The 1,153,433-nt window shown below is 46.7% G+C and overlaps 7 protein-coding genes and 2 pseudogenes across 9 annotated transcripts; 5 read left to right on the top strand and 4 right to left on the bottom strand.

The window, feature by feature from the left end:
* Positions 1–6,947: 6,947 nt before the first annotated feature.
* Positions 6,948–45,721, top strand: ZNF362 (zinc finger protein 362). 2 transcript variants are annotated; one of them, XM_054571938.1, is made up of 10 exons: positions 6,948–7,005; positions 17,944–18,103; positions 19,992–20,117; positions 25,295–25,358; positions 25,543–25,789; positions 28,902–29,223; positions 29,966–30,190; positions 40,454–40,532; positions 40,641–40,799; positions 43,950–45,721. In XM_054571938.1, the coding sequence occupies exons 3-10, from the start codon at positions 20,080–20,082 to the stop codon at positions 44,064–44,066; spliced, it is 1,251 nt and encodes a 416-aa protein (XP_054427913.1). In that variant the 5' UTR covers positions 6,948–7,005; positions 17,944–18,103; positions 19,992–20,079; the 3' UTR covers positions 44,067–45,721. The 2 variants fall into 2 exon arrangements, with proteins under 2 accessions (XP_054427913.1, XP_054427912.1); XM_054571937.1 differs by lacking the exon at positions 6,948–7,005 and having other exon boundaries at positions 17,893–18,103.
* Positions 45,722–51,067: 5,346 nt separating this feature from the next.
* A3GALT2 (alpha 1,3-galactosyltransferase 2) lies at positions 51,068–59,874 on the bottom strand. Its single transcript, XM_054571538.1, has 5 exons — positions 59,852–59,874; positions 54,679–54,765; positions 54,414–54,503; positions 53,997–54,134; positions 51,068–51,755 (listed from the first exon to the last, which is right to left on the bottom strand). Exons 1-5 carry the CDS (start codon positions 59,872–59,874, stop codon positions 51,068–51,070), a joined length of 1,026 nt encoding a protein of 341 aa, XP_054427513.1.
* Positions 59,875–62,623: 2,749 nt separating this feature from the next.
* On the bottom strand, positions 62,624–110,031 carry PHC2 (polyhomeotic homolog 2). Of its 2 annotated transcripts, XM_054571940.1 has the most exons (14): positions 109,879–110,031; positions 107,149–107,307; positions 106,018–106,095; positions 105,422–105,586; positions 103,501–103,587; positions 102,054–102,366; positions 90,351–90,766; positions 89,926–90,091; positions 72,969–73,171; positions 71,171–71,300; positions 69,928–70,042; positions 68,749–68,890; positions 67,520–67,796; positions 62,624–64,047 (listed from the first exon to the last, which is right to left on the bottom strand). In XM_054571940.1, the coding sequence occupies exons 1-14, from the start codon at positions 110,029–110,031 to the stop codon at positions 63,893–63,895; spliced, it is 2,559 nt and encodes an 852-aa protein (XP_054427915.1). In that variant the 3' UTR covers positions 62,624–63,892. The 2 variants fall into 2 exon arrangements, with proteins under 2 accessions (XP_054427915.1, XP_054427914.1); XM_054571939.1 differs by lacking the exons at positions 89,926–90,091; positions 90,351–90,766; positions 102,054–102,366; ... (3 more) ...; positions 107,149–107,307; positions 109,879–110,031 and adding an exon at positions 85,394–85,690.
* A 74,725-nt stretch (positions 110,032–184,756) lies between these two features.
* On the top strand, positions 184,757–189,497 carry LOC129069459 (toll-like receptor 12; annotated as a pseudogene).
* Positions 189,498–195,485: 5,988 nt separating this feature from the next.
* ZSCAN20 (zinc finger and SCAN domain containing 20) lies at positions 195,486–205,354 on the top strand. Its single transcript, XM_054571539.1, has 7 exons — positions 195,486–195,955; positions 198,803–198,971; positions 199,417–199,493; positions 199,755–199,839; positions 201,219–201,905; positions 203,007–203,435; positions 204,004–205,354. Exons 1-7 carry the CDS (start codon positions 195,539–195,541, stop codon positions 205,257–205,259), a joined length of 3,120 nt encoding a protein of 1,039 aa, XP_054427514.1. The 5' UTR covers positions 195,486–195,538; the 3' UTR covers positions 205,260–205,354.
* A 10,545-nt stretch (positions 205,355–215,899) lies between these two features.
* CSMD2 (CUB and Sushi multiple domains 2) lies at positions 215,900–763,744 on the bottom strand. The gene is made up of 70 exons (XM_054571941.1): positions 763,552–763,744; positions 707,213–707,429; positions 662,489–662,601; positions 584,715–584,909; positions 568,489–568,696; positions 497,945–498,057; positions 483,689–483,766; positions 478,432–478,519; positions 477,659–477,783; positions 467,956–468,077; positions 450,998–451,101; positions 447,663–447,775; positions 431,975–432,157; positions 409,640–409,966; positions 405,536–405,730; positions 394,160–394,298; positions 393,002–393,189; positions 392,008–392,196; positions 391,695–391,811; positions 384,332–384,547; positions 382,762–382,950; positions 376,933–377,102; positions 367,911–368,067; positions 365,979–366,170; positions 362,595–362,721; positions 337,953–338,155; positions 332,615–332,806; positions 327,890–328,028; positions 323,748–323,935; positions 313,100–313,294; positions 312,021–312,137; positions 310,634–310,747; positions 304,186–304,281; positions 302,756–302,959; positions 302,251–302,375; positions 301,238–301,334; positions 300,113–300,217; positions 296,372–296,490; positions 295,805–295,874; positions 293,720–293,836; positions 290,597–290,806; positions 284,511–284,699; positions 281,202–281,379; positions 279,758–279,903; positions 273,396–273,476; positions 272,803–272,916; positions 271,590–271,778; positions 268,398–268,544; positions 265,228–265,416; positions 260,201–260,386; positions 259,090–259,284; positions 257,347–257,520; positions 255,898–256,071; positions 250,073–250,246; positions 247,123–247,311; positions 238,352–238,525; positions 236,703–236,885; positions 232,881–233,057; positions 231,536–231,715; positions 230,993–231,166; positions 228,344–228,517; positions 227,974–228,047; positions 227,181–227,292; positions 226,431–226,610; positions 222,220–222,282; positions 220,764–220,925; positions 218,942–219,054; positions 217,864–217,951; positions 216,255–216,393; positions 215,900–216,059 (listed from the first exon to the last, which is right to left on the bottom strand). The coding sequence occupies exons 1-70, from the start codon at positions 763,742–763,744 to the stop codon at positions 215,900–215,902; spliced, it is 10,827 nt and encodes a 3,608-aa protein (XP_054427916.1).
* On the top strand, positions 516,980–517,570 carry HMGB4 (high mobility group box 4). The gene has a single exon (XM_054571942.1). The coding sequence runs from the start codon at positions 516,980–516,982 to the stop codon at positions 517,568–517,570; it is 591 nt and encodes a 196-aa protein (XP_054427917.1).
* A 13,404-nt stretch (positions 763,745–777,148) lies between the features above and the next one.
* On the top strand, positions 777,149–812,737 carry CUNH1orf94 (chromosome unknown C1orf94 homolog). The gene is made up of 7 exons (XM_054571540.1): positions 777,149–777,477; positions 793,599–794,290; positions 797,187–797,444; positions 798,684–798,859; positions 803,509–803,586; positions 807,026–807,222; positions 812,630–812,737. The coding sequence occupies exons 1-7, from the start codon at positions 777,149–777,151 to the stop codon at positions 812,703–812,705; spliced, it is 1,806 nt and encodes a 601-aa protein (XP_054427515.1). The 3' UTR covers positions 812,706–812,737.
* Positions 812,738–948,667: 135,930 nt separating this feature from the next.
* LOC129069460 (14-3-3 protein theta-like) lies at positions 948,668–955,012 on the bottom strand (annotated as a pseudogene).
* Positions 955,013–1,153,433: the final 198,421 nt, after the last annotated feature.

Here is a 1,153,433-nt window from a genome sequence, read left to right on the forward strand (position 1 = left end):
CTAGAGGATCCTTGTAAATAGTTACTGCCATCCCTTTCTGAGGGTGATTTGTGGATGGCAGAGCCCTTCCCACCCACGAACTCCTTAGGACCTATAGGAAAAGAGGAATGGACACTCCCTGAGCACCGGCCGGATTCTGGGCACTGTGCTGGGCACCGTACCTTCTCCAGGTGAGGTCATGCTCGTAAAAAGCCCAGCAAATGGACTTACTTACAGGAAATGCTTAGTAAATGGCGGTGTATACAATTTCTAATCCTGACTTACTGCTCTGCGAAATCATTATTATCCTCATTTTGTAAGTGAGAAGACTGAGATGCCCTCAAGTTTTAAAGTTAGTGGGAGCCAGTATTTGAACCCTGCGTGTCTGATCTCAAGACACTCATGCTTTTCACGTATAACTTGCCACGGGGTACCATTGGCTTATTTCACAGCTGAAGAAATTGAGGCCTGGAGCTGCAACATGACTGACCCTAGGTCCTGAGGTTATTTCATAGAGTCAGGACCTGGATCCTCACGTCCCGCCCTGCCTGTCTGGGACTCTGATTTGCTGCTGGCTCTGCTCCGCTCCCCTGCACGTCCCTCTGCCACCTCCTCACACCCTAAGACCCCCAGCCCACTACTAATGGTAGAGACACAGAAGATGACTAAGGCATAGTCTTGGCCCTCTGGTTAAGCAAACACTAAGCTAGGTTGCAGAGCCAGGAGCCCCTGAATAAGGCTGGCCTTGGTTACCAGCCGTCACTCTCCATGGCAGACATTGCTAATCAGTCACAACAGTCTTCGTACTTAAAATCCAGATTCCTAGTCCTTTGAGATTTAAGTAAACATTGATTGGAATTTCCTACCTCACGTTTTGTAGAAATTCAACGATATTTCTAAGAAACCCAGTGACTTACAAAGTCCTGATCACTTCCAGCTCCCACTGTCTACTCCTAGTGTCAAATACTCAATATTCCCAGAGAAGGCGGTAGAAGTTTTTCTATTCGCATCCCCTATCCCCAAAATGGAATGGAGAGCACAGATAGATTTGGTTTCACACTGACATGAATCATGCCACCATCTTAGGGAGACAGAGTGGTCAGTTTGGGATTTAAATGACACTTTTCCTCTGTGTTATAACTTGGATGGCACAAATGAGAAGGGCTTCAAAAGTTGCCATTGGAAGTGGGGAAATTTGGGCAGGTGTTCTCAGGGAAGATTTTTCAGGGGAGGGGAGGTGAGGTGGGAGTAGGTTCCTGAAGTACCGGTACCCATCACGCAGCAGCCTAGCCCATACACGATCTTATTTAATATTCCCGCTGTGGAGTAGGTATTATGGTCAATTTGCACATGAGAAAACTTGAGGACCAGAAAGAGGGAGAGGATTGCCTAAAATCATTAGCCTATAAGTGACAACGCCAGAGTTCAAACGGAGCTCCATTGGACCCCTAAACCTAATCTGTTAACTCTAAACTCTAAGACCTTCTTGAGGAAAACACAATGAGCAAGGGTGAAGGGGGGTGCACGGACAGAGAATTCACGCGGTCCCCCTTCGTTCACTCAGCTGATGCTACATAGCACCCGCCGTGTACCGAGCACAGGAGTACAAGCAGTTCTGGGCCAGGAGTTGGAGTACCTTAGTTGGAGGCCTGGCCCTAGGACTTAGCCAACCATTTCCCCCTCAGTTTTCCCACCTGTGAAATGGGGGCTACCGTCCCTGCCAGCCTCCCTCTCAGGGCTCCTGTGGGGGTTCATTTACAAAGTGCATGTATTGAAGCTCAAGGTTGTTTCAGTTCCAACGGGAGGGACACTCCAGTTTGAGGGCTAAGGAGACAGTGAGTTTGGAGAGAGGGCCAGGAGAAGATGGAAATCTCTGGGCATCAAGGTCCCTCTGTGAACAGGCTGCAGGAGCAATGCTACGAGGCCAGCCTTATGTTCGCCACAGTGGGAGCTGCAGAACCTGGGAATGTCCTGGGCACCTGCTTTCTCACTCCCCGCATCTATCAGTCACTAAGTCCTGGTGACACTGAAGCCTCCAAATGCCCCACATTTGTCCATTTCTTTCCACCCCTGCTGGTGCCACCTTAGTCCAGGCCATCGCCATCGTTCATCTGGGACGAATGTCTCCCTGCTGGCTTTCCTGCTTTACCCCCACTCCAGTCCACTCTTTCTCCTGCAGCCTCACGGACCTTTTGAAAAGAATTCTGACGGTATCATTTCTTTGCTTAATGCCCACCTCCCCATGACTTCCTATTGCTCTTATGCTAAAAATCCTAACCCCTTGCCAGGGCCCACCTAGGATGTCTAGACCTCAGTGTCATTTTGTGGTCCCCCCTCATTCCACTTCAGCCCCTTTATCCTTTCTGGCTCTTCGATACCGCAAGCTCCTCCTTGCCTCAGAAACTGCACACGCTGTTCTTTCTGCCAGAAACACTCTTCTCTCATCTCTTCCCTGGTCTCAGTTTAAACATCCCTTCTTCTTGGCTGTTCTCTTTAATCTTCACTTACCTACTCCGAGACACCTCAAACCTGTCCTTTGTAGCTCTTATGAGACTTTATTACACAATCACTTGATTATTTGTTAAATTCTGTCTCCTGGAACAGACTGGGGAGAGCTCCCCAATGTCTACCTCTCTTCCTCTCCTAGAGGAACACGGTACTTCCCAGCTTCCCTTGCAGTTGGGCAGGATCACGTGACTAGTCTTGGCTAACATGATGAGGAGAAGTGATGAGTGTCCCGTTCCGACTGAAGCAATGTAAAATCCATGCACAAGTCCCCAGTTTCTCTTCTCTTGCTGTGGTAACTAAGAAAGCCCCACGTTCCAGTGAGTGTGGCTTCAAGATGGTAAGGACTCCTGAGCCTAGGTGTCTGGGTGACTAGAGCAGAGGACACGATGGGTGTATGGCACAAGTGAGATATAAACCACTCTTGTGTTATGTCACTGAGGTTTCAGAGTTCTTTGTTACTGCAGCATGGTCTAGTTCATCCTGACTAATTGTTTATCTTAACTAAAGCTCTGTCAGAGCAGGGCCTGTATCTTATTCACTGCCTCTCCAGAGCCTGAGACCCTAACTGCAACATAGAAGTAGGTGCTTTGTAATTACTTGTTGAATGAGTGAAAGGAAAAAACCCAGAACATATATAACACAGTTCCTTCCCCAAGGAATTTACTATAATCCAAGGGACAAGTACCAATTGACACGATAGAATATAATCAGGGGCTAAATTGTAAAAGTTAAAGAAGAGGGAGGAAGACAGTGCGTTGGAACAGTCATGGAGGGCTTCCTGGGAGAGAATTAGGAAGATGTGAAGAAGTGGAGAGAATGAGAGCGGGCTTGCTGTCTACCCCAGCATTTATTCATCCACTGAGCACTTATTTTTTTTAAAGATTTTATTTATTTATTTTTAGAGAGAGGGGAAGCGAGGAAGAAAAAGAGGGAGAGAAACACCAATCAGTTGCCTGTCGTATGCCCTCCTGACCACACGCCTGAATGGGGACTGAACCCACAACTCAGACATGTGCCCTGACTGGGAATCAACCCGGTGACCTTTCACTTTGCATAATGACACCCAATCAACTGAGCCACACTTGGTCAGGGCCAACTGAGCCACCAAACACTGACTCTAATGCACCATGCCAGCAGCGTGGTCAGGGGAACAGGCGCTCTTGGGGATCAGAGGAAAGTGTCTCTTCCCATGTGAGGACATGGAATGGCTTCACAGAGGAGGAGATGATTAAGCTGAGCCTTAATAAGTACACTAGGTGTTTGCCAGGGCTAAGAGAGGCAGCAAAAAGGACTAAGGATCCCCAGCAAAGGGAAGAGCATGAACGGAGGCTTGGAGACACAGAATGTGTTCAGGGAAGGGGCAGCATCTGGCGTGGCTGGATTTGAGGAGAGGAATCGGGGTGCCTGTGGCAAAGAGATGAGCTCAGTCAGTGCGTCTCTGGCTTCCGGCATCTCAGCCCACACTGCCTCCATTCAGACCATATTAAAAGCATCTTGGGCTAGTCTGGGAAGACAGTTTAGAGAGCATCTAAGTTAAGATCTGAAAGATGACTTGAAGGTGACCCGGAAAGGTGGGATGAAAGGACAAGGGAGGGTGTTCCAGGCAGAGGAAACAGCATGTTCAAAGGCCCCGGAAGGGAGACGGCAAGGCCTGAGAAGGCGGCTTACTTTGTCTGGCTAGAGCAGCTTCCCAGGCATTTAGACTGGAGGCTGGTGTGGCGGATGGGCCAGGTCACGTTACCCTCCCCTCAGGATTCCTCTACCAAGACCTCATCTCAGCTGTCAAAGCCTTCGGGATTCTGTCTCATCTCCCTTTCTACCCTAAACTCGGTGCCTTTGCATGTGCTATTCTAAGTGCCTAGAATTACAATGATGGTGATAACAACAACATAGTAACATGAGTTGGGCCCTTTACAATATATTAGGTGCCACATCAAGCATTATTTCATTGTCTAACAATGACATCAGCAATGACAGGGGTTGGTACATTTTTGAAGGATTTCTTTCTTGTTGGTTTTTGTTTTTAGAACAGTTTTAGAGTTACAGAAAAACTGGGAAGGTACAACAGGGAGTTTCCATACACCTCCGCCCCCTCACCCACCCCACCGCTCAGTTTTCCCTATTAGTAACATCTTTTGTTAGTATATATATTATAATATTTTATACTTATTTACTAATGAATACTTTCATTAATTCATTATTAATGGAATTCCATAGTTTGTTAAGATTTCCTCAGTTTTCAATCTTTTTTCTGTCCCAGGATCCTACCTAGGACACCACATTACGTTTATTTGTTATGTCTCTTTAGGCTCCTCCGGGCAGTGACAGTTTCTCAAAACTTCTTTGTTTTTGAGACCTTGACAGTTTTGAGGAGTGCTAGTGGAATAGTGTCAGGATACTCCACTATTCAAATTTGTCTGGTGTTTTTCTCAAGACAAGACTGGGATTAGAGGTTATTGGGAGGAAGTCCAAAGAAGTGAAGTGTCATTTTCATCTCATATCAAGCATACATACTGTGATCATGGTATGTGACTGTTTATGTTGGCCTTGATCACCTGGCTGAGGCCGTAGTTGTTTAGCTTTTCCACTGTGGAGTTACTTTTCCCCCTCTTTTTTCATACGGCACACTTTGGAAGTTGCAATGCAAATCTCACACTTAGGGAGTGGAGAGTTACGCTCCAACTCCTTGACTATCTACATAAATTATTTCGAATTCTTCTGCCTGAGAGGTTGTCTCTTCTCTCCATTTTTTAATGTATCATGTCACTGAACTTCCCAACAATGGGTTGATATGTATTACCCTCATTTTTCTGGAAATTGGAAGTCCCTCCTTTCTTTCCCAGTGGCTCCCACCAGATCCAAGAATTTCTGAAGACTTTCACCTCCCTGAGAAAAAGAGGGGCCTCACCTGCATTGTCCCCATGCTTCGTAGTTCCAACTAATCCATGCCACATATGTGTATTGTGCTCTGCTCTGTGCCAGGCTCTGTGCCAGGCACTGTGCCTGGGATTTGGGCTTGAAGACAAATGGCTTTTGTGTGTTGTGTCCTCCAGCTGCTCACAGCCTTGGCATCTGTGCTAGACTGGAAGCGCCATGAGGACAGGCACATTGTCCAACTGTTCATAGCTGTTTTCAGTCAACCGGCAGAGCATCTGAGAGCAGGTTCTCAACACTATTTATAAACTGGGAAATGCTTGCTAGAGGATAGCAAACGGTGGCAGGTGACTGTTTATGTGCGTGTCCTTTCCCAGGGGACTGCGTGCTCCCTGAGGGCAGGGCCGGCCTTGATTCATCATGGCCCAGAGGCTGGGTGGCAGTGAGTGTCAGAAGTCTGAGCTGGGGAAAGGACCCAGGGATTGGCTAGCTCAGGTAGAAAGTGAAGTTTGGAAGCTGACACAGCCCGGGAGGCCGAATCCGGAGGACTTGGTGACTGATTGGCTGGGGAGGGTGAGGAGGGAGGAGGAGTCACACACTGATGGCTCTGAGGTCTGGAGCTGGGGACAGCCGGTGCCACCTCTGATAGATTCTGCAGAAGAGCCGCTGACAGCCTCGGGTGGTCCCACCGTTTGGGGGCTCAGGCCTAGAGCCAGGGAGGGCTGAAGCCTACCGAGGGAGGGGTGGCCTGTCCTGTCCAAACTTCTGACCCCCAATCCCCAAGTCTTCGTCTAAAAAAAAAAATCTGAGCCTGGATTTTGAGCACGATCGTTGGTTCTCAGGTGTGGGGGCCCATTTGGAGGGTCCTCTCCTGCCTGCGTCTGCGAAGGAGACCCCCACGGGCAGCCTGGCCCCGCGCAGGGTTGCCCTGATCAGGGCCAAGGCCCGCCAGGCCCAGGTCCCCAGCCCGCCATCACCGGGGAGGGGGCGGCGAGTCGGCGGCCCAGCCAGGGCGGGACAATGGCCGCGGCCGCCGGGGCCCCGGGAGCCCCCGCGCTGGGGAAGGGGCTGGCCTAGGGCCGGGCGCCGGTGCCCTCCCCGCGTGGCTCGGGCGGGCGGAGGGGGGCGAGGAGTTCCTTTGTGGCTCTGCCTCCGGCGCGGCGCGGACGGTGGGCGCCGCGCAACTTTGCGAGGCGGCGGCTGCGGCGGCTGCGAGCGCGAGACGAGGCCCCGGGGCCCGAGCGGGGCCCCCAGCGCGCGGCCCGCCCCCGCCCCCTGCCCGGCCCCCTCCCTTCGCGCGCCGTAGCCCGCGCCCGGCGCTGCCCACTCGCGGGAGCCCCCGGGGCCGGACGGGCTGCGCAGTCGGAGAGGCGGGGGCCCGACGCGGCCCCCCCGGAGCCGGGCGCCTGGCGCGGGGGCTCGCCGAGCGCACGGGGGGCCGCGCGGCGCTGCAGACCCAGCCTCCCGCCGCCGCCGCCGCCTCGGCGCTTGCAGAACCCAGAAGTGAACAGCAGGCGACCCGGAAGGTTTGCGCGCGGCTCCGCACCTAGCCGGAGCCCGGAGCCGGAGCCCCAGCCCGGCCCTGCTCGGGCCGCCGGGCGCGGGGCTGCGGCCGCGTCCCGGAGCCGCCGCCAGCACAGCCAGGTCCGTGCGGGCCCGGGGCGCGGGGGGAGCGGGCTCGGTGGCGGCGGGCGCCCGCCCGAGCGCCCGCCCGCGGGAAAGTTGCGCGGAGTTGCGGGCTGGGGTGCGGGCCGGGACGCGGGCGCTGTCAGCGCGGGCCGGGTGCTCCGAGGCCCGGGGCTGCCTGCGCCCGCGGCCGGGCCCGGAGCGGCGGCGGCGCGCGGGGTAGGAAGTGTCTCCGGCGGCGTGTCTGGGTCTGTTTCGAGTGTGTGTGTGCGTGCGTGTGTGTGTGTGTGTGTGTGTTTTCTTAAGCCGGGCTATTCAAACCTGCTGCAATTCTCCGGTAAACAATGATTCATGGGACTTAATGCAAATAAACGGATTGCAAACGGCGCGGTTCGCGCACTTTGCAGCCGGCCCGGTGGAGCGGCCAGTGCCGGATTTCTCCCTTTTTTTGCAGATCTGCAGAATATGGCGTCCCTGTCCTGTTTTAAAAATAAGCCAGGCTGCCATTTTTGTTTTTCTTTTGTCTGAAAATTTTAATAAAACTGTCTGAGAATGTGGGAGAGGCGGCTGGAAGCAGAGGGGGCACCCGAAGGGTTGGCTTTTTTTCCTTTTCTTTGGCGAGAGCCGCGAGCCTTTCGGGGAGGTGAGACACAATGCAATTGCACTTTAAAGAAAAAAAAAGGAAGCCGCTGGGCGATTTGGGGGGGTAGGGCTGGGAATTTAAAGTTAACTCCGAAAGTTTTCTTTTCTTCTTCTTTTTTTTAAAGCTCTCTCTCTCTCTCTCTGTCTGTCTCTCTTTTTTTTGGAAGGCTGTGAAATGCCGCGAACGGATCTCGGGGTCCATTTCTCCCCCCAGCCAGTCGCCTTTGCAGGAATTTTGGGAAAAAGTTAACTGCCGGTTTCCTCAGAGCTGCGGGAGGCATGTGCAGGGTTGGGGATGGGGGTTTGAGGGGACCAGGAAATGTCTTTTGGAAGAGGGTCCATAAAAATGGTATTATAAGGAACTATATTCTCAGATTTGAGGGAGAGGGCTGGCACTAGGGGCTCGGAGTGGGCCCAGGGTTTCCAAGTGAGACTTCTGGCAGGAGGAAATAAACCTGCTGTCTCTCACCCTGCCCTCCAGCAGTGTGTGGAGAGTGGGCCTGTCTCCTTCATGGGTGGCCGGGCGGGGGAAGGGGGCGGCCCTAGGTGCCAGAGTGGCTCCCCGAGCCCTCTGGCAAGTGTGCTTGGTTGGCAGTTGGAGAGCCCCTTCCCCAACCCGGTGGGCCTCCTGGCTGCAGAGGGTGGCATCTGGTGGCGAATGCCCCCAGGGGTGGGCTCTTGGCTGGGTGCAAGCTGGCAGCCCCAGTGGGTGCTGTCTGAGAGCTGGTCTGGTGGGAGGGGGCCTCCTCTGGTTCGTTAGTGGGGGTCATATGAGACTCTCCCCTGTGGTGGCTCCTACCCCCTTCTGCCACCCGTACCAGCACCCTGGAGGGCTCCTCTGTTGGAGGCAGTGTAGTTCCTGAGATATCTTGCTAGACAGGTTAGGGCCTGCTGGCTTTTCATGCTGCAGAGGGTCTGAAGGCCAGGTCTGAGGTGGCTGGCGCTGTCCAAGGCACCAGGGCCTGTTGGGCCTGGTCTTTCCTCTCTTGGGAAGGCATCTGTCCTGGGAGGACCCTGAGCCCTTTTGGCCCCTGCCCTAGGGACTCCTGGAGGAGAGACCCCTCTAGTCTTACTCGTGGTCTGTGTCGTGGCCCCACCGGCCAGTATGAGCTCCCCGAGGGCAGAGTTGGGGGAGTTGAAGGTTAGGGTACAGAGGTTCAGGGCTGTAGAACATGGCATGCCAGAGGTACCACGCCAGGCATTTTTCAGATGAAGAAACTGAAGTCCAGAGAAGGGAAGTGACTTGCCCAAAGTCACATTGCCCATTAGGGTAGCTGAATCAGGGACCCAGGTGTTCAGCCTCCCACTTCTGGGCTCTCTCCACTGTTCTGTAGCCCTGATCCCTGAGAGGGTCATTTTGGAAAGAACTAGATTAGAATGGGACAGCATGTCCTCCTTCCCCTCCGTCCCCCCTTCCCCTTCTACCGTAATAATCCTTCATGAGTGAATGGAACTGTACAGTTTGTACAGTGTAGTGCATGGTTGTTATCACATCAGGCTGTCACAGGAACTGTGTTGGAATGAACTTGTCAAGGTGGGACTACTGCACCCCATCTTAAAATTTAGGAAACTGAGGCTTGGAGAAGTTGAACACAGCAGAGGAAGGCTTCAGCCCAAGCTTCCAGGCCCCTTGTCTGGGGGGCCTTCTCCTAGCTGGAGTTTGGTGCTCCTGGACAGGACTGTTCCCCACCTTCTAGTTTTTTATCTCTCGACTTCTGCTCTCCCAGCGGCTGTAAAAATCCAGAGCCCCACCCCCTATAGACTGTCAGAGCTGAAAAGGCCCAGAGAAGTCATCTGGGCTCAGAGGGGGGAAGCCACTGGTTTGAAGTCACCTGGTGACTTAAGGTCCAGCGAGGGCCAGAGCCCTGGTTTTTTGTATCCCTTCCTCCGTGAGACACTCAGAGGAATAGTGAACCACTTACCTCCTGCCAAGCTCCACCGGGCTCAGGAGAGCTGTGAGTGCTGGTCGTGCCGGTGGACACTGTAGTGGCTAACACTTGGAGACGTAGGTCTGTCCCAGGGGCTGAGGGGGATAGGCCACCTGACTTCTTGAGGAATGGAGGCAAATGGCCCAGGGGGAGAGGAGGCTGGTGTGTGGGTGAGGTGGGAACTGGATCTGAAGGTAGCCTGGCCCCAGCCCTTCCCTGGGTATGCACTTCTCTGTAAAGTAAGAGTTGTTCCTTCCTTCATTTGTTCCTCTGCCATTCATTAGTTATTCATTTATTGGCCTGCTAGATCTTCTCTTTCATTTATTCATTAGTTTATTGGTCAGTCACTTCAGTAGTCCACCCATTGTCCATCCGCTCACCTGTCTGTCTGTTCATTCGTCCATCAGTGTGTCCTTCCATCCATCCAATCCCCAGCATGCCTAGCCCAGGTTGGACAGCGATGCGAGATAGAAGTGCAGTCCTTTGGGGCTTTAAAGCCAACAGGGAAAAGGGTGTAAGACTGCAGCTCTGTATAGCGCTAGCCAAGGCGGTATTGATGGGTGCCCACACGAGTCCCCAGGGAAGGTGTCTCAGAGAAGAGGAGGCTTAAAAATACCAGAGTAGTTCCACAGAGCATCACAATGGTGGATCTGGGGCCAGGGACCAAGTCCCATTTGTGTATTGAACTTTACAGCTTGCACAGTGTGGTGTATGGTTTGTGTGACTTCGGTTACATTCTTCTCCTCTCCGAACCTCAGTTTCTTGATGCTTAAAATGGGGTATTCCCCATGAAACTCTCATGGGTAGTTGGCAGTGATAACAAGAGTCTCTGCGACGTCTGCTAGCCCTGGCCAGGTGTGTGGTAGGAGCTCAGCACACAGTGACAGAACTGCAAGGCGTGTTGATTGCCGGCCTGGGTTCTGCCTTGATTATGAAAACTATCGTGGTGTTTTCAGAATGATCCACGTGATCTGGGGACCCTGAAAGCCCTGCTCTGCCTTGTCATTCCATTGCTGAAACTTTTCTCATTGTCCCCAGGCATTGAGAAGAACAAAAATCCGAAGTCCTACAAGGCCCTTCAGGTCTGGGCTTGCCCACCCCTCAAACTCAGCTCCCCTGCCCACCCCCTCATCCCCCTGGCTGCACCACCTCCATCCACATTGGCTTCTTTCTGAACCTCGAATTTACAAAGCCTGTTGCCAGGGCCTTTGCACATCCCCCACCTAAGTGTTTGCGCGGCCGGCACCTTCTTGTTTTACAGGCTTCCACTAAATGTCACCTCCTCAGAGGGACTTCCCTGACCACCTGCTCTAGAATAACTTCCCACTGTCCCTCTCAGTCTTGTCAGCCCCTTTTTATTTTTTCTCTTGGCTGTGACCAGTATCTGAAACTTGCTCGTTTATTTGTTTATTTGCACTTCTTGTCTGTCTGCGCCACTGAAACATGCTTAAACCCCGCGCAGGCGGGCGGGCAGGTGGTCCAGCATGGTGTGACAGGGGCTTTCGAGCAGGTGAGGAAATGTCGGGGAGCCCAGGTGTGGCGGCTGCCGTGGCGGCTCCCTTGGCAGCGCCTGGGAGATGAAGTGACACCAAGCTCTGTCCTCTCCTCCCTTGGGAGGCTCCGGGCTGTTGTTAGGAAATAATGAGATGATTAAATCACGGGATCTAAGAATCCCTGTCGCTTCCAATCTCAGAATCTTAGCATGGAGAAGCTTTCCGCCTCAGAAACTTTGACACTTGGAGTGTTCGCGTGATCTGATCTGGGATTTAGAATCTAACAAAGGGGACTCTCAGTGCCTTACTCTGGCTGCGTGTCAGGCCGTGTTATAATAGGCTTTATAAATGTTCATGGATTTAATCCTCATTGTCATTAGCCTCATTTTACAGATGAGGAAATCGAGGCACAGACTGATTAAGTAACTTGCCTGAGTCCACAGAGCTCGTCAAGGGCCTTGTTGGATTTGAACCCGGCGTTCTGGGGCTCCTGCTTAGAATCCCAGAGCTGTTGAGGAGAAGCCCTGCCTCACCGCCCTGCACCCAGCTGGAATCCTTTCCCACGTCTTTGACAAAAGGGCCTCTGACCTCTGCCAGAGTGGCAGGGGGCTCCTTTCTCACCAGGTTCCCCATCCTCCCCTTGTCAGACAGTTGTCATTGTTGGAAAGACTTTTACAAAGTGTGAAGTGATGAGACGGTTATGGTTTCCCAGTGCTTTTCTCCTTTTGGTTTTGTGACTTACGTAGCCTCTCTCCCCACTGGGTTGTGGGCTCCTTGAAGGCAGACAGCTTTGGCGCCTGGTGTTGAATGTATGAATGAATGAATGAATGGTGTGTACAGAGAATGCATCCTGAGCCCTTCCTATCTCTGTAGCACCATGCTGGGCACTTGTTCCAGGGTCCTGGACAGGCTTGGTGTACTTAATGAAAGAAGACAGTTACCGCTCCCTGTAGCCCCAAGAAAACCTGCATCAATGACGTTTGTATCCCCCATTCTTGGAGAACCATTTGAGATCTAAAGTCACGCACTAATGGGAGAGGGGTAGACCTCATAGATGATCCAGGCGAACCTTGTCCATTGTGGAGACTCAAGTGGGAAGGGAGAGGAGTGGGCCTTGTCCAAGGACACGTGCATGTTGAGATGTTTTGCTTGGTGGGCTTTCTGCTCCCCGCGTGCCAGCAGGCTGCCCGTGAGTGCCTGCAGTTCAAAGGCAGGGGCAGGCCTCTTTTGGGGAGCTCCCTCTGTCCCTCCGGTCTGCCCACCACCCCAGTGGGGTGACGTTCCGGACGCACACGGCTGCACGAGTGCCCAGTGCCTCGCCTGGCACTTGGGTGGGACGGAGGGAGTGGGTGTGGTGGGAGTGGGTTGGAGGCTGTGGGGATGGCTTCCTGGGGCCTGGGGTGGGGTGGCTTTGGAGGCTGGGTAGGAGTTGGTGAGGGGTCCGAGTGGTGTCTTTAATGGGGGGAAGGCCCAGGGATTTGGCTCTGGGGTCCAAAGCACCCTGCCTTGTCCCTGCCTCATTTCTGTGGCCATAGGATTTTCTTGGTGGGGGTTCCCCACCATCTAGGTCCTTCTCTGAGCTTTGAGCAATGGCGTCATGCTCCTTGAGGGGACAGTCTAGCTGTTTCAGAGTCTGGGGTTCAGTGGGAGAAACTTGGCTTGGGTAGGCTCCACGCCCCTCATACTGAAAAACACATTGTTACATATTCACATTTTCAGCCATCCACTACCACCTTTGACCTTTCCCCACACCTTTGCCAGTTTGGGGTGCTCCCCTGCTATTTCAGAAGTACCACCCAAGATGCTCTGAACTGTACCCACAGGAGCCAGGAGTTCAGGAGGCATGTCTGCTGGAGTGTGTATCCACATGCACAATACATACATCACATGGGAACACATGCATATACTCCTGCCACCTGCAGGATTACAAACAGGTGCGAACATCTCTGTGCCCCCCTCCCAGGAAATGACAAACAGCTGCATGCCTGCCCCTCATGTACTTTCACATGTGTGGAACATGCCATGTTTATCATCTGCACGCAGGCATACTTTTGTACATGCTTGGTTTTGCATGCAAGTGTATCTTGCATGCACATTCATCTGCACTGCGAGGCTGTAGCCTCACATTCTGGGCAGTGCACACGCTCCCTCCTGCCCTCAGGTGTGTGCCCACACTGCCCGGACCTGCCTGCAGTGGTGGCGCTGGCAGCTTGTTTCCCTCTCCCAGCTCCATTCAGCAGTGTTTCCTGAGCATTTACTCTACACCAGGCCACATGCTGGATGCTGGGGAGCGAGGTGAGGAAGATTGACATAGTTCCTGCCCTGGCCGGGGAGATAGACATTGTACAAAAGAGCACACGAATGCTGGGAAGGAACTACTTGTCTCTGGTGAGGGCTTCCCTGTAGCCTTATACTTGTGGACTTACTACGATACAATGAATGGCGGTCATGGTGTATGTAGGGGGAGAGGTGCTTCTGGGAGGAGGCGATAGCTGAACAGTGGTCAGAAGTTTTCCAGCTGAGGGCACATAGGCAGACGGAGCAGCCTGAGCAAAGGCCCTGAGGTGGGAATTGAGGCACATGGAGAAGGTGGTAGCTCTAGACAATACCTGGGAGGGGGTGTAAGAGACCAGCAGGGGCGGGCAGGGCCTGGTCTGGCAGGGCCAACAGTAGGTCTTCTCGGGCCTCTTTACCCCTCTCCACGGGTCCACCCCAGGCGCTTCCCACCCCGGTCTCTGGCCAGCCTAACCCTCCCTTTGCCCACCCGCCCTGCCCTGCTGCTCAGGGCTCCCTCCGTCTGCTGGCCTCCACCCAGGCCTGAGCCCTGTCTGACCTGCACCACAGGCTGCCTGTCCCCAGGTGTCTCGAGATACAGCATGAGAACAGGCGCTGACCATCTGCCAGGGATTCTCTGCCTACAGCCTCTAGGACATGTGTAGAGAGATCCCGGGCGCCCAGGCCACAGTGGGGGTTCAGCAGCCGGCGTTCAGTCAGCAGAGCAGCCCTTATGGATCCTAGGAGGCTCCCAGAGCCACTGCACTCCCCAGCCCCCAGCCCAGGTGATGGCACTGCTTGGCCAGATTTCCAGGTGGGTCTTTGGAATGTGGGGAAAGGCTCTTTAGGTCTTAGGGAACCTAATAAAACCACCGCAATGGCTAAAGCAGAGTCCTCACTGGGTGCCAGGCACTCTTCTAAAGACTTTCAACGTATTAACTCATTTAATCTTCACAAACAACATGGTGGAGGTACTATTATCACCCCCAGTCTGGAAACAGTCTCTGGGGCTTCCTCCCACACTGTCCTGTTCCAGAATCTGTACCGTTGACTCGTCAGTTGCCACACTGCCCCTCAGAGGACCCAGGACCCCAGCTGTGATTTAGTTGAATCTGTTTTACAGAGGAAGGAACAAAGGCCCAGAAAGGAAGTGGACTTGCTGAAGGTCACACAGCCCGCAAATGGCAGAGGGTTCCAGTTCCCCCGGCCCTCGCCAGCTGCGTGACCTTGGGCAGCTTACATACCTCTCTGAGCCTTAGTCCCGCCCCCAGACAAGGAAGAGATTATCACAGAAGTCGGGAGGGTGGGAACTTTGGGGGATGTGAGGGGACTGCACTTGAGAAGGGATGTGGGTGGGGGCTTCTTGGGTGCCCTGCACGTGAGCTTTATAATAAGCCACTAAGCTGTTCATTTATGTTTCAGGCATCTTTCTGAATGTGTGTTTTATTTCTAAATGGTCACAGCATCTACCTCACAGGGTCATTAGGAGGCTGAGGGAGAAATCCTTGTAAAGTACCTAATGGTACCTGACATGGAAGAAGTGCTCAGTGACGATTATTGTTGTCATTTCATGGCAGAAGACGTTCCCTGTGGGGACAGGAGCTGGGGATCCCCAGGGGAAATGAGAGTAGAGAAGGGCATGTGTGTAGAGCTTGCAGAACATTCTCTCAGCCCTGAGAGGAGTGTCATGACCCGTTTCCTCAGTAGGGGCACTGAGGCTCCCGGGGAGGTGGAGGGCCACTGCGGGGGGTGGCTCGCAGTGGGGTGGGAGGGGGCAGCGCCCCCACCCCTATTGACCAGGGCACAGACAGCAGCCCCCCTCCCGCTCTGATCAGCCCCACCGGCACAATGGAAACAGCCCTTCCCATCCCCGCAGGGCTGTGGAAACCCAAATTGGAGCCAGGACCCTGGGGAGCCTGTTCCTTGACAGGAAGCTCCCAGGAGCAAGCTTCTGAGGCCGGCCCGGGGTCTTGGGGGTGGGGCAGGGCACAGCAGCTGGGGCTCGGGGCTCTGGACCACACAGAGTGGGGCACGGGGAGAGCAGAGGGGTCATGGGAGGAAACCTGGGAGCACAGGGGGTTTCAAGGCGCTGGGAAGATGGGAAGCCTCAGCTTGTCTCTCCTAGACCATCTCTTGCTTGTCCCTTCCAGGGAGTCATTCTGGCCCCATAATGACCTCTCCATTGAAAACCTTGACCACGGCCTTCCCCTGCTCAGGGACCTCCCATCCACACCCCTCCCCCCAGCCTTTGATTCAAGCCCCTTAGCCTGGAACTTCGGTCCTTTATGAACTACCCCGGCCACCCTTATCTCTTTCCCCTGTGAAATTGTACACTGTGCCCACAGCAGACCAAATGTGATGCTGGGTGCTTTCCTGCCTCTGGGCCTTTGCACATGCTGCCCCTCTGCCCACTCTCCTGGCAAGCTTCTCAGGCTCCCAGGCTTGCATGGACAGAACTCCTCCTCTCATTGATTCTCTTGGTGAACATTTATTAAGCACCTGGCATGAACTAGGCACTTGAGCACCTGCGATGTGGCCAGCACTTGACTCTGGGCCTACAGTGGCGGCTCCACCCTTGTGAGCCAGGACTGGAGGGGGTGTTTAGAGGCATGATGCAAAGGGGCAGGGCAGGGCAGGGCGAATGCAGGGGGCAGCGGTGTGTGTAACGGGGTGGCCCGATCCCTGTTGGGGAGAAGGCCAGAAAGTGGCTTTTAAGGAAGAGCGGTGAGCTATGGGGCCGAGTCAGGGTGTGGGGTTGTAACCAAGAACCAGACCCGAGCTCCCCTGGGGAGCTCCCAGCTGTGTGGGGACTGGGCAGTCACGTAACCAGGCAATTCTAGGACAATGGGATCAGCACTTTGGCCGGGGAAACACAGACAGCTGTGGAAGCTCAGGGGAAAAGCTGCAACCGTAGCATTGGAGGGGCAGCAATCAGGAAGGTTTTCCCAAGGCAGTGACGACTAGCTGACTTTGGATGGTTGATGGGAACCTGGCGGAGTTGCGGCTGGGTGATGACCGCCAAGTGGAAGGGCGCAGCCTGTGCAAAGGCACGGGGGGGGGAGGGGGTGTAAGAGAACAGCTAGTTTTGGAGGAACCTGCAAGTAGTGAGGCTGGAGAGAGGAGGGTACCTGTTGGGCTGCATGTGTCCAGCAGGGCTTCCTTGGCAGAGGCCCCTGGGTGCCACGCTGGGGAGTTCAAACCGTACCCCAAAGTGATGAGAACACAAGAGGGATTTAAGCTGGAGAGCAGGTGACCTGGGCAGGCTTTCCTTTGTTTGGTCTGGTCCTCCTTCCCGAAGCCTCCAGATAAGACAGGGAGCCCCTGGTTGGGGTCTGGGCTGGGCGAGAGGCTCCCTGTGGGACTCTGAGCAAGCCCCTGGCCTCGCTGAACCCCTCCCTCCTCCTGGGTAAACCTGGACGGCACGAGGCCAGGGTCCTCGTGGGGCTGTGGGCGGCTTGCAGTGTCTTTGCTTGGCCAAAGCCTACTGAACCTTTAGTTTTATTAAAAATAGTCCCTAAATCAAAGTCATGTAACCACCCTCTAGAAAAATCAGAGAAGCCTAAAACACCGCTATTAGCATTTTTGTGTTTCCTTCCCTTCTTTTCTCTCAGCACCTAGTTTTTATGTAGATGTCACTGCTCTAACATAATTTTGAAAAACTTCCCTTTCCCCACCCCTGACTAATGTTGTATCACAAGTATTTTCTAAATGACTACAGGGTGGTTTTAATCTTTCTTTCTAACAGATCCAGTGTCAGGGTAGACACTGGGTGTCTCCAGAGCCCACACTTTCTAGGTTCAAATGAGACACGGACTGCTTGACTTTGGGCAAGTTACCTAACCTCACTGTGCCTCAGTTCCTTTTAAGGTTGATATGAATATTATTAAATAAGTCATTACAGTGCCAGTAAACGTTGCCTATTATTTATGATTGCAGGCTCTGTCATTGTTGAACATGATTTACAGAGCCATCCCCCTATTGTTTAAAATTTCAGATGTTCCAGATTTTTGCTGTCGTAAGAAACCACTGAAACAAACAGCTTTGTTCCTAAAACTTTGTCTATATTCGGGGCATTTTCTAGGGATAGATAGCCAAGAATGGGCTCGGGAGGCCAGGGCATCTGAAAATTTTTAGAACTTGTGACACATTATTGCCAGGTTGCCTTCAAGAGTGATTGTTCCAATTTACATTCCTAGCCATAATGGGAGTGCCAATTTCACCATAGGCTCACCAGCACTGGTATTATCATTTTCTTATTTCTTTTACTATTTTAACAAGTGACACTCATTAATTTGCACTGTTTGGGAAGCAGAACCATTTTCTGTGGCTATTAGCTGTTAACATCGTTTTTAGTCTGCTCGTCTTTATAGCATACAACCCTGTCTCAGATCAGATAGGAAGACAGGGCTTAGATACAGGAAATAGGAAACAGTCTAACACCGGGGACAACATAGTGCCAGGGTGAGTGGAAGGGACCCACAGGAGGGAGAAGGGACTTTCCTCTACCCAGACCATGACACTTTCAGTTCCCTCAACCTAGACAATCCATTTACTCAAACATTTATCAGATACTGTGTGGGGCTTATAGGCAAATGACAGCTGCAATTCTGCCCTAACAGAGAGCATGCCCAACAGCAGAGATGGATGGAAAACAGGGCAGCAAATGGAATGATAAGTGTCTGATGATGGAAATGAAGGGCGCACAAAGGGAGCAGAGAGAAGAGGCCCCCAACACAGCCTGAGGAGTGGAGGTAGAGGGTCCCTGAAGGCTTTCAGGAGGTAATAGCCTTAAGCTGGGGCCCGAGGAGGAATAAACCATAGTTACCCCATGAAATGGGGAGGGGGGAGGGCGGAGGGCGGAGGGCTCCAGGGGAAGTGAGAAGGGAAGTGGAGCACTGGGGGTGGGGAGAACACGCCGTCTGGCGCAGTCTGGGGTGCAGAGGAGGCCAAAGAGGTCTCCTCTTTGTAAGGGCTTCCTTGGCAGAGGCCCCTGGGTGCCACGCTGGGGAGTTCAAACCGTACTCCGCATATATACGCATATGTAAGGACTAAGGAGCCCAAACCCTGTCTGGATGGAAGTAGGGAGCCGTGGAAGGTTCTGAGGAGAGTGTTGTGGTCCAATTTCTATTTTATATTTTAGAAGTATCTGAGTGACTACTATAGGAAAATGGAATAGGGGATGTGGGCAGAGGCGGGGAAACCTGTGAGGAGGCTCTTGTAGTAGCTGAAGGGGGCCTGGACCAAGGTAGGAAAAGGGGTAGAGACGCTCTTCTTCCCCCACCTGCTGGGATCCTAACCAGCTCCAAAGTGCAGATGGGATGTCACCTCTGTCCGGTAGCCCTTACTGACATTTGCTGCCTTCCACCCAGGTCCTACGTGCCTGGAGGCCCCGGCTGCGCAGGGCCTGGCGTGTAACTGTCAATTGAGTGTTCGCTGTTGGCTCACCTTGACCTCTCCTGTTCATCCTGGCCTCCCAACCCTCCCTGCTTCCCCCGCCACTCCACCACCCTCTCTCCCTGCCTGCCTTCTTTCTTTTTCTTTCTTTCATTTTTTAAAGAATAAATTTATTGTTTTCAGCATGAAAGCAACCAAACAATATTACAGAGAATCTGGAAATCAGAGAAACAAAGACAAAAAAATCAGATCAGCTCCAGCCGCCTCCCCCAGCACTCCCAGCCTCCCTCTGGGCGTGGTTCCCTGCCGCTTGCTTTTTCTGACGCAGGTTTTTATTTTTGCCTCCTTGTAATCATAGCGTCCGAACAGTTTTGGGTTCTGCTCCCTCCCATTTGCTTTGTGGCCTCGGGGTCTAGGCAATTCTCATTTTTTAATGTCTGTGGGACAGGCTGGGGATGGGGGTGAGATGTGAGTTGCTTAACCACACCCCCCTGCTCTGCGGCGGGCAAGGCTGGTCACATTTTACCCTGGGCTGCCCGTCCTTTTTGTGTCTGTTTGTCTCAGCCTCAGCCTTCCTGGGTGGCAGGGCCTGGCCCCTGGTGTACTTCTTCTGCCGCCACCCCCCCTCCCGCAGTTCCCCCTTGTGGATCTTCACTAGGCTGGCCCCAGAGGCCACCCTCCTGGGACAGGTCGATAGACCTGGTTTCAAATCCGGAGTGGGCTCTGTGACCTCGGTCAAGTTAATTAACCTCTCTGGGCTTCAGTTTTGTTATGATGGGTCTACTGTAGCAGTAAAGTAATGATCGTAAAGTGCCCTGACACAGTTTCTGATCCATTGCAAGCACTCCAGAAAAGGTAGTCGACAATATTACACTTTTTCATTCTGTAAAGAGTTTCTGACACCACCATGGACTAGATGCTGGAATGGCAAAGGTGAATGAGCACCAGCCATACCTGGGAAGAGCTCATAGTCTGGTGGGGAAGTCACCCAGGGAAGCAGATAATTGTACCAGGGTATGATTGTCCCTGTAGTGCTGGGTGGCTACCTAACTCTGTCACTTGCTAGCTGTGTGACTTTGGGCAAGTTGGTCAACTTCTCTGAGCTGCTGTTTCCTCTTCTGTTAAATGCAGATTTCACAGGGTCATTGGGAGGATTCAGTGACATGATGCATATGACATACTCAGCACAGTGCCTGGCACATAAATAGGTGTTGAAATCAATGGTGGCCGCCATTTTATTGTTATTATTGTTATTGTTATTCTCATATACAAGGTGCTGTTGGGAACACAGAGGAAGTGACTGACTGGGGGTTCAGGGCAAGCTCCGTAGAAGAGGGAACTCTTGAGCTGGGTCTTGAAGGATGAGTAGAAGTTCACCAAGTGGGAAAGGACACTCTAGGTAAGCAGCCTGTGATTCCAGGTTGAAATCTGTCCATGAGGGGTTTGTTCTTTGGGGGATCAAGCCATCATGTTCATCCCAGCTTCCCTGCGCGCCCCTCACGGCCTCCCTCTGGGCCTGCACTGAGGGCCGCACGCACGCACCCACTTCAACAGCACCCACCTGCGACTCCGTGCCCTGGTGGCTGTGGGTTCCTGCTCAGGGGAGTTGCTGTGTCCCCATCTGTCCATGTTTGGGGCTACAAGTCTGTGTCTGTCATGCGTGTCTGCGTTTGGTGCTGTCTGCATGTCCCTGTGGCCATGTTTGTCTGTGGCGCTATCCAGAGGACCTCCCAGGCCACACGATGGGTAGCAACCTGCACACATTTCCTTGGCCTCCAGCTCAGCCAGATAGCCAGGTTTGGCCCCTGGCTGTCCCCTCCATTCCCCAAGGGCCTCCCAATGGCTGTCCTCCCATTGCATCTACCTCTGACCTCTCCAGTTCTGTCTGCACTCAGCGGTCAAAGGGGTTTTTCTAAACCGCAGATTCTGTCCCATCACCCAGTGCTTCTAGTCCAGACTCCAGGCCTCGGATTCAGGAACCGACCTTCTGGATCTGAGCCTGGCTGATGGCTCTGGCCTCTTGTCCTGTCTCCTAGTCCACATCGAACGCTTTAGCCTCCCTCACGTGCCCTGTTGCCTCTCACCTCTGGGCCTTTACTCAGGCTGTTGCTTCTGCCAGGAATGCTTTCCACTCCTTTGCCTGGCTAACTCCAACTCATCCTTTAAGACCCAAAACAGGCACCACCTCCCCTGGGATGTCCTCCCTGATCCTTTCCACCCTGGCTCTGGGCTGCTCAACCCTTACTTGGGGGTGGGGGATGGGCAGAAGCAAGTGACTTGCCCAAGATCATACAGCTGGTCAGTTGGAGCCAAAATTTGAACCCAGGTGCATTGGGCTCCAAGCAAAGCAGGCTGTTCCAGGGGCCAGGTGAGGTGAGGTGATCCTGGCTAGGACTCGTGGAAAGGAGTGGGAATCCTGAGCGCGTGGCTGGTGATGGATCTGAACTGGGAAGGGAGGGAGGGGACGTGATGTGGGTCATTGTATGTGTGTGGCAAGAGCATCGGGGCAGATGGTGCCCAGCATAGGGGAAGAGCAAGTCCAGCCTAGGCCTGCCGAGCCTGAGAGCCCAGGAGACAGCCAGAGGCCTGTGGCAGGGAGGCAGCTGGGAAGCTGGGCCTGGCGCTCAGGGAGAGGCCCAGGCTGCAGGCGGAGCCTTGGGGGTTGGCTGGTATTTAAAGTCCTAGAGTAGATGGGCCACCCAAGCACTGAGGTCAGTGGTAGAAAGGAAGCTCCTGCCCTTACCTAAGCAGCCCAGCGGGGGCGCTGTGAAAGAGTGAGATGAGGGACCCAGGGGTCACTGCACACAGATCTTCCCAAACAGCTCAGATGGCAGGGAGGCCATGTGAGAGTGGAAAGAGGCCTGTTGGCTTTGACCACAAGGAGGTCCTTGGTGGCACATAGTAGGTTTCATAGGCAAAAGTTCTTTTTTTTTTTTGGTAGAAACTTGGGTCATTTCTCTGCTTCCCCCACTTAGTTTGGGACTCCCAGAGGGCAGGGCTCTTCTGTTTGCCTCAGGTTCCCCAGCACTGGTTCCCTGTTTGGCCCACAGGATGCATTCAGAACAAATGGACGTACTGAGGGACAGATGGGTGGATGGGCCAGCGGCCACCAGGATGCTGTGCTCCGAGGCCGCTCTGGGAGGTGTTTCATTCATGTACCCATCCAACTTTTTCTTCCTTTTAGAGCACAAAACCCAAAATGACAGCTTGCTTGCCCCACGGCAAGGATCAGCGAATGAAATGCTGTGTGTCTCAGGACTCTCGGTAGAGAGCTTGGGCTTCTGTCTGGGGCTTGAAGCCCAGTCCACGTGTCCCGCCCGACCACCGGCGTGTCTCCTCTGCCTGCTCTGCCATGGACATTCAGCGCCAGCCCACCCAGCCTTCTCTGCCTCCATCCCGTGCGCCCCCGGCACTGTCCTTGGGCTTCTCCCTGTGACCTCGGGCCCCTTGGGTTCATTGCTCCCCTGGCCCAGCACACTTCCTGATGCCCTCTCACCACCAGCTTCCATCCCAGCGCCTTTGCATGGCATTCAAGGCCCTGCCAGCTGGCCTGTATCTCTCGCCCCTCACCGCGCTCAGCTCTGATGCCAGTGCTGGCTGCTCCCTGTCCCCAGCCTGCCTTGTATTGTCATACCTCCATGCCTCTGCTCAGGCGGTTGCCTCTGCTGGGAGTGCCCTCTGCCTTGTCCACCTGTCCTAAGCCCACGTCTGACCCGTCTCTCTTGCTTCAAAGCCCTCCCTCAAGACAAGGTCTGAGCCACCTAGCTTGGCCCTGGCCACCTTCCCCCGCCCCCTTGCCATGGCCCCCAAGTCGTGCAGGTCCCGGGGTTGCACAGGTGGACACCCACCTCTCAGGCCTTCTGGGGGGCTCACATGAGATATTCTTGGTGCATACCTCGCAATGTGCCTGGCACTCAGTAGGAGCTCAGCAAGTGTTACTCCCGCCCTGCCCCCACTGGCCTTCCCTGCATCTGACCCACAGTAGGTACACACCAGGGCTAGAGTCACTGACTGAAGCGTTTGATTTTTTCAGACAGGCCAGAGAAGGATGCAGGCATTAGGCAGAGGCTGTGCAGACCAGATTAAACGACTCAGAGCAGAGCTTTCCCCTCTGGGCCCACCTCCCCGACCAAAGGGAGGGGTGGGCCCTGCCTGGCCAGCGGCCTGATCAGTGGCTGAGAAGATGCTCTGTTGCAGCTCTGGGATCCTAGGCAAGCCACCCTCTTCCCCATACCTTTCTGACCAGGGTCGAGCTTTGGGAAGCCTGAACTTGGCATTGACTTGGAGAGGAGGGGGAGAAGAGGACAGCTTTCCCAGCTGTCCGGGCAACAGCTGGGTGCAGTGGGCAGAGTCCTGGACCAGGACTGTTTAACCTCATTTACAGATGAGGAAAACTGATGCTCAGAGACCTAACGCCCCACAGTGCAGCCTAGCACTTCCTCCTGTTTTCACCATCCGTGTGGCCTGGAGCAAAGTGCTTCCCTCTTACTGTCCTAGTGTCTTCCTCTGTGAAATGGGGGTGAAAATTCTCCTCTGCTTCCCGGGGCTCTGATGGGAATGCCAGTGGGTACAGAAGGGCTTTGTAAACTGCCAGTGTCAGATAATTGTGCAGGATTGTCTTTAAAACACTTCTGATGCTTATTCTTTTATTTATTCATCCTGTCATGCAACTGACGTTAATAACCTCTGGGCCAGAACAGCTAAGGGACGGATGAGCTGAACTTTGGAGACAGGCAGTTGAGGGAGGACATCTCAGCTCTCCGCTTTCTTGCTGTGTGACCCTGACCAAGTCATTCCACCTCTTTGAACTTCAGTTCCCTCATTTGTAAAATGTGGATAATGAGAGTACCTGCCTTTCAGTGTCCGTGTGCCTGGCACAAGGTAGGCACGTGATGAACGGCAGCGTCCTCACTGTTGTTATTGTTTTGAGGTCTTTCTGAGAAAGGAGTCCCAGGGATTGGGAGCATTCAGGGAGAGCGGCAGGCAGGAAGTGCTTGTGTGGCGCTGTGAGGGATGGGTGCAGGGAAGGGCAGCCTGGTGCCTGCGGGCAGGGGGAGCGGCAGGGCTGCTAGGGGCAGGGGCTGCCCTGGCCACCCCAGAGGAAGATGCCCCGATCCCCAGCCTGGCCAGCCTCGGGCCCAAACCACCCCCAGGCTGGAAAGTGAGAGGCAAGGATTTTTGCATATAGGGATTAAGTTATTAGCATGTGGGTATTTGCCCTTCTGAGGAGGATGAGAGTTTGCAAAGCAAATTCCCCGGAGGAACCAACTTGTGCGCAAATCTGATTTCCATTCCTGACTCTGGCATCCTAGCCCCGTGGTGTTGAGCAGGTCTTGTCCCTTTTCTCCAACCCTGTTTTTTTCACCTGCAATGCGAGGTTATAATATTGTCTGTTCCCTCTTCTCAAGTAAAGATCGTAAGAGATAATTCATATAGAAGATCTTTGTTAAAGTGTTGGGATTAGACGATAACCTTATCAAGGATTCTATCCTGAAGCCCTCTGTCTGCAAGTCCGGTAGGGGTTTCCCAGGCTTGCAGAACTAGGAAAAGAGGTTGAAGACACTTCATTTTGGCCTTGCCTGTCAAAATAAACAAGTTCATTTAAGCAGTCATATGAGTTAGGTACTTAATAATCTCTGTGAGAGAGAGATGAATAAGAGAAATTGGGTAGGAAGCAAAGCAACGGAATACTCTGTGTCCAGGTGGACCCTATAAGTCACTTCTTCACTTACGCTACGGTCACAGTCATGGGAAGACTCAGATCGTCTGGAAAACACGAGTGGCTCTGAAGGCCCCTCCTTCATGCTTCCCCGGTTGAAAAGGCCTTCTAACTAACTGCATGGGCCTGCCACACACTTCTGCTGAAGAGCTCCAAACTGCCCTAGCCTTAGGCCTCCTCATTCCCCTCCTGTGCGCCGTGGTCTGACACATTCTTGTAGGTAAAGTGTTGCTTATGGCCATGCTTGTTTCTTAAAGATAACGTTCCAGAGGTACAATTTCTTAGGCCAAAGGCCAGTAATCATTTGGGTTTTTGTAAGTCATCCTGCCTTTTAGAAAGACTGTGTCTAATGACTCTGGTGGCCCCCTGTGTTCTGATGAGGCTGGCTGCACTAGAGAGGTCCTTGGTCCTAGGGCAGGGGTCAGGGATGGGCAGTTGCCTCTGCTCTGTGGCCATTTACAGAGTTGCCCCAGGACTGCTGTTTGTCTGTGGATTGGGGTGGGGAGGATTCTGGGGGGAATCCATGGGTCCATGGGGTTGGCTCTGCAACTTAACATCCTTCTCGGGGATGGGGATGGATCTGCCAGTTTTGGGGGTGGTGCTGGGAACACTCTGGTCTGGATGTCACCGTTGTCGTCTGGGCCCACTAAGGGAGAGGCGAATTCCAGGCTTTTCAGCATGGAGCTGCCCTTCCCCGGTCCTGGTAGGAGGCTTGCTCTGTTGTGAGGTGACGGTCCCACGGGGGCAGGAATCCCGGGCACTGGCCTAACTTGAGTGGGCCCAGTTGAGGGCAGCTCACCCCAGGCTGGTGGGGAGGGTCCTCTTCCCTGAGACAGTCGCCTGCTCTCTCCCTGCAGGATGGCCGAGCCTCGCTTTAACAACCCCTACTTCTGGCCCCCTCCTCCCACCATGCCCAGCCAGGTAAGACGGAGCGTCATCCCTACGGCCAAACTCCCTCTCTTGTTGCTTTGCTCTGCTTGGGGTTTTGGCTACGGCCTGCAGGGCGAGGGGAGAGGGGCGAGGGGCTTGCCGGTGGACTGGCAGCCAGGGAAGGGGGCCGGGCGCTGCCCAAGCCCCTTCAGTCCATCTCCTCTCCTGCCCACAGCTGGACAACCTGGTCCTGATTAACAAGATCAAGGAGCAGCTGATGGCGGAGAAGATTCGGCCGCCTCACCTGCCGCCCACGTCGGCCTCGTCGCAGCAGCCGCTGCTAGTGCCGCCGGCGCCGGCCGAGAGCAGCCAGGCGGTCATGTCGTTGCCCAAGCTGCAGCAGGTGCCGGGGCTGCACCCGCAGTCCGTGCCGCAGCCCGACGTGGCGCTGCACGCGCGGCCAGCCACCAGCACGGTCACAGGTACTGCGGGCGGGGCCTGGGTGGGCGGGGCGGAGACCTGCCTGGGTGGGGGCGTGCCCAGGGTGACCGGCGACTGGGTGAGGGCAGAGCGGGTGGGGCCTGGGGGCGGGGGTGGAGCTCCGGTGGCCAGGCTAGTCGGACCGGCCGCGGCCGCGGCCGCAGCCACCCACCGCCACCAGACTAACGCCGACCCTGTACTGGGAGGATCTACCCCATTAAAACGACAGGACGAGGGCGGGCCCACGGGGCGCTCATCAGGGAAGCAAAGTCAGTGTAAAAAATTTAGGAATCCAGAGAAGAACCCTGAGCAGACCCGGGGCAGGGTGGAGAGGTGGTGAGGGGTGGAGATTTTATGGCGGAGCAGAAGTGCTTGGAAAGGTTGGCAGTTAGGTGGATGGAGCAGGGGGAGGGAACAGCACGTGCAAAGCGAGTCTGTGTAGAAAGCAGGAGTAGTGACGGTCATCCTCTTGCAGCTCACTCCAGCCGAGCGCCGGTGTACGGTCACTAGCATTCATTTTGTCACTCCCAGCAGTCAGTCCTTTGAGGGTGGTACTGTTAGTATTAGGTTGAACAGTAGACCGTTTTTGACTTACAAAAACAGCAATTTTGTGCATTCATTTAACACCCCCGTCTGACAGAGGAAGAAACGGAGGCCCAGCTTCACAGTCAGGAAGGGGCAGAGGCAGGGAGTGTGGTTCCAGAGCCCATGGGCTACCCCTTTTGCTTTACTTGGTTCTGCTGAGGCTGGAGAAGAAGCAGGCACCAGGCTGTGAAGGGCCCACAGGGCCACTCGGTGTAGTTTGGACTTGACCCTGGGGCCGTGGAGCGCCATGGGAGACTTTTACGGAGGGAAGGGAAATGCTCAGACTTGGGTTAGAGAGCTGGGTCTGTGGCAAGACGGAAACTGGCTTGGAGGAAGACAAACAGGGAGGCAGAGAGAGATGCAGGAGAGGATGGGAGCCCCGCGAGGCAGCGGGGCCTGTGAGAAGTGGCGGGTCCGAGTTACACTGAGAAGGGCAGGCCGGGCTGGTTGCCGGGCTGGATGTAGGGGTGAAGGGAGGGAGGAGGTGAGGCACTGCCAGTGAGATGGAACCGTAGGAGAAGTGGGGTGGGGGTCATAAGCTCAGTCTTGGACAGGGTGCCCAGGGGGGCATCCTGGTGTGTTGTCACGGGAGAGGATGCCGGTGGACGGGCTTTCTCTGGCGGCCACTGCAGCTGGGTCTTTGCCCCTCCCCGGCTCAGCCAGGCACCCCTGCCCCTCCGCCCTTCCCCCTCCTCCTTCCACACACGCCCAGGACTTATGGGGCCCTGTGAGCCTCCCCCAGGCCCCAGCCACACTCTGCACATTCCCCGTTAGTATGATTGTATTAAATTTATTTTTTTCATTATAAAAGTAATATTAAAAAAGTAATATAAACATATTAAGGAAAATTTGGAAAACAGGGAAACTAAGGGAAAAAATTACTTATGGTCCCCCAGCTCCTAACCCAGCAGTTTACAGGGCCTTTTTGTCCATTTCCTTCTTTTCATCTTTTTGCTTTGTTTTTTAGAGTGTGTGTGTGTATGTGTGTGTGTGTGTGTGTTTTGCTGAGCTTGTGGTAGGGGTGTACCCATGACTTTAACATGCTTTTCGACTTGCCATTCTATCATAAACATATTTAGTGCATTTTTTTATTATAAAGGTAATACCATAGTCATTATAGAAAGTTTAGAAATTGAAGACAAGCTGAAAGGAAAAAAAGTCCTAGTGCTGCTGTTGTTAGCATTTGCATTGTTTTCTCTATAATTTATTTTATTTTATCCTTCAATCACAGATGTAAAAAGTGGATGAATTCACCAGGTAAAAAATTCACATAATATAAAAGCAAATAGACAAACTATGAAAATCTCCTTTTGCCAATAAATTCTTTCTCCCTCTAGAGCACCAACATTTAGACACAGTCTAGTTTGGTGTGTCTCTGCTCACGTCCATTTCCGTGCACATGCACACATAAATGTTGTCTCTCTATGCATACGTAGTTTGGGTGTGTGTTTTTAAAATAGATGGGTTTGTGCCGTCCGCGGTTTCCTTTTTCACCCAACAACACATTTTGGCCGTCGCTCTGTGTCACTGAGCGACATCTGTCTTGTCGTGGCTGCCCCGTCCTCCATAATGAGGATGGACTGCGTCCCTTTACACAATCCCTACTGAAGACAAACAGGGCATCTTTAGTTTGTCTGATCGTAGTTTTGTATGGAAGGTCCATGTATACATGTTTGTGTTCATGTGCAAATATTTCTTTAGGGCGATTTCTAAAGGTAGATTTGCTTGGTCAAAAGTTATGTACATTTAACATTTTAAGGGTATTGCCAAGCAGCCCTCCGTTAAAGTTGATAAAGGCACACTCTTATCAGCATGCGTGGCTCAAAACATTGTCTTTTTCAGTGTGCAAAAATATTTAAAAAAGCATAGTTTCCACCACATTATAGAAACCACTTTAATCTTTTTGTTTACTTAACCTGATACTCTCAATGTTTCTAGTCCCCTCCTTTTTAGAAGAGTAACTTTTATTACAGAAGTTAAAAAAACTTATTTTCAAAGAGTTAGAAAGTATAGTTAAACAAAAAGAATTTGTTTAATTATTCCTAATTTTACCATCCATATCAGATTTTGGTACATCTCTTCCTACTTACTTTTTCTATGCATACATATGCCTTAAAACTTATTTTTTTTTTTTTTTACAGACATAACCTTTTTAATGGGTAGTAACGTTCAGTAGAGGAAATTGATCAAAATTCGTTGACTCCTTCCTTCTGTAATGTTTCAGTTGCCTCTAACTTTTACTATTATAACTAACACAGTAGTGAATATCTTTGTGCCTCAGTTTTTTTCTGTGATTTGAGTGATTTCTGAAGTGCCTGTCACCTAACTTAATTTAGCTCTTAGGTACCTAAGGCACCTTACACATACACAAGCTTTTATTTTGTTACCCCTGGGTAATAAAATACATGGAAAGGGGAGGTGCTGAAAGTGGGTAACTTGCCAAAGTCACACAGCTGGGTGGCCAGGGCTGAGCTGGCATCTGCAGCTGACCCTCACACCTGCCCCACCCCCACCCCCGTGTCTTTGCAGGTCTGGGGCTCTCCTCCCGGACCCCGGCTGTGAGCACATCAGAGTCCAGTGCGGGCACGGGCACCAGCACCCCGTCCACACCCACCACCACCAGCCAGAGCCGCCTCATCGCCTCGTCCCCCACCCTCATCTCAGGGATCACCAGCCCCCCCCTCCTGGACTCCATCAAGACAATCCAGGGCCACGGCCTGCTTGGCCCCCCGAAGTCCGAGCGCGGCCGCAAAAAGATCAAGGCGGAGAACCCAGGGGGCCCGCCTGTCCTCGTAGTCCCCTACCCCATCCTGGCCTCAGGCGAGACTGCCAAGGAGGGCAAGACGTACAGGTGGGGGTCTCAGCCAGAGGGGGTCCAGGTGGGCTTGGTGCAGAGGCTCACATCAAGGGCCGCCCCCAGGAGCACCGAAATGGGGGCTTGAAAGAGGGAACCCAGGGCCGAGGGTGGGGGCTGAGGTCCAGAGGATGCGGTCACCTGACAAGCTGTACCCACATTTTTTCAGAGGCGTTGTGGGCCTGGGGGCTGCCCCACCACAGCCTGGGGTCATGTGAGTCTTTCTTACTCCCTTCAAGCAGTGTGCTCAACCCTGAACATTAGAATCACTGGGGTAGAGTTCAAAAAATGCCAATACCAAGGCTGCACCTGCAACAATTCTGAGTTAATTTGTTGGGGTGGGGGCATGTGGAAGGCCAGGTGTCAGCTTTTCTTGAAAGCTCTCCGGCTGAGTCTAGCATACCGCCTGGTTGAGCCCCTCCTCCAGAACTGTGGGGTGTGGCTCTGGGCAAACCTTTACCAGGAACACGAGGCCTTGCTTCCCTGTGAGGTGTCCACCTGCTCCCCCAGCTGCTGGAAATGTGCCCTGAGGTGGAAGGGCTTTTCTGTCCAGATTGCAGGTTGTCTAGGGCCTGAGCATGCCCCTGTCTCTCCCAGGTGGGCCTGTGTCCCGGGAACTCCTCAGAGGAAAGCTCTGTCCCTGATGCACAGTCTCTCCGATGCAGAAGGTCTCCCATGAGCTGTCGAGGCAGGGGGTGCAGGGGCCTTCCCAGGTGTGAACCTGCCTCTTGCCCCACAGGTGTAAGGTATGCCCGCTGACCTTTTTCACCAAGTCCGAGATGCAGATCCACTCCAAGTCGCACACAGAGGCCAAGCCCCACAAGTGCCCGCACTGCTCCAAGTCCTTTGCCAACGCCTCCTACCTGGCCCAGCACCTGCGCATCCACCTGGGCGTCAAGCCCTACCACTGCTCCTACTGTGATAAGTCCTTCCGACAGCTCTCCCACCTCCAGCAGCACACCAGGTGAGTGGCCTGCTTGGTGCTGACCTACTGCAGCCTGTTTCAGCTCAGCACCTGTGCCCGAGCACGGGCCTGGTACAAGGAGGAGCAAGGACCTATTCTAGGTGCCCATGGCCCTCAGAGTCAAGACAAAATTCCTTTGCTTGGCATTTGAGGCCTTTTATGATGTGGCCTTTGTGGACCGCACTCGCCTCAGCTCATATTCCTGCACTGTCCTTCCCGTTGCTTCTTAGCTGCAGGCCTTTGCACAGGCTGTGCCCTTGACCTAAAACCCTCATGTCCTTTACCCTGTTTCTCTGGGCCCCTTCTGTCCATCGCTCAGTCTGGCTTCCTCCAGGAAGTTCTCCCGGACCCCCCTGAGCTGGTGCCACAGGCCCTGTGCCTCCCCACCACAGCAGTGGTGGGCTGTCTTGTACTTGCCTGGTTATCTGTTCCCCACCCCCAATATATTGGGAGTTCTTGAAGGCTAGGGCTTGGTCTCCTCCATTTCCACGTCCCGAGGGTGTGCCACAAGCATCTAAGCGTTTGTTTAATATTTGTGGGATAAATAGAAGTAGCTTTTATAAAGCCATTTAACAAATAATTACAGAGCCTCTTCTATGAGCTAGACGTGATTCTAGGTGCTGGGAATACAGCACTGAACAAAACAGACAAAAATCCCTGCCTCCTGGGGCTTACATTCTTAGTCCAGTGTGTGAAAGGGAGACTTGGAGGTAAAAATGTGTTAAGGAAAGAAAAGTTTTTGCAGGGGAGTACAGACATCCAAAAGCCTGGCTAACCGAATAGAAATACCATGGAAATGTAAAGAACCAAAGCCAAGGTTACCAAGAGCGCAGTTTCCAGCACGTTTCTCCCAGGATGATTGTATCTGCGAACACTGCTATGCATTTGCCAGTACCAGCATCCCACAGGTCAGGGACGAAATTGCTTTTGCTGTGGAGTTTCTAACGAACAGAAAGCACTCAAGGTTTTCTCTATTTTGGGGATGAATGCTAGACAGAGGGACCTCATGTTTAATTTGTTTTTGCTGTCATTATCCATTTATCGCCACCGTCTTTGCATGCTTTATTCCAGGGCACAGCATGTTTTGTTATGTTTCTTGCACTTTGGGGTATGATGTGTAGGTTCAACAATAAGAAACAAATGGCAGAATGGCCACAGGACAAGGAGTCAGTCTGCTTTTCTTGTTCCCTTGTGTCCTGCCGTGGATTTGACTCCATATGTTTGTTTCAGCAACTTTCTGATTTTTGTCATTACTTGGATTTTTTTTTTTTTACATTTGGCCAGTTTTATGTACATAGAGGTATATGTAATTAGGTGTGGATTAATCAAATCCCCCCTGATTGTATTGTTATTAAAATTAGAGCACGTGATGCTAAGGTTTGAGAGTTAACTTCTGTCAGGAGACCCTGTAAAGCCCTGGGTCATAATTTGAGAGAGACAGAGAGAGAAAGAGAAAGAAAGAGAGAGAGAAGTTTGCTTATCTTATTATCTAAAGTCAGGAGCCTAAAACCATCCACTTGGCCCCTGTCGGGTTTGCCTCTATGACTCGTAACAGTAGGGCACCATCGTTCTGGAGAATGCCCGAGTTTGTCGATTTTCTGGGCCAGCAGGAGTGAGTTTGTCCACAACCTTAAGGACGGCCGCTCCGCGAGCCACGGAGCAGATGAGCCCGGTTTCCTGGAGGTCTGGGGAGGCCACCCGTGAAGTGCAGGCCTTGTTTCTTGCTTTCAGGTTTGTCATGCCCAATTAAATGAAATTCGTCTTAAATGTGACATTTCTGGCATGGTCATGGTTACAAATTTGATGTACCCAACTATATCCTATTAGGAAGGAGGACAGATTCATTCGTATTGAACCTACGTGTAGAACGGGTAGTGATTACGGAAGAGAAAGGTCGCAGTAAAGGCACTTTGAATTTGTTCCAGTAATTGTTCTGAGTAGTGTTGTAGACAAGGCCAGGTACCTGTATGGTTTTCAACAGAACTATTATTTTTAAATTTCCCCGATTGTTCATTAGTTTGTATCTGTGTTAAATTTTAACAGGGTTCCCCCTCCAGGATTCTGAAGGGTTAGTGGGAACAAGGCACCATTTAAGGAGTATTTTATTCCAGTTTGTACAACTAAAGCCTCCTAAATTGAGGATTAGAGATCAACCAAAGTAAAAAGGGATTTTGCTCACATGCCCTTTAGAAAATAACATTCACTAGAATTAAATCACTTCCATCCAACACAAGGTCCTAATTCCTGTTCCACTGATCTTGGGCAGTTAGTCAGCTTTGCAAAGTCGTTTGCTTCTGGACTCAAGGCTGCTGGATCCTGCCTTGGCCTCGAGCAGTGTCTGGTTGTGATGATGGTGAGGCTATCACCTCTTGAGGTTTCTTTCAGAAGACTCAATTTCTGGCCTGCAGCCAGAAGCAGAGGCCTTTATAGGCAAGTGTGAGGGGGGATATCAGGCCTGTGGCTGAGATAAAGGACTCTGGCCTGTTTGTTATCATAATCAACAGTATCAGAATGAAGGAGAATGGAGTCCTCTATTAAGATACAACAGGTGGTCAGTTCAGGTTAGAAACATAGGCAGCAAGGGGATTGGCCCATCTTCAGGGTCTTTTAATTTATCTCATAAACTGTGTGTTATGATTGGCACTAATTGGTAAGTATGATTAAAACTAGAGAAAAAAATCTTTTTAAGACATCCTTCTGTTGATACTTATTGTGCAAGTCTCTGTACATGAAAAGTTGTTGGTTTCTTTCCTCCATCTTAAAAAATGCACAACTATACAAATATATTTATATTATATATAATTATATGGTATGTATAATTATATTGCATGTGATTATATGGTATATATGATTATATTATATATGCTATTACTATATTTTATATTTATATAAATTATATATAATTACATATATTCATAAAATTAACTCAGGGAGATTGAGGTCTCTTTTGCTTTGCCAACTTCTCTGTGCTGGGAACTTCATAGGATAGCTCTCACTCGGGTGTTCTGCTGATTAAATACAGAGAACTCAAAACACACCCCATTATTCGAATCACCCCTCTTTTTATAAGCGAAGGAGGAAGTCTTTGGTGTCGTCCAGCAGCCATCTGGAGACTCCAAGAGCCTTTGGGTATAAAAGTCACCTTGGTAATTTTATTATTCTGGATTTGAGAAAGGCTATAGCACAAGTTGGCAGAATAGGCAACATTTGCATTGCAGTCTGGTAGAAAATACACCCAATAGCCAGCAGTGATAATTATTAAGAATCTTAGTTTTTTAAGAAGTAGACTTTTGTTTCCAGATATTACTTAAGACTGAAACAAAACAAGCAACAAGAAATTAAAGGCCCTGAAGGAGAGTATTTCATCAGAATGTTCCTTGGCGGGGGCATTGCTTTCCATTCCTGAGGGCACAACTTTTTATGTGTGTGTGCTATTTGAGGCTTTAAAAAAATATCCTCACCTGAGGATGTGTTTATTGATTTTAGAGAGCGGGGTGGGGGCGGGGAGAGAGGGAGAGAGAGACAGACAGACAGACAGACATTGATGTGAGAAACATCCATCAGTTGCCTCTCATGTGCGCCCCAACCGGGAATCAAACTCACGACCTTTCTGGTGCACAGGCTGATGCTCCAAGCACCTGAGCCACCCGGCCAGGGCTCATTTGAGTTCCTAATGGTGAAAAGCCAAACAGACAACATGAGGGTTGTAACAACATTTAGGAACAAATAATTAGTCATTAGGCAGTAGCACATGTAATTAAACCAGTGTGTCCTCACCCGGTGACAAAGAGGCTGGGGGCTCAAATGCCCACAAGTCCCAGAATCCTTTAGACAAACAAACAAACAAACAAACAAAGCCAAACGTAAAGAAGCAACCAGGTTCCAGGTTCCCTGTTTTCTACCATTCCTGTTTTTTGCCCCTCGATAGAGAACCCAACAATTGGCATATAATCAAACCCATTTTCCCAATGTTACTGCCAATAATGAAGGGAATAAAAAAAGAAAGTCATGTCCAAATCTGAACCAGCCCCAGTCAAGGAATAGAAATGCAGTTAGAAACAGGTTGAGCAAGACTCGCCCTGATTGTTGAGAAAGATGTGCCTGGGAGCATGTGGGTGGTGATGTAGTTTAGTGGTGCTGGTGACACGGAAGCTTCTTGGTGGGACCTCCATCTGTAAGAAAAGCAAGAGTCAAGAAAAGCGGGTGACTTGCAAAGTGTTGCAGAAGGCCAGTCTCAGGAGGCTCAGCTCACGTGCATTTAAAGAGACAGTAAACAACGTGGTCGTTAGTCTGTTCAAGCTAAAAAAACCCAGCAAGGGTCTCCAGCAATTAGCATCTTGTAAGATCGCATATCTGCAGATGTCACCTTGCAAAATCCTGGAGACCTTTGTTTTGTTAGGTACAGAGAAGGATCCAAGTTTTATTTTGGGGGGTGGGGAGGAACTCATGGTAGACAGAGTAACTCTGGATTTGTTTGTTTATTCAGGCTGCAAGTGTTTTTTGTCTTTTTTTCTTTTTCTGGCCCTGTGATGTGTTTTGTACGTGTGTAATGATAATTGTGACTGGGGCAGGTGACTTTGTTTTCTCAAGTGTGATGATAGTAATGGCCAGAAAATCATCACAGCTACAGGGAGGGGCAAACGTAGGCTTACAGTTGTGAGTACGCAAAACAGCTTATCCTTGTATTATTATGTATTGACTATTGTATTATTTTCCATACAAACGATGGGAACAGTCTATTCTTGTATTACTATGTAATAGTTATTGTATTCCATGCAAACAACCGCGAACCTACTTTTGCCCAGCCCTGTATTTTTTGTCAGAAAGCTCCTACATGCCTAGCTTGGTACAGGTGTTTGCATACAAGGTGCCCATAAAGTCCTTATACAGTGTGGATTTGTGTTTCCTAATAAGACATAAGGAATCTGAAAAATGCCATGGAGAGGGAAGATTAACTTTCAAGTTATGAATGAAGGAGTAAGGAAGGTTAACCTTCACTATCGCTACCATTGTTTTAGTTACAAATCACAACGTGGCTGAAGCCATTCCATATAATGTGCCATTTATTACCTGGGAAATAAAAGCTAAATGATAGCTAATGAGTCCTTAATAATTTTATTTAAAAATTGAATAAATTCCCTTCTGTTTTTCATAAACTGTTTATCTTAAATAGAAATGAACATACCAAAAACTAAATCTGCAAAAATATTTTATGAACACCCTTGATATAAATCATTTAATCCTTCCAGTCATTATCCTATTATCATCCCTCCTTTAGAGATGAGGAAACGGGCTCAGGGAGGCAGAATCACTTGCCCAAGGTCACCCCACCAAGAGGAGGCAGGAGTGAGATTCAAGCCCAGAGCACCGAGGAGCAGCCCATTCCTTGGAGGAAAGAAGGGGCAGGGATATCAGGCTGCAGAAGAAGCTCACGTGGGGGTAGACGCACCAGGCATGAGGGCAGGGCGAGTGTGGGGCCCGGGATGGGGTTGGGGCGGTGGTGCTGGAAGGGCAGTTGAGGGGCACCTGTTTCAGTTCAGCTTCCCTGTGATACCTATGCCTGGAGTCGGCACTGAGCTGTCCGTCACCCCGGGTGAGGGAGCCAGTGCTGGGTGCTCCCCTAGCGTGAGGGTGCCCTTCACACTAGGTTCTGGCATTGGAATGGAAGGTTTGGCCCTCCCTCGAAACTCAGGGACAGAAGAACTTTGGGGCCAGTTATGTGTGAGAACAGGCAGCCTGGTCCTTCATTCACCTAGGGGTTGGGTGAAGCCCCTTCTGAGCCAGCCCAGTGCTGGGTGCCACACACAGGGACAGATCAGTGGTCGGAGGCAGGTTCTGGCCCAGAGGAACTGTCACCGCAGCCTGGGAGGCTGGTGGATGTGGGAGCTCCCATGAGAGAGAAGTACGTTGGGCAGGTTGGAGAGGATCAGCTGGGTCGGGTGCTGAAGGGCCCATCGCCCTCCCTAGTGAGAGGAAGGAAGGGTGTTCCTGGCGGGGGAATAGCATGAGCAAAGCTCAGAGGCTTGTTGGGGAATGTGCCTGCATGTGTGTTGAGAGTAGGTTGGTAAGATATCCCTCGGGGGAGAGTAGTGAGAGGGGGAAGCCTTAGAAATTGAGGCCTGGAATGCTGGGGCAGGGGGTTTGGACTCTGTCCTGGAAAGAGGAGAGTTAGTGGAGGATGGCAAGCAGGGACTTGATGAGGTCAGATCCCTGTGCCACAGCTGCACGGCAGTCAGAGGGGAGAGGCAGAGGCTAGGAGGCTGGGCAGCTGAGGCACTTGGGGAGAAGGCCAGATGGGGACTTTCCTGGTCAAGAGGTTCTTTATTGGGTCCCCAGAGGACCACTGATCAGTTAGCCAACTAACACTTGTGAAATACACCTGAGGATTGGATGTTGAATACATCGAGCATGTTACTATTGTCAGTGACTGACTGCAAAGAAAAACTCGTTTCCCTTCATTCAGTCAATGACTCTATGAGGTCTGTCCAGAAGAAGTCCAGCCATTATTACTATAATGAGAGCGGTTTGAGCCACTTCGATGTAACCTGGCAGCCAAGGAGAATGGACTGGAACGCATATGCATGAACCATGTCGACTTCACTGTACTAGTCAGTGGGGGCAGTGATGCCATTGAGTGAGCATGTGCCCTGTGTGGCCATCGCATTCAAAATGCCTGAGCCAGTAGAGCAACGAATCCGTATCAAACTTTGTGTTACGTTTGAGCATTCCTCCACGTAAACTATTTGAATGATCCAGAAGGCTTTTGGGGACAATGCAATGAGTGAAAAACAAATAAAAGTGTGGCACAAATGCTTCAAAGACGGTTGAGAATTGTTGGGAGCGACCCGTGTTCTGGAAGGCCTGCCACAAGCAGAACATCTGAGAATGTTGAATGTGCATGGGCTGCAATCAGCAAAGACTTGACGACTGACAGTGGGAGAACTGGAAGCTGATCTGGGGATTCCAGAAACTACTGTGTCCAAGATTTTGACACAGGATCTTGGCATGAAACGTGTCGTGGCAAAATTTGTTCCATGGCTCCTGCTACCAGAGCAGAAGGAACATGTGTTGCAGTTGCTAATGACTTGATTCAAATTTATACCAGTGAAACAGATTTTCTCAAGAAAGTCATAACTGGAGATGAATTGTGGTTCTAAGGCTACATGTATGATCCGGGTCCAGGTGTCCCAATGGAAGTCACCTGGTTCTCTATGCTGAAGAAAGGGCGGCAAAGTTGCAGCAAGATCAAGACCATATTAACTGTGTTTTCTGATTGGGAAGGTGTTGTCCATCACGAGTTCAGCCCTCCAGGCCAAACAATTAATAAGGAGTACTACCTTATTGTTCTTCAGTTGAAAGATGCAATATGACAAAAATGGCTGCAGCTATGGCAACTGGTGATTGGCAGCTTCATCACAACAACACACCTGCTCATGCGTCATGTCTCATGCAGTTTTTTTGGCAAAACATCAGATCCCCAAGTTTACTCAGCCCCCCTCTACAGCCCAGATTTGGCACCCTGCAACTACTTCTGGCTTTTCCCAAAACTAAAATCACCTTTGAAAGGGAATAGATTTCAGACCATTGATGAGATTCAGGAAAATATGACGTGGCAGCTGATGGCGATTCCAGCAAAGGATTTTGCAGAGTGCTTCAAACAGTGGAAGAGACGTTGGGAAGAGACGCTGGGAGAACTTCAAAGAGACCCAAGGTGCCTACTCTGAAGGGGACCGAGGCATCATTGTCCTATGTACAGTCTTTCTTGTATCTAGTATCTTCTTCAATAAACGTCTCTCAGTTTCCACAGTACCTGGCTGGATACTTTCTGGACAGACCGGCATAGCGAATGCTCCCTGCTGAGCCTGTGCCTGGCCCTGGAGTGATGGTGGTCATGGGGACTCTTGCTCTCAGGAGGCAGCCAAGAAATCAGTGACTGGAAAGGGACAGCACAGAGGGGTGGGCCGTGGGGGCCAGACCTAGTCCGGAGGGTCTCGGAAGGCTTCCCCGAACAAGGTGCTTTCATACTGAGAACAGGAGTGTGGATTTTCGCCAGGCATTCGCTGAGGGAACAGTGTTCCTGGGAGAGCGAACGGCCAGATAGAGGATGGGAGGTAGGGAGGAAGTTTGAACGGGAGCCTGTGGGGCCGGAGCCACAGGGCCGGGGAGAGGCGAGGACTCTGGGATGGGTGTTGTGGGGTTTAAAGCAAAGTCAGCGCGTGTCCCTTAGTCCCCTCTGCCACCAGACCCCTAGCTGAATGAATCCCACGGCCCTGGGGGGGAATGAGGGTGGAGTGCAATGGGGGGGATTCTGGCATCACGCGGAGTCAGTCCAGATGACCCTTAAGGTCCTTCCATTGTAGACACAGAGTGCCATAGCTTGGGTTCATGTCCCCAGACATACGACACCCAGATATGTGCAGGCAGAACAGGGGTCCTCAGAACCTGGCCGGCCCAGCTCCACTTGGCATCTCACCCGGGGCTGTCCCTGCCCCTCGGATCCCAGCCTAATCGAGAAGACAAGAGGGGCAGCCTCCCCTGCCGAGGACGCAGCCAGGGCCCAGGGCTCAGAGTCATCAGTGAGGCATGGGTGCCAGGTGAGAAAGAGGTCTCTGACCAGGACGCGGATGCCGGGAAGCAGGGAGCTGAGGCTGGGCCTCACGGCAAAGGACCTTGAGCGACTGAGTTCGGCCTTCTTTGGTGTTGATGGTGAGCAGTCTGTGTCATGGGCTGGTGGATGACAGAGGGGGTCCCGTATTCAAGCCCACCCAGCATGGGGCCTGGCCGGAGGGGCCTCAGTTTTGTTTATGAGTGTCGATGGGCAGAGCAAGCCATCAGCCAGGTGGGCCGGGACTTAAGGGAAGCAGCCAGCAGCTTGCAGCCCAAGCTGGACTCTTCCCTCCGCCGACCGCTTGTCTGCGCAGTAGGCAAACGAGGTTCAGGCCCGGCCAGCATTTCACTCCCCACGCGGGTGGGACAAAGGTGTCGCTAGAACAGATGATTAAAGGCAAATCCAGGGTGTTATGAGGAGGCTTGAGTGGGGAGAGCAGGGAGGGCCCCTGGTCTGTGTGTCCCAGGCTCCTGGTTCCCATGGATGGTCGCACTTCATCTCACCCACCCCCATGCTCACCTGGCTGAAGGGCAGGCATGAGTTGCACCTGAGACTTGAACTGAAAACACAGTCATCAGCCTTTAAGCCACTGCTCCAAAGTCACCCTCTCAGTGAGCCCCACCCCCCACTCCCCTGTTTAAAACTGTACCCTGTCCCTCCCTGGTACGCATGACCACCTTGTTCTCACAGCACTTATTACCTCCCACATGTGGCTTACATTGTGCTGATGGTTTCCATGAGGCAGTGGGTTTGTCTGTTTTGCTTGCTGCGACATTCCAAGTATGTAGCTTGGTGACTGCCACATGGGTACCTGATGTTAAATAAATGAATAATAATACCACAAGTGTTTATTGCGGGCTCACTTGTGCCAAATACCTGGCTGAGCCCCTGACATGTGTAATCCAATCCATCTTTACCAGGCCCCGTGAGGGAGGGGCTATATTTTGTGCCAGACGAGGAAACTGAGACTCAGGGCTTTGCCCAAGGTTGCCCAGGTAGTCAATGGTGGAGCCAGGATGAGAACCCAGGAATGGGGCAGACAGAAGGGACTCACAGGAAGGACACAGAGGGGCTGGGGTTCAGGGCCACCCTGCCCTGCATTTGTCTCAGTAGCTGGGGTGACCGTGTAGCCATCATAGACATATGCCTGACATGGGGAGGGGCCAGGAAATAGAAATTGGGGGCCACTCAGAGGGAGATGTCTCCTTTTTATGAGAAAAAGAGGCTGATGGGCAGGGAAGGTCCTGGCAAAGCTGTGAGTCTGTGCTCTTTTCAGTGGGTGGTCTGCAGGTGGGTTTCTCAGAAGAGGGGCAGAATGCAGCCAAAGCACGCTCCCTGGTTAGCCAGGCGTCTGGGCCACGTCTCTGAGTGGGTGCTGGTAGAAGGTTGGGTTCAGTGGGGACCTTGGGGAGCAGGAGAGCTGTAGTCACAGAAAGGCAGTGGGAGGTGAGGGAAAGGGGAGAGGTGGTCTCTCCTTTCTCCCACCTTTGAGGTCTCCAGCTCTTGCCTGGGGCTCACCTGGGGAGAGTGCGTGCAGTTGGAGCCGGGGAGGCTTGGGGGCCAGAGGTGTGGTGCGAGCCAGCCAGGGCTTGGGGGCTGGAGCTGGCCTAGGGGTGCCTGTCAGGGACCCCATCTCACTGGGCTGCCCATTGCAGAATCCACACAGGCGACAGACCCTACAAGTGCCCGCATCCTGGCTGTGAAAAGGCTTTCACTCAGCTCTCCAACCTCCAGGTGAGTGGCCACCAGGTGCAACAGTTGCCCTCCCGAAGAGGGAGCCTACTAAGGGGGTAGGGCTGGGGGAGGCCCGCTGGCCCCTGACTCCCTCCCGTGCTCCTACAGTCTCACCAGCGTCAGCACAACAAGGACAAGCCCTACAAGTGTCCCAACTGCTACCGGGCCTACTCGGACTCCGCCTCCCTTCAGATCCACCTGTCAGCCCACGCCATCAAGCACGCCAAGGCCTACTGCTGCAGCATGTGCGGGCGGGCCTACACCTCGGTGAGTGCCTGGGCTCCCTGGGGGGCCTCTCCCTCCCTGGGCCTCAGCTTCCTCCGCCTCCCCTTCAGATCTGTACTGTCTCCATTTTCCAGACAAGAAAACTGAGGCCCAAAGAGGGGAAGTGACTCCTTAGGACCACAGTGACCGGCGGAGCCAGGGCTGCTGCTTCCCAGCTCTTTTTTAGACTGCCCCAGGCCAAGCTCCAGCCCCCTGGCAGCCTTGAGGGTCCTGAGGCTTGGTCCCCTCCAGGCCCAGGACACTCCAGGCGATGGAGGGGAGCTCTGGACCCTGCTTTCCAGAGCCAGGGAGGGAGAAAGGCCTTCTTGCTCTGGGGAAGCTGCAACCCCCATCATGGCCACAAGGTGGCATGGTGACTTTGCCCAGAGCTGCTCTCAGGCCTCAGGGAAGTCTCAGGAACAGTGCTAGAAAGGTCATTGCGTCCCGCCCTCGTCCCTGGGTTTGAATTTCTCTAAACAAGGGCCTTTCAGAACCCAGAAGAGGGAGCCCATGTGAGTCACTTAGGTGTGTGCTTCTGGCTAGTCAAATATTCTGGGTACCAGACTGTCGTGTATACTCAGGTAGAGACCACTGAGGCTCAGTTTCCTCCTCTGTCAGCAGAGGCGACGATAGTTCTTCACTTACAGGGCTAGTGGCTGGCAGAGTTGATGCTTAAGCCACCTCAGGTGACATATGCATCCACTCAGTGCTTACAGAACACTGTGCCAGAACTTGGGAACCAGGATGAACCACACAGAGAGATTCTTGGCCCCGAGGGAGGTCAGAGACGTATTAAACAAGTACCCGCACAAATAAGTATGGAATGACGAGTTGTGGTAATTGCTCCAAGCAGGCTTGCTCAGCCTCGGCCCCTGTGGCATTTGGGCAGGTACCATTTTGCTGGGAGGCTGTCCTGTGCGTTATAGCAACATTTGTGGTCTCCGCTCCCTAGCAACCCCCTCCCCAAGTTGTGACAACCAAAATGCTTCCAGACTTTCACAAATGTCTGGGGGTGGGAGAGCAAAATCACCTCTGATTGAGAAGCACTGCTATGAAGGAAAATATGTTTCGAAAGACAGCAGCAGGGCAGGCAAAATGGAGTTAGGAAAGAGAGACGGGTCTGGGGAGGCCTTCTGAGGCCGTCTCCGTACATTGAGATGAAGCCTTGAAGCACAGTGAGCCAAGTGAGGAAGAGGAGGGGAAAAACATTTTCATGCAGAGGAACAGCAAGTGCAAACTTTGAGGTACAACAAACTCAGTATATTCCAGGAACAAAGAAAATTAGGTCACAAGGGGTTGTAGGTCCTGGGAGGGGGAATGGGAAGCCACTGGGAGGGGTCCGTCTGGGAGGGTAATTTCGAAAGGTCACTCTGGCTGGAGGAGGCACAGGGCTGCAGGCAGGGTTTTCAGCAGAGCACGTGTCAGCTGCCAGCCAGGGCTGCAGCTTGCTGAGTGCTGAGTACATGGCATTGATCCCTCCCTGGAGTTCGAAGGGCAGAGGAGAGTTGAGAGACTGCAAGGACAGAACCTGCAGGGGCCAGGGCCCTGAGGGTGTATGTGGGGAGCCCCAGAGACCAAGGAGCCCTGGTCGTCTCCCCTTCGGTCAGGCCCAGCCCCTTCTTGACCCTCCTCTGCACCCCGACTCTTAGATGAGGGGCCGCCAGCGTTCACAGCCATGGTTCTTAGAGGGGATCTGTCTGAACTCTGGGGGGCAAGGGGTCAGCACTCACCTGGCCTGAGGCCCCGCCCTGAACAGGGCCTGAATGGACTCGATAGAATATAAATAATTACTTTAAACAACATCTTCATGGGTTGATTTTTAAATTACTTTCATGCGTAAAAGAAATGTTTCAGAATAGTGAGCCTTCATGTTCCTGTCAGCCCCCGGTACTGTCAACCAATCCTGCTTCATCCAGATTTCTGTTTTTTGAAGTAAAACCAATATCATATTGTTTCATCTGAAACTGTGCATTTAGTGTCACTAAACATAAGGCCTCTTTTTAAAACATATGCACAATACTTTTATAATACCATAAAATAATTCACTGTTAAGTCCTTAATGTCATCAAATAACGCAGTCACCATTCAAATTTTGTTTGTCCCATGAATGCCATATTTTTATTTACTTAGAATTTTATTAGTTAACCCAGTTTTATTAGTTTATTAGTTTTATTAGTTAATCAAGATCTAAATAAGATTTCTGTGTTGCGCTGGGTCAGTGTATCTTTTAATCTTTTGGCTCTCCCCACTCCTGCCTTTCTTTTTCTTTGCAATTTATTCACTGAAGAATAGTTTTGTGGCTTGGATTTTGCTGGTTGCTTCCCTCTGATGTTGTTTGATAGCATGTGGCCACCACATTTGAGGGCTTCCTCTGCTGGGTTCTGAGCAGATTGAGGCATGAGGCCAAGGAGTGGCAGGTGGGAGCCAGAGCGCCGCCTTGCAGCCTGGTGTGGGGGCCTGTGGGCCTGCAGGGGAGCCTCGGGTCCCCTTGCCCACCCATTCATGGGTGCCTCAGGTCAGATTTAGCAGAGCCTGTAGGGGGCGCTAAAAGGAACAAGCTGAGCGTGCCCAGTTTATGCTTCCAGAGTCACCAATCAGATCAGGCCCTACTTCTCCCCAGGGGAGGATAGAGTGTGGGGGTGCAGAGGCCGGGGTCCCTCAACCCTGGCTGCATACTAAGAGCTTTATCCACATCACCCTAGCAACCCTTTGAGATTGTTCCTGCCCCATTCCTGCTTGCAGAGGAGGAAACCGAGGCTTGGAGGGGTGAGACGACTTGCCCAGAACTAGGCTCAAACCCAGGCCTGCTGCCCGACCTTCACTGGGAGCATGAGCCAGCTGGTAAACGGCCGCTGGCCTGGCCTTAGGGAGTTCCAGGTGGGCGCTGCTGAGGGGCGAGCCTGATGCCTGCCAGCTCGCCAGCCAACACGCCCTGGGCTCAGACTCCGGTCAGTGAGCCAGCCCCCAGGCCTGTGATGCAGCGTCTCTAGAACCCATGCCGACGCTCTTCTGTCCCCCACAGCTGTGGCTGCTCAATACTAGCTGGCCCACCTGCCACGGAGCCCTCCAGCGGCCACTTGTGGGAAGTGCAGCCTCTTCTTCCTCTCTTGCCTGCTGTTGGTTTTATGTTCTCAATCTCACCCCTGCCCACAGGAGACCTACCTGATGAAGCACATGTCCAAACACACAGTGGTGGAGCACCTGGTGAGCCACCACTCGCCCCAGAGGACGGAGTCCCCAGGCATCCCGGTGCGAATTTCCCTCATCTGAGCCGATCCCAGGCGCCGCCCTGCCCGCTGGCAGACACAGACCCAGGCAGCACCAGGCCCCGACTCCCTCCGGGGCCCTCCAGGAACAGCCGAGCTCTCTCATGACCTTCCTGACCTTCCAGAAAGCCTGGGCCGCAGAAGCCCTGTCCGGCGTTGCTCCGGGGGTGGCCAGGCCAACTGCAAGATTCTGGACTGTTTGGTGGCATCCAAAGACAATCTCAGAGCACTTTGAACCTCTCTGTTGGGTTTTCTTTTTTCCCCCAACCCTTCACTTGCTTCACTGTTTTTTTTTTCTTTTTTTAAAGTTTGTTTTGGAAATAACAAAAAAGATATTTATTGGCCAAGAAGTTGGTGCTGCTAAGACCGAGAAATTAAGAGTCGGACAGATGGACACAGAGAACCAGAGGGCAGCGTGGGAACTTCTCTTGCCATGGCCTTAGGTCTCGAGGGAAGACTCAGGCCTGGGTTACTGGACTGCAAAGGGGGCCCCTAGTGGGAGGGGGAAGGAGGCAGCTAGAGTGAGCCACTCACCCTGGGTGCCTGGCTCGAGCCTTGAGCTGCGCCCTGGGCAACACTGACCAGAGGGAGGCAGCAGCCAGCCGGGCTTCGGGAGGCGAAACGAGGGGCCGCCGGGAGATCCGAAGGACCAAAGGGTGCAGCATTGGGCTGGGCTGGGCGCTAGCCCAGGGAAATGGGGTCAGGGTGGGCTGGGTGAGACCTGGCCCTCGACTGCCCTTAAGACCACCCCAGTCTACCTCGGTGCTGGCCAGGAAACCTATTGGCTACCTCTCCTGCCATCCCAGACTGTGGGCAGGGGGATGGGGAGGGAGTGGGTCTGGGACTAGGACCCCCTCCATAATTTCCTCCAGATGGGGCACTTCCCAGGGAGGGGTTATTTGTCTTCCCTGCCATGGAGGGGGAATCCCCAGCCCAGGCCCTAGGCCCCTGGGCAAGGAAGGGACCCTTGGAAAGGAGGGTCCCCGGGAGCAGCCCCTGCCCTCAGCCCCCACAGACACACCCCAATCTGAAAGCCATGCGTGTCCGTGTATATAGGAACTATGTACAGAGCCCGGAGAAGCCCCCCCTCCATCCCCCGGGAAAAAAAAAAAAACTAGACAGAAACTCATCTATATATTCTGTATCTGGAGTTCCGTTTTGAATATTAACTGTGTTATTTTTATACACTTTTTAAGCCTTAACTCACCATTGATTTACCAGTTTAACGTTTCCTGGGGTTTCTTTTCCCACGGGGTTCTCGGCCCCCACCCCACCCCTTTGTTTGACTTGCGTCGTCTGATACTCAGTATTGTAGCTTTTGTCCGCATGTAACTACCCTGTAAATACGCTGTTATACATACTGTTAACACCTTTTGCTTTTTCTATGGGACCTCCAGGCCACCATATTTAGAACTAGTTACCTTATTAAAAAAGAGAAAACAGTCTGTTGGCTTCTCAGTCTGCATCTTGGTGGCAGGGAGGTGAGGGCAGGCGCCCCTCAACGCTTCAGGAAAGAAGTTTGCATCGTATTTAAGAAAAGGGATGGGGAGTAAGAAAAATCAAATGTGGGGGGAAACACTAAAGGGGGCAAGACACAAAGGAATTCCAAACCCTCTGCTCTTTGTATTTCTCTGTTGTGAAGAATAAACTGTACCTGTACCCGGGTGGCGGCGGTGTGTGGCGTGCTCTGTGCGAGGGCGGGGCTGGGGGGCACCTTTCCACTGCTCCTCTCCCCTCCCCCGCCCCCAGACTCAGGCAAGAAGGGGAATGGCAGCTTCCTGCGGGCTGGTCTCCAGCTGCTGAGCTGAGCGCTTGGTGTCGGTTACTTCACAACCTCCTGTGAAGTGGGCAGCAAACCAAGAGAGGTATTTTGCTGAAGATCATGCTGCAATTAAGGGATGTAAATTTAACTCAGGTCTAATTCAGAAGCCTTTTTAGACATAATGGGGTCCACCAGTGAGGTTCATGCCCCTTCTCCTAGAAGGGCAGCTGCATCCTGTTACCCCACCCCTCGTTAGGGATGAATGCCCTAATTTGTGAAAGCTATTTCTGTGGTTGAGGGGACCAAGAAGTCCCCTTCACACGTGTTTGCCCCATGGAGGCCAATGTTTTGATTGCTTAGGAGAGAAATGCAGGAATTAATCCCCTCAAAGGTTATCAAGGCTGGCCCTGTGTTAGGCATGATGGGCGAGATCAGCAGTGACTCAGCCGTGAGTCTCTCTGGGGCTGACCTTCAGGAGCTCACTCCCTCGAGCCCGAGCCCTTGCCCTCGCTCGCAGTCCTTGTGCATGGGACACATGGCTGCAAGGTGTAGAAAGCCCGATGTAAATGAGGATTTATTAGCTTCGCAGTCCTTGTGCATGGGACACATGGCTGCAAGGTGTAGAAAGCCCAATGCAAATGAGGATTTATTAGCTTAACAACTGCAGAATCAGGTCAGCTTCAGGGCTCAATGATATGTCTCTCCACTTGGCTTTGTTCCCAGTCAGTGTTATCCTCCAGCTTCTGTGGAGGCGGCAGCTGCAACCTCACAGCCCCCAGGTTCCCAGCCACCAAGCCTCTGTCCCTCCCTGAAGTCCCAGCAAAAGCCTAATCGGGTCTTCCTGGTTTGAATGGGGTCACGTACCATCCCTGACACAGTCACTGTGACCAGAATGTCTGTGCTCGATTGGCTGAGGCCTAGCACCCATGCTCTGCACCTGGCGCAGAGGGTGAGACCCGTATCTGAAAGCCATCGCCCCAGGAGGAAACCAGAATGGACCATGAGAAGGGGACATGGACGAGTAGCCAAGGACATGTTTTAAGTAATCTCATAGGACTCACCTTTCTCTCCGGAACTGACCTCCCACAGCCTGCTTATGTGGCGAAGGGGTGGGCTCTGGCCTTCTGTCACACGACTATCCCAGCCACAGCTGATGGGCCAGGTGTGGCCGTCTGACTCATCGACTTGCCTCCCAGGCCAGTGGTCCCAGTGGCATGTACAGTTAAGTCCTCACTTGACATTGTGGTAGGTTCTGTGACTTTTAAGTGAAACAACGTACAATGAAACCAATTTCACTATAGACTGATGGAAAAACAAGTTAAGTTGCTACCGTGTTCCCATCAACGTTATATGGAAATGACATGGACCAAAAGAACGTTTATTCAAAGACCTGCCGTGCTGGCTGTCCTGGCTCATGAGCGTGGACGGTGCATACCTCTGCAACTCTGCACCCAGTGAGAGTTTGAAGTCAACCGTGGCGAGGTTTACCTGCTGGTGTAAATCCCTGCAGACTGGGGCTTGCTTTTTCCTCACAGAGCCAGTGGCTAAACATTTACCAGCATACCACTGGCTGACTCTTCAAACAGAGTTTCTATCCCATGAATTAAGAACAAGTTAGGAGGCGGTGGGCACCTGAATGGGCAAACCCTGTGGACTAGGGGTCGGGTGGGCTGTGATGGGCCAGACATAGGCAGGACACAGGAGGGAGAAGGCAGCAGTGACAAGCCGGAGGAGGCCAAGAGCCAGTGGCAGCCTCAGTTCTCGGCTTTCAGTCTCTACCTTCTGGCCAAGTTTAATTTCCTGCTTGTTCTCACTTCAGTGAATTCAGTTGCTAGTGGTATAACGTTGGGTAGGTCCTTAATCTTTCTGTGCCGATTTTCTCATACTTAACATAAGGGATGTCATAGTCGCTGATTTATAGGGTGGATGAGAGGATTAAATGAATCAGTACATGTCTAGTGCTTAGAACTGTGCCAAGAACTTAGGAAGTGCCCGATAAATGTAGTTGTGATTGCTACTATTTGAAGTAGCCCTGGCGGATCTATGTCCCTTCTGATCAGTGAAGCCTGACTAGGCAGCGGAAGATGGGAATCTCTGGGGGCAGCACCTGAGCTGGCACAGTGGGGTGGGGCGGCTGGGACATGTGAGGACTTTGCAGGAGCGGTGGCACTCAGGGCGAGGGGCGTCTGATCTTCCCCTGCTTGCCTGGGGGCTCTCAGGAGCTCCCACTGTCCCTGAGGGCTGCAGCAGAGGTGCTGAGGACAGTGTCGGTGGCCAGAGAAGTAGCTGCAGAAGGAACTTGAGCCCCTTGTTATTCCTGCTTCTGCCCAGTCCCCCCAACTGTCCCCACCCCCACCTTAGGCCTCGGCGTAAGACAAGGAGGGAGCTGTTCCCAAGAAGTTGTCCACTGCTCCACCCTGTAGCTTCCTGGACCCCTCCCCTTCCTCAGGAGGGTCTTCCCCCACAGGTGAGGCTGCCTGAGCCCAGCACTTAGAAATCTCTGATTGTGCCATTATTTTTCCTTTCAAACATAAAATGATGTTCTTTGGCGAATTCTTTGTACTGCATGAACCTGTTGGAGAAGGGGCAGGCTAGGAGAGGGAGGAGAAAAGTTGTTTTCTGGAGCACGACAGCCCAGCCCCTGCAGGCAGGGCAACTGGCATCTCCGCTTACCATGAGCCAACAGACCCAGCAAAGGTAAGGAATGTGTCCAGAGCCACACGCAGAGCTAGAAGGGGAGCCGATTCCCACCCAGGTCTTACCCGCTCACGCTCAGGTCTCCAGTGCCCCAGGGTTGTATGCGACCCTTAGTGGACGGGATGGGGGCATGGACCCAGAGGAGGCGATGTGCCAGATCATAGTCATCAAGCAATAACCTGTTCTTGGGCGCGCTTGGCCTGTCCTCCTCTCTAGTCCAGTGGTCAAAAGGCCTTCTGGGTTTTGCTTCTGTAGTTTAGGTAGGAGGCACTAGGGAACCTGAAAGTGCTTTTGAGAAGGGAGAGAGCTTTTATTTCACATCATTGATAACTGGAACTTGCTTATAAAAATTACTAAGATTGTAAACACCATCAGGACTGGTTTACAGCTGGACCTGCTATCCTACCTGGGTAGAATGGAGGTTGTAAAAATGCAAGTCTATGAGAACTACATAAAGGATTCAGGAGACCTGGAGTGAAATCCCACCTTCCCAGCGTCTCGGTGTTCTCAGCTGTCAGATAAATAGCTCAGGCTATTTAATAGCCCAGCAGTTACCTTTCCTGTCTCCTTGGCTCTGTGACCACCTTTCCTGGAGGACCTGATGGCTTCATGCTCCTATTTAGAGCCTGTGTTTTTCCTATTGAGGATGAAGAGTCTGGACAGCAGCCATTGATGAGAAAAGCTCTCTCCTAGATACCGTAGCCAAAGAGACCTGTGAGCGCCAGCACGAGAAAACGCCACTTTTGTGGACTTTGACTTTCCAGGGAAAAGGGCCACAAGGAAACGTTTCAAATAATTATTTTATTTTAATGCCAACAGAAGAACTCCCGGCCTATAGAAAAGTCGTCTAAGAGTTTATCTGAACCAAATTTTGAGGACATGCCTGGAAGCAAAATCTCAGAGGACCATGAAAATGCTCTGGAAAAAGGCCGTTGTGCAGTCCCTTTTCTGCATTCAGAATCAAAGGGGGAAAATGTAAGGAGGGTACATGCAATCCATGGGTGGTGGAGCAGGGCAGTGGGAGGAAGCAAAGTGGGGAAATCTCTAAGACTGGATAAAAAGAAAAATGGAGAAACAGATAATTTTACATTGGTGGGTCCAGGATAGTTGCTAATTACCATTTATAGCACATACAGACGGTGTGCGGGGAACAGGGTAACCGTGAGGGGCTCCGGCGGCCCTGTGCTCTGGTGCCTGTGGCTGTGCCTTTGAGGGGAGCAGAAAAGCACTCTGACCTTTCAAAGGTGTGTTGCCCTGGATGCATGAGAACAGTGCACAGGGCTCCGCTGAGCTATAGACTGACCTTGGCTAAAGAAGCTACAGGCCTGGGATGGGACCACCCAGCACCATCTGCCCAGTTAGGAATGTATGTGGAGTTTCTCGCCAGGCCTGCCATGTGCCCCGTTTATTGCACAGACCCTTTTTCGCTCACAATAATATTACTTAAATATGCACAAACTATGCTTGGGGACGAGGGACATTTTGAAAAGTCTAGCCGAGGAGCCGATGCTGCTGGCATCTCCCCCCAACCCCCGTGGCCTGTGCCCCCAGGCCACACTCTGTGGGCAGCGGCCCAGGGCTCCAGCAGCTGCCCTCACAGACTCCAGACTCCTGTCGGTTCTGTGTCCTCGGGCAGTTATGTCCCCTTTTTGGGCTTCCATGTCCTCACAGAAAGGTGGGGCGGGGGAGTTGCTAAAACACCTCCTCAGGAGGCATCCCCTGGATTCAGTAAGGTCAGAGGTGAAGGGTCTGTTCGCCTCAGTCCCTGTTGAAAATGAGGGGAAGGAGATCTTACAAGTGAGAAGCTCCCCACCTGAAAGCTTTTTCTTTTCCTTTTTGTAATGCAAGTGCCTGATTTAAGCTTTGATTGCCAACAAATTCACTTCAGACAGAGTTATCTCCAATAAATATCTCCACTAGAGAACCAGGCCACATCCCCCACCCCCGCACCGAGGCTCCTTTGTATGAGGGATCTTGGTTGATTACAGTAACTGACCGCTTTGGGCCCCTTGTTTGTCCTCTTCCTCAACTTTAAATTCCTGCTCTTATATTTCGAATTCACCAAAAGTGTCCTCGAAACCTTAGAACCCTACCTTTGATCCCAAGAAAAACGGAACCCCAGGCCTGCCCTCTCTCTCTGCTGAGACCTTTGCTGTGCGGCCCCAGGTGTGCTGTGTCATTTCTGGGTCCTGTAGGTAATAAGCCTTTATTCTCTTCAGTGTCCTGATGGTTTTTGCTGAAGGACACCTTGCAATCATAAAAAAAACAAAAACAAAAACAAAAAAAACCCACGTGCGCAGGCCCAACCACACCTTTGTTCATAGGCTGGGACCAGCGCAAAACACTCTCCAGGCCAGGGCGTCCTTCTCCCACAAGTAGGAGGTGATAGAGCTGTTTTCATCCCATCTCTCCTTGTCCTCTAAAGTGCCATGCTGCTTTCAGAAGAATCCCCGATGGCTTCAGGGTCTCTCCTCGCTGCTGGGCCCGCTCCACATCCTCCCAGCGCCCAAGGTGTCCGCAGGTGGGGCGAGGCAAGGCCCTGGCGCCTAGTCGCGCACCTGAGCGTACTCCTTGGGCGCCCAGAGCAGGCGCGGGCGGCGGATCTCGGCCCGCCGGCCTATTTCCGGGCTCCAGCAGAACTCAGGCGACAGGACCTTGGCGGGCTTGTACAGCCAGAAGTACTTGTTGAGGTGGCTCTCGTCGTGCCAGCGCGCCTCGAGGCCGCGCATGCGGTCCTGCTCCTGGCCCCGCGCGCAGTGCGCCGTCAGCCCGCGCACCGCCGCCACTGTGCCCCCAAACAGGGCCCCGTGGTAGTAGAAGTCGCCCTCGTCGGACGACAGTGCGGCGGCCGAGCGCGCGTCGCGCTCATAGGGCAGCAGCGGCCGCGGCCAGTGGTAGTGCCAGGCGTGCAGCTGCGCCACCGAGTCGGCCAGCGCCTCGGGCCCGAAGGCGCCGCTGAAGTACTGGTCCACGTCCATGCAGAACACGAAGTCCGCCTCGCGGCCCAGCCGGCCGCCCAGCGCCGCGTGCAGCGTGCGCATGCGCGCCATCGACACGTCCTGCCAGCGCTGCTGGCGGGACACCGGCTCCACGCGCAGCTGGCGGCGCGGGCCCAGCCGCAGGCGAGGCACCGCAGCCGGGCGCTCAGTGAACACGTAGTAGACCACGCGCTGGCCCACCATGAAGTGCTGCTCGGCTGTCATCAGGAAGTGCTGCAGATACTTCTCCAGGTACCTGCAGGGCCGGGCGGGGCCGGAGTCAGTCTGGAGGGGGCGCCTAGGGGGGGCCTGGACGGTGCTCCTCATCCCCTCCGCTCCTACTCGTCTCCCCACCCCGACTTCGGCTTCTTGCTTCTCTGCATTAACCCTGCACCCTCAGTCCCCCGAGCTCCTGAACGCTCCAATCCCAGACTCAGGTGAGCCGATTAAAGATGATTGCAAACTGGTTGCCACACCTGCCCTCAGGGGCCCTGCCTTCCCTCCCAGGAACAGGGGCTCTCCCTAGGAAGTGGTGCAGCGTTAGCCTTTGTCCCTTTAGAGCTCTGGGGCGTTTGCTTATGTAAATCCCAGAATTTGGATGTTGCAGCCAAGGGAGGAAGCCCAAACCAGCCAGGCAGAGAGGCTGTGTGGAGCTAGGGGCCCTGCCATTCTTTAGCCGTGGGCTATCGCAGTGGAGTCCCAGACAGTGGGGAGCACCTCTGTGGAGCCTGGTTGGAATTCCTGGCCCACAAAATCGTGAGCTATGATGCTAATATATTGTTGTTTTAAGTCCCCAAGTTTGTGGTAATTCCTTACATAGATAACCAGGAAGTTTATAGTATCAGAAACGTTGTGTTAAGAGACTTTGGACCCCAGGGTTCTGAAATAATAATAATAATGCCTAATATCGCTGACCATTCATCATGAGGCAGACAGTGTTCTAAGTCACTGTGCATTATTGCATTTAATCCTCACCATTTATTGTCTCTATTTTTCAGGTGAGGGAGCTGAGTGATGAAGAGCTTTAGTGACTGGTGAACTGGTGCCAGAATACACACAACTGGTAAGTCCCAGAGCTTTGGTCTGAACCCAGATTGGCACTGGAGCTGGAATCTTTACCTGTGCATACTCTGTTCCTGGTAGATGTGTGAGAGACTGGAATCAGAGGCCTTGGAAGCCTCAGTGTCCCCGGGTGTTTGACAAAATCTCGGAATTCAGATCTCAAGACCCTGGAATTTCTGGACCTGGAGATTCTGACCCCGGGGGCGGGTGCAGAATGTCATGCTTAATGTCCAGAACTGAAGCGGGGCACCGAGGCTCTGGGAGAGGCCAGCAGTTCTGCCCAGCTGGCCCCGGGGGCAGCCCTTGGTCCTGTTTGCACCCTCACCCCCTCAGGGGCCCTACTGGCTTTCTCTCTCTTCTAGAATGTGGGGTAGGAGTTGAAGGAACTCTGGGGTATCCAACGACATAATTCTTTCCCCACAATTATGCTATCTCTTCCTGGATACAAAATTCTATATTCCCCAAACAGTGTGTTCCATTATTACCAACTTTTCCTTTAACTGCCCTGAACTCTACCTCTGTCCACCTTACTTAGGGTTACAGGCTCTGATTGCCACTCTCAGCCAGGAGTCCCCTTTGCACCTGGAAGGTGTGCATCCAGCTTGCACATGCCGGCCATCCCCAGTGGGGATGACAGTGCCCCCGGGTTTTCTCCTCCACCCACCTCTCCGCTCCTTCTCCATACCTGGGGCGCCTGTGGCCCTTGATTGGCCTCCTCTCCTGCCGTGATTCTGTCCTCCACCCTTGTCGGTCACCTGCCCCCATGTCTGCTCCCTTGGCCTGGTCATCATCAGTCTGTCCCGCTCCTTGGCCCCCTCTTCCTGTGATATCCCTCCCCAGCGGTCCTTCTGTGCCAAGTGCTCAGGTCTGGATCCCTTTCTCAGCGTCGCCCTCCAGCCCACACTTTCTGCCCAGCTCAGATTGACTTCCCTGCAGAAACCCTCAGCTCCCCAGCCCCTTCTCCGGCAGGCTTGCCGGCAAGCCTCCCCGCGCCTTACTTTGTGCCTGCGCCTTACTTTGTGCCTGCGTCTGAGCCGCTGACCTCCGGTGGGCACTTACTGCAGTCGGACCCTTTCCTCTATCCACTCACTTGCTCTCCCTCTGTCTCACCATCCTCACCTGAAAGACGCCATCATTTTCTCACCATAAACCCGACGCTTCCAGATGGACCACCAGCTCCTGGGCAGGTTCTTTCTAGGACATGGTTCTGAGCCCCTGGCTGCCTGTGCGGGGCGAGGGGCTCCACAGTGTGCCTGTCCAGGAAGGACAGGAGGGAGGATGGCCCTGCCCTCCCCCGGGGACAAGCGTGCTGTCTTTGCCTCCCACATCGCCTTGGGATCCTTTGGCACAGGGAACCGGGTGCACACTGCCCACATCACATGTCCCCCCTCCCTCTCCCTGCTTGGATCGCACTGCTCCCCTCCCCGGGCCTTACCTGCCTACAGCAAAGACAGTCAGCCCAATGGTGAGGTTCTGCTGTAGGGCCTCTTGCTGGGCCGCATCTGGATCGAAAGTGCCATCCCAGATAATGGGGGCCCCCCAGGAGGTACAGGTCAGGACTTCAGGCCGGGTCCTGGCCAGGACAGAGATGAGAGAGAGGTCCGTCCCCCCTCCCTCTCCACAGTGCTCACTGCCATCTCTCCACGCTGGGCCCTAGGGACCCCCAGGTGGGGCATACCCCCTCCCTAGTCCAGGACCCGCACAGAGGATGGGGAGGTGTTTGATCCATGGGGCCACTCGGTGGAGCCCCTGGCTCTGCCAGGGTGGAGGCTGTGAGGAGGGCAGGGACTCTGGGGCACATACTCTAGGGGATATGGGTGATCTCGGAGTGGGGGGGACAGTATCTCCTTACCAGAGACGCAGGAGACCCGAGAAATTGTCCCTCAGCAGGGACATTTTGGCGAAAGGGCAGGTGCCCATAGGGATGAGGGTTTCCAGATATCTGTTGGGCGGGGGCAGCAGTGAGGGGCATGGCCATCCAGGGAGGGAGAGCCCACAGGACATGTGTGCTGGCCGGGCTCGCCACCACCCTCCATCCCTCAAGCAGGCACTTGGAAAGACCCACTTGACTCCTGCCCGCGCAGGCCCCAGCTGCAGTGCTGGGGACGGGGCGGTACCTGACTGTGGGGAGGAGTCCGTGCAGGAGCAGCCCTGAGAAGCCAACTGCAAGTAGGATCAGCCGCCAGAAGATCCTCTTCCAGGCCCTGGGGGATGGAGAGGGTGTCAGCAACATACTCTTTATGCCTCTGTTGATATTTATGTACGCACGGCTGTCTATAGACACATATGAGAAATTATTTGTGCAATTTAATGTCATTTGTTTTTTTGAATACAAACATACTATCTTCACATGGTACAGACATTCAAAGCTACAGGAGTATGTACAGTACAAGGTCTTTTCTGTTCCCAGACACCCGGCTCCTCTGCACGGAGGCAGCTGCTGTCACCAGTTTCCTGTGTGTCCTTCCAGAGTCTGTGCACAGACAGGCAACGTGCAAACATGGTAGCAAATTCTCTCCCCCTCCCCGTCTCTCTCCCCCTTTCATTTTCTTTTCTTTTTTTACCCTGGAATGGTTTTTATCTCCCTCTCTTCTCCCCTCCCCCCACAGATGGAAGCACTGTAGACAGTCGTTTTTGCACCTTGCATTTTCCACTGACCATTATCTCTTTGAGGTTATTCCTGCTCAGTACTTCAAGCGCTTGCTTCCTTACCCTTTTTTCCATTGATTGGCAATAGCATACTTTACCTGACCAGGTCCCTTCTGATGAGCGTTTAGATGTATATCCTTTGCTTTTCCCAGTAGTGCTGGGGTGCATGGCCTCAGGCCGGTTTGGGGTTGGTAACATTGGTTGTGGGGTGCGTAGTCGGGGCAGGGGCTGGGCTGACCTTGGGTGGTAGAGGGTCTGGGAGGGGCGCAGGGGAGTCTGCGGCTTGGTGGCTGGAAGGTGAGAGCTGCCTGGGACTTAGGGATGAGTTGCTGGGCTGCAGGGAGGGCAGCTGGGGTCAGACACCGTGTGTCTGCCTGTCGTGGCTACAGCCACCCGGCTGGGTTCCTCCCGCAGAGCTCAGCGTCCCCGCTTCTGGCCCAGAGAAGGTGGACCCTGGGATTTGTCCATGGCTGGTCGTTATCCAGGAAGGGCCCCCAAAGTTGAGAATCTTAGTAAGTTCCTTCTGGGGGTCTCCTCCAGCCCTGCCCATCCCTGCTCTGTGCCCCTGTCTCTGGAGAGGCTGGGCCCATGTGGCGAGAAGCAAGGACACTGGGGCCAGACCCTTGGCTTCGGATCTCAGGTCCCCCGCTTATTAGCTCTCTGAGCAGGAGCACGGTTTTGGGCGTCTGGCCTTTAGCCTCCTCATCTATAAAACGCAGATAGTAAGAATACCTACCTGAGAGGGCTGTCATGGTTATTGAGTTATTATTACATGCTAAGTGATTAAAACAAGGCCTCACACGTAGACATGGCTCAGTAAACTCTATTATTATTCCTGAACAGAGAGTTAACGAGAATAATACTATTATTCCCTCTCTGCGCCTCCTGTCTCCCCAGCCCCCACAGGGACCCTGCCTGCTCGTCCTTCACCAGGACCATTCGTGCTTCCAGTCATTCCCCAAACAGGCCCCCAGAACATCTAGGAAAATGCCAACCTGCCTTAACAGTTTCTCTGTCACATGACCAGGCAAATCCTCAAAGAAGAAATGCATTTAATAGTCAAACATGGGAAAATGTCCACCCTCGTCAGTAATCAAAGACATACAAATTAGAACAAGGTGGCATGTTTTGCCTATAAAATGAGCACATTTTGAAATGAAATAAAATTAGCCACACTGTAGGAATGCAGTGAGGGAGGCACTCTGACGCTTGCCAGCCAGGAGCGTGGAGGGCCGCAGCCTTTTCTTTTTTTGGAAAGCTACTTAGCTACGGGAATTGAAGCTTTCAGTCTTCATCCCCTTTAATCCAATAACTTCAGCTTCTGGGAATCTGTTCAAAGGAGATCATCTTCAGTGTGGAAAAAGTTTGTGCATCCAGGCGTTCACCAGTGTCTGCTCATGCATTCAACCTCGATTTATGGGGTACAAGCTGGGAATCAAATGCTGTGCTAGGTCAAGGTTTCGGAGGGGAGTCAGACATGGACCTGTCTTCAGGGAGTAGAGTAAGGCAGGTAGGTGGCCGTGAGGGCAGGGAATGGTCAGTTGACAGCAGCAGACAGATGAATGGAACACTGCACAGTGAAGGCTGTGATTAATATAAACACAAGAAGCTATGAGGGCAAATTGGAGAGTGGCACCTGCACATTGGCAGGAGGGAAGTCAGGGAAGCTTCCTGGAGGAGGTGACCCCTAAGCTAGGACCTGAGGTATCCAAGCAAAGAAGGTATCCAAGCAAAGAAGGTAGTAGAGGGGAAAGGGAGGTCTATGAAAAGGAAACAACAGTGCGCAAAAGTGACCAAATGTCTTTCTTAAGATACCACACCCTCTATCGGACTTCCCTCCTGGAAGTGGGGTGCGGGCCTGGTCATGGCCTGGAGCCTCTGATGGACGGATCTGGACATCATTGGTACAGTGACAGAGGACGCCTGGGGCACTGGTGCCACCTGATCTCTCCACTTGGATATCGCACAAGCATCTCAAACTTGGCCAGAGGGGGCTCTGAATTTTCCTCAGAAACCTGCCCCCACTCAGGTCTCCTCCTTCCTGGAAAGTGCCATCGCGATGATAGATCCCATTCCTCAGACTGAAGGCGCGGGAGCCCCGATTCGTCCCGCCGCTCATGCCGCACGTGCAGTCCACCAGCGAGCCCTGTGGGCTCTCCCACAAACTCGCGGCAGCCCATGCACGTGCCTTCACCTCCTCTCGCTGCGCTCTAGGCCGCTGTCCGGACAGCCTCCGTAGCACCCCTTCCACTCTCCCTGCTTCCACTCTAGCCTCCCAACAACCCATTCCCCAGTGACTTCTCACTGCTGTTAGACCCAAACCTGGGGCCTGGTCTGCAAAGCCCCCTGCACCTGGCTCCTGCGGTCTCTCGTGTGCTCCCCGCTGTGCTCCAGCCCCAGCCTTCTTGCTCACCTTTGCATGGCTTGCCCTTCTTGTCGTTGGGAACTCAGTCAGGATTCTGTGCACCGTCTTTCACCCCCTGGCTTCTCTCTACCAGTGATTCCAAAGTCTTTGTGTCTGGCGTAGCCCTTTGATGAGCACCGGACTTAGGCACTGCGTGTCCTGGAATGCTGTGTCTATCTGGTCCCATAGGCACTTCAAACTCTGGGCAAACCTGCATTTTGCATTGCCCCTGATCTCTTCTTCCTTCTGCGTTCACCATTATTGGGACCCCTTCTCCCTCCTCCTCGAGCCATTCAGTCACCAAGTCCCATTGCATTTGTCTCCCTCATAGAGCCCTAAGTTCCCCCCTCACCACCCCACTGGCCTCTCCCTGCCTCATCGTTTCTCATCCAGATAGAGTCCTGCGACTATCTCCTAACGTGCCTTGCGGTCTGCATCCTGTGAAGTGTCCTAGACTTGTTTTAACTTTGTGGGCTCTCACCTCTATTTCTTTGCTCAGATTGCTCTTTTCCTCTGAGCCACCACCAAGCTCTCGGTCATTCCTCAATACCCAGCTTCCCCCTTGGGACGCCTTCCTTGACCTTCCCCTCCAACACTTGCCCTCTCCGGAGCTCCTCCTGTGCAAACCTCTACACTAGCACCTGCCAAACTGGACTGTAGCTGGCTGCCCTACTAGGCTGTGTGTTTTATGTTTTATTAGACTTCAGATTCTCAGTGCCAAACCTAAGAGCCTGCCTCATAGTTGGCAGTATTAATAGTTATTTGTTCAGTAATGAGGTAATCAGTGGGTTCCTTGTCTTCGTTTTCTTTCCTGAACTGACAGTTACTCCTTTGCGCTTAAAATTCCATTTTCTTTAGGGTCCACCCTGCGCTCTTTATGAATAATGCCAGAAATTTGCTGAGGCAGACGCTCTGCCAAGAGTTTTATGTCCCTATCTCATGGAAGCCTGACCACGACCCCTTGAAGAAGATGCTACGGTTACTTCCACCTTATAAGTGAGGGAACTGTGGCTCAGAAAGGTTGATCAGTTGCTCAGGGTCACACAGCTACCGCATTTTGCCGTGTATAATGCCCACCCATGTTTTTGTGCGCATTATAATGCACACAGGATTCTCATACCCATGTGTAATGTGTATCCTTATTTTTCCTCAAAATATTTGGGCAAATAAGTGCTCATTATACACAGCAAAAGGTGATATTAAGTGTTGGAGCTGAGGGTCGATCTTAGATCTGTCTGACCCCAAGCCAGAGCACGGCGTTGGCGGCTCCTTATGACCTGGCCTCGGCTCAGCCATGAGGCTCGTCTTCCTAGGGTCCCTGTTATTATCCCCTCAACAGGCTTGGCTCCTCCCAAGGCTCCTCACGTTCTCTGCAAATCAGCGTTTCTCCTGCAAAAGCCTTTCTCTCTCCTCACTCCAGCTCCATGCTGGGCTCCTAGAGGGCAGGCCGCACAAGGGTCCTCCCGCCACCGCCCCCCCCCCCCCCCCGCACCTGCCCCGTCCCTCCCAGAAGCACGGCTGCCCGGGAGGGAAGCGCTGCCTGTGCGGCTGGGCAGGAAAAGGCTGGAGCAGACTCCTTCCTGCTCACCGCCATCCCGACCCTCCCAACCAGGGCTGGGCAAGCCAGTGCGTGTCTTGGGCACTGGGCCTCAACCAGGGCAGCCAGGCAGAGCTGACCCCAAGTGGGCTCAAACCATCAGGCCCGGGAGGGTTGGAGACCCAAGCCTGCAGTAGGTGCCGGCCAGCTCGCCCTTCCTGTGCCCCAGCCTGGGAGCCCTTAGTCTGTAAGGCCCTGTCTGACCCCTTCCTCCACGGTCTTTTCTCAGGTATTTTCAAAAGGACCCCCTCCACCCCCCTTCCACCAGCAGAAGGTGGTCCCTCAAGCCCACCCCATTATGTTCTCTTTGTCCTTTCAAGAAGGGATTAAAGATCAGTCATTAGGTCTTAAATGGGAACAAATGTGCAGTCCTGGACAGTCACTCCCACGGGAATACAGGGAACGCACAGTTACAGTGCGGGCCGCAGCCCCTTGGTCTTCGTGCCCGGGCTCACCCGGGCGCTCCGAGTTAGGAGAGGACAGGGTTTACCCAGCACTCGGCAGGCTGCGAGGTCTCCGGGGTCTTCCCCGTCACCTCTCCCCTTGGGCCATGTTCCTTCTCAGAGTCACCTTCTCCCAGGGCCGCCTTGGTGACCCCACCCTAACTTCCCCCGCCGACACTGGCAGTGTCTCCACTCACCTGAGTCCCTCTTTGAGAGCCATGCCAAGAAGCTGTGGGGACAACCCTCCAAGAACTCTCTCAGCTCAGAGCCAGGAGACGAATACCCTGTTCCTGGTGACTGGGACAAAGCAGTTACAGGCCACCTGGAACCACACCCCACGGGTGCAAGCAGGGATGAATGGGACTTGCTCAGGGGCGGCACCTGCTGGAGGGAGCTGGCCCCAGGGTGGGGTGGGGGCTGGGAACCCCCTTGGGGCCAATCACCTGGAAGAGCGTGGACCTGAGCAAGGCCAGCTCTGATTGGCAGAGGCTCTGAGCTATTTTGTACTGACTCCTCTTTCCTCCCAGGGCTGCCTGTGCCCCTTGCAGAGTATTCAGCCCTGGTCAGGGCAGGATCTACAGGTCAGGCCACCCAGGGACACCTTGTTCTACTGGTCTTCCAATTGTGATCTTGGACAGTTCACCCTGAGGAGTCCTTTCCCCGCCTCGGTAAAATGGGGTATAGTCACCCAGGCAAGTGTTAAGGGCCACACCACATCGTGGATATGGGATAGGTCTGAAAAGTTTGCATTGGGCAGGGTTTTTTTTTAAAATGTAGATTGGAATCTGTCTGAGGACCATGAAATCAGTTTCATAGATGGTGACCAAAATTTGAAAAGAACAGGAAGAGAACTGAAAATATCAAAATACATTGTACATTAAAGGTAGGCATTGTTTTGTGAAATTTTTGTTTGAATTATATATATTTAAGTCTGTATATGGAGGTCGGAAACATTTTTTAAAACTGTGGATCGTGATCAAAAAAAGGTTTGAAAAATTCTGTGTAAACAGGAACAAATATGTATTTAAGGACGCACCCTTCAAACTTACGCTAGGCCGGGGCCTTTCCCCCCAAGTAAGGAGGTAGTGCTAGTATTTACCTGTTCAGATCTGTTCCTCACCAGGTCCTTTTTGAAGAGTTTTGTTTCCCTCCTTCTCCACCATCTGCATAAAGACAAACTCGGGTGGGGCCAGCTTTCATCGTCGCCCAGGGAGGGGAAAGGCAAGGTCCAGAGTGCACCCTAGGCGCTCTCTCCACCAGGCACTCCCCCGAGGCTCTTTATGCTCTCCCATTTCACCTGCAGCCCAGGGCCTGTGTGGGCCCCGACCTGCTGGCCATTCCCTAACTCCTGGAACAACTAGACTTTCCAGTCCTGGCTCCACCCGCTGGTCATCAGCTGCAGCCACACCTGGGAGATGCTGCCGGTTTGGTGACAGACCACCACAATAAAGCGAGTGTCTCACTAAAGCGAGTCACGTGAATTTTTTGGTTTCCCAGTGCACATAAAAGTGGTGTATACTAACTATACTGTAGCCTATTAAGTGTGCAACAGTATTGTCTAGAGTAATGTAACACTGTAGTTTAAAAATACTTTGTTGCTGAAAATGCTAACCATCGCCTCAGTCTTCAGGGAGCCGGAATCTTTTTGCTGGTGGAGGGTCTTGCCTCTGTGTTGAGGGCTGCTGACTGATCGGGGTGGTGGTCGCGGAAGGCTGGGGTGCCTGTGGCAGTTTCTTCAAATAAGACAATGAAGTTTGCCCCATTGATTGACTCTTCCCTTCACAAATTTCTCTGTAGCAGGTAATGCTGTTTGGTAGCATTTTTAAACCCACAGAACTTTTTTCAAGTAAGTTTATGTAACATTCTAAATCCTTTGTTGTCATTATCGACACCTTCCATTGCATCTGCCCCAGGATTAGACAGAGACTCCAAATGAGCAAATGCTGTTGGAAAAATGCTGGAGGCAAGGTTGCCACAAACCTTCAATTTGTAAAAAGTGCAGTACTTGTGAACTGCAATCAAGCAGTTTGTTTCTCCTAGTCTTCCAAGTAGTAGTTACATTTTAACAGGCTTTCTGGAAAGGCATTATCAAGATGCGGGTATTGGCCCTTTTTCATGGGCTTGATCTGCCAGGGCTACCCTACCATTAGCTTCTGTGATTCAGTAGGCTGAGGCCTGGGCCTAAAACCTGTGTTTTAAACAAATGGCAACACTGTCTTAAGGAGAAACCTAGAGAAGGCCAGGAGCAGGAGGCCAAGTTGGCCTCCTCTTCCTTTCTCCTGGGAGATGCAGGGGAATTTTCAGCTCCATGCAAACGGCAGTGTCTTGCTCCTCATGGAGGCCTCGTTTCCAGCACGAGGCCTGGTTCACAGAGGCACAGCCAACCCAAGCTGCTGCTGTGTTGTCGGTGCTCACACCCCATCCCATGCCTGCCTTTGCATGAGCTGCCTGGGTCTGGGGCACCCTTTCCCTTCCACTTGAGACTTAGTTGTTACCTCTTTTCTGACAAGGACTTTTCTGGTAATTTGCTATTCTGGCATCCAAAAAATGCTCAGAAAGTGCTGAGTGAACCAAAGCCATTCCAAGAGCTATTCTGGACACTGAGCAGCAGCCACCTGAGGTGTCTGCTGGGGGGCAAGGGTCCGGGTTCCGCCTCTGATGTTCCAGATATTCCTGGCCCAGTAGTGCCCTTTCTCCCCAGAGGGAATGGTGGGAAGGGGGCCTCAGAGCTGAAGGGGCTCTGGACCTTCCCACCCCAAGGGACACCCATGTGAAGAACGAACGCTGAATGTGCTGCTCCTGTGAGAACTGGGACTAAGGTGCCCTCAGGTGACCTGGCCCCAGCAAAGCACAGAAGGGACACTGCCCCAGCCCAGGGACCCAGTCCTCTCCTGATGGGTGAGAGGTGGCCATTCAGGACCTGCAGGGACAGGCATCCCCAGGAAAGAAAGGCACAGAAGAAACAGGTTTTACAGATTTATTTTTAAAAAAACAAAAAGGTTAAAAAAGTCCTTCATTTCCAACCCTGCCTGGGGTGTGAGTGGGGAACAGAACAAGCTGAGGGAGGTGGCCACCCTCTTTGGGGGAGACGCCCAATCTTCCCCTGGGGAGCCTACAGAGGACAGGGCAAGTCGGAGGCAGGCCCTCGCCCTTCCTGCCCCGCCCTCCTCCTCCTCCTCCTCCGCAGGTAGCTCGGATTGCTGCCGCCAAGTTCCGGAGGCAAAGTGTAGGAGTGGGAGGCCACAGGCTGCCTTCTTCACGTTAGTGGTCTCTCTGCTCTTCTCTCCCCTCGGAGGTTCTCTGGGCCTCACCACAGGGGCTCCCAGGGTGGGTGGGCAGGCAGAAGGCTTAGCCTGAACCAGCCCACCCCCCGGCAGCTTCCTCAGGGTTGTTTGTGACACAGCAGGGCAGGCAAGGGGACTTCACAGTGTGGGGAAGGGGCTTCAGAGATATCGTGACCAATCTGGAAAGGAACGTCTAACCGTCATCGCTTTCTGATCTTGCCTCTCTGCACGGGGGCTGCCCTTCTTTTCTATTCCCCATCCTGAGGCCGAGTGGAGTCCAGGACAAAGCACTAAGTGGCTGCTACAAAACACCTGGAGATGCCAGAGGGCGGCTCTTGGCCTGTCTGTCAGTCCAGGCTCCCACACAGTCACACAGTCACACACACAGCGTTTAAGGCGTCTGTGCCAGCAGGCACGGCCGAACTGGGCCCAGCTTCTCTCTCTCCACCTGCAGAGGGCGAAGGGGAAACACCTGGCTGCTTCAGAAACAAGCTGAAGGGGGAGAAGCTGGCAGCAGGAGAGTGAGCCGGGCCTGGAGAAACAAGTGGAAGGCAAGGGCTTTCAAAGCCTCTATCCAGGCTTGACGGCCGCCCTTGGAAGTAACCCAACTCAGGTTGGGGAGCCCTGACCGTATACCCCCTGGAAAATGGGGGACAGAGAGAGGGGAAGAGAGCGGGGCTAGAGTATTGGGACTTTGGAAGAAGCCAGTGCTATCATTATTTACAAGCATAAAGCCCCATCTTCTGCGCCACCTACCTCTCTGCCCCTCCCACAGAAAGAAAGGCCCCTGAGAGCCATTGGGAGGTGCCAACACCTCCTCAGCAGCCACGCCCCACAGGGAGAGCCCCTGCCCTCCGACTGGCCCCGTGCCTGGGCCCCTTGGGAATGTCTGTCTGGCTCTGTCCGGCTGGGAGGAGGCGTCCTGGGCCAGAACCCCGGCTGCCCCGGCCAGCCCTAGGAGTCCTTGAGCATGTTGATGCGAGCATAGATCTTGAGGGCGGGCCCCAGTTTGATGTTCATGGCGCTCATCAGGTGGTCTTCTTTGAGCAGCAGCAGAGCCTGGCCGTCGATCTCCTGGGCACGGAACTCCTCGGCTATCTCCTGGCAGCCTGACGGGACACCACAAAAGACTGTCACTCAGAGCTACCAGCGCGCACTCTCGGCAATTACTGCACTGGAGATACACGGGTTCCCTTAATCCTCACAGCTGCATCTGCGGGGAGCTGAAAGGCTACATGGCTTGTCCAACGTAGCGGGATTCCAGGATGGCCCCTGGAGATCCACGCCTCCTTATTCACACATGTGGTTGTTCAGAACCCCTCCCCTCAATGAACTGGCTGACCTGGGAGACCAGTGAGGTGTTCTGGAAGTGACAGCATGTGATGATTGTGAAGTTAGATCATAAAGGGCACAGCGGCTTCCGCCTTGCTCTTTCGGATAATTTATCTTGGAGGAAGCAAGCTACCATGTTGTGAGAACACTCGAGCTGCCCTCTGGAGAGACCCACATGGAGGAGCTGAGGCCTCCTGCCCGCAGCCAGTCGCCTGTGCCATGTGAGCGGGGCACCGAGAGGTGCAGTCCCCAGCCCCGAACCTTCAGACCACTGCGGCCCCAGCTGCCATCTCCTCTGGGGCCTCGGGACAGACCCCGTCCAGAGCCGCCCAGCTAAGCCACTCCATGTTCCTGACCCACAGAAACCTTGAGATAATTACTGTTTTAAACCACGAAGTTTTGAGGTAACTTGTTTCATGATAAAACTCACTGATGCAGACTTTGGGGCCTAGAAGAGGGGTGCTGCCATAATGAAACCCACACCGTGGCTGGCGGTGCGTGGGGAGTGCCACCGGGTGGGCGCTGGGAGGGCCGGGAGGAGGGCGGCGGTGAGTGCCTGCGGTGCTTTCAGGAGACTGGAAGTCCAGTAGCGTCTGAGAAACGCAGCAACCTGTTGCTGGAGGTAGCATCTGAGTTTAATGCACCTAATGAACTGAGTAGCTTAGCTACTGTTTTCAGACAGGATGCTGACGGTGTTGTTTGGCTTCTTATTGATGCTTACAACAAAAGGAGAGGAGAGAGACGAAGCAAAGGAAAACTAGATAAAGGAGCCAGGATTTGCTGGTTTTGAAAATGCCTAGGCTCTCCAGATGGCAAATGATGCTAAAATTAAGAAACGGTTTCTAGGCAAGGATCAAATCCAGGGCATGGTTGAGAAAACATGGTCTACAGGTGGAACTGAGGGTGTGACAAATTTCTTGTTACGACCTCAGAAAGATCTGCGGTGCTGCCTTAGAGAACTGTTTGATCAAAAGGCTCTCTAAGAATTTTAGAGACGTGCCTGACAGATCCTCTCCATTCAACAGCAGGGTTTCTATGACTATTAAGAGGGCACCGTTCCTCAGCCTCAGAAGCCCAGTGTGGAGAAAGGTTTATCTTGAAGAAATTTGTGAGTATGGTTTTAGTCTAATGAAGTGAGCCCCGACAAGATACATGAGAAGCCCACGGAGATTTTAAGAGAGTCATATTGGCAGAAGTGCTGCTTGTTTAAACTGAAAGGGTCAAAGGTAACAGAACATGAAAAGCAGCAGGAAGCAGGCTGAGAAAACTACTCCTTTATAAACTCAGGTTAGCTTCCACAAGAGAGGAAGAATGGCCCAGAGGCTGGAACCAAGAGTTAAGAAAAGAATCACTTCCAGGCTGTGAGTCCTAGTCAAGGAAATGCTGCTCTGGCTGGCTCAGGGGACTGAGTGCTGGCCTGCAAACCAAAGGGTCACTGGTTTCTCCTAACCCTTCCCAGTCAGGGCACATGCCGGGGTTGAAGGCCAGGTGCCCAGTTGGGGGTGTTCAAGAGGCATATTGATGTTTCTTTCCCTCTTTCTCCATTCCTTCCCCTAAAAATAAATAAAATCTAAAAAAAAACCCCAACAAACCAGAAAACCCTAAAAAAAGGAAATGCCAACACGTGCCCTGCCAGAGTTCAGAGCTGGTGTGGCTAAGTGCCTGCTGTGTCCTCCCTTTCTGCATGGACGGGTCTGCAGCGGTCATCCTATACCTATGCCACCCACCAGATCTTGGAATTTATGGAGGGAAACGGTTCATCTGACTCTTGTTCTCAGGGCTTCAGACTGAGAGGAATCACATTTACTTGAGGCACCAGACCCAAGGAGGCTCACGTGCGCTTGGACATGAGTTAGAAGACGAGATCCTGGATTTCCAACTGCTGCTGTCATGGGATGAGGCTCAGAGCACCTGGTAGGGGCTGAGCGTATTTCCGCGTGCGGGAGGGGCATGACTCGCTGGGGGCCAGCGGGGAGCTGCATTAAGCAGCCTCCAAACAGCTCCCAATAATCCTCGCTGCCCTTTCATGGCCTCGTGAGTTCCCTAACCAAGTGAACAGGGTGGACCTAGGTGACCAATAAGATACCATAAGTGACAGTACTGGATGTGATAGCAGAGCCTAGATCCTAGATCCTAAAGGGCACAGTGGCTTCCACCCTGCTCTTCTGGATCAACACCTGCAGCAGATACTACTGGCTGCCACGTCGTGAGAAGATGCAAGCACGACAGCTCTGAAGAGGCTCGTGTGGCGAACACAGCCTCTCCCCAACAGCCACGCCCAAGCTGAGAATCGTGTGAGTGTGGCACCATGGAACAAGGTCCCAGAGCCCCGGTCAAACCTTTAAGATGACCTTAGCTTGGGCCAACATCTTAATCAGAATCTCCTAAGGGACCTGTGGCAGAACTGCCCAGGTAAGCTGCTCATGAATTCCTTATAGTTACCCTCAGTTAACTGTGTGATTAACAAATTTGGGAGGTGCAGCAGGAGATAAGTGATACACTGGGTTAATTGGCAGAGCCAGGATTTGAGCTGAGTTCTCTCTGACTCCGAAGTCTGTGCTCCGAACCCGTATACCCCACTGAAGTCTCTGAGTAATAAGCTTGTGGCTGCGGTCAACACCTGACCTGGCCAGTGGCTGGGCGAGATTGGCAGACAGACAGGAGCGCGCTCTGGGGTCCCAGTGGAAGCATCAGTGAAGGATGCGAGGTCTGGCTTTCTACGCTCTGGAGCCGAGCCCTCAAAACCCCTCGCACCGCCCCCCCCACAGGGGGACGTGGCCTTTCCAGCTACGCTCGCTCGCTGTGCTCTCACGGCCACGTGCCTCAAGCTGCTCCCTGATGCAGTCACTGTGCCTGCCAGCGGCCTCCCTGTCCACGGCCATTCGGTTTCTATTTCTTCATGATTGATGTCCTTGACAGATTTCCTATGGTCCCACCTGTCCCCCCCCACCCTGCTGCAGGAGACACAGGGCTACCCACACTATCACCTCTGCACCTCACACACACTACTTACTGTGCCCATTAAATATACTGAATTATAGCTATAAAATATTATTCACAGTTTGTGTTCTGTGCTAGAACGTGAGCTCTTACAGGCAGAACCTCACCTTACTCATCTTTGCACCCCCGTTTCTGAACCTGAGTCATTCACTGAACTGCCTCATCCTTCCTGGGGCTGGGAAGTGCGGCCTCTCACTTCTTCCCGCCCCTTGCTATTCCAGGCAGGCACGGGCCTTCCAAGGGCCTTACCTGGCAGAGAGCGGATGAATTCATAGACATCTTCTACGTTCCATTTGGTGGGCTCGCTTGGCAGGAAGTGGTGTCCCATGCCCACCAGGTCCCGCATGTGCATGTCAGGGAGCTCCAGGTCCCGCTGGCCTTGTCGCCGGCGGGAGGTGGACGAGCTGGCTGAGATGGGTGACAGGGGTTCCTCGTAGCTTGAGTTATCTGAGCAGCGGCTGGAGTCTTCCTGGCTGTGCGTGAGCTGCAATGCAGCAGTAACTGAAAGGGGTACAGCGCCTGTTGGCTGGGAGCAGAGAGAAAGTTTTCTTCAGGATGGCAGAATGAACTGTCTCCAGCACGGAGACGGGCAAAGGCAGATATGGTTTCCCTTTTCAGCTCGGTCTCCTACTACTTATCTTTGAATCCAAAAAGCATCTTCTGTGCTGTCCCCTCCCCGAGCCTAAGCAGAGTGTCAGGACCTCCCAGTACTGGAGCAAGTACTATACTTCAGTGCAATTATCTGACTCTATGCCTAAGTTCCTGCCAGCTGTGGGATTTTAAACAAGGGCTCTGTGGGCTTCAGGGGGCAGTCAATGAACCACCAGGAACGGCATGTGAAATTTCTCATCTATGGACATTTTGGGCATAGCTCTCACCAGGTTCTTAAAGAAGTTTATGACCAAACTATAACAAGGAACGACAGATACCTAAGGTTCCGAAGCAGCACACTAGGTTGTGGGTTCCTCTAGAGAGCCGTAGGGCCTCAGTGCCCAACAGAGCTCTGGGCATACAGCTGGTGCTAAAAAAGCATTTAATGAATAAACACCCACGTTCCTGGTAGACACCTTCAAGAACTCAGTGCTCCAAACTGGAGGCAAGCAACACAGTGGGGAGGTAAAGGGCAGAGGCTGCCTTCTCCCCTTGCCCGTCTGTGTAAGAGAGGAGGTAACCGTAATAGCCAGGCAGGGGAGACCCCATTTCCATGGCCCCAGAAGTCGTCAACAGTGGCAAACTGGAGGGGGAGGGGTGGTGTAGGACAAGGTCACTGAAAAGAGAAAGTTGCCTCATAAACATCCATGGGCCTAAATGAAGGGACATGGGGAAGGCTCGACCTGACAGACTGTGAGGAACGGGACGGTGACAGAGCACACTGACGCCAGCAGTGGCAAAGGAACGTGGGGCTCCTGGGTCGCAGTAAGGAGAGGAGCTGGTGGGGACTCATGAGGATGGCTCTTCAACTCTGCCGTGCCTCTCACCTGCTTCTTGGTGTCCTTGGTGAGCGGTGGCAGACTGGCTTTGCTGGCCCTGCGGCGGTTGTGGGTTGTGGTCCCCGCCTTCTGCAGCTTGCTCCGGTCCGAGTGGAAAAGCCCCACTCGTTTGGTGCACCCCACATTGTATCTGCGAGAGTCAGGGGAACAAAGGAAGTCAGAGCCACCGTGGGGGTGTGGGCCGCGGGCAGAGTAGGGGCAGCCGAGCTATCTGGCAAAACCCGAATCTCTGTATTCATTCTAACCCTAAATCCCTCACTCGACACAACAACCTGGATCACGGCAAGAACTCGCTGCAGACACATCCTATTATAAATATTACCTGTGTCGAGAAAATGCTACCCATTGTCCTGCTGGAGAGCAGCTTGGCTAAGCTTCACAAAGGCGCCCTCACGACCTCCAGCATAGCCCGGGGGAGGCGGTGGCGGGGGGAGCCTTGCGCTAGCTGGCCTGCTGAGAACAGGTGCCCAGTGCCTACAGATTTCTTCCCTCTGGGGAGCTCAGGGCTTCAAGGTCAGTGGCGGCCTCCACCTTGGTACAAAGACCACATGGGGCTTTAGAGTGAGAGGAGTCTAAATCCCCAGCTCTGTGACTCCAGGCGCAATTACTTATCCTTTGTGCCTCAGCTCCCAAATGTGCATAAAGAAGAGAACAGCGAGAGCTGCCTCGGAGTTATTCTGAAGGTCTGATGGCATTATGTATACCGACTGCCTCGTACACGGCAGGCTCTCCACACATGGTGCTGGTTTTTACTATGACTGTTAGTTTTGTAAGCTCGGTGAAAGCTCATGGAGGGAACAGCTGTTGCCAGCGCAGTGCCCTGGGCGAGGCTCCTGGTGGAGGGCGTACCCTACAGAGGTGGGCAGGAGAACAGGCCGGGTGCTGGGGGGACCTAGGTGGGCCAGCCCAGCCGGAGCACTGCTTCCCTTCCTCAATTCTGTGCTGCTGTCTCTCTGATCTGCTCATGGGAGTTCCTTGGTGAATTAGTGACCTGCTGTTGCTTCCAGGTAGGTCAAGGACAAAGGAAGCTGGAGAAGGCACAGCCAGGGCCTCCTGGGGTGGACTATTACCAAAGGGAGGCGGGACACAGGAGCAGGATACAAAGGTGCAATCCCGAGGAAAGGGGCTGGGCAGGGCGTTGGGGTGCGGAGGGCTGAGGCCATTCACCTTTTTGCACAAGCCATGGAACAGAAGCGCTTGGAACGCTTGAACTTGTAGGCAAAATCCACCCGGCCACAGAGCTCACACTTGAGTTTGAGGGGAGTACCCTCCTCTTTGGATTCTGAAACGTATAAAATTTGGAGAATGAGCAATTCCCGCAGGCCCATCATCAGCCCCATCAGAGGGGCCTCCCTGCTGTTCTGCCTCCCCCTCACGTTCCCATAGCTGTGACACACAGCAGCAGTCTGGCTCGGAAAATGCCGAACCTCCCTCATCACTGGTTTTGGAAGGGCTGTTTCCCTCCCTGGAAAGTACCCAAAGGTGTCTGATGATGCCCCTGGGACATTGACATTTTTTCTGTTAACTTTTTTTTTTATACTCAACTGAGGACATCTTTTTTTTTTTTTTTAGTTGCCTTTAGGGGGGGGGGGGGAGAAAGAAAGGAAGGGATGGAGGGGGAAGGAGGGAGGGGGAAAAGGAGCGCGAGAGAAACGTTGGTCCGTTTGCCTTCTTGTATGCATCCTGACTGGGAATCAGACCCACCACCATTTGATTCACGGATGACACTCCAACTGAGTCATGCTGGCCAGGACACATTTTTTTTCTTTGAAGTGCCATGAGCCTGAAGTACCCACAAATGAAGGTGTATTAGCACCCCTCCTTCTCAGCCTGGGAAAGAGGCGGCGGCTCAGAAGGGACGCTCTGGATGCTGCCACGACTGGACTGGGTTCTCCTACCCCACCGTGATCCGTCTAATTGCCTGCGGACCTGGATAACAGGACCCAGGAGTTCTGTAACCTACGCAGGCCCCTCCTTCCATTTAGTCAGTGGCTCGTGTAGCTAGCAAGTCCTCGCCTGGCCACCCCCGAGCCTCCGAGCTGGCCCGTCTGGAGCGCAGGCTGCTCAGGCAGCAAAGGGCACTCCTCGCCTGGCGCTGCTCCTCTAGCCCTATAGCTCGCCTGGGACTCACACAGGAAAAGCAGCCCTGGGAACCCTGCAGTGGGCTGGAGGAGAGGCAGGGGACGCAGTTCCGCAAGGGCCGGGCCTTCTCCTGTCCCTGTCACCTAGGGAAGGGGGCTGGGAGGGTACTGGGGGGGACGGTTCAGTAAGCCGACAGGTGTACACATGCCCTGGCTCAGGGCCCCTCCACGGACGCCTAGAAAGTGTGTAAGGCCTGCCTTCCCAGACTTGCCTACGTCCTGTTCGGCCAAGCCAGGAGGCCTTTGCGTTCTGGGTCTGAGGTGCTTACCTTGCAGATAGGGCTCCTCCATCTCGGAGTCAGTGGTGGTGGTATGATCCTGCTGTGGAAGTTTCTCAGGCAAGAACCCCTGTGCATACTTCTTCTTGAGATTCCCCACCAGCAGGGACGAGCGTCCCACCTAGAGAACACGGTGGTGACATGGAGGCCATGAGGGTTAGGTGGGAGATGCTTCCTTGCTATCCAGCCTCATCAATATTACATGTACAAAGCATGCCAGCCCCTATATCATCCTCCAAGTATGCCCTGCTCAAGGCCTATTTCGTTGTTAGCTCATGAGGCAAGATGCCAATGGACACCAAAGTATAGGGATGGCTTCAATCCAGGACCCATGGGCGGCTCAGGAGATTAGGAAAATATCTACCCTTCCAAGTGTCTAAGGGGCAGAGATGAAGGCTGGGATCAGGTTTCCCACACTGCCAGAGCAGGTTCCAGGACCCAGTGCTCACACAGTCACCAGGCAGGAATACAGCCGGGGTTGCGCGTGTGAGTGTGTGGATGAGACAGAGCGACCCGACAACCAGTATTTAAATTTCTTACTGTTCTCTACCTTACCACTGCCCTACACAAGCCACAGGTGTGCGCAGCCATGGGCGAGCAGGAAAAAAAAAGGACTCTGGGCTACAGAGCAAGTGCCACCTGTGGCTGTGAGGATCCCAGACTGGCGAATGCATCCCCTCCCCTTGTTGCCGTTGTTCAGGCAGCACGGCAGCAATGCTGGGGGGTTACTGAATCCGCATCCACCCTGAGAGGTCAGTTGGTTTCCGCCGTTTCTCCAGGAGGCCACGGGGAAGACCCAGCCTAATGAGGGAAGGGATGTGATAGGCCTAGAGTGACTTACAGCTCAGGGGCTCCAGGTAGATTTCTTTGCCACAGGCCCTGCACGGCCTCCAGAGGGAAAGTGGACAAGAACCTATGTGTCTTCTGGCATTTGAGAAGGGCAGGTCACCCATCTCAGCTAATCAAGCTTGAGTCTTCTGCTGACTCTTCAAATTACTCATGGATCCAAAGAATGAGCAAAAGGCAGATGGCATCCCATGAGGATCGTATGTCTTTAACGGTCAGATAATTTTATCACGAGAGGGGCTATGTGCACCTGGCTCTAGGCTCCTCCCACCCAGAAAGCTAGTACCACCTGTTCTCACCAGTCCACACTGAGCAGAATCCGCTCTGGCAGTTTTGTGCTAATAAGCCATTTTCTTGATTCTTTTCTATTTCCCTTTGGTCTTAGGCTTTAGGTGGGGACACTTGATGGTGCTCTTCCTGAAGTGCCCCTCACTCTTATTCACTCCCCTTTCAAGGCTCTGCCCCCAGGCTCCAACCCTATTCTCTTCATCTCAGGTATATCTTAAGAATTCTCTTCTTTTGTTCTCTAGCCAAAGTTTGCCATTCAGAGGCTGTGGTATTCAAAACAGAACAGGGTCTCATTTCCCAAAGTCCACCAAACACCCCACAGTGAACTCCTTTCTAACCAAGGTGGGTGGCTTACAGTCACCAGGAGGGACATAGCTGAGTCTGCGTGTGCAAACTTCTAAACGAGGGGTCATTCCAATTATTCCTAATCACTGACCCCTTGTGGACCTTAGGAAGATACCCAATCCCAGAAAGAAAATGGCTCTGACATTCCTTTGGGGGAAAATTAGCAGGGAAAGAACAACTTTTTCACATTTTTGGAAATTTTACAAGGGAACGTAAAATATTTTAACACACATCCAAAATATACTTTAAAAAAAACAAAAAAGAAAGAAAGAAAAGAAAGAAAAAAGAGGGGAAAAGAAGTAGTCCGTACCGGGAAAGGCTCCGCCCCCTCCTGGATCACAAACCCTTCGATAACATGCGTCAGGATTTGGGGTTTCACAATGGCCTGTGGTGGTTTATTCTCACCATTCTGGGGGGCAGTGCCGGCGATGCTGGAGGCAGAATTTCCGTTCCCTGAGGTCATGCCGGGGCTGCTGAGGTCGGTCAGTGCATGAACAATGCCCTGCCCTGTCTCTGTACGAGGGAAAGCAGGGAAACACAAGCAGCGGAGGTCAGAACCAGGCCAGGGCCAGGAGGAGAGCAGGGGCTCAACGTGCACCTGGTGTTTTCCGTGGAGCCAAATGACAATGCAAACCGAGCAGTCCCCTCCCTCAACTACCTATTTAACCGTGATGCAGTGTCAAGGGACACACCACCAGGTGTGACTATAATTATACAATGCAAGTAATCTAATCTGCTAACAGTGTTTTTTAAATTTCCCAACTGTGTTAAGAACCTGGTCAATATTGATGTGGGCAAATAAAGTAACATTCAGTTCAAGGGACAAAACGTATTCGAACTGATATCTGAAACTAGGATGAAAGGCTGAACTAGGTAGAGAGCTCAGGGGGATAATGGAGTTTGGGGGAGAGAGGTTAAGTGAAACTTCTATGAGGTTCCTTAGAAAAGGATTAGATTTATAGTGTCCTATGGAATGTCAAAGTACTGAACCTCGGAAATCGATGTGAAAGGAATCTGGGGGGCTGAGCCCCAAGTAAACACAGTAACGCAGATCTGACTATTCAGAGAATGCTTATTTGGGGTCACGGCATGAAGATAGGCATGCGTTCTGTTTCTCCACCAAGGAGGCTGCTAGGCAGAGCTGAGGTTTCACATGCTGTTTCTGCTGGCCCTGTGCTCGCAATCAAGCCTCCTGCTCTGTTCTCGGCCCCGTACCCAACCAACCAGACTCCTTCCCTCCAGCCCTCCATGGACGACCTTTCCTAAGTTCCCCTTCTCCGCGGACCGCTAGCCTTTCTCTGAAAGGCCTAACAGTGCTCCAGAAAGTGTGACGAGGTTTCTACGCAGAACCACACCACAATGGGCTGCCTCTTCTCCACTTCCAACAGCACATCTGAGAAGCCGTCCCTCAGGAGCTGTCACAGAGGTGCAAAACTTCGTCACCTCGCTGCTGACGCTCTTCCCACCCCCCCTTCTCAGGGCTGCTCTCTACCGCCAGGGCTGCCCCGTCAGCTGAGGTTGCTTTAACCTGCCCTAAAAAAGGGGAAAAACAGAAAGACAAGGCCATTTCTTTATTGCACCAGCCCATTAATAGTAGGTATAACTCAGTGTGTGTGTTTGTAGCTAGTACATACTTTAAAAATGATTTTAGTAAATTTATTAGCTAAATAATTTTTGCACAAAACTTTATATGAATATGCTCTGATTTCATGTTAATGATCCAAAATCCCACCATGGGATATAAATTCATACTGTCTAATTATACAGCATGGAGAAATCATGATAAACTCACTTTAGAAAAGGTTTATAATTGGTTCATTTTCTTATCTAGTAGCCCTAATGCTCAGTAAGTCAGGATAAAGCTTTTTTGATGAAAAGAGTTGGTGGCTATGACACACGCCTTCAGTGCTCAGACCTTCAGGATCCAATTATAACAAACCTCAGAACTAATCAGGAGTCATCCAAGAGACGGAATTTATGAAATTTAAAAAATTTTTCTTGGTGTAGACAATGACACCAGCAAGTTAGAAAAATCCCTTAAGTATTTATAGCTTTGACTCTTTTGTAAAGATAGAAAATTTTCCCTCTTTTAGAATCTTTCTAAATTGTAAAGGTGTTTGGGAACTGGAAAAAAAAAATCTTTCCTTAACAAACCATGAGTAACTAGGTGGACTGGGTTAGTTACCTAATCAAGCAAGTTACCTTTCTCTGCCTTTAAGTTTTAAATATTTAAGTTGCATTGACACAATTATATTTTTTCTGCTTTGAAAATGTTTTAAAAATTCAAATTAAATATATAGTTTATTTAAAGCAATGAATAAATGTTAAATAGAAAGCTTACTATGCAAGTTAAAATTTTATTTTTAGATGATGGCTGTTTCTTTCCAATTAGAGCCTAGTAAAATATCCCTGGTTACTCTAATGAATGACGGATCACAGAATCCAGATTAGAGTCTGGTCTGACCCCTTACCAATCCCTGAACCTGCTCTGTAATACCCCGACCCATGACTTTCTGGCATTCAGTCACCTCTTGTGACAAAGGAACTCACTAGCTCTGAAGTAGTTTGTTCCCACCTTGGCCAGTTCAGTGAAAAAGTTCGTCCTTATAGTAAGCCAAAAACCTATCTTCCGTTAAGTTCTGCCCACTTATCCTTGCTCTGTTCCTTATGACCACACAGAACAGGGCTAATCATATTTGGGTAATGGGCAAAAACACAAGCTTACACCTATCTTAGGGTCTGGTCGCCATCATTAAAGTGCCTTAGTGGCAAGTCCTCATTGTTCTCTGAGCCTCAGTTTCACTAGCTGTAAAATAAGGACAATAATAACACTTATCGTGCAGTGTTGCTGTGAGGACTAAATGAGACGCTCAGTAGCAGCGCGAGGCTAGCACACCAGGAAATGCTCAGGGTGTCATGGAGAATGTCACTCCCGCCCCCGGAATACCCTCCCTCCAGGCCGAACTCCTTCTGCGCCTTCAACTGTTTCTTACATAAAAGGGATTCAAGTTCATCATCATCCGAGGCCTTCTTTGCCCGTATCTTTTAAAGTCTAGCCAGTCAGTGCTAACATAATAATCAAGTGTATTGGTCTAGGAGATCAGGTTGGTAAGATGTTTGTTTTTCTCAGAGTGCAGGTGGAGGAAAATGAGTGACATCCTTGTTTTAGCTGATGATTCTTTTATGGAATGAATCCATTCTTCCCCGAATTCTGGGATCACTCCCACCTCCTGCTCTTTGCACTGATGCTGATCACTAAGCAGCCTCTGATCCCTTGTCTCCTTTCATGGGATCTCTATCCCTGCTCAACTCCTCTCCTTTCTCCTTCGTCCCTTCCTTCCTGTCTTTCATATCTGTGCCTATTAATGTACATTGTGGGGCAGGATAACTCTTTTGAGGCTAGAATTCTTTCCACGCGCCAGATACAGTAGTGAACAGATACATTCACCAGCTCAGGCGAGAGAATCAACAGACAGATAAACGCTTTCACCCTAACATCAGAAACTATCACTCCCATTATAACCGGAGGTTACAGGAGAGGCTGGATCTAAAGGACAAGAGAGAGTGTTCTATGACCATACAAAGGTTTTCAGATATTGTGTTTCACATTCATCTTGTAGCAAATACCTCGTCATCTGCTTTAGTAACAAAGGAGTTTGGGCTATTTCTGGAATGACCAAACACAATCTCACCCCCCACCCCCACCCCGCCAGGCTCAGTGCACAGCGATTAATTTAATCTCTTTCTCTGTTCTCCCAGGCTGCTCTGCGGCCGGGTTGGGGGAAAGTACTTAATAGGGAAACTTGCAGAAACCTGCCCTGCTGGCTCTGAGGCCCCGTAAAAGACAGAGGCAAAACAATGCTCTATCTTTTTGGATTCTTCCTTTCTCAATTCTCTTGCTCAGTCCCTAGGCTGTAAGGGACGCCTGGGACTCCCAGGGGTCTCAAATGCCTCTCTACAGAGTTAGGCACTTGAAACCTGGAAGGTAAAGGCCAGCACAGCATGAGTTCGAGAGTGCTGGACGGCAGTAAGGTCAGGCTTCAGCGGTGGTGGTGCTGGGGGCAGGTAGAATCAGGCCTTGTAATTGAGGCTGACCGCAACAACTATTCAGACCAGAATGAACAGAACAGTATGTTCTGGGGGAGTCATTACATAATATATGTCTCATCCTCTAGGATGTTTCTCAATTCTGTCTCACTCAGAGGCTCTGGCAGAAATAGCCCTCGTGGGGTACAATAAAGCAGGGCACCATGGCCCTGCCTGTGAAATGCTCAGCCTTGGGGTTGATCCCCTTCACTGGGCACAGCAGGTTTCTTCAGGCAGGGGGCTACGTCTTAGTCACCTCTATAAATTCAAGGGCTAACGCAATGTCCAATATGTGACAGAATCTCAATGTCTGTTAAGCTGGAATGTATGGAACCCATGGCCTCAGTCTGTACTGCTGTGGTAAAGCATTCAGGTTTCCTTAGTCTCAAAACAAGCCACTTGTCAGCAGCTGAGATCTGTGATTACTTTCTGAGGCTATAATGACTTGAGAGCAACTAGGCTGGTGCCTGTCTGTAAGAGTGGCATTTCTGGGTATCTGGCTATAAAGAAGTGTAAGAGATATTCCTTGGCCCATCTCTTCCTGTTAAGGCAGGGAAACACTTACGCCAACTCCAGGCACTGGGAAAGGCATGAGGACCTCTAGGGGCGGAGGCCGGGACAGTCTTATAAAAATGGCCAGGCCCTCAGCACCCACAGGCAGGAAGGAGCCCAGAGAGGCTGAGCTCTCCTGCCCTCGGAAGGCAGAGCTCACGCCAGCCCCAGCTATGCACAACTTGGACCATTTTAGAACCAGTTCTGATGTTTTTCTCATGCACCGTAAGACAAAAATCACCAGTTATTCTGGAACATGCTTAGTCCTAATATTTACTAGTACTAAATGAAGGGCCAGACGGCCTGCCGTTCATTCTATTTGCCTTGAAGACCTGACTTCAGAGGAAATGGGGGCCAGGCAGAGCTTCTCCCACTCCCTCAGCATGGCCAACACTTATTCCTAATTTCTCCAGACGTGAGGAGGAATATTTTAATCTATGAGACTTCTAATTACCCTTGCCTGGCTGTAGCAGGAGTAGGCCAGAGCTATTGGACTTAGAGAATTTAAGGAAACAGAGTAGGCGACAACATGGGCCACGTGCCTGCAGCAAATTCTGCTGGATAAATGGGAAAACAAGGCTGCCCATACCACACAGAGTGTTCTCTCCAGGCCCCTCCCTGGCTCTGAAGTCCTGCTCACTGTGCCTCAGCTTATTAGCAGGTCAGACACGTGCCCAGGATGGGTGAGAGCAGGACCCCTAAAGATCTGCTTGCTCTAGGGAAGGCCTGAGCAAAGTGACCCAGGGGGAAACCACACCCAAGAGGCGGACAGCAGCTGGCGCAGACTGTACCGGGCTGGACAGTGGGCAGGGCCCCAGCACAGGAAGCTCAGGGCAGAGGGCCCACTCCTTGTGGAGAGGTCTGTGGGCCACCCTTTAGGATCTGAGTTACATCTGGGCCCCTAAAGAAAGCAGCGCTACTCTGAAAGTGAGGGAGGTAAGCTGTTTCATAAGCACCAATCTGTTGGCATTACTCCCCACCTCTGCCCCTGTCCCCTAGGGGGAGGGGAAGAAAATGAAGTGGGGGCCAGTACAAGCGAAAGGTGGGGAGCAGGAATTGGGGAAGTGGGAGAGAGGGAGGAAGGGAGGGAGGAGCCAGGGCTCTATCCTGGGATCCAGGGAGTCCACCAATTAAAGACGTTGATTTGGTTAACAACCTTCTTTAAAATGCAAATATACACCTGCGGTCATTCACACCTTACTGTGAACCACTTAGATAAGCAGGTAGCTTTCTTCTCCATTTAGAGACAAGGTTCAGTGGGAGGGGTGGGGGCGGAGAGTAATCATTTTGGATCCCGCGAGCTAGATCACAGGCGATTAGAGTTAGAAGGGCCTCAGCATAATATCTTAATTTTCCAGATGAGGAAAGGTGCACATAGTTCACTGTGCATTTTAGAAACAAGGCAAGAGCAGATGCAATTTATTTGGAACAGTATCTTCTAAAACACACAACAGGAGCCCTTAGTGGTAGGAAGACTGCAGGCGCCGTCCCACCCCCAGGGGTCCTCTGAGGGCCAGAAGGCAGGAGGAAACTAGGCCAAATGTTTGTGACTTTTTCAATTCTGTTAAGGACCGAGCTGTCAGCCACGGAAGCCATCCTTGCCTCGAGGACACACTGCAAGCTCCATAAGCACACAGATGCCATCACCATCCTGCTCCTCCAGGCACCTTCTTCTGCTCGGCAAACGGGAGCAGCCTGATGTGAGTGCCTCTCAGGTAATGGCTGGGACAGGCGGCTCCCTCTGGGGCACTTTACTGAGCAAAGCCTTCCAGTCACGGAGCTGGCCAGCACTGCGAAAGGGAGGCCTGCCCTCAGCGCCACTGCAAAACGGCCTTGTTGAGTATGGGTTAAGAGGACTGGAGAGCAGGCGTGCTTCTCGGATCTTAAGCATCTGGGCTGAGCAACTCCGGTTCAGGCATCTGTTCAGGAGGGCTCCTCCTCCGCACTGGCAGCCATTATCATACAGCTGACTTTCATGCCGTCTCTCAGGACACGGGCAAAGAGAGCAGCTCTTCTGACTCACCCACAATCCTCGGCTAAAGTGTACATAAGCTGAATTGCAAACAGCTGAATGTTTTCCAAGTTGCCACCCCCAGCTATGAAGGAAGGAATCAATGGAGCGAACAGCCACCCTCCCCCAGGCGGTTCAGGACCACGGGAGCAGTGGGGGATTTCCAAACAGCTGCAGGACCACAGGCGGGCACTGCGACTCCACAACCAGATCAAACTCAGCAGCAGCATCTGCAGGACCACAGGGTGACCAACAGGACAGGTCATCAGGAATAACAGCTAACTCTGACTGCAGGGAGCCAGGGAGAGTTTTCAAAGAGTTCTACTTAAATGGGGACGGTCCCATGGGGAGGTGGAGGGCCCCACGTGCTCTCTTGTTGAAGTGCTCTAGCAGATGCTGAGATTTCAAAGGAAAATGTCTGCAACCAATGGGAGAGGCATCACCATCGCAGATGAAAGAAAGAGTGGCAGAGTGGAAAGAGCGCAAACTCTGGGTCAGACTTGGATCCATATTCTGGCTCCACCTTGGATCATCTGTGCAAAGGAGGATCATATTGCCTATCTTGCAAGATTATAGTAAAATATCAGAGTATAAGAACATCGTCCGGCAGTGATTGCATTTAGAAGCTGTGCTACACTGCAGTTAAGACTTCGGGATCAGAAAGACTCTAGGCTTAAATCCTAGTTTGTAACCCTGGGCAAGTTACTCTAGGCCTCAGTTTCCTCATTTGCAAAATGGGGTACTAATCTCTGCCTCATATGGCTTTGATGAGGATTAAGATAATGCAGGTACAACACAGTGGAACTGGCCTGACTTGGCCATCTGAGGGTTAATATCACTGAGATCTGAGAGATTAGGAAATCAGTCTCTTATAGCTGAAGATGGATTTTTAGCAGTTTACCAAAAACAAAAACAAAAAAATCTAGAAATGTTTAGTAAATTCCCTAATTATTTTCTGATGGAAAAGCAACCGTGTTGTCTGACATGATGTGTTACTTATTTGGTTACCACCTTCAGGATCCCTAGTATTCTTACATATATGGTGGCAGAGTGGGGGGCGGAGGAAGAATACTAAGTCTCAGTTGTCTTGTCTATCTAGTGGGCTCGATAATACTTATCTTGTAAATCAATCCTCCTGATAATGCCTGCTCTTGGAAAACACTACCCCCCTTCCTTCCTGTAACCACTGTATAAACTTTCCGTGACCCTACTTTGCTACCCATCAACTGATAGAACAGATAAATACTGATTACTGGAGTCCTAGAAATGTGGACTTAATTCATCTTAAAAATATTTGATTCACATTAATTTTGTATTCATTTATAGTGTCATTTGCTTTAATTGTTTAAAAATGCCTTAATATAACTGGTGTGAATTTAGACCATTTCAAATATGCTAAAAATATCACTAACTAGGGATAATTATACAGTATTTGAGATATAATAGCCATGCAACTAAAGCTTTAAAAATAGCTCAAAGCAGTCATGGACTGTCATTTTCTTGCCAACAGTCTCAAGATTCAGCATCCGACCTGGTCCTCCTAGTGCACTGGAGAAGTGCTGGTTATGAAACAGCATCTAAAACACATCGTTTCTTAAGAGACGGTATAATAACTTTCACTGCCAAGAAGAAACAGGTATTTGCTTTAAAGAAAATCATTACTGCAAACTGGGACTCCTTTCAACATCTGGATTCATCTTAGAAAACTGGCAATGCTTGTTTAATAGAAATCATTTCTTTAGCAGATGTAGAAAGAATGTTCTCTTCTTTTGGACTTATCTGAACTAAAAAAATCATCTGGATTTCAAAGAATAAGAAAGCAGATTCTTTTTCACTAACTATAAATAATTTGGAAGGGGGAGGAAAAAAATATTAAGTTTGCTATGCTGGCCTAGATGGTCTTACAATTAATCACAGAGCAACAATTTATTATGTAAATTAATGCTATGTTTCTTAACTATACCCTTAATCTTTAAAACCTAACCATTTTTAATTGCATAGCTATCGATTAACTATAAAATAGCCCATTTTTTGGCCATGTCAGTTACATTCTGCTTTTGTTATTGATGGGGGAAGTGCCCAGAATCTATAAGACTGCTATCTTGGATAAAAAAATGGTTGATTATTTTCCTAACAATTCTCAAAATGTCAGAAGGTTGAATTAAAGATGATTTGTCTCTGAGTCATTTTTTATGTATCAAATCAGTAATCTAATGTAGGTAGTAATTCAAATTGAAATTTTAAAATAAGTCAGTGCTTAAAATGAAACCTGTGCCTATATTCTAAAAAAAGATTTTACTTATTTATTTTTAGAGAGAGGACAAGGAAGGGAGAAGGGGAGAGAAACAGTTGCCTCTTGCGCTCCCCCAACTGGGGACCTGGCCTGCAACCTGGCATGTGCCCTGACAGGGAATTGAACCGGCGACCTTTCAGTCCACTGAGTCTGGTGCTCAACCCACTGAGCCACGCCAGCCAGGGCCTGCCCCAATGTAGGTTGTGAATAAGTAGTTATCTGAAAGAGGCACACTTTTTAATTTAACAGAAAACACAGTCTTTTTAACTGGTGACTCATCCTGTAGTTTAAACCATTCCATAAAAATATTTTAAGCATAGATCTACACATGTTCAGACCTCTCCCTTGAGGGGCAGTCCAGCTTTGATATCACCATCAAACAAGTTGCTAAATCACTGCGGAGAAAGTCATTTCTGTTATTGGCACAAAGGACTCATCAGAGTTGATTGCATAAGGTAGCCAGTCCTCACCCTGCTTTTCCATGGGGGTGGAAAACACAGAACCATCTGTCTACCACCACTTTTGTAAGATCCCTCCTGACCACAGAAAATCATCATCTTCCTCTTCCAGTTGCAAAATGGCAAAAAAGGAATAAAAGCAAACTATCATTTATGAAGACTCACTTCCCTTCTCTCATTTTAGATGTATATTTCCAGAAGAGAATCTTTTTGTGGGTGGGACCAAATCTGTCTGGAGACTAAGTGGCACTGAACAGCTGGGAGAACTTTAATATAAACTTGTACTGACTAAAAAAAAGCTGGGGAAAAAACCCCTTGGTAAACAGCATATTAACACGGAGCAATATAAGCAGAACTGGAACCACTATCATACTCCCTAGTTTTTTAATTTCAATTTTATTTTGGCTTACTGCTCCATGTTATCTGAAAGTAAAGGGCTTTCATAGGAAGTGGTTACTGAAGGCCTAGCATGAGGTCCACAGACCAAAGAAGGGCAAAGACTAGGAAGACTCTAAGGCAGTCAAGTTATCTGCTTTATATACTCACAAAAGGAAAAAAAAAAAAGATATTTATGAACTCACATGCAGAGGTTCTTCATTTTGAGACAGTTACTGTTTTTTGTTTGTTTGTTTGTTTTGTATTTATTTTCTTAAATAAGAAAGCCTAGGGAAGGGACAAGCTATGTGACAGCATGCAAGACCAGAGGTGAGAACAGTTTAATTTTGTAAGATGACTTATCTATTTATTCCTCTTAGTCTATTCTCTCCTCCTCTGAAAAATCAGAACCAAGGGATCCAAAGTATCGGAGACAGGAAATGAGTAAGGCAGGAAAAAGGATGTGGTCTGAAAAAGTGGATTCTGGGGCTGAGCCAGAGCAAGGAACAGGCACAGGGTTACAGAGGGGGAAGGGGTCTTGGTGGCAGGAAGAGAAGTCTCAGGGTCAATTGGCTCAGACTAGAAAGCTAGTGACAGAGGAGGTCTGTTTGGAGAAAGATTAAAAACACCTCCCTAAAAGTTTATCTGCCACTGAAATGCAGAGAAAAGATGCCTGAAGAGACCTACAGCCAGGAGAGTAATTATGGGGACAGAAGGAAGAGGAGCTGGAGTTTCCTTTCCTCTTTACCTTAAGGAAAGTGGAAATAATATATTATCTATTGAGTGCGCTTGACAAGGTAAGTCAGAAATTAAGCTAGGACGTGGAAGAGAAGTGGAAAGGACTGGGAGGGAATTACATGATGAAACACCAATATTTATTAAAACAACAGCTTAAAAAAAAAGAAAAATAAATAAAGAAGGCGGCGAGAACAGGCTCGTGAAAATGCAGTTGGACAACTGAGAAACCAATCAAGAACAACAGAAAAGTGGACTAGGAAACTGCCTACTTTCTCAAGATTAAAGCTGGAGAAAAAAGGCATCTGTTTTTCCCAGTGTGTATGGAAACCGATCTCGGGTGGGCCGAGAGGCAGAGCTCACAGGATGAAGGGTTCCTGGGAAGGGCAGGTGCCAAAAGAGCGCCACTACCCATCTGCTAGACCCTCTGTGAAACAAGCCAGCCCTTGTGTATGCGCCAAACCAGAAGCTCTGGTTCCCGCCTTGCAGGGACTGGAACCTAGGTACAGAAACAGTGGAAAACAGAGTTTATCAGCTGGCTCAGAAGTGGGGGTATTTCCAAATAGATATCCAGATGTTGGGGGCTTTGTGGAGAGATCACTTTTACATCTTTCCCAGTGCCTAGGACAGCACTTTCTTTATATGAAGCAGAAGCCTAATAGAGGTGTATTAAATCTAACGGAATGAAGCCAAAACTACTTAGCTGTGCAGGTATCTTAACACTCAAGACAGAATCTCTTGCTCTATCACCAGTACAGTAAGTTACTTTCTATTCTGGAGTCAAAATGACATAAAGCCCTACATTCTTTGTAACCTAAACCTAAGCCTTACTCAACAGACACTGGCCACAGGTCTGCTGCCCTATAACTGGTATAAAAGATGGGGATGGTGGGGGAGGGGGACCCCATCTTTTTTCTTATTTCTTACCCAGAAATAAGTGGGTAAGAAGGAATTTTCCTGCCTCATTACTATTATTCAGAATCACCTAGAAATCCTGCCAGTTCCAACATTTGGTTGACTCAGAAGGGGAAGAAAAATCCCAGGTGAACGATAATTGGATTACCCAGTTATGCCCCAGAGCCAAATGGCTGGAAAAGGCCAGGACAGCAGGGTAGATACCGCTAAAGAGACTATATTCTAAACCAAAAATTGAGACACATGGGTTGATAGACAATAGGTGGAATATTTTAAATTGTGGCTGTCCTAGAAAAATCGAGGACATATGGTGGATTTAGGTCGGTAGCTTCTTTCACTACAAGGGATGGATCCTCTGGGCCCAATATGCTAATAGGAGAGGATTAAAGATATAGGGTGGGAGATATTGAAGGGGCAAGCTGTCACGGATTTGTAAAGCAGGAAAAGAAAAGTGTGTAGACAGCACAGAAAGAAGGTTAACGTTCTAAGTATGGAGTAGGAGAAAAGGAAAGTTGATCAGAACTGAAAGTATGTCACTTACGCTAGTGAAATCTGTTCAGGTACCAAAGGCGGGGGTTGGGGAGGGATGGTGAGGGTATCACTGGCACAGACTGATGTGAGTTCAGACTGTAGCTTCACCATTAGTTTGCAACCTGACCTTGGGCAAAGTATTCCCTCTCTGTGCTCTTCAATTTAAATAGAAAAATCTCACAAATCCTGATTTTAATATAAAGGATCAATAAGTATTACTATACCTTCATTTGGCAAGGGAAAGAAAGAAAATACTCTTCTAAAAATGGAAGAGAGGACAGACACAGAACAGCTTGTCCCTTTCCATCCAGTTAAAAACCTCGTGAGACTGAACTAGATTAAAAACAAAACTCTCCAGCGAAGCCTCTGGCCCTCCAAGATAGAAGTCCCCTATGGAAGGAACAGAGCCGGTGCCAGCAGCCTTGCCCCTTAAACGGATCATCCATCCTCCGGTAAAACGCCGTCCCGCGAGGGCGGAGGCGGGGGTGGGGGTGAGGGTGAGACGGGTAGGGACGGGGACACACGGAAACGTTTGGCACGCCAAGGTTGACACTAAGGCTTCTAGGGAAGTGCGGGATAGGCAGGGTCCCCGACGAGGTAGGGAGGCGCAGGACACCACCCAGGCGCCGAGAGGGCGAGAGTCGCGGGCTGGCACGGCCTGGCAGCCGAGTAGGCCCGGGCCCAGAGTGGCACCGGAGGGCGGTGCCTGGTTTCCAGCGCGACGAGCGCGGGCCGAGGACCCCCTCTGGCAAGAACCCCTCCCCCGCACGGGCACTGACCTGTCCAGGGCCCGGCTGGGCCTGGCCGGGCGGGGCCTACGCAGCCCCTTGGCCGGGCGCCGCCTCGCGCGGGGTCCCGGGCCCGGGCGGGCCGCCTCCTCTCCGCCGGGAGCCTCCGAGCCGGGGCCCGGGGCTGCCGCGGCGCATCCGACCGCACCGGCCTGGCCGGCGTCAACAAAGGGCGGCGGTGGCGCGAGGCCGGGGCGGGGGCGCGAGCGGCGGCCGAATTGCGCGCGCGCGCGGCGGGCGCTCGAGGGCTGCAGCCGCCGCGGAGACAATGCGGCGCGTCCCGGCAGGGCTCCCGCGGCTGCCTCCGCCGGGGGCGGGGTGAGGCGCGGGGCGGGGCCTCGGCTGTCGGGGCGGGGACTCTGGGAGGCGGGGCGCCAGCGCGGAAGCCACGCCGCGCGCTTCCTTTGTGCGGTCGCCAGGGCCCCGCCCCGCGGCCTCCGGAAGACCGTGTGAGGCTTGCAGCGGGTTAGAGACGTCGGATTTCGGTATGAGGAGGCTAACGCTACTCCTCAATGACCTCTGTCTGCTCTAGCCCAGTCAAAAGTCCCCCGTGGCGTAGGGGACTGGGACTCCCGCCTCAGCCAATAGGGAGGCAATAATAATAACTACCAGTAATTAATTGCGTGTTTAATGTGTCAAGCTCTACATGCATGCACTCTCAGTGTTCACAATAACCTTAACAAGTGGTCATTATCCTTCCCACTGGGAACTGAGGATCAGAGAGGTTAAGTAATGATCAAAGTGATCCAGCTACACCTCCATAAACGAGGATAATGCCTACTTTTAGGCTTACTGTGAAGGTTAACTGAGGACATTTATACAAATTGCCAGCAGTGCCTGGCACACAGTTGGAGCCCAATAAATGTTACTTCTTGTCCTAAACCATACTGGTTTAAACTGAACTGTAGTTGGTGGAGTACACTGATTCAGTAGATATGCTAGGAGATGTGGGAGATACAAAAGAGATACGTGGCTCACAAATCTCACTCCCAGCTTTGTGCTTAGTAGGTAACACAACTCTCCCCATAATTTTCTCTCTTCCCAACATTTTCCCATTATCTCGCCTTTTTAAATATTCATATTCTTCATATTTTCTCTTCAGGTCTCCCTCATCCCTTTTTCTTTGTTTCAAAGTTTTACATTTATTTTATGTTCCTTGATTGTTTACTCCCTTTCTCTTTTCCCCATTCCCTTTCTTTCCCCTGTAGTATTTTTCAAATTTTCAAAGCTTTCCTTTATTAATATTCATATTTCTTCCCCCTTTCTCTCTATTCTCCAAACTTGCCCACACTTTCCCGACTCCCTGCCATTACTTCTGCTGCTCCCTCCTGGAATGGCCTTTCATTAACTCTGCATGTCCAGGTCCTGCTTATCCTTCAACGTCTAGACTCAACAACAGTGGTGGACAAATTTCTGCAAGGGACCAGATAGTAAATGTTTTCGACTTTGCAGACCATACGGTCTCTGTTGCAACTACTCAGCTCTGCTGTTGTAGCAGGAAAGCAAAACACAGACAACATGTCCATGAATACATGTGGCTGTGTTCCAATAAAACTTTATTTATGGACACTGAAATTTGGATTTCATATAATTTTAATGTATCATGAAGTACTATCCTTTTTATTCTTAAATGTCTTAAAATGTAAAAAGCATCAATAACTTGCAGGCTGTACAAAAACTGGTGAGGTGATGGGTTTGGCCCTTGGGGTGTAGTTGGCCAACGCCTGCTCTAGAACAGGGCCACTTCCTCTCTGCAGTCCAACCTGGGATTCTGTGTCTGGTAGTAACTTTTCCTTCTTATAGCACTTCCCTATAATCCTTCTGTGGCATTTATCACATTTTACTTTTTATTGTATATATTTTTTCCTATGCATTTCTCACCTTTCCCAGCAGACCTCAAGCTCCTTGAAGGTAGGGTACAGATCTTTTTTCTCTGTGCATTACCTCACACCCCACAGAACTTTGCACAGAGCAGGCATTCAAACACATACAGAATGGACATACAGTTAAATGTCAGGTGGTTGACAATTGTTTCCACCTGTTTGTGCAATTGTTTGTGCAATTGTGCAAAGTTTACTTCTGTCATTAGATAGTACCTCTGGAGCAGAATGCTTATTATTTGTATATTATCTTGACTAGATGACAGAAAGAGATTGTTGAGAGCTTTATAGACAAGATGGAGAAAGGTAGGCAAATGTCAGCTCATTTAGGGGCTGTTGGATAACAAATACTTGAGTAAAGACTGTTGATAATTACCAACCTTCAGACAGGGCATGTGTCCTCAGTTAGGTCCTATGCAATATTCCTATTAGCAAATTGGTTAAAGACAAAGCAAACATGCTACATAATTTATAGATAGCAAAGGTAAGCAGAGGGATTAGTATAATAAATAACAAAATTCAGATATGAAGCATTCCTGCCCCACCACATATTTTCTCTGTGCCTCAATTTTTTTCAGTCTTTAAAATGGAGGTGATAAAAGTTCCTGCCTCACAGGATTACTGTCGGGATTGAATTAGGAAATACATGTAAAGCCTATCAGAGAGAGCCCAGAAAGTGTTAGCTGTTAACTATCACCATTTTCTTGCTAGGCTGAAACTATGGGCTAAGTTCACAAGGTAACATTTAACACATGTAATTAACCATATTTTGGCTCAAAATATAAGCTGTGCAAGTCTGAGACTAGGGAGACCTGGAATGAGAGTGGTCCATGTAAAGAGAAACCTCAAAAACAAAAATCAGGAACAAAAAGCAGACCCGAACGTCCGGAACTCAGATGACGCAGCACTCTATGACCCAACAGTATCATCCCCCTGGGTTGGAGCAGTTAATGCGGGGCCATACATGCAACATCCCGATGATGGGAAGCAAGGGAATTTCATTTGGAGCCAGAGTCATGGTGCTGCCCCTTCAGAGCTGTGTGACCTAGAGTCCCTTCAGGCCTTCTGTTTCCTCCTCTGAATAATGGGACAATAATATTTCTTTCTCAGGGTTATGATCATGGGTAAAGGAAAACTTAGAACAGAACTTGGCACATAGTAGGTGCACCCCTACCATCCCATGTAGATGTAGGAAACAGTCTTGCCCCTTGAAGGGCTTATACAGTGAGGCGCCAGTGCCCACCTATGGTGACTAGTGGCTTGTTATATTTGGAATTAAGGTGCTCAATTTGGGGGATTACACTTTGAGGGAATTAATGAAAAGGTGGAAAGTGCCTAGACAAGAATGGTGGGAATGGGAGGTCTTGACATGTGAAAAGTTAAAAAAAAAAAAAGAAAAGAAAAGAAGTCTCAGATATTTAGCCTGGAGATTTTCTCTTTTTTAATGGGAGGGAGAGGAAAGAGAATGATAACTGTCTACAAACACTGTAGGAGGTGGACTCTGTTACAGCTCACGAGAGAGAATCACAACCAGTGGTGGGAGTTTCAGGGGAGCAGATTTGGGCTTAATTTCAAGAGTGACTTTCTGATAATTAGAGCAATTCCACAATGGAATGGGCTGCTTTTCAAAATGATGGACCCCTTACCTTGCAAGTGTGCCAAGAGAACGATGACTTCCTTCCTGTCTTTTAACTTTGCTAATGTTCTTTCTCCATATTCTTTTGCTCTCCTCTTCCTTGACCCCATCCTCCATTCATTATAAGACATTTATAACCTTTACCCCCTACTTTGTCCTAAAGCATTATTCTTCTCTTTTCTCCTTCAGTTTGCAAACTGTTTTTCCGTTGGATCTCCCCACCCCCTCCTCAGCACGCAGTCCAGTGACCGGAACTGCCTCCCTGCGTTGTAGGCAGCAAATGGCCCAGAATGTCACTGAGATCTGGGCCAAGATTGCTGTGCACACTGGCAGAGAGGGGAAGGAAAGCAAATGGATTGCTGCAAACACGGAGCTACTGCTGTGGCCCTCCCATCAGGGCAGAAGGATCCAGCAGAGTCTCCTGAAACCCAGGTCATGGAAAAGTCCACTTGGAAAAAGGGCACTCACAGGTGGACAGATGGGGATCCCAGAGATGAGCACTGTCCCCTCAAAGATGTTTTCCATGAGCTGAACTCATTCTGAATCCCCTTCAAGCTCCCCCTAGGCATTTATTTCCCTTATCTTTGAACTACACAGCCATCTTGTAATATTCCCGATTTCAAGAACTCCCTCTCATTCCAAATGAAGCAGAGAACTGAGATAACTGGATACCTGCCCGAACTCTCAAACCAGCCTCGGATATGCGGACACATCTGACACATATGCAATAACATGAAGGCCTCAAAGTGGGCATCTAGAACTTTCAACTCCCCTCTTCTTCCTCTATCCTCTTACCCTTATACTTTCTGGGTCCCCTTTCTTTATATCCTTGGCTCATTTTTCCCTTCCCGCCCCCCACCCCTGTTTTCACCCATGCAATTTCTTTGTTGCCTCTTTGGGCTTGAAATAGCTCCCCTCCATTCCTGACACCCAAGTGTAATGTGCCAGGGGCTGACAAGGAAGGCCAATTTTCTCCCCTCCCCCCAGAGCCCCCCTACACTTCATACCGTGAGCTGGGGACTGCTGGATGTGAGGGCTCTTGGGCACAGGCAGGCCACCAGGCATGGCAGTGACAATGGCTTGCTGATGCGGGGATGGGCCAGACCGAGTCTCAGGCACACTCTTCTCCCCAGGTGCCACATCTTTCCAGTCATCTGGGGTGCACTGCTGGGGCTGTTAAGGGACAGGACAGAGACGATCTTCTCATGAATTGCCTTTACATTCTGGACATTTCCCCTTTTTCTGTGGAGCTTGGGTAGAAGGCAAGGACATTAAGATTTAGCCAGCCTCAAATTAGGGAGAGGCCCCTTTTCTTTCTTGGACGACCCAGGGGGCTTCACCATTCAGCCCACCCAGAAACACACCCAGAAGGGGGCTGTGTGCTCACCCCACCTCCCGTTTGTTCCCTGAGCCTTGGCATCATCTTACTCACCACGGGCGAGGCAGGCTGTAGCTGTAAGATGACAGCTGAGGCGTGCTGGAACCTGCGTTGAGGGGTGTGGGACAGGCCCTCGGGATATCCATTGTGAGGCCCAGCGTCTGGCGTGGGAGGGTGACAATGCTGAGTGCTGCCAGGCTTGTGCAGGTTGGCAGTGGGGCACTGGAGAGGCAGGGTGGGTGTGACTGGGCCTAATGGCGTGGCGTGGCCTTCGGGGCTGGGCTGCAGAGCCACGCTCGGAGGGACTGAGGCGAGCTGGGGGTGGGGCTGGGCTTGGAGTGCGGGCCGTGACTGCTGGGGCTGCTGCTGCAGCGGCTGTGGTTGCTGCTGCTGCTGGATCACAAACTGGGGCTGCAGGTGCTTTGAAGATGGCTGCGGGAGGAGCTGGTGTGGCTGCAGCTGAGTGTAGGCTGAAGGGGGAGAAACCAGGGTGGGTGCTGTGGCTTGGCCTCATCTTCTGCTGTGCCCCCCAACTGTGCCCCCTCCCACAGCCACATGAAGAAGGCGTCCCAAACCCAGTGTCTCCTGCTCTCGCCTTTCACCGAGAGCCTGGCGTGGTCCCTGCCGTGGCCCACTATCTCTCTGTGTGTCCTTGCTTTCTTCCTATGCCGAAATCCTGGACCTTTGGCTGTCCCTAAAGCCCAATGCAAAACTCACCTCCTCTACGAAGGCTTCTTTGATCATTCCAGCCAGCTGTTCAGAGAAACACTGGGCTCTCTGGTGTGCCGTGTCCTCCCTCTCCTCCATGCCCTTCCCTTGCTTTCCCCCATGGCTCCAATACATGCAGCCTTGCATCGCCTGGCCTGGCTCTGTCTGGCTAGCTCTCGGACACCCTCCGGCTCTGCTCAGGCTGGCCTCCTCCAGCAAGCGCCCATCGCGCACAGTGGGCCTCGGACTGTGGCAGGAGGCAGACCAGGGCTGCACTATCACACCAGGGCCTTCTGTTACATAGTAGGGGACCGTGGGATGAAAAAAAATACTGTGTGAATAAAATGAGAGAGAATGACATCATGTGCACGGTACAGTGCCTGGCACATAGTCCTGTTCAATCATTTCTAGCTATAATGAAAATTATTGGGTTCTGAAAGTATCCTGGGCTTCCCTCTATCATAATAAGGTGTGGCCTCTGATTGTTTCTTAGTTATCTTCCCTTCCAGATCATGAGCACCTTGGCGTCAAAACTATCATGTATCTCTTTATCCAGAACCTCGCACAGTGGCTGACATTAGGTGGGTGCTAAGGAAGTAAACTTATTACCCTGGAGTGGAATTCAGTTGTTGCCATTTGCTGCTAGCCTTTTCTTCTGCCATTTTAACCAGGCTGACTCTTTGAGGTAAAGATTCTTATACTTTTTAGTAAATCCCTGTGTCTCGCTCATGCCGTGGACGCAGTAGGATTTCAGGAGATTCAGCTCAGATACCGATTGTCCTCACACCGCTCACTCTCTCTGGTGGCATCCAGGCCAGCTTAGCCTGAGGGCGGCTCAGCTGAAAGTGGCCCTGCACAGAGGGCCCCAGCTGGAGAGCCAGCAGAGACGGGCTGTGCCGTGCAAGCACACGGGCCACCGTGGGACGCTCACAAACAGAGTTTTACAGCCAAAAGCTCCCAGCCAATGAGGATGAAGGCAAAGTCTGGGTCCTGAGCTAACATTTAGAAAGGATCCTGTGATGCTTACAGGAGCAAAGTAGGCAGAATTCAAACGGAGTCAGGGGAGGGACCTTCTTCCTTGAATTTTGTCTATTTACATGTAAGTTTCCAACTATCTCATCACAGCCCAGCATGGAGTTCCAAGCAGAACACCAAGAGGGATGGAAAAGAAAGGCCAGAAACAAGAGGCGTTAAGGAAAAACAAAGTGGTCCTTGGTGATTGAGGGCAGAGAGAGAGGGAACGCGGGCGGCCCACAGGGCTGCAGTGGGGATGTCAGTCAATGATGAAAGAGGGAAACTTGGGTGGTGATGAGGATTTGAGAGAAAGGTGTTGAGTTTGAGGTGATGGTAGAACATCCAAATGGAAGTTGCCAGCAGGCATTTGGTGATTATAAGTGGCCTTTGACCCCAACCTAAGCCTTGATCCCAATTCCACACTGAATAGCACAAACCTAACAATCACGGAGAAACTGTTAATCAGGCAAGCTTTACAATCAGGAATGTTTAAGATAACTGTTGATAAGGCACCTGAGATATTGGAGGCTCTGGAAGCAAAAGAGATCTGAGGAATGATGCTTAACCTCACAGAAAACTCAAGTGACACCTTTTCTCTTATTACAAAACCATAAATTCCTGGGCTGGGAGCAGAGCCACTCCAGGTGCTGCCCATCAGAGGTGACAGTCAGAGACGGTGCAGGTCCGAGGAGCGAAGAGGGTCAGTGGCCTGGCCCACCACTCCCTGGCCGTGTGGCCTGAGCTGGGTCCCTCTCCTCACAGGGCTTCAGAGTTTTTATCTGGGAAACAAGCGGCTTGGTGACCACATAAGTCTCTTTCAGTTTTACAATTTGATGGGAGTAGCTATCACAGAAAATAGTTTAAAATTCAGGATTTGTAAGGTGAAAAAAAAAAAAGAGAGAGAGAAAAGGTTCTAGATCTATAGAGCATAAACAACAATAGTGAGGAACAACACGTGTTTGTTTACTAAGATTGGGAGGGGCACCTGCTGGTGCCCCCGCCCTCCATCCCTGGGCTCCCCTCATTTCCGCCTCTCGCCCCCGTCCCATGCTGCTCATGGAAATCCAAAGGCAACTGTTTTAGGACAAATGATGCCAGTATGTGCCAAGGCTGTAAACAAAGCTCATGAAAGCTGAGATAAGTGATAAGTTCATAGGTCAAAGATACCAAGGTATTTTGGGTGGAGTATATATCCTTAACATTTGACATTGATAAAAAGCAAATGCCACAGATTAACTCCAGCATTATTCTGGGTCAAAGACCTTATATTCAAAGTTTTGCAATAACTTTCTAATGGGTCTTCCTGATTCTAGTTTCTCCTCTCTATAGACCACCTTATAGATGATTGTGAATTAATCTTCCCAGTGCACAGATCTGATCCCTGATTAGAAGCCATGAAGGATTCCCCTTTGTCTGCAGTTGTCTAAAGCCCCTGCTGTTTAATATCTTTTTACTACACAAATGAACCTTTTAATTTTTATTATTTCTTTGATCCAAGCAACCTTTACTGCTTACTGTCCCCTGTATGGAGTTGATGTCTTGCCTCACATTGTCTAGAATGCCACAGATAAAATGCTTGTCATCCTTTCCCTGCCTTTGCAGACAATAGCTGCTCAGGGGCCTCTGCTTTGCAGTGCTCTCAGAGACGCAGTGATTCCAGCAACGTGGGCTCTAGGGTCAGAATGCTTGGATTTGAACCCCAGTTCCCCTGGACCAGCAGTGAGATGCTGGCTGGCAAGTTACTTGACCTCTCTGTGCCTCTGTGTCTTCACCTTTAAAAGGGTAATACCTATCTCAGAGTCATTTCACTTATCGCCTTTAGTTGGCAGAATTGATGGGATTCGCCTGTTTCCTTCAAAGCATCTTGAATGTCGTGGATGCTCAATCAGCATTGCTGAACGGACGGACGGATGGATGGACGGACGGACGGACGGACGGATGGATGGATGAGAAACATGGTGGGGCTCCAGCTTGTTTATCTCACAAAACTCATCCTCTCCAGAGCCAGAACAGGGGGGAGTGGGTGGAGCCCCACAGACCACTTTGGTTTTTTCAGTATCCTGGTTTACTGAAGGCCGTCCTCCTGTCCAGCCTCTGCTCACTGCCCTCCTGCACTGCCCCTCAACCCACCCTCAAGGCCCTGCTCCTTGTGCGTAAACATCACACTCCCTTGTGCCTTTTTGGCCTTGGTTTCAGTGCTTCCATTTTCTGCAGTGCCCTCCCTCTGCTTCAGGGATCTACGGCATAGGCTTCTTTGGCCCAGGCTCAGCTCCTGTTTTCTTCCTCTTCACTTTAACCCTCAATTGTGAGTTTCCCCTCAGAATTCCTGACTGTTTTTATTGTTTTTTTTTTTTAATTCACTTGTGGTTTAATGTGTACTATCTTGTACGTGTATTTCATTGATACTTAACAAATTAATTGTTGTTCCCCCACCTCCCATTTTACCATCTTTTGAATGGGATGCATACACAGTGGATGCTGTTGGTTTAATTGGCAGGGTTTCTCTTCCTTAGAGTTAAAAAAATAATGGTGGATCTTACAATCAGTGGTGTCTTAGATGAAATTAAACGGGAATACTTTCTTTTGTGTGTTTATTTCTTATCCACCCAACGAGCCTGCATGTTTTTTCAGCCAAAGATGTCTTACGCGTATTTTTTAAAAAATTAAAATGGTTTGAATTCACCTGGAAGGTTTTTATGTTTCTTTTCTCTTCCGCATTGTCCAACATAATACCCTACATGTTTGCAGGTGCTTAGCAAACGTTTGCTGCTGATCGTGGTGAGACCCATGAATCTTCTCCCATGCCCAGCCCTCCCAGCTCAGTTAGGGGTGGTGAAGGAGGGCATTTCCCACTGGAGCCATGACACCAGACGTGGCCGCATCCCTCTTCCCTACAGCTACAATGGGGCATATATGTTTATGAAATTAAGGCACAGAAATGTCTCTGGATCTCCCTTCGTTTTTCCTAAGGTCCAACGCTTTCATTTCTTCCCTGCACCCATTTTGGCTCCCCACCCCTGTTGCTGAAAAGTTCATCCCTTCTAAGGATCAGCGGGCCGGTTCTGCGGGACCTCAGCCGCAGCTTTGGAAGGCCTCCTCAGCCCTTTCTGCAGTGGAGCAGAGGAGGGACAGGCCTGGGGCCTGTGTGCCTTAGGGCCCAGCTAAAAGGAGAGACTCTAGGGAATGGTCTGGTGCTCTAACTTTGAACAGCCTCTTTAGAATCTGTAGAGGCCAAGCCCTGTTCCCAAATCACTGGTTGTTAGCAACGGGAGGATTAAAGTCCTCCAGGCAGGAGGGCTGACTACGCGGGATTACCGACACGCCCCTTCACGGGTGCCCACTCTGAATTGATCAATAATGGATCTCTATTGATCTCAATTCAAGTAGGCAGGAAACAGCTCACCATCCCAGAAATGCTGGGCCTCTTGTGCCAGAATATATGGGAGCTGTAAGCATCCCAGTCAATAATTGATGAGAGTCTGGAGCTGCCGGCAGGACTGCGGAGCGAGGCTGCCTGCAAGAGAGGCATGGCGTTCCTCCCTCACAGGAATGTTATTACCTACTGCTGTCCAGGGTTTAGGACGTTGAGTGAAAAGATACTGTCAACCATTCACTCGCTCAATAAACATTAATAAGCACCCACTACAGACCAGGTGCTATGTTTGGTGCCGGCTAAAACATGGTCCCTAGAATAGACAACAGTTTAGTCAAGGAGACAGCTGGTAAACAGATTCTCTCAGCATAACATGGTAAATGTTATGAAAGGAGATGAGCACAGAATGCTGAGAACATAGAAGAGGGGACTCAGCTTGGGAAGGAGAGCGGGGGAGGTTTCCCCAATGAAGTGTTTAGCACCAGAGTCAGGACGATGACGAAAGGAGCAGCGTGTGGGAAGACTTGGAGGTATAAGTCGCCATGGTGCACTCAGAAACCTGTAGGGCACTCCTACAGCTGAAGCAAGGGCGTCCAAAAGAGAAAGCGAGAAGAGGAGGCAACTGGAGGTTGGGTCTAACCGATGCTAGCGCCCTCAGGGGCTGCTCATCCCCAAAGACGTCTCATGTTATCAGGCCTCAGGGGGTGACTGAGATTGAGGTTGACTCAAGAAGTCAGAGTCCAATACACATAGATACAGAAGCTCCTTTTAGGAAAACTGAAAGCAGTAGCCGCATGCATTTTCCGGGATGCAGTCCCTCTGGGCTGAGGGTTGGGAGGAATACGAGTGGGGAAGGAGAGTGAAGGGAAGTTTCTCTGTAAGAGGGAAGTGGGTTATGAAAACAGGGTTGCCAAGCAGGGGCACTCTGAGGCGGTCTGCCTATGCTTTCCTGTCTTTAGGGCTGCTCTGCAGCCACCTGGCAACACTTCCAAATACCCTCTGTGAGCGGGATTCCTTATGAGGCAGCTTGGAGCATTTAAAAAGGAAACTACCCCATCGTTGGCAGAGGGATGATAGGCAGGACAGCGTTAGCGGCTGCAGGTATGGGTTTTAGCGTCAGATGGATCTGCTTTGAATCTTGTTCTGTCACCTGTAGGCTGTGCAGCCTTAGACAACATGCTTAACCTCTCTGAATGTTAATTTCCTGTCCTGCAAATGGTGATACATACTATGTTGAGAAGTTGCCAGAATCAAATGGAATATTATGTTTAAACCACAAAGATGTTTACTGCCTTTGTCCATACCTAGTAGGTGCTCAATAAATGGTAGCTATTCTTAAAAATACTTCCCGCTTTTGTATGTTGCTTTGAACTCCTCAAGGCATTTTTATAATTTGAGTTTCATGTATTCCTTACAATAAGCCTCTGAGGCAAATGGGCAGTGTTCTCATTTTATAACAAAAACTGAGAGTGCTTTCCAAGTGACTTCTACAATGCAGCCAGTTAAGGGAAAATCAGCTATATTTGACAGGTGAAGCATGTTGCGTTGCGTGTGACAAATGCTCAAAAAACGCTGCTGGTTGAGTGAATAATAGAAGTCAATAAGTACAAGTGGAAAAAGCAAGCCCTGGAGGGTGAGTTGGAGGCCACTGAGAACTTTAGAGGTGATCTTGGTGGGATAGATGATGGAAGGGGAGTGTTGGGCCAGCAGGTGAGAGGTAAAAGGTATGTGACCGGTCAAATAAGTCATAAAGGAGCGGGAACAGGGAGAAGAGGCCAAGGATCTGTGGGAGGAAGCCATGGCAATTCCAGCGGTTCAATGGGCAATGCGAGCAGCATCCTGAAGGGCCACCTGGAGTCAATCAGTTCATCAGAAGTTATTACGTGCTATTATATTGAGTTTCTCCTCTAGACTGGGCAGCGCAGCTGATAAAGTAGGAGATAAAGACACAGTGAAGGGTTTCTAACCAGGGGAGACTGTCTCTGAGGAAGATGGTTCTAGCAGCTGTGCACAGGGCGCCCGGGCCACCCATCTGTTAGGCCTGCCGTGAGCCTGCTCTGTGCGGGTCGCCTTTGCAGGCCAGCTCGTTCATCTTCAGAGCCGGTGGCAAATATAATCACCTTTGTTTTATAAATGAAGAAACTGATGTTTACAGAGATTAAGTAACTTGACGAGGGCCATAAAACTCGTAAGCGATAAAGCTGGAGCCTGACACCAGGTCTAAGTCCAAAGCTTGTGCTTCTACCATTATAACACTCTCCCCCATGGGGAAGGAAAATCAAGTCAAAATAAGCCTGAGACTGGGAGCCTGGGGTGCAGGGATCCCTCATGACTGTGAGCAGCAGTCAGGAGCTGGGAAAGGGGGCCTTTCCACAGCGGGAGGCTTCTGGGGTTTTGCTTTAGTTTTCTTTATGAATTTTCCAGATTTTAAACATGTGGATTCAGGTGGGGTGATGTATCCAAGTGGGAATATCCTATCAATGGCTGGCGGCCTATGGGGAAAGAGGAGGAGGGCAGGGATGGATGCATACTGGGAAGTCGCCTGTGGACAGGCGGTTGGGTTTCGAAATCTAAGACAGACAAGCTCATCTGGGGGCTACATAAGTGGTGGACTAAAAGACAAGGGAGAGAGGGAAAAAGGTCTTTTGGGGGTCCCATCGCCAATGACGGTGGGACAGGGATAGGGAAAGAGGAGCAGGTCCTACCTACATGAACAGATGGTCACAGGCACAAACGGCCTCTCTGGGTGTAGGTACTTCCCAGTGCCAGCTGAGATAATCCTCCTTCTGTTCCGTTCTTGGAACTTACTCATTTTTCAAGGTACAACTCAAATTTCCACAACCCCTATTGGAATTTAAACATGCTCGTCTCTCTAACTCCCATATGGTTAGCGTTATGTTTGGCATTTAATAGATGCTTAACGAATATTTGTTGAGCTGAACTGAACAATTATTAGGAGAAAAACTACCTGGGGATGGCAGTTATTTTTTCTGAGCCATATCTTCTTCATTTGTGAGATGAAATAATCATTGGATTAAATGAGATATACAGGTAAGGCATTTAGTACAGTGCCTGGAATATGATTGTTCATTAACTGGAATTACTATTACTAGCTGGCAGCAACCATGGCAGTAATATACATAAAAGGAGCCTAGGATAAAGAATTTCAGGAATGAAGGAATATGCTCATCAGTTCACAGGTCCTTTGTGTATCACAGTTGTACCTCTCTCTCTCCCTTTCTCTCGTGCACACCAATGGGGAGGGACACTATTAAGCAAAATATAAAACCCCACTGATATCCCATGAAATTTTGATTCCAGCTAGATAACAGGCCCACCTGCATGTTTCTTTTTCTTCTTTTTTTTAAATTGGATTTTGTAAGTAAAAATGTGTCTACGCCACCGTTTGGCAGCTGCTTCAGGAGGGAAATATGGTCCCCGAGATCCCTGGAATCAGCAAGCATCCCATTGTCTAGCCTATCACAGACAGAAATCACTACTCCCTGACACAGAATCCTCTCTGTGATAAAAAACAAAGCTGCTGTGTGGCAGGCCTTTCCAACAGAGAATTCTCTCTCCTCCACGAGACCTGAGGAGGGATGAAGAAACAGAACAAAGACCTGGCATCTGCGGCACAATTGTGTGAAAAGGGCGCAGGCTTTTCAACGCCCAGGCAGTTGCCTTTTGTCGCAGCATGTCCCTCCTGGTCAGCGACTTTCTCCTCACTTTTGGGCCTGAGTGTGCACCCAAGGCCTCCATCCACTAGAATGAGAACTCCAAGAACCGAGCCTCCCGCCGGGAGCTGGGCCCGACTCCCTTAGGCCTGGGTTTCCCTGAAGGCCAGGCCCCGGGGACCTTGCCGCCTGCCCCTCCTCTGCCGGCCCTGGCTCAGCACTCCAGTCACCAAGAAGCCCAGCCTCTTAGGCTCTGCTCTCCACCCCTCCCTCCCCTCCCCCACCCACCAACCCACCCCTTTTCAGGGCTTAAGGGACCTTTTCTATTTGCAGAGCCTAAAGAGGCCGGTTGCCAAGGTGACAGGAGCAGGAACAGCAGGGAGCTTGCCATGGGGGAGGGGCTTTGCCCCCAAACAGCTGTCAGTGGGAGCAGTCCCAGCTGGGACTAGAGCGCCTGCCTGCGCTGGGAGGAAACAGCCCCCAGGAGAACACATTGCCCTCTGCCGTACTCCCCCCACGGCCCCGCCCCCCAACAAGTCTCCACTGGTTACTTTCCCTGGGGGCAGCCAGCCAGCCAGCCAGCTCAAAAAATGCTCCAATAACCGACAAAAACGCTCTGTGCTCTCTGCTCCCCCACCCACGCGTGCGCGCATGCTCTGATCACTCCATTCACAGTGGGTTGGCTGGGCAGGAGGCCAGGAGTTACCTCTGCCTGGGGAGGTGTGGAGCCAGGGCAGGTGCTGCTCCAGGCGGCCCTACTCCCCCATCAGGTCAGAAGGGTTCAGTCTTTTTTTTTTTTTTTTTTTTTTTTTTGGTTTTTTGTTCCCGAGGCCCAGAGAGGATCTGCTGTATCCTAAACCTCCCCGCTGTCATCCATTTGGGAGGTGGGGGTGGGGGAGTGGAACCATGGGGTTTACAGAGAGGAAGGGGAGAAGAAAGGAAGAATAGGAGGGGCCAGTGGGAGGCAGGACCAATGCAAAGCCTACTGATTTCTGTCTCTGGGGAGAGGGTCTTTGTGGTCTGCAGCTGCTCCATAGAAAGTTCCGTGGAGCCCCTGGTCTCTGTACTGCCTATAGCCACATACTGTTAGTTCCAGGCCACACTTGGGGCCCTGGTCCTCAGCTTGTAACTCACCTGCATCCACCCTGACCAGGCTCAAGAGAAGAGAGCCCCCTACTAGACTCTGTAAACCCTAGAAGAACCTTAGATCTGTCAGGCTCTTTGAGCTTTGGGTCAGAAATAAGAAAGGCCTAGGAAACTCCAAATTACTTGTAAGAACTGAGAGAGGTAAATATAGCTTGATGATTAAGAACCAGGATCTGACTCAGCCAGACGTGGAATTGGTTCCCACTTCTGCTCTAGGGTTTGTACATTGAATGAGTACGTAGAAGAAATGCTAACTTGGGGTCCCTGCTCTAGTTCAAGTTGCTGTCAACTCATGGTAAGAACCCTAGTCTTTACCCTTCTGAGCCTCAGTTTCTTTCTCCAAAAAAAGAAAGAGACTGGACTAATCTCTGGAGAGAGCAAAGCCAGACAGAGAGAAGCACATGGAGCCACAGGGCAGGGAGGCCTCTACAGGCTCTGCAGTGACCTGTGCAAGGCAGAGACTAACGCTTTGTCTTTGAAACCTCAAAAAGGTGAACAAAGGACTTTAATTCAGATTCCTCCCAGTGCACTGCCATAATGCGTGACTTGCACTTTCTCCTGTCTGTCCTAGACACCTTTGTTTACTCTGCCTGTTGAGTAAACCACTCATGCTTCAGGAGCCACGTGCCATTTCATCTGAGGGACAGCATCTCTGACCCATCCTGCCTGGGACTGAGATGACCATCTATGCTCGGTGCCTGCTTACCTTGTACTCATGCCCAGGATAGGATTTATGAAATGGAATGGAGTTGCTTATATAGCTGGCTCCCACCTTTTGACTGCACACTCCTTTAGGTAAGGAATTATATTTTTGACCACTTTTGTTAATTAGTAACAAGCATATAGTAGGTTCTGAAGAAAATAATAGATAGGATGGTAAAATGGCCTGGATGAGGACAGAGGGTCAGTGGTTGTCTCAGGGATGTGACCAGGGTGACTCTCTCTTTAATGCACAGCCACGTGGTCTACCGCTCTATCTAATTCTGTGCTGTAACAGTGTGGTCTTGTTCCCTAGACCAATAAGCCAGGCTTCGAGGGCCCTTGGCAGATTTTCACCACTAAGGATGGCTGATAGGAGGCAGTGCTGGGGGAATCCCAGCAGGCAGGGAAAGCGGTCTGGCCCCTGGGAGGGCTGAGTCACCTCCTTCCGAGACCTTGCCTCACAGATAACCTGCTGGATTGTTACTTTTTAAATCTGCTCTAGTTATTCTCAGGAGTGACCCTCACTGGCAGCCTTTCTTGGCTCTTCCCACCAAGGACAGCTAGTGCCTCGGTGTTCCTGCGGCACGCAGAGCTCACACGCTCATCACACGTGGCTGTCCCTCCAGGCTGCGCCCGCCGGGCGGGCCCGGCCTCAGTCTTAGTTATCTCTTCATACCCAGCACTGGGCACATAACTAGAAAAGAGTCATTAACAAATGTCTGTGGAATGATGAGAAAACAAACGTCCCACTTCCTCGTCTCCCTGTGTGGTCCTTACATGCCTCTGGCTAGCCCTGCCCTTTTTGCTGACTCTTAGAGAATTGCAAAATAGTCCCACTGCCAACCCCGCTCACTCAAGGTTAAGACCTATGATTGCATACTCTGAGGTTCACTGTTGTGCCCATTGTGAAGAAGGACTCATTTTTTCCAACTGATGTGGCTTCCTTCTTTAAAGCTGGATTAGAAGCATGAAACAGAGTAAGAGCCAAAGAACATCTCAAGGTTGGAAGAGGGGAGAGAGACACACACACGTGGCTGGCATCTTAGCATGTCCATGGGAAAAAGAAAAGGTTGACCGTTTTCCCTGGCCCATAGTCCTCCTGAGTTTCCTGGGACAGGAGCCTTCCTCCTGCGCCCTTACCTGGTGCAATGAGGGGATGCGCAGCCACCGCGGGCACCATCCGGCTGAGCCCAGCTCGGCCCTCCAAGCTCCCGGGCACGCTGCTGTTGCCATCTCCTTTCTTGAGTGGCTCCATCGCACTGTCAGTGAGGCCGGACTTGGCACCTGCGGGGGAACCCTGAGCAGTGTTTCTGCCCTGTGACGGTGCAGGCAGAGGCTGGCTACCGCCTGGCGTGGGTTTCAGGGCCAAGCTGGGCAGGACAGGCTGAGTGGGGGTAGGGCCCGAAGCTGCCGTAGCTGGTGTCTGCTGTGCTCGGAGGGTCAAGTTCTGTACCTGGAAAAGAGGGGTCTATAGGAGTCCAGAGAATGTGGGCGGGAGCAATGCCAGCACACAACTAAGATAGGGAAGGAGTTAGGGACGGATCCAGGAATGGCTGCACAGGACAGTGGGTTATAGAAACAGAGCGAAAGAGAGAGAGAATGAGTTAAGGGCTGAAAGAGAAACCAGGAGCAGGTAGAAGTTCAAAGAGGACAAGAAAGTGCTAGAGACTGGATCCAGTGGTAGAAGAAATGGAATTCTGAGAAGGGAAGACTTCCCAGGCTGGGGCAGGCCCAGGCAGGCAGGCCAGGCTTTGCCCCTTCTATTAATCCCCTTCTCCTCTCAACTGTGAAGATAGGATGCACGCCACTTAGAAGGAATTCCCAGGGACAGCAGGGCATGAGGCTTGCCACACTAATTAGGGCCAGGGCAAAACCGAAATTTAATGGGCCAGCAAGGCCACCAGGCAAAGGATTATTTTATCTTCAGAGTAAGGTTTTCTCCCTGTTGGGCCTGCTTATTCAGCCTGGTCCCTGGTGCCCTCTGCTGGATACACAGAGGCTGTGCCAGACTCCCATCTGAGAAATCGGACAACCTTGCTACTCCCGTGGTCCCCATTCTACAGCTGGGGATGGAGGAGGTGGGAGGGTGTTCCCCGCCCCGCTGCCCATAGAACCTTTACAGCCACAGTAGTATCTGTGCTCTCAGCAGGGGGTAGGAACCCAGGACTCATCTTTCCTCCCCCTTCCATGACATTTCCCTGATCCGCTAGTGTGTGTAATCAGAGTGAGATTTTTGACTTAAAAAGCAACAACAGCAGCAGAAGTTACACTGGGGAGGGACAAGTAAGGTGCAAAGGTAGCAAAGACCACCCGCTCATTCCTGGCAGTCACGCTTGCCTCAGCGTGCTGCTCTCTGGCTCCTGACCTGTGTTGCAGGAACAGAGTCAGGCGCAGGGAGGCCTTCTCAACGGGGAGTGACGGAGCAAGCCTGGGAGCACTGGGCTGTCCTGTCCCCCCCTGCTTCCCTAGGAGATCCCAGTCTTGCCAAAGATTCAAAGCTCCACCAGGGCCTGGGCCCATACCCAGTATCAGTACCCCTCTACGGGGTGCCCACCCCCCTGCCCTCCCACAAGCATGGAATCCTCACCTGGGCAGGGGTGGGGGGCCGGGCGGGGGAGCCAGTGCCGAGCTCAGGCTGCACAGTAGCGACGGTGGCCGTGGGCGTGAAGATGAGCTGAGGGGACAAAGGAACAGTGCCGCCTAGGCTCCTAGCTACCTGCACCAGGTTACCTGGCTGGGCCTGGAATCACAGGAAACGAGGTGCCTTTTACCTGCCCAATGTGGGCTCAGCCACAGGACAGAACAGCTTAGCCAGGGACCAGATATGGGGACATAGGGAGGCAGGAAAGGGAAGGAGTCCAAGGGGATCCCCTGAAAATCTCAAGAGGCTTGTGGCGTCCTGACCTAGGCTGGGCAGTGAAGGGGGTGGTGAGGGAGAGCCCCTCTGGGGCTGGACCCGAGTCAGCTTCACCGCAGAAGCCTCTGTGTGGAGCTCATCCTGGAGGGGACCTGCACTCGTAGGACTCCCTGTAGTCACTCCCTCCGCAGCATCCCAGGGAGCAGGGACCCTGGGCTGAGACGGATGCCCTAGGACCAGTGTCTAGGTCTAACCCACTTCTGACTCCAGGCTGGGGTCAGAACAGGGCTCAACTGCAGAAGGGATGATTTGGTCATTTTTCTGGTCAAACTTAGATGTGTGAGTGTGTGCACGAGCACACACATGTGTGCACAGACAACAGTGGTAGAGGAGGTGGAATGCCCTGGGCTTCATTCATGTCTGCACCTCCTCCCATGGGGTGCAGGCTATGTGATGGTCTCCATGTGACACTCCCACCCCTGCGAGCCTAGCTTGGCGTCAGCGTGGACATGTTGGTGTCCTGGGAGTGTGCTTTGGGGAGGGAGCCAGACAGGCTTCGGGACTCCAGCTGGGGCAGTGGAGTAGGGCAAGGCAATGAGTGAACTGAAGACAAAGGCAGGTTTGGGCAGTGTGACAATGTGGCTATCTGGTTGGTTCCCAGAGAAATGGAAGTCTATTCCACGCTGTGTGTCTAAGAGGCTAGTCCCTGGGAATGGAGCTGCATCTCAACAAACTCAGAGTCAGGAATGGAAGAGCAAGAGCAAGACCAGAAAAGATCCAAGTGTCAAATTCTGGGCACAGAAGCAAAGGGAGGGGTAGGATTGTACCATCTTCATGATAGTGTGTCAAGGAGCTCAAGGGAGAAATCTTCAGAATGGGGGACAGGAGGCTGGGCTGAGCCCAGGGTGGAGCCATTAGATGCTATTGTCTCTTAGGGGGCATGCTGCTATTTTCCCAGGAAATTCTTCTAAATCTTAGGAACCTCTAAAGTTCCTAAGGACCTCTGCAGCCCTTGGGGATGGGGTAAAGGAGAGATTTTAGGTATACATATCCAGGGCTGATGCTGCCCTGAGTGCGTTGGGCCCAAAAAAGCCCACCTGATTAACAAATGATAGGGTGACCCAGCTGGGAGGGCAGCAGAGACAGCAGCAGGTCCTGAATCTCGCTGCCACCTTCGCCATCTGAGCTGGGCACACCTTTGGCCCTTAACACCAAGAGGGAAGACCCCACTTCCCATTTCTGTAGAGTACGTGGCTGCTTGTGTGCCTGCTTATCTCACATGGCTAAGTGTACACACCATTTGGGCGAGAGCTGCAGCATTTTCTAGTCTAATTAATTTTAGGAAGTCGTTTCTGATAAGAAGAGGGCAATTCTGTTTCACTCTGGGGGCGGGGGAAGGAAAGGAGGCATCATGGGTAACTTTATTTCAGCTGGAACCCCACCTGTTCTTGAATCATTGAGCCTATACCAAAGCTCCCACTCAGCCTTCCAGGTGCCCCCTTATATATTCCACACTTATCTCTTGCCAGCTGTCCGCTAGTGCTTCTTCCCTTCCCTTTTCCAACCTCCCCATTTTCTAATCTCCCAGCTCCCGAATTCTCGGCCTTTTTCCCCTGGTCCACCTGAGCCATGGCCCAGGCTGGGTACTCACCATCTGTGCCCTCAGATACATCTGTGCTTGGCTTGCAGTCAGGGCCGGAGAAGATGTGTTGCCCAAGAGCACAGCCTGCTGGGCGATGCCCGAGGCCGTTGCTGAGTTGACACTCTGAGCCCGGTTGATGAACTGGGCTGCTGCTGGGGAGGCTGCCAGGTTGATCTGATGAGAGAGACACAGGCAGTAGGAAACAGAAGGGCCTCTTGGTAAACTCCGTGCCCTGCATTCCTTTCTTCCTCTCGCCCTCTTCTGTCCCTTGGTGGATTCAGCCTTCTTTAGAACCGTCATTTGTCCTTGGGCTCTGGATCTTCCCCAGCACCACCCCATCTCTGGCCTGCTAGACGGCTGCAGGGAGGACCCAATGACGAGAGAACTGAGCTAGGAACGGAGAGCCTTGGCATTGGAAAGGTAACAGGGAGTTATTAAAGGGTAAGCGTTAGGAAGAGGCACATACCTTTTTTTCTGGCAAGAGTAATTGAATCCAGTAATAGATTCTACCTGGCTAAGGATTCACCACAATGGGGTGTTGGGCAAGGAGGAAGGAGCTGGTCCTAGAGCTGTGGGGCCTGCCCGCAGCTCCCCTTCCTACTCACCGAGGATGACTGGGCTGGGGCCTGTGCAGACACGCTGCTGCTGGAGGTGCTCCCCTGTCTGTTGGCCACCAGGCTTGCCTAGAAAAGAACAGTTCTAATCACTCAAGTCCCAGGTCTCCCCTAATCACACTCCAGGCTTTCTCCTCCCAAGGAAGTGCTACAGGGCAGGGGTGAGGAGTCAGACCCCCATTCTGTCTCATCAGAGTGACCTTAAACAAGTGCCTCAGTTTCCCCTTTTATACAGGGAGCATAGTAACAGTGTCTACCTTGTAAGATTGCTAAAAGGATTGCGTGAGGCACAGCATTAACGTGTAAGCATGCAGATTGTCAGCTATGGTTATTAGCCAGGTTTCCAGCCCTCTCGGCCCTCCACTTCTCCCTGCTCTGTCATATCTGGGCCCCTGTGTGGAGGGTTGTGCTGCGGGGAGGGACATCCGGCCTACCCTCTCCCTTTGGCCACCTTCTTGTCACCCTTCAAGTGTCAGCAGAGAGGTCTTCCTTGGCCACTTAATCTAAGGTCTTCCTTGTTATTCAGTCCTAGTGGCCTCCTCTTTCACAGAGCTTATCACAATGAGATATTTACATATCTTGTTTCCTTCTATTTGGGTTTCTGTTTCCTGGCTGTCTCCCCACTATAAGCTCCAAGAAGACAGGGTCCACAGTATACTCAGTGCCTGACATACACTTTAGCATACAGTGGGTGCATAAAAAATTCTGTTAAATGAATGAATGAATGAATGAATGAATGAGTTTCCTCAGCCACTGATGGCGGACAGGCAAGCAGAATGGGCAGTGGCCTTCTCTGGTGGGCCTCCTTGACCCTCGGTCCCGTCCCTGTGGTGCAGTGACACAGTGAGGAAGGCCTCTGGTCCTCCTCCTTGTGCTGGGCAGGCTGAGAGCTCCAGCCTCTCCCCTCAGGAGCTGTGTGACCTCAGGCCAGGTGCTTAGTCTCCCAGAGCCTCTTTCTTCATCTGTCAGAGGATGCTGATGACAATTGCACCTACTGCACGGGGTTCTGTGAGGGTCCAGGGAGAGAAGGCAGGGAGCACGTGTGCAGCGCTCACTTCGTCTCTTAGTTCTGCAGCGAGCTCGCTGTGGATGGGCGGCATCCGCCCACTCCCTCATTCTTACCTGCTGCACGGCTGCCAGGCTCTGGAGCTGGGCGCTGCTGAGGTGCTGCTGCTGCAGGGCTGCCGTCTGCAGCATGAGGTGCTGCTGCTGCGCTGCGTACATCTGCTGCAGGTACTGGGCCGCGGTGCTGGGCTGCCTGTGCAGGGCCTGCTGGATCACCTGCGAGTGCGGGGGTGGGACAGACAGTGTTCTCAACAAGTGCACTACTCACCTCTGCAGACCCACCCCTTCTGCAACAATGCCTGCCCACCCCATCTCTCCCCAGCTGCTCAGAGACCGACACCAGGTTTGCGAACTCCGCAGCCAATCACCTCGCAGGGAGGAGGGGAAGACACCTCTGCCTTGTCTCGCCTGCATCTCTACGGCACACACATGCTTCCCAGAACTGTCTGCCCCTGTATTGGCTGCCCCCGTTGACTGCAAGGCAGCCCGCCACTGCTCTGAGTTACTCTCAGGGTGGTGGGGACGCTGAGGGAGACAGCAGCCCTTTGAGCCGCCAGTGACACTCTCCTTCCCCGCCCTTCTTCAGCCTCAGAATATGGTGATTGGAACATGGGGAAGATGATGACAGAGGGAACCAAAGCTAAATGAGGCAGAGAGAAGGAAAGGGGGCCTATTGTAGCCCAGGGAACACAGCAGTCAACTAAAGCTACTCAAGGGCAACACCCTCCCAGCTGGGGCCTCAGGGCAGACTTGGGCTGCTTCCCAGGGTCTCCCCTTGGCTGCTTGGAAAGTCCTACCAGTCCCTTAGAAGAAGGCCCCCTGGGGCTTGTAGAGCAGGCCAATGCCAAAAGGATGATGCATTTCTCTCTTATTTTTTCCCTTCCTCTCTCCATTGCTCCCTTTTTTGAGCCACCAACTCCTGTTCCCTGGCCTTACTGTCATTCCTGCCTTCCTGGTGGCACTGGACGAGCCACAGTCTTGGGGAAATGACAAAACACTGCTCTTTACTCTGACCCCTCCAAGAAAAGCGAAGCTTTCCCCCCAGCCCTGAATCCTCTGTCTTTTCTCATGAGCCCCGGAGATATTTCTCCTCCCTCTCCTCACCCGGTCACCCTCCTGCCATCTTTCCCCAACTTGATGCCCGGTATGAGCCCTGGCCAGGCCTTGGCCTACCTCCTGCCCTTAGCTCTGCTGAATCCCTGGCCGCGGGGCCACTCCCAGCCCTGGGTTCTGCCTCCAGCAAGGGAACCTCCAGTCTGGATCTCTCTGGCTTAGCGTGGTTTCTAGGCTGGTGGTCTAGGACTAAACAACCAGTGGGCTCAGATCTAGGATCTGGTGAAAACAGGAATCTGATTCACAGATTCTGCCCGGGCCCTCGGATCTGCCCAGATACCTCCACCCCATCCCAGTGCCTCCACATCCCTCCTTCTGAGTAGCCTCCCCTCTGAAGGGCCTGGTTTACATCAGCTCAGTTCTTTTTATTCCTGTTCTCCCCAGAACCCTGTCTCCTTATTCCCTTTATCTAAGCCTCTTCATTTTCATTAGACTCCAAAAAGTACCTCCCAGGAGTCCCGACAGCAGCAGCAGAGATACTGCGACTCCTCCTCACTAGAGGATGTAAGAGAGCCTGCGAGTTGGGGAGCAGCTGCCTGCAAAGCGCAACCATGGGCCATAGTATCTGCCAGGGCAGAAACCCCAAACCTCTGTTGTCTAGGTTGTGCTGAGGGGAAGCCGGGGGGAACATCCTAATGTCAGCTGCTAGAAACTACAGCTAAAATACCATGTGTGGCTGGGTTAGAGGAGGGACAGCAATGACGTGTACAGAAACCCTGGTTGTAAGTGTGAGGCAGAGCTAACTGTGAGGGGCAAGTTACTTGGATGGTACTTTCTTTAACTAGGTTTTTCAGGCCCTCTCACTGTCTGCTGTGGCTTCTCCTCCATCCCCTAATCTGGGCCTAGGGCCAAAGCAGGATGAGCCCACTGGCCTAGTACATCTGAGCTCTAACAGCAAAGCTACTTGGGGCAAACACTTCTTGGCTGCCGTCCCGCTTTTCTGCCTGTTTTGTCTGGAAACCTTGAACAGACATTGTAGTGATTAAGAACACAAGTTTTGGGGGAGAATTATGTTCAGCTTTTCTATCTTTATCCAAATGACTCAGACCAGTTACTGTCTTCTCTGAGGTTCCGTTTTCTGAATTGTGCCTGATAATAAGCATTCTCACAGCTGGAGGAGAAACCAAGTATGTAAAATGCTTCGTGCAGTGCTGGGAAAATAGCAGGTGGCAATACATAGCCACACCTGCGTTTTGGAACAGTGTATAATCACCTGGAAGGCTTCAGGGATGACACTTCGCAAACTGCCGCTTTAGGGAAGGAGGTAAAAAGTTGCAAAGACAGGATTGTTCTGGGGTTCATTTCTGGTCCTCTTTCAGAAACTTGTTTTTGTTACAGGGAACTGATCATTTAGATAGTGGGCCTAGGCTGCGGTTGAGCACCTCGCAGTCACTTTTTTTCTGTTTGTGATTTTTATGTGTCTGTTGCTTAGACTTTCACAGACCTATGTCCCCAAAGAAGCACTCTGGGGTCTGAATCAACAGGAAAGAAAGGCATTTCCAGGCCTGCTAGGTAGTCCCACCCTTGCCAAAATTTCTTGGTTGGACACATCTAGCTTCACTTCTCCTCTAACTGTGCACAGATTCCACACGCTGGTAATTCCACCAGACCACGCTGACATGTCCTCTTGGCGGATGACCAAGGAATTCAATCCAAGGTCAGCTGGACCCTCACCTGCACTGTTTGTCGGTCAGGAATGCCACTGTACACAGAAATCTGGGGCCCAGTGGGGCGGCCACTTCCTCCACTGCTGCTACTGACCCCGCTGGCACTGCTGGGGACACTGGCACTGCTAGATGTATGGGGGACCGGCAGCTCATTCTCCATGGCCTGTAGGATGGCAGAGTCAGGGCGTTCAGAGGGCGGAACAGCAGGCAGATGCTGGGAGGAAAAAGGCAGAAGTGAAATGTTAAAACATTTACTAGAGCAGGCACACTCATGCATGCGTTTCCCATCAGCCTGTGGGGGGACTGCTTCTGACACGAGGTCCTGAGACATACTTGTCCTCACAAGGACAGGGCCAGGCGGGTTCACTAGGTGAGATTCGCAGCCAGGTCTGCCTGCTTCTAAAGTCGATGGCCTGCTCATTCTGCTCCGGCGAAGGAGGCAGATTTCCTAGAACGGTCCCACTAGGAGTGACCTGGGGGATCCCCTCTCACCCATCCACCCCTTTATCCTTGGGATGGAGATATTGAACATCAGAGAACTAACTGTTGATCCATATTTATACAGCCAGTTATGGAAAGAAATGGGATTTAAAATCCAGAGAGAACAGAATCAGACAAAGAGGCAAATAAGGAAGCAATAAAATAAACTGAAGTGTTTATTTTGTTCTGAGAGCCGGAAAAGCTTTGAGGATGTTCGGAGTCTCTGTTTTCTTCGTGAAGTACGTACTGAGTGCTCTCTGATCTAAGGCTGAGGAGGGCACTACGTTGAGCAATTTGGTTAAAATTGCAGGGTTTGGGATCAGAAAGACTTGGGTTTGTGTCCTGGCTCTGCCACTTACTGAAACCTTGGCAAGTGACACTTCTCTAACCTCCTGTCTCTTAACTGTCAGATGTACGAGTATACGGATTGTTGGGAGAATTAAGTAAAATAGTGATACAAAGTGCCTAAGCAAAGTGTTAGATATATACTGAGCGCTCCATAAGCATTGGCTGTTGGGTGGTTATTAAAATTGTTCCCAGCCTGATTCCCACTATCTAGTTCTAAAAGATCATTCCTCTTTCAGTGTGGAAATGGCAGAGCCCCTTGGAACCTTCTATCCCAGTCATTAAGAAGTACCAGAAATTCTTCAGGGACCACTCTATGATCTGGATTCAGAACCGGGACTCACACATCCCCGTGGCGCAATGTGTTTGGCGTTGGAGAGTGGCTGGGAAGGAAGGCAGGGGTGGTGAGAGAGGCACACCCAGATCTAAGTTCAAGTTCCTCTCTTTTTCCTCTTCCATGCTATTTCTAAAATACTCCTTTCTATATATAAGCTTTTCTTTCTACCTATTCCTTACTACATCAAAAAACAACACTTGTTATCCCATCAAACACATTCAATTCCCTGCTTGCAGGTTATACCAATTCAGAAAATGGAGAAAACCGTATGATTTTTCACACCAATGAGAGCATGGATTAGTACAAAGAATTAAAACGTCCATGGTCTGTTGTCATTTCTCCTGTGCTGCTCAGTTTGAGGTTGTCAACAGCCCTCAAAGCTGCCTTTTTCAGACTGGGTGGATTTCAACTTGGGCTAAAAAAAGGGTGGGTAAAGGCCAAAAGACAGAAATATTGTGGGCAAGGAAATCTGGGCCACTCCCAGTTGGCAGTCAGCAAGTTGAAGTTCAGAGGCATCTGACTAATAGGCAGAGTCCCAGCCTGTAAACAGTAATCCTGACCTGGGACCTGCAGCAGTGGTTTCCCTAATGTTTGTTTGTCTGCTTTTACTGCCACAGGGCAAGGCCTTTGTCCTTGAATCGCCTTTGTCCTGAAATGCATTCAGTTCTGGCCCTCATTATGGCTACTCACTTGTTAAGTTACTTGTGATGACAATGAATATGCAGGAACCAATGAAACACCTTGAAATCCACCTTATCTTACGTTCTAGGGAAGGGAGGGTAGGCTGGATAGAGAGTGGCAGAAGGCAGAATTCCTGATCTTGCAGAATGGACAAACCAGTTGTAGAGATAAAGCCCAACTGAAATTTTAAGTATTGACAAGCAACAAGTCAGTAAATGAGAGTTATGTTCAAACATGGAATCCCCAAGCTCTCTTAAATACCTTGCCTCTGTTGCCCAAAACACTGACGAGAATTGGGGTTCAGTTCTTGCTTTCATCCCACCCCAGGAAATCTCAACCGAAGTACTCGTAAAAGTAAAATGGGAAAACAGGGCAGCAGCCACAGGAAATTAAGGGTAGGGTACTGTACATCCTGGATGATCAAGGCTCAGCTCTATTTTTTTTCCCTGTCTTCTGCAATAAGGAACAGATCCTTATTGAGAAATAAAACAGTACAAAATTCTAAAGAGAGCATGGCAGTCCTGTACAGAACATCTGCACAGGCAAGGACAGCACGGCTTCCCATGCAGGGGAGGGAGGCTTACCTTAGTAACATGGGGATGTGGGCATAATGCGTTTCCTGAGCTGTCCCGCCCACCTGTCTCCTTCCTCCTGCTGCTTTCTCTCTTCATTCCCTCGTTCTTGGCTTCTGTACTCCCACTTTGTCTCTTCTGCCTCCTTAATTGCTGCCCACTCCTGCGGCTGCCTTCTCATGCCCACGCTCGCCCACACCTGTGCTCAGACTCCCCCGGCCCTTCTCCATCGCCCTTACAGCTGGCTTCCTTGCACTGGCCCCACCTCCCGGGTGCTCGCCCTCACTCCACTGTGCTTGGACTCTCTTGAACACGGGCATGTTCTCCCTCTCCTCTTGACCTCTCACCCTCATTTGATTGCCCTTGACTGCTTGCTCTGGTTTACTCCAATGAGCTCTCTCTCGCCGTTCCTGACCTCTTTGCTGTCTTCCCACAATCTCTCCTAGCCCCACTTGCCCTTGACTGACTGACCTCCTTCTGCACGCGGCTTGCTCTGTGTCTCCCTCCCTTGCTTCACATGCTCTAGATCTCTCTCCTCCCCTGCCTGAGGATCGCCCTCCCCGCCCAGGACTGAGCAAGGACGTCTCGTCTCCTTCATTCACGTGCCTATTCTCTCACTCCCTATACAGAGCACGCTTCCTCTGTTCTCCCTGTGTTACGCCCCCACCCCTTGCTCTCCCTGTTCTAGCTCAGGCTTTCGCTTTCTCTTTCAGTCGCTCAGACAAAGCAGAGAGAGGGAAGGATAGGCCCTGCTTAGGGAATTTGGGAACACTTCAAAGGAGAAATAACATTTGAACTGACTGAACCCACACTGTCTATGCTTTCACAGCATAAAGCTGCCCTGTCTCATCTTCCACTCCTTGTCCACCGCTTCTAGATCTTTCCATCAGCAAGTTCCTAGTTTCCCCACGATCTGAATATCTATTGAACATCTATCATATGCAGAATATTCTTGTTAATTACTGGGAATAGGAAAAGGTAGAAGACATGAATCCTAACTTTAAGGTGATTTTAATTTCGGTACCTTCTACTGATGGAGGCTATACTAATAATAGTGATGATTTATTGAGCATCTACTATATGTCAAGCACTACAGTAGAATACACTCCCACACTCATGACCTCCCTTATGGGGTAGATATTATTATCTCAATTTTGTCGGTGAAAAACTTGGCAAAGTAACTCATCTCAGGTCGTCACAAAACTGGGATTCAAAACCAGGTCTGACTCCAAAGTCGGAGCCCTTCCCAAACTATGCCCTCTGAGTTTTCACCCGTATTCTCACCTTGAGCCCTTCTTTTAATGACATAGGGTGAAGTCCCTAGCCGAGCGTACTAGATTTTCAGAGATGGAAAGGAACCAAGATCACTGAATTTAATCCTCTAATTATTAAGTAATGTCTCCTAAATATTTTATACTGACAAAATAATCTCTCTTTATATATAATGTATACATCAAAGATAATACGCATGTGAACGTACCAATCAGTTTAATAAATCAAAAGTTACCGTTATCTCCCTGGTTCTTCCATGCAAAAACTGACATTCTATTTTTGGGAAAGTGACTCACTCAAGGAGACAGGGCTCCTTTGACTCCCCTCCAGTAGCATGACCATGGAAGGCACCCTCAGAAAACCCGCTGGGCTCGTGGTGGTGAGTTAGTCAACCAGAGGGTTGAAGTCTGCCCTGAGGAGAAACCTGAAGCTGCCACATGTCACTTTTGCATTGGTCTCCTAGGGGAACAGAACTTGGGTAGGAAAAAATATTAGGAACCATGAAATATATATTAATAGTAGCTTTCAAGCTTTTTCTGCTACAGTTCCCTTCTTTGATCCCAAGGTTTCAGGGTCTTCCCACTCCCAGCTTCCTTCTGCTTCCAAGCTCTGCTCTGTGGGGAGTGGAGCATTTTCTGAGCTCTCAGTGCGGCTACGGCAGTATCTGTGGCATCTCATTATACTCCAATCCTGGGGCGCCATGTTAGAAAATCTGAACCCTTAAACTTTCTTGGTATCTAGGCTTTAAGCATGTTTCACATCCCTTTTCAATTTCCTTTTAATTCCTACTGTTATTCCTCCCTTCTCCTCCTTCTGACTAATTTCTTATTTCTTCCTCAAGGCCACCCAGCCTTGTGGATTCCCACTATGAACCTCAGCCAGAGCTGATTAATGGCTAACATTCAGAACGGGAAGTCTGCTTGTCTCTGGGTTCCAACTCAACTGTGTGCTTTTGTGTAAGCCCGAGGTCTGAAGGCTGTGTGAGTCTTCCCTTAGTCAATTTTCCCGTCCCAGTAGCAAGGGACCACTTTGAATGATGTGCTGACTGTAACTGGCTTGGCTAGTGATCTTATTACCGGTCTCTGCTGCCCACAGGGCCTGAGACCAGCAGTTGGAGACATGCTGATGGTCCTGCCCTCCCAGGAGCCACCAAGTCTAGGGAACACTAGGCCTTTGTCTAGGGTCAAGGAAATCCATTTGCTGCGGATTACAGCTGTGACAGAGGTTCCAGGGAAGTAGAGGAGAAAGACACTGAGAACAGAGCTCCCCAAACGGAGCTTAAAGCCTTGGAGTGGAGTGGGGTGGGCTTTCTCCTAACGCAATCAGAGACTGACAGGAAATGAGAGGTCTAGTCTGCCCCATGAAGGCTGCTGGTGTTATCAGTCCTGTAGTGGCTTGTGTGTGGGGTCTTTGAAAAGGCAGGGTGATGGGGTTCCTTTGCTATGGCTCTGCCTCTCCTCTTTGGTTGCTTCTCTGCCTGAGGTATAAGTCAATAGAAGCAGTGTTCAGGTTTTCTACACTTAGGGGCCGGAGGGGAGACCTCCCTGCGCCCCCAGCTGCTGCACAAGCGTAAGTGTTCTGATGTGCACCGATCTCATTGTGACTTTGGCAGCTGTCCGAGGCTACTGACATATTGGGAATGGTCCGCATAGACTCAGTTCGACCCCCCTCAAGAAGTTCCCCTTTACCCCAATCCTCTGCTTGTTGCCTCCTTTAGTGTCTCTAGGCCCATTTTACCTATTTAAATTTTGGTCTTTCTTAAAAATTTTTGTTTATTTATTTTATTTTAGGGCAGCTTTTTCAGAAGATCCTTTAGGAACATAAGATTTAAAGAGAGTCAGTCTCTAGACAGCAATTAGGAATGGATGCTCTAGAGCCAAACTGTCTGGGCTCAAACTTCAGCTTTTTAGTTTTGTGATTCCAAGCAAGTCACAGTATCTCTAGGTTTCAGTCTCCTTACCTGTAAAACTGGGACAATAATACCATGTTGTACGATTGTTATAGTAGATGAGTTAATATATGAGTTAGAACTATGCCTGGCACTTGGTAAACAGTAACTGTTAACTGCTATCATCATGATCACTATCATCATTATCACTGACAATATTGAAGATTCTTTAGAAAGAACTTTTACTGCAGGGCTTAAGGAGGGATGCTATTCTACTGGTTTCCCAGAAGAAAAATACATACACCAATGTGGATCTACTCACTAGGTTAGGTTGGTGCCTAACCGGAAGACAGCCATAGCTTTAACCTCCCCGATGGCCTTCACACGCTAGACCCACCTCCTTTTTTCTTCCACTTCAAACACTGCCTGTTATGGACTAAACTGTGTCCCCTCAAAAAAGATGTTAAAGTCCTAACCCCTAGTACCTCAGAATGCGACCTCACTTGGATATAGGGCCATTGCAGATGTACTTACTTAAGGTGAGGTCATACTGGAGTGAGGTGGGCCCTAACCTAATGTGACTGACATCCTCATAAAAGAACATCATGTGAAGAGACAGACACACTCAGCGGGCAGAGAGCCATATGAAGATGGGGGCAGGGACTGCAGTTAGGGTTTCACAAGCCAAGGAACACCTGGTGTCAGAGGCTAGGAAGAGACACGGAAGGATTTCTGAGGGAGCGTGGCCCTGCTCACGCCTTGACTTTGGACTTCCAGGCTCTAGAACATTTCTTAGGCTACCCAGTTTGCGGCACGGACGTGGGTTGGGGCAGGGTAGAAGAAATAATTTCCGGAGAAAAAGACATCTTTATTCCCATAGAGGACCTCAAAATTAGAAAACTCTCTTTTTTTTTAAAATCTAGTGACAGTAAATTCTTCATGCTATGGTTTCAGTCAATTCTTCCTTGTTTATTTTTAGTAGAGCTATGTATTCCTGAGGTTTGTACACAATAATCTTAGTAGCCAAGGCTAAAAAAAAAAAAATCTCTCTGAAGGTACAAACTTCAAATTATAAGATAAATAAGTCCTGGGAATGTATGGTGACTATGGTTAATAATGCTGCATTGCATATTTGAAAGTTGGCAAGAGAGTAGATCTTACAACTTCTTATCACAGGAAAGAGAATTTTGTTAACTATGTGTGGTGATCGTTGTTACATAGGCTTACTGTAGCGGTCATTTTGTAATATATACAATGACTTTTTATGTTCTCTACCTGAAACTAATGTAATGTATATTAATTACACCTCAAAAAAAACTCTCCATGCTAAGTCTCTCCACAAAGCACATCTATGCACATGTGTGCATGCACGCATACACACACACACCTTTACTGTTTCTGGGGCTCATCGTTACTGCCTCTCCATCTCAGCCTTGAACTGGCCCGATGTTGCATTATACCAAGGTAGGCTAGTTTTTCTGCCACTGCTACTTCCTGACAAGTGTAACTGAGCCAGGACAAGGATCACAGGAAACAGCCAGGTTTCAAAATCACTGTTCAAGGGTATGGGGCTGTATCTATAAACTCTTCACCTGCTTTCTTTTCTCTTCTTGTTCTACCCCTCCAAACTGGCTATACCTTAGACCCACCGTGGTGGTGGGGCTCTGTAGGTGTCACGTAACTCTTTGTGGCACTTAGGGTTGAGAAGTTTGCTCACTTTTACGGTGCTAGCTGAGAGGGCCTTGGAGAAGCAGGAACTATGCTGCCTGCCCCGCCTCCCGCTCCCACCTGAGCATGCTCCCTCCAGAGCTTATTCCAAGAGGGTGGCTTTCCTCCCTGAGAGTGTCCCTTTCCATCCCCTTTGAGGAGATCAGGGAATGGGGCTTTACATGCTTTGATAGATTAGAAGGAGCAAGTTGGCCTGAGATAGACGTCTCCAGTCATGAAGACTTCCATTCTGTATGTAAATGATCCTTTAGCCATTAAAAGGCGTGCTGCAAGCAAATGATAATTCTCTCCATTTATTGGGTACTTGCTCAAGGGCAAGGGTGTTTCATATCACAGTCTCATTTATTTCTCAAAACAACCCTATGATACAAGAATTATTTCCTTATTTTTCCCACAAGAAAACTGAGATTCAGAGAGGTCCAATAACTTATCTGAAGCCACGGAGTTAGCAGATGGCAGGTGCAGGACTGAAACCAGGCCAGGAAGTCCAGGGACAAGAGGCAGAATTGCTAGTGCTCACTCTAGTCTATGCCTCTCTGGGCCGGTGAGCGCTTATGAAGGTCATTTGGCTCCTATTGCCTTCTGCCTGAGAGACTGTCTCACAACAGTGCTCTCAAGCAGGGGTCAATCCCTGGCCAATCTGTCAACTATTACTCTCCTAGGGCCTGCCTTGTATTCTAGAAATCACACTTGGAGTATTTATTGGGACATGTCTAATATTTGTAGGCCTTTCCAGTTTATTAGTATTTTCACATATCTTTTTTTTCAATATTATTTTGTATTGGTTTCAGGTGTACAGCACAGTGGTTAGACAACCATATACTTTACAAAGTGTTCCCCTGATAATTCCAATACCCACCTGGTATCATATACAGCTATTAGAATATTATTGACTATATTCCCTGTGTTGCACTTTCCCTCCCCATGACTGTTTTGTAACTACCCATCTGTATATCTTACTCCCTCCACCTCTGCGGCCCAGTCCTCCGAGCCCCCCTCCCAACCCCTCTGGCAACCACCAGTCTTCTCTTTGTGTCTATGAGTCTGTTACAATTTTGTTTTTTTCATGTATTTTCTTAATTAGATTTCACATATAAGTGAAATCATATGGTATTGGTCTTCCTCTATTATTTCACTTAAGATAATACCCTTTAGGTCCATCCATGCTATTACAAACAAGATTTCCTTTTTTTTTTTAATTATATTTTATTGATTATACTGTTACAATTGACCTGGCTCTTTCCTCTTTTTCCCCCCTCCACCCAGCAACCCCGACTCCCTCGGGCAATCCCTCCACCATTGTTCATGTCCATAGGTCATGCATATAAGTTCTTTGGCTACTCCATGTCCTATACTGTACTGTACATCCCCAGGGCTATTCTGTAACTACCTATTTAAGAACTATTTCTTAATCCCCTCAACTCTTCTCCCATTCCCCATTCCCCTCCCATCTGGCAACCATCAAAATGCTCTCTGTATCCATGATTCTGTCTCTGTTCTTCTTGTTTGCTTAGTTGTTTTTTTTAGATTCAATTGTTGATAGATTTGTATTTTTTGCCATTTTATTGTTCATAATTTTGATCTTTTTCTTAAGAAAGTCCTTTTAACATTTCATATAATAATGGTTTGGTGATGATGAACTCCTTTAGCTTTTTCTTGTCTGGGAAGCTCTTTATCTGCCCTATGATTCTAAATGATATCTTTGCTGGGTAGAGCAAACTTGTCTGTAGGCCCCTGCTTTTCAAGACTTTGAATATTTCTTGCCAATCCCTTCTAGCCTGCAAAGTGTCCTTTGAGAGAGCAGCTGACAGTCTTAATGGGAACTCCCCTGTAGGTAACTAACTCCTTTTCTCTTGATACTTTTAAGATTCTCTCTTTAACTTTTGGCATTTTAATTATGATATGTCTTGGAGTGGGCCTCTTTGCATCTGTCTTTTCGGGACTCTCTGTGCTTCCTGGACTTGCATGTCTATTTCCTTCACCAAATTAGGGAAGTTCTCTTTCATTATTTTTTTCAAATAGATTTACAGTACCTTTTTCTTTCTCTTTTCCTTCTGGTATCTCTATGATGCGAATATTAGACCCCTTGAAGTTGTCCCAGTGGCTGCTTCTACTATCCCCATTTATTTTTGGATTCTTTCTTCTCTTGTTGTTCTTATTCTCGGCTTCATCCACTCTACTGTTGTTTCCCTGTAAATTGTTCTTTATTTCAGTTAGTGAATCCTTCATTTCTGACTGGGTCTTTTGTATGCTGCTGAGGTCCTCACTAAGTTCCTTGAGCATCTTTATAACCAGTGTTTTGAACTCTGCATCTGGTTCATTGTTTATGTCCATTTTGCTTAGTTCTTTTTCTGGAGTTTTGATCTATTCATTTATTTGTGCCATGTTTCTTTGTCTCTTTGTTTTGGAAGCCTCCCTGTGTTTGTTTCTATGTATTAGGTAGAACTTCTTTAACTCCCTGTCTTGGTAGTGTGGCCTAATGTGGTAGGTATCCTGTCGGGTCCAGTGGCACAGCCTCCGCTGTCACCCAAGCTGGGTACTTGAGGTGCACTCTTTGTGTGGACTGGGTACACCCTCTTCTTGTAGTTGAGCCTTGGTTGCTGTTGGCAGATCAATGGGAAGGATTTACCCAGGTCATTTAGCTGCGAGGATTGGCTGTGACAACTTATCACCAACCTCTGCCCTCCCTGGGGGATCTGCTGAGCAGGGGTAGGGTGGTGGTGCGCTGACATGGTCTGTAGCTGTCCAGTGGGTGTGCTGGCCCTGGGGTTTCCCAGGTTGTGCAGGCCAAGGTCAGCCCCCACCTGTTTTGCCTGGGGCTACGCTGCCTGAGGTATAAAGCAATCTGAGATGGCAGCTATTTGTGCTGGGCCTGGAGCTCACTGAGGCCACCTGGTCCTTGTTTGAGAGGATTTAGGAAGTCGTGAAGCATGAGCCAAGACCAGCCATTCACATGGAAAAGCAGCTTGGGTGGGGCTACTATTTGGGTGGGGCAGAGTCTCTGGGGATCTCCAACGCAGGTCAAACATTATTAGCCAGGTTGATGGAGTCTCAGATATGGCACCAGCTTGCCAGCTCTGTGGCTCTTTAGGGGGAGGGTATAGAACAGGGACCATGGCCTCTGCCTGTCTTGATGCCAGACACTTCAGTTTCTCCCTGTACCAGTAAGGCCTTTCAATCAGCTACCTGGTGCTGTAGCTCAGAGGGAGTGAGTCTGAGTAAGTGTGTGGGATCTTTAAGAGGAACTGCTTGAGGCTCCAGCAGTTTCTTCCACTGACTCAATCCCCACTGATTTTTGCAGCCAGATGTTGTGGGGACTTACCTTCCTGGCACTGGAACCCTGGGCTGGGGGGCCTGGTGTGGGGCTGGGACTCCTTGCTCCCAAGATATCCTTCACAAATTTGTATTCACCACATGTGGGTGAAGGACCAGACTGTTTTGCGTCTGAGTCACTCCTACCAGTCTGGATGGTTGTGGTTTCTTTAATTCCATAGTTGTCAGACTTCAATTTAATTCAATTTATGACAGTTCTGAGTCATGGTTGTTCTGTATTTTAGTTGTAATTCTGATGTGGTTGTGCAAAGAGGTGAGCCATGTCTGCCTACACCATCTTCTCGACCGAAAGTCCCATGAATAAGATTTCATTCTTTGTTATGGCTGAGTAGTATGCCACTGTGTATACTTGTAAGTACCACAACTTCTTTTATTCACTTGTGTATGAATGGACATTTGGATTGCTTGCATGTCTTGGCTACTGTAAATAATGCTGCAATGAAATAGGGGTGCATATATTCTTTTGAATTAGTGTTTTGGGTTTCTTTGGCTAAATCCCCAGAAGTGGAACTGCTAGTTCATAAGGCAGTTCTATTTCTAATGTTTTGAGGCATCGTCGTACTGGTTTCCACAGTGGCTGCACCAGTCTGCATTCCCACCAACAACAGTGCATGATGGTCCCCTTATCTCCACATCCTCACCAACACTTATCATTTGTGGATTTATTAATGGTTACCATTTTGACAGGTGTGAGGTGGTATCTCATTGTGGTTTTAATTTGCATTTCTCTGATGATTAGTGACATTGAGCATCTTTTCATATTGGCCATCTGCAGGTCCTCTTTGGAGAAATATCTGTTCAGGTCCTCTGCTCACTGTTTAGTTGGATTGTTTGTTTGTATTTGTTTGGTGTTGAGTAGTATGAGTATGTTATAAATTTTGGATATTAACCCCTCTTAGTTTCACATATCTTATCCACATAGAAGGTTGGTCCTGTCAGCAGGGTTTATAAAATCATTCTTAACTATTTAATAGAAAAGTAATGCAAGACAAAAGCAACTGCCCCGGAGTCCTTTGGAGGGAAGGGATGGAGGACTCCTACTTTTCCTGAATGCCCTCTGTGTGCTGGGCACAGCCTCAGGGAGGCAGCATAGTTTAAAAGGAAGGGGAGGAGCTTTGTATTCAGAGAAAGATGTTTTGATTCCTTCCTCTGTCCCAAGATCTTAGGCAAGTTACTTAACCTCTGTGGGCCTCAGTTTCCTTGTCTGTAAACAGGGCCAATACTATAAAATTTTAAGAGTTATTGGAAAAGGTAAAGAAGACAATGCAAGCAAAACACCTGGCCCAGTGCACAGCACAGAATAAGCCTTTAATAATTATCAACGTCCCTTTATGTGATTAATCTTTTGAGCATTGTTTTGGAGTAGTAATTACTGATGAGAAAACAGGCTCTGGGTGGTAACCTGCCCTAGATCAAAAGCTATTAAGTGCCATAACCCAGAAGAGTCTGGATCTAAAGCTCATGTCCCAACTGTAATATGGGAGTGCCTTGAGTGTAAAGGGAAGACTCAGGAATTTGGGATTTTAATCCCTTACAATTATTGAACATTCTCTTAGACCAGGCTTGTTTATAAACTTTTCGCCAGAGTTCAAAAAGCCCCATTCTCAAACCTTAGGAATTTTCTTCCTAAGAAAAGAAAAAAAAAACCAAACCACCTTCAGGTATAATTAGAAGAAGTGATAACCAGAATAGACTTAGCCATGGTGTGCATGTGTGTATGGGGGGATCTTCATACATGCGCACTCTTGTACTTATGTGTTTTGGAAGGAAGGGGTAATGCAAGAGACTAGAAGCTAGTCAATGACTGCTATTACTAGATTAAACCCCCCATTTGACTCCAAGTTCTGTGCAGTAAAAGTGCTTTAGAAATCCAGAAAGTAAGTGATCAACAAACCATGCTGGAGCTATTTTTTATGCAATGACTGATTTATCAGTTCTCAGGGTATTTGGATTAATTCTAAGACTACATTACGTTGTGAACCAGTGTATGGCTTGAGATTTCAGCTTCCTTTCCCTACCGCCTCGTCCCACCTTCCTTGGGGCGGCTCCCTCCATGGGTCCTCGCTGCTCTGGCCCAGCCCACCATTTAGAGGACTCAGCCATTCCTAAGAGGCTTTCTCTTGCTCTGCTTCTGCCCTAGCAACTTGTCAAGGCAGCTGTTTCAGAGCTTTGGAATCACAAAGCAATTCCAGAATCCCCTCGGCCCAGCTCTGGGGCCTTCTTTCCCTCATTTGTCCCAAATAATGGCCTCTAATTGCTACTAACGTTCCTCTCTAGCGGAAGCATACTGCAAGTCTGTAGTCAGCCTATGACCACCAGCCTTTTGCTTCCTACTGCATTTGGAATGCTATGTTCAGTTTCATTTTATACCCCTGCATTTGCTTTTCCTCTCTTAGCATACCTGTTGGCTTTTAACTTCTTGTATTTCTAACCCATTCTCTTACTGTTTGCAGGGGAAAACCACCTATATTGGGTGGATCCCCCTTAACCTTCCACTCCCTCCAGTCAAGTCTAACTTTACCATACTTATTTTCTTATAATTATAAAGCTTAGGTAGCTCATTTTGATAGCTAGAGTAGGCAGAAGCCGGACTACAGAGTGGATATCGTGAGGAGATAGATTTCAACTAAAAAAAAATAGATTTCAACTAAAAAATATAGTGAAAAATACTTACTAACAATTGGAGTTGTTAAAAAGTGGAGAGGGCTGCTTTGTGAAGTGAGTCTCACGTCAGTGGAAGCATCTGAGCAGAGGCTGAGCAGCCACATGGCAGGTGTGACTCACGCGGCGCTGCCTCTAGCGTCTCTTAAAGACTGGTAGCGTATAGTTCCATGAAAATCTCTTACTGGATGCCAGAAATCCAGCTGGGACTTTAAGCTTTTGCTTATTTTTAAACTAACATATTGAAATGCTCTAAATGCTAATCTTGTTTTTCAAGCTGTAGAACAGCTCCTAATGTCTTCATCGTTCTAGTTACTAATGAAGAATAAATTACACTAGTATGACCTTCCTGATTCTCATCATTTACTCACAGTGGAGGAAACTATTGTCCTTACTTCCTGAATGGCGCAGGTACAAAGTGCCTAAGTGGAATAGTTGATCTCTTTTGGACTCCCAGAACACTGACTAACCACCCAAATGGCGCACCCCACCACCATCCATTCACCTATCCGTTTGCACAGCCACCCATCATCCATCCATCCACCCATCATCCATCCATCCACCCATCATCCATCCTTTCTCTATTTACTGAACAATTATTATGTGCTTGGCACTGAATGAAATATAAATATGATTCAGGTATTAACTCTGTTTTTAAGGAATTAGCAGTTTAAGAGGAGAAATAAGAAACGTACATAAATAAATATAATAGGAGCTGGCAAATGTTTTCCTGTAATAGGCCAAATAGTAAATCATTCAGGCTTTGTGGACCACATATGATCTTTGTTGCATATTCTTATTTGACCCTCCCCTTCCCAATCATTTAAAAACATGAAAGCCATCAGCCCCAGGACTTTACACAAACAGGTTGTGGGCTGGGTTTGGCCTGTGGGCCCTAGTTCACTGACCCCTGAAAAGGTAATAAGATATAAAGTGATAACCTTCGGCTGAATCAGAAGTTTCCTTTGGGGTGGGTCTTTAAAGGTGGGCTTGATTGGGACTTTGGAAATGGGGAGGTGGTATCCTAGGTGGAAGGAGGACAATTATACATTTTCCCCCATTTTCTATGGTATCAAAGACTGGTATCACCTGGGAACTTATCAAAGATACAATTTTTCAGGTCTACAGTGGTTCTCAAATGTTAGCATACCTGACAGTCACTTGAAGGGTTTGGCAAAACAGATTGCTGGTCCAGAGACTACTCTCTAAGACCTCTGTCTTGAGGAATCTCTGTTATGTCTGCACACAGGGCGTGGATGCTTTGCAGAGCGTTTGGTGTACATACTCAGAAAGTGGCTTTGAGGCCCTGTAAGCTCCTGACGCCTTTTACCTCCAGGGTGAGAGCTTGTTTGGCTCACGCACTGGAGGCAGCAAGTCCTTGTGGGGGACTGTGTGGTTGGGAGGATATCCCCTTCTGGGTCTTCGTTACTGGTACACATTCTGTCTTGCTCTGGATACCTCCAGACATGTTCGTTTATTCATCCTCACTTGGAGTCATTCTCATATATTAATTAACATGTCTGCTCCTTGTGTGTATTTTTACCACTACCATAAAATGGTCCCCTGAGCATTATGCTGGGGACTACTTCCTTTAGTCAGGAAAAAGAAAAAAGACAGTGTTTCTATTATAGCATTTGAATTAAATGACTTGTAAAAACTCAGAGGTGGCGCTCAGAGAGGCTGAGTGGCAGAGGGGTACAAGGGAGAGAGTGCACAGAGGAATCTCAGAGGAGGCTATAGGCAACCAGACACAGGAGGAGTCATTAATCTGGCAGACAATGAATGGAAAAGGCAATTAGCTTGCCTGCGGTTGTAGCAAGCCAATGAAGTACGCAGTATGGTAACTGAGGGTCTAGTGTAAGGGCAGGGTCATTGCTAGGGAACTCAAAAGGAGGACAAGATAAAGGAGATTAGAAGTGGGAAAGCCATCTGGGTGTAGCAGGAGGGGAAAGGAAAGTCACGGTCTCATGGGTATTAATTACCCAGTGGAAGTGTCCAGGTGTAGCTGTGCACTTGTTGGGGCTCTACATACAACCTTGAAAATGAACGAGGTGTTTCAGTGTGAGCACACGCACATGCACACACACGCGCGCGCGCACATTCTCACATTACTCTTCATCCATCTGCCAAGTCTGGCCAGGCAGAAAGGCAGGCCTGGGACTGTCTGGCTGAATAACAGTAGGACCACATGCCTAAACGTTGGCAGAGTTTTAACAGACACAACTCTGAACTTCAGTTTACGGGGCTTCCTTCCACATTTTAAAGCATGCCTGTTTGCTCTCTGTCACACGCCTCGTTCACATGCGCATTCTCACATTCTGTTGCTCTCAGGAACTGTAAGACATGCTAATGGACTCTTATCTGCCTATGCATGTTTTCCAGACACATTCATTTAGTCATCTTCACTTGGAGTCATTCTCACATATTACACACTGCCTCCTGCTTCTAAAAATCACTTCAAATGTCAAAGTTGCTTCCATAGCTTCTGTTCCTGCTGTCTGCAGGAACAGCTTTGTCATTCTTATAAAAAAGGAAACTGTACCAATATTGGCTTGACTGAGTAAAAAGCCCAACCCAAAGCAGATTGTCCTACCGTGGGATGCAGGTTTGTGGCTGTGGCGTCCCCGCCTTCAAGACCATCCCATTTATCTCTCTTTGTTCCACTCCCTCTCTCTTCCTGCACAACGCTGCAATCACACACATACTCTGGGTTGGAAAAAAAGAGACAGCCTAATTTCCTGATGATTATGTTGTTACCTAGCAACAGCCAATCAGCGGCTGGGCTTTTTGCCTGCAGTATTTCATGCAAATAGTTTGGAGAAATTGCAGGGTAACCCAGGCTGCTTAGTCTGTCTTCTCAGGGGACACATTACAGAATAAAACCAACCCAAAAGGCGACAATTGAGGCCAGGCATGTGCCTCAGATAGCAGGCCATCTGATCTCTCTCCCTCGTCCTCTCTGTCCTGTACCCCCCTAACAAAGGCGTGAGGGTTCCCTAGACAGACACTTAGGGAGGCCAAAAAGTTGAAAAGAGGCTCATTAGCAGCCATTGTTTACCCTGGATCTCTGTACCGATGACCAGAGCCCACAGCAGCCTCTGGTGCTTTGGAAACCCTGCCTTCCCAGGAAGGCCAAGGCTGCTGCATTCTCAGTAGCTGTTGATGGAGATCATGCGGGAGAATCCTCCACAGCCATTCTGTTCAGAAAGAAGCTAAAACCTGGCATTTCTAGCCTGACTTAAGAGCCTCATCTGTGCCCATGCTGGCCGGTCTCACATGGGGAAACCCACTGTTTACAACTGCATTCTTCCTGGGGCCAACTGGCAAATCCTCACTCAAATGGCAGAACAATGAGAGAAGCCACATCACTCGTTAAGTTAAGACCCCTTAAGGAGATGTTGTTTTCCCCACAAGTACTGACCATCTGATGTAAACATTGTTAGGAGCCATGTGTACCAACTTCCTGTAAGGCCGAGTTCACGCGGATCTGGACTGGCACCATAAGAGGGGGACTCAGAAGACAGAGTGTCCAGGTCTGTCTCCTCCAGGAGTATAGCCAGGCTTCAGATGAGAGGGGTCAGATTTCAGTGGTTTGTTTCGTTGTCACTGACTCCTTGCTCAGCAATCCAGCATGAAGGCAAGAGAGAACCGTGGCCTCAACTGCTGGATTGCTCCTCACTGTTCTCTTAGTACCGGCTCTAGCCAGCAGTTTCCCAAAGGTGTGTTGTTGGTTACACAGAGACAGTGAATAGACCCCTATTCCACTGGCTTGTAGTTTTTACCTGTTTGTAAGACGAGATAATTATAGTGCAATCATTACAGGAAGGTGGTGACAGCTCTTCAACCTTGGACATGCACAGCCTCACTGTCCGGAGCTGTATTATGGAAGCTAAGAAAGGAACTGTCAACCTGCCTTTGTTCAGAAAGGCAGAGTTAAGGAATCCCATTCATCCGGAGGGTTCGATAGCTCTATTCCCATCCTGGTCCTACAGTAAATTCAGAAAATTCTTTGAGTTAGGCACTTTTATCCTCATAACCCTGGAATGCATACTATAAAACCATTTTACCAAAGAGAAAATGGTGAGGAGCTTGCTCAGGTCATATAATTACTAAGTGTCAAAACAGGAATTAAAAAGCTGGTCTTTTTACTCTAAAGTGTGCACTGTGATGTCTAGATCATCCTAGACTGTGCCCAAGTCTTTAGAGTAGTAAAAAGAAAAAAGGGGACAGCAACAGAAAGCCCCTTAGCAGTTGAAAAAAAAATCAACCTTCTGCCCAAAGGTTATTCATCTGGAGTTAAATGTTAAACCTTGAGCGACTCTTGCCTCTGGTGGCACATTAGAGCCACCAGATGAGTGTGTCAGAAATATCCACGTTGGGTCCCCCTCCAGATTAATTAATTAGTTAGTAATTTCGGGAGGTGAGCAGGGAGGCAGTGTCTTTTCGAAGCTTCCCAGGAAGCACACAACAATTTTGGAATACAATCTGGCAGTTTCTTATAAATATACACCTACCCTATAGCCCAGAAATTCCATTACTAGGAATCTCTTCAAGTTCAATGAAAACATAGGCCCATAAAAAGTCTTGTACATACATGTTCCTAGCAGTTTTATTCATAGTAGCTAAAAAACTGTGGCATATCCATACTAAGGAATCCTACTCAACAATAAAAACTACTGATAGATGCAACAACATAGATCAGTCTCAAAAATGCTATGCTGGATGGAAAAAACCCTACACAGGGTACAAAGTAAAGGGTTCCACTTCTGTGAATGGGAAACGTTAATCTCCAGTGGAAAAAATCAGAGTGATGGCTGCCTCTGGAAGTGGGGAGTCGGGGTGGGGAGTGACTTGGAAGAGGGCATGAGGGACTGTCTCGGGTAACAGCGACGTTCTACATGTTGACAGGGGGGTGTATCACACGGGTGTATGCATCTTTCCAAATGTAGAGAATGGCGTTCCTCAGATTTTTGCATTTCATTGCACATAAACTTTACCTCAAAAATATTGACCTCTAGTTAATGATATGCATGGTGACGTGTGTAGGAGTGGAATATACTGATGCCTGCAACTTTCTCGGAAATGCATAAAAAAGATACAAGATGGACTGGTGAATAGAGGGATGGGTAGTTGGACAGATGTGATAAGACAAATATGGTAAAATATTAACTGTAAAATCTAGATAAGATACATACAATATTCACTACATATTTTTTTCAACTTTTTTGTATGTTTAAAATTTTTATAATAAAATTTTGAGAGAAAGCTCACCAGGTGGTTCCAATGAGCAGACTTTGGGATAAAAGATAAATTTCAGTTACCTTAGGTGAAAAGTATGGCAAGAATAATGCTGAGCCCTTAATCCTCAGAGATGATTGCAATCACTATACACACACACACAGAGAGAGAGAGAGAGAGAGAGAGAGAGAGAGGAAGAGAAAAGACAACAATTCTGAAACCCTGGAATAAATACCCAGGTTGAAACAAAACTTCCTAGAGTTAGACTACATCTTGTGGCCACGCTATGGCCAACTTCGCGCTGGACTTATATAGGACACATTATTTTGTTCCTAATGGGACAAAATATTTGAAATCAGGACAGTTCTGGAAAATCTGGGCAATATGGTAATTATACTTATGCTCTAGAATTGGAAAACCTTAAATCAATAGTCTTCACAGACACTGTAATTTTCCCTCCTCCATTTCCCCCTGGCGGACCACAAATCCACAGGGATAACGCAAGTCTCTAAGTACGTAGAGAAAGAAGCTGGTGTGCGGCGCCCCAACGGAGGGATCTGAATGGACATTTGATTTCAAGGGGGTGGGAAAAGAGTGCGGGGAGGAGTGAAAGGGGAAATAATGCAGTCAAGTGCAATATGGGGCCCCTATTCCCTGAGCTGTCCCATTTATTCTGCGTAATTGCTTCATTTCCACTGGCAGTACATCTCCAAATGAATTTCATTACTAGTGCCTTGGATATCATATTGATTACCAGTTTCATCGATTCTTATCTTGCTAATTAGCATATAAATTAGCCATTTGGGGGAAGCATTAGGCAAAATTGAATTTTCTCTTTAATCTTCTTTCAGAAGGTAAATGAAAATGGATGTGGCCTGTTAAGGCCTGTGGCCTTCCTATGACACAATCTAAGTGCTGTTCACAGCCACGGAACCCTCATGTTGAGGGAGAGGAAGGGCCGTGAAGAAGCTGCCCTACCCCATCACTGATGTTGCTGCGGTCAGACCCCTTCAGGGTTATCAAGAAAATTTGAGGCAGAGGATGGGCTTGCCAGCTGAGATATGTTCCCTTGGAGGAGACATTCTTGAGCTGATGGGCAGCAGGGTCCCCTCCCACGTGCACATAAGAGGAAGCCCTGTGATGCAGCAGTCTCCGCAGTGTTCCCGTCCAAGGCCAGGACTGAGAATGCCATCTGCTCTTTGTCTTAGTGGGGAGGTGAGGGGTCTGCAAGCAGATGAGCTGGGCTGGAATGCCTGCGCTGTCTCCTACCAGCTATGTGATCGGGAGCACTTTAACCTCGTCTGTAAGATGGGAATGATCACAGCACTGACTTCATTGGCAGGTGCGAGTGTCAGGAGAGAGAATATTTCAAAGTGCTTAGCACAGTGCCTGGCACATGGTCGGGCTCACAGGTGGTAGCATCCTTCAGCACTGAAGACGCTTAGAAATCGGGATGCCAGGGTTCTCCAGGGGGAGATGCTCAGCTTAAGTAATCATTACTCCAAACTCCCAGGTGCTTAGCCCCTAGAACAGGTCACAGGCCATTAGTGAAGCCAGCTTGGTCCTTGCCTCTGAAGACACAGCCGTCAGACCTGCCTGATCACATCAGCAGGGAACAGCTTGAAAATGAAGAATCTTGGGCCCCATCCTAGATCTGCTGAATCAGAATCTGCCTTGTAACAAGATTCCTGAGTGATTCATATGCAGAACAATTTGAGAGGCACTGTTTTAAGTTGTCCCATGTTATAGAGTGAATGTATGTGTCCTTCCAAATTCTTATGTTGAAACCCTTTCCTGCAGTGTAATGGTGTTAGGAAGAGGGGCCTTTGGGAGGTGATTAGGATTAGATGAAGTCATAGTGTGGAGCCCTCATACATTGGATTAGTGCCCTTATTAGCGCTAGCAGAGAGCTGACTTTCTCTGCTCCTCACCATGTGAGGGCACAACAGGAAGCTGGCAGTCAGCAACCCTCATGAGAACACATCTCTGCCAGCACCCTAATCTCAGACTTCCAGCCTCCAAACCATGAGCAATACATCTTCGTTTATAAGCCACCAGTTTATAGTATCTTGTTATTAGCAGCCCAAGCTAAGACATCCCCTTCCTTAAATCTCACATGGATAGAAGGAAGGGACATGGAGGTTAGCTAGTCAAAAAACCGAGGCTTAGAATGGTTTAGGTTGCTTGCCTAGAGTCGGTCCATGGCAGAGGACTTGCCCAGATGGAGGATGAGCATCCTTTCTCTGAGATTTTAATTTTCCACTCATGTTTTGTGCTAAGAATATTGTGGTGTTTAATTCAGACACTTTTCAAAATATAGACAATTTGGAAAATAAAGAAAAGCAAAAATGAGAAAATGATAATCACCAAAATGTTAATAATGGTTGCTTTGGATGGTATGGTTACTGCTGAACAACTCCTGGACATTCAGACGCTGGTGGTGCTGGTCTGTCCCCAGCATCTTAACATCTGCTAACAGGGCTGGAGGCCATTCCTGATTTCTAAACATATAATCCAATGGACCCAGGGCCTATTTGGTATTTTTCAGAGCTAGAAAGCACACAAAGATGGGAAGCACCAGATTCTTAGCATTATCTCAGCACAGTTCATCTCCTGATATTGAACTGTTCTTGAAGTGTTCTTGGAGCAATTCATTAAATCCAGTTCACCTTGCTGGCCTTCCTTAGTGCTGCTTGGATGGTAGGTGCATTGGTAAGAAAAAGGTACAACAGAAAAATAAAATTGAATTTTCTCTTTTATAAAATATAATATGGCCCATAAATATACAAAAAATTCACTTTATGAATATTCACAAATTAAAACCACAATAAGGTAAAATTTCATGCTCATCAGATTGGCTGTATTTTAGAGTTAGGCGAGGTCAAACATTGGTGAGGATCTGGAGCAATGGTAACACTCATAGGAGAGGGTAGGGGTATAAATTCAGATAACCACTTTAGCAAATAGTTTGGCACTTCACAATAAAGTTGAGCATACCCATATTCTATGACCCAGCAATTCTATCTCTATGTATACACTCATCCTAGGAAAACGCTTACATATCTTCATGAGGCAACATGTATGACCATGTTTATAGTGGTGTTGCTTGTTATAGCAAAAACTGGAAATGACCAAATGTCCATCGAAAGCAGAATATAAAAATAAATGGTGCTACCATTCACTAGAATACTATACAACAGTGAAAATGAATGTTGTATGGTCTCATGTATCAGTGCAGACAACTCTGGAAAACAATGTTGAGCAACAGAAGAAAGATCCAGAGAAATGGATACAGTATGATTCCATTAATAGAATTCAAAGCCAGCCAAAACTGAAAAGTATATTGTAAAAATCATAGTATATCATTTGAGGAATCACTCATATCTGGTAAAACTACAGAGAAAAGCAAGAGAGTACTTATCACAACAGTTTCCAGAAAGACAGCTCTGGATGGACAAAGAAGGTAGATGCAACCTGGGAAGTGCCTTTTAAGGTTCTAACTTGGGTGATCAGGAAACATTGTTCATTTCATAATTATTCCTTAAGTTCTACATATACATATTATACATTCTTCTGCATAAACATTTCACAGTAAAACCAATGAAAAAACATATCAAGTGTCTACCTGTGCAAAGGCACTGCAGAGGCAAAACGGAGGCTGACTCAGATTCTCTTCCCAGTCGGTTAATATTACTTGCATCGAGGTCAGAGGCTGTACTGTCACTAAATCTAACAAACATTTTAATTCTTTATTTTCCCTGACATCTCGGCAGCGTTCAGCATCACTGACCATCCTCTCTCCTTTGGCTTTCACGAAACCATATTCTCCTGGCCATTCCTTCTCAACCTCCTTCAAAGGCTTGACTCCCGCCACCTAATCATTAAGTGCTGGGGTTTCTCAAGGTTCATCTCTGGAGCCCTGTTTTTTCATACTCCAGTCTCCCTCTTTAGACACTGACACCCACACCTATGACTTCAATTTCCATCTGTACACCGAAGATGTAAGCCTCCAGTTCAGACCTCTCCTCTGGGCTCTAGGCTGATGTACCCCATTACCTAGTCAACATCTCTGCTTGGATGTTTCAATAGCCTCTAAATATTAACCGGTTAAAAACAAAACTTACATTTTCCCTCCAAAATGGGTTTTTTAATGTTTTCTCTCAGTGAATGGCACTACCAGTAGCCCTAGATAAATATTACTGCATGAAAGCAAATAAATAGCCTCCCCCACCCTTTTTACAGAATGAAAGAACTCACTCTCTTTTCTTCCTAGGAAAGGGTTGAAAACAAGGAAACTATTTTGATTATAGCTCTAAGTAGAAATAAAAGCTTTCAAAAAGTCCAACATCATTTGGCATAGAAGGAGCTCAATAAAGTTAGTTCCTTTCCCTCTAATTAAGATTTTTACTGAACCACAACAGCATTACTATGTAATTATTTTCCCCTCTCCTCCTTTTAGCCCATTGTACACATTTCCTTGTTTCTTTTTTTTTCTTTATACTATATTTTTGTGCACCATAGGTTCTTAAGTAGTTTCATTTTTCTTCATTTCATTTCTACTTTTCTCCTTATTTCCATCAGTCCACATCTCCATGACTCACTCACAAGATGGTATTTCAATCAACCAGTATTTATTGAGCACCTAACTGTGTATATTCTGGGGTAGAATGTTGAGCAGGATAAAGCCCCCACTCAGGTGGAGAATGACTGGTGGCTACTTTAGACTAGTGATCAGAAAAGGCCTTGCTGAGGATGTTATGGTTAAAACTGAGACTGAACTACAAGGAAACAGTCATTGCATCTCAGGGGGGGGAAAAAAAAAAGACTGTTGAGTGCACAGTCCCCAAGTTAGAAAAAAACTTGGCATACGTCATGGCTACATAGTAGAAAAGAAGCACGTGGTATAAAATAAGAAGAATGAAGGGAATAGATCACCCAGGGTAAGAAGTCGGAGTTCATTTATTTAGAAGCATGCTCTTCTTAATGTCTGTAAGATCTACAGGCATGTCTTCTTTTTTATTCTTGATATATTTTTTATCTCTGTCTTTTTTAAATGTCTTTATAAAGATATACAATCTGATTAGTCTTTACTAAGAACCAACTTTTGGTTTTTCTGATCTATGAATTAATTTTTGTTTTTGCTTTTCTTATCCCTCCCCTTTACTTTCTTTGGGTTGAACAAAAGGGTTATATAGAATTGCACTGCTTATTTTTATACATTTGGGGCATAGTGTATGTTTCAAGTCACTTTTATCTTACTAACATAATTACATAATTACACTGTAGTTGGAGAGCATAATTATGTGATTTTAATCCTGTGGAATTTGTTGAGACTAGCTCTATGGTCTGGTATATGGTCAACTTTTATAAATGTTCCATGTATGCTTGAAAAGAATATGCATTTGGCAGTTGTTAGGTACAGTGTTCTATCTATGCCCATCAGTGAAATTTGTTAATTATTATTCACATCTTATATATTCTTACTGGGGTCTTTCTTGACTGCTTGTAATATCAAATACTGTGAGAAATGGGAACATAAAACACTTTGATTTTAAAGTTGTCTTTGTCTCCAGAGTTCTGAAAATTTTTGTTTCATGTGTTTTGATGCCATTTTATTGGGTGCATATAATTTTAAAATTCTAATATCTTCCTGATAAACAGAGACTTTTATTCTCTTGAAGTAACACATTTTATCTCTAGAAATGTTTTCTGAATTAAGATAGCTTTACCTATCAGTAACATAGCTATACCAGCTTTCCTTTGGTGTGGATCTTCATGGTATTTTTTTTTTTATCATTGTTAAGTTTTCATATGTTCGGTTCACTTATATCACAGTTTCTCAACAATCTTGGCATGACTGACATTTTGGACCCGATGATTCTCCGTTGTAGGGGGCAGCCCTGTACATTGTAGTTTTACAGCACCTCATGCTACTAGATGCCAATAGACCGCCCTCCACCCCAGGTTAGACAACCAAAAAAATCTCCAGACACCGTCAAATGTTCCTAGGGGCAAAGTCATCCTCAGCTGAGAACCACTGGCTTACATTTTAGGTGTCTCCTGTAAATAGCAGACAAGTGAGTTATTATGCATTGTGACAACTTTTGCCTTTTAATGGAAACATTACATCTATTTACATTTTATATAATCATGACAAACTCGGTTTTTGCTTGCCTCAAAATGGCTTTAACTTTCCTTCTGAAATACCCGCGTAAGCTCAGTTTTCCTTGGACTGGGCCCACTGATGGGGAGAACACAAATAATGTGAAACTTCGAAACTAGTAGAGACACACTGAAGCCATTTTACTCTCTTCTCCGTAACTGTTACTAGCTTGTCTGGTTATTTCAATCAAATTAAAGCAGGGTACCTTTGCTGGGCAGGTGCTGCCCACTGGCACATGGTTTGGCAAGTGGAAGATACTTGTGTGGGACTTAGGAAAATGTACTGCTTTCTCTAGGCAGAAGCGGCCCTGAGCCAGGCATAGGTTCTGGCAACTGGAGTGGGCACTAGGTGTTGGCTCCACTTATCCTTTGGCAGGAGGTACAGAGATTATTTTCTGCAAATAATTTGCAAAATAAAAAAAAATTGTGGAAGCCTTCCTCTTCTGGCTTTTCCATTGCTGCCATTGGGAGGTTAGCGAGCAGCCAGCATGCTACTTCTTTCAAGGTAATCGGTTTATTTAGTTTTTGAAGATGTATCTGTAGTTTCACTGTGATGTGTGGATTTCTTTTCATGTATCATCTTAGGACTCATTAGGCTTCTTGAGTTTGTGGATTGGTGGTTTTATAGGTTTGGAAAAAATTCTCAGCCATGATCTCTTCAAATATGCCTCTGTCACAAACTGTTTCTCCTCACCCTCTGGGACTCTCATTAAAGCACGTTAGGTCTTTTTATTCTATCCTTCGTGTCTCTTATCCTGTCTTAACAGATGTCCTATCAGTTTATGTCCTCTGCTGCATTTGGGACAATTTCTTCAGCTCCATCTTTCAGATCTCTCCTCAGCTGTGTATATTCTGATTATAAGTATGTTCACTAGTTCTTACACTGGGTTATTTTTCAGCTTTAGAAGTTCTCCTTAGTTCTTTTTGAAGTCTGTTATAAGATTTTTTTAATAGATTCCTGTTCCTGCATATATTTTCAAGCTCATTTAAAAAATCTCATTAAATGTAGTCAGCACAGCTGTATTATAGTCTAATAACTGCAATGTCTGAACTTTTTATGGGACTTTGTGTTGTCTTCTGTACCTGTTGGTTACTTCTCAGGCTCTCTTGTTATTCTGTAGAACTGATTATCTTTGACTGCTGGTCATTATACTTGAAAAAAATTATTTTAAAGATTAATTTGAGTCCTAGGATAATGGCACCATGTTCTAGAAAGGAGTTTCCTTTGCATCTGCCAGGGAACGCTGCTAGGGTGGAATCTAAGGTGGAGACCGCCTTAGATTGTGGTCTAAGAGTCTGACATTCCCTGTACCACCTGAGTGACACAGGTGTGGACTGCCCCAGGGCTGGTTTACTCCTAGCCTACTCTCACTCTGAAGGCGTAGCTCTGTAGGGTCCCAGCTTGGAGAAGGGGGATTTCCTTTAATGGCTCACCTAGGTTAGGTTCTAGGTTTTGATTCCTGTCTCCTTTGCCCTGTAAGGCCACAGAAAACTCAGTCTGATTTCACATGTATTTCTTCCAGACTAGCAAATATCTTTAGAGAAAAGGAGGCTTTGAGTGCTCAGCTTGCACTCTGGGTTCTTGCTTTACCCTAGATTTTGGCCCAGTACTGCCTTACTCTTGTGTTGGCTCTTCAACAAATTTAAGACATTTAAAAAGAATATTTGTCTCCACTTTTCTCGCTGTCCTCAGGGGTCCCAATTAGCCCACTATTGCCAGAAATGAAAGTTCCTAGATCATGTGAGATGCACAGCTGGTAGATGACTTAATTGGGGAAGAGCAGTAGTCAACTAGTCTGTTTTGGTTACTTTCTGTCAGACTCTGTTTATAAGCAAAGGGATAACATATTGAAAACAGTGACCAAAAAGAAAATAACAGTTTGAATTATGTGTGGATTTGTTTTTTGCATGATGTTTGCTTTACATGGATGTGTGTTGGCTCTCTCATGATGAGACAGTAAGCTCTGGAAGATTAGAGATCCTTTCTGTTTTTCATAAGTATCCACCCTTTCTCTAGGACCGAGGACAAAAGGATAAAATGCCAGTCTTGCCTTGTTTGTTGTATCCTGGGGCTTCCAGGCACATGAGGAGAACTCGATTCTCAGGAGTTCATCTCTTCCCCCATCTCCCACCTACCTGTGGCAGGACATTAGGTGAATACGGAGCACAATAAAAACTACTTTACGTCAAATTTGAGGATTTAATCAGAGTGTAACAATGTATAAGCAGGTAAATACAAATACAGAATACGATCCTGTTCTATAACATCCAGCTTAGGAGTCAGACTTTCCTCACCCACCCACTGTTGGCAGACATGTGAATTGGGGGGAAATTTAAAAAAAATGCATCTAGAACCAGAGTATTTTATACACCTTTTGATCTAGTGATTCCATATTTATGAATTTGTCTTAAAAATAATCATGAGTGTTCACAAAGAGTCAGGTGCCTGAATGGTCATCTTAAGTGGGAAAATTGAAAACTTAAAATCCCATCAGAAGGGAATTAGTTACTGTTCTTTCATATAGAAGAATAGTCTATTTAATGACACAAAAATGTTCACAATATAGTGATAGAAGCAGTTTATGAAAGCATATATGTGGCAAGATCCTTTTTTTTTTGTAAAAAAATACATATGTACTCATAAAAACTTGAAGGATCTAAAGAAAATGTAAACAGCATTACTGTGGGGTGGTGGGACAATGGTTATTTTCCCCCCTTGGCTTTAATTCTTCCTTCTTGCCCCTAAATCTTCTATAATAAAAATATATTATTTGTATGTAAGAAAAATTGATTACTATAAAATAAAGTAGAGTTCCTTTCCCTATGGATACATTTGGGCTCAGTCCATCTATCACTGATTGGCAGAGAAGTCTCTGTTCTCCTAATTCCATCCTCTTCTCCCAGCTCGGCCCATACACAGCTTTCCTCAGCTTTTTGGCCAGCAAGAGTTAGGTAACATTCATCCATCTGCAGTGAGTAGGTGGTTCATAATACATATTTGTCAAACTGAACTGATTGCTAAAAGCTAGGAATTTAATGGTAACAGAATGTCACATACTTAAGATGTGACTGTTTTCTATTAAGTAATCTCAATTTTAAACTATCCTTATGGCATTATGTTATCTCTCACAACCAAACTAAATAAAAATATTTGGAGAGAATACCCAAAGGGGAAGTTATTATTATTGACTCCATGTATTTTCCTGGAAGGTCTGTCTGTTGTATATTTAGTAGTTCTGTGCAGTTATGGTCAATAAGGCTTAATTGCATCTGCTGCCGAATTGCCTCTGTTACATGGAGAGAATTAAACCTGCCCCCACTCCTTTATAGAAAAAAAAAAATTAATGTCTGGGAATGAGCTGGAATTTCCAGGAAAAGCATAGCAGCTCAATTCAAGTCCCTGGGGGGTTACTGCACTGATGTCACTTTTAATACGCCTTACTCTTCGCTTCTGTCTGGCACGATTCGTCATCTCCGTCCTCACTGGTTCACTGCTTTTCCTTAGAGAGCAGGCTGTCTTTGTGAATGGCTCACTCAGGGAGCATGTGCAGGACAAGCCCAGAGCCTCACTCCATGGGAACACAGAGTGACGAAGATAAAGAATGGGCTGAGAGCAGCAGCTGAATGGAGCAGGTCATGCTTCTTCTCGAAGCTGAAAAGGCCAACTCTGTAAAAGAGTAGATGAGAGCACCTAATTGGGTTTGACCCCGCAGGCTGTGTGCGCACAGAGAGGGCTGGGAAACGCAGCTTTGCCCATGAGAAAGGTAGTGAGATTCCGAGGCTGCTGTCCAGACACACTTATACTCACTCATTTGCTGATTCAATCTTATTTGTTCAAAAGGTCTGGTGAGGCTATGGGCACACTAAGCCTTGAGAGATCACGGGCTACGCAAAGAGAACCTTAATGGAAGATTAAACTGGCTGATGTTCCCCTCAGTGATGTTTCCATTTGTAGGGCTGGGATGGGCAATAGGGAGGACGAGTCACTCCTGTCATATTTAAGTGCCTCTTTACAAAAATGCAGTTACTATAATAGAACAGGCCCAGTAATTCCTAGTAACAAACAATAAAAATACCTTCCTGTAAAGAAAATGAACATCATATTATAGTCATCATAATTATGGTTGAACAGCAAGCATGATAAACCAAAGCACCAACTACAGGGTTCCTCCTTTTCTTTATCACCAGATGAAGAACCAAGCCATGTCTGAAATGACATAGTTTCTTTAAAGAAAGGAACCTACTTTCAACATGGAAGGTCCTTAGGAAAGCTGATAGAGAGCCCACTTAAAAACAGAGAAATCGGGACCCGATTTACCCTCCTGCTTTATAGAACTAAAAAACTAAACAACATACACAAAACAATGTTTTTCAGACATTGGTTGACAGACAATGCAGGCCTATGACCTCTGAGAAAAGAGAAAGAAACAAAGTAAGCCCTATGTGTACCAGCCTACTGCCTAGAGGCAGTCTTCAAGATGTAGTGTGGGGATGGGGAACCCAACCAGAGCTCAGTGGTTTCACTCAGTTGAGGAAACCGAGATTAGAGATCCAGAAGAGCAAAGTGGGTAGAATTTTCAGGACAGGGAAACAGTAAGAAAGGTGCTGCAGTGAGAGGAGAGAGAACGAGAGAGAAGGAGAGCGGGGGAGAGAGAGGTAGGCTACACAGTTCTATCAACAGACATGCCTCCTTGGAGTCTTTGGCTGAGTATGGGTTTGCACACGCATGAGAGGGGATTACTCAAGACTACTGGAAAGGAGTACGTAGAAAAATTCCTAGAGTTTACATAGGGCTGGGGGTAGTTTGTATTCACATAAGTCAGAGTAGAAAAACCTTGTAATATGTGAGAAATTAGATAAAAATCCTCAGAAGGGTATTGTCAAAGTAGTGGGGGCTCAATTAGTCCTAGAATAAATGTTACTGTGGATCCACCATAGTAAAGCCTGAAAGCAATCCCTGACAGAATCAAACTGATCCCAAGTTACTTAGCTATATTCCAAAGGAAAACCTAGCAACAAAGAACATAAAATCAACAATGTCCAGTATTCAATAAAAAATTACCAGGCAAGCAAAGAAGTTCATTAACCAAGAGAAAACAATATAAATAAAAACATACCCAGAGCCCCAGCCATGAGCTCAGTTGGTAGGAGTGTCATCCTGCATACCAAAAGATTGTGGGGTCAATTCCCAGTCAGGGCATATACCTAGGTTGTGGGTTTGATGCCCTGTTGGGGCGCATATGGGAAGCAACCTATCAATGTTTGTCTCTCACATTGACGTTTCTCTCTCTCTCTTTCCCTTCTTCCCTCCCTCCCTTCCTAAGCATATTCTCAGGTGAGGACTAAAATATAATTTTTTTAAAAAACCAACATCTCCAGAAATGATGGACATGAAATAATTAGCAACAAAGGAATTGAAACACCTTGAATAAATATACTGCACATATTCAAGAAGTACAGGAAAACATAAAAATGAGAACAAGAGAAAGGAGATGTACAAGATCTGCAAACATCTAGAGACTAAAATATAACATCTGAAATTAAAAATAAACTGAATTAGACTAACATTAGATTAGGAACTTCAGAAGAAAAGATCAGTGAACTTGAAGATACAGCATTAGAAACTATCCAAAATGAAGCACAGAGTGACAGATGATAGAATAAAAATGAATGGAGCATCAATGACCTGTGGAACAATATCAAGCAATCTAACATTCATGAATTTGGAATCGAAGGAAAATCTGTAGAGGAAGGGGATAGAAAAAATTTTGGAAAAAACCAATGGCTTAAACATTTCCCAAACTGGATGAAATCTATAAACCCACAGATCCAAGGAGCTCAAATCCAAGCAGAATAAATATAAAGAAAATGATTCCAAGGAACATCATAATGACATTGCTCAAGTGATAAAAGAAAATCTTAAAGCCAGCCAGAGGTGGGGAGGAGAAACCCAGACATTACAGAGGACCAACAGCAAGAATTACGGCAGATTTCTTATCATAAATTATTTAATCCAGTGGGCAAAGAATAGACATCTTAAAACACTGAAAGGAAAAAAATCTGTCAACCTAGAATTCTTTACCTAGTAAAAATCTCTCTCAAAATGAAGGTAGACGAGAACCTTTCAAACAGAAAAACATTGAAAAAATTAATCCCAGCATACATGCACTACCAAAAAATAATAAAGGAAGTTCTTCAGGCTAAAGGAAATTGAAAAAAAAAAAAAAGATGGAAACACAAAGGAATAAAAAGAATGTCCAACCAATAAATAAATTGATAAATATAAAAGTCATGACTTCTTATTTTAAAATATCTGTCAAAAGATAATTGACTATTTAAAAAAACAGCATATTAAGTAGTATCCATGATAAAAGCACAAAGGACAAGAGGGGAGAAATAGAAGTATATAGTGTTACAGTTCTGACATTATTATTGGGGGAGGTCACTGAGAAGACATGAGTGCTGACTGACTCATAAGCTGGACCTGGGCAACTGCAGACTCCCACCCAACCCCATCCTTGGAAGGCGTGTTCTCCTTGCCTTCCCCCATTCCCAGATACTGCCCCCAGGATACAGCTTTGAGATAGAAATGTGGTATTGAGACTCTCTGGATGGTATATATGTGATTGAACACAGGTAAAGCCTCTACATACACTTTTAAGATTTAGCAGGCAGGTGTGAAAAGCTACTTGTCTTGTGACTGCTCAAGGCAAGCCTTTTAAGTGAGTTCCTTAAAACTGCCACCTACCAGTCTGAAATGGTCTGCCTCTCTCTTTAGTCTCTCCCTGCCCTCTTTGTATGGGGGTAGGTTTCAGGTTACACCTGGGACTATCCTAATAGGAGGTTGGGAACCAGCAACTCTGCACAAAGTGATAAATATTATTCAGAGACAAAGAGAAGTTAAAGATATATATTATAAACATGGAAGAAATTACTAAAAAGGGATAAAACAAAGACATATAGGCAAGAAGCCAATAATAAACATAAAATGAAATCATAAATAAGAAACTTGAGACCTGACTGGTGTGGCTCAATGAGCTGAGCGCCGGCCTGCAAACCAAAGGGTCGCCTGTTTGATTCCCAGTCAGGGCACATGTCTGGGTTGTGGGCCAGGTCCCCAGTAGAGGGCACAAGAGAGGCAATCACACCACAAATTGATGTTTCTTTCCTGCTCTTTCTCTCTCCCTTCCCCTTTCTCTAAAAATAAATTTAAAAACTTTAAAAAAAGAAAAAGAAACTTGAATGATACAAAATTGGGCAAAAAGAGGAAAAAAAGGAACGAAGAACAGATAGAATAGAAAACAAATAGCAAGATGGTCAATTGAAACCCAGCCATATTAATAATTACAATAAATGTAAATTGTTTAAACATCCCCGTTAAAAGGCAGAAAATTTCATGTTGGATTAAAAAGCAAGACCCAACTATATGCTTTCTATAAGAAACCACTTTTAAAATAAAGATGTATATTGGTTAAAACTAAAAGAATGGAAGAGCTATGTCATGCAAATAATAACCATAAGAAAACTGTAATGATTATATCAACATCAGGCAAAGCAGACTTCAGAACAAGAAATATTACCAGGGAAGAAGAAGATCATTTCATAGTGAGAAAAGGGTCAGTTCATCAAGAGAACACAATCCTAGATATGAATACACCCAGCACCAGAGCTTTAAAACACTTAAAGCAAAAAATAATAGAACTAAGGAGAGAAAAAGACAATTTACTGTTGCAGTTAGAGGTTTCAATTCTCCTCTCTTAGTAATGGATAAAACAAGTAGACACAAAAATTAATAAAGATATAAAGCACTGGAACAATACTACATGTATACATTAAAGGAAGTTATATACATATAAATATATAAATGACAATAGAACACATATTCTAGACCACAAAATAAGTCTCAATAAATTTGAAAAAAATCAAAATCATACAAAGCATAACAGATTTATGCTTGAAATCATAACAGAAAGCTATTAGGAAAATCCTAATATCTCAAAACACCACACTTCAAAATAACTCATGGGTCAAAGAAGAAATCACAAGGAATATTAATAATTTTGAGCTAAGTGAAAATAAAAACATTACATATAAAATTTATGGACTATAGCTTAAGCAATACTTAGAGGAAAACTTTTGCCATTAAAACACCTATATTAGAAAAAAAGGAAAACCCCCATATCATTAACTTCAACTACCACCTTAAGAACCTAGAGAAAGAAAAGCAAATGAAGTGCAAATAAGTATAAGGAAGACAATAATAATGACATAGAAAACAGAAAGACTATAAAGTCAATGAAATAAAAAGCTGGTTCTTTAAAAAGATCAACAAAATTGATAAAGGTCTAGTCAGACTGATCAGAAAAAAGGGAGAAGACACAGATTACCAATAATAGGAATGGAGGAGATCCTACAGACATTAAAAGGATAATAAGGCAATATTATGAATCATTTTATGCCAATAAAATAAACAACTTAGATGGAATGGAAAAATTCCATGAAAGACACAAGCTATATGAGCTCACTCATATAATCTGAATAGTCCTTTATCTATTAAATAACCTGAATTCTTGGTTTAAAACTTTTTTCCACAGAGAAAACTCCAGGCTCAAACAGGTTTATTGGTGAATTAAGATTCAAGAAAGAAAGAATATCAATGCTATATAAACTCTTACAGAAAATAGAAAAAGGAAACTTTTACCTACTTATTTTATGAGGCAAGAATTACTCTGATACTAAAATCACACAAGGATATTAAAAAAAAGATATTAAAGATAAAGGACAACAAATGGAAGAAACAAATGCAGTGAACACAGCAGGAAACATAGAGAAGAGAAACTGGCCAGAGGCTTGAAAAGAACTCATATGTTGTCACAGCGTCCTTTGGTATTTAATGGCATGAACTTTTGGAGCCAGACTGTCTGGGTTCAGGTCTTGGCTTCATTACTTACTAGTTACATAACTTTGGCCAAGTTACCTAACTTCTCTGTGGTTCGAAGTTCCCACTTACAAATGAATATGACAGAACCCCGTCACATGGTCGTTATGAAGACTGAATGCGTAAATCCATTTCAAATGCTTAATAGTGCCTAGCACATTGTAAGGACTTCACAAGTGTTTGCTGAAATTATTTCTATGCATGTTATATTAGTTGGTTGTTACCTTTATTAAGTCATGATATTTGTCCTCAAAACGAACTAAGCAGTATAAGAAGTGACTGTTCTCATTGTATTAGTTGTCTGTGGCTGTCATAACAAATTACCACAAACTTCATGGCTTGAAACAACAGAAATTTATTCGCTCACAGCCCTGGAAGCCAGAAGTTCACTATCTGTTTCACTGGGCTGGGGCTGGCAAGGCTGCATTATCTCTGGAGCTTCCTGGTGGCTGCCAAGATCCCTTCGATTGTGGCTGCACCACTCTAATCTTTGTTCTGTGGTGCACTGCCTCCTCTTCTGTGTGTATCAAATCTCCCTCTGCTTTATTATTATTATTATTTATTATTATTATTCCTAATAAAGTAACACAGGTTCCAGGGATTAAGACTTAACCATCTCTGGGTAGTCATTATTCAACCTACCACTCATCACTAGGAGTATATGAATCTTGTGAGGAAATTACAACATGAACAATTTTATTTTTCTTAAGAGAGAAGGGAAGAGATGGAGAGAGGGAGAGAAACATAGATCAGCTGCCTCTTTCATGCATCCTGATTGGGGACCTAACCCACAACCTAGGCATGTGCCCTGATGGGGAACTGAACTGGTGACCTTTCACTTTGTGGGATGATGCCCAACCAACTAAGCCACACAGGTGAGGGCTGAACAATATTTTTATAAAGGACATTTAGCTTTTTCCACAACAAACCTGTTAAAATATGCAACCCACACCCCAAGGCAGAATCTAGTCACTTGGAGGAAGGTCCCAACTGCAAGCACAGCATCCACAATGAACAGTCACACCTCTATGGGGCTAACATGCAATTTCAAGTCTACAAAAACAAACATCACAAACTTTGGGAGGTGGTCTTACTGGAAACTTACCGTGCCTTCTTGTGATCCAAATAAAATAGCTTATTAAAATGACTAGTAAGAATCAAGAAAATTGGGAGAAACTCGATTTGATAATGGCAGTTCTGACTAAAGGATGGTTGAAAATAACTGGCTGACTCTGAAAGACCACAGGTACCTGCACGCAGACCCTGCATATCCACCCTGCACTGTATAGTAGGGACAAACTTCACTCCTGGAATCAGACAGGCTTGAGTCGGAGATCTGGCTCTACTATGTCTTGGGGATATGACCTTGGACAAATCACTTTATGCCTTTGAGCCTGTTTCTTCACCTGTACAACAGAAGAAGTAAGAGGACTTACCTCACAGAAACTCTGTGAGGATTAAATAAGAACTCACATAATGTTATAGCATGGCAATTGGCATATATACTAAGTGCTCAACAAACTGAAATCACAAATTACTATTATGTACTAAATACTGCTATTTCTAATAAAATTCTATCTTCTACTCTATTTCAGAAGAACTATTGTCTCATCTTCAATTTCTTTATTTCAGGGGCAGAGGAGGTTTTCCTTTGGGGGCTGTGATCTCATGGGTGAAAGGATTAACACCACATAGAAAAAGCAAAGGAAATAATGAGGTCTGCAATTCTGGCATGCAGATCTTTGGGGAAATAAGGCAAGAAGAATGAGGAAAGTAAGGGCTTTGTAAGCTAGTAAAGGACAGGAAGTAGGGGCCAAAGAGTTTAATGTGTGACTAAGAGTGCCAACATGTGGCCCTTGAGGTTTGGGGGAAACAAGGGAGTAAATTAAGAATTTAAATATCTGAAGTTGTAAAAAGGGATGTAATAGATTCATTCACTATAGGAATTGATGTAAATGACGAGAACTTTGCATCTTGGAGAGATGAAGGTTGAGAGGAAGGAGTTATGACAGGGACAGTAAGATCATGGAGAGTACAGACAATGTAAACACAAACTAGCTCATTTTACACGTCAGGACACAGGTCCTAGGGCTGAGAGGAGGTGGCAGATGGACAAGGAAAGCTGAAAACTCAAGACAAATAAAGCACCACAAGCGACTCCCAGATGTGGATGGTGTGCTGTCTCTTGTAGCATTCCCGCCGTTAGCCCAGCACCCGGCATGCCATCAATAAGTCTGGTTTGAATGAACAAATACACAGGGCATGGCAGAAGTAGGTTTACAGTTGTGTACGCAAAACATAGAGTTTATTCTTGTGTTATTATTTGTTAATTATTGTATTATTTTCCATTCAAACAACTGTAAACCCACTTTTGCCCCACCCTGTACATATTCAATAGTAAAAATAGTGGCAGTGGATGAGAAGCTGAACTAGAGACGCCCCCTTCTAACTGCATGGTTTTGTCTCTGGTCTCACTCCTGTCCCACCAGCCTCCACATTGCTGATTATGATCCTCTTACAAGGCAGATTTGATCACATTACCCCTAACGTGCTTCAACAGCTCCCCATGGCCACCAACACAAAGTCCAAATTCTTAGCTTGACAAACCAAGCTTCTTGTGTTGGATTCTGGCCCACATTTTAGCCTTGTTTCTGCCTCTTCCCTACTTGCATATTATGCCCCAGCCATGCCAGACGACTCGGAACTCCCTACGTGTGCCATGCCCTCACAGGCAGGCACCCCACCTTCGCACACGCCGCGCCTTCTGTCTGTCTGAGGTACACTGCCTGCTTGAGCAACGCCTCCTTATCCTTCAGTTGTCATCTCAAATGTCACTCTCTCCAGAAGCTGATATTTCTAAGCATAATTAAGTGATTTCTCCTCTAAGGTTTCAAAACACCGCGTCCTTACTTCTATGATGGCACTAGGTACAATAGCATAATCAACGTTTCCATGTCTGTTTCCCTTTATAAACCTGTCGGGTGCCAGGATTGGGTTCTACTCCTCTTTGCATCCCTAGTTACTAAATGGGGTACAGAAGCTTTAAAATATTTGTAGCGTTTAAACAGATTTAAACACCAAACTAGAAATGAAGCTTAAATACTTGGGTGAATGAGACACAGCAGGTCCATCCCTGTTACTAGAATGCTTTGTCATAGACGGCAGCTACAAAACTGCCCTCCAATTGTCCCTTGTTATCATGATCAGACAGAATCTTGAGCTCAATATGCCACTTGCTTGAGCAACATGACATTCCCTATGTTATATTATTCCCATCCACTTTTCATGCTCATTTTGCCTTTAAGAAAGTGATTTCATTTTCATATGCTTTAGTGTTGCCATCTTTTGTGAGGTTAACCCCTAATTCCCAATGCTCCACAAGTCAATTTACCCTCTCTTCCTCTAATTCTCATTCTGTCTCTCTTACTAAGTAGGATGGAAAACTCTGGTGCTAAATGAAGGATGAAACTAATCTGAGTGCAAACTTAGTGTGCAACTTTAGGGGAGTTATTATACCTTTCTATATCTCAACAGTGTTCCTTCGAATGGAAACATCCCTACTGTCTAGGAGGTCACAGGGAGTAATAAAAGGCAAAATGTGTATAGTGTTTACTATGCACTTCACACATATTAACATGGTTAATTCTATAATTATTGGAGGTAGTTTCTATATTATCCCCCATTATGCACAAGAAGATGGGAGCACAGGGCAGGTGAAGACTTGCAGAGGGCTGTGAAGGTCACAGTTAATGAGCGGTAGAGGCCGGGTTGGAACTCAAGCAGTCTGGCTCTAGTGTTCACGCTGTTACCATTACCTTCTGCTGTCTCTCTGCAGGCCAGTGAAGGTCACCGTGCACAGTAAAAAACTGCCATATATAAGGGAGTATAAAAGGGGACACTGAATAGTGGGTCTCAGAGAAGGGGATATGTTATACATTTCAATCCAAATGCATTTTACCGCCAAGATTTTAGATCTCAAATCGTCCACCACTTAATAGCTAAAATAAAATAGGAAGGGTCTCTTATGATTTTTGGCTATCAATGAGATGGATTTGTCCTTCACTGGTATTACACCTACAATGTAGATGACACTGTCACTAAATGAACATCTACCTTGGGGTGTGGCTGTATATGGACCAATGAGTTAAGTTTTCTCAGGAGTAATGACCTAAGAATAGAAATGTGGCAGAATATACACTTGAGTTTATGCTTTTTCTATAGAAATGATGTTTTATTTTTTAAAAAGGATTAAATATTTAAGTCCATATCATCCTCTATTCAAATATTAATTTAGATAAAATTTAAGGAACAGCCACTGGGTATAATATAGTACTTTAAAAAAATATGAAAAAATAATATGTTCTTCTGGGCAATGTTCCATTTAGAAAGTGCTCAATAACTATCTGTTGAATGAATGAATATGCTTTCAGAGGTGGATTCAGAGAAGCTGTGTATTTCCAGATGTTTCCTTAGATGGAATAGTGCCTCTTATTTGCTCTGGAGAACTTTACTACTCAGTCCCACTTCCAGAGGCAGAACTTACTCCTACAGTCTTTGGAAAAGTCTGAAGCCACCCTTACCCACACCCATGGATTCTACAATACATTGTTTTATTCCCCCATCAGAAAGAGAACAGAGAAAGATCAGGTCACATTGCTTTCTTGGGCCTGTATGAATTCCTGCGAGGTTCTCTCTTCTGTCAGGAAAAGTTTCACTGGCAACCATATTTAGACTCTCACTTAATTGTCTCCCCTCCTTTGATTTGCTGGTTGGTATAAAAATTAATTTGCATTGAATTGCTGAAGCTTACAAGTTAACCAGTTCAACAGACTCACAAAATTTTAGAACTTGGTTTCTGCCCAAAACTTGCTTCTTAAGGGGCCTGTCCCCTTTTGTTTGCAATTTGAATGTAATTCTCCTCAGATGAAATATTTTTAAGACACATTTAATATGTGTGTTTCTGGCTATAGGTAGAGGAAAAAAATATTCTCTTAAGGAAATCTGGCCTATTAGTTAGGAAGATCAAGGGGGAGGAGGTACCTTAGTTCTGAGTGAGCAAGGGGTCAAATTCTTAAAGATGAGCTATGATGGAATAGATGGAAGAGAAGAGTGAAAGACCAAGACCAAGTCTGGGTGGCAAGAAATGATGAACTCAGGCCTAAGATTCTGGTGATCAGGGCTCAGGACCTGGATAACAGAAATGGGATGGGAATCTCAAGAATGGAGTGTCATTACTTCATTCACCAAATATTTATTAAGCCTCTGATGGTGCTTGGTGTTGGGAATATGGCAGTGTATAAACCAGATTCAGATCCTCCCTTCATAGATTATAGTCAAATATTCAAATAGTGAACCAATGTTGGCTTTGTTATTAAACCAAGTGTATTTGGGCTCGGAGCTCATTATATGATTTCGTACAAGGGCCATAACTGGTTCCAGATTATGGATGAAGCAGAAACTTACAGATAGAAACAAGTGCGAGAAGTCCTCCCTAGAGCTGGCAAATCGATACAGTGGCTTCTTTACATCTTCCACTGCAATGATACATAAACCTCTAGATAGGGAGATGAAGAACGGTGTATCTATTGTAGGGCACAAGGCTAGATACTTTTCAGTATATGTAAGTTTTCTAAAGAATAGAGCATCAAGTATATAAAGGTACAAGCTATTCTTATGTATATGGAACAAACATTAAAGAGCACCTACTATATAGGTTCAAGGAGTGGTTTTAGGAATTAAAGCTACGGATATAAAAAAGACATAGTCTCTTGCAATGACAACAATGAGTTAAATGCTATAATGAGATGTTAAAGTACAAAGGAAGATCAGAGAGGAAAGATATTAATTAATGAAAAGCAAGTTGGGAAATGCTTCTGAGATGTAATGCTTGAATTGAATCTTAAAAGAGAGAGAAGTTTGTTGTTTTTAGCTGATGTATTTGGGGGTAATTTGTTACACAACAGGTAACTGCTATAAGTGCCTATGGAGACTATATACTACCAGCACAATAGGAGAGACCATGGAGAACACCTGGCCACCTAAACTTTGTTTCGTAACATATACCATAAGTTATAATTTAAATCTTTTAAAAAAGATTTATTTATTTTTAGAGAGAGGGGAAAGGAGGGAGAAAGAGACGGAGAGAAACATAGATTGGTCGCTTCTCACATGTCCCCAACCAGAGACCTGGCCTGCAACCCAGGCATGTACCCTAATTGGGAATCGAACCAGCAACCTTTTGCTTTGCAGAATGACCCCCAAAGCACTAAGCCCTACCAGTCAGGCATACTGTAAATCTCTTCATACATTTAAGCTCACATATTCTTGGGCTCACCTGGTCCATGATGGGAGCAGGAAGTGAAAACAAGCATTCTGAATGGGAACATGGGAGGAAGCAACACAATCTCAGTCACGTCTGATATCCTCCACAAAGGAATCCAGGTCGGCTGGTGTTAGGACTTGATCAAGTGGTCAACTAGTATCGAGTGGCGTCAGGATTTGGCCAGTACCTGGTCAAAGGATGACTCAGAGCCACCAGGAGTGAGGGGAGCAGGAGGATGAGTCAAAGTTTTTGAGAGACAGCAATAACCATGAAAACTAGAAAAAGTTAATTTTTTGTCAGTTACAATTAGTGATTGTAAAGCCAAAAAATGAGAGACAATATAAAAAATTAAATTTCTCTGGTTTTCATAATTCATATGGGTAACAAAAGCAAGGATGGAACCTGAGCATTCAAGACAAATGTGGTAAAGAGGGGCATGTAATTCAAAGCTGCTGGGCAGTCCCCAGTCTGGGGGTGAAGGGGCACCGTCAGCCTGCTAGACAGGCATCAGAGCAGGGCAGACAAGATGTGGCACCCCTGTCCAAACCCAAGTTCTGTTTCAGTAGGTTGAAAATGGTCTCCATAGCTTTCCACAAGCAAATGGGAACATGCGACTCCAAAGGAATAGAAATACTCATTTCTTATTTAAATTGGGAATAACAATGGCATCAGGACTGTAACTCTATCCAATACTACTCTGAAGATATGTGAGTTTCTAGAAGCTATTCTGGGTAAATAATTCCCTGCCTCTTTATTCTCTTTTTCTCTTCATACTGGCTATCTACTTATCTTCAAAATAGCTCCCTTTTGCCCTTTATACCAGGAGTCCAAATTGAGAGGCCACAGGAAAATGTGACTGTGAGCCATGACACAGCAAGGACACAGGCTACGCAACCAAAACAAAGGATACAGCACAAAGTGCTTTCCCAGTGTCAGGAGGCACCTTTGGGTAATAACCAGCTCCCTAATTTGTGGGGATGAGTGCGAAATGAAAATACAGGGCCCTTGTTTTAAAAAAATTATTAAGAATTTCAAGACAGCAACAACAGAGCATTGAACCAAGCATGGGGCACTTCTAAATGCACCCATGCATTTAGAGATTGTGCAGGTCACATACCCATGCAGCTAGTCCTGTTCTCAGGGACAGTATAGCATGGTCCTTTAGAAAGGCTGTAGAATCAAACCTCAGTCCAAATCCCGTCAATGCCACTCATTAATCATGTGATGTCAGGCAATTTATTTAGTCTCTCTGTGCTTCTAAGAAGTTGTATGATTATAATCCTCCAGTTTTGTGAGGATTAAATGGTAAAATGTTAATGGTAAGTAATGGTAATGTAAATGGTAAATGGTAAGATGTATAGAAAGTGCTTGGCACATAGTAGGCACTCAATAAATGGTAGCTATATTATTATTGTTCAATGAAATGTATAGGTGATTATCAATGCAGTAAGTTGAAGAAATGAATTGCTGAACTGCTACTCAGAGTATGAAAGAATGAGAATGATATTTTAGGACAGCTAAAGTAATGAAGCACACAGGGAAGATCAAATCTTTTGATGGACTCTTCTGCCTTCTCTAACCACTTTCCTATTTCTCTTCTTCCTTTTACTGGCAAACATACAAAAGGTGATCTACATGCTGTCTCTATTTGTTATCAGCATCTCCTGCCACAATCCTCTTTAATCTGGCTGAATTGAAGCTATTATTTTAAAAAAACTTACTAATGACTCCCTGTTTACTAAATATAATTGACATTTCCCACTTAGTCTGTATGATTTCATGCTGCTGACCAATTCCTCCAGCTTGAAACTTTCCTCTTGATTACTGAGATCCTACACCCTCATGGCCAACAGCATGTTTAGTCAGATATGTAACACAAATGGTTGTGAAGAGAATGCATTTGCTGGGTGAGTAAATTAGATGATTCTTTTGCTTCTCTGATTCCTTATTTTCTAATGTACTGACACCATTTCTTCTCCCTACCTCCCTGAATAAATGTGGGCAATCTCCAAGCTTCAGCCTTTGGTCCTCCATACTTTAATTCCTATGCTGTTACCACTGGTGAACTAAGCTAATCACATGGTTTCAATTATCACCTTCTATATATAAGACTCCCTGACTTCTCTCCTTTTGAACCTTAGCCCCCACTTCCAAATGCTTATGGGACGTATTCACTTACAAGTTTCTGTTATCACCTCAAGATGTCTAGCACTTAGCTCCTCCTCTTCTCCTCCAAACTGGCTTTCCTTCCTGTTTGTCCTATTTCTGTTCGTCCTATTTCTGTTCATCTTGTTGCTCATGCTCAAGGCTGTATTAGATTCTTCCCTATTTCTTGTCTTCCATATCCAGTTAGTCATGTTTCCTTTATAACACTTATCGAGCCCATCCCTTTTTATTTTCACTGCCGTCACCCTAACTCAATGCCGTACCCCCTCACACCTAGACTTTTAATAACCTACTAACCAGTTGTACAGTTCTCTTTCCATCCCTACTGAAGTTTATTCTCCACATTGCTGTTCGGAATCATCTCCAAATACTACTTTAATGACCCCACACTTCCCTAACAATGCATCTTCAGACTTCCTATCATACATGATAAAGTCATAACTCTTTAGTTCAGCACCAATGCCTGTTAAAATCTGGCCTCAACCAGCCCTTCCAATCCTATGACTTCTCTACTTAAATCTTCTGATCTTGTCAGATTGGTCAATCTGATCAACTGATGGCTGAAAATTTTCATTCATATTCTGGCCCTATGTTTTATGAACATTATTTTTTTCTGTCTGGAAATCCCTTCCATCTTCATTCCCTTTATATAATAAAATTCACCATGTCTCTAGAAAAATCCTTCCATGATAATTGTAGTGCATAATGGCCTTTCTCTTTTTTGAACTCTTATAATACCACATTTAGCACTTTGAAAATTTACTGAATTACTGCTTTACATTGTGATTTCATTCAATCTTCACAACTATATGAGAGGTAGGTAGCATGAGTACATATGAAAAATATGAAGTCAAATAACTTGCCCAAGCCACATAGCAGGTAACTGATAGAACTGGGATCTACATAAGCAGGTGCTCAGTAAATATGCTGACTGAGAAGATTGCTTAAATAGGACCTCTGATTCTCTAGCACTTACAGCATTATCAATCTTGGCAGTGCACATTAGGTGCTCTCACCCCAGTGTCACCTTCTTCACATGGCTTTATCTGTAATATTGCTCGAGACAGGGGATTTGCCAAAAATTCAACCCAATCCATTCTAAAAATAAATTTTGGTTGAAGCAAAGCTAAAAGGCTCTTACCTGATTCAAACATTAGGTGTGTTTGGTAGATGAGGTTCATCTTACTTCCTCTGGACCCACCCATGCTCTGTTTGCAAATGATCAAGAAGTAAAAATAGGCTGGCTAGTTGATGGCGTATAGGGCAAAATGGACTATTTACAGTTCTAGAGGTAGATACTAAGGCAGCAGAACAGGATTTTCTTGGCTTTGGTAGCTAAAGACCTCAGTATATGAAGCCCAGAAAAGTGAATCATGGGTGGAAACAGATCAAAGAGGATAAGAGTAAGGAGAGAGACCAGAAAGGAAGTACTGGAAATACTCCACAGAGGAGATAGTGCTGTCCTTTTCTGAACAGTTGCCTGACGCTGTCAGATCCAGCCCTGCCCTGCAAGGCTGGCACCACATAACAGGGAGCTCTGTCATTTCTGCCTGATTCATGGTGTCAGTTCTGAACTGCTTGCCCTGACCCACATCACAGTCCAAACCTTCCCTTGCTCCAGATCCTTGTCTCTTCTGATCTAATTACTCATTTCCCCAGGTCCCACAATATGACCAAATGCAGATTTCACGTTCAGCACGGCCTCCCTGGTCATGACCATCATTTTCCTCTTATTGTATGATTCAGATTGCCCTCCCGGATGACGCCTGTAGTGCCACACATTCTACCCAGTTTTCAGACCCCTCGACCTTGTTTCTACTGCAGCCCATTCCTTCCCCATGTCCATACGTTGGCCCCTGCCGTGGAGAGACAGGAGTAACAAAGACCAGGAGTGAGGCTCAGAAACATGGATGAGGGGGAAAAGGTGGGGAAAAGAACAATAAGAAGGAAAGCACCCGTGGAAATTGTGCTGGGAATTAGACATTCTAGATCACTTTTGGAAAGTGACTTTATTGAGAAAGGAAAAAAAGCCACGGCTGCAATGGAGCGGCACTGCCTGGAGACAGCACACTCTTTAGGTGCCTGCAATCGCCGTTTCCACTGCTCTGGTTGCCCTCCTGTCCCCCCCAATCTTCTCTGCAAGGCAAACTCCTATCCACCCTTCAGGACCTCGCTTAATCAGGTTTTTTCGGGAAAGTCTTCCTGGACTCTCTCTGACAGCTCATTGCTCCCTCCTCTGTGTTTCCACAGTTCTTTATATACACGTCTATTATGTTGTCATTACTTATATTGGCAATTTTTTCTGTCTCTCTCACTATTTCTTTGAGGACAAAGATATATTATCTTATTCATCTTTGTACCCCCGAGACATAGAGCGCCGGGCATTTAGCTAGTGTTTGTGGTGTGATAAAAGAACAACATGAAAGTGCAATCTGCACTGCACTTGCAAAAATCAAATTGGTTCCTGGTACTTTGCATGTGTGACGACGTTTTACCTTGATTTAGAAGAAACGCCTTTAGACTCATAAAGGAAATTCTACTGATATCGCTGGCACATGAGCCAGTTTTTCATAGGCACTGGTGGTAGAAATAGTTCACCCCCTCACTTCCGAGAAGCTCTCAGAGCAAGCTTAATATTAGTGGCACATCACCCATCCCACCATTTCTATTGTAGAGAAAGCTAAATTACACCGTGCGTCTAAGGCTGCCGCCAATCTCAGTAACCTGGTGGTGGTGGCGGTGGCTGCGGCGGCGGGCGGAGGAGGGGATAATTGAAAGAACACGCTTCTGTAGCAGACCTAGGAGGGGGGTGAGGGAGGAAGATGAATTTAAACCTTGCCTTATAAAAAATATTAGAAACTCACGCAAAACAGACGCTTCCTCTGGACATGATAGACCAGATCCAGGTGTCCAGCAGCGACCTTTTCCCATGAGTGTCAGGTCATCACCCAGCACAGAAAACAAGGGGCCAGTGCCTTTTCTCTTGGGCATCCTTCTTTCTCAAACCCTGCAAACCTTGGGGCCTGCTCTTCCTTTAGGAGATTGTCCTTTCCTCCCAGCAACGACAATCCCCAGTTCCCTAGGCTAGTGCGCTCGCCGCCCCCACTCCCCGCATCTTGTCTTAGTCCCACAGGAGGCCCCAGCTTGACTCGGGTCAAAAGTGCCAGCCGCGGGACTGTCAGAGCGAAGCTGCCGAGGTCAGGCCTGACCCCCGAGTCTCCTCGCACTTTGCGGGACGAACAGAGGAGACACAGGCCGCGCCAGGCCACGGCTGCTTAGGCGCGGGCCTCTCCGAGACAGGGGCCCAGTGTCCCCCCGAGAAACCGTGGGAGTACTGGTACTTTAAGCCGGTTCCCCGCAGCCTCACGCAAGTCTCAGCACCGGAGCTAACCCCGCACCCCCTCTGCGGCTGGGTCCCCACCCCGGGCGCAGCGCTGCCAGTCGGTCCGCCAGCCCGGACTGCGGGATCCCCCGCGGGACGCACGCTACGGCTCCCAGGACAGGCCGCCGCCCCCTGCTTGCCTGTGCCCACGGCAATGTTCCGCCCCGTGCGGCCCGGCCGGGTCGTCGCGCCCTGGCCCGGCCGTGACAGCTGGGTGCCTAAAGGGTTAAGCCGGCAGCGCTGCGGCCCGAGTCCCCCGCGCGCAGCCGGTCCGCCGCGGGCCGGCCCCAGCGCGCACGCGCCCGCCCGTTACCTGCGGTCGCGTTCGCGCTCCTCCTCCACCTGGCCGCTCTCTCCCGGGGGCCGCCCCTCAGCCCGCCCCCTCGGCTCGGCGCCGCGCACCCTGCTGGCTATTCGGACACTGCCCGGTGAGGAGGGGCGTGGGGGCAATTACCATATATTAGCATACCAGAGAGCATCACGTGGCTTCTCCAGCCAATGGTCACTCTGGAAAGGCGGGGAAAGGACTGAACACGCCTAGGTGCTGCTCCGGGCCTGAACCGGTGGCCATGACAACGGCTGGGGGGTGGGCGGGCCGGGGAGTGGGGAGGCACTGGAGCCCAGTGGAGAATCTTCCCTACCTGAGTGGGCTTCACGCCGAGATACCGCGCGCTGTTCCCGTCCCGCGGAGGAAGAGGGACTGAATTTGGGCTCAGAAAGAGTCAGCTTCAGCAAATACTTATTGAGCGCTCACCACGTGCCAAACAATTCTGCAGAATATGATTCTCGGGATAACCCGATGGTGTGGGTACTGTTAACCCCATTTGTTAGAAAGAAAAGAGGCTCAGAGAGGTTAGGTCACTCACTCGAAGTCGCACAGCCACGCTAAAAGGCAATGTGGAAATCTGGGCCTATTTCTGAATTCGGGCTCAGTACTTCCCTGAGTTATTTTCTCCAGCAGGGGTCTCCCAGCACCTCCGCCCAATTTCAGGTGTACCAAGGAGCTGAGAAAAAGCACATACAAACTTCCGTAATGTTTCTTTAAAATAACCTGTGAGGTTAGTAGGCAGAAAAGTTATGCCCATGTTGTAGATGAGGTGAAATGAGGCTCAGAGAAATGACATGACCCGCCTTAAGTCAAACAGCAATTAAGAGCTAGCGCTTAATAACTACAATCTATATATACTCAAGCTTGCTAATTTAGAAACTTTAAAAATTAATCTTCTCAACATGGTGGTATTGCTATGATCATTATACAGATTAAGAAACTGAGGCTTTGGGAAATTAAGCAAATTGTCCAAGGTTACACAGCTAGTAAGTAGCAGTTTTAGGATTCAACTGCAGGCTTATCTGGCTCCAAACCTAGTCTCATGGCATCTCATTGTACTAGGTTTATTTAATTTAGGCTTGGAATTTAGAACACCTTCTGTAACAGAAGTTTCTCTCCTCGCCTATTAAGATGTAAAAATATGTTTTCTCTTAATCCAGCAAAATACCACATGGCAAGTGACATGTGTTAAGGTCATGGAGGCTAACTATTAAAAAGAGAATAGTCATCCCTGCAGGTGGGTAAGGACATCCTATGATTCTCTGCCTCTTCATTATATCCCTTAGGGGATTTGATAGTTCTAAAGGTAGTTTGAAAGCATAGGCATCTGCATATGGACTTACCTTCTGCTCCTTTCTTTAGTTTGATTCTAACTAATTATTGGACAAGACCATATGCCTCAAATCAAATATACTAAATTGTATAGGTATTTTAAGAGATTATCAAAGGTAATTTAGAATATAAGGACATTCGAATTTACAAGGTTAATTTAAAATCCAATTTTCTCCTAAGCTCTGACTGTTTGGTGTTCAAGATCACAAACGTGGGTAAAAATCCTGACATGATTACCGACTAATGTGTGACCTTGGGTAAGTTAACCTCTCTGTGCTTCAATTTCCTCATTTGTGAAATAGAATAGGAATGGTGTGAGAATTAAATTAATTAATGTATACAAAGCATTTAGCGCAAGCCCTGGCTCAGAGGTAAAACCTGCATAATGGTTGGCTGTTATTGGCCAGGGAGCTTTCATAGGAACAGACAACCCCCGCGTACAGAATCTCTCACGGTTTCCTAGCTGGCTTTGGAATTCTGAAGCTGCTTCCCATTCCTCCTGGCATATTAAACAGCCTGTTGTGCTGGTGAAGGCTTGTTATCTCTCCAAATGACATTCGCTCTTCTTAGGATCATAAATAATTCCTGGACTCAAAGGAGTTAGTTTCCCCTGCACATCTCCTCGCACCAAATTACCAGAGTGGCTCCTTGCAGAAGGGGATCTTGACAAACAGCGGAGCCATAAGTCAGGCTCCTTGAAACACTTTTATGAGCGTCTTAATGAGGGAGATGAGCTGTCATCAGGAACTCATCCCATCCTTCCTGGCCACAGGAAATGAGCTCTTTGTGCTCAAAGACTTTCCAAAGCTGAGGCGCAAAGAGCTTTCAGGAAGTGGGCCAGCGATGCGAAGCTATTGACTCCAAAAATTCCAGGGCTAAACAGCCCCCATCCTGCCATTCTCCTTATAGGGTCAAATTCCTCGTGGTCTTATTGCAGCAATAGCACCAAAGGGTGGCTTGCGTATGGGGTGTTAACCCTCCCTCCTTCCCCCCATGTGCACACTTGGACAGCCAGCCCACCACTACCCAAGAAGAGAACGCAGTGTAGAACTGTGGTTATGAGCATTGTCTCTGGAGCTGAGGAAGCAAGTGTGAATCCTGCTTCCACTACTCACTATCTGTGCGACCTCGGGAAAGCTGCTTCACCTCTCTGTGTCTCAATTTCCACATCTGCAAAATGGGAGTAATACAGTGCCCATCTTACAGGCTCCTGTGAAGATAAGTGAGTTACTAACATAAATTACTTAGAAAACCCTATGGTAAGCACTAGATGTGTATTTACTAATTAAACAGAATACACATGTAAGTCCAATACAGTATACTTCCTATAGAGGCAACCACAGCTTTAAGTGGAGTGTTTTAGGTCCTCTCCCAACCATATGCTGCTCCCCACTCTGACTTGCAAATAAGCGTTGCTCACAAATAGGAAGAAAATATGCTTGGGAGCTCTAGTGTGAACCCTGCCTCTGTCATATTCCTTGTTCTGTGAGCTTGGCCAAGTTATTTTACGCCCGTGAGACACAGTTATGTTATTTGTAAAGTGAGACTAACTTCCTCCTGAAGCTGTTTTAAGCATTTAATCAGTGTCCAGCAAGAGGCAATGAGGACCTGAACTGGAGAGAGGTCCTGTGTGATCATAATCACCTTGCTTTTGCACTCAGCTTTTTCTGGTGAGCATTTTTGTTCTCCAATAATGAAAATAACCAACATTTATTGAACACTTAGTCTGGCCCTGTGCTGTGTACATCATCTTATGTAAATACTTGCAATTAGATTAATTCCCCTGAGAGACTGAGTAACTTGACCACGATCACAGTGGAAGTTAGTGGGAGAGCCCAGATTCAAACCAGGGCTGTCTGGTCCCCAAATCCATGCTAATAGCCCACCAAGCCACAGGTCTCCGACTCCAGCTCGGCTCATAGAACTCAGAGAACATGTGTTATGTTTCTTTAGCATTCCGCCCCCATCCACTCACACGAGCTCTCCTCCAGTGCCCAGCTGCGCCCAGCACAGCAAATGCTGCACATATATTTACTGAATGAGTGAAAGTAAATGACTGTGACATCCTCTCATAGTGTGAAAGCCCCTTTTTCCCCTTGGGCTGTCCCCAGTGGGGAATAAAAGCAGCTGGCCACCCTCTTCCCCACCCCCTTGCATCCTCTTCCTGCTGAATGATCACGTGGAAGGACATCCTCCTTCCCGACTGGGAGTCAGGCTTCTTGGCTTCAGAGATCCACAATAAGCACAGCGATGATTCATCTTCAGCGAACATTTGGAGGGATGTCAGGGCCACTGGTGCTTCTTAGGGCTCTGTGAACATGCATCAGTGGGGGCGGTTTCCAGATAACGGCCTTGGATAGGTTTATGGTCAACCCTTGAACAATGCAGGTTTGTTGGCCCACTTATTTTCATGTATAAATAAGTTCAAAGGTCAACTGTATTATCCATCCTCCATTGGGAATCCACATATGCAGAGAGCTGACTTAAGTTTTTCCTGGATTTTCGACTGTGAAGGTGGTCAGTGCCCTTAGCTCCCCGCATGGTTCAAGGTTCAACTGTATTAGTTTCCTAGGGATGCTATAGTGAAATACCACAATCTGGGTGGCTTAAAACAACACAAATTTATTCTCTAACATTTCAGGGCACCTGAAATCCAAAATAAATGTATCAGCAGGGTTAGTTCCTTCTTGGGGGCTCAGAGGGAGAATCTCTTCAGTGCCTCCCCCAGCTTCTGGTGGTTGCCAGCACTCCTTGGCATTCCTTGGCTTGTGGCAGCATCACTCCAATCTCTGCCTGCATCATCCCACGGCGTTCTCCCTGTGTGTGCTTGTTCAAATTTCCCTCTTCTCATATGGACAGCTGTCCTGTTAGAGTGAAGCCCACCCTAAGCCAGTATGGCATCTTCTTAACTTGATAACATCTACAAAGACCCTATTTCCAAATAAGATAACATTCACAAGTCCTTGGGGTTACGACTCAAACATGTCTTTTCTAGGGGGCACAATTCAACCCACAGTAAAAATTTTCAGGGTAGGAGGCAGTACAGAGGAGATGAAGGATGAGGGAAGGGGATGAAGAGAAAGGAGAGGTGAGCCATAAGGGGCAGCAGATCATACTTGCACAATGGAATGTGACCCAGGGTCCCCTGGGAGTGGAACTAAACTTTTTCTTTCTGGCCAATCCCATTCTTTCCCAAACATGTCTCCAGCACATAGACTCACAATATTAGAGCTAAAAGGGACTTCAGAGATTTATACACTCATTCAACACACATTTATCAAACACTCTTCGAGGCACTGGGCTTTCAAAAATGGTCTGAAAAAATGGTCTGAGGAAACTCTGGGTCTCTGAGACCCAGAGAGAGAATGTGAATTGTCTAAAGTGACATGTCGAATGAGAATATAGGCAAGGAGAGTGTGGGGAATGGAGATATCCCACGTCCCTAAGCCCTTCTGGTGCCTACCTGGGAGGCCTGGGCTGACCCTCTGGTGCACAGACAGGCCTAGGTTTTTAAAGGTGCTTGTGTCCTGAAGCTCATTATCAGCTCCCTCAAGCTTCCACAGGCCAGTCCAGTACTTGAGGGGCTTTGGAACCTCGGACAAAGCTAGAATATTCCCCCTCTGAAAATACAATCCTGCAGTCTTTCTTCTCTTTGGCCCATTTCATTGGCTAATCTTTGAAGCATCTTCTTCTCTGGGTGGCACAGCAGAACCGGGCGTAAGGGAACTCCTTGGGGACAGAGACAATGTCTTGTTCTTCCTTTTTGCCCTCAGTGCTAACTCAGGAACTGTCATGGAAATGGCTCTCAATAACCATTTGTTCAATGGATGAAAGAGCATTGCTCCAGTTGGTACCAAGGGGGCCATTTATTTCTCACTGTTTCTAAATCCCATGCTCTATGATGTTTGCAGAGTTGGTTTAAGATACCTGAATTCTACTCTGAAAGTCACAGGTCTTTTGACATGTCCATGTGTCATTTCATTATTAGAAGAGATGTCTTGCTCCTATGATTGGTGGCTGATACAAATACTGTCCTGCCTCGAGCTGTCATCTTGTGAGATATCAGTTTGTAGCAGTGAGGCTGAAAACTGGGGCAGGCTGGGGTCAGAGATGGGGTCAACCCAGCAGGAGCTGTCAGATCAGAGCAGGGGTGAGAAGGAGGTCAGATGGGAGATCAAAGTCCAGGAACTAGGCAGGTACACAGTCAGTCCAGGCTCTCCCGAGGACTGTGGCTGAGCCCCTTAGGAAAATGTCTCATAGGCAGGTCCCCTGAGTTGGCTTTCTGCGTGCAGGTCCCCAGGCGGTTCTTTGTAATTGATCTGAGTTTGGGTTCCCTCCTCACAAAGGGGATGCAATTAGTCAACATTATTTAGTGGGCCTTATGTTCACTTGATCAGATAAATTTTAAAATCAGCTTTATTCTGGTCGCATGGCCCCAGGCTTACTGCTAATTTTCGGATTCACAGTTTTAGATCTAATTCTGGCTATGCATCAGAATCACCTGTGAAACTCGTTCAACTACAGAGTCTTGGGCCCCACCTGCAGAGATTCCAGTTCTCCAAGTCCGGGGTGGGCTGCCGATGTCAGAGGCTGTATGGTGCTGTGGTCGAGTGTGGAGGCATTGGAGCCAGGCTGCTTGGATTTGCAATAGTTTTGCCACTAACCCAGTGAACTTGGACAAATTTATCTATAAAACGGAGTAGTAATATCAAGTAGTAATATTGATTTAATTAGTGATATGATACATGCAAAGTCTTATAATACTAAATGCTCAATTAATGTTACTTACTATTGTTAGATTTCTTTTTATCAAGCCCTGTAAGTGATTTAGAAGCACATTCATTCATTCAATATTTACCAAGTACTCTGTCTGTCAGGACCTATACTAGAAACACACAGTCCTCCCCAGCTTATAGCCTAGTAGGGAATCCAGGATTGGGAAATCCTCTTCTACTATTCACTGCCTTCAGCTCTCTGAATCCTCATTGGAAACTGAGGCTCTGGGCTTCACCTATGGTGTTTCTCATGCATAATGACCACAATTTTATGATCCTGAAATAGAACAAAATGGAAGGAACACAGGAGTCACTTGGATTTGGCATGCCATTTTCTAGCTGAGTGAGGTTGGACAGATCACATGTAGAAGGTACCTTCTCTCTGCTGCCTGCCCAGTATCTCAGGTCGAGGGATGACCCTGCCCCTCCTGTATCCAAATAGCCAGCAGAAGAGCCGAACACACCTGTGATTCTACCCCTTCCCCGCCCTCCCTCAAGCCGCCCCAGGCCACAGATGATTGGTCAGGGTGGACACCTAACCCAAACTGAGCCAATCACACCTCATCTCACTGGAGGGCGCCAAGGACTTCCTGCTTGACTCTGGCTACTTTCTTGAACAGAAGTGATACAAACACAGGAGCTGTTGGCGGTCGACATTTTCCACCGAGCATACCAGGGAAAAGAGCCAGTCAGTCTGCAGCAAGAAAGAAAAGCAAAGCCGATACTTGGATTTCGCAGGATACTGAAGTTCCTGATTGCCTCCCTATCGCAGTGCCCAGCTTTAGATTCTGTACACATCCTCTATCCTTGTAGTACACTCCTCTTTGTGTTGAAGTCAGATGTAAGGCATCTTTCATTTTCACCTGGTGCCTGGAAGACAGGCTGCACCCCCAGCAGCTGATTCTCCAATGCTCAAGAGGTCTGTTTCCCAAGGGCTGCTCAAGTTCAAGGGTTTGGATCCACAGTCTTGAGACTAAAGACCCCTGGCTTAGCTCTGGAGCCTGTCTCCCTACTCTGAATGAGCTTTTGGGTCAGAAAACTTTAGAAGCACAGAGAGGGGTAAAGGGCCTCAGGTCTTGAACAGTAGTGGGGGCCTGGTCAAGCTTTTCATGGTAGGGACCCCTATTTCTAACTTTCCTTAATTAAGGAGGAATCTCCTGGATTTGCTCTGTTCTTCTGTATTCACTGTTCCTCAGATGCTGACAGCCTTTCTAAATGGAACTGGATTTCCACCACGCACCTGAAACTGGGTATTAGGACTTGCCTGTGTCTCTCGGGGATGAGGGTGGAGGTGGGGAGGAGGAAGGCTAAGTGCAGCTATTTCTGTCCTGGTGTTTTTTAAGCTTCTGGTGCTTTCTTTACTTCATGTCATAGAGATGATTGATGGTACTGCCCCCAGCATCCCTTTTGACCAGCTCAGTATCAGTTCCTGCATTTTACAGACAGGGGTGACATTTACCTGGTTTATACCAGCAAAACGTCAAATGCATGTTAATGTAGTGAATTTTTTTTTTTAATCAATGGCTGCTTCAAGTCCTGTAAGTGCCCCTCCAGGTCCCCTTTGCTCCAGTTTCTTCGCTGGGATGCCCTGACCTCTGGCCCGCTGTGGAGGCATCGCAGGGGCCTCCAGCACCCTCCCTGCCCTAGAACGTTGGCTCGAACGTCTGGCATGTTTTCTGACCTGGTGCTGCCCCTGCCTCACTAGTTAGACATTTTAAATACCCTCCTGTTTATTGTTAAGATTTAAAAAAGTTAACTAACTTAATTTATTCTTTTCCCGTTCTTTCATTTAACACATTTTTCTTGAGTGGCAGCTTTGTGCCTGGCGGGGGCTCAGTGCTAAGGATACAATGCTGAACAAAACTAACACAGCATGTCCAGATTAGTGCAGAGACATGAAAAACTGGGAGGTAAATAGATAAATGTACAACAAAACCCAACTAATGCTACAAAAAGGAAGCCCCAGGTGCTGTGAGGGAGAATCCTGCAGAGACCCACTTTTACATGGGAGGCCTCAGAAGAAGGACTTACGATGTTAATCAAACAAAGAGAGGGGAGAACTCTTCACGCAAAGAAGGTGCAGTGTTTATGCAGAATGTGATGTTAGGTGAATGTGCCCAGTGTCACCAAGGGACAGGGCTGGGTCCTGGGTCCTGGGTTTTGTCTGACTCTGAACTCTGTGTTTTTTCTCTCCTCCTGGATTGTCTTGCCCTTGTCCATCCAGCCACCTCCCTTAGATCTTGGGTGTGGACCCCAGGTCTGCAAATCACTGCTGTCCTGTCTATACCATAAAATATCACCCTTGTGATATAGGGCACAGCTGAGCCTCAGCAAGTATGACTTTCACTAAACTGGGCCATCTAATCACAAGAGGTACAGAAAGGGTACCAGAGCTGTAGAGATGGGTGCATAATATTATGAATATATCTGGTACTGCTGCAGGTACACTTAAAAACAATTAGGATGGTAAATTTTGTGTTATGTGTATTTTACCACAATAAAAATATTTTCTAATCTAAAGGAAGAGCTTTCACTCCTCAGTTGCACACAGTGCCTGGGTCAGGTGCCAGCCCTGCCCATAGCCCCTCCGAAGGCAGCTTTGTGCCTGATCCTCATCCAGCTCCTCCACCCTTGGATGTAGCTAAGTAGCCTAAGTGTGGGCATCTGGCCCCAGGGTGGGAAATCTAGTGCAAGCACAGAGGAGCTGCACTCACGAATCTGAGCCAAGGAGGACATCCTGAAGAGCAGAAGGTGAGGAAGCTGCTCAAGAGGGAGCGAAAACAGCAGAGACACCAAGAAAATGAGACCGAGACTGCAAATTGCCTCCCCCACCCCCGCCCCAGGTCCATTACTCTCAGTGCTGGCCCATGTTTAATAACTGGCTCCCTGGCTGGTGGTGATAGGGATATGGGCGAGTCCAGATCTGTAGTGTTTGCCAATTTCTGTGGTGTAAATACTCCCACAAAGGCCAATTTCAAGCCATATCAATGAACATGGAATTGGGGGAAAAATACATGCAATTGGGTTCTCATGAGCCTACATCAATCACCACCAAATGATCCCCTTCTTTCTTTTACTAACAGGAAGTCCCCTTTGCATATCACCAGCTCACATGGTCACCTGGCTAGAAACTATTTTCCCAGCCTCCTTATATTAGCTATGGCCATTTAAATAAGGTCTGGTCAATGGACTGTGAATGGTGTGGGCACGTTCTCTGCACATCCTTAAAAGGAACACTGGTGGTTGTCCCTCCTCTCTCTCCTCCCTCTTGCAGGCTGCAATGTGGACATGGTGCAGGTGAGGATAACACCATAGAGGAAAGTAGGAGCAGTAAGTTGGAAGGAACCTGGACCTTTGGGCAACGTCATGGAGCTGAGCTGCCTAACACGCTGGATCAGCCACTTACCTCTGTACTGTTTAATGAGAGAAGTAAATATGCACCTCCTTTAAGACTTTTATTTTGGAGTCTCTTTATTATGGCAGCTGCCCCTGACCGCTAACTCTTAGTCTTAAGACGACCTGGGATTTGATGCCTTTTGTGGATATCCTTACCACAAAACCCAACCTTCCTTTTAAGGTGTCCCAAATGAGTCTGTCTATATTATAAGCAAAAGATTATTAATCAGCTTAGGCTAGGCTATGCAGCAGAAATCACCTCTATAATCTTGACAGCTGCCAACAATGACAACAACAAAAGCTTATGTCTCACATTTTACAACAACTGCAGGCCATTGGAGGTTCAGCTCTGTCTTCACAGTCTGCCTCAGATCAGAAGAGCAGCCCTTATATCAGACTAGAGACAGAAGGAAAAATGCTATTGTTGGACCTTGCAATGACTCGTAAGGCTTCTGTTGGGAGGTGGCATGTGCCACTTCTATTTTACATTCCATTGGCCAAAAGAAAACAATGACCTAGGCTGACACCAGGAGGGCAGCGCCTTCCCAGAGAGGCACTGCAAGTTTCATTGCAATGGGCAGAGATGAGGAATCCTTTTACTGAGAGTCCAGCAAATGGTTGGGAGTAATAACGCAAGCTACCCCAAGAGCCTAAAGAGAAAAACATGCATCATGTCAGGGCAAGTGCTATTATTTCTCTCGTTTTACAGGTGAGGAAAGTGAGACTTAGAGAGGATAAGGACCACGCAGAACTCAGTTTTTCTATGAATCACATTGTTGTTAATAAAACCTTGTAGATATAGTCTAGAATGCCCTCTGCCTACTATAGTCTGTTTTTAGAAGCCAAGCTCAGGAGTCTGTGAGGAGCTTGCTCAAGCTCAGCATGTAGAAAGAGAGGAAAAGACTGTGGACTGTAATATTAGGAGATTTGGGGGGTGGTCCAGAGGCTCTGACACTAAATCACAGCTCAACTTAGAAAGTTACCTAAACTGTTCGGTCTCAGTTGTCTGTACATGGAAGAGCTCATCAATCCATCCATCCATCCATCCTTCCATCCATTCAGCTCATTCCTTCATCAAAGATTTATGGCATGTCCTTGGCACCAGGCTTTGCTCTAGGCACTGGTGGTGCTGAGATGAATCGGTTCCAGTGTTTGTTTCTAGGAGTCCCTGGTCTGTTGGAGGAGACAGACAGTGATGCAGATAATGAAAAAACCTGTGGGAAGTTGTCCTAATTAGAAAACAGGGTGGTCTGAGCTCTAAAGGAGGTATACAAAGATGGGGCACCAGGCCAGAGAGGAAGTGGCAGAGAGGTGATGAGCCCAATGAATTCAGATGAGGGTCTGTGGGACTTGCAGGAGGAAACGTCCAGAAGACCATTGGTTAGCGGGGTCTGAGGCTGGGGGGAGCTGTTGGTTTAGGATGTGGATTGGGGGTCATTCACAGTAGATGGTCACCGAAGCCTGAGCGCACATGAGAATGCGATTTTCCTCCCGTTCCCTGAAGCCCCAGTGGCCTAACCAGACTGGGTGGCCACACACACCAACCTTTCCCAGGGAGGGTCCTGCCAGGGATTGACCTAAGCTGGGTGCAACAGTGTACGTGTCGGCCCTGATAGGAACAAACGTGCAGCACAATTCTGTTTTATGGCCTTGTCTGATGCTGGAACACGTAGAGAGGGCACTAGGTCATCCTTGGTGCAGCGGGGACATAAATCAGCCAGTGGCCTGCTTCCTGAGGCCCCAGCCGAGGAAGACAGAGCCTGCCCAGCCCTAACTGGGATCAATTACAGGCCATTCCCCTGTCGGCCCGAGTTTCCTTCCACAGACTCATACAGGCCTGGCCCCAGGAGGCCCTTCGGAGAAGCAGCTCTTAGGTTGTGTCCGTGACAAGATGCAGAGCTCTAACCTGGGCAGGGTGAAGGAGAGAGAGCTGTTTGAGGAATGTATTACTGATGATAATGAGACAACGATATCTACCTTCACTGAATGCACTGGGCCAGGCACTGTGATGAGCACTTATGTACATATTCGTTCATTTTTAACCTGACAATAACTTTCTGAGTTAGGGTTTATTGCCAGCCTCATTTCACAGATGAGAAGAATGAGGCTCAGTTAGAGTGAATGATTTGCTCAAGGCCACCCACTGAGGAAGGAGCCCTGAACTCAAACCTCCAAAGAATGGCAAACAGACAGCCTATTTCTTAGACTCAAATAGGCTTGGATTCAAATCTTGGCTCTGCCATGTCCTACCTATGTGATCTGAAGCAAATGAATAAACTGAAGCCTCAGTTTTCTCAGCTATTGAGTGGGGAAAACAGACTATACCTTGTGAGAGATTAAGAATAATGTATTTGTATATAAAGTGTAAATAAATGCCCACTATGTGTTAGTATTATTATTATTATTATCATCATCATCACCATCCTCATCTTTGCCTCTTACTTTGTTTACCACATTCAAGTAGATGGAGGAGTGTAGGCAAAGGCTCACAGAGGCAGCACGTTTGGGGACCTGATAGTGATCTGACATGGTTTAAAGTAAAGGGAGGAGCAAAATAACTAAGAACTGAGGTTCAAAAAGTAGACAGAGGCTGGATCATGCCAGGTTGCCTTATGAACCATTATAAGGATTTAGGGCTTTATTCTGAGGTCAATTAGAAGCCATTAAAGAGTTATAAACAAGTATAGGGGTGATATATTGGGTTTCTACTTGAGAGATGCTTTAGGCTGTCCGTTTTTTTCTTCCCTAGTACCCCTGTGCATACCACAGGGCCTGCGACCTAATAGGTGTTCAAAAAATATTTGAGGAATAAATTTGCTCAAAGTTACTGTTTTATCCAGGCCTGCTTGATTATGGGAAACACTTCTGTTAGCCTAGGGAAAGAGGATGTATTTTAGGGATAATCGTGGATGCTGGCTTTGGAAAGCCGAGAGCAAAGACTGGAACTAGTGGATAATCCTGGATCCAGATAGCCTCAGGTCTTCATCAGATACAATGTGCAGGTGCAGTCTGCCTGCATCTCACATACCTGCTTCTTTCCTACCTGCTGGTCCCTCTCATTCTTAGCTTTGGTTTCCCAAGCACTTTGGTTTGTAACATGGTTCATTGCAGCCTCACTGGCTACATGGGACCTGTCTCTATCTAGCACAGGGTGCTAACTTCTCTTCCCCACACCTTCAAGCTCTTTCTTCTAAAATAGTTCTCTTTGCCTGTAAATATTTTCAGAAGTTCTCCTTTAGAGCTTGGACCACCCTGTTTTCTAATTGGGACAACTTCCCACAGGTTTTGTCATTATCTGTAGCAATACACCTGTGCTAGTATAGCGAGCGCCTCATTGTAGCTCTTTCTACACTGTGAATTTTCCACTTTATATCCTTTTTGCTAAGGGGCTAATTAATCGTTTCTTAGTTCAAAATATAAGAGAGAGAGAATCTGATTGGCCTAAGCTTATCTTTTTACGCCATTCCGATCCATCTGAATCTGAATGAGGAAGGCACGAATACGTGAATAAACTCAGGATCCTATGCAATGAAAGAAAGGAGGGGAGATGGAGATAGTTGTTGGAAAGGCAACCAGTAGTGAGCACATCACATAAATACTTACTTAATCACAAGTTGTGCTCCGTGCTTTGAGGGAGAAGTACAGGGTCTAAGAGAGTGTAACAGGAGGACCAAAATCAGACTGAGAATGGGGTAAATCTTAAAAGGCCATTGGATTGCCTGCTCTTAAGGCCATGCTATATTATTTAGAGTACAGACTAAGCTGCCATAACAAAAAGTTCCAAAACACAACAACTTAAATGAGATATCAGTTTATTTTTTTCTCACATGAAAGGCCCACATATGGGTAGTCCACGGCTTGTGGGATCGGCTCTGCTCCGAGGAGCCATCTGGGCCCCAGGTTGGTGGGCTGATGCTACGGCCTTAAAAAGAGGCTCCCAGTTTTGAGTCCCCAGCACCAAGGGTGAGACCAAGAATTTGCCATGCGATCTCTGATCACATCCTATTGGCAAGAACTCATAGCGCCACACTTAGCCCCAGGGGAGGCGGGGGCAGGTGAGGCCCGCTGGGCAGCCATGTTTTCCGTTACAACTCTGGAGGTTTAAAAAAAAAAAAAGAAAAGGAAAAAGGGAAAGGAGCTCACTGAGGGCAGGTCAAAGTCTCTGCTTCAGGTACCCTGACCTTAGGGGAGGAGAGGGAGGACTCCAGTGGCGCTAAATAGCTCAATGCAGTAGAGAATTCCAAGATGAGGACAAAGGCTGCCCACTGGATTTGACATTTTAAAAATTCCTGTGGCCCCAGAGGGGCAGGAACTGTAGTTGGTTGTGTTGGGAAACGCTCTGTCTGGCTTCAGGAACCGTAACCCGGCCAACAGGCTGGAGGGCCCCAAGGCTGGAAATAATCAGGAGGCCTTGGAGAAACAGGCTCCTGGGGAGACATAACCTGTCCCCGCTGGCAGGGGCATAGCTCCTGCCTCTCTGCTTTGCCCTGGAGGATTGGTTAATCAAGGACAGATAAGTTACCTTGAGCTGAGGTATACAACCTAAGACAGATTTCAGTCAATTACTGGCAGCCGACAAGAAATTAGGGGACACGGAGAAAGGGCAAAAAGACCCTCACCTCTCTGCTTGGCTTGGACATGGCCGGAGTCCTTGTTCTATCCGAAAGCAGTCACCTTGTCTCTTGGTGGCTCCCTCCCCACTGCCTGGCTCGGGCTTGAAACAATACAGGAATGAGCCCTAAACCAGATCTGGCAGTTCTGGGGGAAATCAGGCCTGAAAGTAAATTCTTTAACGTGCGCTTTGTTCTTCCCTCAAAAGCTCTAGCCAGCTCATGCTTGGAGGACATTTACATTACTCACAGACCCTAACCCTATACCCTTAGGTGCTCTTATGTTTACTATGCTCTCAGGTTTAGTCATCTCTCTTGTTTATTAGTCTCCTCTAGGACCCGTGTAAATCGGTGTGTTCCTGCCATTTGTTTTCTTCAAAACATCACTTATTCTCTGTGAACATTAACATACAGAGGTAATGAGATAATCTGTGCATTCCTGTTAACCTAGCCCCACGGATAACCTTTTCAATAAAAGCCTTTGGACAAAGGGACTCAGGGCCTTCCCCACTAGAGGGATGTGCCATGGGTCTTCTCCACTAAGAGGGAAGTGCCACGTCTGCTCTCCCAGCAAACAGAGAAGTGTTTGCGACAATTCATGTTTATTCCCCTCATGCGGAATTCAGAGCCCTGCTCCCTTCTCAGCTGGCCCCAGACGGATTCCCTCAGATTCAGGGAGCGCTGTGCTCCGTCCCCGCAGTGCGGCAGTTGCTGCCTGGACTTCGGGACAAGTGGCGACCTGAGCCATGCTCTCCCGCGGTGGCCCGCCCGTCTACCGGCAGCACCGCGCAGCAGGTTGAGGATTAGAAGTGAGGATATGGAGCCAGAAGCGTAGGACAACACTTTTGAGTAACTTGGAGGAGAAGCCAACAAAAGAGACAGAAATAGCCAAATCTAGAACAAAAGAGAGGTGTGTTTTTTTTTTTTAAGTTGGTAGAACTTTTAAAAATATTTACAGGCAAAGAGAACTATTTTAGGAGAAAGAGCTTGAAGATGTGGGAAAAAGGAGTGAGCACCCTGTGCTAGATAGAGACAGCTCCCAGAACAGACGGGCGTGGGGGACCAAGGGCAAAGATGCTCTTGCGATAAACCTTGAACAGAAAGGGAAACATCTCTTCTGAGATGAGAGGAAGGCAGTAAGGGTAAGTAGTGAAGGGGTTATATTTGTGGGTAGGAGGTGGGGTGAGGAGTCAAACAATTCCTGTCCCATGGCTCCATTTTCTCAAAAAACCAGGGGGCAGGGTTCCTGGCACAGAGGAGGTATTGGCAAATCAGGAACGAAAGAACCTCTGCACTCATAGATACACTAAGTCAGGTCCCGGGTCACACGGCTTGTTCCAATAAGCACCCTGGAGCCTCCGGGCTTTTCATCTAACAGGCCAGGTGCACTCTCGCCTCAGGGTCTTTGCACTCGCCCTTCCTTCTGCCTTGAGTGCTCTTCTCCAGGGGGCTGCATGGCTCTCTCTCCTGTTCTTCGGGCTTCTGCTCAAATGTCCCCTCATTAGAAAGGTCTTCCTGGACCACATTACTGAAAATTGCAACTCCGTCCCCATTCCTGGTACTCTCCAACCTCATTGACTCCTTTATTTGTCCATAGAATTCATTATTATGATACACATTATAAATTTACTTAAAATTGTCTTTTTCTCTCATTAGGTTGCCGGTTTGACTCCAGTCAAGGCACATACAAAGTCAGAGCACATACAAAGAATCAACCAACGAATGAATCAATAAGTGGAACAACAAATCGATGCTTCTCTCTTTCCCCTCCTCAAACATCAATAAATAAAAAAGTCTAAAAAATAAAAAAGAAAGAAAGAAGTTCCACAGCTCAGAGATTTTGTATGTTGTGTTCACTGCTTATTCCCTACCACTTAGTACAATACTGCACATAGTAGGCGATCATTTGTCAGGTGAGTAAATGAAAACTTCCATTGTGCTTCTAGCAACTTCTATTTATCTTTATTTTTTTAATTTTTATTTATTTTTCTATCTTTACCTTTTTAGAAGCCATGGTTTGTGCGGTTTTTTGCTCTGGTAATGTAGTGTTTATTATTTTGACATGATCCTCTTTAATCTGACATAATGATTTGGTCTTAAATTCTCTTTCATTTTCTTCTTCCTCCTCCTTCTTTTACTATTTCCTCTTACCCAATTATGGTTTTTTAAAAATTTTATTTTTCTTTTTTAAATTATATTTTATTGATTATGCTATTACAGTTGTCCTGATTTTTCCCCTTTTGCTCCCTCCAACTAGCACCCCCCACTCCCTCAGGCAACCCCTCACCATTATTCACATCCATGGGGCATGCATATAAGATCTTTGACCGCTCCATTTCCCGTACTGTACTTCACATCCCCATGGCTATTCTGTAACTACCTACTTGCATTTAATCCCCTCACCTCCTCACCCATTCTCCCACACCCCTGTCCCATTTGGCGACCATCAAAATGCTTTCTCTATCCATGATTCTGTCTCTGTTCTTTTTGTTTGCTTAGTTGTTTTTGTTTAGGTTCAATTTTTGATAGATATGTATTTTTTGCCATTTTATTGTTCATAGTTTTGATCTTCTTTTTCTTAAATAAGTCCCTTTAACATTTCATATAATAATGATTTGGTGATGATGAACTCCTTTAGTTTTTTCTTTTTTTTTTTCAGGGAAGCTCTTTATCTGTCCTATGATTCTAAACGATATCTTTGCTGCATAGAGCAATCTAGGCTGTAGGTCCCTGTTTTTCATGACTGAATATTTCTTGTCAATTGCTTCTAGCCTGCAAAGTTTCTTTTGAGACCAGCTGACAGTCTTGTGGGAACTCCCCTGTATGTAACTCTCTGCTTTTCTCTTGATACTTTTAAGATTCCCTTTTTATCTTTAACCTTTGGCATTTTAATTCTGATGTGTCTTGGACTGGGTCTCTTTGCATCTATCTTGTTTGGGACTCTCTGTGCTTCCTGGACTTGCATGTCTATTTCCTTCGCCAAATTAGGGAAGTTTTCCTTCATTATTTTTTTTCAAATAGATTTCCAATTTCTTTCTCTTTCTCTTCTTCTGACACCCCTGTAATGTGAATGTTGGACCTTTTGAAGTTGTCCCAGAGGCTGCTTATACTATGTTCATTTCTTTTGGATTCTTTTTCCTTCTTATTCTGATTGGCTTATTATTATTATTATTATTGTTATTTGCTTGCTTATGTTCCAAATCAATGATTTGATTTTCAGCTTTATCCACTCTGCTGCTTTTTCCCTGTAAATTGTTTTTTATTTCAATTAGTGTATCCTTCATTTCTGACTGGATCTTTTTTTATGCTGCTGAGGTCCTCACTAAATTCCTTGAGCATCCTTATAAGCAGTGTTTTGAACTCTGTATATGATAGATTGCTTATCTCCATTTCATTTAGCTCTTTTGCTGGAGTTTTGATCTATTCTTTCATCTGGGCCATGTTTCTTTGTCTCCTCATTTTGGCAGCCTCCCTGTGTTTGTTTCTATGTATTAGGTGGAACTGCTTTGACTCCGTGTCTTGGTAGTGTGGCCTAATGTGGTAGGTGTCCTTTAGGGTCTGGTGGCACGGCCTCCCTATCACCCAAGCTGTGTATTTGAGGTGCATCCTTCGTGTGGACTGAGTACACCCTCCTCTTGTAGTTGAGCCTTTGTTGCTGTTGGCAGATCAATGGCAGGGTTTTAACCAGGCCAGTGAGCTGCAAGAATTGGCTGTGACAACTGACCTCCAACTTCCACCCTCCTTGGAGGATCAGCCACCCTTACAGGGGCAGGGTGACGGTGCTCCAATGTGGTGTATATGTCCACTGGGTGCATTGGCTCTGGGGTTTTCCCAGGTGGTGCAGGCCAAGGTCAGTCCCCACTTGTGTTTTGCCTGGGTCCACTCTGCCTGAGTTATAAAGCAATCTGAGATGGCTGCTACTTGTACTGGGCTTGGAGATTCCCAAGGGAAGCCAAGCTGTGAATCTAGGCTGGATGCTGCTAGTGCCAGGCCTGGGGCTCACTAAGACCAGCTACTGCTTGTTTGAGAGGATTTAGGAAGCTGTGAAGCATGAGCCAACCCCAGCCATTCATATGGAAAAGAAGCTTGGGTGGGCCCATAAGTTGGGTGGGTTGGAGTCTCTGGGCATCTCTAAGGCGGGTCAAACAGTGTTAGGCAAGTTGATGGAGTCTCAGATATGGCACCAGCTTGCTGGCTCTCGGAGGCGGGGAGAGTTTTGAAAAGGGATGGTGGCCTCTGCTCTCCCTGATGTCAGACACTTCACTTCTTTCCTGTGTGCCACTGGTGCCTTTCAAGCTGCTACCTGGTGCTGGAGCTCAGATTGAGTGAATCTGAGTAGGTGAGTCCGCGTGTGGGTTCTTTAAGAGGAACTGCTTGGGGCTCCAGCAGTTTCTTCCATTGACTCAATCCCCACTGATTTTTGTAGCCAGAAGTTGTAGAGATTTATCTTCCTGGCACTGGAACCCTGGGCTGGTGGGGGTGGTGTGGGGCTGGGACTCCTTGTTCCTGAGATATGCCTCCTTAATTTTTATCCACTGCACGTGGGTATTGGACCAGACTGTTCCATGTCTGCGCCCCTCCTACCAGTCTGGATGGATGTGGTTTCTTAAATTCCGTAGTTGTCAGACCTCCATTCAGCTGGATTTCTGATAGTTCTGAGTGATGGTTGTTCTATATTTTAGATGTAATATTGATGTTGGTCCTTTTTGTTCCATTGTTGGAAAAACTACAAAGTATGTTGTTTTGTTTTAGGTTTGAAGTCCTATTACCTTCTAAGAAAATAGGATGAGAGATCAGAATCTCTAAATGTCCTAGGAGAACTGTTTGTCTTAGGCAAGAGCCTCCTAAAGTGGTGACCAATATGCAAAGCCATTAGGTTTATAGCACATTAACTCATGATTAATAAAAAGACACACATAAACACATATCTACAAAACAAACAGCCTCTCAAAACATGCCTGTGTGCCTTACTCCGCAAAGGCCAGTTGAGCTTACAAGGCAAAGGGAACAGCTATTGCAATGACCTTTTGGTGGAAGTCAGCCCGGCCCTTCTGATGGGCAGAGAAGGCCAGGTGTGTCTGGGAGAAGAAAGAGAGAATGTGAGACTGAGAGAGAGAGAGTTAGTTATGGATGGTAGTCAATGATGGCAGAGAGGTAGGCAGGGACCAACTCAATTCAAGCAGGGCATTGTAGGTCAGAGCAAGCAATTGAGTGTTTTCCTAAAGGTGATGGGAAGCCATTGAAAGGCGTAAGCAGGAGAATGATATAATCTAGCTTATATTTTTAAAAGCTCACTCTGGATGCTGTGTGGGAAGTGGGTTGCAGGGGGCCCAGCAAAGAGACAAGTCAGGATATCAGTGCCATCATGAGGCCAGAGGAGAGGCTCGAGGAGCCCGCTGAGGGAGACGGAGAGAAGCGAGAGAAGCGGGCAGATTCGGGACAGGTTCTGACGCGGCACTGGGGCTAGCCGCTGCGGGGGAGCGAAGAGAAGAATCAGGAATGCCTTTCAGACGTGGAGATGGAGCAACTAAGTGGAAAATGTGCTGTGTACTGAAATGTCCTCTGAAACAGAGACACTCGGAGGGGAGCAGGTTGGGGCGGGCATAGCAAGGCGGAAAACCAGGGGTCTGTTTTGGCTCGGTTAAATTTCAATTGCCTATTTGGCGTCCACGTGAATATAATAGGCAGTTGGGTATAATAAGCCAGCGCTCAGGGGAGAAGTCAGTGATGGTGAAGCAGATTTGTTAAGTCATTGGCAAACAGATGGAACTGAAAGCCACGAGACTAATGAGATCACCTAGGGAGAGAAAGCAGAAGACAGACGGAGCCTGGGCTTCCCTGGAAGCATGGCTTTGTTAGATAAAGGTGGGTGGGATGGAGGAGTCTGGGGAGGGCAGGCCCTGCTGAGGTCCAGACCTGGGGTCCCATGGGGCAGAAAGAGGAGACAAGGGACAACCACAGATAGGTAGAACATGTAAGAATTCTCAGAAATCCTTGGGAAAGGAAAACTGGTAAGAGGATTTCCTGAAGTCTTGGAGACTGAGGGTTTAGATTACTGCTGCATAGTGTTGAGAAATGTGGTCTGCTAGCGGGAGAAACCCGAGGACACCTGGGTCACTCCTCTTTTCATGGATTTGTCTCCCCACCTACCATGAGGTTCCCAAGGGCAGGGGCTGTGGCTCCTTGGGCTCTGTACCCTGGGCCCAGCTCAGATTAGCTGCTGCACGAATGAGGAAATAGAGCGAATATCTAACAGGCCTTGTATGCATTGTTTAGAAGAAAAAAAAGATAGTCTAAATAATAAAATCTGTAGGCCAAAAGGAAAGGGGACACTGAGAAACCAAGACCAAGTGGCTCCTAATCACCCAACCTGCAAGCCCTTTTCAGGGCGATAACAGCTGCTGCTCTGAGCAAGAGAGCATTTCACGTCTCTCCCCAGAACTGTGGAGAAACTCATTTGGCCCCAAGCAGAGCGTCCCAGCAAGGTCGCCGCACAGACGGGGAACCATATGGAGAGGGATTTCTGAGACGTCCCCAAGGAAGGAGGATGCTGGCCTCTCCTTCCCTCTGAGCTCCCGCAGCGGATCCCCGGTGGGGGCACAGATAGAGCATCAAAACCAGCTGGGCAGGAGGGGCCTCGAGCAGATGTCTGGGTGGTGGGAGGGGGTACATGTGACCGGAGCAGGGACGGTTGGATCTTCTGCATCCTCCAAAGCTGGCCTGGTGCTGAGGGGGCTGTAGTCAGCCATGTAAACATATTGCAGAAGCAGAGGTGGCTGTTCAGGGCAGAGGAGAAAGTTGAAGCAGAGGCGGGCGAGAGGAGCTACTGGTGGGTCTCTGATTGCTCCACTCCCTGGCTTTAGCCCTGCCCGAGGTCCAGCTGACTGAGTGTTCCAGGAGATCCCCTGAGCACGTCCTCCCAACAAATCGTGCCCGGGAGAGCCTGAGTTGGTTTCTGTACCTCATCACAAAAAGAACCTCAGTGAAGACAACAGAGAAGCCCAGGCTTCTCTTGGCTGGGACTCTCTCACTTCCTTAGGGCGCTGCTGCCGCTGCGGGGCCACGGGGAGCTTGACTCAGAAAGCTCTGCTGGGCCGCCCCACTGGATTCCCATTTGTTCTGTGTATCAGTGAAAATATGTCCTCATCCTGTAGCCCTTGCATAGACTCCTCTTGCTGTCCCTCTGATGTCCAATGTAGCAGGAAACGAGGGTGTCCAGTTACTCAGGGCTGTCTGCGAATTACACCTGAAACACTAAAGCTGCAAAAGCACTAACAACAAAGAAACTCACAGTCAGACCCCAATGGTCCTCTGGAAACCCACATGGGGAAGTAATAGCAGGGACATTCTCACCTTTTACAGAGAAAGAGACTAATGACCTTGGGGACCTGGGACAGGCCACCAAACTTCCTTGGGCCACAGTTCTTCATCTGGAGAATATGTGTGGGTGGGTGGTGGGGGGCACACACAGGAACTGGGTCATTAGAGTGAAAAGAGAGACTATGTCTGGCGCATAATACGTTCTCAACAAATGTTAGTTATTTTTATTATTAGAAAGAGTTCTGGGTAGCTGCAAAAAGGGATTCTGGGAAATAAAATATTTCTGGGCTTATATTGTTTAAAGTGCTTCTCAGGATGCCTGGTAGATACAAAGATGCAAGAAACGGGAGTTACATGAACAATGATTAAAGTTGGGACGGGAAGCAAACTTAGGCAATCAGAGGCACTGCTTTTGTGGGTAGTGGAGCTATGGGTCAAATGCTTCTGCTTTTTATTGGGCATTCTAGTGATGTTACCCGAATACTGTTATGCAATGAAATCACAGATACTTTGTTTGATTAAAGGTCATTATTTGCTGACCAATTAAGAAATGACAGAGAAGGTGATCACTGGGTTTGGGGAGGAGAAGGAGGTGGTGGATGCAGGAGGTCAATAGATTATGTGGGGAGAAGGGATCTGGGAGTGTAGAGGCAGGAGAGATCGGTAAAGAGAGGGAGAAAGAAGAGAGCCCCTCCAGAAAGTGGCTCCCGACCAAAGCGAAGGCATCTATTTTATTTCACTTATTCTTTTATTTCTTTGCAAAGCTGGCGCCTCAGTGTTTTTCATCCCAGAGCAGCTGCCTGGGCAGTCCGGACTGCACCGCCTGAGAACCGACCTGACTTCGGCCTCCTTCCCTAGACTCCTCTCATCACCGCGCCAGGGGGCGGGGCGCATGGAGAGACGTCCGTCTTCGAGTGTGGGCTGCAGTGGGCCAGGAGGCTGACGGCTTTGGGGGGGGGGGGCGGCGGCGGCGCTCTTCCGGGCTCCAGGAGCTTCTCTTTACTTCCTACGGTCGGAAGTGGAGGCTGCTCGTTGCCACCGACACTCCACCCCCACCCGGCCTGACCATGACCCCCCATCTCTGATCCCAGCTTTGCCATCTGCCCTCTGCTTGGCCCTGGAAAAACCCTTTCTTCTCACTGGGTCTCAGTTTCCCCGTCTGAAAGGGAAGGGGTTGGACGCGATGAAGTCAAGGGCCTTTCTAGCTCAGGCCATCTGCAAGTCTCTGAGGTCCCGGAAGGACTGGGAAAAGGAAAGAGACAGGGCGGGCGGAGGCGAGAGGAATCCCAGAGTTTCCCCTGGCACCCACCTCCAACTTGGGGAATTCAGGTAAAGCGAGGTAATCTCCTGGTTACCAAAAGAAAAGGAAACCGAAGCATCCCATTCTAGTATTTTCTTCCTTTCTATTTGACCGCGAAGCCAACTCTTTTCACTTTTAAATAAAAGCCAGATTGGCAATCACCACCAGGGGAAGGTCTATAGTTTTGGATTCTTTACCTAGATGCTCTGGATTCCGTCCTAGGCAAAGACACAGCTGAACATGGACCCCGGAGCCATGTCAGTTACATGTCCCTCTCCCAGGAGACCCAGAGCCCTCCAAGGAGAGAGGCTAAGTCGCATTTAGCTGTGTAACAGCAATAAATGTTCGAGGGTCAAGGAGGCTCCTTTTTCACCCTGACTTATGAATCAATTGATAAATATGCCAAAGGATAAACTCTCATCTTTATTATTATAAAATTTACACACGGGGGACCTCAAAACAAACCCCAGGAATTTATTTATAAAAAATTGTATATTTATTCTTACATGTTTAAACTTCAGTTTAAACCTTCAAAGTACTCTCCAATGGATGCCATACACCTATTGAGACTTTTTTCCACTGCTCAGAAAGGTTTTTGAACTGGTTAATTTTGATGCCTTTTAGAGCTCCTGCTGTTTTTGTTTTTGTTTTTTTTTTTTTTTTGTTATACCTCTCCCACATTGGCAAAATGCTTCCCTTTGAGGACTTTTTTTCATTGGGGAAACAAAAAGGTAGTCATGTCGTTTTTGGTCAAAAACTGCTGAGCACTCAGTGCAGTGTGGGCAGGTGTGCTTGTAAATCAGCCATCAGGATATGGGCAAACGTGTTCAAAGAGTCTTAAAGAAAAACTCACTGGAGTTGAACGCAGCCTCTCACAACATCACCAGCTGGAACACTGACACAGATGGGTTCCTAGAACACTCACTGAGTCTGGGAAGCCTGTACTATAAGTGGCCCGCCCTCCAGAAGACAATTCCAGTATTTTTTGGTTCCCCCCTTCTATGGCTTAGAGAACTTGACTTAGAGCTGCAGGTGGGCTCTAAGGTGAACCCTAAATTGGTTTTGTGCACCCAGTTGTAGACAGTGCAGGGAGAATGCAGATCTCCCCATGTGAGGTCTGTCCTTAAAAAACTTGGTGCATGAAGCAGATTAAAATGTGTACTCCCGAAGGGAAAGAAAGAGGCAGGCACAGACTTCCATATCCCATGTTCTCTCCTAAATCATAAATAATGTAAGTCCTACTTCTTCCCTGAGGAGGTATGAAGGGCTGAAAACAAGTCTAGAGGTTCCTTAACATGAAAAAAAAAACACCCCTAGTGCATAAGAAGCATTCCCCCCTGACCACAGAGTCCAGGCACACATCCAGCGCTCAAGTTTCATACAAGGCTGTGGGTATGTATCATCTCTTTGTCTGTCCAGCATCGGAGCCGTTTTGTATGTTTCCTTATAGGGTAGAGAATTCACCCACCAATAAGGAGGTAGAGTCTGCGTCTCCCTAGAGAGGATGAAAAAAGCCCATGGACTAGTATTTACCAATCACATAGCTCTGACTTTAAATTATAAGACAGTGCCATTAAAAAGTAGGGACCAAGCAGTGCCCACGATTGGTAACGAGGTAGTGGGGACAGCAGCGCCAGCATCTAATTTCCGCGGGACTGGCAGTGCCAGCTGGGCCCAGCAGCAGCAGAACTGGTGTCCCTAAAGGGACCAGTTCTGCAGCATGATTTGGGGTGTTGTTCCTGCCTCTGTTCCGGTTCTCCAGCCCCTTTGGAGAGCCTATGAGCTACCTAAAATCCTCTTTAGAAGTTCCTTGTCTGCCCAGTTTCTGTTGCATACAATTAAACCCTGCCGGACACAATTAAATGCCAGCTTCTCATCACCTGGGATGAAGTGCCCATTGAAAGCAAAGCTCTAAGAGGCTGAGTGGCCATGTGACAGAACAGTATAAGGGCCAGAGAAACTTCAAGCTCGTATCCTAATGACTTGGCTCATGTCCACATAAAAGCTAAGGACCTTTTAAGGCTATGACAGAAGAATCTTGCATTTCTTGCAGAGGCAGGAACAAAAGGAAGAGGTAGTTACTGTAGCCCAAGGCCCAGAGTCAGCCAGTGGGAGCCAGACTATGGCAGGCTCACTTTGCAGGACTTGGAACCATGGAAGAGTCGCAGCTGCTGTTGAAGCTGCTGCCAAAGCAGAGAAGGAGGGGAAAGCCTATACTGGGTTCTCCCTTTCTCCTGACCTCCAACCTCACACAGAAGGCACAGAATATAACTTGCAGCTATCGGCTTACCTGTGATATGGAGCAGAGGAGGGGAAGGAGAGGAATGGATCTGAGAAACAGGCTCAGAACTGGTATAAACGGAAAGACATCCACCCTGGAGTCTAGAGATACCAATTTATCATCTGATTCCAGAGTAGGCAGAAGGCAATTATAAAGCCAAATCCGAGATGCAAATAATGGTTTTGCTCATTTTTGTTGGCAAAATCTAATGAATATGTGTGGAAATCAACCCTGCGGGTGCTAGACCAAGGAAGGAGCAACCTACTTTCAGAATATATTGGAGCAGGCAGCGTTTTTGGGTCACCTTCATGATTTCAAGACTTGCTTTTATGCCTATGCTTTGGGCTAGTTTAATCCTGTTACTAAGGTGTGACTTGACTGGGTTTTTCCACGGTACACCCTGTGTAAACTGCCTCACAAATTACAATCATCTTGACATTCTATTTTCTCCATTTGCTAAGACTGCCTATGCAATACCTGGGTTCCTGCTTCCTCTCTGTGCTGTGTGGCTCAGTAAATGCCTGCAGGTAGAGAGCCAGGGCAACTGCAGAGTTGGCCTCCTTTGTTTCCCTTCTCACAGGGACCACCTTCCTGTCTTGCCAGTTTACCTAATATCTGAAAACAGTTGTTTCATGTATTTGGTCCAGTTACATATATGTAGTCTGTCTGGAAAAAGTCCAGCCATTGTTACTATAACCAGAACGGTTTGTAGGACATCGACGTAACCTGGCAGCCGAGGAGCATGCACTGGAATGCACATGCACAAACAATGATGACTTCACTGTATAGTCAGTGGGGGTGGAAGACGCTGTTGAGTGAGCATGTGTACTCTGTGGCCATTGCATTCGAAATGACTGAGTGAGTAGAGCAATGAATCTGCATCAGATTTTGTGTTAAGCTTGACATTCCTGTGTGGAAACTCTTCAGAAGGTTTTCAGGGACTTTGCAATGAGTATAGCACAAATGAAAGTGTGGCCCAAATGCTTCAAAGATGGTCGAGAGTCTGTTGAAAGTGACCCACATTCTGGAAGGCGTGCCACAAGCGGAACACCTGAGAATGTTGAACGCGTATGGGCTGCAATCAACAAAGACTGGTGACTGGCAGGGCAAGAACAAGAAGCTGCTCTGGGGATTCCAAACACTATTGTGTCTGAGATTTTGACACAGGTCCTTGACATGAAACATGTCTTGGCAAATTTGTTCCAGGGCTTCTGCTACCAGAGCATAAGGAACATTGTGTTGCATATCCTAATAACTTGATTCAAACCCCTGCCAGTGAACCAGATTTCCTCAAGTAGGTCCTAATGCTGGGAGAACTGGGTGAGGTCCCAAGGTGCTTACTCTGAAGAGGATTGAGGCATTATTGTCCTATGTACAATGTTTCTTGTATCTTGTATCTCCTTCAAGAAGTGTCTCTGTTTTTCATGGTACATGGCTGGATACTTTCTGGACAGACTCTGTGTGTGCGTGCGCGCGTGTCTTGGTAGAAGAGCTAACCTGGTACCAGTTGTTCCATAATGGTGGAAGTGCAAGTTTTTATTTATTTATTTTTGGTGATACAGTTTGCTTTTATTTATTTTTTTATTGTTCAAATATATTTGTCTCCATTTTCCCGTCACCACTTTCCCCTGCCCCACCCACTCCCATCTCCCACCCTCAATCCATCCCCAATTTGGCTTTGTCCATGGGTCCTAAGTTTTTATTTTTTAACTGTTCATTTTCTAACTTTCTGAAGTAGTTGCCTGACTCATTGATCTTCAGATTTTGTTGTTTATTTCCTAACATAGACATTTAAGGTTCTACATCCTCCATAAATATTGCTTTAGTTTTATCCTACAAGTATTAACATATAGTATTTTGTTATTCTTTAATTAAAATATTTTCTAATTCTCACTATGGTTTCTTCTTTGGCCCATGGTTTATTCCAAATAATATTTATTATGTTCCACAATTATGTTTTTTGGACATAGGTATTGCAAATAACTTCTCCTGGTGTGTGGTTATCTTTTAATGAACAGAATTTCTTAGCTTTGGTGAAGTCAAATTTATGAAAAAAATAAGGCAAATTCTTTTTGTGGACTAGTTAGCAAAATTTTGCTTATCCCAAGACTATGAAGATATATCTCTAAGTTTTCTTCTAAAAGATTTGTTGTTTGGTTTTCACATGATGTTTATGATGCATCTTGAATTTTCTATTGTGAAGATCAATGGAATGATGCCTTTTTTAATATCAGGTGACTAGAAACGGTTACTCCTTTTTTGGACTCTATTTTGTTGGCGAGAGATCAAAGGGAGGGGGAGGGAGATCAGAAGTTTACCCTGCTTTCCTTCCTATGCGGTCCCTTTAGGTTGGATTTGTCGCTCGACCAAATGTCATTGCTTCTCTCAAGGCAGCCGGCCTGGCAAAACTCTCTCCTCTCAAGTTCTGATAACTCCTCTGAGTCCTTACTCCTTTAGTTCCAGGAGCAGCGACAGCTCCCGTACTTGCCAGCCCTGGGGTTCAGCACTGTCGCGTGTGGCCCCCACAAGCCTTCTCGCATCTCTGTGACCACTCACAAACCTTTCAGAGAAATACTAACTCCCATGCGCTGCTTCCCACTGAGACTCCGACTGAGGCACTGGTGTATTAGAAAGTGTTTTTAAAAGTATGCGGTATCCAGCATCTTTGCTAAACACTTTTTAGTTTTAATAGTTTGTTTCTAGAAATTCTTGGAATTCCTATGTAAACAATCATAGCATCTTATCAATGGTGACCATTTTGTTTCTTAACACACTTATAATTTTATCATTTTATGTTTCTTTTCTTGTATTTATGGTTAATACCTCCATTACAATGTTGAACAAAAATAATTATCATTTTCTCATTCCTGGCTTTAAAATGAATTCATTGAATGATTCACCATTAAGAATCTTACCCTCTGAGTTTATTATTATTATTTTTTAAAACCATAATCAGATAATTGAATTGTATTGAATAGTTTACTCTATTGTTTGAGGTCATCATAAAGCCTCTTTTTTTCTTTCTTCTCCCCCAGGGGGTTCCTGGCTCCCTCTTGATCATATATGTCAAGGTTAAGGCCATGGAGACCATTCTTCTTATCTCCGGCCTGAAAGGGCAGGATTGGAACGCTACAGTCCTCTTGGCTTAACCTTGGACATTTTGGAATATCCCTTGTGGAATATTACAAGATGTTCATTAAGGCATTATTCTGATGTGCTATTTTGTTTATAAAACATCTGCTTTTTAAAAATCCTGATTTACTGAAGACCTCCTTTCTAAAGTAAGGAGAGAAGCCCTGGCTGGTGTGTCTCAGTGGATCAAGTGCCAGTGTAGAACCAGACGGTCACTGGTTTGATTCCCAGTCAGGACCTGTGCCTGGGTTGTGGGCCAGGCCCCCGGTTGGGGACCTGCAAGAGGCAACTGATCGATGTTTCCCTCTCTTTCTCCCTCCCTTCCCCGCTCTCTAAAAATAAATAAATAAACAAATAAAATCTAAAAAAATTTAAAGAAGAGCACATAGTAAAGGCGATGATGATGAGAGAAATCTCATTGTGACACTTACATGTAATTTGCAGCAATCCTATGTAGCAGGTATTAGTACCCTTAGCTTCCAGATGAGGAAACTGAAGCTCAGAGAGGTGAAGTGCACAGCCCAGGACAATGGCAGAGTGGGAGGCTGGAATTTCGGCCCCAAGTTTGTGCTCAGAAATGCTTGCTCCCTCACAACAGAGAAGTGAGACTGGGGTCCTTCCTCCCACAAGAGTACTTCTGCCTTCGCCCCTCAGATCCTCTGCTCTAAGCATCTCCTTGTCTGGTCCCACCCTCCCAGCAGTTCTATAGTTTGGAAACATTGTGGCCCCCAGGCCCTGTTTCCAGACCCTCCTTGGTACACTGGGGGCTGCGAATCCCGCAGTGCTGTGAGTATTGTGTCTGTGTGTGTGAAAGGGGAGGAAGGGTCTGGGTTCAACTCTGGAGAACGGGGGAGTAGAGAGTGAGATTCCGATTCTGCTTCTCTCTCGACCAGGCTGGGGACTGGGATGGGTGGACATTTGCGGCTGCCTGGTTGGCTCCTGTTCCTTCTTGACCACAGGCTGGACTGCTTCCAATTGCTCAGTGACCGAAGGCTCCCGGCTGCAAATGTCTCCCGTTTCCTCCTCTGCTGCCAGGACTCCAGCCTGCCCCTCCTTGCCGCGTGTCCTGGGGCGACCAACCTGACGCAAGCCTTGGAGGCGGTGCTGCAGAGGGTGGAGGGGCTCTGTCTTGGCGGTTCTGTTTCAGTTCTGCCACCAGATGCCTTCTCTCACTTCCCTGGCCTCAAGATCCTGGGATGCTTCTGCGGCGCTCCTGCCGGGGCCCTCTGGGGTTTGGGGCAGCTGCGGCAGCTGTCTTTCATATGCCATCATTTGAAAGACCTCTTCCTACCCTCTGATGCCTTTGGCCACCTGAGGTCCCTCCAGTACATTTCTGGGGCCCTTGCCTTAACACACTTATAATTTTAATTAATGTTTTTTTTCTTATATTCCTGGTTAATACCTCCATTATAATGTTGAACAAAAAAATAATGACCGTTTTCTCATTCCTGGCTTTAAACTGAATTCGCTGAATGATTCACCTTTAAGAATCTTACTCTCTGAGTTTATTATTATTATTTTTTTAAATCATAACCAGATATTGAATTGTATTGAATAGTTTACTCGCATGTCCAGTTGTCTCCCACCCTACAGCAACTTAGCATCAAGGGTAGTTACCTTCAGAACTCGGGGGGGGAGTTTGCAGACATCTTCCCCGGCCTGGTGCTTGGTCCCTCCTCTGGTGATGCCTGGACTCTGGACGTGGTGGACCTGTCATTCAACAGAGAGCTACAGATGGCCAGTCCTGGGGCCCTCCAGGGTCTCAAGGTGGGGAATCTGAATCTGGACCACATGAGATGAAGGCAGCTGCAGTGATGGGGATGGAGCTGCGGAGGCTGGGTGCCCTGTCTGCGATGTACACTGATATGGCTGAGCTGCCTGCTGTGGCAGCTGCCCGCTTTGAGATGCAAGAGCTGAATTTGGGATTCATGCAGACAGAGCACTTAACTTTGGAGGCCCTGGCTCCCTGCCGAAGCCTGAAGAGCTTGAGTCTTAAGAGGAGTGGCCTGGCTGACCTGCCCCAGCTTCAGAGACTGAACCTGAGTGGCAACAAACTGCGGAGCGCCATGCGGTGCACGAATGCGACAGGGGCTGTGTCAGGACTGGGGGTCCTGGATCTGTCCAACAACAGGCTGCAGACCCTGCCCCCAGGCGCACTCTCCTCTTTGCCCCACCTGCCGGAGCTGCTGCTTCAGGGAAACCTGCTGGATTGGCTGGAGGGCCAGGTATTCCAGGGCCTGAGGAGGCTGGAGATGTTGGACTCGAATAACAATCCACTGGTGGCCCTGGGCAAGAGCTGGTTGGCTCATCTGCCTGCACTGACCACCCTACACCTGCTGAACAAGGGCATTCTGCTGAGCCCAACCTGGGGCTTCTGGGACCCGGAGAATCTGCGTAACCTTAGACTGCAGTTCTACCTCTGGCCCCTGTGGGGCAGTGCTGTCCCTGCCGAAGAGGCTGACTTCGGGCAGTGCCAGGCAGGAAGATTTGGAAGCTGGCTTCTCCCACCTTTCCAGTCTTGCAGACCCTGACTCTAAATGGCTGACGACTGCAGCTGGAGACCCAAAATATCACTAAGGTCTTCCCTGCCCTTCGCCAGCTCTTCTTGCTTGGAGTCCCTCTGCTCCCAGGACACCTCCAGCTTCTTCCTCTGGCAGCTCCACAGACTCCAGTATCTGAGGGTACAGGGTGACGGGCGCAGCCCCAGGCCATGCTGCTCACTGGGCTACCCAGCCTACAGGAGCTGAAGCTGCGAAGACTGCAGTCCCGAGTGCAGCCCTGCTCAGTGCGGTTCGAGGAGCTGGCGGGTGAGCTGCCCGGGCTCCAGGTGCTGCATCTGGTCCAAACTGGGTTGGAGATACTGTCTGCTGCTGCTTTCCAAGGCCTGCGAAGTCTCCAGGTCTTAGTGCTAGACTGGGAGACAGGCATCCCGCTGGATGGCAGTCTCCAGGAGCACAGTCCCCAGATGCCACAGTACATGTATGTTCTGAGTTCGTCCTTGGCCTGCCAGTGTGCCAATGCCTGGCTGGGGCCCTGGCTTAAGCGGTCCCCCAGAACATATGTGCACATAGCACCACGCCAGCTGTGCCAGCCAGAAGCTGGGGGACATTCTAAGAATCCCCTTCTCCCCTTTCTCAGGAGTCACTGCTCTGAGACTCTGGGGCTGGAACTCTTCCTGGGCAGCTCTTCAGTTTCCCTCTTCTATAATATGGGATAGTAATACACCCTCCCTTAAAGGGTTTTGTGAGAATTAAATGGGTTACTATGTATAAAGCACTGAGAGCAGGACCTAATAATGCATTGCGAATGTTCAGCAAAAGTTAACTTTTTATGTAATTATACATATACTACATGTATATCATATATAAGTAAATAAATACACATATGTTGGGAGTGCGTGCTTAAAAATGCCTTACTAACAGGAAACATTACTAATTTACTAATAGAAAACATGATCAGGAAAGTTTGGCAAGCAGACACTGGGGACGGGGACCAGGTTAGATTCACCTCTTCACCCTTAGAGCCTAGTGCTGGCCCAGACAACTACGGACAGGAAAAAATCTTGATGGATGCTGAGGCAGAGAACTGGGGTCTCGTTTAGGCTCCATTGTTTATTTCTATAGGATAATGGACCAGGAAACTTGGCCTCTTTGGGCTTTAATTTTCCTTTTCTGTACTATGCCAGGCTTTAAATAGACAAAGGCTAAAGAAAACCATAGAACAATTCTAGGCTGGATTTAGGGTGAGGGCGCCCTCTAGAGTCCCAATGGTGTCTTCCACTCTGCATTCTCACCTCCATTCATTCTCTTCAGGGCAGATGATGCTGAAACAAATGTCCTTACCTGACCCTGCAAAGTTGACTTTCCAGCTTCAGATCTGGACACTCTCTTAAATGTCTCCAGCCCTCCAAGCACCTCACCGTGCAGAACTGTCTCTCTCTCCACTCATACCACACCCTCCCCTCCACTGGTGATCTTTTCTTTATGCAGCGTGGGGCTGAGAAGAAACGTTTGGGGTCACATGTCCAGGTTCAAATCCAGGTCCTGCACTTATTGGCTATGTGATCTTGAGCAGTGACTTCATCTGTCCAAGACCCCACTTCCTCCTTGTAAATTGGAGGTAATACTATCAATTTCATAAGGCTGTGATATTTTAGTAACAAGGAGTGCTTGTAGGTTGCTACTCCTTTCACTGAGTGAAACCCCATGACATGTTACTACAGATAAGTTGGAATATGTTTCACAGAGGAGAAGGACTTTGAATTAGGTCTTTAAAACTAAGATATAGAATTCCCCCAATTTTAACAATAGCCAACATGTATTGAGCACTGGGCCATATGCCAGGTACTGTCAATTTCCCCAAAGTCTCTTAACTATTAGTAAAAATAATAATAGCTAATAATTATTAAACTCCTGCTATCCATGTGTCAAACTCTTTACATACTTTTCTCCATTTACTTCTCATAAACTCTATCAGGTAAACGTCATTATTTTAATTCACATTTTACAGATGAGGAAACCGAGGCATAAAGAAGAGGTGAATTAATTTGCCCAATGTTTCATAACTAGTGAGTGGCAAGGCCTACATCCTGCATTTGAAAATAAGAAGTTTCAGACACAAGCATCTTGACTCCAGAGTCCATGCTTTACTTGAATTATCTCATTTAATCTTCACAACACCTACAATGCAGGTTCTATTATATTACCTGCATTTTAAGATGAAAAACCAAAGACAAAAGAGATGCAGTAATTTGTTTAAGGCCACACAGCTAGGAAGTAATTAGGCTGGAATTTGGATCCATGTCTGACTACAAACACACATTCTCAACCCCGTATTAGGTTGCTCATGCCCCAAAGTACAAAGCAACTGCTTTTACATTACAGTTATTCAGATCGTTATTATTCTAATGATGATTAACATTCTTCCAACACACATGAAGTGCGAAGCTATGTCCTAACTGATTTACATAATAATAACTAATATTCGCTGTGTATTTTTAGGACTCAGGCCCTGAGCTAATCCTTTTAGGTGTATTCTTCATCGAAGCCTCACAAAAACCTGTAGACTTGGATGTTGTTATTATCCTTGCTCTACAGGTAAAGAAAGTGAGGTTCACAATTGATCCAAAGTCACACAGCTTAACTGTGAGCTGAAGATTGAACCTACAATTGCCCAGCTCTCTCCTGCACCAGTCTGGTCATCTCTGGCCACCCTCTCTCCTTATTTCTTTTTCTTTCTCCCCCCCCCCCGCCCCCTTATTTTTTATTGTTCCTGCTTTGATCTCTCTCGGGTCTTCGATTCTCCCTTCGCCCCTTCAACAGGCCCCACCCCTTCAGTTTGAATACCCGCCTACCGGGCGGTGTCATTTCCCAGAACCTGTGGAGAGGACCCGGGATTGCAACAGGACCCGCCTTCACGCTTAGAACCTCTTCTGATTTGTTCCGGTGCCAGGGACCGGGAGATGGTGACACATCTATTGGCTGACGACATCTTAAGGGCAGTAAACGGAGGGGACCGCCTACCGGCTTTCGCGCGGTTCCTTCTGGGAGTTGTAGTCTCAGATGGTCCATTCCCGGGGAGGCGTCGTTTGGACTCCGCGTCCCAGCATTCCCTGCGCGAGCCTTGGAGCACTTCCGCCCCGTTGTGAAGTGGGTGGCTCGGTTGGTGAGTCTGGGTTGCGCGGGGCGGGTGGGGGGGGGGGCAGTTGAGACTCAGGCTCTGGGCTGGAGACTTAGGAGGTGGTGGTGTCAACAGGGAACCGGGGAAGGGGAGAGGGGAGAAAGAAGCCTTTATGAGGGGGTGGGAGGGGCAGTGTGAGGAGCGGTCAGAGGATGAAGCGTCCGGAGATGGGAAGGTTCATAGAGGGGATTGGGGATGAGGAGGGAGATAGAGCTCCCTGGGAGTGAGGACCGTCTTAGATCTGTAGGTGTGGGCACCGAGAGAGGTTCTAGAGGTGGGAGGGTCGTGGAAGGGCCAGGGGACCACAGAGGGAAGGAGAGAGGGTTCTGGGGCCCTGGCAAGAAGTGAAAATAAGAGGGCCTGAGCTTGAAGCCCAACATTAAGAACAGCGTACGACTCTCCACCTGCCCACCTAGAAGAGACATCTAAATTGAGACCCCCTTACACTTTCTCTAATGGTTGTGATTTCTGGAACCCAGTGGGTGGGACTGGCTATTGTGTTCGGCCCCAAACCTCTTTTCTTGTGGCTGATGGAAGTGAATGGCACCATCGTCCACTTTACCCAGGGGCCCTCTGATTTCTCTTGCATTCTTCCACATCCAGGGATCGTCAGATTTTTCAATTTCCTTAACGTGTCTTGAATCTGCTCTTTCCTTATACGGGTTTTTGCTGGAGCCTCCATCTTTTCACTTCCCAGTTTGGACAAACATTGTAGCTAGTGTGATCTGTTTAATCCACAAGTCTGATTATGTCTTTGGCTTTAAAAACCGTCATTGGCACTCATCACTGATACAACTAAGTCCAAACACCTCAGTCTGATACTCAAGATCCTTCATTAACTACTTTGCAGCCTAATCTTCATGTACCCCACACTCTAGGGCTCCCAAGGTTTTCCCCATTTCTTGGGGAGGCGGTTTGGTTTCCCACCATTATACATGCTGTTCTCTCTGTTTAGAATATACTCCCTCCTCTCGCCATTCTCTGCCAAAAACTATTCTTTCAAGAACCAACTCAAACGTTACTTTGTTCAGTTGCCTGAAACAGATAAATTTTCCCCTCACCTCCAGCTACCACAGAACTTTTTTATTGCATTTTCCACATTCTGGTCATCATTATATGTGGCTTTTTATTTATTTATTTATTTTTGGGTCTCTTCCACTAGACTCAGCATCCCCAAGGTAGGAACAGTTTCTGAGTCACCTCCGTTTCCCTACTGCCTTGATGATACTTGAATAATGGGTGATTAAAGACCATCCAGGGTGAGCTTTGCTATACCAAGCTTGAAAGATGCTACTTCTGGTAGATTTCTAGGGGCATGAGTTTTAGTCTTCTGCCTACGGAGGCTGTTTTTGCTGGAAGTTGATTCAGTGCCTATGGGAGTTTAAAACAAGGGTGGCAAATACATGGAGTGCTGCCACTTTCATTTCCTGTGCCTGGCAGGCATAGCTAATTGGTCACAACACATTCATACGGGTTTTAGAGTCCTTAGCACAGTTGAATGAAGTTGGTGCTTTAAAAGGAACCTATTTGCTTTCCCTGCTTTATGTCCTTAAGTGTGAGGTCAGGCTGCTTAAGCAATAGCTTGGACCATCATCCAAATGAGCTTGAAAGCCTTCAGGAATTCCTAGTGTTTTTTCTCTCTGGGGGTCACAGACCAGTCTTGGCCTTTCCAATGGGACTGGGGCAGATCTCTTCACATCCCACTGTTTACTGGGTGGGTTCTTATGTCCACGTCCCCAGAAGCCAGGATGCCTCTCAACTTCCCTCTGTCTGTAAAACGATGCTGAGTGTGATAGCAGCCAACACCAGTCTTCATTACTTAGGAGAATCTGTACCCTTTCTAGGTCTTCGTGGAAATTGGAGGAGGCCTTTTAGATCACTCAGCTGAAAGGTGGCAAAGTGACAGCCCATGCTGAAAGAAGCCTTCCGTCACGCTTACTTAATCCTCAGCGTGTTGGAAACAATTTTGAGTAGGTCGCCAACATTTAAAAATCTACAGTTCTGACTTAGAAAAATTAGAAGGCCTGCGGACACTGACTGAGTCAGGGGTCCCTCTGGTGCTCACTAGGAGGTGCTCACACAACACAGTCCCCACTCCATTCATTCACTTACATTGCCTGGCCTCTAGCCATTTAAGTTTGTAGCCACTGGTTTTATCTCTCTGTCCCTTTGCTCTCCTCCTGTCATACTAATTGGGGAACCTGGGCAACTGTGAGTAGGGTCAGGCGACTGTACGCTGAGGTCTAGAGAGGCCGCAGAAGCCACATGACCTGTCCAAAGTCACACAGCTTATCAATGGCAGGATTGGAACTGGAACCCTGATTTGCTCACTCCTGCCTTAACGTTCTTTCCACTCTCCATGTCACCTTCTCAGGACTTTGGATGACTGGCAGACCTAGAGGAGTCTGTGTGGTGTGGATAAAAAAGTGGCTGGAGAAAACAAATCTGGGCTTATATTCTGACTCTACCACTTGCTAGTTGGATAACCTTAAGTGAGTCTTTATCATAGAAGTTCGGTTCTCTATATGTAAATTAAAGATAGAGTGGAGTCATATCTCCCAGGATAATGATATTCTAAAGGCAGTATAGAAGGCAATAATCACATTTAGCCAAAAATCACAGTCAGCTTGAAAATCCTTTGGCAAGGAGCCATGAAGAAACCAACACATTGTCCTTTAGTAAGCTAACCAGAACAGCTGGGTTGAATACTAGATGGAAGAGTCGGCTTGTGTTTAGGGACCGTGCTGTAGAGGGACACTGCTCACAGTCAGTGGAAAGAGATGCTTGAGGGCACTCAGACCAACCCGGGGACCAGCAGAGTCATGGGTGTCATCACATCGCCACTTGCTCTCTCTGGAAGAGACACCTAGTGATTGGAACTGGTGCGCTATTTAAACCATGTCCTTTCTTCCTCTTCCTGGTGTTTGTGTGCAGTTTAATGTGTCTAAGTTACAGATCAGTGTCTGGCAGCTCCACACTAACGACACCTCACTTGCTTGCCTGGAGGGTTCAGTGAGCTTATGAATGTAGAACGCTTTGCCCTGGGCCTGGCACCATGGACGCTCAATAAATAGGGCCTCTTTGATGTTGCTGGTTCTGGTGAGGACCCAGAGATTCCTGGTGGTCTCAGCACTGAAGAAAGCCCTTGTCCATTTTTCCCCTGTGTGGAGCCACCCTGGTGTGGGCTGATTGTGTTGACCTCCCCATGTGGATAGGCTGCTATTCATATGTGAGAGAGTAGCAGAATAATCCTCAGCTTTGGATTTGAAAATAACCTTTGGGACTTCCAAGTCTTCCCAGAAGAAATTACCTGTTATCTGAGACTTTGGGCTTTGGGCCTGGTGGGACTACGAACTGCCTATATTGTTGTGTTCTCTCTGTGCAGGGTACAGAGTTTGCTCATTGAATGTCTCTTATTAGTCTGTAACTTTTCTGAAGATAGAGACTGTCCGTCCTAGTTACTGTTGGCTCTCTAGCTCGCAGTACAGTGCGGGGCACATAGTGGGATTCTGTGGATGACTGGTGGATTCGTCCTTGTGGGACAGAGTGACACAAATGTGTTTAGACTAGGGCACGGTTAAGGCTGTGGTTAAAGAAATTTCATGAAAGGTTAATTCTTTAGTGTGATGTAAATTACGGATTTTCCATAGCCCGGTAGGTTTTTAATGCACTGGCTTTACTGTTTTAATAAAAGGCAACAAAACTTCCAGTGGCCCTGCTATTTATCGGACACTGGGATGGGCACTGTGGATACAGAAATGAGTAAGATATAGTACTGACCCTAGTCGTATAAGCTAACGGGGGGCTGCCAGGTATAAGAACACGAACTACAACAATGTAGGATAACACATATATTAGAGGTACGTGCCAGTGGCTTAGGGAACGCAAGATTAGGGAGGTGATTCTTGGAGAGCAGGGATGGGGGCAGGGCACGATAAGCACACGTCAAGGAAGTCTTAACAGGTGAGGTGACATTGAGCTGATAGCTGAAGGACAAGTAGGGAATTGCAAGGTGGTCATGAGTTGTGTTCCTAGCCTCTCCCTAAATATGTGGAGGTCTTTAGGACAAGACTTTGGTTTTCATCATCTTTGCCTTGTTTCTAGACAGTCCAGTCAGATGGCCGAAAGCCAAAATACGCCCCCTCCCCATTCTCAATTTAGCTCTGTCATTCCCACGTGAAAGCAGCTGAGAGCCTCCTTTGAGTAGGCATGTTTTATGTCATCTAGATTTGTTGGGGATGACACAAAGAGCTCATTTTTCCAGATAACCCAGCGTGAGTACTGTTGGAGTCTTCGTTGTGTAAAAATAGCAGCCCCAGACGTTCACTCAACAAGCATTTACCAAGAGCCTTCTGTATCTAGTGCATATCATGCTTATTGTGGGTGTGGGGGAAAGAAGGGTGTGAACAGAAGAGCAGTAAGCTGTATTCCTTCCCCTTAGCGAGGCTGTAATCTCTCTGGGGACACACGTCCCTCTGATACCACCTAGAAAGTGGCAAGCTTGACAACGAGGGAAATGAAGAGGAGGAAAGAATTCCTTCTGGCATGAGTAATGTTATTCTTTTTTTAAATCTAGTTTGCATAAGAAGGCATAATTATAGACCTTGCTTCATGACACACCACCATCAGTAGTTGACCATTGTTTCACTGTTTACTGAGTGCTTCCTGTGTGTGTGGAGCGCTGTGCCAGGCCCCTTAGGAAGCCTGTGATCTAGTGGGTAGATAATTGTCAAGTATGGTCTGGGTAGCGATACAGAAGGTGGCATGCGAACCTGTGGCTGAGGACTGAATCTTGGAAGAACGCAATTTAAGCTGAGACCTAACTAGTTGAAGAAAGGGAAGAGACTGTTCCCGAAGGAGACCCCAACATGTCGGAGTGTTCAGAGGGCAGCACGATGCAGGAACTGCGGGCTGTGCCGCCGAAACACAGTGACTGGTGGGAGCAGGGTAGAGAAATGGGGTTTGGGCAAGGTTTGCCCTTGATTCTGAGGGAAATGGGAGGCCACTGAAGGGTGCTTAGCAGTGAAGTGACATAGTCAGATTTTGATCTAGTCTGGTTGTTGTGCAAAGAACGGGCCGGGGGTTAGGGTGAGGGGAGTGGAGGCAGGGACGTGAGAGAAGATGCTGATCAAGTGATAAATGTGCTGCTTCTCTGGACTGAGGAGGTGGCACTGGGAAAGTAAATGGTTAGAAGGCCGAGTGGACATGGTTTGGTGATGAGCTGGATGTGGAGGATCTTGGAGGAAGCTGAGGGCCAGGTTTCTGGCCTGAGTAGGTTGATGGACGGGGTGCCTGTCCTGGATGGAGCGCCCCAGGAAAGAGACAGGCTTGCCAGGGAAAAGGATGAACTCAGTTTTTGACCCAATGTGGTTGAGGTGCGTCAAGTGGAAATGTCTTGTAGGTGGTTGGGTTTTGGGGTCTGGAACCAGGTCCTGGTCGCAGTTTTGGGGAGTCAGATGGTGAAAACTGCCAGATGAGAGGATGACCAACGGGGAGCACAGAGTGAGAGGGGGAATTAGCAAAGAGAGCACCGTTAGAGGAAGACTAAAGCTTTACGGCCCAGGAAGAAAGGCCTCCGGAGGGGGTGGCGTTTGGATCCCAGCTGGAGGGAAGGTCAGACTTTGGACATGTGCAGAAGGGGAAAGGCTCGGCTGGGACCGCGGCCTGACGCCAGGCTAAGGCGTTTAGCGTGTCCCAGAGGAACTGACACTGTGCTGACTTCCCGGGGTGTGCTGGCTCTGGTGTTGGTGTCAGATGGTGGCCTAACTTCTTGCTTATGGAACAGGGGCATCCCTTCGCACCCCCACCCCATGCAGTGGCAGTGGTGGGTGCGGGGGAAGTGAGGGAGGTGAGGCTTCTGGGTCCTCTTGCTCACTGTCCTTTGTCCTTCTGCATTCAGAGCTTTGGAAAGCACTTCCTCTCCCAGGAGCCCGTTGAAGGACACCCTGTAGATGCAGGAAGACTTGCGATGTGGACAGCCCAGTTGAAGTGAGGCGTCCAGAATAGAGCATGGCTGTAGCCCTGGAATCCCAGGCCCAAGTCTCTCCCCCCACAGAGCTTGAAGAGCTCCTGATTGTGAAACTGGAGGAGGACTCGTGGAGGTCGGAATCCAGACCTCAGGAGAAAGTGTGTGACCCTGTCCCTGGCCCTGAGGCCTCCCGCCAGCGCTTCCGGCAGTTCCAGTACAGGGATGCATCTGGACCCCATGAGGCCTTCAGCCAGCTCTGGGCTCTCTGCTGTCGCTGGCTGAGGCCAGAGATCCGTCTCAAAGAGCAGATCTTGGAGCTGCTGGTCCTGGAGCAGTTCCTGACTATCCTACCCAGGGAGGTCCAGGCCTGGGTGCAGGCGCGCCACCCTGAGAGCGGCGAGGAGGCGGTGGCCCTGGTGGAGGACTGGCACCGGGAGGCCCGGGCTGCAGGGCAGCAGGTGAGGCAAACAGTCTGTTCTCCGAAAGCAGACCTGGCAAGGCAGCGGGGCTGGGACTAGGTTAATAATTGCCAAAATAATAATTATTGTATTGAGCAACTGACACTTATTAAGCATGACTATGTACCAGCCATTGTTCTAAGTACTTTCTATGCATTAATTCATTTAATCCTGTCAACACTTTAATGAGATAGGTACTGTTATCCTAGTTTTACCAATGAGGGAGGAAATGGAGACAGATAAAAGATGGGTAATTGGCTCAAGGTCACATGGGTGGCAGAGCCAGGATTTGAACTTTGGCAGTCTGGCTTTAAAGCCAACATTCAAAACCACTGCTCTAAACTGCTTCCCGGTACTGTGTTCACAGTACTGTTGATTTGTATTATCTTTTATACTTAACAGAATCTTTTTACATGTGCGATCTCTTTGGATGCTTATAGCACTAATGTAGGTAGACAGAAATAGCATTATTGTCTCCATAATTTATAGATTAAACTAAGTTCCTTAAAGTCAGGTGGTTCACCAAGCTGAGTCAGTATAAACCATAGCCTGAACCCAGATCCTTAGGTTCCAAGTCCATTGTTCTATCTACTACATCACGGATGCCTCTTCTGGAAACCATAGGAATTAAAATACCTCCGAGTCATGAGGCTCAAATAAATATTAACTGACATTTATTGAGCACTCATTGTGTATCAGACACTGTTCTGAGCTTTCTATATGTATTGCCTATCTAATTTACTCAGCAACCTGATAAAGCAGGTGCTATTACCATTGCCATTTTTCAAATGGGTGAACAAAGACTCAGAGAGGTAAATAACTTGTCCACATTTATATTGAAACTCACAATTTGCAAGAGACCCTGAAGGCCCATGATATGATTTCTAATTTTGCTTTGACACACATTGTGAATCCTGCTTTGAAGCCGGTGTCTGTAGAACAAGCCCTCTGGCCAGCTGCAGGCGGGGCCAGCTCCCCAGAACCTCCACCTCAACGTAGCCCTGGTGCTCCCACTTGTTAAATAGTAATTCTTGTGATATTATCCTTAATCACATTTTGTTGGGGGCACATGTTGAGAACCTGTCCCTTTGCAAATGGCAGGGGGTTTTTGTACATCACAAAATAGATGTGAGATTAGAGGAAGAAAGGTTAAAATTAGGCCCATGGCTTTGCTTTTTGGATTCCTTTACAAACTGATGGAAGATACAGAGAGCATAACATTTAAAGTTACAGAACTAAGTATGAGAGAACATACCTTATTTTAATACGCCGCCCAGCCATTTGCCTGCAGTGCCAGTGAAGAAACAGATGGAAGCCTTAGGACTTCAGGGCTGGAAGAGGAAGACCGTGAGACCCAGGGATGAGAATTGACTTAAGTCAAGGTCTTTATGATTATGCATCTGTAAGATGAGAAGGTTGGACTATACCAAAAATTCTCAAATTATACCCACTGTGAGCTGGAGACTGAAAAAAAAGATAAGGTAATGAAACCTTCTCTATAATGCATTTTTTCCTGTGACTTCAATTTTTTAACTTTCCCACCTGTTCCTGAGTGCTCACAAGAGTCAAAACAAATGGATAAGTAGCTTGTTTTCTGCCCACCCCCCTCCCCCAGATACATATGTTGTAGCTCATGATCTTCCATTGCAAGGTTCATAACTCACACAGCCTCCTTCATTATCGACAAACATCCCCCAGGGGAGTGGTACATTTGTTCCAATTGACAAATCTGCACTACATATAGTTGCTACCTTTTGTGTAAAAAAGGGGGAAGAAATAGGAATATATATTACACAGTTGCTTGTATATAAAGAAACTCTGAAAGGATGCAGAAAAAGAGTGCTTACCTGTGGGGACTAGTGGGGGAGAGAGGTGGGGCTGGGCTATTTTCACTGAATATACCTTTATGTATATTTTCTATTTTTGAACCACGTGAGTATTGAAAATCCCTATTAAAGACATTGAAATACATTTTTAAAAGTGGAGTATGTCTATAAGGCAATTGAAATTGTTATATTTTGGGGGATTTAGGGCCAGGAAATAATATCTGGACCTCTATCTCTGAATTTGTAACCAAATGAGAGAGATAAGAAATTAGTTTTATGATTGATAATGCTGAATTGGGTAATGCTGTCTCTTAATTGATTATTCCCTTTTATATATATTCTCTATATCTCTGAGTGCTTTTTTGACTGAACTTCTGCATTGAAATTAAAATTGCCTCTTCAGTTTTCCTTTGTAGTTAAAGTCCCTTATCTTTGCTTATCCTTCTGTTTTAAGAGAGATTTGCCTTCCTGAAACTTTCCTTTCATTTTAAAATTCCATCTGTAATTCTTTGTCCCTCCTTTTTTCTTATATTTAGTTCTGAATTTTCTTTTCCTTCAGCAGGAATACTTAGAGTAAGTACATTTAGAGTTATAGTTGTATTGGTTTTTATGCATTTCTTTGCTTTTTAATGCATACCTGGTAACTTTTATCTTTTTTTTTTTGTAACTTAAAAATTAAATAGCCTGTTTTTGATGGTTAGAGATTATTTGTAATGTCATAAAAATTTTACTTAATTCACCATTTTATGATACAGAAATGTTTTGAACAGTAGTGGCCTCATTGAGACACTTATATACCCTCCCTGTGCTGAACAAGACAGTACGCGTTCGCTAGTATAAATGCGAGTCTGTTACTGACATCGGTCTGGTGGCTTGTCATACATACTCTGAGTCATCTTTGGGCCTTTAAAAAGAGCCTTTTAACCTCAGGATCCTAGTTGTGCTCCAGAGAACATTTCCTGCCCTGCCACAGTTGGTCTTATTGAACTGATGATTGGGAATTTTGACCATCTGTGTTTAGGAGCTGACATTGTGTGGAGAAGAGACCAGGTCCTTAAAGGGCTCTCAGCTGCATTCAGCAGACCGCTGGCCCGAGAGACCGTCCCAGAGGCAGCAGGAGAGGAATCCATGCCCTGACCACCCCAAGCGTGTAGACACCAAGACGGCACCCCCGGCCTTGAAAGAGAGTGGTGAGTACCAGAAGTCGGGAACATCAAGGAAGGGGGGAGGGGTGCTAAGGAAGGGTGCCTGGGGAGGAGGGATGACTGAATTCAAGGCAAGGACTAGAATAGTGCCTCTTGGACACACTGAGAAGTGAGGCAGGTAAGTGTTGTTAAAGAAGATGACGCTCCCAATGATGTCAGCTTGTCCCCGCTCTGCTGAGTCACGCAGCAGGTTCGCGCTGGCGCTGGGGTGAGGTGGTGCTCATAGGAGCCGGGGCTGGCATCTCGCACATGGCATCACTCGAGGCAGCTTAGGCGCTAGATACTCTGGAAGGGAAGGAAAAGGGGAAGTTTGCCCTGGCTGAGGGATAGCCTCGGCTGGACCCGAGCAGGCCCTTGGGACAGCTGGACCCGAGAGGGTGGTTCTCTGGCTCCCAGAGCTCGGGTTTCAGAGACTTTTTCTTCTCCTCAGCTGTCCTCACTCCCCGAGTCCCCGCTCTCCCAAAGATGGGGAGCGCTGGAGATTGGGAGGTGACAGCTGAGTCCCAGGTAAGCTGCTCTTTGTTTTCCCTCTCCTGTCATGACTTCTTCTGTGCTTTGCCCCTTTCTCTGCGGCCTCCCCTCAGCAAAAGGGTCCAGGGCGTTAGCCTCTGCCCCCTTCCCCAGTCCTCTGGGCCTCTCCTTGGTCGTGCAGCCCCTCCTGATGCTAGGCTCACGCACAGTGTCTCTGTATTCCCGTGACCTTTCCTGGGGCCCGGTAGGGTTCCCAGGCTGTGACATTTGAGGTCCTTTTTTTTGTACATCTCACAGGAAGCCCAGGGCACTGGCAAATGTGCTGAAAAGGAGTTTCACAAGGAGCCCCGTGGAGACAACTGTGGGAATGGCGTGTCCCTGGGTAAGGAACTGGTGCCCTCTGCACCCAGTTCCCAAAGAGCGTTTCATCACCCCCTTAAGATCCGTGCCTCTGTGAGGTCTGTGGAATTTCAGACATCGGAAGAAGAGAGGCTTTTGGTAGCCAGCACTGGTGGCAGGGATGGAGTGGGGAGAGCAGCTGGCCCGGAGGGAGGCCGGCAGGGTGGCTTCCAAGAGCCTGCCTCTCGGGGCCTTCCCTTCCTTTCTTCGGTACATTGACCACGGTGCAGGGGCTGGGCCCTGCCTGCTGTCCCAGAGAGCCAGGCTCCTCAGTGTCAGACGGGACCCATCTCTCAGGGCCGTACTAAGTGAGCTAAGCCCATGAGACCGATGTACTGAACCACAGTGAGAAACACATATCACAGGACTCAAAATATTTGAAGCCCATAGGACCAGCAGACTCCTTTCGTGTGGGCGCATCTACACAGGAAACCAAATTAATAGTGAACCACTACCTGTAGGAGCTTGAGAGTTAGACACGTGACGGGGGATAAAGTAGAGGACACAGCGATAGGCCTAACTCATCCATGTCCGGAAGGTACGCCTCTTGAAGTTTGCGGCTTGACAGTGTGACCCCCCTCCCGCATCCCCTACTTGTACGTGTGATATCTGGGGAAAATCGCGTTCAAAGGAACAAACTTGGCAGAATGCTGAGCTAGATAATGCTTTGGCCCCTTTTAGCTCTAAACTTTTTCTTGTGTTCTTCAAATATTTATTTAATTAAAGAATTCCTATTTTGTTAGGGTTGGGAGCTGTTAGGACAGCAGTCCTTTAAATGCAGCAAACTGTTACAGAAAATAAGAAAACTTATTTTCTCACATTATTGGAAGTCCAGAGGAGGGCACGCTCCAACCACAGTATAGATTGGCTCAGCAACACCGTAGGTTCTTCCTTTCTCTCTGTTCTTCCACCCTCCGTCTCAGCTTTATATTAAAGCTATTGTGTGTCAGAGTCAAGAGATAGATGCCAACAGCAATTGAGGCAACAAGTTTCCTACTGAGGGAGGACTCACACCACACACACACATAGAGAGAGCGAGAGAGAGAGACCTTTCTTTCAACCATTGAATTCATTTTGATTGGGCCAATTTGAATCATATGCCCATCTGTAGACCAATAGCAGTGACTTTTTGTATGATGCATTTCATAACAACAAAAAAGCAAGTAAACAAAGCAAACAGGCCAATGAACATTTCTGGTGAAGTGCTCCTGTTACCTCTAGCTTCCTTTCTCTAACCCTCCAGGCATTTGATGGGATTAGCCTGGGAATTTCCTGTTGGCCTCTTACAGGGAAATGTTTTCAGGGACATTTTGGGCTAGCACGCTGCTCAACAAATCATTTCTGTCATTTCTTTTTATATAGGAGTTCTAGTTTCAAAACCAAATACCATCTCCCAACAAGAGCCAGGACCAGAATTTTGGGGTCCAAGTCTTATAAATTCTGGAAAAAGGAATGCTGCAGACTACGGCCTGGATAGCGAGCAGATAAAGCCGGCTCCAGCACCGGCCTGGAGGGACTCGAAGGCCTGGGAAGACCACCACCAGTGGGACGTGGAGGACACGAAGGTGTCGGGTGTGCACTGGGGCTATGAGGAGACCAAGACTTTTCTGGCAATTTTGAGTGAGTCCCCTTTCTCTGAAAAGCTCCGGACTTGTCACCAGAACCGCCAGGTGTACCGGGCCATAGCAGAGCGGCTGAGGGCACGGGGCTTCCTGCGGACACTGGAGCAGTGTCGCTACAGGGTCAAAAACCTCCTACGGAATTACCGGAAAGCCAAGAGCAGCCACCCACCGGGAACCTGTCCCTTCTACGAGGAACTGGAGGCCCTGGTGAGGGCTCGGTCGGCCATCAGAGCCACAGACGGTCCAGGAGAGGCTGTGGCACTCCCCAGGCTGGGGGACAGTGATGCAGAGATGGAGGAGCAAGAGGAAGGGAGCTGGGAGCCAGAGGAAGCGGCAGAGGACTGTAATGGTGATGACCTGGCCATTGACGAGTCCGTCCAGGGGCCCAGGATTCCTGGGGGTCCGGCTCTGTTCCAGAGTCGTGTTGGTAAGAACACAGGCATTTAATCCGATCCAGATTCCAACCCTCTTACTAGCCAAGCCTCTGCTCCGTGAGTTCAGGGCACAGGAGTCTGGACTGATGCTGCTAGAGTAAGGCGCCCCGTTCCTTTGGTCTTCCTCAGACTTCTACTCTCTTCTGTGACCAGTTCTCATTGTACAGATTTTCTTAGCTATAGAAACAGCTGTTTTTAAAACCCTAAAGGACCTTAAAGATCTAATTCAGTGTTTCCCAAAATGCATACGGGGATGATCATAGGTGTTACATGAGGAAACCTTTAATTGTAATGTGTATGAACACATCAGCCGTGATTTCACATGTCGTCAATTTAGGTAAAGAAAGATACTGAGTGAAATATATAACAGAGCAGAAACCGTGACAGCATATAGTTGAATAATTGGTGTTTGGGAAACACCCAGGTCGCTGTGAAAGTGGGAGCACTGAAGCCTAAGGGATGAAGCGTCTTCTCTCAAGATCTGAGGGAGGCCGGGGCAGAGTCAGGGTGGGAGCCCAGGGCTCCAGCCTCCTGTTCTGTGGTCCTCCGTCCACCGTGCTGCCTTCCTGGCTGCATCACGCACGGGCGGAGGACCTGCGCACAGACCACTTTCTTTTCCTGCTTCCACAGAAGAGGAAAGGGCATCCTCAGTTGGACTGTAATGCGATTATCTGAACTTCATTCATGTCTTTAGGCACTCTCAGTTCCCATGTTTGTTACAAGGAAAATTTGTGAAAGTAAGTAGAGGACATGTATTGAGTGGATATAAGCAAAGTCTCTGGTATCCCAGTTTACAGGCCTTTCCCCGAACCAGTCAGCTGAAGCCAGGGGAACGGGGTCACCTGGTATAATATGGACAACTAAGTCCTCCCCTTTAGCCAAGACTCACAGAATTTCTTAGAAGGAGTGGGGGTGGGGGAGCTCTGGCATAGCCCAGAGAGGTAAGGGTATGTTCTTTGTTGGTGCCCCTGGTACCTGGATAATTTCTGAGGTGCCTGTGTTCTAGGCATTTAACAGGGCAGGTGACCCTGAGCCCTGATGACTTAGGCAAGTCTCATTAAGTCTCACAATTCTAAACTCTTCACTCCTGACAGCAGGTGTGCACTGGGGCTATGAGGAAACCAAGGCCTTCCTGACCATCCTCAGTGAGTCCCCATTTCCTGAAAAGCTTCGCACCTGTCACCAGAACAGCCAGGTGTACCGGGCCATTGCAGAGCGACTGTGTGCACGGGGCTTCCTGCGGACACTGGAGCAGTGTCGCTACAGATTCAAAAACCTCCTTCGAAGCTACAGGAAAGCCAAGAGCAGCCACCCGCCGGGGACATGCCCCTTCTATGAGGAGCTAGACTCACTGGTGAGGGCGCGGACAGCAGTCAGAGCCATGGGGACCATTAGAGAGGCAGCAGGTCTCCCTGCGTCTCGGTGGAGCAGTACAGAGGCTGATGACCAGGAGGCCTGGGATGAGACGGCAGATGAAGATGGCATCAAACCTCCAACCCCGTGTCTGAAAACCCCAGACACTGGTAAGCATGGAGTAATGGGATGTCCACAACATCCGCAAGCACGCGGGCAGGGTGACGGAGCCAGGCTTGTTACCTTGTCGCTGGACTAAAACAGAATGGAATTGAATAGGAAAAGTATCTGTACTTTGCTCAGATTATGTCTTGCTCAGTGTAATCCCCTAAATGAGACAAGCAGACTGACCTGGGTTTTGCTGGAATTCATTTGTGCAATTACGGAGTTTGCTCAGTCTCGTATCACGTAGGATGTACTGATTGTACTAGAAGAAGGAGGTGTTCAATATCAAATAGTGGGATAAGGGACTTGGCCAGGGAGACTGACTGGCTGGCTGTTTTGGTGGGGTCAATAGGTCTCAGAGTCTGTTCCTCAGCTTTGCAGGTCCGGAATGCGTGCATGCGCCAAAACTTGATCAGTTTCATGTTAGCCACATTTATAAGATGTGACATATAAAATATAAGATGCAAATTCATGTTAGCCAAATTCACAAGGCATAAGATATGGATATATATAAAAAGACACTTAACTAATGAATGAAAAAAAAAAAGCTATATTTCTTGTTCATTCTTTCAGGTTTTGAGGGGAGGCATGAGGATGAAGACCAGAGCTCAGAGCAGGATATTTTTGAGGATTTTCCTGGAGCATTATCCAAGTGCGCTACAGAAGTGGTCGGCCGCCCTCGCCATTTGGGGGAAGACAGTGACAATGACAATGAAGGCGAAGAGCAGTCAGGAAATCTCCCGCAGGAACAGTGGGAGGAATGTTCTTCTGAAGAAGACTTAGAAAAACTTATTGACCATCAAGGCTTGTACCTTGCAGAGAAACCCTACAAGTGTGACACGTGTGTGAAAAGCTTCAGTCAGACCTCCCACTTCATCGCCCACCAGGGGACACACACAGGTGAGAAGCCCTACAAATTCCTCAAATGCGAGAAGAGCTTTAGTGACCGCTGCAACCTCAATACCCACCAGAGAATTCACACTGGAGAGGAGCCCTACGGATGCCTCGAATGTGGGAAAAGCTTTAGTGACCACTCCAGTCTTGCGGCCCACCAGAGAACCCACCCCGGGGCAAAGCCCTACAAATGTGGGGAATGTTGGAAAAGCTTCAACCAGAGCTCAAACCTTCTGAAACATCAGAGAGTCCATTTGGGAGGAAATCCTGACTGCTGTAGTGAGCCTGGGGAAAGCTTTGGCCAAAGCAAGTCTTTTAGTGCTCACTGGAGGAACTTGACAGAGGAGACATCTCCTGAACAACCTCATAGTGTCCATAAGAACTTGAATTCTGGTCCGCACAGCACCAACTCAGGGGAGAAACTTTATCAGTGTTCTGAATGTGGAAGAACCTTCTCCAAGAGCTCTGCCCTCATTAGTCACCAAAGAATCCATACGGGAGAGAAACCATATGAATGTGCTGAATGTGGGAAAAGCTTCAGTAAGAGCTCCACGTTGGCTAATCACCAGCGAACCCACACTGGGGAGAAGCCGTATAAGTGTGCGGACTGTGGGAAGTGCTTCAGTGAGCGCTCTAAACTCATCACACACCAGAGAGTGCACACGGGAGAGAAGCCCTACAAATGCCTTGAGTGTGGGAAATTCTTCCGTGACCGTTCTAATCTCATTACTCACCAGAGGATTCACACGGGAGAGAAGCCCTACAAGTGCAGAGAGTGTGGGAAATGCTTTAACCAGAGCTCTAGTCTTATTATTCACCAGAGAATCCACACTGGGGAAAAACCCTACAAGTGCTTGGAGTGCGGCAAAGACTTTAACAACAGCTCCCACTTCAGTGCCCACCGGAGAACCCATGCAGGAGGGAAAGCGTCATAGGAGACACAACAAAAGAGAGAAATGTGTATTTAAATCTCCCAAGATTATAAGGTGTATGATAGAAAGAAACATTCCCAATTTTTAAGCTTCGTGTATATCCAGGGAAGTCATCTTGATATAACCCAGGTAATTTGGAAGTGAATTACAAATGCTAAGGATCCAGACTTGCAGGCACATTTCTTAAGTGTAATTTTTATTCTCCTGTAAAAAATCTACACTCAGTCCTCAGGCTGTCCTTACATTTGTTTAAGGGCTTTATCCATGTCTGAGCCAAACTGATCACTTAGGGAGTTAGAGGCAGATCAGTGGTGCTGAGCAATGATTCCAAACCTCGCTGTGCCTTCACACCGTCCGTGTGTACGCACGCCCCAGCAGCACGCACACCCCAGCAGCACACGATGCACATTCTCCTGCATGGCAGTGTTTAGTGGGATGTGTCCTCAGAGGAGAATGAGACTCCGGTGAGAGGGCGTGATTGAGAGCCTGGCCTGGAGCAGGCCACCATGAGCTCAGCGGAAAGTAGGAATGGCAGTTACATATACTCCTGTTACTAAGTCATTGTTAACAGTAGCAAAAATAGCCAGTATTTATTGAGCGTTAGCTCTTCAGCAGGTTCTGTGCTAAGCACTTTATACACACGGTCTCATTTAATCCTCACAACAGCCCCAGGAGGTAGGTACTAACAGTCCCCCCATTTCCCAGAAGAGAAAAGCTAGGCTTGGGGAACAAGCAGCTTGCTTGGGTCACGCATCTGAAAAGGGCAGAGGCAGGATCCAGCCAGACCTGCCTGTCAGAGCCTGAGGCGCCCTCACGACCTCAGTGACCCCTCTCACATTAGGGCAGGTCAGTCGGGAGCCAGGACCTCCAAACACTTTGTGGATCCTCCGTCCTGTTGAAACTCCTTTATGAATTCTAAAGACTAGAGGGCTTGGGCTATTCAGAGCTGGCAGTGTGTTTTGGGCGAGGATGAATGATTACTAAAGCACTTGATGTGAATTTGTCTTTACTGTAATGTGGGTGAGAGATGCAGGTGGGCTGAGATTGGGAAACGTGGCCAGAGTGATGTTTCTCCCCACGAGATGCTGCTTTGGCTGCTTTGGGAAAGGGAGGGGGCTGAGAATTTCCCTTTTCTCAGGGCGTCAGTCCTGTTTGTTGTTACCTTTGGGTAAATTGTTAAGTTAAACCTTATGGAAACACGGCCTTCCTCACCTGTGTTCACTCATCCTGTGTCTTTGTCTCCCTGGCCCTTTCCCTCTTGGCCCAGCCGAAGCTTTGTTTCTGATCCCCAGGCCAGGACGGAGGTGGGAGGGAGGGGTGGTTCTGCGGTACACTACTGCCCGGGCTTTGAGTAAGGTCCTTCCTGAGCCATCTTGTCCCAGGCCTACCCTGTGCTTTCGAAATGTGGGCCGTTAGGACCAAGCTGCCCACACAGATGGGCTAAATCTGAAGGTTCACTCACAAAGGATGGTTTTCTGCTTTTCAGCATTTTGGCCTCTGGAGTTTCTCCTTAGGAGGGTTCAGAAATGTTGACCAAGGACTTTGGTTTCCACTGGGTTTTAAAGGAAAGTCCCTCTCCTGACATTGGCCTTTGACTCCGGGGTGCCATCCCTGCCCTGGCTATTTCACGGACTTGGGAAGGACCTATCAGACAGTGGATGTGATGGAACCTCGATGAGCGGAACTTGGTGTTCCCCATGAGAGGAAGTCAGTGGAGAGATCCGCACTCCCGTTTTGTGGAGATCGCTCCTTCACCCCGTCCTCCGCCTCCCGGGGGCCAGTTGGCCTGGGGTCACTGCCTGTAGGCGCCTTCCTGGCTTACCTTTCTTGGCTCCCATGGTCTCTGAAGGCGGGGGTCGTGGGTGAGCCCTGGACTGGAATGAGCAGATGTCAGAAACTGCAGTAATAGCATGAAACCGGGAACCAATGGTGCGAGATGAAAGGAAGGTCCCAAAGGCGGGGGAGGTGTTCCGGGGAAAGCACCGAGGCGTGAAATGCCACGGAATCAAGGCGAGCGTGGGGACCTTAGTTCTTAGCACTGTTGGGGTGGAAGATGGGAGGAGGGGAGTGGTGGGAGCTGCGACTGAGGGCTGCTGGGCCAGGATCACGGGGGACCTCATGTCTGAGTGGGGCTTGGACACCCGGTTGAGGGCGACGAGGTCGGAATGACATCACAGCCTCATGGCTGAATGGAACTTGGATGGGCTCCAGTTAGGACGATCTGTGGGGACAGCAGTGCAACAGACCAGTTGAAAGGGAGGGTCTGAACTAGGGAGTGGTTGGATTTGAGAAGGGGGTGGGGTTGGCAGGTGTCCGAGGCAGAGTTGACAGCCAAGGAAAGCTACAGGGCCTTGGTGACAGCAGCCGGAGTGTCCCGCCTGCGGTCAGCTGTGAATGTGGCCCAACAGAATCATAAATTTACTTGAAACATGAGTTTTGGTTTTGTTTGTGACGATGTGTTGCAATGTATTTAACGTGTGGCCCAAGACAACTCTTTTGCAGTGTGGCCCAGAGATGCCAAAAGGTTGGACCCTCCTGGGTAGGGCGTGGCATTCAGAGTTGGGAACACAGGGGGGAGGCAGGAGGCAGGAGACAGGAGACGGTAAGTTTGGTTTGTGACATTTGCAACTTAGGGAGCCTAGAGGACGTTGTGTAGCGGGATGCAGCAGGCCTTCGGACAGCTGGGCCTGAAGCCGTGGGGAGGACAGGCGTTCTCTGGGTGTGTACGGCCGTCACACTCGTGAGAAAGGGAGTACAGGCAATCGCAGAAGTGTAGGGGCCAGGGCAGAACTTGAGAAGCACCAAACGGAGAGGAAGATGCCCCTCAAACAGACGTAGACTCCCTGCTGCGCCCTCCTGCCACCTTTTGGACACCGCCTCCATCGCTGCTGACACCCAAGTAGCCCCGCGTCTTCGGAGCCTTCACTGTGGAAGCCATACTGAGCTCTGTGGAGAAGCAAGATGGTCGCCGCCCCCTGCCCCCCCCCCCCCCACCGACTGTCACTGTTCCGCTGCCCTTGGGAGTGTGCCAGCATCTCGTGTTTCCAGGGAACAGATGCTCACTACCTGTCTCCTTTCCCATAACTTAATTGTCGGTCCAGGCAGGAAAGCGAGGGCAGCATCGGGGGCCAGGACAGAAAACGGGCCGGGTGGACCTTCCCTGTGTACCTGCCTGCCTTTGAAGGGGTGCCTCTCAGGTGGCTTCTGTGTTGGGGACCCATCCCTTTGCAGGGCACCCAGCCATCCTCCTGCAGGTCTTGCTGCTCAAATAAACTGGTATCTGGTTTTGCACGTCTTGAGCTTTGTTAACGTGCGTCTGCCCTTGGGAAGTGGACTCCAGGCGCAGAGCACATGGGCAGTTTCTCAGCCTGCGCGGCCACAGGCCAGACCCTGGTCCTGGCAGACCGAAGCCGCGACTGCCCCCCTGGGAGGGTGTGCCACGTGGGCCGCACCCCCTTACTCAGTGCTGGTCCCTGCACCCCAAGAAGGGCCTTGGCTCCTCGGAGGGGACGGAAAGGCACTCCGGAATGACTCACTCCACAGATCGCTCAGCAGGCAGCCCCAGGGATCTGTGCAGGGACAGGTGCTTTAGACAGACACCCAGTTTTCCTGAGGCCTTGGCCCCAGCTGCTGGACTCACTCGCGCTGTCTTAGCCTTAACATCTCCCATGTCCTGCCGCCTGAAAACGAGTAAGGCAACTGGGGTCCTCCCATGCTGGAAAACGCAGCAGTCGGGGTCCCTGGGTTCTCCCCACCCCATTGTGTTCTGGGACCCCCAGTGGGGACATAGCTCCCTGCCTTCAGGCTGCAGGAATGTTTATATTAGCCACTTTGTAAACAAGAGCATCTCCCTTTGGGTGCAGAAGGGGGTGCAGATGGTTTGGAGTCATGATGGCAGCGGTGGCCAGAGGGGGTGTGGGTGTCATGGGTGGTCTCACACTACCCAGGCTGCCCTGCGTCTCTGTGCTCTGTGCTTCTGTCCTAGCCCCACCTCTCCATCGCTCCGTTTGCTCTATTCCATCTGTGTTCTTAGCGCTGTGCTGATGCTGATGACTTCCAGATCTGTCTCCTGCCCTGGGCGCCCCTCCTAGGAGCCCGGTCGCCTGCCTGCCAGCCCTCCTTAGATGACCCTTGGGCCCCTCCAGCTGCCACGTCCACCTGCAGCCTCTTCAGCCACTTGTTCAGCACATGTATTTATATACACATGCAGGAACCCGCAAACATTCCTCACACAGCCCAGCGAGCCTTACACATTCAGACTCATCACAGTCTGTCCCTTGGACACACCTCTCCCTTCTAAAAGCATTTTTCCAATTAGGCTGCAGTTACCCAGCTGCCTGGGAGAGGCTTTTTCTGAATGCAGCTGGTACCTTCAGTCAGAGTTAGTCCTGTGAAACATCCACTCACCTCATTTTTGATCCCCTTGTCCCTTTGGACGTCCCTTACTCCCTCTCCTCTTAGAAGCAAATGCCAGTCTGAAGCCCCTGCCACAGCCCGCTACTGGAGGTTGGCGCTGCATTTAGTGGGAGGTCAGGGAAGCTTAGCAGGAGAGGTGAGGTTCGGGCTGGCCTCTGGAGCCTGGGGTGGCGGACATTTTAGCCTTCCACACAGCTCCCGGCTGTTTTACACGCCCGCCGTCAGTATCACCACTAGCACACAGACCGCACCATCCCCCACCCCCCAACACTCCCTGTCACTGATTTTAGACAAATCTGGAGTTACTTCCAAATGCACATTCTAGGGGGTAGAGGCACATTCTTCCTCACCTCACCATCCCTCCCACCACCTCACGCTTCAGCTGAGTGATGACCCCCCATTTCTTTCTAGTATATCTTCCACCTGGTCCAGGTCAGGAGCCCTAGAAGGAGCCCGCCCCCCAGCGACCCCATCCTGTGCTGCTTGGAGGAACAGGCAGAGAGCTTAAGAGGCCCCTCTCCTCGGCGGCGTGTGGTCAGTTCTTTATTTCTCAAGGCTGAGCCGCTTTCTTCTAAGTATCGCTTGGTTACGTCAAGAGCACCAGAACAGTCAAGGGCGGGCTCCAGGGAAAGATTTTGCCTATACTCACTGTACAGGTAGAACTGGGGTCCAATGTAGACAATGAATTCCACATCCAGGTGCAATTAGCATTCCCTTTGCATGTGAAATCTGCCATCATGTGAGTCCTAGAGTTGCATTTGTTTTCGACCTGTTCATTGTCAACACCTGGAGGGTGAGGCCATGCGAAGGAAGAAGAAAACTAGCTTCTCTCTAAGGCTGGTTCTGGTTCTGCTGCTGGATGTGCACTGCGGTTCATCTGCGTCCAGGGAGGAGAGGAGCCACAGGCCAGGGCTGCCAGGGCCATTGTCAGAGGACACTCCTGCAACCCCTGGGGCTCGGGAGCCCCACTCTGGTGCCAGGCAACGTGTTGACACAGAAGGGAAAGGCCTCTTCTCCCTCCTTCCATGTAGAGCGCGGCTTAGCTTCAGCGTTTGGGGAATTCACAGACCGGGGCAGTTTCTGTGTGTTTAGGGGCAGCGACCAGCAGGAGGTGGGCAACGTGGTGCCTTGGAGTTGGTGGTGAGAGACTTCTTTGAAACTCTCTCTGCGAATTGTACCTGGGGGTCAGGGCAGGCGAGCACCTCTACAGACGTACCTTGTTCATGACCACATATGAGGTCCCTAACCCAACCCCGCTCCCGAAGTTGCCCAGAAATTGATGGCAATGGTAAGGCCAGCTGGGCTGAAGGTCACACACAGTAAATCCTGGCGGAAAGAGAAAACACAGGGAAGCGCGACATTTGTGATTGATTTTGGTGTCTGACCACGGAATTAAAATGGATTAAATTTTAATCCACTTTAATCCAGGGGGCCCAGAGATTGAAGGTCCAAGTCTAACAACAGATGAGGCTCGCGTGGTTTGCGATTTGTGCACCAGTCCCTGGCCTCAGTTTATTTGGCTTCGTTCTCATTTCCTGATCCCTTATTTTCCTATAATGTTATGTACATCTCTGAAAGCTAGTCATATCCTATTCTCGGATGAAGTGACCTGATCATTAAATTATACTGATTAAACTGCCAAAAAAATTAAAATAAAATAAAAAGGAACCAGCTTTGGGTTCTCTGGCATCTTCCTGGTTACACCAAGACCATGGAGGGAAAGAGGCGGTCAGTCAGCAAGACCCAGGGAGGCTGCCAGGGAGGATGGGCCCCGGGTGTTGCATTGCCACCTGCCTTTCCCTGTTCTCTATGGCTCTTCTGATGTGGCTGGATGTACATGACCCAGGCGTCACTGCCTTTTGCCTGTAGCAGGTGGCTCTTTGGTCTGTTGACCTCCATACTTCTACTCTGATATATCCTCCAGGATCTCTGTGCTAGGACATTAGGTATTTGGGACCCAAATAATGAGAGGATGGTTACAGATGAAAAGAAAGGAAGGTGGGCCCCGAGGGCTGAACCTTCCCTGACTCTTCTCATTTGCCTTTCTGTTCATGAGCAGAGTCCATATACTCTGTAACTGAGAAAGTGAGGAGAGGTGGGGGGTCTTTATGGAGTCTCCCTTCCTTCCTCCACCCATTCCCTTCAGGTAACACCCAGAAGACTTTGTAGTTCAAGATAGAAATTTTCTAATGAACTTTGACTCTCTATACTTGTTAAACGTGGTAGAGGTAACTCTTTGCCTTTTAGATTCTGTTATCCTTGAATTTTCATTGCAAATTGGGGTGGGGAGGGAGAGAGAGAGATTGATTAATTTCAGAGCTTGACAGGTTTAGGTGTTTAATCCATTTTGAGTTAATTTTTGTGTACGGTGTCTCTACTATCATTTTTGCTAGGAGTTTCCAACACATCACAGAGGCAACAGAAAGCAGCCTAACAAAGATTTCCACGGTTGGCTTTTAGTCCCAAATATGTCTTTCCTCTCCTTCCCCAACCAACACTTGTCCCTAGCCATAAAAAAAAGACATAAACATATAAGAAAACAAATGCAAAAATTTATATTTTATTTGAATTCAAAAAATTTAAAATTGCTTTCAAATTCAGGAAAGTACCATAATGCAGGACCCCAGGGGGAAGCCTCATATACAGAGACAGATAAATTAAATGTATATACTGCAGACAAGCCAAGAAGGTGTGTAGATTACATATTTACAGCACTTGATGTTTTCTGAAAACCATATTTATACATTTTATTACATTTACAAAAAAGGCTTCCACTACTGTTTACCTACAATAATGAAAAAAAAATTTACACCTTTTTTCTTTCATTTTTTGGTACTGTACAAACTTTGTATAATAAAAATATATCTCTGTACAAAAGTGTTTTTGTTTTTTTTTGTTTTTTTACTTTTTTTCCCCCTCATGGGATGGTGATGGGTATGCAGTGTGAATGGCGGGTGAAGGGTCTAGTCTGCCCTGGTCCCTTCCAAGCCTCTGGGAGCAGAGAGAAAAATGCCAGAGGCGGGCAGGGCGATGCACAGCAGAGTGCCAGGCGTCTCACCAGCACGTGCTCCTGGGCATCGCTTGGGGCATCACAGGGGGGCTCAGGAGGGGGGCGGAGGCAGGGCTGGAGGAGGCAGGTCTGAGAGGTAAGAAGGGGAAAGGGAGCAGCCAAAGAGCTTCCTGCACTTGTTTCCAGGGGAAGAAAGGCGAGCGTGTGAGTGTGTTTGTCTGGACGGGTCCTGTCCCGCCAAGCCTGGGGAGGCTGGGACCCAGTGCTGGTGGGGGCAGGACTGGGGCCCTGCCGATGCCAGTCCGTCCGCTGGAAACCTGCTTCTCACTCTACTCTAGCCAATCTTTATGGTGGTCAGATTTTTTATTGTTTTAACCCAGAATTTGCTTAAGAACAAAATGTCCCTACCATGCCACTCCCATACATTTCTATTTGTCATTTTAAAATGTGGTACGAACATCTGAGGCCAGCATGTCACACATGCACACGTGCTTAAGCCCATGGGGGTCCTTCCCAAGGACAGAGAAAGTGGCTGTAAATGTCACAGTTTGATTCCTGAACTTGTTAGATTCCCAACAATACTTATCTAGAATCCATTAATGATCTAAGCACAGTGAAACTCAAAATAAATAGGACCCACTGGCAAGGAGCTGGAGAGAAGGTGACTTTCGTCCGCTCTATCCCTTTGATTCAGGAGCGCCCAGGTCCTCTGCCTTGGCTGCTGGGAGCCAAGGGGCCAGCGCCTGCTCCAGGGGGCTGGGACTGGTCCTTGTCCTGAGGCTGCCCGAATGGAGACAGCAGAGCCCAGGGAGGACGCACGGGGTCCCTGCCTGGCCCATCAGCCCTGGCCACCACCCTGTTGCAGACCCTCAACTACTGCTCCCCGTCTTTGGCGCCCCTCCTAGACCTGGGCTTGGGGCGGCCGGTGTAGTAGACTTTGGAGCTGAACCACCTGGGTTTGTATCCTGGCTCCATACTTTACTGTGGTTTACAGCTCTACCTTTCTGGGCTTCTATTTTTTCATCTATAAAATGGGAATAATCATTCTTCTGTTTCAGGCTGTAGGCCTGGGAATGAGATACCAAAAGTGGCAGGCACAAAAAAGAAACATTAATGTAGCCATTATTTTTTTGGTCACTGGGGTAGGCTCGACGTCTTCTCCCTCCCAGCACCTCCCCAATGCCTGCAGACTTGGCATCCATCTGGGCCACAGACTTGTTTCTTCTTTGTCAGCTGACAGCCAGGCTTGACCTTGGCCTCTGGCCAGATTCCCTGCCTTTCTTTTCAAGCGCTGCCTAGATCCTAGAATGACTTTTTAATTCACTGAGGTTAGAACGCAATAAAACTATGTTGGAAAAAATAGACTGATTTCCAAACTATTTCTTAAGATGTTTTCCTGCCCTTGGGGTAATCCTTGCTGTCACCCTGCAGCTGGGACCGTTCGCCAGCAGACGGCTGGTCTCTGTGTATGGACCACAGCAGATGCATCCAGGTAACACAGTCGCTGAGTTATGACAAACGGGGCAGGGCGTGTTGGTTTCAATGCTGTTGGTGCCTCCTCCTTTTCACCTCTTCTTTGTGTTCGTGGGGAGCAGGGCATGAGTCGTCTTTCACACCATTTCTCTTTTTCAGCTTCTGTGGTCTCTTCCATAGACACAAATGAAGGAGGCGTGCGCGCGTGAGCACGTGTGCGCATGCGCTCAGGCCCATACACACACGCACATCCACAAGCTACTCTGCTATTGAAATCCATAAGCTCCCTTCCTCCATCTCAGCCCCTTTTCCTTTACTGCCTCCATCAGGGCACAGTGAGAGTCCTCTCCAGGGTGGCGGGTGCAGAGGGTGGCGGGGCGAGGGCCCAAGTCCCAGCAGTAGCAGACACAGGTGGGCGGAGGGACGGACGAAGATGGGCACTGGGCACTGTGCTCAGGGGAGCGACTTGCTGTCCCCTGGAGAACTGGGAACAAACAGATCACACCAGAGTTTGTCAAACAGGAGAGGCACCGGGTGGGGAGGAGAGGGGAGCAAAAGAAAGCAAGAGCAAATCAAAGGAGGAATGGTGGGGACAGAATTAAAGAAAATGAGCTGCCTTGATCCTTATCTTTGATTTTTAATCTTCCTAAACTGAGGGTAGGGTATAGGATCCCCACCTACCCACAGCAGAACGTGTATTTTCTGGATGTCATCTTTTCCCTGGCAGGGCCGACTTATCCATTCAGCACAGGCGACCCAGGGCCTAGGGACCACAGTGCTTTTAGGGGCCCAGGAAAATGTTTTCATTTTAGTTTCTTTCAAAATCAGAAGGAAAAAAGAATATAGCACGAATGACTATGTAATAATGAATTCTGCTTGGATTATACCCATCTTTGTAACAGTGATAAAGCATCATTTTTCACATATGTATTTTTTAATGGAGGACACCGTCCAGGCAAGTCATCACTCAGCCCTGCCTGCCCGCTTGCCCCTTACTCACGTGACTCCCTGTGTGGGGTTTTTATTTTAATTCCAGTTGTGCCAGTTAGGCATGACTTGAATGTGTGACCTCATCATTCATTTTCAACGAATGTGTGTCTGTTCAAGGTGGTTTTGAGGCACTCAGTCCCCAAGCCAAGCAGCACCTTCCCTGTTCCAGTGCTGGGCAGGCCCAATGTGGGCAGAGGGGTGCAGCCGGCAAGCTGTGGGCGGGCAGAATGTTCCGGGGCGGGATGCTGGTGAGGCGCAGCGCCGAGGGCTGCCCGGCATTGCAGCCCCTCCCCGTCCCGATGACCCAGATGGCACACAGGCACCTGAGACCCCATGGAACCGAGACATGGAGTGGGGGCGGGGGCGTGTGCAGGTATGGGACATTCTTGTTTTTATCCTATACCGTTCAATAATTCTGCAGCTCAAAGTTCAGAGTCATTACGGATCACCTGTAAGGCCTCATTTATGCCGTCAGAGATTTTACTTTTTCTTTTTTGGCTTCCCGTCTGTGAGAGTGCTGAGTAAGAAAAAGTCAAGATGGAGCTTAAAGAGGGAGCCTCAGGACAATTCTGGCATGTTAAAATGATCCTGCCGGAATAATTTCCCGTCCTTTGTTAAATATTTGTTTAGGATAGATGTTAAAGGACATACGCACAGGTACGAGTCTGCCCCCCCCCCCCCCCCACGCGCCCTCTCACCTGTGGCTGGCGGCGGGGCTCTCGGTGGCGGTGGTGGGGGCAGCCAGGCCCGGGGGCTATACCGCCGTGCACACCGTGCTGACTGTGAACTCCGCCTCGGTGGCCATGATGTCTGTGGGCTGGATGTTGCGGTCGTACATTGGGTTCTCAAAGGTGGCCCGAACATTTGTGTTCTCGTGGCCAGCGTAGCCATTGAACGGAACTTTGGGTCTTCTCCTGGAAATAAGAGAGTGGCCAAAACATAAGAAAGGAAGAGGCTAAAGGATCGAAGGTAAGTAGGGCAGAGGAAGGGGGAGGCAGGTTTCGGAATGTTACAGCTCTCCTGAGCTCTGGGTGGGCCGGGTCAAGGAGAGGGCCTGGCACGTGTCTTGTCACCCTCCCAGCCCCCAGTGCCTTGTTCTTTCACGGTACCTGTGCTTGTAGAGATAGAGCACAAAGCCTGCAATAATGAGCGCGATGAAAGGCACCAGGATTGCGGCTGCCACCGAGCTGCTGTTGGAAGCAAAGTGGCGGCCGATGGACTCGGGGTCTGACTCCAGCAGCCTGAGGTCTGCAAGTCCCAAAGCAAAAACCTCAAGTCAGAGACGCCGTTTGAGAGTGCGGCCCCTAGTGGCCACTGTTGGGAAGTGCGGCTGCGGCTTGGGCCTTCACCTCCAGCTTGGCTGGGAGAGGCCTGGGAGCTCAGAGCCCACTGGGCGCCTTCCACACCCCCTCAGACCCTGCCCGGGAGAAGGGGACCACAGACAGTGGTCAGATCACATGCAGAGGACAGCGTTCAGTGCTGGGGAAGCCAGTCTTCTGGATAACCTGAAACTATGTTGCAGAATAAAATCTTAAAAGGGTGCAGCCCTTTAGGAGATTTTAAACTTCTTTGGGTCATAGCAACTTTTTATCAGATGGAACCTTACAAGGAAGCCCAAATATGACACAGATGCACGTGGACCTGCTCTGCTGGAGGTGGGAGAGGGCGCACTGAAGCTTTTTGCCTCTGGAGGGATTCCCCTCCTTCACCTGCTCCTCCCCCCTCAAGTCTGGGGGCTCAGAAGAACACAGTTGAACACCATTACCCCTGTTACGTGTCCCACCAAACTGAGGGACAAGGCTCCGAGAGGGGCGGGCCCTTCTCAGGAGACAGGGAGTCAGCTGTAAAGCTAGGAACAAGAACTTGGGTTTGATGAGGCCTATCCAGTGTTGTAGGCTGTGGGGTCAGGTGTTTGAAGGGCTGCTGCACGGAAGAGAGAGGGTCTTACTCCTTGCAGCTCACAGGGTAGAGCTAAGAACAGCTCTGGGGGAGGAGCAGGCTGGAGTGCGCACATCAGGGAAGATTTCCACTTGAGAAAAGCAGCTTTCTGAAGGGTCAGAGCTGTGAGAACATGCAATGACTATCTTGGCCGGCAGGGGGCCCTGGAGCCACGTGATGGCTTCCTGGCTCCCCTTCCAGGACTCCCAAGCAGCCAGGCCCCCTCCCTCCGTTAGAACCTGAGCCTCCGCACCCAGAGGCTCTAGGTCAGGGCCAGGCTCTGGAGTGAGGATGCTGGACACTGATGGCGTGGAGGGTGCAGGGTAAAGACAGAAGAGCAAGGGAGGGAAACTTCCTTGACATTTTTCTCCTTCTACATCGAGGACAGCAATGCCAACCTCTGGGACACGCAGGGAGAAAAGGCAAGGCAAAGAACCCTAGGTCTTCCTGCTTTGGGATGTCTGGGTGATATCCGAGGGCTGGCCAGATAGTACTGCAGGGAGCTGTATCTGACACCCAATGTCGCTCAAGCTGGGGCCTCTTAGCTCAAAGGCTGAGTGTGAAACTGGCAAAGGCTGAGTGTACTATGCATTGTGCTTATTTCTGGAGAGGTATTCCATAACTTTTATCAGAATCTCAAAGGCGTCCCTGATCCCAAAAAGGTCAAGAACCCTTGTCTTAGACTGTCAATGGTCACCAATCCCTTATTCTCCACCCCAATATACACGTTTCTCCTCCAAACCCATGAGCTTGCTCTTCCAGGGGGCACACGCTAGTTACCAAGTCTTTGAAAGCCGAACTGCCCAAAGCCGTGGCCCTTGACGGAGCCTTGGTAGATGAAGGTGCCTCCAGAAGACTCTGAGGAGACCTGGGATGGTGGGGAGCAGAGAGAGGAAGGAGATGGGAGTCCTGCCAGCCAGGCCAGACCCGCTGGTTTCGCCCTCCCGCCCGCTGCCCTGACCGGCAGACAGTGGCTCCGCCCACACCCAGGCAGGGAGGCAGGGGCGGCACGGACTGCTTGTAGGAAGCAGGGAGTTTTATTTTCCACTGGTCAACTCCTTTACTCTGTGCTTCAGTTTCTCATTTGTAAAACCAGAATGATAACAGTATCTAAGTCTTAGGGTGGTTGTGAAGATTAAATGAATTAATATATATAGATGAAGCACAACACTGAACAGGCCCTAGAGAAGAATTAGCTATTATAACTGCGATGAAACACTGCCTTTTAGAGCTCCGTGGAACAAACCGAATCACGATTAAAACGTACCTAGTGGATTGAACATACTTTAGAGAGTTCATCCCCGTTCTGTTGGCTGTAATTCTTTTGGGGGGGTGATAATTGGGCACATAACTCCTTCTTGCTCCTCTGCCACTTGCCTCCATGATGCTTGTGTACCAGGCACAGACACTCAGCCATGCTGGCCCGGCCGTGCTCTGAGGATGCTCGCTTCCCAGGGTGTGCTCTGGCTGACCTCCTCACCTGTCCCCTCAACCACAGGCTGGCCTGACAGCTGGCTGTCACCTTCAGCTTGCTTGGATTCATTTGTACACTGCTGGCCCCCAATTCCTTGCTTTTGGCTCTAACATTAGAACCTACCCCATCTTCCTCAGAGGTGCCAACTCTCTGGACTCACAGCCTCCTGGCCCTTTTTATCTTTTCCTTTGCCCACTTCCCTAGCAGGTGAGGCCTCCCTTGCTCCCAGTTCTGGCCCTACAGAAATCCTCCTCCCAAGTGTCCATGTGGATCCAGAGAGTTCCCACCCTCTCCTCCCTTTCTCTTCCCCGCCAGTGATCTGGGAGTCGGGATGGGCCAAGGGTGCGGGGAGTTCAAGGACTGAGTGAGACCTGCCGAACTTACATGCCCGTCTAGAGCCCAGTGATCATCTCTGAACTTATTCACAAAGATCTCCACGGGCCCCGTAATCTGGTAAACCTGGAGCAGGAGATGGAAGTCTTCTTTCTTGTAAATTCCTGGGAAAAGAGAGTTCAGAGGGGACTCCTGAAAGATCTGGGAAAATTTCACAACCCAAATTTATGGGTAGGCGGGCATGAACCTCTGAGGGGGGCTTCACAGGCAGATGTCGATATACACCACTTCACACGTAACTAATGGTAGGTAGGTAAGTATAGTGCTGCTGGTGAGTTTGTGTGGGCTGCACGATAGGCGCAGGCGCGTGAATAAACAATGGATTACTGGCCTGTGACTGTGCCGCTGTTTGCACACACACATGTGAGAATAAAGTGAACATGGGTTGGTGTATGTGAATGTGTCACTCAGTCTGTGGGTGTGCTTGCAATTCAGTGAGTGCAGGAATGCCTGCGTGATGTCACCGGGAGTATGTGGACATGTTTAGGACTCTCTTAGAGCAAAAGAGTGAATAGGAATGTTCACTTGAGTTCGTGTGTGCCTGCATGAATGAATGGTCGTGTCTGTGGGAGGGGTGGTGTATTAATGTGTGCATTCCTTCACTCATGCATTGGTTTATCTATCCATCGATTCAATAAACACTTTTATTCCTAAGATATTCTTTCCTAGAAGGATTGAAAATTGGGGAAATTTTGGAAAACGCAGAGATGCGTAAGAAAAAAAATCACTCTTGGTCTTACGACTAAGAAATACCCACTGTTAACATTTTGGTATAATACTTCTAAATCTCTTTCTTACAAATTTTTCTTTTAAAAACTGCAGTCATTTTTAAAATGCATGATGGTGGATGTATTTACTCCAAAATTGACATAATATTTTATCCAGCAGGTATACTGTAGTTAATATAGAAATTTCTTTATTTTTTAGATATTTGCATTTATGTAATATGAATAGCCCTGTAATGTGAACATCCTTTATTTATGTGTATTTGAATCCATCCATAATTATTTCTTATGATAAAAATTCTTAATTAATGAGTCCAATCATTTTCAAGGATCTTGACACAAACTGCCAAACTCTTTTCTAGAACTGTACAATTTTCTATTTTGATTAGCACTGTAGCAGTGTCTTCATTGGACCCTGACCACCACTCAAGTTTATCACTTAAAAAAATCTTAGTGGAGCCCTGACTGGTGTGGCTTGGTGAGTTGGGCTTCATCATGCAAAGCAACAGGTCACCAGTTCGATTCCTGGTCAGGGCGTAACAGCAGAGTTGTGGGCCAGCTCTCCAGCTGGCGGTGTGCGAGAGTCAGTTGATGTTTCTCTTGCACATCCATATTTCTCTCTCTCTCGTTTTCACCCTCCTTTCCCCTCTCTCTAAAAATAAGTAAGTAAAATCTTTTAAAAAATATCAGTGAGAAAAGTAGAAGGTGAAATTTTGTGTTTACTTTGATTTTCTTGATTACTGATGAAACAAATTTTTCTCTTGTTTATTGACTGTACTTTGGCTTCTGGGGCTCCCAGCCCCCATTTCTGATTCAGTTTTAGGGATATAAGTCTCTTTTCTGTTTCTCAGAGTCCTGTGTATGTTCAAGTTACTGATGTTTGTCATCTAGCCATTTCCCTTTAGTTCCTGGTGTTTTTATCATGTAAACAAAGATGCATAGACACTTCCTCTTCCCCCTGCCCACCTGGGAGGTCTGAAGCTCCCTTGACAGGACAGTGTAATGACAGTAGACTCATCCTTGCAAAGGGCGTGTACCCGTCCACCCTTAGCAACCCCTGGATTGCACAGAGGTGGCCTGCTCCTCACCAGCCAAGTGCAACTCCACGCCGCTGTGGTCAACCATGGTGGCGTTGACCTTGCTGTGGGCAACCTGGAAGCCAGTCACTTTGAGCATGGCTGGCTGCTTCTTCCCCTGGTACTCATAGGCCCCTTTCCATAGGGAGTTCTTGGCAAAAACATCCCCAGGCACTAGAGGAATTGAGAAATAGACATGAGAGGGACTTTAATGTGTGCTGGTAGAACTGAGGTCGCCTGATGACTGATCCCGGTTCAGGCGTGAGATCCTTTTTCCACCCCCATTAACATGGGGGTGGGTGGCGCAGTGCTCTGGCCCTCTTGTGATCCTCTTGGCTCTCAGGGTGAATGAATGGAGGGAAAGAGGGAGGAGATGGATAGAAAACAGGAGAAAACATAGAAGAAAGGGAGAGAGAGAGGGGAACTATAAAAAGGAGAGAGAAAGAGAAGGAACAAAAGAGGAAAAGGGAGGAGGCTGAAAAGATGAAAAAAGGAAAAAAGAGAAGAGAGAAAACCAATATGTCACTATTGTGTGGCAGATAGAACATGGGCTAATGAAGTCAGATCTGGATTCTCATCTGGGCTGTAACTTACCAGTTGTTTGGTCAAGTGCAAGAGTCTCAACTTCCTTACCTGTAGGCCACACCTGTCGCCTACAGGTAAATGGGGGCCTGTAAATGGGGGCCATCCCACCTGACTCATCAGAGTTATTGTAGGGGTTACATGATCTAATGTTGCAAACCGTATATCCCATGATGTCAGGCACATAAAAGCACCTAAGGAGCGATAGCTACTAAAATTGTTATTTATCCTTGTAATAGTTCTCTAAGGCAAGTGTTGTCATCCCTATTTACTGACAGGTAAACTGAAGCTCAAGAAGGGAAGCTCATTTGCCCAAGGGCATAGTTGATCAATGACTAAAATGGAAATCAAAGTGAGTTTATGATACCAAATCTAGTTTTCGTCTCTGTATAATACACATACTAATAAAACTACAGGGATCAAGAAAGGATGTGATAGTATATAACACTTTTGCATTGGTCAGGCAGACCTGTAGTTCTGTGTCCAGCTCTGGTCATCGCACTTTGAAAGAATCAACACCTGTCTTAGAAATGGGACCGTTTCCAGGAAGCTCCCTGGGCAGCGCTGGGTCTGTGTGTGTGACCACAGAGCGGCTGGGGCTGTGCCCAGAGGGGTTGTGGGAGTCAGCGGCTCCAGAGTTTGAAGCTCTGGGCATGCTTTTGGGAAAACTTAGATCCTTCTTCTGGATGAGATTTTTGTGTCCTGCCTACTCACTTCTTCCCAAAGTCTGCCTGGGGTTGGGAGGCAGGGCGGGGAGAGTCTGTCTGACTCCATAGACAGTTTTCATGCCCTTCCATTGGGTACTCAGAAACTCACGTGCATGTTCTGGGTAACTAGGTGAAGGGACCAACATGTTTCTTGAGCCAAAGACCTGGTCCGTACAAACCTGAGGCTTGGGTGAGTGGCGGCTCCCGGGCAGTGTTGATGGGTCTTCCACTGGGCCGGACCTCTGCTGGGGAAAGAGAATGGAAGGAAACAGGATCAGTCTCTGGTCTGCATTCTGTTGGAAAAACAGCGTCAACCTCTCTGACGTTAGGTCAATGGGTTCTTTGAGATCTTGCTTTGGACTTATCCTCTTAGACCAGGGGGCAGGCTGCTTTGATGGTCTGGTGATGTTATGGGTCCCTCTCAGAATGATAAAATATAGTTACAAAGGAACTCCACCATATCAATTATAGTCATATTAACAAGGAATTAGGATATAATTATATACGATTCTTTATCACTGTATTAAAAACAGGATCTAGCAGTGGGCCCAGTAATTACCATAATCTTGAACTAGTCAGAAACATAAACAGTATTTCATGATGTCGGTCACAACAGTAATATAGTATGAAAATGGGCAATTTCTACCTGTGACAATGTCCCAAGTATTGCTAACACTACTATGGGTTTTTGTCTACATTCAGAGTTAAAGGCATGCTACACTTCAGTAAGAGTTAAAGGAAAATAAGATGTCTGTTTTTCTACCCTGTTACGCAGGTCCTCTGAATGCCCCTAACTGAGGGCTGGAGAGCCCTGTCCTGGATTCTGCTTTTCTCCCAGACACCTAGCATGAAGAAGGACCTTCCACTGATTAAAAGTAAGTTTCTCGGGCCCTGAGAGGGTTCCCGTGGAGCATGTCCTCCCTGGGAGTGGACACTAAGACTGAGCAGCCCTCCCCAGCAAAGGCAAGGGCGTGGGCTCTGGGCTGAGCCAGCCACCCCAGGCTCAGGTTCCAGCTGTGCTGCTCAGTGACTGTGCCGCCAGGACTAGTCAATTCACCACACAGAGCCTTCGTCTCCTTCTGCTAGAACGTACCTCACAGTTCTATGCTGGATACATGAGGTTATGTCCAGGACAGTCATGGTCAACAAATGTTAATGACTTTCCTTCCTTTGCAGAGAAACAACAGAAAATGCTGCCTTGTCACCAAGTAAGGACAGACTGCCCCTATTGTCTCCTTTGGGAGGCCACAGAGTTTTAGCACAACCCTTCCAATTCTGGAGGTCGATTTATGTTCGGGCATCCAGAAGGCTGCAGAGAAATTTTCCACAATGACTCAATGAAGGTGCACTTCTGAACAAAATACCTTTACTGTCTTAGGTTATATAAGATGAAGGGAACAAAGAGGGAGAAAGCATTTTATGTACCAGGTGCTGTTCTAGGCTCTTTATTCATGTTATTTCATTTACTCTGCCTCTGGAAACTATGAGGTAGATATTACTGTCTCCATTTTATAGAAGAAAAATCTATGAGAGGTGAAGGCACTTGCCAAAGATCATACAGTAGGGGGTTGAGTTGAGATTTAACTGTGTCTATAGCATTTTGTATTTTTAAATATAAGTACCTATAATAGCACCAAAAAGAATAAAATACTTAAAAATAAATGCAAACAAGGTAGTTTAAGACTTTTACACCAAAACCTATAAACCCTTGTTTATATGCATTAAAGTTCTAAATAAAAGGAAAGACATCCCATGCTCATGGATTGGAAGACTTAGCGTTACTCAGAGGGCAACAATTCCAAAATTGATCCATGGATTCAACACAATCCTTATCAAAATGCCAACTGTTTGTTTTGCAGAAATTGATGGTCTAATCTTAAAATTCATATAGAAACAAAAGGGACCCACAATAGCCAAAACAGAAACAAAAGGGACCCAGAATAGCCAAAACAATTTTGAAAAAGAAGAATAAGGAAAACTTATACTTTCTAGCTTTAAAAATTCTTACAAAGCTCTAGTAATAAAGGTTGTGTGGCATAAAGACAGTCACATAAATCAGATGGGATAGAATTGAGGACCCAGATATTAAACAATCTTAGGGTGCCAAGGCAATTCAATGAGGAAAGATTTGTCTTTTCAACAGATGATACTAGGACAACCAAATAGCTACATGCAAAAGGATGAATTTGGACGCCAAACTAACACAATAAAAAGAAGTCAAAATGAATCAAAGACCTAAATCTAAGAGTTAAAACTACAAAACTCTTAGAAGGAAACATGGGCATAAATCCTTGTGACCTTGGATTAGGCAATGGTTTCTCAGATACAATAGCGAAAGCAAAGAGAGCAAAGAAAATATATGTAAATCGGAAGTCGTCAAGATTAAAAACTTTTGTGCTTAAAAGGGTACCAACTAGAAAGTGAAAAGATCAAAATTCATAACACTGTATACATTATGTGTAGTTTATGCACATCAATTATACCTAAGTGAGGCTGTGAAAACATCAGAAAATAATTTAACACAGGATTAAAATGGAGTTTAAAATGTGACAGTCTAATTTCATTGTAGGTCATGCGTAAAATAAAGAAGAATGTACCATAAATAAAAAAAAAGAAAGTAAAAAGACAACTCACAAACTGGGAGAAAATACTTGCAAATCATGTATCTGATAAGGGTCATATAGTCTAGATATATAAAGAACTCTTGAAGAGACTCCAGACCAAAATGACAACATAGGAGGCCCCTGAATTTCCCTCCTCCTGTGGACACAGTGAATGAACAGCTACATGTGGGTAAGTTCCCTCTGAGAGAAACGAGCTGAGTGACTCCTATGCATTGGATGCCTGAGAAAATACCCACAAACAAATGGGTGGGAAAGACTGAGACATACTCTTGCTATACACCCCACTCCTGGCACAGCGCCACATAATCAGGAGGGAACTCTCAGGCCTAACAACAGTTAAAATGGTAAATTTTATATTTTATATTTTACCACATGAAAAGCTTAAATAAATATACTCTAAAAACGAAACCTTGGCCCTGGTTGGCGTGGCTCAGTGGATTGAGCGCTGGCCTGTGAACCAAAGGGTCACCGGTTCAATTCCCAGTCAGGGCACATGCCTGGGTTGCAGGTCAGGTCCCCAGTACAGGGCGAGTGAGAGGCAACCACACAATGATGTTTCTCTGCCTCACTTTCCCTCTCTCCCTTCCCCTCTGTCTAAATATAAATAAATTAAATCTTTAAAAAAAATTAAAAAAACAAAAAACCCCCTGAAACCTTGTATTATTACTATATGTGGAAAAGTCATTACTTTCCATGAATAAAAGACATTTACAATTCATATGATGAAAATACAAGATGGTTATTAAATTCTAGCTCTGATAAAGGTTCTGAACCTGAGGTTTCTCTCTGAGAGGCAGAACAACAAAGTACTTAAGAGCTGAGATTCTGAACTCAGACCATCTGGGTTTGAATCTCAGCTCTTCCCTTTGCCAGCTGGTGACCTCAGCCATGTTACTTAGCCTCTCTGTGCTTCAGTTTCTTTATATATTAAATGGGGATATGAACAGAACCTGCCTCAGAGGATGACTGTGAGGAATAAATGAGATAGCACCACAAGGTACTTAGATGAATGCCTGGCACATAGCGAGTTCATCACTTACAACAAAGAGTTCCATGCCATTCCAGTACCAAATTTACCATTTTTCCTTGCTGGACCGTTAAGGCTGGACCCAGACCACTTTCTCCAGGAAGCCCTCCCTGACCCGACCCTCCCCCTCTTGGCTGAATTAGTGCCCTTCCACCGCATCCCTGCCGCATTCAGCCCATCTCTGTGTTCCTGAAGGTACTGTTATGTCAGATAATGTGTTTGTCTTCTGGGGCTAAATGGGAGCTCCTTTAGGACAGGGTTTCTGTCTTTGACCTCCAAATTCTCCATGCCCAGCCCAGGTATGTACAGGGATAATGATCAATAAATAGAGAACGAATAAATTCAGAAAAGGGGGAGGGAAGTTTGTGAACTCTTGGTAACTCTGAGGGATCTGTGGGTGGGTGCTATTTTATCAGGGTTATAATATGCTTCGCGCATTATTCTGGTTTGGTGAAACAAAGAGGTTTTCTCTGATGACTCAGTATAATCCTGGGAGAATGTTTAAGCTCAGGTAGAAGACAGCAAAACAAAACTTGGGACGGCTTCACTACATGCCACTTTAATAGACTATCCTGGTTTTACCTTTTAGAGACTCAACACCTCAGAAAATCAGAGGCAGGATTCAGCTCCTGGAAGTTGTATTCCTTCCTTCTCCTTTGCCCCCCACCCCCGACTCGGGCTTGGCTGTCACCTCTGGCCTCCCCCCCGCCCCGAGAGGTTCACCGGCGGGCACACTCACCCAGGCAGATGGGCGGTTTGCCTGTCCAGCTGCCATCTGTTTTGCAGGTGCGGTGCTCGGAGCCTCCCTTGAGGGAGAAGCCCTCTTGGCAGGAGTAGATGAGCGTGTAGCCCATGGAGGGCAAGTCCAGGGCCCCGACGTTGGCATGGGTTGGCGTCTCTGGCTGCTTGCAATGGTGGGCTGGACGAGAAGAAAGACATTGTTGGGCCTGAAGAGAGCAGGGTCTTCAGGAGGCCTTTCGACCATTCCCCTGTTCCCAGGAACATCCCCTTCTTTTCTCCTGCTGGCTCCTCTCACGTCCGCATCCCCTCCCCACGTCTCCTCCAATATCCCAGCCCCGATGTCTATACAAGATGGAGATCACGTGATTACTGGCCTGTCAGCCGGGGGAACCAAAGCCTGCAGCCCTCATCCTGAGGGAAGGGGAGTAATCATGGTCAAAACCTGACATCTTTCATCTTGAGGGCTGGCTTTGGTAATTGTTCATTTTCGCTGCCCCTAGAAAGTTCTTTCTTTTTATTTTGCTCAGGCAAAGGAACTGCCTTCAAACATCAGACAGGCTTTTGTGTGAAAATGTTCTCTGTGAGTCCCCAAGGACTGATGATGACAAAGACCAATCTGTACAGGTCCCAGTGAGAAGTGTGACCTCCCTGTCACTCAAAGCATTCTGGCGTGTCCTGGCTGCCCAGCTAGGGGGACAACATGTTGCCGAGGGGAGCGCTGTCGGGGCGCCCGTGCGTCTGCACTCACGGACACAGTCGGGCAGCGTTCCGCTCCAGGTCAGGTTGGGGAGGCAGGTCCTGGTGGTGGAGCCCTGAAGCAGGTAGCCTTTTTGACAGCGGAAGAGCACGGTGCTTCCGACCTACGGCGAGGACGCAAGGTCCCACGGTCACCTTCCACCCAGCAAAGCTTCATACTTGTCACTTGATTACTACTTTCCCATGACCCAACTCCTACCCCCACCGTCGCCTTGGCCTGCAACACCCCCTCCCTCTCCTCCGGGTAATAGTCCTGCCGTGACCACGCCCCTATTTTCCAGCTTCCTGTTCAGAGTGTCCCATCCAGGCCTGTCCAAATCTCCTCCTTCTCCTGAAGCTCATTCTGAACTGTGTCCACGGAGCCTACATCCTACTGGGACAAGCCCACTGGGCAGGAGCTTGTCCCCCTGCGACACTGCTCCCTCCCACTGCCCTGACTGAGGCTTGTGTCTGTGGGTGGGTATGCGCACCCTGAGGACACGAGGTCCCTCTCTCTCATTTCTGTGTTTCTGCAAACGCCCCGCCCCAACTACATAGGTTTGCTGGGAACTGTTTGCGAAACTACATGTGGATCTTTTGCAACAGCTTCTCAGACTGCGGTGCCCTCCCTGCCGTTTCTGAAGGGTTCTCCCGTGCTGCTCGAACGGGCCGAGAACTTTTCTCCAGCTTCCAAGGTCTTGTCCCCCACTAGTTCTGTTCCAAGGAAGGCACCCAGGCCCTCCGAGGCTGACAGTGGCAGGAAGTGGCAGGAGACAGGAAGGGCCCATCTCGGCAGACCTCGTTACCTGGTAGCCCTGGGAATTGTTCTGTATCCCGAACTGCGGCATGCCGGGGTCGGCGCACATGGTCAGGGTTGGGTCTGGAACGCGAAACAAAGAAAACAGGCCACTTAGTCACTGAAGCTTTCACTGCCCCTGCTCACTGTGAGAAATGGGTGTAGAAAAGAAAATGGAGCCATATCCTAATTTCCCTGCCCCTTGATATTTCCACCCGAGTCATACCCCTCCCTGACTATACTATTCTCAGTGGCATATTAACTCTGGTGATTCCATATCCTGCTCGAAGAAGTTCAGAGGAGGACTTGTCACCTTTTGCAGATGAGACCTCTGGGGAGGAAAGTCATTGCTAGGACACTTGCCCCAGATCATCTCTTACCTATGCAGCTGGGCTGGGTGCCACTCCATGTCCCATCTGACTGGCAGAACCTCCGTGGAGAGCCCACAAGCACCAGAGGGGGCTGGCAGGAGAAGGAGACAGATGACCGGTAGGAGAAGCCACGGTCCTCTCTCCTGCCACGGGACGGGACACCAGGGTCTCCGCAGAACACAGCTGGGAAGACGAAGGGAGAAAGGCAGGTCCAATTGCTTTCCAGAACCCAGTCTGCGGTTCCACGGTCCCCACCCCTCCCCCAGGCTTTGTGCTTGGTGCTGCTGTCCTCTGGGTTCCACCTGAACTCTGGAAACAGGGGCAGCCCAGGGTAAATGATAGCACCTGCCTCACTGCTATTGCTGTGTTTCTGTATTTTCCACATTCAAAATGCTTATCAATAATTACCCAAGTAATAGAGGAATATTACAGAAGTACAGAACACTGAGAAAAACATGAACTATCAGCCACTACCCCAAACTGTTTATTTTTCTTCTCCCATTTTCATGCTCATTCCCTTCTGGTCTTTGTTCAGTTGTGGGTAAATTTGTGCGTGGCTGCAAACCCAATGTCCAAATGTTGGTAACTTACCTTTGTTCACTTACATTCCGTGAACATTTCCTAAGTTTATGACAGCCTTATCATTTATTGGCTACATAATTTTGCAATGAGAGGTTGTACCATAATTACTGTTTATTATAACCTTTATACTAGGCACTTATTATAAAGCCACATATGGCCTTTCTTTTACTTGTGTTATTTTTGTAGGGGAAATTCTCTAGGACTGGATTTATTTGTCCAGGCTTGAGTGTGCGCATGGCTCCTGATTGTGCTGATGACTGTCTTTCCAAAGGGTGTGCATTAATTTACCCTGCGGTGAGCTGTGTGAGGAGTGTGCTCATTTCATTCAGATCTTCAGAGGATCATTAAAAATTGACCACAGAAGGCAAAGTTCCCCATTCTTTATGCTGTGATGTGAGTATATGTATGTAGATAGAGTCATGGGGTTCAAAATAATTTGCAAATAAAACGGAAGCTTGGGCCCTGGAAGCGCGGGGGCCCTGGACCTGACCAATCAGAAGTTACTCAAAGGCCGAGCTGATCGGAAGTCACTGTATCTAGAAAAAGGCAACTCAAAAGGTAAGAAATACTAACGGATGACAAAGAGCGAGCAACTCAATCTCGCTAATAAGCAATGTGGTGCCAATTAAAATAATGAGGTATCTTTTTTAAACTCCTCTGTCTGGTAAATATTTAAAAAAATTTTGGGGAAAATCCATTGTTAATGAGGATATAAGTCAAGAGATATTCTCATAAACTGCTGGAGGGAGTGCAAATTGGGACACTCTTTCTAGAAGAGAGTTTGGCAACATGTATCCAGACATATAGAGTGCATGTCTGTTGACCCAGCATGCTCATTCCTAGGACTTTATCACAAAAGTAAAGAAATGCTATTTTCAGGGCTATTTCGTACTGAACTGCTTCTAGCATGATTAAATTAGAGAAACCCAGATTCATCACCAGTAGAAGTTTAGACAGACTGTAGCATCTACAACAAGGAAATTCTTTAAACCTTTAAAAATGATGTGTAGATGGGTATGTATTGATAGGGAAAGGTATTGTTGGCCCATCGAATACAAGTCATGACTAATATATACAACATGATTCGATACTGTTTATAGGAAATTGTGTTCCTATTGCTGTAAATGCAAAAAATGCAGAGTGATCAACGTGGAGGCACAACTGTGGCTGCCTTTGGGAACTGGGAATTCAGGAGATTGTTACGTTCTTTGTATTTTCAGCTCTCATACACATTTTTTCAATGGTAACTGTAACTCATTGCTAAAAAGCCATATAAGAAGAAAAGCAAGGTCCACCCTGAGACTTGCTACATTCCTCATGTTGCCCTTAAGATACGGGAAGGTCCGAGGGGTTAATTACACACCAGGTACTACCTTTCCAGAGTCCACTTTGACCTGCTGGCCCTCGTCTCTGCTGAAATTTCCCAAGTGGAAGCAAATGGTCAGTGGTACCCAAACAGTGTTAATTGTATGTTGATAGGTTTTATGCAGCATTAGACAAATGTCAAATAGGAAGAAAAAAAACAGGTCCTACCCTTTGTCCAAAGCACAAGCCCCCAGAAAGGCTTCCAGAGCCAATTCATAGGCTACGATAAGAATGAGCAACTTGGACCCTGCTTCTCCGGGGGACTTGGTGAGAAATGAGCCCTGAAGTGGACGTGGGGCTCTTGGGACACAACGGAGCCAGAAATAAACTCTGTCACTAGAAATCCTGAGCTCCCAGGGGTCTTTCCTGTGCAGGGTGTTTTCCATGAAGATGGGCACATGTCCAACACTGGACCCTCCAGATCTCTGGGTACCACCCAATCCAGTTAACAACCTTTCAGGGTAAGAAACCCTTCCCTTATCTCTGGCTTCATTTCTTTCACTGGGACTCCACACCAAGTCGTTAGCCAGGACTCAAGGAAGATAGCCTAATTTTTCTTCCTTTAAACTTCTTTCCTTCTTTGATACTGACAAAGGTCTTCCCTGGTTTGGGGGTGGGGTATCTATTCTAGAACTTCTAGTAGCAGAGCTCGGAGAGGAGGGGAAGGAGCCGGCAGACAGGATGCACGAAAGACCCCCCCGAGCAACTTACGGAAACACTGAGGCAGCTCTCCGGTCCAGGATCCGTTGCCCTCACAGGTGAGCACCGCGGGCAGGGACAGCTGGTACCCCTCCAGGCAGGCGTACGTCACGCTGGAGCCCCACTTGAAGTCGGAGCCCACCACTTTCCCATTGGGGATGAGCTGAGGCGGTTTGCACATGATGGCTGGGGAGAGATCAAAGCAGGCTGAGTGCAGGGCTTCTGGGGAAACCAGGTCCAGTCACTGGCTACCCTGCACCGGGCAGGAGTCTGGGATGAGCTTCTTTTGCTCCTGAAGACGTCCTCTCCCAGGTGTGGTAAGTCACTCCTCTTTGCACGGCTCTCTCCCCGCTCATTGCTCAAAGCCCAAGCCTTGCCTTGGTACCTTCCAACTCCCTTCATGCAGGTGTTCAGGGACCAGTCCTCACCCCCGACACCCTCTGTTAAGATGTCAGGGCCCTGCCTTGTCATCCTCCCATGGGGATGTCCAAGGCCCAAGTCTCACTTTTGTATTTTGTTTGGCCCCCTGTCCATGTCTGCCACCCTCAGACTCACCTTTGCAGACTGGCTTGGTGCCATTCCACGTCCGGTCCTTGGTGCAGCTCAACACAGACACCCTATGTGACTCCATCATGTAGCCCGGGACGCACTGGTATGTCACAGTTTTGTTGTACCTGAAGTCATTGCCCAGCCGGAGGCCATTGGCCGGCATCCCAGGGTCACCGCAGTTGATGACTGGGACAGGGAGATAGAGCACCATTCGCTGCCAGCCCACACCCCCTCTCCCCAGCATTCCGATACCACCACCATCACTCCATGCGAGCGTCCAGGAAGGAAAACTGCCGGGTCAGGAGTGCCCTGCCCCCACAGGCTCCCAGGTGGGCACTGCCCACTCTCTCTGCAAGGGTCCTCCTGCACCCCTCTCCCTTTGCCCACACCATCCTTAAGCACCCCAGAAGCTTGGGCTATGACGACCATTCTTCTTAGTCAAAGCCAACTCCTCTAAGAGGAAGTACCCAGAGGACTCGGTTCCTAAATGAGGCTGGGACCCAGGGAGAGAGAGTTTTCCAGGCTCAAGAGCCTAGGATGTGCTAGTGAACCACAAAGACAATTGCCTACCACCTGTTATTCTGCCTAGGAGGCCTCTGCAGGCCCCAAGGCCTAGAAGCAGGGTCTTACGACCTGTGTAATAGTCATGCCTGTATTATGGTATCAAGTGAGGGTGGGGGTTATGCGCTCTGGCCATGGAATAAAAGTGAACTCGACACGGGATTTCAGATGGAGCCTGAAATCAAAGATTAGGACTTAGAAAGGGAGAATGTTGTCCCTTTCTAATGATTCCTTTATCTTATCACTTCCCTCTATTGGGGCCCCACAGAAAAAGGGTCTGGGCTGCTCTTCAGAGAAGCAAGAAAGGGGAGCAGTGGGGCTACCCAGTGCGGGAGAGCCAGGCCGGGGTGGGGATGCGTGAGTGCAAGGGAGAGTGGAGCCGACACAGACGGTGGACGGGGCAGCGTTAAAGTGCAAAGAGGTCACGCTAAGCGCTGGGGGGGTTGGTCTAAAAAAAGAGAAAGAAAGCCCAAGGAACTGGCCCGAGCCCAAGAAACAGCAACTGTATGTATCTCCACTTCCCTGAGCCTCAGGAATCTCATATGGCAAGTGGGGCTAATAGTAGTTACTACATAGGGTTGTGGGGAGTGGCAAATGACATATGCGTATGGAAAAAAGCACTTCGCTCAGCGAATACGTGCTCAGTTTGTATGAATCCCATCCAGGGGCGAGTCCTGCCACTCCAGCCAGCCTCCCCAGTCTCCCGTGGACAGTCTTGGTCTTAGACATGGAGGAGCCCAACCCTCTTGGCCACCCTTTGCCACGGAGCCCAGAGGGCCTGGGCTCTCACCTGTGCACTCTGGGTCACTGCCTGTCCAGGTGCCGTTGACCGAGCAGTGCCGGCTGAGCAGGCCTGTGGCGTAGTAGCCTTCCCGACACTCATAGACGATGGAGCTGGAGAAAACCAGGCCATCACTGAACACGACTCGGGCATTGCTTGGAGTCCCGGGGTTCCCACAAGAGATCACTAGGGAGCCAAAGGAGCACGTTATTCACCAGAACAAGGGCAGGCATCACCCGGGGGGACAGAGAACTGCCCAGAGTGGAAACCGCGTGCTACAGGAGGACCCCAGGGTTGAAATGCTTCTCATGCTGCTGTCACATCTGACCATCACCCTCAGAAGGGAGGAAGAGCCCTGTATGGCTTCTTTTTTCTAATTTCTAAAATGTAAGGACTTCATCTGTTTTATTATATCACCTAAAAATTTAAATAATTCCTTAATATCTCCAAATATTCAATCTGTGCTTAATTTTCCCCAATTCTCTCTCTCTTTTATAGTTGATTTGTTTGAATCATGATCCAAATAAGGTCCACATAGGACATTTGGTTGGCATGTCCCCAAGACTCCTGGAATCCAGAGATGACTCTCCTATAGTTCCCTCTCCTATAGTTTATCTATTACAGAAACTAGGTAGAATGCCACGCTTTCTGGAGTTTGCTAACTGCACCAAAGAGGTATTATTGTTCAACGTGTGCCCCTGTCCGCTGCAGGTCCTGTGGTCAGGTTCTACCTTGTGGCCAGGCTACTTCATAGCAGCTTTTTGTGCCTTTTCTATTGCGTCATGTCAGGAGGCACGGAATGTCTGGTTGCTTCGTCGTTCCTGATATTGAGGCTGATTAATGCATTCTGGCATTAGAAAGTTCCCATTATATTTTCTTACTTAACAGTTTTAGCAGCAATTGATGACTATTTATGAGATTCATGATGCTATTAGGGGATAGAAAATGGTGATAATCTAATCCTGTCACTCTTTCTGTATTCGCTAGAATTTTAAAATAAAGAACATGCCCATCATCAAATATTTGCTCACCCTGAAGTATAATTCATACAAGAAGGCTGGATAATGCTTGATTATTTTTTTAATCAGACATCAGAACAATAAGTTGGCTCCCTAGCAAGCTCTTTCAACAGCGACTGACAGTCATTTGAAAGCATGGGTTTAAACTTATTTACTATGGTGCCATCCATTGCCAATATTATTTTTATTGATGCTCAAATCGCCCTGTCATCAGTTAGTGGGGGCATTTCGTGACTCCACTTGCCTTTAGTAGATTCCTTGCTACAGTGACAAAATGTTCCAAGTTCATCCTTACATTTCCTGTCCCCTCCTGGAATTAGCCATTTCTCCAAAGTGCTCTGGTTGCTTTCAGTGGAGAATGGACTTAGAAACCAAGTTTTGGTGTTAAGGGTTTTCATTGATTCTAGACTTTTAGAGTGGGCACAGCTGAGAAAATAACGTTCCAAACCGAAAATACTCTATGAATTTATACTGATATTACCAATCTACATTTAGGATTAAGAGTTTTCCTTAACTTAAAAAAATTTATATTACATCACTTTTATGCTGAATATTTTGATTCTTAATGACAATAACTTTAATTTGTTTTATTATATATTATATATTTATTATTACATATATAATACCATAATATATATTATATATTACTATATATGTAATAGTTTCAGAATAGTAATACCAATATTAATATTTAACAATATGATTGCTACAAACAGGTCAAGATTTCATTGCATTTCTTTTTGTCCTTGGGATATATATATGTGTATACACACACACACACACACACACACACACATACTATAGTCAGATTTCATTTTTTTTCAAGTCAGTTGAAATAATTCTCTCAGTTATTAAATTACAACTTGATACACAGTGAAATTCATTAGTTTCCATTTTGATTTTGATATTTAGAGATGACTTGATTCTAATCTTTGATTTAATTTTATTTTGTAAGTATGTACAACATTTATGTGGCCCCGAAGTCAAATCTACAGATTCCTATATAATTAGCACAACAGATAGGCCATACCATCCACATATTCAACAAGTATTTGTGCTGCCTACAACCTAGGAATTCAGTGATGAGCAAGTTATGTCCTCTGCCCTTAAGGAGCTCAGTATATCTTAAGAAACTACCTATGTACAGGTGAATTAAAATATGATATAATAAGCGTTATACTTGATGGAAAGAAAAGCACTAATAAGGGTGCATGTTGGGGCTAGAGATATGAATGTGAGTAGAGCCTTGAAGGGCAACTGGAAGCTCGTCAGGGGACATCATACAGAGCTGTGTGCGTGTTACATCCACTCATTCAACATTCCCTTCCATGTCCAAACTCTTAGCCAGTGACTTCCTGTTCCCTGAATACTCCTGACACGTTGACTAACTCCATCCTGGGATCTGAGTGGCATGGAAGGGGATCTGGGTGGCACGGAAGGGGATCTGGGTCACAGTGCATATTTGAGAATATATTAAAGTCTCTGCTTAATAATACACTCTCTGACTACCAAAAACCTTTCTTACTATGTCTAAAAAAATCCCATAGAAACCAACTTTGCTCTCCAGAAAGGCAGGCCTTCGGCAGAGAAGTGCGAGGGCACCAACTCCATTTGTCTCGTGTCCTGGGCAGGTGTCCTCTGACCTTGGCCAGAGCTCCTCCCTGGGCTCTGCAGAATCTCAGCTTCAGGCAGCCTGCTCTCCAACTGCTGTCTCTTATCTCTGTAGCTCACTGCCTCTGGGATTCATTCTCTGGTGATTTCTGGGTCCTTTTGGGACCTATAATCCATTGATCACACCGTTTTTTTTCACTGCCTCTTATTCTACCCATAAACATGCTTCCCCTTCCCCAGCTTAGACGCCAAGATCAACAATAATCACCGCTTGGCATATACCCTCATCTTCCTCCCCACCTTCTGCTGATGCCTTAGTTGCCTGATAAAACCCAAACCCTACACCTAATGCTTCTCCTGCACTGCGCCTGTACCTCTGTAGCAATATGTAGTTGAACAGAACCCCAGACCAGTGCTGACTATGCTCACTTTAAATTAATGGCCTTTTTCCGTAAGTGAGCCCTTGGTGCTCCCTGGCAATTATGTAGTTCCTTATTCTATTCCCATGCCTCCCTGGCTGGCTGATTTTATATCATCTCCTTTCTCTTCCAACATCTCCTCAGTCAACCTTACTTTCAGCTGTTAAACTGCTTCCTAACTAGGAGAGTGCTCTGCAGGCTGTGTTTTAGAGACACTGGGACTGGGGGAGCAGCTGTAAAAAGTTGGACTTTGGGAGAAGAGGTTTTAAAAAAGAGTTTTTTCAGAAATTTAGGAGTGTGTGGAGAAATATCATTGGTCCCACCAGGGCTACCTCAAGAAACAATATTAAGTTTATATTACTTTTAAAGCGTTTTTAAATTTTGGATTTCTATTTCTTTTGGCACTTTGGATGCTTGTTTAACACAGTCTCTTCCCTTCAACTGTAAGCTCTGGAAGGGCAATGTGTGCCTGTCTTCATCATCTTGTGTCCCTGCTCATGAGTATTTGACACACAATTGTTGAATGAAACTGTATGGGAAATAAGTGAATAAATGTGCTAAACTTGGTTTATTCTGGTCTTTTCTCTTCTTTGGAGAGGGTGGAAAGTGTTTGTCTTAAGACTACTAATGGGCATGAATGTGAACCATCTGTTTATGTCCGCTATCCACAGGCCAAGGATTCAAACGGGGCTACGGGTTTGCTCTGCGAGGGTGAGAGCAGGTGCTTGCAGTGGGAAAACAAGGGCAGGCAAAGGGGAAAAGCAGAAGGTCACATACATTACCTCCACACTCAGGCTGCGTCCCGCTCCACGAGCCGTCGGTCTGACAGGTCCGTTCTGATGATCCCCGGAGCACGTGGCCAGCTTCACAGCTGAAGCGCATCAGACTTCCTGGGGCAAAGCTATCCCCCAAACGGATTCCGTGTGCTGGGATCCCAGGGTCACCACAGAGTCCCGTGCTGGTGCCTAAGGACCAGAACCCAACACACAGTGCTGTTTTTGGCGTGGAAGACAAAGGAGAGTGGAGTTGGGAGGGAAAGCTATTGGGCCGTGGTTAAGGGGAGGCAGTGGGCCCCATGAATGAGGGGGGTGAACACGCGCTGTGTCCATCCCAAGTTACCTGAACAGGCTTCTTCTACCTTACTACTAAGTGGTCAAAGAACAGAAAGGTCTGAGGTCATGGGTAAATCCCTGGAGACCACGCAGCAAGGGAAGAAAGGAGGTAGAGGGAAGGCTCTTTGGTGGATCCTGCCTTCTTCGCCCCTTGGCCTGTGCCAGTGTGGAGGGTCAGGGGTCCAGGCTGGCCCCATCTCCTCCTTCTCACCTGTACCTCTTTTCCACCAATATCTGCTGATTCCAGAGTTCCTAGTTCCACTGTCTCAGTTCACTCTCAGCATTCTCTTGCCTGAACTATTACAAAAGCCTTCCAATGAATGTCTCTTCCTCTTCAACCCTCCCTCTAATTCACCTTCCATCTATCTTCAATCTTAACAATGAACAATCACCTATCATCTGCTCTTGTTTCTCTCCTGCTGAAACATCTCCACTGGCTTCCCACTGTCTATAGGGTAAAGTCCGAACTCCTAGCATAGCTTCACCTTCTCCACAGTCCAGACTGAATCTTGATCCTTCAACCGAGAATTTCCTATTCACAAGTTACACAGCACAGGTGAGCTTTGGATTAAACGTTTTAGAACCTCTCATCTTATTCTTTCTTTGGACCCTGCATCCTGCTACATTCCTGCATTTACCTGGGTTCTGATATTATACAAACCTACCCAAGAGGTGGAGGAGGGTAGAGAATAGGAGACAAAACTATAAGATTTATAGTTTATAGAAGCCAACATATCTCATTCTACAGAGATGTGCAAGAGACATCATCGGATCAGAATAGGCCATGGTTGGTATGAGGAAGGAAGAGGAAAATTAAGGAATAAATGGTAACTGCACAAGAAGACTTATAGAGACGGGGGGCCAACGTCCTGGGGGGGGTAATAGAGTGATGTGTCTAAGATAGTCCTGGGCAGCCAAGAGCCCTTTGAAACAGTGGCCAGTGCTTTGAGAATTTCTCCTCTTTGGGGAGACCTAACTAGTATCTGGTTCTGTATTCTGGAAATGCCCTAAATTTTGGGTGACAGAATCATCTGGGAATCTCAAACTGCAAGAACAGCTGTATCTTCCCTAGTTTGCAATCTCTTGGCTGCATGAACTTGGCCAGAGCTGACCGAGGGCACAAAGCTGGGCTCAGGTCATCACGGGCGGAAGTCCAGCTGGGACCTCTGAGAGCCATGCTCTCTTTGCCTATTAAGGATGAGACGGGGGTTTGAAAGGCCTTCCTCCTGTCCTTCTATCACAATCATGTGTGGGAGCTCGTCCACCTCCTGTTAGCCAAGTGTTCCCTTGGGACCCCGCCCCCTTGCCAGGCCCCATACCTGAGCAGTGGGGCAGGGAGCCTGTCCAGTGCCCGTCCAGCCCACACATGCGGGTGGCGTTTCCCACCAGAATCTGCTTGCCGGTGCAACTGTAACGCACGACCGCTCCCACAGTATAGTTGTCCCCAGACATCTGGGAATGGGGTGGGGAGCTGGGATGGCCACAGGACACCACTGTGGGGAAGAGCAAACATCTTAGTAATTCTGCTCAAGGACAGACTGTCATCATAGGACACATACTAGGATTTTTTGTGGTAACAGGCAATGAGGAAGAGAAACCGTGGGTATCTACTACAGCAAACTTCCTGCTGGCACACCCACCTGACACTGGCAGACAATGCCTACTCATCTCGCTGTACAGTTTCCATGTCAGTGAAATGAAGAGTAATACCTTTGTTTGAAGAGCTGCAGAGATAATGTGTGTGAAATTGCTCAGCAGGTAGTAGGTATGCAATCCTACTTGTTTCTTTTCTCTCTTGCTTCTTGTGATCTCCTCTCCCTATTCCCTCACTCCTGTAGGACATACCCAGGATGTCTCTGGCTCAAAGGTGCGCCGCACAGTATACATAAGACAAAACAGGCAGTGGTGATCTTAGGACCGTCTGCATGGGCCACAGGTTTCAGAATGAGGGCCAGTTATAGTCCTTTCCCGGCTGCATCTTATAGTTGCCCACATCCATTGTCCTAAACTTGGCACCCTAAATCTGCAAGTTCTATTTCCTGAAACATCAAAATGTAACTGTGGAAACCAGTGATGAGATTAGGGATGAAGTGTACAGGCCAGGGCCTGGTGATGCTGTCACGGTCACGGTGCTTTGCCTGCCCATTGCTCTTGCCGCAGGTTGACCTCAGGTTCTTTCCCTTACTCAACACATAATTCTTGAGTGCCTGCCTACTGGGTGCCAGACACTGTTTTAAGTGTTTGGGAGAACAAAGTCCATGCTCTTGTGGTGCTCATATTCTTGTGGGGAAGAGAGACTATACATAGCAAAATAAACAGGTAATTCTTGGAGGTGCTATGAAGAAAAATAAAGCTGTGTCAGGAAAAGGGTGTCAGGGGTGGGACTTTTTTGAGCAGGGTGGTCAGGGAAGAGGTCTCTTTGGAGGTGACTTTGAACAGTGATTTGAGTGATGTGACGAGGCCAGCCATGCAATGTCTGAGTGAAGAGCATTCTGAGGGAAGGAACATCAGGCATAAAGGCCTAGAGGCAAGAATGAACTTGGTGTGTGTGAGGAACAGCAAGAAAGTCAGAGCTGCTGGAATAGAAAGGGCAAGGAAAGGATGCAAGAAGACAGGGGTAGAGAGGTTGCTAGGAGCCAGAGAATGGCGCAGAATTTGGATTTTATTATAAGCATGAAGGGATGCCACTGGAGTGATGTGATCTGATATATATTTTAACCAGATCATTCTGGATACTTGTGGAGAACATTCCAGAGTGGGGCAAGAATGAGGGGGGTGCTGAAGTTTAAGAAGAGATGATAATGACTTGGATCGATTAAGCCTTGGGGTATGGTAAGAGATACTTGTAGTCATTGCTTGTACCCAGAAATGATAGGGACCAGGAGAGGTGACCAAAGGGATAAAATCTCAGTTGCTGTCCCTGAAGGTGGAATTTTGGCCAGGCACAAGAAGGGCATGAATAGGTCTTGAGTATCTCCACTTTTCACTGTGGTCTTAATATATGTCAAACACTCTTCCAAGTGCTTGTGGTAGATTATCTGCAGAGGCTATTGCTAACAATTCTTCCCATCAAGGCATGGAGTCTGTTTCCCTTCCTCTTTGAATCTGAACTGGCCTTGCAACTTGCTTTGACCACTGGAATGTGGTACAAATAACATTTGACTGGTTGTGGCCTAAGAGGCCTGGCAGCTTCTGTCCTTATTTTCTTGGAATACTATTGCCATCATGAAAGGAAGTCTGGCATAGGCTACTGAATGATAAGAAGTCACATGGAGGTAAGGACCATGTGGAGAGCAATCGTCAATACCCCAGTTGACAGTCAAAACCAAGTTCCCTGACGTGAGTGAGACCATCTTAGATCTAGTCCCAGTCAAGTCACAATAGCCAGTAACATGTGAAGTACAGATGCAGTGTCTTCATTAAACTCTGCCAATTATAAGAAAGAAAATGGTGGTTACATTAAGCCACTACACTTTGGGGTGACGTGTTACACAACAGATAACTAAAATAAAATGAATGTGATTTTGGAGGTCTTGATGGTGAGGGATTGTATGTTGTGTGTGGGAAGAATATGAATTACGGTTTCCAAAGGGCTGACTGTGGTACACCGTCTGCAAAGATGGTCATCACAATTATTCCCATTCTAAAAGGTAGAGTCTATTATTTCCCTTCCCCTTGAATCTGGGTTGGTCTTATGACTTTGATTAGCACAATGTGGTAGAATGAGGTTTTGGGGATTCTGAGCTCTGGCCTTATACAATCTTGTAATTTGGTTGTTAGGAAGGGGTGGGGAGAAAGAATGGCAGAGGATGAGCAAAAAGGAGGTATTGGGAAGGGTCTGTTCTGCCTCATAAATAAGAATTCTAGACTCAGATCTTTCTGCTCCTAATCTGTTTCAAGCCCATTACATGTAGTATAACGTTTTGGGGTTCCTTGTTAAAATCAAAATAGAGGAGATAATCTTGAAAGGAATTTGTTTCCCTGCACTATTGTTCCAAGTGTGGCTAAGGACAGTATTATACTGTACTCTGCAGCTATTGACCTGGAAAATACAAGGAAGGGAAGAAAACTAAACACAGATTTACAGGGCTAAAAGAAGTCTTGTGTATCAAGAGGTTTACCTAACAGCTACATAAAAAATGAGGTAAGGGGTAGATGTGTAGAAGTTTCCTGGGAGAAGAAAACTTACGGTAAGAGTTTGAGCATGTGTTTGTGTTTATAATGTAATTTTTGAAGGGTCTCTGTTCTCTTATATATGCTTCTAGGGAATATAGGAGAGCCATATTTTTTGACATAACCCAAGTTTGAAATTTATCTGTTCTATCTTTTGGCTTTTGTTCGAGAATTGGGCAGATGGGCACGTTTCATTTTAATATCAGTCTAGACCTAACTTGTTTTTGATACTAATAAAGGTACCAAACTGAAAAACCAGAAAGGCAAATACTTTGCTATTTATCAAAGAAAGGAAATATATAAAATAACTGATTTGTATAGAAAACAACCCAAAGGGAAAGGCCATTGAGAATTACTTTTTAAATAAATAACACCGTAAAAAAAAATTTTGTAACTTCCTCTTTTGCTCTAGGAACTCAGCCTTCAAGTAAAGATGACCAGGTTACCCTGCTAGAGTGGTCACATAGATGCCACATGGAGAACAGGTGGTCCCAAGGGCTCAGGCAGGCCATCTTGGGTCCTCCAGTCCTCGCTGAGCTGCACCGGGCACCGATGAGCTATCCTTGCTGCAATGGTTATTTTGTGTCAGCTTGACTGGGCCAGAAGAATGCCCAGATAGTTGGAAGAATGCCCAGATAGTTGGTCAAACATTATTCTGTCGGTACGGTTCTTAATGAGATTAACATGTGAAGAGGTAGACTGAGTAAAGAAGATGGCTCTCCCCAGTGTGGGTGGGCCTCATCCCATCTCTTGAAGGCCTGAATAGAACAGAAGGCTGAGTAAGAGAGATTTCTCTCTCTCTCTGCCTGTCTGTCTTTGAGTGCAACATCAGTTTTCTTCTGCCATTGGACTTAGGCTGGGGCTGGAATTTACACTATTGACTCTCCTGCTTCTTAGGCTTATGAATGCAGAATGAAACTATGCCATCTGCTCTCTCTTTGGTCTCCAGCTGGCCAAATGCAGAGCTTGGAACTTCTAATTAACTTCTAATAATTGTGTGAGTCAATTCCTTATTTTGTATGTAGATACGTTATTGGTTCTATTTCTCTGGTGAAGCCAACTAATACACCTGCTAAGCCCTACCTGAATTCCTGACCTACTTGGGAGCAGACAAAAGCAGCTGCTATTTTAAGCCACTAAGTTTTGATATGACTTGTTACGCAGCAATAGATAACTGACAGATTGAGTTGCAAGCATTACATTATTTATTTTCTAAGACAACCCTGTGAGGTAAGCACCATTTTTTATCTCCATCTCGCTGAGGAGAAAAATGAGGCATGATGAGGAAAAGTAACTTGCCCAAGATCACAGAGCTATTCAATGGTAGAATTAGTTCTTCACACCAGGTAGGCTGATTCCAAGAGAACTCACTCATAAAGCACTATAACTGACTCCCTTCTGCAATGACTTGGTTCTTGCTGTTAACTGAGGCATCATGATTGTTCTCCACATGATCCCTGTTTCCATGTGCTTACTTATCAGTGATCACATTAAATGTGAGTTAAACACATGAAATCCAGTTATTAGAAAAATGCATAAAAGTATGACCCAACTATACCATCTAAAATAGACACACCTTTGATTCAAAGACACAAATAGATTGAAAGTAAAACATGGAAAAGATATATCATGCATACAATAACCAAAAAAGAGCTGGGTGGCTACCCCAATATCAGACAAGATAAACTTTAAGACAAAAAGTTGTTACTAAATAGAAGGAAGACATTTTATAATGAGAAAAGGGTCAACCAGTTAAGAAGATACAATAACTATAAACATTGTGCACCTAACAATAGATCCACCAACAACACGGAGCAAAATGTTAACAGAATTGAAAGGAGAAATAGACAAATCAACAATTACAGTATGAAATTTCAACATCGCACTTTAAATTATAGATAGAACGTCCAGACAGAAGATCAATAAGGAAATATAATGAATAAGACTTTAAGCCAACTAGATTTAACAATCCTATAAAACGCTCTGCTCAGGAACAGCAGAATTCACACTTCTCTCAAGTGTACAAGGAACATTCTCTAGGAGAGACTCAATGTTAGACCTTAAAATAAGTAGCTATAAAATTGGAAAAGATTGAAATCATACAGAGTATAATTCTCCAACTACAATGCAATAAATTAGAAATCAGTAACATGCAGAAATTTGGAAAATTCACAAATATATGGAAATTAAACAACAGACTCCTAAATAACCTAAATAGGTTTAACCTATAACTCCTAAATAGGTTAAAGAAGAAATCAGAAAATACTTCGAGGTGAAGAAAAATGAAGAAATAATATACCAGCGCTTATGAGATGCAGAGAAAGCAGTGTTCAGAAGAAAATGTATAGCTGTAAATGCCTACATTAAAAAGATCTCAAATCCAAAACCTAAACTTCCTCCTTAAAAAACTAGGAAAGGAGGAGAAAACTAAACCCGAAGCAAACAGAAGAAAGGAAATAATAAAGAGATAAGTGAAATAGAAAATAGAAAAGCAGTAGAGAAAATAAAACCAAAAGTTTGTTGTTTGAAAAGATCAACACAATTGACAAATGTGTGGCTAGATTGATGAGAGAGAGAAAGAGAAATAAAAATTACTAAAATCAGGAATAAACATGGGAATATTACTACCAGCAAACCTTGGAGAAATAAAAAGTATTACAGGAGAATATTATGAACATAAACAGTTGTATGCCAACAAATAAATAACCATGATGAAATGGACAAAAATTCCTAGAAACACACAAACTACCAAAACTGACTCAAGAAGAAATGAAATATCTAAATAGAATTATAACAAATGAATAAAAATCAATCAATAATCAAAAACTTTTATCAAAGCCCGGGACCAGTTGACTTCACTGCTGTAATTCTATCAAATTTTAAAAGAAGATATAACACCAATTTTTTTTCAAACTATTCTTAAAACTAGAACAGAGAAATTTTCAAACTCATTCTACAATGTATGCATTACCCAAAGCCAAAGACATCACAAGGAAGGAAAACTACAGACCAATATCCTTTATGAACATAGTTGTAAAAATCCTCAGTAAAATGTTAGCAAACCAAATCTAGCAGCATGATAAAAGGGTTATACACCATGACCAAGTGCGATTTGTTCTGGGAACACAAGAGTAGTTCAACATATGAGAAATCAATCAGTATAATACACCATATTAATGGAATGAGGGGGAAAAAAATCCCCAGATTATGATCCCAATAGATTCAGAAAAATCATTTGACAACAATCCAGCATGCTTTTGTGATGAAAATGTTTAACAGGTTAGGAATAAAAGGGAACTTCCCTCAAGATGACCAAGGGAATCTATGAAAAACCCACAACTGACATCACGCCTAATGATTAAAGACTGGAAAGCTTTCACCCCACGACCAGGTACACGACAAGAATGTCTGTGCTTGACACTTCTGTTCAACAGTGTATGGGAAGTTCCAGCCAGGCAATTAGGTAAGAAAAAGATGTAACAAGCATCCAGTTTGGAAAGGAATAGGTAATATTATGCCTATTCACAGATGACATGATCTTGGTGACATTGGATTAGGCAATGGTTTCTTAAACATTCCACTGAAAGCACAAGCAACAAAATAAAAAGTAAAAAAAAAATGGATTTCATTAAAAGTGGAAAAAGCTTTCATGGATCAAAGGACATTATTCAGAAAGTGAAAAGATAATCCACAAAATGGGAGAAAATGTTAGCAAATCATGTATTTGCAAGTAGGAGTACAGTATCCAGAATATATAAAGAACTGTTAAAACTCAACAATACAAAAACAAGCAACTCTATTAAAAAATGGGCAAAGAACTTGAATAGATATTTCTCTAAAGAAGAGATAATGGCCAATAGGCACACAAGAAGAAGCTCAACGTAAGTCATTAGGGAAATGGAAATCAGAACCACAACGAGATTCCACTGTACACCCACTAGAATGGCTATAATGAAAAAGATGAACAATGTATAAGTAAGAATGTGGAGAAACTGGGACCCTCATATGCTGCTGGTAAGAATGTAAAATGGTGCAGACGCTTTGGAGAACGGTTATCTTCAAACATTAAAAATAAAGTTACCATATGACCCAGCAATTCCAATCCTAGGTATACATCCAAAAGAACCGACAACATGTGTTCACAGAAAAACTTGTACAGAAACGTTTATAGCAGCATTAATCATAAGAGCGAAAAAGTGGAAACAGTTCAAATGCCTATCAGCTAAGGAATGGATAAACAAAATGTGATCTAGCTATACAATGGAATGGTATTTGGCCATAAAAAGGAATGAAGAATTGATAAATGCTACAACATGAATGAACTTTGAAAACCTTATACTAAGTAAAAGAAGCCAGTCTCAGAAGGCCACATATCTAATTTCAGTTATATTCAATGTCCAGAATAGGCACATTCATAGACAGAAAGTAGATGAATGATTACAAGTGGATAGAGTAGTGGCAGAGAATGGGAAGTGAGCGCTAAAAGGTTTCATTTCGTGTAATGAAAATGCCCTGGAATTAGATCGTGGTGATGATTGCACAACTTTGTGACAACATTAAAATCATTCGATTATAGACTTTGAAAGAGTGAATTTTATGGCATGCGAATTATATTTCATTAAAAAGGAAAAATGCAAATGGAGTAAATCTTCCAAAGGAAGCTGGTCACTAATTATATTAGTGCAATTATATATTAATTAATTAATTCAGTATCAATATTAACATATGCTAAAACAAGCTTTGGCAAGAAATTAATATAGACGAGTAATTTTATTACGGTAAAAGCTTCCTTTTATCAGAACATTAACCTGAAACCGCCGAGTGCTCTGAACCTCAGTGGGCACCACTGTAAGCAGGGGCAGCCCAATTCCAACCCCTCAAATTTGTCAGTCAAGTTTATCAGTCATAAAAGCAGCTGGGTGGCCAGGTTGAGGTCCTCAGGCAAGAGAATGATGGGTAGTGAGGAGCTGTCCCAGTCTCTTACCAGACCTAGAGCCTCAGGACATGGAGCCTTACAGGCTGGGGTGGCGGGTGTGGGTGCTACAAAATGTACGTGATCCAACCAAGCTAAGTGGGCTGATGGGTGGCTGCAGTGCACTGCCCATTAATCCCGTTGGACTGCATCTTTATCGCTGCTACCAGGAAGACTGGGGAGAGACTAAGTCACAGGATTCAACTTCAGGAAGGAGAGGGAAGAGCAAGATACCAAGCGACTGATTTTCTCGTAAGGATCCATGAGGCTAGTAACCAGGTTGCAAGATTCTGAGCACTTCCCCATCTCCCTCTTTTTTAAGCATATTGTCCCCAATTTTTTCCTAATAATAGTTCAAGCAGTTATAGTTCATTGAGTGCTAGATACTATAGTGGGCACTTTTATGGATTTTTTTATTTAATATCTAGTAACCCTGTGGGATAAGGGATCGGCGTCATTTTTATAGATGAAGAAACGGAGGCTCGGAGAGGTCAATGGGCTTCTCTCAAACCACACGGCTTGTTGCGCGGCAAAGCCAGGACTCAGATCCAGGTCGGCCTGCCTCGGGCACACGGCATTCCTGCTCCTGGCCTTCAAGGAAGGCTTGTGCTGTCCTTCCAGAAAAACGAGGAAGGAGGACAGTGGGAGACAGTGTTCTGCCAGGTGGCCAGTTCTAGAGGAAGAGAACCTCAAAGGCTGAAGAGGCTGGTGGCAGTAGTGGCAAGGGAACAGGCCTCGCGCTGGGAAGACAGAGAGTGTGGGAAGTGGTACGGCAACTAAGCCAACAGGGGCCCAAGAAGGGCTCTGACATCCAAGGAGGAGCCAGAGCAACCATCACTGTGGCGCCACACACACACATGCACACACACACACGACAGTTCTCTGACATGAACCATCCCATCAGCCTGCACAGGTGATCATTTGGAGTAGATGACCTCTACTTACAGAGACACTGGGGGCGGGGACGGTCCCACGTGCCATCGCCCTGGCAGCTGAGCACCGGGGTGCCCAGGAGGTAGAAGCCGTGGTTGCATTGGTAAGACACTGTGGTGCCATAGCTGAACCTGTGTGGGCCGCTGGCATGGACTTGGCGAACGCTGTTTTCTTGGTGCCCGGGGTCTGTACAGTTGATGACTGCAATGGAATGGGACAATTAGATGCAGGCTAATTGCATACATATTCATATCCTTTGAAATGAGATCTCAGAAGCCCAAACAGGCATAGAATCCCAGTACAGCAACATTTCCAGACCAAAACAGGCAACACGAAGCAGATCCTGCCTGGGAGCGTGAGCGGGTCCTGAGGTCGGTACTCCTCCCCGCCCCTTCATCGCCTGGTTAAGAGACTTGCGGGTCCAGCAAGACCTCCCCCACTCGAGAAGCCTTCCTGCCTCCTTTCCGACTGGTTACCTCTCCCTCCTCAGGGCTCCCTTGCACAAACATCTGCTGCAGACAGTATCCACCTAGACTGGGGTGTGTTTGCACACTGAATCCCTGGAGCGCACGGCTGCCTGGACTCGTGTGCCTGACCCCAGCACAGGCGGTCTCCCGCGGCACAGCCTGTCGGTCGTAAAACCCATGCATCGGAGCTGACTTGAACAGGGGCCGGGCTCTTTTGGAAACCTTTTTAATCACTTTTATGAGTATTCCAGGGAGAGATGAATGTCCTGGGGGCTACATTTGACTTTTAAATGTTAAAGTGTTTCCAAAGCAGCTTAACTCAAAATCAGAGTGCAGTTTTAGAATAATGACGGTATCATTCATAACTCATGAATGTTTTGCTTTCAAAACACTTTCACATTCATTATCTTGCCTGAATCTCAGGCCATCAGGGCAGGTATTTTAAAGCTTTGACAAGCTTTTAAAGTATGAGGTATTTTTGCTTTGATGTGCCTCTCTGAGGCTCAGAGAGGCTGGCATCACCGAACGAGTGAGAGGCATTTTTTCATTCACATCCATTGTGGTTTTCTGAGCTCCAAGCCTTGTGCTGGGCAGCGAGGCCACCGCAGAATTTACAACCTAGAGTTTCTCTATGTCAGCACTGTGGACATTTGGGCTGATAATTCTTTGTTGTTGGGGGCAGGGTGGTCCTGTTCATTGTAGGATGCTGAACAGGGTCCCTGGCCTCCACCCACCAGATGCCGACAGAAATCCTCCAGTGTAACAATCCAAAATGTCTCCAGACATCTGTCCCCTGCTGGGGCAGGGGGACGGGGACAATCATCCCCTGTTGAGAAATGCTGGTCTGGAGAGAAGAACAAACAAGCAATTATGCTGTGTGATAAGTGCTCTGATAGGGGCAGCAGAGAATGTTCTAGAAGCACAGCACAGAGCATCAGAGCAGGGGTTGGGCCAGGAAAGCCCAGTGCAGGGGGTGGAACAGGAAAGGCTTCCCAGGAGAAGCAACATTTCAACCGGCTCTTGGTGACAAAGAGGGAGAGGTGAGGGGGGACAGAGGAGAAAGGCCTCCTTTGGGGAAGCTGCTTGGGAGTGCCCTGCGGGTGTGAGGGCGCAGGGCACGTGTGAGGAAATGGAAGAGGTTCAGTCTGGTTGGAACCCAACGCAGAGCGAGGCGGGGTGCAGATGAGGTGAAGGAGCATGAAGCTGGACAGGAAGCTGGGCGGGGTCCCGCGGGCCCTGTAAGCCAATGGAGGGGAGCATTCTCTCCCAAAGGCAGGGGGAAGTCTGGGAAGGCAGCTGGAACAGCAAGGGACTCGACCAGATTTGCATTTTAAACAGGTCACTCTGTCAGGGTGGAGAATGGACTAGAAGGAAGGAGGACTGCAGGCCATGGTTTCTAAGGATGATACCCCTGCCCTCTGATTTCCAGGCCGGTGGCTGTGGGCAGGAGAGGGTATAGCTGAAGGTATAGGAGAATTTGCATCTTGTGTTGGGAGATGAAGCACAGTTCTTGGGGAGAAGGGAACATGGGAGAGCACCCCAAAGCAGCAGTTCTCAACTTCTCTTGCCTGCATAGATGGCTGGTAGGAAGGCACAAAACAAGGTCTTGGCAATTTCCCCTGTGTTCTGTGGAACCTTCTCTCATTCGGAATGGCATCTTGAAATGTTTAGAAAGGGATGTCATTTTAGGATTAGTCGTGAAGGTAATTTAATTTATTTTTTAAAAATCGTTTGAAAATTCTGGTCCTATAGTATCGGTAATAGATGAGCTATGACATATTGCACAGCCAATCACCATGTGTCTGCAGATACTGCCAGGAGGAGGCACAGTCCCAGGGGATCTCAGCCTGTATTACCATGAGGAACTGATCGGCGTCAGCGTCAGGGCTGGGCTCTCTTGTGTTCAGCTCGCTCTGACTCTCCACCTAAATATCACTGAGCCGACGTGGCCTTTCTCGGTAAGAGGCAGACAGCTCCACTTGCCCTTTACTGCTGTGGACAGACCTTCAAAAGTTTTAGGAGCTATTTCCCAAAGAGTCTAGTTGGGGATGGAATGTCGTCTATGTAGAATCTGACCCTTGAGTCCTTGGTTTCTTCTCTTCCCTCTGCCCCTTCAACCCAACCCTTAGACTGTCTGCTTCCCCCCCCCCACTCCCGCCCCGCCTCCATTTGAACACTTCTGCTCTTATTCTTTCATCAAGAATGGGGCTCTATATAATGAACTATTGGTTTATGAAATGTAAACAAAAATACTATTTTTGACTTCTATTTTGACATACGAAACTTCGTTTGCTTTTTTGATGTAACCAATGATGAAATTTTACATGGCTGTGTCTAGGAGTTGAGAAAGTCCCCATTTGTGGTCCTTCTCTGTCCCACATCTTCCCTGAGTCAAAATAACGCCAGGACTGAATCCATGGCTTCTGCTCGTGGGTCACTGGAGCACAGATGGCAGAGGTACTGGGGGTGGAGTGGGAGAAAAAAAGGCGACTCACTTCTGCAGGTGGGCAGCATGTCGCTCCACTGCCCATTGGCCAGGCACTGGGACCTAGTGGCGCCCTCAGACACATATCCAGGGTTGCAAACGAACTTGACCACATCGTTGAGGTTAAACTGGTTGCCCTGAGTGAGGCCATTGATTGGATTGCCTGGGTGTCCACAGGTAATGGCTGTAACCAAAACAGGAGATTGGTAAGCCCTCCTGTTATTCCACACCCCAAAATGTTCATCCTCCTCTCACCTGGTATGTCTCATGCCCATCAGTGAAATTCAGCTGTAAGTCTAACTTTAGTCTTTTCTGCTGCAAAAACTCTATTTCCTGAAATCTTCACGGGGGCATTGCTTCTTCGTTGAAGGCGTGTCCATAGCTTGGACAGCTTAGGCCTGGATTATGGTTCTCCCTTGACATCCAGTCATCCAGTGACACAGTCCTGCCTCATTTCCTGCCTCTGGTCCCTGTGGCTTCCCCTTCTCCACTCGTCATTGCTAGAGACACTGATAACTCCCCTCAGCTGATCTAGATCCATCTGAGTTCCTGGGCCAATCTTGACAGAGCCAGAGTCCATGCTAAGCAAGCCCAGACAGAGGAGTTGGTCACCCTGCCAGGCTAGTGGCCAAGGCCAAGCCCAAGGAGCCAGAGTTGTTAGGAGAGCGCAATCCCTTCTTTAATGTGAATGGAGTTCAACTGGTATAATTTCTGGCTTTTTTCTGTGCCCTTTTACCTACGCTGCCCCAGGCAACATTGAGTGGCCTATCTGCCTCTTCCTCGAGGGACCCAGCTGCCCAGAGGGCAGTGCTCTCCCCAAAAATGAAGGGGCACCCACCCACCCAACTGCCGCCAGGGTGGTGTTGCCTCTGATTGTGTGTGAACCCACCCTACGCGGGTTTATTTAGCAGGCTCCGTTTGGCTCCTATATTAAGCTATGGTCTCCAATGCATCCTTTATTAGTAACAAAGGTGAGGTTCTGACATCCACTGATGGCTCTGCTTTACTTTATAACTTGTTCAGCCCGCGGTAGGGGAGAGGAAGGGGACCTGGTGCTCACCGGCCTGGTCCCAGGGCACTTGCGCTGAGCCCTCTGTGCCACGCATCTCCTCTGCCACCACCACCACCGTTGTCATTGTCACAACAAAACCAACAGTGCCAACAGCAGCATCTACTCAACTTCTCTATTAGGCATTGTCCTAATCACTTTATTTTAGTTTTTCCTTTTCTGGCCATTTTATATGTAGTAATTTATTTAATCCTCATAATACTCTTTGAAGTATCTACATTTTATAGATGAGAAAACTGAGCCCCTGTGAGATAAACGAACTCACCTGAGGTCATACGACCATATGACATAGGGTAATAAATCTAGGATTTGAGCTCAGGCAATCTAGGTCCAGGGTCTGCCTGTCTAAATACTTTACTACATAGCCTTTCAGTATGGACCAGGCCTAAAATATCTTTAGGTCAGGCAGACATTCTCCATTTAATTCTAGACCTCATCATTCCCTATTCTTTATAACCCAATCTATTCACACATGTTCTCTGCCAAGTTCCTGAAGGCATATGAATTTTTGCCTCCTGGAGGAAACCAAATATATTTTCTTTATACACATCTGGAAGACAAACTGAACATAGACAGCCTTGTTTTCAGTAAACTTAATACATTTTTTTTTATTTTTGATTTGTCAAACTATTTTATTATTTTTTAAATTTAATCTTTATTGTATTTTTTTCCATTACCATTTAGTCCCCATATAACCCTTCCCCCCAGCAATCACGACACTGTTGTCCATGGCCATGATACTTTAGAAGCTATTAAGACCTATTTTTATGGATTGCTTTTTGAGTAAGTTTCATGATTTTACTGCTCTTTCTCATACACAAAAAGCCACATGAAGAAAAAGAATTAAAAACAAAAACCGGCCTTATAAAAATTAAGAACAAAACCCTGCACTTTACATAAAGGCTGACTTGAGGGAGTGTTAAAAAGTGAAGAATTTTCCAAATTACTTCCAGGCAGCTGAGAATAAGGTGGTCACCTAAATTTTAAAAAATGCAGTTTAACAAGAAGAACAAATAAAGCTGTAGAAAGGCTGGGCCTGCAGTGTAACTAGAAGACAGAGAATGCTATAAACTTTAAATTATATGTAAGGAGAGAAATAAACACTAAACTCAGGCAGAACTATTTCTCACGCTTCTGATGCAAGCCTTTGTGGAGAGCAAGGCTGCATAGAAAGAAAAGAGAGAAGCAGGGGAAGGACCAATACTGATCTAAAATCACTGCTAGAAAGAGGATATTCATCTTAAATGTGAGCAAATTGAAGGATTCTCGTATGTCAGGATGCAATGACCACAGGGAAGGAACCTAAAAGTGTGTGTGGTTCTCCTCATTGCTTCTAGAAAAAAGGAAAGGTAAGTAAATAAAGGAAATGAGAGAAGGAGGGAAAGGGGTGGGAGATAGAGATAGAGAAGAGATATCCTCTGAAGATTGGATAACACAGGGAAAAAGAAGCAAAAGGGAGAGAATTCAGGGTACTAAATGACAAAAGAGAAACAGACAAAAAAAATGGAGGACATGCAACTTTGCCTTACCACACAGAAGAAAGCCTTCTATTAGAAAACAAAAGATGTATTTGTTCAGCTTATCCGACATCACTTGTTGAAGATCCTGTCATTACTCCCAGTGTATATTTTTACCTTCTTTATTATAGACTAGTTGACCATATAAACAAGGTTTTATTTCTGGGCTCTATTCTGTTCTATTGAGCTGTGTGTCTGTTCTGTGCCAGTACCATACCGTTTTGACTATTATAGTTTTGTAATATAGTTTGAGATGAGGACGCATGATAACTCTTTGCTCTTCTTTCTCAAGATTTTTTTGGCTAGTTGGGGTCTTTTGTGGGTCTTTATAAATTTTAGGATTATTTGTTCTGGTTTCTAGAAGAATGATGTTGGTATTTTGATAGGAACTGCATTGACATATGGAAACAACCTAGACACCCACTGATAGATGAATGGATAAAGAAGATGTGATATATATCCTTAACATCCTTACCCTTTCTCTCTCTATATATCTATGAATGCCATGGAACATTACGTAGCAATAAAAAAGAATGAATTCTTGCCATTTGTGACAACATGAATGGATCTAGAGGGTAGTATGCTAAATGAAATAAGTCAAGAGGAGAAAGACAAGTACCATATGGTTTCACTTGTATATAAAATCTAAACAAGAACAAAACAAAAACAGACTAATATAAACAGAAATCAAAGGGATGGTTACCAGAAGGAAGAAGGTTATGGGTGGAAAGGCTCAATAATATTTTGATAAGTTTACATGGTGACAGGTGATTACTAGAATTAGTGTGTTATCACATTGTAATGTATAAAAATGTTGAGTCACTATATTGTACACCTGAAACTAATATAGCCAATATAAGATTGTATACCAACTATACTTAAATGAAAAATAAATTTAAAACAAAAACCAAAACAATCATATTTTGCTACATTGACAGAAGGGGGTACTCTTGTAAACCACCCTCAAGCCACAAACTGAACAGAAAACAACAGCCTAAATCTGTACAAAGCTATGATAAAAAGAAAATAGAAATGAAGAATCAGAACTTCTCAGCTGACGAAAATATCATCAAAAACAAAACACATGAAACATAATAAAACTGTAACAACACTATAAAGTGAATTAAATATTAACACACAAGTTATATGGAGATATGAAAAGCCATCTTGAGAATCAGGAAATAATAAAACTAAATTTTTTTGTATCAGGAAATAAAAAACTAAAACAAGACATGGACAAAACATGGGAGAAAATTAAAAGATAACTGATGACATGCAGGGAAGAATTAAAGAAAAAGACAAAATTATCTCAGAAATAAAGACTAAATTATAAGAGGGAGAATATTGGCAAGTGGTAATTAACCAAAAGGTAATGAGGAAAGTCAGGCAAATACCAAGAGAATTAAAATAAGATTTAAAAAGAAAGAAGTAAAATTAATCAGAGACAGGCTGAAACAGAAAACAGGCAAAAAAGATTTATACAGATAATATGAGTTGATTTAGAAGGAAAACAAAGCAGTGGGTTTGAATTAGTGTTTAAAACTATAATTCAAGAACATGTTTCAGAAATAAGACTTGGATCTACATATTCTGAGGTCCACAGTATACCTGGAGAAATTGTCTTTGAACAGTAAACTCTGGTATATTCAAGTAAAATATTAGACTTCAAGGATAAAGAAAAACAATCATCAGGGTCCCAAGAAAAGCCACCAAGGAACTTATAAGAGCAATAGAAATAAACTAATATTTGAATTCTTCAGAGTAACATGCAAAGCAAGATGATGATGAAAGAGCATTTTTAAGAAAACCAAAGAAAGAAATAGTGGCCAAGGGTTTTACATATAATCCAGCTATCCTTCACATTTTAAGGTCAGAGAAACAATTTTAAATATGTAAGAACTTGGGGAACATTATGTAAAGGAGACATTATTGAAGGATGCATTACACAAGAGGTTGAGCTTGACGCAACTAGGGGGTAAGTGGGAAAACACTAGCAGTGTTGGTGAGCTTTAATATATTTAATGGTAGATCTAGGAGTAAAGGGTAGAATGATATTATATAAACACTATAATAAACAGTTTATGTTCTGACAAAGTAGACATAATGCAACTAAAAGTGGGAGGAGGAAGGGGCGAGGAAAGAAATGCAGAATAGGCTCATTGATAGTTGTACAGTCAATAGGGGAAAGTCAAAGGATGCTATTAAAATTTATAAACTAGATAGTAAATGGTTAAATAAAAAAATGGAGGGCTAATGGCATTAAAATGTGATAAGAACAAAATGTTGTTTATGACGCTAAGGATGAAAGTAAGGACTGTAAGCCTAATATCAGGCACAGTGCAGTTCAAGTCAAAAATATTAAAGTGTCAGGGAATACATTTTTAAAGGCTAAAATCACAATCTGCAATGTAAGTTTAATAGTTATGAATATCTATGCACCAAGTAACATAGCAACTACTTCTATGTAGCAGAAACTGCTGGAAATGCAAGGAAAATTAAACAGAAGCACACTAAAAATAGGAAGTTTTAAAAACACCTCTCAGAACAAAACAAGTGGTAAAAAATAAATAAGTGTACACAAGGTATAAATAACATAATCAATAAGGCACATCTCATGACTACATATAGAACTTTACACTCTAATACCCTTTCTGTTCAAATGCACATGGAACACTCATAACAACTGATAAAATATTAAGCCTCAAAGAGAGCGTCAGTAAAGCCCACGAAATAGAAATACAATGTATGCAATAAAGTTAGAAATAAATAACAAAATAAAAATTAAAAAAGTCCTTCACCTCGAATTTAAAAAATACTCTTCTATTTAAAAACTTCTGGGTTAAAGGGGAAATTAATGCCAAAATTGCAGAAATTCTGCTAAATAATAAAATATGAATTATTGTAATCTACGTGATACAATTAGAGTAGTGATTAGAAGAAATTTCAATGTCCTAAACACTTATAGCATGACAGTCAACAAGAATGAAAGAATTAAGTTAAGTGAATTAAATTCCCAACTCAACAGATAGAAAATGAACAAAAAAGTTAACCAAAAGAAATCACGAGGAAAGAAATAATAAAGGTAAAAGCAATAATTAGTGATATGAAGAAAACTAAAAACAACAGATGTAATAATTGCATCTTTGAAATAAGTATGCAAAACTTCTAGCTACCCTAATCAAGAGAACAAGGGAGTTGGTCCATGCCGAATCTGAGCCCATGACTAGGGAGAGCGGATAACATACTTACGCACACAGAAAGGGGTCTTGCCCGACCAGTGATGATCCTGCTGGCAGATGCGCACGGACATGCCGATCAGGCGGAAGCCGGCGTTGCATTGATACACCACGCTGCCCCGGTAATTGTAGTTCTCCCCATTGATGTGTCCATTGACAATGGGCTCAGGCGTCCCGCAGTGTCCAGCTTTGATGGGGGATGGGAAAGGGGTGTAAATTAAAGAGGAGCTGGCAGAAAATGAAGTGGGGCTTGGTCAGGGTAGGAAGAGACAGAGATGGTGGAGAAAGAACCAAGTGCCCACCCACCCATTGTTTTCCCATCTCCCCCGGAAAGTAGTCATCTAGGAGTGACTTCAGGAATCCGAGACATCATAGCAATGGTGTTGAAGACTTGGCAACCCCAAATCCCAAGGCTGCATCCCATATGGCTTCTATCTCTGATCTTTAGTTTCCATGTCTACATGCAGGTGAGAAACGATCACTGTTACTTCCCTGGGCCCCTCACCCCAGCTCCATTCTCATCAACCAGCATTTACTGAACATTTACTGGAGGGCACCATGTGCAGTAAGGCAGCTGAAGTCTTGTGTTAAAAATAACCATGTAAAAGCAGGTGGTCTGGCTAAATTCATCCTTTCTTCTCCTTGAGAGACAAGGCACACAGACAATGGAAACCCAGGTGAGCTATTTGTATTAAACGGCATTTGGGTAGAGCATATTCCTAGCACTCCCAGCAGCATTCTTTGGCTCTGTGTGACCTCAACAGGAGCCTGGGACAGTGGGAGGGCAGCCCTGTGGACTGGGGAACAGACCATCCAATCTATGCTATGAGGTTTGTGTAGTTGGGTCCCTCCTTTGCACTGCAGGAGTGAGAAGAGAGAGAGGGGGAACCTTAGTATCTAAGGTTTAGGCAGGGGATGGATTAACCATGGGGGAAATAATAACTTCACTCTTTGTAAGCCAGGTTTTTAAAAAATGAGTTGATCATAGCTTATCTATATGTGTGTATATATATAAACTGTATAGAATAGGCCAGTGACAGGAATATATTTATATATTATATAGTATATGTAAAATACATATATATGTAAAACTTGCTAACAGATAATAAAAAGGGTATTTTATGTGTGCCACAGGCAGTTGTCTCCGTGCCTTGCCCTGATGGTGGAGACTGGGGCTTCACCCAGCATTCAAGGGCCAATAAGGGGCTGTCTTTTTGATCAGAATGAGAACCCCTCAAAGGTGTGTCTCATCAGGCTTTAAGAGGTTCTCATTCTTTTTGGGATCCCCAATAGACACTAGTCTAGGGTTTTAGTCATGGTAGATGCTCAATAGCTGGTGTTTGAATTATGCATTTTATGAAGGTAAGATGATGCTGTCCTAAGATTGGGATCCTGCTTTCGAAAGATCTAACCTGCCCCCAGGAAGGAAAATGGGCAGGTTGGGCCTGGGGAGGTCACTTACCAAGACAGCGGACTTCAGAGCCACTCCAGAGTCCGTTGGCCATGCACTCCCTCACCCGGGAGCCCACCAGCGTGTATCCGGAGTTGCAGGAGAAGATGGCTGTTGCCCCGTACACGGACAATGTTCCGATGCGGTGCCCATTGGGTGGGACGGGGAGCTCTCCACAGGAGATGACTAAAAAGATAACAAAATGCTCAGTAAGACACGTGCTGCTTCTGATTAGCAAGAATAGGACAAAAATAGGATCTGTCTAACCTTACTCTCCTGGGACTCATGACCGGAACGTGGGTCGTGATAGTGACTCGTGTGATGTTACACGGGAGCGGTGCTTCTCAACTGAGGGTGTTGCTAGAAGCACCTGAGGAGCTTTAAACATGTTCAGGCTGCACTCTGGACCCATGACTCATAATCTCTGGCCCAGGCACATGGATTTTTTAAAAACTCAGGTGGTTCAGAGGTGTGCCCTTGTTAGGAACCACCAGACAGGAGAAATGGTAATTCAGTGGTATGCTTCTTAGCATTCAGAGAAGACACTGTAAATCAATTTCCTTGTCATTTCTGCTGAGCACAGCCGCAGCCTTGCAGTCCTTAACAGAGCGCTGCAGGCGGCCGCTGGCTGACATACGGGGTGAGGCCCAATAGCCCAGGCTGCATTGCAATGGGAGTCGCTTCACTATAATGAGCTCATGACTCCCACTCTGCCACTGACATGATTATACTCCTTTGTGGAGCCTGCACTTGGATGACAAGACAACGGTGTCTCGGATCATAGGTGCTGGGAAGCCACCGCTCCTCTCAATCTCAAACTTCCCACGGCTCATTGACGAGCTATCTTCTTCTGTCCCTTTACAAATACTTCCTCTATCACATCCAATTGATTAGGTGAATGTTATGAGTATCTCCTATTATAGTGGATGCTGTGGTGAGTCACTCAGACCTCCATTTAGGACCAAAGGATTTACTTCCCCAGTGGCTCGCAAGGAACCTTCAGTGGCCAACCTTCTTCAGGTTGCCTTGATTGAAGAGTCCTCCCACGTAAAGACGTGCTCTCCTGTCAGGGCAGCCTGCACCCAATGCTTGGTCAGCGTGGAGGTACAAACTGCCCCTGTGGGGCGGACTGAGGCCTTCACCGCTACTGCGTCCGAGCCCAGCATGTCCATCTTCCCCGTCCTGCATCCTTCCCTCCCCTCCCACAGGCAGTGACCCAGGAGCACTCCCTAATACACCTCTCTCTTACAGTGGCTTCCCCGGGACCCTGAATTTTGATACTCTCTTGAAGAACCAAGGAAAAACAATCTGCAATGAAGGAGAGACAGGCGCACCTAGGTGGCCTGGCCCACGTGCTATGTCCCTTCTGTTTGTACACACTCCCACGACCAGTCTTATTACACCCCAATATCACTGTGTCCTTACTTATCTGCCTCTCCAGCAGACTATACGCTCCTGGTGGGCAGGAGCCACAAACTTTTCTCTTCATACCTCTACCATATCTGGCATGAATGCTGAATAAATGAATTAGTGGATGTTTATCTGGACAAAGGCAGCTTTTTAATAAGATGAGAACATGCTAAGAAGTGCTTCCTTAAAGCAGTAGGCATCGCCCCCACTCCTGATTCAAGGTGTGTGTTAAAAAAGAGGTACACTGTAATCCCACGTAATACCCCTCTCTTCCTCCCCGTGTATGAGACAGTTCAGGTAGCAGGCACTGAGCCCAATCTGCCCGCCCACCCCTCCTGGGCTTACTTTGGCACGTGGGCATAGAGTTCCCGAGGCTCCATTTGCCATTGGCCTGACAGCGGATAACTCTTTGGCCAGTATAGTAGAAGCCAGCATCGCAGATGAGCATCAGCTGGGCCTGGAACTGGTACTGCGTCTCAAAGATGAGCCTCCATCGGCCATGCTCCACGCCGATGCTGCTGATGTCGGGACAGGTCACAGCTGGGCAGACAAGGAGCAGTGAGGAGGATTAATTAATTAATTATGGAAGACACTGGCAAGGCCAGAGCTGGGGACTGGCAGACAGTAATGCCGAGTGTGAGAGTCTTCAGTCCCCAGGCAGGTTTCGTAATGGCTGGAGTGGGCTGGATGGGGAATGAGGCCAACTAGGAAGGGCAGATCTGCACCCCACCAAAAAAGGGAGGTGCTACTCAGTCAACACTGATTGTCGGATGGGAGGTTGCAAGTTCTATTTGGTCAGATCTTCATTTTCTTTCTTTCTGTCTTTTTTTAGGGGATAAAAAAAAATAATGTTTCACCTTAATGTAATAGGAAAAATTATCATTATCATTTACCACATGGATCCAAGTGGCCAGATCATCATTTTCAAGAAAAGCTAGAAATAGGGATTTTTATATAAATTTCTTAATTTTAAAATGTTGGAAGGTAATTATGAATTTTTATAAATTATATGGTAGGTCAAAGAGACAACACAAAAGAAAAATACAAAACCCTGTATCTTTGGATTAGATAGGGCCCATTAGGCTGCCCGTTGTGACTTTGGCCTTAAAGCTGATCTGTACCTCCGTCGTTTTGGAGTTCTGTGATCAAAGGACATTGGTGCAAATGTTCTGACAGTTTTTCCATCTAAAAGGAAGTGGAGTAGGTCATCCCCAAGTTCTATGATGCTTTATTGGAATAACTCAGGGTGCAATGGTTATCAATGATTTGAGAGCAATTTCAAATGGGAACCTAAGTTGGTAGATGATACTACTCATCTGTCTCTGCTTTTTGAATCCTCAACCTCATGAACCTGCCTTCTGCCCCCACTGGGTTTTCAGCTCGCTCCCTGCAGGACTCTTTCCAGTGCTAACCAACCCTCCCCCTCTGCCCTCGCCTCTGCCGCCCAAGGACTCACGGACACACTGCGGAGGAACGTTGTGGTTGCTCCATAGGCCTGTCTCCAGACACTCTGCTGTGGATTCAGCACCTGCCTGCAGGTGGTAGCCTTCGCTGCAGCTGTACACAGCTTTGGTCCCCACTGTGTATTCTTTGCCAAACACCATTCCATTCTTAGGAGCCTCAGGAAGCCCGCAGGAAAGAGCTAGCAAAGGGAGAAATGTCACGAGCTTGTCTGCTTCCAGATGGAGTTATGAGAATATATTTTTTATCTTTCCTCTACCCTGATACCCTAATAAAATTTTAGTAAATACTAAAAGGAAAAATCTTTTTAACAAGAAAAATAGGAGGATCACTAGCAGAATAGAGTTAAAAAAAAAAAAAACTTTGGAGGATGAAATGTAGATAGAAGTTTGTTGGTGGATTAAATGGTGCCAAGAAGCCACAGACAAAAATAAATACATGGGAGGGAGCTACGAGGTGAGACTAGTCTTCTGTCCCTGCGCACAGTGTGGAGGCATTCAGGCACGTGTTCTTCAAACTAAACACAGAGGGTCCTCTTTCCCATTTGAGGGGAAAACAGAAAACCCCAAAAAACTCCCTTGAGAGAATGAAGGCCGCTGAGGTGAGAGCTGGCATCTCAGAGTAAAACTCTTTTAAATCTAGGACTTAAGGGCTCTCAGAGCCTACAGGCTGCTCCCTGCCTGCTCAGCCCTGCAGCACACTCAACTGCACTTCTTATTCACAGGGGAGACCCAGGGGGCAAAAACATCTGTATGTAATACCAGCAGAGGCAACTCACATCTGCTACCTGAAAAAAAATCAACCTAGCTTTTACTTCAAAATATGAACAATCAAGGATCATGATACATATTAAGAAAAATAGCAGCATGAGAGACATATAGATTAAAAACAGGAAAAAACTCATTCAATTGGAGATATATAATAATCTTTAAGCTTCTCTTTAGTAAATAGTATCTTGAGAAAATCAAGGTAACATATATTCATAAAATGAGAAAAAATAAAAACAAAAAGAGAACAAGAACTCTTTTAATTTAAACATTTGATTGCCAAAGTAAACATTCAATTGAAAGGATGGAGATTAAAATGAAAGGGAATTACCAATATAGGCCGAAAGGATAAATACTGAAAATGGTTACAAAGGACTGAAAGTGCAGTGGATCAATCCTGGAGGTCCAACATCTAATGGGTCAGGATTCCAGAAGGAGACAACAGAGCAAGCGGAGGGGACAGAATGATCACAGATGAAAATTTCCCAGAGCCAAAGAGAGACACCATCTCCAGAATGAGAGGAAGCCAAAGGGACGCAAAGAGAACCATTCTTAGATTCACCATCACGGAGTTTCAGAAGACCAAAGACACACAGAAATTCCTATAATTTCCTAGAGAAAGAGGGCAAAATGACATCCCTGTGGAGGAATGAGAATCAGACCAGCCTCAGATTTCCCATCAGCAACAAGAGGTGTTCAAAGATAATAGAACAATACCTTTGCATTTCTGAAGGAAGCGATTCATATCCTAGAATTTTACCTAGTCAACCTATCCACCAGGTGTGATAGCAAAAATAATAATTTTCAGACATTTAAAAATTCATACAATTCATCTCTTATGAACCCTTTCCATGGAATTTACCTAAGGCTATATACTCCATCAAAAAGAGCATTAAAACCAAGAAAGGGCCCAATATAGGATATAACAATGGTAGAACTAACTCAGGAATATGAAGAAAGGAATCTCCCGGTGACAACTCAGGAGAGAAAGGTGTGCAGCGACTTGGCCAGGGTCATGATTTTATAAGGAGCAGGGTCAACACGATGTTTATTGGAGGGAAGAAATCAATGCTTACAAACCATGCCTGCCCTTTGATATAGTTCAGAAGCTCTTACACAGATGCTCCTGATGCTAATCAAGAGGCTAATCAGAGTGCCCGCTACAGTCTCTCATCCACACCCTCTGTAAACTAGTCTAGAGCTCAGACCTCCCTCCCCCAGAGTCAGAAGCTCAAGCTAACAGTGATGTTTGATGTTACTAGAATTTCCAGAACCAAGAAGAGGAATAGGGCTAGCACTCCATTACGACAATGGCATGGAGAAGGATGGACTGTCCAGAGGGAGAGGGGTTAAGATACCAAGATGGAAGAAGGATTCTAAGACCAGACGTGGGACCAAAAGAGGAGGATCAGAAATGGAAGGAGTGAGGAAATAAGGGAGTATTATTTATTTATTTAGAGGGCAAAAGAGAAGGAGAGAAACATTGATGTGTGAGAAACATTGATCGGTTGCCTCTAGTATGTGCCTCAACCCATGACTGATCCTGTAACCCAGGCATGTGCCCTGACTGGGAATTGAACCAGCAACCTTTTGCTTTGTTGGATGACACCCAACCAGCTGAGCCACGTTGGTCAGGACAGAGAGCATTAAAAAAAAAAAACAAAAAAAAAAACCAAACTCATGCAGGTTCCAAACACTGAGTCTACCTATTCTACATGCTGGGTTGGGTCTTCTAGACTCCACTACGACCTGAATCTTGGCAACATCTGCCTGTCTTCATGCTAGCATTCTAAACTGGGTCGTCTTTTCTGGAACTCTACCTCTCGCCTTCCTGTCTGGCCACTTCCGGCATCAGCCTTGATGAGACTTGGCCACTGGGGATAAAGTGAACCTGGGCAATGGGGCTTCGTTCTTCAGCAATATAATAAGGGAGCATTTGAACATGGTGCTCAATTAATGACTGAATAGCAAGCCTTTAAACTCCTTCAGTGGTACCAGGTTAGCTAATCTGATGACCCACCTAACTGCCTTGTTTCCTTGAACCCTTTGGGAAGAAATACTTAGATCCCCACTGATATTTTGCATGGGGAGTCCATCAGGCAGTGGGTGAAGGAAGTGGACAGCAGCCCCTTCTCTCAGCCCCTGGCCTGGCCCTTCCCTTGCGGATAACTAAGAAGACAAAAGATAACTTTCCAGCCTAAGAGTCTAAAAGCCTGTCTCCTGATCTTCATGTCAAAACACAATCCCCCAAAACCCAGGTAAGAGGGACACTTTCTGTGGGTTGCAGAGGCAGGGAGAGAATCACAAGGTATTTGAAACGTGTGGTGGAAGGATGTCTCCGAAGGGGAGGGCACATAGTGAGAGGATGGGCTGGGGAAGGAGAGAGAAAGCATTAGGAAATGTAGACTCTACGAGGGATTTATTTGTTGGTGGAGAAGTCATGGTCCAGAAGCAGCAATGGGGGATTGGAGGAATTTCAGGGCTTTCCTGGCCCTGGGCTGTGTGGGAAATGGGGGATCAATACCCTCCACTGGAAAGGGCCACAGGGTCCCTGTTCTCAGAGGAGTGACACAGTCTCTGTGGAGGGAGGAGGGGAAGAGAGCCCCTCTGGGTAGGGACCAAGGGTGTATGTTGTGGGCCATGGAACCAGGAATCCAGGGAGCAGAGGGGGAATGGCTGGCGGGGGAGAACATCAGAGGGAAGCTTGGGTAGGGCTGGGGAGAAAAGGCACAGAGCGGCATGAGGATGCATGGACAGAGCCTGGAGAGGCTTACTTTGGGGAAGTGACAAAAGATAAAAGAGATGAGAGGCACTGGTAGGTTTCAATAGGAGCTCTGGGAAAAAAAAGACATAGTGTCTGTGCTGATAGAGACACTAAAATCAAAGCCAAATGACATTTGCAATTTGTGACAGTCAATTCTCTGTGACCTTTGCTCAGGGCATCGCACAGAATACTAATGACACATTGTTTCTGTTCTTTGAGAAAGCTCAGGCACAGGCCAGAAGATTGTGAGCGTCGGAGACGACAGGTGTCATTAAAAAGTATGGCACCGCGCTGGGGACTGAAGGACAAGACCATAAGACATCAATGTGGTTTCCTGTTCTTGCATATATAGTTGGCAAGGTTCTTTTCTTTTTCTAGTGCAGTACATAATGTTGAGAGTGTGGAAGGGCAATAAGTTGCAAAAGCTATACGTTTTGAACAGGTTATGATTCAACAATCTCATTTCTGGGAATTTATTTTAAGAAATACATATGGATGTTCACAAGAATGACATTATAAAAATTTTAATAGCAGCCCTGTTTACAGTAGCAAACACTATAGAAATTCAAATGATAGGATACGATAGGGTAAGACTTGAATAACAGTTTTTCCATAATGTTATATAACCACTGAAAATAGTAATAAGGAAGTGTATTTAAGTATATGATAGATGTTAATACTGAGAGTTCTGGATGCTGATGATGCCATTTTTGTAAACAATACATAAAAGGCTAAAGGAAGTGTACTAAAGTGTTAACAGTGGTGATCTCAACCGATGGGACTGTAGGTCATTTTCACTTTTTTCTTTGGTATTATCTATAGTTTTTTCAGATTACTAGTCTGAAGGTACATTACTTTAAGTTGTAAAATCCCATAAATTATCAAAGGCAATGCAGGGAAACTGCCGGGCGCGCATCACGGGCCTGACTGCTGGCGGCTGCATGTGGGCACAGTCGCTGCCCCGCCCTCTTCCCCTCTGACCTGGTGCCTCAGCCGGCCCGCCCGAGCTGCTTTGCCTGTCTGCTCTCTCAAGCCTGTGCTTTTCCAAAAGCCCTTGCTGTTGCCTAGAACGTCCTCCTTGCCAATGCCTGGTCCCACCCTGCTTGCTCTATGAGCGTGAGCCCAAGTGTGTGTCTTCTGGAAGCCTCCCTGGCTGTCCGAAAGGAGGTTGGTCCCTTCTTCCCCTGGGCTCAACAACTTGGTTTATGCTCCTGATACAGCACTTCCTTCCCCTGTCATTTTGCATTTACGTGGGTAATACCCATCTCCTCATTGTTCCGAAGATACTGACAGTGTGTTTTATGCATATATACATATATATTCATATTCCCAGGGCTTAAGATTTTGTGGATCCTCAATATGTGCTTCCTGAAAGAATGAATGAATTATCAATGAGGAAAACCCATATTTGGAAGCCATTGGTCCTGGGACAAACCCAAGATGTGAGTAGGACCTGAGCGGCCTGTCACCCCCTTCCCGCCTGCTTCTCACCTTGACAGAGAGGAATGGCCTCGCTCCACAGGTAGTAGCCCTGGGGATGCCGGGTGCAAATGGCCATGCTGTGTCCCACCAAGCGGTAGCCAGCATTGCAGCCAAAGTGGACGGAGCCTCCGGGCTGGGTGCTGGTCTGGCCCAGAAGGAAGCCGTGGAGTGGAGCCCTGGGCAGGCTGCAGTAGGGGGCTGAACAGCAAGATGAGGTCAGGGGACCATGTACAGGTGGGAAGACAGACAGACAGACATGTCCCATCCTGTGCACCCCTTCCCCAGTCTCCCCCCATTTCCTTGTCTTCACAGTGGCCAGGTCCACTGCTATTTAGAAAGGTTTGAGTGGTTGATTTTGGAAACAGCCAAACTGCTCTGACCAGTGTGCTCAGTGGGTTGGATATCGTCCTGCAAACCAAAAGATCACTGGTTCAATTCTTGGTCAGGGCACATGCCTGGGTTGTGGGCCAGAGGCAACCAATGGATGTTTCTCTCACATTGATGTTCCTCTTCTTCTCGCTCTCCCTCCCTTCCCCTCTCTCTAAAAATAAATAAATAAAAATCTTAAAGAAAGAAAGAAAAACAGCCAAACAGTTTAGTAAAGCCAAGGGAGAAGGAAGAGAACAACAGGAGGCATTGGGCCCCTTTGAGGCCTTGGCTGCACAGCTAAGTTCAGGCTCTCGAATCCTGTCAGCTCCGAAAGAGACACAGAAAACAGAAGCAATGGAGTCAGAGCCACACTCAAGTCCTGTTTCTAACCTTTCCAGGTGTGTGACTTGGATGAATCCTTGAAGCTCATTCAGCTCTGGTCTCCTCACCTGCCTATTGGGACTGGCAATGTTTACCTCACAGGTTTTTTGATCATTTAAATAGGACTGTGTTTGTAAAAGCCTGCAACCCAACCCAGGGCACTGGTGCTCCGTAAGCGGTCCTTCTCCTTTCTGTCCAATAGAGGGCGGAGGGAGAGGGAACTGAGGCAACCCAGGACACAGGATCCACAGTCCTAATCCCCCCTCAATGTACGGTTTTAATTTAGCATCATTCACTTAAGTGACAAATGTGTATGGAGTGTTTATTATGTGCCAGGTGCTGGGAACACAGCAATGAAGAAAGAGACAAAAATCCCAGCCACAGAGAACTTGCAATAAAAAACCCTGCCAAGGGGTCCTCAGAGAAGTTCTGCGAGGCCGGGAAAGAAGGGTGAGCAAAGCAACACGCAGGGCTTGCCCCTCCATTCCTCTGAGAGTTCCTGGCTGGGTCTCCTAGGCCGGCATACGCTAAGGCAGAACGCGGGTGTCAGGTCCTTCCCACATCCTCCCACATGCCTCCGCTGGTGAAATGTGTTCTAAATACCCTCCTTCCAAGTCAGATGTGTTTCCTCGCTCCTGCTTTGCCACTGGCATCCTGTGCGTATTATATTTACAAGTCTACCTCAGTAAAGAACAAGACTCTCAGTTATAAAATAGACTTAATCACAGTGATAGAGGCACTAGCAAATTACACAAGTCTACTGTATTTTAATTGCTAATTGCTTCACCATGTGATTAATTTGTTTTCTACTTGGCCTATGTATTGTAATTACAACTGACTCATTACGCCCAAACATGTGGTTAGCCTGTAAAGACAGCACGGAAAGGGCAACTCGTTACTGGCTTTTAGACCCTAGTTTAGCAACGAGCATAGTGCAATGCTGCTGGATGGCTGTTTCCCTTTGGTGTGAGTAGCTCCTAGGAACTCAGCCTGAATCTCCCCGAGAGGTATCTTAAGATTTGTTTTTCATCATGAGGAAACTGAGGCCTGGAGAGGTAAAGTGACTTGTCTAATAATCATTCAACTAGTTAGTGACAGAGCTGATCACTGAGTCTGGGGGTCATGGAGCCCCCATACGTCTTGCATACAAGGGGGGAAGGAGTTTCGGGTCAACTTTGCAGAGGCAATGGACTCAGAGAATGAAGACCCCTCTCCTCCCTGGCTCCCCTCAGCTTCGCCGGGCTTGCTCCGCCCTGAAGCCACGTCCCAGAGTTCCTGAAGACTTCCAATGGCCCACTTAGTTTGGGCTGGTCTTCCAAGTAGAGGGCCAATGAGAAGACATGGACTAAGACAAGTGGTAACTCAAGCATGTTATACTTTGACATCCTTTGAACCAATATTCTTTAAAAATTTGTCCAACATTTATTTGGAATGCAGGCCGAATGCAGGCAGGGGAAGTGTGTTGAGGGGATCTGGTGGACCTCCCATGGTCTTAAGTCATTCATTTCTGCCTCCAAGTTTACAAGAACCCAGCCAGCAGTTCACTGGACCCACTGCCCTCCAGACTGGGGATCAAGCAGCTTATCAGGTTTTCTTTCCAGCTACAGACAGTGATCACCATGGTGGGAGTTCAGATAAATTTGGTTTTCTCCATCTCCTTCCATTTCCAGGGATGTTTCTACGCTCCCTGAGGATTGTTGCCCTGGTTGGCTGTCTGCTTGGCCTTTGCTCTGAGTCTGCCCAGAAGATACAGCTTGCAGAGCAGAAAGAGGTTCCTGGACTTAAAATATAGCTCATCTATGGGTTGCCTGTCTAATAGGTGCTAGTTGGAGACCTATGTCTTAAGAGTTTTTCAGTTTTTAAATTTTTTTAAGTCCTCATCTGAGGACATTTTTTCATTGCTTTTTAGAGAGAGAGGAAGGAAGAAAAAGAGAAGAAAAAAACATTGATGTGAGAGAGAAGCATTGATTGGTTGCCTCCCATATATGCTTGGGCCTGGGATCCCACATGCCCAGACCAGGAACCAAACTCACAATCTAGGTATGTGCCCTGAAAGGAAATCAAACCCACAACTTTTTGGTAACAGGACAATGCCCCAACCAACTGAGCCACATGAGCCAGGGCTTAGGGCTTTTCACTTTTAAGGAAATTTTATTAACATTTCAGCAGGGGTAGAGATGGGATCACCTTTCAGCATTCTTAGATCAATACATATAATAAGCTTATCCAAAGACTCAGGCTGGCAGTATGAGCAGAAGAGAGTGAAGAGGCTAAAAGTGGGGAAAGGAGTAGAAACAGGGAAGGTAGGAAAATGTCAAAGACACTTGTGCCGTAATAGTCTGAGAGACTTAGAGGAGGAGAAGGTTGCCGGGTCCCATGGAGGACTCTTGGCCTTTGGGCCTTCTCAGGAGTCCTTAGGTTTTACTCACCTGAATAGCGTATCTTAAATCCCTTCCGGTTGTAGGCGTGGTCAGACGACCAGCGCAGGTACACAGAGTTGCTTGTGCTGGTGACAACCAGGGGAGCTGAGTAATTCCCACTGAGAGCTTTCAGCAGAGGACTTTGCCCCGAGGGACCTGGGATGAGAGCCCAGGACAAAGGATTACAGACCATTATAGCCATCAAAGATAGTAAATTCTATCCCTTTACTGTAACCACCTCCTGCCACGCCCCCCCCCGCCCCCCCAGGGGAAGGCACGAAGGCTCGGAACGACTGGTAACTTGGCTGGAGTTAGCCTGCTCATCTGTCCTTCCGCTCCGCTCTCTGCACCCACAGGTCTTGCTCCAGGTGCCCTTTCCTCCTGAGCCCTGAAGCAGTGCTTCAGGAAGCCGCTTCCAATCCGTAGCAGCTGGTAGTTGAGATGAAATCTATTTGCCATCTTGGGACTTGCCTAAGGTCAAGCAGCTGGTTAATGGAAAAGCTGGTTTTCAACCTGGGAATTCCCATCTTGCCACCTCACTTTTCTTGTGCGTACTAGTGGGTTGGCCAAAAAGTTCATTAGTTTTTTTTCCATAAAATAAAAGACACATTTTTCATTTTCTCCAATAACTTTATTGATTTGGATATTTTGAGTATGTTGGTTATCTCCTGTGTGGTATAATGTTGACTTTTCTAAATTAATGTCTCAATTGGATTGATATCAACTTCAACTGCTCTACCTGACTGTGGAGCATTGTCCAGTGAGAAATCTCCAGCACAAAACTTTGGAAACCACTTTTGACACTTTCAATCAGTTAATGCACCTTCTCCATATACTACACAAATCATTTTTTGAATTTCAGTTGTCTTTTTACCTTTATTGATATAATAAAGCATAATATGCCAAAAATGTTGCTTATTTTCTTCCATCTTCAATATTAAAATGGCTAGACAAAAATTCACCAATTTTGAAGTTTTTTTAAATGCATGCTGATATGACAGCTGTCACAATACAATTTAACAAAATTGTTTTGAAGGAAGTTAAAGACAACTAAACACTTAGTAGAGTCAGCTTATGGAAAAAGAAAACGAACAGTTTTTGGCCAACCAATAAAAATAGCTCAGTGCCTGCCATATAGAAAAAATATTTACGGATGAGTAGGTAACAATAAAGCTAGAGGAAAACATCAACTCTCAATGTCATAAATAACATAGTTCCCCATCTTTCTTTCCAAGACTTTTCCAGAAAGCCTCCCTCTTCTTTTTTCTCACGTTAAATGCCTGAGAGTATGTCCTGAGGGGGCCGGTTTAAGGAGGTGGAATAGAAAGTTGGATATTCCAAAACACAGGACTTATCACCCTGGAAAGAGCCCTGGGTGGTGATTCTAATATGCTGCTGAGACAGCTCTTGGAGGCTTGGTGAAAGTAATGGACCACATTAGACAAAGTAGAGCCATCAGAACTGTTGGGACAAACCACGAAGGGAGAGGGCAAAGGCTCTGGGAAGTGGCATGCCGGGAGGGGGCCACTGTGTTAGACCAGAACACCCTCTAGCGTACCGGGCTCCTCAGGGGGACCTGAGGGACACGCCAGGTCCTAAAGCCACATAGAACACACTGGAGAGGGTGAGCACCAGTGTCATCGACACCTGGAGTAATGGCTGTCCTCTGTAGGTCACACTGATGGGAGGAGATGCTGTCACAGAACCTGGCTTCCTAGTATTGATGGGGATGAGAAGGTTCTAGAATACAGAGGCCAGGTGGAAGCACGTAACAGTCAGAAGCGAGGTTGGCATAATTACCAAAAGGGACAGCAGGAGCTGGCAAGGCAGCCAGGAAGGCCTTATGGGCAGGATCTATGGAGATGGCTCACAGAACATGGTAGTCCTATGGGAAGACGGATGGGTGGCCAAAATAAATGAAAATATGAACAAAACAGATCATGAATATACAATCAAAAGGGCGAGGAAAGCTAGTCCCAGTGGAAAGTTACTATTTTCCAATTTGAAGACTTGAGCCAGGTTTCATTTCTTACCACAGAACATGTTGGCTGAAGGAGAGGCTGGGTGCCCGTGAAAAAGGACCCTATAAAACAGCATCAATTGTATATAGTGGTGATTCCCTCAGTTCTTTCCCCCCAAAAGATGTACCACTATTTAATCAGGCAACTGATTACTGGAGAAAAGGGAGTGTCAATATATTTCGAAGACTTTGGGATAGAGTTTGAACTGATGCTGATACCTGGGGACTCCAAGCACTATCATGGCTCCTCTGTTGGAGCAGGGGAGTCAGGGCTGGGGTTGGTAATGAATGGAGTCCTGGCCCAGGTCCATCTCACAGTACAAACCTAACCAATTAGTAGCCTCAATTGCAGTAGCTGTGCCGGACGTACTATCTTCATTAGAGCAGATTAACATAGCCTTGGTTACACGGAATGTAGTTATTGATCTAGCAATGCATTCTTTTTCACAGCCATCAGAAAGAAGGATCATAGGCAATTTGCATTCATGTGCAGTAGACGAGTGTATGCATTCATGGGCTTGCCCCAGAGTTATGTTAATTCTCTTGCTCTCTGACATAATACAGCATGAAGAGATGTGGACCATCTGGACATCCTGTAAAATGGAACATATTGGTTCTCTATATTGATGACATAGTATTAATTGGACCTGATGAGCCAGAAGGGACAATTAGTGCAGATGTATCTGCAAGACACATATATATGCTCTAGAGGGTAAGAGATAAATCCTACAAAGTTTCAGGTGACTTTTTTAGGATTTAGAGGCCCAGAACATGCTGAGATGTATCCTCCAAACTAAAGAGCAAATTATTATACCTTTTCCCTCCTACAATCAAGAAAGAAGCACAATGCTTGGTAAAGTTCTTTGGGGGTTTGCAGGTAGCATATTCTTCTCTTGGTGGTACTGCTATGACCCATTCATTGGCTGACATTCAAAGTGTTCGTTTTGAGCAGGTGCTAGATTAAGAAAGGGTTCTGTAGCAGATCCAGGGTGCAGCCTAAGCAGCCCTGCTGCTTGGGTGCTACACCTGTCAGCTTCCATGGTATTGGGGTTTCGGCGGTAGAGAAGACATTATGTGGAGCCTCTGGAAAGCTCTAATTGGGAGGTTGCAGCATAGACTTCTAGGGTTCCAAAGCACACCTGTGCCACCTGCAGCAGGGTGTGAGACAGCGTTTGGCTTACCATCAAAGATCTCAAACTCATCATACTGCTTCTCACTGAGAAAGTACTCCACTGTGAGGGAGATGTTATAGCCGGGCTCCACTCGCACCAGCCAAGAGCAGGTCTGGAACTGGGGGTAGCTTCCAGGGTAGCTCTGACTCAGGATCACACCTGTGGAGTCTGTCATAAGCTCATTCGTTGGGCAGTGCACTTGGAGAAAGAAAGAGAAATACCAGGTACATGAGATGGAGAGGGAACTATACCAACACGTATGCTTTTCCTGCTGCGAAAGACAGCCATTGGAGAGCCAGTACTGGAGCACAAATAAGACCCCAACACTTGTCATTATACTGCTTCACGGCACAGGGTGACCTGAGATACTGTGTCAATGTTACCAAATTGCTGAGACTCAGGCCTGGCCAGTTGGGGCAAATCAAGGAGGTTCTGGAACAGGATGACGGCTAAAGTTTACTTTTATTGGGGGCTGGTTGTTTTGGTGGTGGGTGGGTCAGCTCAGCTGAAATAAAGAGCTATAGAATTTCTCAATTCAGTATCAGGGCAGCCTAATTCTGGGGTTCAGGGTTCCTCTCTTCCTCACTAATAATCCACATTACAGTTTATCCTTGCACTTACTTTCTGAGAAGTAAGAGAGAAGCTGACTTGTTTCTCCACAGGCTACTAAATATTTGTTGGTAGCAATAGTACTAAAAACAGTAGTACTAGTAATTATAATAATAACCAACACTGAGCAGTTACTATGTGCAAGTGAGTTTAAAGTATAGTATTTGGTCTTAGCTGGGATAAATTAGTGAAGCAAATTCATCTACTGTCAAGGTGTCATGCTGGAGTGAAGACAACTATGGGCTGAGTTGCCTAGTTCAGCACATAGGACCCTGTGCACATGGGCACTCCAGCAGGACAAGGATGGTGTATGAACACACCCCTTCCCAAGGTCCCAGACCTTCCTCCTTCCAATGATCACTATGCCATTTCCAGGGTATGCCAGTTAGACAAAAAGAAGACGGAATAAATGTGGCCACAATGGCCAATTCCTTGCCTTGGACCTAGGGGCAGGACAGAGAACATAACGAGAACAATCACTCGTTCACTCACTCACAAATTTGAACAAACATTCACCATGCGACCCCTTCCTTCCTGGGCAGGGACAGGGAACATACGGGGCTGGGTTTTGGAGGAACTCCAGACCCATCAAGGCGTGGCTCAATGCAATTACCTTCACATATTGGGGGTGGGCCTTCAAACTGCAGGTAAGTTCCAAGTTTGCAGGTCAGGATTTCACTCCCCACCAACGTAAAGCCAGGGAGGCACCTGTAGCGTACAATGTCACCTGTCAAAGAGAGAGTAACATGTGGATTTCCTTGAGAGGTCTGGTCATATCAGCACCCCTTAGTACTGTGAACCCACTTCCGGCCAAGGTGATCAGGGCTGGCTTGTGTTCTGTTCAGGCTTAAATAAATAGCTCAACTCCAATCAAATGACCCAGCCAACCACTGGTTCCCTCTCACAGCTCAGCCTTGCTGAGCCCGAGAATGTTTTAACATTCCAAGAACTTTTTATAGTGTCTTTCAGGCATTTTCTCAAAAACATACTGACTTAAATCACAGGAAAAAATCCCCCCCACAAAAAACAGTTTTCCTAACTCCTCTTCTCAGGTGTGGCTAAAAGGAAGAGTAAGTATGTTTGGTGCAAACTCAGCCCTCTTGCACCGGGCCTATTGTTTCTCTCCACGGACAGGAGGGAGAGATGAACCTGCTGGCCGGCCCCTGCCTCTGCCTGACCCCTCCGTGGTGGTTTGGGAGGTGGTACCTATGTTGAATTCCTCATTCTCTGTGACGACTTCAGCATTGGGGAGGATGGTGGGAGGAGGGCATTTGGTGAGTGGATAAGCTGAAAAGACAAAAGCAGCTCAGTCAGTGTAAGAACATCATCCTTGGCACACGTAGTCATTTGGAGCTTCACCTTCTCACTCCTCATTCACTTACATAGCCGGTATTAATCAGTACCTGTATACAGGCAAGGTACACAGGCAAGTTCAACCAAGTACCATTTCCCTTATCTGCTGTTAAGACTCACAATAAAGGAGAGGGAATCTAGGAAGACAGTGAGAGTCACTAGCAGTGAAGGGAAGGGGAGAGAAGCATTTACTGAGCACCAGCTATGTGTCAGGCACTTTTATACGCTGTCACCTTTAATTCTCACAATAGCTGATCCTCCTGCGAAGGGTTCAGTTACTCCTCCAAGGCTGCAAAGGAAGTAAGCGGCACAGGCAGGATTTGAATCTAGGTCTGGCTGCTCCCAAGTCTCATATTCTTTCCACTGTACACGGTGTGTCTGTGACTTACGTGAGTGAGGTCAGCTTGTTTACCTCTGACCATTGCCCAACCACTTGTGGCTTCAGTGGATTTCCTAAACTGGAACCCATCTCTCTGGGCAGAGACTGCATTGCGTGTGGATGTTGTCACTGAGGCCAAGTTCAGCGTGGGCTCATAACTCATTTTGCATTCATCACCTGGCACGTGGCTGAGTGCTATATAAATGTTAGCTGTTGCTGCCACTGTTGCTGCTGCTATTATTTCCAAAGTCACCTCGACCCGTTTTTTTCTTTAAAATAGCATTCTTTTAAAAAGAATTATAAGTGTAATACATTGTCATTAAAGAAAATATGAGATTTTCCATGAAAACAGTAGGAGGAAAATTAAACTCATCCACTGCCCTCTCAGAGAAAACCACTGCTAACCATTTGCTGTCAGTTCTTAGGATATTTATTCTCTGTATATGTAAATACTTTTTGCTTACAAAATTTGCACCATGATATGTTTTTGGTGTTGATCTTTGTGTACTTACTATATTACAAGAATGTCCCCATGTAATTAAATTTCTTCAAAAGATGATTAAAATGATTTCACAGTATTATATAATCCGCTAGAATTTATTTAACAGATATTCTTGTTAACCATTTAAATTTTCAAAGTTTTGCCATTTAAAATAAAGCTTTGATGAACATCCTTCTATCTATGCATCTTTTATGAATTTTTCTTTTTCTTTTTTAACCTAAGAAGGATTAAATTGTATGACCTTTTTGAAGTACAGGTATCTCCTATTGAATGTCAGTAACCCATTCCTGGGAATCAGGTGTTCTGTGCAAAGATGTTAACTAGGAGTCTGTTTTCCATTACTGTAGTGGGGAAAAATTATACTGGGTAACCCAAAATCTAAAAAGTACTTAAAACTATATATATATACATGCAACAAACCATTATCCTAGAAGTTAAATTATTAAAACATCACTGCATGATCACCCAATGATAAATACAGTTGTAACAAAATAGTGATTCTATGCTTTGCAACACGACATTGCAAATCCCCCATAAACATTCAGTGCATCATGCGAAGGTTCTCAGCTTGAGACTTGTAAAACCCTAGGCGGAAACAAGGGCTAAAAATGAAAGACTCCATGGGAATGGCTTCAGGACAGCGCTCAGTGGTGGAGCACGGCTCACAGGGAACATCACGCTGTGGCGACTGTCAGAGCCAGCAGCATCTGGGACACACATTCCAAATGTTCACATGGGACTGTGACATTTTACCAAAAGTAAGTGAAATGTAACTTAAGACTTTTCCTGCAGCACAGTTTTTTTTTTTTTTTTTTTAAGAAAGTCATATTATGTTCTGAGGATTTAGTTTTAATTTTTTTCTATAGACGTGTCAGCTGAAAAACGTAGTACTAAGAAATACATAAGCTTTATGAAGTGTGGGCATTAAAACCAAGAGGCACTCAAGGGGCAACCACACAGGTTTAACCTGGATTTAACATAAACTGGGGGTGGGGGTGGCGGAAAATGATCGCATTTGTGCTTCCATTTTTCTCTGTAGGAAAATTGCTCCAACAGATAATGACAACAGAGCATCTGTTTCTCCAACACTGGGCACTATCAATCTTCTTTCATCTTGTTCATTTAATGGTCCTCTCTTGAGGGCTCACCCTGGGTCAGACACTGTGTTAGCTGTTGAGGATCCAAGAGTAAACAGACACAGGCCTTGCCCTCCTGGGAAAACAGTCATCAATCTTAATATTTGTTAACTTGATAAGCAACAAAAAGAACAGCATTTCTTTTCTTTTTAAATCTCTATTCATGTCCTTTGCCCCTTATTTTTTTAAAGTTTGAAAAACTCCATGTATTTTTAAGATTGACCTTTTCTGTTGAATGTATTTTCCCCGTTTATCATTTGCTTATATTTATTTATGGTGCTCTTTTGATTTGTAGAGATATTAAATTTTTATTTAGCCAATTCTCAATGTTTTCTTTTATGGAGTTTAAAAAAATTTGATACCTTTCATTCTCAGCCTCATGTTTATCTTTCAAACAAGATTAAGGACAGAGAGAAAATCTTAAAAGCAGCAAGAGAAAAGCAGTTAGTCACCTACAAGGGAGCTCCCATAATATTGTCAGCTGATTTCTCAACAGAAACTTTGAAGGCCAGAAGGGAGTGGCAAAAAATATTCAAAGCTATGAAAAGCAAGGATCTATAGCCAAGATTCTCTAACTAGCAAAGCTATCATGTATAATCAAAGGACATATAAAGAGCTTCCCAGTCAAGAAAAAGTTAAAGGAGTTCAACTCCACCAAACCAGAATTACATGAAATGTTAAAGGGTCTTCTTTAAGAAGGAGAAGGGGAAAAAATAAAAACATGAGCAATAAAATGGTAATAAATACATATCTATCAATAATTGAATCTAAAAAACCAAAATAAACAAGCAAGCAGAACAGAAACAGACTCATAGATACAGAGAACATTTCAACAGTTGCCAGAAGAGAGGGGGGTTGAGAGGATGGGTGAAAAAAGTGAAAGGATTAAGAAGTACACATTGGTAGTTAGAGAATAGTTATGGGGATGTAAAGTACATCATAGGGAATATAGTCAATAATGTTCTAATAACTATGTATGGTGTCAGATGGATGTGAGATATATTGGGATGATCACTTAGTAAGTTATATAATGCCTAAGCATTGGGGTGTACACCTGTAACTAATATAATAGTGTATGTCAACTTTGATTGAAAAATAACAAATGATTAAAAATAAATAAAAATTGTCTTGGAAGCAGAGTTCCATAAAAAAGAATAAAAATTAAAAAACTTAAGTTGAATAATGAAGGGTCATAACACTGAAAAAAAATACCATCTAAAACTTTCTAAGACACACTTAACTTTTCTAGAAAAAAAATCAATAAAAGAAAATCTAAACACAGCCTGGGTATTTTATATTTTGTGGTGACTAGTTTGATTGGGGTGATTCCCCATTATATTTTTTAAATTACATTTTTTTAAAAAGTATAAATTTTTGCTCAGTGTAGAGCTGGTGAAACACTGAAAAGAAATAAAACAAAAGTTCCTTAAATCCCACCACCAGGGCAAAACCATTGTTAGTTAGCATTTTGGCGAATGACTGTCGATCTTTTACAGACAACTCCTCCCCTCAGACACACACTGTATCTGCCATGTTATTGCTACACAACTGAAGGGCAAGGGGATGGTCAAGATTCCTCTGTTTCATTTGGTCCCTACCCCGCTGACTGCTGCTCAGGGTGCGGCACTGGTACAGCCCAGTCAGGGTCCAATACAGGTTAACATCCTAAATGATGGGGAAGGCTCACTGCTGCATGCCAAACGGCAGTCAGCTCAGTAGTAGCCAGCACAGGTCACTGTACCTTGTATTCTCCTTACTGGCTCTTTCTAGATCCGTTCTTTCTCATGCTGATGGCTGTGTGGAACTGGCCTTTCATTTGAAGATTTTAAAGTCAAATTAGCTTAGGGAAAAAATGTGGGTCACATGGTTCAGTTTATCAGATGACTCAAGGCTCTGTATTTGGCTTTGTGGTCTAAGATCAGGTAATAGTAAAAGGGCTTCCTTTACTATTGTTCCTGCATCTCTCTCTCTCTCAAGAATCTCACAAAAAAGGGTGGCTGTAGTCTAGGTTAGGAGTCCATAATCATTATATCTTTTGGTTACACCATCATCTGAGCCCCTCAAAATCATTTGATTTTTTCACTGAATATAAACATTTCTCTTAAGCAATAAATTGTATTCTACATGAATGATTTTTAATGACTATATTTTTCTCCCTTTTTTGTGCGTATCTCATCATTTGTACATCCAATCTCCTATTATCTTACATTTGGGTTGATTCTAATTTACCTATTATAAATAACATTTCAAGGAATATCTTTATACACAATTCCCAGAAGTAGGATTGGTGGGTCCTAAAGCATTGTTAATTAGGAAACTTGGGTGAAAGTAACACAAGTCAACTCAGGGCCGTATAAGCAAAAAGAGCCTCACAGGGATGAGAACCCGGGGAGCACGTGTAGCCAGACTTCATAAAGGGAGAGGACAAGGAACTGAAGGGCCAGCAGGAACCAGGACACTTTTCCACGTGTCTCTGTCATTCCCTCAATTTAGGTTTGTCTGATTCCTCGTGATTAGAATCAGGGCACGCACATCTAACGGGACAGCCACAGACGTGGCGCTGGGTTCTTCTCATTGCATCCTGTCAGGTGGGGCATGATTTCAGTGCCTCCTGTTACTGATGATGCTCCTGGAGTCACTTGATTAAGGTGGTGTCCTCCAGGCCTTTCCACTGTAAAGCTATTCTTTTTTCCCCTATGTAGTCATTGAGTGAGGGGGTAGTTTGAGGCCAAATATCCTGTTCCTCATAACTTTTTAATTAAGTAACTAATTAGTTATTACCTGTATGGATATACATGGTGTCCTGGTTTATTCAACAGGTTACTCTTATGTCACCAACATTAATTACTTCGATGCTCAGATTATTCCCTAAATATGGTCAGTGGGAGCCCCTCCCAGCCTGCTCTCATCCTTCTGGCATGTCTCCCTTGTTTTATGAACACCTCCTTGCTTTCTGCCATAGAATGTTCCAGGCTTATCTTATACTTTCTCTGCTCGAGTCCTGGAATTGCCATTCCTCCAAGGAGCCCTGGCTCATGTTTGTGGAAAATGGTTTCCAGAAACCACATCACGCTTACCTTGGGCTGTAGCTCCCGGGGTAGTGGTTAGAACTACGCTGTGGCTGTGGTGGCCTGTGCCCTCCACATGATTGTTTCTCTAGGCCTCTTTCTGTCTCTCCACCCCTACCTCTCCCAAGGGCTTAGCCCTAAATGTAGTCAAGTTTCCCCACATGCACACGTGATGCAGTAACATCATAGAGTCTCAGCAGAGCAGACAGCACAGAACTCAGAGAACTGGGGACAGAACTGTGTTCCCAGTCTGTGGTTTTGGGCAAGTCCTCAAGCCTTCCTTGGCCTTCATTTCTTCATTTGTAAAAAGAGGGTCACAGTATCTTATCTGCCTTGCTACCCCACGGAATTCTTATAAATCACAAACTCCAAGCCCTTCATTTTACAGGTGAAGAATCTGAGCTCTCCAGTTGGAGAGACCTGGCTTGAGATATAAAGTCAAGTGTTCATGATTTCCAGTTCAAATATACATAATGCTCTGAAAATTACGAACATAGAGGATTATTCCATAGATAGGTGCAAGCTCACCAAGAACTTTCCAAAACTTTCTCTGTGCTGTGTCCACTATGACAAAAAAGAGGAAATATTCAGATCCATAACTTTGAGATCTTAGAAGAAAATTGGCTGTCAACAAGGACAAACCCATGCTGAATCATTCATTCTCCTCCTTCTTGAACTCTCCATGACTTCATTTATGCACAGCATGTCCTGTGAAGTCACCAGAGGCACTGGGTTCCTTTGGAGTGGCATAGTCCTCTAGAAGGTGCTAAGGGACAAGCTGGGGCACAGGTAGGTGGTTAACCAGCCAGTGAGTTGATATGAATGAGTGGGATGAGAAGCCTCACCCTGATGCCTCTAAGCTTGAACTTGGCACCAGTGATCAATGTCATGTGTCTCTCTGCCCTAGTAGCATGGAGGAGGAGGAGGTAAATTTACATTTATAGAGCCTTGTGCTCGGATAGTTCACATAGGCTAACACATTTAATTCTCATAATTTTGTGGACACTGAGGCTAAGAAGTTATATAAGTCATTTAGAGCCATGAAAACTTGGAATGGCAAAGCCAGGGCTCACAGCCAGCCTCACTTTGAGACCCTGGCCCTTCCCAGAAGGCCAGACTTCCATACTGACCAGAGAAGGCTATGGCGAAGATCCCACCTGTGGCCGCATCTCGGTGGAACTTGAGCAGGACCTGGTTGGTTGAGCTATGCACTGTTTTCTTGGCCAAGCTCCTGGTAAAAACTCCGAGTTGTGGAGCTGTCTGTTGGGGTCCGTCCCTGCAATAGGAAAGAGACTTATCACAAGTTCTTATAGCTGCCTATTCTACTTGTTGCCCTCAGTAGCCTTAAGAGAGACCAGGAGTGGGTGGCTGTGACTTTTCTGGCACCCAACCCTGTTCTTCCCCAATGTCCTAAACACCTTTCTTCAATCTCTCCCAATGTGGTCGCCCAAGAAAGCTGACAGGGCTGGTGAAGCCAACATTGATTCCTCCTTCACCCGACTCTTCACCAGCCCAGCCTCCTTAATGGGCTCCTGGGACAACGCTCTCACCTGAGAAGCAGGAGGGTGGGTTTTCTCAGTGCCACGCAGCATTGGAACAGGGGGACAGAAGGCGCGCAGGAAGCTCACACTGCTGTCTATGCCAGCCCCCATTCCTTGTCCCCCAGGCAAAGACACAGAACCATGTCACCTTTCTGGGAAAAGGATTTCTTCCCTGGAAATTTATCTAGTCCCTTCCATCTGTTCTTAGCCATTGCCTGGAAATTAAGTTGGAAATTAATCCAGGGCAGTCTGGTTACAGTTCCCTCTCCCTGGGAATTTGGGGAAGAGAATCCCACTATCCCCTATTGATTCCTAGAATGACAGTAACCTTCAAACAAAAAGGAATTTTACAATCACATCTTTGTCCAAAAATCAAGTGGTTTGGAAAAACTAGTGTAGGAAGCTGCATCTATCAACTAATAATTTCATATTCCTATTTTCAAATTAACTGGAGATGGTCTAAGTATGTAACTCAAAGTTGAGCTGTTCAATTTAGTAACCACTAGGCAATGTGTTGTTATTTACATCTAAATTAATTAAATTTAAATAAAGTTGAAAAATCAGTTCCTCAGGCACTCTAGTTCCCATTCAAGTCCTCAATAGCCACTGGTGGCTAGTGGCTACCACTTTGCATAGCGCAGTCACGGAGCATGTCCCTCACTGCAGAAGGTTCTCCCGGACAGTGCTGGCTCAGCATGAGACTTCACAAAGTTCCACCCCAAAGCTCTTTCATTAGTCTCAGTAACTTATTTTAGGTAAACGGACAATTTTTGTTTAGACTCTGGAAATACTGAGAAAACTTTGCATATCTATGCCCACTCCCACTCACCAACTCATTGGTACTTTCAGGGGCCCCTCGCAGGACTCGAGATTAGGAACCACTGCCCTCCTGTTACTCTCCCTTCAAGAAGCCATAAGGGCTGAGGGAAGCTGGCCCCGCATTCAGTGTGCTGAACAAATAGGTGGCTAATCCAGCTTAGAGCCCAGCCAATGCCCTTCCTTTATTGGCTGTTGATGTTGCAGCTGGCCCTACCAGACGGTGATGTAGTCTCCGGAGGGCTCTGTCTGCAGCAGGCTGAGGTTGAGGTGGATGCCATGGCCAATGGGCACGGTGATCAGCCAGACACAGTCCTGGGAGCTGGAGTACGGAATGGGGAAGCCAGGGGAGTACACAGTGCCATTGGAAGAAGTGATGTTCCCACCGCAGGGGACTGCAGAGAGGGAATATGAACACAGGTGAGTGCAGGAGATCACGTCCCACCTGGGAAATCAGACCACTTCCTAGTGAAGTCCCAGCTCCCAGCACAAGTCAACCTGTTCAAGGAGATTGGGCAGGATGTGGAGAGGTGATGGGGCTATGGGTGGTCCAGCCTGACTTCTCCCACCAGTCCCAACACGCCCCTCCCCACCCGGCCCTGAGCTTTACTACAGGTGCCTCTGTGGGCCTTCTTCAGCCTCCTGCTTCCCTCTTTCTCTTTCTCATGGATGACACTTGTCTAGGAGAAGGGGACACACTAAATAAAGCTCTCTTCTCTCCTTTCCTAGAAATGGAAGGCAGATGTTAGAGCTGCAGTACTTTTGCTGAGAAGAACTAAGAATATTATGAAAGTGGAACTTTCCCTTGTTTGCTCTTAGTGTGGTAATTTTGTTCTTCATTTAAGAGTTGAAGATTCTTGTGGTGAGGTTAAGGTTGGGTTCCAATGATGGCTAGATCACTTATTGACTAGAAGACCTTAGACAAGTTTACTCTTTTTCTCCACCTGTAAAATGGGACAGAAAATAGACCCCCTCATAGGATTGTGTGGTGATCAGGTGAACCGATATACATAAAATGTTCAACCCAGTCTGTAGACAACAGAGAAGGCACTTGCTGCACAGGTATGGTTCTCTCTCCTTCTCTTCTGTCTCCCAAACATGACATCCAGTTTTAGACCCACTCTGACCTAGGCTTTGGTAGGGGGATGATGAGTTCCTGAGGTTTCTGCTGAGTTCAGATTCAGTCACCAGGGAGGAGAATAAAAAAGTGATTGTGGGCAAAGAAAACCTGGTCCAGCATCATGGAGTATATTCGGCTGGCATGGGACATCAAGCAGACATGTGGGTGGACCCTATGTCAATGCTTCCAAGCATGGGATAAGGCCCTGGGAATGCAAATATATCTTGAAAGTGGTGCATGGACACACCATTCCTCCTACATGCACTGAACACGCACCTGGTCCAGGCATGGCCTGCGGAGACACGAGGGCCGAAGGATGGCATCGTGCATAGTCCTGTCCTATGGCACTCACAGTCCACTGGGCTATAGCCACAGACACCGGCATCTACAGCTCAGGGGAGCATGCCATTGGGGTGGAATGCCATAGCAACATTTAGGGGAGCCCCTCATCTGGTCCTGTGAGTGTAGGGAAGCATTCCTGGTAGAATTCACATTTAGACTCAGACCTAGGGGATGACAGAGGATTAAGCAGGCAAAGCAGGAGAGGAGAGCAACATTCTCTGAGGAAGGAACAGCATGCGCTAAGAACCAGAGGTCAGAGTACACGGTGCCTGGGACAACTGAAAGTGTTTCAGCTTAGCTGGAGTGTGAAGTCTGTGGGAGTGGAAAACACTAGGAGGTAAGCAGAGAGCAGGCCCCGAGGGGCACTGTGTACTACATTAAGGTGTGGAATTTACCCCTGGGGAGACAGGGCACCTTGACGGCTTCTGAGTAGTGCAGTATCAGGAGTTATGGATGGTTTTGAAAACTCACTCTAGCTATACTGCGAAAAGTGGACTGAGGAGTGCAAGACTGGAGGTTTGGAGACCAGTACGGAGCGTCTCCTAAGCAGTGGCTTGGACTAAGGTAAAGGCAGTGGACAGAGAGAAGGAGATGCATAGGAAAGAGGTAGGAGGTAGAATTAGGAAGACCTGGTGAATGTGGTAGACAAGTGAGAGGGAAGGTGCCCATATTAATGGCTGAGTAAACAGATGACCTTCACTAGATGAGAATTTCAATTTGATGACAGAAAGATGATGAGTTCAATTGTAAATATGTTGGGATTTAGATGCCTCAGGATACGTGAAGAAAAAGATGACTAAAGAATTGGCACACACAGAAAGGTAATTGGAAAAGCAAGAGAATATGGCATCAAAGAAGCCAAAGAATAAACTTTCTCTGGAGGGATGAGAAGTTTCTCATAAAGGTGTCTGATGGAGCACCGCTCCTTTCTCTCTCCTGTGATGCCATAACAAAATGAATGAGTGTAAAAAGTAATAAAAGGAAGAATGTCTACAATGAAGCTTGTCACATAGCACATAGCACATAATGGAACCAACAATTCCAGAATGAACTGGCTTTGTATAGGGATAGTTCTGAAAAGTCTGAAAATAAACTGGGGGATTGATGGTTTTGGAAATTCCAATCTTACATTCCAACACCAGCACAGCTCAGTTCTGCAAACAAGGTCTGTTTCTCTTTGGAGAGTTAGTACTTTGAGCTCACTCTCTGTGAGCTAATGACTGTGCTGGGCACTTTCCACGAGTCATCTTGAAACCCTCTCAGCTCTTCCAAAGCAGAGATGAGAAGCCCCATTGTACTAGGGAAGAAAATGAAGTTCAAAGAGGCAAAGTGGGTTCAGCGGTGAAGCCCACGGAGATCTGACCCTGGAGCTGGGGCCCTTTCTCCTCGATCAAACTGTCCTGCTTTCCCCTTTCAAGGCAAATGCCAGCTTTTCCTCCAGAAAAATGCCGAGCCCCAAGAGTGAACAGTTAAGGAAAATGCAACTGAAGTGAGCGGTTGGAGGTAGAATCCACACAAACTCTATGTCTGCTTCCATCATGGCTCTGGTTAATGAAGACTCAGGCAAGGGCCACCTCTAGGCCCCTTATGTTATGAATTCAGACATCACAAAGCACATGTAAGAAAAAGAGCATAAATAGGGGAGCAGGTGACAAGGGGGACAAGAACATTCTTCTTTCTAGCCTTTATTCTCTTCTCCATTTGGGAAGATACCATGATTAAGTCTACCTCTCTACCCTTCAGCTCACCACCTGCTCCTACATCCTCATGCAGAGTCTTCTCTTCTGATGGGAGACATCTACTCATCAGGTTGGATAGTCCCAATGGCTCAGTATGTTTTCCCTTAGATATGGTCCACATCTTCTTCAGACACTCAGTGCTGGTTCAGAGCTCTGTCCCCAGGATCCCTCTCTGATAGGCTGGGTCCCATCCATAGGAAAATAGGATGGATAAGTTTTCCAGAACCTCCCAGCATGGGTGATCCCATGGAGTAGGCAAGAGACACAGCACTGCTCTGAATCAGTCTCCCTAAGAAAAATCCCAAGGGATGAGAGAGGGACATACCTTCACACCTGGGTAGAGGGTGGTCCCAGTTCCGATTGGCACCATGTTGACATGTGAGGACAGGTTGGCCCATCAATTGATATCCGGGGAGGCACTCAAAGGTCACTGATTGCCCGACATTGTATCCAGCTCCCCTCACGATTCCATTGGCAAAGGGCTCTGGGTCTGGGCACTCTTGAAGTTCATAGGCTGGAAAAGATCAGGAGAGAAAGTTACTTTATTCTCTTGGACCATGTTCTTCTCCACCAGAACATAGCAGCGGCAAAGTGATTGTAGTGCTGAAGCACCAAGATTGGGACTCAGGAATAACTATGTCATTTATTAGTTGTTGGCTTTGGGACAGATATTTAACTTCTCTGTGCCTTAGTTTTCTTCTTCAGAAAGTGATGTTTGTGAGGATTAAGTAGGATTATACAAGGTCCGTCTGGAGAAAGTCCATCCATTGTTAATATGAGAACAATTTGAGCAATGTTGATGTTACCTGGCAGCCAAGCAGAGTGTACTGGAATGGGCATGCATGAACAACGATGACCTCACTGTACTAGTCAGTGGGGGTGGTAGACCCTGCTGAGTGAGCATGTGTATTGTGTGGCTGTCTCACTCAAAATGATTGAGCAAGCAGAGCAAAAAACCTGCATCAAATTTTGCATTAAGCTTGAACATTCCTCTGCAGAAACTATTTGGATGATTCAGAAGGTCGCAGCTATGGGCAACTGGTGATGGGCAGCTTTATCATGACAATGAACCTGCTGATGCATCATGTTTTCTGCAAAGTTTTTTGGCAAAACATCATAACACCCAGGTGATTTAGCCCCCCTCCAGTGCCCTGAGACTTCTGAGTTTTCCCAAAACTAAAGTCACCTTTGAAAGGGAAGAGATTTCAGACCATCAATGAGATTCAGAAAAATACAACGGGGCAGTTGACGGCAATTAGGAGAACTGTGTGAGGTCCCAAGTGTCTACATTGAAGGAGACTGAGGTGTCATTGTCCTACGTACAGTGTTTCTTATATCTTGTATCTTCTTCAATAAATGTCTATTTGTCACAGTACATGGCTGGATACTTTCTGGACAGACCTCTGTCAGTGGTGTATGCCTAGCTCTTTGCACAGTACTGGCGCGTGGTGGGAGCTCAATAAATGTTATCTGTTATTGTTTCCATGGGAAAAGGCGGCTCAAGGAAAAGAATGCTAGACTGAACCATTATTTTTGAGCACGTCCCTGGGGCCAGGTGTTGACTTCGGTTCTTTCAGGCTGCTTATCTCATTTAACCAGGAGGACAGTGATCAAGATCACAAACATAGGGAGCTGTCAGGTGAGGACTTGGGTGGGGGGTAACTCCAACTCTAAGAAACCTATCAGGAAGGAAGCAACTTAGTGGGAGCAGATGAAACCTGCGGCAAGGAGAAAAACTTTTCAGAGGGAATAGCTGGATTAAAAAGAATGCCTGACTGTCAAAAAAGAAGTCCCTCCAAAGAGCAAGAAAGCTGCTTTTATGAGAACGGTTGGGCCTGACTCAGGACCAGACACCTTAGTGGAGGCAGCTGAGTCCTGCCCAATGGGGCAAGGCTGTGGATTTGCTGAGTATGGGCCACAGAGCACAGCCTTTGATTAATTAGATTCATGGGGACAAGGAATAGCTTTTGTGGCAGTAATGGACCCACCCTACATAGGAAATCGGTGGTGGAAGTAGATGTAATATTCCGATGGTGGAAATTCTCACTGGAAGTAGTGGAAACCTATTGACTGCTCCATGAAAGTGGATGCATCCGTCACATGTAGTCACAATATAAATAACATTGATCGTGAAGCTGACATTTCCTAAGCATTCTCCCTCTGTGATGGTGGCCATGTGATGCATCTCCATTCAATATGTACAAAGAAGTCTTAGTGGGAAGAACTGAGCCAGTTTTACTAAAAAATCATCAAGGTAACGGATGTCCAAAAATTGAGCAGCTGTAGTAGGAGTAGGTGGGATGGTCAGGCAAAAGAGAGACGTGGCTCTGTCAGCAGCAGGGGGTTTGGGCAATTTGGCCAATGAAAGTATACAGTAGGAGCAGCGAGCCTGTTGCCCAGGGAGGTGACCGCATGGATGGGATGGCGAGGAGCCTCAGCAGGGGGACCAGAAGCAGCCTAAGGAGAGTGGCTGAGTTTCTCTTACAGGGACCGGATCATATGGAAGAAGCTAGGCTCTTTGAAAAGAGAGACACGTGAGTAAGAGTACCTGGATTGCTCCTATACTGAGAGAAATCTCAGAGCTTGTTTCCCCCAGAACAAGCTTCAAAGAGAGAGACTGGGTCGGTAGGGCTGAGAAAAATCCTAAGAAGCAGAATCATGAGCTTTGCTAAGGGCTTCTTGGGGAGAGTGGCTGAGTTTGTCCCAAAGGGAGATGCCACAGCGGGACCAGATACAATTTCAAACAAAGTGCCATGATTAAGAATATTAATAATCATAATGCTTAACATTTTTGAATAATTACATGTCTTGTTATTGTGCTAAGTTCTATATAAACACAACCGCCTGAGAAGTTTTAATGGAATTAAGTTAAGCCTGTCAGACTGGGAGACCTGGGTAGGAGTAGGTTATGCTGTTACCAAAAATTCTGGTGGGGGCGGGGATGGGGTGCTTACCTGAAGAAGGGAAAGGAAAACTCCAGCCTGGGAAATTCAGAGCATCTAACAGAAGGAATTTTGAGAAAAAGTAAGGAGTTGGATTTCTCCAAAGAAAGTCAAGGGACCATGGAGAGCTGGGCCCGCTTCACAGAAGCAGCCTCCATGGTGACAGGTGGCTCTTCCATGATGCAGGTCTTTACACACAGAGAACACCTGGGGTGAGTGGTTAGGGCTTGTTTACAAAGTACAGGTCTCTGGGGCTAAGGAAAGTGTCCGCGGACAGTGGGGGCCCATTGGGCAGAAAGAATTCCTCTGGTCTGTGACAAACCCTAAGGCCTCGGTAGCAACACCTGGGCCTCCAGCACAGAGAAAGCCCCGCCCAAGAGGCTGGAGCCATCACAAATGAGAAGCCCTAGTGGAAAACAAGGTCAAGTCTAAGGGGAAGCTTCTGCCTTGACACCGAGGGTGGCTCCACAAGGGTCATCAGGACCGTGGCACCTAGGTGGGCACTGACGGAGTAGCTGGGCCTGGGAGCATCCAGGCAAGTCATGGAGTAAAGCGTGAGTGGGAGAAGGTGGGCCCAGAGTGGAAACCCCCAGGTATGTTGCTGGGCCTCTCGCACAGTTGGGCTGGTTCCCGGTGGGGGCGTCGGGCCTCGGAAGGCATATATAAACCTGCCTTTTCCTGTGCTTCTCGCCATACCGTGCCCCTCTAGGAGAAACCCTCAGAGGACTGGGCCTCTGAATGTGTGGAGCCTCAGTGGGCATGAGGAGCATGCCACAGAGAGGAACGCCAACCCGGAGTGGCAGCCTGCCACCCCGGCAGCCTCAGTGCAGGGCCCTTGTGCAGGGGAGCCTCGGTCAGGTTGTCTCTCACAGGTGAGGGCTTGGTGAGCGTGAGAGGGGCTCAGCCCGAGGGCAGGGCTCCGTGGGAGCAGGTAGGTCTGTTTGATGGGAGGGAGTCGATGGAGTCTGCGGGACTCAGAGAAACAGCCTGACCAGGAACGCTACGCTTACCACATGGCCTCAGTGGGCAGGGCTGTGTCCATCACAGGGGCGAAGGCACAGTAGGTGGGAGTAGCCCCAGAGCAACCGGTCCTGTTGCAATGGTGGCGTCACCAGCCCCTGCATTTATCTGAGAGAAGCCTGGAGGAGAGCGCTGGGCGTCTCAGAGGCCGTTATGGCGGAATCGTGTCCTCCCAAATTCCTGCGTTAAAGTGCTAACCCCAGGACCTCAGAATGTGACCTTATTTGGAGATAGGGCCTAAATTACATTGAGGTCATTAGGGTGGGTCCTAATCTGAAATGACTGGTGTCCTTATGAGAAGAAGAACTGTGGAGACAGACAAGCATACAGGGAGAAAGCCACGCGGAAATGAAGCCAGAGATTGGGGTGATACTTCCATAAGCCGAGGAATGCCGAAGACTGCCGGCACAGCAGCAGAGGCAAGGAGGTCGGCACGGAACAGAATCCCCCCTCACAGCCCCGCGAAGGAACCCTGATGCTGAAACTTCCAGCCTGCAGAACTGTGAGAGAATGAACTTCTGCCGTTGAAGCCACTCAGCCTGTGGCACTTTGCAACAGCAGCCCAAGCAAACCAACACACGGCGACAGCCCGAGAGAGGCGTGAGAGGGGCACGCGTCTATCCCGGAGAGGAACGCTGACCGCACGTCTGGGCTGCAGTCTCTCCTGGGACAGACCACGGCTGTCCGCCCCACGCATCAGGGCCCATTCGATGGCACCCTGCCGCCCTGCCCGCCGAGGCTGCGTGCACTTCACAGACACAGGCGCAGCGAAGGCTGGCCTCTAGGACAAGCCCACACACAGCTTCACGGGGTGTGGCAGCTTCTTTCCCACCGATGAAGATGAAGTGTCACTTCTGGGTAAGAGCACAGCTTCTCCCCTTCCCTTCACTGGTGTGAGAGGCGCGGCTCCTCTTCCTAAGGCTTCCCCAGTGGTGACAAGCCCAACCGTGCTCACTGAAGTTCCCTCTGAGACAGACACAGTGCCCTGAGGAGACAGGCCTGGTAACCGGTCCAACCGTGCCCACCTCGCAGAACACCCTGCAAGGCCTTCTCTTCCTTAAGAGACAAGTCCAAATCCACACCCGTAGTCATCTCAGCAAGGGAGGAGAAAGCCAAGTGTCAGAACACTACATATACAGAATGGTCTACATTTATGTAGAGACACAACCTGAAGCTTCAAGGAACATTACATGTTTTTTCCCATGGGTACATATAACATGCATGTGACACACAGAAAAAGTTCTGGAATGATCACATCAAAACAAGAGTAGTTATTGCTCGGGAATAATACTGTGTTTCGAGGCTGCAGATAAAGAGGTTTTGGTTTTACCTGTTATGTTTTAATTTCTTCTTTTTCTCTTTTTAAACAAGATGAGTGTGTTTGTAAATTGTGTAATTAAAAAAAATAATTAAAAAAATTTTAAAAAACCAAATTGCAAAACACTATTTATAGCATGATCCAATTTTGGGTGAGATACAGTAATATAGTTATAGCAATATATGTCAAGAAAAACAGGGAAATCAAACTGTTGCAAGTTGACTTTTCTGCATAAGGTGGGATTAGAAATGGGATTATGGGAGAGCTTGACTTTCTATGGTGCCCTCACAAAAGCATCTGTAATATTTTAATTTTTTTTATAAGTGTGTATTAGTTTGGGGAAAAACATCTAAAAATGTGAAAAAAAAAATCAATGGAGGAGTCTGGGGAGAACAGGTTAGAACCAGTGGCTCAGGGAAGCACTTGAGAGAGGGGCGGGGCCTGGCCAGGCCGCTGTGCACAGCTGCGCAGGTTGGGCAAAGCCTGCCCAGCCTCGGGTCACGGGGCCTCACCTGGGGGAAGCCGGAGTTGGAGACAGGAGACTGGTTTCAGGGGAAGTGTGCCAGGAGGGGTGGGTGGCGTCTGTCATAGGATCTCACCTCGGGACGGAAGCGCTGTGCAGTGTGCATGGTGGGGCCTCACACGGGAAAACCCTCAGTAGCAGAACATGGGCCTGTCTCATTGTGAAGGCTCTGTGGGCTCTCCCGGGATCCTTACCGGAACCCTCCGTGGTGTCATAGCTTTGCTGACCGTAACTGGCCTGACACAGGGAGTGAGCTGATCAAGGCAAGGGAAGTGGCTGACCGCACATTCAGGGATGTGTGAGAGGAATCGATGGGTTGCTTGCTTAGGGAAGGCAGTTGGCTATCGGGCCTGGACAGAGGTTGACCCTCCAAGGATGCAGTTGGGCCTGCCACCTTGGAAAAGGCTTGTCAGATGGGATTAGGCAGTCTCAGGTGGGTCAGAGAGACATGCCACCAAAAAGAAACCCCCATGGATAAGGCCTGTCCCGCATCCCCTTAGCCCTTCCTGTATTCTCTGTTCTCCTACATGGGAGGCTGGGCAGGTGGGTAGTTCTGGGGAAGAGATGGGGATGGACAGAGGAGCATACAGGGCCCTCCTTGTCTTTACCTTGATACTCTAGCTTGAATCCCGGCCGGTTCTGGGAGTGGTCGCTGTGGAAATACACAGTGGTCTCGTGGGATGTGGAGAGCAGGGCGCTTGGAAGCTCACTTCCGCTGAATCTGCCCATCATGCGGCTGGTCTCATAGGGGCCGTTGCGGATTTCTATGAAGTCGTGGTTGGGCTCAGTGGAGAAGTTCAGGAACTGGATGTGAGCTCCTGGGAGCAAGACAGAGGCAGACAGTGCCCAAAGCAATCCAGTCCTGCTGCCTTGTGAGAGCACTTCCTGCCAGAGCCCACGCACCCCTGTAACTGACTCCCCAGCCAATTAGGGTCCCCAGAACAGACTTTGGGAGCTGCCAGCCCAGTCTCTTGTCTTCAGGCAGGGCTGAACTTAAACAAATATTGTTCATTCAAAAGGAAAGGCATGAGTCATTTCAGAGCTCTGTCTCGAGTCCATTTATTTCATTGATAATTCAGAAAGAGGAGGATACATTGTCCTGCCTATTCCACTAAGAAGCCAAGTGAAATTCATACTTTGGGATCTAATTGGATTAATCAAGTTCTCCTAGCAACCTGACAGGTAAAATAGCTAATTAAGTCCTTAACTTACATATTAATATGTTCTTTGGAGAATGGAGGTAGAACTATGGATACTTGCTCATGGTAAGACTTCTCAAAATTAGATTACTATTAAAAATCATATTGAAGAATATATTTACTGAGCATAGAAAATTGTCCACAATGTTAACTGTGAAAATCTGATTGCAAAAGAGTAGGTGGTACATAATTCTCATTTCTGCAATCAAGCCAGAGGAATACTCATGGAGTCACTAACAGTATTTATTAAACACGTGCCTTGCCCGAGGCCTGTGGCAGGCCCTGCACAGGGATGAACAAGATCTACGAGGCCTGTGTCCTCATGGGGGTCACCTGTTGATGGTGAGGACCAAGCAGTCAGTGGCTGCACGGTGCGATTACAGATCATTTTAATTTTAAAAATGCGCTCACATGTATTTCTCTGTAATTTGTTCAGAGGGAGCTCATATGTGTGATTCTTTTGCATCTGATTATGCAAAGAATAAAATAAAACATGACACGTAGTGTTGAAGAGCCTGCACGTCTCCAGCCTTATCCCGTCCCCCCTTCCCTCCACAGAGGCAGTCACTATCACAGATTCGGAAGACACCTTCCAGTCTGCCTTTTTAGAGTCTTAAATATATATTATGTGGGTTTGTTTTAAACATTTACATAAGTGATATTATACTTTATATACAATTTTGTAAACTTATTGTTATTCAATACTGTGGTTTTCAAAGCCTACCCTTGATATACAAACATATAGTTCATTTAAAAAAAAAGACTTTATTTTTATTTATTTTTAGAGAAAGGGGAAGGGAGGGAGAGAGAGAGGGTGAGAAACATTGATGTGCAAGAGAAACATCCACTGATTGCTTCTCACACATCCCCAACTGGGGACCTGGTCTGCAACCCAGGCGTGTGCTCTGACTGGGAATGGAACTGGTCACCTTTCAGTTCGAAGGCCAGTGCTTAATCCACTGAGCCACACCAGCCAGGGCAGTTCACTGATTTTAATGGCATATTAATAAACTGCATTTTATGAATTATCCAACAGCACTATTCACTCCCCTACTAATGAATATGTAGATTGTTTCCAAATTGTGGATGATTTTGCAACAAGCACTTTTGCACGTGTCACCTGCGCTTTCCATTCCACTGCCCAAACATCATCCCAACACTGGGCTGCACGTCCATGACGGGAGCTCTACGGGGGCGCAGGATTTTTTAGAGGAGCTTCCTGGAAAGAACAGGATGTGACCACTGTCATCTAGTGGCAGGAGCTTGTAAATGCAGTGGCTCTTTACACACTGAAGCCCTATTTGGGGCTTCCTAAGGGTCCCACAGTCACTTGAAAGCAAGGGATCCCAGTCTTCTGTGAATGGACCTTGCAGGAAGCTTATTCCCCAGGGGTTGAACAGGTAGGTACCCAGGCCTTAGAGCTGGAGAACTCTCGCAGCTGAATCAGGGGTTGGAGAGAACAGGGATGTACCGCCCATTGAAACTTGTTTCCTTTGGACGTTGCCCTCCCCCACCATCTCTCATCTGGAGTTCTTCTGGCCCATGTCTGGATGCAGAGCAATAGGGCATCCTAGCTCCTCTTTCCTTGATGTCTCCAAATTTGGGTATTTCCCAACGCTGCCCAAGTCATCTTCATTTTGCAACCTGATCATCTGCCCCTGGTTTCCTTCAGAAGATGGTACATAATATCAGATTGCATCTTTTGGAGGGTCACGAAACTCTCTCCTTCTCTCAGAACCGATTTAAAGAAGGCCACTTGAGAGTGCCTTCTCCTGAAAGCCCTATAAAAAGGTCCACTCAAGACTCAAGGAAGGACGAGATAGGTGGTCTTCGTTCCTGAGGTCGCAGACTGGGAGATCCCTAGCCCAGGACATTTTGTTCTCAGGGGCAGAGCAATGACTCGGGCATGGTGACTAACATGGACAGTCCATCAGTTCCATGTCAACACAAGTCCTTTTCTCTTCAACAGCGATATCTGGGGTTAAGTTATATTCCCAGTGCACAATGTATGATAAATCAATAACAATTAAATTCTGTACCCAATTCACTGTCCTCCCTATTGGCATACTCCATCTCCACAAAAAGCCACCTCCCAATCTCTAAGGCTAGCCAGAGTGTGCCCACGAAGAATGTGAACTCAGTTTCACGTTATCCTTGGCTCATTAAATGAGGGTAAGAAAGTGGATATTATAATTAAAAGCACAACTTGAGATCCGGTCTCTATAAAATAGATTGCTTTTCCCTCACTCTTTTTTAACCATCCCTGAGTAATTTCTCATTCCACAGTCTTGGATTTTAGTTTGCTACTCAAATGATGGCAATAATGGAAATTCCTAGGATTTCCCCTGCCCTTGCTACATCTTGTGTTTCCAAAACATTCATTTCTCCCATTCTTCATGGACCTTCACGATTGTACGTGGTCAACTGATGAGGAAATGGAGAGGCAGAGAGTTAAATTGCTTGAGGCAAGGTTATGCTGAGCGATCGTGACAGACAGTTGCTTTAAGCAGAGCCCTGGGTGTGAAGACTTACCGAAGCCCACGGGCAATGCAATTTTCCAAGAGCAGTCCATGTTGCTGGGGTAGTTGCCCGGGAAGCCGGGGCTCAGGATCACTCCCTCCATCTCCTCCACCGTTCCCCCACACTGTGCTGTGACAATGAGACCAGAGGGTTAGGACAGCATCGAGGAGAGTATGGGGCCACACCAATACTTGGATGCTCCCTTAGAGCAGTGGTTTTTAACCTTTCCCAAGTCCTCAACTCCTTTGAGAATTTAAAGGAACCTTTAATGTATCTCCCTAAATAACTGCACACATGGGCACAACAGAGTAAGTAGATTGAGGAAGGGTTGCCCAGCATCCCAGGGCGTTCCAGCAGTCTACCCATAAAAGTTATGGACGCTTGACTTCAAGCATGTCTTTTGCAGGTCAATTCCCTTAGTGAGCTCCTGCAGCAATAGTGGTCTGCTCTGACAGAAGTATTTCCATTTCGTTCATTATTCTCTAAATCTCCCTCTCCTCATGGTCCAGTCAACTCTGCCAAGACTGAAGGAAAAGGATGAAGGAGGGGGACTGGCATGCATGGAGTCCCCACTCTGTGCCAGGCACCATGCTGGGCTCTTTATAAATTTATCCTCCATGGGGCTGGGCGGTCAGCACATGAGCTGTGCCATAAGCTGGCCCTCAGAACTTTGACATGTGCCCTCAGGCAAAGTGCATGTGGTTAGCATTTCACAGGGAGCCAGCCACAGGGACTGGGACATCTGAAACCCCAACCTAGGTGACTTCAGAGTCATCTGAGGACACAAGGCTGCAGCATGACTGCAGCTTCATCATTTGACATCAATTCTTTTCTTTCACGTTTTATTAGGAAAAGGTTGTATGAAAAGACAGGGGTTGCTGGCCATGGGAGCCCAGGGACAAAAACAGAGGACAAGGATTGCAGTGCCCAGAAAAATGCCTTCTGGGGAGACAGTCTGTTTGGGCCTGAACAGCGCAGCACCGGGGTTCAGAGTGGGAACTCTCGTATGGACCACTTAGGGCGCGATCCCAATGCTTTCCACTGGCTGTGTGGCTTTGGGCAAGTTCTATACTCCACACCTCAGTTTCCCTCAACTGTGGAATGGAGCTAACGACAGCCCCTATGTCAGAGGCTTATTAGGTTACAGCAGAAACTCTGAACTTCATGTGGAGTAGGAGCTGGCACACACAGTAAACCCTCAGCCAATGGCAGCTACTGTTAGTGAGAGTGGCTTCCTCGACAGGGCTTTTGCATCACATAATGGGGGAAAGAGCCTTGGGCTGACCAGTCGCATTTCGGACTGCTCGGCGGACTACCAGGCACTGTATCTGGTGAGATCACAGAAGGGAAACCCCACTGTGCCCAAGTCACACTCCTTCAACTCACCTTGCTTCCTGTCCCAAGGCCAGCCTTGAGGGGCACTTCCCAGTTGCCTGGGCATCAGAGAAAACCTAGGTTTCCAATCCTGACTGTATCACTTTCTTTTTAATCCTAAAAGTCTTAGTTTTTCCTATTTGCAAAAATGAGAATAATGATACCCACTCAGAAGAAACACATGGCTCTGTGCCTTGCATACAGCAGGCACTCAATAATTATGGTTAGTTTTTCCCTGTCCCAACCTCACTAGATGACTAGATGTTTCTGAGGATAAAGACTCCATCTTTTCTTGTTTCCATTGTTCTCTTTATCATTGCTCAGCACGGGGTAAGACCCAAACCAAGCTAAGACCTCATTTCATAGGTAACCCTCAGGATTTCTCCGTTAGTGGATTTTATCTGTCTGTCCCATGAAAAGTCATAAAGGAAAGCCCAACGTGCCTAGAAGTTCCATTTGAGGTTTGGTTGGTCATCTGGAACCTGAATAGCCATCATTACTTTTTCAAATGGGCAAAACTCCCGTAATTTTTCACTTGGTGGGTGAATATTTCCAATAGTTGTGACAGCTTTGAATGAGAGTTAAAAGCTTACAGGAACATTGGCCTAAAACTATTGCCTTTGAACAAACCCAAAATATAAAACTGCCTTGTGATGTGTCCCTGAGCTCTAATCCCTGGTAGACAATGGATCTGAACGAACTGGAAGAGTCCGGCTCTCTTACCAATACACAGAGGAGGTGGGTAGTTCCAGCGCCGCACGGTTCCGGGCATGCAGGAGATGTGGGCGTGGCCCTGGAGGAATCAGGAACAGGGGTGGGCTAGCTGCCCCCACCGGCAGGGTAGTATGCACAACCCATGACAGGGGCCTTGCGTTAGGAAACTAGATACAGAGGTCCACCGTGGGATGGGGAGTGAGGCAGTGGGAGAGAGATTTTGGGGAAGGATGCTTCTAATGGCCATTACTCTAGAATTCTCATTACTCAAGCTTCCTTGTAAGCCTCCTTTAATTATTAGACTCCCTCATGGCCTTCAAAAGAAAATTAAATTTTCCTAACATCTAATCAAACTGAAACTTTGCAGGAACACATTTGAGGCCGGCTGGTACCAAATCGCTAAAGTCAGCAAAGTTTCTCTTCTGCATGAACAGCTCTAGGAGGGGATAATGGTCCCCGGGGGGAATTAGGGGTCTGCTCCCTGTTCTCTGGTGACTGCAGCTCTGATGCCGCGAGGCCGGCCAAGCACACATCAGGGGACACCTGTTTCCTGCCCTGGGTGTCAAGGGGAGGTACCTGAAGGGCATATCCTGGCTCACACTGGAAAGAGACCACATCATTCACCAGGTAGCGCTCGCCAGTCTTCACCCCATTACTGGGCACGGCAGGTTCTGGACAACTGCTGAGGCCCACCGCTAAACAAGAGACAGACAGAAAGGAGAATGGACCAGCTCTGTGGGTCAGCACGATCGTAGGCTGAGGATGATGCTGGCAGCAGGCAGGGAGAAGGGCACTTCTTAATTGGGCGTTGTCTGCTCCTGGACTTCAGGCGAGCACTCCCAACCCTTGCACTTGACAGTGCAGAGAAAATCACAGTGCTTATATGGTACAGCGGCTCCACAGACCAAAGCCCCCTGGGGCAGGCAGGTACCCTCCAGGAACTCTGGCTGCCATCTGCCCCCTGGGCTCCCCGGAAGGCCTTTGGAGCAGGAGAGCCAGGGAGCAGCCCAGCCCTGGCTCTAAACCCCCAGGCCCTCTGCATGAGCTCCTCCCATATCACGCCTGACCCGGACCGCCAACTGCCCTCCATCCTTCTTGCCCTAAGAAGACAACTCTGGCTGACTAAGAAATTGGGAGACAGGCAAATGGAAGGCAAGAAGGAGAGAAAGCAGTTATCAGAGGGACACCTCAGTGGGGCTAAGGGGCTCCGAGTCCCCTCTCTGGGGCAGAATGTCTGGAGAAAGTCTGCCACTGAATGGGGCGCTCCATGGCCCTCTTTCTCCACCGGTATTTCCAAGTCAGGCCAGCTCCTTTCTGTGGGCAGCTCTGGGGCTTCTTGACCTTCGCCCCCATGGTCAGCCCGGAGCCTCACTCACCACCTGACCCAATACCTCCCTTCCACCTCCTACCCTAGGCCATTCTGTTCCTGTCCATCCTGTGCTCACAGGCGATTTGTGTGCTTCTTTCCTAGGATCCGGGACTTCCTTGTTCAGCAATTCGAAGTGGGTCCCCATCGCCTATTATGTGGAATCTCATCTCTCATTCTGACATTCTAGGACTTCCGTGATCTCGGCCTGGTTTCAAAATCCCCTCCACAGGCTCCCAAATGCTCCTTACTCACTCTCCTTTCTTGACTTTTCACATTTAGTCTGCATTCATTTGGCCCTTATCACACCCCCAGCGCTGCACCCAGAGCGGCGCTGGGCATCCACCTTGGCGTCACTCCCCCCTCCCCCGCCCTCCCTCCACTGCTGTCATCACTCCCTGAGCGCTTCCCACGAGCAAGTCTGGGCTGAGTGGGTCCCACACATCATCCCATCCGCTTGGTGCAGGTCTTAACGCCCCACTTCACAGGCGAGGATGAAGGCCAAAGACCCAGAGACACGCCTTTACGAAGCCACATTGACAGATGTAAATCCATGCCCAGGTCTGCCCAAGTGGGGGCCATACCCTGAGGCCACATGAGCTCTCCTCGGCCCCGGCCTTCTCTCCCCAGTGTCCCTCCTGAAAATCATCCTGGTCCTCTTTATGTTCCATCCTGGCTGACTCCCACAGCAAACAGAGGTGTAGCATCTCCTCAATGGAGGACTTCAAGCCTCTCCTGTGTCCCTGAGGGCCCCATCTGCAGGCGTGGGCATTTGTGATGCGCAAAATAAATCCCTGGGTATTTGCTGGTGGCTGGGGCTTGGAGTGTGCCTGCCCGGGGACGCGGGCTGGAAGAACCATGAGGAGACGAAGAGGTTGCTTGCTGTAAGCTGAGTTTTTGGCCTACTCCAAAATGCTCCTTTTACGGAGGGCAGAAGAAAGGAGAGGAGGGTGTACGTGCTAAGGCATTTTGTGGTTAGGTCTGATCCAACTGTACATTTTCTGAGTTTTGACAAATGTGTGCGCCTGTAAAATCCAAACCCCTACAAAATGATACAACATTACTGTCACTCTAGAAAGTTCTCTCGTGCTCTTCCCAGGCAACCCCTGTCCTATATGTGCTTTTAAGAAATGAACAGGGTGCTTGAAATGAACGCTGTCTGGTCCCATGTCCACAAATCTCAGCAGCTGGGACAAAAGACCTGAACGACAGAATTAAAACCATAATTACACTGAATCTGAAGCACTTCACCCTGGTTGTCATCTTGTCTATTTCTCCCCACTTCCCCCTGGACTCCAAGTAGAATGCAATTCAGAATGTAAAAAGGGTGATCCCAACTTAGTAACCTAAGACCTTCTTACCAGAAAGGCAGTGTCAGACCAAAGGAGGAGGGGCAGCAGGAAAAAGAGAGAAAGCCAGAGCAAGAGAGTGCGGTGGGAGGAAAAAACGGAGCAGAGGGAAAAGTGAGGCCAGAGAGAAAGGAGGGAGACAGAGAAAAGTCCATTCTAATTTCTCTTAGACGGCACACCTTGATTTTATTTAAGCCATGCTGGCAGCGAAGGAAGAATTACTTTTTATCATACGCAATTTTTTACTTTTGAAAGCATAATTGGTCCATTTCCATTTTAATTAAATAAACATTAAATATGAGTCATAGCAGTAGATATGACTTTTCAGTACCCTTCAGAACCATTTGCCTGTACAATAGCAATTAATTCTCCCTTTCTGCATCTCTTTGTAGACTGTCTACAAAACAAAAATATAACTACAGGGTCTTGGTTCCTATGAATTTCCTTCTCCGAATACTAATGGGGACCTCTGTTTTCCCCTAGCTTTTTCCCACCATGAGAGGACAGTGCATGATAAACATCAGCTACTGAGAAAACGACCAGTTCCCTGAGAAAAAAAAATTGAGAAGAAGAACATTTTTCCTGGAAATGAGGCAGTAGAATGACAAAGAGATTTAGGAAGAAAGTATGTCTTTGAAAAAACGAAAAATAAAGAGAAAATTCTCGGGAACATTTAAGGACTCAAATTAAAATATTGGATAAGGACATAAAACTGCAAAGAACAAAGAAAAGAGGGTAAAAAAATGTGGATGACTTAAGAGACCGGGGATATTTCAGACCCCCATCTCCGTGAAGCCTTAGAGGTCTGTGGAGGAAGGTCTCAGAGGTCCCTGTCCTACCCTCTGCCCCTCGGGGTCTTTGCTGCAAGCTATCCCAGGTCTCTCCTGCTAGATGCCCTTGCAGGCCATGAGCATCCTGGGACCCAGCAACCCTCTCCCAACTACCTGGATGACGCTCATTCATTTTGGAGGCCAGCTGGGTATGTGCATACACCCAGTGCGGACCCTACCAGGGCTCCCGTGCCCACTGGGGCTTTCATCCGCACAGGCTCATGCCGTCAAAGAGGGTCAAGCCAGTCATGACTTTCTGCATTTCCAAAGACAATTTGCATCGCGGAACCCGAACTGGAAGAGACCAGTTTTTAGGATTGGAGAAGATCGTCTCTATTTTCTCATATCCAAAATTATATACCTGGCCTAGGCCAATGACCAGGGTTTTGACAAATGCACGCGCCTGTATAATCCAAACCCCTTACAAAACAACACAACATTATTGTCACTCTAGAAAGTTCTCTCACGCTCATCCCAGGCAACTCCTGTCCTACATGTGCCCCCTTCCCATCCCTGGTGTGGACACAGGGGAAGCACACAGGTTTCTGAATAACTGCCATTTGGGCGAGAATCCCGCCTCCACCCAAAGCCTGGCTGTGCAGGCCTGAGATTTCGGACCTTCTCTGAGCTTTAGCCATCTCACCTAGGTCTGCAATAGGCCAAGTGGGATGGAGAAAAACAGCCTCATTATGACCCGTTCTCATCCTGGGTACTCTGTACCTGTCAGTTCCCACCCCGAACCCTGTACACAGCTGAGACTCTAGATTCTCACTTTTGTACTCCAGGTGGAAGCCGGCTGCCGACACGCTGATATCTGAGTAGAAATGAAGGTAGAGCTGGTTGGAGGTGCTGTTCAGAAGGGCAGGCACAGTTGTTCCTGGGCAAGAAATGGGCAACACTCAGGCTTAGTTTCCTCGGCCACCGAGCTCCCCGTCTTTCTCCTGCTTTTGCTACCTGATGACATTCTGCTCCCCAGGCCCCAAAATGTCCCCACTATCACACTCGCTACAAGACAAATCAGCACCCCTCAGAGTGCCGGGTTTCCAATGTCCAAAGGAGGCAGGAGACCGCAGACAGCTTTCTGTGGACTGGGCGGGGGCGGAGCCTCATGCCAGCAGCAGGGTGAGTTCCTCGGGTGGCCCACGAGTCTGGTACCCTCCCAGCCATCTTCAAAATGATTTGGACATGTCTCATTATCTGGGTAATACAGGTAGCACAAACAGTTTATCTGGGGCACAGGACTCCTTTTCATATCTTGGGTTCTGGGGCCCAGAAGACTCAAGTAATTGACCTGGTCATTGGGCTAAAACACAGCACACACCGCCAGAAGCCCACCACTGGAAGGGAAGATAAACTAAATATAGGATCACCATAGGATCCAGGGATTTCACTCTGTGGTATATACCCAACGGGACTGAAAACACACGCCCTCATAGAAACGTGTATGTGAACATTCATAACGGCATTATTCATAATTAGCTAACAAGTGGAAAGAGCCAAATGTCCATCAACTGATGAACGATAAACGAACTGGTGCCCATTCATACAATGAAGTGCTCTATGTGCTACAGCATGCTGAGCCCTGAAAACGTTCTGCGGAGTGGAAGAAGCCAGGCACACAAGGCCACGTATAAATGCCTCGGGTAGAAGTGGGGGTCAATGGAGAGTAGGTGCAAATGGGGACCTGGTTTCTTTCTGGGGTGATGAAAATGTTTTGGGTTTAGATAGTAGTGGTGGCTGTAGAACTGAATATACTAAAACCCACTGAACTGGGCACTTTAAAATGGTGAATTTTATGGTGATGTGAATTATATCTCAATAATAACAACAACAACAACAACAATAATAATGTCCACAACTACCCTCTAAGGTGAGGTCCCTGGAAGTCCCACCTCACCTGAGAAACTCCCCAGCATAGTCACAGTGTTGTCTGCACCGTCAAACACTTCCAGGGAGTCCCAATTCTGCTCTGTGACAAAACTGATGACTTGAATCTAGGGAAGCAGAGGAATGGAACTGTTGGTGAGACAGCCTGCTACCCGCCCTCCCTCTCCTCATGTAATCAATTCAGTTACTGAGCGCCTACTCTGGGCCTGACATTGCGCTCGGTCCTTCTAATAAAAGCAAGATGCAGCCTCTACCCCTGAGGAGCTCTTTGTCCAATGGGGGAGACACATGTGAAATGAATGATTTTAAGGCAGCGAATGGGGAAAGGAAATCCAGGAAGAGGGAATACTTCAGTCTGACGGGCCCTTTCTCTCTGTCTCTCGAACATCCCTCAGGTTTGCCGCTATGCTGTTGGGACCGCGACAGACATCCTGCAGCAATGAGCCTACGATAGTGGAGAGTCCGCTCCTTGCTGGACTGTCCACTGTAAGGCCCTGCTTGCTGCCTCTCCGTGGGCCCTTCCATGCCTGTTCTGTGGCCTCCTCCACCTGGCTGTAACCACTGGGCACCTGTTATGGCCCCAATCCCGTTCCTGCGGTTCAGGCTGCAGGTGTGACACCCCAGGTGTGTGCCTGGTGTCTCATCTGCGCTTCTTAGGTTGCTCCTTCCCTGTACCTGCAATGTTGCCTCTTTTATTCCTCACAATTTTAAGAAAAAAAAAAACAAAACCCAAAACCTCCAAGACATTTGAAAACTATTTCCTATGAATCGTTCCCAATCTTTGTATTCCAGCTCCAGGTCCACTTCCTTATTCTGGCCTTCCCTGATGGCCTGAGCCTGCGCCCACCCCTCCTCCTTCCTGCGTCACCTGGCTCTCTCCTCATGCCCCCCAAAGTCCCAGGGCCATGAGCTGTGGTGTTTTTCTGTGTGGGGGCCCCAACTCCACACTCGGCCTGAAAGGCAGGGACAGGGCTATGTCTCCTCCCGGCCACCTGCCTGATGGAGATGTCTCCTTGCCCCTACCTGGATTCCAGCACCTTCGGGGACCACGATCTTCCACACGCAGTTGAGGCTGTTGAGGTAGGGCTCCGGGAAGCCGGGGGACAGGATGGTGCCCCTGCGCTCTGTGAGGTTGCCTCCACACGGCACTGGGAGGAGGCAGCTCTGGTCTTTGTGGGTCCCCCATGGGAACCTCCCCAAACAGACTTTTCTCAGGACTCCCCACCCCGCTGGCTTCTCCAGTAGGCCCTCAGTCCCACCCTCCCCATGGCTCCTCCCCATGCAATCCCTTTTCTGGGGCCTAGACCCATGCACCTCCCTTCACACCTCTTCCCCCCACCCCACCCCCCAGCAAACCCAGCTCCTCCTCCTTGCTGTCTTTACATTCACTCCACAGGACTAGTGACGTGAGTTATGCGGGCAGGCAGGGGCTGCTGTATGTCTTGGGGTAGCGGCTGGGTCTTGCTGCCTCCCCCAGCAAGAAAGGACTGTTTGCCAGCTGCCGCTCCCTGGATATCCAGGCACTCACCTACACATGTTGGCGCTGAGACATTCCACTGGGCCAAGGCCCCGGGAACAGGGAGGCACTCGATTTCTGGGGACCCCTGCAGGGCATAGCCGGAATTGCATTCGAAGCGGACGATGGCCCCCACCGAGAAGTCACTGCCCAGTCTCTTGCCATAGCGGGGTTCCGGCACAGAGCTGCACTGCGTGGCGCTGGTTCGGGGCACCGCTGCAGGGGACAAGGGCACTGAAGGGCAGGCCTCTCCCCTCTAGAAACTGGCCCGGGGATGGACTCCCAACTGGATTAGAACTGACAGCCTGGATGGGACCCCGATGGGCTCTGGGCGCTTTCCCTTAGAGCAGGGGTAGGGGGCTTCCTAGGATGAGGCCCGTTTACTGAAATAGAGATGGACACACAATGCCACAGCACAGCTTCTGCAGGCCATGGGAGGCAGTGTGAGTCCCCGGCCAGACTTCGGGCCCAGTTGTGTTCCTTGCCTTCCCAGTGATGCCCCTCGCCCATCAGGGTCCCACATTCCCCAACAGGGAGAATGGCCCTTCCTCCCCCACTTCAGTGCCGCCACCCCGCTTTTGGCCTCTTCTCCCACATGCCTTGGGACCTGCCCGGGGCTCTGATCGCCGTCACCTGGATCTCCTCTCTGTCTACCCTCAGCGGTAGACAGCACCTTTTAACCTAGGCCCAGAAACAGCGTCCCTCGTAGCAGGATTCCCCCTGCACCTCGAAATGTAGCTCACCCTGGGCCACTGTATAAACAGAACCACACTGCGATCGGGCCCTAAAACGTGGACCTTCTTCTGGGCAAGGAGGAGCTGGGGCCTGTAGGTGAACCCCAGGACGCTCCCAGACTTTGCCTTTCAGGGCCAGCAGGGAAGGGGACAAACATTGATGACCGCTTGGTGCCCGCTCCTTCGTGAATTCTCTGTTAACTCTATCAGTGAGGTAATGTTATTACCCTCATTTAATGGGTGAGCAACCTGGGGCTCCGAGCTGGAGTAACAGGTGCCCAGTCAGAAAGTGGCAGGGTTGGGATTCAAATCCCTGTCCGCCTCACTGCCAAGCCTGTGTTTTTCCCACACCTTCCCTGGGCCTTGTAGATAAAACCAAGCCCCCAGGACAGAGTCTAGGAAAAAGGCGTGGGCTGGTCTTCCCAATGCCACTGGGGCTGCGTCAGACAATGTGGGGGGCAGAATTAGCTTCTGATGTCTGATTTCTCCCCTCCTTCATCATGGAGTTTGGTCCAAGAATTGTCTGTGGAGTAAATGAGTGTATAAAATTCAACTGAATTTCAAGAACTACCTCACAAGCTAGTAACCGTCCCTAATACCCTAAGAATGAGGCTCAGACCAAAGAACAAAGGTCTCTGTTCCTTTGGTCACTGAGTCACTGAAAAACGGAGACTGCCTTCTCCCCTCCCTTAGCCCTACCCTTCATACCTTGGTAGACGAAGTGGAAGCCTCTGGCTGGTGCTTGGCCTTTGGCACTGAACTTAATGAGAACTTGATTGGAGGTGGCCAAGGGCAGTGATTCTCCTGCCAAGATAAGGGGTGAGGAGGAGTAGGGGACAGTGAGTCCAGCAGTTGGGCCCCGCAGATAAAACCCTGGCCAGGAAGGAGGGGCTGCCCACACCCCTTGCAGTAATTCCTTCCACATCCCAGCTCTTCCTGAAATGAAACCTCACATTTTCATTGCACTTTTCAGTGTAAAGTTTGCAGGAGGCTTTAGCATCAGTGGTCTTATCTTGACCCCCAGTTGATGTGAGGTTGGCATGGCAGGAGTCCAGTACCCTCAGCTAACCGATCAAGAAAGGGGGGTTCAGAATGGTTAAATGACCTGCCTCGAGAGGAGAAAGCTTCTAAAGAGCTGCAGACCCGCAGGCATGAGGATAAGGCCACTACCAAACTCTCTGGAAGCTTACGAGGAAAGGTGTTGTCAATTGATGCAAGAAATAGCACCAGCTCTGGGAAGGAGGGTGCTAGGATCTTTAGAGTGTAACCGGCCTTTCCCCGATTCTCCTCAAAGTGATCAATTACCAGAGTGACGAATGTGTAATTTATTGTTCATACTAGGACACTTTTGAGAGTAAAAAAGGCATGCTATTAATAATTATACTGGGACAATCCAGGCAAAGCAGGACCTATTGTCACCCAACCAATAACATACAAACTGGTAAAACCTGAATGGGCATAGGAAGTTAAGGGAGCCCAACTTCCGTAACTTTGTATCAGAAGAGTAAGGTGTATCTTCTGGTTGTTGTGGTACAGATGGGTGGGAGTAGGCAGCACGACCAGACCCGCAGCCCGGAGGCGCACTCTTGGCCATCATTACCTTCCTGGGGAAGCGGAGGGACTACAGGGTGGAGGCAGTGGCATGGCCACTCCGCATGATGCCCCTCTGAAGTCTTAGGGATCCCCGAGAATGGCTGCCGGTTCCACCAACAGAAGTAGGCGTTACAGGAAGCCAGGCTACATGGCCGCTCTAGAGAGGGCTGGAGTTGGCATCAGCCGAGAGGCCACTGGGAGGCGCATCGGGGGCCCACCAGCGCTTGCAGGAAGCTGGCGGGATGCTACTGGCCACAGGGAGTGAACAGCCTGTAGCGCAGCACACTTAGAATTGCATGTGACCCACATGGCTCAGCCTGGCTAGGAGTCATTACCCTGGCTAACTCTTGGCTGCCAAAGTGAAAAACAAAAACAAAACTCATGAAGACAAAGTGTCTCCTCATTATCTCTGCCTCCTCCTCTCAATGGATGTGAATGGAATGAGACTCAGCTTTTCCATCCTCCCACCATGTGGCGTGACATATGTGGATTAGGATCCCGCTAACCGCCCACAGAACCCATTTGGACTTCCATTCTTGGACATATGCAGACCTCCCTGTCCACGGCTAAGCAAGGACATAGCAAAATCACTGGACATACAGAAATATTCCAAAGTTTTAAGGGGGGAAGCTACTCTGAGGAACCAAAGCAAATATTTTTATGTGAACAACAAAGAACAGGCAAAATTTCAGAAGACGGTCAATCATGACTGTCCCAAGATTAAATCTAGCATTCCGCCTGTGAAATCAGAGGAGGGAGACATGGCAAAGGGAAGATCTGTGGTTAACAAAGGCGTCAAAGAGATGAGAAATGCTAGCACATGGCAGCTGGATTCTACAGAAATTGAACAGCGACATGGAGATTAAATTTGGGAAAATCTTCCGAAATCCACAGAAAAAGGATAAAGAGATTGAAATAAAGAGAGAAATGATAAGTGACATGGAAGACAGATGAAAAAATCCAATATACATATATCAAGAATTCTAGAGACAGAAGACGAGAGAAACTGAAGGAGAATAAGTTAAAGATAACTTTCCTAAGGTTAAGGAAGTCTTGAGGTTCAGAAGGAAATTGTTCACAAAGCGTCAGATCTAATTAATGAGAAATGATTTCCACTGCTACACATCCTGCTGGGCTTTTTGATTTTAAAAATTAAAAAAAATATTGAAAGGTATTTAGAAAGAAAAGCATAGGTTACCTACAAGATGAAGAATCAGTTGGACTCCAACTGGTCTGTAATATTAGCCGCTGGAATAGAGTGGAACAAATACTGCAGTTTTGAAACAAAAAGTTTGTGACCCATAACTTGATTCACAATCAAGTTGTCATTTAATATGTCAAAGGAAATGCATTCTCATACATACAAGGTGACAGAAAGTGCTGCAGTTATGAGCCTTACTAAAAAAATGAATGAACGTAGGGAAATAAAAAACTTGCAGGGATAAAGACAACCTGGAAAATATAGTTAAACCCAAATAATTATTGTGAATAGGAAACAACACTAAATGCAAATGTAAAAACTTGTTGTTGGAGGAAGAAGTCCATAATTTAAAAATAATTACTAATAACATTACTATAAAAGTCCAAATATATCAAGAAAACATGGAATTTAGAGACGTCTCTGGTATGAGTAGAATGGAGAAGAGGCAAAATCAAAGCAAAAACAAATAAAAACTCAGAAAGAAGAAAATAAGTTGACTGGTAGCAGACCAGATGTTTCACTTGTAAAATCAATAAGTAAACTTCCTCTTAAAAGGAAAAAACTCTCAGCGGAAATGAGGAAAGACAGAACAGCCAAACACAGATCCAAAAATTGTTAGAAACACAAGAAGACAACAACGTATCACAATAGTAGTGGGAGATACTTTAACACAGCATTCTCAACCATTGATATATCAAAAAGAAAAACAAAATGAAGTTTGCTGAGTAGTGGTCCTCAAGCTCCACCCACCCCCCCCCCCCCCGCCCCTGCTGCCCTTAATACACAGTAGGAACAGGGACACATGTCACTTCCATCAGTACCAGTGGCTCATCATCAGTATTCCTCCAAATGAGGAGTAAGATAAGACCCGCGTATATTGATGCTGACATCTGTGGGTCCTATACATCTATCTGTCTGTCTGTCTATCTACCTACCTATTTTTCTATTTCTATTGGTCCTATACATCTATATCTACAACTGTATCTACATTTATACCCATAAGATCTAAAAGTATACATGTCTATTTTTCTCTACCTGCACCTATACTTATACTTCTATATCTATACCTGCTTATACTTCAATGTCTTTGTCGAGCTATCTATCTATCCATCTATCTATCTATCAAGAGATTTCGAAAAAGCATCCTCCCTCAGGAGATCCAGACTCACACCTCCAGCTGGGTGTGGAGTGCTGGTGTAGGAAAATCGTTTGACTGAGAACCCCTGCTATGATGGATTTGAATAACAAAGTTGAATCAGACTGATCTAATGGCCACTATGAAGCTCGCTGAATCCCAACAATAACTCTGGGAGGTAGAACTTACTCTGCCTTTTACAGATGAGGAAACTGAAGCTCAGAGTGGTCAAGTGTTGTACCTGCAGGCACCTGGTGAGGAGGCGGGTGAGCTTGGGCCCTTAGAGTGCGGCTGTGAGCTCACCCCTCCTCTCTCTATGGCATCTCGCCCCTACAGAGAACCCCACTCTTTTCAGATACCTAGGGAATTAAAAAAATGCTCTTGGCTACTGAGAGGGCCTCATTTAATCCCCAAAGTATCATGGTACAAACTATATTCTCTAACCGCATGGCCATAAAAACAGAAAACAATGCAAATGTAACAAGAACGAGTTCTCAGGGGTGGGAGGGAGAGGAGACATTCTTAAAACAACCCCTGGAAAAAAAGAGTAAAATTTGATCATGAGTTATTTAGGAAGTAATGATGATGAAAATAGTACATATCAAAATTTATGACTTGAAGCCAAAACTATGCTTAGAGGTAAATATATTGATGTAAACATGCTCTTTATTACACAGCAAAAACAACAGAGAAAGCTTTCAATTCAAGATGTTAGAACAAGAACAAAATAGTCTGGAGAAAAAAATGGGGAGAGACATTATGAAAAAAAAAAGGCAGAGGTTAATTAATTAGAAAATAATAACAAACTCCAGAGAAGAATTGGTAAGTAGATGCAATAAAAAAATAAATCAAATGAAACAAACAACAAAAAAACCTTTGGTCCAGCTGAGTAAGAAGGGGAACTATGAATGCAGCATTCAGCATTGGAAAGGCAGGAGATAAAACCACTAATAGAAAGGAGATTGAATAGCATCATGGTCGCATGTTATATAAGCAATGCTGCTAAAGTTAAAATAATTACAAAATGAATATTTACTAAAATGTAAAACATCAGCATTAATAACAAAATAAGATACCCGAACAGACCAATAACAATGGAAGAAAATAAAGAGAAAAACCACTGAAAAGGAAGAGATAAAAATAATGAGACAGATTTATCTGCAGAGGATATCACTTCTTGCCTAAAGGACCCGGGGGAATCAGCTGGCAGTGTTAGCATTGTTATGAAGGTTCGATGACTTTACAGAATGAATACACCAGAAATACCAGTCTTCTAGCACACGGGCAAAGACCAATTAGGACATATAACATGGGGAGCCCATTAACAGTAGCAACAAAAATCTCCATGAAATAGCTGGGAATGAAGCTGACACAGAATGCTCATTGCCTAACTGAAAATTGCAGCACCTGCCCTAAGGTTACAGAAGATGAGCAGAGGGAGCGACGCACGCGCTCCTGCGGGGGAAGAAGAGTTCCTATTATACAGGTGTGCGTTCTCCCCCAATTAATCTACTGTATACGTTTAATGGATTCCAATGAAAATTCCAATGTAATTTTTTAAAACTTGACAACATATTTCTAAAGTTTATCTGGGGGCAAAAGTTAAGCAAGAAAAGCCAATAAAAATTCAAAACAAAGAATGTCTATGGGGACTTGTCTCACCATATGTTTAAAATTAAGGTGATATTAAACATTATTATACTGTTACAATAATTAAAGCTTTTTGATATTGATAAGAATAAACACACACTTAGAGGAAATGGATAAAAAGTCAAGAAACATACACTTTCCTTCATAAAAATTTAATATATGTAAATCTGGCATTTTAAAAATTCTGTTAGGACAACTGATTGAGTTCAAAAAAATACGGTCATATTTCCTGCATCAAATAATATGTCAAAATAAATTCCAAAGTTATTAAAGCAAAAACAATATAACCAAAAAGTAAAAAAAAAAACCCCAAAACCACAAAACCTCACAAAGGAATGTTTATTTCATCAGCATGAACTAAAGAAGGAAATCATAAAAGAAAAACATCAATAGATTTGATATTATGAGAAATTTAAATTTTCTGACATCAACACACACCCTGAAGAAAACTAGATGACAGATGACAAATTATAGGGGAAGGCTTTTTATAGCATATGATATAGGCAAGAGGTTTTTATAGCATATTATATATATAGGTTATAATAATATAGTGTTTTACTAAATAAATAAGAAAATAAATACTAATAGAAAAATCAATACTAATTCACAAGTAGCTTCACAAAAAATGCACGGACTAATAATTTCATTATATAAAGGTTAACCTAACTAGTAATAAAAATGGCAGACTGAAAAATGAGACACCATTTTCACTTTTCTAGCTGATAATTGCTTTTGTTTTTTTAATTACCTAATTTTGTGAGGATAAAACATGCCCTCTTATTCATTGTTAGTGAGCAAAGTGGCAAAAACTATCTAGGGGTATATTTGACATCTGTTAAAAGAAAATTAAGGATCTCACATATTCTTTAACTTGGCAATTCTGCTTCTAGATATTCTAAGGTAGTACAGATGTGTATAATGACATGTATAACACACTGAATTACTATTCATAAAAGAGAAAAATTAGAAACAATCTATGTTCAATAATAGGGAATTCATTACATACATTTTAAATAACTATATGATAGACTATTATGCAGCATTTAAAAATCCTATTACAGAATAAAATAATGACAGAGAAACATTCACAATGAATATTTCAATAAAAATATGTATATTGCTTTGTTCAATAAAATATGTAAACGATTAAGTCTAAGTAGATATAAAGACTGGAAGGAAGTACACTCCATCTTTTCAATGGTACTTTCTGGGTGGCTTTTATTTATTTTAATTCACTATATAATTATTTTTTTGTTGGCTCTAAGTTTTCTGCAATGAAAATGCAATATGTTTATAATTAGAAAAACATGTTGAGGCTAAATACAAAACAACGGGGAAGGCTGCACCCCACGGGGGCGGTGCAGACACAGCTTGGGATAAGAGCAGTTTCTGAAGCCCCCCTCTAGGTATGGGCGACCAGGAGCCCGCTGCTGTGTGAGGGGCAGAGCGCCGGCACATGACAAACGCCAAACTGTGGGGTTCCCCCCGTAGCCAGCCTTCTAGGGCCTCTTTCCTCTTAGCTGGCCCGCGACACCCACGACCCACCACATCCCCATCGTTGGCCGAGCCCCGGGTACCTGTGTGGGTGCCCGACAGGGAGCTGAGGAGGCGGGAGTGCTGGCTGTGGCCATCGTGCACCTCCACCACATCGTTGAGGGCCGTGTGGAAGAAGGCAAACTGTCCAAACACCACTGTGGAGGAGACATGGGGTGGAGATCTCAGTGAGGAAGCCGGTACGGCCATGTTGGGGGCAAGCAGTGGAGATCTGGGGGACCCCAGGCCAGGAAGACGGAAACCTTGGAGGAAGTTGTTGGTTCATGGGGCTAACTCCTCGCTGAGCCTTTCTACTGGCTGATTAGCACACAGGCCCAGGCCCGAGGCCCAGGCACGCAGGGGCTGGGAAGGGCTGGCGGGCATTCTCCCACATGGGTCAGGACGACATTGAGAAGTGCACCCAGTGGTCAGGCTGGTGGCCGTGCCACTGAGCTGATCTTCCTCCTTTCCCAGACAGCAGCTGCAGCAGCTACTTAAGGACATGAAAGGGCTTTGGGTACCATCCCCATTTTCCATGTGATCCCAGGACCTTGTCCCTGACAGGCGGCCTTGCCCTGCACCCACTCTATGCTCTCTCTCGGACTGAGCAGCCAGCTCTCCGCCGGCTGCCCCCTGCCCCCACTCTCCTGGGTGGCCAGGGTATATCGATTCCCTTTGCCCCATCCAACACCAACTGGGTTTAGAAATAGTTCTTACTCCTCCTACAAAGAGGAGATCCAGGGGGAAAGCAGCTGGTGAGCTGACTGCCCAGGAACAACTGGTCTGTGCTCCTCAGGAACTTCCTGAGTCCTTGAGGGCTGGCAGGACTCTTGACTGTCCCCACTGCCAACCAGGTGACAAGCCTGGCTCCTTTTTACTTTGCATTCTTGGAATCTGGAGGTTTCTCTGTCTTCTCAGGACACGGGCCTGCCCCTCACGTTCTCCTTGCTCATCTTACTTACAGCTACTGGACCAGGCTGCGGGCCTCAGACAGAAGAGTGGGATGATGTGGCTCCCCGCTCCCTCACCTGTATTTGCAAGCCCAGCTCCATCCCGCTCCTCACCTCCTCCTGCCCCCTGGCTACCCATCCCTGGCTTCCCAGGTCGCCTGGAGCTGCAGCACACCTATTCAGACTTGGGCTGTTCTGGGTAGCCCAGTGCCCCCCACCTTCCCCCAGTCCTGCCTCGTTCCTCGCCACTCCCACCCCCTTGGTTCCGGCCGACTTGTCCCTCCCTCCCTCGTGTCAGGAGTGCATTCTGCCGCCCACTTCACAGCATCCTCACTCAGCTGTCCTGGGTGGGACACTGTTCTGCCTATTCCCATGACGGGAGTGGATATAATCGAGAGTGGAATCGGGACACAATTGGGAAGGGCCTGAGAATGTGGAAGGAGTCAGAAATCATAAACAAACATGCAATAAAGGTCCATACCATAATCCTTGGGCACAGTGACAAAATACAAGCAGATCTGTCCACTGGTGTAATTCTGGGGGTAGTTGGGGGACAAGACCACTCCATCTGAACCCTCATACTGTCCTCCACAGGGGGCTGAAAGAGAAATCAGACAGAGGGCAGGTGACCTTGCGGCCTCCCATCAGCTGTCCACCCTCTGTTCTGCTCACGCCCAGCTTGGGCTTCTGGCCCTGGCAGGCTGCCAGGAGGTGCACCGCCACTGACGGAGGGGAGGGGAGTTCTGAGGACACTGCCCTGCCCTTCCTGGGGACATCCATCCCTGACCTGGCATGGGGCCTAAAACCAACCCTGACGCTGTCAGGAGCCCTCCTGAGCCACGCCAGTGCTGACCCTCTCACTATTAACATGGCATTGGTCCCTGGGTGCACGGCCCTGAGGAGCATTTTGGGAACCTCTTCTGCTCACAAGCAGAGCCAGAACTAATCTGCCACTCCCATGGCTGATGTGCACCTGGGAGTTAGTGTCTGTGTAAGTAGAGACTTACGGCTTTCTCAGCCTGGCCCCACTAGGAGAGGCCAGCCCATGCATCCCTGCCACCTTCTGCCCCACCCCTGGCACCCTGTTCTGCAGGGGGTGGACCTTGGAGCCAAGCTCTTTCTCCTGGGCAAAGGGGTCTTGTTTTCCAACTTAGGTGGCCACCATGCTCTTGAAGCTCTGCCACTCCATCTATCTGCTAGGTCTCCATGGCTAACTCAGGTCCCCTGGAGTCAGGTCGCCCCCCTGGCCTTAGTCTTACACAGCGGGCCTCTCAGTGATTTTCCGTAGGACCAGGAATAAGCCAGGTCTCCTTTACACTCCCTTTTCCCTGGTATGAGCTGGGGGCATGGGTGGGGACACTATATGACCTGAGAGAGATGGCATACTCACAGGGACGAGTACACCTGGTGAACTATCAGCCATTCTCATGCACAGTGAACCCAAGGAACTCCCTGCTTTGAGGACCCTGTACTCCTCCCCCTTCCCCTTGCCCACAGCCCTCCCCCTGCCTCTGGCCTGCCCTCACTCCCTCCTTCTCCTGCCCCACCCCGGCTCCCTACCTGTGCACGCTGGCCGGGGATTGTTCCACACAGGCTTCCCGTCGGGCCCCAGAATGCAAGTGAGCGTGGAGGAGCCCTCGACTTCATAGCCGCCATGGCAGTAGTAGGTGATGGAGGAGCCCAGCTTGAGGTCAGACCCCACTCGTGTGCCATTCTTGATTGAACCAGGATCAAAACATGACTCTCGTGGGTTTTCTGAGGGAGAAAAAAAAGAAGAAAAACAAACATGTACACAGGACTCATTGGTGGCCTAATTTCAGGATGCGTAAGGAAGCCCTGACTCTAATTGGCCACTGAGCACATGGTGATTTGGGATTGCTGGTCCTATGCCCTCAGTCCTGCAAACCTCTACATCTGGTTAGAAATGTAGGGCTGGAAATCGTCCTGGAGAGGGAAATTTCACCCTACATTCTTGCCCTGATCTACAAAGGAGGGAGCTTCAGGTAAACCTCTGAGGGCTTTGTCGTCCCTTAGCCCACTCTCCCAGGGGTGGCACATGGTGCTCTGACTGGCAGGAGCTGAGGGTCCCGGGCCATATCTCGGCTTTAGGACAGGGTCACTGTGGTAAAGGTCCCAGAGTCCACCCGTTTGCTCAGGTTTGACCGCCCACACTCAGCACGTAGGCCTGCTCAGCCTCCTGTCTCCGTGTGGGAAGCAGGGCCCACTTTGGGAGGCTGCTTTCTTCTTTCTTTTACCAACATCTGTGCTGAGGTCCAGGGAGGTGGCACTGGCACTGGCTTTGCAGGCTGTCGTATCCATAGCTGGCAGGCACTTATGAGTGCCTGGGTGCCAATGCTTAGATTTAGGAAGAAACTCCACTTTAGCCTCTGGGGTAAGTCTAGGTCTCCAATACAGTTTTCCAGGGCTTTGCACTGGGGCATTGGGTGCTTGCTAGTTCATTAAAGCAGCAGAAGTTTTCTATCCGGATACTGTGCTTACATGTCTTCCCAATCAGGCCTACCACGGGCACGCCTAACAGGCATTGCCCTGTCCCTCCGCACTGGACAAGAGTGGATGCGATGCTGCCTGAGCGATTACAGGAGCAGTCAGGGCCCCGGATCGCCACAGCCTCCCTCGTCATCAGGAGCCAATGTCACTTCCATCCCCTGTGGCCTTTCCTCACCCTCCTCGGCCCAGGACCACCAATGGTCTAGAGGCCTGTGATCAGGGCTGGGCAGGGTCAGGACGCAGCTGAGGCTGGTCAGTATCAGAGAAATCCAACTGAATCTCAGGGCTCGGCTGGAGTCTTGGAGGCTACGCCAGCAGGAGGTCTAACATGCGGGCTCCTGGAGAGGTGCCGACAGCCCTCATAGGAGGGCTCAGGAACTCAGGGAGCAGATGTGGGGAGGAAAGAGCCAGAACAGAAGGGATCAGAGTTGAGGGATGAATGGCTCAGGAGGAAATTTGCTGATGGTTGTCACTGTCACCTGGGCGCCAGTTAAGCTACTTATACAAGGGCAGCTACGGCTTGAGAGTGTGTCATTCAGCTGCCACTCAGCCTGCTGACTGATGGAAGGGGGCTCATAGACTCTGAGAGTCTATGACCTGGCTGAGTCTAGCCGCTCTTGCAGTGGGCCCCTTATGAGGACCCCTGCTCTTCGTCTTTGCCCACATCAACGGGTGGAGTGGTCCCAGATATACCGCTAAATTCAAACTCAGGTGAGACCCAGAAAATGGTCTCTTGCTTAGTAGAGGGCCTCTCAGTGGGCTCCTCAGGTGCCCTGTGATGGGTCCCCTTGACTCCCACATCAAACCTGTCCTCCCCCTAAACTTGGTGGCTCTGGCAAGGATACAACTGGCCACTGGGTGACTCATATGTGAATCACAGAGATACAGGACACTGTAACCAGGTCTTATATGTCATTGGGTCAGATCTTATTTGAAGTTCAGAGAAATTAAGTAACTCGGGATCACATTCACACAGTTCATGACAGGCAAAACTGGCTGTGGCATCCAATATCCACTCTCCACTTTCATCCTTAAATTTAAAAAAATCCAGATTTTATGTAGAGTATCAAGAGTACCAGCTAAAAGCTACGCCTTCCAGCCTCCTGCCCAGCTAGATCTGGCCAAGGAGATATAGACACAAGTCAAATAATAGCTACTGTCTCACTAAGAGTAAAAGCCAAAATCCTTACAGGCCTACAAGGCCCTGCACAGTCTGCCTCCTGTCCTCCCCTCTACAGCCTCAGCTCCTACTGTTCCTTTGCTAACTTTGGTCCAACCACATTGGCTTCTGTGTCCAGAATGGTCCCCCCAACCTGCCGCACGGCTCCTTCTTTCACCTTTTTTAAGGATTTAACTCAATGTCTAAGTTTGGTTAGAAACCCAAGGCTAGAAATCATGTTGGGGAACGACACCTTCCGGACCAGCTATTTAAAATTTCAATATTCTTTTCCCAACACTCCCGTCATCCTTCTCTGCTTCTTCTCCTCTGCACTGAGATCAATACTGTCTCGTGTATTACAGATTTTCCTTTTTTTCTCTCTCCACTAGAATGTGGGTTTCATGGGGACAGATTTCCAGCTTTGTTAGCTGCTGCTGTCCAGTGTGTGGCACATGGCAGGCACTCAGAAGATATTTCTTAATAAGTGTGGGATTTCTAGAAAGGCTGCTTAAGGGGAGGTGACAGCTGAGAGAGTGTGCCTTGGCCCGCCCTTCTTTCTTCCCTTCCTACTCCCCGCAGTCTGGAATTCTGACGTCACTCTCGGATCTCCAGTCACAATCTGGATCCTGAGCGAGCCTTGAGGACAGGCGCCATGCATGCGCATGGCAGAGCAGAAAGACAAAAGGAACCTCGGTGAGGCTGCTTCATTACATTAGCCCCGGACCAGTCTCCACATTTCTTTCACAGGAAGGAGAATAAACTTCTACCTCAATACAAGCAACTGTGCGTTTAGGTCACTGCTGCATTGGCATTGGGACCCCAGATGGGAATGGCCGCCCAGAACTGTACGCTCTGTCAGGAAGTCCTTTCCTCCCTCCTCTGCACAGCGAACTCCTACACTTTTCAATGCCACCTTCTCCTGAGCAAGTTTCGGAACACTGTCTTCTGTCTGAGGAATTCTGTTTTTCTTTTCTCTACTATAGCATGTATGACAATATCTTGTAATGTGGGTAAGCGTATTTCTTTTCAGTGGGTTCTGAACTCATAGAGGACAGAGAGCATCACCTAATCTTCTCAATCCCGGAAGCCAGCACAGAACTTGGCACTAGGGCTGGCCGTATTTGGTACACCACAGGGGCTTAATAAATGGGTGCTGAACTGCCTGGCTGACTACCTCAAGGCTGGGAAAGTCAACAACCACATCTGTGATTCAACTGTAGACTCTATTCTTTAGTTACTCGCATGTCAGAGCAAGAAGAGCTCATCTTCCAACATTATCACATTAATAATAATGATAAGGATAACGACAATGATGATAGCCTCTCACATAGGAATATCACTTTATAATTTTCAAAGCACTCTCCAATCTGTTACCTCATTTGCATATCACAATGGCCTCTGCAGCAGGCAGGACCAGGCACACTCCTGTCCAGGCTGTGGATGAGGAATGTGGTGATCAGACAAGCTAAATAAGTTTTCAAGTCATTCACCTATTAAGAAGTAGAATTAAGACCAAGGTTAGGTCTTCGACCTGCCAAACCAGAGCTCAGCTGTGAATGATAAAACTAAATGATTAAAGCATCGTGATGATAATAAATAAAACCCAAGCCCTCCAAAAAGGGAAAATTAAAAGAACTAGCTTTGGCCTGGCTGGGTAGCTCAGTTGGTTGGAGCATCGTCCCATACACCAAAAAGCTGCATGTTTGATTCCCAATCAGGGCAGCTACTTAGGTTGTGGGTTCGACTAATTGATGTTTCTCTCTCACGTTGATTTTTCTTCCTCTCCCTTCCTCTCTCTAAAATCAATAAACATATTCTCAAGTGAGAATTAAAAAAATTTAAAAAAATAAAAGAACCAGCTTTTTTTTGTCCCTGATAAGGGAAAGTTTCCAATACTGTAACAGGAAAAAAAAAAAGAAAAGAAAAAGAAATGACAGAAACACTTGACCGATAAAGAACTATTTTAAAAAGGCTAAATTAGAGCCATCCACTGAACTATAAACAGCCTTCCACTAAAACAATAGTGGAAGTCTTTGAATACTGATATGGAAAGATGTCCAACATCTATATTGTTGGGCAAAAAAACAAAACAAAGCAAAAAAAAAAATCCTTCTTACAGATTAGTACAATGGTGTGATTCCATTCATACAGAACTGGTATCAGCAAGCTACAATTCAGCCCTCTTGCCTGTTTTTATAAAGTTTTATTGGCACACAGCCACGCCCATTTGTTTACATACTATCTACAGCTGTTTCAACATTGTAACAGCAGAGCTAGGCAGATGCAATAGAGGCCACCTGGCCTGCTCAGCCTAAAAAAATATACAGGGTCCAGCGCAAATAACACCCCTTTTTTATTACAAAATCTTTTATTACAAAATCCTAAGCACGTGATTCTGTTAGATAACAACATCACACTCAAGCTTGCTGTATGACATTTTAGGTGAAATTTTCAAATTAAAACTATAAAATTATTACACCCATATCATTACTCTACCAACCACACTCATGCAGGCCTTACGCCTGCCAGACCCTGTATTTACTATCTTGCCTTTTACAGAAAAAAGGTTGCCAACCCTGGCCAAGAATTTATATCACTTTATATTTATATAAAATACATGGAATGAGTTAACAAACCATTAAAAACCGTACTCAGGGGATGGCAGCGATGGAAGACGTTAAGTTTTTGGAGTACGTCCTGTATGCTTCGGCATTGTTTGAATTTTCCCGAGGAACAGGTGTAACTTTTCAAAGAGGCAGCCGTGAAGAGACAGCCATTTTGAATTGAGACAGGAAGACCTAGGGCAGCGGCAGGCGGTGGTAGTGCTGACGGTAGGAGCAGGTGTGGAAACCTGGCTGCAAGCCCTTGGCTCCCAGTGTTATCCCCAAGGGCTTGAAGGAGAAAATAGGTACTTTTTAGGGCCTTCCAGTAAAGGCTGATTCACCTTGGACTTTGCCGAGTTACTTCAGATTCTCTAGCTTGTGCTTTGAACTCTTCCCTCCGCCTGGAACGCCCCCTCACCCCTGCTCTTGCACAGCGGGTTCTTCTCAACCTCTACTTCTCTGATTCAATGTCACCTGCTCCGCAAGCCCTTCACCTCGACCGACGGCCCTTCTGAAGGGGACCCTGCATTTCTCTTTTTCAGAGTTGCTTGTTCTTCCCTAACTTCGTCTGCGTCTCACATCTGGTTTGTCTACATCCCTCACTCACCTCTACACGGCGTTAGAGTAGGGACCATGGCCATTTTGCTCACTGCTGCATCCTCCGTGTCCAGCACAGGGCATGGCCCGAAGGAGAAGCTCAATATACATTGGCCAAATGAACGAATGGTCTCTACACTCAGGCGTGGATGTCCTAGCCTGTGCTGGCCCCTGAAGAGGGCACCGCACCTGTTGGAGGATGAGAGTGAATGATCCCACCCACCTAGTCTGCTGCTTTCTCAGTCCTAGAAACAGGCGGTAACCTCGCTGGGACTCATTTTTAATAACTGTCTCCAAAAGACAGGACCCTCCTCATCCCCTTTGTTTCCTTCTAGCAAAGGGTAAACACGACGCAGGAGGCTGAATTCAGATGAGAAGGGCCTCAGAGCGTGGTCTCATAGAATCCCACAAGTGACAGGACTGCCTTCAGAATCGTCTCCTGGGAGGCGTGTCCAGAGATGGCTGAGACACCACTACCACATTCCAGGAGCAACTGAACAGAGGCCCCGAGGAACGGCCCATCTTGGCCTTGTGATTAGCTGGGCTGCCCAGGCCAGCTTCTCACCCGTAATAGAGATGTCTGTCAGTCCAGGATGCGAACTCCGTGGAGGCGGGGACTTGGTTTTGCTCCCTGCTCTGTTTTCAGCCCCTAACAGTGTCTGGCACATAGTAAGTTCTCACTAAATATTTACTGAGTGCACAAATGAGTAAAAATGCCTGTCCTGTCCTGGCCCCTTATGAAAAAAAGCCTACTCCCATGACACTGCTCGGGGGACTCTTGACTGAAGGCTGGTCGATCCGACGGTCCTCTGGGATTCAGAACTGGGATACAAAATGGGAGCGATTCAAAGTCAAGAGTGAGGCGGCCACACCTTAGGACAATGGAGATGCCATGAGAGTTACCCTGCAGACAGAGCAGAAGGCAGCCAATAACGGGGGAAGAAGCCGGGCGGGGTCTGGGCAGCCCTGGAGGCAGAGGCGGGTAACCTCAACCTTTGACTCTCCCACATTGACTTCAACCCTCACACTTCCTGCCCTCGGGCTGTTGCATTCTAAAAATACATTCCCTTTTGTTGTTAAGTTTGAGTAAGTTTTTGTTATCTGTATTGTTAAAACAAAGAACCCCTTTTAGCTTAAATTAGTTTGGCCTGTTAGTTGTTTTTCTTATAATAAAGTCTTATATGTCTCAAGGTGGTTTGAGTTTGTTTTATTGCATTTTTTAAATAACAAATTACACCCTCCCCCGCCTTTTTTTTTTTTTTTTTTTTTTTGCTTAAGTTGGTCTGAATGGATGTCTTGATTTGAAAGTAAATGATCTCTAAGGTGCAACCACACTGTTCCTGCCTTCCCTTTGGGAGCTGGCAGGACATGGGAAGATTTCTGGTCTGTCTGCCCCGGGGTGGGGTTGGACCTCAAAGAGTGGTTTTCACTGGACTAAGCCCAGCTGAGTCTGAAACATCTCTCCAAGCAAAGCCACAACTCCCAGGAAACCCAGATCCACAGCATTAGCAGAGTCCTGGATCTCTTGACAAGACAGGATTATGCTTTTGGACAGAAGGTGGCTTCTAGATGGACAAAGCCACTCTTTCTCTTCCTAGGCTCTAGACCTGACTCAGCAGGTCCTCCCTGGACTCCCTCTCCATCTCTAGTGCTCTACGGACTCGCAGAGTGCAGCGTGTCTCAGTTCTTGCTAAGGACCTGAGAAGTACCCAGGGCACACACACTTATCACAGATATTCATGTTATATATACAGACATACCGCATTTTATTGCACTTCACTTTATGGTGCTGTGCTGATGCTGTGTTTTTTACAAACTGAAGGTTTGTAGCAACCCCGTGTCAAGCAAATCTATCAGCGCCATTTCTCTAACAGGTTTTGTTTACTTCATGTCTCTGTGTCACATTTTGGTAATGCTCACCAAACTTTTTCATTATTGTTATATTTGTTATGGTGATCTCTGATCAGTGATCTTTGATGTTACTATTGTAATTTTTTTGGAGGGGTGCCATAAACTGCACCCATGTAAACAGTGTGTGTCCCGCCTTCTCCACTGACTAGCAGTTCCCCCATTTCTCTCCCTCTCTCCAGCCTCCCTATTCCTGAGACACCGCAATAAGGCCAATTAATAATTCTAAAACAGCCTCCAGGTATTCAAGTGAAAGAGAGCCGATCGATGCAGCAAACTTCACTGTCTTTTTAAGAAATTGCTACAGCAATCTCAGCCTTCGGCAACCACCACCCTGATCAGTCAGCAGCCCTCAACACAGAGGCAAGACCCTCCACCAGCAAAAAATTCCGACTTGCTGAAGGCTCAGATGATGGTTAGCGTTTTTAGCAATAAAGTATTTTAAAATTAAGGATTGTTCTTTTTAGACATGAAAATGCTATTGCATACTTCAAAGACTAAAGTATAGCATAAACATAACTTTTATGTGCACTGGGAAGCAAAAAATATTTGTGTGACTAGGTTTATTGTGGGTCTGGAACCAAACACAGTATCTCTCAGATATGCCTGTATTCAACATCAGTCGCACTTTATAATTTTTAGTGATCAGAAAAGAAAATGTACTCATTTCACTGGGCTAACCTCATGATGAAGGGTAAAACCCTTCTCCCTTCCAAACAAGGGCACAGCAAATGACACATCCATCACACAGAAAAAAGGCACTGGGATGGAAGAGGGTGGGTTAATATGTACCAGGCTCCTGCTGGCATCGGCACCCTGCTGGGTGCTGTGCCCACTTACCAACCCTCACGACCTCTCTTTGACAACCTCTAGCTTGTGCCACTGCCCCTCTTTGAAAGATTGGGAAGTGATGCTCAGAGAAGTTATGCAACTTGTGTAATGCCTTCTAGTCATTAAGTGACAGAGGCCACCTCTGCAAAGATATTGAGCATGGGTGGATATCGTTGAGGCCATGGGATCTGGTAGCACAGTAGACCCATTCGAGGAATCCAGGGATCCTGGGGTAGGGAGAAGGGCACCATAGGATAAGGCGGGGCGGGGGAGCCCTGGGTCCCAGCAAACGGGCTGCTTAAGCAGAGACTGGGAGACATAGTAGAGGGTTGGCTGATATTAGGGTGTGTGCAATCTGAGAAAGATGGAGGGCAGCTCCAGGTCCCACCAGGTTCTCCCCACCCCAAACAGACACATTTATCTTGGTAGTGGTACCGCAGATCCTAATTAGGTGGTGAAAGGTGCATGGGTGGGCTGTGCCTCCCCTCTCCCCAGGAACTGGCTTCCTTCAGTCGCTTGGCTGGCTCGATGGCATCTAGGTAGGCCTTATGCCCTGGGGCTGTGTTTTGGACCTGGGGACTCTCTAGAGATGATTTTGGGCCAACAAAGTGGAGAGGACTTTTTTTGGGAAGGAGGACCTGGAGGTATGGCTCTAGCCCATGGATTCAGTGGAGGAGACCCAGGACAGAGGAAGCCACAGCCAAGTTACCATGAACAAGGTGATTAGGGAAGAAACTGAGGGAGTTTCTACCCAGTAACTTACTATATCCAGGGATGGTGAAATGAAGTCATCTTGTAAGGAGGCTGGACGTGGTAACATATGGGGTAAAATTTTGGATTGTCCACCAAGTAGAAGACTCAGGTGTGGCAAAATCAGAAGTCCCTCTGGTGGCTGGTAAGGCTTGGCTGGGTTAAAGGATGTTATCCACAGTGGCCCCATGGGCCATATTTGTGTGACGTTTTCTGGCTTTGTGCAGCCATTTGGGTGTGGATATAACAAAGGGTGCACTTTTGCAAGGTTTATACAATAGGAGGAGGTCAGGCTAGGAAAAATGAAGGTGCTGATGAGAGTATAATTTGAGAGATGACTCAGAAGAAAAATGACAATGTTGTTAATGATGATGGTGATGCTGCGGCACTGGGGATGGCAATGGGTGGGGCCGTGGGTTCCTGGGCTGTGTCTAAGCGGTGTCTTCTGCTAGAATGGCACATGCGGCAGTGTTTGTCCCGATATCAGCATGGGGAGAAGGTTTGTGTGCAGGAGGTTTATCGAATGGTAAGCGTCTGGAGGAAGAGGCGACAGCAAAAGATCGTTCCCAGGCCAGCGACGCGAGGAAAGACCACAAGCAAAACATTCTCTCATCTGTGCACCAAGTATCTTCTAGAACTGTACCTGACAAATAGCCGACAATCGATAGTTACGAGGATTTTGATGAATCGATGGGTATAAAGTGCTTAGGACAGTGCCAGCAGTTGGTAGACACTAAGTTAGCCATTATTGTGATTAATAGTGTTTGTGAGCTCATGTGAGATATTCCCAGGAGTTGGCAAAAATATTTAATTAAAGAGCACTTTAAAAGGTTGCTGAGGTCCTACCAGCAACCTTTTATGCAAGTGGTGGACATGAGCCAGAAACTTTTTATTTTTAACGGGTAATATGGCTCCATTTGTTCACTTGAGCTGATGAGGCCTGGGTGAACTTGGGTTAGAGTAACGTTAACAAAATCGATTATCTTTAGAGTATCTGTAGAGTCTTTAGTATACACTGGCTATTATACTGAGACATATTACATGTAAGTATGCAATTCCTTTTCACTTTAACCTCCTCAAACATAATTAGATAAAGATAGAGAAATGGGTTCCAAGAGATAATGACTTGCCAAGCCCACAAATCTAGCAAGAAATGGAGTTAGGATTTGGATAATGGTGCCTGGGATAATTAGGGAAGAAGAAAAGGTCAAGAAGAGAGTAGAGGAAAGTAGGGTGCTGCACCCTTGAAACTGCTCCTACTGGGTATTACCGAACGCTTGATGTGTGCCAGGCACTGTACTTTGATGCATGAACTCATTGATCTCTACATTTCTATGAGATAGCAATTATTCTACCCTCATTTTATAGGTGAGAAAATAGAGTTTTCAGATGTTAAATTAACTTGCCCAAGTCCACACAACAGCTAAATGGTAAACATGAGCCCCAAACCCAGTTTTTTTTTGTAAGTAGATTTTTAGTGGGATACAGCCATGCCTAGTCTTTTGTAATTCATCTCTGGCTGCTTTAGTGCTGCAACGGTAGAGCTGAGTGGTTTTGATAGAGATGATGTGGCTCACAGCCTAAAATGTCTACATTTGGTGGAATATTTGGTTCTTTAAGGAAAAATTATCTGACCCCTGCTCTTGATCCTTACACTATTGAACTTGTCTTTTTTAATCCAAAAGTATGATGAGAATAAAAGAATGGGAAAGCTGGAGGGATGAAAAAGCATGATCACAAAGTTATCAGAAAGTATCTGGTCTACAGCAAAGTACCAGGGTATGGCCAAGGAGCGCCCTTGGGGCAGAGGTCCACACACTGCGACCCCAGGAGTGTGATGAGCTGCCCTTACCTGTGTAGTCGATGACGAAGCCTGCGTTGCTCACTGACGCATCGCTGCGAAAGGCAAGGAAGAGGCTGTTGCTGCTGCTCTCGATGCGGCTTGGGAGCTGGGAGCCATAGAAGCTTCCTATGAGAGGGCTGAGAGAGTCCCGTCCATCGTAGATATGGAGGAAGTCATAGCCAGGCTCCAAGTTAAAGCTGGGGAACAAAAACATCCCACCCCCACCCCACTAAGGTCAAATAAAGGCTCGTACTGGGCACCAAGTTGGTTTAACATCTAAAATTCAATTACTGTACACCATATCATAGAATAAAAGACAAAACTACATGGTCATTTCAATGTAATTGTCCTTGGTATCTGAGGGGGGGTGGTTCCATGCCTCCCAGACAGCAAGCCCCCCATCTCATGGGGATCCAACCCTCAAGACTTTCAGGGTGGCGGGGGCGGGGGGAGGACGAAGCCCCACTGACCTCCCAGTCCATGGAGAAGATGGAAGAAGCAGGTGGGGGGCAGAGGTGGGGGGTTCCAGAGTCAGCATCCAGAAAGCTGGAGCTGAGACTTAACATCCCCTTTTTAAAAAATTATTTTAAAATTAAACTACATTTGACATATATGCTGTGTAAGTTTAAAGTAGACAAGTTGACTGGATACATTTATATATGCATTGTGGGGATAATTAGCATCTTTATCACCTCACATAATTATCATTTCTTCTTAGTGGTTGGAATAATTGAGATCGAGCCTCTTAACAGTTTGGTGATTATAATACGGTATCGTCTATATCCACTATGCTCTGCATAGAAGGGAAAGGGAGTTACCAGCTCTCCACACCCAGGGGTCAGCAGAGCAGGTGCTGAGCCCAGGTCTCTTCCTTCCTCTGATGTTCTTTGTCCTGTGCTATGCCGTAGCTTCTTTTCCCAGAGGGAAGAGCCACCCCGGGAGCCACTTCCAGGCAGGAAGGGGCCAATTTCATGGACAACCCCAGCTTCATTCCTGTACCCCTGTGCCAGTGTTCAGCTGTCCTGAGGACCTGCTACCACCCTACTCCTGGCATCAACAGCTTGCCTCTTTCTTATTGATCCTGACCATAGTGTGGGAAAAACATTTATTTTTAAAACTGCCTTAGTTTATAGTAAATTGAATATTAGGGTTCTTGAGTGTGTCAATCGTTTATCCCACTATAATGGAGAGAGTGAAAAATGATGTAGCATTCCAAGGGCTGGCAAGAATGTGAGACTGGTGCTCTCCTACTCCACTGGGTTCAACCACTTTGGAAAACTGTTTCACAATAGCCACTTGATCTGAACATACGCCCTATGATCCTATGATTCCCGTCTTAGGTATATATTTGACAAAGGCAATCGCTACCAATCAAGCACGCAAAGTTGAAAACAAGAGAACAAGAGGAAATGAACTTGCAGAAAACAAATTTCTGATGCAAACTCATTTATAGACAAGCCATGGGCTGGGATACCCAGATACCTCATTTGGCTGGCCTGAGAGTACAATGCACTTCCACCCTTTGACTAAGACATGTGGCTGAGAGAGCAGGCCATGGTGACTCTAGGACAAAGGGGTAGGGACAGCAGAGAGATTGGATAAGGGGTAGAGCCAGATGTGCACTGGCCTCCTTCCTACACCGGTGTCAGCTGCAGGCTCACCCCGTCACCACTGGGAGGTATGGTGTTCTTGTCCCATCAGTCAGCTTCCTCCCATCTCTCTTCTAAAAGCCACCAGCAAAGGGATTTGGAGTGGGTCAATCTCGGTCACAAATTATGGCTCTGCTGGTCCCTAACTGCCTTCCTCCAATCATTGGATCTTGTCTGAGTACCCTCAAGGTGCCCAGGGCATGGGATGTATCAGACACCACCCCTTCTTCACGACAGTGATGGGGCTGAAGGAAGTGATGGACATGAAGATGATACAGCAAACTCTAAAGTCTGCACAGGCGTATGGGGTCACATGACACAACGTTCCTAGGGGAGGAAAAAATGAGGCTTCTATGGGGGCCAAGCTGGAGCTGAGTCTAGGGAGATGAAAAGGCCCCCAGAGGTTGGATAAAGAAGGGAAAGGAAGTCGTTGTGAAGGGAGAAGCAGAGGCAAAGTCACAAGGGCGTGAAATAGTCTCTGAAGCTGTTAGTGCGTCAGTCTGGCTGGAGCTCAGGGATTAGGATGGTGTTAGAATGTGGTGGGGGGACCGAAAGGGGAGGTAGGCAGGGGCCAGGCAGCTTCGAATGAAACCCAAAAGCTCCAACTTCAGTTTATAGGGAAGAAGGAGCCACTTAGGATTTTAAAATAGAGTATCTACTTGTTGTTTCTTGTTTTTAAAGTAATTATAATTTATACACCATGAAATGATCACCTCTTAAGTATACTACTCTTCCAGTTTGTTTACTTATGGAATTTATTGAATTTATTGGAGTGACATTAGTTAATACTTTACCAATTTTGACACATGCACGTCAAGCCCCAGAATACTGCCACTATCCCAAGCTCCCAGGTGCCCCTTCCCAGTCAACCTTCCCCACCCCCAGCAACCACCGCTGAACAGATTTTTTAAAATCACCATTCATTAGTTTTGCCAATCCCAAAACTTTATATAAGTGGAATCACCAATTATTTACTTTTTTGTGTGTCTGTCTTCTTCAACTCAGACTGATATTTTTGAGATTCATCCACACTGCATGTATCAGTAGTTTATTCCTGATTGCTGAGAAGTATTATTATACATTGAAATGGAAAATAGGGTGGTTACCATCGCATTTTTTTTTTTTTTGCGTGACAAGCTCACTCAGCCAGCTAGCTAAAGAAGAGATGGGCATGAAAGGCAGATTGGGGAGGAGCAACCAGCGAGGAGACTGTGGTAGTCATTTAGAAGGGAAGTAATAGGGCTTCACCCAAGATAGTACCTGGGAGGATGGACAAGAGGGGAAGATATGAGGAGTGTTAAGGCCGCAGAGGCTCCACGCCTTGGTCACTCACAGAAGAAGCAGTGAAGGTGGATGATGGTGTCTATCCCCGATGTTCAGAATAGAGCTCGTCTGGGGAGAGTGCTGACGTGCTGCAGCTGAGGCTACAGAGACATCCAGCAGTTGGAGAGAGGGGCCTCCAGCCCAGTAGGAAGTCTGGGTGGTGGCAGTTTGTCAGAGAAAAGCCATGGGAGTGGGTGAGCTTTGCCCAGGAAGGAGGTGTGGATGAGAACAGAAGAGACCTGAGTTATTGTCCGGCCAAGGAAGAGGGGCAGGACATGGAAGCAGCGTAGTCACAGAAGTTGGAGAATGGGGGCGGGGGTGTGTGTGCGGAGCTTCATAAAACCCAAGGGGAAGAAGCAGAGTAGGGATGGGGGGAGTGATCAAAAGGAGGAGGATAAAACATGGAAAGTTCTATTTTGTTTAGCAATCAGGAGTTCACCGGTGTCTTTTATCAGAAGAGTTGACAGGTATACTTATACTGTGGAGGCAGAGACCAGCTTTCAATGGTTTTGGAGTGAACAGAAGGGGATGAAGGAAAGCAAAGCAGAGACAATTGCTATGAAGAGCTTGCCTCTAAAAGGAATAAAGGAGAATGCTGGCTGGGTAGCTCAGTTGATTAGAGCATTGTCCCGATACGCCAAGGTTGCAGGCTCATCCCCAGTCAGGGCACATACAAGAAGCAACCAATGAATGTATAAGTAAGTGGAACAATAAATCGATGTTTCTCTCCCTCTCTCTAAAAATCAATAAATAAAAAAAAACTAAAGGAATAAAGGAGACAGCGGGGGAGCACTTAAGAAAAACTGGAGCCTGTTCATAGGCTGGGGAAGGAGCCAAGTGAGAGAAGAGGAGGAAAATGCAGGAAGGCAGAAGAATCCAGCAAGGCCCTATTTCCTGAGTCTCAACAGCTGTGAGGTTAAAAAAGAAGGAATAATAATAGCTACTTCGTAAATTATGATAAGAATAAATAAGAATATATGTGAAACCACGGAGCACCATACTAGGTACATAGTAGACATTCCATAAATGTTAGCATCTCTCCTGTCTGGGGCTCCTACACCTCCCATGGACGGAGAACTCCGTACCCGGCAGACCCGTGTGTACTCACCTCCAGACCCACCTCTGAAACCCTTAGCTGCTCTGACCCCTTGGTCTCCCACCCGGGGGAAAGGTACATACATGTTAAATACCAGGGCGATGACGTAGTCTGGTGAGACGGTCACTTTCCAGTCACACTCCTTGCCTGGGGGGTAGGGCTCTGGGTAGTTTGGAGACAAGATGACTCCTGATGGTCCCGTCAGGTCTCCCCCGCAGGGAGCTTAGGAGAGAAGGAGACAAGGGTAAGACCATCCCCTTCACTGGACATAGCTTAATGGGTATTCATAGGCACAGCAGAGGAAGGGTTGAGTCCGACATGCCTAAGTCACCACTGGGCTCTGGAAGCCAAGGAGGTGGAGTGTCGTGGGTAGGCAGTTTTACCTTGAAGTGATGGAAATGCTTTGGCACCGTAGGTAGTGGTTGCACAACACTGGGAATGTACTGAATGCCATCAAATCATTCATTTTGAAATGGCTAATTTTATGTTATGTGAATTTCACCTCAAAGAATTATTCAAAAACAAAATCCCTGGCTCTGCCAGTTCCTGGCTGTGTGACCTTCCTTAGAGAATTGACCTAACCCCTCCAGACCTCAGTGTCCTTCTACCGCACAAAGAGACAGTATCTCCTTCATGGCGTGGCTGCACCCCTATGTGGAGATGTCTGTTAAAGCATTTGGCATACAGTAGGCAGTCGCTACCCGGAGACATCATGCGTCTTTTGGACACATGAAATACCTGGTCTCCTCCCACTGCCTCACATCCAGTTTCCAGGGGAGCACTGTGGGTGTTTACCAAGAGCTCTGGTGCAGTCGAGGGCAGGAGGACTGGCAGGCATTGTCGTGTTCACCGGCCAAGCGTGCCAGCCTCCTGCCCATGCTCTTGGCACCTGCTTGGGGGCTGCAGGTACCTTTCAATTTTCCTGAAGACTGTGTCCAAAAGCACGGACGCCTCAGTTGTGTAGAGATATTACAAATACCCAATTATTCCCTGGTGGTCTCCCTCCCCTGAGATGACAGGCCTTCCCAGATGGTGGGGAGAGGGAAGGTGGCCAGTGATATGGCAGGCTGCTCACCCAGCGTCCTGCAGAGGCCCCAGACCCGGAATCAGGTTCTGTACCAATTGGCTGAGTTATTGCACCGTAGGGTGAAGGTTTGATAAAATGCAGGAAACGACGGCCAAGACTATAAATACAGCCTGGTTTGAAAAGCACAGTGCACCATCGGCAACTGGCAGTGAGGCGGCAAACAGTGAGCCCGCAGGAGCACAGAGAGCCGTTCGAGAAGCCAGACCATCTGAAGCTGGACATGGAGGTGGGAGCCAAGAGTGCATCCTAGAAGGCTGGACCACACAGCAGCCGCTTGCCTGTCACAGCGCTGAGCTTTATTGCCTCACAGTGCAGCTTTTCCTCAGAGCAATGCTTAAAGGCTGGATCAACCCCCAACAGGGGTTCTTTAAAAAATGGTAGGTCTTCAAGCCAGGCCATAAAAGTCCTAACTTGGTTGAACATAAAACCTGAGTGGTCATAAGTAGTGTTTTGTTTTTTTTTTTCCTGTGGAAAATATAACTCAAATACCGACTTGAGTACCAGAAACACTCAAGTGGGCTCCTGTTAAATGTCAGACAGGAGCTGTAGCATTTTAGGTACCTTATCTCATTTAGGTCTCCTAGCAACTTGGTGAGCTATGGATTATCCTTCCTGATTTGGGAACGAGGAACTGAGGCTCAGAGAGGTTCAGTCACCTGCCCTGAATCACTCTGAGACCCAAACCCGCACGTGTCTGGCTCCGAAGCCTGTCATTTCCCCTTTCTTCTCCACCCCCTTGGAACCGGTGATGGCAGCGGGAGTAGAGAGGAGTGTCCCTCCCCACAGGCCAGCAGGGGACAGCCCTGGGGACAAGAGCTTCTGTGGGTGAGGATGGTTCCTTGAGTCAGGTCTGCCTTGTACCTCACTCTCTTCTCCTCCACTGGGCCTTCTCTAGTGAAGATTGTGGGTGAGTGGGACGATCAGTGGCCTGCGTGACCAGGGTGACACTGCCCCGCCCACAGAGAGTGGCCCTACCAGAAACACAGTGGGACGCAGCCAGGGAGAGGAGGAAATTCTTGTCATGTCAGCTGCCCTGCTCAGTAGGGGATCTTCTCAGGGGGCACAGTGATGCCTCCGTTCGGGCAAGGGCTACCGGCCGGGCCTCCCCTCACAGCTCCGGGGTGCCTTCCCTTAAGTTTGCCACAGATGGGCTGAGTCTGGGTGTTTCTGAAACTGCCCTTTTTTTCCTGCCAACCCCGACCCTTGCCTGATCACTCCAAGATGGCTGAGAAGTGAGCAGGCTGTATGTGCTGAAGAGTGAGAGTTGGGAAGACCACCATTGATTTTGAAGGTACGCAGTCCTGGGTTCAAATTTTGACTGCGCCACTTACTAGCTGGGAGTTTGGGCAAGTTACCCCATCTCCCTGAGCCTCCACTTCCTCACCTATAAAACAAACAAAAAAGAAGGATGATAGCAATGGCTTCTAATGTATGTAGTATTTACTATGAACCAGGACAGAAATCTATGAGCTTTATAGTACTATCTCATTTAACCCCACGATGTGGGTACTTTTATCTCCCATCGTATACAGGGGAGGAAAACCAGGCACAGGGAGGTGAAGTAACTTGCCTAAGGCCATACAGCTCATTGTGGTAAAGCTGGACCAGAACCCAGGTAGATGGAATCCAGAACCTGAGCTCTGAACTTAACACATGGTGATTCTGTTTGTGATCATGTAGCTGCAATGCCCAGCCCAGTGCCTATGATGGGGGTGACTCTCAATAAACACTTGTTTTCGTCCTTTGCTTCCTCCCTGTAACGAAGGGATGCCAAGGCCAGCCAGGCCAGTGCTGGCAGACGGCCAAGGAAGCTGGGAATGACGGGCTCGTCACTGGGATTGCCAGGCTAGTTGAGAGAGGAGGCAAAGATACTCACTTCGTTTTCTGAGAAACACGCCCCCAGCCTCGGGTGCAGAAGAATGGGTCCCCAAAGCTGAATTACACCCTTCGCCCTGCTCGTTGCCCATCCACTGCTCACCAGCTGGGGCAGCCTCCCTCTCCACCTGGGACGGCCTTGCCTCAGGACCTGCCTTCTGCAAGGGAAGCCTATGGAATCGCTGCCGTACAGGGAGCCAAATTCAGAAGGGGTCTCAGGGCGCAGCTGACTCCCTCCAGGGCCTTTCCAGAACTCCCTTGACCGGATGGAGTTCTGGGTCAGGGAAGGGGAGTAAGTTCAAAAGCTCAAAAGAGGGAAACTGGGGGAAAAGGAAGGACAGAGAAAAGGAGGAGGGAAGGAGAGAAATGAGTATTTCTTGAGATTGGGGTTAGCTGTGTGCTCACCTCCCAATGCTATGAGAAAGTATATTTACTTTCACTTTACAGATGAGGAAACTGAGGCTCAGAGGGTTGAAGCAATTTTCCCATGGCCACAGAACTAGTAAATGACAGAGCCAGGAACTAAACCTGGATCTGCCTCCTTCACTATCCCCAGCCTCTGCACTGTATCACACCATGTAAGCGAGAACTGAGCTGAGAACCCAGATCTCACTTTCCTGTCCACCGTCCAGGCACCATGTCCCTGTCACACCCCACCGGGGGCTCCGAATCACCACCGAGGGCCAGGATTTGGGGCCCATCTTCAACAGCAGGCCTCAGCGCATGTCCAGCAGAGGTCAGTGCTCGGAGGCCGGGATTGAGCCTGTGTGCAAAGAGGGTGCGGGGCATGGCCAGGTGTGCCCTGCAGGGGCCTATGTCTCGGGAAGTCCCCCCGCCCCCGTACCCCAACCTCTGGCATGGGGGTCCATGTGGGAGGGAGGAAAAGGAAAGGCTCTGTATTCAGAGTGATCTGTGTTTCAAGGTTGGCCCTATCCAATCCTAGCCCTATGATTTGGGGCAAGATATCCCATTGTGGCCATGTGTAAGTTTCCTCAACTGTAAAATGAAGGAATGGTGCTTATTAGAGAGCTGTAGGGACAGTTAGATAAGGCTGTGTAAATAAATGTCCAGTGTGGGGCCGACCCATAGTAAGGACTCAATGACTATTGGCTCCCTTCTAACACCCATTGCTGACATGGGAAATACATTCAGTATCTGGCCTGAGAAAAAGAACCAAGTGGAAGTTGGAATGTTCGTTTCTATCTGTCTTTCCTTCCTGTGCTCCTTGCTCTTCAGTTTCTCTCTTCCTCCCAGTCTTAGTTGCTAGTGAGCAGAATTATTCTGGCCCAACCCCTGCAAGCTACATGACCTTGAACATGTCTGAGTCTCCGGTTCTTCATTTGTCAAATGGGGAGATTTTAAGACTAAGGGTAGACCTATAGAACCCAGGTGACCCATAGTTTCCTTGGGAAGAGGAAGAGCAGGGTTCTTTCCTTTATATGCTGAGCCTGTGGGTGTCCTTCTAGTGCTTCAGGTAACAGAATGGTCATTGTGGAGCCTGCTGACTCCACTATGCAACATGATCCACTGTGCCCTTCCAACCTATACCTCCTGAGCCAGGAGAAAAGGAACAGACATGCCTGTCTTAGAAACCTTTGGGACCATTCTGGAGAGAGAAGAATTTGTAGCATGTAGAGCGTGACTCTGTGAATGCATGTGTGTTCATGTGCACATGTGCACATATGCATGCAAAGCAAACTTTGGGTTTTCTGCAGCTTTTAGCTGTTCTGAGTCTCCTGGCCAGGCTCAAGATGCACCTGCCACTTATGTGGAAAGAAAGGGGCAGGTCTGGAGCACCCGAATGCTGGGACCAGAGGGCAGGGTTCCCGTGGCAGCTGCTGCGTACCGATGCACGTTGGCGGGCTGGGCTGCCAGAAGAACCTGTTCTCAATCTTCACACAGCTGATCTCTGCGCTCCCCTGCAGCGTGTAGCCAGGGTCACACTGGAACACCGTGGAGTCGCCGGCTTCCCAGCTGTCGCCGCTCCGGCTCCCATTCTGCGGGACCCCGGGGTCGTTGCAGGACGTTGCTGTGGACACTGGGACAAGAACACAGAAAAGTGGGGTTGCCTCGCTGTCGGCCAGACAGGGAGGCTCCCAGTGCGTCACCCTCACTGACATCACCACGGCCATCCGCTGTGCCATTGCGGTGATCCCCGTCGCCTCCCAACAGCATGATCCGCTGTGGCAACAGTGCCACCATCTCCGTTCTCAGCCCATTTCTGTCACTCTCTCCGCCACTGCTGCAACCACCACCCATTCTCCCAGCATCTTTACCATCACCGTCACCCCCACCACGGGAACCTGAATTAAGCAAGATCACACTGCTACGATTGTAGAACTGAGTTCAGTTTGATTTAATGATAGAAGACTGTTACATAGATAAGCTTTGCAATTTTGTCTAATGTCAGTAACGTGATCAGTATAAGGGAGTGACAGGATAATTAAATCTACACTCCAGATTCAATCAGAAGGGGCTGCAGAGGAGTTTGGGGGTCGGCTGCCTGTGCGCTGAGTAGTGGCTGTGAAGTTGCCTGGAATTACAGAGTTGGGTGAAAGCCATATTCTGTCTCGCATGACAAACAACCAAAGGCTTTTCAGACTGGAACCACCAAAGAAAAATCTGATGTTTGTAATGAAGTAGAGTTCACAACAAGCATAAGTAACTGAGAAGTATTAAAAATTCAAAAAACTCAGAAATTTGGGAGCTGTGTGCAGTTGAATACCGAAGCTAGTGTAATACACAGCAGGTGTTTTAAAAGTGGATACCAAATGAATGATGGAAAGAAGGAATAAACGAATGAACGAGTGAGTGAGGGAATGGATGAGGCGTGAGAAAATGCACGGAAGGAAATGGCGGGAGAGAAAGCCCAGAGAGAGGGTTCTGAGGCGGCTGCAACAACCCCGCCACCTCCCCAGGTCCCACTTCGGTCACCGTTCACAGACTGGTTGGCAGGCCCCTGGGACAGGGGTTTGGGAGGCCACGGGATCAATAATATACATATGCTTGGAGGGTCAGTTTTTCTTTAAAATTTTGGGAAAAATAACTTTTATACTAAAACGAGCAAAATTATGATGGAGTAGAGTGTAAAATTCATATTAGCTTTTCAGTAAAAACATGAAGTCTCAAGGAGACTTTATACTTCCTACACTCTCTGGATCTTCTGAAAGTGGGCGTTCACTCTCTTTTGCTACTGGGATTCCAGTGGAAAAGTTCAAGAAGCACCAGCCTAGGGCGACTGTACACCCTCCTATCACAATTATTAAGCCGCAGGATGGTGTGGGATGAGCCTGGAGTCATAGTATCAAATACCTTATACCCAACAATACCTAAGACAGCAACAAACTGGGCCCACAGCCCGATCTGGCTCTATGCCTATTCTTGTAAGTGCAGTTTTACTGGGACACAGGCACGACCATTTGCTTACCTCTTGTCTATGGCTGCTTTCGTGCAATAATGGCAGAGCTGAGCCGTTCTGTTATATGGGCCAAAAAGTCTGAAATATTTACTATCTGTTTTTTTTTTCCAAAGGAAAAGTTTGCTGACTACTGGGAGGCGGTACCCTATCTTAAGTCCTCCTTTCTTGGGATCACATTTTAAAACCCATCCTTTGCTTTTATTCAATTTTCATCATGAACACCATTGATGATCTGCCATCGCTGTTGTAAAATCTCCCAACACGGCAGGCTCCGTCCCCTCCCCTACTCGCCCAGGGCCCTTGCGCCCGCTGGCCTTCGCTGCCTGGAATGCCTCTGCCGCATTCCTTCTTATGCCAGCTCCGTCATGTCATCCAGTTATCAGCTCCCACGTCACCTCCGCAGACAGGCCTCGTGGCCCACCCTTCTCTGGGCTCATCCTTTAACCTCTTTCCATCAATTTTACTACCTCATCCCGTTTTGTTCATTTTATAGCACAGTTTGTAGCCATCTCACTAATTTATTTGTTTGTCCCTTTATTGTACATCACTCATACATCTCTATGGAAACAGAGACCTTGGCTCTTTTGCTTCCAACTGTATCCTCAGGGCCTAGAATGGTACCCAGCACAAAGTAGTCTTCAGTAAAAACAGACTTAGCTTTCATCTCAAGCTTTCCAGGGCACTGTACACATGCAAATGATTCCTTGGGGGGGGGGGGAACCCCTCACTGTTCTGACCATACTCAGGAAGATTATTTATATGGGAAGCGACAGAGTGCAATGATTAAGAGCCTGGATTTGGGAATCAGACACAGGGGTATTGATCCAGGCTAGATGACCTTGCATAAGAAACTCATCTGGGCCTCAGAGCCCATATCTACAACTTGGATTAATAATGGTGCTCAAACCTTAAGGTTCCTGCAAACATTGTGAGAGGGAATGCGGTAGAGGGCTTAGCGCGGTGTCTGCTCAATAGATGGCAGTGATTATGCTCCCCTCGCCGTCACTGCTTCCCCTCACTTTTTTTTTTGTTCCCGCTCTCTCTTTTTAATGCTCTTGAATTTGAGCTGCTTGGCACAGCCCCCAGGGAAAGGCTGGATCACATGGTCCAGACAGGATGTTAGATGTTACACAGTCATGTTTACTTAATAAAGCCAAGCCGGCACTAGTCGTCCCTGGCATTTCTGTAAATCCCCTGTCAAACACACACTATAAAGTTAACACAGGGTGAGCCATCCTCTCTTCCCCAGGGTAGTCCTGGTATTTGCTAACCAATGACAGCAACAGGGAAGGTGACCTTTCCTGAACCTCGGGTACACTCAGGACACTGGCCCAGGTTGTCATCGCCTTCCTAGAGTCCAGGCTCGGTAGCGTTGCCCAGGGTGGCTTGCCCTACCCAGGAAATCCCTGTGTGTGAGAAAACGATCCATTTATTCATTTACGTCTTCACAGGCCAACTGTTCAGTAAGCAGCGACTGGGCACCCCCTCTGCGCACCCTGTGGAGGAGTCTCATTGGCAGGATGTGGCCCCGGACCCCCAGGGCTTTCTGTGGGATGGAAAGTAGGCGGGCAGGTCCAAGACACAGCAGAGTGTCTGGGATTGACAATGTGTTGAAGAAAAACACGTGAAGTGCTGAAGGCACCATAGTCTACAGCGATTTACTCAGAATGGGGAGATTAGGAAGATGTGGCCTCTGAGATGAACCTGGAGGCAGGAATAGCACCTCCACGAGCTGGGCAATGTATGAGCACGCAGCCGACGCGGCTGGGTGAAGGCGCGGCTCCGCGGAGCGCCCAGGGCTTCTGTCCCGTGTGGTAATGCTGAGGACAGAGTGGAGGTCAGATAATGCAGGTCCATGGGGGAATTTGTCAGTATAATTGTGGGCTTTTTTTTTTTTAAGCCATACTCCTTGGCTTGGGAAGAGTCAGAGAAAATACACGTCTCGTTTAATTATTCATAACACTCCTTTCCCAGAGAGCGCACTGAGTCGTCTCTTTAACATTCCACCCTCCTTGCTGCTGAGATCTTTTTATTGCTTTTTCCAGCAATTTCCAAAGTTTGTTTCATAAACTTTTGGAAAGGCTTGTCACTTGAGATGGCTTAGAAAAAAGCCATCCATGGCCAAACATGTTGGGGAATTGCAACCAAACAGCACCTCCTGAATTTATCCGCATTAGCAGACGGCAAGTTCGGGGAGGTCCCAAACTGCAGATAACCTTCTCAGGTCTGCCTCCACCGAAGCGCCTTCCCAATAGGACTTGATCCTGCAAACTTCTTTTTCCCGCAATACCAATTAACAGTGCCTGGAACTCCAGGGAACAGATGTTGGGAATGGCTTATCTAAAGTGACTCCCTCATTGTCCCATGCTGGGACCCTAATCTTAGACAAGTTCAGTGTTACTCCGTGGTCCTCAGGGACTCTCTCCATGAGTGAATGGGTGCCATGATTTCAAGGAAGAAGACTCCCAATGAACCCTGCAAGGAGCTATTCCTCACTAGGCTGGAAGCCTGCATTAGTGTTAAGTGGGCAAATTAATGAGTACAAAGGAACTTGATGCTGGAGACTCTCATCTGCCCCACACACAGCTAAATGCTCATCTCTATGGAGAAGATGGATCATAAAAGAGCTAGAAGTAGGGTCTGTAACCCCATTACAGCTCCACGGGTACTAAAGATATACCCAAGCACCCTTTGCTGATACACCAACCAAGGGAGAACGTGGAGGCAAAGCCACCGCACAGGTGCCAAAAAGACTTGCTCCGGAATCACCATGGCAACCCCCCCCCCCCCCCCCCCCCCCGCACACAGACAGACAGTGGAGTAAGGAGATGGTAATGAAGACAGCTGCTGTATAATAAACATAAGCACCAACTGAGGTAGAGTCACTTGTGCAGGGAGATGAGTGATGAGAGAGGCACTTCAGAGGAGATGAGATGATGCATCACAGGGAGAGGCAGGGCCAATCATATAAATTATCTAATATTGGGACTTGATGTGTGAGCATCGCCCATTTTTGGTAGCTCTTTGTCATGCTCCTCCATAATTGGCTACAGCAGTACATAATTAATTGAAAGTAGATTATTCACATTTGCCTTCCAGACCTTTACTAAACTAAGAACCAGAACGTGCACCACATCAGATCAGCTCTTCCGAAACCACACCCCAAGCCACCGTAGCCTCGGCCTCCTCTGCGTCCCTCCACGCTCCTGTGTCTTGGCCACAGTGGACAAGCCTCCACCTCTGAGCCTGCCACCCTGCCTCTACCCTGGTTCATGTACTCGTCACACCTAGGGTGCCTTTTCTCTCCTTTTCATCTAATGCGGCTTCACAAATGCTCCCAAGTCCAGCTCAGTGGCAAGACCAACTCCGCGTCACAGCTGGATACTCCCTGCTTGAAACACTGTCTTTTTCCCTGTAACTGCTACTCGTCTTCATGTCTGAGTTTGGGCATTATCTTTCCTGGAACACCTTCCTGGAAGCCCCAAGGTGAGCATCATAGCTTATAGCTTTTCTCCTCCAGATACTTAGCAATTTGCATGGCAGCGTTTGTTAACTTGCCTGGCTCCCCGACTCCTCACACTGAGTAAGTTCCGCATGGATATTTGACCAAGTGCTAACCTTGTACCAGGTACGTAGCAGATGCTCGATAGATATTGTTACATGAGTGGAGAGATGAGGGGGAAGGAGGGGCTTGAGGGAGGAGGGAGGGAGGCAGACGTCGGCCGCCGGACGGATGGAGAGGGGCTGGCGCAAGGCAGGCACAGACCTGAGAACTGAATGGCAAAGCCCTGCTTGCTGGTGAAGAAGTCAGTGCTGAACTGCAGGACGACTGAGTTGAAGGTGCTGTGCAGGTCCCTGGGCAGGGCCGGGCCGCTGAGCTCCTTCAGCAGGACCCCGCTCTCCACGGGCCCGTCCCAGATGCGCAGCACGTCGTGGACCTCCTCTGTGTCGAACACCAGGAAGTGGAGCCTGCACGGAGAGAGGGGGCAGCGGTCAGAGGGGGCTCAGCTGCTCTGTCCAGGGCTTCCGGGGAGGGGAGGTCATTAACGGAAGACTTGCAGGAAAAAAGAGAAGGCAGTGTCCGGCAGCATCCTCGTAAGTCCCCTGGAGCTTGGCACCTCCCCACCCCGCCCCCACTGGAGTCACTCGCGATGGGGACAAGAGGGAGGGGTGTAGATTTGGTGCATCTCGCTTGTTATTATGAGCTTTATGTTGCCATTGTCACACTCTGCCTGTCTTCTCAGTTCTACACGACAGTTCCCAGATCCCACTCCTGAGTCCCTACCCACATCACTCTAGATTGTGAGGGGCATGCTGACAAGGTAAAGTCTAGGGTGGATTAAAGGATACAGATAAAAAACAAAAAAATCAAAATTCCAGCAAGTTGTTTTGTGGATATTGACAAACTGATTCCGAAGTTTAAATGGAAAGGCAAAAGACCTGGAAATGCCAACACAATACTGAAAAGAGAAAAGGTCGGAGGGCTGACACTTAGTGATGTGAGGACTTACTACAAAGCTACAGTAATCAAGGCGGTGTGGAACCGGTGAAATAACAGACACACAGATCGTTGGGGCAGCATAGAGAGCACAGAAATAGACGCACATAAATACAGTCAATCGATCTTTGACAAAGGAGCAGAGGCAACACAATGGAGCCAAAATAATTTCTTCAACAAACGGTGCTGGAACAACACGCAAAGAATTGAATCTAGATACAGACCTTACACCCTATATTAACTAAAATGGATCACAGACCTAAATGTAAACCTATAACTAAAATTTCCAAATGATAACATAGGGGAAAACCTAGATGATCTTGGGTACGGTGTGACTTAGTAGATACGACACCAAAAACATGATCTATGAAAAAGCAACTGATAAGCTAGAAGGCATTAAAATTAAGGATTTCGGCTCTGCGAAGATAATGTCAAAGGAATAAGGAGGCGAGCCACAGACTGGGAGAAAATATCTGCAAAAGACACATCTGATAAGGGACTGCTATCCAAAGTATACAAAGAACTCTTAAAGCTCAATGATAAGAAAACAAACAACCCAATTAAAAAACTGGAACAAGAGCCTTACCAGACATGTCACCAAAGACAATATGCAAATTGCAAATAAGCTTATAAAAAGATGCTCCACATGATATGTTACCAGGGAAATGTCAATTAAAACAGGAACAAGATACCATGACACATCTATTAGAAAAGCCTAAATCAGAAACACGGACACCAAATGCTGATGAGGACTCTCACTCTGCCTGGTGGGAATGCGAAACCATACAGCCACTTTGAAAGATGGTTTGGCGGTTTGATACAAACTAAACATGCTTGTAACATACAACTTAGCCATCACACTCCTTGGCATTGGCCAAATGAATTAAAAACTATGTTCACACAAAAACTTGCACTTGGATATTTAGAATGTTTTATTCATACTAGCGAAACTTGGAAACAACCAAGATATCCTCTAGTAAGTAAATGAATGCACTGTGGTACATCCAAAAAATGGAATATTATTCAGCCCTAAAAAGAAATGAGCTATCAAGCCATGAAAAGACATTGAGGAAACTTAGGTGCATATTGCCAAAGGCTCAATACTGTGCGATTCCAACTACATGACATTATGAAAAAGGCAAAACTATGGAGACAATAAAAAGATCAGCGGTTGCCAGGGAGTGGATGAGGGGGAGGGATGAGTAGGTGGAACACAAAGGATTTTTAGGGAGGTGGAAATACTCTTAGGATACTAAAATGGTAATACATTATAGTATCATAAGAGTATATGTTATACAAATCACAAATACATACGATGTTCATATCACAAATACATTATATCACAAAATACATAGCATCATAAATATATAGTATGTTGTATATCTGTCCAAACTATAGAATCTACAACATCAAGACTGAACCATAATGTAAACTATGGATTTTGGGTGATAATGATGTGTCAATGCAGGTTCATCGACTGTACTAAATGTCCCACCCCCGTGGGGGATGTTGATAATGGGGGAGGCTGTGCATGTGTGAGGGCAGGGGTATCCTGGGAAATCTCTGTGCCTTCCTCTCAATTTAGCTGTGAGCCTATATCTGCTCTAAAAAAGTCTGGCCCAGCTGCGGTGGGGGCACAGGTGAGGCTACTCCTTGGCTCCCCCAGAGCGCAACTCAGGACATTCGCTGTGTACCAGCTTGCTGCAGCGAATCCCTAACAACCTGAGGAGGCTGGGCGGGGCTCTCCGGGTGCAGGATGCTTGCTGGCCAGGGAGTGCAGTGGGAATTAGAAATCCTCCAGGACAAAATGGTTCTGACTGCCAAAGATGCCTTGGTTATGAGCCTGTGCGACACTCTCTCTTCTAATCAATTTGTATTTTGGAATAATTTTAGACTTACATAAAAGTTGCAAAGATAATACAAAGAATGCCTATTGACCCCTCACCTTTTCTTCCATTGTTAACATCTTATATTTCCCTGGTACAGTGGTCACAACTAAGAAACCAACCTTGGTACATGACTTTGAACTCAACTCTAGACTTTATTTGGATTTCTCCAGTTTTTCCACTGACACCCTTTTTCTATTCCAGGCTTCAATCTTCTTTTAAAAATATCTTGAAATTATAAAAAGAAAATGTGCTCAAGCAGAAAAAGGCGAACAATATACATATGTATTGAGTTTTTTAAAAGTATCTCTCATGCAAACCAATCTCTTTTCCAGAGCTTTCACTTAATATTAGTTTTGGTGCATATCCTTCCAGACTTTTCTTCAGCGTGCACAAACGTATTTCCCCCCAAATGGAACCATATTTTACATATTTTCTCTACAAGAAAGAACATTGTCATATTTCACTATTGTTTTGCTTTGCAGATTTCTGTGACTATTTCAGTTGTACCAATACTTTTGCAGGGGGCAATGGATATACATTTCAAAAGGTTGGTTCTGGCTGGTCAAGATGGTGGCGTAGGCAGACATGGCTTGCCTCTTTAAACCACATCAAAATTACGACTAAAACATAGAAAACCAACACTCAGAATCATCAGAAATTGAGCTGAATGGAAGTTAGACAACTATGGAATTAAAGAAACTACATCCATTGAAGCTGGGACGAGGGGTGCAGATGGAGAACGGGCTGGTCCCTCACCCACATGTGGTGGATAAAAGTTTGGGAGGGATATCTCAGGAGTGAGCAGGCCCAGCCCCACACCAGGCCTCCCAGTGCCAAGGAGGTAAGTCCACACAACTTCTGGCTGCAAAAACCAGCAGGGATTGATCTGGTGGAAGAAATTGCTGGAGCACCAAGCAATTCCTCTTAAAGAACCCACACAGAGACTGACCTACTCAGACTCATTCCCTCTGAGCTCCAGTGCTGAGGCGGCAGCTTGAAAGGCTCCAGTGGCATACTAGGAGAGGCTGAAGTGTCTGGCACTGGGGTGAGCAGAGGCCATTGTTGCTTTTCTGAGCCTTCCCCCTGTAGAGCCATGGAGCTGGCTGGCTGATGCTGTATTTGAGGCTCGATCAACCTGGCCTACACTGTTTGACCTGCCTTAGAGATCCCCAGACTCCACCCCACCCAATATCATCGGGCCCACCCAAGCTGCTTCTCCATATGAATGGCTGGTCTTGGCTCTTGCTTCACAACTTCCTAAATCCTCAAACAAGAAACAGCTGGCCTCAGTGAGCTCCAGGATGGGCACTAGCAGCAGCCAGTTTAGATTCACAGCTTGGCTTCGCCTGGAATCTCCAAGTCCAGCACAAGCAGCAGTCATCTCAGATTGCTTTATAGCTCAGGCAGGGTGGCCCCGGGAAAAATACAGATAGGGGCTGGCCTTGAACTGCACTGCCCAGGAAACCCCAGAGCCTGTGCACCCAGAGGACAGCTACAGACCACTTCAGAGCACTACCACCTTGCCCCTGCACAGCTGATCCTCCATGGAGGGCAGAGGTTGGTGGTCAGTAGTCACAGCTGACTGGCCTGGGTAAATCCCTCAACAGCAACCAAGGCTCAACTGCAAGAGGGGAGTGCACTCAGCCCACATGAAGGGCGCACCTTGAATACACAGCTTGGGTGATAGGGGAGGCTGTGCCACTGGATCCTACAGGACTCCTACTACATTAGGCTGCACTACCAAGACATGGAGTCAAAGCAGTTCCACCTAATACATAGAAACAAACACAGGGAGGCTGCCAAAATGAGGAGACGAAGAAACATAGCCCAAATGAAAAGAACAGATCAAAACTCCAGAAAAAAGAGCTAAATGAAATGGAGATAAGCAATCTATCATATGCAGAATTCAAAACACTGGTTATAAGGATGCTGAGGAACTTAGCGGAGACGTCAGCTTTGTAGAAAAGATCCAATTAGAAATTAAGGATTCACTAATTGAAATAAGGAACAATTTAAAGGGAAACAACAGTGGAGTGGATGAAGCCATGAATCAAATCAATGATTTGGAACATAAGGTAAAAAAAACAACCCATCAGAACAGTAAGGAGAAAAAAGAATAGGAAAGAAGGAGGGCAGTATAAGCGGCCTCTGGGACAACTTCAAGAGATCCAACATTCACATCATAGGGGTGCCAGAAGGAGAAGGGAAAGAGCAAGAAATTGGAAATCTATTTGAAAAAATAATGAAAGAAAACTTCCCTAATTTGGCAAAAGAAATAGACATGCAACCCCAGGAAGCATGGAGAGTCCCAATTAAGTTGGATCCAAAGAGGACCACACCAAGACACACCATAATTAAAATGCCAAGGGTTAAAGATAAAAAGAGGATCTTACAAGCAGCAAGAGAAAAGCAGAGAGTTCCCTACAAAAGAGTTCCCATAAGACTGTCAGCTGATTTCTCAAAAGAAACTGTGCACGCAAGGGACTGGCAGGAAGTATTAAAAATGATAAAAGATAAGGACCTACAATCAAGATTACTCTATGCAGCGAAGCTATCATTTATAATGGAAGGGCCGATGAAGTACTTCCCAGATAAGGCCAAGTTAAAGGAGTTCATCATCACTAAGCCCTCATTACATGGCATGTGAAAGGGACTTATTTAAGAAAAAGAAGATAAAAAATGACAACAAACTCACAGCTATCAACAACAACTGAATCTAAAAAAATAAAAACAAAAACAAACTAAGCACACAACCAGAACAGGAACATCATAGATATGGGGCTAATTTGGAGGGATATCAGCTGGGAGGGAGAAGCGGGGGAATGGTGCAGGGATCAAGAAGCATAATCGGTAGGAACAAAACAGAAAGGGGGATGGAAGAATAGCCTAGGAAAGGGGGAAACCAAAGAACTTACACACACGACCCATGGACATAAACTAACTGGGTGGGGGGCAGCACTGCCGGACGGGAGGAGGTACCAGGTGGAGGGGGACAAAGGGAAACAATCTGGGACAACTCTAACAGCATAATCAGTAAAATACACTTAAAAAAGGTTGATAAATATAACTAAATCATTCTCTTAAGCGAGTGTATCAATTTATATTCCCACTAAACAGTATATTTGTTATTAATATTTTATTCTAGTACCTGGTGTCTTTCCTTTTAAATTTTGTGTGTCCATTTTGGCACAGAAGTTACTTATTTTATGTAATCATCCATGTCAACCTCTTCCTTTTAGGATACTGGGTGTCATATTACACTTGGGCAAACCCTCTTCTCCCCAAATGATTAAAAAGTAAAACTTTAATATTTTCCCAGAACTTGTATAGTTTCATATTTTGGAGGTTTATAGGCCCATTATTTTTCCAACCGGACACTCAATTGTCCCAACATCTATGTCAAGTTGCCTCTTCCGTATTCTGACTCTAAAATGCTGTTTACTTCTTCTGAAGCATTTATTACAGCCTGTAGGCTTCATTTATTCATTTATGTGGCACTCGCCTCCGCAAGTAGAAGGTAACTTTCAGGAGCGCCAGGCCAGGTCTTGTTGCCTCTTGTGGCCCCAGGGCCTAGACACGCCCAGGCCTTCGGGTGGTGCTCACGAACACCTGTGGGATGGAGGCCCTCACACGCGCTAATCAGGTTCTCCTGCTGGTTTGAAATGTTACCTTGGCTGTGAGTCTGATTTTAGACTCCTCAGCGCCAGGGCTCCCTCCTTTGCCGACAGTGGGTTGTATTTGTGATACCATGAACACAGTGACCCAGCTGACTGTCTTTCAGTCTCATAATTGGATGTTGTTACAGGGCAAGTTCCCTCTCATATTTTCTCCCTCAAATTTCTCAGCTAATTTCCCAAGTTTATCCTTTCAGATGAACTTTACAGTTCTCAAGTTCCACAATATCCCATTGATATTTTCATTTGAACTAAGCACATTGATTGATTATTTGGGGCAAATTGATATCTTTGTGTTTCTTATTTTCCCCAGCCAGGAACACTGTAGATATTTTAACTCATTTAGGGCTTAGTTTATGTATTTTGGTAGTTCTATGGTTTTGTTCTTTATTATATTTCTTATGAAATTCATTTTATTTTTTTGGTTTTGGCTTCATTGTGAATGGGATTTAATTTTTGTCACATATTTATTGTTGAATATATGTGTGTATTTTCAGCCATGATGGTTCTAATAGGACTCAAGGGAAACTCCTGGGTTTCCTAGATGGACCCTGTTACAGATACAGACGGAGATCCCTCGGAGCCAGAAGCTGTGTGGGTTCTCTCCATGGCTGTGCTCTCGTTCCCCTGGCAGGCCTCCCTCTGGGGGCTCCTGAGGAAGTGAAGACAGATGGGCTTCTCCTCAAGGCGCTTCCAGGGAACAGGCTGGCAGACCAAGTCCCATGGGGGGAGGGGGAGGAGCTCCCCAGGAGGCAGAGAAACCCCGAGCACTCACTGCTGTCCCAGAACCCTGCTTCCTTCACGTTGGGATGCACTGAGAGAGGCAGCCAGGCCTGGGAGCCGACCAAGTGGGAACCTGTGCGATGCTGCTGGACTTTGTCTCACAAAAGAGAGGTTCAGGGACTGGACCTGTCTGCGTAGGAAGCAGGAAATGAGGCTTGAAGTTGGGTGGCATGAAAGGGAATTTTTTCTTGGGATTGAATAATGTGAGACAAGACCCAGAGGCAGAGGGGAGGTTAAGATGCTTGGAAATATGGGCGACTCCCCACGCTGGAATCCAGGTGTGGTGAGGATGTCACAGGAAACAGAGCCAGACTGAGAGAGGAAAGATAATGAGGGCCTCAGATTTAGCTAGAAGATTTTGGGTTTTATCTTCTTCCAGTTTGAGGGGACCGAAGTCCCTAGGGGTGAATAACGGAGTAAACAAGTGAGTGAATGAATGAATAAAAGAAAGGTATCCCAGGAGGACCGGTCTGATAAGAAGTTGTGAAAAGAAAGACTATGGAAACTAAGGAGAAATGAAAGAACACATTTTATGAAACAAGCACTGTGTACAAAGCACTTAGGCATTATCCCATTGAATCCTCACATCTTTATTTTGCAGGTAGCATCCCATCTTAAAAAATGAGAATTCTGAGGTTCAGGGAGGTTAACTACCTTGCCCGAGGTCAGGGCTGGTTAGAAAGCAAGCCAGAATTACACTATAAAATTATGGTCCAGGTCAGGCTTTAATGCTTCTCCTCTTTCCCCTGATAATGCTGTCACACCTCCAGAAGGAAGACGCTGTGGCCGAGGGCCAGGCGTGCGCTGGAGAGGCCCCATCAGTAATCAACCGTTTACACGTGAATCATACACAAGGGCAAAGGGCTGACGTTCAGGACCATGAATTAAAAATGCCAGGCTGTTGCATTCAGCTTGCCTGATCTCATAATCAGACAAAGTCGAAGGCTTGGCTCTGATGAGGTCAAGGGAAGTGGCAGGAGGAGGAAGAGGAGGGAGCCCAGCGTTCTCTGTGCACAGAAACAATGCAGGTTGGCAACTGGAAGGACAGAGGCTGCAGTCCCAGACCTCTGACTGCACTCATTTACTCCAACACCTCCCCTGAGCTGGGCGCTGGGAGATAATCGTGAAGATGACAGGGTGTCATCTTCCAGCTGTTTCTGGAGATGGGCCATGCTCCCTTATACACACACCCATGAAGAGATGATCATCTGTAGCAGGCCCAGGTTGGAGGCGGAGTAACTGTTTTAGATAGAGCGGCCAGGGAAGACGTCTCCAAAGAGGTGACATTTAAGCAAGATGCGAGGCTCAAAGGGGGCCAGCCAAGGGGAGAGCAGGGCAGGGGAAGAGGCGGGAGGCTTTGCGTGTAGAAAGGACAGCATGTGCAAAGGCCCTGAAACGGAGCCCGCCTGAAGCTGCTGAGCAATGGATAGGCCGCGGAGGCTGTCGCTCTGCCAAGGAGGCGGGCAGGGGCCAGGTCGGGCAGGGTCTGTGTGTGCATCAGGGGAGAGTTCATCCTACAGGCTCAGGGAAGGCAGTCATTAAAGAATTTTAAGCTGGGGCCTGAGGAGCTGATTTACATTTCAAGGTCACTCTAGCTGCCCAGAGAGAAGAGATTGGCAAGGGCATGAATGGGTTGCAGCAAAGTTAGCTAGGGGGCTGGGGCAGGGGTCTAGTGACCCCTTTCATGATAAGTCCTTGATGATGGCCCTGGAAGACACGTTGGCCAACCAACCACATTTATGAAAACTCTTACTGAGGACTTTTATTATCTTATAGAAATTAGAGTGTATAAAATGCTAATTAGAGGTTCTGATTGATAGGGATAATTCTGAGCCCCAACAGACGTCTGGGTTTGCCTGAGCTGCTCCCCTGCAGTAAACATCTGGTCTTCTTTTGGCTTTTGAAACAGTGAACACAGTTTAAGGACCCCCACCCTTGCCATCCATGGCAAGACCTTCCTTCATATAGATGCCTTGTTTGTGCGTGCGTTTGCTTCTTTGAGCCACAGACACACACAGGCCAGAGAAGAGGGCCGGAGTGTGCCAGCTCCGTGTTGAGAGCCGTGGGAATGTGGAAGGCTCTGTCTTTGCCCTGGAGGCTGCTGCTGCTTATTGAAAGAGACAAACAGAACATAATAATAAGCGCAATAGGTACTAAAAGCGTGGGCTGAATCAAGTGCTATCCAAATAACTGGGGGAAGAAGAAAATGAAGCATTTGTAGAATTGTCTATACGCCAAGTACTGCATACATGTTTTCTCATATCCTTAAAAGCCCCCTGCAATTTAGAGTCTAGAGTCTGTTTTCCCTGTCTTGCTGATCGGGGAACTGAACTCTGCAGGGGTTAGCACAGGCAAGCTGAAGAGAGTGGTCAATAGCTAGAAGGGTCAGAGGCAGTATTCAAACCATGTCTGCCTGGTGCCAAAGGGGAAGGGACTGGGTAGGGGAAGGGAGTTGGGGTGAGAGACAGAAAGAGAGAGAGAGAGAGAGATCGAGAGAGATTGATCAGTTGTCTCTCTTACATGCCCTGAATGGGGATCAAACCCGTAACTTGGGTAGGTGCCCTGACCAGGAATCGAACCTGTGACTTTTTGGGACAATGTTCCAACCACTGGAGCCCCACCAGCCAGGGCCAAAGGCCTTTCTTTTATTATATCTTCTATCTGAGGGAGACAAGGAAAACTTCACTGAGGAGATGTCTGAAGCAGTTTTGAAGAAAGAAAAGGACGTTACAAGAGGAAGGAGATCACAGAGCGGACCAGCATACACGGAGACAGAGTGTAACTGGCTCCCTGGATCCAGACTCGCCACCACCCTTTCAATCCACCTTTCCCACCAGGGCCATGTGACCTTTCCGAACCACACATCCAACCCAGTCTCTGTTCCTCTTTCCCAACAGACCAGCGTCCGACTTTCTAGGGGACACACCAAGTCCCTCGCGAGCAGCTCCAACTGCCTTCTCCCACTCCTCTCATCCTTCACCCTCTTCCTTCTTATTCTCTAGCTTTGGGGACTCCTGTCTGTTTAGATGCTTCCTGCCCTGATCACGCCCCGCTACCACATGGAGTGAGTTGAACTGTCTCCCCCAAAAAGATAAGTGCGAGTCCTAACCCCTAGGGCTTGTGAATGTGCAGATAAAATCAAGTTAATATGAGGTCATACTGGATTAGGGTGAGCTCTAAATCTAAGGACTGGTGTCTTTGTAAGAGAAAGAAGAGTGAGGTTTGGATGCAGAGACACTGAGGAGACACAAGGAAGAACACCATGTGAAGGTGGAGGCAGAGACTGGAGTGATGTGTCTACAAGACAAAGGTGTCAAGGAGCACCGGCAACCCCCAGAAGCCAGGAGAGAGACATGACGCAGATTCTTCGCTCGAGTCTTCAGAGGGAGCAGAGCCCTATTGACACCTTGATTTTGGACTTCCAGGCTCTAGAACCATGGGAAAATAAATTTGCTATCTTAGGCCACTCAGTTTGTTCCGGCAGCCCTAGTAAACTAATACACCACCTGGCTAACTCTAAAAAATGAGGAGAGCATCAGATTCTTGTTGTAGGAGCCGGCACCTCTCCAGGGCTGTCCACAGGCAGAACTTGCTTCTGGGGTGCTGGTCCTCAGTTCTCTCGGTCTGAAGGAAACTTGAACACATTGGGAATTTTTCAGAGCCTGCCCACCTCATGGCTTACAAGTGGCTCACCTGTGTCCATTGCAAAGGAGATGCAAAAACAAGAAGAGAAAAAGAACTCTATGGCATCTTGCCGTATTGATTTCCCTTGCCTTCTGACTGGGCCCCAGAGTATTGAAAGGGCTTGGGGTGCTCCCAAGCAGCTGTCACCACTGCATGACCACCGGCAGGAGTTGTCACGGTGGATCTTTACATCAGGGGAAAATGGCAGGTGAAAGAGAAAATGGTATGTTGGATGAACATCTGCTGTAGGGGGAAGAAGGTCAGCAATCACTTCTGTCCCCAAATGAGAATGCAGTTTAAATTATCCTTAGTGACATTGGAAACGACAACAAGAAAATAATACTTGTTTTATAAAATGCCCCCCTCTGAGCCACAGAGCTGCAAACCAACAATTAAACCATGATTGTAATAGCAGACAATAATAATTAAAGCGTTGTTGCTATCCAAAGAACAAAAACAGAGAAGACAGACCAAAGCCCAAGGCAAGCGTTTGCATCTAGAGCAAAATCGGAGGCTCTTCTTTCCTGAGGCCAGCTGGTATTCACTAGAGAAAAAGAGTCTTGTGTTATTTTCATTAAGGGAAAGAATGAACCGGGGCTTCAGGTCACTGAAGAAGCTGGAGTGGCCGGTGGGCTGGGAGGTCGGGGCAGAGCACAAACACAGGGCTTGGGCCCTCGCCTCGTGTGGTGCTCTAACTTGCTGGGAGACCGCAGATCGCTTGCCTTTTTGTCATCATCACCCTGTAAATGAAAACTCTGTGGCTGCCTGTCATTAGCCAGAACCTGCCCTGAAGGTGCCAGGGATTCTGTGGGAGGCAGATGTATCTCTATCCTTCTTGGAAGAAATGTTTTCCATGAAGTGAAAGGCTCCATGTCTCCTGAAGAGGCTTTATAACAAAGTGGAAAAAAACAGTGGCTCTGGAGGCAAAGGGCTGGGTTCAAATGCTAGTTCTGTGAGAGCTGACTGGGGAGCCTGGCAGAGCCTCAGTTTACTGCTCTGAAAAATGGCAGTAGCATCATCTATTCAGCGATGTGACTAAGAGGACTATTGCCAATGAAATCACATGAAAGTGCCTAGCGCTGACCCTGATACATAGCGTAAAATCAATAAATGGTAAAATCACCTCAAACAAATTCCATTTTTCCTCTATTTATTTCTTTTTACTTGACTAAGAGAGATGTGTTACAGTCTCTATGACTGTCAATTTCTCCAAGTATTTCCAATAGATTTTTGTTTTATGTTTTCTTGATAGGTTACTAGGCGCATAAAGATTCATGACTATTATCATTACTACAGACTATGAATTTTATCACGTGAAAAAGCTCCTTCTGTCCCATTTAATGTTTTCTTTTTAGCTTGAATTTTATCTTTTTTAAGAAAAGCAATATTGTGATTCCTGCTTTTTAGTTGTGTCCTCATGCTGTTCCTTTGTCCCAAAATTTTATTTTTCAGACTTTATTAGTCTGTTTAGTAGCGTTTTTTCCCCCTTTACTTACCCTGTGAATCTCTTCCTTGCAGTGTGGGAGTTTTATGTGTGGGCACCAGCCCATGGGTCCTTGCAGCTGCCTCCCTGACCACAGGTCGGTCAGTAATTGCTCCACATGCAGCAACAGAGGCTTCCTTTTCCTGCGCGCCATCATCTGGGGGTCTCTCTCTGGGATGCCCCACGCAGCCTTCTGCCAACCCCTTTCACACACCCTTTGCTTGGTGCCCACGGCTTGCACTCTGCTCTCCCACTTGACCTTGGTTCTTTGCTGATCCTTCAACCAGGTCTCTGACGATAGCTCTTCATTGCTCTGGGCCTTCTGCCCATGAACTCTCCCACTCCCCTGCCCGTCCTGCGCTCCTGTAACCTTGGCCTCTCCTGGGGTCGCCTCTTCTCTTCCCATTCCCTTCTACGTCACACAGTGGTGGTCAGACAAAAGTCCATCACGCTTGTTATTCCAACTGATATGTTTGTCCTTAGTGGCAGCGACAATGTTACGTGTTCACTGACTCGTGTTTCCTCTTTCTCCTAGGCGCACCTGCCTCAGAGCCGGGGAGCTGTGAAACATGCTCTGGTCAGTCGGGTGCGGGGGGAAGGCCTGACTCTTAACAAGCTTTGCTCCCTCTCCCATGCTTTCTCTCTTCCCTCCTCAGCTGGCCAGACGCGAGGAAGCCCTGGAGGACGGGCGAGGCTCTCAGTGGAAGGGGCCAGGCGCCTTGAATTGTGCAGTGGGAGAGGCACCCCGCCTTCACCCCCAGGGCCCTGCCCTGCTGTGGACGGGCACAGAATTTGTACAATGAGTGAAAAGTTAACCTTTATTGAGTTAAAACACTGAGATTCAGGGGTTATTTGTTACATCAGTTAGCACTTACTGCTAATGCAAGCTTATTTCCATCATCCTATTTTCTGCTTTTGTGCATTATACTTTCTTGCTATTTCCTTTTTTGTAATATTTCTTAGTTTTCACACTTTCTCTGGTGATTTGCAAACTATGCATTTTGTTTCTAATTCTACTTTAAGCATGTTTGAACATTTTCAAAAATACTCCTAAACTTGCATTTTCTCTATCAAATTTAAGAAAAATAATATACCACTTCACTCTCCCTTATGTAAGATAGGAAACCTAAAACCACTTTACTTTCCCTGTTATCAAACCACTGACAATATAATCAGGGACTACAGACTCGAATTAAATATCATCTTTCATGTTCATCATTCTTAGTATAATCTTTTCCGGAACATCTCAATAGGTTAAAAATTACATGTCTGTTTTAGTTCTCTGTGGCTGTTCTAACAAAGTACCACAAACCTGATGACTTTAAATGACAGAAATTTATTCTTTCACAGTTCTGGAGGCCAGACGTCTGAAATCGGTATCACCATGCTGAAATCAAGCTCCCAGGGAGAAGAATCTGTTCTTTGCTTTTTCCAGCTTCTGGTGGCTGTTGGCATTCCTTGGCTTGTGGCTGCATCATTCATTTCCTGTGCCTATCTTCCTATCGTCTTCTCCTCGGCATATATAAAATCTCCCTCCGCTTCCCTCTCGCAAGGACAGGTGTGATTGCATTTATGACCCACCCAGATAATCTAGCAAAATCCTTAACTTAATCACATTTGCAAAGATCCTTTTTCCAAATAAAATAACATCTATAGATCCCAGGCCTTAGGACCTGATATCTTTGGGGGCTATCATTCAGCCTACTACAAGGTCTTTGTGAATTTAAGGGGCCTGAGGGGCAATTTTCTATGGCTTTTGTGCTTGTTGTATCCTGGCTGAGTCAATGATGGCTGAGTCTCATAACATGACTGGCTTTGGCTTTTGGTATCATGGAGAAATTTTAGGACAGCCGGATTAGCTGTGCTTCTTGTTTTTCATAAATGACTGTTTCATTTGATAAGGGCTAGTTGTGTGCTTACCTGTGTGAGTGTATTTTGCCAAATGCTTTTAGGGATTTTTTTTTTTATTATCCTTGGAACAGTTTCATTTCTCATTACATTGCATCTCAATCATTTTGCCTGGAACTCAGGGACTCCTTTCAGTTCACCAAGAAACTTTTGGCACTGGTCCCTCCATCCTTCTGCACCCTGCCCCCCTCTTCTCAGGAGAGTTAGCTGACACTTTGTGTTTTATTATACCTTCTGCTCCATTTGCTCATTGTTCCTCTTCATTTATCTGCCTGGATTGGTACTCTGTCTTCCACAGTTGGCAACTTTTCTTTCATTACTTCCACAGCTTTGGAATTTTTTTCCTCCAGTCTCAGAGAGACTCTCCAGCATGTTTCCTACTTCAATGCTTGTATTACTTACATGGCAAATGCTGCTATCATGGATTTTAACTGTTATTGTCTGTGGAGTTTCTTCGCATCTTGTGCTTGTCTCCATCATTGTCTTTCTGTCTCAGGAGCTCCCCCTGCCCATTTTATCATCCATCTTCTGCTACTTACCAGCCTGATTTCTTACCTTTAAATGAAATCATCACCAATATACTCATTTAAATGTTCTTCTGTGTACTATTGTAAAATCTTTTCAGAAACTGTTTCTACTGCTTTAGAGAAATGGTTCTCATTTTTGAGAATGGTATGTTTTTAGTGTCACCATGTTTTATTTTATTTATGTTTTGCTTATTTGTTTACTTACTTTTTGAAAGGGAGGGAAATCTGTACTGGTCCAGTGTGGCCAATCAACATTCTGAATTTCTTTGGCTGAGCTGTTTATTTTCCATTAAGAGATATCAGAATTCATCTGTGGGATTGTAAACTGGCAGCTGAGTTGATGTGTGGCCAGTGCCACCATCCAGTGTAGCTCAGCTGGATTATCATTCTGGGATAATTTGAAGCAGAGTTTGTGTTTCTCTTTCCAGAGGTCATCCGTGAAAAACTAAATTGCCAGATAGCACCGCCATTCTTAAAGGTACATTTATACCTACCAGGTTCTTCACACCCTCTCCTTTGAAAACCTTTTGAGCTCTTTTGGACTGTTCCTCAATTTGCTGAAGGCTTAAATCTGACAAAAGAATACCCCACTGTGTATGTGCTTGTCTGTTCAGTTCCTTCGGGAGGTCAACTCTTACGGTGCAAGTACACGGACCTTCTCTGTTTAAGGTTTAACTTGCTGTCACTGCTCAAAAAGAAACCTTTTGGAAGCTGCTAAACCCGCGGCCACGATTCCTGTCAAGAACTGTGAACAGAAGCCTCACTTCTGGTGCCTTCTGCCTCCTCTGGGCCAGCTGCCCACTTGCCGGTTCCACGGAAGCAGCACTGATTGCAGTGGGGGAATTGCTGCCCTATGACTAATGGGAAGCTGCAGCGGGGGAATCTGGGCTTCAGGCACAGCCAGATGTTGCGTCTAGTCCAGCACCCTCCCAGGAAGACAAGCTCCACTGGGCAGGGGTTCTGGTTAATCAAAACTGTGCCCCGCCCTCCTCGTAATCCTACTGCTTTGTGACCAAGAGCCAAACATGGAGCTTCCAGGTTGCTCTCTGCATCCATCCCTATGACTAAAAACCAACAAACTAGAACTATTAGCAAAACATGAGCTTTATGACTACATGGGTGTGAAGAGCAGAAATCAGAGCTTCTGCGGACGATAAGTTCTCCAAACTCCGAGAAGCACACCTGCAAGGACAGCCCCTCCCCTCTCCTTTCTTCCCCTTCCCTCCGCGTAGGCCCACACACAGAGCTTTCAACCCCAGCAAAATCTGTATTCAAGAAACAAAACTCAGTTCTCCTGAATGTAACCAGGACCCCTCAAACAGTTATACTAGATGCTTCCTGGGTTTTGTAGCCAATTTATTCCCTGCATTGCTGCCACTGCTCTCCCCGAGCTGAGATTTCATGTCATGATATGAGCTCTTCGAGAAGCACCTGCCTATGTTTACACCATCCTTTCCCTCATGTATTTGCAAGGCCTTTACCTCCACCCCACATGGTAAACTACCACTGTCATTTGAAGGGCAGCTAGAGCAGCACTCCCTCTCTGTAACACCCTGCTCCCAGCTGCCACCCACCATTATGAAATTCCTTTGCAAATGCTTCTTTACTGTGCTCTACACATATGTCCACTATAGCATTTATCACATTCTATTAGAATCTGAAAGACACTGTCGGTTGGCTTACTGGTACGCCACTTCCAAAACCCTCATCTGTCTTTACTATAGAAACTCTAAGAATCCTGAACATCAATTCAAAACGTTTATCTATCAGATTGAGGTCTTTAAGGGAAAGTACTGTTTCTTCTTTATATCTATATGCTTCAGGATTTTTTAATTGAACTGAATGTCATTACTGTCTTTTAAATACTCCAATGGCTCCTCATTATAGTGAGAAATACATTCAGAGGCCCCTTTTTACCTGAGAAACCTCATCCCTCCCCCACCCGACACAGGCTCCAGCCACATCAAATGAGGACCCTCTCATGGACAGACCCTATCTTTCCCCTATGTTCACGCCTTCACTGTCCTCCGGAGGCCTGAATGTTCGCCTTCACACCTCTAGGCAGAACTTTTCTCTCTCTTCTGTTACTGAATTTGACTGGCACTCACTCACAGCATCTGCCTTGTCTTGGAGCACCTGTTTGACTATTGCCCACCTCGCATGTGAACCCCTGGGAGAAAAGGATTGGCCTTGGGCTGACCTGTGTGTTTCCCACTGCACACATTCATACACAATGTGGCAGAGAGAGGGCGTTCAGGGTGTTTGTGTTTTGTTAAGTGGAACCAAATCAGGGTCAGAATGGCAGACCGGGAAGAGAAAAGACCAGAGCTAGATGAAACGGGGTTGAAACCCATCTCACTGGGTAATTGTGAGACAGTCATCCTTTCTGGGCCTCAATGAGCTCATTGATAAAATGGGGACAATAATAACTCATCGGGAATGTAGCATGCTGTAGGTATTTGATAAATGTTAGGTAGAGGGTAGGACCAAAAGCAGAAGGTTTTGTTTCCCTCTCTTCTTTAATTTTCATCTGAGGTGGTCCACTGATTATAAATAGGAAAACTCTGGCCCAACATTGGAAACTGAGAAGAGGTCCCACCCACATGGGACAAAACTTCCATGTCCTATGTACTGACAACACAAGAAAGAGTGATGTGCAAGGTGTAGCTCATTGGCCTGCTCTCTTGCTATCAGCTGCCAGGTCGGAAGGCAGTTCATCAACCAGCCTGTCCTATTCTTGGCAGTCAGAGACGAAATGCTGCAGATGTGCCCTGTGTTCAAGGGCAGGGTCTGACTGCCAGCCCATTCTCATCGGGCACAACTGGGAAGGGTCTACATTCCTGCTGGGACCCCATGCAGCGGTCAGCCTGACCACTGATCCCTACAGCCACCCCCTGTCCCTCCTGGGCACTCCTGGAAGGGGACCATCCTTGCCCAGCTTGCTGGGCTGCACTTGACCACAGACCTCTCCGGTCACCTCCAACACTTGGTCAAGGCTGGGTCAGAATGCAGGGAGGCATTCACAAGCTTTCTCTTGTCTGTGCCCCGGGGAACAGTCCCACGGCCAGGCCTGTGCCCTGTCTCACATCTCCTCCCATCTGGCACACCCAAGGGGAAGAATGCTTGACCCCTGCTCCCCCCCCCCCCTGTGAGCCCAGCACCCACCACCTGTGGCCAAGTGGTGAACTACAACCTGCTGTGCTCAGCGGGTGTCTCCACAGCCACCCCTCTGGCTCCTGGAGAGGCCTCTCATCACTTGGGAATTACGTGCCAGGCACTGTTCTAAATGTTTAGATATGTTAACTCACTTAGCCCTCATAGTGAACCGGGGTAGTAGGTATTATTCGAAATCACCATTTTGCAGATGACGGGCAGAGTGCGTGCTTGAGGAGCTTCCTAAGCTACAGAGCTGGTAGGAGTGGCAGGTGGGCGGGTGCCAGAGCCCAGGTCGCAGATACAAATTGATACTGAATGAATGACAAAACTCCTAGGATGCAAGAGAATTAGCCTTTCAAAGGAATCCAGCTGAATAGTCAGACCAAATTGTCCAACTTAAAATGCAGTTAATGCAGGGGGAAGCTGGAGACATTGTCAGACAAAACATAAACTGTATTCTCAGAAAGATGCAAGATGATAATGCATTGATAAAAGCAAAAATAGGCTGTCAAGAGCAAACAAACAAACAAACAAGCAGTTTTCTTGAAACAGAAACACAAACAAGACTTCCAAAATAAAGAGGGAGAAATAACAGGATAAATACTGTTGAAAATGGTATTAAGGAAAACACAAGATCACTGGCAAAATAAAAATAGGATACCGAACTTTTAAATCACTAGAGGAAAAACGAATCCAATTAAATCAAGTCAGCTAACAACAGGAAGAGTTGAAAATAAAGGAAAACAATAAAAAAGCATACTATGCTTGTTTGAAAGAAAATAAAATGCATTTGATGCCAAAGAAATATATAAAACCCTGCATTCTTCTCACTTTCTTCAGACATTCATAGAACAGAAATAAGACAAAAATTTAGAAAGTCAAAAGGGCACAATGCAGTCAAAATAAAAATAATAAAAAGATGATATGAAATATATAACCACTTAGTAACTTTTAAAAAATTTGTGAAGTACTCAGGTTAAAAAGAAATCTAAACTGAAATGACAGACTATTCAGAAATGAACTCAGTTGAACATGCTATATGAAAAAAATAAACTCCCCAAAGGGAAATATGCAAGGAACTTGAAGCAGCAAAGACAATTTAATATCATTTTGTCCATCAAACTGGTGAGTGTTGGCATGATTGGCAACATTAGAGATGCTGTGTGGGGAAGCAGGCTTTGGAGGGAGTGTAAATTGTTCTGCTACCTAGAGGGAAACTTGAGGTTATGTGTCTTGTATTTGTCTTCCAAGAACATATCCTAAGAAAATAATTGGACAATTGTTTGAAGATTCATGTATAAGGATGTTTACTGGAGTGAAAAACTCAAAATATTCACTTTATCAACAGGGGAATAGTTAAATAAATTATGGTTGTACGTACAACAGAATTCCCTGTAGCCATCAAACAGGAAGAGGCAGATCTATATATATTGACATGATAAATGGTAATATATGATTAAATAGTGAAACAAAAAGCAAGTCAGTGAGCCACACATAGAAAAGATATTGTTTTGGAAACCATGTTTCTTGCATTTACTGCATGGAATACTAGTGTGTAGAATAGAACGAATATCAATAATGTGTGAAGGAGAACAGAGTAAGATTGTGGGAACTTTAGATATCCATTTTGTAGACTTATTTCTTGTTTGCATTTTGAATTTCTAAAAAGAGTACTGATTTTTATATAAAAATCTATGAAGATATTTGCATTTAAATAATAATAACTAAATCTTAACTCCGATCAAGGAGTTAAAACACAAAAGGGGCCTTTTGCGTTTGCCTTAATTCAGTCTAAGTATGAACTCCCTTAATAATTTGCTGCTGGCTATTCAAGGGAGGGAATGAGAGAGGAAGAGAGAGGGGAACAGGTGGGGAGAGAAAGAGGGAAAGTGGAAGAGAGAAGGAAGGAGAGAAGGGGAAGGAAGAGGAAGAGAGAAAGGGGGAGAATGGGGGGGAGGCAGGGAGAGGGAGAGAGGGCGCCCTGAGGACAGAAGAGCCTATAGACCTGCACACACCAGAGCTGGGCTGGGGGCAGGAAATGAGGAAGGGGACTGTGACCTGCGGCTCACCTCCACCTTTCAGCAGCGCTCAGGGCAGCTGGGAAGCCCTTGCTCCCTTGGCGCTGGCTCCGAGAGCCCTCCAGGTGGAGGACTGACTGTCTTTGTCTTCTCCCCGCTATCCCCACCTCGGGGTCCTCACACACACACTCAGCACACCCCATGGCTTTATAGTGCCTGCTCTGGCACCCAGGAAAGGGCGTTTCCTGTCTGTGCCTGGATCCTCGCTTCTTGACCGCTAGGAAGGGGTCCTCTGGTCCCCGCCGGCCCACCCCTCGCCCACTATTCTGGTAAGTGATCATGGTCCTTGTCCTGCCCAGAAACACCATCACGGTTCCTTGTGCTGTCCCTGTCAGCTGCACTTATCTGCTCTGCTCTGCTCTCCTCTGACCCTTGTCTTAGCCTCTAATTACAGGAAATTAGCGCTGCCTGTCTTGGGTATGCTAATGCTGCTATGTCTGGAGGAGGGCAGGGCTGTCTTTAGAAGATGCATGCCAAGTGCTTAGGGATGAAGTGTCACGATGTCCACAATGTCCTTTTCAGTGATTCAGGAAAAAAAAAAGGATGAACAGAAAATGAAAAAGAGAGAAAGCAAATATGGCAAAATATTTACCACGGTTGAGTCTAGGTGGCAGGTATGCAGGTTCTTGGCGTACGGTTCTTTTCACTTGTCTATATATTTTACATATTGTGTGTTACACAGCAAAAATGGGGAAACAGAAGAAACCTCCATTTCCATGTTCTCTGAGGAGAGTGAGGTCAGTTGGTGGGACTGTTTGAACGTCTCCTGAATGTCTCCCGGCTTCCCCACGCCCATTGCCACTGCCAAGGTTCAGGCCTTACCCCAACCACATCCTGAAGGCAGTTTCCTCACGGGGCTCCTGAACCCAGGTGGCCCCATTCGCCTCCACCAGGCTGACATGAGGGGCCAAGCCCAGCGTCACGGCCCCCAGCGCCCTGAAGCTCTGGCCGCAGCAGGCTCCGCCAGCTTTCCCTTCCACTGCTGCCCCCACCCCCGGCCAGATCACAGGTGATTCACCTGCCATGTGGACCCATTTCCCGCTCAAGCCTGGCCACCCTGGGCCAATTCCTCTGCCTGGAAGGCCTTTCCCTTCCTGCCAATCTCCCTCCTTGGCCACCTGGGCAACCCCTCCTCGTCCTTCGGGACTCAGCTCTAGTGCCACATTTTCCAGGAGAGCATCTCCGGTCCCCTTCTGTCCTGCCTTTCATTCCCCCTCCTCCTTATGCCACCACCTGACTGTCCATATGCATGTCTCCTTTTTATAAAAGAAACAAGGTCTCATTTATGGGTACAATGGCAGCACCCAGCACAGGCCCTGCCATGCATTAAACAGACAGACAGCTGTGACATGAATGAATGAAGTGAATGAATGGATGAGTGATGCTCCAAGATAGAAGAGGGGAAACACCTCCTCATGACTTGCATACTTGAACACTGAAGTAAAAGAGTCATTACGCTCTCGATTCACTCATTGCTTGTTTAATATTTACTAAGAGACCATCATGGACCTCCTATTAGTCATTCAACTATTAATACCTTCATACCTGAATCAACGCTCCTTTCTTTGCCTTCCTTTCTCCCTTCCTCCCTCTCTTCATTGAGAGGGCAGGTCTGACCGGGGAGGGGAGGCAGGAGTATAAACAAAGGGGGAGAGTGGGCAGTGTCACAAGGGAAATAGAGGCCGTGGGCAATGGGGGTTCAGAAGAGGAGAAATGACCCCAGAAGTCTCCCGGGAGAGGGGATGGAGGAAGACTTCCTGGGTGAGCAGACGCCTGCACTTGACTTTTGAGGGAGGGGGAATTTCAGGATTGAGCTTTTGGAATATCCTCCCAGGAGGATATTCTAGGGAGTGCAGAGTGGAAACAAAGGCACAGGGTGAGGCCGTGAGCAAAGGTACAGGGGCCGACAGAAGTTTGGCTTTGCCAGAATGTCACTGAAGAGATGGTGGAAAATAAGGCCAGCGACACAGGCTGAGGTCATGACAGCCTCTCAGACCAGGAGAAGATGCTTAGCTTCTGTGAGCCTGGGGAGCCATGGAAGGTTTCTCATTCGAGGGTGAGTTGATCAGGTAGGTGTGCTTCCAGAAGGTTATTCCAGCAGGAGTATGCAGCAAGAATCTGCATATTTAGCTTGTCCCCTGAACAGTGCAAAACCCCCAAGCACTTGGTTGACTTCATTTTGCACGGGGCTCAGCTGCAAAACTTGTGTATGGCAAACATTTAATGTATTAATTTTAACTGAACTGAGTCTAAGGACGCGCATACCTCAGTGGATACACAGACACCTGTATCTCTTTCAGTTCCCCTGGCTGAGAACTCTCCTGGGCAGGGATTGTCCCCTTGCCACGCTTCGGCTCCTTGTCTCAGCTTCCTGCTGGTCCAAAGCCTCAGCGCTTCCTTCTTGTCACTGCGACAGACTCCTGACTGCCCCCGCCCCTGCCCCCGTGAGCTCTCTCCCCTGTAAATAGCCCTGGTGGGGCTCCCCTGCTCTAGAACCTGTCACGGCCTCCTCCTGCTAACTGGCGCTGAAGACCCTCCGTGACCAGGTCCACGCTAACCCTATTTCCCACTCTTTTTCCACATGCAGCCCCCACTCCAGCCAGACTTGTGTGACCCTCCTTCCACATCTTTACCCACCCTGCCACCCCAACCCGCTCTTCTCCTCGTAGTTCATCTGAGCCACAGCTGAAGGTGCCAGCAGTGTGAGAGCACACGAAGAGTCGCAAAGGCCTGGGCTCACGTCCCTGCTTTCTGAGTCACTGTGCCAACTTGACACCATATGCATTCTTTTGGAACCTCAGTTTTTCATCTATAAAATGGGAATAATAATACAGGAGGCCACCTTATCCACCTCGTCCACAGGGTATACGTTCCAAGACCCCCAGTGGATGCCTGAATCAACAGATAGTACCAGACCATATATATGTGTGTATATGTGTACATATTACACACATAAATATACATACCTATGATAAAGCTTAATTTATAAGTTAGGCACAGCAAAAGGCTAACACGAATAATAAAATAGAACAAGTATAACAATATGCTGTAATAAAAGTTATGTGAATGTGGTCTCTCTCTGTTTCAAAATACCTTACTGTCCTGTACACGCCCTTTCTCTCCCTGTGATGACGTGAGATGACGCGATGCCAACGTGAGGAGGGGCAGGGAGGTGGGTGAGTGACGCAGGCCCAGGCGCAGAGCGCTAGGCTACTGTTGACCTGCTGTGTCAGAAGGAGGATCACCCAGCCACGACAATGTCATGTCTTCCGCCCACAAGTGTAATGCCTTCTCCATCCCAACTAAGCACCCCGATGCACTGTGGCCATAATGTTTGCAGTTCGAGGTACGGCACCCAAACTAGCACGAATTTCTTTTTCCTTCTTCACAGTTTCACAGATAGGAGATCTGTTTCACTGTAGATCTTAGCAACCTAAGCATATGACTTTTCTTCTTTCCTTATTAACTCGAGAGCTTTCACCTTTTCACTTAAAGGAAGTACTTTACAGCTTCCCTTTGGCATATGCGAATTGCCAGCATCATTGCTCACGTGCTTTGGGGCCCTTATTAAGTAAAAGAAGGGTCACTTGAACACAAGCACTGCGAGACTGTGACAGTCAGTCTGATAGCTGGGGCCACCACCAAGTGACGAATAGTGAGGAGCAGACACAGCGTGGATAACCTGGACAAAGGAAGGATTCACATCCCGGGTAAGACAGAGCTGGATGGTGTGAGAGCTCATCACACTAGTCTGGATGATGGTGCACAACTTAGAGCTCATTAGTTGTTTATTTCTGGAGTTTTCCATTTAATATTTTTGTACTGCAGTTGACCATGGGTATCTGCAACTGCAGAAGGCGAAACCTCAGATAACAAGGACTACATTATTTATTACTACTAATAAATACTGTTTATTTATTATTAGGGCTTACTATTAGTATTAATAGGGCTTTTGTGAAGGGTCAATAAGGCAACATATGTTCCGGGCCCTATGCTTGATAAATGGTGACGCTCCTTCTTCTCTGACTCCTTGGAATTCGGGTAAGTGATTCCTGCTACTCAGGAGTATATACGGAAACCAAGTTATATTTTGAGGGAGTCCGCACAAAGTACCAGACACTGCTGGACTTCTGTGGTTATTCTCTCCACAACTCTAAACCATAACGATTTTTGTCCTCATTTGACAGATGCAGAAACTCAGACAGAAAGGGAAGCACTCTGGGCTGACAGAGCTACAAGTTGACCCTGCTACTATCAGAGAAATAACCACAGAACCATTATGAAATATTTACTACGTTCCAAGTACTATGCTGAGCACAGTGCATGCAATGTCTCGTTTAAGTCCTTTATCCTGAGAAGCTGGTATTATAACCCACAATCCGGAAGGAGACAGTACGACTCAAAGAGGATAAACAACTTAAACAAGGTCCTGCAAATGGCAAATGGCTGGGCTGGGATCCCAACAGGGGTCCATGTGCCGCCGAGCCTATGTCCTCAGTTACTCTGCTGCAATGGTGCCGTCTGGGCCAGACACTTCTCTGAACTTGGACTGCAGCCCTGCGAGGCTGAGATGGGCCTTTCCCGGTTCTCGTGGGCCCCTCCCAAGCCTGGGGTCATAACGGCCACTGCTGATCCTGAGGACCGTCATCTGAGGTGGGCAAGGCCAGCTCCTAGCCGAGTGTCCCCTGGACAACGGGCAACGGTCACTGTGCCGGCCCGGACACTTACCCAATGGTGCAGCCAGCATCAGCCTCGATGGTCCAGATACAGTTGAGATTGTGCTCATAGGGAGCTGGATACCCGGGTGACAGCACCTGCCCCGACGCCTCTCCTTTGATTGTCCCTCCACACTCAGCTGAAAGAAATTCCAAAAGCATCAGCTTCACGGGGTGGCCTGGGCTGCCAGCAACAACTTGGTGCTTCCTCTGGTCTGGGTCCCTGAGTCCCTCTCATTCATTCCAGGTGACTGAGCAGAGCACAGGGAAGGCCCCTGGATGTATTCAGAATCTACAAAGAACTCCTACACCTCAACAATGGGAAGACAAACAACCCAATTTAAAAATAAGCCAAGGATTTGAATAGATATTTCTGCACACAGGCACATGGAGAGGTATTTACCATCAGCAGTCATTAGGGAAATGCAAGTTAAAATCACAATGAGATATCACTTTACACCTACAAGGATGGCTAAAATAAAAAAGACAGACACTAACAAATGTAGGTAAGGATGAGGAGAAACTGGAACCCTCATACGTTGGTGGTGAGAGTATAAAATGGTGCAGCCACTTTGGAAAACAGTTTCACAGCTCTTCAAAATGTTAAACATGGTATTCGGCTCTTACGTATACACCCAAGAGAAATGACATTAGTTCACACAAAAATATCGCAGCAGTGTTATTCATAAGAACCAAAGATTGCAAACAAGCCACATGTCCATTAACTGATCAGTGGGTAAACAAATGTGGTGTACATGAAGAGATCATACACTGCATGGACAGATTTTATCACAGCATAATGCGCAACATGCTATTATCACGTCTATCTCCTTCACAAGACTATGAGCTCCTTGGTAGCAGAAACTTCGTCTTACTCATATTTGCACAAGTGCCTAGTATAGTGTTTGACACATGATAGAAGTTTTAATAAATGTTTATCAAATGAATAGATGGGTGGATGATCAAAGGAATGAAAAAAGCTTATTGCATCTCAGACAAATTATTATGGTCTGAACAAGGGAGCATGAAAAAGAAGAGGAGGAGGTTTATTGCAAAGCTTTTTAGGAAGGGGAATGATCGATGAGCAAGACCCTGGAAGAAAATAGGAGCGGATGGGATCAAAGTCACAAGTGGAAGACTGATCTTCGCCTGTTGCTACAATAGACCTGTTAAAGATCTTTAGGGCATCTTGGCTCGATGTGGGGCCACTCAGCCAGGGCCGTGGGAGGGGCTCTCCACCAGCAAGCCTGCTCATCAAAGACCCGATTCTTTGTTCAAGCCTCACTTTGAGTCCTCCCTCTGTGGTGCTGTTGGGATGGGAGATTCCAACCCGACTGAAAGACACAGGATTGCATGTAGCAGGAAGCAGGGTGGGGGAGAAAGGATGAACTCTAAGTAGTGGAGAGGAAGCCTGCCCACCCCCTCAAACAGAGGAGGTAGCTAGAAAGGCAGCAAGAGGTGATCCATGCACTTGGCTGGAGCTTCTTTCCATGTTCAGATAGAGAAGCCCCTCTGGCTTCCCAGCGAGTGTCCGGAGGAGCAGCACTGGGAGCACTTCCTAAGGACCCACTGCTGCTTTCCTCACAGGTCACTTTATCTGAGGACAGGCAGGTGGGCAGCCGGGGCCAAGTGGCCAGCCGGTAGCAGCTACATCAACAAGACTGTGAGGCTCTACTCTTTCTGGTCCTCCCAACTTCTTCCCACCCTAGAGCCTGGGCTGTGGCATTCTCTCATCAATGGGGAAAACATCTGGATGTTTTCAGCGACAGTAGTCACTTCTGGAAGACCGTGATAAAGTCTACAACAACATGACATATGTAAAAGTGTACACACGTAATCCCAAACACACAGCCTCACTCCCCCGAGTGGGGCCTGGGGGAGTCTCAGTGGGGAAGGCCTCTGAGTTTCAAAGTATAAATGTTCTTACTAGCACTGCTTCAGTGAATCCTCGAAGTTCAGTCCCACCGGCAAATTTGATATTCAAAGGAACCTTACAGTGAACCCTTTCTGCAGAGCAAATAATTATCTTATAATGTGAATCATCATCTCTCCTTCCCATTTCGCTTGCTCCGGCTTGCCAGTGGCATGGCGCTAGTGTCCGTTGGTGTGTGTGTCTCCCTCACTGGCCTGGGGCCTGCTGTCCTCTGTATTCCAAGGGCCCAGCACAGGGCCTGGCACACGAGTGAAAGAAGGAGATAAAAACAGGGATGCAGGAAGAAAGGGATGGGGCATGACCGCAGATGGAGTCAGCCTTAAACACAAAGACGGAGGATGACTCTAGAGGCTACTTAGAGGCTGCTACCCTGGTCTATCAGACTTAAAATCCTTGCCTGTTACACACTGTTGTCTAACAGCGCTGAAGATTCTGTTAAAATGTAGTTGTTTAGGGGGAAAGAACGTTGGCCGTTAGCATGTCCCACCCATGCCGGATCACACTTGCAGCCCTAGAATGGCCGCCTGCCCACCCGGCTCCTCCTAGTGGTGAATTCTTACCCATCTTTTAAGTCTCAATTGAACTATCACCTCCGAGGCAGAACTTTATGATATTCTCCAATGCTTGGCACACAACTCTTATTTCAGTGCTTATCTTGTATTATTAATGATCTGTTTATGAGTCCGTTCTCCTTCCTAGGGTATGGGCTCCCCAAGGGCAGGGAAAATGCTTTTTTCTTTCTTTGTGTATTTCTCTGCCTCTGCTCGTACCCAAACATACACCGGTACCAATGCTGCCACATAGGACTTGGTAGGCACTTACATGTTTTCCCAGTGGGTGTTTTGTTCTTCTAAGATTAACCAGTGCTGCAGACACACTGAGGCCGTGGGACATGGAGACAGGGATGGAGAGGGAGGCGGGCTGGGCGCATGGGGCGAGGAAGCCGGGCCTGGCCGTGTGGGGGAATCCTGGTCAGTGAGGGGGCAACATGGGCAGTGAGCTGGGTGGGGAAGACGAAAGGCCAGGCAGACAGAATAGCACATTTTGCCCATTTCACACTTCCGCCTTGGATCAGACTTCTCTTGCCCTGTGGCATGTGGACAAAGCTTCCCGAGAGCCCCTGCTGATGCTCTGGGAGCACCGCAGGCTTCAGAAGATGCTAGTTCATCATTCTAGTCTTTCTTAAGGCTAGTTCATGGCCTTACCCTTTCTTCCATCATTCCCCAGAAAAGGGAGGCTGAGCTCCATTTGCCTATAAGGAAACTGAGGACCAGTGTGAGTTGGGGACTCTTTTGAGTCTCACTGTTGCAGGAACCCCTGGGACCTGGGCAAAAAGTCCACCTCTTCCTTTCTAATCGACTCTCCTACCTCTTCTCTGACATCAGCATTACCATTCTGAGGGCAGGACTTGGCCCCGGTCCCACTTGCTACATGTGTGACAATGGCAAGTAAGAGGCTTCCTACCGACACAAGTGGGGAGAGGCCGGTCCCAGGTCCTGCGCTCTCCACTCAGACACTGCAGCTCCGCACTGCCCCGCAGGCTGTATCCAGGGTCACAGCTGAAGGACACGGAGCTCCCTGCAAAATGGCCTCCGTCATGAACCTTGTAGCCAAACTGGGGGGTTCCTGGATCCTCACATTTGATGAGTTCAAAACCTGGTGAAGAGAGAAAAGAGGATGAGCAAGACCTGTTGTGGCAGAAACCAAACCCCTTCAAAGCCCACTTCCTTGAGGAAGCCACATGGTATGTGTGTCTAGGTTCTGATGGACTCACTGCTCGGGGGCTGCCACACTGCTGTGCCCAGGTGAGGGTGTATCACGGAATGTTCGTTCCCCTGTCGCTGCATGTAAATGATTTCAGTTATTTTTCCCAGGAGAGCTCTTAATAGTTTTCAAGCATAACGTTTGAATTTTCTGTTTCTTTTGTTTGACCCCATAGCATTTTGCCAGCGGGAACTGTTCTTTCAATTTTGCTCACCGGGATACTCTGATGGGACAGCGTAATATGGAAAAGTCACTTAAAGTGTATGTTTCAAACCTCAGTTATGTCCTGCTTAACTACACTCTATTGAAAAAAGCTGCAGAAGGGAACCTCTACAGAGCTGCTACTATATGGTGCCTCATGTGTTCTCTCTCATTTGTCATTAAGAGGAGTCTTACAGAAAGTATAATTATGTGCATTTTACAACTGAGAGCATTGACTTAGAAAGGTTAAATAAATTGTTCCAAAGTCGGAGTCTCGGATGAAAGAGATGGAATTCAAATGCGACTCTATTGACTCTCCTTCCACCAATCTGCCTGCTGTAACAGGCCAGACCCCTCCGCCCGCTCACAGCCCAGGCGAGAGGGATCTTAAGTAGACTGACTGGACGTGTTTTCTCTAACAGGTTTATTGAGAAATAATTCACATACTACACATTCACTCATCTGACGTGTACAAATGGGTGTCTTCGTTGTGTTCGCAGAATTATGCGCTTACGAGACAATGAAAGTCAGGACATATTCATCAGCTCAGAGGGAAGCCCCACCCACACTCCCCTCGGCGCCCTCTGCCCTTGGCAACCCAAGCTGTCTTTCTGTCTCTGTGGCTTTGCCTGTTCTGGTCAGTTTACAGTAATGAATCATGTAACATGTGGCCTTTGCGACCGGCTACTTCAACAGCCTAATGTTTTCAAGGTTCATCCATGTGGGAGTATGAATCAGTACCTCATCCTTTTTAGTGGCCACGCGTTCAATATATTTTTTCATTCATTTATCATTTGATAGATACTCACTGGATTTCAAAATAGTCTGTAAAAGCTCATTTCTTTGTTTCTACTGGGCAAGCAGAAGCTCAAAATAAATGAGTAAAATGGCAGTGAAACTGAAGAATGGGGCTCTGACCGCCAAGTACCCTGGGGCTGCACACAAGCCTGGGTGCTTTCCACTTCCAAATTCCCAGGAGTAAATAAGAAAGTTAAAATCATGAAAAAAGGAAGAAATAATCAAGAAAAACTCTTTAGAGAGCAGTTAAAACAAAAATAATTATACACGAATTTTTGCATCGTCTGACATCTGGCTATATAGTTGAGTACTACTTTATAAATGCCATGAATAGCAAAGGCTAACTTTGGTGGCTTTAGTTAACAGTCTCAGTGCTTATTACTTTTAAAATATTAGTGACTAAAAGGTATGCTCTTGACTCGATTGTCCACCAGTTTAAACCACAGAGCTGTGGTGTGGGAAGTAGTAACTTTTTCGAATCCTAGGCACAATGTCTTGGAGGAAAAAAACTGACCAAGCACGTGCCAGTTAGAGAAAACCAGACCTAGTAAGGGACGGATGATGACCCAGAGTCCAACCTCCCAACCAGGGAAAGCCTGATTAATCATCCACTCAGATGCAAGGAAGACTTACTGGAAAACTGCAGCTCAAAGCCCTTGCTGGTGTTCTCGGCGTCGGTGATGAAGTCAAGCCACAGACTGCTGGATGTGCTATTCAAAGTCACCCCCAGCATCTCAGAGCGGCTGAACACCCCCAGCAAACGGGCGGAGTTGTTGGTGCCGTCATAGACCTGGACACAGGAGAGACCCCAACCCAACAGCATCAGCATGACCTTATTTTGAACAACAGCTTCTCAGCCCACAGCCCGCATCCCCAGAGTCTGGCATCCATACCAACTGGTAGAGGGGCAGTGAGTCACCAGATGCAAGGAAGATGGCCGAGTGGAGCTAGCACGTGAGCGAGCCATGGCCCCTCTTGACTCCACTGGGCGCCAGTTCTGCGCCTGGCCTCTCTGTGTGGATCCAGTCTCTAGGCACTGATTGCGGTTCTAACCTTTCCAGTGGAGATCTGCTCCTGTTCCCCCCAGACCCCATATGGCACCAGCTTACTTTTCAGCAGCCTGGGGAGGCCAGGTTGGGGCTGGCTGACTGCCCAAGCCATCTGTTTCTGCAGACAGGCACGCTGAAAGCATCTGACATCTCTGCCTCGCTAGACACGCAATACTGTCCTTTCAGGAGAGGAGACAACTGTCCTCCTGCCTGACCTCACCCCATTGTGGCAGTGGCCTCGGTCTTGATTGCTTCACTGGACATGGCCCCTGGGACCCAGGCAGGATGGAGTGAAGATGACCAGTGTGTCACGGGGCCTTGCCCTTCCCCAAGTTCAACCTCTGCCCCTTTCCTCCTAAAATAAGGGCTCTAGCGAGGGCCTGCTGGGCTTGCCAGGGGTGGAATCGTGCAGGCAGCTGGCTTCCCTGACTCCCATCTGTCCCCTGAACTTTGGAGCACCAGCGAAGTCAACAATCATCGGAGTAATGAACTGGCTTCCCAGGTTTCGAGGTTGCTGCTCCTTTCCAGATAATTGTACAAATAACAACAGCAGTTGTGATTGAGTGAAGGACCTCCTGGTGCTTTGGTAAATATCAAAGATGGGATCTATGGGTGGGCGATGAATATTTGTGCATGGCACAGGATGTGGTGCCAGCTGCCAGCAAATTGGAACAATATTTCCATTCTACTATTTATGAAGCAAAGCTTTCTAAAAGAAGCCATCCTTCAAGCTAACAGTGCTCTATGTTACAAAGATTTGTTTAGGCCCCCAGGAGACTCAAGTTTGTTTCCAGATCTTCTGTGCTGTGGCTTTATAACAGTGATAGACTGAGAGAATTCCAGCGTTCTACCAGACATGCAGAGGGCACCAGTCCAGCCACATTGCTATAAAAAGTATTTTTACTCATTAATGCATATATTGGAATTAATTGATCAAGGCATTAGTCATCAATTCTTGCTAAATCACAATAAGAGAGACAACCAGACATCATGCACTTCTTGATGGAAGACATACCACTACCTATGGAGTCATTTTGCTGGGAAAAAGGAAAAAAAAAATCAAATCTGAATTAGATCAAGCCACTGGATCCAATTTCTAACTTACAGGAAATAGAGAGGACAGAGGAACACATGAAATGATACTCTGGGAATGTGTCAGCAAAATCCAGAATGTGAACCATTCCACTGGACAAATGACCCAACTTCCTCAACAAATAAATCACAAGTAGGGGGAAAAGAGATGGAGGTAGAAACCTATAGATTAAAAAACCCATGAGGGAAAAAATCCAATGTGTGGACTTCATTTGGATCCTGATTCAAATGAACTGTAAATTTAAAAAATATTAAGACATTTATGAGATAATTGGAAACTTGAATACTCACTGGATATATGATGGTATTAAGAAATTGTTGTTAGTTAATAAAAGTATAATGGGAATAGGGTTGCTCCTTAATTTCAAAGCATAATTCATCCTAATTCATTAAGAATGAAAATGCTCTTATTAAGTGTCATTACAATGAAATATTCATTGCAGAAAAGTTATAAAACAGAAAAACACAAAGAAAATATAAGCAAATTTCAGCACTCAACATTTTGGTGACTGTCTTTATAGGCTTTGTTCTGTGCATATCTTTCCTTATGCATATTTATTTCTTGATTTTCTTTATAAATACAAGATCAAACTATAGATGCTATATGGTAACAGCTCTTTTACTTAACATAATGTACGTATTTTTCAAATCATTAAATGTTTTTTCCCAACAGCATTTAAATAGCTGCAGGAATTTCCATCATAACAGTAACCCAACCCCCAATATAATTATGCACACATCCTTGTCCAGAATGTGTGCCCTGCACATAAGAGGCACTCAAGAAACGTATGATAAATAAATAAACCACTGTTTTCTCCTAATACTTTTGTCCTTAAATCCACCTGTATTAATTTTGGCATACGATATAAGATTCCGCCTTTTTTCCCCTGGTTGATTAGCCATTTAACCAAACCCTGCTTGTAAATATTTCATCCACTGCCAATTTTAAATTTACTGTTATTGCATACAGTTATATAAATTTGATTTTGTTTGTCAACTTTCTGATATAAATATTTAGTAGGGCAAGTGCCCCCTCATCTGTCTCCCTTTTACTTAAAAAAATTCTCCCATATTTACTCTTCTAGATATGCTCAAAAAGAATTTCCTCAAATTAAAAACAACAACGAAACCCTCCCCACAAAAGAAAAGCAACACAACTTGAGTAATTCTGATTAACATTTAAGTGTATGAATTGATTAGAGAAAAAATACATGCATATGATATTAAATCTTCCTATCCATGTACACGGCGTCTGGCTCCATTTAATCAAGTTGTCTTTTATATCTCTCCATAAAATTCTGTGTTTATTCCTGGGTATTTTTATATTCTTGATTGCCCTTGGGAACTGGGTCTCTGTACACATTTATTTCCTAACAGGATATTGCTTGTCTATAAGAAAACTGTTTTGATGGTCCAGTTCATCATCATGTGCAGGTGACGGGACCGTCCCCTGAGAAATCTGGGAGAATCTATGCACATCTGTTACACCTCACCTCCTTTTTTTTTTTCCCTCTATCAGTTATTTTTATTTTTCAGCTTTCTTGAGGTATAACTGACAAATAAATATTGTATATAATTAAGGTATACAACGGGGTGTTTTGATATACATATACCATTACATCCGACAGTTCAGCAAGATGGCTGGCTTAAAAATAAATATGATAAATGGATAGCTTTTTACACACAGCGACAAGCAATGTGAACTCTGCTGGTATCTGCCTGTACCAAGCATTTCAGTTTCTCTAGGATGCCCATGGAGAACAGAGAGGCCGGTTGCAGGGAAGGCGCATCTTTCGCTTTGTCAGATGTTGCCAGGTTGCTTTCCGAAGAGTAATACCAATTTAATCTCACCAACAACGTATGACAGTTTTCATTGCTTTCTCTTCTTGCCAACATTTAGTATTTTCTGGCATTCTAATTTTTTTCCAATTTCATGGGTGTGAAATGGTACCTTGTTTTAATCATGTCCCTGATTATCACTGAGGTTGAGCATCTTTTCATAAGTTTATCAACAATTCTACTTTTCTCTTGAGTTGCCTGATCATACCTTTTGTTCATCCATGAAGATGAAACCTCCCTGCATTTATTTTAGTGTCCTTCAAAATAAAGTTTGATTTTCTTGGTAAAGATTATGCGCATTTTTGTTAGGCTTATTCCTAGGTATCTTATTGTTTTGTTTCTGTTATGAATAAGACACCTCCCCCCGCCCCCACCTGGGTTTAGAAACATCAGCAGTTTTGCTGAACTTTTTTATTGGTTCTGATATTTTATCAGTGGATTTTTTTTGTTGTATTTTTGGAATAAGAGGCATTTTACATATTCCTTCCTAATTTTAGTGATTTCTTTTTTTCTCTCCTTTAGGGTAGGGGTGAGGGTATAGTTACAGTGGCTTGGAGAGCCAGTACAGTGTTGAGTACTATTGGTGACAGCAGAAGTACTAGCCTTAGTCCTACCTTTACTAGGTATCTTCAGGAATTTTTGTTATTAAGAATAAAGTTTGCTATAGATGTTGGTAGAAATGTTTTAACAGATTAAGAAAGTTCTGTTCACAGTTGTATGAGATATTTTTTAAAGCCACGGATGACACGTAATTTCATTACATCATGTTTAGGTGGGCACTGAGTGGCAGGATCGTGTATTTTTTCTCTGCTGTTTATAGGCTATTAGGGTGAACCACATGCATGAAATCGCCAGCATCAATCAATTTTGGTCTATAAAATGGCAATTTCATAGGGGTTGCCCAATAAATAACATTGTGAGCTTTTCTAGTGATACATCCTCACATCTCTGGAATCAATTCCACTTAGTTTTAATACACAGCTAAAATCAATATATTGTATTTAGGATTTTTAGATCTATGATTATAGGTGACAATGGCCTAACAGGTTCTGTTCTTATGCTACCCTTACTTAGTTTGATATCCATGTTTCCACTTGTCCTGAACTTAAAATGAGTTGAGAGCTGGGTCTTAACTGCTTTTCTTTTCTGAGACAGTTTGGTTATTTCAGGGACTAAATTGTTCCTTGAAGTTGTTAGCTGCAAAATGGTCTAGGCCCAGGACCTTTGAGAAAGGATATATAAGGGATTCCAATTTATTAGTTTATTCAAAATTGTTTTCTTGATGTTAGCACTTTTATCTATAAAAAATTCCATTTTATCTAAGCTTTCAGATATCTTGGCTTATCATTGTTCCTAAATATTTTCTTATTATTTTCATAATCTCTACTATATCTATGGACCGTGTTGCTTTTTTCATCCTTAACATTGTACATTTGTGACTTCTTTATTCCTTGATCAGTCCTGACAGGTTTGTCTATTTTATTAAAGTTTTCAAAGAAATAGTTGGTTTTGTTGATAATTGCTATTTTTTATTTTTTAGTTATTTTGCCTTTATCTTTAAAAGCATTTTCCCCCTACTTTCCTTGGTTTTATTCTGTTACATTATTCAGGCTACCCAAACCCTTATTATTTTTAACCTAGGTGATATGCCAGTGAGCAACAGAGGTATATTAAAGTCTTCTATGATGACTGTAACTTTATTAAATTTTTTTACATTTCTGCAGTTTTTATTTAATTTATTCATGCTATGTTATTTGGCACATAAAGTTTTACTGTGGATTGATTGTACATTTTATTAATATAAAAGAATCTTCTTTTTCATTTCCTTAGGAGATGTGGAAGAGTCTAATTTATCTTATAATAAACTGATTTCATTTCTCTGTGGTTTACCATCTTCTGCTCATTGCCTCCATTCCATTTTTTAATTGGGTGATCATGTTTTTCATCTCTATTCAATCTTTCCTCACCTCAGATTGCACTGTTTTCATTATTGCCTATTTTTTATGTCATAAATATAATATTCTCTCAAATCTTGTTAAGAATACAAATTAGGAGCTTTTAATAAGTTTTTTCCCCTTTGTTGCTTACAGAGGGGCAATTAGCTCTGGCTCCTCAGACAGGTCCTCTTCTTCTGATCTATTGAATATTTACATGTATCCAGTTAATTGTCTTGTTGGCACACCCGTGCCGAGGGAGGATGACTGGAGAATGGACATATCCAGCAGTCTCTAAGGGGCAGCAGAAGGGCTAAGCCAAAAGAGGCCACGGCAGGAGCTTCTCCTGCTCCCGGGGCTAAAGTGCAAGTGTCTGTGTGACAGAGAGAGGGACAGAGACAGACAGACAGAGAGAGAGATGCCACGGAAGTCCCTGACTACTCTTGTTAGGCACCAGCACGGCACTGCCCTGCTTTGTCTGGCCTGTCAACAAAAGCCACATGACATACAGAATGTCGTGTGGAGAGGCCATCGGCTCTGTGCGGTCTCTTAGACCTAGTGCACTTCCAGAGGGGCTGGTGGGATTGAGATCCCATCCCTACCACAGTCCTGTGATGTGTCCTCTAAGTGAGGTAGTCTTAGCTGTGTTTTCCCTTTAGGTTTGTCATACCAATCCACAGGCGGAATTTCACATCGTGTGTGTGAACTGCCGTTTGATCAGGCTCTTTCTCAGCCTGGACCCTTTTTGGGGTATTCCATTTGCCGGAAATTCCTTTCCATCATATGTGAAAAACACCCTTGCCCAGCAGCCTGTAGAAGCTGCAGCTATATACACTGTTTCACCGGCACATGTATATCGTTGACATTCTGTACTATTGCATTTAGAGGTCCTTCTTGTCCTGCTGATGTTAGGGGCCAAAATAAAAGGAATCTGGTGGTACTGGGAGATGAGCTAGAGTATGTGTGGGGTGGAGTTTAAGACATTTGTAGTTACCAAAAGTAAGGAACAGATCAGGGGTCGCAGGGGTCACAAATGCAAGAGAGTAGTCATTTCATGGGTCAGAAAGAGAAGGCTACGGAGAAGTTTTGGAGGGTTGGTCGGATACACCATATATTGTATCTTGGCCAACAAAGAAGGGGGAAGAGGGGACAGGTCTGCGTGGTCAGAATTTCCGGTGCACATGGGGGCTTCTTCAGAGGAACAGGCAAGTCCCGGGTTAGGAACATGCCAGTGTCCTGGCAGATGGGCCAATTACACCATCACAAAGGCAAGATGTTCTTGGAGGTGAATGGTGCTCTGGGCTCCCCCTCCACCCGTTCATGTTGAGGTACCAGAGTGACAGGGTCGAGTAGCGGTGCTGCTGCAGCTGCCGGTGGTGGCGGGCGGTTCTGAATCCTATTTGGGAAACTATACCTGAGGGTTTCTTTTAGTTCTGAAACAGTTCTGCACCAATTCATGTCCCAGGATCTCCCTGAGGAGGGCGAGGGGCTTTGAGGAGAAGAGTTAGAGTGGGAAGGGGCTACAGGATACCGCCGACCTCCCTGGGTGCCTTGACCTCCTTTCCCAGGGGCCTGTGATCTGGGGATCACAGGGTCCTGGGAATGGCCATTCAGCCAGGTCAGAGCCACAGCCCAGCCTCCTTAGGAGGACACTACAGAGGCCTAGACACGGCAGAAAGAGGTTCTTTGTCAAGAAGGTCAAGATCAGTATTGGGAAGCTGGGCAGGTGGCTGCAGAGACAAAGTCTGAAGCCTGGAAGGTCCCCCTAAGAAACACAGAATTTCATACCCCTTTTCCCAAAACCCTGCAGAATCGGTTAAGGTCGTGCTACCAACAGAAGCCCTCCTTGACCTCTGACCTGGGTTTTACGCCCCATGTTCCTCCCTTCTTACCCTGAGTGTCTTGGACAGTCCCTCTCCTGTCTCTGATGAAGTTGCTCACCTGATCCTGGGGCAGCCTGACAGTGTAGTTGGGTGCACACCTGTTGACTGTGTCTTAGGTGCTGCTTTGAACCTACAGCACCACAGTGAGCAAGCTCGGGCGCTGGCCACACTCCACGTGAACTCCAGCAACCAAGGGCCCTCCTGCCGGCCCTATCAGGACACACTCAGACAACTGCTGCTCATACTCCCTTCACAACCTGAAAATGACAAGCTATGCCTCATAATGCCTTTCTTCCCTGCAGGGTTAACAACAGCCTTCATCTAAGAAAGCCTCTGCCCTGTCCAGCTTCGCCAATTCCATCAGTAGCACTGAAGAGGGGAGGTCACATTGGCCCTGCTGACCCCAGTTGTATCCTCTGAGGCTCTGCTGGTGAAAATGAATAAACAGATGGAGAAAAGTGAGGTCAAGGGGGTGCCTGGAAACATGGCCCTTGGAAAATATAAAGCCTGACAATTCTACAGGGAGATGCACAGTTTTTCTGTGTCTGAGGAACTCAGAGATTGAAGAGCTTGAGAAGCCAAAGACAGGGCTCCAATCCCCACTGGGCCACTTTGCCATCATCTGTTCTCTTGCAGGCATACCCAGTCCCAGGTGATCATCTCATGGGTACATCCACTTGGGTTCAAGGATGATTAGGTAAAAGTGAGAAATGCCTGCCAACCACATACACACATATACACACACCCCGGAGAACACATGCGGGAGAGGGTGGGTTGAGTATCATCTGTGCATAAAAACAACAGTACATTCATCACATCTAGTTAGAATCCTAAGGGATGGTCATTATTTAATGGTTTCTCTTTGGATTTTCCAGAGTACTAACCTCTTGTTGTTTCTAATGTCATGACTTCTCTGACTACAGGGAATAAACCATATTAGAATGAGCTAAAAAAATTTATTGGTCTAGGATGAAAATGGAGACTCTGTGTGAGGTATTTTTTAAATAATCTGCTTTAATTAAGGCAGCTCTTTGATAAATTCTCCAGTCAAATTGTTGACTATACACATACGCACACCACATGTTATAGGAGATATGCTCTTACACACACACACACGTGCGCACACACAGACACACAAATGCAAGTCACACATATGCTCAGTATCTTAACAATTTCCTCTCTATAACCCTCTCTGTAATCCAAGTCCTATCATCTCTTTTTTTCTACATATTTCTTAAATCTACTTCCTTTAACCCCACTGCCACACCAAGGCCATCAACATGATACACTGAAGCTACGGAAATAGCCTACTAGCGAACCAAATATACACTAAAAACATAGACAAGGGCACACACACACAACACACTGAGAAAAGTGCATACAGACACAGAGTCCTCAAATCCAGTAAATACATAGGCACAAATTCACACACATGTGGAAACATATGTATAAATGTATTTATATCCACAAACATCTACACCAGTGCACACACACACACATATTTTATGAACTCTTTATTACTCAGGTTGATGGTCAGAGTTCACAATGGAAAACATGATCCACTGGCCACCCCAGCTGAATTTATTATTCTTATTTTTATTATGCTAAAGGGCTAGCTAAAATCAATCGCATATATATTTGAGAGCAGTCAGCTCAAGCAAACTCTAAAGCCACATTCTTGGATACTCACATACCCTTTCTCTCTTAGGTTCTCACTTCCAGGTGAGTCAGGATAATACCTTGGGACTAGGGGGGAAGAAGAAAAGCTGGGGTCATCCACGCAGAGATGGATGAGTGAGTGCTGACCACGCTTTTGCACACGGTAACATACTCGCTGTAAGAAATCTCTCAGCGTTACCTTGAGGACATCTCCTTCTGAGAGTTCAAATGCCCTGGCTTTCAGCTGAATCCCCTTCCCGGGCTGCGTCTGGATGGAGTAGATGCATTCGTGGTTGTTATTGTAGTTCACAGGAAAGTTGGGGGACAGCAAAGTGCCCTGAGTGCCCGTGACGGAATTCCCACACTCAGCTGGAAAGAGAATCAAAATAATCACAGATTAACTCCCATCAGCTACATCCAGAAGACAACTCACAGTGCTGGGGAACCTTACACAGGTGACAAGTTGTTTGCCTCACTACCTGCCCACAGGCCTATTTATCTGTCCATTTGCCTGCTTGTCTAGAGGACTGCTTATCGAGGTTCTTTGTAACACCTGCCCACCTACGGTTCTGCTTGGTTTCTTTATATCTCTCATTCTGTTTGTACCTCTTTTGCAGAATGAGAAACAAACCACCAAGCACCCCTTGCTTTCACAGCATTATGAAGCAGCCATTCTCCACACCTGTTCACATTGTATCATAGCAACAGAAATGACTGAGGGGGACGTCAGGGAAGGATGGTGGCAGCCAAGTGAGAAGAGATGAGGCCTTTCTGTATTGGAGGACAGAAACTAAGAGAGGACAAGATTGAATAATAATTGCTAGCGTCTTCCTAGCTTCACAAGGATCATTTCTGTCATTAGTCACAACAAGCAACCCCATAAGGTAGGCACAATTACCATCCCTGTTTTAAAGATAAAGAACCTGGTACTTTGCAATTTAGATCAAGTCTCTCAAGTCATGAAGAGGAGGGGGCTGAGAACTCAATCCCATTGGTCCTGGAATTTAGGCTCCCTGCAGGCTCTCGGGAGTTTTAGCACTGACCCATTGAAACCCTGTTTCTTTCAATGCTAATGAATTCATACCCTCTTCTCAAAACCTCTTTCTTCCCCTCCAGGATCAGTCATTACTTCCTCATGGTTCCCATCACGTTATTCATAGCAGTTATCACCTTTCACTTGACTTATTTCTATCAGCTCCATCGCACTGAGGCTCTTTTAGGGCTTGGTCATAGCTCTATATCCCCACCCCACTCAGTGCCCGGGCAGGTGGCCTCTGGTGGAGGAGAGAGAGAGGGGAAGCAGCTCAGTAGCATCGCGTGTGCTGAAGAACCCTGCAGTTGGCTTTCTAGGGTCCTTAATAATTGTGAAGCCCTTCCCTGTTCTTCCCCCCATCACAGTATCTATAATACTGCTCCCTGGTTGCTTGTTACTAGCCTGGATCCCCCACCCAAACTGAGTTACCTGAGGACTAGGGCTACGCTTAATGAATCTATGAATTTCTAAGGCTTACCCCGGATCATCTATAAGCTAAATATTTTCCAAATGAATGAATGAATGCACATGGAGTACAATAACCTCAGAAGATGTACAGTCCTAAATATAATTAGGTTCGGAAGGAAGTTAAAATACAAGTCCAGATGGCAGGTCCATTTTTTTGTCTGGACATATGGGGAATTTGGAGCATGTGTTGAATCTTTGAGGCTGATGTAACAAGTCTTTCTCTAAATCACCTCCCAGTGTCCCTCTTCTAGGCACAATCCTTGGAAGGAAACACCGTCAGGTCAACCATTGGGCCACTGATTTGACCATATAGTCAATACTAATTATCCCAAGCCTGGAGGACTAAGCCAAGGCAATGCAGATGGAGCATGTGATGCAGGAACATTCAGAGTTGAGTCTCTCACGGGCTTAGTTATAGCCTTATATGTTCTCTGGTCCCTAAGGTGGTTCCTTAGACTTTTGAAGATAGTGACCCTGTTCTACCACCAAATCCCAACTTTTTCAATGGGCTCTACTCCCTGCACTCTTTCCAGTTCAGGGCCTACTTCAATTTCCTAAAACTTTATCTAAGTCATTACTATGGACTGAATGTTTGTGTTTCACCCCAAATCCATGTGTTGGAGCCCTAATCCCCCATGTGATGATATTTGGAGGTAATTAGATTTAGGTGAGTTCCTGAGGGTAGACCTCATGATAAGATTAGCGTCCTTATGAGCAGAGGAAGAGTCCAGAGCCCTCTGTGCTAAGGGAGGACACAGCAAGAAGGCCTCCTGACATCTCCAATTCCTGAAGAGGGCCTTCAACAGACACCAAATCTGCTGGCCCCTTGATCTTGGACTTCCCAGCCTCCAGAACTATGAGAAATACATGTTTGTTGTTTAAGCCACCTACTCCTTGGTGTTTTCTTAGAGTAGCCCAAACTGATTAAGACAGCCATTATGCGTGTTGGAGGAGAACTCGAGCTTTCCAGTACTCTGAACTCAGCCTGTGTGCAGAGGGGCCACATGTGCATGATGAATGTGTGAGCTGGAGCATGAAACTGGGTGGACAGGGGCTGACCAGTACCCTGGCGGCTGCTGACAATTTCGGCAGATACGTTTGTAGAGTGCTTAAATTTCCTGGGTGCCGTCAGGTGAAGGTGGGAACACAGGGAGGGAGTGATGAGGACTATGCACATTCAGGCATTTATCACTCAGTCACATCACGTGGGTGGCTCTCCAAAGCAGCTCTCCATCATCCCTAGGGACACACACCATTTCCCTCCGTCTAGGGAGAGGCATGTGGTACAGATTAGCGTGGAGGTTGGAGGCAGACAGACAATTTATATCAGCTCTCTAAAGTTCAGTCTCTTCATCTGCCTCCATCTGTATAATATTATCATCCTTAAAGAGTATAGAAAAGAAATGCGTGATGTTTGATGATAAAATAGGTAAACATACAGGGAGTGGTGAGCACAGAGTAGGCCAACAAATGTTATTCCTCCTCTCTTTCCTCATCAATCCCAATTGAATCTATGCAGCTTACCTGCTTCTCCCTGGAGGCCTGACTGGCCATGGTCAGGGATTGGCAGAAACCCTGAGAAATGTTTTAGGAAGGACGAGTTCGCTGCCTGACATTCACAACACCCTCACTATGTCTGATGCCTCTTGTCTTCCACCTAGTTCCTAAAAGTTGGCTCCCTTACACATGGGCTTTGGCGTATTACTGGACCCCCTTCCTGCCCCTGGCTGCTAGCACAGCTGTACGCCCATCGCTGCCAGCATGACCCGTTCCTCCTCCCTGCATGCCCCACACCTTTATAAGGAGGGGAACGGGCTTGACAGCCTCAGATGGTCCAGTCCTTGGCCAATCCCCAGGCCCTGATCCCCTTCCAGGGCCTTGTTCTGGGCACCAAGGAGGGTACAGGAGGATAGAGGGACATGGCACTTGCTTCTGGGAGTTTCCAAAGTAACAGGGGAGGTGAGCGAGCAGATGCAGTGAAAAGCCAAACACGAGCGCAAGTGGAAACAAATAAATGCTCCAGAGAAACCAACAGGCAAATATATGGCCAGGAATGTGCTGCTGCCGGTTCAGGCATCTGTGACTTCTGTCATCCCCATCAAAACAGGCTTCCCTAAGGGCAGGGGCTGTGTTTTATCCAACTGTCTGGGGCGCCTGAGGCAGAGGGTTAGGTCTTCTCATCACTCAGGGGTTCCCAAGGGCAGGGCCATGTTCCCCGTGGCAGACTGCATCCCCTGGGGTCAGGTCTGTTTCTTCCACATCGAGTTCAGGGGTCCCTGGGGCCGGGGGCTACGTCACCCCATCACACCATGAATTAGAGCCCAGGGCTGTTCATCTCCATCTCATTTGGGAATGTTCCTGGAAACACCGTGTGGGCTAAGTCATTCAATTTACACCTACGGTGGTGCATGTGGCCGCGGGGAGCCACCCCCTGGGGGGCATACCCGTGAGACCTCCAGCCTGAGGTTCTGTGCCAGGGCTGGTGGCTTTTAGAGGTGATTATCATTGTTGTGTGTTATTAATAACATGTGAAACACAAGAAAAATGTCCCAATGAAAACATTGTGAGGTGTCATGAACAAACAGAATAACTGGAATAATGAGTTGAAGGGTGAATTTATGCAATAGCGACTGAGGGCAAAAGCTTAAGGAGTGTGTGCATTTGTGGTCCTGGATAATCCCATTTAAGAGAAATTTCTCCCGGAACCACTTAGCTGAGGATATTTTCCCAGAGAAGAAAAGAGCTGCTAACAGCCAGATATAGACTGAAGCTACATGCAGGAGACACGTGTGTGTCTGAATGTGCCCCCGGGTCAGGGTGAGTGGGTGTTCTGAGGGATAGTTATGAGAGAAAGGACAAACTTTGGGATTATTTAATTGGTCACAAATAGAATTTGACATCAATTTGTATTAATGTTTCCTTTCTGAGATTATAAAAGGTTACTGGATATTGCTTATCAATAAATAATGATAAAACGGTATTGGCAAAATGATGATATTTAGAGGGCACATCATGGCTTAAATAAATTATGCCATCTAAGCTGGAATAAAGCCTATAAGTTGGATATTGTTATCTCCAGCTGGGGCTGAGGCTGGATGGCCCATCCAAGATCTAGCAGTTGGTAGAAGGCAGAGCAAGAACTTGACCTTGAGCCTGGAGACTGTGCAGCCTGAACCCGGCCCACCTCAGCAGCCTTTTTACAGCTGTCCCCTGCAGAGCCCCAGGGCTCCATGGAGTTGTCTCCAGTGAGGATGGTCTTATGGGCCCTCAAGATGCTGGTCCTTTCAGTCAGTGTGGTGCTGCTTTTATCCGTTTGATGTATTGGGGTTTTACGTACTATTTCGCTGTAAGTACGAGCTCCATGGCTAATAGCCAGCATGGTAAGCACTCCACTGATCCTGCCTATGTTCCATCCAGCCGTGCGTTTGCAAGTATTGAGCAACAGAGCCATCAGCCTTATAAATGGGAGACAGCCAGCAACTGTCCCTCTTGCCTTTGATCAACCTATTTCTCCCCACTTCCAGATCTGGAGCTCTGGCAGGGAGGAAGGCAGAGCCTTGGGTCAGAGGCCTCTTAGTTCCAACTGTCTAGCCTCATCATCTACTGTTCTCCCTGTTGCTTGCTCCAGACTGGCCATCAAGCTGTTCCTCAAGGCTCAGTGCCTTGACCCTCTGTGGCATCTTCTCCCAGATACCTGAGTGATTAGCTTCTTGAATCCCTTCTGATCTTCTAAAATGTCAACTGACTGGGGAGGCCTTTGCTGACCACTCTTTTTAAAAGAACAACCCTACCTCCTGCACTTTCTAAGCTGACATGGTTTATCTCTATACCTCTCAACACCGCCTGACACACTACATATTTATGGGTTGATAGCTTATCTCCCCCACCAGGATGTGAGACCATGAGTGGAGGGACTTCCTCTGTTTTATTCACTTTTGTATCCCCAGCACCTAGAAGCATGCCTGGCATTCAGTGGGTGGTCTGTGAATGAACCCCACTCTGGCCTCCTCTCTCCTTGTCAGCTGAATGGATGAAGACTTTCGGGGGATCCTGAAAAGCTAGCACTCCCATCAGACTAGTACAGCGCTCTGTACTCCACCACGTCAGGCCTCTCCATGAGCAAAGGCCATACCACCTTCCTATAGGTCCACCCCTCCCCCCACCTGCGCTTTACCCCGATTTCTCTGCAAGAGGCATCCTAAGCCATGGGGATGTGTTAGGGGTGCGGGGGAAGAGTACAGAAGTCCATTTCATTTCAGTGCCTAGTGTGGATCCACTTGACAAAGGTCAGGTCAGGCCCCAGGACAGCCCAGGAAGCAGGTATTGCCATCCCCATACTGACAAGGAGTCTGGAGCAGAAGGAGGTTAGGCCACCCAAGGTCCCCCTGCAGGTAACTGTGCTAAGGCCGTCCTCACACCCAGGCCTGCTGGACTCTTGGCCCATGGGCGTTCCACCACCTCACTCCAATTGACTAAAGCTTGGCCCACCCCGTTAGTGAAGCAAAATGAAAGCACGTGACCACCTACCAACACACCTTGGCAGAGGCGAACTCCACAGGCGCCGTCTGCCCCCCAGGCACGTGATGCGGGCCGTGCCCTCCAGACGGTACCCGGGGAAGCAGGAGAAGGTCAAGGTGTCGCCTACACCAAACTGCAAGCCCTTCCGGATGCTGTAGGCGGGGACCTCGGGCTCCTCACAGGGCTCCAAGTCATATTCTGGAAAGGCAGCAGGAGAGCCGGGGTCAGACGAAGACACCAGGGAGAAAAGGGCCAGAGACAAAGACAGACAGGGGCACAGGGCATGCACACATTGATCCACAAAAGGCAGAGAGAAAAGAGGAGTGAGCCTAAGGAGACAGAGGCTGGGAGACACGTGGCGAGGTGGGGAGCAGGACAGGCCGGGCCCTGGGTGGTCCGGGTGCCTCGCTGCCGGGAACAAGGGGAACACGCTACCTGGGAGTATTTCTGAGGTTCCTCGTGACTCAACCCTTCCTTCCTCGCTCCCTTCACCTCCATGTTAACCCCAAGCCTCAGGGCTCAATCCAATCAGCCTGATTCTAGAGGGTCAGAATGTGTGGCCCGGCCGAGGGGACCCTCCACTGGGAAGAAGAATCCAAATGCTTCACTCGAAGCTGTCTTGGTGATGCTGGCACTTCAGGCAGATGACAAGTGTGATGGGGTGGCATTTGTGGGCCAGGGACCTGCCTGGTACCTCTAGTAATGGCAGAGATGTGACCACCCCTTGTCCCCCAAGGGCATCTCCTTCTGGGACACAGTCCCCAGAGGCTCTGTGTGGTGAGGAGAAGAAGGGCCCGTCTCAGATGAATGAGGCACAGTGACTGGATATGTCTCATCTGGGCTGGGAGGCACACAGCAGGTGGCTTCTGCTAGAGAGACAGCAGGGGGCTGAGCTGGGCCATGTCCACTTCCTAGGGGCCAGATATCTCTTGCCCATCCAGGTAGGGTCCCCTGATACCCTGCTCCTGGCGGGGACGGGGGGGACCCTCAGGAACAATGGGACAAGAACGGCAAGGGGACTTAGCCTGGGGAGCAAAGGGTCCTCTTTCTCCCTCAAGGCCAAATTAAAGAGTTTTCTTTTCAGGATTCCTATATACAAAGATAAATATCTATTCCTCCCAAGTTAGTATGGAGGAAGGAGCCCCAAAGAAGACTGAAATACTCTCATGTGTTAACTTTAAACCCCTGTCTTCAAACCCCCATCTTCCTCTTCATTTTTCTAAATTGCTGGGATTGTGAATAGCAGAAGTGGGATCAGGAAAGTGTCTGGAATTGCTAGGGCAGGAAGGGACTTCTGAGAATTCCTCTAGTTCAGGCCCTTGGTTGGGTCATGTTTGGAGGGAAGAAACTTAAAATATCCTCAGAGAAGGAGATCCCCCCCAAATCCTGCTAACCCCTTCCAAGCCCATTACAGGGAAGTTCTTCCTTGTGTCTGACCGAGGTATCCTTTGCTGCAGCAGGGAGGTCATTCTCCCGGAGACTGGAGAGTGGAGCAATATCCATCTGCTAGAAGACCAGGGGCTCGCAGTAGAGGGAGAGACATGAACCCTTTCCCCCAGTGGTCCCTCACAGGCTTTACCTGAGAAAGTGATGTTGAATCCTTCATAGGACATGGAGAAGTCAGAAATGAAGCGGACCTGGGCGGTGAAGTTGCCATAGAGACCAGCGCTGATGGGGGCTGGCAACCGCGAGCCGGTCAGCTGCCTCAGGGGCTGGGTGAAGCTGCCATTTTCGGTGATGAGGAGGTAGTCATGGCCGCTCTCCAGGTGGAAGGTGTGGAAAGTAAAGAACACACCTGCCAAGAGACCAGAAGGGTCAGCGTGATGATGATGATAAGGCTGGAGCAGCCCAGTTGCAAGTTGGGGTCTGTGCAAACATTTCCAATTTGTAAATGTCTATGGGTATGCAGAAGTACAAGCATGCATTGATGAATCCATGTGCGTGAACCTGAATGAATGAACCAGAGTGAACTGCATCATGCCACTGTCCACAGGTCCAGCCGGAGGGAAGCACAATGCTTTACAATTGCCAAAATTTGGAAGGAAGATCTATGGCTAGTTCTATGAGAATACTTCATAGCCATTCATTAATTCATTCATTCAACTAACAAGTATTTGCATATCTGTTGAGTACATCTGTGGGCTAGGATCCAGGGCCAGGTAGGTGCAAGAGGATATATAAGACATTAAACAAGTAACTATACAGCCCGGTGTGGTTCAGTGGATTGAGCACTGGCCTGCGAACCAAAGGGTTCCTGGTTTGATTCCCAGTCAGGGCATATGTCTGGGTTGCGGGCCCAGCAGGGGGTGAGTGAGAGGCAACCATATATTGATGTTTTTCTCCCTCTCTTTCTCCCTCCCTTCCCCCTCTCTAAAAATAAATAAATAACATCTTTTAAAAAATAAAAACTAATAAAAAATACCTACAGTAGAGTGATGACTGCTCTAATGAGCATAGATCAGTGGAGTGCCATGGGGGTTGGGGGGTGCAGAACCGGAAGCAGTTTGCAGCAGAAAGAGGTGCGTGCAGGACAGCCTCACTAAGGAGGACACATTTGGTTTGGGTCTTAAAAGGATGCATAGGGATTAACCAGGTAGGAGGGGAAAGGGCGTCCCAGGCAGGGGACTGGTGTGCGTGAAGGAGCTGGGATTCTAGGGCTCAGGGAATCATGCTGTGTGGCTGGACAGACTCAGCAGGAAAAATCTGGAACAGAGGCTGGAAAGGTAGGCTGGAGCTAGGCTGAATGTTTTTCCTGGGGGCAATAAGCCATCCTACCCAGAGCAGAGGAGATTTCAGACTTAGCAAGATGTTGATGGCTATGAGGAGGACAAAGTCGAGAGTGAAGAGGCAGAGAGAATGGTTAGAATGGGCACAGCCATGCACTGGGCAAGAGAGGCTGGGGCCAGGCAGAGGGGCTGAAAGCAGGAAACAGACACAAGACCTCGGCGAGGGAGAGTGGGCAGGAACCAGCAGCAAAGGTACAGAGGAGGAACGAAAGGAGGTCTAAGAGCATCTCAACCTGAAGGGAGGTGATGTCTTTCGCTATCCAGGGTAGGACATACAGGAGGAAGAGGAGCCTGTGGCAGAAGGGTAACAGACTTTGCTTTGAACACCCTGTGTTTTCAGCATCCAAGCACTGATAGGTAGTGGGTATCTAAGAGTAAAGGCTTAGGGTTCAGCATTAAAGTTGAACTACAGCAGTAGATCTGGGAGTCGCCAGACAAGAGGTGCTATTTGATGCCATAAGCATGGGTCAGAGAGCCAGAGGAAGGCAGAGAGAGAGCAGTGGGGGAGGGGCAGAATGGAGGCTTGGGAGAAGGAGGAGCAGTGAGAGGAAGAGAAAGCGAGCGCTCCGCTGCAAGGAAGGGTTAAGGGCATTGAATGAAAACAATATTCATTAATATCGGAGCACTAAATATTGGTGCGTCTCTGTCCTGCATGTTTTGTTGCTCTGTAGCAGGCCCCTGTCCACAGGAAGGGACGATATGAAAACTCATTGAATCCTGCCAATAACTGTACGACATGGGAATGATTACTCTCATCCGCATTTTACATCCGAGGAAACTGAGGCACAAAGAGATCGAGTCACTTGCGCAAGCTCACCCAGCTAGCAGGAGGCAGGGCTGGGATCTGAACTGGGGCAATGTGACTGCAGAGGTTGTGCCGTGAACTGCTTACGTGACGCTGCTTCTCTCACTACAGAAAGAACCCAGGTAGTAAGAAGGGTCAGGTGGTGAGAAAGGTTATGAAGTAGCAGGAGCTCAACACTCAAAGCAACTCTTGAACTTGCCCACATAGCTGTTGTGTTTGTGTATATACGTGTACATGCATGCCCACCCACAAGTGTGTGTGCCCATGGGAGTATATGCCGTGGATGTGCTAGGGCAGGAACTTGGGTAGACCGGGGGTGGGTGCTGGGCCCACTTACTATTCAAAGGCCATGAACTAGCAGCACAGGCACCCCTGGGAGCTTGTCAGAAATGCAAAATCTCGGCCTCCACCGCAGACCTCCTGAGTCAGAATCTGCATGCTAACAAGATCCCCAGGTGATTTGCAGGCACATAAAAGTTTGAGAAATACTTCTCTAGATAATTACTGACATGTTTTTTGATAAATGACAGTTGGATCCAAGCTCTTAACACTAAAGCATTTGAGATGTTTTCGTATTCTTGCCTCTCTGTTGGTAGAAGTGGGTGAGCCTGGCGTATCTGCGATTCTGTGGGTGGGGGTTGGGGGAACAGAAGAGGTAGTGGGACCAGGCATGCGGCTTCTAAATGGCCTGTGCCCAGGCAACTGAGATGCATCCATTTATCTATTTGTTCAAACAGATCCTAAGCACATACTAAGCGCCAGGCCTGTGCTAAGCACTGAGAAAAATGACGCAGTTTAGTGGAGGAGACAGACCATCGATAGTGAGAATCCAGAGTGAAGGCACAGGAAGAGTGAAGGCTAGGAAGGCTTCATGGGGGCTGCCGTCCTTGGCACGGCGAGTGTGGGCATGCTTCAGACCGGTGGTGCTCAGATGTGGCCTGTCCTCTGATACACAAATACGTGTGCAAATGAGAACACGGGTCTCAGTCTGCGGAGCTTGGGGAAGGGCTCGGCGCATTTAGGTCCTTCCCCTCTGAGCTGGACGTCAGGGTTGGGGGGTGCAGTAGCAGGGGAAACAGAATTGACTGAGCTGTTCACTTTGCACTTTATTCTTCAGCATGCAAATACAACCCCTCCAAAGGAGGAAACATTTAGCTGGGATTTTAAGGATGAGTAAACAACTGAGATGAAACCCCTGGGGTTCCTTCCCAGCTGTGCTGATTGCTTGGGGCTCTTCTGGCCACTGTGAGAAAATGAAGACATTGTTACAGAAATAGACAGGCCTCAGGTTGCAGCTAGGCTGTGGGAAAAGCAGGGGCTTTAGAGGGAGACAGATCTGGGTCAAAAGCACGTCTACCCACAGAGGGGTCTGGGCCACAGCTGCTCAGCACATCCTGAGTTTGAATGTACAATATGTGGACAAGAGTATCACCCTGTCAGGTGACATTTAATCCCTAGAGGGAGGAAGAATTGGGATAGTATCGGCAAAGTGCACACAGCACAGTGCCTGGCGCTTAGTATGTATTTAGGATCCGTTTGAACAAATAGATAAATGGATGCATCTCAGTTGCCTGGGCACAGGCCATTTAGAAGGTGTTCTCTTTGCTCAGCTCATCTAACTCCCAGAGAGCCCTGTGGGTTTTATAAAAGACAGTCAGTCCTGGGACCACAGCAAGAGCACGTTTTCTGGGCTCCTGAATGGGCCGTTCACTTGGGCTGGGTGTGTGGCAAACTGAGTCACTCTGCACTTCCCAGAGTTTCTCGTTTCTCCTGGTATCCTTCTGCCTGGTAGGGAGCCCAGTCAGTAGCCTAACAGGTCTGTTCACAAGCAGTGCCCTCTGGAGAAGGGTCTGGGTTCAGTTTAATTCAATTCCTACAAATATTTCTTGAGTTCCTTAGGTGCCAGACACAGAGCTAGAGCGAGGGACACTGCAGGAAACGAGGCAGGCATGTCTCTCAAAGAGCTGAGAGTCAGTGTGAGGAGACAGGTGAAGAAAATACAAGTGCTGTGCAGGGGGGCAAACTCCGGAATTGGGAAGGCACAGGATCATGTAGGGGCCCATGAAGGGGAGCCCGGCCCAGAGCCCAGGCTGGGGAGAGGAGACTGGGAAGGCTTGTTAGAGGAAGCGAGTTCAGAAGGATGAAGAGCTGGCCGTGCAAGGGGAATCGTGAAGACGTACAGAAGAGGAAGTGTCACAGAGAGAAGGAAGTCATCCCAGTGGGCAGAGCTCTGGAGGGCCAAGAAAGCTCAGGGAGTTCTTGGAACTGAAAGTTTAGTATGGTTAGAACTCAGTGTTCACAGGGCGCAGAATGAGGCTGAGAAAGGTAATCAAGAGCCATGCTGGCTATTTCACAATTTTGTCTAGGTTAGGTGAAGCCTTTAAATGGCTCTAAGGAAGGAGTGACCTGGTCGTACATCACTGACTGACCTCTTGTTGATTCTGCCTGGCACACCTGCCATGTGGCTAATTCCCATTCATCCTTGAAGAATGGTTTAAGTCTCAGCTCCAGGACAGCTGCTTAGCCCTTTGGCTGGGCTCTGGAGGTTTCCCCACCTCTCTCTGCTCCATCTCGGCACTGGCTGTGCTGTATTGAGAGATCTCTTTAGACTACCTCCCTCCACCACCAGGCTGTAGACTTTCTAAAGGCAGGCAATGCAAAGAGGCTGTGTTTTCCTAGCACTCAGGAGAAGTGCAAATATAAAATAAGTATGTGTTAAGTATTTGTTGAACTGCATTGACTTCTAGGCAAAGACACATAGAAAGGCAGGAAGGAACATCCCCCTGTAATGACAGGTGCCCAGACACAGACGAAATCATGCCTAGAGGGGCTCTTCCTCTAGGGATTGAAAGGGTTGCCTTTCTTTCCCTCGCATTGCCACACAGCAGCTTCCAGCTCTTGCAAGCTGCCACCTCTGGCCCAGTCTTGGTGGAAACAGCTCTGCAGGATGAACAAAGACACTGCCTGATCCCTTTCTCCTCAGGAACAATACTGTGGGGAGAAGGGGACACGGGCCTCGCCCTGACAGCCTGGGCAGCTCTTCCTTGCCCCAGAAGCTCCAGGCCATCCGAGCTTCAGCCGGGTCGGGCCCACTGAAGGCACAAGTGAAAGCGCTTAAGTTCAAAGATGGGACTATACGTTGACTTTCCTTTCAAATTTTCTTTTTTTAAAAAAAATATAAATTGTACTCTTTACATGTAATATATGGCCATAGCATATGTTTATCCTCATTTTTTCATGTTTTTAGAGAAAGGGAGAGAGAGAAATATTAATGTGAGAGAGAAATACTGATCAGTTGCTTTCCATAGTGTCCAGACCGGGGATCAGACCTGCAACCCAGCCGTGTGCCCTGCCAGGAATTGAACCTGCAATGTTGCGGTTATAGGACACTGCTCTAACCAACTAAGGCACACCGGCCAGAGCTGTGCCATATGTTTATTAACCAAGTCCTTACTGATGGACATTTAAATAGTTTCTAATTCTTCAATTAAAAAAGTGTTTTAGGAGACTTCTGTGTAGCTGAATCTTGATGTATAACTTTACTTGTCATCTTCAGGGAATTTCAAGAAGTGACATTGCTGAGGCCAATGGCAAGTGTATTTTTAAGGCTTTTGATCCACAATGCCAAATCACCCTCTGAAAAGTTTCAGCCATTTCACAAATGTCAGCACTGAAGAAGAGTATCTGTGGCTCCACACAATCTCCTACATGGTTATAATTTTCTTTGCTGACTTGAAGAGGGAAACGTATTTCACTACTGGTGGAATATGCATTTCTTTCATTATCAGTGGGGGTCAATGTCTTTTCATTTGTGTATTTCCTCTGTTATGAAGTGTTAGTTTACAGATCTGTTCATTTTATAGGCCTGGAGAGCAGGATTATTTTTCTTAAAGATTTTAAGAGCTTCTCATGCAGCAGGTTGGTAACCCTTAGCAGATTATGCATTGCAAATATTTCTGTCCATTTACTACTTGAATCTTTTATGGCTTAAAAAAATAATTCTGTTCAAAGTTGAATTTAGTCAGATCTAACAGTTCTTTGCTTTTATGGATTCTATTTTTGGTGTCACGCTTTCAAGTATGTCCCTATCTGAGGTTCGATTTTCATGTTCCAGTACTAGAGTATATGTGGTTAAATGTGTGAGGTATGATTATTTTTTCTTTCTCTTTTTTTCCCCCCAATTTTTAAGCCCACTGTTTTAAAACCATTTCTTAAATAATCCATCTTCTCTTCACTAGATTGGTAATGACACTTTAATTGTATATTAAAGACAGTGTGTCCCTCTTACACACACACACACACACACACACACACACACACACACACACACAGAGGAATCTACTTCTGGACCTTTATTCCTCCCCGCCCCACTGCTTTGTGTGTCTGCTCCTATATTCAGACCAGATCGTGAAATTATTTTAGCCCACAACAACATTTTATTGATGCTATCTGGAAGAGTTACTCTTCTTTTAAATTTTTTTCTTGGCTTTTGTACATGTTAATTCTTCTAGATCAGAGGCTCTTAATTAAAGGCATACATCAGAATTAATAGTGAAGTGTTTTAAAGACATAGATGGCTGGTTTCCACCTCCAGCGTAAAAAGTCAAAACCTCTAGGGTGTGAGCTAAGCATTAAGGAGTTTGCCAAAGTGCACAGGGGGTAAGAACCACAGCTCTAGATGAACTTCAGAATAAGCTTCCGAGGGTAAAGGCCAGGTTTGCCTGGTGACTGTTTGTTCCCAGGCCTGGGATTTGCCACCCAGGTGCCATTTTAATTAATGTTTATTTTGTAACCAGCAACCCTTACTTTGTCCTTGGTGAGGAACAGCTGAGTTATGCATGAAACGGACTGCTATGTCCAGTATCGGCTGTGTGGACATGAGGAAGAGGGAGCAGAGGCATCCTGTGTTCCCCGAGGACACAGAAAAAGGAAAGAAGTTTCAAGGACACTAAGTAGGCTATTAGGAGGGGTCAGATCTTTCAAAAAATGAGAACAGGTGCCCACTGGTTGAACCAGTTGGCCAATTCCCCACCACTGGGTGTGTGTAGACAGAAGATAAGACATCACCTTCTAGGGAGTGGTTCAGGGAGGATTCTTGTATTAAGAATTTGAGATCTGGTAATCTCTAAGATCTCTTTCAGCATTTAAAAACACTTATTTTTAACCATTCTGTTCATGAGTTCTGTGATCAAAGATAAAGGTTCTAAGACCTTTGTTGTGGTGAGAAAAATTCACACTAAGCCCAGAGGTCACGATATAGGTAGATCTCTGTTGTGGTCACTTTGATCTGGGGAAGGTGAGGTCCCGACCGTGTCACATCCCAATACCTGCTATGGGCCTAAAACACTCACCCTTGCCATGAGATGTTTCGATAATCCAGGTGCAGTTCAAGTTGTTGGGGTAGAAGTCAGGGAACCCTGGTGACAAGATGGTCCCACTGGAGCCTTGAATGAAGCCGCCACAGAGTGCTACGGGAGTGAAGAGGGCAGTGAAAGGCTGGAATGGCTCAAGGAGCTCCCCCCATCCTCTTGGGCACCTGTCTCCCATCTCCTTTCAAACCCACAACCCTCCCTCATGGTGGAAGAGTCAGTGCCCCTTCAAGCCCCTGGTCTTTCATGCCGGGAAAGGAGTGGCTCCTTGAGCGCCCCTGACGGTGTGCCTCACCTTCACAGCTGGGCAGCGCCCGGCTCCACTGGAAGTTGGGCTCACACTCCAGAGGCTCCCCGTCACTTAATGTGTAGCCCGAGTCACAGCTGAAAGTCACCAGGGCACCCACATAGAAGTCATTTCCATGACGTTGCCCATTTACAGGGATCCCTGGATCCAGACAGTGGTCTGACTGCAGTGTTATAGCTGGAAAAGAGAGCCCACAGCTGGACAAAACAGCTCACCACCAGCACAGAGAGACCCAGCTGACTTACAAAGGCAGGGAGAAGAGAGCCCTGCTTTACAGAAGGGTTGAGTTGTCATCTACCCTCCTGTGAAATGTGGCTGTCAACATCTGCTGAGAGAGTACGTGAAGACCGATCAGAGCACACAAGCTGGCTCGATCATTTGTTTATTCATCTCTTCATTCATTCACTAAACATAAGGTGAGTGCCTACCTAAGGCTTAGACACCATGCTAAAGCTAATGGATATAAACCCAAGTAAGAAAATGACTGTGTCTTAATGGTACTCTCAGCCATAGTTTTCTACAGTGGCTTGTAGAACTGAATTGATGGCAATCTCTTTCAATTAGGGTGCCAGCAATGAACGCAGAAGGTGACGAGAGAGGGAGAGGGACTGGGAGATGCCATCTCACTTCAGCTTCACCATCTGTCACATACCCTGTTCCCACAGCACCCAACATGGTGCCACCCAATGTCTGCACATGGAAGAGGCCTTGCTGTGTGCCTAGGAGCAACCTGTGTGCAGGCCATCAGCTTTCACTGCTTCCAAAAGTTCGACTCTTTCTAAAGGTTCTCTAGAAAGGAACTTCCATTCTCTCTAAAGGTTGAGCTCTGAGAGAAGCTGAGCACGAGGGAGCGTCTCCCGAGGAGCACAGCCTTGGCAATGCCATGGGGACTGGGCCAAGCTGGGAGCCTGCTAGGGGAGCACAGTCCTGGGTCCTCTCACCCCCCTGGGCCCGCCCTGCCACCTGCCTCCCTGAGACTCACTCTCATAGCGGAGCTGGAAGCCGATGTCTGAGTGACTCTTGTCGGTGGAGAAGAGGAGGTAGAGGTAGTTGCTGGTGCTGATGAGGAACTGGGGGACCTGGGTCCCGTGGTAAACCCCGATCAAGGGTGCTGAGTAAGTACGTCCATCTCGCACTTCCAGAGTATCGTAGTTCACCTCGGTTTTAAATCTGCCAAAGACAGAGAAGCCCAAGGCTTATGAATTTGCAAACAACAAAAAGCCCCATCTGTCCCAGGGCTTCGGAACAATCAGACTTTGGCAGGCTGGGATATTTTAATATAATCTGCACACATTCACTAGTGATGTGGAAGGACCTTCTCTACTGCATTTAAGGCCTTCTCCTCCCACAGTGGACACAGCTCTCTCAGTCCTCTCTGTGGCCCAGGACATTGCCCATCTTAACACCTACAGGCACAATGACTAACTAGCCTCACAAGGGATAGAATGTTCCAGACTGGGGTCAAATAACTATAGGCCAGGGCCAAACCTGGACTATTGCCCGTTTTATATAGTCTGAGAGCAAAGAATGCTTTTTACATGATATATATATATATCCCTTTACTACAATGACTACATAACAGATATCCACAAGTGTTCACAAAACCTAAAATATTTATATCTGGCCCTTCACAGAAGAGTTTGTGGACTGTTATTCTAGATCACGAATCCTTTGTCTAGGAGTTTGTGTTCATCTTTAAGTGCCTTCTTTCCCCGCCCAAGGGGCATAACCAGGGTGGGAGCCGGAAGTGGGGCAGGGGAGCAGGGTTTGCGTCAGAGGTCACGAAGGCCACCTTCCCATATTGAAAATTTCAGGGTTAGGCTCTGCAGATGCTGATGCCTCCTTCAACATCTCAGGGTGTCTCTCTGCCTATTCCACCTCCTCTGACGTCTCCCAGCCTTCTCTTCACCCCTCCGGTCACAGTCCCTTAAATAGCACAAACCCCACTACTGAGGTGGAACCAAGGCCAAGGGCAAAGCCGGTGCTGCCGCCCCAACCTGAGCAGTCCGCTCCAGTATTTTCTGACCTTGCTGACATTTCAGTGGCAGCACTGGTCCCCTACTCAGCCCAGGTGCCCTCCCACACCAATTTGTAGAGATCTCCTCCTGCCCCCGACCCCTGGGGCTCTGGTCGCAAGCACCTGTCGAAGGTGATTTTGATGGGGTAGCCTGGCTGGGCTTCGATCACCCAGGCGCAGCTCAGGGAGTCCTTGTAGAAGCCAGGCCAGCCGGGAGACAGGATGGTGCCGCTGGGCGAAGTCAGATGACCGCCACAGGGAGCTGGGGGGGACAGAAGGGAGAGAAGTAGCTTTCTTGGGGGGGACAAATGAACAAACAAAAAAATCACCTCTCTATAAAATGTGTCCGCCAACAAGTAATGTTTTTGTTTTCTTAGAAAATTACATAAACTATATAAACTGTGAGTTCTGTCTATTGGGACCCTTATAGATATTTTCCATTGCATCATTTGGAGTTTTATTAAAGGCCAGAGGGAAGAAATGAAAAGAATCCTTTAAACAAAGTCCTTTGCCATTTTAGGAGGGCTGAAGTACAGCTAATATTTGGGTCATACTGGTATTTTCTTTGTTCCTCACTCAGTTGTCAGGCCTGTGGAAGGAGAGACCCCCCCAACCCCCAGCAACTGGCGTCTGGCGCTGGAGAGAGACAGAGCCCCCATGCTCAGCTTGGAGCTCCGTGAGGGCAGAGACCCTATTATTTGTGTCTTATACAACTTGGAATCCCCAGCATTTAGCCTAGAACTTGGCACAGTTGTCCCTCTGTACCAAAAGTCAGTGATCATTGCTTGGATGAATCAGTGAGTGGATGGAAGGGTAAGCAAATTCCACCCATGCCTGGGTGGTCTAGGCATCCTTCTGACCTTGCCAAGCCTGTTATCCCAGTCCCTTGGTCTCTCTGCCTGTTCTTCCCATCCCTCAGCTTCCCATTTGCACCCACATCTTTCCCATCATTCTTGCCTCTTCCTGCAACCAGACCCGTGGTCTCTATACAGGTGGTCATGAGAGCTCTTCCAGTGCTCCTCCTTCAGGACACATGGTCAGACTTCACTGTCGAAGTCATACGAGGTCATGTGACTGCTTTGACCAATGAAATGAGAGAAGCGATACGTGCCATGGCCATGTGGAAACCTTGTAAGTCAGGGCACGGTCTGTGACGTTTCCTGCCTTGGTGGCTGTGGAATACGAGTGGAGATGGTGGTCCTGTCAGCCAGGCCTCTCCATGACTCTGAGGCACAGAGCCCCTGATGACCATGATGTATCTGAGTGGCATTATGCTCCTGTTTTTAAGCCACTGAGATTTGGGGGTTGCTTGTCAACACTGTCTAACCTACGCTGCCCTGACGAAAGCATCGCCCTCCCCACCCCCCAAGCTGCTGCTGCTGTCACCGCCCCGCCATGGACTGACAGCCACTCACGCCAGCCATTTAGCTTCATGTCAATAACCACTTTCACTCTTCACAAAACATGAGCCCTGGGAGAGGGTTGCTGTTATTTTCTCTATTACAGGTAAGAGAGCTGACGTTAATGGAGGTTAGGTAACAAGTCCCAGGTTAGCAAGTAGGGGTGCCTGGACTCAGACCTAGGAAGATGGCATAAAACCAGGTATCTTAAGCCAAGCGACCTCTCGGTGTTAAAGGAACACTTGCTTCCTTGGGATTTCCTTACTATGGGGTTACCAGATGCCCAAAATGCCCTGAACAAGACCACAAAGGAGATAAAGGGCTACAAAGCACATCTCTCTGCGAATTTTTGTAAATTTCTCCAGGTGATCAGTTTCATAAAGTACAGCCAAATGCAGCACACCTGTCCTCTCTGAATCCTTTAAACTTCTGGAAAATATCTAAAATAACTGTCAAACATTCTTAATAAAAAGTTATATTAAGAAGTTTAATTAAGGAGGATAAATAATAATAATGGCAAAGAGCATAGCAGACAACTTATACTGATGACACGACAAGGCCTGCTTTATTGCCCCCATTTTACAGAGGAGAAAACTAAGGTTAAAGAGGCTAAGAGATGAGACTGAGAGCTAACGAAGTTAAAGCTGAGATTCAGCCTCAAAACCTCTGTCTCCAAATTCCCCTGGGGCACATACCAGCTCTATAACCATGGCCTACAGTAATGAGCTTGCAGGTACTGAGAGTTTACTACATGTCAGGGATTATGGATTATCCTTGTGACAACTACAACACTAAAAGGCAGATACTATTATTGTCCTCATTTTATAGGCAGAGATTATTACCATTTTCAGTAAACTGAGGCTTGTAGAAACTAAGTAATTACATAGCACCTATATCAAACATTGAGAGTAAATTGCAAATGGGTATTACCACTTTCTGGGTAAGCCTAGTTTTCAAAACCCATCTATCCATCTCTCTGAAATCACTAAAGCTTTCTTTCCTCTATTTCTCCAATGGACACAGGAGACCTTGTAAGTGGCGGGGGAGGGTATGCCAACAGCTCTGTCCCTGGGTCCCCAGGCAGGTACTGAACCTCAGCAGAAGTGGGGACTCTCTCCTGGCTCCAATTCAACACAGGCCCAGGCTCTTTGGTTGCTGGACTATGATCTCCTCACTCACCTTCCAGGAAGCCATCAATCACACAGTTACTTGCCTGCCTCGGCTACTCTCCATTCAGTGCCTATTTATCATGAGAACCCTATCTAAAATCTCCAGCGAGGGAAGCCCAAATCCTGGCTTCAGTAGTCTTTGCCTTCTTTCTCTGCTGTGTCTTTTTATTTCCTGGGCCAGCTCATCTCTTCTGCTCACGTGACGGTCCAACGACCTCTCTGTTCTTTTATCCCTTCTCTCGTTCTAGTTCACCTTTATATTTCAGATGTAGTTACCAGGCAGGGAGAAGGAGAGGGGGAGATTCCTGAGTGCACGTGTCTTTAACATTTGAAAGGAGGCTCAACTTCACTCTCACTCATAAAATACGTATTAAAACTACAAGGAGAAATTATTTCTCATCAGGTAGGCACAACCCAAAGTTTGGTGACATGTGATGCTGGGGGAAAGCAGGCATTCTAGGACCTTGCTGGTGGAAATGCAAGATAACACAACCCGTGAAGAAAAATTTGGTACTATCCAGCAAAATTCATATGTATTTACTCTACAACCTAGCACTTCTGTTTGTAGAACTCTATCTTCAAGATATACTAGCAAAATATGAAACGACACACGCACACACACACACACACACACACACATATATATATCTCCAACGCTTTACAAGGCAGCACTATTTGTAATAGAAAAGAAATGAAAACAGCCCAAATGTGTAGCAAAGGGGAGCTGAATGAATAAACTGGGGTAATCAACAAAATGGACTATGCAACTATAAAATGAGAATGAGGAATAGTCTATATAATGTCATGGAGGGGTCCCTAGAATTTATTAAGTGAATAAAAGCAAGGTAGAGAAATAAAAAATAAGAGTATTATATGATTCCATACCTAAAAAAGAGGTGTGTGTGTCTCCCAAAAAAGAGGTGGGAGACACACACACAAGTTTACTCATATTAACAGTCAATGAAAGAGTAACCCAAAATCTCAAGATTACCTATGGAAAGAGGGAGTGAATAGGGTAGAGAGGATAGGGTTAGGGTAAGCTAGACTTTCTCAGTGGATACCTTCTTTTAGAGGTTAAGCTTTGAAAATATTTTGCACAATTAAAAAGAAATATTAAAATTTGATAAGCCACTTCTCAAAACTCAAAAAACAGGAACTAAATGAATATAATACTGTATTAGTTGGTGGTATAATCACACATGGAGAAACTTGTTAAAACAATTTAAAAACACTGTAATTTGATAGCCCACCCCTAGTATGATACAAGGGGAAAAAAAGAATTGAAAGAAAAACAACTTAAACTATTTTCAGTAGTCATGTTGCTGCAGGTAGTACTGGCATTGCAATTCTAAGACTCCTGCATATGGAATTTGGTGTCGCTGGGAACTGGGAATTTCAGCAAAGGTGAAAGGAGATATAGCTATGACATCAAGGAAGTTAAGGAAAAAGTGTTCTCACACTGGAACTGAAATGAAACCATGATGCGCTGTATCTTAAAAAAAAACCCATTTTTTTAGCTTTGTGTTCACTGAAAAGACTTAAAAACAGGAACCTACTCTATAGTATTAAGCACTTCCAGAATCCAGATTCTAAATATCATTTTTCACTTAAGAAAAAAAAAAATCAGGGCCCTTTAGAGAAATGGTTGATTCTAGGTCAGGGACAGAAAATATACAAGATGAGCTTGGGCTAATTTCAAAGGCTCCCACTGGGACAATTTGAGAGTCAATTAGAGTAATAGTGGCAATGGATTTAAATACATACAGCATGTTTAAATACATTGGACTTTAGTAGTATTTAAAATGTTCAACTTTGCAAGGTGTTAGGGAATCAACTGATTATTATGAAAACTGGTAAATAAAGAAAGATAATTAAGTATTTCTTCTGCCTTTTCTTTAAGCACGATACCTCAGGGTAACTAAACTGTTGATGTGGGCAAGCTTCCTTTTAAGTATGCCAGCTTATAAAAGAAGAAATGATAGCACGCTATCATTCTTCAATTCTTAAGCGAGGGTCACTGATTGTTTCTGACGTTCCCAAAAGAGAGAAAACCAGACATTATGCGCCTCTGAAGGAGGCCCAGAGCCCCGCTTATAAAATATTCTGGCAAAAAATAAAAAAAATAAAAAAGGAACCTAAGTCTAATTAGGTTTCTAGATATTACTGCTAATTAAAGGAAATATAAAATAGAGAGGGTCATGTTAAACTATCTCCTAGGGACATAATCACCAAAATTCAGAGTGCAAGAGACTCTTCAGGATAAATGACCGGCTTCTTCACCCCAAAACTGCAAGGGCTGGAGGGAACCACAGGAGACCTGAGACACACAAGCCAATTGTAATGGGTAAACCTAACTAGGATTCTGATTTTTTTTTTAAAAAGTACTATAAAAGAACGGATTAGATAATCATGAAAATTTTATTGTATTCGTTATTTTATTTTTTAAGACAATGGTATTGTGGTTGTTTTAAAGAGTTCTTTTTATCTGTTAGAGATGCACATTAAAATGCTGTGGATGAGATATTTTGCCTGAAATTTGCCTCACAAGTAATCCCAGAGCAGGGTGGTGGTGGGTGGCGGTGTAAAATGAAACAAAATAGGCCATGAGTTTATAATTCTTGAAGCTGGGTGATGGGTACATGGGGGTTCATTATCCTGTTCTCTCTGTTTGAAATTTTCATTAAAAAATGTTGGGGTAAACAAAGCAAGTGAAAGCAGTAACTCAAGCAGATACTTGTACAGCTCTGTTCATAGCAGCATTATTCACAGTAGCTATAAGGGGAAAATAACCCAGAATGCCCACTGAAGGATGAATGCATGAGCTAAATGTGGTATATACATACAGTGGAACATTTCTCAGCCTTAAAAAGGAAAAAAAATTCTGACATATGCAACACCACACATGAGCCCCGAGAACAGGCTAACAGAAATAAAGCCAGTTGCAAAAGGACAAACACTGTATCATCCCACTTACGTGGGGAACTGAGAGTAGCCAGGTTCACAGAAAGTAGAATGGCGGTTGCCAGGGGCTGCGGGGAGAGGGAATGGGGAGTCAGTGTTTAAATGAGCCCAGAGTTTTCCAGTTTTGCAAGATGAAAAGGGCTCCAGAGATGGATGATGGTGATGGTTGCACAACAGGAATGTACTAAATGGGTTAAGATGGTAAGTTTTGTTATGTGTATTTTACAAGTACTTACTAGTAAACAATTGGAAGGGAATGATGTTGGGGTAAAAAAGGAAACACACACATGCACACACAGAAAAGAAAAAAAGAGGAGAGGGTTGTGTTTTGGAGAGAAAGAAGAGCTCAGCAATAAGGCAGGAGACTTGTGCTTGACTCAGTGCCTGGAATCCAGTAGGTGCTCAATAAATTTTTTTTTTTTGAGGGAATGAAATACTGATTAAAAGGTAGAGATACTGGGATCATGACTGAATTGTGTCCCTCCAAATTCGTAGACTGAAGTCTTACCCCCAATGAGACTGTTTTTGGAGATGGTGCCTTTAAGCAGGTAGCTAAGGTTAAATGAGGTCACAAGGGTGGACTGGTGTCCTTAAAAGAAGAGGAAGAGACCCTAGGAGAGCAGGCACAGAGCGAGCAGAGGCCGAGGGAGGACCCCGCAAGAAGGCGTCATCCGCTGGCCAATGAGAGAAACTGGGAGAAACCAGCCCTGCTGGCTCCTTGACCTTGGACTTAGAGCCTCCAGAACGGTGACAAACGAATTTCTGCCATTTAAGCCACCTGGTCTGTGATATTTGGTCATGGCAGCATGAGATGATTAATACATGGGGCTTCTGATGAGGGGCCGGTGTCCTCGTGAGGGATGACCCATCTCTCCCACCCTCCGAGGCTGAAGTGGTACAAGGCAATGATGATAGGCTAGAATGATACAAAGGGCTACTAATGTATGAGAGCCTTTCCTTTTCCTGTGTGTTCATCCTCACAATGACCTATACAGTGGCTACTGGTGTCAGCCTCATTTCATAGCTGAGGAAACAAGTACAGAGGAGTTAGGGATCTGGTCCAGAAACACACAGCTAGGAAGCAGCAGAGCCAGGATTTAAACTTGGGTGGTCTGACTCACAGAGTCTAACCACCGTGGATGGCCTTGGGAATGCCCACCTTGCCTACTGCCCTCCAAGTGTTATTAGTTGACTACGGGCCCAGTGTGAATGACCAGAGGCAGTAAAAGCCGCCTCCTCTGTCTTCTCCACCCAGCCCCGCTTCTCCACCACCCGCCGGCACCCCTCGCCACCCGTCGGCGTTCATGCAGAATGAAAGGGGAATGAACTTTGGAGTCAGACAGACAGCATTTGGTGATTAAGGGACGGCTCTGGAACCAGAACTCTGGATGATGGTGATGGTTGCACAACAGGAATGTACTAAATGGGTTAAGATGGTAAATTTTGTTAGGTGTATTTTACAAGTACTTACTAGTAAAAAATTGGAAGGGAATGATGTTGGGGTAGAAAAGGAAACACACACACATGCACACATAGGAAAGAAAAAAAGAGGAGAGGGTTGTGTTTTGGATAGAAAGAAGAGCTCAGCAATTTGAATCCTGACTCTCCTGTTCACTCAGTTCTGTGGATCTTGGGCATGTTCCTTAACCACTCTGTTGCTTGAGTTTCCTTATCTGTGAAGTGAGGGTAATGACAGTACCCACCTCATAGGGGCGTCAGGAGGATTCGATAGGACAGTATGTATAAAGCACTTGGCCTGGGGTTTAGCACATGGTAACAGCACAATTATTACTAGTTGGGTGAGCTCGGGTAAGTCAATTCAGCTCTCTGCCTTCCAGAATTTTCATATAGAGAGAGAGCATAATCATATCTTTCTCACAAGAGTGACAAGAAGATTGAATAATATAATGTTAGAAATGCAATAACTACCCTTATCTCTTCCTTGGAGGCCTAAATGAGCTACAACCAACACTTAAAATCTTCTCGTGGGAGTAGGGAGAATTGACCTTCTTTCTTTTCTATAGAACTTAAAAATTTCCTGATTATACAAGTAACACATTTGGTATATACACAGAAGAAAAAAAAATTGCACGTGTTTATACCACATTGTTAAACTATTTTTCTCTGGGGAGTGAGATTGAGAAATGCGTATTTTCACTTTGAACTTTATCTCTCTCGTGTATTATTTGAAATTTTTACAACCACCAAGTGTTACTTTAAAAATGAAAATACATACTCACTGTAGATTATCTCCTGCTTTTTCACATATTTCTTGTGACATTTTTAAAAAATCCAGTTTGAGACTTTGTCTTTTAATAAGGAGTTTAATTACCTTTATGACTTGTTTGTCTTACTGCTGTCATTTTGTTTTATGCTGTTAATTTCTGACGCTTCCATGGGGTGTCCTGTCTTTGTCTTTTGTGATAGACAACATGTATTCGTTTGTTTTAATTTTCTACTGGGATATGGAAAGTAGAAAACCTGCTTTTCATCTTATTTGTGGATGATTTTAAGTCTTTCATAAATATGTTTGAAATCACATTCTCTCTAGTGATATAATTCAAGAAAAATACAGTAACAGTGCAACCAAGAGTCTGGGTTCAAAATCTGACTCTGCCACTTACAGGCTGGGGGGAACCTGGGCAAGTGATTTAACCTCTCTGTGCCTCAGTGGGGACAATAACTACGCCTGCTTCCTAGACTGGTGCATGGCTGAAATGAGTATGGAAAACACTTATCATCGTGGGATATAATTAGTTGGTTCTTCTTTAGAAGGGACAGAAGAGAGGGATGTGGGGAGAGCTAAGCGGGCAGTTCCTTGCAGATGCCTTCACTACCTCGAAGTCTTTCTTAGGAAATTTCTCATTTCAAACATATGAATCCCTTATGTTCTCTGGATCAGGGGTCATCATAGTACAGCCCAGGGACCAAATCCAGCCCATTTACGTGTCTTGTCTCAGGCTGTTTTCCTATCACGAGGGTTGGGTGGTGGTTCGCCAAGCCAAAAACACTTCCTAGCTGGCCCTTTAAGAAAATTTTGCCAACTGCTTTCTATCAGCCAGATAATCATCCTTCTTTCTAAATTTAGGAGAAGAAGCCATTTTCTCCCTTGTCCCATTACAGCCTCTCAAAAACTAAGTGGCTCTTAGCATATATTAAAAGATTTTTTTAAAAGACCATTAGCTTCTGCATTTAATTGTCCACAAGGTGGGGATACTTAATCAAAAACAAAACTAGAAAATTGAAAAAGACAAAGATGCTGATCACAAAGCAGGGTTCTCCCAAGGCTGGGACGCAAGGAACGAAGGGGCCGCAGAGGCCAGTTTCCCAGGGGTTTCTCTACCTGACCTGCTCTGCAGTTTTAGGTCTGGGATTGGCCACCTGAGACGGTGTCTCTCACTGTCCTTCTGATGTGCTGCTCCCCAGGTCCCCCCAAACCAGGGTGGCAGCCCGTGCCCCTCACTCAGAGAAAAATGATCAGGCTCTTCTTCCCTCTGCCATGGCAGGGTCGCTCTAATAGGCTACCCCTTACTTTTGGTCCCCCAGGGACAGAATAAACGAGACAGTTTTAATTTTAAAATCAGGACTTTGCCCATGAAATGGCGTGCTGCGGGACGATGGCCCAGGAGCACCGACCCCGGGGGGCAGCAGTGCAGCGAAAGGCGGGCGCTGCCGTTACCGAGTCCTGACGCCTCTTCGGAGGGGTCAGCCTCACTGTGACGGGGCCCCCCCAGGCTCAGAGGCACTGGAATACGGGCTTCTGGCCCAGAAGTGAGGAGAGTCTTGGTGGGAAGAGAGGACCGAGGCCCCTGGAGCTGGTAAAGAAAAATGTAATAGCGGTGAGACCAAGTGTCCATTAGAGCGGCCCCGTGTTGGCCCACGAATAACGAAAGGAATCAGGAGAGATCGGGTGAGCAAGAGACAGCAGGGACGTGCGCAAATGTCCTGGACGAGATGGACCAGCATGAGGAAAATCAGAGGAGTCGAAGGAGGCTGCTGAGCCCAAGGGAGAACGAGGGGCCAGCCTGAGGACCGGCGAACAGCCACCCACCGACAACCTCTGGACCCTGGGCTCCGCATGGCTGCTCCACAGGGACATCGGCTTCACCCGCAAACAGTCCCATCAGACATGCACGATCACCCCCCTGCTGCCAACGTGGGAATTACCCCCTCTACCACAGCTGGGAGGAGGCGAAGCCGTGAGCTTCACGTTGTTTCATGTTATTTCCAAAAGGGCCCACTCTGCTGGGGTGAAATGGCAGAGGAGGCCGCGTGGACCTCGCTGTGGGCGGGCAGAACGAACTCTGTGTGCGGCATGATTGGGGCAGGCACCTGGGAAGATAAAAAAGTACCACTTGGCCCCCTCAAGTGCCGTGATACTCATCTGACTGGTCCGATGAAAAAATGGTTAAAATCAGGTTAAAATAATGCTCACAGCCAACACGCAGTGAGTGCTGCCTCTGCCAGGGGCTGCTCCAAGAACAGGGCCTGCTCACAACGACCCTGACCCTGCGAGGAGGCTCCCATCGTTAACACACCTTATATATGTGGGAGCTGAGGCACAGAGGGGTCAAGTCACTTGCCCAGGGTGACTCAGCTGGTAAGTTTCAGGGTAGAGGCAAAAGGTGGTCTAGTGAGAGCCAGGGCTCCGGGGGCCATGAAAGAGGCTCTAAGCTAGTTAACAGGTCATTCATTCATTCAGTGACCCATTAACTAGTATTGACTGAGCATCTCAGTGCCAAACAGCATGTCAGTTGTGGGAATACAGGCCAAGGGTGATTCCCTAACCTCCTGGAGTTTACAACCCAGTAAGAGCACAGCTGACACTTTTGAGTACTTCCTTATGCTGGGAACTGCCCTTTACATATGCATCTTGTTATTACCACCCCCACCCGTTCTTACCTGGAAAAAAAAAATAGCCTCAGAGGGGAGAAAGGACCTGTCAGGATTCTGGCCCAGGCCCTGGCACATACACTGTGCTCTCTGTGGTCTCTCTTTCCACGCACCGCACCCCCCCCCCCCCCCCCCGGCACCTCCGGGATAGTGCTCCATCTAAGGCACACCCCCGCTTGGTTCTCCTGTCCTTCCCACCTGCTGGCCTGCGTGCTCAGATCTGGGTTTGGGGATGGGATAGGTAGAGAGGCCTCTTAGGTCTCTACCCACTGTCCACAAGTGGGATGAGAGGAAGAAGCTTTCTGACTCCCAAAGGAGGGGACCACAGTCCCTGTCTCGCTGGACACAGGCACTGCCCCCAAGGCCTATGGGATACACATTACTCATCCGTTATTTGCAAATCTTTATTGAGGGCCAATTCTGTGCCAGGCACTGTGCTTGGCACCCAGGTTTGATGTGATCCTGCCCTCAGGAAGCTTAATTTGTGTTTTAAATGCCTGCAGTTCGGTGGAACAGGCAGCCGTTCTCTGAAGTGGAGTCCAAACCTGCTCTGGGCGCTGAGGCAGGACGGAGGAGACGCCATGATAACCCTTGTGCTTGCACCAAGCTGCGTTTCTGCAGCTGGTCTGCGCTTAGTCTCCTGGAGATTGACCAAAAGGATAACAAGGCGGATGTTAATGGGGGCACAAAGGCCAAGCCTGGGAGATGTCCCCGGGCATGGGGGAAATCAGCATGTGGAGAAGGAAAGAGTGGCGGGTAGGAGCAGGAAGCTGGGCTCCTAATGGCTGTGATTCTGAGATGTGTTGAAAGATGTGTTTTGATGCCTGACAGTCTAGAACCAATGTTTTCTCCAGTTTAATCTCTAGTTACAATTCAAACTTCTTTGCCAAGTGGTCCTTTGAGTCCCGGTCAAGCCGGTGCGAGGGTGCGAGGGTCAAGGGTGCGAGGGTGGCGCTGAGTCCTGGGAGAAGAGGAAGGATGATACGGAAAGGCACCACCCTGGTTCAGGCCTGGGTCCCCCTCCTTGGCCTCTCCGGCGACGGCCGTGGCCCCCAGCCAGCCAGGCAGGCACGTACCTTCACAGCGCAGCACAGCGCTGTTCCAGACCACGCTGCCCTCCTTCAGGATGCAGGTGATGGTCTCCGAGCCCTGCGTCCCGAGGAAGCCTTCATCACAGAGGAAGGAGATGGAGCTTCCCAGCTGGAGGCTGTCGCCAAACCGCTTGCCGTTTACCGGGACGCCGGGATCTGGGCACTCGTTGTGTCGGAAGGCTGTGTGGAGGGGATCAAGGGTGTGATGAGGCAGAGCTCGTGTGCAGAGGGACCCCCGACCCCCACCATGGGAATCAGCTCCACTAGGATGGTCAGCCCTAGACCTCATCCACTTCCCCAAGAACTTGCTGTGCTGGAGGGAGAGCCAGATACCCTAAAACCAGGGAGTGATGTGCCACGTTGGCATAAAGCAGGTGATTGTTAAACCTCATCTCCTGCCTTCACAAGCACCTCATCCAATTTCATTCTAATGGACATTCACAGATCAGGCAGTGGGCTAGGTTATTTCTCATATTTGCTCACTTACATCATATAATGATTCCATGAAGTAGCTATTATTATCCCAGTTTGCAAATGAGGAAACTGAGGCGTAAGAAACAGATCTGTCTCCTCACTGTCAAATCCATTCCATGCTTCCCTAACTTCAGACAGTGATGGGACCACTTATGTTGCAGGTGAGCTGGGCTCTAACTCCTGTGACGCTAATAGACACTAAGCACCGTGAAGTAGGTGCCCTGGAATCAACGCTGTCGGAACCCATTTCCTTCATTCCCGTGCCTCTGTCAGGCTGCCTGTTACTCTCCCAGGCAATTGGTAATGCAGTTGGGGATGGGGGAGGAAAGAGTGAGAACACTTCTGGGTTTAATCGAGCTTTGCCTCTCGTTAGCGCCACGGTTCTGGGCAACTTATGTAATCTTGCTGAACCTCTGTTTCCTGACCTATAAAATGAGATCATACTTCATTTCAGGGTCATTCTGGGATATACATTAAATGAAAGTTGATATGAATAGGAAAGTGGAGGCTATTTGGTACAGCTCCTGATAGAGGATAAGGGCTACTTGGGAATGAGTCCCATTCCTTCTTCCCGTTCCCCTCCTTTGCCACCAAGCGAGCTCCCAGGCTTCCTCCCTCAGGGCTGCCGCTGTTCCAGCACTCAAGTCGCTGAAGCCACGCCCTGTTTGCATCCCTGCTGTTTTAGGGACGGTGTCTTTGTAGTGGAAACCGGGCTCCACGGCTGCATGAGCAAGTATCACTTTACAAAACTCAATTTACAAGTCCCTGAAATCGTCTAGTGATGGAAACGCTGATGCAGTCAGAAACAGAGGCAGCCCATCCTGGGCGCTGTTGGATCTTGCTGGAGGCAAGAGGCCTGTAGACCTGGGGATCCCTCTTTCTGAGGGTGAGCTGTGGGGGGTGTGGCATGGAGATGAGCGTGATGATCCCTCACAGGGCCTCCACGAAGTCCCCAACTCCCCTCCCTCTGAAATGCAAAGCCTAGGTCAGCCCAGACTTCAGCCTCCCAAACTTTCTTTATTAGGACCTAGGACCATAAGGTTGCCCAGTCACACACACAGTCACACACAATGTTCACACACATATCCACACACACATGGACACAAAAGATCCGGCTCTGGAGCTATTTTCAATATCTGGGAGCAAAAGCTCCACATCAAGGATTTCAATACTGCCCAGTTCTACCTGGGTGTCTTCTCACACCTGCCCCCTGCTGTGTGAAAGGAACAGGTGTCAGCCTATGAAGTTTTTGGTGTCGGGTCTGCCACGGTGACTGCAGAGCGCTCGCACAGTAGGTCAGCAGAGTGCTCGCACAGTAGGTCAGCAGAGTGCTCGCACAGTAGGTCAGCAGAGTGCTCACACAGGAGGCGCTTCAACGTTGTTGAAGGTATCAATGTGGGAGAAGGACTGGGTTTAGTCCAAGGAGCTCAAAGTGTGGGAAAGAGTCATGGGCCCTTGTTACAGATTTCCAGGTACCCTGAGGGGAGCTGTGGAGCCAGCTGTCTGGGGAGGGGAGCTCCTGACACCGGACGAACTCGCTCAGCCTGGACGGTCATCAGCCTGGCTGTGGCCCAGGAGGTGGCTGTCCTGCTGGGGGGACTGTGCTACAATACTTCCCAAAAGCTTGTCCACAGACTGTTGTTCTCCAGCTTCATCAGAACCACTGCATAAGCCTCTTAAGAAGTAGATCCTGGGGCCTCAGCCCCTTGGAGATTCTCATTCAGCAGATCTAGGGTGGGGCCCAGAATTAAAAAAATTATTTCTACTTATCCACCCAACTGCCCCTCTGTATGAAAGCACAGAAAACTACCTGATGTCTGTAATAGTCTTCACAAAATGTTGGCAAGAATCACTTCTGGGTGGGGGGTTTGGGGCAGTGGTTAGCATTTCTTCTTTGACCTGTCCCTCTGTTTTGAGTGTTTACGTATTGGGTGGGTATCGTTTTTACAGTGGCACAGAAACCTTGGAGAGGGACGCGAGGTGAGAGTTTGGTCCCCAGGTTGTGTCCACCACCTTGTGCCTCTTTCCTCCTCCCAAGGACCCAGCATTTGCTTCTTTCCTGGAAAATGGGGACCCACTAGGGTTTGGTTTCCTAGGAGACCGGAAGCACATGTTTTTGCTACATGTGCCCCACCAGGTCCACACTGCCATTGATCCTGCAGAGTTCTCAGCCATCACCATCCTGGACGAGTGGGGCCTCCCTCGGGGCTCTTAGTCTTCACCCCACTTCCCAGGGAAGGAGTATTGAGTCATTCATGGATCTTTCCACTCAATACACATTTACTGACCCTTACCATGTACCCGATAAGCACCGGGTGGAGGAGTACTACCCTCCCCTACCTGTCCAGAGCTCGCAGCCCCATGGGAAAGCAGGGATGATGACCTAACAGCTAGAGCTGCACTGACAGAAGGGGAAGAAGAGGGAAGACAGCCTGGGCTCTGCCTCCTCCAGCCCATGGAGGATGGGAACAGGAGCAGCCCGGAGGAGGTGGCTGAGTGCTTCTAGCAAGTCTGCTGTCCTGAGGGAGGTGCTGAGGGGAATGCCAGGGAAGGGCTTTAGCTTGGGTTTCCCTCGGAATCTGGGGTCCCCATTGGCTGGCCATTTGGCACCTACTGTCTTCAGCTCGACTCAACCCCAGGGACAGGCGAAACAAGAAGCAAGACCACTGTGCCATGGATGAGGGTGGGGGCTGAGGGGAGGTCAGTTCTGTCAAAATCACCAGACGGACCAGCTCTGTGTATGTCTGTGCGCATGGGGTGGTGCTCCAGTTGGGGACTTGCATTTCTCAAGCAGCCTCTGGGAAAAGATCTAGTTAATTGTTCAGGCAGATCCAGCTTTAGTCCCATTTGACTATTTGTCATCGGCCAAGGTCATGGGTCTACAGCTTATTATAGCCTGATACATACGTCTTGCTGCCTTTGGGGGCTCATTATTTCCAGGCTCCAAGATTCTGCCCTCACCCCCACCCTCACTATAACCCCAAGAGACACAGAAATGAAAATAATCACCACCGAGCTTCAGGATGCTTCTAGAAGGGGCCCAGGATTGAAACTGGAGGTGACAGCTTTTGGACTGCAGCCTGGAGACGGGCGATGAGGAAATGCCCCAAGAGTTTGCTCTGATCAAGGGTCTGAGCCCAACAGAAAAAGCGCCCCAGACTTTTGTTTCTGATTTGACCATGGGCGTGGGAACTGGCAAAGCCAAGCGTGCGCAGCCCCATTGGAATACTACAGTCAGCACTAAGTGGGTGTTCAAGGCCACAGGGAGTGCGCTGGAGAGGGATCAGTCACTAATGAGGGGATGGCAGAGGCTAGCTCTCCCTTGGGCCCTTCATGGTTCTAGCTGTACCTTCTAGGAGGCAGGGGGTGGGATAAATGAGGTTCCGGGCTCTTTTTACATTATATACAGGAAATAAGTGCTTAGAAGAGAGGGACTCTACAGCAAAGAGCACCCTGCCTGGCAGCTAGCGCTTTCTGCTTTTCCCAGTCCTTCTGGAGCCCCGGGCCTGGGCATTACAGCCCTTGGAACTGGCCCACCCACATCAATACTCCTCCACTATCCTCAGGGACTGGCGCTCAGAAGGACGGTCCGCTGGGGACAGAGGGAGGACTCACTGGTAAAGGTGATGTTGAAGCCCCTCTTCCCCGTGGAATGGTCGGTCTGGAACTCGAGACGGGCCACGTGGCCACTGCTGGTGATGGAGGAAGGGAGCTGGTTTCCTGAGAAGGTGCCCAGGACGGGGGCCTCGGCGGTGGCCCCATCTTTGATGACCAGGAAGTCAAACTGAGGCTCCACGTCGATGTCGTTGAAGGCCAGGTGGATGCGGCTTTCGGGCCGGGCCAGGATGAGCCAGACGCAGTGGAGGTGGTTGCCGTAGTCCTCTGGGTAGTTGGGCGACAGGACGATTCCAGAGGGGCTGGTGAAATTGAAGAAGCAGGAAACTGCAAGAGAAGAGCAGGGGAGGTTAGGAAGCGTCCCTGGCACTCGGCCTGAGGCACTGAGGGCTGGCAGGGGGGCGCTGCCTTAGTCTAAAGAGCAATAGAAAGAAAGGGTGACACAAGGGTTGGGCTGGACTGGCTGGGCTCTGAGCTGTAGGCAGGGGACATGCCGGCCTCTGTGCTGGGCGTGGCACCGGGAGGGGTCCCTTGGGCAAAGGGCAGACATGGGGCAGTCACTCTTCTCACGGCCTCCCTTCTCTGTCACTGGGTGCAGCCCAGGCACATCTCACGCTCCTGGCCCTTCGTATTGGGGAAAAACCACCACTCAAGCCCAAGTGTAGTCACAGTGCCCAGTCCTCTTAGCTGAGGTGACCCCCCCAGGTGGTAACCAGGTGGACATATCCTGAGTCCATCGCTCTCCGTTAAACATTTTGGTGGGAAGCGACCGGTGTGCCCCGGAGACCTCAAACTACAACCTCAAAGTTACAAAACTGTGCTAAGGAGATGCCAGGTCCGCACCACCTTTCAATGACCGAAGCTGCAGAAGGAGCCCGGGGAGGAAGGTGACAGTGTCTCGTCTCGGTGCCCTGGCCACTTCCTCCCATCCCTCCTGTTGTACCCGAAGGATCCACATCCCTGAGAACCCTCATTTTAAACCCTTTTCATGCCAGTGACTAACAGACCCCAGAACGAGGCTGAGGCAAGGAAAGTGCTACAAATGGAAAAACAAATAAATACACTGAACCAAAATTAAAAAAGAAATAATAACATGGAAAAAAAAGTAATTGTAACAACTATGCCAAAGGCAAATACCAGTATTGAATTAGAGCTTTTTAATTGTATAAGAGTCTCACCAGGATGAGCAAAGAGTGTGCTCAGAGGATTCATATGTGAAAAAATAGAATTTTTATGTAAACACAGTCCATTTCACTAGAAAAAAATAAATAAAAATATACAACCCAATATTGCTGAGGCTTCATGGAAACTCATATGTATTTATTGCCAGTTGGAGTGTAAAGCTGACATAATCCTTTTGGAAGGAGTACATGAATTCTCATCAACAGCCAAAAAACTATTCAAATATTCGGCCTCAGTAATCTCTAGGAATTAATTCAAAAGAAAAAGAGCCACATGGACAAAGATGTTTATAGTGATATAATTTAATTACAGAGAAAAAATGTGAACAACCTATATGTCAGTTCTATAATGTGAGGTATATTGTAACATTTAATGTGATGCAGTTTGAACACAATTATTAAGGTGATAAATATGACCCTGTAGAAAGGAGAATGTTAAACATCATTCTAAGTAAAATGGTAGATCATAAAATTATATGCACACTTTTGATTATAGCTCTTGGATATTTATTTATATATGGGTAAAGATGAGACATGAACCCCAAATAAAAACTGTATTACAGTAATAGGTTTGTGGGTGATATTTTATCAAAATGAAACAGTATTTAATTTTTCTGACTGCAAAAATGATAGAGGCTCATTCTAAACATTTTTAATATATAAATAAAAGTATAAAGAAGGTAAAAACAAATATGGACAAACATTTAAATCCCTTTATAACATTTATATTGATGTCTGGTGTTAATAATATTAAAATTGAAGTAAATTAAATATTTGACTTATTAATTAGAATAAAGTAAAGGTGAAAAAATAATAAAATCATGTTTGCAAAAAAGGAAAAACACGGAACAAGTCAAACAAATGGTCAAAGTGAACCGTTTGACCCCTCTGCTGAGTTTCTCGTTCCTCTCCCCGGCTCCACCCAGCTTCCCCTTCCCGCATCAGGTTCAAACTGCTACACGAAGCCCTGTTGTCAAGTTCAGCAGAGCAAACCTGATCCCTTGGCACATTCAGCTTCCCCCCTTGTAACCTCTGTCTTTTATGAAGTAGAGAGACTGAGTTTGAGTCTAGGGGAAAGAAGGATATGGAAAAGCTTTAAGGCAACACAAGATATAGTTAGTGGTAATTATTCTTATATATTATTGGCGGTTTACTAAGTGCAGGCGCTGGCCTAGGCACTTCCATCAATTGCTCAATGTAACTGTCACAATAACACTACTAGGTAGGTACTGTCATTAACCCCCTTTAAAGAGGAAGACACTGAGGCACACAGAGGTTAAGGAACTGGCCAGGGCTGGGCATCCAGTCAATGGTAATAGCAAATTCAAATCCACGCAAATCCACGCAAATTAAAACCCGTCTGACTCCGGGGGCCAAGCTCTGAGCTGGCCGTCAACACTGTCTCCCAATATGGGAACATTAATAAGCCCGCTGGGCTTAAGTCTAACAGCGGTGTCCTTGGTGGTATTCTTAGAACCGGCTGAAGATCCAGCTATTGACCCCAACCATTACATCTACACTGAACTGGGGGCTCTAGGCTGGACATGGATGCCCTCACACAGCTATCCCATCTCCAGCTTTGTGGTCATCCAGCTAGAGCATAATGCGAATAATGAGGAATCCTAACCTAACAGAGATAACTACCTTGAAGACAGAAGAGAAAAAAAAATCACGTGGCCTGCCTCTGTAGAACAGCAACACAGTGAATTGAAGACAAAGAAAGCACCATGGTTTCGGAGGGAATATCATCAGGGGAACTGTAAGCATGCGAGCAAATGGATTTGCTGCAGAGGAGAATTTAATTAACAGCACTAGAGTCTCCACCCCAACCCCATCACTCTATCACTTTATTCTTTTTCACTTTATAGCCTTTTTCTACGTTGTAAAGCTCCAGGGGTACCACTCTGAGCGGCTATATATGGCAGTTCTACCTATCACTCTCTAAAATTATCTTGTTCACTTGTTTATGGTCTGTCCTTCCTTCTTCCCAACACATACATATATGCTCCAGGAGAGTAGAAATCTTGTGATTTCTCTGAATCCTTAATGGCTCCCACAATGCCTGGCACACTAGGAGCTCAATCGATATTTGCTGAATGAATCAATGAGTATTTAATGGCTGATGACATCTGAAGAGATGGTGACATGAAATATCTCCATCCCGTTTCAAAGCCCAAATGACCGAATTGACCAAAGTCTGTAAAACTAAGTGGACACCTGTATCGGCTCTGGAAACCAGAGGAAATACCGTGGCATGCTCCTCAACGCATTTCTCTCAGGCGCAGGACAGATCCCTCCCTATGTAATTTAGAGTAGAAAAGAGTATGACCCAGCCAAGTTGTTAAACAACAAAGATAACAGCTCCCAATAATAAAGACCTCAAAAATATATTACTCACATAACACCCATAAAAAGCCACTTGAAGATGTTTTCTCCTGAACCAAGAGATGAATCAAAATGAAGAACTCAAGTATGGGAAAGTTATGGTTAATAAAAATTTTAAAAAGCATTGGCAACAAGCAAATAAACCACATAGTAAAGAATCTAAATAATTGCTATAAACATAGTTATAAAATAGAATGCAAGTTTACCAATTGTTCTTTGGAAGAGAAGATATAAGATATTACTCCTGCCCAAATCCCAGGGTAAAATATTGCAGATTATACTGATATAAAGAATAAAGTGGGAGGAAGGAGCTATGCTAATTTCCTCAGCTTATAATAAAATTCTGTTACATAGTTTCTCTGGTTCATTTGAGAACTGTAGGTTAAAGCATGGTTTAAAAGATATTACATATAATTAGTAATAGGCGACAAAGTAGTTTATCTTCAAAATTATCAAAGGGGAAAAAGCATAGTGGTCAATGTAGCAAAAATTAAAAAGTTAAAAATAAAAAGGAATTTAAAGGAAACACCAAAGAAGTAAAAAGAGGAAACATGCAAGGTAAAATGCTAAAACAACCCCCCCCAAATTATTTATAATAATGAATGCATATAGGTTAATCTATCCTAGTAAAACATGACCCTCATTTTGGGACAGGACACAAGGCTTAAAATAAATACGGGAACGGACCAAGGCAGCTCGGACTTCACTTGAGGAGAATGTTAAAATTCACCAGTGCCCAGGCCATCACAGAGTCTAGAACCTTCCCAGGTGTGCACAAATGCACAGCCAGGGTTTGAGAACTACTGGTGGAGGCAAATACAAACCACACACACACACACACACACACACACACACACGGAGGAGTTTTAATGTATCAGACCCTTGGATAATATCAAACTCACGGGAGATCCTTTTTTTCAGGCCGACTCTGGTGGATAGATACCAAGAAACATTCATTTTTGCACCTAGAGAGACTCAGAGCTGATAAACGGACACTAATAGAAAAGGAAGGTGTCCCTACAGCTGGATCTTCCATTCCAAGAGGTAACAAACTTGTTCCAACAAGGTCAGGGGAAGGGAGCATATGTTGTGTTACAAAGGTCTCACACTGGAAACATATGTTTACATGTTACACTGGACCATTTCTGTTAGAGAACAGAGTTTAATTCTCCACATTAGGAAAACCAAAAGTGCTGTGATTGGATCTCATCCCCATCCATCGTCTGGTTTGAAAGAGGGAAAATGAGGTGTGTTCCCACTTGGGAAGTAGTTACCAGGTTTTGCAGATTGATCTTGACCTTGGATAACCCTTTAAATTAGAGGGCTCTCACATGGCTCAGACTTTTGAAAAATAATAAAGGTAGGAAACTCATTAATAAGTGATGTACAATTGTGCATAATATCAGGTTGTTACTTAATATGATCTTGAGTAGAAATAAAAGGAGTTTTTTTTAAAGCCCTGGCCGGTGTGGTTCAGTGGCTGGAGGGTCATCCCATAACCAAAAGGTTGCAGGTTGATTCCCAGTCAGGGCACATACTGAGGATGGGGGTTCATCCCTGGTCTTGGTGTGGGTGCATGTGACCCCCCGTTCGGATGTGTATGATCCCCTGTCCAGACATGGACCCCTGGTATGGAGGTGTAGGGAGGAAGCCAATCGGTGCTTCTCTTGCATTGGTGTTTCTCATTCTCCCTTCTCTCTCTCTCTCTCTCTCTAAGAAAAGCAAATGAAAATGTCCCCCAGTAAGGAAAAATAAATAAATACAAGGAGCTTTTTGAAAAGCCCTCTTTAACTATATCTTCTTCTGGTGTTATCCCTGCTGGCTTCACTGCTTTCAAAATGGTAATTCAATTTCTAGAGGACTGGCAGAGCAAAACAAAATCCAAAGATGATATTTTAAAAATGGATGATGCTCACATTCAAAATAAAGATATGACAGTTATGATATATTATGCCCAAAAGCACCAAAAGAGACAAAATGAACTATTTAAAAATATATAAGTATTGGAAAAAATGTTCATCTGAAGCCAAAAATAAATAAAAATAGAGAGGATCTGTAAAGTACTGTGAGTGTACATGTGCTATATTAGACTCTGTAACTTCAAACCAGAAACATCACCTTATTTCCAAGTGCTCATGAAATATTACAGAAGTAGACTTTATATTAGGCTGCAAGGAAATCTCTACAAATTCCTCCACAAAGCAAAAACTGCTGGGGCATATTTTCTATTCACTGCAAATAAACTAGAAGTCAATAATGAAATAACAAAGAAAAATTCTAATCACTTGAAAATTGATAAAATCTTTTCCTAAACAAGTTCTTGAGTTCAGAGAGGAAACAAAAGCTGCCAGTATAGACAACTTTAATAATGACGACAATACTGGGCCAAAGCCATATTTAAAAGCAAATTCATAGCCCTATTTATTATTAAACAACAATTAAATAAAATAAATGAAATGAGTGTTTAAACTCAAAAAGTAACAGATCAACTTAACAACATTAAGGAGAGAAGGGAGAATAAACTTAATAAAGATAAAAGCACAAAAAATAGCTAAAAAGATCAATAAAAGATAAAATTCTCATTGGTGTACTCAAGAAATAAAAAGAGAAGATATAGAAACACAGATAGGATAATAAACTAAAGAGATAAGTCAACTGTAAAAGATTAGTATATATAATATACTAATACATTTGAAATATTGACAAAATGGAGAACCTCTTAGGAAATTCTGAATTACCAAAATTGTGAGAAGAGAAAAACTTGAGAAAACTGGAAAATACTTAGGGAATAAGTGGTTTCATGGCTAGAGCTTTAAAATTTTAAACAGACTATAATAGCAATACCAAAAAAATTAATCTTGATACAAATACTCTTACAAAAATTATGTATGATACACATATTCACATCTACCTACTCACACACCAACACATCTACAGTGTAAAAAAAAATCCTATGTGCGAAGTGCTAGCAGATCAAATTCAGCCCTAAAACAAACAAACAAAAAAAGCACATGATCTATATAATGGAAACAACACTATTTTTAAATTAAATTGATTGGGGTGATGTTGATTAATAAAATCATATAGTTTCTTCTTTTTTTTAATCCTCCCCCGAAGATATAGTTAGTGATTTTAGAGAGAAAAGTGGGGCGGGGGGGGGGGAGAGAAAAAAAGAAGAGAGAAACACTGATGTAAGACAGAAACATCTATTGGTTGCCTCCCATATGCACCCCAAGCCCAGGACAGAACCTACAACCTAGTTATGTGCCCTGACCTGGGATAGAAGTTGCAACTTTTTTGGTGTACAGGACAGCACTCCAATTAACTGAGCCACACGACCAGGGCAAAATCAAATAGTTTTCAAGTGCACATTTCTATGATACATGATCTGTATATTGCATTTTGTGCCCAGTATACACCACTGTATATGGTGATGGAAGATGGTTTGCCTTTGGGTGGTGAACAACAATTTATTGAGAGGTAGAAAAAATTTTAAAGGAGACATAAACTATTTTCGTGGATGATGACTTTATATGGTTAAGATGACAATTATCCTCAAATAACTTAACATGATTCCCGGCAAGACTCATGCCAACCCCTCCTGTTCCCCTGGAACTCAAAACTATTTTTAAGATCCATCTGCTGGAATAAACAGGTAAAAACAGTCAAGCTCCCCTTGAGAGAGCTAAGAAATAATAACATGAGGGACTAGTTGGCATTTCAAGAGTGTCGTATGTCTGAACTCATTAACCCCCACAGCAGCTCTCTGTGGTAGATACCATTATTATCCCCATTTTACAGATGCAGAAGCTAAGTCCAACTGCCCACAGTCACAAAGCATGTAAGTGATGGGGCTGCGACATGAAACCAGTCCAGCTGTTTCCAGAGCCCAAGCTCTCAACAAACAGACCTTCGTTCTTCCAGTGAAAGGAGGACTTGCCAGTTCAGATATAGAAACATATTAAAAAGCTATAATAATAAAATCTGTATTGTATTAGCTTCACGTGAGAGATCAATGGAACCAAAAAAGAAAGTTCAGAAATGAATATGGACATATAAAAATTAAGTATACGATAAAAGGGGCTTTTCAAATGGCAGGGTAAAGGTTGATTGATTAATAAAGTATGCCTGGACAGATCGCTACCAAGTTGTAGAAAAATTAGATCCACACCTCGCTCGATGCACCACAGACGTACTAGAATGTGAGAAATATTTGTATGATCTCAGAGGTACGGACAGTACTTTCTTAGCATTATACCCAAGTTAGACATCATAAAGGAAACGATATTTTAATTACAGAAAGAAAAATGTTTGAAGAGAAAGTATTTGCATATTATTAAAATTAAGTATTTACTATGATTAACATATAACAAACTACAATTTGGTAAGAAGATAAACCCTCAAAACAGAAATATGGGCCAAGAAAATTAAGAGGTGACTAACAAAAGAATAAAGGTGGTCAATAAAGATGTGGGAAAATGTACAGTATATAACAAAACAAAAACTTCAAACAATGGGGTTATCAAGTTGGCAATGACAATGCATGGAAACTTGCAAAAGAATGGGGAGAAGCTGGCAGGGCAGATGGACACAGAGCAGCCAAGAGCTGGGAGGGAAAACAGGAGAGTGATTTCCAGAAGGAGGAAGGGTTATTTGTTCTGAAATACAACTGTGCATCTGTATATGAGGAGGATGGAAAACAACCCACTGGATTTTTTTGCAACAAGAGACTCATTGAGGACCTTGGTGGCAGCAATTTCTAGGGAGGTTAACACCGAGGTCAAAATGGATGGTGTGACAGAATACTGGGAGGTGAGGAATGGACGTAGCCAGGGAAGGCATTCTGCCTAAAAAGTCTGGATGCGAAAGAGAGTCTTCGAGAACGGGCAGGGAGCTGTGGGGTGTGAAGAAAGACCTTCACTTTTAAGATGAGAGACCTGAGAAAATGTAGATGTTGATGAGAAGGGTTTGGCAGGAGGAGAGAGGCTGAAGAGACAGGAGGCTGATTCCACAAGGCATGAGGTTCCAAGAAGGTAGGAGGTGAAGGAGAATCTATAGTAAAACTTTTGAAACAGGGGGTTGCAGTCCATTAGTGACTGATCATGAAAGAGATGTGGTGGGTCATGAGCTGGATGCTAACAACAACAACAAAAAATAGGATGGAAAATATTTAAGTGCATCATAAGTAGTAATAGGTAAGTACTGTTTGTGAATCGTATGTTTCAATTATGTGTGAGAGTGTGCGAGTGAGTACTATGTGGCATTTCATGCTAGGGTGAATTTTAAGGTGTTTGAAGGTCCTGGATCTAAAGCCTACATGGGATGCACAATGTATAGAGGGATTGGTTTTTGACGGGGGAGAGGAGTGAGCATCTCTGTTGCAAAAGGTGGGAAGGTAAGAGGAAGGATGGGGACAGGGATGACCTGCAGGCTTGGTGTCTTTGTATTTGGAGGTTGAAGATGTTGCCTTTGAGGTGGGAGCCAAGGTCATTCTCCAGTGCGAGGTGAGGAGGGGGGCTGTTCATGGGCTGGAGGGTGGAGAATGCTTGAAATAGCTTCCACGCAGAAGAGGAGAATAGACTGACTTGAGAAACACAGATGGATTGCTAGGCACTGCTGCAGCTTGATTGAGATTGGTGACCATGAATTTGTAGCAGCGCCAATTTGCCTGGTTGGGTGATTTTCTCCGGCAGTGCTCACTCAAGCAGGAGAGGCCCAATGAGATTATTCTTGCTTTGTTGTGTGTCTCTGGACAAGTAAACTGAGGCAGCTCTGCTCACGAATGCTACAGCTGAGCTGGAAGCAGAGGCTTCACAAATCCACCTTTGAATCTCTTCCGTCTCTTTCTGCACAAAAGCTCAGTGTATGTTAATTTTCATCTGTGTTATCTTAACATCATCTCTGGCACTGGAAATGTTGAGTTATCATTCAACTTCATTGGGCCCATAGGAGCTGTGCAAGGTTTGCAAGGTCACATGCATGAGGGGTGAAACTGGCCACCCAGCAGGGCTCATTCTTATAAATCTGATTACGTTAAGCCTTCATTCTCTTTAAGGAAAATACCGCGGATGCCTGTTAGAAACTCATACACATTCCAAAAGGAGCATGAGGGATAAATGGACTATGCTGGTCATGCATTTCCTAGGCACACAGTATGTCTTTTTACTGAATTACAAAACTCATGGGTTGTGTTCAAGCGTTTGCATTCCTTCCTTCTTTTTTTTTTTTTTTTTTTTTTTGGTGGGGGAGGCTGTCCAATCCCCATCTCCCAGGTAGGCACAGCTGAGGGCTGGGGTCCTGCGTTCCCGTAGTAGGGCATTGACCAGAGCTGATCCCTCCCATGCTCCTGAAACACTTGCATTCTGTGTTCCAGAATTCTGTCTTTCCTGGCTGCCCCTGCAGTCATTTGAAAGCTTTCCCCTACCACCCGAATTTTACATTTGGGACCACGAAAGGATCTGTTTCAGGATCACCCTTGTACACTTGCATGCTCGTTACAGTACCCGACCCCACACATGACTCCTTATGTACAGACCTCTTTTCCAAGCTCCAGACCTATATAGCCCGTGGTCTTTGAAACTCTGGAACATCTCCTCCTAGCTCAAGTATTAATGGAGTACCTGCTGTGTGCCAGTCACAGCTCTAGGTACGGGTGGGCAACCCACAAGAAGAGAAGCAAGTGCTCGGCCTCCGGAAGTTTACATTCTAGTAGGTGACAAAGAACGCAAGACAGGACAAAGGGAAAACAAAGTGAATGGAGTGGAGGTGGCCTCCTATCAATAACGGGGTCAGCAACGGCCTCTCTGAGCAGGTGGCCTGATGGTAAGGAGCCAGACACCCTAAGGGAAGATTACTGCAGCTGGGGGGGACTGCAGGTGCAAAGGCCCTAAGGAGGGACTGGGCTTGGCATATGTGAAGGGTGGAAGGGAGGCCAGCGTGACAAGAGCAAGGTGAACCACGGTGCGAGGAACAAGAGATGAACTGGAGAGGATGGGTTTTAGACAACGAGAAGGAGGTTGGATTTTATTATGGAGACTAAACTAAATACGTCCAAAACTGAACTGCTAGCCTTTCCCCCCAAACCTGGTTCTCCTAGATTCTGGGATCTGGAATGTTCCCTGGCTTCAGCAAATGATTCAGACCTGCCCTCACTGAGTTGTGCGCTTTCCCCTGTGCCTCCCTCTCCCTCCCCTCCCCTCCCTCCTTCCACCAGTGCCGCACAAATAACTGCTGGCAGCCCAGACCCTCTGCGCATTCCAGACTTGGTGTGAAACTGATGGACATCTCTACTGGTGATCCCACGGGCGCCTGAGACGCAGGTCCGCAATTGAACGCTTTATCTATTTTCCTGAGTCTCCTTCATTCCTTATCTTCATGAATGACAATATCCAGTTGCCTAAGTAAGATATATCAGCTCCTTCTCCCTCAATCCCATATCCAATCAGCAACTAGCTTCTGTTGATTCTATCTCTTCAACATCTCTTGGACTTGTCACATCCTCATTATGGCCCCCGTTAAGCAGAGTCACTCTTCCTACGGCAGTTGTCTACCTGGTTTTCCGGCCTTAAATCTCACTCCCTTTGAATCCATCCTCCATATTGGCTTCAGAGTGAATTTTGTAAATCACAAATTTTCACGATGGTATATCCTTGATTGGAACTCTTTAAAGGCTCCCTATTGTACAGAGGGTAAAGCCCAAACTCCCCCAAAGGACAGAAAAGATTCTCAAAAACTCAAGCCAATCTTTTTAATCTTAATTTTTCCACCTCCTGCTGCCCCCTATATTCCAGCTGTATTAGAATAGCTCTACAAATGTGCAAGGGTAACTCCATGTCTTGGTGACGCTATTTCCTCTTTCTAGAGTGTTCTCTTCTTCTGGACTGAAAAACGGCACTTAGTGGCTGCTCACCAAGATCATAAGGAAATATGTTTGGACTTCCTTCCAGGGAACTCACAATGAGCCGGGGAGCTGACAGTTAGCTGGGCAGAGCGACCTTCCAGACCCTGGTGAGCCTTACCTGACTCCCAGAGCAAGACAGGAGTTACCCAGGTAGGCTGGGCGGCACCCCTCCTCCTCAGCCCATCTCCTGAGCCCCCAGAAGACTGCCTTTGTACAAAGGGACTGGAGAAGGAGTCTCTAATCCAAAAAGAGGTTACCCACGGCTCTCCTAGGAAGCCGAATGCTAGAGAAGGCAAGCAGTGCCTATGCCAGGAACCATGGAGCCCAAGGAACCCACAGCAGCCAGCACTGATCTGATCAAGTGAGATGACGGATTTGCTCAGAGGCTCACAACAGGGATGGGTCTCGGTAGTGCTTCAAGCCTCAGCGCCTGAGCCAGAAGCTGTGCAAACAGACTCCTGGCTGGTGACACTCTGTCGCCTTGATAGCTCTGAGTCAGACCTTGCATGGCACAGCAGAGAAGGCGCGGTCTGTGTCAAGGCCCTGGGAATACACTTGGCATAGGCATAATTTTGAAAATTTTACAGAGAGAAGAGGAGCTGTTTGTTCTGATTCCAAAGGTGAAAGCTGAAGTGATAAGGTCAGATATATCCCATTCTCCTGCACACAGAGGTCACAGCCCTGGATCCGATCCCTGAGGCTTGGTTGGTTCTTCCAGCCCCCATTCCACCTAGGTAGCTGTGGTCCTCACATGCACTGGACCAGGACTCTTAGCCGTAGGAGTGTGGCCTTTGCACTGGGCCCTGTTTGTAGTGGAGTTCTGGACAGATTCCTGGGTTGGTATGGGCTGAAATTTTGCCTGTGCTATGATCCTCCAAGAAATCTGAGCATCTTCCAGTTGGAATATGTTTTCCTTCCTCTATCTATACCCTGGTAGAACATTGAGGCCACATCTATTACTGCAATAATTCAAAGACTACTTTATAATAAAAGCACGTGCTTGTCACTAGACTACGAGCTCTTGCAAGGCAAGAACCATGTTAGAATCATGTCTGTTACTCTCCCAGTGCTGAGGCCAAGGCCAGGTGCATAGCAGCCCCTCTCTTCCACAGACTGTTGCATTCAAATGAAATAAGAGGCAGACAATCACAACATCGTTATGATGTCAGAATCCAAGACCTCGCATCCCATTCCTTGTCAGGTTATCAACACGGAGGCCAATGCTGCTGGGACTCCAGGAGGCTCCCACCGTTGTAACAGTTGTGCCGTGGCAGCTCCAGACTGGCTAGTCTCACAGCAGTGACGTATCACTGTGTGCATCACTGCCCCATGTCTCTTGTCAGGGGACGAAACCCCTCAGGAATGACCCCAAAGTCCCCTAATACAAACGGACACACAGTATGTGTTCCATGAGTGGTTCACAGATGTGACCTAACATCTGATTATCTAGGAACACTTTAGAATTACAATTCCTGGGCCTCATCCCAGACCTGCTGAATCAGAATTTCTGGGGATGAGGCCAGAATCTATATTTTAAAAAGCCCATGAATGACTCTAATGATTAGCTGGGTTTGGGTCCATTTTGGACGGGGCATGACCACCAAAGACATCTCCCTCACCTGTGAGGTTCCTGCCTATTTAAAACTAAAGATAACCAATGTGTGGGGCCTGGTAGGATAAGAGTTGGGTCCACTTCCTTGGCCCTGCTGGCCACCTCCTCTGTGAGCCACCTCTCCAGCCCATCTCTGCCTGGCTGACCCTGCCCAGCCATACTGAAGACCTTGATTCCACAGGCTCCCATCTCATGGCCAGATCTTGAGCCACGCTCAGCCAAGCCTGACAGTCACGGGGAAGTCCCACCCCCCTCAAACCAGTGCGGTGGCGGGTGTACGTGGGGCTCTACAGAGTAACAGGTGGTGGGCTTCTGAGAAGCCCAGCTCATCCACGAGCGTACAAAGTTTCTGGACCCTCCCTGTCTGCCACCCTTGCCCCACCATGTGTGTTCCCAGTCCAGGGACGGGACTTCTGCTCTGTTCCTTGACTTCCTGTCCATTCCTTGCTGTGAATGAAGCTCCTTCTGAAACCACAGTCTCTGGCTAGGCAGGGACACCCTGCAGGGGTGGACCTGGTTGCCCCAGGTGAGGGCCAGATTCAACCCAGAAGCTGCCTTCCCCCGTAGGGTATCTTCCTGTTTAAGAATAAATGTAACAAGTGCTGTATGACCCGCATTGACCTGGTAGGGCACATGTTGACTCTCCCTCCTTGGCCATTCTGTTAGGAAATGATGACAGCCACCCTAATGAGCCACCCCTTCACCCAGGGCCAGCTGTCCCCTCCGCGCCTCCCTCAGCTGTAGCTTACCCTTGCCAGCCGCGCCTGCAGTGCCCTGTCCCCAGGGCAGGAGCAGAATCATGCCCTCCCCACCTCCAGCCACCACTGTGGACTTTCTGCCCAAGGAAAGGATCCTCTGGATTACTGGGGGCCCATCCACAGAGCACTGTGCCCCGCCAGCTCTGCCCATCCCTGGCACACTGAGACCACAGCTCTTTGGCGTCCAGGTGCTCGGGGGCTGGGTAAGAGGAAGGGGACCCCAGAACTACACAGGCTTGTTTTTATTTTCCACGAATTGGCCTGAAACATGAATTCGGACCAAAGCAATGCCCAGACTCCCTGCTTCTGTCCTGGGGACACCTGTGGGTTAACAGGACCTTTAATGAAGCCTAGAGCAATGAGGAGACTGTCACATCGGCAGAGGAGGCTCACATGGCCTTTATGACAGCCCTAGCCCCTGATCGCCAGCGGTTCCCGCAAATATTACCCGCCCCCGCTCACTGAGGCTGATGCTTTCAAAAAACCTCAGCTGATCCCAACTCTGGCTCCAAAGACTAGAGAAAGGCAATTCCAAGGACTCTAGCTATTGTGGTCATATTTCCCAGGCCAAAAGAAAGGCTGCTTGAAATTGCACTTGTCCCAAAACTCTGGGATTATATATTATAGGGAATGCCAGGCTTCAGCCACAGAGAAGAGAGAAAACGGGACATGCTCCACCTGTGCACAGGGCACTGAGGTCACGGTGGGAGGGGAGCGAACAAAGTACTTGCCTATTTAAAAATAAAGGTAGCAAGCAATGAGTGTGACCTATATGAAGGAAATCACAAAGCTGTTATATTTAGAAAAGTGAAAGTAGATGAACAAAGAGTGACATGCCATGTTCCTAGATGGAAAGCTGTGTCTTGTAAAATGCCTATTTTCCCCCAGTTAATTTATAGTTTAATAGGAGTGCACATACAAAATCCCAATAGGACTTTTTTCCCCCCTCTGACAAAATGATTCTAAAATTAATCTTGAACAACAAACAGATGAGCATAACAATGAATGTTCTGAAAGAGAAAATAATTAAGGGAGGAAGGAGTCGTTTCCAGCTCTGCCAGATATTAGAACATATTATAAAACAACAATTAAAATTTTTCAATACCAGTGCTACGATAGAAATAGAGCAGCAGAACAAAGGGGGGCTCAGGAAATAGACTTAAGTCCATTTGAGGATCCAGTATGTGATAAAGCAATTCATTTCCCTCAAATCAAAAGGGAAATGAATTACTTAATAAATTGTGTTGGAAAACCACATAATAGTTTGCACAATATTATACATTCATCTAAATAAACTCCAGATGGATTAACAAATTATATTTTAAAAAAATCAAGTTGCCGAGAAATAACCCAAAATAGAACAAACTGCTTCTCAGATCTGTGGCAGAACGGTAACTTCGTCAGCTATGAGAGGAAAAAAGCCTAGCGAGAGATTTGTCTGTATAAAAATGTAAAAGACGGTACAATGCAAGCTAGCGAAAGGGGAAAACAAATGGAAAACAAGGAATTGAGAACGTATGTATGCTGAATACCACGAAGAGCTTCTATCCACAATACAGAAACAGCAGCACCTTCAAGTTGGAAAGGAAAAGGCCAACACAGCAGTTTCATGGCCACATGTCGGTACAGACAGTTGTTACACAGGGACTGCTAGACAGAGGTGGACCCAGACCTGGAGAAGGGCCCGGCTGCAGTCTCTGTCCAGGGTCCTGTGACAGAAACCCCGACACCCTTTTCATGCCTCTGGCCCATGTGGACCCAGCAGTCTCTCTCCAGGGCCTACGTCCACAAACCTGACCTCCCTTCTTCTATCACACACATTTCACATCAGCCACCTCCTTTAGAAACCACTGCAAACCAAGTACCCGGACTGGCAGCGCATGTGTGCACATCTCGTGTTTGCGTGAGTCAACATACCCCGCTTTGGCACGGGCTCAAACCCCATGGCTTCTCTCAGAATCCGGCACTGCCCCTCCGATGTCTCCTTGTTCACCAGGACCCCAACTCTGTCCCGCCATCTTTCAGGCCAACTATTCTAACAGCGATGATGTATGTCCACACTCTGAGAAGCGGGGCTGCTGCCTCGCGCGCACTCAGCGAATATGCATTAAAGAAAAGAAGGGATCTTCGTGGGGGCGACCCTCAACGCGTCTGCGTGACCAATGCTTTCTACTTGAAAAGAGTACATTTGGAATCACAAGAGCTCACTTTAATTTACATAATTATGTCTTTCTTCATGTTGGAGTGAGCTCTTTGAGGTCAAGGACTGCCCAAATCATCTCTAAATTTGCGGCACTTATCATAACATTTGGCACTTTGCAGAAGTCGACAAGGGTGTGCTGTAGGGATATAGTCAACTTATACCTATTACAATAGCAATCTTTAAAAGGCCATACAAATAATTGAGGTTTGGCGATGCTGATAAAGGTTACGAGTGATATATATATATGGACTCTAGGAAGAAAACCACAAAGTTGCTATATTTATAAAGGACATGGACATAAAAGAGAAATAGGCCACGTTTTTGAATGGGGAGGGCATGTATGTTATGAATCTTATTCTTAACCTTGGAGTTTCTGTTGCTGGCATGACAAACTGGCACGACACTTTAAGGGAACAGTATAAGACTGAGAGCTATTAGGGGGAGGGGGTGGGGGCCGAGAGAAAAAGGTAAAGGATTAAGCAAAAACAAAAAAAACCCCAAAAAACCCCCAACAATCCAAAACAAAACTCAAAGACACAGACAATAATATGGTGTTCACCAGAAGGAAAGGGGGGTGAGGGAGGTAGAAGAGGGTAAAAAGGGGATAAATAGTGATGGAAAGAGACTTGGGTTTGGGTGGTGAACACACTATACAATATACAATGTATGACTATTATTATAGAATTGTCTACCTGAAACCTATATAATTTCATTAACCAATGTCATCCCAATAAATTCAATAAAAATGAAAAAAAAATAAAATAAAACCAGAGCAATCATGCTAGAGAGAAAAAAAGAGTATATACATCAAGAGTTATAAAAATGTTTCTACCCTGGCCCAACAAACCTCACTCCCCGAAATTTATCCTAAGGGAGTAATTGAAGAGAAGGGAAAAAATAAAACCCCCAAAACTCCAGCCATATGCATGAGGATAGTCACTACAGCCCTACAGAACATAACTGCACGTAATAGGTTGACTAAGTTGTGGTCCATTTACTAGACAGACTATTCCACAAATATTAAGAATGATAACTATGCAAGATATACAGTAGCATGGCAAGATATGCAACATAATGTGAACCTTAAAACAGACCACACAAGATGGTATGTTCACTTCGATTAAAACCACATGAAATACGTATGTACATGGGTAAGGATCAAAATAGAATGGTCAAATTTGACATTAGTTTTGGTTTAAAGAAGTGAAATAAAAAGTATTTTATTTACTCAACCCTTTAAATTTATTTAAACTTTTAAAAAACAGAAAGTACCAGAAGCCTGTGTTGGGTACTAGCCCTGGAGCTCCAGGTACTTCTTGAAAGAGTTATACACTTTGTACAGGGCACGGCACCACGAAACCCCGCTTCATCCTCCCTGGGCAGGACCCTCCCCAGAGACCCTCCAGCTTAGAATTTGACCAGGAAGAGTCATAGCCCCTTATGCAATTGACTTTGTACAGAGCAGGTATTCAATAAATGAAAGATGGATAGATAAATGGGTGGGTAGAAGGGATGAGAAAAAATGAGGAAAAGGCTTCTACACTGCTATAGTACATATTGGGAGGTATCCAGCACTGGTAGAGTTTTAACAAAGCTTATGGCTGTAGCCTTTGTGAATTTGTTTAAGTCCAATCATCCCTATTACTTCATGGGAGTAACTCAGCCAACACCTAGCTTCCATGCTTCCGTATTCTATGCTAGTATTGTCCTAAAGCTTCCTTGTCCTTCCTGCTGCAGATGACCGCTTGGATTCTGGAAATCGGGTGCATCAAAGAGAGGAAAGAATCGGAGTAGGAGCCTGCTCTGTCCTTAACAGTTCAAATTTGAACCCATCACTTCATGGCTCCAGCATCTCATCTCCTTGAAATTTGTTTTCACCTGTCTGATGAGAGAATAAATATTCCATTAAGTTGTAACGAAGGGGGATTCTTCTCAGTGACATAAAACATTTAGTAAATACCAGTACCTCCCCTTACCCTATACTTTCTCACTGCCATGGTTCTATGGGTCCTTGAGTTTGATCATAGCCTCAGTGAAACTGCAAATGCCCTGACTTCTTCATATTTAGAATTTGATTAACACTGTTATCCTAGACCAGTGGTTCCTAATCTTGTGGGGTGTTTTCCCCAGGATGGTGACAACCTTTGGAGGTGTGTGAGTGTGCACGCTACTGCCTTCTAGTGGGCAGAGAACAGGGAGGCTTCTGAACATCTTACAGCACAAAACCTGCCCCCAAACAGTTATCTGGCCCAAAATGCCAGTAGTGATAAGGTTAAGAATCCTGATGACCCTATGATCCAATCCACTCCTCTCTCCAGCAATGTGTGTGTGTGTGTGTTGTCCAGAGGAGGGGCTGGGGAGGCTCTCAGAGAGGAGTAGTAGGGAGGGAACTAGGAGAGGACCATTTCTCACAGCATCTCTGTGTAGAACACCTTCCTTTACCCCACTCCAGTCCCCAGCTCTTCAAGGCCCACCTCAAGCCCTGTATCCGTCTGTGACGTTTCTTCAGAGCACCCAAGGACCCACTTCTCCCTCCTTGGTCTTGCAAGGTTCAGCTGCCGATTTGTCACTTGCACTGCATCCATCGCGGGAGGCCCTGCCTTCACATTTCACACATATGCCATATACATTAGGAACTGAGCAACTAGGATTCACACCTTCTCTGGAGGTTTACAAAATGGCGAAGGCAAGCTTGCATTTGTGCAGTCTTGGCATATCTCCGGTGAAGGCTGCTTTGTAACTTCCTTTTGAAAGTGGCTGCTAATGGACTGATAATTGGTTTCCTGGCTTTTTTATGAAGTGTGAAGCATTCCGCTAGCCTGTCAACTGAAGCATCAAGTATTGTGCAAACTACCCACCATCAGAGTTATTTGTATCTTCCTTATTGTATCTCTTGTCGTGGAGGAATCATTGGATGGACGGAAGGATGTGGGAGTACGGGAAAGGCTCTCTACTCTTATGTAAGACAGGGAGGTGACATGTCAGAACTTGGGGGAGGTGGAGAGTAAGTGTAACTTGGTCAGAGATTTCTCCCCAGGGCGCCAGGCTGAGCCCATTTCCTAGACAGGGACTCAAGAGCTGTGAACCCACCGCATGGTACTTGGCACAGGACAGACACTCAGTATATTCTGCTGAGTGGATGGAGAGCGGTACTACTTCCAACGGATTATGAGCAGTGATCCCTGGAGATGTGAACTAACCAGGGAGGAAGAGAGAGTAAGAGAGAAGAAGCTGGCTCCATCTTTTCTTTCAAAAATGCTTTTCACTGTAAGAACATCATCTTCTTTAAAACCTGGATGAAAAAGACCATCTATTGAGCATCTACTACTGTGAGGGCAGCTCAAAAGCCAACACAATTATTCTGAAGTCTCTGCTCGCTATGGAAAATGTTCTGAAATGTGAGGGAAGAGTGCATTTGTGTAGTCTCGGCAGGGCAATTCCCTGGGGAGGAGCGGCTTTGAAGAAAATGTTTCAAGAGAAGAACAAGGCACTGCTTTGCACTTGTTGGGGACAATTGTTCAAGGAAATTTGAGCCATCAAAATATTTCCCCGATGCCACCCCTAATTTTCAGAAGGAAGGAGCAGTAGTGTTTGCTAGGTGTTGCATTAATATTTATTGTGACTAATGCGCGATGAAATTTAGGCTACTTAAGCTGCCTTTTGCTGGAGGTGCTTTTGCATTTCCAGTTAGGGCCGCTTTATAAAGCACAGAGACTGACTGTACCGTTCCATACTTTTATAGGTGCTTACAGATGTTGTCCCTTTTCCCTTGCTCACACGCTATCATATATTTGATCTGAGGTCGGGAGCAGGACACCAAAGTTTAACATCATCCCTTCATCCAAGTTTGACCTGCTGTGTAAATGACCCATTTTAGGAATTGGTTTCCAAGCATTTATCGTGGAAAATGTGAGAACGGTTCTTGTCACGGTTCTTTTTTTTTTTCCCCCATAAATGTAATCAGAGAGGCTTAGAATTTTCAGAGCCAAAAGGGATAGATTAGTAAACCACAATGCAGAGAGAGGATGTCCTGGCCCGTGAGGAAGCTGGGCTAGGAGGAAGGAACACGTCTCCAGAGTCTGAAAGCACAGTTTTCTCAGGACCTTCTTCATCACCGTCCTCTCACTGCTCACCAGACTGTGAGCCTGGGCAGGGCCCAGGACCTGGGGAAGCACCCACCTGGGAGGGGCTGGGTACTCAGTAGCGCTGCCAGGTGGCACTCCTTCGCCTTCATGACATACACATGTGACCCTGCTGTGTGGCGCGAAGGCGTGGGGCCAGCGGGCGCTCTGGCCCCCACCACTGAAGCTGGAGGCCCTGAGACTCAAGCTGTGTCCCGTTACATCCAAATGACCAGAAAAACTCGAGCGATGGCAGTGCCTTGGGGATGCTGTCCCCACATAGCCCAGAAGAAGCGCCATGCTGGGCCCCAGGGTGCCTGCCTGCGGCCTGCTCCACAGTTCTCATCAGCATGCCTCTGGCTCCTTCCTCATGTGAAACCACAGAGAGCCCTGGCTGGTGCTCGCCAGGACAGCTCTGCCCTCTTCTCCCCAGCTGCCTGTAAGCAGGGCCCAGCTCCTTGGAAGCTGCTGACCTCGCTCCTGGAAACAAAGGGCCTGCTGGTCCTCTGCCCTCACTGAAGCTTCTAGAAAAATCTACAACTACTCCTAAGAGGCAAAGGGTCAGGTAAATTCTGGGGGGACTTGAGTGAAAGCCCCCAGCGCACCGTAGCGTTCTGCTACCTGCATCTCTCAGTTTGTGGGGCTGGGAATTTTATTCTGCTCCCGAGTGGCTGGCTGGCTCTGCTACCTACTTCCTTCCTACCAGCTCTCTGTCCCAGAGGCCCGGCCCTTTCCAGTTCCCCTGCCTTGTTTTATGCAGTTGGATTTCAGAGATGAAGCCCCCATGGTACCCAGGACTCCCACAGCCTGTGCTTTTTACCTTTTGAGGTCCTGCCTCAAATCTGCCCTGCGGTTCAGTCTCTATGACCACCAGACCCCCTGTTCCTGCGTGCCCTGCGCTGCTTGCTTCCTGTTAACCTCTCTGCGCCCACAGGTCCCCTTGGCCTGCAGGGTGCTATGAGGCTCACACTGTCAGGCACTATATTCTAACCATGTCAGGCCACAGAGATGGGCAGATTTCATGCAATTTTATTATTTTCAATAAGAGCGATTTGCTGAATGTGTATCTAAGAGAGATTTGATCTCTGAACGTCTGCAAGAATTTTTACATAAACTCACAAGTCATCAAAAATGCTTTGTTAAACCAAATAAAGTGACTTCTTTTTTTCGTTTGAAAAGTATAATCACCCTCGCGTGACCCAACTCACCAACTCACACACCACACTCCCAGTCAGCACGGATGTTCCCTTTTGGCCTCCCAGGTTATTCCCTCCCCCAGCCCTGAGAGGCCACCACCGTTCTCGAACATAAGCACCCGGAGGTCCCGAGAAGCCCGCCGGGGTGGGGGAGGAGAGCCGAGGTTCAGGCGGCCTGCACTTCCCTGAGAGAGAGATGGAAAGAGATGGAGAAGGTGGGGGCGGTGAGGGGTGGGAAAAGAAGAGGCAACAGCCCAGAGAGGCTGGATCTTTTGATTCCTCAGTAGAGACCAGGCCTGCACCACTCTGACCACACACAGCCCCCTCACACTCGCCAAACCCAGGGGACCCTGGACTTAAAAGTATTACTTGCGCCGAAAGAATGACTGTACCGCCTAAGAGGAAGGAGGACAGGCCTCCTTGCTATCTCTGTAGGACAGAGCACTCCACTCCCACCTTTTTGCCAGAAGACAGACAATCCAAAGACAACTTGATCCCCGCCCCTCCCTAAATCCGATCCAAGAGGAAGCAGTTTGAGAAAACTTATACCCTGGCAAGGCTATGGTCTCCTACAGTATTCGGAGGCTGGTACAGAGCCTACAGTGTAAAAAATTTGCCAGTCCCTTCTGCTCTGGCTCAACTGTCGGGTGTCAGTGGTGGCAACCAGGGTGAGGAGGAAATGCCTGGGTCTGAGCCTGGGGGACCAAGCCCCAGTGGCCTCTCCAGGATTACCCGTGAGGGTAAGATGGCATTGAAGAAGGTCCCCAAATGTCAAGAGCCACCATTTTCAGTGCTACAGTCCCCGTTACTGCCAGAAAGGAGGACCCAAGCAGCAGGGTTGTGAGGAACGGAAGAAAGCAACCAGAGTGAAGCAGTTAACCATCTGCAAGGGTCCCGTGGATGGGGCCCCTGGGCCAGCTAGGAACGGACCCCTGCCTCTTGGCGGAGACCCCGACGTGGCCTCCTCCCGCTCACTTACACACGCAGCCTGGCTTCTTAGCCGACCACTGGTTATTCTTTTGGCACGTGATTGCCTTCTGCCCCACCAGCTCAAAGGCAGGCTGGCACTCAAACTGGAGTGTGTCACCGTGGCGAAAGCGAGAGCCTTCCCTCCGGCCGTAGGCAGGGACGCCAGGGTCGCCGCAGCTGCCCTGCTCGATCTCTGAAAGACAGAAAGACAAGAACACAGAGGCAAAAGGTGACTTCATTCCTGTCGTGGCGCTGGAGGTCCCCGTGACACGCTTGGCAGCTCCACTGCCCTGAGTCAGCACTCAGAGTGACACAGGTAGGTTTTTAATGAGTAGCCCTGCAACCTGGGCCTTCCGGCCACCAAGTGCCCAAGCCTCTGTGTCCACGTAAAGTGTTTAGGTGCTTGGATGTTTTCATTCTGGGAAGGTGCATCTATATTCTTCATAGGACGCCTGCCCCACCGGCTAACAAGTCCCGAAGTTGGAAGACTTCCTTACTGAACTTGACTCTGTATTTGTATTACTAATGCCACTTGACAGATCTTGAGTGCGGTCCATCCCTGAGCGGCAAAGGCACGCACCAGGCGAGAAGGCAGCTGATGCTTGGCCGCCTGCCTTTCCCCAAACCAGAGATTAAGTGAGAATCAATACTGGCTGCTTTCTGATATGGAACCACTTGCATGAAGATATTTTCTTAAAATTCAGTTTGCGATGGTAGCAGGTAAAATGAAACAAATGACTCGTTAGGCATGCTTTTAAGTTCATTTGATTCAGCGGTGTTGAGTCAGACGAGGAGTGGGTTCCCTGGCAAAGCTCGGGGGGCCTGGGCTCGGCCCTGGGGGCCGCTGCCTTGCTTCAGTAAAGGAATCTGCCCCGGCCAAGTCCTTGGCGTTTCCTCGGAGGAGTCACCCCAACTGCCACTGCCTTGTGCTGGGTGCTGTGAGAGATGAGGGAGGAGGAGGCAGGAGGGGAGGGCAGGGAGGGCGGGGAGGGCGGAGGAAGAGCTCTGTTCCCAGGGAGGAAGGCATCCTGCAGGAATGACAGGGAGCAATGAATGAGGTGACAGATGGTAGGGGAGGATTGGAAGAGTCCCCTGATTGGGGAGAGAAGGGGCTGAAGTAATTGGAGGTTCTTGGACACCTTCCCAGGCTTGTCAGGCCAAAGGGACCCTGGCTTTTCTGTAGACACCATTATGGGCTGTCAGGAGCCACAGTCCCCAAAGTGGCCATGTGTGAACTACCAGGGATGATTCTGCAAAAATCTTCTTCCCACAACTGTTGGGCTTCTGTGGGCCGGTCAGGCTAGCTCCGTGCCCTGCCTCGGATGGATGGGCGCTTGACAGTCACATCATACTCATGTCACCCACCCTCCCCCACGGCAAGGCCTGCAGCCCTCTGCCGAGAGCTGGTGGAGCCAGGCACTCTGTGGCTGGGACTGTGTGCGTGTGACTCCAGTCAAACATCTAGGGTCCCTGGTGTGAGGGGAAGGACGGCGTGGGGTCAGTGCGACCATGCCATGTGCCCGGTCTAAGGACTCAAGTAGAGACCGGCTCACCTACTTCTCATCTCACACGTCCTCTTGGCCTCACCCTCCACACACACCTGCTGAAGGCACTACCGACCCCGCTTTGATGCTGGCTTCCTCTGCCAGGTGGGGGAGGGAACACACCGAGCCATTCCTGGGAAGGGGGTCCCTTTGCTCCAGGCCCCAGAGCTCCTGGGTCTCTCACGAAGGGAAGAAGGGGCCCCTGGGACAAGTCATTCTGGAGAAGCAAGCAGCAAGGCCCTCCTCCTTCCAGGTGTCCCCAGACACGCTCTCTCTGGCACGTGAGACCCTGGCGAGGACTGTCACTGCGGCATTCTGAGACCTGAAGAAAGTTACCCAGCGTCTGAAGACAGAGACGAGTCCTTCTCCCCAGGAGAGGACCCCCATTTACGGTTTCTTAGTGAGGTTGCAGAAGGTACACATGTGGGTACACCTTCCTACGGCCCCGCCATCAGCTTGTCTGGGAGTGTGATCAGCTGAAGAAAATCAGCGTCCTCACAGGCAGGGAGGAACCTGCCCAGCCCTCCCACGCTGCAGGCACCGGGCCTTCCACACACCCACGCCCACCCGACTTCTCCTGCCATCAATGGGACCAGAAGCATATAACGAGCACCTGCTATGTGCCAGTCCCCGTGCTAGAGACTTGAGGACCTGAGATCTGGACAAGGGCTCAGCTGCCAATGGCTGAACAATCCAGTCGTGATGCAGCAAGGAAGGAGGTGTTTGTGACTCAGGGTGACTGGTGCTGTGGGAGCGTCCAGAGGGGCACCTAACTCAGACTTGGAGGGTGGGGCTGAAATAGGCTGTGGCAGGTGAGGTGCTGACCTTGGGCACAAAATTTTAGGGAGCACCCACCCAAAACTCAGGAATCAACACAAATAATATCTTGGTGCCGTATATATATATTTATATTTTCGTTTGAAAAGTATAATCACCCTCGTATATATATATATACGAGGGTAATTTTTTTATAAGTATATATAAAAAATATATATATATATTTTTTAGAAAGTCAAAACTAATGTCTATAAATTGAACCCAACACGAAGAAAAGTACGAAAACTTAAAGACCAGATCTGACCTGACCTAGCACTTGCATGACCCACCTCACTGGTCTCACCCTAGTGCTGGCCATCAGAGCCTGTTGTTATTTCAAATGTTCATATTTTTAATCATAGACATTTTGCATTGATCTTGATTTTTAAAATTACATTAAAATATTTATCTTAATTACTGAGGTTTTTGGTTTTTTTTTTTTTGCATTTACACCTCCTTTAAACTATGTGCCCAAGGTGAGTGCCTTGTTCTCCTCCCTGCCCAGTCCCAGCCCTGGCAATAGGGAAGGCTTCCTGGAGGCGGTGACATCTAAGCTGAGGCCGGAAGCCTGTGCAGGAGTCAGCATGTGGGAGGACAAGTGGGATTCACTGCAGCAAATAGCCAAGACATGAAGACAACCTGCGTGTCCACCAATGGATGGATGAATAAAGAAAATTTAGTGTGCACACACCCACACACAGAAAGAGGAATATTATTCAGCCATAAACAAGAAGGAAGTCTTGCCATTTGTGATAATATAGATGAAATTAGAAAAAATTATGCTAAGTGACATAAGCCAGACAGAGAAAGATCAATAGGGTATGATCTCACTTTAATGTTGAATCTAACAATACCAAACCCATAGAAACGACAAGCAGAGCGGTGGTTGCCAGGCCTGGGGGAATGTGGGACAGGGAGAGACGTTGCTCAAAGGGCACACACTCCCAGTTATAAGATGAGTAAGGTCTGGGGATGTAGCGTACAGCATGGTGACTGTAGTTAACAGACTGTGTTAACTGTGTTATTTAAAAGTTGCTAAAAGAGTTGATCTTAAAAGTTCTCATCACACACAATTGCAACTATGTGAGACGATGGTTGTGTTAACTAACCAAGCGTATTGTGGTCATCGTTTCACAATACATTCATCTATCAAATCGTCATGTTGTACACTTTAAACTTACACATTATCTGTCAATTCTATTTCAATAAAGCTGGGAAAAAGGAGTAAGTGGGAGAGAAGGGAGAAGCAGCACCCTTCAGGTGGAGAAGGACGCAGGCGGAGCCTCCGAGGTGAGACTGTAGGACCGCAATGACAGCAGGGGTGGTAACTCCTAACTTTCAGATCTATAACCCGTAACTCCAGTGCTGACGATGTGACGGCAGCCACTCCGGGCACTGTAGTTACGTTGACTCATTTCATCCTTATACTAAACCCTGAGAGCTAGGCACTATGAGAGCCATTTTAAAATGGAGGAAATGGAGGCTCAGAGAGATCACGTAATTACCCAAAGTCACAGAGCTAGGACGTGGTGGACTGCAGATTCAAAGGTGGGTTGTATGGGCTCGTAACCGCTCTGCCACCCTGCTTTTCCACAAGCACACGTACTACAGACAAGGTGGTGAGAGAAGAGGCTGGAAAAGGCCTGCGTAATCTGCGGGGAAGACTGGGCTCTAGATAACAGGCAACAGGGGGTTGACAAAGGGTTTCATTCTATTTAGCATTTCACGTTGTATATTTTAAAAGATCACCCTGACTGTTGTCTGGAGAATGGATGGGGCCAATAATTCTGGGGGCAGAGAGATCATCCATTCATTTAACAAACATCTGAGTGTCTCCTTAGTGAGCCATAGTGCGGAGCACGGCGGGGTTCAACACAGAACAAGGCAGGCATAAGCCCTGCCTCTGTGGGGCTTCTTTTCTGGTGGGAGGTTCACCATAGCCTGGGAGATGTTTTGGTGGCATCCTGGGCTGGGCACAGGCAGAGGGAATGGGGAGAGGCTGAACGATCTGGGAGGTCTGAAGCGGGAAGAAGCCATAGGCCACACTGAGAGTGAGGATCCAGGGGATAAAGGAGAGGCATGGGTCTACCACGGCTGAAGGGCCCTGGGCTTTCACTGAGACAAGAATGCAGGAAGAAGAGCAGGTCTGGGGGGCCACCGGGAGGGCATGCTGCATTTTGAGGTGCCTGTGGTGCCCCAACCAGACACCGCTAGTACAAAGTGGCTATGCGAGTCTCAAGTTCAGGAGAAAAGTCTGGTTTAGAAATAGAGATTTTGGGATTCAACTCTCAGGTGATAAAAGAAGCCATGAGAAGGATGAAGAAGGAAGCCATGAGACCACCCAAGGACAGCAAGAAGCATTGTCAGTCCAGGACAGAACACATAGGAATACTGCAGGGGCCGGCACGATGCTAGATTACTGTCCTGGGGAGAGGGGTCACAGGCGCTTAGAGAAGAACGGGCTTCAAGGAGATCGACTGCATCATATGCTGCAGGGAAGTTTAAATAGGACTCAAAAGGAGGTTAGTGAAGGTCAGTGTTGATACTGGCAGGAACAGGCTGACAGTAACAATGGGTCCAACACCCAGTGGAAGAAGAGGAAGATGAGACAGGAAGAGGAGAGGCCACTTGAAGATGGCATTTCTTGGAAGTGACAGAATAGAGAAGTTAGGTGGTAACACATGAGGCATATGGCCTTGTGGGGGAAGTTTTAAAATCTTTTTAAGATGGGAGAAACCTAACCATATTTACATGATAGGGAAGGAGAGAGAGACATAGAAATAGAAATAGAAATAGAAATAGAAATGGGGATATATATAGAGATTACACGGTTAACTAAAAATTGGAGCACAAATGGGGAATAATAGCATGCGACTCTAGAAAAGGCAGGAGGCATGGGACAGAGAGCTTGCTGGGGGGCTAGGCTGGGAGACCTGGCAACCCTAGGAGGGAGGGGGGAGGAGGGAGGAGGGAAGAGGTGGTTCTAATGAGCTTTGACATAGGACCGCGGAAGGCTGAGGGGATCCTGTGATGACAGAGGCTCTATGTTCCACACAGAGGAAGAAGTCATGGTCTTTGCTGAAAGCGAGCGACCAGTCCTGGGGAAAAGGAGACGATGTTGGCTGGAGTGTCTGAAGCAATCAGCCTGGAGAGAGGAAATCATTACACGCACCTGTGGGACTGTGGAGGGTGGCGAGGACTCCTTTGACAGGGGCACCATGGGCAGGGCTGTGTGACGGGTCCCAGAAGCCCTCAGGAACGCGGTTCTAGTAGAAGTGGAGGAAGGGGCAGCCGGACTGATTGAGGGGTGCGGTGGGGCTTGGAGAAATACAAGGGGGGACACCCCCCAAAATGGAATGTATTTATAAAAAAACTGTGTATTTATTTTTATACTTCAGGCATCTTCAAAGTACTCTCCATTTGATGCAATACACGATATCGAGATTTTTTTTTTTCCCCACTGCTCAAAACAGTTTTTGAACTTGTTGATTTTGATGCCTTTTACTGCTTCTGCTGTGTTTTGTTTTACCTCTCCCACATTGGCAAAGCGTTTCCCTTTGTGGACTTTTTTCACCCAGGGAGACAAAAAGTTGCTTGGGACAAGATGGGGTGAATAGGGAGGGTGGGGCACGGGGGTCATACTGTTTTTGGTCCAAAACTGCTGAACACTCAGCGTGGTGTGGGCAGTGCACTCATAAATCACCCATCATGAAATGGGCAAATGCATTGAAAATCTTCAAAAAAATTCACTGAAGCTGAACACAGCCTCTTACAACAATGCCAGCTGGTACACAGATACATCAGGGTTCCTAGGACACTCACCTCGCAGGAGAAACCTGTACTACAAGGGGCCCGTCCTCCAGAAGATAGTTCGGTTTTATTTGGGACAATGGGCAAGGGAATGAGGGTATTGTTAAAAGAGTGGCAGAAGTGTTATGCAAGGGGCTGAGGCTAAAGGAGGAGAGGAATGAGAACAGGAGGAGACGGAGAATCAAGAGATCAAGGGAAGGATGAGGAACAGGAGGAGGGTGAACAATGAGCGAAAAAGCTGAAGGCACAAAGATCCCAGAGCAGATGAGTGAAGTTAAGATTTCAGAGGTGCTGGAGGTCAAGGTCCAGCTGCAGCCAGAGTGGACTGCACAGAAAGGAAGCGAGAAGGTCTAGAAACTTGAGAGGCAAGGTGATAGCAGGAAGTAGATAGGAAGCCCTGGCTGGTGTGGCTCTGTTGGTTGGGCATCATCCTGCAAACCAAAGGGTTGTAGGTTTGATTTCGGGTCAGGGTTCATGCCTGGGTTGCAGGTTTGGTCCCAGGTCGGGGTGCATATGAGAGGCAATGAATTGATGTTTTTCTCCTTCTCTTTCTCCTTGCCTTCCCCTCTCCCTAAACCCTTTCTCCCTTCCTAGCTCTCTAAAAACAATGGAAAAAAATGTCCTTGGATGAGGATAGAAAAAAAAAAAACTTTTTAAAAAGGGTAGAGAGGAAGAGACTGATGCCATTGATGAGGAGGGTAGGAAGCGGCACAGGTGGGGACAGCAGAGGGCCAAAGGAGAAGGGATGTACACGCAGGTGGAACGCACTGGAGAGTGAGCACGGGAGCCCGCCAGTCAAAGGGAAGGTCACGGGGCCTGGGGACATGAGTTCCTTACACTGCAGACGGCTACAAGGCAATGATGACCTCAAGGGGAAGTCCGGTTTAAGGGCGCATTTGCAAAGAGGTCCAAGGCATCGGAGGGGGGATGCGAAGACCACAGGACCAGGGCTGGGTGGAGGTGAGAGGAAAGAGCAGTTTGGGAGCTCCTTCCAGGAAGGCAGAGGGGGCTGGTGGCTGGCTTCCGTGCCCCCAGCCCCCGCCGCCCCTTGTCCTGGTCTGGGCCTTCCCTCCAAGCCCGGTGTCAACCCCTGCTGGGAACACAGAGGCCAAGGCCCCCTGCCTTTCTGTCCTTCCTGAAAGACTCTTAACCTTCAACCTCCTGGTGCGGTGCTGACCAAGTCTGATGTCAGAGCCCAGAAGTGCAAATGGAGAAAACAAATTCTGACTTGGAGAAAATCATGCATGTCATTTCCTGTTATCTGATTTAATATAATTCCACTTTATAATGTTCCTCTCTTTCTTTGTCTCCTTTTGCCTACCTAAAGCAAGCTGGGAAACACGAGACTAGCGCTTCAAAGGCACCTGCGAATTCCATCCTGACGGGCCCTGCCGCTCAGTTTATTTGCTTTCCCCCTCGACTGTGCTGTTCCTATCAGCTGTGATCAACCTCACTGGCTTCCCCCCAGGTTTTTCAATTTCTAATACCAAATTGGAATCCTCTTTTATGACAATGTCTGCACAGAAGGAATTGTATCATGGGTCCTATAAATTCACTATTTGATGTGCTCCAGAAAGGGCAGCACCCCTTGGAGGAAGTGGGGTGGGGGTGGGGGGTCCACGCCTGGGCTGAGATTTTCTGCATTTTCAAATGGGTGTGACTTTATTTGTTCCTTCATTTATTCTCTGTTCCCTCAGCCTGGGCCATGGCTTCCTCACCTCCCTCCATCACGTGGCTGACTCCTCACACTACAGACTGTGGGGTACAAAGTCACCTCCTCAAAGATGCTTTCCTTGACCAAGCACCTTAGATAATTCCCCTTTTCTTTGCTCCCTTGGTGTCCCATTCTTTTCCTTCATAGCTCTGATTGTCCTTTGTAAGTATTCGTCTATTTATTTCATTAGCTACTGTTTTAGACATGGGGTGGGGGGTAGCAGTGCGGGAAAAAAAGGACAAAAGTCTCCATCCACTCACTCGGTCCCTTTTGCTGCCCTCTAGCTGCCAGGTTGACCTTGTTTCTTGTTTCCCCACCCAGAGTACGTCCTATGAAGGCGGGCATTGGTTATGCATTGCTGATCACTCTGCACCCAGCACGTAACACAGTGCATGGAACACAGAACATACTCTGGGCAGTGTGTGAGTTTAGCTAATATTTATTGCATGCGAACTGTGTCCAATGCCACAGTCAGCACTGAAGACACACAGCAGCCTGACCCATGGCCCTGCCCTCGGAGAACCCGCAGTCAGGCGGGTATAGAAATAATTACAACAGAAATGATAAGGGCAATGGAGGAGGTGTGCACCTGACCACGCAGCCTCTGCGGACACAGAGGAGGCAGCGCAGGCCCAGGCTGGGAGAGGCAGAGCGGCTTCCCGAGGCTGCCCAAGCCAGACTTGCAATCAGCTGGGGTTCCACCTTCTTCTCCTCACACACAGTCCTTATAAACCACTTCATGTGGCTCCAGCCTGCCCACACATCTGGCCCCCTCTGCTCTCCACCCCTCCTCTTGCTGCCTTGGTCTACCTCTCTCAATCTCTCACCTGGATGATGGCATCAGGCAAGAGCAGGTCTCCTGCCTCTTCCCTCTATTCTCTATGAGGGAAGTAGCGTGAGATCACTCAGAAATAAAAATCCACAGATCACCATGTCTCACTCATTCATTCTTTCCGAGCTTCCTCAAATCCACAGAGTAGAACCCTAACTCCATGGCACGGCAGGACCTTCGCCTATCCCCTCCCACCCCAGCCTCATCGTTGGCCCTCACTGACCTTGGGATTTATACACCACGAAGCTCAGTGACCTGTGAGTAGGAAGGCAAGACAGTGCAATGGGGACAAGAGGGCTCTGCTGTCAGCAAGTCCTGGGCCTAAGCACCAGCTCTGCGCTAAGCAGTAAGTAGACCTTGAACACATTTCTCATCTCCCTGAGCCTTAGTTTTGTCATCTGTAAAATGGAAGTGGTGATAATAACACCCACTTCCAGGGTTGTTTTGAGGATTGAATGAGCTTTGTGTATATAAGACAGTTGTCAAAATGTCTGGCACGTGGCATGTTACCAGTATTGGTATGGTCATTCTGTTGTTGGTAGAGCCCCGCTGGCTCTCACATGGCACCTGCTGTCCCTCTGATCCTGAACGAACACCCTCTGGTGTCTGCCAGAGAAAGTGTCATCTTTCGGTGTTAGTTTAAGGGCTTCCCAATCTGAGATCTTGCCTTGATTTGTCCAGGCCAACCCGGACGCTCTCTGTCTCTCACCCCCAGGCCCCTGGGAACACCTTCTGTTATAGCTGCAGCTCGGGCACATGTTTCTCCCTTTAAAAAGAAAGTTCCTTGAGGGCCAAGACAATGTTTTTGAAATGTCTACTTTCAGCTTCTAGTAGAGTGCAAGGCACAGGGGAGATATTCAATACATGTTTGAGGAATGAGAGGGGAGGAAGGAAGGAAAGAAGCAGGAAAGGAGAAGTGGAAGAAGAGAGCAGTGTCTGGAGACTAGTTAGAACTTCAGCGTGGCAGGAAGTGATGAAGAGACGTGAGGCCAGATGGTCTGAGGGAGACCACGGAGAGCTGGTTCAAGGACTGAAGAGTCGTTTATGCTTTATCTTGTCCGTTGTCAGTTCCTCAAAGCTAGGGGTTTGGTGATGCTCTCTAGAGAGCAGAAGAGATGAGTCTCTGGAACCAAGCACAGTCTTAAGCATGCTAAGTGCCACTTATCCATTGCTCAGTCAGCACGGACTCCTGGCGAGTGACCAAGACATCTTTGGTGCATTAAGATGACCTATGGGCATAGGCGGATCTTGCGGGTTTACTGAGAACCACTTCCCACTCCACTTTCCTACTTCTAGAGATGGGAAAGGACTGACGAGGCAGGAGACACAAAGCCCTTGAATGTGTGTTTTGAGGTATTTGTGCACCTCTTTCTACACATGGTTTTCATGAATAGGATGGAGGTGTGGGTAGACGAAGTGGTTGACATTCTTCCCTCCTCACCTCCTTCCTCCACAACACTGTCCTGGTATGTCACAGGCTGAAGGAGGTTGAGGAAAGGGGTGAATGTGGATGTAGACTATCTAGGTTGCCTCAAAGCTGGCTGCATTGGCCCCAGACTGGAGCTTGCCATGTTGCAAAAGCCAATGCATTTGGTGAGGGCAACCCATTGATAAATTATTTCCTAATCAAATTTTAATGCTGCAGGATTCTCTTAGCTCTGTGACTCCCTGCCCATAGCATGGGTGCCCACGGGACCTTCCTGAGAGGATGCAGCTGCTGCCTGGGTCTAGGTACACTCTGGCTCCCAGGGCCCGGGAAAGCTTCAAGGGTGTCATGGAAGTCAGTGAGTGTCTTAGAAACATGCCTGGTGCCATTCTTGGCCGAAGTTAGAAAGTTCGGTCCTCTGCGCTTGTGGAGATGAAACAGGAAGCAGAGGTGCCCTGCAAATAGCAGACTCGAGTTGAAAATGGTCTTGATACTCCAACAGGAGGAGAGGCGGTGTCTGGAAAGGAGTGGAGTGAAGGGTGCTGGGCAGCTGCCCTTGGCCTCCTTTCCAGCGCATGTCTGGCCCCGTCCTGCGGGGTCTCACCTGTGCCCCCAGCAGAGGCAGGTTCTACAGAAGGGGATGGAGGCACTGTTGGCAGACGGCCAGTCTTGCCCACCATCTCCCTACTTGCTCGAAAACCTTATTTCTGTGCAAGTTTTAGCTGCAACCCTATGCACATGTCAGCTCCCTAAGCCAATCTGTTCTCATTCTCAGGGATGTCTGACCGACGCCTTTTCTTCCTTCAACAAGCCCCCAGTTTCAGTCACCAGCCCCTCCAGGAAGCCCGCATGCATGCCCTCAAGCAACATTAGCTGCGTCGTCTGGCATTCCCCATCTTCTTGTACTTCCTCAACTCTAGTGAAGATGGACTATGACTTAGGTAAAGGCACAGATTGTCTCATTGTTCTTGGGGCCCCGATGTCCTGAACAGTGTTTTCAACACATAATAGGGGCTTAAACAGTATTGAATAGCCAGGGGACCTCATTTCCAACACGAGTCCCCTGAATTCTCGGGCAACCGTTCCGCATGACCTCTACGTGCTCCTCCCTACGTCCAGGGTCAGGGCCCCAGCTCCGCACCCCCTGGGCCAGTCTCCCAGATTTAGCACGAGGCTGCCAGATTCCAGGCGCCAAGTCAGGAAGCAGGGAGACTCCCAGATTGATGCTAAAACTTGTTAGCAAGTTGTATGTAATTTTACAATGTTTCTGGTAAGTGCTAATTGCCTGTTCCTTAAATATTTCTTGTTCTACCAAAGCAACTGCAACTATGAATGCATTTCCTACAGCTGGCTGTCCCTATGAAGGGGGACTGAATTTCTAGGCTCAGAGTCCTTAGATATTGATGGAGCCTGAGTCCCCTCCCCCACCCCACCCTCAGATTGTGACAAGCAAAGCTGGAAGAATTTTTGGGAAATAACTCTCCTAATTTTCCCACTCAGGGGCTCACACCTTTAATAAGTGGGGAGGAGTGATAGTGCGGTGATACTTGCCTGACCTCAAGGAAGCTTCTCTCTACCTGAACTTGGGCAGAGGGAGTATTGATGACGATGGGGCCAGGTGTGCCCGGGGGAGGCGTCTGCCCTCAGGGCCTTTATGCCACCTGTGGAACATCTGCGCCCTTGCTACCCTTCCATCCCTCAGCCGAGATGTCTATGCAGTACAGAATTCACCAGAAGCTGGGATAAAAGGAGGGCCAAGCAGAGGCAGAGGTAGTTCTGAGGTTTTGGCCATGGGTACAGGGCGGGAGAGGAGGGGCAGGACTGGGGAAGCAGGGGAGGGGAGCAGGCTTTTAATTGACTGTTTGCTAAATGCCAGGCCCTTGCCAGTACTTCACTACGCTGAGTCCTCGTAAGACCCTTATGACCTAGACGCTTTAGCAGCCCCTCTTCACAGATGTGAACACTCAGGCTCAGAAATGAGAAGAAACTGGCTGAAGATCACGCACAGATCCTGTGGCTTTGTCTGACCCCAACGCCAACAGGGGCGCAGATGTGGGCTCTCGGCACCTGAGTTCTGGGAGATGGTGAAGTGGGTGAAAGGGGACTGAAAGGGCGTGAGGAAGGCTGCCCTGGTGAGTCTGTGCAACACGCCATTACAGTGTAATCCTGCAAGCTCTTCTGTGTGCGTGTTGTGTGCCAGGCCCTGGGCTCGGCCCTTTGGACTCTGGAGATTAATAAGATGGAATTCTGCCTAGAACAGATTCATAAAAACCAGAATCTGGCTTGGAATTACCATCATGGAGAGCCTTGGATGCCAAGTGAATGACTGTACTTCACCCTAAAGCAATGCAAAGCTGTCATGAGTGATTTTTAAGGAGGAGGAAACTGTGCCAGATTGGGATTCTGGGAAGATGGCTGCGCTGCATGAGGCAGATGGGTAGGGGCCGGGGGGCGGGGGGTGGCCTGGAGTCAGGGAGAGGGGCTGCGCTGTCATTGCAGTGCAAGGCGATGGGGCCCTCAGCCACGGCGATGACAGAGAGCTGGGATGCTGCAGAGGGAGAACTGACAGAATCTGGGACCAGGGTCAGAGGTGGGAGAGGGAGGAGGAAGAGGTGGAAAGGAGGTCGAGTGGTGGCTTGGATGGTGGCACTGCTCATCAAGATGGGGACACGGGGGCAGGGGGTGAGGGGGTGGAGAAGAAGAGCTTTGTTTTGGATGGTGCTATGGACTGAATGCTTGTGCCCCCCCCCATTACTATGCTGAAGCCCTAGCCCCCAAGGTGGTTGTATTTGGAGATGGGGTCCCTAAGGAAGTAATAAAGGGTAAATGAGGTCATATGGGTGGGGCCCTGATCCCATAGGGTTAGTGTCTTTATGAGAAGAGGCACAGAGATCTTGCTCTCTTTCCACGTGCACATACTGAGGAAAGGGCATGTGACAAGGCAGACACCTGCAAAGCATCTGGGCCAAAAGCAATCAGCCAGAACCTCGATCTTGGACTTCTAGCCTAGAATTGTGAGAAAATAAGTTTCTGTTTCAGCCACCCAGCCTATGGTATTTTGTTATGAGCAGACTAATACCGATGGGTTAGGAAACAGAAGCTATATAAAATGTGTCACAGGGTGGACTGAAATGCAAGTGGGGAACAGATTTGGAAGTAATCCGTGGTTAGGTTGAGGTTGGACCCATGAGAGTGAATGTGATCAACTGTGGAAGGTTATAGAAAAAGACACAGAAGGCTATGGACAGACATGGAAAGGTACCTGCCCTGAAGGACAGTGAGGAACCATGCGGGGGCCAAAAGGGAGCGGCCAGAGCAGCAGAGAAGCAGGAGGCTGCAGGTGGGAGACGCCCAGAGAACAGCATGAGGGGACACAGTCGTATCAGATGCCTGGGAACTCAGTCACCCCCTTTTTACAGTAGAAGGGGCTCCTCACCATGAAGGTGTGAGACCAATGGGCCTCAAACAAAAGGTCAATGGTAGAAGGGACGAGACGGGAGAGGCAGGCCCATTCTGACATTTGGTCCTTCACTGGTTCTCCTTCCCGCTGGACAAGGTGCAAACCCCTTGTGAGGCCTCAGGGCTCTCTGTGACTTGGATCCACCGCCTGCCACTTCTGCCTCCACACCCTACACCATGGCCACAGGGAACCATCCCATTTCTCAGATGGCCTGGGGAGCGAGGGCTGAGGTTGCGGGGTGCAGGCATGGGGCAGAGACCTAGAACCAGGGCCTATCAGAGCAAGCACAGGCCATCCGGGGGACTGGTAGCGCCGCGTGTTCCGGGCAGGGGAGGACGCCCCGGGTGAAGAGCAGTGGTAATCATGGGAGGTTTGGGTAGAGAGGAGCTTTAGTGGCTCCCAGGAGAAGGTGCCTCTGTGCCAGGCCCCGTGCAAGGAGCTTTCTGTGATCTCATTTCACTTTCTTAACAACGCTATGAGGTTGTCATTATTATCCCCACTTTATGAGTGGGGAAACTGAGGCTCAGAGACACCATATGACATGCCCAAGGTCATACAGCGGGGACCAAGCTGAGAGTCAGCAGGTAGGGTTCAATTTCAGAGTCCACTTTGTCTTCACAGAACCTGCTGCCTTTAGGCCCAGAACCTATATAGCTCCTGCAGGTTAGCGATGTCTCTCAGCACCCAGACTCCCGTCTTAATTTGTTACAGGTCCAGGGAGAAGTCCTGTCGACACCTAGTCTGAGACTAGCAGCCACACAGCATATGTCTTTCGACTGTCTGTGTTGCTCACTGTCATAATACCAGCACTCAGCACAGCACTGGTCATGTAGCAGGAGCGTCATCAGTGCTGGCTGAGTGAAACGGACAAGAACTAATGAACAACACCTCAACCTCAGTAACAAGGAAGCTGGGACCATGATATACGGCCCATCTGATTGGGGCAAAGCTTTGACTTCTATAAAGATTTGATAGAAAATGAAATGCTGTCATTCTGGGAGGCTCTCAGTAGGAGAGCGGGGAAATCATGGGCTTTGAAGCCAGACAGACATGGGGTCAAATCTGGGCTCTGCCAGGCCCCAGACTTCACTGTGACCGGGGCGGGTAACGTCACCCTTCTGAGTCTCCAATTTCTCCTCTGTGAAGGAGCAGCCACAGTATAGCTGTGGGCACTGAATGGGATGAAGTGGTGCTTCTCCACCTGGAGTTCATGTGCAGCTCTTCTAAGGAGGCTTATAAGGAATAGAGGAGGAGAACAGGGAAGAAATGGAGGCAGGGTCAGACCCTCCCTGCTAGGCGTCCCCTGCTCTCAGGGCTGGTGTAAGGGATGCCTGCCCTTCTCCACGCTCCGTGGGCTCTGTCTGCCACAGCTCCCCGACTGTACCAGCTCATTGCTTTTGCTCTCTCCCTGCTAGAGCGCCATCCCTTGGGGCAAGGGCCTACAGCTGATGCATCTGTTCCTTGGTGCTGGCCTGGGGTCTGATGCCTAACGGGGCCTTTAACAGATACTTGGGGCATGGCTTCTGCTCCCCTTTTCACAGGGATCGGCATTAGCAGCCATCGGCCAACAGGAGGTCTGGAAGTGCACAGAAGGGTGACAGTGGTAGCATCTCTTGGGCTCCGGAGTCTGCCATTCCCTTAATGCCTGTTTCCATCAAGAGATGATGGTCACCCTCATGTGTATCCTCCTCAGGTCATCAGTGGTGTGTGTCTGTCCCCAGCCCTGTGCACAGTTCCTCATCACTGTGACACCCCAATAGGGCAGCTTGGGAAGCTCCTACCTCCAGTCTAAAGACAGAAAATGACCAAAGCTCAGCGAGTTTACAGGGCTTTTCAAAGGTCTACACAAGCCAAGCATGAATTGGGGTTGGAACTGATGTGTGTGCCGGTGCTGTGTGTGCAGTATTTTAAGTGATTTACCGTGGATAATCCTCAAAACAACCCGGGAGACCCACTGGACAAAGAAGGAGGCTAGGGCTCTGAGAACTCAGAACTCCAGGGGGCCTAAGGAGAAGAAGCAGGTGCAGCAGAAACCAGATTTGAACCCAGGGCTTGCTGACTCCAAGTGAGTTCATCAGCTCCCCAAGAGCAGTTACCTTCATAAGAAGCCTTGAATCCCAGGGAGCTGCCACTGCCATCGGTCTGGAAGAGGAGCCACATTTGGTGGTTGGTGCTGACAATGAGGTCCGGGACCGACGTACCTGTCAGGCTGTCAGGAGAGAGAGACTTAGAGGTGTGCACCCCACCATACTCACTGCCCGACCGACGATGCCTAAAGGAGTATCTAGGGGCCAGGTCCCTTCGGGCAAATTCTGAGCTCCATGGTGTCTCTGACCCAAGAGCCCAGGGGCATGCACTCTACTTCCTGGGAGACTCCGAACCTCTTGCCCTGGGCCATGGGCAGAACTTGAACCTCAGCCTCCACTCCCTCACCCAGACCCCTGGGCTCATGAGATAAGTCTGTGTCCTCACTGGCTCAGGGGACAGGACAAGCTAGAACCAGATCTGATCGAGGGGTGTCTCCGCTCCTGCAACCTATGATCTCTCATGGGAACTGTGCTGCAGAAAAGGCAGATAGGAACCCCTTTCCTTGCTCGGAACCCGGCCATTGCTTTCAATGAGACATGTCCTTCCCTGCCAGGGAAGGGGGTGAGGCACTGAAAGTGAAAGCAGAGCCGTCGCCCCAGGTCCTCTTTTTTGGAAGAAAAGCATGGGGAAGCTTCTGACTCAGCTCGCATTCACCAGGCACCCACCCAGGTGAGACAACTTCACATCCATCATCTCCCCACAATTATCTCATTCAATGCCCCTAGGAGGCCAGTGAGGTGGGGGTTACTTTATCCCCACTGTACAGATGAGAAGACAAAGATGCAAGGCAGGCAGTGACTTTCCTGAGGTCAGCTTGCTGGCGAGTGGCAGGGCCAGAGTCCAACGCACAGAAGAAACCTGGCCTCCTCTCACTGTAGAGACCAGGCAAATCACCGGCACAGGTGGGGACTGGCAGGTTGTGGAGGGGGCCCCTGGATTAATGGGCCTGCTCTGCCCTGGGGTGTCCGAGATGGGGCAGGGATGTTGAGTTGGCTGCAGAGAGACGGTCAGCACAGCCTGAGTGCCGTGGGTGGAGGTGGGACAGACCACCTGGGGTGCACCAGCCCGGCCTGTGGACCACCCCTGACCTGGAGGCTCTGACATGCTATAATGAGTAAAGATGGAGGCCAGGCCAGGGCTGGCTTCTGACTCTTGGGGGGCAGTAAGCCAGAGAGAAGGCCAAGGCCTCTGCCTTTCCTGTTTGACCCAGCTGGAACAATAAAGGAGCCTGGCTATTTTTGCATGTGCTTCCCTGAAGGTTTGAGATTGACGTTGGCCTAAAGAGATCGCGGGAGGCGAGGGGGGGGGGGCGGCGGTGAGTCTCTGGGCTGCTACCGGACTTGCTGGGAGCTCACACACACTAGATTCATCGAGAGACCTGGGGATAAGCCCTGGCTCTGCCATTCTTTGCTGTGGGACCTTGGGCAAGTGGCCGGGCCTCTCTGGGCTTTTTCATTCCACGTTAAATGAGGGGATTGGGTTGTATGATGCCCAAGAGTTTTTCAGCTCTGCTGTTCTAAGGTTCTCCCTATGGAAAAGCACACTGGGGTCAGGGAGGAGGCAGGGGTGGTGTCCTGGCCTCTTGAGCACACTGAGCGGATGCGCCGTACAGGTCAGCCATCCAGGGCAAAGCGAGTGATGGGCACGCACCAAGAGGAGGGGAGAGCTGGGTGTGACGGCTAATTTGATGTGTCAATTCGCCTGGGCCCTGGTCAAACATTCTGGGTGTGTCTGTGTTTTTGGATGAGATTAACATTTGAACTGACAGACTAAGCAGAGTGTTCTCCCCAGTGCAGGTGGGCCTCATTCCATCAGTTGAAGGCCTGAACTGAACCTTTCCCAGAGTAAAAGAGGATTCTTCCTGTCTGCCTGAATTCTAGCTGGGACACTTGTTTGTTTGTTTGTTTGTTTTCCCCTTTTTCCTTTCTTTTTCCCCCTGCCTTGGACTTGAACTGAAACATCGGGTCTCGAGCCTGCCGACCTTCACTCTGGAATTACATCACTGCTCTCCTGGGCCCCCAGCCTGCTGGCTCACCCAGCAGACCGTGAGACCTGTCAGCCTCCATAACCGTGTGAGTCAATTCCTTATAATAAACCCTTCTCTCTCTCTATGCATCCTATTGGTTCTGTTTCTCTGGAGAATTGTGGCTAATACAGTGGAATAGGCAGGGGGTAGATGCCCTTCAGGCTCATATTTCAGTCCTTCCCTGAGAGACCCCAAGTCCTAACCATGTCACTTGACCCGGTGGGTAACAACATGAGTCCCTAAGTGCCCTGACAGGATCTTCTCCAGGTAGGTATGAGGAAGGTGTGGGATGTTCCCAGAACAGAACAGCTCCTGGACAAGCCAGCTATTACTGAGTAGCCATCTTTCATTCATCATTAAAATCAGGGGGTGTTAGTTTTGTGCTAGCCTGGTGGGGGGTGGGGGTAATGGCCAGGGACGCTATCCCTCGCTGAAATCAAAAGCCATGACCGCAAGTGCTGATTCTGCCACCAACCATATTTGCATTCCCTGGGCCTCAGTTTCCCCACCTGTTAAATGGGCATGACAATACCTTCCTCCTAGGGCTGTTGTGGGAATTAAATGAGATAAGTGATGTGAAAGTCCCCGCATAGTAGGGGCACATAGTAGGTGCTCAGTGTATGTGAACCCCCCTCCTTTTTGGCAGGGGAGATGGATGAGGTCAGGCCTGTCTGCCCCTTTGAAGCTGGGCCCTTGCATCAAACAAGAACATTTTCCTGCTTCACGTCAGGCTAGTGGTGGTGGGCAAAGGAGGAGCGAAGTGGCCTCCAGAGCCCGGGGCCCGTGCAATGGAATCCCAGGGCAGCCTGGTAGTGTCCTCTCCCTTGACCAGACCACGTCATGCTAGACTTTCTGGCCACTATGTGCACCTACCTAATTCTCTGGAACCACCCATTTCTCAGACACTTAAGAACATGCAGAGAGGTTAGCAAAACACTTTTATTGCCTCTCTCTGAAGTCAGACTGTCACGGATGTACTTGGCCTCGAGGAAAAATTATTGGGTGGCCAAAGGAGGGTCTGTGTGCAGGCAGAGAGCCACACAAAACCTTTAATTCCCTGCTCCTTAAGGGACTGCTCCTTCCGTACACTTTCCTGTGAATCCCTAGTGAGAATTAGGCCCAGGACCACATTTTTCCCGTGGCTGGAGTAGAAAGAAGCGGAGGGGCTGTTGCTGACGCTTGGCGCACTCCTGGCCACCTGTCCTGTCGCAGCACGGTCTGGGGGGCCAGGCAGGACCTGGCAGCCCGTCCCACCACCCTCAGCCACGGCATGCGGGCTCCGCCCTCCCAGCTGTACGTACGCTCCGCCTCACTTACACGTAGAGGACCGTCTTCTGGTCCCCGTCCTGCCCGCCGTCCCCGACTGTCAGGGTGTCGTAGCCCCTCTCCAGGTCAAACTCCTCGAAGGCGAGCTTGATCACCTAGGGAGGGAGCACTGCATCAGGGTGCAGGCAGGGGCAGCCGGGAGAGGCTTCCAGAGCCTGAAGGGTAGTAAGAAGTTCTGTTGTTCTGCCCCAATGCCCAGAGTCCCCATCCTCCATGGCCCTCTATCCAATCTGAGCATCTCCACGCCCGCTTTCTGAGTGTGAACCATTTCTCTCCGGGCGGTACAGTCTCTGGGGCGCCCTGATGTTTTCCAAAGATGTTCATGACACATCTGCCCAATTCTGGGGGCTGTCATGGCAACACCAGGCACATCTGGCCACCTCGGAGATGATTAGACTCTTTCTTCATGCTTTAGTGCGCAGAAATCCCCACGGGCTTGGTTGCAATTTTTCAGGCCTCGTGCGGAGCCTCAGCTCTCTAGCCCCCAGGGACCTGCAGACGGCTCTCTCAGTCTCTCCTCTGCCTGCTTTTCTCCATCCTCTTTGTTTGCTTATTTGTTGAAGAAATGAATGTTCCAGGAAGGAGATTTTGACAAGATTCCTCTCTCTTAACTTGTTTTAGTCTTGCCTCCCACAAATATTTACTAAGCACTCACCCTACACCAGGCTAAGAGATGGGGTTCCAACACGGTCCCTGCCCTTAGTGAGCAGAGTAGAAAGAAAAGCAAATGATAACCATGACGCGAGGTGACGGGCACTACGGCGAGGGCTGGGGCGCACACTGGGGGCTGCGGCCCACTGGCCTGCGGTGGTAGCAGGAGGAAGGGTCTTCCCGATGGCGGGGGTCTGAGAATCCCGAAGGCTACAGAAGACCGGCAGGCCAACGGGGGATGCTTGGGGGGGGGGGGCGTATTCTCAGGAGTGAGATGCACAAAGCCTGAGCTGTGACAGGCATGGAACATGCCAGAACAAGTGTTCAGTGTCTTTCGATGGCAGGTCCACACACTGAGCACACCTGCCAGCTTCCTCACTTGGGAGTAGGGGACAATGTAGTTGAGCCTTCGTGGCAAGGAGGCGCCTCCAGAGGGGCCAGAACTAGAGAAGTTTGCTCGGAGCCAGGGTCTCGTAACCTCCCCTGCCCAGAAGAGTTGGGGTTCATTCTGAGGGAGGAGTGGTAGGAGCGTTTTAAAGAGTAGGTGACAGGGACATAGGGGCGTTTGAGAAAACGTCAGCCTGGTGTGGAAACCAATGCGGCAGGGGTGAGGCCAGGGGTGGTGGGGACGGAGGCAGGCTTTTGTGCAGGTCGAGAGGGGTGACGGAGGAGGGGAATGGGGATGGGACAGAGACACAGGCCCCGGCAAGACTAAGGGCGCAGTGACTGGATGCATGTGGGGGCCCAGGGAGAGGGAGGGATTTAAGGATGATTTGCAGGTTTCTGTTTTGGGCACCTGGGTGCATGGGTAGGGGCGTCATTCAGGGAGTCAGGCCACACAGAGGCACCTCTCCTAATGTCGCATGGGGGTGTCTTTCTGTCCGTGGCAATCTGGTTTCAATCTGAGGAAGACCTTCCGTCTCCCGGTGGGGAGTCGAAGGTGCTCCTTTGCTCTCTCTCCTGTGAACCAAGGAGCAGAGAATTCCTGTAGACAGTTTGTCCTAGTTGTGCAGGTTTCCTCTGTCCAAACCAGACAGCCCAGCACCCACATACTACCAGGGTGCCAGCAGAGCCTCACCCCAGGTGCCTGCAGGTGCCTCAGGGGCAAACAGCTGCTGCTCTCGTTTGTAAGCCTGGGTGCCTTTTGTGCGGGGCCTTCACATCAGCATGGGATTCATGGAGAGGTGCATTTCTGTATAAGGATGTCCTTGAGCAAGGACGGATAGGACCGAGGAGGAGGTCAAGGCCGTTGGCTGGGAGGAAGGCTGAAGCACACTTCCTGGAGGAAAGGAAAGCAAGCAGGCAAGGGGGTGAGTTGGGGGTGGGGAGCAGGTGACCTGCAAGGGCGTGGAACGAGGGGCTTATCCCAACTCCTAGTTGCTCTGGAGTTGTTTAAGAAAGGGGTGGCAGGGTGGGTGACGGGAGAGAAGTAGGAGGAGCCAGATTGGGAAGGGCTGTCATGCTAAGGAGTTAGGTTTTGTCCTAAAGACAAGGGAGAGTGATGGAAGAGTTGTAAGCAAGGGTAGATACGTTTTTTGTTTTAGGAGCAACAGCACTGAGGGACATTGGGAAACCAGAAGACTGGTCTCAGGGCTATAGCAATACTGTAGGCGAGGATGGGGTGGGCCTGGAGCAGGCAGCAGTTGGAGTCGTTGGGAAAGAGGGTGGAATGTAACTGTCCACAGTGAGTGGCGGATGCTCTGGCACTTCTGGTTTTCCCACCGAGCAGGCCAGCCTGCCTTGCATGTTCCCTGAGGGCCAATGTTATCACCCTGAGATCACGTGCTCAGGCTAGAATTCCCTTCTCACCTCTCACCCTCCCGTCCTGCCCTGCAGAATGACATCACCATTTCCTAATCTGACACCCAAGGAGGAGCCCTCGGCACCTGCTCCCTGCTGTCCTCCTCTCTGAGCAGCCTGCTGGGCACCCCCTTATATCAGGTCTTCTCTCTCCTTCTGCCCACCCCCCAGCAATGCCTCCTCGTCCTTGAGCCCTCTGTTCTCTGCGCGCTCCCTGAGGAGCCTTCCTCTCTCCTCTGTGTCAGTACTTACCTGCTGTGCTGTGACTGATCTGTTTACCTGGTCCTCCACTATACCATGAACTTCCTGGAGGGCAGGGGCCACGTCTCACTGTCTCTGCCAGGGCCCGTTGGCATGCCAAGCACATGCCAGGGGCCGAGACAGTGTTGTATGGGAGAACACCTTCCAAACCTTTCCCCGTTCTCCAGCACGGACTGAGTGCCAGGTTCTTGGATCCCTCACAGAAGTTATTATCTAGAGCAAAGGTCGGCAAACTGTCCTTGTAAAGGGCCAGAGAGCAAACATCTTCCATTGGGCAGACCACATGCCTGTTGCACTTACCCACCTCTGCTGCTGCAGAGTGGATGCAGCCACACAGAGCACCTACACAAACGGCCGTGGCTGTGCAATGAATATTTCCAAAAAAACAAAACAAGCAATGGACTGGATCTGGCCCATACGCAGTAGTTTGTCGACTCCTGGTCTAGAAGATTCTTTGCGATGCTTCCTCACAGTTCTGATCATCCTCCCTCGTGAGATTTCTTCATTGTAAGAGCTCATACCTACAGTGCGCTTGACTCTGCTCTGAGATTTTTACACACATCAACTCATGGAAAACTTACAAAAGCTACAACAAATACCGCCATTCTACACCTGGGGAAGCTCAGGCACAGAGACCTTAGGCAACGTGCCCGAGCTCACACAGCTAAGTGGCAGACCCTGGGACTCACGGGCAGCCAGGGGCCAGGCTCCCCGTCGCTCTGCTCTACTGCCTCAGTGTCCCAGCGAGCTCGTGGGTCCACGAGGTAGGGAGCCTGACTTATCCTCTCCAACCTTCCCGAAGCCCTTTACCTGGATCCCAGCCAAGCCTCGCTGCACACCCAGCCCCACAAGGCCAGCAGTGCTTTCTGCAGGAAGACTGGCCTGGCCTCTGCTGGGACTGAGCGTCCTGGCTGCGCCTTCTCACCACCGTCACCCGCTTCCAGCCAGCTCTGGGGCAGAAGGCACTGGCTCACCATGCCACCTCCCAAAAAGGGAGCATATGATGGCTAGGTCTCTAATGGGAAGACATAGCTATGAAGGCCAGAACTCAGAGCCATAAAATGATTCACATCGCTGCTTAGAGCAGCTATCAATGTGAATTGCAGTTTAGAGCATCTGACCCTAACAGAGCAGCTAATTGTACTGAGCAGGCAGTACAACACATACGACACTGCAGCTTTGGGATGGGTCCCAGTGCACCATGTACTGATGCTTTCATACCCCCCGCCCCCTTCTCTTTGGCCTTTGTTTAAAGATAGGATCCTATAATGTTTAACTAACATGCAGATCAATTAAGCTCACAGAACGCCTTTCTGAGGCAGGGGAGTGGCAGCACATGAAATAGGCATGATCAAAGAGGTACATTTGTATACAGCTCAGACACGTGCTTCACACCCGTTAGATAAATGAATAAATGAACCCATCCTCCAGGACGTAATGGTGAGCACCTGCTATGTGCCAAGCGCTGAGCTAGCCGCTTCCCCCCGTTTTCTGACTTGCCTGGCAATTGAGAGCAGAATCAAGTGCCAAGGGTGTGGTGCAGACGGTGCGTGCTGGGGAATCGCAAAGAAGGGAGAGATGGAAGGTGGTCACGGGGAAGAGGAGGGCACTTCAAGAAATGCTGTGCGTGGGAACAGAGGGACGGGGAGTGGGGAGAGCAGCTGAGGCGGGGGCGGGAGGGGAGGCAGAGCGGCCCGGCTGAGTCTGCAGGTGGCTTTCGCCTGGCGGGCCAGAGCAGGCAGTGTGGACTTGATGGCGAAGAATGGGGGAAGATGCAACTCCACATGAAGGAAGGGCTGGAAGCAGAGAGGCCTTCCAGGAGCAGGTATGGGGTCCAGAGTAAGAGGAGGGCTTAGCGGAGCCTGAACCTCGGTTCAATGCAGAGGGCGGGACGTGGGGAGGGGACCCTCAGCACACAGCCACCGTTCCCGAAAACCGCGGCGGATGGGACCACAGAGGATGCCCACCCTGGGTTCCAGAGGACATTTTGTGCTTCCTGGGCACAGTCCAGGAGTCGCCAAAGGACAGGGATCTCGGTCTCGCCAGCCTGTGCCCGGTGTCTCAGTGAGGCTGCAGAAAACTTGATAGCTCACAGGCATTTTGCGGGGGAAAGCTGAAGCCCCAGGAGATCTAGACTGAGGCTGTTTTGTCCAGTGACCGCATTCCTACAGCAGCCGCCCGGCTAGGCTCCCTGCGTTGCTGCCTGTCCCTCACCCTGCGGCCCATGGTCCGTTAGAGCACGCACTGGATGACTATGGGCCTTGGGTCAAATCTGGCCTGTGGCCTGTTTCTGTATGACCCCTGAGTTAAGAAGTGTTCTTTTATTTTTAAGGTGTTAAAAAAAAAAATAAAGCACTACAAAGAAGAACATGTGCAACAAAAACTTTATATGGTCCTCAAAGTCTGAACTATTTATTATCTGGCTCTTTACAGAAAAAGCTTGCTGACCTCTGGCCTAGAGCCACAGTTTTCAAATGGCGTCCCAGGCACCCCAGGGTCCTATAAAGGTGCTTCGGGGGCCACTAGTAAAAGTGGAGAAGGAGCTGGAGCTGGCAGAGCCCTGCTCCAACACAAGCAGCTCCTTTTGCACTAGTTCACATTCTGGGAGTCTGTGACAGACATAGATAGTAGTTGACTAAATGTCCCTCCCTCCTGTTACCTATTCTTAACAGAACCCTGACTTTGTTTGAAGTGTGACAATGGACCTAGCTAACCTCAGAGCTAAGGACGTCTGGCTAAGTGACAGCGCGTCCTAGGCAATGAGATATGAGCTGAGGAGTCCTCAGGGCATTTTCTCACCTTTTTCCTTGCTTTCCTGGAATACAGCTGTAAGAATAGAGGTGGAGCAGCCTTCTTGTGATCATGAGCACAAAAGTCACATGCAATGAATGACAGAGGGAAAAACAGAAGGTGCTCGACACACCTGAGGAAATTACTAAACCAGCCCTGGACCCTCCATCTCTGGACCTCTGGTAGGTGGGGAAAATAAACTGTGTTCTGTTGACGCTTCTGTGGCGTTTTCTACAACTCACAGCCAATTGCAACCCAATGGCTATAGGCTCTGAAGAAAGGCTTTCATCGCCACAGAAAAGTTTGCCACCTCCTTACCCTCAGGACAAAGTTCATCACCCTGGGAACCCCAGCCCATGCCCCCGGCGCCTTCCCGGCTAATGGGAGCCCTCCCTGCAATGCCCTGCTCAGTCCTAGTTGCCCCTTTCCTCCTCACAGCACTTCTCTGAGCTCCAGAAGGCAACCTTGACCCACCCAGCCTTGGTTTCCTAACGCTGCCGTCAGTTGGACTGTTAGCTCATGAAAGGAAGGCAGATCCCTTTTCCTGGAACAGCCGGCACGGCGATCCCTGCTCCTGCTGGCTGAGGGCCCCGGGTGGGGCTCAAGAACGGGCTCTGTGGGGGCAGGAGGGGAGGCTGGTGGAGAGGCTGATCTGAACCCCCAGGGGTTCAAGCAGACAGGCCTCTGGCACCTTTGAGAAAGGCTTTGTGAAAAAAAAATTGAGTATAATTGACATATAACATTATGTTAGTTTCAGGTGTACAACATGATTCAGTATTTGTATGTACGGTGAAGTGATCATCACAGAATGTCCCGTTTCCTCCATCACCATATAAAGCTACAGAAGAGGCAACGCAACATTGTTGCCTATAGTCACCCTGACATACAGTACATCCCTACGACATTTACTTTGTGACTGGAAGTTTGAACCTCTTGGCCCCCTTCACCCATTACGTCTACCCCAAGTCCCCTCTCCTCTGACAACCACAAATCTGATCTTTGTAGCTACACATTTTACTTTGTTTTGCTTATTCATTTTGTTCTTTAGAGTCTACATATAAGTGAAGTCATACGGTATTTGTCTTTGTCTAATTTCCTTCAACGTAATACCCTCAAGGTCCATCCGTGGTGTTTTAAAAGGCAAGCTTTCATTCTTTTTTATGGCTGAATAGTATTCTATACAATAAATCACATCTTCTTTATCCATTTGTCTATAGATGGGCACTTAGGTTGCTTCCATATCTTGGCTACTGTGAATACTGTTACAATGAATACAGAGGTGCATACTTTTTTTGAATAAGTATTTTTGTTTTCTTCAGATAAATTCCCAGTAGTGGAATTGCTAGATCATATGGTAGTTCTATTTTTAGTTTTTTTGAGAAAACTCCCTACTGTTTTCCATAGCTGCTGTACCAATTTACAGTCCCACCAAGAATGCATGAGTGTTCCCTTTTCTCCACATCCTCACCAATACTTGTTATTTCTTTTCTTTTTGGTAATAGCCTTTCTGACAGGTCTGAGATGATGTCTTGCTGTGGTTTTGATTTGCATTTCCCTGATGATTAGTTGAGCAACTTTTCATATGTCTGTTGGTCATCTCTATGTGTTCTTTGGAAAAATGTCTATTCAGATATTCTGCCCATTTTTAAATTGGATCTTTTTTGGTAATTGAGTTGTATGAATTTTTAAATATATTTCAGATGAGGAGGGCTTTTGAGGAGGTAGGGCAAGAAAGCCCAGGGACAGAGACTGAGAACTTTCAGAGGTTCTGGAACTTCAGTCACCAGCTCCATTTAATTTTGGTGGCTGCGAAAGTAGTAAACTCTTTCACCCATTCATGGCTCATTCACTCATTGATTGATGGATTCATTTATTCACTCACCCACTGAATAGTTAATATGCACCTGCCAAGTGCTGGGCTTTGGAGAGACAACAATAGGCAAGATCAACATGGCCATACCTCGAGAGAGCTCACAGTCTGTAAGAGGAGACACCCCAGTACGTGGAAAACACCACATGCTGTGATGATGCTGAAATCAGGGAAGCAGGGGTGTGGGCAGATAGGAGGGGCACAAAATCCTGGCTAGACGAGGGGCAGGGCTTATCTTCAAGACTAGAGGAGGGTGTGCGGGGAGACGCCAAAGCCACAGCCAGTTCTACGGGAGGAGGAATGCTGAGATAGGAGGTGAAGTGAAGAAACTGTAAAAAAGAAAGGGATCGAGTTCAGGGCTTAGAAAAGGCCATTAAAAATGGCCTGTGGGGACCCTTGGCCTCTCTGCTGGCCAGGCAGCACTTTGCACAGAGCCTAGCACAGAGAGGATGTGAGTAAATGCTTGCTGAGTGAGCGAGTGACAAATGGGCCAACAAATGTGTTTCTGACATTTGCACTACTGAGTGATCACTTGCCTAGGGAGTTATTTCTTAATTCTCAGGTCTACAAAGGGAAGAGCGACACCGATAATCCTCAAGGAGTGAATAATCAAAACGCTATTATCTTTGGCTTTGAAGTTCATGAAATGAGCTTTTCTTTCCCTCTCCCTGCCAGGCCCCCTCCTTCTGCCTTCCACCCAGTCCCTTCCTCCCCTGACTCTCTCTGCCTCTCCAGCCTCACTTTACTTTTTTAGCAAAGGTGTATTAACTTGCCTGACCAAATCGACTAAAGTTCATATGCAAATTGAATCCTATGTCTTGCGTTCATACTGAGAAGCTGTGAAAGAAAGGCAGATGTGCGCAGGTAGGGGCCACTGACCGGGTCTGGGTTTCAGTCCTGACCATGGGCGGGGCCAAATGTGGGCGGGGCCATTCCGGAGGAGCTACCTGACACAGCACAGAGCTCCTCCTCTGTACCCACAAAGAGCACAGTGGTAACTGCAGGAGAAATACTATATGAAATTCCAGTCTGCTTTCAGGGCACTTCTGAGCTATGGGAGATTCTCACCCCAGTACAACATGACATACACACAAACAAGGGGACGCAGGAACAGAGGAGGGATCAAGACTTTGTGGAGTTAGGAAGGCTTCTCAGAAGAGAGGGTATTTGAACTGTGTCTCCAAAGGGGATAAGGAATTTGCCTGGAGGAAAAGGGAAGACACCGGGACAGGATGTGCCTGGATGGAGGTCTTAAAGGGCCTGGTGTGTCTATGTACCAGGAGTTTGATGTAGAGGAAGCTGGGGCTGCCTGGGCTGGGGCGGAGAGAGAATTGTTATTGATCAAATAAGCTTAACTGTCAGATCACCAGGGTGTTCTTTAAAAATATAGGTTTCAGGCACCTATCCCAGATCCACTGAATCAGATCTTTGATGAAAGAGCTTTGAAATTTGTGTCTTTAGGACTAAGACAGCCTGAATGGCCAATGTGGGCTTCCCATCGCCCAACCAATGTGAGCACATGAAGCTGCGTATGGAGCAGGCCAGCCTCACTTGCTCTGAGCCCTCTCTCCCGTTTTATTCCTAGGGTATTGGATAGAGACACACCCTTCACCTGCCTCCCCAGTAAGACTAAGTTCTTGTTCCCACAGTGCAGGGCTGCATCGCCTAGAAGTGTCAGTCAAGGCTGATGTGCTGACATAGGTTCTTGGCCATTCCCACACCAGGACATTTTGTTTCTCTCTTTGGACTTATTGCCCTTGGGGGTGGGGAGGATGTAGTCAGTGCCACACTGCCAGCTCCCTTTCACACTCGGGGGGCAGAGGTCCTACAAGGGGGATGGAATTCCAGGAAGGGTCCTTAGGTCCACCAATGTACAGATGCCTGTGATGCATAATCATTCCATGATTACGAGGAAACCAAGGGACATATGTGCTGGCAAAACTCTCAGCCCCTTCTCATAACAGCATCTTTCTTCACTCCTTGCAAAGGGAACCCCTGTGTTCCCAATCACATTGGCTTGTCATTTACTCCAGAAGCTCCTTCCACTCACCATCTTCTTCCTCCTACATCCTCACTCTTCTCTTTGCTTGCTCTGCCCTCAGCCTATAAAATATGCAAGTTTCCAACAGCTTAAACAAACACCCTAAGTAATCCAACCCTTTCTGTCCACACTACCTTCCTCACACGTCCTTTACTCCTTCCTTCACTTCACCATGAAGCTTGTAAAAAGGGCTGTCTACACTCCTGGCTTCCAGAGCCTCCCCTCCCATCCAGTCCGCCCCATCCCACCCCACTTACTACTTCTGCCCCCAGAGCTCCACTAAAAGATCTTCTTCCAAGGCTGAAGCCAACAGCCTCTTCAGTTCCTTTCCCACAAGACTTTCTCATCATTGCCATCATCAGACATATCCTGGTTAGAAACTCGTCCTGCTTTTGCACATGATTCTCTCCTGCCTCTTAGGTTATCTTTCTCTGTTTCTTTCACTGGATGTCTTTCATCTGTAAGGATGGTGTTCCCAGATTCATTCTGAATCTTCATATTCTCATTCCTCTTTCCAAGAAGGGCTGTTCATTCCTTAGGCTTCTTTTCCCACCATGTGCTGATGAACTGAAGATTTATCCAGTTTTCAACCAGTGCATCCAAATACCCTTGGATGAACCACAGGCAATTCAAATGCACCATATTCCCCTCTTGGCTGCTGCACCGCATGTTCCTCCTCTTGTATTTCCTTTTAAAGCCTCCCACGGGTCCAAGTCAGAGGGCACTAAGTCATCATTCCTTTGTCATTGAATACATGCTTCCGGAGTGCCACCTATGTGCCAGGCACTGTGCTGGTCACTTGGGAAACAATTTTGAAGAAGATCCCTCCTGCTCCCTCAATCCTCACATCCAAAACCAGTCACGAAATGCCATCCCTTCCCCTTAATATCTCTCAAACCTGTTTCCCCCTCCACATTTCCAAATTCTTGGTTGATGCCCACATTTTTTTTTTTACTTGGGTAACTGCTTCAGCCTCCTAACTGATCTCACTCCCTCCGGTTTCCCTCTGTAGCCCTCTCCACGCCTGCCAGAGTAATCTTTCAAAAACTCAGACTTCCTTGCCATTGTTCTGGCTCAGGAGAGGAGTGGCCCTCATCCTTCCCAAGGCTGAGCCTAGTGCGGTCAATCCTACCCCCCACCCATCTATTCTGAGACCTAGTTCCCTCCATCCAGCCACGCAGCAAATGCCTGGGCAATGGAGCCAGAAAGACTGGGTTTAAATCCCAGCGCTGCCACTTACTGCTACAAAAAACATGTACTAACCTTTAACCTATTATGATTCAGTTTCTTCATCCACCAAATGGGTCTATTAAAACCTAATTAATGGCACTAATATGAGAATAAATTTATTTAGAGGGCTTAGCTCAGTGCTTGGCACATAGGAGGCATGCAATAAAAGAGAGCAATTATTGTTATTAACAACATGCTAACATGTCTACCCTTAAAAATCTGTTTCAGGATAAAACTCAAGCCTCTCTGGCAAGCATGTGGGTTCACCTTGAATTACTTATAGTCCTAAGAGGCCGTTCTAAACCCCAGTGCCTTTGCACATGCGTCCACTCTGAGCTATTGATTTTCAAACCTATTCATTCTCCAACAACCTGCTCAAATGCCATATGCTTTGTGAAAACTCCCTTGACCTTCCAGTTAGTGGCGTCCTCCTAGGTTTCCCCATAGCATTCTGACACACCTCCGTCAGCATTTATCTGTACTCCAGTTAATTTACACACATTTCTTCTCTCCCTGTGTGCATGAGCCTGAAGGCAGATAATGTACCTATCGTCAATGAATGAAAGAATGCTCATCTCAGAAAACATATCGTGGACTTGGAGAGGCTGTGCTTTTTGCTGAAGGGGATGTCTCAAAGGTGACTGGACAGGCAGTCCTTGAACACACATGTATCTCTCCTGTGGGCTAGTGAACAGGGAGAGGAACACACTATCCCTTTTCCCTGCTCTTTGCAGTAAAGCAGCTCTGATTCTTCAGTCATAGACTTGAGTTTGCACACTTACACCCTGCTTTCTGCACCATATGCGCTATGGCTCTTCTCCTGCATGGCACTAGGAAGAGCTGCCCTTCAGCCTTTCTGGGCTTCCGCAGGACTACCTGAAGCTCAGTGACAACCTGTGAGGATGCCAGGAACACCCTTACCATTTTGCATAGCTTGACTCTGAGGAAGTGACCTTCAGAGGGGCTGGCTTCAGGAACCCAGGCTGGGGTGACCTCCTGCAGGACGTGTGGGGAAGTGACCAATATGGGGCCACTGATCCCCACACACCAGCCGAGGGTAGGCCTTCTGAGGCTAAATCAAATTGGTTCTCAGAAAATTACCAGGCCTTACTGAGAAGTCCCTCTGTACCCCATCTTCAAGTTCAAAAGAAAACAGAAATAAGCCTCTTTAACAATGCCCAAGAAACAGCATTCTAGTCAAAAGCTTCATAACCTCATGGGCGTTAAGTCCTTCTTCTTGCTCAGCCTCCATCCTCACCCCCACGTGGCTGGAGCATCCTTCCCCATTGACTACGTTCTTCATCAAACTGTCTGAGAAAACGTGAAACTTCGTAAAATGCTTTGCGGAGGAAATCTGTTTCCCGTGTTCCCAGCATTGTGGTCCTAGGTTCCTTGACCAAACAATTTAAAAACATTGAGCAAAATTTATAAAGAAAAAAACCCTTTTTTGAGTTAAGAAGTGTTATGAATTGAATTATATCCTCCCCAAACTCCTGTGTTGAAGTTCTAACCCCTAATGTGATCATAGTTAGAGATGAGGCCTTCCGGCAGGTAATTAAGGTTAAATGAGGTCATGAGGGTGGGGCCCTAATCCAATGGGGTTCGTGTTCGTATCAGAGAAAGGGGAGACATCAGGGAGTCTCTCTGTAGGTGCACAGGGGAAAGGCCCTGCGAGGACTCAGGGAGAAGGAAGACGTCTACAAGCTAGGAAGAAAGTCCTCCCCAAAAGCTGAACTTTCTGGCATCTTCATAGTAGACTTCTAGCTTCTAGGACAGTGAGAAAAGAAATATCTTTTGCTTAATCCACTCAGTCTGTTATACCTTGTCATGGCAGCCCGAGAAGATGAATATGCTAAGAATGCTCAGAGCCCAAAGTGCTGTGGCTGTAGGAGCCCAGACTGTGACTCAGGGCATGAAGCTGGCTTTGGCTTTGAGTGCATTTTTAAAAAACTGATAAAATAGAGCTTTGGTTTTCAGGGCCTTGTGGAAGAGAGAAAACTAGAAACAAAGGTCAGAGCCCACCAAGGTGGGGGATTCTAATATGATACCCCTGAATAAAGCTGTACTACTTAAAGCTGCACCCTTAGTGTGAGCTGGAAATAAGCCTGTCTTCCTTCTTATTGACCACTACTACCCCCTGGGTGGATCTGGAGGCTGACTGTTTATCCCAGACTTTGACACTGAGTGGACAGCAAACCAAAATCTCCCCTGACAGTCCATCACAATAAGTCCACTTTTACATAAGTGTTCAGCCCTCAGATTACTTAGGGTGTTTGAAGTCTTCATACTGAGAATTTATTCTGAAGATGTTTCAGGCTGCTACCAGGTGGAAACAAACGTTAACGCCCTCTGGAAGAAACAGCCTTCTACTCAGGTCTCAAACGATCCCACAGGTAAGTCTAACCATTTGTCAAAAGCTATGAAACAAAGAGGGAAATGTGGCTCCGTGGGTAAGAGGTGAGAAACAGCAAACAACAAAGTCAAACTTGCAAAGACTTCATATATTGGGATTAATAGACACAAAATGTAAAATAAACATGTTTAATATATTTAAAAAATTAGAGAAGGATCTAAACATGAGTAAGGAGCAAGACTCTATAAAATGTAGTCAGAAACATCTGAGAAAGGACCAAATAGGACCTTATAAAAGGAAAATCATATTTGAAATTAAAACAAATCTTTGGTGAATGAATTCAACAGATGTTAGACATAGCCAAACAGAGAATTAGTAAATAGAATGAAAAACAGAAAATATGATAGGAGTTAAGAAACACAGAAACAGAGTGAGAATGATTAACATGTCATGCCAGACTTCCAGCAGCAGGAACGAAACAGAATAAAGGAGAGGCGACAGTTGAAAATATAATAGCTAAACATTTTCTCTAAACTAATGAAAAAATGCAATTCATAGATTCAAGAAGCTTAATGAAATCAAGCAGGATAAATAGCAAAATATCAACATGATAGTGAAACTACAGAACACTAAAGATAAGCAAAGACTATAAAAGCAACCAGAAGACTGTTATACAAAGGAATGACAATAAATTTACAGCAACATTGGAAGCTAGAAGACATTTGAATAATATTTCCATGTACAGAGGGTATATAATTATCAACCAAGAGTCAGATATCTAGTGAATATCAATGTTCTCTCAAGAAGAAAGGGAAAAACACATTTTTTAATATAAACAAAAACTAAGAAAGTTTGTCATCAGGGGAAAATAAGTTTTAAAGCATGTACTTTGGATAGAAAGAAAGTAATTTTGAAGCGAAGAACTGATATGCAAGAAGGAATAGTAAACAAAGTAGCAGTATATGCCAGTAAATCTAAATGGACATTGGTTTTATTAAACAATAGCAACAACGACTGTAAGCAAATACAAAAATACACACATCATAGAGTATAAATTTGGAGAGATTAAAGTCATCGTGTTAAGATCTCTGATTTTTCAAGAGGAACATAAATTACTATTTACATTAGGCTTTATTAAGTATGCATATGAATATTTCAGGTAACCCTAAAAGAACAGAAATGATTGTACAATTTTACTGGTCTAAGCTTTCCAGTTACAAGATAGATTGTGAGAATGGGTTTTTAAAAACCTAGCTATACACAAGATACATATAAAGCATTAGGAAGTAGAATGGTTGAAAGCAAGAAGAAAGATTTATTAAACAGAAACAAAAAGAAAGCTGAAGTAATAGCTGGGGAAAAAACTTTAAGATCAAAACATTACTACAGATAAAGAGAGTCATTACATAAGTATTTTTGAAAAATTTCAGCTCACCAGCAAGATATATAATTCTTAACTTGCATGCTCTAATAACATAGTTCTAAAATATATAAAGCAAAACTCAAGAGAAATTCCAGGAAAAATAGACAAAACCACCATCATAGTGGGAGGTTTTATTATACCTTCCCCTGCAGTTGACTGATCAGGAAGAAAAAACAATGAAGATCCAAAAGATTTAAGCTTGATGTAATGGGACAAAAAAACTGCAAAATACACTTTATTTTTTTCAAGCACACATAGAATATTTGTGAAAAATGATTATTTCTGGTCCGAAAAGAAAGTCTCAATTATTTCAAATGATTCAAATACAGACAATGTTCTCTGATCACAAGCTTTAGAACCACCAACAGAAAGGCAGCCAGAAAAAAATCTTTTGTTAGAACATTGAAAAATAATTCTAAATAAGTTGTGGTTGAAAGATGAAAGAATAATGGAAATTGGATAATATTCAGAAGTAAACAATAAAAGATAAACTACATATCAAAACCTGTGGGAATGTAGCCATAGTAGTTCCTAGAGGGAAATTTAAAGCATTAAATGCTTTAAAAAGATTGAAAAATATAAATTACGCATCAAAATTAAGGTGGCAGTAAAAGAATAAGGGAATAAACCCAAATATAATAGAAAGAAGAAAATAAAGATGAGCATAAATCGATGAAATAGAAAATAAATACATCAAAAGAAGTATTAAGTTCAAAATTAGGTCTTTGCAAAGACTAGAAAAATGTAAAACCTATGGCAATATTCCTGAACAAGATACAAAATAAGAAATGAAAAAGGGAATAAAATATATAATAAAAATAGTAGGCACAACTTTATACCCAGTAAATTTGAAAACTTAATAAAATGGCCTCAAGAAAAAAAGCAGATAATCTTAATAATCCTTTAGTCATAAAAAGATTAAATCTATCGTTTAAAATCTTCCAAGAAAGGAATAGCAGGCCCAGATAGTTTTGCTGAAATATTTCTCAAAACTTTCAAAGTGAAAGTTATTCCAGTCTCTCACTTACAGCTCCATGGAACTGAAACAGAGGACACACTCACCACATGGTTTTGTGAGGTTAGCAATTTCCTGACAAAAATATCTGGCAAGGGAAGTATGAAAAAAAGACCAATCTCACTAACAAAACAGAAGCAAATTACTAAATAAAATATTAGCAAATCCATTATAGGCATGTATAAAAATGATAATACTAAATGACCAAGTTGGGTTTCTACCAGGAACACGAGGTTGGTTTAACATTAGAAAAAGCATCTAATGTAATTCACCAAACTAACAAAATAAAGGAGCAAATCCTACAATTATATCAATAGAAATAGAAAGGTACTTGATAAAACTCAACATCTACTCACAGTATAAGACTTTAGCAAACAAAGATTAGAAAGAAACTAAAAAAAAGCTTCAGCGGACATCATAATGAAGTAAAAATATTCTATTTAACATCGAACAATGACAAGGAGCCTACCATCACCACAGTGATTTGATATTATATTTGAAGATTAAGCCAGAACATTAGGGCAAGAAAAAGAATGAAAAGGCATGAGGATTGAAAAGAAAGAAATAAAACCATCATTTGTGAAGATGATTGTCTTATGTAGAAAACCTCAAATAATTCACAGATAAATTATTACAAGACAGTTGCTATACACAAAAATCAAAGAACAAAAAATAATTGCATTTCTAAACACCAGCAAGAAATAGGTAGAAAATAAAATTTTAAAAGATGTGATTTATAACAGCAACAACAAATATAAGCTATCTATGAGTAACTACATTAACAAATGTACAAGATCTGTAATGGAAAATCTCCAAAAGCTTATTGAAAGCCATTAAAAAATACCTAAGAAAACAGAAAGATATACCATGTTCATGGACTGGAAGACTCAGTATTACAAAGACAACAGTTCTTCAACTGATTTATAGTTTTGATATAAAGATCCCAGCAGGTTATTCTGTGGGTCTTGGCAAGAGTTTTGTGAAAAAGTTATGAAAAAACAAAGGGCATGTCACACACACACAAAAGAACTAAATGTGAAAATAACTCATGAAAAGGTGTATACCAGTGCAAAACTACACACCACAGATAAATCTGAGAGACATAATCTTGAGTGAAGTTGATTAAGAATATATAAAACACGATTACACTTGTATGAAGTTCAAATGCTGCCTTGCTAAACATTGTATTTTTAAGGCTACACATTTACGTGTGTACTATAAAGAGAAGAAGAGGAATGAGAAGCACATGATCAAGGCAGAGTTTACCTGAGGGATTGAGAATGGGACTGAACTGGCCACGGACACGCGTTACTATGGTAACTGATTTGGCTGTGCAGGTGTCTGTTATATTGATGTTTTTATATTTTATTTTACAAATATGCTTTTTATCTATCTGCTATTTAATAAAATAATTTTAAATAATTGTCTACAAAGAACCTACCACAACCAAGCTCTGGGTTTGACACCCTTGTAGACCAACGGTCCCCAGTGCAGCCCTGCCCACAGGAGTCGTACCTTGGCCGGGTTGAGAGCTGTGATGATCCACACGCAGTGTGCGTTGTTGTCGTACTGAATAGGGAAATTGGGGGAAGTGATGATGCCTGAGGGGCCTCGAAGGTGGGCATCACACATGCGGGCTGCAGAGAGAAGGTGAAAGTTTAGTTTACAGTAGGTCCAGTTCCCATCCCCACCTCTCACCCCCAGCCCAGGAGAGACTGAAGTCCATGCAGTCTCAATGCAGACATAACCCTCTGCTTTCCTCCCTCATAATCCTCAGCAGGTTCAAGGGGAAGTCACAGTTCCTGGAGCACTGGGGTAGGGGCAGGCCCCACAAGCCCTGCCTGCCCTGCTGCCCCGTGCACTATAATGAACTTCCATGGTCAAGCTAAGCAAGCCCCTCTACATTCGCTGCCCACCCCCAGCTGTGATCAGTGACTCCACCAAGAGGGTGTGGCCTAGTACTCCTCATGCTGAACTAAGTGTAGGTGGGCACCGGACGCCTATGGGTCTGCTGAGGCGCCCACCTCTTGCTCTGCTGACCTGTCTGTGCATCTCTGTTGGCTCGCAGGCCTCCTGAAGTAGAATCTCAGGACATCCTTGTTGAGGCCACCTCATTAGGTCTTGAACGTCTGTGCCCAAGGCCTCTGCCAAAGCCCCCAGCTCCGCCAACGCCCAGGTACCCCGAGTGATCTCAGTGCCAGGCACGGACTTCCCAATTCCCTCCCCACACGCAGCGCATGCCTAACACAGGCTTTTGACAGGAAGCGTAGAGATTCAAGGTGAATTAGAAGTGCTCTACTCAAGTAGATATAAAGTGTTATCAATCACAGCTTAATCTAATTAAGCTCTTTAAAATAGCTTCTAAACTAATTAGATTAAGTAGTGATTGATAACAGTTAAGGTACTACATTGTACCTAGGTGTTTGCCTTCTTTAAAAACATGTTCTTTAGTTCTAGCCACTTCATTCTTCAATGTTAGCGCTCAGCTGTTTTATTAAAAAGAGTTCTCAGAGCCTGTTCCGTGGCAGCCCGCGTGGCAATTTATCCTAATTGTAGGCAAAGTGCCTAACGGTAAAGAAATAGTCAGCCAACGCCGCCAGCCTAAGTATATAAAATGAAAGTGGTGTCAGGCCCGGTTTCCTCTGATGGGGCGAAGTATCCTGGAGCTCCTGTCCGCGGGTGGATGGGGCCATGAAAAACCCTTCCCGGGAGCGTCTGGGAAGCAGTTTCCACAGCTCTTGGACAGAATTCATCTCTTCTCATTTCAAGCGCTCATTCCCGCACTCACTCATTCCAATGTTTATTGAGTGCCTATTATGGGCCAGGCAGAGTGTGGGGAGAAAACACCTCCGAAGACACAGCCCCTCCTCCCCAAAGGGCCAGCGGCAAGTGGAGGAAACAGGTACAAAAACTGAACGAGGCAGAGCCAGCGCTGTCAGAGGGTTATTGGCCAGAAGCTGCTGGGTCAGATTTGCTCCTTCTCTTCTAGCTCATCAGCTTTGGTGAGGACGTTCCTGATGGCTCGCCCCAGCCCTGCACCAAACAGATCTTCCCCCTCACCCGGAGCTCAAATGTTGGGTGAGTCAAGTTTGAAGAGAGCCCTAGGGGAACCCTCTCCTCTGTTCCACTTGTGTGCACCCAACTGCTTCTGTGATTCTGTGCTGAGAAACACTTCGATTCACAGGTTGCGCTTGCTACAACTGGGCCTGAAGGCAGCAGCCAGGGCAAGGAGAATGCAGGCTGTGGGGTTTACCAACTTAGCCTCCTGGGTTTTAAGTTGACTTGCTGGTTGTCTAAGCCGGGAAATGGCAGGAAGCCTCTCTGATTCTACTGTTCACCTGTAAAAGGGGTCTAGTGATATCATCCTCCCCCTGCCCCCGCATGGTGAGGATGAAGTTATATGAGATAATGGATGTGAAAAAGCTCCCCCAGGGCATGGGACATTGTCAACATTTAACAAAGGGGAGCTGAGACTGTTAGACTCTCGATGCCCTGTTTATTCCATTTCACTGTGCCCACGATTTCTCTCAAGGCCCGAGAGCTTTTCTCTACCTTTCCTGAAGTTTCTTTACACAGGATTTTTTTCTTCCTGTGACCACACTTGAGATCGACAACATCGCTAAACAAATTAGAACAAGGTCATCAAAAGCAAGGCCATGAACCCAGCCCACCTCTGCGAGGGGGGCCCGCGGATTCGGAACCCTAGCCCTGCAGGGAGCCCCCTCCACCAGCACCATCCTACCCCTCTTCTGGAAAGCCAGGTTATGCTGCCTTAAAAGCCCTCAGCTTCTGACTTAATTTATCCTGCGCTCGTTTCCAAAAATTAGATGGTATTTGCAATCTGTTGAAATATGCTGAAGGTAATTAGAGGGAGCAGGTCAAAAAGGCATTTACCACTTTAAGAGCTTAGAGGGAATTAATTAAAATATTACAATCTGCAGATATTTAGCATAGAGCAACCTTGAAATAGGTTCTGAATGGAGCATAAGCTCCTTTTTCCCCTCCGCTGCCTCAATTGGGTCAGGGGGTCCGTGGACAGACAGACTTCCTCCTGAACAGCCAGCCCCTGGGATTCCACCAACAGATGGATAGTCCAGGGCTGCACCCCACATGGGCTAGCAAAATGGTAGATGCTCAGACAAGTTCTGAATAAATAAACAAATATGTTTGTGTTTCTCTTTTAGTTTTTTACTATCAAATTTTCTGCGGGGTAACTTTCAGGAGACTTCCCCGGGACTTCCCACGCAGAAACTCTGCAGCCACTCACTCTCTTCCTCAAGACATCATGACACCACCATATGACAAGATCTGTATTCCAGGGGACACTACGGGGAGAGCATCTGGACCCACAGCCAGTTCTGGTACTGAAACCACTTGACATCAAAAAGGGCATTGCTTCAGATGCAAACGCCTTTGGTCTTCTAGCTCCTCCCCTAATCTGATTCCCACACTGTTCCTTGCTGCCCTCTTGCGCTGCTCCAACTACTGACCTGCCTCCTCATCCTTGCCACAGTCCCCTGGAACCATGTCCCTACCACCAATTCTAAGGCAAACACACCTGACTCGCATCTGCAACATCTTTCAGTACCCGCTGCTCCACCTCCTGCCCATCTCCGCTCTACTGCTTCCCCTGCAGCTCTCTGTACCGGACAGCTTTTCCCACCCTCCCGTATGTTGCTCACGGACATTCGCTGAATCCCTGGAAGAACTCTTCCTTGGCCTTCATCTAGGTCTCATTCCACTGACGCCAACATTTTCTCTCTACCATCAGTTCCCTGTCTTCCCTTCTGTCCTTACTCAACTTAAGAGCTCATGGTCCACCCATTTTCTTGCAAATCTACCCAAGTCCCCTGCTACTTTTTCCTTTAATCAGTTGTCTAAAAGATATCAGTTGTTGAGGGACCACTCCACCTTCATTCTCTAGACCTGCGCTCATACAGTTGATCTTTTCGGGAGAAAAATCACGTGAATAGAAAGACTGATGTCACTGTAAATTCATGATTACTCACCTCAGAAAAAACTCCTAGATATTGCCCAGCAATTATTAAGCTCATCCTCCTGCTCTGCACAGAGATCCTTTCATGCCTCCTACGTGTCCTTTGGAACTCTTCCCCCCACCTCCCCTTACTCTCAGTTGATGACTTTGCTTCAGTCTTTGTGGCTGACACAGATGATGTCTGGCAGGCATACACTCTCTCCCATCTCCCATTCCGCAATCCTTTCTGCTTATGTACTCATCTTCTTCCTTGCAGTTCCTTCACCTTTTAAAGACCAGCCCCCTTCCTCAAGAGCTCTGGTGCCCCTGCCCAAAGTCAACCACATCTGTGGCCATATCTGGGATGTTGTACTGGACCCCAAAAGAGTCCACCTGTCAGATATTGAGCTCCATCATCCCATTCTTTCCCCTGCCACCTACGCTCCCAGCAGAGTGACTTGAGCTTGATGTACTTGCTATCCTAAACCACAGGCCGCTCCCGCCTTCTGGCTCCCTCGTGTCTCGTCATCTGTCAGTGCCCCATTGACCCTACTTCTTTCACTCGTCTGGACCTCAAGACCATCACCAATGGCTCCCTCAATGCTCTCATATCTGCCTTTGATTAATTCTACCATCCACCTTCTCTACTCTTAATCCAGGGTGCCAAGGTGCTGCCTGGAGACCATGGTACCACCACCACAGGTTTATGGTTTGCCAATGTAATCGAAGTTTTGGCCCAAATTAGTCCTTTCCCTTGTCTTCATCCAGTTTCTTTGACAATCCCTTACAAGAAAAACTTTGACAATTTGCCACTCAGGTGAGCCATTCAGTTGGCCTCTCTGGAGGATCTGACCCTTCTCTCTTGATGAAATTCACATTCATTGGCCACTATGGTGCCTCTTGGCTCTTCTCCTACCTCTGTAACTGACCCTTCGCAGCTTCCTACTTGGCTATTAACTTCTTAAAAGTAGTTGTTTATATCTGGCTAAAGAGTATACAGGAGTTCTCTGCATACTCCCTACAAATTGTCCACGAGCTTATAATTTTAAATAAAAATAAAAGTTAAAAAAAAGTGAAGGAGAGAGAGTTATATGTGCTTCCATCCAGCACACTGACTCTGAAGTATGTGAATTTGCAAGACGTGTAGGATAGAGCATTTGGAGTCAGGATTTGAATTCCAGCTCAACCAATTAGCTTTGTGCCCTTAGGCGAGTTGGCTGACCACACCAAGCCTGAGCTAAACATAAGATATGGATAACGCCACTTTCTTCATAAAGAAATTATAAAAAATGCCTACTGTAATTTTTTATACAAGTATAGATAGCTCAATAAATGGGAGCTTTATCATTAGTACCTATATATATGTAGGTAAGGGACTCAGGGAACAATGAAGCATATATTCTAGCATAGTCAGTGAGTCACATAAAAAAATAACTACAGAGGAGAGGGGAGGAAGTAGGTGTAAGAGTAGCGTAGGAGTGGGGGAAGGAGAGGAGAAGAGGATGAAACAAAACTCTGAACATCAGTATATAAGGAGTAGGCCCAGGAAGTGTATCCGGTGAAGGCCACCAAGAAGAATGATAGTCACCTGTAATTTTTCATGGCCTTTAATTTAACTGGTTTGTGCCATATTTTCCACATTTCACTTCCATTTTATGAGAATGAGGGAAAAGATTCAGAACACTTCAGTAATTTTTCCTGTGCTATATGGTATATTAATAGCAAGGTTGGAACTTGAACTTGGGACTCTGAGTCCTGAATCTGGTGTTCTAGCCACCAAAAAGGCCTTTATTCTAAATGGATATATGAGGGCTATCCAGAAAATATGCAGCCATGTACTATGACAAAGAGATATTTATTGAAGAAGATACAAGATGCAAGAAACATTGTACCTAGGACAATGGCACCTCAGTCCCCTTCAACGTAGGCACCTTGGGACCTCACATAGGTCTCCCAATCGCCATTAGTTGCCCCATTGTATTCTCCTGAATCTCATCGAATTTCTGAAATCTCTTCCTGTTCAAAGGTGATTTTAGTTTTTGGAAAAGCCAGAAGTTGCAGGATGCTAAATCTGGGCTGCAGGGGGACTGAGTCACCTGGGTGATTTGATGTTTTTGCCAAAATACTCTGCACGAGATGTGATGCACGAGTGGGAACGTTGTGGTGATGAAGGTGCCAATTACAATTCACCAATAGCAGCGGCCTTCTGAATCATCCGCATAGCTTCGTTTGGAGGAACATTCAAGCTTAATGCAAAATTTGATACAGATTCGTTGTTCCACTTACTCGGGCATTCTGAATGCGATGGTCACACAGTGCACATGCTCACTCGATGGCATCTACTGCCCCCACTGACTAGTACAGTGAAGTCATCATTGTTCACACATGTGCATTCCAGTCCACTCTCCTTGGCTGACAGGTTACATCAATGCATGTGAATCATTTATTATATTAACAATGGCTGGACTTTTCCTGGACAGGCCGCATATATGTAATATGTATAAATACATATACGTAGATACATATATATAGCAAATAATTAGTTTCTCCACAAAGGAAAAAAAATTAATGTGTTGTCTTCTGTTGATTATCTAGTCTGGGACTCAGTAACTGTAAGTATTTCATGTGGAGCTGGTACTCAGTTCCTATGCCCTGTCAACCCCAATTTGTGGTCACAAGAAACCAGGTTTCCTGGTTGTCATTTTGGTCCTCTTATTCTATCAGAGGTTTAGAAACAGTGTCCCCTGGAGCCTCAGGGGTTTCTCAGGGGTAGCTCTGGGCAGCAGAGAGGGTGAGGAGGGGGCAACTCCAAACTCCCTGCCCCTATTTTAGAGGGAGACCTTCCACTTGCATCTGTTTTATGTACTGGGCTACTGCGAAAGCTTATTTTAAAGTATTAGGCTCCATATGTAAAGTAAGTCCTACAAACCCTATATTATGCTGCTCCTCCTCTCTCTGGGGCTGAATAGAATTTGTAGGACAGCGTTTCAGTTGCCCTCAGCCTCCTTGGGATGATCACAATTTTCTCGGAGTCAAATTAGAAGCTTATTTCTTCAGAGGGAAGGGAAACAAAAGAAAGGCCTGTGAAAGGCCCTGGTTTCAGATTCCAAAATGAGGGCACAGCGTCACAGCGCTCATTCATTTCAATCACTGATTCATTCAGGTCATCGAGAAACATTTGTGGAGAACTTATTATTTCCCAGTCCTCATGTTTTAGTACAGTTAACTGTGTGGAAAAGTGAATATTAAAAATCAAATCACAATTTAAATGCATTAGAGGAAAAATAATACCAATATGTGTGTGGTGGTGAATCCTTTTCAGAACGTGATCTTTTGGTAACCTGCTTATTAGCAGAGCTATCCTGGAATTCAAAGAGCTTTGTCCCTTTTTATTCTTAAAGTGAGGTTTGCTTAAACACAAAACAAGAGATTTTAAAAGAAAATCCTTCATCACAGCCCAAATAAAAGGACTCTAATCTAATATATATCTCAGCCCTTGGCCTTCAGGGTTGTCCAGGACAGATGGTCCAAGTTCAAACCCGGGAGCCCTTGCCTTCTCTCCTCCCTCCCTCCCAATGACCTGTGGGAGAGAGAAAGGGAGGGAGAGGGTGGCAGGAAGGTGCACCCGCCTGTGCTGAGAATCCCTTCTCCACTGCAGTCGGGCTGCTCGGTAGCTTTCTATAACAGAGCTTATTTAAATTTGTTCCTCAATCACTAAGCAGGAGAGGTTTTATTTTCCCAGTTCACAACGACAGCCTGTGGCTAAAAAAGATGAAGGAACCTGCCCAGGGCCAGCAAACTAAGAGGGGACAGAGTTGTGATCTAGATCAAAGTCTGTGCGCTTCCCAAACCGTGCAGTTCCAATGACTGAGCCAAGAGTGAGAGACGGGCTTTTAAAGGAACCTGTGGCTGCTGGAGGCTGCGGTGGGCTCCCAGGCTTGGGGAAGCGACATCCTGACAGGGCTGAGTAGTTTACACTAAACATGCATGCACAAAGGCCTCACAGACACACTGGGATGTTTCTAAACGGACGCTTTCAGGTCTACTGCCTCATCTAGTCCTTGCTGTTAAGGTCATGAAATAATGTTCCATCATCTGCCTTTCAGCAGGAGAAAAGAGATGCAGAGAGGTGAGGAAATGGGCCCAAGGACAACTAAAAAGTGGTGATGGTTGCACTCGAACTCAATTCTGCCTGGCTCTGTTTTCCATGATTTTCCCCAGCTTATAGTGGCAGAGGATAAAATGAGAATGGATGTGAAAAAGCTTCGCCCAATGCTTAGTTAACAGTGTGGCGGAATTCAAGGTCCACTCGGTCGAAATCACTGGCGGGACTTCCATGGGGCACACAAGATGTCTGGAGGAAAATATGAGCAGGGTCCTCAATTGTGAACTTCCTTCTGAAACACCTGCCCTTCCCCAGCCTGGGCGTATTCATGTAAGCAATCATCACTACTAACAGAACCACCTTCCTTCCTTGAAAAGATCTCGGTAAGAGGTCAGATCTCACCACTGCCTAAAGGCATCGTCATTCTTCTTGTTTCTCAAAAGGAATTTTAAAACAACAGATTGGTACAGGGTCCCTTGGTCTTCAGATCTGATCATTTTATACCTCTCTGCACAGCCGGTGTGTGGCTTCCTGGAATAGGAGCGGTGTGCTACTCAGTCATTCATTCATTCAATCATCCATTCGAGACATGTTACTGAACATCTAGTAAGTGTCAGGCCCTGTTTTGTGAACAAAACAGAAGTCCTTGCCCTACAGAGTTTATAACCTAGCCTGAGGATATCGGTTTTCTTGTCTAGCACTCTCCAACTTACAAAGGGTTACCATATCCACAACTCCATTTGACACAAGTTGTCCATTTGACAACCTCACATTAACACAAGATAGGGTAGGGGAGGCACCCTTCTACCTTTACAGGTAAGAAAAATAAGTCCAGGGGAAAGTGGTGATTTGCCAAATTGCCATGCCAGCTGGTGGCAAAGCTAAGAGTTATACCCAAGGATTCTTCTTCTGTTTGATCTTTAAAAAATAGTAGCTAAGTGGAATCTTTGAAATAATATAGCTAAAATTAGTGGGGACTCAAAGTACATTATTAATTGTGGATCATGGCCACCTCAAAGTTGAGTGACAATGAATACAATCTAAGGTTCATTTGAAAAATATGTTCAGGACCCTCTTCCAGATTATTTATCAACACGTTGAAAAAAGGGGATGGGCCTCAGCTCCAACCCTGCCCTTTCCCCAGTGTGGTCATGGTCAGAGCTCCTTTTCCTGGCCCTGCTCCTCTGCATGAAGTGCTCTGTGATGCATGTGCCTGCAGAGAGGCAAAAAATCTCCTTCTTAAGCCAGAAGAATCCAGAATGTAACTTCCAAAGGGGAGCTCAAAAGAGCGACTGTTGGCTTTGTTTACAAACTCTGGAGCGCATGCTTACTCTGGCACCAAGACTGAGTCCTGGTCATGTGCACACACAGTGGAGGAAGAGAGATGCACAGAGTGTAGGAAATGAAAAGCTGTCTCGTGGTGCCAGGAGGGGGAGGGGAAGACCAGGGGTTCCCTCCCACAGAAGCACAGCTGTCTGTCCTAACAACGGAATATACTCCGTTCTGCTGCTTTAAGATTACTTGGGATGGAGGGGGAGGGCTTGGCCAGCTCAACCTCAGTGCATGTGTTATCTGGGAACACGAGTGGCATGGCCCTTGGGAACAAGATGCCCAGGTGCAGGGTTAGAACAGAGGAGCTTTGGAGACCACGGTCCACATACTCCTGCTTAGCTAACAGCATCTCCAGAGGTGCAGGTCTGTTTATTGCCAGGTATGTGGGAAGAAACAAGGCACTGAGATTCAGGGTTTGAGATGCATATGTTATTACAATGGAGGGATTAAAGCTGCATTATAAGGGCGACTCCCCTTCCTATCTAGGTGTAAGTGTAGTGTAACATCTGTGCCATGAGCCAGCAACCTGCTCCATCTATTAGATCGCAAGACCCGTGCAGGGCAGGGCCCATGTTTCTCTTCCCCATTTCTGGATCTTCTCATCCTAGAATAGACCCTGACACAGAGAAGGTGCTAAATAAATGAAGTGAATTGGTCAAAAATGCAGAATCCGAGGCCTGGGGAGCAGCAAGAGTGGGGCAAACCAGTCCGGGTGAGAGTCCAGGCTCCAATCACAAGGAGCCGGGCTCTGCCTTCCACGCCCAGCCAGCTTTCTGGCGAGCCCCCCTTCCCCAGGGCACCCTCACCTCGGCAGACTGGTCTGTGGTCGCTCCAGGCTGCAAACATGTCGCTCACTTTCATACAGGTGATCCGCTTGGATCCTTGCAGGTCATAGCCCTCATTGCAGGTGAACTGGACGCTGGATCCTAACCTGTGAGACGGAGCGTGTCTGTGAGTTCGAACCCTGGGCCTTCCAGGCCTGCCCGGAGCGCTTCCTGCTTCCACAAAGAAGTACCAACACCAACCTTATCCCTCCTCTGGCCCTTAATCACTACAATTGGATCACTTAAAAATCTCCATTTCTTGACCATGGAATGGTTTTGGGATTAAGTTAAAAGGTGACTGGGAGCAAAACAGCTATCAACTGGGACAGCCAAGAGTGGGTGGATAATATACAGAAGTTTAATAAAAAATGGAGAACTGTGGGAAGATGCCTTGACAGAAACTTTGCAAAATGCACCCTCTTGGGGCCCTAGGGCCTCCCAGATCACAAGAGGCACGAGCTGCCTGCTGGCACGTCATTACTTATGGCAGCTGTCCTCCGTACCCTAGGAGCAGGTTTGCTGGGTGACACCGGCAGTCTTCAGCTCTCCCGTTCTCCTTAAGGCGTGGCACTAGCCCCAGAGCTGCGCCAGGAAAGAATGTCAAAGGCCGGAGCTCTTCTCCAGAAAGTATCTACTCCTATAACCACACCATCCTCTCTCTTCCACCTCCACAAGGCCAGCCCGCCCTTTTCTTCCCCCACCAAGAGTCCATCCCACCCTTCCTGCCCTCAGAAAAGTTCCCGAACAGCTCTTACCTGAAATCCGAGCCTAGCCTTTTGCCCCTTTCAGGTATGCCAGGGTCTGGACACATATTATGCCCTTGGGATACACCAATCTGAGTTACTACAAGGCAAAAAACAGCACAGACAGAGATGGATAACCACAGGAAGGCACCAGGCGGGGCAGTGTCGTGGGGGGCAGGGGCGGTGGACCCACAGGCGGAAGGAGGCCCTGCTCCGGCGGGGCTGCGTGAGGTTGCTGGGGTCCACTGGGCTTGGGTCTCCTGAGTGTGCAAGGTGGGCAGCTGCTGTTGACAAATTCCTTTGTGAGCAAAGTCCATGTGAAATTCATCAAGAGCACACAGGTCCAGAGGCAGGCACCCTAAACCAACAACCACCCCATTCCCTCGTTCCACACCAGCGGCCAGAGGTGGATGGTCTACAGCCTTCCAGTGACCTCCCCACCCCGAGCTTCGGATCCAGGGATGGCGACTCTAGATGAGATGAGCCCCACCCCCCGCCCAACCTCAGCCCCAAATGGAGAAATGACTCAAAGAAAGTTAAATAAAAGGTGGATGCGTGATCAGAAACGGTAAAGAATGTAAGAGAAAGCAGAAGTCTGAAGTTCAAAACAGGGACTTGAGCTCAAACACAGATATTTCTGCCGAGAAACCTCTTCCCATCAGACACTTCTCAAGCCAGAGCAAGCAGGAACCATGGCACCCCACCCCCGCCGCCCCGTGCGTCCGGCCAAGGGCACGGAGCAGAGGTGGCACCTGCAGGGGTTCTGGCAAGTGCTGTGATGCTCTCACACGTGCCAACACCAGAGTCCTGTTTACAACCACGTGCACAGTCGTCCGGGCTAAAGGAGACGCTTGGTCAGGGGGCGGCGGACACACACAAAGTTCGTTTTCTCCTGTTTTCAGTGGGGAGGCTGGACACCTGCTGGCCCCCGCCAGTTCACTGTTCTCGAGATGCTGATACTCAGGAGGCTGGAACCGCCTCATGCCTCTGGATTCTTGGCTTTGGGGGTGACCAGGAGCTGGGGCCAGGCAGACAGCCTCAGGATCCCAATACCACCCTTAAAACCAGGGATGACAGGAAGTCTGGAACGATGTTTCCTGAGTCGGCCCATTTCTGTCCCACCTGCTCAATGTACTGCAATATGAGCAATGTGCTCCATCACTCACTCCCTCACTCACTCACCCACGTACTCACTCATTCCTCATAGGAATACACAAAAGGCATTAATTGAGCATCTGCTGTGTACACAATACTATTTTATATACCATGGGAGACGTCAGTGTCAGATGTCACACATGACCTCTGTCCTCAAGGAGATGTCAGTTGAGTGAAGACGTGAAACACGGGAACTAACTGAAACCACATGGAGAATTGATGAAGATGTAGCTACAGAGAGACTGAGAAGGAGGGCCCATCTCCTGTTGCTGAGAGAAGCATGAAAGGCTGCCCAGAGGAGGTGGCATTGAACATGGACCTTCTGAGAGAGTAGGACTGGGATACACGGTGACAGAGCAATGGCAGTTCAGGCAGGCAGACAGGCATGGGGAGTGAGGTGGGAACATGGCAACAGAACGGGGGCTGCCCAGTGTGACTGGAATAGGAGGGAGGGGGATGAGTGACATGAACGAACGACGGGAGATTTCAGAGGTCAGATTTTTAAGGAGTTTGGTGTGATCCTGAGAATGACGGAGAGCCACTGAAGAGTCCCGAGTGGGGGGAGGACCTGGGTTGCTCATGAGGTAGCCAGTTACTGCAAGATGAGTTAAGAAGTTTTGTGACTGTCCAGGTAAAGGACAGCAAGAGTCTGGTGGCAGGGGCGGACATAAAGTAGTGAGAGCGGACGTGGCAAAGAATCGCCTGGGCTCATGGGAGACTAGTGTGTGGGGAGAGGGAGCAGGGGGCTTCCTGGCCAAGGGACCTGTGACAAGCTGCATGTTAGACTCACTGAGTCTGACGTTCATTTCCACAGTTAGAAGCCTGATACAGACCCTGTTCAAATCTCCAGGTACTTCAGGGCGTGGATGGCCAAGGGGCCTGGGGAACCAGACATAGTGCACACTCAGGCCAGACCCCTGGTATCCTCTGCGTTGTGTGGCAATGAGCACAAGGCCTCTTGGGTAGCCTTCCTTTCCTGAACATTCCACATCACCAGGTTAAATCCGGTCACGCCCACTGGAATCTTATCCCTTTCTCACCTCCCCTTGCTTGCCAAGCCTCTACTTCCCAAACTTTCATATCCTAAACTTAGCAACATTCCCATTCTCACCAGTCCAGGAGCCTCCAGTCTGCGATGATAAGATGGAAGGGCCATCTCCAAAAGCAGAGCAAGCTCCTGCTTCCTGGAGCCTCAGCGTTTTTTTTGCAAGCAGCGGGAAGGAGATAACTAAGCCCTCCAGGAGCCCACGGCGGTGGGAAGGAGAGAGAACGCTCGCTCGGTTCTAAGAAGACGAGCAGGTCCGCCCCGAGCTGTACCTGTGGCTCCTCTGGAGGTGAGCCAACCTCACGTGGCCCCACCCTACTGAGGACTCCGCGGCTAAGCCCTCACCTTCTTCAGGCCCTGCTCTCTCCACCCCGCCCACCGACCGTGCTCATCCCAAAGTCCCTGCCGACCACCACGTGGGAACCGCACAGCCACCTGGGAGCACGCTAACAATGGACAGCAATGTCCTGACTCCTTTTCTTGCCATCTTATTCAGTGTGGACACCACCCAGTAAGCACACGGAGCAGAAGGCTAAAAGATGAAGACACTTCTGGATCAGAATGAAGAGACCATGCCACAGCCCACCTACCGAACCACAGCTCTTGACCTACAGAGCAAACTGGCTGCCTCCCCTTTAATCAGCCAGACTGAGGGAAGGCCCAGGCCCCATCCAGGAGGCTATGAGCCCAGCATAAGCCTCTCACACCAACTGGTGCCCTGTCTTCCTGGGAGGACTGAGCAGATGACCCCAGCCCCATGTAGCCTGAAAGGCTCCCCCAGCAACAAGCCAACTTAAGTCACGGGGAGCAGTTTACTGCCTGAATTATGGAGATACACGGCTTTTCCCCCTCTTTAATCCCAACCTCCCCTGCTTCATCAAAACAAGCCACTTATGTTTGCAGCATTACTTTGCTATTGGCTACAGAAGGAAGAAAGAGAAGGCAAGGTGAACCTCACCGCACCCTACAAGGATCCTTAGGGTGAGGCAGAAGCTGAAACATGCTCAGAAAGGCAATGCCTGCTACGCAAAGTGGAGGGAAGCAGGAACATGTGGGTGGTCAGAACCGATCGATGGCTGGGGGTCCATGGCACCCATGGGCTGTGGGACAGATGCAGTAAGTGGGGTCCAGGCTATGTGAGTGTGGGACACTCCTCCTTTGAAGTTCAGGACATCTGTCCATAGGGAATTGGGGCAGGGCACAGCAGGCCAGGCACCTGCAAACATTTGATTAGCTGCCTTGGAGACAGTTTGAGTCACACACTCATCCCTCCCCGGGGAAATCTCAGAACAAAGATCAGTACCTTGTTATAGAGATATATATTTTTCAAAGAATCGTTGCATTGTTTCATTGGAATAAGGCTTACTCATCTTTCTAAGGGAGCTCCGGGCACTTCGGAGGAGCTAATGAACACCACGGGCCCTCTGTCAGACAGGATGCACCCACAGCATCACGTGTAACTTTTAGCCAGTTCGTGGGCCTCCTGAAGTCCCAGGCCAAGAAGGCCCATCTTAGATACAACAGCATCCTTGGTAGGAAGAGGGGGTAAGGTTTTGTATTGCCATTTTACAGATGTGGAAACTGAGACCTCAGTGTCTGGGGTAACATGGTTACCTGAAGACACACTGGGATAAAAAACTTGCTCTCCCAAACCTGGCCCATTTCCTTAAAGCTCGCCTGTGGCTGGCTCAGGGCCAAGTCTGAAGTGCAGGCGTGCCAGCTTGGTTCATCTGGCCTCCTGTGGCTACAGAAACAAAGAGCCTGCGAGGGCCCAGGCCACAGTTCAAGCCTTCTCTGCAGACTCCTGGCCTAACCTTCAGCTCGCCCTGCTCCCTGCTTCTTCCCCTGGTCCCTAGTCAAGCACAGAGGTGGGGACTCCAGGCTGCCCTCTGCCATCCAGTTCCCTCGGGGTGCAATGACTGGAGGACTTGAAAGACCAGAGAAATCCCACACCCAGGCTCAGTTCTGTTGGGGTCTCTGGCCCAACCCCGCTCCCACCACAACACAGCACAGAGCTCTGGACCCACCGGTGGCGGCTTTGTCCTCTCTCAGGAAATGCTTCTAGCACCTCAAGAGAAGCGAGCACGTGGAGGTGAGATGGAAGGAGAGGGTCAGGAGGGAGGACAGAAATAGAGAAGGAGGAGAAAGCAGAGAAGGGGGGGAAGAAGGAGGAAAGGGAACGTGGAGGGAGAGGCCGAAGGATGGGAGACGCAGAGGGCAAAGGGAGGAGGGGGAGGAGACAGTAACCTGAAGGCCAGTCATTCGGGAACCAAGGAAGGCGCCCCACACTCACCTCCAGAATGAAAACAGAGGGATTCTTGGAAAAATCTCCTCTGCTTTCAAGACCAGCCTTCCAGGGTGGCCCAGAACCTTCCCAGACCTCTTGCTGCGCTCCAGCCCAGAAGCCCCATAGCACAGGTTCCAATCAGCTATTTCTGTGACGTTCCAGCCCATTCCCCTAAAGCACTGGGTGCCCCCCACCTTAAATCTTTCAGACGCCAATAGCAGGAACATATTCCATAAACATAATCGTCCCCATGACCACACAGAGCCCAGCACTGTCCCACTGGCTCGAGAGGCAGGACCCCTGTCCTCTAGTCCACGTTTGCCCAGCCAGGCCCAGGGACCCTGGTGGGGGTCACTCGGCGGTTCCCTCTCTCCCCTTCCCAATCTCATCTTGGGAGCTGGAATTGGGGCCCTGAAGCCTCCAAGGTCCAAGTGGAGGTCACTGACTCCTAGAGGAGGAGCCAGAACAAGGACTGTCTTAGCAGGTGGAAGTGATTCAAAAGGAAAAATAAAGAGAGAAATGGAGCAGTAATGACTCCCTGGACTGTAGTTAGAATGGGAAGTGAGGGGAAAAGAGGAGAAAGGAGAGAAATGGGAGGAAGAAGAGGAGGGGAGGCCAAGGACAGGCCCTTGGGCTGCTCACTGGCCACTGGGTCAGTGCGTCCTGCTCAGAGCCCTGGATGGAGGGGGGCAGGATTGAAGGGCAATCACTCCAGCATCATCTGGCTCCCCTACGGTCACAGCGCCGGCGGGCGTGACCTCAAGCAAGAGGCGGACACTTACACACAGATGTCTTCTGGTTGTTATCTTTGCTGGGCATCAGCTTCACACCTCGAGACTTCAACTCAATCTGCTTCTTGACTAGAGAGGAGGTAAGAGAGAAAACGGTTGAAGTTACTGTCTGTGACTGCAAATGGGGTTCCTTTAGATGGATCCCTGTCTTGGCCTGGGACAGTCCATGGTGGGTGAACGCCAGAAGCCCCTCTGGGCGAGGATATACCAAGGGTGGCATTTAGGTGCCGCAGACTCTCAGACATTAAGAGGCTGGCCCTCTCAGGGAGGCACAGGTGATCTCCTGTCCAAGTGCGAAGCCCGGCCTTTCTGGCCCCCTGCAGATTCAGTCCTGCCCAGTCTCCGATCGGCTCTGATCAGAGGTGTGAGATTGGATTCTGGCCCCAAACTGTCACCCTCCCTGAATCCACGCCCTCTGCAAGGTGACTCAACTCCTTCTCATTAAAGAGGTGGAATACATTTCTTCACCCCTTGACTTTGGGCTTGGCCACTGGAATTTTGGAGGCCTTGCACAGGTCCAAAGGCTTGAAAAGTGCCTGTTAGATTCGGCTTGACCCCCTCGCATCTCTGCTGTCATTGGGAGAAGACACAGCTGGTCCCAAGAGGATGAGGAACCTGTGGAGCCAATCAGCACAGCCTGAACCAGCCAACTTACAGTGAGCAGGAGAAGCTGAGTCCTGGAGGCCTTTGGGGGTTGGTGCCTGGCTCAGTGGGAGCCTGATGGACTGAACTGGGTTTTAATCCAAGCACTGAGTCCAGTCTAGAGCTCTTTAAGACTTTAACACAGCAAGGGCACTAGAGCCAGAACTCCGCAATCCCAAAAGCCATTCCTCTGCATCCATCAACCTTCTGTGTCTGACTGCCCCAGGTCCCCAGAGCACTCTACTGGCCTCCAAGGGTTTCATCCTGTCTCTGGTTATTTGGCTTGGGGTATCTATCCAACGCCAGACCCCTGTGGCCTCTCACAGCTGGCCCATGGAGGGTGACTCAACCCCACTCAGACTGGTACCCAGTTGTGGTAGCAGTATCTGTGTCCAGGCACCTCTTATGTGCCAGGCCCTGGGCTAAGTGCCTTCCATGTACTTTATTTACATCAGCATCCTTGACTCCTATCTTCCCTCTTGCCCGCACATGCTGCATCAGCGAATCATTCCAAATATATCCACGGGTAATGTCCACGTCCATCACCATGGTCCAGCTCTGCACTACTCCTCTCCCCTGTTGCCATGGCCTCCCGTCTTCCTTCCCTGCCCCTGTTATAATCTGTACTCGATGCAAGAGCCACAGGGATGCTTTTAAAACATAAGTCAGACTGTATTACATTTCCGTTCAGAACTCTTCGGGGGCAACCCGTGTCTCCTAGAGCAAAAGCCAAAGTCTTTAAAATGACCTGCACAGCCCGATCTGCCCTGCCCGTGACCTCAATCATTCTCCTCCAGCCACGAGCCTCCCTGTCGTTCCTACAATATGCCAGGCAGGTGCCTGCTTCAGCCTGCCCGCTCCCTGGAATGTTCTCCCCACAGAAATCTTCGCGACTCGCTCCTCTTCCTCTGGAAGTGTTTGCACAAACACCACGTCCTCACGGAGGCCTTCTCTGACCACTCCGTTTAAAACTATACCTCCAACCTCAGCTCTCCCTACACTTTCCTGACTTTATCTCCCTAACTTTCTAACACTCTACGTGATTAACTTAGTGACTTTTGTCACCCCGCATTGCCAAGTAAGCTCCATGAAAGCAGGAGTTTTTGTCTATTTTCTTCACTGCTGTCTCCCCAATGCCTAGAATAGTTCCTGGTACACAGTGGGCCCTCTGTAAACATGTCATTTGGTCCTTATACGCTCAACAACCTTGACCAGTAGTTATCATACCTGTTTCATAGATAATAAAATCCAGGTTCAAAGTGATTGAAGGGATTTGCTCTAGGTCACCCTCAGCATCTTCTCTTGTGACCTGCTCCCCAGAGGCAATCCCAGAGGGATTAACCTTCTCCAGCATCTCCCCGCTCCTCGCTCTGGCCCCCAAAACTCTGGTACTTGCCCTGCACTGGAGGTAACGCACCGACCTCGAAACTAAAGCCCACGTGACCAGGTGTGCCAGGGGACCATCTCCCAGACCCCCCCACCCCTGTCTGCATACGTCAAAAAGCTCCCCAAGGAGTTGTTCCCCACTAACTGCTGTCTGTGCTGAATACTTGATAGAATTCAGTTACTACCACAGAGTCACTGCTTTCCAATGTGGATTCAAACCCTTTTTATAAATGTGTTTTATAAATGTGCATTATTCTTCATGTGTATCCAGCAGGAAAATTTCCAATGAACACCAACGTGGGCCCATTATGAAACAGAGGGTGTTAGTAGGGGAACATGCATTATTCAAGCCTAGCTAATACGGTGCAGCAGGGGAAAATTTCCTCTGATTTGATCATCCCAAGAGAACAAGAGTGGTCCCAGCACCGTGACAACACTTGGAGCTCCTCTCCTGGATGCCCCGGCATTGGGGCAGGGGTGGGGAGAGGGGTCTCTATCACCCAGCATGGCCCGTTTGAGGTCAGGTCTGTGGAGATGGCTCAGGGCACCTGGCCAAGAAAGGAACGGCGAGTCAGTATTCCCAATCCCCCCATTTCCAGTGGCTGCATCCGCTGGAGAAGAGGGATGGGAGAGGGGGCCAGTGCTCCATGGGTGCCATTCCCAGGGGCCAAGGCTGCTTGGGGTCCCTTGTGGCTGCTGAAGGGTGACGGTGAGGTGCAAGTAGACAGGAGGCGGTGGCTGAGGGGGAGCCTTACTTCTTCTCTTTTCAAGGCTGCATTGAGGCTGAGAGGCTCCTGCTCTTCTCCTCTCTCGGGACCCCAGAAAGAGTCCTTCTGGTTTCTGTGTCCCTCCTCTCTGCTCGTCCTCCCCAGAAGGACTGGCTAAGTTGATGGCTCTGTAATGCCTCAGGCCATTTCTAGCACAGGACAGCATCACATCCCCCAGTAGGAAGTACTGTATTTTGCCATATGCAGTGTGCACCCATGGTTTTGGTCCAAACTTTCAGGGGGAAAAAAAAAGACTTTTGTTTTAATTTGTTAAATTCAATTATTTATTTATTTATATTGAGAAACAAAACCTATTGTCGTACTCCAGAGTATTATTTTGCATATGGATATCGCTACTGCTTTCCAGTTACACTTTCAACGCATAAGCACAAATGAAAGAATTAAAAGCATTTACATAGAGATGGAATTAGTACTACCCATGTACCATGCAGATCCTTATTTTTCCCTCACAGATTTGGGCATTAAACATGGCAAAATACGGTAACTCCTATTCATCCCCCTTTCCTTCCTGCCAGTTACCACAGGACGGCACTTCAGCGCTTCAGGACGGCACTTGAGAGAAGCTGAAGCTATGCGGGGCTTCTTTAATGACACATCAACACTGTGACCATTTACTCGTGTGAGCTGGGCCTGGAGGGTCATGCTGCCTTGCTGTCTGTGAGCGTCACATGCTAGCCCAAGGAAAGCAGGGCCCGCTGTATGGACAGGGGTTCCTTACGCCCACGACACATCTCTAAAAGATGCGTGTCCAGGCCTCACTGGCTCAGGCCCGCGCTGGGGGAGAAGGAGCCTACAATGGGCCCGCACCACTGCCATAGCTGATGAGTGGGTCAGGGAAGTGCCTTGGGCTGGGAGGGAACTCTGAGCACCAAGGCCGTTGGCATCAAGAAACCACCTCCACATGCTGGGGCCTCAGTTTCTGAACAACTCCAGGGAAGTGGTCACGCCCTAAATTATATATAGTTAATTTATGTTTTAAACCATCTGACCAAATGGCTGGGGAGTGATCATGGAATATGGGGCACTATGGGAAATCAGCCACAAAACAAGCTCATTGCAAAACCAGCTGGAGAGACCAGGGCAGACCAGGGCAGACCGAGTGCAAAGGCTCTGAGAACAAGGGCGTTTCTCCCTCCAGATCCCCACAGGCCACCACTGACAGGCCCAATCCTAAGGAAGTGTACAAAATGGCAAGGACCTAGAGAATTTTGGGGATGTGTTCATTCATGTTGTTTGTACATTCTCGTGGAGTGTAGTGCCAACAACGTTATACAGAAGCACTAGTCTCTAAAGAGGATGCTGAAACTACTGATGTAGCGGAGATAAAATGGAGCTTCGGGCTGGCTCCACAGTTCCGGCTATACATGGATGCACCACTCCCCATGCAGATACATATGTGCATGTAACCATACATGCATACACATTAGTGTCTACAGGAAGCACAGCCATGAGACACATTTGTGCACTTGGGTACACATGCCTATCAATACTCACATGCAAACTATAACTCATACTTATTCATGCTTTTGTACTGTATGTGAACAAAGTGAGGACTCCCAAGAGAAGAGTTGTGGCTTTAACTGGTTGATGAAAATCTCACTAGGTACATTCATCTCTTCTGAATGATAATGACTACAGGAGACTGCCAGGCTACTCCATTCAGCCTTTATATTCTGGTTAATTACAAGACATTTCCCCGCTGTTGTAAAGGTTAGCGGGACACATGGTACACATTTAGCTAGAAGAATCTGGCTATACAAATGCCTTTCCAGTCTGCAGTGTGAGTGACTGGGCTGAGCTAGCAGGAGACAAGGACTTGTTAGTAGAGCACAGGGATGTCTGACCTGTCTCCGAGGCTCTGGGAATCACGAGTGGCGGAACCTGCCGCTTCTGCTTAGTCCCATGGAGTCCCTCCACGCGGGTGGGCCCCTGCCCCAACCTTGATCACCCGCATTCCCCACCACCTGGCTGTCCTGCTGGCTGCAGCATCCCTTCGTCTCCCCAACACCTACTTCTTCGTCAAGTCCAGTTCACGAGACCTTATAAAAAATTTCCCATGTGAACCTTCTGTCAATGTTCTAAGCCACTCATTCCCTCAATGCATCCTTTTTGGCTTGGGTTTTTTCAGCGGTTCACTCTCTCTGGCCCATCTTTAAAAATGTTGCAGAGCGTGATCTTTTAAAAACGGAAATCTGATTTCCCCTTGCTGGATGTGCATCCCACCCTCTGTCCCTTGCACCTTGTCCGGGAGGGTCTGCCTCACTGCCTGGCCACCAGCCTGGAGAAACACTTTCATTATCCACAGTCTACTCTAGCACACTGGCTCCTCATCTCACTCAGTTTTATGCCAAAGATGTAATGTTTGGTGCAGATGCCTGGAGGCCTAATGCTTCTAGTGGACACTGAAGCCCTTACTGTGGGGAAAAGCAGTGAGGAAGGCAGTGACTGTAGAACAGAGCTGGGAAGTGCAGGGCCAACAAAAAAAGAGGTGTCCGTTGACTTAAGGGATAAATATAAAACCATCGCACCAGATTTGATCAGGATGTTGCCAATACATAAATGAAGAGGCCACAGTGGCACCACCACAGCCATGCGCTGGGACATTCAGTGGCCATGGAAGGCTTCTTTCAAGATTAGCAAAGGTGTTCACCCTTTGTTGGAAAGCAGGAAAGTGTGATGTCAGCTGTTGATGCTGTAACTATGGTTTTAGGAAGCAGCCTAAACCCGTGATAGCCCTGAAAAGATTGCTCACTTTGCCACATCAATTTCTGCAATTTCTGCAAATGGAGACAGAGAAATCAGTCACATCATTTCTGATGGAATCACAAAGGTTTGAAGAGTGTCCTCAAAACATAGGGCAGAAAAACACTGAATGGTGAATTAGGAATGGAAGCCACAGAACTGAACCAAGATTCCATACCCCCCTAGTTAAGTACTCCATCACAAGTCCAGAAATTGGAATTCCGGAATATTTAAGATTTCCAGTGTCTAGTCCTCTGTACCCACTCTTGAAATTGCCGAGGCCTAGTGAAAGTCTTCAGTTCCAGTTGCTCAAGATGCTCTCAGTGGCCTCATTTTGAGTAGGATAAAAGTGGGCTTTCTGGTAATAGCAGTCCAAGCTCCAGGTACCAGCGTCACAGAAAGAAGCAACAAAGCTGGTGCTACTGATGGCGCATGGGGCTTGTAAACAAGAGCTGGGCTCTAAATCTTTAACATGTGTCACTTTGTGACTTAGAAAGAGTTGGAGAGGTTATTGTGACCCAAGATGACGCCATGTTCTTGCAAGGAAAAGATCGTAATATTCAAATTGAGAAACATAGTCAAGAAACCACGGGGCAGTCAGAACGTTACTACTTCCAATGGTGACAAAAAAACACTAAATGAACATCAGTCATTGTGCTGAAGATTGCTGGGATGAATGATGCGGAAGACAATGAAAAGAAAGAGTCAAAGACGTACTGAATGCTATAGAAGCTACTGGTGACAAAGGTTTCATCCAGGTGCTTTGCTTTGGTGTATGCCAGGCTTGAATTCGCTGCTCCAGCTAATGAAGAGCAAAAAATTGATGTGGAAACCATTCAAAGATCACTCCACATTCTGGCAATGACCCTTGCTAAGAATGCCGGTGTTGAAAGACTATCGATAGTTAAGAGAGTTATGCAAAATCCCCCAGAATCTGGTCATGTACCATGCTGGGTGATTTTTTTGAATAGGTCAGAAAAAGGAATCGTCAACCCAACTTAGGTTGCAAGAAGTGCCCTGCTGGATGCTGCTGGTGTGACTTCTTGGTTAACCACAGCAATACTTTAGCTACTGGAGCTCCTAAAGAAGAGACGGTCCCTAGCATGGTAGATGGGAGACAGCATGGGTGCGGAATGTTCTAATGTCTAGAATAGTGTTTTGCCATTATTAATGGACTGTGCAGTGGTCTTCACAAATGACTTCCAGGAAGTCAACTGGAGAAAAGGACTGGAAGAAAGATGTTTCAGGGAATCACTGTGGCCATCGGTTATTGGTTCCAGTTGCCATGGCAATGCTGTTCTCTCTCCCTGAAACACCCTTGTTCCTCCTCTCTGGGCTACCTCTTGTGGGTTAAGGCCTCACTCAAAGATTATCTGCTCTCTGTGGCTGTCTCTACATCTCACGGAGAAGCCAACGCCCTCTCAAGACTGCATTTGGGCCACTGAAACCCTTAATGCACTGCAATGTCATGTCTTGTTCTCCTGTCAATTTGTCCTATGAGCTTCTATGTTTGTATCCTGTGACTGACACAGAGTCAGGCACATAGAAGTTTTCTGATAATAATAGTCTGATGACCAAATGGATGTATGATCACCGTTTAGAAGGATATGTGCTTTGAATTCATTTCCTGCAAAAGGAACGGGTCTTGTTCACTGGTGAGGTGAGGAGTGCCATGTTTTGTGTTCAAGCTCACCTTGCAGTTCAGGCTCACTCTTAACTGAATTCAGAAGCCCGGCTTTGTGGGCTCCTGAGTCAGGTAGCAACAACCCTGCAATTTGTGCAAAGGACCCCGGAGACCCAGAACTTGGAAATGAGGCTGGCAAGAGTTTGGCAGCTCAGTAGGCCAACAGAAGAGGACAAAAGAGTCAGAGCTTGGACCACAGGATGCCTGAGGCACTTTCTGCTCCGGTTGGAGACTGCAAATCAGTCACAAGCAAGAACACAATGTGTTCAAGTAAAAAACAGAAGCTTCAGCTTGTTACTATAAACAGCCTCAAGCATCTCAGCGAATGCAAACTGTTGTCAAATGGAAAAGTTTATTCTGCAGACAATTGAGTTTACAGGACTTGCAGGAAGCCGAAGAACTGGTGGCTTTCCCTGTAGAATATCTTCCATCTCCTGGTCACCAGCACTGCACTGACAAGAGACGCAATGAGAGGGACAGCAGGGCCAGGCTAGGCTTTGGCTGAAGGGAGTGATGGGCACTCGATAATGGTCATCAGGGCAGAGTGGCAGGCAAAAGGAACACCTCCAAAGAGGAGTCAGAGCCACCAGCTGGCTCTCATTGCACATGGTTACTTCATACAACAAGTCAAGGGGATTGGTGGGGTTTGAAGCTTCAAGGTCCCACTTCCTGAGCATCTGCCATGTCCCAGATACTTCACCAGGATCTCTTTTAATTTCCAATAGCCACGTGGGGTTCTTATTACTCCCTCTCTACAGGTGACGGAGAGGGGCACTGTTCTCCCTGCCAGGGAAGTCCCTCACTAGTTGTGATCCTTTGCCCCTGGGAGCATTCAGAAAGGTTCTTCTCACTCTGATTCCTTGAAGTCTTGTAAGAAAAACAAAAAACAAACAAACAAAAAAACACACAAAACCCCCCCCCCCACAAACAACCCCAAACAAAACAACAAACAAACAAACAAGGAAGCAATGAACACTGAGAAGACCTCGAAATAACCCTGGAGGCAGAAGAATGGATTACACAACTTCTATGGTTTTCCAGGACTAGAAGGAACCTTAGGGGACATCCAGTCCTGGGGTTCCCATGATTAGGTACAGGAACTCATCATTTTAACCTCTCAGGCAAATGCCTGCTTCACAAAACAGGTAAGAGGGGAACTGCTCTGGTTGAAGTTGGGGCACAAACTCTGGTTGAAGTCAGGGCATAAATCTGGAGTCCCACCCACTCAGCTGCTACCAAAACAGTTGCTGGGAGAACCCTTTGGCCTCCAAGGAACCCACGTTGCAAACTATTCTTTTGGACCCCTCTTGTCATGCTATACAAGAGTCCTCATGGGGAGGACTCTTGTCTAAGAGGGGATGGATGGACCCAGCCTCTATTTTGCCTTGGATCTTTCACTTCCCTATCTCCAGCCCAAATCCTCCTTCTCTGAGCTACAGACTAGCAGAGTAGCCAACTACCTACTATGTAGTCCCCGAGCCCCGCATATCCCAATACAACCCAAGAATCAATGTGTCCCAAGCAAAATTCATCCCCCATCTGTCTCTGGCTGAGACCATCCTGGTGAATATAATTATTTTTTATTCACTCAAGCCAGAAACCTAAGATTCATCCCTGACCCCTCCATCTCCTTCCCCCCGCCCCCTCTCACTCCCCAATCTAACTAGTCATGAGTCCAATAGGGTGAACTGTGGAAAGTCTCCTCTGGTCTGCCTCCCCCATTTCCACTGCTTCGGCCTAAACCAGGGGTGTCCAACCTTCGGACGTCTCTGAAACACACTGGAAGAAGAGCTATCTTGGGCTACACATTAAATACATTGCAACATGTACTCACAAAATAATCTCGTAAGGTTTTGAGTAAGTTTATGATTTTTGTATTGGGCCACATCCATAGCCATCCTGGGCCACATGCAGCCAGTGGCCGCAGGCTGAACACCCCACCCTGGTCCTTGTCATCTTATTCTAAAAGACTCCTCACTGAACCCCCATCTTCATTCTACAGCAATCAAAGAGCTTTGTAAAATGAAAATGTGATCCCACCTCCCCTCTTGTGAAACACTTCCGATCACCTCTCATCACCCACGGGATGAAGCCCAACTTTACCGCCATTTTTGACAAGGTGACCCTGCCTGAGTTTCTGGCCTCAGGCCTGGCTGCCCCTCACGGCTTACCTCTGCTCCAGACTGCAGACTTTGCTCTGACCCAGTAAATGTTTTCTGTGAGAGGCTTGGGAGTAAATATATTAGGCTGTGGCCATTCATCTTGGTTGCAAACTGCTCACCTCGGCCCAGGTAGCACTAAAGCAGCCATAGACAATTCATAAATCGGTGAGCGAAGCTGTGTTCCAATAAACCCTTATTTATGGTCACTGAAAATTTAAATCTTATACAATTTTCATGTGTCATGAAGTCTTTTTCTTTTGATGCTTTTTCTTCAACTGTTTAAAAATGTAAAACCTACTCTTAGCTGGAGGACCATACAGACAGGCAGAGGGCTGGATCTGGCCTGCAGGCTGCAGTTTGCCGATCTCTGCTCTAGAGACACATAAATATTTGTGGTTCCTTAGACTAAACAATTTCATGCTTTCTTGCCTTCGCTCTACCTGGAATGTTTCTTTCTGTTGTCTGTCTGGCATTTTTTTGAGACCCATGTTGAAGTCATTGCCACTTTTTTGTGGGGTGTTTTTTTTTGTTTTTGTTTTTTGGTGGCTTTTCTTAAGTGCCTCCGGCAAAACTAATTGAGCTTTTATCTCTAGTCCTAGCCCTTCATGGGGCCTCAATTATAGCTCTTATCATGCTGCACAGAAGTTATAGATCTGTGTCTGTTCCTCTCTTTATTTAACCTCTTCTCCTTAAGAGCAGATATTGGTCTGGCCGTGTTCACCTTCCTATACTGTCACACAGTGGTGTCACGCACAATATGCTTGTTAAATTACACACAACTGCCCACCTTCCGACAGCCAGCTAGAGGCAGAGCCAGACTAGAACTCAGGTCCTCTGATACCCTGCAGTATTAGTGGAAATTGTGTCGAGCCACCAACAACCCTAAATTCTGATTGGGCTGAGACAAGAATGGAGTGGGCTATGTTATAGCTTATTTATGAATTTATTTTTTGTTTCCCGGGATAATATACTCATCCATACCATTAGAAGTTGGTCATTATTAGCTCAGAAGTGCCATGAATCACTGAGGTTCTAACGTCATTCATCTGAACTCCGGTGAAACTGACCCTGTGCTGGTGATTCCCCAAGTTCACCCTTGAGACTCCCGCTCTGTCTTCCCAGAGGCAGACCTCTGCACACTGCTAGAGCAGCAGGGGCTCAATGGTAAAGCAGGGTAGGCCTCCAGAGCACAGAGCAGGCCACAGCAGGGGGCTGTGCCTTATTCCTGGCTTCCTGTTGGGTTGGCAGGTGGGAGGCACAGCAGACATGAGTAAGACCTGGTTACTGATCCCAGGGGCTCCCACCTGTACCGTGGGCTGCCAGTGCCGGGCTCCTGAGTTCAAGCGGCCCCCTTTCAATGGCTCCAGCACTCACTACTCCCTCCCCTGACCTTCTCCCTAGCGTGGTAAAGGCTAAAGGCTCACCATCCCATGGGTTCCTTGAACCCACGCTCATTTCTCAACTGGTCCCTTCACTAAACCTTCAGTTTAAGCCATGCAACATGCCTTCCGTCTCCTGCTAGTCCCCTGACTGAAATTTATCTTTGCCACTCTTTTGGACTGAATTTGTAGGCAGGAAACCTTAGATTAGTCTTTAGTAGTTCCAAAGTTTTCATCCTTTAGGGCAGTGGTTCTCAGGGTAAGATTGTACACAGAAGACAGTTGGCAATGTCTTCAGTGCCATTGGCAACTAGCATGTAGTGGGTAGAGGCTGGGGACGCTGTTAGACACCCTACAATGCAAGGACAGTCCCCCACAACAGAATTATCCAGGCCACAATGTCAGTAGTGATAAGGCTGAGAAACCCTGCTTGATGGAGTCCCTGATTCAATTACTAAATGATTGGTGGATACGCTTTCACTATGTACTCGCAGTCTGGGAGATCCTAGGAGAAGAAGGTCCCAGGGAAGAGTCACTTATTACCACAATCAGCACGCACCTCCATAGGTAAGCATGCCAGATCCGGATGAACAGTGCCGGCCGGGGTTCAAATCACTGCCTTCAACACACTACCGACGAGACCGCGAGCCAGCCACGTGCCCTCCCTGCAACTGTCACCCCTCACCTATAAAATGGGCCCGACGGGAGCACCTACTTCACACAATGGGGCTGTCGGGAATGAATGAAGCAATAAATGCCAAGTGCCTGAAACCGTGGAAGAAAGCTCTTCCTAAACACCGACACACTCGGATGTGCAAACCCTGCTCTGGGCTGCAGTGGGGAGGACAGAGAGAGGGTAAGACAGGGCCTACTTCTGAGAGGCTCCGAAGTGATAGTTTTCCAGGCTGTTCGCCGCCACGAACTTGTGAAATTCTTTCAGAGGTTGCAACTAACATTAAAAATGGAAAGGAAATTTTCAGGGTGCATCACGCTAAGTCAGGGTAAATACCACTTGGTGACATTTTCCTTTTAGTTCTACAGATACGTGTGTGTACTGGGTTGTGATGGAAAGTGTATTTTTTTTACAGTGGGATGAGATTAACAAAACAAAGTTTAAACGCTCCCAGTCAAATAAAAAAGGTAAGACACCCAAAGCACCGGAAGAGAAGGCCCTGGGATACTGCAGAAAACTCACACAGGCTTACGAAGTCAGCTTTGCCACATTTATAGGCTGTGTGACTTGTATGTGTTGGGCTAAACAGCCTCTCTGAGCCTCAGCTTCCTCAGCTGAAAAATGGGAATCAACATAGTTACCACTGGGGGGAAGCTCAAAAGGCGCAATGCGCATAAAGCGCATAGTACAGGCCCCGGCCCACACTAGGTGGTCAATCCATGCGTGCTCCTGACCTTCTAGAGGCTTCCTAGTCCGGGTTCTCACTCCCCAATGTCTAGCATCAAGCCTTAACCTATGACCTAGACAAACGGGCCCTCAGCAAATTGAAACAGGAGATATACCCAGCATCTATTTAATCCGACGGAATGACAACGTTTACCGCTTTTCTATTTTGGAAAACACACCGAAAGGCCCAGGCAGGTGCTCACTCCCACAAAGGCTCAACCTCAGCAGTGGAAAAATGTCTCCAGGAAGGGTCTCGGAGCGGGGCTTTGTGGAGCTCCTCAGAACAGAGGTGTCTCCAGTTTATTTTTCAAATACTTCAAAGGTGTCCTGCTACCCAAGGCTGAGGAAATGAGGTGGCTCATAAAAGGTTCAGATTTTCAAGGTAATGCTTCTGCTGCCAGTGCTGCTTTCATTCCAGTTTCCAGCCAGAAAGCCTGACCCGGGGGCCTCAATGCAGGGGCTCCACTCTGTTTTGCCAGGGCCACCTCTAGGGTGGGCTGTGTGCCGTGCTGTTGCGGCCCAGCCTCTGAGCCTCGGGGGCGAGGCTGGGGGGGACAAGCTGCCAAGAACTCCACTTGGAATCAGTGGCTCCCTCCTCAGGACGCCTTTGGCAGGGGAGGCACTGATTACAGTCCACTTTCCCTCTTCTATCAGGCCCTCCTGGTGCCATCATTTTATGCGCAGATTTCCCCACTCACTCACTCGGTCCGCCCCCCTCTCCCCGCGTCAGTCACTCACTCAGTACAAGGTAAGCCCACTCCTCATTTCATTCCCCAGAGCCTCATAGAGGGCCTGATACTTAATAGGTGCGCAATCCAAGTTCATTATCAAATCAATTAGAACCAACATCAATTTGTAATTGGTAACAGTTAAAGGCTTAATGAGCAAGTTATAAAGCAAACCATCGGCGTTTATCTCCGTAAAGTTTGTGTACTTCAAATAAACTCTAGGTTGAAAAGGAATGTCGCAGTCTACCCCATCCGTCCCTTGGAGCTTGCATTTCCTGGGGTCCTGGAGAGCTCCCCGCTTTGGGGTTCACCTGCTCCTTTCTAGAGGTGGCTCTAGGGGTTAGGAAATTCCTCCTCAGTGGAGCAGAAATCTGCTTACCTGCAATTGCCCCCTGCCATTCCCCCCTGCCATTCCTGGTCTCTCCACAGATTGGAGCCTCTCAGCCCTGGTGTTCCCAGAAGTTATTTTACTTGGTGTTTGTAATGCAAATGAAAGAGCTGACATGTGGCTGTTCTCCTGCTCTACACTGGGGCAGGCTAGTCTCGGGTGATTAAGAGGGTGAACTCTAGATTAAAAAACAAACTACGCAAACAAGGAGAACAGAGACAGATCATGGAGACGGGGAGAGTTTTGATGATTGCCAGCTGGGAGGGGGGTGTAGGGAAATGGATGAAGAGGTGAGGGGATTAAGAAGTATAAATAAGTAGTTACAGAATAGCCAGGGGGATGTCAAGTACAGTATAGGAAATGGAGTAGCCGAAGAACTTATGCGCATGGCCCATGGACGCAAACAAAGGTGTGGGGATTGCCTGAGGGAGTGGGGGGTGCTGGGTGGAGGGGGACAAAGAGAGAAAAACTGGGACAACTGTAAGAGCATAATCAATAAAATATAATTAAAAGAAAATTAAATGCAAAAAAAAAAAAATCACACAAAAGGCATGAGTTCAGATGGTCTTGGGGAACCAGATTAATTTCTCCGTGCCTCAGTTTCCTTGTCCATAACATGGTAATGACAAGGGTATTTGCTTCACAGGGTAATGACGAGGAGTCAATGTGATGATGCTTATCAAGTGCCTAGCATGGTATTAACTGTTATGATTAGCCTGGCCTGCAGAGGGGTAGCTTGGCCTCCACAATTCACTCCCTTGGGTAACCGACCACAATAGCAGATGCAAAGATGCAGGTATGTAGATCTCTAGGTCTGCAAATAAGAACAGGACCTCAGAAGTGAGTACGCTCTGAAGCCACAGGAGACCCAGCCTGGGACAGGATGACCTCTCCCAAGGTGTCACTTCCGCCATCCACTGAGGAAGCATGACCGCTCCGGCCTGCCTACCTTGGTACTGGGCGCTGAAGCCGCGCTGCCGGTGGTTGCCGTCCGAGGTGAAGTGCAGCCGCAGCCAGTTCTTGCTGCTGATGACAGGGGCTGGGAGGCTGGCTCCGGTGAACCTGTGGGGACAGGAAGGGGGCAGGGTCAGGGACGACAGATGGCTGGGACAGAGGAATGGGCATCCAGGAGGCTCCCCACTTCCCACGCATGCCAGGGCCTCCGCCCAAGCCTGGAGCAAGAAGGAGGGGCTGTGCCCCGAGCACCCTCCAGGAGCCCGGAGCCTGAGCAGCTTGAGACGGCTCCTTCAGGGGCTCTTCCCATCGCTGGGTTCTCCAGAGATGTTTCAACGAGGGGGAGAGTCCTTCTGGTCTGGGGCAGAGGTCTAGCCCCTCAAGGAGAGAGGTCCAGACCTCTAAGCATAATCCCTTCCCCAGGAGATATCCACATACCCACCCCTAGGAGAGACCCAGATCCCCCAGTGCAAGGTCTGGCCCCCTTGTATGGGACCAACGTCAAGCTCTCCAGCAGAGGTTCAGTGCCCCAGTCCCAGGCAGAGGTTCAGCTACACTTGCAAGCCCCCTGGGACCTCCAGGGGGTCAGGAGAAAGGCGTGGGCAAACATCACAGGCGGTGTGGCCCTTCGTGTGTGTGAGAGCCCATTCTGGCGTCACTCACTGGGTCCTGGGCCTCCTCTGGCTCCTCTCCCTGCCCCCGATGGCTCGCTCCTCCTCTCTCAGATTGGCTTCCTCTGAGTTCGAGCCAGTCCAGCTCAGTGGGTGGGGCACCAGGATATCTCTCACTGTCACTGGTCACTGCCCCATCCTCTTGACCAAGTGCTGTCCTGAGCCAACTGCCAGGCCAGCCAGATCTTTCCTCACGGACTTACTCAGAACACAGAACCTTCACCAGACTGGCCTTCCAAACGTTCCACCCGGCCCTCTGCGTGGCGCTGGCCCTCTCCACTACACTCGGCCTCAGCCCTCGATGCCCCTCCTCCCTCTGCTGATTCCCCTGCTGCCCAGAAACCCCCTCCACCTTCTCGCCTCTCCCGACAGCCCCCCGGCGGGCCAGAGGCTCAGTGTCTTCCCTCTGTTCCTCCACACATTTGAGTCAGACAGGAGCCTCCTGATGCTGCCCCTGGGGCACCGCCATCCTGCCTGCTCCCACTCCCTGGAGGCCTGCTTGTATCTCCTACGCATTCCACGCATTCCACGTGTTTCCTTTGCTATGTCCTTGCTTCTCTTCCTGGAGCACACCCTTCTGTCACCCTCGCCCCTGCACCACCCGTGTCACCAAGGCAGCTCTGGGAAGTCCTCAGAGAGCACATCCCCAGGGAAGCCTTTCCCTGTCTTCTTGGCTCTGAAGCCCCGCTGGCTTTTGGTTCAGAGCCAGGTTCACCACTAACTACCAATGTGACCCAAGACCCATTACTTTACCTTTCTGAGAATGGGAATAATAACACCAGCCCCGAAGAGTTTGTGGGACTAAATGGGAGACCTTATGGGTGAAGAGCCCAGCCCAGTACCCGACACGTATTCGCTCAATCAATATAATTTCCCTTGCCCCTCCTCTGTGACACCTAAGTATTTTACTCCAATTATACTTCATTGGCCCTGGGTGTGTGCCTCCCTCAGATAACTCTTCAAAGAGGGCAATGGTGAAGAAGCTCGGGCTCTGGAGGGATCCACAGTGTGATCTTCCAAAAATCACCAAAGCGCTCTGTGACCTTATCTATAAATTGAGGACCATTATAACCCCTCCCTCAAAAGTTTGCAAGGATTAAAGGAGACAATGTAATGGGGCACAGCCAGGGCCCCCCCAAGGGTATTTGTAACAGGGTTCTGAGATTGGGGTGTCCAAGAAAAATATATTCTCCCCACCCCAGGGCGGGTCGCCGTGGGGGATGGGAGCCTTGAGCAGGGCCATTGAGAGTCATTTTGTATGTCAATAACAGGATAGCTTCATTCCTCATATGCAAAGAGTTATTTTGCATATCACCAAAGCTAATCAGGAAGGTTTAAAAGACTTAATACAGAATGTAACTGGGAGAGACAAGAGAGATGGGCCTGCTGGAGAGACAAGGAGACACAGTCTGTGGAGAATAGTGTGAAGACCACGTGGGAAGAAAGAGGGGAGAAAGGACTCTTGCTAGTGGGCCATGAGAAGGTGCCACATGGTTATGGATTAAGAGCTGAGATCGCCACGACGCAGCTGATGGTGCTGAGAACCGCGAGAGGCCTGCCTAGCTGAGCCCCGGACTGCCGTTCTTTTTCTTCTGAAGGATAGTACCCCTAAACTGGCCTGACTGGGCAAAGGGGGGAAGGCAGGACTGTGTGTGATGGTGGGTGTTTTAAAGGGATTTTGAGGTTTAAGAGCGACATTTTAGCCATTAATCAAACCTGTATAACTTTTGAATAAATAGTTCCTTTCCTTTTCACCAAACGCTGCCATTGAGAGCCATAATTCCAAGGGCAGCGGGCAAAGGACCCACAACCGAGGGACCTCGGGGAAGGGAGGGGGTCATTGTTTTGGTAATAGCGTCTGGGCACCCCCCTCACCCCACAGGTCCATTTGTTCGGTAACAACAATACACAGAAAAGCCTTGGCAAACAGCCCTCTTGGTAAGTGGCAGCTGCTCTTTTCCTCCTCCTCATTGTGTGGAGCACCCAACAGAATGCTGGGTACAAAGCAGGGGTGTCAGGATTCCAGCACAAAACAGCTGGCAAGGTCACATGAGAGTTAGTCCAGGAGGAAGTGGATTCTTTACAAAGGGGAAACCACCTTCCACAGAGGAAATGGTTATCCCTGAAGGAGAGGGCTGCCTGGATGCAGATCTTCGGTCCGTTTGCATGAATCACACCCAGAGGGAGCAGGGAATGTATATCGGGAACTCACTCTCCTCCCTCCCCTCCTCCAATTTCCTGCTGATGCTTCTGTTGATCTTGCCCAACTGGCAGCCACAGGGCCAGGCAGCATACTGAAGCAGGCGCATAGGTAAGTCTTCCTACACACGGAACAGGGTGGGGAAGGGAGGGGAGAGGATCTGGAGGAGCAAATGGAAGAGATCCAGCATGGTAGGTCTCCATAAATATGCACTAAACAAAAAAACTACCCAATGAGCTCCACACCCTGCAACACTGAATTTTCACTATAATGAAAATGCTGACACACACTAAACTCCAGGAATATAACCCATATTGTTAGGGTAAGAGCTATTATAGAAACCAATTACTGTATTTCACCAGATCCCATTTAAAATAGTTTATTACAGGCTGAGTCATTTACGTTTTCTAAGGAGCCACAAACAGTATTGTGGGTTGTATTTTTTTTTCCCCAGGCCAAATTCAATGCTATCTCAATGACAAAACTTAGAGGCTATTTACATAAGGGAAGTAGAAAGAAGGAGAAATCACCTGAATAATTCAAAACCAAAAGCTGTTTATTGCAAACTGGAATGCAGGGAGGGTGCTGGGGTCCCAAGAGCAGGGTGGGAGTAATGGTCAGCAATCCAACCGGAAGTGAGAGAGGCTTCCCTGCCCTTGGACCTGCTTTAACCGCCCAACTGTGCAGCCTGGCAAAGCCCTGAGGGTCATCTCCCACCTCCCCTTTCTCCCACACCTTTACCTGCTGCCAGGAATTTGGTCAATTCCTAAGGCTTAACCTTGCAGGACCCTGAGTTGCTCATGTATCTTTACTCTGTTCTGCTCCTGCCTCCTGGGACATAAATGTTGCACATTTGACAGTTTTCTTCGCATCTGTGGAAGAACTGGGAGCTTCCATGTTGGAATCGTCACAACAAACTACTGCGGAGAGGGTGCCCCGCCTTACTCAAAGCCCTCCAATAAAAAGTCCCGGCACGTGAAACGACGCAGATCATTCTCAAGAGCATTTTGCTGGGTAGTAAAAGAGTACATCCTGTACAACTCCATTTGTATCAAACTCTAGAAAGGACTAAAGGACTAATGTACAGGGAGAGAAAGCAGACCGTGGTGGCCGGAGCCAGGCGTGAGAGTTACAGGTCGGGGCTGCCAGGAATAGAAGGGTCCAGGGAAACCTGGGGTGATGGAGATGTTCTCTATCTTGAAGAAGATGGTAGTGATGTGAAATATACACACTGGACAAAGCTCTGAGAACTACACACTTAAAATGGATAATTTTATTTTATGTACACTGTACCTTAACAGATCTAAGTAAAAACAAACCTTTTACTCTGAAGCTCCAGTCCTCAGAGTGAAAGAACTTAATATGGCTAACAGGCCTTTAAAAAACCAGTGTGCCTTCCCTTCCTTCATCTCTTTATTCTTTATGCCTGGCCACCTGGTCTCCTTGCTGTTCAAAACTGGCTGGGCCTGCTCCTGCCTCAGGGCCTTTGCACTTGACATTCCCTCTGCCCACTACCTGGCTTTTCTCCCAGACTCCCATCTGGCTCACCCCTTCTCTTCCTCCAAGCCTTTGATCAAATGCCACCTTCCTAGTAAAGCATTCCTGGTCTGACTCCCACTTGCCTGTGCGCCCTGAGCACTCATGCATGCATGCACGCGCGTACACACTGTACACATCCCATTCTTCAGCCATGTGAACTGGGACACATGCTGCTTTTTTTGTGCTTTTCTGCTTTTGCCCTTGCTTTTTATGCCCTTCCCCAATGTACCACCGGCTGCACAGAGAGGTTAGGTAACTTGTTCAAGATCACACAGTTACTAATTGGCAGAGGTGGGATTCAAACCCAGACCATCGTGCTCAGAGCCTATGTACTCAGTCACGGCATTATACTGGCACATACATGGAGGCATGAAGGAAGGCAGCAGAACACTTTAGGCTGAATTCCATTCTGTTCCTGTGTTCCCCTCCTCCTCCCCGCAGGATCCTCTTTAATTTTGTTCCCTCTTAGAATCATAATTAAAGGAGAGAAACACAAAGAGAGACTCTCTCCTTCAAACCTTTCTGTCCACATTAATTTCACTCTGGGGGGCCTGGGGAATTCCAAGTTCACCCAGGAAATTGCTATTGCGGTACAACATAAAATGTATTTAAGCAATTACACTCAATTTTTTTTTCTTTTTGGTAAATTGACTTCTGTTAAATGGGGCTTCATTAATGGAATCTGGCTTGGGGAGGATTAAAAAAATCCCTCCCTTTACTGCGTGTAGCTGATGATGGAAAAAGTGGCCTTGAGTTCCTCTGCAGAAGGCTCTAAGCTCTCCTCCTGGTAACAGCAGAGCTCAGAGCCGACTTCAGGGAAGGCATTTCTTCTTAAGTGACCTACAGTCGGGATGCTGGGGTGCTGAGAGCCACCTCCACACGATCACAACGGTGACTCTGCAGTGAACTGCTGTCTTGTAAGCTGAGGGAGAGGAGTGTTAGGGAATCTTGGTTTAAATCGCAGCGTTCCTGAAAACTGACGTCCTCAGGAGAGCATTCATTCCTGTGCTTACTCATGAAGCACCTATTACGTACAAAGCACTGTATTGGCTGGTGGCCCCTGCCACTCTGGTTCCCTAGATATGGGGAGTCCCTGCGAGGCCTGTGACCTATGGGATTCAGCTGCCATGTCCCCTTCTCTCTGCAGCCTCCACTGTCGGTCAATAGCATCTGGCTTCTGTGTTCCCAGATCACGTCCTGTGGTCTTTATCTCTTATCTAATTTATGTGCACTGCCTGGACGAGATTCAGAGTTGGAGCATCTCTGCACCCCAGGGCCGAGCACAGACCAGCCCTCCACCCCCAAGGAGAATATGAAATACGGGAGGTGTTCACCACCCTATCTCTACTCCCAAGCCTTCTTTCCTTCCCACCTGCCCACTGACCTCCTCCCTCGGGAATGGAAAGGACACCATGATACAACCAGGGAAACCTTCTGGAAATGTCCTGGGGATGGCCAAAGGGTACCAAGGCTTTGGTTGGCAGCCAACTCCTGCTCCCTGCCACCCACGCTACCTTTCATCACTGAAATAAGCTTTTGTTAACTCAGCCCTGACACCCTTTTTCATCACAAATGATTTCAGTATCTGTTTTCACTTAGCCAAATTCCTAGGACTCTTACGTCAAGGTAAAGCCTTTTCCCAAACAAATCTGTGCTGGCATATATTTTTCAGGAACAGGGGGAATGCCTCAGATCAAAGCAAGTAATTTTGAAATGCGGGATGCTGGAATCTCCCAGTCTCTAGCCTTGTCTTTGAAAAGAGGCCTTTTGGCCTCCCAAAGCTCCCGTTCCCAGAAGTGCCTGCCTGTCTCACTCGTGCAGACAGCTCGAGACCGGAGCATCCGATGAAGATTCGACTCCTGGCTACCTACTTATTCTACGTGTGTGAGGTTGCTTGTTCTGCTTGGAACAAAACGAAGTTCCCCCCCAATCATTCCTGCTCCTAGGGCTCCCTGTCCTCCTAATCCTCACCATCCTCACCGTCCCCCAGCTCAAGCACCCTCCTGCGCGCCTCCCTGCCCTTCCCCCGCTTGCCGCCCATGGCCAAGTCTTCTCTTCTTCACACCTCATTGTTTCTCACCTGGACTACAGCAGCGGCCTCCTGATCTGTCGTCTACCTCCAGCCCCACCTGGGGGATTCGATCAAATCCCTGCCTTGCTGGGAACCCAGCAGTGAAGGCCCACTGGCTCTAGGATCAAGTCAAGCTTTTTAATCCCGTCCCTCTGCAGTGACACCCACTTTGACTCCAGCTACTTGCATGTCTCCATGCCTTCCCATATGCTATTCCCCCTACCCGGAATGCCCTTTCCTGTTGCCTTACCTGACTACCTGGGAAAATATCACTGATCTCCTAAACCTAAACAAACGTCTCCTTTTCTCCACCTTTCCCTCCCCTTGCATTCCACCCCACCCACTCACCCTCCCCCCAGGAGGAGCTCTTCCTCCAGTGTCCCCTTTGCAGCACAGACACGCTCCTGCCACTGTACTGGGCATATCAAACTGTAATCATCTTTTGACTTGACCTTTGTCTTGTCCACAAGGCGAGCTCCGTAAGAGCAGGAATAGGATCTTCTCTCGGTATATCCAGCAGCACAGCACAGTGCCTGGCACACAGAACAAATCACTTCCACAGAACAGGGGTTGGCCAACTACTGTGTGCTGGCTCCTTGTAAATGAAGTTTCACTGGATCACAGCCATGCTCATTTGTTTACATGTTGTCTGCTTTCATGCTACAATGGCAGAGCTGAGTCGTTGTGACAGAAACTATAACCTACAAAGCCAAAAATATTTATCTTGCCCTTTATGGAAAGATTTTACTGACACTTACCATAGAAGACTTTCTGATGATGTAGTTGTAGATGGTTGGTAAAATAAAAGTTTTTTGTAAGGAATAATAAAATATGCATACATTGTTTAATCACTTCATTATAAAATACTTAAATGTACATATATTTGCCAATCCATTTAATGCAGGAGCGAGGCCTTCCTTCAACCATGGGTTCATTCTCTGCGTTATCTGTCTTACACAAACTACACCATAATGCATCATTACCCTTTCCAATTTTGCTACAGCTCATCCAGTCAAATACTTATGGAGCACCTACAATGTGCCAGGCATTGTGCTAGGCACTGGGGACGTGAGGGTGAACAAGACAGACCTGGTCCCTATCCCTAGAGAACTGACTTAGTGGGTACAGCTGTCTCAGTCACTCATACCTAATATTTAGGAAGCGATTCTTTCCAGAGCTTCCCCTTCGTGGAGCCATTTCAAAGCATTCAATTTAGTTTCCATAGATGCAACTATATTTCCTTTCACACTCATATTTCATCATTTTATGTGATGTTTTAATTTAAATCACATAATTACAATAACAAGTATGACTGGCACCAAGAGAGTTGGCAACAAACCCATCTGATTCTCAGAAAGAGCAAGACTCAGCTGGTGGGAGCAGGGAGTGCACAGGCATGGGGGGGCGGGGGTGGGCGGCGGCCTGCAGGCAGCTGTGCTTAGAGTACCGCCGGCATCCGTCAGGGAATCTATCAAGGCCGTGGGAGTGCCAGCTACTCCAGAGAGCTGTTTTCGTGGCAACGGTTAAGCATATACATGTTTTTGAATGACTGAATGGGTGAATAACATTCTCTTGCTTTCAATAGTGGGGCACCTGTTCTAATTTGCCATCAGGAGAGAGGAAACCAGCTAAACTCAAAATCTTATTTGAGAAGGTTTTCTGAGGTCTTCAAGGTCTAATGTATGAATCCCAACTACAGCATTCTTGATGAATGGTCAGTCAAAAATCTGTTCTGAATGTCTCCAAAGGTCAAGGACTCACCTCCTTGCCAAGTCCTCCCTGTCCACTTTGATCCATACCCACCCTTTTTCTAGCTACTTCCTGCACATCCTTCAGGTGTGATTTTATAGCCTTTGGCTCCAAGAAGTTGGCTTCTCCCGTGTATCTCTGGACTCCCTGCCCTTTCTCTACCCATGATGCTTGGCTCACCAAGCACTGTTCAGGGGTCTGCCTCACCCACTGAAGTGTGAGCTCTCTGGAGACAGGAGCTGTTTCTTTGTTGCTCAGTTCTTTTTTAGTAACTTGCAGGGTGCCTGACACAAAGAAAGGGCTCAGTAAATACTGGAGAGAGAAATGCGTGAATGAATGGACAAGTGGATGAGATCCTGCTGGTGGAAGCAGAAGGCATATGTGGGGAAAGGCAGATGAGTAAGTGAGCCTGGAGACAGAAGGCAGGGCTTTGAAGGCCACACTGGGTTTCCCATGAAGACATGCTGCCCCACCCCCTTGGTCCCTCAGCCCTTGCAGTGCTTCCCATTCATGTGGCAGCTGCTGGTATGTTTTGGGAGGGACCCTTCTCATGATGACTATCCCTAGCATTGCACCAGTGGAGTCTGATAATGTGAGCAAACGTTCCTTCCCCAGCAGCAACTCAATAAACTCAACAAATTAGCAGGGCTCTTTCATGAGCATCTCATTGTTAGCTCCAAGGTAAACGCTTCTCCCTCTCAGATTTACTGCACCCTGAAGGCATGTGTCTGAGCTGGGCTGTACCTGGAGCGCTCCTGGCTCTGTTTGCTGTCAGGTGGGATGAGGGTGTCATCACTCATGACCTGGGGATGTCACATTGAGAAGGTCTGGAGAGTGGCTTGGGGTGTTAGTTCCTCCCATTCCCCAGCTCAGCTGCTCTCCCTGCAAGGTTGGCTGGGCGAGGCAGTTCCTGCCTCTGAGAGGGGCTCTGTCCGTGGTGCTGAAGTGGACAGCGTGTTTTGGGTCTGGTGCCAGGTGCCACGCTGTGGGGGAGGTGGCTTGTGGAGGACCTCCAACAACATTGCAGGGGATGCCCAGCTCTCTCCTCTTCCATCCTCAGGACTACATCAGGCACTTCCACTGCTTCCTGAGTGCTAGAAGCCTTACAGTGGTGTCTAAACTTTTGGCATCTCTGGGCCACACTGGAAGAAGTTTGTCTTGGGCCACACAATAAATACATAAGCCCTAATGAAAGCTGATGAACACACACACACACACACACACACACACACACACACACACACACACAAAACAAACAAACAAAAAAACCAGTTTTAAGTAAATTTATGATTTTGTGCTGGGCTGCATTCAGACATTCTGGGCCGCGGGTTGGATACCCCTGCTAGAAGGTGAGTCTCCTTCTGCCTCAACCCACAGCTCCTGAAACCCTCAGGACACAGCTGTTTGATTGGGGTCAGGGTCATGTGATCCAAGTGGGACCAGTCAGCCAAGAGGGCTGTGCACTCACTTTATGAAGAGAAGGCCCCGTAGGCCCAAAGGTTTGCAGAAAAAATGTCCCAGCATTACTTCTCCTACTTCTCTTACTGCCTGCCCCATGCCCCTCCCACCCCACTTCATTCTTAGATGATGTCCTGCACCTTGTACATTTGTCCTCCTCCAGGTCCTATTCTATTCTGACTGGGACAGAATCTAAGAACAGCCTTGGCCCTGACTAGCTACTGGACCCTCAGCTGCCCATTGCTGCATCCGAGTCTGGTACTATGGGTTAGACCTGAGATCCAGCCTGGAGATCATGCCCTGAGATGCTTAAGCTTCCCTACCTCCATCAGGCTGGGTCCAGGAACAGGGTGCAGGCCTTAGGAGCCTGGTCGCCAGGGCACTTACACTCCACATTACCCTCTCCCTTTCTTGGCTCAGGTCTCTGTCTAGATAGAGATGCCACCTATCTGGTTCATTACCTGTCTTGTTTAAGGCAATAGGTTTAAGCCCTGGTTGGTGTGGCTCAGTGGACTGAGTATTGGCCTGCTAACTAAAGGGTCACTTGTTCGATCCTCAGTCAGGGCACATGCCTGAGTTGTGGATCAGGTCCCCAGGAAGGGGCGCACGAGAGGCAACCACATGTGGGTGTTTCTCCCCCTCTCTTTCTCCTTCCCTTCCCCTCTCTCTATAAACAAACAAACAAACAAACAAACAAATAATCTTTTAAAAATTGAAGAGAAAAAGGCAATAAGTTTAAGGAGGTCAAGGGAGAAGAGCTGGGCCTCTGGAATCACAAAGTCCTATATTTGAATCTGGGCTCCACCGTTTACTAGCTGTATAAATGTGGGCATGTGCCATAGCTTTTCTCAGTCTTAGTTTCCTCATCTGTGCAGCACAGCTGCATTCATGTGTTCAGAACGCTGCCTGACACACAGTGCCTCACACATGCGACGTACTTTCCCTCCTTGCTTAGGTCTGAGAAGAAAGGGGATGGCATCTTGTCAGTGCCTTGAACCCTACTCTCCAGAGCATACAGGGCTTAAGTGGACTCTAGAGTAGCCTAGGTTTTCCTGAGAAAGTAAGGACACCTGTATCTCCTCTAGTGACAGAACAGCATGGGGGTGAAAGGACAGGGCACTCTGTGGCACCCGGAGTAGCCAGTACCCTCGGCAGCCACCTTTGTCCCTCCCTGATGCGGCCCCAGCCTGGTCTCCACCAGCACCTGCTCACTCAGCCTTGCCCATCTTCTGCTGTCGCTGTTAACGTGACTCGGAGAAGGGGCCTGCCCATTCCAGGGAGGGTGGCCTGGCACGCCTCACAGAGGCCTTCAAGGGTCACATTTGGATACTACTTTTCCTCCAAAGGCAATGTCTGCACATGTCTTATCGAGGAGCCTCCCACGCAGCCTTTGCCAGCCACCTGACTGCCATTCAGAGTTTGAGCATCGTCGATGCTCCCTGTCTCCCTCCAGGAAGCAGAGAACCAGCCCCGCCTGGGAGCCCGGCAGCTCCGAATCCCTGGCTGTGAGAGTGAAGCTTCTTGTCGGCTAGAGAATGGAGGGGCTAAAACATCTCAGAGATGCTGAGGTCAGTGAGTAAGGTGTCCCAGAGTCAGGTGGAGCTGGATTCTGATCCATTGCTCTATGACCTTGGGGAGGTGGCCTCACCTCTCTGAGCTCTCTGTCCCCAGTGTGTATCTCAGAATGTGATTCTGACAATTAAAGATGATGCACCAATGCTTATAGATTCATGTTAAGGCTTCAAAACACAGTGGCCACAATTCTTGGTCATGTCATATCTCACGAAAATTCATGGGTAAAGGGAATAACATTTACTGAACAGAAAGCAGTCCAGGCTAAGTATTAAGCACATGGGCCCTGGAAGGAGCCTGCCTGGGCTCAAGTCTCAGCTCTAAACTTAACAGCTGCCTCACTTTGGGCAAGTAATGGGCGTGCATTGGGAGTCAGCCTCCCCATCTATTTAATAAGGATAACAACAGCCCCCACGACACAGAGCTGCCCATGAGGTTTAAGTGAGATAATGGCTATAAAAGCTCCCAGTACAGTGCCTGGCACATAGCAAATGCTCAAAAAGCGTTTGCCATTATTATTGAGGGCCCACGATGTCCCAGTGTTGTATACCCACCATCTATAATACACTACATCCTGAACTATGATAAACCAGATCCAGCCATCAGTACAGTGGAGCAACAACAAGGAGGGGGAGAGGAAGGGGCCGGGAAGGAGGGAAGCAGAAAGCGGGGGCGAGGAGAGCTCCTGCCCTCTCCTATCTCTCATGCCCATCACATCTGGGTTAATGTTGTATATGTTTGGTTTCCAGTGGCAGAAATCCAGATCAAATCAGCCTGGAATCCAGAATGAACTATTGGCGGCTGCAGCCAAACCGCAGGAGGAGCAAGGCTGTGGCTGGGACAACTAGAACTCCAGGGATGACTGGAACCAGGGACTCAGGTGCCAGGAGGCCCCTCTCTCAGCACCTGTCTCTGCTGTACTCTGTCTGTTGGCTTCCTTCTCTCCCCTGCAAATGGTGGTTGCTCGGGGCTGGAGCCATGCCCGCCCTGAGGGGCTCCCAGATTCACCCTCTCGCCTTCATCAGCAGAGAAGAGGATTTCTTCCCTTGGTTCCCGTTAGAAAGAAGTCACAAAAGGCCTCTGATTTGTCTGACTGGGAGATGTGCCCCATTTTGGGGGCCAAAGGCATGGGCGTCTACTAGAACCCCATGACATGTTTAGGGACAGTTCTTCAAAAGTAGGAATGTGCTCAAAGGAAGGGAGGGGTGCTAAGCAGACAAATAAAAGCAGGCCACTGTGGCTGAAAGAGGCAGGGGGACAGACTGGATGATTAGAGTCCACTCTTCCTACTCGGGGGTGTAAGGGAGTGGTTTCGTCAAGGCCTGCGAGAGGTATGCCCGGCTCACTGGGGGGTCCTCTCCCCACTCTTGGTCTGGCTCTAGATCCCATCTTTTCCCTTTTCACTGCATCCTTCCAGAGGTAAGTAGGCCTACTTGGTCCCCGCCATGCTGATCCCATTCTTGTGCCTCATCATCTGTCTCATTTCCTCTGCAGCTGTCCCCTGGTCCATTGGGCTGGGTGCTGACACCTCAGCCAGCTTTGGTCAGGGTCTGTTCTTAGGAGTGGACCCGAAGGCTCCCTGTGTCCCTGCAGAGGCTGGTGTGGTTCTGTGGACCATGCAAATCAGCCTACCTGCTGGGCTCAGGGCATCCTGTGACCTGGGGCCAACTTGAGCAGATCCATCTGGAATAAGGATCAATCTAGATGAGAAGCCTCCCCTGAATCCCCGAAGTGTTGAGGTTTGGACACCATAGTCTCCTGCCTGACTTCTTGCAATATGCAGCTTTATTCCTTTCCGACTTCCTCGTTTCCCTGACCCCAGCCAAGCGAGTTCCTGGACGACCAGGAGAGGCTGAACAAGCGGCCTTGGGTGTCAAACCAACCTAAATTGGAGGCCTGTCTCTGCCACTCACCACTGTGTGACCTTAGATAAGCTCATCTCTCTCTAGGCTTCTAAAGATGATAGATTAAAGCACTGCCATCATTTTTATTACAATATCATGGTCACATGTGATTGAGCGCAGTGCTTGGCTTGAGGTCCGTGCCGAAGAGCCCAAGTCTGCTGCTTATGACTTTGCGTTCCTCCCCAGTTTGGCTTCCAGAAAATTTCAGGTACCTCTCTGCAGTGCCACCTTCTTTTCTAGGACGCCTGCATCCCTTAAAAACTGCTTATCACCGGTCATCAAAAAAATTAGCCACACTGCTCCAGGAACTCACAGCTGCTGACTGAGGTGGGGGTGCATGTGCATGTGTCAAGGAGTGGTGAATGAGTCAATGACTGGACAGAAAGAATATATAAATGAGTTAATTGATACACAAGAGTGAATTAGTGATATAATGAGTCAATGAGTGAGTAAAGAAGAGTGTAAAATTGAAGAGGTCGTGCTCCCTGTCCCCTCAACGCATCCAATAAGCAGTGGAGTAAATTTTTCACCTTTACTGACAGAAGCAAGGATTCAGAATAGCACAGGAAAAGTTACAGACCACCAGTTGGATGAGAAAGATACTGTGTTTTCTTCCTGTGGCCATTTAAACGAATTACTACACATTTAGTGGCTTGATACTGTTCTTGAGACAACACAGATTTATCTTTAAAAAAAAAAAAAAAAAAGAAGATTTATTTATTTATTTATTTTTAGAGAGAGGGGAAAGGAGGCAGAAAGAGAGGGACAGAAACATCGACGTGTGGTTGCCTCTTGTGAACCCCGCACTGGGGACCTGGCCTACAGCGCAGGCATACAGCGCAGGCATGTGCCCTGACTGGGTGTCGTACTGGCAGTCCTTTGGATCATAGGCTGGCACTCAGTCTACTGAGCCACACCAGCCACGGCACAATACAGATTTATTATCTTAACAATTCTGGGGGGTAGAAGTCCAAAATGAGTATCATTAGGCCAAGGTCAAAGTGTCAGCAGGGTTGCACTTCCTCTGGAGGCTGTAGGGGGAATCCATTTGCTTGCCTGTCCCAGCTTCCAGTGGCAGCCTCATTTCATGGCTTGTGGTCTTTTCGTCCTCAAAGCCAGCAGTGCAACACCTTCAAATCTCTTTCAGACTCTGACCCTCTGCATCGGTCATCACATCTCCATCTTTAACTCTGATAGTCCTGTTTCTTCTTACAAGGACCCCTGAGATTACATCAGGCCCACCTGGATAATCCAGGATAATCTTCCCATCTCAAAATCTTTAACATAATCATGTCTGCAAGTTCCTTCTGCTGTGGAAGGTAACATACCCACTGACTCCAGGGTCCAGGATGTGGATGTCCGTGTGGAGTCATTGTTCTCCCTCACACAGACCCCTTGCTCAGAGGGCACGTGCAGCCATTGATTCCCACCCCACAGGAGGAGCAGGAGGGGAGGGAGGAAGCTTTGAAGCTTTTATTACATGCCTGGGCCAGGAACTTTGCTCTTGTTGTTGCTCCAGCTTGAGCACTGGGATTTTTAAAAGCTTCTCAGGCAGTCCAGCATGCCTCCAAGCTCGAGAAGCACTGTGACAGAAGAGATACCCAGAGCAAATGGTACTGCAGTTGAGGGTAAAATCTGCCCTGTGCACCCTGAAGGAGAAGAGTTAAGAGAAGGCAGTCTCACTCTCAGTGCACAGTACTGCCGGCTGGGGAGATTTTTAAAAAGTCTTACGATTTTGAAATGAGAATAGAGTTGCAAAGATAGTACAGAAATTTCCTGAATAACTCTCACCCAGCTTCCCTTAATATTAGCATCTTATGGAACCAGGACATACGTAGCAAAACTAAGATATCAACATTGGTACAGTGCTATTACCTCTATGGAAGAGTTTGTTCAGATTTCCCCAGCTTTTCCATTAACTCCCCCCACCTTTTTGTCTGTCTGTCTGTTTGTTTGTTTGTTTCAGGATCCATTCCAGCATTTCTTATTACCTTTAGTTACCATGTCTGCTTAGTCTCCGCTAATCTGTGTCTGTATCTCAGGCTTTCCTTGTTTTCTCAAGACCTTGACACTTTACATGGGTCAAGTGTTTTCTAGAATGTCCCTTAACTTGGATTTGTCTATTATTTTCTCATGCTTAGACCAGGGTTTATGGATTTGGGGGAAGAATACCACCGAGGTGAGATGTTCTTGTTAATGACATCATAGAAAGGGAAGATGTGATGTTAACATGGCTTATCACTTATGTTGACTTTGATTGCTTTGGCTTCTCCACTGTAAAGATACAATCTGTCTTTCTTCATACTCTAGTCATTAGCAGCAAGTCCCTCCCTGATCCAGCCTACACTGCAGGGGGAGGGGGAGTGTCAGGGGCTTTTATTCCCATCACTTCAATTAGTTAATCCTCACTTTTATCATCAGTTCACTGCTTTGTACAGATTAGGTCATAATCAGATAGACCTGCCCAAGGTTACCCAGCTAGTAAGGGGTGAAGCTAGAATTTGAACTCATGTCTGTCTGGCTCCAAAGGCCATGTTCTGCTTTTCATTTCATTTTATCACCAAGTAAAGGGGAGCTCCCTTCCAGCTTGTCTAGACAGTGTTTTTCAAATTAATCCATGAGATCAGTCTGTGGGCTGTTATTTTAAATGACAAAATAAAGTAGAGGAGACTACAACAGAATAGAATAGAAAAGAGAATGGGGGTTTCGAAAAACTTTTGTTTCTGTAAGCTCTCTGTGCTGAGAGACCTTTATCTTTACAATGGGAGGAAAAATAGCACCCCATCCCTATACCCAGGGCTCTTAGGAAGACTAAATCAATTGATATAGGTAACATACTTAGAACAGAGGCTGACATAAATTGAACATTATGGAAATATTATGATGCAGCACGCATGTGCCTAAATGGGTCATGATGTAAAAGGTATTTCCCATTGTAGACTGCAATCGAAAGCCTGAAAATACAGAACTCCCCTCTCTGGATGGGGTTGGCAGATCTATGAACTACCGCACATTGTCTATTTTTGCAAAGCTTTATTGGGACGCTGTCACGCTCATCTGTTCCGTATTATCTATGGCTACTTCTGAGCTATCGTGGCAGGGTTGGGTACTTGCAACTGCAACTGTGCAGCCTGCAAAACCTGAATAGTTTTTATCTGGCTCTTGGAAGCAATGCCGCTGCCTACAGGTCATCTCATAGTGCAGAGGATGTTAGACACTTCCTGGGCCCTCTGGCCTTGTCCTGCCACTGCCCTCCTGCCCACGCAGACCACCCCAGGCGGTGTGACTGCCCAGCTCTTGGGTATCTAGAAGCTCAATACCCTCCTACCTAGCTTGGACTCACACCCACACTTTGTCTCTCCACCTCCACGGCTGTTCAGAGCGGAAGGCTAGAAACATGGCACGTTGATCAGGGTCCCAGCAGAAAACAGATGGCCACTTAAATTAGATGAATTCAACGAGTGTTTAATAAAGAGGCTATTTACAAAGGGAAGGACAAGGTGTGGGAAAGACACAAGGGAGACCAGAGTCCTCCGAGGTTAGTAACAGCAGAGCTCTTACCACCCTTGCAGGAGCGGGCAAGCAGTGGGAGCAACTGCTGAACAGGAAGGAGCTAGTCCTTTAGAGAGGATGGTTTAAGAAGAAGCCGAGGCTTTCCGTCCAGAGAGCCAGCTCCGGGTGAGCTTGTGGGGAGGGAGCCAGGAGAATAAATGCCTTGCTCTCACCTTCCTCCCTTCCTCATCTCCTGTTGGGGTTCCCGCTGGCCAAACAAATGGAAGTCAGAGGACACAGGATCCACTGAGGTGGTCCACATGGATCAGCGTATGGGCAGAGAGCAGGGTTGGAAAGGGGCCTGGGGTGGGGGGCGTGGCGGGCACACCTCGGATATCAGCACACACAGCACTGTTTCAGAAAGCCAGGTGTTCTTTACCCTCCTGCAGCGTCAGACAAAGAACTCCGCTGCTTCATCCCTCCACGTTAGCAAGGTGGCCTGAACAAAAAAGGGCTGCCGTAGCTCTCACCTTTTACTACCTCCTACCACTTTCTCTTCTTAGATCTGCTGGGTTCTACATGGTTATCATGGGGTTAATCTTCCTGGATCTTATCCTTGTGAGAGGGGGGAAGGTCATGAACAGAGGCACAGAACAGAGGCCTAGATAAGCTGCTGGATTTTTCTGGGAGTCTGAGCAGGGTCTGATTAATAGGCAGAGACGGTTAGCCAAATTCCTCCTCGCAGCCCCTCCTTCTTTCTCAGGAAGAAGCTGAGACCCATTCATCTTTGCAGCCCAGCTCAGGCCTAACACACAGGTGAGCTAACCTCTGGCCCCTTGGGAGGAAGAACCAGCATAAGAAAAGCTACCTGGGCTGATGAATGTCCTCAGAGTAATTCGTCCTCACTGGCCAGGCCCCTCCCCGCTCTCCACTAAGCCTAGGCCTCCTTTGGCGGGCATCTGGTGTCTCACAGGCCCCCAGATCCAGACACAGAACTGCAGCATGTCACCTGGAGGGTCTTTCCTGGCCAGTCCACAGCACTGATTTTATAGATGAGAAATCACAGGCTCATGGCAAGAAAGGGGCTGGCTTAGGTAGCCTGCCCCCTCTCGGCAGGACTGGGGCTAGAATTTGGGACTGGAACTCTAAATGAGTTTCCGTCTCACACAAGATGGAAGTTGATGTCAAGCTTGGGGCCTTGGGAATGGACTGGGCCAACATTCTAAACGTGCTCTAGTCTTGGGCAGGTTTCTCTGTCAAGCTCAGCTGCTGAGGCCATATAGCTGGACTCTCTGGAGGAAGCAGAGTCTTGAGTCGGGCAAAGGAGTCCAAATCCACTTAGTGGCCGTTTTATATTGAACAGGTGAATTTTTATGTTAATGAGGCTCGATTTCCTAGTCCTGCAAATTTGGAGCTATGATAACTTGTATTAACTCCTTTACCATACAAGCGCCCCAGTGTCCAAAGGTCGATAAAGGACACTCTGTCTTTTCTTTTTCTTCCAGTTGGAAAACTGGTGGGATATTTGCAAATGCTTTTACAGGTCAGAAGCTACCTTTTTGGAGTGTAGATGTTAGACCCTTGTCTCTAACCCCAAGAAATGGGGACCACTGAGATGAGGCCCCCTCGTAAACTAAGGATTAGATTTCCTTTTCAAGGACTCAAGTGCCATTAGGAGAATCTCAAGATTTTCCCTCCTTCTCCCCTCCCCCCAAAATTCCTTCAGAGAAATGAAGACTTTGGACTTACAATCCAAGTGCTCGGGTTTTAAATCAGACAACTTTGTCCTGGCAGGAACGGAATCCCAGCTGTCACACCTGATTATTTTTAGAGTTACTACTAAACTCTTTTTACAGTGCGAGCTGCCACCATTCAAGGAGAACAGAAAGACTTCCCATTTGATCACGGTGGCTCAGGAGCCTTCCACCTCCACGCGTTCGTCACTTCCAGGCTGTCTTTGGAAGGCAGACCCCGAGGTTTGTTACTGCATCTGAGAAACCGAAAGCTCCTGTAGTTGAGAAAAGCCCACTGCCTACTGGAAACCAAGGAGAAATATTCCCGGCAAAGTAGCTGCTCCACAGCTTTCTCCAGAAGAACCTCCATCTTTCATGAGAAGCACAAGCTGGCCACCAAGTAGCCAACCAATGTACCAGTATGCAAATACCAGGAGTGGCCAGCTTTGTGAGTGATGTCACAATCTCCTCCTCTGACCCAATAATGTCACTGCCACTGAAAAGGCTGACCCTTGATTGCAGCTCTTACAGAGCGAAAAATTCACCGCAAGCAGAGCACCTTCTAGATTGCTCCTGGAGTGTGGGGACAAAAGTCTCTGCTGTCCAAGTTACTGGATCCAGAAAAAAAAAAAAATGACCTCATGAACATGGCAAAAGAAATCCAAATCAGGCCCAAGGTTAATGTCTCTTCTTACATCCACTTTTTACTGAATTACAGAAACAAGTTTAAGGAGCAGCAGCCAAATACCTTTCTTGGCTTTAAAGAGTTCTCTAGAAAGTGTTCAGAAAAATGGAGGTCTATCTCAAAGCACGAGAAGTCCAAATACGAAGCCCTGGCCAAGCTCGACAAAGCCCGTTACCAGGAAGAGATGATGAATTATGTTGGCAAGAAGAAGAAGAAACGGAGAAAGCGGGACCCCCAGGCACCCAGGCGGCCTCCATCATCCTTCCTACTCTTCTGCAAAGACCACTATGCCCAGCTGAAGAGGGAGAATCCGACCTGGTCGGTGGTGCAGGTGGCAAAGGCCTCGGGGAAGATGTGGGCTGCAAAAGCTGACGTGGAGAAGCAGCCGTATGAACAACGAGCAGCTCTCCTGAGAGCCAAGTACCAAGAGGAGCTGAAAGCCTACCGCGCACAGTGCAAGGCCAGGAAGAATCTCCGAGGGTTGGCGAGGAAGCAGCGCAGAGGGTGTGGGCAAACTGAGTCAGCCACAGCTGGTGGATCCAATTAGAAATAAAAGGCCACTCAAATGTACTGCCTGTCCCAGGGCTCATGTGTGGTGTTAGAGTGGCCATTGCTGCTGCTTTGGGGAAGTGAGTGGCTTGGTGGAGTTGAGATGGAGGTTCGGAAAATGATCCTCGGGAAGGGGTGGCTTGGAGAGAAGGGGGAACTGACTCCAAAGGGTTGCGTGTGGTCAGTAGCTACAAGGCTTGGTTTGGGTGGCTGGGGTGGCAGTCTCCAGGTGTAAAGAAGCTAGGAGCCATGAAGGCAGGAGCAACCAGTTCCAGGTGGTTATCCAGGTTGGAAGGCTTTGTGCAGGGCCATGGTCATACTCAAGGCCAGGTATATGAACACTTGTCCCGCCACCCTTACCAAGGAGGTCAGGAACCTGGAGTGCAGGTGGGCCCTCCGGAGTGCGACTCCAGCGGTGCTCCCGACTAGCAGAGGAGCACCTTGCCGGGCTCCGCCCCAAGTCCTAGAAGTTGGAGAAAACCCCGTGGACATTTCGGTGGGCACCCACGCAGTCATTTCTCTGGGGATGGAGGCACAGCACACAAAGCTTTGTTGCCTTTCTCACCACCTGGTATCCGTTCCTTTTCCTCTTGCTCACAGCGCCCTGACTCGACCCCAACGCAGGTCTGATGCTATGGCGTCCCCTTGCCTCAGTGATTGGTTTGGTGAAGAGCTTGTGACTCAAGCTGGTCCAACCAGAGTGGAACTCAGGACTTACGCAAGGGTTCCTAGAGCCCATGCAGCCCTGGGGGCTGATGGCAGCTGTGTGGCTCATTCTTGGGCCAAAACGTTAGTCCCTTTGGCATCAGAGCATGTGCTTGAACTTTTCACTGAAGATGGGTCTGCACGTTTCAGGTTTTGGCTAAGAAGGTTTGAGTTAAGTTTTCTGCCACTTAGAAGAGTCAAAACTGGAAACTATACCAGTGTGATTATTCTGTGTCTGTCTGCACTGTAACTAGTTTTCAGGCACAATATACTGTGGGCAGCGTTACATACCAATCAACATAGATTCACATAGAACAATTGGAAATGACTCTTGACTTCTTGACATCAAACAGACTCCTTTTTTCTTTTGTCACCAGATTATGCATGTGACGCCTCCCTAGTTCCACCTCTTACCCTCATTCCATGATAGACTTAAACTTTGTACTCTGCTGTTTGAAATGCACTTTTACTTTCAAAAGTAAAAATACTATTTTTAAAAAACCTTTTAAAACTAGGTGAGCCTTTAGAAGATGACAGGTACTATGGTGGAGTCACTTACAAATTCAGGTCTAGAATCAGGCAGGACTCCCTGGATTATGGAGGACTCCCATGTGCCAGACTGTGCCGGGTGCCAGGAAGTCTGACAGGGGCTCCTGTTAGTTTCCTGCCTGGCGAGAACTTTCCTTCTGAAGAGAACGGTGGATGTGGGCATGAACCACTGCCCTGAAAGGCAGGATGAGGAAAGTGAAGACTATACACAATGGTGGGGGCGGGATGGGTACCACCCACCAAGGCAACTACTTAAGTCTTTCCGGAGGAAGTAGCTCTGTGCTACTTGGTAACCTGTTGTCAGGCTGGCAAGGTTTCCGTCCCAATTCCCCACAGCCGCTGTTTCAACTTGGCTCTGCTTCCCTCTAGCCTAACCCTTACCCTCTCAGGAGATGCCCTCATTTTCTGCTTCATTGAGAAAACAGAGATCATCAGACGTAAGTGTTCCCAGTTTTCTTTCTTAAGGTGTAACCCACACCTTTTCATCCTGATCTCATGAGAGCTATAACCCTCTCCCCTTCCCCTGCCTCCCTCAGGCCCTGTTCCTCATTATAAAGATGCTGACCCTTCAGACCCTGAGCTTGCACAGGTTACTTTGGTACCATGATACAAGTTGTTCCCATCTTATCTTTCACAGGACCTGGACAAGTTCTCATTCCTGTGTGTCGGGTTTCTTGTCTATGCAATGAGGGTGGTGATGCCTGCCTTACAGATTGTTTGAGTAATTAAATGATGTAACACATGCAAAAGTATTTGCCATAGCTCTTAACACATAATAGGGACTGTGGGAGACACTCTAGGGCGGCCGTCCCATGGTTCCTTCACTCCCCACCCCCTCACTGTAGGATCCCCTCCCATTAAATGTGGGTAGAATCTGTGAGTTGCTTCTGACCGATAGAGTAAGGCAAGGATGATGGGATGTGACTTCTCTGATTATGTGATGATATATAAAACTCCATCTTGCCGACCGATTTGCTCTAGAGATTCTCCTTGTTGGCTTGACCAGTTAAGTGGCCAAGCTGGGGAAGCCACATAGAAAGGAACTGTGGGAGGTCTCTCGGAGCTGAGGGTGGCCTCAGACCAGCTGTCAGTTAAAAGCAGAATGTCTGAGTTCTACAACGACAAAGAACTGAGTACTGCAGCTGCCACCTAAGTGGGGAAGCAGGCCTTTTCTCAGCAGAGCTCCAGGTGAGGACTTAGCCCGGGCTGATGCCGTGACGTCAGCCTTGTGGGACCTCAAGCAATGGACCCAGATGAGCTGTCACTGGAGCCCTGACCCCTCAGAAACAGTGAGATAACGGGTGTTGTTTGAAGCTGTAAGTTTTGGGTCATCTGTTGCCCAGCTACAGATAACTAATACAATACTCAATAAATGCCAGCTTCCTTCTATTTCTAGAAAAGACTATCTTTAACTATATTTCTCCCCTGCAGACTCTGTCCTACCTGTTTAATTGCCTTTCCTTTTTTACCAAATGCTTGAAGTTGGAGGCAGCCTCCGCACCTGCTTCCCAACCCTGCCGCCTGCCGCCCCGGTCCGAATTCAACCCTGACTTGGATTACTTGGAGGTGGTTCTAGTTAGGTCGTCTTGTTTCCAACCTGACCCGTGGCCTCTTGGCGGGCAGCGGCTGTGTGTTGCCCGCACTCCTCCCTGGGAAGAGGGCCCCCACACAGCTGGGCCCCAGCCCCGATGCCGCCCCTTTCTGGTTTCCTGTGTGATTAATTATGTGGATGTGGGTGGCCAAGTCAGAGTTTTGACAACAGTTTTCAGAGCCCCTGCTGAAAAATAACTCCATTAATATTTCTTTATGAAAAAGCCGACAGGAGGGTGCGAATCTGCTGGCTTCTAATGACTGTAATGTAATGACAGTGAAGGGGGAGGCAGGGAAGGAGGGGGAGAGGAAGGGGGAGCCTAGGCTTAAGATACCGGGGGACGGGAGAGGCAGGTGGAAAACCTGGTGTGGTGCCAGCATTGCAGACCTGCTCGGTCGGTCGGGCCCGAGCGCCCCTGCTCGTCGGGGGAGGGAAGCAGAGGCTTTGGCCTAAATCACTCCGCTCTGATCCTTCTCACCTACAGCCTTTTCCTGGGTTCCTTAATTCATTCATCTATTCATTTATTCAACAAATATTTATGGAAATCTTAGGCCTGCAATATACCAGGAACTGTTTTGATGCTACGGATACAGCAAGGTCTCTGATCTCTTACATTCTGGCGAGGAAGCGACAAAAAAATAAGTCAACAAAATAAACACACCAGGTCATTTTTGGAGAGTGTCAGGTATTCTGAAGAAAATAAACCAGGGCAATGAGCTAGACAGTGATAAGTGGGGTTGAGGGTGCCTTCAATGGGTGGTCAGGGAAGATGACATTTGGGTTTGGATTTAGAGGACAAGGAGCCAGGCATGTCAGGGGCTGAGAAAAGGGTACTTCAAGCAGCAGGACAGCAAGTGCAAAGGTCCTGAGGCAGGAGCAAGCTTGGCATATTGAAGGGACAGAAGGGAGGCCAGAGTGACTGGACGTGTGAGGTGCTGATGAGAAGGGGCCGGAGAGGGGCCAGCCTCGTCAGGGAGTTTATCTGGAAACCTGAGTGCAGCGGGGAGCCCCGGAGCACGAACGCCATGTGCTTCCATCCTGACTTCCATTTTCGGGTCTTCAAGACTATCAAATGCCAGCAAGGGGAGGCTAGTCCCTCCAAGGTCTGTGAGAGAAAGAGGTATGGCTAGCAAACACCAAACCCAAGGCATTCTTCCCTTTTGGAGAGGAGACTCTCCCTGGTATTTCCTGGTGCAGCTGTAAGCTAGCAATCAAATGTGGGAACTTCTCGCCCTATGACTCATCTTCCCAAGAATTGGAGGGAAAGGCGGGCATGGGTGGCAGAATATTCCAGGGGGACTTTTCTTCCAAGGTCTCATATTTCCATGTGGAACAGCTACCGCTTGACCAGTGGTTCTCAACTCTGAGCCTGCATTTGCGTCACCACCAAGCTTAGGAAAACACAGGTTGCTGGGCTCCCTGCCTTGTCTGATTCAACTTTTCTGGGAGTGGCCCCTACACTCTGCGTTTCTAAAAGTTCCCAGGTGATCCTGATGCTCCCAGTCCCAGGACCACCAGGGAATTCTCTCTCTCCTTCTTGCAGTGCTCACTCCGGAGAGGAGGCCCAGCTCATCTGGCTGGTGAGTCTGGGAGGAGGAGTAGACCGTGCTCTTCTGCCTCCCCACCCCCTACACTTCCCACCTCCCCCCTTCCCTCCCGCTGCAGAATGTGTTCAGCTCTGCTCTTCAATTGGTTCCTCGGTAGTAAAGGTGGCAGGCTGATCCTCATCTGTCTTTCTCCTGCACCTGCCAGTTGATTCTCAACTTGACAGGGGAAGAAACGTATTTATTTATTGGAGTTCCCTCATATTCCAAAAGAGAAGATGATCCCAGTTGCAAACAATCAGTTAGTGCTGGGCCACACAGCAACACTGGAATCTTACAACTGAGTTCAGCCTCCACTGAAGCATCACACTTCTTTGAAAACAAAGAAGTCCAGTTTTTGAACCTTTAAGGCTGAGAATCAGGTCCATGGAAAGGGTGAGATCATGAGGGTGAAGTCACAAAGGCAAGGGCTCGCTTTGGTCCTGTCACGCACCTCTAATCACACTCTCATGTGTGTGAGAGAATAACCGAAATGCCTGGGGCATCATTGGAAATGAGGCCTGGTGCGCAAGAAGGGCCCCATGGGCGGGGTCCCTGCCCCGGGTTTCAAGGATGGTGTACAGGAGGCGAGAACCACACTCCAGAAGCAGTAGAAACAGGAGAAAGAGCATGGCCGAAAGGCCCAGAGGGGGCCATGTGACCCCCCCAGGCTGGCCTTGACCTCTGGGTCAGATCAGCAGCGACACAATGAGCGTCCTCCTGTGGCCGTTCCCTTGTGACGATTTCCGTGCAGCATCTCTCCCTCTCTGTCACTCCCTTTCCAATCCTGTCTCTGCCCTGGCTGGCTGAGTGATGTTTCGAGACTCCTCCCCTTTGACAGTGAAATGTTTCCATGGTTGCCATCACCTATGGGAGTCTGACATGGCATAATCAGGCCGTTGCCACTTTGCCACTTGCATTGTCGCCCACACTCCGCTTCTGAAATCGCTCCCAGTGATCCCCAGTTCCTGGTCCTCACGCCCTTGTAAAGAGTGAGGGCTGGACCTAGTGACTTACTTTCAATGGACAGAACAGGGCAAAAGCGATAGGATGTCTATTCTTCGGAAGCGACTAGGCTGTAACACTCTCACTCTCTTCCTCTTCTCTCGCTTGCTCGCTCTAAGCAGTTTGACATGTTGAAAGCTGCCCTATGGAGAGGCTCATGTGGCAAGGAACTGAGGGTGGCTTCTGGCCAGCACCCAGCGATGAACTTAGGCCCTCCGTCATGGAGTCGGCAAGGAGCTGAATCTTGCCGACGACCAAGAGTTGCTCGGAGGTGGATCCCTCCTCAGCTCCGGGGGACACCCTCACTGAAGCCCTGTGATAGCCCAGCTAAGCTGTGCCTGATCCCTGGCCCAGTAGAGTTGTTGTTTCGTGCCAAACTCAGGTTTGGGGTAATTTGTTACAAACCAAAATAGATAATGAATACAGATTTTGGTGCCAAGAGAAGGATGGTGTCATGAAAAATATCTAAAAATGTGTGAGATGGTTTGGGAGCCAGGCAGTGGGGAGGAGCTGAGAGTATACTGAGGGGCTTGTTAGAGAAAGCCGGACTTCAAGCACATGGCGAGTGAAGGCTCAGAGGAAACAAGGAACATGCTACAGAAAACTGAAAGAAGGGGGCCCTCATTATGTGGCAGCTGGAAGCTTAGTGACACTGTCATCTGCAGTTCTGCGGGGAACAGGCACGTGCCCAATAAACTGAGAGATCTAGCTAAGGCGATGTCCAAGCTAAGGGCTGAAGGGACTGCCAGGTTTCTTCCTGCTACTTAACGTGGAAAGAGATATAAATTGAAGGAAAGATTGTTAAATAAAAAGGAGTCAGGCCTTGATAGTTTTGAAAATCCTCAGTTTCTTAAAGTTTAAAAAGTGTTTTTTGAGCACTATCAGGAAAAAGTGGTTTTGAGATAAAGCTGAGGTGAGACTGTGTAGATTTTGGTTAAGACTCAGGAAGATCAAGGGATCGTAGTATTATTCAGTCACACATAGGCCCTTTAAGGAGATTAGAGTGGGCCTCCAAATCCTCTAGGTCCACCAGTAGGGCCTCTGGGAAGCATTAGAGCATTGTCCCTTGGCCACCTTAGCAGGAGCCCAAGGTAGACAATGGTTTAGTTTGAAGAAATTTGTGGGTGTGGCTTTTGGGTGACAGTGAATCTCAATGAGATGCCTAGAAGACCCACAAAGTTTTTGAGAAAACCTATTATCAGAAGAAACACTGTCATCTTGGCCTGACAGGGACAGAGACAACACAAAATAAAAGGAGGTTAGTGGACAGACACCCTGTACGGTCAGTGGAAAGCAGACTGAGGGAAAATCGGCTTCAAACAGGCATTCACGTTCATGAAAAAAGGATGCGTTCATGGAAAAAGAAGAATGACTCAGAGGGAGGAACCAAGAGCTCAGAAGGTGGAGCTAAGAGTCATAGAGAATTACTTTCAGATTTTGAAACAAATCAAAAAACTTCTAGTGTTTTCCTGGATGGGTTTCAGAATTCTCATGGATGAAGGGACTCCCTCAAGCCTCACATTTTCCTTCCTTTTGGGTAGGAATGTCTATAGCTGTTACCCCATGCCTATCCCAGCTCTGTATTTTAGGTGTGTGTCTGGGCACATAACTCGTCTCTTTAGGTCCACACGTCTACAGATCCAGAGGAACAACATTCTAGAACCTGTATTTAAAAAATGAGACCCAAGAGCCTCATCCACCCTGGAACCTGACTGAGATCAGGAGATTCTGGATGCTGCGCTGATACTATCACAGGATGAGATTTTGGTGGATCTTTGGAGGGATGACTGCATTTTGCAAGTTGATGGGACATTAATCTTCAGGGGCCCGAGGGCAAACTGTGTGGTAGGCACCTTCAGAAAGGACCGGAATGATCTTTGTCTCCTGATAGTGATGCCCCTGTACACCCTCCCCTCCCCTTGTGTGTGGGCTGGATTTGGTGACTTGCTTCTCACAAATAAAATGCAACAGAAGGGATGGGCTGTCACTCCAAGATGAGGTTCTACAAGACTGTGGTTCTTGTCTCATTGTCTCTCTCTCTCTGCTGAAGTGAACAGCCATGCTGAAAGGGGTCCTACGGAGAGGAACTAGTTGGTAGCACTGAGAAACTCGGTCCTTCCCCAACCATGTGAACAGGCTCGGGGGACTCCTTTCCCCGGCTGAGCTTTCGGGTGACTGCAGCCCTGGCAGACGCCTTCACTGCAGCCCTGAGAGAAACCCTACGCCAGAGACGCCAGCTAAGCTCTACACAGGCTCCTAACACACAAAATGTAAGATAATCAGATGCTTCAAGCCATTCACTTTGGGGGAGTTTGTAACAGTGATAGATACTTAGGACACCTACCCTAAGGTCCTGCTATCCAGTATTGCTCCCCTACCCAGAAACACCATATTCCAACGCTGTCCTCCACATGCTTCTCCAGGCTGGGATCAAACTTCCTACCTTTTAGGTTTGCTGAACTTCCACCTGTCCTACAGGACTCAGGTCTGGTGTCCCTTCCTCCAGGAAGCCCTCTTTCCTCCTCCTGCCCCCCTCTATGCTCCCATATTGCCATCTTGCTGAATATCACAGTCTTATCGTTTATCACCCTGACCTGAGTAGGGCAGAGGCCTTGCCTGATTTATCCCCGAAGCCTTAAAATAAAATATAATGTTTGACGTGAAGTAAAATAACAATGCAATAGCCCTTCTGCCCCTTACCCCCAGGGGATACCTTCTAAGAACCCTAGTGGATGCCTGAAACCACAGATTGTGCTGAACGCTATATACTGTGTTTTTCTACATAAACATACCTGTAATAACACTTAAATTGTAAACAAGCACAGTAAGAGATTAACAACAGCAACTAATAACAAAATAGAACAATTGCAGCAATATACTGTAATAAAAGCTATGTGACTGTGGTCTCTCTCCCCTAACGTATCTTGGTGTACTGAACTCACACTTCTTGTGATGATGTAAGATGATAAGGCGCCCACATACTGAGATGAAATGGGGCAAATGACACAGGCACTGTGACACAGCATTAGTGCACTGTTGACCTCTCACATACTTAACAAGCACTACACGGCTTCTCTTCGACTTGCAGCATAACTACCCCGTACTTTGGGCCCTTATTAAGTAAAATGTAAGGGTCACCTAAATATGAGCACTATGATATTGCGACAGTCGATCTGATAACCAAGTGGGGTGCTAAGTAACTATCCGGCAGGTAGCGCGTACGGCAGGCAGATGCTGGACAAAGATGATTCCCACCTTGGGTGGGATGGAGAGGGACAGTGTGAGGTTTCATCATGCTATTCAGCACGGTGTGCCGTTTAAAACTTATGAATTGTTTATTTCTGGAGTTTACCATTTAATATGTTTGGACCATGACAGACAGTGGGTAACTGAAACCACAGAAAGCAAAACCATGGATAATGGGAGGCTGTTGTAGCAAACTTTTATTGAATGCCTATGCCTTGCCTAGGATGGCTTGAGGCGATTTGCCTCTTCCTATCTTATTTAACAACAACAACAACAAATCCAATCAGGCATGCACTTTGAACACCCCATTTTACAGAAAAGGAACTGAGACTCTAGGCTAGGTGCTCGGTGCTCGGCGCATGCTTGCTGGAAAAGGAGAGGCACCTGTGCCTCCTGTCCTGCACTTGGCGGCAGGCGGTCCCCGTCTCTCAGGGGCTTTGCAGAGTTGGGTCCGAAGGACTCCTGGGCACTGAGACATAGACTCTGTGCTCGGCTGCTTATGTAACGTGGTATTTCCAGAGAAATACCTGGATCTATCCCTTGGCACCTCCGAGGAAGGGCTTGGCTGGCACCCAGAGAATTTCTTGGGTGCCAGAAACCACACCTCCAGCTCTCTGCTCACAGCTGTGCCTCTGGCCTGCAGACAGAACAGGCGTTTTCCTCCCCGCACCCCCTGTCATTATAAGCCACGTAAATTCCTCGATACCCATGTTGCAATGTACAGATGCAGCTCTGTATTTTTAAATGCATTATCTGCAATTAGCAGCAGTGGGCATGGAAGAACTCTGCGGTCCCCGGGGCTGCCCCTCGCCGGTGCAGCTGCAAGTACATTTGTGGGGAAGAATCTGCAAGTAGGGGAGGGAAATTCCATTGGCAGAGCATCTGCTCTGCCAGGGAATGGAAAGGGGGTGCTGCTGCCTGGTTGTCACTCCTCTGCTGGCCTGGCCTCTCTCCCACCCTGAGAGGATGCCCTCCAACGGGGGGCCCTACAGGGCACATCGCGGCCCCGAATGCCATGAGCGACAGCGCTCTTCCCGGGCGTGGGGTCTGCGGTGTGGAGCAGAGGTCCGTGACACGCGACGGGGCACGCCGCAGTGCTGGGGCACGTCCGAGAGGCATCTGCACAGATTTCTGAAAGGGGCTGGTCAGTGACGGTTGATGGGTGCCTAGCAGCACTGGCCACGGGACGGGGGCATTTTTTGTAATAAATTTAACGCTAACTGCTAGTGTGCACTGGGCACTTATAGTGTACCAGGTCCTATTTCTAAGTGCTGTCCAGGCAGCATCGCATTTAATTCCAGAAGGCAGGGTCAACACCCACCCATCCCCCCAGAGCCAAAGACCACCAGGGATCCAGCTGTAGCTGATCCAAGTTTGGATTATTGGCTCGGGGCAACAGGGGTGAACGCACACAGCAGGGAACTGTGGGGCGGCTTGGCGGGTGCTGGAAAGAACTTACCGTAAGATCTGGGCTTGTAGTAGGTGATTTGGGGGAGGGTTTAAAGAAGAGGAACTTTGCTCTGGATTGGATGCTGTCAGGAAGTAGGTGTAATTCTATGGTTGGGTTCTTGATAAATTTCATCCAGAAGGTGGGAAGAATAAAGCAAGACTACAGTTGTCATGGGTAAAGAGCAGCTGTCGCTCATATTAGCCAAGGTGCAAAGCGAGGAATATGTGGTCACTTTTGCAGTTTGCTGGTGTTCTTGTTTTTGATCTGAGTTCAGGCATGATTATGAATTGGTCTTGCCTGGCACTGAAGTTTCTGTTCGACAGGAGGGCATCAAGGTCGAGGTGCGGGTGCCGGGCCCGTCCCAGCAACACTGTGGTCTCCCTGCGCGTGCTCGACCAGGCGTCAGCCCTCAGGGGCTACGGTCCTCCTTTTCGGCCGGCCCCTTCATTGTGACAGTGGGCAGAAATCATAACACTAAGGTTCAGGGGAGAGTTATAGTTAGGAAGCGGAACTGTGATTCCAGGGTAACTGAAAGTCAGGTGGGTGCCGAGGGACCCAGCAGAGGGTGTACGATTCCGGGACACCAGGCCGGCCATGACGGGGACTGGTCCGGATCCCCAGAGGTGACGTGGGAGGTGGAGCCAGAGATCTCCACTTCAAAAACCTATCCCTGTCGCTTACCAGCTCCAACGTCCTGGATAATGTATTTATTATACATCGGAGATGCCATTTCTTCTTCTGCATAGTAAGGAACCAAAAATCTGTTTCTGAGGTTGTTGTAGAATAAAATTAAGAGACACAGTATAAAGTACCTGGGAACAACAGATAGCATATAAGCACTTACTTCATGCCAGCGCTGTTCTAACTATCTCATATGTACTGACTCATCTAATACCGCCACCCGATTAGTCAGATTCTATTATAACCTCCAGTTAGCAGGTGAGAAGACAGAGGCACAGAAAGGTTAAGCAACAGATTTAAGGTCACACAGCTATCAAGGAGCAGAACTCAGGCATTCTGGCTCCAGCACCCTCACTCTACTGCCTCTCATGACAGCTGTTGGATCGCTGCTCCTCCCCTTCCCTTGCTGCAAGGGCTTCGAGGCTAGTCATATTCTGATGGCAACTTAATGGCCTGGAACTCCCTGGTTCCAGAACTTTGATTGTGGAAGGGTCTACGTTGCTTGCTTGGCTCTGGTTTAGAAAGGACTCATTGCCTTTTAGAAGGTCAAAACATTCTTGGCATGACAGACAATATAGATTCAGGTCGCTGTGGTCGATAGATCAAATAAAACATAGCATTGCCTTATTGGTATTTCTGTGCCTTTTAGTAAGTACTGAAGTCAGAGAAAAACACGGGGACATGAGTGAAAACTAAAAGGGGGGGGGGAGGACCCCATACTGCAGCAAAGGCTCTACGGTGGCAAGATCGATGTGTGGGCAGAAGGCTGCCCCAGAGGAAGTGGACCAGACGTGGCCAGTCTCCTTCAATCCTGTCACAGCAGAAGGCTGTTCCAGTTGGCCACAATGCCATGGCCAAGGCTGCCTCGGTGCCGCCTAGTCCTAACCTGATGGGTGGGCTTCTAGGCTGTGTCACCAATTCTGGGAGACTGGGAGACAAGGACTCCTGGGCCCAGTGACTCCGGTAACAAAGGTCCTTCAGCCACGGATACCCCCCAACCTCCCCCTACATACTCACACACAAACAAACAAGGTTACATTCCACCACCGCCTGGGAGAGATGAAGTGCTGGAACTCATGTCAACATTCTCAGTGCTGTTTGATACAACCCCAGATCATTGTCGTCAACCTTTCTGAGGCTCATCTGTTCTTAATTATATCTCTAAATCCCAAGACATTACAACTCTGAGAATTTGGGAAATTTAGCTGCTTAGAGGATTTGTAATAATCACAGTAATCCCTGGTATTTACAGAGCTTCCTTTTTCAGACTGAAATCCAGACAGACACTATTGTAGTGGTGAGGACACCCTGAAATTGCTCTTGAGTTCTCTTCAGAGAGTGCCAGCCCCTTAGCCTGACTTATTTTGTTTTGCTCAAGGAGGCAGGTAGAAAGAGTGGTTTCATCCATTACCTCTTGAGGGAGAGCAAAGGGAAGACGGAAAGGTTAACTCACTGTAGAACACTGTATACCCTGGATGGCTTGCCAGCTCACACCCTCTTCTCAGAACTGCCCTTGCCCTCCCACCCCCTGCAACCACTGAAGTGATGATGGGTCCTTGCAGCCAATCTTGTAGCAGTTGGGTGAGCCGATTGGATAAGGGGTTGATGCTCGACTAATGAGCTGAGCCAATCAGAGTCTCCCTTGGTAATTGGAAATTAGAGATGTAGACACTGGGTGTCAGTTGGGTCTCTAGAGCTAGGTCAGACAGATTCAAGGACTGGAGTGACCATTTGGAACCATGTGTACTGATGACCAAGCAGAGAGAAGGGGAATAAATTATGCAGCACCTGAGAAAGATGCTCTCCAGCACTTTCCAGATTTGTTTAATAACCCTTTGGATTCCCAAGCCAGGAGTCATCCCATGAGGCCATTACTGCATGAAGGTCAGGTGTTGGAAAGAACTTGATACTCCTGCCTTGTTTCCTCCAACACAGCATGCCTTCCCACTAGCTTCAGTGGAAGACGCCACCCAGCCCCATGGGCTCCATGTATACAAGGTAGTAGCAACTACGCGTTTCCTCTAATGGGGAGCAGACGGCGCACCTGGGAGCGGGACACCCGCACGTGGTCTACACCGAAGACCCATGCTGACCCTTATCAAAGCTATCACAGGGCTCCCCAGAGCTTCTGGGAAGTGGCAGCTGCCCCTGATCTCTCTAGCTTAAAGGAGAAGGACTGAGAAAAGTCTCAGCACAGGCGCCATTGCTATGACACCACACAGCCATCTGGTCCCCCCAGTGATCTGACGGTGACAGCAGAGGTGGAAGGTAGCAGATACAGAAGCCCTGGGGACACAATTTCATGAACAGCCCTTATTGATCTGCTTACCTGCCTGATGGCTGGCCAGATTCTACATCTAAAAGATACCTGTACAAGGTTACAGCTGGAAGAGGGAGGCCCCAGGACAGCCTGGGATTGTCACAAATGGGAAAAGCCAGCCCCAGATACACTGCTGAGCTGTGGCTTTCTAATTTCAGTAAAAGAATCCAAACAGCGCCCACTGTTTACTGGGCGGTTTGAGGGGTGGGGGTGGGGGTGGGTATAGTTGTGTTCTGTAGCTCTATGTTTCCCACAGGGAGAAAAGCAGAGAATATATATTTACGTGGAGTCGGTAGGACTGAATCATAAGCTCTTAGACTTAAGAAGAAGAAAAAGCATCTTCTTACCACCAAGCAATGTGCTGTCACTAGTTCAGAAGCCCCAGTCACCCTGCTTCAGGGGGCACAGTCAGAGTTTTCTGGGCTGGAGGTTCTACATGGAGCATGCGAGACAGTGGCTGCCATGGTGCCAGCCTTGGCGCAGCTGAGGCTTAGCCACATATTCAGGAGCAACTGCCCTGTCCCTTCACTGAGCCTCCAGCTTGCAATTCATCATGAGTCTCTTCCCCTTTTCTCTAGTGGATTCTGGCACTAGTCTGTGGCCCGCCCCCTTCCCCCACCCAGGGCTCCAAGTGCCCTCTGGGACTCGGCCACCAGAGTCCCCATGGTTGCAGAGCCCCCGTGGCCTTTGTGGTCAACCATCCCACCTACATGTGGCCCATTGGCAGGTTGGTCGGCTTAGACTCTGGTCCCCGCTCTGGCTCCCTCATGGGCTGGGAGCCTGGTGCACTCTGTATGGCTAGGGTTTGGCCCCATTCTCCCAAGGGCTGGGATTTATCCTTCTCACCTCCATCAACCCAAAATTCATACAAGCACCTGGGCCCTGTGTCCATCCCGTTACCTTAGAGTGTGCTCTTTCAAAAATGCCAGCCAGGTGAGAATGGAGTTTGCCTTGCTTCCTTGGTTACGGATCTGGGCAGTTGGTCGGTTTTCAAATCTTGCTCCGACCAGCATCACCATAATTCTCAGCACTGGCTTTTAGTGTAAAGAGAACCGGCCCCGGATTCTGTCTACACTACAGACCAACTGTATGAACTTGGGTAGGTTAACTAACTCCATTCCTTTGAGCCTCCTTTCCCTTGCCTATGGATCCTACCTGACTGGTGCAGAGTAAATGAGAGCATAAATAAAATAATGGATATAAAGAACTAAGCATAACGTACCACACAAAATACAGTCATACCTCAGTACTCATCAGCTTCAGAACTCGTCAAACCCTGCAGTTGCCACATTTTGACGATAAAAAAATGTTTCAGCACTTGCTCTGTGCTTGCTCAGGACTCACTGTACTTACTAGAACTTGTATGAGTCATGACACCGTCCATCAAGAGAAAATGCTTCATTGTTCAGTACTCGTCAATTTCAGCATTCATCAGGAGTTGTGGAAGGAATTAATGATGAGTACCAAGGTACCACTGAACTGACATAAAACATTCATTGAGAGCTTATAATACGTTAAATTCTGTGCAAAGTGCTTTGCAAGTATTGTCTTAAGTTGCACAGTAATCTTGTGAGATTACTCATAAGATTACTAATTAATTATGTAATAATTGCCTATTATCTCAAACTTTTAAATCAGAAATCTGAGGCTTAAGAAGTTAAGTAGATTGTCCAAGGTCAAGAATTGGTCAGTAGCTGAGCAAACACTGGTTGTGATGTAGTGAAGACCAAAAATTAGAATAGTTAATGTCTTAATAGTACAATGCCTCACATACAGCAGGTACTCAAAAAATGTGTTGACTAATGCATGCTCCCGAGTCAGTGCTCCTTTGCATAACTGGATTGAGAGCTCAGCTCTATCAACTTATCCTCTCTTTCTCTCTCTCTCTCCCCCCACATCTATCTTTGCAGTATGGGGGGTAGGCACTAAGCTGTTCATCTGTGTTTCACTTCTCCCAGTATTTGTGTTCTTATCCCCAATATGGCTGTTACTGGATGTTTTTAAGACATTCAAACCTTCCATTTGATGGATAAATAATTTCCAAAACACATACTCTTTAATCAGAGAATACTTACAGATTCAGCACATTGGACAGAGGGGGATTTTTCAGCTAATGTCTTGTCTAGTCAGTATAGGATTTGCATTTAAAAACTATTTACATTAATGTGTGACCCACATATGAGAGAAAATCCTGCATTCCACTTCTAGCTGTCTCTCTTCCTTCTTATAGTCTATGAGATGAGAAAAGATTGCCATAAAGATTTTATGAGTCCAAGAGAAACATTACTCAAACAGGATTTATTTCAAAGGCATCATTCTGAAACTGTGGCATGTTTTTTAAAAGGGAAGCAAAGCTCATATTGGTAGAATTTTTATACTTAAATGAAGTCCAAATGTTGCAGGAAATCCTCTTAATGCCCACCAGGTGAGCAACTTCTTCAATTTTGTTCATATCAGCAGACAATTTATAGAGTATTTTCAGTGTCTCTGAGCCTGTACTTGAAACCAGTGGTAGAAGACAAGAATATGATCTTTCCTGGTTTGCATTAAGACAAGGAGAAAGGTAATTACTGGAGCTGCAAATTCAAACCTTGATTCATTGGGACAGCAATGTGTTTATGCTGCCCTGCATGTGCCAGGCACTGTGCTGAACACCGCAAGGCAAACAAGGCACGTGGTGGGGGCACTCTGCAGTGAGGTAAGGGTTATGACAGAAATAGGTACAGGAGCTTGGCAGCTGGGAGCTTGTTCCAGAATTGTGTGGGGGCGTCTACTGTCTTTTGTCTAATCAACCAACTCCTATTCATTCTTCAAGAACCCAATCGAATGTTCTCTCCTCTTGTCAATTCTTTCCTGGCTTTGCAAGACAGAGTTAGCCTTCCCTGCTTGGGGTTCCCACAAAGTTTTGAAGAAAGGGGAAGTGACAACACAGTAAATACTATTAAGTACATATAAAAATTCTACAGGGGCAAACAGCAGGAAATGATGAACTGTCAAGGAAGGGGGAAAAATACGTGACCTGGAGTGGAGAAGGTCATTCCAGATGGAGAACACAGGACAAACAGAGGTATGGCAGGATGGATAGTTATGATACACTTAGAGAATGGCAAGTAGCTCTGAGCGGCTACAGCAAGCACATGGGAACGGCATGGGAGCTGATGATGGAGGGGAGACGTGGAGGAAGAGGAGGCTGCTGCATTAAGCTGGGGTCAGATTATGCAAATCCTCTGTTAAAAAGTTTGTTCTTCATTCTGTGTGGTGGGAGCTATTATGATGTATTTGAACTCTTACTGATTTTTCTGCATCCAGAAAGTCATACATGCTTGTAAAACTTTTAGAGAATACAGAAGAACATAAGAAACATGTTAAACACTCCATTCAGAGCTCATGGTGTTAACATTTTTCTTGTCTTTTTAAAATGACTATTACACATGTACGTGTGTAAAAATTTCAGTTCATACTATATATTCAGTTTTGTATGTTGATTTTGTCACTTCATATATTGAGCATTTTCTAATTTCTTTGAAAGTAATTGCTACATGTTTTATCAGCCACAGTTTATTGAACCATGTATGTTGAACATACATTGTTTCTTTTTCCCCACTGTAATGAATTACACTGCAATGAACATCCTTGCATACATCATTTTACACTAACCTCTCACTATTTCCTTGGGATAAATTCCTAAAAGAGGAAACACCTTTTACATTTTAATCACTACTGTCAAAATGCTTTCCAAAAAGGTTGCGCCAATTTATAATCCCACCAACAGGGCACGAGGCTCATAGACGTTAAATGACTTGCCTAAGGTTAAACAGCTGGTGAGAGGACAGTTGGGGATCGAATGTGGGCCCTGGTACCCACAGGGCTATGGTAGAACTTTGGTGGGGAGATGGGGAATGGTGGCCCGAGGTAATTGAGTCTGAAGGACTGAAACTGACTCAGGTGAAGATGGTCTAATGAGATGCTTCAAAAGATGAGTTGTTCAATGGACAACACTGCTAATTCCATACTCTGAAAGCTGCCTATGTCATGACTTTTTCCACTGGAGGGGTTCAGAACAAAGAAATATGAAATATATTTACCTCTTTCTTCACTGGCTTTGGGCTGGCATTAGGGGGGATGGTCCATGTGCAAGCTTGCCTGGCCATCTGAAGGTTGATTCAAGGAGGATTCCTCATTAAAGCCTTGGGCACTGAACAAGACAACACTAGGCACACCCGTCAATCAGCCATAAGGAAATCAGAGCTACTCTGGGGTCACAACCACCTGTTTTCTCAGTTGTCTCGTAATTAAATGACTCAACAAGGAATAAAGGATTCAGCGTCCTTAACTCTCTTAATCCTTATACCTTGAACTACTAGCTTACTTCTCTCCCCTCTTCCTCCCTTCCCTCCGCCCCTCTGTGTCTCTCCTCTCTCCTCCCTTCATGGCCACAAATGCAATCATGTAAGTCTAGGGCGAACGTGAGGACCAAACTCAGGGACTTATCTCATCAAAACACTGTATTTTACAAATTACAGGCTTGAAAGGGATTCAAAGTCACACTCCAGCCTACTCCACAAATACCCTCTACAATGAATGCCTCCAGTGTTTGTCCAGCGCATACTTCACTGCAGTGACCTCCTGCAGGAAGCTATTCTCTCCTATTAGATCTTGCACTAAGTCGAGGCCTGACTCTTAAAACTACTGATCGTTTCAGTTTCTGCCAATTGTCTAAACTCTCTTCCATATGACGGATGGATATTTACGTACTCGAAAACAGGTGTTACTTCCTCTTAGGAGGTGATGTGTTAGAGAATAAAGGCCGAAGGCCTTGGGGTCACATTAACCTGGGGTTCCACTTCTGACTCTGCTGGTAACCAGCGGTATATCTTTGGGCAAGTTGCTAAACATCTCTGAGTCCCAAAGTAGCTCCTGGACTATACATGATGATGCATTTACCTCACTGGAGAGTAGTGAGAAATAAATGAACTGTCAATAGTATGGCAAATGGTGGGTGGCAGTTAGATGTTGAACCCCCTCACAATTGCTCTTTTCTAAGTCAGTATTTCTCAAAGGTCTTCTCCGATCTGTTGCATTAAGATGGCCCACAGAATGTATTTAAATTGCAGATTTCTGGGTCATAGCCCTAATCTACTAAGTCATATACCATGACAGTGAAGTCTAGAAACTTCCACTTGCTCAGCTGTATCCATGTGCCAAGAAGTTGGAAGGCCTTAACACATATGAGAACTCTCCAAAGCTCCTTGGGTGACCACATTCAAGGTCTGTCTGATACCTGGGTGAGGTGCCCCAAAGAGGACACAGGCCTGTGGACTGGAAAACACCTCCATTTCCAGGGTGTCTCACTCCTTGGCCCACTCTCAAGATACAGGCCTTCTCTCTGCATTATGGGATTTGGACTGTGCAAGTGGGAGGGTACTGGGAAAGATGCTACCATGCAGATCAGAGCTTAAACCACTTCTATCATCTTAACAGAGCTCAAAAGAGGCGGGGAGGGGCAAGGCAGGGAGGGGCTCATGGGCCAGCTCAAGGCATTCATGGTCAGGGCACACTCTAGCTCCCTGCAGGATCACCTGTGATGACAGCAGACACACAGTGGACAACGGAGCTTCCAGGCCTTTCCCTGACACAGTGGAAGGCAATTCAAGGCCCACTCTCTGATTGTGCTGGGGCCCCCAGTGAGTCCTCAGAATGCCCCCTCCTTCTGAGGTCCCCGGGCTGACCAGTCTCCCTGAAGATCGTGCTTCTGATGACCTGCCTCTGCCCTTTCCTTATTGCCACTGCCCCCAATCCAAGGCAGCACAGCCACCAATGAGAAAACAGAGGCTCACAGAGTCTGTAGAGTAACTTGGCCAAGATCATGCAGAAGGACAGGTGGTACAAAGGATTCGTAAGTCCACATTGTCTGAGTGCTGAGACATATGAGAAAGCGACATCAAAGAACACATACAACTCAGATCCACTCATATGTCCAATGGTCTAGGTGGAAAAAGCTATGCTGTCTGAACAGAAACCTTTATCATCACACACCCTAGTGCGTAGCTTGACTTACGGAGGAGGCAATGTTATCTGCCACAAGATGACCAGGACAGCAATGAACTGCAATCCCAGTCACTGCTGGGGATCATCTGCTTCTGAATTCAATTGGGTTCAATCCAATCCCATCCCATTTAACAGCGCGGTTATCAAGTGCCTGCTATGCACCTTGCAAGGCCTGGCTGTGGAGGGTCCAGGATAAAAGGCAGGGACCTTTCTGGGAAATTATGACTAATCCAGGCATGCCATCTGAGGCAGGAATTGGGGCGCGGGGAACCAAGGTTCAAGGCAGGAATCTAAGTGCTGGAGCACTTAGGAGGTAGAGAATTGCCAAGTTCTTGTGCTGGTCCCTGGTCAGTGGCTAGTTTTATAATTTTGCTAATTAGAATTGTGAATTCTCTGCCCATATTTTCTGCGAGGTAAGTACACAGAGAAGACCGCCAGTTCAGTCTAATAGGAATTCTCAGGTGTAAGATACATGAAAGTAATTGGGATTGCTGAGTAGCTGAGGGTATGGGCTCTGGTGACAGAGAACTTGGCTTGGTCCCTTCCTAGCAGGGTCATGTAGAGTGCCCTGTGTTAACTTCCTGAGCTGCAGTTTCCTTACCTATAGAAAGTGGAATGAAAATAATACCTGCCTCAAAGGGTTAAGAGAGATTATGCACATAAAGTGCCTAGCAGAGCATTAGTGCCCAGAAAGAGTGCAAAATGTGTCTGCTGATACAATTCTTAATCTGGACTAGTTAGCTTGAAACAAATCATAATTACAGACCCACGGTGCTTAATGATGGGGATGTGTTCTGAGAAATGTGTTGTTAGACAGTGTTATCGTTATGTGAACTCCACAGAGTGTACTCACCCAAACCTAGATGGTCTAGCCCACTGCACACCTAGGCTGGATGGAACAGCCCACTGCTCCGAGGCTACCAGCCTGTACAGTGTATTACCGCACAAAACAATACGAGATTAAATCAAGCTCAAGAGAAAATGGTGCGATCAAGAGGCGCAGTAAGCATGAGATGTATGAGGCTGCTGCCAGCGTAACACAGTTACTATTTGACAGCAAACTTATTTTACTATGAGTAGAAAAAGTACATTTTAAAATAACGATAAAAAGTATTGTATAGTAGATACATAAAGCAGTAAATACACAGTAATTTATTATCATTAGCAAGTATTATGTATTCCACATAAATGTACGTGCTTTTACATGACTGGCTGTGCAGTAGGTTTGTTTACACCAGCAACACCACAAACATGTGAGTAATGACTTGCACTATGACATTATGGTGCTACACTGTCTCTAGGCAGTAAGAATCTGTCAGCTCCATTATTACGGTATGGGACCACCACCACATATGTGGTCCTTTGTTGACTGGATGTCGTTATGCAGTGCCTGCATGTACAACTCCAATGCCTTGTCGGGTCCCTGATACTTAACACATTTCCTGAACAAACAAATGCGTAAGCGGAATGCACATCTAAGGAGTGACAGCCAGCTGCAGGGTAGCCTGGGTGCGAGGGGAAGAGTTTGCACTATAAACCCCATGGGTAACAACGACCAGTGAGGGGGTTTCAGCAGGGAAGTGGTAAGGCCAGATGTGGGCTTTCAGAAGGAGCACACTGGGCTGGAACACAGGACCAGCAGGGAGGAGGAACAGCGGAGGCCAGGAGGAAGGTGCTTCCGTGTTCCAGGGGTGGGAGTGCCTGAGCGAGGCCAGGGGTGCTGGCACTGCAGAGAAAGGGACAAACTGGGAGGCTGCCTAGGAGGCAAACTGGTAGGGCTTGGCAACTGAGATGTGTAAGCAGATGACAATGGCCCTGCTCTGTGCAAGGGCCACGAAAGTGAGAATCCAATTAGTGAATTGGGGAGAAGCCATGGCCTGCCTGGAAGACCTGGCCACTGCTGCCACCAAGAAGGCTGGCCTTGCTCTTTCTTGTCCCCGGGCTCAGAAGGCTTGGGAGTGGCCGTTTACCGGGCGGGGCATGCTGGGAGGCCTGTGGGAAGTTCTTCCCCAGAACAGGCCTTGGCGCTCACAGCTGGGGCCAGCGGCCAGTGGTGGGAGTCTCCCCTGAGCAGGCAGGCGTTGGCCAAGGGACGGTAGCCACTCTCCTAATTTTAAAACATGCTTTTCAGAGGAAGTCTCCAAAGTTGGTTAGAAAGTAAAAACCTCTGAAAACAGTCCAATAAAGGGAAGAGGACTCTCATTTGTTTATAGCTACTTTGCACCAAGTGTCATCACCTGTTGGTTTTTTAAAAAGTTTTTTTATTGTTGTTCAAGTACAGTTGTCCCCATTTCCCCCCGCTTGCTCTCCCCTGCCCTGCCCTGTCCACCCCCACCTCCCACCCTCAATCCCATCCCGCTTTGGCATTGTCCAGGGATCCTTTATTCCTTTACACATGTTCCTTGACTTGCCCCTTCCCCTTCGCCGCCCCTCCCATTTTCTCCCTCCCTCCGCCCCTCTGGTCACTGTCAGATTGTTATTTCCACATCTCTGGCTCTATTTTGCTCGTTTGTTTGTTTTGCTGATTAGGTTCCACTTATAGCTAGGATCATACAGTATTTGAGAGTATTATGTGTGCTAAGTGAAATAGGCCAGGATATGAAAGACAAACACCTATTGGTTTTCATTCAGCCTTCAGCAGGGCTGCAGAAAGAAGCAGCTACTAATTTTACAGATAGGGAAACTGAGACTCAAAGAGTCTTCTTCTCCTTTTTTTTTTTTTTTTTAATCTAACCCTCTCTGTCAGTAGAGGAACCAGGATTCAAATCCAACTATCTGACTGCAAAGCCCATTCTCTTTCCTCTACAACATATTTCATAATTTTTAATTTTAAAAGTCCCATTTCTTCAGACATTCACATACCGCCGGTGGCGGCGTAAAATGACAGAATGCTTTCGGAAAGCAATTTGGCAATGAGAATCAAGAGTCTTAAAAAATACTCATTCTGGGAATCGCTCCTAAAGAAATAATCATAAATTCAGAGGGGAAAAAAAAAAGCTTTACACACAACAATGTTCTTCACAGCAATATTTATAACGTGAACAACTGGAGTTGATCTAAATGTCAACAGAAAGAGGAATGGTTAAATAAATTGTGATCTATCCACTTAATGGAATATTTTGGGTCAAGGCTTATAAGAGGGAAAATCCAATGTTGTAAGTGCAAACTAATCGGGATACAAAATCTTATAGGGATGGTGCCGTAGAGCCACTTGGGATTCTATTTTTTTGGCATTTCCTTCCCCAGTTGCCTTCAGCCCCTTCTAAATCACTCCAGATTTTTAAAAATAATGACAGTACTTAATACGGACAACACACGATTTCTCAATCTTATATAAAAGGGGGATAAAAACACCTTTAGCAATGTTGTCATTTTTATTGACCTGTAATATATAATTTAGTATAATCTGTGCTTGCCTTTAAGCCTCTCCTAGGCAGGAATCATGGGGCCGCTAACCCTGTCCTGCCATCCCTCTTTCATACAGTTCTGGAGGCACTAACTATGCAAGAAGCCAAACATGAAACAAACAAAAAAAGCATACATATTGAAAAGGAAGGAAGAAAATTACATTACTTGAAGTTAATAAGACTGTCTAACCTAGGAAATCTAAAATAATCAACTTAAAAACTATTAGAGCTAATGAGAGAGTTCAATACAATGGTCAGTTACAAAAGAAACATACAAAAATCAGTAACTTTCTTATTTACCAGCAACATACACTTAGAAAATGTAATGGCAAAAATGAAACTATTCCCAATAACAATAATAACTATAAAACTACCTAGAAATAAACCGAACAAGAAATTTACTAGGCCTAAATGATGAAAACTATTAAAATTTTATTAAAAACGTAAATAAAGATAGGAAAAATGAGAGGCAGGCCGTGGTCCTGGGAAAGAACATTCCTTGCTGTAAAAATGCCAGTTCTCTCCACATTAACCTACAAATTCAGTGAAATTGTAACCAAAATAAAAATGGAATTTCTGGGGGAAACCTGAAAATCTTATTCTAAAATTTATACGGAAGAGTAATTGTACAAGAATTGCCAATAACATGTTTTAAAAATAAGGAGGTCTTTTTGTACTAGAAAGCAAGAACTACCATGAAGCTAAGTTAATTGAAATTATGTGATTCTGGCACATTAATAGAGTAATAGATAAATAAAACATAAGGAGAAAAATCCAGATGTAGAACCACAAATAGATGTGAACTTAGTTTATGATAAAACAGCCATTTCAAGTCAGAAAGGACACGTTTGGGGATAATTCATTCTTCATTTGGAACTGAAAGTTACATCTACATCTCACACCTGGCACAAAATATAATTCAGATACATTAAAGAGCTAACTAAAATATAACACTCTGAGAGTTCTAGAAGAAATAGAGAAGACTATTTTTATACTCTCCGAGCGGGGAGCTATTCTGAGCTGACACAAAACTCAGGACTCACAGAGGAAAAGATCACCTGAATTGACCACATAAAAATGTAAAATGCCTGCTGTCAGGAAGAACAAAACAAGGGTAAAAGACAAGTTACTGACAGAAAATTTTTTACCACAGATAGGACAGACTGCAATTGAATGTTTGTCTCCCCACAAAACACGCATGTTGAGACCTAACCCCTAATGCCACAGCATTTGGAGTAGGGCCTTCGAGAAGTAATCAGGTCAAGAGGCCAAAGCCCTTCTGAATGGGACCAGGGACCGTATTAAAAAAGATCGCAGAGAGGCCCCAGCCCTCCTGCCACAGCATGAAGACCCCTGTCCATGAGCAAGGAATCAGACTCCCACCAGACACTGAGTCTGCTTGCACCTTGATCTTGGACTTCTCAGCCTCCAGAACGATAAGAGTTGAACTGCTGTTGTATAAGCCACCCAGTCTGAGGTATTTATGTTGTAACAATCTGAATAAACTCTGACACAGACATAGAATTAGTATTCAAAGTATACAAACAGCTCCTGAAGACCAATAGGAAAAATACATACAACTCAATTTAAAAAAATGGGTAAAGAATATAAATAGATATTCAGAAAATAAAGTAAAAATGACCATATACCCCTGCAAAGATTATCAACAACAAATAATCGAAGGAAGAGAAATCAAAAGAAGAATGAGGTGATATTTTTCACATACTGAGACAGACAAAAATAACAAACCTTTAATTTGAGAAGAATGTGGGGAAACAGCCAGTTTCATACATGGTTGATGGAAACATTAAATTGGCACAGCTTCTTTGGAGCGTACTTTGGCAGAATCTAAATTAATAAAACAAAACAGTAAAAAGCCTTGACCCAGAAATTCCACTTTAAGGACGCTGTCTCCTACAAATGCTCCAATTTCCATACCAAGATACATGCCATGAAAGTGTTAACTGAAGCACTGTTTGAATTAATGAAAAATACAGTGTTAGGCTATTGTCAAAAAAAATGAAACAGATATAGGTACTGACATGGAAAAGTATCTAATATCTATGCTTAAGAGAATAAAAACAAGCTGTAAAATAACCCGTTTATGTTTAACTCCGAAGAGAGAGTGTGTGTGTGTGTGTGTGTGTGTGTGTGTGTGAGAGAGAGAGAGAGAGAGAGAGAGAGAGAGAGAGAGAAAGAAAGAGAGAATTCATAGGGACAGTTTACAAAGCTACACACCGACTTGTTAATAATGTCTGCCTCTGGGGAGGAGAGCAGGTTAGAGTAGGGGGTTGACAAACAGTAGACTTTAACATTTTATTCTGTACTCTTGGGTATGTTTTGAATTTTTCACAATGAACATAAATTGCTTTTGTAAATAACGAAAAAGGATATAAACTCCAAGAACATGGCTCTTTAAATTAAAAACAAAGCCATGCCTAGAAAAAAATGGAAGGGAATATATCAAAATGCTCATGCATAAGAATTTTTATTTATTTAGAATTTCTCTGTTTTCTAAATTTTCTTTAATGACCAGCATGTTACATTTATAACAGAAATAAAAAAACTAAGTCTCTTTTTAAATTGTTTCCTTTTTGCTGAAAAGCAATCCAGTAAAATAATAGCTTTTCCCCTCTTTTCCACTGAGGGCAATTGGGTGATTCTGAAGCAGAAAGTGGTTAATATCCAAAATATATAAAGAACTCACACAACTCAACACTAAGCAAAGAATCCAATTAAAAAATGGGCAGAAGACCTGAATAGACTTTTCTCCCAAGAAGACATACAGACGGCCAATGGATATATGAAAAGATGCTCAACTTCACTAGCTATCAGGGAGATGTAAATCAAAACTACAGTGAAACACCACCTCACACCCATTTAGAATGGCTGTCATCAACAAGACAGGTAACCACAAGTGTTAGAGAGACTGTGGAGAAAAAGAAGCTGTCACTCACTACTGGTGGGAATGTTTCCATAGTGGTACAGCCACTATGGAAAACAGTGTCGAGGTTCCTCAAAGTATTTAGAATAGAGTTACCATCTTACCCAGCAACCCCTCTTCCGGGTATCTACCTGAAAAATTTGAAAACATTTATTTGCAAAGATACATGCACCCCCCCGTTCATTGCAGCATTACTCACAGTGACAAAGAGATGCGAACAACCGAGGCGTCCTTCGCTAGAGGACTGGATAAAGATGTGGTCCATGACTACATACAATGGACTACTGCTCAGCCATGAGACAAGATGAAACACAGCCATCTGTGACAACATGGGTGGGTCCTGAAAATACCATGCTGAGTGAAATAAGAGTAAAAAATCCACAACCATATGATTTCACTCATATGTGGAATATAAAACTGGACGCGACAAATGAACAAACAAGAAAAACAAAAACTCCCAGGCACGGACAACAGCACGGTGGTTGCCAGACCGGAGGGAGCTGGAGGCTGGTAAAGGGGGAAGGGGGTCAAATAGACGGCGATGATGATGAAAGAAGGTTTGACCTTAGATCAGTCCACGCGACGCAATACAGAGATGATGGATCACCGTACCGTACACTCGAGACCTGCATCATTTTATTCTCCAATGTCACACCAAGAAATGTAATTAAAAAGGAAAAAGAAAAAGTGGGGGCTCAGGAAAGCCCAGACTTGAAAGCATTTGTAGGAGGTCAATGACCAAAATCAAATGGGAACAAGGGCCAACAGGTCTGGTAAGAAGGTTTATGTTATTCCTTGAAAATGATTAGTAGGCCCTGTGGGGTAGCTCAGTTGGTCAGAGTGTTAACCTGATATGCCATTGCCATGGGCTCAAGCCCTGGTCAGGGCACATACAAGAATCCACCAACGAATGCATCAATAAGTGGAACAACAAAATGATGTCTCTCTCCCTTCTATTCACTTTCTAAAATCAATAAATTTAAGAAAATGACTAATGGGATGTTCTAGGTATCGTGGTAGGCGTGTAATAAGCTGATAATGTATATTATGATTATGAGTGGATCATCACATTAGTCATCCTTACACTCCCCACATCAACGAAACCATCTAGGTCACATCTCTGCCTCGTACAACTTGGATGGCTGAGGAAGGGAGAGGAAATTAAAGAAGGGGGCGAACTAAAGTTACAAGAAAGGAAGGAGAGCAAGCAGCACTTACTGAGCATCTGTTGTGTTCCACCTTCGTCTTGAGCACCATTTGTGGCACCCTAACGCCCTCCCACCCCCCACAGGTGAGGACACGGCAGAGGTTGCCCAATGGAGCTCAGCTGATCTGACTCCAGGTCCCGCGCTCTTCCCACTGGCCTCCCAGACAGGAGAGGAGGAAGGATGTGGAAATACAGCACGTAGGAGCTCTCACCCATGTACTTTGGAAAAGGAGAATAAATGGGTCATGAATGTGTCCCAACTCGGAGCCCCTTTCTCTTCTCCCCCAGCTGAGTTCTGCAGCTTCTCATGAAGGCTCCAGAAATGACATGGGGGTGTGTCTAAATAAAGCCCCTGCGTGGGTGTACCTGCTCAACTATGCATGAGCTCCCTGTGACTTCACCCCTGATGCCTACAACTTCAGGAATAAGCATGACTTCACTCAATGCACAGCCAGAGAAAGCAGAACTTTCCAAAAATATGTGAATGTTGACAGCAGACTCTTGCAATCCAGTGAATAATTGGTGTGTGCAATTACGTATGTGAGCCTTGCCCTAAACCCACAGAACTTACCATTCTGCAATACATTTTGTGCCCCTGATTTTCCAAATGTCAATGGCTAACTGTCAACCTAGCAGGCAGCCTAACCTTTTCCCAGGACCCTCAGGGTGGCTGAGAGTGGTCCCTAAAGTGATCCCCTTGCCTGCTGGCTTCCGCCCGCTGGAAGGGTGGGAGGGCCATCCAAGCACATCCTCACGTTGCGTCTATACTTCCTCCTGTCCTGGCAGGTCTCCATGCTGTTGTCTGCCAGTGGGGAGGGCAGGGGGTTCAGTGCCACAGCAATGGGGCTCCCTGGATAACGAAGCCCATCTGTCCTTTGTACCTGCTCACCAGAGCCGCTGCCCCTCCTCCCCACAGTTTTCTGAGGACTTACCGAAGTTTCAGTGGCTCCTCAAGGCTTGAGGGAAGAAGCCCCTTCCCCAAGACTACATCCAGCGAGCTGGGTCCCACCACAAAGCTACCTAGATCCTGTTATGATTCTCTCGGTTCCCCTCTACGCTGCCATGTAACACATTTAAACCCAGAGCAGGAGCTGTCAGTGCTCTGACCTTGCAGACTGGGCCGCCTGACTACTGTCTGCTGGCATTCTTACCCCCCGGAAGCAGGCTAGAAGGGGCAGGAAACGGCTGACCCGCCAGGAGGAGCCCTCATTCAGCGACTTTCGGGAACAGGAGGATTGGGTTGGCCAAAAAGTCTGTATGGGTTTTTTTCTCCCTTAAAATAAAAGATACATTTTTCATTTTCACAAATAACTTTACTGATTTAGACATTTTGAGTATGTTGGCTCTCTCCTGCGTGGTTATAATGTAGATTGTATTCATTTAATAACTTGATATGATTGCTATCAACTTTAGTTGGTTTACCCAACTGTGGAGCATCGTCCAGCGAGAAATCTCCAGCATGAAACTTCGCAAACCACTTCTACCACGTTCAATCAGTCACAGCACATTCTCTGTATATTTCAAGAATCTCTTTTTGCATTTCAGTTGCATTTTTACCTTTCTTTAAATAATAAAGCATAATATGCCGAAAATGTTGCTTATTGTCTTCCATTTTCAATATTAAACTGGCTTCACAAAAATTCACCAATTTTGATAAGTTTTTTTTTAAATGCACACTCATAAATGTCACAATGCAATCTAACAAATTTGTTTTGAATTAAATTAAAGACAACTCAGCGCCACTAAAGTCATCGTATGGAAAAAACTTAACAAATTTTTGGCCGACCCAGTATAAACACCCCAGCTCCCTCATTCTTTCCATGGGATAATCGTGACCTGGGATGTCCCAGGTCCCCACTGTGGTAGCTGGTGTGATTGGCTGCTGTCCCTTCCCTTTATCACGTGCCTCTTCTCTACTGGTGTTACCTGCATCTCCCAATAAGACACTTGCCCTTCTACTGTTCTCTCAGGTCTGCCTCTGGAAAAACCCAAAGTAGGACAATAACCTAGTATCAGAGCGAGGAAGGATTCCAGCATCGGACTCGTGGTGGCCAAGAAGCAGTCCTTCTCTGTGGGGCCTTAGTTTTCTTGGACTGCCCAGGGCACTGACTGGGTGCCCATCTCCTGCAGGTATACCCTGGGGAACCCCCATCTTCCACAGGGTCCCAAACCCTTCTCTCCCAAGAGGCTCCGGGTACTTCTGTGGAGAAGAGGTGCTGCCTGGCTCCTCTCAGCCACGTCCCAACCTCAATGTCCTTGAGATCCCACCTCCACATCAGCAAAATGGGAGTACCAGCCCACCTCAGTTAGTGGCTAGGAGAATGAGCAACAATACTGGCTACGTTATTGTTGAGTGCTACCTACATGCAAGGCTACACGCAAGTTGCTTAGTGCCACTGTGAAATTCACAACAGCCCTAAGCACTACCGATGATTATTGCTGACAGCCCTATTTTAAAGGTAAAGAACTAGAGAGGCTCAGAGAGGTGAAGACACCTTGCCCAAATCCTAGCTCTGAGTTCGAAGCCTTGTCTGACTCTAGAGCCCTCTAGGCACACGGCTCCTCACGGAGTCACCTGACGGGAGATCCCTGGGTTTGTGGGTCAGGGAGGAGGGAGGCTGAGAGAGGCAGGGGTGGCCTTGCCTCGGGATATAAGGCAACAGTCTGGGCCAAGGGAGCACCAACCAACACTGGTCCAGGCTGAGCCCCTGAGAGAATCTGGTGAGGGAGGGGTGAGGATGTCTAGCGGGCAGAGTGAAAGGGGCTGGGTGGTTGGATCTGAAATGGGGGGCATCTTATATACCCCAAGAGGTGAGCAGCAGGGCCAGCCTCAGGGGCTGGGGCTGCGGAAGACATGCTCCAGGCTGCTTTTGAACTTGAGAGTCTTCCTTCTGCAGAGGCATGGTGACATGTGCAGGGATCAGGCTTAGATGGCCTTGGCTGGAAGGTGGCTCGGCACACTGGCTCCCCTCCGGAAAGGCTCAGAGGGAAGCTGCTGCCGCTCCTCCAGGTCCCCAGACACAGCGCATGGGCTAGTCCCAGCCCCTCTTTGTTTGTGGGTCTGTGAATGCTGAGTAGCTCGGTGTCCAAGGCTTCCTTGGTTATGAGACAGCGGGTCTGAAGCCGCAGTGCTTGGCCGCCCAGGGCCTGCCCCCAGAGAAGCCACTTAGCTGAGGTGCCTCCTGGCACTCTGTCCCCACTGCTGGTGAGCTACTTGGCCATTCCCAACACGCAGCCAGTAGCAACCCCCACACTCTCTAGAACCCCAGAGGCTGGGAGACACGTGGGCCCCTAAAACCAAGCTGGGTTTTCTCTTGTTAAGTCACTGGGTAAAGCACTTTACATATTAATCAGGTTAGGAATCTGAGAGCACATATCAGGGGATTGAAATATGTAGATTTTGATGATGAATTCACGCTCATCAGAAAACCAATGAATCATCCTAACTTCATTATTAGGAATTATTTGATGGGGGAATTGGCAGGAGGGATGTGGGGGGCGGGTGCAGAGAGGAGTGCCAAGGGGAGAGGATTTCTTGGTTCTCAGCCCAGACTGAGTTCTCTTCCAGCAACTCAATTTTGCAGCAGAACAATTTGTTTCCTTGATGTGGATCTTGAACATGGCCGCATCCTGAAGGCCACGTCCAGGGCATCGCCTAGGGAAGCCGGAACCCGAGGCCCACCGCTAACCACGCAGACGGCCCCAGACAACCTGACAGCACAGTGACCTTCACAGTGGGTTTCAAATCACCCAGCACAGCTGCTTCTGTGACACTAACTCTCTGGGTGTCTTTGGGCAAGCCACGTGCCACGTGCCTGTGCCTCAGTTTCCTCATCTGGAGAGTAAGAGGATGACGGTTAAGCAACAGAGCTTCCAGGGCTGGAACCCTGAATTTCAGGCCTCTTATGTGTGAGGCACCCTTAGGTGTAAGGATCCAGCTGAGAAAAAACAGATACATGGGGACATTCTAAAGAATGGAAGAGGCACTTGTCATTTTCAATAAGTGGTCAGGGAAGTCCTTGCTGTGACTGTGAGCCTTAGAGGTAATACCTAAAAAAGGTGAGCGAGTGAGGTATGTGGATGTTTGGGAGAAAGGGCATTCAAGGTGGCGGAGATAGCAAGTGCAAAGGCCCTGAGGTGGGACGAGCAAGGCTGGCGTCGAAGGATCAGCGAGGAGGCCGGTGCAGCTGCAGAAGTGGATGAGAGGGAGAACAGGAGGAGGTAAGGTCAGAGGTAATAGGGTGAGGAGTGGGGCCAAAGGGGGTAGGGGCTTTAAAAGAGGGTGTTGAGGCCAAAACAGTATTAAGGGAAGGTGAGAGGAGGCCTCAGAAGATAAAATGGCTCCTCTATGGGGTACACTGAGGCATTGAGGCATAAGTCTGGATAAGCAGACAGGAGAGGAACATGGCGTGAAGGAGGGTTTCTGTAGATATACATCCTCAGAAGACGATGCTGCTGTGACTCCCATGTGAGGTCTGGCAAAGGCTGGTGCAGGGGTCAGCAGCCCAGAAACATCCGAAGTGCTGCTGGGACCCAGTGTCCTTAGCTATGGAATGAGGCAGTAGGACAACAACACACTTTCTGCAGAACTTTCTGGAAACCTCTGATTCTGGTATTTCTCCCAGTCTCCTCTTCCCTGGGATACTCGAGCTGCTGCCGCTCTCTTTAACAATGTCAATAAAAATCTGTAGGGTTTACACCGAGTGTGTCCGTTCATATGGTCATACGGGTTTTTGGGCAGCAGGTGCCAGGGAAAAATCACGGCAACCAGAGGTGACCCCACCCTTCTGCACTGCTTCCTGGAGCCACAGAGGACACAGCGTGCCGATCAACATAGCTCAGGTGGTGGAGAACTGGTCGCAGTTTCAGACACAGCTGTACTTTAGAATCGCCTAAGGAACTTAACACCAGGCCGCACCAACACGAAGTGAGCTCAGTTCTCTCAGGCTGGGGAGCAGGAATAGCTCTCTCCAGGGATCCTCACTGGGCTTTTTGAGGAAAACCCAAGAGGGGGTGATTTGGGTTTGACGAACATGTATTAAATGCCCCTACAGGCAAGGCCCTTTTACCTGGTCTCCCCTTTAATCCACCCGGAGCCTCGAAGGAGGGATTTCCCTCCCCCATGACACAGGGGGAAGTCAAGGCTCAGACACATTCCCTGGTTCAAAGGCTCCAGTCTTGTAGATGCTGATGTAAGGTCAGCTTCGTCAAGAGCCTGCGTTCTTAGCCACTTCCTAACGTTGTACCAACTTACTCCTGTTTCTCACTGCAGCCCTGGGGAAAGATTTAGAGAAGAGGAAACTGGGGCTCAGAGTGGTTAACCACCTTGCTTAAGGTCACATGGGCAGAGCCGGCCTTCCCTGCCAGCCTGCAAATCAGGTTGCTAAAAAATGCTGTTTCTTCTGCAGCCCTCCTAGCCAAACATCCTGCTCCCCAGCACCTACCTGGGGCTGTGGTTCTTGCTAAGGGGATACAGTGGAATCATTACCAGACTCTGAAGAGATAAAGCGTTGCAAATTGAATGAAAAAATCTATTTTCACATCCTGATGAAGACATAACTGACGCTGAAAGAGTGAATTGTTTTAGAAGAAAACACATCCCCTGGTTTCCTCTTTTTTTTTTCTTTTTTTTTTTTTAATACTTGGAGTTATAGCTTTAGAAAAAGAGGAGCAGCTGACTATCACAGATAAAAAATGCCCTTTTGCCTAATTGGATCTTTAATAAGGAATCCTAATTAATTCCCCTGAATAGAGAACTTTCACACTGGTGTTATCTCAGTCCTGTGCTGATGGGCCTGGTTATTTCCAGATACAGAATAATGAATCTTTTCCAGCTGGGTTAGAAGTCACCAGAGACTTGTCAACTTCCTTGTGAAGGTAATTACCTGCCCAGGCACCACCTGGAGGTGGAGCTTGGGGAGCGTAGTTACAAGCAGAGACTGGGGACTTTTGAGGGGAGCTTAGGAGGGCATCGCTGGGCAAGGGTGGGGAGAAGACGGGCAACTGTGAAGGAAGTTGTGGGTGGAAGGACGGAGGTCACATTAGCATCCATGTCGTCATCCGCTGCTCACAGCGGGGCCTAAGGGACACTCGCCTCTATGCAAAAAAATGTCACCTGACAGAGCCTGACAGATTCTGCGAACTGTGAGAACCCTGAGAACCGGACAGGCGGCACACAGAAGTCAGGGAGCAGGCCTGACTGCGTCTCTTCTTGGTTGGGGCAAAGGCTGGGCTGCCACTGACTGCAGACCTTCGTGGCACCCGTGAAGGCAACACTCAATGAAAAGGATTATCTGGACAACTCAGGCTACAGGCCAGCAATGAGAAGGATGGGGCTGGAAGACATGCACCGTTCGTCTGCAGTGACAGGGCTCTCCTGCAGGGGAAGGCTGCTGGCAGTCTGTCCTGTGCCCACTGGGCATCTTCTGGGGAGCTGGCAGCACGCAGTAGCAGATGAGGCCTCCATGAGCCTGGCTGCCTGGGAAGCCAGCCCGCAGCTCCAACCAAACATAGTTCAAAGGACAAAAATAACCCAAGGTGGAGAGAACAAGAGCTGAGGGTATAGATAGGCTCAGGGGCATCCTCCAGAGCACCCAAAGTCCCTTCCCAGCCTGGCTCCCCCACACCCATCCAGCGCGGAAGAAAGAGTTGAACGGCTGGGAGGCAAAGGCCCCTTCCTGGCTTCAGTCTGCAACTTTCTAGCTCCATGACCTTGGGCATGTGACCTCACTGAGTCTGTTTCTTATGGATGCAAAGGAAATGATAAATATATTTGCCTGGTATGTAGTTGGCAGCCTACAAAAAGGGTACAACTGACCTTTGAACAATGCGGGTTTGAACTGCACAAGTCCCTTTTTAGATGGATTTTTTTTTTTTTTCAATAAATGCGCAGCTGGCCCTCTGTATCCCTGGGTTTCCCATCTGTGGATTCAACCAAACAATGACTGGAAACAGTATTTTCCATCCAAGGCTGGAAATCCGTGTATGCAGAGGACCAACTTAAGTTATACTCGAACATTATTAGACTGCACGGAGGTCGGTGCACCTAACCCACCCCTCACCCCTGCACCATTCAAGGATCAACTGTACTGGTCATTTCTTCCTCAAAGGCTCCCAGTTCCAGAAAAAGTCACCTTAGGTGGATCCTGCTGGAGGGGAATCTGTGGTGCTGTGTTTCCATGTGAAAAATTAGGAAGTCTGTGCACCCAAGCCCGTGTTCAAAGCAGGCTGGGAAGTAGGAGAGGCGGGGGGGGGGGGACGGAAATCCACCGCTTTCCTTATAAAACTGGGGCAACCGAAGCTCAGCAAGCTGAGTGCCCTGCTCAGACAGAAGAGTCAATGCCATATTGTTCATTCTTGTCTTCCTCTGTGTGCCCTCGAGGGTAAAGTCAAATGGCCCTGGGACCTCAGAGCTGCCTGGCCCCAGGGTCATGACGACGCCCTGCTGTGGCCTCCCACTGGGGGCCAGCCTGAAGCTACCTCCACGACGGAGGAGCTGCAGAGGCTGAGACCCACAGCACCATGGAGGCTCGGAAGGAGCTGTGCGCGGCTGTCTGCACGGAGCACATGCTGGGAGGCTCCGCGAGAGGGGCAAGAGGCACTGGGCAGACGGGGCGGGCTGGGGGACCCGCGGGGCGGCCCTTCCAGGTGCTTCAGCCATGCAAGGGCAGAGGAAGGACATGAGCTGGATGTAAAAGCAGGGAAGCGGGGCCGAATAAAGCTTTTCGCGCCAAACATTTCTTGTAAACTCCATGTAAGGCCTGAAAGGTAAGTTAACTGAGGTCATACAATTAGCGGGCTCAGAGATGATATCTGAACCCAACTTTAACTCCTAAAGCCACATTCTTTCCCTTACTCCACACTGCCTTCCATGAGGCTCAGAGATGAACAAGAATCCTGGGGGTCTTTCCCAGGATGCTGGAGGGGAGACCCTGATATGTGGTCCCTCTCTCAGCAAGGTCTGCAGACCTGGGCTCAGGGGCCAGACCTGGATGCAGAACAGGCCAAGCCCTGGCTACCTCCCCGCTTGGACGTGGAAACCTGGAATTGTGGCATCAGGGGCCATGCACATAGCGACGGGGACCCAGCCAGCGCTGGGGGTGGTCAGCATCCTGCTTGGAGTTAGCGGCCCCGGTTTCCTGCCAACAAACATTCTCCAAGGTGGCTTCACAACTATCCCACAGAGCTGGCATTATAGAATGCCTGGAGGAAAAACTGGGAGAACGGAGAGGCATCGGGAGGAAGCTGTATTTTCTCATCCCCCTATGTGACTAGCAGCCTATGAGTTTCAATGGCCTGTCACAGGAACGGAGCAAAACTGTAATCTAATTCTAGGCAAAACCAAATACTTTGATTCAAGGGCTGGCAACTCACTGCAGCTCAGACTATCCTGGGATGTTGGGAGGGCTGGGTAGGTGATGTAATCATGGAGGCATCAAGGCGCACAGTGGGCAGGGGTCACTCTTTGCTGGATGGGACCCAGGAGTGACTCGCCACGGGCCCATGGATAAAGAACAGAGAGGACCTGCAACTCCAGAACAGAGAACCAAAGGGTCCCATGAGCAATGGTCTCAGGGCAGAAAATGAAATCAGAGCTCAGAGGGCAGAAGAGAGAGGGGATGGACCAGGGTTTAGGGTCCAGACAATGGGGTCCGACTCCTGGCTTGGGCACTTACAAGCTGTGCCTATTTGTTTATTTATCTCGACACCTGGTCCTGTTGCCCAAGGGCTCTGAGACCAGGTGAAGTGAAACACGGTACCAAATGCCTTTCTATCTGATGGTGGGAGATACAGCTGTAATAAGGGCACTGAGACCCCAAAAGGCTTTACTCAGTCAACAAATCGTCAGCAAACCTTTATGCCTGTCCACTGCCAGAACTTTGGCTGGACACAGAGGACTCAGGATGGACAAGTTCACACTCTTCGGGATTTCACCTTGGGAGAAGAATGCTAGAGAAGTTAAGTGGTTTGTGTCAGTGCAGTGGGAGCCTGGGGGTGGGGGGATGGGAAGAGGGTGAGTGGTATGAGGGAGGGCCAAGATGCCACCACATCTCAAGGCTTCAGAAAAGAGACAGTCTTTCATGGGCTTACACCAGGTAGGCAAGGTGAGGCTAGAATTTAAAGCCTGGGGATTGAGACTTTCCAGTTCAGTGTCATGATCCCAGGGCTGATCACAGAACCTGGCACAAAGTAGGCCGGCCAGAACATTTGCTAAATGAACTAATGAAGTCCGTTAGGAGTCAGGATGCTTCACTTTATGTAATAGATGTGCTTGCCCAAACTCGGGCACAAGCCACAACCAAACGTATAGAAGTCCAATATAACCTAGGAATTTCTACGCCAAGAAATTCAATAATGGATCCACTCATAAGAGAATAAATCATTTCATAATGGGCAAAAATCCACCCTCTCTATGTTATTGCTCTGGAAAGAGTTCTGTTCAGGCCCAGTGTGGCTCTCAAACTTTAATCTGCTTCAAAACCCCCCAGGAAAATAGTTAAATATGCTGAATTTGGACCCAATCCTCAGAAATTGCAGAGTTTGTAGTCTGGGACAGGACCAGGAATCCATATTCTAAAGCACCTTCAGGCAAGTCTTCTGGAACAGGAAGCTGGTCCATGCAGCACGACATGAGAAACAAAGGTTGAGTTAGTTCTAAAGAGTAGTTTTTTAAACCAGGGAATATAACTGAGTTAGATCAGAAACTCTAGGACTTCTAGAAGCTGGTGTGCTTAGCTGCCGCTTCCCCCTTCACCCTCCTTGTCACAAGACAGACAGACAGACATTCCTTCATTTCTGGAGAAGATAGTCATCTCCAGAAAACTCTATTTCCTCCTCCACTCTTTGCTGTCCCTCATAATCTCTTTCTCAAAAGCCAACCACACTCCCTCAGTTCATGGTTCTCCACTTGGGTGCACACTGGGATCCCATGGGGGAGCTTTAAAAAGTACTTATGGTTGGTCCCATTCCTGGGCATTCCAGCTTAGCTGGTCTGGCGTATCGCCTTTCTATCACTGTGGTCTTAACGGGCATCAGAGTTGCACTAACTGCACTAAATCCTACACCCACCCGCCACCCCAGCCCAGAGATGAACGTCTATGTCTATGGACATCTCTGCTTTCTCAGAGTTTCCCCGTCAGCCATACCTCCAGTGGCCAGAAAGAATCTGGGAAGGAAAGAAGAAAGTCATGCAGGACCAGCCTGTGAGGGTGGAGGCTGCAGACTGAGGATTAAAAGGGGCCCCAGGTGGTCACTGAGTTCCTTCCCGGCAGTAGGAATCCTGTTCATCACCCTCTGATTGCCTTTTCTCCTGTCTCCCTGGGGTTTGTAGGCAGGGGACAGAGAGCACTCCGAGGACTACCGGTTGGGCAGGTTGCTGGCAAATTGATTCCTCCTAACGGTGGGGCGGGCAGAGTGAGCAGTGCCCATCAAATCTCTCACCTCCTTGTTGCCAGGCCCACGTGCTACCACCCAGAGGAAGTGAAGGGGTAGCTGAAGTTGACGTGGCTGCGGAAATTGACATTGGGTGCCAGACGGGCATTTGCTTAACAAACTAATTTTAACCTCTGTCTCCCAGACCAAAAAACTCTTCTGAGGGGAAGGAACAAAAAAGAGAGTGATATTTAACACATTTCTATTTCTGTGCTACACAGTCTCTCTGAGGTTGCAAGTTGGAGCCTAATTGATTTCTTAGTCAAAAGAAAAGAAAGGACAAAAAAGAAAAACAAACAACTGTGAAGCCGTACCTCACTCACGGTGCAATCAAACCTCTCCAGTCCTGTCGACTGCTGAGCTTTTTATTTTTTAGGACTGGCCAAGTGACTTGCATAATTTGAGATCCTGTCTAGCACTGATCAGCCTGCTCTGGCCACACAGTTTGCTGATTAATTATTAATCAGAATGAGTTTAGGATGAGTAATCAGCAAGAGTCAGGGCTAATTTGCAAACGTCCCCCAGGAAGGTTATTACTTAAAATACTTGGTGGAGAGGCTCCACGTTAACCTTTGCAATTAGCCACAGGCCATTGTCATTGTTGAGGCACAAGCAGGTCTCTCCTCCAAACAAACCAATCTTGGACACCTGCTAGGTGGCAGCCCTACATTGGGGCTTCTCAAGGTTCTGCAGGGAGTGGTGGGAGAAGGGAAAGGCACAGGAGAAAGACAAATACATACGTAAGCAAGAAAATGTCAGGTATTGACAAATGCCTAAAAATAAAACACGATGCTGTGAGGGAGAGTGAGGGTTAACTTTAGACTGCATGGGCAAGGAAGGCCTTTCTAAGGAGAGGAAATTTAAATGGAACTCTGCATTTCAAAAAAGCCAGTGCTCTTTTTGGCATTGGGGTTACTTGTTGTTGTTGTTTTTTTTTTAAACTTTGAAAGAAGAGGCTCTCCAGCCTTGGGAGCAGCTATCGCAGAGGCCCCAGGGGGTGCCTGCTTTTAGCCCATCTAGGTGACAGGAAGAAGGTGAGCGTGGCTGAGGCACACAGGGTGGGCCAAGCGCTAGAGGAAGGTCAAAGAGGTGGGCAGCGCCCCAACAGTGCAGTCTGGCCATAGGATTTTATTCCAGGCGTGATGGGAAGCCACTGTCAAGCCTTACATTGGGGAGACAGGATTCGGTGAATGAACATCGGCCAGTCCAGCTGCTGTACTACATGGAAAATGAGTTAGAGGAGGGGTAGAAGCTGGGAGGCAAGGCCACTGAACAGCCGGAGATGTTGACAGCCTCAAACGGGCAGGAGCAGCTTCCTCTTGAGAGCAGACAGAGGTGGAGGAGGCTGGGGGAGGAAGAGATTACGGGTGAAGAGGGGACATGCATGGACACATGAATGGATTCTAAAAATGCGGTCTATACATACGATAGAACATTATTCAGCTTTAAAAGGGAATTCGGATACATGCTGCAATATGGATGAACTCTGAAAACATTATGCCAAGTAGAATAAGCCAAACACAGAGGACAAATACTGTATGATTCCACTTACATGAGGTACCTAGGGTAAACAAATTCATAGAGATAGAACACAGACTAGTGGTTACCAAAGGCTGGGAGGGGGTGAGGAGTTATTGTTTAATAGGTAAGGAGCTTCAGTTTGGGAAGGTGGAAAAAGTTCTAGAATTGGATGGTGGTGTTGGCTGCACAACGACATGAATGTGTTTAGTGCCACAGAACTGTACAATTACAAGTGACTAATATGGTAATGTTCCGTTTTGCACATTTTACCACAATTAAAAAAAAAAAAGTCTGCTTGGAAGATTTCACTTTAAGATTCTGTTAATTTTATGGATCCCCCTAAAAATCCATCAGGGTTGAATATTCAAGTTGAGAGCCACTGGCATATAGAATGATACTGAAGGTCAACTTGTGATTGGTTGAGGTCACTTGGAGAGAAGGTATATGGAGGAGAGGAGGGTCCCAGGACCCCCAGGGAAGTCCTCAGATAAAGGCTGGACAAAGGATGAGCAGCAGAGTAGACTGAGAAGGAATGGCCATAGGTAGCTCTATGTGGCTTCAAGTTAGTCAAGAGAAGGAAACAGTCCAAGAAGGCTAGATCATCAGCGTCGCATCGTGCCAAGAGGCCAAATCACATAAAGACAGAGAAATGACACAGGATTTGGTAACCTGGAGGTCGTTGGCAATTTTAGCAAGGTCAGTTTTAATGGCAGGCAGGGCAGAACTAAGAAAGAGACCTTTCTCAGCAATTGGTGGTAGCTGAATGGGACTAAGGAGCATACTGTTTTAATTTTGATTTTAGATGGTAGATATTAGGACATGTCTTTATGGTGTTAACAATGTTCAAGAGAGAAGACAAAAATGAATGCACAAAAAAGATGAATTTAGTGGGAAGTCTTTGGGGACAATGACATTAGGAGCATAAAGGAAGGGACTGGCCTTTGACAGGAGCCAGGACTCCTTGTCTATTGAAACATGAGGTATAGCTGAGATTTTGGCTCCCTAGGCATTCCATGTGCTCACCACGTTTCCTGGCTCCCTTGTGGCTATGCTGGACCATGTGACTATTATTGGCCAATGAACTGTGAGTTGGCAGTGATGTATATAATATCTGGACTGGGGCAGTGAAAAGCCCATGCTAGATTCTCCACTCTGCGTCCCTGTCATGACAATGGAGAAGGCCACATACTCCCCATGGTGCAGCTACAAGATGGTGAAACCTCCTCGCACCTGAATACCCACCTGCATGACTGTGTTAATCAGAGCCACTTCCAATGACCCAAAACAGACACGAACAAGAAGTAAACCTTTCTTTGTGCTATACCATTGAGTTTTAGGGTTAATGAGAGTTTGAAGAAGGAAGTGGCAAGAGCTGAGGCTGGGGTGGTGGGCAAGGATTGGATCAAAAAGAACCTCTCCTGCCCTGTGAAGGACTGGAATTTTATTCTGTAGGCAATGAAAGATGATTGAAAGCTTTTGCCTGGGGCTTAGCATGCTAGACCTGCATTTTAATTAAACCATTCTGGTAGCAGTGGGGAGGATGAATTGGAGAGTGCCGAGAGGCTGGGAGATCAGTAAAGAGGCTATTACAACCCACAAAGAAGAAAAGATGATGGGTTGAACAGGGGAGTGGTAATGAAGATGCAAATATATGTTATAGGGAGTACATTAGAAGAATTTAGCAATTGACCGAATGTGGCTGGTGACAGAGCAAGATTAAACGGAGATGACTCCCAGATTTTTAGATAACTAGGTAGAGGGAGGGGCCATACACTAAAAAAAGAAACAAACCAACCAATTTAGGACTCAATTATGAGTGAAGTTGGAACAGGTGGAGCTGGAGATACTGGTGGGACACCAAGGTGATGTTGAACAAGTAGGTGGCTCTACAGTTTGATGGTCCGTGGGGAGGCAAGGCTAGGGAGCCAGGTTTGGGAATGACAAACTAATAAGAAGTGTCTTAAACCAAGAAAGTAGGTAAATAACCAAGGGAGGATGTGTGGAGTGGGCAAAGCTGTAAGGCAAAAGCAGACATCAAAGGAAACAGAGAAGGAATGACTAGAGAGGTCCAAGAAGAATCAGAGAGAGTAGCATGAAGGCAAAGAGAAAGGAGAATTCCAAAAGGAGAAGACAGCCAACAACATAAAAGAATGTAGAAGTGTCCAGTAAGATGAGACCGTATTTGGCATTGGGAGCGGCAGTGTTTGGGGTGGGGGGAGTGGTTTCTGAGGATGGTTTTAATGTGCGTGGTTTCAGGGTAAGGCTGTGGTAGAAGACACGGTGAAGTAGCTGAAGAATTAATGGAGGCTAGAAGACTGAGAGGCAGCGAGTGTAGACTGCTCTTCTAAGAAGAACTTAGATGATGAGTTCACAGAGACGCTAGAGTTCCATTCCTCCGCAAAGCCTCCCTGCTTTTGTTCAAAACAACCCTGCACTCTAGCTTCCTAAATGGCGAAATCTATTGCGTTCAACAGTGATCATCTTGCTATTTCATCAGACTGTTAAATGCTGCTTTTCTACGTGAATCCCACTTCCTTGGTGAGTCTGGAGGTGTCACATACCAGCCACTGGATGAGGAGAAGCTGGGATTAAAAGAAATATAGACTCAGGGTTAGAACCAAGTATTTAGGTCAGTCTTAGGAAGCCAGAAGAGACTGTAGGAGCAAGAGACAGCCAAAACTGTGAAACATGGACTAGGTGAAGCCAAGAGCGACTGGAACAAACATTCATGGCCAGGACTGAAAAATGAAGACCAAGATTGGGGCCTTGAGCATCCTGAATGAACTAAAATCATTCAAAAAGGCAGGTCTTGCCAGAATGAGAGACCTCTGGAAGGGCCCAGAACTGCTCCTTCCATCTGTCTTAGTGGCACCATCAGGCTCCTGGCAGCTCCTCAAGAGAAGCCGAGGAGATCATCTTGTTGTCTGCTGCCCTTCATGGTCCTGGCCCTGGCGTGGGCCCCTGTGCAGGTGACACACTTAGTACAAGCCTGTTGCATACCCTCAGACACACGGGAGGCAGGCCAGCTGCCTGGCCTCAGCTTTCCACGCACAGAACTTGGCCAAAGTTCTTAGCTCTTAGCAGAGCCGCTGCGCAGACAGCGGACAACCGAGCTCACTTCCTACTCCTTCCTGCTGAGGCCTTTGTTCTCTCTCTGAGAACAAGTTCTCACGGGTGGAAGCCAGGAAGTCATATTGATACTCTACAGAGGGAGCAGGAGCCCTCGCCTGGCTCTCCAGGCATGTTTGTACCGGCAGCATGCTAGGGCGCTAATCCTTTCCTACTGCTCAGCTGCGGAGCTGGTAATGCTATTTCCAACTCCGAGAGATAGAGGAGATGAGATTTTAAAGGGCTCATTATTTATGGCCTGGCTCCTGATGGCTACAACAGATGCAATTTCATGGACTCCATCAGAAGAGCTTCTTGGGGTGGCTTAAAGCATTGTAATGTGGCAGGAAAGGCGGGGCGGGGGGGGGCGGAGAGCAAGGGCATCACAAACCCCTTAGGAAGGCAGGAGGCTCTGGGTCTTGGCTGGAATAGATCCCTCTTCTTACCAGTTCATGGTGCCACTGGGTTTGGCAGCCTCACTCCTGCACAGATCTCAGCGGACCCTGCCTTGCTCCTGACATTCAAACATGCTGAAATCCCAGGGGACAGGCATTCAGCCTACGCCACTTTCATGTATGAAGTTTAAGGGCAAATAGGGACATTATGATGTGAGGGGTTTACAGGTGAGATTTCCTCTGCCTGAAATGCAGACCCCCAAGCACTTCCATGGCAATTTCGGCAACTAGTAGGATTTAAGATCTCAGCTTAAATCCTACACCCTCAGAGAGGCCTCCCCTGATTCTTTTATCTTAACAGGATAGGATTCTTTTATCCTATTAAGATCAAAGAATAGTGCCACCGCTATTATTCCCCATTCTGTCATTTCCTTCATGCCACTAATCACAGGTGTATTTTACATTTATTTTGTGGTTATTTTTGAATGTCGGTCCCCCCAAACAGACCAGAAAGCCCACAAAGGCAGATGTTTTATCTATCCCCTCCTCCAATGCATTCCCAGTGCCAAGCCCAATGTCAGACTGCAGAAGTAGTTTGTTTGAATGAATGAATGAATGAATGATCATGGAAAATGTTGGTAATAAAGATGGAGATGGCAAGGCTGACTGTAATGGTAGAGACGCTACTGAGAGAGATGATGCTGGTGCTGATCCTGAAGATGACTTCTCAAGGCCCTGCCACAGCATTTACCTGAACACCAAACTTTCCAGGCATAGCTACTGATTCCTCTGGCCATCTCTACCATCTTACGTGAAAGACTGTGGATCAATAATCGAGGGAACCTGTATTCCTGCATCTAGGCTCATCTCTGTCCCTGCCGTGATCCTGACTTCCCTCCCTGTGCCCATTCTGTGCTGGGGAGGCCAGTGAGTGTATCCTCCCCCACTCTATCCCAGACCTGCTACTTCCTGTTTGATAAAAGACCCTCCCACAGTCATTCACCCAGAAACTTGGAAATTACCCCAGATTCCTTCCTTGCCTTTGCTCCTCCTTTCCAATAAACCCCCCAAAGCAGCTGATTCTGCCTGAGACGCTTTTTGATGTCACCTCTTCCTCTCCATCCCTTCACAGCTGCCATAATTCAAAGCTGGATTATCTCTTGCCTGAGTGGTCACAAAAAAGTTTTACAGCTGGTTTCTCAGTCTTCTATTTGGGCCCAATTAAAATTCAGAGGGATTATGTTACTTCTCTGCTTAAAACACTTCAACAGCTTTCTAAAATCTGTGGAATCCTCTCCCCATTTATGATCATGGGAGGAAGCGTCTCCACGACCCACACTCTTCCTGTGCTCATTTCAGGCCTCACAGCCTGCCCTCGCGCTCTTCACCCTGAAGCCCACGTGCAGTGCCCCAAACACGGGGAGGCTCTTTTCTGCTTCATGCCAGTGGCAAGCTCTTATTCACCCCCCACTTCAACTCAAAAGTCACCTCATTTGGGACTCATTTATCTGAGTCCTCCCCTCCCTCATGACAGGAAGACTGACAATTTTTTCAGGGGATATCCTTTCCCCCCCCGTTCCACCCCCCCGGCCCCACGACACGGTTTTCCTTTGGTGAACCAACCCTCCTCCACTCCTGAGCATGAGGTTTGGCCAGAGCAGATTGCCACGTGGCCTGGGCCTGGCCAATGAGAACACCCTCTGGCTACATCGGTATTGAGGGCTGGGCCTATGAATCAATCTAGTCCAATCAAGTTTATTGGGGGCTTTTGCAGGAACCACAAGGAAAGAGATGGTTTCTTTCTTCTGGGATTGCTAAACCAGTAGGGTGCAGGGAGCTGACGGTGGTCACCTTTGCCACCAGTTGGGGAAAGCTTGCCTGAAAATGAAGGCAACTCACAGGAGAGCAAAGCCCCGGGAGAGAAAGAAACAGATTCAGATGACATTCTCTGCACCCCCTGGTCCAGCAGTGCCTGAAGGCAATCCTAGACTTGTCAGTTACAGAAGCCAACACATTCCCTTTTGAGCCTGAGTCAGCTGGAGGTAAGTTTCTATTTCTTGAACCACAAGAATCCTAGCTACTACATTCTTCTATTCGTCCCTATGGGAACTTCGTCATGCCTCTTAGAAAGCACCTAACACATGACATTGTAAAGCACTGTTCTGCCTGTTCACCCTGTGAGCGTCAGGGCCCAACATGGTGGGTGGACGGCTATTACATAAACATTTGTGGAGTGAATAAATAACTCTCTGGGAATGGGACTGTGTCTTTGTCTCCTTAGCACCTAGGAGAGCGTAGTTCATAGAAGCCTTTGAATAAATGATTACTGAAAATAAATAGGGGAAAAGTAACAAAGAACATGAATGATCTAAACCAATGGTTTGATAAAGTATATGTGAATGAAAAAATAAATGAATAGTTATTATTAACAAATCCCCACTGGCATTCTTTTCTCATTCTAATTATATCCAAATCTAATGGCTCCTGATGAAATATCTAGTTAAAAGTCACTGAGATCAAATGGTTCTAGTTGCTCCAATTCCATGTGTAAAATACTTAATAATTAAAATGAGGAGAAAGAGTGTTGCTCGCAAAATTTTCAAAATGAATGTCTGTAAGGCAGACTGGAGTTGCTGTGCCGCCACCAATAAAAACAAAAGCAAGCAAATGAAGGGGAACAAAGTAAAGAAACCCTGCAAAGCTGGATCGAGAGAGGAGGTTGGGGCTGTTTTCTAGGGAAATTCTCTTTCCAAAGGCAGCAAAGTCTATTGGGCAGCCCCTGCGGGCAGGACCAGGGAAACCTAGACAATAGGGAAGACTTCCATTCATCTTCAGGTGGAGGGGGCAGCCTAGGCTCCGAGGTAGCCGGTAGAGCCCTGGTGGTGCTGATGGGGTGGGGAGGGCATCGGGGAGAGAATCTGCCCTAGGGAACCCTGGGACCACTGCCTGGACCTGTGTCTCGGCGATCAGGGGAGCTCCCACTTTGGCCCAGAGGTCTCGTCAGCAGCCCTAGAATGACGGCCTCCCTGGCCCATCATCTCGCACATGAAATGGTACCCACCTTCAACGCCTGTCTCACATGCTGCCTCCCTCTGCCTTGAGGCCCTGGTCTCGGCTCTAGGACAGCGTCTTCCTCCAAGAACCTGGAGTGAGCTCTCCTCCCTTGCCCTACTTTAAATGTTTGATGGAGGCAAGCTCGTCACACACAGGCCTGTAGGGGCTTGGCTTGGAGGTGCGGGGATGGAGAGAATGGGCAGACAGATCGCAGGTGATCATAGTGAAACAAATAAAGAACGGAAATCACAGTGAAGGGGGCAAGGAGGAGAGGCCAGGTAGCACTGGCAGAGACTGACTCACAGAAGCGACACCCAAGATGTCGGGTGTGGTTCTAGGGTCAACACAGCAATCCCACATGTGGGAGGGGCTCTGAACTCCCTGCCCCCCACACACCCCCACAGACAGGCCAAAGCACTTCCAATGTCCTCCAGGACAAGGGTGGCTTCTGGGCAGAGGTCTATCTTGGCCTGTCCACCATGCTTTGGGAAGAAACTGCCACTGGAGGGAGAAGGAGAGAAACAGAGAAAGAGAAGGAAGGGAGGGAGGGAGCGAGGGAGAGAGGGGAAGGAGCAACTGAACTCTGCAGCTTCACTGACCAGAGACAGTGAAGGGTCCCAGACAGAGACGTCCCCCGCGCCTCCGTCTTGGATACTGGTCTCCTTGAATGTCTCTCCATATTCTCAGCCCCTTCTGCCCTACTGTGTGGGCTGCCCTGGGTGGGGGCTGTGCCTGACTCCTGGTGGTGTCGCCCCAGCTCCTAGCCCCGCACAGAGCACCCAGTGGTGGCTGATTGAGTTGAATCTTCTGTTTTTCTACCAAAGTAGCTAACTGGCCACTCTGGGGCTGGGTCCAGGCAGAGAAGGGATGATGCTGACCACGGTGTGCTCACAAAGTGCAACTCTGAGAGGACAGTTTCAACAAAGTCACTGCCCACTTCTGACCTCGGCACACACCCTCTAGTCTGACGCAGGAGCTCTCCACCAGCCCCCCTCACATCGGTGTACAGGCAGTTCCCCTGGGGGCTGCCTCAGAGTGACCAGGCAGGCTGTGCCCCTCTGTCTGGTGAGATGCCGCTGGGCTGGCCGTCTGGGAAGTGGGTCTCAGAGGAAGCCCCAAGAATGGGGCGGATGAGGTTGAGTTGTTGGAGATGCCTCAACTTACCCTTTCCCCTCAAAGAGTGAGCCCCTGGCTCCGGTCCCCAGTCCAGAAGCATTATATTGTACTTGCCATGAGCCAGGTAGCAGTGAACATGTTCAGTCCTTTCAACATGCTGTATAGGTTGGAATGATGAGCCCATTTCTCAGATGTGGAAACTGAGGCTTAGAGAAGCTAGTAACTATCCCAAGATCACACAACGATTAAGAGGTAGATCTGGGTTTTGAGCTCAAGTCCATCTGACTCTGAAGTTGGTTCTCTCCCTAATTAGGTACCAAGACAGAGGCTCAATGCCTAATACTGGAGGGACTACGTGGACCACACCCTATGCTCGGAGAGGACGTCTGGCTTTCTCTCTTCCTTGTAGCCCAGAGGAAGAGTCTGGAGAGACTCAATTGGAGAGTGTCGAGCATGAGGCAGAAGAAGGTGGGGAGAGATTTGGGGTCTCATGGCTTCTCAGTGGACTTTCTTTCACTGATTTTCTCCACAGTGGAGAGGCTGGCTCTGCACTGGGCTGGCAAACGCTTCTACCCATTACAATAACACGATCCTGATACCCTCCAGGGACCTCCAGGTTCCAAAGTCCCAGAACCCGGGGTTTCAAGGGGTCTCGGCATCCCTTAGTCCCAGCCCTCTGAAAAGTCCAGGGGCCTCATGAGGAATGTGGTATTCTTCTAGAATTTGAGGTGAACGATGGGGTTCCACAAAGGTGACAGCACATTGAACAGGTCAGAGCAGAACAAAGACCTCCCCACCGCCCCCACCGCCCTGGCGAAGGATCAGTGAGAGAAAATCTGCCCTCTTAATTGAGTTCAGTGAGTAAAGATAGAACTATGTACGTGTAGGGGGTTGACTTGGTGACAAGTATATGGCAGGGACTTGGAGGGGTGTGTGTCAGGACTGATTGGGTGTGTGTGTGTGTGTGTGTGTGTGTGTGTGTGTGTGAATAATACCAAATATACTGCCTGGATTGTAATTCTCAGGCAACTCAAACCCAGCTTTCACTCATGGTCAATCAGCAAAAAAAGCAATAAACTTAAGGGAGAGTAAGTCTAAAAGAGCGGTCCCCAACCTCCGGGCCACGGACCAGTACCGGTCCAGGCCTGTCAGGAACCAGGCCGCACGGCAGGAGGTGAGCTTGCATGTAATGCTCTTGAATCATCATGAAACTATCCCCCACCCCACCCCAGTCTGCAGAAAAACTGCCTTCCACGAAACTGGTCTCTGGTGACAAAAAGGTTGGGGACCACTGGTCTAAAATACTTGGGAATCTCTCAACATGCCAGTTACAGGGTTCACCGCTCACCATGGTAGCCTTTTCCTATTGAAAACAAGGATTGTCTGATTACCAGAGGCCTGTCATTGACCCCAAAAATGACTGATGCATATGTATCACATGACTCTACAGTTCTGGACACACACCGCTAACTTAAGGTGAGCTCCTCCAACCCCGTCTCTCACTGTGTCTGCGCAAGGCTGCCTACGGATTATATCCTGTCACAGTTTTGGCGTCGAACTGTCCTTTGTTTTATGAAATAATGTTCTGAGGAGTTGGCAGGTTTTCCTCTAATCCTTACTTGGCAAAATAAAAAATTATCAACCCTACGTTTCCCCAACTGTTTGGAAATTTTACTGGTCCATGAAATTCAAACAACCAGAAACCTCATGAAAACTCTCCTGTTTGTTATCCCACTTGGGGGAGCAGAGGCTTGTGGAAACTGAGGCAGAACATTCTATGCCCCTATCCCTTCTGAATTAGGGGGAACCTACTACCCAGTGAGGGAGGGAGTGGCTTTTTTCTCTCAAAGGTGTCTCTGTCTTCTCACTAGGTGAGTTGCTCAAATCCATCTTTTCTAACAGGCTCTTCTGTTTTCCTATGCCTTGGTGCAGAACTCAAGAGAACATCTTAAAATCTTAATGTGAGTGGATAAAAGCAGTACACTCATAAACCAGCAGCATTACACTTTCACAAGAATCCGGGGATCCATAAAAGAAGGGGCAGGGGAGGGCACGGGTTCTCTGCACATATGTCCTGCCCCTCCAAGTTTGTTTATCCATAATTGCTATGCAAGGATAAATCAGAGCCAGAAACGCATCCTGCCTGGCAGTGGTGATACCAACCCTGTAAATAATTATAATTTAATCTTATAGCAAAGAGTTCTGAATGACTCCCCTAACGATTTCCTCTGCTTAATTCCTTCCCCACTGAGTGACTTAATAGGAAAAGGAATAGTCTTTCAGATTTGTTTCACTCCAGAAGTTTAGACAATGCGTAGGCCCGCACCTGGAGAGCAGAAGCCGTGGGAGACCGTTGGGCCCACAGATAAACAAGCGAGTCGAAGAGGCCTTTGGACTGGAAGGGAGGGAATGGACAGGGATATACATCCTGGCTTCTGTTTACAGGAGTGGAAACTTGGGAACAACCCAATAAGAGATCTGATGCATAAGGTATGCACAGTCTGAAGAAGGCATGCCACGGAGCCGCGACAATCCTTCCGGATCATCACAGCTAACAAGATGGGCTTTCAAGGTCAACTATCCTGGGGTTGAATCCCAGTTCTTCAGCTTACTAGCTGTGTGACTTCAAGCGTGTCACATAACCTCTCTGGGCCTCATTTTCCTTACCTGTAAAAGGAGGACAATTATGCTACCTACTTCCTAAAATTTTTATAAAGATGAAATGAAATTATAGCTTTAAGAGCTTAGAATCAGCCTGCCACATGTTGATAATAAATGCTCAATATATTGTATGATACTATTATCACATCTGTTATGTTTTGGGAGCATATGTAATGATATTGAAAGATTTTCATGATTTGAATGCTAAGGTAAAAATATATAACTACAGATATATTAAGATCCTAATTTTGTAATATTAAAATATATTTAAGTATCCAGCCAGCTTGATCTAGGCAAAGCAAAAAGCCAAAGGAGAATACATAAAAATTTTAATGCCTGCTATTTATTTCTCTGTAACGTTTTATATTTTTCATGTTTTCTATAAGGAGCACATGTATAATCAGTAAAACAGGTATTTTACAAAAAAAGGCAGGTGGAAAGATGGTTTTCACACTGGGCAGGTCACTGGGGTACCAGTTCAGTGAAGGGTCATCTAGATTTTCAACCCAACTCCAAGCTCCCAACATCCAGCCTCCAGACTAGAACATTAACCTCCACACAGCAATTTAATGCTTGGCCTCACATGTGCTTTCTCAGCACCCCATCCGGGGTAGTAAATGACCTGGCCAAGTTAACAGACAAGTATATGAAACCATGGTCTTCTGACTCCCTGGTCGGTTTGCCTTCCACTGCACCAGGACGTTCTCTGGGCTACACTGGTCCCCAAATTTCAGAGTCCATATTTGGGGGGAGTCCATTTCCACTTTATCCCTTTCACACAGTCACACATGGCTCCTACTATGGGCCTGTCCAATGTTCTCACCCTCAAAGGACCATGTCTTACTCAACTGGTATTTCTTTCATGGTACAAAAGCTGGGATAAAAGAGGTGCTCTATGGACATGCCCCTGCCTCCTGTTTTCTTCCTCTTTCCTTCCCTCCCCTCCCGCCCTCCTCCTCAGCCCTGCTGATCACTGCTTGGCAGTCACCCACTCCCGGCTTCACTCAGAGTCCCCGTGACACATCCTCGGCCCTCGTTGCAGGTACTGGACCCTGGCTTCCCTGACATTGTGCAATGAAGGCTGCAAAGATGCCCATCTTGTCTGAAGCACATCTGGACATATCTTTCTACTGGCTCCTGATGTGCTGACACAGGTCCCCCCGACACCCTGATAACACAGCCACAAGGACAGTACGAGAGGGTGCTCAAAACACCATACCATCACCCCAAGACTTGTCATGCAAATAGGAAGCTGGACACTTCCTGAAGGCACCCTCAGACTGGGCATGTCCTGTGGGTCCAAATCTAGAAGACTACAAGCAGCCAAGGCCGGTAAGTCTGCATGGCCCCTGTCCTCCTGGCCTGTCAGCCTCGAGAGTCTGCAGCGCAGCTGGCGGAGCAGAACGCAGGAGAGCCGTGCTTTTCAGTGCAACCAGGACGGCAGGGAGCAGGCAGGTCCCTGCCCTCAGAAACCCAGACACAATGCCTCTCCCGTCTCTGGACCCCGGGAGTGGGAAAAGCAACTGCCACTTAAGGTTCTACTTCCTTTGTTGGATGCTATAAATGTCTTCCAGAAATGGAACGCTGTATCAAATCATTTTACTGAGACTCTGTCAACGTCCTAAGACCAGAACACTTTTAGTCTTAATGCAAGTTACTCAACCAAAACCCACCACGAAATTCTCCAGCAAGGACATGCTTCAAATAAGATACCAAAATCACTGTAAAATTTTACCCAGGCTCTAAAAATATGCAGTGATGTCTCATTGCAATGAGAGGAAAACTCTTCAACAGTGGGTGCAGCAAGTGGCAAAGGGGCCTTGGGTCATGAGGAGACTGCACCCCAGTGAGGCACAGTCACAAGGCACTGGGAAGGGGCAGGGATGGTGCTTACCAGAGGGAGGAGCCTTCGGTCCCCGTGACTTCCAGAAAATCGTAACCATCCTCGAGCTGGAAGTCAATGAAGACCAGAGCAATGGTGTCTCCCAGCTCAGCCAAGATAGTCCACGTGCAGTCGGCGTTGTTATGGTACTCCAAGGGGAAGTGGGGGCTGGAGATGATGCCGCTCTGGCCCCGCAGGGTCCCACCACAGGCGTCGTCCGCTGTGGGCAAGACAAGAGGCTCGCATGAGTTGGTCCTCGTTGCAGGCCCTGGTACTCACTGTGCACTTCACCCACAAGAAATAGAGAGGGTCTTGAAACCTGATGCACGGACAGGATGTACCAAGATCTAAGTCTGAACTGGCCTAATATTAATGATACCAATGCTTCCATAGCACTTACCAAGTGCCGGGCCCTGTTCGGAGAATTTTAGATATTATTTGTTCTTACTGAACAGATGAAGAAACCAAGGCGCAGAGGGGTTAAGTAACCTATCTGTGGTCACACAGCCAATGAACTGGGATTTGAAATCTGCCCTTCAGAGCACATTCTTAACAATTACACCACAGGGCTCCATGATGACCAAGAGGTTGGCAAAGTCCACTGTCTCATGTATTTCCGCGTTCGCAACTGCGGTGAATAGGATGATTCTTCTCCCAGGTCTCAGGAAACCTCAGATGTAATAGAGCAAAACAAAAACTCAACTCTACTCCCTGGGACAGAAGTCCAAAGGTGACCGAAGCCCATCACAGCATGGCCAGATCTCTGCCGTCTTTCCTCTCCCCAACCCTTGTCCCCAGGCCAGCTCTGTTTTAGCGCTGCGCACCTTCGCACCTGTTGCCCTTCCCTCACGCCATTCCCTCTGCCGAGGTGCCCTGTATCCAGAGCCGCTCTTCTTATGCTTTGAGACCCAACTCCTATGCCACCTCTTAGTACAGCCTCCCTTCCCCAAGCTTTCAGGATCTGCTCGCTCCTCTGGGCTCCCTCAGCATTGTGTCCGACTTTCGACATGGCCTTCACGTGGTCTGAAAGACCTGTTCACACATCTGTCTTCCACTCTAGGTTCTGAGCTGTGCTGGGAGTCCCCGAGAGCGGGGGCCTTGTTTTACTCATCCCTGCAGCATAACATGGTATAGTCTTGCTGTTCCCAGCTGAGACTTGACAGTCAGGAAAAATGATGCAAGGAACATTTTCTCACATATAGTAGTTAAGAGCTGGCCTTTGAATTATTGCAGAGCTCAGTTTCAATCCTTCTCCTGCTGCTTACTGGCTGAGCCACCTGACCCCCTGAAGCCTGTATGAAAGTGACTATAATACACTTAGCATATGCTATATTAGAGATACGGACGAAATTGGAAAGAAAAGAAAAATGCAATATCCGGGTTCAAGTCGGTATCATAGGGGGCAGAGTAATAATAATGAAAGTTACTATTTATTGAGCATTTACACCATAGCAGGCACTATTCTAACTACTCTGTGTATTTAATACTAATCCTTATTATGACCCTATAAAGTATCATTCCAATTTTACAAGTAAAAACACTAAGGCACAAAGAGATTCACTTATTTGTCAAAGGTGACTCAGTTCATAAGGATGAAAAGAACTGGAATTCTAAATCCTACAGTCTGATTCCAGGGCACATGCTCTTAGTCAATATACTCTTCTGTCTCCCAGGAGTGCAGTTCACACTTTGAGGACACAGGTGAAGCAACAATTACTTTGTCTGGGTGAGTCAATATGAGAAAGCTGAACAGGAGAGGTGTTATTAGAGCCGGGTTTTGAAGGATGAACAGATGTTCACTAGATGGAGAAGAAAAGGAAAGGTATTTAAGAGAAGAGGGAACCGAACATAAGCAAGAAGCATGAATGCACAAGGCATGTTGAAGATAAGTAGCTCTAGAAGGCTTATCACAGAGAAGAACGACAGGCCGTGATACCGGAAATGTAGAAGGAGCAACCTGACGGAGAACACTGGGCTGAAAGGATCTGGATGCAGGGGAGTGCACCAGAAGGAAAACGGATTCCAGGGCCAAGAGTGTCAGACCTGAATCCAGGCACCACAGCTTCCCAGCCACGTGACCCTGGGTGATTTATTTCCCTAAATCACTTTGCTTCTCCACACAATGGTTTATTGTGATAACTCAATGGGATAATGAATGTGACAGTGCCCAGCATTCACCAGTGACTGGCATGTGCAAGACGCCCAGCAAAGGCTAAGTTTTCCTTTTTATTCCATTTCATGTTAAGGATCAAAGGCAGTGAGGAAATGTGACTGAATTGGCATTTGAGCAAGATCCCCGTAGCTGTGGCACAGAGGATGTTAGAGCCGGAGAAGCTGGCAGGACATTCTGGGTAGGCCATGGTTACCTAAGTCCAGGTGAGAGCAGATGAGAGCTGAGCTAAGGTCGTGGGGAGGGTGGGATAGGACTTATTTGAGAGGTCTCCAGGAAGTAAAATCTACAGGATTTAGCAACTGGGAGGGAGGGATCGCAGGTTTCCGTCATGAGCAAGGATGGATGGATGGAAGGTGCCATTTGCTGTGGCAGGGATGCCAGGAGTGGGGCACCCCGTGGTGTGCAAGGCCACCAGGAGTGCAGTTTTGGATACCAGGGCTGGGTGTGCTGTGGGATATCCTGGTAGAGAGGTTGAGGTGACAGCTGGACCCAGAGGAGTAGTGTGAGATGGAGACAAAAATGAGTTTATTCAGTGGCTCTGAATTATTCTTATAAATGCCATTCTATAGGGTCAAGGTCTCTTTCAGGAGAATGAACTCATTTCTAAACTCCAACTCTTAGGTATGTCTCAGCACATACATGAGGGGTTGCACTTAGTAGGTGCTCATGAATGTTTCCCTCCTGCACCCATTAACAGAGCACCTACTGTGTGCCAAACACTGGGTTAAGATCTGTATTACATTGTGAAAAACTTGATTTCATCCCTGCCCCCAAGTGTTTCTCAGAGTGGGGGCACCAGGCAAACAAGCAGTGGGAGGTGTCAAAGCACAGTGATAGCACCTGGGACTTAAGAAAGGCTTCACAGAGGAAGCGACATTTGTGCTCAGACATTCATTCAACAAATGTTGAGTGTTTACTGTGTAGCAGGCACTATTCTAGGTGCTGGGGACTTATCTGCAAATAAAAAAAAAAATTAGCCATGGCTGGGTAGCCCAGTTGATTAGAGTGTCATCCTGATACACCCAAGATTGCAGGTTCAATCCCCGGTCAGGGCACATACAAGAATCAAACAATGAATGCAAAATAAATGGAACAACAAATCGATGTTTCTCTCTCTCTTTCTCAAAAATCAATTAAAAATATATGAAAACAAAAACCCCTATCTTCATGTAGATTACATTTTAGTCAGAGGGAAACAGGCAATACCCAAGAAAAAGAATTAAACCTTGTGATGAACGCGGTGGTGAAAAATGCAGGAGGACGAGGAGCATCCTGTGCTGGGAGTGGGGATATGGGCCTTTCAAAAGGGCCTCAGAGAAGCTGACGCTTAATAAAGACCCGAAGGAGAGGGGAGAAGCCATGTGGCTATCAGGGGAAGAGCATTCTAGGTGGAGCTGCAAAGGCAAAGGCCACGGTGTAGAGAGGCACTGTTGGCGAGCGTCAGGGGACCCGGAATAGCAGGGCTTAGGAGGAGAGTGCAGGGAACGAGGCCCCACGGAGAGCCTCGGTAGGGATTTGGGCATTGAATTCAGAAAAATGAGAAGCCAGAGAGGATTCTGAGCAAAGAGTGACATGACCTGATTTGTGTATGAAGAGGATCCCTCAAGCTGCCATGTGGACAACAGACCACAGAGGAGTAGGGCAGAAGGCAGGGCCTCTAGAGGCTACTGTGATGATCTGGGTGGCAGATGCTGGTGGCTTGGACCAGGTGGTACCAGTGAGATAGAGTCAGAGTCTGGCTACGTTTTGAATGCCAGCCTGGCAGGATACATGTCATCCGAGATTCAGTGGCTGCTGGCAGGCCTCAGGAGAGAGGGTGTCCCGGGCAGAGGAAACAGTAAGAGCAAGGTAGCCGAAGCGGGTGTGTGTGGTGCGCTGAGGGACTTCCCGGTCAGCGCCATCTGAACTCAGAGGCAAAGGCAGAGACGGCAGAGCTGCTGGGCAGGAAGCTACGGGCGGCACCGTGAAGGGCCTTCGATGCCCAAGGAGCTGTGGTTCAATTCTCCTTCTCGTCCTCCCTTCTGCTTTAGCCACCCCCTAATCTAGATGCCCAGGCCCCAGGAAGGAGGCAGGGGAGGAGGAGAGCAGCTTTGCCTCGCCTGGCTTTAAATCCAGTTTGCTGGTCCTGTTTATTTGTTGTATGAAGTTGCACGGTATTCCCACCCTGAGGGCTTCACTGGCAGGAGGCTATGAAGTCTGACATCCGAGGCAGAGTCTCGGAGTCTCCTTCTGATGTAATAACTTCACCAAGACCATTACTAGGGAGATAAGCTACAGGAGCCAGGTGGCAAGCAGGAGATTTGTCAATGTTGCTCCAGCAAGCACAGGCCTGCTGGTCCCCGAAAGTCCTGCTCTGGCCCTGTCAAACACCAGGTAGAACATCGAGGCCCCTAGCCCCACTGGTTTCATCCTGACCGCACTGGACGTTCAGAAAATCATGGTGAAAAAGAAGGGACACTTAGCCTGGACCTAGAGAAAGGAGTCGGAGTGTGCTGGAGGGAGAAAAACAGGGGGTTCCTGGCGGAGGACACAGGACATTGGACATTCAAGGCAAGGAGGCCTGAGGGGCGTGGCGTGCCTGGGGGATGGCCAGCTTTCCACTGCCATGAAAGCGCAGGATGCACGCAATGACTTGTGGGTCAGCAGGGAAAGGAAAGACCTGGTGATCTTGCCAAGGTTTAAATTCTTTCCTGTAGGTGTCAGAGCCTTTGTCGCAGGGTTTCCAGCAGGGAGTAAAGCCCAGCTCTGTTTGGGAGAGATGACTCTGTGCCCCACATAATGCACAGGTGCTGTGGCTTGGGGCGATGAGGGGGGCAGGTGCGGAGACAGCTGCAAGGAGAACAGTGAAGAAGGTGTTCCTGTCATTGTAGCCTGAACTAATGGCAATGGCAGTGGGAGGGAAAAGGAACAGAAGACATTCTAGGGCCAGGTATAGGGGGGCAGAGCAAGAGGATGGTCTCCAGCTGGGAGTGGGCAGTGAAGGAGAGGCGGAGGCAGAGAGGGTGGCCAGGTCTCTAACAAGGCAACAGGGCTGATGATGACAATGATGATGACGAACATAATGACGATGACCATGATGCCGGACCGTGATGGCCCCTTTTCCTCTGCCCTTCCCATGCTGAGTGAGAGTTCCTGAGGGACGGCCATGTCCGTGGGCCTAGAGGCAAAGTCAAGAGGTCTGGGAGCCTGGAGCCTGCAAGGCGGGGAGTCTGCAGGATGAAGAGGGAATGAGCCCATGGGAGTGGAGAACGGGAGCCAGGCAGCAAGCAGATTTGTCAATGTCGTTCCAGCAAGCACAAGACATGCTTGTCCCCAACCGTCCTGTACTGGCCCTGTCTCCACCAGGTGAAGCCGCCTACACCCCTAGCCACAGGGATAGAAGTGATGTTTATTGGGCAGCAGGCAGAGGCAAGGGCACCTGAGAGGAAGCTGAGAAAGAGCAGTCAGGGGGAGGGACTTCCCGGGTGGAGGAGGCCAGGGCATGAGGTCAGGAGAGCTGGGACTCAGAGCTGCTGGAGACGGAGCAGGCCCCAGTCCCGCGCATGGAGAGGTCAGCAACCAGTGCCCTGGTCCGCACCGCGGCATCTAGGTGGGCAAGGAAGCGGCAGGGCAGTGGCACGGAATGCCGGAGGGGAAGCAGGTCTTGGGAAAAAGAAAATGGCCCTACAGTCTCGCGCCTAGTTCCGGTCTTAGACACCATGCCGGATGTCACACAATGTTTTCAACCCAAATAAGAGGTCTTCGTGCTTGCTTTGGCAGCACAGATACAAACAAGACATCTTCATCCTCTCCTCCCACTAAACCCTACCTTCTTCCAGAGGTTTCTGTGATGAAAAATGGCAGCACTACTCATCCATGCTTTTGTGCCAGAGCTGGGGGACATCCTCAGCTCCTCCCGCACCCCACACCCAACCAGCAATCAAGTCCTGTCTGTTCTTCCAAGTGGCTCTTGACTCGGTCACCTGTATTCACTACTGCTCTACTCTAAGTGAGCTGAGCTCCGAGTCACCCTGCCACAAAGCCTCCCTCCTGCTCCAGCTGCCATTCTTCACCCAGAGGTTCAAAAGCACAAACCTGCTGCATGAACCTTCAATAGCTCCCACTGTCGCCCAGGATAAAGCGGAATATTCTGCGGCTGACAAGAACCTTATGAAGCCTCACTGTGTACCAATCTCTCCCCACCACTCCAGCAACCACCCTCCCCTCCTCTTGACTCTTCCGATGCCCCAAGCATGTCCCTGCTCGAGGATCTTTGAAAATGCTATTTTCTCCTGACCAGTGTGGCTCAGTGGATTGAGCACCATCCTGCAAACCAAAGGGTGACCGATTCGATTCCCAGTCAGGGCACATGCCTGGGTTGTGGCCCAGGTCCCCAGAGGGAGGTATGTGAGAGGCAACCACACATCGATGTTTCTCTCCCTCTTTTTCTCCCTCTCTTCCCCTCTCTGTCTAAAAATAAATAAAACCTTTCTAAAACATTACAAGAAAACGCTATTTTCTCTTTCTGGAACCTTCCCTACCTCATTGGGCCTGGCTGGCCTCTCCTCAGCTTTAAGGTCCTAGTTGTGATACTCCTCAGGAATTTTTCCAGAAACAGAATACACCATCCTTCATCATACACTTTCCAAGAACCACACATTTTCCCATGATTAATCGTTTCCCAAAATTAATTAATCAATTATGTCATTTATTTAATGCCCAGACAGCAAACTCCATGAGGACAAGAGCCATGTCTGTTCTGTCTCCAGCAAGTGCGACATTTCCTGGTGTATAGCAGGCAGTCAATAAATATCTTTGGAACAAATAAGTAAACCAGGAACCTGAAGCTCAGAGAGGTTAAGTAACTCTCCTAAGATCACACGGTAGGTGACCAAGTCAGGACTCCAGCTGAGTCTGCCTGGCATCAGAACTGCGGTCTACTCTACCACACCTCCCTGCTTGATAAGCCATCCTCGGACCTCCAAAGTTCCCAACTTTAGTAATGACTCCTAGACCACGCTGGAGCCGAGGCCTCGGGAAATGAGACCCTCCGGCCCGGGCCGCCAGTGTACCCGGAAGATGGCACCTTTGCCGTGTGAATCATACCTGCTCTCGCGCTCCTCTGGCACCCTGGTTCCTGCGCTGTCCTATATTGATTGAAGATGCTGTAAAAGTTGTTTGGGGATTTTCTCACACTTTAAATAAGGCATCATATTTCATAGTTACAACTTCAGAGTTGTAAAATATAACCTTCAGCTGACACCACAGTCCTAAAATATTAATTTACACTTTCTCTTCCTCTGGCAACGGGCATTCTGCATGGCCGTGAAGTCATGGCTATTCAAAGGTACAGGTGTGTTAGAACGATAGCTTCCTTTCCAAGTTTATGGCTTTATTTATGATTGACTTTAAGTTTTACTGAAATGTCTTCAATTAGCTATAATTTTAGACAACTATCCCTCAGCCCCCTTTGACATCTGTGGACTCTCTAATGACTCACAAATTCCGGGTAGGGACGGAGGAGCCTGCATGCGCCTCTGCCCACCTCCCACTCCTGTGCACACGCTTGGATGCCTGGAAACTCTGGGGTCCTCAGCCCTGGGCTCCTGTCCACACCCTCCCTCCCCAGGGTGACTCGGCCCTGAGGAAATACAAATCCCATCAGGCCCTGGGTATTTGTGAGAAGCCCCCACCTGACAGCTCAAGTGCAAGACTGACCGAGCCAGAGCATGAAGGTCCCCAAAACACCGGACTCCCCCTTTTCTAGTACTGTGTCACTCAGTGTCCCCCCCGCCCCGCTCAACCTCGTCAGTCCCCTTTTTTGGGGGCTCAGGACTCTCTCTTTATCCGTGGTTCTATCAAGGACCTCCCTTCATAAAATCAAGAAATTGCCAATTGTCTCAGAGCATCACTATTTCCGCCGACCACAAGGCCCTTTCCATAGATACGGTCATCTCCCCTTATCCATGCGGGGGGGGGGGGTTTCAAGACCCCCAGTGGACGCCTGGAGCTGCGAATACTACTGAACCCTATATATACTGTGTTTTTTCCCTAGACATACATACCTATGATAAAAGTTTAATTTATAAATCAGACACAGTAAGAGATTAGCAGCAGTAATTAATAATAAAATGGAACACTTATCACAATATACTGTAATAAAAGTTATGTGAATGAGGTCTCTCCTCCCCCCCCCTTAAAATGTCTGTGGTACAGTACACACCCTTCTTCTTCTTGGGAGATGTGAGATGGTGCAGTGCCTATGTGATGAGATGAAATGAGATGCTCGGAATGTGTGCAATTTAAAGCTTATGAATTGTTTACTTCTGGAATTTTCCATTTATTGTTCTCAGACTGCAGCGGACCCCAGGCAACTGGAACAGGTGAAAGCGGAACTACAGATGAGGGGGACCATTATATTCCCACCCAAGGTCGCCTTTGGAGGGGATGAATGGAGACGAGACATGGTGCTCAGTTCTATAGCTGTTCTCTGTTGAGCTTGGCATACAGGCCAGGCTGTGAGCTAAATGCTTCGCCTGCATCTTCTCATTTAGTCCTCAAAGTGCTCTAAGAGACAGGTGTTATACCACCCACATTTGACAGACATGGAAACTTGACAGTGGTCACCCAGCTTCCGGAGCCAGGATTGGAGTCTAGGACGCTGACCCCAGACCACACTGTCGCCCACCTATTTTCTGCCCCGCAGGCCTCGGCCGCGGCGCTGCTATTCCTGATGCAACCTAGGGTAGGCTCCCGGAAGTCCAGGCCTGGGACCGCGGTTTCCAGGTGCGAGAAGTCCCCTCCTGTTCGCCTCTCCTCTGCCTGAGGGGCCTGAGGCAGGGCTTTGTGCTGCCCCCAGAGTGCAGGCTGGCGGCCCATTCTAAGGGAGAGATGGCGGCGTCCTGGGTTAGAATTCGTTCGAAGGAAGGTAGCCCCTGGCAGACCCTGGCCTCACCGTGAAGCGGCATCGGCCCAGCAGAACCACCTCCAGCCCTTTCTCGAGGTTTCTCTCCTACACAGATCGTGGGGCAAGTTAACAAGAAGGTCAAGGGAGAAACCACAGGACATCAGGCAGTCCCAGACCAGGTAGTCCCAGACCTGGTGGACCCATGCAGGGGCCGCACCTACAAAAGGACCGCGCTCTCAGGCCTCAGATCATCAAAAACGGGAGAAGCTCCAGGAGTAATGGTATCATCATGAGTCTCCTGCCATGGGCCACCGGCCACTGGCCTTGCCTGCAGTCAACAGTGGTGGTCAATCAAGATCATGGCTGATAGGCACATGGCCTTGGGTAGAATCCTGGCTCCACTAGCCTCTAGCTGTGTGATCACAGGCAAATAACCTCACCTCTCTGGGCCTCAGTTTCCTCACCTGTCACGGGGGCTAACAATACCTCAACCTCCTAGGGCTTTTGTAAGAACTAAATTAGGCAACTCACAGTCTGGCCCACCGTTGGTGCTCGATAATGCCGGCCACTAGTGGCCGGGGGAGTCCGAATGACGATGCTCCATGGAGCCGTTACTACAGGATCCCCGGCTATGTGCTTAGCATTTATGCACTTGCGCCCCACTGCCACCTTATGAGCTAAGTACTCTTCGTATTCTCATTTACAGATAAAAACTAGGGCACAGAAAGGTTGAGTCACTTGCCCAAAGTCACTCAGCTAGTGGATGTGAGTGGCAAGACCAGGATTTGGACCCAGGCGATCGGACTCCAGAGCCATGTCCTGAATCATTCTGCTATAGGAATGGCGATGGCAAAGGCGAGAGAAGGGCTAGTGACCCCAGCGGCAGTGTCCGGGAGCCGTGGTCCACCCCGAGGCCCCACGTTCGAGGCCCACTGCCCCCGGCATGGTGTTTGGCGCTTTCTGCAGGTTGTTCAGTTTGATCAGCACAATGGAGGCCAGCGTGCAGTGCCCAGACCCTCTTCACTTTCTACATCACCACCCTGGGTCTCCCAGTCTCCCCCACCTTCGACTGCTTTCTAGCTCAGAACTACCCCGAGCTGCAGTATTAATACACTCACTCGGATGTCTCACAGGCAAACTTTAGCTGGACAAAAGGAGCCCTCTGTATTCTCCTTCGGGCACACACTTCCCGCTCCCTGGCCCGGTCATCCTCATCTTGGTCATCAGCATCCCCATGTGGCCAGCACTCCAGAAAGAGCCTAGGAGTCAACCCTGACCCTTCGTTCCACCAGCACCTACATCCAGTCCATCAGCAAGACTGTCAGCTGTGCCCCCAGCCTACAGCCTCAATCTGCCCCCTTCTGCCCATCTCTGCCATGGCCACCTCCACCGAGATGCATCATCTCCGGCCTGCATGCCTGCAATAGCCGTCTCCTAACCGGCCTCCTGGTTGTGCCTCTTGCCCACGACAATCATCCTCCTTCCTAGCATCCAGAGTGATCCTTTTAAGAATTAAGTTAAATCATACCATAGCTCTCCTTAATACTCTTCCCTGACTCCCCTAGAACTTAGAACCAAATCTGAACTTCTTACCCTGCTTCACCACAGCCCTGCCCTCTATACCCCCTCCCCCTGCTCTACTTTGCCACATGGGCCTGTTTTTTATTCCTCTCAGGCTCTTTCCTGCCTCAGGGCCTTTGCACCTGCTGTTCCTTTAGTCAGGAATGCCTTTCCCAAGGTCTTCACATAACAAGCTCTTTCTTGTTGTTCAGAACTCAGTTCAGATGCCACCTCCCCAGAGAGTCCTCTCCTGACAGTGCCAGCTAAAGTAGGCTTCCTCGTCACTAGCTCCCATCATGATCTGAAAAGGGTTTATTTGGTTTTCGTCTGTCTTCTGCCTCCTGGCTGCTAGAGTGTAAACTCCAAGGAATTTGGTCTGACTTGCTGAGCCCTGCGATTCTCTGTATCTTGAACAATATCTGGCACTTACTTACAGGCAGTCAGCCCATAATGAGTAAATCAGTGACTGCCTGGCACATAGTAGGCACTCAATGAAATGTTGCTGAATCCTAAGTGAGTGAGCGAGTAAGCAGTCAACTCTGTAAGGCCGTGACTCATGTCCCCACTTTAAAACACACACCAGCAACCCCAGCTCTGAGCTGGCATAATCAAGGCTGAACTTAGCCTGTCTGACTGCCTGCTCTTTCATGCAGACACACTGCTTCTGTTTCATAGTCCACAGGTTCCTCCCCCAGGGCCAGGGGATTTGGAATGCAGCTCAGCTCTTGCAGCCCAGGCTTCTGCAGACCAAATGCCTGTCTCCCTGGGTCTGGTGGCAGCCTGCAGTGTTTGGCTTGAACCTCAGAGGCCAAGCATTCCTTGCTCAGGCATTCTTTCTACCACCTGCCTCAGCTCCCAGCACACCTGAACCCTGTTCCTTTCCCATGAGGTCTTCTTTGATCCAGGGCTAATGCCCCGCACAAGTCAAGAGGCTGGTTGCTGAAACCCACAAGGTCTTCCTTCTCATGGATGAAAGAGGTTCCGCAGAGCTCGGTGCCACCCCCGCGCCTTTGAAAAGGTGCATGGAGTGACACAAAGAGACGGAGTTCACAGGCCCTGCCTCCTTCCCTCTGCCAGCTGCACCAAGCCGCCATGGGCCTCCTCGGGGGTTAGCCTCACACTTGCTCTGCCCGGGCCTCCAGCTGGTCTCTATACCCTCTAAGTCTAAATTCTGTCCTCAGACCAAGCCCGCCTTTCAGCCAGGCGCATGAATTTCCTGTATAAAGCAGAGGTACACAGTCCTTCTACTTGCTCCTAGAAGCCTTGAACTCAGAGACCTCGTGTCACTCAGAGCCCCTGGACAGGTGGGTGAACCCAGACCAGTAATTTCCCTTCGGGGCTAGTATGCCTACATGATGCTGATGGTGAATCAGACCCACGCAGCCATCCGTTCATTCAGCGAATATTTACGGATGACTGCCCAGTGAATGAGGTTTATCCACTCATAGATGCCAGCCCTTGAGAGTTCTACACGAGAGGAAGGAAGGCCAAAAAGGCTTTAATCCTTCCTGAGTATGAACCCGTTAACTCTGGCAAGCCCGCAGCTCCTGGCACGGCGCGGCACGCAGTGAGCATCCTCCGCGCTTGTTCAGCTCAGCCTCCTAAGGAAGGGCAGTTTACAAAATCGCTGTCAGAAAATGACCGACATTGTTGAGGGTGCTTCTCAGGCTATTCTTGCAGCTCGCAGTGAATCAGAATAGATAAATGGGTGACGCACAGGAGTGGAGGAGGCACTGGGGGCTTGTGGAGTGGGAGAGCCACGTCTCGGCCCCCTCACGCACCCAGGAGTCTCTGGGGCTCGAAGCCCTTCTGAAAGCAAGGTGTGACACCCTTGGCTGGCTTCCCTGGCGTGTTTCAGAAGGGCGCGTTCTCTGCTATAGCTGAAGCGACTCAGAGAAGGCTTAGGTTGGCTTGCGACTCTCTCCGGAAGGGCCTTGTGCGCCACACTAAGGAATGTGAACTTGACCCTGTCAGTGATGAAGACCCCTTAGCAGGATTCTAAACAACGAATGATTCTGTCAAATCTGTGTCTTAGAAAGTTCGCTCCAGCAGTGGAGAATGCGTTGGGAGGCGTGCGGTGGGGGACCGGAGAACGGCTTCCCAATGATGGACGCTGTGCAGTGAGACAGGTGAGAGATGAGAGGGTTGTCACCAGCCAGGGACTCCTGCACAGTGGCAGAGGTGGGGAGGAGAAGGCCAGTGCAGGGAATGATTCGCCAGGACATGGTGACTGATGACGCAGGAAGCCGAGGTGAGGAGCATAAGGAGCCACTGGGGTGTCTGGCTGGGCTACCTTGGACGGTGACGCTCTTTCCTGAGCTGGGAAAGGCAGCACAAAGAGCAGGTTTGGGACATGTCCCGTCTGAGGCACACTCTAGCGAGGAGTTCAGTAGTATTTGATCTCCATATGGGCCTGAAGCCTAGGACAGCAGGTAGGTTTGGAGGTAGAAATCAAAGAGTCACTCCCAAGCAACAACTGGAAGCCATGCAGAGGATGAGAAATTCCAAGAGAAGCAAGACATTTGTAGAGAAGTGACATATTTAAGGAGGAGAATCACTATCATCTGAGGGGCCAAAACAGAATCAGGAGAGGCTTGGGAGAAAGTCATGTCACCGAAAGGTGCCCCATGCCGCCAAGTCACAGTTGTGACGTGAATGCTGGGCGAGCAGCGTCACCCCAGCCCACTCCGTCCCACTGGAAGGCCAGTCCTCGCTGCCGCCCATGCCTGGATGCACAGACACTGGACCGTGATTCACCCTGGTGAAGGAGGATCTCCAAGAGGTGGCCCTCACTGCTGTCTTTTACTAGCGAGGTAACAAAAAAGGGTATGTTAACAGCCAGCCCCAGGGTTTCCTTCAGGTGAAAGCCCTTTTCATGCAGGAAAACACCACCCTCTACCTAGAGAGTCTGGGTGGAGAAGGGAGACATCAGCCTGCAAGGCGATGGCAGAGCCAAGGGCCAACAGGGCGCCTGTGCCTAAGGCAACAGATGTTCCGAAATGGGCGGAGGTCGGGAGGCAGCCAAGTGGAGGAGGTTGGAGGGAGAAGAGATGGTGTAACACACTCCACAGGGGAAGTTGGAGCCTGAAGCGACAGAAGCTGGGGAGAAGCTTCTGGGGAGAAGGGCCCAGGAGACGAGGAGGTTCCTGATTGCCCAGGCTCCTCATTGAAGCCATCGGCGTGGCTGAGGGAAAGCTGCCTGCCCTGCCGCACACCCTCACTGAAGCCTGTGCTCCACGCAAACACCTTCATTTTCTGTTGTTTTTTTTTGGGGGGGGGTGGCGGGGTTCAAAAAACTGGGCCCAGTTCCTGACCTAAGTTGGCAAAGTGGAAGCCAGGGAGGGGAGGCATGGCAGTGAGATCCAGGCTGACAGGAAGCTACAGGTGGGAGAGCTTCCTGAAGATTCTGAGAGGGACAGTGGTTTGCACCACATTAGGATAGGATGTTAATGTGAATTACCCTTCACAGGACAGGCGACAGACCCTCTGCCTCTGACACTTGCTCTGATACTGGGACTATATTTGATTTTAGTTGCCATGCTGATTAACAGTGATATTTATAGTGCTGTAAAAAGAAAGAGAGCTGTCGGTCTTTGCTTCACAACTTAAGGGTTCATTTACTGTCATGTTTCCTATTATCATGCCACAACTCTGACACCTCTCCTGGGGAGGAAGGTCAGTCTGCTCAACTCTGACCTCCTCTGGGCAAGGGGTGGGTACACACACCGTAAGGAAGGGGGGGCAGAGCAGCTTCTACGCCATGGTTGACACGCAGGGAGACACCCTGTATGTAGGGGCCTGATTGGTTTGTCCATTCCTGATATCAGTTACGTAACCGACGTGGTCAATCCTGATACAAATCACATGAAGAGAGACGTGTCCTATATAAGAAATGGGGCCTGAGAGGAAGAGACTTAGGAAGGCAAGAGAGGAGACTCCAGTTTCCTTGGGCTCCACCAAGAAGGACCATTGTGGCTGAGGCCGATACTGTTGGCTGAGGAGGGCTAAACAAACATGGAGTCAAGTGGCAGCTGAGGTCAACTGGCTGTGGCTCACCTGTTGGGAAGGAATTCACAGCTGTGTCTGGACTCAAGCAGAAAGGGTGCTATATCCATGAGTTTTGTCTGCCATTGGAATGGGGAGAATGGGAAGAGATAGATGTGCCAAGTATTTTCCATCCCCGGTGCAGAAAATAAAAAGGGTGTGTGTACGTGCTGGGAGTGATTACAGAAAATCTTCCTCTAAGGGAAAGGGAGAAGCTGAACCCAAGGAGAGCTACCTCTTTCAATCATTTCTTATCTCCTTGAAATGATCTTTCCAGACCTACATCTGGGTGTTTGGGGATCCACAGAATTTAAAGATGAGAATTTCAAGAAGAAATAAGTGATCAATAGCAAAGGCTGTTGAGAGGTCAAAGAATGTAAGGGCCAAAGTAATTTCCTGCTGGCGTGGTAATGAGATGCAGAACACTGGGGGCAGAGGTCACCCTGCAGCAGGGAACGGGAGGTGAGGAGCAGAGGCAGGCTGCACGGGGCTTTCAAGATGCTGAGCATTTCTGGTGGTAGAGGGAAGCCCCGGGGTGCGTTGTCGGTTTTTAAAAGGTGGCTAAAAATATGTACATGCATTATAACCTTAATTATGCACATATTCATACTATATGCTTATATGCAATATGTACTAAAGAAAATGGCAAGAAATATATGAACATCATGGTTAAAACAGGCACATTTTGTTTCTTCTTTATTCTTTTGTTTTTTTTTTTCATTGATTTTTAAAGACAAAGAAGAAGAGGAAGAGAGAGGGAGAAAGGGAGAGGGAGAGAGGGAGAGAGAGAAACATTGATTTGTTTCCACTTATTTATGCATTCACTGGGTGTCTCTTGTAAGTGCCCTGACTAGAGAGCGAACCCACAACCTTGGCATATCAGGATGGTGCTCTAACCAACTGAGCTACCTGGCCTGGGCCTGTATTTTCTAAGATTTAAAAGTGACCATGTGTTACTTTTATCATCAGATAAGAAGTATATGAGAGTTAAAAATGGGAAAGTCCTGGGTAACCAGGACAAGTTGGTCACCCTAGCTGGTGACTGAGACCAATGTAGCATTGAAGGGAGGTGGGATTTTATTTGCGGGGGAGGTGAATGTTGGGGTAAAGAGGCTCTGAACAGATCTGCAGAAAGGAGGACACTATTAAATAGGAAGAGAGGTGGGGTTTATAGAAAAGAGAAAAGTGTAATTGCCAGGGTGGAGTCAGTAGGAAGAGAGACCACACACAAGAGGAGGTGGTCAGTAATGGGAAGAGAAACCATGTTTCTTCTGAGACCGGAGGGGATAAGGTGAGGGCAAACTGACTAAAACTAAGTTTGCTGATGTAAGGAAAGGAGATGGAGAGAGTGCACACCCGAGAGCGAGGAGGTCAGGGGAGGTCGAGAAGACCCTTGAGTACCTGAAGACCCTGAGGACCCTCGCTGCCCCCCAGGCATGGGCTCCCCAGAGTGAGTGCCCCATGCCCTGCTGGAGTGGGTGATGCAGCTGACCCACTGGAGACTGGGTCCCACTGAAAGCTCCGACATTCCCCCCTAATCACCTCCCACCCGTAGGACCCTGTCTGGTCACCTACCTCTGCAGGAGGGCAGGGGGAAGTCCCACGTGGCACTGTTCTCGGAGCCAGCGTGGCAGGTGAGCACGGCGTGGCCCTCCAGGAAGAAGCCGGGGTTGCAGCTGTAGCGGACCTTGTCGCCCAGGTTGAAGGTTGAGCCCTGCTGGATGCCGTTGGGCAACCGCCCAGGGTTCCCACACGTGTGACTCGGAAGCACTGTGAGAAAAAGAAGAGATGCGCAGCCGTGAGCTGGGATCACGCCCTGACACTACTTCCAGACAGCACCTCCCTGGACGTGTCCCCTCCCCCTCTCCTTTCTCCTTCGGGAAGGGGTTGGCCCTCTCAAGTCTGCCTAGCCCCGGAATATCCTCCGCAGTCACCTGCTAAGGTGGAACCATGCTTGTGATTTACGATGGAACATCCGGGCTTCTTCCTTTTTCTCCTGCACAGCCCTGGATGTGAAGTACATACCCCAAGGAAATCATTTGAATCTTTTGGGTTTGGTTGCCCAGGTTTCAGACCCCACACTCTTTCCCATGAACACCTTGTAAGGACCACGGAGCATGACATGGAGTAGGTAGGTGCTCATTAAACCCAATGTGCTTTCTTTCATGTGTCTGTCCTGGCAGCCAGAGGGGTACTTAGGCCCAGTAGCTTTGGGGGAGTTGGAGGGTCATTAATGCTGCAATAGGCAGTGAGATGGGAAGACAAGTCTTGAGTTGCAATCCGACTGACCCATTTAAAGGAGAAAATGGGGAGCTGGAAAGTACAATCCATAGCCTGTGACCCGAGGCAAAGGCACCACGGCCAGCCGCAGGGCGCTCTCATTATCCAGGAGAAACAGACTCGGGGAGCCTGTGGGAACATCCTGACCCGCCGACCAGGAGGGAGGGAGTGCCCGGGCCACTGCTCCACTTAACCCAACCCCCCCACCCTCTGCCTTTCTCCCCAGACTTGGAACTGCCTGTGCCCTGAAGGTCACACCTCCCGCCATTCCAGGATGTCCCCAAAGGGTAAGGACAAGGGGTCTCAGCCCCATCCAGACTCCCATCCAAATACCCCTCCATGAGTCCACCCGGCGACGATTTATCGAGGCCGGAGAACAGGGTGGTGGGGAGTACAGACTCCAGGGCCACAGTGCTTAGGTTTGCATCCCTGTCTGCCAGCTTACTGCCTGTGCGGCCTTGAGCAAGTCTCTCAATTTCTCTGTGCCTCCGTTTCCTCCTTTGTAAGACAGTGATCACAACAGTGCCTTCCTCCCTCCTGGGGTTGTTGTGAGAATGAAATGTGTTGAGGTATGTAAAGTGCGTGGGACAGAGTCTGGCACACAGTAAATACAGCATAGGTGAATCTGCACTCCCAGTTCAGTGGAAGATGTGCACGATTAAAGGTATGCTCAGTGTTACGATGAGACAGGGGCCAGGCCGGGGACCAAACCCAGTGTGGGGAGGTCAGAGATGGCTTCCCGGAAGAGGCGACATCTATGCTGAACCCTGAGAGATGAGTAAGAATTACTAGCTGGGACAAAGAGTGCTCTAGGAAGAGAAAATGCCACGTGCAAAGGCCTTGAGGCTTGGGATAACCCAGGAGCTCAGGAAACCTGCAGTGAGAGATGGCGTGGGAAACAATAGTGAAGAATAAAGATGAAGGCGAGGTGGCCAGCCCGGATTCCAGAGCTTCCCAGGCCCTTGCAGTGCCCCCTTCCTGCCCTTGTTGCCAGGAACACCCTGCCAGCCCTGATGGCCTCAGAACCCACAGAAAGAAGGCCTCCCCCTGCCCCACCCCCTCTTCTTCCAGGAGGCAGCTTGGTGTATAGCCCAGCAGGGGTGTCCAACCTTTTGGTATCTCTGGGTCACACTGGAAGAAGAAGAGTTGTCTTGGGCCGCACATTAAATACACAAACACTAACAAAAACTGACGAGCGGAAAAAAGATTTTAAGTAAATTTCCAATTTTTGTGTTGGGCTGCTTTCATAGCCATCCTGGGCCACACGTGGCCCATGGGCCATAGGTCGTACACCCCTGGGAGAAAGGACAGACTTTGGAACCAGCTTGCTCTCTGTCTAAAACCAGGCGCTGCAACTGTCTTCAGTCACGTGGCCTCTCTGAGCCCTACTTTCCTCAACTGAGAAAGGAGGGCAGTGACATTTAGCGGTTGAGAAGGCTACCAACAGTAAACAATGCATGCCTGGCACCCTGCATGGCACGTACCAGATGCTCAAGAAATGGCAGATGTCATTCCCCTGCGCGCAGGGCCTGAGGGCAGGGCCCTGGGTGTATCCTGGAAGTCTTACACAGTGCCTGGCCCTGGTAGGAGGGACATATTTATGTGTTCATTAATTAGTTGTTTGGGAGGGTGACTCATCCATACATTAATTCCTTCATGCAACAAAAGTTGATTTTGGGCCTCCTGTGCTTGGCGCTGGGACTATGGTGGTGACAGGCAGAGTGGGCCCCTGCCCTCAAGACTCTTATGTTTCCGTGAGTTATCTTCCGGCAGGAAGAGCTCTTCTTGCCCATTCTCTACCTCCGACACAGGAGATGACCCAGAGGAAAGAATTTACCTCCACCAGCCATTAGCCCAGCTTAACATTTCCCATAATTCCATGCTGCTGGTTTCCTTGGCCTTTCCCAGGATTGGCTGCTGGCTTCTTCAATGTTTCCCATGACCCCATGTGGCTGGCTTGCTCAGCATAAGTCCTGATCCCACACTTCTGGCTTACTTAGCATTTCCCATAGTCCCACACCTGGCTTCCTTGGCATTTCCCATGATCCTCCTGTTGGCTTCCACAGCACTTCCCGTGATCCTGTGCTGCTGGCTTGCAGCAGAGGCAGTGACTGTGGCTCCCGCACTGCGGGTGGGAAGGGTGGGTCAGGTAAACATTTGGAGAAGAAAGCCAGCCAAGGTGAGGGGAGGGAGCCAACCCTGGGAAATGGGCTGAGAATTGGTGTAGAACTAACGTTTCATTTTCCGCAACGGGACGCAAAGACCCAATTTAATTAAATTACTAATGTCAAATTTTTAATGAACCTGCTTCTGCTTTGGGCTTTCTTCCTTCAAAATTAATGACTGGAACGTCACTATAAATAAAAGTCGATTCTTTTTATAAGAGTCACTCTCAAACACTCGCTGCTCTTTACTTAATGAACTGTTCGTAATCAGACCACTGGAACCTGGCACCTCCCCCCGGGATGTGGGCGTGATGAATGGGAGTTCCTTTCCAACGCCACCGCCCTTTTCTTGAGCTCTGCTCCTGAGAGGCCACACAGGGGTCAGAGAGACCTGGATTCAAATCTCAGCTTGCCTGCCCCTAGCTGAGTGACCTTGAGATGTAAACTTTACCTCTCTGGGCTTCAGTCCTTCTAAAAATGAGGATACTTTTTATTGCAATGGCAGGGGTGTATTAGTTTGCTACAACTGGTGTACCAAAGTGCCACAAACTGGCTGGCATGTAAAAACAGATACTTTTATGTCACAGTTATGGAGGCTAGAAGTCCAAGATCAAGATGCTGGTAGGGCCGTGATCTCTCTGAAACTTATAGGAGAACCCTTCCTTGTCTCTTCTTAGCTACTGGTATTTATTTCACCTTTTTATAAGGACACCAATCGTATCGGATCAGGACACACTCTATTAGCCTCATCGTAACTTCATCTGGAAAAACACTATTTCCAAATAAGGTCACATCCATAGGTATCGGGGGCTAGGACTTCAACATATTTTGGTGGAGATACCATTCCACCTATATAACAGAGCTATTACAAAGATTAAATGAGGTTTGGTTTATAATATCCCCTACTGAGTGCCTGGTATATTTTGGGCTCTGGGGTACAAGTTTATTTTATTTAATCCTCAAAATCATCCTGTGGGATAGCTGTTATTCTCAAGAATGGAAAAACTGAGCCACAGAGAGCTTAAGTAACTTTGTCCAAGGGCACACAGCTAAAAAACACAGAAGAGCTAGGCTGTGACTCTAGGTCTTTCTGGCTCCATCATTCAGCAGTCCTAACTGGAATTCAGTACTGCTTCTGCAGAGACAAGGTGCCCAGCACATAGTAGGTGCTTAATAAGTACGCGTTCCTTTCCTTCCTTTATTATTCTAGGCACTGTGATAAGACAAAGGGTTCTTATGTGACTGTCCAGAATTAACAGTCTGTTTTTTCCCCTCCAGTTTGATTTACCAATCCTGTGCTTTTTAATAATGTCAAGGGCAACATTTAAAGTGTGGTCTTTTGTAATGTGTCTGATGTGCAACTTGCTGGACAGACAGAGGAGATCGGAGATAAGCCACAAAGCGAAACCTTTCTAAGGCACAGTGTTCTTTGATTTTTCGATTTTGCCCGTGTGTTTCTTGGCACAGATATTATAACCGTTCATGCTCTCCCGTCCATAAAACTTCTCTTTGATTGCTTACAAAATGAAGAGTGGGATATTTACATCCAACGCAGCCCAGAACAATATTATTAAAGCTGTGCCTGACATTGAACAATTCCATTGTACATTAGCAGTGGGGAATTTTGTCCCATCTACAAAGCCGGCTCTTGCCAATCAACATAATATCCTCAGTGATTGTATGACAATGAAGCTCCTCTTGTGGTTGGCGTGTGGTAAAAGCTCCATCCTGTCTTTTATTTTTAATTTGAGACTTTAGTTTCCACATTATAATGAAGAGCCATTTATGCTCTCTGGACAAGCACCCTCCATATGTTTTGATTTCTTATCTCCATCAAGCAACTTGTTTCATCTCCTTGGCCACACAGTTGATACAAAGTTGCGGGATGACTAGGAAGAAGGATTCAGGGAGAAGGGTTTAGCCTGCCACAACTCTGAACGAGGAAAGAGGAGATGGTGCTACATGTCTAGGTGGTGTGTGTACATGTATGTGCATGTGTGCAATTGAGGGACAGTGGGCATGGTCATAGGGGAAAGCAATAAAACGCACTATCTTCTGAGTACCACACTGTGACAGGCACTTCTGCATCAGAACTTTTATCAGCCTCTGACTTGTAGCTGTTTGGCCTCCTAAAGATAATTTATTGCACCTCCTCAGTGTCAAGTGCTTTGTATATACATCCATCCCCAAGGAATTGTCTACACTTGTGGTCTCCACCTCCTCTCTTCTCATCTGACATAGTATATTTTTGATACGTTCATTTGTTTATGGTTCTTCATCACCCTGTTACAACAGAAGCTCCATGAGAACAGATATATTTTTGATCTATTTTGTTCATTTATGTGTCGCAATTCCTACAACAGTGCCTGATATATAATAATACCTTGATTAAAATTTATTAAGTGGCTTAATGATCTTATTTAATCCTCCCAACAACCTATTGAGAGAGGAGCCGCTGTTATCTCTTGTTCAGAGAAGCACGATTGCTTGCCAGAGAGGCTGGGGCATTCACCCAAAGCTGCTCAGCTCCCTGCGGGGTGCAGCTGGGTTTCCACAGCTGTGCCTGGAGGCTGAGCCTGTGTCTTTCTGCCTGTGCGAGGCCATTCCTGCACTGACCACTGCGAATAGAGTCCGTGGTGACTGTTTCACCTTAAAACACTCCCAGAAGGGATTCATACTCATTCTCCCTGGGGGAATGATTTAGGGTGAAAACCAGGCAAGCTGACACCTAGCCTTGTACTGTACATTTCCTTCCACCTGTCAATCAAACAAAGGCACTCGGGCTTCAGCTGGGGTGTGCCACCCACTAGCCTGCAGGGTCCTGTCCTGCCGGGCCGCTCCCTGATCATCGCGGGGCATACGCCCTCCACTGTGAGCCCATTTTCTAGGATCATGGTTGCAATTTTGCATCAGGGTCACGTGGGGAGTTTTATAAGGATACAGATGCCTAGACTGTGTCCCCAAACCTACTGAACCAGAATTTCAGAGGCAGGGCCTGGGCTCCTCTAGGTGACTGCAAGGCAGAGCTGACACTGGGAGAAACTCATGGCAACTGACTCACTAAGTCATCGCACTAGCCCGGTTGGGTTTATCTCTCTGCGCTGTGCACTGTTCACTCTTCCAGGGATGTTCTTGTGGCCGAGGCTCTGGCTGCCAGGGGCAAGGCTAGCCTCTCCCTTGAACCTGCCTGTTCTCCAGAAATCACACCCGCCTCATCCTTCCTTCTCATTTGAAGACCCTGGTCACCTCTCTCCTGGACTTCTGCGCCCAACTCTGACTTCCCTGCTGCTAGCCTTGCCCCACCCCATGCATTGCCCCATCGATGCCACGACAAAGTTCCAGGATGGTAAATTCACCGTGGCCCTGCCCTGTTCATCTGCCAGGCACATACATGTCAGAAGTGGGTTCCCTATCACCAAGGCACCTGCAAAAGCAGACCCTCTGATCTTTTGCATGATTCATACAAGAATAAAGAATGACTCAAAAGATTAATAAAGACCAAAGGAAAGGAAAAGAAACCTTGAGAACCTCCCCATTGCCGTCAGGATAAATCAAATGGGAGGCTCCCACAGCCCCATCTTCCGTGGTCTGACCCTGCCGACACGTTCCGTTTTATCTCCTGCTTCCCCGTTCTTGTCCCCTCCACCGCGGCTATTCTGAACCATGGGGTCCCCAGGCACACCTTGCCTTTCTCTGAAATTCTCCAACTGGCAAACTCCTCCTCATCCTTCAAGGCCACCTTTAAATGTCACTGTCTCTGTGAAGCCCTCCTTGATACCCCTGGTGTCTTGCAGAAACTGTAAAATCCCACGATAACACATTCTGATAGAATGTAAATTTGGGAATAACATGATCAACAATTCGGCCCCAGAACCCTGGAACTCCCCGACCATTAACTACATAGGGGCTCCCTCTGGCCGTTTCATTAATTTTGCCATCTCACAATTCCACATCTTCCATTGGATTTTGGGGACCCCACTTATGGAGTTACATTGGGGTTTTACTTGCACTTCAATTCCTGCTCTTGTCATACAACACTGCAATTCATCCATCCCTTCCTTTATTAGCACCCTGCCTCAAACAGGAGCTGAACCTGCTTGTAATTGTTTGTTCAGGTGTCTGTTTTCATCTCTACACTCCCCCAAGGGGCAGCAATGACATTGTGTTCTTTACAGATCTAGTGTTTGATTTAATGCATGGCAGGAAATGAGGGCCCTGTTTGAACGTGTTGAATGAAATGTATATATGCAATTAACTAGCGCAGAGTCAGCAAACATTCTCTGCCAAAGACCAGATACTAAATACTTTTGGCCTTGTAAGCCATTTGGTCTCGGTTCCAGTGACTCAGCTTTTCCACTGTGACTGAACTGCAGTGTTAAAGTGGCTGAAGACAATCCATGTCCCAATAAAACTTTACTTATAAAACGGGCAGCCGGCCCGTGGGCCATAGTTTGGCCTGTCTGAATTAGTAGATACACAGTCGTGTATTTACTTCAGTGTACAACTTAAATCTCAGGAAACTCCCATCTCCCCGTAACAGGGAAAGATTGTTTTTGCTGGAAGTCAAGGATGGGAGGGGGCTGTGGGAAGAGTGGGTGGCACAGGTGAAGGTTCTAGACAGAAGGTAACTGAGAGGAGGGGGCAGAGAAAGGACAGGCAGCGGGCACCTGAGGACTGAGATCAAAACCGGGTTTCCTTCCCCTGCTCTTCAGCCCTCGGACAGGCCAAACTGTGCCAGCTGCAGGGAAGGGCTTACAAGTGTTTAGTCTTGACTCTTTACCATTAAAATAGTATTTAGTTTAGTCCTCATAGGTACTCTTTAGGTTGGTATATGAACCCCATTTCACCAAAAAGAGATGAATTTAGAGAGCTCAGGAGTCACACAGCTAGTAGTTATAATAATAATAGCCACTTTTTGGATGTTGAATATGAGCCCGGCGCTCCGCTCAGCACATCATCTGGACTCCTCCGCTTCATCTTCCCCTGACAGAGGTAACATGACGGTTGTAGGACCGGGATGGGGAATAAGGAACAGCAAGGCTAACTCTGACCCGGGGTCACACCGCTACTGGGATCAGAGATGGGGTTGAACGCCGAGCCATCTGACCGCTCTGCCTGTGTCCTTTATCAGGTGCCAAGCCTCGATCGCCCAGGGTTCAAGGTCTGTGTTTGTTTCGCTGCTTTGCCGGCAAGGAGTCAGTGCTCTGGGCCCCTGCACAGTCCCGCTCCCGGCCAGATGAGAGCATGCCCAGCCTACACCCAATTAGCGGCTTTGCAGGCCCCTCTCCCCAACCCTGACCAGCTGGGGCTGCACGGACATCCATCATCCAGCAGCAGGAGCCCCGCGGGGGCCATCAGTGCAGGCTGCTCCTTAACGCTTCGTAACCACAGCGCCCCTTGGCCGCTTCTCTTCCACCTGTGGTTCTTTAGAAGCACCACCCAAAGGTAACATCCTAGGACCCAGAATAGAGTTGTCAGGGAAAGTACAGGTCGCCCTGCTAAATTTGAATTTCAGAGAAACACAAATACTTTTTTAAATCCTCACCCAAGGATATGTTTTTATTGATTTGAGACAGAGAGAAACATCGATGTAAGAGAGAAATATCAATCAACTGCACCCCAGTCCCCCACCCCACATGTGCCCCAACAGAGGATCAAACCTGCAACCTAGGTATATGCCCCGACTGGGAATCGAACCTGCGAACTATTTGGTGTACGGATGATACTCCAACGAGCCACCTGGCCAGGGCACGAATACTTTTTTTTAGCATAAGTATATCCCATGCAATATTTGCAATATACTTACACTAAAAATTGTGTGTAATTTGAAATTTAAATTTAAGTGGGCATCTTGTATTTTTAATTTGCCAATTTTGACAACCCTGCCCCAGATGGCAATCTACTCACCAATGACTTCAGCCTCTTAAAAAAAACAGGGGATTTCTCTAGAGAAAGGGGACAGCTAGCCCTGCCTTTAAGGAGCACAACATTGAGGCAAAGGAGAGGCTTCTGGGAGGGAAGGTTCAGAGTCCCCAGGGCAGGGCCTGTGGAGGGGTTCAGGGCACAGCGGGACTCCTGGGTGGGGGGTGAGCTGGGAGCTGTGCTGTCTCCTCCCCCTCCGGGCACTCTCCAAGGGAAGCTCAGTGTGGTTTGCTGTACCAACTCGCCCCTTTCATGTAGAGGTCTCTGTTGACCTCTACAGCCCGGCCCTCCCCACCCCCGCCCCACCCCCAGCACAGGGATTCGCCCACTTATCTGGACAATGCACGGAGAATCTGCGGTGCCCAGTGGGGAAACCCTGCAAGATACTGTCAGGGCTAAGCTTAGAACAGTTAAATATGCAGCTGGGGGCCAAACCTGATGAATTGCAGAATGGAACCTGAAAATGTTTTCCAAAGTATGTCCACAGATTATTGGCTGAGAAATAAATTCCATGAGGAATTCACTGGGTCAAGTAATTTTGAAAAACACCGCAGAAATGTCCTCCTCTTGAAGAAATCAATGCTCAGGAGGTTCGTTTGTCTGAGAGGTTCTGCAGGAGAGAAGCCCATTTAACTCCGCTTAATCCAGAAGCTCCAAAAATCTAACTATGGAATCTCCCCTCTACCTTTTTTCCCCCTTAGAAATAACTATTAACTTCTGAATTGTTCTTTGGGACACACTTTGAGACCTGCTAGATTCTACGATACGATAAACCTGAGTTGCTTTGTTTTCCTTATTAATCATCATCATCCTAAACCGACAATAGCAATGACAGTTGACATTTACAGAGAACATTCCAGGTTAACTTGCATTGTTTTTCCAAATACAATCCCCCTTTGGCACATCCAAACCTGTGTTTTTCTGGGGGCTGGGATGGCCTGAGGTCTCTCAGGTCCGTTGCTCAGTAGCTTTGTGGGGGAGGGGTCCTCAAAGGAATAAACTTAGCATTTTCAGGTGAACGCAGCATTATGTTAGTGAAGGGCAAAGGCGTAGGTCCTCCCTTTTCATCTGAAAACTTTTATAGCAGGGTACATTTCCTGTTTGGCTGGGCACAGTGACCCCTGGCCTGGTGGGCCTCGGCCGCCAGAGGTCTGTGGCCAGGACCGGCCACGGCTGGCCCTCCGCCCTGCCCGGCTGCAGGCATGAGTGGTGCCTCCGGAACCAATCCTGGCCAAAGGGCTGAAAGAGGAGGAGTCGCTGACCTGGCTCTGCAGGGGGTCCTGACCTGCAGCTGGGACCTGGGACCCTGAGGGAGAATGCCCACAAGGGAAGTCATTCTGTCCCTTGCAGGGGCTGTCCCACCAGGTTCCATCACTGACCTTGCTTTCCCCGTAACCTCTCGCAGAGCAGGAGCCCTGCCCTGGGCCCAGCCCGGGCTTTGCGGGCCCCTCCCCAAGGCTGGGACTCAGCCCCTTATATCCCCTTGGTGAGTAGGGAAGAGCCGCCTCTGAGCCCCGGTATATTTGGGATGCCCGTGGGGATACCCCACCCTGAAACTCCAGCCCGGTGGACAACGGAGCCCTGGAGCCCCTATTTCCTCCACTCAGCTCCCAGTCCAGGGCCTGGAAGTCCCAGCATTCCTCACAGCCATCTCCCTTCTTAAACCAGGAGGCCCTTTAACTGCATCCCACTGCAGGAAGCACACTATTCCGTAGGCTCCAGACCCCTTGGCTCCCTCTCTCTAGTAGAATTAGATGGCCCGGAGAGGAGCTGAGAAGCCAGGTTTCCAGCCAGCATCATCCCTTTCGTTCCTGTACCTTCTGCAAAGGATGGTGGATACAGTGACTACAAAAGACACCAATTAAAAAGTGCATCTCAGTAGGATCTCTGAGTCCTCCTGCTCCTCACTCTCTTCCTCAGCACCAGCTCCATGGCTTGCTGACCACTCATATGGCTGACTTTACATTGCCTCCTGTCTCTCATCCCAATCAGTGCTGTGAAGTGGGTACCTTCCCCATTTTACCACAAGGTACCTGAGGCTCAGAGAGATTAAGTTGCTCACAGTCACACGACTAGGAACTGGGGGAGCTGGGATGTACACCTAGTCGGCCTCATTTTTCACCTCCTTTCTTAGCTACTGCCTTTCAGTGAAGAGGCACAGGACAGGTTGGTGAGGCACAAGCCTGTCTCACTGGCTGAGACATCGGTCCTGAGGCTCCATTTCCCAAGAGTTCCCCCCAGCTCGGCCAAAGATGGCACCTCCTGAGCATGCTGCAGCTTGAGAATCAGGAACAGTAGGGAAGGTAGGTCCTGCCTCTTGCTTGTCGTTCAGTTTTACTCATCTCTGGAACCCAAAGCCCAAGGCTTTGTGGAGGCCCCTGTGCAGGTGGAAATCATCTCTCTAGGTCCTCCAGCATCCAGAGTCAGGAGACAGACCTGGCTCTGCCCTGAAGAACCCCACAATCTCTTACACATATCACAGGCATACCTACCAACATATGTCCACATCCAATGTGTGCATCCAATATGCATAAGTCCATCCATTCACATACTCTTCCTTATACATGCCTGTGCTTGCCTTCTCTCTGTCTCTCATACATTCCCATACTCACATATGTATATATAAAAACAGACAAATCCAGAAGCTCTTGTAGCCATACATACGACAACAGGTGGAGTCGCCCATATATACAAATAAACTATACATTTGTCTAATAACGATCCTCTTACGGGTTAATGACCCTTCCTTACAGATACCTCCTTCTACCACCAGGGCACCCCCTGGAAGCCAGCGTCACTATCCTGCACACTCACAGGGCCTGCCTGGCACCTGTGCTTAAGCTCGTGTCATCCCTGACACAGCAGGGAATGCAGGGGAGGGGACTGGGGTGCAGACCTGACCCTGGGGATGCTTCAAGCAGCTGTTGGCTCAGTAATCTGCGAGAAGGACAGCGAGGGCTATCGGGGTCTAGGAGTCACAGAGCATCACGGTTCAGAGAACGGCCCTGGCGTCCCACAGACCTAGGTTTGAGTTCCTCCCATGCCTCTCCCAGCTGTGGCCTAGCAGTTATGATACTGACATAAGATGTAGCAGAGCACATGGGTTAGAAGAGTAGACTCTGGAGACAGAGGGTCCAGGTTCAAATCCCAGCTCTGCTGCCTAACTGTCAAGCTGCTTCCCCTACCTGCACCTGCTTCCTTGCCAATAAAATGAGGATAATGACTCCACCCAGCTCAGAGAGCTGTTGAGAGGGTTAAGAAAGACCAAGAGGGCAAAGTGCTATCTCGGTGTCTGGTACACAGTAAATGCTCAAAAAATTTTGGGATGTGATTACATGTAAGTCCCTGGAGCTCCCTGGAAGGAGATGGCAGGGCAGTGTGGGAGAGGCCAGAGCAGAAATAAATGAAGAGAAGAAGCTGGGAACAGTCGTCGGAGAGAGCTGATGGGCCCCAGGAGCTGGACACAAGGTGCCACCCTGGGTCTGCCAGGCAGGTGGCATCACGTGGACTCCCATCACTGTCACGGAGCCAGGCAGAGCCTGCTACTTCCAGTCTGAACGGCCTCCCCTGGATCTGATAAGAAGAATTCATGAATGGCCCGGCCCACCCCCAGAGTAACTAGGAAAATGCAGACGACACAGTGGCTCAGGACCTTGTCCCCTCTCCACCCTTCTCCTCAGCTGCCCTGTGCTACCCGGGCCCACCAGTCAGTGGCACACAGCCTTGGGGATGACGGGAAGGGATAATTCGAAGAAGTTTCCTGGAAGAAGCATTCAATATAGTCTTGGCAGAGAAGGGAAGACATTCCAGGTAGGGTGGCTGGCATACACCCAAGAGCACGCAGCCTCCATGCATGTTCTTGTTTCCCAGGCTTTTCTCCCTTGTGTTACTGATTCTTAATTCCATTTGCAGTCAAAGGGCCAGCCCAGGCCTTCCTCCAAGTCTTCCTACCTTCACGGTTCTCCACATGGACATCTTATGCCCGTGGCCCAGCTAAACTCCCGCCCTTGCCCTCACCCGCCCCTCCTCTGGGTTCCTGGCACCTGGGACTCACGTGTGGTCTGCCCAGCAACTCAGGCTGAAACCTAATCCTCTCTCACACCCAGTCTCCTCCCTTTCATCTCTCCTGTCCTCCCCTCGCCCCATCCGCACAAATGCCCCAGGGCCCCCCTGCCATCACACCTTCCTCTTGGAAACTGGAGACAGTCCCCTCCTCCCCGTTCTGCCTTTAAATATGCCCCTGTCCAGCCATTCTGTAAACAGCTAATAGGACCACACTGCTTCCCTCGGAAAGCCCTTTGGAGGCCCCCCGTCACGGGGGGAATCCAAACTCTCTCAAACGTCACTCAAGGTCCTCTACCAGCTGGCCCCTCCCGTGTCTCCAACCTCAGCCCTCACTGTCTCCCCTCACACCCAATGTTCCAGGAACACTTGAGCTCCTTGTATTTCCTTTAGCACAGTGTGTGGGTGTGTGATCAAAAATGGTATGTATCTGTATGGCCATTGTATTGTATTGGTGTTTACGTGCATATGCACACACATATGTTTGTGTGTGTGCATAAACATAAATAATATATGTATATGTGTATATTTGTGTGTCATATGTGTATTTGTGTGGGAGAGCCTGTTGAGGATGGGGACAGGGGAAAACAGAATTAGGAAGTCACTGGTTGGCACAGCCGGACAAGCCTTGATGTTCATAGCAAAGCCAGCTGCTGACATCCCCAGGGAACCAAGGCCTGAGAGTCAGGACTTACCTGCCCTCACCAGGCTGTGAATGAAACCAAGGGAGCTGCCCCTCCCTCCAGACCTGGCCTGCAGCTGTCCTGGGACTCAGGCCATGTGCATGAAGACAAACCTATTCATCACCATGACCTAGCCTGCCATGCCCAGGGCTCTGACCCGATCATCCCCACAGCCAGGACCAGTGTGCCCCTCTCTCACGTGCCCCTGAGTCCTGGCTGCTCCTGTCTGTCCTGCAGCCGTGACCTGTGCTGTCATGCCTTGTGTCGTGATGACTGCTGCCTGCCTGACCCAGGGGCTTACCCCTCTGAGCTTCCAGCATAACAGCGTCTCTGCTGCTCATAAGCCTTAGAGCCTGTGGCTCTTTCTGAGATCCATGGATTTAGAATCCACGTCGGGCTTTATTGTTTCGGGATCAGGGACCTTTCGAGAAACGATAAAACACACAGACCCTCTTCCCAGGAAGGAAAGATTCACAGATCCCAAAAATCAGGCGTGGATTCCGTGTGCCTGCAAGCACGGCACACCTGTCGGCCCAGCCCCAAGTCCACACTGTCTAAGCTAAGTGAGGACCTTGCCTGTTAAAGCCACTCTGCTCCCTGGGGGAGATGAATCAATTTCATCAGCCCAGGAGCCGGCTCTCGCCGTGTTCAAAATTCACTGAGCTGGTCCCCATTAGCTGGGCACTTCGTAGGGACCAGACCCCATGCTAAGTGTCTTCCATGCCCAGGAGGCAGAATAAGGTGGTAGACAGGAGTGCAAGCCCACCGTCACCCCTTACAGGTGAGGGGCCTTAAGCAAGTCCTTCCCCTCCCTGAGACTCAGTTTCCTCATCTGGAAAGCATATAACTTGATAAAGTTGTGCGAACTTTGTACCAACTAAGGGATAACTGCTTCTTGGGACAGTTGTGCGGACCAAGTTGGATAATCCATGCCAAGCACCGAGCACGACGCCTGGCATGGAAGGAGGGCTTGCGTTTCCTCCTGCAGCCCCGCCCCTTAGCTGGTACTCATAGGGTCCCGGTCTCCAGGTGAAGAAACTAAGACCATGCATGTGAAATAACTCGCTTGAAGTCACCAAGCTGGTTAGTGACAGAGCGTGGACTCAAACCACTATATGTGACCTTTCACAGCTGGCTGACCCAGGGTTGCTATGGAAACCTGTGGGGCCTGCAGTGAGATCTGGCAAAGCGAAGTGAGGGGTATGTGAGGGCAATGTATGGGGTGGCAGGCCAGTGGGAGGTGCCGATGTAACGCAGCCACCTGAATACCCTGACCGTACACAATCATGGTCAGGCCTGGGTAAACGCAAGAGCAGGATTATCCGCAGTGACCAAAGGATGGGAGCAACCCAAGTGCCACCGAGGAATGAACGGATAAATAAAATGCGCATATCCATACGACGCATCTGGAAAAGAAGGCAATCCTGACCCGTGCTATAACACAGAAGAACCTTGAGGACATTGTGCTAAGTGAGGTAAGTCAGACACACAACGATAAACATTGTACGATTCCGCTGACGGGAGGTCCTGAGAGCAGGCAAATTCATCAAGACAAACAGTGGAATGGTGGCTGTCGGAGCCGGAGGGAGGGAGAAATGAACGGGGACAGTACAGGGAACAGCACAAATAACGCCCCTTTTTATTATAAAATCATAAGCATGTGATTCTGTAACATAACACTATCCCACACAAGCACACCATGTGACATTTTAGGTGAAATGTTCCAATAAAAACTATAGATTACTACACCCTTATTATTACCCTACCACTCACACTCAAGCAGGCATTACTTCTGCCGGACCCAGTGTCTAATGGATTCAGTCAGGGCAGATGAAAATGTTCCAGAGATGGATGGTAGCGATGGCTGCACAACAATGTGAATGTACTTGCTTAATGCCATGGGAATGCACACTTAAAAATGGTTAAGATGGTAAGCTTTGTTATGCCTACTTTCCTATGATTAAAAGTAAAGGAGGAGGAGGTGCCCCCCACTCACCCCGGGGGTCCTGCCTCGCTGGCTGCTCCGGGAGAGGAGGAGCCGCAGTGGCAACGGTCTGCGGCCACAGTGCCCGATCTCCATCCGCCTCCCTCCTGCCTCATTTCCAATTCCAGAATTATTTATCATCAAGGAGCTGCTGGAGATGGAATGTGAATTAGGAGCTCAGCTTGATTTTGTTTTATCTTGTTTTCCCCACCGTGAGGCGCCGCCTGAGTGGGGAGGGGCGGGAGTGTGCTGAGCCTTGTTGTGACTTGTCGCCAAGTAAAGGCAGTGGCAGCTTCCACGCAGGAGGCTGAGCGTGGAGCATCCTGGGGCCTGTGCAGAAAGAAGATGCTCATTCCAGGAAATAATTAGTGTCCCTTCAAGTTGGCCCAAAAGGCATAACCAAGAAACCCCACAGTTATGCCTTCAATCAGTCTCTTCACTTAACCTGGGCCATTACTAGAAAGATGTCTGGGCCAGGCAGGCCAGGCTTTGATATTTTAGTCCACTTACTGATGGGTAGCCTTGCACCAGTCTCTTAATGTCACTTAGCCTCTGTCTTCTCATATGTAGAACGGGGGCAATGAAAGTATCTACATTGTGGGGTTACAGTGAGGACTGATAAAATATTATGTGTAAAGGGCTTAGCACACATATGTCCTTGTGCGAGAGCTGGTGGGAACTGACAGTTTCATCATTTTGTTATCGTTGCCACTCATCATCATCATCATCATCATCATCATCATCATCATTATTTCTAAAAGGCTGCTTTGTATATAGCAACACTGGGCTTCAGTCTGCTTTCTATTGTCCCCCTCTCCATTCAAAAATGCCCCAGGAAGAGGCCAGACCAGCCACACCTGGGTTGGTGCCCACAGAGTGTCAGGCGGGGCTGGTCCTCACCTTGGTGCTGGTGAGCTCACGGGCAGCCTGGGGCCCTGTGTTTCCGGAGGCAGGAGATGCAGCAGTAACAGGCACCGTATCTGGAGTTCACTGGGCTCAGTAAAAACCTGGCTTGACCACTTAATAGCTGTATGATCCTGGGCTTGCTTTCCTTATTCTTTTTTTAAAAAATCTGTGTTAAATTACACACAAGACAAAAGTTACCATCTTAACTATTTTAAGTGCACAGCGCCATGGCATTAAGTGCGTTCGCACTGTGCTATCCTCATCGCCCTCCATCCCCAGAACTCCTTTCATCTTGCAAATCGGAAACTCCATAACCTTTAAACACTGACTCTCATCCCTCCTCCCCGTGACCTCTGGCAACTGCCATTCTAATCTCTGTCTCTATGGATTTGATTACTTATTATCACTTAGCATAATGTCCTTAAGGTTCATTCGTGTTGTAGCATATGTCAGGGGATTGTGGTTCTGCTTTTTAACTTATAAAATGAAGATGAAAGATGCACCATAGAGCTGTTGAGAGAACAGAATCTCTATTTACCCTGTTGCTCAAAAACCTAGAAGTATTCCAGAATCTTTTCTCCACCCCCCTCCCCAAATCATCAGCCCTGCTGACCGCACCTGAATCCAGGTGCTTCTCTCCAGCTGTGGCGCTACCTCTGCGGCCTCAACCACCAGCACCTTCACCCAGTCCCTGTCGAGGCCTACTAACCGGACTCCCTGATTCCACTCTGAGCCATTCTGCACACAGCAACCAGAGCGATTTTTTCAAACACAAGTCAGAGCAGGTATCTCCCTGCTGAGAACACTGTAATGGCTTCTCATCTCCCTTCACATACAACCCATTCTCCTTACTGGACCTACAAAGTCTGCGTGGCCAGCCTCTGCCCATAGCCTTCATTCCTTCCTTGCCACGCTCCAGCCACACTGGCCCTTCTTTCCCTTGCTTAAACTCACAAAGCCTGTTCCTACCTCAGGGCCTTTGCATCAGCTGTGCCTTCTCCCTGGAACAGCTTCTTATTCCAAAGTCTGCTTAACTCTCCTTTCCACACAAATGGAAGAAGTCTCCCAGGCCCTCACCACGCTGTTCTATTTTAATTCTTTGCATGGCACTTACCACAACTGAATAGCTTTTCCCTTTTTGTTTATTGTTTGCCTCCCCCGCTCCCAATGCTAGAATGTAAGCTCCATGTCTAACCGCTTCACTCGTGCACACCCAGCGCGTGGCACAGAGTCATTGCTCAATAAATGTGTGTTGAATGAATTGACAAATGAGCAATTAGGCGTAATGTATACAAAGCACTTTGCATGGGGCCTGGCAAGAAGTCACACTAGATGGCAGTCATTATGATCATCATTGTCATCATAATTATTACCCTGGACCTCCTGTTTCAATGATCTGCAAGGCCGGCCCTGGTTTTAAGATTTGGGACAAGATCACTAAGTGTCCAGGACTTTCTGTGATGTGATGGGAGCTGGAACTCATCCAAGGGGCTTAGTAAGCTGGTTTCAGGCCTTCCCAGGTCTGTGACGGAGGCTTGATTTCCATGAATTCCACATTGTCCCAGCCTTTTTCCTTGGACAGAGGAACCAAGAGCAGGCTCACGAAGGGGTGGGCCGGGAGGGCCGGGAGTGTGGGCCTGGTGGAATAAGAGAGATGGGTAACTGGGAGACAGTACCTCTGAGCCCACAGTGTGTGACAACTGCAAGCACTGCGACCAACAGGACCTGAAGTTCCCGAGGTCTGGGTTTCCTGCGTCGGGGACACTGACCAGGCCCTGAGTGTGCCAACAAGCACATTCGTTTATCAACGGCTCTTCCAGACCTCCTGCCATGTGCCCGCCGCTAGACTCATTAACTCAACCATGGTGCACGTGTGTGCCGGGTGCTGCTGCTATGGGCCTGTAGATGCCACACTGAAAAAATAATCAAATGGCTCTTTAAGTGATGCTCCATGCAAGGTTTCCATGGCAATGCTTTATGAAACAGCAATGAGAACTTCGGTGGGCTCCCTTCCTCTCCTCCTTTCGTGACTGCCACAGGGGTGCGGGCTTCAAACGGCTATGTTCTGCCAAGCACCGGCTCCTCCTGGCTGTGCGGCCTTGGACTTAGTACTTCCGCTTTCTCTGCCTCAGTTTACTCATTTGTAAAATGGGGGCAATAACCGTATCTATTTCATAGGATTGTTTTTGAATTAAATGAGTTGGTGTATGTGAAGTACTTCTTGCATGGCCAGTATGGTTAAGCAGAATTTGAAGATGGTCCCTACCAGTCCCACTCCTTGGTCTCACCCTCATAATCCCCACCCCTCGGTGTGGGCAGGACCAATAAATATGATGGGACGTCATTGCCATGATTAGATAAAGTTATTCAGCAAAAGTGAAAGATTTGTTTTTTGCAGCAAAAGTGAAAGACTTGTGTGTTTTGGTTTTTTTTTTTTTTTGCAGATGTAATTAAAGTCCAAATCAGCTGACGTTGAATCAGTTAAGAAGGAAATTATTCTGGGTGAGCCTGACCAAATCAGGTAATCCTGAGAGTTTGGCAGTCAGAGATCTTGAAGCAAAAGAGATGCTTCTGCTGATCTCGAAGAGGCAAACAGCCATTGTTCCACAGCTGCAAAGAAATGACTTCTTCCGCAGTCACAGGAGTGTGAGAGAGACCCCAAGACCGGGACAAGACCCCAGCCTCAGCTGACACCTTGATTACAGCTCTGTGAAACCCTGTGTAGAGTGCAGCACACTTCTCATCCTTTTTCTGACCCCTGTGTTGGCCCAGACAACCCTGGGTTAGTATTCCTGACCCCATCTCTGGTCATTCTCTCCCATTCCCCGCTTGCACTAGACCTTGAACTAAATCCAGTCTACCAACGTGACAGAGAGCATCAGCGCCTCCCCTGCCGACCCCGCAATGGCCAGCAGGAGTCCCACTTCCAAAGGGCAGAGCACCCAGGACTTCACAGCTTGAAGAGCCTGCCTGTCTGGTCTCACCCACTGTCTCAGATTTATCAGGGGAGCTTTGGGGCTACAGCTATGCTCCTGGGCACCCTCATTACAGTCTGCAGTCTGGCCACATTCCCCAGTACAAGTCCGGCCTGGTCCCAAATCTCACCCTTTCCCCAGTGCCTGCCACCAATATTTGCAGGGCCCGTGGTCTGCTTCTACCTGCACCCTCTGCCTTACACTCCCGAGCTGCGGGCAACCAGACCACCACTGCCATTCAGTCAGAGACCATTCTCTCCACCTTTTCTGCCCTTGACCTTGATGCTGACCTTGATGCTGGATCCACCTCCCTGGCCTCTTCTACTCTCCCTACCCTGAAAAACTCCTATTCAGATTTCAAAAGGCTGTCACTTTGTGTGTGACTCAACGGTCACCTTGCTGAGACATTCTCCCTGTGCCCAGGCTGGGTTTGGTGGCCCTGCTCTGAGCACCCCTCTCTCAGGGCACCTACCGTCTATGTATGCACCTGTCTTCCCTCAGCATGGGCGCTTCTGCACCTGAGAAGACCACTGGAATCCCTGGGGAAACTTTAAAAAAACTGATGCCTGGGTTCTACTCCCAAAGATGGACTTATTTGTTCTGAGATCAGGTTTGAGATCAGGGTGTTTATGTGTTTTATCTTTTTTTTACAGCTTGGTTGAGATGTAACTGACACACAGTAAGCTGCAGATATTCAAAGTACACACTTTGGTCAAATTTAATCCATGTATCCTCCTGTTAAATCATCACCACAATCAGGAAAATGAACGTGTCAGTGACCCTTGAGCATCTCCGCGTGACCCTCTGCAGTCTCTCTCCACCCTTTTCTGTCCCCTCCCCAGGCCATCTCTGATCTGCTTTCCCTCACTCTACATCAGTTTACAATTCCTAGAATGTTCTGTAAATGGAATCATACAGCATACGCTGCTTTTTGTCAGGCTTCTTTCACATAGGAAAATTCATTAAGAGTTGTCCCTGTTGTACCTCTTGGTAGTCTATTCTTGTTTATTAGTGAGAAGTAGTCCATGGGACGGATGTACCAAAGATTGTTTATCCATTCACCTAGGGATGGACATTTCTATTATTTCCAGTTTGGGATTCTTAGAAATGAAGCTGCTATAGACATTTGGGCACATGTTTTTGTGTCAGCATATGCTTTTATTTTTCTTGGGGTGACATCTGGGAGTGGAATGGCTGGGTCATTGGGTAGGTGGGTGTTTAACTTTTTAAGAAACCACGAAACATTTTTTCCAAGGCAGTTGCAGCATTTCGCATTCTTACCCACAGTGTGTGAGTGTCGGGAGCAGAGGGGTTTGAAAAGCTCTCCCTGGGTGGTTTTGATCTGCTTAGAGCAGATCAAAAAGATCTTTGAGACTGAAGTAGTGCCATGCAGCGAATGAGAGACAGCTCTGGAACAAGACTGCCTGGGTTCAAATCCCAGCTCTGCCGCTAACTAGATATGGCTCTTACCCTTTCTATGCTCCAATTTGTTCGCTTATAAAATAAAAACCGCATCACCTGCTTCATAGGGTTATTGTGAAGACGTCCAAGTAATGTGCTTAAAACACACCCTGGAGCTTAGCACTTCATAAATATTTGCAATTACCTTTTAATCTCTGCACTTCTGTACCTAGTAAAATCAGCCTGGCACACATCGGGCCTCTGGAAGTGGCTGCTGGGTGGACAAATAAGCACCTGGAGTGGATCAGCACCAAGGGCCCCAGAACCCCTAAGGCTTTCCCATTCCAGGTTCCGAAGCCCTTGGAGGCAGTTCCAGGACTTACTCTTCCCTCTCCCATCTAGACGCCTGCTTTTCTGTTTTTATTCCTGAGGATAGGACACAAACCTTCTCTCTCCTTTAGCTCTGTCCATAGGGACTGATGCAGAACCCCCTTCCCTCAAAGGAAAGCCCCTTCTCCCAGCCCCAAGGCCATTGGGGGTAGAGCGGCTGCTTCCTGGGCCCACGTGGTGGTAGGGGGGCAGTGAGTAGCAGTACTAGGGATTCAGGATTCAGCACCAAGTTCTGACCCTAACTAGTTGGGTGGCAAGTCATCAGACCTCCCTATGCCCAGTTTCTTCATTTGTAAAATGGCGTTCTTAACACCTCCTTCACAGGATTGTACAGGATCAAATGAGAACTTGCATGTAAGGCATTCAGCACTGTGGCACATGGAAAGCACCCAGGAAATGTTCATTATTATTCTTTACACCTCAGCGGGATGGAGGAAGAGGGATGCTTGGCCCTGGCACCTGTGCCGGGGCCTCCGTCTTTCTCTGTCACTTCTGTTCAGCACGCTTCCCCTTGGTGAACCTCATGGAGTTTGAATCGGAGTCACCCAGGATGGAGTTAGACTTCTTGCCACTCATCCTCTTCTCCTTGACCCTGGAGCTAAGGGCCCCCTGCCTCCCTCTTTCAACAGAAGGCCTCTTGGGATGAGGCCTGATAGATAGCTCTGGCGTACGGTGCTGTGTCCTACTTGATTTGTGAGGCCTCATCAGAGCCCGTCATTCCTGGCTTTATCACCGTCTGGCTTTGAAATTTTGCCAGAGGACAAATGCCTCCCGCACTTAGTGCCATAAACACAAAGTCTTCAGGAGCAGGCCCAGGGCTCTGGCTGAGAAGTCTTCTTGGGTGCAGAGTTTCTGCTGATCTTCCACTTGCCCCAGCCAAAGCCTGTGCCTAAGCTGATGCTGGGAGCTGTCAGAAAGTGCTGGATAACTGGGGTTCACACCCTCCGAGATCCTCACTATCACACCACCTTTAGACAGCCAGGCGCAGCAGCTCTCCAAACACACTGCCTGTCCATCAGTATATCAAACGCCGGCATTAAACAGCTACATGATTTACAGGGTGCAATGCACGTGGGAAATCCAGGGCCCCTTGTTCCAAAAGTGGTGAAGAATTTCAAAGTAGCAGCAGTGGAGCAGGAACCCATGCATGGGGCCCTTGGCACCCTATGTGACTGCATAGGTCGTGCTCCCAGGAAGCTGGCCCTGAATGCAGGGAGCTACATAAAGGGCATGTCGTCTCCCTGGACCATGGAGGAACAGAATGAAGGTTGGGCTAAGGGGGATGGGGGGGACAGTCCGCGCCTTCAGGAGTTCCCAGTCTATGGCAGGGATGCAAAGTGAGGTCAGCAGGTAAGTACAGCAAGAGCAATAGGTCCATGATGGGGAAGGGGCATGATCTTCACAGCGTCAGCTGTCCTGCTCTGCAGAGGTAGGGAGGAGGTCAGGGATGGCTTCCAAGAAGAAATTATTCCAGATCTGAATTTTATACAACAGGAAATGCACAAAGTTCCCTGAACTCCCAGGGAGTTTGCTGATCCATGGAATTCAGCTTTGGGCGAGCCTCTGGTCTTGACCCCAAATTCTACCAGGCCACTAGCAGGGAACCCTCCTCGACCACTATTCAAGGCCAGCCTTGAATCCATCTACTCGTACATCTCAAACTGTGGCCATGCAAGCTTTGTGCCTTTACGGTTGCAAATCCTTGAAGGCCCAGTCGACATAAAGGGAACCTCTGGTCCAGGCCACACTTCCTAACTATGCCGAGGCTTCGATCAGAACCCTGAGGTTGGTGTGTGAGGCAGGCCCTCGGCCAGTGAGGAAACCTCATAGACCACTCACACCCCACTTGACGTCTCCAGTTCTATGGGGCTCCTGTGAAGTGCTGAAAAATCTTGATTTTATTGTGAAAAATCATTTTCCAAAATAGAGCTAACTGCCTAGGGGTGGTAATGGAAGTGAAAAGTAAGTGAGGGAGTCTTAAGAAAGTAATGGTGTTTAGCTTAGAAAATAGAAGCTGTGGGTGAACTAAAGAGTGGATGTTGAATGTGATGGTGGCTCTGATTTGCGAGTGTTTGAAAACAAGAAAAAGATGATTTATGAAATCGCTTCAGTAAGTGCTTCAGCCAAGGCAGAAATTGCTCATTGAGCCGAATGAATACTTCGGTGACAGCTCAAAAGGCGGTGGAGAGTGTTGTGAGAATTTGCCCAGGGAACCCGCGACTCTCCGTGGCAATGCGCTGGGAGTGCAGCTGGGAGCCCCTCAGCCGTTTCCGTGAAGCACCAGGTGGCCGAGGCAGTATTGCGGCTGCCCCAACTGACCTTTAAGCACAAGGAGAGGCTTCAACATTTTGTGAAGTGTTTTCCCTTGCCGAAGGAAAAGTTAACAGGGGCGTGGCATTGCTATTCATCAAGATCCCATTTCGGCTTAGCAGCTTTACTTAAACCCTGTTATGAATGTTAGTCGAAGAGAGGGGAGTTTATTTTCAGGAAGAATTGATTTTAATATTTTATAAATGGCATTGGTCTTATATTTGTGGAATCACCAGGGGTCTGAAGTGGTCACCAGAATACTTTTGTTCTAAGTACACACTTTACTGGTTTTTTTAAATAGGGGAAATATTTTCTAAAGATATTTGAGAATTTGGGAATGTCGAGTTGTCAGGATATACCCTACTTGAATTTCAAGGATCTACACACACAGGTACACACACTCACCCTAGTGGGAGCGCACACAGGTATACGCTTGCTTAATCCCTCAGCACGCCTGCACTCACTGGCGCACTAGGGCTCAGGCGTGCACTCCTCCCTTCCTTATACCACACAGATATCTCTGCTGACTTCTTTCTCTTTCCAGGGTGCTCTCACCTCCTCCTCCCTATATTCCCCAGGTCATATCCTGGCCAAAGGTCCATGAAAGTCACTCAGAAGGGTACTCTAGAGGGACTGGGAAAATGCATGAACTCTTTGTGATGTCCCCTGCCCCCACATACATACATACATACAACATATTAACTAAGAAGTCAGAGCTTCTGTATTGGGAAGCAATGTCCCCATAGAGCCTGCCCAACCAGGTCAGAGCCTATTGGTTTGGAGCACCTCAAGGCAAATGCTTCACCAGGGGCAGCGGGTCTCTGAGAAGACCCAAGGTCACGCTGTTTCATTCCTGTTCCACTATCAGACCTCTGGTCTGTGAAGAAGGACCTCTGTTGAGCAGAATAAACCTCGAGGTACAAGGAGGAGGGCTGTCTTGAAGGGCTCCATCCTCTCAGATCACAGAAACTCAGGACACCCAATCTTCCCTGGATGGTTTCCAGGGAAGGCGTCAGAAACTCCAGGGGAGGGACCTGTTGGAGCGCCTTTAAGACCCCAAAGCAGGAAAACTGCTCTCATCTGTTATTTTCTGAACCTCTGGCCTATTGTCATAAGCGCGGCACATTTGATGGGACATGTTCTCAGTGTACCTGTTGTTGGTTCAGCATCTGGATACTCTCCACTATTAAGGTAACATCTTTGCTAAACTTTCCTTCAGGGTGATGTGGAGTAAGAGCAGATGTCAGTGAGAGAGAGGGTCAGTTGCTCTGCATTCTCTCCTCATTCCGCAGCCAGCATAACAGAGAGTGGGAGGAGGACTAGACAGGGAACTGAAAAACATGGGTTTAAGGCCCAGCTATGACACTGCAAGGTCATTTGACTGCTCAGAGCATTCAGTTTCCAAAATGGGCACGACAGCACCTGGCCTGACCGCTGTCATCCACATCCAGCGGCCTGTGGCTGTGAACCTGTGCAGGAGTCCGTTGGTTCCAGTGCACGTGTTAGCCTACTGTCACTTGCAGTAGGCCTGGCCCGTCTTCCCGCCTCAACATAATTGTAAATTCCTTTCATGTCTGTCAAGAGCAGGTCCTCATCTCCCTCCTACAGAGAAGACGACAATTCTGGCCTCTTTCCCTTCAAGAAAGCAGGAGTAACACAGCTGATGACGGAGAGCCTAATATTTATCAGGCCATACTTTGGGAAGGGTAGCATCACCACATTAAAGAGCCAAAGGGTTGCCTCTTGTATTTTGCTCCAAATCAGTCTCTTTCTAGACAGGACCACACCATCATCTCCTTCTGGTCCACCTTTTCCACGTGTGGCCAGGTGGGGAAATCTGGTTGGCCTTGCCCCTTGCCCCTTGCCCCGGCTGTCTTCTCTTCTCTTTGGGAAGGTCAACAGCACCCCCTTATCCTCCAATCCAGACCTATCAAAATCCCACACTTTGGGAGTCTTGTCCAGAAATGAATTAAGCCGGTTCTTTGCCATTTAGCGAGCTATCTCTGCACCCCTTCCATCTCTGGCAGGGAGTGTCTTTCTGCGGCCTCCCTCTGTCCGTTCCCCCACCCCCGCCCCTGGGGCAGCCAGAGGAGTCTCCAAACCAGGAGGGGCTGTCAGGACCTTTAAAACTCTTTTCCCTCCTAAGCAGCATGTGGTCTTACACAGACCAGCTTTCCTAGAGAGTGTCTGTGACATAAATATAAATATTATAAATATTTATCTCCCCAGCTGGAAGAATTAAGAAGTTGTGATTGACTTGGTCAATTGTACTGCCTCTCCCCAATCCACCCACATCCTTGGGCGGGTGAGGGGAAGTCTTCGCCAGCCACAGGGGCTCCTGAGCCCTCTGAGAGCCAGACGGGAAGGTCGGAAGGCTGGAGCTGGGCTCCTTGGGAACACTCTCCCTCGCCTTCTCCCCAAATAGCCACCCACCACCCCACTGAGGGTACTTGAACAATCCCACTTGGCCTTCTCAAAGCTTCCAGAAAAGGCAAAGGAACAATCAGCCTCCTCTCTACCAGGCTTCGTGGAGAGACTGTTTCACACAAATGTGTCTCACGGAGCTGCTTGGAAGCTGTGGCTCTGCTATCCGCCCACGCACACAGCAGAAAGGACATTGGAAAACGTCTGGTGTCACAAAAGCTGAAGTGATGCGGGGATCAGGAATAAGGAATAAGACCCAGGGCAGGCACACGGCTTCCAGGGGCCCTTCAAGACCTTCCCTCTGCGAGTGGCATTAGGACCGGCTTGGCAGATGTCACGTCCTCAGCTTGGAGGAAGAATGGTCGTAAATGTCCCAATCCATGTGGCCACCTGTGCTGGCTCACCCATGCACACGGAACCCTGGGGGCTCTGGAGGCTACCAGTGATGTGGCCCTGGTGGGGCCTTCAGGGAGGGCAATTGCTGATACTCATCCACTGCATGTTAATCTCGAGCCCCATTCTCCAAAAAAGTGTCCTTGGCTGTGCTAGAAGCCTTGAAGGAGATCCTCTTAACCGCCAGCCACTTCCGAACAGTCCCTGCCGCTGATACCACGAGGGCCGCCATAATGATAATGATAATGATTCTGATAATTGCGCTCATTTACAGAGTGTTAATGCTGTGCCAGGCACTGTGCTGAGCGCCTTATGCGAATTACCCCAATTAATCCTTCCAGCAGGCTGATTATTATCATCCCGATTTTGCTGATCAGGAAACTGAGGCTTAGAGTGCAGATAGTTGGTTCAGGGGGAAGGCAGCATGGGTTATGGAAAAAAGAACACGCATTTTGGAGTTAAACAGACCTGGATTAGATCGGCCTCACAAGTTACATCCCTGCTCTCAGGGAGACCAGGAAAGGGCAAGTGGGCTGCGTGGGTCCACCTCCCCCAGAGCGCAGCCACGCACCTGGACCCAGAGGCAGGGAAGGGCCTCAGGGGAAGCCACCTCCCTCTAGGATGGCTCCAGCTGGCAGACAGGGCTGCCCTGACAAGTAGACACCTGCTCTTCCCTACCAGCCAGAGCAGGGAGCGGGAACATGCCAGGGGAGCTTCTAGAGAACTGCCCGCTCCCAAGCGCTAGGTCTGAGCTCAGTCTCAGATGCCATCAGATGTCACCTTGTGATTCTATTGTACAAAACCAGCCTCATGGGAGCAGAAAGCAGGGGAAGACCTGGAACGATGGTTGATCAATGACCGCAGCTATAGGGAGGGGCAAGGGAAGGAAGAGGGAGGTCTAGGGGCCACTTGCGCAGCCTTTGCCCAGAGGACCTAGGCAAGGGCTGGAACTGCGTCACCTTCCATCACCCTCATACGTGCACCTGTCTGCTCGTCCACTCGTTCCTTCACTCACCCACTCATCTAAGGGGCCAGCAGCACACTGGCTACCAGCCCACGTTCTGGAGTCTGATGGACCTTATTTTGAATTTCTGCCTCTTCATGAATAGTTAGTGTGATCTTGGGAAAGTCACTTAACCTCTCGGAACCTCAATTTTCTCATTGGTAAAATGCAATTCACAATATCTAGTTTACAGGGTTACAGCAAGGACCAGATGATATAGTGTCATACATCAGTGACCACAGTGCCTGGCACCAGTAAATGCTCAAGAAATAACTTCAAATCTCTATCTCTATCTCTTTCTAGTAGAAATATCATGTAAACCTCAAATGTGATCCATATATGTAATTTTAAATTTCTGGTAGCCGTATTAAAAGAGTAAAAAGAAACAGGTAAAGCTAACAATATATTTTACTTAATGTAACACATCCACAATATTACTGTTTAAACATGTCGTCATTGTAAAATATATTTATGAGCTATTTTAGAGTCTTCCTTTTACACCGAGTCACTGAAGTTAGGCACCTGTTTACACTTACAGCGCCTCTCGGCTTGGACCAGCCACCTGTAAATGTGAACATTCCCCAGGGCTGGTCCTTGAGCTGTTCTCCTCTCTCCATACTTTCTCTTATGACCTCACCAACTCCCACAGCTTCAATGATCGCATCTCAGTAAACGGTGACAGAAATGTCTTCCCGGGCCATCTCTAGGGAGCTAGGGAATAAACAGGATGTGTACAGAACATGCCAAGGGGGACACACAGCCACCAGGGCTGAGGGTTAGCTGAGACCTAAGAAAGTGCCCCGAAGCTGGGATGTCCCAGCAGAAGCTTCACGCAGTAGTTATCACAGGTATCAGCAATCACAATATAGATTATCACAATTGTAAGATATCACAAATTAGCAGCCTACAGCAGCACAAATTTATTGTCTCGCAATTAATCGCAAGACAGTTTTTTTGTGAGTTGGGAGCCTGGGTATAGGCTGCTATCTGGATCCTCTGCCCCAGCTCTCACGGTGGCAGTTAGGTGTTGCCCGGGCTGCATTCTCATCAGGAGGCTAGACTGAGGAGGGGTGCTTTGTGTTTCCTTTCAGCTGTTCCTGAAGGTCCCTGGCTCGCTGAGGGATGTCAGCTGGATGCTGCCCTCAGGACCTGGAAGGAGCCCTTGGGGCCTAGGGGCCAGCTCCAGTTCCTTATCACATGCGCAGTTCCAACATGGCCACTTAGTTCATGAAGCCTCCAAGGACAGTCTCTCTTTAGCCTGCTAAGATGGAGTCTTAGACACAAAACGTAACCATGAGAGGGACATTCATCATCTTTGCCACATTCATAGGCTAGAAGCAAGTCACCAGCTCCATCCACAAGGGGATAGGATTACACAGAGGAATGAACACCAGAAGGCAGGGAAGTTTGTGGGGGTCACCTTGGGCTCCTGGAGTTTATGAAAAAACTATAAAGATGAATTTTAAGAGGTCAGGGGGCTTAAGAGACCCCTCCTTTCATTTGAGATCTAAGGGGAGTTCCGGATGGCAGACGGGGCAGTGAGGACTGACAGGACTTGAGAAAAAGGGAGTAATGTGGCCCAGCCCCCACTGTCCCCCCGCAGGCGAAGCCAGGCCCCTGTTTTATCTCCCACAACACAGAGCTGCTTTTTGGAATAGTGCCTTTACAGCGCATAATAATGCATTTATTTGATGATTATTTAATTAATAGCTTTATATTTTATCACACCATGGTAGACTTAAGAATGCCCCCCAGCCCTGTCCAAAGATGTCCCCATCCTAATTTGTGGAACCTACGAATACCTAACCTGGCATGGTTAAGAGGGACTTCGCAGATGTGGTTAAGTTAAGGATTTTGAGACGGGAAGTTATTTTTATTATCCAGGTGGGACTAATGAAATCACAAAGGTCCTTATAAAAGGAACGCAAGAGGGTCAGAGTCAGTACAGGAAATAGGGCCATGGAAGCAAGAGGCTGAGATGGTTCAAGGAGGAGGCCACCCATCAAGCAAAATGGGCGGTGACTAGAAGCTTTAAAAAAAGGCAAGGAAACATTCTCCCCTGGGGCTTCCAGAAGAAACCTGCCCTGCCAACACCTTGACGTTAGCCCAGTGAGGCTGATTTTGGATTTCTGACCTCCAGAACTGTATGAGAATAAATCTGTGTTGCCTTAAGCCACTAGGTTTGTACTCATTTGTCACAATAGCAATAGGAAGCCAATACACAGGCACAGGAACCTATGTGGAGCAGGAGGACAAGCTAATAGACTAAGAGTTTCTGTTCAGGTTTCTCCCTCAGAGACTGAGAAAAAGGTGAGGTTCAGAGAGGATAAGCCATCCATCTGAGACTGCAGAGCTGTTCAGTCCATCTTGGCCTCTGACCCCAAGGCCCAGCTCCCAGCCGTGCATCCCAACCCAGGCCACGTCTGCCTCTCTCTTCTCAGATACCAGGCCCTGCCCAGCCGGAATCCAGCCCTGCTGGGCGGTACCCTGGCCACACGGTCCACCTTAGGACGCTTTGGGCCTACTGCCTGTCACCTTGGCATGGCACCAACCTGTCTCTGCAGCAGGAGAGGAGCACTCTCAATGCCAGGCCGTAGGCAGGCCCAGAGGACGAAGCAGTGCAGCCAGCCAGAACATTCCTTCTCCCTGGGAGGCTGAGGGGCATCCTGGCAAAAGATGTAGAGTTTGCAGTGGTCTGGGGAGTCAGCAAGGAGGTAGAAAATGTTCCTCATTATTCCCTTATTCATTCACTCACTCACTCATCACTCATTCAGTCACTCATCACTCACTCACTCATCACTCACTCACTCACTCCTGAGCTTCCCCAAGCTGCGCAGGCCTGAGAGGTGCCCTGGATTGAATGAGACAAGGTTCCTGCTCCCAGACACGCCCAGGTCAGTTAAGGAGGTATCGGGCATGTGAAGCACAGTGAGGAGGTGAAGCCGGAAGACCATTCCCCTCTGCCTCTCAGCCACAGTCCTGTCTTGCCTGCCTGTTGTGGGCAGAAAACTGCGCCCAGAGTCCTGGAGCAATGGCCATGCACCCTGTCCTTTCAGAGGTAGGATCTGGCTGGATAGATAGGACTCTCTTGCGATGTCAGAACAGGGGCAGATACTCAGGCAGACGTACCCAGCATAAGGGCCCCTCTTGTTTAGGGACAGGGGGTAGTAACCAGGACAAACGTCAAGGAAAAGGCTGGGTATTTTATAGGAAAACTTGCACAAACTGAGAGGAGCAAGTAGAGTCAAAAGATGGCTCAGAGTAACAGGCTGCTGTGCTAAAGCACAGAATTGTCCATGCCTGTGCCCATGGCCTCCACGGCCATGTCCCCTCCTGCGTCCCCATCCTTGTGAGGAGCCACTCGGAGCTGACAGCCTTGAGCAATGGCTGGGATGCTGCAAACACACATCATTCATTTGCCCACCTTAAGGGCAGCTTGTAAGTCTTGCTTTGTGTGTGTTTTCATCAAGAAGTAATCTTTACAACCACAAAAAATGTCCAATAACATTTCTCTCCCTTGGCAAACATCCCCCATATATCAAAGGCTCGAACACACAATGCAGAGGCTCGCAGCGACAGGTATTGCGAAAGCTTTACAGCAGCCTGGGGGAGCTGTCGGGGGGCGGGTCACGTGAGCGCCCACAAATCTCGTGGCTCCAGAATCTGATAACCTTGCATGCAGAAGAGAGTCCTCCTGCTGTTTGCTCATTCTGCCTCTCTTCTGGAAATGCTTCTCTGGCCCAGGCACTGGGCCGGGAACCAGGGATACAAACATTAGCAAGTCAGGCGGTTTGTCCCAAAAGACGTAGTTTACTGCATGCTGTTGTCAGTGCTTTGCTTCATCCTTGCAGTACTGGGAGGTACCCTAACATAGCCCCATTTTACAGATGAGAAAACTGAAACCCAAGGAAGTTCAAGTTGTTCAAGGTCACAGGGTTGGTCAGTGGTTGAGTTGCTTTGTTTGTGCATTTCCTCCATTGGACTGTGAGCACCCCAGGGTAAGAGCTGAGCAGAGATCATTTCAGCACAGGGTTTAGTGCCAAGCAGCCTTCAGGAAAATGCTGGTAAATATATGAGCATGAACTTGAAAACCAGAAGGGCCCATATGCCCATCTGAGAAACCAGCTCCACCTTTGCACAGGGAAGCCACTGAGTCCTGAGAGCAGAAGGAACTTCTCTAAGGGACGACATTAGGACCAGGGTCTCCTGACCCTTTTTCACATTAGCACACTTGGATGTAGGCACATTTTTTAACTGAGAGTGTCCCTAAGAAACCGAAGGAGGAGGGCACTTGATGGACAGAGCAGGCGCCATGAACCAGACACCATGCCAGGCGCTCGATGTGTCCATCTACCTCGCCTCTGCGGGAGGAAGGGGCTGGATCAGCCCCGTTCATGGGACTCTGAAGACAGGTACGTTCCGCTGCATGGAGCCCCATTCACAGCCTGCGCCTGGCTGAGTGAGCTCCACCCTTCCCCCAGCAGCCTGACACTGGGATGGGCGCAGAAAGGAGGGGGCTAGGAGTCTCTGTGTCTCTCTGGAGTCGGTCAGTGGGCCTGGCTTCCAAAGGCATCCAGCTCACACCCCAGACTTGTTCTGCAAGGGTCAGTGGATCCAGGGATACCCTTCACATGAACTGGAGTCTACTCGCTGCTACACCAAGCGCTTCTGAGGGTTTCAGCGTCATGCACCCAACGCCACCATTGCCTACCCTTCTCTAGCCTCCTTATTAAGCTTTATTCTTCACGTCACATAGAACCACCAAATATAGTACTGATGTTTGGCCATGTCTTCACTTTCTGTCTCCTGGATTAGAGTATAAACAGTCTTTGTTCTCTCCACTGCTGTATCGCCAGGGCTGACCTAGGACAGTGTCAGGGACAGAGTAACTGTTCAACAGATTTTTTAAAAATAAATAAATAAATGGATCCCTTTGAGTATTTGAAGAAAGTCAACAGATCTATGGATCCTTCCCCTCCAGGTGTGCATGCACACACTCACTCACACAAAAAGCTGCATTAATATCTAACTAAGGCCCACGAGTTAGGGAATTTCACACAATGTCTTGTCATCCACGTTCTGTCCCGATAAAATTCATGGTGGCCAAAGTCTGGTTTTCTATGAGCAGAGATGATGCCACCCAGATGCTACCTCCAAAGGAACCACCTGTGGGTCTCTTCTCCCCAGTGGGCCAAAGGACATTTTAAAGCCATTTGGAGCCCTCCCCATGCTCCCTGGTGACTGACCCCTGCCGATGCGCGCTCCAGGGCCCGGCCACCGCCCTGCCTCGGGGATGCTGAGGTGAGTCTGGGCTCTGCTTCCCTCCCAACAGGGAGCCGGCGGGACCGACATACCTCCCCTCCCCAGGCCGCTGCCTCCAAGCACGGCTAATGAGGAGGCTTGACCTCACACACTCGCCCCTGCAGCTCCGCAAATGTCACTCAGGATCCCTCCTGACATCCCAATGCAGAGGGCACAGTGTTTTAAATTAAAAGTTATATCCTCACACATTTCGTTCCTCGACTCTTTCAAAAGCAACCTGCTGATAATCTGGGCCCTTTGATGCCGAGCCGAGGGACCAAACTCGCTTTCTCACCTGAGTAGAATGGACTGATTTAACTTTCAGAGGAAGCTCGGGATGGGGGTGGTTCAGGGTTTCCATGGACCGCGGTGAGGACCAGAACAAAAGTGTATCTATTCTGGCCAAAGGCTGTGATGGGAGCACAGAAACATGCAGAGGGGCAGGGGCAGAAGGTGACTGAGGACCTGACGACAGGGATCAAATGGAGGGGCTGGTGAAAGAGGGTCTCTGGACCCACCAGGGATCCCTTGGTGTAGGGTGCCTGCAGCCTCAGCCCCACGGTACATCTTGGGGACCTGGCCTCTGGCCTCATTTCCACTCTGGCTCCAACACCGCCTTCCAGCTCCGCCTGAGCGGGATGCTCATCCTGCCCCCTGGGTGCCGCCCGACCCAGAAGAGCTGGCGAAGCCTGCTCCCGACCCAGGCAGGGCTGCACTCAGCTGTCCCTGACCCAGGGCAGAGGGATGGAGGCGCCACCACTGGGGTAGGATGGGAGTGGCTGGGAAGGTCTCTTTGCTCCAGGATCTCTCTCCCACTGTCCCGTCATAACGCATGAAGTGCCACCACTGTAGACTCCTTTGATGAGGCCTCTGACTCCGCCCTAATGTGTCATTCGGCAGCTTTGAACTGCTCTGATCCTCATTTATAAAGATGAGGACATTAATATCTACCTCCTTGGATTGATTTAAACAGTAAATGAATTAACCCATGTAAAGTTTTTGGCATAGCTCTTGGTATATAAAAGGTGTTCAACTGGCACTGATTCTTTCCATCCCTTCCTTTACCTTCTTTTCCAACAAAAAAGGGGCCGATGATCAGATGGGGGGAGGGGCAGGGGAAACAGGAGAGAATTCATTTCATGGCTCAGTCCATTATTCAGGGAAGAAGTAGAGAGGGAGGGAGGGAGGAAGTGAATTAGAATTCAGGAGAAGAGGAATCAGGAAGTTAGAAAGAAAGAACGTAAGGAGGAAGGAAGGAAAGAAGCATGCCTGCTCTGGGCCCGGCCCTGTCCAGGGTGCTGGGGGTGAAGAGACAGGCAGGAATGAGAAAGAGAGAAAGGGGCTGATTTGGGGCCGTGTGGGGCAGATACGATTCCCACGGCAGGGCAGGGCGGGCCCTGCAGGGAGCAGAGGCTGAGCCGACCAAGGCCTACTCAGAGCTCATTCTAAGTAATCTAAGTATATTAGCTCATCTGTTCTTATTTTTCCCATTTTGTGGATGAGGACCTTGATGAACAGAAAGGTTAAATGACTTTCCCAAGGCCACGCAGCTACTAAAGAAGGAGATGGATTAAAACTCAGGAAGCCTAAGTCCAGAGCCTGTGCTCTTGACTACATCAAGTTTAGCATCTCAGTATGTCTTCAAGGTGCCCAGTGTCAGATTTGGTCTTCGAGAAGCACTCAGCTTTGACAGAACAAGAGTTAATATCCAGCACAACTAGTCCCTTCGTTAATTCTCAACATATTTATTTAGCACCCACTGTAGGAATTAATCTGGAGAACAAAGGGGGAGAGTGCTTTATGTAGAGGGATCAGCACATGCAAAGGCCAAAGGAGGACAGCGCGCCCGAGAAAATGCACAGAGAGTTAAGTGAGCTGCACCCACCCACACAGTGGAAGAGTTAGGATCGACAGCGGCCATCCTCGTCCTCCCATCTCCACTCTCTACACCATCACCGCAGGTATACATACACCCTTTTCTAGAAGCTCCCAGACTTCACCCCCACATTTCTGTTGCTCTGGGCACCCTTTGTGACGCTCCCGCCCTTCTTGCTGGTTCCCTCCGGAGCTTCTCAGTTCTGCTCAGGTTCGCCGTGTCCGCCCCCTACATCTTCTCAGGTGAGACGCCCAGGCTGGCTGTGCCCCACGGGTGCCAGCCGCTCCCAGCTGTCTGAGCTCCCTTCCTTGCTGTGTTGGACGCCAGGCGGAGGAGGGGTGGCCGATGATGAAGAGCACCAGCAGGCCTCTTTTGTTTTCCCCTAACAGGTCTCCTATGGTATCTCTGAATTAATGGGACCGCGGTAAGGAGGCATTTTGGCTACCATCCAAAGCAGCTGTCAGACCAGGCCAGGGGCTCGCACAGAAATAGCCCTGTCCTGTCCCCACCCCCCATGGTGGCCACCAGTATTCAAGGGAGCCAGGCTCAGCGCTTGCCGAGACGCATTCCCAGCTTGGCTGGCAGAGAGGCCGGAATGCCAGTCCGTCTGAGAGCAAACCCTCCTGGGAGCGAGAGTCCTTCTGGGTTTGCACAGAGCTGCTACCTGGCAGAGGCCACACGTGCTTCAGGAGAGGAAAGAGGAAGAGAACAAGAGCCATTTTGTTGGTTTCCCTGAAAAAGCCCATGTGCATTTTGTGTGTGAACTTCTGTGAGCCTGGGTGTCTGGTGGTAGGTGTATCAGACTATGATGCAGGGGTCCAGAGCAGAGCCCTGAAGCCCACCTGCCTCAGGCCAAAAGGCAGCCTTGCCACATACCAGCTATGTGACCTTGGGCAAGTTCCTTAACCTCTGAGCTTCAGCTTAGAGCATCGAGCCAGTGCTTTAAGTGTTGGCTATTACTATTACTATTTGGGGTCTCAGTGTTTCATGTGTCTTTGTGAGTCTGGGTTCTCCGCCTGCTTACAGGTCTGTGAGACCCTTGTAGGCAATTCAGTGGGTGGGCCATGTGACCTGAAGCTGGGGAGAGCCTTCAGCCTGGACTGTTTCCTGGCCAAGGCAGTAGGCATCGGTGGCCAGACCCCCGGATGTTGGTCAGGGGGCAACACTCTTGGGAGGGCCTGGCTGGCTCTGGAATAAAAATATAAGGAGCTCCCTGAGAAATGAGTCCCAGACTCAGACGATCACACCTGGCACAGCCTTCAGCTGATGGTGGGGAAACTGGGGCTTGGGTGGTTGCTCCCTTCCTTGCTGTGTCTGAAGCAGGGTGCCAGAGCGGGTGGCTGTCTGTGCGGAGTGCTGGCAGGCCTGTTTTGTTCTTTCCTAAGAGACTTTGTCACAGGCCCAGGTCCCACCATAAAGCAGCAGCTGAGCCAAGGTGGAGAGCGAGGTCTTCCAACTTTGGACAAACATAAACTAGTTCATTCACATGCATTCAAGCACATGATAACTCACCCCAGGGTCAGGTATTCAGTAGGCACTCAGTACATGACAGTTACATATTTTCTTTGCCCCTGCCTTCTGGGAACTCTCCGGCCCCTCTCAGCAGCTCCTTCAGTTCCTCCACCCATCCTCGCACCATCTCACACTGATGAGCACCCACTGTGTGCCAGGCCCAGGGCTCGGTGCTAAGCATGCAGTGATGAGTATTGCCACGGCCTGTAGACTCTTACAGTCTAGTAGGGGGGATGGGCATTAATCAGAACACCTTACAAGTAGGTGCAAACAAAGGAACAATAACCATGGTTCTCATTGAGGAAGAAGAACTAAAGAAGAAGATGGAGATACAGAATCTGATCTTGTCCTTCTGGTAAAGTGATGTTGGAACAAGGCTCTGAAGGATGGGGTGTGGGCTTGCGGGAGGACAGACTGGCACATGCAAAGGCCAGGGGGCGGGAAGAAGCACAGCATCTGAGAAACCGAGAGAACAAGGCTCGCCTGGAGCAGGGGAGGCGTAGAAAGACGTCTTCCAGGTGACCTGACACAGACGGTGGACCAGATTTGTTTGTGGCCTCCCGACAGACACCGTCTGGGTCTCCTTAGCACACTGTGTTGGGGAAGAGGAGGATGTTCAGGGGCCAGGGTACTGAAGAGGCAGATGGGACCTGGGGCCGGTGCGGGGGAGAGAGCAGGCTGCACCCACACGCGTCTGTGCCTGTCCGTATGCTGTTCAGCTCCCCAGCTACTTGCAGCCTCCTCTCCAGTTGTTTGCCGTTCTTCCTCCCAGTTGTTTGCAGTTCAACACTCTAGCTATTTGCAGTCACTACCCACTTATTTGCAGCCTTATCCTCAGGAGTGTGCAATCACCATCCCAGCTGTTCACAGTCATACAGATATTCGCAGTCGCCACCCAGCTGCTCACGATCACCTTCCCAGCTGCCTGCTGCTACCACCCTCCGCTCTCTGTAACCTCTCTCCAGCTATTTGCAGTTACCACCCCAGCTAGGTGCAATTTCCGTCCCCCTTTGGGCATCAGGTAAGGCTTGCTCAAGATTAGTTCTAACAACAATGATTACTATTAGCTAATGATTAAGTGACTGTTTTATGCCAGGGACTGTACCACATGCTTTTACATGCACTCTGATTTGCTCTTACAGTAACCCCTTCATTTGTTCACGAGGCATTTCTGGTGTGCCTGCTCTACCTCGGGGCACTGCCAGGTGCTGGGTGTACAGTGAAGACCAGAACTGGACACGTCGCTGCCCTGGAGTTTTCAGCCTCATAAGGGAGACAGTTGTTAATAAGGCAACAATGCCAGTAAGTGCGAAACCATAAAGCGAGGCAGTTCCATGAAGAAAGCAAAGGTGTTTGGGCTGGACAGGTGATCAGAGGAGGCCCTCTGGTCTGAGAGCTGAAGAACGGGCACGATTAGATATGGCTGGGGTGGGGGTGGGGTGGGGGTGGGGTGAGGGATGAGAAGAGCCTCCAGACAGATGGAGTGACATGTGTTGACATGCTCAGGAGACAGGGCTGACAAATGGCCAGGTGGTAAAAACGTAAACAGTGTGAGCGCCACGTGAGGCTGACAGGAGCCAGGCTGGGGTGACCTGGTCAGACTGGCTGCGAACCTATTGGTTTCTGTGAAGAATGGGTTGTACGGGGGCAGGAGTAAAAGCAGCAACGGCAGTACTGCAGTCCAGGGGAGAGACGAGGGGACCCCGGACTGGGAGGTGGCAGGAGGCTGGAGAAAAGGGGACTGATGTGAGAGATTCTGGGAGACAGACAGGTAGGACTGGGTGATGGAGAGGGCAGAGGCCAAGACAACTCACAGGTTTCTGAGCTGAGCCACTGGGTGACCAATGGTTCCATCCTGTGAGCTGGGAGCATGAGGAGAGGGCCGTGGCTGGAGGACAGGGGAGCAGGAGGACTGGCATGAGGAAGGGAAGACGCCTTTGGAACAAGGCTGCACGGTGGCACAGTGCCTAAGCCTCAGGCTCCAACGTGGACTCTGCATTCAAATCCTAGTCCTCTTCCTTCTAGATGTTTCTTCTGCCCAAGTCACTTAAACATTCTGTGCCCCAGCTTCCTCATCAGTAATGCAGAGGGGGAGAGAAGATACTATCCTGAAGCTATTGGTCTGAGTACTTTAAGTTAGTTGACTCTCGTTTATACCTCAGACTCCAGCTTAGTGCCTGGCACCTGGTGGCTCCTGGGATGTGTTGTCGTAGACCTGCCTTTGGGTGGAGGAAAGGGTGTCCCTGGTCAAGGGAAGAGCAGGTGCACAGGCAGAGAGGCCCAGAAGGACATGGCGCACTCAAGGCTTTAGACATAATGTAGCTCCGGTGGAACACAAGGCACGTGGAGGGACAGAGGCAGACAGGCTGGGATGGTGGGTGGGGTCTAGGTCAGAAGGCCCTGTAAGTCCTGCTGAGGTGTTTGGACCAAACCCAGAGAGTCCCAGGGAGCACGCGGAGCAAGGAAAGACACAGCCCAGGGGCCCCGAAAAGGGCAAATTGAAGGAGGAAAGGCTGGGGACACAGGGAGGACGGGGGTGGTGTCTGTTCGAGAGCTCCTGCAGCAACAGTCCCAGGGAGGGCAGTCTTCGTGCTTTAACTCAGTGAGTCTTTTCAAGCACTTAGCAGGTACCAAAACGTTATTCAAGGCCTCATCCTCAGCGTAGGCTATGGGTGGGGGTGGGGTATGGATTATCCAGCTCGCCCACCTGTGCCTCTCCTCCTTGCCACCTTCCTCAGGGCATCATCTCTCTTCTTGGGAACACTTTCCTATGTGGGAAGGTCTGGACAGGACCAGAGGACATCAACTCCTTGGTGAACTGGAAAAGTCTGCAGATCTGCAGATCTAGTCTGGGACTATGGCTGCCTCTTCCTGGCTGCCTTAGTTCTTCCCTCCCTACAGCTTCAGGACATCTCCATGGTCAAGACCAAAGGGAGAACTGGTGAATCTATGGGTTTCTTCCCAGACTGGACCTTTAGAAGCTGTCACCCATCCTTCTGCCCTTGGGTCAGACACCTCAAGGGAGAGTGTCCCGGGGAGGAGAGAAAGAGTTTCACGGGAGAGCTTGTTTCTGGCCATTTGCTCGCCAGCATGCCTGCTGGATGCTGTTCGCAGAGTGCAAACATGACCCTCTCTGGGGGGCAGGCTGAGGGTTACCCCAGAGTCTGGATGCTCTGAAACACATAGGTGACCTGGGCCTTCCTCTAGTCAGAAGCTCATGGAGGAGGCCAGGGAATCTGCATTTTACAAGCTTCCCCAGCGATCCTGTTCTGTACTAAGCAGGCAGCACTTTTCAACAGCAGAGGAATCACTGTGGATCTGATACAACAAAGGTTCTGGTTCACTGGGTCTGGGATGGGGCCCAAGATTTTACATTTTAACAAGCTCCCAGGTGACACCCATGCTCCTGGTCCATGGACGACACTCTGAGCAGCAGGGCACTAAAGGTCAAAGCTTCTGAGTCCCAATTTTTTTTTAAGGGAAGAAGGTCCTCTCCAAAGAACCCCAGTGAATGAAATGGGTGACATTAATACAAAAGTACCGTACCCATGCAAATGCGTGATGATTGCTTACTACAAAACCTGTCAATGAAAACCAGGCGGCTGTGATGAATACAGAAGTCTGGTGGTGAAGACGTCCACGGCTATTCTGCATGAGCCTCCACATCCATCACACTCAAGCCGCACACATAGAGCAGCCCCGATGCCAGATGAGGAGGCTGCGCCTGCAGGGGATGGAGGAGAGGCTGCCCTGACTGCCCCGCTCTCCGGGTAGACTCACGGCTCCAACTCAGCCCTCCCTCTCTTCTCCACCCACCCAGCCCCTCCCTGCCAAGTAGCCACAGTTAAATTTAGCTAATGTAGCTGGCGGCCAGGCTTTCTAGGGGAGGCACCGGCGAGAGGGAAGCTGGGAGGAACAACCGCTAGCGTGCTGGAGGCCATAATGCCAGGCCCACTAATTAGTGGTTTGGCAGCTGGGGAGGATAGGAGGGACTGTGGTGGGCCAGGCCCCACGGCTTCCCGGGCTCTTCTGGATGAAGGCAGGACGTAGTGGCATCTGCAGGATTTGGCAGAGACCTGGAAGTGGCCATCTGTTGGGAAGGCATGAGGCTGGTAGGAGGGGGCCTATGGGAAAGATCAGGCCATGGGAACCGGAAGGACCCCAGTGAGAACTTCGGGGGCGTTACTTGCTCACTGTGTAGCACTAGGTAAGTCCTCTGACCTCTCCGGGCTTCAGACAATAAAAGGGATACGCTGTACATTAGGGGGGTTAAGAGGGATAATGTTTGGGAGAGTCCCTGCTCCCCAGCAGACCTGGTGCCCTTGTTTTTCCCCAGCTGAAGGTCACGGTTCTCCAGGTGCTGCCCAGCGTAGTCCTGCCGGTGTGAGCCTGTGCTCCCTTCCAGCGCCCAGTCTACGCAGCCTTTCTGGTGCCCCCATCCTTAGAGGAACACAGGGTCTCAGTCCACTGGCAGGCTGCCCGGTCACAACAATCAGCGCTCCAGCCGGGTGTCCAACCTGCGGCCTGCGGGCCGCACGCAGCCCAGGATGGCTGTGAATGCGGCCCAATGCAAAATTGTAAATTTACTTAAAACATTATGAGATTTAAATACGTGTTGCAATGTATTTAAATGCGTGGCCCAAGGCTACTCTTCTTTCCATGTGGCGCAGGAACACCAAAAGGTTGGACACCCCTGCAAGGACCAGGCAGAAGCAATCACTCTCTCACCTGAGCTCTGGGCCCCTGGTCCACTCCCTGATCATCACTTAACACCCTGGCTGGAGATGCCCCACTAATGAGTCTGACGGTCCCACCGCTGAGGAGTTCCTAGAGGGCAGAAGGGGCACCAGCTAGGATTTATAAAATGACAGCTTCCAATTCTGTCCCTCTTTGAACACAAACGCCCGCAAATCCCTGCATCCTACGGCCCTCCACACAGCTACGGTTAGGGCTGGAACGCTCATACCCCTCTCTTTCTGCCCTTCCAGTCTACGTCCTCCCTTGCCTCCCAAAGACTGCTAAAGCCTGCCCCCTAGAGCACGCCTTCTCCCCCTGAGGAGGCAAGGGCAAGGGAAGGGATGCTACCATCTAACTCCCCTCACACTGCAAAGTGTCCTCCCAACAACCCTCAAAAGGATATGCCAATGTCACACTCATTTTAGAGTTGAGAAAACTGAGGCTCAGGGATGCAGGGCATCTTGTGATTGAGCAGGCAAGCAGAGCCAGTCTTCCAGCCCTGGTCTGCGGACTCTCAGTGCACCCATCCCTCGCCCCACCCCCGAGCTGGCTGCCTCCCTGCTTCCCTGCTGGGCCATGACTCAGCCTCTCTTCAACCCTGGCTCCTGTCAGAAGTCCTGGCCTCTGTCTGTGCTTTATTTGCTAATAGCCTGAAGTCCTTCCAAGTCTACACTCCTGGCTTCAACCCCGGCCTGGGCCGCACTCTCAGCCAGGGCTCTGACTAGCTCTCTTCTCCAAATGGGGCACCTGGAGCTTAACGCGGGGCCCTGGGCATGTTAAATAGATCTTTTCAGCACTGACTCAGAGGTCCTTCTTTCCCTCTGCTCTGACTCTGAGATAGGGTACTTACAGCACCTGCCTCAGACATAGCACAGTAGGTACATCAGGACACAAAATGCCAAAGACTATCCAGAGCAGTGTGCACACAAGTTTCAAATGAGCGGATGGGGCTATCACAGCTGAAAGTGCCCAGAGGAAGTAGGGCTCCAGGGAACCGAGGTGGTCAGCAAAGTCTTCCTGGGAGAGGTGGCAAGATCTGGATCTTGAAGAACAGGGGGCAACTGGAAGTGGTAAGAAAGACAGTGTCCTACTCATGGATGTATAAGGCCTACAGGCTGGTCTGCAAGGTATTCTGGCCCAAACTGGAAGTGGGAAGAAGCTGGCAATGGCTGATGATGACAAAGCAGTGATTAGGGCTTCAGCAAGTGGCAGGACCCCTCCCCTGGAGGGGCTGAGTTAGTCAGGAAGCCAATGGCTGCTCAGGCCTTTTGCTACATGGGAGATAAGCCTGCATGGTATCCTCTGGAGACACACAGGCCTGGGTTCTTCCATTTCCTGAACCGATGACCTTGGGCATGGACCAGCTGGGCCCTGGATTCCCCATGTATAAAATGGGCTATGATAATTCCTAATTTACAGGTATGCTGTGAGAATTGAAGGGCATAACTAACAATTAACTAACACTTATTCATCACAAAATACAATACTATTTTAAGTGCAATACATGTTTTAAATTTAATCCTTGTAATACCCCCAACAAGGTAAATTTAGGATTGTCAACCATTTTGCAAACAAAGAAGCAGAGGCATAGGGCAGTGAAGTGAGTGGTTAGTAAGTGGGAATGCTGAGATTTGAACCAATGGAGTTGAACATCAGGACCCAATATCATAACCAGTATACTATCCATTTAACAATGTGCTGGGTGCCAAGTTTGACACAGAGTAAGTATTTGTTAGCTACTTCCTGGGAGCGTCTCATCCACCTCTGGCGTCACCCATGATCTCTCTGTGGACGGCTCCCAAGGCTTGACCTCCAGCCAAACCTCCTTTGTGACCTTCAGACCTTCAAGTGCAATTATGTCCTAGATATTTCTACCTGGTGCACCTCACTGCTAACATGCTCCCAAATGAACTGATCATCAACCCACACAGCACCCATCCCAAATTGGCTCTTCCTTCACTATCCCTAAGGCAATCAATAGCATCAACAGCCCTCTTTGCTCAAATCAGAAACCTGGAGGTACCTGGGAGTCCTCTTGCCCTCCACCTCCACCTCTTCTGCTTTGATTCATGCCTCAGCATGCCCTGCCTGCCCTACTGCAACGTGTCTTGGGCACAGCCTCAGTCGTCCTCCAGGAGCTGCACGACAGCAGGAGCAGTCATTGCCTGGACCATTTCACGGAGCTCCCTGCCTGCAGAGGACAGACCTAATGTACTAAGTGCATTTAACGGGCTTCTTGCACTGGCTCCTGCTGATGCCGTAACTCAGGCCCATTTCTCAACCCTCTGCCATTTACTAGTTCATCTCTGTTTCCCCAGAGGCAAAGACAGCGCCAAGCACACTTAGTGTCCTTAACTTACAGCCTTTGAAGAAATGAATGAAGGAGTGAAGTCGGCTGTGCTTATTTCCAGTGGACTTGCAGCAAAATCACTGCTGTCAAATACAGCTCTGAGTGGCTGGAGGAGCCAGGGCGTGAAAAGGGATCCTGCCAGGCCTGATAACACAAAGGACTCTGCAGAGGAACCCCATTGCAACAATGGAACCTAAAGGGGTTTCTGAGAAGCTGAGCTGGCAATGGGGAGTGTGTCTAGTCTAGACTCTAGAATGAGGTTTTTTCCTTAAATGCCCATCTGCAGAGAACTGGGTCTCTGCCCTCCCTGTCTCCACCAGCATGTACTGCCTCTCCCTGTTTCCTAACCCTATTTTACTTTTCTTTCTAGTACCTGGTCTACTATTATTATTTGTGAGTAAGTTGTTGTTTGCCTCCTGCTGCTAGACTATGACCTCCATGAGAGCAGGTAATTGTTGTACCTTCTGCTGATGCTCAGCACTTAAAATAATAAGACACATAACAGAAACTCAACAAATACTTGTCGATGAAAAAAGAAGGAAAATAAAAGGGCTGGTAGAGAATCAATTATATTGCACCTTGATCAAAATATGATCTAATAGTCTTTTCAACCGTTGGTGCTGGAACAACTACATATCCATATAGGAAAAAAATGAACCTTGACTCTCTCTGTCTGTCTGTCTGTCTCACACACACACACACACACACACACACACACACACATTATAGATGTACATACATATATAAATCTATATATTATATGTATATAAAATCTTATTAGTCACTCATAAGAAAACAAGAAACTCAACAATTCAATTAAAAAAATCAGAAGAAGGCCTGAGAAGACAACATCCAAATGGCCAATGAACACATGAAAAGATGTTTATCATCATTGGCCATCAGATAAATATGAATCAAAACTACAATCAAGTATTACTACATACCTATCAAAATGATTAAAATTCAAAAAACTGAGGATACCAGGTTTTAGCAAGGGTATGTCCATCACATATTGCTGATGGGAATGTCAAATGATGCAACCACTTTGGAAAACAGTTGAGTGACTTTTTTGTATAGTTAAACATACTCTTACCACATGACCTAGCAAGCTCATTCCTAGGAGAAATGAAAGCATATGCCACACAAAGACTTGTATATAAATTTTCATTCATAGCCGTTTTTCTTTATAATAGCCCAAAACTTGAAATAAGCCATATTTTCATCAACAGGTGAATGGATAAACAAATTAGGATATGGATAAACTGAGTATTACTCTGGCAATAAAAATGAATCAACTACTGATACACATAACAACATGGTTCATGAAATCCACAATCATCATCCTGAAAGAAGCGAGGCACAGAAGAATACACATCGTATGGTTATACTGTATGATTCTATTACATGCAACTCTAGGAAAGACAAATCTAACATGAAGTGACAGAGTGCAGATCAGCTACCTGGACGACAAGGAAGGGACACAAAGAACCGTCAGGAGTCATAGAAATGCTTACATCTTGAGAGCAGTGGTAGTTAGGCAGATGCATAAACTTGTCCAACTTATCCAATTGTACACTTAAGATTGGCATAGTTTACTATGTTAATTATATTTCAATAAAGGTGATTTTAAAAACACAGAACAGGGATCAAAAAAAGTGATAGGATGTGTAGTAATGTAAGATATTTAATAATCAGAGGCCCAGGATGCATACAAGGGCTGTGAACTCTCTCCTGGAGATGGAGTTAAAGCCAATTAAACAGTTACTTAATTTGAATTAATGTGGATTCACTCCATTTAAGGTGATGAGAGTCTTGCAGAAAACACACATTACTCTCTCTCCATCAGTCCCCTCAGCCTACGGTCTCTCCACAGGAGAAGCCCCCGTTTTAATGGGCCTCTCTCCTCAGGCTCGCTGCCACTCTTGGGCCCTCCCCAGCACGCTGCGGGGCCAGGAAGAGGAGGGCTGGCCTCCCCACATTCGGGGCACATGGGAAAAATCACGGGCTCCCCTCTCAAAAACATCTTGATCCAAATCCCAGCTCCATGCAGTCACTTGCTCTCTTTATACTTTTAATTTCCTAAATCTAAAATTCTAAGACATTTAAAAGTGTCCTCCTTGGGTCCAGGCTCGGGGGGTGCTGGGAAACGACCCTGAGCCTACCCAGTTGCCTCCACCTTCTGAACGTCCTCCAGGTTGGGACTGCCAGATAAAATGCATGATCCCAGTAATGTGGCTTCAGATTAGCAATGAATGAGCCTCTAGTATAAATAAATATTGCATGGGGCATAGTTATATTAGAATATTGCACATGATATACTTATATTAAAAAACAGTATTTGTTCTTAATCTGAAATCCAAACTTAATAGATGTCCGATTATTTCTATTTGTGAAATCTGGGCACCCTATTCCAAGTGGCCTTGATATACAAACCTAGAACCTTTGGGGCTGCAAAGAACAGTTGGAAACCCTCTAATTTACAGCAGCAGGTCCTCAGGCCACAGGAGCTGGGGGCTGGTGGCTCTTTGAAATTCTCCCAATGGAATGCAGAAGAGAGCTAGAGGAGACGGAGCAGAACTGAGCAGGCCCCACCACCGTGGGTCTCCCCTCATCCAGCTCTGCAGCCTGGAACAACTTGGTTTCATCCCTGGATGTGTGTTCATTGTTTCACATCCCCCTGAATAGGAGCCAGAGGAGGATACAGCCTTGCTGTTCTACACAGGAATACTGCTCTGGGCACCTCATTTAGAATATCTGTATCTCTTACTCAGTTTCTCCATCTCTAAAATGGACCTCAAAACAAAGTTAAAATACAAGTTACAGAAAAATAGGAGAAAAAAAGTCATGACAGGGACAATGGACAAAACAATGATGCCTAGAATAGATCAAGAGCTCCAGGTCAATAAGAAAAAGGTAAATAACCCAACAGGAAAAAAAATGGGTAGGAGATAGAAACAGATAATTAATTCACTGGGACCCCCCCCAAAAAAATCCCACCAAATGGAGGATAAGCATCTGAAAAGAGGCACCTCATTAATAATAAGGAAAATGCAAATTAAAAATATGAGATAGCATTATTTGACCATCAGGTTGGCAGAAATGAAAAAGACTGACAAAGCACAGTGCTGAGAGTGGGTAAGGAAATCAACTTAGGCTGATGGTGGAAATGTAACTTATTATGGCTTTCGGGGAGGACAATTAACAATATGAAAATTACAGCCTGTAAGCTCTTTGACAGCAACTCCACTTCTAGTTTTCCATCTGACAGACATTCTTACATATGCACACAAACAGGCTTGGATAACAGCACTCACTGCAACATTGCTTCTAACAGAGTTCACTGCGAACGACTTTAATGTCCATCAATAAAATAGATAACAGAGCCCAGAAATCCATAGTCACCAAGACGCTGAATTCAGGAAGAGCTCTAAAGATATATGACATTTCTACAAGAGCAAAGTTTCACAATAGTACATTTTTATACTATTTATATAAAAAGTACAATTATACCCGTGTATATACAGATACACAACTAAGAAATGGTTCCATGATTTCTCATCAATCCTGATCACACGGGGGGCACTTGGTAAACGTATTTCTCGATGATGAAAAGAAAGAGAAGAAATGTTCTCTAGGAAGGTAAGTTCTCACCATGGATCTTGGTAGATTCCCCAGAAGTTCATACCTGGACAACTCTGTGTTGTCTTGGCTTCTCACAGAACAGTCACCCCAAGTTGCACACACATAGGGGGCTTTTAGCTTTACCAAGGCTGGTATCATCCATGAAATGCACAACCGCAGGCCTGCCACGGGGTCACCACCAGAGGCTGACAAGTGGCTGACTCAAGAAGGGCTGGCAGCTTCAGGGCTTGCTCCAGGACGAGCCCTAGTCCCCTCGGATGCCACTTTTTACCAGCCAGGCAATCTAGAGCCAAAGCCAGTGCGAGCCTCCTGTTGTGGGCTTTTGTGTCTGTCATTGGCCCCCTGATCAAAACTTTGGGCCTTCACAGAACCTTCACATCCCCTAAAGCCTTTAGGTCAAGCTTGGCTCTCAGAAAATAGAAAAACATGGCAGTATCTCCCCAGCCCCGGACTCTTGGATTATTCTCTAACGATTTTGTTCAAACGCAGTTCCCAGCAACAACAGGGCTGTGAGAGTGAGTTCATTATGTCTCAGCTCGCTTTTCACCAGGGAAAAAAATGGACTTACTGCAAATAGTTAAAGCAGTGCTTTAAAAATCCCAAAGTCCAGTTGCGCTAACATCCCAGATCCTAAAGCAAAGGATCATTTGGATGTTTCTGTTGACGCACACCTGACAGCTCTTCTCCCCAGGTGTGACCCCAGCCATCTGCAACTGTGCACACCGTGGGGCTGGCGCCTGCCTCGCCAAGGTCAGCTGGGGTGATGCGCATGGTGAAAAACACAACTGACAAAGAAAGCACTGGCAGCCAACTGGGAGAAAATATGTACAATTACATAACAAACAAAGGACGAATGTTCAAATATTATTAAGAGCTCCTGCAAATTACTGAAAAAGGAAAAGAACTTCAAATGGCCCAAGAAAACAGGCAAGGGATATGCACAGAAAATTCACAGGAAAGGAAATACAAATGGCCAGTAAATGTGGGAAGATGCTCATGTTCACTGATAATCAGGGCGATGTGCAATGACCACACCCCCTGGTGAGACTGCCGCCTTCCCCTGACCCCTGTCCAGAACACACAGTACCTGCCCGAATAAAACTGGGCACAGAAGGAAGAAAGAGTATCGGAGGATGATGAGAAGCCACACTCTGTCAAGCTCTGACTTCCTCTCTTCCTAGCTTGTGGCTTTCCCACAGAAATCTCTTTGCCCACAGATCCTGGCACAGGTGTATAAATTCTGTACAGATCAGCTCTCGGGGCACAACTTGCAGGGAGCAAACAGAATGGCTTGGCAGCGGGTCCCAATTGTCCTGGGGCTGCTGACAATCAGGCCAGCACGAGGGCGGAGCCACCCCCCCATCCCCCGCCCGCCCCATGAAGGAAAACAGAGGAACTTGTACACAGGGGAAGGATGCCTCCAGAAAGAAGACTGGAGTTTCCCAAGGGTGCCATCTCTGGGTAGAATGAGTTTGTGCACCTCTCCTGGAAGATCAAATTAGAGAAATCATGGAGTCAATTATATGAATCAACTTAGAGAAATCTGGAACTGATTCCATGAATCACAAAAGAACAAGGAAGGGAAAGAAGGAGGGATAGACTGAGGGAGGGAGGGAGGATGGAGGAAGAAGGGAAATCATAGCTAATATTTATTGTATCTGGCACTATGCTTTGCATGAATTAACTCAGTCAGTAGACAGAACACCCCTTTGAGGGAGTTATCATTCACACTTGCAGCAACCGAACTTCAGAGTCACTTTCCCAAGGTCGTGTCCTGGGTCAGCAACAGTGCCGGTTCATCAGACTCCCGGTTCTGTGCTCCAAACCCTCGGGCCAGCTTGGATGTGTGCAGGGCTCCGCTCACACTCCAAAGGGGCAGTGAAGATTTGCAGTTGGATTTCCTGCTCATTGGTGCCAGGTCCAACAGGAAGGACCTGGGAGGCTGGCAAAAGCAGGAACCATTTGATAAATTGGGACCTGGCTCAATGGCTGGGTGGGAGAAGCCTGGTTGTGACCCATCACCCAAAGATGATTTCCAGTCCAAGTGCAGTTCCTGCGTGTCCCTGTGGTTGTCTGCGTGTCCTTAGTAACGGCATTATTATTCTCCGCTTTCTGCGTCTGCTCTGATTAATCTAATTTGCACATGTGAACGAGAAGCTGGTCTGATCCATTTAATATGTTGGGACCGCATCCCAGCTCATTTGCATGGTGGGTCTGGCCAACAGAGGTATCTCCTGTTCTCTGCCTTCCTCCCCTCCCTCATCCCGCCCTCCCACCAGGCAAATTCTTGCTGAGCAGGCAAATGGTGATCCGTGCTGTTGCTTTTAAGTCTTAAAACCCATTAGGAGTGTATTAGCAGACGTGCTGAGAGCTCATTTGAGTAATAAAAATCTTTTTTGTGTGTGTAGCTAATAAAACAGAAGAAAGAAAGGAGAGAAAGAAGGAGGCTTGGACAGGGAGAAAGAAGGCAGCCGTCTTCCAGCCACTGTTAGGATGGAATGCTGAAATCTGTCTGCACAATTATTGGAACTGGTCTCCTCTGAGTTGGTGATGCTGCTGGTGATGGGAGGAAAATGGAGTGAAAACCTAATGAACGCCTCCTTTTCTAGCAGCCTCCATCAATCAGCGGGCTGCAGTCCGGGGAGGCGGGGTGGGCATCTCATCTGCCCCTGAGGTGCAGCCTGGGGACCCCCAGTGGCTGGTCTTTGCAGTTATGACCAGTAGTGGCTATAGGCCCAGCAGGCAGTCACCTTGTCCCTGGGTCCGTCTGTCTGCACAGCTCCATTAGCCTGGTTGCTGCTCTCACGCCACGCTGACTGCATGCAGCCTGCAGAATCTGAAGACTCAGCCGGGCCGCGCTCACATCCAGTTCTGGGCTTCTCCCTCTGACAGCCTCAGCTCGCCCAGGTAAAAGAGCTCAGTACCGAATCTGGCACATGAAGGACCAGCTACATAATCAACGTGCACTGCAAAATGAAAATGCAGGGCCCCTTGTTCCAACGTGATTAATAATTTCAAGAGGGCTGCGGTAGAGCATTAAACCAAGCTCCGGCCCTTCCAAGTGCAAGGCCCTGGGCAATGGACAGGACACAGGCCTATGAAGCCAGCCCTGGGTACGGACTAAGTACTCAGTTATTTGTCATTTGCATGTAAATGCCCCCCAAGAGTTGATCCTCTATTTAAGAAAGTCTAAATACCTGGGTTGAATACACAGCCGTGACTCCCAGGATGTGCTTTTCAAGGGTACACTGAAGAGGCTTTGGAAGGCTCTCCCCAGGCATGTCCCAGCCTCCCTGACGCCTCCCTCTGGTTACAACTGGCCCCAGATGCTCCAGTTTTCCCTAAAGGCCCATTAAGGCCCCATAAGCCAGGACTTATCTAAGTCCTTTTGTGTGAATCCCAGAGAAAAGCAGCACAAAAATCCTCTTACAGTTAATCCCTCTGAGAACAGGGGCTAAATCTACAAGAATGCGAAACCAGAGGAGGAAACAGTCAATTTAGAGAGGATGGAACGGAAGGATCTTTCCTGGGACCAATAGAGATGCAGGCTTGTGGTGGGCTGGGCAGCTTTGAAATGGGGTGTCATAGCCAGGCTTGCATGTACCGGTCTTCTGGTAACTAGATTCTTGACCTTAAGCAAACCCCTTACCTTCTCTATGACTTCCCCCAGTTCTTTAAAATCACGGTGAGGGCAACAGGACAGATGTCCGAGACTATACATTACAGCATTGTTTATATTTGGGGAAAAAAGAGAGAAGGAAACCTAACTGCCCTTCAACAGAGAATTTTAGGAAGTTAAATGTTATTGGTACAATGCAGCCATTTAACAATGACACCACAAAAGCCTTCTTTTATAAGAAATCAAGTAAAGTTACACGTTTTGTTTCTCTTGAAATCCACTGACAACAGCAAAAGGAACAAAAACATGAAGAAGTGAAAGCTGCATCTTCAGTGAAACAGGCAAACAGTCCAGCCACAAGCCTTTAAGCACACTCATCAAATACTGCAGAATTTGGGCCTCAATGAGGAGGGATGTTGAGGGCATCCTTAGGCCTTCAGAAAAATGCAGGTTTTCTTAAAATAAAGTATCCCAGCCCCTGAAAAGTATCAATGAACTTCTGATAAGAGTGACAGGATACCAGAACGCAGACCAGGACCCAGCTGTGGAAGAACGGGGGGTGTCCACCTCTGCAGGTGGGAAACGGGGTGAGGAGGCTGAGGAAGAGGCCACCTGCCTTTCTGCTTGAGTGATCTATGGCCCTGCCTCCGTCCTGGGAGGCTACAGAGTGAAGCAGTGGGCGAGCGAGGCATCCACCCCCAAGCCACCACACTCAGACATTTTGGCATAGACTGAATAGAAATGCTGGATTTAGCGAGGGGATGTCTGAGCCATAAAACCTGACCTGCAATGCAGAACTGCTCAGTTCTAATCCCTCATTTCCCAGGCCCCAGAGTTCTACACGATATTCTTTTAGCAAATATTTGATTCGGTTAAAAAAAAGCCAGATAATTAGTAGTGAAGTACAAGTAGAAATCACAAAATAAATAAACAAAAGAGAAAGAAAGAAATTAATAAAGTCAAAGGCTATGGGAAACATGTATCTCAGAAGAAATTATCATAGGAAACAACATGAGCTCAGGAAAACATGGTTCTCTGGTCTCACTAATAGATCTCTCGCTACAGAAATAGATCTCTAGTCTCACTTTGGAAATTATAGATCTTTTTAAAAAAGAATACAAAGAAGAGGTTTGAGAACATAAAAGGGAAATTTTAAGATGAAAGACATGAAAGGTGAGCTTGCAGAGCAGGGTAAACAAAAAGGAAAGATCACAGTGAAAGCAATTGAAGGAAAAGGAGGAGATGGAGAAGGAGGGGAAGGAGGAGGAAGGGAAGGAGGAGGAGAAGAGAAATGAATTAAACATATCTGAAAACCTGTATAAAAAACCGGGCAGGCAAGTTGAGAAAAATAACCAAATGGAAAAGTTAAGACATATAAACATGATTACAGAGATCATAGAACATTGACAAAAGAGACCAAACACATCCTTAAAAAAATATACAACAATATAACCCATGAAAACATCCTAAAATAAAGAAAGTTGAATCTGAAGATCAAAAGGGCACTCGATGTCTCTACAACTTTTACACGTAGCAATCACCTGAGAGACGTTCTGGTGAAGTTACAAAATTTCAAGGGAAAAGGATGAATCCTATGGGCATCTAGGCAGAAAACCCAGGCTAAACAATAGAGAAGTAGGCCTGGTTAGTTCTAGCTCAATCCTGTCAAGCTCTGGGAAGAATTACAGCTTAAGAATTGTGTACCCAGTGAAAACGGAGTTATCACTTAAGTATTTAGACAACAGGCAGACACTCCTGAGCATGTAGGAATTCAGGGAATACAACACCCATGAGCACTTTATGTTAATAGTTTTTGACAGTGAACTTCAGCAAACCAAGAGATCAGTCAAAATACAGAACTCTGGAACATAATGTTTCAGATTGGTGGTGAGTATTAAATCCTTTTATAAATAGGAAGCCAAGATAACCTCTGTGAGAACGATTGTACAGAAGATAACGTTATAGATCTTGCCAGGTAAAAAAAATAAAAAAATTTTTAACCAGGGAAAAGAGATTGAGGAAATGAGAACAAGTATAATAAATACACTAACTTCATCTGTCAAGGTTAACAAATAATGCAAAAACAGTAACAAGAGAAAGAATAATAATGACTGACGTTTCTCCATGTGTGTTTTTAATCTTTGTTTTTAGTTTCAGAGAAATATTTTAGGAACAAATGTGTATTTATCTGAAGTTTTTTAATTCCTTCTATTTTTCTCCATCTGTTGAATTCAAGTAAAATTTTCAAAAGTTAAAAAATAAAACAGAGAGCATGCAGCAATTCCATTTTTCCCCTAAAATTCTTTCTTTCCAGCGGTCTCATTAGCTTATTATCTCCCTAGGTAGCTAGATGTGAAGGTTGATGCTCTCAAAGTGTTAACAATGATTTCCTTTTGGATTGGAGAAATTTTGTGCGATCACAAAACGTTTTGTATTTTGTGCCTCTTTACAATTGTGTCTCTTTAATGTTTACAATGGACACAAATCATTTTAAAAGAATAAAGTCATCATTCCTTCTTACATGCTGATACGGTGGCTCTATACCAGGCCCTACCTTATAGTAGTGGCTGGCACCAGCTCTGTCAGACTATCTGGGTTCAACGTCCCCCACCCCGGTCTATTAATCTTTCGTTGCCTCAGTTTCCTCTCCTATAATATGGGGACAATAATAGTCAGCAGCGTCTACCTTGGAGAATAGCTTGAAGGAGTCAGTAAGATAATGATCATAAAGTGCCTGGTAATGTAAGTGCTTAATAAATGTTATATTCAGAGCGGCAGCAGAGTCTCACTGCATGCTAATAAGAAGTGATTTGTATGCTCCCTCTTATTCTCCACATAAATTTAAAATGTCTCCATGTTCTTTGGGGAACAGGGGCTGATTGCGGTCCTTAGGTCTTCAGCAGTTGTGAGGCCGAGCTGTTATTAAACAAGTAATTAGCAAAGGACCTAATCTCATGCATGGGGATTCTGTGGCCACTCTGAATTGTCATAGGAGCACTGCCACATAACTGTGTTCTTGCTACATCTGTTGGCTGGAAAAATTAAAAAATTGTTTAAAATATTTAAGCGGTGCTAAAATAGTACATGCCCTTAGATGGCAAAGGGTAACGGACCCCCGTTTTGCAAAATGGGTGCCGGGCCTGCAGGGGACACGGTGAGGCAGCTGAAAGCAGGCGTGGCTGGAAGCGGGTGAAAGGGAAGTGGGGGTGGCCAGGGTGGTTTAGCCTCTCCCAACCAACAGCAACGCCACCGCTGGGTCTTGGCCCTGAGCTAATAAAGGTAGAAAAGTTGGGGCCAAGGCTTATGTGAGCTCCCATGGGACACTCCTGCCTTTCCACACCAACTCCCCGCTCCCTTCTGCAGCTCCCATTCCCCCCAACCTCGCCCTCAAAACACTAGCATGCATGCGCATGCACACGCACACGCACACACATGTGAGGGCACATGCACCCACACTCCTCCCAGGTACTTAGGGACTGGAGATGGATTATCCTAAAAGCCGCACTGAGACCTGTGGGAATTACATCTCCTTCTTCCCCTTTAGATCTTAACGGAGGAATTGGATTTAATCTCTGAGAACAAGTGCTCTTGTTTCCTAGTAGAAAAACAGAAGCTTTTGATTTCCATGAGATAAGATCCCTCTGTGGTAACATAGTTTTGTGCCTTTCTGTCATTGCTTTTTACAAGGTGACTAATAAATAATCCCCATTACACAAACACAGCCTGCATCCATCATGCCCAGACTGCAGGCGCTGAGGGATGATCCCTAATGGCTAATAATAATAGCTACCATTTATTGATTGGGTGCCGGGTGCCAGGCTCTGCGCTAAGCATCCCCATGCATTATCCTCACAGAGGATGCAGCCTCCCCTCTGCCTCTGCCTTCCTTGTCAGTGAGGCTTAGGCTGCCCTAAGCCTCTCCGGCTAGTGCGCTTCTTCTCTCTTGACACTCCTGTGCCCTCTGCGGGGAAGTGCCCAGAGGCAGTCCCCTGAGGTGGGAGGGACTTGCCGCAGGGACCAGGCAGTGAAACAGCGCCGCACAGGGCTGCCTCTTCCTGTCCCGGTCTTCTGTCACTCCTAGGGGCTCTTCCAGACTGGCCTTTCCTCGAACAGTCTCGGATTAAACTTTGAGTGGAAAAACTCTGGTTCTAGGTCCTTCAGGCTGGCTCAAGAGTGGACAGCTATGGCTTTTATCTGCCGAGCACGGCTGCCTTCCCCTGGGAGAGCTGCCCTACTTCCGTCCCACGTGCCTCCGTGCGGACTGTCAATCAAACCACACGGCCCTGCCTGCCTTCTAGCTCGTCGATACTGCATTTCATCCTAGCCCGCTGTGATTTCTCTTGGGGGCAGTACATGACCCAAGCAGGGCCAATAACAATTTCTCCATATGGATTCCATCTGAATGTTGGGAGAAACAGGATCTCTCACTTTCTCCAGGATCATGTAAGCCCAAACTCCCAGAAGCCATCTTGTTGCCATACAAAGGGGAGAAGGCAGAGGCTCCAAGATGAGGAGAAGCCAGCGATACTGGATCCAGTTGTTCCTTAAGCCATCCACCCTTTGGACTTCCCTGGAACCCAAGCCAATAAATCCCCTTCCGTGTTCAAGCATCTTTGAGTTGGCTTTCTCTCAGGTACCATCATAGGAATCACAGAAGTAAGTGAATTAAAGACAATGTCATTGGAATCCAGCCAGCTCACCAGAACATTTGGAGCCACAGCTTTACCTAGTAACCAGGGGTTCCTTTGTTGGCTTCATTCTTTGTAAATGTACCGAATTTCCTTGATTCAAGCATGCCATTAGCAATGACGTGTGCTGTCAATTTAATTAGAGCTTTGGAAAAAGAAAAAATTCAGTATGAACTGCACTTGTTGATGGCTTTAAACTTTGTCTATTTCAGGGGCTTAAACTATTGGGTCCAGTGTAGCAGGGCAGAGAGTGCATCTTAGAATCAAGGAGATGTGAGCTTTCTCAGGGGGCTTTATTCCCCAGCATGGATGGTCTAAGATAGGGTCCAAGTATCGCCACCAGGGCAAATACCATCTTAATTCCATCGAATTCTATAATTTCCAACTCTCCTCTATATCTGGGAGCTTGGTGTCTTTCTGAGAGAGGGTTTCCTATCTGGTTCTGGGCTTACCAACCCTTAGCTTACCTCCTCCTTCCCCAGCAAATACTTCTGCCTCAGTCCTGGCTCGGCTGGGCAGCTCAGGTCCTGTGTTATTGGTCAGTCACCAATGATGGCTGAGGACAGTGCACATGAGAGGCTGCAGCACGGGTGCAATCTCTTCCCACTTGCCATCCGGGGCTCCTCCTACTGCCACGGGCAACCCATGAGCTGAATCTCTGTTTAGGGAAAACGGTCTCTCAATAGGGAAGCTGATCAGATCTGCCATGGAGAAACCTTCCCAGAGAAATACAAAGAGCCCCAACAGAAGTACTTTCAGCGAGGGGTACCCTCTCTGCCTTGGTCAAGAGGCTGAGGGAGGGTGAGCAATCTGCTTCCTAGACGGTGACGGGTCATGTGCTCATTTCCGGCTTGGAAATTTGATGGGGTCACCTCCGATGGTGGAAATCCATATAGGAGAGGATATCACGGGGCGGGGAGAGGGGGAGAAAAGAAGACTTTTAAATGCTCCTAAAACCTCACTTGCCAGAAATCCTACTTCTCATATATATGGCTGATCCATGACATGTTCGTGATTACGTGTAACCCATACAGCCTCTGTAGGCTTGATCTTGCCCTGGTCCTCTTTGGTCCTCAGTAGGGCAGGTAGATCGATAGAAAGTCAAGCACAAATTAACTGTGTGATCTCCGGCCCAGTATCATGAACCAAGGGGAGCCCACTGAGCCTCCCTTGCACTCACCAGGTGTCCTGGTGAATATGACTGGGTTCCTGCCTCGGTTTCCCTGACAGCACTCCTAAGCCTGGGACCTTATCTGAATCTAGTCGCCAAGGATGGGCCCTTGAGTCTTTCTTCCACAGATGGCTCCCGCTCCTCTGGCACCTCAGAGTGGTATTCCAGTGAGGCCTACACAGCCTACTTCCCCAGGAGAAGCAGAAATCGGGCACACCATCCTGATGCCACCCTGCCTGCGGCTCAGCATGACCGCCCGTGCTGCTTGAGATAAGCGAGGACAGAAATAGCAAACGTGCCACCATCGCTCTCGTCCACTCCCATGCAGACATCACTAACTGATCCCTGCACTCTTCCCAGTGAATCTAGATGTGGCCTCAACATATAGTCGTTGGCAGCCACAACCAATGGACTGATACTGGCGTTCAAGGTGAGACACATTTGCACATTCTGCCAGAAGCTTCTGTCATTCCACACGTGGCTCCCTTCTCCTTTGGCTCCGACCCATCGTAAGATCTGGCCAAACCAGACACTTTCGGGGCAGTGCTCCCAGGATGCACTTGCTTCCCTCAGTCCCTAACGCAGAGACAAATACACTGCCTCCTAGGAGGGAGGCCCTGCACACTGCACCTGTACAATCCTGTGGCTTCTAGACCCTACTCACACCTGCTCTTACTCCTCCAGGAGCTTCAACCAAGGGTTGCCGATAGGTCAAGTGTTTATATGCCACTATCCCACCCTGGTTCTCGTTACCTGACTCCAGCTCACCATCCCAACACTGCTTACCGAGAGATTTTTTTCTAAACCGCAAATAGCACATGAAGATGGGTGAGCAGCCCAGGCTTCCAGGGTCTCAGGAAGCAACTGTCCAGGGCCTTATCCCTTACCCACCTTGGTGTGATTGCTGCTTTATGGGCTTCCTTGGGTGTGAGGTCTTGAAAGTACCAAAGGACCCGGTTTTGTTCAGCTTCAGTTTTCTCCTGATAGCAACATGCCAGACAGGATCGCTAAATAAGCAAGCCACAGTTCATTCTTGGGTACCCACTCAGGAAGTTTTTGCTCTCCACTTCCTCTTCCCCCATGGGCCTCCAGCCTCATCCAGGGCGGGGGGCGGGGGGGGGGGCACGGAGATGTGACCATTCCCAGGTGGAGCAAGGCCCTGCCCCAGGCCTGACAGAGTGGAAGCCCCAAGGAATAATATGAAAGCACTGACAGGGAGGTGAGTGAGCACCCTCCAGGGAGCTGGCTGGCCAGGTTGGCTCAAGTATGGACACTCTGAACTTTCCACTAGCTCACTGCCTCAGAAAGTCTGCATCTAGCCTGGAAAGAGAGAGACTCCAAGAACAGCAGAGCATTCTGGAGTGCACGTGGAGCTCAAAAGAGGACCCTAGCATCTGAGCCCAGAAGTACAACCCAGATGAAATGCAGGAGACTGGCGTGCCCTGACCCGACACGCTCTCTCCGACCGCAGCCTCCTGGGAGTGCCCGGCTCTCAGACGAGAGCAGAGAGGCACTCACTCGGTCCCGCTGAATGGGGGTCAGGCCTGGGCACTGGCGGTGGAACAAGCTTCTTACGAACAAGTTCCGCTCTGATTCCTACAGTTGCTGGGATACAGGCATCCCCTCAGGACTGGCCTCCTCTGACCCCTGTTGGGAAGCCATCTTTTCCCTGTCAAATTGGTGAAGCATTGTTTAATAATGTTAATATTCAGTGTTGGGAGGGTGTGTGGAGATGGGTATACAATGCTGGCAAGAATATAAATCTTTCGGGAAAGCAATCTGAAACCACCCACCAAAAGTCTTTGAAATGGCCGTGCCCTTATGGATTTATTCTGAAGAAATAATCGGATGCACCCAGTGATTTATGTACAGGAATTTTTCATTGCAGCATTATCTATCATAGGGGAAGGGTGGAAACAAAACACAGGGGATTGGTTAAATAATTACAGCAATATAAGTACTATTATATATCATTCCGAGTTTATGCACACACATACACACAATGTCTAGACGGACAAATGCCAAGATATTAACTGCAGTCATATCTGGAGCTGGATCACAGTTGATTGTAATTTTCTTTGGGCTTTCGTGCATTTTGCCCATTTCCTCCCATGAACATGTAATACTTTTAAAATCTGTAAAAGCAAGACATGTGGTCTTGAAAAAAAAAAAGAGCATCTCCGAGTCTGGTTGTCAAGCTGCAGTTTGAGTATAAATTGTTTGACTCTTTGAAAAAAACCTAGAGATCTCGCTTAAACCAACAGATAATTATTCTTTATAAAACATGCAAAACCCAGTCAGAATCCTGAAATGTGCTGCTGGTTCCCTGCATTCATCAGTCAGCGGCTCCTACGCCAAGGGGGCAAAGGTGAGACCTGAAAACCACAACTGTGAGCAGCAGTTTCCTTTTCCCATCTATCTTTCCACATGTTCCTTGTGTTTAACCTTCCCAGCCAAGTTCTGTGTGAAGGAGGCAGGGCGGCCATTAGTATTAATCCCATTCTATTAGCATTAGCTATTAATATTAGCCCTGGTCACTGTGCCGTGACTACTGGCCTGTCCCCCAGCTGGGCTGGGAGCTCCATGAGGGCTCAGCAAAGGCTGCTTTTAGTCACCAGCGAACCCCCACCGCCTTGCACCAGGCCAGTAATATCTGATCCAATTACTACATGCTTCACTTCTTTCCCCACTGGAGGCTGGGCCCTGGTCTAATAATCCTGTCTAATAACTTCTGGATGTAAAGGTGGGTGGAAGAGGACAGATGTCAAAACTGTCCAAAGTCCTGAAATCAGCTTAGTAAATGGGGCATCAGAAGTCCCAATTGGCTCTGGGGTGATGTTTTCAAACGCTTTCATCATGATAAAAAAAATAATGCCTATGAGCATCTTCTCCTAAGAGTCCATTCTTTCTCCACTCTAGTTCTCTGGGCCTTTCCACCAGTTTTCCTTTTTATTTCCAATAGTGAGTGAAATGTCTGTACCATTTCCTGAAAGACTAAATGAGTTGAATGAAAAAGAATAATCTGGATGTCAGGGACCTGAGTGTTAGAACCAGGTCAGCCCCTGGCAGTGGGACTTGGCCTGGCTGGGGTCAGTTTTACTCATCTGAGAGACTGGGCATGTGGGCTGCTGAATGCTTCAAAGTCTCCATCTAGTTGTAAAACTACAGTCTATCCAGGCCTATGTCACCTGGCCCTGTGGCCTCTGATTTGGCCTCCTAGTCCTGCCGCCCCCACTCAACTCCTCCAGCCATCCTGACTCCCTATTGTCCCCTGAACCCGTCAGCCCGCCTCAGGGCCTTAGCACGTGCTCTTCCTGCTGCCTGGAACAGTCTTTTCCCAGGCGTCCTCTTGGCTCACTCCTTCACCTCCTTCAGGTTTTCACACAAACATTACCTTCTCCAGGAGGCTTCCCCGGCTACCCAATCTAAAACTGTAGCCTCTTTACCCTGAACCCATCCTATTCCCTTTCTCTGCCTTGTAGTTTGCTTGGCACTCATTAACATCTGTATACTGTATTTTTTACTCATTTAGTTTGTCTGTCATCTGCTCCATATCTAGAATATAAGCCCCATAAGGGCATTTCTTTTGTTCATTGCTAAAGCCGACGTCATGGGTTTCCTCTCAAGCGTTATCACTCCCGGCTGTGCCCGCTCTGGGTTTTTCAATCCACAGTTGCCCAGGCAGTAGGTGCCTGCCAGGCAGAGATGAGCTTCTGCTCCCTGTGTTGCAGGCGATCCTGTCTTTGCTGCCACCAGCCTCCCAGCACCCACACACACACCACCTGCCTCGCTGCTCAGAAGAGTGTTTTCTCAGCAACACGGGCCTTCTTTTGTTCTCTTAGGACCTTGGGGTAGAACCCACAAGCTCTCCCACTTTCCCAAAACCTTGCATCTCGCTGCTCAGCCAACATTTCCTGAGCTCCTGCTGGACACCTGCTTCAGGGAGGCAGGATGGGAGCTGGTAAGGCCCTGGGGCAGGGACCAATCTCTTTTGCCACAGCTGGTGCTGTTCCTGAAGGCCGACCTGACTTCTCCTAGACCTCTGGCAGGAGCTGAAGCTGCAGCTGCTGCAAGAGGTGGGAAACAGGCGTAACTGGTCCCCAAAGGCAAATGCAGCTTTGGGGAGTAAAAAGAATTTCTTTTCTATCTCTCCTCCCACTCAAAGTCATCTCATCTCAGTTCTCCATGCAACCGCCTCCCCACCAGGTCCTCCTGATGCCTGGCAGGCACCTTGCACCTACCAGTCCCAACTGAGCTCCCAAGCCTGCCCCACCCAGGAGCTTCCCTGTCTCAGCTCCATGCTGCTAGCTCTCCATCCTTGGAACTTCTCTCTAACACTGTACATCCAATCTGTCAGCCGATTCTGTTGGTTCCACCTTTGAAATCTACCTGGAACAGACCCACTTCTCAGCCTCCCAAGGGCTACTCTCCGGTCTGAGGCTCCCCCTCTCACCTGCATCCCTGCAGCAGACTCCTGGCTGGGCACCCAGCTCCCGCCTGGCCCTCCGTCACTATCAGCACAGACACAGCAGCTGTTTCAAGGAAGGTCAGGTCAGGCCACCCTCTGCTCAGACTCCACCAATGGGCCCCCCCTCCCACCACACTCAGAGCAAAAGTCAAGTCCTTCCGTAATGTAAAGGCTGTGTCTGACTTGGTTGTCCCTTCTTCCCTCTCTGATTTTATCACATCCTACCACCTTCTCATCACTCATTATTCCAACCACACTGGCTCATCTCTGCTCTTCAAATGTGCGCAGCAAACTCTCGCCTTGGAGGGTCAGGGGGTGCTGCTGACTCAACTGGAGATTCCACAGTAGATGGTGTGGACCCCAGAGTTCACCCAGGAAGCTCCTTCCCTTGAGCCTAAGCAAGAGACCACCATGCCCCATGCCCTCATTTCTCAAGCAGTTATCACGCTGCATCACAGCTACTGAATTTCTTGTCTGTCTTCCCAACTAGATCATGATTGTCCAAGGTCAAGGTCGGTATCATGCTCATCGTGTTTTCCCAGGCCTGGCTCTGAGTAGGTATTCAAGGCATGTTTATGGATGGATGGATGGATGGATGGATGGATGGATGGCTGAACAAAAAACTAGGTTCTCATAAGTGTCACCATGTTTAGGACATTTTTTCCTGTTGTGCTTGATTGGACAGAGAGAAACCTAGGAATATACTGTGTCCCAAGAAGCCTCCCCAGAAGCCAGCCGGTCTGTGTGCTGCCCCTAAGCAGGGTCCGTGCTGTTTCCAAGACAGCTGGTGTGCAGCACTGGAAAGAGAACATTATCCCTAGCTTGTGAGGTGGAGCTACAAACACCAGAGCCTTCCAGATGTTAATTCCCAAAAAAGTAAGGGCATGTCACATGTTATTCTCCATTTGAGATAGACATGGCAATGTAAGAAGAGCCTCATGTGGTCCCAGAGCAAGAAGGGAGCTTGGAAGAGGAAGCAAACTCAGTCCCATCGGGCATGGCCATCAATGAGCATCGCTGTTATCTCACTGTGCTCAGGCACCAATTCCATTTCACAGTTGAGAAAACTGAGGCACAGAAATAGTCGAGTGTATTCTCCAGATAACACAGAGTGAATGGCAGATTAACCCAAGGACTATTTCGTTCCAAAATACAAGCTCATGCTACTGTCTTGGCTGCTTCCTGATTCCCCCCTGCCTCCAGAAGAGGGTGAGAGACTAGCTAAGTGAGAGGCATGAGGGGGGCCACTGTGGGCACTGAGTCTAGTGTCTACCTGTGCCTGAGGGAGGCCAATGTCCCAGGTGAGGCTCCCGTACCTTCTCAGACCCTGCCAGCTCTCGGTTCGAGTCGCAGAAGGGCTGGCTGTAGGTCAGGAAGAGAGCTGTGGGATGGGGGTGGGAGGCTAGGAAGTGGCCTTGTGCCCGTCTTAGTATCAACAAGCTTGACAGTCAGGGCGTAGGCCAATACTAGAGATTAAAAGAACACTTTAGAATCAAAGTTAATCAAATTAATGAATGGGGAGTTACTGATTTCCAGTAGTGAGTTACAGAATCACAGAGCCATTGAATGAGCAACTGAGATTCGTCATGAATTTTAGAAAGGACTTAGGGAATCCCGCCCCCATCCTGTTCGGCCTGCCTTCTCACACCAAAGGAATCCTGAGCAGGAAAAGAGACTCTGTGAGTACATGTACCTGGGGTCTCGGGGCTCAAGCTCGTGTGGCCGGCTACCGGCAGGACCTGCATCTGATGTTTCCTGCTCTGTCTTTTAAAAAGTGCCCACTTGTATTTCTCTCTTTCTCTGTCTCCCTCTCTCCCTCTCCCTCTCCCTCTGTGTGCGTGTATTTGTTTCCATACTGTACCCTTATAAGACTGGAAAATGCACCATGTTTACCCGATTAAATATGTACTTTCAAAACACACCATGTAATCCCCACCCCATGCTCTATATTTTATTTCACTGACTTTTTCTCCCCACATTTAACATTTCAATAGCACAGAAGCTGAGATGAGTCCTACAATCAAGAGTGCGTCCTAATTTAACTGGCACTGTTTTTTGTTTCTTTGTAGTACATCAAATAATGGTGCATCTTTCAACTGACAGATGACCCGTGGATGAAATCCAGCACATACACCATTGTGAGCAGTACGCTAATGGCCCCAGTGGCTGAGCCATCAGACCCTGCTCGAGCACCTCCCGAGACGGGGAGCACACTGCCTAGGAGGCAGCCTCCTTCATTGTGTGATAATTAACGCCACGCAAAATCTTGGTTGAAATCCACATACATCTATCATCTATCTACCCATTGGACATTGTTCTGTTTTCTGGAGCAGTACAGAATGAACATTTATTTGTCTTCTTTGTGACAAATCCTCAAGTCACTTCCAGACCTTCTCTTCAGCTGTTCTTTGTGAGATCACTACTTTTCTTAGTGTTTATCCCAAACACCTACTCCACACGCTAGGTCTTATGCTGGAGATACAGTCCGTGGGCCTCAAAAACACCATGCTACCGATGAGTGCTTTATTATGTGGGTTTCCTTCTGCTGAGGGCACTCACCTCCCAAGATCTGGAGTCTATGTTTCTATTAATAGAGCCATCTGACCTTTGGTTCACAGTCAGCAGAAACCTCTATGTAGTTTTCATGTAAGCCAGAACTTCACTGTTGTTGATCTTGGTTTACTCTTTGATTTTTGGGTTGTCTCCTATTTGCTCTTTATCAAATAATCAACACTAGAGCAGAAATAAAGAGAAACTTTAAAAGAATTAACCACACTCTCACTGCCCTCTCATATCAATTGTTACCTCTTATTTCTATGCAGTCCTTGTCCCTGTAAGACCTACTTTACATGGTTGTCATAAATATGGGGACACTATTTTGCATTCTGCTTTTTTCACCGAAAATATCATAAACATGTTCCTGTATTACTAAATAATGCTATTATAATTTTAAATGGTTGCATAAATCCATTAGGTAGATATACCATAATTTTCCTCGTCATTCCCCTATTGTTGGACATTTTTACCGTCTGCAATTTTTCATCATTGTAAATAATGCTGAAATCAACACTTCCCTGCTGTAACTTTCTCCTCTGTTGAATTATATTCCCAGGATGGGAATAACTGGGTCAAATGACATGAGCATTTTATGACTCTTAATACATGTTATCAAGTTGGATTCCCAAAGGACCACTTTACGTGCCACCAGAAACATGCGACTCTGCCTGTTTCTCTGCAGGAGCTCCAGCACTTCATTGGCTCCTCCCCAGGCTCTTCCAGCTAATTTACCAGGGATGAAGTGTCCTTTTGCTGTTTTAATTGACATTACTTTGATTACCAGAGAGGCCGAATGGCTTCCCTGTATATTTACTTGCTGACTCTTTCCTCTGGTGTGAACTCCAGGCACCTTATTTACCACTTTGTGTGGGCTTCTTGTGTAAGAGAGAGTTTAACCCTTTTCTGCCATATGTGGCAGATGAGCATTCACAATAGTCAGTTCTTCTTTCCATCCTAGATGGCTTTTATTGTATAGAACTTTTACATTTGAATATAGTCAAATTCGTGCATCTTTTCCTTTTGCTAGATTCTTTAAAGAACAAAGCTAGGCATTGCTCTCTACTGCAGTGAAATATTTTATTTGGATCCTATAGTCCCAGCTGTGTGAAGTTGTTTTATTTTCTTCTTACAGGCTCAATTCAAACCACCTGGGTTCAAACCCTCTTACTAACTGTATGACCTCAAGCAACTTACTTAACCTACCTGGGCCTCGTCAGCAAAGTGGGGATCATAACAGTGCCCACTTCACAGGAAGGTTGTGAGGACTGCATGTTAAAACCTAAGGCGCTATGAAGAGTATCTGGCAGCCGGTAAGAGCTGAAGCCATGTTAGCTTTCATTATCATCCTTACAATCACTGTCCAATGTATTTACTCTTGAATCCTCTGCAAAATTTCCAAGAGTGATCTCTAGGGCTCCATCCATATCACTTCTAACCAGACACCCCGGCACTTGAACGTTCACATCTTCCTCGGAACTCCTATGGTGAGCTTATTCAGTCAGTTACAGTCACACCATGAATGTCGGCAGAACAGACAATAACAGGAAAATTTTTGTTTAAGCCACTAGAAAAGCCAAGCTTCTCCACATGTAGGGCATCCCTTCTGTGCCACCAGCTTAGCAACCCATCCACGTGGAAGGTGGGCAGCGTGGAGCGAGGCCCAGGCTATGTCTCCCTCGTCCTGGCACCCTCCCTGGTGCTGGTAAAGGTCCTGGAATGTTCTGTGCTGGGCAACAGTCCCCACCCGCAAGTGACCCCCTGGCCTCCGGACTGCCACCTGCCCTCCCCGCCATTGCTGAAGCGCAAATCTCACTGAGCCCGTTCCCTGCCTAAGGCCCTTTGGTGATGGTCTCTCTCTGCTAATAAAGCCCAAGCTCCTTCCCACAGCCTCCCAGGCCCTGCCTGAGGCTGGCCCCTGACCCTCGTCCAGCCCCGCTCCTGCTACTCCCCTTTCTTCTACTGCACACTTCCACGCTGCTGGATTTCTTGCAGATGTACAAATACACATGCTCATTCTCTCTTCTGGCCTTTGATTTCATTCATTCAGTCATTCACCAAATATTTACTGAGCACCTAACACATACCAAGACCTAGTCTAAGAGCCAACGATTCAGCAAAGAACAACAATAACAGTGCAAAAAAAAAAAAGAAGAAGAAGAAGAAAGCCCTGATCCCAGGGAGCTCATATTCAGGTGGGGCTGGAGCGGGGCAAGTCAATAAGCAAACATGCAATAATCATACCATATGTCAGGGGAGGATAGGGAGAGGTAGGGTGGGAGGCTCTTTTATATAATGTGGTCAGGAAAGGCCTCTGATAAGGGGATGTTTGAGCAGAGGCCTGAACAAAATGAGGGAGGCAGCTAGGGGGCTTCAGAGCAGAGCAGGGCAGGCAAAGGGACCAGGATGTACAGAGACCTTGAGGCTGAAATGTGCTTAGCTTTCCCATTCCTCCGAGGCTCTTCAACTCACAAGACCGAAGTCCTGGGACTTTAATCCATAACCAAGCCCAATCTGCATCACTCCTGAAACATGGCTGGATAAAGGTCTTGAAGGAGAGGCAGAAAGAAAAAACTGGAAAGAAGGGCTGGAAAACAGGGAAGCAAAGCCACTGCCCACAAGACAGGGACTTAGGCAGCAAGGATGTCCTCAGCAAGGCCAAGCCAGGGACGGCAGGCCCCGGGAGGAGCCCCAGTGCCCTGTGCTGACCCACCTGACTCTCCATGCCCCTTCCTTTCTGTGAAGTCAGGAAAGGTGGGAGGGGCGGGCTTAGAGAACTGTGCGTAGGATTTATTTTGAGAAGCAGCACGGAGTGTGGAGAGAGATGGGCTTTGGAAACAGACTTTCACACTGTGCAGGACCCTCAGGTGCCATGTAGCCTCCAGTAGCTAACCTCTCTGAGCCTTGACTTCCTTGTCTGTAAAATGGGGATCCTAAGGCCTTGCTCACAAGGCCGTGATGTGTCGGCATCTGCAAAGCTGAGTGCACTGCTGGACAAGCTGAAGGTGCTCAACAAGGGCTGGTTCCTTTGCTTTCCTCGTCTCAGAGGCCCTTGGTTTAGGATCCTATGGTTTGTATGAGGTCACGGGACTGTGGAACAACTCCTGTTGTTGGATGAGATCATCTAAAGGGGAAGGATGGAGACGTAATCTGTCCACTGCTAGATCTCCAAATCAGAATCTCCCACCTAAGGCAGTCAGTACTTTTCTCTCCTGCTGTTAAAATGAAATGTCAATGGCTTCAACCCTCAATCATGCACACTAATGAAGGGAAGGGCTGGAAAGAATAATCCAAAACACTGGCTAATCACCCCCAAATTATCAGCTAATGGGAAGAGGGGGGATTGGAATATTCGATCTGATATTTTTATTTGGAAGCGTTTTTCTCCCTGCTGATGCTCAGCTCATGGTGTGGGTGATAAAAGTCACCCCAAGAAGAAAGGCATGTGCCCTGAACCTCCAGGGCTAAACATAGTGGGGTTGCCAGGTCCACAGGAGGGAGAGAGATGTGTGTCCAGCTACAGCCACCTCCAGGGCAGGGTTTAAAAGCTGACACTCTCACACCCCCCATCCAAATGGGAGGAATCACATTCTGGTCCCCACCCAGTGATGCTCCCCGTGCCTGGGGGCCATTGTGGGAGGGGTTGGGAGTAGGCGGCAGTGGTCCCAAGTATGTCATGTCTGGGGGTTCTGTGAGCTCCCCTGCCTTGGTCACAGAAGCAGGAGGGAGGGTCAGGACGGGGGCACCCTGCTGCCTCCCATGGAAAGAGCATTTATCAGATGAAGACCTGTGCTAATAGGTGTTAAACAGAGTTCAGTGCAGAAAATTGAGAAGTAATGAGACTTGGAGCTGAAAGAATAAATTAAGAGGTGATCACATGGCTGGTGTGAGCCACCGCATGAATGCTGAAAAGGAGCCCAGACAGTCAGAGAGCCGTGGGTCCGAGAGGAGGTCAGATTGATGGACCCAGCCCAAATGAGGCTGAGGAGTGGTCAAAAGCAATTAAGCAGTTGCCATATTTCTAGGGTGCACATTTTTCCATAACTTAATACCTTTGAAATTAGGATGTATCTTACAATCAATGGCATGTCATACTTTCATTGGCAGAATTTTTTCTTTCTTAGTGGTACAGCAAATAAAGTGGTGCATCTTATAACTGAGGGCATCTGAGAGTCAATGAGCATATGGTTCCAGGAACCTTGAGCCAATCTCTTTCCTCTCGGTCTTTTACGTTGGCTGCGATGATCACTTATCCACTTACTTATTGCATCATTATTTATGGAGCATCTACCACGTGTCAGATCCTGGGCTAGAACCCAAATCGCAGCTTTCTGAGTGTTTATTTCGTACCAGGTACTGTTAGGAACCCTTGACACGTACTGCCTTACTTGTTCCCAGCGATAATCCTATGGAGTAGAGATTATTGTTATTATTGTCCTCCTCTGACAGGGGAGGTCGAAGGAGGTTAAGTGACCTGCTCAAAGTCCCACACTGGCTGAAAACAGGCTGAGCTGGGAATCGATTCTCCCTCCAGGCCCTGAGCCGGTAATCTCGGTGTGTTTCCGTGTGCCCCGGCTGCCCGGAGAAGGCACATGGAGAACAGAGAATACTCAAGGGACACTAGTGAGGGAAGGAGACAGGCAGGGAGCTAAGAGGATGTAAAGCGAGTGCCTTACGCCAGGGCAGGCACCTGGATTTAGTTTAAGAGGAGAACGGAAGGAAAAACGAGGAAGAGAAGAGTGGTGAGGCGGGAGAGGCTTCAGGAGAAGGGACTTGGTGTGTCAAAGGAACAAGTGGGGAGCCAGGATGCGGGCTGGAGACTGGACAAAGCCCAGGGTGCCGCAGGAGGGAGGGGTAGAGGTGGGGCTGATGCCCAGGGCCTGATGGCCAGGTAAGGAGTTTGCACTCCATCCCGGAAGCGATCAGAGGGTTTTAAGGGAACACTCTCCAAGATCCTTGCACCTAGAATCTTACGATTCTCTAGATGTTTTGTTTACTCCTCAGAGGACGGCTCTGGAGCAAGGCCCCCGTGTATGGTTGTTCAGGTTGAGTAAGGGTGCCCGTGCAAGAGGATGGTGAAAACTAAAACCCAGCCTACACGCCAACCACTAGGCCATGTGCTCACAGGGCTGCGTCCCCTCGGGGTGCCCACTTGTGCTGTTTTGCCCAAAAGCCCAATATGAAATAGCAGGGATCCAGGCAAGCAGTAGTTACTACTGCAGTGTTCCTACTATGTGCCTACTATGTGCCAAGCCCTGGACTAAGATACCATGGTGAAAGAAAACAAAATGGGTGACTTTCCTTGCTCTTGGAGAGCCACAAGTCTTGACCAAAGAATTTGTCATGGGAAAAAGTTTGTTTCTCAGTCCCATAAAATACATCAGGTCCTGTTATAATAGCTTCCTCTTAATGAGTGCCTACTAGGTGCCAAATGTCATGCTACGTGCTTTCTATGCCTGATCACCAATGCTTACGCCCCTCTTAAAAGGAGGAGAAGGTTATTCCATCTTCCACAGGAGGAAGCTAACAGGTTCAGAGCCTCGCCCAGGTTCACACAGCAGGGACATGGCAGAGCTAAACTTAACTGGCTGAGACCCAACAAGGCAGGACAACTTTCTCCTTGTGGTTCAGGAATGAATGGGAATTTACTGAGTAGAAGCTCTGTGCCAGGCACTTCCCATGTGTTAACTCTTTTAGTCCTCATTACAGCCCATTGAAGTGGGAGTTACAGTTTCTCTTTTGCAAAAAAAATCAGCTCAGGGAGGTTGGGAGACTTGCCCAATTCTCACAGCTAGCCAGGGTTTGATCTCACCTTTTTCTGACCCTGGCTCCTCTGCTCTTACTCTCTGCAACAATTTTAGGTCTCAGAACTCCTTGAAGGTAGGTGCCACTTTTTACTCTTTCATAGTCCTCAAAGTCTGCCTTGCGACCTGGCATAGAGCAGGTGTGCAAGAAATATTTGTTGAATGAGTGAATGAATGAACAAATGAATGAACAGGGACAGAGAAGTAAAGTGGATGTACACCTACCTGCAGGTAATCCAGCCACCAGAAATGGTCCTTCCCTGTCATCATTGTGTCTTTTGTCACCCTGATGTATGTATGGCGGGGTTCAGGGTCCTAGAGTTTGGTATGATATCATCTTCAAGGTATGCTAATACCCTTCCCCAAAGGGGAACATATCACTATGCATGATGAACTGTTTGTGGGATTATTGAAGACGTGATATGAAATTCATCCTGATTCCCCACTTATTGAGAAGTGCTGCCCAATTTGTCTCAAATGTCACATCTCTATGTATTAATTTGCTACTCCACAGCACTGATTAAGAGGAATATTCTCCAACTCCCAAGGCAGAGCCATCGGAAATGGAACAAGTTCACTCAGGGGGCGCACACCATCCCCCCTGGGCAGAGGAAATGGGCGTGCATCGCCTCCCGCCCTCGAGGAGGTCTTGCCAGGCCTGCTGTTCTGGCCCGCCATGGCCTGAATGGTGTAAATTGCATATTCAGTATATATAGAGTCGAATAGCTTCCATTAGCCCAATTTTGAGATGCCTGCATAATGCCCCAGAATTGGGGAACTCTTTTAGAATGAGGAAATTATCCAAGGCTGAGGCTGGAAGAGGGGAATCAGCAGGTCTAATTGCAGGATGGAATAAGTCCAAAGGGGTCCATTTCTGAACCCCAATTTCCATGTGCGCACAGTTGCATGATCACCTTCAACTCTGCTCCCACCTGCAAAAGCCAGCAGAGCACACTCTGTTCCGAAGCTTGCTCCAAACTGCCTCCCCTGGCAGAGGGACAACGGGGGGCTCCATTTTTGTCTGTCTGTCCCTCACAGATATGTCTGTCTGACCCTGTTTCACCATGCTGTGGTCCTTTTGCAGAGGTGACATTATTGACCTGTCACTAGTAGCAAAAGCACACCAAGCTGTATTTTTAGAATAACACTGAATTCAGCCCTACTTCTTCTTTCCCTATCCTGTTCCTCCTTGGAAATGTGGGAGGACGGGGAGAGAGGGGACAAATCGCGACTGTGAAAATGAGGCTGGGTTGAAAAGTCAGGGAATGCAAAGGGTAGGTGCTCAGCAAACATTACCTTAATGAATGAAAGAATGTCTACCATGAACTTTATGTGTGATGTCAGCCTCCCTGGGCCTGGATTTTCAGATGGACTAGGGGATCATGGGTGAGCTTCAGAGCATCTGAGTTATATGAAAAAAAATATGGGAAAGTGTTGTGCTCATGTGTTTGTGCTCGTGTGTGTGTGTGTGTGTGTGTGTGTGTGTCTACAGAGACAAAGTCTAGAGCCCACTGAATGTGTTACTAGCGCCTTTAGCTCTAATGCCAACATCTCTCTAACACAAAGAAAAGAGGCCACGAAAAGACTAAGGGTCTGGCCTTGACCTCATCAGTTCCAAACCACCAGGTGACAGACAGGGCCCAAGACCTCATCGCCATCAGACAGGTGCTCTCTCAGGCAGTGCCAGGGCTGATGAATACGGAGAAGTCTCTGGTCCTTCCCCAAAGAAGCCACAGTCTTTTTGTAAGATCAGACACACCATGAAAAATTGGGGTGAGGATTTTATGCAAACTCAGAAGCCAAGGGTGGCAGCAGGGCTGGGATTGTGACCTATGGACTTGATGTATCTTTCCCTCCATCTCCTGAAGAATCTCAGTCAAGTAAGGTCAGGCTGAGGGTGACTTCATTAACTAGCTGACATTCACAGATCTCTGACAATCTGCCAGACCCTGAACTAGCACATCATGTGATCTGTGTGTTCCCTTCCTTGATTGTCACAACGACTCTACAAAGCATTATTCTTATCCTGATTTTGCACACGTGCGAAGGCCAGAGCTCACAGAAACAAAATAACTTCCCCAATATCACACAGCAAGTGAGTGGCAGAGAGAGGATTTGATTCCAGGTATGCTGGAACCCAGACACTGAGGTCTTCATCATTGCATTCTGCCACCTCTCCCCTTAGGGTTACCAGGGAGTTTGCGAAAATAAAGTTCTTCATCCTTCTAGATTCTATATGAACTAGAACAGGTCTGATATTTAAGGAAGCCTCCTGTATTCTGGTAGCTAGATGCCAAGATGACAGATCTAACTAAACAGAAATGCCTGGTTTTAGATCTAGATGATTAAAGAGATCTGACCAAGACCCAGCACTTAGAGACGGTTCTCCTTCACGAAAGTGTCCGAGTGTCCGCTCAAGAGCAATGCTGTTCAAACGCAAAGGTGCAACCAGGATTAGGCATTAAAAACCTGCAGAGACTCTTAATCTGATTGAGATTTTCTGATCTTCTTATAATTCTTATTTGCCTACTGATCAGTCTGGAATAGACAGAAACAATCCCATACAGTCATTGAGAGTTGTGTGTGGAGAAGGGGAACCGTAGGGGATAGGGTGGGAGAAATCACATCCAAACAGCAGCAAGACTAGAAATGTCAGGGAGAGACACCAGAAGGGCAAGTGGGGAAGTAAGAGGCTCTGGCACATTCAGAGAGAGTGAGAGAGAAGGCCATAGAGCGAGCGTTACAGAGAGTCAGAGACAGAGACACTCACGGAGAAACGTAGACAAATATAGTTCCAAAGGGATTTAAAAGTGAAATGGAACCATAAAACTCTGAAATAATAAGATGAACATTTAAATGAATATTTATCTGATCTTGGCATAGAAAAGGCCTTTCAAGCATGATGCCAAAGGTAGATTGTAAAAGACAAATTAAAAAATTTTAAATTACTGCATAAAAATTAAAACTGCTGCACGTCAAAAGGAAACTCGTAACGTTAATATCCTTCATATGAAAAACCACTTACAAAAAAGATAAGACAAAAATCCTAACACCTCAGAAGAAAAACAGGCTGGGATAGAGACAGATGATTTATAGAATGATCTACAAATGGCCTGTAAGTGACGACAGGTGCTCAACCTTCTCTACCATCAAAGAGATGCAAATTATAACCACAAATGAGACTGCATTTTTCACCCACTTTAATCAATGACACTGATTTGAAGCTCACCAACAGGCAAGATAGGTCAAGTGGGGGAAATGGGCTCTCTCACGCACTGTTGGTGGACGTGTGCATCGGAACAACCTTTCTAAAGACACTGGAATTATGTATTACAACATAAAATGTACTCTGTCTTGGACCCAGCAATGGCACTTCCAAGAATTTATTCTAAGAAGATAATTAGATGAGGGTTTAAGTTGAATGTACAAGGATATCCTTCACCTAAATGTCCACAGAAGATGACTGGCTAAATAACTGTGGTACACGCAGACCACAACGGCGCCCTCCCTGGTAGTCATTAGGAAGGACAAAGCAGGACTGCTTTTATTAACACAGAAGAACGTCAGCCTCATTAATCAGATTACAGAACTGCAGGCACAGCCTAGCACCAAGTGCACATGGAGCTGAGCCTGTGCGCATATGCGCGTGTGTCTGCGGCACTGTCTAGGTGTGCACGCCCTGGAATGGCGGAGGAGTGGCCAGGTCCTCTGTAGCAGCTGCCGCCCCAGCTGGGCAAAGCAGCACAGCGGCAGGTCTGGGAGTCAGGGGGAGGGGCTGAACGAGGTGAGGGCTCCTCAGTGCTGAGAGTATGCTTGCCAGATCTAGCAAATAAAAATACAGAATGATGTTAAATTTAAATTTCAAATAAACAGTAGGTAATTTTTTTTTAGGATAAGTATATCCCAGCAAATATTTGGGATATACTTATCCTAAAAAAAAATATCAAATTTTAAAAATTTGAATAATTTAAAATTGAACTGGGCATCCTGTATTTTATCCAGCAACCCTGAGAAGTTCCGGATCACATTTCTCACTGCCTCCCTGGGATGACCCACGCCATCCAGTGTTCTTTCCCTGCCTCTCATTTAGCTCCAGTTTACCGGCCTGTGAAAGGGAGTCACCAGTCTCTGCCTTACTCCAGGAGTTTCGCAAGGGGTGCAGTGTAAGAGAAGAGTGTAGTTTCTAGTGCCAGAAAAGCCCCTCCTGGCCACCAAGCAGCCTTACGCCGAACGCTGAACTCCTGAGTCCCAGCTCGGAAGTCTGGAAGATGGAGATAGCAGCGTCTGTCCACTAGACTGTCATGGGGATTAAATGACATAATGTATCAAAGTGCCTGGCATACAGTCAGCGCTTCATATAAGCTGAGCCCCTTGTCCAGGGCTGCAGCCCAATCTCTTGACCCCCAGGAATTACAAATCAAGTATTTCTTGTTGTCTCAGTGTTTCACAACTGGCCTTTTTGATCTTCTCCTTGAAGCAGCAGCAGCTGTGAGCTGACACTCTTCACCTGACTTCACCTTTCTCCAAAATCCCCAGCAGCAGTTCAGTTCCTTATCTGCACTTTTCACTCTCCCAAGAAGCTGGAGGAGGAACAAATTTGCTTTGATAGAGGACTATCAGCGACATCAGCCAGGGGGCAGCCATGGAGAGCAAGGCCTGGAGTCACTCTGAATGGATACGGTGACTTCCTGAATAGACCCCAAGGAGGCTGTCCTGAGTGGAGGCAGCCCGGGCCAGTAGGGGGCTTCTTCTATGGAGCCTGTCTGTCTGCCTGTCTGCTTGTCTCTTGCTGTTCAGCACAAATGACTCAGGTGAACTTTGCAATGGAGGTCCGGGCTGGCTTCCTTCCCTGAGAGCCAACTCCTCAGAATCCTTTTGACTACTGGATCTCCCTGTGATCCCACCATAAGGCCCAGATTGTTTTTAAAAACCTGGCCAAGGTCAGTTACTCGGTTATAGGCTCAAGAAGCTAGCGTTTATCAGTAAATCCCCAAATATGGGATTACCCGGTACCTTGCTGGCAAGTGCAGTGATGGAAGGGCTCAGGCCCCTGCTGTGGGTGCAGGTACCACGTGCCGTATTCCCCGCAGCGGCTGCCCCTCCTGCTCCCTGGCCCCTTCCCGCCTTTCCCCTCCACCTCAGGTGTTCCAAAGGTCGGTGCCACTCACACTTTTCCCAATGCACGAACTGACCCACGGTGCAGTCCGAAGCCAGATTCATGGGGCTTGGTGTTAACCCCAGCCTAAGCTTCTCTGTGCCGGACTCCGGTGTCAGCAGACATCTGTGACCCAGTCTGCTGGTCAGCACAAAGACAGCAGCCACACAGACTGCGGAGTTGGCAGAAACCCTGCATGGGTGACTGCGTAGGGCCTTACTCAGCTACAGCAACCTGTTTGCACCAGTTCAGGGTTTCACTGGGCCTTGCCTGCAAAGCTTTGTCAGCTTAGTGCCAATGACTTAGAGACTTGACACCAAAATGTGGCTGAGGTAGGAGAGGCCCTTCCGTCTGCTCTGGGCCCTGCGGTGGGATGCTGAGTATTCTCACGGCTGGCCCGCCTCTGCTGTGCCAGGCAGGCGGGAGGAAGGTGACAGGAACCACCGGCTTCTACTTTATCCTAATGTTTTGTAGCCTTGTTTAAACCTCAGACTCTTTGTGAATCTGGTAGAAGCTCTGGCTCAGCTCTGTCCAGTAGAACTTTCTGTAATGATAGAAATGTTCTCCATCTGTGCTGTCTCATATAGTAGCTACAGCCACATGTAGGAATTGAACATGATATGAGGCTAGCATGACCGAGAAACTGAATTTTAAATTTTATTTAATTTTGATTAATTTAAACATAAATAGTCCTGTGTGGTTAATGGCTACTGCATTGCACAGCTCTAGCCAAGGAGTCAGTAAAGGGCCAGATAGTAAATAGTTTAGATTTTTCAGGCCATATGGTCTCGGCGGAAGTAACTCAACTCTGAAGTTGTAGTGCGTGCAAACAGTCATAGACAATATGTCAACAAATGAGTTTGTCTGTTTCCTAATAAAAGTTTATTTACAAAAATGAGCAAGGGGATGGATGAAGCTCTGTGCGTGCGCACACATGTGCATGGGCAGGGGCGGGGGGAGGCCTAGTTTGTTGATCCCTGTTCTAGAACCTTCCTAGGAAAAAATACATATATCCTTATACCTCCAGAATTTTGTCTCTATTTACCAGGGGTCTGCAGACCTTTGATGCACAGCTATAGACCCTGCCCAGGAACTCCAGGCTAGAACCTCTGACCGAAAAGAGCTCTGTGAATGTCACCGCAGATCTGCTCTGCTTGGTAGAGAAGTGTTGGCATTGTTCCCCAGAGGAGACAGTGTGGTCGGCCATCAATAGGACACTTTTTAAGCTTCATTAGAGTCCAGACATCAGACTAGTATCTAGGAGGAATCTTGAAGGCGGACACCATGAGGGCCCAGCTGTGCCTCTGCAGGTGTGTGCCGACACACAGCATCTCTGCAGGTGCCCACTCCAGCGCCACGGACTCCCTCCCCCAGCCACCCCCAAGCACAGACAGTCTCCCCAAGGCCAACAAGGGCCCAAGGTGCAAGCTGCTCATGGTCAGGCTGGCTGTTAGGAGCTTCTGAAGAGGAAGGACTCTCTTAGGAAGGGAGTGATAGCTCAAACTTGGAGAGAATTAGTTTGGGCTCAGGGCCAAAAATTCAAGGTAAATATGTAACCAAGATGACCAAGATCACAGGCTTGAAACTGGGAGGAACTGATTGTTTTTTCAAAAGAAATTGGGCTTTCTCAGCAGACCTCACTTTAAAGGCAGGTAGGTGTTTCTTCAGGAGCCCTCAGTTAAGGGCATATGGAATTTCCTCTGGAGCCTTCTCAGGAAGCTTTAGTTAAAAATAACCTAGACCTTCTCAGGAGCCCTCAACTGCTCAGGTTAAAGCATCAAATTGTGTCCCACACACCACAAAGGGTGGCTTTTGCCAAGAAGCAGGCTTTGCCCTCTTTTGGTGCACATCAAGACAAGACAAAGGTGTAACCTATTTCTATGAGGTCTGTCCAGAAAGTATCCAGCCATATGCTATGAAAAATATGGACATTTATTGAAGAAGATACCACATACAAGAAACATTGTACACAAGACAATGATGCCTCAGTCCCCTTCAAAGCTGGCTTGTTGGGACCTCACGCAAATCTTTGTTGACTGCAGCCCATACACATTCAACATTCTCAGGTGTTCTGCTTGTTGCAGGCCTTCCAAAACATGGATCACTTTCAACAGATTCTCAACCATCTTTGAAGCATTTGTGCCACACTTTTACTGGTGCTGGACTCATTGCTTCATCCCCAAAAACTTTCTGAATCATCCAAATAGTTTCCACAGAGGACTATTCAAAGTTAAGGCAAAATTTGATGCAGATTCATTGCTCTACTCGCTCAGTCATGTTGAATGTGATGGCTACACAGTATACATGCTCTCTCAATGGCATCTACCTCTCCCACTGACTACACTGTTCATGCATGTGTATTCCAGTTTACTCTCCTTGGCTGCCGGGTTACATTGATGTCATGCAAACCATCCTTGTTATATTAACAATATAACAAGGATGAGCTTTTTCTGGACAGACCTCATATACTGCTAAAGAATACAGATGCTATTCATGAAGGCCTTGCTTTTTTTTTTTTTCTAAATTAGAGAATGTTTATTTAGAAAGTTATCAAAGTAGCAGAAGTGAGCCAGCTGGGTTGCATAGGCTCAGGAAACAAGTTAACTGAGGCAGAAGGGCCTTGAAGCTTAGGAGACAGTGTATATAACAACACTCCAGGAGGAGGGGAAGCGGGGAAAGGCACAGGCCTGCTCCGCAGAGGGAAGGCATGCCGGCATCACTCATGTTTTTTAAGTTTTTGGAGGTAAGAGAAAGGAAGCTTTAGAATAACTGGCATGCTTTAGTAGGGTGTTGTGTCACTGCTGTTATTAATTATCATTAACAGTCTTAAAATATGTCTATTAATGATCTCAACACAAAATAGCAGTATGGGTCTTAGCCAAGAGCAACATAATTGCCTATTAATGAGATGTAAATTTCCCAGAGAAATGACAGAGATCTAGAAGTACCACCTTCTGAACATAATAAAATTAATAATAATAATAGTGTATAATCTGAAGATATTAGTGTTAATTTGAATGCTAACACCATATTTAAACAGGCTGAGAGAGGTGGAAATTATTTGCATAACTCAAACCAAGAAACCCTAATCCACACTATTAAGGAAAAAGTAGTAATTGTTCTTCTCTGAACGATATAAAACTGATTCTTTGCCGTCACTATATTGAGCAGAAAGTTTTTTCAGTGACTTATTTTATTTCTTTTACTTAGGGTTTATATTGCTCTTATTTCCAAAACCAAGCTGAGGTACCTTATACAATTAAGCTCAATGGAAAACAGAATTAAAAAAATAAAAACACAACAAAACCCAGTTAAGGGTACAAGGAAGTAGATGTTACTGGGCCCTCAGGACAAACTACTGCAGCTGAGCTCTGATTTCAGTTCTCAGCTTCCTGCAAACACATCACGGGCAATTCAAGTAACTGAGTTACTGGTCAATAGCCAGCCGGGTCGGGACAGGCGCAAGTTCTGACTCTGAAGCAGCCCTTCCCTGCAGCCAAGAGCACCACAGCCCTGCCTGTGGCTAGTACAACCCCACATGTCAGACCCGGACGGCCAGGGCTGGGGAAACCTACCTTCATAGCTGGCGTGGAAGCCCTGCGCACTGACTGCATAGTCACTGATGAGATGCAGAGAGAGGGTGGTGGCCGCACTGACGATGGTGGCTGGCAGCTGAAAGCCCGTGAGCCTGAAAGACAAAGAGGTGCAATTTAGGGAGAATGACCCCCTTGGGAACCGCTTACCCATTAAGCATTTATTAAGCGCCTGTTGGATGCACAAAGCTGATCCAGGCATGGGGAGGAATATAAAAGAAGCCCAATACCAGTCAAATGCAAAGAGTTCAAAGACAAAATAGGGATGGAAATGGGGGGGATCCTCTGTCTCAGAAACACGGGAAGCTAATCCCCTGAAGTCAGGGGCCACCCCTGAGCTGGAGGCCTCCCTTGTGTATGTCTCTTCTCTTTTCTCCTCTTTGGTTGTACTCCCCCTGTCTGCTCCCTTTCCGGCTGAGATCCTTTGAGGCTCTGGGTAGATTTCACCACAAATGCACAACTAATAATTGCCAATAGACAATATTTAGTCATGTATTGAGAAAGACATATCTAACTCTAAGCAGTAGAATGTGGATACTTATCATACACTCTATTCTTTAAAAGGAATAAGTCTACTGCTTTTATAGAAATGATAAGTGCTTATTATTTTTAAAAGATGAAAGCAAAATATAAAAACCCAATGCAATCTAGAAATAATCACCCTTGACAGCTGGCATACAAAGAGATGGAAGGATCAATAGATGGGATCATAGTCAGTGAAATAATTTCATACAAATGGGATCATACTGTACTTGCTTTTAAACTTGAAATACTTAATTTTTTTCCCTGCAAGTTAAGTGAAGGAAAAGAAATGGGTGAAATGGAAGGAATTATTGAACCTGAGATATGTTTTTAGCCCAAGACAATAATTTCTAAAAGATTCTCCTAATGTTAAAGAGATAAAATAATGAAGCTTTCCGTGAACGCTTGGGAACATATTTTAGGAAAGAAGTTATCCACTGCTGGGCGTCCACATGTGATGACCCCCACAGATGACCTGGCTGTGCACACAGGTGGTAGACAGGTAGGAGTCTCCTGTCCACCTGTGTCCTTTGTTCCCTATCCTGCCACCCCTGACTCCCATCAGAGTTGTGAGAGGGAATTCAGGTTTTACTCTTACCCCGTTTTTAAGTAGTTTGGGAATCTGTGGTGTATATGGTTACCTCTCTATATCTCCATTGCTATATAATATCTGGATGCCCAGATGTCCCCTGGACAGTGTTCAGACAACTTAAATCAGATATTTATTAATGTCCACTGTGAAAAGCCCTGAGCTAGATAAAGCCCTTGCACTTCCCACCATCCTAATCTTACAGGACTCATTAACACAGAAAAAACTCAAGGAAAAGGGAAGAAAAGGTGATCACACTGTGAAATGGGTGACCCAGTAAGTTTCCATGTCATCTTCTCTTCAGGTATAAAAACAGGTAGCAAAGGATCCCTACCTCAAACCCCATTCTTGCCCCTTCCCTGTCTGTCTCCCTCACTTTCTCACATGGGTCAAAATTTATATTTAACATAATGAAATCACACATATTAGAAGGGAACACACGATTTTTTAATCATCTTACACTGGAGAAGATCTTTCTAAAGGTGACATATTTAGAGGACTGCTTTGGTTGCTACCTGCCTATCATTCTTCTGGGGAGCTGTTGTTGGATGGGGTTCTGACAGGTACCCTCCTGCTCACAAGCCACAGAACTGGGCAAGTGACCAATCATGGCATACCACTCATCTTTACAGACTGGCAAGGCAGAAAAAGAGGGAAGAGGATCCCACGCAGGATCATTCGGAGTCCTTCCGTGGGCTATGACATACAGATTCTGAGAGTCTTATTTCTGGATTCTAAATCATTAGAATGAAAGGTTGGGGCTGCCAGCAGCCTTTTTATCATTACAGAGCCTATCCTCTTTAGAAAAAAAATGATATCCCACATAGATATAGACAAAGCTGAACAGTGAAAAGAGGCGAGACACAGAGACTGATGAGATACTGTTGAGATGCTTGATTCAACCATGCAGAGTTCTGTCGCTGTCTAAAGTTCCCGGTTACATGAGCCCACATTCTTTCTTTCTTTCTTCCCTTCTTTTGTTTTTTGTTTGAGCTAATTTGATTTGGGTTCCATTTCTTGAAATTGATTGAGTACTAATTAATACAGCATGACATTCCAGAGGCTTTACAGGAAAATATTGATTTTTCTACATGAAAATTGACAGCATGTTTGGGGATCCAAAGAAACTAAAAAAAAAAGAGAGAGAGAGAAAAGCAACCTGGGAAGACTATATATTATATATGACAAGAAGAGAGTTAGTATTCATAATCTATAAAGAACATTTTCAAATCAGTATAAAAAAGATACACAGGTAAGGGGAAAAATGCAAAGATATAAACAAACAACAACAGAAAGATGATCCATGTAATTAATATAAAAATATGGAAACTGAATCCACAAGACTCAATTTTCACCTATCAGACTGGCAAATCTTCAGGGTTAAGGAAAGCAGATCCTGTAGTTATCAGAAAGGTAATAAAGAAATGTTAAAAATTACACACATACATTTAACAACTTAGATGAGACTGACCAGTTTCCTGAACACAAACTATTGTTATTTTCCCAAATTTGAAACAGATAATTTGAGTAGCACTAAAACTATTAAGGAAATTGAATTAGTAATTTAAAATGTCCTCCCCCCCTCCCCAAATACACAGGCCCAGATGGTTTCACTGGGGAATTCTATCAATTGTGTAAAAAAGAATGAACACCAATTCTACACAATCTCTTCCAGCAAATAGAGGAGGAACAGTTTCCAAATGCTTTTTATGAGAGCACTATTACCCTAATACCAAAACAAAAGATTGTACAAGAAAACTAAGGACAAGCATCCTACATAAATATAAGCACAAACATCCTTAACAAAATATTAGCAATGAGGATTTATCAATATATAAAAATAATTATATGCTATAGCCAAGTGGGGATTATTCTGAGGATGCAAGGCTGGTTTGTTATTTAAAAATCAATCAATGTAATCCACCATTTTAACAGGCCAAAAGTAAAAAGGAATCACATGACCACATCAATTGATGTAGAAAAAGCACTTGACAAAATTCAGTATTCTCTCATGATTTAAAAGAAAAAGCAACTTTCATCCTTGGCTGGGTATCTCAAGGATGAAGTGGGCTGAAGTGTCGTCCCATGTGCCGAGATTGCGAGTTTGATCCTCAGGCAGGGCACATGTGAGAACCAACCAATGAATGCATAAATAAGTGAACAACAAGTCGACCTCTCTCTCTCTCCCCACCCTCCGCCTCCCCCCAACAATGTGGTGATTGCTGGGGGGAGGGGATGTAAGGAGACTAAATAACAATGGGAAAAAATACAATAAAGATTAAATTAAAATCCATCAATAAAATTTTCTTTAAATGTAAAAAAAATCTTTCAGAAAACTAAGAATAGAAACTTCTTCAACTTGATAAAAAACATCAACAAAAATCCTATCGCTAATATTGCAATTAATGGTGAAAAACAATACTTTTCCCCCTAAGATTGATGATGAGGCAAGGATCCAACAATACAATTAGGAAATCGGTAAAAGACACAAAGAGAAATTTTACTAACGAAGATAGAAGGTTGGCGAATAAATGCCTGAAAAGCATTCAACATCATTATCCATTAGGGCAATGCAAAGTAAGTCCAGGATGAGATATTACTACATATCATTAGAAGAGATAAAATAAAAATAGTGACAACACCAAATACTGGACACAGTATGGAGCAACTGGATCTCTCACACATTGCTAGTAGAATAGAAAATGGCACAGACACTCTGGAAGAGAGGCAGTTTCTTTAAAAAAAATCTACACATACACTAACAATACAACTCAACAATCACACTCCTGGCCATTTATCCCAAAGAAATGAAAACTCACATCCACACAAAAGCCTGTACATGACTGTTCATAGCAGGCTTTTTTTTTTGTAATAGTCAAAAACTGGAATGACCAATATGTCCTATAATAATAGATGAATGACTAAACAACTGTGATATTTCCATACCATGAAGTACTACTCAGCAATAAAAAGGAATGGACTGTTGATACATGTAACAACTTGGATGGATCTCAGGGGAATTACGCGGAGTGAAACAAGCTCATCTCGAAACAAGCTCCTCTCAAAAGAGTGACATACCAGATGATTCCATTTATGTAACGTTTTTGAAATGACAGCCTTGAAGAGACAGAAAATAGAGCGTGGCTGCCAGGGGTTAGGCATGGTGAGAGGAAGGGAAGCGGAGTGACTACAAAGGAGGGGCACCAGAGAGACCTCTGCGGTGATGACATGGTTCCGTGTCATGATTGCAATGCTGGTGACATGAATCCACACGTGTGATGAAATGACATGGACATATACATACTCGTTGCAACAATGTCAACTTCCTGGTTTTGATATTATATTATAGTGATATTAGGGTGATCACTGGGGGAAAACAGGAAGAGTACATGGAACCTCTCTGTACTATCCTTGCAACTTTCTGTGGATCCATAATTATTTCAAAATTAAAAGTTTTTAAAAAATTATACATGTGGCCTGCACTGCGTTTCTATTGGACAGCACCTCAGTCCTCTGTTAGATCCGACCTAAACTCAGTCTACCTAGAAGGACTGAGCCATGAGCTCCCAGAGGTCCTTGCTGTGCCCCTGCCCTCAGCTGCCCCCTGCTCCTTCCAAATCCTTCATTACCCCCTCCCCCCACACACATTTACAGCATTGGCTGGGTCCTTGGAAACAGACTGACCCCCTGAAGCATAACCCCGGCCCCGAGACCACCACTCACCTGTCACCTCGGCTTTCTGTTTACTTGGCTGTTCACCAGATACCTTCCCCCACCCCCAGATATTCATGTCTGCTGATGACAGATTGCTGCCCCCAATGGATCCTGGCATTAAAATACCAGTATGTCCCCAGTGGGGCCAGACCTCTGTTGGAGCGACACGTGGGGCTCCTGGGAGGGTCACTGTCCAGAGCCAGCTGACGGGGGGAGCATGGACTTTGATTCCGCAGAGCCCGTCCCAGGGTTGTCAGAGATGCGGGGAATAAACACGAGTCATCGCAAACACTTCTCTGTCTGCCAGGAGAGGAGACAGGGCTCTTCCCTCTAGTGGAGAAGGCCCGAGCCCCTTTGTCCAAAGGCTTTTTTTGAAAAAGTTACCAATGGGGCCAGGTAACGGGAATGTACAGGTGATCTTATTACATCAGTATGTTAATGTTTACAGAGAATAGACGATGTTTTGAAGAAAACAAATGGCAGGAACACATTGATTTACATGGGTCCAAGAGGAGACTAGTAAACATGAGAGCATAGTAAACATAAAAGCATCAAAGAGTTTAGGGTTAGGGTCTGTGAATAATGTAAATTTCCTTCCCAGGATGAGCTGGCTATCATAGCTTTTGAGGGAAACACAAGGCATGCTTTAAAGAATTTACTTCTAGGCCCTGGGAACCGCCAGATCCAGTTTAGGGCTGTCTCCAGTATTGTTTCAAGCTTGAGCCAGGCAGCGGGAAGGGCAAGGCAACCAGGAAATAAGGAGATTTCTTTCAGATAGAATGAGGACCCTGGCCATATCTAAGCCAAGCTGAGGGGTGCAGGTCTTTCGCCCTTTCTCCATGTCCCCCAAGTTTTTTTCCCCTGATGCCCATTGTGGCTGTGCCTGTCTTAGGTTGTCCCTTCCATTGAGGGATCTTACCCATCATTGACTACCAGGCATCTCCCAGGGCCAACCAGAGTGATGTGAGGGAGGCAGGGGCTGTGCCCCTGCCGGGGGGGACAGCTTTTGTCTCCTCAGTGGCCTGTTTTCCCAAGGCCTCCTTGATTAGTTCCAGCCTTGAGGCCCTTTCGCCTGTCGGCGGAGCTACAGTTCCTAAAACCAGATAGAGCGTTTCCCAACAGACCTCTCCCTGGATATGATTTCTAGGCCCCACGCTAGCTGACTTTGGTTGTCTCTACCTCCAAATAAACCCAATTCACAGAAGCTCCAACTTGCCTCTCACCCATGTCCTCCAGAATATGCCCTTGGGCGCCCTTCCCAGACCCTCAGTCTGAAGCGTGGCTTTTCATTTGACCTCATACAGCTTTGTGGAGGACTCTCACACGTCACCAAGGCTTCTCCCGTGAAGACACCCCTGGGAATGCCACTCTTTCCAGAGTGGAACTTGTTGATTTTATTCCCTAGTTGGTTCCACGGCATTTTGAGCTGCCATTAAAGATTTCTGAACTCGAGTTTCTTGGTACTACATTGACACAAGCTGTGAATAGCTAATGTGCACTGTCAACAAACAATTACACTTTTATCACTTACAATACATGGAACTGCAGCTTACTAACATTTTGTCTAATAGGTATTTACCACTGGTCTGCTCTGTCCCAGGCTTGGTAGATAAATTCTAACATGGAGGCTTCCTCAAAGGCACTAAAGGGGGAGGGGGTGTGAAGACTTGATCTCTTCATCTGAATATCTGAATCTTCATTCCTCCACTCCACTGCTCGCTCTTCCCACACCCATTTGTTATTACTGAATCGCGCACTGATGACCCACAAGTCAGGTGGAGTTATCATCGTGCCTCTTGGAATGAGCAAATAAAACTTTCAGACCATCCCATCTTTTATCTGGCAAGTCTAAATACCATATTGAAAAGAGTGAGGGATCCTTCAGTAGTGGAATCCAGACTTGTTAGGGAAATGGGATAAAATGATGGCAAGAAAGGCAAGAGCCCAGTGCTGCTGTTGGTTACCTCCCAGATGAATCTAAAATGTGAAGAGAACAACTTTTACAAGCACGTGACATGGCCATAGATGTAAGCTAATACTCATCTCCCACTTCATCAAGGCTATTGTCTTTCTTGCTTCCTCCAGAACCTTCCCTTTGTTTCTGCTTCTGTGCCTAGAGTATCCCAGGGTCTTGGAAACTGGTGACGGCCAGGATCTCAAACTTCTCTCTCTCCCAGTTCAGAATCCATTTGTGGTTTCCCACTATCCTTAGGATTGAGGCCAAAATCCCTAATGGGTTCCAAGAAGTCTGTATGGCCTGGCCCTGCACGATTCTCTGCCCTGTATCCTGCCTGGCTCCAGCCGTTCATCTTCTTTGGTCAAAGGCAGGGTAGCAGCGGTCAACCCAGAGTGTACATAATAAGGGGTGCATTCCCTGTAAAATCTGTAAACAATAATAAAACGGACTTTTCAACTGTTTATTATCACCGTGATTCTGTACTCCAAAAATATCTAATAAAAGACTCTCCTCTGGCTTTTTCCTCACCCTTCTCGTTGGTAAAACTGTTGGCTTCAGTTCCCTCAATTTGCCCCTCACCCCAACCCCATCCGCAGGGTCTTTGCACATGCTGTTTCCTTTTTAGAACTACTTTCTCACATCCCCTCCCCCTGTTTATCTAATTAACTCCTTCTCACCATTCAAATCTCATTCCAAATGTCTCAACGGTATTTTCAGAAAGATACATTCCAGGCCGCCCAAACCAGTCTATTTGTTTTGCATTCTCGCAGGTCCCTGTGGGAGTCACTGGTGCTCACGTAGCTCCAGCTCCCCTTCCAGGCGCAGGGCGGAGGGGCCGCTCCCCCTCCTTGCTGAGGCTGGGTGCTGGCTTAGCCGAGGCTGTGCGGGGAGCAGTGAAGTGTGCTGTTTCTGGGAGGGAGCCTGAGGAGCCTGCTCACCTTTTGCCCATTCCCTCTCCCCTCCTCCTGCTTCAGCGACCCCGGGTGTCTGTCAGTGGGGTTCCCGAGTGACTCCACTATGTAGAGGGGCCCTGCAAGGCACTTTTGAACACGTAATATTGCAAGAAATAAGATTTTGGTGAGTTAAGCCATTGAGTTTTGAGGGAGGTTTGTTATCCCAGTGTTTTAAAATGTAGATTTTTATAGCAAGGCCCACAGATCAGAAGACAACAGCCACTGGAAAGACTGTTCCATGCAGTTCCCAAGAAGAGAGGACAGGCCTCGACACCCAGAGCCACACGGGTAAGCAGGAGGGAAATTCAGGAGCTGGGAAGAAAAAGGTGAGGCGGGGCGTGAGTTTAGCACTGACTAGTTTGAATAATTTCACAGGGCTCCAGGGTGTAGGGCCTGCCCTTAGTTGTCTGACTCCCCAGCCCCGCAGCGATTAGGGCAAGGGCAGAGTAATTTAATAAGTAAAGATCAATAAAGGAGGTTGGTGAGCTCTGGATCGGTTGGTTTGCATATGAAAGGCTCACTCCCAGGAAAGTAAATTTCATTTCTGGGAATCAGCTAATCCTGGGAAGGACTGTCTCTCCGAGTTCAGCAAGGTTCCAAGATGTCCAAGCATCAGAAAATATAGAAAATAAAAACATGATTAATACACACAGCATAACATGGCCCACTCTGACTAACATCCCTTTTTTTCTTCACTTGCATTCATCCTGGTTCCTAATTAGATGGGGACTGGGGTCAATATTTGTATTATTTTTGTGATTTTGTAACGAAGCTCTACTGAAAGCTCCTCGAAAGTGGTGGCGGTGCGGCAGAGCCCTCTGGAATGGGATTACTGCCCGGTAAGAGCTCCCAGAGAGCTCGCTTCCGCTCTGCAGTCTACCCCGGGAGGACACGGTGAGGAGCGGGCAGTCTGCAGCCCAGACACCCAGAAGACGGCTCTCACCAGATCCTCACCATGCTGGCGCCTGATCTTGGACTCTCAGCCTCCAGAACTGTGGGAAATAAATCTCCGTTGTGGATAAGCCACCCAAGTCCATAGAACTGTTGCTACAGTAGCCCATACTGATTAAGGCAAACACAGAATGAATGACTGAAGGAATGAATGAATATTCAACTCTTCGAGAGTGGACAGAAAAGGCCTGGGTGTTGTCCTTTGAAAGACAGGCTTAGGAGGTCGACCTTTGGCTGGCATCTGGAAATGTAAATTTCAGAGGGGCCCCACCATTTCCAGAACTGAGAAGGGCGGCTGCAACTCTTTGTACAAACCTAATGGTTTACACTGAACACCTGCTTTCCCGCTGGGAGTCTGGAACGCTGGTACATGCCAGGCAGAGGGGGCCTGTGTAATCTGCCCCCAGTTGCCACTCTGGGCCCTGAGCTGTAACTGGGCTTCCCCGTGTGGCAACAGTTCCCATTGCTGGGGGAGCAGCACATCCTGTGACTCCCCTGGGAGAGGACTCTCGCAAGCTTGTGCCTGGTTGCCCCGCACTTCACCCCATGCCGTTTTCCTTGGCTGTTTTGCTTGGTGTCCTTTCACTGGAGGAAATCACGGCCATGAGTGTGACTGATGACGAATCCCGTGAGTCTTCCCAGCAAATCACCGAACCTGAGGGCGGCCAGGGGGACCCCAACACAAGGGGTGGCAAGTGAACACAACCAGATTCTTCTGGAAAGTACAAACTCTAGGTAATTCCCCGAAGGATGTACTAGGGTGCTTGTGGTTAAACGGAATTGGGAAGTATTATGTTAAACAAGGTTAAGAAAGAAATGTTCAGAAAATAAAAAAAAATGAAGTGCTTATGGGGACTTTTAATAAGCTAATAAACTTCCCATGCAGGAACAGATTACATAACAGCTCCCCAACGCTTTCTATCATAGATCCCTTTATTTTTAGAGCAGCGTATAGGCTGGGGTCCCAAGGAACCTTCTCTGGGAAATAACACGCCCATTGCTATGCTGGCCACGAGGCTGCCGACGCTCCCAGTCTCAGCAGCCTTGAAACCTACGGTAACCAAAATATGCTGACAAAATGGCACTGGTGCTGCCCCATGATCTAAAAATCCTTGTGACAAATCCCCATTTGTGAGGGTAATCCATGCATGTTTCTTTCTTGCAGTCTTAAAGAGCCCAAGCAATGTAGAATTACCCGGAAATAAACAGTAATATAGCAAATTGGACCTTTATTGAATGGCTCTCATTTAAGGCTCTTAGCACATCAAACAGTGATATTTAAAAAGACATGTCAATTGACCTTGGAAATAAAAGAGTCAATGTAAGCAACATTTGTCATACTGACAGGCTTGGCAAACAGTGTTTTGATTCGCCAGCAGCCCCACTCCAGACAGCAGCCACTAGTGAGATACATAAACCATTAAGCTAAAAACAGAACTATCATTACAGGCAACATCTAGTAATTTGCAGGTAATTGATGGACATTAGTCATAATCACACATAATACACAGAAACACACATACACCCTACAAACACACATTCTCTCTGGCTCTCTGGTAATTCCCATTTGTATTTTGTGAAGAGCTTCTAAAACTGGGAAACTTGGAAAAACTGGGTTTTCTGTGACTTTAAGTACATCTATGTCCATAAACTCTTTTTCTTAGAGCACCCTGTGGGCTGGGGTTCCGTGGAACACTTTCTGGGAAATGAAACGCCCAGAGAAGGCAGGACACGGCACTCACGTGGTTGCTGCCTTGGTCATGAGATGACCGACATTCTCGGTCTTGGGAGCCGTGAAGCTCACAGAGAGGTTCTTGGGCTGCGCCCCAGATCTCTCTATATGCTTTCTAGGATGCATGCAGGTTCAGGAGCAAGGTCAGAGTCAAAGCAGACCCACCTGCTGAGTCTAAAAATAGAGAAGCAGCGCTCTATGCTCAGAATACGAATCCTCTAAGCAGACTCACTCTGTCAACTCCCAGGAGTATTTCCCACAGAACTGCTGCAAGGAATCCTAGGTATTCTCTCTTCACGCTCTATCCCAGCAGTTCCCAAAACAGGTTCCACGGAACCCCATTCAGTGTTATGTTAGTAGATCTGCCTGAGAAAAATGCACATACAATTTTGGGAAATGCTACATACAAAATGGCACCCTAGTTCCCAATCTGTGTATCATGGTACCCTAGGGAGCTACAAGGAACTTATAAGAGCACTAAGGGATATTTGAAATTGTCATGGGAAACTGTGATGGTCACTATCTGCTGGGCACAAAAAGTATTAGATCAAGGTAGTCACATTTCAGTGTGAAGCTACGTTCATTAGATGACATCATATCTTTACAAAGCTGGGGTTTGGTGGCTGGTGTTATGTGAAATAGCACTGTGTGCCCTGACCGGTGTGGCTCTGTTGGTTGGGTGTTGTCCTGCCAACTGAAAGGCCACCAGTTCGATTCCCCATTAGGGCACACGTCCAGATGGCAGGTTCCATCCCTGGTCATGGTATATACAGAAGACAACCAATCAATGTTTCTCTCTCACATCAATGTTTCTTTTCTCTCTTTTTCCATCCCTTCCCCTCTCTCTAAAATAAATAAATAAATAATTGATTTTTAAAAAAAAGTGGCACCGTGTGACAATCAGTGTGGAACAAGCACACACATATTCCATTAGCAACTAATTGAGGTTATTTAAGGACAAAATAAAAATATTATTTTTTCCTTTCAATTATGGTCATTATTTTTTTCAAATATCTACAGTGTTGCTAAGGTGTACATACTCAGCTACTCAGACCTTACTACTTAAAAAATGGAGCCATAAGTACTCCTTTCACCCATGGAGCATCATGTAAAAATTACTGAAACACTTAACAGCACCTCAAACTAAGAAATGGTGGGTACCCGTGCATTCATCTAGTAAAGGTTCAGAGAGGTCTGGCAGCAAGGAAAATAGAAGCCAACATGCTCTACACTTCTTGACGGATCACACTCACGAATAGCATCCTTTTTGACATCAGTCTGGGTAATCTGCATGGATATTATCCAGGGTTTGCTCTTCTGTCTGATAAGTTCAAAAAAGAGACCAGAGGCTGACTTATTTGTATTATTAACATTCAAAAATTACTTCTTATGCATCATTCATTCAATAAACATCGTGTGCCCTGTTAAATGTCACAGACTATGCTTGCTTCTGAGGACAAAAATGTATAAGACACAGCACTGGCCCCCAAGAAGTTCAACCCCAAAAGGAGGCATTTCCATCAATTCCTCTGAGAATTCGGCTGCTCCTCATCACCCTCATAACTACCTTCCTGGTCCAGGCCACCTCCATCTCTGGACTCGGTCATCGCGCTAACCTCCTAACTGGTCTCCCTTCTTCCCTCTTGTCTTCCTACAGACTATTCTCAACACAGCAGCTGACGGGATCATTTTAAGGCAGACTATGTCACTTCTCTGCTTAGGTGTCCCACTGACTTAAGACAAAGCTAAAGTCTTCATAATGAGCTGACTGTCCTGGGCAATCCCCTGCCGCCGTTCTGCCCTCCCACTCCTTCACCTCCTTCCCACCCATCAGTCTCCCCTGCTCGCTCGCTCCAGCCACGGCGACGCCTTGCTGTTCCTTGAACACGTCCGGCAAGTTCTGACATAGGGATGGCAGGTTCCATCCCTGGTCACGGTATATACAGAAGACAACCAATCTTGCTGTTCCCCCGCACTTGCTGTTCCCCCGGCTGCCCCCACTCTCCCCCGACCTGTGCGTGACCGACCCTCTCATCTCCAAGCTTCTGCTTACACATCACCTTTAGACCGAGGACTTCAGTAGCCACTCTGTTTAAAACTGCAACCCTCTTCCTACTCAGGCCCCGCTTCCTGGCTCCCCTTGGTCTCGCCGTCCTGCATTTTCTCTGTAACACTTGTCACCATCTAACATTCTATATACTTGCTTAATCCTTATTTGTGAAGTCTTCTTATCCCCACAAGCATGTGAATTCCAGGAGGGCAGGGATTTTCATCCATTTAGTTCCCTGGTCTATGCCCAGCTTTAGAGAATGGTGGCAGGCACACCATAGAAATTGATAACTAATTTTATTATTGCTAAAGACACAATGACAATGCAATACAGTAAGTGCAGTGATATTGATCTGCCCAGGGAATTTGACACACCAGCCTGAGCTGATCTTAAAAAATAAACCAATTGCCCAGAGGGCCTAGAAGGTAGCAGGAAGACAAGGAGGTTATTCCAAGCGAAGGGGATAACATGAGTGGAGGAAAGACAAAATCCAACTTTACATATTATTTATGCAATTGTTCTCCAACCAATGACAGTAGGACAAATGGAAGCAGCCAGCTGTTCATCCTCCATGTGTTCACCATGACTGCTTAATTACCAGTCTCCCCAGGAGAGGGGGATTCTTTAGGAGGCAGCGCAGCCTTCTAGCAGGTGCAGACTTGATTCGCTTCCACAGGGTCCTGGAAAACCCTAACCCAGCCTGGTATTCCACGACGGAGGCTGAGGCCTCCAGCACCGTGAGGCAGGACAGCTGGTGGGATGGAAATGGGGAAGGGGGCTTTGAGGAAGAGAGGCCATCGTGTTCCGGGAGACTTCTGCCTCTGTACCTACCTCCCCCAAATCAGGCCAGTGACACCGCGCATTTGGGACTGGGACCTGTTCTCCTTCCGTCAAGGCTGCCCTGAAAGCCTAAAGCACCACGGGGGTCTCCATGGAGCAGCTGGGACCTACCAGAACCCTCAGTTGGTGCCCTTCTAGGATTGGCACTACCTAGAAGAACTTTGCATTTTCTGTTCTTCTCATACCAGGAAAACAAACAATAACTGTTGTCCAAAAATGAGTGAGTAGCCAGTGGTATCCCTCCCTGGAGATTCCTTATCCCGAGGACTTGTGCCCACCTAGCCTCTGACAGCTGCTGAGGTCACCGCGGGAAGGGAGCGGATGGAGCCTCTGAGAACTCTGGGAGCCTCAAGGTGCTGAAAATGTCCTCAAGAGAGTGGGGAGGCTGTACCGAGAGAATGAGGTGGCCCACCCCTACCTGCTCCTGCACCTTGATGCCTTTCCTGTTGGCCACCTGAGCCTGTTCTGAGCATGGAACCTGGTCTAAAGAGCGTGGGTGTCCATATTAAAGACAGCACTTTACAGTATGCAGGACCTGTGCCCAGGCGAATGACTGCTATTATCACGATCAGCAGCTGCACACCTGCCTCTGGGAGGTGCTGGATATGAAGCAGCGGAGCTTAGGCCCTGCCCCTGTAAACAAGATGGTAATGCCTCTTGGACACAGTTGAAGGGCAGAGCCAGGCCCAAGACACAGAGAGCAACATGTCCACTGTTTTCCCACACTCCAGGGAACCAGGATGAACAGAAGCTTCCAGAACCATGGTCTTAGGAAGACAATGCATAGATTCCCCTCTGAGCAAAACAGCCGATGTGTTCAGCTCGGGCTGGGCTCCCAGAGCCAGCAGGGCCTGTAACTGTGCAACGTGAGGCATGACTTCAAAGGCCAGTCCACGGGTGACCAGTGACAGTGGTGGTGAGCAGCAGAGGGATGTGAACAATCACATCCAAACAAGTGATATGTGCAGGTGGCAGTAAAGAGCCCTTCTCCACACCCTTACCTGGAGACCTGACGGGGAGGAGCAGTGAGACAGTTTGGTCACCAGGGATTTTCCGCACGGGGGCTGGGGAATCTCTCAGGCTCTATTTCCCAGGGTCTGAATCTCTAACTCTGGTCTGGCTTCCGGGATTTTTCAGAGCCACCGTGTTGCACAACTCTGAGGGGTGTCATTCAGGTCATAACCGATGGCCCTGGGTTTGGGGCTGTTGTGTTATTCCTGAATTCTGCCTTTCCGCCTGAAGCGTCAGAATTAGACAACTGTCAGCTTGAATTCAGAACTGGGGCTTGCCCCTCGGGTGCCATCTTTTCTGCCATCTTTGATGCTACACTCTGCAAAGCGGGGACTGATCTAGCTCCATCCCTTAATCCACCTGGTCGTGCCCAAGTCTATGTCATTCTAGGAGGTGACGCAAAGGAAGACACGGACAGCTGGAGACAGCAGCAAGTTTTAAGAAACTGATGTGAAAGCGATGGGGCTGTCACATTCACAGGGAAGTTCCAATTGATCACAGCTCCCATGTGATTACACCTTGTCATCACACTCCATTGGTCACTCAGCTCTATTTCCTGTAACACCGAATGGCTTATTTGTATGTACTTGTTTGTTAATTGCCTATCTCCTGCTGCTTGATTGTAAGCTCCATTTAGAGGAAGGACTTTGTCCATCTTGGTTACCATTATACGAGGTCTGCCAAGAAGGTATCCAGCCATGTAATATGAAAAATAGAGGCATTTATTGAAGAAGATACAAGAAACACTGTACACAGAACAATGACGCCTCCGTCCCCTTCAAAAGTAGGCACCTTGGCACCTCACACAGGTCTCCCAATCGCCAGCAGCTGCCCATTGTATTTTCCTGAATCTCATTGACAGTCTGAAATATCTTCCCTTTCAAAGGTGATTTTAGTTTTGGGAAAAGCCAGAAGTCACAAGGCACCAAATCTGGGCTGAAGGGGGGCTGAGTCACCTGAGTGATCTGATGGTTCACCAAAAAACTCTGCAAGAAATGCGATGCATGAGCGGGAGCAGTGTCGTGATGAAGCTGCCAATCACCAGTTGCTGCCCATAGCCGCGGCCTTCTGAATCATCCGAATAGTTTCCATGGAGGAATGTTCAAGTGTAATACAAAATCTGATGCAGATTCATTGCTCTACTCACTCAGTCATTTTGAATGAGATGGCCACACAGTACACATGCTCACTCAACAGCGTCTACCACCCCCACTGACTAGTACAATGAAGTTGTCATTGTTCACACATGCACATTCCTGTCCACTCTCCTTGGCTGCTAGGTTACATCAATGTCGTGCAAACTGTTCTTGTTATATTAACAATGGCTGGACTTTCTCCTGACAGACCTCGTATACTCGGTGCCTAGCACAATGCCTGACACACAGGAGATGTTCAATAAATATGCGTGTAATAGAGTGAATGATTAAGGAAGGAGTTGGTGGTATCACTGAAGCTACAAAGAGAAAGGGTTTCAGGAAGAATGAGGTCAACTCAACAGCAGCAAACACTTTCATAGGAACTGGTAATCTGGATGAGAGGGTCAATGGAGGTGGCAATTAGGAGAACAGTGGTGACTTCTTCCCGAGCAGACTGGTGGAGCGGGAAGACTGACATGGGGCTACAGTGAGCTGAGCTGTTAACAGGAAGGGAAGAAGTGGGGACAGAGTCTAGACGGTGGTGTTGAAAGGAAGAAGATCAATAAAAAAACCTGCTTTTAATCCAAAACCTCTTTTGCCCCCTAATCAGAAAATGCTAATGTCTACCTTTCTCTCCTGCCTGTCCCTTCCTGTTGCTTCTCTCTCAGGGCACAGACCATTAATCATCTCTCGTTACTTTATTTTTTTAATAGAATAAGCAAGTTCATGGACATTTGTTTCAGTATGATATTCATTCTCTTGGCAGGATAATAATTGATACCTTAAGTGACCTCATTAATCAGCAGGGACAATTAGAACGATGCATGTGGAGGACAATTGGCCGTGTCACCTGTCTAGGAAAGACTGGAAGGTCCCCACTATGTCTAGGTCAGAATGGGACACTCCCATGGGTCATTGACTCCTCATTTGTCCTCCTTCCTGGGTCCCTCCAAGGAAGTCTAAATTTTGGCGGCACGTGTAGGTTCAAAGCGGTTCCACTGTCACCGCTGGGCTCTGCCGCCTGAGGCCCTCTCCCTGTCTTTCTTCCTTGGGGAAAACAGGTCAGCATCGCTCTAGAGATTTCCAAACAAATAAATAAAAATACAACTTTGGTAGATGGACTTCTTCAAATGTACTCAGGAAGCATGTCATTTCATGAAAACCTCTGGTGAATCTTTTGATCAAAAAGGAATGCTCTGTGCAAAGTGAATTATCATCGCCTTCACTCCCTTTTAAAAAGTTAGCGAGTGGTGGAAAGATCAGAGAAATGTGACAGGGATGGAACACGCGGGTTTCAACCAGGCATTTATGAACGCACAAGAAGAGGAAAGGTGGACTTAACCATTATCACAAAGAGACAGGCTCTTTACTGGCTTCATGACCGCGCCCAGATGTCAGCTGGCTTTGTGACAGAGCCCAATCCTCAGTCCTGCCCTCTCTACCACAATTTGTTAATGAATTCCTTATGTCGGCATAATTTGAGATTGATGGAAAACTTGCAAAGTTACTATGGAGCATTCCCATATGCCTTTCAACTCCTCTCTCCTGATGTGAACATCTTCCATAACCATGGTAATTGGTCAAAATGAAGAGATGAACATTGGCATTTTACTATTAACTAAATTATGGTCTTTATTCGGATTTAATCAGTTTTTCCACAAATGTCTTTTTTCTGTTCCAAGATCCAATCTAGCAGGCCACGTTGCATTTAGTGCTGTAAATTTTAATGTCTTATATGGGAACAGAGATGGCACACTGGACACTTTATGACTGATGTAACCAAGACCCAATCCAAAAGGCCCCTCAAGCTTAATCTAGAAGACTAGCATTGAAGACAGACAGGAGTAAACTTCTGTCCTTGGGTCCTAGACCCAAACTGTAAAAGCAGTTGCCAAACATTCCTGAAGCTCACAGCTGACTGACTGTGTGCTTTGGTGCCAGGAAAGCTTATGAGACATGGGGACATCTTCCCAGGGTGAGAGTGTCTGTAGGGAGAGGACGATGCTTCTGGTCTATGTGGGTTTGTTTACCTTCTAACTGCTTTCATTTTTCTAAATTGCTTTTTTAAAATATGAATCTTTCAGAAACACAAGAAAGGCTAGAGAAGACTATAATGAGCACCCATGTATCCAACACCTGCTAAGGAAATGAAGCATTGTCAACACAGGCCCAGTCCCTCAGGAGCTCTCCCTCCCCTTGGCATGGTGACAAGACCCTTCATGATCCAGCCTCTGCCTCTTCTTCCATCAGTCATCAGCCCCCACCCCAAACAACAAGAACAACAAACAAATAGGCAAAAATCCAACTCACTCCCAGCTCTCCAGCGTATGGGATCTCGGGAGAGTCCCTGAATATCGCGCACATGCTCCAGCCCCTTTACACTCACCGTTCCCCCTGCCTGCTCTCTTCCTGCTGTCTCCATCCATTCCCACTTGCAATTTCTCCTCTGAGACATTGTTCGAGGGGCACCTCCTGAGTCGCGTCTGCCCTGATTCCTCCAGCACAATGCCTCCAGACTCTCATTGCCTAGCACACATCTCTCCAGGCTGAATTGACTTGTCTGTTTCCCTCGTATTTCTGCCTGGACATGTCAAGCTCTCCCAGGTCAGGGCCCGTGACTAGTTCATCTCTAGATCCCAAGGTGCAAACGTAAGGCCTGGAATGAAGAGTTATTTGGGGAATATCTGAAAGTCCTACAGTTTAGTGCGATGGTTAAGAAAATAGTCTCTAACGCGAGTAGTGGTGCTTGGGTTTGCATCCTGGCTCTGCTATTTACTAGCTGTGTGACCTCCATCGGGGTCCTTAATGACTCTGTGCCTTGTCCTCCCCTTCCTAAGTCGGGGATTAGGAATGGTATCTCCCTCACAGAGTGCTGGGATGATGCAGTGAGTTTATATAGGTAAAATGTTTAGAACAGTGTTTAGCATGTTGTAAGCACTTAAGAATTATTATTATAATTATTTCTATCAAAGTGTATAGTCACCGGGGTTGGGGTTCCACAAGGCAGGACCCAGATTAAGGATCTGGGTGCCAAATGTGTTTATTTGTTAACTGACCCCACGAAACACAGTGAGAGAGAAGAGAAACGAGACAGGACAGGGAAGGTGGACCCTAGGGGCCCTGGTCACCAGGTAAGGTGCCACTGTGAGGGAGTGGAGTTGAATCCCACTTCAGGATTCTGGGAGTAGGAGCAGAACGTGTAACTCAGTTATCCTACTGGAGGGAGAGGAGGCCTTCCTTTGTTGCTCCTTGGCTGCTCCTGGGGAGATCAGCTCTAACCAATGAGCAATGCTCGGGCATCTGTGGGGTCTGCTGGGTCTCCTCTCCGCTCCGTTGGATACTTAAGCACAGGATCTGGGTGGAGAGTGGAGGGCAGGGCAAATGCCCAACAGGACTTCTGACCATGCCCCCGGCTGCCTGGCTTCCTGCTTCCCTCCAGTGCCTTCAGGGCTGCTGGCCCCCTGCCCATCCCCTCCTCGACTCCATCCTCATCACAGCTTCCCCAGGGCTGGCACCGCAGAGATGCAGCGCTGCTGAAAAGTGACGGGGATCACCAGCCAACAGGCACGCCATCCTCAGCACCAGGCTGGTGGCTGGCAGAACGCGTGCCTTCACCCTCTCCAAGGCCCTCAACCCCCGAGCTTCCCTCGCCAGTCCCCTTCTGACATTTTTTTCAGCTTTAGTACCTGATGGCAGAGAGACATCCTGGCCCACTGGCAGGACCCATGGCAACACAGCCCATTACAGTGGTGTGTGGCTGGTTCCTGCCCCCTCCCTGCAGGTGGCTGAGGCTGGGCCAGAGAGAGGTGGGCAAGAGGGGACCCAGCTGCCCACTCTGCCCTCTGCCTCCCACCTCCGGCTCCTGCTGCCGGCTTCTCATTACTCCCTTCCACAGCCCCTCGCTTGTTTGTCCCTGGTGCCTGGTAATTAGGCTGTGTTTATTAAACCGTGGGCTCCGGCTCTGCTCACCTGGGCTCTGCTTACCATAGATTTTCCTGCGAGGACTGCAGAGATCGTAAAAACAACATCCCACCTTGTCTCTCCTGCTTATTTACTAACTTGGCCATAAATAATCAGGGCGATTTGCATCTTAATACTTGGCTTTTTATAGCACCACACATCTGAGCACTGGCAGTCAAGCTGGGAGCTGGGGCAAGAGGAGCCCTGCTCTGGGCTGGCCAAGACATTGGCCAGAGAAGCTCCTGACTTCCTCCTCCAACCAGAGCGTCTGGTACGCTTGTCCTGAACTCAGCAGAGAGGGGGCCAGTGTGGGGACTGGGGGAGTGGGAGGAGGGGAAGCCGGGCATAGGTCCTCGGTCAGGAGCAGAGATGGGCACAGCTGCAGTGGGAGGTGATAACTCTAAGGTGTCCCTTTGCCCAGAACGGCCTTTGGGCTGAGAAAGCAGGAAGACTTCTGCTCCCCAGCCTCCCACATCACATGGGAGCTGGTCTGAGCAGAGCACTCACACACTTGAATCAGACCTGTGGCTCCGCCATTTACTTACTCTCTTTGTGACTCTAGGCAGGTCATTTCCCCTCTCTGATCCCTGTTTCCTCATCTGCAAAGTGGAGAGCGCGATAGTACCTGCCTTGGAAAACGTTTGTGAGGATCCAGAGGGTTAATACAGGGAAGGCGCTTAGCAGGGTGCTGGCACACAGTACGCGGTTGATAAGATGATGATGATGCTATAAAAACAAATCCTCTACGTTCTGTTCCTACAGCTATCAAAAAAAATTTATGAAGAAAAATAAACCAAGACCTGCTCCAAGCACAGAGAAGGAATTCGCTGTCAGGCCACAGTCTGAAAGGCTGTGAGATCAGAATAGAAATATGTGGGGGACACACTCACAGGAACAGAGAGACTGCCCACGGAGGCCGATGGGACAAGGAGCAGGCGGGGTTTAGAGACGGTGCTGTGCTGCTGTCTGAGGGCTGGCAGGCTGGTACGGGGGGAGCGTCAGCTTTCAGGGTCCACACAGGCCCGCAGGGCCGCCCCTCCCTGGTCCCCAATGCACACACCTGGCCTTCGGCGCTGCTCATCCTGCCTTACTAAGCTGTGGTCAGTCCCCTTCCCCAGAAGGATGGAGCCTGCTCCCCATACCCAAGCCCTGAATTGCATTTTAACTCCATCCCCTGCCAGATATGAAGTATTTTGTAAGCTGGAGGCCTTGATGCTACATTCTTAGATCCCAGCTTGCTTTCAACTTCGGCCAGTGTTGGGGGTGGAGGAGGCGGAACCCACCCTGAACCCGCTTTAGGACCCTCTGCCTCTTGGGCACTGGCCAGCGAACATGCCAGGCAATGAAACGCAGCCCTGGTTCCCCCATTGCTTCCACCCTCTCCCGTATTTGAGGTCCCTGCAAATCTGGAGACTGGGCTCCTAACTATGTCCCATGGGATGGAAGCATAAAGGGTCACAGCAAGACAGGAAGAAATGAGCCGTGACCATAGTGATGGGCTCCGCTTGAGACGTGAAGAACCAAGGACTCATACTATTATGACCATAAGGTCGCTGCTACACATGACAAAGGAGAAAAGGGACGGAGCTGTCAACATCAGCAGGAGTCAGGGTGCTTCCAGCCACCAGCAGTGGCTGAGCCTGGCCAAGCAGGGACTCCCTTCAGTGCCTGGGAGAGGCCACCATGCCCCTGGCCCGGCGCCTAGCGCCAGGTGTGCTTCTGCCGGGCCCCCTCTCCTCAGCTCCTCCTGCCGTACCCCCTGCAGTCTCCCTTCCAGCACCCTACACATTTCCATCAGAAAGCTTATCAAAAGCTGTAATCAATTTGTTTAGTTTCTTTCTTCATTTACTTATTAGCCTCTCCTACGAGAGGCCACGCTGGGGAGAGATGGAAATGTGTGTGCTTTGTTCCCCCACTGTCTTCCCAATGCCTTTCTCACCCCTGCGGGGTGACCACATGGCCCAGTGTAATTAACACATTACACGGTGGCCCTCAGTGCCTGGCCCATAGGTGCCCGGTGACCGTTTGGGGAATGAATGACCGCGTGAGCACAGGAGTGGGACACTGCGGCGGTTCGTGGAGCACACCCCGGCCCCTGCTCCCCTCACCCCCAGCCCCCATCCCTGTGGGCTGAATCCTCATTAGTCGCCACCCTTTGGACTCGCCCCTGGCTGGTCCCACCTCCTGTGTTAGCTCAGACGCCCACCCCTCCATCCCCCTGCCATGCTGGACCATCAGGTCATCTTCGCGGGCCCACCTCTGGGCTGCCAGAAGCCACAGGCATGGCTGGAAGAGACCCCCTGGGTCTCGCCACATCCGTGAGGTGAAGAAGAAATGGAAAGAAGACAGGGAGGAGAGGCTGCGGGTGAGGACCACAAGAAGGCCCAGTGGAGGGGACGCCACGGAGGGCAAAGAGGGCGAGCTAAGCAAAGGCCCTGGCCAGGTGCGGGAACGCCCTGTGAAGAGGATCTCCAGGGGGCGCACAGACAGGACTGCGGGACATACTGACAGAGAGAGCAGGGATGTCTTAGGGCAGTGGGCGGAGGGGAGGGATGGATGGGGAGGTGTGCAAAGCAGTGATTTTTTTCATTTGCTTTTGAAGAATCAGAGTAAGCAAGCCTAGGTGTAGGCTGCGACGAAAGAGCAGGGGAGCGGGTGAGAAAGAAGTGTAGAGAGAGAGAGAGAGAGAGAGAGAGAGAGAATCACTGGGGAAGAGTCCAAGTGGGAACGGGCCTGAGAGCCAGGGAGAAGCGTGGCCTCAAAGGAAGAGGGGCAGATGGGCACCTGGCAGGTCGCTGGAGGCAGAAGGGGCCCCCGCGAAGACCTCAGTGAGATGAGAAGAGAGGCCTTCTACTGTGTGTAGGACCCGCCACATGACAGGCAGGACCCCAGGCAAAATAAAAATGTAGGCCTCTTGTTCAAAATGATCAGAAACTACATGATGGTGACTAACCAAGTGTGGGCCCTTTCCAAGCGCAGGACCCCGTGTGACTGCACAGGCCCCCACCGTGCACAGAAATGAGAAGGGGATGATGTCAGGAGGCCGAGAGGTTTGGAGTGGCCAGAAGAGGCCTGCGATCCTGGCTGCAGCGCAGAGGCGCTGGGGTGGTCCGGACCACAGGGGGAGCCGCGGCAGCCAGTGCGGGGCTCGGAAATGGCACCGCCCAGCACACACCTGCCGCTCCCGGACCCACCCCAGGGACGCACGGTGGGAGTTATCTAGCGATTGGATGAAGGCCTTTCAGCTTCAGTCCACCTTGACTAGCTCCACACCACGTCCCTGATCAAGGCCTTCTACAGCTGCCCAGTGCCTCCACAAAAATCCAGTTCCTCCAGGAGCCGGCTTTAAATCCACCTTTCCAACAACTGTTCATCGGCCCTGTGCTTGGCAGGATCAGGTGTTCGTTTCATGCAAGCATCAAGCCTCAAGGTCCTCCCAGATACGCCTGGGGTGGCCGCTCCTCCCAGCCGCGGCTCACGCTGTGCCCCTCCCTGGGATGTCCTGCCCTTGTCCCACCTTCCAGCCTAATCGGATTGATTATCTGAAGCCCAGCTTGGGTCCTCCCAGGAAGTTTTCACAGGTAAAATGTTGCCTTGTGACAACTCTCAGTCTATCAGTGGTCCTAGGTCCCTTCAGAGCCTCCGAGAGCTCAAAGGGAGCCAGGCGCTAAGCGGGGTCTGTGGGGGGAGACTGTCCTCATACCCGCCTGCCCCCACAATACCGAGCGCCCAGACCCCCATGCAACCATTTTATGGCTGACAGGATGAGGGGCAGGAAGGACTCCAGAAAGGCTGGATTCCTCCCCTGGGCTAGGGCAAGTTAGGGCGGCGAGGGGAAATGCAGTTATAAAACAGGATACACAGCATGATCCAATTTTGGTAAACTCAATGTGTAAGTGTACGGGGGTGTCTTATCGGTGGCTCTTTGGAGTGGCTATATTACAGCTAATTTTTTTTAGAACTGTCCTTTATAATAGTCTGATTTTCTAAGTTTTCTATAATTAGAATATATTTATATAATGAAAGCATACTTACCAAAGAAAGGGAAGGAGAAGGACTAGGAGGCTGAGGAGTGGAGGCACTGGAAGGGTCCTGGGCAGGTGCCGCTTCTGGTCCCCGTGCACCCCAGCGCCCTGTGCACCCCAGCACCCTGCACCCTGGAATTCCTTCTCCTCCGGAAGCCACAGTGCTCAGCTCCCAGCAACAAGTGTGGGATGTGTGCAAGTCATGGGCTCCCAGTTTCTATTTTCTTCCTCTCTCTTCCACTTCGTATTTTGTAAGAATCTAATTTTAAACTCTCCAGATGACATATTTTTGATCTCTTCAATTGATTCTTTGCGGAAATGGAATAACAGAAGTGCAGTGTATCTTGTTAATGGGACGGGATAAAGAGGCCTTGAAGGCTTGGAAAGCAGCCACTGGCCAGTCCCCACTGGTCGGGCCTCACCTTTGCGCCTCCCACCCCACACCCTCCTGCTTGTGCCAGGAAGCTGAGATGCACAAAGGCCCCACCCACCTGCATCCCCAGAGGCTGGAAAAGCCAGCATTTTGCTGCAATTAGAGGCATCTACTTGCACAGGAGACTGTAACCCGTAGGTAAGGACGAGAACTGGGGACAGAGGGAAGCACACATTTGCTAACATCACAGCAGGGGTCCTCAGGCAGGGGCCATTTCACCCCTCCCTCCAGCTCAGGGACATCTGGCCTTGTCTGAAGACATTTTTTGATTTCTGCAAGAGGGGAGGGGTGCTGCTAAAAATATCCCACAGTGTGGAGGACAGCGCCCCCCTCACCCATGAAGAACAACCCAGCCCCAAATAGCAGCAGTCGCTCTGTAAGCAAGCTCGTCCTACAGATTCTCTTGCTGGTAGCAAGGCGACCCACGACCCTGACCCATCCTTAGGTTACCTGGACACTCATCAAGTCTGTTTCACAGCGAAAAACGACACCCTGGCTCCTCCTCGGCACGGAGGGCCACCGCTCACCACTTCGGCCCATCTCACTGTTTGGAGCGGGGCTCAGAAGCCCAACTTCCTGAAATCAAATCCCAGCACTACCACGTGTGAGTCACTAAATCTCCTTGTGCCTCAGCTTCCACATCTGTAAAATGGGGACACCTACTTCAAAGGGTTTGATATAAGACTTCAAGGCGTTCAGACATGTCGAGCAGGGCCTGGCACACAGTAAGCGCTCAGGAAGTGGGAGCCGTTAATATTCTCCAGGTGAGCGAAGTGGATCACTGTGCAGCAAAACTGCCCGTGACCGCCCTGCACCCCCACCGCCGCACATGGGGGCGCGCAGGCTTCAGGGCCGGCCCCTGCAGGACCTCTTTGAGTCCTGACCACCTGTTATTATTATTGCCATCCATGTCACGGCCAATATGATCCCCATTTTCCCAGGGCGGAGCTTGTTGGCTCAGCTGGGCAAGGCGACTTGCTTCAAGCCTCTCCATATCTGGGAAGGAGATCAGGTTAGGGATTCTCCTCCACTGAGGAGCCAAGCAGGACAATTGTGGCTCTTTGGACCGTCGGCTCCTGACCGTGATGAATCTGAAATCCACCGGAGCATCCCGCCGCGGGCCCTTTTACTTCACCGGGACCCGGGAGCTAGGGCTCGTTCAGAACCCAACAGGCCCTCTGGGCTTTGCGGTGGCATTTTGAGGCATCAACATATGGACCCAGACTAAAAATAAACCCTTAAACCTTCAGCTATTTTATTACCAAGTAATACACATAAGTGGCACCTAGGGGGTGTCCAATGGCATACACACCTGGCAACAAAAGAGTGGCCTGTGCTTCCTGACACTGTCACTTTAATGTGGATGCTTCACAACGGCCAAGCCAGGGAGTCCTGCTGGGGCCATTTGTCAGGATAGACGTTTGAGCTGGCCACGCTGGCCACGTGGGATGCAGAAGACAGAGAAGGGAGTAGACAAGGCGGGGTGGAGGGGAGGGCAGGACCATGAACATGAGAACAAAGCACAAGAACTCATCCCAGAGAGAGCAGGACAGCCAGCACGGGAGGACAGCCCAGGGTCCTCTGTGCCTGGCTCTGGCTCTGCCGGGGCCTGTCCTGCTTGGTGGCCCTCGCCCCACCCTTGCTTCTGCAGGTCTCTAATGCCCTGTTCCGTGATTCCACAAGTGACAGTTTCTGGAGAAGCAAAGAGACAAAACTGACTGCAAAAACCAATGCCCAGACCCGACCCTGCAAGAGGCCACTCCCCAGAACGCTCCTCTTTCCCGGGGGTCTCCTCTCCCTCCCTCCGGCGTGGTATTCCCTTTCCTCTGAGAGTGTCTTCTAGTTTTCCTGGAACACACCTTCCCGTGCACAGCCCTGCCTTCAGGTCTCCCAGCCCTTTCCTTCTTCTCTCCCTGCCATCTTCCTGCTCTCAAAGATGGGGTGGCTCCGCTGGCTGGTCAGAGAGCCCACAATGCCAAAGAGCAGACTCCATCCGGCCTGGGCTACAGTCAGAATCTCCAAGGAGCGCCCATTAGAAACCCTCCCCCACATCTCTGCTTTTGCCCTCTGGTTGGCCCAGGTTCAAGGGCACCATCCAGTGCTCTGCTAGGTAGACCTGGGTTTAAGTTCATCCCTGGGACTTACTAGCGGCCCGAGCTTGGGACAATGACTTGACCTCTCTAAACCTCAGCTTACTCATCTGTACAATCAGTGGCTATGCCCTAACTCATGGACTTACGCGGAGGAGACGAGATGATTCACAGAGTCGTAGGACTATGCCCAGAACACAGCGGATGCTCAACGATGGCCACGTGCATAGCCTCTAAGCAGGAGTCCCGAGCCTGGGCTCATTAAAAGATGGTTGCATGTATGTTTGCACAAGAGAGTCCACGGTGATCTTCAAAAGTTCAGGCGGGTCCACACCCCCCACCCTGCCAAAGTTAGGAAGTTGGGGCAACCCTGCACAGTGGCTAAGACTGACTTCGGAAGTCTGACACCTGGGTCCAAATTCCGCCTCTGCCACTTGCTAGCGGTGTGACCTTGGCAGTCACTCCACTGCTCTTCACTTCAGTTTCCAACCATAATATGGGGATAACGACAACCCCCCATCTCACAGGGATGCTGAGAGCACTAAACGGCGAGGATGTGTGTCCACCTGCCTTAGAAGACCACCAGGCACATATATGTGATATGATGTGCATGCATTTTATACAAAACACACACAAACATATCAAATCAAATGTGTGTGTAAGTGTATGTATTAATTTTTATTATCAGGAACCATGGCTCCAAAACCTGCTCTTGATTCGCTCCACCCTCCCCCTTGTTCGTTCCCTCCTGTTTCCCCGTCTAGGCCTCCGGGCCTGCCTCTCCCTCAGCATTCCTGCTCCCTGGCATCACGGGACACCCTCTAAGTCAGAGCAGGGATGGGGCAGAGGATGGAAGGGAGGGGAAGGAATCACAGCTTCGGGCTCAGTCTCCAGCCTGGCAGAGTGGGGTGTGCAGTGAGGCTGGAGGCTCAAGGCCGAAAGATTGGCAGGGCCCTGGGGGCCACGTCTGACTTGGAGGCAGGAGCCAGGGGCAGAGTCAGCTGCAGGGAGAAGCGGGCTGGTGAGACTCAGGTGGAGCCTCGCCCTGGCCTGGGGAGCCAGGGCTCAGGGCCGCTGGGACCCCACAGGGCACGGACCAGCCAGGGGCTGGGCAGAGCGCCGCCCAGCACCGCACAGCAGGCACCTTCGTGCCCAGGGTGCCCAGGGTGCCCAGGTCCTGGGCCCAGGAGGCTGAGCCCTGAGCCGCTGCTGCACAGTCAGGCTGGGGCAGGACAAGCACAGGCTCTGAGCAACAGCACTGTCTGCAGCGGGGCGGGAGAGGGGCTGTGAAGAGCGATATTCAATAATCAAATTAGAAACATCACAAATTCCTGGAAAAGAGAGTGAAACGACTCCGCTCTGAAGGGGCGGCGATCGATGGTATCGGCAGGCCCATCGTGCCCATGCAGATTTATGGAGAAAGTCGCACTGGCTCCCTCGGCCAGCAGAGAAGACACGTTCGGGGGATAACAGGCTCACCCCACCCGCTCGGGGTGGGCAGCGGAGAAGGCTGCCTCGGGGGATGAACTCCAGAACCGATCCTCCTCCCCCACACTCGATTCCCCTCAATGGCTCACTGCCCTGCGCAGCGATTAGAGGGGAAACATTGAGAAATGTATGTTTACTCAACTATATGCTTGATCGGAATGAAAAACACATCATTAGCCAGAGAAGCAGGATGCAGACAACAGAGCATTATTTGCAAATGATCAACAGTCCAGGGCATAGAGATAAACATGTGCAGAAGATGTAAATCTGAACCATGAATGCCAGTTCTATTTCTATGAAAACACAGTTCTTTAGTCCTGCCTGCATTCATTCGTGCCTGGGTCTTCATTCTTACTTGGTTCCTCTCCATTCAACAGATGCTACAAAGGACAGACCAAGGGCTCACACGTAAGCAACCAGTGTCCTGCCATTCTCGAGCCAGGGCCCCAGGAGCCACGGCAGGGCGTCGTAGGGCGTCTCGAGCAGACCACGGCTGGCGGTGGAGGCATCACTAGGGAGCTCCCCGGGACTGCAGAACACTGGGCCCCAGTCCAGACCTGCGGAATCCGAATTGGCACCTCCACAAAATCCCCAGGGGACTTGCATGCACATTAAAGTTTGCAAAGCACCCATCTAGGCTGCTGTCAATCTTCTAAAACCCCAAGCCTCCCTCCCTTCTGTGACCCACATGAAATGAATACGTCCTTCTCTAATGTGGTTTGAAATTTCTAAAAAGTAAATAAAAGCTAATCAAAGCAATGGTCGTGAAGATGTTTTTTGAACTGCACACGCCACCCCCCTCCTACCTAGACTATTTGATGGGACGCCAATGCCCTGACTCCAGGGGTCTGGGAGAGGAGGTATACCCCCAGGGGAAGAACTACTAAGTTAAGGAGAACAGGCCCCACCGTAGAGGTGGGGTGCCCATGGCCCAGAGAGAGGTGGCCCTACAAGTTCTAACTTCTGCGCTGATCCTTCCAGAAGCAGGACGTGCAGTGCCTTCTGAGGGAGGGAGCCCCAACTCTAGACAGAAGTGTTAGAAATGACTTAAGATTTGACCCTGTCACTTCCATTTCACAGCCCGACTGCCACCGTCTGATGTCCTGTCCTCAGGCGTCTGACATGTGCCTTGAGAGTCCCCTTTCCCCAAGTAAACCCGGAAATCCATCCTGCAATATAAACCGAGTACACCCGCCCTCCTGGCCATTCTCCTTAGGACCCGCTTCCATTTGTCAATGTCCCTCTGGGGGTGCGGGCGAGGTCGGGGGGACATTTAAGCTCCTTCCTTTCCTTTACTTTTAACTTTGTAGCCATTAAAAATGCATTCTTACTGCAAAAATAACACAACTATGGGACAAAAGGTTTTTCAATAAGGAACATGAAAAAATCATTCATAATCCAGCCATCCTAATACCTATCTTATCAGCATGCCGCAGTCTTTTCCACCGGAGTATATGTTCTTATGCAGTGATATACATAATGCACAGGCAATTGTTGCGCGCGCGCGCGTGTGTGTGTGTGTTTAACTCAACACTTCGCTTTCGTAACTCACACATTTTTCTATGCTGCAACAGTCTGGGCGGTTGTCCGTCTGTGGCATCCCCCTCCAGTGAGGGACCGAGGCTACCTCAGTCTCCTGGGGCGATTTGACCGGTTCAGAAAAGAGAAGAGTTTCTTCCACCCGTGTTTTCAATGGCAGACCCTGCCACACCATCTTCCTGTGCCCAAAGGAGATCACGTCCCCTCAGGGTTTCACGAATGGAGCCACCTCTTCCACCCTGTCCTAGTGTCACCCACTTTTGGCAAGGGGGACCTAAACACACAAGGCCTTCATTCATTTATTCATCCACTGGACAAATACTGGTTGAGACCCGCCCTGTAGCAGGCAGCGCACCGGGGGCCATACTGGAACGGTGTGCAAGACGGTCTGAGGAGCCCCTGGGACTGTCATGGCGGTGGCCGCCTCCACACGGCAACACAGCACAGGAAGGGGAAGGGGCAGGCATTTGGGGGCCGCCCGTGACAGGCTGGACAATAGATACACACCTCGGCTCACGGGATCCTCTCAACAACTCTCCCTCTTTGCGGGTAAGAAAAGGGAAAGGGGCCGCCCAAGGGAACAGCTGGGATTCAGAGCAGGACTGCCTGGCTTCACAACCCCTTCTGAGTCTGTTCATTTACTATCGAAAACACATTGCGGCTCAACAGACGGGAGAGGAGTTGGTGGGAACAGGTGAAATGGGTGAAAGGAATGAAGGTGTATAAATTGCCAGTTATAAAAACAGTCACAGGGATGTAAAGTACAGCGTAAGGAATGTAGTCGGTAGTGCCGTAACAACTATATATGATGTCATATGGGTACTAGACTCACTCGGGTGATGACTTCATAAGGTCTATAAATGTTTAATCATTATGTTGTATACCTAGTATTGATATATCATTGTATATCAGTTGTAATTAAAAACAAACAAACGAACAAACTCCTTCGGAGTTTCCTAAACTCACACGGGGCTTAGGAGGGGCTGCCTTTCACTCCAGATCCTCCACGGGCTCCAGGGTTTTTAAAAGGCCATTAGGAGCCGCTCCCAGCAACATGCTTCAATTGTTTCACAAAAGACAAACAAAAAACCCGGAATACCACCTGTTCTCAGGGCAGGTGATCACATTTGGAGAAAGGAGGGAAAAGGGAACTCTTCCAGAGAAGCACATCAGCCGGGAGCACGATTTAGACAAAAGTCTAATTGAGCTGCCTTATGTTTCACTTGACCAGCTAACAAACATTTGTGTGATTTAAACCTTTTCCAGAATCCGTTCTGACAACCAAGTATCCAGGAGGTGACTCAGTCTGCTTCTTATCGCCACCAGACTTCGAACACGCCACCTCCCCCCTTCATAATTACTCCAGGCAATCAGCACCAACTGATCAATCAAACAAAGAAAATTGCAGGTTTGAAGCTTTAATTAAATCTATCCAGCACTATCTAATTAAAGAAAATCTTTACTCTTCTACATACTCTGAAGTAGAAGGAGCCCACTCCTTCGGGGTTCTGCAAATCATCTGCCATGGCGAGGCCTTTAGCCAGCGTAGGTTGGAGGAGCAGCACAGTGGCAAGAAGCTGGTCACTCCATCCCTCCTTTCCCTGTTGCCCAAGTTCAGGTAAATTTCAGTGCAGGGCCAGGGCTGTGGAAGAGGAATCACATCTGCGGTAGGGTCCCTCCCATCCACAGACTCCCTTTCGGACCAACGGCTCCTTGTTCAGGCTGCCTTCCTCCGTCCACCACTGGATCGGCAGCCCACGACGTGGCGGGACAGCACCCCTCGGAGAAGGGATACTGAGAACTCGGCCACCTCGTACTAACTTTGCGCTTATTCCCAGTACTGAACCTCAGCTCTGTCCTCTCCAGAATGGGGCAGGAAAAAAAACCACTTACTGGATTACTCAGACAGGGCAATCACACAAGGTGCCTGGGAAGCTTAAACAAACAGAACTGGGAGGAGCGACAGTGGGCCCCTAAAAGGTGGAGCCCTGCGGCTGGAGGATATTCCAAACCCACCCTGGTCTGCAGGAACTCCTCTTGTCTTCTTTCTCCCACCTACCAAGAGGCTTCGCAGCTCTCTCACATTCTGGATTTATCTATGGGCCATGACGAAGTCCCGTTACGACTGAAATACAGCTGGTCTGCTGGAGCCGGGATCAGTTATCTTTGCTCTTTGCTGCGTAGAGTTTATACGTCTAAGATCCACTTTGTCTGTGACGTGTGGCTACAGGACACTAAAGAAGAGAGAGGTTGGATATGCCTCTACCTGTTGGCCATGGCATCACACAAAGCCCCCAGGTCACCAGCTGAGAGCCCTTTGGGACAAATTCAAATAGGGAAAGTGGGGCCAAATCTATAGACTTCCTTCCTTGTTAAGGCTGCCTCATAAGGCCACCACTCTTATCAAGGGACAAAAGTGGCAGTGGTGATGGGGAGGAGGGAATCAGGACGGACAGGGGAGGCCCTTGTCAGGTGCAGAGAAGCTCGCCTATGTAAACCTTGTGAAAACATTTTCTCCTTCAAGCAGGATGGAAGGCACTGTGTTGCCAGGCTCCAGGGAGCTGAGGGGCATCGTGAGGTCAGAAATCACTGCTATGGCTTCACCTCCCAGACTAGTTTATAACCCTCTGTCTTCTTGCCTTCATCATGTTACCCTGGGAACCCCGGTGAGCAGAGCTCCTGGGTGACAGGTGCCATACGTGTACCGGAAGTTACCGATGAATGATTCCTCATCTGTACATTTCCTTCATAAAGCCTGCTGGGCCCCAAGAAAGAAAACACTTGTAAGACAGACAACCCAATGCAACAGGTGTCCTGGAGTTGCCTGAGGGTAGGTGGAGACACCAAGCTCACCTTGTTTCAAGTTTTTACTCAAAGTCACCTTATTTGTGACAGCTTTCTTGGCCACCCTATTAAAATCTCACCCCTGACATATCACACCTGTTCCCTGATGCATATTTTCTTCATAGTGCTTATCTAAGTATCTTTCACCGTGAGTGGAATCTGTAAGACTAAAGGTATAAGAAACTGTACATAATCACTATTTTCTAGTTAAAAACATTGCTTGCCTTTGGGTTACAGCTTAACAATTCTGATAACCACTCTACATGTATCCTGGACATGAACAATTAGTAAATAGATAATGTATGGTAAGGAGCTGGGGTCCTCACTGTTGGAGTGGAAGGTTCCAGTTAAGCAAGGGGAGGAAGCTAGAATGATTCATGTGCTCATGGATTAGAGTTGTAGACTCCAGTATGAACTCCTGTTTAGCTGAATAAAGATACAGGAGGAAGCAGATAAAACTTTACAGGTACATGTGGATACATGAGTGGGTATACACACATCTCTTTTCTTGCTTTGTCAGCTGAGAGGGTCTAGAGGGTCAATGACACCCCAATAATACTGCGTACAACCAGTGCCACATCTTGGCTTCTAAGACCATTTTCCCATTAGAGGAACCAAAGCTCATGTGTCCAAAGAGCTTTGGTTAAAACAACAGCAGCAGTAGAACATCAATAACAAAAACTGATAATAAAGGGGAAATGTCAAAGAAAACAGGAGCCATGTCAAGAGTTCCTAATGGCCAAAGGTGGAAAACATGAGTGACAAAATAAATAAACTAACATTGGATTATAACCCAAAGTATAAAATAAATACCCATGAATCCATACTGATATAAATAAATCAATAAATGGAGGAAAATAGACATATTTTTCCTGCAGGTGAATTCCAAGTAATTTATGCAGATACTGTATCCTAAAGAAGAAGCATAAGTCTCTGCCCCACAGGTGTGGGCTGCACACAGTGAGTTCCTTCCAAAGAGGAAAGAATGGAGAGGGAATAGCTTTACAGTGGAGAAGACTGACCGACACGCCCTCAGGCAGGCGATCAACAGGGATCAACATCAACAGGGATGAGTCACGTTGATAGTACATATCCTTGACAGGATGTGATGAAAATGTGGTCTTCCTTCCAAAAGCACCTCACTCCAGTCTAATCGGGAGAAAAACTTCAGACAAATCCCGAACAGAAGGACATGACGCAAAATACCTGACCAGCACTCCTCAAAACTGGCAGTCATCAAAAAGGACAGTCGAAGAAACTGTCACAGCCAACAGAAGCCTAAAGAGACAGGATGACTGAACATAATGGGACATCCCGGATGGGCTGCCAGCACAGCAGAGGGACAGAAGGCAAAAACCGAGGCAATATAAATAAAATATGAATATCGGTTTATGGATTGTGACGCACATACCATACAAATGTAAGATGGTAACAGCAAGGGAATCTGGGTGAGGGTCATGTCAGGAACTCTCTATACCACCTTCACAACCTTTCTGTAAATATGAAACACTTTCTATTTATTGTAATTAAAAGTTTGTTGCTTAAAAAGTGAAGAAGAGAAAGATCTCCGTAGTTCCAGGGTTAAGGATAGACTGAAAGTGACAAAGGCAACAGCAGCGAGACCACGTAGGAGGCTGCTGCGATCATGGAGGCTGGAGGTGCCGGTGGCCTGGACCAGAGCAGAGGTAGCCGGAAGAGGTGAGCTTTGGATAGGACAATAATGACTGAAAAACTAACATTTACCGAGTGCAGGCCACATGCCCAGCCTCTTCGCATATCTGATTCCTTGTAGGGTAACTGAATCTTCGCAACTTCCTTAGGAGGTATGTGCTACTATATTTCCAATTTTGTGCTACAGTATTTCCAACTTTGCGTGTAGAAACTGTGACTCAGAGAAAGGTGACCTCCCCAAAGTCACACAGCCAGTTAAGAGGCAGAGCAAGGACTTGAACCCCAGAGGCTGGCTCCAAAGCCTCTCTCCTCACCACCACCCCGCCACTGTGTACTCATCGGGGGCTGCAGGGGATAGGATGGGGGTCTGCACTACAACCAGAGCCACATTTTGGTGTCCAAAAGAATCCACCCAAAGTCAGGATCGCAAAAACTGCTTTAAAATACATCACACTTCTGGGGCGGTGGCCTAAGTTTTAGGCACAAAGAGCAGACTACCCAGGAGCATCATCTGCCCCAAAGCAAACACGACTAAGTACCAACTCCAGAAAGTTAAAGGACCATATGGAATCCTCACCTACCTCTAGGTCCTAAAATAAATTCCTAGATACCAAGACTCAGAGTCTGCAATGGCTAAATGCCTAAGGAGACACTAGCTGCAAAGAAAGATAAACCCTGGACTCTCAGAAGTCTAAGTTTGTGTACAAGCTTAGTCTCACTTATGTAAAATCCAGCCCATTGGCAGCAGTTGGGGGAGGAGTGGGTTCTACTTCAAAAAGTCACCCAGCCATCCAGGCTTCTTCCACTTCCTGTCTCCAGGGAAAGAGAGAAGATCACAGAGGAGCTTTCCTGGGCCAGGCCTGGGATGGATATCTATGACCTCTGTCCACTTTCTGCAGACCACTAAGCTACACAGCCCTACCTAGATGCATGGGGGTGGGGGCTGGGAAGTGGCTTCCCTGGCTGGGTAGCTGCCTCCTACCGGCAGCTCTACCCTGTGGAGGAGGAGCGAGGATGGTGGTAGACGGTTAGCTTTCTGGGCCATACCGCTTAACAGGCCTTTGGAAAATAAACCCTGATGCTAAAGACAAACAGTGAGTTGCTGTAAGCGGCAAGAGCAGTAACTGCACGGGGCAGAACTAATCCGAGAAGATCAGGAGTGTTTTACAGCGCGTCGCCACACATCTCCAGCGTCACTCCATCACGTAATTTCAGAGCTGGAAGGAGCTTTGGAGTTCCGCTAAACTTCAGCCCTCAATTTAGAAGTCAGGAGAATGAACTGGCCCCGAAAGGAACGGAACTTGGTGAGTGTCTCCAGCAAACCGGCGGCTGAGCTGGGACGGGACCCAGGGCTCCAGCCCGGCGCAGGGCGCTGCCTCCTGTGGCAGCTCAGACCCACCCGAGGAAGTAATAGCTTGGCTCTTCGTTCACTTAAAAGCTGAGAATTGGTTTTCTTTTCTATTTACCTTAATTCTAAGGGAAGGGGAGGTCAGCACTTGGGAGGTATTATGTGGGTACCATTTCTGCTGACAAAGAAACAGTCAAGTCTCGAATTACATGTCCAAACCTGCCTGGATTACCAGAGTCCCTTGCACAATGCTGATGTCCCAAATGTTCAAGGAATAAGGGTTAGGATAAAGAAGGGGACACTTTTTTACCTCAGCAACAGCCCCGCTGGCTACCACCTGCAACAAAGGGGCAGGTGAGGGTCAAGGAGTGGCCAATTCCATTCTCGGGGGGAAGTCGCATCTTTGACCAAAGCCTGGTGACACTGTGGGCCAGACCCATCGTGCGGAGGGGTGTGGGCAGCACAGCCTCTTGGCCGAGACTCGGGCTCCAAGGGGCCTTAAATTTTGGCTGCTATTAACTAGCAGACTTGGCGAACAATCAAGGTAAGGTTTTGCTACAAGAACAGACTTTGACCTTGAACCACAGGATCCTACTGTGAATGGAGAGATTGCTCAGGACCCCAACACTGCAGCCCACCTGGCTCTGTGTATCACCGGCTGCCAATCCCAACCCCCACCACGTCTGCCCACACCCACCCTTTGGCATCAGGTGATGGAACACACGGCAGTCCCCTAGGTCACTGCAGTTGGTGTCCCAAGCCCCGAGCCAGGCAGATCGTGCTTCCTCCCCTTCCGCAGCCTCCTTCATCCCTGATGTGGCTGTGCCAACCTGTGTGAACTTGGGTGTCAAGCAGAACCAGGGAGTTTGAATACAGCCACCCCCAAGGCATGTAGCTTCTTAGTGACTCAGTTTTCTTAGCACTCAAAATGGAGGTAATATTTCCTACTCCTGGGAAAGCTGTGAAGACTAAAGGAGATATGGTCTACAAAGCACCTGGTGCACAACAGGTAATTATTTATTCCAACCCCCCAACCCTCCTCTAGGTCCATCTAAGTTGTCAACAGCTCATGGTTCAAGGGGGTAAACAGAATGCCCCCCCAGGGTCCTGCAGTGTTCCTTGACCCAGTACTGCTCCCCAGAGGCTGTGGGCCCGCAGCAGGGCTCAGGGATCTCACTGGGAGCCTCAGTGAGTCCCCCAAAGCTTTGCCGGGTAGAAGGCCATGGGTAAAGTCCACAGCGATAATCCAGAAAAACAGGCTGCTGCCCTGCCCCAGGCAACTCTGTCCAGCAGGCTTTGGCCTCTCCACTCTTCAGCTGACTCCACTCGCTATTAATCAGAGATCACTTTCCTGATTAAATACAAAGCTCCTACCAACAGGTTTGCCTGTGGATGGCAAATCTGCCAGCATTTAGGATGAATCAAACATAGTTACTTTTCAGATGTTAGGGGTTTGATAAAATCCATAATGCCTTTGGCCTCCAGCTCTCTTCCTATTAATTATTAAACCCTTGTGTGTTTCGAGGGTAATTGAATCCATGTTTCTAATTAGTTTACACTTAATTCATCAGAACAATTTTTAAAGGGCTGATGGATGTCCCAATAAGCCTCATGGGCAGTTTAATGAATCTGTAGTTAAAAAGAAATTGGACACACACCAAACTGTTAACAGCGGTTACCTCCAGGGAGAGGGCTGGGACAAGAAGGCACTTGTAGGGTTTTGTTTTGTTTTGTTTTTTCATGTGATACGCTGCTGTACTGCTTGACTTTTTAAAAGTAGTGAGTTCCTGTTACTTTTACTGTTTTATTAAAGAAACTGCTTAACAAGGAAAATGGAATGAATTTTTAAAAAGGAAATAGAGTGAATGCAAATGAGTCCCAAGCAATGAGAAGGCTCCTTGGTGTGGGGAGGGGAGCCTGGTTGCTGGCTGTAGGAGACCCATTAGCCACTTAGCAGCTTAGAGAACTTAAGATACTAAACTCCATAAAGAAAATTAATACCATCCATCTCATGGGTGTGTTGTTGGATTATTAGATAACACTTGTAATGCCTGGTTAAGAACTTTTGGTGGGCGTCTACTTCCCTTAGGATATATCACAAGATCCCAAGCATGGCATAAAGGACCCCTGGTGACCTGGCCCAGCCACGCCCCCACCTCCCCACTATACCTCGCCTACAATAAATCCAGTGTCACTACGCACCTTGCCTTGCTCTTGTTTTTTGCCTGTACCTGTGCACATGCTATTCTCTTGGTCTGAAACACTCTCCCTGTCCCTCCTTCCATTGCCCTATCAGGGATCCCTTCCTCCAGCGAGCATTCATTCATTCACTCACTCCAGAACTATTTATTGAACACCTACTATGGACCAGGCCCTGGAGATAGAGCGCGGAGTAAAACAGAAACAGCCCCTCCAGTCAAAAAGCTTACAGTCCTGTGGGAAATAAGCATAAACCAAGTTATGACACATATGCACATGTAAAACCATGAAGAACGGGGGTAGGTGATCTGAGGGGTTATCTCACAGGGGGGTCTGGCCAAGTTGAATGGTAGGGATGTCTCAGAGGACTCCCTGGGTGAGGAAGTGACAAGCGAGGTAAGATATGGGGAATGACACAAAGGGGCAGGTGGAGGGAGGACATTCCGGGCCCCCAAATCAGAATCCCCTTAAGATCTACTCCAGACTAGGTCAGGGTCCCCCATCACAGCATTCTGGACTATCTTTGCCTCTTGCTTATCTGTCTCCTTTAAGAGATTGAAAGTTCCTTAAAATCAGAGGCTGTCTTATTACCTGTTGTACCCCTAACACTTGGCACTCCTGGCAGGCATTCAATAAAGGTTAAATAAATAACAGTGAAGGAGTGAATGGCTGTGTCTACCATGATGGCTCATCCATTACAGGAGTCCTGTGTCGTTATTTCTTCTTTGTCCTTTCCAGTGTCCTCTCTCTGCTTCGGTCCTAAACAAGGATGCTCCCTCATCCCCAAGGGTCCTTCCGGTCACCTCCTGCCCACAAGAGCTCATGCTCAAGAACTCTGGGGAGAGGACGCTCCAAGGACAATCCTACTGATACACAAGGCACGCTTTCTAAGAAATCCAACAGACAAGTTCTTTAGGGGCTTCTGAGGTGATACGCATTCATAAGACGACGGTAAATCTGGCAAATTGGTGAATTTTTAACAACTTCCAAACAGGTGTCTAACGCCAGTTGAGTGAAATCTGCAACCAGCTCCAAATGACTAACTGCATTGCACCTTAGGCTGATGACAGAATGTGTATTGCCAGTAATTGAGGGAATGAGTTCTAGTGTTTCCCATAACTTCAGCCCAAATGTCTAAATTAAAGGATGCTTAGCTGTGCTTAACTGGTGCAGTCATCACCAGCGCCCTATAAACCTTCCAATAGACAGTGATGCAGTTTATTAGCAATGTCTCCGTAGATTATGTTCGCTGGCGTTCCATTAGAAAACTTCATTCCACATTACATTGCAACGCAATCGGATGTCTGCCAGCACGGAAAGGCCATCTAATTGTGGGAAAGCAGAGATGCAGGGATTGTTTCAGTAATTCATCCAGGCTGGGCTGACACTGCAATCTCTGGAAGGCTTTGTTCTTTCCTTGCTAATTTCCAAACTCCTACAGGCTTCCCGGCCTTCAGGACCAGCTCCTACTCCCACTTCCCACCCTGATCCATTATGAGAAGAATCTGATCAGCTCCTATTGTAAATTTAATTTCAAGCAGCCAGACGCTGCCTTCTGGCACCCTGGGACGCTGCTGCTTGTGAATAGCTCTAGATGAAATGTGAGATGCTTTCAAGACGGTGGCTGTGAACTCCTGGTGGAGAAAGGGAGTCGCTGGGAGATGAATGGCATCTGCATATACAACAAGCTGTGCGCAGCGTGTCTGTTGGCACCTCTTGCTGAACGGTGCCAGGTGCAGCTTCCTGTACCTAGCATCGCTGAGAGCTCTCCTTTCTCAGAGGAGGAAACTGAGGCTCAGATGGGTTGGCTGATTTGTCCAACGTCACTGACATAGAAACGAGAGTAGAATCCAGGTGTGTCTAACATGAAATGCCTTAACTTCTCAATCGCCTACCTCGGGATCCCTCAGCTTTACCACTACCGGCATTCGCGGTGGGGGGCTGTCCTGTTCAAGGTGGGGTGCTTAGCAGCATCCCTGGCCTCCACCCACTAGATGCCATAGCTCCTCTCTCCAGTCTAACAGTCCATAATGTTTCCTTCAGTTGAGAACCACTGCTCTACCTCCTGACTTATAAATTTACTGAGTTTTTGTGTGTGTGTCTTTTTGCTTACTTGTGTTTTCTATTTTTTCTACAAATATATAAGTATTCCTTTTGCTTATATCTCATCACAATTCAAGTGTTTACACACACTATTTAATTTAATCCTCACCAACCAACCTACGAGAAAGATACTGACATACCCACTTCATAGATGAGTATACTGAGGATAAGGGTCAGAGTGGTTTGCCAATCTAAGTGTCTGGTGGGGGGAGGTGGAGCTCAGACTCATGTCATCCACCTCCAAGATGTCTATTTTGTTCATGGCTTTGCCATAGGCTTGACTCCAGCCTCTAGGAGCTTAGAATCTAACCAGGAGGGAAGCTCAGTGCTCACAACACAACCCATGAGCAAGCAGCTGGAAAAAGGTGAATTGAAGGGGGTTGGGGATTGAGGTGAGGTGGGGAGGTGACTCTTCTACCTCATGCTGGAATGCCTCCAAAAATTAAGTGAAAAAGGTCAGTATTGGAAACACGGGAAGGAAAGAAGAATGCGTTAAAAATGTACAAAGAGAACTGCAAAACTTAAGCCTGTCAAGTTGTCAGCAACAAACAGAGAAATCACCGAGTGATGCAAGAAGAGAAAAACCCACTGCAGCCTTCTTCGTGGTTCTGCCCCACTGTTGGGCTACCAAGGGATCAGGAACGCCACCACAGGGAATGACTCCCTGTGAGTCCAACACCCTCTTCAGGGTCTGTCCTCCACCTCTGCAATTCCCTCATCGACATGGCTGAGCCACAGATGAAGTGTCAAGACAGGCACTGAAGCCTTCTGGAACAGTCTGAGTTTCCAGGTCCTAAGAACAGAAGGGTGGGGGGAATACGAATCGTGTTTATGGAGCATCAAGGGGTCGATAACAGGTGGCTCACATGCAACAGCCTCTATCACCTCCCTTCTATCGATGAGGCTCAGAGCAGCCAAACCTTGCACAGGTCACAGTGCAAATAAATGCAGAAGAGAGCTGGGTATAAACCTAGGCCTGGCCCATCTGCACTGTACACTACCGTCTCCCAGGAAAACACCGTAAGGGGAGGTGACCTACCTGCTCTGCTAGATGATTGAAGGATGATGTCGGTGCAGCAAACACGCCGGCAGGCCATGAGAACACATTTTACCGGAGACTAGAATTCACTGCAGGCTGATCTGGCTTGGTTTCTGCTTCCAAACAGACATTGTGGAGTCATCCTCCACCCCTTCCTTTTTATTCCCACTCTGCAGTCCCTATAAATCCAGCCTTGACTCCAGGGACAACGCTTTCCCTCAACATCACACAGGTCCACAGCGTCGTCTCTCCTCATTGTTCCAGGGCAGGCCACCACCGTCCCCTGCCTGGCCTGGCGGTCACCAGTCCGGCCCCCAGCCCAGAGCATTTCCCACACTGCAGCCAGACTGTGCCAAATTCCTCCACTTAAAAACCTTTGTTAGAAGGGCACCTACCAAACACCTACAGCAAACATCCTACTTCATAGAAAAGACTGAACGTTTTAACATCAGGAACAAGACAAGAATGTCCACTTTCACCACTTGTATTCACTATTGTACTGAAAGTTCTATCTAGTGCAAAAAAAAATGTTTGAATAAATGCAACTGGATTGGAAGAGAACTAAAACTTGTTTTATTCACAGAAATAAAAAAACATTAGGACTGTTAACAAATGTGGTTAGGTCACGGGATACAAGATCAACATACAAAAAATAAATGGTATTTCCAGATATTATTAGATATTATTAATAAATAATTCAAAAATAAAATAAAATAATTCTATATTCACAATAGCATCCAAAATAATAAAAATCTTAAGAGAAATATCCAGTTCAAGATGGAGAGGCAAGACAACATGTTAAGTACTGCTTCAAACTAACCCCCTAAATTCTCATGGAAATAAAAGGTGTATAAAAAGAAAGACTGTATGTGTCCATATTGGAAACTTGGAAAAAGAGAGACACCCACGTGCTATAATCACTAAGGAATTTCTATAAGGTGCAATGCCAGTAAAATCCGATTAAGAAAAAGGCTAACTACATAAGACGTGGACAGAGAAATACAGTTTAAAATGTGTACCAAAGAAGTATATTTAACCTAGTAGAATAAAAATCAAAGAAAAAGCAAAGAAAACTTACGCTTGAAGACAGAGGAAAGAAAATAACAGTAAGAAGGCTTAAAAACACACAAAGTATTAAATATTATACACAAAAGAACAAATATATCAGTCATCACCAAAAAATATAAGAGAATTAAACTTTCCTGTTAAAGAATCAAGACTCTCGCGAAAGATTTAAAAATTGTTAAAATCCAACTCTATCTTGTACTAGAAGATACACCTAAAACAATGCCATAGAAATATTAAAAATAGAGAAACTGGCAAAGAGAGGCTCAATGAATGAAAACCTAAAAGAAAACAAAGATGGTAATATTAATATAAAAGTAAAAGTTAAGGCAAAAAAACATTTGGGGATAAACATAATTTTTATATTAAAAAAATATATAATTCACTCTGAAGACCTAAAGTTTAAAAATACATATTGAAGAGTGTAACATCAAAGTATATAAAATAAAAACTGAAAAAAGGAGAAATTGACAAAAATGATAGTGAAAAATGTAAAAACAAAATACTGCTTATCCTTAACAAACATCATTTATACAATAAAAATTAGAAAAATTAAATTATACTAGCAAAATCTTTCCCTTCAGCCAAAGAATCTATGTTCTTTTCAAATACTCATAGAATAGTTACATAAAAATAATCTTACACTATGAAAATAAAGTCAACAAATTCTCCAAAGTAGAAATCAAAATCTAATCATAATGCAATACAAATAGATAATAATTTTTTAAGTATAAAAAAATTACTGGAAATTTTGAGGAAAGAAACCCTAGAGTCAAGGAAAGAACAAAATTGCAATTAGAGATTCTTTCTACCATAATGAATATCCATCAAAATTAATGGGATATGGTCAAAGTTGTACTTAGGGGGAAATGCTTCTTAGTGCTTTTATTATCAAATAAGAAATAATGAAACTAATTCAATCCACAAAATCAACAAAAGAGCAATATCAGCTTAGGGTGAGTAGGAGAAAAGAATGAATAAAGATAAAAAACAGAAATCGATAAGTTAGATAACAGGGAAAGAATAAAATTGATAGCCCCAGAGTTGGAACTTTTAGAAGACCAATAAAACAGGCAAACTTCTGGCAAGACGAACTGTGTAAAAAGAAAAACACAAATGCACAGGAGCAGGTGCGAGAATGGGGACGCAATCGCAGACACCATGGCGATAAAAATGGTTCGGGGGAACAATTCTGCACTGATACCCTTGACGATCTCCATAAAATGGATGATTTCCTAGACAAACATACCTAGAGAAGCTGATTCATGAACATAAAAAAATTTCACAAAAACCCAAGGGCCCCCACCAAACACACTTCCTATTCCCCCCTACATGCCCAAAAGACTGTCCTTCCAAAAAACTTCAAGGAGCACATTTTCCATGCTGTTTGGATTATGCTCTGGGGTCATTTCCCCCAGAGTGTCCTCCAAGGTGGGAGCTCCTCTGCTCCGGGGCTGCTAAGACGCAGAGCACTCTCTCCGCGCTGCCTGGCTAAGCCCGAATGCCCTTGGCTACTTCTGAAATAGACCGAGTGAGCAGATCAGGACGATGACCAAGGAGGAACCCAAGCAAGGGTCCGTAGTAAAGGTACAAACCCTGGCAGCCGCCTCCTCGAACGTGGCTGGTTGGCCAGAGGGGGCTGTGCAGGGGCCAGGTACACACGCCACGGCCTTCCCTGCCAGGACCATCTCCCTTGGTCACGGAAGCCCCACCCTTCCAGGCGAGCCCCATCTCGGGCGAGTCTTCTAACACTTCATTAAGAGCCAGCCACCCCAAATATCAGAACACGGAGGTCTGACCATCCACGCGTGGACCCTGCTCCAGCCGGCGGAATTGGAAAGCCTGCCTCCAGCCGTCTGTACCACCAGCCAAGCACCTCACTAGCCCGATCAGATGTTTTATCTTTCAACATTCATTCAACATTCATCAAAAGTCAATGCAGGTGCCCTACACGGCGTCACCCCAGCTCAACACCCGATGTGAGAACTTGCTCCCTTGTGACCTCACCCAGTCTCATGGTTTTAGGCACTATCCATCACAGTCCCAGTCTCCCAATTTAATCTCTAGCCCCTTATCCTTGAACCCTAAACTCACATATTCAAGCCCAGGCCTGGCTCTCCATTAGCACGTAACCTCTATGGAGGCAGTGGCTTTGTTTCACTCACTGCTACATTCCCAGCACCCACGCTGGTCTCTGGAACGTACCAGGTGCTCATTTGTGGAATGGATGAGGGACGGGGACTCCAGTCCCTACACCCAAGTTTCACTGAACTCCTACTGTGCGCCAACCCCAGCTGAGCATCAAGGGAAACAGATAAACTCAGTCTTGTCTGAAAGAAACTCCTAGTGGTGGCGGGGCGGGGCCGGGGCGGGGGCAGAGGGGAGTGGGGAGGCCAGATGCGCCTACCTCTGCTGCAGGTTTGGCAGCCTCATCTCTGCACCCCAGAGAGGGCAGCCTGCCTGAGGGAAGAGGAGCAGGCTGAACTGTAAATATGGTTTGTGACCCTGCTCCAGGCATCTTCAACAGAGCCTTGAGGGTAAGGACTTGGCAGGGAACCTCTCATTAGTGTATCATTAATTAGCACCCTGGTCTCCTCAGGACTTGGCAGGTAAAGCCATTAACCCTTTGGCTTCCTAGGGAACCCAAGGCCTGGCTGGCAGGGCTAGGACACGGCTGCAATGGAGCATGGAGCGGGGCAGGCCACAGTCAACAAAACCTGAGAGCGAAGGCCCTGGAGGCTTTACCTTCGCCCCAGAGAAGCCTGCCTTTTCAGCAGAGGCGGTTGCTTCCACCCCTCTCTCCCTCCTCCAAGAGACCCCCACCCCACGCTCCTGCCCCTGCTTGGGAGGCGGCTCAGGGTTACAGGGAAGCAGTCTCACCTTCTTCGTTGTTTTTGTCTCTTCCATCAACTGCAATGGGGTTTGAGAGTGGGATCTTCCCCAAATTTCTGACAGTACACCCACAGCTAAGGATGCACAATGCAAGGCAAATTCCAACAAAGCATTAATGCTTTCCAAGTATAATAGGATGCAAGACACAGCCACTATTATTATTAAGACACAATTCAACTCATATCTGCTGGGTTTAAGGGGAGAAAATTAATTTCTGTGTGTGCAAAAAATATATACCAACAGATATATGTACATATACCCACAGGCACCCAAAATCAGTTTTCAATAGAAAAACTTGAATTCCTCTATAACCCTTTTATGTCCTCTGTCACGTTCTCCCCAATATCCAGCTCATCAACCCTACCTATTAGGTACTTCTAAGCAAGAGAAAGAGGCTGAGAAATGTAAAGAAAGCAGGGGAGTTGAGAGGATAGGCCTCATAAAAATAGAGGTCTTTGCTGAGGACTTTAAACCTTTTACCCCAGTGGGGTCCTCCTCTCTACGAGCTTGGCTCAGGGCCCAGCTTCTTGCTCTGGGGAAGAGAGCAGGGGGTACCTTGTCCGCAGGTTCTCTGGCTGGGGTGGGCCATCAAACACCGACAGGACATCAAAGTCCTCTTCCAGGGCGAAGGACTGGAAGACGAGCTGGATCCTGTGCTGGTCCTCCGCGGTGATGGTCCACGTGCAGTTGGCATAATTGGGGTAGCCGTACGGGAACCCTGGGCTCTCAACTGTCCCATTGGGACCTTGCAGTTGGAACGTGCAGTTCTGGCCTGGGAGAGAGAAAGGGAGCAGTTCAGTGTAGCCGACACACTTCCACAAGCCTCCAGAGAGACAGGGGCGCTGTGTTAGAGAATCATGAACCCACTTTTCCAAGTGCTTCCTCTGGGCCAGCCTTGCACTCACCACAGAGAGAGGGAAGGCGGGCCGCTGAAACGGAGCGCGAGCCTGTCTTGCCGTGCCTAAAACGTGCGTCATTGTCACCGAGCCTCAGAACAACTCTGTGAGGCAGGACGCTGAGGCTCTGAAAGAGTGAACTAGACGGCGGGGCAGGACATGGACCTCCCCTTCACCTTAGACGGCAGAGTGTTGACTTCAAACCCCCCATCTTCCGCAGCCTCCTGACTCTCCAGGCCCCTCATCTCAGCGACTGTCCTCTCCTCTCACTCCCCACCGAAAATAAAAACCATCCGTGGGGATCCCCAATTCCAAACCCATGTAGCCTGTCCCACACCATCTTCCTTCCTCCTACAAAGGAACCACTGCTCCTTCGATCTAAACATGACAGACAAAAAAGAGGGGGTGGGGGTGGAATTCTATGGAAAGTAACCTCACAGGGTGACCTGATCAAAAACTCCTACGTGGGCAGATCGTGCTGGGTAGCCATGCTTCAGACCTATAATTTTTTTAATAAAAGGTTTTTATCTTTGCTTTAAGCAAGGCTTGTCCATTGGTTCTGTGCTTATTAACATGCCTTTGAAATGCCTCTTTTCAGATTCCTCTGAAGAAAAAACACCCTCAAGAGAGCCCATATTCTCCATTTTCTGGCCACCGTTTCCCCCCACCCCACCCTCAATCCCATCCCCCTTCGGCTTTGTCCATGGGTCCCTTATACATGGTCCTTGACAACCCTTCCCCTTCTTTCCCCCCGGCCCCCCGCCACCCCATTACTGTCGGTTTGTTCTTTATTTCAATGTCTCTGGTTATATTTTGCTTGCTTGTTTGTTTCGTTGATTAGGTTCCACTTATAACTTGAACAACAATAAAAAAAAAACTCTGAAAAAAATAAATAAAATTCATGTTTCCAAAATAAAAAGGAGAGACAGAGAGCGCGTCCATATCCTCATTACTTGGTAATCCCATCCCTGCCTCGTTTCCTCCCACCTTCCTGGAATCTTCATGTTCCCTAACTCCAAATGCATAAAGAAGCTGCAAACTGTCCTTCTAGGAAGCATTTTCCTAAGCCTGTTGAGATCTTGCTTCAAGGAATATCCTCTGGCTCAAATAAAAATTAAAAAAAGTTATCTATAGGTCTGGACATTCTTGTATCAACAACATAATCTTTCCATGTGCCCTTCGGGTCCCATTCCTCCCTCCTCTTCATGAGCCTTAGATATGCTTCTCTCTTCTGTATGATATGTATGTATGTTTAAGCGTTTCCTCTTCATGAGAATCTTCCCATTTTAAATGTGCTCAAGACTCTACCATCGAAGAAACAATTCCCCACTCCACTCCTCAACTCCCTCCAGCCTTAACTGTCTTCTTCTTTAGAGTCCAATTTCTAGAAAACACAACTTTTCTATAATATTTGTCTCCATTTCTTTCCTTCCCATTCACTCTCCAGCCCTGCTGCTTCCGCCTTCTGGTCCCACTGACCTGCACAAACAGGTTTACTAAGGTCACTGAAGGGTCCAGCAAGTATGTTTCTGTCTTCCTTTAACAAGAGATCTCTCTCCGCTGCCTCTAACACGGCTGTTCACAAACACCCTTCTTCTGGAAACTTTCCTCCCAGGGGGGAGGTCTCAGACTTCACTGTACGTGCAGGTTGCCTGGGGACCGGGCTGAAACGGATATTCTGATCCACCCAAGCATCTGGGTGGGGCCGGCATGGCTACTGCTCTCACTCACTCCCGCGTGATGGAGTGAAGCTGCTGCCGGAGACATCCTCATCATTGCTCTTCAATACAGAAAAGATCACTTAAGGTTTACGAGGGTGTCTGCATGGTCTGTCCCCTAGTGACCTCTTAGCCATGTGCCCGCTATTTTCCGGACAAGCCCCACCCTTCTCAGGCCTTTGTACCTGCTACACTCACACTGCACAGCCACAGGACCTCAGCATATGCTGTTTTCTCTGCCTAGAACATTCTTTCCTCCCTGCTTGGCATATTTATCTTCCAGATCACAATCAACCCCCCTATTACATACCCTCATGACACCATACCCCTCCTTGGTAGCATTTGTTACGGAAGCAAATTTCCATGCTTCCATGTCATTATTTTGTAAATATCTGTCTCCTCGCCAGGGTGTATGTGCCCTGGGAAGGCAGACTCTGTGAGTTTTCCCATTTTTACAGCCACACATCAAGCTCAGTACCAGGCCCATGATAAGTTCTCAATAATTTGACATACTACTTGTATTTGGTGTTTGGTTAGACACTCCACAGCTTTACATTTATTGAGTTGTTTAATCCTCACAACAGCCCTATAAGGTGGATACTATCAATATCACCTCCATTTTACAGGTGAGGAACTAAGGCAAAGAGAAATTAAGGGAAGGGGCCCAATTACACCGTCACTCACAGGCAGGATTCAAATGTAAGCAGCCTGCTTCCGATCCACCTTCTTAACCATGATGCTGATAAACTGATTCAACCTAATTTGTTCAAACCCCTTTCTTAAAATTAGGGTTTAACAGACAAAGGATAGCCAATCTCTAAAATGAGTAATACTGAAAAAAAATGCCTTAACACAAAGTATCCAGTAAAAGAGAAAAAAGTTAAGGTCTTCTGAATAAATGCTAAATGGGCATTTAATAAAATAAGACATGCAAACCTGATTAAAATAAGCATTCAAGTCTGAGAGAAAGAATATTTCCTTAACCGTGATAAAGCATCACTTTAGAACGATTACCGACATCGTACTTACAGTGAAACACCTGATTAAGATCAGGAATTAGATAGAAATGCTACCATCACCTCTGAGACTTCACGCCTATTGGAAGAGCTAGCCCATGCAACCCAAGGAAAGGCAATGAGAAGGAAGCGAGCATATGGTTTGCAGATGATATGTTAATATATCCAGAAAACCCAGGTAAATCAATTATAACATTATTGGAACTATTAAGAAACTTCAGTTAAGTAGCCAAATGCAAAAATAAATATACAAAATCCAAGACATTCCTGTATGCCAGAGACAGATGAAAATATAAAGAAAAAATAGTTTATAACTACAAAACGCATAAAAGAGAAATAAACTTAGGAAGGGATGTGGAGGCACTGCATAAAATGACTTTTATAAAGGGATAAAAATTTTCTAATAATTGGAGAGACATAGCATAATCTTGAGTGGACAGACTACTAAAAGGTTAATTTAGAATATTAACCTTTTGAAAAGGTATTGAAAAGTTCATTTATAAGCTTAATGCAATTCTCATCAAAAGCCCGATGACTTGTTTTAAATTCAGTAAAATTATACCTAAGTTGAACTGGAAAAATAGCCACAGACAATGCAAAAGAATTTTAAAGGCAGTAAATGTGGTAGGCTTATCCCACAAGATATGAAACAGAATCATCAAATGGCGCATATGAAGATGGCGTGGAGATGGTCCAGGAGGGGACAGGCAGGACATGAAACACTACTGCAGGAATAGCCTTAATACACATGGAAACAAAATTCGTGTAGGGCAATATTTAAAAATCAATGGGAAAAGAGAAATGTTGAGAAAAGGATTATTTCCTCAACTCACACCACATACTAAAATAAATTCCCAATAGAATAAAGAGATGTAAAGTTTAAAAGAAATCAAGCCAAAAAATAATTAGAAGAAAATACCGGCAAATAATTATCTAACTGTAATTTTCTGAACATAAAAGCTGTGGAAGATACTACAAGATGATGTCGAAGATGCTATAAGATTGATAGTTTTATCCAAAATGTATTAACGGTTGTATGTCAAAGATAGAATCAAAATCAAAAGGCATACAAAAATGTTAAGTAGAGAAGTAATATCCTGATAGAGAAAGAACTTGGACTAATCAATAGGAAAAGACCAAGCACTATAATTGAAAAATTGGATAAGGTCTTGAACAAGTTAGTTCACAAAAGAAATAAGCAGCCCAGAAACTAGAAAAGTAGTTAACCACTACAGTAACAAAGAAATAAGACTTCCTATCTCCACAACTTTCAAAGGAGTCCCCCTAGTTCACTTCCCTCACTGGCCATGACCCCAGATCTTCTGGGCTCACACTCTCATACCTGCCTGGTAATGTCTCTGTATCATGTTATTCATCCTTTCATACACGCATTCAGTCACTTATTCCTCTAGGTTAGACCCTGTGATGCGCCATGAGGCTCAGATCATAGGTTAGACATATAAACAAATACACGTACATGGCATTACACTGCTGAAGGGATGCACAGAGGAATTCTGGGGTACAGATCCCACAGAGCCGTACCTTCCGGGCTACCCCATTCATGCTCTGGACAACCACTGATAACAACACTCACCACCACTCCCGCATCCCAGGTGGCTGTCTTGGCTCAGACTAACTCAATTCTGCAGTTTCTGGCTCAGAATCTGGGTGTGAACGATGAAGAAATAGGTGAAGGGGGCTCAGAACAGAGCCCCTGGGAACACTTTCCATGTATGAAGGACAAGAAAGGTGACAGAGTTGGGGGCAGGGTGGCAGGCAGAATGGTGGGGAGAGACCTGAGCAGTTCGATGCAGGAAAAGGTGACTTGATGTATAGAGCACTAGAGAAAGGCTCAGCTGAGGGTCTTGGAGGTCTCTCAGCCTGGTATCCAAATAGTCCCTCCGGATGTAAGAACGCTGCGGTGGGAGCTTTGTCCTGGTTCCTACTTCATGCTCGGTGCCTAGGATTCAACAGCTTTAGCTGAATATATACATGAATTTCAGCAAAGGCAGGTGGGTAGATGGCAAGGAGGACAGGGGCCAGATTATAGCAGGTAAAGGCAAGATTGGCTGGTGAGAAGGTAGAGGCCATTATATTTTAAACAGTAACTTATACATTTTTCTCATTTTAGAAAATTAGGAAAATAAAGGCAAGAATAAAAAAGAGGAAACATTATAATCCCTCCTTCCTTCCAGAGGCAACTGCTGTTAATATTTTCATTTATTTTTTCTAATTTTTTAATGCCATATTTCACACTGGTGAGATAATGTGTATATAATTTTATGTTCTCTTTTCTCGGTAAATTATTCTTCAGTCAAATTACAAAAGGCCATGGGCACTTGTAATATGCATACATATGCATATATGCAACACAAAGATTACTCTCTCGTCTGTTTCCCTTCCACTCAATCCAAAGTAACTGACGTTAACAGGCAGGTAGGACTGTGTCCTCCTTCAGCCTTCTCCTCTTTCATGCAAACTAAAGGACACAGTAAGGGAGAATTTTTATTATTTTGTTTCAAAAATGTAATTGGAGTTTTAGCTCATTTCTCTGCAACTTGCTTTCTCACTTAATCCATCAGGGACCCCTTCCAGGTCAGTAGATACATATCTAACTTATTTTGTATATAAATAGGTAATGGATGTATCTCAATTTATTGAACCACTCCCTTGCTGATGGCCATTCAGGTCATTTCTTGGGTGTTTTTTTTGCAACAACTCAGTAAACATTATAACATGAGCTTTTCCCCGAGATATTGAGTCTGCTCATAAACAGCATTTTAAATGGATGCACAACATTCCAATATATGGTTATACTAGAATTTACTCAACCATTCTCCTATTGTCAAACAATTCAATTGTTTCTGGATTTTTTTTTTCTATTATAAGCAAGACCTGGACTCTTAATAAAGTCTAGTGACAGCACGCTGGTCAGTGCAGTGGAAAATGCTTTCCCATGGCCAGAGTCCCAGAACAAATGTTCGCTTTTGCAGAAGTTGCATCCAGCTTTGGTTTCAGGGGAGGGGCGGTATTGTCCATACTGGGTTGGCTGACCTCTGCAGCAGGCATTGTCAGAGTTCTGGCCAGGGTGGAAGCATAGGTAGATGTGTTTTGCCTCCTTGCACAACCAAAAGAAGGACAACAAGTAATTTTTTAAAAACCAGAACTGCCAGAAAATTGAACTGTATGGAAGTCCAACAACCAAAGAGTTAAAGAAGAAACATTCATCCAGACTGGTAGGAGGGGCAGACAGGCAGCTGGGTGGAGAGGACCCACGGCAAGGCACAGCAGCTGGGGGACCAGGTGATGGAGGCAGCCGCTGGTGGACTGGGTGGTCGTACATTTGCGTGCGAATAAACTGGGAGGAACAGCTGGGGAGCGAGATAGACTGTGCAACCCAGGGTTCAAGAGCAGGAAAAGAAAGCCTCAAAACCTCTGGCTGTAAAAACTTGTGGGGGTTGCGGCAGCAGGAGAAACTCCCAGCCTCACAGGAGAGTTCGCTGGAGGGTCCCACAGGGTCCTAAAATGTATACAAACCCACCCGCCTGGGAATCAATAGCAGAAGGGCCCAATTTGCTTGTGGGTAGTGAGGGAAAGGACTGAAAGCTGGCCAAGAGTTGAGCAAGTGGCATTGTTCCCTCTTGGGCCCCTCCCTCACCTACAGTGCCACAACTCAGTGACGTGGTTGCCCCACCCATAACAGGCATGCTGAGACAAAGAAATATGGCCCAAATGAAAGAACTGATCAAAGCTCCAAAAATAGAACTAAGCGATGAACAACAGCCAACCTCTCAAGATGCAGAGTTCAAAACACTGGTAATCAGGATGCTCACAGAAATGGTTGAGTATGGTCACAAAATGGAGGAAAAAGTGAAGGCTATGCAAAGTGAAATAAAGAAAAATATACAGGGAACCAACAGTAAAGGGAAGGAAACCAGGACTCAAATCAACGATTTGGAGCAGAAGGAAGAGATAAACATTCAACCCGAACAGAGTGAAGAAATAAGAATTCAAAAAAAAAATGAGGAGAGGCTTAGGAACCTCTGGGACAACTTTAAACATTCCAACATCCAAATCATAGGGGTGCCAGAAAGAGAAGCAGAAGAGCAAGAAATTGAGAACTTATTTGAACAAATAATGAAGGAGAACTTCCTCAATCTGGCCAAGGAAATAGACTTCTAGGAGATCCAGGAAGCTCAGAGAGTCCCAAAGAGGTTGGACCCACGAAGCACACACCAAGGCACATCATAATTACATTACCCAACATTAAAGATAAGGAGAGAACCTTAAAAGCAGCAAGAGAAAAGGAGACAGTTACCTACAAAGGTGTTCCTATAAGACTATCAGCTGATTTCTCAAAAGAAACCTTGCAGGCAAGAAGGGACTGGAAAGAAGTATTCAAAGTCATGAAAGGCAAGGACCTCCATCCAAGATTACTCTATCCAACAAAGCTATCATTTAGAATAGAAGGGCAGATAAAGTGTTTCCCAGATAAGGTAAAGTTCAAGGAGTTCATTGTCACCAAGCCCTTTTTACATGAAATGTTAAATGGACTTATCTAAGAAAAAGAAGATCAAAACTATGAACAGTAAAATGACAACAAACTCACAACTATCAACAACTGAACCTAAAAAAAAAACCAAAAAAACAAACTAAGCAAACAACTAGAACAAGAACAGAATCACTAAAATGGAGATCACAGGGAGGGTTATTAGCTGGGAGGGGAAGGGGGAGAATGGGGAAAAGGTACAGGGAATAAGAAGCATAAGTAGTAGGTACAAAATAGACAGGGGGAGGTTAAGAATAGCATAGGAAATGGAGAAGCCAAAGAACTTATATGTTCAACCCATGGACATGAACTAAGTGGGGGGAATGCTGGTAGGGATGGTGGAGGGCAGAGGGGAATGAAGAGGAGAAAAAAATGAAACAACTGTAATAGCATAATCAATTATATATATATATATATATTTTTTTTTTTTAAAGGTATTGTTGGAGTTAATCATATCGGGCCAAAAGCTGGACTCGTTTGGAAGTCTCCCTGAAATGAAACGTATGTTAGTACAGCGGTCCCCAACCCCCCTGCTGAGGAGCGGTACCCTTCTGTGGTGCGTTAGGAACCAGGCTGTGATGGAAGCTCACCTGAGCTCCACCTCCTATCCACCACCCCCTCCACCCTGTGGAAGAGCCAGTTCCTGTTGCCAAAAAGGTTAGGGACTGCTGTGTCAGTGAGTTAGGAAAGTTGTATAACCCAGAGCAGCCACTCCAGATTGAAGTGCTCATAGACTGGGAGCCTATGCCAAAGTGGCAAAATGTCCTTTAATGCCTACACATGCTGAGGTTCTTCCAAGAAAAAGGCTACCTGTTCCCCCGTTCCAGTGACCAGCTTGCTGCCCAGTAGACAGAAATACTGCTATAGATTTTCATCTGGGGACACCTTGCATTCCTTCCTTAGTGCCCAGGATGTGGTCTGCCGTCTCTCACCCATCCCTCCCAGTCAACGCAGCCACCAAACATGGCCGAGACCCATTTCAGGCTCACGAACAACCCTGGAGAACTAGACTCTTCAGGTTGTTGTCTATGTATTTAATTTTGGATGACTTCCCTAGGACAGACTTCCAAAAGTGCAGATTACTGGGTCAAAGGATCTTTCTGAGGCTTTGGCTCTGGACCTCCCGTTTGGTTTCTTTCTTTCCAGAAAACATGAACCAATTACATTCTCAACTGCGATGAGCAGGAATGCCTGTCTCAAGGTATATTCACAATACTGCCTATTACCTCACTGAGAAGTTTTTGCCTACTTGATAGGTGCGGAAAAAAAAATCCTATCTTATTTTATTTAGCATCTCTTTGTGACTCAGATTCAACATTTTTTTTCTAATCTTTCCTAGTGATTTTAATTCCTCCTTTTGGGAACTATCTGATAAACTCTTTGGCTCATTTTTCAATGTGGCATTTATTTTTTTCCTTACTGATTTACATATATATACCCTCTATGCATCAAATGCAGTACATATGTACATTCTGTAGTGATTTAGGCCTTTTTGGGCTGTTTCACATAGAGGTTTCTCAATTTTATGTCCTTAAATCTTCTATAAGCTCTTACTATGTTTGTTATCAACTTGTACTAACTCTTTACAGAATCAGGACTGCACTCTTTTGTCATCTTTATTGCACACATTGTTTTCTATCTGGTTGTGTGCTTGCTTTTGTTTTGCCTTAGACTGTTCATGTAGATTAATATGTTCGGTTTGTACAGGCAGTCGCGTTTACCTGTCTTTTTCTTGGTAATATTTCCTTTGTTGATGTTTTGAGTGATTTCACTCTGGCTTCTCGTCTCACTCAACAGAGAAGGCAAAGTCCTTGCTGTGCCTCAAAAGCCCGACCTGAAAGGACACCCGCTGCCCTTACCCTCCTCTCCTGTCTCCCACCTGCTCATCACTGACCGCCATGCTGCCTCCTGGCGGACCCTGAAGCCCATCACACACCCACCTCGGGACACTTGCCTTTGCTCAACGTCCAGCCCTGAAAGCTCTTCCCCCGATGCCGTGTGATCCACTCCCTCACTTCCTTCAGTTTGAGTCAAATATCACCTCCTCAGAAATCACCCTAAAAAAACCCCCAGGCCTCCCTCTCCTCAAACCGGGTGCCCTCTGACAGGTGTTCTCCTGTTTATTTTCCGTCTCCCCCGAGCCTCCATTAGAATGTAATCTCCAGGTCAGGGGCCCATTTTGTGCTCTGTTCTCTCTCCAGCACTCAGACCTGTACCTACACACAGCAGATGTTCACAGAAGAGCTGTTGGTTAAATGAATGAATCATGCATATTAATTGCACATCCAGCTCCCTGTGCTTAAAATGCTCTCTCTCTAGTTCCTTCACCCAGCTAACCCCAGGCACTTTTTAGCACTGGCTTCCTCCTCCAGGAAGCCTCCTGGGAACTCTCAAGACAACGGCCAGTATTCTTCCTTTGCCTACTCCTTGTTAGTGAATTAGTGAATATCATTGCCTTCGCCAGTGGTGATGTCTTGATAATGTGTATGTGGCTTCTCTTCTAGCAGCCTACTTAAGATTTTCTCATATCTTTATCTCTAGAACCTCGCTCACAGCAGATGCTTGGTACATATTTTTAGAATGAATAGATGAGTAAAATAAATTATTTTAAAAATAATACTCAGATAACACCTACCAACTTCATTTGTCTGTGTGTTTACGACTTCGCAGACAGGTAACAAAAAGGTCTTGGGTTCAAATTTCCATTATGCCAACTTAATACTTTACATAAAACTCTTACTTTAGTTTCAATATCTTTAAAATCAGCACCCACTTCTAGGATGGTTATACAGATTAATGTGATAATATCTGTGCCCAACACACTGCCAGTGGTCAATAAATATCAGCTAATCTTTCAATAAAGGTTTATACTTTTCATTATATATAGTCCCAGTCACTTCTTGTTACGGTTATTCTCAGACACTTTATGCTCTTTTTGTTGCTCTAGCGAATAACATTTTTCCCATTACTTTTTTTGTCCTAGCTGGTTATTACTGTATATAGAAAACCTATTGATTTTTATACATTCATGTTGCATCCAACTGTGTTTCTGAACTCTTATTAATTCTAAAGATTTCTCAGTTGATTCCCTTGGGCGTTTTAGGCGCACAATCATGTTGTCAACAAATAATGATAATTTTGAGGAGGTAACTCTTTTGAGAAGTTTGGCAGGAAAATTCAATTCAATTCTGCAAATATTTATTGACTGCTATGGTCAATTTTGGACAAATTTAGCTGAAGATGCCAGTGGGACATCCAGATGGAGTTGGCCAGAAGGCAATTAGGTCTGCAGACTGGAATTCGGGAGCACAATCTGGGCCGGAGGTGTGGACGGGTCAGAGGTATGCAATTAGTGAAAGTGGCTGAAGAGGAAGTGCAGAGGAGAGCTGCAGATGCGGGGTAGGTGATCACACCCATGGAAGGTGTCTCACCTGGCACGTAGAGCGCCAGCCATACCCCTCGAGTCTACGGCAGGACTCTGGCCCAGCTCCATGAACGCCTCTGCCAGGGGCGCCTTGTCTGCACAGATGGGAAGAGCAGGGGTCAAACAGCATCTTTGGCCCTCTGCAATTACCCTATTGGAGCGGACCAGAGGCCACAGCTGTAGAGATGGTGGCACTGAGCCTCGAAGCCCCTCTCCCCAACACATCATGCTTCAGTCACATCAAATAACATCATCTACAAACACCCCGGGCCCTTTCAGGCCTTTACAATGCCTGACCCTTCTCCTAGACTGCCCCTTCCCTGCCTCCTCCACCTAGCAAACCTGACTCACTGTTCCAGATCTAGCTCACACAGCACCTCCTCTGAGGGGCTTCCCTGTGGTTTCATGGGCAGCTAGGTTCTCCCTCTCCCTCAACAGCCATCGACCAAATTCCAGGCTCTTCCTTCCCTTTCAAAACAAACAAAAATGACATGCCATTTAAAATCCTTCCATGGCTCCTCTGGAATATGGCACACAAGAGCACCTCCAAGCTGGTGCCTGCTCCTTTCCCAGGCTTCCCTTCCTGCAACTTCATTAGATGACACTCCAGCCCAAGCCAGGCTCCATTTGGTTCCTTTAATGCTCCACGCTCTGCTGCTCACTCTGAGTTCTCAGACTTGCTGTTCCCTCTGATGGAAGCATCTTTTCCCCGTCCTCTGGCCTGGCCAACTGCCGCTCATCTTTTAGGTGGCAGCTGAAACTTCACCACCCCCAGCAGAACGTAGGGGTGGTGTCTGCTACGCTAAGGTATATTGTCCTCATTGCAACACACGTCCAAACTCACGGGCTGCTGCATGTCCTTGCTGCGCCCCGCATCTCTATCACCACATGCAGCACACGTGGCATTGTTTGGTGTCTGTCTTTCTTAGGAGGTGTGGATTCCTTGGGGCAGAAACCACGTTCTGTCACATTCACACCACTCCCCCGCATGCTGCCTGAACAACAGGTGCCCAGCACAGATTTACAACTCGACCAGGTCATACCTCCTGCCCAGCTGCAGACCCGGAGTCCTCCAGAGTCTTCCTCCTCTCTATACTCCTAGTGCCAAGCTCAAGGCCTGGTATGGACTGCAGATGTGTATTGAGTTTTGGATGAGAGAATCATCACAGGTGTTCCTGCATTGATTTCTTTCTTCCTAGCAGTCTTAACAATGAGAGAAATTTCCAGTAATGTGACAGTCTAGTCCAGGGTTTCTGAACCCCAGCACTATTGTCATTTTGGGCAGAATAATTTTTTTTGTGTGGGGGATAGCCCTGTGCATATAAGGTGTTTAGCAGCATCGCTGGCCTCAACCCAGTGAATGCCAAGTAGCACCTCCCAGGTGTGACAACCAGAAATGACTACAGACATTGCCAAATATCCCCTGGGAGGGGAAAAATCACCCCTCGTTGAGAATCAGTGGTCTAACGCTTAGCTATTCTAGAGTTCTTAATAAAAGCTAGAAATAATCTCTCTAGGATATTACACATAGGAATCTAACCTCCCACCTTTTTTGTTCATTTCAGGGGATTCACAGACCAAAGAAGCCTCTCCTTGAGCTTCCCAGACCAGAGGTTCTTCACCCTTGTTGTGCAGTGACCCCATTTGGCAGCCTAGAGAAAGCTTTTCGAAGGATGTTTTTAAATGCATAATATGCAACATATAAATTATATTGATATATAGTTTTCAAAATATTCAGAAAGTTTATCATACATAGTAATATAGGTAATCCTCTGTTAATGCATTATTAACCAGGTCTGGCGCCAGGCCTGATGCCTACTGTGGTTTGAAGTATGAGTGCTATGTCTAGACAGCTGCAACAACCATACTGTTCTATGAAAATAGCTGTGATCATATCAGTGACAAATTCATAGGTACTGCTAATGCTGCTACGCTTTGTGTCCTATACCGATGACTGATAGGAAAGTTTCAACAGGAGATTAATGAAAGAAAAAAAAAGATGCAATTCCATCTAAGTTAGGGACCCCCGCAGATTCTATCAAGAACCCAGAGGTCCAAGCCAAATTCAATCTCCCATTCAGCAGGTCTGAGGAGGGCTGCTTAGTTCCAGGGCCCACGTATATGGGGGCAAGGAGATGAGAAAGGTGTTTTGTACATGGTCCACACCCCAAAGGAGCTCACAGTGGAGTACACAGGCAGACAGGCAGTCCATTTTATTGACAGTGTCTTCACTTGACCAGAAGTTCAGGGAGACCTCATCATTGGATCCCAGGGAAATAGCAGAGAGCACATACACACAAACCCAGAAAGACTGGCACTTTTGTGCAGGTCTGAGAAGGGAACCAACATTTATCCCTGTGCTTCACTAACATTATCTCCCTAACATTTGCAATGACCCCACCGAACACGCTCAAGGTCAAACAGGTGGCAATGGGATGCCTGGGAGTCAAACCCAAATCTGCATGGAAGCAAAGCTAGGCTCCTCCCCCTGCAAGGCTCTAAGGATTCCTCTACAAACCATCTGGGACACCCTTCCAAAGCTAAGGTCCTGTTTCCACTCAGCACCCAGTGGGGGCGGGGGGTGGCAGGGGCAGAGCCTGCGATTTACTGAAAAGGGCTTCATGCAGTTGCTGTGCCTCAGGGACTGGAAACAAAGCAGGGTCTCCTTCTTCCTCTCAAGCCAGGGACGCATGCAGCAAAGGCACAAAGCAATGTGTGGCAGACAGGGCAAGGCAGCAAGCCTATCCCTGTACCACATCCAATTGCTCTGTGGAAACAAGCCCAGGCTGCTCAGCTTCCTACTTCCAACTCCAGGCTCTCTGATCTCCTGCACATGCTGAACACAGAAGCCACTGCTGCGGACCAAATATAATTTTCCCTGCCTGGTGATACAGATACAGCTCATTTGTCATCGTTTTGAGCCAACAGCAGCCAGGGGTTGTTTATTACGTTGATGGGGGAATCCTGGACCAGCAGAGGTACCTCGGTATTGCTGATGGCAGGGCGTCTCATTCACTGAGTTGTGCCACAGCCCTGGATCAGCACTGAGAGAAGGGGCCAGGTGTCTGGGGACAGCTGCCTCGGCCAGGCTGGTCCTGCTCTTGGCTGGGTCTTTCAGAATGAACATAAGGAACTATCATTGTGTTCTCCTCAGCTGAGAACATGCCTGAGCTGTGGCTTTGGTCCAGGGCACTAACTGAGCACAGGAGCTGCCACACAGAAGTTCGGGGCTTAGCAAATACTTGATTAGTGCATTGATTCATTTAAAAATTAGTATTGAGCACCCATAATGTCTCAGGTACTATTCCTGTCCCTCCTACAAGCTGGCCATGCTCTTGGCTCAGGGCCTTAGCACTTGCTCTCTTTCCTTCTGCACAGTTCTTCCCGCCCCCCACCCCCACCCCCAGCCAGATACAGCAAAGTCCTTCTCCTTTAAGTCTCTGCTCAACAGGGCCTTCTCAATGAGGTCTATCCTGACTACCCTTTATAAAATCACAACCCCACCACTCTCTTCATCTCTTGCACCTCCAATCTTCCTTGCCTATTCTACAGTTTCTTTCTTCCGTAGCAGGTACCACTCTACAGCAGTGATTTTCAATTGGTGTGCCACAAGAATTTTTAAAACGTGCAATATCTGACTATTTAGTCAATGGCACTAACTTCTTTCCCCTTAGATTGTCAAATACAAAACTGATAACAGTCAACACAACAATAGCCAGCTGTTCAGTGCGAATGAATCAAAATCATACCTATCTTTTCTATCAGATCAGCAAAAAAATATATTTTTGGTGTGCCACAGAATTTCAGTAATTAGTTTATGTGTGCCAAGAGCTGAAAAAGGTTGAAAATCGCTGCTCTGTAGAACTCTATGTAGTTTACCTATATACTGTACTTATTGTCAATTACCTGTTTCCTCCTGCTGGAATATCCAATTCACAAGAGCAAGGTCTTTGTATCATTCATTGACAAATCCCAAGTGCCTAGAACAGTGCCAGGCACACAGTAGGTACGTAGTAAATAGTTATTGAGTGAATGAACTATAATCCAGTACCATCACAAATACACAACTCTTGCAGGCTGATCTCCTTAAAGACCTAGGGTACCAAACCAGCCGCCGTGACTCTGTCTGAGAGCAGTTTGGAAAGGAAGAGTCCTGATCAGACCCCGGTGGGATCAGACCTGGAGAGGGGGTCCCTCATGCCATTGCCCACTGCTTTCCAGGCCATCTGCCCACAGACCGAGCTCCCTGAGGGCAGAGAGCTGGTCTCTCTTTCTCACCCATACGTCCATGAGGGCCCAGCACAAGACTGCCCAAGGAAGCAAGCGTTGGGAAGCACGAGGTGAAGGAACTTCAGCCATCATTTATCAACTTCTGTCCGCGTGCCTGCACAATGCTGAGCTCCTTATTCACATTCTTTCCTTCACGTCTCTCAAAGAGGTAGGTATTAGTTTCGACCCTGTTTCACAAATGAGATTTAGGCTGAGTAACTTGTCGAAGTTTACACGTATAATAGATGGCAAAGCAGGGGTTCAAACACAGGCTTGCCTGACTCCTAAGACTGGGATCTGAAAGTGTGTGTCCTACCCCAGCGGCGGGATGAAAGACAGGGATAGAGAGAGGGAGGCAAAAAGAGGGGGAAGGAGGAAGGGAGGGAGGAAGAGAAAGATGAAGGAAAGAAGGAAGGATACAAGGAAGGAAGAGGAAAAGAGGGTGGGGCAGGCCACATGCCAGGTGTAGTACAGAGGTCTGACAGAGCTGCCTGGAGCTATGGAGCTGCCCCTCCTGGCTGGACATGAACCCGCCATAGTTCTGTCCCTTCCTCCTCACCCAGAGGAAGCACAGAGATGGCACCTCTTACCCTAGAAGAGACTTTATTTTAATTAATTCTTTTCAATCTCTCTCTCTCTCTCTCTCTCTCTCAGCTTGAATGAACTAAGGGAAAAATAAATTAGAGTGGGTAGATAGATAATCTAAAAATTGTGTCAGGGAATAGAGGAAAAATGTACTTCTTCTTAAAATCTCTATAAAAAGAAATCATGAGAGCTCCATCATTGCTCCTCACCCACACACGTGCACGTTGTGGTGAACAATGCAATTAGGCTGGGCATGTGAAGGAATCATTCAGAGCCTGCTCCAATGACCTGATTCTGCCTAGACCATGTGTCTGGCCACTTCCCCAGATACCCAGTGCTGGCATTAGGGACCTTCATTCACCCAGGCCTCCTCTAACCTGGTCAGTCAAAGCCGTAGCCTATACATGGGCCTGATGTCCTCCTGGTAGCCTCCTCGGTCCAGCAGAGAGCCCCACCCACAGACACTCAGCACATGAAGTTACTCCAAGGGCTTCTGAGAGAAGTGCTCCTTAGAGTTCTATGAATGAGAGTGCTGGAGAACCTTCAGGGACTCCAGAAATCCTGCCAATGTTCCCTCCTTTCTCCTGGGGGCAAAGAAAAATGGTGTCACTAAGCTAAGACTGGGGCAGGAATTACAGGAGCCATCCGCTGGGTAGCCTGGAGAAAATCAAACATAAATGTTGAATGGATGGATGGATGGATGGATGGATGGATGAATGAATGAATGAATGAATGAATGAATTGGCCTTCTAATGGGAGAACCTATAAAGAGCAGTCTAGTAAGGGCCTTTAGAATCTAGTTAGTCCCAATGCTGGGGATTTCTGGGAGAAAAATAAAAACAAACACCAGCTTGGGAAGTAGCGTAGAGCTGTGGAAAGAAGAGAATTCAAGCCAATACAATGGATATCTACTAGGCCCTCTCACAAAACAGTAGGACCCTACCCTGACAATGCTTATGGTTGAGAGACAGCTGGTAAACAGGTATACAACAGGGAAGGGCAGGGAATTTACAGAAAGAAGGGAGAGGGGACAAAAAAGAGGAAGAGAGAGTACCTAGTTCATCTCCATCACAGTAAGCTAAGCTCAGCCACTGGGTGAGCCACCTCTTAGCGTAGGCTGGGGAACCTGTCCTGTCCCTAGTTCCTTGTACGCTCCTGGTGATACTTCCCATGCAACTTCTTAGGGTCTAGAGGTACCCATTCTCTTGTGCCTCCCAAGAGGGAAGTGTGGGTCTGATCATGCCCAACTAGAGAAATCAAAGGTGTTACATCTACTGGGGCGACAGAGCTGGGACCCAACACCTCTGACTCCTGCCGGATCCCACAGATGCAATATCCTCTCAAATCACCTATGTCCCTGAAATGGCTAAGAGACCATGTTCACCTGTAGCATGGAGATTGTGCAGGATTCACTTAGGTGGCCAGAGCAGGAACACACTTACGTTTATCCATCACATGTCCCCATAGTCACCTACTGGATGGGAGGGAATTTATTATGATTCAGCAAGGCTTTTGCAGGTAAGGCCCTGGTACCCCTCAAGCCCATTTTGCTCCAGTGACCTCTGCTAAGAGATAGTGAGGAAGGGCACCCACACAAGGTGCCATTCAAAAGGCACTTGAGAAATCACATCAGCAAGATGGCAACAAAGGATGCCCCAGACTTTGTTCCCCCCCAGAGACACTCATTCACAATACATGGTCCAAAAATTTTTTTGTGAGAACCCCAGAAACCATTTAAGAGGTTGCAGTGTACCAGGCAAGCTCAAAGTCAAAGATAATCACATTGAAAAGGGTGAGAAAAGTCATTTCACAGCCACCACAATAGTGTTTGCCTCAAGCCAGCACAGCTCAGCCAGACTGGGAAGAAGATTCCAGCCAGCAGCTTCGCCCTTAGCAAAGAAAGCCAAGAATGGAAGGTAAGTCCGATATTCCTGCTTTTCAGAGAACTACCCGCGGGACTGGTTTCTGTCTCTGGACTTAAGAGTACAAACAGGAAACCAGCACACTTTGGATGCACAGGAGCCCTGAAGAACAAGAGAGCTCAGTGCTTGTTGCAGCACCAGAAAACCTGCAGTATCTCAGAGAGACACCAGAGGGAGCAAAAAATTACAAACTCTTGGGCGGGGCGGCGTAGGCGGGGCGGCGTGCAAAACTGAGAAACTATACACACCAGCCCAGAGAAAACACATTCCTGGACAAGGTTTGAGAGCCTCCAGAAGCTCTGGCCAGGTGAATTGATGAAGGTCTTCCCCTGTATAAAGCCAGCCCATAAAACTAGGAGAGGTGGCTGTTTTTTCAAACGCACAAACCACAGCAAAAAAATAATAAGGCACATGAAGGAACAGAGAAACATGGCCCAATCAAAGGAACAAAATAAGTCTCCAGAAACTGACATTATACAAATGGAGTTCCATGAATTATTGACAAAGAATTCAAAATAATCGTGTTAAAGAAACTCGATGCACTACAAGAGAACACAGACAACAAAAATCAGAAAAACAATGCATGAATAAAATGAGAATATCAACAGGTAGAAATTATAAAAAAGAATCAAATAGAAAATTTAAAGCTGAAGAATATAATAACTAAACTGAAAAATTCACTAGAAGGGTTCAACAGCATGCTCAATCAGGCAGAGGAATCAATGAGCTCAAATACAGGTCCTTTTAAATTATCAAGTCAGAGGAACAAAAAAGAAAAAAATGAAGATAGTAAAGAAAGTCTAAGGGACTTAGGGAATACCCTCAAGAAGACCAATATACACATTACAGGAGCCCAAGGAGGATGAGAGAGAGAAAGGAGAGCAGAGAGCTTATTTAAGGAAATTATGGCAAAAACTTCCCAAATCTGAGGAAGGAAATGCATGTCCAAACTCAAGAAGCTCAAAACACTGCACCTAGAATGAATCCAAAGAGCCCCACACTGAGACACATAATCAAGCTGTCAAAAGTCAAATACCTAAAGAGAGTCTCAAAAGAAACAGGAGAAAATCAATTTGTCACATACAATGGAGTTGTCATAAAATTATCCATGGATTTCTCAGCAGAAACCTTGTAGGCCAGAAGAGAATAGAAGGATAAATTCCAAGGGTTGAAGGGGGGTGGCGGGGGAGCTGCCAACCAAGAATATTATAACTAGCAAAACTGTCCTTCAAAAAATTAATGAGAAATAAGGACCTTCCCACATAAATAAAAGCTGAAGAAGCTCATAAACACTAGGCCTGCCTTACAGGAAACTGTTAAAGAATTCCTCAACTCGAAATAAAAGGCCACTCCAAAGCAACAGAAGATAAAGAATCCTGGAATACTGTAATGTTGGTACAAAAGTAACTTTTAAATCTAGTATAAAATTTGAAAAATAAGTGCATAAAAATAACTATTCTAAAACTATGTTAATGAATGCACAATACAAATAGATATGATTTGTGACATTGATAACATAAATTTAGGGGGAAGGAGGTATAGAGGAATGTAGTTTTTGTATGTGATTAAACTTAGTTGTTATCAACTTCAAACAGATTAACTATTTACAGAAACTCACAAAAGAAAGTAAGAAAGGAATCAAAGTTGGTCACTACAAAAAAATCAATGGAACACAAAGAAAGGCAGCAGGACAGAAAAAGAGGAACAAAATAGCTATAAGACATGCATAAAACAATTAACAAAATGGCAATAGTAAGTCCTTCTCTATCAGCAATTACTTTAAATCTAAATGGACTAAACTCTTCAGTCAAAAGACAGAGTGGCTGAACAGCTGAAATAAAATCTATATGCTCGCTATGAGACTCACTTTAGGTATAAGGTAAAAATTGACAAAACTTTAGCTAGAATAAGAAATATAGCACAACTCATGTAACAAAAATCAGAAATGAAATAGGAGATATTAAAACTGATGCAACAGAAATAAAGAGGATCATAAGAGATTATTATTAACATTTATATGCCAGCATATTAGATAATCTAGAAGAAATGAAAAATTTCTAAAAATTTACAACCCACCAAGACTGAATCATGAATAAAAAATTTAAATAGACTTATAACTAGTAAGATGGTTGAATTAGTAATCAAAAACCTCCCAACGAAGAAAAGCCCAGTACCAGATGGCTTCCCTAGAGAATTCTATCAAACATTTAAATAATAATTAACAACAATCCTTCTCAATTTCTTCCAAAAAAACTGAAGAAGAGGGAACACTTCCAAGCTCATATTATGAGGCCAGCACTTTAATTTTGATCTGACACCAAAATCAGACAAAGACACTACAAAAGAAATTATAGGCCAATATCTCTGAGACTATTGATAAAAAGTGCTCAACTAAATACAAGCAAATTGAATTCAATAACACATTAAAAGGACTGCAACCATGACCGCGTGGGGTTCATTCCTGGAATGTAAGAATGGTTCAACATGCAAAACTCTGAATGAACTTGGACTATTCCCTTCCACAATATACAAAAATTAACTCAAAATGGATTAACGCTCTTAATGTAAGGCATGAAACTATGAAACTCCTAGAAGAAAACAGAGTGGGAAGTTTATAACATTGGATTTGGCAATGATTTCTTGCATATGTCACCAGACGCAGGAAACAAAAGCAAAACTAGACAAATGGGACTACATCAAACATAAAAAAACTTCTGCACAGCAAAGAAAACAATCAACAATGAAAAGGCAACCTACAAAATAGGAGAAAATATCTGCAAACCATGTATCTGATTATCCAGAATATATATAGAATTTCTATAACTCAACAACCAAAAACCAATAATCTCATTTTAAAAAGGGCAAAAACTGGAATAGCCACTTTGGTGAAGATACGCAAATGGTCAACAAACATAAAAAGATGTTCAACGTCATTAATCACCAGGGAAATGCAAATCAAAATGACAGATCAATTCACATCTGTTAGGATGGCCACTAGAAAAGGAGATAGCAAGTGTTGGTGAGGATGTGTAGAAACTGGAATTCTTGTGCACTGTTGGTGAGAATGTAAAGTGGTGTAGCCACTATGGAAAACAGTATGAGGTTCCCCAAATAATTAAACATAGAATTACCATATAAGCTAACAATTCTACTCTCTGATATATATCAAAAAATTTAAAAATATTTGCACATCTATGTTCATTGCAGCACTAATTACAATAGCCAAGAAGTGGAAACAATCTAAATCTCCATCATCTAATGAATGAATGAGGAAAATGTAGTATACACATACAGCGAAATAGTATTCAACCTTAAAAAGGAAGGGATTCCTGTAATATGCTACAGTATAGATGAACCTTGAGGACATTAAGCAAGTAAAATAACCTCATCACAAAAAGACAAATAGTGTATGATTTTACTTATATGAGCTATCTTAAGTAGTCAAACTCTTAGAAAAAGAAAGTAGAATGGTGGTTGACAGGGACTGGGGAGAGTAGGGAACAGGGAGTTGTTGTTCAATGGCTATAGAGAGTTTCAGTTCTGCAAGACGAAAAAGTTCTAGAAACCTGTTGCATTACAAGGTGCATGTGGTTAACACTACTGTACTGGACACTTAAAAATGGTTAAGACGGTGAATTTTATGCAATATGTTTTTTGCCGCAATAAAGAAAAGGAGAGGAGGCTTGGGAGTTTGGGTGTGATTTATACAGAGCAATGACAAGTGTAGTAGGACAACAACCAACTGCTGACTTTAATTTCACCCTTTCCAATTAGAGGGGGAAAAAAAAATATCCTCTCCTTCCATATGTTCAGAGAGGCCTTTCCAACCTCCCTTTCCTGATTTACTTTTCTTCAGAGCACTTCCCCACTCAACATAATGTTACATATTTATTGTACTTACTTAGCTGTTTATTATCTGCAAATAAGCAGACATGCAAACTCCCAGAGGGCAGGGATTTTTTTTATTTCTCTCTTGTTTATTACTGAATCTTCAGAGTCTAGAAGAGAGTGTGGCCATAGCAGACGTACAATAAATATCTGAGTGAGTGAAGAGTTGGGGAGAGCGAAGATGGGGCATCCGAAGTCTAGGGCTTCTGTCCTGCATTCAACAATCTTGATAAAAGAGAAAAGAAGGGAAGGAGGAAGACAAGAGCAGACTAGGGTGAGCAGATGTCTTTTGGTTGGGCTCATGGGAGCAGTCAGACCAGCTTCTGTGCTAAGACTAAGCAGCTGTGCAGAGGAAGTCTGGGGAACTCCAAGTGGGCACTGCTCATGTCCCAGGCCACACTTCTCCTCCACAGACACTCACTTGCACACAGTCACACTGCCTTCTCTTCTTCCCACTGTCCTCCTCCTGGCTCGCTCTGAACTTCAAATTCATAGGCACAGCATGGAAGAAACCCAAAGGGACTGTGTGCTCCCCCAATGGATCGATGTTAGGTTGGCATCCCAACTTATCATCCCAAGGTCCCAGAGAGAAACCAAATTGTAACTGTCAGGAACACGAGAGAACTGTCAAAAGCAGATAAAATCAGCCACGTAAATTGTGAAACCAAAGTCACAGTTCTATTTGTTCTGTGAGAATGAACATCTCACTTTTTTTTCTCTTTGTCAAGATGGAAAATAAAAACACAGACAGACTAGGGCCCTTGCAAGCCTTTCATCTTTGTGGAGAAACCCACCACCAAGTCTCGCCCTCCCACCCTACAAACCGGTATCCTCTCCCGCTCATTAAACCCACAGGAAGTCTCATGGTGGGAGTGGGTGGGTGCACCATCAGGAAAGGTTAGGTCCCAGTCCCTACCTTTAAAGAAATTATGGAATATTGGGCAAAAGACAATCCTATATTCAGCTAACAAAATTAGAATATAGTGCCAGACCAGACAGAACAGAACAGAAGGGAGTGACTAATTCCACTACGACAGAACAGAGTTGGCTTCTTGGAAGAGGTAACATCTGCAACAGGCCTTCAAAGAGGAATAAATTTTACCTAATGGAAAAGGAAGAGAAGGGAACTTCAGAGACAAAGGGGAAGGCGGATGTAAACGCTGAGGCTGGAGCAGAGTAGAGAAAGGCACATGGAATCAAGAGGTCCTTCGGAAGTCAATCTACATTCTGTGCGACAACCAGACAGGCTGAGAGGGATTCCTGCCAGGGATGCTGGGCCATCAGACGTCCAGAACTCCCTGGGTTGGAGACTGGATGCAGCCCCCCAGGTGCACTCCCAGATATGCGCACGTAGGCTGTGCACAGACGGTGCAGGCACACTTCCCATCACCCTCATCTTGTGTGTGCGTGCATGTGTGTGCCTGCATGCATGCATGCGTGTGCAAGCGTGTGTGTGGGTAGCTATCTGGCAAGCCATTCTGCGGAAGCCCTACAGCACTGTTGCTGCTCACCAAAATAGCATCAAGCAATTTAGGTCAAGAAGTATGGGCTGTGTTATTATTACTAGTTACTGGTGAAGTTATTTAATAAGAATGTCACATCCAATTGAGACCATGGTGGGAATTGTCAGCAGGAGGAATGTAATTACACTAACTGGAGGCGCTCCAGGCCCCGCCGTGTGCACACCTCCACAGCGCCCCACGGAGATGGACTCTCCCAGCCCCACGGCCACGCAGAGGCATTTCCTGGGAGGGGGCGTTGTGCCAGGTCCTGGAACAGCCGACCTGTGCCGCTCCTGTCCAGGCCCCAAGATAGGTTCTCGAGGGGGTGTCTCCAGGACACACTGGGATCCCTTTTCTCACACCATCCAGCGCTGGGCAGAGAGACAGGGAACAACAGAGAAATTCAGGGACTCAAAGAAAAAACAGGCAGGAGAGAGATGGGCAGGTAGAAGAAGAGACACAGAGGCACACACGGCGAGAGACTGCAAGATGTAGAGAGAGGGAGACAAAAGAGGAGGAAAAAGGACACCAACGGGCAGAAGTGACAGGAACAGACAATGCAGGGCAAGACCAAATCAGGGCAGAAAAGTAACAATCAAGGGAGAGGCATAGAGTGAGAAACAAGAGGAGTGACAAGTTCCCCTCAGCCTCATGACAAAGGCTGTCACACCACCTAACACGAAGGCCCCACATGAGTCACTAGAAAGAAATGGAGGCCGCCTATATATAGGCCGTTGGGAGCAGCTTAGCTTTAAATGGAAGAACATGGCAGTAGCCAGAGGGGTTCAGGGCCCGGAGAGAACCCCCTTATTATTTTGAACATGTTTTAAATTTGAAGAGTTAAGTAGGTGGAGAAGAGAGAAGAGCCAAAGCCCAGCGGAGAGCCAGAGAACCAGAACGGCAGGAGGGACCGCGCCTCTCCTTCCGGCAGTTGGGGGTGGGGAGGGGGAGAGGGCAGCAGGGGCAGGTAACAGGCAGCAAGGGTGGCGGGATGTGGGACAAGCCCATTCCTGGGGGTCTATGTGCTCTCTCCTGGCCAGGCCATCTTGTGATGGAGCCAGGAATTTGTGTCTTGGAACAGCCACTCTCAGGAAAGCAGGAAGCTGACCAGGGAGCCGACAGGAAGAGGGCTAAGCTGTACTGGGCTCAGAACACAACGGCAGCAGGGTGCCCGGCCTAGGGCGCAGGCAGAAAGCTGACTTGCAGAGCTGAACCAGGGCGGAGCGGGGTGACGGGGGGGGGGGGGGGGGGGGGGGGGCAGCAGAAGAGGACAGGTAGAGGGTCCCAGCAGGCCTCGTAAGGAAGGGAAGGGGCTGGGAGAAACCGCCTGAGAGGGCGGGGCTGCCATGGGGCTGGAGGTCTCCAGCTTTTAAAGAGGCTTTGCATGGCTGGGTGCTGCCCCCACCTACCATTCCGTCCACGCCCTGTGCCTTCTGGTTCCAGGGCTTTCCTTGCCCAGCCCCGACAGGCCATGACCTCAGTGTGCCTTTGGCCTGTGGTTTTTGGTTTCTCCCTCTGTCCGGGCATCTCCTTCCACCCTCTCAGCAGTCAGCCTCAGTTGCTCCCTGGTTCCGCTTCTGCTCCACACCTGGGCCGTGGGCATCCTTCCTCCTACACTGGACTCTGAGCTCAATCCAAGCTGGTTTGAGGGCTTCTCTGCTCGACACCCAATGCTGACAGCTCAGAGGCATAAAGCCCAGGCAGCAGTACCCTGCCTGGTCCACCCACCCTAGCTCTGGAAGCTTCTGAGGCTCCTCCTCAGAGCACTTTTGAAGGGCTTACTGTGAAGAGGCTGGCACAAAAACTCCTGAGCGCATAGAAATTTTGTGGAATCACATCTCTTCCAAACGCTGCACCCACAGGCAATCTGAAGGTATCCCCTCCCACCCTCCTCCCCTCAGAAAGCACAGGCAGCACTGGCTCCAAGTCAGCAGGCTCTCAGAAAGACTGCAGCGCCCCCAAAGAGAAGTCCAGGGTGTCGAAGGAGGCCCAAAGGTCACCCGGAAGTGCAGACCCCGTCCTGCTGAGCTCAGAGCACCAGACTGGTGCTTCCCAAAAGGACCCAAACGGCCTGTGGGCTCCGTCCAGCTGCGGGCCTGGCTGGGCCCTGGCTGTTGCCAGGCATTGTTGCCTAGCCCAGACTCACATCCTGGGTCATCAGAAAGCTGCCTGGAGAGGGAAAAACAGCCCTCAAGCGTGGTCTGGGAAGGGTCTGGCATGTATAAACTCTGCCACTCAGGACAGCGACTTGGGGAAGGGGACTTCAAAGTCAAGGCCTGATCCACGGCAGGGCCTGGGAGCTGGAAGCTGGGACCCAGACTAAACAAGATGCTCATGACGCCCAACTCCTAGCACAGACACATCGGCATCTCCAGGCACAAAAGTCCACATCCTCTACGTACCTGCATGCACCTTGCACAGAGTTCCACCGTGTGCACACAGCTCTCCAGTACACACCGCACACCTCTCTCTCCCATGCCACTCCCCCATCCTCGATGGAGGGCTCAGTGGGTCCTCCTGCTGCTACCTTCCCTCCACCAGGACCCCCATGGACCTCCTGAAGAGTCAGTGCAAAGCTCTAGGTGTCTCTTCCCCCTGGCGGTGTGCGTGTCTGGTGAAATTATGGTGTGCAAACATACATGTGAGTAGAAGCCTTGTATGCACATGTGCTTACACATATAAGTTAGAAGACATGGAAGGATACTGTAAGTTTAGGGGTATTTAAGGAGGCTATGAGAGCCACGATTTAATCTGCAATGCCCCCCACAACTGCAGACATGCACACATTTGGGGGCATCAGCCACCTGGCCACTCACTGCTCCCGGCAGACGCCCCAAGCATCCCGCAGCACAGCGGGGAAGAGCCAGCATGGCCGACGCAGTCAGGCAGACCTGAAGGCTCAGCCCCGTGTGCCACTTGCTAGCTGTGTGACCTTGGGCACCCTGCTTACCCTCTCTGAGCCTCAGCTCCCTCACCTGTAAAACAAGGATAATAACATTTATTAAAATAACAGGCATGCTGGAAAGATTAAATGAGATTACGGATGCGAAACACCAGGCACAGGGAACTCAATAAACATTAATTACCACTCATTCTCTCCCTTCCACCCACCCTGTGCCTTTCATTCACGCAACTGATGAGTATTTATTGAGTGTTAACTGCGTGTCAAGCCTGCCACAGGCACTGGAGGTGCCAATTCTCCATGCTCATCCTCACACGGCTTGGTTTCTAGGGGGCGGAGACAGAGGATAAGCAAGTAAACAATAAGCAAATAAAATAATGAGCATCAGAGCTACACAGCAGCTGATGTGGCGGAGCTTCATCTGCGGTGGTCCATCTCTGATGACGTTACTCCGGAGCAGAGACCTGAAGGAGGAGTGAGAGTGAGCCACCGAAGATCTGAGAGGGAGAGCATTGCAGGCAGAGGAAAGAGCAGGCGCAAACACCTGGAGACAGGAACAAGCTAAGGACAAGACAGCCAGCACCCCTGGGGTGTAGAGAATGTGGAGGGAGGGGGGAAGATGAGATGGGGGCAGATGGGCAGTCTGGGCGACCCAGTCTGAACCACATGTTTTAGGACCTCTCTCAGGCCGCTGTGGAAGAACGAGTGCAGGTGAGCCGAAAGGAGGCAGTCAGACCAGCCAGGGAGCATAGGGTGACTCATCCTGCCCCATCCCTACCCCCAAAGCCCTTCTGCATCCCGCCCATCCTCCGACTCCTCTCTCCAGACGCCTTCTCTGGGGACTCCAGACTACAGAGGTTGCTTTCCAACTCTTTGTGAGCACCTTTCCAAAGGCCGAGCCCTCAGGAGACATTTGCTGGTCCCCACCTCTGCACATTGACAGCACTTGGTTCCTGGGTTAAAGGACAAACCAATGCCATCTGATGCTCCTTTATGTACCTAGCCAGTAGCTACAGAGCACATAATAAAATCCCAATAAATGTATCCTTTTCAGGCACGAATGTCCTTCTGACTTTCACACGGCTCACATGCTTGACCTCTGAGGAGGATGAGCGATGGACGGGGGAGGACCCTCCTCCGGACCGCAGGCCCACGCTGATGGTCAGGGAGAGCACCCCGGCGCCGGCACACCCCTCCTGGGGGCAAGAGGGGATGAGAAGCCTGTGCCACCCTGTCTTGCTGACTCTGATGTTGTCAACATCCCCTTTCCCTAATAAAGCCTACAGCTTCACCCCTGCCATGTGACATGCAGAATTCATCCTAAGCCCTGGTGAGCAGCAGGTAGCCCCCAAAGAGACCCACCTTGCTCGTTGCCCACTTCCTTCTGTGACTCTTCTTCTTCCAGTTTAGACTCAAATACCCCTCCTCTATTACTTTCCCAGGCAGAGTTCCTTGCTCCCTCCTCTCTGCTCCCTAACTCATTCATCAGTTAGCAAACACTGGTGGATCACCTAAGTGTTACTTTCTGTACTAGATCCTAGGACAGAGTGATGGATAAGACATGGTCCCTGACCTGGTTCAATCTAGCACCTTCTATCAGCATTCTATCCCTTTTAAAAATATCACTTCTTACCATACCTGGCTGTCCACCAGATTGCCAGTTCCTCCAAGGCCAGTGCGGTGGCTTGTTAACGATGTTGTCCCAACACCTAGCACAGAATGCTGCGCAAAGTGATCTGGACAATAGAAAAGGCAAGCTTTTCAAAATCACGATGGTTCCATTAATGCAGCCAGCCCGTACTGGTTGAAGCATATATTGTTGCAGGCTGTGTTTGACAATTCCCCATTCCCAGTCCCCTTTTCCAATGGGAAGCTTTGTGGCTTAGTGGAGGAGAGTGTCCCCAGGGATGGGGTGGGGGGATTGGCTGGCGGGGGTGGGGAGGCCAATGAAAGCCTGACTGGCAGAAAGGGAGGAAGCTTTGGGGTGCTAGGCTGCCTCGCGCGTGTGTCTTCATCACTTTAGAGACATCTGTTTGCCTGAAAACAGCCTGCGTACTTTGCCCTCAAACTTCAAACTCTATGTTTTAATCTCAGCTCATCACAGCAATAGCCTGAAGAGGGGGAAATTATCAAATGGGAGTTTCTTTTCTCTTCTACAGGCCCAAGGGATGAAGAAGCTGAAAAGATCCCTTCAGGTTAATTCAGAAATGTGACTGCTTCACATTTTCATTTTCAATTAAGTAATTACTACATCGTCATAGTAACACTTGCTGCCCTATTTTAGATTAGAAAGAAAAAACAAACAACACATTCATTATTAACTTTTATATAATCTAGAGTGAGAAAGACCTTTCTCTATGAGCAACACAAAACTGAAAAGCCAAAACATGGACAAACGGGATTGCATAAAGTTGTAGAGCCTCAATATGTACATACAAACAAACAAACGAACAAACTACAGTCTAAAGACAATTTCTAAACTTGAAGAAATTTACCACATGGCTACAGATAAAGAACCAAAGTATTTCATATGCAAAGAGTTCTTAAATATCAAGAATGAAAAAACTGAACACTGCCATAAAAAATAAGCAAAGCACATGGACCGTTTAAAGGAAAAGAGATACAAACAACTAAGAAACAGGAGAAAATGGTTAATTTTATTTATAATTAAAGAAATATAATAATGAGGTATCTTTCTGATAAATATCAGATTGGTACGTTTTTAAAAAGCTGTTGGAAAGGTGCAGAGCAGTGGTTCCCGGACCAGCATACCGGCATCACCCAGGAATTTGTTAGAAACACTAATTCTGAATCCCATCCCAGACCCACTCCGCCTCAGGTCTGCTCAATCAGAAACTCTTGGGTCCAGTAATTTGTCCTTGAACAAGCTCTGGAGGTTGTTCTCAAGTATTCTGATGTGTAGGGAAACCAAGAACTCTCAAATACTCTTGGTAGTGTTTAAATTGATGTCATTTGGTGTTTTTATCAGCATAAATGCATTACCTCAAGACAATAAATCCATAAACCTATTCTATAATTCATTCATGTTGAAATCATTCTCTCTCTCTCTCTCTCTCTCTCACACACACACACACACACACAAGCACACACATACACACCATCATTGTAGTATCGTTTGGGGTAGCCAAACTAGAAAAAGCCTAAATAATAAAGGGTCGATTGAGTCATTTATGGTAATTTATGGAATCCTATGTAGTCACTAAGAAGAATGAGATGAATCTATGTATGACTACCCAGAAAGATGTATTCAATATAAGAAGTACTGTTAAAAGGAAACGTCATGTTACAGAATAGTGTATTTGATGTATCTCGAATGATGCCATTTGTGTGAGATACAAAGAATTTGTTGCATTGTATTTCTACTTTCTTATATTTTGAAATTTTCGGGAGTTATTCAGAAGAAATTATTAATAAGTGGAACTAAAGATCTGCAGAGGGGAAGTTTTTTACCGCTATGTGCTCTGAGTATATATTACTTTTATTGTAGTTGAAAAGTAGTTAAAGCTAATTAAAGAGAAGATCACGCAAGAGAAGCAGGGCTGGGAGGAGAGGAAGGTGAGACCCCTGGGTGACTGCATTCTGAAGGCCATGCGGCCCCGGCTAGGAATCTCAGAGGTCTCGTCCATGCTTTGTCTTCAGCCACCCAAGTTGATAAAGAACAACTAAAATCTGTTTCACTGAACAGGTGGCCTTCATAATACATTACTTGGTTAACAAAAAAAAAAAAAAAAACTCGTATCTATTAAACAAGGCCAGGGCCTCTGAGCCACTTGATGTCCCTTCCTGCTGGCCCTTTCTACCCCACAGCAGGTGCTGTAGACTGTTAGTCATTGAATCGCATTTGGATTCCAGCAGAGTGCAAACAGGTGGTCTCCAATACAAATTACACATGAGTGTAAACACCAATGGAGACATATCTCATATTTGCCTGTCAGAGTCAACAAAAACCATGTTTGTTCATGAGAACAGACACAATCTGTTTTCACAGAGATACGTGAACACAGTTTGTAATGGTGTTCTAGGCTTGGAAGATCAAGCATTTTCACCAAGAACGTCATGGAATTGATAAGAATGATGCAAAGGGGTCCATGTTCCTATCCCTAGGCAGTCCCTCTAAACAGCCACTATACTTTACTCTCCCACTCAGCCTTTAACTCTGCTTTTGGCCAGCCAGCCCCTAAATGGGTTTGCTGGGACAATAAATTCGAAAACCCTGATCCATCTATTATTCAACCATCCTTCCATCCCCCCATCCTTGGGTTCTTTTTTCATTCATCTATTGAAACACTCATAAATCTACCCATGCCACGAATCTACTCCTTGTCTATTCCCTCAAACCTTCCACTCAACCGTCCCATTTCATCTGCACAATTCCTTAAGCCACTCCTTCCATCTATCCATCCATCCTTCTATCCGTCTTTCCTTTATTTATCCATCCCATTCCTCTATCCATCCTCTATCATTCCCATCTGTCCTTCCCACTTTACCAGCCTAGCAATCAACCCCTATTTTTCTATACTAGCCATTCATGTATTCATCCATACTCTCCATATTATAGCCCATTCATCTGTACATCCATCCCAAATACCCATCAATCTAGATATCCATGCTATCCACCTACCCATCCTCCCATCACCTACTATCTAACCTATTCATTTATCCAATCATCCATCCATCATTCATCTATCCCCACTCAAACATTTATCCATTGCATCTCATCCCACCTCATAGCCTGGACCTGGTTATGCCTCTGGGAGTGAAGAGACTGGGACAATTAAGGTCAAATGACATCATAAGAAGAAAAAAAAATGTGATTGAATCCCTGCTACTTTCCCTAAGACTAAGCTCTTTTCACCCAGGACATATCTGAGGACTCTCAACAGCAAGTCTTAATCCAAACTTCACAACCCTCCTTTCTTTCATGCCCTGACTCCACTGGTCTCTGATCATCTGTGACTTCTAGCTCAAGAGCAAAAACATCAGGTTCAAAACCTGCCTTTAATCTCTAATGCCTACCCTAGACCCAAATGACCACGTTTCTTTCCCTCCTACTCCACCCCCACTTTGAATTCTAGCCTCAGGTGAAGCGCCAGCCATGATATAATGTTTATGCCCCATGCTGGTCTAGCATGGTCCAACTTGGTCTAAAACAATTCCCAACCCAGTGCCACTCAGCAAGGTTTCAACTGAGGAATGTGTCTTCCAACTGGGAAGGCAAGCAACCTACCATTTAATAAACTCTACTACAGGGTAGGAACAATCTTAGGCACTTTCCATGTGACATCTAATTCCATCTTCACTGTAATTCTCTGATTTAGGCAAAGAGGCTCAGGGAGGTTAAGTAATTTTTCTAGAATCACACAGCAGCTGAAAGGCAATACAAGAATTCAAACCCAGATCTGGCTCCAAAGCACTGGCTCTTTCCAACTCTAACAAGCTGCCATTAAGAGGATCATTTCCAAGCTAACCCAAAGAGAAGAAACCAGAATGGTAAGGAATAAAAAGCCCCATTTTCCTGACTGCTTCTCTAACTAGAAAGAGGAAAGGAGGGAGGGAGTGAGGGAGGGAGGGGAAGGAAGGAAGGAAGGAAGGAAGGAAGGAAGGAAGGAAGGAAGGAAGGAAGGAAGGAAGGAAGGAAGGAAGGAAGGAAGGAAAGAGAAGAAAAGAAACAAAGAAATCATATGAATTATAAGTTATAGTACATATTGAGGGCAAACTACATGCCAGATGCAGGCTAAAGGCTTTCTATGTATTATTTCATTTTTAAAAAAGTACTGTTACTTTGATGATTGTCCGGGGGTCCCTCTGCTGTAGATGGAGACAGGTCCAGGCTCTTGGTGGTCACAAGCAAAGAATTGAACAGACTACACAAATAAAGATCAGCAAAGCAAGTGAGAGGAAATTTCTGGCATGATCCTCTAAGAAACAGGAGAAAGTCTAAAACCAGGAACACCCACCAGAGCGAATACTGACCATCAAAATATCCAGGGAAATAAGTGGGAAACCTAACAATCAGGATCCACCTAATTAGAGATCAAATCCTGAAATGGCCGCATACCATCCTGTGGCTGAAGTGGTCACACAAAAACACAGGAAAAACCCAATCCAGTTAAAGAGGAATGCTACAGTCTATTGTATTTATAGTTTTAACATAACAAACCAAGGTGAACAGCTACTTGGCAGAAAACACATCATTACAGTATGTTAGGGTTCATGTCAAAAGTTCCAAGTCAATTCTTTCTTTGCACCTAGTAGCTAATCCCCTCCCTACTCCCTAGACAGGAGGTAAGAGAAAAAAGAAAAAGGGATAGGGACTCTAATCATACAGAAAGGGTCAAGAATTGCATTTTACCAATGAAGAATTATGTGCAGAAATGAAGTCATCATGAACGTTACACTAAAATATTTAATTCCAAAATAAACACATGCCTTACAAATTCCAAAGTCAAAATCACCCCGACTCACAAAATCCTCATTTCTTCCAGGAACCAAAAGGATAGTAGCTGCATTCTTGGTTCTCTCTGCTTCATCTTCCCAAGATACGGCACAGGCCATTTTTGACCAGAGACTGGCTCTCTTCTGAACAGCTACAGACTTTATAGGGTTTTTACTTAAGCTTCTACACAGGCGATCTCCCACAGTCCTCCTTGACTGCCCACTCAGGGAGGAAACCACAATGCTAACTATCATGAGGTGTCTAACACAAGGTGCTTTTCGGAAATCGGGCAGCTGACTGATGGCAGCCGCAGCGTCTCAGGACTTGCTCATTCCTACTCTGTCTCCTGCCTCACCTCCACACACTACGGTTGAGCAGGTCTCAGCAAGGTTTCAAGGGGCTGGGCAACGAGCGTCTCCTCCAGAAGAACTTGAACAACTGATATTCACCCTATTCAGGCCCATCCGTAGGCGGGCACGTGTTTACCATGCGACTATGGCCAACTTGCCAGGCGACTATGGCCTCCCTGAGCTTCTGGTCCCTCCAGTGGTAAAATAGAGATGGTAAGAGTGCCCGTGTCTACAGGGCTGTGATGCCACTGCAGTTGACCTCCCAATGTAACATACTGTTTGGCCCTTCTCTTATTATTACCTATTAAGTTTATTTCCATTTTTCCCTACATTATAAGTAATGCTATGCATCTTAATGCATGCATGGTTGACTGCAGCTCTGATTATTTCTCCAGGGTAAATTCTTTGACGTGGAATACTGCGTCCAAACAGATGAGTATGTTTAAGGCTGTTGATAATGTATTGCCAAAATGCTTTCCAGAAAGTTCGGAACAATTTACACTCCTGCGGGCAGTTCACGAACATGCCTGTCACGCTGCACTCATCTCGGCATTTAGCACTTCTCTCTGGAATAATTTTTATACTTCTTTTGACCATACACACACATATTTAATCTTGCATGAATACATAAGTATGGTCTTATTATGCACATCGGGCGTTTGGTGCAATTTTACTTTTCTTGTTTTCACTCGGCCTGCTCTCCCTCATTCTCCATCCTCACCTGCCCACACTCCCCACTCGCCGACACATGGCCCTAGGCGACCGGCATTAACAATCCCGTTTGCATCTTTTCATCCTTTTACTCTTGCTCATGAAACCATATAGAAACATAAATTACACACTCCCATATCCACACGTACATACACAGCAGGGGTTTGGCATTGTCTATCTCTTTTAAATTGGGTCATACGATACACATTTCTCAGCATCCTGTTTTTCTCACTCAATAATAATGACGTTTCAAGTAAATGAAGTAATGTCTACAGAGTACTTAGCATAGCGACTGGAGCACTGAGTATGTGTTATTTATTATTGTTGTTGTTATAAATAAAAAAAAGAACTGGCATTCCTCCTAATGCCGAGATGTTCACAGCCACCCGCCACTCTCAGTCTTCCCGGTCTTGTTTGGGAAGGAACAGGATGAGGCAAGGTCACTACGGTTGTGCCTGTCACATCCATCTTCCCTGAGTTATTCTCCAAATTAAGTGAGGACCTACTATTTGCCAGGGGCCGTCAGTGGCCCAGAGATAGGATGATAAGCAAATCCACACAGTTCCTGCCCTCCTGGTGCTTACATTCTGTGAGGGAGAGTGATAATAACAAATCAGTGACTTTGATCAATGTATAATTATCGCCTGAGATAAGCTCTCCAAGAGCAGAAACACAATTTTAGGAGAATGTTCTAGACCGGGGTCCAGGAGGATAAAGTGAACCTAGAGCCAAGATTTGCTCAGTGAGCCACAGTTAATGATGTGAAAGGGAACAGGACCCTCCAGACAGAAGTATCAGTTTGTTCAAAAGCCCAGAGGTGGGCGGGAGCATGGTCCTGCAGGGACGGGAAGGCGGGAGCAGGCTGGAGTGCAAAGGCACGGCCCCTCGCGTGTGACTGCCAGTAAATGTCTGGAGAATACCTGTGGCCCAGCAAGAGCTTCAAACGCAAGTTCTCTCCCAAAGCTCCTGATCCCACTGAATGCAGCCGGCCTCGTTGCCTTGGCAACCATGACCCAGAACCAGGCCAGGCCTAAGTAAGTGCTTGATGTACATCATCTCACTGCATCCTTATAAAGATTTTGTGAATTAGGGATTATTGTTCTCGTCTTAGAGATGGGAACTGATGCCAAAAGAGATTATTAAGTCTCTTATGCAGGCTAGGACCCAGCAGGACCAGAATTGAAGACTAGGTCTCTCTGAAGCTCCATGATGTATTTCTGAGAATGCCCAACTCTGTGCTCCGAGGTCCTGAGCAGTGATTTAATAGCCACCTCACATTGTGACTTACCAGCTTTCCCTGCAGGGCTGGGATGTGACCCCGGCTGGGCTGGCTCCAGAGTCCAGGCTCCAAATCACTCCCCAGGGATTGGACACCTGCCCCTTCCCAAGCTGGATTCCTCCGCCTCAGCCCCTCGGAACTTCTCTGCTCCCCTCAACGCAGGCTCTTCACAGTTTGGGGTCACATCCCCGCCTCTCTTTCCCTGAAAACTGCCTGCTCCACCTACGTCTGCCCTCAGATGTCACCTCGCCCAACAGCAATGACCCCCATCCACTCATACACTAGAGTTGTTTGCTCCATCTGCTGGGCTTCCAAAAGTCTTGGTTCCATCTCTCCATTCATTCATTCATTCATTCATTCAATACCCACTAGTCAGCGAGCTCCTACTACATGTAACACACTATTCTAGAAGTTGGTGCTATTCAGACCACAGAGAACAAAGCAGACAACATCCTTCATCTCATAGAAATTACTTAAGGAGACAGTAAATGCAGGGGGCGGGGGGGGACTGCACCTATAATAGGCCAGGGGGTTAAAAGAACTCTGAAGAAACCTAATGCACAGAACTCTGAAGAAACCTAATGCACGGTAGCGAAGGAGGGCGTAACTGTGGATAAAGGAGCTGAGGGGGCCTCTCCGAGGAGGCAACATCTGAGCAAGAGGAAGCGATGGACTGAGCCCTGTGGCTCTCCAGAGGATGGGGGACGTTAAGCCCAAGACCTATCTGAAAGCAGAGCTGGGCAGGGTGTCTGAGAAACAGCAGGGAAGCCACTGGCCGGAGCAGAGTGAGTGGGGCAAGTCTTAGGGGAGATGAGTTCAGGGAGGAAACCCAGGGGCAAGAACATGGAAAGGATCTTGACCTCCAGTTCCTGGAGGATTCTGAGCCAGGGAAGGAAGGATCTGATTGACACCGTTCAAGGCTCTCCAGCGGCCGAGTTGGCGAGAGGCAAGAAGGGAAGGAAGGAGGCTGCAGGGGGCACCTGCAGCCGTGTGGGCGCAGGGGATGCCAGCTCGGACCCCGGCATCCGGGTGTGACGGGGTGGTGGGCGGGCTGCATCCTGGGTTTGCTCATGAGCTCCTGGGGGGCGGGGGGAAGGAGAAGGGAAACATGGGAAATGACAGCCAGGTCTCTGGGTACCACACTGCACTGTGTGTTTCCTGCCACACGTGCCTCCCCCACGGGAGTGTGAGCCCCCCCCCAGGCAACACTGCACAGAGTCAGGCCCGTGAGTGTGAGTCATGAAGTGTCCCTGAGCCTTCCTTTTGCTGTTGTGGCCTTCAAGGAAGAGACAGGGGTCACCCTGTCCCAGCTGCTCCGTCAGTCTCCAAAGAGGTTCCGATGCACTTCTGGTTCGTACATCCAAGAAGCAATGGATCTAAACACTCAGAACGGACAACAAATTTGTCTCTGGGGCCAGCGCCCACAAGTGGCTGTCTCTGCCCTGACAGTCTCCTCTCAGACAGACAGACAGACACCCAGCCCCCGGGAGATGAGAGCCCTGAAGTGCAGTGGCAAGCGCCTTACATACACAGGGAAATCCAGCTTTTCCAAGTCCCTGGTGGGTCTGCGACCGTCTCTATTCAAAAGCAGGCAGGATGTCTCCTTTACACAGATGAGAAACTGAGGCCTGGAAAGTGCAGGAACATGTGCAGGGGCTGATGATGCAAGAAGAGATGGCCCCTTCTCTCCATTTTCTTGTGTAAAATTGTAGAAGAACAAGTAAACAATGTTCTGCTCAGCAGCCTGAACTTTGGGGTCATGGAACCATAGGTTCTAATCTTGCTCCAACATTCACCAGCCATGTGTGACCTGGAGCCACTAGTGAATTGCACTGAGCCTCCGTCTGCCCACTTGCAAAACGGGGATAATAATGCCATCGATCTTACAGACGTGTTGTAAGACTTGTATTAGATGGTGTTTATGAAATACTTTAAACAGTAGCTCATCACAGGAACTCTGTCCATGAAGATAGCTGCTATCACTATAGAAAGGCTGGTGATCGGTACCAGTGCCAGACTCTGGCTAGAGATCTCGGGTTGCGTGCTCTGGTGGAAACAGCTATAGAAACACTATCAAGACACTCTGCGTGGGTGGCGATATGCAGTAGCAACAGTCCTAGCTCCATTTCTCACCTGCTCTGTGATCTTTGGCTAAGTCATTTCATTCCGCCAAACCTCAGCTTCTGTGTCTATAAAATGGGAATAACTATACTACCAATCTCAGTGGGACCTTGTGACCACTGAATATGATGTCATATATTATGCATGTAGCACGCTGTCTGGGTACAGCAATGTGCCCAACAGAGTCAGAATCAGAACTAGATAGACATCCCAGCCAGACAATACATGTTCTCCCCAGAGAAGCAGCCTCTGGAGTCATTACTGAATAAAGAAACTTCAGTTTACTCTTCTTTGCCTTCCCTAGACTAACATGCATTTGATCCTTGACGATACCTTCAAGATACATCCGGGAAGTCATTCGGTAGCCCCTGGCGGATTCGTGCCCTTCCCCTCTGGCCATAACCCCCATCCTAGTCCCCTGCTAAACTCTGTTGTGATACCTCTCACGCAGCACTTAAATGACCTGTTTAATTATCTGTCCACCCACGGGGTGGGGAAGGTGGTGGAGGGACAGCCGATACATATTATCAGCTCCATATCCCAGAGTTCCACACAATGCCCAGTACAAAGTGGGAGCTCAATACAACTTGATTAAATGGATGCACGGATGGCTGAATGCATGAAAGGAAAGAGAAAGGGAGGGAAGAGGGAGGGAGAGAAGGAACAAGGAAAGAGTCTGGGCATCGCTACTGTTTCTTACTAGAAAGCTAGTAACTTCCTCCATCATTCGCCACCTGCTCCCCTTGCCTCGGATCTATTATTCCACTAAGTTTTGGTTCTTCATCTGCAAAGCAAATGGATGATGCCTGGCCTTAATCTGGCATCAATTTCTATCAAGAAGTTAACCAAGGAGGAATCAGATCTGACTCCAGAACCGATGCATTTTAAAGAGTGGTCCATTTCCTAACAATTCACCTGCATGAAGCACATTCTGCATTTACACTTCCAGGGGACAATGAAGGGAAGAGGAAAATGAACAATTAATTTTCCTATTTAAATATGTCACAGAAAGAAGTGAGCCAGATGATCAATGTCTTTGTCAACATCTCCTCTCCGTCTGGGTAAGGGTTTTCAGACCCTCCAAGGTAGGCTGGCATCTTTAGCTGTGCCCCAGGTGGGGGGTGCTTTGATCACTCCTCCTGGGTGGGTGGGACTAGGTCCTGCCTGCCTAGGCCCCTCTCAGCAGCAGGTGATGCTGACCTGCTCAGGCCCAATCCACTGTGGCTGGGTCAGGGGACACACCCGCACCCCGCTCCTGTCTCCGCAGAAGGGAGAGATCGCACTCCATGCCCCCAAGGGCAAAGTGCCTCAGACACACATACTTTCCTAGTCTCACTTTGACCCTTCACTCGCTCCCCCTGCTGGGGGTGGGTGGTGACTTGTCTAAATAGTGAGTTTGGGGAAGAGAACCTGGTATGCTCAGGTCAGCCCCACCTGCTTCTCACCTCCCTAAACCCATCCAGCAGACGTAGCTCCTGTTTGGAAGGCCTGAGGTTTGTCACCTTGTGCCCAGAAATGGGTGGCTTTCTCCCACTGAAAAGCGATGCCAATCTGGTCGCATATCCAAGGCCACACTCTCCAGTCAGCGTTACCGGTAATGACGCTGACATTCCGATCGCCCCATTTGACACCCCTCGTGTTTTTCACTGGGTTGGTTTCCCACGTGAGAAGGGAAGAAAGGTGTGGTGGGAGAGTGGCGAGGTGGGACTGGACAAGATCGGCGTTCCCGGCCTGGCCTCCAAAGGCACTAAGGAGAGTCGGTGGGCCATTTTCAATATTTCAAAGGGCCTAACAGAAACTGCATTTATCCACCACCAAAATGCACTGGCCAAATAAATGCCAAGTGTCTGCTTCGGGCTGGAACTTTTCCCAGTCAGTGAGGTCACACTACCCTTTGTCCATTCTGATTGGAGGGACCCAGCCACCACCCTCCAGGGACCCCACAGGCCTGATAATTAAGGGATGTTGGGTGCCCCAGCCCCTCTGTTCACTGCATGAAAAACTTTAGCCCCTTGGCAGGGCTGTCCGCTGCTTTGAAAGGGGAAACTGCAATGAGGTGCATTGAGGGGAATGAATGGGGGTAGTCTCGACCTTAGATAAAAGGACTGAGAATGAATTCCCAAGAAGATGCCTTTTCCCAGGGCCAAACCGCCCAAGTTAGGACAGGGCACATCTCACAGCCTCGACTCAGACAATCCAGGGTGAAGAAAGGAGGGTCGAGGCCACGGGAGGGTGGGAAGGGGGCTGGAGCTTTGGAACAAGAGAAAGGTGGAAAGAGGGGCCGCAGGTGTGCTTCTGCCTGTTGGGTGTGGCTTTGACCTCCTAAGCCTGCAGGCTGCTGTGAAGGAAGCTGGGAACTTCCTGCCCCCTGGCAGAGTCTCCCTGTGGCTATTGTACGGTGGATGGGATTTGGGGAGAGAGCTGATGGTGCCAAGGAGCCTGAAAACAATTGGCAGTTACTTACGTCTTCTGGGAATAAAAACGAGGGAAAGGATTGATGCCCTTCTTAATCCACCCAATCTGGTGGAAACAGTGCCTAAATTTCTTGGGAGGAACTCAGTGAACAGGAAAGCGTCCCCAGCCATACAAAGTCTGGCTGACGTAAGGGTGGGAGAGGCATTTGGAAGCCTTGATCCTCTCCACCCATGCACAGCAGTCTCAGCACACAGAGGAGGGGGACTGCCCCGCCAATCACAGCGGCATGTGGAAACCCCCATCACACTCAGGCCTGAGCTACGCTCTCCAACACATGTACACAGAGGCCTGCGTGCTGAGGAGGGTCAGGCACATGCCCAGCTGTTCATAAGTGAACCAGTACTTCCCCTGTCTTTCCACTAGAGTGCCTTGTCCTTCTATCCCACCCATGGGAACCCCAGAAGAGACAAGGTGTCAGTCAGCGGCAGGTGTTAGTGGCCTATCAGCTTAAACTCTTTTCCAGCTCACTCTTTTCCGGGGGCTTCAGTCTTCGCCACTTCAAGGGCGCCAAATTCTCATTGATCTCACTGGCCCTCCGCTTCCATCCCAGGCAGTAGAGCTAAGCCCCTGTATCTCTCTGACTGAACTGGGCACCCCCACCGAGAGGAAGGCAAGGACGGATGTGGACGACCACCTGCCGCCGCCGCCACTGCCAGAGCACTGGGTCCCCCTCAAGTGGGACTCAAGTGTCCAAGAGCGTGAGGCCACAGCAGCAAGAGCGAGGATGAGGGGAGGTTCGAGAGCTCTTTGGGAGGTAGAAGCCACAAAATGTGGTCAGTGGCAGGGACTGGATGGGAGTGGAATTCAAGGATGACTCCCAGGTTTCCAATTTAGAAAGACGAAAAAAAAAAAAAGAAAAAAGAAAAAGAAAGATGCATGGCTGGCAAAGCCATCTGTGGGGGTGGGACACACAGTGTCTGGGATGGTGAGGCTGCTGGGGGCGGGTCATGACACAGGTGACAACAGGAGGAAAGAACTCAATTTGTGGCACGCTGAACATGGGACCAAGGGCCACGTGGTAGGGCGTGGATCTGGAGTTCAGGGGCAAGGTCTTCATTGGCAACCTGAATGTGGAAACTGGGGATTATCAGCATTTGGAGAGTGGTGGTAGAGCCACGGGAAGAAATGAAATGGAGAAGCAAAGAGAGAGCAATAGGACAGTAAACCTCATTGGGAGGGAGTGAGAAGCAGAGTGAGATGCTGGAGAGAAGGAAGGATAGGCGGAAGGTCAAGAGGCAGGCTGTGGCCAGACTGGGAAAGGTCTAGAAGCCAAGAGAGATGCTTGGATTTGGGCAATAGGAAGTCAGGTGGCGCCCTGGGCTGAAGCACCTCCCCTGGAGCGGGAGGGTGGAAGCCAGATGACAGGCGCTGAGAAATGAATTGGCAGGCACCCTCTCAGGAGGCAGGGCTGGGAAGGGAAGGTGACAGACAAGGTGACAGCCAAAAGCAGGGGGGCAGAGTCAAGGAAGGGGTGTTGTTCAGTGTGTTGTAGAGACGGAGACAAAGTGTGTTTCCAGGCTAACGGGAAGGAAACAGCAGGGAGGAAGGGATTAGAGAAATGAGGAGCAGGGACACCAGGGACAGCAGTGACCTTCCTGGGTGGCACAGGGCACAGCACCCTCAGCACTTCACCCCAATTCAGCAGTGAGGTGCACGCGGTTGTTTCCTTTAGCATCAATTTTTCTGTGATGTGGAAAACAAGGTTGTTCAGACGAGTGAGCGGGTCAGGCTGCCCACAGATGAGAATGGTCCCACAGTGGAAGGAGCCTTTGGTTCCCAGTGGCACAGAGCCCAGGCAGGAGGCACCAGGGACTCAGCTGAGTGGGGGAGACCAACAAAGGATTGAGAGGGAAAAAAGGCGCAGTGTTGGGGCTGATTAACTTCTAGGATCAAAACCTGAGGCCTGGGGACACTGGGTGGGTGCAGATACACACGAATCTACCCTTCCCCACCCGACCTGACCTTAATCTCTCCAGACTGATCCGTTCACTTTCACTAAGGTGTTAATGGGTAACGCTTCTCAAAATATTTAATTTTAACAATGGCTCTCAACGCAAAGATGTCAGCAACAACAGAATCTTCCTGAAACACAGCTGACCCACAGCAGCTATCTCTTTGCTCTGCCTCCAAAAGTTCTACCGTCCCCTTGCCCCAGCCTCTCCGCAATCCCTCACCTTGGGAAATCTGCCATAAGCTGGCGCAGCAACAGGAAACAGAAAGGAAAACCTCAGAGTCTGCAATTCCAGAAAGCAGCTTCCAGGGTGTTAGGTTTGAACTGCCATCCACTTGATGAGCATCCATTCATTCAACAAATACTGACTGAGCACCTACCATGCTCCAAGCGCTGCCCTATGTGCTGGGGACATGGGGTGAATAAAAGAACCTAAGCCCCTTGTCTGTGGGCCAGGGACTCATGGGGACAGAAGGGCAGAAGGGATGCATGGTCAGAGCCAGGGGCTCTGCGAACACGCACCGTTATAGGCACGACTATGAGGTCAGGCTTTTTGCCTCATTTTACTAATGTGGCAACTGAGGTTTAGAAGCAACTAGAGCCAGGATCTGCCCCAGGTTGGCCTTACTCTACAGTTTGTACTCAGAGTGTGTGTTCCATAGCGCTTCCTGGATTCTCTCGGGCAGAGAATCACCTGCTGTCTTGTTAAAATGCAGATTTGGGTTCAACAGGTGGGTTGTGGAGCCTAAGAAGCTGCATTTCTAACAGGCTCCCTGGCAAGGCCTTGAACCACACATTGGAAACCGAGGCCTAGTGTTTCCCAAACTCATCGGATTGTGCAATCTTTGTCTCCAGGGCACTCATTTCATAGTCCCCACCTCACCTCCTAAAACCCAAGAGCTATTAGGCTGAATAAATGAATGAATGAAGGAATGCCCCCCTCCCAGCCTCCCGCTGTCTCTGTACTTCCTAGCATCCCTAGTTGCATAACTAGCCTTTTGCCTCACTTTCCCTGTTGAGACCCCTGGCTCCTCACTGGGACTGCAGGCTCTCTGAACGCCCTTCCACTGGGGGCTGAGCGCTGCCCCAGCCCAGGATAAAGAGGGAGGAACTGGACTGCTGGGCTCCGTCCTCGGGTTCCTCCCCAGCCTGCCCTGAGCCTGCCTTTGCCTGCCTGTTATGCCCATCCTAAAATGCCCGCTGCCTCCCATCACAGGCCCCAGGAAAGTGGCATTTCAGTGCTTTGCGTCTGCTCTACAGTGAGTATTAAATCTAGAATAATGGGAATTAGTATGTGGAGGAAGCCGAACATAAGACTCCCCTGAGTGCCCTCACCTAACAAATCAGAGGCTGGTAGAAGGACTTGGGGATTCAGGAGCTCCAAGCTGTTGGGCCAAGCCTTACCAACAGGCCTTCCGTTAAGTGTGCTAAGCAATTTAAGAATGTTAATGCAGGCCTCTGGGGCTACCGTGGCTCCCCGGTCACTTCTGAGGCTTCCTGATCTCATCAGTACAGATGTGCTTATCTCTAAGGTGCTGCAGCTTCTGGGGACATGTCCTGGCTCTCTCAGGGCCGGCCTGAAAATAGAGGGAGCAGGGAGCCAGGGGCACAGGGCTGGAGATGCAAGTTCAGGTGGCAGAGCCTCTGCTCCAAAGCCACCTGGGCCCCAAGGCCCTTCCTCTGCTCTTTCTTGGGTGCAGTCAAGGCCAGGGTCATCAGAAGGTGGGCAGAGGTATGTAGATGGTTGAAGGCCTGTCTCCTGTGAGCTCCACCTTGAGACCCGGGGAGCAGTATACCTAGGAGCTTCCAGACACACTTAATGTGCTGCTGCTGCATCTGCTGCATCATCATCATCATCATCATCATCGTCATCATCATCATCATCACAGGAACTTGTTAAAGAGGCAGACTGCACGCTCTGCTCCTGGATTCTCTGATTCAGAAAATCAGGGAAGGGCTTGGAATCTACGTGTGTAACTGGGAAACCTGGGTACCATGGTTAAGTCTGTGGGCTCCAGAATCAGAATAAATTTAAATCCCTCTCCTTAGCTGTGTGTTCTTCGGCGAGTAACGTAATCTCCTTCAATATCACTTTCTTCAATTGCACAGTGACTGACTTTTAGCAGTGTCCTAAGGTTTAAGGAGAGGAACGTGCAGCTCTCAGAACGGGCCTTGAGTGTTCCTGAAAGGACTGCCTCCAGCTTCCATGACAACGATGATGGTGCTGAGGCGGGGGGATGCAAACTTGACATCCCGCAAACGCCGCTTGCTGCCTTAGTCCCGTACCCAGGCTGCTCCCTCTGTCTGGGACTTCCTGCCCCACGTCATCCTTCTCCAAGGGATGCCTGCTCACTCCTGGAGAGCCCACTTCGCCTTTGGGTGAAGTATGCCCTGCTACCCCCAACCCCTCCTCTCTTCACTTCCCTGGGCCTTTGGAGAACTGTCCTTTGGGGAGGGCATTTGGTTTTAAACAGTATTTGTGTCCACGGTCCTCAGCCCAAGGCCACTGCACTAGGTTCTCAGTGAATGTTCAAATGACCCAGCTCACTGCTCCCAAGCAGATGGGAGCAGCTAAGGGCCTGAAGAGTCCTCCTTGTTGATGGAGCTGCTGGGCTGAGCCTGGCTAAAGGGAAGGCCATGGAGAGGGAGGGCCTGGGCAAGGTGGTGGGGTGGAGGCAACAAGGTCAAGGTCATGAGAAAGCCCAAACTGATGATGGGGTTGAGGGTAAAGGAGGGAAGAATCTTGGTGTTCAGGAAAGTAACAAGATTGGGGTAAAGGAGAGAGAAAAGTGAAGGAGGTTGGAAGAGAAGACGGGACAAGAAAGGCAGATGATCAAAGTATTGAGGGGCATGAATGTCTTAGACAAGGTAGAGCACACAGGTCTCCCCACCGGACAGTATGTTGAAATGGCCTGTGAGTCATCCTCACGCAGGCAGATTTCCTATTTTTATTTTCATTCTTGATAAAAGTTTTGGGATGTTCTCACTGAGGCAGGATTCACAAAACCATGATATATTATCCACAATTCATGGGGTGAGAGTTTTATGGACTTTTGACAGTATCAGATGTCTACCCTCTCTGGGTAGGCGGAGGCAGGACAGAGGAAAGACAGAAGGAAAAGGACTTCCTCATCTCCTCCTTGCCGCCCTCTCCTCATGGGTCTCTAAGCCCCCACACCAACACCTGCCCTCCCCAGCAGTGCCCTCTGCCCTCGTTGTCACCTCCTTCCCTCAGGGACATGCACAGGGCAACCAGGCCATGCCCCTGCTCACAACACTCCAGACTCCTCGCTGCTCTTATTCGGTTAGCCGACCTTCACTTCACACTGAACTTCTAGACCTTGAACATCGCTTGCTTCCGCTCAGCTGAGAGTCCCTGCAGATAGGTCTCCATTCTTGACATGCTTTCCCCACTGCTTCTCTCTATCTGCTCTCTGCTCGCTATCCTGCAAGGCTCTGCCTAAACTTCACTGCTCTATCGGCCTTCCCTGACCTCTTGAGTCTGGAGAGTCACCCTTCTTTATTTTTAATTGTGGCAAAATATATACAACATAAAAGTTACCATGTTAACCATTTTGAAAGAGTCTGGTTGGGTCATACTAAGAATTGTCACATTGCTGTGTTACCATCACCACCACCCATCCCCAGAACACTTTTTATCTTGCAAAGCTAAAACTCTGCCCCTGTTATAAACAACATTCCTCACTTCCCCTTCCCCCAGCCCCTGGCAACCACCCTTCTACTTTCTCTTTCTGTGGGTTTGACTAGTCTCAGTACCTCATATAACTAGAATCATATAATATTTGGCCTTCTGTGATAGGTTATTTCATTTATCATAATGTGTTCAAGGTTCACCCATGTTGTAGCATGTAGAATATCCCTACTTTTTTAAGGTTGAATAATAATTCATTGTATGTATATGCTATGTTTTGTTTCTCCATCTTCCAGTGATGGATACTTGGTTTGCTCCACCTTTTAGATATTGTGAATGACATCACCATGAACATGTGTGTAACTGCCTGTCTTACATACCCTCACCTATGGTACTTGTCTATGTCCCAGTGCATTGGAGAGCTCAGGCACAGCACAGACCCTCCATGAATGCCTGCTGTAGGGCTCAGTAATCCCTCCTGTCCTCTAAGTGTGGCATCCATCAGAGAATTGATTTGTACTTTAACTGGCACCTTCAGGAAACACAGAGCCTTCAGTCAAGGGACCCTCTTAGGATTTAGGAGCCCAGAATGGACAACAAGGTTCTGGGATTACTCCAACCCTCCACACAGAGAGCCAGGGCTGCAGGAGGGTGAACTCAGGTGGTCTTGAGAACCTGACCTGACCCCAGCTCATCAGTGCCCCCATATGTCCCAACTTCGGTTTTCCACAAAAACACTGATGGATCTTGACTATGTTTAAAAGGAAGCAATTCTTCATAGCAGCGTTATTTACAATAGCCAAGTGCTGGAAATAGCCTAAGTGCCCATCAGTAAATGAGTGGATCAAAAAACTGTGGTACAGTTACACAATGGAATACTATGCAGCAGAAAGAAGGAGCTCCTACCCTTTCGCGGCAGCATGGATGGAACTGGAGAGGACTATGCTAAGTGAAATAAGCCAGTCAGTGAAAGACAAACACCATATGATCTCACCTATAAGTGGACCCTAATCAACAACAAAAAAAATGAGCAAAATAGAACCAGAGACATGAAGATAAAGAACAAACTGACAGTGAACAAAGGGGAAGGGGGAGAGGAATAAGGGAGAGAAAGGGAAGGGACAAATCAAGGAATATGAATAGAGGACTCATGGGCATGGACGATGGGGTGGGGACTGACTGTGGGAGGTGGCAGGGCTGGGGAGAGCAATGGGGAAAAACGTGGGACAACTGTAATTGAACAATAAAAAAAATTAAATAAAGGAAGCATGTCTGTCCAAAGAAAGACACCATAACAGAATAGATGAAAGAATAAAAGAGACTACTTATACCCTCTAAAAATGGCAAAGGGCAAGATCTGGAATATGAAAAAAAACTTCTGCAAATTAACCAAAAGTTTTCTAAATTGAGATAGGAAGTCCAATTTAAAAACAGGCAACCACTAGCAACAGGCAATTTACAAAAAAGAGAAGCTCAAACAACTAACTAGCATACAAGAGATATTCAAACTTACTAGTAATCAGAGAAATGCCAATTAAAACAATGAGATGGCCCTTTAAACTCAACAGAAGGGCGAAAATCAGAAAGGCAGATAATACTAGATGTCGGTGACGACATGGGCAGACAGAAGCTCTTGTGCGCTCTCAGTGGGAACATTTCCTGGCGCAGCCGTTTTAGAAAACATCATGGCAGAACACAGAACGTTAACTCGAGGATCCCAATCCACCATCTGTAGAGCCCAGAGTTATTCTCACTCAGGGTCCTGAGAGAGCGTGTGCAAAGATGTTCTTCAGAACTTCATGTGTAGCCAGGATGAGTTACAGACAAGCCACAGGTCTCTCCCCAGGGGGATGGATGCCCAGAATGTGATGGATGCACAGCACACAATGCCCGCAGCAATTAGAAACGTGGACTAGACACACACAGGGAGCAAGTCCAGATCTTTATAGTGTTCAGTAAATACAGTAAGGAACTGGATGAGATGTATCGTTCACTATCATTATATAAATTAAAAATACATATGCACACAAAACAACCCTACATATTTTATAAGAATCCATGCATATTTTAAGACATAGCAAACATATCAGAGCCGGTACTGATGGAGGAGGAAAACAATGCCTCAGGATTGGGCATAAAGGGAGGAAAATTCTTAAATAAAATAAGAGAGGAGTCTGGCACTGACAGATGATCATAAAGTGTCATGGTCTGAGGGTAGGATTAATTCAATGTTATGCACCTGGGCTCAGGAGGAGGAGGAGGGGGAGGAGGGGGAGGACAGGAAGGAGGAGAAGGAGAAGAAAACAAAAATACCCAACTGTGTCATCCATATGACTCAGAAAACTATCCTTGTAACCTTTTCCTCTTCCCATGTTTCCTGGAACAAAATGTCATGAGCTGTGAGGCTCAGTAGCCCTCAAATACTGGGAATTTTCCCCTTGCAAGAGTTTAAAGGCCCCAATAGGGATCTTGTCTCCCAGATGGGTATTAGTGAAAATGAAGCCTGAACAGTCCGCTCTCCCAGGCTGAACTCGCTGTGATGCTGCCCCGGCGGCGCACAGGGAAGGACGGGCTGTGGCAGATGTCTGATGGGCGGCGGATGGGATAGCTTGTGTCCTCCCTTTTAAGTTCTCAGGCGCAGCCCGACATTGGAGCGCAAGAATGGATCAGGGCCAGGAAGCCCCGTGAGTTTACCGTCCTTCACCCACCGCCCCGGCGCCCTGAAGGGCCAGGCAGGCTCACTGTAGAAGAAGTCATTTTCACACCCCTAAAAGCCAAGCTGGGGTGGCCACTGGGCATGATCTCCCATTGGATGAGGCTTAAGATTATTAACCTATTCTAATATCTCGGGATCATTTTTGTTTTGTTGATTAAAGAGCTTCCAAGTGCAGTATTACACAGACATGGTGGGTATCATTATCCCCATTTTACAAGTAGGAAATGGAGGCCCAGGAAGATGAACTCATTCTCTCGTGGTCATGTAAGTTGTAGAAGCACCACCGAGACTGGAAGACTATTTCCCTTACTCTCAGGCTAAATTTCAAGACATATATCAAACGTATCAGCATGTCTTCCTCCCTGCTGTGGATCTGCTACATGTCAGCCCTTCTGGGGCTGCACAAATGACAAGGGCCAGCGCCACACAGTCCCTGGGAGGAGGGAATGTCATCCTTGAGGTATCTGTTTTCATGCTAGAAACATTTTAACATGGATTGAAAACAAATCATTAAACGTTTACCTCCTTCTTATCACCAAGCGATGTGCAAAAGCCCACACATCCTCAGCCGGCCTCCCCCAGTCCATGAACCTTTCTGCATCCTTGACCCCCAGCCCCAGAATGGCGATAGAGGAAGCAATGAGGGTCAGTAGGTGGCAAGCGAGACTCGGGCTGGGGTGGAGCAGAGTCAGGCGGCCAGGCAGCACGTAGACAAACCTCCCGGGGCCTGAGTCCACTCTCCCATGCTCGCTCATCTCAGAAAGGGCCATCAATCATCCATGCCAAATGCCTGCGCATCCTCTGATAATACACTTATGCCTCAAATGGTCCAAATTTCAAAGTCTCTGCTTTCTCCCCTTAAAGTTATAACTGTCACACTCGCTTACTTTCATTCAATAAATACATGTAGCTACTTAATAATAGAACTTGTTCTATTTCCTATTTGAAAACCTAGAAGATGGACACATAATTTTTTGGAGGTATCTGGCTTATAATTGCTCTTAATTGAGTATAAATTAGACATTGGCAGGGAGGAAGGCTATTTGTGCTGCAATATGAGCCCTTATTTTCTACTCTAGACCACATGGGAGACGCTCAAAGAAATTTCTAAGAGTCATCCTGGTGCTCTCGGTAATTTAACTATACATACATTATTTTTAGCATCATAAAAGTTCCTATAATGATGATTTTCAAGGGTAGGACTGACATCCTCTTAGAGATCAATTCAGTTTAAAAGATTCCAAAAATACAGAAACAAATAGGTAGAACATGAAAGGCAATTTCTAGTAGCGAGATGCCCCAAAAGGGGAGGGCCAGAGGTGAGCCCCTAAGCCACCCAGGACTTTGTTCTCTGTGGGTATAGCACCCCACCACGTTTAGGATGCGCACAGCACCCTTCTCTGCGGCAGGATGTGCCGGGGGCCGCAGTGGGGCTCCTGGCAGATGCCTGGCACCTTTCCCTGGCAGGGTGTGCAGTGGGGCCCAACAGGACTCCCAGTTTCTCCCGGAAGAACGACCCTTTAGAGCAGGAGAGTGGTGCCTCCAGCGTGTTAGGGTCCATGTCAGTGTGGAAGCAAGGGCTGGTAGGGACTTTCTGTCTGCTGGAAATTTCCCCGTTTAGGCAACTGAGAAACTGAAGAGTTCTGGGGAGGAAGAGGAAGATGCTACAACAACAGGAAGCAAGTTGTTTCTGGTGCCCTGACTCATTTCCCATTTCCTCAAACTGCCCACGCAGTAGTCTATTTAATATTTAACCCCACCTCCTCTCCCAGTATCCCATCCCAACTCACGCCACCCCAATACCTTCTGAATCACCCCCATCTCGCCCCATCCCACCATGACACATTCACCTCTAGTCCACCGTATCCTCACGGTCCCATTCTACCACACCCTACCTGCACCTGCCCCATCCTATCCTTTCCCATCCCAGTCCAGTCTAACCACCCACCCCATCCTAACCCAGTCAATCCCTGGAATACTCTATATCCCACCCCACACCATCGTATTATACTCAATCCTATTCCACCACCCACCTTGGTTCATCACAATTCATTCTATCTCTCCCATCCCCAAACATCCTAATCCACTCTTGATCCTACCCCACTCAATACTTCCTACTTAATCTCAGTCCATTTCAAATCATTCTATTTCTCCAATCCCACACCATCATATTCCATTACATTCTCTCCCCTCTCATCACCTACTTGGCTAAGGTTCTCATTTGTGATTTACACAGGGGCATAGCCATTCTCCATGTTACATGAAGAAACATGAGAAAGCCAAAGAGTCTCACCCTCCCCCAAAAATCTAAGAGCTAGGTGTGCACTTGTGCAGCAGGGGGGAAAAAAGAATCCAGAATCTCCTCTTTAAAGAAGGGGTACTGAAAAGATAATCCAGGTGGTTGAGTTCTAAACAGTCCAGAAAGTAAATAAGTATGATTTTCTTTGTTTCTCCTAACACACAAGAGCCAAGAAAAATCTCTAAGAAATGCAAAATCATTTTCAGGTTGAGGAACCCCCACAATGCATGGCCCACCCTTTGCTTTCTGTGGGTCCAAAGGAGAGCCAAGTTCTATTCAAAACCAGTGAAGCCTGAGAGAGCATCTCCATGAGGCAGAGGACTCTAAAATAATCCTCCACTTGCAGGTTTGTCCAGATGTTCCCCTGTTACAGTGGGAGATCTTGCAAGCAGAGAGGGAGTGGTTGGGAGGCCATATCCCACTCAAGGAATGAAACCCAATGAGGGCAGTGTCAGTGGCATTCTCCAACCTCTAGAGGGCAATAGAGGCTCCTCCCCCTTGGTTACTCCTGGAAGACACTAGGTAAGGTGGGCTGATGGGCCGGGTGAGTTGGCCACCATCTAAGGGTTGTGCTTTCAGTGAGGAGAGCAAAGAGCAAAGATTCTTGGTGATGCATACAGTGGCAGTTTAGAGGGGCATAGTTTTAGAACGGTTTCTCTTGTGATTCTAAGAGGCTGGTACAGAAGGCAAGTAGCCAGTAGTAGCAGAAGTAGTAGTAGTAGAGGCAGCCTCTACAATATTCTGATGCTAACAATGGCCCCTGTGACAAATGCTTTCCATGAATTAAGAGGTTGGGCCCTAGAGTCAGGCAGCCCTGAGGTTCAATCTTGCCTCCTTTACCTATCTGCTCTACAATCTTAGACAAATTGCTTAACTTCTGAACCTCAGCCTCTTCAAATATGACATTATAGTGGTTGGACTGCTGTGTGAATTGAAAACAAATGTCTATAAAATATTAGCCAGCTATTATTAGTAGGCTGCAGAAGGGCCTGGACTACCTCGCACTTGAGGATGTCCCTCCACCTCTCCCCACTCCTCCAAACCCCTTGCTTTTGGAATGTCCAACAGCGAAAGGGAGCCTTGAGTTCCAGAGAACCTGCTGCTGGTCCTCTCAACGAGTGTTTACTGAGAGTCTTCTGTGTGTTATGACCTGGGCTACACTGCCCTGCCCGAGTTCACAGACCTTTAGGGAATACAGAGACTTCATCTCACTAAGCAAGAAATTCCAGTGAGTCCTGATGATTTTACTACAAGGGAAACCTGGGCAATTGGGAGAGCCCACAACAAAGTTCAGTCCAGATGGGTGTTTAGGACAAGAAGGAAACCAAGGATAACTTTGCAGTCGCATCCCAAGAGCGGCAGTTGGGGTGGATGCACCGTGGCTGCCTGAGGCGCTAGAAAGTTGGGATCCAGGCCTCAAGTGCCAAAAGCAGCACAGCAAACCTGAGGGAGCAGGGCAGTGGGGAAAGCAGGGCAGAGGCTGGAGACCTGGACAGAGGGATTCCAGGGGTACCAGCCACCTGGATCCCCTCAGAAGTCAGACAGTGGTATGTTTATGAGTAAAAGATTTGGAGTCAGGCAGACTGGGTTCAAACACTGGCTTGGCGGTTGATGTGTTGTATAAATAAGTTCCGTGTCCTCTCTGAACCTGCTTCTTCATGTGTAAAATGGGGGTAGTAATAGGGCAGCCTCACTGGGTTGCTGTGAGATTCGAGTTAATACATGCCAGTGTTTGGGATGATGGCAGCACATGGTGAGGACGCAGTGAACGTCAGCTGTTAGTGTTACTGTCCCGGCTACCTAGATGTTTTCTGAGCACGGTGGGTGAGGGAGGACACAATGAGGGCACACAGGTTCCTGGCTGAGTCCTTTGTCCTCAGTGTTCCTGTGTCAGCCTCAGCTTCCACTTAAAGGGCAGCTTCGATGAGGCAGGCATGTGCTGGGCCTGTTGCACCTCTGATTCTAATCCATCTCACGCCACAGGAATGAGTTGTCCCTTTTGCAGGTGGGGACCCTGAGCCTTGGAGAGGTCTAAAGGTCAGCTATTCCTCCAACACGGTACATTGCGCTCTGCTGAGCAATCAGCCTTCCTTAACTGGCTGGAGTGACAATGATGATGAAGCAGACGCAGGTCAGACGCATGAGTCAAGGTGATGCTGCCGAAGCCACCTGCTGGACTCTTCTTGACATATCCAAACCTTACAGTGCCCAAGGCTCCCCAACCTGGTTCTCCAGTCCCCTTACCACATGCTTCACATCTCATTTGCAACAAAGCCACACACCCACAGGCCTGGGATAGGGTCAACATTGTCCGCTGTAGTCAGCTAATTTTTTTAAAACCATAAACCCACAGTTCAATTGCAAATGGAATTTCAAATTCATACACTCGTGCCTGAGCAGTTAAATGCCTTCTCTTCTGGCGGGGTCGGGGAGCTGCATGCTAAAGGCTTGCTGTTGTCATGGTTCTGAAGTATAAGGAGCTATCTTAGCTATCTATGACATTTAGTTCAGGGGCAAGGGGACAACAGAGGACCAGGTGTCATTGTTATCTCTGGCCTCCTTGACCTCCAAAGCCCTTTATTTAGTTTTATTGGTCCCTAAAAAATGGTCCAAAAATATTTTAAAATCATCTACTGATTTAACAACCATCTATCAGACACCAGTTCTATGTCTGGTTCTGGGCTGAATGATGGAAATAAAAGAGAAATAAAGCACTGACCCTGTCTTCAGGAAGCTCCCAGTTCGGCACATAAGGCAGATAAGTAAATATTCTGAATACAACTATATGATTATGGTCAGTGCACTAGGCTGCAAGAGGCCCCTGACAGCATTTGGAAACACACAAAGTAGGGAGAATTTTTTAAAAATTGGTATTTGAATTTTTTAAAGCAATGAAGTGGTTACGCAGGGGAAATATCAGAACTTTGTTGGAATTCCTTATACTTATAGTTTAATATTACTTTTATTTTTGAACTACTTATTAAGGAGATGGGAGGCATTTCAGCCTTTTCAATGCTCAGAGCCTCTGAACCCAGGGTAAGGTAGGGGAGTTTGAGGATTGAGGGTATGAAACGTACAGAACTTGATGGCTACCTGATAAGGGAGGGAGTTGAGGATAATACTCAGGTTTCTGAGCTGGGTAACTAGGAGGCTGCAGGTATCATCAGCCCACACAGGCAATACTGAACGCTCAGGAGAGGAACTAAGGAGTTTGCTTTAGAAAGGAAACATCCAGGTGAAGATGTCCAAAAGTCAGCCAGATATATGGGCTGCCTAGACCCAGAGTTTCCGTGCACAACAAAGCCAATAGACATATATCAGGAGAAGCATCTTGGCAGGAGGTCTATGTGGTCGTGGAAGGGATGGACTGGGATGAGCTCACCCAGGGAGTGGTGAAGGAAAATGAGGAAAAGCACAAGAACGGAACACTGCAGGAAACCATCCTTTCAGGAGGGAAATAAGTGCTACTGTAGAGAATGGGGAGGAACAGCCAAGAGGTAGGAAACAAATCAGCAAAGCAATGTCCCAGAAGCTCAAGGAGTTAAGTTTTTAAAGGAATAACCCAAAGCATTCAGAATCACAGAGAGATAAAAGAAGAGAAAGACAGAGAAAGAAAGGGGGGGGACATGGGGGGAAGGGAGGGAGGGAAGAAAAGGGAGGGAAGGAAAAAACAAGGGAAAAGAAAAGCCAACCACAGAAAGAAACATCTGGCCATGAGGGTGGTCCTTGGAGGTCTTTCCTAGAGAGTTCCAGTTCTGGGGACAGAAGGACTGCAGGGAGTAAATGGTCACAAAGAAAGTGAGCTGAAGACCACTCAGAAGACAACTGACTTGTAAAAGATAAAGAGATGGGATGGTAGCTAAAAGGTCAGCAGGGCCAAGAAGTTTGGTTAGCTTATTCCATGTTAAAGATTGAAGCTGCTTATAGGCCACGAGGAAACATTAGGAGGAACAGTGACTGATGGGAAGTGGGGAGAGGAGGTCATTCATGGGAGGTCTCCAAGGAGGCTGGGAGCAGGGGAAGGGGGAGGCCAGGCACAGATGGAAGGGGTTGAGTAATTGATGGTCAAAGACACAGGTGGGTAAAGAGGGGCCCCTTGTCAAATCCTTATATTCATTTTATCCAGTCATCCCTGGGCTAAGGAAGGGAGATGGTTCAGTCCTGAGTGTCTTTTAAAGTCAACAATGAGAAAAGAACACAAAATGAATGTGCTTCCCCCTCTAATGTGCCAAATCCTGCAATCGTCTGTCACCAAGTCCATTTCCAAATCTTTGTTGCTTGCAAGGCCAAACAGCACATCTAAATGCAGGGAAGGTTTAAAAAGAAATGAACTGGGAGCACTGGAAGCTAGAGCAGGCCTGTCAGAGAGCAAGGGCCTCTCACCCAAATCATTTGCCAGCACCACCCCAACTTCTCTGCTGCCCAAAGAGCTGCTGGCATGATCTCTCTGAGGCAGGATTCCAGCAGCGCCCAGCAGCGTGCAAGCTCCTGTGAGCGGGCCTTTTTCTTTCCCAGGAGGCTTGCTATACTCTGAGGCCCTGGGCAAACCTAGCTAGAAAAATAATTCGATCACATCAGGGGCAGTACCAGGCCGCCTAAGCCTGAGCAGGACCACACCTGGACAAACTGCTGAAAGGTCTGATAGCCAGTAGCAGCGGTCCCCTCGCCGCCTGTGTGGCAAGTCTGGGTGACCAGCGGCGCCGTCGTGAACAGCACAGCCATCCAGTGGGTGTGGGTGTACGTGAGGCCATAGTTCCTAGGCGCGCGCACCGCGGGCGCCCCTCTCTGGGTGTCAGCGGCTATGACTCCTAGGAGAACCCGAGAAAGTCCGGTCAAGTAGGGGATGGGAGAGCTGGGCTGGCTCAGCGCCCTCCTTGACCAGCAACCCTAACATTCCCGGCTAAGGAGCTGGCGACAGGGTCTGCAGGGACCCACTCACAAGATCTGGAGCCCGGAGTGGGTCGGAGAGCTTGCCAGGGAAGGGGGACACTTTCCAGGAAGGAAGCACTCGGATGCTGGAGTGGCCAAGGCAAAGCCTTCAGAGGTTCAATCGGTGGTTTAAAACAAAACAAAACAAAACAAAACATCCAACACAGCTCCAGGCCGGAGGTGCCCTGAGTCCAGGCCTGGGCAGCAGGTGTCACGGGTGTCAATCTCCTGGCTAAATGAAAATGCGACCCCAGGCATCGCCCCGCTGGACCGGTCTCCACCAGGGCACACCGGTCTCCTTTCTAGGCTGTGGCTAGAGGAGATAAAATAGGAAGGCACCAGTGGAGGCCAGTCCCCACTTGCGGACTGGGTTCTCTCCAAGGGCCGCGTGCCTTCCCTGGTCCACAAGCTTCAGCCAGACACCCGAGAAGTTCGGGACTCGTCGAACCCGCCAGGTCTGCCCCCCTTCCAGACTTGGTCGCCAGGAGCAGGTCCCGCCGCCCGCGCCGCCGCTGCCGCAGCCCCGGCGCTCGGCTGCAGCAGGGCGCGGGAAAGGGCACTTTGGCGCGGAGTGGGAACCGATGGGAAGGTGGCGGCGCGGAGCCTGACGGCGATACTCCCTTCCCAGCCCCCGAGCACAACCCCCACTCCCACCTTCTCGTCGCTCATCACCCCCAGCCCCCACCTGAGTTCTTCGGCAAAGCGTGCTTGGGCCCCCTCCCCCGCGCCGCTCAGGGCCGGCACCCACCGGACCCCCTCCAAGCCCAGGGCCCCGAAGAAGGAGGGTTCTTGGGGAAGGGGATGGAGACCGCAGTCTCGGGGTGGCCCGGCGGGGGGCGCGGACTTCCTACGAGAGCAAATGGGCGGGGGCAGGGCAGGACAGGACAGATCCTGCAGGCCCCCGGACGGGTGTGCCTCCCAGAATAGGGAGGTAGGGGGAGGGCTCCAGGAAAGTTTATCCGGGAAAAGCTTGGCATCTTGGGGGCTGGGAGACCGGAGAAACTGAAGCCGCGGTTCGTCTGCCCCGCAACCGCTGGCGGGGATGTCTATCTCCCAGGCCCCCACACCGGCCGGATCCGGCCAAGTTGCTGCTGGGGTTGGGGGTAGCGGTGAGGGTGGAGATGCGGACACTGTTGGGCGGGGGGAAGCTGGAGCTTAGCTTGAGGGTGGGCTACTGGGAGGATGGAAGGTTAAGAGGAAGGGTGGGGAAAGGAACGGGGACCCGGACCGGGCGAGGGTGGGGCGCGCGGCAGCAGCCGGCTGCCCAGCGCGGCCGGACTCACCCGCGGCGGCCGAGACACTGAGCAGCCCCCAGACCAGCAGCAGCAGCAGCGGCGGCGGCGGCGGCGGTGGCAGCGGCGGGCGGCCCCAGCAGCTCCCAGCGCCCGGCACAAGCGCCGAAATCCCGGCTTCGCTGCGAGCCCTCCCCACGGGGCAGCCGCAGCGCCCCAGCTTGCGTCCCCGCGAGCGCGGCATGGCGCGGCCGGCAGCGCCGAGGGAGAGGCTCCTCTCGCCGCTGAGGAGAAAGGAGGTCAGGAGAGCTCTGGAGCTTTTTTCTGCTCGGAAAAAATCCCGGTACGCGGGAGCCCTGAGCTTCTGCGGCTGGAATGAACCAAGTGTCCGCCCGGCCGGGGAGAGGCGCGCTGCGCTCTCGGAAATGACTCCCTCCAATCCCGCTTCGCGGGGTTCGCGCCGGGGGGGGGGGGTACGGGGGGGTGAATTATCCCCGGATTAATCACTCTGGAGCCGCTTCTCCGCCGCTCCAAACGCAGGGGGTGGAGGCGCAGCAAAGGAAAAAATATTGGGGGGTGGGTATCCCTCTTCAGCGCCACCTCCACCTCCAGACCTAAACCACAAATTACATCCTAAGGGTTGTTTATTTCTGTTTGTTTTACAATTGACCAGTTTCTTTTAAGTTCTCTCATTTTCATTTATAAGATCACCCATTAATATAACCCCCATACACGCACAGACATACGCATTCAGTGATACAGACACACACGCACTCACACAGGCGGCGCGGATGCGCACACATACGCGCGCACACACGCCTCTTCCACGTTTGGAAATTGGAATACTGTCTGGGAAAAGGTAACCAAAGGAGGACGCGGATCCCCAAGTCAGGGATTCTATGAGCTGATCCTGGGTGGTGGTTTTGAACTTGCAATCTAGGGCTAGGGGCAATGTTTAGGAGCCCAGTTCGCGGTAATCTTCTACCCATCCCAGAAGATGGGTGTTTGTGCGTAGACCCAGGGTTAAGATTCGGAGGGCAGTGGAGTGGAGGACCCGTTCATTTGGCTCCAAATGGTCCGACCCCTACCCTAAGACAAAATCTCGGGACGGAGGGAGGAAAGCTTGTGTGCGCTGGGGAAGGGGCGGGGGCGGGAGGTGAGGTTGTGGAAGAACGGTGCAAGAGTAACTTGTACAATTTATCCTCAAAATTAAAAAACCAGACCCTGCTTCTTCTCACTCTCCCAGCCTTGGCCCCAAACCAGGAGAGTTTTTCCCAATGGAGCCGCTCTCCACCTCTCCCGTGTAGCCGCTGCCGCCAAGCCCCAGGGTTCAGCGTCCGTCCCCACCCCATCCCCCACCCCAACTCTCCCTCTCAGTCTCGTCTCCTTTAGGCTTTTCCGTCAGTCAGGATGGCTCCCTCGCTGTCTACGCCAAATTCTGGGCGACAGAAAAGATACACGGGGGGAGGGGGGTGCAGAGGGGACCTGGAGGGGCGAACCCCCAGAATAGCACTTCCTGGTGAGCACCTCACCCCCTTTGTCGGAGGCACTCGAGAGAGACTGCGCTCCGGCTTGCAGGTTAGGCCAAGCCGGAGCTCTGGCGTCTTCGAGCCCACGGTGCAAGAGTCTGGCAGTTTCCGGGAAAGAGCAATGGGTTTGCCTGTCCCAAGTGGGGAAGGTGGTGGGCAGGCCGGTGGAGTGGATGCTTGGACCTGGCTCTGCAGAGCCGTCATCTTCCAGCTCCCTTAACTCCCCCTCCCTCCTCTGGCCCAGATTGTTAGGGTAACCCTGCATGAGCTCATCCCACTGTTCGGGGGCCACCGGGGGAGGGGGGCCCTGGGTGGGTGAGCTTCCTCAGAATCGATGGCCCCATCCCCACTCCCCAACACACTTGCTTTCTCACCCCTCCCCATGGCGCCTCGCTGAATGCCAAGAACCAACCAAAGCAGCCAGAACTCCACTGTGAAAGGCCTGCTTTATGTCCCTGGGGCAGCAGGGAGGGGGCTTGTCCTTTCCATTGTCCAGGCCCAGCCCCCAAGGAGAAGGCTCAGCCAGCCACACTGGCCATGGCCCTACCAGACCTGAAGAGCAGGGAGGGACAGAGGGACCGACTGGCTGGGTGGTGAGTGGCTGGCAGCTTTGGGGTGACTGCTGTCAGGATCTTCCCTGGGCTGGGCCCCATGGCTCCTAAGCTTGGGCCTTCCCCCTCTCCTGGAGGCTGGGTTCTCCTCCAGAGAGAGGAGCTGGCAAAGATAACCAGCCCTCCCCAGCAGCCCACAGCTGGGCAGAAGAGAGTCTGGGCTGCTCTATCATTCTGGGGCTCAAGGCCAGTGGACTTCCCCCACCCAGAACTTTGCCCTATGGCTCCAACTCACAGCTGATGTTTACCCCCAAACTCTCCCTGGAAAAAGGAACACTTGTCATCTGTCTCCCTGGGGCCTGCGGAGGGCAGGGGTACACTTTTCATCCCTGTAGCCAGCCCAATTACTCACGTTCCCCACCGTTCACCCCTCTCTGATCTATCTGGGTCCGCATACCTTTACTGAGGCCTCCTGGGCTCTGGGTCCTGTGCCAGCCTGTGCTGTGGGCGGTGCAGAGATGCACAGTGTGTGCGGTGCAGAGATGCACAGTGTGTGCGGTCCGCCTGGGAGGATGTGGGGCAGAGACAGAAACCCGAACACAACCCACACCCTGAGACCGTGGGAGTCGCCATGACAGAGGGGGCATGTTACTGGGACATATCAGACAGTAAGCTTTCCCAGGACATGGGGATCAGTAGGCTAATTTAAGGAAGGAAGTAGGATTTTGGCTGCACCCTGAGGCCTGAAATAGAGACTTTGACAAGGTGAAGATTGATTTACGCAACAAATATTTATTCAGGATCATTACGTGCTGGACACTGCTAGATAATGAATATACACCCCAGTGGACAGTCCCTGGCTTGCGAAGGCAGGCAATAAATAAATACAGTCATACCTCGGTACTCGTTGGCTTCAGAACTCATCAAACACTGTGCCCGTGATATTTTGACGAGGAAAAAAATGTTGCATCACTCGTCTCTTTGTTCAGTACTTGTCGGTTTCAGCACTCATCAAGAGTTCTGGAACAAATTAACGACAAGTATCGAGGTTCCGCTGTATATAGAAAGACACTAATTAAGAATGCTAGGAAGGAAAAGTTCATGGTGCTATGAGAAAGAACAGGAGGGGGCCATCCCTTAAATAGGTGGTCTGGAAAGGTCTCTCTGAGGTGCTGACCTCGAAGGTAGGATTGAAAATACTGCAAGATAGCCACGCCAAGAGTTAGGAAAGGGGCTTTTGGTATAGAAAGCAGGAGCAAGGGCCTGGAAAGGGAAGGGGAGCCCCGGAAATGAGGACGGGGCCCAAGCCAGACCCTGAAGGACTCAGGAGATGGGAAGCAGCGGGAAGCAGGAAGTATATTAGTTCGTTAGGGCTGCCATTACAACGTGCCACACACCGGGTGGCTTAAACAACAGAAATGTATTTTCTTCCAGTTCTGGAGGCTCGAAGTCCAAGGTCAAGGTGATGGCAGGGCTGGCTCTTTCTGGGTCCTCTCTCCTTTTCTTGTAGATGGCCATCTTTGCTCTATGTTGTCACGTGGTCTCCCTTCTGTACATATCTGTGTCCAAATTTCCTCTTTTTATAAGGGCACCAGTCATATTGGACTACAGCCCACCCTAAGCCCATTTCAGCTTGATTACCTCTTTAAAACCTCATCTCCAAATATAGTCACATTCTGGGATTTGGACTATAAAAACGTGAATTTTTTTTTTTTTTTTTTTTTTTTTTTGGAGAGGGACACAATTCATGCCATAAGAGAAAGGGAAGACTTTTTAGGTGGAGGAGAGGGAGCAAATGCATGACAGTCAGGATATATATTTAAAGAGATCTCTGTTAAGGCTGTGTATAGCGTGACTGCTTTAGCAGGGAGACTCTGGCAAGGTGGGTAGCCCTAAATACCAGAGAGGTGGATTTTTCATTTCTAGGAAACAGGAGCCAAGTGGTACAGCATGACACATACCCTGACTTCTCTGTGGGGCATACACTGGAAAGGAAGGGGCAGGAAAAAGGGAGATCGCTTGGGAGGGCACTGCAATAGTCTTAGCTGGTCGTGATGCGGGCCATGGCACTGGGGAAGGTCCGGGACACTTTCTGCAGAGCAAGGAAGAGGCAGGAGTCCAAGAGATGATAACCTTCCCTAGGATGTGGCTCAGCCCAGCCCCCAGGGCTGGCTCCCAGCCTGCCCCTTCCATTCTCCCCAGGAACAATAGGCAGCCACAGGTCAGGGTCACGCCACACTGTCAAAAAAAAAAAAAGGCCCAGTGTGGTATAGTGACTCACCAAGATAAGCCTAATATCCAGATAAGATCAGAGTTTGTTTCAGAAAGAAAACAAGGCCCGATGCTCTGCAGAACTTTGATTTAAGTAAGGGTTGTAGACTGATGCCCTGAAATGTTCATTCTGACCCAAGAAGAAAATAAAAGCCTTCTGAAGGAGGGAGGGAGGGCGGGAGGGAGAGAGATTGATCCAGCAAATGGGATGCGTTAGCAATCAGGGAAGGAATGGAGTCTGAGAGGCAAGTACAGAGTGCAGAGAAGGGCTACTGAGCAAAGGCGAGGAGGGCTCACAGGAAAAGCCAGGAATCTGAGTGGAGGGTGGAGATTTTAAATCATGAGCAAGATTAGACACCAGCTAGTATTTCCCAAGGGCAAGGCTGTCACCGTAGAGATGACAGTGATCTCCTTCCTAAGGAAAGGTGACAGAAGGGATTTAAGAGGGAAAAAAAAAAAAGCCCAAAACAACTGTGGGCCTCAACAACCAGGAGGGACAAGGGAAAAGTGCCCACAGTCCAGTGCTACCAAATGCTGGGGCTGTCAAACTGCGGTATTTCTTGCAGAGAATTCTCTGTTTGTGCAACAAGGAAAGGAACAGAGCTCATATCTGTGGCAAAAAAAAAAAAGGTCAAATTTTTCTTCTACTTGTCAGAGGCCATAATCCACAGGAGAGGGTCTATTCTTGGCTATCAACTCTACTTGAAGTTCCTCCAATCAGCTCAGCCATCATGCCTCCTCACCTTTACTCAATGCTTTTTCCTCTGGCTGCAAAACCATTCCGCCTCTTACTGTGTGGAGTAAATGATTCCTAATCAGCACTGGGCTTAAGTGTCACCTTCCCCGCCCCCCTCCTCCCGCAGTCTTTTCTAAATCCCCCACACCCCTGCTGAGTTAGACACCCCTTGAAACTTGGACAGCTAGCTGGGCATCAAGAAGGGACACTTCCCCTTCAGTACTATAGAGCTATGGTTCCCAGCCAGGGCTGAGGTTGCCCCCCTGCCAGGGGACATTTGGCAATGTCTGAAGATATTTTTGATTGTTACCACTGGCATCTAGTGGGTAGAGTCCAAGAATGTCGTTGAACATTCTACAATGCCCAAGGAAGTTCCCCTCGACCCCTCCCCCCAAATTATTTGGCCAAAAATGTCAATAGTGCTGAACTGTCACTGAAAAGTGGCTGCCCAGCCAGGACTACATTTTCCAGTCCCCTCTGCAGTTGGGTGCAGTCTTAAAATAAGGTTGCAGCCAAAGGAATGTAGGCAGAAGACGTGTGTGCCACTTCAAAGCTTATCCCATAAAGTGCCCCCAGCCTTACACATCCAGCTTCTGGCTGCATACAGAGCGTTTGGGTGCCTAGGAGATGGCAGAGCCACAGATGGAAGAAACCCAGATCCCAAAGCGCCTGTGGAGGAAAGTCACGCACCCAGCAGGGACACCTGCAGTGGCCCCTCATATGAGCAATGACTTTTCACATCTCTGAAATACTGAGGTGTGTTACAGCTGCTAGTAATACCCATATACATCCCCCTCTGCATTGTTCCTGCTGTTTCCTCTGCAGTCCTTCGCTTACTCCTCACACAGTCAGTCCACAGTCAGTCCACAGTCAGCCGTGTGTTCAGGCTGCGAACAGTAGCCTCCAGGCTCCGAGCAAGGTGCTAAGGAAACAAATAGAAGAGCAAGTTGTTACCAGTAGTTCTGTCCTCGAGGGGGCCTGTTTATTGAGAAGTTTAGTTAATTGCTCTGGGAGAAAAGCAGGGTGTGATGGAAATGAGAAGGGCCCAGCTCTGCCTGGGGAGAGGGACAGATGAGAAGAGGCGCTCTGCAGGAAGGGACCAGTGCGGCCCAATGCAGGTCCACCCAGGCAAAGGGTCTGCCGCGCTCCAGGGGTCCCAGGTGCTGGAGGAAGGGTGGGGGAACCAGTCTCTCGGTCATTGCGGGCTTTCTCACTTATCTTCCCACGGTGGATGGGGAGATGCTTAAATGGCAGAAACCTTCTCCCGAAGAGCCTCCTGTGGACCCAGTGCCTGGATTGTGCCTGGCGTTCTCTCCTCTTGGATGCCCCATGGGAGGCTGTGCCCCAGTCCACTCATGACTGAACTCACCCACTTCTAACCCTTCACTACAAACCATCGCCTCTCTGCTCAGTCCCCCATCTCAGGAACCGGTTTCCATGTCCCCAGTTCCTGAGCCAGAAACCTCGGGGGTCTTGGACTCTCCTCTCACTCAGCCCCCACATCCAGGCAGTCCCTATGTCCACTAAGTCCTCCTTCCTTAGCACTTCCCAGCTCCTAGCCAGAACCTCCATCGTCCCTCCGGTTCCTTGTAACAGCTGCAGAACAGGTGCCCCAGCTCTGCTCTTGCCCTGTTCAAGCCCTCTTCCTCTTTGCCACCAGTTTACCTTTTGAGACACTAACCTGATTTCATAGCTCCTCTGCCTTCCCTGGCCATTTCCCATGGCCTGCAGAGTGAAACCCAAGCTCCCTGCTAGACCCTCCCCACAAGGGCCTCCCTGACCTGCCTCTGCCTGCCCTCCAGCCGCTTGTTCCCACAGTCCCCAGTCCCCGTGCTCCAGCCATGTGGAGGCTCCCGAAAAGAGCCACGCTTTCTCCTTTGCCTCTGGGCCTCTGTGCGTGCCACTGCCTCTGCCTGCGATGATCTTCTCCTCCTGTGTCTGGCATTTTCCTATTTGTCCTTCAAAACTCTGTCTGGGTGTCAGTTCTTACAATCTTCACCAGTGCTGCTCAAGAGTGCCTGGTGCGTGGTAGGCATTCCGTAGATCTTGGCTGGCTGGCTGGCTGGCTGGCTGGCTGGCTGGCTGGCTGGAGGGATGGATGGAGGGGTGCTTGAGCAGGTGCTCAGTAATGTTTGTGAAATGGACCTAAAGGTGTCTCTCCTAGGCTTCATTATTGCAGTTCCTTAAAGAAGTGCATTCTCTGAGTTACGATTTAACGTTCTGCTGTCTTCAGAGACCCTGATGTGAGAAACTGACCAACCTAATGGCATTTCTGTCTGTATGAAAACAGAATTGAATATATTGCCCACTATGTCACTCAGTGTCCTTTATAAAAAGGACTCATGATAAATTCATGCTCGGGGTTATTTCCAGGAAACATTTTGTCTCTGCAGATGAAGACGTGTATTTCCTGCCGTCAGAAAATAAAACCTCTGTCTTCCAATGTGTTTCATTTTTTTGCTTTAGCTGACAAATAGGGATGCCCAGTTTTATTACCTTATTATCTCCATGTGTTCTAACCAATTCAGGTGACTGAGTATAGCAACCCTGTCTGCTTTCTTTAGATGGAGGCATTTCTTGCTCTATTCTTTGTTGCTGTAATTTTTACTTTTTAATTGGCAAGCTGCCTCAAATCATCTCAGCATTCGGCTGGTATAAATAATCTGAAAGGAGTACATATTGGTGACCAACATCCTGGCATGGAAGTAATGGAAGGGAGGGCAGAATACCAGGCTTCTAGTTGAGAGGGATCCCTTATAGAACCTATTCAGGAGTTTGGGGGGCACCCATCAGGGAGGGGACTGGCAGGAAGGACAAAGGAGGAAGCAAAAAGCCAACAGGATTCTGACTCTATTGCTAACTTATGGAACCTCCACTGATAAATCTTCTCCTCCACCAACTATGGCCTTCCTTTTCTCTAACTTTAAAAATAGAGCTCGTAGGCTGCTGTCTTATATTAGTAGATAATAATAACAACAGTAATCGATATCTTTTATTGAGGGCACACTGTGAGCTAGGCACTGTGCTGAGAACTTTATATGGATATCCCTATTGGAACCTCTCCCTCTCTGAACCTGTCTATTGTTTCTATCTTTTGCAGATGATGAAATGCCAGAAAAGTTAAGCATGTGCAAAGCTACCCTTTAGTAAGTAGCAGAGCAGGAATTCAAAGTCAAGTGTGTCAGCTGCTACCGCCCAAGCTCTTTTCTTAAAGTATTTATTGAGTGTTTACTTCTTTCTTTTAATCCTTACCCAAGGACATGTTTATTTATGTTAGAGAGAGGGAGGGAGGAAGGGAGGGGGGGAGAGAGAGAGAGAGAGAAACATCAGTGCAAGAAAGAAACATCAATCGGTTGCCTCCCAACCCACAGTCTAGGTAGGTATGTGCCTTGACTGAGGATGGAACCTGTAATGTTTTGGTGTATGGGATGATGGTACTACCAACTGAGCCACCCAGCCAAGGCCGCCCAAGTTCTTAACAGTGTCCTCACACATGGACAAGGAATGGAAGCAATAAGAAGGCGTGAAATCCCTTGGGAAATGGTAGGGAGGGCTGACGGTGTTGCCAGGACAGGGGAGCCACAGGGTCACAGCTTTGCTTCTAGAACACTGGCATCCTTTTCAAAGTCCTAGAAGATGGCTGGCTGCTCTGCAGCAGTGTTCACTGGGTGGGACAGCATCCAGGGGAGACCCATTCCCTTGCCTGCACCCTCCTCTTCCTTCAGCTCTGATATTTTCTCACTTGAGAACAGTTGCCTGAAATCTCCCTATGCACAGGCCCGCCTCCGGGTGCTCTGACCTATTAGGCAGCACCAACATGGTAACAAGGGGTCTCTGTGGTTTCCAGGGGCCTAGGAAATATCAGAGGCCTGCAAATGCCATTATTAGCTCCACAACACAAAGAAGAGAACTGCAACATCAAAATCAATAAATATTTAATGAAATGCAAGATGTAACATTATGTCAACTTCATTAACTGTTGAATTTAATCGTCATAAAAATTTCATTCCATTTGATGACAGTTTGTAGGCTGGAGTCTTCTCACTGTGCAAGGTTTCCCAAGTAGGCAGGAGGATTGGTGAGAAATCATAGAGAATCATACATTAATAAATAACTCATGGCCAAAAATTTTCGAAAGCAAAATGGCAAAAATCTTTTCAATTTTCTTTCACAGCCAAGTAGTTATATTTATGGTGGGAGGTGAATACGTTTAAAGCGTGTTAGATGAGGGATAGGCCTATAAGGCGTAGGGCTTATGAAGATCTTGAAGGAGCCGCATGCCCTGCTGTGCCTTCTGAATTTTCCAACCCAGCCACGTTTGTCTCGGTGACGGAAGCCACACGAGTCAAGGCTTTGCTGGAGAACAGGGAGGTAGGGAGGATTACCTCCTCCTGAGGCTTTCCTGGTTCCAAAGTAGGAAAGCAAGAATCCCAAGATCCTAAGCAGTCAGAGCTAACATTCAGTGGCATGTACCACCGTACATGGCATGTACCAAACTAACTACTGTATGCACTGAACACGTATTGTCTCAGCTGTCCCAAACAACTCTGTGAGACCAGTATTTTTTTGTCCCTGCTTCAAGAATGAGCGAATTGAGGTCTAAATTACACCTGCCCGGTGTAATTTTAAGAATTTTTCCGAACTAAAAATAATTTATAGATGAAATGGTGCCTGTGACCACTTCAAGCTCTTTAAAAAAAAAAAAAGGGGGGGGGCAGGGACCAGGCCTATTTTTTTCACTGTTCCGTCTTCAGAACCTGAACACTACTGGGCACGTAGATATCCGTGTGGTGCAGGAACACAACTGTATGTTGAACAGAGACTGAACTGAGCTCAGTTTTCCCCACACCTGCTGCATATCAGGCACCTATAAAATGCTGTGCTCCCCGCCCCCACTAGCCTGTGACAATGTCTAGGCCAGACATGTTACTCCTCTCCCAGCCCCGCACCTTGCACAATCCTGGCCCACAAAAAGGCTTAGTTGATGATTTGAGTCCATTCCTCCATCACAGAGTAACCTCCCCGTACAGCTGGAGTTCTTCCTCCCTATACATAGCACGAAATCTGCTATTTAAACACTCCAGCTCTGACCAGTGTGGCTTGGTTGGGCATTGTCCTGCAAAGCAAAAGGTTGCCAGTTCTATTCCCGGTCAGGGCACATGCCTGGGTTGCAGGTTGGGTCTCTGGTTGGGTATATCTGGGAGGCATCTGCTGGATGTTTCTCTCACACATTGATGTAGCTCTCCTTCTCTTTCTCCTTCCCTTCCCATCTCTTTAAAAATAAATAAATAAAATCTTAAGAAAACAAAACTCTAGTGACACACATTTTGGTGTTAAGGAAACTAACGTACAGCACTTTCATATGTCCCTTATTGCATGTGGTGTGGCTTGTGGGACTTCCCATGTGTTAAGTAGTTGCTTAGTAATAAAATATCTACAATTCTACAAGATGGAAACTTTTTAATTATCCTCCCATTTTACAGCTGAGGAGATCAAGTGTCATAAGCTGAGTGGCATCTTCCCCCAAGTTCCTATGTTGTAGTCCTGACCTCTAGGACCTCAAAGTGGGGCTTTTTAGAGATTGGACCACAAGTCATCATAAGGTAAAATGAGGTCATCACAGTGGGGGCTAATCCAATACGACTGGTGTCCTTGTATAAAGAGACTAGGACACAGACAGGTACAGAAGGAAGACCATGTGAGGACATGAAGAAGACCATGTCCATAAGCCGAGAGAAGCTTCAGAAAGAGCCGACCCTGCTGACACCTTGATCTTAGACTTCCAGCCTCCAGATCTGTGCGGAAATAAATTTCTGTGATTTCAGCGATCCAGGCTGCAGTATGGCAGCCCTAGCAAACTAATACACCAAGGCACAGAGCAACTCACCTAAGCCTGCGTTGCCAGAAAACAGGAACTCAGAATCTGAACCCGGGTAATCTGCTTCTAGAGTCTATGTGGTGTGTGAGAATGAAAATATTCTTTCTCTGTGCTGTCCACTTGAAATACGGCTACTGTAACTAAGGAACTGAAATTTTAATTTAATTTATGTTAAAATTAAATTAAAAACAAGTAGCCCCATGTTGCTAGTGGCTACTGTATTGGACATAGCTTTTTATTGTTGCTAAGAACATCACTTAAATTTTTTGCAGGATCTTCTAGAAACCTCCCCTGTGTGCTCCAAAAAAAAAAAAAAAAAAAAATCCCCCTGCCTTTGTTCTCCATCCCTACTGTATTTTACAGTGAACTGGCTAACTTTCCAGAGTCCTGTGGCCTGAGCAGGGCAGGGACGTGGGAGTTCTGTTCCAAGCATGGGTGTTAGCCAACCAAATGCCAAGCAGCACAAACACTGAGTGACATTTTCAGAACTATTAATATTTCATCAGCAATGATCACTTTTCCTTTAAATACACTATTTTAAAAGGTTTTCTACATTCTTAACTATAATTTTATTCAGTCTAGGTCCTCGAAATTTTCCCCAAAGGAACACATCTTTAATTTTATAATGAAAATCAAAGGGGAATGAAGCTCGGATTTCAAAATTCCGTCAACATTTCCAGGAACTTAGGCTGTCTGTAAAGAGCAAGTCTGCATTTTGGGCACCTGCTGTATGCCCAGCACTTCCTGTACGGTATACTATTGATTCACCCGATATGTATTTATTGAGTGCCTGCTAGGTGCCATGAGTCTGATCTTTATATTTATTAATACCATTTTACAGAAAAGAATTTCTTCTCATCCTCTTGTTTCCTCTTGCATGTTACCCCCTCAGAGAGGCCTGCCTGGACCACCACTAAAGCTGCCACTATCCCTCTCCCATTGTCTCTCCCAGGTGCCCTCAGAGCCCCTAGGTCATCTGTGCTTACTGCTTACGTAGTTGCTTTACCAGTTTGGGCCCTCTCTCTCTGCACTAGAATATAGGCTCCATGAGTGCAGGGACAACACCAGTCTTGTCCGCCTTCAGGCTTCCTCAGCGCCTAGCACCTCACCTGGCACAGGGGAAGGCCTGCGCCAATATTTGAGGAATGAATGAATGAGAGAGGAGAAGTGAAGAAAGTGGTCAGGGTCACGCAGGGAGGAAGGGGGCGTGTCCGGATTCAACCCTCTGTCTGCCAATTGTCATCTCCTCTGTTCACCTCTCTTCTTCTTGCCCGCCTTCTTGCGCTTCCTTCGCTGCGGAAATACTGAAGGCACAACCACCGGCTCCGGGGGCAGAAAGAAGCGCTGCGTCAGTTCCGAGTTTAAGAAACCCCTTCCGCGAGGGGAAGGGCGCGCTGAGCAGCAAACAGCTAACGGCGTTTCTCTCTGCACCTCCGCGCCTGCCCGCACTTGGGACCCCTGAACCCAGCGCAGGAGGCAATGGTCTGTCTCAGTGCCTGAGGCCCTGGGGGCGGGGGCGGGGTTGGAATCCCAGCTCGTCCCTTCCTGGTGGGCCTTGGGCACACCCCTTTACGAGTGTGATACTCGGTTCCTCACGTGTAGAACGATTAAAAAAACACACACAATGGTACTAACTTCATGAGCTTGCATTAATTGACTATGACAACACAGAAACCCCAGTGCTTGGCACACAGTAAGCGCCCAATAAAAAATGGCAGGGGTAAAATCAGACGACGGAGATGGCCGAGGGGCAGGGCCCCCGGCAGCCCCTGAGGTTTGGGTGGAGTGAGTGGCAGAGCTGGCAAGGGGACCGCACCCTTGACTCGAATAGAGGAAAGCGCTCCGAGCCCCCACCCCACCCCACCCCACCCCCATCCCACCAGAGGGTCTGGGACACCGAACCGGGGCGCCCCGCGCCCCCAGCCGTTGGTTTTGAAACCCACAAAGGAATTCCAGTGCTGGACGGAAAGGGTGTAGGAACCACCCTCACGCAAGACAGCTACCTTTTAAGGAGTGGGGACCTTTCGGGGGCCGTCCCTGGGGCGGGCTGTGGACGCTGGACGCTCGGAAGTTTTTTTTTGCCAGGCGCTGGAGAGCAGCCAGGAGGGGGGCGGGGCGAGCAAGGCGGGGCTGGGCCAGCGACGGGGAGGCCGTTGGCCTTCGGGGTGCGCGGGGGTCCCTGGGAAGGCCCGTGTGAGAGCCCAAATGGCGGGCTCCTGCCTTCCAGGTGCCTAGCACGGTGTCAGATTCTCATCCAGTCAACTTTGACGTTTAGCCGGCGAGAATGGGCTGAGCCCCGGGCCCCACAGGTGTCACAGGTGTGTGGCAACGGGGGTGTGCCAGGGATTGTGGGGAGAGTCAGCCCTCCCCCCCAGCTGTTCCCAGATGTCATTCTGTCCATCCAGGCACCTGGTTCCTGAGCTCAGGGGGATTCCAAGGTTACTAAGCTACTGGTTTTTGTTGGCTTTTAAATATTTTCTTCTCCGGGAGAGAGGGAGGGGGGCAAAAATCAGAAAAGAGCAAATAAAAACAAATCAAAAGAAGCTCCTCTCCCTCAAAGGAAGCTGACCTCCATCCACCACGCTCACACAAACCGGAGGCCTCTGAACACCTTCACCTTGTGGAGCAACAGCCAGACAGAACTGAACTGCTTCTGCCCCATCCTTATCTGCCTTTCTGGTGAATGAAGGGTGGTGGATGGTCCCCTTGTCTTCGAGCCCTGGGTGGACAGAGGGGCTCCCAGAAAGACAGGAGAACGATGGCCAGTGGAAATGGGCTCCCTTCGTCCTCAGCCCTGGTGGCCAAGCGCCCCTCAGCCCTGGGCCCATTCCCCAGATACATCTGGATCCACCACGACACACCCCAAGACAGTCTAGACAAGACCTGCCACGAAATCTGGAAGAGAGTTCAGCGCCTGCCGGAGGCCTTGCAGCCCCCGACCCTGAAGGAGCAGCTCTCTGCCCCTGTGGCAGCTGGGACTCCAAGAGACAACGGGCTCAGCTTCCAAGAAGAGTGAGTATCCCCGTCCATGGCGACACCAGGGAGGAGGGAGGAGATGAGGTCAGACCTTCCAGGGGAATGTTCTGGTCCATTCTTCAGTCTGGTTAAACCCTAAAGACCCTTATCGTTTCCCTAACCCCCGCCCCCCCCCCCCCCCCGGCCCTTGGTCCTTTGTCCATTCTTTCTAGGAGAGTTAACTGGGATCCTGAAGTAACCTGGGTGAAGGGCCAGGCCAGGGCTCTCTTTCTGCTGCCTCTTCCTTCACCATCCTGCTGAGGGGGTAGCTCTCATCCTAAAGGCGAAACAATCAGAAGTGAAATCTGAGGACCTTAAAAAAACCACCCTAAACAGAGCTGAGGGTTAGATGCCCACAGCTTTCCCTAAAGACAACTAGAAGATTCCTTCCTCCTCCTACCTTCAAAGGCTAGGCATTGGCACAGATGAGTCTGGTGGTTTTAAACCACATCTGGAATTCCCTAATACAGAGAGCAGCTGTCCCATTCAGACTCCACAGAAGCCGCTGCATGAGCACACATCAAAATATTTACTGGGAAGGCATTGACATATTCAGAGGACATAATAGAAAATTAAAGTGTGGGAAAATGGCTGGAAATAGCCTGTTTCCTGGATGGGAAATCCTGTGTCTGGGAAACACAGCTAAATATTTCTCCACCAGGGCAAAGTTGAGCACATATTGTTGGGGATGGATATTCAGAAGGACAGGAAGGGAGGACCTCATTAAGAAAAGCAAGTGAATTTGTTGTGGTTATCAGTGTCGCTGTTGAGCACTTGTTCAATGCTTTGCATCTTCAAAGTGGGCTGCAAACATTAATTAATCCTCCCAGAGCCCCTATGAGACAGGTATTAGTGTCCCCATTTTACAGATGGATTGTGTTAATAATTAAGTGCTAATTAAAGACTAAGTGATAATTAAGTGTTGCCTGTTCCAACACATGCTCCAGCTCAGTTCAGAGCTGCTCTGGAGTGGGGGAACCATTCAGGCAAATATCAGCTGAGTCTGGTTTCAGGGATTTCTAGGCAAGAGCTGAGAAAAAGGCAATGTGTAACTGCCACCTGGGGTTTCACGACCTGCTGTCCCTTTCCGGACTGCAGACAAAGGTAGAGGGCACTTTGGCTGTTACTGCTTCCCCTGCCCTGTGCTCAGCACGATATGGCTGGGCCAGGAATGGCTTAACCACCGCCAAAATCTTGCTGTTCAGCGCTACCGTGGCACTGAGCCCCTCTCCCCTGCCCGTTGCCATCTGCTCTGGGACAGGGTCTTGGCAGGGGACCCGTGGGGCTGTGCTCAGGCTCTCAATGGCCAAGGAGCTGATTGCCCACTTGGTGAACCAGGGTCAGTGGCAATTTCCAGTAGATGGCACCCTCTCTGCCAGGTCACACCTAGTTAATGGAGACAGACTATTTCCAGTCTGCACTTGGCCGAAAAGTGAACTGACTCACCTTTGGCCAGTTGCTTAATTCCATTTAGCCTTGATTTTCTCATCTGCAAATTGAGGCTGATATGCCCTGCCTTGTCCACCTTAGAGCTGATAATGAGGATCAAATGTGATGGGAGACAGGAGGCTGAGAACTGCATTATACAAATGAGGCTCTCCTTAAATGTAATTCTAAGGATTGGGACTTTTTGTTGTTGTTGGCTTCACTCTGTGGTTTACACAGTGCTTCTAGAGCCGATGGTCCTGCAGGGGTCACACTGGAATCAAGTGGTCTGGTGGCCGGGCCCCAATCCCCCTTCAGCCAGAGCTGTTCGGCTTTAATAGCCTTTACTTACTGGAGGTCTGAGTAAAGACTGTGTTTGGAAAAGTGTTCCGCTACTGAGAAAAGAGCTGGGAAACCACGGACTTAGGTGAATAAACGATATCATAATCATGCGGATATCAACCAAGTAGAACACAGAGAGCTATTCTTGAAAGAGAGGCAGCCGTCATGGTGGAGTCAGATAACTCTGGTTTCAGATCACATTTCAGCCCTCTGCCAGCTGCGGGGTTGGTCTAATTTATGTGAGCTTCAGTTTCCTCATCTGCCAAATAGAGATGATTACTATGCATTTCATAGGGTTGTTGGGCTGATTCAATGGGATATTTAAACATTCCTGGTAATAACTGGGATTTGCAAAAATTCTTCATAAGGATGATGATGATGATTTCTTCAAGCCCTGCAATTATTATTCGGGGTAGGTACTATTTTAAATTCCCCCTTTTAAAATGTTTTATTATGCAAATTTTCAAATAGTATAGTGAATGTCTATGTGTCTGTCACTGAGTTTATCGAATTTATGCCATTCTTGTTTCAATCTCTCCCTCTCCTGTTTTGAAATGAAATCCTTTTACACAAGAGGTAACAGGTTTGGAAGGGTTAATTTTTTTGCCCAAGGCCCTACAGAGAGGAAGCAGTGGAGTTTCAGAAAGCAAACCCACGACCACCCTGACCACTACTCGATAGTGTTAACTATCCTCCCCTAGAAATTGAGGCCTCTTTTTGGATGGTGAGGATATTTGGCAGTCTCATATTCTGAATGATCACACATAGACAATAGATTTCAAATCCAGGGAGCTGTCCAGTGTGTTACAGGATGGCTTCAGGCCCACAAGACCGCTCTCAGCTAATGTTTCTACTGCTTAAAGTGTAGACCTGCTTTTGGTTGTTTCCTGCTAGGGGGCAGCTAGATAAGTATGTTTAGAACTCTTGTTAGCCAGAAATCTTTTTCTTGACTGTGTCTCTACACATTTCAGAAATGGAGACATCTCAAGTTTGAAAGGGATCTTGGAGGCCATCTTCTGCTGCTTGAGTCCCTCCTCAACATCCTTGCTAAGTGGCCATCCATGTTTACACTTTCGTAGACAGAGAGCTCACCACTTTTTAAAGTAGTCTTTTCCCTTCTTATGAACCCTGACTATCAAAAGACCACTTTCTTGTACTGTCTCTACCAGACTAATACCCATTGTATCTGTCTCTTTCGACTAATACCCATTGATCTGGATTCTGCCCTTAGGGCTCCAAACCCAAGTCTATCCTCTGTTTCTCGCAATAGCCCTTTAGATGTTTAAAGAGAGCAACAATGCTTCTCTTAGGATTTCTGGTTCCTACAAGCTACCTTTCTCTTGTTTTTCTAAGTTTCCCTTCATGTGACAGCTTGGCCAGTTTCCTGCCCACACTGCTGGTTCTGTGGCAGCGCAGTGACCAGAACCAGCGCAGAAATTCAGGCATGATCCAATCTGTGCAGATTGGACCCTCCCTGTTAATATTCTGTATTCGTGGCAATGACAATTAATACCACGTTTGCTTTCCTCCCCAAGCCAACTTCACTCTGCAGGCACATTTTGAATTTATTCACTCAATTACTCATTCTACAAGTATTTATTAAGCATCTCCTATGTGCCTGGCACAGTGCTAAGAGCTAGTGGGATAGAGCTGTGAACCAGACAGGGCCCTGACTTCCTACGGCTGACGTTCAAGTAGGGGAGAGAAACAGAAAACCAGTAAATAAAAGACTAGAATAACTTCAGATGTGAAAATAACTGGTGTTTTAGTTGGAGAAAACCAATAATAAACATATAAAAAAATAAACCAGATAATTTCAGATGGCGATGAGTGCTCTGATAGAAATAAAACCGAGTAAAGTACTAGGGAGAGTGTCTTTAGATGGGAAGGTCAGGGTGGTCATTTGAGCTGAGACCTGGATATCCAGGAGGAACCAATCAGGTGAAGATCTGGCAAAGGATGTCCAGGCAGAAAGAAGAGCAACTGCAAAGACCCTGAGGTGGGAGTGGCTTAGAGATGGGACAGCATGGCTGGGGTGAATTGACAGATGAGATGTGGAACAAGGTGATACCAGAGGCAGGGATGAGAGGTCTTAGAAAGCTTGGAATATCACTGTAGGGAGCTTATACTCAATTCTCTGGGTTGTGGGCACCCTTCAGAGGTTTTGGGGAAAGGAGTGTAATTTGATCAGATTCACTAATTTTTAAAGACCTCTCCAGCTGCTGCAGAGAGGACTTGCAGGCACGGGAGAAAGGAAGCTGGGAGACCTCTGGGAAGATGCTGCAGTAGTCCAGGTGTGGCAGGTGGTGGTGCCTGGATCAGAGCGATTGCTGTGGGGATGGAAACAGTAGGGGATTCAGTGTGTATTTTTTCAGAGGAGCCAGCAGATCTGCTGATGGTTTGGGGCACACACACGGAGACATCGAGTCTGACTTGTTTTTGGCTTTAGTCACTGTTTGGACAATGGTGTCATTTATGGAGAAGGAGGAGAAGAAACAGGAGAAATTGGCTTTGGGGGAGAAATCAATAGTTCTATCTAGTATCAATTAAACTCCAGAATTGTGTTGAGTTATCTTTTAATTAGTCTTAAATTTGTGCTTAGAGAATCGTGGCCTGTTGCTTACTAACTCAAATTCCAGGATTACTTATTCACTCATTCCTCCTCATTACTACAACTGCACAGCCTCAGTCAGGGGCTTTGGATCTGCCATTGCCTCTGCTGCCCTGACTGTGAAGTGGCCTTTGTTCATTCCGTCATCTATAGAATCATTCGACAAACACTCACAGTTGCCTTCTTGGTCCCAGGGAACAAACCAATCCTTTGTGCTGCTGTTATTTAGAGAACTGGATGTATCCTATTTTTCTGGAAAAGTTGCTTGGCGTATATCACAACTTTTACTTATTATTATTGTTTTTTAAAAAGCTTGAAACCTGGCGATGGGAATGATAGGGACAAGACTCATAGTTGGAAATAGACTGATGCCCTAGAGCGGAAGCCAGCTCTGGAGACCTTTGGAGTGCAATGCTCTAGGCTCACGTTTTCTCTCCTTGAGCAATCAAACACCTCTCTGTGCATCTAGGGAAACCTTGTGCCTAAAACGCATGCTCATGGGTCCTCGACATTTTGTGAATGACTTCAGAGACACCCTGAACCCCAGGTTGGAATCATTTCCTCCTGACCCAACTCTTAAGTGTCTTCTTCCCCTGAGCTTCCCAGGGCTGAGACCCAGACTCTGCTGTGACCCCAATCACATTGACATCAACGCACCTCCATCCTGGCTGTCAAGCGAATTAGTGGATGCAATGGTGCAGGCAGACAGAGGTCCAGGCCCTCCGACCCATCCCTCTTCCAGTCACCACACACATACTGCATTCGCCTTCATGTTGGTCTTTGACTTCTGGTCTCCCTGCTCGTCGCTCTTCGGCCATCGTTACAACATCTCATCTCACTGTGTCTGGTTCCTTTCCCTCCTCGATGTCCTTCTATCTTCTCCAGCTTCATTTTCCTGAAACACATGAACAGTGTGAATCAGTCATCTTCCGGGGCTCTCTTATTGTCTTCTGAATCCTTTGACCTGGTTTCAAGGGTCTCAGCAGTTGGACCTACCTACGTCTCTAGATGCACATCTTGCTCTCTCCTCCACACTCTATAACCAAGGCGAGCTACCGGCAGGTGCACATCTCCTCGCCTTTGCTCAGGTTATTCCACTACCAGGAATGCCTTTCCTCCATATCCCTGCCTATTGAAAGCCTACCCATCCTTAAAGGCCTAAAATAAGTGTGTCATCCTCTGAATTTTTCACTCCTCACCCCCATTCAACATTTTTTTCTTCCTCTCTTCCATGTTCTTCTTTTCAATTGCAGTAAATAATATTCCTTCTCTTTCCTAAGTGTTTGAAGGTGATAACAATATCAGTATCAGATAACAAAAAAATAAGAATACAGGTGGATTTGAATCCAAGCATACTTCCTGGTTGTAAGCAAGGTACTCAAACTTTCTGTGCCCCATTTTCCTCATCTGGAAAATGGAAAAAGTTATAGTGGCCACCTTCAAGAATTATTGAGGTTAATGAAATAAGGTATGGAAAGCTCACCCAGCACCTAGCATAAGAAAAGGACTCCAGGTCCACCATCACCATCAGCAGCATCACCGTCAACATCATCGTCACCATCGGCATTATCACCATCATCATCAGCATCATCACCATCAGCATCATCGCCATCATCACCATCAGCATCATCACCATCAGTATCATCACCATCATCACCATCAGCATCATCACCGTCAGCACCATCACCATCATCACCATCTGCATCATCACCATCATCACCATCAGCATCATCACCATCATCAGCATCATCACCATCAGCATCATCACTGTCAGCATCATCACCCCCACCATCACCATCATCACCATCATCACCATCAGCATCATCACCATCATCACCATCATCACCATCATCACCATCAGCATCATCACCATCATCACCATCATCATCATCACCATCATCACCATCAGCATCATCACCGTCAGCATCATCACCCCCACCATTAGCATCACCACCACCACCATTTTCACCATCATTACTATTATTATCAAGGATAAAACGGCAGGGGTTAAATAGTCAAGAATGGTGTGGGGAGAGGAGATTTATATACCAGAAAATCTAACCTAAGGGAAACTACTTAGCTGAGGACAGCATTTTGCTTTGAGATTCTTGGCAGCTAGGGCAAAAAGGGAACATAACAGTTGGTTTCCATAACTCATTATCTAATAAGAGAAAGCAGGTGAGCTCATCAGGAGAGACCAAGTGGAGGGGTCTTTATAGGAGGATGATGGAATGGAAGAGTCAGTTTAGAACCAGCTGTCAAGTTGACCGTTGGCCAGAGGGGAGGACACAACTTCCCATTTGGTGTTGTTGGTGCATTTCTGGTGTGGGATTTCTGATAAGTGGTCACCTGGCACAAATTGTATGCTGCCTTGTGGCAAAAATACTCCTCCCCCTCCTGACCATGGCTCCTTAAGAGCAAGGACTGTGTCTTACTCATCTTCGTCTCCCCAGCACCCAGCTGAGTTCCTGGCATTTGATGACTATGCAGTGTAAATGAATGAATGAGGAAGTGAATGATGGATGAACCATAAAAGTGCCACTGCAAGGAGGTTGACTGAGGCCCAGAGGTGGCCACAATCCAAGCAAGAAGTCACGATCATCAGGGGAAGCATTGAGTGACAAAGGGACAGAATATCAATAAGCCAAGACAATGCAAGGTTTCCCCCCTCTTGCTTTAAGCTGCAGAGAAGGAAAGTAACACTTTCCTGAGCACTTGATGTGTGCCAGGTCCTGAATTTTAATTTCTTGTTTATCTCATTGTCTTAGCAGTAGATGATTGATACTACTCCCCTTTCACAGATGAAGAAGCTGAGGCTCAGAGAAGTTAGGCAACTTGCCCAGTCATGCAGCTCAAATGGGGCAGAGCAGGAATAGAACCTGGCGGGTCTTCAAGGCCAGGGCTCCTTCCCAGACGCCAGGAGCCCTTTAGAAGAGTCCTTCCGTGTCTGCTTAGCACTGGGAACCATGAGTGGTGAAGGGAAGATGAATCGTGATTAACGTCCCACGTCCCCTGTCCCCCTTTTTAATTTAATTTTATGGTTTGGGGACTTGTGTTACAGGTTGTGGGAGCCTGCAGAGACTGGCCACCAGTGGTTTGGTTTAATCCCCTTTTTAATATCTTTGTTGCAACATTCTTTCCAATTCAGCTCCCAAGTCACATTAAAAAAAATACCTCTTCCTTAGGGTAGGTCTTCTCTTATTAAACAGATTCAAATGAAAAGTTTTAAAGATAATTTGAACAATAAGAATCACTCCGAAGCTCCCAGCCGAAGCTCCTTTATTGCTGTATTTATTCCTCAGTATTTCCTGCCTCATTCCCCAGCTCATTCCCCAGCTCACTGAATCCCTCGTCCAAGTCCTTGGCCCAGCTCAGGCCTTGGTCCTGCTTTCTCCACTTCTCCTTCCCCTCCAGGGGGTGGAGGGTCGCGGAGGAGGTGGGATGGGAGGTGTCTCACTTCCACCTGCCAATCAGAGAGGAGCTGGAAAGTGGATGGAAATTCGTACCTGGTTTGGTGCCTTCCAGTACATCATTTGCACGGAAACCTTGTGAGTTGGGGGCAGAGGGTGGAGGACAGATACCTGCTCCGATTGCAGATGCCTGGACCCCATTCTGGACCAACTCAACTGCCACTTTCCCAAGGGTGGCCGGGAATCTGCATTTGAAACAAGCGCTGCAGGTGACTCCTGTGAATATGTATAGAAAGTTCTCTGATACTTTGATGAAACCTCAGGCCAAAAAGGGACACAGCTTTGAGAAGGAGGTGTTCCAAGGGAAAGCAGGCAGGAAGGAGAATGACCTTTATGGAATTCTAAGTGTGTGCCAGAGATATTGTAAAAAATGACTCTACTCTCTGTACAGGCCTTTGCTAAGAAATGAGATGAATACGAAGTCCAGGCTTGGCGTCGGGCAGCTGAGGGATTTCACAGTGTTACCTCCTTTAACCCCCCGCCCCCCGGGGCGTGTCACTACCCCGCCCCGCCCCCTTGCCCGCACCAGGCTTGAGAGCCTTCCCTGTTCTTCCACCCGTAGCCCGCGGCCCTGGACTGGGAAGGGTCAGTGGGGCTCCAAGCCTGCAGCCCACCTTGCCTCCCCTGCACCACACAGCCTCTCTCGGACTCTCAGTCGGAGCTGCTAACATTTGCGTAGCGCTGCTACAGTTTACCAAGTGCTTTCACATTCATCATCTCACTTAATCCTCACCAGAGCCCCCTGCGTGGAGGAGGAGGAGCAGCGCTAAGCCTGAGGTTCTGAAGGCCCTCTGCCCAGCCCCCTGTCCGCACGAGAGAGGTCCCAGCAGACAGAGCTCAGTGGGGATCCAGATACCCTTGGGACACAGGTGTGGAGCCCCACAGGATGGCAGCTAAATCTGCGGCTCCCCTCAACCCCACAAATGAAAAACCTTGGCGCAGGCCCCTCAGTTCATGAGAGAGGCGGGATCCAGCCTTCTCCCTGGTTCTTTTTCTTCCTGCTGGTTCTTTACAAGGCTATGGGGGTGGGGGTGGTGGGGTGTATGCATGTGCACAGGGTGTATATGTATGGCTGTAGAGGTGTGTGCATGGCTGTGCTGTGTGTGCATGTGTATTCATGTCTGTGGTGTATGTGTACAGTGTGTGTGCACGTGGCTGTGCTGTGTTTGCATGCACATGGGCTGGTGTGTGTACATGTCTGCTGCATGTGTGCACATAGGTGGGTGTGTGTATGGCTGTGGCGAGTGTGTACACATGGCTGTGCTGTGCGTGGGTTGGTGCGTGTGTGTGCACTGCTGTGCTGTGTGTGCATGGCTGTGGTGTGTCTGGGGTGGGGGCCCCAGGGCAGTTGAGTGAATCCTGGACCTGGAGGAGAGGGACACTGGAGGAGGACACAAGGGAGCTTTGACAGAGACGGTTGTACCCCTTCCGTCCACAGTGGGCAGGGGCCACCCTGGGTGCTGTGACATAAGCACCAGGGAAATGTCCCTCAGCCTGGGTCAAGTGAGGGTGGGGGCCCACTGCGGGCTGGTGCCGGGGCCTCTGCCTCCGAGGTGAAGGCCCTTTTGTGTCTGGGGCCCTCTGGTGCCTCCTTGTCACCCCCACTCACAGCCACGGCTCCTTCAAGTCCCCAAGTGGCACACCCGCCCGCCCACCAGGTTCTGCCTTCCACAGCCTCATCCTCCGAGCTGCTGCTGGCTCCTGGCCTTTGGCCATCCCGCAACTGAGATTCAGAGAAGGGAAGTGAATTGAGGTCATCCCATTGGAAAATATGATAGAGCTGGGGTTTGAATGCAGGTCTCCTGACCGCCAAGGTCTTGCTCTTTGACCCACTTCTCCTGCTGGGAGAAGCGTGGGGTGGTAGCTGAGAGGAAAGACTTGGAGCCATGTAGACTTGGTTCCCAATCCTGCTGCAGCACTTACTCTCTTGGGTGAACTCAAATTCATCGTCCAACTCCCAAACCTTAGTTTCCTCTTCTAAATGGGGGATAAAGATGTCTCCCTATTCCTCATGGCTATTGTGGAGTCAAGTGCCAACTGTAATACCTGGCACCTAGCAGACACAGCACAGGTCCCTGGCTCAGGTTCAGTCCCCTCCGGTCCCTCCTCGGGACTGCTCCCTGGACGAAACCAGACCCTCACGCTTCCCTGCTGAAATCTCTCCAATGGCTTTCCTGCACCTTTAGAATAAAATCTTTTAGCACCGCTCTAAGATCTGGCAGATTCTATCTCCTACCACCTCTAACCTCACCTCCTGTGACCTCCCCACCCTGTCATGAACGTATCCCACCCACTTTAGCATGGTCCCACCAAGGCACCGAGCCCTCGTGCACCCTGGGATCTTCACACATGACTTTCCCTATGTCTGCAAGGCTCTTCCTTGCTTGCTTTATCTGGCAAAATGCTTATTACCCATAGGCCCCAGCTGAAACAACAGTTCTTCAGAGAGCCCTCCCTCGCTCTCCTGTCTCAGGTGTGCGCTGCTGGTATTCTCACACACGGCATTTCACTTTGGTTTTCAGAGCAGAGTGGCCTAGTGGTTAAGAGAGAGGCATCTGAGCAAGGTTGCCTCAGCTCACCACTTTGTCCCTTCTTAGTTCAATGACCTTGGGGAAATTCCCCAATACTTCTGTCCCTTGGCTTCTTCATTTTAAAAACTGGGCTAGTTGTATCTCCCTGTATCAGTTAACTTTTGATATTTAACAGAACACCCCGGAAGCTTGGTGGCTCAAAATATCAACTATTTACTTAGCTCACCTCTCTGTTGTTGAGCAGTCCCGGCTGGGGTCAGCCACGTGGCTCTTCTGGTGGGGGCTGGGCTCGGCTGGGATGGATGGTGCTCACCCAGCGCCTGCAGGTCTGTTGGGTCTGGCCAGCTGTCGGGGGTCGCTTCTGTGGGACGTTTCATTCTTCAGCAGGCTCCCCAGGGCTTGTTCACCTGGAGGTGGCCGAATCCCGAAAGAAACAACAGGCTGAGCCCTAATGCCCAAGCACTTTACATTACTACCTGAATCAAGATGGGTGGGAATTACCAAAGCACGTGGAGACAGGATATCAAAGACGTGATAAGATGGGGCCATTACTGTCATCAGACTACCCCACTACCCCACGGGGGGCTGTTGTGGGGGTTAAAATGAGAGTTTTGCCTGGAAGGTGCTCAGCGGTATCTGGCTGGTTAGTTCGCACTCCAGAGACACTCATCCTTCTTCCTATTTTGTGAACTAGAACCTGCCACAGCTCGCTTAAGGTCTGGCCTCCACTGTGGGGCGGGGATCTGAATCCGGCTTCTGCCTCCTTCCAGGGACTCGGCTCATGGCCGGTGCGCTCGGCTGCTCTGCCCACGCAGACATGTAGGGAAGTCAGAATCTCACCCACAGCAGGAGATCAGTCTGTGGAGGGACCACCATCCAAGCCTAGGTCTGTGCAGGACCCGGCGCCCATCCCACGCTTCACTCCTCGGACAGCCACGTGGCATAGGCACGGGGTCTGGGTACCCTGTCTGTGGACGGTGTGAAATGCCATAGCGCGGAGAAAATATGTGTTTTGGTATCCTCTTCCAGCACTAACAATTTTCTGTTTGCATTTTCTTTGTTGTTTGGCTCAGATGAATAGCAGTTTTCATCTTTGCTCCGTGTTATCATGTACACAGAACTGCTGTTGGGGAGCTAACAGCATGCTTGCTTAGTCATTATTCTGGGAAGGGGTGCCAGCCAGTCAATAGCCTTTATTTTTATATAACTCTGCACGCCGCAGACGCAGAAATAACGAAGAGCATCCGCATACAAAGCCTCCACCAGACACCTATCATTTCTGGAGGTGGGTGAGCAGAGGTGGCGGCGGCAGCCGGAGCCACAGCACCAGTTCCGACCCCTGCTTCCTTTGTCAGCTCTTGGGAGCTGGGTTAACCTCCCTGAATAATTCACTGTGATAGTCTGTGGCAGATTTCATGGTTTTTACCAACTCAAAGGAGAAAGGAAATAGCACGGGAGAAGTGCCAACATCGGCAAAACTTCTTAAGAAGGGAGGGGGAAAAAAAGACTCCAGAAATGCAGGCAAGCAGGCTTGATGTTGAACCCAGCAAAGTTGTAAGGAGAATGAAAAATCTTTTTGTGAGCACCAAGGTGGTTGCTAAGACACAGGTTCTGTTTTGGGTCTGCCAGGGGCCTGCCTCGCAGAGGTTGGGAGCTCTTAGGACTGGACCTAGCAGGGCAGTTAGTAAACAGCTCACAGGGATGCTGGGCCAGAGGTGGGATGGGGGCGGTGGGGTGGGGGCAGGGGCGGGACATGGAATCAAAAGCAGGCAGGTTGTAACCCATGCAAGGAGTGAGACAGTCTTTGGCAATAGAGCTCTTGATTTCAAGAGCTCCAACAAATGGACAAGTGTAAAGAGACGTTCATGAGCCAGTTCACACATTTATTTATTCAACAGATATTTACTGAGCTGAAGTTATGTGCCAGGTACTGTTCTAGTCCCCTGGGCCTCTGTGGTGAAGAAGATACAAGTCCCTGCCCTCAGGGAAGATATGTTCTTGTGAGGAGTAAAGACATAAAAAAGATGCCAGAAGATAGTCATAAATATTAGGAGGAAAATAAACAACTTGATGGAGCAGGGAATGCCTAATAAGGTGCGCTGAGGTGGGGAGGGGGTAATGACACTTTTAGGAAAGGGACAGGAAAGGCTACTTGGAGAGTATGAAACTTGAACTAAGGTGGGAATGATGAGAAGGAGCCAGCCAAGGGGCGATGTGGCCTTCCACAGGACATGTAAAGGCCCCGGGGATGGGTTGAACTTGGCATGTCAGGAAATATTTATAAGGCCAGAGTGGCTGGAAGAAGGGGGAGTCAAAATGGGAGGGTGCGACAAGGCCACTTTGCGTGGTGCCCTGGGGGTGGGGTCAGGAAGGAGCCGTCATGAGAATCCACAGGAGGGTTTAAACAGGGGAATGTTTTGATCTGAGTTCCGAGAATGTCCTAGCTCTGCAGACATGCACTTTTCTAGAACAAACCAGAACAAATGAATCTTGTTTTCATGCGGGTGGAGGGGACAGGTCCGGAGGTCCTCTATCAGGAATTTGTAACTACACTGAGTCTTGATTGCAGCAAGGTGCTGGACAAAAGCTACCTTATAGAAGACATGGGATGGCAGTGACTGGATTGATTGGTTGATCCCCTCAGAGCGTCGATCCAGGATTGCTGTCAGGCTGCGGGGAGGGTCTCCAGCAGCCTCCCTAAGGCCAGCCTGGGAGTCTCTCCCTTTTAACATTTTTATCCACAAGTGGACAGGAGACCCACAGGAGGTGCTAGTCAGACGCACTGCCGACAGGGAGCTGTGAGGGACGGCTAATGCCACGATGACAGGCTCAGGCTCTGCCGCAATGTTCCTCCACAGCCTGGAGAGATGGGACGGGCCCCGCGATATCCCTGACTGCATTCAGATTGGGGAGCAAAGCCCACCTTGGAGCCGAGCTGGGAGGCCCCCTTGAATAACATCCCTGGAGAAGAAGCAGGTGGGCGGGAGGAGGTGGTAACGGCAGCCCCCACCATCGGCAGCCCCTACCAGCCTCTTGACTACCCCGGGGACTAGGTCCTTAGCCTCTTGCAGGCTCACTTTTCCCATCTGTCAAGTGAGGATGGTAACTTTCTACCCCCAGGCTTGTGGGGAGGATTAAATTTGAGCCTATAGGTGGGTGTCTGGCTTCCCACCTGATGGGGTTCATAGCAGATTCAAGGGAAACAGGAGTCTGTTGAGGCTGGTCCAGGGAGGGCAGGTGCCCTGGGCAGCCTTTCAGTGGCACACGGAGGACCCACAGCCAGGGTGGGCCCTTCCTTTCTTGGCCAGCTTCCTGAGAGGCCCATTGACCCCGGTGACCTGGCAGGGGAGAATGACTGGGAGTATGAGCAGGGGTCACACTCAGCTCCTGAAGATTTTCTCCATCAGCCTGGTGCCCCGGTGGCGGGGTGGGGTGGGCGGAGTGTCCTCTGGGGGGATGAGCAGGGATCTCCTGTGGGGCCTTCTTTGGTACAGGGACCTTGAGCCTTGTGGGCCTTTTAGAAGCTGCTTTGACTTCTCCTTGGAGCTGGTACTTCAAAGGATTCAGGGGTGAGACTTTAGTGTGCTCATGTGTCATGTAACATTTTGATTAAAGAATAACAACCAGAAACCAAACACAAAAACAGAGTGAATCATGCGCGGTGAAGCCAGGTACCCATCACGCAGCTTCAGAGGTGATCATCACGGGGCCAGTCTGGTTTCATCTGCTGCTCCCTCCCTTCTTTCCCCTCCCCCCGGCTGGATTCAGTTTAAAGCAAATTGCAGATGCAATTGTATCTGTAAATACTTTAGTATCTCTAAGAGATTAGGATTCTATTTTGGTTGTTTAGGTAACACCATGATCACAATTTTAAAAATTAACATAATTATAGGAAGTCTAATTCAGAAAAGTGATACATAGCTTGCTTTGTAACTTTTTTTCGTGGGGGACTGATCCTTCAAATGTCTGGTTTCTGTGACTCGAGACTCACCTGTTCCCTTTGAGGAGGAGGATGTAGAGGAAGAAGGGGGATCTAAAACTTGGGATCATGGATTGGCAACCTCTTTATTCCAATTGTTCCTGTGGACACAGGGGTGAGAGTGAGGCCTATTAATAGATGAAGTCTAGACATGGGAAGGAGGAAAGGAAGGGAATAGGAGGGAGGGCAAAGAAGAGGGAGATGAGAGAGAATGGGGGAAGAAGAAGGTGACAGTCGAGGCTGGCCTTGCCCCACACCCAGCCTTGCTGACCGCCAGGGCTCTCTGGGCCAGCCCACTCTAGCCAAGGCCCTCAGCCAATGGGCTGGGGGTGCGTCCGGTGCACGAGTATCTGTGCTGAGCTCGCACGTGGATTATCTCAAGTTCTCACGCCACCCATGAGGGCGGGTGCTGCTGGTGTCAGACACACATTACAGGGGAGTCCCGGAGGTTCTAGGATCTGACATGAAGTAAGGAGTGAGTGGTGCCTGATTCTGACCCAGACCCGTTTGGCTGGAGTCTGCCTTTTCCTGGCCCTGCTCCCTGCCTCCAGACCCAGGGAGGCTACACGCGGGAGGCATGGCTGTCTCAGTTGGAATAGCAACACATTCCCGTATCTTCAGCTTGTCCCATGTGCCCAAGTGCCCTGGCCTCCTGTTCCCTTCTGCAGGAGCCCTGAGCCTCAGGACCCAGCAGCTGTGGGGTTAATGCCCCGCACAGCAGGAAGCCTCTGGGACTGTAGCCTGTACCCAGTCTGGTTGGTTGTCAGAAGCAGTGACTCTACTCCTGCTTCTTTGTGTGGAGATGTGTGAGTCATCGTGTGCCCCCTTGTATGTACATATCAAACACATACATGTGTACACAGGTATGAGTATGCATGTGCTCATGCACAAAGAGCATTACTGGAAAGGCACAATTTGCCTCTGTGGTCGCTGCTGCTGGGACCCACCGGGCCCTTGGAACGGGTCTTGGAGCAGGACCGTGTGCCAGGCCTCCCCAGCTGCAAAGTTCCCCTCATGGGGAGCTTCCATTTTCCCCTCTAACCTTTTCTCCACCACTTTTACCACCTTTTCCCGGGGCCAATGCACCGAGTAGACTGCTCTGTGTAGGCCACCTCACCCGCCCCTCACGGGAGCCCATCAAGTAGGGATAGTATCTGGTTTTAAACTGGCTGCTGGCGATTCTCCTGGGTGTGCCAGGGTAGAAGGTGCCCCCCTGCGAAGGATGCCAGAGGGGCATGCTGGGCCGCGAGCCAGGCCAGCAGGCCTGGCAGCCTCTCCCACACCTGGAGAGCGCCAGCAACCAGGAGCCTAGAGTACATGGGACCATCGGGCCCCATCAGGCTGGTGCTGCCCCTCGGGGTCCAACTGGGGGCCAGGGTCTGCGATGCAGGTGGAGGCCCTTGTTTAGATACAGATAAATGCTTGTGAATCTGTGCAGGGACCAACCAACTGCCAGTGCTCCCAGGAAGTGAGGCCCAGTCCAGAGGCCTTGATCTGAAATTAGAGCTCAGCTCACTCGGCAAGACGGTGTCGGGAAAGGACCCAGGTGTTGTGATTCCCAGAATCACTTTCTCGGTACTGCGCCTTCTGGCGTGGTGTGGGGACCCCTGGGGAGCCCACTGCTGGTCCATATTCTCTCTCGAGAAAGCCATTGGTTTCTCTTGCCTTCTCCACCCCCTTTCCCTGGGGCTTGGCCTTGCTGCAGAGCCATTCTTCCTGAGCTGGCACTAAAGCCGCCTGTCTATCTGACCTTTTTGCAGAGCTCTGGAGCTCAGCAGTGACAAAGATGAGATCTCCCTGTTGGTGGAGCAGGAGTTCCTGAACCTGACCAAAGAGCACCTCGTCCTGGTCACAGGAAGCTCTAGGGAGCAGGAGTCACCGGGCAGCTCTCCGGAGGGGCCTGAACTCAAGCCGGCGCCCAGCCTTCTCACGCCTCCTCCGGTAACAGGTAGCAGGGAGCCCCCGCAAGCCCCTGTCACTGCTGGTGACAAGCTTCTGGAGCCCAAGGTGGCCATGTCCATTACCAGCAGCAGGCAGGACTGCGACTCTGCCATGACTACGGTCACGGGCATCCTACGTGCCGCCAAAGCCAAGAGTGTCAAGGGGACAGATGACAGGGGCCACAGCCTGGGTACCTCCAACTCGGAGATCAGCAGGCTCCTGGCCCAGTTCCCACTGAAGTCCAAAGAAATGTCCAAGGCCCCCGACAACAAGGTGGTGATGGAGGAGACACGTGCCATCAAGGATTTCCTGCAGAACAGCATGTTCAGTGGCCCCCTACCCAAGGAGCCCGCAGGGCTGGGCCCATTCCTGCTGCTGCCAGCCCCGCCTCCTCCCGCGGCCGCTGACAAGCTCCTGGAGCTCCCCATTCAGAAGAAGCAGCTCCCCGTGTTTGCCAAGATCTGCTCCAAGCCTGAGGCAGACCCCGACGTGGAGGGGCACCACTTGATGGGTGAGTGGGGCTGAAAGCAGGCCTAGCAGGTGGTCCTGCAAGGAGGAGAAACTTACAGAAAAGCCCGTCGGGCTGCCGCAGTGCACTCAGCATCTCTGTGCAGAGTAGGACGGACGAGGAGGTCTCTCTGGCGTGCACAGCCCCCAGGGGCAGCTGTTTTTAGTGCCCATCTGCCCCCTGGGCTGGATGCCCATGTACAGGGCACAGCTAATCCAATGTGCTCTGAGAAGAGAAGACAGGCACATTTGGTACCTGATTCGTTAGTGAGCCCACTGGGCATTCAGGGTACGTGGAAGGAAGCGCTTATCCTGGCTGAGTCCTGGGTGGAGCTGCAGAACGGGGACTTGAAGCAGGAGAGGGGAGAGATTTGGTTGGCAGCTGGGGTCCCTTGGCTTCCGATGGAGGGGCCTGTCCTGACAACGAGGCCTGACCCTCTCTCTGGGGCAGAGGGAGAGTATGTAAATTCTCCAGGATCAGTTGAGACTCTTGGCCTTGGGATTTGTTCCCAACACCCCCAGGGCCTTAGGAAAGCACATTTCCATCCCCTAACCAAGGAGTCCTCATCCTTCCCAAGAGATGGGGCCATGTCCCAAGTTTCCCCATCCCGCCCCCAGGCTCTATGTTTTGTGCCTGTTCTAACTCAGTCACTCAGACTGGAGTGTTCCAAGAAGGCAGACTGATGGCAGTGGCACTTGCCTACAGTCCGCTGTCACTAGGAGTAAACCAAAAAGAAATTTATCCCTAGTCTATGAGGATAACTGAGAGACACCTGCATTGAAAGGACCCAAATCCATGTTCCTAAGAAAATAGGAACGTGGTTACCCTAGAGAACATTCCGTGTGCTGGGGCACTGTGGAGGGCCATGGAATCAGAGCTGTGGACAGTAAGCTGGACTCTGGGTCTTGGGTAGCCTCTAGGAGCCAGGGGGCTCTTTGGGGACACTGGGCAGCATGTGTGAAAGGATTAGCCCTGCGTGGAGGTGACTTTTCTCCCCGCTCCTTCCCCAGGAGGTGTGCATGGATGTCTGTCTCTGATGGGGCTGCCAGGGTGGAGGCAGCCTGTCCTTCCCACCCTCCCTACCACGGGTGTGCGCCTGTCCGTGCGAATGTGTGGTCAAAGGTGTGCCAAAGGGAGCTTTGCAGGTGCGAGTGTATTTTTTAGAGAAAATGCAGATGTGGCTGCATCTGTGTGTGTAGGTATGTCCATCCTGTGTGTGTAGTTGTATACATGTGAGTCAAAGAAGTGACAAGCGTGTGCGTGCCTGTGTGCACAGACGCTGGAAGAGCGAGCTTTGGGGATGCGTGAGCAGTGAGCACGTTGAAGGCGACCGGAGGCGTGTGTGAGAGGCTGCAGGTGCCTGGGCCTTTGGGGAAAGGGCCGTTGTTATTAGCGGGCACTGCTATTTCAGCGCACTAGCTGGGGGCCATACTCAGTAACCAGGGAAAATCTTGGAAGAGACTCTAGGGACATGTTTTGCTAAAAATGTCATTTTTTTCTCCTAAACTGGCTCAGGCTAGAGCAGCTCTCTCCTTTGCTGGGATGGTGCTAGGAGGACAGGCTCAGTCATGCCCAGACTTAGCCCCAAGGCCATTGGGCTGGGAAGGAAGGGGGAGCAAGAGCTGGTGGGATCAGATCCACTCCCAGCAGGTAACACTGGACCCAAGTTCCTCTGATCCAGTAGCTACCAAAATGATCTGAGGTGCCTGCTGTGTATCCAAAGCCATTACCCAGCCAAGCGTCATGGAACCAGGACCCCCAGGCTGGGGAGGGAGCGAAGGACACTGGGAGGGCCAAGGCCTCTTCCCTACTCCAACCAAGCAATGACTTCTTTATTTTGTTTGAAGAAAGAGTTCCATTGCTGAAAAGGAAACATGGATGAAGACCTCTGCTGGGGAGGGTCTCTTGATGGTCCAGACTGTGTCCTAGCGCAGGGGGACACTTAGTCTATTTGGAGAGAGGCCTGAGCCTGGCACTGACCACATCCTGTGACTCACTCAGTCTCTCTGATGACTCCTTGCCTTGGCCTGCTGTCACCCATTGCCTGCCATGCCCTCCTCCCTCCTACCCCTGCATGTGAGGCCTTGCTGAAGGGCCACTTCCTTCTGGAAGCCCTCTGACCCTTTCAGACAGGCGCTTTCTCAGGCACCCACTTCTACCACTCTGTCCCTCTGTCACCTCCCAGTCCCCATCTGCCTTGTCCCAAAGCTATTTCTGGGCCTGTCTCTCTCTTCCTCCTTGTTGTGAGCTCCTGCAGAGTCTGGCTCTGACTCATCACAGTGTCCCCAGTACGCAGGTCAGGGCATGGTGCTGACGAGTGAGCTGAATCACCTGTGAGCATCAGAGCATGAGCAGGGTCCACAATGAGGGCCAGGCTGTGGCTTAGGCCACGTGTCTGTGGGAGTGGGTGTCTCGCCCATAAGCCAGTTGCTCCCTGAAGGTAGGAACTGTGTCCAAGTCAGCTCTTGTCTGAAACCTGGCACTATGGGGGGTTGGCTGAAAGGAAGGAAGGGAGGAAAAAAGTGAGGGATGGTGGAAAAAAATAGGAAAAGAGGAAAGGAGGGAAGAAGGGAAGGAAGGAAGGAAGGAAGGAAGGAAGGAAGGCAGGCAGGCAGGAAGGAAGGAAGGAAGGAAGGAAGGAAGGAAGGAAGGAAGGAAGGAAAGAAGGAAGGAAGGAAGAAGTTCATGAAAGGGAAAGGCCAGAGAGGGAAGTGGGCAGTGAAAGCCCCAGGAAGAAAGCTGGGATTGGGTGTGGCTGTAAGAGGGAGCCCAGAGAGGTCTGAGCCTGAGGTGTGTGCTATGGAAGATCCATCACTTAATGTAAATAAGGTACCCTCCTAACCCTGCATTTAGCACATGGCCTTCTAGAATCATTGACACGGTTTCCCTTTCACTGTAGAATGGAACTCAGGTGCCAAGGAGCCAGCCAAGGGTCCAGAGAGGCTCTTTGTCAGTCAGTGGCCCCAGAGCCAGAAGGACATCTGTGATGAAGAGGGTTGCAGTGACCCAGGGAGCTCCATGTCCATGGCCCTGCCAGGCAAGAAGTCTGCATGGCCAGCAGAGAAGACCCTGTTCTATGAGTTCCTTGGGGCCACCAAGAATTCAAGCGGGCAGCTGAAGCTTCGCAGCAAAGAGGTGGACGGGCTGGAGCTGAAATGTAAGCTGGCCCTGCCCAGAGAAGGTTGGTGGAAGGGAAGTCAGAAACCCTCATAGGCCCTGGGAGTGGCTCTGCCACCCAAGGTTGTCTCATGGGCGAGTCACTGTCTTTCTTTGGGTGTCACTTGTTAAACCTATGAAATGGGGGGAATTGCTTTCTCCCTATGTCTCCCTTATTGGGAATACAATTGCTAGGGAAATGCTGTTGGCTTTGAGGGGTCGCATGGGCATTCTTGGTGGTTGGTTGGAACACAGACCTGACTAAGTGTGTCCCTTCAAGTTGCTTAGGCCAGAGAAAAACCCATACTTCAGATTATTTGTGTGTTGAGACTATGTCCTTGTTTTCTCTCCCTTGCTCTCCTACAACTCTTTTAGTCAAAGCTCCTTTTCCAACAAAAGATGCCAGTAAGGGGAAACTGAGGCCCCATCTTTGAGTCTATAAGCCCACAAGGCTTTTAGAAGGAGAGAATTAGGGATTCATATTCTGAAACAGCTTAACCTACTCTCACTCATTCAGACTAATTTTGGGTCATACCACAGTGAATTATATAATGTTTTAAAATGTTTTTTGCCCTGGCTGGTGCGGCTCAGCAGAGTGAATGCTGGCCTGCACGCCCGGGGGTCACCAGTTTGGTTCCCACTCAGGGCACAGGCCTGGGTTGCAGGCCAGGACCCCGGCTGGGGGTGTGTGAGAGGCAGCCAATTGTATCACACATTGATGTTTCCCTCTCTTTTTCCTTCCCTTCCCCTCTCTCTAAAAGTAAATAAATGAAGTGTCTAAAAAAAATAAAATATTTTTTAAGAAAATATTTCCAATGTAGAGATAACAAGCTGTGCCAGGTCCTCAGGGGGCTGCTTCAGTAATTTGATAAGAACGACTTCCGATGGCATAGCAATTGTTTGTACAAAGCTGGATTTTTCTAAAGCATTGCGAGAACTTGCTTTTGACGGTAGGTGAAATATAGGCCTAGCAATCTGGTTTCTTGTGAGTCTTCCTCCTTCAGAGAATGATGAAGAGAGTGGCAGAGGAGCCAGGGGGAGTGTCACCCCTTCCAAATTGGCAAGGTGGGAATTAATGATGTTTGCCCATAGCTGAACATTCACTGGAATGTAAAGAACCCAGAGGAGCCTAAAAGACCTGACCTCTGAGAGCATGAATCCCGGGGACGGTCATGCTAAAGGTGTCCTGGCCTCTCCCTTCCTCAGTCGCTGAACCACCCACCTCTCCTGTGACTTACAGTTAACCCACCTGGGACAGTGGCAGACAAGAACAACCTCAAGTACACAGGGAACGTCTTCACCCCACGCTTTGCCACCACCTTGACCTCAGCATCCCTGAACCAGCCACTCTGGCTCAACCTGAACTATCCACCTCCGCCCGCGTTCACAAATCACTCCACCTTCCCACAGTATCAGGTGAGTGAGTGGGTCCTGATGGCTTTCTGGGTGGCCACCTGTGCAGGTTCCTGTCACAGAGGAACTTCGGCTGGCAGGAAGCCTAAATCACAAAGGGCCTTTACTAGTCACTTCACCGTTCACAGTGGCCGCATCAGACCGACTCTCCTTGGGACACGCGCACACAGGTGCACACACAGGGATATGTCTACATATTTCTAATTTCCTTCGCCTGGACTCCAGTTCACTCGGGGCTCTGTATTCCAGGGCTGCTTTGCTAGTTTTGGCCTGTTCAGTGCTTGGGCTCCTGGGATAGAACGGCAGTGTGGTCCTAGTTGGATGACAGGCATCCTGCGTTACTTGGGACTGTTCCAGTGCAGGTCTTTTGTCCCAGAATAATTATTAATAGCACTCTTTCCCTCTCAAGTGTCCTGGTGGGGATGATAAATCATATGGCCACTTCATTTAAACTTCATCCGAGCAGACTTCGCTAAGGTGGCACACATGCTTGGTTTTGGGCTCGTAGCTAAAATGAAATTAGAAGCTGGCCACAAAGGGATGGTGAACCACTTGTGGCAGGGTTGGAAATTTTACTCACAGAACTTATTTATGCAGGGAAAATGCAGTTTCTGCAGTCTGTCTATTTAACTTAATCTCCCTTAAGAGCTGCTGCCCACTGGGTAGAAGGCAGGAAAAATCAAATGAATGTCCACTCTGGTTTAAACCATAGTCCAATCCAATAGCTTAATCGTCCCCTCAGGTAGTGCTTAGCGTGCCCAGAAAAGGTGCTCTGTGTCTAAGATTTCTGTCTTCTGTTCCCCTCCCCGGCTCCTTTCCCAGGTGGCGTACTGGTGTCGGGGAAAGGGTGGGCATGCCCACCAATGTGGGGGCCAGGTTCTCGAGGATCTGTGGCCCCAGGCTGACCCGGCAAGACCCGCCAAGGACAACTAGGAAAGGAAATTTGCCCCAAAGGCTTCTGGTCCTGGCTGTGGTCCCCTCCCTTTCCCTGTCATTTCTTCCTTTATAACAGAACACAAGCTCTCTTCCCTACTCCATATAAAGCCTCTCTGAGTTGGTCCACCAGACTTAGCCCTTGAACCTTATATGGGAGCTAAAGTTTAGCAAAACCTTTTTTCTTCCAAAACTTTGTTTTCAAGGCACTTTTTTCTGTTTGTTTGCGTAAGAGAACAGTCTCCTCACATGGACAGAAGACCTCCTTTCCCACCATCGAGGTGAGAGGTGGTCATGAATTGTGATCCAAGGGGAAATCAAACTGTGCCTGTCCTTTCCATGCCTAGAATATCTTGTCCCTGCACAGGTCCTTGTTCATCTGCTCATTGGTTCAGCAACACCTTCACTGGCACTCATCCATCCTTGCCTGTCTGTTTTTGCTAGTTCACTATTCAGCCATTTATTCACCTACCCACCGACTCACTTATTTTTGTTTATTTATTAACGCATTTATTTAAATAATTTACAAACCCTTTGCTTTGCATGGACTGTCCGCCAGCACTGGCCAGGTGAGGGGGTTCAGAGATGACTAAGAAGCTTGGAGTCCAGTACAAGCCAGGAACCAACCCCGACCAGCATTGTGTGCACCCGCTGCTGCAGAAAGAGAAACAGTTGCATAGTTTTATTTAGTGTAAACTGATTTCCTCTAAAGTGCACTCACAGGGCTTACCATGCAAAGTTAATTCACAATGGTTTGCTTTATAAAGTGCAGGTAGTATGTCTTTGCTAGGCTGACTTCTTCTGACTTGACTTTTTGGAGTGGGTGAGATTTGGATATATATTTTTTAAATTAAATGTATGGGGTAATGTTGGTTAATAACATATAAGTTCCAAGGGTAGATTTTGTAATACATCATCTGTATATTGCATGGTGTATATTGCATGTATATTGCACCACTCAAAGTCTAGTCTCCTTCTGTCAGCAGATATTTGACCCCCTTTATTCTCCTCATTCTCCCCTAGCGCCCTTCCCCTCTGGTAATCAACACATTGTTGTCTATGAGTTTGTTTAATTTGTTCATTTGTTGCTTTCTGTTTTATATCCCACAAATAATCATGTGGTCCTTTTGAGCCTGGAGGCCCTTGGTCTTAAGAGATGCCAGTGTTTGTATTGCAGGGCTGACTCCCAGCTTCCCTGGCCTCTGGGCATGTGGGGTTGAGGGCCCGGCAGGGAGAGCCCCTGGGCTCTGCGAGGCAGTGTAGCTGCTGACTCAGCCCAGCTGAAGTCACAGTAGAAGATGACCCCTCCCCAGCCCCAGGTGGTAAAGAAAGGCAGCATAATTTATTTACCTTCTCCCAGCTTCCCAGGATCAAGAGGCTCGGGGATAATGAAAAAATCAGGTGTTGGAATCCCACAGACTTTTGTTTAAAGGAATTCTGCAGTTTCCAAGCTGTGTGGCCTTGGGCAAGTTAGCCAAATGCTCTGAGCCCTGGTCTCCTCACTTGCTGAATGAGCTCATTGTAATTACAGCAGCAGCAGCAGCAGCAGCAGCCATTTGATTCCGTTGTAAGGTTAATTGAGTCCATGGACGGGAAAGGGCTTTGTAAGACCTAAATGATTCAGGTGTTAGTTTTTATTATTATTCATCCCTGATCTTCCTAGGAAACAGGGTCAGGGAGCTCCACAGACCTTGAGGAGACACAGAGAAGAAGCAGGGAACAGTTTATCCTGGTCTCTTTCCCTGCTTGGCATTAGGAATAAAGATGAGGTCCCGGATCCAATTTACTCAAGAGCTCCATGTGGAAGGGCGCAAGCCCGGGAGACTGAGTCTCTCGGTCCCAGGAGCTCCAGAGGCTCCTGGGCAGCTTGGCACAGACCAACTCTGCTCCCACTTAAGGAGGGAGGATGCATTGGATGCGGTCATGGCCTCAAGCAAAGAAAAAGGAATGTTTACTACCCATGCTTCTGATCTTACAGCCTTGCAATTCGAACAGCTAGAAAAGCCCTTAAAGCCACATAGTATTGCTTCTACTAATGACTGTGGCACCATCTCCTGCAAGTTTGCCCCAGGACAGAGCAGGGTTGGACAACTGTTTGTCTTGCACAGATCCTAGGGGAAACCTTAGCCTAGGCCATCCCGGGACGGCGCTGGCCTGGGGGAGTTTGCTGTGCGAGGCAGGTCTGAGTGCTAATGGCGGTGGGAGAAGGGGGTGAAATATTGACACCCAGACCTCGGAGCTCCGTGAGGGCTGGGAACAGGCAGGGCAGCCCCATCTGTCTGACTTGTCTGTCCAGGTTCAGGCCACAGCTGGAGGGCAGGGACCAGGCTGTGGTCATGGGGGTGAGTGGGGTTGCCCCGGGGTTTGGGGCTTGGAGAAAAAAGGAGCAGGTGCACTGGTTTCAGGTGAAGGGTTTGCTGGAGGTGCAAGGAGCCCTGCCAAGGTCACGTGTCAGATGCACAGGAGCAGAGAGCAGAGATCAGGGAGGGGCTCTGGGAGGATGTGTGCTCTCAGGGACCTGGAAGATGCGTGGGGCAGGAGGAGCGCTGGAGGCTTCCCCCCAGACCCCAGACCGGGACCCCAGGGCTCTGAGGGAGCCATCAGGCGCACAGCGTCGGCCGTCAACACTTTGATATTGGGCACAAGGTGAGCCCAGAATCGGGACAGCATCTCAGGGTACAGAATCTTCTGGAAAGACAACCCAGTCCAGGGGTGCTTTGGGCATTGAGCTGAATCTTAGGAGGTGACTGTGTTGGCAGGGTGAGGCGGTCTGAGGCTCCCAGGGGTCCTGGTCTGACCCCGCCCACAGCAGCTGTTGGGGGTGGGGTGTGTGTGTGTGTGTGTGTGTGTGTGTGTGTGTGTTACTCATGGGCACCCAAGGTCACCCAGGACAGAGCTGTGAATCAAGTTTTTTCATTTGTCTGAGCTGCCAGAGAGCCTCTTTGTGTGTGTGGTGGTGAAGGGGGCACTGTGAGAGATGCTAAAAATACCTAACATATGCAGATTTCTTACTGTGCCGGGCACTGTTCTGAGCCCTTTAAATGCATGAACTCATTTATGGTCACACCAGTCTCCATCACAAGGCATGGATACAGGTGTGTGCATGCAGACACAGAGCAGCACCTGCATTCACAGGTGCACGTTTGTACACAGAACCACATAGCTGCAGACACAAGAAGAAGTACACATGCAGATGTGCTTAAATAAACCTGGGTGCACACTAACACGCATACACACTCATGTCCATGGACACCTCGTGACTTGGGGCAGGAATGGGGTTTGGGGAAGGGACTTAGAAAAGGGGTATAGACAGCAATAAAGAGAATTTGGCTAACTTCACAGGCTTTACGGTCTTGCACACACATGTTATAGAAAAGGGAAAAGAGGCTCCGAGAGGTCAAGTGACTTGCCCAAGGTCACACAGCTGCTAAGGGGCAGCTCTGAGATACAAGAAGCAGTCAGGTTCCTGAAGCTCTTATCACCTATTTTGGTAAATACTCTCCAAAAAAGGCTGTGAATCCTGCTAAACAGGGGCCCCCTACGTGGTGTGAGCCGTGCAGGGCAGGCCTGATGCTGGCTGGGCCCGGCAGCCACCAGGCCCAGCCGGCAGTGCGGCGGGATGGCGATCCAGGCACGCGACCTGGAAACTGGGTTGAGCGGCTGTTCCTTGACTGGGGGCCCTTTGCCCCACGCACTGAGCCCCTCCATTCTCTCCCCAGGGCCTGTACCCACAGCGAGCAGCCAGGATGCCCTATCAGCAGACCCTGCACCCCCAGCTGGGGTGTTATCCTCGCCAGGTGAGTCATGGCCTCCTCACCTCTGACCCAGCTCCACAAGGGCCTCCAGGCCAGAAGGACGTCTGCTCCCTTGGCCTGGTCGCCAGCCATACTTTTTGGCCCACCCTGGACCAGAGTACACACCAATATCAGCCTGCAGACAGAAACCAACCGGGGTCCCTAGGTGATACTAACAGCTGGCAACGACAGAGCTCTTACCTTGTGCTACGCCGTTCCCTAAGGTCTTTACCTGCATTAACTGATTTAACCTTCACAACCACCCTATTAAGGTAAGTTAGAGGCAAGGAAACTGAAGCACAGAGAGATTAGGTCATAAAGTTAACACTTATGTTAGCTTTTGCTGTGGCAAAACGACATCAACAACAACAATATGGCCTCCAGAGTTTCAACAATATTTTTTACTCACAGTCTATGGATTGGCTGAGACGGGCTGGGGCTGGGTCCCCACATTCTCCTCTGGGCATGTGCTAAGGATACAAAAGTATCCTGTATCCTTTGCTCCTGCCACATGGACGACAGGAGTGCGGGGGGCGAGCAGAAACGCCAGTGCCTCTGGAGCCTGTGCTCAGAGTTGATCCGTGGTAACGTGTGCCCGCCTTCCATTGGCCGAAGCAGATCACACGGCTTTGCCCAGCGTCGATGGCGCTGGGAGTCACGTTCCTCCCCTGCTGGTTTGTCAGTAGAATTACAAGACCCCCGGTTAAATTCAAATTTTAGATAAACAGCAAATAATGTTTTGGAATAAGTATGTCCCAAATATGGCATGGGCCCTACATATACTAAACTATTATTTGCTGTTAATTAACCCATTTGCAATTCAATTATATGAAATTTGGATTTAACTGGGATGTCCTGTATCTTGTTAGCTAAATCTGGTACCCCGGCCCCCACAGGAAGGTCGGGGGATCACTCCCTGCGGGGCAGTATCACAATGGCAGAACTGGGGTTTGACCTTGGGCAGCCTGGCTTCAGGGCACATGACCCTAATCACCACGGTTTACTGCCTCTTATCCATAGACGCACAACAATATAGTACCAAAATAAAGTTCGGAGACAGAACTACAAACGCAGGGTCAGCAGATAGAGCTATAGGCATGCCACCAAGCTGTGTGTGCACTGCAGGCACACCCCGAACACAAAGCAGCATACTCAGAGATGCAGAGTGTCTTGGGGTGGGGGTGTGAGGAAAAGCCTTGCGCCCTTACACACAGGAGGACCGGCCTCACACTCCAACTCACAGGCTCCGCAGCCTCTCCTGTCTCCCCAGGGAGCGCCCCCCCTTCTCTGCAAATTGCACCCCTGACCGGAAGTATGTTAGACCCTTCCAGCGGGTAGAGAAGGGACAGCAGGTATAGATTACTTTACCTCGTGGGCCAGGACTGCTGCTTTTTCAGCAGTGGGAGCTTTGCATCCTGAGATGGAGAGAGGAGAGACAGTCTGGCTCACAGAATCTCAGCCGCGTTACCTCCGTCCCACGAGCAGTGATACCATCCTCCTCGTTCCAAAGAGGAGGTTTTTTTAGACAAAGCTATGTATGTGCCTATATTTGAAAAAAGTAATACAAGAATATGAATCTTAGAGGTAATCAACGGTTATTGGTTTCTCGGGTATTTTCCCAGGGATGTCTGTTTCTACAAATGTTTTCGTACACATGTGGCATCCTGGGTGCACGGTTCTGTCACTGCTTTTGTCAGCAAAGAGTCTATCTTGGAGCGGTGTACACAGCTTTGTTTTATGGTTTTTATCAGTTACACGGAGCGAGGGGCCCATTTTAAAATAAAGCTTGTATAAGCTCTAGGACAAGAATTGTTTCTCTCATGTCAGTCCCCTCCCAGGTCCGCCTCCCCCGCTCCCTGCTATGAAAACTAGGGGTATTTTTTTCCACATTGACCGACAGCCATCTGTCCTGGGAGAGGCTTTCCTGAGTTCTCTCTGTAAGCTCTTGGGTCTTTCTGACCTGTAGCTCATCATCTGGGGGTTCTGGTGCCTATGTCCAGATCCACCTGATCCTCTACGTCCACTGGGGGAAATATGGGGAGGGTCAGGAGAGAGCGGTTGAGGCCTCCAGCGCGAGCAAGTACAGAAGTATGAAACACTAAGCAAGCCGCTTAGCTTCTCTGAACCTCCGTTTCCCCGACTCTGATGAGAATACTAACAGTCCTACCTCTCAGGGCTGTTTGGAGTTTACGTGAGAGAATCCGTGCGAAGGGCATATCCTAAGCTCTCGAGGAATGCTAGCCTCTGTGAACGCTGTATCAGATAAGGATGTGCAGGCTGACTGAGGGCTGTCAGGAGCTGAATTCTCCAGCAGCTTGGACCCCAGACTCTTGCTATTAAAGCAGAAGTCCCGATGGTGCCCCAGTTTGGCTGAAACTTGGGTTAGCACACAGGAGGATGGATGCCAGCTTCACGCAAGAGAGGGCTCTCTGACATTTGGCACTGTCAGAAGTGGAATACGGCGCTCATAAGGTGATGAGCTCCACATCATTTTAGGTCTTGAAGCAGACACTTATTGGTCTCTTCTTTCCTCCTTCTGCTTCCTCTCTCTTTCTTTCTTGCATTCATTCAGCACATATTTATTGAGCAGTTACTGTGTGCCAGGCACTATCTTAGGACAGAAAATATGTCAGTAAATAAGACAGATGGGGTTCCTGCCTTGCCAAGGGCATGGTTGTGAGAGCCTGGTTTTGGGTGGGCGTGTGATCCAGGTGGTCTCTAAAACCCCTCTGAATTCCTATTTTTCTCCAGGGTTTGAGCTGAATCTCATTGCCTTTCTTTTTTTGCCCTTTCTCCTAGACTCACACTGTCCAATACCATAACCACCAGCCATGTGGGGGACTATTTAAAATTAAATCAATTAAAATTAATTAAAATTAAAAATTCAGGTTCTTATTCATACGCCACATTTGCAAATACACATCATTTCCACCATCCATCACGGGAATTTCCGCTGAGCAGGGCTGTCTTGTACTTGGAACCTCTTGAGATCCTGAGATAGAAGCCAGGGATGTTTAAATATCAACAGCTTTTTTGAGATAGTAGAAGACTTAAAGGTGAAGAAGAGTCCTTGAGGATGTTTATTGAGAGAAGGAAAACAAGGGGGGCAGGGAAGAGAATGAAAATATTTATTTTCTATTTATTATGTCTCAGACTCTTTACTTTCATCAACTGACTCAGTCCCCATACAACAGATAGTGTTTGCCCATTTTACAGATAAGGAAACTGAAGCTCAGCTAAATTAGTCACTTGCAAGCTCACAGACAAAAGTTGAGCCCTGTGCGTTTTCCATTCCAACACATTGCCTTCTGTGTACCCCACAGTGACTGAGGGGCACAGGGCTGAGGGATGGGGCTGCAGTTAGGGGGAGGGCTGGGGAATGTGATGTTTGGGAGCAGTGGGCTCTGCTGGACCACACCCCTCTCTCCTCTCTGACCTGTAGGTGACGCCATACAATCCACTGCAAATGGGGCAGCAGATTTTCCGCTCTTCCTACACCCCTCTGCTGAGCTACGTCCCCTTCGTCCAGCCCAACTATTCATACCCTCAGAGGACACCTCCGAAGCTGTCCAGCAACCCCCGAGACCCTTCCCCCATGGCAGGAGATGGGCCGCAGTTCCTCTTTCCCCAGCCCTACGGGTGAGTCTTTGGCCTGCACTGGAAGTCCAGCCTACAGTTAGAAAGTTGCAGGAGAGGGGAGTGAGCGCGCCAGGCCCCACTGCTGTGGGGAGGGCGGGGCCCTGTGCCTGTGTCTGGGTGCTGGGTGGGTCTTGGATGGAGCTGGTGTGGAGGTGAGCAGGGTCTGGGGCCTGGTGGCCCCTTCTGGTGGCCCATTTCGGGGCTGCTACCGCACAGTCAGTAGGGAACGCACTCCAGCACCGCAGGTGGCCGGCGGTGGAGCATGGCGCATTTGCCTCTTCCCGTTTGTTTGGTTTACAGCAGGACACAGCCATGTCACCCTACAGCTCTCCCCACTCACTGCCCCCTGAGCTCCTCGCCAGGCTAATCTCCTGAACATCCCATTGACTTGGCCGCAGGCGCCGCTGAAGGATCCTCTGCTGCTTAACAGGGCTGCTCACACTTTTCCACCAAAGCGCCCCAAACAGCTGAGGGTAGCGGCTTAGCCACAGCCAGCCAACACAAAGCCCACCTGTTAGCTGAAAATTACACACACATGCAAACATGCTGGTTAGGTCACAAACTTGTATTTGTTGTTTTAATGCAACGACACAGATTCTCGTTCCCACTCAACAAATCTTCAACTGATACGGATGCTCTCAGAGGAAGGCCGTCCCGTCCCTGGGAATCCGAGCCTTCCTGACACCCTGGGAAACGTGCACCCAGTTTCAGGAGCTTGGTTGATAGAATTAAGGCCACACTTGCCAATCTGCCATCGGTTCCCCACGTCCCTCCCCATCACAGGCGTCACTGTAGTGCTGGTGTAGAGTTGGTGACCCCAAACGCTCGTCCTTTCAATCAGCGTTTCCCTGAGTGTCTCCTTTAAAGGGCTAATGCTAGAAAGAGGTTTCTGTGGTCTGTTTGGGAAAAGCTGTGAGCAACAAAGATAAAGACATTTTCAATAGTGTTATTTGAACCTAACACCCACACCCTGTTTTTCTCCTGCTCTGTTTTTTTCATTTTTCATTTACTCTCCCTCCTTTTTCTCCTTGCATCCTTCCTTCCCGTCCTTTTTTCCTCCCTTCCTCCCGTCCTCCTTTTCTCCTCCCACCTTTTCCTTTTCCTTTTTCATGTAGAGCGTATCAAAACACCCCAGAAACCATGCATTGATTCACGTAGTTCACATGAATTTAGCATGGGGAGCATTGATGACTAAGACAGGGCTCCTTCCTTCAGAGAGCTGAGAGGGAACGAGGCGTGGGCATGTTGATGTTCGAGCCATGACAGCATGGAGGCCATCAAAGTGGCTCAAGGCCAGAGAAAGGACCTTCGCTGGGCTGACAGTGAGGGGGCTGCTGTGCTCAGCAACTAGAGAAGGGCCTTCCAGGTAGTACAAGTGAAGCCCCAGATTTCAAGGTGCGTGGCAAGCTTGAGGCCTGGGCAAGAAAGGCATCCCTAAAAAAGGTGGAAAATAGGATTGGAAAAAGGAGGCTGGCACTGGATTCTTAAAGGCTTCTGGCTGCAGGCCTAGGGATCCAATGCAGGTTTGTGCGCCTTATCGTGAACTGATGGGCTGAAGGGGAGAGAGACAGGAGGAAAGAGAGGGTGTAGTCTGGAGGTGGCCATAGGGGTCAGTAGGAGAGGGGCTCGCCTCCTTGGAGGGAGAGTGGCTGAGACCACCGGCAGGCCAGCAAACTTCCCACACTCCACGCTGTGATCTGGCTCAAGGGAAGAGAGACTCGCTGTAGAACTTGGGAGGGAGCGCGATCCCGTGGGCTCATCAGTCAGACATTGGGAAGCACTGACTGGGAGCGGTAAGGGAGAGGGGATGAGACCCCGGTCACTGGCTGTCTGCACGGGCAGGGAGAGGAGACGGAGCGAGCAGAAAGCTGAGGAACAAGCAGTCTTAGAAGTGGGAGGGGAGCCTGGGTCCAGGTGGACACGTCATGGGCACACGTGGAGAGTGACAGGAGCGGTGGCATTCAGCAGGGCGGAAGGGTGGCCACAGCGGTGGGCAAGACCAGGAGTGACGTTGGAAAAGCAAAGCAAGGGGTGTGGGCCTGTGTCCCCAGAAGGAACAATTTGTTCATTCAAAAAATATTTATCGAGCACCTTCTATGTGCCTGGTACTGTTCTAGGCACTGGTTACTGGAGCGAACAAGACCAATTTTTCCTTCTCTCATTTAAATGGGAGAAATAGACAACACGGAACTAAACAAGCGGCATCCTTGCCAGGTGCTGGGGGTTAGGGGAGAGGGAACCAAGGGAAGTAAGTCTCTTGAGCTGAGACCCAAGTGAAGTGAGAGAATGAACCAAGCATATATGTGGGCGATGAGCACTCTGGGCAGAAAGCATAGAAAGCGCAGCAGCCCCCGATGGGGAATGTAGCTGGAGCACTAAGTGGGAGAGAGTGGGCAGCCTTGAAATCAGAGGAGCAGCCAGCGCCAGACTAGGTAGGGCCTGTAGACATGGTGCAGAGGTTTTTTCTGGTTTTGGTTTGTTTTTTTTTTTAAGAGCAGTGGGAAGCCATTACGACTTTCAAACTGGTGAGGACACATCCTAGTTTTCTACCTAGAGAAGATGACGTGTGCCCAAGTATGAAGAGTGGACTGCAGGGTCAGAGCCTTTGCAGGGGTGCAGGATGGGGAGCTTTTATAGCCGTCTGGACAAGAGGTGCTGGTGGCATGGACCAAGGCAGAGGCACTGGGACAGGGGACAAGTGAAAGATCTGGAGCGTCTATTGTCGTGTGGAATGAGGAAGAGCGATATCAAGCATAATTCCTCGGTTTTTGACTTGAGCAACTGGATAAGTGGCAATGCTAAAATACCAAGGTCAAGAAGGCCAGAGCCAAGATCTGTTGATGTGAGATGTGAGTGGAGCTGTGTGAGGCAGATGGCTATACAAGTCTGGGGCTCAGGGCAGAGGTTGGAGCTGGTAAGAGAAACCTGGGAGTCATTAGCATACAGATGATATTTAAAGGCTTGGGATGGGGTGAGAGCGCCCGGCCAGTGCGTGTACATAGGAAAGAGAGGAGGCCCAAGGGCTGAGCCCCGGGCCTCAAGCATGTGGAGAGGTTGGGGGGAAGTGGAAGAACTAGCAAAGGGTCTAAGAAGGAGCAGTGTGAGGTGGGAGAAGCTATGCAGGAGAGTGTAGAGTACAGCAAGTCAAGCGAAGGAATTATTTCCTGGAGAAGGAGGGATCGCAGGTGGCAAAAACAAAACCTAGGCACTGTAGGGTGGAGCGTTGAGCACAGCAGTGGTGTTGAGTTGACGTTGCCCATGGCCCTGGATGGAACAAGGTCTAGGAGAGGCTGCTCCGGGCCAGGGAAGATACTGGACCTAGGTGGAGAGTTTAGTCCCAGAGACAAGGAGGGTCAGCACTTCCTCTGGGTCAGGAGCAAAGGGGAGAACAAAGAGACTAAACTACTCAAAGTGACAGAGGAAGGAGCAGGTGGCTTCTGTGTTCTCAGGGAAGGAGCAGGGGAGCCTTCCCTTCCCCCTGCCAAATCAATTTGCATACACGCATCAGGGTACAATAACCATACAATTTAGCTTCGAAACAACAATATTAAGGGAGCAAAAATAATAATTACCCTGGAAATATCAGTGTAGAAACTGCCCTGGGCAAACCAGGACAGACCTCCCTGTTCAAGAGGCAGTTCAAGCTCTGCCTGCTTCCTCCGGGAAGCATTCCGTGACAACTCTAGCCCACGTGGATTACCTGTCTTGCTGGCCCTCTAGTGCTCATACTGCCCAGCCTGTGCCCTTGGCAGCTGATCCAATTAGAAGATCTCAGCATGAGCAGAGTCTAGATGCATAGGGCAGGGTGATCAGATACACGGTGTGCTCTGAGTCATTTGTTACTGGGAATTATTAAATATAAAGTATTGGTTAAGGTTTTTATTGTATAAATCAGAGTAGAATCCAGGGTATCTCTATAGTAACATCACTTTCAATTATTTATATTCAAATATGATTTTTGAGAGAGAGGATAAGAGGTGGGGTTACTGCCAACATTAGCTGCTTATCAGACACCTACCTCGTGCCAGGTCCTGGGCTGGGCGCTGCGTGTGAAATGGTGGGCCATCCAGATAGTGTCCCTGCTCTCATGGAATCGATTTTAGTGAGAAGGGAATTAAGCATTATCCAAAGTCTAGCTTGTCCACGGACACTCAGCGAGCGACAGATACCCACACCAGCTGAGGCATTACAAATTAATGTGCTGGTTTGTTCCCATTGCTTCTCTCCTCTCTGGCCCCCTTTCCATCTTATCAATTCGTGGGAGAGCGCCATGAACGTGAACATCTTCTGTAATATGCATCTGCCCAACTGAAAAGTGACTGAAAGTCCCTGGATTAGACTAAATCCAGTCATTTGCTATGCAGCAATTCATACTGAGCTCTGCTCCCATTCATTCAAAGTATCCTAGCAGATGGGTGACGAAATTGCCATAGGATCCCAGAAGTGGGAGTAAATGATTCCATCTGGAGCGGTCAGGGAAGGATTCACAGAGGAGATGGCTTTTGAACTCCCTTTTGAGGTATGAGTAGGAGTGTGCCGGGGAGAAAAAGCAGCAGTGTGTCTATTTCTGCTCTCGGAGGGTGAGGCTCAGGTCTTCTTGGCTCTTCCTTCTCGGAGGGTCTAACAAACTCCCAGGTACTCAGGGGTGTCTCAGTGCTTATTTTTTTTTTTTTAATGTTAAAGATTCTATTTATTTATTTTTAGAGAGAGGGAAAGGGAAGGAGAAAAGGAGGGAGAGAAACATCACTGTGTGGTTGCCTCTTACACGCCCCCTACTGGGGCCTGGCCTGCAACCCAGGCATGTGCCCTGACTAGGAATCGAACTGGTGACCCTTTGGTTTGCAGGCTGGCACACAATCCACTGAGCCATACCAGCCAGGGCTCAGTGTTTACTTCTTGAACTGGTGTTGAAACAAAGAGCCTGCATTAGCTTGGTGCCGATAAGGGGAAGAGCCCTGGGATTGTCTGGACTCCTAGATCACACTCTGGGACGTGGTCCTGAATTCTCTGTTGTTGAGGAATTTCCGCAGGGACACACCTGGTGCTCTAAGGCAGGTAGAGTGGCTGCAGGACCACAGGTAAGGTGCTCACATCCAGAGGGGCTCCCTGTGTCACAGCCCTGGACATGGTGAGAGTATAGACTTCATAGAAGTAATCCCTATGAACAGTGAGGGGCTTCCTGACCTGTGTAAGTGGCAGGAAAAGATCTTATTGTCCTCCAATTGCATCATTTTAATATTTTATCTTCCCAGAGCCAAAGCATTTTTATTGTGCTAGAGCTTTTAGCCTCCAAGCCTGTCATGATCATGACAGTCTTTGACAGCCACAAAATTAAAATATTACATTTCCTAATATCTCCGCCAACATCAGGAATTTCACCCTGACACCCATCATCTTTGTCTTCCAGGTTCGGCTCGTCGTCTGGTGGGCCCCTGCTGAACAGCCCCTATTTTTCATCCAGTGGGAATGGCATAAATTTTTAGGTCTCCTTTTCTTCTCCCCGCTCCTACCTGAGCCCTTGGATGAGGGCTAAGGGCTCTGGAATTCTGGAAGCTGCAACAACTTGGTAGGAAGTCTGGAAAGCCAAGGTTGCGGCCAGATCGCAGACAGAAGACAGCAAGACCAGACTCAGCTACTGACCAACACTCACACACACAGCACCCCTGGCCCCAGCGTCATACTCACTCGCTCAATTACTTACGCACCTGTATTTAGCTAACATGAGTGATTTTTGTTTTTGTTGTTGTTGGTAAAATAGGAGTAAGACACTTAATTTTAGAACGTTTGTATTTTATGATAAAAGTATGAGCTGCTTGAAACAGAGAGTGCCTGTTTGTTTTCTTCTGTTTGCTGTTGTTATGTTCTGCACAATCTTCATGGCTCCTTTTCCCCACATGACTCATCATTTACTTAGGACATGAAAAGACGCCCGCAGCTGAAGTCCTGAAATGCTGGTCTCTACGTACGGGAACCCAGAGGTCATAAACTTGAGAGTTTATCTCTTCTCTTCTGTGATCCATTCATGTCTTAACATCCCAGGTAATGTACCCCAGGAGTGGATGTAAAAGAGGTTCACCCTCTGTCCTATCCAGGTGATGGTTTTCCAGAAAGAACTCTCTTGGACACAAGATGGGAAAACGTGTCTTGGAAATGAACTCCAAATCTTAAATGTGACAGACCATTTCCAGTGATTGCAAACCAATGCCAAGCAGCTCCAGGTCAATCTCAAAACTGCGCCTGCTGGCACTGCCCTTGCATCTCTCTCTATCAACTTTTATTAGTGACTTGGAGAAGGACATTGAAAGCATCCTGATCACATTTATGGAGGACGCAACTCTGCAAAGAGCAGATGGCCTGAATCAGTTAGACACACGTCCTTTAATGCTCCTATTCTCCACCCATGGCAGGCATCACTAAGCTCCTGCTCCCCCAAGCCTGGACCCAGCCACAGAATTACTCTCCTTGTGGCAGTCCAGGAAGCCACCTCTGCTCAGGGCTGGTCTGTGAAATGAAACCCATGCACCATTCTTTGGCAAACTTTAACAAGTGAAATTAAATAGAAGGCTAATGTAAGGACCTACTTTTGGGGTCTACAAAATGAACTTTGGATATACAGACAGACTAACATTCTCAGTTCTAAATTGCTCTATTCCCAACACTATTAATCACCTGAAAGCCGAACCCTGGCCTGGCTGAGGTGAGAGCCAGGCCTGGGGAAGTTAGGAGTCCCGATGCTGATGGCAATGAGAAGCTGGGGTCTGGAAGTCCCTGGTGTCTTGGGATGGGTTTAAGTCCGGTGCCCACAAGAGCATTTCTCTTGCCCTCCCAGTGTGACACCATTGGCCTCGCTGGCCTTTTTCTCCCCCTGGGCCCCTGGAAGCCAATTTCTCTCCCAAGTTCACTTAGGACTTAGGTCTCCTCCATGGTCTAAATCTGGGCTACCCTTTCAGTCCTTCAGCCCTTCTCCAAGGCTCACCCTACTTTTAGTATCTTTTTCGTTGTTATCCTTGATTCAGTCTAGATTCTCTGTGGACTCTGAGAGACGCTAGTCACCTAGAAGTTCTCAAAAATGCAGGAGACCCTTTCTTCCCTAAAGGGCTTCCTCACATTGTACCTCCAGGCATTAACCCAGGTTGGACCATACTTTACCACCCTCTCTTGATCTCAGAGCATTTGAAGGCAAAAGAAAGTAAAAGAAAGAGCATAGATTTGTCCTTGGCCAGACCTTGGTTCTTAGCCACTTCGCAACTTGATTTTGGTCAGAGAACTTAACCTCACTGAACCTCAGTTCCACTAATGGCAATGTTAATTGTGAGGTTTAAAAGATAATGTAGGCTTGCCCTGGCCATGTAGCTCAGTCGGTTAGAGCATTGTCCTGATACACCAAGGTTGCAGGTTTGATCCCCGGTCAGGGCACGTTCAAGAATCAACCAATAAATGCATAAATGAGTGGAACAACAAATAGATCTCTATCCCTCTCCCTCTGTAAATCAATAAATAAAAAGGATAATGTAGGTTTAATATAGACTTAATGTCTACTTAATGTATTCTTGTGGTTTTAAGATGGTAGAATAATTATGTTTCTGTCTCTCTGGAAATGTATCTTCAAATAATAAGGAGAGCAAGAGAATGTACACAAACTTTATTTTCAATGAAACTAGGAGAAGGCAGCAATCCCCTCTGTTATCTACAAAGGCAGAAATGGAATGGAGAAATGGTAAATAAATGTCTTAGAAGAACAGGGGAAGATCACACGGAAATGCTGGCTCAAGGAGGTAGAGCCAAATGAGACAAACCATTTTCCCATGCAGCACCCTGAAAGTCTCAGGACCAGGAAGCGGTGCTGGACACCATGGAAGGTAGCACTAAGGAAGAATGAGGGTTGATGCAAGAGGTGGATCCTATCCTGGTCCCACAAAGCCAAGGGCCACAAACAGGTCTATAGTGGAAAGGAGGCATGTTCTCTGAGCAAACTTACAGACCGCATGTAAGGCTTGTGGAGATGAGGGCCCAGATGGAGAATGTAGACTGAGTGAAATACGCACACATCCAAGGCCACGCTAGGCTTTAACCAAGACACAAGAGTTTGGAGGGTCTTCTGAAGAAACTGAATTGTATTTGGAGGTACCAATGAAAATTACCCTATGGCTTTGTCCTTCATGAAGAGCCTCCCATCAACTTTTTGGGACCTGATGCTTAATAAGAATGAACAATCTCCAACAAGAGGCAGATCAAAACAAAGACAAAGGGGATTAAGAACAGAGGCAGTCCGTAATATTCCCAGCGAGATAAGAGAAGATAGAAGATAGTACACTTTAAAAATAAGGGCAACATGTTATATGTTTATTTTTTAAAAATCAGAACACGAAAGTGCTTTTGAAATTAGAACAGTGATAGCTGATTTTTTTTTTTTTTTTTCAGTGAGAGGAGTTGGAAGCTAACATCAGAGAGATCTCATGGAAAGGAGAATTTTAAAAAGACATGGGGATAAATTACGAGATAAAAGATAAAAAAATGAGAAGATCAGTCCAGGAGGCCAAATTATCTGGCTCACAGGAGTTCTAGGCAGAAGAGTGAAAAAATGGGGGGGCGGGGAGCACTAACAGAAAAACACAAGGAATTGCCTCAGATTGAATGGTCCAGGCCAGTGCTCTGCAAAATGAATTAAAAAGATCCACATCAAGACATATTGCTGTGAAATTTCAGAATGTCAAGGATAAAGGCAAGATTCTAAGCTTTTCAGAAAACCCACTCACATACAAATGTTCAAGATTCAGAATGGCATCAGATTTCTCAGCAGTAACACGGGAACCTCGAAGATTCTAGGACAAAGCTGTCATCACTTTGAAGTGGAAATGATTTTCAACCTAGAATTCTAAAACCAAACTCATATATGTGAAAATACAATACAGATGCTTTCAGATATGCAAAGTCTCAAAAAAAAATTACCTCCTTGCACCTTTGTTGAGAAGCTGAAGGAGTGTGCGATCCACGAAGACAAGAAAACCAAGAAAGACGAAGATGTGGGATCCAGGAAGTAGATACCCAATATGACCTCAGTGGGAGGGAGGCTGAGGGCGCTCCTGAGGGAATGAAAGAGGAAGTTCTTTGCTTAAGAGCTGAGCCCTGAAGCAGAGCCTGGAAAGTTGGAGACCTCAGAAAAGAGGTGTGTCAGTGGGGATTGGGAGGGGCTGGGGGAAAAAACACGGATGATTTTTCTGACAGACTTAACTATGTGGAAAATTCAAGAGTTGGGCTGAGAGCTGTTTTATAGTGGTTGGTCAGGGTGGGAATAATTAGCTACGACTTCAAATTTTTAAAAATAGGACAACATTTACATGGTCATAATAACAAAAAGCTCAAATATGCATCTAATCTAAATTGCATTATAATTTTTGTGGGAGGATGGAAGTGAAAAGAGGGGTGTGAATGGAGCTAAAATCTTCACTTACCTTACTAGGAAGTCAGCACATAATATCTAAAATGGACAAATGGACATAGAGTGGGATTCCCATAATTATCTGGGAATCTGAGAGTAAATCCCAGAATAAAGAGCCAAGAGAGTTGAAATTGCTTGTGAGAAGCAGGATGGTTTTGTCAGAGGTTGTAGTGTAGGGATCCCTGGCTTCTTCAGGAGGCTTTTAGCATTGTTTGGCTTTTAAACCATGTGCATACATTACTTTAATAAAAATAAGCATTTATTTAAAAAAGAAATTGCATCTAAAAACCCTCTAGTATGGAGTCTGGCACATGGTGGTGTCAAAAATACTTGTGTAATTCTACTGTGCTGCACTCTGATGCAGCTAGAGCCCACAGCTCAAGGCCCCTTCCCAGGAAGTCTGGAAACTGGATTCTCAGAAGCCTCTATGAATATTTCCCTAAAAATTCTTCAGGAGGAAACTTAGTTGAGGCAGGGTTGGAGCCAATGCCTGATGCTTTCCCAACACATTGTACTCCTTGACTCCACTCACCTCTCTGGGCATTCCAGAGACAACTGGGCAAGAGTGGGAACAGGGAACCTGGTGCTTATCTGGATTCATAAGGGACTGCAAATTCCCAGATCTTCCCTGTGCTTCTTGCAGTCACCTATCCAGCCCATTCATTCAATACATGTCTGCTGCTGATCCATTGTGTGCCTGGTGCACCGATTAGCCAAAACACTGAAACCAGGTGCTTGGAGATAAAGGTTTATTCGGTTTGGCCAAAGCGAAATGACAGAAAAGCAAGATCTCTCAAGTCTGTCCTCTTCCTGCTTGAAAATGAAACAGTACCGCAGTAATTTACACTTACATTGTGAGAACAAGGGGTGGTAGGTTGAAGAACCAAGATTCTGCAAAATATTGTGCATGAGTGGTGTTATCTTTTTTTTTATCATTTATTTTAGGGTTTTGAAAGTGATGTTATCTATAAAGCAAAAAGCAGAATCTAGACATCTTACGACCTTTGTTATTGTTGAAGTTATCATTGTTTGTGCTTCACTGGCTATATTTTTCTATTGTTTCAACAGAAGTGTTGAAACTTTTAAACATTTCTCCTGAAACTTGCTTTACAGGCAGGCCTTCAGAACATGACTAACATACTTTCTTAATCTTTGACTATAAGCTATGTGACACCCAAAGCAATTGAAATGTTTAGCTAATGCCTATACCTGTATCTTTAGACTCTGTGATCTAACACTTAAACATGTTTACTGTTAACTGTTGGTTTCATATTCACTGAGACTTATTCTGAGGGATACAGCAGTGGGCGGGACAGACACAGCGCCTGCCCCCATGCATTTTAAACTTAAGACATTAAATCCTAATTAAATGAAATGTGATGAGGTCATTAAAGGGACATCGGAGAGCGCATAACAGGACACCTGCCCCTCTTCAGAGTGTCAGGTAAGTAAGGTCTGCTCTTGTAACACTCTTGGTCCTGAGTGTAATTCTAACCTGATGTTTTCAAGTTGCAACTACGCAGTCTCCTTCTTCAAAATGTACTTTATTTGCAAATTAAAACTAATGAGAGTCTATGCATGATTTAAGCAACAAAACTGAGAAGCAGCACATTTTTGTGGGTTCCAGAAATAGTTAATAAAATAACATCTACTAATCATTGAGCCTTACAATGGAACAGGCAGAGTGCTGTATACATTACCTTTATTATCTAGTGTAATGTTCATAATAACTCTGTGATATAAAGAGTGATTAAGTATCTTATTTAAAGTGACATTGTAAGTGACTCAAAGTCAATATTCTTACCCACTTTTTCTCCCACTTCCTTCTTTTTAGTAACATAGTCCAGGGTGAATGAATGTTGTTGGAACATATATCATATGCTTAATGACTATTAAGTTTTCAGGCAACTAATACCTCTATGTCATTTTCCAGTGTTAAGCCACTGTCATAAGCAGTGGGAGGCAGGGGTTGAGGACTGAGAAGAGAGCAGATCTAGGGAAAGGAGAGGGTTATCTGGAGAAAAGAGATAATTCTTAGTCTTTAAACTCTCCTTCCAGCTCTTAAGTTCTCCTCCAAGGCTCAATCTTTCAGGAGGGCATCTGCATTTCTTGTGTTATTTCCCTTTGGCACCAAATATGCATTTACTCCTTTATCTTTAGTGATAGGACTCCAGTTTTTGGGTTGACACACAACTACCCAGAATATGTCACTTGGCTTTTGGCCAAGTGAAATTTAGGCAGAAGTGTTTTGTGTAATATCTGAGAGCGAAGCTACGTTATGAAATTGGTAGAGCAACAAGATGGAAGGAGCTGAGCCTCTGACTATTGTGGAGGTACCAGGCCAGCCTTGGGGTGCCTGTCCTCAGACTTTGTTTATGTGAAGGGAAAGAGAACTCCTTTTAAAAGCCATTGTTAACTGAGTTTCTTTCACACATGGCCAAACCTATCCTAATTGACATACTGAAAAATGAAGTAACACCATTCCTTCAAGAAAACTTTCTTCTTCTTACTATTAGATGTTCTTGAGATCAGATAGTGTCATCCATCTGTCCACCCCTCATCCATCCACTTTTTCTATTTATTCATTTATCAATAGACCTTTATTGACTATTTCTCCTGCAGCAGGGACTGGGCTAGGTAGGTCCTGAGTTACATAGTTGGACAATCATATTCTCTTCCCTCACAGAGTTACCTATTTATAAAAAAGGAAAAGCTTTCAACAAGGAAGGTTTTCCTTGCCACAACCATAGAACCAAAAGGAGAAGGACAATATTGGCCTAGGGGGGTCAGTTTCACACATAAGCATATTTACCATTTGATTCAGTTTACAATTAGAGAAACAGGCCTAGAGAATTCAAGGGTTGCCGATCTACATCTTGAGGGATTGCATTTGTCAAATGAATGAAGCCCAGTCCACACTATCAGTCAGGGTCCAGGCAGAAGATAGAACCAATTCAGTTATCTGAACAGAAAATATTTCAAATATATAAACAATTGTTAACTGTACATTGAAAAACTGAAAAGGCAAAGAATTCTGAGGGTAACACAGAAGTAGCAACTGCAGAAGCTACCATCTAAGAGAGGAAGGTAGAATTATTGAAATTAAGAATACTAGTGAAGGAGTGTTGAGGAGATGAAACTCAGACATCTGTATCTGGGGAGCAGGTACTGTTTGGCTGGATTGGTGTCTCTGAGCTCAGAAGACGAGCTCCATGGGGTAGGAGCCCAGATCTCTAAGGAGGAGGCACCAGCTTACTGGTATTGATACTCTAAAGAGGCACAGTGAAGCTGATTCTATTAGTGTTGGAAGAATGGCAAACTGGATACACCTGCTGCTATTGGAAAACATTGGCATTGCTAGGGTGGTGCTGACAAGAACAGGAGCCAAACAGGAATGGACAAGTCTCCTTCTTCCTCCAGCCTTGGGTCTCCCTCTAGTGACCCAATTTGTAGAGCCTAACAGAGAGCCAGCAGGCAAAGCAGAAACATGTCAAGCAAAGCAGAGTTTTTGGATCAGTAGGCGTGGGTTTAAAGCTATGTAATGAAGGCCTAATAATTGGCTGAATGTTTGTTCCCCACCCCAAATTCATATGCTGAAGGCTTAATCCCAATGTCCTGGTATTTGAAGGTGAGATGTTGGGAAGTAATTAAGATTCAGTGAGATCATGAGGGTGGGGCCCTCATGATGGGATTAGTGCCCTTAAAAGAAGAGATACAAAGAAGAGAAGATACAGAGCAAATAGCAAGCTGATAGTGACTTGCCAAGAGAAGAGGACTCAGAATGAAACCCACCTTGCTGGCACGTTGATCTTGGACCTTCCAGCCTCCAGCATTGTTAGAAATAAGTTTCCTTTGTTTAAACTTGTTTAAGCCACCCAAACTCTGACATTTTGTTGTAGCAGCCTGAATATATGAAGACACTCCTCCCCCTACAAGGACCCTGGTGTGGATAATTTTCAAAGTTGGTAAAATTTTCAAAGGTTGTCAAATATGGAAGTGACTACCTCAAGAGTTATTTTCTGAGACTCACTTCAACTAGTTTACACAGTACCCCCAGTCTTACAGAAGAGTAGGTATCTGTTCCTGGAGATTAAACTTCCTTGGACAAGACATTTTTACAGAATGCTCTCTTAATCTTCATTCTTCAGAAATCACCCGTTGTCCTTCAGGAATCATCCCAGGAAACAGGGGGGTTGGATGGGGGACGATCAGAAACTATTAATCAACAGGCAAGTTGTCTTCTTGCTGCATCATAAAATCTCAAGGCTTAGCTTCAGCAGTTTATTAAATTACCAGAATGCCAAGAAAAATAGCTTTAATAACACATTTCTGCCTATCTATTATTTTTTTTATAACACAGAGTGGAGAATTAAAAGGCTCCCTACCATTTAAAATCACATTTTTAAAATTAAAATAAACATGTTAGAGGCATCTTTTTTTCACTCCTAACTCAAAACAGAAGCCATTGATTTGGGATGTGATTACTGTAAGCTGAATTTTATGGCTAAATCTTTATTTGGTATAAAGGAAGGAGGAGAAATTGTTTTCCTTGTGAGGTTTAAAAGTATATTAATTAGAACAGGTGGATAGGCAAGTCACTTTGTCCTCTCCTGTGGCTTAGTGCTACAAACACTAGTATCAAGAATTATGTTGAAAAAGCTGAGATGTCGTCTAGGGGACCATCTGGGCACCCAGATGGGCCTCATGGGGTGCAGAGCTATGGCGAAGTGTTCACAGTCCAGGCTGTGCCTCTGAGGTTTGCAAATTCAAGAACACTATCAGTGTCCTTATATATATCTGGCCAAATCCATAGGTTGATGTATAAAACCCAGTTACAATTTATACCTAATCAGGTACTCCTCGCTAATTGTTAAGTCATTTTTTGAGCTCCAACTATGAAGCACGCACTGTTTTATGAACATAGATAAAGTAATAAACAAATCGTAGTTGAGGCCCATGAAGAGCTTACAGTGTGGGTGACAGGGAGGGTGAAAGATACAGATAAATTTCATGCAGAATGTTTCTATAACAGTAGGACATAGCTGCGAGATACAGGGTGTTGTAGTATTAGTTATGTATTGCTGTGTAACAGATTATTCCAGAACACAGTGGCTTCCAATGTTTATTATCTCAATTTCTGTGGGTCAAGGATGTAGGTGTGGCTTAGCAGGGTCCTCTGCTTCAGGTCTCTCACAGGCTGCAAACCAAATGTCTGCTGGGGCTATAGTCTCATCAGAAGGCTCAACTGAGTAGGCTCCACTTCCAAGAGACTACTCATGTGTTTGTTAGTGACATTCCCTGCTGACTACTGACCGGAGGCCTCCCAGGTTTCTTTGCCACATGGACCTCTCCATAGAACGTCTCACAGCATGGTGACAGGCAAGCAAAAAGGCAAGGAAAAATGCCAGCAAGAGTCTACTAGCAAAATGAAAGTTCCCAGTCTACCTGTAGTTAACATAGTCATGGAGTGGCATCCCACCCCTGTTGCCATATATTACTCATTAGCAGTGGGTTACAAGGTACAGCCCACCCTCAAGAGGGAGGCGGTCATGGAGTCCACAGAGGCCAGGGGGCTCCCTGGAACAACAGAGCCAGTAGAACATTTGTAGTTAATAGTAGTTCTAGAAGCATCTTGCCTGGATTCAAAACCTACAATCTTTCCTAAGTGTCTTCTCTGAAATGGGTATGTTTCTTTCAGCACATATGTATTGCAGAGCTATAATGTGCCAAGTACCATTGAAAGAGATGAGGGTCAGCAATGAACAAAACCACGCCCTTGATGTTGTGGGATTTGCAGTCAGGTGAGGGAAGAAATGAACATTGTTACTGCCATCACTGCCATCCGAGCGGAGACCAGGAAAGGTGAGGGAGTAATACGCAGATACCTGGGGGAAGGGAACATGCCAACCAGAGGGAATTGTAATGGCAGGGAATAACAACGATGCCCACTTCAATTGGTAGCTGTGAAAGTAAAATAATATACATGTAATAACCAGTAATGGTAAGGGTTGTGTAGAAGAGTCAAGCAGAGTAAAGGATTTATTATATTTTCTTTTTTTGGTAAATTTTATTTTGAAATAATTTCAAACATACAGGAAAGTTGCAAGAATAGTGTGAAAAACACAAAGAGACTTTTCACTCAGGTCCCCTAACTGTTAACATTTTTCCACCTTTGCTTCATCTGTTTATGTTATTATTTATTTTTGAAAGCATTTGACAATAAGTTGTTACAATGCCCCTTTCTTCTTAAATACTTAAATGTGTATGTTCTGAGAACAAGAATGTTTTCTTTACACATCCACATTATAAATAGCAAAATCAGGAAATTAACTTAATACTATTATCTAGTCTGTAGACCTTATTAACATTTTAACAGCTATATCAATAATGTCCTTTATACTTAAAAAAAAAAAAAAAAACCTGTTTTTTTTTTCTGGCCCAGCATCCAATCCAAGATCACATGTTCCATTTAGTTGTCATATCTCTAATCGGTAATAGTTGCTCAGCTTTTCTTTTTTTGTCTTGACATTTTTGAAGAGTACAGGCTAGTTATTTTGTAGAGTGAGCCCTTAATTTGGGCATATCTGGCAAGACAGGAAAATCATGGAAGTAATGCATCCTCAGTGCATCGTAGTAGGAGGCACATGAGGTAGCTTTATCTCATTATTGGTGTTAAGCATAGGGAAGTCTCAGTGCAAAGAATAAAAATAACATCTTCTTCATATAGTTGTGAAAAGTAAATGCAATACCACGCATAATGTGTAGTTCATGGCCTTTAAAAATAACTCAATAAAAGTAAACCACTATTGTTATTAAATAGTGATACCTAAGCTGAGATCTAAAAGACAAGAGGGCTGGGGTAGTGAAGTTGTCATGAAGTTGGGGAGAGTAGAGTCTAAGAGTGGTAGACAGCATTTTCAGAGGACCTCCAAAGACCCACATCTTGTCTAATTCCCTCAGTTTCCTAATCAATTCCATAATCTGGTCATGTTTGTAGCACAGTTAACTAAGAAAGAATGATTATCCTCAGAGAGCCTGATGCAATCACGTGAGCCCTGAAAAGGAACAAGGTCCTTCCTAGAGAAAGCCAGAGAGATTCCCAGCATGATGGGGGTTTGATATGTGAGAAGTTCTTAGTCACTGGCTTTGAAGATGGAGTTGTCTGTGTGACAAGGACAGGGAAGTGGGTTTTCAGACCTGAGCGACTCACTCCCCCCACCCCCCTCCCCTCCCCCCCCCCCCCCCGCCCCCTGGACAGCAGGCTAGGAACTGAATTCTGCTAATAACCTGAATGAGCTTTGAAGAGGACCCCTGAACTCTCCATGAGAATGTAGTCAATTGACACTTTGATTTCAGACTTGTGAGAACCTGAGCAGAGAACCAGGCACTTTTGACCTATACAAATCATGTTTTAAATTGCTATATTTTTAGTGATTTGTTGTGCATCAAAAGAAAACACACCTAGGGAACAACATTAAGAAAGATCTTAAAGAGAAAGAAGGTACGAGGACATTGGGGAGCTAAATAGAACAGTGTGGCTGAATCAGTGATGGATGTGGGGCCGGGGCTGCAGAGGCAGTTGGTGTGTCTGAACAGCCACAGTGTTCAGATCAGTCCAGTTCAGCATTAACTGAGGACCTTGGTGCTAGTCCTTGTGCTATGACAGGCTAGAGACCGAGGGGTCAATAAGACCCAGTTTCTGCTCTCAAGGAGCTCACAGTCCGTTGGGGAAAATCAGCTCAATGGTCATCAAAGGCGTGCAAACTTTCCATGAAAGCAAGGCTCTTTGTCTGCTTTGTTTGCTATGGATCGCAAGTCCTTGCCACAGTGTCTTGCACATAGCAGGTAATAATAGTTATTTGTTGAGTTGAAAGGAATTGAAATGATGTTTCATTTCACCTAGTGATTTTCAACCAGGGGCAACTTTACGCCCCCAGTCAAGGGCCAATGTGTGCAGATATTTTTGGTTGTCTCAGTTGCAGAGGTGCTGCTGGCATGTGCTGGACAGTGGCCAGGGATGCTGCTGAACATCCTGCAATGCAAAGGACAGCTCCCCACCACTAAGAATTACCTGGTCCAAAATAGCGCCAAGGTCAAGAAGCTGATCTAGACAATGGCAGACTCTGTAATGCTTGTTCCTCGCAGTCTCCGTATGTCCTCTCTCGTGGGCAGGATTGGATGAACAGGGAAATTTCCCTCCGCTGGATCTGCTCAGGGCTTCATGAAGTTCAGCTTCCTTCCACTGACCTTTCTTTCTGCCAGACTATCAATTGATTAGAACCCAATGACCTCTTATGCTCAGTCCCTTGCTTTGGTTTGGGAGGTACAAAGTGGTACAAAGTGGTATGCTGGTCAGTGTTTAACAACCAGCTCTGAAAAAGTTATGTATATCCTGTACATGTGTCCATTAAGTTTCTTAAAACTTCACCGATAGGCTGTATAGCACACAATTTGCAAATAATAAAACAGGCAACACTGCTCATTATGAACTCTGTATTGTCGGTCGGTTCTCACAGAACGCTTCCATTGTTTCGCTGAACACTTGTATCTATAGCCAACCTGGGGAAGTGACTGGTGAATGAGTGTAGTTTTGACATGAATGTTGGCTGATCTTTTCCTTTACATCAACAAGTAAAATAAAAGTGAGACAACGAAGGCATGCTGGAACTCCACTTGCTCATCAGTGATATGAGCAACCGCTTTGCTGAACCAGACAATAGTTTTCAAATGCTGGAAGAATATTTCCTCAATTTTTTGGTGCCATTCACGATGTAACATTTACAGACATGACAGGCTTTTAAGTTTAATTTGCATCAGTAACATTTTCTCCATCACTTTCTCAAGTCTAGACAATCAACAAAACAATAAATCAGGTCCTGATTTGTAGTATTTTCTGATTTCCATGGTATAATTATCCCCATCTAGGCCGATTTCGAGCCACTGACATGATGTCGCTGAACACTGAGTTGGGAAGACGTGCACAGTGGCACACCATTATATAGTATTTCAACCCTACAGGTATAATAGAAGCACATAACCCCAAGAGCACAGATAGTAGTAAAACATTGTAAAATAATTAGGTAGTGATGAGTTTTGAGTATGTTATCTTTGTTTTAATAAAAATTTTTTTCATTGTAGGTTCAAAAGTGGAATTTTTAATAATGTCTGTGCTTAACAACTGGCTCACAAAATTTCAAGAAATTAAAAAATTGGCTCTTGGAAGCTGATATGAGCTGGCTCCAACCCACCAGTGGTTTACCCTTGTTGGGACCTTGGGCTGATGGTCAGACTTACTCTTTAGTTGATCATTTCAACAGACCCACTCATGAAGATTTATGTTCTAAGTTCTCGGGATTGTACACTAACTGTACACACACAGAGTGTGTGTGTACTGATCCCATTAGAGCCCATCCTGTTGATTCTTTCATGTCTCCCAACCCTATTGACCTTATCAGTATAATGGGAAGAAGATATTTCATTTAAAAATCTGGCAGAGACTATTGACTTTTCTTTGTTCTTCTCCCTGTGGTTTTCCCTTCCAAGCAGCAGTGGAGGAGAGAAGGGCAAGGGAAGAAGAAACGTGGCTTCACAAATCCTTAGTTAACACTGGCTGCCACGTGCTTGCAGGAGAAACACACAGGAAGGTAACTTGCTCAAGATGTTGTCAAACACACAGGCTCAGTATATTCTTTTTAAAAATCACCCCTAAGTGTCATCCCCACATGATGCCACATTTAGCCTCTCCCCAAACTCCTTCTCTTTCTACCAAATTCTTCTTCGAAGTGTAGCTACCTTGGCTCCATGTTGTAACAGCTCCATTTGCAGGCAAGTTTTCCATGTATGGTGTACTTAGTAAGGGGAGCAGAGCCAGAGGAGTGGGGGCCATATGATTTAGCCTTTATGGGGCCCTCTTTTCCCCTGTATCCAGCCATGACCATGATTTACATCACTCCTGTGGTCTCAAGATGAACACTTAGCAGCATCCTCTGAGTTAATCCGCCTGTTTTGTCCAATGTTTCAATTCTTCATGCTTTCTTGAATTCCCCAAGTTAACACATTTTTTTATTTTCCACAAACTAAACATAAAACACAAATCATCCCTAAACACATTTAGCTACATAATTACACCTTTTCCACTACCAAACCTCTTACCCAATATAGTCAATAGACTTAATGCTTAACCTACAAATTCTGCTCTCCTAACGCAACACATTTCTCTTTTAGTCAATTTTAGACATTAAAAACATTATTTGCTTTATGGAAAGCATTTATTTATGCGTTTTAACAAACATGCATGAGTGCCAGGCTTTGGGCTAATTGTTGGGGATGTATCAGTGAACAAGAAACACAGAATTGTTCCCTCCTCTTATGAAGCTTTTAATTTGGTGGAGAATGACATTAAGCAAACATTCTCTCTCTCTCTCTCTCTCTCTCTCTTTCTCTTATAGATGGTTTAAACAGTGAAACGTGCTATAAAGGCAAAGTATGGGGACTAAGATGAGGATATATACTTTGTGTTGGGGACCAGGGAAAGTATTACTACAGGATTACAGAGAAGGAGCAGGAGCAGAAGGTTGGATGGATGGCTCCTGGGACAGGAAGCCCCCAGATCCAGGAAGAATGAGGGGTCTCTAGCACAGAGACAGAGGAGGTAGGTGGAATGAAGTAAGATGTGAGACGGAGGAAGGTCAAGGTGACACAGTTCAGACTTGCTCTAGTTTTTATTCTACCCTCAACAAACCATTGAAGTCTTACTGCAGAGGAGTGAGTGTTCCTAATCAATTTCTAAAAAGATCACTCTGAATGATTCTTGGAATGTGGATTCCGGGACCAGGGCAAAAGGGGAAACAAAATTGATAGGAGGAAGTTGTAGTCCAGAAGGAAGACGATGGTGATGTGAACTACAGTGATTGCAACAGAAAGGAACATAAATGGAAAGATTTGAGAACGTATTTAAGAGGTAGAAGTGATTGAATATGCTGGATAAATTGCAGTGAAGGGGGTGAATGAGTAAGAGGTGTCAAAGATGGAGGCCAGGTTTCTGGCTGAGCAGAAGGAAGGGTCATTCATTGGGAAGACTATGTGGACACCAGCTTAGAAGGACAATGCCTGACACAGAGAAGGGGCAGCTTGCTGGGAAGCAAGGAGAGAAACAAGGTGACTTAAGCTAGTTCCTTTTATATCTCATCAGAAAGAACTGATTAGATAAAGAGGTGATAGTCTATTGATAAAATCTGCTGGCTGTTTTACCTCTCACCCTCTCTCATAACCAGCTAGTAGTCCTCAGTCCCACTTTCTTTGGCCATTCATACAACAAATTTGACCAAGTTCAAACACTCCTAGACAATGGTCTTTAAAGTGTTGGGCAAGTTACACTAGTGGTATACGAAATGATTTCAAGTGGCATGGAAAATGACTTTTGCATGCTATATGGATACAGCCTCACATCACATTGAATTACATAGTGAGAAAGTAATTTCCTTTTCAATTCTTTCTTAGGCCTTCTGATTACATCTGGGAGAAAGTCTCCGTTTGGTGCTAGCATGTCTTTACACCTCTCTAACACTTGATAATCTCTCTTTTTAACAAAGAGAGAACAAGGCCACAATCCCGAGCGTTTTTAGCAGGACACAGTCTCTAGCTAGAATTTAATAATATTGTTTTTGTTTTCACTGTAAAAAAAAGTAAGGTTACTTCCTATTTATGGCGAGTAATACTGTTTTTTTATTTACAGGGGCGATGGAAGTAAATTTATTTCAAAATAAAGCTCTAAGTGCAAAAAGGGAGTGGGGAAAATATGACTTAAATAAGAACACATGTGACACATGAATAAGACAAGTATCCTGGAGGAAGAGCACAATGATCAAAGTCTGCAAAACATGGCATGACAATGAAGTGGACATTTGTTATTTCTGCACCTGCTTTCCCTTCTTGGGCAACATTTCCTGATGTGTTGTGGTGAATCATCCCTTCCTCTCTCTCTCGGGCCAGCCTGCTTCCAGTAAGGTTGATTTCACTCTTGAGCTCCAGGGGGCAGCATTGAGTGTTCCATCACCTTGGCCAGTGACTGGCTTACTGACGGACACATGATCCAAACCAGGCCAACCAGGCCAACCAGGCCCAGAGCTGGTATTTGAACCAAGATCTCAGCTCAAAAACTAGAGTATATGGGAGGAAGGTGAGTGCAGCCTGAAACCATTGCACTCCTCTTCCCTCCCATATACTATGGCATCTGGAGGAGGAATACCAGAGTTAAGTTAGGAGGTGAAGAAAGAGGGCTCCAGGTTTAGTCAGGGACCAGCCCATAGAGAGTCTTGTAGACCTTGGTAAGAACTTCATTCTGAATGCTGTCCTAAGAGCAATAAAAAACCCTTGAGTGATTTTTGGCAGGAAGGTGGCAGGCCTAGATTTGTATTTTTAAAGACCACTGTGGTTTTTGTAAAGCACCTAGCATGGAATCTGATACCTAGTAAATGTAAGTATTAAGCTGCAGAATGCCCAGTGCTTGCAGGGTACAAATTTAGGGCTCAGTACATGTGCGTCTGTACCCTCTTGGCCTCTACTAATCCCAGAGGTTGCTTCTGTCAGAAAAAGCCTCCCAGAAAAGTAGATTCTTAAATAGGACTCACCTTTGCCTGAGGGTGCTGAAGGTTAGATGGAGCCTGTTAACTGAGGCCAAAGGCAGGAAGCAAAGGGTAGTGCTCCAGGTACTTTTAAACTTTGGTAGTCACTGAATTTCTACAGTTAATTTAAAAAAAAAAAAAAAAAAAAGTGAGACCCTAGGGTGAAGAGTTAAGGTCAATAAAATTTTTTGAAAAAGAAAGTAAAAGCAAAACCAGCGACTGATGGTCTGACTGAACACAGGTTTCTAGGCTCAGAAGGAGCTCCTTTTCTGGGTCCTGGCCAACATGCAGACAACATGTTTAGCCTACAGGAAAGAAGGCTTGTCGGCTTGCAGTCCTTGTTTGCACGTGAGAATGAACGCACAGCTACCGGAGGAAGATGAGAGTGTAATTTGGAGACGGAAGTAGTCAAAGGAATTCAACTGAGAAATAACATCCTGGCACAAACTTAAGACATAAAAATAAAATCAATTTCACAAGACCTAGAGAGCCTGATTTTTGTACAGTTTCCTGTTAGAATCTCAACAAGCGCCAGCATCCCCAGTCTCCTACCTCCTCTCACCAGTTCACCTTGGCTGCAGCCCCAGCATAAAGTTTCAATCCCTTCATCCCTCACCTGCCTCTCGACAGAGCGGTCTGTGTGCATCAGGCCTGCTGCTGCCCCGGGCCCATCCCAGGCCCCCTGGATTCAGAGGCCCACAGAGACCTGTCTCACTTCCTTGGCCTCTTGCTACCCTTAACCTGGACTGGCTTCACCATCTCCACTTAAGCCTGGCCTTCTTCTCATGGCAGAGTAGTCTGCTCAGTAGTTACAGCGTAGTGACTCAGCCAGTCTCTGGAATTGGGCAAACAGAACTGGGGCAATGAGGAGTGGCCGAGAGAGCAAACTTTGGTGCCATGTTGCTAGGGTCTGATTCCTAGCTTCCCCGTATGTTATCTTGGATAGGTTATTTAGCCTTTAAGGGCCTACGTTTTCTTGTCTGTAAAATGGGAATAATAATGTTATCTACCTCACAGAGCTAGGAGGTTTATTAAGTGAATGCATACATGTTATGAACTGAGAGCAGTTTTGATACTTAAAAAGTGCTCAGTATCTGTTAGATTTTATTAGAATCCTCTCTCTGCCATTTACCAGCTGTGAAACCTTGTGCATAGGATTATTCTAAGCTCCAGCTTCAAAACTACCCTCCTTGTCACCCTGCAGCAGTGTGTTCATTCCCATGAACAAACAGGGGTGGTTCACAGACAAGCCTTGACATGGCTAAGGCCAGAGTGTTTCCTGTTTGTTTGGCCATGACCCAGATAACTACTCGCCTGTATTTAGTAACTTGTATCATTCCATTTCTTCTCTCCCTTAAGGATTCATCCATAGCTGCATCTATTCATTTACTTCATTCCTTTTGTTTCTTTCTGTCTCAAGCACTTGGTCAGGTTTCAGGCCTTTAAAAAAATGCAGAGTTTAGTTATTTACAAAGGCAAAGCCCGGGGCATTTCAAGAATGGAGTCAATCACAGGATTACGGGAGATATTGTAGGTGGCCTTGGTGAATGGCCTCAACAACTGTGGGAGATAGAAACCTGGAGTCACCCTAGACTACTTTGTCTCCTTCACCTCTGACATCCAGCAAGTTTGTCGCTAAGTTTCATCAATGCTGATTTATTAGTAGTAGTAGTAGTAATATTTTTAAAAACAATTTTTAGAGCAGTTTAGGGTTCACAGCAATATTGAGAGGAAGGTACAGATATTTGAAATACTATCTTCCCTGCACCACCTCCCACACACAGCCTCCCTTGTTATCAACATCCAGCACCAGAATAGTACACTGACACATCGAAATCACCCCACACCCATGGTTTACATTGGGGTTCACTCTTAGTGTTATACTCTATGGGTTTGGACAAATGTATAGTGACATGTAGTCATCATTATAGTCATCATTATAGTATCATATAGAGTATTTCCACTGCCTGTGTGCTCTGCCTATTTATCCTACCCCCTGGAAACCATTGACCATTTGGTTTTCTCTATAGCTTTGCATTTTCCAGAATATCATATAGTTGGAATTATACATTATGAAACCTTTTTAAATTGCCCTTTTTCATTTTGTAATATGCATTTAAATTTCCTCTATGTCTTCCAGATCATGTGATTTTTTATATTTTATTCTATTAATGTGATGTGACACTCTATTGAGTCGTATATGTTGAACTATCCTTTAACCCCAGGGATAAATCCTTGGTCATGGTGTATAATCCTTTATGTGTTATTGAATTTGGTTGGGTAATATTTTGTTGATGATTTTTGCATCTATGTTTGTCAGGCATATTGGCCTGCAGTTTTCTTTTCCTGTGATCTATTTTTCTGGCTTTATCAGGGTTTCATAAAATGACTTTGGGAGTGTTCCCTCTTTTATTTTTCAGAAAAGTTTAAGAAGGATTTGCATCAATTCTTCTTTAAATGCTGGATAGAATTGACCCTTGAAGCCACCTGGTTCTAGGCCTTTCTTTACTGAGAGGCTTTTGATTACTAATTCAATCTTCTTTTTTGTTATTGGTGTGTTCCGGCTTTTTATTTCCTCTTGAATCAATCTTGATATGTTGTACATTTCCAGGAACTTATCCAATCCATTTCTTCTAGGCTATCCAATTTGTTGGTGTATAATTGTTCATAGTAGCATCTTATATTCCCTTGCATTTCTGTGCTATCAGTTTACCGTCTTCTTTCATATCTGATTTTGAGTGTTTTCTTTTTTTTCACTTAGTCCAGCTAAAGTTAGTTGATTTATCTTTTTGAAAACCAACTCTTACTTTCACTGACTTTTTTCTATTGTTTTTCTATTCTTTATTTTATTTACTACTGCTTGAGTCTTAAATTATTTCCTTCCTTGTGGTAACATTGAGCTTAGTTTATCTTATTTTTCTAGTTCCTCTAGGTGACAAGTTAGGTTGACTCGAGATCTTCTTTTTGAATGTAGATATTTATTGCTATAAATTTCTTTCTTAGCACTGTTTTCTTTGTATCCCATAAGTTGTGGTGTTTCATTTTTATTTTTCACAAGATATTTTTATTTATTTTAATTTAATCTTTATTGCATTTTTTCCATTACCGTTAGTCCCCTTATACTCCCTCCCCCAGCAATCACCATACTGTTGTCCATATCCAAGTCTTTTTTCCTGTTTGCTTAATCCATCTACCCCCTAATCTCTCCCCTCCCCCAATTAGCTGTCATCTGTTCTCCATCTATGCATCTGTCTCTGTTTTGCTTGTTAGTTCAGTTTGTTCATTAGATTCCACATACGAGTGAAATCATATGGTATTTGTCTTTCTCTGACTGGCTTATTTCACTTAGTGTAATGTTCTCCAGGTCCACCCATACTGTTTTAAAGGGTAAAATTTTCTTTTTTTTTTTTTTTTTATGACTGAGTAGAATTCCATTGTGTAAATGTCCAATAGTTGTTTTATCCATTCATCTATTGATAGACACTTGGGCTGCTTCCATATCTTGGTGATCGTAAAAAAACGCTGTAATGAACATAGGGGTCCTCGTGTTCTTTCTAATTAGTGTTTTGGGTTCCTTTGGATAGATTCCCCGAAGTGGTCCAAAAGGCAGATCCATTTTTAATTCCTTGAGGTATCTCCACACTGCTTTCCACAGTGGCTGCACCAGTCTGCATTCCCAACAACTGTACAAAAGTGTTCCCCTTTCTCCACATCAAGATATTTTCTAATTTGCCTTTTTATTTCTTCTTTGATTCAATGGTTGTTCAAGAGTGTGTTGTTTAATTTCCATGTATTTGTGAGTTTCCTTATTTTCCTTGTGTTTTGGTTTCTAGTTTTATTCCTTTGTGGTTGGGAAAGACTTGGAATGCCCTCAATCTTAAGTTGATTAAGACTTCTTTTGACTCAGCATGTGATCTCTTCTGGAGAATTTCTGTGAGCACTTGAGAATGTGTATACTGCTGCTGTTGGGTTAAATATGCTGTTTGGTTGTATCTTTTAGGTCCTCTTGGCCTACAGTATTGTTCAACCCTGCTGTTTTCCTATTGAATTTACTGCCTGGGTGATATATCCATTATTAAAAGTGGGCTATTGAACTCTCCTACTATTATTGCACTGCTATCTATTTCTTCCTTCAGATCTATCAATGTTTGCTTCACGTATTCAGGCACACTGATGTTACATGCATACATATTTCTAAGTTTTTGTCTTCCTGTTGAATTGACATTTCTATCATTATATAAAGACCTTCTTTGTCTCTTGTGACAGTTTTTGACTTAAATACAATTTTGTCTTATATAAGTGTGGTCATACCTGCTCTCTTTTGGCTATCATTTGCATTGAATATCTTTTCTCCATCTCTCCACTGTCTGCTATACATATTCTGAAATCTAAAGTGAATCTCTTGGAGATGGCACATAGTTGGATCTTTCTTTGGAAACCCATTAAGCTACTCTATATCTATTAAATGGCTTAATTCAACTAAATTTAAAGTAATTATTGATAGTTAAGGACTTACTATTGCCATTTTATTCATTGTTTTTTGTTCATTTCATAATTCTTTTGCTTCTCTCTTGCTGTCTTTCTTTGTGTTGTGATTTTTGTATTAATATACTTTGATTCTTTCCTCTTTATTAATATTTTTGTAACTACTATAGGTTGTTTCTTTGTGGTTATGGAGCATGCATAAAACTTATAGCAATCTATTTTAAGCTGATAACAATTACATACAAAAATCTTTAGTCATATACAAAAATTCTACCCTTTCACTTCTCCACATTTTATGTCATAATTTACTTCTTTTCATATTGTGTATCCATTAACAAATTTTTGCAGCTATAGTTATTCTTAATACTTTAGGGTTTTAACTTTTATACTTGGATTTAATTTTTATACTTGGATTTATACACCACAATTACAGTATTGGAATATTCCATATTTGTCTATGTATTTAACTTTACTAGTGAGATTTATGCATTAGTATGCTGTTTAGCATTCTTTCATTTCAACTTGAAGAATTCCCTTTAGCATTTCTTTTAAAGCTGGTTTAATAGTAATGAAGTCTCTCAGTTTTTGTTTGTCAGGGGAAGTCTTTATCTCTTCTACATTTTCAAAGGACAGTTTTGTTGGGTATAGTATTTTTGGTTTGCAGTTTTTTCTTTTAGCACTTTGAATATGTGTATATCATCCCACTCTTACCTGGCCTGCAAAGTTTCTGCTGAGAATTTTTCTAATTATTTTTAGGTGGTCCTTTGTATGTGATAAGTTGCTTTTCTCTTACTGCATTCAAAATTCTTTTTCATCTTTACTGACAACTTAGTTATAATGTGTCTCAGTGTGAACTTCTTTGGGTTTAACCTATTAGGAATCCTTGAGGCTTTATGAGTCTGGATGTCCATTCCCTTCCCAGATTTGGGAAGTTTTCAGTCTTTTCTCTCTTTCTTTCTTTCTTTCTTTCTTTCTTTCTTTCTTTCTTTCTTTCTTTCTTTCTTTCGATTTTATTTATTTATTTTTAGAAAGAGGAGAAGGGAGAAAGAAAAAGAGGGAGAGAAACATCAAAGTGTGGTTGCCTCTCATGCACTCCCTACTGGGGACCCGGCCTGCAACCCAGGCATATGTCCTGACTGGGAATCGAACTGGTGAACCTTTGGTGCACAGGCTGGCACTCAATCCACTGCACCACACAAGCTAGGGCTTATTCTTTCTTTTTAAAAATATATTCAAGAATATATATATTTAACTGTAGTAACATTGGTTAATAACATATAAATTTCAGGTGTGCAACATTATAATTTGATATTTGTATACACTCCAGCACTTTTACCATCAAAAGTTTAGTTTTCATTCACCACCTTATAGTTTATTTACTTTACCATTTTACCCTCCTCCATCCCCTTCAACTTTGGTAACCACCAATCTATTATCTATATCTATGAGTTTGTTTTATTTTGTTTTGCTTGTTTGTTTCTTTTTTGCTTTATATTCCACATCTGAGTGAAATCACAGTTTTTGCCCTTTTTCATCTGACTTATTTCATTTGGCATAATACCCTTAAGGTCCCTATTGTCAGAAATGGCAATGGTAGAGTAATACCTCATTGTTTACTCTACCACATCTACTTTATCTAATCAGCCATTGATGGACACTAAGTCAGCCATTATTTCTTTAAATCAGATTACTTCTCCTTTCTTTTATTCTACTCCTTCTGGAACTCCCATAATGGATATATTGATTTCTTGATGGTATCCTAAAATTCCCAAGGACTTCTTCACAGTTTTTCATTTTGTTCCTCTGACTAGATAATTTTAAATGACTTGTCTTTGAGTTTGCTGATTATATCCTCTGCTTGATTGAGTCTGTTTTTGAAGTTCTCTATTGAATTTTTCAGTTCAGTCATTGTATTCTTAAGCTCCAAAATTTCTGGTTAGTCCTTTTTAATGGTTTCTACTTCTTTACTGAACTTCTCATTTAGCTCATGTATTGTTTTTCTGGTTTCATTTAGTTGGCTATCTCTGTTCTCTTGTAGCTCATTGGACTTCTTTAAGGTAAATATTTTGAATATTTTGGCAATCAATTTATAGTTCTACATTTCTCTAGGATCAGTTACTGAAGGTTTATTTTGTATCTTTGGGGGTGTTGTGTTTTCTTGATTCTTCGTGATCCTTATAACCTCCTGTTTGTGTCTCTGTATTTGAAGAAGCATTTGCCATTTATAGTCTTTATGGAATGGTTTCACCAACAAAAGCCCTTCTTTTATCAGTCAGCCTAGCCAGAGCTTCAGGGTGGGCCAGGTGGCTGAGACCATGATGTGATGAGTTTCGTATCAGGGACTACAAGTGGGTGGGGCTGGTGCTGGGGTCTACAAGAAGGCTCACTATCTCTTTTTCCTATTGGGGAACTTTTGGTGTTATATTCTGCCAGATTAGGAGAGGGGTGATATGAATGAGATAAAGCTGTTCTTATAGTTTTTGATGCATGTTTTCTCATTTCTTTGGTCCACTAATGTGCTGTAATCTCTCACCTGGATTTCAGAACTCTCATAAAAGCATTTCCTTCTGTGAATAGCTATTAAATTGGTATTTTGTGGGGGAGCAAGAGCTAGGTCCTCCCACTCCTCCATCTTGCCGGCATTACCCAGGTTTTGCTTTTTAACTTCAGCCTGACAATCTCTGTCTTATAATTGAACTGCTTAGACTATTTACACTCAATTAAATGTAATTAAATGTAATTATCAATATGGTTGGGTTCAAATTTATCATCTTGTAATTTGTTTTCTATTTGTCCCATCTGTTATTCATTTCTTTTTATTTTTTCCTATCTTATTTTATACTGAGTTCTCTTTCTCAACTTTTTCTTTTAGTATTCCACTTTATTTCCACTTTGGTTTATTAACTCTACTTCAATGTTTTAACTTTTATAGTGGTTGCCCTGGGATTTACAATATGCTTCTTTAACTTATTAAGTATAATTTAAGTAAGGTATAATGCATGGCCCTTTCCACATTGCAGTAAAGCCTGCATTACCTTAAAGAGACTGTTGGTAGAAATATGGATGTTAAAGGATATTATGGTGAAAGCTTAGGAAGAAAAGAGGGAAGCTATTAAGAAAGATTCTATCATCTTAGAGAATACCTATGTAATCATGAACAGAATTTTGTGAAAATTATGAATGTTAAAGGAGTTTTAAATGAGGCCTTATACAGAAATGAGGAAATGTTATTGGAATATTATTCCAAATGTTATTGGAGGCTGAGGGAAGGTGATCCTTGTTATAAAGTGGCAAAGGAATTGTGTTTTTTGGGTGGAAAGCAGCACTTGTAAGCAATGAACCTGGATATTTAGTTGAGGAACTTTCAAAGCAAAATGGTGAAGGTGCAGTATGGTGTCTCCTTGCTGTGAGAGGAGAAAAAGAAATTGAAGAAGGGACTCCTAACAAAAAGAAAAACCCAGAGCTTGATGGTTTGGAAAAATCTTAGCCTATCCAGATAGCATGCTCTGGCAATGAGGCCAAAGATGTGGCTAAATAACCCTTTCCCCCCAAAACCATGCCCTGGCTGGTGTGGCTCAGTGGATTGAGCACCAGCCTGTGAAACAATAGGTCACTGGTTTGATTACCAGTCAGGGCACATGCCTGCACTGCAGGCCTGGTCTCCAATTGGGGGTGCGCAAGAGGCAACCACCCATTGATGTTTCTCTCCCTCTCTTTCTCCCTCCCTTCCCCTCTCTAAAAATAAATAAATAAAATTTAAAAAATTTTTCTAAAAAAGAAAAGAAACTAGGCATGTAACTCATGATTCAATCTGTTCTCTTGGCAAAATCCAGGAATAGAGATGCAGTTGTGCAAGAAAGATATGTAGAGGACTCTCTTGTCTATTAGCTTGGTCTTTTATGAATTGCATGGAAGGCCAACAAGAGTTTTGCAAATTTTATACCAAGAAAAACACTGCGAACCTGGTCTGAGAAGAAAAGTGATGGGATGAAATGAAAAAGAATGACTTCAAGGGCAGTGCCATAGATGACAAGGCCAGAGAGACTGCCACTGCCACCACCAGACCCAGAGAGCAGGGGAAGAACTACCACCTAGGACAGAGCGTGGGCCCAGAGGGCAAAGCATCAAGCCAAAGAGGACTATTGATTATTATAAATTTATAAAATTTAATGGAGTATACCCTGCTAGATTTTGGACTTGCTTGGAACCCGAATCCCCCTTTTTCCCTTTCAGTTTCTCCTTTTGGAATGGAAATGCCCAGCTTGCCCCTGTCCCACCATTGCAGTTTGGAAGCAGATAATAGAGTCACAGAGGGAGAGGAATTTTGTCCCAAGGTGAATCATACCTCAAGTCTTACACACACCTGATTTAGATAATATTTCAATGAGCTATTGCATGTACATTCTGAAATCAGTTAAGACTTTTGGGGACATTGGGATGGGGCAAAAATATTTCAAATGTGAGAAGAACATGAATTTTGGGGGGATCCAGAGGGCAGACTATTATACATTCAGTTGTGTTCCCCCAACTCATATATTTCTAAGTCCCACTACCTCAGCATGTGAAGGCAGAAATAAGATGCCAAAGAATCAAGGAATGCCAAGGAATACCAAACCACCAAAATATAGGAGAGAAGCATGAAAGAGATTCTTCCTGAAAGCTCTTAGGTGGAATCTGTCCTGACGATACCTTGATCTCAGATGTCCAGCCTCCAGAACTGCAAGACCATATGTTTCTGTTGCTTCAGGCACTCACTTTGTGGTGCTTAGTTACAGCAGCCCTAGCAAACTCACATAAACACTCTACTCTATTTCTCCTCTCAGTCTCTGTGTTATCATACATTTTATTTATATGGGACTAAAATGCCCATAATACATTGTTATTAATTTTGATTTAAATAGTCAGTTATCTTTTAAAAAAATTGACTTCAACTTTTGCCGGTCTAATGGGTGTAAAATACTCCACTGTGCTCTTAGCAATACTTTTTTTCTGATTTCTTATGAAGTTGAGTGTCTGTTTTTTGATGTTGGTAATTTTTGCTTCCACATCTGTCAGGTGACTGACTTCTCGTGGCTTTTATTTTGATTTTCCAAGATTTTGGGGGGAGTAGTTTTCATATGCTGACTACCAATCCTTTTAGCCTTTCCCAGTTGGTGATTGTTTCCCCTCTTTAATGGGCTCTCATAATGAACAAAAAAGCTTAATTTCAATGAAATGGAATTTATTTATATATTTTTATGATTTATGCTTTTGGAGTTTTACCTAAGAAATATTTTCTAACTCCAAAATGGTAAAGGGATTATTTCCTATTATGTTTCCAAAAGTTTTATAGGTTCTCTTTTCACAAGAAATAATTAGTATATCTGGAATTGATTTTTGCATATTATTTGAGACAAGATTACGAGGTACTATTTTTTTCTATAAGAGTATTAATTACCCCATTAAGATTTAAGGAAAAAGCCTTCCTTTCTATACTTACCTGCAATGCCAGTTCTTATATAGCAAGTTTTCAAATATTTGTGCGTCTGTTTCTGGGCTTTTCAATTTGTTCCGTTGTTCTGTTTCATTTATTTTTCCCTGCAACAAAAGAACACTGTCATAATTATTATATTTTTATAATATCTCTCTCACTAATCTTTTTTTTTTTCAATAATTTTCTTTGCTCTTTCACATGAATTTTAAAGTCAACTTGTCAAGTTCCCTGAAAAACTCTTTTGGGATTGTAATAGTAATAGTATTGCATAGACATTGTTACCACTCGAGTCCATGTGTCCATGAATAAGGTATATTTCTCCCTTTTAAAATCTTATTTAGATCTAGTAATTTACATCTTCCTCTTAAAACAGCGTCTTTTAATACAGTTGCATAATTTATTTCATGTCTTGCATAGCTTTTGTTAGATTTATTTTTCATTTCCTTTGCCATTGAATCTGGTGTATAGAAACGAAATTGTCAATATACACACTGATTTTGTATGCAGCAACTTTGTGAAATTTTCTTAATTTGCATAATCTGCAAGTCCCTTTGAGTATTCTTCATAGATAATCAGAACACTCATGAATAAGGATAGTTTTGCTTACTCCTTTCCAATCTTTATGAGTTATAATTTTTTTCTTGTATTTCTCAGCTGGTTAGGACTGGAGTATGAGGTTGAATGGAGGTAGTGACAGCAAGCATCCTTGACCTATTTCTAATTTTAAAGAGAATTTTTTAAAATGTAAACTGTTTAGTATGCTATTTGTTATTGTAGATACCCTACATCAACTTAAGGAAGTTTCCTTGTATTCTTCACTGGTAGTAGTATATTTCATTTTAAATCAATGCATGTTGAATTTTATTGAATGCTTTTCTGTATATCCAGAGACAATCATGAGCTATTTCTCCTTTAATCTGTTAACCAGTTAAGTTACATCTATTGATATTATTTCAACAGTCATTTGATATTTTGTTTAAATTTTGTATCTATGTTTATGAGTGACATTGGACTGTGATTTTGTTAGCTTTTGTTGACCTTGTTGGCTTTAGGCATCAAAGGATACTAGCCCCATAACATAGGCTGAGGAGTGCTCCCTATTTTTGTAGTATCTGAAACAATGTGTGTACTCTTGGAATGATCTATTTATTAAATGATTGGTAGAACTCATGGGTATACCTTAAGGGCCCTGTATTTTCTATACAAAACCATTTAAAACTACTGATTCAGTTTCTTTAATTGGTATAGAGCTGTCCATATTATCTATTTTATTTTTGATAAGTTTCACATTTTATATAGTTTATTTCTTTATTTTACCTACATTTTAAAGTTTACTATAAAATTGTTCATAAAAGTTTCTTATTACCTTTTTAATTCTTTGAAATATCGATATTGTGTCCACTCTTATATACCTAACATGCAGGGGTGGGCAAAAGGAGGTTTACAGTTGTTTGTATGGAAGATAATATAATAATTAATAAAAAATAGTACAAGAATAAACTGTTTTTCATACTAAAACCTGTAGACCTACTTTTGCCCGCCCCAGTATTTAATTTTTATAAGAATCTTACCAGATATTTGATACTTATTTTAGTCTTTTTAAGTGTTTACTTTGGACTGCAGATTGCCTCTAATGTACATAGTTCCAATTTTAATAACTTCGCTTGTCTTGGTATTTCTTCCCTTTTACTGGTTTGGGGCTTATTCTATCTCCAGATTGTTTTCATGTTCCTGTCACTGGCTGGAGTCTAGTTTGCAGACATGCATTAGCCCCTCTCTGACTACTTTCTCCTTCCCGCTCCTCGGGGAGTCACACCAGCACCGAGATGCCACATGGGCCACAAACAGGCAGGGAAGAGGGAAAGCCAGGCCTGAGTTCCCAAGGAGACATGCCACCTCTCAGTTGGTGGACATTGTCGTGATCATGGCCTGAGATGCAGGCCCCAGCTCAGCACAGCTCTTTCTTACATCACCTGATATTTGGGGGCTCATAAATGTAGATTTGGGAAGAGAATTAAGCTTCCGTGGTGCATGCTTCCTATGATCATTCCTATAACCATTGTATTTTGAAGACATGGTTCCCAGAGAAGAAAGAGAATTTATGATTCCTTGAAATGTGATAGGACTGCCCAAAATGCGTGAAATCAGTTGCAGACGTTATGGATGTATCTCGCTGTGATGGTGTTAAACATTGCAAATTTTTCCTCAAGGTGGGAGATAAACACAGCTTTTTGAGAAAGGTGTCCTGATGATTCTTCATCACCAGCCTCCCTCTCTACATCTGGATTCTCCCCTCTTCTTATCTCCTAAGGTTTAAGTCTAAGTAGGTGGCTTCAAAGCTAGAAAGCAGATACAAAGGAAAGATGGGCCTCTTGGGAGGCATGTAGTCCTGGGGTGGTAGACTGTTACATTCTACTTAAACGGTCTCTAAAGGAAAAGTGTATCTACCCAGCTCACTGACTTTGGGCTTAGGCACGTTACTTGCTTTGGGCAATGTAACGTGAGTGAATTTGATCTATAGGATGTCTGGGCAAAAGCTTTAAATGTGTGGTTTGTGTCAGCCTCTTGCTCTTCCCCTTGTTTGTTATACTTCTAAAGCAGCCTCATATACCTGGCTTCACCACTTCAGTGCCATGTGATCTACAGAGAGTGGCTTCATTTATTCAACCCCGGCATTCACTAATGCCTGCTATGATAGATAGGTCCTGTTTTGAGCACTGCTGATCAAGGAGGAATAAGACAAGCTCCTGGCATGGGGGAGCTCTCTGTGCAGTGGGGGAGAGTTAAGGGCTATGTTAGAAACCAGCACCAGTGTTGGAAGAAGGAGCCTTCACTCAGTGAGACATGGAAGACTTCTTTAAAGTACCTATGCTAAATCTTAAGGGACAAATACGCTGCCCCCTTGCTCCCGCCAAAAAAAAAAAAAAAAAAAAAGAAAAGGGAAAGTTTATTTCACAGAAGCAGCATCATAGGCAGAGGCTCGTGACAAACTGGGGGCTGCTTAGGCTGGGGCTGGGACCAGAGCGCCTCTGAAAGTCTGCTCCCTCCCTCTTCAATTTCATCCATACCCTGAACTTTGATAAGAAAGTTCAGACTCACTGCCCCAAGTCAGCAGTACTCTCTGGTTGGTGCCTCAAGCTATGTATAGACACCCAAATGACTACAGTGAATTGCTTTGCTTTGGGAACTGACCCAGGAAAAAAGTATCAGCTCTTGGGACAGAAAAATTTTGGAGGAGCCTGTGCCACCATCAACCCCAGGCACCAGGGCGGGAGAGGGGTGGGCGGGGGGCGGCTTGAGCCTGACCTGCTGCATTCTCACCGTGGTTGACAAAGAATGACTGATCCTGAGTGAATAATTTACTTTTTGTTTCCACATTCATCAGACCAAATGAAGAGTTCCCCCATCTGAGCAGAATGGATTGCCCAAGTTAATCCCAGAGTCTGTCTCGGGGAAGTGAAGCATGGTAGAAAAGTAATATGGAAGGCTTGCTGCTGGGAAATATATTGAGTCCAAACAGGAGAGAGATGAGAAAGAGGCCAAATAGCAGTCCAGAAGAACAAGATTCTTAAGTGCTGAATCCTGTCGTTAACTCCCAAACAGGTTCAAGATATTTCATGACCATTCTGGCCATACCCAGTTATACATCCTTTCCTTTTTAATCTATTTTTTAAAGTTATAACGAAGAGCAAAGGATTGCAGCTGTGTTAACTCAGAGTAATTTGTCTGATTCCTGTGTCTCTCCTTCTTGACTAACAACAAGCAGCAACACTTGGCTTCCACGGATGATTTCCCCTTGAATTTGAGTGCCTGCTATGTGCCAGGCACTGTTCCAGGCTTGGGGCAGACAGCGAGAATAAACCATCGTTCCTGCTCCGTGGAGCTTACCTTCTTCTAGAGAGTCTTTGAATGTCCTTCTCTGATGTGACATTGGTCAACATGCCCACCAAGGCCGTGCCCTAAAACTTACCCCTGCCCCTAGTTTCTGGAGTTCCTTTTTGATACCAAGTTAACTTCACGTGTGTTCTCTCATTTGATTCGGACAATAACCCGGTGAGGTAGCTCTTATTGCTTCCATGCCCGAGTAAGGACACTAAAACTCACAGTCAAGGGATTTTCTTGCACTAAAGGATACAAAAGGCCAATGGGGAGCCACATCCTTGCACACCCTCCCTTGTTTAACTCCTCCTGTTCTTGGTTGTGAGGCAAAGTTTATACAGACGCCCCAGCGCATTTCAAAAAGAGTCTCATCTTTTCTTTTTCTTATTGTTGTTCAATTACAGTTGTCCCCATTTCCCCTCCATTACTCTCCTCTTCCTGACCCTCCCCCACCTCCTCTCCTTAAATCCTGCCATACGTGACAACATAAATAGTCTTGAGAACACAGTGCTAAGTGAAATCAGTCAGTTACAGAAAAGCAAATACTGCACGATTCCACTTACAGATGGAATCTAAAATACTCAGACCCATAGAAGCAGAAAATAAAATGGGGGTTCCAGGAGCTGGGGGATGGAACAATGGGCAGTTGTCCAACAGGTATAAAGTGTCAGGGAGGCAAGGTGAACAAGTCCAAGAGACCCACTATACCACATTGTGGTTAGAGTTAACAATCCTTGAAAACTTTGTTGAGGGGGTACACTTCATGTTATATGTTTTTCCCCCCACGCAAAAGTGTTCCTTCTTTTCTCCTGTGCGCTGAAAATGTGGGCCAAGTCATTAAGACCAACAATAAGTGGGAAAGAGGAGGAAACTATTGGATTTTCCCCATATGGTGTGGGGTGAGTTACGCATTCAATCAAATCAGCAAGTGTTTACAGACCGCAGCCTCTGCCTGGGACTTATAGAGGCAACAGCAGAGCAGACAGACAAGATTCCTGTGTTCCTGGAGATTAAATTCCAGTGGGGAAGGCAGTGGTAAACAAGTAAATGTACTTCTAAAACAATCGTTTCAGGCTACCATAATGGCTGTGAAAAAATAGAGGGGGTGGGATGGTAGTATGACAGTAACCTTGGGCTGGGTTGTAGATATGGTGGCCTCCACGAGACCGTTGCATTTGAACTGAGACCTGAGGGCTGAGAATAAGCCAATCATGCAAAAGCAGCTGGGGCGAGAGCCTTCCAGGGAGAGGGAACAGCAAGCGTAGAGGTTGTGAAGATAGAGAGGCATTGTTGTAGTCAAAGAACAGAAGGGAGACCCGTGTGGAAACAGTGTTGTGAGCAGGGAGAACGTTACAGGACAGGGCTGGAGAAGTGGGCAGGAGTCAGATTATTCAAGGCCTCGTGGACCCCAGAAGCACCTTGGGGTTTATTCTAAGAGCCATGGGAAGCTAAGGGAGGATCGTGAGCAGAGTTTGCGGAATAAAGCATGTGCCCACACCTTTCTGTTTTAAAAAATATCACTCCAGCTGATGACTGGAGAATGGACTGTAAGGAGCAGAAGGAGAAGAAAAAGAGCACTTTGGAAGGTATTCAAGGGTTGCGGTCAGGCTTGAACTCCAGAAGTGGTAGTGGGGAAGAAGACAGGAGAGAAGACTGAGATAAAATATGGAGGTGAAACTGATGACACTTGCTGATGGATTGGATGTGCAGGCTAAGAGAAGGCAAGGATTCCTTGGATTTATGTCTGAGCAATTGTGTAATTGAAGGAGGCATTTTAATGATGTAAGAAAACTAGGGTAAGAACAGACTTGGGCCCATGGTGAGTGGAAATCAGGACATACCAACTGAACACCCAAGTGGAAACAGGTGTCTGTGTGTGCCTGGAGCTGGGGGCAGAGGCCTTGAAACCAGACAGTGCGGCGCATCCCGGAGAAAGGGCCCATAGAGGAGTGGTGGGCCCTTGTTAGAAATCTACTTTACTGAGAGCAAGGGGATTTATTTAAGGATGGATGGAGTCAAGAAAGAAGTTTCTTATTTTCACAGATGGTGTTTTTTGCTTGAAACAGTCCCTGTCTCCTCACCCCGTAGGAGGTTGTTTCTCCACAGAAGGCAGAGGAGTTGTTGGAGGGCTCTGGAGCTGGGCCCTTTGTCATCTCTGTGACTCCTCATTATCAGGCTGTCCCTGGAATCCAGGAGCTGCAAAAGGATTCCATACAGGCCACAGAGAGGGGAGGAGGGGACATTAGCTGGAGACTGATGCCATTGTTCCCCTGAGCTAATCCTTCCACTACCGTTATCAGCTGCTGTGTGTAGGAAGCCATTCAAGGGCCTGTGGATGCACTGCCCTTGAGATCCATGTGGACTTGCCCCTCGGATTCAGGAACTTGATGGCCCAACCCAGAGGTCAGCACACTACAGCCTGTGAACCAAATACAGCCTGTTACTTGCTTCTGTGAAAGAAGTTTTATTGGCATACAGCCATACCCATTTGTTTACATATTGTTTATGGTTGATGTCAAGCCACAACAGCAGAAAGTTGAATCCTTGTGACAAAGATTATTTCGCTCTCAAAGCTGAAAATATTTACGATTTTTTTTTTTTTAACAGAGTAAGTTGGCAGACTCCTGGCCTAACCAATTATACCTGGACGTATCTGCAGAACTTTGTGGTTGCCTCCCTCCATTGTTGCTTTGCCATCTCTGTCCTAGACCAGCACCCTGGACAAAGCTTCTTGTCCTTCCAGGAGACCCCATGCTATGGGAATGATCTGAAGAAAACACTCCCGAACAAGGTATCCTTGCACCAGCCTCCCAATCTGGACACTGGAAGGTAGGTTGGGAACTGGAAGATCCTCCAGGATCCAACACTGCTGAACCGCCAACTCAGTCAGTACTGCCCATCTGCCCAGAGGAGCAAGAGCGTGTCCAGTGCTCTGCTGGGAGGTGACTGCGGAAACGTTTTCATCTCAGCTTCTCCCTGTGTGTATCTCCACTTCCATTCCTACTACTGCCCAGTCTCTCTCTTATGTTAATAGAGCCGAGTTGGTCTCATGAGATGACTTTGTCCTTTGAGTAGAGCTCTCTGGCTAGACCATGTCAGAGGCCACTAGCAAGCCTATAGCTTGCCTGCCACTAGGCTTAGGTGCTCTCCTGTGGTGGCATTCATGTGGTCTGTGTGGGGACGGTGGCATAATAGCAGCAAGACCTTTGTAGGACTCCATTGTAAGGGAGCAATGGACCTGTGTGTTGGAGGCTGCACCTGCCCTGTGTTATGAGGAATACTGACCTGGGAATCACTTCCTGCAGGTGGGTTGAAGCAATCCTCAGAGCTTTGTGTGTTCAGGGGCAGGGCTCCACAAGGCCTGGCTGGACGGTACCTGCCTCACAAACCCCAACATCCATTACCAGCTAAGTGTCCATTCCCCGGTGGACCTGAGGTTGAGGTGGCTGAACAGAGAATCACCTTTCATCTGATTTGCTTGGAAGGCTGCATCCATTCCCTCCCACACTTTTCCTCAGTAGGGCATTGCTGTCCACAGCATTTCTACCTAAGTTGACTTCTCCATGAAGCTCACAAGCAATTCAGAGATTTGTCCTCCCCACTCCCCAGAGCCTTCAGTGAAGCATGAAAAATTCAGTCATTTGGCTCATTCAGACTTTCCAGATGTCTGATGTTGGGCAAGAGATGCATGCTGCTGATGGATGGCACTTTTTTTACCTTCCACCCACGTGTTTGACATCGTGCAGATGAAGGCATTTGAAAAAGAAGATTGATTTGTTTTATTAACGAGAAAGTTATGAAATCACACTGGAGAAACTTTTGACAAGTCCTACACAACCCACTGTTCTAACAACAACCATTTCCACTGTTGCATATTTCCTTCCTGGTGTGGTTCATATCAGACACATACCCCCAAGGGTGGGCAAATGTAGCTTTACAGTTGTAAATAAACAGTGTATTCTTGTATTATTATTTATTAATTATTGTATTATGTTCCATACGAACAACTGAAAACCTACTTTTGCCCACACTTGTATGCATAGAATTGCAAACACAATTTTTTCACTATTTGTTGACCTGCTCTTTTCATTTATTATTTCATCATACATATTTGCCCTCTATTTCTGCATTATCTTTAAAATTATTGATCTTAATGATTTCATATTAAGATCCTTTGGAGTGGATATACCATTTTCTTAATGTAGTTATTAAAACTATGGCCTTGGAGACAGCCTGCCCCATTTGAAGCCTACCTGCTGGGACCTTAGGAAACTTAGTAGTTTAATCTCCCTGGGCCTCAGTTTCCACATCTATAAAATGGGATCAATACTAATCACTGAGGGATGTTGTCAGAGTTAAAATTAGATAATATTATATAAACATTAATGAGCATAGGCTATATATTTTGTAACAAACAACTCCTGAGTCTCAGTGGCTTAAGGAACAAATGTTTATTTCTTCCTTATGTTACATGGGCATCGTGGGATACTTGGTAGTGGGAAGGGGTTGGTGGTAATTCTGGTTACTTAGGAACTCAGGCTGACAAAGCAACTCTACGTCATCTGCTTACAACTCCCGAGACAGAATTACATGTCCTCACTCACCAACAAACAAGATCAGAAGTATAATCTTAACTTGTGTCTCAGAGACAACTAGAAATATTTGATAATTTCCACAACATACGATTGTGGAATTATGTGTATGCTATTGTGCGTACCTCTACAACATATAATTAAAATGGAATGATACATGTAGAGTTCTTAGCATAGTGTCTTAGGAACATAGCAAGCACTCAGTTACAATCGATGCTATCATTATTATTATTATTATTATTTTTATCATCTTTTTGCAATTATAGGTAGTGCTTCAATAAACATCTTTATACACAAGTGTTTGTGCTTCTGTTGAATTGGTCCCGAAGGATTAATTCTCAGAAGTAGTGTTAAAACGTCTGAGCTTTGGGATCAGGCACAGAAGGATTCAGATTCTGGCTCTGAAACTTATTGGATGGGGAACAAAGGCGAGAAAGTGTATGAAATCAGTGAGGATTAAATCTCCATTTAGGTTTTGGCACATAACCTGATTTAGGTTTTTGACGCTGGACATGATATCTTCCATTTGTGGTGGTTAAAAATTTCTAATTTTTATTTTTTGGTATTGACCAGAGGTAATGACTTTTAAAAATATTTTGTACAGTATGTTACACCCTCTACAAGCACTGTTTCACCTCTGTCTTGTGTTGCCAGTATAGACAGATGACTCTGGATGTCTGACTGGCATATGGTGTTGGCCTTGCTCAATTCTCATTGGCTGAATAGACTTGAGGTCCATCAGCTGGTGATGTCACTCACAAGAGCTGAGGCAGCGTTTCCGTAACTGCCTTTGTGGAGGCAGCAGGGGCTTGCATGTTCTGCTCACAGGTGGTGTCACGGCCTGGCTGCAGACCCAGGGTCTAGCCCCAGGCCCCAGGTTACAACCTGTGCAGTGGCTTTGCTTCAGACTTCGTCCAAGCTGCATAGCAGTTCTGTGCCTGCCTTTATTCCTTGGTAAAATAGGCATTCACATCTTGGCATCAAACAGAGGCAGCACAAACTTGATTTGTCTTCTCTTGCATAGAGAGGCAAAATGTCTTTATGGCCTTTGCTAAGCACAGTCGCATTGGAGAGAGGATCTTTGTGGATGTGTCTGTTAAATATTTAGATGGGTGGTTCGCAGCCCTCAACATCTATTAGCATTGCCTGTTGTCTGGAGCCCACCCTGAGGGATTCTGATGTCATGGCACTGGAGTACGGCCTTGCCACTGGGAGTTGGGAAAGTGCCCCAGGTGATTTTAATACTCAGCAAAGCTGAGAACTGTTGACTAGACCAGTGTGTCTCAGACTGGAACGTGCTGCAGAATTTCTCACGGGGTTTGTTACAGCCCAGATTGCAGCGACCCACCTCCAGGTTTCCGTGCCAGTGTTTAGTAGATGAGGACGAAGCCTGGGAACCTGCACTTCTAAGTTCCCAGGTCTGCTGCTGCTGGTCCCGGGGTCGCACACCAAGGGCCATTGATGACCGTATCATTTGTTCTCTGGGCATTTCCCTCCCGTGAGGGGCTTTGAAAGGGGAACTTGGGCCAGGGTTTGTGGAGGCAGGAGAATAAACAGAATGTCCTCCCTGCCTCTCCCCCAGACCCGAAAACCATGGGACTCCTTCCTAAAATGCTGTCAGTATAGGCTGCCTGGTCCACAGTGTCTTCCTTTCAGGAGCTGGCAGCCAGCTGAAGTGCTCGGGCCGGGCTTGGCAAGCGTGGGCCTCCAGCCCATCCGTCTCCCTCCTTCCATTACCTCCATTAGCACGGTTCTTTGTGGCAATTCCTCTTCCTGGCTGCTCAGGGTATAAAGTGCTGACTGTGAAACCACACTTGATGTCTGCAACTTTCAGGACTGAAAGGAGGGATATGAATCTGTGGCCCAGGGGGCCAGAACAGCCTTGGTTGGGGCGGGGGGCTCATGGTGCAGCAGTGGCCCTGGGTGGGCGCAGGGGCAGGGGGTACAGGTCGAAGAGGAGCCTGGCCAGGGTCGCTCTGGTCCAAAATATTCCCAGATGAACTGGCCTTAAGGTACCTGAGCAATGTGAGGACAAAGCAGGTATTTATGTACCTATTATTATCCAGATAAATGTAGTTTCAAGGAGGTAGGGGTGTGTCAGGGCGGAGGGAAGGTGAGAGGAAGTGGTGGAGAAAAGATGGGGATAGGAGTGTAGCACTTTCGCACAGTCCTGCGTGACTGGTGGATGGCTGTGGGGCGGGGCACCGGATTTAATCACTATGAGTTTATGGAGGGAAAACGGTCAGTCCTGCAGACTGCTTTGGCAGACAGAGCATCTCAGAACAAACAAACAAAGAAACAAACAAACAAACAAACAAAATCACAGTCATAGCTAGCACACAGCACTTTTGCCAGTCGTCATACTAAGCGCCTTATACATAGTCTCTCATTTCATCTTCACATCAATCCTAAGAAGTAAAGGACTATTATTATTCCTATTGTATAGATGAGGAAACTGAGGCACAGGAAGGTTAAGTAACTTGCTCAAGGTTAGCCAGCTAATAAGGATTTGAACCCAAGAACTGATCCCAGAGTCCATGAGCTTAGTCCTGAGGGGAGGGGCCTGTTTGCCAGGGATTCTGGCACCAGCTCAGAATATGTATTGATTATTTTTAAAATCTGTGGTCAGAGGCTGCAGGCTGAGAGCAGGGCGTGGCTCCGTCCTAGCCCAAGCACTATTAGATCAAGTACGTTGCCCGAATCTCACTCCTTTCTAGGTTTTTTCTTTTTCTTGAAGGTTCCTCCTGCAAAGTGGTGCCTGGTCTTCCTTCAGCAAGTCTGCAGACCCTTGGCACAAGTGAGCAGTAAAGTTAACTTCACAGCCTTCCCTTCCCATGCGCAGCCGTCCACCCTCTGCCTGCCCGCATGCTACCCCGAGCCCCCATCACCTTGCCTCCCCAGACACGCCCCCCTTGACACGCCCCCCTCATCCCTTTCCAAAGCAGCCTCTCCTCTCAGCCTTCCAGGCACTTCATAACACCCTGAAATAAATCCAATGGGTGCATCAGTTGAGGGAGAGAACAGGACATTGATTTCCACCCCCCAACAAACTTCCAGCCCCCTCAAGCACACACCCACTGTCCCTTCCATCTATCACACTCACCTTTCCTTCTCCCATCCTCTAGTTGTCACTCCTTTCTATTTGGAGGACACAGGAGGAAAAAAATGGACCAGGATGGTCAAGCCATGTCCAGCTCTGACACTTACTAACCATGAGTAATGGTTAACAAATCCTGCAGCATTGTTCAGGCTTACCAGCAATAACTATGGCATCAGACAGACCTGGGTTCAAATCCTGACTCTGCTGTTGTTGGACCTAAAAAAAAAGTGACTGAATCTCTTTGTATCCCTGGTCCCTGATCTGTAAAATGGGACAATAATTCTGACCTTATAGGGTTATGAGTAGAAGCAAGTGACTGCCTGTGAAGTGCTCAGTGTAGCGCCTGGTATAGAGAGAAAGCTTTCTCTTCACGGCAATTCTGATAGCTGTCGTTGTGATGATTTCCCCCCACCCCCAGCCTCAGTTTCCTCGGGGTTGGCCTGTTTGGTTTCCCATGGTGCTCCCAGTTCTGCCATCCTCTGACTCATTGGCTTTCTTCTTGTTTCAGGTTTTTTATTAGATTTCTATGACTGACTCATCTTTCTTCATCTCTCTCCCTTATCATCACCTTCCATGAAAAATGAAGCTTCCTTTCCTTTCTACTCAGGCCACCGCCCCTTCATCTCTGCCCAGGGGAGGGTCGGAGATGGAGGGTAGAATAATCCAAGCCCGCCAGCCCCCTGCGTGCCATCGCTGCTTTGAGTCAGATTCTTTTGGATTTATAAGGCATCTGAGGAGTAGGTAGTCGATATGAATAACCATTACATTGGGGAGGGCTTTTTCTTCTCCCTCTGACTGATGACAGCTAAATTACTGCTAAATATAGGCCTTGAATTTGCATGAATCTGCAGCTTGCCACAGTCAGGCTGGGGGTTTTATTGACAGCCGAGGCATTGGAGGCAGGCAGGCCAGGCACCTGCTCTGAGACACCTCTTCCAGAGGAAGCAGGAGTCACAGAGAGCCGCCCCGCCCTCGCTTCCTCTTCCATGTGTGCACTCTTCTCTCCAAGCCTCAGCTATGTTTGTTCCAAGGGAAGAGCCTAAGCTTTGGGTTGGAATCCAAATCTGCCATTTAGCTGTGTGATCCCGAGCAAATTACTTCACCCCTCCCCACCTCTCTACCCAGCCTCAGATTCCTCATTGTTGCAATGGGTCAATAATAGCATAGACTGGCTAATCATTATTTCACATAAAGAGAAATTTGGAAATACGCTGTTCTAAGTTTCTAGGTTGCTGTACCAGCATGTTTGCTTTTTTGTCCTTAGGCATTAAAACCTGTCACAGTCGAATTCAAGGCAAAAAGAAGGAAGCGGCCTTCCTCATCACCTCCCTTTGTATCAAGGAACATAATCTTGCATAGAAGCACCCAGGAGATTTCCCCGTGATAGCTCCTGGCAACAACAAGAATAATAATATTGGCAGTAAAGTAGTAACATTTATGGAGTACTTACTACACAACAGACACCTTTCTAAATACTTACATGGGTCCACTTACTCAATACAACAATACCAAGAAATTGGTGTTATTTCTAAGGGCTGCAGAGGTAAAAAAAAAAACAAAAAAACAAACAAAAAACTTGCCCGAAGCTACTTAGTAGGTAATTGTTAGAGATAAGATCTGAATCCAAGGAGTTTGTCTATCAAGCTCAGACTCTGACTGAGTTTAACATAAACTCAGACTGGATTTTAAATGAAGGTCACGTTCACTTGTTCAGCCTAAATTGAGGCCCTAGAGCAGAAGAAGGGACCTACCTTCCTAAACACGTTAAATGTACCTAATACAGAGGATAATTTGGGTTCTATAAACTAAGGAAAATGGGGAAATGTCTCAGGGCTAAAAGCAGAGGTGTGTGCCCGACAACGTACTGGTTGTTAGAGAGTTAAAGGACAGAATGCCCCTGTCTTGGTCTGCTCAGGATGTCATAACAAAATAACATTGACTGGGTGGCTTAAACATCAAACATTTGTTCCTCACAGTTCTGAAGGCTGGGAAATCCAAGGTCAGGGTGCCAGCGAGGTAGGTTTCATTCTGAAGCCTCTTCTCTTGGCTTGCAGGCAGCCACAATATCTGTGTGCTCATGTGACCTCTTCTTTGTGTGTCTGTGGAGAGAGAGAGCAAGCGCATCAATGTCTCTTCTCAGAAGGACACTACGCTCATTGTGAATGCCACACCCTCATGACTTCACTGAACCCCAGTTACCCACCAAAGGCCCCATCTGCAAATAACATCACATTGGTATTTAGGGCTTCAGTATATGAATTTGGAGGGGACACTATTCAGTCCATGGCAACCCATAATGCTTTTTCAAAAGTAGGTGTCCAGGAAGTGAGAGTCCCCTTTCCTCCTCCTCTACTTGTTGGTTAGTTATTTTGAACATGTAGTATGAGGCTAAACTTAAGGCACTAGAATTTATCTGGAGAGAAAAGACAAGAACCAGTTAAGTCACAGCTCGTGACGGCATTTGTTTAAGGGCCCAATGCCCGGGCTTGCTCAGAATTAGGCCAGATGGAGCAGCAGGGCCAGCTTCTCCTGTCGATCATGGTGGCCAAGCTGCTGACCTCCCAGCCCTATCCTAGAGGGGGACACAATGGAGCAGACCTCCGTTAACTGAGAGACAGGTTTTTGGACATCCTGGGCTAGACCATTTTAGGATAGAAAATCTCAGCTAGCAGACCCAGTTTTGGAGAATGATGCTTTTCTGTGGCTGGGGAAAGCTGGACTAAATGTGGACGAGGCTCAGGCTTAAAGCCTGTGATGTAATCAGAAGATATTTATGGAGGGATCACAGTGAGGTGGAGACAAAGCGGATGGCGTCAGGTCCAGCCAGCCTGCCTCCCATGTTTCCGCTGGCTGAGCTGTGGGTGGGCTGGCACCCACGTGAGGCTTACCCAGAGCCATAGCGCTGCTGTGAAATTTGGAAAACTATTACCAAAGGAGGAGCATCGGCATTAGGAATCAGTGGCATGGAAATGCCAGGTGCCATGTAGAGGAAGACAGAATGGGGGCGAAAGCGTGGGCGTGCCAGCTGCGGGGAGCGAATGTTGCCATCGGGGGGGAGAAAGCCGGACACGTGAGCACTGGAAGCTGAGTCCAGATCCTTGCCTGTAAGGAACGTGGTTACTGTGGTTATCGAAGTATCAAAGTGTGAAAGGCTGTGCTAAAAAATGGCCCCATGGCGCCACTGGAGGAGCCAGATCAGCACAGTGATAAGAGAGCAGGGTGACCCCGTGGACAGCTCCCAGACTGGCCAGGTCTGAAGCCCAGCTTTATCATGACTAACTTGTGACCTTGCACAATTATTAAAACACCCCAAATCTCAGCTTTTCTTTTTAGTACCTGGCTAAAAAGACAATCATACTTGTTGAGGATTATAGGAGGTATGCATGCAAAGTGGCCACCTGTGTCTGGCACACAGTAGGAGCGAGATCGTGGGCTCTGTCTTTTTTAAGTTATCAGGAAGTTGGATGGAGCCAGGCCGCCTTGGTCCTATGGGCCTCCCTAAGAATGAGGACAGCTACCCCAGGCTTTCATCATGAAAGACCGGTGTTGGGAATGTCCTCCTGGGAGGAGCTCTTTGAACCCCCTCTTGATGAAAGATGAATCGATGGTCAGCTTCATTTCAGAGGCAGGCCCTCTAATCCCAACTTTTCATCTGATTTTTTGCTATCTGCAAGTCTTCTTTGGGGGAGGTCCCAGACCCTTTGTTCAGGATGCACCGTGAGAGGGTTGCTTTGAGGGTCCTAGCCCCATGGCCTGGACTGACCCCCAAGCCAGGATCCTAGTGGCATTTCTGAGGGTTGTTGGCAGCGTTCGCCCATTCAGTCTCCACCCTTCTGGACATCCTTGGCCAGTGCTAACCTCCCAAGTACGAAAGCAGGGAAATCCTTGTGGGAGCTTGGGATAGCCACCCAGTGCTTCTCTGACCAGATCTCTTGGCTATGTTGGAATTTTCTACCCCCGCCCCTTCAAGGGACTGGTGTGGAACTGATGGTGCCCTGCTTTCTGCTTGGGTCTTCTTCAACTGCCCCACCCTCAATGAGCCTACTTTGATTTTTCTCCTGCAATTCCAAGAACAGACCTCCTCTGACTCTCATTCTCTCCTAGTCGCTGCCCTGCACTTCAGAAACATCTTTCCCTGCTCCTCCAGCTAGAAGCATTCATTCTCTTGGACCCAGAACTGTTGTTGGAGCAGGTCTGCCCCGTCTCTCAGAGCTTGGATCCTCTCACCATGGTTGGCTTCCCTTGGCACTAGTTCAGTCCACCGTTGCCCTGCATTCACGCGGACTCCACCTTCTCATCCCTTTATGTGCCTGCCATCTTCCCAGCATGGTGGCATCTAGCCGGTCCCTGCTCAGCTGCGTGGGTATGGGAGCTCATAGGTGGGAAGCAGAGATTCTGGGACACCGTTTCTCATTCTCCTGTGGACCTCAAATTTGGATATAAAATGTTGTGTAGGTGAGCATGTGCAATGCTTTCTTCAAGTGGTGTGTGACTCACCAAAAGGTTATAACTCAGTGGGTGAGAATCCTTCTCAATACCCCTGGCCACAATACACCTTTGTGGTCTAAGGTAGGACTGTGTCTTGTTCATTTTTGTAGCAATGGTTTCTAGCCAGATGTCTGACACACTGTAGGTGCTCATTAAATATTCACTGGGTGAATAAATGGTCGGTGAATGAATGGACTAAGATGTGATGCATCCTGAATCTGCTAGGGCAGGCAGGCACTCCCTCTCCAAAGTACCTTGTAGATGAACACACATCAGCACACAGACACTTTCAGAGACGAGGAGCTCCCTCTTTCCTAAGGCAACTCATTACACTGCTTCTCCTCTACAGAGCTCAGTCCAGCTCTTCTCCAACTTCTACCCTGAGCTCACGCTTTGGCCTCAGAGGCTTCCCAGGATTCATTTCACTTCTTGGGCCTTTTGAGGAACCACTCACATCAGAGGTGCGGGCATCACCTTGTATACATCTGCCAACGCTGATAAAAGCAAGTGGAGTTCCTACCCTCGGGGAGATGTCAGCCTCAGATGAGGGCAGGAACAAAGGAAAGTTTTAGAGCTCGTATCAATTGATCACCTTAATTTACAGACAAAGCTGATGTCCCGAGATGGGAAATGATGCATCTGGAACCGGAACCCAGGTCGCCTGGTTCCCCAGCCCTCTACCCCTCCTTCTGGGCTCTGCAGCCTCCTTCCTGCGGCACGTGGAGCAACACATGAGGGTGACCAAAGTCTTGCACCTCTTCACAATTCCACATACATTCTTTCCAGAGATTGTCGGATTTCCCTGGACTGCCCAGGGACTCGGCTCTTCTCACTTTACTGAGGGTCAACACTTAACCCTCTGTGGATGAGCTCTGGGCAACCAACTTCAGATGCAGTTTAGGATAGTGTTTAAGACAGGGCCTGTGGGGCCGGACTGTTGGGGTTCAATCCTGGTCTATCACTTCTGAGCTGTGTGATCTCAGGCAAATGGCTTAACTGGTTCTTCATCTATGGAATAAATTAGTACCCAATCCATAGGGCTGTTTGAAGCTTCAGTGGGGATGAAGGGTTTTTCTCAGTGCTGGGCAGGTGTTAGCTGTTATGAGTGCTGACTCTTATCCTGATTTCCCTGCAGTTGCTGGAGCCAGCTCACCTATATGGAGGAGAACTGCTACAGTGATCTCAGCCAGGTAACATCTTGTGCCACAAGGAATGGTCCCTGGCATACCCAAGGGGGAACTCTGCAGGGTCTCCTGTCTCTGAAGAAACCTGGGATCCAGTGATGCTTTTAACAAACACATCCGAGAAGGCTGGGCAGTGTGTGCGGTGGTTAGAGCCAAAATGGGCTCTGGGTTCCACTGCCTGTGTTCACATTTCAGTCCCACCACATTCTAGATGTCATGCCCTGGGCAAATTGCTTTGCTTCTCTTTGACTCAGTTTTCTTATCAATAAAGGGAGCTAGGGGTGATGATACTTGCCCCTGAGCACTGTGCCAGAATTAAATAATGCAGGTGAAGGATGATGTCTGATGTTCAAGAGCATATCATCATTAGCAGTGATAGTAGCTAATATTTATGAAGTATTTAGTGTGTGTCAGGCATTATTTTAAGTGCTTTTAGATGTATTCATTCACTTAATTTTCACCACAACCCTATGAAAGTGATATGAGTTTCATCCTCTTTTGCCAGTGGAAAAAACTAAGGGATGGAGATGTTAAGCAACTCGCTTGGGACTGAGATTTACATCCAGGTGCTGGCTCTGACGCTCGTATTCTTAGTTATCACTGGACACCATGAGGTATCACACATGAGAACCGCAGCTGCAAAACTTTCTGATTGATATTGTCATTTGTGACATATCTCCAGCAAGCACAAGGCTGCCTGGGACCATCTTTCTCCAGAAAACCAGAGCCAGCATTGAGGATATGGATTACCATAGGGAAAGAGTGGAAGCAACAGACTGCTGAAGTTACCATGTGCTAACCACTGACAATGTGCCCCGGGTGGCAGCCCAGGGCCAAACCAGCTGCTGATGCCATCTCTTAGGGAGTACCTGGCAAAATCTGCTATTGTGACCTGGAGTGGTTTCGTTATCAGTGTGGACCAAATTGGTGATGTGGAGAAGGGTGGGCAGAACAGGAGTCAAGAAGTCCTGGGCTCCCCTGGTCTAACCTCTGGCACATAAGACAGGTGTGGGTTTTCCTGGTCCACTCCGAGACTAACGTGGCACGTCTTAGGCTCCAGCCTATCAGCATTCACACCAAATCTCAAATCTTCTGGCCATTCTTGAAATGAAGTCAATCTATCTTTCTAGCCGTCAACTTTCTGGGAGTTTGGCCAACCTAGATCTGTATACTGACTGCTAAACTTACTCTCTGCAGCTCAGAAAACTACCAGACCACTCTGCATGTGTCTAAGCAAGACCAAGGTCAAGGAAGCAGATCCTTTGCTATTACTACCAAACTATAAGACTTCCATCATGCCTGGCACACAGTGGATGTCAAGGTTATCACCTATGCCCAGAACACAGTAAGGTACCATTGTGCCCAATATATAGTAGGTATTCAATAAATATGTTACTGCTGTTATAAGATTGAACTATCCTGGGAAAGATGCTGAACATGTGGTCAGAGGGCAGGAAGAAAAAAACCTGGTCTGAGACAGTAGTTGTTCATGATGAGGTGGTGGGGGTGGAGGTGGGGATCCCTCCCAGTCAGACACAATGATCACATCTCCAAAGAGAGTGCTCAGAACCCTCAGCACACTCGACCCTGGTCCACGCATTCAGTCCTCAGCACCTGGGGGCCCTGCTCAAGTCCGGCAGCAATAACTCAGGACTGATGTGTTCTGAGCTCCAGGTAAGCAGTGCTGTGTGCTCCAGCACACCAGGCAGAGGACTCAGGATCCCAGAAAGCAGCACTGAGGGCGGTGAGTGTGTGTTGGGGCTGATGCCTCTAGGGGGCGCTATCTGGCTTTCCTGGGGCCAGAGCCCTGCACTTGAGGAAGCAGTGCCTGATACACCAGCTGCAGTTGTAGATCTTCCAGGAGACAGTGTTCATGCAGGACTCCTGAAGATGGAGCTGTGTATTCCATGTTCTCCACGCATGATGGGCAACTGGCCATGGAGACATGTATATGGGTTTCTGGACTCCAGGCTCTGCATCTGAAGGACAGAGCAGTTCTGCCCATCCTTGCTGAAGGTCTGGTTGGTCAAGCAGATTTTGGGTGGCAAATCTAAACAAGAGCCCAATTCTCTGCTCTAGACTGCTATCTGGGGAAGGACCGCATCTGAAGATCCTCACATTTCAGAGACTATATCTTCCCTCCTCTAGAGTCAGGATAGTGTTGGCCTGCAGTGGGAAGGAACAATCTTTTTTATTGTATATTTCTTGCACTGACTAGTCTTCTTCTAGAAATATTCTATGCATATATAATTTTTTGCATCAATGATGGAATATTCAGTACTTTGCTTTTGAAAAAAAAATTATTGTATCTTGGATGTGTCTCTATCAGCTGTTTCTTCCTTTTATGTGGCTGCCTAACTTCCCATGACATGATGTCCTATAATTTATTTAACTAGCTTTTTAGTGATTGACATTTAAATTTAATTCTTGTCTATTTCTACCAATCTTATAATGGGGCATGCCTTTAGCACATGTGTGAGCATGTATGAAAGATAAATTCCTAAAAGATAGATTTTTGGGTTCACATGTTTGCACTATTTTAATATTTCTTTGGCCAAGGGATACAAGATTCATTTATGCACAGGAGAGTGGAAATATTCAAAGAAAACATGGTGAATGTTTTGGTAGAGCTTATAGAAAGGTTACAGGTAACCCAAGGAAGCACATGCTACATTGGGAAGCCACCCCCATGGTTATGAGGAAGCCAGCTTGGGGCTTAGCTCTCACTGTCACCATGTCCCAGGATGAGCTCATCACAAAGATACTCCACCAGGCCAGTGTCCTGAGCCTTCATCTAGGGGAAATAGGTTTCATGGTGGAGAAGCTGGTTCCATGGTCAAATGGGTCTCAGAGGTGGCTTTGGGGACCCTGAAGTTCTGGCCAGGATTCAGCCCAGGCACTCCTGAGGCAGGAATCTGCCTCCACTGATCATCTGATGCACTCTTCTCATTTTGATAGATGTCACCAAATTCCCCAGAAAAGAACCTGCACCAGTTTATGTTTCTACCAACAGGCACAAGAGTACCTATTTCCCTGCCCCAGGCTACAACCATATCTTATCAAATTTCTGAATTCTGCCAATTTTATAGGTGAAAAACAAATTTTCATTTAAATGTGCATATCTGTAATTGTGAAAGGTGGTTTAAAAAAATTTTTAAGTGTATTACAAGCCATCTGCAGGTTTTTTTCTCTGAGTTGTCTGTGTTTTTCATTTTGGTGTGTTTATTGTCCAATTTTTTCTGTTGGGTTATTTGTCATTTTCTTATTGATCCCTAAGAGCTTTTGATACATTAAGTAAACCAGGCCTTTGTTTGTCATATGAGTTGTAGATATATTTTTCAGTTTTTTGGTGAACTTTTGAGTTTCCTTACAGTACTTTCCAAAGTTCAGAAAATTTAAATTTTCAATTCAGATGAATCATTGCTTCAGTTTTTCAGTTTAGAGTTTTCTTGCTTAGAAAGTCTGGCTCTACTCCACAGTCATAAAGAAGACTCCCATGTTCCTTTCGAGTATTTTTATGGGTTTATTTTTTATGTTGAAACCCTCATTCCATCTGGAATTTGCTTTAATGTGAGAAGGGAAGACAAGATCCAGCTTTTTTTTCTTCCCAGATGGCAGGTTGGTTGTCTCACTCCCGTTGCAGAAGGATCCTTTTGCCTGATTTGAAATACCATATTCATCCTATACAAAATTCCTCTGTGTTCTTAGATTTCTATCTGGATTCTATTTTCCTTTACTCAACTGGCTTGTCTTTGTACCAGACAGTTTTAAGTATTATAGATTTTTATTATGTTTTAATGTCTGGCAAGGCTTGTGAATTTTATTCTTTTTTTAATTTCAGAACTTTTATGGCTGGTTATCACATGTTGGTTTTTCCATTAAATTTTAAATCAACTTGTCTGTTCTTCTTCACCACCCCCTCACATCCCATATACATGCTCATTGAGGTCGCATGGCCACATGAAGATCTCTTTCCCAAGGAGAGAACAGATTCTCCCTGGGCTGAGGGGCCATCTGGCTGGAGAGATCAGTACTCAGGCTGCCTCAGGGAAAAACAGTATCATGGGCCCAGCCTGTTGGCAGAGACCCCCACCTCTCTCTAAATGGGATGTTCTCAGGTGCTATAGGTGAAAGGATTTAATCATTAAACAAGTTGGGAAAACCTTGGGTTAAAGTTAAACATATTTTTCTTGATCATCCTCTTAGCAGTTCTTAATGGGTACCTGTCACATACCAAGTGTTGGTACATTACACAAAAGCAAACTGTGCGTTCACTCAGGCTTGGGAGTGTAAGCTCAGAGGGAAGCCCAGGGAAGGTATTATGAGAAAGGAATGGCCAGGTAAGAACCTAACCTTCTCTAGTGTGAGGACAGGTCTTGCTGAGAAGGTGGTGTTTAAGTAGGTTTCTCAGAATTTTTACCACAAACGCTAGCAGAGAGAACCTGGTAGAGTGCTCCTCAACTTTTTGACTATGAAACTCCATTCAGGTGGCCCTTTATGGATTCGTTTTTTGCAGGTGCCGCTCTGTGGCAAATGCTAACCTTTTGCCTTACTCAAGGCCTATAACCCAGACCCTCTCGTCCCAGGCAGGTACCCTCAGAGACGAGGCTCACTCTCTCTGAGCCTTGTTTTTCTCATCTATGAAATGGTGTAATAGGACTGCTGTATAAATTACCACAAACTCAGTGATTTCAGACAACAAATATTTATTTTCTCATCGTTCTGGAGGCCAGGCGTAGAAAATCACAGTGTCAGCAGGGCTGCACCCCTCCTGCACACTAGGGGGGATCCTTTCTTGCCCCTTCCAGCTTCTGCGGCTCCAGGGTTTCCTTGGCTCACGGCTGCATCCCCCTAATCTCTGCCTCTATCTCCCTCCACATGGCCTTCTCCATGATTTCAGTATTTTCTCTGCTGTCTCTTTATAATGACACTTAGCATTGGATTTAGGGCTCACCTGATGGTCCAAGATGATCTCATCTCAAGATCCTTAAGTTAATTACCTCTGCAAAGACCCCTTTCCCAAATAACATCACAATAACCTACTGCAATTCAACCCACTGCAGACAGGAATCCTGGACTCATTTCAGAGAACTACGGTAAGGGTTTGAGAGGGCAAGGTCTATGGGGCTGCCTGCCTCAGCCTGGGACAGATGCTGACTGCCAGTTTTCTTCTCACTTCTCCCTCTTCAGGTGTCTCTGTCCTCAAGAGGGTGTAGCACTTACTAATTCACAATGAAGTGGGAGGGTCGGAGTGTTCTTCTCCCCCACCACCTCCCCTGGAGGCAATTTCCTTTTAAATGAGGAGTCAAGGGAGCGTAATCATTCCTTTTTTTCCTCAGGGCTTCCCCCTCTGGAGGTGGGGGCTGCCCTCCACAGGAGTCATTTCCTATCTTTCTCCTGGAGGCTCCCAGCCAGCTGTTCCACTGCAGTCTCGGTCATCTCTGACCCGCATCCATCCTTATCAAGCCTTCTCTTCTTATCAAGACATCTATCTATATCCAGACATCAGCGCAGATGGTTCTGGAGCTGAAGGTCAGGGAGCCAGCAAACCCTGCCCGAGACATCTCGCACTTCACTGACAGCTCCCTGGGGACTTGCATCTTCAAAAAGCGCCTGGATGCTTTTCTCATCATCTCCTGGGTTTTCTCTGCAAAACAAAGACAACCTCTTAACCTCTTCCTTTTCCTGACTTGCCTAGTTGAGATGTGCTTGTCAAGCTGATGTTGAGAGGCAGGAGCTAGATTCTGCTCATGGGGAAACAAGCATGCCAGGAACCAGCTTAAAGTTTCCTGTGCTTCTGGGAGCATTAATGGCCTTGTCCCGCATTCCAGTTCTTGCAGGCACACCACCTTCTTCTCCCATCTCCCTGACTCCACAAAGGCAGTCCCGTGTTTCTTGGTCCCTGGGTCCCTCTGTCCTTGGCTCTTCTACACTTCTGTCTCATCTCCATGCCTTTCCTCCTACTGCTCCCATACCTGCCTCGTAATGACAAATCGATGGTAATTGCTTAAGTGCAGCTGTTCAATCCTCAGACTGTTGAGAGAGAACTTAATGTCCAAAGAAGTCCCCAAGGAACTACGTGCTGCTTCAATTATGTAAAGGTGAGTGGGGAAGGGTGAATTTCATATGCAGAAATCCTTTTTTGGCATTAAAGTTTCATGAAAAAACTGGACCTTTGGACTCATGTTTCTGGTCAAAGCTTATCTTCTTTCATTCAGCACACATTTATTGGGCTCTTATTTTGTACAAGGCCACAGTCTAGGTGCTATAAATAAGAGATATAAAAAAAAAAGATATTATTTAATCAGTCTTCCTTACCTCTACGTGTATATACCTTAAAACCAACAAACTAGTCTGAGATAAAAACTAGACCTAGATGGCCATCATAATATACATTCACTTATTCACCCATCCACCTACCCATCCTTCTATCCATCCATCCATCCATCCATCCATCCATCCATCCATCCATCCATCCATCCATCCACTGACCCAGCAAGTACCTACCGAGTGCCTGCTATGAGCCAGGTTCTGTGATAGGCACTGGAAGGACTGAACTAGGTACAGGGCAAGACATTTGCTGGAAGGCAGAAGTGATAAAAGTTTTAAGTATGTTCCTGTAAAGGAGATGCTGGATCTTGAGCAGATACAATTTAGGCAGTTTGCTTCTGTACATGCATGTAAAATACAAGCAAGGTCAAGCCTCTCATCCCCTTTCCATTTCTTCCCAGAATTTATGTGCATTCCCAGGGTTTATGTTTTATTCCAAGGTCAATTCCACCTTCCTCAGGAAGCTCAGACCCATAAACTTTTTCTTTCCAGGGCTATCTTTTATTTCTGCTTCATGTTGATCTCATCATGCTATCAACCTCTTGTTCTTGATTTCCCCAAGAGTCACCAACACAAAGCATTTGTGTGAAGGTAGCAGCGGGCCCCTCAACACTTTCTGGCTTATCCCATCACTAACTCAACTTGCAAGTGAAGAGAGAAGTAGGTTCCATGAAAAAGCACCAGCGTACCCTCATCCCAATGGGATCTCATCAAGAAGAGAACAGTATGGAGATTCATGTCCCCATGACAGCAATGTAAGCCCCGCCAAGCTGGATAGTTTGGGCTAATATTCTCAGGACCTCTACTGGGGCCTAGTGCCTGGCCCCTGGTAGAGACTCAAGATATATTTGCTTAATTTGTTGAATGAATTATGCCACATCCCAACCCCTTAAAACATTTAAACTGAAAACAAAAGTGGGGGTGTGATGGTGGCAGCAGCAATGCCTGGGCACAAAGCTCTTCAGTGTTAGCCCATCACGTTTAGAATGGAACCCAAAGTTCTCCCCGTGACTCCACGCTCCCATTGACACACACTGCTTCAGACACACTGGTGCAGCTCCCTTGGCCATGCCACACACATTACTGCCTCAGGGCTCATTGCAGAGGCCCTTCTTCTGCCCAAACAGTACTTCTCGACTACCCCATGACGCTCACTCTCCTACCTGCTTCAGGTTTCTATTCAAATATTACCTCCTGCCTCATTGTCTTTGTTATGCATATTGCTGCCTGCCATTTAAGATAATATATTTTCTCCTTCCTCAGAGAATGGTAGCTCCATAAGAGCTAGGCTTTGTCTCTTTTTGTTCACCACTGTATCCTCAGCGCCTGGAACCATGCCTGGCATACAAAGGACACTGCATAAATGTTTGCTGTTAAGTAAACGGATGGTAATGAATGAACATGGACCCTGCCATGAAGCTATTGAGAGGGGTGGGAGTCAGTAGAGTCCTGGCAGAGGAAGAGACAATATGTAGATAAGTTTGGCAATTGATCAAGCCCTATAGAAGCAGATCAATCAGGCCATGAGCAATTGTCAAGGATTGTGGTCCATGTGGTGTCCTTGTATAAATGAGAGAAATGATGCCCCTTCCTTTAGGTGGATGTAACCTTGTGCAGGGGGTGCTGCGTGGTGAGTGGAGTGTGGGTGGGTGCCTTTGTGCAGGACATACCTTGGATAAGCCTACCTGACAGTTTTCAGGCATTGATCAGTCAAGGTCTTGTTAGGGACAAATTTGAGGGGCCACCGTGTCATTTCTCTGTTGCCAAGTTTTGGGGAAAAATAACCACTCTGAGTTTCAGCTTGGTGAAGAGACTTGCCGAACCTACATGGCGACAAAAAGGTAGAACTGGGATCTGAGCTCCGTCCAATCAAATGACTCAGTGTAGGCTTGCATCATCCTCTTGCTACTCAAAGTGTGGCCTGAGGACCAGCTGTATTGACATGCATTCATTAAAAATTGGAAATACTACAATTTACTGCTCCTGAATTTTATGTTGTTACTTTCCCGGGTTTCTTGCTAATACTTTTCAACTTAAGGCTGGGTCACCTCTATTTTGTCCACAGGGCCAGCCAGCTTGGAGTTCTAGATAGAGCACTGAACATTTAGCTGTGTTTCAATGTGTGTTGGACAAATCTTTCATTCCTAAGAGCATAGGCTTACTAACCTGGGGGAAAACAATAACCCAACACTTTTATGGGGCTTAGATGACAGTGATGAATGTGAAAGTATCTTGTCAGTCATAAAATGCTGTCCAAACGCAAAAGATTATTGCTTCCACACAGTGTATATGAAGGCCCCTGGCAGAGACCACTTATCTTTAGAATGTTGTTTCAACAAATTACAAGTAGGGAGAAAATGAGTGGTTTGGGGTCAGTAGACCCTGATTCACAGACTGGAATAGACATAAAAATCTACAGATTGATTTAGCTTATAGGGGTAACTAGCTGACACCTGGGGGCTTCACACAGGGGTTCGTCTGGTGAAACTTTGAAGGGGAAAGGTGGGTAAAGATTAGGTGGGACATTACCCAGGGAGGGAGACTTGGAAGGGTAGAATGTGTGGTGAGTCACTAGAAGGGGATGAAGTCTCCTGCACACAAACTGCCTGTTCCCTTCCATACCCAACCACTGGCTGGCTGTCACACCTTTCATGTTGCATCCAGATGCTCTGTGCCATGTGGAATTGGTTAGTAGCCCTGGACCCCCTTTGTTGGTAATGAGCTTGGGGAATGCATGTCGTAGGAAAAAGGACCTCAGGCCTCAGCGGTGTTCTTGGGAATTCAGCTGGGTGCTTCTGACATCACTGCTCACCCCTGTCACAAGTCTGGACACGAGTGAGGGTTTAGTAGATTCTCAAAGAATGAATAAGCAAATGAATAAGCGAATGAATGGATGAATAAATGAATGAATGGAGATCTTTGTCTTTAGGAAGCTTTCTCAATCTCAATAAGACCTGTTTAAATTTAAGCTCACACATCCCTGCTGCTCTCCATCCCCCTTATCCTACTGCATTGTCTTTTTTGTGTGTGTCCACAGGACTTATTCTCTCTTAACATGCTATGTAATTTACTTATTTATTTATTCTCTGTTCCCCACTCCCCAGAATGGAAACCCACTAGAGCATGGCTCTTAATCTCTTTTAGTCTACTGATAGTGCATGGCACAAAGTAGATGGCCAACAAATATTTGTTGAATCAAATTGAATTAAATAAATTAGAGAGAGTGGTACTGTCACATGTAAGTTTTTGCCTGATTCTGCCACCACGTTCTTGTGTGACCAGGGTGTATGCCTTCTCCTTTCTGGACTTTGGTTTCCCCATCTGTACAGTTAAGAAGTTGGATCTATCTCTAAGGGTATTTTCAGCTCTAATTCTGTGGCTCTGCCTCTGTGACAGTGCCTTTGGAAGATTGCACAAAGTGGCGACGAGAGTTCTGTAGAGGAAATGAACAGACCTGGGTGGGCGTTCTCATTCTGACACTTCTTAAGTCCTGAGACTTTGGGTGAGACATTTGACTTCTATTCCATCTATGATGCTCCTAGCACAGTTTCTGGTATGTCTTAGGGATCCATTAGATCTTAGCTTCTCCCTTCTTCTCATCTGGGCCTGCATGCCTTGTGAAATGAGCCTCAGTTCACGCAATCACGTGGCAGTGGGCTGAAAGAACTTTGCAAGCTGTAAAGTGTCCTCAGATGCAAAGGGTTATTGTGGTCACATACATACCCAATCCCTGACCTCCCCCGACACAGATGAGATTGAGATTATAGTTGCTATTTATACCTAGACCATCTCATGATTCACTGCCCTCACTGCTCATCAGAATTGTTGCACCTGAAGAGACCAAATCCACATTGGGTTTATCAAAGTCTAATTAAAACTTGATCATCATGTCTAACATGTTGCCTTATTATTTTGGCTTAATTAGGGTGATGAGAGGAGGATGAAAGCAGCAATTCCAGCAGTGCTGTGATACAACATCTGGAGAGGAGTGGGGCTTAGCCAGATGAACAATTAGATTGAGCTACACACAAAGCGAGGATCTTTGCATCTGACAGCTGTCTGGCCAGCCCCTCCTCAATCCAGGCTTTGTGAAAGCCAGACCAAGGTATCCCCTTCCTCACCTTTTCAAGTGCTAGGAACGGGCCAGGCCCTTTAGAAGACATGGTGACAGAGCCACCCCTGTGGGAAAGTCCTGCTGTCATAGATTTTAGTCACCAAGGGAAGGGAAGGGAAGAGGGAGCATCTGGCAACAACAGGAAACTAATTTTACCTTTGGTCTTGGATTTGGTTAGCTGGGATCATGATGTTGATGTGAATCATGCTGGCAAAATTCATGAAATGTCATCACTTATCTCTTCGGTTATGAATAACCCGAGATTGGACACTTCCGCCTCTGCTCCCAGGAATAGGCAGCATGCATGTAGTAAAAGGTCCAAACAGAGCTCTCACCAATATGAAAGCTGCGAACTGCTCCATTAGACATAATGTACTGTATTTTGCCATGTATAATGAGCTCCCATGTATACTGCGCATCCACATTTTTGGCCCAAACTTTCAGGAAAAAAAAATCGTATGTTTTCATTTTTTAATTTATTTACTTACTTATTTATTTATATTTAGATACTTGTTTTTTGTATTATAAAGGAATTTTAGCATACTATTATTTTGCATATTGATATTGTTACTGCTTTCTAGAGTTACACTTTTAATGCATAAGCATAAATAAAAGAATTAAGAACATTTATACAGGTGTAGAATTAGAGTTACCCATGTATAATATGTATCTTTACTTTTCCCTCAAAAATCTGGGCAAAAAAAATGCTTATTATACACAGCAAAATATGGTAATAGTTAGGGTAAGCTAGCTGCTATAACAAAAAGAGCCGGTGGGAAGGAGCCTCTGAAGTGCCTTCCTATGATCCTTGTCTCCTGGCTTTCACACTCTTGTGTAGTTCCCTCCCTTTGAATATCAGCTGGACCCAGTGACTTGTTTCTAAAGAATAGAATTCAGCAGAAAGATGGGATGTCACTTCTGAAATTAAGTTATATAAGATCGTGATTCCCTTCTTTGCTCATTAGTTTATAGCTTATTTCACTTAGCATAATAGTCTCCACTTCCATCCATGCTGTCATAAAGGGTAGGAGCTCCTTCTTCTTTCTTTCTGTTGAATAGCATTCCATTGTGTTAAGTGCATTACAGTTGAGCCAGAGACATGGAAACATGAAACAGACTGAGATCTGCCAGAGAAAAGGGGGTTGGGGGAATGGTGGAAAGAAGGGGAAGGGATTAGTCAAAGAACATGTATGAATGACCCATGGACATGGACAACACAGTGGGGAAGGACCACAGGAGCAGGGTGGGGGCCGGGCAGAGGAGGGTAGAGGGGGGAAATTTGAACAACTACAACAGAATAAAAAAGAATTAAAAAAATAAATCCTTAGGCCCAAAAGTAAAAAAAAAAAAATTGTGAGATGATAAATTGTTGTTTTGAACCACTATGATGTGGGGCAATTTGTTATACAGCAATAAATAATTAATGCCGATCCTAATATCTACAGTGGCTCAAATATAACAGAAGCTTATTTCTAGTACTTGTAACCATGCTATAGAGACTGTCATTTTTAATAGCTTCCATGATTGCCTTAAATTGTTTGTCTTTATTTCAGCCTTTTGGAAGAAAACAAGAGCAATATTGTGCATGGGAATTTTTAAAAAATTATTTTTAAAAATTTAAATTGTGGTAAAATACACATAGCATAAAATTTATAATATTTTTATTTACTCAATTCTTAGAAAGAGATAAAGAGAGAGAGAGAGAGAAACATCAGTTTGTTGTTCCACTTATTGATGCATTCATTGGTTGATTCTTGTATGTGCTCTGACTGGGGATTGAACCCACAACCTTGGTGTATTGAGACTATGCTTTAACCAACTGAGCAACTCAGCTATGGCTAAATTTACAAATTTTAACCATTTTAAGCATCCCATTTAGTGGCATTAAGTACATTCACATTGTTGTACAATCATCACCACCATGCATCTCTAGAACTGTTTTCATATTGCAGAACTGATGTCTAGGAATTTTTAAGGGTGAAGCCTAGAAGTGCTACACACGATTTCTCCTCAAATTTTAATGGCTAGAACTTAGTCTCATGACCACATTTAATTGTAAATGTGACTGGGAGGGGCAGTCTAGCTGTATCCAAAGAGAGGAAAATATAGAGTTTTGGAGAGAAGTTATCAGTTTTTCCTCACAGTTAAATACAACAGTATCTACATTCCAAAATAATGCCAAGCCATTATTGCAGTGCTAACACCACTCACTCAAGGACAAACTAGCCCACAGGCTTACATGACTATGCTAGTTTTTACGGTCCCTCACTGGTATGCGCTTAATTTTAGAATCAAGAAATTTTACTAGAAAACTCTAGAAAGGTAGAAGGCAAAAGATTCCCTGGTGTCTCTCTGAGAAACTTTGCAAAAGGTACTCTAGGCATGTTATATCACCATATTAGTATTTGCTCCCTGTACCCTTTGTAATGTTTTATAATTGCTTGGGACACTTGTAAGAACCCAGGATTTTGTTCTCTAAAGTCTCTTCTGAAGTCAGCTTTTTATTTTTATTTTTTTATCACTGTCTCATCACATCAAAGATGGCTGAAGTGGAATTGATGATCCTGCACCATATGATACCTTCTCTTCCCCAGCTGGAAAGACAGATGCTCTGGGGAAGCCCTGCCCACCCTAGAAAGGGTTCACTTTCATTATCAAAAGCAATAGGCCCCCTGGGGGTCATCTGAATCTTGCATTGCCTGAAATATAGCCAAGGTGACTGGTTCCATTTCTTAAGTCTCTCATTTCCAACATCTTTTAGAGTCTATTTTCATGAGAAAGTGTCTATTGATGAAGTAAAGAAGGAAGAGCAGGTACCCTGTAACCTCTTAACTTTTCTTCAAGCTTACATATTAGAGTTTGGGGTGAGTGGCTTTGCAAATTTTCACCCTGTGAAAAATTCATTTTAAGACCTATTGCCTTAGAAATTGCCAAAGGCTCTGAAATCTCCATGTCTATGTGAGTAGCTGGCATTTTGAGCAGTTTGTGGGTACTCCAGCTTTCCTTACCTGACTTGGGGTTGTACCATGGTGATAGCTAAGCAACGATTATTATTACTATCATCATTATCATTATCATTATTATATTGGCTCATGGTGCCTGGCTAGGTAAAGCCATTACCTAGCACCTAGCACCTACTGGTCCCATTCTGGGGCCAAAAACCCTGTCCTCAAGTGTTTTGCAGTCTAGAGAGAGAGATAGAACTTTAGTATAAGGCAATGAGAGTAGGTAGAGGTATGCAGGGGATGATCTGGTGACAGAGGGGAGGACCATCTGACACATCTGGGGGAAGGAGGGGAAATCAGGGACACTTCTTAAGGATGTAGTAGCTAGGCAGTGTTGTAAAGGATGAGTAGGGCTTAGGAAGAACAGGAGGCTAGAACATGTAAGGAAGAAAAGTCAACATGAGTGAAGTTAGAGACATGAGAATGTGTTACATACTTGGAACGGCAAGTGTTGGAGAACAGAATAGTGGTGACAATCACAGGCTTTGGAGTCTGGCAGACCTGGATTCAAATCTCAGATCTACCAATTTCTGCTGTGTGATTATGGGCTTGTTATTAACTTCTCTTTGCCTCAGTTTTCTCATCTGTAAGATGGGGTAATGAAAAATCCACCACACAGGGTGGTTGAGAGGATGAAGAAAAATGTGTGTGTAGCATTGCATCTGGGCCACATAAAAAGACGGATAAATGCTATCATCTAGCAGGCAAGTCTGGCCTTAAGAAGGTAGATCTCTAGCTGGAGATGTAATCTGGGAATTATCAACATAAAGATGATCATTAAAGGCATGAAAGGGAGTAGGGCTATCTCAGGTAGCTTTTGTTGCATAGCAAATCATCCTAAAACCTAATGGCTTAAGACAACTGTGTATTATTTTTCATGAGGGTGTAAGTTCTGTAATCAAGGCCAGGCTTGGCTGATCTCAGGTTGCCTGAGGCTGGCTGGTCTCACAGGGCCTCACTCACCAGCAGCTGCATTGGCTGTTGGTGAGGTGACTGGGCCATAGGACTCTCATTATCCAGGTGGTTACTCAGCCTGGCTCACATGGCGATGAGGTTCAGGCACTGGTACAACATTGCTTTGCCATATTCTGTTGGTCAAGATAAATCAAGACCAGTCCAGATTCATGAGGTAGAGGAATAGATTCTGCTCTTGGTAAGATGAGTTGCAAAGTTACCTTACAAAAAACATAGATACAAGGAAAGAGAGATAAATGGAACCATTTTTGCCAATAATCTACCATCGAATCCATCCAAGATTAAGGTATAGAGGTAAAAGAGAAGAAAGCCCAGCATATAACTGTTATTCGAGGTCAAGTAGAGGAAGACCCAGTAGCCTAGAGTCATAGGAAAACCAGGAGAGTGTGGTTCACAGAAGCCAAGGAGAATAGTTTCCAGAAGGGAGAAGTGGTGAACAGCATCAAAGCTCCTGAGAATTCAAGGGACATAGTGATTGAAAGGTGGCCATTAGAACTCCATGTGGCCATCATTGGTGACAATGGTGAGGGCAGGTTCATGGTGAAAGCAAGACTATAGTGGTTTATGGAGAAAGTGGGCAGTAAGAATCAAAGACAAAAACAGTGTTGACAATATTTTCAGAAAGTTTTAATAAGAAGAAAAGAGAGAGATCTGGTAGACACTAGTTAGGGAGGAAGGGAAAAATAGATTTTTCAAAAAGATGTTTAAGATGGGAGCAAGTTTCAATGCAGTTGGGAAGGAGCTGGTAAAAACGTGGTTGAGCAATATAGTGAATAGAGGGGATAAATAAAGAAGATTCTTGAACAGTGGAAGGCAATGATACCCAAGCTGAGTATTACTTTCAGACAGAAGAAGAGACATTTAACTAGAGAGAGACAAGAATGGATAGTTTTAGATTTAAAACAGGTTATGGAAGAAGGCTGAGGTAGTTCCCTTTCTCGTCAGAGAAAAGGGGAAATGAACTTAAGAGAGGGTTAAAATCTGCCGTAACCACGGTGGAGAATGAGAGAGAGATGAGAAGGGAAATAGGAAGGATTGCCAGGCAGCTTTGAGGGCCCATTTGAAGTTGGAGACCATAAATTTAGTGACTCCAGTGATTTATAGTGGCATCAATTTGTGTGGATTTCCAGCAGTGCTTAGCAACCGGAGATGAGCAATAATTGGATTCATCCAAAATTGGTGTTTTGCCAGAAGTTGGGGGAATGCTGGGGCAAGGCTACTGGTAAAAGAGGGGATGAAGGGATAAGAAATGATATCTAAGCTGGATAGCAAAGGAAGTAAAGACAGAAAGGGCTGACATACAGAGAAAAGTGAATGCTGGTACCATGGGCCAGCAGGGTAACATTTCAAGTTCATCTCTAAGGAGTGAACTTCACAGTGCTTTATATCGGTCGCATGCCTCCCTCTTCTCCATATGTGGTCATCTTTCAGTTTTCTCCTAATTAAGTAGTCTACATCCAAATTATCCTGACAACTCACCACCCATAAAGTGGTGGAAAGGGCCTGTGATCAGTAGAGATAGGACACTGAGCATCCATAGCTGACCCTTCCACAGGCTTTTGGTAAATGAAACCAGCACCCACTCAAGAGCTCAAATAAAAATCTTAGGACTTATCCTCAAGTTCCCCACTCTCTTTTACTCTCTATCATCAAACCCATCACCAAATTCTCTTGGTTCTAGTTCCTAATATATCTCAGGTCTGTCTATTTCTCTCCATACACACTGCCATCACCTGGGGCCAAGCCACCATTATTTCTTACCTGGGCCTCAGATATAGCCTCCCCACTGGACTCTTTGCCTCATCCTCTGTCCCCTCAAATTCAATCTTCACATGGTAGCTGGGTGATCTTTTAGGAATATGTCAGGTTATATGTTGTCACTCCTCTGTTAAAAAACCAAGACTTCCCATTGCTCTTAAAATGAAATCAAATCCCTCACTACTGAGTTCAGGCTGAGCAAAAATGCAATAGGAGGGAGCAGAGTGAATACAGTGTACGGCAAGGCCATGTGGATTACAGAAGAAGGTGGGAAGGAATGGAGGATGTTTAGCGAGGCAGGAGAGTTAGACAAAGTCTGGACCTCCTGGACCTTGGAGGTGCTGGTGGCAAGAGGTTGGGGAGAGCAACCTTATAAGAAGACTGCTCTGGCTACAGTGTTGAGACCAGACAGATAGGAGGCAAGAGTGACCACAGTTAGACCACTTCCAGTGACATTATAATATTCAGGCAGGAGTCCAGGGCAGATTGGCCTAGCTGGTATTAGGCCAATCTAGAGATGGACAAAAGCAAGTGGTTTTGAGATACATTTTAGTAGATAAGAAGAAAGACTTGGAACTTCCATTCTACTCCCTGTTCCTACATTTGCTGTCTGGTGCCCACTCCTTGTTCTGAGTTCGACTTGCGCCTTCTCAGTCTTTCTCAGACATTCCAGGCGAGGTTATACAGAAGCTCAATAAATGTCTGTGCAACTGACATGTCAGAGAATATTGTAGTAAAGGTGAAAGAGACTTGAGCAGGGGAAAGAGCTGTTAACGAAGGCAAGAGTAAAGATATCAAAGAAAAGAGGCAATCTATGGTGGGAGAGTCTCAAGGAGGAGACGGACGTGGGATCCAGAATCTAGTCAGGGAGCAGGAGAAACCTCGGCCTGTGCCCACCCCCACCCTGTGCTGGGATTACACTGGGGGACAGCAATGCCACGCCAGTGACCAGACCCGTGGCTACCAGCACTCCCTAGTTTGGAGAGAGCCCCTTTGTGAACTTCAACATATTTCCTAAATTTTTAGATGTAGCTGTGCTTTTCATAGCCATTGATGGAGAAAAGGCATAATGGCAAGAAGCTCTATGAGTTCAGAAAATCTTTTAAATGAGTTCTCTTTTGGTTCATCACAACTTTACTCATTCTTCTTTAAAATAATACATGTACTTGTGAAATAACTTTCTTTTCCTAGAAAATGCCTGATGTGATAAAACTTTGCAAATCTGAATGCCCTCTGCCCTAGGCTCCCAAGTCTACAGGCTGGGAGTTGGGATTTAGTCTGGGTCATTTCCTAATGGGGACTGATATCATCTGTGACTGTCTGTCTTCTCCTAGACTGGGACTTCCTTAGGGTCCTACCTTTTTCATATCCCTAGCACTTAGCATAAGATATGAGACAAAATAGATATTTTTTAAATTCTGGTTGAAAGAATAAAAATAGAATTATTTACATGATGAATTTATTATTACTTAAAGTGAGATGCCCGGGTAGTTTCACATATTCAATTTCTTTTAAAAGTCCTGATTTCTTTCCTCCTAGTGATTAAAATAATTCAAATTCAACCCATTTCCTTAAGGTCCTCATTTTGGATTCCCATCTATTTAAGCCAAGGGAGCCTGCCCTGGCTCGGGTTCATTTTTCTGTTTCTAGACAGTCTACAGCAATGCATCATCTCAGTAACGTGCCTGGCTCGTCCCGCTAAACGTGCAGGCACATCCTGTCCTTCAGATGTTCCATCCAGCTCAAAACCCACATCTCTGCATTTGCACATGCTTGTTTAGCTAAATGTGTCTTGTAGGATTAGTTTAAGCCACTGCACAGAGCTGACTTTTTATTTTGAACATTCACATACAAACCTGAAGGGAGGAATCACCTGGCCTTCTGTGAATGAAATAAAGAGGCATTTCAGCCCTTGGCAGTTTAATCCAATCCTTTTGATGGGCGAGGGCAACAGAGACACCAAATCTCAGGATGTGATTCTTTAACTTCAGGCTGTCCTTGGAATAATGGAGAGAGCACTGGCTGTGTGAGCTCTTGTGGGTACTACTCACCAGGGACATATTGACAAGTGGATTTGAAAGTTCGATTGAAGAATCAGCTGCCATTTCATAGGCGGCCCAGTATTACACCTGAGTAAGCATGGTTCTTCTAGCCACCGACTTAACGTGGTGGAAATAGGGGCAGTAGATAGTGAGAGGTATTGGTTTGGAGATGGGAAAGACCGAATGGAGGCCTTGAAATAGATAAAACATGTGCACACACACCTCCACTCACACGTGTGCATACACACACTCACGCGTGTACCTTCATGCATGTAAGACCAAGACACTGCAGATGTAGACTCCTGCTCTGATTGGCAGGCTCCCCTATATCCTCGGCCTCTTCTCCCAACATCCCACCCACCTCCTGCCTTTGCAAAAACATGGCTGTTGCCTGAGGACATCACTGCTCACGCAACTGGGAATTGTTATTTTTATTACAAACCCTAGAATAGTATTTCCAAAGACCTCAGGACCTGGGAGGGAGACCTGGTTGTCTTCTTAATGCCTCATGGCTGATTCCGGACGACCTCTCTCTCTCTTTTTCAAAAGCGGCTGTTCTCTTGAGACTCAGGTGTCAGGACATCCCCAGCTGCCCTCAGACACACACGCCCCATTGCGGCCACCACAGGCCGGTCATTGTCTCTTTTCACTCAAGACTTGTTGGTTCTTTTTTTGAGGTAAAATTAAACCGTGTTTATTTTTTAAAACCAGATCATGAAGAAAATATATCACATTCTTGCAACAGCAAAAAGACAGGCTATATTGTTATTTCAAGTAATAAGTTGGCTGACTTTTTGGTCCTTTATCTTCCTCTATGTCCTAGTTACTGAGTACCTGAAAGCCCACTTATGAGACTCATCTAATACCCGTTGGTAATGGGCTGAATGGTATCCTTCCCTCACCAAGATCATAGGTTCAAATCCCAATCCCCAGAACCTCAGAATGTGGCTCTATTTGGAGACTGTTAAAAAAGTTATGCATGACACTTGTTAAAGAATGTGTTAAGAAAATTAATGCAGTTTTTATTCGGGGCCACTATTGCAAGAGGAATAGGAACTTTCACACTGGGGTTGTGTAGTAGGGGAGAGAGAGTGGCCTCAGCTCTGAACACAAGAAAAAGTGTGGATTTGATAACCAAAGAATCCAATAGGGGATTTGGAGGATGAAAAGGTGCTAAGATGAAGCTTTGGGGGTAAGAGGAGAGTCTGTCTAAACCAACCTAATGAGATTTGTGCTGCAGGCAACCTAGGGATGGTGAAGGATGAGGAGCCGATCAGATATTGAGGGTGGGGGATTCTAGTTAAAATGACTTGGCAGGATTCTTGCTAAAATTGGGCAATGCAGAGAGGGACATAGGTGCCCAAAAGTCAGGGCCTGTTTGGGAAGATTTCAGAGGAGATGGACAAAAGTTTGGTCAAGGAGACAATCTTTGTCCAGATAGGGACTTAAAGGTAATTAAATTGAAACTAAATCACATGAGTGAGCCCTAATCCAAAGGACGGGTGTTCTTACAGGAAGAGGAGATTAAAGCACATGCAGACACACAGAATGAAGGACGATCGTGTGGGGATGTAGTGAAAGCACAGCCACCCGCAAGCCAGCGAGAGAGGACTTCAAAGAAAACAAGCCTGCCAACACCTTTATCATGGACTTCTAGCCTCCAGAACTGTGAGAAAATAAATTTCTGCTGTTTCAGCTGCCCCATGTGTGGTGTTTTCTTATGACAGCCCCAGCAAACTATTACACCCATCATTTGGGGTTTTATACCTCTTCACCCTCCAATGAGTCTTTTTTCTACTCCAAAACTTGTGCCCAAGACTTCTCCCTGCTCTCTAATATCACCCAAATGATACTTACTACCCACAAAATTATAACTCCAGCACCCTGCTCTCTGACTCCTAGCTATCCTTACATTCACTTTCTCAAGTGCTTCCCACTAATCATTCTGAAACCCAAATCGGATCCCTGCCTCCCTGATACACACATACTTTTCCACCTTCCATCAGCATCCCTTTGTCTTCACTTCCCTTCTATCATCACTGCGATTTTGAGGTTCATTGCTACAACCACATCCTTGCGAAGAGCCTCAGTTCCCATGCTCATCTTGTCATTCATCGTACTCTCTGAGAAACTCCAGGTAGGGTGAACGCTGTCTTCTCCACGCATGCATCGAAGCCAGTTAAGTGCATGGCACATCCATGCTGACCAGCTCTCTTGGTTTCACTTTTAATTTGACCCCCTCTTCACTGACACTTACATTGAAAAATAGCAGACTAAGCCCAGACGAAAGTCAGCCTGTCTCTTGGACCCTCACTGGTGGCCAGCAGTATCACACTGCTTCTCATTTTCCATTCTCCAAGAGGCCTACTTCATGCTTTCTCTCTTGCAAATGTCCCATGCTCTAACTCTTTGGGCTTCCTCCATAGCGAAGGTTCTAGGAAGAGATGACCACATTGGACGCTATGCTTGCCCATCTCCCAGTTATTCTTTGATTCGGTGCAGCCTGGGTTCAGGCACCGCTGTTCTAGCTGTAACTATTTTGTCAAGGTTACCAGCAACCTCCTCGTGACTAAATCCTGCAGACGCCACCGCCTTGCTTTCTCCTCCTCAACCTCTCAGCTTCGTTTAACACAGCTGATTACCCCCTCCTCCTCCAGGCTTCCCCTTCTCAACCGGGTTGCTGGTCTGGTCGTTAGACTTCCATGTGGTCTTCTTTGTGTCCCCTGACTCACCTTGGCACCTTTGCTCTCTCTCTACTCTCCTCATACTCTCAGTCATTTCCAGAGCTTTTGATGTCACTCCAGGCTGGCGACTCCCTAATTTATATGCCTATACCAAAATCACCCCTGACTTCCACACATGCATATGTGATGACCTCATTGGCCTCTCCACGCGATTCTCAGATTTGACGTGTCTGAATGTCCTCGGGCTCATCTCTCCCCACATCCAAATGTTTAGTCTTTTCCACCTTTGCAAAGGGCGCTGCACTGTGCTCAATTTCTCAAGGCAGAAACCTGGATGCCATCCTTGCTTCTCCTCCTCTTTCAATCCCTCCGCCCACATCCAGCCTGTTATCAAGTTCAATTATTTCCATTTCCTAATATAGCTTAAAACAATAGACTCTCCTCTTGCTGCTGCTGCCACCCACTAGTCCCAGGAACTAGTGGTTGTTTTTCCTGCCGAGACAACTGCACTGACCTCTTTTAGATTCCCTGATTTGGCTCTTGGTTTCTCCAATTCATTCCTCACACAGCAGTGAGAGAAATCTTTTAAAAAGCACAAAATGGACTACGGTGTTGCCCTGCTTAAAACCTCCAATAGCTTTCCATTACATTTTAGATAAAATGAGCACTCCTTATGCTGACTTAACTGGCTCTCTGTGATCTGGACCATGTCTAAACTTCCCTCCTCCCATTCTTTGCTCCTCAGCTCTATTCCAGCCCCACGTTCGCCTTCGGAAACAGAAGCAGCGTTTTGTTACAATCGGGCTTTACAAGGGACTGTGCTATCTGCCTTTGGCATTCTCCCCTCATTGTGCATGGCTGGCTCCTTATTTTTGTTTTATTTATATTTTTAAAAAATAGTTCTTATTCTTAAAATAAAATTTATATATTGAAATGAACAAATTTAAGGCCCATTTTTAACAAATGAATACATCTGTGTTACCCACACCTCTGTCAAGAAAGTTCTTCCATTTCTTCTCCCACTCAATACCCACCCCCAACCCAGAGACAAACGCCTGTTCTGTTTTTTTTGGTCACCATTGATTTTTGTCTATTTTAGAACTTTATATACTTTTGCGTCTGGCTTCTTTTTCTCAGTATAATTGTAATATTTATGATATTTACACGTGTTGCCTGAATCAGTGGCATTCCTTTTATTGTTGACCAGTTTCCACTCTATGAATATATCACAGATTTTAAATCTCTTTCTCATTCTAATACACATTTGGATTGTTCCTGGTTTTTAGCTATTTAGAATGAATTTGCCATGAACAACTTTTTTGAATGGACATTTGTTTTTATATCTTTCGGGTAAACACCTGAACTGGAATTAGCGGGTCACGAGGTAGTTCTAAGCTTGACTTCGTAAGTCAGAACTTTTTTCCAAAGTAGATGTACTATTTTGTATCCTCATTAGCAATGTATGAGAGTTCTGCTTGCTCCATATCCTTAGTAACATTCTGTTGTCAATCTTTTGAATTATTGCTGTTCTGATGAGTATAATGTAGTACATATCAGATATTAGACATTTTCATTTTTGTCCCACAGATCCCTGAAGCTCTGTTAATTTTTTTAAACCTTCTTTCTTTCTGTTGTTTGGATTAGATAATTTCTATGGGTATATCCTTAAATTCCTTCTTTTCCTCTGTCATGTCCATTCTGCTATTGAACCTATTCATTGTTTTTATAATTTCAGTTATTGTGTTTTCAGTTCAAAATTCCTCTCCTGAGATGTTTATATTTTTCTAATTGTCTCAGCAGTGTTTACATTGTGTGTTGGAGCACGTTTATAAGAACTACTTTTAGTCTCTGTGAGATAATTCCAACAATTATGCCCTCTCAACGTTGGCACCTGTTAATTGTCTTTTACCACGTAAGTAGATTTTTCCTGCTTCTTTGTATAATTAAGTGCTTTTTGGATTATATTCTGGATATTTTGAGTGTTATTTAAATCCTATGTAGGTGTTGATATTATTCTTAGAGGAAATTAACCTGGATAGTATCAGGCTTCAAGTTCAGACAGTATTTTCAATGTCATTGGTGTCTTCCCTTGTCTTTATTATTCTCTTCCTTCCATTTGATTTAGACTTATTTTGTTCTCATTTTCCTAGTTTCTTGTGGCAGGAACTTAGTTTCTTATTTGAGAACTTTTCTCATGTTTAATATAGGCATTTTGTGCTATAAATTTCTCTCTCATCGCTGCTTTAACTGCATCCCACGTATTTTGATATATAGTTTTCATTTTCATACAGCTTTATGTATTTATTTAAATTTCCTTCAAGATGTCATCTTTGATCCATGGATAATTTGGAGGTGTGCTGTTTAATTTCCACATGTTTAGACATTTTTCTTTTACCTTTCTGGTATTGATTTCTAGTGTGATTCTATTATGGTCAGAGGACACACTTTGTATAATTTATGTTCTTTTAAATTTGTTGAGATTTAAATTTATGGTCCATCTTGATGTATGTCCCATGAATGCTTGAAAAAAATGTGCGTTCTGTTGTTGTTCAGTAGAGCATTCCATATATGTCAACTAAATTCTGTTCATTTGTTGTGTTATTCTGATATTTCTATCTCCAATATTTTTTTTCCTCTGAAGTCTGTAAGATAAGCCATTCCCAGTGTTTAAAAAATTAATGTTAGCAGCTAAAGGGGTGGAGGGTAGGGCGTGGAGGGATTGAGTGAAAAGGAGAAAGGACTCATGGGCATGGACAGCAGTGTGCCGATTGCGGGGAGGGGGTGTAAGGGGACTAAGTGGTAATGTAAAAAATACAATAACGGTTATTTTTAAAATAAAAATAAAAAATTAATGTTTTATGGTATATATTTTTATGCCCTTATTTCCAAACTGCGTATGTCATTGAAGTTGAAGTTAGTTTCTTACAAGTAACATATAGTTTGTCATGTCTTTTTAACCCACTCTACCTACCAATCTATGTCTACCTTCTGATGGGTGTATTAGACCAGCGATTTTCATCTTTTTCATCTTGTGGCACACAAACTCATTACTAAAATCCTGCAGCACAGCAAAAAATAGATTTTTTGCCTCTCTGACAAAAACGTAAGTATAATTTTGATTCATTCACACTGGACAGCTGTAGTGGTATTGCTGTTGCTATTTTTAAATTTGACAATCTGAGGGAAAAGAGGTCAGTGCCCCTGACTAACTAGTCAGGTATTGCATGTTAAGAATCACTGATTTGGACCATTTGCATCTAAGGTAATTCTTGATAAATTAATGCTTAAGTCTGCTATTTTATTATCTATTTCCTCTGGTTCCCATTCCTTTTTCTTCTTTTTTCTTACTTTCTTTCTGGGCCTTGAACATTTTTTAGGATTCCATCTTAATTATTTATAGTGCTTTTAAGCATATTTCTTTATACAGATTTTTTTTGTGTGTGTATGGTTCCTCTGGGTATTACAATATACATACGTGACCTCGTCTACTGGTAACATTTTACCACTTGGAGTGAAGTATGGAAACCTCACTTTCATTTAGATCCCTTTATCTGTCTCATTTTTATGTATCTTTTTCTTGAGTATCAGATGGTGTTAAAATTTTTGTTTCAATCATCAAATAGGATTTATAAGGTGCATTTGGAAAAGGATAATCTGTTGTATGTGCCCACAATTCAGCTCTCTCTTGTTCTTTCTTCCTTCCTGATGCTCCAAGATTCCTTCTTTTAATACTTCCTTTTTGTTTCGTCACCTTTATTTTTCAATCTATAAGGGTAGATCTGTTAGTGACAAATTATTTTAATTTTCCTTCTAAAAATGTTTCTATTTCTCTCTTCATTCCTGAAGAATAATTCTGCTGGTGATAGAGTTCATGACTGACAGTTCTTTTCTTTCATCACTTGAGACTGTATTGTGTTATCTCCTTCTGGACTCCATGATTCCAGATGAGAAATTTACAATCATTTGATTTGGTGTTTTCTTATAGGTAATGTGTCCTTTGTCTCTGGCTGCTTTCAAGACTTGTTCAAGTTTTCAAAAGTACCATTATGAAGTGCCCTGAGTTTATCCTGTTTGGGATTTTCACAGTTCAGATTTGTAAGTTTACGTGTTGAGTCAAATTTTGAGAGTTTTCAGTCAATATTTCTGTAAGAACTCCCCTTTTGTTTAGATTGGATGAATCCTATTGTTCTGTCCTGAAGTTCACCATTGTATCCTGTCACCTCCTCTCTGCTATTAAGCCCAGAAACTTTTTTACTTGTTATTATATTTTTTAGCTCTATAACTTTCATTTGGTTATTTTCGTACCTTCTATTTCTTTGTTGAGGTTTTATATTTTTCATTTGTTTCAGGAAACTTCATAATTAATTATGAAACATTTTTATGATGGCTACTTTAAAATCTTTGCCATATAATTCCAACTTTTTTTTTTAATCTCAGGGTTGGTATCAGTTGTCTTTTCTAATTCAAGTTGTGATTTTCTAGGTTTTTGTTTAATAGATACTTTTCATTTGTGTTGTAGATATTTCTCCAATATATTAGGAGATCTTTGATACTATTTAAATCTTTTCTTTTACCAGGCAGCCACCTCGTTTAGTATTTAGGTTTAGCATGTGGGCCTTAGCCTATTTTTTGGAATCCTGCTTCTATTGGTAACTTAATTGGCAGAGCCTTTGTGGTGGCATTAATATTTTAGTCTGCTTGCTTTATTTGGTGCCAGTGGGGCTTCCATTGGTCCCCACTGGTGGTGTTTAATGGGGAGAAAGGGATTTCTACTGGTTACATGTCTGGGTGGGGGAGGTATGTGGTGGGATCCCTCTACAGGTTTCCACCAACTGCCTGGTTTCTCAGGGGAGGTGAGAAGAGTCTGGGGCCTGTGGGGACAATAAGACTTCTTGCATTCCATTTGCCATGATTGAGCCCCCTTTTTAGTGCTGCCTAGCCCCACTGGGGAAGGACAGTCTCCATTCCAAAGGAACAGAGGATTTCACTTGGCTGTATCTTGATCTCCCCTCCATACTGTACCCATTGGCCTTCATATCTTTTGAGGGGAAAAAAGGAACCTTAGGTCCATTCAGATAGGAGACTTCCATCCATGACCAACCCGTCTCCCTCACTGGAGATGCTGAGCTCATCTAACTTTGCTCAAGGGATTTCTATTCAGTTTAGGAGAAAAATGAGTCTACTTGGGCTGCTTTCTGTTAGATTGGAGGTCAAGAAATGTGGGTCTGGATGGCCTTCCTTTGTTGAGTTGGGTGCGGAGACCTGAGATGCCCTGCCATTGGGCTGTTCCTTTAGTCCTGGGGTGGCATACCAGCTCACCTTCTTCTCACTGCCTGACTACCTAACTAGTCCTCCTTACTAGAGTTCTCCTTTGGTTCTCTTTTGCACCATTTCCAGGGTTTATGGCTGTCCTTGATGGGGAGGTGAAGGGAAAAAGTGGTCTATGCCATCTCTGTGAACTGGAAGTACTGATCATTACTTTTTGTTTCTCTATTATTCTTTTTCTGTCTTTTCAGGGTTAATTAAATCTATTTAGTACTTAATTTTGATTACTTTCCTGGCTTTTTGTCTATGTCTCTGTGCAATATTTTTTGGCGGTTGCCCTGAAGATTATAATAAACATATTTTCCTTGTTACAACCTTCTATGTTATATTGTAGGAGTTTTATAGACTTGCATTTCACATTTAGGCTATGGTCCATTTTAACTTAATTTTTGTGCAAGATGTAAGTTCTGTGTCTAGATTCATTTTTTTGCATGTGATGTCCAATTGTTCTAGCACCATTTCTTTCAGAGACTATTCTTGCTTCATTGTATTGCTTTTGCTTCTTCATCAAAAATCAACCAACTATACTATTTGTGCAGGTCCATTTCTTCTCTGTCTGTTCTGTTTCATTGACCTATTTGTCTATTCTTCCACCAGCCCAATACTGTCTCGTGTATTGCAGCTTGAATAAGGAAATGTCAGTCCTCCGACTCTGTTCTTGTCCCTCAATATTGCGTTATCTCTTCTAGGTCTTTACCTCTCCATAGAAACTTTAGAATCAGTTTGTCATATACAGAAAATAACTTGCTAGGATTTTGATTGGCGTTGAGTCCATATATCTAGCTGGGAAGAACTGACATCTTGATAATACTGAGTCTTTATATCCATGTTTGTGAATAATTTCTCCACTTACTTAGATCTTTTTTGTTTCTTTTACCAGAGTTTTATAGTTTTCCTCATATAAGATCTTAATCATATTTTGTTAGATTTATGTCATAGTACTTTATTTTTTTGGTGCTAATGTAATGATACTGTGTTTTTCATTTTAAATGCCAATTGTTCACTGTTTGTCTATGTAAAAGAAATTGGCTTTTGTATGTTAACCTGTATCCTGAAACCTTGCTATAATCACTTGTTATTCCAGAGGTTTTTTTGTTGTTATTGATTCTCCAATATTTTCTATATAGATAATTATGTCATCTATGAACAAAGACAGTCTCATATCTTCCTTCTCAATCTGTGTGTATGTATTTTAATATTCTATCTTATTGCATTACGATGGGTTTCTAGCACAATGTTAAGAATGAGTGGTGAGAGGGGACATCTTGCCTTGCTCCTAAAGGTAGTGGGAAAGCTTCTAGTTTCTCACCATTAAGTAAGGTGTTAACTGTAGGTTTTTGTAAGTGTTCGTTATCAAGTTAAGGAACTTCCCTCTATGTCTTGCTAAGACTATTAATCATGAATGGGTTTGGGATCTTGTCAAATGTTTTTCTGCATCTATTAATATGATCATATGGTTTTTCTTCTTTAGCCTGCTGATGTGATTGATCATATTAATCACTTTTCATCCTGATAATTTTTAACCACACTTATCTCTAGATGTACACACACACATTTTGTTTGCTCCTTTATTAGCTGTCATCTCCACTAAACTGTAAACTCAAGCACCTAGTATTCTATGAACTTACTAAATATGAGTTAAATGAATGAACTTTCCCTAGTTATATTTATTGGTATCTATTGAGAAGTTATGGGAAGGAGATAGCAGGCTATTGGAGTCCAGGTGCAGAACAGAGGTGGAAAAAAACCAAAGGTTTTTGCCTTGCTGTCTGTTCCTCCCTCATTCCCAGACCCAGGTGCCAGGTTTAAGCCGCTCTGGTTAGAGGGCTAAAGCCAGCAGCTGATTGAGTTGTTTTGTTGAGAGATATCATGGATTCAGAGAGCAAGCAGAACTGCCTTGGGCTCAGGTGACAGCGTGTGACAGACTTGTAGACAAGACTGTGATCCTGATGTATAGATGTTGTAATCTACCAGGTGGGAGCTTGAGCTGTGGTAATTTGACCATTAATGTGACCTCCTTTGCATCAACAGGCTGCACTTGGAGTATATGCAATGTACAAAAGAACCAGAGCTCTGCCAGGCATGCTTTAAAATATGTCTAGATTTTTTAAAATTTCAACCTGTTTCTTTTCAGGGCAGCTTATCTTCACTCTGAGTTCTAGTCCCTGGAAACATCTGTTCTGTTTGACTGCTTCCACCGTTTCAAAAGTGGTCTAACAGCACACAACTTGGCTGGCCGATCCATCTTCTGGACCTCATGCCCAGAGGATCTAAACTCCTGGCACCCCAGAGCCCTCCAGGCCAGGAGGAGTTCTCCAATAAGCCTGTCCCTTCCTCTCTAACCGTGACTTGGCTTATGGTGTGCATATCAATCGTCTAGGCCCTTGTCTGCTGGCAACAAATTTTACTTTGTTTTCAGAAAGTCTTCAGTGTTCAGGATGGAAGATTTCTGATTCTGGTTCCATGTTTCTACCCATTGCAACTTATCGTGAACACCTATGGGTTTTTTTTCTCCCTCCAAAAATCTATTGACCCATTTTCTACCTTTAAAAAAGTCTTGAATTTCCTTTGGAGAGTTACTCTTTCTCCATCCTAAGTTCCTGAGGTTCGGGTGGGACGGACCGCTGCCAGCTCTCACAGGAGGCCCTAAGCAAATTAAGTCCATCAGTGTCTGGCATAACTTTAGGCACTGGAATTGGAACAAATATGATCACATGGCCCAATCAGATCAACAGGAGTCAGACCCAGTACTTTGGTTTACTGCTGGGGGAGGAGGAAGAGAGATTCTCTCTTCCTGCTGGGTATAGATTGCAATGGATGAAAGGTTTGGGTGCAGCTATAGCCTTCTCATGCCCACAAATGGGGAACCTGTCAAAGACAACGCTTTGGGGAGAGCAGGGTCAAACAAGAGACCGAGAACACTGGGTCCTGATGATATCGTTCCAACCCCTGCATGAAACCATTCCTGAAAGCCACGCTACCCTCTGAAATTCTCAGTTTTATGAGCTACTAAATTCCATTTTAGTCTTCTTGTGTTTGTTTTTAATTTAATTTTATTTTTTATATTACCTTTAATCCCCTTATTTAGGTTGGATTTTCTGTGATTTGCTGCCAAAAAAAAAAAAAAATGTGAACAATACACTATTTATTTTGTATTTAAACACTTTCAGCAAAACGTTCCTCACTTGCTTTACCTTCTGTTGTGTGCTGGCATTTCTGCTGACTTTGGGGGCATGGTCTTTGACTCTGATTTTCCCATGGACTTTGGATTATAGATTTCTGTGGGCTGGATTTTGGTGCCCTCCCATGGAAGTGCCTGACCCTGATCCCATGACCCCACGGTCCCCCTGCAACGCTGTCTCCTGAGCCACTGACACTGTCTGAAGCCAGACTCCAGACTTTGGTTTCTACCCTAGCACCGTTTAGATTCCATGTCTGAAACCAATTTCAGTGGAAGTATTAGAACTCATTTAGAATTATCCACAGGAATAACATTACCCTACTCGACATCTATTCTGACCTGTGCCTGCTCAGAACTAGGCAAACAGCTGCAAGCTACTTTCTCTTCAAATCATATTATATACGTATGTTTTTGCCTGTCCAGCACCTCCTTGATCCTGAGAAACCTATTCACCCTCACAAACCGAGTTTTATTAAGCTCCAGAGGGGACCCAAGAGAAGAGAAGACCAGGGTGCACGTTCGAATAGGATGCTTGAACTTTTCTTAGATGTGACAGGGGCTGCCTGGGTGTCACATCAGTTTCATCCCAACTTCTAACATAAGCTGAAAATCTGTGTGGCACGTATGTGGAAAAACCCAGTGAATTATCACAAAGCCAGCATCTCAGGGTGTCTGTTCCTGCTGCTTAGACACTGAAATTCTCGGAAGAGTCTGGAATCAGAAGTGCCACCCAGGAAATAGCACTTCGTTCTTTTGGATTATCCTGCAAGATGGAAAGAATGTGAATTATCTTTTCTTGCTTTAGAGATGAAAGTAGCAAAGGCTGAGAATCATGGGACCACAAAATGTGTGTCAGAACCTGAAGGACCTAAAATTAGCTACACTTGTCCTTCTAATGTATAGAAAAAGGCCCAGTGATTTCGAGTGACTTGCCTAAGGTCACACAGTCAGTTGGAGGCAGAGTCAGGATGAAGACTTAGGTCTCCTTGCTGCTAAAGCAAGTGCCCTTTTGATCAATTCCCCTGGGGCTTTACAATCAGCAGTGGAATTGCTTCAGGGTCCTTATAGGGACATCTGATTTTTGATGTTCAAAAATCAGGGAAGGTTCCGATTTAGTTCTTCATGTAAGGAAGTATATCTATTAGCTATTTTAAGGTACCAAATGACCTCAAACTTAGTGATTTAAAAAAAAACAACCATTTAATATTTCTCACAAGTTCACTGATAGGGTAGACAACTCTCCTGGTCTGGGCCAGGCCAGTGTGTGTCTGCCGTTTGATGGGGACTGACTTGTCTGGAAGAGGCTCAGCCCTATGTGGTCATTCTTCCTCCAGCAGGAAAATCTGGACTTGTTTGCATGACCGCTGGGTAGGTTTCCAAGAGAGAAAATGCGACTATCCAAGTCCTCTTCAGAGGAATGGATGCTATCTCACTTCTATCATTTTCTGTTGGTGAAAACAATTCACAAGGCCAGCCCAGATTCAAGGGGTGAGGAAATAGACTCTAATTCTAGATGGGAAAATGTGCAAAGTCACATTTCAAGAGGCATGGATTCAGGGAGGGAAATAAATGTGGATTTGCAAACAACCTACCTCAGGAGACATGATGGCCTTTTGTTTCCAAAACAAGGGCCCAAACCATCCTAGTTCTTGGCATAAACATAGCAAGAGCACAATGCACGCATGCCAAATGAGTTTTGCCATCTCGCTCTATATGAAAGTATGTTTAGGTGAGTTTATGATGCATGTCTATAGTGTCATGTATGTATGTGTGTACATGTGCATGTATATATGTGAATTTGTGGGGTTTTTTAGGTCTCCTGAGATGTTGGTTTTTGCAAGAACAATGGTAAAGACAGGGCATTTCAGGGCCAAGGACAGGAGCAGAACCTGAGCATGCAGGTGATGTTGGGTCCCCAGCAGAGCCCATTTTAAGTGGCAGACCATGAATTAGACTCTATTCCTGGTAACAACAGCACACTGGGTGATAGTTTGCACTTTCTGAGATGAGAAAAGCCTCAAATGCATCGGTACAGAAAAAGCATTTCCTGGAAAACCATCTTAAAAGGAGTACCCTAGGGAAGGGAGATCGGCTTTGTACACAGACACCTTCCAAAGGTCTTGACTCTCAGGACAACAATAACAACAACAAATTTAGCCCCTGATCCCACAGGCGCTCACCTGAGGCGTCCTGGCCACCACCACTTCCAGCCTTTCAGTGCACTCTAACCTGTCCTAGCTTTGTAACCTCAGAGTGGACAAAGCCCAGATCTCCTAGCTCAGCCACACTGGGGTTACAGACATTCCCATATCTAATTCTAATTACCAAGCAGACACTTGGCTAGGCGCAGGTACAGAGAAGGAAAATGAGAGTCATGGCCCTTGTTCCTGTATAGCTCACAGTCTAGTAGGAAAGGAGACAATAAACAGGCAAATAATCCAATGCAGAAACACACAAAAATTGCGATAAGCAATTTGAATGAAAAGAGTTGGGCGCTTTAAAAGAGAATAAAAATGAGCATCCAGTTTAAATCGGGTGATTGGGAAAGCCCTCGCTGAGAGGTGAACTTGCGCTGAGAACTAGAGAATATCAAGGGGACTGTTCTAAGGAGGTAAAAAGTCCCCAGGGCGCAAAAAAAAAGAAAGAAAAAAAAGAAGTTTAGTGCTTCAGCCCCTGAAAGAAGTTCAATGGAACTGAAGTCTAGTGAGTAAGAGAGAGAAGTTCAGGATGAGAGTGTAGAAATAGCAGAGGGCAAATGAGGTGTGGTCTACTAGGCTATGCTATGGACTTTGGATTTTATTGTAAGAACAACAGTAAAATGGTACAGTGTTTTCTCAGATCTCCTCAGGAAATTCAGACATGGCCACCTTCATCCCTGCTGAGAAACCAAGGGGGAAGGGCTTCCAGTCCATCCCATGTCCCCAGAGTGAACAGGTTATCAGGACAACTTCCTTATCCTCATGGAGAAGCCTGGAAGGGTCCAGCCTCCATGGAACACGCTGTGCAGCCTCAGACTGCATTTTGGTCCCCCCTGCCAGGCCTATGGATGATTTTTCCCCCTCCTAAGACTTGTCTTCTCATGCATTATGAACCCAGGATGTGCTGGGCCCACCCTCCTCAACATTGGTCATTCCTGTCTTTGTCCACATCTGTTCCTGCCTGGTCCCTGGATTACCCCTGCCCTGACCAATACTTCAAGCCCTTCAGCCAGAACACTCCTGACACCCTACTCCCTTACGCTCCTGGAGGTCTTCCCTCCTGTCTCTCCCCTGGGCCCATTCACCTGCTAAATGATCAAGTAACTCTGCTTCTGGGGAGAATTTTGTCTTTGCCATCGCTTTGAACCAATGGCTGTCAAGAACCACCAGTTACCCCTTTCATTCTTCTTTCAACCCTTTGCACTATCCTGAGATGCTGAAAGACATGTCCCAAACCTGCTGTATCTAATAACAATAGCAAACCTTTCCGAGCACTTTCTATATGCCCGGCTTTGCCTGAGGTGCTTTCCATACAATGCCTTATTTATTCCGTGTACAATACCAAAATACAAGGCTGGCAGGTTTTATTTTCCAAAGGTGACCACCACGTCTCCTTTTTCACATGCTCTTCTACATCCTACCCACACCCCCATTAAGAGGCAGAGTTTAATTCTCTTCCTTTGAACCTGACAGATCAGTCACTCACTTTTAATCAACAGAGTGCAGTGGGGGGTGACTGAGTTGCTTCTAAGGCACGGTCCCCTGAAGGGGTGAGCCGCCCCCTTGTTGACTGCAACTCTCATTTTTGAAACTCTGAGTTGCCATGTGAGAAATTCCACCCCGAGACTATTAAACTGGAGAGACCATGTGCACGAACTCCAAGGAGCCGCCCGGCTGTGCTTGCAGCCAACAGCGAGCGCTGCCTGCCAGCCATGGAGTGAGGACCTTGGATGTCCAGCTCAGTGGAGCCTTTGGATGGCAGCAGCCCCACATGACATCCGACTGTAGTCCTGTGAGAGCCGCCCAGCAGGTCTGTCCAACCTTGCCTTCCCCAACTTCCTGGCCCACAAACTCATGAGCGGTTGTTTTAAATGGTAAATTTTTGGATAGTTTGCTTACAAAGCATTAAGAACCAGAACAACAAGTATGGTTATTGGCCCATACAGTTCAGGAATCTGGAATCAATCAACGTAAATCCCTTGGTCAAAGAGCTCATCAGTGGCAAGACGGGAACCTTCCGTCTTTCACACCGCGAGGCCTGTGCCGTCAGTCTGTGTGTTGTCGCTCTCCCTCCGTTAAGCCACGGTCTGTGCCGCTCAGTTATGGGGATGATACAAGGTCCTGAGCTTGTGAACCCCATACTGGGATGGAACCCAAGGTTGAGAGCTCCTGTTCCAGGCTCATATTAGGAATTAACCTCAGGGATTGCCCTCTGGCCTCCCAGGTATATACTCGCACCAAGGATGGTCTATGCATCCTGACCACCCTGTCCAGTAACTAGCAGAAGGTGGCATCAATCACTGGGAAGAGCATGGACTGGGCTCTGCCATTTAGTGGCCCTGTGACCTTGGATCAAGAGGTTCCTCCACCTCTCTCAGCCTCAGGTTTCTCAGCTAGAAAAGGGGATGATTGCAGGACCTAATTAAGGGTGGCTAGGGGTTAAATGAAATAATATATGTAAAGTACTTCTCCCATTTCCTGGCAGCGATAAGTTTCATTTAAATGTTCCCTCAGGCTAGAGACAGATACACTTTGAGCTCTGCAAACCCCTTGCCCCCTCCTACAGCTCCCTGGAGCTCTCCAACAAGAAGTACTCAAGTCCCCTGGTTGTCTTCACAAGAGCAGTGATTAAAGGTAGAACCACACCTTCCCAAGGTGGTAAGAAGATATACCCCGACTGGGAGGAGGCTGCCTTAACACAGGGATCCATGCCCTTTTTTTTCATTTGAAGACAGGATTGTCATGGCAGAATGATGAGGAATTTGGGTACCTTACTTCGCTGATTCTCTTCTCATATGGAAAATGGAAATGACCTTGATTACTTCGTGGTGGATGTGAGAAGCCAGTCCGATGATGAGTGTCAAGCATAGAGAAGGGCGGTTTCCCCCTCCCTCTTTGCTTTCCTCTGGCCCACTCTGTAAAGGGTGGCTAAGTACTGCATCTCTCCCTCCCTCATCTCCTGGTAGCCAGAGATCTCTGCTACCAGAGGGCTGCAAGGGGTTGAATTCCTTCTATGGAAACTCAAGCAAAGCTGGGGGCACCCCTTGATCCACCCTGTCTGTAGTGCTCAGAGGTCTCTCTTCTGTCTCTGGAAGAGCAGAATTTGGAGCTTCTATGGGGCCCTGTGCTGTCACATGGACTTTGGGAAGCCCATGAGGAAGCAAAAGGATGAGAGCAACTTGAGGTCTTGGGAAGAGTACTGGATTTGAGGGTCAGAAGACCTGAGTAAAGAAGACATATCTTTCCTTTTTTATCCATCTCTCCTTGGCATTCGACATCAGTTTCCTCCCCTGTAAAAAATGGGACAATAGTATGCTTTTCTTACAGTCTGCTCTCACAAAACTAAGACAGCATTAGCAGGAGTCCTCAGACAGAATTGGAAGGTAGAAGTCTAGCTCTATGTGCTGTATACCACCTCTATTCTCCTGGAGAGGAGTAAACGTTCTGCAATAGTCTCATATTTCTTGCCCTTGAGAAAGGCAGAATCCTATGGAAGCAAGTCTACACTCACCCTCTAGCTCACTGTCCACATCCAATCTTCATCAGATCTAATGAGTTAAATAAGAGTAATGAGTAGTTACAGAGCATTTGCAATGTACAGGGATGGTTCAAGTGCTTTGCATGGACCATTTCATTTGTTTCATAGAATAGTTGCTATGAGGTACTTACTTTTATTATCCTTAGTTTACAGATGAAGGAAGTCAGGTGCAGAGAGGCTAAGTCACTTGTCTAGGGTCACATAGCTAATGAGGGATCTTAGAATCCCTTTTTGAAGGCTTTGAATCTCAGGGGTTGGCTCCAGAGCTTTTGCACGTAACCATGGTGCTCCCACCTCACCTGCCACCAGCCTCTCTTGCCAAGATTCCTGGAGCCCTCTCCTTGCGGGTATGACTGCCCCTGGTTTTGCCCTTCTCTAAACCATCTTCCACGCAGTGACCAGGGAAATCTTTCCAAAACACAGCCCTGATCACATCACTCTCTGGTCAAGGCCCATTTTCTGCAGGATGAAGTCCAGCCTCCTCCAATTGGCCCATAAATTCCTGTGCAATCTGGCTCCTGTCTCCCTCCTTCCAGCCTGCTTCCCACTGAATCCTGTTCATCTTACACTCAGGGACACTCGAGTGTTCCATGCTTTTTCATTCTGCCTCACCTTGGTGTATTCAATTCCTTAATCCTCCTGAAATGCTTCTTCATCACTTGAAAATTCCTTCTCATTCAACCCTAATATGAAACCCACCCCGATGGGCCCAGGCCCCTAGCCTCTGCTCCCTGTACATCCTTGGCTTTGTTCCTATTACAGTACCCATCACTTTGAAAGGGGATAGTGTGTCTGCTGATCTCTCTGCCCTGACAGACCATTAGTTCCTAGAGGCAGGATCCCCTTGAGCTACCCAACAACTCCTACAAGGCCAGTACAATAAGGTATTAGCAAACAAGTGCTGAAACATACTTTTAGGTATGAAAAAATTTCACTATTATGATGGCACAATCCAGGAAACAGTGCTCTCAGGACTCTACCCTATCATCTTGGTGTCCTACAAGAGCTCAGCCTCAGCACCTCTGTCTGTGTCCCTCCTGCCCTCCTAGGCGACACCCAAACCCAGAGGTAGGTGGGTCTCAGCATCCAAACCACCCCACTTCTACTATCTTTCTCTTCTCACTATTCCAACCCCCAGACTCCTTCAGGTGCCGGAGAAGAGAGCTCACTGCTTCCATCACCAACCCACACCAGGTAAGGGCAACTCCTACCTCCTGTTTTCTCACCTAGATTTAGTTAAGACAGGCACAGAATCTTTAAAAGATGCATTTATTGAGCAATCAGGGGAATCAAAGGAGAGAGCAGAGGCTAGTGAAGGTAGGATTTTATGAACCCCAGGCTCCCATTTGTGTCTGCCCTCTCTCCTAGGCTGTTAAGCTTCTCTAGGCCATCTTAGGCTCATTGGAAATGTTTGTGGAATAAATGAAGGAATGAACCAGTGACTTGTTGTTTGAGTCACTTGTCCTGGCAGGTTATTTGGCTCAGTTCTTTCATCGGGACACTGCTAAGAGCAGCCCTGCTGGGTCACGTGTGTAAGGGTTACTAGAAAACACTTAGCACTCTATGCCTTGTCTGAGGTGCAGAAGGCTTTAGGACTTCCCAGGGCACAGGATGCCTCAGGGCCAAGCCCCAGCCCGGGGGAGGAGGCACCGGGGAAGAAGCAACATTTTCCTGTGGCCCAAGACTGGAATTCCAATTGTCCACTTGAAAGAGAGACAGACCATCCTCCAATTTATCCCTGCGCCAGCCTCAGGGCAGCCCTGTGCGAGGCTGCCAGGGAATTTGCCAGGTGTTTCAGTTTCCGCATTGGTGTGTAAACGACATCTCGCAGCCTTTCCGGCCAGAGGGAGGTTTCTGCTTAATTCAGGCTCTGGAGAGATGTCTCTGGCAACTCGGCAACCTGCCGCCACAGTGGTGCGGTTTATCTCATTGTACATGCAGACCCACCTCTCTGTTCTGCTTCAGAGAGGCTTTGCTATTTATTGCACATCCCACAACGCACGAGCTGTCACCTCTTCTGTGAAGCCTTCCCAGCCACATGGCTCACAGCCCTCACCAGAGCCCCCCCTTCCCTGACTGCATCTCCCACACATACCCCAACCAAGTATCCATTAGCTTTTGCTACCTAATAACCACTGCATAATTTGTGGGCTTAAAACATTAAGCATTATGAGTTCACAGTTGGGTGGGTGGTTATGCTGGCCTCTGACAGCTTCAGGCACCTGCCAGCTAGATTTTGTTGGCTGGGGACATGGGGCCACAGAACCACATATCTTTCATCCCCTACCAGGTTAGCCTGAGCTTGTCTGTGACAGAGACAGGTTCCAGGCTGGGGAAGAAGCTGTGGGGCCTTGTGAGGTCTAAACTTGGAACCAGAGCGACGTCCCATCTGCCTCATTCTAGCTATTAAAGCAAGCTGTGGAGGCCAGCTCTGACTCCAGGGTTGGGATGTTCTTGAAGGGAAGGAGCTTCGAACTCACATTGCAAAGGGGCGTGCATATAGGGAGGGGAAAAAACCCATCTCCCATAAGGAGACTGCTATTGCTGTTTTGTTATTTCAACTTGAACCTGATAAGGAGTAAGTTTGAGGCTGAAATCCAGGAACACTGGCTCCAAGTCACTGTCAAGGGAAAGTCTACTGTTTTGCCTGTAGCTTGTGCTTTGGTGTCTACAGACCTAGATTCGAAATTTGTCTCTGCTGCTTACTCTTCGTGTTACATTGGTTGAGTCACTTGCCCCTTTTGGGCTTCCAATCCCTTTTCTACAAAATAAGGATATTCATAATTCCATCCTTGCAAAGCTGTAAGGATTAAATGTATATGGCTGTAAAGCCCTTAGCACAGTGCCTGGCATAGTCAAGGCTTAATAGAAGTGGTGTTTATTATCAGTATTATCACTAAAAACAACAGTCATTATTTCACCTGCCTCAAAGTAAAGCAATGAAATCTGCATCCCAAATTCTGATACTGCAGGTTCCTCAAGGGCATGGACTGTAGGCACAAAGGATATTTATTGCCTCTTTGTTTATAATAGGAAAAAATTTGAAAGCAGCATAAATATCCAACAATAGGGGGTTGGCTAAATGAATTTTAGTACATTTACCCAAAGGACTGCAGTCTATAGTCATTAAAAATGATGTAGAGCCCTGTGTGCTGACATTGAAAGCTGAACATGACGTATTGTCAAGTGGAAAAGAGGGTTACAAAATAGTACATATAATACAGAGTCATCTACGTAAAATATATTTATGTATAGATATACACATAGAAGTCTTGGTGGAAAGACATAAAAATGTTGTGTTTATCTTCATGTGAGAGTACAGGATTGTTTCCCCCTTTTATGCTATATTTTTTAAAATTCTCTCCAATGAAATGAGCTCCTTAACTAAATTTAAAAAAAAAATTACTAGGGGACAGTTGCTCTGGTTCGCCCTTAAGGCAGGCTTCAGGACCAATGCCATGCGCCAGGCCTTGAACGTGGCACTAAGACTTTTTGAGACTTTTAACGTCAGGCTCCGCGCTGGGTGCCTGGTTTGATGAAACCGTCTCTTCCATGAGGTTCTGGGGTGCCTTCCCCAGGAGTTTCTCCAGGGACAGAGGCAGGAGTTCACTCCTAACCCTCATCTTGGGGCTATTTTCCTTGAGGGTACCTACAGCTGCTACTTTCTCTTCCTGCTCCCCAAAACACCCCAATAGTTCCCATGAAGTCAGTGCTGGGGGTGGGGAGAGATGGGACGGCTGTCCTGAGGGGCTGCCCCATTCCCCACCCAAGCAGCCTGAGAAGCCAAGGCGGAAGGACTGGGCCCGGGTGCCCAAGCTCGCAGCCCAGGCCACGGCCATGGGCGGGGACCGAAGGGCCCGCAGCACTGGCTGCAGGACCCCAGCTTGCTGTCTTGCCTTCACGGACTGGGCCCAAGGGACGTGCTGGTCAAGAGCAGCACTATAGCCCAGGCCTGAAAGGAGAGGAGATTGCATTCCTCGCTCTATTCAGAGGGGCTGAGCTATTTAAAAACCAAAAAATGCCCATTAGCCATTGTTTCACCCAGGAGAGCCCTCACACCTTCAGGGACATGAACAGCCCACTCCAGGTAGCTCTGCCGCTCCCCATTTCACCTGAATCCCCAGCTGACTTCACTGGGGGCTCTGTGCGCTGTTCTGGGCTCTGAAGCCTCTCCACCAGGTCCCTTCCCCAGTCACTGACCTAGATCCTCCTGGAGGGGCCTACGGGTCAGTGTATCCTCTTATGAGTTTACCAAAAGCCAAATTAATCCCAACCACTCACACAAGGGGAGATTTGATGCTTTTCCCCAGAAAGGTATTTGTCACATCCTGAACTATGCTATGCACATGAAGGTGGGTTACCAGGAGGAAGGTGGTTAGTATGCAGGTAATCCGAGGCCGTGGCTGAATTCTGGGAGCTGGGAAAGATGGGGAGTAGCTGCTGAAATGGCAAAATGACTCAGCGTTCAAGGCATATGAGAACCAGGGGATTAAGATATTGGTTTTAAAAAAAATATTAAGCTGAGGTCTTCCCCTCCTATCCCTTTGGGTAGACCGACAAGGCCACTTCCCTGGTTACTCACAGGGAAGCACAGTGGATATGCATCCGCCCTTGGAATGCCAAAATGCAAGCGTTTGTGGGCGAGTGTGAATGTGATGTTGAGTCACAATATTGTTAATTATGGGGAAGTTTAGGAATTGAGGCAAACTTTCTCCCACCCCCATTTGCTGACAATTAAGGCAGGCTGGCTGCGAATTTTCAGCCATCATCCCTTCCTTTTCCAGCTCCCATAATTGGATTAGAATGGCTCTGTTAAACAAGAATGCCTCCAGACTGGAGCTAAGTTAGAGCCCTTTATAAATTAGGCAATAAGTTGGGATATGCTTCCCCATCTGCTATCCAAATTTAGGCTATCTGAGATTTTTTGCATGAAGCACCAAGATATATAGTAAAGCCCAGACTTCTGTGGCATTTACGGTGCTTGGGAGGCGTATGGTAGCGGTGGAGACTCTGGGCTTTGTAGTAACAGCTCAGATGCCTCTTCTGGCTTTGCCATTCATTACCTGTGTGGCCCTGAACAAGCATCTCAATATCTCTTTGTGTCTCAGTATTTTTATCAGCAAAATGGGAGTAATATGAGCACCTGCTTCATACGGTTGTCATGAAGTTTAATAAGATAATTCGTGTGAAGTGCTTAGAACACCATCTGGCAGAAAGAAACTCAGCAAGCATTAACAAACCTACCTCTGCAATTAAAGTTCATAAAACTCCAAGAACACAACGGCATCCCAGTGTACAATACCTTCTGGAAGAACACGAGGCAAATGTGGCATCCATGGGCTGTCAGCCAAGGTGGGCTCTCTGTCACAATTTTCCACCTTAACCCAACTCAGGTGAAACGAAGCCCCTGTCCAGCTTCACGCCTGCACCCTGTCAGCTGGATGTGGCTGGACGAAAACTCCAAGCCATGCTGACTGTACTCTCTCTCTCTCTCTCTCTCTCTGTTTATGTCCACCAACCTCAAACAGGCCCTTAGTGCAACCTGGTAATTATCCTACATGCTCCTGGCTCGAGTTCTCTTCTCCTCCCCTGGAAAACTATTTTATACCTCCTTCCTCCTCCTCATTGTCCTCCCTCAGCTGTAACCTTGCTTCCTAGTTCCTTGGGAAAATGGAAACAGTCCAAGGAGAGATGTCACAGGCTCCCAGCGCCTCAGCTGACAGCATGACTGACACTTGTATCTTTGCCCATCAGGGCTCCCCTCCCCCTGCTGACCTGCACGTGCTTCTGTCTTAGGCCTCCCTGCCACCCCTCGGTCCCTGGGGCTCATCCCTTCTTGTCTGGAAAAGATATCTGTCAACTTGAAAATATTGTCCTTTGTTTCCCTCACATCAATTTTCTTTCTTTATTGGACCATTCTTATAAGCCTCCAAGCTCTTGATTACACCTCTGTCACCCCAGATACGGCCACAGCATTCCACTCTCTTTACAGCAAAGCTTTTCAGAAGTATTGCCTGTGCTTGCTCTATGTACGTCCTCTCCTCCTTTTCCCCTTAAACCCATTCAATCAGCTTCCATTCCTATGGCTCCAGCCAACAGAGCTTGTCATGGTCAGCAGCACCTTCATGCTGCCTAATTCAAGGTCAGTTCTCAGGCCTCACCCTTCTTAACTTCTCAGCAGCAGTTGACATAGTGGATCATTCCCTCCTTCCTAAAACACTTTCTTTGCTTCATTTCTGGTCCTCCTTTTGCCTTATTGAGCAAGAAGTCTTCTCAACTTCCTTTGCTGGTTTCTTCTTGTCTCTCTTGCCTTTCAACATTGAAATGCTGTTCAGCTCAGTCTCAAACTTGTCTCTGTCTGATCCAGATTGTTTGATCTGATCTTGTGACTTTAAATTCCATGTCTAGGCTGATGACTTCCAAAGGTGTGTCTCCACCCCAGGCATTACTTATTGAACATCTTTATTTGAATATCTAGTGGCGATCTCTAAGCTAAAGTATCCAAAACTGAACTCCTGATAGATATTCCCATACTAGCTCCTCTTAAAGTCTTTCTAGCTCAGAAAATGGCAACTTTCTGCTTCCAGTTGCTCAGGACCCAAGTCTTGGAATTATTGCAACTCCTCTCTTTCTACATTCATACTCAATTGGTCAGCAAATCTTGTTGACTCTTATTTTTTTAATAATTAAGATAGAGTAAGACTCTTTTTTGCCATCACTAATGCTACCATCCTGGCCAAAGACATTATCATCTGTCACCTGGGTTATTTCAATAACTTTTCCTATGGACTTAATATCTGTGTCCTTGAAAAAGACATATGTCGAAACCTAACCCCCATGTGACAGCAGTAGAAGATAGAGCCTTTGGGAGGAGATGAAGTCACAAGGAGGGAGTCTTCATGAATGGGATTGTGCCCTTGTAAAAGAAGCCCCAGGGAGCTTTCTCACCTCTGCCACCATGTGAGAACGCAGGGCGAAGACAGCTTTCTGTGAACCAGGAAGTGAACTCCCACCTCTGACTATGCCAACACCTTGACCTTAGACTTCCTAGCTTCCAGAACTGTGAGAAATAAATGTTTGTTGTTTTCAAACCATGCAGACTAAGACAGCCTTTTAATTGATCCTCTGGCTTTCAGCACAGCACTTCTGCTCTAGTGTCAACATAGCATCCAGGTGGATTTTTGATCCTTTAAAAATATACATCAAAGCCTGACACTTCTCTCCTGCACACTCTTTCTTAGCTTTCTATTTCATCTCAAGAAAAGGCCAAAGGCCTTGCAATGGCCTGCAAGGGCAAAGCACCCCTCCCCAACTCCACCTCCTTCAGGACCTCAGCTCCTGTGACTCTTGTCTGCATGCCCTCTATTCCAGCCACACTGGCCTTCTTGTTCCTTGAATGCACCAAGCAAGCACCCACCTCAGAGCCTTTGCATTTACTTGATATTTTCTTCCTTTAGAAAGCTCTTCCCCCAGACAGCACCTGATTTATATCGTTCAAATCTTCATGCACATGTCAGCTCCTCAGAGAGAATTTCTTGAACCACTTCACTCCCATTGCTCCTGAGCACCCCTCACTCTGCTCCATTGCTTACCCAATGGCAGGGCTTCTTATCTGTTTTGTTCACTGCCATTACCCCAGAACCTAGCACACATAGCTCTTAATGACCTTTTGTTTCATGAATGGATAAATGACCTACCTTCCAACCCCTTGTCATGGGCATACAGAGGTTACAGTGTTGGGCTGGCAGTGTGATGAGGTCAGTGGGAGGGGCCTGGGAGGTGGAATCAACTTTGTAGCTTATAAATCATTTATGGAAAAACTCTCACAGAGTAAGATTTAGCTTGGAGCATGATATGTTCATTCAAGCCTTCGAAGGTTCTGTAATTCCAACATTTCTGTCTTAGTTTACATAACTCACTGCTGAGGAAGGAGAAGATCCATGAATGGTGACTGTACCAAGCACTTATCATAGGTCTGCAGACTACTGTGACATGTTACTCCATGGGCATGTTATGCCTCCCCTGAAAGCTTCTGGTGGGCAGGGAGGGGTTTTTCACTTTTCTCTGCTCTCCCCTGAACCCTGTGGTTGTAACATAGTTGTGCATGTAGGAAAGGTATGTTGACAAATTAATTGCTCCAAAATGAAGAGCCATGAAGGGCTGGGAGATGTTCTGCAATATGGTTCACAGTCTGACTCTGCCATTAGCACTTTAATTAATTGGTTACCCTTTACAATGATGGTGAGTTTGCTTACCTATGTTCCTCTCTCAGTAGAGATAGGTTGGACAGTGTTGGCTATAACCTCCAAATTTCAGTAGCTTAACAAAATAAAAGTTTATTTTTCACCCAAGAAAAGTCCAGTCAGGTGTTTGGAGGGTTACCTTTTATGAAGGAATTCTGTGACCCAGATCTGTCATCATGTGGTTCCACAAACCCTTAGAGTCTTGGAGTCCTCTGTTAGATTCCTTTCTGGCAGATGTGGAAGGAGAGCAAGTGTCATGAATGGAAGGATTGTATGAGCCAAGTTTGGCAGTGGCAAACAGGCTCAATCTCAGTCCGTTGGCCAGAGTTCAGTCCCATGATCATACCTAGCTGAAAAGGAAGCTGGGAGATACATCCAGCCTATGCCCTGGAGGAAAAGAGAATGGTTTTGATCAATAACAGTTTGGTGACTGCCACAATGGAGAAGCTAAATGTCAACATTAGCCTGACCTGGGCCATATAATGACAACTTCTGTTTTTTGGGTAACCTTGGAGAGGTTAAAATCATTATGCCTCAGTTTTCTTTTTCCAAGATATCCCCTTCTCCAGTCCCCCTTTTTCCCCATGCTATTATCCCTTTCACAAAGGGGAAATGTTTAAGATTTATTTGCCCACCACTTGACTAGTTTTTCACTTTTTAAGGCTCTACTGACTGGCCTATCTTACAACCTATGCTGATATCTGAGATCTTCTGCACAACAGCGTGGCGGAAATGTCCATCCTGTTATACTATTATTATCAGTTATTGAGAATGTGCTGGGAGAGGCAACAACACTTACAAAGGCAGGAAAGAGCTCAGGGTAGCTGAGGAGCATCCATGGCCTGGAGGCTCAGTGCAAAGACCCCAGTATCAGGGGCAGCATCTCGAGTCCACCCTGACCAGTTTTGTAAGTTCAGGCAAGTAATATGATGTCCAGGGCTGCTTTCATTTCTATAAACTGAGATAATAGAGACATTGATCTAGTAAGTTTATTATGAGGATTGAATGAGATAACACATCTAGAACACTTAGAACTGTGTCTGGCATGTTAGCTGTTAATATGGTTGTTATATCACCACTATTTTGCCATAATTATTAGCTATCCTTTGTGTAGGACCTTGGTTTAGAGAACTCTTCCTTCGAGGCAGTTTCCACCTTCGTAATCCAGTGCCCAAATGGCACAACCACAGGCCCTTGAGACTGATAATTTTTTTTAATAGATGCTGCAACTCAGTTGAAATCCAAGCTTTGGCCTTGCTGCCCAATTTATCAGATGGCATGTGTTCTGAGTGCTTGAACTTTGACTAGCGTCAGATTCATCTGTCCACGTTTGCTCTGCTTTTCCATAATTGCCCTTGTTTCTTGCAGCTTAGTCAAAGTTACACTCATTGGATTGGTCATTCTGAAAATCCTCACCTTTCCAGGAGTTTCATGTTCACCCAACCTGCAATTGTCTTTAAATTTCAGCTCAGAGTCAGAGCCTGGAGTTTCTCTGAAGCCTCTCAGAATCCAATCCTGATGAATGAGGAGTAGAGCTTGAGTAGGCTTTCTTATGCTCCCTGTTGGCCCTCCAGCCTGAGCTGGGAGGCACCCTTCCCTGCCCCTCAGGGACCTGCTGCAGACAGCTGGGGGTCCATAAGATAGTCAAAAGGTCCACCAGATGAGGCCCTCTGGAAATAAGAAATCCCTACGACCAAAGGATGGCCTTCTCCTCCAAGCAACATGCACCAAATAGACATCCCAATGAGACAAAGGGATTCTGACAGCTTGTGCAGTTCATTGTGGAGAAGATGTGAGCTGAGCAGAGCTTGTTTGCTTCTAATATCCCTCTGTGGCATTCATTTACACACGAAAAATGAATCCCAGAATTAACCCTTCATGAGCCTGCCTCCAATTTAACTCTCATTAGTCATACATTGAATCAGTTAATGGAGAAGAATTTAATAAAAACTTGTTATGTTGCAAGTACTAAGATCAACGTCATATAAATAAGGCTGCTGTTTTCCTTGAGACATCCATGGTCTAAATGCACAACAGTTCATATAATAATGTACAAAATGCTTCAGCAGAAGTGAGGACTGAGGATTATGGGAACACGGAAGAGGGCAAATTTTGTCTGTCAGGGGGTGAGTCAGAGATGGCTTCACAGAAAAGGGAGCATAGCAGACTTGAAAAATCAGAAAATCACGAGGGTGTTAATAAGGTTATTTTGGTTGCAAGTAAAAAAAACCTGGACTAGTTGGTTTAAATAAAAAAGAGTTATGGTAAGGGCCCTGGTTGTTTCAAGGAATCCAAGGAAGATATGAACAAGCTAATCTCAAAAATGGTGAAAGTCCAGAAGTTTGGGAAACCTTTGTCTCAAGAATCTGTGATCTTTCTTTCTAGAGAGCATACGTGGACATAACTCTCCTCCACCAACTCCTCATCTCGAGTGTCTCAGCTGAAAATTATCCCACATTTTTAGAAGAATTGGATTGGTCCATTTTGGGTCAGAGGTTCATTCCTGCTTGTGTAGCTGGACCTGAAGATCCAGCTTAGAGAGTTCATATGCAGCCACTGAATCCAGGGAAGTCCTGAAGGAAAAGGGCTCATCGTGGGCTTGATTTCCACCCCAAAGTGTGGCTACTGCAAGGACATAGGACATTTGGCTGGATAGAGCAGTGCTGGCAAATGCACTGAGGCATGGAGGCATAAAATGTGCATGATATGACTGCAGCAAAACAGCAAGGTTAGGGTCATTTTCTTTGTGCAATTTCTGTGACTTTGCATGTACACTGAATATATCCATTAATCATGTCATGTTTTGTGTGCATGAGGAAAACCTGTTATTTGCAGTCTTTTTAGTTATGGTTTGTTGGCTAACAAGCAAAAAGGGGAATTGATTAGAAACCTATGGGGGCAAGAGGGTCACAAACTGAGAGGTAATAAAATAAATCACACTTGGAATTGAAAGGACCTAGACTCCTCCAGGAAATCTTGATGGCAGACACCACTCTGTCTTCCCTGCTCACCACTACTGGAATGAATGGAGTGGAACAGTGTGTAGTATGTGTAATAAGTTTTCTAGAGAGTTGGCAAATTGCAGTTTTGTTGTAACTTAGAGGATGAACATTAAAGAGCAAGTCCGATGTGTCTTTATATACCTACCCTCTCTCTTTCTCTCTGTGTCTCTCTCTCCCTCTTCATCTCTGTCTCCCCCTTCCCCTGCCCAATATTTATCTCCTTTTTCTAACACCTTCTCAATTTCATTTTGGAGAATTATCTCCTGCTGGTGGACCCTCTCATTCAGTGCCCTGGTACAGTCAAAAGTAAACCCATGAATAAAGCCTACCTCTTCAGACTCTGTCGCCCTGAACATTGAAGTGTGAGAAAGGACACAATATGGAACACAATGTTCTTAGTGAGATGTTGAATCAGGATGTTGACTTCCTAGCACAGAAGCTGAAGGGGTCCCTTGAGGATGCTCATATTGCTGGCCTTCCTCTCACTGTTCTGTTCAGCAAGGGCATACTTAAGAATGAAACTTAGCGATTCTGATCCCCATCTCCATCTCCATTGGAGGCTCATGTTAAGAAAAAGGAGAGGCAGAATATAACCATCACTCAGCAAAGCAGTTCTCTTTACTTACTATAGTAAAGCAACTAAATAGAGCGTGTTGGAGTTTCCATAGCAAGAGGCAAAGCAAAATTGTTTAGGGGTTCAGGCTAGCTGGCCATCATTCATAGAATTACTGTGTGAGTTATAGCAAAACCAAGGAGGGTGTGGCTTTGTAAGTACATTCAGGCAGGCACTCATTCTTATTGGACAGTGGATCTGCTCTGACTGGTCAGTGCATCTGCTTTGATTAGTCAGCGCCATGCGCTAATTTGTTGACACTAGCACCCTATCAGCTGGTAAATATTTGGGATCTCATCTGTATTTACTATGTGTAAGGCATTTTGCCTAGTGCTTTATAGACATGATCTCACTTAATCTTCATGCATTTTATTAAACAAATATTTATTAGGTATGAGTCTGATCCTGTGGGTTTTATTTACTTCACAGATGGGAAAACAGATGTTTAGAGAGGCTGGCTCCCTATCCCTCAGTAGTACAACTAGTGAGTGGGGGGGCTCAGGATTTGAACCCAGAGTTCACCCTCTTCAGTCTCTACTCTGAATTTATGGTTCTTTGAGCCACAGCTTGCAGTGTTATTTTTACCTTGACTTTCATTTATCATGTTGGCAAAAGCAGGAAACACAGGTGCAGGTGGAGTCTGAGAGTACTAGAGAATATGGCTTCAACTGGAGAGTCAACTAAGGGGGCTGAACCACATCAGTGATTTCAAACCTTTTTCCTTAACCAGCAGAGCCCTTTGTCCAAATGCAATCTTACATGGAAGCTCAGTGCTGAGAGCGTTAGTGGCTCTGGCTGGAAACCACTTGTTTAGAAGAGAGTTCTTGGCTGTGATACCCCTTGAAGTGAGGTAAGTTGGGGTGTGTGTTTGCATGCACCTCTTGTACACACTGCTCAGTGAGAGCTTTGTGCTGGTCTCTGGGACCATGGACTTAGCATTCCCCATGCTTGCATGGGCTGACCAGGCTATAGCGTCACTGGGCACCTCAGCCCTCAGGAGGTGTGGGCTGGAACTCATCTTCTTCTAAAGAGCTGGAGATCCCATGTGAATCCAGGGTCTCACGGTTCTGGCTAGCAGCACTCGTTATCTGTGATGCTGTCCCTGTACCTCTGCTCAAGCTTCTGTCTCCATTTTCCTCTTTCCCCCACAGTTACCACTGATCTGGGAGCCTTGTCCTAAATCCCAGCCTGCTTGGCTGGGCCCCGATTCACTGCTCAGGACTTTCTAAAACCCTGTCCTCATCATTTCTCATCTACTCCTCTGAATAGACTATTTGAATCACGCCACAGTGTCATGGGATGGGAGGCTGGGCTCTCAGAAGCAGACCCTAGAGATTCATATGCAAGTGATTTGTTATGAAGTGTTTCCAAAAAAACCCAGCAGGAAAGTGGGGAAGTGGGACAAATGACGGAGGAAGCCAAGCAAGGTATCATCTCAGGCAAAGTCCCACATATAATAACTTGGGCTTAATGCCATAAGGTGGCTCTAAAGACAACCCAAGTCACATGTCAGAGCTTCTCCAGTCAACGCAGGGGAGCTGAAGTGCTTATACTCTTTTGGCGCTCTGTGTGCTCATGCGAACTGAGCTCCTCTAGTTCATAGCAACCATCCAACAAAGAGATGCAGGAGCTGGAGAGGGAGGTAAACTGTACTGGAAGCTGGGTGCACAAACATGGCTCAGAGATCTGGGTGGATGTGGGGCAGAGCAGTGATGGCATGTGCCTCACACACCAGTCTCTGGGTGTGGCTCCTCATTGGCTGTGTCTTCTTTGCGGTGATCCACACTCTCAGTGGTTGACTTTCTTGGGTGTGAAGGTGGACAGACTCTAGTTACTACCTCCTTAATATTGATTCCCTCTATTTCCCCCCCTACTGAACTGTGATTTCCATTGGAACAGCAATGTGCCCAGGCATTGGAGATACACCATGATTAACTTCTAATTCAAACATGATAATACTAGTCCTTGCCTTCCTGGCAATTAGGGTTGGCCTTTTGGGGCTGTGAAATAATAGAAAAAGTATTTTTTTTAGTAAAATAATATATAAAACAAATATATATTATATATATAAAACAAATATATTTGTATATCTGCCCCTGGTTCCTGGCACAGAACTCCTAAATCCCTTAGAATTTCCTAAATGATAGGTATGTCTTTTGTTCTAATGAGGTGACTCTTGGTAGGCTCTTGGATAGTTTCAGAATGGGGGCTAGTCAACAGTAAGGCCAAACCATGATTAAAAGTTTAGGATTTTCAGCCTCACCTCCATCCTCCAGGAAGGAGAGAGGAGCTGGAGATCAAGTTGGTGATTGACTATGCCTATGTGATGAAGCCTCCAGAAAACACCCAAGGAATGGGGCTTAGAGAGCTTCCAGGTTGGTGACCACATCCATGTGCTGGGAGGGTGGTGCTGGTCCCCTCAAACTCCATGGAGACAGGGGCTCTTACACACAGGACCCTTCCACAACATGCCCTATGTATATTTTCATCTGCTTGTTATCTGTATCTTTTATCATATCCTTATTATATAATAAACAAATAAATGTATGTGTTTCCCCTGAGTTTTGTGAACTATTCTAGGAACTTATTGAACTTAAGGAGGGGGTCATGGGAACCTTAATTTATAGTTAGGCAGTCAGAAGTACAGATGACAACCTGGGACTTGTGACTGACATTGGAAGGGGGGGCAGTCTTGTGGGACTGAACCCTTAAGCTGTGGGATCTGAAGCTATTTCCACATAGTGTCAGAGTTAAATTGTAGGCCACTGAGAGAATTGCTTGAGTGTAGAAAGAGCCCCCACACATTTGGTGACCAAGAGTGAAGGGTGGTGACAGTGTGAGAGTAAAGGAGAAACCCAGGAGTGCTTTTTTCCTATACCTTGGCCTATTGGACCTGCATGGAAGTCTCCTGAGTGGTTCTGGGAAGGTGCCTAATTTCCTAGTAAAAGGGGAAAACAAGGTGGAAGCAGTCTTTCCCTCCTCCTCATCGTCCTTCCTGCCTTGAGCATGGGTGCCAGATTCAGAGCTGTAGCCATCTTGTAATCATATAGAAAAATGCAAAATAAAGACCAAGAGCATCTCAAGAGCCAAGAATGCCTTTGATATCATCAAGGTGATGAGTCATTTCCCGAACTCTTCAACCCTTAGGCTCCTTGTGGTGTGAAAAAACAAACTCCTATTTTTTTAAACCACTTTCAACCAATTTTTCTGTTACTTGCAGCTGAATGCATTGCCAAGCAATGCAGAAGCCCGCGGGAGTTCAGCTTGACCTCTCCATGCCCCTATGTGGACCACATAAAGGTTGCATGGTGGCCTTTCTGGGAGACCAGCCAGAGAGCACAGCTATATGCTCAATCCTGGTCCCATCTGGTCTTGTCTCTTTCTTGTTCTGGGTGGATCATAAAAATGCAAATCTCTTGTGATAAGTCATAAATGAGGAGCAGGCAAGGTGGACCAGCAGAATAAGGAAGCGGAGCTTGGAAAGATTACCAGAGGAATAGAGAATGAAAAACCTCTTTAGGCCCATAGGCAAAAGGAAAGACAGCATAGACATTTCTGAGATATGACAATAATATTGATTTTAAAATACAGCCATAAATGCAACTGTCATTTATTGAACGCCCACTGTAGCTGACCCTTGAACAACATGGGGTTGAATTACACATCCACTTAAACATGAATTTTTCAATAAATACTGTAAATGTATTTTCTCCTCCTTATGATTTTCTTAATAAAATTTTCTTTTCTCTAGCTTACTTTATTTTCAGAATACAGAATATAATACAGATAGCATACAAAATATGTGTTAATGTTACCAGTAAGGCTTCCAGGCAACAGTAAGCTCTTGGTGGTTAAGATTTGGGGGAGTGAAAAGTTACATGTGGATTTTTCAGTTACATGTGGAATGAGAATCAGCACCCATAACCTCTCCACATTGTTCAAGGGTCAACTGTATATGCTTGGTGCTTAATATTCATTATATTCTTGCACAATCACTAGTACCATGATTACTATTGCATCCATGTTTCAGACAAGAATACTGAGACTCAGAGAGGTGAGGTCATTCAATTTGAGAGGGGCAAAACCTGAAGACACGCCCAGCCCATCTGACTCCAGTGTCCATGGATTTAATCTCCATGGGTCAGGGTATCCTGGATGTGAGGTGCTGCAGAGGGGTAGAATGTAGGCAGGGAACATGAAAAGGGGTGCCCAACTCTTGGGGTACCCAGCTCTGGCCTTGCCTGCAGTTCACTGCACACTCTCCAGGCTCCTCAGAGTCCTTGGACCTTCTACAGGTCCTGAAACAACGGCTCTTCCTGATTATAGCAGGTCTGAATGCTACATATCAGCACTAGCCTTTAGTTTTGGCTCTTAGAACAACCAAGAAAAGTGTTCTACAAAAAATTATTCCTCTGAAGTGAGAAAACCACACCTTGGCGAGCTGTTCGCTTGTAGAAGTCCAAGTCTTCCCATCCACTGGCATTTTTGCTGTTGTGTGATGGGGCAAGTCTCCTTGGAGTGACTGAGCCTTGCTCCCTCCTTCCTTGCCTGGCATATAGTCTCTAGACGCATCCTCATTAGATTGCTGCTAGTGTCTCTCGAAAGCAAAGTCAATTTGCATTGCATAAGACCAGACCCATGGACAGTTCCTTCCCAGTTTGTAGCATTTCAGAGATCCCAGATCCCTTAAGCTGTTCCTGCACTCCCCCCTGAGCTGCTCTAAGTCCTGTGGCTAATAGCTTATAAATGCGACTTTGGAGATTTGTTTTTGGTTGATGGGAAACCACACCCAACCCGAGCCTAGAGAAACCTGGGGGGTTACATCCCTTCTCCAGGGGCATCCACTATCTGGTCGGCATGAGGAAAGGCATGAATGACCACCTGGGTGCTTCACACTCCGAAGCACCCCTTGGGTCAGGCAAGGCCACGCTTTTCCTGAGGCCACGGCCTTATTTGACTCTCCATAACATCCTGCTTTCTTCTTTTCTTCACAGGTTCTCCTAAAGAGGTCTCTCAACAATCATATGCACCTAAATCCTTCAGGGTCTTTTTCTAGGGAATCAGACCTAAGACAAACCCTGTGCTAAGTGTCATTAAGCCTTGGGCACCATTTAAGGACTGTCACCTGAGATCTACTTGAACCCTGTAGCCAGAAAACCCCCCAGCCTCCCAGCCTTGTCATCTCTGGCTGTTTACCTCACACAGGAAGAAACGTGCCTTCTTACCTCCACTCTCTTTTCCTGCCCTCTCATCTTCAAGCTGCTCTCTGCTCCTTTGCTCCTGATCCAAGCTCACAGCCCCCACCCTCCAAGTCCTTCCCAGTCTGTTTCCCAGACTTTCCTACGTGCTTGGACTTTTCCCAGAACACCGCTTGCACCTCCCACCTGAACTGAGAATGAGATCTCCCCAGAGGACACTGCTGCCTCTGTGGTCTTTGCAGGTCGAGGCTGCTCATCCTACTAAGGCACAAAGGCTCAGGTCAGCATTCTCCTTGCTCCTCATGACGACTTCCAAGCCATTACGCCTCCACCTTCACATTAAAACGCATCTCCTTTGTTTCTCACGCCATCTGGCTATATCATTAAAACTCGCCAATTGCATATCCTTTAACACAGCAATCCCTTTTCACACAAAAATATTAGTGCAAGGTGAAAGAATATGTGTAAGAACATCTGTAACAGCCAGCAGCAGTACAAAGAAAAGAAATGGGAAATAATCTAAATATCCATTAACAGGAAGCTGACAAAAAAATTGTAGTCTGCTGCACCGTGGGCCACCATGCCCCTATTAGAACGAAGCAGTAAGTTTTTTGTACGGACTTGGGGAGACACGCATGATATATAACAGTATGTTGAGCAGAAAAACTGATTGTGGGCAAATACAGTATGATCTCATTTTGATAAAGGAAGAAATAAAAAATATGCATATATTTATAAGATTAGGAGGATTATCTAGGCTGGACAATCCTTGGTCAACAATGTCCCTGCAGCTGCTGTTATGGTTCTGGGCAAGTGCTCAGAAGTGCCACACTCTTCAAAGTTCAAAATGAGACCAGAAAGCATGTTGCTCTTGATACAATATACAGATTCTTGCTTTGTCTTCCTGACAGAGGTCTAGTAAGTAGTGGTGAGATTCAACAGCTCTGAAAACCCCATCATAAGGCTCTTTTAAATATATCCTGAAGTTGTGAATATGATGAAGTTCCCATCCAATCCCTACAGACAGACAGATCCAGGCAGGAAGTCTGCCCTGCATGCCAAAAAGCTGCCATGAAATTCAAGCTTTATTGCCTTCTCTTCCCGTATCACCTCTCCCTCCTCAAATAGTAATCATCTCAATCTAGCTTCATTTCCTCCTTTCCTATTTCTTGTCACTAGGGGGCTGGTGGAAGCGTTTGGGGGCAGAGTTACCACAAGTGGGAATATGGAGGTGGGAGGGAGTGGGGGAGAAACTTTGACTTTGCACTGATTGCTGTTATAAGGTTTGAATTTGCAACTAGAGTATGTATTATCTTTGTAATAACAAGTAAAGATTAAAAATAAATTTAAAAAATACCAATTGACCCACCATGCCCGCAGTACACTTACCTAAAAAGAACGCGCTGGTATGGGGATTCCACTGAGTGCAGTGGTTAAGAACTCTGGAGTTACATTTCCTGCGTTCTCAGCTTACCCCTTATTAGCTTTGGGACATCAGGTAAGCCACTCTCTGCAGACTGGCTGCACAGTTTGTGCCTGACGCAGCCCCAGGGGTCACCATTCACATCAACACCAGGGAGACTGAAAGCCACCCTCGGAGTGGTGGAGAGCAGTGGCAACGGGAAGCCCCATCTCTCTTTGTTTTCAGTGTCCTCATCTGTGAAATGAAGGAAATAGTAATACACACCTCCTAGGCTTATTCTGCATGTTTGGTGAATTAATCTATGGTACATAAAACTGTATCTGACATTTTGAAAATATACACTAAATGTTAGCTTTCATTATTATTACCATTTCCATCACCACCACCACCAGCAGCATCCTAACCACCACGATCATCATCATCATCATTACCAAGGAAAGTTCATGGAAAGGTTCTGTGTCTTTTATTTTTTCTTTTTATATCTTCATCTGAGGATATGTTTTTATTGATCTTAGAAAGAGAGAAAAAGGGAGGGAGAGAGAGAACGCATGCAACAGCTACGTAAGAGAGAAACATGCCCTGACTGGGGATCGAACCCCCAGTCTTTTGGTGTATGGGACAACGCTCCAACCAACTGAGCCACCTGGCCAGGGCCATCCTACCATCTTTGTTTTTTCTCCGCTGTGTTTCCCTCTGCCCTGAACCACCATCCCATGAGCATTCCCCTGCTTAGTTCATGTCCATGGGTCATATATATAAGTTCTTGGGTTTCTCCATTTCCTATGCTATTCTTATCCTCCCCCTGTCTATTTTGTACCTACCAATTATGCTTCTTAGTCACTGTACCTTTTCCCCCATTCTCGCTACTCTTCTTGCCCCCGATAACCCTCCGTGTGATCTCCATTTCTGTGATTCTGTTTCTGTTCTACTTGTTTGTTTAGTTTGTTTTTGTTTTTTTTTAGGTTCAGTTTTTGATAGTTGTGAGTTTGTTGTTATTTTACTGTTCATAGTTTTGATCTTCTTTTTTTTCTTAGATAAGTCCCTTTAACATTTCATATGATAAAGGGTTGGTGATGATGAACTCCTTTAACTTTACCTTACTTGGGAATCACTTCATCTGCCACTCATCTGCCACTATTGTGTGGATAGAGTAATCTTGGATGTAGGTCCTTGTCTTTCATGACTTTGAATAGTTCTTTCCAGCCCCTTCTTGCCTGCAAGGTTTCTTTTGAGAAATCAGCTGATAGTCTTATGAGAACACCTCTGTAGGTAACTGTCTCCTTTTCTCTTGCTGATTTTAAGATTCTATCCTCACCTATAATCTTAGGTAATGTAATTATGATGTGCCTTGGTGTGTGCTTCCTTGCATCCAACTTCTTTGGGACTCCCTGCGCTTCCTTGACTTCCTGGAAGTCTATTTCCTTTGCCAGATTGGAGAAGTTCTCCTTCATTATTTTCTCAAATAAGTTTTCAATTTCTTGCTCTTCCTCTTCTCTTTCTGGCACCCCTATGATTCAGATGTTGGAATGTTTATAGTTGTCCCAGAGACTCCTACGCCTCCCCTCATTTTTTTTGAATTCTTGCTTCTTCATTCTGTTCTGGTTGAATGTTTATTTCTTCCTTCTGCTTTAACTTGTTGACTTGAGTCCCGGTTTCCTTCCCTTTACTGTTGGTTTCCTGTGTACTTTTCTTTATTTCACTTTGTATAGCTGTCATTTTTTCCTCTATTTTGCAACAATACATTTCTGTGAGCATCCTGATTACCAGTGTTTTGAGCTCTGCATCTTGATAGGTTATCTATCTTTTCATTGCTTAGTTGTATTTTTTTCCTGGAGTTTTGATCTGTTCTTTCATTTTGGCCATATTTCTTTATCTGGGCACTCCTGTTATGTTGTAAGGGGCGGAGCCTTAGGTATTCACCAGGTCACTGCCCTGTGACGTTACACATGGGGGAGGGGTTGGAGAGAGAACAATACCACTTGCTTGGCTCTTGGCCAGCTTTCAGTCACTTCTCCCACTACCCATAAGGAAATTGGGTCCTTCTGGTGCTGATTCCTGGGTGGGCGGGTTTGTGTATCTTCTAGGACCTTGTGGGTCTCTCCAGCAAACTCTCCTGTGAGACTGGGAGTTTCTTCCGTCACCACAACCCCCACAGGTTTTTACCGCCAGAGGTTTTGAGGCTTTCTTTTCCTGCACTAGAACCCCGGTCACATGATCTGTCTCACTCCCTAGTTGTTCCTCCTAGTTTATGCTCATGCAAATGTGGGACTGCCAGGTGCCATCTAGCCTCCCCAGTCCTCCAGCTGCCGCCTTGCCATGCGTCCTCTCTATCTGGCTGCCCATTTCTGCTCCTCCTACCAGTATGGATGAATGTTTCTTCTTTAACTCCTTGGTTGTCAGACTCCTATACAGTTCGATTTTCTAGTAGTTCTGGTTGTTTTTTCTTTTTAAATTTGTTTTCCTTCTTTTGGTTGTGAGAAGAGGCAAAGTGTATCTACCTATGCCTCCATCTTGGCCGGCAGTAGGTTCTGCGTCTTTAGGTCCCAATCTGATGAGAACAAACTCTAAGGCAAACTCTAACCCTGTTCAGAGGAAAGACCTTTACTTTTCTCAGGAATGAAGGCCTTGTTGTCTAAAGTTTCTGCAAAGGAACCCGTCTCTAGAGAGGCTGATGGACTGAAGGCAGTCGTACCTGCAGGAGATGGAGCAGATCTGGAAACCTCGCTGAAATTGCTGGAAGCCAGAGAGGAATGTTCCATGGTTCTGGTCTGATAAAATTCAAACTGACTTTGCTCTCTCCAGCACTCTCACTATGGGCTTTGCCCCAGGCAACCTCATCAAGAAGGTCCCCCTTTTAAGGCTTTGCCTGAGCTCTGATAATGTGTTTCCCTTATTAGAAATATTTGCACTTTAAAGAATTCTTAATCCAAATTAATACGAAATATCTTTGATGGTGGAATTTATAGACTGTTAACAAAAGGGAGTAATTTGGACTTAGGGGGCTTCCAAAAAGTTCGTCTTTATGGGGCTATCTTCAGCTAATCCTGAGAAGTATGTGTCCTTGTTATTTTTGCAAAGGTATTCCTTATGGTCCTATAAATATGTGACCTTGAGTCAAATATTCATGAGCAGAGAGGAAGGACTGTGTCACATATAGTAGAACCTGTGCAGAGAAGCTGATGGTACCAGATCACATTCTGATATGTTCTGCCACTGAAGCATGACCCAGAGTGCTACTAATAGGAATGATAGGCAGGGTCCTAGCTCTTACCCTGAAATGATACAGAGGGAGAGAGTGATAGGTTGTGGAGAGACTTGCCATTGACCCACTGAAGGCTTATCTTTGGGACATTGACTTCTGGTCCTGCTTGGTTGCAAAGGAAACAAGAAGCCAAAGTTGTAAGCAAAGTTCTTAGTTCTCAGGCCAGAAACTATGGATTATCTTGGATCTGGTTGGGGGTGGTGGATATGGAACAGGGAGAAAGCTATTCCATATCCATACCAAGCACTAGCCCTCAAACACCTTCACCTGGCGACCCTGTTGGGCCTGAGATTCAACTCCCTGGGAATGAGCTGGCATGTTTCAAGTCACCTCCCTCCCACACATTCACTTACTCCCTCCTCTTTTCTTCATCCTCCTCCAGAACCTGTGAGTTCACCCAGCACAATTCTTCTGTCTCATACTCCAGCTGACATACTCCTGGGGTACCACCTATCCCTCCCATGTACCTTCCCAGTACAGGTGACAACTAAACACACAAATCCTGGTTGTTGTCTGGAGACTTCACTATTAGTCTTCATAACATTATTGTGCCTGGAATTATTCCATGCCCTTCATAACTGCTACCTCTTACTTTCATAGATAATCAGTGAAGGTTCTTGTAGTACCCATTTCAAGTATAAAGAAATTGAGGCTTAGTTCTAGTCATCCATAAAATGGGGGTAATAAGACATACCTTGTTTCACTGCTGTGAGGTTTGGACATAATATTAGCAATGTGCACAGTATAGAACAAAGTGCTCTACACACATCATCATTGCACCATATCCAACTCCTAACTCCTTTTCTAGACTAAAAGCTCCTTAAGGTCTGGAACAATGCATTTCTTAGTTTTAAACTCACAGTATTCAAGAAGGTCTTGCTCCTAGATAGAAGCTGTGATGGCAATCAACAATTCATAGAGGTCTCTTTAGAGATAACTGTCTTGTTATGGCCTCCCACATCAATGTGCCAACTTACTGGGGTAGAATGATTATCATAATTATCATCATCACCATAATTATTATTTATTAAACATCAAATATAAACCTTGGACTGAACTGAGCATTTGGTAAGCATGGTGATATTGAATTCAAGCAAAGTTGGAGCTAGCCCAAGTTCAAGGTTGCAGAATAAAGAAAAGAGGTTATATCTGCATACCTTTAACCTCTTAGATTTATCGACCCTACCTCCAGGCCCCATTATTCTTGAGGTGCATGCTTGAAATATCCTTACCATCCTGGTTTTCTTGACAGCTTAATTGCCCAGCAACTTATTTGGAGACTGCAGAAAACTCAGATTGCCAGTACTTCTGCTCCCCCACCACCCTCCTCTCCTAGCGTCTCTAGCTTTGAGTCTGAAATACACTATCAAACCCTTGATTAGATATTGACTTCTAGAAATCTATAATAATACTAATAGCAGTTATTGTTTATTGAGCCCTTGCTAACTACATTAGCTCACTTGGCATCACAGCCATCCTAAGTTAGTACTGTTACCATTTCCATTTTACAGATGTGCTAATTGGAAGTAAAGTCTCTTAGTCAAAGCCACCGAAAGAATGAATGACAGCTGACAGTTGAACCTCTGTGTGCCTCACCTCATAAACCAAGCCCTTCTCCATTGCACTTGAACCATTTTACCTCCACTCTACATCTAAATATTGTTCTAACCACAGCAGGAATAGCTCTGAGGGCTTTTCCAGTGGAAGTAGTCTATCATAGACAAAAAGGTATGAGTTTTCCTAGTTGTGAGCTTGGCTGAGAAGCATGTCTAGTGAAGACAGAGATATGGGCTGTCAATTAAGGTTGCATCTTAGGAAGAAGGATGAGATATCAGAAGCTGGGCTATGATGGGTTGAAAGTATGGGGCCATAGATAAGAATGTCTGTAAACAGACCTACTGATTGGAGACTGGACCAATTACGATAGGCATTACTGGGACTTATAAATATCTAATTCTTCTCTTTTTCCTGGAGAGCTCTGAAGTTAGGTGGTGCCATGTAACTAATTCTGGTCAAGGTTATGAGCAGAAATAATGTGTGCCACTTTGGGGAAAATGCAGTAAAAAGCTCCCAGATGACTCTCCAGTCCTCTCACCTGCCATGGCAAAAGTGTTAAGTTGTCAGAGTCACAAGATGGAAACCCACCAGATTCGTAAATCACTGCTTAGAAGGGAACTGCCCTGGAGAGCCACTGAACCTCCTGCAGACTTTGCATGAATACGAAACAAATCTTTGTTGTGTTAATCCACTGATATTTTGAGGTCATTTTTTAGTGCAGCATAACCTATTCTGTTATGATTGATGCCCCTGTATGCCTGGTACACTCACCTGATCCGATGACTAATGGGTTGGAGGAAGAATGGCCAGGTGAAGACCAGTAACTGGCAATGAGCTGAGCTGGAAAGATAAGACGCAGTCAGATTTCAAGAATGGGGACTGAGCAGTCTCAAATGCCTCTTAAGCAAAGAATGAACAGTCAGGAGTGAATACCAAGAGCAAGTGCCAGGTTTACCCAAAGGGCCAAAGCCAGAGGCAGATCATAAAGGAAGAGGGTTGGTTTTGCATGCATCCCACCTAATGTCTTATGCAAGGTACAATTGCTGAAACATCTGGCTTCTCCATAATATAGTGAACTCCTGTGAAAAAGAAACCAAATCTTATCTAGAGTGGATATCACCTTTGGTGCTTTTCTCTTTTCATTGTACATTCTGAGTTGAGTGGATCTGAAAAGTTGCTGAGTTAACAAAAGGAAAGCCAAGTCTTGCTTAAACCAGTTCTGATTTTCTCCCTGAGATTCCTTGAAGTTGACCTAAAAATTTTCCATAACACAAATTATTTACCTATGAAATTATCTGATTAATATCTGTCTGTCCATCTCACATTAAACTCCATGATGACAGGCCTGTGTCCTGACCATTTCTAGATTTTACCATGGGGTCCAGCCTGTGGTCAGTACTCAGTAAAGATTTTGAGTGAGTGAATAGACTACTGATCTGTGAATTCAAGGGGGAGTATTTCCACTTCTTACCATCTGGGCCTCCCTCTGCATCCTTCATTTTCAGCCTTGATCTTTGCCAAGTCTTCAAAAGAGACCATCCACTTCTGATCCTCTCTGTCCCCCAGTCCTGCCAACCTCACTGACATCCTAAGAGAGCTCTTCATTTGGAACTTCTTTGGCTTTTCAGGACAGGAGCAGAGAGAAATGGGCCCTTCATTTAGCTGATTGAACCAACAAGTAAGAAGTTTGAGACAGAAAATGAATATAGATCCAGCTGCAGCAATTAGAGGGGAAATCAATAGAACATCATCAACAGCATCAGACCTGTGTAAGTCGGCGTCTCCAAGGATGGATTGACAGAGCAGTGTTCATTTCATTTTTGTTTTCCTAACTTAATCCCCAGCAAGTGAAGAGGGATAGGTGTGGTGGATGGGGAGGGCTAGGGGGAAGAAGAGAAAGGAAGAAGACAGGCAGGATGGGATGAAAGAGGAGCACAGCATCCCTTCTCCTCATACCACCACCCTGCCCCAGGTAGGTGAGTTCATAATAGGAAGTCTTATCCTCGCATAGTACCAGTTAGAAATTCAAATGGACCCGAGTTTGAATCTGAAACCACCATGTACTTGTCGTAAGCAGTGCCTGAGCAGGTCACTGCGCCTCTTTGAGCCACGCTTTACTCGCCTGTAAAATGGGGACTGTGAGATCTTCTCCACACAGTTCTCATGAGGAGTAAATGAGAAAACAGCGATAGCAGAGTACTGCTGGCCCCATTATAGATGCTGATTTTGCTAATGCTTCCTTGCCCTGCATTTCGATCCAGTCAAGGTTCTTCTCTATTTTGGCAGCTTCACCTTGTGGGAAGGCTGGTAGCCTTTGTTGGACCCTAACATGTCTTTGAGAGTTTGGTAATAAAATGTAGAGGTTAAAAGCATGGATTTGGGATTCACAAAGATCCAGGTTTCAATAAGAGTTTTGTTTCTTGCCGGCTGTGGGATTGTGGGAATGTTACCCAATTCTCTCTTTGCCTTAGTGTCTTCATGAATAAAATGAAGATAACAATGGACCTATCTTGTAAGGTGTGATAAGGATTAAGTCAATCAACATATGTAAATATATTAGTGCTTAGAGCAGTGCCTGGCACAGGGTAACTTTGGGTAAATGTTTACTGTTACTAACAAAAACAGCGGAAATGCCTCTAGTTAAATGCTCACAGGCACATACAGGCATACAATCTCATGAAACCGGTCTTCAGTTGTTCAGTGATTCTTGCAGGGCAGAATCTGACTCTAGCCGGGCATTCGTTATTGTGTATTTTCTGGGCCCCAGTCTATAGAATTGGATCTGATGGTTAATTGGATCTAATGCAGGCTCCGCCTACTCCACTGTAATATGTCATCTCTAAACTCTCTCACTTGAAATCAATTCCATGACTTTCAGCTCTGTCCACTTGAAAGCCCAGATTAGGGCACTGCCAGGTAGTAATTTACAGCAGAGACTCTGGGGCCAGCAGTCAGCACCCCAACGTTCAAGGAGCTCAGCAAACTTTTTCTGATCTGGGCACAAGTTGACTCCCAAAGGGTTGGCCCCAGAAGTGGGAAGGAGGCAGCCATAGGTGGCCCTGGTCATCTCAGGCTGAGAATGTAACTCTATGGGACTGTGCGACCCAGATTGTGGCTACAAGCACAGAAATCAAGGCCAGCCAGGAACTAGGCATGAAGGGATCTTTTGGGCAAGACCCCAGCCAGCAAAGCTGCTGTGATTCAAGAGTTAGGAGGTAGCAGGGATAACCAGGGGCTGGGTCAGAAGCCTGTCATGAGGGCATAGAACACACCCAGGACAGAAAGCTGTGGCTTGGGGCTTATGGGAACTATCTCCAGCCCAGGTGGAAGAGCACCTGACCCCAAAGGTCACCTGCCTTCACTAGTGGAACTGACCCCAAAGGGCCGACCCATCTTCTCCAGAAGGCCTGGAGAAGCTGCTCAGTGCCAGTGCTCCCCTGAGCCAGAGAGAGTTGGGAAAGGATGTGGCTACTGCGGGGCGGGGGAAGAGGATGCATTAACAGAGCTGGCCTCTTGGATGCATCTGTGCAAGGGGCTGACAAGCAAGAAAAATCAGGCTCAGCCAGAAGGAGCTGCTGTCCTCCATCCCCATGACAGGCTGGCAAGCCAGCTGCTTTGTGGGGACCTTTAGCTTGGATTTGTCACACCTAAGGGTGTGATGGGAAAGCTGGCAATGCCAACATTATCTTGGAGGTTCTACACCACAGGGGACACCCAGTGATGTAGTTCCTGCATGAGGTATAATCATATGCCTCCATGAGCCACAGATTCCAGTATTTTTCTGAGGAGAGAGTGGAGTGAAGTGGAAAAAAGAAAGGACTTAAGCATCGCTTAGGCCTGAGTTTGAATCCCAGCTCTGCCACTTGTTAGCTGGGTGACTTTGGGGAAGTGACTTAACTTCTCTGGGCCTCAGTTTTTTAATCTGTAACCTGGAAAAGAATCACACCAACTTGAACCAGAATCTCAACTTCAGCCTAAATGAAATTCAGATGCATGTGGAGTGGACAGAAACACATTGGTATCAGAACTGACGCAGTATTTTATTCATTCGTTCAACCAACTGTTCAACATACAGATGCTCCTTGTCTTAGGATGATGTTATGTCCCGATAAACCCACTGTAAGTTGAAAATATGAAGTAAAAAATGCACGTAAGACTAATCATTACAATATCTGTTGTTTTCCCTTGTGATCACATAAAGAACAGGGGGCTGTGGCTGGCTGCCACTGTCCTGCGTCACAAGAGAACATTGTACCATATATCGCTAAACCTGGCTAAGACCAAAACTCAGAATTCAAAGTATGATTTCTACTGAATCTGTATCGCTTTCTCTCTGTGGTAAAATTGAAAAACTTCAAGTTGAATCATCATAAGTTGAGGATCATCTCTACGTGTATTTGTTGAACTCCCACTCTCACCCAGGAAGGAGAAACTTTCCCAAGAAAGAAAAATCAGACAGAGTGGACTTGACCTAGTAAGACAGTTATAGGTTGAGTTTGCAGGGTGAAAAGAGGGAGAAGGAGAAGGAGAAAAAGGCCGGGGAAGGTAGGATGGTGTGATTCTTGAGCACAGCATGTTTTCTGTCACTTGTGCTTGTCTCCCACCCCAGTCCCCGTGGGTCCCATGGCAGCATCCAGAGGTGAGGGTATGCGTGATGGGGCCATTTCGGTAGTTGTATAATACGTCAGGGCACAAACAGGACTGTTTTAGGGCTCCACTAACACCATGTGGCATAGAGGGGAGGGGAGGAGAGGGACATCTTCCCCAAATTTTTCACCATGCACAATGGCACAGTGGCGGTTCTGGTGCCTGGTGGCTCAGTCGCAGAGACTGAGGTGCTGGGGATCAGCAGCTGTGGAGAACATGGAGCCTGGCAGAGCCTATGGGCCCCTGTGAGACGATCCCTGGGAACACAGAGAAATATTTGTAGGGGGAGTAGAAATTATACCCCAGCATTTGGAGGCAACAAATCTGTGAAATTTGAGTTGTTATTAAAAAGGTGATCTCATTTGTACATAGAAACAGGCAAATTTCTGTGGTGGTCTTAGTTACAGTACCTTTCAAATATTGTACAGACATGTGATGATATGTTTAAAGGGCTTGGTACATTACAGACCCTTAAAATGGGATTTGTAATAACAGTGACTATTATTGTTGCTAATGTGATAATTATCGCACAGACCTGGGCAGCAGCGTTGGTCACCACTAGTTCTGGGTGACTGAGCAAAAAGTATGCCAGGGGAAATGGAAAAAAAACAAAAATCACAGTTTTCTAAGTTTGCATAATTACAGAAATTTCTGCCCCAGTGCTGTGGAGTGGGCAGTGGCTGGATGGCCTGCTGACAGTGGCCTGTGGTTTAAGCACGACAGGCTGAGTGCTGGTAAGAAGGTGGCACAGGAAATGGCGGGGGGGTGGCTTTGGTGGAGCAGCCTCATGGACACAGAGGCCTTGCTGGGCCTAGAGAATTCCCGGAGGGTTTCCATGATGAGTTGATGCTGTGTTTCTGTTGGGATGGGGTCATGGAAGTAGCATGTATCAATGCTGCTACATACTAGGGGGTGAGTCCCTGCACTGGAGAACAGACTTGGTCTTTTGTGAGCACCTGTTTCTGGAGCAAATCAGCAGTCTCACCCTTCTTCAGATAAGATATCCAGGTTCTCTCTGGGCAACTCCTTTCCTACTCTAAGCTTAAGCTAGTCAGAGAGTTCTCTCTTCACTTGGCTACAGTGATTGGCTCAGGGATAAACACAAGGCCTAATCAGAACCCGTGGGTGCAGTAAGTCTTGTTGGCAGGCTTCTGGGATGTCTCCTCCGCTAGGCTTAAAGCAGAGAGGGTGTGATTGCTGAAGCTGCTGCAACACTCTTGCTACCACAGGGAAATGTCTGTTAATGGAGCCAACCTGGAAGAAAAAAGCTCAGGGAGAAACCAAGTCATCCATGCTTGAGCCCCTGAACCAACCTGCACCTGAAACCAGTCCTACTGTCTGAATCTTCCATAAATTCCCTTTTACCTTAGCCAGTTTGGATCAATTTTTCTTTAACTTGTACCTGAAAGAGAACTAACTGAAACTAAATCACTGCCTTAAGAGGATTCACTGTCCAGAAGGGGAGGTAGACAAGTAAAAAAAGTTATAACAGGAGGTGGTATTTTCTCCAAGGACATAAACAAGGGCTTATGTGGGAGCTCCCAGGGCATATGTGGGTTGGGACTGGGGGTCACTTAGTCCTGAAGAAAGGGGTAGGTTGACACATGGAAATTAGTGGAGGTGAGAATGAATGGAGAACACCTCTGCCCTCACTTGTCCCATTCTCAGTCACTTCCAGAATTATCCTACTTCTAATTTTTTATCTTTCCTACTCCTTGCTCTCAGATAAAAGTGATCCAAAATTCATCCACCCACCCACCCATCTATCCACCCATCCATCATACACCCACCCAAGCTTAACTACAGTTTCACCACCTATTCTATTAGTAAAGCTAAATCAATAATCTGTACTTGGGACCCTTAGGAGCTGCATGCAGCTGTGCCTGGGGTCCAAGGTTGATACAGAATGTCTTTGTGTAGAAAGCCAGCTATCTCTACCTTGAGACTGATAGGAACTCCTTGGAGAGAGAATTAGGCAGGGACAGGTAAGGGGAAGAGAACAAAGTTGGGAGATGGACTCCAAAGGACCACAACCTCTGTTCAGAATCAGGCTGTCTTGGTGACAAAACATCCTTCTGGCTCCTTCAGCAGCAAACAGTGGGGCTCTCCTTTTAATGGGTAATAAACTTCATATAATAGAGGATGGATAGAAATCAGGTTTGCTAATTGTGCCACTCATTCTACCTTCTTCAACTCATTGTCAGTCCTGTTCTGGTCACAGATATGCTTGGGGCTCATCCCTGCTCTCCAACCATGGGTGGTCTTTTACTACCGGTCACTTCACACGGGGCATCTTCTGTGAAGCTCAGGCGAGCTTCTCTGGCTGGCTGTCCTCACCTTCATAAGGGATCCAGGTTCATGCCTGACTCAATTTGGAGTTAGGGGTCCATTCCTGATACTCATAATGCTAACAATTGCAGTATTTTTGCTAATTCTACCAAATCCAATTATTTTGTTCATGACATTTTACTTTCTAAATACAACAGTAGTCCTTGGTGAATTCAGAAAATTTGGACAGCACACAGGAAAGCACAAAGGAGAAAAAAACCCATAATCCACTACCAAGTGAAAAGGAAATATTTAGAAAATGCATATTTCTAAGTACACAGACACATACACACATATGTATGGTGTTATCTATATTGTTTTGTGCCTCTCTTTTTTCATGAGGCAATATCTTACAAACATGTCAGCAAATATTCTTCTAGAACTTCATTTTAATGGTTCTATAGTATCCGATATTATGAATAATCCATAACTTGATTAATCAACTGCTTATGATTGGATATGCAGATTATTTTCAGGTTTCATTAGCATAAATAATTCTTTATTGAGTGTACTTATACATAAATAGTTGCACCTATATTTGCTTTGATTATTAAGGTAAATTCCTAGAAGTAAAACTGCTGAGTCAAAGGTATGTATGCACATTTTTAAGGCTTTTGATAGATATTGCCAAATTGCCCTCTACAAAAATTGCATCAATTTGCACTCTCTCCAGCACGGTATGAGAATGCCCAATTTCCCATACTCAATTTAATTTGCATATCTTTTTTTTTTTCCAGTGAGGCTGAATGCTTTCTCATATGCTTATTGTCTATTTGTAATTTTTCTTTAGTAAATTGCCTACTTATGTCAATTGCCCATTTTTATGGGGGTGCTTATCCTTTCCATTTTGACTTCTGAGAGCTCTTCATCTGTATAACCTTTTCTTTATAATATATGTTTATTATATTTTCCCCAGTGTGTCCTTTGCCTTTTAATTTTGCTTATGGTGTTTATTTGGACCCAGCAAAGATTTTATTTTTAAGTAATCAAATTCATCAATCTTTTCCTTTATTATTTTTGCTTAGAAATGCTTGACTGTTTAGTGATGCTTAGAAAGGCCTAACCACCCGAAGTTTATATAAACACTTCTCTAGAACATTCCTCTAATTCTTCTGTGGTTTCAATTCATTTATATTTAACTCTTTAATCGCCTGAATTTTATTTTGTATGTCATGGAGTAACGCTTTAATTTTAACTCCCTCCCCCCAAATATTTAACAAACCCTCCCAGCACTGTGTCATCCTTTTCTCCCTTATTTGAAACAGGTCTATGCAACTTCAACAATACCAGACAATACCTCCAGAGAGAGGTAACAGTGATTTCTCCGAATGGGGTGGTCAGCTGAAGAGAGGAGGGAGCATGAAGGCTTCATCTCTGCCTCAGTTGGGTCTTGCATGTTCATTGTTATTTATCCAACAGTATCTATGAAGTGCCTGCCATGTACATTCTGGGATATGCGGGGAGTAGAGGGGGAGTAAGAGAGCATTTCTTCTCAACACTCTCCAATTACCCATGTCAGACATGTGGTGGATGCCTTGCTGTGCCACCCAGAGTCCCCCTGTAAGACTAAAGAACCTACTCACCAAGTGGTCAGGAAAGCAGGATGATGACCTATCACAGATCCCTCCCTGGGAATTGCCCTCTTCCCTCAAAGAGTGCTGCCATGCCCAAGGACATCTGCCCTCCCCAGGTCAGCCCATACCCCGTAACTGGTCTATGACTAGGGTCAAGACCGCAACCCATTTGCCATAATTCAAGACAGCTCTGAGGGACCACCCCAGTTCCAGAGCTCCCTGTTGGATCTGCCAAGGTCTCTGTTACAACTACCACCTCCCAGCTCAACATCTCCCTCTGACCAATTGTGTTTCCCTCTTTCATTCCCTTCCAGGTATTCCTGAGAGCACTGCCTCCACCCTCATGCCCCACTCCTGCACAATAAACTTCCTGTATATGAATCTCCTGAGACAACATGTAATGTCCTCGTTCTGCTTGGCTGGAAGTGATGCATAGATGCAAGGGTGACACCTGGAGCCGCAGAAGGCTGGCATGGGCAAGGCTCCACTCAGCAGGCTTGGCACCATCTTCTTTACCTTCCTCCTAAGAACTTTATACATTAGACACTGTATATATCTGGAATTACATAATGAGCTCTGAGTAGGAGAAGCACTTCTTAGCATTAAAATTTTAGCTTCAGCAACAGAATTATGGTTTCCAAAGTCCTCTCCTAGACACATTTGCACCAATTAGGCCCTAAGCTCAAGAACAAGATACTAATAAATGCCACAATTTAATTGGCTTGTTCTCACCCAATCCCACCTGGTGGTGCTTCATATCCCTGATCTGAACAAAACTGGGCCTTTGTACTTTAGGCTTTAAGCATAATGAGGTTCTTCTTGTAACAATGTTTATGTAATTGCTTCCATTTTTTTTTCAGCCGATGTTGACAAGTGCACGTGTGTGTGTGTCCGTGAGCATGCGTACATGTTTGCGGGAGGCATAAAGCTTGATACCAAGGTCAGGATTTCTCTTCAGATCATTCACCACAAAGGAGACAGAACTTCCTCTTGCGATGTCTATATCTAATCACATCTTTTACTTTTTCACTTTGGCTGCAGCAAACTCAACTCAACAGCTCCAGACAATGAGAAGATGTATTACCTCATAGTACAACCCACCCAGAGGCAGGGCAGTCCCCGGGTTGATTAATTCAGTGGCTCATAGATGTCATCAAGGACGCAGACTCTTTTTATATTTTCTCTCTGCCATCCAAAATATCTTGGCTTTGGATTAATTTGGTTCTCTCCATAGCTGCAACCATTTGTAGGCATCATATGTAGACCCATTGACACCAAGTAACAGATAATACCTTCTTTTCCATGGGTCTATTTTCAAGAGACCCATGGAAAATCTCTCCCAGAAGCTCCCCTGAAGACTTTTCTCACACATTTCTGTCCAGAACTGATTTCCAGTCACTGGCAGTAGGAATGGTAAAAGCAAGGATGGTTCTGACTCATCAGGAAGCACCAGCAAGGTTGTGTCCACTTCTCTGAGGCACAGCGCAAGCTGGCTATCCAACAAAATAGGGGTTTTAATGGGAAGGAAGACGGCAGGGGAGGGAATGGATATTGGGGGTAGGCAACCACTGTCAGCCACACTTACCAACAAACTGGGCAAAGGAGAGCAATAATGTTTTGCTTCAAGGTAGCCCAGGGGAAAGTTGTAGGGCAAGATCAAAAGGTAAGAGAGGATGAGATTCATACTTCACAGGTGTGTGGGGACATGGATGCCATTGTGCCCACTGAGCAGCAGTCTCCTCATGTCCATAGCTCATCCTGTTGGTCTGTCCCTCCCTAGATGGGATCCAAGCCTTGGTCTGTTTGACGTCAAACCTTAAACCCCTTCCTCTCTGCCTTCATTCTTAAAGGATTTCCTGTAGGTGAGTAATCACAAGTAGAAGAGGTCAGCAGGGAACAAGATAAAGAGAGCTGTAAACAGGGGGCTTCTCTCTGAGCTGCCACAGACTTTCCGAACCTTCGGGCTATCACACGCCACCCCCAATCCTTTAGACAGATCTTTAGAATAATCTTTAGGTTGTAAAGGTTAGAGCAAATTTTGGTAGGGACAAAAGACATCCAAGAGAGGAATAAGAGGTCATTACAGTCAAATAGTGAGTTACTTTATTTGTCCCTTGCCTCTTGTCTCAGACAAATGATGTGCTAGTATTTAAACACATTTGCAAAGGTGATTGCCCAACCACGATTTGCTGATTTTTTAAGGAATCATGCAAGTCTAGTAGGGGTTGCAAGTCTGGGAACAGGTAAATGTCATTCATATTTTCAAAGCCTTGGAGAAAATGAGTTCTCCAAGCCTCTGTCTGCACCCAGGAAAGCATATACAATGGCTGCAGGGGCTGGACACTGAGTGCCCAAATGAAGACTCAAGGCTCACTGTTGGGCTGCACAAGCGCAATTAGAACAAGTCATGTCAGACTGACCTGATTCCCTTCTTTGACAGGGACACTTGAAGATGAGTGCAAGAACACATGGTAGAAACAAGGTCAGGCCCTGCCAGCCCCAGCTCTGTCCAGATGCACAAAATGGACAGGCTCAAGTCTCTCAAGCCAGTATTGCTCAATCTTGGCAATAAATTAGGTGCTACGGAGACATCTGTCTGGTTTACCCACTTGTCTGCTGCTGGGAGATCCCAGAACTATTCAATGAGAACCCCAAACCAGTCAGCAGAGCTTCTGAGCCCTGCAGTCACCCATTCACTCATTCACCCATTCAATTACTCATCCATGCATCTCTGCAAGATACTGATGAGTGCTCACTATGTGATGCCAAATGCTAAAGACACAGTGGGGAATAAGACACAGTCCCTATCCGCACAGGGCCTACAGGCCAGTGGGACAACAGGGAAGGACCACTGAACTCATACCCCATGTTTGGACTAGAAAGAAGAATGCTTTTCAAATTTTAATATACATGGAAATCACCTGGGGAGCTTATGAAACTGCAGATTCTGACTGAGTAGATCTGGGATGGACCTGAGATTCTGTATATTTGATAAACTCCGTGGAGCAGCTCATGCTGTGTGTCCTTGGATCACTTTGAATAGTAAAGAACTAGAACACCTCATGTGACAGGTGCTACTTGTCTTTCCTGATAAAACCCTAGCCACCATGGCAACTGCCCTGTATCAGGTTTCTATTGTGAGCTCTACCCTCCTCGATGCCCAGAACTTGTTCCCATCACTCACCTCAGTAAGGGAACGATTTCACTCCAGTCAGTCAACTAAGTGCTGGTTTTCTGGAGGCTCCTTTGTATATATTAGAATCTCTGTGCTCCAAGGAGAATGAGGGAAAGATGATCTGGGAATAATCACTTCAACCAATCCCCACCTCTCTTCTCCTTCTGAAGCTGCTCACCATTATCATCACCGTCACCATGATCACACCATCATCATCACCATCATCAGGCACCCTCATTATAGCAAGCACTCCAACCCTTGCGCTTACTGTAAGCTAGACATTGTTCTTAGCATATTACCAAGAGTATTCCACATTTAAATTCCATGAACAAGCCTACGGGTAGGTTCTATTAATAGGTAGGAACATATTAGTACTCCCATTAGTAGTGCAGGGAAGCTAGGCACAGAGAGGTTAAGTAACTTGTTCAAGTTTACCCAGCTAGTACTATAGAAGTCATGCTTCTTGCCTCTAGAGCCTATGCTCTTAGCCATTTTGCTCTACATTATATCAGAAATGCTAAAGGCTTTGCATTCCTCCATGTGAAATCCAATGGAAAGCCAGAAAGCCAAATCAGGCAGAGCCACTGGGCCCTCTGACAGGTCTCTGCCTAGTGTAGCCTGCGGGCAGGAAGACGAGGACAGGCAGAGAAAAGCAGAGTTAGGGTGCATGATCAAGGGCTTTGAAACCTTGGCGAGATTAGATCTGCCTATTAAATTGCCTGTAACTTGTGTGTGGATTTGGGAAGCTGAAGGGAGGTGGGGGTCGATTGTAGCTTTTTTTGCATAAAAAAACAAGCACCAAAGGAGCCTATTTTCCAGGCTCTTGCTACAGAAGCTGGTGTTAGTCTGGGGGTGCAGGCTTTGAGAGTCCAGGGTCCCGAGTCCAGGCAGGAGTTCGCTTCTTCACTCAGTGAGGGAACCACTCCGTAGGCGTGCCCTGTGGCTGGTCTGCCTGGAAAGGCACGCCAGGGAAGCCAGCCACACCATCACTTTGTTCTCTACCTACTCCCTCCCAAACCTTTTCTCAGTATAAGAATGATGTCTTGAGGGTGGAGGGGGGAATGGGAGATGAAAATCTCATGGAAAATGAAATCATTTAAAGTGTATTAAGAGCCCACTTGTTTACAGTTATTTTCCCCAAACCATTTCATAAGCTTAAACTGATTTTTAAATTTAGCCTTGTTTTCCCAAACCAACTTCGATCCATTGGAATAATTGACAATTACATGGAAACAAACTTCGCTCTAAGTGCAGTACCCCTATCTGAAGCCTCAGCAAGATGAAGCTGATAAAAGACCCATTTGATCATCCAGGCCACAGAGGCTGGTGGTGGGTGACAGGCGAGCACAGTGGGGAGGGCCATCTGCCCCCTGGCAGTTGCTGCTTTGCATGATTTGAAGTGAGCCCAGCACAACCCTCAGGCACCTTTGACATGAGTGTCCAGCTCTTGCTTATTCTTTAGGTCAGATCCATGTCAGGGAGGAAGATACTTCAAGGGACAGACAGCCATGATTTTCACGATTTTTTTTCCTTTTCTTCTAATTTTCTATGTCATGCAAAGTTTGTCACTTTATAATTCTGGAACTCCCCTTTCTACCTCTGCAAAATGGGGGCAGAAATGGCCTTAGATTCAAGTGAATAGAGTGTTGAATTGTCTAGAGACCCAGGCTCTCATAGGTAAGCCATTCTATGCTAAGTGAACTTGAGTCATTATGGTCCTCTCTCCGGATCTCAGTGCCCTTATCTGTAAAACAAAGGGGTTGTATTAGCCAGTCTCCAAAAACACTCACTTTCAGTGGATTAGTGAGTCCATCAGGTGGCAAGAACTTAGGAAGAGGGTGGCAGGAGATGGAGCTGAAGAGGTGGTGAGGGGTCACATGACAATGGGTTAGGGTTAGGGTTAGGGTTAGGGTTAGGGTTAGGGACCTGAACTGTGAAGCCACACTGGAGAGCAACATGGTGGGGCTTAGTCAACTAAGGAAGCAGAAGCCCTATGACCCCACAATCCCTCGGTGAAATTCTCACACCAGTCCTTAGGGGACATGCACAGGAATACGCACGGCAAGCACCACCTGTCGGGGAGGGGGTCGGAGGTAATTCAGAGGTTCTTGCAAAGCAGGGAAAGCAATCTACCTGGCTGCACACACAACAAGGGTGGACAAAAGTTAACACAGTGCTGAGTGAGAAAATAAGAAACATGACAAGATCTTTAGTGCAGTACTATTTATGTAGATTAAAACAATCCTTATTTTCCAAGGATATATATGAATTTAAGAGTATACATAAACATGCTACCTGGTTGCCTTAATAAGGAGAGAAATAATAAGAAAGGAGAATACACATAAATAAATTAAAACAGAGGAGTCTTGTATGGATCATGACCTTAGTGTCCCACAGAGCAAGGTGTGTGATAATTTGACCCATTTATGAGAAATCCAAAAAAGATCCCCCAGGCAAAACAAAGCAAAAACACCATGCTAACAATAGAAAGTATTCTTCCCTTTATCCTTTAGGTGATAGGAAACAAAGAATTTTTTGTTCTTGTTTTTTATAAGCAGGGAGGTAATATTTTTTTAATGTTTCAGGATGACGTCTCAGGTGGCTCTGCGGACAATGGATGGGGCAGAGAATGTCTGGGACTGGGAACCTGGTGAGGAAACTGCAGCCAAGTCTGCGGGTAAATGGTAAGGTGGGAAGGAAGGCCACGGTCAGATAGAGGGAGCACGTGAACCTTTAAGGAAGGGATGGGCTGTGAGCTGGTGGCTCATCTGGTGGGTCCCAGGGGAGGCCAGCTGTTGTGTAACAAATACTAAGGACTCGACAAGACACAGGGACAGGGGTAATATGCCAGCAGAGCCTGGGTAAACTTATACCCCCACCTCAGCAGCTCAGATCTTTTGGGAGAGCACGCTGGGGACCCAACAAGGATTCCCCACAAGGGATTTCCTAGGAGGTAGAGCAGGGAGGTGCCATCAAACAGGGAACCTGGAGCTGGGAGACAGGGATAAGGCTGGCATTTAGGGAGGAGACATTGGTGTGCCAAAAGCCACCTCGTACTGGCTCAGGAATTTTGCGAGCCATTGACAGCTTGAAGCTGGCCATGGTGGGAGTATTTATGCCATAGAAATGAGCAAATGCTGCTAATCAGAGTTCTCCCTTTTCCCCTAGAGGGCCGGTTAGCCAGCACACCAACGGGGATGATAGGAGAGGGGCTGCCTCCAGAGTCGTCCCCTAAAGGCCAGAGTCTTTCACCCACATGCAGAGGGCTGGGGGCCCATGTCTACCCCAGAGGCCAGGGCCTGTGTGTAGGGAGAGGGGACAGGCTGGAAGAGTTCTCAACAGCAGTGAGCTTTGGCACAGACAAGGTAGGCAGGACGAAGCCTTGCCCCGACTGGACCCGGGGGGATCGGAGAGAAACGGAAGCAACTCACCCGGTGCTTACCAGGAAGTCCCAAACTTGAGAACTTAGCCGCATAATTTTCATAGGCCAGTTTTTAAAAAGGGATCTGAGGGAAGTAGAACCAATGAAGTGGACATAGATGTTAACATTTATTTTGGGATATGATAGACAGTTATTAACATTTACATTATTATGGACTATATAGAACCATGATTTCTGCTTTGCAATTTCTGTAGCAGGTTTCCTGCACTCAAGACAATTTTTATTATGTTTCTGACACTTAAAAATTGATTCCTTCAGGGAACCTGGGAATGAAGGGGACATAGGTCCCCTTCTTCATCCCACATTTTGTTTATAATGATAATAATGGCATTTATGTAAATGCTTCCCATGTTCCACCCTCTATGCTAAATACATCACATACATGATCTTTCTAAATTTTTGTCTGTGAGGATTATTATTCTTGCTCTTTACTCTTCTTATTTTATGGAAAATGAAGTTGAGGCTCAGAGAGGTTAAGTAACTTGCCCGAGATCACACAGCTAGGAGGAGGCGGGACTAAACTGAACGTGGGTTAGCCTGCGCTTAATCATTATGTTCTATTTACCTTTTTTCCCAGATGTCTGTCACTTTGAAATCAGGGTAGTGGGTCAGCACAGATCAGCATAGATCCTTCTACCACCTCTATAATTCCCTCCTCCCAGCCCTGTAATTCTACTTTCCTCGTTTCTGATTTGTGGTCTCTTAAAGTCTTCTGGGAAAAAGAGTGTTAACTGAGCAGTAAAGGAAATTTCCAGTCTGGTCTCACCCACAAACATTTATGCATTTAATCCAGGGACTGGCAAACATTTTCTGTAAAGGGCCAGACAGTAAATACTTTTGGCTTTGCAGGCCATATGGTCTTTGTTGCAATGGCTCATCTCTGTTGTTGTATCATGAAAGCAGCCATATGTATGTAAACAAATGGGTGTGGCTGTGTTCCAATAAAACTTGACTTGCAAAACTAGGCTTCGGGCCAGCTTTGGTCCTCTGGCCCTAGCTGTCTTCGGAAAGCAGAGGAAGAGCCAACACTGCTGAAGGGGCTGCTGATGAAGGCTTTCTCCTCGGGTGCTGCCTGGGCCAGGGCAGCTCTGGCCACACTTATCACGGGAGCCCTAAAGTGGCCAGGACACCAGCAGAGGGCCCAGGTCTCTGAGGCAGGGGAGAGAAATTTCAATTTGATTCTTTTGTCCTTTGCCTGATTCATATTCTTCTTCTGACTCAACCTATTTATCAAGTCTTCTGTGACAGCGACTTGCCATCCATTGCCCCGTGTAATCCTCATGCCATCCTTGCAGGGTTAGCATCACAGCGGTGAACCTTGACCTTGGGCTTTTAAATCGAATTTACCCACTTTAACCAGGGACAGATAAAACGGCCTCGGGCATTCCCGGGCCGCTGCCCGTGCCCTCCCCCGCTCCCAGCCAGCGTGGACCTTCTCACCTCGGCGCACTCTTTCCTCACTCTTTACCTGCCTTCTCCCCCTTACCTCGCCTGCTCCTTAAACTCTACCCTGGGAAACACGCTCTCCTGTTCTGACCTTGAGTGTCCCAAGGGCACATATTTCTATCATCTGGCTCATTCCTGTCCACTTACCTCTAACCTTCAAGACCCATACTGGTGCCTCCTGGAGGTCTTCTGGCAATTGTCAGTCATATAAGTGAATCTACTCACCCAAGGTCACGCAGCCAGCACAGGCAGGTTGAACCCAGGTGCAGCTACTCCGGCCTCAGTGCCTTGGACACGCTCTGCGCCACAGGGAACCAGTGAGGGATGGCCCCAAGGTCAGGCTGCTGATTGTCCGGGACACGGATGTTTGCTCTCTGCCCAGAGCCCGGGGAGCCCCTGGAAACAGAGCTCAGCGGAAATGACTTTCGGCCGCAGACAAGCCTCAAAGTTGATTTCCCAGGAGGAATCCAACAAGGCCCTTGAAACGTGGACATCAAGGAAGAAAATCAATCATCTTTTAAGTTTTCACCTGGGTGATTGATCCGCTGCCGCCAGCCCCCTTTTTATCTCTCTCAAGTCTTCGGACAAAGCCTCGCTCTCTCTCACTTCCACATTTTTTCCCCTCTCATCATTAAAGTGCGGGGTTTCCTTTTTCTGATCTGAAACCAAAATACATTGCTGTTTGCCAGCTGACCAGGTATTGGTCGCATGCTTCCAAACCTAATTTTCTCGGAAGGAAAGAGGCCCTCGTAAGCCTACTAGGAGGGGAAAGAAGAAAACTAGCATTGGCTGCGTTCCCACTAAGTGCCAGGCCCTTCTTACCCTGTCGAGTGTTAATTCAGGACTTAACCCTATCCAGGTGGGCCTGAGAACCCCACAGCTCAAATGAGGATGCTGGATTTAGGGCAGAGAAGTAACTTGCTAGATGCCAAACACGGTTTGCAGGTGGTAACGCAGAACTGGAGTGGAAACTGCTATTCCACCTCATTTCCACCAGGGCTGGGAATGAGCAGCCACCTGGAATGCACACCCCAGCGGGGCAGCATTAGAACCTCTCCTGACCCTGACCAAAAAGACAGAGGCATCTAGGAAGCCAGCTCTTGAGCAGTACAGGAGCCGCAGGAAGCCATCCACTCATTTGGGATGCACTGATGGCAAAGACCGAGGAAAGCCTGAAGAGGCGACACTCGAGCTGGATTTGAAGGAAGCATTAGGAATTTGGATCCTTCTGTGACAGCTGTTAAACTAGATCTTAATGAATGCGACTGGAGGGGCCTGCTGCTCTCTCCCCTGCTCTGTGTGCTTAGTGGTATCCTTTACTTTGTATTAAAAGAACTCATTTCCTTTTCCTGTGGCTGTTGGCATCTCTCCATCAATCATATCACTGTCACCTTGAGAGAGTCACACTTCAGGGGATGGGGGAAGGGCATGCACGCCATGGAAAGCAAGGGCACTGTTGTGGGGCAGCAGGACACCGTTGGGAACTACTGGCTCTCTCTAGGGTCTGAGGGGTGGGCCGGGAGGGGAGAGGGAGAACTGCTCACCTGGCAGGAGCCAAGAAATCAGAACTTTTCCTAAATATTTACAGAGAGCTGCTGAGAGGTTGTAAGCATGGGGCTACGTGATCAATTAAGATGCTCAAAAGGGTGCCCTGCTTGGGTGGCTTAATTGGTTAAAGCATCGTCCCATACACCAAACTGTTGTGGGTTCGATCCCCAGTCAGAGCTTATATCTAGGTTGTGGGTTTGACCGCCTACCAGAGCATATACAGGAGGCACCTGATCAGTGTTTCTCTCACATTGATGTTTCTTTCTCTCTCTCTCTTCCCCTCTCTTTCTCTCTCTATCTCTCTCATCCCCCTTTCTCCCTCCCTCTCTTTAAAATCAACAAACATATCATTGGGTGAGAATTTTTTTAAAAAAAGATGTTCTAAAGAACAGCTGGGGTAACAGCTCTGGGTGGTTTGAAAAGAACCTACTGCAGGTGACAGGACATGGGTCTTGGAAGGAACCAGCAAAAAATCAGAGGGAGGCAGCTGTTGGTGCCCAGCCCTTTTATCTTGCAGGAAAGGGAGAAATCAACAGTCCATGCGGAGGCTGGGGTCCTGTCTGTCCATACTCACAGGTCTGAATTCAAACCCAAAGGAAGCAAAGGGTCCCTTTCCACCCTAGGAGCTGAGAGATGCTAAAAGGCAAAAGAGTGGCTTCTGATGTATCAGTGAGGCTTTTACTGAAATAATGCTACATAAAACCACCCCAAATCTAGTCACTTGCAACAGTAGTCATTTATTTTCAAACCCACATATCTGCAGGTCAGCGGCAGTGTCCCTGCTTCAGACCGTAGGTTAGCTGGAGAAGCTCTCCTTCATGTGTTTCATTCTGGAGCCCAGAATGTTCTTCTCACCATTTAAGGTGGGTGCTTCTGGTGTGGGGAGCAGAAGCATGGGATGGTTCTTGTTTCCACTTCTACCCACATTCCATTGGTCAAAGCAAGTCACAGCCAAGCTTAACATCAGTGGGGTGAGGGTCTATACACCACTCATGAAGGTGGGGTGGTAGGCAGAAATTACCCGTGGATCAAATATCTAACTATCCCAGTAACCAGCAAGGACCACTCACTGACCCAAGAGCAAACCTGCCTGGTCACAGCAGGGAAAAGTACCGCATGCATGGTCGCGCTCTCAGTGGGCCGTGAGAAGGCCAGCTGGAGAAGACCAGCACGCCCACGAGAAGCCTACCTATAGCTCATTCTTTTCAAGGATGCCACCTTGAAGGAGGGTCAGGAATTAGGCAGTGACTGCCTGCATTTTACAGGGGAAAGAGTATAGTAGAGGTCATGATTTTATCACGAATGGTATCCACCCTGAGATTGAGGCATAGCTTGCACTGGTCCACCAGAGATCTGTTTTGCTTGGAAGCAGAGGAGCTTATAGGGAAGTGGGCCACCCCAGGGAACACAAGGTGGAGTTGCATGATGTGGAGAGTGGTTGGGGTGGGGTATCAGAAGAGGGGGAGACTAGCAACATGCTTCATCTATTAATGGGCTTCCATAAACTTCTGTCTGGGTACAAGGTAAAAGGATTTCCCTGGACAGTGAGAAAAACCTCAGAGAACGGCTGCTGAATGGTTCCCAGAAGCTTTGGAACCAGGACTTTCTACAGCAACTGACATGTATCAAGTGAGCATAAAGTTTGACTACATATAACATAAAGACTGAGTGAAGTAAGTCATAGAAAGACAAATACTGTATGGTCTCATTTATATTTGGAGTGTAAAACAAACCAAAAAATGAACTCACAGATACAGAGAACAGATTGGTGGCTCCAGAGGTGGGGTGGGGGTGGGGATGGGTGAATCAGGAGAAGGTAGCCAAAAGGCACAAACTTCCAGATGTCAGATAAATAAGTCCTGGGATATAATGGGCAGCATGGTGACTACAGTTAACAATACTCTATGGTATACTTGGCAGTTTCTAAGAGTGGATCTTAAAGGCTCTATATGGATTTACCTATTCTGAACATTCCATATAAATAGAGTCACACAACATGTGACTTTTTATGTCTGGTTTTCTTCACTTAGCACAATGGTTTTAGAGCTCATCCTCATGGCAACATGCATCAGTACTTCCTCCACTCTGTATCTTATAGTGTCTCCACTAAACAGGCCAACATTTTTTTTTAAATTCTCATTACAAGAAGAAAATCGTAACTGAGTGTGGTGATGGATTTAACTAAATTTATGGTAATGATCATTTCACAACATACACATATAGCAAATCATTATGTTGTATACCTGAAGCTAATACACTGTTACATGTCGATCATATCTCAGTTAAAAAAGAACTCAATGAAGATAATGTTACAAATTATAGTAGATAATATTTGTGCTTTCTAAGCACTTATTTAGTACGTATGAAAAAATTAGTTTGGCATTTTAAAAAACAAATAGCCAAAATGAAAGTGGCTTAAACGAGTTGGCATGGTGGTTCTATGGTGTCTTTAGGGAGCAAGACTCTAACATCCTCAGAATGTGGCCTCTGTTCTCAAGACCATCTTGTGGCCTAATATGGCTGCTACAGCTCCTGCCATCACATCTGCTGCATTCTGGGAAATATAAGGAGGTAGTGGAAGGGAAGTAGAAGAGTGTACCTTCATATTTTCATCATTTGGGGGGAGATGGCTCAGCACAGCATTTATGCTTAAATCTTATTGGTCAGAACTTGATTTCACAGGCATACAGCTGCAAGGAGGCTGAGAGGTAGAGTCTTTTTGTTGAATATCAATATGTGTAGGTAAAAGTTGGAGTTCTCTTAACTAAGAAAAAGAGTGTAATTGGTATTGAGGGACCACAGCCATTCTCTTCCAGAAAGAGAAAACACCAGGTAGACACCCCAAGTACTAGACAGCATCAATCTTGATCCAGAATCAGCAGCTGTCCTGGTAGTAGTTGCAATATCGGTATCTTCAGCATTGCTACAAGAGTGGACACATGTGCAAAAGTTGGTGGCAGAAGTGATTTCCACAGTGAAATTTTTTGAGGGGACAGAGGATGATGATGGACATCAGTAGTTGTCAAGGAAAACGATGTCTAGAGTACACAGGGACCCTGGCAGAAGACTTCCAGAGAGTCCTACAGAGTCTGTTAAAGCCTAAGTAGCAAAATACTGTGTGTGTCTGAAATCGCAAGCTCTTCCTTATCTGAGGAGGGATAGCCCAAGGGACAAAGGTTACGAATCTTAGTCTTGTCCCTTTGATGATGTTTTTGGTCACGTAGCATCTATTCCCTCAGCCTCCCTCCCTTCCCATGACTCTGCCCCAAGCTCCTTGGCTGCCTGTGTTACTGAGCTATGGAAATTGTGTTCTGATCCACAGGGACTTCTTAAAGCTAAGAGCTGTCTGTGGGACCTGAAATTGTGTTCACGGTGATTTCATTCAAAGTAATAACAGCATCAGATGTTATAGAAATCTCATCCTCATGATCATAAGCATTTATAATAGCCCATCATTGAACAAGTGCTTACATTGGAGGGGAATTTCCATGGAGAAAGTCAATCTTTCCAAAAATGTTAATTTTTTTGTAAGGAAATCAAATGAGATGCCAAATTGTCTCTGCCATTATGTCGCTCTTCCCTCCTGAGCACTTGCTGCTCTGATCAGTATGACATTTCACATGCAGCAATGCAGATGGGGAAATTTGCCTCCTGATGGAGACCCCTCATTTGCCCATTTGTCAGCCCTGCTTAAGCATCGATTGCCTGCTCTGGTTTTACAGTAGACAGAACATAGGGACAGAGTTAGAGACAGCTTCTCCAACCTCTGCCTCCGCCAGAGACCTTAAAGGGTTGGCTACACTTCTGGAGGGCAGTGAAGGAGATCCTTCCCATAACAAATAAAATCGAGCTTTGAAAGATAACATTGGAATATGTGGGTTAGGATTTAGGAGCACCCAAATCCTGACCAATCTTGTTCCCTTCATAAAAGGTCACCCTGGGCTATGTCCCTTGTCTCCTTAGCTGAGAATTTGGCCCCATTTTTTGACCCATCCCAGTTCCATGTGCTGCCCTGCTACCTCACAGTACTTTTGGAAACACCCATTTAGGGGACCCCCGTGAGCCTCCTTCCCAAGCACACCCCAACTCTCCCACCCACTTACCTCTAGAGGGAGCCCAGGCATTGACCAAGGGGTACTGAGTATGTAGTTATTTTATTCCTTGGATACCCCAGTCATTGTCTCTAGGAATAACAAGCTTCTCAAAGCCCTATGAAAAATGTGAGGTCTGAGAAAGACAACTATTGAACTCAAAATACGAAAAGAGGGCAGCAAAATCAAAATTAATAAGTTTGTTTAAATATTTGTGAAGTGCAACATTCAGTTGCATTCATTAATTGATAAATTTAATGCTCATAAAAATGCCATTACACTTACAAACTATTTGCAGGCTAAATTGTCTCACTTTGCAAGATTTCCCAAGGATGCTTGATGATAGCTGAGAAATTGTAGTCAACCATAAATAAGTTACTCAGAGCAAATTATCTCAAAAGCAAGATCACAAAAGATCCTTTCAATTTTTTACAACAAAAATTCATATTTGATATTAAATGTAGGTATACATTTACATATGTTTGATGTGATGTGGGGTAGAAACTCCAGAAATGAGTGCTTAGGGCCTATGAAAGTCATCAAAGGCTTCCATGCGTGTGATCTTGGAAGACTGTGATTAAGTATTCGAGAATCTGTTTTATTGTACACCAAGCAGTTTCAAAGCCACTATGGCAGTGGTTATATAAATTATGGTAAATAATGGACTACTATGCAGCCATTCCAAAGAACAAAGTGCATTTATATGTATTAACAGAAGACGTCCAGGGGATGTTATTACATGAACAAAGAAGTTGGAGAACAATATTTTCAGTATGATTTATTTTGTGTCAAAATACTTTGTGTATGTGTACATAAATAAATATGCAAATGCATGCTGGCATATGTGTAGAAAATGTCTATAAGGAGCCACAGAAATAGCAGTCATTTATCTCTGAATATCAAAAATGAGGAATTGAGAGGGGGGAGGAGCTTCTATGTTTATGTTATAATAATCATCTGAACTGCAAGAAAAACATTTAGTAGGTGCATATATTAATTTATGATTTTGAAAATAACACTGAAAAGGAGTGGTCTGCAAGGAGACAGGGAAAGAAGTTCACAAGCCAGGAAATGGCATTATTAACCGTGCACTGTCCGTGGTGAGCACCTGAGCACAGAGACCTGAACACCTGTCAGTACAGAGGTGAGCACGCAGGGATGTCAACAGACTTGCCATGGCCTGAGAAAAACGCCTTCCAGGTTTTTGTCCTTCATTTCACATTTGTCAGGCAACCTTCTGACTCAATATAATTTCAGGATTCCACCAATATTTATTGAGCACTGACTGTATTAGTTTTCTATGGCTGCTGTAACAAACTTAGTGGCTTAAAACAACACAAATACATTATGTTACAAAAGTTCAGAAGAGATCAGGTATCCTATGGGCCCCAATGGACTAAAATCAACCTGTCAGTAGGGCTGCATTTCATTCTGGAGGCTCTGGGGGAGAATCCACATTTTGCGTTCCCAGCTTCTAAAGCCACCCTCATCCTTTGGCTTGTGGTCTCTTTCCATCTTCAAAGCCATCTTCAAGTCTCTCTCTCTCTCTGACCTTCTGCTTCCCTCTTCCACAGATGCTTGTGAATACATTGTGCCCTCCTAAAAAACCCAGGATCATCTCCCTCTCTGCAGATCAGCTGATTAGCAACTTTAATTCCTCTTTGCCATGTAACCTAACATATTCACAGGTTCCAAAGATTTAGGACGTGGACATTTTTTGGGGGGGGTACTATTATTCTGCCTATGACAGCAACTAAATATCAAATGCATTTGGGGAGCTGAGAACAGAGTTTTGCTAAGACAAAATCCTTGCACTCAGGAGCTCACAATCTGCAAAGGAGGCAGCCCCTATGCTTGACCACATGCAGGACTTGCAAATGGGAAGGAATGGCCCAAACCAATTTTGAGAACTTAACTCATCATTCATGTCAAATGTGTAAAGGGCCCATTGATATATTGCAGGATGAGAGCCAGAGTGATTTATTGGAGGGAGCTGTCAGTGCACTACTCGTCCCCCACTACCCAGTGGGGCAGGGATGGATGTCCCCCCCACCTTAAGCCAAGTGGGGAAGGGGACTTTGAAGGGGCTTCTTGGTGAGCTTGATATGTGTCCTTTGGAAACAGGGGGGGACAATAGTCTGGTGTTTGACCCTCATGGAAAAAATCCAAAGCAAGAAGTCAAGAGACTTGGCTGATGGCATGAAGGAGGAAGAGAGAGGCCAGACTGCCCTAGGGACTGGCTACACTTCCACCAACAGAGCAGAGTGAGGTGGAGACCAGGTCCCCGTGGGCCAAGTAGACCCATGGAGGCAACTGTCCTGGAACAACCTTCAAAAGGGATGTACCCAAGAAGGGTCCTTGAGTCAGCCTTGAGCATTGGTCAAGCCCAGAGAGAATCCATACCAATCACTGCAAGTCCAGTTTCTCTCCCTCTCCCTGATTTGTCCCTGGAGGGATGAGAGGCAGCCTGGTGGGAGTGGAGAGGAGGGGGAGATGCACAAGGAGAGGAAAAGAAGAGAACACCATACTCTATTACTTCTGTCCCTATGATGCTGAAGCAGGCCCAAGCTGGGGAAAGGAAAGAGCTTTCACTTTAAATAAAGCTTTGAGTTTTAACTATTATACTGCACTGGGTGTTTTAATTGTTAAAATGAGATCATTTGGGTACCTAAAAGCGTGCAGAGGACTTCATTATAAAGAAGTGACCGGTCCAAATTATAAGATCACCCCAGAGGCAGGAAAACAAAGATGAAAAGAACAAATGTGAGAAAAAAGAAGTTGTTTTCTATTTCACCTTGGCCTCCTCCTGCCTGTTCAGTGGGCTCGTCCTAAGTGCTTCAGTTTTCCACAACAGAATCGCACGCCAAGTGCCACCGGGCTGGGCCCCAGTGTCCAGGCTGCTTCTTGCCAATGCTTCCCTCTATGTTTTAGATCGCAGCCCAGATTTTCTATGGCTGGGTTGGTACTGGGCTCTAGTCATCACCCACTGGATGGCCTCAGTCACGTCCCAAATCTGACCTGCCTTAGGATTCCAGATTTCCTTCAGAGGTCAACTATTTATCTGAGGCAGGCAAGTCCTAACCCCATTCAACATCTCTCCTTTCCCCCCGCTAAGCATCTAGGCTGTCCTTCCAATGCACCAGAGTTTGTCCAGTTTGGACAAAGCCATCTGTGCTTTTTCCTTCAGGCCCAGGGAATGAAGACGTGGGCATTTCTGGTTGATTTGGTCATCTCGCGTGCAGACTGAGCTGCTAGATGGCCAGAGCAGGGCCTGAATCTAGGGCTCAGGCTCAGAAGGCGTTTCCATGCCATGCGTCCAGGGCATGTGTAAGCCTCCCCTTCACTGCACTTCTGACCTTCTGCTTGTAAAAATTCACCCATGGCAGAGAAGCATTGAAATCCTTACTGCATCTGCCATTTCCAATCAGGCTCTGGTCACCCTTTGTGGTTTCATATCTGTTCACCCATCCACCTGCAGCCTTGCTGGGTTCACTCTGGGCAGCTGTTCAAAGATGACAGTACCAACAACAATAACAGCAATAATAATAACAGCTAGTACTTCTTCAGTGCTTCCTATATACCCAACGCTCTTGTAAAAACAATGTATTACTTCTCAAACCTCCACTTCAATCCTGTGAAGTCAGTACTGTTTATTATTGCTTTTTTAAAAATAAATGAAGAAACTGAGGCACAGGGAGGTTCCATTACATGTCCGGGGTCACACGGCTTGTAAGGGACAGAGTCAGGCTCCAACCTTAGCACGCTGACTCCAGAGTACAAAGGCTCAATGACTTTGCACTTCTGTTTCTGAGACACAACAAAGACTTTTATATTTCTTTGCTTTTATTTATACTGCTCTCCGTGTGTGACAACCAGATCAAATGTTCTTTCTCTCTTAAATTCCCCTGACCCCACCCCCATCCCAGCAAGAGGACTTCTTTGCTGCCCGTCTGGGCTGGCATTGCACTAGCTATTCACTTCCATTAGAGGATTGCTTCACATTGTCATTGTCTGCACTGAGGTCTGTCTTCTCAGGTAGAATGTGGGTCCCAGAGGCAAAGGTGGTGTTTACGTAGCCCCAGGACTTACAGCAGAATGGCAAGGCACTGATGCATTGATTTCTCCCTGGGCCTCACACCTACAATTGTGTCCCATCTCTCGATTCAGGCAAGGTGATTTCAGATATGTAGGCTGTTGGGCTCTTTGACAGAGCCGAGGGCCTTGAGAGGTGCTCGGAGCCTGGGTCAAGCACTGGGGCCTATGCAGTGTTTCATGCGGAAGGGCTGTGTGGGGCCAACATGGGCTCCGTTACTTCTGTCTCCTCCTCTGTGCTGCCATGTACTCCAATTTGCTTTGTCCTCATGACCTCAGCTGAAGCCTGGCTGGCCTGGCAGGCTCAGGGGACATCTGTGCCAGCTGAAGGTGTCGACTGATCCCCTTGACTCTCCCAACACTGCTGCCTCCAGCACGCAGGATTTCTGAGAATGAGACCACTTGCGGGAAGGTTCCCACTGGAGAACAATTCCCAGTCCAGGATGACTAGGAGGGAGGGATAGGACGGAGGCCTAAGTCACTGCAGGAGTTAATGTAGGAAATGCTAGTATATACTTTTCCAAGACCTTCCCCAGGCACCCCTGGCACCCTCCTGGGCTCCTTCCTTGCCAGAACAGAAGTCTCACTCAACCATTCCCATTTATTTCTTTCACAGAGCCTCAGACCTGGAAGCAGCCTTCAAATTGGGCTGTGTCCAGCTGCCAACACCTCATTCCATTGCTGGATTTGCTAGGAAGGTCATTGTTGTGCTAAACTCCCTCAGTGGCTGCCAGTAGCTCTTAGGGCACATTTCAAAATCCTCCATAAAGACCTTCATGGTCTGGCCCCTGCCTACTTCTCCAGCCACGTCTCTGGTCATCTCCTGCATGTCACTATGCTCCAGCCACACTGACCTTCTCTTCATTTCTTCAGTTTCGACACTTCCTCTATTTTCCCCTTCTCCTAGCTGAAGTCATCTGTCAGAAGTTTCTTCACTTTAATAGTCTTTTCAAAGAACCTGCTTCATTGATTGATTGATTCGTTCATTCATTCAGCCAATCGATCACTTTTAGATATTTTACTCTTGGGCTGGAGTTATGTGCCTGAAATTTTGATTGGCTCATTACCTGGGTCAGTAATTCTATGGGTCCTGCTAGAGTCAAGGTAGAGGTGAACTTCTCCCAAGGATCAATCCAGTGCCAAAGGCCCCAGGGGCAGTTGTTGCTAATGGTCAAGAGCTGGCCCCTGAAGTCAGACTGTCTGCATACTTCGAATGGCTTCTCTAACGTTGCTGCTGTGAACTTGGACAAATTGCTTTGCTTAGTTCCACCTCAGTTTCCTTATTCATAATATGGGAATAACTGCAGTCTCTGTTTCTTAGGATTGTTAATATAAAGCCACATAGAATAGTGCCTGGCACAGAGTACTCATTATATAAGTGCTCGCTATGACAATATGGGAGAAACTTTAAAATATCTCTATTTATAGTATTCCTTACTATAACCCATCCATAGCCTAATACTATATACATATACATATGTGTATAATATTCTAAAAGGTACATGGAGAAAACTGTATCTCTCAACTACCATAACCCCTATAAGGTTCTTTTTCCTAGAGGCAACTCTAATACTAGTTTCTTATGTATTTTTCCAGAGATACCTTATGCACTTAGAAAAGTATGTGTGCATCTCTGTCTATCCATCCAACATCTATGGACACACCAATGATAGCATTCCACATACTCTACTGATTTTTGATCTTTGCTTTTTATAAAGGAAGATCTCCAGTCAACACTCCAAGTTCTTCAGCCCTCCCTCTGAAGGCTGAAAAGGCACAAGGAAGATACAAGAAGCAGTGACCCACCCCTGGTGACTCACAGGGCCCCTCTTAGCCTGGGCCCTCACTTCACAGCCCTCTTTTCTCTGGAGGTGTAATGTAACTAAGACAGTGGTTCCCACACTTCAGTGTACATAAGAATCACTTGAGAGGTTCTTAATTCAGATTCCAAGGACCAATTCCCTAGAGATTCTAATGCAGTATGCCAGGGAGGGCCCAGGAACACACAGGTGATTACAATGCAGAGTTCACAGAAATCACACTGCCATGAGGAGAATTTCATGCCCAGAGAGAGACGGCATGTTTGGGGCTTGGATGATCCTTGCATCACTCAATGCAAGACCTTGAAGTTCAAACATACAGTCCAGTATTGGCAAACTCATGATCCAACTGGGTGGCAAAACTCACTATGAAAGGTTTAGGCAAAGAGGATTGAGTAGGTCAGATGGCCTGTGCTGTGGTTTCAGAAGACAGGTTACTGAAGGTTCTAGAAGTTCTCCTGGAAGAAAGGAGACTTGAGAGTGACATTGAAGGATAGAGAAGGAATGGGTGGTTGGAGAGAATATTGACTGGCTTGGACCACAAAAATATGCTGGAAGAAAAATCACACTGTAAGGGGAGACCTTGGTCACAGCAAGTTGTAGGACACCTCTGTGCAAATCAGAAGAAAAGGTACCTGCTCTGAGCAAACGGTGCAGGGTTGGGCAACCGGATGGTACCTATGGACAAAGTTAAAGCAACGTTTCTTTGGGGGGTGCAGGTTTGTGCCAGATTGACCAGGTTACTGAGGGTATGGTTGAAGTTTCAGCTTCCACTCATCCTCTTGGCCTTCATGCAGTGCACAAACTGTCCAACCGCACATGAGGACACAGGCAAAGGCAGGCCCTTAAAGGAATGAATGCTGAGATGTCACAGAAGCAGGAAACATAGGAGAAGCAGGCTTAGGCGTAGGAAAAATAATGAATTTAATTCTGTATTACAGAATACAGGTTTTGGGATGATTCAGGTTAAACCTATCCAGTGAGCTGCGGCATAATGGAACCTTGGCTAATGACCGGGAAGAACTTGGACCTTTCAGTTGTGGACTGATCATCAGGATAAACCTCTGGCTTACCTCTGGACCCAGTAGCTTAGTGGAAGGGGAGGACAGGCATATACATTATGCATGTACACACCCACACATATCATTGGGAGAACCATCTGATGGTGTATGTGGCACAGTCTGGGAGGAAGGCAACAGCAAGTGTCAAGACTCCAGGGAAGATTTCCTGCAGGGACTGGACTTGATAGACAGGTGTGGCCAAGCTAATGAAAACAGGGAAGGCTTGCATCATTTAGAGTGTCTGGCTTCTTCTGCTCATTCATATCTCAGCTCAATTGTCACCTGGCATGGCCTCCCATGACCACCCTAGGAAAGTAATTCCTCAGTCCCTTTCAGTCCATTACTCTGTTTTATATTCTTTGGAGCACTTACCCTCATCTGAAATTATCTCATTTTCTATTTGCTGGTTGACTTGTTTTTGTGTTTACATGTTTATTGTGTATCTAATTCCATTGGGGTGCAAACCACCACTGAGGCAAGGATTTTGGCTGTTTTGTTCAGCCTTATATCCTCAGTGTCTGGCACATTTCAAGTGCTTGGTAGATATTTTCTGAATGAATGAATGAATGAATGAATGAATGAATGAAAAGATCAAATAGAAACATGCACAACTCCACTGCCAGCAGGAGACTTTTCTGTATTCTTTTGTCTTATTTGTGGAGGAGGCAGCTTGTTATTTTCCTGACCTAAAAACCACTCCTGTAAGATTTCTGAAGCTCTGTCCTCCTGGAAGGAGCCTTCCTGCCTGTGGACCTCGGCCTTAGGCATAGCTGTGACTGATCCACCTGTGGTCATTGTGGTGGCTGCATTCCCCAAACCAGCCAGACTTGACCAGTCCCCTAACACCCCTTTCCACATCTAAGCTCTCTCTCTGCTCTCTCTCCATAACACTTTGCAACAATGGCTCAATCAGGGACTTGAAGGATTTGTTTTTTCTATTAGTGAAAATTGAGGAGACAATGCTGTGGAATTTGTTGTTCTATTCAGGACACCATGGATCTGGAAGCATTCAGACATATCAATATGCAAGCATGGGTATATTTAGCTGGAAAATGCACAGGGACTTCAAACTTTGAATAAAACCCTTAGCCAGAGGGAAGATTTAGTGATTTAAGAAATGCTTTTTAAGCCAGCATCTCTCTGGACTAACAGGTAGAATTGTTTCAAGGTAAGTAAGTCAGTCCTGTTCTTCTAGGATCAGGTAGGTTTGAGAACTTTAGTGACCAGCACCCTTGGATAAACCCTTAAGGGCTCAGCGGCAAATCTGAGAGTGATTCTTTTTCTCTATGAAAAAGACCTTTGCAATGACATCAATTACCTCTCCCCCAACCTTTAAATAAAATTCTACTTAAGAATTTATTTTAGTATAAAAGTGCATGTTCATTGAAGAAAATTTAAAGACAATGATAAAAAGGAGAAAATTATTATTGCCATCATTCTATAACCTCCATAGAAAAGACCACTATTAACAGCTAGCACTCTCTCCTTCTTTCTCCATCTCTCTTTTACCATCTAGTCCTTTTTTTAGGAAGCATATGAATTCTATTTTGTATATGGTTTTCTTCCTAATCATGTAGCCACATGTGTGGGACACTGTTCTCGCACACACTCACACACACACACACATACACACACTGACCATTTAGTGATGTCCCTTTATATTCTGAGAATTATGGTTTTGCATGGCTTTACTGACTTCATATTATTTTTGTTCTACAATCTATGTAACCATCCTCTTTTGCTGAGCATTTGAGTTGTTTTGATCCTCTATCTCCCTGTCTGTAATATAGAGGCAATAAAGGGATGGCCCTCACTCACAGGGATAAAATGAGATAATGCATGTGAAGGGCTTGGCAGAGTGCCTGGCCACTTTATGTGCTCAATAAATAAATATTAGATTTACTTATTACCATCAACTTTGACCTGATTAAAAATGCTGTAAAGATGATCCTGGTAACTAAATCTCAGTATAAATCCTTGCATGTTGTCCTGGAATAAATTTCTAAAAATATGATCTCTAGATCCAAGCTTATACATCCTTTTAAGGATTTTGGTGTAGTTTACTAAAATCCATGGGTATCAGTGCCTATTTCTTGTGCCCACTTGAGCATTCAGCAATAGTATGTATTATAATAGTTTTCAATTTAATAGGTATGTTGTTTAAATTTGAATGTATTTACTAATGAGGTTGAACATCATTTTCATACATTAGGTTGGCCACTTGTATTTCTTCATTTGTAATTTATGAGTTTGTGTGATTTGTCCAGTTTTTCCGGTTAAGGGCTTATTTTCTCTCTTTTTTTTAAAAATTTTTATTTTTTTAATTAATTAATTTATTTTTTCAAATACAATATTTTCTCTTAATTAATATTAATTTCTCTATAGTTAGGATATGAACTGTGTGTGTGAGAGAGTTTCCAGTTTTGTTTGTGTTCTTTAAACTTGAATTATGGACGTTTTGAAGAGAAGTTTTTAAAGAATATTTATGTAACCAAGTCCTACATTTTCTTCTACTACATCTTTTCTTCCTTTGCCTTTTGGTTGAGAAATTCCTTCTCTGCTCAGAGGCCAACTATATATCCTTGTTTTACCTTTATTTTAGTTGTTTTATGGTTTTATCTTTTACATTTATTTTTAAATCAATTTGGTCTTCATTCAAGTATGTATTCAGATGTAGTGATACAATTTTATTAATTTCCAAATAATTAGCAAGTTACTTCACCACAATGTTTTGAATAATTTATTCTTTACCCAATGGCATGAAATGCTGCCTTGTTTATGTGGGTCTTTTGGGGGGATTTCTAGTATATTGCACTTATATCTTCATTCTTATACCCATATCACACTCTCTTAATTAATGCACCTTTAAAATATGTTTTAATATCCAAAAATAAGTGCCTCCTTTAATCCACTGCTTCAATTTTTATTTTGATATCTCCCACGTTTATTCTTTCAGAATAATTTAAAAGTCAGTTTGCCAAGTTTCAAAAAATTCTATTTAAATGTTTATTAGAATTATATTTTATTTATGAATTAATTAGAAGTAAATTTAATTTTTAAAATGTTGAGACTTCATATTAAGAAACATGGTATATTTTGACAGTAATTCACTTTCTTTTATGTTCTAGGGCAGGGTTTTTAACTTTCCTGTGGTATAAACTTGGATGGGTTTCTATTCACCAATTAATTGAGAGTCTTTTAATTTTAACAAGGGAGCTTACTTATTCATAGCTGTTGTCACAATTTTTAAAAAGGTGAAAAAAATGGGTGGCTTTATTTCTGTTATTTTAAGGTTTTGTCTTTATGCTTTTTCATTATTCTCTTCGCTTTTGTGTTGCTGCTCTCTGGAAGTGCAATTTTTCTGTACTTCTTGCCTGATAAATTTGAAGTTCATATCCTGTTTTACTCCTAACAAGTTGTTTTTAAATTTAAAAAAAATGATTAAGTTCTCCCTAATTTATGTCAAAAAAGAAGCCTTTATTAATACCCATGTGGAAATAGAAACCTAGTAAATTTTGCTTCTCTCCTCTCACCTCCACTCCTTAGTTAAGAAAAAAGACCCCAAAGAATGCAAGGTATTATATATGGGTTAAAATTAACTTATTTTAAGGTGGGGTTTTTTTTGGTTTACAAAATGTAATTTTATTTTACTTTACTCTGCTGTTACATAGGGCATAACATTTTCACAAGGCTTTTTTTGGACTACAGTCAATGATTAGCAACACAAAATAGTGGTCCAACTCTCTACATAACAATCACTAGACAAACCAGACACCCTCTCACATGTGCACAAATTTGCATGGAAATGTGCTAAAGTTTTAGACTTGGACTTGTGTACTTCAACTGATTTCCCACTCTACTGCATTAAGAAATGACATGCACTTTAATTTGCCAAAAGCAAGGCCTGTGTTCTGGCAGTAACATGCTACTTCTACTACACGGTAAAGTGAATACCAGAGCTGCAAAGGTAGGGGGTATGACTGAATTTTTATTAGGAAGGGAAACTGTCAACTGAAACAGCAGCAAATGAAAAGCAAAGAAGGAAAGCCCCTGTCGCCACAGATACAGAAGCCCCCCATCAAATGACACGGGGAGCATTTCCATTGGTGACCTGCCTGGCCAGAAATGCCAAATGTTTTTCCATTCAATCTAATACTTCTGGATTCCTACCCAAAAGGAATACGTGAACATGGAAAAGCTGCTTTTCCATGAAAGGAAACCCCCAAAGAAGAGCGAGGGAAGGACTGTAGAAATTAAGAAGTTATGTAAAACACTCTTTAAATTGTAATAAACTACATTTTCATATCTTCACAGTAATACAAAAACACAGTTGCCTGCAGAACTGGTTCCGATTACTGAAATACCAGGTACATTTTTAGTCCTCTATGTAAGTGTTTGGAAGTTACTTATGTTTATGTGAAATGAAGCTATTAATAGTAACTGCACATTAGGAAGGCCAAGACAAACACAGATCAAGGAATGGAGTTCTCCCAAAGCTGCAGTGTGAAGACTATAAACAGTCGATTCCATACACATGAATGGGTTTCTTTGCTCTAGGAAATCCAAATGGAATAAGGAATGGAGATGTGTACAAAGGTTTCTGGAGGGAAGGGGGAGGACCCCCTGGACGTGGTTGGTTTTCTGCCCCCTCTGCCGCATCACATTCTTCCCCAGCGCTGTCTGACGTCCATAGTGTAAGGTTGTCCCTAAGCAGCTGCATGATGAGGGTGCTTGCATCGAGTTCGGCACTGGCCTCAGCGAAAGCCGTTTGAGCCCGTGGGCAGGCAAGCTCTGGGTTCTTCAGGATCTCACAGTAGAAAACAGAGACGTTAAGAGCCAGCCCCAGACGAATTGGGTGGGTGGGCCGCATCTCCTTCCTGCCTCTATCAAAAATCTCTTGGTAAGCTCCTTAGGAATCACCGTTCGTTTCCGATCATCACCACGTGCAACTTCGGCAAGCTACCGGCAGTCATCTCCCTTCATTTTCAGGTAGAAGATCTGACTCTCTGCATTAGTTGTGTTGGCTATGAAACACTTACCCAGCAATTGCAGGACCGTCGTGCAGAGGGACCGCAGCTCCGACTCCACTTTCTCCCGATAGCCCTTCATGAGCTGCAACTTCTTGTCCGAGGTGTCGGTTTTCTGCTCGATGCTCGAGATGACCCTCCAGACGGACCTGCGACCCCCGACCACGTCTTTGAAGGCCACCGAGAGCGGGCTGCGCTCCTCGTTGGGCAGCTTGGTGTCCTGCCCCGTCACGGCCTTCGTGCAGGTGGCCCTGTCGTCATAGCACTCGGCCGGCTCGGCCAGCTTCTCCGTCCGGATCAGCTCCGTCTTCTCCGCGGGGGCGGGGAGGGCAGGCGAGGGCGAGCCCCGAGCGGAGCGGAGCGGAGCGGAGTAGGCGCGTAGAGCTCCGGCGGCGGGCGCGGGCAGAGAGGTTATTTTAAAGATTTTTTTTTAAAAAATCTGTACATTAGGAAACCCCATTAAAGATAATCATTTAGCTTTAGCTCCATCTCAGAGCTTACTCTTCAGGTCTTGAAATCATGGCTTTCGCAGTCTTAAATTCTGTATTTAACTCATTTCTTAAGCATCAGGCCATATCTTCAAGTGATTTTTCTTTTTCATCACAGCCCCACAGGAAGTGTACTTCTGAGCCCTTTCATGTCTGAGGAAACCTTTCTGCTGTCCTCCCAGGAATGATAATCTGGGGTGACAATCAGAATTCTCCGCCATACTTGTCCTCTCCTGTTGCTCCTTCTCCCCTGGTGTTTGGTTTTACGGAGAGAGCTAAAGCTTGCCTGGCTTTCTCTCTTTATAATAAACTTTTATTTTCTCTTACATTTGGCAAATGCTTTTCTTATCTGTATGATTCAAAAAAAAATTTTTTTAAACGGGTAGAGATAGGAAATAACTATATATCTCCATCTAAAGACTAAATATACAAAGCTATGTAAAGATGAAATACTTCATGACTTCCTACTGATATTTTCTTTTTTTCTTTTTTTTAATTTTATTTTAATTTATTTTTTCAAATACATTTGTCTCTGCCTTCCCCCCACCACTTTCCCTTGTCCCCTCCCTCTTTCCCTCCCTCAGCTCTTCCCCTTTGGTTTTGTCCGTGAGTCCTTGCTATATGTTCCTTGACTTTCCCCTTCCCTTCCTTTTCCCCACCCCCCCTCCCTCCTTCCCCCTTGTCTCTGTTGATTTCTTTTCCTTTCAGTGTCGTGGGTCTTATTTTCCTTGCATCTTTGTATTGTTGGTTAGGTTCCACTTATAGATGAGATCATATGGTATTTGTCTTTCGCCCCCTGGCTTATTTCGCTTAGCATAATGCTCTCCAGTTCCATCCATGCTATCACGAAGTTTAGTAGTTCTTTTTTTCTTTCTGCTGTGTAGTATTCCATTGTGTATATGTACCATAACTTTTTGATCCAATCATCTACTGATGGGCATTTAGGTTGCTTCCAACACTTGGCTAAATGGTGTTGGGAGAGCTGGACGGCTACCTGCAAAAAATTGAAATTGGATCATCAGCTGACACCATACACAAAAATAAACTCAAGATGAATAAAAGACTTAAATATAAGTCGCAACACCATAAAAGTCCTAGAGGAGAACATTGGCAGGAAACTCTCAGATATCCCACGCAGCAATTTTTTTCACTGATATGTCTCCTAAAGCAAGGGACATAAAGGAAAGAATAAACAAGTGGGACCTCATCAAAGTAAGAGGCTTCTGCACGGCAAAAGAAAACATCAGCAAAACAGAAAGGGAGCCAACCATATGGGAAAATATATTCGCTAATGATACATCAGATAGTGGTTTGATCTCCAAGGTATATAAAGAACTCACTCGACTCCACTCCAAGAAGACAAACGATCCAATCAAAAAATGGGCAAAGGACCTGGGCAGACACTTTTCCAAGGAGGAGATACAGAGGGCCCAGAGGCATTTGAAAGGATGCTCAGCATCACTAGCCATCAGAGAAATGCAGATCAAAACCACCATGAGGTACCACCTCACACAGGTCAGAATGGCCGTCATAAACAGATCAACAAACAACAGGTGCTGGCGAGGCTGTGGAGAAAAGGGAACCCTAGTCCACTGTTGGTGGGAATGCAGACTGGTGCAGCCACTGTGGAAGGCGGTGTGGAATTTCCTAAAAAAGCTGAAAATGGAACTGCCTTTTGATCCAGTGATTCCCCTGCTGGGACTATGCCCTAAGAACACCAAAACGCCAATACAAAAGAACCTATGCACCCCAATGATTCAAAATTTTCATGAGGACGTTTCTTGTTGCTGGTCTCTTTTCCTTTCCTGTTGCTCATTCAGTCCTTTCAACTGGCAGAAATAGCAGAAAGTGTCTTTTTTCCTATTTTATAAAATAATTAATTCAACCTAATTTGCTTTATTTTCACCTCTCTGTATTGAGGTTATCACCCCTGTGATATATCCTTCCTTTTCTTTTTAACTTTATTATTTTCATTCCTTATTGTTTTTTTCTTTTGAAATCAGGGAGAATTTCCCAAACTTGATTTCTACATTGCTCTTAGTTTCTTGAAGAATCTCACCCACTGTTTGCCTTTATTGTAATCTGTAAATTAGCGGTTGCATTCCATTTTCATAGATCTTCTCAAGAAAAAGAATGTGTATTGTGTGCTTCGCATATGCCTGGCATTGTGCTAAGTACAGATCACACATTGGCATCTTGTGTAAGCCCCGCAACACTCTCTAGGGAGAAGACACTATTTCATTTCATTTTAAGTATAGTTGGTATACAATATTGTATTAGTTATATTTGTTTCAGGTGTACAATAGTGACGTGACATTTTTATACCTTACAAAGTGATCACCTCACTGATTCTAGCAATCATTGGTCGCCATGTAAACTTACCATAATATTATTGACTACATTCTCCTGTTCCTTTTTCACGCATCCCCTACTGCCTTCCCCTCTGGCGGCCACCCCTTTGGTCTTTGTTTCTGAGGTTTCTGAGTCTGTTTTTGTTTTTATATTGTTTGTTTGTTTTACATTCCACATATAAGTGAAACTCTAAGGCATTTGTCTTTGTCTGGCTTGTTTCACTTAGCATAATCCTCCCTAGCTCCATCCGTGCTGTCGCAAATGGCAAAATTTCATTCCTTTTTATTGCTGTGTAATATTTCCATATACATATCACATCTTCTTTATCTATTTATCTCTCGGCAGATGCTTAGATTGCTTCCACATGTTGGCTATTGTAACGAATGCTGCGAGAAGCATAGTGGTGCAACATGTATCTTTTCAAATTAGTGTTTTTGTTTTCTTTGAGTAAATACCCAGGAGGGGAATTATTGGGTCATAGATCTATTTTTAGGGTGGCTTTTTTTGAGGAATTTCTGTACTGTTTTCCATACTGTACCAATTTACAATCTCACCAACAGTGCCCAAGGGACCCCTTTCTCCACCTCCTTGCCAATACATTATCTGGTAAGAAGGCACTATTTTAAACCCCAATTTTATAGGAAATCAATTGTCTCTCGAACTTGCCTGGGACCACAGAGCCAGCGAGTGCAGAGCCAATATTCAGCCAAGACTCCTCACCCACACCTTACATGGTCTTTGGGCCCAGTTTGTCCTAACGTGCCCTTTCTCCATACTTCCCTGGCTGGGCGTCTGCTGTAGATTCATGGATGCAACTACATTTTGAATCATGTTGAGAGGAATATTGAAAGTTGTGTAAAATCAACTCCTGCTTCTTCCTGTGATTTTACTCTTCAGGAAGACATGTTATCTGATGTCACAGATGGGCCCCTTCTTTTGAACTTTGCCTTCTTCCTGGGGTTATTTTCTGCCTCTCTGCCCTCCCAGGTTCTGAAGGCAGAGGGACACCTAGCATTTGTTCACTCACTGTGGGAGAGTTGAAATCAGTTCTGACTGAGATGGTCAGAGTGGGCTACGGTTTATCTGTCAGGTTTAGGCAAAAGGAAGGAGAAGAAAATCAGTTTTTCCGTAAATGCACAGGACAACCCAGACACCCAGCAGTTTGGGGGAGGTGGGAGGGCAAGAGGGAGACAGGTGCTTTGAGACTCTATGCTCCAGGAGGTGGCCTGCCTGTTTCTGTGAAGTGTCCCAATGCCACGGGTCTTGCTCCCCTTGGTCCTGTCAGGAACTGATGTCACTAGTGACTTGCAGCTCCGTGAGACTCCGTGCCCCTGGCATGGCTCCCCAAGCCCTGGTTGGATCCATATGTGCCCACAGCCCAGCCTCACCGCTAGGCCTTTCCTTTGAGATGGCGGAAGGGGCTGTAATAATGGAGTTCTGCCAGAACCTCTTTCTTTAACTTAGGAGGCATGAAAATCCATTGTCCATAGACTGGGTGCTTTTAAAACCTGTATAAACCAGGCGCCAGGGCTGAGTGGAGGTAGGGAAAGGAGGGAGTTGGGGAATGGGGATAACTTTAACAGTGTCAATGATAAAAACAAAGAAAACAATTTTAAAAAAAACTGTATAAATCAGCTTAGGTTATTCTGCTTCAACCCTTCACCATCTCTCCATCACTCTTAAAATCCAGACTTCTCACCGGGTCTGCAACGCCCACCAAGACCTGCCGTCTGCCTTCCCGGCCTCAGGCAGTGCCCTCTGCCCTCCCTGCCCGCTCCCCAGCCAGCCGCTCCGCCCTCCTTCCGATGCCTGCAGCACGCCAGGCTGCGCCTGCTCTCCTCTCAGACCTGTTGGGAATATTCTCTCCCTGTCGTCCTCATCACTGGCTCCTTATCATGCAGGTCCTAGCTCAAAGCTCGCCTTCCCTGAAGGGCTTTCTTAACTACCTGTAGAGATAACCTGCCGCCCTTTGCCTGCCCCTGCAGGCTCTCCATTAAGTCTGGCAGGGGTTCTTACTTGGAAATATCTTGTTTATAACTTTGTGTATTAGTCTTCAGTCTGGCCCCTCAAACTGGAATGTAACCTTCATGAGAACAGGAACCGTGTCTTTCCTGTTCCGTGTCCCCAGTACGAGGGCCGTGCTCAGCACAGAGTAAGTGCCAATACTTGCGCGAGTAGGTGTCACCCATTCCCCTGCAGGCAGCTCCCCTCCCACCAGGCCAGCCTGCCTTCAGTCGTGTGCATTTCCATCAGCCATGCCGACTTCACAGCACTAGTCTACATTCTCCCCTGTTTTTATGTTCAGCTGGTCATTTTAACCTGACCAGCGGTGGAGGGAAGGAGGAGGGGAAAGTGGAATCTCTAACGAAAGCTCTGGCTTTCCTGCAAGTTCAGACTAATCTAAATCAAACCCTTTCTTTCTTTCCCTGAATTCAGAGGTCATGTTCAAGAAGTGGGAGAGATCTCTGGGGAACTGGAGGACACACAGTTCTACCTGGAGTGACACCAGGTGGACCAGGTGACTTCTAAGAGGATTCTCCACTCTCGGGCACCCTGTCACTGTTCCTGATCAGGACGGTCCCATCAGCTGCTGCAGGGAAGTCCCCAGGTTGCTTTGATAAAACGAACTGTCGACACAGCGCGGCATCCTGCCAGGTGAAGTACGTGTGTAAGTCACCAACGAGAAGCTGATGCACCCCTCTTCTTGGTACCATCCCCAAAGCAGAGCTCCCTCTACCCATCCCATCCCTGAAATTACCTGACACACCAACTTTCAAGCAAGAACTCCAGGGAGGCTCGAGCCCAGATGCAAGGTCTATGCTTTGCCTGGCGGGTACGGCATGAAGCTGGGCACATATCTGCGTAGCCCGAGTCCCACATTCACACATGAGTAAGCTCTGAGCTGGAGGGAACGTACCCATCGAGCCCGGGCTCCTCACCTGACAGACGAGGCAGCTCCAGAGCTTCCCAAGAGAAGGGAAGACGCATCCCCCGAAGGTCACATGGTAAGCAAATGAAAGAACCTCTACTTCATTCCTAGTCTCCTGATTCCGCTCCTAGTCTCACTCCACTGTGCCTCAGTTTCCCCAAATAGGCAGGATTCTCACCTCAGAAGAATGAGAAGCAACCAGTCCCTGCTACCTGCTCCTCCAGCCCTGCCAACCAGAGAATTCCTTCCCCAGGAGGCAGGTGAGCCACACTTACACTGTCCTCCCCTACGTCGCCCTCCCCCACACCTGCTCAGGGAGGAGGCAGGACCCCTTGCAAGGAGAGAGGAGTCTGAGCTCCATCTGACATTGCGACATGCAGCAGAAGAGGGGCAGTGCTCAAAGTTGCAGCCTAAAGCCCCCTGTTCCCAAGTGGCCTCACCTGGTCCTGCTTCTGTGCATGGCTGACTCACAAAGGCCGGGAGCGGGGGACCCGACTCCGGGCAGAGCGCGATTAGCTCAGTGTGTTCTGACTCATGAGGTGATGTCAAGACCGTCCCAGGGCACATCATCAAACATTCCAGAGAAGAAAAATGGCCATCCTTACCAATCAGAGAAGAATATTTTAAACACCTTAAATCGATAAGGCTTAAGACGGGGCCCGTTTCTTCTCATTTCTCACCGCGGAAACTGTCGTGGAAAACCCCGGGGCGATCAAGCGTATCCTCGCCCGAGCAAGAGCAAGCCCGACTGGCTGTCAGGAGACGAGGCGGAGGAGCAGCCCCGATGGGGACGCTCTGCGCTGTAAGTGGGGTCCCGCTTCTCACCCCGGGGTTGGCAGCACCCGTCCAAGGAGAGCGAGCTACGCCTTAGTTTCTATCACAACATTTCATTGTGCTAAAGAAAACCACCTGATTGGCGAAGAGTAAACTCACTTAATAAGCTCTCTCCCTGCCAGACATGGATTAAAAGTGATTTTTTTTTTTTTGCCTAAATTACATTTTATTTTCTCACCAGCTGCTAACTCTCTGAGACAGATTGGGAGATAAATTATCACAGCAGTGAATGAATCTAATTTTTCAATATAATTCACTGTAATTCTATATTTTCCATACAAGATGGAAATAGCACTCGCTCTTTGCCAAGAACCAAACTTTCAAAAAACCACAATATCCTAGACTCTCAGAAGTCTATATCTTTCGCAGGTACAGAGTAAGTAGCTGACCAAGAAAAATCCTGTAGGCTTGGGCAAGAGCAGGGACAGAGGCAAGAGGAAGACTTAGAGAGAAGATGACAGAAAGCAGATAGGAAGACAGATGTACTTAGATGCCTCCACCCTCTGCCAGCTCATGACAGTGCAACCCTTCAGACCTGCCTTCACCCCCGACCCCCCACATTCCTGGCTTGTTTCTTCATTCTGGACTGTTCTTCCCCCAGTTCTTCACATGGATGATTGCTGTTCATCATTCAGGTTATCACTCAAATGTGAGAGGTTATCTTTGGGCATTCAGTGGGATAGCCCCTCCCAGTCACCTCCTATCGCGTCAGCCCATTCTGTTTTCTTTGTAGCAGTTCTCTGTCTGAAACGGTGACTTTATTTGTTTATTTTTTGTTGTTGCTGGGTTCTGTGTCCTTCCATAGGACGTAAGTATGCAGGGACGGTCCTTCCCAGGCTTGTTTACTGTGTGTCTGGCACAAGGTGGGTAGTCTGTCAATATCTGTGGACACCGTGAAATACAAACAGGAAAGGCAAAGAGAGGAGTCGAATTTATTGCCAACGCCTCATCAGGTGCTTAGCCCGAGCTGCCCAGTGAGGGTGTCATGTAGCAATTTGTTATTGTTAGTGGATTACTGATGGAAAATTGGGAGCGGGAATGGAGAGAGCAGCGCTTGACAAGGCATCCTGGCTTGTCTGTGAGCGTGACTGCACCTCGTGTCGGGGAGCAGTGTCTCAAGGTTCATTTTTCCTCTGCGGGGCCTTCTGCCAATACTTCAGGAGAAATTAAAAATGGTAACTATTAAGAAGGCTGTTTACTAACAAGTCTTTCCCAATCAGAGTCAGGCTGAACACAGCCGAGGCCAGCCTGGTGTTGCCTGATCTGCCTTCCTTTCTCTCACCCCCGGAGACCTGAGATGTAGGCAGAGTGCCTGTCTGAGCGGCCGGATCCGACACTGAGTCCAAATGAGCTTCAATAATTGAAAGAAGCAGCATCTGCTATAGGGGAGAAGTGTAGCCGTTCTGTTTGCTTTAAAGAGGCCGTGACCAGCTCTGGCTTGGATCTGTAGGGAATATAAATGATGCTATTAAGTCCCTGTAATTTACAAGTCATCATTTGCACAAAGCTCTGTGAGAAAGGGTATGGAAACCACACATTGAATGCCCAGGGCTCTGGGGCATCCTCATCATTCTCTCTGCCTGGGGAACATAGGCTCAGGCTTGAGGGCTCAGCTCAAGTGCTGTCCCTGCAGGGCCTTCCTAGAGTGCCCCCTCCCACCCCAATTTAACCTGTCTCCCTGGGTCTTTTCACCTGCATATAGTCCCCACTTCAGTTATGCTTTGAATATGGTTGCTTGTTTCTGCCTCTTTCAGTGAAAACTCACCAAGAGGTGAAACCACGCCTGAAACCTCTTGATCTCTCTCTTCTTCCTCTCCAGCACCACTACTGTTTCTTGGCCTATTGTATATAACCAATTAATCTGTACTACATAGCAGCACACTGGAGGAGGCTGGTTAGCCACTCTCTTTTGGTGCCTAGCCAAGGACCATACATATTAGAAAAAGAGTCCTTAGTGGGTTCAGTGAACCTGAGGGGTTGGAGAGAGAAGGGTTATTTACTTCCTTTGTGGTGAAACTCTGTAGTGGAAGTTCGCCATTTTTGCCCCAAAGCTGTAGCAGTACTTCAATGTTCAGGCGAGCCTCCCCACTTCCTTTCTCGGTCCATTTTAGATGGGGATGATTCTACCTTTAGTCCCGGGGGCAGGACACATGACCCAGGTCCGAGCCAATGAGGGCTCCATACTCCCAGGCTTGGCTAGGGATCGGGGACTTGGAATCAACAGGATGTCTGAGGTTTTTAGTGTGATTCCTGGGCAGGGACAGGTGTTTTTACCGGCTAAGCTTTGGAGTGGCTGCCACCATGGCACTACCATAAGAGGCCTGAGAAAAACAAACAAACAAGCAAAAAAAAATCAACAACAAAAAACCCAAGCAAACAGGGAACTAAAGACGAGGCCTGAATACACCCACTGAGTTTTGAATCCAGTTAGGCCTGAGTATGGTTTTTCTACCGTTGGGCTTTTCTGTTATGTGAGTTGGGTTGTTTGTCACTTGTAATACAAAACACCCCGCCGCCCCCCCCCAACTAGTATAGCCGGCGTGCCAGCACAGGTGAACTGTGACCTGAGTAATGAGTAGGGAAGAGCCAATCAGTGTAGTCAAGGAAATGTTCAATCTCACTTACAATCAAAGAACCAATTAAAACAATGAGATAGCATTTTTTGCCTAGCAACCTGACAAAGATTAAATGCAATGGTAATACTCTGTGGTAACTAGACACACAATGCATAATAAGGGTGCCAGGAAAAGGGTATTCATAAATTGCTGGTAGGTGGATAATTTGGAGGATGATTAATAAGGGCATAGTAAAATCCTTAAGAACATGCGAACTCTTTACATGCATCCAAGAAAGAATCCTGAAGAAATAAGTAAGAATGTATGCGTTTTGCTAAGATAATAAACATTGTGGTAGGTGTTTATAAAGCAGTGAAAAATTGAAAATAACTAAACTGTTCAACAATACAAGATAGGTTAAGTGTATTTTGATATATTCCATAATCAAACATTATATATTTATTAAAATTATGTTTTAGAATAGAAGTTATTTATATGGAAAAATGTAATCAGTGATGAAGAAGCAAATAAAATATGTAAATGTAAAAAATGAGAGCAACAGACAACAGGTAATAAGAGTTTTCACTCTGAATAAAGAGATTAGAAGTGTTTTTATATTATCTTCTTTTGCATTTTTCCAGCTGGCTCAACATTCCAGTCATTACGTATTTGACCATTACTCCCTACTCCCATGGCTACCAGCCTGGTCCACACTGCTCTCAGCTCTGGAGTGGATGACTGCGACAGCTTCTGGCTGGTGTCCCCAGGGCTCCTTCCGTCTACTCTCCATGCAGCAGCTGGGGTGAGCCTTTCAACACGTTTACGAGGTCCTGTCTCTTGTCTGCTCCAAACTCTCGGTGGCTTCCCATCACACTTACAATAAAAGCCAAAGGCCTAAAGTTGTAACCTAAAGTTTTCCGCACTTCTGATTAAACTTTACTTCCCCAAGGCGACCTTCCATGATCATTCAGTTTCTAATAATATACCCCCACCCCATCTCTCATCTTAGTTTGATTTAGGGCACTTATCAATACCTGGCATTATGATTTAAATAAATGTAATTTGGATCATCACATACCCCCCGCCCCACTTAAATGTTAGTTCCTTGAAGGTAAAAGTGGTCTATTTAATTCATTATTGTATCTCCAATGCCTAGAACAGGGTCAGGAACCTAGTAGCACTCAATAAATGCTTGTTGACTGAATGAATGAATTAGAATTGATTTTATTTACTTTTTTAAAAAAATGTTCAAACTCTATTTAAGAAAGGTTTTCTAGAGAAACACAAAGATAGCAGTAGAGACAAAAATAAAGACACCAGAAGAAATTGAAGCCTCAGCACCTACAGCTGCAGCAAACAGTAAACACAGCATAACTCCTGGCTTTATGTATTTTGATACTCTGTTTTTGGGCACATACACACTAGGTATTGTTATATCTTCTTAGAGGATTGACATCTTTATCAAGTAATGCTCCCTCTTTATTCCTAATAATTTTTCTTACTCTGGAAAATGCTTGCCTGGAATTAAGTAGGTTACTTATACTTCCTTTTTATTTGTGTTAGTATATCTTCCATAATTCGTGGTATATCTTCCTCTCTCCCTTTACTTTTTTCCCCTGGCTTCTTTGAATATTTTTCTCTTTGTTTTTATTTTCCGCAGTTGCATTATGACATGCCTATGTGCAGATTTTTTGGTATTTATCCTATATAGTATTCTCTGATCTTCCTAAATTTGTTATTAATTTTGGAAAATTTTCATTATTATTACTTCAAATATTTCTTTTGCCTCTTTCTTCCCCTCATTTCCTATTTCCTGTATGTTGCAGGAAATTTTGAGGGAAGAACTGGTGAACTTGAAAAGCAGTCAGTAAAAACTCCCAAAACTGAAATGGAAAGAGGAAAAAGAATAACTTAGACTTAATAGAATACCAAGCACTGTGAGAAAGTTGCAAAAGCCATGCTTAGTGGGAAATTTATAGTATTGTATGTACACAGGGCAGGCCAAAGTAAGTTTATAGTTGTGAGTGTGCAAAACACAGAGTTTATTCTTGTATTATTATTTATGAATTATTGTATTTGCTTCCTTATGAACAACTGTGAACCTACTTTTGTCCAACCCTGTATATTAGATAAGAATAAATACAAGATGCTCAATGTCACTAATCATCAGAGAAATGCAAAATAAAACCACAATTTGATATCATCTTCTATGTGTCAGAATGGCTGGCATCAATAAATCAAAAAAAAATGTTGGCAAAAATGTGGAGAAAAAAGAACCCCCATGCATGGGTGGGAATGCAGTCTAGTGCGGCCACTGTGGAAAACATTATGGAGGTTCCTCAAAAATTTAAAAATGAAACTGTCTTATGATTCAGCAATTCTACTTCTGGGTATATATTTGAGGAAACCCAAAACACTAATATGACAGAATATATATATATGTATATATACACACACACATGCATGCACACACACACACAAAATGAAGTATTACTCAGCTATAAAGAAGAACAAAATCTTACCATTTGTGACAACATAGATGGAATTAGAAGGTATTATGCTAAGTGAATAAGTGAGAGAAAAACAAATACCATGTGATTCCACTTATGTGTGGAATCTAATGAATAAAATAAATTAATAAACAAAAGAGAAACAAACTCAAACTCATACAGAAAACAGACTGATGGTTCGCAGAGGGGAGTAGGGTTAGAGGACTGGGTGAAAAAGGCAAAGGGATTTAAAAGTGCAGATCAGTAGTTATAAAATAGTCACGAGAATGTTAAGTACAGCATAGGAAATATAGTCAATAATACTGTAATAACTATGTACAATGCCAGTAGGGTACAGAAGAAAACTTTGTAAAATATCGGGGAAGCACTTCATAAAATATATGATTGTCTAACTACTATACTATACACCTGAAACTAATATAAAATAATATTAAATGTAAATTATAATTTTAAAATGTTAAAAAAGAATAAACATCTAAAATCAATTATCTAAGCTTCTATCTCAAAAAACTAGAGAAAGAAGAGCAATATAAATCTAAAGCAAGCAGGGAAAAAATAGAGCAGAAATCAATAAATATAAAAATAGGAAATAATGGAGAAAAATAATAAAACCAAAAGCTGGTTCTTAGATAAGATCAATAAAATTGATAAACCTCTAGCCAAGCTAACCAAGGAAAAAAGGGAGAAGACACAAATTACTACTCAATATTACAAATGAAAAAGGGTCATTAGTACTGATCCCATAAACTATAGAATAATGATAAAGTAATATTATGAAAATTCTGTGTCTACAAATTCGATAACTTAGATGAAATGCACCAATTCCTTGAAAGACACAATCTACAAAACCACAAAAAGACTTAGATCATCTTAATACATTCACGTCTATTAAAGAACTGAATGAATAATTAATAACCTTCAAAACAGAAAGCATCAGGCCCAGATGGTTTCACTGGGGAATTCTACCAAACATTTGAAGAAGACATGATGCCAATACTCTACAATCTCTTCCAAGAAAGCACAAGTAAATAGTACATTCCCAGCTCATTTTATGAGGCCAGGGTATCCTAGTACCAAAGCCAGATAAAGACATTACAAGAAAATTACAGACCAATATATCTCATGAGCACAGAATACAGAATCTTCAACAAAATACTAACAAATTGAATCCAACAACATAATAAAAATTACACACATGACCAATTAAAATTTACTGCTAGTGTGCAAATCTGACTCCACTTTTGCAAATCAATTAATGTAATTTGTGACATCAATAGGCTTAAAAAGAAAAATCATTTTATCACATCTACAGATGCAGAAATTACATTTGACAAATTCCAATGCTCTTTCATCATAAGAACTATCAACAAACAAAGAGTAAAGTGGAATTTACTCATCTTGATAAAGAGCATCTACAAAAATCTATAGCTAACATCATACTTAATGGTGAGAAACTAGTGATGCCCCTAAGACCAGAAACAAAGCAAGGATTTCCTCTCTCACCACTCTTACACACATCATCCTGGAAGTTTAACCTCATGAAATAAGACTGTAAAAGAACATTAAATGTATACAGACAAGAAGGAAGAAATAAAACTGTCATTGTTCACAAATGACACCATTGTCTATGTAGAAAATCCCAAAGGCTCAACAAAAACTGGCACTAATAAGCAATTTCTGAATTGCTGGCTTCTTCAGCTCCAAGTTTGGCATACATGAGTCAAAATAAAAACATAAAAAACAAGGAATTCACCATTGTGTTGTTCCTTGGGTCCTAAGGTCCCCAGCCAGCCTGACTTATTCTCTCTACCTTTCAGAGTCTTCTTATGTTTGTTCTATATACAATGTGCATCGTCCAGAAATTTTAGTTGTGCTTAGTGGATAGAATAGGGGAAAGTACACGTAATCCATTCACTCAAAGCAGAAGTCCTGGAGCCATCCTTTTTAGTACATAAAACAAATCATGCCTCTTCCCTGCTTAACATGTTCCAGTGGCTTCTTGTGAAACCAAGGTCAAAATCCACACTCCTTTCCCCAGTCTACACCTTCATGCCTACCTCTCTGGGCTCATGTCTCACTGCACTTCTTACCCATTCAGCCAAACTGGCCTTCTCTGTCTTTCTCAAACATCTGGGCTCATTCTGCATGAGAACTTTTGCAGCAGTACCCCTACTGCCTGGAGTGAATTCCCTATATTTTCAGACCTCATTGTAAATATAGCCACTAAAAAGATACCTTCCCAAATACCTAATCTCTATCATAACCCAGGTAAGCAGTTTTTTTCTGGGTACTCTTATTTCTCTATGTTCCATTATGATTTGTGTGCTTGTCTCCCTCAGTATACTAGCTCCATGAAAACAGGTACTAGGTATCTTATTCATATCTTCAGACCCTAGAATAGTTCCAGGCACAATATAAGTGCCCCCCCCCCAAAAAAATTGCTGAAAAGAATGAATGAACAAATGTACCTATTTCAACTATTTATAGTCTACCAGTGTCTGGGAAAGATGGGTCAGAACCAGCAGGCAGAGCAGATGCAGAGTCAACAGTAACAAGTGTTGTGCCCAATTTCCTCCAAGTCAGGTAGTCAGTTAAATAATTCTCTAGTAGTAATATAAGTTAGAGCAGACAAAACATTTTTGTAGCTTGTAAGTGAAAAAAATCTTTTGGAAAGTTGCATTTAGTTTAAATATTACATTAGCAAATGTGGAAATCAATGGAAATAACACTATACATAAAAATCTCTGTAGTACAGCAAAGTCAGGCTAAGAGAAAATTAATTGCTCATTTTTAGTATCATATTAACATTTGTCTGATTATAAAATAATGCACTCTCATTGTTTTCAGAAAACAGGAAAGAACAAATAAGAAAATAAAAACACTGACAACATTTTGGTCTATTTCCTTTTTTCCCCTATGTAGATATAGATATAGATTCACAGAGATATGGAATTGGTTTTTGCCCAATTTGGGCCTGTAATTCAGAAAGAGAGAGAGAAAGAGAGAGAGAGAGAGAGAGAGAGAAGGAGACAAGAATATGGTACCTTGTCTATTTGGGAGACACTTAAGACAACCATTCCGAAGATAAATTTTTTCCTAGTATTGGCCGCCAGGCATATGGTCAAAGAATGAGGCATTCTGAATGCTTTTGAATAATTAGTGAGAGAAATCATTTTATAGCCTTTCAATTATTTTAAATTCTTCTATTATTTAAAAATAAAGTAACTCCGTAAGCATTCAGCTTAATATAAGAAAATACGTTTGGATGCACGAAACAGAAACTCTATCTTAGGGATAAAATGGACTCATAAAAATATAGAGGGTCCTTGTGGAAATTCATGGTAAGGCAGGACAGTCAGGCCTCGTAGGAACTGAAAGGAAAAAGGCAGTTAGGGCCTCTGCCTTCTTTGCCCTGTGGTTACAGGGTCCCTGGTCTGTCCTTCTCTGTGCACATCTATGTATTTTTCCCCACCAGCTTTCACAGAGCAGGCTTGTATCCTTTCCTTTAATTGCAGTTTGCATGTGGCTTTGCTGGTGACAATACTGATCTGTACATCTCTGACATAGCAGCTTGGTTTCCTACAGTTAACAACCACAGTCTTCGGGTCTTTTAATTGCATTTCTGGTGAGTAGGAATCGAATGGTTAATCTTATCTTTTGGAAGACCTGTGCTTGCATCAGCCAAACATCTCTGGCTAAAAAAGAGGTAGGGTCGGTCATATATTGGCAAGGGTGAGGGCAACAGAAACTGAAGGAAAGGAAAAAATAAGTAAAGGGTAAAATACACAAACTTAAACTAGTAAAGCTAATCAAAACAAATTCAAATTAACAATATTAAAATCAGAAAGCTGTTATAACAACCTGCATAAGATAATCTTTTTAACTATAAAGATATATTATGCCAAATTATCAGATAATTTGAAATCTCAGTAAAATAGGACAAAAATGTCTTTAAAAACATGTCATTCCAAATTTGATGCAAGAAAAAATAGAAAAAAGTAGTAGGCTTAAATAGGAGATTATTTACTAGGGCCATAAAAATGTGCTGCTAATCATTCCTAATACAAATAATCTTTGTGTGTTATAAATTGTTCCAAAACAATTTAACAGTGCCCACATTAGTATGTGGAGTGCCCACATTTCAGAGTGCCCACATTAGTATGAGGTCAGTATGATACAGTACTTGAAACATGATAAAGATACTAAAAAAAGAGAAAATCTATACCCACATCATATTTGAACACAGATATGAAGTATTGAAATAAAATATCAGTAAGCAAAATCATAAAAAGAATATACCAGAAGCTTATATAATTTATTCCAGCAAAATAAAAGTGATTTATAATGAGCAAATCTGTTTATAACAGCCATATTTTGTATAACATATGCTGTTCTAGAAGATCTTAATAGTTATTAACATTGCCTGTTTTATTATTTATGCACACATTCCATTGTAAACACAAGTAATAATCACATTTCTACCAGATATAACATTTAATGAGTCCTGGAAAAAATTCTTAAGAGAGTCATGCAATGTTACCTGTAATTAAATACAGATTTTCAAGGATATAAGCAGATTAGACATTGTAGAAATGCTAAGGTTAAGTTTCAAATATTAAGTAAATAAGCACTCAAAATGCATTAAGTTCTTTTAACTAGTCACCTGTTGTGATCTATTCATGTAAATGTTGACAAGTTAGGAGTGTTTTTCATGTCACCACTTGGCCCTTGTCTACTCACTGGCTGAAGTGCCTGGAGCAAACTCGTCTAAACTTTCCTACCACTTAATGTATGTATAAATGCTATGGGCAGAGGCAGGAAAAGGACAATATGAACAAAAATCCAAGAAAATTGGAAAGAAGAGATAATAAATAAGTGGCAAGATAAGGAAACTTAACCTAACCTAATAAATCTAATTAAGAACAGTGTATGTCATTTCAATAGTTAGGTAAGAAACAACACAACCATTTCAATGGGTGATACAAAAAAACATTTAATTCAGACTAACAACTATTCCTTATGTTAAGGATTTTAAAGAATAGAAATATCCCCTTTTATATAAAATATAATATTCATACACAAAAACCCAACTCTATGCTTAATGATAATTTTTAAATTATATCAACTTTAAAATAAGAAACAGGACAAATTATGCCAGATAAACATATAATTTTTTATCATTATTGTAGGAGTTTTAGATAAAGTAATAAGACATGAAATTGAATTACTTGAAGGATTGTTTCTCGGACTTTGGCAAAAATCAACTGTATTGAAGAGGAATAAAAATAATGATAATAATAATGACAACATGATAAGCTTATAAGGTAGGATTACTCCCATCCCCATTTTATAGCTGAGGTTAGAAAATTTCTCAAGGGTTATACAGTTACACAGGGTGAAGCTGGAATTCCAAGCCAGGAATTCTGGTCCAAATCTATGCTGTCCACCAATCCTGTGATATGCCAAGTACCAGGATAAGCATGACATGTCCATGAAGTTCTCTCAGCAACTCTGAGGAATAAGTGTTCTTTTCTCCATTATAGATTGTGGCAGCTGTGCAGTAAAATATAGTTCAAAAATTCAATAGACTTTTTTAAAATTCAAAATTACTAAGACATACCTACATAGACTTTAATAATAAAAATTTAAATAAAAAGGCCAAATACCAAGCATTATATTAGATATAATTACAAATGAGGAGAAATGTATCCATTTAGACAGACTAAAAAGGATTATGCCAAAATGAAGAGAGTTGGGGCAGGGTAATGGGAGTGTGTGTGTGTGTGTGTGTGTGTGTGTGTGTGTGTGTGTGTGTGTCTTTATCAAATGCCCATAGAGAACATTTAAAAAATAATCTCAGGTTGCAAAATGATATGTAAATGATGAAAATGGAAAATACTGTGAGGATTTGTGTTGAAGCATCTATTAAAGCATTAAGTCAGAGTAAGATTTTTAACTGTGGAATTTTAAGTAGAAATCAGTGTGTACTTAGGATAAATGTTGGAGAGGATGGGAAAGGAGACAGAAATAATTACTCATGCAAGCAACTGCCTCCTCTGTCACTCCTGGGGCTCCTTGCCTTTGCTCAAAGCAATCTCATTAAATTACTATGTCCAGCTCCCTAACCCAAGGCAGGGCTGCACCTGAAGCAAACCAGATGGATTGAGAGCTCTCTGGCCTCCAGCATGGAGTTTTTCCCAGCAGCCAAGGTATTGGCCATCAGTATTTATACAGAATTGCTTCATACCCATGTTAAACTAAGGTGAATTCAATTCTACTCACTAATCAAAAAGAAAAAAGAAGGGTGGGGAAGAAAAAAAAAAGCATATTTTAAAACATTTTTCAAAAATGAAGTCCTTAAATATAAGTCCTCTTCAAGAGCTCATCCAAAGACACAACTGTATTTCAGTGCTGGGAGAAAACATCGTTACGTTGGATTTATGGAGGGTGTTAAAGTGTATTTTGAATATTAATTTGAATATTAGTCATTCTTACCTTATACTTCAACATTAGAAATTAACCCAAAATTAAGATGCAATTCCACTGCACAGTCAAGAATGAAGTGGAGTTGAGGGAATGATACAGTCCATAATCCATTCAGTCAAAAACCAAGGCTTATTCCCCCAAATAATTTTAATCCTTTTTGCAAGTGTAAAGCCTGTGTAATCGCTCTCTTGGTGCTGTGTACAGTGCAGTTGTATTAATTAAGGTAAAACTCTTCCACTTCTATAACAAAAACACCCCAAGACACATTGGCTTAAATAAAGTAGAAGTTTATTTCCCACTATAACAGTGCCTACAGTCGAGGCTGCCAGGCCGGCTTTTTACTTTCCCGTGCTCTCAGATCTTTCACCAATTTGCATCGGTAAGTACAGGTCCACTGGCATGCCAGCATGCCGGACTCCAGGAAGGGGAACACAGAGCCACAGCCAGGAAAAGCAGCTCATCTTTCATTGAACCAGGAATTACCCACCACTCCGCTCACATTGCAATGTCCTGACTTAGCCATGTGATCGCACCTGCCTGGAGAAGTTGGGGAAAGAGTCTTTCAGTGCATGTGACTCAGGAAGGAAAGAATGAACTGGGGCGGGGTGGGGGTGGGGTAAAGCAGTGGAGTTCCGGGGAAGAGGAGAGTGAATTTGGGGGACATAACTAACAATCTGCCTCTTTGGGGGAACCTGAGTTGCACTTAAGCCGATTTCCTTCCTAATCAGAGATGAGATATTTTCCTGGCCCCAAAACTGCCGCTTCGGGGAAAAGTTAATGGCCACTGGAGCCTCCTCATTCATGCACAACCCCGCTCTTGCCTCCAAGCTTCATCAACAGATCAAAGGCTGCAGTGATCTTCATGCTCAAGACCCTTGGTCAAATCCAGCCTTCACACAGGGCTTCACACAGGAGTCAAGCACTCACATACGTGCAAGCACAAAACATAGTTAGGAATATGTCCATAGCAACCTATCAGAATTTGCTTTACAGATACCCTCTGATAGTTGCCTCTGACTGGAGAGGAAGCCAATGAGAGGTTATCATCAGCAGGTGGATGAGGAAATATATGCAGGGGAACTGGAACCAATTACAAGGTTGCGATAATAAGTAGTTGTTTGTTATTGTTGATGTTGTTACTTCCCTGGGTTGTGAGGTTTAAATGAGATGCCATGTGAAAAACACCTCAGGCAGTGCCTGACATGCAATAATCACGATTCTCTTAGGTTGGAGTTCCTAAGGGCTCTCCTAGAATCTCCCACATTAAAACTGTATTAGGTTTCCCCTTTGACATAACCTAAAGATAAGTCTGAAGGGTCAGCAGTGGGGATGGATTGAAAATGATAAGAAAAGAGGAAGAAGAGGAGGGCATTAGTTAGATGTCTGTTATGAGCCAGGCACTGTAGTGGATGTATGGGTTCACTAGAAGCAACTTTGCCTTCTCAATTTTATTCTGAATTGGCCTTTCTTGTTAGTTTCCTGTTGCTGCTGTAACAAAGGACTATGGACAAGGTGGCTTAAAACTACACAGATTTACTACCTTACTGTCCTGGAGAATAGAAGCCTAAAATAGGTTGTCAGGGCTCTGTTCCTTCTGAAAGCTCCAGGGGAGAATCTTTTTCTTTGTCTGTTTCAGCTTCTTGGCTAAGGGTCCTTCCTCTGCATCACTGCAGCTCCCTGCTCCGACTCTTACCCTCCTGCCTCTCTCTCATACTGATTCTTGTGATGACATGGTCTTCTCTTCTCAAGATCCCTAATCACATCTGCAGAGTTCCATGCGCCATGTAACGTAACATTCGCAAGTTCTAGAGATTAGACCATGGACAACTTTGGGGGTCCTTATTCTTTCTACACTTAATCACACAGTCTCTGTACACAAAGACCCCATGGATCTCAGGAGTGATCAAGATGGATGAAGGACAACAACAATATTTGTGTCCTCCAACACATCTACAGTAGCCCCCCCCTTATCCACGGGGACCCCAAGTGGATGCCTGAAACCTCAGATAGTACCAAAACTTACATATACTGTTTTTTCCTATACATATATACCTATAAAATTTAACTTATATATTAGGCACAGTAAAAGCTTAACGAAAACCAATAACAAAATAGAACAATTATAACAGTATACTGTGATAAAAGTTGTGTAAATGTAACATTATTAAGTAAAATAAAGGTTACCTGAACACAAGCACAGAGATCATTAATCTGATAACTGAGATGGCTACTAAGTAACCAAAAGGACAGAGTGTGTACAGTGGGGATATGCTGGACAAAGGGATGATGCACTTCCCAGGTGGGACAAAGGGGGATGGCATGAGATTTCATACGCTACTAAGAACAGCATGCAATATAAATTTTATAAATTATTTCTGGAATTTTTTATTTAATATTTTCAGACCATGGTTGCCCACAGGTAACTGAAGCCACAGAGAGAAAAATTACAGATAAGGGAAGACTACTGTATATAGTGCACATAACATAAGTAAAATCCAAGTGACCTTTCAGACCAACAGCTAGTAGAAGATGCACAAACCCTAGAACTCAACAATCCCACTCCTTGGTGAATCCACTAGAACTTGCCCTGGTGCATGTGCTCAAGAACACAGGCTCATGAATCTTGACTGACATCTTTCTACTTGTGAAAAATTGGAATGTGTTTCTCCATGAAAGTGGATTTAGAAATCCCTGCAATGTGATACCACACAGACCTGGAAGACCCCAAAGCCACCTGAAACAGCCTGGTGGATCCTGAGAAACAGCCACAAAAAACAAGTCACAAGAGAACACGTACAATATGGTATCATTTCCTTCAAGTGAGTATAAAATATTCAAAGAATTATATGTTGTTCAGGAATAAATAAAATACAAAAACTTCTCAGAAGATAAACACCAAGTTTAGGATACTAGTTTCCCTTGGGGAAGGAAGGGAAGGTGCTATTGAAGAAGGAGACATAGGAGGTCAGTTCAGAAAGTATCCAGCCATGTGCTATGAAAAATAGTGACATTTTTGAAGAAGATAGAAGATATAAGAAACATTGGACACAGGACAAGGATGCCTCAGTCCCCTTCAAAGGAGGCATGTTGGGACCTCACACAGGTCTCCCAATCGCCAGCAGCTGCCCGTTGTATTTCCCTGAATCTCATCAATGGCCTGAAATCTCTTCCCTCTCAAAGGTGATTTTCATTTTGGGAAAAGCCAGAGGTCACAGGGCACCAAATCTGGGCTGTAGGAGGTGCTGAGTCACCCAGGTGATCTGATGTTTCAAAAAACTCTGCACAAGATGTGACGCACGAATAGGCCTGTTGTCGTGGTGAACCTGCCAATCACCAGTTGCCCACAGCTGCATCCTTCTGAATCATCTGAATAGCTTCCTCAGAAGAATGTTCAAGCTTAACACAAAATTTGATGCAAATTCTTTGTTCTACTAGCTCAGTCATTTTGAATGCGACAGCCACACAGTACTCATGCTCACTCAATGGTGTCCGCCACCCCCACTGACTAGTACAATGAAGTCATCACTGTTCACACATGTGCGTTCCACTCCACTCTCCTTGGCTGCCAGGCTACATCATGTCATCATACAAATAGTTCTTGTTATATTAACAATGGCTGGACTTTTTCCGGACGGACCTTGTATGTATTAAGCTAGAAGATGACTACATGAAGGGACTCATTATATCACTTGTTTTGTAGATCTGAAATATTTCACAATACAAATTTTAAAGGGTGACCTTGAAAATTTTAAGCAAAATTGTGGATGCTTTCACCCAAGTATCTTTAAGCCTTGGGGAGGTAGGATTCTTGACAGACGCTCAGGGATGGGCAGGATACTCCTCAAAGTGTCTGACCAGGAAGCAGAAGGAATAACAATGTGAATATACCCAAGAGGAAGTCGGCAGGGCTGAGGAAAGACACAGAGGAGAGCGATGGGGAAGGAAAGAAGAGGTGGCATTGTTTTGGAAACTATCATTTAAGATTTTTTTCAATTTCAAATCACAAGAAAACCAACTCAAGCCAATTCAAAAGAAAATTAAAAATAAAGGAAACACATTGAAAAGTCCAGATATAGTTTTGGCCTTCGACCAAGGTGCCTCTACTGACCACTGACAAGCACTGCTGACAATTTAGGGCTGATGCTTCTATGTTGTGGGGGGCCTGTTCTGCTCGTTGCAGGACGCTTAGCATCATCCCTGGCCTCTAGTAGTAACCTCCAAGTTCTGACAAGCAAAAACCCCTCCAGACACTGCCAAACGTCCCCTGGGAACCAAATGGCCACCCCCTCGCCCTCATTGAGAACGACTGCTTTAAGAGAGCAGACCTAGTGAGTGCCTCAGATGACATCACCAGGACCTGGTTCCTCATGGTCAAGCCTCACACCTTCTGTAGCCTTGGCGTCATCCTCAGGGCTTGTGTAGAGGTCCGTGGCAGCTCCACACTCTCACCTTGTGGTAGCAAAATGGCTGTCACAGTGCCAGACCCCACAGTCTCATACCCCACTGTCCAGGGGGACAGAAGTGGTTTCTTGTGATCATTTCTACAGAGCAGGGACCACTTGTTGGGGTGCAGAATCCCCAGCATATGTCTCCTCTACTCTCCGCAGTCTGATTAGCTAGGTGCCCCTAGTTGAGCCAGCCCAGAGGTGAGAGAGACAAAAGAGCTGATCGACTTAAGCCCAGAGGCCCTGCTGCTGGAGCTGGGATAAAGTCACCTTCTACCAAGACACGTGGCTGAGGCGGAAGGCAGGGAGGCACCCCCTGAACGTCTGTGCGCCACTCCCAGCGGACTACGCTGGCCTGCAGCTGTCCACGTTCTGCCGGCAAAGGGGCTCTAGGGAGCTGCTGCCGTTTGGCAGAGACTACTGCATGGGAACGGGCTGCTCCAGGCCCAACAAAACATGCCCTTCCCGCAATCCCTGTCCCCGTGAGCCAAACTCCGAAACCGCCACAAACCTCAGCAAGTCCCGAGCCAGCTGGAAGAGGAGGAGAAAAGCTGGGCTGAGGTGGGAAGCTGGGCCCTGTCCCTCCCCACCGCAGAAGACCTCTGTGCGGCCCTGCCTGGGGTCAGGGGGAGGAGCTGGCCTTAACACAAGTTCAGAATGTTTATTATCTAGACTGGACCATTTTAATTACTGAATTGAGGCTATATTTGTGGCACAAAGTGACCAGAGATCTTTTTATTACTGAAAAGCCAAGCTAAAAGCCTGAGACGGAGATTTCATCCTCAGGCAAGGGAGAAATGGTCCTCACTAGATACATTTTCAGGGGAGAATGGGAGCAGAAATAAAGCTGTGCTTTACTCGTATCCATGGGTCATGCTTGCTCAGTGCACAGGTTCCATTGCCATTCACGGAGGCCCTGGAAGAGGAACCAGCAGGACTGCGGACAGTCATGAGGACCCGGGAGGCAGGCAGTCCCAGCCCCTGCCTCCTACCAGGGAGTCTGGTCTGACCCATGGACCTGCAGAAACCACAGGAAGAGGCTGCAAGTGACCAAAGGCACAATGGGTTGGGCGGCCTCAGGGCCAGGTAGGGGCAGACAAATGTCACAGAGCAGAGAACAGCGGTCCCAACAGAAATCTTTTCAAGGCTACTCTGGAACCTGCTGGAGAACTGCAATCTCCCCTCCCCCGCCCCCAGGGCCTCCTCTAGATGACCAGGCTAACACCATTATTATTTACTATCTGCCCTGATTTTCTTGCCTTCTGCTCCAAAGCACTGTAACCTGGGAAGCAAAGTTTATACCAAGTGCTGCTAGGCCAGGGGGCTGAAGGGTTTGGGGCTGGGGCCCTGAGTTTCCCTTGTTTTAAGCAAAAAGGCACATACAGGCACTTAATCCCGCTCCCTCCTCCATGGAGATGCCCAAGGACCATGCCACGCTGCTCACAAATGCTCCCCACCGGCTTCTTGTTTACTGGGCTGGTTTGGTCCTTAATGGGGCAAAAAAGCAAATGAAATGGCAGAAATCAGCCCCATCTTAATAAAACCGAAGCACAACGAGCATCGCGGGGCTCACAGAACCTTCTCCCATTTTGACAAGTGTATGCTAATTGCATTCTGTCTCCTTGCAAATTACAGCTATTCCTCGGGTTTTAAAAAATTTGACATTTCATTTTGATTGCAGTGGCTTCTTGTTTCCTCTCGCACTGGGAAAGGGGAGGGGTGGGGGGTTGAGAGCAGACAGGCACTGACCTCATGGAGGCAGGGCCAGTGCTGCAGTAGAGTTCAAGGTCTTTGGGTGGAGCTCCATTTTTTACCTCACAACAACCACCCTGAGCCTGGATGACACATGGGGCCTTTCTGCTTCTGTCAGGTTTACACAAATTGTGCACAAACCTCCAAATTTCACAGCTTACAGGGATCCATGGCTCTCCCTGTGTTTTCTGCAAATTTCTGACCATCCTTCTTCCTGGGTCACTCTGATTTTGCTCCTCTGTCCAGGGGAACCATCCTGACCCACCTGCACATCAACAGATACACATATCTCAAGAAATCCAATCACAGGTGTGGCTCCATCATTCAACATCTTGTCCGAGGGTCGAGGAGTTACCCAGGAATTCCATCGTGTACAGCATTCTGTGTCCCTAGTTCAGAGGTTCTCCAAGTGTGGTCCAGGGATGCGTGCAGGTCCTCAGACTTTTCCAGGGTATCTGTGAGATCAGAAATCTTCATAACTACACTAAGGTGTTGTTTGTCTTTCCACTCTCACTCCCACAAACATGTACAACCGGAGTGCTCCAGTTACGTCTGGTGATGTCTCCATGTGGAGGGCTGATGGAGTGTGTGCTTGTGTTTTCTAATGTCTTTAAATGTTCTCAGTTTCAATTTCTAATATGGTAAGTATCAATAAATGTAACGGACATGTGCAAAAGTTCCTTGGGATCTTTGAACATTGCTAAGACACCAAACTGCTCTGGTGGCCCCTCTCCAGCTCTGCCCCTCCGGCCCAGAGACTGCATCCCTCCGTGCAGCCCCATGGAGGGGGGGTCCAGTTAGTCCTGCTCTGATTGCTTTGTAAACCAAGGGCCGTGTGAAGCTGGTCTGCCTTCCACAGCCCACTAGAAGTCTGGTGAATAACTGTATTCCCATCTCTCTTCAAAGCTCTCTCAAATCTAGCAAAACAGAGTGACAAGATTTGTGACATTCTTGGGAAGAGAGGGACATCTTGTGTAATCATCACATTATGAAGATCTAAGTCTTTCTTCATGGCCACGTGTAGAGTGTTACTGCCCATTTTACAGGCGGCAAAACTGAGACTCCAGAGACAGATGGTGTAGACTGGATTAGAACCCACTAACCCATGATTATTGGTTTGAACAGCTAAGCCATGGAGCCTACTGAAGTGTGTTTTGAAATATCTTCTCCCCATCTTCTCTTTCCTCTTTCTTTTCTTCTTGCTCCCCTTCCTTCCTCCCTTTGAATCTCCTCCCCTCATTTTCTTCCTCTAAGCTATTTATAGTGGTACTGTTTTATTGTCATTGTTTCCCTGGAAATAACAATGAATTTAAATAAAAACAAATGGCAGAGAAATCCAGAGAGTGATACTTGAAGAGAAGCTGGGGATGACCGGGGCTCCCCTGACTCTGGGCAGAACTAGAGTCCTGGTGTGAATTCTTCGGCCCCTTAAGTACCCCCAGCTCTCAGGGGATGTGACTGCTATTCTCCATTCAGCTAGTGGCGATGGAGCTCATCCCACCTCCTCTAATCCCCTTCTGTCCACATTGGTCCTATTTCCACCCTGTTCCAGAAGAGGTGTTTTCTAACTAATGCTTCAGATCTACTCACTGTTTCATTATTTTCTCTGAGGCAGGATCTGATGAGAGAAAACTGAGTAAGATACCATCTCTGCCTTAAAAGACAGACCAGTAAAGAGACAGAGACACAATCAGATACAGTGCAATAGAATAAACATGGTAAAGAAGCCTAAAACACAGATCATGAGCACAGGAACTTGACTGTGGCTCCTGGAAGGCTGAGGGGGGTGGGGTATGGGGCTGAGATGGGAGAACAGGAGATAAGGAGCTGAGTGAGCTGGCTGAGAGCACTCAGGAGCCCAGATGGCAAAGTTTGGGTTATGGGTTACTACAAACTCCAAATTAACAGTAGTATCTTAGGGGCTTGAATGTGTGTGTGTGTTTTGGGGAATTGGGGGGGCAAAGAGTGAAACAGAAACAGAAACTTCTAGGCATTTTTGTTTTGTTTTGTTTTTGGGACTTGGGGGGGTTAGAGAGAGAGGAGAAAGGAGGGAGAAGGCGAGAGAGAGAAACAGCGATGGGAGAGAGAAACATCAATCAGTTGCGTCTTGTACATGCCCCAAACAGGGACTGAACCTGCAACCTAGGTATGTGCCCTGACTCGGAAACGAACCTGTGACCTTTCATTTTGTGGGACAATGCCCAACCAACTGAGCCACACCGGTCAGGGCTAGGCTGCTTGAACAAAGACAATAGAGGGCAGTTAAGGACACTGGCTGTGGAGTTAGATGAACTTGCCTATCACCAAGCTATATGACTTTGGACAAGTCCTTTAAACTCAGTTTTACCCTCTATAAAATGAAAGTGACAATAGTAACTATTCGTAGAGTTATTATAAGGATTAAATAAATTAATACATGCCAAGTTTTTAGAAAAGTGCCTGATATATATGGCCATAGATTACTATGTAAATGTCAGTTGCTAAACATTTTAGTAGTGTTATGAAAGAGTAACCGAAAAAGTCCATGTAAAGCATTCAACACAGAGCCTAAAACACAGTAGACCACCCATGTAAGGGAAGGAGTTACAGTCAACATCGCCCTGGGTACCAGGGGTCCAGTTCCCCAGGGATGACGGACATCAGGCACAAGGGCAACCTGTTCCCAGACCTCCTTCTCCAAAGGGAGTGAGGTTCCAAACACACTGACAGGCAGGAATGCGTGTGCCGGAGGAGTGTTCGGAGATGAGGCGTGGAGCAGTGGCAGGTGGAGGACAACCGAGCTGGGCAGCAAGCGGCTGAGCCGTGTTTGGACATCCGTCATCAGTGGTCATCCTCCGATGAAGCACATAACCAGGCTCAGGAAGATGAGGGCAGGCCTCACGAGGAGGTGACATTTCAGTTAGATGTGAGAAAATGAGTGGGCGTTTTCCAAGACTGTGTACACAAAGAGTCACATAAATGTCATTTCTACCACACTTCTCGAAATAGCACCGTGTAACTTTCTAGAATATTGGTTTGTGCTTTTTAAAGTTGAGCGTTGTGAGTATGTTGTTGGAATCCAGCATGTCAACCCAACTACAGATGATTGGTAATAGGTAAAGAACAGCTGTCTTATCAAAGAGGACGTTGAGAACGAGAGGCTGGTACTGATAAATTATTTTCTGGTCTGTATGAGAAAGAAATTCTGATACATCTGTATGGTGCATTATAGCGTATGAGTCACCGTCAGCTCATTTAATCCTCAAAACACCCCCGCCCCCAAGGTAAGCATCAGGATCCCCATGCTACCCCAGAGGCAGCCTGGGAGCTCGGTTCTTTGGGGCTCCTGCGTGGAGGCTATATAAATCCTTCTTTTTTTTTCAATTACAGTTTACTTGTGCTATTATTCTGTATTAGTCTCAGATGTACAGCCTCGTGGTTAGACAGTCACATACTTTACAGAGTGGTTCCCCTGCTGCTTCAAGTACCCACATGGCCCCATACACATTTATCACTGTGTTAGTGGCGGTATTCCCTATGCCGCAATCCACATCCCTGTGATTATTCTGTAACTACCAATTTGTACTCTAAACCCCTTCGCCATTTTCTCCCGGACCACCAAACCCCTCCCCTCTAACCATTGTCGGTCTGTTCTCTACATCTATGAGTCTGTTTGTATTTTGTTCATTTATGTTATTCATTAGATTCCACATATAAGTGAAGTCATATGGCATTTGTCTTACTCTGTCTGACTTATTTTACTGAAGGTAATACCCTCTAGGTCCATCCATGCTGCCACAAAAGGTAAGATTTCATTCCTTTTTTATGGCCAAGTAGTATTCCATTTGTGTATATGTACCACAGCTTTTTTATCCACTTGTCTATTGGAGGACATTTGGGTTGCTTCCATGTCTTGGCTACTGTAAATAGTACTGCAATGAATGTAGGAGTGTTTATAGTCTTCCAAATTGGTGCTCTGGGTTTCTTCAGATATATTCCCAGAAGTAGAATTGCTGGGTCAGAAAGCAGTTCTATTTTTAATATTTTTGAGGAATCTCCACACTGTTTTCCACAGTGGCTGAACCAGTCTGCAGTTCCACCAACAGTGCATGAGGGTTCCCTTTTCTCCACATCCTCGCCAATACATGTTGTTTGTTGATTTATTGATGATAGCCATTCTGACAGGTGTGAGGAAGCATCTCATTGTGGTTTTCACTTGCATTTGTCTCATGATTAGTGATGTTGAACAATTTTTCACATGTTTGTTGGCCATCTGTATGTCTTCCTTGGAGACATGTCTACTCAGGTCTTCTGCCCAGTTTTTAATTGGGTTGTTTGTTTTCCTGGTATTAAGTTGTCTGAGTTCCAAATTTTGGGTAGTAACCTCTTATTAGACATATCACTGGTAAGTAACTTCTCCCATTCAGTAGGTTGTCTTTTTGTTCTTTTAGACTCTGGATAGATTCATGACAAGCCTCTGGTGGCAACTGATACAAAGCCAACTGCGGAGTTTGTTATACTATCCTGGCCACAAGCAAGGCCAAGCCAACAGCCTGTATGCCTCTCAAGTAAGTCTTGTGAAATATTGAAGTCTTTGCTAGAAGGACAATAGACCCAGACCTCTGTGAGGGTCAGTTTTATGTGTCAGGTGGGCTAGGCCATGGTCTGCAGTTATTCAATCAAACACTAACCCAGGTGTTGCTGTGAAGGTATTCTGCAGGTGTGATTCAATTCTATAATCAGCTGACTAGGACTACAAGAGATTACAGCAGATCATCTGAGCAGGCCTGACTTAACCAGCTGAGAGGCCTTAAGAGCAGTTGAGGCTTCTCTGGGGAAGAAGAAAGTCTATCTGCGGGCAGCAGCTGCACCCAGTGCCTGAGCTCCATCTTGTCCTTCTCTGTGGCTGTTGAACTTGCCTAGCTAGCCCCCACGATCATGTAGGCTAATTCCTTGTAATAAATCTTTTAATGCATATCTTCTTCTGGCTCTGTTTTTCTCATTGAACTCTTACTCTGCCTCAGACTATGGCCATAGGCTTAATACAGGGGCCTCTGTACCCAACCCTCCTCCTTCAATCCATCCTCCATATTCTGAGGATCAATTCTAAAACACAAACCTAATGTTTCTTGCTTCCAGTTCTGGGATTCTCTTATCACCATCATAGCCAGGGGTCCCCAGGGCCAAAGAAGAGGAGGCAGAACCCTGTAGGTCACAGGCCTCAGGAACCTTGTTAATGCTGCTTGCTGGTGGTTAAAAGTGCTGACCACTCCTCATTTCTCCTGAATTCCAGATAAGGGACACACATTGCCAAATGAGGAACCAATTGTCAGCTTTATTGGAGGCCTTCTAGCAGCAGCTACCTTGGAGAAGGTGGCTTGGACCTGAGGCCAAAATGGAATGTCCTACCCCCTATCCTGAGGATTGAAGACAGCCAGGTCCACATCATAGGACCAATCTGACTTCTCCGTCTGGTTGAGGAATGGAAGACGGCATTCCTGGACGGGAAGACCTGCGGTGGGGAGCTGGCGGGACTCAGGAAGAGAAGATGTGGCCTGGCTCTTCTGACTTACCTTGGAGGCAGGCCGTGTCTATATGAGAGATCATTACTGTTATATAAATCAGCCACCCTTCTCTCTAGTGATGTGGCCAGTAAGTGTCAAGCTCACCAGCAGAAAGAATACAGTTCCCAGAGGGAGCATGGCGACGTAGGGAAGAGAGAACCCAAGAGTGCTTTCTTAAAAAGCAGGGTGGAACAAGGTTCCCTCAACGGGAGTGCCGTCTGTGAACATGCTTTGCCACAGTACCATGCCTCCACGGTGGCTTCAAGGACTCAGCTTTGACAAAGGTATTTTAGGTTAAGCCTGTCACACATTGCAACTTCTTTCATAGTTCCCTCCCATCCATCCTCTTCCCTATACATTACAGAGGAATTATCAAGAGATACGGCAGATAGCAACTTAGAAACACAGCTGTACATCCTGATCAGAGACATTTGTCCTCAGAAGTCTCATCACAAAATCAATCATATTGACTTGTGATGCACAGCCCTAACCGGGGCCCTGGGAACAACCTCTGATACGTCTGGAGCTCCCAAGGTCTCGGCATCAATGACATCATTTATATATGTTGTCTCTAAAGTCCCACAAAAAAACCCCATGATTTTATTCACTCCAAGAATTCCAGCTCAGACCGTCTGACTACACCCCAGTCACAACAGCTGGTTTTTGAAAAAGTCTTTAAAATAAAAGCAAGCGCTGGATAATACAGAGTTATAAAAAGCATTATTCAGGGAAACAAAGACGACGAAGGCTGAGGCCAGCTGACTACAGGCCCCTGCCTGGGAAGCTGAGTGCCCAATATAGCTCTCCCCAAATCCTCTGGGGCATTTTCCTTTTAAGCATCCCCAGCACTGTGCTGATGAAAGATGCCTGCACATTGCTGGAGGATAAACTCCTAATTCCCAAGCAAGGCTCACAGAAACTGATTCATACTGAGGTTGCCCCGCCCTCTCTTTCCTCCACCACCGACCACCCTCCACCCTCCACCCCTGGGCTCCAACTTTGCAGTGTCCTTAGGGTTCGTGGAGCATGCCTCCCGTTGTTATGTCTCCCCGAAGGCTCTGAGCCAGGAACAACCTTCCCTATTCCTTATTGACTGCTGACTTCTTATTCAAACCCTCTGTCAAGATTCTCCTCCTCTGTGAAGTATTTTACTTCCAACTTTCCATGATGGTCACGAGTGCCGTTCATCAGATGTTTCATTTTTTCCACGTGCTAGGCACAGGATAAGATGGCATTTCTGGCGTTGGAGGCCTTGCGACTAGTTCTGGCTAATGGGTCATGAGCAGAGGTGGTGCGTGTCCAGTGTGGGCCTGAGCATCTGGACTCTGTAGCGCCCTCCTCTCCCTATGGCATAGCAACCAGCAATGTTCCACATAGCAGCTGCTCAGTTAGCCTGGACGCCAGAGGAGGAATGGTAACCTGGAACAGAGGGCCTTGCCAAACCCCAGTGCAGATGGAAACCCTTATTTTAAACCACTAAAATATGGGGGTTGTTTGTTATCGCAGCATAACCTAGCTTAGCGGGTGGATACATACTCCCTGACCAAGTTGGTCTCATCTTCTCCAACCTCAAACAGCACTCTGTCTCCTTCCATCATTGGCTCTTTTATTCAGTGGTTACATGTGTGCCCCTCCAACATCAATGAGACCAGGACTCGCTCAGCAGCCATAGCTCATGCACCGTCCCATCCCATTATTCAGCCCAGGGCCTGCCACATAGCAGCCATCAATACACAATCATTGTGTTGTTATTGGCTGTTTTTTCCTCCTCTTCCCTGTTGTGCAGGTGAGAAAATGACCTTGACAGATTCCCGTTACTCGTGCTGGCTTTCTCCTGCTGCTCAGGTTACCAGAATTGATTTCACTTTTCCTGTTGCTGGTTCAATGGGGGGTCAGGGAGTCAAAGTTGTTCTGGTTTATACATCCTCATCACCCATAAAAGTCTCAAGGATCTGGCTTCTGAGCAGTTGTTGTAAGTGAGGAATAGGGTCCTTGGGACCACCAATAACTCTGTGGCAACATTAGCAGACAGCAGGGGCAGCCCAGAATGGATATTTGGGCTCCTGGATGCTTGTCTCTGTAGTATTGACCTGTCCCAGGTCCATTCAGTTACAGTGATAAACACACATACGAAGGCTCCACACCGTGGACAGTGGGAACCAGGTCTGGAGGGAATCAGAAGCTGCCCTGTGTCTGAGAACCATGTGCTTCCCCATTCCTTATGCCTGGGTATGCAGAGCTTTGGATGCTGTGGGAGCCTGGAACTGGGGCCTTCTTGCTGTTCCTCCCCTCACTATGACTGCCCTTCCGTCAAGGACCTGGTACCTGGCCTTCACTCCAGCCCTCTGTTGGACTTGAGCCTAAAACTGATTCCTAGCTTGATCAGCTGAATTCTGACCCTTGGGTCTACCTCAGGCCCATCCCTCCTCTTTCCTTAAGACAAGTGTCCTTGTGGTATCCTTCACACTAGCCCGTGCAGACCTCCCTGTCTGGCACTCCAGCTGATGCTGAGAACTCCCACACCTGAAAGCCCTGTGCCATGCCCACTATACTGCACCTCTGCAGATAATCTTACTTAAGCAGCTTGGCCAGGAGGAGTTGAGTCTACTGGGCTCCCTCCAGTATCAGGCTCCCTTGGACATGGTGATTTGGGCAAGCTTCCAGGAACAACCCTCCTTCTTGGCGATTTCTCCCAGGCTGGTCACATTCATCACTTTTTCCTTTTCAAGAGTCCAGTCTTCTGGTCTCATGCCCTCTTCCTGAAGAAAGATGAAGGGAGGAATCAAGCTGGTTACCTAAGCTATAGCCTGAAGTCTCACCTTGACTGAGAATTGTCTGGTTGTAAGGAAAAGATAAATCAACTCAAATAAACTAAAGGGAGTACACTTAGGCCTCTCAGGAATGGAAAGTTTTGATGGTAGAGTGCATTAATGGCCCTGAATCTTCTCTCTGCCTTATTTCCAAGCCCTTGGCCAATGAAATCATGGTAAGCATCATGTGACCAGTTTTGGAAAGCATATGCATGATTAGACATGTTGTCTTGCACTTTGCCATTGTCCTGATAACAGCATGCCTGGTTAGTCCACTAGTCCCAGGAGGAAAATGAGAGACATGTGGAACTGAGTCACGACTAACACAGCTCAGCCTAGATCAGCCAATCCCAAGCCAGCCGCAGAGGCAGGAACGAGCCTGGCTGAGACCAGCAGAAATGACTAGCTAAGCCCAGGCCAGTGCAGCCAATCCAAGCAGCTCAAAAGATGTATAGGCTAAATAAATACTTGTTGTATAACACTGAGTATGTGTGGCTGTTTGTTATGCTATGTTTTTATGACAACAGGTAACCTACAGGGGTCAAGCAGTGACTCTGTCCATTTGTCTTTCTGCTCTCAGATTCTTGACGCTCTCTTGTCTCTGCTTCGTTCTGCTCTTTGGCTTCATCTATTCTTTCTCTAAAGGTCAGCTTCCTTGCTGTCTCTTCCCCTTATGCATGATTCCCTCCTACATGTCTGAGTTGGTTCTCAGGAATCTACAATCAGCCCTAGAGTGTCTGTCAGGATCAGACCATTCCCTTTGTCAAGTTCAGAAAGAGAGGTGACTTATCTCATTTCGTTACTCCACAATAAAACTGATGATCAATCAGGACAAAACCCAACCTGAGAAACACAAAGAAGGGCTCCATGCTTCCTGGGGGGTAGGGCGTAGGGTGAAGGGACACTGTCTTTTCCTATGAGTGTTCCCCTCCCTGCAAAGGAAATTTAAGGGAATGTCTTGCTACAACAGTGAAAGACCAAAAATGAGTTCTCAGCAAATTACTCTGCTACTCTTACAAGTAAGCATTGGTCATAGCAGGGGAGAATGCTGGGATTTCCACCTAGGCAGGCTGGTGTGTATGTATGTGTACAAGGGAGAGTGGAGGATAAGTAGCTGAAATTTAGAGGTCTAGGGAAACTGAGGCAGCAGTAGGGCTGGCCCTGATGCACTGGCACTAGAAACGCGGGAGAAGCCCAGGTATTTTGGAGCCTACTTCACAAGAGTTGAGAGGAAGACTGCATGGTGGGCACATCCCCAGACATAAGAACACCAGGCAGTCCAAGTAATTCTGAGCTCTCTCTGATGCTGATGGTGACTCTGAATAAACAAGGCTAGATAAGCAGAAAGACTAAAGAAAGGTCACAGATACCACAGGGCATAGAATGGCTATGTACACAGTTCTTGAGGTCAGCAGCCAAGGAGAAGCTGTTATCCTGAGGTGGGAGTCTTATAATTCACTCCCCAACCTTGGGAGCCAACCAACCTCAGTTACACCCTTAGAAATGTGGATGAAAGCAGGTGTTGGAGAACAAGTGAAGAGATGGGAACCCTTGCTAGTGACCACATACCTTGGTAGAGGCATTCTGGAAGGTGTTATGAAAATATTTCACAAAATTAAGTTTGCATAAAGTCTGCGATCCAGCAATCCCCTCCTGACCATAGAGCCTGAGACATTCCTGAACAGATGTGTGAGTCACATGTGCCAATGACCATCCTGGCCCTGTTTTTTGTTATCTTGAGCTGGCAGAATGGGTAAGACCGAGAGGGTGGATGCATCTGAAGTGATAGACTGGTTATGCAAGGAGCAACAGGCATAGATCTTAAAAACATAATGCAGAGGGGAAAAAATTAAAGAAACAGAGCAAGATTTATAGTACAATACCATTAGTGTAAATTAAAAACACATACACACCACAAAACAATATTAGATTTTAACAAGGATCCATGACCACATCAGGCTGTATATCTAATACACTAGAGTGAATACCTAGGGAGGAAAAAGGAGTAGGAGTGAAGAGGGAGGATGAAGCAGGGGAAAAAAAAAAAACACCCATAAAACGATGGAAGGCCTTGCACAGACTTTTTATGAGAATGAGCTATGATACAAGCATTTTGATTGGCATAATTTCTGTAGCTGAGATCCTTTTGTTTGTTTATTAGTTTGTTTAGTCTCAAGTGAGCCCTCTGTGAGGCTGATTTGGGGATGGGGCCATCCTACCTCTGGCTGTTGGAATCATGGGAGATCATGGTGCCACAAAGATCCCTGAGGCAGATGTCCACAGTCAGGGGCCTGGAAGTAGGGAGTGGAGGGGTCATTGGCATGGGCTTTAGAATCAGACAGACTTAGGTTTCAATCTTGACTTTACCACATACTAATTGTGCAATCTGGGGCCATTTGTATGACTGTGGACAGATCACTGAACTCTCTAAGCCTCCATCTCCTCATTGGTAAAATAGAGATACGAATACTCAGGTTGTGAAAATCAAATGCGATCATGCCCACAAAGCACTCAGCACAGTGCCTGGCTTCATAAATAGCAACTCTTATTCTCCTGGGTTTTTCAGCCAGGATCCTTGAATTTCACTAGTTCTCAAAATCTAAAATGTAACTTCATTTCCATGTTTCTTGGACAGCTGCTTTCTGTCAGCAGAGACACTGGATCAGCAGCCACAGGGGCCACCAGTGGGACAGAAGAGAACACCTGTGACCAGGTTAAGAGGCCTGGTGGCAGTGTCCCAGGACCTAGGGGGCCTGGGGGCTGCAGTCCGGGGGCAGGCAGGTCAGGCCAGCTTTGGGGGGGGCGCATAGAAATCATCAATCCAGCCCTGGCTGGTGTAGCTTAGTGGACTGAGTGCCAGCCTGCCCACCAAAGGGTTACCGGTTTGATTCCCAGTCAGGGAACATGCCTGGGTTGCGGGCCATGTACCCAGTAGGGGCCCCGGAGAGGCAATCACACATCAATGTTTCTCTCCCTCTCCCTCCTTTAAAAATCTTTTTAAAAAGGAATTAGAAAGAAAGAAAGGAAGGAAGGAAGGAATCATCAATCCAGAGCATTGGAGGGAAGAGAAGGCAAGAGGACATGGGAAAATGTGGTGAGCTCCAGAAACCAGAGAAAGATCAGGTGGGATGGAGGCCCAGAGTCCTTGCCTCTTAATACTTTCCATGGCTCCTTCCAATCCCTACCTGCCCGTGCTGAGCTCCCAACCCCCAGCCCCAGTCTTAAAATAGTACCCTGAGCTGGGCCATTCGCTTTTTAAGCTTGCTTCCTGCAAATAATGTCACCTTTTGTGGTTCCCCATGTTGGTGAAAACCTGACTAGTTTTCTTTGAGAAAAGACAGGACGTTTTGCTTCACATCATATAAATGCTGTGTGCGTTTTACATCAAAACCTGAAAACATCTATGTTCCTCATGTGGGGAACCCCTTCTTCCCTGACATCGGCTCCCCTGGGAAGGTGTGATCTGTCTTCTATGGAAATCTCATGGGCCAGAGAAGCCTGCGTGAAATCCTTGTTTGTCCCTCTCCAGCAACTCTCCCGCCCCCTCCCCCAGCATACCCCTTCAATCATGCAGTTTTGTTGATTTCACTTCCTAAATAGCTCCTTCATCCTCTTCTTTCTATCACCTGTCCCCTGACCATAGTCTAAGTCAACATCTCTTTACCTTGGACAATGACATGGCTTCCCCATCCCAGGCTGCCACACTCCCATCAATTCTCCACGAAGCTGAAAGAGTATTTATATTTATATAATATAAATAGAGTGGCCGCTCAGTCTCTTGCATAACCATTGTCAGTGTCTTCCCATTATCCTGAGGATAGAATCCAAACCCCCTTACATGTAACCCAGGGTCCTGCACCGTCCAGCCCCTGTGTACTTCCATCCCATGTCTCTGTCATTCCTGCTTCCTGCGAATGCCCAGCCGGTCTGCAAGCCCTTGACCACCTCCAATGCTCCAAACTCTCTCCCGCCCCTGGACTCCACACATATTTGTTCCTCCTCATTCGTGACCTGGCTTGCTTCCAAAGGTTAATTTCATTTCCTCCAGGAAGCCTGCCCTGATGCCTCAAGTCCATATTAAAGGCCCTGCTGTAAACTGAATTGTGTCCCCCCCAAAAGATATGTTTAAGTCCAAAAATCCCCAGTTGCTAAGAATGTGACCTTACTTGGGAATAGAGTCTTTGTAGATATAGCCAAGTTAGTATGAGGTCATGCCAGAGGAGGATGAGCTCTAATCCAGTGAATGGTGTCCTTATGAAAAAAAGGAGAACTTGGACACACACAGGGAGAGCACCACATGATCAGATGAGAGCCAAGGAATACCAAGGGTGGCCAGCACCCGCCACAAGCTAAGAAGACACAAGAATGTTTCCCTTGACCATTCCCAGGAAACACAGCCCAGTCAACACCTTGATTTTGGACTTCTGGCCTCCAGAACTATAACAAAATAAACCACCTAATTGATGTAATCTATTACTGCAGCCTTAGGAAATTAACGCAGGCCCCAATTTATCAAAGTATATATCCTTTATGTTTTTATTGGTTTACTTGCCTGCTACAAACCAGGCAATGAGCTCCATGAAGGCAGGCACCTCATTTGCTTTCTTAACTGTTGTAGCCTCAGCACACAGAGTACATGTGCTACACTGCTTGACTGAATGAATGATGAGTGAACCAACAAGAGGGAGAGCAGGCTGGGGCCACAAAAACTAGGCTATGGCGGGAGGCAGCAGGCAGGTCAGAAAGTCCTCATAGATCTCCAGGAAATCTTGGACCCTTACGGAGCCTGCAGGAGAGCAGAAGAACCTGCGCTTCCTGCAGACAGAAAGGCAGGCCCAGCAGCTGAGGCATCGGAGGGCCAGCTACACACCAGGCCAAGGATGTAGTCCTTGATACAGGAGCAAAAGCCCATCCCACTGAGCCTGCAGGGGAGTCTCCTTCTGGTACCTTTGAGAGATGGTACCTTTGAGGGACCAAAGCTCAGGCCAGTGAGATTCTAAGTCAGACAGTGCATCTCTGGGATCTCAGGATATGTACGTGGCATTTTAAAGCCACTTCAATCTGTACAGCTCAAAACAGGCCCAGGGAGAACCAAGAGTGACAGGAAAAAAAAGTGCATTGTGTGTCGAGTGTGTACTTACGTATTTATTTTGCTAACGCCCCAAGGTCATCTCCCGCAGGAAGCAAATCAAGTTCTGCAGAATTCTTGTTCAGCAACAGGGACAGGCGGCCTAAGGATGAGATTTTGGATAAGCTCCTTATACCAGAAGTGGCATCCAAAGCTCACTATTGGTAAAGTCCGGTGCACAACGTCTGCTCAGTAGATATCAGTGAAAGGCACTACTCTCCCTCTTTCACAGACGTTTGTCAGCTCTGGTATCTTGGCCTTGAACTGACCCCTCTGGGTAACAGGTATTGAAATAAATGTTTAGGATGGGAGTGAAGGAGTTGTTTTTCCATTTGACAAACAATCTGATCCCAAGGCTGCTCTAATCTGTTCTGCTATGCTTACTCCCTTGTTAGACACCCATCTGGTTGACAATTGTCAGGGTGACTTGCCAACAACAGACAAGAAGTGACTCCCACAGGAGAGCTGAGAATGCAAAGCAGGAGGCCTGGGGACTCGGACTTGTGAGCCTTGTGAGTGACCCCAGGAGCAAGAGCAAGGTCTTTCTCCCTATTGATCCCCTCTCTTCTTCCTTAGAAGTAGAGTTTGTGAGAACCAGAAGCTCCATCCGCAAGGTAAAGAGACACTCCTTTTCCAGTGGCCTGATTCTGCTTCACTTTGACCATGGTTGGTGATTCTAGGGAGATACAATGGGACCACGTTCTCTTGTTGCCATGCTGACAGCACTCTGTTTGTATCGTAACGGCCACACCAGAGGGGAGGTCACATGGGAGTCTGGCGCACGTGCTCAGGCTAAGTAAGCACCCTACTCTGAAGCCACAGCATCCTTTCCAATTTCTTATGAGACCTCGTGGGTTAGAGATGAAACGCTTGCCTCGGGCTGGTGATTGTCATATTGAGTTAAATTTGATCACGCTAGTAAAAGGATTTATAATTTTGTACTGGAAAATGGACTCCTCCAGAATTAGCAAATGAAAAGATGCTGAAAATAAATTCAGCCAACACAGTCTGTGGAATTATAAGCCGGAAGGAGTCTAGGATGACTCTTGTGTGTCGTGAGGGTATGGCATGAGAGAAATGTTGGCAAACGCTGGGATGGGAGGAGTCGCTGACACTGGCTCGAGTCCTGATTGTGACCTGCAGGGTCACACTTGTACACTCAGCAGGCAGCCCTGCTGTCTGTGCCGTCCTGCCCACCACGTTCCTATTTATCGTTAGACCCAGATAACCTGAGCCATCCTAACCTGACCCAGCCTGGGCGACAACCCAACAAGCAGGTGGATCCAGGGTCAGCCACTCTGCCATCAGCCCAGGACCCTGTGGGCCTAGGATGGATTTTGAATCCAGCACCTGTGCCACCTGGTGGGAATGTTAAGTGTTACCCCCACCCCCATTGGGGCTGGACATGAACACAGATAAGTCCTCTGATGAATCATTCCCCTCCATCACCCAAAAAATAAAATTACACTGTGCTGAGTACCAGTTCAGACACACCCGGGCATGTGGAAGACACTAATGAGACCCAAGGCAGGGGCCAGTGGTGCGGTCTCGGCACACAGGCTGAGAGGCAGGGGAAGGTGCGGTTCCACAGGCACAAGCCACAGGCTGCATGACAAGCTCAGGAACACAGGCTGCGACCCCGGCCTCCCCAGCTGGGGGAAGTCACCCAAGGACCAGGATGGTGGCATAGACTCAGGGTCAGTGCGGGCATGGTCTGCTGGGGACAGGCCCTCAGAGTTGGCTGCTGTTCACAGAGGGGTGACCCGGTGGCTCCCAGTGGGGACTGGAACATCTGCAGCCACTCCTCTCCTCCAAGTGTTAGATCACACCCCTTGGCTGTCATTGTGGAGACTCCTACTCTCCTGATTAGATTGATTAGGTTTTTTTATCCAGTAATCCTTTCTTGTGTTCTCTCCAAAGGTGTTTATTGTATAGCACAAAGATGGAAATCTATTTACTAATCTGTTCAATTTTAACTCAATGTTGCAATCCCCCCGGGAGGGGTGGGGAAGGCTGGAGCCAATACGGAATCCTGGGGGAGCACAATGAGATCCCAGCTGAGTCAACATCGAAAGTTACTTCAACACAATAGGTTTAGGGTTCTTTCTTTATAAAAACAATTGAAATAGAGAAGGTAGAATTTTTAAAGGGAAAGTGCCTCTTGCATTTTCTCCATCTCAGTGGCTGCATCGTGGGACTTTTGCCTGAAGAATCTGGGTAATTGCTTCAGTTCTCTGCTTTGCTCAAGCTCAATGAGGAGGGGATCTCCTGCCGGGCCCTCAAGGGACCCAAAGAAGGAGGGAATCTCCTCTTGTCACAGCCTCAGTCAGTAGACAAATGCTGAGTCTACAAACAGCTACCCGCTTCTACCTCCCTGGCCATAGGCTCCCCAAACCCACCAGCCATGTGGGTGTCAGTCTGTCAGAGCACACTGCCTGGCCACCAGCCAGCATGAGATGTCAGTCACTTGTTTTCACGAAGTGGCAGCCTGAGACTGGAAGGCAGGAGAGGTGCCACCAGTTGCCAGCCAGGCCCAGAGAGTGGGCCCCTGAGCCTCCTTGTGGGCTAGGTCTTCACCAGAGCCCACGCTCACAGGACCCTCGGCGGACACTGCGTGTTGACTTCTCAGGCCTCCCCCTCCCGTTGCCCCTCAGGCCAGGGCCCCGTGGGCAGTCCATCCCCCAGGCTGCATGAGATTTCCATGAGAAGGGGTCTAGGGACCACTGCTCAGGGGTTCCAGGTGCCCCCTCCAGCCTGTGTGGCCACCATACCCACTCTGCCCTGCGTCCAGGTCGGCGGGCAGACGTTTGCCTTGCCTACTGCCCAGGGGCGGACAGGAGCTGGGTACGGGCACATCCCATCGCCAGGGGCAGATACCCGCCCTCCCACCCCAGCACCCTTACCCACTCTTCCTCACCCTCATTTCGGCTCCTTCCCTCAGCTCCCTACACCCACCCCCAGCACACTGGCTCCATGACTCATTTTGGACACTTGTCTCTAGTCCTGGCTCGGCCTCCCAGGGGCTCCATTCTGGCACGGGCTCCCAGGCGCCAAAGCTGTGTATAACAGGCACTCCCCGCGTCCAGTCTGCCTGAAAGACTGAAAGGCTGGGCATGTTTTTTATCTGCCTCCCCGCTGGGAAAGAGGGGGTGGCCTTCCTTCCAAAGAAACTCTCCCTTCGCCCACTCATAGTTGACCCTGAGGTAGCACCGCCTGTTTTTTTGCATCAGCACAATGAGGCCCACAGCCTGGGATCCCCACCGGCCCTGGTACCGCCATCCTCTCTGGCATCTGAAGAGATTACCAGGGAGGTTGCTCCTGATTTACCTGTTCCTTGATCTAAATAGGAGTATCTTTGAAGGTACTGAGCCGCCTGTTCACTGAAGGCATCGGGCTGTCCCTTTTTTTCTTTTTCTTTATCCTCACCCGAGAACTTTTTTTTTCATTGCTGTTTGGGAATGAGGGGCATGGGGAGAAGGAAAGAAGTATCAGACACCTCCCTCCTGTACGCACCCAGACCAGAGATCACATCTGCAACGTCGGTATGTTCCCTGACAGGGGATCAAACCCACAACCTCCCCGGTTACAAAACAACTCTCCAACCAACTGAGCCACACTGGCCAGAGTAGGCTGTCATCTTAAATGTAGTGAAAGCAGCAGAGATGAGAAGATGCTTGAGTCCTCAAGGTAGGGTGGGAGGGTCTCATCTGGCACTGAAGTGCCACTGAGGTTGTCGCTGAGATACTCCCAGACCACAGGTGTGTCTGCTGAGCCACCCATTTATAAAGCTTTCGTTATGGCCCATGTGGGAATGCTCCTTATTTCAATCACAGATCCCGTCCACATCAGATAAAACCAGCTTGCTAAATTGTATTTCCTGCACCATCCTGATGTGTGCCCTAGCATATAAAATCAATTGCTTAAGGGCAAATCAATGAGCCAAATGAAGTCTCTACGCTCAGGATTTAGGCTCGCTGCCTCTGCCTCAATTTTTCTGATTCCAATTCAACTAACATTTATTGAGCAACTATGTTTGCCAGACAATGAGCTCAGTGCTTCCACATATGCTATTTTATGAACAGCTGTAAAAGCTTTGCAAAGGGGTCATACTTAAGCTGAAAAAGTTAAGTGACAAGGTCAGTGGCCAAGCTGCGGCCAGAGCCAGGAGTTTTTCCATCATTTTGTGGCTCCTGAAACTCAGTTCAAAAGATGGAGTGCACGCTTCTCATTAGGGACACGGCTTCCGCTGAGGCAACAGCTCTGGAGTGCAAAGTACCCGTTCGGTTCAGCTCCCAAGGTCAGCCAGGCCACACACACGAGGGAAATGAGGTGAGCAGATGTCAGACTCTGCTCCTACCAGTGACCCCTGGGAGGGAACCGCCTCCTTGGGAACAATACAATTTAAGATACAATGGTGATGCAAACTCTCACTTTCTGTTTTCTCACAATGAGCGTGGAGGCCTCAGGCCCATTTCACCAGGGTCATTGGAGGATCAAACTGCAAACCTTTCAGGCAAACAGGTTCCCTGTAATGTGAGCTTCATGTGGGCAGAGAATTGGCCTGCTTTGTTCACTCCTGTAGCCCTAGGACAGCGGCTGGCAAGTAGTAGGTGCTCACTAACTGTTTGTGGCATAAATGAATGCGGCGATGCTGTCTCTTTCCTTTCTCCTCCCTGTTGTGAACAGGCGTGTTCCACAGCAGGTTGGGCATCTCTTGTGCCCAAGACGCTGGAGGCTCGCTCAGGGCTTTATGGGACGTTTTTAAAATTTAAATTATTTTTTATTGCTTATGCTATTATAGTTTCCCAACTTTCCCCCTTAGTCCCCCTCCACCCAGTCCTCCCACCTCCTCAGGCGATCCCCGCACCGTTGTTCATGTCCATAGGTCGCGCATGCACGTCCTTGGGCTAACTTCTTCACCTCTCTCAACCAGTCCCCGCCTCCCCCTTCCATCTTGCAGCTGTCAGCCTGTTCCGTGTTTCCCTGCCTGCAAGTCTATCTTGCTCGCATGCAGCCACCTATGGCCTCCTGCTTTCCTTTCCTTTCCTTTCCCTCACGGTCATCTCCTTGCAAAACTGCAGAGGCCCAAAGACCTCACCGTCCATGTCAGAGTTGAAAGATAGGGGGACTTACAATTATTTTATTTGGGCAAGAAAGTATATCTTTAAAAATCTACTCTTGCTATCATTTTACCAAAGTATATTTTAATAGCAAAACCAGGTGGACACTCCATAAATGACAGTCCTTTCTAAGAACAAACAGTTGACAATCTTAGATTAACCTATTTCCTCCCCAAAAAGTTGGGCTTGAAATTTTTTGGAATGCAGGAAAATGGCCATTAGAATTTTATTTTATGATATCATATGGTCATTTTTGTCAGTATAAATACATCAGCTTGAAGATCTATATTCAAAAGATAATGACAATGATAAACAGTAGAAAACATTCAGTGAGTACTAACTGCAGGCCATGTGCTCAACGATTTTCATGTCTTATCTCCTTAAGATAACAGCCTGTGAAGTGGAAACAGCCCCAGTATACAGATGGGAACACTGAGGCACCTGCCATCTCCCCGATGGGGGCTGCCCAAGAGTGTGGCCTCATGAGGGTTGCAGGAAGGGGCCTTTGTGTTTACCGCCAGGGCAGTACATTCTGGAGCCCGGATCAGCCGACCCAGAACAGTGAGAAATGCATCAGGGGAGGACGCAGCTGCCAGGTGGGACGTCACCCCAGTCCGACACGAACCTGTGGGCAGTCCCGGGGACCACTGCGCTTTTCAGGGCCTTCAGAACAGGGTACCCCAGGTACCTCTCTGAGGTGTCCCGAGGTAAAAGCTGATAGTTATTCAATAAAAGTTGGTCTAAACTCTAGTAAAGGTATCACAATGGGTTTATTGATTTTTTTTTTTAAAGGAAAGTTACATTTTAAAAAGAAAAATACCAATTTCACCAGGAACCTTCAGCCAGATTCTGGACCCCTGGGACAGCTCACAGCAATCCTGGTTTAAAAAAGAGAGAGAGAGAGAGAGAAGAAAAAGAAATAATGAAAGGAAAATAAAAGAAAAATATCTTGAAAAAGGGACTTTTCATACAGGCATACAAGAAAGTAAATAAAATCGATTGAAAATGCTAACAGAGAGCAATTCATTTTGTTAAGTGTTATAAAAGTGTCAAAAAAAAAACACACACCCCCTTAGTCCCAGGTCCTAGAGCTTTGTACATTCACTTTTCTGAAAATTGACATCTATTAGGAGGAAAATGCAAATAAAGAGAAAAATGATCAGCGCCATTGTTTTGAAAGCCCTAAACGGTCATGGAATAGTAAAGATGTCATCTCATTAACTGTGCAACCACAAACCAGGGTTTGATTTTCATACCATCTGAGGTGCTGGGTCACAGGAGTTGTGAGCTCTTTATGGAGAATCTTCTGGAAGAAATGGCATCTTGACTGGGACTCAAGGTTACGTCCTGTGACTAAGATTCTCAGTCCAAACTCCCAGGTTCAGTGAACCAGTCAGAGTCCCAGCAGAAGACAGTGGCACACTTAGCTTGGGTGAGGGAAGAGAGGTTGTAAAAACGTGGGCAGGGTGTAGGGACGCCCCAAAGGATGGTGCAGGACCCCAGGCTGAAGGAACTGGGGAAGAGACACACGCAGGAATTGGAGACAGAGCTGTGGTTTTCTTTCACAGCACCAGCCAGTTCAAGGTGACAGAGCAGCAGGAAGCGGAGAAACTAGTACCTGCCCTCACTCCCCTCCTTCCCTGGGGCCTCCTGCTGGCGCTCCCTGTGGGCCTGACCTAAGTGGAAGTCAGAGGACAAAAACCCTTGTGACCCATACAGGTCACCCTCCCAGCACACAGCTGGGGATCTTGGGACAGGGTGTCCTCATTCACTGAGACTTTGATTTATACAAGAGTTCAAGGGGTCAGATATTAATGACACCTAAATATGTATGTCTCCAAATGGGTGTGTAGTTTTTATTTGACTGAGGAGCCGCTTGAAATTGAGCTATTTTTGGCTATGTTTGGAGAGCATGTTGGGTTTCGTGTGGTACCACGCAGATTGTTCTCAAGCACAGTCCTGGGTGGAATTTCTTCAGTTCCTGAAGAAAAGGGCAGCCCAGATCTATGAGTTCAAGTGCAATAGAAACATTGGAAACTAGGGGGCCCTCCCACCATTGAGAGCAAGGTGGATGTTCCTGTAGCCGTCAGAGGGGGTGGCAGAGGAGCCTGGTGACTGGGCCAAGGTTGTGAAGGGTCTGGCATCAATTATACCAAAAGGTTGCAGTGGGGAAAACTCCATGACCATTGCAGAGAATGTATGGACCACCAGGGACTCTCTGGGGTGACAGGAAGGACACAAGGGTTTAGGAAACACTGGTGGAAGCTCCATGGGTGGATGCTCAGGCCCAAGAAAAGCCCCCACAACACACACATACACACATGCATGCACACACATGCACGCACACACATGCACTGATGCCACCGTCTGGACCTGTCGTTGTAAGCAACAATCACACCGAAGCGTGAGGAGTCTTCAAGTGACGTTACCACGTCCTGCCAGTGCCAACTTCAGGGAACTGACTGCAGCCACAGAGTTTTTCAGTGACCCTGGTTTCCATTTCACAGCCCTCCTCTCTCACTCTTCAAGCCCATCCAGCCCCAGCTGACCCTGAGCACCCATGGTGACCTCCAAAATAAACCAACAAGGTCAAAAACAACCAAACACACAGAACCATGTAGCAGACACCGTCACACTTTTAATCAAACAGTGCTCTAAAGTGGGTTGTTATCTCCATGTTTTAGATGAGAATACTGGGGCTCAGAGTAACTAAGCAAACCAGATTCCAACTGTAATTTCTCCTTTATTACACCACAGCTTCTGTTACAATCGGAAGACCAACTCCAGTGCCTTTTGGGCTTTGTCATTCTGAACGCCCTGTCAAATTAGGTACAGTAGGGAGGTGGCATGACGTTCCCAAATTGCTCAATGGCAGAGCCATTTCTCAACATCTTTCTACTACAATCAGATGTGAACTGGTATTTCTAAGAGACGAGAGAAGACAGCCATGCTCTTGCACCTGCCTTTTGAGGAGTAAAGCAGCAGCTCTCTCTGAGAGCACAATGTTCCATTGTTCCTTTCAACTCGGGATGGAGCTGACAGGTCCCCAGAAGCTGTGCACCTCCATTGTTCCATACCTCAAGCATGCTCCTGGAAAAGAAAGTGGCCAACTCTAGCCCTGGCCACATGGCTCAGTTGGTTGGAGTATTACCCCGTACACCAAAAATGTTGCAGGTTCGATTCCTGGTCAAGATATACCTAGGCTGTGGGTTCAATCCCTAGTTGGGGCACGTAAGGGAAGAAACTGATCAATGTTTCTCTCTCATATCAATGTTTCTCTCTCTCTATCTGTGTGTGTGTGTGTGTGTTTCTTCTTCACTCCCTAAAATCAATAAAGGCATATTCTTGGGTGAGGGTTTTAAAAAAGAGGCAAACTCCAATGAATGTGACCTAGGACGTCCTGACAGGCAAGCCTAGTGAAGACACAGATGGGGCCAGTTTCCCTGCAGAGCCAGGCTCTGAGAAATGGATCTGTGAGCACGTGATTTACATGGGAGATGACTCCAGGTAAAAGAGTCAGTTGGGAAAGGAAGGAATTAGATGCAATTTCAGAGAAGTGGGTGACTGGGACTCAGTCCCCTGGGGAAGCCCTGGGATACTTGCAGAACATGTCTCAGTTATCACACCCAAGGGCAAAGAGGCTGGGTATTTATCTACTAATACTTTCCAGGGGCTGGTGGAGGGCTGTTCCCAGGGGGGCTAACCACTCAGCAGTCTTTCCTTGTGGCCCAACATGCTCTGACTGGAGAGCACCTTCAGGGAGAGGGACCGGGTGCTCACAGCAGAAGCCCATGGCCAGAAAAGGAAATGGTGACTGCAGGGGCGAAGGGCTTAGTGATGGGGCATCAACAATGTCTGCTACCCCAAGGCATTGCATCCCAGAATCATTAGTTCCAGGCTTGGGAAGGGAGAAGAGAAAGAGAGAGAAAGAAAAGAAAGGAGTGTATTATGGTGGTAGAATAGTCTATCTATAGTCACTTTTGGCAGAAAATTTTCTTCACCACCTCTGTACCTGTTTCCTCACCTGCTCAATGAAGACAGTAACATTCCCTACCCCATGAAGTTAGTATTGGATTAAATGAGTTGGTAGTTGTGAAGCACTTAGTGTCTGGCACATAGCGAGTGCTCAATAGCTGATTCGGCTCTACCTGGTCCACAGGGTTGAGACTATCCTGGAAGTCCCATCCCCATCCAAGATATAGAGATTGGAATCACTCTTAATGCCTTAATCCCAAGGGACAAAAATCCCTGGAGGCTCTGGTCTCACTAAGTTGGATAGACCTCAAGCCCTTGGATGGACCTCAACCCCTAGGCACATCCCAGGCACTTCCCTTCCCATGACTACCACTCCTGTTGAGCGGTCTCTAGGACTAGCTTCTTCCTTAATGTCCTGTCCAGTTCACACACCCTCAGACTGGAGCCTTGCCCTGCCCCCCTGCACCCTGACCCCATTAGCAGGACCCTTCCGCAAGGAGGCGGGGGCACATCGAATCCACTCCCAGGCTGTGCCGGGGGTCCTGCTCCAAGAAACAGTTCCTACCTACTTTCAAGTATCTACTACTGTCTATTTGTTCTTATCACCCCAGCACAGTTCCTTTTGCATGAGACCCGAAAGGTATGGAACAATAGATGGATTGAATTTAATGCAAGGAAAATTAGCAAGAAACCATAAAAAAAACTTCTACACTTGAATCCCAAACCAAGAGCATACAAGCTGGTGGGAGAGAGCCCAGCAATGGCCTATGGCTTGACAGAGACAGGGCTGGATGGCCTGGTCAGCCCAAGGCAAGGAAACTGGCTGACCCAGTCCTGTGTTGATGCGGTGTCACCAAGCTCTGCCCACATCACAGAGCCAAGGGCAGCAGGAGCAGCCTGGCAGGCTGAAACTCTCCAGACCTCTCTAGACTCCATCACCGGGCCTTGGAAGCTACTCTCTAGCCACCCTTTGCAGGGGTGACAGCCCACGTGGTCAAGGTCCTGAGGCATGGTGACAATGGCAGGGTGTATGTTCCTGAACTCCCCTTTGCCCTCCCACATACACAGGGACTGGGAGACGGAGGCCAGCATGGACACCTGAGCACCATCCCCTCCACCCCTGGCGTGCGAGCCACCTCCGCGTTGCTTCCCATGTTGGGCCTCTCTGGGGTTGGTCCTCGCCTTAGGACTTGGTGGCTTTTCCCAGGACAGGGGTGGCTGGAAGGCAGGAAAGGAAGCCCAGGGCACCGTTGCAGAATCCTACCTCCATCTGAGCGGTCCTTTTCCTACTCAGAGCTTAGATTATGTTTCTTGATGCTATTCACATTTGCTGGGACCTGATAATGGACTGAAATTATCTGCAAAGTTGACTGTTGGGGAAATGGAAAGGGTGATGGATTCCTTTAGAGGCACGTGGCCAACGAGAGGCAGTGCCCAGACCCGCTGCATTTAGCATCTTTATTAAGGATCTGGTTGAAGGAACATGAACAGTGTGCTTCATCATCTTTTTTTTTTTTTAACTTTTAAAAAATTTCACAAATAATACATGTTTATTATGAAAAAAACAGATCGGCCAAAGGGAAATTTTAAAAATTACTCTGCGTTCCACTGTTTATTTATTTATTCTGAAATAACCATTCTTTTAAAATGCTTTTGTGTAACTGTTCCATATCTAAATGCACATATATAAATAAACAGCTAGCTAAAATTTGGGGCATATGGTTTTTTAAAAAGATTTTAATGGTTAAAGCTTTGATATAAACAGTTTTTGTCCTGAGAGTGATGGAGACCTTAGGAGCAGGCTGTTTCTCTGGGGGAAACCCTTTGAATGAGCTTTTTGTTACAAAACATTAAGCAAATACCTCCCTCCTACAGCTCTGGGGCAATGAACTGATATTGAACTATTGTCCTAGATGCCGCTGTTCACTCGGAGGCCAGTAGGCCCAGTGCACTGAGGGAGGAGTGAGCGCGTGTGCCGTCCGCCGCAGCTGGGAGAGATGAACCCGAGAAAACAGGCAAGGCCTGGGCTGGTGAGCCTCAGGGGGCGACACGAACACCTGCTTTCCTCTCACCGGCCCCTGTGACAGGCCCTGGTGAGACCTGGGCCCTGGGCTGGACCTCAGAGGTGCAGGTGTCTCCGAATACTTCTGGTGGTTAGGGCCTTGGCCTCCAGCTCCATAGAGGTGGTGGCATAGCAATGAAGGCTCCCAGGGGACCTCCAAGGGAGAGGCTCAGTCCTGGACACGCCAAAAGCGGTCATTTCTGGTAGCCCTTGTCAGTTTTACTCTGGAGGGGACTTCCCTTCCGTTATCCCCAAATCTAGTGAAACGACAGAGGCTAGCCCTGGCTGTGTGGTGAGTAGCCAAGGGAAGCGCTTCTTCTGTGCCTGAGTTACAAGGGTGAAGAGGACCGCAGTGGTGGCCTTGCTAAAGCCGGCCTGGAGGTGCCAGCTTGGGCTGGCAGAAGGTCACTGGTCCAGGATCAGCATAGGACGCTCGACCTGTAGCCTGGCACTTGCTGGAGAGTGGAAACAGGACAATGTGAGCAGGTGGTTCCCTGGGGGACTCTCAGAAATGACCAGATGACCCTTTGAGAGAGGCTCTGTTCCTGTAATCAAGCAGCACCTAAGATTTGGAGCCTTTGTAATTTATAGAATTTGTTGAAATATGTGCTGACAGGCTGGTGACATATGAGACATCTCGGTTACAAAAGACATTTGACAAAAGCAGAAATGTGCTCTACCTGCTGTTTTGAAACCTGCTTCCCCACAACCACCTGGGCCATATGTTGCATATATCTTTCCATATAAGTAGATATGGACATTGTCACTCTAACAGATGAATCCTATTCCTTTTTATACATGTAAAACCATAATTTATTTAAACCCTTTCTTTTGTTGAAGCAACTTGCAAGCAGGGCGGTTTTGAGATAAGCAAGCGGGGATGTGGAGAAAGGCAAGCACTGGCCCTTAAATGCAGTGATTTAGGGCACCTGCGGCAGGACCCATTTGGTGGGGTGTCATAGGCATGCCTGTGTGCTCGGCCAGCCGCTGTCATCTTTGCCCTCGCTTGCTCTGATCCTGACACTGCTGGTCTGTGACTGATGTGCCCCACCCTCTGCCTGGGTTTTTCTTACAGGGTAGGGATCAGCACCCAGGCTGGCTGCACCTGGGAGGCCTGGCAAACAGTCTCATTCCATGCAATTAGACCCTTAATATTAAGAATATCATCTGTCCTACGCAGAGCCCGCACTTTCTTCAGGGTGAGCTTCAGACCTTCTCCTGTTCTCCTCATTCTCTTTCTCTCTATGTCTCTGTCTCTGTGCCTTCCCTGAACCTCCCAAATTCCCAGGCCCCCTACGTATCCACCCCCAACCACACACAAATATTTTTGCCACTGTCTCTTCTTTTTGTGCATTTTTTTTTTGCCTGTTTTAATCAGAAAATGTGGAGTGGCCCAGTGTCTGTATCAACACCACGCATGTTGAATTCTTTCAGTTGGAGATGGTGGATTACCCACACTGTTTATCTCCTCTACTTCCCCAATAAAATGAGAGCCATCAAATTTTTGAAGGACAAAAATGAATAGGGAGAGAAACAGCGACAACAACAACAAAAAGATTTCAACAATTTTCAAAAGAGGCAAAGCAGATGGAAGCATGGTCGGTGTTTTATCAGAAAGAAGGAAGCTGTACCTCAAAGTCCTTCCAGAGGTGGATGCCCATGAGAGCAGAGGAGAGGAAGCAGATTTGCTCTGCCCCGGGACCTCCGGAGAGCTCAGGTCGGGGAGGCACCACATACTGAGGAGGGCAGGTGTGGGGCTCAGGGCTGCGGACAGTCAGGTCTGTAAACTGAGTGACTAAACTGTCCAGTGGACTACGTGGATTGTCTACCCACATTTCATTCCACCATCACACCCCAAAGGTAAGAGAACCGTGCCTTTGTCAGAGCATCAGCCCCTTCCCCAGGTAGCATGTGCCTCAAGGGAAAACTTGATCCCCACATCTAGCAGATGAAACTTGATTGGTCCAAGCCATTTGTATGAACTTGGGGAGTAGGCTCATGATCCGAGTTGACCCAATTAAATAGGAAGAAAAAAGTACTAGGAGAAAGGTTTTTCTCTTGCTTTCTTCAGTTGAATGTGAACCAGTGCTTCTCAAACTTTCATGAATCATTTAGGGATCGTGTCAAAATGCAGGTTCTGATTAGTAGTAGACCTGGGACAGGACTTATGACAAGCTTTTAGGTGATACTAATGCTCTGGTCCAAGGACCACACTTTGAGTAGCAAAGGCATAGCTGAATTCCTAGTGGCACAATTTTATGATTATGAAGAGAACCAACTGATTTGAATCAATGGTGAGGAGAGCAAAGCAAAGAGCCTGACAAACTGCATCCCACATGGTGTCCCTGAGCCACTGATACAAACCGCCCTGGAGCACTCCTTACCTTTGAGCTTCTGGTTATATGGAATAATTTTTTTGCTTAAGTCAGTTAAAGCCAAGTCTCTATGACTATATTACATTACATTACATTACAGGAGTCGGGACACGGCATACCATGGAACTGCAGTGAAGCTCAGGGCTGCAGAGATTCAAATGCGTTACAGCTATACTCTGGGAGGCAAAGAGGATTATTCTCTGGAGAAGGAAAACAAAAGAGGATCAGGACTCGGGCTTTGGGTACAGGGGAGGCTGGGAGCCAGGCATAAGACCAAAATCAGGAATTAACAGTCTGCAGATGAATAAGACATGAAGGAACTTTCAGGATAGTAGATACATAAAAAGTAATCTAATGTACAATTAAGATTTTTAGATCTTACTATGCATAATTATACCTCAGTAAAAATTATTTTTTAAGTTGCACATGGAAAGTTGATACTCCCTGGCCCTTTCCCATGCCCCATGTCCAACACTTTGGACGCCAGATGTATACCAGCCAGGCAAGAGATGAAAGGTTCTTCATGGGAGAATGGCATTGCCTAAAGGGAAGACTTTGACGTTGTCACTTGAGACTCTCCAGTAAATAAATAAATAAATAAATAAATAAATAAATAAATAAATAAAATGGTCAGTTTAGTGTCTGGTCACTCTGCAGTGCAGCCTAACAGCTGATAATCCCCCTGCCCCAGCCCCACACAGAGATTTCAATCATCTGTTTAGTGCCTGGTTCATGAATGGGCAGACAACACTGCTAAATACTCGAGAGAAGACTCCAACATAAGGAAGAATAAAATAAATGAAACAAAACAACACCAATATCAAAACAGGAAGAAACAACTGACAAATATAGAGATAATGCAAAGCTCAGTACACTCAAAACCAAAGGAAAAATAGTGCTTCCATTAACAAAGAATAGGATTTTTTAAAAAAGAAAGAAAAACAACTAGGGAACAAGAAAGAACTATTAGAAATTTAGAGTAAGGGGGGAAAATAAAACAATTCAATACAAGTTTAGAGAATAAAGATAATAAAATTGATCACAAAACAGTACAAAAAGGTAAAGACAGAAAATATGAAAGAAAACACTAAAGCCTTAGATAACCAATCAGGAAATCCAATATATAACTAATAGAGAAAAAAACGAGAAGAAGAAATTGTCAAAGAATTGATTTAACAATATTTCCTGGAAATAGACTGTATCTTCTACTTCCACTTTACATAAACAAAGGTTTATGTAAATTTTTAGAACATTGGGGATATAGTTCTGAAATATCTCTTTATATCCTAAGAAATTCCAAAGAGGAAAAAATAATACTATATGCAAAAGGCAGATCACCAGAATGGCATTTAGGTTCCCATGACCATAGCTGGGAGCCAGAAGACAATGAGACAATGAATGCCTTAACATCTTAAAAGAACATTATTTTTTGCCATGAATTTTTTATTTAGCCAAAGTAGAAATCATGTGACAATAAAATAAAAATATTTTCTGACATAAAAGACTCAAAAAATTACTTTTCATGCATCCTTCCTTAAAAAGCTACTGGAGGGAATGTCCCAGAAAAATTAGGGAGTAATCCAAGAAAGAAGACAAAGGATCAAGAAATGGTAGGTCCAGCCCAGGACAGGGAGCCCCTGAAAGATAGCTGTGCTCAGGCCTACAAATTAATCAGCACAAGTGAACATAAGTAGAAAGAATGCCTTACAATGGAATAAAAAGGGGGAAATGACAAAACAAATGAGATGAAGAAATTTTTATTTAAAAAAACTAACAATAGGTAGATGATAAATCTGACTTTTTTAAACTTTCAAAAATATGTATAAAAACATGCAAGTGAAATAACTAGGCAATTATTAATTCTAAGGAAAAGCAAAAGTTTCACGAGGGGAGATATAATTACAATAAACTCTGATCACTTATTTAAGTAAAAAATGACTGCTAGGACTGCGCGAGATGGTGGGGCTTGGGGTGAGGTGGGAGAGCTGCTGGAAGAAAGCCACGTTCTCCCATCCCACTAATCAAGAGATCGATGTATAGGCATAAGTGTAGAAATACGGAGTTAAAGTTGATGCCGAAGAATAAACCTAAAAGAGTTTAACGTTGTCTCCTCTCAGGAGATTGTGGAGTGGGTTAGGTACTGCTCTTATTTATTATGTCTTTCATTATTTTTCGATTTATCTTTAACCATATGCATATATTGCATTGTTAATTTTTTTTTTTATAAGTTAAGGTAAAAAACATTTTTAAGTTGACAAATGAATGAGATCACCAGGCCATAGAGCTGAGACTTGGGTTTTGTTTTTGGCCCCCCACTAATCAGCTTGAGTGGCTCTCAGTAAGGCACTGGCTGCCAGGCCTGATCCCATCAGAGTCACCTTTGACAAATGACTTGTCTCCTCTGTCCCTCAGACTCTGTGTCTGTAAAAGGGGGCATCAAGGTGTCACCATAGGGCCTTCCAGGTGCTCAGTAGATATCCATGCCGGGAACCACATGGGCTATTGGGAAATCAGATCCAAACATGCAAGACAGGGTCAGGTTTCAGACAGGTGAGGTGCCAGGCAAGACAGAAGTCAGTTTTTTGCTGATGATGCCACCTGTAACTGCTCTTCCCCTTTCCCTCCTGGGGGCTCCACTGTGACAGTGACCATGCCCAGGACCCTACGCTAGGTGGCCAGGGGAAGGGAGGGGCCTGATGGCAAGGCGTTTCCTGGGGTTGAACGTACTTCAACCCCAGCGCATCTGCTCTACCTGCCCCAGAACTGCCTAAAGGCGGAGGGGATGTTCCCCAACCCCCTTCATTTGCATAATCAGCATTTGCTTAACGGGGGCAGCAGGATTTTTCTTTCTGAAAGTTCAGTCTGTAATTTCCGTGCCCCGGAGGCCTCTGGAATCCCATTCCGCTCAGAGAAACTGCTCTTTTCAAACTGTCAGGAGAGGAAAGATGACAAGGCGTTAATGAAGTCAGGTCATCATTTTTTCATGGCGCATGAGGCCACGGGCAGCTCGGCTGGGGAGGGAACATGCAGATGATTTCTTTCACCTCGGGCTTCTCCCTGACCTCCCAGCTACATCCTGTCCCCTGCGCTGCTCCCGAACTACTACATACAAACAAGGGCAAGGCCGCAGGGTTCCCGGAGACCATTGGCTGGACCACTAAAGAGGGCACCGGGCTCTGATGTCATTAATCACCCAGATGTCACCCAAACGTGCTCTTGCCGATTCCTGGCTCAGCTGGGAGCTCCCTCTCTTCCTCGCCACAAGGGAATGAATCTGTCCATTTTCTCCCTGTGATTCAGCTAATATATTAATTAACAGGGTTTAAATCATTGGAACTCCTGGAAGTCAGAGTTTTGCTGGTTTCCCCATAAATGAGCCACCAAATTTAGCCAGAAATGCCTCCTATTTAAAATAAAGACTATGCATCCATTTGGAAAAAAATATATTTCAAGGTCTAGTTAATATCACATTCCCTGAACTCCTCCCATAGTCCTGTATAACTCAAAAGCCTCAGTGAAAATAGATACTCACTTGCTGATAGGAATTCACACCCCTGAAAGGGAAAAGAAGGCTTTTTTTTTTTCTGCAAAGCATTGTTTTGGATACAGCTGTGAATATCTTTGAAAAATCTGGCACTTGCAGTGGCATGCGATGGGGGCGGGGGCGAGGGTGGTGAGAAAATGCGCAGGATTAGGCCACAATCCCAGTCTTTCTAAGGGAACCCAATGCTATTCTTTCTAGTTGGTGGTCTAGGCCAGTAATTCATTCATTCACTCATTCATTCATCAACTTAAGCTTCAGCAGGCATCAGAATCACTTGGAGGGCTTGTGCAAAACGGACTGCTGGGCCCCTTCACCAGAGTTTCTAATTCGGTTGGTAGGTGTGGGGTGGGGCCCAATAAGTTGTATTTGCCACAAATGATGTTGATGCTGCTGGTCTGGGGACCACACTTGGAGAAGCAGTGCCCTGGACTCTCCTGAAGTCACACCCAGGAGTTTGTTTTGAGGGGACTGTGCTGCCAGGCCACAACCTCCCCAACCTCCCCTCTGCCCCACTCCATTGCAGCAGCCTTCCGTGAGCTGGTGCTGAGCTCAGCAGGGAACCCATAAAGAACCACAGCTCCAGCCCCTCCCTGGCAGGCTGAGCTTGCGGCTGAACTTGGCCCATTGTTAGGAGAGAGTCTGGTGGCCTGGCATGAGCCCTGGGCATCTGCCTCCCAGTGAGTCGCAGCTCTCCCAGGCCCTGCAGAGTGGGTTCAGCCCAAGCAGCTGGCTTCGACCCTGCTTTACTGGCCCAGTACCACAGTTCCCTTGCCACTAGAGCCCTGTCCCCAATCCTTTTACCAAATGTCTTGTCTCCTTCTCCCCATCAGGCAGGGGCTAGGCAATGGTCCCCCTGGATGACAAGCACTGTGCCTGTCTGACTTGAGGGGCTGCAGTCACATACACGTGCACTCCTTCCCAGGGTGGGCTCTCCCCGGGAACACCAGCTTTAACATGGGCTCAGTCATAACAGAGATGGTCACTGAAATTTTGACGCTTCTAACCCCTTCGAGAGATCGCAAACTTCAGGTCCTCTCCCCTCTGGCCATACCTTGCCCAGTACCCCAACTATCTTTGCTTCCTCCTGGCTGAGCTCCTGCTATGTTTACCCCAGAACCCAACTCCCACGCACTTCTCCCCACTCCCCTTGCAACATTTTGGTTAGGACTCCTATAACTGCTCCTCCTTCTTCCCCTCTGGCGGCTTCTTTCATGACAATGACCATCCCTGTGGACCCTTCACTAAGAAACCTCAGCTGTGACTCCATGAGTTCTTGGCCCAGCCTCACAGAAGCTGTGCAATTTCCTCGCCACCTGTCGTGCTCAATACTGAGTAGCAGCTGCAAAACATATAGACTTGTGGGGAAGAACCTGAGCTCAAGAGATGGACTCACGTGTGACTGCCTGCTGTTCTACTTGCCAGCTCTGAGAACTTGAGCGAGCCATTCAGCCCTTCTGAGCCAGTTTCATCATCTATAGATAGAGATCATAATAGCACCCACTTCATAGGATGGATAAGGAGTGATTGAGCTACGGTGCTGATTTTTTTCCCTATGGCTGCTGTAACTAATGACCCCAAATTTAGTGGCTGAAAACAAGAGACACAAATGCATTGTCTCACAGTCCTGGAGGCCAGAATCTTTAAACAAGGCTAAAATCAAGGTGTCGGAAGGGCTGATTCCTTCTGGAGGCCACAGAGGAAAATCCATTCATCAACTTTTCCAGCTTCAGAGGCAGCTGGCATTCCTTGGCTTGTGGTCACATCACTGCAATCTCTGCTTCTGTTGTCACATTTCCTTCCCTCACCTGTGTTAAATCTCCTTCTGTCTTCCTACCCTTGTGATTACATTTAAGAATCCCCTAGACAATCAGTATAATTGCCCCATTTCAAGATCCTTAACAGTCATATCCACAAAGTCTCTTTTGTCATGTAAATTGATATTCACAGGTTCCAGGGATTAGGAAAGGAACTGGATATTTTGGGGAATGATTCAGCCTACTGCAGGTGCTAAACAGTGCCTTGCATATAGATACTTTATAAATTACTGCTACTATTCTTATTACTGCTATTATTATCATTACAATGTTTTTTTGTTCCCCAATTATGCCCAAACATCATCCCTGTGATCACCAACTAGTCAGCAAGTGTTGGGTCTCTATAGGTTCAAAGAACACAGTTATTTGAGACTTGAATAACTAGTGTTTAGAATGCTTAGCCATTTATACCATCTATAAAATTCTTCCTTCCCAATATGCGCTCCTAGCAGGAGGTAGAAATTCTCTATGGAGTGCAATAAAAGCCCCTCCAGGTAAACTTTTAACTAACAGCTTATCAGAGCAAGATGATGCTTTAATGAGTCCTCTGAGCTGTCCGGATACATCCCTGAGCATAGTTTCCTCTGCTCATCACATCTGACATTCCCTCCAAGGACCGGGCTGAGCTCTGCTCTCCTCCCAGCTGGAAAGAACTGAGGAAGAACCCAAGACTCTTACCTTAGGGGACAGCTATGAATGAAAAGTCACTCTCCCCACATCTGTCTATATCTATCCACAGAGCACGTCCACCAGCTGTGTCTTATTGGATCGAGCTTTACCTGAGCCCCTTTTAGAACCCCTACAGCTTGCTGTCTCTTTGGATGCCAGACACTAATAGAAGTGAATTTCAAGTGCAAAGAGTATGCAGAGCCATGGCATGGGTGGGTGAAGCCCAGGCCTAGAAGTGGCCAATTCTGAACCAGGTTCAGTTCATGATTCCAGAATCAGGGTCATGAAGCCATCAAAGCCAATGAGAGGAAATCATCAGGAGGTTCACCAGCCAAGGCCAAGACCTAGAGGTCAACCTCTATAGAAAGAGGCAAGACAGAAAAAGGGCAGTATGTAAGGGGAGGTGCTGTGGTCACCTGACTAATTTTGGACTTTTCTTATTAGAACCTGTTGTGAAGGATAAGGTCTTGCTCTCAAGAGTTTAAAGATCATGAATTCTTTATACTCAGCACACCAAGCATTCAGTTTCAAAATGCCTGGAAGCCTATGCCCAGGTGGTCAGACTGGATGTGACTGTGGTCAGCTGTGCCAAGATAAACACCCCCTCAATGGTCCCACCATTAATGACCCCAGGATACATTCTTGGAGGTCTCTTTCTTGAACTAGCAGCTTCTTGTATTTCATGGGGTCTTGTCAGTTCAGGCTGCTATAACAAGTAGCATAGACTGGTTGGCTGAGACAATAAGTATTTAATTTTAAAGTTTTGGAGACTAGAAGCCCAAGATCAAGTTGGCGTGATGGTTGGGTTCTAGCGAGCACCCTCTCCCTGTTTTGCAGACTGCTGACTTCTCATTGTACTCCACATGGTGAGAGAGACCATCTGTCTCATGTCTCTTCTTATAAGGACTCTAATCCCAAGCATGAGGGCTTACTTCTTCTGACTTAGTTACCTCCCAAAGGTCCCACCTCCAAATAGCATCATACTGGGAATTAGGACTTCAACATATGAACGTTCAGTCCACAGCAGGTCTCTTCTCAGTGCAGAGCCCTTTTATCCATCAGATCCTCTCAAAGCCAACAGCGGATCCCCAGGAAGCTCACAAGCTCTCTAATGTCTGAGACTCAGGACCATGTGAACTCCAGCCCTGGGCACCCAGTTCAAGCCCAGGGGTGTCATCTCATCTGAGCTCTCCACTGAGGACTTTGACGAGAACTTCAAGCTGTGATAGGACGATTTCAACAGGGTCTTCCTCACTGCACCCTCTTTGCTTTGCCTGTTAGCCCTGATCACAGTTCCTGGGGTGGCTCATCCGTATCTCTTTTACGCGCCTGAAGTCTTACCACTTGCAACACCCAGTCTACCTCCCCAAGCTCACGCCCATCTCCCACAGATTCTCTTACTTTTGTCTTCAAGGCAATATGAAGGCCACTAGAAGGGAACTCTCCATCTCGCTCCCATCTTCACACCATGCTCTCTTGTCAAACAAAAGGGAAGGGAGTGCAGCATGGGTCACGTGTCAGTCCTTCACAGCGAGGAGCAAGTTCTGCTTCTTACTTGCTGTGTGACCTGACGCGATTCACTTCACCTGCAAAATGGAATAGCAGCAGTATCTTCCACTCACAGAGCTGCTGAGGTGTAAATGAGGAGTTAAGATAAAGAAAACAGTGCCTAGCACAGGGTGTGTGCTGAGTAATATAAGTGAGACGTATTATTTTTATGTATGAGGCATAATATATAAACAATTATAAAACAGGGTTGGGAACATGAACTCTGAAGTCCCAGCTGTGCCTTTTTTTTTTTTTTTTTTTTTTTTTAGCTCTGGAACCTTGAGGAAGTCACTTCACCTCCTTGACATTCAGATTTTTCATTTGGAAAATGAGGACATGGCAGTGCGTGTCTGAGGCGTGAAAGGACACAATCTGTGTGAAGGTCTCAGCATGCTGCCTGGGACAGAGCGAACCCTTCCTAAATAGGGCTTCTCGCTAGAGTCGAGACCTGCCCTCCCTTCCCCTGGCCAGAGCCGGCCTCTAGCACGTGCACCCTGGGGCCCGCCCTCCGTTGTTACCGGACCCTGACTCATGCGCCTCCAGCACCTCTCTCCTCTGCATCCTGACCCGCAGTCTCCAGACAGCCCCAACTTTCCTCACACAAAGAAAAGCCCCTTTCATTCTTTTTAAAAAGCTGCCACCTTATTAATCCTCACTTGAGGACATGTTTATTGATTTGAGAGAGAGAGAGAAGAGAGAGAAATATCAATTGGTTGCTTCCCAAACATACCCCGTCCAGGGATTGAAACTGCAACCTACATATGTGCTCTGATGAGGAATCGAACCTGCAACCTTTTGATGTACAGGACAACTCTCCAATCAACTGAACCACTTGGCTAAGGCAAGAGTGGCCTATTTTTTACTGCGGGCTTCATTTGCTGACAATGGGCTATTGCAGGCTTTTACTGTTTCCCACCAGATGTCTGGTCTCTCTTAGGGACATCCCAGAATAATGAAGTCCTCAAGTGTTTATGAGCTTGTCTGTTGAGACATTTGCTTACTGCCTGCTCGTTTAGTTAGGTGGTCTAACATCTCTTGTCTTCTTGATAAGTGGAGGTAGCAAGCTACCACTGGTAACTAAGACAGCTTCATGGGCAACTGGAATCAGCCCCAGTGTACAGTGAGCTCTCCAAGCCTCTCCTGGGAGCCTTTGGAGATGAACCAGCCCATCAAAGGGACCAGGGGTGGGGGTGCTGTGGGGATGAAACAGAAGTGGGCTGACTCAGGAGGCAGAAAAATGGCCAGAGAAAGGCCAAGTCTGGGAAGGACTCTGACTTAAACCATGAACAAGATGGAGGCATGGCAGCTGAGAGGGTGAGGGCAGGTAGATGGATGGGTTTGCACCCCTCATAAAACCTTGGAGAGGAAAGATGCCCCTCCTGGGAGAGCAGAGACCCCTCACCAGATGTCCACCGACCCCGGAGGCTGCGTCCCCATACTCCCACCATTGCGCCCACGGGCCCCTGCCAGTCAGGCTGTCCTGTTGCTTGAGGCACCATGACACATGGGGACCTGTGAATCCTGGAGCTCTGGGGATGGTGCCTCACGTGTCCACAGTTGAGAGGCACTCACCTGTCCAGGCGAATCTCCTGCTACAAGACCCAGGGGACCCTGTACCTTCATGTGTGCCTCAGAGACAGGGGATAACTGAGACCTCCAAACACAACCGCAGGCAGCAGCCCTCTGCGCAAGCCTCGGGCTGGGCTTCTGCACCTGCCCCGCCCACTCGGGCCACACACACCCACGCTCACCCCTCTGGCTCTGCCCAGGCCTGCCTCACACTGGGAGCTCCAGGACACATCTCATTCATCTTTGACAGCTCCGCACGTCCTGACACATGGTAGGTTCTTAATAACTACACTTTAAACAAGTGAATGAATACATAGCTCTTGGTCACAGTCAGTGGGAATAATATTTATATAATACCTAACATTTATAGAGTGCTCCCTAGGTGCTAGATCTTCTTTATAGCCTTCTATATATATTGACTCATTTTTTCTCACAAAAGCCCTGAGAACAGGTACAGTTATTATCCCCATTTTACAGATGGGGACACTGATCCCCAGTGAGGTTCAGTACCTTGACTAAGGATACAAAACTAGAAAGTGACAGAGCCAGGATTTAAACTCTAGTAGTCTGACACCAGAAATTGAGCTGTTAACTCGTGCATTAACTGCTCCTTTAAATATTTAAAGCAAGTTTTCTCACTGGGATTGCCAAAGGCACCTGAGAGCAGATTAGTAGAATACATTTAACGTTGGAGAGATGGGATTCTTGCCTGAAATAGACTATTGAGTGGGGAGACCCCGTGGGTCTTTGGGAAGTTGCCGTGAGGGGGGAAGAGGGAAAAGGTGGAAGAGATGGTTTATAGGCCAGAAGGACATAGTGCCAGGGGAGCAGGCAGAGGGCTTGGTCCAGAGTGGGCACAAAGGTGGAAAAAGATGATCATCGGCCCTCCCAGGCCCTGAGGGAGACTCCCGGAAGAGGCTGAAGGTGAAATAAGAGGACATCCGGACCTGTGTAGGCTCCATACCCAGGGAGGCTGATGCCTCAGGGAGTCGCTGAGGGAAGCGGAGAAGCTGGGTGATGCAGAGATGTATCTTGGGTGCCTAACTCGGCAGGCAAAGTGTGACAGTAGGTCCCAATGCCGAGATGTGAAGAAGCGGAGCAGGCTTGAGCTGGAGGTGATGATATATGACAAATCCAATGTGAGCAGAGAGGAAGGGCAGGAACCCAGGGTCCAGCCAGCCAGCAGCTGCAATTATAGGGGGGTGGGGCTCTGCCCTGAGAGGAGGAGCTGGAAAGAACCATGCAGGATGGAAGGGTCCTAGACACGTAGGTGAGAACTGAAGGCAAGCTCCAGCCCATAAAGGGAACTGGCGGAAACGGAGGTAGACGTGCGATCATACAGAAAGGGCTTAGCTGGGGGAAGGAGGTACAATGGATAGGAGGGGGGTAGCACCTCAGGGCTCATGGGGACTCAGGACAAGCCACTCTTTCCACTTCCAGAAAACTGGTCTGGACCAGCAGAGTACACCCCAGATCCCACTGAGCGTGTACCTGGGCTCCTTGCATGCAGCCTGGCTGAGTCCAGAGGCTGAACCTGAGTGTTGGAGGTTTTCAGTGTCTGCAGCTGAGCCGCTGTGGGACCAGCAGGGATAGGCAGAGGGACCCGGAGTACCTCATTTTTTGACTCACTCATCTACGTAACCATCTAACCTTTACTGAAAACTAAGTGTTAGGCGCTCTGCTGGGCACTGTAAAAATTAAGATTTTTTAAGATCCATCCAGTGCCTTCGTGAAGCCCCTGAGCAGCAGACCCCTCGACACTGGGTGAGACTGACGATGCACGGTAAGCTTGCGGGCGTGTATGCATAAGTGAAGGGGAGAGCTGGACGGTGGCTGTGACGATGGCGTGTGTAATGGGAAACACTTAGCACACCATCTGCGTGGGTATTCAATTCGAGTTGTTTAAGGCTGAGGCTGATGGCTGCTTCCTAAAATAAGCTACGTGTCAGGCCCCCTCACCTGCTCATCCCATGAATGAGTTCAGTGAAGCGGCTCAATAGGCCATTTCCCTTTACATGGGGCGTATCAGACAAACTTTGCCCAGACCTGGCTGTGTCACCATGACCAAGGCTGCCACTTGGCAAAGGACAAAGTATCCTTAGTCTGGAGGGAACACAGTGGCTCGCTGAGTGGAGTGAGAGGCCTGGGGGTGATCACTTCTAATCCCAGGCTACGCTGGCCCAGGCTCTGCCCTGCTTCCTAGGACCATGCGCTCCTTTCCCCTGACCTCAGCTGGGAGCATAGAGAAGGCATGGAGGACAGTGTTGCCTGCTCCCCGACCGGCAGCCGCTCCCCAAACCCTGATGACACTCTGAGTCAGGTCCTCCCTCGCTGTGGACTGCAAAGGAACAGCTGACCTAAATTCACGTGCATTTTTTTTTTTACTGGCTATTCTCTGTCCCTACCCTTGAATTTAAGCTTCATGCGAGCAGCTGTCTGCTTTGCCTTGTTCATTGTTGTATCAGCTGGACTTAGAAGAATGCCAGTAATACAGAAGACGTTTAATATATTTTTCTTAAATATATTTGTTATGAATAAACAAATTAATGAGTATTTTAAAATCATGATTAGCTTGGGTTCCAGTCACAGCTCAACTACTTGGTAATTCTGTGTTATGTTGCCTTGAGCCAACTACCTAACCTCAGTTACCCTGCAGGATAATGCATGTCTGGCTCATAGTAAGGGATCATGAAGGAGGCTATTGATCCTAAGCAACATTGTAGGTGAAGTTACCTAAGTGCCTTCCTCCTCTGCCCTACATCCTCAGGTGGCAGGAGGAAAAAACCAAAACAAAACACCAGGCTGGCTCAGGAGTAGGAACAGAGGCAGCCCAGAGCAGCCATTCTCAAAGAGTGGTCCCAGGCCCAGCAGCTCCAGCATTACCTGGGCACTTGTCACAAATGCAGATTCCCAGGCCCACCCCAGACCTACTGAATCAGAAACTCTGGAGGTGGGGCCCAGCACTCAGTATTTTAGTGAGCCTTTCCGGTGGTTCTGATGCACAGCAATTTGCGAATCCTGGACCCAGAACAAGGGGAAGATGCAGAAGGCCAACCTCTGGTTAGAAGGCCAATGAGTTTCTCTGATACATAGAAAGAGGTAAAAAAGAAATCTGGGCAGCTCTAGGTCCAGGGACAACAAAGCTCCCCATTTTGCAGCCACCAGCCTGGCCTCGCCCTCTCTGTTGCTGGTGGAGAAGTTTGGCCTCCGTCCATTGGAAGCAAAGTACCGCAGGCTGCAGGAAGGTCTGTGTGTGCCGAAGTGCTGTCACAGGGGCCTGCCTTCTGCTCAGCAGCCTGTGGCCCTGCACTGCCAGAGGCTGGCAAAGCAGAGACACTGCGGGAGGCAGGGCTGAAGCAAAAGACAAAATACCTTAAAGTTTCCTGGGCATCCACATCACTGGGGACCTAGGGTAGGTGTGGGGAGACCTCTGTTTGAAGAGTGGTGAGAAAACACTCGTGGTCCATCAGGAGACCTACAAGAGTTGAGTAGCAGCAGCCACAGGCAATTGCAATTGCCTGCCCAGTAAACAGCCCTCAGTGGCTGCCAGAATCTCCAGAATGTCTGTGAGAGGGAAAATTGGAGCTGTACTGTGGAGCAATTGATGTCCAGGAGAGGCCTGTGGCAGACAGATTAGGATGTGGGAACCCCCAGAATCCTCAACAGAGGCAAAAAATATGTTCAGGCTTTGAGTGTTGGGAGGTGGGGCAGATGCCTGTTAGAGTCAATGCAGATCTTTAAAAATTTCCCTTTTCCAGTCCCTAGCCCAGCAGATTCTGATTCAGTTTGTCTGGGGTGGGACCCAGGTATTGGAACACACTTATAAATCCTCCCACATGGTTTTAATGCTCAGCCAGGGCTGAGGCTGCTCTTCTAACAGCGTTTCCTCTACTCAGAAAAGTTAATGAACCATCTCATTTATGTCCCCATGTTTGTGTCTTTAAACATCTGTCCATGTCTCTCTTTTTTTCTCAGTGAGAGTGTTTGGTGTTAGGCCTGGAGAAACCTGATTTTAAAATCAATAAGACCCAGGAGACAAAAGATGAAGATCAGAACATCAACTCTGCAGGGTAAAGTCCAGTAGAGAATGTGGCTCTAGATCTGTAGCCAAATGGGTACAGATAAGTCCTTCACCATTAAATTAGACAGATGTATCCACTCAACACCAGACAACTCCACACAGAGACAACAGTCAGCCCTGGAAGGTTTACTCAATACCCAAGAACTGATCAGAATGTTGTTTCCTCTCTGCAGGAGGCCAGAGCAGAAGACAGAGAGGACAGAGAGGATGTAGGAGAGGCTAAACGGCGCATGCTCTGCTCTTCATCCAAACTCACCAATCAGATAAGTCACTTCTCCCCTGGTGAGGGGAAGGACAAAAGCAATAAGAGTTCTTTCCATACTTTTATCTCTGGGATGTTGCAATAAAAATGTGCCCCCTTCCATGAAAACATGAGTTGTAGGGTATAAATGTTCCTCCCTCACATTTGGCATTTCTCTGGTCAGTCCCTCTGAGCATTTTTAACTTTCTTTCTGAATATCTGAGAGTGTGCGTTTTTCTGTAGGTGTGGCTGTGCATCTGGGAGTGTATTTATATTAATACAGGTGTCTGTATGCCTACATGTATCTGTCTGATTCACTGGGTGTCTGTGTGGCAAAGCTTGAATCTGCACCCTTCCTACCGTCCATACCCTTAAATCTCAGTTGCCTGACCTGCCTCCCTGGGCTCTCTGTGTGTGCTGCTCATACATCCTTAGGGATCTTGCTGATGTTCCCAGCATGCACTGTGCTCAGAGAACATGCTATCCCAAGTAGTGATGACCACTCTTCTAACTGGCTAGGATGATTTATCATCACTGTCAGTACCACAACAAGATGGTAATGAGAATGATCTTTGCCCAGATAGGACTTCTCTGGGTGGGGCTTATCTCAGGTGCTGGGTTCCTGAGCTCCTGGAGGGAATAAGAGAAGACAAGGAAAGACCAGATCTCTATCACTCAGTGCACAGGGTCTAACAAACCCTTAGGACAGATTCAATCATATGTTGGTTCTCCCATGTTCTGGAAAGGCCTAGTCCCTTGCCAAGTCTGGGTGCAGGAGTTAGTCCTTCTCCCCCATGTAAAGCCCTCTGAAGGCCTGGCTGTGGCTCTTCACAATCCAGAGAAGGGCCCTCTGCAGCCTTAGCATTATTCTCCTCTTCAAGTTTTTCCATGGAAATCTTCCTTCTCTTTTTCCATAGGTTCTGCTAGGGACCCTCAGAGCTGGACCTTCTTCCACATTGTAATGCTGTGAGACCACTGGCTTTGGGATCAGATAGAACAGGGTGGAGACCCTTCTCTACTATATTAATTGTGTAACTCTAGTCAACTTACCTTTTTCTGAGCCTTGCTCTTCTCATCTGTGAAATGGAGCTATTAATGATAAAGATAGTTAATATCTATTGAGGGTTTACTATGCACTAAGTACTATTCTAAGAATTGTACATGTATTATATTAATTATCTATTGCTCTCTAACAAATTACAAACGTGAGTGGCTTAAAACCACAAACATTTATTATGTCATGGTCTCTGTGGGTCAGGAGCAGGGGCATGACTTAGCTGGACCCTCCACTTCAGTCTCACACAGGCTGCAGTTAACATGTCAGGTGAGCCATCTCAAGGGTCAGGTGGAGGATGATTGCATCCAACCTCCCTCACGTGGCTGTTGGCAGATTCAGGTGCTCACGGGCTGCTGGATGGAGGGTTCTCGTTCCCAGCTGGCTATTGGCCAGGGGACACCCTCAGGTCCTTGCCAGGGGAGCTTCTCCATTGGGCAGCTCCACATGCAGTTGGCTTCCAACAGAACTAGGGAGAGAGTGAAAGAAGATACACAAGATAAAAATCAGTCTCTTGTACCCTAATCTTGAGTGACACCCTATCAGTTTTGCTTTATTCTCTTCTTAGAATCAAGTCACTAGGTCCGGCCCATACTCAAGAGGAGGGGATTACACAAGGGCATGATCACCCAGAGGCAGGGATCACTGGGGGCCACCTCAGAGGCTGCCCACCATGTGCACTTTAACTTCACAGCAGCACCGCGTGAGAGGTATCGTTAATATCCTCCTTCAATATGTATAATATCACCATTCTTCAAATGAGGAAACTGGGATACGGAGACTTTCTCAAGGTCATATAACTGGTATATGAGGAAGCCTGGAAACCAGCTCCAGATCCTGTATTCTTAAACCTGAGGTTGTTGGGAGGATCAGATGTGACACTGTCAATAATGACACCATGGTCCTTATGAATACAAGCTCATTTCTGCAGTAACTCCCCTTCAGCTCTACCTCACTCGGTATTTTGCTCTGGAGGAATGAGTGTAAGCCCTCTGCCAAGTGTGCAGCTTTGTGTAACCTCTAAAAGTTTACTCCCAGCCTAGCCAGACCCTTTCTCATCTCTGATTGGTCACCACGTTTTATTTCTAACTTCTGATAGGCTGCAAAACAAACTAGTATCCAAGATAAGAGGGGAGAGCATAAGACAGTATCTGTTCTGCACAGTGAATCTAAGTCCCCTGCCCAATACAGGCTCCATCCCAGGAGGTGGTGAGCACATGGAGATGAATTCACCCAAACACAGGTGGCTTCTTTGCTCCGTTGGAAATGAGTGAAGACTGGGGTTAGGATTTGGGATGGAGTTAAGATGTTTCCCATATGGACTTAGCAGCAAGGGGCAGCTGTTCCATACATGTTTGAAATGGCCTTATGGCCCATCCGTAGCAAAGGACATAGAGAGACCAGTGCCTTCTGACTCAGTGATGGCCCCATCTATATAATATGAGGTCATTGGAGCAATTCTTCCTTTCTCCCCACCTCCTGTAAAAGAAATGGCTTCTATCTTAGAAGATGTTGGGAGGAGGAGAGATGGTTCCATCTTTCCTTCCACCTCTCACACTCTCCTTCATGTGGATAGAGAAGAGATTGTCATGATTTTTAGGATGGCAAGAGGCTGACACACATTGTCCATGTCCCTGTAATGTGTCCAGTCTCCCAGGCGGGCCTTTCTCATGGCCACAGTTCCTCATGCATCAAGTAACTCAGAGTTAACTAAGAAGACCCAGAACTCCCCTCAGGTGGGCTCCAGTGTCCAAAGGTAGAGGAAGGTCTTAAGAAAACCACTTTAGCTTCAGGTCCAAGATGTTCTCAAATTCAGTCTTGCCAGTTATAAAGTCAATATTTCTATCCCCATCAAATTCCCATGTATAATTCTAAACTGGTTCAGAACTTTGAGGAGAGAAGAGTATGATTAATTATGACTCTTAAAAACTCCAACACTAAGAGGCAATAAAGGGCTTGCTAGGGTCACCTTTATTGCACACAGTGGAGCCAGGATGCATGACTGTGTCTGCCAGGCTGTCCATGCACTTCACATTTTATTACACCCTTCCTTCGGCACTGCTGTGGGGAACATAAGGCAACACAGAGGTGTCAGAGGAAAGGCTCAGCTCCAAGTTATCAGCTCTGACAGACTCAGAGACACAATTCCTAAAAGTATAGAGGTACTTAACCAAGTGTCTAAATCAGGGATGTAACTACAAACCTCTCTGGTATATCATATGTTGTTCATCAAATGTTCTCTCCTTTCCCCTTTACGTCTATCAGAGAAATGCACTTCCCCACTCCAAAGATCTTGGGCTTGGTCATAAAAACTTGCCTTGGCCAATGAAACATGGGTAGAAGTAACAGTGTATAAGTCAAAGCCTAGCCTTAAGAGGAATCCTATCCTGAAAAACATGTCCAAGGTGTTTGGACATACTTCCTGGCACCAGAAGTATGACAGACGTGTGAAGCAGATCTGAATTAAACCCATGACCTACAGCAAAGCCCAGCCTAAATCAGCCAAACCCCAGCTGACCTGTAGAGAGGACATGATACAAGTCAATGCTTATTGTCATTTGCCATTAAGATTTTTTTTGAGGGGTGGGGAGGTTTGTTATGCAGCATGATTATGGTAATAGCTCACTGCTATAGTCTCCAAGATGATCATAGAAGAGAAGAGTCTGTGATGCCTAGGTGGTCAAGAAAAACTTCAGAGAGAAAAACTGCAGAGAGTCCTAAGAAGTGGGCTGGACTTAGAGGTGAGCGGCATTAGAAGTGGACCTCTATCACACTTGTGGGTATGGCAGTGGGAGCGTGTTGTGGTGCATGCATAGACATGTATGTGCTAAAGCACTGCACATATGCTCACGTGTCAGTGTGGAGTGTGGTGCAGAAGAAACCCCTGTGTACAAGTCTTCAGTGTTGACTTCTCTTTAGGCTGAGGCCATTTTCCCTCCATTTTCCCCAAAGGAATTAATCTTTTTGTGTTATTATTATGTTAGGTTTATCTTGAGTGAAACAGGAATGTGAATTTTATCTATGGCTTATGACTTAATGGTAGGATGAAAAATTCAAACACCCAAGGAAAGCATTGCTATCAGCACCGCTGAGCTGGGAGGTGAAGCAGTGCCCACGTGCAGCCAGGCACACAGCCCTTCCTCTGCAGCCCTCCTCTGGTGAGCTTATCACCTCGGCCATTCAGACAAGGCTATGCGCTCAATTTATGAAACCATTGCAAATTGTCTAAATGGGACTTCTCTGTCACTGAGCTCTACACATACTCATGGATCACTGGGTGAGAAGGAACACAGAGGGCATAGTCTGGACCAACCTTCTATAGCTGAGTTCCCCTGACTTGTTCAATTGAAGAGTAGTTCCATGAAAAGTTAAAAAAAAAAAAGTTACTTGGAAAAAAATTCACTAGTCAAATAAACGTGAGAAACATGGGATTCAAGAAAGTCAACAATCCTCTCTTCTGCAGGACAGAGAAATCTAATGCACATTGTGGATGGTCAAGAGTGAATATTGGATGCATCTTCTCAAACTATCTGATATCAGAATTCCTACCTCCCCCATATTTTTTTTCAGGGATATGATAGGTCTAGAGTTCCCTGGAACACATTTTTTTAAGTTACTCAATCACACTCACTAATTCCACTGTGGATCTACTTTCATAATTGGAAAGTTCCCCCAGTGCATTCATGTCTTTTGCTCAGGGCTCCCTCCCTATTCCTGGACCTCTGCAACCAGACTGCTCCTTCTGCCCACGGCCAACTTTCAGGCTTCCAGACCCAGGATTCTGCCCTCTCAAGCCAGTTTGCCTTGATTTTAAATTCTAGTCTACAGTTTAAGGACTATTGTTAGCAGAGTAGATAAGGTAAAGAGAAAAAGAGATGCATTCCTTGGACTCCACCGCGTTTCGAGTCATTGGAATCTCGAAGAAGTTACTCAGCTTCTCAGAGGTTTCAGTTTCCTCATATATAAAGTGGGGATGAGGGCATGCATGTTACAGGCCTAGCTCAGAGGCTGGCACCTGGAGGCTCTCATGAGTTGCTCACTGTTCTTGTTGGTACTCTGGAAACACACCTTGAAGTTCCTACCCCTCAATGTAGCCCACAATGGTTTCAAAGAAGTATCTCCTCTACTCAGGGCTGCAGATCCTTGCTAAATTCAATTCACATCAACACTTACTGATGCCTTCTACATGTCAGGCCCATCCAGGGCTCTGGGAACATGACGCTGAATAAGACAGAATAATTATCTTCAAAATTCTCACAGTCATGTAGAGGACACAGAAAGAAACGAAGTCGAGGATGACCATTGTCTCAAGTTAGGAGAAAGAGAGGCCTGAGCTTGCAAAGACAATTCAAGAGCATAGACCAGCAATTTCTAACCTGTGTACAACAAGAGTTTTTAAAACATGCTATATCTGACTGTAGTCATGGGCACTGACCTCTTTTCCCTTAGATTGTCAAATTAAAAAATGACAACAACCAATACAACAATAGCCGTCCAGTGTGAATGAATCAAAATTATACCTATTTTTTTTTTATCATATTGGCAAAAATATATAACTTTTTTTTTGGCATGCCACAGAATTTTAGTAGTTAATTCATGTGTGCCATGAGATGAAAAAGGTTGAAAATCGCTGGCTTAGGTGCCTATGCATGTGCTTCCCCCCACTCTAAGACACCTTCTCTATTCCTTTGCAGCCAGTTTTTGCCCAGAAATGGTATGCCTCAAACATTCTCTACCATTTCTAATGTGCTGTGTGCTATTCCCTGTTGGCTGAGCTGCCTGGAACAGCACAAAAATCAGTGTTTTCAATCACCTCAAGACAAGGAAGTAGAAATAGAAGCCAAGGACTCCATACGGAGATCTTCTCACTTCCCGCTCTGGCCATTTAGCCGGACAAACTTTTGAAAGCACAATATCTTGTTCAAGAGCAAGAGGACAATTTCAAGCTGGGTCAAAACTGTGCCCCCTGCTTTCTCCTTAAATATAAATGAGCAGTGTTTGTTTTTCCTGGATCATGCTTACTAGGCTCTAAAGACAAGGCTGCCTTTTTCAACCATATCACTATCTATTTTTTTAAATGTTGTTCTTCTCTTGACCTGGCCCTGATGACATAAACCAATGTGTTCCTGCACATTCAGCAGGTTATTTTTTAGAGGACACTGAGAGTCAGCTCCCAATCACTCATCTGCCCTGGGGGATTCAAGTCACAGAACAGCAGCTGAGTACAACGTCCATATCTTAGCTTTGTCAATGTCAAGGGTGTGAAACACATTAATGTGCACCCAGCTGAGATCATTTGTTCCTTCCATAAATGTTTATTGAGTGTCTACTGTGCGCCTGGCCGCGGGCTCGGTACTAGGGAAACCATGACAACAGCAACAGTAGAAGGAGCTCTTATTGAATGCTGACCATGCGCCTGACACTCATTTAATCCTTTAATTTTTCACAACAACCCTGGGAGACAGAGGTTAGTATTTTTCAATTTTTACACATAAAGAAACCAAGGCATAGAGAAGTAAAATAACTCACCCAAGGCCACGCATTTAGGAAGTGGCAGAGCTGGGACTGGGGCCTGCAGTCTGGCTTGCAAGGCAGTGTACTTAACCGCCCCACTCTACTGCCTCTACTGGTAACCAAGACAGATTTGCCCCCAAGTTGTCCACAGGCTCTTAGGGGAGATAGCCCAGTTCATGGGCAGCGATGATGGAGTGGGATCAATCTTCATGGAAGGCACTGTGGGAGCTCATAGACGGGCACCATCCTATAGGGAATGCGGAAACTGACGTGTGTGAGCCTTCGCTCTGAGGTCCTCCAGTTCAGTGCTTTGCAAATTTAATATCCACTCAATCACCAGGGGATCTTGTTAAAATGCAGATTCTGTCTCAGTAGATCTGCTATGGAACCTGAGACTTTGTGTTTCTAAAAAGGTACCCCCACATACACACACACCTCCCTAAGAGTCAGTGATGTGAGGCTCTGAGGCAGGGGCAGCCAACATTTTTTGCCACTAGAACATTTTAACGAGGAAAACTGACCTCTCCCTATTGATGCCAAGCCTAGATAATAATGTCTTAGACAATGATGTCATGGCTGCCGTTACTCCCACCATATATCTGCTATACCAGGCATGATGTTAGGATATTACTAATTGGCTATAAACTCAGATAGAGCTTACTATGAGCTGGCCACTCTTCTCTGCGCTTCATGGACATTTAGCGCATCCAAAGTCCCTAAGAGGGAGGTACTACTCTTGTCAGTCCCATTTTACAGATGAAGAAACAGAGGCCTAGGGATTATGTGACTTAGTGACTTGCCCAAGTGCACACCATCAGTAAGTGGTAGAGTATTTACTTTGCTGGGTTTGAACTCTTCAGTCTTTGAAACATGGATGTACAGGGCTTTTCTGGCAGCTTGCCCCTGGATCTCATTTAATCTCCCATTTCCCCAGGAAAGATGTTCAGGGTGAGAGAGGTTATTTTGGCAGGGCCACTCAGCTGGTGAGGGACGAAGCCAGGGTTCAGATAGAGATGGGTCTGACCTCAAGTTCATTCTTTAAACAGCTCTACAGCAAAATAGGAATTGGAATTTCTCCTCCGGCCCTGAGTGGTCATTTCTGGGCTATAACCAGAATTAAGGATCCATTTATGACCACGAAATAAGTTCACAGACGCATTGAGGATTTAAGCCATCGGACTCCCACGCTCCTGAAAGGGGATTACGCCCCCCTCATCCTTTAGTTTTTCATTTCAGACAACATAGACAAGATTTTGTTGTCTCTGATGAGAACATATCCATTTTCCTTCATCTATTTCGGGGAAAGAGAACAGGAATCATTCTAAGAACATCACCCTGCTGCAGACCTTGGGGAAAACTGAGTCCCAGCTGAGACCTTGACCGCCTGAGACTCAGGCACTGCCGCAGCCTCTCCTGCCCCGCCCCTCTCAGGGAGCCCCTGCCCAGCTGCCCAACCCAGCAGCCCCACACGCCTTGGCTCCCTTCAGCCTCCTGGAAGGGAATAACCTTCCTTATTGCTCTGCCTCCTCCTCCCCTCACCTCAGCCAACTGGCTGTCGGGGAGCTGACCCCTCCCACTCACCGCTGGGCCTCGCGCCGCCGGCACTGCTGTCAGAGCACTGATTGCTAATAAAAGTGGTACAATTGTTGATTGGGAATAAGAAATAAAAGCACTCAAGCTGACCAGCCGCTCTGTCAGGCCATGTTTCAAGACTGTCATCTTGAAGCCAGGGGAACAGGAAAAATTGTTGTCTGCTCAGACCGGCTGCCACATTGCCCACCCCAGCTCCCCAACCAGCATCTATCACCTCTTTTCAGAAGCATTTCTTCTTCCTGTGCCAGCCCCCGACGCTCGCCTAGAGATGCCTAGACCCCACCCTCCTCTCAGGGCATTCTAGGCAGCTTATACCTGTTGCCACCACCCACCACCGTGGGGAAACATGTGTTTGTCCACAATGAGATAAAAGGTCCAGGAGTAGGCTGCAGAAGTCTGGAACCACAGGTGTTGGGGCGCAGAGATGGGGGAGGGGAGATTGTAACAACTCAGGGCAGAGCGATGTCCAAGCGTAGGTCAACCATCAGGAGTGTCCCCGAAGTCCTGGCAGGGGCTGCTGACATCCAGGCAGGCGTCTACCATCAGGAGCTCCGTCCCTGTGCAGCAAGCACCTGGCGCCGGTCAGGATTAGGGACTCAGGCAATTTATTTAAAAGGCTCTCTGAGCTGAAGCCTCACTGTGCAGTGTAGTGGTGGGGGCCCCGTTAACTATGGGAGGGAAACTGGTGTCCCCAGAGGAAATGGTTGGGAAGTCTGGGACCATTTCAGGGGTCCTGGGTGAGCTTTGGGCCTACCTGATTTAAACCAGAAGGTAGCCCCAAAATGATGAGTGAGCATTGTCCCCCACTGCAATCCCACATTCCCTGCCAGAGTAAAGAGAGTCTGAGGCTTCTTAAATATTTTCTGCTTCAGCTCAGACTGGCCTGGGATCTTTGGGAGAGATGAGGACTGTACCTATAGGTCAGGGGACCAGTGGTCGCAGCTGTGAGGAGGGCCGGAGGGCAGAGGCAGACACACAGAGGGAAAAGGCAACCCCTCCCCCAAAATCACTCTTTCCTATTTGGTTTGCAAGACCTATATAATGTCTTCATTGGTTCATTGCCTTATATTTGAGTAAAAATGGTCCCACTAATGTTTTTCAGACCTTTCCTTTAGAGATCTTATCATATACCTGGTGATACGCAATATTCACTCTTATTACAAATGTGATATTTTGAACAAAATCCTCGGATTTTTCTCTGCTTGACCAATTTGGGTAACATGCCCATCTCTAAATAAATAACTGGAAGAATGTGAAGTGTAAATGTGAATAAGAGCACATGATTAGCCTTAGCCAATCAGGGCCAACTCCTGAGGTGGGAATGGGTTAAATATACCCCAAAAGAACAAATGGGAGATATGGGGTCCTTTTCTGAAGAGGAAAGGGAGAAACAGATGCTGAGGAGGCAACCAACGAAGGCCATGAAAGCTGCCAGATATGGAAGATCTACCACTTATCAACAAGGGCTATGTGCCTTGTACAAACACTCTCATTGAATTATTAGCTTTAAAATGGACATTAGAGATGCTTTGTCCAATGATTCTCTCCAAGTAAGCACTCCACTTTAGGGGGACCTATAAGAATCTCAGGGTAGGCGGTGGACAGTGTGTAATATTTCAACTTTTAACAAAAAAGAAGCACTGGGGTTTTAACGATTTGGAAACACTGGCCAATTACATCATGAGCAACCTTCTAAAATTTTAACATAGCAACCTGGCACAGTGTCAAAGGGTCTGAGCCTCTGAAGACAGACGGACAAGTAGGATGAATCATACAGAGTTACTTTCCAGCTTTCTGACTATGCTATAAACTACATGTTGGTATCCCCCCAGATTCGTATGTTGAAGCCTAATCCCCAATGTGATGGTGTTCAGAGGTGGGGGCTGCAGGAGGTGATTAGGCCATGAGAGTGAGTGGTTAGTGCCCTATGAGAGACATGAGAAAGATGACCACTCTCTAAAGGAAATACACAACAAGGGGCAGATCTCTGTTATTATTATGTAAGTGTTGAGAAATTGTGTCACATGTGCCACTGGGAAGAAAGGACAGAAAGCCACCAACACAGCCAAACACCCTTGTGTTATAGATAAGAAAATTGCAGCCCTTATTGGAGAACGATGCACCAAAGGCCCTACAACGGATGGATGGTTGAGTCAGAACAAGGCATATCCCAGCTCAAGACATGCTCCTCCCATCAGGCAGCATCTGGTTCTTCGATCACACCCACCTCTGTTCTCCTGCCACCAACCCAGCATTCTATCTGCCCTTGTGGCAGTCCACTGCCCTTGTGGAATATCTGCATGATTGGAGGCAGGGAGATGGATCTCGTGACTTACCGGGAAAAGCAGTCAGCGTCGACATCTGACCACCTTTGTCTGCTTTCCTCTGCCAGGTTCCTTTCCCAACTCCTATTAATTGCTTTGAGCAGAAGAGAAACTGCTGAAGTGTCACTCAGCTTCTGAAAGCAGCTGCAGCAGCAACAGCAGACACGGACTGGTCCTCCTCGTGCTGGGTAATCCCGTTACTAGGAGATGGATTCTTTTAATGAGCATCCCTCTGTAGGTCTCCTTCTGATGGGGCTTTCAAACACATGGCAAAAGCACCTTTAAAGACCTCTGCGTGTGCTCTTGCCTCTCCACTGCGTGAACATGTACACACACACACGCATGCACGCGCACACATACACACTCTTCAGCTTCCCTGTATGATGTGACAAATGAGAACCTACCCCCAGCCCCAGCATGGGCCAGAAGGCACTCTTTCCAGCAGAGCAATAAGGAATGCATGGGGCAAGGGCAGCACCTTAGGGATGCTGTGGTTTTCCTCTTTAGACCTGGGTGGACAGTGAGAGACAATGTCATGGAACTTGGATCCCTGGAATCAATGAGGTTGATGAGATCCCAGTATATCAGAGGCCAGGTGTCAACACTTAACCATCAGAGGCAAGATAAGTGTAATTCCATTATGGACAGCAAGGCTAGAATGGCAATTAGCGTGACTTGACCCATAAGCACCTGTGCTGGTGCCTAATATATCAAGGTGTTTTTAAGGGGCAAGATAGATGGACAGACAACTAATGTATGCCTTATGAGCAGAAGGCTTGTATCAGCCACTGCCATGGGGAAAAAAAAAATCAAGTTTCTAACACAGTTTCCAGATGTAAGTTAGTTCACAGAGTCAAGACCTGTTAATTAAAGGAGAGCCTGGGTCCTTTTGAGGAAGGATGGGTGCAATGCTTTTGAACATACAAATAAGAAATATATCCCTGACTCTTTCTCAAAGGATTTCTCGCTGTTTGTTAGGGTAAGTGTGCCCTGAGGTAAAGGGAAATATCCAGATCTTCAAATGGCTATTTGGGTACGGAAACTGAGGTGAAACTAGCACATGATCTGAAACACTATTATGGCCCTCCAGTTAAAGTGGGGAACATTAGAAGGCAGGTGATCAATGGAGTTCCGGTCTGTCTCTCTCATAGAGGGTCTAATGGGCCCCAGATCCTGGACCCACTATGTAATTATTTCCCCCATTCCCAAGTATATTATTGGACTAGAAATATTTAGCAGATAAAAGAGCCCCCACATTGGTCGTCTAGCCTATAAACTATTTTGGTGAGAAGGACAAAGTGGATGCCCCTAAAACTTCTACATCATCCCCCCAGTTACAATAGTAAATCGGATGCCATCCTGCATCCTTGAAGGAATTGCAGAGATCAGTGCCACCACCAAAGACTTAAAGGCATTTCCCTCTGCACTCTATAATACTTTATGACTCATAGAAAAATCAAATGGATCATGGCAGACGAACGTAAACTACCATAAGCTTAACCAGGTGGTTGCCCCAATCACAGCTGCCATATGGTTTCTTTACTGAACAGATCGACACATTATCTAGCACTTGTATATGATTACTAATTTGTCAAGTGAATTATTCTGGATATTTATCAGTGAGGATGATCGAAAGGAAGGACACAAACACATATTCACTTGTGCTAGGACTATGTTTGCTCTCCTGTCTGTCACAGCAGGAGAGTCACTGGGTCACTGGGTCAGTGACATTTCTGCCTGTAGAAGAGATCATATTTCTCCTGATATCCCACAGAGCACAACGAGCTTTACACAGAGCAACTGAAGAGTGCCTTACCTCAGCCCCACACCATGTACTTTTTGCCTCCCATCCAGGGGTTCTCTCTTGACGCTGTAGCAGTGGGATATGGTGGGAACACGCTCAGTATTTATGCATGTAAAACCCAGAAGTGTGGCTGTTAACGCCCTGTGGGACCAATTTTTGACCAGTGGGTGACAAAAAGAGGATGTATAAATACTTTCTTCTTCTATCCCTGAACTCATGGTCCTAGGATGGCTTTCATTTGGTTTATTGATGATCATGGAAGATCAACCCACTAGTCAACCATGGTAATGACTATCTTAATAATGCAACTTATATTGACTCTCTCTCCTTCCCTGTCCCTCACTTCTGCTCTCTGGGATCACATTCCTCAAGAAAGTACCCATATACATAAGCCTCTGTGTCAAGCTCTGCTTTCTGGAAAGGCAGACTGGGTCACCGACATCTCTGGAACAGATGAATGAAACAGTGTTCTGTCCCCGGACCTTGGTTCTCTCATTTTGAAGTGAAAGAATGGGAGTCCTGGAGTTGGGAGGTCCAATACTACTACAGAATTCAAAGTGTGCCCTAGCTGGTGTGGCTCAGTGGATTGAGCACCAGCCTGTGAACCAAAGAGTCACCGGTTCAATTCTGCGTGCAGGGCATATGCCTGGGTTGCAGGCCAGGTCCCCAGCAGGGGTCACATGAGATGCAACCAACCACACATTGATGTTTCCCTCCCTCTCTATATGCCTCCCTTCCCCTCTCTAAAAATAAATAAATAAAATCTTTTTAAAAATGTTCAAAATCTTTCTTGATAAAACAAATAATATTATGAAAAAAAGAAAGAATTCAAAGAGTGACCATCTCACTTCAGCAGAGAGAAAGAATATAGATAAATTTACCTCTCTTTAAGAAAGAGGAGGCAGTTTTAGGATGGAGGAGACATCACCAACGAAAATGCCCAGTGGAGCCGGACAAGGACCTCAAATGAATGAAGAGGGTGTGCTGAGCTGGGCATGCCTGCCGCAGCCCCAGGAGTAGCAGCTTGCCAACTCCAGCTGATGCTGCCGTGTGGAAATAACGACCCAGTTCCCTGCTCTTCTGATTTTTCAAAAGAAATTGGAAATCCAGACATTAATGTGGAATCTGGTAAATTTTTGAAGCTGGCAGCTAATTAAAAATTTTTGAGAATATCATTAAAACAAAGAAATGTATTTGTGGGTCCAGCATAACCTCTTTGTTTTGAAGGATTTGATCTCAGAAATTTCCAGCGTCTCTTTTCCTCACATCCAGTCAGTTCTGTGAAACCCTGCATTGTTCATTCAGAAGAATTGATAGAGTAACTACTATGAGTCAGCAATAAAAGTCAGGTACCATCTCTCTGCCTTCCAGTGGCTACCAATGATAGACAGAGTAGCATACAGACAAGTAAAGAGACAACTGCAAAACAGTGTGATAAGAGCTCTACTGTAAATCAGACAGGTATTGTGGGCACACAGAGGAGAGGCACCCCAGCCAGTCCATGCAAGTCAGAGAAGGTTTCCTGGAATAGTTGACAGACACTGAGATCTAACTGATGCAGAGAATGTGTTTGATTTCGACAGGCATAGCTGATGGGGTAGAGCTTGTCCGAATCTGGTCTTTCTCCCTTCCCACTTTCTCAGCCTTCATTCTGACCGTCATTGTCTTGCACTAGAGGTATCAAAGCCGTCTTCTGCTTGATCTTTCTGATTCTCATCACTCACCACCTTGCTGCTGAAGTCACCTCTCTGAAAATACAAACATGTCCTTGTCACCCTCATGTGTTAATATCCCTTACGGTGTCCCCATTGCCCAAAGGAGAAGTTTCCAAATTTCATGATCAGTACACTACCAGTAAAAACTTTTTGAGAATACAACTTCACCATAAGTTAGTCAGTTTGTTTGTTTGTTTGTTTATAAATTCCACACCTGTAGTGTGCTGATCTATTGTGAAAATTTTGCACAACAAGCCAAAAAAATATTCAAGGATAAAAGATGTAAATTTGAACATTATAAAATATATTTTATATATGAAAATTTTGCACCACTAAATAAAATAATTAGAACAATGTCATTGTTCATTGCAAATGTTTCATTGCTTTTAACATTCTTAGTTAAGCACATTTTTGAAAGAATCATTTTAAGGTCAAGTCGAGGGGATGTTTCACTTGTACATGGTTTTAGTGACTTGATAGGTTGAAAGCAAGGTGTTCCACAGACATGGAGACCAAAAGGGGATGAAGTACATTATAGGCAGCCCTCTACATGTAAGATGCATTTTCCAGTCCTATCTACCAATTATACAAAAGATGTTGTGGGCACCTGGCACGTAGATTTTCATATTCCACGTGTCAATCAGCTGTTTTTGCAAACAAATCAGAAGGTGTGGTACTTTTACATTTTGAGCAAATGGGTTCAAATTCCTCCCAAATACTTTATTTGGGAGATGTTTAAAGAACACTCTAGAAAATTTTAAGTTTTTGAAGAGCAGAGATCTGATGGTTTTTGTAGTAGCGCACTGACAATATCTTAGGCAATAAAATCACATAATCGTGGAAATACTTCAAACATCCATTTCTAAATGTTCTTTCTTTTATGTAAACCCCTTTCTAAAACCAGTTTCTTGCTCATTGTTAAAAATGTCACCTTTACCATGAAAGGGCAGAATACAGGTGTTTACTTTTTGAAAATATCTAATAGCAACAGCTACCTGTCATCACCGGAAAGGTCAGCAAATTTGGAAAACTTGTTTTTTTTTAAAGAAAATTATATCTTTCATTGTTAAGTTCAATGAGCAAGCACGAGACCCTCTGGGTGACACAGAATCGCTCCTCTTCCCATTTAGAAATAGTGAAAGATTCTACCACTTGTTATACTCTGCCGCCTATGTTAACTCCTACATGGCTCATAAAGCCGAAGGTGAGGAGGGGTTTGCCTTGCAGCCTTCAACATGGAGCCCCTCCTCCTCCTTCCTTGGGAGACCTCCTGCTCTCTGGGGACACCCCTACTGATGAATGAGTAAGTGAACGTAACAATGTCACTCCATTTATTAAATACTAGTTAATCTTAATTTCTTAGTCATTTTCAAAATGAGAACTAAAAGCAAAGAAAGGTTCTATTATTTTCTCCCCACACCCCAGTGGACATCTGGTAGCTTTGAAGACCACTGGCCTACAGAGATCCAGTCCTAACTATATACTAGCTGACCTTCCTACTTCCCCCGTCCTTTTCCATGTTATACTTCATCCATGAAAATAAACACTAACATTTAACGAACATTTACTATGTGCCAGGCACTGACTGATACACAGCCTTTGTGTGGATTAATCCATTCAATCTCCACACCATCCTACAAGATAAATCCTTTTGTCACTCCTTTTCACAGTTGATAAAACTGAGGAACAAAGGGCTGAGCAACTAACCCAAGGTTTCAAAGGTATTAATTGGTTGAGGCAGGGTCCAAACCCAGGCAGTTTGGACCCTGGGTTTGACTTCAGAGTCTACACTCCAGGCCCTGTGTGGCGGTAGCTCCTCTAATATAGTGGTATGCAAGGTTCTACACATCTGCCATGATCTTTAATTCTTCCAGGGCTTTGCCCACACTATTTCTTTTGCCTGGACCCATCCTTCAATGGTTAAGGCTAACGGCAGAGCCTCCAACAGCCTTATCTGATCTTGCAGAAATCCTTAGTTGCTACTTTCCCTCTTCACTTGGGGTAGCTTCCTTGCTCACAATAAAGGCCCTTTCTCTGGGAACTGATCCACTCTTTGGGGGAGAAAATCTGAGCCAAGCTGGAGCCATCAGATTTCTTCTCCTGGGACTTGGGACTTCAACTGACAGGGCAGCTGGGTGGGATGGAACTGGGGTGGGGTAAAGGGTCATTGGAAAAGAATCCACAAATTGCTGCTCTCCACAGCAGTGTTCTTGAACTCCCTTCAATGAGTTTCCTGGAGCCATTCTGTCCTGTAAGCTTGGTGATCAATATCTTCCTTGACTTCTGACAGATATCCCAGTATCTTTTACTGACTCTACCCAGAATCATTTTCATTTTCTTCAATGAATAAAGCCAACTTACCCAACCACTGAGTTCCTGTATCATTTCCCCTGCCTCCATCACTGCATTTACCCATTCGCATTGTGGTCTTCTGCTTGTTTATGAGCCTCACCAGCCCCAGCCGGCTGTGGGTGCCATGAATGCACAGGTTGCTTTTGCGTCTCTGGACTTCCAGTGCCCAGCACTGCATGTGACCCAGACTGGTGTCAGCCAGCACCTACTGAGTGAATGCACGGATGGGTGTGCTCCCCGAGAATGAGGCTGACACATCTGGGTGCCCCTCCCCTGGCTGTGATCCATTTTCTGTTCACTGATATTCACAGCCAGAGCCATGAAAACACTATCTCTGAAAAGAAAACCCAGGTTGGAATCATTAAAACCGTTAAAAAATGACCTTCACCTGCTGAAAGCATAATCCATTAATAATGAACCTTGTACTAGAGAGATAATGGGAGTCTCCCACAGGGGGATTAAAGAACGATGGGAATTTAGGGTCGATACTCCTTCAAAATTGCTTTATCCCCCAAGGCACAAACAGTAGGGTACACATGGGCCTCCCGAGGCTGAGACTGGGAGGAGGAACTCCAGGCAGAGGGAAGGACTAAAGTCAGGGAGAAGGTCCCTCCAGGTCCTTCCTCTCACCAGCTTCCTTAGAACAGCCCTGCAACAGACTCCAGCTTGTCCCACACCTCTCTGACCAGAAGTCATGCATTGTCTGGTCTCTGCCCGTGGGCACTGATGCCAATTATGGACAGAAGCAAAGGTTGTGGGCAGGGGTGGAGGTGGTGTGGAGCCAACTCTAGAGTTTTGGGTTGTACCTATGGGGGCACGGCTTGTACACAAACCTCAGATGCAGCTAAATCTCTGACTCTCCAAGCACTGAAGGAAGCCCTGTCACTCCTGATTCATGCAGTCACTGAGTCCCCAAGTTGGAAAGACCTTAAAGGTCATCTTATGCTTGAGCACCTTTTGTGACAGGAGATTTACTAGCTCCCGAGGCAGACCACTCCATCTTGGAGAGCGCTGACAGTTGGAAGGCTCTTCCTTACACTGGGCCCAGATTGAGATTTTCTCTTTATCGGGGCCCCCATTCTAATCAGAGCACATCGAGGGCGCGGGAGAGGTGGCAGTGCGCCCCAGGTGCAGACAGTCAGAGGGAACATAGTCTACAGAGAATGGAAAACCAGTAATAAAACTGCCTAGAAGTCAATCTGCCTTTTATTATCACCATTCTCCACTCACCAGCAATCTAAACAGTGTTAAGTGGTAAAACACTCCTTTTAGACAAAAGCTTTTTTATTGGTCAAGTTCTAAACAATCGTTACAGTTACTTGAGTTTTAATAAAAATGATATATATGCAATAATCTTCCCGTTAGCGTATTTTTTTATTACTTACCCTTTTATAAATACGTGTTCTACATGGAGGAGTCCCCGTTTTACAATTGGCCCCAAACACATGCAAACTCAGCTGCACACGTTCATTTCCAGAGTAAATTTCAAGGTTTGGACTCATTCCAGCTTGCTTCAAGCTCAGCTCATGTCTCCCACCCCGGAGGAGCTGCAGATCCCTACATTAGACAGTAAATTTCTAGAAATAAGCACAATAGTGATAAAGACAAAAAATAGAAAGTGAATTACTTCAATGATGACATTCTATATGGCCACTTGAAGTTTTATTTGCATTTAAAACTTAACGCTGTGAAACAGCGAAAATTGCAAAGTGCAGTATTTTCTGTTCAGTAAGTGCAATTTTTAGGTCATCTGTATTGAATTTGAAATAATACGCTTAATAATGAAATTCATCCTTCTCTTCTCATTGTTAATTGTTTTTAAACTAAACAATTAATTAGGAAAATAAAACTGTAATATTGTTATTTATTACTGTAACACACTGTAGATACGTTTTTCTTTTTCTCAAAAGCTGCAGCAACATAATAAAAATATTCATACATTACTTTTTTCTTTTTTTATTCTGTAGTCTGTTGTATTTTTTTACTGATACATATGTATATACCTTAAAAAATATTTTCACTGTCTGCTTTTCCTTTGTGATCATTGTTTATGTTTATGTTTATTACTGAAAATAATTTTGTTGTATAGAGGAGAGAGTTGTTAAAAAGCACTCCTCTCTGGCTGGCGGCTAGACCAGACGTCCCGCTGATCTACCCCCTGCCTCTGAGCACCGTCCCAGTATTTGAATATCCCCATCTCTTCCTTTTGAACTTTTCTAGGCTGATCATTCCAGTCCTCCCAGACATTTCTAATAAAAATAATTTTGAGTATTTCTGCCATCCCCACCGTAATGACTATTATTTATCAAACACTTACCAAATGTCAGATAATATATATAATCTCATCGGATACTCACTGCTGCCCTGTGAAGCAGATTTGTTCTTCCCATTTCATGGCTGAGAATACTGGGGCTCAAAGGGATGAGTGAACTTGCCCAAGATCACGCAGTTGGTGTGCACTAGAGCTGAGCTGAAAAGTTATGTGCGTGTGATAACAAAGCCAAGGAACACGAAGGTACAGCATGAAGAAAGCCACCTTTCTTTGTTCCAGAAGCTGTACTTGTAAAGCACTGCCTTTGAACTCATTGTTTTCACAGGCAGCCACAGCAGACAGAGTGGGCCCCCCAAGGATGATGACTTGAGCCATGGAGGTTAGATTTTATCAGGTCTGCAAGAAGAGGGAAGGGCTAACACTGGAATGGAAGAAGGGTTCCTCTGTATTGTCCCAGTGAAGGGACAAAAATGCCCAAACCCCAAAGGTAGGGTCATATACAGGTCCCCAGCTGCAGAAAAGGTCAGTGTCTGCAGAGCCCTGATGCCAGGAGCTGAACCTGGGGGAAGAGCAGAGGTGACCAGAAAACCAGGATCAGAGCACCTCCTCTGCAGACAAGTCTGTATGTATCTAGGGGGTCCCGGGGAAAGGACTGCGCAGCCCTGGGAGAACAGAGAGCCTCCTGCTGGGCTATGGACGGTTGTTCGGCTTCCCCCATGGGGTCAGAGGACTTATGATGCCTTTGCCACCTCCCCCTACCCAGCCCCTTTGGGGGGCCAAGGAGACTCAAACAGATGCCCTTGGCTCCCTTAAAACCTCACCTCTATACAAAATAGCTAAAAACATCTTTTCAAGGCCACTTCCTAGAGGGCAGAGAGCTTTGGACAGCCTTCTAGGTAGATTCTTATCCCATTATCCCTGACACAAGGTAGGCAGATGGTGGATCCCTTCCAAGCTGCTGGACAGACTCAGGTCTGAATCAGCTTGTTCTCTTGTCCTGGGCCTGGGTTGACCTCCAATCCTACCTTTGTCTTTTGACTCTGAATCACCTCATCTTAATCATGAGCATTTGGCTTCAGTGCAAGACCAGGCAAGAAATCTTGTTCAAGGTCACTTTATTCAGTCCAGCCATAGATCCAGGTTGTTGAGATGTTTAGGGTCCCAAATAAGAGGTGTTCATACAATCAATGGTGTACTGAGAATCAGCTGGATTCTTCAGCTTCCAGCAATACTAAAATGTGAACAGATAATGTCTCTTGGGGAAGAACTCCTTCCATAGCCAGGAATGGGGCACTGGGTCTCATTTTTAGGGAAAGGAATGAGCAGAACCAGGTAGAGAACAGGGTCCCTGATAAGCAGTCTGGGGAGCACAGACTTATAGGGGCTCGAGCCCTTCAAGAGGATTAGAGGACTAGACAAGTCTCCAGACAGAAGCCAGTCTTACAATTTGCTCCAGGAAGGGGGACATGAAAGCGGGGAGTTCATGGGCACGCAATCACGTGGTGATTCACGCACAACCAGGCGTCCACATCCAGACCCATGGCTTAGAGCCACGACACTAGTCTAGACTTACACTAGTGGAGGTTGGGTTTTTAACATGCAGACCTGGGCAGGGTCTGGGGGCTGAGCTTGGGGGTGAGTGCCCTTGGGGATTCTGGCTGAGCAAGGAGAGGAAAGAATTGAGAGGTATGTGAACACTCCCAAGCACCCTTCAGTTCAGGAAATCAGCATCCCATCTACAGATCCCGGCATAAGGGGCCAGCCAAGTTTGGATTTCCCCAGACTGATGTTGCATCCTGCTGGTGATATCGCCGCTGTTTCCTTTAGATTAACTGTGAAGAAATGAGAGTGTGATGATAAACACTGATTAACCGTAGCCCTAGACAGGGAGGTAAGTTTCTCTTTCGTACCTCATGCTTCCTCCCTCCTTCTCTCTCTCTCTCTCTCTCTGAAGAAGCACTGCTCTTTGTCCTGACCTATGGAATGGTGGGTTAATTGGCTTGTAAAGCTGCTGAATATGGAACAGAGCTCTAATGGAGATTTAATCAAAGGAGACAGTTGTGTCGAGTGAGGTGTAAAAGCCATTGAAGATGAATGGAGACAGATACAATTTTCCCCCCAGAGTTATTCAGAGCAATTTTAATAAAGTGCAAGTTTAACTATGGAATGGATTGTGTGACTAAGTGTCATTTTGCTGCAGGGCACAGCAGGGCAGGCAAGGGAAGGAGAACTTGGAAAGTCACTTCGAGAAGGTGAAGCCTCTCTCTCCCTCAGACAATGGGTGTAGGGCTCAAGTTCAATGCTCCCCTTCAAGTCTACTTTTGCTCAATGGCCCATCTATGGGATTCATTTAAATGATGTTTCCTGCATCTTCGGTGGCCGTGACCAGTGATCTCAGTGGTTAGAGCAGAAGACTCACTAGGCTCAGGTTGTGGCTGTGATTTGAGGCCCCTTAGACCCAACTATGTACTGGGCACCTCAGCCTGGATCTCTGTCTCTTCCTCTACCAACCCCTCTAGTGCTTCAGTTCCCAGCTAAGCTGTCATTCTGCTTAGAAAGGCTTCCCCGGTCCCTTAGATGTTCCTCCTTGCATTTCTCTAATGACCTTTATATCATGTAATTCCATAATTACTTTTTTCATTTGTGTCTACCATTCCCACTAGACTGTGAGCTCCCTGAAGCATATATAGACACACACACAGGCGCGCGCGCGCGCACACGCACATAAAATTAATTTACTGGAATTATCTTAGACAGGCTATTGTGCAAATTGCTTCTTTGCTCAGCAATACGGTGTGGACATCTTTCCATATCAATGCATGTGATTCTATAACAAGTTCTTTAACATCTGCACTCTATTGCTCTGTATGAATGTCAGATAAATTATTGAACAAATCCCATATCTTTTTCTGCTATCAGAAACACTGAAAAGAGCATTCTCTTATATATTGGTTTTGAAATTTTTTTCCAATTAACCCTTTGATAAATTCTTAGAGGAAACATCACTGAGGTGATAATTTTGATACATATTTGCAAGCTGTCCTTCTACAAAGGAAAGAAGTGCTAAGGCACACTCCCACAAATGCTGTCTGAGAGTGTCTGTTTCCTTACACCCTTTGTACACGCTGTCACTCATGTTCATTTTTGTCAGTCTGATGGGTGAAACTTGATGTCTCATTCTTGTTAAATTTGACAATTTAATCGTCTAAGAAAGGCTCCATCTAAAGAGATGATATAACTATATGTCTTGGCAGGGTCATGAGACATTCCAAACGTCTGTGTGGAGGAGAAAAATTTGATGAAGCTTTTCTTGGAGCAACCACTCCAGAAAAAGAGAGCTGGCTCCTGAACGAAGAGGCTAGCAGCCTAGATCATTAAATCCAGGGGTACTCAGAGTAGCCTGGTTTGTGTACTATCACACCCTAGGGGTCTGGGTGGAATTTCTAGATGGCAGCATTTTTTGGCATCTGACCAGCACCTAAGCCATAAATCTGAGAGGGCCATCCAAGTAGGTGTGCGGGCCAGCAGCTACAATATGCAGGTCAGAGAGACGGTGTGATATATATATGGTACATACGATGGAGACATAAGGAACCTAAACAACAACCCTAAGGTAAAGTCAGGAACCAACAAGCTGGACAGCGAGCAGTTAGACTCAAGGTGCAGGCTAGTAAGGCTGCGGTTGGATGCACCTTGGACACCCAGAGAGCTCAATACCCCTGTGCACTGGGTGCACCAGATGTAAATGCAACTGATGACTTGAAGCCCTATTGACTAATGGGCAGGGGGTTCCTGATGGCCTTCCAGGCTGGAAACGTAGGGGAGCCATAGCAGATATGGACTGTACTCTTGACAACTGAATCTACCAGACAAAAGCTAGGAGATACTTTCCTTAGAAAACATGTAGAGATGATCGTTTCCAACAGAGTCCTTGCCCAGCGCAGAGTGGGGAGTAAGGGTGGGCATAGCTATGTTCTCCTCACAGATCAAAGCTGGGGAGTCCAGATTCAAAAAGGAACGCATTTGAGCTAATGCTGTTCCCACATTTATTGGCATGAAGTTCAGGCCCTGTGCCCAGGTTATCTATGACCAGAGGAGACCTCAGTGAAATCCAAGTTGGCTGCGTGGTGGTAGCGGAGCAGTGTCAGACCTGCAAGGCACCAAGGCCAGTCCAGGTCCAGGGGCTCTGGCCAAGCAGACTGATGCTTGGGGCTGGATACAGAAGGTGGTTCCAAACCAGATCCATGAATCAAATCAAATAAAACCCAAGCATCCCGTATATCTAAGAGGTAAATATAGAATTTGGAAATTAAAGTCAAAAAGTCAGGAGCTGACAGAGCGATCAACTTGAAAATCCTGCTGAGTGTGACAGCGCGCATGGGTGAGCATGTATGCGGACGAGCGTGCAGGGGTGTGCGCGAGTGTGTGAGTGCCTGTCCGCCTGCCAGAACACTCGGGGGCAGGCGGCTCGGGCTGTCCTGGCAGAGACGCTGCTGCTGCTGCCACTCAGCCCGGCACTGCAGGCTGAGCAGATTTGGAGCAGGGGCCATTTTGTGGAATTTGCAACATCTTCCTCAGGACGAAGCTGCCAGAGTGGCTGCACCTCGGTGCCCGGACTTGCCTCTGTGATCTCCGTGCCCGGAGGGCCAGACCACATACCCCGCTGCCGCGGGTACTTGCCTCAGAGAGGGCTGTAGCCCTGGGTGCTGCTGAAACCATGAACAGAACAGAGTCTGACTGAGGAGGCTGTGGATCAGCCAAAAAGCCAGCCGTGCCAGGGGGCAGAGAGAGGCGGCTGGGGTGGCACTGGCTGTGGAAGCTGCAGCGGGAGCACAACAGCAGGAGCCTGAGGCTGAAACTCACTGGAGGGAGCAGCGCAAGGGCCCTGCCACTGTCCTGTGTTATAGTTTTGCTGCTGGACTCGTCCTTTGCGTCCCCCACTCCATCAGGATGGTATGAGACTCAAAAGAAGGCGATGCACACAGGCTATCATCTATTGATTTGGGAGAGAAGGAGAGAGGTGTCAGTGTGAGAGAGAAGTATCCATAGGGGGCCTCCTGTACATGCCCCAACTGGGGATCCAGCTCACACCTAGAAGCCCTCTCAGGGCAGAGGCGAGCATGGTAGGGGCTCAGCCCCTTAGTCAGCCCGATGGCGGGGCGGGGCGGGGCGGGGCGGAGTTCCCACCGAAAAACAGGCCAATGAAAAAAATCAGGTCCCAAATAAAACAGGAGAGTCCACATAACCCACACAAAGGACATTCCTGGGGCACTCAATTCAGGAGACCAGGAGTCCGTACCATGGGGGGACTCTTTGTTCTGGGGAGAGATGAAAATCTCTGGAAATAAACCCATCATCCTTTTTTTTCCTTCAAGGGGCAAAACACAAGTTGTGTGCTTGCAGCTCTCCACCTCGGCTCCAGCAGAAGGAGGGCAGCACAGACTGGAGTCATAGGAGGAGAGGCTGGAGTGGGAGGCCGGGGGGGGAGTCTTGAGGGAGCAGCTGTGGGATTTTGGGGGCTCAGATACACCTGCATTCCACAGCAGCCATCTTTCTTGAGATGAGCTAGCCACCCCCAGGGAAAATCAGTTACCTTACCCTGAGGGGTGTCGCTCACCTCCGCCTCCCCCCCCACCCTCGGGAAATCCCTTCCCCACAACCTCTGAAATCCTGTTAGCTCCACTCAGCAACTTTTTTTTGTTCTTTTTTCAATTTTAGTCTGTCTTGGTGTTTTCTCTTTCTTTTCTTTCCTTTTCTTTTCTTCTTTTCTTTTCTTGTCTCCCATCCTGCATCTTAACCCTTGCTGAGGAGACAGCAACACAAATAGCCTCAGGGGTGATCAGAGACTTAGCAGCAGGGCGGAGCCAATCCATACACTTTCCCTGGAAAACAGATGGGTGCTTCCCTCTGTGGGAGAGCCACAGAAACACCCTCTCTGTATCAGGCAGACCCAAAATCTGGGCTCTGGAAGTCTATTAGAGGCCCTGCCCTGCTGAATGCGGGGAAATAATCCTGGACAGACTCAGACTAGTGGCTTCAGGAAGTAGGGGAGGGGAGGGAACCCACCATCTTCCCTGAACTCCTAAAGGCACCTGCCATGAGAGATCCAGGAATCACAGCTCCCTGTTTCCTCCAGAAGCTCTCTCAGAAGTAGTTGGGTCTAGGGCTAGTATAAGATTGACAGCAGGCCAGCAGGCAGAGACAGGCAGAGGTGGCTCCTGTGGTGACCTGGGACATTTGTTGACACGCCCCTAACCCAGTGCTGATACAGCTGGCTTTGCAGAGCAGCTTCACCCACACTAGGGGCAGCTAAGCTAGGAGTCGGCCACAAACTGTGGATTGCCAGCAGCTTCAAAAAGGCGGTCAAAGGCCAGACATGGACAGCATCTCACATAGGCTTATACCAGACTCAGATGACAGAGTGGTATCCAAAGGGAGAATCCAGAAGGCAGGATCTAAACTGTGCTGAGACAAATCCACTTGGCTCTGTTTTTATTATCTTAGCTCTTTTTCTTTGTGATAGCCTTTTAAATTTATTTTTTAAAATCTATTTTTTCTTTTACTTTTGGTCCTCTAATTTTTCTTCCATAGCTCTTATTCTACTCCTATCTTTGATTACTCCACTCTTCCTTTTTTCTCTCTTATTATTTTTGTTACTTTTTCTGTGTTCCTTTTCCCCATTTCCCTCTTTCAATTCATGAAAATAGTTCTCTTTTCTTCTCTCATAATCACTTTCTCTTTTTTTTGGTCCTCTTACATTCTTTTCCATTTTCTCCTTTCTCTACTATTCCATTTCTCTTTCTACTTTTAATATTCTGTGCTCTCTTGTTGTTGATATTGCAGTGGTGATCAGGGAGGAGTTGCCTGTTTTGGAGTTGTTTTGTGTTGTTTTGCTTTGTTGTGCCAGAACCAATACAACAGTATACAACTGATGGAGGTTGAGCCTCTTAGCCAGACAGAGGGGAGTTCCCACCAACAAATGGGCCAATAGCAATCAGAACCCCAATACAACAGGAGAATCCATGTAACCCACATGGAAAACATTCCTAGACCACACAGATCAGGAGGTCAAGGACTCTGCATCACTGGGGCCCACAGGACTCCCAACACACAAAGCAAATCCACAAGACAGAGAGTCAAAGAAAATCAATCTAATACATAGAAACAAACACAAGGAGATAACTAAAATGAGGAGATAAAGAAAAAAACCCCAAACAGAAGAAAAGGAGGGATCTCCAGAAAAAGAGCTAAGTGATTAAGAGGCAAGCAATTTATCAGACATAGAGTTCAAAGTAATGTGTTTTTTTAAAGGTTTTATTTATTTTTATAGAGAGGGGAAGGGAAGGAGAAAGAGAGGAAGAGAAACATCAATGTGTGGTTGCTTCTCAAGCACCCCCTACTGGAGGCCTGGCCTGTAACCCAGGCTTGTGCCTTGACTGGGAATGAAACCAGCAACCCTTTCATTTGCAGACAGCAATAAATACACTGAGCCACACCAGCCAGGGAAAAGTAATGGTTATAAGGATCCTCAAGGAACATAGTGAGAACTACAAGGAACCAAGTGGAACCTACATCAGCATGAAAAAAGACAAAGGAAACTTAAATAAGAACAAGATATAAATAAAGAATGCAATATCTAAAACAAAGAACACACTAGAAGGAATTAAAAGCAGTCTAGACAAAGCAAAAGATCACATCAGTGAGCTGGATGACAAGGTAGAAAAAGAACAGTCAGAACAACAAAATGAAAAAAGACTCAGAAAGAATGAGGATAAGGGAACTTTGGGACAACATGAAACATAGCAATATTCACATCATAGGGATATCAGAAGGAGAATAAAAGGAACAAGGGATAGGAAACCTGTTTGAAGATGTATAAAGGACCCATGGACAAAGCCAAAGTGGGAAAGGATTGAGGGTGGGAGGTGGGGGTTGGTGGGGCACGGGAAAATGGTGGCAGGAAAACAGAGACAAATGTGTCTGAACAATAGAGAAGAAAAAAAGAAAAGGTGTTTGGAAAAATAATGACAGAAAACCCTTAACTTGGTGAGGGGAAATGTCACACAAGTCCAGGAAGCACAGAGGGTCCCAATCAAGATGAACCCAAAGAGGCCCACACTAAGACACATCACAATCAAACTGGCAAAATTTAAAGACAAAGAAACAATCTTAAAGGCAGCAAGGGAGAAATAGCTAGTAACATACAAGGAGCTCTGATAAGGCTATCAGCTGATTTCTCAACAGAAACACTGCAAGCCAGACAGATGTGGCACAAAATATTCCAAGTAATGAAAAGCAAGGACCTGCAACGAGGACTACTTTATCTAGCAAGGCTCTCATTTAAATGGAAGCCAAAATAAAGAGCTTCCAAGATTAAAGAAGGCTAAAAGAATACATCTCCACCACAACAGCACTGCAAGAGATGCTAAAGGGACTGCTTTAAGAAGAAGAGAGGAAAACATGTACAAAGGGGAAAATTGCAATGAATAAGTACCTACCAATAATAACCTTAACTGTAAATAGAATAAATGCTTCAATCAAAAGATATAGATAGCTGAATGGATAAGAAAGCACAACCCATATATATGCTGTCTACAAGAGACCCACCTCAGAACAAAAGACATACACAGGCTGAAAGTGAAGGGATAGAAAAAAATATTCCATGCAAATCGACATTAAAAAAAAAAAGAAAAGGCAGCAATACTTATATCAGACGATATAGACTTCGAAACAAATGCCATAACAAGAGACAAAGAAGGCCATTACATAATACCTAAGGGAGAAGTTCAGCAAGAGGATATAACCCTTGTAAATATATATATACATCCAGTACAGGTACACCTAAATCTATAAGAAAATATTAGAAGACTGTTAAGAAAGAGATAAACAGCAATACAGTCATTGTAGGGGATTTTAACAACCCACTTCAAAGACAGATCACATGGTAGGACACAAAACAAGCCTTAACATATTCAAGAAAATTGAAATCACACCAAGCATCTTCTTAGATCACAATGGCTTGAAACTAGAGACCAACCTCAAGGAAAAAACAAACAAACATTCAAATACATGGAGGCTGAATAACACAAAATAACCCAAAATCTATGGAACACAGCAATGACAGTCCAGAGAGGGAAGTCCATAACAATTCAGACCTACCTAAAGAAGATAGAAATATCTCAAATAAACAACCTAACCCTACATCTAAAAGAACTAGAAGAACAACAACAAACAAAGCCTAGAGAAAGCAAAGAAAGGAAATAATCAAGATCAGAGTCGAAGTAAATAGAAAAGAGACTAAAAAAAAAAAAAGTTCAAAGGATCCATGAATCCATGAATCCAGGAGCTAGTTCTCTGAAAAGACAATCAAAATTGACAAACCATTAATCACACTCATCAATAAAAAAAGACAGAGGACCCAAATAAATAAACAGAAATGAAAGAACAGAAGTAACAATTGATACCACAGAAATACAAAGGATTGTAAGAAATTACTGTGAACAACTATATGCCAAGAAATTGGACAACCTGGGTGAAATGGATAAATTTCTAGAAACATACAATCTTCCAAAACTGAATCAGGAAGAAAGCCAAAAACCTGACTAACAACTAGCAAAATTGAAGCGGTAATCAAAAACAACTAGCAAAATTGAAGCGGTAATCAAAAACAACTAGCAAAATTGAAGCGGTAATCAAAAAACTACTGGCACACAAAAACCCTGGTCCAGGAGAATTTTACCAAACATTCAAAGAATAACTAACATCTCTCCTTCTCAAACTATTCTGAAAAATTTAAGAAGAAAGAAGACTCCCAAACTCTTTTTACAAGGCCAGTATTATCCTAATCCCAAAACCAGATAAAGACAAAACAAAGAAAATTACAGGCCAGTATCTCTGATGAGCACAGATGTTAAAATTCTCAACAAAACACTAGCAAACCAAACTCAACAATACATTAAAAAGATCATACGCCATGATCAAGTGGGATTTATTCCAGGGATGCAAGGATGGTACAATATTTGTAAATTAATAAATGTGATACATCACAGAAACAAAATGAAGACAAAAATCACATGATCATATCAATAGATATGGAAAAGCATTTGATAAAATCCAGCACCCATTTATGATAAAAACACTCAGCAAAGTGGGAATAGAGGGAGTATATTACAAAAAAATAAAGGCCATATACGAGAAACCTACTGCTAATATCGTACTCAATGGACAAAAACTAAAAGCACTTCCCTTAAGACCAGGAACGAGACAGGGGTGTCCGCTTTTACCACTCTTATTCAACATAGTATTGGAGGTCCTAGCCACAGCGATTGGACAAGAAGAAATAAAAAGCATCCATATTGGAAAGGAGGAAGAAAAACTCTCATTAGTTGCAGATGACTTGATAGTGTACATAGAAAACCCTATATGCTCCACCAAAATAAGTGAATTTGGCAAAGTAACAAGACACAAAGTTAATATTCAGAAATTGATGGCATTTTTTGTATGCCAACAATGAACTACCAGAAAGAGAAACTAAGAAAAAAAATCCTATTTACTATAGCAGCAAAAGAAATAAATAAAGTACCTAGGAATAAATTTAACCAAGTAAATAAAAGACCTGTACTTGGAAAACTATAGAACACTGAAGAAAGAAATTGAGGAAAATACAAATAAATGGAAGCATATACTGTGTTCATGGATTGGAAGAGTTAACATCATTAATATGTCCATATTACCCAAAGCAATCTATAAATTCAATGCAATGCCTATTAAAATACCAAGGACATATTTTACAGATCTAGAACAAATACTTCAAAAATTTATATGGAAGCAAAAAAGACCCTGGATAGCCTCAGAAATCCTGAGAAGAAGAACAAAGTTGGAGGGATCACAATACCTGATATCAAACTATAATCAAACTATAATAAACTATAACTGTAATCAAAATAGTCTGGTACTGGCATAAGAACAGGCACATGGATCAATGGAACAATAAACCCAGGTCTCCATGATCAATTAATATTTGACAGAGGGGGCATGAGCATACAATGGAGTAGAAATAGCCTCTTCAATAAATAGTGTTGGGAGAACTGGACTGGCTCATGCCAAAAAATGAAACTAGACTACCAACTCACACTACATACCAGGATAAACTCAAAATGAATAAAAGACTTAAATATAAGTCATGATATCATTAAAGTCCTAGTAGAAAACATAGGCAGCTAAATTTCATACATCCCATGTAGCAATATTTTTGCCGATATATCTCCTAAGGCAAGGGAAATAAAAGAAAAAATAAACAAGTGGGACTACATCAAATTAAAATAACTTCTGCATGGCTAAAGAAACCAGCATCAAAATGAAAAGAGAACTGACTGTATGGGAGAATATATTTACCAATGATACAATGGACAAGGATTTAATCTCCAAAATATATAAAGAACTAACACAACTCGACACCAGGAAGACAAGCAATCCAATTTGAAAAATGGGCAAAGGACCTGAATAGACAGTTCTCCAAGGAGGACATACAGATGGCCCATAGACATACAAAAAAAAAATGCTCAACATCAGTAGCCATCAGAGAGATGCAAATTAAAACCACAGTGAGATATCACCTCACACCTCTCAGAATGGCCATCATTAATAAATCAACCGACAAGTGCTCGCAAAGATGTGGAGGAAAGGGAACCTTAGTGCACTGTTGGTGGGAATGCAGACTGGTGCAGCCACTGTGGAAAACAGTATGGAATTTCCTCAAAAAACTACAAATGCAACCGCCTTTTGACCCAGCAATTCCACTGCTGGGAATATATGCTAAGAACCTTGAAACACCAGTTCAAAAGAACTTATGCACCCCGATGTTCATAGCAGTGCTATTTTCAATAACCAAGTGTCAGAAACAGCCTAAGTGCCCAACAGTAGGTGAATGGATTTAAAAAACTGCAGTTCATTTACAAAATGGAATACGACCCAACAGAAAGAAAGAAGAAGGAATTCCTACCCTTTGTGACAGCATGGATGAAACTAGACACTATTATGCTCAGTGAAATGAGCCAGTTGGTGAAAGGAAAATACCACATGATCTCACTTACAGGAGGAATCTAATAAACAAAATAAACGAATGAGCAAAACACAACCAGAGACATGTCAACAGGGAACAGACTGACAGCTGCCAGCGGAAAGGGGGGCGGGGAGAAATGGTGGAAAGAAGGGGAAGACATTAGCCAAAGAACATGCATGAATGACCCATGGACATGAACAACAGCGTGGGGAGGGACTGTGGGAGCAGGGGGTGGGCTGGGCAGAGGAGGGCAAAGGGGGAAAAAATTGGGACTACTGTAATAGAATAAACAAGAATAAAAAAATAAATTTTAAAAAGTCAAGAGCTGAATAAATTAAAGATGCAGAGCAATAAGCAAGAAACAATTAGTGAGTTGATGTCAATGGGTTAAGAACTTTGATGTCAACAAGACTGTGATGACCAGAACACCTTGTTAAATACCTCATGGGGTAGGAGAGTGTGGGTTGAACTAAGTTAAAGGCCAAAATTCAAGCAGGTGTTTGCTGCCATTCTTATCATCAGTTGCGGGGGCTGCACGTTGATCATCAGCTCTTGATAGTATGGGAGGTGGTGATTAGTAAGTTCATTGACTGTAGTATCATCTACCATGGTACCAGCTCTCCATTATGCTGCAGAGGGTAAAGCTACCATGGGTCTGTTGGTATGTCAGCGTTTTCACTTGTGCTGGGAAAATATGGTGAAGATGCTCCCCAAAAGAAGTTTCTATCCTACTGACTTTGTGTGCAGATGTGGAGAGAAAAATCATAGTATTACCAGATACTGGAATCTCCAAGGGCTGCCTTCCAAAGAGCAGCTGTTCTAGCTCAACAGCAAGGCCAGGGCTCTTGAACAGAAAAAAAACTAAGAGCCGTCCTCGGCTCCAGGACCTCCAACTTACCTCCCACCTAGGACCCCGCTCCATTTGGATTGAGTGAGGTCTGTCCCACCAATTCTGCATCTTGCTCTTGCCCCCAGTAGCCCCTTTATTTTATGTTCAAATAGATGTTGAATCCAGGTTAATAAAAACTCCTTAGAACTTCATAAATAAAAGAAACTCATAATAAAACTTTAATAAAACTCCTCAAATTCATTTTCTGTCCAACAAATTCAACTCAGCATCACAACTAGTCACACAAATACTCACCACACCTGTCTAACCACTGACCACCAACTAAACTGAGAGGCAGGACAGCACAATGGTTAAAAGCATGGAGCCTCAGCTGAGCTAGGTTCAAGCCCTGGCTCTGCCACTAAACAGCTCTGTGACCTTGGACAGGGCATCTTCCTAGTCTTCTGCTGGGTGCTATGCTGAAGCACCTCTGTGCTTCAGTGCTATGATCTGAAGATGTGGGTTATGGTAGCAATATCTCCTGGGTCTGTAAAGATTGGGTATATTTAAAGCCCTTTCAACAGTCTCTCACACACAATAAGTGCCATATAACTGTTAACATCAGCCATTATTATTGTTTATTCACACCACCTGGCCAAGACTTATGACCCAGATTAAGTAAGAAGGAAAAGCAAGAGACATGTGGGTTATATTTCAGTTATTTATTTTGATGAAAAATAATTTATTCACTTTTATGTAGTAATAATGGTAATAGCTGTGAACTGCTGAGTGTCTACCAGGTGCCAAGCACTGTACAATCCTATTTCATTCTCATAGCAACAATGTGAAATCCATATTATTATCCCTACTTGACAGATACAGAAAATGGGGCTCAGAGAGGTTAACTAACTGGCCTGAGGTCACATAGCCAGAAGCAGAGGAACTCAGATTTCACTCCATGTCTGGCTGACTCTAAACTTGTACACACTTTGGTTCTTTCAAGTAATAGTTCAAAAGTAAAAGAGAAGAGTCCTGGCAAAAGGTTAATTCCAGCCTGTGATTATTTAGACATTGAGGTAGCTTCTATTTTTTGTTCATAATTGTCTCTTCCCTCCCTGACCTTGTCATGCTTCCCTATGGGCAGCCGTACTTCTGTACTTTCTGCCCCTTTGACTTAAGGATGAGTCATGTGACTTGCTCTATCCATTGGTCTGCTAGGAGATCTGACTTATCCCACATCTGAGCAGAAGCCCAAAACCATGGGCTTCTTTCTGGCTTACCTCTTTCTCCTGTGAGCTTCTGTCCTCTGTCATGAGAATAGTGTGTTGCTGATGGGGGCTGCCTTTTCAGCCAGGGTTTCCAGATAATAGAAAAACCATGGATCGGAACCCTGCCCAGCAGAACCCAGAAGAACCCCGCATAGCTGCTGCTGACCAGCAGCCCTCACATAATGCGAGCAGGAAATAAATATTTGCTCGTGTAAGCCATTAAGATTTGGCAGGAGGGAATGGAGGTTGTTGCCACAGCAAAAGCCGTCTAATACAGACACAGTCCCTGGGGTATGAGGATAGACCGGGCAAAGGAGAAGATAATCCCAGCTTGCTGCTTTGCAATTTACTAATCCATTTGGTTGTAAAGATGGGCTTTACACTATCCTGCTGCATTTTTGCACATAACTGGTGATTTAAATATGTTCTCTAAATTAAAATCAAAATAATGAAGCCACAGAGGACTCAGGGGTATGAGGGAGAAAGGAGAAAAGCGGCTGAGATCTTTTGAATTTCTCTTCCACTGTGAGAAAAGACAGCGGGTATCACAAGCAGATGTAGAAAACAAGCCCGAGTTGAAACTGTTTTCCATGGAGAAGAGCAAGTCCACGGAAAGGGCTTTCCTGCAGGAGGGAGAGGCCACAAGAGCCTGCATGGCCCCTGGATTTGGCTCCCACGGTGACCTGGGGATTCCTAGGGTAAATGGGACCCCTCCATGTCGCAAGCACAGAGTGAAGCTCCCAGTCCTCCAGCAAGATCGGGGACCAACCATAGATCCCCTAAATCCTGACTGGGACCTCTTTTACCAAGGCAAAGTACCCAGCAAGTAGAACTTTTGGGCCCAGCTTGACACTTAGCAGGGAGCTGGCACAGTCAGCTTAATGGTCACCTCTGTGAGCAGCTGAGTGCTGGAGGTGGCTCTTCCTTCACTGTATTATACCAGATGGTGCTTTTTGAGGGTGGGATGGAGGGTGTGAGTGAAGGAAGGTGACTGCTGTCCAATCCCACTCGCGAGCCTGCTCTTGAGCGGCCCAGCACTTCCAGGGACTGCTGAGCAGCACTTTGGAGAGGGCAGGGGGTCCTGGGCGTTCTACGAACAGGAGAGGAAGGAAATACTGGGGCCCTGCCATCAGCCCTCTCTTATTGGTCCTAGGCCAGCTGAGAGCCAGGAAAAGGCTGCAACACCCCTGAGGTGTTTCCATGGCAACAAGCAGGCAGCTTTACTCTTTAGGAGGAGTTAGTGGAGGAGGAGAAGGTGGGGAAGGGGTGAAGGAGCTAGGAGAGGAGATGGAGCAGCAGTGGGGCAGGGGGAGATCAAGAAGGGAGATGGAAGTGAGAGAGGAAAAAAAGAGAAAAGGTAAAGAAAAAGTCCAAGGAGAGTCAGAGGAGGTTAAGAAGGGGAGGGGAAGAGGAAAAGAAATAGGAGAGAAGTAAAAGGAGGTATGTGGACAAGAAAAAAAAAGAAGGAAGGGGCAGAGGAATAGTGGGTAGAATGAATGGCAGAAAGAAACAGAACTGCTTGTATTCCCTACTTCATGCCCCAGAGACGGGGGTGCCCACCACCTTGGACACCATGAACCTCACCCCTGCACACCTGGCTGGCCCCCACAGACATGGTGTCAAAGGGAGAACACAGGCCCGGAAGACCTGGGCTTGAACCCCGCTTTGCCCTTCAGGAGCTTTGAGATGGGACCGCAAGAAATTTCAAGAACAAGTTTCAGCCTCTGATAGACTCTGCCTCTGGCCACATGAGCATGTATGAGTTTTAGTAGGTGCACAGCACATGGTAAGCACTTAACAGATGTTTATTATCTTTTATGTGTGACTCAGTCACCATTTAACCTCTGCACCTCCATTTCCTCATCTGTAAAATAGAGACGATCTCCACCTCGAAGGGTTTTTTTTAATTGTGTTATTGCAAGTGCTCAGTAAATGTTAGCTATTAAAATTATCTTCTTAATAACATGAGTAAACATTATGTAATGCCTGGTCCTTTTTTCAAAGCACATTCTCCATTGTCACTTTATTTAACACTTGCAACCACTGTGTACAGTAGACAGGACAGTATGATTTTCCTTACTATCCCTGAGGTGGAGCTGTAAGCACCATGGCGAGTGCTTCACATCCATCACCTCATCAAATTCCAAAAGCAAGCATTCAACCTAAGTCTCGTTTTCATTGTACAGTTGAGAAAACCAAGGCACCAAGGGGCAAAGGAACTTGCTGGCCACTTGCCGGTAGGTGTTAGAGCTTGGGCTTGAAAGGCAGGGTGACAGGCCAAGGTTACACAACCGACTTGAAACAACTCCTTCAACTCAGCATTTTTGCCTTGAACCAAATGTGTGTTGTACTCTGCAGAGCAGAATGGAGGTAAGAAGTCTTACATCTCTGGGGAGTCTCATCCACACGAGACACCTCCTAGGACATCCCTCCCTGGCAGACCCTGGTTGCTGGTCAGGCTCCTTTGGGACCTCCGACAGCTTCATCCAGAGCCTGGAGTAGAGCTAACACTAAAAAAAATGACACAGTGAAATTGCCAGTCAAGGCCAAGCCAAGAGCAAGGAAGCCTTTTTCTACTGGTCCTCTGAGGGCTTCACCCAGGGCCAGAGTAAGAGGAAGCAAGATCGTTTATACATGTTCCCTTGTCTCATTTTATATTTCTCGAAGAAGGAGGCAGATTGAAAGTATTTCACTTCCCTTCTGATAAAATATAATATACCTTTGTGTTTGTTTTAAGAAATTATGTGGGTGTCTATGTCTGTGATTTGGAGAGAAAGGAAGAGGAGGAAAGGGGAGAAGAAAGGAGAGGGGAGATGAGAAGAGGGAAGCTGGGGAAGAGAGGGAAAACAAGAGAGGAAGAAGAGACAAATCACAGGATCGATGCTAAAAGACACTAGAGGAGATAAAAACAATGGTGAAGAAAGAGACGCAGAAGGAGTGATGGTCAGATAAACAGACTATGACAGAAAAACATCCAAAAGACATAAGCTGGGAAGCAGAGACACAGAGAGGCAAAAACACACCAAAGGAGAGAGAGCAAGCCAGAGGAGAAACCGTCCTTTTCTTATTGTCAAAGGAGAAACACATGTGATCCATGGGTGAAGACATATGAAGATATGCCTGTGGTTCATATGGTTATGAAAATACAGCATTGGTGTGTGCACAGCTAGGAGAGAAATCTCCCTCTCCCTCTCTCTCCCCCACCCCTCTCTCTCTCATTCTCTCTCCCCTACTGTTCTTTGGAAGGGAAGCCTGAATCAGCTGTCTACATTCTAAAAAGGCTATGCTCAGCCAGAATTTGTGATAAAGGTGTTTTAAATCACAGCTATAATTTGGCAGCACACATGTGCTAGAAATCCTCATCTCATTGTGAAAATAAAGAAACCTTAATTTTATATTCTGGGAATTAGAATCATCCCTTCTCATATCTCAAAGAAATAGGTTTTTTATTGTCACAAATCATTTTTATTGCCACTAACATTTTAAAATATTGGTGTATTTTTTCCATGATGGTCCCACGTCTGACACGGCCTCAGTTGGTGTGGATTCAGTGCTTGTTCATTAGGCGTTTATTATACACCTTCCAGGTGCAGGACCTGGACTGAGCTGTGCTGCATGCGCTGGATAAACAGCAGTTCTTGTCTTGGCAATGGGCTCTGTAACTGTTTCACAGGCAAGGGTTGGATCAACACCCGACTACTCTCCAGATAATTCACACTAAGATGACCTTGCAGGTATGTTCCCCAGCTGTTCCCAAGGTCAGCCTGAAAGGTGAACCTCCCCACTGTGGAGTGGAGCTTGGATTCACGGCCCCACTCTACCCGTCCATCTGCCATGATGCCTTTGGTGAACGGTAAAAGCAGGTGTTCTTTGAGGCCCCGACGTAAGTTCTGTAATTGTACCCAGTTCTGCCAGGGCCCAAGGAGCTGTGGGAGATGAGGAGGAAGGCAGAATTTCTGGAAATAACTTCAGTGTGTATTGGCACTGAACAGAGAACTTTCCCTTCGTAATGGTCATGAAGATGCCCCACCTACGCTGCAGGTTACCTGCAGACAGGTCCCTGATACACAGCTTCCAGTTTCCTATACCTTTCTGCCAGAGGGTGTTCTCTGGAGACTAAGAGTGAGTCCCTTGGAGGTGAAGCTTCAGGAGCGGCCTTCACCTGAGGCATAGGAGTAGGTGAATAAATACTCCAGCTTTATCACCCCTCAGATGGAAAATTCCCAAGTATGTATGACATAGTTGACCAGAGTCCCCAGCAGGACTGAGTCCTACTTATCTACAGCGGTACCCCATTCATAACCTCACCCTTTTTCAGTTTTACCCCCTCCATTGTCTTACCCTCCAACTTCTTCACTGTCAGCGACCAAATAAACTTTCATCTAAAGTCTTGTTTTGAGTGTGGGACAAGCTAAGACAGCCCTCACACACCTGCGGAGGTGAGCTTCAAAGCTCCTCAGGCGCCCACCCTTTGCCAAGGACCGTGCCACAGGCACTGGGAATACATACGTAGTTCCCACCCTCATGGAGCTTATATCCTAGGCTCAAATAAGATGCTAAACAAATAATCACATAAATAAATGTAGAGTGATTATTGTGGTAAGTGCCACAAGTGAGAATTACCTGGGCTCTGACAATGTAAATTAGGCAAGTGTGACCTAGTCCAGGAGGTCAGAGAAGCCTTCTCCATGGAAGTGGTACTTCCGATGAGATCAGAAGGAGGAGCAGAATCTAAATACAGGAGGTGGAAAAGAAAAAAATATTTGGAGCAGTAAGAACAACTTATGTGAATGATGAAAATGAATCAAACAGAGTTTAAGTTCCCACACATGTTAAGTGGTTAAAATAGGCTTTGATTTCAGACCTATCTGACGCCAGTATTATAGCCAACAACTAGAATGGGAATGGGTGTGTTGGAGTGGGAGGTACTTGTTACTCTTGTTATTCATATTATGAAAAGATTAATGATAAGCTGTTTTAAATAGAAAGATCCCACAGGGCATTTAACAATTAACTCGATCACACACACACAAAAATTATATTTGTAATTTAGATAAATGTATCTCTTAGAGATAAAGGGGAAATATCTGAAAATGTACAGAGTAGGTGTGTCAAAATCACTGAGAGCAAAACCACCCAAGCCTATTTCATCGTATGTAGCACCAACGTAACAGCAGCCTTTGCAGGAAGACCCACGGAGGACAGCAGGGCTCCCCTGAGTGACGGACAGATGGGAAGGGAATGGTCTCCATGTGTCCAGGGCCATAGGCCTCCCTTCCATCTTAAAGGAGAAACCCGAAGAATGGACTATCATAGAAAAATAACACTTGGAAGAGGGAGAGGTCATTTTTTACTTCTGGTTAATTTGTAAATGTATGTAAAAAAGATCTAGAACTTGCATAGTAACAAGAAGGGGGAAAAAAACCCCAAAGAATAAACTAGAGAACTATCAAAGAGCAGTAGATGCAAAGATGTTTTAATAGACTGAATTTTAGAGAGAAATGAGCCCTTTGTAGAATAAGCAGAGAGTAATGGCAGCTTCCATACTCAAAGGCAAGAACCTTGTCTTAACAAAGTGGGTGGAGAATCAGGTTTGCCAGAGACAGAGATCGTTTTTAGGGATGAATAGAAATCAGCCAAATGACATAGGGCAGAAAATACTGGGATCCTGGAAGAGCCCCACACATAAAGATAAATCACTTGGTTTGTTTGGAAATTCTGACGCGTCACCAGCAGAGAAAGTACAGCTGGAAAGTAAGGAGTTTCTGTAGCCTTGTGACTACTGAACTTTGGTACCCTGCCGGAGTTTAATCCAAAAGTGATACAAAGTTACTTGAAGTTTCAACCAGCTCCCTCTCTGGTAAAATTCTGAAATATCAAAGAGGTCAGCTCCTTGAGGTCAAAGATTCATCTGAAAGACAAAAAGATAGATCCTTGGTCCCATTTGAAATAAGATGTGAAATTAATATAATCAAAGTTGTGTCCCAGCTCTAGCTCAATTCACTTTTTAGTGAATTCTGAATTTTACCAGAGAAACAAACTTGTGCTTTCTGCAGTAAATAAATAAATACATAAATAAATACACACATATGCACAGAAAAATTATACTTCAGTATCCGCTGTTTCTATATGCAATATCTGGTACATGTTTAAAAATTATGAGACCTGAAAAAGCTGGAATATGTGCTACATAAGCAAGAGAAAAACAGTCAGTAAAAGGAGACTCCCAGAAGACTGATATGTTGGCAATCAAGCACTTTAACTGTTACAAACATATTGGAAAATTTGAAAATGAATATAATACATGAAGAAAAATAAAATATTAGAAAAGAAATGAAAATTCAAGAAATTAAAAATTAAAAACAAATTAGAGATCTGAAAATGTATTTGAAATTAAAAGTCAATCTTTTGGGTTTAACTGCAGATTGGGCAAAACAGAAGAAAAGTAAACTTTCGGTGGAGGCGGACCGAGGGTTGGAGATGGGGATATTGGCCAGGGTGTAAACCGTCAAAATAAACCAAAAACAAAACAAAAATAAGTCAGTAGAAATTAGCCAAACTGAAACTCAGAGAGAAGAGGGATGAACAGAACATCAGTTACCTGTGGGCTAATAGAAAATGATCTAACATACGTGTACATAGAGTCCCAGAAGGAGAGGAGAGGAGAGATATAAAAATAAATATGTAAATACATAATGATGAAATATTTTTTCAAATCTGACTTTGAAAAATTAACCCAAAGAATCCAAGAAGCTCAACAAACTCCACATGGAATGAATGTAAAGAAAACCAGACCTAAGTATGTCATAAAGAAACCAGAAAGAAAAAGAAACTCTTCAAAGCAGCCAAAGAAAAGACACTCACATATATGCACACACACACTCATGCAGGCACCCACGGCACTTTCACTCCCGCCAGACTAAAATAGTTAAAATGACCTACCCGTGCCAGCTTCCGCTCTCCACCAGGCCTTTGAATTTGATGCCCTCTCGACACCTTGTGAGGCCGGCACACTTCTAACATACCCGCAAAACTCAGTCAAAGGGTCACCCTGTAATGGTCCAGTGTCACTATTTGGGCTGGCTGGATATTTCAACACCTTTCTTATGTTTGGATAGTTACCAGCGGCTTAACAGAATTCCTGAAAATTATCTTGTGAGTTGGTGCAAGCTGGCTCAGCACACTACTGACACTGTGCCACCTCCAGTGACCTCATTCAGTCTTAACTGCCAGTCTCTTATTCACTAGAGGAGGTTTTTCTTCTTGGCATGTGCTAAGGAAAGGAAACAGGAGGCTCTAAGTAGATGAGCTACTTCTCCAAGATCATCCTGCTAACCTGAAGAACGCTGGAGCAGACCAAACGAATGGCTGAAACTGCGGACGCCTACCACATGTCAGGCCCTGTGATAACTCTTCTACACAATTCATTTAATTCTCACCACAACCCTGTAAGATAGGTTCTGTCATTATTCCCCCTTTTATATTAAAATAATTAATAACAACTCCAGAGAAGTTAAATAATTGTCAAGGACACACAACCAGGAGCACTGAGGCAGGATCCAAACCCAGGCAGCCTAACTCCAATGCTGTTGATCTTAACCATCATTTCTAGAGCCCCAAGTTTTTTGACTTCACACCATGCTATTGCCCCCTTCATTTTTTAACTGAGACAAAAGTACCTGCTTACTTACATAATGCTTAACTACATTCTGTGCATAGTGGATCATTCCATGCCTTTTGCTGAAAATGCACTAGAGCAGGCTTTTTTAGTTTTCCAATGAGAAGGAGCTATTTGCCCCAAGTTATCATAATCCCTTAGCGACCAAATACCTTCACTTTTCAACCAAAGATCTCCACTTTCAAAGAGATCCAAACTGAGACTTGGAATGGAACCAAGAGCCGTAAGGCAAGTTCCTTGCCTCATGGAACTGGACTCTCTACTACATGATATTTATTTATTATCTAATGTCCTTAATATATTTATTCATTCATTAAATGTTTATAAAGAATCCATTGTGTTCCAGGCATGGTGTGAGTATCTAGGGCTGTGTAATCTATTAGATACTATCAGAGCAGTTTCTAGGATCCATGAGCCTGTCAAAGATTCATGGAAATACTGGAGAGTTGAAAATAATTAATACCATCTTCATAATACAAAGGCTGAAAAATTAAGTCAACAAACATCTATTTCAAAGTCTACAAAATATAACTCTATGTCAACCTGTCAACTGCCTTTGAACACAACTCTTATATGGTTATATAAAATTATATTTAATGTAGCAGTGGCATTATAATATATTTGATTTTAAATAAGGCAGATCTTAAAAGTAACAGCACCTTAAGCCTATGAAGGTCATTTAACAACCTAGAGGTGCTAGGGAAACAAAGATGCATAACACCTGATCTCAGGCTTCAGGGGAGCTCAATCGTATGGTTTGTGTGTTTACTTGTCTATTTTTATGTTCTAATCAGGAGTTCCCAGAAGGCAAGAATTTTGTCCTGTGTTTTTCTTGTTAAACTTCATGTCCCCTTGGCCCAGAGCAGGGCTGCATTTAGAATAGTATCTAATGTGTTGGCTAGACAAACACAATCAGGTTAGTACTGGGATCTCTACTCTAAATTCTGAGCAATCCACAAAGACACAGAAGTCATTTTCCTATATCCTCTCTCATGCTTGTAGAAACACACGTGTGCACACACACATACCCTTCATTCCCTACCCGCTAAACTCCACAGATATACAGAAATGAGGAAATCTACATGAGTAACTAATAGCTGCAAAGCACCAGCTACTGTGCTGGGTACTTTTCACACATCAAATACGCAACATGTAAATATTCCCCATGCCTGCTACGTTGCAGTGGGTGTCACAGATAGCCAGGAATTTGCTGTCATTTTTCCCTGAACTGTCTATGCTTTTCCCATCTTCTGTCTGTGATCCCTTTTGCATATCCTCTTGCCTGCCAAGTGCAAGATGCGTACTCCTGAAGGGGAGGGACCATTTGAAGCAGATTATAAAACAAGCGGGAAGTGGTCACCAGAAGAAGGGCTAAATTTCTTGAAATTTATCCCGCTGCTCACTTAAATGAAATGTTTCTCTCTTCCACGCTTATCATCAGTTCATTTGGATTCCCGGACCGATCTTGTCACTTCAGGTGGCTTCCGTGACTTTCATTTCTGCGTGCTCAAGGCTGCCACTTCTGAACTGGCTGCCACTGCCAGGGACCCTTAGCCTCCCTCACTCTCACGAAGCCCAAACATTTCTGTGATCCAGACAAATCGCTCTGTGAAGAGTTGCATTACTCTCATGTCGTTCCATGCACTGAACGTGATTATTTCGGAGGGATGGACTTAAAGCTGCTCCAAGCTCAGGAGAAGATAAGTAGGAGTGTGAAGGTTTCAGGGACGCAGAGAAAAGGTCTGAGGGCTGGAGTCCATCTGCACTGCTCCCAATTTGACCCACACAACACTACAGGAGTAGGTTGAGTAATCTGGTTTAAAAAGCAGTTGCTTAGCATTATAGAAATATGAATTTAAGTGCACTATGGAGGGCTTTTGCTTCGTTGACTTGAAGGGTAATTTTTTTAAATTTAGCATTCATTGGCACTAATTACGTTGCCAGGCACTGTGCTGAGAGATTTCTATTCATTATCTCAAAGGAGCCCATCTGCAAGCTTATGCAGTATATACATATATTCCCAATTACAAATTGGGAAACTAAGGCTCAGGAAAGTGAGGTGACATGCCCAAAGTCACACAATCTTGTAAATATCTCAAGCTAGACAAGAACCCAGTTTGTCTTTCTCCGAAGACTTGCTTTTAACACTTAAATATTACTGAGCCCTGCTGTGGGGCCAGGGGAATGACAGACACATAAATTCTTAAGTTCCAGGTAGTGTTTCAAAATGGTATGGAAGAGATATAAACAACGTTCTGTGGGAGCATGAGGTGGGGGAGGAGTGGAGGAAGGGACAGAGGGACTTCACTGAGGAGGTGGCGGCTGAGCTGGGCTTGATGCGGGAGTTGGAGTTTGACAGGTGAAAGAAAAAGGAAATGGCATTGGAGGCAGAGGAAAGAGCACGTGCAGTCACGTTGAATGTGGGAGAAGGACCTGGAATGTTTGGAGAATGGAGGAGGGGGCATGAGAACGGCTGGGATCCAGGGTAAGCGAGAAAACTTCATAAGAGAGGAGGCTGGAGAGGTAAACCAGTCACAGTTTGGAAACCGTGGAGATTTCACATAAGCAGACATGGTGGAGGAGGGGACTGTGGCTGAGAGTGGAGGAGACTACAGAGGGGGGCCTGGTAAGGAGGCAAGTGGAAGAGTCCGGGTAAGAAACAGTGAACCTTGAACTAAGGCAGGGACTGGGGAGATGGAAAGCTTCAGGGCATGGTATGAAAATCCCAGTGTACATTTTCAAGAATGATCTCAAAGGGAAGATTCTGAGACCCACTCCAAGATAACAGAATTTCTACATCTGAAGGGGGATCCCACAGCCTACATTTTAACAGGCACCGCAGGAGCTTCTGATGCAAGGTGCTGTGAAGACAACTCCTTGTGAGATATTTCCAGGACAGACAAGCCTGGTAATGGATTGGGTAGAATGCTGTGGAAGAGACAAGAGTTGCGTTTATGTCCCCACTCCCTGGCATTCATGTACCTCATTTCTTCTAGAAAGTGTCTGCCCTGCTCTCAGTCCATGTATATAGTTTGTGTAGAGGCCCAGGTGACCAAGCCTAAGCTAATCAGTTCTTCCTTCCTCATTCAGGGAGGGGCAGATGACTCAATCAGAGCCAGTTCTGAGACAACTGGGAAAAGACGCCAGGCATCTTCCTTGTTGGCCCTGAACCTGGCAGGATGAGATGCTGCAGCTGCTTCTCCCAGGTAGTACTTGAGAATAAAGGGAAGAGAAGGCAGATGTAAAAGATTTTTTTTTAAAAAAAAAGAAAAAGAAAACATTTTTTACCCCTAAACTTTTCATTACGTGCACCTACAATTTGTTGCCTTGCTGTTGTTTTTTTCTTTACCCCAGTCTGTGAAAATAACTGACAAAAAAATCTGCCGATCACTTTAAGAAAATCTGATATATAAAAATCTTACCTTGCAAATCAGATAAAGAGCTGATTACTTCTATTAAAAAGGGATTCACTCCCAGCTTCCTTTGAAGAGAGAGCCTCCCCAAGGTAGGAAGTGTAGAATTTGATTTATTAAATTTGATTTACACATGACCTTTTCAGGAGGATACTCTTAAATGCAAAGCAAGAACTGTTCTACTAAGATAATTGCTCTCAAAGCTACCCCGGTGTGACGTTGCGGGGCCAGCCAGGGTGGCTCCCCCAGGAAGCAGCTTCTCTGCCTTACCTTTTGGGGTCTAAACTTGATTTCACAACCTTATGGTCCCCACAGCTATAAAATCCAACCTACCTGTAGCAGGACCTGATCTACCTGTTACACAAATCTGCTTTCAGGTACAAGTTGTCCCCAACTATAAATGAGTGGTATTTGTATTGTTCCTCTTAAATTCCTAATAGAAAACAAGCTCAAAATGAGGTTCTTTAATGTATTAATTAACACATTCATTATTCTTTCTCAGTAGCACAGATGAAAAGGCTTCCTGTTAAGGTATGTGTTTCTCTGGGTGGACAGTGAATGCATCACTGAGGTTTCTGATATGTAAACGATCCCCTGCTATTAAGGCGAAAAGCAATTCTGCACAGCCCCAGCGCAGTGTTCAGGGCAAAAGATGCTCTCAGCACCTTAAGATGGGCCTCACCTTAAGCTAGGGACTGCCCTCACTCCTCTCATTGCCCAGCACATGGGAGAGGCTCATTGCATGGATCTTTGTTAGATGAGTCAATGATTAGATCACTATCTGGAGAAGTCTGAAAAGGAGATCTTAGTAATGAAGTCTAATATTATTCTTTTTCTGGGAACTCTTTTGTTCTGACATTCAGTGTTTAGAACAAAGGAGAAACAGGACCCATTGCTCACTTGGGGCAGCAGCAACATCCCTGAGTCTCCAACATAAAACTCCCAAGTCTAGAAGAGCAATTTCTCAGCTCCAGTCTTTAAGTTGCCCCCCTCCATCTCAGGGCTTTTGTAAAGGCCTTTATTTCCAACTTAGCAAGCCCATTTCATTTTCTCCCCCAATCCATTATAGGGAGCAATAAAGCCAGATTTTTCTTTCCAGCCCAAGGCAGGTTCCTGGTTTTCTTTCATGGTTCCCAAGGACTCATTTTTTCTCTCTGGCTTCTCCTGCTAACTATGTGTAAACCAGTCAGGGCTCACTCCTCCTCCCTCTTGCTTGCTTTCTTGTTCTGCCTTTGGAAGGAACAGAGGGCTAAGATAATCATACTCCTTGGTTCACAGCACATATCATCAGCATCTGCCTCTTTAAAGTTCTGTTCTTGCTAGATTTTTGTCTCATTATTTTTCCCCTTCATCCCCATTCCCCAGTCCCATTTCCCATAAGCACTTACTATATTGTGTTTGGTAAATGCCCTTGGATAAGAATGTATCCATGAAAAATCTGTAATATTGCTTTGTGAATAAATTTGTTTTAAATGTACATAAGTGGTAGTGTGCTACAGATTTCATGCTGTTTCCTTCTCTCCTTCATCAGTTTTTTACAGTTCTAGTTATGTTGTTGTGTATATACTCATTTTGTTATTCTAACTTCTGTACTATACATCATCAATATATCCTTTACATATTGCTTATCAATTTTCATTACTATATAGTTAACACGCAATATTATATTAGTTTCTGATGTAAACATAGTTATTCAACATTTATATATCTAACAAAGTAATTACCATGCTAAGTCTAGTAATTATCTGTCACTGTACAAAGCTGTGCTATTGATTATATTCTCTATGCTTTATATTACATTCACATATTTATTTTATAAATGGAAACTTGTGCCTCTTATTCCCCTTCATTTTTTTTGCCATTCTTTTCCCCGTTTCCCTCTGGTAATCATCAGTTCGTTCTCTATATCTATGAATCTATGTCTATTTTGTTTGTTTGTTTTGGTTTTTAATTCCACATATAAGTAGAATCATGCAGTATTTATCCTTCTCTATCTGACTTATTTCACATAGCATAATATCCTCTAGATTCATCCTTGTTGTCACAAATGGCCAGATTTCATTCTTTTTTAAGGCTAAGTAATGTTACACTCTATGTATGTAACACATCTTTAGCCATTCATCTATTGATGGACACCTAGGTTGCTTCCGTATCTTGGTATTGTAGATAATGCTACAGTGAACATAGAAGTACATATATCTTTTCAAATTAGTGTTTTTGTTTTCTTCAAATAGATACCCAGAAATGAAATTGCTGGGTCTTATGGTAGTTCCATTTTTAATTTCTTGAGAAACATCCATAATAGCTGCATCAATTTGCAATCCCACCAACAGTGTATGAGTGTTTTCCTTTGTCCACATTTTTGCCAGCACCTGTTATTTGCTGTCTTTTTGACAATAGCCAACCCAACAGCTGTGAGGTGATGTCTCATTGTGGTCTTGATTTGCATTTCTCTGATTATTAGTGATGTTTTCATGTGAGCACCTTTTCATGTGTTTTCAGTCATCTGTACATCTTCTTTTGGAAAAAAAAAAAGTCTATGTAGGTCCTCTGCCCATTTTTTAATTTGATTATTTGACTTCATAATGTTAAGTCTTCTGAGTATTTTATACTTTGAATGTTAACCTCTCATAGAATATATCATTTGCAAATATCTTCTCCCATTCAGTGGGTTGACTTTTTATTTTGTTAATGGTTTCCTTCACTGTGCAAAAGATTTTAGTTTGATGTTATCCTAGTTTTGTTTATTTTTGCTTTTGTTGCCCTTGCCTGGGGAGGCATAGCCAAAAAACATTTCTAAGACTGAAGTCAAAGAGTTTACTGCCTGTGTTTTCATCTGGAAGTTTTGTAGATTTTGGTCTTACATTTAAGTTGTTGATCCATTTTGAGATTACTTTTTTATGCGGTATCAGAAAGTGGTCCAGTTTCTCTTTCTTTCTTTCTTTCTTTCTTTCTTTCTTTCTTTCTTTCTTTCTTTCTTTTTCTTTCTTTCTTTTTCTTCCTTCCTTCCTTTCTTTTCCTTTACACATAGCTGTTTAATTTTTACCAACACCATTTATTGAAGAAACCAACTGTTTTTTTCCCCATTGCATATTCTTGCTTCTTTTATAGATCATATAGGTGTGGGTTTATTTCTGGGCTCTCTATTCTGTTCCATTGATCCATGTGTCTGTTTCTGTGCCAGTACCATACTATTTTAGTTACTATAGTTTTATAGTGTAGTCTGAAGTCGGGGAACATGATACCTTCCACTTTTCTCTAGGTATTTGTGGTCTTTTATGGTTCCATACAAATTTTAAGATTACTTCATCTTGTTCTGCTAAAAAAATGCCATTGGTGTTTTGGTAGAAAATGCATCAAGCCTATATGTTGCTTCAGTGTTTCAGTGAGAACTATCTTGATTGCCTAAAACTCTCTGCTATCATCAGTGATGCTGTTATGAACATCTTTGTCCATGTTCCAAAATGAAACTATGGCTGAAGTTTCCTGAATATATTCACAAAGGTGAGGTCACTAGGTCATAGGGCATGTTTACATTTAATTTCACTAAATGGGTTCTAGGATGGCTGTACCAGAATTGAGGTCCTTTCTTTGGTTTCTCTGGGATCTTCCAACTACATGTTAATATTAAATATTTTCATTTGCAATTTTTGATTTTCACATTATTTTAATTCTTCTGAAACTTTTTGAAATAAATAGGGCAGCTAGTATCCCTGCTCTACATTTGGAGAAGATGAAATTTCAATGCTGGGCTTAATGCTGTCTATGCTAGAAATTAATAAGCTAGAAACTGGGTTCAGTCTTTGTCTCAGCAAACTCATGAGTAGAAGTTGAGATCAACCCTGGGGGTGGGGGTGGAGGGCATTAGGAGATACAAAGGTTCATTTCTAGATCAGTGGCTCTCAACCCTGGTCATACATTAGAACATCTGGGGAGTATTTAAGAAATACTGATTCTCATCCCTCACCCAAGACCAATTAAATTACATACTCTGGGATGGGGCATTGCATAGACATTTTAAGAGCTCCTAAGGTGCCCTGGCTGGTGTTGCTCAGTGGATTGAATGCCTGCCTGAGAACCAAAGGGTCATTGGTTCGATTCCAGTCAGGACACATGCCTGGGTTGCAGGCCATGTCCCCAGTAGGGGGCACTCGAGAGGCAACCACACATTGATGTTTCTCTCCCTTTCTTTCTCCCTCCCTGCCCCTCTCTGATAATAAAATAAATAATTTTTTTAAAGAGCTCCTAGGGTGGTTTTAACATGCAGCAAGGGCTGCCAATCTGACCCTGGACTAAGGGGCTAGGCTTAGAAGAAGACACATCTCACATTTATCACTAGGCGCATCACATTGCTGTGATAATTTAGACAACTGAAGGCAAAGAGGAAGTCCTGGAGGTAAAATACGTAGATAAATGATAAGAAAGAAGATGGAAACTATTATTATCCACCATTTACTAGCAGAATAACCCGACAGGAGCTGGCATGACTAGTTCAAAGCCTGGAGGGAACTGAATTACAGAGAATATTTTAATTCGTGCCTAATAATGAGAAACTCAAAACTTCCAAATGATGGAATAATTATAGAAATATGTGAAACCCTAAAGCCATTAGCAAGACTGCTACGGATCACTACCCAGGCTTAGTAAGCACCCCACTGTCAGGCAAACCTGGGCCTCTAGTGCCCTGTCCAAGGTGCTGAAGCCCACCACACTTATTACCGGCTCACTTCTGCCAGAAGAAAGCAGGTTCCTGGAGCACTCATCACTGAACCACCTGGCCCCCGCTGAGTCGGTTTCTCTTGCAGTCTGTAGGTATATCCCTTGCCAACACTGATGTTCTCAAACCACCAAAAATTTTAATCTCCAAATTGGCAGCGATGATGCTGACTTAAAATAACTCCCCTTCCTACCTGGTTTTCCTTCCTCCTATGTTTTTAAATAATCGCAATGTTCAATGGTAAAATGAACTCTGTTATATGGAGGGGAAAACATTAGAAGTGAGGTTATTAACATTAGCTGAGCACCTACTATGAGCCAGGCAAGGTGCTAAACAGTTTACACCCTTTATCTTGCTTAAACTTTACAAAAGCCCAGATAATCCTTATTTTATGTATATAGTAGCAGTAGCTTAGAGAGGTTAAATGACTTATCCAAGGCAAATTATCCTCAAGAAAATAAAAGAGAGAAAAATTATTCAAACCATGTCCTTTCTGATTCCAAACCCAAATTTAGTCTACATCAAAGAAAATCTAATTTGTTTCCCATTATTGCCCAGAGAAGAGATGCCAACATTGCTTTTGTGTCCCCTGAGTGCGTTCTGCAGTCTTCATTATCAGTAGATTTTTCCTGGTTTTTAATCTGAATTCTTACCAGGATAATTTCAATATCCTGAGACAATGGAGATGATCCGATGAATGTTATATCTATGAACTGACCCATTCAATTGAGATGGGGAACTTCGGTCTTCTGTAGATCGATCATAAGATCAAATTCCATTGTTTTTTTTTTCTATAAAACTCCCCCATTTAAAGGCAAGCATCCCCAGAAAAAAAATGCTAGTGTCTATGCCAAGGTGAACATCTGAGTCTTATCATGGGCAAAGAAGATGTGGTTATTCTCGGCTGTCTTTCATGAGCCCCATACTGCTGCATGCATCTCATTAATAAAGGAAATTCTGGGGGAGACTCATACATGATTCTTTAACCACTTTGAGTGTCTTCAGACCAGCAGCATCAGTATCACCTGGGAATTTTTTTAACTGTGCAAATTCCCAGGCTCCCCTTCAGACCTACTAACCCAGTAACTCTGAGGGTGGGTCTCGTTAATCTGTGTTATAACAGATGACATACATACACATTGGTTTGAAAAAACTGATTTTCAGTCTTCTGCTGCTCAATAAAGAAATAGCAAATGCCAAAGTGTACATCTGTTTTGGCTGTAGAAATCTAGGAAAGCAGTTTCCTTGTCTGATCAGAGGCATCTAAAGACAAATAGACAACATGCCACCATTGCATTACATCTCTGCTTAAGAACCACAAGTGGTTACCTCCTCCCACTGTATTTAACCTGAGTGTCTTGGCCTGGTTTTCCAGGTGATTTCTGCCTGACCTCACACCAGGCACTCTGTGCTCTACATTCAAATGTGGAGATCTGGATGGGGAGGGAGTTGACAGAGAGAAGTGAAACAAAATATTATTTTTCTGAAGATTTCTAGTTTGTCAAGAAATAACACATTTCCCCCCAATTTTTTTGCCTCTTTATATGCCCTTACCTACCTAAATACCTAAATATACAAAACATGATCATTTTTGAGCAGACTAAGTCATACATAATGCATTTTTATTGGCAGCTTGAATAAAGATATGGCAGACATGAATGTCAAATGTGCAGATTAAAAAGCTGAGAGGAGAACTCATGATGCGTGAACAGGGAGCAAGAGAGCACCTGGCTGCTCTTGCAAAACCAAAAAGATTCTGCTGGAGCTATTGCACCCCACAGTCCTGGGGAGACTTGCAGATACAGTTGCTAAACCACTGCTAGCTTTCTAGGAAGTAAAAGGAAAATGGCTGCAGGTGGGGAAAGGCAGCAAATTTAGAAAAGAAGTAAAAAGTGGATTCTTTAAAGTATCACCTAGTGAGTAGTTTTATGAATATTTTGGAGATAGAGGGGGGAAAAAGCCTGGAAATCAGTGTGGATTTGCCAAACACAGCGTTGGGGTGAGTGTTCAGGGTTGTTGTTGTTGTTTTTTCTTTGGTTTTTTTTTTTTTAGGAACCAGGGATGTTTGGCCTGAAAGGAACTTTATATATATGTAGGTCTTTATATTTCTGTGGATCTCTTACATGAGGATAAATGTGTGCTATATGGCTATCCACGATAGAAAGTATTGAAGATACAGTGACCTTGGAGATCATCAAGTCTTTTCATTCACTCATAGGTAGACATCAAAACTGGAAGAGGTAATGTGGCTTCAAAGCTAAGATTAGCACTCCTGATTCCCAGTTTCTTTCCAGCATACTGAGCAACTCTTAAAGAAAAGATCATGAAAGATAAAAACTCAGTTCCTATTTGCAAGGATCCCCAAACTGGTAGAAAACTCTATAACCTGTGAAGTCCAATATAGATATGTTATTATTATCATTCATGATATCAGGTTCAGGTCTTAAATCCCTCCTACTCAACATCTTTATGAACTGTCTGAAGCAGGGCATTGATTTTCTGGTAATAAGCAGTTGGGCAGACAGTGAGTATATTTGGATCCCTTTAAAAATGGGGCAAATCCAACATGATGAAATCTAACAAGACCAATGATAAGTCAGGCATTTAATACACAAAACCAATGGACTAGTGGAAGACCCTATGAGAGAGTGAGTTAAGTTGTAAGTTAATCTGAGTTAAAAGTTGCCAAAGCATTGTCTTTAGTTGTAATATTTTGAAAATAATATTTATATAACAAGTAAGACAATAGTCCCATTGCTGTGGCCAGCACTTACCACGCTTCATGGTGGTATTATGTTCCATTCTAGTCATTACCTTTCATCTAATGGGCTTTGCTGCTCTAATGAGGAGTAGTTAAAGAAACTAGAGCCAGTTAGCTTGCATAGCAGAATTTTACAAAGAGCTTTCATCGTTATCTGAGGTGTACAAAGATTACATTCTGGTCAGCTCAAGTTGCCATAGCAAAGTACCACAGACTAGGTGCCTTAAACAATGGACATTTATTTTCTCACAGTTCTGGAGGATACAAGTCCAAGGTCGAGGTGCCAGCATGTCTGGTTTCTCCTGTGGCCTCTCTCCTTGGCTAGCATGTGGTTTTCTTCCTCGAAACCATGTCTGGTTTCATGTGTCCTCACATGGCCTTTTTCTCTGTGTGCACACTCATGGTGACTCTTCTTCTGATAAGATTAATGAAATGAGATCCTGGGTCTCCCTGAGTCTATCAAATTCTATGATGCTTTAAGTAATTAATAATAATAATAATAATAAGTTGTTTTAGATTTTTAGAAGCAGTTAAAAGAAAGCAAGTATTGCACATGACTCATTTATACCCTATATTCCCCAAAACTGTTAAAATTTTATTCAGTGTTGTCAGATATCCAAAATCTTCTTACTCTCCCATGGAAGTGCTCTACTGTTCCCATTACCATAAGTTTGTCAGCATTCTTTCATCATGCCCTAACCTTAATCCTGCCCTGGCCCAGCTACAACCCGTGAAAATTGTAAGTGAGGCTAATATTTCCCTTTTCTGATCATCCACTGCATTTCCAACACTATTAATGTAGATGATTCTAACAGAAGTGAGTACAGTCATGGAAGTAGTCAGGGACTGGGGTGGGAGGACAAGGAACCAGGGATTTAAATCTTGCTGACTCTGCCAGATGTCCGTTGATACGAAGCCTCAAATCTTCCACAAGACTCTTAGCTCTGCTGTAGGCTGGTGCAGGGGGGAAAAAAAAAGGCACTTAAGTCACCAAAATTGTGTGGTCTTTATTAATGGTGCTAGACCTCATTATAATCTTCTGTTGAGTTCAGCTGGACCAACAGTTGCGATGAGAAGCTCTTTTGCCTAGGTATGGGCAGACTTGGGCAAACTACACTAAAACAAATGCGTGGTCTGATTTCATTAATGCTCTCAGCAGGCATTTATTTTGTCATGAGTGTTTCTAAGTACTGAAGTTATAGCAGCGAGCAAGAGAGATAATGTCCCTACTCTCAAATTTATAATCTAGGGGGAAGGAGAAGGGAGACCAAGAAAATGACAATATCAGTATCAGCAAAAAGATGTTATGCAGAAAGGTAAAACTGAGTGATAGGATAGAAACCAGATGGCTAATTTATATTTGATGGATCTCTCTAAGCTGTTGACATTTAGATTAATGTAAGAAAGAAAGATGGAGCCAGACAAGACAAGACTAGGGAGACACTGTTCCAGGCAGAGAGAAAAGGTAGTGCAAATGCCCTATAGTGGGAACCAGTTTGGCAGGTTAGAGGAACGGAAGTCACACACAGTGGAAAAGAGGAGAGGAGAGTGGTATGAGGTGCGCTCAGAAGGTAAGCAGGGTTCAAATTCCGTGAAATTTTGAAAACCAGGATAAAATGCCAAATGTAATACTCAAGTTATGGAAAGATGTAGAAGCATTTTTAAAGAGGATGAACATGATCAAATTTTACTTTATATATCTAATTCTGGCTACCAAGAAGACGAATTATAAGACAATTGCAATGTCCAGGCCAAGAAGTGAAAGAGGCTTGAACTGCAGGAACTACTAGAGATGGAGAAAAACAGATGAAGGGTAGAGTTTGCAGAACTTTCTTATTAGTTGGATGTGAAAGCTGAAGAAAAAAGGAGTTAGGGGCAACACCTAGATTTGGGGCATTAACAACTTGGGAGATGCACTGCCATTTTCTGAGGTGAGAAAGAAGAAGGCAAGTTTGAGGGACAAAACAAAGGTTTTGTTTGGATCACTTTTAGTTTGAAATTCTTTCATTGGACATCCATTTGGATAAGCAGGCAGTCAGATATAGGAATCTCAGTTTCCAGGGAAAGGACAGGACTCAACTAAAGATTTGCGAGTTATCTGCACATAGGTAACATTTAAATCTATGGAACTGGATGGGGTTACCTAGGAAGATCATATACATGGAGAAATGAAAAGGCATAACTCTGGGATGTTCCAACATTGAAAGGCAAGATAGAGAATGACAAACTGATCAAGGACAATGTGGCATCATGGAAGGCAGCAAAAGAAAGCGGTTCAATGAGGAGAGAGAATCAAATGTGTTAAATGTTGCCTAAAGGACAAGTTAGAAAGAACAAAAAGTGACTATTGAATCTTACTGATGACCTTGACAAAAGCCTTTACAGTTGAGGGTGGGGGAAGAATGCTGGTGGGTGCAAGGCTGAAAGGAAGGAAAAATGAGTATATGGAGGCCTGATCAGAATCAAGAAGTTTTCTGTAAGAGAACAAATTGATGGTCACCAGATGGGAGGGGGTTGGGAGTTGAAAAGAGTGAAAAGGATTAAGAAGTGTAATTTCCAGCTATAAAAATAGTCATGGATATGTAAAGTACAGCATAGGAAATATAGCCAATAATATTGTAATAACTATGTATGGTGTCAGATGAGTACTAGACTTATCAGGGTTATAACTTTGTAAGGTATGTTGTACACCTAAAACTAATATAATATTGTCCATCAAATATAATAAAAAAATAAATTTTTAAAAAGAAGTTTGCTGTAAAAAGCAGCAGGTAAATAGAGCACTAACTAGAGAGAGATGGGGGTACAGATAGTTTTGTAAAAAGGACATATGAGATAGGGAGGGAGAAACAGATCATTCGGGGGGGTACATGTTCCTAAAATCATCACACATCCCATAATCGGGGGTGTGCAACATTTTGGCATCTCCAGGCCACACTGGAAGAAGAAAAGTTGTCTTGAGCCACATATTAAATATATTGTGAAACATAATCACAAAAAAATCTCATAATATTTTAAGTAAATTTATGATTTTTGGTGGGGGGGCCATATTCATAGCCATCCTGGGCCACATTCAGCCAGGGGCCAGAGGTTGGACACCCCTGCTTTGGATCCTAATCTTGACTGTGATCCTCACACTCATACCACTCAAATAAACCTAAAAAAAACTGCCAAAACTGCCTTCCCAAGCTTTGGATCCCAAGAGCCTTTGCAAAGATTGTCATATCTTTCAAGCAAGAGGCAGTTCTAGGTTCATCTTTGTGTACCAGCTTCACAGAAAATAAATACTCCAAGGGAAAGCCAAATAGAGGTCATATACTCAGAAAATATGCCATATGGATATAATTAACTTTAATCCTAATCTACTGTCTTGGAAAACTACTGTGTGCCCCTCTCCCACAGGCTTCCAAGCATTCTAACCCAATAAACATCTTTACATCTTCTCCTGGGCTTTCTTTGGGTGAGGTGTAGGGAGTGTAGAGGAGCCTTGAGTTCTCCATGGAGAATAGTATATCTTCTACAGTTGTCATTTATTCACTTAAACACTCGTTGGGAACTCGGTAAATGCCAGTCACTGTACAACGGGCTGGGGATAAAGCTGTGAGCAAGAAAAATAGCAAGTCTCTGAGAATCTTGTGCATCTTTCGCTCTATTGGGGAATATAATCTGGAAACAAATAATTATGTAAATGAATGTTTATTATAGTTGAGATAAACTATAGAAACAAGTACCAGATGTTTTAAGACTGTATACTAGGTGAAAAAATAAACTAAACATCAGGGTTAGGAAAAATTGATGAATATAATTTATGGCTGTCTAGTATGAGACAGTTTATAAAGTGCTTTCTCATTCATAAGTCATTAAACCTAAGAACAAATTGGAGACATGAGTAGTAGCATGTCCCACTTTTATAGATAGGAAAACTAGGTTTCAAAGAGGGTAAGTAAAATATTAAATGTCCCCTTATTTTTTTAATATATGTTTCCCTCTGTCTAGTAATCAGTTCTATCAGCCAGGACTCACAATTTACAAGGGATGGAATCCTAAACCCAAACAAATGCACATAACTGAAAAGATAAGAATTAACATACAGTTCTCTTTTCTTCCATAGTAATGTGATTTTACCTGGACACAGGGCTACTCAGCTAAATTTCATTGCTCAGCTCTTCTTATAACTAGGTGTTACTGTATGACTAAGTTGTGATAATCAAATGTTAGTAGACACAAGATAAACAACTTCTGGGTCTTGCTCTTTAAAGTTTTTCCCCTGGAGGACTTTTACCTTTTTTGTACAGAAATTGCCTTCTTACCATAAACAACTAAAAAACCAGACAAAATATACTCAATATAAGGCAATTTTTACGAGACATTGGACATCAGACACTACAAGACTGTGGTCCCTGAAAGAAGGGAAGCAAGCTAGGTTAGCACAATGGTGGCTCTTGCTTACTTTCTGGGAGCAGTTCCCAAGATATAGAGTAAGGAGGGACAATCAAACAACCTCGTGGTCTTGCCAAGCTGAGGAAATGTAAGAGACTGGACAAACTGAAGAACCTAGAATTTTTAGGTCAGAGTACCATAAAAGAGGAAGCTGCACTGAGAGAGATCCAGAATCTGCAAGAGCATTTTTTTAAGTCTTTGGCTGAGTACTACTCTATGAATCCAGTAGGCAAGACTCCTCAATGCCAGAAAAAGAACAATTAGTAATTGGCAGACCAAAGGAAAAAAAAAGTCAGATCTCACACAGGGATGAGAATAGTTCACATTCCCAAAAGCCAGAGTAGAGAGACTATGGGTAGAATTCTTGGAAAACTGAGTACTTCATTATAACGTTAAATTAGTTGTGTAATAAAAGCCACTCTGGACTTTCAATGATATAGCTTAAAAGCAAGCCATCTTACAGGGGTGTCCCAACTTTTGGCTTCTCTGGGCCACACTGAGAGAAGAAGAGTTGTCTTGGGCATACATTGTGACACATAATCACAAAAAAACTCATGACGTTTTAAGTAAATTTATGATTTTGTGTTGGGTCACATTCACAACCATCCTGGGCTGCATGTGGTCTGAGGGCTGTGGTTGGACTTCCCTGGATTAAACTGATCCTTAATAATTTAAATTTGTGGCAGAAAGAGTCTCAATCTCTTTAAAAGAAAATAACAAAATCTGATGTTCAAGAATATACTATACCCAAATCCAGAATCCATTCAAAAATTACCAGACATGCAAATAAAAAAGTAAATATAATTCATAACCAGGAGAAAAACCAATCAATGGGAAAAATCCCAGAAATGACAATATATTATGGATTTAGAAGAACCTTAAGATAGCTGTTATAAATCCTATAAATATGCTCTGAGATATCAAGTAAAACACACATGAAAAAGAAATACAAGATACAAAAACTCAAATGAAACTTCTACACATGAAAATTATAGTGTCTGAAATAAAAAGTACAATGAATAGGATTAACAGCAAATTAGACTGCAGAAAAAAAATTAGTGAACTTGGCTCTAGTTTGTGTGGCTCAGTGGATTAAGTACCAGCCTATGAGCCAAAGGTTGCCAGTGCAATTCCCAGTGTAGGGCACATGCCTGGATTGCAGGCCAGGCCCCCAGTAGTGGGTGAACAAGAGGCAAACACATATTGATGTTTCTCTCTCTCTCTCTTTCTCCGTCCCTTCCTCTCTCTAAAAAAATAAAATCTTTTAAAAAAATTAGTGAACTTGAAGACATAACAGTAAAAAGCATCTCAAATGAAGCACAGAAAGAAAAAAAGACTTAAAAATAAAAACAAAGGAATCAGTGATCTGTGAGAAATGGCAAACAATCTAACATTTTGAACTCACCAAAAGAAAAAAATGAGAGAGGGCAGAGCAGGAAAATATATTTTTAAAAGTAATCATTAACTTTTTTTAATTTGGTGACAAATCAATGTATCAGGAAGCTCAATGAACAACAAGGAATATAAAGAAAACTACACCAAAGTACATAATACTTGTACTTATTAAGGTGCTTAAACCAGTGAAAAAGTGAAAATCTTAAAATCACCCATGTGGGAGGAAAAAGACATTATGTAAACAGTAACAAAGATAAGAGTAACAGCAAACTACTCAACAGAAAAAAGCAAGCTACGCAACAGCAGAATGTCTTTAACGTACTGAAAGAAGTAATATGTCACTATACCTAGTAAAAGTAGTTCTTAAAAGTGAAAATAAAATAAATGCTTTTACAGATATACAAGAGCATAAAAAATTCATCACCAACTTATGATCATTATAAGAAATATTAAAGAAAGCCCTCAGAAAGAAATTAACAGAATTAAATCTGGATCTCCACAAAAGAATGAAGAGCACCAGAAATGTTCAATAGTAAGATAAATATAAAATACTTTTTAATTACTTAGTATTTTTAAAAGTTATTGTAAAGCCACTGTAAAAGATAATTGCCTGTTTAAAACAAAAACATCAAAAATTCACTTCTGGTTTATATCACACATAAAAGTAAAACATTTGACAAACTATTGAACAAGGCTAAGAGTTCTCTATATGTGAAGTGATAAAATACAACTTAAAGACAGCCTATAATATATCAATAAAATATATATTTAAATTTTAAAACACTTTAAAAATTTTTTAACTTGCAGTTTACATTCAATATTATTTTGTATTAGTTTCAGGTATAGAGTGAAGTGGTTAGACAAATAATATACTTTACCAAGTGTGCCCCCTGATGTTTTCAGTACCCAGCTGGCACCATACATAGTTATTACAATGTTATTGACTATATTTCCTATACTGTACTTTATATCCCCAAGTCTACTTTGTAACTACCAATCAATATTTCTCAATCCCTTCAATGTGTACACTTTCAAAGCAATGGGTAAAAAAATAAATAAAACATAGACATATGCTAACAAATCAGGATTGGAAATAAAATAAAATTATAAAAAAATATTTATCTAAAAACAGGCTTCCAAACACATGGAGCAAAATTGATATAACTGAAATGAGAAAAAGACAAATGCACAATTATAGTTAAGGATTTCAACACACCAATCTGATTGTTTGAAAGAGTAAGTAGACCACAAAAGAGGCAGTAAAAAATTTTAAAGTAGATTTTTTATTGTTGTTCAATTACAGTTGTCCCCATTTTTCACCCATTACTTTCCCCTGCTCTACCCATGAAGCAGTACAATTTTAAACTCATCAAAACTTTGACTTAGTTGACATTTCTTTTTTAAAAGGATATTTTATTGATTGTGCTATTACAGTCATCTTATTTTTTTGTCCCTTTTATTCCCCTCTGTCCTGCACCCTGCCTCCCACCAGCATTCCCCCCGCCTTAGTTCATGTTCACGGGTTGTACATATAAATTCTTTGGCTTCTCCATTTCTTATACTATTCTTAACCTCTCCCTGTCTATTTTGTACCTACCATTTATTCCTTTTATTCCCTGTCCCTTTTCCCCCATTCTCTACCCCCCTTCCCACTGATAACCCTCCATGTGATCTCTATTTCTGTGATTCTGTTCCTGTTCTAGTTATTTGCTTAGTTTGTTTTTCTTTTGCTTTTTTAAAATTTCAGTTGTTGATAATTGTGAGTTGTTGTTTTACTGTTCATAGTTTTGATCTTCCTCTTTTTCCTAGATAAGTCCCTTTAACATTTCGTATAATAAGAGCTTGGTGATGATGAACTCCTTTAACTTTACCTTACCTGGGAAGCACTTTATCTGCCCTTCCATTCTAAATGATAGCTTTGCTGGATAGAGTAATCTTAGATGTAGGTCCTTGCCTTTCATGACTTTGAATACTTCTTGCCAGCCTCTTCTTGCTTGCAAGGTTTCTTTTGAGAAATCGGCTGAGAGTCTTATGGGAACTCCTTTGCAGGTAACTGTCTCCTTTTCTTTTGCTGCTTTTAAGATTCTCAATCTTGGATAATGTAATTATGATGTACCTTGGTGTGTGCTTCCTGGGGACCAACGTCTTTAGGACTCTCTGAGCTTCCCGGACTTCCTGGAAGTCTATTTCTTTTGCCAGATTGGGGAAGTTCTCCTTCATTATTTTCTCAGTCTCTTCTCAAGTTTTCAATCTCTTGCTCTTCCTCTTCTCCTTCTGGCACCCCTGTGTTTCAAATGTTGGAACGTTTAAAGTTGTCCAGGAGGTGCCTAAACCTCTCCCCTTTTTCTTTTTGTTTTTTTGTGTGGTTTTTTTTTCAATTCTTTTTTCTTCATTCTGTTCTGGTTGAATGCTTATTTCTTTCTTCTGCTCTAAATTGTTGATTTGCGTCCCAGTTTCCTTCCCTTCACTGTTGGTTCCGTGTGTGTGTGTGTGTGTGTGTGTGTGTTTATTTCACTTTGCATAGCCTTCCCCCCCACCCCCGCTCTATTTTGCAACTGTACTGAACCATTTCTGTGAGCATCCTGATTACCAGTGTTTTGAACTCTGCATCTGAGAGGTTGGCTATCTCCTTATTGCTTAGTTCTTTTTCTGGAGTTTTGATTTGTTCTTTTGTTTGGGTCATATTTCTTTGTCTCGGCGCACCTGTTATGTTGTAAATGGTGGAGTCTTAGGTATTCACCAGGGCGGGGCAACCAACATTGCTAAGTTGTGACACTGTATGTGGGGAAGGGGTGAGAGAGGGAGCGATGCTACTTGCTCAGCTCCCTGCTTTCAGCCACTTGCCACACTACCCATAAGCAAATTGGGCTATTCTGGAGCTGATTCTTAGGAGAATGGGTTTGTGTATTCTGGCACCCCTTAGGTCTCTCCAGTGGGCTCTACTGTGAGGCTGGGAGTTTCTCCTACCACCACAACCCCCACAGGTTTTTCAGCCACAGGTTTTGAGGCTTTCTTTTCCCACACTGGAACTCTGGGGAGCAAGACATGTGCAGTATGTCTTGCTCCCCAGTTGTTCCTCTCAGTTTATTTGCATGTAAATGTGGGACTGCCAGCCACCACCTCACTTACCTGGTCCTCCAGCCACTGCCTTGCTATGCCTCTTCTTTGCCCCAGCTGCCTGTCTCCACCCCTCCTACCAGTCTGGATGAATGTTTCTTCTTTAACTGCTCGGTTGTCAGACTTCCAGATAGTTCAATTTTCTGGCAGTTCTGGTTTCTTTTTGTTTTAAAATTCGTTGTTGTCCTTCTTTTGGTTGTGTGAGGAGGCAAAGTGTATCTACATATGCCTCCATCTTGACTGGAAGTCCTCCTAGCTGACATTTCTTAAATATTCCACTTAACAGTGCATATACATTCTTTCAAGGAATAATGAATATTCACAAACATAGACCATATTCTGTGCCACAAAATAATTAATAATAAGTCTAAAGGGGCTGGAGTCTGACTACACTAAAATTAAACTAAAAATCAGTAAAGAAAATATCTGTAAAATCTCAACTACTTGGAAGCTAAGTGACACATCTAAATAACATATGTGGAAAATAATAAATCACAAGGGATATTAGAAATTATTTTGAACTGAATTAAAATGAAAACACAAAATATCAAAATTATGGAATGCAAATAAAGAAGTGGATAAAGAGAAATATTTATTAAAATGTTTATATTAGAAAAGATGAAAAGTCTTATATAAACATCTAAGCCACTACCTCAAGATATTAGAATGCTAACAAAAAAGATAGCCAAAATCAATAAAAAATAAAATAAAGAAGAATCAATGAAACTAAAATTTGTTCAGTTAAAGGATAAATACAATTAATAAACTCTGGCTAATATGACCAAGAAAAAGTAGTGAATACATAAATTACTAATGTCAAGAATGAAAGAAAGGGAATTACTATAGATACTAGACACATTAAAAACATGAAAGACTATTATGAACAATTGTATGCCAATATATATAACAATTTAGATGAAATGATAAATTCTTTGAAAGGTACAAATTACAAAAGCTAACTCACAAGCAAATGTGTGTTCTGAAAAGCATTACAGTATTAAAGAATTTGAATTTGTAGTTAAAAACTTCAACTCAAAGAGAACTCCAGGCCCAAATGGCTTCACTTGTGATTTTAATAAAATTGTATGAAGAAATAATATCAATCCTTCACTAACTCCTTCAGAAAATACATAAGGGGAAAATACATAAGGGGAAAATACTTTCTAGCTCATTCTATGAGACCACCACTACCCTAATATCAAAATATGACAAAGATATTACAAGAAAAGAAAATTTTAAGAGAATATCCTTCATAATTATAAACACCAAATTCCTTAATATATTAACATGTCTAAATCAGCAATGTATAAAAAGACAATATTACATGACCAAGTAAAGTTTATTGCAGAAGTGTGGCTGCTTTAATAGTCAATCAATATAATTCATCATATCAACAGACTAAACATCATCAAAGTGAAAAGGGAACCAACTATATGAGAAAACATATTTGCCAATGATACCTCAGACAATGGTTTGATCTCCAAAATATATATAGAACTTATATAACTCAACACCAGGAAAACAAACAATCCAGTTAAAAAGTGGGCAAAGGACCTGAACAAACACTTCTCTAAGGAGGACATACAGAGGGCCCAGAGACATGAAAGGATGCTCAACATCACTAGCATTCAGAGAGATGCAAATTAAAACCACAATAAGATACCACCTCAAACCTGTCAAAATGCCCATCATTAACAAATCAACAAGCAACAAGTGCTGGCAAGGTTGTGGAAAAAAGGGAACCCTAGTACATTGCTGGTGGGAATGTAGACTGGTGCAGCCACTGTGGAAAACAGTATGGAATTTCTTCAAAAGACTAAAAATGGACTGCCTTTTGACCCAGCAAGTCCACTGCTGGGATTATACCTCAAGAATCCTGAAACACCAATTCAAAAGAACCTATACACCCTTATGTTCATAACAGTGTTACTCACAGTAACCAAGTGCTGGATACAGCCGAAGTGCCCATCAGTAAATGAGTGGATCAAAAAACTGTGGTACATTTACACAATGGAATACTATGCAGCAGAAAGAAAGAACTCCTGCCTTTCATGACATCATGGATGGGACTAGAGTATATTGTGCTAAGTGAAATAAGCCAGACAGTGAAAGACAAATACCACATGATCTCACTTTTAAGTGTAAACTAATGAACGAAACAAACAAATGAGTAAAAATAGAACCAGAGGCATGGAAACAAGGAACAGACTGACAGTGACCAAAAGGGAGGGGGAGGAGGAATAAGGGAAGAAAGAAGGCGAAGGGTCCAATCAATGAACAGATATAGATGACCCATGGACATGGACAACAGGGTGGAGATTGACTGTAGGAGTGGGGGTGGGGAGGTCTGCGGGAGGCAGGGCAGGGGAGAGCAAAGGGGGAAAATTGGGACAACTGTAATAGAACAACAATAATAATCTAAAAAAAAAAAGAAACACTATGATCATCCCAATAGACTCAGAAAAACATCTGACAAAGTTCAACATCCATTCTTGATTTTTAAAGAATGTTCAGCAGGCTAAGAATCAAAGAGAACGTCTTCAATATTTATCATAAAGGTCATCTATGAAAAATTGAAAACTAACATACTTAACATTGAAGGATTGAATGTTTTGCCTTTCAAATTATAGACAGGGCAAAAATGGCCATTCTCATAATTTTTATTGAACATCATACTGAAGATTCTAGCCAGTGAAATAAGGCAAAATAAAAAAGCAAACAAATAAGTAAGAGAAATAACAATTAGGGAAGAGGAAAACAATATACAGATTATTTATGAACACGTAACATTCAAAAATTACCAATAAAGCAACACTACAACTAATAAGTTTAGCAAGCTCATGAGATATGAAGAAAATATGCAAAAATCTATCATACTTCTATATTCTAGTAACTAACAATGGCAATTATATTTTTGAAGTATCATTTACAATAACACCATAAAATATAAAATATTTAAGTATAAATTTAACAATATATGTGCAAAATCTGCATGCTACAAAATACAAAAGATCGATGGAAACATCAAAATAGATGTAAATAAATGGAAAGATATACCATGTTTATAGATTATAAGATTCAATATTATTAAGATTTTATTTCTCCCAAATTGATAGACAGAGTCAACATAATTTCAGCTTAATTTTGTAGAAAACCACACAGTTTCTAAAATTTACATAGAAAAGCAAAGGAAATAGAACAGCCAAAAATAGGAGAGCAAAGTTGGAGGATTCATACTACCTAATTTCAAGACTTAACATAAGGTTACATTAATCAAAAGCTGTGATTAGTAAATAGGGACATGTAGATCACTGGAACATGAAGGAGTCCAGAAACAGACCTTGCCTATAATATCAACTTATTTTTAACATAAGTGACAAGAAAATCCAATGAAGACACAATAGTTTTTTAACAGATGGTGTTGAAACAACTGAAAATTTATATGATCCATTTTGAGTAAATGTTTATACATGATATGAAATAGAAATGAGGTTTCATTTTTTTGCATAGGGTAAAAAGATTTGAACACAAATACATGGATAGCAAACAAGGATATGAAAAGATACTAGTATAATGACTTATAGAGAAATTAAAATTGAAACAGCAAGACACCACTGCATACTTGTTAGAATAGCAAAGATAATCACAATAACTTCTAAAAACTGAAAATATAAACTGCCAACAAAAATGTAGAGCAACTGGAACTCTTGTATAGTGATAATGGAAATATAAAACTGTACAGCCATTTTGGAAAACAGAATGGCAGTATTCTACAATGTAAATGTACATGTCACTTATGACCAAGCACATTTACTCCTAGGTATTTACCCAATTAAATGACAAGTCCTGTAGAAGCTGCCTTGGACCTAGAGATAGAAGCCTTGACTTGAGGATGGCAGAGCCATCCTGTTGTCCCTGGGAAATGTATTTTGTTGGTGCCATTGCATATGTCAGTCTCTTTATTATAGTAGCTTAGACTACATGCTAATTGACAGGCCAGTCTCAGGTTCAGCCCACCTGGTTTCGGAGGCCCCAGAACGGGTGCTCCCCATGCATTTGGCTCTTTTCTTAGGCTCTACCTGGAGGCAAATGGCTGGTGTAGCCCTGGCTTCCCATTCTCTCACAGTTCCGACTAAGCAGAAATCAAGTACAGCCCTTTCAACAGTTCCAGACAAGCTTCCTTCTTTCCTCATTGGCTCTGCCCTGGTCACATGCCCATTCTTGCACCAATTATCTGTGGGCAGGTGAACACAGTGTTGCTATTAGCCCGGCTCTATCCAGGGAGTGCTCGTGATGTAGGGAGAGAGGACGCTGGGGTACAGTAATGAGTGGTAGGAATGGTAGCCACTGTAGAGCCAGAGTAACAGGTGGCCTTGTCAGGGAGTAAGTGAGCAAATGACTTACCCACTGTCACCTAGCAAGAAAGTGACTGGTGTTTGAGGCTTGCCTCCTCTAACGGATCATATACCTGTTACTGTTTCTCTTATATCACCCACATGAGCTGGCACAGAGTACTTCATCAATAGCTCCTGACTTGACTATTTGTTTTGATTTATTTGCCCTCAACTAAAATCAAAAGTACCATGGCTAAGTAGAGATCCCCAAGGAAACATATGAAAGAAGGAAAAGACCAGGGCTCGAATGCGGACGTGTCTGTGGAGGGAGAGCATGGTAACACAGGTTACCCGTGACTTTACAAGCTAAGGCTGGGGCCTTACTCAGACATCACATGTTAATGCAAAAGCAGAGCTTTGTGCCCCCAAATTCAGAGCCAGCCCCAGCAGTTTACAGCTGTGTGAACTTGGACAAGTCACTTAACCTCTCCAAGTGTCGAATTTGTCATCTATAAAATGCGAACACTACTTCCCAGGATTGTTGTGAAAATGAAGTTTGATGATGTATGTGATAGCATTTTATAAACTAAAACCACAGTTCTAAACTGTGAGGAACCATCACTGCTCCCAAGGGCATATATCACTTGTTTCTTTCCATCCCTTTCTTTCTTCCAGTCCATCGTCTGCCTGGGACCTTTCAAACTTACCTTCAGCTTCAATCTCCAACTCTGCATCAGATTTACAGAACAAAGAAAATGTCTCCGTTTGGAAAACACGCGAACTGTTCACTGTGTCCAGCCTGTTGCAATAGCATAAAATGGTTCAGTACATTGCTAAAAGTTACAGAGCTGGACAGTGGTAATGGAGGGACAGAGCCCCAAGCCCGACCTCCAGTGACCAAATCCAGAACATTCTCTGCTTGCTGGGAGGCACCGCTGAGATGAGATGTGCAGCCTTTGTGGGCCTGGTACACACAGCAGTCTCCCAGGCCAAAAGGCCTGTGGGGAGGGCATCTGAGAGCCCTCTGACCAAGTGAAGGGTCTAAATTCAGCTGCGTAGCCATGGGACTGGGATACAAGAAACTTGAGACCTATCTGTCAGGATATTTTGCTGAGTGGACTCATTTTGGGGGCATCATCAATGGCCTCATTTAGGGGGCATCATCAAAACTGTACCTGGGAGACTTAGTCATAAAACACCAGGCTCTGCAAACAGGAGCTGGAGAGACAACCTTGAGCCTGCTTCGCCAGGAGCACGTGCTGGGATGCAGAGCACACATGATCGCTCACACCATTGCACACAGGGAGGCTCACATTCAGGCACGCAGGGTCACCTAAACCCTCTGATTATTCACGCAGGTGCTCTCAATCCAGATGCACGTACCTTCACTCTACCTCACTACTCAGACATGATGCATGCTCACCTGCATTCATGAGGACATGCTCAGCATTCATTCATAGACACACACTCTGACACACCCATGCACACACGCATACTCTGAAACCATGCACCTACTCACAGGCTCACGATAAGCCTCAGGCTTTCCGTACCTCACAGGACACAAGTAGTCATGCAATCCACCCCGGCCACTCACTCAGCTATACTCTGACATGCACACCCTTATACACACAGAGACACTGGAAGTTGCACATTTGAAGGCTAAGGGTTTTTCTGTGCATTTCCCAGCCTTCATTTCTTTGCTGACTCGTGTTTTCACTCGAGATCTTGGTTCAAGATGTGTTCCCACTGAGCACGTCATCTGAGGGTTCCCAGCCATATGCTTACTACAAAAATTCTGCCCATGTGTCAGATGCTGGCATGAATAAAATGCAGCCCACATACGTGTATACATTACAACAAGAGCCAGAATGTAGTTCTCGCTGTGGGGTGGATGGGAACCTCAGAGAGAGCCCTGGCACCTGGCCAGGAAGGGTATATTCTGCTTGGACACAGCTTCCAGACAGCTCTCCTGAGGTTGGCCGCTGTGCTTCACTGGCTCAGAGGCCCAGCGTCATAGCGGAGCTGGACTTCCTCCTTCTATGAGGTCAACAAACACAGTCAGGACCTCTGGGAGCTGAGCCCAGCCTCTGGGAAAGGCCCCAAAGCTAAGGTTCCTGTTGGAGAGGAGATGGTTAGAAAGGAGCACAGGGCTGCTCAGAGGAGGTCAAGGCTTTGACTTGGACAATTTTGCCCCAGTGACAAGCAGAGCTTTGCTGATGAAAGGAAACAGCCACAAGGAAGCACTGATGATTTGCAGAGAATAGAAAAAGGGCAGACAGGTGAAAGGAGATGAGGTAGTCCTAGCAGGATGAAGGGTGAAGTGACCATGTGAGACAAAACTCAGAGCCAGACATCAAATCCAGGCTCTGCCACTTGCTAGCTGTATGACCTCGGGCAAGTGACTTAACTTCTCTGTGCCATCCTTTTATTGTTTGTGAAAAGGGTCTACTGACAATGCTCATGTGGTAGGGTTGTTGTGAAGACTAAATGAGTGAAGAGTAATAACAGATAACTCCTTTTATCATTTCTACAGAGCCTGACACCTAGAAAATGCTGGTGTTAGTTTCCGATTGCTGCTGTAACAAATGATCACACCTAGCGGCCTAAAACAAGGTATTTATGGCCTCAGCGTTTAGGAGGTCTGGAGTGCAAGATCCAGGGGCTGGCAGGGCAGGCTCCCCTGGAGGTCCGGCAAGAATCCACTGCTTTCCTCGTCCAGCCGCCAGAGGCTGTCGCATTCCTTGCCCCACAGCCACATCCCTCCCCTCTCCGTTCCAGTGGTCACACCACCTTCTCCTCGCTTTGGCCCTCCTGCTTTCTCCTTGTAAGGATCTTTCTGACTAAATTGGGCCCACTCAGATCATTTCTGCCCATCAAGATCCTTAACTTCAGCACACTTGCAAAGTCCCTTTTGCTGTATAAGGTAACATGTCCACAGGTTCTGGGGACTGAGACACAGACATCTTTCGGAGAGAGGTGGGAATTGTTCAGTCTACCACAATGCTCAAAAAATGTTCGTAATTATTATAAAGTCCTCCCAGCTTCCTTACCCAAAGTCATATGAATGGGAGGTACCCGGGCAATGAGCCCAGGTCTCCCTGACCCCAAAGCCATTCTTCTTTCCACTAAGCCAGTGGGTTTCACCCTTGGGCAGCATAAGAATCACCCAGAATGTTTATGAAAGCAAAGGTGGCTGGGCCCACCCCCAAAGTTTCTGATTCTGATTCTGGTGTGGAGCCTGAGAATTTGCATCTCTAACACGTTTGCAGGTGATGCTGAAGCTGCTGTTGTAGGTACCACACCTTGAGAACTGCTGTACTACAACGTGCTGCCGGCTGGGAGGAGTGAGTTCCCCATCTTTGCAAGTGTTCAAGCAGAGGTTGAATGACCTTTGGTTGCAGAAGTGGTGGAAGGACAGATTCAACCAAGTACTCTTTACTGTGCTTTCCCACCAAGAGGCTCCCAGAGTCCAGGCACTGGATGGGAAGGGTGCCCAGGATCCTAGTGGGGACAGGTGGGCTCAGCTCAGTCTATTAGCAGAAAGCCTTTCAGAGCTCACATCTCTTTACCTCCTTTTGAGACAACCTGGTGCCATAAAAACAGCCTGAGCCAGCAGGTCTGACCAGCCTAGATTTCGATTTCTCCTTCACTCACCCACAACAAAATCACTCAACCTTCCATGACCTAAGTTTGCTCCTCCGTAAGATGGAAAGAGCTCACCGCCTATGTCTTAGGGTTGTTTTATGGATTAGAAAAAATGATGCCATAATATGATGTACACAGTATCTGGCACATGGAATGGGCCCCAAAATTGTTACGTCCCCTCCAAGAAAGAAATGGTGTGTCTGGTCATGTGCTAGTGAATGAGACACACACACACACACCCCGCCCACCACACACACAGCATGGCAAGGGCTGTAGAACACAGGAGAAAGACGGGACGAGGAGAGGCTGGTGCAGGCGGTAAAAGCCCAGGAACTAGGAAGCAGAGAGCACTGAGCTTGGAGGACAGGGCAGCCAGAAGTGGAGGAAGCGGAGTTGGGATGGGAGGGCTCTCACCAGCCTTCAGGGGCACCTTCAAATCCTTCCCAGTGGGCAGTTCAAGGGGCCAGATCTGACCCTGATGCTTCCCCTTGGGTTTATCTACCTCTCTCTAGAAAAAAGCATCACTTGTTCTATCTTCAGCCTAGGGTAGGAGGAAGCATGTGGAACTATTATTTATCAAGGGTCTCCTGTGTGCCGGGCTCTGTGCTGGATGTTTTCCCTATGCTCTCTCAGAGAGGCTGCCCACCAAGCTATGAAGCTCATCCCATTATATGAATGGGGAAACTGAGACTCAGAGAGTCTCATGTCCCTTCCTCCCCGTTTCAGGGACACCTGCTCCTCCCAGCTGCTACTTTAGCCTTCTACCTAGTGGCAGGACTTCTGGGACATGGCTCCTCAGCTTCCTCCTTTTGTAGCCGTCTGTCCGTCCGCTGCATTTTTTTTACTGGGCCTCTCATGGGGCTGCAGGAAAGCTGGGCGCGTGTGCTGGCAGTGGCGGTGAGGAGGGTACAGAGATATTACAGAGTCCATAGCCATTCACCAGCTACCTTCAAAGAACTCTCTCCACTTTTCCTGCTTCTTATTATGATTATTTTCCAGGCTGCATTGCCCACAATGGTTATCGCCTCCAAATCCAGAGGGCCACATCAGCTGAGACTGACTTTTATTCCTGCAAATAAAAATGTAAGCTCCACAACAAGGAAACCACAGGCTAAAGAAACAAAGTCCATAAACTCGCATTTTAAATGTGGACAGACGATGCCAGTAATTCTCCAGGTGCTGGGCCGGCTCCCACGTCCCCTGTGCAGCCATTGCACTGTGCACGACTCTCTTCCAGAAAGGGTCCCTCAAGCTCAGAAGGGCCCCAGAGTAGGTGAGTGGGAAGGGTGACAAATTGGGAAGGATTAGCGTGAGCTTGCAGTGGTTTGCACAACCCCCTCCCCCAACCAATATACACAGACTTAGGTAAACCTTCTGGTACAAAAAAAAAAAAAAAAAAAGTCAAATAAAAACCATCATCTCTTTGGATATTATGTCTTTGAATGTTTTCTGTGAGTATAGACTTTTTCAACTAATTTCCTATTTATTGGTCTCAGTGGGAGTCCGGTCCCTTCCTGAAGCAGGCTGGCAGAGGTGGTAGGAGCAGCTGTCAGGCTAGGAGTGGGGGCCGAAGGGGCAGAGACCCCCTCCAGGCAGGGCCCACCTTTCCTGAACGCCCTTCCCAGGGAGCCTCCCTCTGCATCCTCCGGACCCCATTCCAACCCCTCCTATACTTAATTCTATTCTCATGGTACTATTCATCACCATGAAAGAATCTTTACTTGCTAACGCCTGTCCCCTCTGCTAGAGTATAAGCTCTGTAAGGACAGAGGCCTCCTGTGCCTTATTTACCTTAATGTTCCTAAGCACAGAAAAGACACCATATAAGTAAGGGCTTCTGTTGTTACTCATAAGCCTTGTCCCTAGCACCTAGAAACTGCCTGACCTGTAGCAGGACCAGAATCAATGCTATTAAAACAATTAATTAAACAGAGGAGGAGGGCCCCTAGGGGTGGTGGGGGAATGACGCTGAGCACTGGCATCTCTCCAGGGCCACAGAATGAACCCACACGACCTAGGGGAGTGGTGTAACTCCACCCTTTGGCGGGGGAGGACCCAGGCCTCCTTCAAAATCTCCCTGAGCCAGAGAATTGCCATGATCTAGAAACTGAAAGGACCTGTAAGCATCCGAGAGTCACGCTTCCCTGAATCACGTCTGGCCACAATGGGGAGTTCTCTCTCACAAAGAACAGCCCGCCCATCTATTCAAGGCCCTAATCTCATGGCTGCTGGGGTCCAGCCCTGGGGACACAGAGATAAAATCAACCACCCCATCACTTCTGGCATTGCTCTGAGGCCTACACCTATCCCACCACTGGAATGATGGAACAGACCACTCTCTAAAAGCAGCCCAGAAATGTTTCTTCTGTCCACATAAAATGTTTCTAGTCCCTGTGGGTTTTTTCCCTCCTATGCCCCAGGATTGAGTCCCCTTGCTACCCTGGTTATGACCATTAAACATGTGCTAATTTTGCAATGCTCTCCTAAAAAATATGCTGTTCAGACCAAGGATATGACCATAGGTGGGGTCTGTCTACAAAGCAAGACTATCGTCTCCCTCACGAGCCTTCTATTAACTTAGCTCTGAGACTAAGTTACAGAAGCCGCGCACTGAGATGAATAAAAGAGCGGCACTTGGGGGAAACCCTATCACTGGGGGATGGGCTCATGAAGAAGGGCCAGGGGAGGAACTGAGGAGGAGCTGGAGAGGTCAGCAGAGAGCAGGAGAGCACTTTCCCAGACATGAGAAGGAAGGGAGAATGTCCCAAAGCCGCAGGCATTTAATAACCACACAGACCCTGCAGGAAGACCTCAGTGATGGGACGAGACCATGAACTTCATCTAATAACCCCATTCATCGTAACCTTCAAGGCAGATTTTCCATGACATGGAAGAACCAGATGTTGAAGTGCAAGGTTCAGAGAAGATGAGGGGTGGAGAAGCAGAGGCAGGGAGTGCAGACAACACTTTTAAGATCCAAGAGCAGGACATTGTTGCTGGGAGCGCTGTTAGGCCCAGGGCTAAGGTAAGAACTCAGCATGAGGTGAACATCACAGTTTGTAGGTCCACACACTTCTTTCTTCTGGAAACCATGTATCGCATTCTTCCCCCTAATCCCAACCATTTAGTTTTAGTAAGACCTGTATCCAGAAGAGGTCTTGAGTCTGTTCAGGGCCAATCAGAGCCCTTTCCTAGGATTTCTCAAATTAGAACCAAGGGAATAGCATATTTTCCTCCCCAGTGATGATACCTTGGACTCGCAAGTCCAGAATTAGCCATTGGTCATGGTCCCCCAACCTGGTGGAGAAAACCCACTTGGGAGAATTCAGTTGACATGTCAGAGAAATAGAAGTCATGTCCTAGCAGCATCTGGGTGTGTGACACTTGACTCTGCCCCTGCCTGGCCTGAGATTTGGTAACTAGAGTCCATAGAACCCTTTGGAACCTACACTAAATCAGATTGGGTTTCTGTCACTTTCGACCAAAAGAATTCTAATATCAGAACCGCAGATCAAAAGGTGGCTTCACAGTCTGCATGATACCCAAGATGGTGGATGTTAAAGCCACTCACAGTTAGGGCCAGAGCAACCTTCAGGGACCCTTTGTCCCCATTGAATCTGCTCTCCCCCGTCTGGTGACCAGAGCTGTCTGGGCCCAGCATCGGCCCCCGCTATGATAATGGAACTGGCCTGGCTGCCTTACAGAGGTTATTTATTTGCTTCATAAGGAGGAGGGCCCGAGGCACATCATGGCAGGGCCCAAGCCTGCCTTTCTTTTCTATTTCACATTATATTTCACCCTGGCAAGAGTGATTCTTCTTGGCCAGGAAATTGATTTTAAATCACCTTTCTTGCTGCTGACAGCCCCACACCACCCTCCCTTTTGGGGGCCATTGCCCTCTCCCTCTCTGCAAAGCCCTCCTCCCACTCATCCCCTCTACACACACAGCTCTTCTCCACACTGGGGATTTTATCTGTCCCGATTCCATTTATTGATGCACTTTTATAACTGACTCCATCTGTGGCACTGAAACCAGTCTGAAGTATGGGGCCCTGGGAGAGCAAGCCAGCTGGAGGAGATGTGACCTCTAATTCTTGGCACCTGCCTAGAGGGAGCAAGCTGGCACCCAGCAAGAGGAGTTGACTCATTATTCCAGGAGGAACTTAAGGGAATAGAGACTCAGATGCTGAGGTCTGTGTGCTCTACGGACCAATAGCCTCAGCAGACACAAGAGATACCAAATGAGAGGAGAAAACACAACGAGGTGAATAGGGGAGGAATGATGCTGTAGACTTGGCTCTTCCTGGGGCCCTTACCGCCTCCTTTTGTGTTTGTGTTGTCACTGCATGTCACCTATCCCAGTACCCAGGTGCTGGGGAGATGCCTTGGAAATTGGTGTACAGGCTTTGGGAGGCTCAATGTTTTTCATCCCCACCCAGTTCTGCCACTTAGTAGTTGTGTGGGCTTGTCGGGTGGGGATCTGCCAACCTTTCCTTAAAGAGCCAGGTGGTAAATATTTTTACCCTTTGCAGGCCTTAAGGTCTCTCGCAGCTATATTCGGTTCTGCCATTGTGGAACCAGAGCTGCCACAGATAATATGTAAATGATGGATGTGACTGTGCCCCAGTAAAAATTTGTTTATAAAAACAAGTAGCCAGCCAGCCAGCCCTCAGGACGTAATGGGCCCCTCTCCCGCGTCATCCTCCCAATTCAGGTGCAACTCTCAAAATTCTGATTCTAGCCACAGGAGTTCAGCCCCGTTGCTCAAAAGAAAACTGCAAAAATTGTGAGAAAGCAAGACTTTCTGCTAGCACTTAACACACATAGTACAGCCTAGTGATCAAGAGCATGGGCAAGGTTCAAGCCTGGTTTTGTCACTTGCAAGCTCTGTAACCTTGGGAGAGGTTACACTGCTCTGTGCCTCATTATCTGTAAAATGAAGATGCTAAACAGAGGATGGGCGTGAGGACTCAAGTAGTCAGCTCCTGTGCCGGAACAGAGTCTGGCAGCTAGTAAGAGTCTTATTATTAAGGAGTCCAGTGAAGCTGCAAGAATGGTAATTGAAGGAAGCGTCCATGTGATGGCAGAGACAGGCATTTTAATCAAGCCTTAAGAGGGCTTCCCAGAGGAGGTGACGCTGGAGCTGAGACACTGATGATAAATAGGAATCACTCAGGGGAAAAAGGTGGAAGCATGTTCAAGCATAATTACTGAAGGCAAGAAAAAGCAGGTCTCATTCAAGGACTCCTAAGAAGGTTTGATATTCCCAGGGTTTGCTGCACAGCAACCAGGGAGAGACCAGGCTGGCAAAATAAGCAAGGGCCAGGTCATGCAAGACAGTGTGTATTATGCAGTAGAATGTGGATTTTATCTTTACGACAACAATGGTTTTAACTGGAGGCGATATGCATTGTGCCTAGATGCGTGGCCACTCTGGCTTCAGAGGATGTATTAGAGAGGGTGAGAGTGGAGGCAGGGGGACTTACCAGGAAACCCATGGACCAATCAGGGCTGGGAGGAGGAGCCTCCCCTAAGGCAGGGGCCCTGGGAGAAAAGAAGAGGCACAGGCAGGAGATGTTAAAGAGATACAAGCATCAAGATATGGATCCTATTGGACACAGGGAGAGAGAAAGAGGGAAGAGTTGAGTGTGACTCCCAGGTTTTGGCCTAATTGCAACATGACCGAGAGAATTCACTGGCATCACCACTTCCCTGTACAGACTGATTTGGGACCAGAACACAAACACCATCATGAAGATCTCTTTTCGAGATCCTCAAAAGTAGAATCTCTGGATCATAGAGTAGTTCTATTTTTAATTTTTTGAGGAACCTCCAGACTGTTTTCTACAGCTGCTGAACCATTTTGCATTCCCACTAACAATGCACAAGGGTTCCAATTTCTCCACAACTTTGCCAACATTCGTTACATTTTTTAAAATACTCGCCATCCTAACAAGTGTGAGGTGATACCTCATGGTGGTTTTCATTTACATTTCTCTGACGATTAGCGATGTTCAGCCATCTGTATGTCTTCCTTGCACTTTCATTTCATTGCAGCATTATATACAATAGCCACCATGTGGAAACACCCCAAGTGCCCATCAATAGGCAAATTAATTTTAAAAATATGTTATATACATATATTGGAATATTACTTATTAACCTTTAAAAAAGAAGGAAATCCTATCATTTGTTACAACATGGATGGACCTAGAAGACATTATATGCTGAGTGGGATAAATCAATCACAGAAAGACAAACACTGCATGATTCGACTTATATAAATAATCCAAAATAGTCAAACTTAGAGAAGCAGGAAAATAAATCGGTGGTTGTCACAGGATGGAAGGAGGAAGATATGCGAAGTTGTTCAATGAGTATACATTTCAGTTATACAAGATGAATAAGTTCCAGCCAGATGCCATGTAGCATAGTGCCTGCAGTTAACAATACAGTGTTGTGCACTTAAAACTTTGTTAAGAGGGTGGATCTCAGGTTAAGTATTCTTGCCGCACACACACAAAAAAGCGAAGGGACACAAGGAAACTTTTGGAGGAGATGAATGTGTTTATTACCTTAATCATGGTCACGCTATCACAGGCGTATGCATATGTCCAAACTTAGCAAATTGCACACATTAAATATGTGCAGTTTTTGTATAGCAATTATACTCCGATAAGGCTGTTTAAAACATCATGCAATCCAGACCTGTGGCAGGAAGGAGCTTGCCAGAGGTCATTTCACCCATTCCTCTGCCTCTGCACCTGTCTGCATTCAACCCATGTAAACAGCCAGCCGTGGGCACAGTGAAGGACAGATGCTCCATGAGCTCACAGATCAGCTCTGCTCTCAAGAGAGGCTACCTCGACGTGAAGGTGAAGGTCTTGAGGCCCTGAGAGTCACAGCTTTTCGTTGTTAAGCAGAATGGACCCCTGCTTCCTTTTTTTCTCTTTTTTAAAAAATGCCAGTGGGATCAGTTTTCTTGCTATAGGGAGAGGGAGGGTCTGGCAGATAGCCACCCCAACCACATCACAGCTAAAGCTCCACAGCCCGGCCGCGACAGAGGCAATTTATCTACAGCCCAGGGAAAAAGGCGAAGAAATGCCGTTTCTTCCCTTTCTGGTTGTTTGGGGCCATTCATCACCTTCGTTGTTTTTATAGCAATGTGCTCCACTCTCTCCACCGCTACCCCTCCCCCCGGGAAATGTGAACAAATGAGGAACCCGAACCCTTGCTATCAAGGAAGGCATCGAAGCACAGAGGGTGATTAAGAATGGGATGTCAAATTTCCACCCTCTTCTGCCCTCTTTCCTTCTGATTTTTAACTCCCTCCCAGGTCCTGGAATTCCCCAGATAGGACCTGAGATTTCACCTGGATTGTAGACCAGAATGGAAGAGCGCTCTAAAACACCTGTGGCATCAGCAGACTTTGAAAAGGGAGATTAGTATAATGCTTGTGCCAAGTGACCTCTGATTTAAGAAAAACAGTGACTCAGTGAGAAAGTTGGTGTGAGGTTTGTAGAAGTTAAAGAGTTTTAATGCCCTGAGCAAGTCTGTTTGCCTTGCTGCCATGGGAGAGGTGTGTTGGGTAATGGAGCTTTGGTAGTATATGAACCTAAATTTGAATCTTGACTCCTCCGCTACCTCAAGAATTTACAAACTGGGAATAATTATATTCATTTCATAGGGTTGTTGTAAAACCTTTTTTTAATTTAATCTATATATTTTGTTCTCTGGTTTAAAATCCAATACCAGTACTATTTTTCTTGCTGCTTAGATTGTTCCAGCTTTACCCATTAAGAGCCCCATCAATTTTGGCTCCTGTCTTCTTTCAAAAAGCCACTAGATGTTCCAAGCTCATCTTATGTTTTCCATTCCTCACCTCTGGAATCAACCACTGCTTCTTTATAATGGTTCTTTATAAGGGAGAGTTGCATTTAGAGACTGAGACTAAACATTACATGTACTCATTGTTACTGAGGTGTCATTGCTTCTAGACCTTTTCATCAGCTAGAGCTAGGAAATACTTATATGTGCACCAACCCATGATGCATGTATATGTATGTATATTTCTGTATCTATTACATTGTGGTTCTGCAAGGTGAAAGCAAGGTGAGAAATATAACAGAATGTTTTATCTTATTTCTGCAACTCTGTTAGCTCAAAATTGAGTTTTTTAAAGTATATAAAGAATCTAGAATGTAATAGCTGCAAATTCCCTTTCCATCCCTCTACTTCCTGAACTTGATTGCTCTATCTACCTCAAGAATTTATATAATAAATGGTATAATATCCACCCCACTAGGTTCTAACAAAACACACTGGATGTGTTTCAGGATGTGAATTCTAAATGCACCCTATAGCAGCAAATTTGTGGCAAAAGCCACTCTGGCCAAGCTTTTTGAGCAATTAGCCGACTATCCAAAGTTTGAAGCAGAGTCTTTTATAATATGGAAGGAGATATAGTTCATGTTCCTCTAGAAGGAGACCCTGCGACAGGATTCAAGAATTAATTATTTATTTGGCAGGGGGCACCAGAAACACTGTAGGAGAACAGGAAGTGATCTAGGGAAAAGAAGGCACCCAAAATGTGTGCATTAATAAGCTATCTACTCCAGGAAGGAACTGTAGCATAATCCCATGAGAAAATACTTGAAAATTCTATAAAATGCATGTTTCAAAATTACACACAACACCAAAGTAGGTGGGGGGATAATATATAAAGCCCTTCCCAGAGGTTGTTGCTCCCCCAGCACATGCAGAGTAACCTCTTGTGGCTCCAGGGAAACACCAAAACCGGAGCTGCATATACTGCAGACAGGTCTAGCACTTTGCCCCATGCCTCACTCAAGTTCAGTCTGCTTTTCCAGCTCTCCTGAGCTTCCTTGAAAGGACCAGGTAATGGGAAGAGAATTATGGCATCTCCTGAGCTTTGGGCTTAGGAGGAGAAAATTTGTCAAAAAACCATTTTCATCTAACAAAGTATTTATTAACTTATGACAAGGTAGCCGGGTCTGTTAGTGGTGGAAAAATGGCACCAGGTGTTAGACCTTGGTATGCAACTTCCATACTTGAGTTCTGGCTAAGAAAGAATTCAGAGGCAAGACTCAAACTATAAAAGAAAGTTTGCTTAGAAAGTCATAGAGGTAAAAGAACTGAGCTGTAGAAGGACGGGGCTCAGGAAATGAGTTACAGAGGCAAAAGGAGGGCCCTTGGAGTTTAAGAGAGAGAAAGAGATGAAACTTGAGAAATGAAACCTGGAGGAAAGGTACAGACATGTCCCAGAAAAAAGAGGGAAATAAAGCAGTACTGGGGAATGAAGGGGGTGCTCAATAGAGAGAACCACACAGGATTCTCTCCATCCTGAGGACTTTTATCATGATGACTTAGGGAAGAATCCCAATAGAACATCCATCAGCTTCCCAGATGTGTCCCTCAGGGTCATGGTTTCCACTGATGGGTCGGCACCAGGGGGTCATTAGGCAATGGAGTAGGTCCTGATGTGAACCGTAGTGTCACTCTATCTGATTTTACTGCTTCTCTGGGCCTGGAGTTGAAAACCAGTGGAGGCCTAGATGTCATCTCCAGGGGTTAATGTTTAAGGGGATGGTCATGGAAGGGCGTACAGTTTTGTCCATTGCTAGGCACCTGGGGTTCCACACCATGGTCACCCTCTGGACCCGGTTTGTCATCCCTACTCTGCTCATGCCTGTCTAACTGCCTACTACAAGTCTACACATTTCTTTAAAGTGTATTTAAATTATTAAAATGTATTTACAGAGAGAGTTGGTGGCATTTTTCTATATATGAATATGTAAATTTCTGGGTTTATAAGTATCTGCAGTTGAAAATGAGACAGTGAGGACAGAACCATGAATTCATAAAATATTTTAAAGGCGCTCTCTCCAACCTTTTGGTGCGTTATGTTATTAAGGTACAGTAGACTTGCAAAGTATATTGTAAATTTAAATGTTTAATGCATCATTTGCAGTTTTCCACTGAGTTTGCTCTAAGAAAGGGCAATGAGAAGAAAGGATGTCATTTCAACCTTTCCCCTGGAGAAGAGCTGCATGGTTGGCTTCTCCAGCGGAGCCAGAATCCCACCCTGCATCCTGAGGATCCAGAGCTTCTTGCCTGGACAAAGTCACCATGTGAAGATGCAGGTTGTGCCCAGCTCAAGTGCATCTGCCTAGGGAAAAGGACATCTTTCCTTAATTTGCACGAAGGTATCACAAGCGTTAGCAGCATGCATATGTGCAATATGCATTATGTGCAAACACTAAAGACAAGGAGTCATCACCATATTAAGCATTTCAAGACCAGAGCATAGGGAGAAGATAGACTTTTTCAGGGTGTATTCATTTGCTAGGGCTGCTGCCATAACAAAGTGCCACAGGCAGGGTGGCTTCAACATCAGAAATTTATTTTCTCACAGTTCTGGAGGCTATAAGTCTGAGATAAAGGTTTTAGCAGGGTTGGTTGGCTTGCAGATGGGCGCCTGCTCTCTGTGTCCTTACATGGCTGTCCCTGTGTACATGCCCGTGTCTTAATCTCCTCTTCTCATAAATCATATTGGATTAGGGCCCACCCTAATAGCCTCAGTTTTTCTTAATTGCCTCTTTAAAGACCCTATCCCCAAAGACAGGCACATTCTTAGTTATTGGAGGGTAGGAATTCAACACATGATTTTGGAGAGGCGGGAGGGCAAAATTCAGCTCATAGCACACAGCAACACAGAAAGTCATTGATGATTCCCAAAATACAACTTGATATTTTCTGACTTCCCATCTATGAAGCTCTGGGGCTTCTTCCAGAGTTATCGTGTCCCTGTCAACCCTTGTTCTTGACAGAGGTATAAATGGATTGCAGACACTAAGAAGGAAAAAGCAGTTCTGTCTCAGTGCTGTTCCTGTTTAGTGAGTCTTGTCTCCATCCCCAAATGTAGCCAGGATCTCTGATGACAGCTACGTAATACCCACTCCATTGGTTCCTTTAGTAGAAGGCCAGGCCATACCAGAGCCAAGAACTCACAGGTGTCTAACTTCCCTCACTGGGCAGCCACCTCCCACCTGGTCTACACAGAGTGCCTTTCCTCAGCCTTCGCTCCCAGAGACATTTGGGTCATTTCAGTATGATAAACAAGTCACCATGATAAGGCCCCCTTTCATTTTAAACTTCTACAGGGAAGAGGCTGTGCTCACCTCCACTCAGGGCTCTGCATGGTCCCAAAGCAGTGCAGTGCACAAACAGGGTTAACTGTGAGACAGCCCTGCACCATACGCACACCCCTTACTTCATAAGCTCTTCCTACCCGTCTTCTCCTTGCCCTCGCCTCTCAACCCCTTCCTCCTTCCCAGTTCTTTGCTAATCTCCCTTGCAGCCAGTCAACCAACAGGCACTGTGAGAGATTGTCTCACAGACTGCCCCCAATGACCCCCACATCCTGGTATTCACACCTTTATGTAGTCGCCTCCCACATGGTACCGGGGGATAGAATACTATACATGGTGGTATGTCACTCCCAAGGTCAGGTTGTCAAAATACTGTGGTTTCTGTCTTCATCAGTTCCTCTCTTTCTTGGATCACCTGCCCTGGAGGAATACATATCAAGGGAAACCCATGGCAAGACCCACGTAGCAAGGAGCTGAAGCATCCTAGCAGACATGAGTGAGCTCAGAAACAGATACTCCAGACCCAGGCCATCTTCAGATGACTACGCCCCAGCCGACCCACAGCTAAGCAGCTCCTGGATTTCTGACCCATGAAAATTAACTATGAGATAATAAATGTTTGTTGTTTTAAGCCAGTAAATTTGGGGTTACTTGTTACACTGCAACAAGTAACTAATGCAGGCAAACTACATGTTGGCTGAAATCAGATCAGCCCCTCAGAGAATCACTTCCACTAAGCTGTGTTTACCTGTGCCCCAATTATCAGAGGAGGTGACAAGAAAGAGCTATGTAAAATGTGCCACCAGTTTTGCTATATACCTTCCATTAAGCATATTGTTTATTGCTTCATTAGCTTTGTGGTTCTCTTTGTAAAGGGCCATGTGAGAAACTCTTTAACAGTTTAGTACAGGGTTTGTCTTTATTCAAGAATTCGTTATCTAAGCTCCTACAGTTCCAAGTTTACCTAGGGGAACAAAAGTCTCCACTTATAATATTAGCCTCCCCCCCTGCTTTCCTATTCCTCCTACATTCACATCAAGGTCTATTCCCTCCTATCCCATCGACATCTTTGTTGCTCAACCTCCTCCTGGTTGACAGGTGATCAATACACTGGGAATACAATGCAAACTGATTGCAAAGTATAATTGCAAATATTGCAGAGAAAGAGGGTGAGATTTCATAAAGTCTACGAGAGTGAAGCTGAAGAACTGCTGGCATCCTGTGCAATTGTTTTGACAAATGTGAATTGGGGAGCATTAGAGTGGTTAACAGCTGAAGAGGAGAAAACAGCAAGGACAGCCACACCGGGAAAACTTTGAAAGAGATTGGTTTAAATATCAAAGGAAGAAGAGAGGCTCTCGAGAAAATTCATAGAGTGCTCAAAGCATTTTTGAAAAAAAAAAAATAACCCTTTTTATGATCATGCTGCAAAAGTCAAACATGAATTTGAGAATGTTATTTCATTTTATTATATACTTTTGTTGGGAAAATTCCACCAGTAAAGGCAGCCCATGGCTCACTCTGCTCAATCAAAGAGCAGGTGAATAGTTGCATGTGCAATTCAATTTTGTTAAGCGTACAATAAAATAAATTTATTTAATAATTTTAGTTTTCATTTTTTAAGATGCGGCCTAACAAAACTCTTTTATAAATATTCACTGTGAAACTTTTGTCCCATCTTCAAGGGCAATTTAAAGTAGAGTTTTTCTACCTCCAAGTTTACTCAGGTATCAAAGACCAATGCTAGCAGAAGAAAGGAAAATACTTGTCCCAAGGAACTGGCCTGTGGCCTCCTCTCTCATTATCTGAGCTTTGTAACTTCCCTATCTGACTTCTGGACTAGACTTCCAGGAAGCTAAGCACAGGGCTGCTCCCAGTTCAAATGTGTGGGTTTTCCCTGCACCACCAAGCAATCCTCAGACACCAGGTGGGTGTCCTACAATTCAACTCAATTCTGACACTGTCCACCTGGTGATAGTCTCAGGTCACACTGGTTAAGGATGCAGTCTTATAAGAATGCCCACCCCCAACTTCATATACCAATAGAAAGTCCAGGTTATAGCCATTGCTTCTGATCAACATGTCGAAGGTTCCAATGACCCCCTCCCTCCTTGGATTCAATTAATTTGCTAGAGCAGCTCACCAAACACAGAGAAACATTTTACTTACTAGGTGATTAGTTTGTTATAAAAGGCTATAATTCAGAAACAACCAGATGGAAGAAATGCACAGGGCATGATACATGGGAAGAGGCGTGGAGGTTCTACGCCCTTTCTGGGCACGTTACTTTCCCACACGTTCACCAAACCCCATTCTTTGGATTTTTATGGAGGCTTCATTACATAGGCATGATAGATTCAATCATTGGCCTTTGTCTATTGTATCAACCTCCAGCCCTTACACCCTCCGAGAGATCAGGGGGATGGGACTAAAAAGTCCAACCTTCTGGTCACACGGTTGGTTCTCCTGGCAACCAACCCCCATCCTTAGGTGCTTTTCATAACAAAACAAAAGGCTCTTATCACTTAGGAAACTCGAAGGTTTGGGGAGCTCTGATGCAGAAATGGAGACAAAAACCAAAACCAAATATATTTCCTATTATAAATCACAATCTCACACTGTCAAACTTTGGTATTATGTTTTAGTTCCTCTCTTATCCTTGGTCCCAATTTTTCCTTAGTGTCCATCCTTTACTAAACCAATTGAATATGTATTGTCAACATAAGAAACATCCAAACCTGTAGAGAATTTTTATGTGTCTATCTGAGCCAAAATGATGACAATTGCCAGAAAGCAAAATCGCAATGGCTTGAGAAAATGCCCCGCAAAATGGCAGTTTTACCACTTACTTTATACATCAGAATCAAAGGGAAAGATATAAGGTAGGTACATAAAATCATTGGTGATGGATTAGGGAGGTGGGCAAAAGCAAAGCAAGGAAATCTCTGAGACTGGATAAAAAGTAAAGCAGGATAGACACACTTCTTTTACATTGTTGGGTATAGGATAATTAACAATTAACACAGAGCACACAGAGATGGTATGCAGCGAACAAGACAGCAAGATAACCATGGGGGTTTCTGTGGTCTCTGGTGAGAGACTGTACCCTGAGGGGTCTGGAAAAAAGGAGATCACTCTGACATTCCAAAGGTATGTTATCTTAGATGCAAAAAGATAATAGGCAGGTTTAGTTAAGCTAAAGACTAACCTTTAGAAAGATACCGGCCTAGGACGTGACTACCCACCACAACTCCCTTTTAGTTAGAAAGTTTTCATTTCAGACCATCCTATCTAGTTACTTTTGGTCTCTGAGCTTGTGAGGGCACCATGCAAGCCTCCCCTGGGCTTGTTGGGTTTAACATGTGACCATTTTTCATCCATAGCATATTGTAGGTAACGTGTCTCAAATCCGTAGAAAGAGGCAGCACATTAATTATTGAAAAATTCTGAACTTGCTCCCCAGAAGATCACTGTAGACTTTCATCAGCCCCAGCAGCCTCTTGACTACCTTTTAACAAGGTTATCCCATGCCCTTCCACCAGCCTCCTCCCTTATTCTTTCTAGCACATGGATCTCTGGGTAGTTTTCCACGTACGTTTCTGTCCTTCCCTTCTGGGCTTCCTTTTCCCAATGTAGACATTTCCCTGCCTGAAATATTTGCTCTCTTTCCAGATGTGTCCAGATGGTGTCTAGAAAGCTAGACTGGTCCAGCAGCCCTATTTGCAGGTCAACAAAGTTCATCTGAAATCCACTCTAGAGTTACTTATTCTGATGTTTACTCTCCTCACCCCCACCCAGACACAGACTGATTTTTATTTTTGCAGCCTATTATGAAATATTTAAGGTAGACAAAAATGTATAAAGATGCATTGAATAACGGTGCAATGAATACCTGTGTATCCTATCCAGTTTAAGCAATAAAGCATGACTACAGAGGTAATGCCTTCTATCTGCAGCTCATTTTCAATTATTAAAAGAAGCAGCCAGAAGAGTTGTGTTTGAGGGCAGTCTAGGGATTGGAGTAATCATGAACAGTAATGAACATAGGGACCATAATTTCTGGCTTACAAGTACTCCCACAGATACTTAATCTTTTCTACAATATGACAAGGTGTCTATTGTTCTTCCCATTTAGGGATGAGGGAAAAGGTTTGGAGACATGGTAGAGCACAGTAAGAAGACATGGACCTTGGAGCCTGAAGCCTGAATTTAAATCCTGGCTCCTGTATGTGCTGGTAGTACAATGTAGGTCCAGTTACTTAAACATTCTATGCCTCCAGTTTTTCCATCTCTAAAATGGGAGTAATATTACTTACTTCATGAGGTTTTCCTAAAGGTTAAATACATGATGCATGTTTAGAAGAGAGTCTGGCACATTATAATTGATACGTAAGAGTTTGTGGCTGCTGTCACTACTATTATTACAACCGTATTTTTTTTTATTAAGTTTAGAGAGAGAGAATGAGAGAGAGGCATTAATTTGTTGTTCCACTTATTTATGCATTCATTGGTTGCTTCTTGTATGTGCCCTGACCATAGATCAAACCTCCAAACTTAGTATATGTGGACAACACTCTAACTGAGCTACCTGGCCAGGGCCACTGTAGTATTATTACCTAGGTTCCCCAGTAAGGAGAGCTATATTCTTCTACATAATTCTCTGCCCCCAAGGGTCTCTAATGACTACAGCTCCCATGACAGATTTAGCCATACCCAGGCTCAGGACCCAATCACCTAGTACTTAGGAGAATTTAAGAAGCCTACAGCCTGCTGTTAATGATTCATCCTCATCAGCCTGGATACTTGGCCCCATTCTGACCTTATACCTCATGAACACTGAGAATGTGTCTCATGCCTCAGCCTCCATTTTTCCAGGGTTGTGAAGGGAGAGAAGAGTGTTCTGCAGCCAGATCTTTCAGGAGCTGGCCACCTGCCAAAACTACCCCAGCATCATCCTCTCCTGGCAATCCTTGCCTGGCTGGTGGGACGCCTTTGGACTGCCAATCATTCCACCACAAAGGGAATACCCTTGCCCAGTAAACGTGTCTAACGGCTAAATATGAGACCTCTCTGGCCTCCACCAGCTCACCACTGACTAGGTTCTCTTCTGACAAGAGTTACTCAGTTTGGGAATGGCACTTCATTTCTACCAAGTTTCACTATCACTTTCAACCACATAATCAGACTTTTAAAAAAAAATCTATGGTCTCTTACTAATCAGACTCTTGATCACCCATCTTATAAGCAACATAAAGTATAGGGGTAGGTTAAACTTTCACAGAAATGCAATTGCATTTTATTGCTGTCATAATTTTGAGTTGCTGAATAATGATATTGATTTCTCAGAAAGGTGAAAGGCAAATACATGGCCACTTGGCAGCCAATTCATTCCCTTATAGTTTGGTGCTGCCATTGGCTATGTCTTGTTTTCCCTTGTGTTTGGTCATGACAACCTTAATCATTGTGAATTTCTAGTGGGTGTTCAATTTTAGCTAGCTAAACCTAGTCCTATTTACTCTTTTAAAAGTTACATGGAAACGTAGGACTTCTTAAAAGTTGTAGAAAGAAATTGACAGGCTCTCTCTCCAGCAAAACAACTATTTAATTGGTGAAAATTATTTTTTAAAAATTATTTAAAATCTTTAGAAATTGTCCTAAGGGCACACAGCAAAAGGAAAAATGTTCATTCAAGAAAATCTACTAAATCTCAATAAGAACAGTGGGAATCAATGGCATTTCACCCATAACTCACTCCTTTGACCCCTACCCCCATCTCAATATTACAGAAGTTCTACCCCAAGTCAGTGTAACCAAGAAGAAGACTCTCTTATTCTCCAGCTCCTAGTCTAGAGCTACTGTCCATCTTGGCAGGTACAGGCAATAGACCTTTGTCATTCTCTTCCCCAGCCCCAGGTTGCAGGAGGTCTATTCTGGTTGACCCTACAGAGAGAACCAATCTTCCTTCCCTCACTCACAGGGCTCTACTTTAGGCACACCAGGCCAAGATTACTGGGGGCCAAATCACTCTACACCTAGTTCACTTGTAAGGAAGAAGTTTTATGTTACTAGAGATAACAAGGGACATTTTAAAATGGTAAAAATATCAAGCCATCAGGAGGATATGGCAATTATAAATATATATGCATCTAACAAGAGAGACCTAAAATACATGAAGCAAAAGCTGACAGAATTTAAGGGGAAAAATATACATTTCAACAATACTGGTTAAGGACCTCCATGCCCTTCCCTCAATAATTGATAGAATTATAAAAAACTCAATAAGAAAATAGAAGATTTGAACAACACTATAAAACAACTTGACCTAAAAGATGCCAATAGAACACTCCACATAATGACAACAGAATACACGTTCTTCTCACACACACATTGAACATTCCTTAAGACAGGCCCTTTGCCAGACCACAAAGCAAGCCTCAAAAGAAGTTAAATTAGAAATCAATAACAGAAAGAAGTTCTGAAACTTTACAAATATACAGAAATTAAATAACACACTCCTAAATAACCAATGGGGCAAGAAGAAATCAAAAGGAAAATAAGAAGATACTTTGAGATGAAGGAAAACAAACACACAGCATACCAAAACTCACGGAATGTAGCTAAAGTAGTTCTCAGAGGGAAAGTTACAGCTGTAAACACCTATACTAAAAAATATAAGAAAAAACTCAAATCAAGAGCCTGTTCTTCCTCTTTAAGGGACTAGAAAAATAAGAGCATGCAGAAGAAAGGAAACAATAATGACCAGAGCAGAAAAAAAAGAATAGAGAATAAAAAAATAGAGAAAAAAATAATTCTATGAAAAGATTTACAAAAATGATAAAACTTTGGCTAGAGTAACCAAGAAAATAGAGAGAGAAGGCTTAATACTAAAATCATAAATAAAAGTTGAGGCACCACTACTGACCATACTGAAATTTTAAAATATATAAAAATATATATGAAGGAATACTATCAATAACTGTTTGCCAAACAAATTATATAAATTAGATGAAACAGAAAATTCTTAGAAAAACACAAATTACCAAAACTGACCCAGGAAGAAATAGAAAATCTGACTATAACAAGTAAGAGATCAAATTAGTAATTTTAAAACTCACCACAGAGAAAAACTCATTCTCAGATGGCCTCACTGGTGAATTCTACCACTCAAAAAAATCAATATCAATCTTTCATAAAATCTTCCAAAAAAATAAAAGAAGAAAACTTCCCAGCTCATTCTATAAGGTCAGTATTATCCTGATATCAAAACAAAACAGACATTCACATGAAAACAACACACCAATATCCCTTAAGAATATACTTGCTCAAATCTTTAACAAGATACTAGCAACATATGAAAAGGATTATACACCATGACCAAATGAGATTTATCCCAGAAATGTAAGTTGATTTAACATCTGAAAATCAATTCATGTAATGTATCATAGACAAAAAAGGATTATTTCAAAAAATGCAGAAAAAGCATTTGACAGAATTCAATGTCCTTTCATAATTTAAGAAAATACTAAAAAAATTATAAAAAGAAGAAAACTTTTTTCAATTTGATAAGGATGTCTAAGAAAAACTCACAAATAGAACACAATGGAGAAAGTCTGAGTGCTTTTCTCCTAATGTCAGGAACAAGACAAGATGTCCAGTCTTGCCACTTCTATTTAGTACTGAACTGAGGATTCTTAGGTTTCAGTCACCAGTATAATTAGACAAGAAAGAGAAATAAAAGCCATCCACATTGGAAAGGAAGAAGTCAGACTATCTTTCTGTAGCATGACATAGTGTTATATATAGAAAACCCTAAGAAATTGACTTAAAAAACTATAAGAATTAATAAATAAGTTCAGCAAGGATGCAGAATACATGGTCAATTTATAAAGATAAGTTGTATTTATGTATACTGGAAAGAAACATCATTAGAAATGAATTTAAGAAAATAATTCCATTTACAATAGCATGAAAAAGAATAAAATACTTAGGAATAAACTTAACAAAAGGAGTACAATACTTGTACACTGAATCTACAGAATATTGATGAAAGAAATTTTTAAAATCTGAATAAATGGAAAGACATTTTATGTTAATGAATTGGAAGGCTTAATATTAAGATAGCAAAACTTGCCAAATTCATCTACAGATTTAACACAGTGCCTCTCCAAATACCAACTTCCTTTTTTGCAGAAATGAAAAAGCTGATCTTCAAATTCATATGGAAATTAAAGGGATCCAGAATAGTTCAAACAATCTGTAAAACAATGCATTTGGAAGACTCACATTTCTCGATTTCAAAACTTGCTACAAAATTACTCTGTAATCAAGACAGTGTGGTACTGGCATAAGGATAGACCTATAGATCAATGGAATTGAACTGAGAGTCTACAAATAAGCCCTTACGTTTATGGTCAATTGATTTTCAACAAGAATGCCAAGATACTTCAATGGAGAAAGAACATTTTCAACCAATAGAGCTGAGACAGCAGTAATACACTTGCAAACACATTAATTTGAACCCCTACCTCAATTATACACAAAAATTAATTCAAAATGGATCATGGACTTAAATATAAGTGTTATAAAATGTTTAGGCAAAAACATAGGAGTGAATCTGTAACTTTGGGTTAAATACTGGTTTCTAATTACTATACCAAAACACAAGCAACAAAAGAGGAAAAATGGTAAATTGGACTATCAATATTAAAAACTTCTGGGCTGCAAATGATACCATCGAGAAAGTAAAAAGATAATCCACAGAATAAAATAAAATATTTGCAGATCACATATCAAATAAGGGACTTATATCCAGAATGCATTTTAAAAATTCGGACAACTCAACAATAAAAATATAAATAATGCCTTTTTAAAATGAGCAAAGGATCTGAGAAGACATTTCTCCGAGGAGATATACAAATAGCCAATAAGTGTATAAAAAAGACATTCACCATCATTAGTCAGTAGTCATTACAGAAATGCAATTCGAAACCACAATGAGATACCACTTCACAGCCACTAGGATGAATCTAACTAAAAAGACAGGAAATAACAAATGTCAGCAAGGATGTGGAGACACTGAAACCCTCATTCTCATATTGCTGGTGGGATTTTAAAATGGTGCAGCCCCTTTGGAAAACATATTAGCAGTTTCACAAATGTTAAATAGAAAGCTACCATGTGACTCAGCAATTCCACTCCTACCCCTATTCCCCACCAAAATTAAAATACCCATCCATACAAACATTTGTACACAAATGTTCACAGCAGCATTACTCACAATAGCCAAAAAGTGGGACAGATCCAAATGTTTATCAGCTGATGAATGGATAAATCTCGTACATCTGTACAATGAAATATTATTTCACAATAAGAACAAATAACATATTGATGCATGCTACCACATATATAAACCTTAAAACCATTATTCTAAGTGAAAGGAGTCAGTCCTAGAAACCACATATTGTATTTATATGAAATATCCGCCCTGGCTGATGTGGTTCAGTGGATTGAGTGCTGGCCTGTGAACCAAAGGGTCACAGGTTTGATTCCTAGTCAGGGCACATGCCTGGGTTGTGGGCCAGGCCCCCAGTAGGGGGTGCGCAAGAGGCAACCACACATTGATGTTTCTGTCCCTCCTTTCTCCCTACCTTCCCCCCTGTCTAAAAGCAAATAAATAAAATCTTTTTAAAAGAAGAAATATCTATTTATATAAAATATCCAGAAATGTCCTAGAATAGGAAAATCCACATAGAGAGAAAGTATATTAGCAGTAGACTAGGGCTGAAGTTGGGGGGTGGAGAAGAGGACATGGGAAGTGACCACTAATGGCCATGAAGTTTATCTGGGGGCTACAAAAATTTCTAAAACTAGATAGTGGTGGTAACACAACCCTGTGAATATACTAAAAAACACTGAATTCTACATGATAAATGGGTTGACTGTGTGATATGTGAATTATGATTCCTAATGTAAACTATGGGCTTTAGTTAAAAACAATATATAAATATTTTTCTAAGTATACAGTTTTAACAAATGTACCACACTAATGCAATATATTAATGATTGAGGAAACTGGGGATGGGGTGGTAGTGTATGGGAACTCTTTATACTTTCTGCACAATTTTTCTGTAAACATAAAACTATTCAAAAAATAAAGCCTATTAATTTTTTAAAAATTTCCCCAGTCACGTCTCATGTGCAGTCCTGTTGTGTGTCACTGGTCCAAACACACAAAGATTCTTGATTCTTTGGAGTTGGCAATTTGCTCCTGTCGCTTTCCACAAGGAAATAAGAAATTATTTTAGAAAATAAGTTGTCATGTAATATTTGATGCATCTAAAAGAATACATCTAACCTACGTATGAGTTATGCAGCATGATAATTAAGTGAATACCCACTTCAAAACTAGAATATCATCCGTCTGCTGCACCCACTCATCTCCTGCTCCCCTCCAACAGAATAATCCTTTTGCTGAAATGTGGTTACCAGTCCCTCACTTCTTGTGAGACAGCATGGTGTCAGGAGGGCAGCTCTGGAGCCTCACTGCCATCAGGGGTGCCCAAGCTTTTGGCATCTCTGGACCACACTGGAAGAAGAAGAGTTGTCTTGGGCCACATATTAAATACAATGCAACACACAATCACAAACAAACAAACAAACAAAGGAAAAACAACTCATCACGTTTTGAGTAAATGTACGATTTTGTGTTGGGCCGCATTCACAGCCATCCTGGGCTGCGTGCAGCCTGGGGCCACAGGTAGGACACCCCTGGTGGTGGCGGGCAGATCCTAAAATGACCCCCATGTTTCCAACCAGCTGGTTTTTACTATGTTTTAAGCTGCCTTATGGAAAGGCCCACAGGACAAAGGACTGAGAAGCCCAAAGACCTGAATCTTGTCAACAGCCACTAGAATGTTTGAAAATGGCTCCTCCTCCAACCGAGCCTTGAGGTGACTTGAAGTCCTTGCCAACACGTTGGCTGAAGCACCGTGAGAAACCCTGAGCCCAAGACAGGACCCAGCAAAACCACACCTAAATTTTTGGCCCACAGAAATTGTGAGATGAATTTTGTTGTTTTAAACTGCTAAATATGGGAGTGGTTTGGTAAGCAGAAATAGATAGCTAATGTGGCTCTGCATTCATTAGCTATGTGGTTTTGGGCAATTAATTTATAATTGCTGTGCCTTGGTATCATAGTGGTGAAATAGGGATAATATCTTCCAACAGTATCTAAAGAGGATAAAATAAGTTAATACATAAAAGGCTTAAAACAATAAGTGCTCAGTAAATATTAGCTATCCATTTGTATGGATTTATTATTAAGTAATGACCCAAGACCCAATTCCCCTCAGTTAGGCGGAAACACACAGTGCTGACGTTGGGATATGGGGGAAGGGGCCACAAGTCCACATCAGCTCTGTGTGTTTATGGGAACTCCTTCCCTTTCTTTTTTTTCTTTTCTTTTCTTTTTTTTTTTTTTTTTTTTGGTGGAGAAACTAGTTTCAGGAACTGATCACCAGCTAATGAGATGTGAAGTTTGTCTAAACTGACTATGTTCAATGTTCAGGCGACTCCCATATCAAGAACTTGGTGAGCCTCCTCTAAAGACATTTATGCTGCAAAGAGGAAGATCATATCCCTGTTCTGCTCTCAGTTTTCCTGGCTGACAAACACAGATCTTTGTAACTTGTTCTCATGGGCTGTACATACCATTCTCTGGAGCCTCTCTAGATCATCTCAGACCAGAGGTGACAACAGAAATACACTGAGATCTGAGTGTGGATACGTGGAATTTAAACAAGATGCTGAGATGAAATTTACTAAACTTAGGGATTTGCTTATTCTTCAGTCATTTACTTATGCCAAGCACTGCACTAGTTCATGGGGTTCAACACCTAGTATGTTCAAGGGCATTGGTTAGGGTTTGAGGATCCACACAGAGCCCTTAGCTGTCTGTTTGGGTTAACTTATTCTTCCTTTCTCTCCCCAGGACTTTCCCCGCATTTCCTCCTCTGTTAAGCAGGGATTCCCAGAAATCCAGCCTCCCTTAGAACAGTGTTTCCAGACCAGCCTGATGGTATGAATCACATGGGGACTTACCGTATTAAGTACAAATGCCCAGGCCTCACTCCAGACCTCGTATCTAAATATCCTGGGGAACACTCTGGAATCTATTTTTAACAAGCACCTCCAGGAAATTATCATCATCAGGCCAAGTTTGGGAAACACTGTCTGAGAACATTGTACTTTTATCTTTCCCCTGCTTCTGGGCTGGTGAATAACTGCCCATGGCCGACATCACTAATTGATCACAGAGACTCTTTTATACTGCACCTGTGTAAGGCCTCAAACCCCTAACAAGCCCTTCCGGCAACCACTACACTCATCAGGTGGAATTACACTGGAGATAAAACGTAATTGCCATTCCTGCCCCAGTTAATATATATTCATGTGATTTTGACATGTTTGTGATCTGTTAATGATGGCTGTGTCAGTAGTCCAAGTGTAAACACTCTGGGAGAATTCAGGCCCATCTCAGACATAATACTCACTATTGACAGCTCCACAGACAGATCTCTTCAGAGAGAGAGAGAGGTCAAAGACCCTTATGGTGGGCATGTTCCTCCAGTTTTTCCAGATAATATGTCTACCCTGGCCTACGGCATGGTAGATGAATGTGATATAAGTGTGCCTGCTTGCCATGTTGAGGAGACACTAGGAAACTGTGGGGTGGGAGAAGGTTTTGTAGCCTTTTAAAAACTTCTCTAAGTCTTGGTCAAAATATAGCCCTTTGAATTGTACTTGGATGCCTATGATGGTAGCAGTACATAAAATGTCTTTGATTCCTAGGAAACACAGTGTCTCTATTTTCTCTATACTACCCTCATGATACCAAAGTGTCACTATTGCTAAAGAAAACTGGCTGGACCAGAATCAAGTAACAGAATAATAGAGCCCCTGCCCACAAAAGGCACTGAGGTTAGTAGGGGAGACAAATGTGCAAGAAATCATTATATTGTGAAGTAGGGTGTCCAATAAGATCCATGGGGAATCGTGAGGAAAGACAATAGGAAGAGGCTTACTCTATCCTGGAGTGGGGAGCAGGGGAAGAGTATGGAAACAAAAGAAGTGATTCTAAAGTACCCTTATTAGGGAAGTAAGAGTTAGCCCCATGGAGGCGTTGGGGGGTGAGAAAATGCGTTCCTGCAAGACACCTACACAGAGATATATAACTGCTTACTTTTGGGGGTCAATGGAGAGTGGCAGCATGGCTACAGGGCAGCATGTGTGCTTGGGGGGGAGTAGATGTGGGAAGAGCAGTGTATGGCTGGCCATGGGTCAGCAACTGACGCAACCAAGAGAAGAGATCCTATGATATTGGCATTTATAGGTTCCTACTTGAATACCTGGGTCCTGCCTGATTATTCTAGAGGAACTCACCAGTCCATAAACCTATACATATGGAGCATTTGGGTGCCACCCTCTTAAATACGAGGGGCAATCAAGGCTCACCAGATGCTTGAAAAATCATTCTCTTGTGAAAGCAAAGACTAACATAAACAAGCAGGGGAAAAAAATCAGAGGAAATATCAACAATATAGGAAGAAAAAGGCCCTATAACTAATATCCTCAAAGATGTAGGAGGAAATAGTTTATCCTTAAATAAGAACAAACAATTATTAAAGAAAAATGGTAAGAGTTCTTGAAAATTAAAACTATCATAACGGAAATAAACAACTCAATAGAATAGTTGTAAGACTAAGTTAAGGGAACCTCTAACTAGTAGCAAAAAACTCCAAAGAGATGTAAAATGGGAGAAAATATAAGATTATAATGAGGAGAACCAATAGCTGAATAGCAGAGGTTCCAGAAAGAGAGAACCATGAGAGAAAATTATTGAAGCAATGACTCAGAACGTGAGTTTCTAGATGGAAAGGACCACCAAGAACCAGAACCAAGGATAGAAAATATCTCCCATTCACTGATATTGGAAGAATCAAGAACAAGAATAACATCAGATTTCTCAACATAAACATTGCAAGCAAGAAACAGTGGAAAAATACCTTTAAAGCTCTGAGGAGTGGGGAGAGGGATGATTTCCATTCTACAATTTTATATTCAGCTCAACGATTAATCAAGTGTGAGGATATCATGGGAAATCATCTCACACATACAAGATCTCAAAAATATTGTCTCCTATGAACACTACTATGTATGCAGAACACTACTGAATGAGGTTCTTCACAAAGACAAGGGAATAAATAAAAAATGGGGAAGTCCAGGATCCAGGAAACAAAGACTTTACAAGCAGAGGCAGTCCAGGGAATTCCCAATTCGATGATGAAGGAAAGCTCCAAGATGACAGGTGAGTGGCCAGTCAAGTTGGAGAAGGAGAACCAAGAAAGAATTAAACCAATGCATAATTTGATATACATCAACATATTTAAAAGAAAATTATAATTCTGCCAGTGAGCTTTGGGACGAAATAGTGTTGGGTCTTTAGAAAACCAAGTAAATGACAAATTAGGGCAATTATAACCCAAGGAAACAACAAAGTGGTACAGGAAATGAAATATAATCATGGTACACTCTGTAACTCAAGCTGAGAATAATATCACCACAATAACATAAATACTGAATACTAATATTACCAAAACTGATGATATAGTCGCTTGGGGAAGATAGGAGGAAATGTGCTTGTGGGAGGAGAAAAGAGATAAACCTTCTTCTTACATAAAAAAGTTAATAAATGATAAGTAATTTTAAAAAACAGTAGAATAAGCATGTTATTTAGAAATATGGAGTTAATACTGGAAGAAAACAGCTAAAAGAGTTAGAAATGGTTGCCTGGGGAGAGAATGAATCAAGACAAAGGAAGAGTGTTGCCTTTCTTTCAAAGCCTTGCATGGCGTTTATTCTCTTAAACTAAGTATATGAAATTCAAATATGAACTATTAGCTGATAGTATTGAATTAATGTTAAATTTCTTAGTTATGATAATGGTGTTATGGTTATATAGGAACATGCCTTTAATTCTTAGGAGATACATACTGAAGAATATAGGGGTAAAACAATACAATGTCTGGTAACACATTTTTAAATCATTCACTAAATTATAATAATAATAATAACAACAACAACAACAGATAGAGGATAAATAGATACAAAAGAAAATAAATACTTATTACAAAATATAACTAGTGAATCTAGTAAAGAGTATAATTTTCTTTCAACTGTTCTATCATTTTCAAAAACTTTTTAAATACACTGTTTGGGGTAAAACTAGGTACCAGTGTTACTCTGGAAAAAATTTAAAAACAAAACATTTGGCCAACACATGGCCTATATAGGCATGTTTGTTATCATTAGTATTTTTATCATCATTATGTTTCACCAAGTTATCTAACTTAATAGATAAGATAATGGTAGACCACTGATTGTTATACCTGGATAATAATAAGAAAAAAATACATTAAACAGTCCTGATCAATGTGGCTCAGTTGGTTGGGCATCTGGTCTTGCAAAGTGAAACATCGCCAGTTCAGTTCCTGGTCAGGGCACATGCCTGGGTTGGAGGTGCAGTCCCCCATTGGGGAATGGACAAGAGGCAACAGATCAATGTGTTCTTTTACCTCCATGTTTCTCTCCCTCTCTTTTTCCTTCCCTTTCCCTCTCTCTTAAAAATAAATAAATTGTATCTAAAAGCAAACACAATTTTCACTCCACCATTCTACCCACCCACGTACCCAGGGCCTAGGATCTGATTTGTAGCTCTGGAAACATAAGCAAATATGCTCCTTCCTCTCACACAGTGCTAATAGGCCACTCTCTGTGACAGTTCGGTCACCTATGATTTGAGATGGTCGAGAGAGTGGCTAGTGACCTGGTTAAAGAGATATATATAAAAAAAAAAGTTGAATCACAAATCTTGAAAGAAAAGATAGTTTAGGGTGTCTCTCAGGCGTCCAACTTGGTGACTCTGGGTGAGCGATAGGATGTTGCCTAGATTGCAGCTGGCCACCTTGGCCTTCACAGGAGGTTGCACTGGAATTGTTTAAGGGTCTACACTGACTTCCCACCCCCAGGGCCATCCCAGGACCTGGAACCTGTTTTTTTACAACATTCATTTCTAAAGGTGTTACATTCACACCTGCCCTACTTCATGTTACTGTTTTCTGTCCACTTGAGAAGAGTTATAAGGTCTTCCCAAACTCTAGCCTAACAATTTAATGATTCATCTCCTAACAAGCTCAACAGAACTCCAAATATACAAATTTGAGTGTGTGCCTCCCTACCCTGGGTCACTTACACATGCCTAAAAAAAAAGTTACAGAGATAATCTCAGAGAAACTCATCTGCACATGTCTCTGTTCTGAAGCACTAGGTCATTTCTAACGTTTTCCGCCTCTAGGCTGAGTCCCTAGACTGAGTAACCACATCACTGTGTGTGTGTGCAGATATACATGCAGGTATACAAGCAGTCCACCCTCATTATTCACAGAGTCCATATTTGTGAATTTCCCTGCTTGGTAAGATTTATTTATACTCCATAATTAATGCTCACGATGGTTTCACAGCCATTTGTGGACAAGTCCAAAATGACAAAAAATTAGTTACCCGACAAGCACATTCCCCGCTGAGGCTGAACAAGGGGACACTGTTTCTCGTCTCAGCTCTCATACTGTAAACAAGCGCTCCTGGGTTTTGTTTTGTATTGGGGGAGGTGCATCTTTGGGCTTTTTGGGGTGATTTGCTGTTTAAATGGCCCCCAAGTGTAGCACAGAGGCACTGTCCACGGTTCCTGATTGCAAAATGCTGTGATGTGCCTTAGGGAGAAAAATACATGTGCGAGATGAGCTTCATTCAGGCGTGAGTTATAGTGCTGTTGGCCATGAGTTCGGGGTTAATGAGTCAACAATATATATTAGATAAGGGTCTTTCAAGAAAAACACACATAAAACAAGGTTATGTATTGATCGGTTGACAGAAATGTTGCAACCTGAAGCTTACAGGAACCCAACCCTGCATTACCCCCAGAAACAATGGTTCAGTATTCATTAATTCAGTGTTGGTGGCAACTTTGTAGAACACAATTACCATAAATAACAAGTCTACTGGATATGTGTGTTTGTGTAGGTCTATATATGTCTATATATAAAGATATGTATATATATATAAAATGTTTTTAATGTCTTTTTGAAAAGTAATATAAACAGGTCCTCCTTTGTTGATTTATTTTTAACAAAAAGCATCAATTGTGCTCCCCCATGGCAGCCTGGATGTGGCTGAAAAGGAATGAAATAGAAACAGCATAGAAATAATCAAGCTGGCTGGCTAGATAAGTCAGGGAGTTGCCTCCCTTGCAGAGCTGTTCAGGTGCCCTCCACGCCCCTGCTCCTCTCACAACCAACACCTCTAAGAACCCCTCGGCTCTGGTCAGCAGTTCCTGCACCTGCTGGGGTCCCTCGTGGCTGCTCCTGAACAGACCCAACTCTGGGGGCTGGGCCCCCGCAGACAGGGGAGAAGGTTGCTTCCCATGAGAAGAGTGGATGAAGATGAGAGCCTTCCCAACCTTTCTGGCTTCTGCCATGGAAAACTCAAGGAACAGAACAAATTTATAATAGCTCCAGGCACTGTATCTGGACCCCTGGTCATCTATTTTAAGTATGGTTATTTATACGATGTCTGCCACATAGCGGGTATTCAATACATACAAACACATAATTGCCTTAACATTAATAAGAGTCATCATTTCCCTTGAAAATATGATTCTGAAAGCTCTGGCTCATTCCTAATGACGGGTTTTGGGGGTTTCTTTTCTTTTCTTTCTTTTTTATTCTTAAGTCCATTTTCTTTTCTTTGCCACAGAGAAAAACATCAATTCTGCAAGAAAAGTCTCTGGGTGAAGACGATTTGATCCAGTGACCTTGAGTTATTGAAAATGCTTGAGGAGAAAACATCCTTGCCATTAACAGAAGCTCATGCTGTCAGTGAGCAGCTGCGATGGAGTCCAGTCCCCACCTGGCACATGCTGGCACCCCTATTCTCACAGCTGGCACTCAGGTCTGCACAGTGAGCAGGCATTTCCCATCCAAACAGCTAGAACCTCGTTTACACAGCTGGCTGGTAACTCAGTCCCCATAGCTGGAACCCAGTCCTCACACCTGGCCACCACCCCAGTGCACACAGTTGGCACTCAAGACCACACAACTGGCTGATGGTTCAATCCTCACAGCTGGCTGGTAACACAGTCCACACAGCTGGCACCCCAGCCCACACTGATGGCAACTCAGTCCACACATCTGGCTGGAACCCAGGTCCTCACAGCTGGCGCCCACTTTACACAACCGGTGCTCCCAAGGGCTGCTGCACCAGCTGGGAAGCTGCTTCTCACTGTGCCTTGCTCTTTACCACAGACTCCCTGCCGGGCTCTGAACATACCTCAGATGACTGTTCTGTTCTCACTAAACAATACAAGCTTCGATTGCACTGAAAGGGGGATAGGTAAGAAAGTTTGCAGAGCTTCCCAGCTAGAAAAGAGTTTAAGATAAAAACACAAGGAATCTCTTTCTTTGAAGATTCCTAGAAAAAAACACACGAGTGCAGCTCTACCCAAGGGCTTCGTGGGGCTGCTTTGTCCTGTGCTGGGAAGGAGGTGGGTTCCTTTGAGGCGCAGCAAAGTCAAATGCAAGGCCTATATCAAGAGCAAGGACCTCGTAAAGTCTGGACCTAACTCTTGTGAAGGGCTCTGTGTTCTCAAAAAACCCACGAGGGAAATCTAGTGCAGATGAATACTGGAGTCAGATTGTAAGCGCAGAGGAGCAGCATGGGAGTCCAGGATGCCAGCCTGGACAGCACACCGGTGGTCCAGCAGAGTGTCAGGAACTCCTTGACAATGGGGACGTTGATGCTCATCTCTGAGAAGTTCCTTTTACAGCAGCCTGAACTAATCTAGTTTGACTCTCTCTAGGGCATCTGAAAGTGAGATGGAGAGATCACAAATGTTAGCCACGGATATTCTCCATCTGCCTCTTCAGATCCGCTCTCCATTCTTCTCTCCCCTGCTCTGTGTCCTGGGAAGCTGATCTCTATCTGTGGATTGCATCAACTGGCCTCCCTAACCTCCTGAATTCTAGTCCAATTTGACCAGCATGAGACTCCAGCAGGAGACTGAAGAGAGAAAGGAGAGATAGGCAGGGGAACTTATTCCCACTGCTCCCTCCCTTGGGCTATGGTTTGGCAGTGGCTGAATTCCTCCACCTAAGGCAATGAATATTGTCAAACAGCTCTTCTCCCATTGCTACAGCCCTTGCCGGGTTCATAACACCACTCTCTCCCCTCACCCCTGCTGATCTACTGGAGAAAATGACATTGCCAGCCATGGGTGCTTCAGCAAGGTGGCCTTCAACTCTGCACTTAACCCCTTCCTTAAACTCTCTTGATCACCCCTTTTTGAACAGGCCACCGTCTGTGTCCTGCTGGAGCCCTGGCAATATAAGGAGCCAAGCTGGAAAGGTTCAAAGATTTAATCATTAAAGATTAAGATTTAATGAATGATTTTAACTTGCGGGAAGTTTTGATGACCCTTGGAGAAGACCTATGTCTATAGAGAACATCAAAGAGGAAGAGTAGCTGTCTGATGACATTTAGGATGCACAAGGCCTGACCATGCATCCCATACTAGAGATCCTGAGTTTCCTTACGATAAGCCCTTGTGGCTGAGCTGCCTTGAGTGGGCGTCTGACTCTTGTGCTCATTGACCTCTGGTTAAAAACTACAGGCCTATCCCCTCCAGGAGGACATCTGACTGGGATTCCTACTGGTAAAGGGTCTGCCTCTTCTTAGATACCAAGGGAGTGGGCAGGTTCTGTGTCTGGTCTTTAACACCCTGTATTCTCAGTACCCAGCCTTGCAGCTAGGTAGAGTAGGCTCTCAATGCATCATATTGAATCAATTAAAGAAAATAGTCTCCAAATAAATGCATTTGTTGGTTGCACAGGCACAAGATCATTAAGGAGAAGATGCTGAGCTGGGAAGGATGGCTGGGTCTTTTGCTAATTGGTTAAATACACATCAGAGTCCCCTTTTCCTCTTCCACCCAAATGGCCTTTGATTTGTCAATGTTCTGAGAAGTCAGCTGCCCCTGCTTGATGAGAAATTCCTTCCCATCTCAAAGAGGTACTAGAGAAGAAGGAACATGCTTTTGGATACACAGGACCTGAGCACTTTACTTTCTAGTTTTCAAATGCAAAGAACAATAGTAAGAGGTTGGAGGGGAAGATACTTTGGCTGGATTTAGAGAATAAATATTGCTAGAACTATAGGTTCTCAGAATTAAAAGGCATGTTCAAGGTTGGCAAGTCCAATCTCCCTCCCACAAATGGTAAAATAGCCCTCTGCACAGGCTGGGTAGGCCTGTTGGCCAGCTCAGATAAGTCCCCATTCCTCCTCCGAGTCCTCTGCCTCCCACCAAAGGCCTGGCATCTCACAGAAGACAGGCACATGATGTCCCATGCTTACCGCAGGTGTGAACCATGAGCTAATGGTGTCCTCACTGCGGGTTCCACAGAACATGCGGCAGCACTGGAAGCACATGAAAGTGGTAGGGACAGGGTCAGGGATGGGCAGTCGTGGTCAGGTCCTACACATGTCCCTGTGAATATGGGGCCTCAGAGGGCGGGAACTTTTGCCAAACAGGCCCAGTCATGGGTGCTCACACCATGCACAGCAGGGTCCTCCTCCCGGAACCCAAGAACTCACTGGGCATTGTCCCATCACTGTCTCTTAGCTTGCAGTAGGCAGGTATGGTCTCCAGCACCCTCAGGAACTGGGGCTGGAGCTGCGCCACTGAGAACATACCACCTCCACCAGCTCAGGAGGCCAGGTCAAGCCTGCACGCCAGGTCCATCTCACGGAAGCCACAAATGCTCAGAACTGCTCCCTCGGAGGTACAGACTACATGGCATGGCAGGGCAGGGCATGGCGTTAACCCTGCTTTCCAGATAAAGAAACTACGGCTCTGAAAGGTTAAATCACTTGCCAACAGCTAGAGAAGGGGGAAGAAAAGAGACACATCACAGTCGGGTTTCTAACCCATGATCTTCTAAGAGCAACAGGTTTAAAATGGAGACTGAAGAGGATGCAGGGAGAGAGAGAGATCAAACCTGCCAGGGAAACAGGAGAAGCTTTGAGGAGGCCAGAAAGCTAAGCTTTCAAGGTCAGGCAGAGGTTCTCCTGGTGTCGGGGTTAGGGCAATGCAGTCAGGGCACGGGAGAGCACCAGCTCAGGGATGCCAGATGTCCTGCAGAGTCAGGAAAACTGCAGTCACTCAAAAATGCAGCCTCCCACAATGGCAGCGATAACTCTGCACAGGACTGCATGCTGGGCACTCTAAAGTCATTCCGCAAATGCAGATAGAGCGCCTCCGAGGTGCCAGGCTCTGTTCTGCAAGTTCGACAGAATTCCCTGCCCTGGGAGAGATGATGCTCTAGTAAGAAAAATCCGACAATAAAATAAACAAATAATTAACTCTATAGCATGTTAGATGATAAATACTGTGCAGCAAAATAAAGCAGGAAAAGGGAAATAAGCAGGAAGTTTCGGAGGAATAAGATGGCCAAGGGAAGGTTCCATAATAAGTATACTTAAGCAAAGACTTGAAGAGGTAAGAAAGCCAGGCATTCAGATGCGTGGGGGAAGAGCATTCCAGGCAGAGGAAGTAGCAAGAGCAAAAGCCCTGAGGAAGGGGCAAACTGGGTGTTTGAAGAACCTCAAGGAGCCAGGGGAGGGGATAGGAAGAAGGTAACTGGATTGAAGGACTCTAGGGTCACCTATTGGGGGACTTTTCTCCGCCTCAGTATCCTCATCTATATAAGGCATCACCTTCCGCAAGTAGCCAGGGACCAGAACATTCCATGCCTGTGTTCCCACTGCCCTCTGCCTTGGGGTCTGAGTCTTGTTTTGTCTCAGTAAAAGACACCTCAAGTAGAAGCCAAGGGGTGGCCAGCTGGGATGTGGAGCAGGGCAGCACAGGGAAGGGTGCAGGGCAGACAGGGTAATAAGGGGATGGGGTGAGAGCTAGGGAGAGGGGGCAGCAGAAAGTTCTCATGTTATCTGGATAGGACTCATGGTCCAGGAGGAAGGAGTGGAGAAGAGGGTAGGGTGGAGGCTTGGTCAGCCTCTCAGTCTCCAGGTGCCATCTTGGTTGGGCAGGAGCCCTGCTGGGGAAATCAGTGCTGGGGGATGGGTCTCAGCCCTGAAAAGTGAGGGCCTCTCCCCTTCCCAGGCCAAGTCAGAAGAAGGGAGTTCAGGTTCCTCAAAAACACGGCCACCAGAGGAGTCTCTCAAAGGCTCCAGCTGAGCCCCACACTCTGGGATCGCACCCTCTGTTCTGCCCATATTCATCCCAGGTCCCCCCCCTGACAGTCCACAGGGGCCACAGCTTCTGCAAGTCACAACCAACCCCCAACCCTACCCCCAATGTGGGAGTTAGCCGGGCTGAGACCTAGAGCCAGCCCCAGGATGAGGGAAAGGCCTGTCCTTTTTAGGGCATTTCCAAGAGGAAGAGGCTGTCCCAACAATAGGTGGGATGTGAAGCTTGAACAATGGCCCTTCTGTTCCCTTTACTCCCCTTAGCTCTCTAGTGGAAAACGAAGACACCCAGTCTGACACAGTGAGGCCAACACAAAAGAGAGACCAGAGAGGTAGAGAACTAGGGAGAGAGAGGCAAGGAGAGACAGACACGGGGACAGAGAAAGGCGGGCAGGGGTTAGAAGGTGCCCTGAGACAGAGAGGGGGAGTGACACAGACGCAGAGAGAGATGGAGAACAGAGAGACAGAGAAATAGAGGGAAGGACAAGCGAAACAGTTGAGGTAAGCGATGAGACTGGGGCAGGGGGACAAAGAAGATACAGAACCAATGACAGAGGTCCCTGCCATCAGGGCCCTTCATCTCTTTATAAAGACCACAGAAGACATGGGACACAGGTATCCCACCCAAAGCTCCCAGTAAGGCCTCTGAGGAGAGACCTCTCACCCCAAACAGGTCCACCTTTGCTGCCCCTCTCAATCCAGGCAGATCCCATCGCCTGCCCCCTCCCAAACCCCCCCTCTCGCCCACACAGGCTTTGGGCTCACTCCCCTACCCCCACCAGTAGCTGGGGGAGGGTGCGGGGTCCATCCCTGTGCGGGTAATGCAGGGATGTCACTACCGATGCTTGAAACAACAATTAAACCAACTAAACTTTCATCTCTTTTTATTATCACCAGGTATTGACAATTCTAAACATTCTAATGATAAAATACTCTTCCCCAAAAAGTTCTTCATTGGTAAAATGTTAACAATTGCTGTTTTTATTGTTGAATTTTAATATACATATATTTAATTTATATGTAATATATATTCAAATGTGCTCTCTTTTATTGCTTATCTTTGAACGAACATGGTGTTCTTCATTGATGTTGACCCAGACCTTTCGGTCATACAGTTGGGCCAACACACGGGGCCTCAGCTACCCTTGTTTACCTCCCGTGTCCCAATCAAAATCACTCAAGCTCACCTGAGGGACACTCTATGTGTCTAACTCTTATGACACTACATATTCTTGTGCTTAAACAGAAGCTTCTAAATAAATAATGATAGCACAGTGATGGTGAAGATTATCTTTGGAAAACAAAGAAACTACACTTGAGTTACTTCTGTTCTATCTTTCTATGTGACCACATGGAATTTTTATTTGTGTATAAATTTTTAAAGCCCTGAACGAGATGCAAACTGCAAGGTGTACTATCTTTTTGTTTGGAAAGTGCAAATTTTAGCTGGCACATGAACTATTTTCCTGAATTTGGATAATTATCTTTAACATTGAAATGAATTCTTTTTAAATTGATGCCTGTTTTAAAACTAAAGAGTGAATCAAGAACACAGAAATTGTGATGTTACCATGTTATTGAAACAGACCAATAAGTAGGTTTAAGTTTTTCCCCTTTTTTCGAAACATACATTAATATAATTTAAAAGTATTAATCCATTACTTTTTAAAATTTTTATACTGTAGTATTTATTTTGACTTTTTTACAGCATGCTGATATACATGAAGTTCAATACAAGATAATTTTTACTGAGTTTCTTTTCTAGCCATTCTTATTATTGATTTTGTTTCATAATTGGTACTGAAAATAGTTTTACTGAATAGAGGAAGGAGACTGTTGAAAGACTGATGTACCCCAGATGTCAAAATGCACCATTGCCCCAACCAGATTTCAACAGATTTAGATTGATGCCCATCCGATGCCTCACTCCCAAATCCTCTGATTTTTCTCAGCAGCCCCTCCACTTCCTGGGAGAACTGAGACCTGCTTTGGTCCAGGTTTCATTTTGTGAGGCTCCTTGGGCTCCAGGGGAGAGAAGTGGGCAGCGTGGAAGCTATGACCTCATCCAGGAACACTTTCCCGGGGGCTGCGTCACTGCGCCCGCTCCTCACTTCCGCCCCCCGAGACCTCACAGTCACACTGCACCTCCCGGGAGGACTCTGGCCCAGGCCGACTTCACTGTCCACATGGGCTCAGCAAGCCCTATGCCTTTCCAGGAACTTGACACCCCAAATCCAGGGAAGGCTTGCATTCCACTCAATGCATCTCAGTTAACGGGACCCACTTTCATCCAAATACTCAAGACGAAACCCACATTCACTCCTGCACCTCTCCCAGCAGCAAGTCCTGGATATTCTCCCCTCAAAAGCACCCCATAGCCAGTTCGCCCACTATTCGCCCCACCACCTCAGCCTGGTCGCTGTCACCTCTCACCAGATTCCTGCGGCAGCCTCCCATTTGTCTCCCTCCTCCCACTGTCCCTTCCAATCTACTCTCCACAGAGATGCCCCATGACCTTTAAAAACATTTATCAGAGGAGGTTACTTCTCTCTTAAAACCCATCGATGGTGCCCACAATACACTTATCATTTCCAACTTCCAAACATGGGCAAAAAAATGGGACAATGTTTCCTGCCCGTCCCCTCTATCCTTCCTTCCGTAGGCCTGCCTACCACTCACTGTGTGCCTGCTACACTGGGCTCCTTGCTATCCCTTAAGAACACCAAGCTTTTCCCATCTCAGGGCCTTTACACTCACTGTTTCCTCTACCTGGAATACTCTCCCCACGAATTTTTGTGTGAATGGCTTCTCATTGTACAGGTCTTTCTTCAGATGTTACCTTCAGAAAGCCCTTCTCTGACAATCCGGCCTAAAATACACTCCATGCTCCACTCCACTCTTCATCTCCTGACTCTGCTGTTACCTTCATACTATATGAAATTACAGATTTTTTAATTTGTGCAATAGTTTAATCCAGCTCCCCTAGTTGAGGACAAAGGCTTAGTTTTGTAGGTTAGGCCCAGAGGCCATATAAATGCCTAAAACATAAAAGATGCCTAGTAAATAATTCTTGAGTGAACTAATCCATCAAATCCCAAGACTGTCCCTGGACTTGGCCATCTCCTAGAAATAACCAGTATCCTGAAATCTGACATTCCAGAATCTCAGCATCTGCCTGTAGTCTTCAATTTTTCCAGTTCTCTCCCACCTTCTCCTACACTTACACACTCCTCCAAAGTTTTACTTTCAGCCAATGGACTATTATCCATGAATTTCAAACGTCAGAAACTTGGGACTGATCCTTGACCTCTCCTTCCTTCTCACTCTCTGTGTCTAAATCCATCTCCACATCCTGTCATTTCTACCTCATACTTATCATTTGAATTCATCTACTCCTCTCCACCTCCAATGACACTACCCAAGTCCAAGGCATCATTATCTCTGGGCTAGAAAATAATAGCCTCCTAAGTCGTCTCCATCCCTCCTTGACCCCCTCTCCCCAACAATCTTTTCTTTCCACAGAATCCAGAAAGGGCTCTCAAAATGGCAATTTTATCACAACACTCTTACTCTTTAAAAGTTTCAGTGACTTTCCACTTTTCATAGAATAAAAACGAAACTCTTGAATAAAACCCATATTGTCCTATAGGACCCTGCCCCCTGGCTACCTGTCTCACCTCCTCTTGCCTTCCTCCCTCCTGTTCATTAAAGCCCAGGCACATTGGCCTCCCTTCTGTTTCCAGATGTATCTTGCTTCTTTTCATTTAGCTATTTAATATATACGTGTATTTGTTGAGGCAAACCATACACTGGGTACTGGGGTGGATATACAGTGGTGAACAAAGGATGAAAATTGGTGAAGGAAGACATTATAAGCAAATCATTATACAATACCAAAGCAGGGGTGAATAAGTGCTATGAAGAAACACTCAACAGGGAAAGGGAATGAATAATGACTCTCTGAGATGCTGTGCTAGCCAGCATACCAGGGAAGTCCTCACCGAAGAAGTGATCTGTGGGCAAAGCGTCAGCCATCAGGTCATCTGGAGAGAGGGATTTCCAGGTGGAGGAAAGAGCAAATGCAAATACCTGACCCAGGAAAGTGTTGAATAGCCTACCTGAAGAAGAGCTAAAAAACCCAGGGCATTTTCAAGGGTCTGGAGCACTTTTCCCATCCCCAAGATTTGCCTCTTTAAATCCCCAAATGACCTTTAGATATTCGATCAAGCAGGTCATTTCCTCAAGCAGACTTTTCTGCCCCTGAGTCTGGATCAAATCCACTGTTCTAAACATTCCTGGTTCCCTGTTCTCTTCCTTAATAGACTTAAGCACCATTTAGCATATGTATGTGGGAAATTGTTTAATTAATGCCTGTCTACTAGATTATCTGGCTCACACTGAACATGTGCATTGGCCTCTCTAGGGCAGAAGAGATACTGCCATTCTGTACTTTTTGATTTGATGACTAACTATCTCCTCCCTGCTAGTTCGACCATACTATTTTCAAACATGGTTCAATATAATTGATCTGGCTACAAATTTCCTTACCATAATCACATCTTTCTAGGAGTACTGCCTCATTCTCTTGATTGGACTTGGATGTTTTGTCATCATCAAAGTGGGTCTCTAGTTTTTCAAGATGATGATTTATTCCATCGAATGTTGGGTTGTTACAGTTTTACTCCCGAGATTTTTCTGAATTTAGCAGTCTCCATATTCGCCTCACCCAGGCCCCTATGAAAGGATATTACTGCCAGAGCTCTGTTACCCAGCTTTAATGTTTTATTTTACCTGACTATTCCCTTGACATGTCATATTTAAATGGTTTGGAGGGTAGATACCTGACCAACTGCCATAACCACCTTAACCCAGAAGTAGCCACTGTTTCCAAGCCTCCTGGAGCCCAGTCCACTACTCCACTGCTCTTGGACTGCCTTGAGTGTTTTCATCTCTCTACATTAGTTCTTAAAATTCCTAGGCTAGCCAGATACCATGTGGCCTGGCTCTAAACTTAAAATAAATAAATAAATAAATAAATAAATAAATAAATAAATAAAATCCTTTTTCTTGAGCATATAATCCAAGCTGGAGCATGGGAGGGGGGTGGTTTACTGTTAGTAGCTGAGGAAAAATTTGAAAGAATGCCTTGAGTTGGGATGATGGCAAGCCCAAGCCAAATACAATGGAAAACTATAAGGAAAGAGAGGAAGGAAATATTGGGTGGTAGAGGCAGGAGAGGGGCTCTATTACTAGAAGAATCCAGAACCACCTTAGATCCGAAATTAGCTACTGTGTCCCATCTGTGGGGCCCAGCCCAGCTACCTCTCCTGTTCTTGTGAGCTTCCATCTCTCCACGGACATTCTTAAAATAACCACCTCTGCTTGAACCAACTTAAGGGAGTCCTTGTTCATTCATTCAACAGTATTTATAGAACATCTGCTACATGCAAGACATGGTTTTAGACACTATGGATATAGCAATGAACAAGCCAGACAAGATCCCTGCTCTCATGGGGCTTGCATTTTAATGGTGGAAGACACAAAGTAAACAAATAAACAAATATGTACTATGTTAGATGGTGATCAAGTGCTGTAAAGGAAAATAAAATTGGGTAAACAAGGGGGTCAAAATGGTGAAGAGATGCTTCCACTTCTGGAACTATAGCCAGCAAGTTTCTCTGAAAGGCTCTTACACTCAAAAACAATTATATACTGCACAACACAAAGTTTTTGCCACATTATTGGGCTGTCAGAAAATGGGGTAAACCTCCAATGAGCTGAAAGAGAAAAAGGCCATGAACTATGAGCAATAGTGTGAGGTTGCAGTGAGAGATGCAATCTAGGGATAGAGCATTAGGCCAGTGGCCGGGTAGGAAAAGAGGGCCTAGACTCAGATTTAGCCAGGAATCCTCAAAGGGGTTAAAAAGATTTCTAGTTAACTTGGCACAAGTTAATATACATCTTCTCTAGATGAAAGCATCTTCAATTTATTGCCCCAGATTTTCCACAGATTAAGATCAACTCATATTCAAAGAACACAAAATAGTCAAGGACACAAAATATCATGAGTAAGAGCATAATCAACAAACAGATTTAACCTCTTCACACACAAAGACTTTAGATACCCAAATTGTGAGATAACAGAATATAAAATAACTTTGCATGAAATGTTTAAAGAAATGAAAGACAGAATCAAAAAAATGAGCAACAGAGATTATATAAATAAATAAACCAACCCTCTCCCCCGCCAAAAAAAAAACCAAACAGATTTCTAAAGAATTATTAGAGAACGTAAAGGGTAATTTTGCATAGGATGTCAAGGGAGCCTCTCTGATAAGTAAGCATTTGAACACAAACCTGAAAGATGTGAGGAAACTAAGCACGCAGATTTCTAGAGGTAGCGTGTCCAGATGGAAGAAAGGGCCAGTGCAAATAGAACGTTTGGTGTGTTTGGGAACAGGAGTCAAGGGGTCTTTAAAGTCAACTGAGTGAAGTGAGAAATGTAGACAAGGAGGTGAGAGGCCAGACTATCATTGGTTTGTGGATGATGATAGGGGCTTTGTGTTTTACCTTGACTGAGATGGAGAGCCACTGGAGAATTTGAGCAGAACAGTGACATGGTCTAACTTTTGTTTTAAAAAGATCACCTTAGCTGCCATCTGGTGTATAGAGAGTGGGGGAAATGGGCCAGGATAGAGGCAGAGAGACCAGTTGGAGGCTTTAATAGTCATCCAGGCAAGAGATAAAAGTGGCTTAAACTAGGAGAGCAGACGTGGTGATGGTGAGAAATAAAAATTGAGGCTATATTATAGTTTTAAAACAGTAACAGGATTTCATTGATTGATTGTAGGTGAGGGCCTGAGAGAAGACAAAGGATCAAGGACAACTTCAAGATATTTGGCCTGAGTAACTATCAATAAGATGAAGGAAACAGAGGAAAGATTAAGTTTGAAAGGAAAAAAAATCAAGAGTTGGCATGGGGCATGTTAAAAGTGAGGTGTTCAGTAGAGATCCATGTGGAGAAGTCAAGTAGGGAGGCCAATATGTGAGTCTGGAGTTCAAAGGATAAGATCAGGGTAAAGATTAAATGGCATCACCAGCATCTAGACGCTATTTAAAGCCATTGTACTGGATGAGTTGAAATAGGAATGAGAAGAGGCTCTTGAGGTCCTGAGGACAAGATGAATGTGAGAGATACTACAGAGGCAAAGCCAATGAAGTAGTAAGAAAAACAAGAGAGTTGGATGACCCAGAAGCCAAGTGAGGAAAGCATTTCAGGAAAGAAGGAGTGGTGAGCAGTGTCAAATGCTGCTAAGTCATAGAAAATGGCTCCTGAGAACCACTGGTTTCTGGGATTGACCTCTGGATATAGCAACATGTAGTCATCAGTGACCGTGACCAGAGCTATTTTAGTAGAGGGACAGGGACAAGCTAATGGAAGGAGAGGAAGTACAGACAGAGTATGGGTGACTCATGAGGAGTTTTACTGAGGGGGGAAGAAAGCAGAAAAGTAAGATGGAAAATAAAGAGAGATGTGAAGGTCAAGGTCAAGGTTGGTAAAAGGCAATTTATCTCAAACCATGAGGCTTCCCCAGTTGGCAGCCTCTGTGCTTACTGCAAAGCTCTGATCAACCTGCCAACTCTGGGGAGGGATGGAGTATGAACACCAAGGCAATGGGATGCCCACTCACCCCCCACCCCCCACCTCACAGTCCTAGAGGAGCTCTGAGAACTTTAGTGTTGCTGGAGTGACTTGAAAATCTAACTGGAGTAAGGCTCTGCAGTTGCAATTGCAGCCAGGGCAGGCTTACCCCTCATTACTTTCTGTGATCAGGGCAGGAGAGGCTCTGCTCAAAAGACGTGTGTAATTGATAAAGTAAGTAACCTGGGGGATTGCTATCTGAGGAGAGAAATGATTTTATTATTTCATGGTTCTGCCAGGAGCCCAGCATGAAAGCAGGGGGCGGGTACGAAGCAGCAAACACACACCACCTAAGCCACTCCTTAAAGGACTGACAAAGCAGAGGACCAGCCTTGATTTTCAGCAAATATTTGCAGTTGGTAAAAACATCTGGCACTTGCCCTTGCACGGGCCCAGGAAAAGGGAAAGCGAAGCAGACACAGGGTGTACTGGCGGTTGATGAGCTCTGTACACTTTTTGCCACCCAGTTCCCTTCATTACCCCCTAAACTCTATGCCAATGGTATAATTTCCCTCATCTTACAGATATGGCTCTTAAGTGAAGGACTGCCAATAATTGGTAACATTTTATTGAGAACTGAAAACTTGCAGATACCAGGCTAATGTATTGTGTTACTTCATTAATCCACGTAGCAATTTTCTTCCTTAAGTACTATTATCCCCACTTTGCAGATGAGGAAATGGAGGCACAAAGAGGTTTGCCCAAGGTCCTACTGGGAAAGTAGGTGACTTGGTGGAACAAAGGCTCCACGTCTCCTAAAGGGCCGAGCTGGGAGGTGACAAGAGAACTCCTGCTATGAAGCGCATGCCCTTCCCCGGCGCTGTGCAGTCTCCTGCCACTTGCCCCTGGGCCTGTGTTTTCCTGCCATCTGACCCCAAGAGAGCTAACATATGTGATGACTGGGTATGCAAACCTGCGAACATCAGAGCTCTTGACCTCTGCCTCCTGTGGCCCTGATTTCCGTCTCCGGTTGGCCTGCAGGAGGGTGTGGAGGCTGTGCCATCCCCCAGGAGCCAGAGAGCTCTCCCTGCCATCTGCCAGCAGGAGGGCACTCTGCGCCTCTGTAGCTGCCCCTGTCTTCATTCTGCCCCCCAAAGCAGCACTCAGGGCCCAGGAAGACTCCCCTTGGCGAGAGGAGATTTTGTGTTAAGTTTTCTGGCAATGGCCTAGCAAAATGAACTTGACTTGTACTTCAATAATTAGGGGAAAAACATCCCAGTCGCACCCCTCACTTAATGTTCTTGGTTAGACTGCTTCACCTCCGAGGTTAGCCCTCTTATCTTAGAATGAGGGTAACAGTCCCTGTGGCCTAGCTGTCCAGATAGGATTAACTAAGACCAGCCCCCAGCTCTGTACCTGGAATGGAGTCTGCAATGTCAGTCCTCTGCCTCTTCCTTTTTCCACTTTTTTCTAAAAAGAGGCTCATTTTTTGCATGCCTCATAAGGCTTCTGTGAGCATGAAATGACACAATCCAGCCTGGCAAATTTTAGGCACTGAGTAAATGTTAATTTAAATCAAATATCCTACAATGACTGGCTTTATGCTGTCCCCGTGAAGCCTCAGCCTGTGCACAGCAGGCTGGCGTGACTGGAAGGAGAGTCCTGCTCATTTCGCGCAGCCAGGCCCAGCCCAGGCCTGTGATCTGGGGTCCTGGCTCGGCTTTGCTGTCTTTCATCCCAGTGGCTCTGAAACAGCCTTGCTCTACGGGAAGGGAGGACTCAGCATGCACAGTGAAGCCAAAGTGCTATTTCTAAGGCAAAACTAAGCCTGTTCCTCCCCTCAGCTAAAAACGCTTCCGTGGCTCCCTGTGGCCCTCAAGATCAAGTTCAAATTCTTGAACACATTTTACAAACCCTTTGTTATCTGGCCTGTGTCCCTGCCTAGCCTCGTTCCTTCTCTATAACTCCAAACACTCTGAGTCTCTGTCAGGTCCTCACAGGCTAGGCTCATCTCCTTATCAGACGTTCCCAGAGGCCCCCAAGTGTCCCCTTTCATGGACCCATCACCTGAACCAGGTATGTTTTATGTCTGTTTACACCATAAGAATATAAGCTGCATTAGGCCAGAAGGATAGAGTCCTTGCCTGCTTTGTTCCTGGTTACATTCCCGGTGATTAGCCCAAAGCTTTTCCCATAGTAACAATTGAGCGTATAACTTTTACAAGCAGGGAAATGTTATTATTCAAGTGAGAAATATCACTTTCTCTGTGTACCCCACTATCTTGCTCAGTCTGGTAAGCTAATGCTGTGTTCTGAGCGAGTCTGACCCCAGCCCTGTCTCATGTCACTGAGGGAGGCAAAAGGGAAAGGGTTAACATAGACTACTTGTCCATGAGGCTTAGAGAGCAGCTATCTGCAGCGCCAGACAGCACGTGTTCATGTGCACACGTGCCTGCACACGGATTCACTTATGTGCACTCAGATAACACCATGCCTGTAGGTGTGGGCACATGGGTCTCCATGTAACATCTCTAACAAGGGTGATTCTGTGTGCATGCGTATTCATGTGAATAGCCCAAATGTGTTTTTTAAGTCCCTCTTAAATGCTTCCATCTTTCCCCCAAAGTCTCTTCTCTCCTGAGCCACCATTTGGCTCATTCTTCTCTCCCCAAGCCCCATTCATACCCCCTCCCCTACCGTCTGGGGTAATTCAGCTGTTCCTCACTCACATACCCCCCCTCAATCCCTTTGCTCAGCAAGACAAAAACCCTGCAGGTAATCAAACCTACCCTCCTTAGAAGGCAGTTCAGCTCTAATATGTTCTACTTAAGGATAATCCAGGGTCTCACTAATCCCCAACCTAAGCCACTCATCAAAGCAGTTCTTCCAAGCACATCTATCCTTTTGGTCCAAGAACCTTTCGTTTCAGCTGCTTAAAAGATAGCATGGAAGAAAACATTTCCTCTTTAGAGTTACAAACCCACACGTGACATCAAGCTGGGTCCCTCTGCATCCAGCAGCACTGTAGGTGATGCAGTTGGAGGTTTGCATGGGTTGTAGGCATCGGAAGAGGAAGGAAATTCATACTGGGTGAGCACCTACGTTTGCCCCACATGTTCCTTGATCATTTATGAGTTTAATTTCACCCTCACAACATTATTCCTAGGTTTATACAGAGACTTGAGATCAGAAAGGGTAACTCGTCTAAGGTCCACCCAACAAGGGCAGAACCAGTACTTGAGCCCAGGTCTGTCTGGTCCTTGGGTTCACACTCTTTCCACCACCCCGGAATGTCTCCTCTCAGTGTATTGAAATGCACCAGGGTCAACATTGTGATGCGGGGTCTTCAATGTGTATAAAATACATAACTTATATTTGAGGAGAGAGAAAGAGAAAGGGGGAAGCATTGGGGATATCACCAAAAAAAGAGGCAGAGGTCACAGCACTTTGGAGCTAGACGGGACCTCAGATTACTTTGAAAGTGATGTGTCTATGGTCTCACAATACACTAGCACCAAATCAGACTAAGTTTCAGGTCCGCTAGCAGCTTGGCCAGGTTCATTGGACTATCCTTCCTGCTGTTTTCAAATAATTTACATATTATTTTGATGCTGACTTTTATATAAGTCCCCTGTATCTTCCAGAACTCGAGATCAAAATTCATCTATCCCTGGTCAAAAGGCACAAATTTCCAGTTATAAGATAAATAATTACTAGGGATGTAATGTACAATGTGATCATAGGTAACACTAATATACGATATAGAAGAAAAATTTGAAGACAGTGAATCCTAAGAGTTCTTATCACAAGGAGAATTTTTTTATTTTGATTATATCCATATGAGATGATGGATGTGAATTAAACCTGTTGTGGTATCATTTCACAATACATATAAATCAAATCAGCATGCTGTATATTTTAAACATCATACAGTGATGTGTGTCAACTATTCCTCAATAAAAATGTAAAAAAATAATAATAAAAAATAATTTTAGGAGGTGAGGGGAGGTAGCGTAGGGCATAGGGAGGGTAAATGGTGATGAACGAAGACTTGGGGCAGTGAACACACAGCATACAAATGATGTATTGTACAATTATACACCTGAAGTTATATAGTTTTATTCACCAATGTCACCCAATAAATTCAATTTAAAAAGAATAATAATAATTTTTAAAAAAATTTCTGTCACAACAAGGAAAAATTATTAAGAGATCTGTTCTTTGGCAGTGCCCACATTTCTTGCCTCGAGATCACACAGGAACTGAAGTCCCACCTGAAAAATCACATCCACGGCAGCCTTTGGACGGTCCAGCCGCTGAGGCTCATGCCTGATGCCGTGGATGCCAAATCTTGGTCAATACCCTGTCTGGAGATGCAGGTACCACTCTGCTTTCCAAGGAAAAAAAAAAAAAAAAGCTGGCTTGTTCCCCATCCCAGCAGCCAAATCTTGCCCACCTTCACAGGTCAGCTCTAAGGCTCCTCGCGGAAAGGCTGGCAACGGGATGGAGGTTCCCGCTCCTACAGGCCAGCTCTGGAGCCGGCCCAGACCTCTCCGTCTCTGGTGCAGTGCGGCACTTCTGAAAACCCAAGACTGAGGCGCAAAAAGACGTACCTTTGGCTCAATATGTAAAAACTCTCCAGCAATAAATTTAAGCAATTCCATTTGGGGCTCTCACAATTTCCTCCACTCACACGAACTGCTTTTTATTTCAAACGTTCCTGAAGGAAATTGGCCAACTGCTTATTTCACCTGTCAATGCCGTTACACTGAGCCTGGCGGCAAGACACAAATACAACCTGGGGATTTCTCTGAATTGGAGCCTCACGAAACTGGTGACTACAGTAGGGGTCCAGCCCAGAGGGCCTGTGGATGCTGACCCCCCTTGGAACTCCTCAGAGCTCTCATGGAAGAGAAATAAAAGGTGTCTGGGACCAAGGCAGAGTGCTGGAGAACTGGGAAAATAGAATGGAACCTCCAGCTTGGCCCCCAAGATTAACAATTATGTCCTAAATCCAAGGGAGTGAAGTGACATCCAGCCACCCTGGGATGGCAACCACAGTCAAGGAGATCGCTCAGAGGAGGCAGGAGTTGGCATTAGTGTCCAAGGATCCTGATACTAACAATAGCAGCTCCATTTATTGAGAATTTCTGTATGTCAGGTGCCATGCTAGGCATTTTACATGCACAACTGCAATAAATCCAAACTCCTTACCATACTCCCTGGATAAGCGACTGGTACCTGGCAAGCACTATACAAGTGTTAGCCAATGGTGTGATTGTTAACAAAGGACTCCCAGTGAACCCCGCCCCCACCCAGGCCAACCCTCTCTGGCTTGAAGTAAACAAGCTGATTCTACAAGTTCTTAAGTCACCCTAGTATCAGAGATGGACTTGAATGGAGACACTGATCATTTGAACTGTCCCAGTTTAGGTCAGGATTTGACTGGTCAGTTGTGCGACCCTCGCTTCCTGACCCTGATGAACGATGCTTTCTGCACACCCCTGTCCCTGGGAGCCCGTGTAGGCTCAGGAACAGTGCATGTCCAGCCACCTGCACCAACAGGGGTGCCTCCACCACCCTCACCCCACAGCAGGTACAGTTTCACCCGACTCTGCAAGCAAAAGAAGACAGGAATTTACTTTTTTTACAGTCAAAGCAGAGTTGTGGCGAGCAACTCCTGACTCCAGCATTGCCATGACAACACCTAAAAGACATGCCTGGCTGAGAGCTGAGGTCTGAGAAGCTGTGTGGCTGTCTCGGATGAACAGGTTCTGGAAAGCCTTCTCCAGGCTAAGAAGAAGGGGGCAAGCAGAGACTTCATAAATAACAAGGTTGGCCTGGGGACACAGAAGGTTAGAAGCAGGTCTCCTAGTGGCTGGTCCCTATTCAAATGTGCTGCTGACCTGTCAGAATCTGCGGCTTTCTCTGATAGGAGAGATGGCTGATTCTTCCACTGAAATAAACACAAGTGCAGGCAACATGGACTGAGGGGAGACAGGAGTTGCAAGAAAGGGAGGAATAATGGCCATTCACATGACCCAGGTTGCTAGAATGCCCCTTCCTGGCCCGCCTCCTGCTTCTCCGTCTCCAGTCTCCCTTAATGGACACTTGCGTCATTACAAGGGGCCTTCCCAGACTGCTTGTGAATCTGAGTACCATTCACATGCAATTTTTGTGTTATTTTTTTTACGTGAAGGGTCTCAGGAAAAGTCTCATTTTTTTTCTTTTCCTGCTTTGGAGTCAATCTGATTTGGTGCCTGATTCTCCTACTTTTCTTGGTCTGGTCTGTATGTTTGAGCTCAAGGCTGGCACCATGACTCAACTGCAAAGGGGCCTGATAACACAATCTCCTGGCATATAGAAGTGGTCAATTAACGGAGCTGCTATTGTTAATATCAGACTCCTTGGACACCAATGCCACCTCCTGCCTCCTCTAGGCAGTCTCCTTGACTGCTGATCTCCCTGGAGAGGGAGAGATTACAGGCCAGTAAATGGAACATCTTTCAAAGCATTAGATGTGCCTGAAGAAAGAGCATGCTGACCTCACAGGTAAGCAAGCCCCCTAGCACTGGAAAGGTTCATGCAGAAGCTGGATACCTACCCTGGTGGAGAAGTGGTAGGTAAAAGGTATGAATCTGTAAACGTCTTTCTCAGCCTTGAGCCCAGATTTTGTGTCTCTTAGGGCCTCTCCTCTCAGGATGGGCTCCTCCTGCCAAAGTTTTGTGTGCCCTTGCCACACTGAGGAGTCATTTCTTTGGCAGAAACAACCGTGCCAAATGGCAGCAGGAGCCTGCTTTCCCTCTGTTCTCCTGTGCATGATTCCTCCCCAGTGGCAGGCAACACCTCCTCTATTCTTCCTCCTGCTCTAAACACAACCAGGGTTTAGTCCAAGGAAGGGAGTTTTATTTTGGGGAAAGCCTTGTTATCCTCCAAGAAATAAATAAAGAGGAAATGAGTAAGCCGAAGAGGCAGGGAGCCAGGCAATCTGCAGCTCTCTCCTAGGATTTTACTTCCTGAGGAGACACCCTGTGGGATCACCCTAAGCTGTCCCTAAACATGCAATGACCCACTGAGAGGAGAGGGCTCTGTGTCTCTTCCCTGTAGCAAAGGCAGGCCAACTGCTAGGGAGAGAGACCTTCCTGGCAGAGGAAAGCAAGGAAATAGCCCAACCTCCAGCTACGAGCTACCAACCGAGAAGAGAACCATGCCACTGCTACAAGAAACTTAAATAATTACAGAATGCATGCAATTTCTCAAAAGTGGCTAAATTTATTATCTCTTCCAAGTTCCTGGTAGGAATCAGCAGTAAAAACCCTAAATTGTAAATGCCTTGCTTACTTGTTTTAGGGGACAGGAAGACAATGTCCCACTTGAAGGCCAATCTTAGTGGGGAGAATCCCAAGGGATAGAGTGGCGGCTTAAAGACAAATGCTATAGAATGAAATTCAGAGAGCAAGACTCAGGTGCCTGGCAGCACCAGTTGAGAAGAATGGAACCATAGATACCTTCTGGTGCATCCACCAAACCTTCTTATCTTTGAACTATTTCCTGATACACTACAATGGTCCTCAGGTACCATGCCTGTACTATGTGACTCCATCTACCCCCTGGCCACACATGATTAGACACATGACCAAGATGAGCCAATCCATCTTCCACTCAAAAACTTGAACTTGAGGGACAGGGTTGAAAGTTGAGAGAAAATTACAGTGCTCTTGAGTCAACCAGAGGCAGTACTGTTGCTGGTGGAAATCATGCTTTTCCACAGGATCACAAGGAAAGCATTCCAAAGACCTACAGACAGGAGATTGTGATGTGGCATCGTTTACTGAGGTGAAAATCTGCCCCTGGGTTTCCAATTTCCCACCTCCCTCTGTCCAACTGTGGAAAAAGTCCAACCATGCCTTCAGCAAAGCCAAAGCAAAGACCCATGTCCAGAGTTTCTGTTTCATATTAAAGCTTAGTCCTTTGGAACTCACGCAGTCTGCTGCGGGCTCTGAGAGCTGCTAGACCCACATGGTCCTGTGCTCCGGGGCAAAAGAGAGCTTCTTTGTTTTCCTGGGGTTATAACTAGGAGCTTTTTCAAAATAGCCAAGCAATTTCCCAAGCTTTCACAGGTTTTTGATAGACCACTCCCCAATCCCCAGCAGACTGACAGGGGAGAGGAACAGCAGTCCAGCACCTCTCCTTGTGCCATTTTGACCTCTATTTCACACGTGCTTACCTCCCCCTGATCACCCCCCCTGATCCCCCCAACAATCTGGTACCGGAGGGGTGAGTGTTAATCTCCCTGGAGTGTGTGAAGCTATAGCTTCCTGACTAAGGAAACAGGCTTAGGTTCTCCAGTTTTTTAAACTCAATGTCTAATTCCCTTTGCTCTCCTTCCTTAATTAATAACTAGTTAATCATCTACAATAGAATTATCACTTGGAAACCCATTAGAAATGCAAATTTTCACAGAGGGTTGGGCCCAGACAGTCCACCAGGTGATTCTGATGCTAAGTAAGGTTTAGAGAATCTTTTTCCTAGAGGGAAAGAAGTTCCTGAACTTCCGTGGCTAACTCTCTCCCACAACTACAGCTAACTCTCTCCTTTCCCTAGAGGGAAGGAGGTTCATGAACTTGTACAGCTAACTCTCTCCTTCAGCTGTTCAAGGATTCCTTAAATTCTGTCAGACACACGAATACATTTTCAATAAATCAAATATATATTTCCTTAAGCTACTACAAATTGGTTTCTATGACTTGCAATGCAGAGAACCCTAACTAATACAGCTGGTGGAATAACAGAAAGCCTGAGATAACAGAAGCAGATGCTCCATCCCCCAACGCCACCCCCCAGGCCTCACCAGCATCTCCCAGGCCTGGCTCACGAAGAAGGTGTGCCATTCCCAGTCCCCTTCCTGCTCCGCCAGGGGATATCACCCGCATCCCTCCTCCTGCCCCGTTTTTACCCTCAGTTCTTTGGATTTGCCCTTTTATTAACTTGCTTTTTGGGGTCACATTTTTCCCAATCCTTCATTTACCATCTCAGCCTAGAATCTGACATGTCGCTCTTACACCCTGAATTCCCCCCCTTTAGGCAATGCTATCCAGGCCCCTCCCACACTGTCCCTCTGTTCTCCAAAGGGGAGGCATCCCCCACTTTTCCCAGGAATGTACTTCTCCTCCATTTCCTTTAAGGAGTAGGGAGCTTCTCAAACTTAAACGTAGCAGCACCCAGGGTCACCCAATTAACAAGGAACATATTCAGACCAAACCAGATCTACCTGACTGCAAAATTCATGTTCATTCTGAAGTATCATTGTTTTTCATCTGCAAACAACCTCCTGAATCTTTTTTCCCTGAGTGAGGAGCAGTGGCCAAGCTGAGAGCCTTCTCCCCCCGCCCCCAACATGAAGACTGGGCACTGCAAAGCAACAGATTTTGCCCTTCACTTTTTTACCCTCTATTGCGTTGGGGGAGGGGGGGGTCATCTGTGAATATGTGTTAGTAAGTTCAGCTCCAAAGAGCTGTTTGTAAGTTTCTTTGTTCACAAGCCCAAAAAACCTAGTGAAGGTTAAGCTCGGAAACCCCAGGAAATTTTTCCGCCAAATAGAAGAATGAGCTAATAGCTCACATAATTTTCTGTTTTGTTCTGGTATGCGTTCTTTTTCCAAAATATCCTTACTTTCCCCACTTCAGAAATCTGTTGAGGCAAGCAAATCGCTCCTTCAAGATCACTACAAGAGAAGTCCTTAGCAGCCGAGTGTCAACATGGCTTTGACCTTGAGTAGATGTGAGGGGCCCTGAGTCTGTGGAATCATTCATGGCTCACAGTAGCAGTGACATTTTCACCACGGTCAAGCTCTGAAACAGGCCCCTCTGCTTCTCCTGAACTCGTTTAGGCTAATGAGCCTCTCTGCTGATGCTGCCACTCTCTAGCTATGTACTCAAAAGTTTTTCTACTTTTTTATTTTTCTCAATTGCTTCTCATGATATTTTGCTGATTACTATCAGTGGCGTGGGCATAGCATTTTACATGTTGCCTGATTCCCTCTTGATCCTTTGCAGTCATGCCACTGTCAAAAAAAAATCCCATTTTCACTTGCAACATCCATTTTCTCACCATTTTCAGTTTTTGAAATTATTATTCCACTTTGGTTTCCATCGTAACCATATGTCTCTTCTAACTAGCATTTTCAATGCATTCACTCACTGCTTCTCTACTTACTGGCCATGATGATAACAACGTTTGTAAAATACTTTCAGTCTAAGTACAAACACGGCAAACCTGCCCTTACAAATCAAGTGACAGCCAGCGCAATTGGTGTCACCATCTGTCGGCAGCAGGGAGGGTTCAAGTGCTTTTGAGGTGGAACAGGGTCAGTAAACTTTATTTGTAAATAAAGTTTTATTGGAACACAACCATGCCTATTTTTTATTGTCTATGTCAGCTTTCAAGCTTCAATGGCAGCATAGAATAGTTGGGACAGAAACCATACAGTCCTCAAAGCCTACAGTATTTATGATCTGGCCCTTTATAGAAAAAGTTTGCAAACGCCTACTCTGGGGCAGTTATGGAAATTAACAAATTTAAAGTTTGTAAGTTGAGAAACATACAGCTTGAGTCCATGCACAACTCAGGTAGATGGCCCTCATAAAGCTCATTTGCATAACAGCCTTTGAGAGAATTCCTCCTAAGTGAAAAGGAAGCAAACTCAAATAGTCTGACCTAGCTGGAAAGTTTTAGTCAATGCACAGAAGAAAATTTCTCATTACTAGAGTGACTATAACTCCAAACCAACCTTAGCTCATTTCCGTGGATGCGGGTCTGAACCCTGGTGGGAAGTGGGCTATCTCCATCGCCTATCGCCTAAATGATGCGGCGTAACAAACGACCTCAAAACCATAGCAGTAATCCTCACTCTAGCCTCTGCAGGTCAACTAGGGAGGCTCTGCCTTAGCCACGGGTCTGCCGTGGCTGTGGCTGCGGCTGCGTCTGTCCCCCATGCCTCATTCTTCCAGGACAGCGATCTGTTGAGGAGGACACATTCTTCTCCTGCCTATGAAAAAGCCCAACAAGACAAGTCCAACTGCACACATTTCAAGCCCTTTCTTGTTTTACTCACACCAATGTCCCATTAGCCAAAGCAAGTCACATGGCCAAGCCCAACACGGACAACTGGAAAATACACTCCTCAAAGTTTGGAGGAAGGAAATGAATAATTGCTGAGTAGTATGATACCTAAGTAAAGACTGGAAAGACTGTTTCATTAAACTCTATAAAATTTTGAAAATGTCTCCAAAGTAGTACAGCACAAAAAGGGAAAGGTTTTCTTCTTATCTCTCCACCTTAGCCTCAGACCACCGTTCAGCTTTGGTGCTCAGAATTTGTCCCTTGAGAGATGACAACCATAACAGAGCCCAGGGAGACCACAGTGATATGTGGACACTGCTTGGCCTGGCAGACCAGGAGCAGAACTCAACAGGTTGCCCAGAAGTGTGGACAGAGAGGCTGCAGTGCCCAGCAGAGCAGCGACAGTACCCAAAGTTTCCAACACCTGCAGAGCAGCCATGTCATCTGCAGGGTCTGACCAAGGCCAATGGAGCAGCAGCACCCCCTAGAGGACAGCACGGTACTCAGTAAAACAACGCCATGCTTGGTCCAGAAGAGCCAGAGATAAACCTGGGAATTCTCAGGAGGCCATGATATTTTTCACAGCAGCTAAAATTGGAATACAGGGCAGTGAAACTTGAGTCATCCCATTGATACAAACAGACTGGTGAGTCCTGGAGAAATTTAGATTATACAATAGATATCTAACCCTGAATCCCAGGCCTCTTTGAACAGAGAACAGATTCCCTTAAGTATAATCATATACGTGCACGTGCACATGGGCTCTTAGTCATACCCATTAGAAAGAAGTAGAAGCATTAGCTTCTCATTGCATTTCTTTCCTTCCTTCCATAGACTCCTCACACATAGATCCATACCTATTCTAGCGTAGATAGGCTGGTGAACGATAACTAACCCTGCACCTGTCGGGCTGAGAGCCTCAATTCTGGAGTCTCCACAGAAGTGCACTGAAATGCCTCTTTGCGGGGGAAGCTCCTCCCTGTTCTCCATCTGTCCAGACCCACCAGGCTCTGTGGCTGGTGATCATTAAGCAGTGAGTGCATCCTAATGGTGGCTAATGGCAGACTTAAGTACTCTGTTACCCAAAGGAACTCCTGGGGTTGGCTCACTTACATGTATTGAGTGGTCCTGCAAACCCATGGCACTGTTCCTCCTAATGAGAAGATTGACTAAATGTTGAATTCGATCCCAGGAAATGGCTGGGGAGATGGAGGGAGCCATGCCAAGGCCTCTGTGAGGGCCCCGTGTAAGAGCATAGCCTCTTTTGCAGTTCTCCTGGGTCTCTGGCTGCACAGGCCACCCTATAAAAGTTGAATGACTAAGGTGTTGTTAACATTTAATAGCAAGGGAGGCAAGCCAGTCCGGATCACCTCTGCTCCACCTCAGTCACCATCCCCCTGACAGCACACTGGAGTTCATTCTTACCAAGGACTACCCTGCCTCAGAAATTTAGTCTGCTCATGGTCACCTGCCCTCCAGCTCTCTCCCACCAGCCTCCCTCCACCCCTGCCTTTCCTTTAACATTCTCTATGCCAATAATGCCCACACATTTCTCCCAAGTAGTCAGGCCACAAACCAAGAAGTCATTCTAAATACCTTTTTCTCCTGTGACCCCCTATACCCATTCATCACCAAGCACTACTGATGCTTCCTCTTAAATGTCTCTTAAATCTGCCCACTCCTCTCCACCTTTCTCATGCAACTTCACATATATCATCTCTTGCTTGAACTACTTCAGTGGACCCCAGTGGCAGGGTCTCCATTGTATCCATCTTTGTATCTCAAACATTACACCTGGGTCTGGCCACAAGACGAGAACTCAGAAAATGCTAACTGAATGAATGAGTGAAGGAAGGAAGGAATGAGCCAAAACATAGTCATGAGTAATTGTTCTCAGTTTATCTCCCCTTCCCCATATTGGCTATATGCACTCAGGCTAGTCACTACTCTGAGCCTGTTTCTCTACCCATTAAACAGAGATAACCCAATCTTACGTAGAGTTGTTATAAAAATGAAAGAAAGTTATACTGAAAGAATTGTGTTCTGGTACTAATAATCTGAGAAATAGTGACCTACACCAAGTGAGATTTTACTTTATTTTTCTGGTAAGAAGCCAAGAAGGCACGGTTGTTATCGTTGTCTCAGAGGCTCAGGGACATCTAGGCCAAAAATTTTACGGTATTCTTGACCTTTTCCTTATGAGTCACTCATGGAAACAAAATGGCAGCTGTTCCTCCAACATATTCCCACATTCCCAGTAAAAAGAAGGAGAAATACCAAGGGCAAAGAGTAAAAGGGGTGCATGACAACTGAGTTGGTCCCTTTTAAAAAGCTCCACATACTTCCAAATTGGTTAAAAAGTAAAGCTTTGGACCAAACATCAAACATCTGCTTGAATGGTTGTATCAACCAGAGTTCTTGGTTGCAAACATTGGAAATATCTCTGACTACATTAATAGCTTTAAAAGAATTTCTTGGAGTGGTATTCAAGGATGGCAAAATTAATAGGGGCCAGGGTTGGGAAATAAGCAACCAAAGGCTCCCGCAAGGGCCAGACACAGGAAATGATCTGTCCACTGCAGCAGGACACTGGCACTGGCCACTAGGAACCGCCATGACTGCTACAAATGAATTCCCAACCATGGTTTTGTTTTTTGGTTTTTTGCATAATTTGCTCCAGAATCAAAGTCCTGCACAGAGCAACCAATAACAGCAAGATGTCATGAGAAGCCTGAAGAGGCAGGGAAGGGAGTGGTTATTGAAACCCAGAAGAGTCTTGGAGAGATGGAGTGGCATGTACAGGACCTGTGACCTTTAGGAGAGGGACACAGTCAGTTAGCCCAAGGTGATCCATCAGAGAAAGATGTAGGAAAATAAATATCTCTTCTCCCTAACCTGCGACACTCCCCCATTGACCAAATTCAACTGGAACCCAGAAGGTAAATGAGCCCAATGATATGGTCAATGAAGGCCAGCCTTGGGGGGCACAGAGCAGATTAGAGAAGTTTGTGGCAAAGGATCTGAAGAGGCAAATGTAGGATATCTAGCACAAATCACCCTTTTTACCTATTTGCATCCATTTTTTGCCATTGTTCTTCTGGATAAATAGTTTATGTCTTTAATACAGAGAGCAACCAAAGTCCATCTGCCTCTATATCATTGCAAGGTAATGTCAATTCAGTCAAACTCTCTACTGAAACCTAAAAATTTAGCTACCACAAATGTTCTTCATATAAGATAGTAGAAGAAAAGAAGGAAAAGGGAAGGGGGAACAACATAAAACTTAGTTACTACTCACCACACTTTTATAGCTGAACGAGGCCTACGTGGGTAGTCAAGGTAGCCCTCTTCCACTACCCAATCCATGTTCCCTTTGGCCTTAAAGGACATCTTGCATGGATGGGGTTTACTGCATAGTGGGATGGCCCAACCTTTCATTCCCATGATAGGAGTCCTTGGTGGTCTTGCCTTTATTGGGTTGCTACAGTTTTCCATTGTTTGGGACTACTGGTTAAGGAGTACTAAGAGGTGTACTGGTGACCCTGGCATCCCAAATAGGGTCCTTCTTGCCCTCGTTGTGTGGCAGCAAGCCAATCTCCTCCTGGTACTAGAATCGACCACCCTCGCCAGTACAGAGATGCCCTCTTCAGCCTATTGGTTCAGTGGCACAAGTATCCTAGACTAGCCAAGGGATTCTCTCCGCTTCTACTGTTCAGTGAAGTCCAAGGTCAAAGAGGCAGCAAACAAAAAACCTTTAGGTAAGTTATTGGGTATCAGAGTGAGAGAACTACTTTCATATCTACCTTGGTGTCCATAGCCATGCATTCTGGCAACAGGAGAGGTGGCACTAGACATTGGCTACTGGTTTAAGATATACAATGCACTCTGTAGAAGCTCATCCCAACTTCACAGATGCTGTCCCTGACAACCACCATATATATTATCAAGCCAGCTGCTTCTGAATGATGGGCCATATGGTAAGGCCAGTGAATTCCAGGAGCTTGAGTCCATTGTCTTATTTCTTAGCCTTAAAAAGTCTCCCCTGGCTGGAGACATTATTGTACAAGACACCACGGAAGGGCTTTGGTTCACCCAAATATTAGGAAATGTATTGGCCAGGAGCACCAGAATTCACGGAAGTCACTGGGCTTATCACCCACTCCATCTCCCAGAAGCAGCTGGCCTGATCAGAAGGTGAAAGAGCCTGATGAAGGTTCAGGTGACCTTCTCTATTTGTGGGTTATTATAGAAATTACACACCTTATCTCAGATGGTCCGACACCAGCATCTGGCCTCAATAATGCTGGGGTTGCATTATTCCCACTGAGATCAGGGATCCCAGTTCCATTTATGGCTCACAGATGAATCACTACAGAACTCATCAAGGATTCTTGTGTCCATTTTCAATGCATGTAATACACCTTGGTAAAAGGAGTGCTTTGAGCCTGCCCAGATCATGTGGCTGGGGCAGGTGGGTATGCGGGTTGCACATCAGTAATGTATTCCTCCAGTCCCATCTCCCTGCACTTTCAAACACCTTCCTCTGCAGCAGTAGTTCTTAGTGAAGCCAGAGGACATTTGACAATGTCTGGAGGCATTTTTGGCAGTCACAACTTGAAGGATGCTACTAGAATCTGGAGGCCAGGAATGCTGCTAAATATCCTACAATGCACAGGACAACCTCCCACAACAAAGAATGCCAGAGAAGTGCTGGCTCCTTGATCCCATTAACTGTAGACCATTGGGTCCAAACCAGTATACCAATCCTTCTACAAGTGTGGTCCCTGGACCAGGAGCAACAGCAGCACCCAGGAATTTTTTAGAAATGCACAATCTCTGGCTCTGCCCCAGACTTTCTGAGTCAGAAATTTTGGAGGTCAGATCCAGCAACCTGTAATGTAAAAAGCCCTTCAGGTGATTCTAACCCTGAACTTTGAGAACCACTCTAGTAGACAAAAGTTTGTATAGGGCCAGATCATAACTATCTTAGGCTTTTAAGCCCACAGTCTCTGCCCCAAGTATTCAACTCTGCCTTTGTAGTGTAAAAGCTGCTCTGGACAACACGTAAAATAAACATAGCTGTGTTCCAACAAAACTTTACTTGTAAACACCACAATGTGAGTTTCAAATAATGTTCATGTACCAGAAAATACTATACTTTTTTTTAATTTTTTCCACCTGTTTAAAATGTAAAAGCCATCCTTGGCATGAGGGTCACACACACACACACACAGTGGGCTGGCTGTGACCCCACATGCAGATTGTCGATCCCTGGAGTAGATGATTAACGCCTGTGCTCAAGCTGGCGCGTTCAATCCTGAATCCCAGGGGAACACACCCATGTCGATGGAGGTTGCCTGAAGAAACATTGCAAACCTTATTGTTCTCCCTCCCTCTAATCTCCTGTCAGTGGTCTCCAGTGGCTGAATGCTTTCAGGACACAGAGCAGGTGCAGAAGGGTGAGGAGTAGCACCAGCAGGGATGGAGGGTGATGGAAGATTCCATCATATTCAAGTCAGGGCAGGAGGAGGGGGCCCTGCCTCGCAGAAGAAGGGAGTGGGGTACAGCAGTCCCTTCTTATCCACAGTTTTGCGTTTCATGGTTACAATCGCCCACAGTCAACTGTGGTCTGAAAATATTAAATAGAATATTCCAGAAATAAGCAATTCATAAGTTTTAAATTGTGGACCATTTTGAGTGCTGTGATGATGACACTTCACACTGGCCCACGCCGTCCCGCCCAGGGCGTCTTTCCTTCGTCCAGCGCACCCGCACTGTGCACACTACCTGCCCATTAGTCACTGAGTGGCCGTCTCAGTTATCAGACTGACTGCCACAGTCACGCAGTCCCTGTATTCAAGTCACCCTTACTTAATAATTGTCCCAAAGCACAAGAGCAGTGATGCAGGCAATTCATAGATGCCAAAGGGAAGTCCTAAAGTGCTTCCTTTAAGTGAAATAGTGAAAGTTATTGACTTAATAAGGGGGAAAGAATGTCTGCTGAGGTGGTTTAGGATTTACAGTCAGAACAAATCTTCCATCCATTAAATCAGACAAGTATTTTGAGAGAGACCACATTCACATAACTTTTATTACAGTTTATTGTTGTAATTACAGTATTTTGTTATTAGTTATTGCTGTTAATCTCTTACTATGGCTAATTTATAAATAAAGTTTATCATAGGTATATATGTACAGGAAAAAACATAGTATATATAGGTTCTGTACCATTTGTGGTTTCAGGCATCCACTGAGGATTTTAAAACATAACACCTGTGGATAAGGAAGGACTACTATACTGTAAAAATTTTAAATGTCAAATATTCACTACAATGGTATGTTTTCATCAAGGATCAATTGGTTGTCTTAGTGTCCTGTTGACACAACCCAAATTTCACACAGACTGGATCAAAAAATGGTCTCCTCCATCACAGAGCTATATAGAAAGACAGCCCCCATCCCCATGTGCCCATGGAGGGCTCAAAGAATGCTCATCTCCTTGGGGAATTCCCAGACCATCGGCACCCCAGTCATCAGCATGGGGGCGCCCACGTGTCCAACCTCAGAGGAAGGGGCAGTCCAGCATTTGACAGAAGCCCAAACACCACCAACTCCCCGTGTGACCTGGGCTCTATTTCAATTTCCCTGGATCCTTAGCAATGCCAGAGTTATGAAATCAACGACAGTACTTTCACACCCCCAGGGATGGGGGCGAGGAGAATCCTTGACAGCAGTTTACTGGCACCATTAACCAGCCCTCAAGGCTGTTAGGCCAAGGCCGCAGTGAGCACCAGCCCTGAGGAACACATGCATCACCGCTGGCACACAGTTGCCGCCATCACACCTGCACATTCTCAGGGGGGCCGCCCAGACAGCACGCGCCACGAGCGATGACACACACACGCATACACACAGACACAGACGCATGTATCTTTCCTTCAAATAGAATTGTGTTGCAGAAAACGCTTCAAGTATCTACTTAGAAAGCCCAGAGGCCCTGCGTGGGAGGTAGGCCAGGGGCTCAAGGAGAGGAGCGCGGTCGGAACAAGATATAAATGGAGTGAAGGCAGGCAGGTTTATCCCAAATTGTTTCATGCCTCTCACAATGGCTGTTGACATCTCAGAAGTTAGGAAATGGAGAAGTGAGCATCTTACACCATCCACTCAGAGGTGTACCTCTACCTGGCACCTGGCAGTGAGTTCCTCAAAAGAGAGAAAGGGTTGGGGAGTCATTTGTCCTCAGTGATGGGCCAGGAAGGAGCTCTCTGTAATGGAGACAGCCCATGGGCCAGAGGCGCCCAGATCTGAACTGCAACTACACTCACGAGCTGCGTGCCCTTCGGCAAACTACCTCATCTCTCTGAGCTCAGTTTCCCAGGTTCATAAGCTGGGTTACTGTGAGAGTTCAATGAGATAACCTGCAGGAAGTACCTGACACAACACCTGGCATAGAGTAGGCATTTGACACCTGCTATTTCTCTTTTCTTCCCTCTTCCCATGGAGGGAAAAAAAGGGACCCGAAGCGCCTTCTCCAGGAAACGCTGAGCTTTATTTCCCACATTCAGTTACCACATCCTGGACATTCTATCAAAATTCGATCCTAGGATTTTGGATCTGCGTTTACCCCTGAAATTTTGGGTCTCTAATATTTTGTCCCACCATCGGAATTTTATTTTCTGTCTGCCTTTCCTTCTATGAGCCCCTTTTGCTGACCCTACTCCCTGACTCAAGTCCATCCTGCCTTTTTCCTTTTTGTTTCTTCCTCCCTCCATCCCTTCCCCCTTCCCTCTTGTTTGTGATAGCTATAGAGAGAATCTGAAACGTGTCCAGTACTGTGCTAGGCATGCAGCCTAGACAAGAAACAAGCCAGAAACAAGACAAATGCGGTCCCTGATCTCAAGGGCTTTCAGTCAGGTAGGAGAGACAGACAATGAACAAATATATAACAGGATGTTAAAATGAAAGTGTTAGCCAGGGCACCCAGAGACAATAGCGCTCATATTTCAAAGAAGCTGCTAGGCCATATGCAGAATTTACAAAGGAGGCTGTCAAAACCAGTTTCCTACCAAGTCAAAAGTTAGACTTGGGGAAAATATTTAGCAAAGAATTTCTTGGGATGAGCTGCACTGTGAATCCAAGCCCCTCCCAGAGGGAGGAGTGGGAGGCCGTGGTGGTCACTACTACCGTTCACCGGTGTTTGGTTTTTCTCTGTTTCTGGGCACCAGACATACTGTTCCTCATCCACCACCCTTGAGTACAGATGACCATGTAATTAGCGTTGGCCAATGGATTTATGGCGGTACACAGCCCTCCAGCCCCCTTTTCCTTTGCCAGGCCAATTGTAGAAGCATTTTTTCTTATTATTTAATTCTACTAAAGTTATTCAACCCATCAATAGTTATGCCAAGTGCTGAAAAAGATACCAAAAATATCTGAATAAACAGCATCTAGTTAAAGTAAAAATTATTTTCTCATAGGAAGCAAAAGTTAAGTTCACTAAAAATAACTTTTCCCATGCAACATTTTTTAATTGTGGTACAATACACATAACATAAAGTGTACCATTTTTACCACTTGTAAGTGCACAGTTCAGTGGCATGAAGTCCATCCACACTGATGCGCAGCCATCCCCACCGTCCATCTCTAGGTTGCTTTGCAGAGGAATTTTTGATGTGGAGACACCATAGATCAATGCAGTCGGCACTGGCAAGACAGATGCCCACAAGGGCCGTCTGAATCCACAGGAAACCAGAGCCATAATTGAACTGGTTTTGTACTAAGCCACTCTGGTTGGATACTATTGACTCAGCACAACTAGCCTAGTCTGATTAGTGCACAGATGCTACCTCCTACCTCCAGGGGGACAAGAGAGCAGCTTTGAGAGACCACTTAGAGAACTTAAATGGGATCCCTGTAGTTTCACTTGAGAAATCCAAATGTCAAGAGGCTGGCTGCAGCAAACTTTGGAGCAGCAACCTTTGGAGCAGCAGAGGGGGCTACAGTTGGGGAAGCAACTTACTTCCAGAGCTTGCCTGAGCAGAGGAATGACTGATTTAACCAGAATCTGACCTCAGTCAAGTACAAGACTGAGGCAGTGAGATCATCTTAGATCCTGTCAAAGAGGAAGCAGAGGCACGGCTGGGCACCCAGCACAAAGCAAACAGCCGAAATAGAGATGCATGTGTTCTAGACCAAGGGCTGCAGGTAAAAGATCCACAGGGACTAGGTGGGCATCTTCAAAGCCCTACAAAAGCACCCATGAGGGAGGGAGCTCACTTTCAACATCTGCCAAATCAGAAGAGCGTGGAAGCTGGTCATCAGCATAGAAACCATCGAGTAAAGCCTTCCACACTCCCCTTACCTCTTCCAGCATTCCATCCTTCCGGAAGGCATCATAAGCCCAGTTCACAAGATGAGAGAGCAACAGAAATACTAGTGAAAAAAGGGAGAGAACACAGCATACCTCTGCCTTCCCCAGCAGTTCCCAGCCTGCAACAGACCTCGGAGGAGGGAGAAAGTCACACCTGTAAGGCAAAATTACAGGGCTGCATATTTTAATTACTAAGTTAGGAGAAGAGTTGAAGCTTAAAGAATACATAAGACTTTTTGTTATGTACTAACAATCATAGATGTCCAGCTGGCAGGAGAACAAGCCTCAGAGAATGGATTTTAAACTGGGACAATGGGAGACAAAAATAAAGTTGCTTTATGATTACATCCTGCAAGTCATGCTTATTCAACATGATGATCCAAATAAATCTGCAAATATTTTCCAAAATCAGCAAAGACGGGTAGAAGATCTGACAGGAGTGTTAGGGCTAAAGAAACTGTTTGGGAATAAGAATAGGAACTGGTCAGCCACAGGCAAAGAACAAGAAGAAAACCACTGGATGGTCCATTCCAGCCCTGAGGGTTCAGGTCACCTTCTTCCATGGCCTTGGTCCTTCAGTTCCCAGTGGCATATTAGCAGCAAATGGAGCAGATGATTCTTTAGGATATCTCAGTTGCACACAATTAAGGTTTTAATTCACACGTATAAATCCTATTATTCTAATTCCACTTGTGCCAGGTGTCATGGAAAATGGTCAACTGGCTTCCTGCATCCATTCCCACGTCTTTCTCCTAGGCACTCCTCTCCTAGAAGGGCTGGAAAGATATTTATTAACCTACATTTCCCAGACTCCCTTGAAGATTGGGATCTGAGTGAGAAATTGGTCTCAACAATCAGATGCACTTGGGCAAGATATTTGCAGATGACGGAAAAGAAGACACCATTTTCCTGCTGATGAACAAGGTGGGAGAGACACCAGCAGGACTCTGTTTTGGTGTCCGGACTGGCAGCAGCGGACTCCTGAGCCCTGGATCAGAGAGACCGTGTATTCTTGACCTCACTGATTTCAGGGTTAGCCCCCTCAGCTCCCACAATCCAGATACGTCCAAGGCAGCAGCTCTCCTGAGGACTCCTGGTGGAAGTAATTTCTAGAGGTCCAGCTTAGAACCTCTTTTCCAACCCTTCTGACAATTTTGGAAGCAGCTCATTTTTCATGATAAATAAATCTCTTTCTTCTTAAAATATCCAGACTTTCTGTTTCCAGCATTGAACCTTGGCTGACATATGAAAGTACCTTCTTAACATTTATTGTGGCCACAAAGGAGAGAACACATGAGTAACCATTCCCCTGAATGACAGTATTTCTCAATATTGCCTAATGTCCTACATGAGACTCTTACAAAGCTCGCTGTCATAAGTCAGTATTACTGAGTCTGAGTAATTCTGGGGCATGGACTACACTGAGTTTCTTTTCAGGGTGAGACAAACGTAGGCTTGCAGTTGTGAGTACACAGAACATAGAGTTTATTCTTGTATTATTATTTATTTATTTATTATTGTATTATTTTCCATACAAACAACTGTAAGCTTACTTTTGCCCTGCCCTGTATGAAAGGTTTAGCCTAAATCTGGACCTGGATGAATTCACCAAGAAACATGCCACCTTACAAGGCCTTGGGGGAACAGGGCACTTAGCCTTCTCTGGTGGCACCACAACTTTGTACATGCCTCGACATCCAAACACCCCATCGGTCCTTGGCTCCTTCTATGTCTCCAGACAACCACTGCACCTCTGGTGATACCAGCCCTGTCAGGCTCTTGTGGCAGATCTGGACCGACCGATCATGCTCTCCATCCTGTTCTTCTCCTCCTCCTCCTCCTCCTGCTTTCACTGCTCCCTCCTATGACAAAATCACCACACGGCACTAGGGTCCAGTTAGTGGCTCATCGGGATACCCTATCATTTTGACTAGAAAAGCCCCATTTTAAGGCATTTTCCACCCAGGCATAACAGACCCGAAAAAACAGAGCCAATTCCTTCCACCACAGCAGGGAGTCAGGCATCAAGGCCAGTGAGTTGGCAGAGACCACCTCTACAATTCTCTCTTTACTCTTCCTTTGCTGTCTTCCATTTGAGCTCCCTGGACAAAAGATGATCTTGAAGACAGAAACTGCACTATTTGTCCTTCTATTCCCACCACCCAGCTCTGGACCATGCAGAGAGAAGATGCTTAGTAGGGATTTGTTCAACGAACAAACGAACGAGTGAATGAATGACACCTCTTATTTTCCTGCCTTTTTTTATTCCCACTTTCCTCTTGCACTTTACATACCAGTCATAAAGGATCACTTTCATTTAATGCTCTCTCTCACCTTCTGCCTTCACATATACTTTTCCGACTATACTACACACACATCCACCTTCAAGTCACCACTTAGACCTCCACTTTTTCCAGGAACCTTCTCTGTATTCTTAGCCTAGTTTCTCTCATTAGGCATTCCCATACCTCCCTGTACATCTTCCCTTATAGAACTTACCATCCCTGATAAGGGATGCTTGTCCAAGTGTCTGTCTTCCCTACTAAGTGGTAAGCTTCAAGAAGGAGGTGAACCACATGTCCTGTAAATATCTGTTGAATAAATAACAAATTTCTCTCTCAAATGCATGCCTTAAGAGTTAGGCCCTTTTCCCCGAGAGCTCTCGGTCAGACTCTCTACTCAGAGAACATGGAAGGGAATTCCAATCTACCTCTCTGCCCTGGCAGAAGGCACCCCACCTTATCCTTGACCTGCCACCAAGGTTAACTCACCCACCAGGTCCCACTGGTCTCTTGGGGGTTGATATTTGGCTATCTTCTATGCTGTGTTTACTACAGCAGTTTAGTTTTGCTGTTTCTCTCATTTTTTTCTTATTGTGTCACTTTAGCCTATTTTATTCACTTTTATTTTCTCCTGTTTTCTTTATTACTATTTAAAGGAAGGTTTATTGTAAGAAGGTATAGCTCTAAGCAGCTGCCGTATCCTAAATCAGGAACGCTAATGTTGCTCCCTAGCTCCTGCCATTCCTCCCCACCAGCTGACACTACAGAGCCATTACCTGCGTCCAAAGGAGACCTTCTGGTCCAGTCCTAGGGGAATCCCCAGACTCTAAATACTTTTCAATAAGATAGTGAAAAGTTTCTCACAAGTCACTACATCTGGTCACAAAGGAGAGCAAAAGGCCAGGGTTCTCTGGCCTGAGAAAGTGAATGAGTCCAGACTCCACTAACAACCCTATTGCTTGTCCACGGATCTGTGTTTCCCCAGAGCCAGGCTCAGGAGCCTACATCTCTAAAGTGTCATAAAATCTCTAAAATGTAAGTAAATTAGCAAAAAATAAGTCAATGAGTAAATGGCTGAGAGGATGAATAGATGGATGGGTGGATAGTAGATGGATAAAATAATCAACAACTGAATAGATAAAAATAAATTACTCAATGAGTAAATGAATGGATGAATAGATGGATGGGATGGGCAAAGGGCAGATGGATGAATGAATAAATGAATGAATGAATAAGTGAATAGAAAAGTGAATAGGTGAATTTGTAGATGAGTGGTTGAATGAGTGAATAGATGAGTGAACAAATAAATCAGTGAATAATAAATGACTTTGAGTCCTATAGTTCAGGTACAAACCAGGCATGAGTTCCTAGCAGGAACCGTAAACCAGACAGTTCCAGAAAGTGGAATTAGTTACTAAAAATACAACAGAGAAATTAAAAACTAAAACCTGTGACAATACAGAGTTCATTGATCAGTTTCCAGGATCTAGAAGAGACTTCAGCAGGGCCACTCAGCCCTACCCACTGGCTGTCACTGGAGCTGTGGATGTTCTGAAAAGGACATACTGAGACATAGCGTGTAGCTGTTGAGAGAGTGTGCACTTGATCGAGACAGTGGTCCTTTGCCCTTGCTCTGCTTTACAGTCACCAAGGGAACTTTCAAAAATGGTAATGCTTCTTCCCCACCCTCAAAGATTTTGATTTAATTGGAGTAGTGGCAGAGGGCAGTGGGGCGGGGGTGGGGAGAGGTAGACACTGCTTTGTTTGTTTTTTTGTTAAAGTTCCCACAGATTCTAATGTGCAGCCAGGGTTGAGAACCACTGGTTCCACAGTAAATAAAATTTTAATGTGGACACTTGGACACAATCATTTAGATGCCAGTGGCATCTCATGTCACCAAAAAAATTAGGCTTTCTGCTGTTTTTTAACCAAGTAAGGTATGAAATTTACACCCTCACTCTACAAGACTCACTTTATTGCTTACCCTACCCACACCCTCCGGGAGAGGCAGACCCCTCCTCCCTCACCCCACACTTTTGGATGATTTTACAGGGGTAGATAGTTTGCCCAAGGACAGAGTTCTGGGGTCAAGCTCAGACAGGGTAAAACTCAGGAGTGAAACAATTCCAAAAAGGAAGAAGACAGGGAAAGAGAGGCTCAAAGATATCCAAAATTCAGACCACCTGGTTATTGAAAATATTTCTTTTTTTACATTTGATGTAGCCACCTTGATGGTAACATAATGGTCAACACCAAATGTCTCCTCGGTCAAAATGTCTTGTTTAGGGGACAAGATGGCTGGTGAGCTTTTGCAAAGCAAGGAAACAAGACCCCTGGGGACTCCACAGCCAAAGGACAAGGCAGGACATCAGGTGGAAAGCAAGTCAACCATGGGAACAAAAGGAAAGGCAGTGTTCTTAGTGCCTGGGAACCGGAGGCCTGGGGAGGCGCTTCTCTGCTTCAACGGAGGGGGCTTAAGCAAGGGCCATGGAACAATTTCAACACTGTATTTTCTGCTTCTTTCCTGTCTGCGTTGCCTTCATTTTTAGGGAAGTTCTTTTTGGAAAGCCTCATGCCAAAGAGATCAAAGGAAGGGTGCAGGGCGGTCTAAACCATGGCCCATGGACTGCGTGCGGCCCAACACAGAGCCGTAAATTTACTTAAAACTTCGAGATTTTTTTTGTTTTTGTTAGTGTTTTTGTATGTAATGTGTGGCCCAAGCCAACTCTTCCTCAACAACTCAGTGTGGCCCAGAGATACCAAAAGGTTGGACACCCCGGTAGAGGAAAAAGAGACAATCTCCATGTCTCTTGGGAGGAACAATAGGATTGATGCAGAACAGGAGTGGAACACAGGCAATGGCTCACCTCTCCCTAGCACTCGGTCCAAGAGAAGATAAAAAATATAGGGTGGGGAGGACTCTTGGAACTTGAAATTCACAGGAGGTAAATTCAGGATCAATAGAAGAAAGTGCTCCTTCACACATCAGGGAGCAAGTTCACAGAGCTCATCATCCCAAAAAGAGATGCCGCAGGAAACATAAATAGGGTCCCTAAACTTGCAGATACATATGGAATAGCTGGAAGAAGAGGACGATGTTACACTGACATCTAAGGGAATCTTTTACTTCCTTGATCTGTTCCTCAGCTCCCTGGACTAAAACAATATCCAGGGCTACATGCACCATGGAAATGACTTAGTGTGGTGATCCAAGGATCTCAAGTTTCATCTGAGTTAACAATTGCCTAGGAAACTAACTTCCTTCTTGCTGCCTTCCTATAAGTGCCAGTGACAGATTCCATCTGTTAAACACCTTCTATTTTCCAGGCACTATTACTTTACACCCACTGTTTAATTTAAATCAAGCATCCAAAAAGCACTTACTCAGTACTCTTTTGTGCTCACCACTCTATGAAGTTCTATGGGTAGTGGAGAATTAAAAGACTCCATCTAGGTCATTAAGAAGTCTATGGTACATTTGAGAAGGCAGAAAAAATATGCATAATTTATTAAACAATTGACAGATACAGGAAACCACTAGAAATGATTGATAGATACAGGAAACCATTATGTATTTGAGGCATGTAAGATAAGGGACTAGTGGTTATAGCAAAGTGGTGAAGAGTTAGGCTCTGGCTCCAGACTGCCTGATTCAAATCCCAGCTGTTACACGTACCCACTGTGGGATTTGTGTAAATTACTCAATCTCTCTGAACCTCAGTTTCTTTACCTATGGAATGTGGATAATAACAATGCCTTCTTCATGGAGCTATTAAACTGTTAAATAAATCAATGCATCTGAAGCATTTAGAATAATGCCTTGCTCTGGCTGGTGTGGCTCAGTGGATTGAGGGCCGACCTGCTAACCCAAGGGTCCCAGGTTCGATTCCCAGTCAGGGCACATGCCTGGGTTGTGGGCCAGGTCCCCAGTGGGGAGCACACAAGAGGCAACCACACATTGATGTTTCTCTCCTTCTCTTCCTCCCTCCCTTCCCCTCGCTCTCAAAATAAATAAATAAAATCTTTATTAAAAGGAAAAAGAAGAATGCCTGAACATAGCAGGTGCTCAATAAATGTTCATTATCAGTGTTTTTATCTGTGATAAGGGCCACCATGGGAACAGTGGTGACCAGAAGACAGGCCAAGAGCTGCCTCTGCTGTCTGGCTGTGGTCAAGATGAAATTCTAATTCCTTCAACAGCCTGCAGTCTCAAACGCTGTACCCCCGGTTGCTCTTCAATCTCATCTCCTGCCCTCTCTCCGACTCACTTTGCCGAGACACGCCACTCTTCTCTGTTCTGTTCCCTGAGAACGACTATGAGCTCTTTTCCACCTCAGAGTGTCACACGTGACTTCCTTTCCCTGGCGTGTCACTCCTCCCCCGTACTTCACATGGCTGGCTCCCTCTCTTTCCACAAGTCTAGCTTAAATGTCACTTCCTCAGAAAGGCTTTCTGTTGCCATCTGGATCTGCCAGGGTCCTGGGGGGAAACAGTGGCACACTCACATGAGGGTAATTCGAAGAGGTTTGACAAAAGGACAATTTATACACAGGTGGAGCAAGATCAAGGGAGAGAACAAGGGACAGAGCAGAAACAACGTGAGGCCAGAAGGAAGAAGGAACAGGACAACGGCTAAGCCAGCCCAGGGTGATTCTGCACAGAGGAGCTCAGAGAATCCCCCTACCTCATCCCGACCCCCTGTCTCTGTAGCTGGAGGTGGGTCCCTTTGGTTAAACCTACTAACGCCAGAGGACAGGAGAGCCCCCTGATGCAGTCCATCCAGGTCAGCCTGCCAGGTCAGAGACCAGGCTGAACAGGGGGTTGGGAGGGCCTGGAGGAGCAATGGGGAGCTATCTGGCACACCATCCAGCCTGAACAGGCACCCCATCTTACCTTCCCAGTTACAACCTTAATCTTGTTTTCAACCACAAGATTAAGTTAGAACCATTCATATGTATTTAAGATCCATCTCTCATAATTGCAATGAGCTCTAGAGCCATGTTCGCTTTGGTTACCACTAGGTATTCACTTGGCTACATCATCAGGGTCATAGTATATAACTGGTAATGTTTGAGAGGGATGAATGAGTGGATAGAGTTGCTGCTACCCAAGAGGTGATAGTGAAAGACCCAAACTGCATTGTCCAAAGATGTGCAGCCATCGCAGATTTGGCCCAGATGAGTAGCCAGGAAGAACAGTATGCAAGAGATTAAGTCAATAGACAGGGATTCCCTAAAGGTAGAGACTAAGCCTGGAGTGGCAGGATCCTAGTTCCAGCTTTCTTGTCCATTTTGAGCAAGACCTGAGTCAACAGATGAACAGATGAGAATAGGAGACAGAGTCCCGTCCCCAGGAGGAGGATGGCAAGAACCAGGCAGGGCAGCAGGGCCTCAGCTGGCAGTCAAGCCCAGGTGGGAACTGGGATGCTTGGGAAAAGAGGCAAGTCAGACCCTCTGTGAGGGAGAGGGACAAACCAGCCTCCCCCCATTCACACTGCAGACAGTGTGATTTTTCTAAACTATAAATCTGATCATGTCATCCCCCCACAGAAACTCTCCCACTCACTTTCTCAGCAAACATTTATTGCCTGCCCCTGATGTGCAAGCCCAATCTTCCTAATACAGTAATAAGTCCCTGAGTATCCTGGCCCCTGCTTGCTTCTCTAGCCTCTTTTCACACGTCCACCTCCAACACATGTGTTCTCTCTCTCTCCCCCCGCCACCCAGATTTCCTATACACCAGTCCCTCCTTCCCCTCTGCATTTTTTCACATAAAAGTTCCCTCAACCGAAACAGTCTTCACTTGCAATTCACTGGTTAAATTTTGCTCTTTCTTTGAGTCTCAGCTTAGACCTTGCTTCTGGGAAGTCATCCCTGACCTTCCAAGGTAGAGTTAAGAATTTCTTCGGGCTTTTGAGTTATCTCAGTACGCTGTACCTCCCTCATCAGAACACTTGTCACTCTATATCATAGCTGCCTATATAAGTGTCTGCCTCCTACCTAGACAATGAATTTATGAAAGTAGGTCAGAGTTTGTCTTGTCCAGATGGTACATCCAATACCTAGAACAGTGCCTGGTACATAATAGTGTTGTTGAATGATTAAGTGGATGGATGGATGGATGGATGGATGGATGGATGGATGGCACATGACTGATATTAAGAGAAAGCTTTGATTCAGTCCGGTTCAGCAGAAACTCATCAAAACATACTGAATACTGGGCCAAATATGGGAAGAAAGTACTAGTTGTTCCAGGCCACCATAGGGTCAGACACTCCGAAAAGACTCTAACAAGATTCACCACATGAGGTTTTATCACCTGTGAGTGGGCAGGGTCAGGGAGGGCCAGGCTGATGTTACTCAAGACAGACTTCTAAAAGAAGAGAATAGTGGCACTCAAAGAAGTGATGCACAGGAGTAATAATACTGTCACAGCCTGCATTATGGTGCACTTATTTTATGTAAGGCTCTGTGCTAAAAGCTTTATATATTTTATTTCATGTAAGTGACAGAGGCAGGATGTAAAACCAGAGTCTGATTCCAGGGTTACACACTTAATGAATATGCTACAAAGTCTCTCAAAGCTTGGGAGGAGAGAAAACAGAGATATGTCCCAAGCAAGGACATCCAACAGACAAAGATGGCAATAAACAAGTCTTGGACAAGATCTGGCAGAGTGTCAGCCCTGGCTGGTATAAGGAAGCAGAGGGCTGAAGACAAGGGAAAGAATCCTGCATAAGACTGAATATCACGCCAAAGACTTTAGAGTTGGGCCCACAGGCAATAGAATGTTAGATGGAATTATGATTACCTGGTACTTGAGACAGCATTTTCCATGGGTGAGGAAAGACAGAGGACCACTTAGGAGACTTTATAGAGAGCCAAGAGACAGGTGACAAGTAACTGAACTCAGAAGGTGACCTGGGAAAATAGAGGAGCCCTGGCAGGAGAACCCAGGGTAGAATTGTGGTAGTGAGAGTCAGTGGGCTACCCACTCATTCTGGTTTTACTCTCAGTGCAAACTAAAGCAGTGAATTGGTTCTGGCTCCTGCCCCAGACCCAAAAGCTGCTTCTGTTTTCATTCATCAACTTAAGCAAACCTGATTAACTGCCTTGCTGTTACATAAACAGGTCTGTGGATCTCAGTCATTAGCCAGGTCCAGTTTTGAAGTCACTG

The sequence above is a fragment of the Pteronotus mesoamericanus genome, unplaced genomic scaffold (assembly GCF_021234165.1).
Source record: "Pteronotus mesoamericanus isolate MK-2021 breed Mesoamerican mustached bat unplaced genomic scaffold, CSHL_Meso_final contig_221, whole genome shotgun sequence".
In the NCBI taxonomy this organism is placed as follows: domain Eukaryota; kingdom Metazoa; phylum Chordata; class Mammalia; order Chiroptera; family Mormoopidae; genus Pteronotus; species Pteronotus mesoamericanus.

Excerpts from the sequence above, each read along its gene's own strand:
- ZNF362 (XM_054571938.1), top strand. The coding sequence starts at position 20,080 with ATGAGTAGAAGTTCACCAAGTGGGAAAGGACACTCTAG. Across the intron at positions 20,118-25,294 it reads AGTGGGAAAGGACACTCTAG|GATGGCCGAGCCTCGCTTTA; the intron begins GTAAGCAGCCTG and ends CTCTCCCTGCAG. Across the intron at positions 30,191-40,453 it reads CACCTCCAGCAGCACACCAG|AATCCACACAGGCGACAGAC; the intron begins GTGAGTGGCCTG and ends TGCCCATTGCAG.
- A3GALT2 (XM_054571538.1), bottom strand. The coding sequence starts at position 59,874 with ATGGCTCTCAAAGAGGGACTCAG. Across the intron at positions 54,504-54,678 it reads GGACTCCTCCCCACAGTCAG|ATATCTGGAAACCCTCATCC; the intron begins GTACCGCCCCGT and ends CCCGCCCAACAG. Across the intron at positions 51,756-53,996 it reads ACTGTCTTTGCTGTAGGCAG|GTACCTGGAGAAGTATCTGC; the intron begins GTAAGGCCCGGG and ends CCGGCCCTGCAG.
- PHC2 (XM_054571940.1), bottom strand. The coding sequence starts at position 110,031 with ATGGAGAATGAGCTGCCGGTCCCCCATACATCTAGCAGTGCCAGTGTC. Across the intron at positions 105,587-106,017 it reads CCCCAGCCCAGTCATCCTCG|ATCAACCTGGCAGCCTCCCC; the intron begins GTGAGTAGGAAG and ends CTCTCTCATCAG. Across the intron at positions 70,043-71,170 it reads GGAGGAGCCCTATCTGCAAG|AATCCAAAGAGGAGGGTACT; the intron begins GTAAGCACCTCA and ends TATACGTTTCAG.
- ZSCAN20 (XM_054571539.1), top strand. The coding sequence starts at position 195,539 with ATGGCTGTAGCCCTGGAATCCCAGGCCCAAGTCTCTCCCCCCACAGAG. Across the intron at positions 199,840-201,218 it reads TGGGAATGGCGTGTCCCTGG|GAGTTCTAGTTTCAAAACCA; the intron begins GTAAGGAACTGG and ends CTTTTTATATAG. Across the intron at positions 201,906-203,006 it reads TCTGTTCCAGAGTCGTGTTG|CAGGTGTGCACTGGGGCTAT; the intron begins GTAAGAACACAG and ends CACTCCTGACAG.
- HMGB4 (XM_054571942.1), top strand. The coding sequence starts at position 516,980 with ATGAACATGGCAAAAGAAATCCAAATCAGGCCCAAGGTTAATGTCTCT.
- CSMD2 (XM_054571941.1), bottom strand. The coding sequence starts at position 763,744 with ATGCCGCGCTCGCGGGGACGCAAGCTGGGGCGCTGCGGCTGCCCCGTG. Across the intron at positions 405,731-409,639 it reads CTTCAACATCACCTTTACCA|CCTTCCGACACAACGAGTGC; the intron begins GTGAGTCCTCCC and ends CCCTCCACACAG. Across the intron at positions 338,156-362,594 it reads GATGCTGGCTGCACCATTGG|GCTCCACTTCCTGGTGTTCG; the intron begins GTAAGTGTCCGG and ends CTCTCCGTGCAG.
- CUNH1orf94 (XM_054571540.1), top strand. The coding sequence starts at position 777,149 with ATGAAGGGTGGTGGATGGTCCCCTTGTCTTCGAGCCCTGGGTGGACAG. Across the intron at positions 794,291-797,186 it reads GGAGGGGCACCACTTGATGG|AATGGAACTCAGGTGCCAAG; the intron begins GTGAGTGGGGCT and ends CTTTCACTGTAG. Across the intron at positions 803,587-807,025 it reads TGGGGTGTTATCCTCGCCAG|GTGACGCCATACAATCCACT; the intron begins GTGAGTCATGGC and ends TCTGACCTGTAG.